This window comes from Maniola hyperantus, chromosome 11, assembly GCF_902806685.2.
Source record: "Maniola hyperantus chromosome 11, iAphHyp1.2, whole genome shotgun sequence".
NCBI lineage: Eukaryota > Metazoa > Arthropoda > Insecta > Lepidoptera > Nymphalidae > Maniola > Maniola hyperantus.
In genome coordinates this window covers 1,510,680-2,664,112 of record NC_048546.1, presented here as the reverse complement: position 1 = coordinate 2,664,112, position 1,153,433 = coordinate 1,510,680, and the positions used below count along the sequence as shown (strand labels likewise).

The following is a 1,153,433-nucleotide window of genomic DNA, read 5'->3' as shown; positions in this document are numbered from 1 at the left end:
GAACAATTTTCTTATATAAAAAAACACTAATTTTTTTTATTTATTAAATTAACTAACGGCTACTTACACTAATACATTTAAAAAAAAAAACTTAATTCTGAAAATATTACTTACTAAGTGCAGTCGCCAATTATAAGTTAATACAACATTTACAAACATATGTGACAAAATAAAAAAACAAACATCAATAAGATTACAGATAATGCTTCCTACTCAAGACTTCCAATATCCAAAGATCTTTTCCCGAAACTTATACAAAGAGTCAGAATTAATTACACTATATTTCCATACACCGCCGGCCCCTATGCCACTATGTGTCGCCTTGTATCATACTTCGCACACATCAATCAACGTCCGTTGTTTGCCGCTAAAAAACGACACACAAATATTCGTATCGGACCGGGATAGGACTAAAAAATTTAAAAAATCCATATTTTTTGGAATCTCGCGCTGCATGTAAAGTAACATTTTATGGTGTCTCTCACAGTAACAATGGGATGGGGTTTCCATTTCAGGGTATATTTTTATTATTTTAATAGTACGATATTTCGTATTTTTGTAACTTGACAAAAGCGGTGGTTAGTTAGCCAATGGTTAAGACTTCAGTCGTTCGGTAGTCTGGGGTTCGACCCCGGGCAAGCTCCTTTCACTTTTTAGAGGTTTTGCACATTTTTAAATTTTTAAACAACTAACTAAGTAGGAGGTATCTACATATCACTAATAACGGCAAAGGATAAAACATTGTAAAGAAACTTGCACGCCAGAGAGTTTCCCATCATCATCATCATTATCATCATCAACCGATAGACGTCCACTGCTGAATACAGGTCTCTTGTAGGGACTTCTACACACCACGGCCCGCCTGAATCCAGCGGCTCCCTGCGACTTATCTGATGTCGTCCGTCCACCTAGAGGGGGGTCTTCCGAAGCTGAAGTGGAATTGGGCAGGGCACATCGATCGACGTTGGGGTTCCAAGGTGCTGGAATGGCGACCTCGCACCGGAAGACGCAGTGTTGGAGTTTTTCTATTCTCAAACTGTGCGAAGTCTGTCAATCAGCACTTGGCCAGCGTTATGACTAGTCTAATGTAGACTGACAAAGAGTGGAGATGATGATATTTTCAAACAAAATGTTCTTTTTAGGGTTCCGTGCCTCAAAAGGGAAAAATATACTGAGCTCTCGCGTCACGTCATCTCACCTTTTCCGTATCGCTCCATTACCGCAGGAACCCACTCAGTTATGCGTTATGCCTGTAATTTTGTTTTCAGCCTCCAAAATACGGCGACTATTCGACAGTGCGCAAAGACCCTTAGGGTGCCTGTCCACTGCAGCGGAGCGGAGCGGAGATGTGTATAGTTGGCCAATTAGAATTTCATCAGATGACGGAATAAAAATATCACGTTATTTACCGACAATCTGATAGGTCTGCTCAACACATCTCCGCTCCGCTCCGCACCAGTGGACAGGCAGCCTTAGGCTGCCTGTCCACTGGTGCGGAGCTTGGTAGCGGAGCGGAGCGAGAAAGTAATGTGGAGCGGAGTTGCGGACTGCGTTTTTCCATACGCGGAGCTAGGTTGCGAGCACGCGACGAGTCATTTGAGCTACTGGCGGCGGGCAATTGGTTCCCCGCTCCGTTTTCCCGCTCGGCTTCCCCGCTACGCCTCACTGCTATCTTTCTCATCTGCGGAGCCCCACTCCGCGTTAAAATGTACGGTTTTTTAAACTAGTCCGCAAATCCTTGAAGCAGACCGGGAGTTTTATGCAATTCTATTAATTAGTATTTGCACTGCTCGGCTCCGCTTCTCTCTTTTCCGCACCAGTGAATAGGCAGCCTTAACCTAAGATACAAAGTGGAGATCGTCGTAAATGAAAAATTCATCTTTTCCCTTACTTAATATAAGGAAACCGCGGGCAAAAGCTAGGAATAATTAAAAAGATTTCGCTTTCCGACTTTCATCTCTCGAACGTAGCGAGACGAAGAACATCAAAATAATATTTGCGGAAATAAGTGCGGAAATTGTTTTTTCGCTCCAGTGGGCATTTTAATTGAATATATAATATATCTATCCCCAAAACAATGGCTCAAATCAAATTGAATATTGTATTAGGTACAATCGATCGAACCTACAAAATGTAATTGTAGGTTAGGTTTGTTTCAGACCAATCGATTCAGTCGACGTTTTAATAGGTCCTACCTACTTGTTGAAATAGGTCCTATTATTACGGACATGACTGACTGACTGACTGACTGACTGATCTATCAACGCACATCTCAAAGTACTGGACGGATCGAGCTGAAATTTGGCATGCAGATAGCTATCATGACGTAAGCATCCGCTAAGAAAGGATTTTGGAAAATTCAACCCCTAAGGGGGTGAAATAGTGGTTTGAAATTTGTGTAGTCCACGCGGACGAAGTCTCGAGCATAAGATAGTTATAGGATATTTTTAAATATTTTTTTTCGCCTTTTTTATGATGACTTATCAGTAATCATCATTAATATCACCTGTCTTCGTTCTGGTCACACCCTATATAAACGCTACGCGTAAAGTTGATAGTAGGTATAAGTGCCTACTTATACTTTGATAGAGATATTCCATTAAGTAATGCATTTCAGTGTTTGATATAAGTCAAGTTATTCCAATTTATATCATCTCTGTCTATAAGGAGAAATAGATCGATATATTTCACTAAAACATTCGTTTTAAAAATATCCCACCAGCTAAAATGTCGCCTTTACGCTCTGAAGGGGCAGTCTATTTTTATACGACGCTAACGCCATCAGACGTAGAATGTCAATCACTATAACCCCCCCCCCCCCCCCCCCCCATTTCGAAATACCCATAGAAACCCATCGCTCCGATAAATGGTATGTCCCGTGGTCCCATAGTACTTCCTTGCTTTACACCATTCTAAAAAAGCAAGAAACTGTATGTTGTACAGTGAGTTAACTGACCTTTCTTAACATGTAGGTAATTATTTACCTCTTTATGAGCAATCTAACTTTGATGAGTTTCCATCCTTATGTCGTCGACATCCCATTTACACGCACGAAACGTTTTGCGTCACCATTCCTCATACGCATGGCTAAGGTTTGGAATACTCTTCCACGATATGTGTTTCCTAACAATTACAACCCGGGTATCTTTAAAGAAAAAACGGCCAAGTGCGAGTCAGGCTCGCGCAATTCCGTACTACAGTCGTATTTTTTCGACATTTTGCACGATAATTCAAAAACTATGATGCATAAAAATAAATAAAAATCTGTTTTAGAATGTACAGGTGAAGACCTTTCATATGATACCCCACTTGATATAGTCACTCACTTCGAAAGTTGAAAATACTAATTATTAGTTCATGACCACAATTTAATTTTTTTTGTGTGATCTAACCCTAAATTCACGGTTTTCAGATTTTTCCCCAAATGTCAGCTATAAGATCTACCTACCTGCCAAATTTCATGATTCTAGGTCAACGGGAAGTACCCTGTAGGTTTCTTGACAGACAGACGGACAGACAGACAGACAGACAGATAGAAAACTAAGTGTGAATAGGCATCTTCTAGGTAAAGGCATCCCATCTTCGGTCCCATCATCACTTTCCATCAGCTGTGATTGTGGTCAAGCGTTTGCCTATAATCAATAAAAAAATCCCAAGTAGGCATTTCCGATTTTCTATCCACTTCTATGATCTACACATAAATAAATAAGACAAGAAATAGAGAGATTGAAAAGCATTGTAATAAGCTAGTCATTTCCTGCAAACCTCAAAAGTCTTATGATAAAAAAAACTGTGTGCCCAGTAATGTGACTCTATAATATCTACCTATATCAAGTGATCAAAAGTTATTCAACAAAAGCTATTCTTATGAAGTAAGATGTTAATCTCAACGTCCCCAAAAATTATTTATCGTCGAACCATCAGAGAAAACAGATTAAACACTAATACATTGGGCGTGACTAAAAAAAATAAAATGGAGATGGAAAAAGACCTATCGGATAGTGATGTGACATAGCTATAAGAAAAATACTGGATATACCGCTGGATTCCGGCAGCAGAAGACCATGGCGTGCAGAAGCCCCTACCAGAGACCTATGCCCAGCAATGGACATCTCTGGTTGATGACGACGACTCGCAATAACAAAATGCTGCTAGGTAACGTGGGATATCCGGCAGAAGCTAATGTCTGTCTCACTCACTCATAATATGAACAACAATACCCGCTGCCCAGCTATTGAGGTGTGTTTCATTGTGTTTCTTCATTCATTCGTTTCACTTTTGCGGTTTTTAGGGTTCCGTACAGTGGCGTGCAGCTCATAGAGGCATAAACGCACTGCTTACCCTCATTGTAATAAATCAATGCTTATTTTTCATTATAACCTGCCGTAAAATAAGTTCATACCTAAATGCATACCCTGGCTTGAACTCCTGTGCACGCCACTGGTTCCGTACCTCAAAAGTAAAAAGGGAACCCTTATAGGATCACTTTGTTGTCTCTCTGTCTGTCAAGGAACCTACAGGGTACTTCCCGTGTAGGGCTGCACTTGTGCGTTTTTATTTATACGCATTTACGCGCGGCACTTTGCGGCAAATTTCAATTAATGTCTGGAAAAAAAAGCTTTGCTTCAAATACTTGAACGGGGAACGTATCCAGCGTTTGAGTATCTGCGCTAGGTTTCCGTCCTAGCAGGCAGCGTAAAAAGTGTCAGTCCCCTTCGATATCCGGGATTCTAAATTTGTGGCACAACTGCGGCCCCGGGACAGTTGCCGGGCATTCTCTAGTGTTGCCAGTCTATACCATTTTAAAGTACCTTATATTTTAACACACCCGGCCCCTCATTTACATCCATCATTATGTAACATGATGTACCATGAAGCTGTGATAGCCTAGTGGTTAGGACGTCCGCCTTCTAATCGGAGGTCGGGGGTTCGATCCCGGGCACGCACCTCTAACTTTTCGGAGTTATATGCGTTTTAATTAATTAAATATCACTTGCTTTAACGGTGAAGGGAAACATCGTGAGGAAACCTGCATGCCTGAGAGTACTTCATAATGTTCTCAAAGGTGTGTGAAGTCTACCAATCCGCACATGGCCAGCGTGGTAGACTATGGCCAAAACCATTTTCACTCTGAGAGGAGACCCGTGCTCACTAGTGAGCCGGCAATTGGTTGATCATGATGATGATGAAATCCATATAGGCGTAAGAAGTTTCCGTTTCATAATTATAAAGAAATACCATTTCAGTGAATCTAGATCACTCCTATATAAAGAATACCTCCCCAAACTCCTTAGAATATACACCGAAGTGAATATGCAAACTAAATCTGACTGGGATATGACTGCGAGTCTAGACAGTCGCGTCAGCTGACTCATGTCTGGAACGCGACCATTTATTTAGATTTCCTTTTGCAATGACGTGGAAAACAAATTTTTTGGTCTGAATTAATTTGTCACAGAAAAACATGATGCATTTAAATTCGAAACGTATTATAAGCGTCAAAGTGTTATTTCAACCGTTTGGTGTGGTGCATGTCAACGGGTTGCGAAGCTGAAGTGGCAATGGGCAGGGCACATAGTTCGTACAACCGATAGACGTTGGGGTCCCAAGGTGCTGGAATGGCGACCTCGCACCGGAAGACGCAGTGTTGGAAAGACCCCCACTAGGTAGACGGACGACATCAGACGAGTCGCAGGGAGCCGCTGGATTCAGGTGGTGCAAGACCGTGGTGTATGGAAGTACCTACAAGAAACCTATGTCCAGCAGTGGACGTCTATCGGTTGATGATGATGATGATGATGATGTCCCAATATCATGTACATGGTATCATGTATCAGGTACATGTGGCAGTTGTGGCTATCGTTCAGTGACGCGCTGCTACGCAGACGTGATAATGATCCGTCATCTATCAATTCTGATTGGTTTGCTTATTATCAGAGCATTTCTTAGTAAAATGTCTCTACTTCGTCCGCTGCAGTGGACAGGCACCCTAACGAGGGACTATTTCCCCCGCAGCACGATACAGATCATCAAACGACACGTCTAATAAGACAAAGATAGACGTAAAACAAAATTCTCGGAACTAACAAGTCACGACACTCCTCAATCAAAGGGCACTGTAAAAAATAGGAAACGCGACTTCAATACTTAATGAGAATAGGAACCGTGGATTCGGCGCTATTAAAGAGGGCCGGACGTTTATTTTTACATTTTTTGTAGGGTTGCCAACTATGTGTAACAAGCGCATTGTGAACTTGCTGTTGATGTAATGTAAAATTAAATTAAAATTAAAGTAACATTAAATTTAAATTAAAATAAAATTAAAATTAAATTAAAATTATATCAAAATTAAATTTACATTAAATTAAATTAAATTAGTTAAAATAAACTGTGTGCTGAAAAAATAAAACATCAGAATGTCTGGTTTACCTGAATTAGAGTAACTATAACTGAGCCATTACAAACGTGTGAAATGAGTCATAAATCATTTAATAATAATAATAATAAATAATAATAATTTTATCGGACCTCTCGCTCACACTTACAAGCCTTATGGAACTGGAACCTGATGCTCGGGTGTTGGTTGGTTTGTTGATAGTCGATAACAGGTTATAAAGAGCGAAGGAGAGATCAGCTACCTGCGTCCGAACGGCATCCCTTTATCGATAATGGCATTGTCACAACCCTATGACCGTAATTATTTATGACCTAGTTCGCACGTTCATAATGGCTCTAATATGCAGCATAATATATTTTTGTTTTTGAAATCATAAATTTCTATAGTGGCAGTATTGGTTTAGCAACACAGAAAAAAATTAGTATCCGTAGTTTCAAGTCTTAACCGCGACGCGTGCGCGAAATGACTATTTTGACAAAGGACCCCGGATGGGTTCGAAACTTTTTTTTTTAACGCTGCTAGTCGGGCTAACGTCGACTAAATACGTGAATCTAGCCATTGAGATATATTATATATAAAGATGTTTCTTACATTAGAATTGTTTATTAAATTAATGTGATTCTGCAAAATAAAGAAATTGAATTGAATTGAATTGTTAATTATAGACTTGAAACAAAAGATTTCAGCTACAAATTATATTAAACTAGCTGATCCGCCCCGGCTTGGAGTTTTCCAGGAAATGTTCATATAAACATTATCCCCTATTTAACTCATTTGGAAATTTCTAACCGACAGTCCAAATATTGTTTTTTTAGAATATAACTTTGAAAAATGGGTGAAATGTCCAAAAATCCTTTCTTTTAGTATTTTTCAATGATTCAGGCGACTGCTCTACTGAAAAAAGATGAGAAAAGATGAATGAGACACCCCTAATTATTATCTTAACGTGTGGAGCTAGTAACGAGGAAATAAATGGAATTTCAGTCTTACACTTTCCTGAGTGAACGAACGGACGGACGACTTGGCTTGTGCCGGGCTATTTATATATAGTAGAGAGGGCGCGCGGCCGCCCTCTCCTTTTGTTCCTATTACGTTGAAAAATAGATTTGAATTTCGAAGGGTGAAGTGAGAGTTTCATGCGCGTGAGTCAGTGATGCTCGGCGCGCCGGCGCGTGCGCTAAATCGCGCTGAATTCGATTTTCAAAATGTTTCAGTGGTGTGCGTGATCTATGTGTTAGTGATTTTTATGTGTGCTTTATGTTGCCCTTTTTCGGAGCTTCTCCTTATTGGTAAGTTGTTTTGGGAGATTTTTATTTGGTTATTTCTAATTTGAGTTAGATTTCGTTGAGTATTATATTGGCCACGTGTTTCTAATATTAGGTGGCCCGTCCTGAATATTTTAATGTGGCCTTTTTGTAGTTATTTTATGGGGTCGTTATTTTTGGATATTGCTATGCTATCAAATTAAACCAATCGTAAGTAGTTTCAAATATTGTGCAAAATATGGTTATACTTGTATTGAAGAATACCTAAAAGCAGTGCTCGGCAAAAAAAGAGAGCCTCTAGCTCCACCGGTAAAGGAGTGGACTGAAAACCGAAAGGTCGACGGTTCAAACCCCGCCCGTTGCACTATCGTCGTACCTACTCCTAGCACAAGCCTGACCCTTAGTTGGAGAGGAAAAGGGGATACAAGTCATTTAACATGGCTAATATTCTTTTAAATAAAAAACTGCCATACCGCTTCCATCCACGGTGAGATTGCAGTCAAGGGGTAACTTATACTTATCTGAATAAAATAAAATATGGTGAAACTCCTAAGGGTTCCTTGTTTACTACGAAATCTTAAAAATGCTTTACCTACAGTACCTACGCGGCCGAAAATAGGATAGTTTTGTAGTGAATTGTCCCTGTCGTCGAGACCGATAAAACGTCACATATGTATGAGTGACAGAGACAACGATCTACAAAGCCGAAATCTCATTCTACAGTTCGATCGATGTACATTACTTTCAAAATTCAAATAATTTATTCAAAATAGGTTATAAATTATTACTCTTTTTGATAGTCGGTTGTTGGATTTGTAAGATATAGTGGTGATAATTATTACGCGAACTTAAAACTAAAGCTACAAGGGTTCCAAACGCGCCCAGGTCTGAGAAGAGCCCACATAAAACTCAGCCGGGTACTGTACGATTGCGTACGAATCTTACAGGTAGCCTGATAGTCTTTTCACACTTACTACGTCATTATAGCCCAGTCTACACTCGCACCGAACTCGCACTACAAAGCGACATTGTACATGGTTTCTCCACAACAAAAGGACTGCGAACTAGTTACTAGACTGAAAAGTTCCAACACTTGCAGCCACGGTTCGCACGTGAATGTCGAGCGAACTATACAGAAGTCAAATTGAAAGAGTTGAAAATGCAACAAACCATTCTGACAGGGGATAAATTGTGGCATAGGTAATACAGAGTCAACTAACAAGTGGAGATGTGCCATTTCACAGGTAGCATGTGAAAAATCATATGAAAATTATTTCATAAATTACTTTTTATAAAATAAATGTAACACTTGATATCTTATTAAAGTAGCCACCAAGCCTGTAAATATTCACGAAGCAAAATCATACTGAAAATTATTGTATTTAATTCTATTTTATTTTTTAAACATTGCAGTTGTACGGTCATCGACCCGTGCTAAAGAACGCGCGAGCGAGAACACTCGCTGCATGTTAGAAAGGGAAAACATCTAATGTAGCAAACAATCAAAAAAACTATCGTTTGCAACGTGAAAAAGAGAATTTCCCACGCAAAGTACGAAATTTCACTATCCGTGAAAATAAATGACTGCTAATTATCTAACAAACCAAAATTAAAGGTAACAAACGATTGTAAGTGCAAAAATTTTAAAAAATCACTTACCGTGAAAAATCGCCTGTGAAATCGCGGTGAAGAAAAATAATTGTTTCGCCAAATGAAAATGATTTAAAATTAGCTATCATGCCCATTGCCCAACGCTACTAACAAACTTGCCTGCAACCAGCTGAAATGGCGCATCAAAAGTTACGCTTGCTGCAAAATTAATAAACGGGCCAGTGCCCCCATTCTTTTAATAATTTCCCGGCCGACCGACGATTTCCAATTAGGGTCGCCACGTTTTTAGACGTGTTCGGACTTGTTCCAGTGCTCTGCACGCCTAACATGCGCCCCCCCCCGAGAAAATTTTATTCACGCATTTACTCGTCTTATTTCTATGAATGAACACGAGAAAATTCGTAGACAACATTTTCTCGTGGGGCGCAATTATCGTCTAGTCAGTACGCATAGTACGAGATTTTATGTTTCACCAACGTTGCTAGTATTCGAGTGTCGAAAACCTACCGCATTATAGTAAACTGGATCTTAACTGCCTTGTTTTAAAGCTCAAGTTTGTCTACACATCTACAGCCAGCGTTCCAAGCGGGAACGTTGCGAAATTAAAATCAGTGGCATTAAATTTTTGACTTCAATTCAAGGCTCTTTACGTCCATTTTACTTTGACGGTGTTGTGTTTCGACTCTCGAATTCTAGCGTTTGGTGAGACGTAAAATCTTATACTACGGGTACTGAGCAAAGTCAAAGTGCGCTCTATAGATTTCAGCCTTAGACCCTATTTAGGTGTCTTCTATAAAATATCATCATGGTGACCCTATTTGCACCGGCCATTACCCGGAGTGATAACGAGTGGTCTCAGCTGTTCGATAAAAAGTATTTTAGCTGTAACCTCACCTAAAGTGGCATATTTTGGTGTACAGTACACGTAGTACAAGATTTTACGTCTCACCAAACCAACCAAACCAAATTCGAGAGTCGAAATACTTCCGCGTTACAGTAAACTGGATCTTAAATACCTTGTTTTAAAGCTCAAGTTTGTCTACACTTCTACAGCCAGCGCTCCAAGCGGAAACGTTGCGAAATTAAAATCAGTGGCATTGAATATTTGACTTCAATTCAAGGCTGTTTAGGTCCATTTTACTGTAACGCGGAAGTATTTCGACTCTCGAATTTGGTTTGGTTTGGTGAGACGTAAAATCTTGTACTACGGGTACAGTACATTTTTACGTTTCGTGATTTCAGTGGAAAAATGTTTTAATTTTCATTATGATACGCAGAAAGTTTTGTTATAGTATTATTAGCTATTATCTACAGATAACTTACCTATACTTAGTCTATTTTTAGGGTTCCGTACCTCAAAAGGAAAAACGGAACCCTTATAGGATCACTTTGTTGTCTGTCTGTCTGTCAAGAAACCTACAGGGTTCTTCCCGTTGACCTAAAATCATGAAATTTGGCAGGTAGGTAGATCTTATAGCTGACATTTTGTGTAAAAATCTGAAAACCGTGAATTTGTGGTTACATCACACAAAAAAAATTGTGGTCATAAACTAATAATAAGTATTTTCAATAATAATCGAATAAGATAATTACTATATCAAGTGGGGGTATCATATGAAAGGGCTTCACCTGTGCATTCTAAAACAGATTTTTATTTATTTTTACGCATCATAGTTATTTAATTATCGTGCAAAATGTCTAAAAAATACGACTGAAGTACGGAACCCTCGTTGCGCTAGCCTGACTCGCACTTGGTCGGTTTTTTAATCCCGGAGACAAAAATGACGTTTTGCGTGTTGCCTGTTTTTTACGGCTCTTTAAATAGTGATGTGGGGCAATTGATACTTACCGATAGATATTTGTCGGTATTCTTGTCAGATGTGTATGATACAACAAAATGTGTTGAAAATAATTCCAATTCAAACGAAATAATTTTGGGCTTGTTCTCAATTTATGACTTTGAAATACTATTGAATTTTTTTTTTGAAAATATTTATTTTTCTAGGAGAAAAAGCGTTTACCCTGATAGGTAGATATAGGTTTTTCAATCTTACTTCAGGGTTCTAAAATTATATTAGTTTTGAATTATATCTATCTAATAATTCAAAAACGACTTCTTCACTACAGTAATTTTTTATCATGAGGCAAATGGAAATCAAGCGGTTTCTTTATCCATATCCATATTAATCCATACTTCCATACTAATATTACAAACGCGAAAGTGTGTCTGTCTGTCTGTTTGTCTGTCTGCTAGCTTTTCACGGCCCAACCGTGCAACATATTTGGATGAAACTCGGTACAGGAATAGCTCCCGGGAAAAAGGACATAGGCTGCTTTTTATCCCGGAAAATCAAAGAGATCCCACGGGATTCTTAAAAATCTAAATCCAAGAAATAGCTTGCATCCCGAGGAAGGACATAGGAAAATCAAAGAGTTCCCACGGGATTCTTAAACCTATAAATCCATGCGGACGAAGTCACGGGCGTCATCTAGATAAAGAATCCAACGAAGTCAACAATCAAGCATACAATACGCTCTATCTTATATCTAACATGCAATTACCATCTCAGGTCTTCATAAAGGCACTTTGATACCGTCCTTGTTATCACTGTCAACTTAGCCAAGTGTTGATATTCCACTTGAACCCGTATTGTGTTGGCATAGATAACAGAATTGCATGGCATCGTATCTATGGAGTGTATCTACTATGGACAAATTTCCGGAACTTTGCGACTCTTGATTATGTGCCTCGAAGGTTGTTGGTACGGTCCTCTTCGTTTATTATTCTAGTATGGACGCTGATTTAATATAATAATATAGAGCTTTGATTTATATTCTCATTCTGGTAAGGATAAAATAATTCTCGAGCTACCAACGATATCTATTATCTATACTAATATTATAAATAGGTACCGTACTTAAAGTAGGTATCTAACTTTGCAATGGCCTAACGGAGCTTCGTGTAATCATGAAAGCTAGTGAATAAATGCGAAAGCGAAAGCGGATACGAACGGAATACGGATTTGTGCACAGACGCCCTTAAAAGTAATAATGTTTAAGTTATGTGTATTTTTCTATGTCTACCATAATATTATTTTTGAGGGTAAAATAAAGCGAACAACGATTTTTGGGCTTATCTAAACTGAACTGTCTAAAAATGCGGCGTAACGGACAAGCGTGACAGCTGACAGTTGATGTCAAACTGAGTACCGACCGACTTTACCATAGGACAAATAAAATGGCAACACCCTTTATGAAAACAAAGGGTTATTTTTTGCAAGATAGGCTTGTGCTTAATGACTAGTCTCCTAATACAGTGGACCCCCGGTAATCCGACTAACACCTTCCTTTGTGAACCTGTATCAGCAAATAAATAAAATTGAAACACTTTGCAGTTCAGTGTCGGACTATCAAATTTGTCGGATTATAGAGTACTGTCTAAGACCCCCTATAGACCGGATTTTTTTATAAAAGAGTACATTGTAATCCGACAAATTACAGATCCAGTGATAAGAATCTATATGTTATAGATATTATGTTCTCTGAAGTAGAAATCATACTTCATTACGTATTCAAACTTCAAATTTAAACTAAGCAATCAGAATCAAAACAATACCCTACGCATCGATCACAAAAATGATAATGCATACAAGTTATACCTTCTTCAATCATGCATTAGCGAAGATTGACAAAAAAATATTCAATAATAAATAATACACCATGGCGGGGGGTGCCGGATTAGACAGGGGCCGGATTACCAGGGGTCAACTGTATATTTCAATGTGCCGATGTGCCTATGCTAAAAAGCAATGATGAGGTTCTAGGAGCACGCACACATCCCTTATACAAATCAAATCGTTTAGGTCCTACAAAATAACAGTGATATGAAAGTTATAATATTAAAAGCCTCAAGAGAAGCGTCGACTTAAACGAGACTTGAATCAAGGCAGGCAAAGGTCCGGAAATTCGGCCATCGCTGCCAGAAATTGGGCTACGAATTATTTATTTGTGTAAACTCCTAAATCATATTATTTTCATCATGGTTTCTATGGCAAAGTAATTTTTGAAAAAGATTTAATCAACTAGATACGACTATGTTTCGAAAAAATCGTTACAAATAATTTTTATCGGGACACAATTAGTACAAAAAAATTAATAATGATTCATTAATGGTAGATCTTCTCGAATGTCTTATTGTCAAGTCGTAACAATAGATCTAAATGAAATTAAATGTATGTTTCCGTGTACCTACCTATAGGATCATCATCATCATCATCCTTGGTCTACAAGGACAGAGAACTCACGTCACTATCATGCAAAGGAAGCTCGCTCGCGATTTGGCGTTGCTGTAAGCATTCCCAGGGGATATTAAAAAAAAACTCAATATCACAATACCTATTGGGTATTTGACTACATCAAAAATAAATCATTTCTTCGTGATTATTAAATAGAGGGTCTTCCAAAATACGTAAAATCCACGTCCTTTGTTAATTTAAAGTTTAATAACCATTTTAAATTACGATTAAACTATAAGAAAGTACGTCATTAATATGTGACGTCACATTCCAGTATTTCATACAATATCGCATACTAAGTGCGCGTTTTGATGTTTGATAAATAATTACTGCATTGACTAGTTATCAAATACCGTATTTTAGATATCCCATACTTCTCAGATACGATAAGTAATAATCAGAACATTTTTTCAAAAAATTCCGCCATTAATCTGCATTCCTTCACACGCTTTTTGTCAGCACTCACAACGCTAACGAAGGCAACAATAAGCTGGTATTGGATCGGTACGAGAACTGCAAGGATTTAGCAAATCCGTTCGAAATTGCGCGCGAGTCACAAATCCTTGCGCTTCGTATACGAGTGCGATCCGAAACAAATGTTAATTATTAATCACTTGAATGCTTAGCATGAGATTTACTTCTCATCAAAGTTGATAAAATTCGAAGATCGAAACACTTCAGCGTTAGAGTACTTGCAAAAATTAATCTAAAATGCATTGTATTCAAGCTCAAATTTATTACAATAAGCTGTTATTGGATGGGTACGAGAACTGCAAGGATTTAGCAAATCGTTCGAAATTGCGCACGACTCACAAATCCTTGCGCTTCGTATACGAATGCGATCCAAAACAAATGTTAATCCCTTGAATGCTTAGCATGAGATTTACTTCTCACCAACGTTGATAGAATTCGAACATCGAAACATTTCAGCTAAGCTAATTAGCTATTACATAAGCTTGTTAGTACTAAAAAGTGAATTTTCCGCTTGCAGGGGTTACCCTGCATTTGCAGTAGCCAGGTTGGGACTTGGGAGGCTACGCGACACAAAATAGATCGGCGACATTTTGCGGCATTCGAAATTGATGGCTTCATGCATCAGCGAGCCTCTCTGTGCAAACCTTGCGTCAATTCACTTCAAATTTGACGACCCGAAAATTTAGTCTAGGTTGAAACGCTCGAATGCTGAAATAGAATATCATCATCATCATGATCAACCCATTGCCGGCTCACAACAGAGCACGAGTCTCCTCTCAGAGTGAGAAGGGGTTTTGGCCATGGTCTACCACGCTGGCCATGTGCGGAATGGTAGACTTCACACACCTTAGAGGACATTATGGAGAAATCTCAGGCATGCAGGTTTCCTCACGATGTTTTCCTTCACCGTTAGAGCAATTGATATTTAATTAAATAAAACGCACATAACTCCGAAAAGTTAGAGGTGCGTACCCGGGATCGAACCCCCGAACCTCCGGTTAGAAGGCGGACCTAACCACTAGGCTATCACAGCTTCATACGTTTATGACAGAGTAATTACATACAGGTTAGTGAAAACCGCCTAGAGTTCTATGCAGAGCAATCGTGCGGTAACTACGTTCTTTCTAATAGCAGGCGGACATCTTAACCACAAAGCTATCATCATCATCATTATCATCATCAACCGATAGACGTCCACTGCTGGGCATAGGTCTCTTGTAGGGACTTTCACACGCCACGGTCTTGCGCCTTCTGAATCCAGCGGCTCCCTGCGACTCGTCTGATGTCGTCCGTCCACCTAGTGGGGGTCTTCCAACACTGCGTCTTCCGGTGCGAGGTCGCTATTCCAGCGCCTTAAGACCCCCAACGCACTATGTGCCCTGCCCATTGCCACTTCAGCTTCGCAACCCGTTGAGCTATGTCGGTTACTCTAATTGTCCTACGGATCTGCTCATTTCTGATTTGATCACGTAGAGAAACTCCAAGCATAGCTCTTTCCATCGCCCGCTGAGTGACTCTGAGCTTTCTTATGAGGCCCAGGGCTATCACGGCACGTCATTTGAGGTCATGAAATGGCATCATACAATGACCTCAATATAAAAACGCGACACCGATGCGTCATTCAACAACGCAACTAATTCGTCATTGCAACAAGCCACGTCAGGAACAGCTCTTCCGTCGACAAATTTATTTCTCCAACGCTAATTGGGTGGACAGATGAGTTCGATCCCGGACACGCACGTCAAACTTTTCGGAGTTATGAGCGTTTTAAAGTAATTAAATATCACTTGCTTTAGCGGTGAAGGAAAACATCGTGAGGAATTCTGCATACCTGAGAGTTAGAGATTGGGCAGAGATTTAGATTTTTAAAAAATCCGTGGGAAATCTTTGGTTTTCCGGGACAAAAAGTAGCCTATGTCACTCTCCAGGTCTTTAATTAGGTAGGTATACCGAAGCAAAAAATCACATCGACCCGTTGCTCCGTTGCAACGTGATTGAAGGGCAAACCAATAAAGCAACAAACGTTTGTGTTTGTTTGTTGGTTTGTCCTTCAATCACGTCGCAACGGTGCAACGGATTGACGTGATTTTTGCATTGGTATTGATAAAGACCTGGAGAGCGACATAGGCTACTTTTTATCCCGGAAAATCAAAGAGTTCCCACGGGATTTTTAAAAAACCTAATTCCACGCGGACGAAGTCGCGGGAATCAGCTAGTTTATTATAATATGTGTAAGCAGTGATGGGTAGGGGTTAAACAATATTTTCGCAAACTAAAACTTGTAATGCGTCAAAAAAAACACCTTTCTAATCATTTACAACCTTTTCCACCGTTTTCCAACAATGTTGTAAGCTTAGACTTGGCCAGTTTTGTATAATATTAGTTTATTATCATGAAACTAGATGGCGCCACCTGTTTATGACATCGCGGTTCAGTTTTAGTACTTGACGATGTATATAAGAATGTAATCGTGCTATGATTTTTTAATCCCGAGGAAACTCTTTGATTTTAACATTTTTTGATATCGGTTGTCCACATTAAGTGGAAACAACGATCTATTAAAATAAATGTAACAACTATAACTATTTACTACCAATTACAGTCATCGATGTTTCCAGTAGATTGTAGAATCGTTGCTTGAAGAAGATACACATACTTTTAGTTTTTGGATCAAATTCGTCCCCTCGAATTTTGGGTCTTATTTTCGTTCTTACTTCTTAATAACTTTTCAATAAAAAATGAACTAAGAGCCAGCACATGCCAGACCTTCATTATGTTATAAAAGCTGAAAGTTTCTCTTGCGTATTGTCCCCAACACTGGGAGGAAAGTTTGCTTGGATCATCTTGGCTTTAAGAGAAAACAGGTACTAAAGGTGTAAAAAATCTTACGTCAAAGTATAAAGACATTTTTTTTTACATTTTCTTCAGAAATAGTATTAGAAAATATCACGTCATGCTTTGCCAGACACTTAGGCTGAGATCTATAGAGCGCACTTTAACTTTGCTCTGACTTAAGATTGAGTTAAAACGAGACAGAGCTATATTTCTATCATAAGTCCGTCTCGTTTTAACTTTGTCTTAAGTCTAAGCAAAGTCAGAGTGCGCTCTATAGATCTCACCCTTAGTATCATGGCAACCCCCTGCCAGACACCCATGAAGTTTAAAAGTTTTTGTAAGTTCCCTCATACTCCGATTGCTATCTCAACCTGTCGCGAACTATAGTTAACACTGTAAAAAGTAAAAAACATTATTTTTCTAAAAAATATCTGTATTTATGTAGAAAAAACAACCCCTATCCACAAATCGAAAGCACACCCTCAGATCTTCCGGCCCGCGTGACAGCAAAATGTGGCTTTTAACTCAAACGAGGCCTTTTGATGTGTGATCCCCAGTACGGAAGAAATTACATAATTAAGGGATACGTTACATTACGAATACCTTCAGTCGTGCACCCTGTGTTTACCTCTGTAAACATGCCCTTTGATGTTACGTCTACACAGTACAAACACACTCACACATAATTAACTAGGTATACTAATAAATAAAATTGAATTGAGTAGGTAATTTTTTTTTAATCGATAGAAAAACTTTGCGACGTTGTTCCATAAATTTGGATTCCAACTCCTCAATCCTGATGCTGTACCTATGGGACCTGACCACAAATAATAATGGGATTTAGAAACTGTCGGTTATACATTGGTACCTATTGGAGGTACCTACCAAGTAAAGGCTTTTGAACTCGGGTCCAACTCTTCAGCCCTGATGCTGTAAAGAATTGCATTCTTAAATCATGGGATTTTTAAATTGTTTTTACGAAATTTGGTACTGAGATATCTTGCATATCGGGGACGGACTACTTTTTGTCCTGGAAAGTCAAAAGTTACTACGAAATTCACGCGGGCAAGCGGGTGCGATCTATCAACGCACAGCTCAAACTATTGGACGGATCGGACTGAAATTTGGTATACAGATAGCTATTATGATGTAGACATCCGCTAAGAAAAGGTTTTTGAAAATTCAACCCCTAAGGGGGTGAAATAGGGGTTTGAAATTTGTGTAGTCCACGCGGACGAAGTCGCGAGCATAAGCTAGTAAATTCTTGGGAATTGAATTTTCAAAAATCTTTTCTTAGCGGACGCCTACGACATAAAAGCTATCTGCATGCAAAGTTTGAGCCCAATCCGTCCAGTAGCTTGAGCTGTGCGTTGATAGATCAGTCAGTCAGTCAGTCAGTCAGTCACCTTTTCCTTTTATATATTTAGATATCACGTAGTGTGTAGTTCATTTATTAACTATTCATATTCATTACTTTATTTATTATGGTTGTTTCCATATTAATGGACAACCGATATACAAAAATAAATCAAAGAGTTCCCGCAGGATATTTGCATGAATATGCATGAATAGGCAACAGTTAAAAGTTTAACTTTTCTTATACACTTCTTTGTGTACTGAAACTGAACTGCAATGTTACAAACGTGTGGCGCCATCTAGTTCCATAAGATAAAACTAATATTGTACAAAATGTCATACAAAATTGGCCAAGTTTTAAACTAATTGCATGCATACCTTAATATGCATAGTTGAATAAAAACCGGCCAAGGGCGAGTTGGGGCAATTTCTTTCAGGGTTCCGTACATAATTATGAATCCAGCCAGCCTCATTAGCTTAACGGTACTGAAATCCGAAACGTCGGCCTGCATTGAGTTTGTCGATAGGTATGTAAGTAGGTATAGAACAGTTCCGTATCCGAATTACTAGAAATAACACTTTAAAAAAAAATCAAAGTTTGATGGCGGCCATTTTGAAATTTTTATTATTTGTTGTTATAGTGGCATTGCAAAACAATTACATATTCTAAATATGTATTATACATAATAGTGAAAATTTCAACTTTCTACCTATTACGGTTCACGAGATACAGCCCGCTGACAGACAGACGGATGGACGGACGGACGGACAGTGGAGGTTTAGTAAAGGGTGCCGTTTGCAGCCTTCGGGTACAGACCCGACGAACTCCCTGGTGCTGTGGTAATAGCTGTTCTTACTAGTGGGAGGTTCCGGGTTCGATACCAGCCAGGGGTTTTTAATTTTATAATTTCTACATTTCTGGTCTGGTCTGGTGGGATGCTTCGGCCGTGGCTAGTTTCCACCCAACCGGCAAAGCCGTGCCGCCAAGCGATTTAGCGTTCTTGTACGATGCCGTGTAAAAACCGGGCATGGGTTTAATAAAACAAAACTGCCATACCCCTTCCAGGTTAGCCCGCTTCCATCAATTACCACCGTGGGGTGATTCTCTAACCCAGTGTCTAACAGAATGATAGCCACCGAGTTGGTTGGTTTTACATTGCTGCTTCACTGGGTGGTAGTAAAACATTTTTTCGTAGAAAACCTTCAACGGATTAAAAAATTACCTCCGTGGCTATCGTTCAGTGTTAGACACTGAGTTAGAGAATCGCGCGCCGGTCAGGTGAGATCGCAGTCAAGGGTTAACATGTATCAGAATTTTTAAAAAAATCGGCCAAGTGCGAGTCAGGCTCGCGCAATGAGGGTTCCGTACTACAGTCGCCATTTTTTTGACATTTTGCACGATAATTCAAAAACTATGATGCATAAAAATAAATAAAAATCTGTTTTAGAATGTATAGGAGGAGACCTTTCATATGATACCCCACTTGATATAGTTATCTCACTTCGAAAGTTGAAAATACTAATTATTAGTTCATGACCACAATTTAATTTTTTTTGTGTGATCTAACCCTAAATTCACGGTTTTCAGATTTTTCCCCAAAGGTCAGCTATAAGATGTACCTACCTGCCAAATTTCATGATTCTAGGTCAACGGGAAGTACACTGTAGGTTTCTTGACAGACAGACGGACAGACAGACAGACAGACAGACAACAAAGTGATCCTATAAGGGTTCCGTTTTTCCTTTTGAGGTACGGAACCCTAAAAATTAGCTCCGTGACTATCGTTCAGTGTTAGACACTGAGTTAGAGAATCACTGGTCAGGTGAGATCGCAGTCAAGGGTTAACATGTATCAGAATTAAAAAAAAAAAGGGCCCTAAAAAAACAAATTAAAGAATCAGTACCCTTATTTTGTTGTATAGTGTTGGTTTGTTGACTTGTCCTTCAATCACGTCGCAAAGGTGCAACAGATTGACGTGATTTTTCGCATGGGTATAGATAAAGACCTGGAGAGTGACATAGGCGGGATTTTTATCCCGGAAAATTAAAGAGTTCCCGCGGGATTTTTAAACAACCTAATTCCACGCGGACGAAGTCGCGGGCATCAGCTAGTGAAATAATAATAACTGTATATCCGTCCTATCCCCCCCCCCCTCCCCACAGCATTTTAATTTCCTCAATCAATTGGATCGGCCTTTGTGTTTTCATCCCCTCGACAGAGTAAATATTTATTTAGCAGCCGCTTCCACCCACGTGGGCCTTATCGCTTCAGTTACATTTATACAGACTCATACAGGATTATCCTATACGAGCTCTGTGATGACCTGCAATATCGTTTCAGTATTTTTCGAGTTCCGTACCTCAAAAGGAAAAACGGACCCCTTTTAGGATCACCTTGTTGTCTGTCTGTCTGTCTGTCTGTCAAGAAACCTACAGGGTACTTCCCGTTGATCTTATAGCTGACATTTGGGGGAAAATATGAAAACCGTGATTTAGGCTTACATCACACAAAAAAATTAAATTGTGGTCATGAACTATTAATTAGTATTATCAATTTTCTAAGTAAGATAACTACATATATCAAGTGGGGTATCATATGAAAAGTCTTCACCTGTGCATTCTAAAACAGATTTTCATTTATTTTTATGTAGATATCATAGTTTTTGAATTATCCTGCAAAATGACGAAAAAATACGACTGTAGTACGGGACGCTCATTGCGCGAGCCTGACTCGCACTTGGCCGGTTTTTATATTACAACTAGCTGATGCCCGCGACTTTGTCGCGTGGATTAAAAAAAAATTTTACGCCCCTATTATTGCAATTCAATACGGGGTTTATCATTTCACGAGTAATGCTTATAATGTTTTAATGTAAACTAGTTTATGCTCGAGACTTCGTACGCGTGGACTACCTACACAAATTTCAAACCCCTATTTTACCCCTTTAGGCGTTGAATTTTGAAAAATCCTTTCTTAGCGGATGCCTACGTCATTATAGCTATCTGCATGCCAAACTTCAGCCCGATCCGTCCAGTAGTAGAGCTGTGCGTTGATAGATCAGTCAGTCAGTCAGTCAGTCACCTTTTCCTTTTATATATGTACATAATATATAAAGATAACGGGTACATACCACGATTAATTTGACGTCCCGTCCCGTCGTGACCACGACCCGTGCAATTGGGTTGAAATATCGACAAATAAAAACATCAAAATAATTGTGATATGTACCTGTTTTTTTGCATGGCTATAGTCAAAGATCTGGAGAGTGACACGATGCTACTTTTTATCTCGGAAAATCAAAGAATTCCGCACAGGATTTTAAAAAACCTAAATCCACGCGGACGAAGTCGCGGGCATCAGCTAGTAAATCAATATTTCATTGAAAACCAAATCTCTTTTCCTTTAAGTTTAAAATGGTCTTATAAATAATTTGATTGCTTTTACTTAACAAGTTCTTACCATTGTAAGAAGCCGCAGAGCCAGAAATTGGGGAAGCTGAGTAATAAATAATGCATAAGCTTAGAATCGACTTCCTTCGTAACCCCTTTTCCATCAGACAATGGAAATATTTGTCCTCTTGAAGAAAATAGGTTACACATACTATAGTACTACTATAGAATCCTTGCATTCCTTGCTGCTTGAGAGAACGAAAAACTTGTTGAAAACAATAATGCTCAGTACCCGTAGTATGAGATTTTACGTCTCACCAAACGTTGCTAGAATTCGAGAATCGAAACACAATAACATCAAAGTAAAATGGACCTAAAGAGCCTTGAATTGAAGTCAAAAATTCAATGCCACTGATTTTAATTTTGCAACGTTTCCGCTTGGAGCGCTGGCTGTAGATGTGGTGACAAACTTGAGCTTTGAAACAAAGCATTTAAGATCCAGTTTACTATAACGCAGAAGTGTTTCGACTCTCGAATTCTAGCAACGTTTGGTGTGACGTAAAATCTTATACTACGGGTACAGCTGACAATAATAAGAGATGTACCTGCAGGACGCGGCAAAAAATAATGTGCATCGACCTTTAGAATGACATTTCGGCTTTGTAGAGCGTTCTCTGTCACTCATAACTAATGACGTTTTGTCGGTTTCATCGACCTCTGTCGAATGCCATCCATTCCATTAGCGGATTTGTAGACCATTGTAGAGTCTACAAATCCGCTATCTCCTTCTAAAGGTCCATGTAGGTACCTACTTTATTTTCTGCCGCGTACTATACTTAGGTAAATACAGAGGCGTCTCTAGCCCTTGTGGCGCCCGTGTGCAACCAGTACCCTGGCGCCCTCTAGTCTAGTAGGAGCAGGGTCAAAATGTAATACTAACAGTTATATTTTCAAACGGAAATTCGGATGCAAATGGTGCAATTTTAAATGATGATTTTAAATGATGACGGCGTCGGCCATAACACGAGCGCAGGGTCTTTGAGAGCGCCGGCATCGACGCATCTTTGGACGTGTCGCATTAGAGGGCGCTCGGCGCCCCCTTAGACCTGGCGCCCGTGTGCGCCCCACACCCTGCACCATAGGTAAAGACGCCTCTGGGTAAATAGTACCTTCCAGGATATATCTTATCAGCGCTATATTGACCTTCTTCTTCTTGTGTCGCTTCCTCAATTTTGAGGATCGTGGCTCCCTTTTGATATGCTTAATCTTTGCTACGATGTTTTTCCATTTTCCTCTGTTTCGCGCCGCGTGGATTGCATTGCGGATAGGTGTGTCGACCGCCTCTTTTATTTGGTCTACCCAACGTCTCGGGCTACGTCCGCGGGGTCTCTTTCCTTCGATCTTCCCAGTGACCATGATTTTTTCAATATTGCTGGCGTCCTTGTGATGTGACCGAAGTACTCGAGGGTCCTTCGCAGTCAGATGATATTGACCTTAAAAGTGCGGAAATCGAAAAATAGCCTGTGAAATCACTGTGTAGAAAAACAATAATTTCACCAAATGAAAATGATGTCCAAGTAGCTATAATGGCCACCTGTAGTTTAATTTTATAATTTTTATAGTTTTACCTACACTTCAAGGTAATTTCGAAATAATTCTAAATCATATCAAAAATTGCGGACCGGCAGGATTCGAACCCGCGTCTCCTGGGATCGCTAAGCTACGGTTCGCTTGGTGCCAATGACGGTGATATGTATGTTCACTCAGTACTGAAGCGACTGTTAATGCCATCTAGTAGCGACACTTTGCAACTATCGAAACTACTAAAACTATCTGTAGTTTAAACTCAACAACATACTTTCATTACAAGCTTGTAACTACCTATGACCTATTTACATAGTTGGATGAACTTTCCGATGAGCTACGTACTCCATAAAATGACGTTATCGGACGATCGTCGTGTCAGTTCGTTCGGAAATTTCATTTGTCACCGACTGCTGTGACCACTGACCTCTACTAATACAAGTACACTGGACTTGCGATTACCGACTTGTTTTTGAAGCAACTTGATTTGCGTCATCTTGGGGCTGACAGCGTCAATGAGCTTCATATGAGCATTCTCGGAACTTAATGTTATTGATGAGACATTTGTGAACATAGTGTCAGCACGAAGACTATTAATTGACACACCTAGTACCAATTTTGACGACCTCGGCAGATGAAATCGGAAATATGTGGCTAGTTATTGCCCTACCGGCACGGACGTGCCGTCAAACGCTGTAGCGTTCTAGTACGATGTTTTGTAGTAACCAAAGGATTATTAAAAACTGTCATGTACCTTCCAGGTTAGCTTTCCATCTTAGACTGCATCATCATTTACCACCAGGTGATATTGCAGCCAAGGGCTAAGTTGTATCGGAATATAAAATAAAAATAAAATCCCAGTACGCTCGGTGGTGTGCTTCGAATCCTCACAAAAAATAGCTGTCAATTTGTATGGCACACCTATTCCAGCGTACTAGTATGTCCATTTCAGTGGCTGTGACAGCGAGCTGGTCGATTTTACAATTAACTTCCTGTTATACATTCATTTCAATGAAGTATGGAACTAAATGAATTCGGTTTAACTTTTTTAGAATTTTATTTTTAGCTAAATTGATGAACGATTGTGACGTACGAATATACGATTCAGTAAAAAGTGGTAGGTATTGCTAATAAAATTACAAAATGACACATTATGGCAGTGGTCCGATCGCCGACGATGAACGAGAACTAGAAGCGAGTGTATAGTTTCGATAGTTTTGTCGCCGGGCTATAAGCGAGTGTGCAAGTGTGACGAGCGAACATGGGATGCATGCAAGCTATCAGCTACTCTATCCTATCCTATTACATACCTATATCCGTAGGAATCCTACGGATATAATATATAGGCTATACTTCTTATCCTAAAAAATCGAGTAGTTTCCTTGGGATTTTCAAAAATCTAATTCCATGCGGATGAAGTCGCGGGCATCTTTTAGATTCTAGTTAAATACCTACTTCATAAAATCGAAAATGATTTTATCGAAAATCATCATCATAATATTCTTCGAATCAACCGTCAAATCTGCAAACATCGCAACGTGTATCATAGTTTTACGGCGTAATAATTTCCATCAGAGTCCTTGTAAATTTAGAACACACACACCCCGTTTCCTTAGGATTTTCAAAAATCTAAATCCATGCGGATGAAGTCGCGGGCATCTTCTAGATTCTAGTTTAATACCTACTTCATAGAATGGAAAATGATTTTAACAAAAATCACCATCATATTCTACCGAATGTCTCCAAGCGTCGTAATCAACATTTTTACGGCGTAACAATATCAATCAGAAATTATGTAAGAATAACGATTTCATCGTTATCGTAATCGTCAACAAATTCTGCCCTTTGATTGGCTGTGAAAAAATGTAAACAGCGAATCAACCAATCAAAGGGCAGAATTTGTGGACGATTACGATAACGATGAATACGTTTTTCTTACACAATCGGGGGGCAGAGTCCTTGTAAATTTAGAACACAATTTGTCTCACGAGAGCAACCGCTGGTGACAAAACCCGAACGCCACAATTTCATTTTCCATTCATGCGTACGCCTCTCATTATTCGCCGGGCGCGTATGCCTTAATAGTATGTAAATGAGCGCGCACTGAATACAATTTGGCGTCTTTTGTTCTATCTGAAATATTGAATTGCTGTAATAAATATAAACATACCAGAAGTGAAGTTAAATATTAATCACGATGCGCAGAGGCTTAGAGTTTTACCGTTTATAATAACCTAACTACAGTATTAACTAAATTAGGGCACAATAATTGCTATTGCAACCACTCAATCAAAATGGCGATCTAAACACAAAAAGCATTTACTAGTTGATGTATCTCGAGTCGGAACGAGACTTCGAGAGCTCAAAAACCACCAACCAGACGCATTTATACAATCGACTCAAGATGGCTTTCTCGCAACAGATCACGTGACATCCGTTTCGAAAGGCGGCAATTACAAGTGCGATAACATAAAATACTCGAAAATCGGTAAAAATGTTACCCTATATCAATACCCATATTATTATAAATACGAAAGTGAGTTTGTGTGTTGGTTTATCCTTCAATCACGTCGCAACGCAGCACCGAATCGACGTGATTTTTTGCATGGGTATAGTTAAAGACATGGGGAGTAACCTAAGCTACTTTTTATCCCGGAAAATGGATTTTTAAAAACTTAAATCCACGCGGACGAAGCTGCGGGCATCAGCTAGTTAATTAACTAATATAATTCCCGTCTTAGCCCAAACTCATCCCAAGAGAAGTAAGTCTAAATATATAAAAGGAAAGGTAACTGACTGATCTATCAACGCACAGTTCAAACACAGCCTTGAAATATTTAACTGGTTCAAACTACTGGACGGATCGGGCTGAAATTTGGCATGCAGATAGGTATTATGACGTAGGCATCCGATAAGAAAGGATTTTTGAAAATTCAACCACTAAGGGGGTGAAATAGGGGTTTTAAATTTGTGTAGTCCACGCGGACGAGCATAAGCTAGTTAACTAATATGATTCCCGTCTTAGCTCACACTCATCCCAAGAGAAGTAAGTTATGTAATATGACAGGACGATATCTAAATCTATCAATAGCCGTACAACTCAAGTTGGCGTCTTGAGACTCGGAGAAGTCTATTGAGTCTCTAAGGAGCCATCTGTTACCATCAATACTTACATTAAATATAAATCTATGAATTGACATTATCCAATCCATTATCGGATTGTGTACTATTATTGTAAAATCCTTACAATCAATAGTTCAAATAGTAAAACTTGAGTATCAGCTTCTAAATCACTACCCCTATTATAAATGCGAAAGTGTGTTTGTTTATTGGTTTGTTGGTTTGTTAGTTTGTTGGTTTATTGGTTTGTTGGTTTGTCCTTCAATCACATCGCAACGGTGCAACGGATTGACGTGATTTTTGCATGGGTATAGATAAAGACATGGAGAGTGACATAGGCTACTTTTTATCCCGGGAAATCAAAGAGTTCCCGCGGGATTTTTAAAAACCTCAATCCACGCGGACGAAGTCGCGGGCATCAGGTAGTACTTTATAAGGGTCTTTAAAGGCATCCCCTTGTTATAAAACATACAGAAAAGTTTCTTTGATGCGGCTTTCAGTGCGGGGCTCTCGTTGCGTGTTGGCTATTTGGCAACTATGTTATCCGAACCGCGTGTAATGAGTATAATATGATCAATATGATCATAGGAGTAGGGATCAAAGGAAAAACTTTTAATTTAGCTCTGATAACGCAGGAAGGTACTTAATGAAAAAACCTACTAGTAATAATACATTTGATTCCTGAAATGAATGAATTGAGAAGAATGAACTCCGAGATGTTTATGAAGAAAACTACTTAGAGTATAGAACTTAGTTCTATATTCTATTCACGGAAAGAAGTTAGTAGGTATAGCGCTCTATCTGTAACGTAATCCCATACGAATGACAGAGACAAAAATCTAAATAGGCGTTAACCTTTGTAAGTTACCAACCGCTCACAAACATATTGTGTTCAAAAAACATTCGAAATGAAATTCGAAAATGTTTTCGAAAACATTCGAAATCCAATTCGAAAACATAGTTTCGTTTGTGATCGGTTGGTGTCCCAAAATGGTTACCGCCCACTGATTTTTTTGCCTCTATCATTTGTATGGGATTACGTAACAGAGATAACGCTTCACTAACTTCTTTCCGTGGAAAGAGTATAGCTGCAATTATTTATGGTGACATTCCTTCTTTATATACAGAACCCTTGTGATAAATTTAATATTCGCAATTTGTTGTAATTAATAAGTTAACCCATAATTAAAAGGTGTAACGGGTTACAGTGTAACAATTAAACTCTGTAAATTGTCGCAGAGAACAATAGCCTGCCGTTAATTAAGAAATATTTTTGTTTCAGGAACGCGGGAGATTTATATTTCAAACGAAGCCATTTTCTGATTGTGAGCCATAACTTTTTTAATAATTTTACTTTTAATTAAAATAAAAATAAAATAAAATATTTTTTTTATTTAAGTAAACTTTCACAAGTGCTTTCGAATAGTCGGATGCATCTACCACTGGTTCGGAATGCCCTTCCTACCGAGAAGAACCAGCAAGAAACTCGGCGGTTGCTCTTTTCGAATATCTGATATACAAGACTACGCCATGTATGAAAAAGTATTTGCAGTCCTGTGCGTTGCTGGAACAAGCTGCAGGTCAAGTCCACGCTCTTTTATCATTTAGATAATCTTCGATTGTGTAATATGCGTTTTTTTTTCAAGCGGATAAACCTGAGGGCAAAAGCTAGTTAAAAACATGTTTCAACGTGTTCTTCATTAAATGAAACTGTATAACTTTGGTTTTACGTTTCACCAGTTGCGAGAATTTCTTTTGACATTCGTTCCTTACAGAATTACTTAATGTTTTATTCATTTTAGAGATATAGAGAAAATTCGGTATATTTATTTACAGGTTATCTTGAATTCGATGAAATCTTCTAACCAGCAAATAGAACAAAATTCACCCACTGCGCAAGTTTAATTTCAGTGTTCTACTTATACTCTATCCACAGAAAGAAGTAAGTATAGCGCTCTGTCTGTTACGTAATCCCATACAAAAATCTCAGTGGTCGTTAACCATTTTGAGTCACCATCCACTCACAAACGAAACTATGTTTTCGAATGTTTTTGAAAACATTTTCGAATTTAATTTCGAATGATTTTTGAACACAATGTTTGCGAGCGGTTAGTGACTCAAAATGGTTAACGCACACTCAGATTTTTGTCTCTGTCATTTGTATGGGGGATTACGTAACAGAGAAGTGCAGCGGTCATATTGGAGTTGACGCTAATTATTACTATACGTAACGTTGCAGTAGGTATAGTTCTTGCATATCACGAAGGCCACTGACTCATGCTTGTTTTTAAGTCGTGTCGGTGTACGTAAGGTACACTAAATGTGGGCATTTGACAGCGCTTGCTCGCGACTGATTGGTTTGACATGCACGCACACTTACGCAATGACCATGTAAACGACGTTACTACAAGTAAAGTTTACTAGCCTTCGTGAATTGCAAGAACTGTACCAGGAACCCATAAAGCTGATGATAGTAAAGTAAAGGCTTCCGGAAGCAATTGAAATGCCTGCGTTATATAGAACATTCGCGTTAATCTACTCTAAATGTGTCTCTGGTGTCGCGTTTCGCTTCTTCGGGAACTGATAACATAAATTTTACCTACAGTACTTAGATACTATAGGTACATATTATTTATATGATTTTTTCTTATATGAGGGTATATTTTACCAAAACATTTTATTTACAACTTATGAATCTATCTGTAATCTGTCGGTTAGTTACTAAATGGCAAAGTTATTTGTTGTAGGAAAATTATTTGATAATAAAAATGAGATCTTTAGAGGAAATAATGTATTCTTCACTCTTCGCTCTTCACTCTTCACTCTTCACTGTTCACTCTTCACTTTTCACTCTTTACTCTTCACTCTTCACTCTTCACTATTCACTCTTCACTCTTCACTCTTTATTCTTTATTCTTTATTTTTACGTTTCACATGTACAACCTTCCCGCTCGCTGGACCGATGACCTGAAGAAGGTGGTGAGGAGCGGATGGATGAGGAAGGCGGAGGACCGTGTTTGGTGGCGTGCTCTTGGAAAAGCCTATGTCCAGCAGTGGACGCAAACAGGCTGATGGATTGGATTGGATTGATGTACAACCTTAAGTAACCGACATACTAGCTCTTGAGCGTTGCAAAGCTGAAGCAGCAATGGGCTTGGTCATAAATCGAAGAACCGATAGACATTGGAGTCTCAGGGTGCTGGAATGTCAACATCGCGCCATTGACATAGGAAAGCAGCCTCGCGCCGAAAAACGCAGCATTGGCAGACCCTCCACTAGATGGTTAAATGACATCAAACAAGTCGCATGGGGCTGCTGGATTCAGGCAGCGTAAGACCGTGGGACTATAGAGTTATGGCCAGCTGTGGAGTGTGGACGTCTATCAATAATTGGCAACGACGAAGACGTTGTTATTTGTCAAAAAGACCATACTGTTGACAAAGTAATGCAAGCCTCTATTTCACACCTTAAGGGTTGAATTTTAAAAAATCCTTTCTTATCGGATGCCCACGTCATAATAGCTATCTACAGTGAAAATTTCAGCCCAATCCGTACAGCAGTTTAAGCTGTGCGTTGATAGATTAGTCAGTCAGTCAGTCAGTCACCTTTTCCTCTTATATATTTAGACGAAGATCTGGCACGCGCTTGGCTTCCTCTCTATTAGAGTTTGTCAAATAGATTAGCTACCAAGATAATCCTAATCTCCAAACTATTTTCTCGAGGGACATCAAACATTACAGTACATCAAGTGCTCAAAGTAACGTCTCAGAGGACCTCCGGTAGATGAGCTGTGTACTAAATAATTAATGAGTTGCCCGTTGGACGCATTTACACCGACATTAATCCCGGCAACATAGGTACAATAAAGGAGTTGTTTTCAATTACAGTTCTTGCAATTCACGAAGGCTACTGAACTTTACTTGTGGTAACGTTGTTTACATGGTCATTGCGTAAGTGTGCGTGCATGTCGGACCAATTAGTCTCGAGCGAGCGCTGTCAAACGCACACATTTAGTGTACCTTACGTATAGTGGCCTTCGTGAAATGCAAGAACTATAACTCTCATATGTCATCATCACTACCTCACTACCCATATTTCTACTCGGTGCATATTATAAATGCGAAAGTGTGTTTGTTTGTTTGTTGGTTTGTCCTTCAATAACGTCGCAACGGAGCAACGTATCAACGTGATTTTTTTGCATGGGTTAAAGACCTGGAGAGTTGCGTAGGCTACTTTTTAACCGACTTCAATAAAGGAGGAGGTTCTCAATTCGTCGAAATCTTTTTTTGCTATCCCGAATGATTTATTTATTTAATAAAATGCTGGTACAAGAAAATAAAAAGTTCCCACGGGATTTTACAAACCTAAATCGCGGCACTTGGTATCTGACTTACTTTGAAAGTTGAAAATACCAAACATTATTTTTGTTCATGAACACATTTTAATTTTTTTTGGTAATGTAACCACAAATTCACGGTTTTCGGATTCCTCCCTTTACTTGTGCTATAAAATCTACCTGCCTGCTTACAACGGGAAGCACCCTATAAATTTTCTTGATAGACTCGACAAACCGACAGACAGACAAAAAAGTGATCCTATAAGGGTTCCGTTTTTCCTTTTGAGGTACGGAACCCTAAAAATATTGTAAAAAAAGAAACAGTGTGATACACAACCATCGTTATTAGAGTTTTTTGAAAGTTGGTGACAAAAGTTGAGTAATTAATTTTGAAGCTGGGAAGAAGAGATGGACGATCCAATTTATCATCGAGATTAATTAATAGTGAAAAAGTAATGATCTCCATTAAAACATGAATAATCATGATCGTGACGTAATTTGAGAACCGGTCAAGTGCGAGTTGGACTCTCACACGCAGGGTTACGTACCATCGTAGAAGATTTATATCACTATGCACCTACAGTGCGACAAGGCTCTTTTGGCGCGTGGCGAAAATCGGAACTAACATTGCCGTCAACTATCCCCTTTGTTCTTGTTTGAATAGTCTAAGCCTTTGTTCTCCAACAGCGTCCCCCTGTCAATGTCATTCAAGTGCCAAAAGAGCCTTGTCGCACTGTACCTACTTTTTAATGTTTATAATTAGCAAGGCAGCCATTTTGGACTTTATTATTTGTTGTTATAGCGGCAATAGAAATACATAATCTGAAAATTCCAACTCTCTACCTATTACAGGCTCACGAGATACAGCCCGCTGACAGACAGACGGACTGAGATACAGACGGATAGACATCGGAGGCATAGTAAGAGGGTCCCGTTGGTACCCTTCGGGTGCGGAACCCTAAACAGCAGTCTCTAATTGCTGTCATTATTCCAAGAGTGACTCTTCTTATTCTCAAGACGCTGCAGGAAATTAATATTGAATGAAAATTTATTTATTTCCACTTGACGGAACAAAGCTTTAGGTTTACCTAGGGCCAGAGTTAGTCCGCTTCCATCTTAGACTGTATCATCACTTACCGCCAGGTGAGATTGCAGTCAAGGGAATACGTTTTGTATCTGAATTAAAAAAAAAGTAATACACTTCTTATCAAAAAAATCGAGATGCTTCCAAAAAAGGTGTTGCGAGATATTTTTATATTTTTAAAAGGAAATAGGTATAACGCACTTAAATAACTTCAAAAAGTTTAAGAGCCCAAGATCGTACCACCAACCCCCCAAAATGAAGGCCGCAGTCTTAGACTAAGACACATAGGCAACCACTAGACCCTCATATTGAAAATCTATAGTTCAATCGAAATAAACTTCAATCTTACCTTTGTTATGCTCGAAAACTATACCCTATCCGCGGAAAGAAGTTAGTATAGCACTCTCTTTTACGTAATCCCATACAAATGATAGAGGCAAAAATCTTAGTTGGCAGTAACCATTTTGAGTCACCAACCAATCACAAACAAAACTATATTTTCTAAATTGAATTTCGAATGTTTTTGAAAACATTTTGTAATTGAATTTCGAATGTTTTTGAAAACAATTTCGAATTTAATTTCGATTTTTTTTTACATTTTCGAATTGAATTTCGAATGTTTTTTTGAAAACATTTTCGAATGTTTTTTGAAAACATGTTTGTGATTGGTTGGTGACCCAAAATGGTTAACGTCCACTAAAATGGGATTACGTAAAGAGAGCGTATACTAACTTCATTTTGCGGATATCGTAGGTATAGCATTTTTCTATACCGTTCCCACAAGTTTATAAACACACGCTGCCCCAGTAGATTTATGGCATGTTTTAATGTTCTTATTGGCGTTCACGCTTGCTCGGTAGCGGGTAGTGGGACTTAAGTGGTTGTTTGGACAGCTGACGGAAGGCTTTGATGAATGTTCGCCGTGCGTGATGTTAATCCAAATATTGGAGAATATTATTACATCAGCATAGAAGTGCTTAGTACCTGCTTTAGGCTTAGTGCATGAGTAGGCTCCTGCGGTAGTGGAGCTGTGCGGGAGGGGTGACCGTTGTCACAAGTTGACTAATCACCGAGCGCTCGCCACATGAGTAGATATCCCTACTGAGGGGAAGTTCGATACATACTTCAGAGTTCGATACATACTTCACAGTTCACACTCCTTTTGAAAACATTATGGAAAATTATATATTATATATTTAATAGCTGTTAATGCTTTAGGAAAGAAAATCTTTTTCTTCAAATTTAAAGCATTTTCGCGATTTGACATGTCTTGCTTTCCCCTTAAGTGGGTATTACCGATCGATTACTACCTCTGTATATTTATTTACAACTAGCTTATGCTCGCGACTTCGTCCGCGTGGACTACATAAATTTCAAACCGCTATTTCACCCCCTTAGGGGTTGCATTTTCCAAAATCCTTTCTTAGCGGATGCCTACGCTATAATAGCTATCAGCATGCCAAATTTCAGCCCGATCTATCCAGTAGTTTGAGCTGTGCGTTGATAGATCAGTCAGTCAGTCAGTCAGTCAGTCAGTCAGTCAGTCAGTCAGTCAGTCAGTCAGTCAGTCAGTCAGTCAGTCACCTTTTCCTTTTATATATATAGAAGACTAGCTGCCCTGGCGAACTTCGTTCCGCCTAACAGCCGATTCAAATTTTTAAAATTTTTCTCTCCGTAAGAACCATCCTCGTACTTCAAGGAATAATATAAAAAAAGAATTAGCAAAATCGGTTCAGCTGTTCTCGAGATTTGCAGTTTCGTTCTTGTAATATTGTTATTATAATTTAAGAATATTGTAAATATTACATAATATCTAAGTGAATTAAGTGTAAAAGCGAATTATCTAATAATTATAATAACCTATGTTTTGCTTTACCCTTACAGAGTCTCATAATATGTGAGATACATTGTCATTATTGTAAGTGGATGCATGTGAAACGCAAAATAAAGAATCTATCTATCTATCTATCTATCTATCTATCTATCTATCTATCTATCTATCTATCTATCTATCTATCTATCTATCTATCTATCTATCTATCTATCTATCTATCTATCTATCTATCTATCTATCTATCTATCTATCTATCTATCTATCTATCTATCTATCTATCTATCTATCTATCTATCTATCTATCTATCTATCTATCTATCTATCTATCTATCTATCTATCTATCTATCTATCTATCTATCTATCTATCTATCTATCTATCTATCTATCTATCTATCTATCTATCTATCTATCTATCTATCTATCTATCTATCTATCTATCTATCTATCTATCTATCTATCTATCTATCTATCTATCTATCTATCTATCTATCTATCTATCTATCTATCTATCTATCTATCTATCTATCTATCTATCTATCTATCTATCTATCTATCTATCTATCTATCTATCTATCTATCTATCTATCTATCTATCTATCTATCTATCTATCTATCTATCTATCTATCTATCTATCTATCTATCTATCTATCTATCTATCTATCTATCTATCTATCTATCTATCTATCTATCTATCTATCTATCTATCTATCTATCTATCTATCTATCTATCTATCTATCTATCTATCTATCTATCTATCTATCTATCTATCTATCTATCTATCTATCTATCTATCTATCTATCTATCTATCTATCTATCTATCTATCTATCTATCTATCTATCTATCTATCTATCTATCTATCTATCTATCTATCTATCTATCTATCTATCTATCTATCTATCTATCTATCTATCTATCTATCTATCTATCTATCTATCTATCTATCTATCTATCTATCTATCTATCTATCTATCTATCTATCTATCTATCTATCTATCTATCTATCTATCTATCTATCTATCTATCTATCTATCTATCTATCTATCTATCTATCTATCTATCTATCTATCTATCTATCTATCTATCTATCTATCTATCTATCTATCTATCTATCTATCTATCTATCTATCTATCTATCTATCTATCTATCTATCTATCTATCTATCTATCTATCTATCTATCTATCTATCTATCTATCTATCTATCTATCTATCTATCTATCTATCTATCTATCTATCTATCTATCTATCTATCTATCTATCTATCTATCTATCTATCTATCTATCTATCTATCTATCTATCTATCTATCTATCTATCTATCTATCTATCTATCTATCTATCTATCTATCTATCTATCTATCTATCTATCTATCTATCTATCTATCTATCTATCTATCTATCTATCTATCTCTCAGGCATTCCAGTTTTCGCAGAATATTTTCCTTCACAGGTAAAGTATAGCACGCGACAGGACGAGATAGCAAATCGGGGTGGTACGCCCCGCACATCCGCACAGCCCCCACACTAACCAGGAACGGGCGAGCACGGGTCACGTGCGGGTGTGCGGGGCCGCCCCGCCTCATACCCTGATCGCCATTTCGACCTGTCGCGTACTTTATTTTATGTGACAACTCGAGATATGGGTTTAATTTCATAGCTCGCTAAACATAGGCTCATTGAAATAAAATGCTCAAGAAATGAAATAAAAAATCTAATTTCAAATTTCTCAAATTTTTAGACATTGCTTTAGGTGTTAAGTTTTATTTTAGAACTAGTTTATGCTCGCGACATCGTCCGCGTGGACTACACAAATTTCAAACCCCTATTTCACCCCCTTAGGGGTTGAATTTTCAGAAATCCTTTCTTAGCGGATGCGTACGTCATAATAGCTATCAGCATGCCAAATTTCAGCCCAATCCTTCCAGTAGTTTGAGCTGTGCGTTGATAGATCAGTCAGTCAGTCAGTCACCTTTTCCTTTTATATATTTAGATAAATATTTTTGTTATCATTTGAAAAATTCCAATATTTTTTTATTGTCGATGACAAGAGGTCTTAAACATAAATATTTTGCAATCGTTATTAAACTCTATGTTTAAGTAGGTATCAAGGTTTATAATAAACTGAAGTTGTTGATATTATAAGACTTCTTTCTACATTTCGTGATAAGAAACATAGATGTGTAACGTGTAGATAAGTATATGTGTGGAAACCGGGCCATTTGAGCGATGTTAATTCGTTTTTGAGCCCTCGTCTATACCTACTGTTATAAGTCAATGCATAGTCTGCTAAACATAGTCCCTTTCTAAGAAGTATAAAATAGAGAAAATAAAAACCGCTGCACTATACAAGTGGTCATCAAGGGACCCGTGTTTTCACTTATCCACTTCCCAAAAATCTTATTACGAAGGGCTTTCTGTTTACCGCCGTCTATGAATAACACAGCATTGTTGAATAAACTATGGCCGGCCGTTGCTTGGCTGTATTACAGTCAGGGCTTGGTCACAAGCAACGCGTGACGGCCGCGACGTATGTTGATAGCCGCGAAGAGGTAATGTCTAGGAGTTTGACAGGTATTTTGTTGGTCCATAACTACACATACGGAATCCGAAAATATTTATCTCCATCTCTACAGTGAAAAACATTACTATTTTTAAACTTTCAAAGCTTAGAGTTAGTATGGTTGAAAATAATAACGTTTATCCATTCATCATCATCATTACTACCGGCTCACTACTGAGTACAGGTCTCTTCTGAGAATGAGAAAGGTTTGGCCATCACACTGGCCAAGTGAAGTTTGCCAGAATTCACAAACCTTTAAGAACATTATAGATAAATCGGAGAACTTTTTCCATTACCTACATAAAAATTGAATAAATGATATTTGAATTTGACTATTACTTAAAATATAGAAACTGTATGAAAGCTGCTAACGTCACGCGCCACAGGTTTGTAATTTTCAAAAAAAAAAAACAGTTGCCGCATCGCATCGCTGTCGTGCGTTCAGTGTAATGTTCTGTTGTACTGCCCTACAAGCGTAATGTGCTGCGGCAGCGGCGTGTGTAATTCTTTGTACATAACGAATTTGTCTGATTGTGACGCGATATGTCAAAGCTTTCAGTGTAACTTCTTGTCCCGTTGCTGCCACCGTCACACATTGCGCGCTCTGTGTGACCAGGTCTTTATAATTTCCTCACAAATTATCTTGCCGCAAGTAATTTCAGACCGCAGAAGGGTTTAAACTCTGCTTACATTATCGTATTACTGTTTTAATGTTTTGTAAATTGTAAGGGTCTTCAGATTATGAGGATATACGTATTTTGGTGTGCAATAAATTTTATTTTATGGTTATCTCTCTAAATGAGAAGGGAAATAGCTCACCCCGCCAGCTGAGTGGGAATTGGCAGACTTTATACACCTTTGAGAACATTATGGGCCATATTCCACCTTCCTAAATCCTATGTCCTAAATGGTATAGTTACCGTCAAACTAGCCAACTTTGCCATTCAAAGATACTTTACCCAAAAAGCAATTTAAAAGCAAATTCGCTTTGTAATTTTTTTTGATAAATTAACATTTAAACCAAAATTTGTTCGATTTTGATGACGGGCAAAGTAATCCGGACTTGTAGCCAACATTGCCCACATCGATTTTTCATCCAAATATAATTCTTAAAAATACGTGGAAAATACCACTACACACCATTAACCACTAATTTATCGCGGCTCATCGTTATAATATGGTAGGCAATATTATATCACGTTTATAAAGCATGTTTAATGTTTATTTCATCTCATAAACATGTCTTTCCGATTTCGATATCACCCTGAAATTGAGAAGTTACCCTCAAAGACTTTATCGACAATATTTTGCCATTTGCGAGTAGACATACCTATTCTTTGATGGGGAAGCGTTCTGACATTTAATGTAGGGGTGTATAGACGAGTTTTATTGATATCTACATTTCATATCGAAGTCAGGAAATTCAATGACGCGTAAAGTTAGGGTGAGCTTCCAGAGCATACTGTTGGCTATTGTGCATCGTCGATTTTTTATTCTCTACGTTACAAGCAAGTTTTTTCGACGTTAAAAAAACGGCGACAAGGACTAAATTTTTCCTTTTTCCTCCTCCTTTTTTGACTTCAAATAAGAAGGAGGTTCTCAATTCGTCGGAATCTTTGTTTTTTTATGTAGATTCCCAGATTACTCGAAGACGCCTTAACCGATTTGGAAAATTCTTTTTTTGTTGAGCCCTTGACTGCAATATCACCTGGTGGTAAGTGATGATGCAGTCTAAAATGATAACGGGCTAACCTGGAAGGGGTATGGCAGTTTTTATTAAACCCATACCCCTTTGGTTTCTACACGCCATCGTACCGGAACGCTAAATCGCTTGGCGACACAGCTTTGCCGGTAGGGTGGTAACTAGCCACGGCCGAAGCCCACCAGACCAGACCAGAAATTTAGAAATTATAAAATTCCAAACCCCTGCCAGGAATCGAACCCGGGACCTCCCACTATTAAGACCACAGCGCTCACCACTACGCCAGGGAGGTCGTCAAAATTGTAGGTAAAAAAGGTTTGAATTATATGTCATGATCTGATGAACATCTTCAAAGGTAGATAATGGAACTCCTCGACGGATAAAAATAAATTTCTCGCTATCAGTGTAATAGCTTAGTAAACAGTAAGCTTCTAACCAGGCATAGCATATTCTAATACATGGGGCCACTAAGTACGAGATTATTCGAATATTAGCACTTAAAATATCCTGGCATTATTTCGCCATAGCTTTTAATGATGGACTTTGGCCCTAAACAAGACTATGTCTATTTCTGCGCCGCCGACGTAATCTTAAAAGGGGTCAAAGTTAGTTGGGCATTGTAAAGGGACAATTATGTAAATAGAAAATTCCTTATTGGTGGTATTTTTACGGTCCATGTATTTTAAGGTATTTACACATAACGCGACGCGTAACGTCTCGTTGAGTAAGAGTCAGCATAAGAAGATTTTGGCCATAGCTCACTACGCTGCTTAAGTGTAGATTTGCAGACTTCACACACCTTTGAGAACATTATGTAAAAATTTCACCGTTATTTTTTATTGCTTAAAACGAGTAAAACTCCCAAAAGTTAGAGGTGCGTGCCCGGGATCGAACCCCCGATCCCATGAATACGAAGCCGACGCTATCACATCTTTTTCTAGTAAAGTCCCTGTATTGAAATTGAACATCTGTATATAACTGTGATGTTCTACCATGCTGGCTGCTGTCAACGCCAAGCGACATTTGTCACAATGCATGACAGTCAAGGAACTTGTAACTAAACGTCGTCGAGGCTTCGACGTCACTACATTTGACGCTAGGTAGGCTATGAAACGACTATTTTTCTTCGATATCACGTCACTCGTAGCCTAATAATTTGACATAATCGCTTCAGGATCAAACTGAAAGTTCCCTCATTCTAGTCCACTCTGACCTCGTCGCGACGTCGCGCCCTGTAATTGCCGTTGCGGTTGCGATAACTGTCTGTCCAGACCTTTAGGGTTGGACCTATTTTGTTCAGTGACCGTGAAGGCAATATTGCCTCGAATCCTCCATTAGACGGGTATTATTATTACGATGGGAAAGCTCGACTATTGGGCCATTTAATTTTGTTACTTTGAGCAATGCGAATAATTTTTTTAGCTAAATCTTAGGAGTAATGCGCATTACGGAATAGCAGAAGTAATTCGACGCGTCTAGCAGTACCCTTATTATAAATTATGCGAAAGTGTATTTGTTTGTTGGTTTATTGGTTTGTTGGTTTGTCCTTCAATCACTTCTCAACGGTGCAACGGATTGACGTGATTTTTTGCACGGGGATAGATAAAGACCTGGAGAGTGACAGGCTATTTTTATCCCGGAAAATCAAAGAGTTCCCACGGGATTTTTAAAAACCTAACTCCACGCGGACGAAGTCGCGGGCATCAGTCACACATATTTATTTTTAACTGGCTGATGCCCGCGACTTCGTCCGCGTGGATTTAGGTTTTTAAAAATCTCGTGGGAACTCTTTGATTTTCCGGGATAAAAAGTAACCTAAGGCACTCTCCAGGTCTTTAAAGCAAAAAATCACGTCAATCGGTTGCTCCGTTGCGACGTGATTGAAGGACAAACCAACAAACCAACATACCAACAAACCAACAAACAAACACACTTTCGCATTTATAATATGGGTATGGACTATAGTACTGATTTGCATATCAGTACCCATACTATGGGCACACGAGTAGATATCAGCTGTGCTATGGGTATCTACTGATATGCAAAAATAATAATGTACCTACAGTACGAAACTAGTCGATTGAATACGCTGCTATTTATTTATTTTATTTATTTATTTATTTATTTATTAATTCATCAGACATCAAAGGCCCACAATATTATATTAGTAACTATCTTAACCTATGTTAGTAACTATATTATAATATAATGTATGTTAGTAAGAAACTTATTCTATGTTAGTTAATATAATTAATATACTTATTAACTAATGCAGACATCCAGTGCGCTTTGAGAGCGCTGTCTTGTCTGCTATCACCTTCAGGATAATGTTGGGACTTCTCTCCAACCTACTTTTGATTGAGGCGATCCTTTTCCGTATGATTGCGAAGAAGCCGTCTACACAGCGCAAACATACCGGACGCGCTACCGGACCGAGGCAGTCCCAACATTATCTATATATATAGCTATAATGCTACCTTTTTTGTTATTTGATTAAAATAATGTTGTCATAAGCTGCTCACTCAGCAATTTCTGACATAGTACACCAAAGAGAAATGCTCGCGTGCCGACCACCTATCTCACGGTAGCCAAGCTAGCTCCAAGATACCCAACTAATGAAGACAAAACCCCTATCTAAGTATATTTTATTACCTGCAATATAGAGACTTGCTAGGGATAACTTACAGGGATTAATATGAATACTTAGCCGTTCATTGTTTTCACCTTTTGGCATCAACTTTATACTAAGTTAATATTTTTAGGGTTCCATACCTCAAAAGGAAAAAGGAACACAAAGCACAGAAAAAAAATCCGACATATTTGATGGTAGGTACCATGTAGGCAGAGGCGTCTTTACCTATGGTGCAGGGTGTGCGGCGCACACGGGCGCCGGGTCTAAGGGGGCGCCGAGCGCCCTCTAATGCGACACCTCCAAAGATGCGTCGATGCCGGCGCTCTCAAAGACCCTGCGCTCGTGTTATGGCCGACGCCGTCATCATTTAAAATTGCACCATTTGCATCCGAATTTCCGTTTGAAAATATAACTGTTAGTATTCCATTTTGACCTTGCTCCTACTAGACTAGAGGGCGCCAGGGTACTGGATGCACACGGGTGCCACATGGGCTAGAGACGCCTCTGCATGTAGGTACCTATTGAAATGTGTTGTCATTGCTCACTCAACAATGAACCAAAAGCTTAATTTGCTCTAATCCGCTACAGGTCGAATCTGTATAGTGCAACATGCAGCATGCGAAATGCACCGCCCGCCCTCCCACTGCTAAACATGCAGGAAGAAGCAGCCACCAGGCCAGCAATACGCACCACCACCACGCAGCACCACACAAATCCCAAACACACTCGACGCACATTTCGCCCCGACACCGGACCATCCTCAGGAGATGTAAACCTTACAGTGCACAATTGCAATTGGATTACAGCAAATTAAGCTTTTGGTTCATTGTACTTATATCATGGACTTCCGCAAAGTTACGCCTGCTTCTATACAACATTGCTCACTCAGCAATTTTTGACCTAGTACACCAAAGAGAAATGCTCGCGTGCCGACCACCTATCTCACTGTAGTCACGGTAGCTTGAAGATGCCCAACTAATGAAGACAAAAACCTGTCTTATCAGCAACGTTACTTGTACAGCACATATTTTATTACCTGCAATATACAGACTAGGGGTAACTTATTACACGGATTTATGAATAGCCGTTAATTTTGTAGTAAAATGTTGTTTATTTATTCATGAAATTAATATTTCGCATTTGGAGAGACCGATTAATTTTCCTGAAAACATTTGTAACCCTAGGGCTAGTTTGTTTTTATAATCATCCATATACCCTTATTATAAATGCGAAAGTGTGTTTGTTTGTTGGTTTGTTGGTTTGTCCTTCAATCACGTCGGAACGGTGCAACGGATTGACGTGATTTTTTGCATGGGTATCGATAAAGACCTGGAGAGTGACATAGGCTACTTTTTAACCCGGAAAATCAAAGAGTTCCCACGGGATTTTTGAAAAACTAATTCCACGTGGACGAAGTCGCGGGCATCAGCTAGTACAATATATTTTTTCTATGTAGGTTACTACTTATATTTTTAACGGGCGCGGTGACGAGCGCAAGCGTGTTGTGATATATTATATCACTGCCGATATTATAAATACGAAAGTGTGTTTGTTTGTTGGTTTGTCCTTCAACACGCCGCAACAGAGCAACGGATCGACGTGATTGTTACATGGATATACCTGGAAGATCAGGCTACTTTTAATCCCGGAAAATTCAGGAGTTTCCACGGGATTAGCTACTTTATAAGTTCCAAACGTAGAAGGCCAGCACGTTGGTTAGTAGACATAAATACGCGCTTACGTTTCTACCGTTTACGTGAACTAATTTCAAGTGTAGCTGTATTTGCGCTATATGGTCCCAAATAAAATAATATTTATTTTTTTTCGACGATAGCTGAAGACGAAAATATATTCAAATTAAAAGTTAATTAATTAATAATTTAAACTAAAACTAAAACCTTAAAAAATATAATATTATAACTAAAATATATTATTAAAAGGAGTCCCTTTAGGCAAGGTTCCGAAGATACTGGCAGCGTTCCCCCTTTGTATAGCTAGGCTAATTCTTTGCCCGAGGTAGCTGCCAGCTCTTCATATTTATTTGTTTAAAGTACCTATTATAGGTTTTAAGGACGGCAATGTATTGGTGGTTCCTTTGGTACTACAATTAATGTTCATGGGTGACGGTAATCACTTAACATCAGGTGACCCGCTCGTTTGCTCGCCATTTTTACTTTAAAAAAAAGGTGCCAGGTTACGCAAGGAATTTGATTATAATTAAAGTACAGATAATATTAAAGCTATCAAGCTATTAAAGGAATGAGATATCTCGTAAAAACGTAAAGCCGTCCGTAAAACACGGACCGTATCTCGTTTACGCGCTCTTGAGCCACGTAACAATGGGCAACTATCACACCGTTCCTTCCGCAATTGTATCAGTATACAGGATGTAACCAGAACGCTAGCAAAAACGAAGACGGGTGATACTACTGATGATTACTGATATAACAACACAAAAAAAACGCGATGAAATCTAAAAAAGAATCCTATATTCTGTAAACGTTTACGATACATTGCGAATAAAACATCTGACTGACGCTAGAGGTCAAGGAACGCTGCGTAAGCCAGCCATTCGGAGTCGATGACAAGTCGTAGGTGGGCATTAACCCGAGTTTTGCATGCTATGCATTGCGTGGTTGAAAAATACTATATCACTAAAACTACAAAATGAGGCAAATGATTATTGGTATTGAATTGTGTTTAGGTATAACAAAAACGCTAAGTTTTTGCTAGCGTTCTGGTTACACCCTGTATTAGATATAGTAAGGTTAGTCCGTTGAGTCTGTGTGCACTACATCGGGCTACAGCAATTCAGTGCAAATTTGAGATGACCAATATATATACGACCAATAAAAGACCAAGGCACGATCAAGACACCACCAAAACTAGACCAAGATACGCCCAAGACAAGACCAAGATACGACCAAGGCAGGTTAGGCAGGACCTGGATAAGACCAAGAATAAAGAAATAAAAAACCAAGCGAGCTCCATCTTAGGCTGCATCATCAGTTTCCAGCAGATCTGATTGCAGCCAAGCGCTAGTCTATAACTTTAAAAAATATATAAAGTATTTTCCTAATATCTTAGATTTCGGTGTCATATGCGGCCTCCAAACCGTAAAATGAGTGAAATCCAAAGGGGCGTATTGTTATGGTTCTGAAGGAATAATAATGAGGTGCTCATGGATCTGGTAATTTGGTTCGATGCTTCCAAAAGCAAGTTTATGGACCCGATATTTCGGGAGATATGCTTGAGGTGGTTATAATAAAATAATACAACTGGTAAGACTGAAAAGATCATCACCATCATCATCATTGCGTGACTTTTTCGAAAAGAAGTTTGGCTGTTATCGTCCGAAAAGTTTCCCTATCTGAAGCGCCTTTTTTTCATATGTGTGTCCTCTGATTTTTCCTCTAACATGATGGTCGAAAATTTTTCATAGCTGACATGGCTTTAGGCGAAATGGAATTAAAGGTTTACACAGGTGCACAGACGCGTTGCGGGCGACCGCGGTAGTCTGGGCCGCCCGAGCACAAAGTTGTTGCACGCTTTTTATAAATATTTCTACAGCATAACCCTGCGAGCGGTAGTCTGGGCCGCCCGAGCGCAAATTTGTTGCACGCTTTTTATAAATATTTCTACAGCATAACCCTGCGAGCGGTAGTCTGGGCCGCCCGAGCGCAAATTTGTTGCACGCTTTTTATAAATATTTCTAGAGCATAACCCTGCGAGCGGTAGTCTGGGCCGCCCGAGCGCAAATTTGTTGCACGCTTTTTATAAATATTTCTACAGCATAACCCTGCGAGCGGTAGTCTGGGCCGCCCGAGCGCAAATTTGTTGCACGCTTTTGATAAATATTTCTACAGCATAACCCTGCGAGCGGTAGTCTGGGCCGCCCGAGCGCAAATTTGTTGCACGCTTTTGATAAATATTTCTACAGCATAACCCTGCGAGCGGTAGTCTGGGCTGCCCGAGCGCAAATTTGTTGCACGCTTTTTATAAATATTTCTACAGCATAACCCTGCGAGCGGTAGTCTGGGCCGCCCGAGCGCAAATTTGTTGCACACTATTTATAAATATTTCTACAGCATAACCCTGCGAGCGGTAGTCTGGGCCGCCCGAGCGCAAATTTGTTGCACACTATTTATAAATATTTCTACAGCATAACCCTGCGAGCGGTAGTCTGGGCCGCCCGAGCGCAAATTTGTTGCACACTATTTATAAATATTTCTACAGCATAACCCTGCGAGCGGTAGTCTGGGCCGCCCGAGCGCAAATTTGTTGCACGCTTTTTATAAATATTTCTACAGCATAACCCTGCGAGCGGTAGTCTGGGCCGCCCGAGCGCAAATTTGTTGCACGCTTTTGATAAATATTTCTACAGCATAACCCTGCGAGCGGTAGTCTGGGCTGCCCGAGCGCAAATTTGTTGCACGCTTTTTATAAATATTTCTACAGCATAACCCTGCGAGCGGTAGTCTGGGCCGCCCGAGCGCAAATTTGTTGCACGCTTTTTATAAATATTTCTATTTAAAATTCTATGTGCTCTGTTACCGTAAAATAATACCGTAATCCCTTAGTGTATTAAAGGTTGTTAGTGTTTATCTCAAATTGTTATAGTTTTAGAATTAATTATCAGGTTTATTTTAATTTAGTTAGTAATAGGGCTGTTATTATAGGGCTTAAAAATATCAGAGTAAAAAACTGCTATCTAACAAGCTCTATTTGGATCAACAAACGAACAACCTTGATCCAATTCAGATTATATCGCTAGATTGTCTAATACAAGTCTAGGCGTGTGGAAAAACCGGCCAAGTGCGAGTCAGACTCGCGCACAGTCGTATTTTTTCGACATTTTGCACGATAATTCAAAAACTATGATGCACAAAAATAAATAAAAATATGTTTGAGAATGCACAGATGAAGATCTTTCATATGATACCCCACTAGATATAGTTATCTTACTTCGGATATTGAAAATACTAATTATTAGTTCATGACAACAATTTAATTTTTTTTGTGTGATGTAACCACAAATTCAAGGTTTTCAGATTTTTCCCCGAATGTATGCTATAAGATCTACCTACCTGCCAAATTTCATGATTCTAGTTCAGCGGGAGGTACCCTGTAGGTATCTTGACAGACCGACAGACAGACAACAACGTGATCCTATAAGGGTTCCGATTTTCCTTTTGAAGTACGGAACCCTAAAAATGAGAAAAAAATATTCGCAAACTTGGCACCGGCCGCCGTTTTTTTTTCGCTGGCCAATTGACACAGTTCGAAAGTAGTACGACTATAGTGGGCGGGCAAAACAAACCGTTTCAAAATAAACTAATTTCGACGCGAGTCGCGTAATTTTTGACCCCATTTCGTGGCACGGGTATTACAGTTCCCAAGTGTAACAAGTCTGAAATTCAGTGAATTGGAGATAAATGTGAGAAGGGTTTCCATAACCTATCCAATATTTCCAAAGAGAAACAAGTAGGGATATTATTATGATTGTATTCACTTTGTCACTTGGACCAAAAACTTTTAAGCTTATTTTGTGGTTTAACGACATATTTTAACGTAGATAACGGCTACATACCTAGTACATACCACGATATATTTTATGTTTTTATGTGTCCATATTTCAATCCAATTTAACTGCTGTGACTCCCGTGCTCTGTAGTGAGCCGGCAATGGGTTAGCAATAGTAGAGCTATACCAATTAGATCTTTACGATAGGATTCCACCTTCACCAGTTTTTCTCTCGTATTTACCCACGTACCCGAACCCGCAAAAACGTTTTTTATATTACGCAAGACTAGAATCACAAAGCATCAGATAAAGTAATAGTCAAGCTTGAGTTGAAATTTAGAAGCTCTGTCTTTCCATGGAAATTATTTACCTATATGGGATAATGACCGCAAATTTGGTCGGCGTGAGTTTCGGTTTTAAAAATCCCGTAGAAACTCTTTGGTTTTTTGGGATAAGAAGTAGCCTGTAATATTCGTTCCCGGGATGCAATCTATCTCTGTATCATCTATATGGTACATATCATCGATATGGTATATCATCTATATGGTGCCTCAACTCTTTGATTTTCTGGGAGAAAAAGTAGCATGTACCTAATATTCGTTTCTCTGGTCTGTGTTTCCATAGTAATAGTTTACCTATACGAAATGATGTCCGCAACTTGCGTCTTAGCTTAAATACTAACTACTTTCGATTTAGGTTAAGTACTAAAAATCTCGTGGAATAATAATAATAATAAGATAACATCACAAAAAATGCTTGTTATTGATTGTAAAAATATTAAGCTATCCAGTCTTTCGATTGTTAAAAATTCTTGAGGAACCCTAACATTTCTTTTCCAGTGTAGGTACTACAGATGGCCAACAATGGTCCCGAATATAGACTGCGAGATTTTCCGTAGCCCGGGGCTGCCCGGGGTAATGCCTTGTGAATACGGTATTTGACGACTAGTCAAATCAGTAACTTTTTATCAAACGTCTAAACGCGCGCTTAGTATGCGAGATTCTATGAAATGCCAGCACGTGACGTAACAATCATTTGACGTACTTCTTTAGTTTAATCGATAATTTAAAATCGTTATTACACTTAAAACTAACAAAGGACGTGGATTTTACGTATTTTGGAAGACCCTTTATTTAATATTTAAGTGAGAAATAATTTATTTTTGATATAGTCAAATACCCAATTGTTAAAAATTCGTGAGGAACCCTAACATTTCTTTTTCAGTGTAGGTACTACAGATGGCCACCAATGGTCCCGAATATAAACTGCGAGATTTTCTGTAGCCCGGGGCTGCCCGGGGTAATGCCTTGTGAATTGGTTTGCAAATCTTCCATGTTTGAACTGTCCGGACTTTTCCATATTAAACTGTACTTTTCTGTGCAAAAACTGATGGATGGAAACTTATGAGATTTGTTAATACAGGGTGTAACCAGAACGCTAGCAAAAACTTAGCGTTAATGTTATACTACCTAAACTCAGGCCTACGCCGCCCGTAGCGGCGACTATAATACGTAAATTGAAAATTATCCGGGGTTTAAATTTTATTATCGTTGACTGACATAAAAATTGTTACTTTCAAATGTACATTTAATTGACCTCTATATACCTCTAAAGGCTTTTTTATTTTATTTTATTTACCTAAACACAACCCAATACCAATAATCATTTTCCTAATTTTGTAGTTTTATTGATTTATTCTTTTTCAAACCCGCAATGTATGCCTGCAAAACTCAAATCAATGCCCCGCCTACGACGCGGCATTGGCTCCGAGTGACCTACTTACGTAATGTTCGTTGACCTCTGTCGTCAGTCAGATGTTTTATTTGCAATATATCTTACACCATTACAAAATTGTAGGATTATTTTAATTAATTTTTTCGCGTTTTTTTGGGATATCATATCAGTAATCATCAGTAGGAACTATCACCTGTCTTCGTTTTTGCCAGCGTTCTGGTTACACCCTGTATGTATGTAAATTATTATATTCTGTAAAACATACACAAAAATGTGCAGTTTTTTCATGGATGTCATTTTGAAATTTTTATTATTTGTAGTCATAGCGGCAATAGAAATACACAATCTGTGAAAATTTCAGCTTTCAACCTATTACGGTTCACGAGATACAGCCCGCTGACAGACGAATGGACGGAAGGATGGACAGCGGAGGCTTAGTCCTAGGGTCCCGCTGGCACTTTTCGCGTACGGAACCCTAAAAAGGGGTGGATGGAATGGTATGAGATATATTAAAAGACAGATGACGGCGATTAAGCACTGCACTTCCATCATCCGAGTTCTATCCGTCATCCGTGAGAATACCAACGATTATCTACGACATATGTCATGACTTTGACGACCTCCCTGGCGCAGTGGTGAGCGCTGTGGTCTTAATAGTGGGAGGTCCCGGGTTCGATTCCTGGCAGGGGTTTGGAATTTTATAATTTCTAAATTTCTGGTCTGGTCTGGTGGGAGGCTTCGGCCGTGGCTAGTTACCACCCTACCGGCAAAGCCGTGCCGCCAAGCGATTTAGCGTTCCGGTACGATGCCGTGTAGAAACCAAAGGGGTATGGGTTTAATAAAAACTGCCATACCCCTTCCAGGTTAGCTCGCTATCATCTTAGACTGCATCATCACTTACCACCAGGTGAGATTGCAGACAAGGGCTAACTTGTATCTGAATAAAAAAATAAATAAAAAAACCATAAGCTACCATACAAAATAATTACCATACAAACAACATTTTACCATACATACCATACAAACGTATTTTCTCGGACTTGGATCGGATGAGTGCGTAACCGCCGTGACGCGGCATTAGGTAGATGATGCCACGTGGTACGCTATACGGTCTATCATGGAAATTTTAAGAAAAATTAATCAAGTATGAATTTAATTACCTAATTTCCGAGGTAAGATGGCAATTTAATTCGTATGTATCCTATTTGAAAATAATTCTAGTCAAGTCGAATTGTAAGTTATTATTTTTACAAAGCTTTGTCTAAAAACCAAATTAGCCTGTTAAAGACATGACTAGATGAGGGTATAAAAAACAAAATATTTTGACTACAGTTTTCCGTTTGAATATTTACCTACAAAGTAATTATGTTTATTTAAGTTACCAGGTTAAGCTGTAGACCGCTGTGATTAACGCCATAATGTTTAAGCATTTAGTTAAAGCATTAAAATGAATAAAAAATAATTGCTTGCTTAAACTTGTTTGTCTACAGCCGCACTCAAAGACGTTCATTAAATTAGGTCTAATCTATATTTAACTAATTAACCGACTTCAAAAAAAGGAGGAGGTTCTCAATTCGTCGGAATCTTTTTTTTCATTAAATCTCTTAATGAGTGATGCCTCTCAGAAACGAAATTTAATGCTGCATTTGTTAACGACAGAAATAAGGAAACATAGCTGGCGGCGCAAGTAGAATCGCGCTATCGATTTTGTGTCTTGCTACATGAATTAATTGATTAATCATAATATGAATTAATATTAATATGCAATAGAACAATCTAACTTAGGAATGCCTTAAGTAACGATTGAGCGACTGTAAGTGCGGCCGTTTGAAATTAAACTGACACAAGTCTGTGGCCCAGATGGGAGCGGGTGCGTCCTGCGGGGCGGCCAGCGGGCATATACCACTCTCCGACCCGCTCAACGAGGACGCATCCGCGCGTCTTCCTTCTTATTTCTCGTACATATCTACACGCTGGTCGCCCCGCAGGACGCACCCGCTCCCACCTGGGCCGCAGAATGTGTCAGTTTAATTTCGAAGACAAACAAGTTTTTTTGGCAATTATTTTACGGCCCAGGTGAGAGCGGTTGCGTACTGCGGAGCGGCCCCTATTTTTTAATGGAGGTTTGTTTGTGTAGTCCACGCGGACGAAGTCGCGAGCTAAGCTCGTAATCTATAAGTACCAATTATAAAAATATGGGCATATCTTAACGTTATTATAGTAAGGCCACATTTTAATTTCAACCTGGCTCAAACAACCACATGCGAAGTCAGAAGTTTTAACGAGTTGCGAAGTTATGTGCAACTCTTTGCCGAGACTTCTCGTGCTTAGTTCAGATACCAACATATTTTGAGCTACGTTCGGAAATAATTTTTAAATCATAATCGCAGGTATTCTAAATTAAAATTTCTTCTTCCATACATATTTTTCCTAACATATTTTTACAAATTAGATGTAAATAGGCATCTTCTCTGTTATTGCGCTTTATTAACTTAGGCCTCATTAGTGTTTTCCATCATGCGTTATTTTAGTTTCAACTTTTCCTTAAATATGGTTTCTTAGCCGTACTTTGGTCTTCAAGCGCTGAGGCATTTTGGACGAGAAAACAACTATAATTGAGGCAACTAAATATCACTACCCATATAATAAGTGTGAACTTGTTTGCTGGTTTGTTGGTTTGTCCTTCAATCACTTCGCAACAGAGCAACGGATCGACGTGATGTCTTGTATGGGTATAGTTTATGACCTGGAGAGTGACATAGGCTACTTTTTATCCCGTAAAATCAAAGAGTTCCCACGGGATTTTTAAAACCTAAATTCACGCGTACGAAGTCGCGGGCATCAGCTAGTAACTTAAAAAGCACACCGCCCAACTTTTGATGATCAAAAGCCATTCAACCGTTTCCAACCCCTGTGTCCTTAATAGGACTTGTGTCCTCAGAACAGGGCACTCTTGAATATCAATAGCGTTAATGAGACGTCAATATTTGCTAATGCCTTGGGTAACGAACCTTATAGCACATCCTAAAGAAATATCCACCTAATTTGATAAGAGATAGAGCTGAAAATAGATTGGGTTAGTTATCTGTTTGAATACTAGTAATTTACGCTGATGTGCGACACTTTTAGACCTAATTACAGTTCACTGACTGGTAAATGTAGGTTCATCCTAATTATAGTGGTTTATCTAGGATTAGGCGCAGTTTTTGTAATGCCTAGCTTTTTCAATCACTTATATTTTTTTGCTCATAATTAAATTTTACTTACTTATTTAAGACTAGCTTATGCTCGCGACTTCGTCCAGGTGGACTATACAAATTTCAAACCCCTATTTCACCCCCTTAGGGGTTGAATTTTGAGAAATCCTTTCTCAGCGGAATCCGTGCCTCGTATGTAGCACGGCTCGCACCCACCACGTGTTGACATAAATCATCCCAACTGCATCATCATCTACTGTTTGATGTGATTGTAACCTATTATTTAGTTAAAATATTTAAAATATCGAGATTAATTTGGAGATTCGCAGGGAACCCCTGGATTCAGGAGGCGTAAGACCGTGGCGCGTGGAAGTCCCTGCAAGAGACCTTATTATGTCCAGCAATGGACGTCTATCGGTTGATGATGATTTAAAAAAATATTATCGATCACTTTTAAAAAAAAGTGATTTTAATTCAGCCAGAAAAGTACCTAGGTGTTTTTTAGAGTAAGTAAACTGTTTTTGGTAATAAATACAAAGTTTTCAAAAAAAGTTTGTTCACTATTATATGTATTGATTTGAAATTTGAATAGGTATGCTAAAACTTTCTGTATTGAATTGGGTACCCAGAAAAAGGAATGCCAGAACGGATAATTATGATAAAAAAAGTTTTAGTAAAGGCAACTCCCCACGCGACTAGTTTTTACAATATTTTGAAAAAACATTGCGTTTGATCCACAAACTACACGCCACAACATTTGCAGCACGAATACTAAATAAAAATATTTTCAATCAAAGCATGCATCACAGACCTAGCGATGCTATAAACAAAAATAGCATTTTTTGCAAGGGAAATTCTCGTTTGTATAAAAGGCGTGTAAAAGACTGTGTTTGCAGAGTTAGCAGAAAAATCCATACTAATATTATAAATGCGAAAGTCTGTCTTTCTGTCTGTCTGCTAGCTTTTCACGGCCCAACAGTTTAACCAATTTTGATGAAACTTGGTACAGAGTTAGCTTACATCCCGGGGAAGGACATAGGCTACCTTTTATCCCGAAAAATTAAAGAGTTCCTACGGGATTTTTATAAGACCTAAATCTACGCGAATGAAGTCGCGGGTATCATCTAGTATTATATATTTGCTTTGAAAAATAAATTTTCTAGAATAATTGATGTTTTAAACTGAAACCTATATTGCTATAGCTAAAACTTCATTGCTACGTGGTATATTCAAGCCGTAATATTTGAAAAGCGTAAAGTTCTTTGTACGTTGTAAGTATACTAAAATAATATTAAATATTAAAATTAATGCCTAATTGCTTAATATTGTAAATGCTAAAGTGTATCTGTCTGTCTGCTAGCTTTTCACGGCCCATCCGTTTACTCTATTTCGACAAAATTTGGTAAAGACATAACTTGCATTTCGAGAATGGATATATAGGCAACTATTTGTCCCGTAAAATCAAAGATTTTTTACGGGTTTTTTTTACTGACGGTACTGTAAAGTTGTACTAAAGCTTGCAAAGAACCCAACAACCACAGTCCCCTCAATACAACCTGCCTTTTAATTCCTAACTCACGTTCGCTTCAAAACTACCTACTGACATTTACCCTAATGCTTTCTCCCAGATTTATGGGGTTTCATCTACGTTCTACTGTTAATAGCTTTTGATACACATTTAATAATATATCTTATTTTTTTTAATTAAAAAAAATTGGAGCACCGCCCTATCGATGTTAATTTTTACAAGGATACGATTTGAAGCTGAAGTTCAATAAAGATTAAAGAAGTGGGGAGTGACATAGGCTATTTTTCGAGTGAAATTAAAAAATCTAACTCCACGCAGTTTAAGTCGCGGGCATTATAACAAGAAACTGACTGACCGTTAAAACCGTTGACGTTTAGAAACTTGAGATTTTACGCATTTCCTAAGTATAGTAATTGCAAACCAGTGAAGATCGCATAGTAAGACAGGATTTTGAAAAATTCCAACGGGACCTTTGCCAAAACAACCCAGGCAGGGAATCAAATCTAGAACCTATGGTTTCCAACTTGGTATAGGTAGGTACTTAACTCAGAGATATTCTAAACTGAAATTAAATCTTGCGGGCGAACAAACTTCGCACCTCCGAGTTCCGCCATTTTAATTTAACCTAATGCGGCAAAATTTCACCCCAAACAATTCAGCCAGGTAGCAGACCTACCCCCTACCTACATACATTCGGAGTTACGAATTTTGCGAAATAAACAAAGCCACAGGTGCGGGGGTGGAAAATTAAATACGCAATGCAAGGGCAGCCCACATAAATAATGGGCCCTTTAATAACAGTACCTATACAATATACCGCCGTTAGAGTAAGAGCCTGTGAGGGCCAGACCTTCGTTATTTTAGAAAAGCTGAAAGTTTGTATACATTAGAAGCAGGCGTTTCCTTGCGGAAGTCCATGATATAGGTACAATGCAATTGTGCATTGTAAGGTCTACATCTCCTGAGGATGCTCCGGTGTCGGGGCGAAACGTGCGTCGAGTGTGTTAGGGATTTGTGTGTTGCTGCGTGGTGGTGGTGCGTATTGCTTGCCTGGTGGCTGCTTCTTCCAGCAGGCCTAGCATGGGCCGGGAAATTTTCTCCCCGAGGAAAGGATAAAAATTTTATCCCCTCCGATAGTTATTTCCACTCTCCGAGCATGGGCACAGGGTTGGATATAATTATCCCCGGTGATAAGGCGGGGAAAGACTAGTCCTCGGTTAATGTCAAAGTGTTATTATTTTTTATCTGTGCTTTTGATTTTGCTCGTTTTCGTTACTCGTAACTCGTCTGTGGCTGCTTTTTATTTTAAAAGAGCTAGAAGCCGGAGCCGTAAAATAGTTTTAAAAACATTCACAGAAGATTATGCACGTAAGTATTGTTATTGTTTGTGTTTACCTAACCTAACTCCACTTTTGAATTATCCAAATTAAAAAATAATCGAATAGTTGAAATTCCTAGCTATCACAGTAAGTATCACAAAGACAATTTGTGTTAGTCAGTACACAAAATTGAAGTGATAATATATTGATATTGTTAGCGACAAAGAAATGCATAAATTGTTGTTTTATTTGCAGACATGGAAATATGTACTTGAAGAAGGGCACTGGCCACTGACTGACAAGTATGATGAGGCAGCTCGGGATGTAGGACCACCGGGAAATGTCTCAATAGTGCCGTCGGTCACATATATGAGCACATAAGTGTTCAATATTAATTATCACTGTTGGGCATAAATGCTCAACAGGAATTGGACCTGAAGACTCCATAATGGGCCAGCCAGAGAGATGCGTGTATTAATTTAGTTCTATTAAATGTGTGTCTTGTATAACAAACTCAAAATAACTTTAGGTACCTACCTATTGGAATAGGTAAGTTAGGTACACATCTTATCAACATAAAATATTTTCATTATTGTTTGAGATGATGATAAAACTAACAGTTCAGCACACTGCACTGAGAAGTGTTCAATATCACTTAAAATTGGTTAAGCTGGTATGGTTTGAGCTATTAAACTAACCTAATTTCTTTATAAGCATGTCAAGCCAATGTTTTTTATCTTATGGCAGGAAATCTTTGAAGTGTCGGTGGTGGACTATGGTGAGACTGTCGTTTAACCCACTTTGTACACAGTGGGTACTTTTTAAAACCAATAGCTCCGAGTGGTTTTCCTATAAATGCCAATAAATAAATAAAAAGTAAGTAGAGGATATGTACATTTTTGTAATTTGTAAATAGTTATGAATATAGGAAGTTATTCTATGGCAGTGTGGTTTGATTGAACATTAAACTTGTTACTTCCTTTTCTTAAGGATAATAGCACTACTTTTAGATCTGTTAAGTTAACATCAGAGATTTGTGTACATCCAAATAAGCATTGTTTTAATTGGTATTCCTAATATTATGCCTAAGAGTTTGTGTTTGTTACTCAATCACACAGAAAGAGTACTTAAAGCAAAATTATTTTTTGAAGAAACTTATTTTTTGTTATAGCAGCAATAGAAATAAGTACAAAATTTCAACTTTAACCTGTTACGTTTCAGGAGACAGACAGATGGAGAGCTGAGACTGTAATAGGGTCCCATTGGTACCCTACAGAACCCTAGTAGTAGTAGTAGATATAAGGATGGGTTTGCACAAGGTGGTTTTAGGTAATAGCTACTTAAAGAAATATATTTTAATGCAAATATGTATTTATTATTCCATCCCTTTTTCCCTTTTATTGTCGGGCAACAGTTAGCAGTCTGGTTTGATCCATAGATATGTGAGATTTCTTTATTTGTTACATTTTCTAGTCTGTCCTTTGGTTGTTCCATTGGAATTCTGAAATATACAATTTATACATTAATGATTTTCAATAATAATAAATTAAGAGTAAGAGGATATACTGAAATGGTCTATAAAGTATAATAGGCTAACATATTTACTCTTACAAAACACTTATGATGAACCATTATAATTTGTAAAGTGTTATTGTGTTTGTGTATCATTATGTATTTAACTATGATATAGGTGTGTACTTTAATTTAAGAATTGTTTTGTTAAATTAGACTCCTGCCTATTTTGTTCAAATAAATGATTTTATTATAATGTGTTATTTTATATTTCCAATAATCCATACTAATATTATAAATGCGAAAGTGTGTCTGCCTGTCTGTCTGCTAGCTTTTCACAGCCTGTTGGGCTGTGAAAAGCTAGTCTAACCGATTTAGATGAAATTTAGTACCTACAGAGTTAGCTTACATCCCGAGGATGGACACCGGCTACTTTTTATTCTGGAAAATCAAATAGTTCTCACAGGATTTTCAAAACCTAAATCCACACAGATGAAGTCGCGGGCAATAGTCATCCCATGACCTTGACTTGTATCTCACTGGTAACTACCATCTGCCAAGAGTCTTATAGATGTGAGGACGTAGAATAAATAGAGAATAGCCGCGAATACCTATTTGTAGGTACCTACTACCTACCTAAGTAGGTAACCTAAATTAGGTACCTATTCGTTTGCACAAGATGGTTTTAGGTAATAGGTAAGTACTTACTTACTTTTATGAATCCATCCACCGAATTAATCGGCTTTAGTGCTTCATTAAGCTGCTCGCATAAGTACAGCACATAATATTTGTCCATCCGAAACAAGTGTCGGAACTCAGCGTCGGGAAATTCAAAGGGATTACTTCCATCACTAATTACGTGCTCATGTTATTTTCGTTCTAAATTCTCTATTTCAAACTAATAAAAAAAGCGCGAGACATGTTTTTTGATCTTTTAATAATTGAGTTAAAGTTCTATGAGCTTATACCCACCTCTAATCTCGATGATAAAATTATCCCTCTCAAATGTCAAAAAAGGACAGTTTATCTTCTTTTATTTGGCCCCATGCTATAGACGGTGGATAAATAGTCCCCCGAGTCCCCGTGAAATGTCAAACGGGGATAAACTTCTCCTCTCCCCTGTTGCCGTGCTCTGAGGGGTGGAGAAGTTAATGTTATCTCCTGTGCAGTGGATAAAATCGGGGGATATAATTTTTATCTTCGGCCCATGCTAGCCGTGCTGCATGTTTAGCAGTGGGAGGGCGGGCATTTCACATGCTGCATGTTGCACCATACAGATTCGACCTGTTTCAGCGGATTACCTATAGCAAATTGAGCTTTTGGTTCATTGTATAGCTGAAAGTTTGTCTGCCAAACACCTTAAAATTTAAATAAACCCCCTGGGTTTGCCGCGATACTAAGTGTCTAGCTAGTGGCAATGCATGACGTGATTTCTAATGCTAGTCCGAAGAAAATATAAAAAAACTAGCTTATGTTAGTGACTTCGTCCACGTGGACTGCACAAATCAAACATATGTTTTACCCCCTTAGGGGATATCTACGTTTTAATAGCTATCTGCATGCCTTTCAGCCGGATCCATCCAGTAGTTTGAGTTGTGCGTTGAATCATCAGTCAGTCAGCTTTGCCTTTTATATAATATTTAGATTAGACTTTATGCTTTGAAGAAAGATTTTATAGATAGGTACATCTTTGTTACCTGTTATCATCCAAAGCCACCATTATCCAAATTTCATAGTCGCTTATCGTTCATCCCTTTGTTGGGGACAATGCGCATAGAAACTTTCAGCTTTTATAAAATAACGAAGGTCTGGCCGTCACGGGCGCTTAGTCCATGTAGAAGTGTATACTCTCATAACATAGAGACCTTATTACATAGAAGTGCCATGTAGTTGGCAGGTTTACCGTCGATACAGTTCAAGCATACAGTGCGACAAGGCTCTTTTGGCACTTGAATGACATTGACAGGGGGGCGCTGTTGGAGAACAAAGGCTTAGAATATTCAAACAAGAACAAAGGGGAAACTTGACGGCAACGTTAGTTCCGATTTTCGCCACGCGCCCAGATAGCCTTGTCGCAGTGTACGACCTCCACTTTATTTTGGGTGGCATATCAAAGACTAACATATAGACATACTAGATGATGCCCGCGACTTCGTCCGCGTGGATTTAGATTTTTTTAAATCCCATGGGAACTCTTTAATTTTCCGGGATAAAAACTACCCTATGTCCTTCCCCGGGATACCTATAAGCTAACTCTGTACTAAATTTCATCAAAATCCGTTGAACGGTTAGGCTGTGAAAAGCTAGCAGACAGACAGACAGACACACTTTCGCGTTTATAATATTAGTATGGAAGTATGGATTGACAACCTCCCTGGAGCAGTGATGAGCGCTTTGAACTTATATTATAAGGTTCAGGGTTTGATTCCAGGCAGAGTCAATTTAGATTTCTATAGCTCAAGCCTGGTCATTATGAATCCCGTATGAAGCCGCGTCGAAACCCGATTAGGGTTGACTTAATAGGTATGGGCGTTTGTGCACTCATCCGTGAAATCACGGATTCCGTAAAAATACGAATCGAATGAGTAGGTACGTATTTGTATCACGGCTACTTGAAGAATCACGGATACGAATCGAATACGGATGAGTGCACAAGAGCCCTCAGGACTCCATACCTCTTCCAAGTTTACCCGCTTTCTATTTATAACATCATATTACTAAGATCTTGTAGGATGACAGGTGGTTAAAATTACGTTATCGCTACTTTGACCACACCTACAATTTTTTATTTATTTATTAATAAAAAAGAATACTAGCCAAGTTAATTGCTGACTAATATTCCCCTTTCCCCTCCAACTAAGCGTAAAGCTTGTGCTAGGAGTAGGTACGACAATAGTGCAACGGGTGGGATTCGAACCGGCCACCTTTCGGTTTGCAGTCCGCTCCTGTAACCGTTGAGCTATCGAGGCTATTAAGTCCTCAATGTCTATACCCTCAAGATAAAATTCTGGTAAAAATTACCAAAGCCTGATTTGTGCAACCCATTTTATTTTAACCACCTGTCATCAGGGCCCTCTTTCCCACTGGCACTCTGGGCACATGCCGGCCCACGATCGATAGGGGCCCACTAATCCCTGCCATATCACCATTCTATAATCGACTGACTGATATTTTATTACCGAAAAACATATTTATTTCGATAAAATAAAAGGTCAAAAAGGTCCTCTCGAACAAACAACGATAGAGATTGTTAACTAGTCAAGACTGACTGACACTCAGCGGCTGCTGGGCTATTATCTACTTTCTTTGTCTATTCTAAGAAAATAGTACCTACTCTGTCAAGATTATAGGGGCCCCATTATTCTAATGTGCCCAGGGCCTCCAATAGGTTAAAGACGGCGCTGCCTGTCATACAACTGGACGTGAAATCTCAGTCAAGGGCTTACTTGTCATCAAATTAAAATAAAGGTATCCAAAACTCGGGATCGTAAACTCCACTAAATAATAAAAATCACTTGAATTATCAGCACAAAATACCCAACAAAACAGAGAGAATGTATTGAAAAATATAATTTTATATTTATTTAAAGGCAATTGATTCCAAATCGAGCGTGCGCCCTTGTCCCGCAGTTAAACTCAATGGCGGGGAAACCCCGATATGCACGAATGGCTGCCCGCGGCATTAAGTCCTCAAAATCTTGAAAAATATGGATAAGCTCATCCTACACGCCTCAATGGAGCTTGAGCGAATTTGTTACATGATACCGTACAGAGTAGAGGATTTTTTTCGTGTTCCACATTACATACAATATTGTGAGCGGCATTTTATTTCTACACCATGATGAACCAGCTACAAAATGTATTCATATTGGAGATAGGAAGAATCATTTTTATCTTACGGTACGGTACGGTTAAATTGGGGTTTGAAATTTATGTAATCCACGCGGACGACGTCGCGAGCATAAGCTAGTTACTAATCTCTACATAGTATAAAATAAAGTCGCTTCCTACTGTCTGTATGTATGAACGCGTAGATCTTTTAAACTACGCAACGGATTTTAATGCGGTTTTCACTAATAGATAGAGTGATTCGAGAGGAAGTTTTATAGCAATAGTTTAATTCTCAAAAAATTAGAGATCCCTAAAGAAATTGAAGTAATGTGAATTAGGTCGGAAAAAAATCCTCTCATTTGAGAGTTTCCGAGGCAATGACAACTCAATGATACCACATTAGTATCTACATTGCACCCATGCGAAGCCGGGGCGGGTCGCTAGTACAATCATCATAATAATAAAAAGCCCTATGGTAAACTACGATAGAGGCAATAGGTACATAGAGACCACATAGGTATTATTTCCTCAAACGCTTCCGAATGAAAATCTATTCTCATCGCAGCTGCTCTCAGCTCATCCCGTATATGGATGGATCGAGACCTTTGTTTACCCGCTCCCATCCGTGCTGCATTAATGCGGGTTATTGACCTTCAGATGGGGTTAACTGGAGATCGCTTGTAACCTTTAACCATCGGAACTACGTACACTGAAATCTGAATCCTTTTTTGAAGCCCCTACTTGGTTGCATCGAGGGAAACTAACTTTCTTTTTTCTTTTCAGACAGTTGTCTGTTTTCATAACTTTTTTTTCCGCACAAACATGGTTGAGTTACGATGTATATAAAATTTAGAGATACATCGTAAATGAACATGTTGATGGTAAACTACGACAGAAACAATACCTACCTACATAGAGATCACATAGGTATTATTTCCTCAAAAGCTTCGGAATGAAAATCTATTCTCATCGCAGCAGCTCATCCCGCATATGGATGGTTCGAGCCCTTTGTTTACCCGCTCCCATCCGTGCTGCATTATTGCGGGTTATTGAACTTCGGATGGGGTTAACTGGAGATCACTTATAACCTTTAACTATCGGAACTACGTATACACTGAAATGGAATATTCTTTTTTTGAAGCCCCTACTTGGTTGCATCGAGGGGAATTAATTTTCTGCTTTTTTTCTAAAAAAGTTGTCTGTTTTCATAACTTTTTTTGTGCACAAATATGGTTCAGTTACTTGATAAAGTTTAGAGCCTAGATAGAGATCACAATAGGCATTATTGTCTCAAAAGCTTCGGAATGAAAATCTTTTCTCATCGCAGCTCTCAACTCATCCCGCATATGGATAGATCGAGCCCTTTGTTTACCCGCTCCCATCCGTGCTGCATTAATGCGGGTTATTGAACTTCAGATGGGGTTAACTGGAGATCACTTTTACCTTTAACTATGCCTACCTACGCTGAAATGGAAATTCCAAGTGGTTGCATCGAGGGGAAATTATTTTCTTTTTCCTAACGGTGACCTCTTTTCATAATGCGATATTTTTTGTCTTAAAAACTACTAAGTTATAGTTTTTTTTTGCATTTTACGAAGACGAGTGACTCATGCTTGTGTTTAAGTCGTATCAGTATAAGTAACGTATACTGAATGTGTGCGTTTGCTAGCGCTTGCTCGCGACTGATTGGTCCGACATGCACGCACACTTACGCAATGCCCATGTAAACGACGTAACCACAAGTAAAGTTCACTCGTCTTCGTGAATGCAAGAAGTAGGTACATAGATAAGTTTACACTTTTTCGTGCTACTTATGTACCTACTTAAATTGGCCATAGTCTACCACGCTGGCAAACTTCACACAGATGTTTTCCTTCACTGTTAAAATATATCTTAACTAGCTTTTTCCCGCGACTTCGTCCGCTTACTCTACACTACTGCCCCTATTGTATCCCCTCAGGGATTGATTTTTTAAAAATCTTTTATTAGCGGATGCCTACGTCACAATTGGTATAGTTATGCATGCAAAATTTTAGCCCGCTCCGTCCGGAGGTTTGAGCTGTGCGTTGCTGGATCAGTCAGTCAGTGAAACTAGTCACATGTTAATTATAGCCTTAAGGATATACAAGACAATGCCTAATAATGTATTTTAATATGATTCCAGAATACCTCAATCATTAATTACACGCCCAATCTACGTCTGATATTATGTCTAATTAGCGGAAACTCACGAATTACATCAGTTTAATTACACAAACATAATAAGCAGATTATTATGTTATGTGTGGTTATGTTTAGATTTAAGAGATTCAAGTGCGAGTTGGACTCGCACATGAATAGTTCCGTACCATCATACAAGAAATAACACGTGTTTTTAATTTTTTTCATTTTCATGGCAGCCATTTTGTAAATTTTTTTTTTGTTTTTTATAGCGGCAATAGAAATACACATTCTGTGAAAATTTCAACTCTCTACCTATCACAAGATACAGCCCGCTGACAGACAGACGGACGGACGGACGGACTGCGTAGTCTTAGTAATAGGGTCCCTTTCGGTTATGGAACCCCAAAAAGGAATAGAATGGCAAACTTTACCAAATAAAAACAAAGAAAACAAAGAAAATAGAAAGTCTTGAAAGTGTAAGAATTTATCTGTGTTTGTCCGACATTCCCAAATCACTTGTTTTCATTCTGAAAAATTCCAACTGTAACTGAATTAGTGAACTATTTTGATGAAAAAATCCTTTCAGACTCAAGTCGGAAGCACTTCAGCCTCTTTAATATTCACAGGCTGTATTCAATTCAAAACAACTGAAGTGTGTTTTTAAATAAAGCGAAAAGTACGTCGATGGATTTCTGTTTCGGTGTTCTGTATATTTTTTTAGAAAAGAATATTAGCCATGTTAAATGACTAATGCCCTTTCCTTTCCTCTCCAACTAAGCGTCAGGCTTGTGCTAGGAGTAGGTAAGAAAGAAAGAAAGGAAAAGACGTTTATTTATACAACTACGACAATAGTGCAACGGGCGGGGTTTGAACCGTCGACCTTTCGGTTTTCAGTCCACTTTACCGGTTGAGCTATTGAGGCTCGAACTATTATTCCTCAAGTTATCCCTTGACTGCAATCTCACCAGGTGATAAGTGATGATGTAGTCTAAGATGGAAGCGGGCTAACCTGAAAGGGGTATAACAGTTTTTATTAAATCCACACCCCTTTGGTTTCTACACGGCATCGTACCGGAACGCTAAATCGGTTGGGCGGCACGGCTTTGCCGGTAGGGTGGTAACTAGCCATGGCCGAAGCCTCCCACCAGAAAAAAACCTTTCTAAGCGGATGCCTGCGTCATACTAGCTATCTGCATGCCAAATTTCAGCCCCAATCCGTTCAGTAGTTTGAGCTGTGCGTTAATAGATCAGTCAGTCAGTCACCTCTTCCTTTTAGATAAATGAGAAAATGTGTATATTTGTTTTTATGTCCTTCATTAACGCCAAAACGGAGCAACGGAAATAAGCTAAGCTGATTCCTGGTTCTATTCTGTATTGCTACAAAAAATCGCTGTGGGTGACATCCTTGGGTTTTTCTATCATTATAAGGAACCCAAAATTAAGAAAAAATAAAAGCGTACGGCATTATGGGCGCACGTAGCAAATTTACGCTTTCCTCTTGATCCCTGCGCCGATAGTCCCAGCATCCAATCACAGCACGCAGACACGCGACTCCCGTATTTTGTACTGATAAGCCCTTTTTGCCTGTTATCTTAACTGAGATTTTTATTTTCCTACGTCTCAGTTAAAGGGTATCTTCTTTTTTGAAGGCCTATGTTCTTGTAGTACTAGAGCCTGTAGGAAATTTTGAGGAGGCGTTTGACCAAACATTAAATTCTTCGGAGTAGGTACATGTACAATGTACAATATATAAAAGCTTAACTAATATTAATGGTTTTAATTTACAAAACTATGAAATCCCTCCCTCCGCCCTCCTACTAGATCTATGCGGTCGTGTGTCTCAAAAAATCCTCTCGTCACTCCCCATTGTAACACAGTCTTCTATAACAAATCTTTCACCGTACTAGCTACCCAACTTTGGAACTCACTTCCTGAAAATGTCAGAGAGAACTGCCACTCAGTACACTCATTCAAATACAGAGTGAAACAGTATTACCTATCATTACAATTAGAGTATTTTATATATTATATGTATTTATATTTTTTATATATTATGTATATAATTATTTATTATAAGTATTATTATTGTATATAAGTTGATTTGGGTATTTATTATAAGATATTTATGTAGTTTATTAGATTCTATAGTACCGTAGACCTATTCCACTTCTTGATACGCCTTACTTACAACCTTGAATGGGAAGCTGGAAGAAATCTCTGTTTAGAGATAAGCATTTCCAATGTAACTTAATTTATTATTACTTTGTAACTACAATTTTGGTACATGAAAAATAAAAATAAATAAATAAATTTTATTTTTTTGATAATTTGGAAATGTAGGTGATGTAGATCATTTGATTGCATTGATCCATTGATTTTAGATATATTATTATATTATATTTTTAATAGTTTGATATAAAAATTGATGATTGTAGGTGGATCGACAGACGATTTCAAAAGAGTCGTAGGGCGCCGCTTGCTCCCGCAGCGGTGCAAGGTCCAGTGTGAGTCCACCCTACGTTTCCTGTGTTGAGTCATCTATTGGTTGACAATGACGACGAATAATATGTATAAAATAGGGCCTTGTTCTGTAGTAATAAAATGATGTGATTTTTGTATAGTGGTAGTTTATGGGGCTAGACTTCATTATTGAAGAGAATAATTTTTAAAAAATCATGATTTAAGTAAAGGCGGATTTTCGTTACAGCGCAGCTCTATAATATGTATTCTTCTTCTTCTTCTTCAAGTGCCATCTCCTACCGAAGGTTGGCAATCATTAAGACTAACTGGATCTTGTTTACTGCTGCCCTAAACAGTGATCTTGTACTCATGTTAAACCACTGGCGAAGGTTCTTGAGCCAGGATATTCGTCTACGGCCAGGTCTACGTCTGCCTTTTATCTTACCCTGTATTATAAGCTGCACTAGATCGTATTTTGGGTTGCGCATAACATGGCCCAGATATTCGAGCTTTCTCCTTTGCACACATTTGAGTAACTCAGTGGACTTCCCCATTCTTTGCAGCACGGTGGTATTGTGTACACGATCTCTCCATGAGATTCGCAACATTCGCCTGTACACCCACATCTCGAACGCCTCCAGCTTGTTGCTCATCGCTTGCGTTAAAGTCCAGGCTTCGACTCCATACAATAAAACTGAGAAAACATAGCACCGTGCCAACCGCATCCGAAGCGGTATATATAGTCTACTAAGCGGAATATGTATTCTACTAAGCGGAATATGTATTCTACTTATTATTATTTTTCGCTATACTTATTTTTGCAAGACTTAATATTACAAAAACAGTTTTCTTAAGAGCAATATCTGAACTAAAAATGCTTTACCATTTTCATCAAAAATAGTATGAAATAGAAAAAGGTTCGGTATTCGCCGAAATAGAAAAAGGTTTATACATAGACGATTAAACGATGACAAATTGGTCTCCATTTTTCTGACATCTTTTTGTAGTTAGGAACTTTGCCTTTTTGTGATCTAGGTCGTTAGCCCGTTGGGAGGTTGTATAAACTTGGTAACGACAAAAACATGGGTTAGGGCCAGGTGCAGGCAATGACCAAACTGACGCGACGACGGTCCGATCGAAAGTTACTCTATTGTCCAAAGATTGCCTTATAAACTGGCTATAAAATTGCTACAACCATAAAAATCTTGATACTTAAACATAAATTGTCATCTCCTTACGAAGATCGGCAATAATTAGAACACGTACACACAGGAACAGGTATACACTTGGCGTAAGACCGTAGCCACCATTGATGTTGGAATCCCCACTACGGAATCTCTACATAGTATAAAATAAAGTCGCTTCCCGCTGTCTGACGCGTAGATCTTTTAAACTACGCAACGGACTTTAATGCGGTTTTCACCAATAGATAGAGTGATTCAAGAGAAAGGTTTCTAGGTATAATTTAATATAGGTTTGTGTTAATTTGTTGAAATATGACGATATTTGAACAAAATGTCGGAAGAAATCAAGCTTACATCGAAAATTAACAAATATTACGCGCAACAAAACGAGACTGAGGCGGTGCGGTGGTGGTGGCATAATATTAGTATGGAAGTAACACTGCAACTGCATACCTAAGTATCAACATTGCCACCCATGCGAAGCCGAGGCGGGTCGCTAGTATAATTATAATACCTACTTAGTAAGTACCTACTAACCGTGGCGTGTGAACCGTCGAAGTCCCTACAAAAGACAGCAGCAGTGGACGTCTATCGGTTGATGATGATGATGATAATGACGACCTATTGAAATATTTTGATAAAAGTTGAAAAAATAGAAAAATAATTTAATGAGATCTCTTTTGCTATCGTCCAAACTCTTTGGTGCGGTAAAATTTTATTTACTAAAAAATACTAAAATCGAAACCTATTCAGCTTTAAAAGTGATAAAAATTGCAAAAGTCTCTATTGAATAGAAAAGAGATAAAAATATTTTCAAATACAATTTTTTGAACTAACTCTGGCTCAATGAGAAGAGAATAAAATCACTGAAAAAAATGTTTCCAGTGAATTCTTTAAAAATACAAATCTGATTGCTTACTCTCGGCTGCGATTCTGTCCTCATATTACACCGAACTAGAACCAGTTTCTATTTTTGTAACACGATTTTATTTTAGAGCAATAAAATTATTTACTACAACACGTCAGAAATATCTGCGCGCCTCGCTGGAATGCGCTTCCCCGCAGCTCGCCCGTTTTCGCCTATCTAGAACCGGTGCTAACGCGATGACGTCACTAAGCCCTGAGATATTTCCGACAGGTTGTACGCTTTTTCATTTCTCTTTAAAAAGTTTTGGTCTAATTGAAAATTCGTTATCTACACTAATTATTGATTTTGATTTGAAGTATAATAGCCTATTGGTTAAGACGTCCGCCTCTTATTCGGGAGGCCGGGAGTTCGATCCCGGGCACGCACCTCTAACTTTTCGGAGTTATGAGCTTATAATATTATGTAATAAAATCGTGCTTTAATGGCAAAGAAAACATCGTGAGGAAACATGCAAGCCTGAGTGTCCTCCATAATGTTCTCAACGGTGTATGAAGTCTGCCAATCCGCACTTTGCCAGCGTGGTAGGCTTAGGCCAAACCCTTCTCAATCTGACAGGAGACCATTGCTCAATAGTGAGACCTCGATGGGTTGATGACGATGATGATGATGATGATGAGGATAAGGTGAAAGTGATATTAAACACGCTTTTGAAAAATAAACCACAAACTTAGGCACAATTAGTCAATCCTTACGTTTGAAAACTACAATACCACAAACAGACAAATAAACAAAGCACAAACTTTTAACACCCCTCTTTTTGCATCAGAGGTTAACCAGTTTTATATCACAAAATGTTTGTATCGGATAAATTATTAAATTGCCAATCTCAATTTACGAATATCCAATAACTTTTTATGAATTAATATTAAAACCATCCCAGACTGAGATAATAAATTGTTAAAAGTAATTTTTTAGGGATCCGTACCTCAAAAGGGAAAAGGAACCCATATAGGATCACTTCGTTGTCTGTCTGTCTGTCTGTCCATCTGTCGTCTCTGTTAAGAAAACCCATAGGGTACGCCCCGTTGACCTAGAATCATGAAATTTGGCATGTAGGTAGGTTATACTGAATTTGTGGTTACATCGCAAAAAAAATGTGTTCATGAACAAATAATTAGTATTTTCAATTTTCAAACTAAGTATACCAAGTGGGGTATAATTATGAAAAGACTTTACCAAGTATAAAAATAAATAATTTTTTATTTATTTTTATGCATAATAATAGTTTTTGATTTATCGTGCAAAATGTCGAAAAAAATACCCGAGTACGGAACCCTCGGTGCTCAAGTCTGACTCGCACTTGGCTGTTTTTTATACTTTTTCATTTTGCGGCAACGCGCGCGACTTTATTGAATGTCTTTATCGAAGTTCGAAAGTATCCATACAATCGAAATACAATATTGTATTGAACTTTATAACTACTAGCTTTTGCCCTTGACTTCTTCTGTCGCTGTTTTCTAAATATCCCGTAAGAAACATTGTTTTCCAGGATGAGCTTAAATCACTTCTTGCACAGTTTTTATAAACTGTGCTACTTGCGTGATCTTGTACCTACTGATCTGGTAATATCCCTGGTAAAAAAATATATAAAACATAAATCATAGGGTCAACCACTTTGATGATTCATCATCATCATGATCCACCCATCGCGGGATCACTACAGAGCACGGGTCTCCTCTCAGAGCGAAGGGTTTTGGCCATAGTCTACCACTCTGGCCATAGTAGACTTCACACACCTTTGAGAACATTATGGAGAACTCTCAGGCATGCAGGTTTCCTCACGATGTTTTCCTTCACTGTTAAAGCAAGTGATTAATTAATTAAAACGCACATAAATCCGAAAAGTTAGAGATGCGTGCCCGGGATCGAACACCCGACCTACGATTAGAAGGCAGACGTCCTAATCACTAGGCCAAGTAGAAAGGAATACTTCCTGTGTTCGCCACGGTGTGAGCGAGGGCGCTTCGTAGACGCTGACGTCACGGAAGCGAGGGGCGGAAGCGGGCCCGCCGCGCTTCCTCCCTCATTTGCTCGCGCGCAAACTTGATCAGTATTTCAAAATTGGAACCAAATTGAAAACCAACATCGATAAATGATTCGTAGATTTGAAATTAGAATTCCGAATCTACGTTACAAATGTTTTTGTTAAGTACTTAACTAATCGAAGAAGAGATAGCCTAGTTGTTATTCAGACGTAGGCTTGTTATTCGGGGGCAATATTAATATAATTATTTATATTATTTATAATATAAATGCACAGCTATGTGCATTTAAAAAAATTAAATACCGCTTGAAGAAAACATCGTAAAGAAACTTATGTGACCTGCGACCCCTTAGGCCTTTAGAAAGCTTTGTCTCTGTCATACTTATATGACGTTTTGTTGGTCTCAACTACAGAGACAGTGCTCTACAAATCTACTATTTCCTTCTAAAGGTACATTAATTCGGCTTCGTACTGTACTTCAGTTTAGGTATACCAATTTCTACTTAGATAAACTTTGTATCGCCTAGATAGGACGTTAGCGGTCGTGTTACGTTAGTACTATTATTTATATTCTGTGGTCGTGTCTTGTAGCTTTACCACTTTGGCTTAATTTCAGCTTTGTCATGTCTTTAACATTGCAATTTTCCAGTATTTAACCAGAGTTAGCTTAAAATTGTCTAAAATAGCTTTGGTAAGCTTAAAATAATGTGCTTCTACATACGCAAGCGCGCGCATCTACTCATGTGACCACAGTGCAGTGAGTTGCGGTGCGCTTTGAAATCTGCAAATTTTAATTTAAATATATCAAAATCCGGTGCGGAATTAATTCCGCAGTGCGCGCGCTTTCATATACAGTGGAAACTCGATGAACCGGACTAATTGTTGGCGTTAGGGATTCGGATAATCGAAAATCCGGATATTCAAATCTATGAAAATAAAAAATTATAAAATTTATAATTTTAACAATTTTTGTATGTATGTTTATGTTAGTTTGTACTCGTAGTTTAATTAGTGTAATTGGCTTTATGGCCGTTCTAATTAAATAATAAATAAATAATAATAATAATAATGAAGAAAAGCGGGTTTTGTGCATGTTATGTAGTTCACTATAATAGTAAGTATTTATAATTTTCAAAGTAAGATAACTATACCAAGTGGGATATCAAATGAAAGGGCTTTGCCTGTACATCCTAAAACAGATTTTTATTAATTTTTATGCTTAGTAGTTTTTGATTTATCGTACAAAATGGCGGAAAAAATACCCGAGTATGGAACCCTCGGTGCGCGAGTCTGACTCGCACTTACAATTTTCGGTTGGTAGTCCGGATAATCGCAAATCCGTATAACTGAGGGCCGGATAATCGAGTTTCTACTGTAGTTCTATACTAGCTCACGGATTTTGCGGGGAACAAGCGTACGGAAATACCGTGGTGTTAGTTGTACATTTCATGTCATGTCATTTCAGTTTCGGAGATTATATTCGTACAGGATACGTTTTCAGGGCGGTTTATGTGAAAACGCCCTAAATGATAGTGGGACTAGTGTAAAAGCGGTGATAGCCTAGTGGTAACGGTTAGGACGTTCGGCTCCTAATCGAAGGTCCCAGTTCGATTCTGGGCACGCACCTCTAACTTTCCGAAGTAGGTAATTAAATATCATTTCTTTAATTTAATTGTGCAAAATCACTGGGACAACCCCTTCACTTCCCATGGCCCCACCAAACTCTCGGTTATATGGGCCGAATCGCGGGAGGGCGCCCGTTCGGTACTTGCTCTTGGCATTTTCCCGGGGCGCCTTCTTGACTCCCTACAAATTATTTTGTCTCTTCCTTGTCCCTTATGCTCACTCTCCCTCCTTGGGGGCTAGACGTCACAAACGGCTACAAGTCGTCAAAGCACTAGTTGAACTTATAAAAATATTTTTTCTATTGTATTTGATGAACGATGTGCTACGGTTCCACCACTTACTAATTTTTATGAACCTCGCCTCGTGATAAACTGTGCTCTCAATTAGTACGCGCGGTGTAGGCAACAAAAGTGAACAAAACTGGCAGAAATGCATTTGAAGCCATTACAGGCAACGGCCGACCCCCTGCAAACAGATGGGCTGTACCTATCCGTTCCGAAAATATCGCGACGCAAATAGAAAACTTATAGAGTACATACTTTCCGTTGACCTATAATGGTAGATAGGTAGGTCTTATAGCACAAGTAAAGGAATAAATCCGAAAACCGTGAATTTGTGGTTACATCACAAAAACAAAATTAAAATGTGTTCATGAACAAATATTAGCCTTTTTAATTTTCGAAGTAAGATAATTATATCAAGTGGCGTATCATATCAAATGTCTTCGCCTGTGCATTCTAAAACAGATTTTGATTTATTTTTATGCATAATACTTTTTGAATTATCGTGCTAAATGTCGAAAAAATACGACCGTAGTACGGAACCCTCGTTGTACGAGCCTGACTCGTACTTGGCCGGTTTTATTTTATGAAGGACCCGGCTACGTCTGCGCTACTTACTAATTTTTATAAACCTCGCCCCGTGATAAACTATGCTCTCAATTAGTACACGCGGTGTAGGCAACAAAAGTGAACAAAACTGGCAGAAATGCATTTGAAGCCATTAAAAGGCAACGGCCGACCCCCTGCAAACGGATGGGCTGTACCTATCCGTTCCGAAAATATCGCGACGCAAATAGAAAACCTATAGAGTACTTACTTTCCGTTGACCTATAATGGTATGTAGGTAGGTCTTATAGCACAAGTAAAGGAATAAATCCGAAAACCGTGAATTTGTGGTTACATCACAAAAAACAAAATTAAAATATGTTCATGAACAAATATTAGCATTTTTAATTTTCGAAGTAAGATAATTATATCAAGTGGCGTATCATATCAAAGGTCTTCCTTCGCCTGTGCATTCTAAAACAGATTTTGATTTATTTTTATGCATAATAGTTTTTGAATTATCGTGCTAAATGTCAAAAAAATACGACCGTAGTACGGAACCCTCGTTGTACGAGCCTGACTCGTACTTGGCCGGTTTTATTTTATGAAGGACCCGGCTACGTCTGCGCCACTTACTAATTTTTATGAACCTCGCCCCGTGATAAACTATGCTCTCAATTAGTACGCGCGGTGTAGGCAACAAAAGTGAACAAAACTGGCAGAAATGCATTTGAAGCCATTAAAAGGCAACGGCCGACCCCCTGCAAACGGATGGGCTTTATCCGTTCCGAAAATACCGCGACGCAAATAGCGTTAACTACCAACGAACTACGAAGGGCGGGCGTTAGATAACGTGACGCATCGCCGTATCTCATACCAGCTGTTTTCATTATTGAGACTTGAAAATTTTACCTGTTAACAGGAAAGTAGAATACTTAATAGTAAAAAAATAATTTTTTCTCAACAAATTTTAAAAAAAAGGTTAAAATGAAGGATAATGTTAGGAAAAATAGGAAGGTGAGATTTGTAGAGCCAAAAATGTATAACTACTACGGTAGAAGAATAAGCGCATATTAATTAGTTCCTAAAATATTTAATGCAATCGGTTGGGCTGGGGAGGATATCGATAGGCTCAGTGAGGGAGTCCTTAAGAAGAGGTTAAAGAAACACTTACTTAGGGACTCTCTAACTGACTATCATGCTTCTTAATTATTTATTTGTATTTTTGTGTTTTCTTTGGTTATTTATTAGTAAGTTGTTAGAATACTCAATTGTGTTAGTTTATCTTTTAGTGAAGTAGGTAGGTTTAAATTAGTATGTAGTACAGTTTTTATTATAAGAATAGATATAGGTGTATGAATAGCGTTAAGGAAATATAGTAGTAAGTTATGTACTTAGTATTAAGAGCGCCACCTCGCCAACAAACTGGCCCACCAGTTTGGCGAGATAGATATGTAGGAAACTTTGTAAAATTATTATGAATAAATAAATTTAAAAAAAAAAATTCAGCCGTGGAAAAAGGAAATGTTTTTACAATTTTAGTGAATTTCTATTTTTCGTTTACAGTTGTACACCTTTTTGGGATGGTATATTGAATCTTCTAACAATAAGTACTTATAAAGGGACTGCCTAAGCGATAAAGGATTTTTGGAAATTGTACCCCTAAAATAGTTAAATAGGGAATGTTTAAAAAAAAAATCGCGACGAAAATAGCACTAACTACCAAGTACCAACGAGCTACGAAGGGCAGGATAACGTGACGCATCGCCGTATCTCATACCAGCTGTTTTCATTCCAGCCGTGGAAAAAGGAAATGCTTTCACAATTTTAGTGAATTTTACAGTGAATTTTTAATTTTTCGTTTACACCTCTTTGAGTTAGCACATTCAATCTTCTAACTATAATTATATAAAAGCTTGTCCTGACTGATTGATCTATCAACGTGCTAAAATCCAATATCCATACTACTTACTACTAATATTATAAATGTGAAAGTGTGTCTGTCTGTCTGTCTGTCTGTCTATCTATCTGCTAGCTTTTCACGGCCCAACTGTTTAACGAATTTTGATGAAATTTGGTACAGAGGTAGCTTACATCCCGGGGAAGGACATAGGCTATTTTTATCCCGGAAAATCAAAGAATTCCCACAGGATTTTTAAAAAACCTAAATCCACGCGGACGAAGACGCGGGCATCATCTAGTCTAGTAGTGCACAAGTACCTTGTAAAGACGGCATTGACCTCCTTAACGTTATAGGTGCGAGGGTTGCGACTTAGTGTGAAATTTCACCAAGCCTTTTAAAATGCAAACGAAGTCACATGTGTAAGCCATTAATAAATCAACGCATCAATCTAATGAGAGGGATAACCTCAGCACGTGACTGACGCCTTTATTTGTAGGGTTAGTATGAGATTTTACTCCCCCAACGTTGATAGAATTCGAGTGTCGAAACAATATAACGCATAGTATAGACGGTAATCGAGTTATCTAGCGAGGGGACAAGCTGTGTGGGTGTGCGCCGTTCTCACCCGAATTACTATCTCAACCTCTGTCGCGTACTATAAAAGGAAGAAAGAAAATGAATTTATTCGATGTTAATGTCGTGTCACAAAAAAAAACATACAACACTTCTCGAAATGGTTGTATAGCCTACTCGTGTGGTACAGCTCAGCTTTCTGCTCATTTCTGTATCATATTAGACGCAAAGTCGCATACAATCCCGGGCGATGTATAATAAAAAAAACATAACTAGTGTCTCTTATGCTAAGTCTGTGGTTCTACCGCAGTTCAGAACGAAAATTCTACTGAGAAGAACTAGCATACAAATCAGATAGGTAAGTAAAATAAACTTAAAGTGCCATCATGTTTTAAGGCTCGACTTTGCGTTAACTTTGCCAGCACCTAAGGGAAATCTTTGCAAAATAACAATAAATTCCAAAATTTGTACCGAACATTTAACAACCGTTAAAGGTAAGTTACCGAACATATTAAACAAACAAAGCACAAGAAAATGGCTTTCTTTAATATTTCATTGTAAACTACAGTTCTGAACTATGATTATCAAATACGTTTTATAAACTAACAAACAAACAGACATAAAAAGGCGAGTGGAACCGTGGAAAATCAATAGTGTTTTGATACTCGAAATCTACCAAAGTTTTCGAGATGTAATCTCGTACTAATTACAAGAGCACGTGGCAAGCCAGCTATATTCTGAACAGATGTTGTTCGAGGATAACCCTATTTTATTAATAAATGTGTAGGCGTGTCAATGTTATAATAGGTTTTACTGTCATAGATTCCGTGAAAAGAAACGTTGCATGAAGGAAGCTTTACTCTGTGAAAAGAAGCCATCTTGGATTAGCCGGCAGATTTGGATTTTGACAGACACGCGTAGGTTGTCAGATTCAGAATTCACTCTAGCCTTTTTATTAGAATTCAGATTAGCTTAGGTAATTCGAGATAGGTAGCTTTTAGCGTGAATAATAATAATCGTGATATTTAATTCTGTGATTGTGATAATGTAGAATGTTTGTGTTAAATCGTAACCTTAAAGTAATTCTAACCTTTAATGCTATCCGGTGACTTTGTCTGCAAAGCACTATTAATAATGTTCGCGTAGTTGTTAGACGAATATGGAATATTAATTATATTGGTGAATATTAGAGTAATTCGTGAGTTAACGGTTGGCTCAGTGGATAGATTATTATAATGACATCCGTTAAGGTTATTTCTGCAAACGCTAGTAATTTAGAGTGTAATTGGAGATATACCGGCAGTTGAGATAATAATTAGTTTAAAGTGATAGTTTAGTGTGATAGTAATTTGCAGTTAACTTTGATAGTACCCGTTTTAGAAACGTATAACCCGTTTGGTTAAGAATCATTGATGACTCTTGTGTAGGGTAGACACTACCCTACACAAGAGGTAGGGTAATCGGACAATGAGTTTCCCATTAGATCGAATAGCTTGCATTCTGGTGGTTTCGAGGAAACCGGGCACGAGCTGGCGATCCCTTGAGTGGGATTCGCGTAGGTAGGTATAGTGTGGCGATTGCATGCCTGGATGAATAGTGTTCGAGGCGCCGTAGCGCACGATGCTATGGCATTCGGTATGTAGACGCGCATAGAGTGGATAAGGTAGAGCTATTGTGATATTGCGAGTTAGTAAAGAGGAGTCAATAATATGATCTGGTTTAGATAGTGAGTGTCAATGCAATGATTATTTTAAGAGTGTTCATGAAGTTGAGATTGATGATTGAGCTAGTCGCCACGCGAGTTTCTTGCTGGCTCTTCTCGCGGTAGGCTGTAGCATTCCGAACCAGTGGTAGATTGTCTTTAGATGATCAGATAAAGAAATGGCTAGTGATTTGATTCAGAGGTTGCAATAGCAATTGTGCCCTAATCACATGATGCGATGATGCTATGATGATGATGATGATGATGTTGAGATTAGGTTAGAGTGAGGTGAGGGGTCGCTGTGAGGGGTGGTTGGAGGCGACCTAGGTAGGGTTAGGTTAGGTTTACCTCGTTACCTTGCGTTGATAGTTTCCCTGTGCTATACGTGAGAGTTTCCATGATAATAATTGAGGATAGTCCATGTAATTTGATAACACAAGAATATCGTTAGTTCACATATGCGGCCTGGTTCATTTTAAGAAAGTAAATCCCGACTCATCCAATAGGTTGTTTAAAGTGCTGAGAACTAATTGTAAAGATCATTGATTAAAGTACCTAGTGGTTAATTACTACGTTCTGATACGTTCTGATGTCGGCTGAGGATTAATAATAATAATTATCGGTCATTCTCCTTCCTATTTCTGATGTACGTGACTAGCGCGCCTACAAATGCATTTATCTAATGAAGATAAATATCGTGAGCTAAGAATAACAACGTATTTCGGGAATATTATGTTATAATATTATAAATGTACTCTTACAGATCACTGAACATGAAGTAGGTTTGAAAACATGTTGGAGAATTTTTATGGGTATTGAGTTTTTGAAACTTAGAAAATCAATAGAAATAGAATGAGTGCCTTGTAGCAATGAAGTCACGTGAATGGCGCAACATGAAGTTCTGGATATTTTCTACCAAACGATTTCGAGTCGTCGACAAAATATGACGGTCTTGCACTAAGTCGCGTGCCAATAGAAAATTGACACTTATTACGTACTTTCATAGCAATTCACTTTTGGTTGATAGTTTATCTATACTCTATAGTAATAAATAAAATTGAAGTGTATGTATGTAATTTCGAAATAACTACCTCATATTACCTCATATTGAGCTGTGATAGCCTAGTGGTTAGAACGTCCGCCTTCTAATCGGAAGTTGAGGGTTCGATCCCGGGTACGCACCTCTAACTTTTCGGAGTTATGTGTGTTTTAAGTAACTAAATATCACTTGCTTTAACGGTGAAGGAAAACACCGTGAGGAAACCTGTATGCCTGAGAGTTCTCCGTAATGTTCTCAAAGGTTTGTGAAGTCTACCAATCCGCATATGGCCAGCGTTGTAGACTATGGCCAAACCCTTTCTCACTCTGAGAGGAGACCCGTGCTCTGTAGTGAGCGGGTGATATGTTGATTATGGTGATGATTAGCCCTGATGCTATAAGGAATTATAATCCTAAATAGTGGTGATTGCACGGGATTTTTAAGAATCATCCGTTTAAATGTTTTTACGGGTACATAGATAGATACCTTGCATCCCGGGCACGGGCTACCTACTATGGATAGGCCTTTTTGTCATGGAAAATCAAAAGTTCCTACGGGATTTTTGAAAACATAAAACCACGCGGGCGAAGCCGTAGGCATCAGGTAGGTCGTTACCTACTGTTTTACCAATATTTTTTTAGTTACACCACACAATGTGCGATTTAATTATTTATTAGAAGAAAGTGTTTTTTTAAATAATACCTAGCAACCTATGACCTCTCGCTTTTGGTTTTCTCCTTGACCGCGAGTTATTGATATAATATCGCACTCCAAGATCAAATCTATTTTAATTAAGTACCTACTAAAATAACATTTTTTCAGTACGCTTAGTACGACATTTTATGTCTCACTAACTTACTTATACTTTGATAGTATTTGAGAGTCGAAATATTATAGTAAACTGGATCTATACTGCCTTGTTTTAAAGCTCAAGTTTGTCTACACATCTACAGCCAGCGCTCCGAGCGGAAAAGTTGCGAAATTAAAATCAGTGGCATTGAATTTTTGACTTTAACTCAAGGCTCTTTAGGTCCATTTTACGTTGACGGTGTTGTGTTTCGACTCTCGAATTCTAGCAACGTTTGGTGAGACGTAAAAACTTATACTAAGCGTACCTAAAGAATCTAAAAATCCTTTTGTTAATAGATTTATATTGCAGTCGCTATCAGCATTCGTAATAAGTGCTACAATCCTCAAAGTTCCTCATTCAGTAATCCTTTTGTAACAAAGCAGTTGACAGATTGTTTCGTTTCCAGTTTTTCCGCTTACCTACTACAATCCCAAATAGAGAACTCTGCTACGTGTTCAAGTTACGAACTAGGAATAGAAAATTGAATGAGTCCGCGACAGACCGAGATGGCAATCGGGGAGGGAACACCCCGCACACCCGCACAGCCCCCCCCCCCTCCCCACCCCCAAAGTTAGGGGTGAGCACGGGTCACGTGCGTCAAAAATAACTTGAAATAAAAACAAATGTTTAACTCAAAAGAGCAACCGCCGAGTTTCTTGCTGGTTCTTCTCGATAGGAACGGCATTCCGAACCAGTGGTAAATTAAACTAGTTAACGATTCAAAAGCACTTGTAATAAGTCTACTTGAATAAAATATATTCTATTCTATTCTAGTGAAACAAAAGTTTGGCTCAATCCACGACAAAATAAATAGGTATTCACATGTCCTTTAACGGAATACTGGTATAATACCATTTGATACGTTAAACCTCATCAAGTCAATCCCCGCGTACAATCCCTCGCATATTCTCACGTTTTATTTTATTCGAGCATAATAAATAGAGGGGTTGATTTTTTCCTGTCACAAAAGTTGACTTGAAACGTTATTATTGATGACTGTACCCGTAGTACAAGATTTTACGTCTCACCAAACGAAACCAAATTCGAGAGTCGAAATACTTCCGCGTTACAGTAAAATGGACTTAAACAGCCTTGAATTGAAGTCAAATATTCAATGCCACTGATTTTAATTTCGCAATATTTCCGCTTGGAGCGCTGGCTGTAGAAGTGTAGACAAACTTGAGCTTTAAAACGAGGCTTTTAAGATCCAGTTTACTGTAACGCGGAAGTATTTCGACTCTCGAATTTGGTTTGGTTTGGTGAGACGTAAAATCTTGTACTACGGGTACCGAACCGTAAAGTGACTTTTCTCGAATATCCGTTATTTCAGGTCGTATTTTTTGGGTTCCGTTTTTCCTTTTGAGGTACGGAATCTGCTTATAGGATCACTTTGTTGTCTGTCTGTCTGTCTGTCTGTCAAGTTTCTTGACGGACAGACAGACAGACAGACGAAGAACGAAGTGATCCTATAAGGGTTCCTTTTTCCTTTTGAGGTACGGAACCCTAAAAAGGGAAAAGAAAGAAATAATACGATTTGATTTGTGTAAAACCCCAGCGTGAAATCTCTCGCATCCCCTCACGTAGATGGTGGAAAGGTTGATTTTTTCAGCGGAATAAAAATTGATTTTGAATGTTATTGGTCCGAGCCGGGGAAATTATGCGAAGGAAGCATCGGGCGTGATGGAGAGTCTGTCAGTGGCATTACCAAACCGAATCAATTTGAACACCCCTACTACGATAAAACTAAGCAACAAAAATAGTTTATTGGGTTTGAATTTAGTTGCTCAGTACTTGTTTTTTTCTACTGGGTGATTCATTATTACTGCCCGTGACTTCGTTTGCGTGGATTTAGCTGTTAAAAATCCCGTGGGAACACTTTGATTTGCAGGGATAATAAGTAGCCTTATTAAAAAGAAATAGCGAGCAAATGAGCAGGTGGTTCACCTGGAGGTAAGTAATTACCGCACCGTATTGCAGCACCAGAGGAACTGCCAATGCGTTGCCGGCCAAAATACCACTGTCCAGGACTTTAACAATATATACCCATGCAAAAAATCATGTTCATCCGTTGCGACTTGCGATGTGATTGAAGGACATCCCAACAAACGAATAAACCAACAAACAAACGCATTTTCTTATTTATGATATTATGAATAGTGTCTGATATGATATTGATTGAGGGTGTTGGGTATCTTGGATGTGTGGTGATGGGGCATTTAAATAGAACACTTGGAGCTTCTCATAATTTATTTGGTCTCACTGTTACATAATGAAAACGTGTTCTCCCAACGTCTTGGTAGGGGCTGACTACGCGTCCTGCCTTAGCTCACGAGTTACCCGTCAATTCTCCCCCTCTACAACTCAGCCCCTACAAGGGGTTGAAGGTCTCAGTTGAAAAAAAAACCAGAGCTTTGTTATTTTTTACATACACGCACTTGACAACAATCATGCCAGTTAAAAAGCAATAATGAGAGAGCGCGCTTACATAATAGGTGTCTATTCTCACCTGCCTTGAAAAAAAACTTACTTATACTTATAGCTTATCTATTCGTTTTACTTGAAAGAAAAGATGGGCGTCGCATCGCAAGGGCGTTGATTTTATATCAACCACGTCATATTGATACTCAAGGAATCTCGTTCTGTGACAGAACAGTGAGTTAATTTACTAATATATTTTCTACGTTAATAATACTTTTCAGTTTCCGTTTATCGTAATTGTCATTGCCATTCATGTGTAATTAACATAATAATTGTAAATGCTAGAAAACTATTTTTTTTTTTTTTTTTTTTTTAAAGAATATTAGCCATGTTAAATGACTAATATTCCCCTTTCCTCTCCAATTAAGCGTCAGGCTTGTACTAGGAGTAGGTACGACAACAGTGCAACAGGCGGGGTTTGAACCGTCGACCTTTCGGTTTTCAGTCCACTCCTATACCGGTTGAGCTATTGAGGCTCTGATTATTCTGATATTGCACACCATTATAATGGTAAATACACTGTAACCTGACTGCTGTACCACCTATAAAACGCGTATTTGCAATAATAAATTATGATTATGATTATGATTAGGTATAAAAAGTTTGAAAGAAATAAAAAATTTACGAAATAATTGTGTCAGCTTTAGATCGACACGCATTCTCGAAGAACGATTAAAACTGTTTAAGATCGAGTTATCATAGTAGTAGTAGCATGACGGAAGATGGGTAGTATTGCAAATAATTTCCTATTACCGCTCCCACACTAAGCCGTCTTTCCAATTTTCCAAAACAAATATCCGCTCCATATTGTGACTACGAGTACCTCTACATTCTACAAGCGTTCGAGATCTTGTAGCGTATTTTACATCTTCTCGAAACGTAAGATTGATACGAAATAGTGATTTTTGAAATTTAAATAGCGCTAGCTTACGCTCGAGACTTCGTCCGCGTGGACTACACAAATTTCAAACCCCCATTTCACCCCCTCAGGGGTTGAATTTTCAAAAACCTTTTCCTAGCGGATGCCTACGTCATAATAGCTATCTGCATGCCAAATTTCAGCGCGATCCGTCCAGTAGTTTGAGCTGTGCGTTGATAGATCAGTCAGTCATTCAGTCAGCTTTTCCTTTTGTACTTTAAAAAACTTAACATAAGCATAGTTAAGTTAACATTAGCATGATGATGTTAACGAGCTTAACATACGGATAGTTAAGTTAACATAAGCATGATGATGTTAACAAACTTAATATAAGCTAGTTAACATATTTTCGTGTTAGCTTATGAGTCAGTAGCTCTTTCGAACAAGGACAAATTATTGAAAATTGGCTTTTCCTCTCAATATTATCGCATAATTACCGGTATAGGTATAGATAATGTACGTCGTACAAAGTTTACACTGTTACCCCTATGTTATTATACCTAGAATGGCGTCAAACTAGACGGAGCTTTAACCAAGTGCAAAGTTTATAACCTAGTTTATATTAGGAGTTTTAGAATAATAATTATCCCTGGAATTGTTTCGATATCAAAGAGGAGTTCTTAAAGGAGGTTTTTTTACTTAATAATAAACTATATCCCCGCGGACAAAGTCACGGGAATCGTCTAGTAAACGACGCAGAGAGATATTTTTATACTTCATAGCAGAAAGCTTTCAGTAATACTAAAATATGCATCGAAGCTGCAGTGGAAAACGCAGGTGTTATCGCTGCACATACAACTATGTAAAGCATAACTTTGGGCTGTGCTCTTATAAGTACACTTTGGGGGTATGCAAAAATTCATTTCTTGGCTGCTATGCTAGAATCAGTTTGCATAACCATAATTTTGTTCTTTTTTTATGTGGACTCGTTGTTGCATAAATAAAAAACCGACCAAGAGCGAGTCAGGCTTGCGCACTGAAAGTTCAGTACTACAGTCGTATTTTTTCGACATTTTGCACGATAATTCAAAAACCATGATGCATAAAAATAAGTAAAAATCTGTTTTAGAATGTACAAGTAAAGCCCTTTCTTATGATACCCCACTTGGTATAGCAATCTTATAGAAGTTTGAAAGTTGAAAACAGCAAAATATTTGTTCATAAACACATTTCAATTTTTTTCTTGTGATGTAACTACAAATTCACAGTTTTTATTTTTCCTTCATGTCTCCTATAAGACCTACCTTCCTGCCGAATTTCATAATTGTAGGTCAACGGGAAGTAACCTATACTTCCTGTTGACCTAGGGTATACCTATAGGTTTCTTGACAGACAGGCAGACAGACAACAAAGTGATCCTATAAGGGTTCCGTTTTTCTTTTTGAGGAACGGAACACTAAAAATATGAAAACCGCATTTGAAAATATCTACAAAGTTTAAAAGTTATGTGAAGGAATACAAATTACAAGGAACTTTCTTCCTAATCAGGAAAGGAAATAATTAGGAATTCTAATAACTATTAGTACCTTGAAAAACCGATCTATGTGCGCCAGCCGTTAAGTTGATAAAGTTTCCGATTTTAGATCACAATTGATTTAATTTCAAAGATAAATACCATCCCGAACGTATTACTCGAAGCTAAATTTTCAAGTTACAGCTAAAATTTCCGCGGAAGCCGGTTAAAAGTATTGGTTAAATTGATTTAAAGGATCATTACCCGCTTCAAAGCACACTACGAGCCAATTCTACAAAAAGTAGAGCAGCCTTCTCTTCGATTGGGAGAAGCTATGTAACTATCACCATTGCAAAAGTATCGAACCATGGGTCATAACAAAAACACAGGTGTGTGCAACCTTTACGCATGGATGTATTTAAACTTCTTTGATATTGTGGCAGATACTACGGTTAAATAAAAGTCTTGTTAGAATTTAGTAGATTTAAAAATTAGTCATAGTAGGTAAGTAAAAATAGAACGTTTAATTTATGGCACTAACTACTTGGTACTTTAACACCTCGATAAAAGTGGTGGCCTAAAAACAGCAGATCTATTTTGTGGCCATTTTAAATACGGACGGAAAAAATATTCGCTTTATTTCCGTAATTAAATAGATCTGAGTTACACTCAACTCAAGTCACGTATAGAGAGGTTTTACCCAAAAAATATACGGATGTGTGTCAACAAAGCATAAAATACTAAATAGGGAATATACTAATATTACCTTTCCAATGTACTGAACAGCATTGAACTACAATTTCCCTCATCTGCTAAATCTTTAATATCAGACATACATTTTTCCATAGCTCTAGCTATTGCCCAAGACTTCAGCCACGTGATATAGTTTTTAGCCAAAAGCACTCAGGAATAATGTACTTGTAGCTATCCATCTGTGAGAGCATTTTCAGAATCGGATCATTAGTACCGGAGACTATCTCCTCCGATATAGAAAGTTCTGTCAACTTCTGCTCGTGTAACTTGATGCAATTCTATTACAGCTCGATTACTGGTAGGAGCAGGTTATCTTAAATAACCCAAATTGGCGATTAATTTTAACATTTACCTACTTTATGACCTGCAGACGTGAGCTGATAGGCTTTATCATTTTAAAGTCTACGTCTAATCTTTTATTAAAAAAAATCTTGTAAATTAAATTAAAAACTATATTGCATACACGCTCTGAAAAACTTAGAAAAAGAAAAAAGCTTTAAGATATATAATATATTAATCGAAATGTATAATATTCTTAAATCCGCTCGTAACTACTCAACGGCTCAACCGATTTTGATAAATTGTGGATAAATTATACATCATTAGATTCATCTTGATGGCGCAATTGTCACTGGGTAAAAATTCTTAAAAATTAAAATGGCGGATTTAGCTATTTGTTAGAGACATGATAAAAAGTGTACCTATCTCGTAGTAGTACATACAAGTTCTTTGACCTATCTGTATAACGAGCGAACACAAGGGATAACCTGAACTGATAAACCTTCTTCTTCATTCTGGGCCGGTTTCCGCACTTAAACGTTTCCGTCTGTTGTGCGTGCATCGCCCCTCCCCTGATAAACCTTATCAGGTATTTGATGCGCCGGAATAGTTAGTAATGTAATATTAATTAAAACGTACCTATCTTTGTTTTAAAAGAATAATAAATAATGCGCTTTAATATACGGGCTAAAAAAGATTTTTCTGAAAAATTTTACTTTTTAGGTTTTTTTACAGTTTTTGGTAAAACTTGCGTCTCTGACATGGTCCAAAATCTCCACCAAATTTAGTATCTCAGTCAAAGATTTCACAGGATTTACTTATCTCGTGAAATTTCCCGACGCAATTTAGACAAACTACGTCACAAAATTTTCACTTCCACAAGATTTCCGAGGCGCACATAACTCCACCAACTTCACGCCTCTAAAGGACAAATTGTGGTACAGGGCGGGGAATGTACGAAATCTTGAGGGTTAGGTATCCCAGGAATGCTATATTATACGGCGGCTGTACTAGGAATATTTGCATTCCACTGTTGGGGAATTTAAATAATGCCCATCCCTTAGGCTGAGGCCTGAGTAACGAGTGATCCGCGTGAATTTGATTAATGGAAAAGATTTTTATTTGAATATTAACTTTTACAAGTGCTTTTGAATCAGGTGAATTTCACAAATAACGGAAACAGGGAGGAAAGGACCTTGTGTTTCCATTATCTGTGGGAATTTTGACCAAACGATCGGATCACGATCGGATGCTCGCTCTTTCCCTATCCCCACTCAGTCAAATTCTCTTCATTTCAATCAATTTCAATTCATTTGTATATGTCAACAAGCACGCAAATTTGGTCAAGATCAAATCAATGTATGTGTGTAATCTAGATGATTGAAAAATAAACGTTTTATTTATTTATTATTTATTTATTTATATTCTCTTTGGATAAACAGAGACCGAGCATACTCTATCTCTGTTTATTCAAGGAGAGTTTGACAGAGTGAGGATAGAACGAGCATTCGCTCGTTTGATCCATCGTTTGGTTTAAATCCACTTTCAAGTGATCCTACCACCGTGTCCAGCGATGCATCGCCACTTTTTAGGGTTCCGTACCTCAAAAGGAAAAACGGAACCCTTATAGGATCACTTTGTTGTCTGTCTGTCTGTCTGTCTGTCTGTCAAGAAACCTACAGGGTTCTTCCCTTTGACCTAGAATCATGAACTTTGGCAGGTAGGTAGATCTTATAGCTGACATTTGGGGAAAAATCTGAAAACCGTGAATTTAAGGTTAGATCACACAAAAAAAATTAAATTGTGGTCATGAACTAATAATTAGTATTTTCAACTTTCGAAGTGAGATAACTATATCAAGTGGGGTATCGTATGAAAGGTCTTCACCTGTACATTCTAAAACAGATTTTTATTTATTTTTATGCATTATAGTTTTTGAATTATCGTGCAAAATGTCGAAAAAATACGACTGTAGTACGGAACCCTCATTGCGCGAGCCTGACTCGCACTTGGCCGGTTTTTTTCTGAACAACCCTGATAACGGGCTGCCATTTTTTGAAGCTAGCTCGTAATCAAAATACGCCCGTGTCATATCTTCTAGGTATTAGTCGGTGTCGCTACGTGTACCTATGTGTCACATACACAAGCGTACAGTACGCGGCAGAAAGTAATGTACATCGACATTTAGAAGGAGATAGCAGATTTGTAGAGCATTGTCCGTGTCATTGAGACCGACAAAACGTCATATACGTATGAGTGACAGAGATAACGCTCTACAAAGCCGAAATGTCATTCCAAAAGCCTATGAACATTACTTTCTGCTGCGTACAGTACTGATTTGTCTTCACTTTTTAAAATACAGTTGTAAGAGCCTCACCAATTTAGAGTTTTTATTTATAATACTAATTATCTTTGGCTGCTGTATATTTTTGCAAAAAGTCGCGGTGGGCGATGCCCCCTTACACTAAGCCTTAGGATCACTAAGGGTTGAGTTAGGCGAGGTGATTGACGTGATATAGGTATGCCCCTAGTTTCAGAATTCTTAAACAATCTGTTGACCTCTAAAGTACAGATGTATAAATACCTAGATAAGTCTAGTTTTATTCATACAGTTTTTCCTAGAATTTTTTTAGATTCTTCGTAGGTACCCCCTTTTTGTTAATCACACAATTGTAAGGGTTTTCTTAAGATAAAAATGCTGTGGGCACCCAGATCATTCTGCATGCGACTCAACTAAGATATTATGTGAGTTAAGGATAATCAGTACCCTTATTATAAATGCGAAAGTGTGTTTGTTAGTTGGTTTGTCCTTCAATCACGTCGCAACGGTGCAACGGATTGACGTGATTTTGGGTATTGTATTTGTATTTTTTTTTTTTTTAATTCAGATACAAGTTAGCCCTTGACTGCAATCTCACCTGATGGTAAGTGATGATGCAGTCTAAGATGATAGCGGGCTAACCTGGAAGGGATATGGCAGTTTTTATTAAACCCGTACCCCTTTGGTTTCTACACGGCATCGTACCGGAACGCTAAATCGCTTGGCGGCACGGCTTTGCCGGTAGGGTGGTAACTAGCTACGGCCGAAGCCTCCCACCAGACCAGACCAGAAATTTAGAAATTATAAAATTCCAAACCCCTGCCAGGAATCGAACCCGGGACCTCCCGCTAATAAGACCACAGCGCTCACGACTGCGCCAGGGAGGTCGTCAGAAGTTGTATGGGTATTAGATAAAGACCTGGAGAGTGACATAGGCTACTTTTTATCCCGGAAAATCAAAGAGTTCCCAAGGGATTTTTAAAAAACCTAATTCCACGCGGACGAAGTCGCGAGCATCAGCTAGTATTATTACTTATACTCGTACCTATAGGTAGGTTTTATTCCTGTCTAGATTCTAAATCGTAACAAATATAAACATAAATAACACTAAGACATTAGACACGGCGGTAAAAGCCCGATGAATTATAAAGCAGCACTTAACGCCTCCGAGGTTTGAGACGTACGTCTGTGTCTGTAGATTTTAATGAAATGCCGTCTCCTCGCCGAAGCATATTTACTAGACTTGTGGGCACAAAGAATTCAACCTCAAGAGTACGCAACAAGGTTTTGCATGAAAACAAAATCGTAAAATGTTGGCAGGGGACAGGAGAGAATGCTTTGTTGGAATTGGTGGACTCAAAAGTCACGTAATCAAGACAATGTACAGTTCTCGCAATTCACGAAGGCTAGTGAACTATACTTGTGGTAAGGGTAACGTCGATTACATGGTCATTGTGTAAGTGTGCGTGCATGTCGGACCAATCAGTCGCGAGCAAGCGCTCGCAAACTTACACGTAGGTTACCTACCGTTACACCTACCTTACGTATACCGATACGACCATGAGTCAGCCTTCGTGAAATGCAAGAACTATAATAACAATAAGTTACCTATATTAATTTTTAAAACTTGTTATTGTCAATGTATGTTGTCCTATTTCAGTTCCTTTCATACGACTATGCTAAAACACTGGGTGATTTGGAGAATCTTGCCATAAAATCTGGCATTACAATATTTGGCGAAACCGAATCGTTATTAAATTTAACTCGGCGCAATATTCGCCACAAATCACAGCTGCGTGGTTAAATTTCCGTTTCGTAATAATTTAGTAGCCGTTCATTGTAACAGGTAGGTATTACTGAAACATAACGTTTTATCTTCTAATTATATATAAAAGAAAAAATGGAAAAATAAACTAGGTTATAAACTTTGCACTTGGTTAAAGCTCCATCTAGTTTGACGCCATCCTAGGTATAATAACATAGGGGTAACAGAGTAAACTTTGTACGACGTACATTATCTATATATAATGTTAACTTAACTATGCTTATGTTAAATTTTTAAAGTACAAAAGGAAAAGCTGACTGAATGACTGACTGATCTATCAACGCACAGCTCAAACTGTGAACGGATCGGGCTGTTTAGAATGCAGATAGCTATTATGACGTATGGATTCGCTAAAGAAAGTTAAGTGATTTAGTATTTTTCAAACCCGCAATGTATAGCGTGCAAAACTCGGGTCAATCCGAGTGACCTACTAACGTAACGTTATCGTACCTATATATAATATACGTATATATAACGTTATAACGTAATCATCTGTCTTCGTTTTTGCCAGTGTACTGGTTACACCCTGTATAGCTCGTACATTTTGCTCACATGAACATTATGCTATGAAATGTATGTATTCATTTCCATACAAAAGTTTAATTCGTGCCCTCCACATTCGCACTTGAGCTTTGTCGATTGTTTGCCATAACCCCGAAACACACAGATGTAGAGTTACTGCTGGAATGTATCAAAAAATATTATGATTTGAGAGTAGGTACCTAACTAGTCAAAAACAGGAGACAAACATGTTTTATGTTATGAGTTTATGACCATTGACCATACTATTATGTTTCAGTAAAATAACTCTACTATTTGGTTTTTATTTATGAGCTGAAAGCTAACTTTCCCAATTTACTTATCAACAGCTTTTCAGTAAGAGCAAGGAAGAAGTCGCGATATTATGTATACCTACTAATTTAAAATCTTAACTTACATTAAAAGTATCATCTGCTGCGCGATTGCGGGAGAATGACGGCTACAATGTCACGATCGCAGTCATCTCTGATTGGTTAATGCTAGCTCACTATTGGTTACAATGCATTGTTGCAACAAGAATCGCACAAATTCAGGCAGTCAGAACAATTGAGATTGTAATAATGATTGATGCAGGTTTTAGACAATCGCCCTACTGATTCTCTAATTAGTTGAACTCCTAAAAAGCAGTGGCTCACCAACTCCCTCCCATGCCACTTTCTGATCTTAAAGGGGTCTTGACGCGTTGCGCGTCGCGGGGTCCATCGCGCTCAAACATATTGTGGCCAAGTATGAGAGCGTTTTTGAATTAATATATGAAAACACGCGGCGGGCACCGCGGCGAAGTACGCGGCGTCTTCGTAAACGATTGTATTTTCGCGTGTGACACCGTGGCCACCGACGCGGGCCTCGTCGCTAGTGTCGCTACGTTTCTCGCAAGTCGCAACGCCTCTCCATAAACGGAGAATCGTATGTCGCACCGCGCGACACGACTCACCACGCGACGCGCAACGCGCCGCGTCTCCAGAAGAAACGAGCCCTAAGTCACTTCCATGAAACCTATACCCACAGATCAGCCCAGTAAAATTTATTGTCAAAACTTGGGGTAATTTATGTTCGACAATAAGTCAGGGGGTTACCCCAAAAGTTTCCGAGCCCACTTCATTATTTGGCGTGCTATTTAATTTATAGGAATCCGGTCGCTCCCAGCATACCTGAAAGGGTTATTTACTGTATTCATTAATTATTTTCTTCTAGAGGAACGGGATTTACCTATGACTGCTGAGATTTTGATCTTAGAACACTAAAGACTGCTCTGGACCCCTAACGCGTGCGTGAGAGCGTTCTATTTCAATCAACATTTTTTTAAAATTCATTATAGGTATAGGTACGCTTGACCACAATCACACCTGATGGAAAGTGATGATAAGATAAGATGGGACACATTTACCTAGAAGATGCCTATTCACTCTTGTTTTGAAGATACCCGCGGTTGTAATTGGTAGGAAACACATATTTATGGTCAAGACGTCATACTCAAGAGCGAGATGTGCTGTTTTAACGCAAATTAACGTTTGGTATTGCGTTGTTTATTTGCTTACTAGATGATGCCCGCGACTTCGGCCACGTGGATTTAGGTCTTTAAAAATCCCGTGGAAACTCTTTGATTTTCCGGGATCAAACGTAGCCTGTGTCCTTCCTCGGGATGCAAACTATCTCTATCATCAAAATCAGTTAAACTGTTGGGCCCGTGAAAAGCTAGCAGACAGACAGACAGACAGACAGACACTCTTTCTGATCACTTTCTCAGATCTGAGATTTAAGAGATTTGGTTTATTTATTTGTTCTCGCTTACTGCTCTGATGACACCGATGCAAAAATCGGCGAAATTTGGTCCACCTAACACGGAATTCCAGTTAATTTAATACGCGTAATACAAGTTAGTCGCCAGATTACCTAATACAGATTTCAAACAAACTGTCCTAGAAATACAATCTAGATGGTCTAGACGTGAACCTGAATGCGATAATCGCCCAAACACAAAGTCCTTTGATGTCGAACCTGCGCCTGTCGTGTACAATTCAACCTTTGGCAGAACAATCAAGAACTATGATTGCGAAATTAAATTATCTACTGAGGTAATATTTGAAACATTGGTCGCGATTCGAATAGCAATTTTCTAAACTAAATTTTTGGGTTTATTTCTTACTGATGTAATAAGAGAAGATCAGCCATACTTATTTAGATTAAATATATCATTAGTATTGTAAGTTTAGGTGGCAAAAACATAGGTATTATACATAATTTGCAATGTTCTCTTGAACTTTTGAAATTGGCTAATAGTAATTTAATTTAATTTTATTTTATTTTATTCGTTTTTTGCAATCAACAGCGATATCTAAATATATAAAAGGAAAGGGTGACTGACTGACTGACTGACTGACTGACTGACTGACTGATCTATCAACGCACAGCTCAAACTACTGGACGGATCGGGCTGAAATTTGGCATGCAGATAGCTATTATGACGTAGGCATCCGCTAAGAAAGGATTTTTGAAAATTCAACCCTTAAGGGGGTGAAATAGGGGTTTGAAATTTGTGTAGTCCACGCGGACGAAGTCGCGGGCATAAGCTAGTATACAATATAATTTTACATAATAACAGACTGAAAGTAAGGCCAAATAGGATTACAATTTTTTACTTTTTTTAATGTAACTATTATAGGTTTCTTAAATTAACTATTATAAGTACAAGGCTCCTAGCTTGGTGACACACAATACACTTTAGCGCCGCCTGTTGATGAAAGCAGCAGAACTAAGCAACAGAAATTAAAACTTCTATTGAATCTCTAGGCGACTAACAATAATTAACCAACACGTTCGTTCGCTACGCCTAATACAAACCTACCGTGGCGCGTCGCTCGCAGTGTGGCCAACTGCGATAGTTTGCAATACGTCTGTTTATACTAGGAGATCACTAAGCGAGTAGCTTGGCTCAGCACTTTAAGCGAGGCTCTTAGTAATATGGCCTTAGCCTAACGTTTATACGTTACGATGTCAAAGCCGGCTCTCTTAGAAACCACGAAGTCATCGTGTTTCTATAGGCCAGGTTTCAGTAACTTTCACAGGTTTCACTAGACTCTAGAGGCTACAATGCGGGCGCTATGTGGCGGCACTGCTGTCCTAAGAAAGCCTAGATTAAGATACTAAAATCATTTGTAATAGGGGACGATTGTCCAAATGGAAGCTATGGCAAAGCCGTAGGTTGACATCAAAGCGTTTGGTGACGGCCGGTAATTACAGCTCCACTTTACATTCCAATTTCCTGGAATTGGAATTTCACCAAGTCAAATAATTCCAATTTGGACGTCTTGCGGCTTGCCTTCGTTAGAATATCTAACGACTCATATGATTGCTAGTTTGAGTTGCATTAGATGTTTGAATTTTTAAGGTTCCGTACCAGGGGTGTAACCAGTGGCGTGCACAGGGTTTGAAGCCAGGGTAGGCACTAGTTAAGTAGGAGCCTGTTCACTGGCAGGTTATAATGAAAAATATGCATTGAGCTAAAAACTGGGGTAAGCAGTGCATTTATGCCTCTATGACCTGCACGCCACTGGGTGTAACAGATATTCGCATCCACATCCGCAAATGCGGAACATTCGCATCAACTCAGACATCTGCATCCGCGGATGTGAACTTCTAATAATCCGCATCCGCATCCGCGAATGTTAATATATTAGCATTCGCATCAACCCTGTTCCGTACTTCCGAATGAGAAAAACAGAAACCTTATAGGATCGCACGTATGTCTGTCTATCTATCTGTCACAGCTGCTTAATTTACTCCAAATCTACTGGAACGATTAAGTTGGTGCTCATGAATTTTAGATTCATGACCCTAACACGGAAGTGTGACGTAAATTAATTAATTTTGAATATGGGAATCACTTTTGGAGGGCAAATTAGATAATTTAAAAAGAGTTTTACATGCATATTTCCTCGCGATGTTTTCCTTCACCGTCAAAGCCTTAAGACGTATTTGGTTGCTTAAAACGTACATAACTCCGAAAAATCAAAAGTTGTACCCGGGATTGAGTCTCAGACCCCAAAAAAGAGGCCGAAAGTCTTTAACTACTTTCATCGCTTTTTACCTTTATATTTATGAGTATATCTCATACATTGTACAATCTCCAACTTTAGTTTAGGTACACTTTTGCATGCCAAAGTTGCACTCTCACCCCGAGGCACAGTTATTGTTGAACGATAACTACCAGCCAGTCAGAGGCGAAGTTGCGCGCCGACTGTCATATGACTGAGTAGAAGTTGTATTACAGGTGGAATTGGTTTTCTAAAGTAGATTTAGCTATTGTAGGGGATCCTCAATAGTCAAATGTGAAATAATAATATCTATAAACTTGAGTTTCACTGGACTGTGGACTGGTAGGTTAAATACTTCTAGTGATGTTGCCATTAATCAAATCAGCAACTCTTTATAACTAACGTCAAAACGCGTGTTTGGTATGGAAATGGTATGAGTTATGAATATGTGATTATGAATACGTCATAAACATTTGATGTAATTTTTATAGTTTAATCGATATTTCAAAATGGTTAACAAATTTAAAAAAAAAACTAACAAAGTCTTGGATTTTATGCATTTTTAAAGACCATTTATTTGATAATCACTAAAATATAATAATATTTTTTTAAGCTTTGTGATTTTTCACAGGTTACGAAAAAGCTTTTCACGTGTTTTCTCACATGCTATCTGTGAGTTAATGGTTCACCTCTCTCTAAATGCATGTGAACGAAGTCGCGGACATTATCTAACATAACATCTATTAGAACATCTACTTATTAGATTTTCCAGAACCCAACCGCATTGCATCAATGCACTAATGGCTAAAGTTAGAGCACTAAAAATTCAGAAAGCGTAAAAATTTCAAAGCACACGCCTCACGGGCGACAATTACCAGGGGGCCACGGGCACCGAAAGTTTCAGTTTCAAATTGTGGTTGGCGTTAGTTGCCAAACTCTGTAGTTGGCCACTAGTTGCGATATTTTATTCACTCCGGCTGAAAAATCTAAATATATAAAAGGAAAAGGTGACTGGCTGACTGACTGATCTATCAACGCACAGCTCAAACTACTGGACGGATCAGGCTGAAATTTGGCATGCAAATACTTAGCTATTATGACGTAGGTATCCGCTAAGAAAGGATTCTAAGGGGGTGAATTAGGGGTTTCAAATTTGTGTAGTCCACTTGTATGAAGTTGTGAGCTTAAGCTAGTATATAAGATGAAAGCAAATTACGAGTAGGTAGTTTGATATAATTATTTTACTACCTAGCTGATACCATCGATTTCGTTGGCGTGGGTTTGGTTTTTAAAAATCCCGAGTAAACTATCCGTTTTTCCGGGATAAAAAGTAACTTATGCCACTTTTGACGTCTGTAATAACTACATCCATGCAAAAAACCACGTAGATCCGTTGCTGAATTACAGCGTGATTCAAAAACAAACCAACAAAGAAACACACTTTCGCATTTTTATTAGTAGTAGGTAAGTATGGATTGTGATATATATTTTTTGTTGCAAACAAAAAATATCATGCATGTTATCTAACTAGTTAGGAGTTATATTCAGTTAACTACATAGTACATTAAAATGTAATTATATTTAGTCTCGCTTTATTGCTTAAATTTTGCGCGCTCATCCAGAGCTACAGTATTCAGTATCACGCTGAAATTTTGGTGGTTCTTTTCCCGAAGCGAAATGATTTTATCGTGGTATTGCAATCGATTTATAAATATAAAAAAACATTAGAGTCAAAAATGTCAAATTTACAATCGAGAAAAACAAAAATCGAATGAGACCTCGAACCAATAGTGATACCGCGTGCGTGCAGGCTAGTTTATGTCGTATCACTGCGCGCGAGAGCTTATTTTGCTCTAAACTTTTTCACTTTATTGGCAGCGCGGTTCGAGTGGATGTACCTACCTGCTATTCATGTTACTTCTAGGGCGTTACTATTGTTTCTCACACTTTCGAGTTGTCGATTTTTTTTAATTATTTCAAAACAAAAACATTTTTATTTTTTAAGTTTGATTCAAAATTTCGATTGTACTACTGAGAGCAAATCGTTCTGCCGCGGGAAGACAACCACTAATATTTCACCGTATAGCAGAAGTATAGTATTTAGCGTTAATACGCTAAAGAGTGTGCGAGCGAGAATACTATACTTACTCGTACGTCACAGACGTACGTTTATCGTTTTAGGTACTATGAAAGTCTCGTGTTTTTTAAGTTGTACTTACAAAAATTAGTATTTGGGGTTCTGGTTAAAAATGAAAAAGTACCTAACTGTTTCAAGATTTTCAAAAATTCGATTTGAGCAGAACCGGGGTGAGTCAGCTACATAGTTTGTTATATAGTGCTATTGTAGTTAAACTACGTACCTAAGTATTTTTTGCCCACGAACCGTGGTTTGTATATTCCCTTTGTGGAATAGAACAATGTAAGCCGGCTGCACAATCGTTGTTAGTAAGTTAGTTTAATTGCGTGTAGCTAATGTTGGTGGACGGCCAGCAGTTATATTGCTGCAATTTTGGAAGTTGGTAAACTTTTTGTCATTCACCGAGTTGGTGACAAATTGTTGTACCTCGGTTGACGCATACAGCGTGCCATATAAGTCCCGTAAATTGCTAATGCGCGTGGCCGCCATTTTAGTGACGTCAGCACTAGACTGAAGTTTCAAGCTGATGGTATCGTTTTATTTCGGCTGACGTCAAAATGACGTCATTTCGATGTTAATGAGACATGAACAGCGGTTACGCACTAATCCGATTCGAATCCGTGAAAATACGGATATAAAAAATATCTACGTCATATGTCATAAGCTATACCACCTATCATACAAATATAATTAGTTCTATGACAACTTTGAAGCGTATTCTCACGGACTCAGATCGGATGAGTGCGTTACCGCCGCGCCGTTAGTGTCTTCGCTGGCTCCCTTTTTATTATTTTGTCATTTAATTTAGGTAGAATAAATAAACCTGGATTCTATTAATATATCGACAGCATATTGTCAGATATTTAATTGCTCGTGGCGATTTAATATCCTGCCTGGAAATTGGAATCCTATTCCAATACTTACCTACAACAAAGGACAAAAGGCGGGTTATCAGTTATCCGTGCTCATACCCTTTCAGTTTCCTGTTTCTCGCGGTTCATTGCTTTTCAGACAAGTACATAAAACAATTTTCAATATACTTGATAGGTAGGTACCTATATCTATTTCTCGAAAAGAACCCTATTTCACCGCTATCAAATCTATAAAATAGATTTTGACCACACTTGGGTGACAAAAATGTTATACACTTATCGCACAGACCTACAAACCACGCGGTAATATTAAAATTATCACAATAACTCAAATGATTTTTAAAAATTTCCAAAGGATACAGCGATTTCGGGGCCACTATCATATTATGGAGATCCAAGATTTTTTAATTTTTAAATAAGTACGTAATTACACTTATTTAAATAGGTACCTACCTAATTATAAGTAGGTATCTATTTACTTTCTGCATTCTAATTTTTAAAAATCTAAATCCACAACGATGAAGTCGCGGGCATCAGCTAGTTTAAAATAAATTTATCTAAGTTATCAGCTGATGATGCATCTGGTCCAAAATTTTCGTAATAATCGAAAGTCAGTAACAAAAATGTACGAAGTAAGAAGAATTAATAAATGCGGGAAAACCTTTTCCTGAAAAGCATTTGAAGAATACACTGCCATCTATTGCGTAACTTCAAAACTTCATTATCAACCGGTCACGCTACAAAAATTTGAAGCTATTGTTGAAACAGAACACGCGCTTTAGTACAAGTATTTTTTACTAGATGGCACCTTTAAAACTGTATTTTGAATATAGATGGTGCTGAATAGATTTTTTACAGTAAAAGCTTTTTTAATGTACTAAAAAATTTGAAGGCTTTTATTAGATTTACTTACCTATCTACTTACCAAAAATAATATAGTTTAACGTTTTGTTTTCTATTGTTTCAGATAACAATCCATCACTCTACTTTACGCGCGAACGAACGAATAATTCCACATGACTTAGTCAACTATAAAGTTCCTAAAGCTTAGCATAAGTTAGGTAAAAAAATAAATAAAAAAAAATGTATAATTCGAACGAATTCCTGCACAGTGCGGGTGTGAGCCGCCATATGCAGGCCACAGGGGAAACGCCGTCGCAAAAAACTAGTATGAAACGTCGATCGTGCGAGGTTCCTTTAGGGGACTTACTAGGGTCTAACAACTTCAAGGTTTCTTTGGGGGATATAACAAACGATGGCCCCAACTACGATTGCCGCTCGCTTAGATCTGTCAAGTCGGAAGATACTCGATCTTTACGCTACTATCGTCCTATAGATAGCCGCAGTGTTAAGAACTTTAGGTCGTCCTTAGCTGATATATCCGCGTATTCCTTATCCCGACCCCCGAGTTATGATCAGCTGTCGAGAAGGTCCGTGGTAGAGGGTCCGGATGGGCAAGGGATCACGTCGAGCATCGAAGGTGTCCTGTGGTCTGATGAAGAGGAGAACGAGTATTTCTACCATGAGAACATCACCTCTGCTTGGAATCAAGGTACGTTTTAAACTTTAGCTATTCCTTTCAAGGTCCTACATTGAAAATTTTGCGACTTTTAGAAGTCCTTTATTTGAGGCCGCGTTAGGTACTCAAGTAAGTAGAACAAAATCGATGTAGGTAAATATACATACAAGAGTTTACATTATTGAAAGTTAATCATGTTAAGTTAATCATTACTTACGTCAGTAAAACTTACATGTATATCCGCGGCCCACAGATATGTCTAGATCTGCAACTAGCGTGGCCCCCTCAGTCCCTCTCGCTCAAGCAGATTTTCTTACTTGTGAAATGTCATTCCTTCTACACTTCACGTTGTTTTTCAAACACTCACGTACAAATACATTTTGACAAACAAAAAAAAGTGGCCACGGTGATAAGGACAAAACATAATCATTTTGTCACGTTGTAACAAGAGCTTAAATGCATTTAGCTATCTCGCTCTAACAGTAAGTGTCACAAGGGCTCTTTCTAAACAGTCCTTATTCTGAGGCGCGGCCTGATAACTACAAATAGATAGCTAGGTAAGTAGGTACCTACCTAGCTACCAGTGGCGTGCAGCTCATAAAGGCATAAAAGCACTGCTTACCCAAGAAATAGTTACCCTAGTTGAAATAGCTTAAATGCTCAATGTAAGTAGGTACCTTCCTAACTACTGCTTACCCTGGCTTTGAACCCTGTGCACGCCACTGCTAGCTACCAACAATATTATGCTTTTTGAAAATAGAAAACAATTGTTGACTTAGGTACTTACAACGGGTAGGAGTGCCCTAAGCATATATTTTTTTTAGGTTTAAGTAATTGGAAACTAGGTAATTAGCTACATATTATATATTCAGCTTTTTTATAATTTAACTAGGTATTCATATTATTTGTAAATTACTTTATTCAGAAGTAACGAGACTGATAGACGGACGGGCGGTCAAACCTCGCTTACCTCGATCAATTTAATAACCTATCAGTGGCCAGTGGCGTGCAGATCATAGAGGCATAAAAGCACTGCTTACCCTAGTTGAAATGGCTTAGTGCTCATTTCTCATGATGACCTGTCATTAAATAGGTAGTTAGCTACCTAATGCTTACCCTAGGTTCAAACCCTGTGCACGCCACTGCCAGTGGCTCTACCGCGGTTGTTTGACAGCTACAATGTCACGATCGCAATCATCTCTGATTGGTTAATGCTCGCTCACTATTGGCCACAATGCATTGTTGCAACAAGAATCGTACAAATTCAGCCAATCAGAACAATTGAGTTTGTAATAATGATTGATGCAGGTTTTAGACAATCGCCCTACTGCTCAAGTACAAGAATAGTCGCAAGCATTCTCTAGTTTAACCGTAACAACATAATAACCCGCCTACCTGCGTCCATAATGATAACATCTCCAGCTAAACACAGGTTCAAATTGAACCGGTAACAAATTCTAAACCGGTCATTATAACCGATGATCACAAATCAGTGATCAATGAATGAACTTACCGATTTACATAATCACTTCCCACGTAAAGTGTCCTACATATAGCCCGTTGGCAGTGAATTATCTTTATAGTGGGTAACTATAAGCATAAGATAGGCATTTTTACATAAATGTTAACCTTTAGGTTAAATAGGATTTATTGAGACTTCATAATATTTTACTAGCTTAAACGGCCGCCCCGACATCGCTCGGGTGAATTTTGGGTGGGTGGTGATTTTTTTGAATGGGTGCATACTGCAAATCATCAAAAAATTTGCATTGCGGCCATTTTGCAATTGTCCATCTTGGTTTTTGATCATTAGTTAGTAGGTACTAGTTGTTACACCGGCAATAGAAATACACACCTGTGACAACTTTCTAGTCTCTCTATCTATCTCTCTACTGTTCATGAGATACAGCTCGCCGCTGGCAGACAGACAGACATCCAGACCGATGGTTGTCCGTTTGTCTGCCCCGTTGGCAACCTTCGGATACGGAACCCTAAAAATTGATAGACTAGGTACAAATTAATTTTGCATAACAATAATATTATGATCAATAAACATTTTCTTCATACACCAGAAATTGAGTCTAGAACGAGCAACTAAGTAGTTGGTTACAATTACTTAGTTCTAAGAGAACTAGAGAACAATTCCGTCACGTGCCTCGATAAGAACCAATAAATTACCCTTCCAATGGTGGGCCGCATGCGACTAGGGATGTTCCATGTTAGCAGATATCGTAGTCGGAGATTGAGCCGGAATCGTACTCGTAGTCGAATATAACGATAAGAATGTTTCAATCCATAATAAAGTAGAGAACTTATATAAATCTAAATATATAAAAGGAAAAGGTGACTGACTGACTGATCTATCAACGCACAGCTCAAACTACTGAACAGATCGGGCTCAACTTTGGCATGCATTCAACCCCTAAGGAGATTGTAAAATATGCAATTGAGGTAGAGTTGTAGTCTAAGATTTTTTTGGAGAAATCGTGATAGTATTTTTTTTAAAGCCAGAAATTTTAAATATGTACCTACCTGTTTACTAAGTTACCTACTTAAAATTTTATCTATGTTTGACTGGATCTACGCAATATCTGGTCTAGTTGGGGGCTTCAACTGTAGATAGTGTAGGTGTGTACATAGCCAAGCGACTTAGCGATCTAGTACGATATATAATTCATAGAAACCACTTAAATAAAGGTATAAAATGGCTTTATAAAAATGTCATTCAACCCCTTTCAGGTTAGCCTTTTTCCATTTTTAGACTGCATCATATCATCAAATACTTACAGTAGGTACGCGGCAGAAAGTGACGTAAATCGACCTTTAGGAGATAGCAGATTTGTAGAGCATTGTCTCTGTCATTGAGACAGACAAAACGCCATATAGGTATAAGTGATAGTGACAACGCTCGACAAAGCCGAAATAACATTCTAATAGCCGATGTACATTACTTTCGCATGTATTCGCGGTAATATCGCAGTCAAAGACTCCGTCATTGAAATAGATTTTTTTCAAGTAGATCTTCAATAGAACGATTCAAATACTAATCTAATCTGTACTGAAATCTAACTGAGTCGACTACGAATCCTCAGACCATCCCTAGCTCCAATCTCAGCAAAAAGCTTTGATCTATAACTAATAGCGGCGAAAGAAATCGCTCGCAATATAAGTGTCACGACACACGACACACGAGCTTTCAATCCGCGCATAATATTGTGGTTAATGGAAAAATAATTGGAACGGACTCTACTGGTACCTAATCGTTTCCAGATAATGGAGGAGCTGCTAATCCATACTAATAATTATTATAAATGCGAAAGTGTGTCTGTCTGTCTGTCTGCTAGCTTTTCACGGCCCATCCGAACAACCGATTTTGACGAAATTTGGTACAAAGATAACTTGCATCCCGGGGAAGGCCATAGGCTACTTTTTATCCCGGAAAATCAAAGAGTTCCCACAAGATTTTTAAAAACCTTAATCCACGCAGATAAAGTTGCGGGTATCATCTGGTGAGACAATAAACTTGAAGTATGCTCTTTTTTTATTAGAAACAATAGACAGTTTGTTATTTTTATAAATATCAGATTCGAGACAGTTTTTTTTTATTAATTACTTTTTACTTCGCTAGAAGCCTCCGCTGCCCGTCCGTTCGTCCATCCGTCTGTCTGTCAGTAGGTTGTATCTCGTGAACCGTAATAGGTAAAGGGTTGAAATTTGCAATGACTGACAGACACAGGACTGAAAACAGCAAACAAACAGTTCGAAAACAGATAGCTATTATGACATAGACATCCGCTAAGAAAGGATTTTTGAAAATTCAACCCCTTAGAGGGTGAAATAGGGGTTTGAAATTTGTGTAGTCCACTCGGTAATTCTTAGATCCGTCATTATATTATATTGAATATCAGACGAACAAAGCTAGTGGCACGCGTATACCTATTAAATCATTAATTATCTGAATCATAGGGACCTTCAAATTGAATACGTCCATAAAGTTATCACCAAATCTGCCAAAGCCCACGACTATAGGCTTCACCACCACGTTAACGTTGAAGCAATCCAGCTGCTTGACGTAACGGAGACAGTGAGAAGACTAAAAAGGACCAAACCTTTTGAGTTAGTGTATAGTGATTAGTGATAATGTACATAGTGTAAGTGCTGAAAGAACACGTGAATAAAGTGTCATATCTCAAATCAAGAAAGACTAAGATGCGTCAGTGGACAATTTCTTAGTATATAAGATAATTTATAAGTTTAGGTTAAAATAAAATTACTTATTAGTCATACATTAGGCTAGATCGTAATATAATTGAGTAGCTAATTGGCACTTAACAATTTTTTTTTTTTTTTTTTTTTTTATTCAGATACAAGTTAGCCCTTGACTGCAATCTCACCTGGTGGTAAGTGATGATGCAGTCTAAGATGATAGCGAGCTAACCTGGTAGGGGTACGGCAGTTTTTATTAAACCCATACCCCTTTGGTTTCTACACGGCATCGTACCGGAACGCTAAATCGCTTGGCGGCACGGCTTTGCCGGTAGGGTGGTAACTAGCCACGGCCGAAGCCTCCCACCAGACCAGACCAGAAATTTAGAAATTATAAAATTCCAAACCCCTGCCAGGAATCGAACCCGGGACCTCCCACTCTTAAGACCACAGCGCTCACCACTGCGCCAGGGAGGTCGTCAAACAATAAGGAAAAAAAAAAAAAAAAACTGAATCATTTCATCCATACTATTGAGTATAGGTACGTTAAATGGTAACCGAGCGATAGGGATCGAAGTGGCACGAATGCATGCACCATCCTACAAGTAGGCTGACGTCATTACCATGTCTAGTCTAGTCTATTGACTTATAGCCGGGCTAAGGCATAAGAGATGCGCTTTAATTTCTAGGGTTCCGTACCTCAAAAGAAAAAAAAGGATCCCTTATTATAGAACTACTTTGTTGTCTGTCTGTCTGTCTGTGTGTCTGTCTGTCTGTCTGAGGTGTCTGTCAAGAAAACCTACAGAGTATTTCCCGTTGACCTAGAATCATGAAATCTGGCAGAAAGAAAGGAAAAAATCCAAACACCAGACAGACAGACAACAGAGTAATCCTACAAGGGTTCCTTTTTTGTGGATATACGTAAACCTAAAAAAAGAAAAATGCAATGTCCTTTAAAAAGGACCACGCCCCTTAACTATTACAAAGTACCTATACTGCAGGTACTTGCACTCTATATGCAAATGCGGGGGAAATGAGGCCGCTAATCCAACAGCCACTGATTTACAGCGCTACCTGCCATTAGGACGATAAAAAACTGTTTAAGCTAACGCGCCTTGACTGAGCTTGTAATGATAACTTGTCCTTTATAATGGACTAAACAGGTTCAACGCCTTTTAGGTTTGATTTTGTCATTTTTGGGGTTCCGTAGTAAATCCAGCATAAGCGGTGATAACCTAGTAATTAGAAAGTCCGCGTTCTAATCGGAGGTCGGAGAACTAGGTCGGAGGTTCGATGATCGATCCCGATCACGCACCCCTAACTTTTCGGAGATATGTGCGTTTTTAGGGTTCCGTACCTCAAAAGGAAAAACGGAAACCTTATAGGATCACTTTGTTGTCTGTCTGTCTGTCTGTCTGTCAAGAAACCTACAGGGTACTTCCCGTTGACCTAGAATCATGAAATTTGGCAGGTAGGTAGATCTTATAGCTGACATTTGGGGAAAAATCTAAAAACCGTGAATTTAGGGAATCATACAAAAAAAATTAAATTGTAGTCATGAACTTATAATTAGTATTTTCAATTTTCTAAGTATGAAAATTACATCAAGTGAGGTATCATATGAAAGGTCTTCACCTGTGCATTCTAAAACAGATTTTTAATTATTTTGTGTATCATACATAGTTTTTGAATTATGCTGCAAAATGTCGAAAAAATACGACTGTAGTACGGAACCCTCATTGTGCGAGCCTGACTCGCACTTGGCCGGTTTTTTAAAGTGATTAATAACACTAGCTTTAATGGTGAAGGAAAACATCGTGAGGAAACCTGCATGCCTGTTCTCCATAATGTTCTCAAAGGTGTGTGAAGTCTACCAACCCGCACATAGCCAGCATGGTAGACTATGGCCAAAACCCTTCTCACTCTGAGAGGAGACCCGTGCTCTGTAATGAGCCGGCGATGGGTTAATCATGATGATGATGTAGGTATAAATTATTGTACCTTGTTATAGCAGACCATGACTGACATAATATTAGGCATAGCTTAGGCGATCCACTGCTGAGTCAGCCTAGACAATATCATCAAAGATAATTTAAAAGCAGGTACTTATCAGCAGATCACGAGACTCAAGTATACCTAATAACCCCACAAACACCCATTATGACCGTGATAAACCGACAGACGCGCTTTCCTCGGCTTTCCAACACATATTACTATAAATAATAACGTTCGCACGGTTCACGTTAAATAAATACGTATCAACTTTCTAACAAGGCATCTTAGGTCTCCCACACACTTTATACAGTCTTAAGATTCAGGCTGAGATCTATAGCGATTCCTTTAACTTTGCAAAGCTCAGAGTTAAGACAGTTAAAACTTGACAATAATATGTCTGTTACATAAATTTGTCCTGATTTTACTCTGTCTTAAGTCAAAGTCAAAGTACTCTCTGAATAGTTCAGAAGGTAAGAAAGAAAACCTTTTAATTTATTTAGCGTTTCCTTATACCAATAATTGCAACTGTATGTTAGTGTAAATTAAGTTGAGTTTGAGTTGGTACAAAAAAAGATGCCACGCTTCGACTACTTCACTCAGTAGAATTTAGAAAAAAACACTCTGAGCCGTAGAGATTCACTACTAGTACTACTATTAAAACAGCAAGCAACTCCAGTCAAAACAAATACGAAACCAAAATAAGAGCGTTCTAAACGACAAGAAAGATTGTAACATAGGCAAAGATAGATCTCTTCGACCGCGAAAGTCCGAGGTTAGTTATAAATTAACCTAATAACTTGTATGCAGATTATGTAGGTACCATGTAGTTAAGAAAAGGAAGGATTACTTATTCGTCTAAACTTTACACTCTAAAGAATTAATTTGTCTATCGTCCGTCGGGAGCCTTAGAGGCAATTATAAAAATGTGTCCTATGCCATGTCCACTTTCACAGTAATTACAGGGCAATTACTGTTAGTTGTAATACCACTACTTGAGGCTATTTTAACACTTTTATAAATAAGATCTAGATAATATCTAGGTATTTTAAAACTTCGCAACAATCACGAATGTTTTGAAAGACTCTACAAAGCTTTAAGCTTAGGCATATATTTTTATGGTCAACCGTTTTCCCTGTTATCTGAATATCTAAAAGAATTATTTGCCATTAGATTGCCAAATATATTATATTTTTGTAATAAAAATAGCGAGCAGGCGGGTCGCCTGATGTTGAGTGATAGACCTTTGCAGCACCAGAGCACAGAGTTGACCAGAGTGACCAGAAAAACTGGCAATGCGTTGCCGGCCTTTCAGGAACTTGTTGATCCGCCTCTTGAAGAATCCCATGTTGAAATCTAGTAGGAACACTGCCAAACAGAGTTGGTTCCACAGTCATTTGTCTGTGCGTGAAAATAGATCTTGTAGAATTTATGTCTTACCTTTGCGACATATTGAAATAGCAATCGGGGAGCGAACGTCCCGCACACTCGCACAGCCCCCACACTAAATCGATGCGTTCGAGCGCGGGTGACGTCAGGTATACGGGGCGTCCCCTCGCCTGATACCCCGGTTGCAATCTTACAACTATATAGATATTTAGAGCCTCAATAGCTCAACCGGTATAGGAGTGGACTGAAAATCGAAAGGTCGACGGCTCAAACCCCGCCCCTACGCACTATTGTCGTACCTACTCCTAGCACAAGCTTGACGCTTAATTGGAGAGGAAAGGGGAATATTAGTCATTTAAAATGGCTAATATTCTTTTTAAAAAAAAAAACCGTCGCGGATAATAAGTGAAGTGAATGATAGACTTGTCTTTAAGAATTCCAATGTTATGGACTGTAGGTACCTACTGAGTTTCACTGGTATAGATTTTCTTATTATAATCTCTAATAGACTAGTGGTTAAGATGGGTGGTCGGGGGTTCAACACCGGGCACGCACTTGCAGTGGCGTGCACAAGGTTAGAAGCCAGGGTAGGCATTAGTTAGGTAGGAACCTGTTTACTGGCAGGTCATAATGAAAAATATGCATTGAGCTATTACAACTGGGGTAAGCAGTGCATTTATGCCTCTATGACCTGCACGCCACTGCGCACTTGTAACTTTTCGGAGTTATACTTACGTGAAGGAAAACATCTTTAGTAAACATGTTACGCCTGAGAGATTTCCATAATGTTCTTCTTCATCATCATCATCATCATCATCATCATCATCATCATCATCATCATCATCATCATCATCATCATCATTCATCATCATCATCATCATCATCATCATCATCATCATCATCATCAACCAATAGACGTCCACTGCTGGACATAGGTCTCTTGTAGGGACTTCCACACGCCACGGTCTTGCGCCGCCTGGATCCAGCGGCTCCCTGCGACTCGTCTGATGTCGTCGGTCCACCTAGTGGGGGTCTTCCAACGCTGCGTCTTCCCATGCGAGGTCGCCATTCCAGCACCTTGGGACCCCAACGTCTATCGGTTGTACGTACTATGTGCCCTGCCCATTGCCACTTCAGCTCTAATGTTATAATGTTCTTAAAGGTGTGTAAAATCTTACTTGAAATTCTGTGAATTTTGTGTTAACGAAATGTTTTACTAGATGCAGCAATAATGTTGCATGGAAAAAAGATTTGATTCGCCTTTCAAAAGTAACGTTAACCTATTTTGTTTACTCATAAACCGTCAAATCAAACGATTTCTACGCTTAATAAAACCAAAAACCGGGCAAGTGCGAGGCGGACTCACACACGAAGGGTTCAGTATCATCATACAAGAAATAACACTTTTAAAATTTTTTGCTGCCATTTTGAAATGCTTATTATTTGTTTTTTACTATAGCGGCATTAAAAATAACTAATAACTAATAACTCTGTGAATTACGGTTCATGTGAGATAGTCCGCTGACAGACCTGTCTGACGGACAGACGGACAGCGGAGGTTTAGTAATAGGGTCCCGTTGGCACATTTTAAGTACGGAACCCTATAAATTAGTAAACTAATAAAAGAATGAAGTATCGTTTAAGATTGATTCGCGATGTGAAAGCAAGCCCGGTTAAGCTCTCAAAATCTCTACGCTTTTTATTTTTTGATTTCACTAATTAACCACGCCGATTTAATCACTACATTTGTTACGAATGACGGCGATTCTCTTACCAGCTTAGGCTGATTGCACATTGGATACTATCACTTGAGCATCTAGCCTCTCTAGAAGTGTCTTAAGAAAAAGCTTCACCAGGGCAGCTTTGAAATACTCCAATGCTTCTGTTCGAACGCCCAGATCCCAAATAAAAAAAAACACCACTCACTTACTCAGCTGCTGAAAAGAAGCGCAGGCAATGAAAGAACATAGGCAGCCAGCCAACACTCAATGTTTTTTATTTTTTGACTTAATCACTTGTTATGATGTTCGGGATTATCTTATTGGATTAGGTTGAGACGCCCGAAACTTCCTTGAACGAATCGGTGGAAGCTGAACTAAAATTAGATGCTCTGCTGCTAAAATAAGCGCTCAAGCAATTGATGACATGTGCGTCGAGCTTTATTAATGTCGATTTCATTGCTACATTTGTTAAGTGCCCCGTAAACGGTCAAACATGCCGTCAATTAAATTTGCCAAACACGTAGTTTGTTTGATAAACGTGGCCGTACACCTTCAAGCATGTTTGAAAAATACACCGTCAATCAAATTTGCCAAACGCGTAGTTTGTTTTACAAACGCATCAAACACGACCGCAGACGATCAAACAATCTGACAAACATGTAATATTTGAGAAACAAGTTTGATCGTTTACGGGCCACTTTACTGCCCCACTTACAGTGAACATACATCGGTGTACTATCAACTAACCTCTTTAACAACCATCGCATAAAATCTCAAGCTTATCTACAGTAGCTTTAATATTCCCAAATGCTTTCGTTCTAATGCCAGAGCTCCCTTTGAGCGATGAAAGCTCTGAAAGATGAGCAAAGAAACGATCGCTCAGGAGATAGTAGACAATATGCACCCAGCCTTATAATGACAGCGAGTGATTCTCCCAGCTTAATTATACCTACCTTACTTTGTTTAATGAAGTGATGAAGATATGAATAATGTGATGTTATATATTGAGATTGAGTGATTTGCTTGCGGAGGTTTTACCTCCAGAATTTAAAATAGGAGTAAGCGATTCGCTTTCTCGTTCTTTTTTATTGACGGGGCAGAAATCTTCTTTAGATGCCCGATCTCTTTGGAGAGAGATCTACCCGCCAGTGGCTATCCTCAGCGCATATGAAGACGTTCGGAACTCTAAAGAACGTGCGGCGGTACTTCTCTCACGCGACGACCATTGAGCTCATTCTGGAGGATGAACTCTACTACCTGGCCTCACGTTTGAATTTAATAAATGGGCAGGGCACATAGTTCGTACAACCGATAGACGTTGGGGTCCCAAGGTGCTGGAATGGCGACTTCGCACCGGAAGACGCAGCGTTGGAAGACCGCCCACTAGGTGGACGGACGACATCAGACGAGTCGCAGGGGGCCGCTGGATTTAGGCGGCGCAAGACCGTGGCGTGTGGAAGTCCCTACAAGACACCTATATCCAGCAGTGGACGTCTATTGGTTGATGATGATGATGAAATAGCCGCACCCCTTCTATGTTAGTCCGCTTCAATACCAATAGCGCGATAGGTTTCACTGGCCACCCGTAGCGAGACAACACGGTGGAATGAGCTCCCAACCCTCTTCGTAATAGGGCAGGGCCCAGGGGTCCATGCTGTGCCATCAATAGGCTTTCATAGACAAGAGTCGTAAAAGATAGTGTCAACGGCTTTGACCTTCGATTGAAGGCTTTGACACTTCGAGAACAAACAAGAACATGTCGTAATTTTAAAAAAACAGCCAAGTGCGAGTCAGGCGCGCGCAATGAGGGTTCCGTAATTCAAACACTATGATACATAAAAATAAATAAAAATATGTTTTAGAATGCACAGGTGAAGACCTTTCATATTATGATACCCCACTTGATATACTTAGTTATCTTACTTAGAAAATTGAAAATAATAGTCATTATTGAAAATAATAGTAATAATAATATTAGACTAATTATTAGTTCATGACCACAATTTTTTTTTGTGTGATGTAACCACACATTCACGGTTTTCAGATTTTTGCCCAAATGTCAGCTATAAGATCTACCTACCTGCCAAATTTCATGATTCTAGGTCAACGGGAAGTACCCTGTAGGTTTCTTGACAGACAGACGGACAGACAGACAGACAGAGACAACAAAGTGATCCTGTAAGGGTTCCGTTTTTCCTTTTGAGGTACGGAACCCTAAAAATCGAGGATGATAATGGAAAACATTACGTCTGATGAAACGACCTCTACGCGTCCTTTATTTAGTATGGTGCCAGTGGCATCATCCATATTAATATTATAAATGCGAAAGTGTGTCTGTCTGTCTGTTAGCCTTTCACGGCCCATCCGTCCAACCGATTTTGACGAAATTTGGTGCAGCGATAGCTTGCATCCCGGGGAAGGTAGTTAGAAGCTACTTTTTATCCCGGAAAATTAAAGAGTTCCCACGGGACCTTTAAAAACCTAAGTCCACGCGGACGAAGTTGCGGGCATCATCTAGTACTAAATAAAGGACGACCCACTAGACCTGCAAGAAGTGCCAGCAACGCATCGTATATTACTGAAAATGTGTGCGACGTAAGCAGCAAGATGCGTCAGCATCGTGCGCGGCGGCGAACTTTACACTTTTAACTTTTATAATATCAATGATCAATTCATATGAGAGAAGAGTTCTTGAAGTATAACAGTTTCCCATCATTCCTCAAAAAGATAAATAATTTCAACGTAACAAATTGTTTATTTAAATTTCTCTACCGTTATCTATAAATCAAAAACAAACATGCCTGGATTAAAGAGACACCGCGGGATGCAACTATAGTGGCGATTGTACTAAAGGCTTAGTCAGATACAACGCGTGACGACAGCGACTCCTAGAAGCTGTGTTGTAAAAATGTATTAATACATTCATACGTCTACTGCGAAGCCTGTGTAGGAGCCAGCATGGCACTAGCACGCTGTGTTTTATGATTCATGCAAACTCTTTAATTAAATTCTTTTTTTTCAAACATAAAAATATCACATTCTGTACACACACAAGAATAAACTGACTGACTGACAATTAATCAACGTTCAGCTTAAACCGCTTGTTCAAGTACGAAATTTTGCTTGTAGGTTCATCCTTTCTGTTATCTAGATTCTAAACTAGATCTAGAAAGGATTTTTCCTTTAAAATTACATTTAAGCGATGCCAGAGCAGGTTAGCTAGACCAAAAAAAAATGTAAGTACTAAGTACATATAGGGAAACACTATTAGTACGGGAACGAGAAATGCATTTTAGAAAGTTATATATTTTTATTTCGATCATTTCCTATTTCTAGCACTTGCTCAGATATCAAAATTATAAAAGCAATCATCAGTCGTCACACTCGCGGTACTTGAAGTAATAACAGAGCATCGAATTTGTAAAAAAAAAATTGTAAAAAAGCGTAATCATAAGATTCCTTGTATTAAAAATCATATTTACACTCGTTCATCGTAATGTTCTGCCCAATGCTCTCGTTTCTCGTTACGTTGCGCTTTTTGTCCGACCAAGGCTTTAAAGATAGCTAAAAGCCAGATGTTACGCAAGGAAGGCAGCCGTAAATATTTATAATTTTTACTACGCTTCCGTAATACAAGGCACAGAAATAGACGGCATTAGATTACGATTAGAATTAAGGCTACAGGAAGGTAGGCAGACGGTGTGTTTGAAGTTATTTGCTTGTATGAAATCAATCGGGTCTGATATCAATATTCAAAGATTGAATATTTCATCATTATAAATAAACTAGCGACCCGCCCCGGCTTCGCATGGGTGCAACGTAGATACTAATGTGGTGTCATTGAGGTGTCATTGCCTCGGAAACTCTCAAATGAGGGATTTTTTTCCGACCTAATTTACATTACTTCAATTTCTCTAGGGATCTCTAATTTTTTGAGAATTAACTATAACTATAAACCTTCCTCTTGAATCACTCTATCTTTTGGTGAAAACCGCATTAAAATCCGTTGCGTAGTTTAAAAGATCTACGCGTTCATACATACATACATACAGAGTAGACGCGGGAAGCGACTTTATTTTATACTATCTAGAGATAATTAATTGACTGTAGACTGTGTGACTGTCAAATAGCACAGAGTAAAGGATAGTGTCATATCTACCTAATAGTTTTCTCTGGTGGGAGTAGGAAAGGATTTTCAAGAACTCTTCTTAGACAATCCTTTGAAAGAGGGATCAAAGGATTTTCTCCTCAAAGGTTTTTAAAATTCAACTAAAATGAGGGTTCGAAATTTGTGTGGTCCACGCGGATGAAGTCGCGGGAATAAGCTAGTAAACTACTGTAGTTTTGAAATTAGCCCAAGCAAACACGATCTCAGTGTGCCATGGGACTTTAATTTAGAAGGCGCAAAGTAAGACATTTATATGAACTAAGAGCCTGTGAGCGCCCAGAACGTCGTTATTTCATAAAAGCTGAAAGTTTATCTGCGTATTGTCTCTAACACAGGTTCCCAGGTCCCCGCCTTTGTTACCTGTTATCTGCCAAGGCCGCCATGATCTAAACTTCATAGTCACTGATCGATCCTCATCACAATAGGACAATACGCAGATAAACTTTCAGCTTTTTTAAAATAACTAAGGTCTGGCCCTCCAGGGCTCTCTCTATTTATTTCCAAAACAATCGCACATACAAAACTGACAGGTCCATCGCACAAATCAAGCGGCCCCGTGTACTGACATGCATTTTCTCTCCGGAGAATAACAATGAAAACAGGTTGCAGGCCGTTTATAGCCAACAATTTACTTATTAGAAGCTCAGAAAAATGTGGCCACTAAAATGACAGTTCAAAAATAGTTTTAGAAAAATTTCACCGCATTATAAAACGAACTTTTTTGGTAATGCACAAACTTAAAAATATTTAAGTAATTAATTTCAGTCGAAAAGTTTGTGATATTATTCTTTTTTTTATCCTCTTTTATTTGGGTTTGGTTTGTCAATACATCCGCTGAAGTCACTCTTCAGATCTTTAGTAACATTCATGCAAAAAATTTCATCAATCCGTTGCTCGGTTGCGGTGTGACTAAAGGACAAACCAACATACAAACCCACTTTCGCGTTTATAATATGGGTGATTTATAATTTCTGATAGTGTTTTAAATGTGTTTTATTAAAGTCCCATTCAAATTTCCTGTTCTTTGAAAAAATTAAATTTTACTTATCAATCTAAATGTACAAAAGGAAAAGCTGACTGACTGACTGATCTATCAACGCACAGCCCGAACTACTGGACAGACCGGGTAGAAATTTAGCATGCAGATAGCTATTTATGACGTAGACATCCGCTAAGAAAGATTTTTAAAAATTCAACTGCACTGAATTTGTAACATAGGGATTTGACAGGGACATAAGCTAATCCTAATCCATACTAATATTATAAATGCGAAAGTGTGGATGTTTGGATGTTTGTTACTCAATCACGCAAAAACCGCTGAACGGATTTGGATGAAATTTGGAATGGAGATATAGAATAGATTATACCTTGGATTAACATATTGATTACTTTTTATCCCGGAAAATCAAAGAGTTCCCGCGGGATTTCGAAAATTGTAAATCCACGCGGACGAAGTCGCGGGCATCAGCTAGCTTATAATATGATAGTGTTTACTGTTTTATTAAAGTGCCACTGAAAGTTTCTGTCTTTGAAAAAAATACGTGTTAATTTTAAGTTTTAACTTAACCTACATTCGAAAGCAGCATCTTGTCTTCCCTCGACAGCTTTTTGCGTGCGCGACGGATGAGTCACAAAGTCAACGCTCGCTCGCACCGCGTTCTGATGGACTCTTTTTTTTCAAAATCCAGGCTTTATGGCTTCTACAGCCTACAGGCTACAGCTATTGCAATAAATGTATAAACACAAACAAACATTCGACATAAAATTAATAGGTACAATACTATAGACATAATATGTATAATATATATTTTTTTTAATAGAGATAGCGAGCAAACGAGTAGGGGTCACCTGATGTTAAGTGATTACCGCCGCCCATGAACATTTGCAGCACCAGAGGAACCGCCGATGCGTTGCCGGCCTTTTAGGAATCTGTTGGTCCGCCCCTTAAATAACCCCATGTTGTAATCTAGTGGGAACACCGCCGATGGGTACCTACTTAGATTCACTTGTATTTTTTTTAATCTATAGACTAGCTCTTGGTTGCAATCACCCCTCGTGGCAAGTGATGATGCAGCCTAAGATGGAGCGCGCTTGCCTAGAAGATGCCTATTCACTCTTGACTTGATGGTACCTTTTTTTTGTCGACCTCCCTAGCGCAGTGATAAGCGCTGTGGTCTTATTCGTAGGAGGTCCCGGGTTCGATTCCCCGCAGATTGAAATTTTATATTTTTCTGAATTTCTGGTCTGGTCTGGTGGGAGGCTTTAGCCGTGGCTAGTTACCACCCTACCGGCAAAGCCTTGTCACCAAGCGATTTAGCGTTTCGGTACGAATCCTTGTAGAAACCAATGGGGTATGGGGTTAGTACAAACTGCCAAACTCCTTCCAACTTAGCCCGCTTCATCTTAGATGGCATCATCACTTACCACCAGGTGAGATTACAGTTAAGGGCTAACTTCTATAGAAATAAAATAAAAATTCAAAAGCAAACTTGTCATCGACCAAAAACCCTGTATCCCGATCTCTTGTTCTTGTTCCGAAATTCCTTTTTTTATCAGTTATTTTTTATTTTTATCAAATTCAAGTCACGATCCGGTCCACTTAATGTCTGACATTTTTAATGTTACCCTTTACTAACAGTGCATGCTTTTATTTCGTTTTATTAATAAACGCGAAAGAAAACATGTTTGTATGTCTGTACATATTTATTTAGAACTAGATGATGCCCGCGACTTCGTCCGTGTGGATTTAGGCTTTTAAAAATCCCGTGGAAACTCTTTCACTTTCCGGGATAAAAAGTAGGTAGGTAGCCTATTTCCTTCCCTCGGTACCTTTCATTAAAATCGGTTGAACGGAAGGGCCGTGAAAGTGTTAGCAGACAGACAGACAGACACACATTTTTAATATTATATTATGGATGGATTATGGATTTTATGAATTATGGATTTTTAAAGAAATTTAATTTAAGTTTTTCAGTAAGTCAATATATTTTGCTGTAGACATTTTTTGATCAGTTGTTCATTACAAAATTTTAAAAGCATAGCTGAATTCAAATCTTAAAAACTTGCTGCAAAATTTTTGGTAAGTAGGTATATTTTTTTATTTGATTCGTATTACCTAATTACCGAAGAATTTTTTTGCTTAGTGTTCAAACTCTTTTAGTTTTATTGCTTAAAGTTCAAACTATTTTAATTTTATTGCTTAGAGTTCAAACTACTTTATCGAGGTATATTTAAACCAAATAATTTTAATCCTTGCCAAACAGCTGATAAACTTAACTTACTACTAACCTAACAAAAAGTTTGAAACATATTTTCTCAAGAATCAAACAAGCAAAGTCGTCCACATTAACATAAGCTTTAAGCGTTTATTGTTTCCATTTTATATTCGGATCACATACTTGGAGTGTCACAATCATGCCAATTTATCTTAAATAACCACCAGAGAGCGAGAGAAAAAACTTAAAGGATGACGTCATAAAACTAAGAGATTACTATCATGTATCATTTCACGGGATTAGAAATTTTAGAGGTGGGACTATAAAAATTAACTCTACGGGAACCCTTTTTCACTCCAAATATGTAAATTCTATATTTTAAAGGAGCAATTCTTTTATCGGCCCACTATTGAGCACAGATCTCCTCTCAGAATGAGAAGGCCGTAGTCTGCCACGCCGCGCTCCAGTGCGGATTGGTATAGACTTCACACACCTTTGAGAACATTATGGAGAACTCTCAGGCATGCAGGTTTCCTCACGATGTTTTCCTTCACCGTTAAAGCAAGTTATATTCTAATTACTTAATAAAACCGGCCAAGTGTGAATCAGGCTCGCGCAACGAGGGTTCCGTGCTACAATCGTATTTTTTTACATTTTGCACGATAATTCAGAAACTATGATGCATAAAAATAGATAAAAATCTGTTTTGAAACGCACAAGTGAAGCCCTTTCATATGATACCCCATTTGATATAGTTATCTTACTTTGAAATGGAAAATACATTCATGACCACAATTTAATTTTTTTGTGTGACAAATTCACGGTTTTCAGATTTTTCCCCTAATGTCTGCTATAAGACCTACCTACCTGCCAAATTTCATGAGTCTAGGTCAACGGGAAGTACCCTGTAGGTTTCTTGACAGACCGACTGACAGACAGACAGACAACAAAGTGATCCTATAAGGGTTCCGTTTTTCCTTTTGAGGTACGAAACCCTAAAAACGCACATAACTCCGGGTTCGAACTCCCGACCTCCGACTAGGAGACGGACGTAGGATGGCCGGCGGTGGTGGACGGCGGTAATGGATATCTGATACGATGATGGAATTTGACGGATTTGTGATTATGATGGAATTTGATTGAATTAAAGTTGATCGTCCTCACAGACAATACACAACTATTCTCAAAGGTCGAAAGGACGGTCATATTCCAAAGCTGGGAGTTTTTCAATGCAACCGAAGCATCCCAAGCTCTCCTTATAAAGGAGCCCTGTTTAAAATTCCGCTCCCGTCCGGGACGAACCCGTCGGACATTTTTAGGCGTTCACTTCTTGGACCTTTCTCATACTTTTTGTTGTTTTATTTTTCCCAAAAAAGCTGCATAGGCAGATTTACGCGGTTCGCTGTTTTTATTTTAGAGATAACCATGACGACCAATTAAGCACATAAAACGCGCGTGTACACGTGTATTATATTAATTATGTAGGAAATGGATAAAGCGCTACTTTAGCAGCGTTGCACCAACGTGCGCTTCACAGTGTAAAAACCTTTTTTTATAGAATACTAGATGATGCCCGCGACTTCGTCCGCGTGGATTTAGGATTTTAAAAATCCTGTGGGAACTCTTCAATTTTCCGGGATAAAAAGTAGCCTATAGGTATTCTTCCCCGGGATGCTAGCTATCTCTGTACCAAATTCCGTCAAAATCGGTTGAACGGTTGAGCCGTGAAAAGCTCGCAGACAGACAGACAGACAGACACACTTTCGCATTTATAATGTTAGTATGGATTAGTCACGTTTATCATGACTAACATTCCCCTTTCCCCTCCAACTAAGCGTAAAGCTTATGCTAGGAGTAGGTTTTTGGGATCCTAAATCCAGCTGGATAAGCTGGATTTAGGTTACCAAAAACCATCGCTGGCAATTCTAGTAGTTGGTATAGTCAGTCATACAATAAGATGTATAATCGGTGTTAAATTTTTTATTAAAAAAACTAAACTGCCTTCCTTTTTAGGGTTCCGTACTCGAAGGGTGCTAATGGGATTATTACTCCGCTGTCCGTCCGTCCATCTGTCTGTTAGCGGGCTGTACCTTGTGAACCGTAATAGGTATAGAGTTGAAATTTTCATAGAATGTGTTTTTCTATTTCTGCTATAACAGCAATTGCAAAAAATTTCAAATTTCCGTTTCGAAAATTAAAAAAATTAAAAACTGTTATTTGTTTTGCGATGGCTCGGAACCCTTCGTGTGCGAGTCCGACTCGCACTTGACCGGTTTTTTGCATTATTGATAAACTTTTTCCGGTAACAATTATTACCTCTTTGGGGGCATTACACACCTGTCAGCGAAGTGGGTCGGCTTATTTGCAATGATATTGAATCGAGGCGGTATCATAAAGCTTCGGCATACTAACCTTAATAAAAAAAGCTTAAAAGCTATCTAGCTGTCGTGAGCTATCTAGCTGTATTGAGTTTTAACTAAATATATCGTCGTGTAGCAAGCGCCACATTTCAAGTAGCACAAAATGTTTCACGCCTGGAAAGGTTTTCCCCATGGATTTAGTACGTAATAAGTCTTATTATATCAAGAATTTTCAAAGCTACGACAGGTCTTCGAATCGTCGATACCGCAAAGCCTTAAGACTAAGGTCTTCAACGATTGTGTCCTACCTGTGATGGCGTATGGAGCGGAAACGTGGACACTAACAGTTGGCCTCGTCCACAAACTAAAAGTCGCTCAGCGCACTATGGAGCGAGCTATGTTGGGTATCACTCTCAGGGACAAAATCCGGAACGAGGAAATTCGCAGAAGAACAAAAGCGACCGACATAACTCAAAGGATTAGCAAGCTGAAGTGGCAATGGGCAGGTCATGTCTGTCGAAGAACCGACGGCCGATGGGGCAGACGTGTTCTGGAGTGGAGACCGCGTTCCGGTAAGCGCAGTGTGGGACGACCCCCCGCCCGCTGGACCGAATGACCTGAAGAAGGTGGTGGGGAGCGGGTGGGTGAAGAAGGCGGAGGACAACTTATCAAAAATGAGGATGTTCGGGGGCTACTGAACGCTATAGAGAGAGAGCCAGCGCGTGCAGACCTTCGCTATTTTATAAAAACTGAACGTTTCTCTGTCTGTCTGCCTGCCTCCCTGCCTGCCTGTATGTCTGTCTGCCCGCCTGCCCGCCTGCCCGCTTTTGTACTTTTTTATTCATTGTAATTCCCAACGAGTCACACTGTAGCTTGGGTGTCACTCGATGGGATTTTTTTTTTCGATGGATTCCCGAGTCACAGTGTCACACGATTGGTTGTGACTCGTTGGGAACCCATCGAAATACGGACGCCGGAAGTGTACACCACACCTTACAATAAGTTGCGGCTTGAGTACAATTGCCTAACAGAAGTGAGTACAAGCCTTTATACTTGTAACGTATAAGCAACGCAATAAGGCTCATTAACACGTAAAGCCCAATCATTACATCCGCTCCAATCGATTTCTGTTCTACGAATGTCTGTCGTAAAGCCTGCAATCACAGCTTTTAACATGTACTTAACAATGCTGTTTTCACTTAACATTTACTGGCATAGTGGGAATGTTAAGTGGATATCAATGGATGTTAAAGTTTTGTCATATTTAGTACAATTTTATGGTCTTACCAGCTGACTCAGCTCGGCTTCGCTCAGGTGGCATTTCTGAAAATTCTCTAATAGCGAAGGCCTTCTATTCTATAGGCATATAGTTTGCGACAGGTCGAGATGGCAATCGGGGTATGAGGCGGGGGGACGCCCCGTTCACCCGCACGTCACCCGCGCTTGCCTGCACCGGATTATCTCGACTTGTCAAGTACTATACCTACTAATTTCTTTCAATGGCATTTTTATAGTTTAGTAACTGAAGCTTTAAATTTCAATAGACAACACTATGTTAAACTATAAATAAGAATTTTGAGATTATTATAATTATGAAATGTAAGATTTACATAGTACATTTTTTACATAGTTTAAAAAATATATATTGCAATGAAAGATTAATATGCATAATATGTACCTACATATATTCAAACAAAATATATTGTAATTTTTGAAAAATATTTTAAATAAAAACAAGATAATATTGTTATATATAATAAAAATAATAAAATTTGAATAGTAAATTAGTATTATATAACTATCTATTATACATACCAATTAATACATACATAATAAGTACCTATGAGCTTTTCATAAAAACAAAAATAAATGTTTTGTTAAATTGTGATTTAGTATCAAAATTTTAACGATGTAATAAATAAATTGTATTTAAAAAAAACAAAAAAAAAATATTGTACCTATACCAACTTGTTTACCGTAATCATTAGCAAATATATAATGTACTTAAACCTAAAAGCATGTATCTAATTACACATTTAAAATTGTAATGAAATAATATTGTAAATCTGTTTTTCAGTAATAAAAGGCTTTATTATTATATGTGGCTAATAATGATCAACCCATCGCCTGGCTTACTAGGTACAGAGCACTGGACAAGTGCGGGTTGGCAGACTTCACACACCTTTAAGGATATCATGGAGAACTCTCAGGCATGCAGATCTCCTCACGAAGTTTACCTTCACGCAAGCAAGTGATATTTATTAACTCCGAAATGTTAGAGGTGTTTTCCCGGATTGAACGTTGGTCCTCCTGTATACGAACCCGACGTCTTTGGGGTTTGAACCTTTAAGTTTATAATAAAGCATTACAGTTTAGTGATCGAGGCTAATATGATTGCGATAGTCACAATGCATCAATCAAAGTTTCGTAATACAGGTGCAGGTTTAAACATTAATTACAACGATATTACGTGCAACGATCATAAAGCAGAGGATCGTGAAAGTCAAGCGTTCGGTTAATCAGATTGACCGTAAAGAAATCATTGTTGTCTGAGAGTTGACGGAAAATATTAAGGATGTAGTTACTTGGCAAACCCTCCCTAGGTGTAGGTACACTGTACAGACGAAATCAAATGGATCGCTGGGAGCCGCGGGATGTCGCCGTTGTAGGACCGCGGCGTGTAGAAGTCGCTAAGATTTTTTTATTTATTTATTTATTTTACACTTTATTGCACACAACACAAAGTAAACATTGAAAAAACACAATACAGGATCTTAATCTAATAGCTGTAGCATGCAAAGGCGGCCTTATCGCTAAAGCGATCTCTTCCAGGCAACCTTTGACGAAAGGAATCACGAAAGCACGGGTTGGTGCGGCAGCCGAAAATGGCCCTAGGTATAATATATTATTATAAATTAGACTACATACACAGTACATTCTAATAATACACAAATATATATAAATATATATACCTATATACATATCTCTATAATATACTACATAATTCTGTTTACATAGATAAATAATAGTTCTTCAAACGATTTTTGAAGGAGTTTAAGGATTTCGCCTGACGTATTTCAGCTGGGAGTGAATTCCAGAGTTTGACACTGTTACTGGTGAAAGAGTTACCATAGTATACCGTGCGGCTGTGTGGAGTCATAAGCTTATTGTCGGTGCTGGAGCGGAGGGAGAACTGATGGTTCTCACCAAGATAGGAAAACCGTTCTTTTAAGTATGATGGTGTTTGAGGGTAGTACAGAATACGATATAGGAGCGACAAAGCTTTTTTTATTAATCTTAATTTGATATTTTATTCTAATTTTAGTTTTTCTTTGTATGAGTAACTTGGTTTTTGTTATATAGTGTTATTTAGTGTAATTTCTGTTAATAGCTAAATGTTGTAGGTACTTTCTGTTGTTTAATTTTTGTATTAATATAAATAACCTTAAGTTTTTGCATGTTAATTTATTAGGATTCTTTTTCACCTGTAATTGACAACCGTACTGTTAGTATAAATGTTTTATGGTCTTTCATGTATGGAAGTAGTTGGTGACTAATTAAAAAAAAATTACCTCAATCTATTGAGGCTTCGTCAGTTCTCTTTATCGTAGGTACATCCTCATCATATATTATACCTCGTCTCTTGCAGGGATTTCCACACGCCACGGTCTTCCCGCGTCTTTGAATTCAGCGGCTTTTATCATACACCTCTCATCTTCCCACCGGCTCTGCAATAATCAGATCAGGGTGCGCCTGCGACGACAATTTGTCATCCCACCACTTTGTTTATTAACGAAAATAATTTCTCGAGTCATATTTAATATTTTTATCTTATACACTATTCGAGGGTCCGGGTTTTATTCGTTTGAAATTCTCAATTTACGTAAACTTCCAACTTTTAACGAGCAAGCTCCGAATCATTTTATAAACTTTTGTATAGATTTTAAAAAGCTTAAGCTTCATTGTTTATTCAAAGTTTCTTTTTAAAATGAAGTATTGTGTTGTAGTAGATAAGGCAGATAGCGGATTGCCGTAGTCTATTGAAAAATTTGCGACGTCTGAAATATTTTTTTTTAAACTTATGAAACCTATAAATAACTTTGACATTTCGCTATGTGCTTATTGAGAATTTAATCTAAAAACGTTATGAAATAGAAACTCGATTAGGTACAGTTTTTTCGATATTAAAAATTCCGAAAACTGTTCCAAATATTATATTAATTGCTTAAAACGCACATACTCCGAAAAGTTAGAAGTGCGTGCCGTGCCTTCCAGTACTGAATTTATTTAAATATATAAAAGGAAAAGGTGACTAACTGACTGACTGACTGATCTATCAAGGCACAGCTCAAACCACTTGACGGATCGTGCCGCAATTTGGCATGCAGATAGCTATTATGACGTAGACATCCGCTAATAACATAGTAGTCCGCTAGTAGACATCGGGGGTAAAATAGGGGTTTGAAATCTGTGTAGTCCACGCAGACAAAGTCGCGAGCATAAGTATTATATAAATGTAGTATGGTCTATACATTTGTATGAACATATTAATAAAATGTAATGGTATGATAATGCCACCTTATAGCCTGTAGAATTTGATGTCTCAGGTTTTATGCATTTTAAAGATGAATTTCTTGGAAAGCCAGCAATCATTAAAGCATCTCAGATGATAATATTACAGGTGATGAGTCGATGAAAAAGCTCATTTTCGATTAGGTACCTACGTATGAATAATGACCTTATATGGACGCGTTGAAATGAGTTACACGAGACCTGTAGAACTCGAAAATTTAAAGAATAAATTATTAATAGAATTAATAGAAATATACTAATTAGTGTGTGATTCTGTGGGCGGGTATGTGACATCTATACTTCTAGACTAACAAATAAAATTGAAGTGTCTGTCTGTAATTTCGAAATAACTACCTCATATTAAGCTCATATTATTATGGTTATTTGGACTGTACCATAAATGAATCATACGTTTTTAAAATTTTTGTCTGTCTGTCTATCTGACTCTCTGTCTGTCTGAACGGGCGAATCTTCAGAACGGCTGAACCTATTTTGACGGGACTTTCACAGACAAGTAGAGAATTAACCAGGGAGTAACATAGGCTACTTTTTTAACCGACTTTACGCAGAAGTTGGACAGCCGCATTTAGATTTTCAATGTATTTAAAATCAAGACTTTTTGGTCTTATGCTCCGTCCAGGAAATGTAGAGCATCCGTCGCCACTCTCCAGCCCCACATTTCGAAGGCATCAATTCTTTTCCGAGGATATCTGCTTGATAAAAACTAAAACTAACTGAGTAACAGACAACGCACAGCCTAAACCGGTGGATCTAGAGATTTTTAAAACTTGCAGGACAAAAAAAAACTTGCAGCACATAAATTCCTTGAGTTCTTTCGAGGTGAAAAGAGGGAGAATTTTGAGAAATCCAATAGAATTTTTAAAAAACATAAATCCGCGTGGATGTAGTCGCGGGTAAAAGTTACAGTCACTAAATAAGTATAGGACGCGGCAAAGTAATGAGATAGTAGATTTGTAGAGCATTGTCTCTGTCGTTGAGACCGACAAAACGTCACATAGGTATGAGTGACAGAGACAACGCTCTACAAAGCCGAAATGTCATTTCTGCCGCGTACATACTACCTACTTATAATAATATGACTACCGGTTATTTATCAGCAGAAAATATTTCCTGTAAGTATTTTTTTAACATAATCTATATCTTTCTTTCCTCGAAAAAAGCAGCTTAAAAGCATTTTATTAGGGCACACCAGTCTTGCATGAATTAATTTTCATACCACTTAGTAAGGCGCCAGCTTTTACATTCTTAAAAACATAATCTTCTTAAGCTGTATGGTAAAATTTAAAAAGATAACCTCAAAAAACCCGGCCAACTGCGAGTCAGGCTCGTGCAACGAGAGTTCCGTAATTCAGTCGTATTTTTTCGACATTTTGCACGATAATTCAAAAACTATAATGCATAAAAATAAATAAAAATCTGTTTTAGTATGCACAAGTAAAGCCCTTTAATATGATACCCCACTTGATATACTTATCTTACTTCGAAAATTGAAAATAGTAATTTTTAGTTCATGACCACAATTTAATTTTTTTTGTGTGATGTAACCACAAATTCACGGTTTTCAGATTTTTCCCCTAATTTCTGTTATAAGACCTACCTACCTGCCAAATTTCATGATTCCAGGTCAACGGGAAGTACCCTGTAGGTTTCTTGACAGACAGACAGACAACAAAGTGATCCTATAAGGGTTCCGTTTTTCCTTTTGAGATACGGAACCCTAAAAAATTGAAGACGCCAATAAGCCAATGACAGCATGGTAAACAAATCCGGGGCAAGCATAACCCAAATAATATAGTTTTCAACATCAATATAATACCGTGGTCTGTCATTTCCGAACCACAGAAGATTGATGGAACGCCAAATTATATGGTGGTTCGCTCTGAAATTGGTTCGGGAAACAGGGGGGCCATGGTCCATTTTGGAGTTCATAAAAACAAGGGATTCGTGTGGGAACCGGCCAGCTTTATCTGTGGTTTTTACTCTCTTTTGAACTTTCAAGAGAGCTTTTCGAATTGACGACCACGACACGACACGAAAATAAAACTGGAACATTGAATTTAAATATTATAAGGTGTTCCAATAGTTTTAGATATCAGAAATGACCGTTGTTGTTGGAGATTAGCAAAGAAAAGTCTCTATTATTTATTTTGGGAAGGTACTTAGCAATAGAGTTTAAAATCATAGAACTCTATTCTTTTCGGTTTTTAATTTTCACCGGACACTACTTCTGACACCATGATATAGTTTTAGTTTTCATCAAAAGTAAGGGAAATTAAATGAAATACATCGTCGCCCATTGAGTTGCCATAGAGAAGGGGTTACTTTTTATTTTCATTATACTATAGACTAATATTAGTTATATAGACAAGTTTACGACACATAATGTAACAATATTATTAAATTGCTAATGTAAGTTATGATACGTTGGCCTCCTAGTTGGGGGTTCGGGGTTCAATCCCGGGCATGGACCGGTTTTAACTTTTGTGTAATAATTATCACCAATATATCTCACAAATCCAAAAACTGACAATCAAAAAGAGTATTTTATCAAGATTTATTAGCTATTGAATAAATTATTTGAATTTGAATTTTTAATTTTGAACTTACGTTTTAAGCCATTAAATATCAATCGGTGAAAAACAAATCGGGAGGAAACCTGCATGGCTGGACTTTGTGAAGTCTGCCAATCCGCACTTAACCAGCACGATAAACTATGCCCAAAAACTTCTCATTCTGAGAGAAATCCAGTTCTCAGTAGTGAGATGGTGGTGATGTGTTTGTCATGGACTCAGTCGTATCGTATCGTATAAAAGTCATTAATGCCGCAGCAAAGGAGGAGTCCTCGTCGGCCGATCAAATTTTTATGGCAGCTGTTAATGTATTAACAACGCGATATCCAATCAATTTCAGATATCGTATTCCTTTTTCCATGACATCGGCTCGAGATTTAATTAATATGAAATAATGAATGTCACAGAATAGATTTGGAGAAATGTCTGATAACCTTTTGTAATATGAGCTTGACTTTTATGATTTAATACCTCTTAATATTTTATGTATTTTTGATGTCTGTGAGCTTCTGTATGCGACTTTGCATAAATTAAATTGTGTTTATTACGAAACGACGCGTCCGTACCCAAAGGGTGCCATGGGATCCTAATTCCTATTACTAAGCCTCCGCTGTCCATCCGTCGGTCTGTCCGTCTGTCCATGTCTGTCAGCATGTTGTATCTCATAAACCGTAATAGAGACTAGAAAGTTGAAAATAAAATGGCACCATGAAAACTTAAAAGGACCGTACGGATCCCATCGTAAGTTAGTCTGTTTTTCAGTTATCTGGTCGAACTTAATAAAGCTCGGATGCAAAACTTTTTCACGACCCTTCCCCAGACAAGAAATTGTTGCGTAATAGGTAATATATGACGTTACGAATTACGGTATGTTCATAACTCTTTAACGTAATAAAATTGAACCTATTATAGACACAATTTGCATTTTTAAATTACGCACCAACATTAAAATGATTGCGTGCGAATTCGAGTTGAAAATTATTACTTGCGAAAGGGCTCGACCCTAAAATCCATTACATATTGCAAAATGGCTCTTATTACATAACAGCTAAGGGTCATAGCGACTGATACAGATCTAGACCTGACCCACTGCAGCTCATTGTTATTCGAACGTGCCGCATCACATTCAGAGTAGCATCCCTAGCAATAAGCAACCACTTCCCTTGTGGGGGAGACGATATAAACAATTTTTGCAATACCATGGACCATTCTACTGATTCGGTCGGTAGCTCAGTGTTTTACACTGAATGTTAGCTGCCAAGCTCATTAATTGATATTTATTTCTACTAAAAATTATTTTGTATAAATGCGAAAGTGTGTTTGTTTGTTGGTTTGCACGACGCAACGGAGCAACGGGTCGACGTGATTGCATATTATGTATAGTTTAAGACGAGAGGGTCATAGGCTACTTTTTATCCTGGAGAATCAAAGAGTTTCCACGGGATTTTTAAAACCCTAAATCAGCAGCATCGGCATCAGCTTGTGCCTAGGTATACTATATTTTAATGTAGATAACGGGTACATACCACGATTAATTTCACGATTCCCGACCCGTGCAATTGGGTTGAATTATTGACAAATAAAAACATCAAATTAATCGTGGTATGTACTCGTTATCTACATTAAATTATGTCTTTATACCACGAAATAAGCTTAAAATCATTAGTCTCCTATGATAGTTGAAATCAATCTCCTAAAAATAAGAATCACTACAGCGTAAAATTTATAATTAAATGTAAATTGTAAACCTCTCTCTGTAGAGCTTTTTTGTAGAGTTAGCACTTTTTGTTAAATAAGTAGGTACCTACCTAACTTATTTGTACAAAAAGTTCCCAGTCAATCTATGATTAGGTAGATATATAGATTCAATAATGTGTAGGTAACTCGATGCGTGATAATTGGGTACCTACCTATTACATTTTACTTTTACGGTGAAGAAAAACATCATGCGGAAATCTGCATGCCATAGATAGATAATGTTCTCAAAGGTGTGTCGAGTTGTGAAGTCAGCTTATATGCATCTGTCAGCGTGGTGAACCTAAACCCTTCTCATATTGGGAGGAGTCTCATACCCAGTAGTGGGCCAGCTGTGAGTTGAGATGATGATATTTTTTTTTTAATATTATAGACCAGCGCTTGGCTGCAATCAGACGATGGTGGTAAGTGATGACAGTCTAGATGGAGCGCGCTGGCCTAGAAGATGCCTATTCACTCTTGACTTGAAGGTACCCAAAATTGGAGGGGAAAACTGATGCTGGAAGGGTGTTCCAAATATATATTAGCGGTTCGAATTAGAAATGAGGAGGCAAATCGCTTCGTACGTACTCGCGGAATTTTGACTACGTACCTACGCGTGCAGACCTTGGCGATGCCTTGCTGTACGATAGTAGAAAGGTGAAGGAAGAACCAGGTCGAAAATTTCTTCAACACTAAATTGATGTTATGGAGTTATGGTGATGATGATGATGACATACCTACTCATCTAAACAGGATATTTGAAAACTACCTAAGTACTAGTGTACGATATAAAAGAGGTGTTGAATTATTTGTTAAAATATTTCAAGCCCATTTTGACTTTATAGAATACAAACAAAACAATTTATCATAGGTAGGTACCTACCTAGTACCTACCTAGCTTCATTAAAAGCAAATACACCCCACTGCTCCTAATTTTCAAAAAAATAGCGAAAACAATGCAACGTTCGACCGCACTAAACACGGAAAACAATAAATCGTTTCATTCACAAAGGCATTATGGAAAATAGAACAATAATCGCAAAGGGCACTAATCAGATTATCGCTGCTATCCATGTGTGCGTGGCGTCATGCGTCACTCATTCAGTTCAAACAGCGAACCATTCGCGTCGTTGACTCGGTCCGTATCAGTCGCCAGCGCGCGCGCCGGTCTCCCGAACATTTAAAAAAAACCGTTGTTACAACCGATTCCATTTTCAAAAAACTCGAACTGTTTCCGTGTGTGCAAGTGTTGTGCCAGACCAAGTGTGTGACCTCGTGCAAATGTTAACTTGTTGAGTGAAAAAGATATTAAAACATGAATTCTAAAAAGTTGGAATACTTTAACGACGATGACTCCGTGGATGAGAAAATTAATCTCAGTTGCCTAGGTAAGGATTTTTTTGTTGATATTAATTTTGTATTTGTATAGAATAGAATAGAATATATTTTTATTCAAGTAAACTTTTACAAATGCTTTTGAATCGTCAAATAATTTAATTTACAACTGGTTCGGAATGTTGTTCGTACAGAGAAGAACCAGCAAGAAACTCGGCGGTTGCTCTTATTAAGTGTTTAATTTACAATACTATGCCATGGTTTACAAGCAATTGCAGTCCCGTGCATTGCTGGAGCGAGTCAAATCCAAGCTTTTTATCATTTAAGTACATAATTCTCGACTGTATAATATGCTTTTTTTGAAGCATACTTTTAATAAATTTTTAAAACTTGTGTAAAGGCAAGTCTAAAATTGATTGTGTGATTGATTTATTATAAAATATTATATAACACTCATTCCCACAAAAATGACTTTCCCACTTTCCCGAGGAATGGATGTTATTGTTATTATTGTATAAGGAATGTTAATTAGAATTATTTCAGTGGTGTTTACAATTTACATCGAGGTAAGTGCAATACTGAGGAAGCAACGTGCCTCAAATGATAAGATGTCACAAGAGTCAAGACGGCTATTAATACGCGACAATTAATAAAGTTCATCGATGATGTCTCGATTTATTGTACCTATAGTTAGCTTCTTAATGCAATTAATTATGCATACATTTACTCTTGAAACTGATAAAGAAATGCCGCATTGAATTTAATTGTTCTCTTTAATTTATTAACTTACTTACATGATCTTTTAAAGCAAGATTTATTCAACTTAAAGCTTTATTTTCTTTTTCATCAATTAAAAATACGAGAAAGTCTGTTCTAGGCAACTTAATTACCTTACTTTTTGTGTTTTTTACGCATATTTCATCATTAATAATTTCAGTTTAATCTGATTTCGTAATAAAATGTGATTTAACAACACGTGGGAAGAATCAATGAGTAATAGTTAGGTTGTGTTTGCAATTTTTCATTCTGATTCACGAGGTCATACAATTTCGGTTAAAGTATGTTAACCAACCTACATGGTAATAAATTGTTTTTTAAACGGTCAATTAATTTAAGGTAATCAACATAAGTACGAAACATTAAAAAGGTTTTTATTTTAATCGTCTATTGTATATGTAGCACTCAGGACATAAAAAAGACCGAAAAGGAATGAATGATAAAATAACTTTATGAACTAATCCAGTTTCATTAACGATGTTAAATGATAACAATAAAATAAATAATCTATGTGGTGAACAAAAATCTAAATCGTTTTTATTATAACGAACGATGTCTATAAATTAAGAATAACTATTAATATTCTCTTGTTCTTAATAAGCAAAATCTAATAATAGACAAGAAATCTCACATAAAAAGCAAAAGCACAAGTCTTCATGCCTGGCCCCGAGGCTAAAAAGGACCTGTATGGCCATCTCTATCTAAAGTAAAGCCTTAGAAAGGGCAGGCTAAAGTCATTATGCGGGCAATGTGTGAGTTTCGTCGGCGTTCATAGAACTCTACCTGCATAGATGATTGCCTCTTGCAATAAGCTTGTGGTTTTAACATTCTTCGAAAATTGTTATTTAAATATAATAGAAGATTATTCACGTTCAGATCTTGTAATTTAGTTAAGACTAGCGACCCGCCCAGGCTTCGCATGCGTGCATTGTAGATACTAAGGTGGTGTCAGTGAGGAGTAATTCTTCCGACATTTTGTTCAAATATCGTCATATTAAAACAAATTAACACAAACCAATATTAAACTATACCTATAAACCTTCCTCTTGAATCACTCTACCTAAAGTTGAAAACCGCATTAAAATCCGTTGTCTACTTTAAAAGATCTACGCGTTCATACATACAGACAGCGGGAAGCGACTTTATTTTATACTATGTAGAGAAGTAATTAGGCTTGTTTAATTTTAGCTAGCTAAACTGAAAATTTGGTAATCTTTCCTGGAATGTTTCTGTTATATTTAATTCATAAGCTTTAATACACAGAACAGAAATCTGTTCCGTGCTTTTATACCACAAGCATATTATAGGCTTTTTATTTTTCCCAATACATACTAGTATTGAAAATTGGAAAGTGTCGCTATCCGTTACATTTTCACGGTCCAACCCTTTAACAAATTTTGATTGGATTTTGGCTAAATTTGATACAGATGTTTTATTCCGTAAAATCAAAGAGTTCACGTGGTTTTTTGAAAATCTACGCAGATAAAGTCGCGGACATCGTGTACATTAAAAAACTTAATTATTGTTTATCTCGTTTTTAATTGAGAAGTGTAATTTTGTTATTAATCTGTTCCTTCTAATGGGCTTCTCCAATTAAGGGCACAATTCTTCACGCGTTCACTGATGACCCAAATACGACTTACATTCCTTTTGACGTAGTTATCTCATCCGTCAGCCTGAGTCCAATCGTTAATGACTTCTCTAAGAATTTATTTATAGGCCACACACATAAAGATTGCTATTTTCCATTTCAATTCTAAATCCTTTTTATATTTCATTCCGAATCTAATTAATTATTTACTTACCTGCATAGTTTACAAAAAATATATGGAATTTAATTTTAAAACAAATATTATCATCTGATCTATTCATTTTACATTAGTATTTAACTCTAAAATAAATATACGCACCGAATTGAGATTGACCTTCTCTTTTTTAAAAGTCCGCTTTAAAATTTTCAAAATTTTCTGAAATGTTTTTAAAACCATTCCAAAAGCTTCCTCTACCGATTAAAAGAAGATTAAACATTCAATCTTCTTCAAAGACGTAAGCATACGTAAACAGCATTTGTTAATAACACGATTGAAGTGAACGTTATTTTGCTAAATGCACAAACATCCAATTCACGTCAGTAAAACTTAAAGACTCGTTAAATTTTATGTTAATCAACGTGTAAAATAATAACATTCTTGTATTCTGTCATAACATTAACATCGATTGAGTAACAAGACTGGTCAACTAAAAAATAATTTCAGGAAGTAAATTATTCAAAGTGAAGTCACATATTATTTTATACTACATAGTTATTCAGTCATATAAAGTCAAATAAAATAATGAGGCCCCGCGTTGATAAAGCAAATGATGAGCCAGTAGTCTCTATTGTTAACTTTTTCACCTTTTTGTTTGTTAGCCGTTTCATGACAGTAATAGATGGCCCGATTTCCCTAAATAGTTTTATCTATGCTATATCTAAAACGTTTGCTTTTATTTATTCGAATCTTTGAGTTTTATTTGCTTTTGTATACCAAATTTGGATCGTTTTCACGCCTTTTAACTTTTTGCCCTTTTAGATACGTTGCGTTAATGTGACTTTTCTTAAGACTTGTTCCAAGGTAGTTGCTCCACGGTCATAATTATGTTCATGATCATCATAATCAACCCATTACCAGCCCACTACTGAGCACGGGTACACTCTCAGAGTGAGGAGGGTTTAGGCCATAGTCTGTCACGCTGGCCCAATGCGGATTGGCAGACTTCACACACCTTTAAGAACTCTAAGGCATGCAGGTTTCCTCACGATGTTTTCCTTCACTGTTAAAGCAAGTGATATTTAATTACTTAAAACGCACATAACTCCGAAAAGTTAGAGGCCCGGGATCGAATCCCCGACCTCCGATTAGAAGGCGGACGTCCTAACCACTAGGCTATTACAGCTTTGTTTTTTATGCTCTAAATCATTTTTTTTTAAATTTTGTATGTACACGTACATACAAAATTTAGTACAGTGTGACTAAGTGACTTTTAATTCATTTGACGAGCTGTAAGAGGTCCTAATTTAGGATATTTTGATTAATTTAGGATATTTTGATGTTGTGAAAATGTCCTTGGCGACATAATTTTGTATCTTTTAGGGCATCTTTGAATTTACAAAAATCTTTTAAGTCAAATGTCGTTAAAGACGTTAAGTCTTGATTCATACTTATAAAAACACATATTTCAGTGATCGAATCATGTTTTTAAATCCCGTTTTCATTTTTGGATAATGTTTAAGTTAAGTAGGTACTTCAATTTAACAACAGTCACATAATATGTTCAACCACGTGTAGGTGTAACAAATAAAGTAAGATTAATTTACAACCTTTTCCACTCCAGTAAGTACGGTCGACGGTCTTTTGTCAAGATTTCGAAATACTAATATCAATAAAAGTATTAACGGATTTGATTAAGCAAAGCCAGATAAAGTGCAACTAAATGACCTTAGTGTGAGGCGTTATCCCTCAAATGGTCCAAATAAGCTTTCACTGCATCCAAATGGGATAAAAGAGGATATTAGTCACAATACGAAAACCGTTGGGTTTAATTTTAAAGGTAGTTTACGCCACTCCTAATAAAGAAATTTTTTATAGTAGAGGTAGGCTCTTATTTTGTTTTTGAGAAATTTTTATTCACGAAAAGTAAATGAACCAAATCTAAGACATTAAAAATTATTAGATTTATAAAAGAAAATGTGCTATCAAACTATAACTTTTGAATGTGAATTAAACTGAATGCGACAAAATTTTGTCTTATTTTGAAGCAATAGAGGCTGAAACAAGATCATATTAGATAATGTTTTGGAATAGAATTAAGCACGACTCAATTATTTCACGTGTTCAATTTGAATAAATTGCTACTATGTTCGGTGTAAATTGTGCCATAGTGCTTTTGTAGGACCCTGCCGTCTATATGTGTTTCTTAACAATATTAATTTCATTATTGCGTGTAGTTGCGACAGTTCATTAATATTTTTTTTGGATGGGATGGCAAAATTTTTTGACTAGAAGAGAAAGTCGCAGATTTAATTTGAAAAACTTATTAACTAATGAAAATTAAAGGAAAAACCTTGCATCTTTACATCTTAGATGTTTTTGTCTGATTACCATTACTGACTTTCCTTTTTAATAACAATATATGAAAAGCTTTTTACTCATCTGGTGAATTTACACTTACAAATGTCAACTGTGGTTTCCGGCCCTTAAAGAGAAACCTTATTGTCGATTCTATATCTTTTGAATGCTACGCGGCCGACTTCGAGTAAGTTGGAACTTGGAAGTAGCATTCTATGGCCGTCTATTTGTTCAAATGTTTTTTGTCCAAGCCAACGCTCACGACTGGCACGATCGTGTGTAGCTACTCCCATAACTGTGTCAATAATTCAGTATATTTGTATGATCATGTCATAGATAACGTTTCTGATTATTTTATTTAGTTCACCGTTCAAATGACCAATCCCTTGCTCAGGAACTACCTACATTTTTTTAATACTTGGTGCCCGTCAAATTGTTTATCAGTTTTTTTATTTATATAGTTCACTCTTACATAAAAAACTAAATCAGGTTCAATCTATAATTTCTTTCTCTTGATTCAGAAGTGATACTTTTTCTTATTTTTCAAAAAACTGTATTTTTTTGATGCTTTATTGAGATTATCTCTATACCTAATACATACATAATATATGTATATCATTTACATATCAATGACGATAATTAATTTTATTGTTTATTGAAATAAAGTGTTCGTTTATTAAGATTGAATAGATTGATAATGTCTAATGTAGACCTTCGATATAATATTATCCGTCTTATCTTAAAACGAGTTCAAGCATTCGAATGATAAGACATGCTCCAACATGCCTTACCTCATTGCTCTTGAAATGTAAAAAACTGTAGCCATTACATTGTGTAGTTTCTTTGTACTTGTGTTCTTCACTGAGTACTATAGAGTAGTTAATAATCTAGCATATGGACTTAATTGTTGATGACTCAAAATACCAGCTTATCGTCTAATAATAAAACGTGCGAATGATCTAACGGCACAGAATATAATATAATAGTACTACCTAGCGGTTATTAAAAATCAGATATTATTATAAGAATTAATTTGTTTTTTCTGAGCGATAACGGGTTTTAATTTACACATATGATTTCTATAAATATGTATGTAGTAAGTAATGATGCTGTCTAAACGTGTTTTGTTTATTATTGATGATTAGGTATATTTTTTTATTTGTTAAATTATGAATCATTCTGGTAAGTGCAAAAAAGCCACAAGTCCCTTTGCAGTAAGTATTAATAGACAAAATTGAATCTCTCGAATAATGCATAGGTTTAAAATATTTTTTGACCTTGCTTAAGTGTCTTCATTTTCTTTCTGGACAGGTTTCCGCACTTAGACGTTTTCATCTGTTGTACTTTAAAATACTAGACATTGTGGCTCATTCTTTGTACCTACATATTCTCTAAAGTCTAAACTAAAATGACAAATCTAAATGTATTTCTATCAGTTTCATAACGATTTCTGCGGAAAAAGATAGCACTAGATTTAGATCTCTCCATTTAATTAAGAGATTGTCTGCAAAAGTATTAACCACATTACACTAGTACGAGAAGGAAGAATGAATACAAAATACGTTTATTTCAAGTATCCTACAGACAAAGACTGCCAGTTGCTAGGGAGACCGAAGACTCGGCCACCGGCTTTGACCAGGTAATAACTTCATTTCCAATTAGGTATCTCAATTGGCAATAAATGTAAATAGCTACACTGTACATTTTAATAATAATAATTAACGCAAAGGTCACACACGGAAACAGGATGGGTAGACCATTAACCCCAACGGTTCAATGCGGGCGGTGCATATTTTAGCAAGATGGTAGGCAAGATATATGCCACAGTGTGATTGTAAAACTGTCAAACGCTAAAAGCAGTTATAAGGCGGCTAGATGAAAGGTAACTTTACGATCATAGGCTTCGATCGATAAAACGATTGATAGCATAGTTAAACACTTATCTGATAAGTATAGAGATGTGCTCGTTGATAGAGAAGGAAATTGTCATTGAATCTGTGAACAGGAAATAGAATATTGATTCGTGAATCTATTGAACTTGATACCATTACCAGCCCATGGACTCTTTGAGAAAGCACTTTGTAAAAGTTTATTAAAAAAAATTGCTGAGTATTGAATTTGTCTTGTCTTGTGTCAGAAATCAGAATAGTGGTGCTAGTCAAGAGTGGAGTAGATAGGCATCTCTATGCCAGCGCTCTGATTGCAGCCAAGCACTAGTCTTTAAATTGGTAAAAAAAACCGAGTATCGTACTTGGTCCAAACCGTATACCAAAGTTACCAAAAATTACCATTAATAAACTGGATTTAGCTAGAATTAATACATAAAAAAATTAAAGATAATTTTAGCTACCGCAAGTTTAGTAAAATTAAGAGATTTAAAAGTTGTATAATATTTCGTTTTCAGTAAACACATTACTTAGTTTAGTCTTTGGTTTAGTCAATAAGATATGACTAAATTTAGTAATGTGTTAACTGAAAACGAAATATTATAAAGGGTTTGATTATAATAAAGTTATAATAAATAATAAGGTTATAATAAAGTTTATTTCAAAGGATAAAGATAAAGATTAGATAAGTAGTAAATATATTTTAATAAAGAAGCCAACAGTTAGCTTAAAGACAATGCATTAACCTAAATAAATATAAACAAAACCCTGAAGTTCGAAATGGTACACGTTCACTAATTTGTTCCCGTAATATTGACTATGCTTTTTAGACATTAGTTTAAATAAGGTAAGGTAAAAGCTTTTCCTACAATTGTTTAGTTTATAGATATAACCAATCCTATAAAAGAAGAATCTGGCGACTAACATAATATATCAACATACATCTCAACTCACTAGATCTCAAAACTTGAGATTCACAGGTAGGTTCTAAACCCTAACTAAGAAGAATTTTGAGACTCTCCAAAGAGATTTTTGAAAAACCTGAATCTAGGTAAATAATGTCAGGCATCAGCTAGTAAAGTAAGAAATTAAAGTAAATTGGTTATTCTAAAAATAAAATCCTAATAAAACAAGAATCAAATTATGTCTTGTGTTCAATAGAAAGGACTGTTAAATAAATAGTTAGGTACAGTTATAGAAAGTCAGGAATAACCAAAACTGTTATATACCTATCGAATCCATTATTAACTAGTTTTAAACCGTCACTTTATGACAATCTTAATTATTATTATTTGTCCGGTTTTGATTGATTTTAAATATTAATCGATTATTTATATTGACATCTCTGTAAGCCATAACATAACATATTCTAAACTTTAAAATGTGTGCCATCAACCTATAACTTCAGTGAGGAGTTCCTAGAGCATTTCAGTTCACCGAAACTACCTTGTTCAATCTCAAATAATCACAATAGTTACAACTAACATTGCTTATGTATTGCATATTTAAGTAAGTACATAATATTGTAACATTTTGTTTAAAAAAAACATACAGTTGAATTGAGAACCTCCTCCTTTTTTTGAAGTCCGTGAAAAAGAGCAAAACTACTGGGCTTGGACTTTTAAGAGTTCGCCAGAGACAAAGTCTGAGCACCACATGTGAGAGTTGACAAAATGCACATGTCCATATGAGCTTACGCTTGAGATGTAATGGAAAGTTGCCTTTCAACAGTTATTTCAATGACCACAAGCTACCACAAGCTTCTCCAAGCATTTTCGATGCGCTTTGTGATAACTTAGCAGATTTTCCCGTGTCCAATCGAGTGCCGAGAACTACAAAAAACCTTTCACACAGAACAAGAGTTCAACAAAACGCAACAAGTTCAAGTTCGTTCAACTCGACGCTAATTTAGCGAACAAACCACTATATCTCCAGGTGGGTGTAATTACACCATTTATAGTTTCTAGTGTTAATTGTTGTGGTGTACCGGTCTGTTCCCATGGTTTTGTGAATCCTGACGCCGAAGAGCTCGTGTTCTTTTGTTGTTTCAATTAGACATTGTCTTACTTTGACCATATCTTTTCGAAGACGAGACTTGATATCTTCTATCAATACTAGACGAATCTTTAAAAAAACAGATGTGTCTTCATTTAAACACAACTACCACAAATCAATGTTTCTTTTACTTTATTTTAAGCAATATTTTGTAAGACCACAAGTGTGATGAAGACTATCATATTTTTGTGAATTATTATTGCATGATTGCCTTTCCTTTACAGTTTGTTTACAGTTTACTCAATAAGGACAGCGAATTCATCTACGATCTTTGATTTTCCGGGATGAATGTACATAGCTTATATCCATCTCCACGGGACCATCTGTGTACCAAATTTCGTCGAAATCGGTTAAGCTAATGAGTTATGAAAACGTATCAAACAGACCGATAAGTACACACACTTTCGCATTTTTAATAATTTAATGAATATTAGTATAATTACGGATGACAAAGATCAACGAAAGCGTCCTAAGGTTGCTAAAAAGAAGTCGTCACTTTTATAGTTTTCCCTTCTGATAATTAATATGGTAACTTATCAAGTATGATCTTACTACGACTATATTAATCACCATTTTGAATTTGTAATCCATCTGTTTTTTCGTTTTGTACAAAAAATATTTCACAACCACATTCTAAATCATATTACATATTCCGTATCTGATGTTGAGTCATACCATATCAGCTGGTTAGCCCGTATTCTGGCTTCGGTATACATTTTTTGTAATACTCGTATATATGTAAAGGGTCAATAGGAGGGGTCCGTTGAGACAGGTGTTTGCTTTAGCGTCGGCTGCATCTTTTTGCTTATCGATCGCCGATTGTTCGATCTTTTTATGGATTCCCTATACCCTTTTTCTTTTTATTATTTAAGTTTGGTTGGGTGTGTTCGTTCATGTGATAATGTCTTGGCAAGTTTTGAAAAAAATAATTAAGTAAGTATCACATATTTTAGTAGCAATAATAGTTAATTTTAAGTTATAATGTTATTTCAAAATTTTATAACCAATAGTTAAGACATTATGTTTAACTATGAGAATCTTAATATTGATAGTGAATAGCGATAAGGCCAATTGTACCTATTTCTATATTCTTTTTTGTATTTCTTTTTTATGTTGGTATAGGTACAGTAAATCATACTTCACTCTTTATTTTATTGTTCTTTGATCTTACAACGATTTTTTTTCATACCTCTTTTTTATTCTCAGTTATTATATTTACTACACGTACAAGTTATTCATAACTACATATTAATTCAATAGCACAGTACCAAATAGTCTAAATTAGTTTCTATTTACAAACATAATGCAGCTTTGTTGAGCTTTAATGTTATTAATTAAAACTAAATCACGTTTCAACAGCGGGGGACAAAAACAGGCACTAGTGGGCGTTGAACAATCTTTTTTCTCTGTCACTCTTAGTAAAACAGAGCAAGATAAAAAAACTGGCCTCTAAATCTAACCTAAGGATCTCATAGATTTGAGAAGTTTTGTAGAAAAATATCGTAATAAATAATTGTTAAATTTTGACACACAATTTGAATTTTATTTCCTTGTAACGGACTACAAACATACTTACAGAATACTACTAAATTTAATAAGTAATAAATTATGAACTAACTAGCTTATGCTCGCGACTTCGTTCGCGTAGACTACAGCAATGCCCTATTTCACCCCCTTAGGGGTTGAATTTACAAAAATCCTTTCTTAGCGGATGCCTACGTCATAATAGCTATCTGCATACCAAATTTCAGCCCGATCCGTCCAGTAATTTGAGCTGTGCGTTGATAGATCAGTCAGTCAGTCAGTGTAAGGGTGATAAATTGGGCGGAATAGAAATATACCCGGATACGGAATAATCTACCACCTTACAAAGATTAGAGGAAAAAAAAATAATTTTAATTTACTTTACTTGATCTATCTACCTAGTAAAGAATAGAAGCTAGCCGTCGACTCCCTTGTAATGTATATGAGGTGTTATAAATGAAATTTGCTAGATGTTAGGCAAAATTGTTTTTAATGTAACTTTTACCGGGGTCGCTTAATACAGAATGATGGCTAATAATGCTTAGTTATTCTAGCTTAATGCCAAGACTTAATTTAGGTACATTAGAATGACTTAGGTAGATAGTACATAAGATCTATGTTTTAAATTTAAGATGCCATTGGCATGGAATAGACAATGACACAGTAAAATTCATAAAATTGTTTCAAAATAAAAGCTCAGTAGTAAAGACAGGGTTCTTACTGTACACATACACTAAGAAGGTTCACTAAACTGTTGCAGGATACAAACATTTGCTTACTTGTAGGTGCGAAGACTGCAAGGTAGCTGGACGGCATCGGCCAAGATCCAAAACTCAATTTATTTGATTCTTCACAACCGAAATGTTTCATTACAAAGATTTTCACCAAGTCTTATCCATAGCAATTAAGTTGTCAACGTGAATGTGCAAAAGAAATAAATACGAAAGCCGAAAACGTAAACGTAAAACTAAAACGGAAAACTGAAGCTAAACGTAAAACGTAAACGTAAATACGAAAACCCTATTGAACTCCTGGCCACCAATGGTTTTCAGAAGTCCACCCACAACCCATTATCCTCATTTATGTGGGAAGATAAAATAACTGGAACATAATTGATGAAACATTGAAATACGTTAGGATGATTTATTTTTATAACTATTGTATTTTCCCAGGCGAAGCCATGGGCGAAAAAAGTGAGATTTTCCTGGAACGAAAAAAATTCGTCTTCACATGTTGACTCCAGGAAAATTCTAAATCTCACCAATCGGTGTTGCCTGACGCAACCTGATCGCTGATGAGTGTGGCCGCTCTCATTTAGTTTGATCATGAAGCCAATTCATTTTTGAATATTTGCGGAACCTAAGGATATATTATAAGAACCGTTTTGTTAATGACTTAACAATAAACAAATGATATTATGGTTTTATTTAATTATTTTGTTTTATTTTTACGACAATTGACAACGAAGCAAACGCCATCTATTGTGGCTCGAATGAACTCTGAACATCGACCCACGCGTAGTTCTGCACCTTGATGCTAGGTGGCACCAACATACTTTGAACAAAAATAGATTTTAATTAAAAGCGAAACGCTAATTAGTAGTTCAAAATTTACAACGTCACAATACTTCCCCTCCTACGAAAAGGTTCAACAGGTTGAACCACGCTGCCCTCAGCGTCATCCAACAACTACTAACAATTTGCCTGAAACAAACAAAAAAAACACAGAAGTTACGCGTGAACGCACATCTACTACTAACAAGGAAAATTGTCTAACAAAATAAATATACTGAAAACAGTGTAAGGTTTTATACATTATACTTAACTACACAACCCTAACTTCTAAAAAGAATATATACAAAAAAACTTCATGGTGTCTAAGACACTTGAGTGGAAACATCTTGGCATCATTCTTCAGCTGACTGATAGAATGCGTCTAGGCCTACGGTGGTTCACTCTTTTAAACTACCATCTTAATATTTGTTACTCAACAAATACGGAAAAACTGGTTGTGAACGGGTCCATCTGATATGGCAACCGTTCTCTATGCCATTCGGAAAATAAAACCGAATCAAAATCGGAATATGAGAAAAAAAAAACGAAATAACTCTCCTAGAAAATAGATCTCGGAACAGAATCGGGAAAATAACAGAAATGATCCATTATCTAGAAGGAAAACGAAAACAAAACACAAAACCCCCCCTTTTCGTTATCCCCAAAGTACGATATTTGCATTTTTACTTTCTCAACCGGTTGGTCTACCACAAGCATTCCAATCATCACATATTCATCCCTACATACATCCACTACATTCATCCTCAACTGAACCATGGTAATGTAACTGTTAATTCAGAACATCACTACACTCATACAAATTCCTAATTGAATATTGATAACTTAAATATTCAAACAGTTTAGACCAAACTAAGTAATGGCAAATATCTACTTCTTAATATCCTTAATATGCCAAGTGCCTATTGGGTGGTTGTCAGCTACTCTAACTAGTTCGTAAACCAAAGGTGACAAAACCTTGACAACCCTGCACTTTTCATACTTAGGTGCCAGCTTAGCTGCGAAAAAATTTGTAGCGTCGCTTTGTGGATAGGTCTTTTTCCACACTATATCCCCAACAGAATAGCTTGCAGACCTACGCCTTAAGTTGTAATGCGTTGCATACTCTGCATGAGCCTGAAACAAATTTCTCCTAACCTGACCAAATATGTCCTCCAAAGTTCCAAACTTTCCTGCGTATTCCTCCCTTGGAATTCCGGCCTCGTACTCCTTATCCGTGTCCTTATAGAAGGAACCATTTAAAACCGGTTCTCTAGCGTGGACAAGGAAGAACGGGGAGAATCCAGTGGATTCATTAACCGCACTGTTTATGGCGAACTGGACCTTGTACAGGTTTTCGTCCCAGGACCTGTGGTTATCTTTCACAAAAGCGGCTACAGCAGTCATAACAACCTTATTGTACCTCTCAACAAGGTTAACTTGCGGAGTGTACAGTGGTGTGTAGTGTAATTTCGGAATATTATAACGCTTAATGAGATTACGGAATTCAGATCCTGTAAATTGGGACCCATTGTCCACAATCACAGTCTCTGGAACACTATGGTTCAAAAATACAAAATTCTCTAGCGCTTTAACAACAGCGGCACCTGTGGCACGCCGTAACGGAAACAACATTGTATATTTCGAAAAACAACACGTCACCACAAAAAGAAATGTAAATCCTGATTTAGACCTAGGCAAAGGTCCGACTAAATCAGCCGAAATGACCTGAAAAGGTCTCTCGCAGACTTTAGGCTTTCCTAGCAGACCTGGAGTGGCTGATGTCGTGTGTTTATACGCAGAGCAAGTATCACAATTCTTAACGTACTCAACCACGTCCTTATACATACCACGCCAAAAATATCTGAGGGATAATCTGCGATGAGTTTTGAACACACCAAAATGACCTGCAGTTGCATCTGCATGGTTTTGTTGCATAATTCTAAGGATGTCGTTCTTGTGGACTACCTCTTTCCAGTCGAACTCACTGAGAAGCTGGTATTTACATTTACTGTAACGATATAGTTTATCGTTCAAAATACAAAAATTCGGAAAATTTGCTGGATTGATTTTACAGCCATTAAATGTTTTGTCATACCAGTCATCTACCAAAACTTGTTGACTAGAGTTATCATTACGATCACCAACTACATCTACGTGTATGAGTCTCGACAAGGTATCCGGAACTACATTATCACAACCCTTCCTATGTTCGATAACAAAATTATACTGTGATAATCTACAACCCCATCTGGCGAGTCGTCCTGAGGGATTTTCTAAATTTAAGAACCACTTTAGGGATGCATGGTCTGTGATAATTGTGACTGGCTTGGAACCAAAATAAGCCTGAAATTTCTCCACTGCAAAAATCACAGCTAGAGCCTCGCGTTCCGTCGCGCTGTAATTCCTTTCGTTTTTATTTAGGCTCCTACTGACATACGCAATGGGATGATCGCAACCATCGGTTTCTTGCGTCAGCATACCGCCAACACCATATGCAGAAGCATCACAATGTATTTTGAATGGTTTTTCAAAATTCGGTACCGCAAGAACAGGTGCGGTTACCAACGCATTCTTCAATGTATTAAATGCTACCTCTGCCTGTTCGCTCCACTCAAATTTAGGTGCGTTCTTTCCTTTACTCGTTAGTCTATTGAGTGGTGCAGCGATGGTTGAAAAATTCCTAATAAAGCGCCTGTACCAAGAACAAGTGCCTAGGAAAATCTTTACCTCCTGTGCAGTTTTTGGGGTCGGAAAGTTCAAAACTGCGGCAACTTTTCCAGGATCTGTGCGTAAACCAAATTCATCCACTATATACCCTAAATATTTCAAAGAGTTTCTAAAAAAATTACATTTATCAAAATTTATGGATAGTTGAGCCATTTTTAGTTTATCCAGAACTCTGTTTAATAAAATTAAATGGGTTTCAAAATCAGCAGAACAAATAACAATATCATCTATATAACAAAATACTATTCCATTTTCAATATCACTGCAAAAATTTTGATTAAATAACTGGTCCATTAACCTCTGCTGTCGTGCTGGTGCACCGCATAGGCCAAACGGCATGACTTTAAATTTGAATAACCCTCTACCAGGAACTGTAAAACTGGTTTTTTCCTGAGAGTCGTTAGCTAATGGAATTTGCCAGAAACTTGAACTTAAATCAATCGATGATAAAAACTTTGCCTCTTTCAAGCTATCTAGAATTTGTGGAATGTACGGTATTGAGTATGAATCCCCCTTTGTCACTGAATTTAATTTCCTGCAATCTAGGCAAAATCTCCAGTCTCCATTTGCCTTTTTCACTAAAATTGCTGGGTTATTCCAAGGGCTTTCACTCGGAGTAACTACGTCCATTTCCAGCATCCTATCTAACTCTTTACTTAAAGCTTCCTTCTTTTCGGGAGAAAGTGGATATTGTTTTATTTTTATTGGCAAGGCATCACCGGTGTCAATAACATGTTCAATTAATTTTGTTCTACCCAATCCAATTTTCTCTGAAGAAATATCTAAAAATTTATTTACTACAGACTGGGCTAATTCTTTCTGTTGAGATGATAAGTTTTCAAAAGAAGTGATGGTATGAATTTGTTCATTATCAATCGCACAAATATTGTAAAATTGAGAAGGTGCCTTAATTAATTCTAAATTATCAAAAATGCCAGGGGCTAACTGAAATGTTTTCCAAAAGTCACAGCCAAAAATAACATCCGCTATTATAGAGGGTACTACAAAAAATTTTATTATGTGAGTTACGGAATTATAAGTAATCGGAATAAACATATAACCCATGCAATCAAGTTTGTCTCCATTTGCCACTGAAAATGTGGTATCAATACTGCTATGCAGTTTATAACCGAATCTCAAAAAAACCTTGTGCGCCTGGTTACCCAAAATTGACGCGCAAGCACCGGAATCTAGTAAACCTGTAATCTCAAAACCGTCAACAAAAACCTTTAAATGTGGCCTAAAGTCTCGTTTATCCACTGAATACAGAACTGTGTCAGGTAAAAGGGATGTTTTGTTGTTAATGACCAAGTTCTTTACTTGTGTCTCTGCACAGTTCTTACTAATTAGTTTTTTGAATTTTTGTCCGGAGCGGGTTTACTAATCGCCTTTTTACTACAACTTGGACATGTCTTTACTGTAAAGTTCTGACGTCCACACGAAAAACATCTAATAAATTTCGGAACTGTCCTGCAAAATTTAAAGGAATGGTTACCCTTGCCGCACTTGTAACATAGTTGTTTATTTGTTTTCGTAAAATTAGTGCCTTTACTTGTATCAACCTTAGGTGCAGGTGTGACTGAAAGTGTGTTTATCTGTTTTGTCACTTGTTTGTAAGCAAACTCTGAACTTAAAGTTGCCTTACTGTTAGTAGGCTCAGAAAATAAGGCGGAACGCTGCCTCGCAGCCTCTAGTTTGCGACACTTTTCCTTCAACATTGCGACAGACTTAATGTCAACAAGAGCTAATTGTTCTGAGTAAAAAGGGCGAATATTATGTAATAAAATTTGTAACTTTTGTTCTTCGGAAAGTGGTGTTGACAACCTTGAAAACATGCCAAACATTACAGCGAAATAGATAGACACAGGTTCTTCAGAGCCTTGTGTTCTTGCTCGAATTTCACCTAGCAACCTGTAGTCATAATCTACTGCATCAAATTCCTCTAAAAATAAAGTTTTCAATTCTGACCAAGACGAAACTTGACATTTGTTGCCTCTGTACCATAACAATGCTCGGCCTGTAAAAAGATGAAATGCAGAAACAAATAATTTTCCATCTGAAACGCCATAAGATCTTTTATATTCCTCAACGCGTTCGATGAAACTGCGCGGATCACCCTGTCCGTTGAAATTTAACTTCCACTTGGCAACATTTTTATCACCAGTGCAGTCAACGGCGGTACTCTCGGAATCCAGTGATTCGTCGTGAGACGACTCATTGTCAGCATCTAATCTGGAAATCAAACTCTGCAACTTTGTATGTAATTCACTCTTCCTACTTATTAAGCTGAGTTCGGAACACTGTATTCTCAAAATTCTAAAGTACAAATGTGAAGCTAAAGCTTTAGACCTACAGAGGGCATGTCTATCTTTAGTGTCAGAACACTTTTTTAATAAATCTTCTAAGTCTTGAAGTTTTTTAGTAATAACCCCTAACTCACTTTCAGAAGTGAAATCCGTCTCTAAAATTGATTCAGAAGGAATTTCCTGAATTAATTGTTTTAACTGTTTCTTTAAACCTAGCACTGTAGGTGCTGGAGTTTCGGAACGAATGGATACCTCATAACACAATTCGTCCTTCAAAAGTGAATGAAACTGGGCAAAAGTCTGTTCCATTGTGTTAAGTCAAAACACATTTAACAAAATATCGAGCTTGTGTAACTGTCTATGTTTAGCCTTATACCAATTGGTTAAACACAAACACAAAAGAAGTTATTTAAACTATTAAATATACACAAGCAAAATACACAACAAAAACAATATTCTTAAGTCTATCCTAACCTATTTTATCAATTATGTTCCTATTCCAAAATATTGTTAATAATACAAGCACATATTATTACTATAGTAAACAAAATATAACAAAATAAAACTTCCCAAAATTGAATAAATGATTGTAAGGTGCAGTATCACCTTTATGAGTACACAGTGTGTTACAACCTTTACAATTACAAAAGTAAACAGGCAGCAAAGTTGCAATGAACTCTGACTAGCATATTATCTTTCAAAAAAACAAAGAGATTGTGCAATGGTTTGATGGCTGTTACTTTACACTTTTAACACATAACCTAAAATACAACAAAATCTGTTTCTAAATGTCACTTTAAACTACCAGCATTCAATTAAACTTAACATGTTTTGTGTGTGAAGTAGCTTTTATCATAACCTTAACACAGCTCTAAACAAAATTTCAACAAAATAATGAAGTATCAAGTCACTGAAAAAAAAAATTGTTCATAACTTCATACTTGAACTTAATGTAATCTCTGAATATAGTTTATATATTTAGTTTCACAAGTTGTAACTCTTAGTATTTATAAATGTATGTGTGTAACTAGTTAACAGGACATAGCGTTTCAAAACTTTAATTATACTAGGTTACCGGAATTTTCAAACATAAGATGTACTTACTATTGAAAGCAATACCCAACAACAACTCAGTTAAGCAATGTTTATTACTAAACTGAAGGCAAACATTCACTTATACACCTCCAAGGTAAGTCAAATAACATAATTGAACGGCATAAACACCATTTATAATGTGTTAATTAAATAAGAAACAACCACTGTTGGACTATACTCAGAAAATTACTTAAACTATCCAACAAAATTTCTAACTATTAGTTATTATTTAGTTAGTTAACCATAAAAACAGCTTAGTGCTCTTTGCAATGTGTCACTACTTAGAAAATTGTACAATCAGCGGAGTACATTTTATAAAATTTACAAAATTTCTCAAAATATACAGAAATAACTATATAAAAAACGTTCGGGCGCCATTTGTAAGGGTGATAAATTGGGCGGAATAGAAATATACCCGGATACGGAATAATCTACCACCTTACAAAGATTAGAGGAAAAAAAAATAATTTTAATTTACTTTACTTGATCTATCTACCTAGTAAAGAATAGAAGCTAGCCGTCGACTCCCTTGTAATGTATATGAGGTGTTATAAATGAAATTTGCTAGATGTTAGGCAAAATTGTTTTTAATGTAACTTTTACCGGGGTCGCTTAATACAGAATGATGGCTAATAATGCTTAGTTATTCTAGCTTAATGCCAAGACTTAATTTAGGTACATTAGAATGACTTAGGTAGATAGTACATAAGATCTATGTTTTAAATTTAAGATGCCATTGGCATGGAATAGACAATGACACAGTAAAATTCATAAAATTGTTTCAAAATAAAAGCTCAGTAGTAAAGACAGGGTTCTTACTGTACACATACACTAAGAAGGTTCACTAAACTGTTGCAGGATACAAACATTTGCTTACTTGTAGGTGCGAAGACTGCAAGGTAGCTGGACGGCATCGGCCAAGATCCAAAACTCAATTTATTTGATTCTTCGCAACCGAAATGTTTCATTACAAAGATTTTCACCAAGTCTTATCCATAGCAATTAAGTTGTCAACGTGAATGTGCAAAAGAAATAAATACGAAAGCCGAAAACGTAAACGTAAAACTAAAACGGAAAACTGAAGCTAAACGTAAAACGTAAACGTAAATACGAAAACCCTATTGAACTCCTGGCCACCAATGGTTTTCAGAAGTCCACCCACAACCCATTATCCTCATTTATGTGGGAAGATAAAATAACTGGAACATAATTGATGAAACATTGAAATACGTTAGGATGATTTATTTTTATAACTATTGTATTTTCCCAGGCGAAGCCATGGGCGAAAAAAGTGAGATTTTCCTGGAACGAAAAAAATTCGTCTTCACATGTTGACTCCAGGAAAATTCTAAATCTCACCAATCGGTGTTGCCTGACGCAACCTGATCGCTGATGAGTGTGGCCGCTCTCATTTAGTTTGATCATGAAGCCAATTCATTTTTGAATATTTGCGGAACCTAAGGATATATTATAAGAACCGTTTTGTTAATGACTTAACAATAAACAAATGATATTATGGTTTTATTTAATTATTTTGTTTTATTTTTACGACAATTGACAACGAAGCAAACGCCATCTATTGTGGCTCGAATGAACTCTGAACATCGACCCACGCGTAGTTCTGCACCTTGATGCTAGGTGGCACCAACATACTTTGAACAAAAATAGATTTTAATTAAAAGCGAAACGCTAATTAGTAGTTCAAAATTTACAACGTCACATCAGTCAGTCAGTCAGTCAGTCAGTCAGTCACCTTTTCCTTTTATATATTTAGATTATAATATTAAAAAATAAAATAACAAACTCAACAGTCTATAAACGAAGTCCGTTCAAATTGTACCTATTATCTGTTTTCAAGCAGCACTTACTACCTACTTAGGCACTCTAAGTAGTCATAAGAAATGAATGAATGAATAAAAACTTTGCTGTCTTTAAGAAAAGCTGAAGAAGACAACAATACTGTTCAAAATATACCTACTGGTTGCAGCACACTATGATATCTACCTGTTAATGTTATAAAAAAGGAACCCGTAAAAAGACGGGAAGTTCTAACAATCAACCTCCAAACGATATCAGACTTTAAGTCCAGGGAATTAGGTCTAATATGATGTGGATAATGTGATACCTATAAAAGCATCTGTCGTTTCACAGCCCAAATTAAATATCTCCGTGATCGCTTTGGGATCCCACGCTAATTGAAATTGTTTTTATTCCCTTGTGACTATTATTGCTATGAAAATGAGCTTCATTATTTCTGTAATTTTTAATTAGGAATGACTGATCTATCAACGCATAGCTCAAACTGTGATGGATCGGGCTGAAATTTGGCATACAGATAGCTATTTATGACGTAGGCATCCACTAAGAAAGGGTTTTTGAAAATCTAACCCCTAAGGGGGTGAAATAGGGGTTTGAAATTTGTGTAGTCCACGCGGACGAAGTCGCGAGCATGAACTAGTGCTATATAAAATAAAAACCTAGTAAGACTGTTCACAAGTAATCTTGAGGTAAGGTTTATTTCTGTCCAATATTCATTATTGTAATTATAATCAGTCATGAATATTTTTATAGTTAGCACTATAAAAATAGCGTAGTAAAACTAAAAAGTAGGTAGTTTAATCAAAGTTACAGTTATTTTTATCGACATAATCCTTCCGCGTTCCAACTTGAGATGTTTCCTTGAACAGTACAATAATTATAAATTGTGAATGTTAAATGTAATTTGAAGAGCATTATACTCGTAGTTTTAGTCTCTCTAATCTCAGTAATGTTAGTAAAGCTAAAAACAGTTTTATTTCTATGTGCAAAAGGTTCGTTTTGATTCGATAAATCTGTAGCAATTTGTCCAGCTATAAGTTCTGCATCTAAAAGATTCATGGTAAAGACAATTAACCATTGATTGCATTTCGAGGCCTTTGGTTTAAGTATCATCATGATCAACGCATCCGGCCGGCCCACTACTGAACACGTGCTGGCTCGCAGAATGAGAGGGGCTTAGGTCACAGTCTGCCACGTTGTTGGCTCAGTGTCGATTGACAGATTTCATACTCCTTTGAGAACATTATGAAAAAATTCTCAGGGATGCAGATTTTTCAAAATATTTTCCTTCAAGTTAAAGCAAATGATAATAAGTTGTATGGATTAATGAAACTTAATTTGGCATCGATATTATGATATATAACGTAGATCTAGAGCTGAAGAGTGATACATATAGGCAGTTTTATTCCGGAAAATTATAGTTCCCACAGGTAAGTAAAATCCACACGGATTGAATGTACATTCATAATAATATGTACATTTTATAGGTACCTATATTAATATGAAATACCGTAATATTAATGGAAATATCGCAATAAAGTCGGTAGGTATATTGTGATTAAAATATGGTGTGACTGTCAATGTAAGAGATAAATTAGGTGTTGTAAATTGATAAACTGCACTTGAAAGAAGTGAAATTATTAACCTGATAAGTACAATATATGTATGCTGAAAGGATATGACGTAAGTACTAATTGGAAATTGTTTTATAACAAAATTACGAGTAACGAAAATATTATCCATGTGAAATAATGCAGCAGCAAATCGAGCTTTGCAGTTATTTGTGTCAAAATATCATATACTCATCATAAAGGCTGCCCCACACAGGCGCGTTATTATCGGTAGATAATATCGCATGCTTTATTGCGATATCTGTTTTCAGTACATTTTGTATTAGGATGGTCATGTAGTTACACACTGCTGCGTTAATAACGCCGCAATGGAAGTAGGGCGTATTATCGCAATAATGCATGCAATATTATCGACCGATAATAACGCGACTGTGTGGGGGAGCTTTTATCATTCCAGCCTATTGCAGTCCACTGCAGGACTAAGACCTCTTCATTAACATGCCATATATATTTACGTTTGTTCTTAATATCTCTCTATAATCTCTTGAATATTTTCCGCTGCTTTTTCAATGTCGTTGAGCTATGTCAGTCACCCCAGTTCTCTTCCTTAACCTTACATTAGGAAACCTATCTAAAAGATACTCAAATGTCAATCTAAAGCAATATTTAAGCAATATTTAACTATAAGCTATATTAAACTAGGGCTCTGCGAAAAATAAAGTAAATTTTTAGTGTCCAAATATATAATTCATCTTGGTACTTAATTTATCTGTTATTTTTTTTAAATATTAATTGGTAACTCTTGATATTATGACATAATGAAACAGGTACCAAAAGTGTTGACGAAACTATATCATATTATGTTGGTGCAACTAAAAAATATTGTTAATCAATTTTCAGCCGTAACTTCCAAAAATTAAAGGTCAGACGTTTTTTTTTCAACGAAAGTGAAATATAATTACTTACGTGTTACGCAAACAACCTTTGACATTTCAGTTTTCGAGTCGAGAAGGGGACTAAATAATTCGTCGAATTCATTACTCAAATGGGGGTGTTACCATGTTATTATAGGTAAATAGCGAGTGCCTGCGGCGTTTCCCGCACTATAATTATTATTATTATCTCACTCTTAAGCTCATTTAAAAAATAATACATTTCTTAGTATTTCTCAATTTAGAGCACAAGATTATATTCCAAAAATATACTTACAGTACGTGGCCGAAAGTGATGGATATCGGATTTTAGAACATTTTATTTTTGTAGAGCGTTGTCTCTGTTACTCATACCCATATGACGCTTTGTCGGTTTCAACGACCGAGACTTTCTCTATAAATTTGCTGTCTCCTTCTTAAGATTGATGTTTATCACTTTTGGCCGCGTACTGTACAAGAGTTTAAAAAAAATTAATTGAAAAAATCTACAAAATATAAAATGAATATTTTTGTTTTGGAGACATGCACTAGGTTTCTACTAAAAATCAATCTCATCACATTTTTAGATTCTGATTAGTTTAGGTCTTATAAGTAATCATCATCATTATCAACCGATAGGTGTCCACTGCTGGACATAGATCTCTTGTAGGGACTTACACAAGCTTTGCGCAGCTTGAATCCAGTGGCTCCCTGCGACTCGCCTGCTGTCTTGGGTCTTCCAACGCTGGGCTTTCCTGTCCAAGGTTGCCATTCTAGAACCTTGGGAACCCAACGTCTATCGTGTTTTCGAACTATATGCCCTGCCCATTGCCACTTCAGCTTCGCAACCCGTTTATGTACCAATGTATGAGTAGGTTACCCTGATTCTCCTACAGAATACCGATCTCCTATTTCTGGTTTGATCACTTAGAGAAACTCCGAGCATAAGTCTCTCCATCACCCGCTGAATGACTCTGAGCTTTCTCATGAGGCCAATAGATAGAGCGACTATGTCTTGGATCCAGAATATGGCAATATTAGTTTGCTGCACGCTAAGTGACTCTGTGCAATAGTGCAATTGCGAATCCTCATGTTCTTTGAGCACATCATACCAACCACCACCAGAAGTGGCTGGAGGGAGATCGCACGAGCAGCAGTGAAGAATTCATAGCCACGACCACTCTGTCAAGAGTGAACGATTGAGAAGAAGAAGAAGAAGTGACTCTGAGCTTTCTTATGTTGCCCATAGTTAGCGACCATGTCTCGAATCCAGATGAATAATCGAATAGTAGTTGTCTGGAAATTATGTTACACATATACAAATCTAAATATATAAAAGGAATAGGTGACTGACTGACTGACTGATCTATCTAATTGTTAATAGGTATAAGATAGATTAGAGTGCACTGTCGCATTAGGACTACCCTGTAAGGACAGTGCACATTATGGTATAATAATAAATAATAAATAATAAATAAATAAAATCAACGCATAGCTCAAACTACTGGACGGATCGGGCTGAAATTTGGCATGCAGATAGCTATTATGACGTAGGTATCCGCTAAGAAAGGATTTTTGAAAACTCAACCCCTAAGGGGGTGAAATAGGGGTTTGAAATTTATGTAGTCCACGCGGACAAAGTCGCGAGCATAAGCTAGTTCTATATATAATCAGTTGTAGTTGTGTACAAGTAGGCACAATTATTATTCTCAAATATATTATCTCTCAATACTTTATTATCATAAGCAGCAGTATTAACTGCGAAGTGCCAAGGTGCATTAATATACGATCGAAGGTGAAGATGTAAATTCCCTAGCGTTCCGTTAGTACATCGGATAGTACTACACTCGGTTACTTTATTTCACTATGGCGCCGTATACTGTTATAAATTGCCTTAGGTTTCTATACCTAAGGAGCTAGTGGTTAATCCAGTACATGATAAGCTTTTCGCATCATCCACCTCGGAAGTATCTAATAGGCACTAAATTTTCAAGTTGTTGAAAATTTTAAATATGGTAGCAAAATTCGACAGTGATACTGATTCTGAGCACAAGTTAATTTTAAAGTATTTACATCCTCTTCTTACTAATGTAATATGACAAGGACAGACGCAGTTTGACAGTTTTAAATTTTATTTTTAGATAGTAAAACCCGTGATTTTAGGGCACAGTCGCGAGCCTACTGTTTAAATTTGTAGCGTGCACTAAAATTTAGAGTCTTTAAATGTAAAATTCATGTTCTGTCTTTTTTTAGCATTGTTAAAAAGAAAAGGATGCAGATACTCTAAATTTAGTTTATAGTTAGACAACGGAATCAGTATCCAACATAGTATGGCAGTTGGTGACGAGGTTGATGACAGTTAAATGGAAAAATTTCCAGGTTCGAGTGAATTATTGAGTATTGTTTTGGTTTATGAAAGTCTTGATTTGAAAATATTACAGTATTGAGTACAATTTGCTCCAATCTTTTTCATTTAATTCTTGATTCAACGATAACAATTGAGGAGCTGGCAAACAAAATGGTGTAATTATTACACTTATGATTAAAATATTTTGTCTTTAATCCCGACTTTTTTGGCCCATTAAATACAAGTTTGAACTCATTTCCAAAATGTGCTAAAGAGTCCAAAGTCCATGATTTCGATACAGTAAAAATGCTAAAACTCTATAATAGATACAGTTTTAACAGTTTTGTTCAGTTTTTTGCTCCTCCACCCCCTGTTAAGCCAACTCCTCAATTTCCATCAAAAGTTGTTTGATAATAGTAAGCGGCTTTACTAATATTGTCAAAACATTGCAACTCATGGATTTCTACCACCAGCATCCTAGACATTAGATTTCCACGGTGAATGCGTGCATCCATCCATTATTTCATTTCACGGTACGTGGCAGTTAAAAGGCTATATTGTTGCTAATAAATTTGTTCTGAACAAGGCCTCCTCAAGATTATTGGCGGCGTCTTTCACGACTTGACCTGAAACGTGATCAAAAAGAAATAATGCCATCTGATTAAGTACGAACTTACACTTGGAGTGTAAAAGTTAGTGAGATCACAATGATTTCAATCTTTTTGGTTTCGTTTTTTATTGCGGTTGCTTTTTATAGCTCTTTCACTTCATGATGATCTTGGTTAAGTATATCAAATGTATCACCTTTGCCTTTCAAGTAATCTCCTCTTTAATCTTCTTTTTATTAGGTTTGAAGTAAACCAAGTTTCTAGGCATACAAGAAGGCATAATCATAATCATAATCATTTATTTATTTTGCTTAGATATGGTAGGTACATGTATATTATTTACATGGGGTCTTAAAAGTTAGGTAATCAGTTACATATCCTGACAAGCATGGCGTGCAAAATTATATGGAACTAGCTTATGCTCGCGACTTCGTCCGCGTGGACTACACAAATTTCAAACCCCTATTTCCCCCCCTTAAGAGTTGAATTTTCAAAAATCCTTTCTTAGCGGATGCCTACGTCATAATAGCTATCTGCATGCCAAATTTCAGCCCGATCCGTCCAGTAGTTTGAGCTGTGCGTTGATAGATCAGTCAGTCAGTCAGTCAGTCAGTCAGTCAGTCACATTTTCCTTTTATATATTTAATATAGATAGAAGATGATGTCTATTGTTATTATTATTATTTTATACCACCTTTACCGGAAATCATTAACAGAAGATAGATTTATTGAATAATTACAGTTATACGAATAAAAATCATTATTATTGTAAACATGGATGCAACGTCTGATAATAAAGATTATATTATTATTATTTTTGACAAATCTGTTCAACAATGTAACCTCTTGACTTCCCGACTTTTGGTTAGTCGATAACGTAAACTCTTGTCTTATACTCGACTTCTAACAGATTTTTGTTTCTGTAAAAAAATGTGTTGTACCCTACCTTGTATTTCATCGTTCCAAGGTAGATATTTGTCCAAAAAAACTGTAAATCTTTTCATACTTGAATATCCTCATCCATACAAATATTATAAATGCGAATGTGTGTCTGTCTGCTAGCCTTTCACAGGCCATCCGTTCAACCGATTTTGACGAAGTTTGGTACTGATATAGCTTGCATCCCGGGGAAAGGCTACTATTTATCGTGGAAAATTAAAAAGATACGACGGGATTTTTAAAAACCTAAATCATTAATATAATCTAGTATCTAATAATTATATAAAATATAGTAGTTTCAGTATTCTAAACTTATTACACAATTCGCTGCACACAATCGCATACCCTTGATAGAGTATCATTCGACGGTATCATCAAAGTAACCATTGTATTTCGAACGGGCACCAACAATAGATAGTCTCACAAGTCTCCATTTGTACTTCGTATACCAAGTCCAGATGGGCTCCTGATACCTTTGCGTAATAAATTGACTGCCGACATTGCATTGAACGTATGCACCGTTAACGAGTAATAGAATGGCACGGGCTGATTCACACGGTACGACTTTTCTGCAGCGTTTAAGGGATGCAGCACCATATTAACCAATTTAATGATCACACTAAATTTACGCATCTAATCTTTAAAATATCTGTCATCACAATATCATCATCATTAGCCTGTGGACGTCCACTGTTGGACATAGGCCTTCCCTAAAGAGCGCCACCACACCCGGTCCTCAGCCTTCCTCATCCAGCCACTTCCCGCCAGCCTCTTTATATCGTCGGTCCATCGTGCTGGAGGGCGTCCCACACTACGCTTGCTTAAACGCGGTGTCCACTCAAGGACTTTCCGGCTGCAACGGCCATCGCCTCTACGACAGGCATGACCTGCCCACTGCCACTTCAGCTTGCTAATAGTTTGGGCTATGTCAGTGACCTTGGTTCTCCTGCGGATCTCCTCACAATATAGCTGCTTGATTTTGTAAAACCTGCATCAATCGCAATTGTTGTGATTGGTATGGTATTCTTGTTGCAAGAATGTATTGTAGCCAATAGTGAGCAAGTATCAACCAATCGAAGGTGACTGTGATCGTGATATTGTAGCTGTCATTTTACCTCAATCGAGCAGCGGAACTAAGCTAAAGTGACAGATCTAAATGTATACCTATTCCTTTCTTAATGCTCCCTGCTGAAAAGGATAGCGCAATGGAGTAAGACCTGTCAATTTAGTTTAGAAAATGTGTTCTCGTACAGAATTAGTCACGTTGGTACCGAATTGAAAGCTCTAAAAGGGCAGTCCTTTTTTGAGACGGAGCATTAATTAAAGAATGGCACTAAATATTATTATTATAGACCCATAAATTTGTATGAATTATAGTTACAAGAATTTTGTGTTCACATAAAAATAGCACGTCAATGAGTGAGTGAGTACATCAAGTACATTATTTGCAGAGGTCCGAAAGTTATCGGTCCTTAATAAAACTTCCTATCAAATAAAAGGTTAATCTGGGTTAATTAATAAGTAGATTCATACCGCGAACATGCTGATACGGAGAAGGAAATCTGACTGTAAAGTCAATTATACGGTCAAGGGTGAAAACTCATAATAATACACAGATAAGACATTAAGTATCATATATTATTATATTCCGATTCACACAAGATTGAAATTCCAATTAAACCGATATTTCCAGTATGTTGTATGGTTTGTATCATCGATCGCAATCCTCCACTTAATGTGAAAATCGGCATCGCTTTCAATAGTAAATCTGTTAGTCTATTGAGATGTGTAGAAATTAAATCGCTGTCCCAGAAATGTCGATGTCTTCGCTTAGTTAAGTCTAATAAGGTTGTGGATTTACTAGGCTTTCACTAACTCTATTCCAAGTATTGAATTGAAGCATTTATCTACGGAATGTAAGTACTCTTTGATATGGATAAGTAAGAGTTTGGAAGTATTTACTTGGTCTCGCTTTATCTGAAAAAGGATTTGCATATCTCTATATGAATTTCTTGTTAAGAAATCGCTTTCATATTATACTAAACTAGCTTATGCCCCCGACTTCGTCCGCGTGGACTACACAAATTTTAAACCCCTATTTTAAACCCTTAGGGTTGATCTTTAACTATGAGATTTTAACATATGAGCTTAATAAAATATGTAATACTACTAATTGCAAAAATATTAACTACAAAACTTCTTTATAGACACTTCAAAACTGACAGAATTTCATACAAACTTCAAACCCCTATTTTACCCCTTCAGGGGTTGAATTTTGAAAAATTCTTTCTTAGCGGACGCCTACGTTATAATAGCTATCTGCATGCCGAATTTCAACGTGATCCGTCCAGTAGTTTGAGCTGTGCGTTGATAGATCAGTCAGTCAGTCAGTCAGTCAGTCAGTCAGTCAGTCAGTCAGTCAGTCAGTCACCTTTTCCTTTTATATATATAGAAGAAGATATTTTAAATAACTGTTCCGTTCATTTCTTATAAACGTATTTTATAACCAAGTTGTACTTTAATACAAAATCCGTTTACCATGTTTCGATATAAGCGTTTTCACGTCGACGAAAAGACTTCAGTTTATACAATTTACAGAATGTAGTAATATTGTAGTGTTTAAAGTAATAGAGTTGTCTGTTTTAACGAAGCTCCGTAACTATGTCATGAAAATCGTTTTCGTATGTTCTTAGTACCTGTTATATGACATTCATAGGCTAGTGTCAGCATGGTTGTTGCTAACAGGCATGATATCAAGTTTCATTGCCTGCCCACGACCACGTCTTCGTGTGGAAGGTCTTTTATCGTTATTCAAAATAAATTATTTTCCCAGACCTTTACTAGAGAAATCTGAGTAATAAGTATAAAGTATTAAACATCTCGAACCCTTCATTTCGCCTTGCTTTCACTGACTTATTGCGTAAAGTTCTATCTAAATAGGAATCTTTTACTTTGAAACCGCCCGAGGTTTGCTCGTTGGTATTAACATAATTGTGCTTTGCTTGTTCGTCATACAATTTTCTAAGCTCTTCTAAACTGTACCACTTTCTTTCGTCGTATTTATGTCGTTGTTTTGCTTCAGTATCAGTACTTCCTTACTTATCTACAAAGATAACTGCTAGTTGCTCATATTCTTTAACCTTTTTGAACTCGCACTTTTTTCTGAAACATAAATAAACTCGTATCTCGGTCCAATACATTGTTGGATATAAATTAATGATTTCAGATTTATTTCCTGGTTTAACAACATACTAATATTAATGAATCTAATATTTTATTATCTATTAGCCTCATCTGGTGACAGAAGGGCTGGTTCATTTTTTGCGCAACTGATCAGCCTGGCTGTCCAGCGCGAAAATGCAGCCAGTATTCTTGGCACCATTCCACGCGGGCATGATTAAGCTTTAAGTTTTATTGTAATATTTTCATTTTCAATTATTACAGTAATCCAAAAACAAAAAAAAGTGAGAAAGTTTTTATGTTTAAATCTTCCTTCCTTTCTATGTTTACACTGGATCAACTACACATTATCCTACTTGTTAGCTATTTGTCAAGTCATGATAATTTTGTTTATGACTTCATAATATTACATGAGGCATGTGCTAACTGCTCAATATTCTAGATGCCAAGATATCAATTATTTTCAAATACGTTGGTCTATGAAACCGGCACTTGAGCTCTGGTTAAGAAGGTTAAGAAGTAATGCCAGTTATAATTTTTGAATGGCTGTGAGAGTTGAACACCTTTGGTTGTGAAATGTGACCTGAATTTTAATTGAACATTACTTAACTGAGTAAGCTTTAGGTGGATTCTTTTTATGTATTATTTTTATAGTTCATTTTAATTTTATCACAATAAATTCCTTACGTCTTTTGCCACATTTTTAAGAGGTGTTTTATTGTTATTATATATATTATTATGTGTATTTTATACTTTTTTTATTCTAGTATGAGTTTTTACATCTTGAAAGCTGTGACAATTTTGCGGCATCAGCATTAAAAAAACAGCTATCCTAAAAAAACAACCATCCTAAAAAAACAACAATTTTTAACATTTGATTTTTTTAAAATTTTCGCTACATCTTCTGGCTGTAGCTGTATAGAACACAACAATATAACGACCTCACTAGCGCAGTGGTGAGTGCTGTGGTAATATTAGTACGAGTCTGGCTTCGATGGTAAAGGGATTCTTTTTTCTCTGATCTAGACTAGTTGCCACTCTGCTTAGGTGTATGGGTAATTAAACTGCCATACTCTTAGTAAGTGTGCTTTCAATTTGCACTGAAACGTCTCTTACCACCAGGTTAGATCGCAGTTAAATTGTATTTTATCAAAAACTAGCTGACCCCGCGGACTTCGTACCGCCTTACAGTCGATTCTTTTATTTTTTATTTTTTTAATACTTACATTTTAATTTTAAAAATTTAATTTTTAAATTTTTCTCTCCGTAAGATCTATCCTCGTACTTCAAACAATATTATAAAAAAAGAATTAGCGAAATCGGTTCAGCTGTTCTCGAGATTTGTGATTAGCAACACATTCAGCGATTCATTTTTATATTAGAGATAAAAAAGAATTTTTCGAACAGGTAAGCACCACGCACTCAATATTTTATGCTCTCGTAAGAAGTTCTGATCGTTGTATTAATTTTTTATATACTATCTCATCGGCATCATAGCATACACAGAACAGTGCCATAAATAAAGTGGCCTACATCCACAAACATGCTTGCATACTGAACCTTCTTATCATTGCTTCGATGTTTAATTTCCTGTACTTATCTATTTAAGGGCATGATAGTGAAGCTTACGATCAAATTGATGCAATCTATATCATTGCATATAGGATTATGAATACAGGTAGGTACCAAGTAAAAAGATAGAGTCTCTATTGCTATAGGAATTAGAGTCATAATTCAAAATCATTGGATTTGGAATCGTGTTTATTATTACCAAGTCTATTTTGACATTTTAATCTATTTCGATGTCTGCTTCTTTGACGTGATGGATTTTGTAATCAGAGGGTAGTGAGAAAAGTTGCAGTGAGACGTAAAATGTCTTAAAAAAATTCTGTGCAATGTTTTGATTATGTGTTTCAAACATACATCGATGGTTTCAAACCTTTGATAAGATATCTTCGTGCAATTATTAAAACAAACCTAATGTCTTTCTCCATAAGATTGGTTCAGATTCAGGTGTTAAAATTACAAAAAAAATGGGTATACCTATACTTTACTAGCTTATGCTCGCGACTTCGTCCGCATGGACTACACTAATTTCACACCCCTATTTCACTCTTTTACCCTTTTAGGGGCTTAATTTTCAAAAATTCTTAGCAGATGCCTACGTCATAATAGCATGCCAAATTTCAGCCCGATCCGTCCAGTACTTAGTTTGAGCTGTGCGTTGATAGATGAGTCAGTCAGTCAGCCAGCCAGTTAGTCACCTTTTCCTTTTATATATTTAGATACACAGAATAACAAATTATAGCATTTTTCAAAGAATATTGGACATTTTTGGCTACTTTACGTCGAAATCAGTCTGGGCTAGAAGAGGGTATGACAATATTTCAATGGTCCACTCCTCACTTGAGCTCATTTGAGCTATTCAAGAGTTTGCAGATGATTTTACTATTTAGAAATCAGCCGTTTGACGCAGGAAAGATCTGAGAAAACTATAGTCAGCTAAAGTAACATAAACTATCAATATTTTCGAAAGTACTCCTCATAAACATCGTCCTCATAAACATCGTGGTTTTGGGTGTGAACCATAAAAGGTTCATGTAAGTTTTATGGTACATAAATAGTTCTTTTTATAGCTACCATATACTGCGTTGGGTTCAATTGTGCAATTAACAAGACTTCTGCATTAACGCTCGGTTGGTGTTCCTCTAGAATACAATGTATTTGAGAAAATATTTCAACAGGTCCAGTATTTAAAGGTTTTCCAAGAAAATCGAAGTAAAGTTATTTTTTTAATTGCTATTGCTAAGGCGAGGATTATACAGAAGTGGTGATTGGAGGAGACGTGGTTTGGATGCATGCCCCTTCCATGGAGCATGGTTTTAACTTATAGTTATAACCAATGAATGTGGTACATCAAAACTCTTTGAAGAATATTGATACCTTAACACACAGCAATTAAGGCTATTGAAATAATTTAACTATGCCTAAAACAGCTACTAATTGATAACACCAATCTAAAGGGTATAAATAAATCTAGAACGCTAGCAAAAACTTAGCGTTATTGTTTTACTATCTAAACACAATCCATCACTATTTTCCACATTTTGTTGTGTTAGTGATTTAGTATTTTTCAAACCCGCAATGTATAGCGTGCAAAACTGGGGTCAATGCTCCACCTACGACGCGAAATTGACTCAGAGCGGCCTACTTACTCAACCTTCGTTGACCTCTAGTGTCAGTCAGAATGATGTTTTATTTGCAATATATCATGATCTTTTACAAAATATAAGATTTTTTTTTTAATTTTTTTCACATTTTCCCTTATGGTATCATATCAGTAATCATCAGTACTATCACTTGTCTTCATTTTTGCTAGCGTAGTGGTTACATCCGTATATTGTTAGTAACCGTATTATAAGTTTGAGTTAAGTCATAATCATCGTGCATCTACGTATCATGTACCTCCATTTTGATTCATTAATTTCACATCATTTGTCACTTAGGATTCAGGCTACTATGGGCCTCGCAAGAAAGCTCAGAGTCACTCAGCGAGCGATGGAGAGAGCTATATGCTTGGAGTTTCTCTACGTGCTCAAATCAGAAATGAGATCCGTAGGAGAACCAGAGTAACCGACATAGCTCAACGGGTTGCGAAGCTGAAGTGGCAATGGGCAGGGCACATAGTTCGTAAAACCGTTGGGGTCTCAAGGTGCTGGAATGGCGACCTCGCACCGGAAGACGCAGCGTTGGAAGACCCGTCACTAGGTGGACGGACGACATCAGACGATTCACAGGGATCCGCTGGATTCAGGCGGCTCAAGACCGTGGCGTGTGGAAGTCCCTACAAGAAACCTATGTCCAGCCGTGGACGGCTATCGGTTGATGATGATGATGATGATGATGATGATGATGATGATGATGATGTATTATAAGTTAAGTCATAATCATCGTGCTTCTACGTATAATGTACCTCTATTTTGATTCATTAATTTCACATCATTTGTCACTTAGTATTCAGGCTACATTTACCGCTAACTTTTTATTTTATAATTGGGAAAGTATTTCTGACAAGGGAACTCTAGTTACTACAGGCACCCACGCTTTACTATTTTTATGACTTCCTAAACGAGCATAAAAGCCTTCATCATTAATGCTGTTCGGTTGATGAAATATAATTTTAGTAATTAACACACTAACCTTTGTATTTATAGTTATTAGGTTGTAACTACTCATAACATGATTCTTCCTTTTGTGACTCTATGATCAAGATTGATTGATTTTTTTGGCTGTGAATAAGTGTTTCATAGATGGAGATTCATTTATCTTTGACCAATAGGTATCTCATTTATGATGCGTTGCTTAGGAATATAAAGAAGCATACTTTATATTACTAGCTTATGCTCGCGACTACGTCCACGTGGACTAAATAAATTTCAAACCTCTATTTCAACCCCGTAGGGGTTTTATTCTATTATATATTTATCTACCTATTACGGGTCATGAGACACAGCCGACTGACAGACAGACGGACAGACAGTGGAGGCTTAGTAATAGGATTCCGTTGGCATCCTTTAAATACGGAACCCTAAAAAGACGATTGTGACAACAACACTAGGATAAAAATGATGATGAAGGCTGATACAAAGTTAAAAACGGTTTTACTGTTCCTTAGATCCATAAAGGTGACTAGCTTATGCCCGCGAATTCGTCCGCGTGGACTACACAAATTTCAAACCCCTATTCCCCCCCTATAGGGGTTGAATTTTCAACAATCCTTTCTTAGTGGATGCCTACGTCATAATAGCTATCTGCATGCCAAATATCAGCCCGATCCGTCCAGTAGTTTGAGCTGAGCGTTGATAGATCAGTCAGTCAGTCACCTTTTCCTTTTATTCATAGGTGATAAGTAATAATAAACTCCACAATATAAGTATGCATAAGAAAGTAACCCAATTGATAAGGAAATTAATGTCACTAGTGCGGAGAGTAATTCAGTAGCAGTAAATACCAATTCAAATGCCAAACCTAAATTATCAGGTAGACACAACAGTCTCGCAGTTTCTCTACTTAATCACTTAATCAAATCACCTTTACATACTGATCAGTGATCAGCCATTGAATCGCAGCCAGATTTAATTATAAGCAAGCACTAAGCAAGTTAATTAGATTGACCGCTGAATCTAATAAACGAGATTGGTTGGTCGTGGGAACGTATTGAATTTGTCTGGCGAATTCTTATCTGCCAGCCTAAGCCTATATTATGCTAAGATTTACTTCCCCTTTCAGGTGACAGTATAGTGGTTAAGACGTCCGCCTTCTTTTCGAGGGGTCGGGGGTTCGATCCCGGGCACGCACCTCTAACTTTTTGGAGTTAAGATTGTTTTTTAAAACAATTAAATATCACTTGCTTTAACGATGAAGGAAAGCATCGTGAGAAAACCTGCTTGCCTGAGAGTTCTTCATAATGTTCTCAAAGGTGTGTGAAGTCTGTCAATCCGCACTTGGCCAGCGTGGTAGGCCAAAACCCTTCTCACTCTGAGAGGAGACCCGTGCTCTGTAGTGAGCCGGCGATTCGTTGATCATGATGATGATGATGATGACTGTTTATTAGCTGGTCATAGTTGATTCATCCTAAGTCATTACAATTAAGAAGTTCACGGACCCTGTTTAAAATGCAGAACGCATTTTTCACCTGATACCGTTTTCTTTAAAAAAATATTTAAATTCTGCATTAGCGGTGACTCATCCCGTTGCATTGCGGACATTATTTTTACTTAAGTCTCACATTTTGGTTATATTTTACTACTAGATGATGCCCGCGACTTCGTCCGCATGGATTTATGTTTTGAAACATCTTGTGGGAACTCTTCAATTTTCCTTCCACGGGATGCAAGCTATCTCTGTACCACGTCAAAATCGGTTGAACGGTTGAGCGATGGAAAGCTAGCAGACAGACAGACAGACACACTTTCGCATTTATAATATTAGTATGGATAATCTTTATATTGAATCAGATGACCCATTTTAAATCATAGCAGTACGCTAAAGTCATAATCATGACGTCATATCAATGTAGCGAAAAGAAATTACCCCAGCGGATAATTCATGAGGCATTCAATTCCATACATGGTTATCTGAAAGTGATTCCGAAAATGCAGCCCTTGGCATCCACACGTCCAAAAAGTAAACAAAGGCCGTCGATTCAGAGGTTAAAAAACAAAAAGTTGCGGTACTTCAAAAATTCATACCAAAAAGGCCAAGTCTGGAACGATAATAGATGAGGTAGCTAGTTGACTTGAAAAGAAATTTATTTATCCATGGGACTTTACAACGTTGCGATGTCTATCAGATAAAATGTTTTATCCATTGATAAAACATCCTTTGATACTTCAGGTGGAATTCTTAAAGTTAAAGGACATTTTTATACTTTTGACTATTACCACAGAATATATAATAGTACTACGTGCTATTACACATAATGCTATCCCGACTAATATTATAAAGGCAAAAGTTTGTGTGTGTGTGTGTGTATGTTTGTTACTCCTTCACGCAAAAACTACTGGACGGATTTGGCTAAAATTTGGAATGGCAATAGATTATACCCTGGATTAACACATAAGCTACTTTTTATCCTGAAAAATAAAAGAGTTCCCGCGGAATTTTGAAAAACGTAAATCCACGCGGACGAAGTCGCGGGCATCAGCTAGTCATTTCTATATTCTTATCAATTGTTCATAAACGGTTACCCATGAGTCATGACTGAAGTATTTTCATTAGGTAATTTTTCTACTAAAAGAAAATGCTTATCACGTATTTCTCAGTTTTATGACAGCCACTGAATCTGATTTGTCATCATCACTTCAAATTCCATTCAAAATCACGTACGTTTTATCAAGTACCAATTATTTCTGCTACATAAGAGAATATTACAGAATTTTAATCGCTGGGTAATATTTGCAGTAAAGGCGTGGTATGACCTTCCAGCTTGAGTTATCACGATAATTCACCTATGACAATTTACTCAGAGTTACTTTCAAGGCAATAATTAACAGGCATCTCCTGACAAGCATGTTCCATTATAAGATGACTTTCAATAGAAATCAGATACCTCCGTTATGAGCTTAATTTATGACACTCTTTTTTATCTTGAACCATATCTACTATCATTTAAACTATAACTTCTTTTCAGCATCTAAGCAGCTGTCCTTTTCTAGTCAATCCAATCCAATCCAATCCATCAGCCTGTTTGCGTCCACTGCTGGACATAGGCCTTTCCAAGAGCGCGCCACCAAACACGGTCCTCCGCCTTCCTCATCCAACCGCTCCCCACCACCTTCTTCAGGTCATCGGTCCAGCGGGCGGGGGGTCGTCCTACACTGCGCTTACCGGTACGCGTTCTCCACTCCAGAACACGTCTGCCCCATCGGCCATCGGTTCTGCGACAGACATGGCCTGCCCATTGCCACTTCAGCGCGCCAATCCTTTGAGCTATGTCGGTCGCTTTTGTTCTTCTGCGAATTTCCTCGTTCCGGATTTTATCCCTGAGAGTGATACCCAACATAGCTGGTCCATAGCACGCTGAGCTACTTTTAGTTTGTGGACGAGGCCAACTGTCAGTGTCCACGTTTCCGCTCCATACGTCATCACAGGTAGGACACACTCGTTGAAGACTTTGCGGTAAGCGGTCTTAAGGCTTTGCGGTATCGACGATTCGAAGACCTGTCGTACCTTCGAAGACCTTTTCTAGCAGCTTACTATAATTACCTACTATCATCTCTAAATTTTCTCTTTCAAAATTTTCGGAGATGACTTGGGCATCCAAACAAAAGCATTTCCTTACTAAAGAATTTTAACGCTCAGGCAATAGTAGCCAACCTATTCAGAGTCTTCGACTGAATCATTTCACTAACTTCCGCAACAATTATCGGTCACATCAACCAAATTTTTACTGTAAAACGCTTGCTGCTACTAACATCACGAGTCTTTAGTATTGAAAAATTATCCTCTTCAATTATGTTTTCTCTTGTTGGATCCTGCGTCTGTGTGCAATCCCCTATACTATCAGGTGTGTGATCGTGTAGTTAAACCTGTTATTATCAAAAAACTAGTCATGATCCTAATTACAACCAATGCCATGTCAGCTTACGTAATATCAATTGTTAGCATTAATATTAATAAGTTTTTGTCCACCTACACATGTCTGAATAGTTGAACACTGGTGTTTTTTGTACCAGAATTTCAATTAGTTGGTACACTTGTTACGTTTTTGTACTGAAAAATGTTACAAGGGTATTTGGGTTTTTGCTGTGGTTGTAAATTACAATAATATCTAGTTTATAGTGCGGGTTACTATAAATCTTTTTATAATGTTGATAAGGCAAATAGTTCGCTCTGTTTTTTTTACTAACGAGAGTCCTTGCTCGCAGTATCGTATCCAAAAACAGCTCGGATCGGTGGAAGCCAATTGTTTTAATTTATTTCTTATTTTTTTATTGAACCACCAACAAAATCATTAAAAAAAATACATTATTCAAATCCTAGGTGCTAAGTTATTACGTTATAATTCAAATTATAGACGGCTACAGCATTCAAATTTATACAGATAAGTCTAATAGCATTCTTATAATAAAGCATTTATTACTTCAACTTATAGTATAATAATAATTATGTTATACCTGATTTCTTCAGGTCATCAGTCCATCGTGTCGGGCTGTTTGACAGATGTATCATATATATCAGTTCGGGACAGTTTACTAAATAATTTCAAAACTTTTTAATTATTTAGCTTATTTTCTTTCTCCATTGAATCTTATTTTTATTACTGTATCTCTAAAATAACTTTTGTCGGTCAAATTAAAATGAAATATTCATCGATATAAATTACAAGATCAAGCGAACAAAATTTTTCACGGTTTTGGTAGCAAATAAATCAGCGCCACTTCTTAGATACTAATAAACGACCCGTTTGAAATCCAGACGTCACTGAGGTTGCATTGGTGCTAAAGCACCACTGAATCGGTGCCATTTTGTTTGTTCAATAACTCTGTCCATACGAAGTAATAGGTATATTAGTCAATGGAAATATTTCAAATTCAATCAACAGTTCTCTTTCAATTAATAACAATAATATGAATTTTGAAATTAATTTTAAGACCTCCATAGTTAGGCTATCTTTATCATCAGCAACCAAATTGTTTATGAAATAAAATGCCTTGGGCGTAACTCCGGAAATACAAACAGACGGTAATAAGTCACGATTTGTGACTTAATTGCTCTATCAAAGCGATTCGTGAATGAATTTATCTCTTCAATACGGGTCACTGACAAATTTTAATGTCATTATTGATTGATATTGTTATCTATTCAGTTTGAGTTGAAACGAAATGAAATGAAATTTATTTGCGGGAAGCATTATTGCTGCACTACTATTGTTTTGCTATATTTAAATTATTAAAAGTATAATAGAATTATTAGCAGTACAGCATTTTTTTATACACATATTTCATGCAAAATTTTGAACTGAGTTTTTCGCCATAAATGCAACAAGTGTTATTTATGATAATGTAAATGTTTTCTACCTACAGTTAATTTACTTACGTCTCATTATTAATAAATTTTTCTCCTAGCATCTTCATCATAGTGACTTTATCATGTAGAGGAATCACAAGAGCTTTTCTTTTTTTTTTCTACTTTCCCACTATTAAAATGGGTGTCGTTTCTATCGTTAACTACATCTTCATCGATAATGACTTCTTTCGCAACACTGTGAAGTATATCGAGCACATCAGTACAAAAGAGAGTATCGTGAAATCAAGTAACAGAACTGACGTTCCATTTCCATCCAAAGGCCTATCGATTCTATTGAATTTTTTATTTATTTTTATCGATAAGATGCAAAGTGACAGGTCGATGTTTTTAGAACGTGAGCGATGGTGGATGACTCATCTTGAATGAGATGCACTTTTTTTAGTTAGGTATCTATTAACATTATAGGGTCAAGTAGCTATACTTATTAATATATTTTTGTGTGGAAACTCGCTCACATAAGTTAGAGAGAAATGACAATAATAAAGTAGATATCTGCTTACAGGGCAATATAAAAGGCAGGCGTAAACCTGGCCGTAGACGAATATCCTGGCTTAAGAACCTTCGCCAGTGGTTTAACATGAGTACAAGGTCACTGTTTAGGGCAGCGGTGAACAAGATCCAGTTAGCCTTAATGATTGCCAACCTTCGGTAGGAGATGGCACTAAAATAAGAAGATCTGCTTTTACCACACAGACTTCACTTTAATTAATTTAATTACTTTAAATAACAAATTTTCTGTAAAGTAGGACTCATTATCATCATCATCATCAACCGATAGACGTCCACTGCTGGACATAGGTCTCTTGTAGGGACTTCCACACGTCACGGTCTTGCGCCGCCTGAATCCAGCGGAAAGTAGGTATATGGAAAATAAAATATGATTTATCGATTCTAACTAGGTTCGCCACATTGCCAATTGAGGGGATTCAGCTTCCAACTCATGTCTTTTCTATGTTATTGAATCTTCACAAGAGCTGCTTATGATACTTACATTACAATGTTATTAGGCCAAGCTTTGATGAGTATAATATATTATCCAAGAGGTCAAGAGAGCAATTTCTACATACTACAATGTTTCTTATATCTAATGAGTAGCAGTACTTAGTCCACGTGTAGTCTTATTACCCAAATTTCAAACGCATATTTATACCCCCTTAGAGGCTGAATTCGTTTCTAAAACCCTTTATTAGCGGATATCTATACGTCTTAATAGCTATCTGCATTACTAATTTCAGCCTGATACTTCCAGAAATTTGAGTTGTGCGTTGATAGATCAGTGAGCTTTTCGGTTTATATTTATAGGTTACGTGCAAAGTTGTATTTCTTTCATAATCATAAAATTACTTTAGAAGCATTGACTTATATTACTTCGTATGGACAGGACAGGGCCCATTGAAGAAACAAAATGGCACCGATTTCCGTGACGTCTGGATTTCAAACGGGTCGTTCATTAATATCTAAGAGGTGGCGCTGATTTATTTGGTTCCAAAACCGTGAAAAATTTTGTTCGCTTGGGCATATCTTGTCACTTATATCGATGTTTAGAAGTAAGTACATATTTCGCTGCAAATTGGGTCACAGTATTTCAAAGCTACATAGTACAGTTAGGCCGCTTGCAGCGAGCTATAAAATGATTAACACCTCGGCCCATTTGATCAATTCCAGTGATTGGCTGCCAGTAGAGACTTGCGGCTCGGCGAGAAAGTTGCTGATGCACGCGGTTCTTGTTTAATGACAACGTTAGGTTTGAAAAAAATTATAAACGTAGGCTTATTAAAATAGGTAAAAGTGTGATGAAGGGTAATATTTTGACGTTGGCGAGCAAGAGAAGCGAGTGTGTAGTTGGGATAGTTGTATCGCTGGGCTGTAAGCGAATGTGCGAGTTTGACGGGCGAATACTCTCATCTGTCGCCGAGATATACCTACAATCAATTCCTGCGCGAATATTTATACACCAAGAGAACATCGCTGAGCGAGTTTTTTCTTTGGTTAACTCTTCTCACTGCGACGAAGTAGTGGCGAGAACTTTCTCGCCAGACTGCCAAGTCAGTGATCAACTAGCTATAAATATATTAAATTTATCTCTTTTATTGATACGGAATCATTACATCGATAGCAAGTTGCTTCCTCGTCGGCGATGGGACAAGTGCCTTATAGTATGGTTCTTGTCTGATAATAATTAATTATAGAGCAGTAGTCGACTGTACCTAAAAAAACATTCAGAAAAACAAATTTTACGGAATTCTGTTTCACAAGAGACATATTTTGTCCGATATTCAAACGCATTTCTATTATGGTCTAGTAGGCCTTATTTTAAAGTTCGCGACGCCTAAACGCAATAGGAGGAAGTGTTGTCATTTAGGGAATTTAGGTGTTAGTCACTTTGTAAATCTTGTGCACTAATTTATTATAGCTGTAATATTGTCACTAATAAAATGTATTTTTGTTTCAGGTAAATTTAACTCATGGATCGATCTATGAAGTAAGATTTTAAGAAGTTCCGATACAAAATATTATGGTAATATTATCCTCAATAATTTAAAGTTATTAGAACAAGTTACTAATAACTTAGACACCTACGTTGAAAAATATGAAGTAACAACTGTATAACAACAACAGGCATCATAGGTGCTTACTGCTTACCTAACCTACTTACAAAATGATCACCCAAGCCACTGCACTTGTAAAGCCTTATAGTATCTCAGCTTTAACTATGTATGTATGTATGTATATACTTTATTGCACCACAGAAACACAAATGACAGGTTACAAAAAGAAATCTTAATAAGTAGGTACAAAAAGGCGGTCTTATCGCTAAATAGCGATCTCTTCCAGACAACCTTAACGCTAGGGAGAAAACGAACAAATGGACAATGGGAGGTGGTGTAAAATAAACCTAAATACCAATAGCTAAATAAACTAAACCATATAATAAGAATATAAAATACATATTATTAATACACTAATACATGCAAATAAAATATAATAGACATACATAAGACTACATAGATATTATATATACACATATAGATTTAAATAATAAACTATGCCGTTACTGATGATAGCAAAGAGATAGGTAATGATCTTTGACGTCAATTTTAAATTTGTTAAGGGATTCAGCACGATGGATTACTATGGATGGATGGATTGAACTATTTTGTAAATAGACAGTTTTGATGTTATGAATCTACCACCAGAATGGGCTAGTTTTCAAAAAGTTAAGTTTAAAAAAGTCGTAGTTCAATAAACAATGTATTGTATAGTATATCTGATATTATAAGATTTTGCTTCTTAAAAAGTTTAAAATTTGGACGTGGCTTTTACCTGACAGGTCGAGATAGTCGGACGGACGGACGGACAGACAGACAGACAACGAACTGATCCTATAAGGGTTCCTTTTATCCTTTTGAGGTACGGAACCCTAATAACTTTAAAACAAAATATCATCATCATCATCATCATCATGATCAACCCATCGCCGGTCTCCTCTCAGAGTGAGAAGGGTTTGGCCATAGTCTACCACTCTGGCCATGTGCGGATTGGTAGACTTCACACACCTTTGCATTATGGAGAACTCTCAGGCATGCAGGTTTCCTCACGATGTTTTCCTTCATCTTTAAAACAAGTGATATATAAATAATTACTTAAAAACGCACATAGCTCCGAAAAGTTAGAGGTGCGTGCCCAGGATCGAACCCCCAACCTCCGATTACAAGGCGGACGTCCTAACCACTAGGCTATCACAGTTATAAACTAAATAAATACACTAATCTAAAATTAAAATTAATTTTTAGGTAATTTTACCATTTTACCGTTTAAACTACCGTGAGTGATTTCCATTCTAAATAATATCTGTCCCGGCTATACTCACGTGTTTAGTCGACGTTAGCCCGACTAGTTTAGAACCCATCCGGGGTCCTTTTTCAAGGGAGTTCGTTCGCGCACGCGCCGCGGTTTTGACTCTTTTGGTTTTGGTTTTGAGTCAAAACCGCGGCGCGTGCGCGAACCGACTCCCTTGAAAAAGGACCCCGGATGGGTTCGAAACTAGTCGGGCTGTCGTCGACTAAACACGTGAGTACAGCCGGGACAGATATTATTTAGAATAATTTTACCATGTTTAGCTCAATTTCCTTGGAAAACCATTAGACAAATTTCGTGATCGTATTCGCAGACACGGCGGCGTTGCGTTGGTACAACATTTCCATTGATACAGCATACCTACAGCGTGTAGGCGGACCGCTTCCACTCAATTCATTCATGGATTGGGAAACGATACCCACGCATAACGGTACGGATTAGAGATGACGGATTCCACTAAATTGACAGCTAATTAATACAGACTAGAGATGGGCAGTATTGGCACTTTATAAAAAAAAACATTTGGTGAAAATATCATTTTATCTTCACAGTGATTTCACAGGCTATTTTTCACGAAGAGTAATGGAATTATTTTGATCAAGATCCATAGCGCTGATATTTTACAGGTGGTTTTTCGTAGAAAGTTTCTGTGAAAAACCATTGCCATCGTTAAATTCGCTTTCCGTGAAACGTAGCAAATTATTATTTACTTCATTCATTTAACTAGATATGTTCCCCTTTGTAACACGCAGCAATGCGGCTGTGCTCGCGTGCTCTTTAGCGTCTTAGCTCAGGTCGATATAATGTGCGCGCTTGAAGTTTAAACAATAAAGTTCTAAATGTGCCTAATAAGTAATAACTTTCAAACTTTGTAAGGTTTTGCTTCGTGATTCTACACGGGCTACCTTAAGTAAAGTAGCATCTAGTAGCTTTTCATGTGATTTTCACTTGCTACCTGTGAAATGGTCCATCTCTAATACAAACCGTTGAGCCCGTACCGTTTTCCCGGAACACGGGAAGCTGCTAATTAATTTTGTACATAGGCTTCTGTTAACATCGGCTTAATAAATGAATAGACATCTGTCGTTTCTTGGTACTTCTTTCTTTAGGAGGTATTTTCGTGGCTGCATAGGTATGATTGGCCAATGGCCAGCCTTTTTTGCTATTAGGAGAATTTTAGAAATATATTATGTACTAAGCCTTTTTCAGCGTCCTGTGTTAGCGTCCATAATACTACCTCCTCTTAGGGGTGGAATATCTACGAACCCTGAAACACGTATTTCTTCATTTGGAACCTAATGCCCAAATACCAATTTTCACATAGATATAGAACTTAAACAATGACGGACTTTCGTAAAAACTTTCATCCCTTATTCATCTTCCTTAGGGATGGAATTTCCAAAAATTCTATTTTCACGAGTTTCTAACCCCAGCGGTATAGGCTGTGCGATGATAGATCAGTCAGTCAGGAGTTAGGACAACTCATTTTATGTAGATATAGATGGTTTACATAATCTTCGATTTAATAATTTGTTTTTTTTTTCATGAGCATACTAATTCTCTGTGTAGATCTATTTGTGTAAGTACATCTAAACTAGATGAAGAGCAAGTAGATTAAAAACACATTATGTACTAGGGATATTTTATGTAAGTATAACTTATATATCCTTTATATAACCGTTACTTTCTCCCAATATGTGGAAATGCTTAGAACCATCTTAGCATAAACATTTGATGCAAACATTTCTATTAGATTTGACCGGCTTGCAGTATGCTATTGTTTGCGGCATATGCTGGCAAATGGCCCATTGTTCCTTGATATCCGATATCTAATTGCCGTTTACGGTAACAAAAGTTGTATATAGTGTGATATTTAAAATTATTGTTGAATTTCTATTTGTTTTAAACTTTATCTGTTTCATTTATTGCTATAATTTTATTTCATCTTCATCATCGTGTTCATCATCCGATTGCTTTTACTTGCTACTGGTCTCCTTTCAGAATGAGACTGGTTAGGACATAGTCCTTAACGCTGATCAAGAGTGGATTGGCACACTTTACATATCTTTGAGAACATTATGGTGTATTCCTATTTGGCATTGGTACCTACATGTAGATTTTCTTACGATAAATAGAGGTCCCCACTTTTAACCCTATATACTACAGCTCTGGTATCGGCTATGGTATGATTGGGCTATGTAGGTATATTAGAGTGCATCAGTCCTACAATTAGACTGATACCTATACGTAGGAAAACTGCAGTAAACTGTATAGGTACCTCATTATAGTAGATACTCCGTCGTGACTGCATGTAACGCCCTAAACCCTCGGTTACGCCACATTGAGACAGTTACCCGGGAAAGTGGTTATGGAACCAGTCTAAATGTCAATCGCTTAACTGCCCACTAATTACATGCGCTTTCGATATCAATGGATTATCTGTCACAATTTTTTTTAATGTTAAATGTCACGAGACCGAAAAAATGTGGAGCGTTTTAATAAGGATACTTATTATGTATAGGTATTCAGTAAAAATTTAATATGTAACCAAAATCTTATTGAAGCATGTAAGAGGTAGGTTTTTAATTTCACTTTTATTTTTAATGCAATGTAATAGTGTCACAACAGTGAACTCTTCTGAACGTAAAATCGCAGATACCTACTTTAGTTTGATTTGAGTGCACACTGGCGCCAATTCTCTTGTCTTTATCTAAACTAAATTTAGAGTATCTGCATCCTTTTCTTGCTAAATAAGGACAGAACATGAATTTTACATTTAAAGACTCAAAATTTTAGTGCATGCTACAAATTCAAACAATAGGCTCGCGACTGGTAGCTAAAGTCACGCTGTTTGACAGCTCTAAATTAAATTTAAAACTGTCAAACTGTGTCTGTCGTTTTCATATTACATTAGTAAGAAGAGGATGTGATTACTCTAAAATTTAGGTGTGTTCAGAATCAGTACCACTGTACTAATACTAATAGGTCATTGTAATAAAAATTTCTGAATGTTAATATTTTACTTAATAATTTATATTTATGACACTCACCTGAAAGTATGATTTAAAAATTCTGGTTGAATTTGACATACTTAGTTTAGTGATTTTGACAAAAATGATGAAGTCATTAAATCATTAACTTAAGACAATAATTAAGCAAATTAATAAAATTAATTGAATAATTGTGTGCAATAAAACATTAAAAGTGACATTTTGTGAGAAATTAAAAAAAAATCAAACTTTTGTCACCGAGTGTACTGGGTGGTCGAAAGAGAAAGAGAATAAAATTAAAACGGTGGCACCATTACTATACGTAATTAATGTACTTTATAATGTCTTTTATCTTAACCCGCCCTAATGGAAAAGTGTATTTAATGGGACCGCCTCGCGAACTTGACGCTTAAAAATGCACTTCAAGATCATAGATAAAGGCTGCCAGATTTTTACTTAGGTAAAATATTCACAAAAAACAAAAAAATGAGAGAAGTAACCCTCGCATTTTCATTTTCAAACGTCGCGTCGCGACGTCTCAGGCTACGTCCCCGGGGTCTCTTTTCTCCATGAGATTTCGATTTCACTCACATCACTATTAAAGAGTCGTAAAAAACTGGCAACACACGAAACGTCATTTTGGTCCCCGGGATTAAAAAATTGACTAAAGATAACAAAACTTAATATATTTTTTAAGACACGTTTTAGAACCAAATAATCTGTGGTTGGTAAGATCACCGTAAAAATGTGTAACTATAAAATTTACACCGGCTCATAGATTTGTAGGTAAATTTTCAGTTAAACGAATCTCCCAGTACTTAAGACAAAGCCGATCACGATAAAAATTTTGCCAATTGTAAGTGGACTTTCTACAAAATTCGTGTGCAATAATGATGTCACTTTACTCATTGGCGTCAGGGCTCCGGCAATCGCAAAGCAAATAGTCATTTAACACGAAACAAGCCAACTCTATTACGCAAAGTGTATTTATGCCCCACGACACGGCAGTGAAGGAAGCCTGTATTTGCGAAAAACACATCGATCGTGAGCAGTTTGAAATCGTGAGGGCATTTCAATTAAGAGTTTAAAGAGTTTAAATGCTTGGTTGCTTAGCTTTTACAAATTACTAAAGCTTCTTCATCTTCAACCTATTTGCCATAGAATAACATTCTATCTTACGACACCAATGCGATGATGACATCGTCAGGCTGTCAACTCACTAGGCCCGTAAATAGAGCATTTAACGTCGCACTAAATTTCCGATCCAATTTAAATTTTTTTTTTAGGTTAAGGGTATAAAACCATAAAATCACAAAATGCTGACAGATCCAAGTGGAGCTTTGATCGATCTTGAAGGTAAGTTTTTGGCCGATATCTCGGTAACTATCTGCTTTAGGGCAAAAGTTATTTCGACCATTATTGTAGAAGATAAAATTTCGCATCTTTTGTTTCCTATAAACTTTTAAAAACTTACCGTTTACAATTTATGGCCGATTTAATGAACTGGTTTTTCTATTTCGGCCGATAACTTTTAAAATATTGGATTAATTCGTAAATTCATAATACATAACTTTTGCCCTAAAGTAGATGGTTTTCGAGGTATCGGCCAAAAACTTTCCTTGAAGATTGCGATCGAAGCTCCACCTGGATCTGTCATATTATATCTACCAATAGCACTACTTTGGTACGTAGTTTATGAATTAGGTGCAACTTGCCACGAAAGTTACCTACATACTGCAGCCATTTCATTAAAGATTCCAAATCTTTATAGTCCATATTTCACAAGTAACCGTCCAAAGAAACACTTACTTCGACGTTCATGAATGGACTTGAAACTTTTTGGACCACTTATTGTCACTTTTTTCCACTTTACGTTTTTTTTTCACTTTAAGTAATTTACTGGCCGTAATACGTCTTGCTCGTATATTTTGTATGTAATTGAAGTCGTAAAAGTATAGACATTATGGTTTATTTTTCAAAATTGCTCTTTTGTATAGTTATTGGAACAGTAATGTATTGTAGTTTTCAGTTCTATTATTGTTAGGGTTAATTTTTCGAGTAAGTAAGTTTTAATGTTCCTTCGCCATATTATAGGTATTCTTTAGTCGAAGAGGCAATTTTAGTTGGATTTTTTTTTTCTTTTGGTCCTATCTGATAGACGACTCTAATATAAGTGTTTTTGTTTCAATAGAAAGTTGTTCAAAATGGTATTAAAAGTGAATGTGTGAAAAAGACTTTGCCAGAACTCACGAAAAAAAATATAGAGAAGCGGAAAGCGGAAGTGGATCATCGTGATCAACCCACCACCAGCCTACTACTGAGCACAGGTCTCTCAGAATGAGAAGAGTTTAGGCCATAGTCCGCCACGCTGGCCTAGTTCGAATTGGCAAACTTCACATACCTTTGAAAAGATTATGGAGATCAGGTATGCAGATTTCCTCACGACATTTTCCTTCACCGTGATATTTAATTGCTTAAAACGCACATAAGTAACTCCGTGCGTGCTAGGGTCGAACCCGCGACCTCCCGAATAATCACTAAACATAACCACTAGGCTATCTATCACACGTTCACCTAACTACTAACTCACTGACGAAATTGTCTACTAAGTAAAAACTTCACTTTACGTAATAATTATTTTGTTTTGTTGCACTAACACTTTGGGGATCACTTTTCGTTTTTTTTTTTTATAGCCACCATAAATACCAAAATTGCAAAAAATAACTGCTCATAATTAATTGATCTTATTTACATTCAGAACTTTTATTGGTTGAGTAATAAACGTGTAGGTATTGTATTTTATTACTTTAAGTGTATTTATAATTTGGCAACTGTTATAAAATAATAACCTTTTTATTCCTCAGCATACCTATTTACGATTATAAGGCATTTATAGTTTCTTTAAAATAATGTCATGCATCCTTGCTTGCGCGCGCTTTGCCAGAAGCGCGTGCCTAGCATAGAATAGGAACTCCCCCCCCCCTACCTACTTAGGCTATCACCACTTCATTCCTGGATTAATCTAATGACAAAGAAATCTGTAAAAGTTTCAAATTTCCCATTTTCATCAGAAATGTAACAATGGTGTTGTAACTTGTAAATCAAGAGATATTTCTCTAGAAATCCTTGAAGTGCGTCGTGAAATAAACAACGTAACTCTAGAAGCATGCTCCCTTGCTGGCTACTCGCTAGTAAATCTTTCTGGGAACAACACTAACCAACTGTGTATTTCGATCCTAACTGTAAGGCTATGTTCACACTGTTCAAACATCCTATACAGGATGTAACCAGAACGCTCGCAAAAACTTCGCGTTATTGTTATACTACCTAAACACAATCCAATACCAATAACCATTTGCCTCATTTTGTAGTTTTAGTGATTTAATATTTTTCAACACAATATGTATAGTGTGCAAAACTCGGGCCAATGCCCCGCCTACGACGTGGCACTTATTCCGAACGGCTCACATACGCAACGTTCATTGACCTCTAGCGACAGTCGGAAGTTTTATTTGCAATATATCGTGAACTTTTACAAAATACAGGATTTTTTTGGATTTTTTCGCGTTCTTTTTGTCTTATCATATCAATAATCATCAGTAGTATCACCCTTCTTCGTTTTTGCTAGCGTTCTGGTTTTACCCTGTATTATTTACAGCACTACCACTTTTATGTGTAGGTACATCCGGTTGTAATCAGCGTTAGGTTGTGCTTTTCTGCTTAAACGTATTTGGCTGATGCGGCTAATAAAAGTGGTTGTAGTGTAATCGCCTCAGCCAAAACTAGCGCAAAACATGTGGTAAAACGCTAGTCTGTAGCCGCCTTTACGACGAAAAATGGCGAGTCGTTAAAAACTTGACATCTGTGCAAACAGCACTGATGATACCATGGGAGGCAAATTCAATTCGGCCGTTGAACTCGACTCGTTACACAATTACTATTTTTACCAATTACCAATGCATTGCAACTGCTCTAAATGGCGATATATTTTATGACAGAAAAAATGTGCTATGAGTTTTAATTAGGACAATAGGCATGTTTTTAGATTGGGTACCTAACGTCAGTTGCTTTAACCATTAAATATTATAAAATTGCCAGTGACGACATATGTATGGATCCGAGACATGGTCGCTAACTATGGGCCTCATAAGAAAGCTCAGAGTCATTCCGCGGGCGATGAAGAGAGCTATGCTTGGAGTTTCTCTACGTGATCAAATCAGAAATGAGGAGATCCGTAGGAGAACTAGTTGCAACCTGTTGACATAAAGTAAGGATATGATAGTTTTTCTGTCTCTATATATTATACTAGCTGATCCCCGCGGCTTTGCCCGCGTAGATTTAGGGTTTTAAAGATCCCGTATATTAGCCTATGTCACTCAGGAATAATGTAGCTTTCTACTGGTGAAAGAATTTTTAAAATCGGTTCAGTAGTTCCAAAGATTAACTCCTACAAACAAACTTAACGACATTACCTCTTTATATAATAGTATAGATATAGATTATATTGGTACTTAGTATGCGACACCCACAGAAATACTAGGAACTGATCGAAAAAAACGATTACATAGACAAATTTGTGGGCAAAATCATGCCTTTATAAAAACATCAAACGGTAGGCCAGTAGAATCGTTAGAGGAACCCACTTAGGAACATATGTGCAGGAAGGAAGTAACCTATTACCTATTAGGGGGTCTCAAACGCTGCGCGCGGTAGTGTGGTTAGGGGTGGTATAAGACAGGATAAGAAAATGTAAAAAAAACACAATAAGTTGAATAATGTACTAATTAGTATAATCAATCACTAGGTACTTAATATTATAAATCCGAAATTGTTTTTGATTTTTGTTTTGTCTGAACTCTGAAGAACATCACAATTCACAACAGATCGAAGTGATTTTATGTAATAGACCATACTCAGTTAGTTAAATCAACACATACAGGGTGTAACTAGAACGCTAACAAAAACTTAGCGTTATTGTTATACTACCTAAACACAATCCAATACCAATAACCATTTGCCTCATTTTGTTGTTTTAGTGATTTAGTATTTTTCAAACCTGCAATAGCGTATAAAACTCGGGTCAATGCCCCGACTACGACGTGTCATTGACTCTGAGTCTGACGCTAGAGGTCAACGAACGTTGCGTAAGTAGGCCACTCGGAGTCAACGCCGCGTCCTAGGTGGGGCATTGACCCGAGTTTTGCACGCTATACATTGCGGATTTGAAAAATACTAAATTACATAATATTGGATTGTATTTAGGTAGTATAACAATAACGCTATGTTTTTACTAGCATTCTGGTTACATTCTGTATAGTAAAAGTAAATGCCTGCCTTTCAAATGACAAAACGCTAAAATTCCTAAACAACAATTTCAATAAGGCAATAAAACCAATAATGGCTTGAGATTTCAATAAATTAAACTAAAGGTTCAAATACAAACAATAGTGTGAACCCCGCGACCTTATAGATTGTATCTTTATCAATAAGATAACTATGAAAACCGCTCACGAAACCTAGATACATAGAAACATAGAAATTTATGTCACAGAGAAACTTTCTTAATAGTTTAACATGCAGATTGAAATAATTGAGATAATATGTCGATTAGACTACGAGTAGTTTTGACTAAAAAAGCAAAGGCCTTACCTTTTGATGCACATATCATTAACCACTATTTATTTACAGCAGATTTACAGGTACGTCATCATCATCATGATCAACCCATCGCCGGCTCACTACAGAGCACGGGTCTCCTCTCAGAGAGAAGAGTTTTGGCCATAGTCTACCACGCTGGCCATGTGCGGATTGGTAGACTTTACACACCTTTGAGAACATTATGGAGAACTCTCAGGCATGCAGGTTTCCTCACGATGTTTTCCTTCACCGTTAAAGCAAGTGGTATTTAATTACATAAACCGCACATAATTTCGTAAAGTTAGAGGTGCGTGCCCGGGATCGAACCCCCGACCTCCGATTAGAAGGCGGACGTCCAAACCACTAGGCTATCACAGCTTGCTTGCTTGCACAGGTACGTAAGGTACACTAAAAAGTGTGCGTTTGCGAGCGCTTGCTCGTCACTGATTGGTCCGACATGCACGCACACTTACGCAATGCAATGCAATACGACGTAACCACAAGTGATGTTCACTCGCCTTCGTGAATTGCAAGAACTGTACCATAAACGTACTACATAGTGGCACGTATTGCGATACATTCCAGGTTTTGAGAAGTAGGTATATACAGTTCAAACGGCTTGGTCTAGAAATTTGATTTTGCATTTAGGATCTCTGTATAGCGTACAAGAAAGAATGTTCAGAGGTCCCAGGTTCCAGGAAGCGTAATGCTGGCAAACGCCCCACTAGATATCCATCCTTAATATTATATATGCGAAAGTGTGTCTGTCTGTCTGTCTGCTAGCTTTTCACGGCTCAACCGTTCAACCGATTTTGACGAAATTTGGTACAGAGATAGCTTGCATCCCGGGGAAGGACATAGGCTACTTTTTATCCCGGAAAATTGAAGACCCACAGGATTTTTAAAAACCTAAATCCACGCGGATGAAGTCGCGGGCATTATCTAGTATTACATAAAACGAGTTACAGGGAGCCGCTGGATCCAAGCGGCGCAGCACAACACCGCGTACCTAATGTGGAAGTTCCTATAAAATACTCAAGTCCTGCAGAGGACGTGTATCGGCTGACGACGACGCAACATTGCGTTCAAGTTCACGTAACCCTAAACAGATGCACTCCAATTTCTACCAAACGCTTTAGATTTATTATTTCAAATGCCAAACATATATAAATAATACGCAACTCTTTAAAAACAGTGATAAAACAGTAAAACATCTCAATAAACCACACATAAAACACCACATCAGTGAAACAGCTACAAACTTGTTTTATACGAGACTGGCGCAATCGCTAGAATATCGCGTAGAAATTCAAAAACCGGTCAAGTGCGAATCGTTCTCACGCGCTGAGAGATCCGTACCTTGGAAGGATACGTGTACCTAATTACTTTGTTGCTTAACTGCAAAAAAAAGTTTTTAATTGTACATTTTAATGTGATATAAGTATGACTACAATTTTTGGTTTTCGATGTTTCCCTTTACGTGTACTATAGGACATTACTTATTGTCATATGATTTTAGGTCAACAGAAATACCCTACGGGTTTTGGTTCCCATGCGAGTGTCAAAATATGCGATATAAAAGGCCGTATCTTGTGACTGCATTCATTGATTTTTCACAGCTTCAAGGGATTGTAGGTTTGAGTATTTCATAATTTCAACTTGTTAACTCCACGCGTTTCTGAGAAAAAGGTTCTTGACTGACAGACAGGCAACGAAGTGATCCTATAAGTGTTCCTTTTTTTCTTTTGATGTACTAGGGAACCCTAAAAACGGCCGTTGCGTGTGCGCAGCGTGATAATATCGTAGGCTCGCTTGATCTGGAAACGCCGACAGCCGGCCAGATTGAAGCGATTAAAGACTGCGCTGCTTTTGTTGCTCTCTTAGATAATAACCGTTTTTGTAGGTAAGATAATTCACAAATTGCCAGTCCAAGAAAAATAGAGTTATTTGAAGCCTTTCGTTAAATATTTGCGCGAGCTTCCAAATGGTTTGGAATTTCATTTCATTTTCATTTATTGATTTCATTTCATTTATTATTCATGCAGTCCAATGTCCATATCCATACTAATATTATACCTAAATGCGAAAGTGTGTCTGTCTGTCTGTCTGTCTGCTAGCTTTTCACGGCCCATCCGTCCCACGACATCTGACGACAGGTGAAAGACATCTCCAATATAACTTCTGTAAGCTTATTATAAAAACGAATAGACGTATAGAATGACGGACAAATGAATAATAAAATATTAATTACTTAACACCAAAACAAAATGAATTGTAGAAACATAATGTGTTGCAATAAATCTTCAACAAGTTATGAATATGGAGGCCAATGTTAAGTTAAAATATCAAGATGTAAAGTAGGTAGCAGCTGGCAACAGATTTTATCGTTTGGTCAATTAAATAAATTCAATCAGTCAAGGTTTTAGAGATAATTAAGCGAATTGAAAACGAAAGTTACGATGGTAACAAAGTTTCATGTGAAATCATTACAGCGAATTTGCTATGTAAATATTTAAGTGAAACTAAAAAGAGAATTAAAAAACCTTTTCTAAAACAAGCTTTGTTTAAGCCATGTACCTACTAAATCGAATTTTGGTTGAGTGAGCACCTGTGACAACCTCTCGGCTCCATTATGACATCCAAGACATTATCTAGGTTTATAATTCTTGTCAAGATAAATACAACGAGCCCAAACACGACGGAGTCTTGAGAACTCCCCCCGACTCCATTATGAGATCCTGGACTAAGTGTTAGAGTACTTGTCAAGACAAATCCAACGAGCCCAAACACGACTGTTGAGAAATTTAAGACTTCCTAATTGCCACCTTCCGGCTCCAACCATGGGTACCTACAATTTTATTGCATATTCATCAAAGTCACATATTATGTGTTCCGAATTTCAGCTCAGTCGGTTGGAAGAAATTGAAGAACACGTCTTAAATTCAGTTGAGGCAAGTTATGTGTAAACAAAAGCTTGTAGTGTTTGTAATAAAGGCAAGTTTTGTGATTACAGATCAGGAGCGGTTTTTATGACAACGAAACAAGTGACATTATTCAATGCTACACGAGAATTGTATGTTTATTGTGTTCATAATCCAGTTTATTATCATAGATGGCATCATCGGGTGATAAAATAAAATTCCTTCCTAGAAAACGTTACACTTGTTTTAGCCACTCTTTGAAATGGCTAAAGTGAACGTCGATTCAAACAGTGATAGTTGTATTGTAATAAATGAGCGACTAGACAAGTACCTCCGCTTGATTTATTTTGGTATTAATATTAAGAGAAAGTTCCCTCAGTTGATTATGTTGATTAATATTCCTCATTCCGTTTAAATTGCTACTGGTTTTATCTTTTAGAATCGGTATCGGTTCTATCAAATGATTTTGACTGTGAAAACCTTTAATATTTCGTCTTTATGTAACTTTAATGAAATACTAAATTAATAAAACAAGTCCATGCAACAATTGCAAGTGAAAAAAGGTGTCTGGCTTGCTATTCATCTTTCTATTTGCAACCTTTTGACATCCAAACTTCGTTCCATTCGTAGTTCCTTTTTCGCATAGTCAAAGTCAAATCATTTATTCAAAATAATTGAAAATATACACTTTTTGATTGTCAATTATTAGATCTATAAGATAATAATGTAATGGTGACAGTTAATTACGTAAAGTAAAAACTAAAGCTACGAGGGTTGGAAACGCGCAAACTATAGTCAACTTATATTCCTGGAGAAGAACTATGGAAGTAACTTATTACAGAGGAAATCTTATGAAGAAAACAGAAATTCTATATGAATGAATTCGTAGGCAAAAGCAATTTTAATTCATGACAGCGATTAAAGTAAATGCATTCATTTATGGAAGGACACGGTTGGCTTAACCCAGAGGTTAAACAAAAACAGGTACAAACAAGTTACGCAATTTTTACAATATTATGTGCAATATGAATGAAATTTGCGTCGGCAGTCACATTGTGCTCATATATAATTCCGTCAAAACAATGTGAAAAATTACTGTTCGCGACAACATCCGACGAGGTATTGTATCCGACCATATCCTGTGCAGAACAAGGCCAAATTGTATCGGACACCATTATTTGCGAAAATGAGCACATTTTTTTGTTACGTGAATCATCAGATATGTTCAGATAATCCACACTTAGCTTGAGTACAGTCAATTCAATCAAGTTCTTCAATTTAGACTTCCTTTACTCAAGAGGAAGTGAAACAAAGTTGTCATTGGCACGAAGAATAGACAGTGGTTTTACGTCGTTTACGAAACGAAGTTTAAAACTTTTACTTAGTTGATTAGCTATAATCGCTTTCAGGGAAAGTCTTTTAAAACTTTTTGTAGAATTCATAACTTATAATGGAAGTCGCTAATTTTAAACTCGTTCAAAAGAAGCGCTTAAAAGAGCAGGTAATAGAAAAGATGATTAAAAATGTTTATATTTAAAGTTAACCACCACCAACAACCTGCACCAATCCGCACTTGGCCAGTGTGGTTGATTATGACCAAACTATTCTCGTTCAGAGAGGAGACCCGAGATCAGTAGGGCCGGTAATGGGTTTATCATGATGATGATGGTATATAAAATTAACATTCCTATTGGATTCACAACCTCTATTCAAACACGAACACCCAAAGAACATCTCCTGAGTATATCAGGTCTAAATGCAATGAATCAAGACTTGACTTGAAAGATGCTAAAGTAAGTTGAAGCAAATGTGAAACTTCAACAAATAGATAAGGGTGTAAAACTCAACAGCGCCTAGTAACTCATCGATGGGATAAAGGAGGAACAAGATAACGTAACTACTGAACATAACAGCAACTGCTCAACACACTGCGATAGATAGGGTTGGATAAGAACCCAGACAGGCAGACTTTGTATTGATGTTGAATATGCTGGAGTTTAGTCTGAACTAGCGATTTGCTGTTGATAAGCCAATATATGGCGAGTTACAAATGTTTTGTCTTGTAATACGAGCCACCTTAGATTTTGTTGCTATTTATATGTTACTAACTAAAAAGGCGTTGCATCCAACTTAGTTCGCATGGGTTTAAGTTTCTTGAAAATCCCTTTAGAACTTTTGATTTTTCTAGACAAAATGTCCATCTTTAGGGTATAAGCTATCTCTATATCATACTAATTGTTAAGATGGATTAAGTAGGTGAGCATCAAACAGTAGCAGAAATACGCATAGTCACATTTAGAATAAAATTTTAGTATGAATTTGTTTTATTTGAGTAGAGTTTAACGTTAATTCAAAAACAAACGGGAGCAAAAATTTTTGCCTGCAAAATTGTACATCCAATTTAACTGTGCAAATTAATGATTTATCAGCGTCTGTTATACCTTCCTCATTAACCCTAAAACGCGAAGCAGCAAAACAAGTATTAACAAGATAAGATTGTATCAGCATTTCCAATTGTGCAACCCAGTTACAGTTTGCTTGTTACGTAATGTCCGACCACTTTTGCATCACGATGTCGTTTTTCTGCACATTGTTTTCCCTTTAATCTTATTTCACAGTCTTCTTATCCATAAGAGTGTTAATCAATTATCGAATTAACTCCACCGTCATTGAAGTCATTTTTAAATGACCACCAACGCGTTGGATTTGCATAAAGCGAGAGTAAATAAACGATTCTTTTCAATAAGGGACAATGGCCACATGGGTAAATGATCACGATATAAATGATCATTTTAAAAATGGCACTGTTCTCTTTTCAAATAAATTATTTTTATTAAGACTTTTAGCTTTTAAAACATAAAATATTAAAATAAGTTTGATAAACAAATTATTTATAGTAGAACGTAATTAATAAAAAAAGTGAAAAATACTATTTCCATACCCTAATATGTAGGAAAAAAACTTGTCTATGTCTTTTATAAGTTAATTTTGACTTATATTTAAAAAAATTGTAATTTAAGATAAGTAATTGTAATATTGATAAGAGACTTTTAATGACTGATTTTTGAATTTAAGTCCTTATACTCGTACCTAGAAATGGGCGATAGATATGAACACAACTATTATTTCAAATCTTTGATAAATTATAATCTATGATAAGTTCACAGATCCCAGTTCACACTTCAGACTGTAGCCTGAAGCAATGAGTCCGTTTCCAGCATAAATGAATGTTGCGCAACAAAATGCATTTGATATGCAGTAAGAGAACTTTCTACAGTAATTCGGTCTGGAAAGCCGTGATAAGTTCCCTTGAGGCAACAACAAATTATGTTCCGTCTTTATCGGTACTAGTACCTTTATAAACGATTGGCTAGTATCGGTAGGCAGTAAGGTAGACAATTTATTATTTGTTTACTTTTTTAATTAAGTTCTATAAGTCTAAGCAACAAAAATTTTTAAGATAATACATATTATACTAATTCAGAAGAAGTATTTACCAGGATATATGTATGTATATAATAATTAATAATTAGGTCTTAAATATCTTAATAATTAAAAAGACTAATAAATTTATGATGGATAAAGTACAGTAAACCATAGGTACTCCTAATAAATTCAATACAGTATTTTATCAAAAAAATACTAGATAGAGCATAATCGAGGATAACAGTCGGACTTAGTTGAATTAACTAAAATTTTGGCTAATATGCGATCCCAAATTAACGGCCAACAGGCATAAACGCAATGAACGTCAAAAATAATGTAAAGATCTTTGTGAAGAATATAAATTCGCATTCAGAGTAAAAGGGATTATAATTAACTAAAATTAAGTACCTAAATATGAAAATTCCAATCACTGTCCCATAAATTTAGATAGAAAACCCTACTGACATTTATGTACACGCCCATAATGTGTGCAATTAGTCAAGATGCGGGGAAATCGCTGGACGTTATAATTTTATGAGTAATTTCGTCGAGCTTATAATTATAGACACTGAAAACAATTAAAATAGCTCTCCTAGTATGACCTGATGATAAATGGGGACGATGAATCTAGTAGCATTTTAGAAATATCTAAATATTTCTTCTGTTCAATATTTGAACGATAATTTGAAATAGCTAATTAAAATGAAGGAATTAAGTATAGGTAGGCGCAAGACCATGGTATGTAAAAATTCTTACAAGAGACCTATGCCCAGTTGTTGATTAACGGCTATCGGTTAGTATGATGATAATATTGTTAAAAAAAATAGAGATTTAAAATGACGAGGAGTGAAATAATAATTAAAACAAAGGATCAATACGATCGTGGTATTTTAAGTCAATGAAAAATGTTAATCGAAAAAACATTAAGTAATTACCTAATACAATGTTACACAATTACAACATGTTACAACATGTTACATGTTATGTATTAGTACATGTTACAGTAATACAATGCATTAGAACTTCAATAAAGTCTTTCACTTTCAATAAAATTCGTAGCTTAATTAGGCAGTACATAAAAAGAAAGTAGTAATTAAGAGACCCAATACTGTCGGTGAAAACTTTGAACTATAGCGAACCCCAACTTTTATTAAAAAGCCATAAAGATACTGATGCCCATGAAATCACTAAAACACTAAAGGAGTAATTATAATTAGTTCCCCATATATATCTTGTCGATAGCTTCCTATATTACTGAGATTAATTAAATGATAGCTGACGCAGTAATAATTTATAGCCCTTTAAAAACTTTTGCGGACATACCTGTATCAACATTATTAAAGTTAAAGACTTAAAATAAGAAATTAATCGGGAAAGAGGTCATAACAGTGAGCTTTTTTTTTTAATTCTCGACGTTTTTGGAAAGAAGAGTGAGTAGTTTTCCATCAAAAACTGCTTAATTAAGTTACTTGACAATAAGAAGATGTTAAGCAACTTGGTTAAGTATAGTGAACTTTTGACAAATAAAATATTATTATGGATGAAAATAATCACTAGGTAGTTACCCATATTATAAATGAAAATGTTTGTTTTTGGTTTGATGGGCTTGTTGGTTTGTCCTTCAATCGCGTTACAACGGAGCAACGGTTTGACGTCATTTTTTGCATGGATAATGGATATAATTTAACACTTGGAGAGCTCAGATACTTTTTATAACAGAAAATCAGACTTCCCGCATGATTTTTATAAATCTGAATCCACGTAGACGTAGCGTAGAGAGTCGCGATGCAACCGTCATCTGCTTTAAGATATGCTTTCATTCATATTGAAAAAGAAACATATGTAGATAGATGTAAGAGATGTAGGAATGCAATCAGATCTATCTACAATAAATGGCAAGCACGATGGTAGTGTGGGACGACCTCCAAACCGCTGGATTGACGACCTTTGAGAAGGTAGCGGGAAGTGGGTGGATGAGGATGGCGGAGGACCTTGTGTGGTGGCGCGCTCTCGGGAAGGCATATGTCCAGCAGTAGACGCAAACAGGCTGATCGATTGATTGACGGTCACCAGACCAAATAATAAAGTTACCCATTGCAACACTACTAAATGCCTCATCTATATATATAAAATCCAAAGTTCTGACTGACTGACTGACTGACTGACTGACATATATATCAACGCACAGCCTAAACCGCTGGTCCTAAATTAAAGGTAAATTTGTATGGGACAGTTTTAATTATTGATATTAATTACTTGAAATTTGGAAAGTAGGTTTTTCTTGAGGTTAGGTGTCAGCTAAGAAACGACTATGAGAAAATCCAAAGTAGGCCACGCGGGCGAAGCCGCGGGCAGAAGCTAGTTTAAATATAAACGTCTAACGCTTACACAAAAATATACCATAAGAGATAAATGATACGAGTTTTACAAGAGTAATTGATTGAATTGAGAACACCAAGCAATTCGTGTTGTTTGTAAATTAATTTAGACCTGCTGCAGTGTCGATAACGTACAGTCTTGTCTTTGAAGATTTGATTTATTAATTTATTGATACACGCTAAGACAACCCGTGTTATGGTAATGGGTAACAAACAATGCTTGAAGAAAGTTTAATGGTAATTGTAAAACATAATATTTGCAATAACGTACAGGTACATAATTGTTGAGTGAGTTAAGTGCATGGGTACATTGTTTGAAGTAACTACACATTGTTAAAAACTTTAAAAGTCAGTTACTACTTCAAATATTAAAGTATATTTTATGAATAGGAAAATATTGAAAACGAAATATTCTCGAATAGACTTGACTCTGGACTCTGGAGTCATGCCCTCCTTTCTCTACAACCGCACCGCGCGCCACCGTAAGCAATTTTACCCTCACCACCTGGGTGTCTGGTGCACATGAATTGATGAATTCGGGGCTCAGAGCAAACCTGTTACAAATACGTTGACAAAAGCTAGAACTCTTCTAGTGTGACCGAAAGGGAAAACTTGTGAAATACCAAGAACGTATGATAACACCTTATCTATTGAGGCCACGGGACTGAAATGGTATCAGCGATATTGGCTGATACGAGCAACTGCCGGTGTTGTACTGTTATACAAAAATTCTTCATATTTTGATTTTGTGGATTTTTCCTCAAAAACTGTCAGAAATACTTCTAGTTCATCATCAGAAGCACTGTAACCATTTCGTGTCTCTTGCACAGTCCTCTTCTATTTATCGTAGTTCTTCTTTTGTATTCTCCAGTTAGTATATTTACCCATTATCATTAGGTCTTCTTCTACATATTCTATCTGATGTTTTTTTGACAAGCTTGTTTACGTATGGGCATATCTACAGCATTATGCTGAGCTGGAACCTTTCATTCGTGTAGTGCCACAGAAGACACAGCCTGTTCTGCTTACTTCTACTGTACTTGCCTTTAACTAATGATTTTAAGCTTATTTCGTGGTTAAACGACAACCTCCTAATTAATCGTGGTATGTGCCCGTTTTATACAATACATATTACACACCTTTTAATTTGCAAAACCAGCTGCTTTCACCTGGGTATTTAAATTAAAAGGCGCCAGGATAACTTACCTTGAGGCTCAACTAGTGGTGTGTGGCACAATTATTAATTTGTATAAAAAAAGTTTTTCTTTTTTTTTCTTTCTATATTATTTGCTTCTACTGTAACGTTCTTTTGCAAATCCTCTTCAGACAATTGAATGAGCAACTGAGATTCAAAATCATATCATATAAATACATAAATAATTAATCAATTATTAACAATCATGATATTGACACACAATTAATACCAATTCGAGATACAAATCGATCACTGTATGACGTCCAAACTCATTGATGAATGCAAATAACGTCAATATTAACTGCGATGTATTATAAACAATACTGTACGCTTAGTACGAGATTTTATGTCTCACCAACGTTGATAATATTCGAGTGTCGAAACACTTCCGCATCACAGTAAGCTGGATCTTAACTGCCTTGTTTTAAAGCTCAAGTTTGTCTACACATCTACAGCCAGCACTCCAAGCGAAAACGTTGCAAAATTAAAATCAGTGGCATTAAATTTTTGTCTTTAATTCATGGCACTTTAGGTCCATTTAACTTTGACGTTATTGTTTTTCGACTCTCGAATTCTAGCGACGTTGGTGAGACGGAAAATCTTATACTAAGCGTACTGATATTACTGATATTAATTGTGTCTTATGTAGTTCGATCTCATTCAGAACTTTCAGTCATTTATTTTCATCATAAATATTCGTTGGATAGATCTATCTATGTTCTATCTATTCAATATTAATATGTATGAAGAGCGAGCTAACTACTACGACTAAAATGAAATCATAGCACAAGCCATTGAATTATAATACTAACGTTCGAATTTCTATTATCTACAGTCCATTACTGCCAAAAAACCTTATAGCTAATCTGGTAGTCCATAAATGGCTTCCGTGTTATTTTCTGTGAGTTAATATACAATGTTATGTAGTTTGGTTTCAAGAATTCTAATTTACTGAAGAATAAAATAAACTAGATTATTTCTGTATCACTTATCCACGCGCTTACAAATGTGAATCGGGCCACTAATTCCGTTAAGAGTCCCATTAGAAACCCATGTTTATGTTATACTTTATCTTATTGGTTGAAATTAGATGCGCGTTCGATTCAGTTAGGTGGTTCTACTAAAATGTACTTATTGGTAATAAGATTTCAATTTTATATTAGGTACTAGATAATGCCCGCGACCTCGTCCGCGTGGATTTAGGTTCTTGAAAATCCCGTGAGAAATCTTTGATTTTCCGGGATAAAAAGTAGCCTATGTCCTTTCCCGGGATCCAAGCTATATCTGTACCAAATTTCGTCAAAATCGGTTGAACGGATGGGCCGTGAAAGGCTAGCAGACAGACAGACACACTTTCGCATTTATAATATTAGTACTACAGTCTATCACTCATATCATCGCATTAGCATTAAAATATACTGTTATAAAAAACCTTATGGCTTCTGGTATTCCATAAATAGCTTCCGTGTTATTTTCTGTGTAATATACAATGTTATGTAGTTCGGTTTCAAGAATTCTAATGTACTGAAGAATAAAATAAACTAGATTATTTCTGCATCACTTATCCACGCGCTTATAAATGTGAATTGGGCCACTAATTCCGTTAAGAGTGCCATTAGAAACCCGTGTTTATGTTATACTTTATCTTATTGGTTGAAATTGGATGCGCGTTCGATTCAGTTAGGTGGTTCTACTAAAACTAATGAAATGTACTTATTTGTAATAAAATTACAATTTTATATTACTTACGTATTACTTTCGGAATATGATGGCAATTTCGTATGCGTAATTTTCTATGGAACTTTGAAAGTCATTTAAAACTTTTATTTTATCATCATGATCAACCCATCGCCAGCCCACTACAGAGCACAGATCTCCTCTCAGAGTGAGAAGGGTCTTGGCCATAGTCCACCACGCTGGGCCATTTGCGGATTGGTAGACTGCACACGCCTTTGAGAACATTATGGAGAACTCTCAGGCATGCAGGTTTCCTCACCATGCTTTCCTTCGCCGTTAAAGCAAGTGACATTTAATTACTTACAACGCATATAACTCTGAAAAGTTAGAGGTTCGTGCCCGGGATCGAACCCCCGACCTCCGATTAGAAGGCGGACGTCCTAACCACTAGGCTATCACAGCTTATTTTATCGGAGTTAATAATTCTAAAGATTGATTCATTTAAACTAGCTAAGTACCTACTATTAGTCGTCGGCAGGGATTTAGTATGAAAAGTCTTACTCAAATCAGACACCAATTTCTGCAATAGAAATTTAATAATCACAAGTTAAAATTGGAAAAACAACGCCAATTTTGTCATAGTTACTTCAAGGTGAATTCGTAAAAATCAAATATATACCTTATCACATTAGGCTAGACAGGTATCACTCAAAATATCTGAAAATGTAATAAAACAATAACGCAACATCGATGTTATTGTTGATAACGATAACAAAATGTGTTATCGATATTTTATCGATATCAATTTGCGGGTAATCGTCCTGATGGCGCCAGCTATTTTAGAATTCCGTAACGATAAAATCGAAGTAGTTTTGGTAGCTCTCCATTATTTAAATGATTAATTGAAAATCGCACTTGATTTATTTACTTAACAATATTTTAATGACGGTTTAGATAAAAACCAGCCCAGTGCGAGTCATCGTGCACCGAGGGTTCCTTAATACAGTCGTATTTTTTCGACATTTGCACGATAGGTAAATTAAAAAGTATTATGCATACAAATAAATAAATAGGTATCTGTCTTAGAATTTGCAGGTAAAGCCCTTTCATAATATGATACCCCACATGGTATAAAATCTCACTTTGGTAGTTCAAAATAAGTAAATTATACTACTTAATTATAAATACAGAAGAAACCAGCTTTACTCACGTTTTTATAACGTCGACTAATTCAATTCAATTCAATTCAAATTTCTTTATTGCGAATATGGGTAAACAGTGGAGATTTTACAAAAACAAAAAGGTACAGCCAAATTCTGCCTATTAGCATGCAATATGTTATGATATACCTACCTAACAACGTGTACATAGTTTTCATAAAATTAGTCACACAGTCAATTAGTTACACACAGTCACAAAAAAAATACTAATTTCAATAATAGTATTACAAATGTCAAAAATTAAAATAAAACTAAAACTTCTCTACAAGGTAATCATTAATCGAATAATATGTATTTTCTAACAGTAGTTTTTTCAGTTTTAAATAAAGAAAGTTCTCGCGTCTCAATTATATATTTGGGCAAGTGATTATACTAGAGAGACCCAGTGGAGAAATGAGCGGTTCTACTAGAATGGAAAGCCGGTTTCTTCTATATATTTTATAATGGAAATCATTCACAACACTTTAAACGTCAAGTACTTACGAATTATTTGTTAATTTTAATTTATTTTTGTGATAACACTTCCAATATATTTTTGGACCAAGTGGTCCAATACGATGTCAGAGGAAAAAATTGCTTTGTTAAACCTACTTCTCCAACTGCGTTGCTTGTTGGCAATAGGTTTCTTGACTCAAGTAAATTAAAAATCAAATTCCAGAAAACCTATTACCAAGTATTAAAGTTCAATGTCGACAAGCAATAAAATCGCGAATTCGCATATAAAGAATCCGCTACCGGGTCTCGAAAGACCGCACTTATATTTGCATTACGTTAACGAAAATTATGTTTTAATGGTAAAGCAATAAAGTTCAATTTTTATTGTTATCTATTTAATGTTGGCTTAAGACATTCCTTGCCATAAATAGTGTTGGTTTAAAGTATCGACGCCGGCGCCTGCGTCGTCTTGTAATGGAATCTTGCCTACGTTGAGTTTTGTTTTTCGTAAGGTGGTATATACATAGGTGTTTCTACAGCCTATACAAATATCAAAAAATATAAATAGAAAAGGTGACTGACTGATCTATCAACGCACAGCTCAAACTACTGGACGGATCGGGCTGAAATTTGGCATGCAGATAGCTATCACGACGTAGACATCCGCTAAGAAAGGATTTTTGAAAATACAACCCCTAAGGGGTGAAATAGGGGTTTGAAATTTGTGTAGTCCACGCGGACGAAGTCGCGGGCATAAGCTAGTAATGAAATATTATAGTACTAGGTTTACTATAGAATACCACCATTTTGTAACCTACAAATTCCATATTTGGGCACCATTAAGAATGGTATTCCATAACTAACTGGGTGACTTTCGCTTAGTTTTTCAATCGCTAGTAATTATGTAGGTTATCGCTAGTAATTAATTATGTAGGTCTGTGCCTACTTCGGCATTTTCAAAACCGCCTTTACTTTTTCATAAACTGTAAATGTGGGATCTTTCTACAATTAAATAGGTACCACAAGCTGCTGTTTGCATTTTGTTTAATTATTTCCCATTATTAAAGGTTATTACTTTCAAATGTCATAGTAAAAAGAGAGTATTCATTTGACTGAAATGTCAAGGGAATTTGACTTTTTATTGCTTTATGTTAGTCCTTTGTTTAATGGCGAAATTAAACACTTCAACTGTGGGAGTTGAAGTTGAATTGAATGGAATTTTTATAGAATGGAATTCAACAAATTCTTGATCGTTATTTTAAAGTCAAAGTCACGCAGTTAGTTATGGAATACCATTCTTAATGGTGCCCTAATATGGAATTTGTAGGTTACAAAATCCTAACCTGTAATTAAATTTCTTAACCTTTACTAATAGTTACATCCATATTTCATACACATGATAGATAGGTTGGTACATAATTTAAAAACAACAGAATAACGGTTAAAGATTTCGGAATTCTTTATTTCGGAGGCTGCAAAATAAAACTTTCATCTGATTTCAAACTAGAACGCGTCATTCGTTTCAATGATTTTTTTTTTGCGTATTTTTCCAACGGAATTTTTGCCAACGCGTGGTCAATGGCCGATAAGTGCGCGCCATAGCCCGCAGTGTAAACATCGAGGCAGGCGTCAAATGTTCGATCAACCCATAGCCGGCTCACTACAGAGCACGGCTCTCCTCTCAGTATGAGAAGGGTTTGACCATAGTCCAACACGCTGGCCAAGTGCAGATTGGCGGACTTCACACACCTTTGACAATATTATGGAGAACTCTCAGGCATGCAGGTTTCCACCCGATGTTTTCCTTCACCGTTAAAGCGAGTGATATTTAATTTCTTAATCACGTTACCCATGTAATATTTGACATATCGTCGATTCAGGATCAAACCGAGAATTCTTTCACTCTATTCACTCTGAAACGTAACGTGCGATTTACTCCTGTCATCTGAATATACCCTTATGGCCCATATGTAGCGGTAAAGTTAGTGTAGTTGAACTCTCTTATCATCCAACACTAATGTGCTACACGATAGCTGGCAGGTTTACCCATTACTTACTACTTACCAGTTAACTTTAACTGATATCAGTTATGTTGCATTTACGATTACAACTAAACTTAAACTATACTTAGCAAAGAAGATAAAATTATACTTAACGTTGTGATAGCAAAATAATTTAATATTCGCCATTAGAAAGGTTACTTAGCAGAAATCTGTGATACTAGGTAAAGTAATCTACTAACTTTGTATAATTTAATTACTTTCCATTCATAGAGCAAAGGTCTTGAACGTGCTAAACACTGACCTCTATTAATACACGCTGGATCTGCGATTGCCGACTTGTTTTTGAAGCAACTTAATTATCGCCATTTTTCAGCGGACTCAGAACTAAATGTTAGTATTGAGACATCAACACAAAGACAATTTGACACAAAGTGTCAATTTTGATTCCCGGTACGCTCAGTGGGGCGCTTCGAATCGGCACTAAAATTACCTTACTGTCATTTTGTTGTGCACACGTCTTCTAGCGTACATGTTTATGTCCATTTCAGTGATGCTAAATGAAAACCTGTCATCATTGATGTCGGAGGAATTATATACCTATCAGGTGTAGCGATTTGAATTATTATAGGGACTCTCTATAGCCTGCTTCGATATATTTTAAGAGCCCGCTTCATAGAAGCGACAACTCGTTGGCGGGTGGAGCCTAAAATAGTATTATTTCCATAGATGACGGAAAAAACGTTATCTGTAAGTGTCACCTTTTCCGGGTGAATGAATTTTGCTTGAAATACTTACAAGATTTTTTAGTCAAAAACGCAGAGTGAAAATTTAAAATCGACGTTTGGAATTACGCCTAATTTTGGCAGAAGAAAACATTTTTTTTACACAAACTAAAGACATTTTAAATGATTATGAATCAAGTGTGACATGAACTTGTTAATTTTACAATTTTCTAGTTTCTTATACTTATAAGTAGTTTACTAGATGATGCCCGCGACTTCGTCCGTGTGGATTAAGTTTTTTTTAAATCCCGTGGAAACTCCTTGATTTTCCGAGATAAAAAGTAGCCTATGTCCTTCCCCGGGATGCGAGCTAGCTCTGTACCAAATTTCGTCAAAATCGGTTGAGCGGTTGAGCCGTGAAAAGCTAGCAGACAGACAGACACACTTTCGCATTTATAATATTAAGTATGGATTAGTATCGATTTGCGCACAAAGTTGCCTCAAAGTTTGCTCTTGAAATGAGATCCTCTAGTAGTTATTAGAGACTAGAGGTAGAGAGAGACTAGAGGAGGACAAGAGAGGCAATCGTAACACTAAGCCATATACGTCGAATCAATAACAAGTAGGTACTACTAGTTACATACCTACAGCACGGAAACTCGCTCGGTTCATTAAAAATAACGAATGGCGAATCCAATCGACCACCGCAACCGTGGTTCCGTGTTACCTTTATCTAAATGGGTGATGACTGGCAATTTTTTGGGGTTTAGTTGGCGTACAAATTGCTACTTCACGGGGTGGCACTTGGTAGTATTCCCAATTTATATTTCACAAGGTTTCCCATTGCAATCAGGGTCGCAGCCGTATGAGCAATGGTAGGTATACACTATACAGCATTATGCTGAACTGGGAACTTTTTTTAGGAAGTCAATGGGGCCGATTCTCTAGTACACAATCTCTAAACTAAACTAAATTAACAGGTCTAAATCTAGTGCTTTCCTTTTCCGCAAGCAACATTATGAAAGGGATAGCAATAGATTTAGACGTGATATTTTAGTTTAGTTTAGAGATTGTGTTCAAATGAATTAGCCACAATTGGCACCGATTCTAAGCACAACCTAATTTTAGAGTATTCGCACCCTCTTCTTACTATTGTAATATGAAAAGGACAGAAGCAGTTTGACATTTCTAAATTTAATTTTTAGATGGTAAAATCCGTGATTTTAGCACGCACTCGCGAACCTACTACTGTTTAAATTTGTATTGTGCACTAAAATTTAGAGTCTTTAAATGTGAAAGTCATGTTCCGTTCCTTTTTAAGCATTAGTAAAAAGAAAAGGATGCAGATACTCTAAATTTAGTTTAGAGAGAGACTAGAGAATCGGGGCCAATTGACGTTATTTCTAGACTAACCCTATTTATATTTATTTTTCAGGTAAGTTTCCCGCCTAGTACCTACTTATATGATGCAAACCTAGAATTGTGGTAAGTATTAGGTATCTACTTACAGCCTAATTAATTAGAGAGTAAGTACTAAACTATTATAAAAATAGTATAGTCCGTACAAAATGAGAACTCACTTGCCATTTAAACTCTATTCTTCGACTGTCATGTCCAAAGCACGGTTCACCTTTAAAATAAGGACTAAATTCGTACTTTTGGCATGACAGTAATGATACATAAAATTAAAATGGCAAGTGAGATCTCATTTTGTACGCATTATACCTACGATATTCTTCAGTATCCGTCTAACAGATTTTTTTTTTTAAAATACCGAACATAATCTATTCCACACATAACACGACGTCTTCATAGTTAAATAAACAAAATAATTTATCTTGCTAAGCCTCTGTAACGACCTTAGCTACACATATTCCGAGTATTTGTGGATGATAACTTCATTTGTTTAAGTTCCCGCCCAAACTTTTTTGTTTAATATAAACCCTTTTACGGTAAGTTCAAGGTGGGCTTTTACACGTGTTATTTGAGCATTGTCTTTGGAATACATATTTTGAACATTTTCTTTCAATTTATACAGGGAGTAATAAGAATGCTGGCAAAAACGAAGACAGGTTAGTACTGATCATTACTTATACGATACCACAAAAAAAGCGAAAAAAAAAACCTATAATTTTGTAAAAAAATACGATATATTGCAATTAAAACTTTTGTCTGACGCTAGAGGTCAACGAACGTTGCGTAAGTAAACGACTCGGAGTCAATACCGTGTCGCAGGCGGGGCATTGACCCGAGTTTTGCACGCTACCTATGACCTACCTATACCTACATTGCGGGTTTGAAAAATACTTCGAAATACTACTTGAAAATCACTAAAACTACAAAATGAGGAAAACGGTCAATGGTATTTGGATTGTGTTTAAGTAGTATAACAATAACGCCAAGTTTTTGCTAGCATTCGGGTTACACCCTGTATTTTTTCTCTTCAATATTTCGTTAAACAGCTTTTTGAGTAACTGATGCTCGCGACTTCATCCGGTTAGATTTAATGAGTTTAAAAATCCCGTGGAAAAACTTTGATTTTCTGGGATAGAAAGAAACCTATATCATTCTCCAGGTCTTTAAACATGGAAAAATCACGTCAATCCGTTCACCGTTACTCTTTCTTGTTGTTTTAGGGTTCCGTAGCCAAATGGCAAAAAACGGAACCCTTATAGATTCGTCATGTCTGTCTGTCTGTCTGTCTGTCCGTCCGTATGTCAAAACCACTTTTTTCCGAAACTATAAGAGCTATACTGTTGAAACTTGGCAAGTAGATGTATTCTTTGAACCGCAAAAAGATTTTTACACAAAAATAGAAAAAAACAATAAATTTTGGGGTCCCCAATCCCCATACCTAGAACTGAAACTCAAATTTTTTTTTTCATCAAACCCATACGTGTGGGGTGGGGTGTAACTATGGATAGGTCTTCAAGAATAGTTTGCGCGAGAGACACTTCCAAAGTGGTAAAATGTGTGTGTGTGTGTCCCCCTGTAACTTTTAAAATAAGAGAATGATAAAACTAAAAAAAATATATGATGTACATTACCATGCAAACTTCCACCGAAAATTGGTTTGAACGAGATCTAGTAAGTGGTTTTTGATTTATCGTGCAAAATGTCGATAAAATACGATTGTACGATGGAACCCTCAGTGCGCGAGTATGATTCGCACTTGGCCGGTTTTTTTTTTAAATCAGTGTCTCTTTGGGATGGTGTAAATGGTAAGGATTTTAACGATACTCCATACATACCCAAAGTTCAGGCATTTGGAAGTTGTGGTGGAATAAAGAAACTCACATAATAGTAGGTCATTGTACATACAATATACATGAACCCTAAAAACATTACACTCCTTTTTTTGGGCGTGTTAAAATAAGAATAAGACGTGCCATTCTCAAGCTGTTACTGAAGCTTCAAACATAGTAATTTAAACTCAGTCACGATCCAGTAACATTGAAAATAGACTAGTTCTAGACTTCTATTCAATTACCCTTTACATACACAGCCTCTAATAAGTCCAAGTGATAGAAGCGTAACCATAAATCTTCCTAGAGAAGGGTTTTAACACAATTCGTGACTCTAATGACGTCGAGCCGTGCACAGCGTTATTTATTATGCGGGGTCCATACCAGGCGCATCAATTGGGTATTTGACTACATCAAAAATAAATTATTTCCCAGTGATTACTAAATAGAGGGTCTTCCAAAATACGTAAAATCCACATCCTTTGTTGGTTTTAAGTTTAATAACCATTTTAAATTATCGATAAAACTAAAAAAGCACGTCAAATGATTGTGACGTCACACACCGGTATTTTATATAATCTCGCATACTAAGCGCGCGTTTTGACGTTTGATAAAAAGTTACTGATTTGACTAGTTAGTTAGACTACGCGAGCCAACTTGTGGACTTTCCGGATCACATTGCCTTGGCCGGGCCTCCGTTTGGGCCATGCAGTAATTGTAATTTTTTGTCGGTAATTGCTATCTTCAATCAGGTAATTTTTTTGGACGCAAATGTGAATTGTTGGACTAGCTTGTTTCTAGGGTATTCTTAAATAAGCTGTGACATTCAGTTGTTTGAATGAATAAATTTAAATTTCCTAAAAAGCTTACGAGGCATTAGGGATTTCTCTGGTGCTTTGAAATCACTTAATCTCGCCTGGTAGCCCAAACACTAGTTATCTCGTTACTAAATTAAAAAATAAGATTGCGTATAAAGATGCCTAACGGTACGAGTCGGCTCGGTTCGTCTGTGAAGCCAGCCTCACAGTTATTACAGTTGTCGCACAAGCTTCTACTCTGTGTGTGAAAACGGCTGATGTTCAACTACAACCGTACGCACCGTGGGCTGTGATGTTGGATAGTGATTGCGTGCCAGGCATCGCATCTGCCGCGCGGCCCGTGCGCCTTGTGTGGACACGGCTAAAGTCCAGCCGTGCCCAGTGTAATTTATTACAGTATCGCCTCGCTCTGTAATTGTACTGTAATTCCTCACGCTTCTTCCGTTGGAATACATCAATCATCGTCATTTGGCGCCTTGACCCTCGCTCGCCGCGATTTGGTTGTTAAATAAGGTTCTGTCTTTACTTTTTAACTTTACATCTCTTATTTTGATTACTTTTTTAGGTACTAATTTTATTATAATTCTATAAGTGCCAACTATGTAGTTCTAAATGAGAATTTATCAGTATGTACCCATATTATAAAAACGAAAGTGTGTTTGTTGGTTGGTTTGTCCTTCAATCACGTCGCAACGGTACAACGGATTGACGTGATTTTGCATGGGTATACATAAAGACCTGGAGAGTGACATAGGTTACTTTTTATTCCGGAAAATCAAAGAGTTCTCACGGGATTTTTAAAAAAACCTAATTCCACGCGGACGAAGTCGTCGGCATCAGCTAGTTAGAAAATAGGAAATAATAAAAATATTTGACACTATCTCTCCAAGTTTATTATCATGTGAAGATAAAATAGTTTAATATAAAAGTTTAGAACTGCAACAGGTGGCTATCCGATACATACAAAAGTTTCATGTGCCTACATATGTAGTTTGGTTTACATTCTAAGTTAATTTACTTCTATTTAGTTGGATGGTGTCATTTGATTTGTTATTAAATTAAATAATAAAAGAAACACTATAAAGTAGTATATTATCCTTTCTAAAGAATAAAGCCTGAAATAAAACAATGCAATTAGCAGTGACAGCAATCGAATCGTAACTTTTAACAACATAGGTACTTAACGTATTACAGAGAGGTACTTTCAACACAAAATCTTAGAGACTTACGTAAAAACGTGGAAACAATTTGATACCTAATCAATAAATCCAAAAAGTCAATTGACTCGTCAGATGTAATAAATTTCGTAACGCATTCAGTTTCATAAGCTTCTCTCCGCCAATAATATCAGATACAGTGAATCAATAAACAAAAGTTATCGCGAAGCTATAATAGTCCAAGAGCTGGTTTCATTTTAAGGAAGTACAGCTGCTTGAAGCTGAAATATTGTACTGTCCGTGAGTTTTGCAAACTAACAAAGAAATATCTGATACGATACCTGAACCGATTCGTGATTTAAAAATACTTGATGGTAGATTCATTTGACGATTTAGAAGCACTTGTAAAAGTTTATTTTAATAAATATAATCTTTCTATTTCTATTGCTAAAGATTGACCAGCCACATATTATTTCGAAGCGCTTTTCCGCTACATTGTAACATAATACCTATAATTTACAACAAAATCAATTGACCTGCAAGCCGTGTCCGCAATTAATTTTGCTTAGTCCGAAAAAGTTTTTAGTGAAAGGTCTTAAGGTTCATATTCGTCAACATTTAGGGCGCAATGAAACAGCGACATAATATCTGCAAAAACTGCTGTTAATAATATCAATGAAAGTACCTTTTGTCTCTGCCATTTAACTGACGACTCTTTGATGTCATGTGAAGTCATCGTGGCTTTAATCAAGTAAGTAGTAATTACTTATTACATCATTATTACTTACTAGCTGATGCCCGCGACTTCGTCAGCGTGAAATTAGGTTTTTTAAAAATCCCGTGGGAACTTTTTAATTTTCCGGGATAAAATGTAGCCTATGTCACTTTCCAGATTTTTATCTATACCTATGCAAAAAATCACGTCAATCCGTTGCACCGTTGCGACGTGATTGAAGGACAAACCAACAAGACAACAAACCAACACACTTTTAATAGGTATATTAATTACTGTCATGTCAAAATTACGAATTTAGTCCTTATTTTAAAGTTGAACCGTACTTTTAACATGACAGTCGACGCACACACTTTCGCATTTATAATAAGGGTACTGATTGACAATCAAAAAGTATACTCTGTAACTTGTCAGAATGTTCCACCAGCTCTTTGCTTATAACAGTGGGCAAATTAACAATCTTTAAGCTTAATTAGAAGCGGATGTTAAACGTCACAAACAGTTTCGTTAGAAAGTGGCAATAGACCGAAGCGAAGGAAAATTTATTCAATTTCTGTTGTAGAAATTATAGGGCCTTTGCAATGATATTAGAAGGGCCTTTGGATGTAGAAGGTTATCTCTACTTTTAAAGCAAAATTACTCATCTGATTTCAAAAACTGTAGAAATAAAATGACGTGATTTTTTATAGCGGTAGTTTATGGGGCTAGAATTCATTAAAGAGAATAATTAAAAAAAATCATGATTTCATAGAGTGAATAATGATGTCACAATCCGTAAACTATATTTTTTTTCTATTTTTTAACATAAAAATAGAGTGATTTCTGCGGGAAAATATTTTTTATGTTAAAAAATTGAAAAATGTTTGTCGTTTACGCCATGTGACGTCATTAATCACTTTTCGTACAGCGTGACTAACAGTCCAAGACCCTACATATTCTTTCTAATTTGAAACTGTTTATATTAAGACTTCAAGATAATATTGTATTAATAGGTAGATGATGGCTTAAAAAGTAGGTAAAAGTTTCTCCTTAACATTGACTATCGCTAGATCAGCAGTCACAGATTCTAATTAAGCGAGTGTCTATAACAAAAGGAAGATGAAAGTGTCTGTATAGTGTCGATCTAATCATAATCGATTTTAATCGCTGGGATTTTATTCTAAAGGTTTATTAGTGTCTACTGTCTATTAACAAATTAGGTTTTAAAGGATAGCTTAAGGTTTGGACACGCGCGACGCCAAGCCCGTGCCAGCGACTTTTTTTTAAAATAAAAATGCCGAGCAAATGTGCAGGCAGGATGATTTTATTTTTAAGTGATTACCGCCGCCGATTTTTACAAACCTAAATCCACGCGGAACTTTAAGTGCTAGTGAACTATATTTCTAATCGTTACCAATTACCATGTTGCGCTTTCTGAGTGACCAAGCCTTTACTATGGACTATGGTACTCAGCAGTATATCTTATAATGGAAGATCGAGATCGTGTTTAATGCCAGTTGAGTGAGTTACTCGATTCTTTTAAGCGCACTAATAGAAAGTAATGGTTGAGCGAAGGTTAAACGCGATAAATCTCGCCGCCATACAGATCGATTGCTTTCTTTCTGTCGACACGAACAATCTCGACATTCATCAATTAATGAAATCGAAAGTGACATAACATAGGCATATTGCGTGCCTATCCCTTCTCAGTTATAAAGCCGTTATATCGAAAAGGGTCATACTCACATGTAGTGGCGTGCACGTTATAGAGGCATAAAAACACTGCTTACCCTAGTGCTAATAGCTCAATGCTTATTTTTCATCGTCACTAAATAGGTACTTCATCATAATCTTGTACCTATATCAAATATTTGAAAAGAGCAACCGCCGAGTTTCTTGCTGGTTCTTCTCGGTAGGAAAGGCATTCCGAACCAGTGGTAGATGCATCCGACTATTCGTAAGTACTTGTAAAAGTTTATTCGAATAAAAAAGATTTTTTTTTTTAATTTAAGAGATGCTTTGAACTCTACTGCAATTATTGTGGTTCTTATTAGAACCTTAATAAAAATATTGAGTGGGTGGATGAGGAAGGTGGAGGATCGTGCGTGGTGGCGTGCTCTTGGGAAGGCCTATGTCCAGCAGTGGACGCAAACAGGCTGATTGATTATTAATACCTACTTCTATTAAAAACCGGTTGCCTCCTCATATGTTTTTATCTCGATACTACAATAACAATGCTAGACGTATGATAATGACCTGGCCATTATACAAGTAGCCTTGAATTTGAATAGTGCCATACTGGTATACGATACGCTGCAGCGCGCTGGTACAAGGTCGATTAATGGGTATGATAACATCTACGCATCAAGCTTTCGCAAGGCGCCACATCAATTATTTTCAAAACAAAGAATAATTAGTTAAATGTATCTAACCGGTACGCAGTCTCTACTTCAGAACACGTCTGCTCTAGGCCGTCGGTTCTGCGACAGAGATCACCTGTTCACTACCACTTCATGTTGCTGAACCTATACCCAGCGCAGCTTCAGTTGAACACAATATGAACTTTTATTTTCTGAGGTACCCTACAAAAATGTTGTTCTAGATTTTACTTTACCAATGTCTCCACGTGATTCAATAAATCAATCAGTCAGCCGGTTTACATCCACTGCTGGACGATCCTCCGCCTTCCTCATCCACCTGCTTCCCGCTTCTTTCTTAAGGTCGTCAGTCTAGGGGGTTGGAGGTCTTCCCACGTGATAAATAATATGTATATGTACGGTACCCATACCAAATTATTGACGGTCGGTCCCTTATAAAAATTGGTAGTGAACTTGCTAAGTGTAGGTACACAGGCTCGTTTTTAAGGAGACCTATTTATGCATACGTCGCTTCGATTACTTACGACACGGGCATGAGTGCCGAGATCAAAATCTTCAAGTAATAAACATCACGTTTTATTACTGGGGAAAATATAAACTAAATTGGGGACGTTTAAAAACTTACCATGGAATAAAGAATGGTTTTATAACGACTTTTTACCTTATTAGGGTTCCGTACCTCAAAAGGAAAAACGGAACCCTTATAGAACCACTTTATTGTCTGTCTGTCTGTCGGTCTGTCAAGAAATCCTACAGGGTACTTCCCGTTGACCTAGAATCATGAAATTTGGCAGGTGGGTAGGTCTTATAGCTGGCATTCGGGGAAAAATCTGAAAACCGTGAATTTGTGGTTACATCACACACAAAGAATGTGGTCATGAACTAACAATTAGTATTTTCAATTTTTGAAGAAAGATAACTATATCAAGTGGGGTATATGAAAGGTATATAAGGTAAGTAAGGTATATAAGGTAGGTAAGGTATATAAGGTAGGTAAGGTATATAAGGTAGGTAAGGTATCTGTGCATTCTAAAACAGAATTTTTGTTTATTTTATGCATCATAGTTTTGAAATTATCGTGCAAAATGTCGAACGAAACAATACGACTGTAGTACGGAACCCTCGTTGCGCGAGCCTGACTCGCACTTGGCCGGTTTTATAATATATGGAACCCTTCGGAGTTTCTGGCTTCTGACACGCACTTGATCAGTTTTTTTGCATCATACTTGGCTGCTTTTCACCACGGCTAATTCTTTAGCATGGGCTTAAACCAGGGCTCTACACCTACCTTGTTTGCGCTTTCGAAGCCCATAAATGAATAATTCAAACCAGTTACAAGTGTACAGTAATCGATTAATTAGACCTAACTGTTGCCTTCGCATAAGGAAGGTGGTTCTACGCAGCTCGAGCCTGATCAAGTTTAGCCTATTAGTTAAACACGACAAATCTATTTGACCCTATATACTCGTAACACTGTGCTTGCTCAGTGGCGTAGCTACCTAGGCGCAAGGCGGGGCAGTGCCCCGGGGCCCTGAAGCTCAGGGGGCCCTCGAATCCTTACCAGAAAATCTCGATCGAACTAAACTTTTCAAAATTTCTCCCATTTTCAAAATAAATAATGACAGGTTGCAACCTGACTTCGAAATCGAAAGTTACTAGGGAATTCCCCTAAATTCTTTCTGTGAATGTATTTGTATATTTAATATTTTTACTTGATAAAACCTAACCAGTTTAGATAGCAGTGGGGCCCCATTTTTTTATTTGCCCCAGGGCCCTTGGTTACCTAGCTACGCCACTGTGCTTACTCGTCCCAATAGCAGTCCTTTTGGCTCCCAGTTGATTCAGTAATTATGTGCCTATAAAAAAGCATTAAGTACCTATATCTGCGCATACAAAGCGCTAAACGGGTAGAAATCCGCTCTCGTTATTCTGCTAAAGTCGCTGATAGGGTAGGTTTAAGGAGACTATGAGATTTCTACTCTCTGACGTGCGATAGGCACATAGACCACAGTACCTACTACGTAGCTAGACATGACGATACGTGCATGAGATAAGAGGGTTCATAAATCTCATAGTTATCGTTATCAGCTAGAGAAAGCTGTGCCCGATGCGGTGCTTAGCGTGTATGCTTGAAAATGTCCCCGTTCATATACTTTATTGCTTATGGGGTGATAACTTGAAATACCTGACCCTTTTCAATAGCTTCTACGTAGAGATACTATTCGTCGTTGTGAACTATAGATGTCCACACCTGGACAATAGACATAGGTCTCTTGTAGGACTTCCACATGCCGCACGTCTATATAACCCCTCAGGGGTTGAATTTTCGAAAATCGTCCCTCAACGGATGTCTACGTCATAATAGCTATCTTGCCAAATTTCAGCCCGATCCGTCCAGTAGTTTGAGCTGTGCGTTGATAGAACAGTCAGCCAGTCACCTCTTACGGATGTCCACGACTGCATGAAATTTGTTTCAAATGGTTAGTACTGTTTTTTTGTGAGACGAAGATATTTTTGTTTTAATAAAAAATAGCTTATGTCTGTCTCCGGGATAAAGCTAAGAATCTCCGATCGGTGATAGTCATAGAGTTATAATACGAGATAGCCACATCACTGGTGATAGTAGATAAAATGCCGGCCTTCTTTTCGGTAGGTTCGGGGAGCAATCCCAGGCTCGCATGTCTAACTTTTCGGAGTTAGGAATGTGCGTTTTAAGCAACTAAATATCACTTGCTTTATCGATGAAACCTGCACGCCTAAAAGTTCTCGATTGTGTTTCTTTCAAACGTGTGTGAAATATGCCTATCTGCACGTGGCCTGCGTGGATTATTTGACCTAAGCCCTTCTCATTCTAAGACGAGATTCGTGCTCAGTAGTAGGCCGGCGATGAGTTGATGATGAATTGATGATCTATGTGCCAAATGCAGAGTTTGTTGTGGGCTCTTCTCAGATCCGGGTGCGTTTGGAACCCTCGTAGCTTTAGTTTTAAGTTTGCGTAATAATTATCACCACTATATCTACAAATCCAACAACTGACAATCGAAAAGAGTAATTTATTACCTACTAGCTCATGCCTGCGACTTCGTACGCGTGGATTTAGATTTTTAAAAATCCCGTAGGAACTCTTTAATTTCCAGGGATAAAAAGTAGCCTATGTCACTCTCCAGGTCTTTATTTATACCCATGCAAAAAATCACGTCAATCCGTTGCTCTGTTGCGACGTGATTGAAAGACAAACCAACAAACCAACAAACAAACACACTTTCACATTTAAAATATGGGTACTGATTTTGAATAAATCATTTGACTTTGACTTTGACTTTGAAATGTATGGTTCAGCGCTAGGCAGTAAATAGGTAACAAACATACTTATATTATTAGTATGGTTTATGCAAATAACTATTCAATAAAGCACAATATCAGCCGTTCTGAATAATAATTGATATATTTTATCTTATAATTACAATTTATTCCGCGCAGATATCTCTGTTCAAAGCATAATCGTTATTTATACTGCACTGCATTTCTTAGACCTGTTGAAGGCTACAAAAATATATTTCACTTACTTATGTAGGTATGAGTTAGACATAAATTAATAATGGGTTCCGTATAGTATTAATTCCATTTCCATCTAATGAAAACGTATCAAATACTTTTGTCCATCAAAAAATAAAATTTCAACAAAAGAAATTCTCGATACTTCAAAGATATTAAGAACAGTGGCCCTACCGCGGTTGTTTGACAGCTACAATGGCACAATCATCTCTGATTGGTTAATGCTCGCTCACTATTGGCCACAATGCATTGTTGCAACAAGAATCGCACAAATTCAGCCAATCAGAACAATTGAGATTGTAATAATGATTGATGCAGGTTTTAGACAATCGCCCTACTGGTTACATTCGATGAAATTTCAGTATTGAACAAAAGAGACTGGAAAAAAAGCGTTTTGCTAGTTTATAATATTGTACAACGACTTTACTCTAAGTTATCCAACGCCTAGCCCAAACTCATGTACATAGAAAGTGCACAGAGTTTGTACCTTTATATTGTAGACAAGGAATAAGGCCATTTTTTTAAATTCCTTCGGGAGAGTTGCCGGCGGTGGTCGCTAGGAAATTAATAAAGCTGACTTCCATTTAGCGATTTAAACCTTTGTGATAATTAATCATTCATTTAAAGTTAGTGAATAATAGTTGGTTGTAAATTCAACTCTAAAGTCAAAGTCTGTGTACGTTTTATATATTACTCCAAGGGAACCCTAAAACCTTGCGCAGACGCACCCAATGTAAACAGTCCCTACACTGTTTGTTAAAGGTATTTCTGCCGTTTCTTTGTAGTTTTATTATTTTTCTTATTCTGGATTTGTTTTAGGAGCTGAAATGTTGACCGGAGTTTATGCGTTTACTCGGAATTATGATTAAGCTTTGCTTGTTCTTTATGAGCGGAAATCGATCGTGCGTTCACCTGTGGCTATTTGCTTACAAGTTGAAACCAAAGCTTTATGTTAAAGTAAGTAGGTAAGTATATTATACCTTTAAACTGGCGCATCATAAGCAGAGGATCAGATTTTATTTTCTTATAATTACAGAACGCTAGCAAAAACAAAGACAGGTGACACTACTGATGAATACTAAAGATGGGCGTTATTGGCTATTTACGGCAACGGTTAATCAACAGTTACTTAGTTTCAATACCGATATTGTTAACCGTTGCTGAATATCGGTATCAGAGTTGTGTTTCAACTAATTTAATATGCGCAACGCGCAGCGGTTTCCGTAGTAGTAACTAAGCTAGCTGCCGTATCAATACCGTCTGTATAGCTAGCGCGCGCATATTCACTAAAATAAAACCAATTTTACTTTCATGAATATCGTGAAGTAATCACAACCTTAAGTTCATAGCAGTAAAGTTTAATTTGATCATTGACATAGGTCAAACTATAGTGGACGCCTGCACGAATAGTTTGCCACAGTCCAGTTAACCAAAAACATTTCATGAAGATTGATAAACCAAAGAGGACCTTATCTCTATTACTCTAAGGCTAACTGTATTTAGAATGATAGATCAAAGTGTAATGGACAAGTACTTGTACAGTTAAGCCTTAGTGAAATAGAGATAAGGTCGGCTTTGGTTTACCAAGTTCTTAGTTACTAAGCCGGTAGCCAATAACCGCTCCTTCTCAGCTTTCAGTGAAAGAAAGAAAGAGAAGGCATAATTATTGCGTTTCTAGTTACCAAAAAACCAAACAATGCATTGTCAGTTGCCAGTTGGCAGTGTTGCGTTGTCAGGTGGTTCGTCATAGATGATAACTGAAAACCGTTGCTAGCTACGACAATAACGCTACGGTACGCTATAGGCACGGCAGCGGTTTTCAGTTAAGTTAAGCTATAGCGGACACATGTCTAATGAATACTGATATGATAACACAAAAAAAACGCGAAAAAATAAAATAAAAATCCTATATTTTGTAAAAGTTCACGATAAATTGCAAATAAAATATCTGAATGACTATTACCTGCCTACTGCCACTTCAGCTTGCTAATAGTTAGGGCTATGTCAGTGACCTTGGTTCTCCTGCGGATCTCCTCATTTCGGATCTTATCCCTCAGGGAAACTCCTAACATAGCCCTCTCCATAGCTCGCTGAACGACTTTGAATTTGTTAACAAGGCCGTTTGTCAGCGTCCACGTTTCGTACCTACTCATACCTACTATATTCATATCTACTCGTATTATACCTAGAAATATAACTTATGAAGCCCTAATTTAGGAGAAAGTAACTCTCGAGACGGGCGTCCCTTAATAACATCACACGTCAATCGTGTCGACACGAAGACAGCCAATCGGAAGTGTCTGGAATCTCTTCAGATATAACGTCTTAACTGAGATCTAGCTATTATCTACACGCAAGGTTTTGGTCCTAAGGGCACGTGCTAAGTTTATGTACCAGTAATATGACATGACTTTTCACACAGTTATAATACAGGGTGTAACCAGAACGCTAGCAAAAACTTAGCGTTATTGTTATACTACCTAAACACAATCCAATACCAATAACTATTTTGTAGTTTTAGTAATTTAGTATTTTTCAAACCCGCAATGTAGAGCGTGCAAAACTCGGGTCAATGCCCCGGCATTGACTCATAGTGGCCTACTTACGCAACGTTCGTTGACCTCTAGCGTCAGTCAGATGCTGATTTATTTGCAAACTTTTACAAATAAAATATCTGACTTAGCGTTATGGTACGATGCCGTGTAGAAACCAAAGGGGCATGGGTTTATTAAAAACTGTCATACCCCTTCCAGGTTAGCCCGCTTCCATCTTAGACTACATCGTCACTTACCACCAGGTGAGATTGCAGTCAAGGGCTAACTTGTATCTGATTATTAAAAGTTAATAGCGCACCAGTGTAGTTAAATCTTTTGAGTGCTATACCTATTTTACTTTTATTAATTTAACAGACTAATTAAATTAGCTCCATAATTAAGTTATTATTAATACTGAGTATGAATGAATATTACGGTCATACAAATTTTAATCTAAACGAATATGACCATTATCACATTTAATTAAGGGTTTTAATTGCTTGTTTTAGGTCCCACCCACCAACCACCTACATTTAACTATTAATTACCATCTCGGAATGACGCAAACGAATTCTATCCAATATTAATCTATATCGAAACCCAATTCAATATCCTGTAAATGTGTAATTGAAATCCATTATTTATGACCGATAATACAAACAATTTCAAACTCTATAAAGTTGTACGTAAAGTTGGGTTTTGATTGTTGGCATGTGAAATGTGAGATACAGAACAAATACAACGGTGTGACAAGAAATGGGCACAGTTTATAGAACCATACGACTTTGTTAGCGTGAAACTGTGTTATAAGTGTCGCATATTGCTATTGCGCTGGAACCATATCTCATTAGAATCTAAATAACGTCATTTTGACGTGTATTCAAGTAAAAATATACTATCAGCTCGAAACTGCAGTCTAGTGCTGACGTCACTAAAATGGCGGCCACGCCCATTAGTAATTTACGGGACTTATATTTTGTGCCACTGTTATTATTATTATTGGTTTATTGTTTAGCTGAAATAAGTTATTCTGTGACATGTGCATGTGGCAATGAAATATCGTCAGATCCAATCTCAAAAAACCGTCCAAGTGCGAGTCAGACTCGCGCACTGAGGGTCCCGTCATCACCAGCCTGTGGACGTCCACTGTTGGACATAGGCCTTCCCTAAAGAGCGCCACCACACCCGGTCCTCAGCCTTCCTCATCCAGCCACATAAGGGTTGAATTAATTATCCTTAAATAATTGAAAATGGTAGAAAACTGCTACGCATTGGCGGTTCGAAATGAGCCTCGTTTGGTTAAAAAATATTGACTTTACGTCTCAAAAAATGTGCAACCTTATCCCACGATATTACGAATTGGCCAATAGGCTACTGTTATTGCAAACAAACCCAAACCACCGGTTATGGTGCGCGATATGGCGGACATGGACATGGACACAGAACAACCGTGTACGAGCCATCTACGGAGGTGGCACCCGCTCACCCGTGCCACTCGTGACAGGTACTTATTATGTGCCGCAAAGCCGATTTCCGTGTTACCGATAAGTGAACCAATGTTCCGAATGTCTATCTCCTATACATAGAAAAGACTTGATCTGTCAACGCACAGCCTAAACCCGCTAGAGTTAGGAAAGGGGAAGGACTTGCACTATTTGAGTTTGAGCCCATAACAAATGTTTTTGTATCTCGTTAAATTTTTAGTTATAAAATTGTCCGTAGTTCTTGCCGGCTTCTCTCAGTAGAATTTACATTCCAAATCGTGTGGTAGAGCCATATACGACATACGTATCATAAGAGACACTTGTTGTCCTACATGAAAATAAATGGGTAGGTACATTGCAGGATAGACATTGGGATCCCAAGGTGCTGGAATGGCGACCTCGCAGCGGAAGACGCAGTGTTGGAAGACCCCCTACTAGGTGGACGGACATCAGATGAGTCGCAGGGAGCCGCTGGATTCAGGCGGCGCAAGACCGTGGCGTGTGGACGTCCCTACAAGAGACCTATCGTGTGTAGCAGTGGACGTCTATCAGTTGATGATGATGATAATGGTGATGATGACGCGGCAGAAAATAATGTACTCTGGACCTTTAGAAAGAGGTAGCCATTTTGTAGAGCTCTCTGTCGTTGAGAGCGACAAAACGTCACATAGGTATGAGTTACAGAGACAACGCTTTACAAAGCCGAATTGTCATTCTAAAGGCCGATGAAGGTACATTATTTTCTGCTGCGTACTGTAAATTGGTTAATCTACACCCATGCTTTAAATCCTCAATAAAAGATTCTGAAACAGTTAGCTTATTGCCAACATTAAAACACACAATATCTTAATAACCATTAAAGCATCCAAACGAGTGTTATAATTGTTGTACTGTATTTCATTATAACACTCCTGTGAAAAAAAGACAGCGCTATACTGCTGGCATAACGAGACAGATTTATGCCAGCAGTATAGCGCTCTCTTTTTCACAGGAGTGTTATGTGTATTATTGGTGTAGATAATGTCTTGTATGCAACTGTTGATAATTAGGTATTAAAACACTCAAGTCATACTATTATCACCGATATTATAAACCGACTTTCGTGTTTTAATGCCCCTCTTTATACAACAGTTGCATAAATAACTATTGATAGTCTCCGTTGAGATTGGCCAAAATACCGAGAACAAGTTAAAATAAAGAAGCATTTAACCTAACATTCAACTCACTGACATTCAGTTTCCCGGTAAACATAAACAAATTCCCGTTTAAACATAAACAAACATAAACATTTAAACACAATGTTTCGGAAGCCCTAATCCCCCAATAAAACAGTCGGACCGGATACGGCGTCTCTTTGATAGACCGGCCACGCTAATCGCTCGCCCCAACCGTGACGAATTATATCCCTATCCAGCCTATCACTGGCTTATCAAACTGTACATACATATTATGACAATGTTACCGTTTTAAGAATTCCGAAGTCTAGGAATAATATCTAAATTATAAAAAATATTTTCCCGCAGAAATTATCCTATTTCTATGATAAAAAATTGAAAACAATTGGGTAATTGCCTAGGACAAAAATAAATGATTTTTCAGTGATTATTAAATAGAGAATATTCCAAAATACGTAAAACCCACGTCCTTTGTAAGTTTTAAGAGATAACCATTTTAAATTCTCGATTAAACTTTTAAAAAACACGTCGAATGATTGTGACGTCACATTTCAGTATACATTCTAAGCGCGCGTTTTGACGTTTGATAAAAAGTTACTGATTTGACTAGTTGTCAAATACCGTATTGTCGTTTACGGATTGTGACGTCATTATTCACCTTCCGTACTGCATGACGTTCATGTTAAAAATAAATAAAATTCATGATTATTTTAAATTATTCTCTTTAATAATGAATGCTAGCCCCGTCAATTAATAAACTACCGCCATGCAAAAAAATCACTTCATTTTATTACTACAGTCCAAGACCCTATTCTTGATATTTGAACAACCTTACCATAATGTTGTCATCTATAAAAAAAACTTTATGGCATTTCAACACTTCAAAATAAAAGAAACTGCAGATTAAACACCTCTATCCTCCATTAGAAAATCGTATGCAAATTTTCCAACAAAGTGTAAAAGTTCACACCAAGGTCAACGCTAATATGAGAGAACTATTTGTAAGACAGATATGACCCGCAAAAGCTTATCTGTCATCACTAAAATCTCAATTAAAACGATATATGTGAATGTCACGACCTTACGAAACAAGTTACACTGTGGGTTCAAGATCCCAGGACCGCCAGATGTTACTTATTTTCTGATAAACAAAATGTGTGGGATATAGTAGTACTTTATATTCTTCTTCTTCTTCTAGTGCCAGTGTAGGTTGGCAATCATTATGGCTAACAGGCAGCCATAGAGTTTCCTGGGAACAAGTACCTAATGTGGTGGTTTTCCGTTGCCTTCTACATACTTGCTTGCTAGCTTTTATTTCCTGAGTGTAATACTATAAAAATTAGGACTTTATGGTAAGATTAAATATGTTATTTTTTTGTAATTTTTTGTAATTTTATAATTTTTTGTAAAGGCAGTGTCTGGCAGTATTGAATCACTACCCATATTATTATAAATACGAAAGTGTGTTTATTTGTTGGTTTATTGGTTTGTTGATTTGTCCTTCAATCACGCCACAACAGAGCAACGAATCGACATTATTTTTTGCATGGATGTAGTAAAAGACCTGGAGAACGACATGGGCTACTTTTTATCCCGGAAAATCAAATAGTTCCCACGGGATTTTAATTTTAAAACTTAATCCACGCGGATGAAGTCACGAGCAGCTAGTATTAATTATGAACAATGTTTTGTACATACACAAAAATCAGCACTCAGATTTTCAAGAAAAATGAGCAATATTTTTACGTACCTTTAGCAGCTGATACCTATAAACTGACCTATAATAGGATACACGTAGGTACGTTCACAGCGCACTCCAACACTACTCACCCACACATTTAGTTTCTCCGAAAATAAGTAGGTAAGGTCTGGCGGTCCTGGAATCTTGCTCTATGCGATTACACCATCGAGCAACCGTTGAATGGCCCCTAATAAGTTATTTGATATGACTGGACGGCCAATGATTTATTGTTATAAACGCAATAACTCTTCAGAGTAATATTTCTTTACCAATGTCAGGTTTATTGTGTTTAATAAAGCAATTACTAGAAGTTCGTTAGATGATCCCATGACTTGATATTCTTATTTTACCATCGCCGGCTCTCTACAGAGTACGGGTCTCCTCTCAGAGAGAAGGGTTTTGGCCATGTGCGTATTGAACATTGATAGACTTCACACTCCTTTGAGAACATTATGGAGAACTCTCAGGCATGCAAGTTTCCTCACGATGTTTTGCTTCACCGTTAAAGCAAGTGATATTTAATTACTTAAAACGCATATTTAACTCCGAAAGGTTAGAGGTGCGTGCCCGGGATTGAACTCCCGACCTCCGATTAGAGACCTCCTAACCATTAGGCTATCATAGCTTTCCTTGCCTTTACTCCTGCTTATTCGCAGAGGAGTAAAGGCAATTCAATTCAATTCACAACTTTTAGGTGTGCCAACTGAGCACAAGCAAGGCGTTATTCTTGACAACAATGCAAACTAACCTTTATTTACTTTGGCATAAAGGTGCGCGCGCGTCCTTTTGAGTCTCAATCACGTTTTATTTTCAGGTTTTCAGTACACCACTTTCAACATTCCTTTCATTTCGTGTACACATAGTTGTGTATTGAATGCACTTTGTACTATTGGCATAGAAGCGTTCATTTGTATTCTACTTGTACCCTACAAATAAATCAATTTGTTTGACATTTCATAATATGACACAGTGTAAAAAAGACGGCATACCAAGAAGGTAAAAATATTTTTGAAGCAGTCCCATCCTTCCCGTTTTCGTTCATTGTCAGCTGATCAAATAATTGTATTATTCCTAGTGCATTACTAGTGCAGGTTTCCTGCAGTTTATTTTCTCAAGTTGTTCAATCAATATTTATTTAGCATTTAGCTGAGTCAGGGCCTTTTTGTTGGCACAAAGTTGTAAAAGGGGGTACCAGAAGTGAATTTAAAGTCAGACAGAAAAGCAGGGCATTATAAACTATTTTTGGAGTAGTTATTTGAATGTCCTCTCTTGTTAAACTTGCGCGCAGATATTAATCACACGCGTAGAGGCTTATCGAGAGGTTTGCTCTTTGAATACTAACCTAACTGTAATATTAACTTGATTAGGGCACAAAATTACTATTACAACCAATCAATCAAAATGGCGACCTAAACACAAAATCATTTAATAGTCGGTTGAGTCTCGCGTCAGAACGAGACTAGTTTAAAATTCATCAACCACCCGTATTATTTTATACAATCGACTCAAGATGGCTGTCTCGGAATTAAATAGAACACTTCCATTTAAAAAGGGCGCCAAATACAAAATGCGATAACAGTTGAATTATTATCTAAGTTAGATTATTTACCTATTTTCTGTAAATGTATAATGTGTTTGATATAATATATTAATTGGATCAAAAAATAAAACAAATTCTGTTCTATTCGTTTTTATTCATTGAAATACGTTCCTTCCTAATACTCCGTGCAAACAGAAACTATGGACATACACAGTGGCGTGCAGCTCATAGAGGCATAAACGCACTGCTTACCCTTATTGTAATAAGTCAATGCTTATTTTTCATTTTAACCTGCTGTAAAATAAGTTCATACCTAAACGCATACCCTGGCTTGAACTCCTGTGCACGCCACTGGACATGGATAGGTTGTCTGCTTGGAGTTGGAGAGAAATAGCTTGAATGTTATTTGGTACTTTATATAGAAAGAAAGAAAGAAAAGACGTTTATTTTCCAAACTGTGCCACACATCACATCTTATAACTAAAGGCTGGTTATTATAATATATATGCCTCACGCTCTAGGATTCAGTGCCTCTTTATAATTGGTACGCTGATAACGTCTACACTATACGTGTGCAGTAATTGGTATAAAGTGATCGCACTTGAAGCAATCGTTCTGCATCTAATTGATTTTATTGGGACCTCGCGAGCATGGCCGATACGTATGCAATGGACATTGGAATGTTTATAAATTGTCTAGTAAGATTGGATTGTGTCTGATTGGTTTACGTAGACTAAGAATTCATAAAGTGCAAAGATGTGTTTAATGCAGGCTACATAACTATTAAAAAATTAATCAAGAAATTCATTTTCTTTAAGGGCCCGCTATCACTTGAACTATGAAATTCTAAAATAAACTATGTTCTTTAACAATTCTATTTGTATAGTTTTGGTAACAATCCATTTATTTGATCAAGCATAAAAAAATTATAAATATCACTCTAAATTACTATAAATAGCCACGCAATGGCTTCGTTCGTAAGGCCGTGCGTAATTTTGTAAACCTCTCTTCTTAAGCGTATAGCTTGTGCTAGGAGTAGGTACTATAACAGTGCAACGGGTGGGATTTGAACCACCGACCTTTCGGAAATCAGTCCACTCCTTAACCGTTGAGCTATTGAGGTAGGAACATTGTCCCGTCTGTTTCAAATATGAAGTTTTAATATCTTCAATCACCTAGCTTGTTATGGCAAAGGGTTAAAGGTTTGGCCTTTACGAAGATGTACGTAATGTACGGACGCACAGACAGTGTAAACTTTCTTCATGCATGTTAACATTATAACAGTGTACAAAATTAATTGCACTTTACACCGATTTTAATTAAGGGCCATGTATTTTGAAAGGCACTTTAATAATTCAAATTTAAATTTCCTACACGTGTGGGCAACACAGAAAACCTGGCATCTGTCACCCGTCAGTGGAGGTGTGACAGCGCGCGGGAGTAAAAAGAGGGACGATATAAAAGTAATTAAGGGAGATATAAGTACTAGGTGATTAATTAAGCTAGATATAAACTAAGTGGATGTGACAAGTGTACCTGAATATAAGACTGTGGACATTGGAACTGCGTTTGATTCATATTAGGGTCATCCCAAGACTAATAAACCCGGATTGGAGGTTAAGTTGTTTATATCAGAAGATTGGATGTGATTCATGCCCAAAAATGCGGGTCTATCCTGGAAGATGTTAAAAGTGCCTGTACAAGACGCATAGCAACATATTTATTAGGTACTTATATCGGAAATTATATGAAGAAACCTACCTGAACGAATAACAAAGTGAATATGAAATACATACAAACTGCAATGGTGCTACACTATTACTTTGGGAGTACTTGAGTAGACCTGTGTCGAGTTGGAGGACTTGTCTCCAACGCAACTACTCAAGAGATTGGTTTGAGGAAAGCACCTTATACTGTCTGGAACAAGCAGAAGTACGTAGGTCGATGGGTCCAATGCATCCATAGGTTGTATTGAAAGCGGTGAATCTGTGTACTTACCTTCTTACAGTGGATGTTCATTAAAGCATGGGTGAATATTAAGAGTGCCTAATGTAAGATTACTGCATCAAAATACCTAAGTAGGTATTTGATAAGTCACAATATTACCAATTGATACTTTTAGAACAGAGTAAGTGAAGGCTATAATTATTAATAGTAAGTAGATATCAGCATTATGACTTATTTGAGAGTTCAAAGTAAGGGATTATAGTTTTATTCTGACCGCTTTAATGGATTATTATGTAGGAACATACCTAGCCCAAGATTTGATCTATGAAGTTATAAGTAGTATTAGTATTAATTTCAAGACTGGATGCAACGCACCGTAGTACTAACACCTTGTATTTTAAAATCGAAATAAGGTAATAAGTGATATCAAATACTTTAAACCAAATAGGCACCTACCTATATTAAAGTAGAATCAAGAAAACAATTAGATTATTATGTAGGTAAGTACTTGATACATGAGCTAATGTAGAAATAAAAAAGTAGAGTTTATTTGCTAGAATGTGGTACAATTTGGTCGTAAATCTGTTTTGATCTAACACATTCAACCAATAACTGAGTGTGCAAATTATTACCTATAGTACATTATCATAGCATAATAAAATGTGAAAATTTAGAATGAATAATATCTACTTAACTCATTTATATATAACTTTATCTATCTAGGAAGTAATGTTGACAATATAATTTTATTCAAGTCTTAATTTAAATCATTCAACAATCATTTTAAAAAAGAAATATGTACATGTGCTTTAGTTAAAAATAAAAAATAATAATCTTACAATAACAACGGTCATATCTACATCAATGGGTCAATCAATGGTTTTAGTGCAAAATTTGGGTTATATACAGGGGTCTGATATAATCAAGTAGGTATGTACTTGATACTGGTGTCACTTAAATGCAATATTTTCGAGATTATTCAACTGTTACCATTTTTTTCATGTTCGACAACTTTTCTGATGATGTCCACGACCCTGTGACCCCGACTTGACGATGAGGTCGACGAATGTGAGATGAACAAGTGGTTTTGGCCGGCATCTGTGGTGGAGAAGTGCACATAACCTTCAAGTTGTGATTAGAAGCAGTCATGTACCTGCATGGATCGGATAAGAACACAGTAACTCTTTGTGTGAGGCCTGTTATAATGATACAAAAGAAAAAAAGCCATCCCTGCCTGCCTCATTATGATGGAGGGTGTAACCTCAAGGTATTGTTATGTAATACAGTAATAAGAAGGTAAGAAACATCTGAATACTACTATGGTTAATTGAAGCAAATCTAGTTTACCTAGTAACTAAAATAAAGTCTTAAAACTTTGAATTGAATAGTCTCAATATGAGTAGTTACTCTTGTTTAATTAAATAATTACATACTTAACTATACACATAGTAATATTTTAGTACAATTTAAGGATAGAATGCCTGAAATATGTGTCAGGTGCATGTGTTTTCATAACCTACCATTTAATGTAAGATTTTTGGATTTGGGTTTATGGTAGGCATGGTATGGTTGTGAGAATGATAGACAGTGATAGGGAGACTAATAGAGTCGATTGCTAGATGCACCCATTTAATACCTATCTACCGACTGAATAGTCTGTATTATGTACTGACAGACATAGATCAACCCGCAGGCCCTGCATAATCAAATATGATTTGAGTTCTCTACTAAGCTACTACTAGACACAAAGAAAAGATTTTGGAAAATTCTACCTGGGGTGGATCAGCTAATAAATAATTAATTGGTCCACTAGATAAAGTAGGTAACATTGAACCTATTTTGAATCTGTAGGTTTACTTATTCGACCAAATTAGAGTTATTAGATTACTTTGAATACCTAGTAGGTATAGGGTATGAAATATCAGGTTTGAATTAATCTAACTATGTACATACCAGAAACAGAAAGACATACAACACTCATGCTCACGAAAGTAGCCATGTGGATGTTGGAATTTTATTTGATTCTTATACCAATAAAATTTATATTAAGTGCTAGTATGTACTTTTGTTCCGCTTGCTCACCCTTGTGAAAATTATAAATTACATTGGCTGCAACTACCATTTAAGGAGAGGTGAGGTTATGAAAGGAAAATGAATTGAATCATTATTATATTAACCTAAAGTGAATTTAACTGATCAGATCAGATGAAAATAAATAAATGGAATTGAATTAAAATATTTATTTATCAGCATAACAGTGGTTCTTTCAAATGTTCTTAGAGTTTTATAATTAAAAAGGTAAAATTATATGGGCTATCACATTCATATAAAGTCACTAGTGGCTGACATCCTCTTATACTAATAGATGACATGCATTCGTGATTTTTAGAATTCGGAAAATAACAATAATAATAAAATAAAAATACGTTTCCACTTCTCATGCTCGTAAGGTTCTATTTTACGCTGGCTATAAGAGGACTAAAGTGCGTTTCATGCTGTTATGCACAAGGTATTTATAGGTAAACAACAGTCTCTCTGAATGACATATGGATGAGAAAGAATGTATGTAATTTCTATGGTGCCAGTGAACTTTTGCACTTGTATTGAGGTTGCGACCTATACCTACAAACTCATTACAGCACCCTCATTTAATCCCTACTCTTTTCGATCAATCTATAGATATGTACTTATAGTAATATTATTGTTACATTTCCTCGCAATCGAAGTGAAAAGCAGTGTTTATAACTCTGCTCAAGTGGCTTGTTTGGTGCCCTTGTTGTACAATCTGCTATCATAAATCAAAGCCTTTAGGTACTTACTACCTCGGAAAAACACGCACTGAACAACAGGTTAACTACCAAGTACATCATATTTACTGTTGTTATTATTGGATTGGCTTACCAACTTAATAGATGATACTATCTGCTGTAATAATAGAAATTCGAAAGAAATACTAAGTTACGAAGTTCAATTTTTATGTACGAGTAAAGGAAACTTTGAAACATGTGTCTCTAATAACAAAAGAGAGTTACGAAGGTGTTATTAAATGAAGTGGCAATGACTGTGGCAATCAGTGGCGTGCAATTCATAGAGGCATAAAAGTACTGCTTACCCTAGTTGAAATGACCAGTGCCCATTTTTCTTTATGACCTGCCATTCAGTAGGTCTATATAAGGTGTATCTAAGGCCTATCTTACTAATGCTTACCCTGGCTTCGAACTCTGTGCACGCCACTGGTGGCAATGTTATGTATTACAGGGTCTGGACTGTTGTATTTCTTTATATAGCCTACTAACACATAATTTTATCATATCGTTGTTTATCGGGTATAAATAATACACGAATAATTCGATCTCTGACTTAGGTTTAGATCTGAAATAAGAAATGAAATTGTCAGTATACAGAGAAGTGTAAATCTTAACCTTGCAAGCCCCATCGGATAAATAGTGGAGAAACGGATTCCCTACTTTTACTGCCCAAATTTTGACTAGCTATTTGACTTTGGAAAAAGGAGCTTATGAGATGCATATTTTTACTAAATAAATAAATTATTAATATAATTATTATAAACAAAGACGGATTGCTCTCTTGTGTGTGTGCCCTTAATTATATTAAAATTTCAAACGAGTTGCACAATTATTATCACTTGCAGACATTACACGTAGGGCGATTGTCTAAAACCTGCATCAATCATTATTGTTCTGATTGGCTGAATTTGTGCGATTCTTGTTGCAACAATGCATTGTGGCCAATAGTGAGCGAGCATTAACCAATCAGAGATGATTGCGATCGTGACATTGTAGCTGTCAAACAACCGCGGTAGAGCCCACGGTGAACTAAAGATGTTTAGTACTGTAGATACTCCACAAATCGTTGAGAATATCGATTTGAGTATTGAGTTCAGTAGTCTCGATAACTAGTCTTTCAAATCATTAATCAAATTACTAAAAGCCATAAAGCAAATTAAGAAGAAGATTAATCAAATGAGGTATTAAGGGAGCAAACACTTAGCGGGTTTGCCATAACCGTTGACACTATAATATTCATTCTATTGACTGTACACAAATAATCGCTTCTGGTGGCTAAAAAAAAAAAAATGGTGTTTAATATTGTTATGATATAACGTGTCATTGTTATAAATGTGATTATTATTTTTAGACTCTAAACAAACTGACAACCAGTGAATGAGAGAAAAGGATACCGACTTATGTATGGACTGAGTCCTGGTGTGATAAGCGGTGATCCCTGAGAATATTAGAAACGAATACCGACTTATGTATGGACTTACTCCTGGTGCGATAAGCGGTGATTCCTGAGAATATCTGAAAAGAATACCGACTTATGTATGGACTTATTCCTAGTGTGATAAGCGGTGATTCTTGAGAGTATTTTATGATAACCTAAGGAGCAAATAAGAGAGAAGAATACCGACTTATGTATGGACTTATTCCTGGTGTGATAAGCGGTGATTCTTGAGAGTATTTTATGATAACCTAACAAGCAAATAAGGGAAACGAATACCGACTTATGTATGGACTTATTCCTGGTGCGATAAGCGGTGATTCCTGAGAATAGTTGAAAAGAATACCGACTTATGTATGGATTTATTCCTGGTGTGATAAGCGGTGATTCTTGAGAGTATTTTATGATAACCTAACGAGCAAATAAGAGAGAAGAATACCGACTTATGTATGGATTTATTCCTGGTGTGATAAGCGGTGATTCTTGAGAGTATTTTATGATAACCTAACAAGCAAATCAGGGAAACGAATACCGACTTATGTATGGACTTATTCCTGGTGCGATAAGCGGTGATTCCTGAGAATAGTTGAAAAGAATACCGACTTATGTATGGATTTATTCCTGGTGTGATAAGCGGTTATTCCTGAGAATATTTTATGATGAACCAACCGGCAAATGAGAGAAAAGAATACCGACTTATGTATGGACTTATTCCTGGTGTGATAAGCGGTAATTGCTGAGAATAGTTTATGTAATATACCTTGTCCCAATTGTGTCAAAGGTTGTCTATTTTATATGTTCCAAATGAGACATATTGTTATTGGAAAATTTAATTCATGTCCCAATTGTGACATACAGCAAGTGGAAATTTTAGATTTTGTAGCAATCGTGCCAAAGGAGGGCAGCATTGACTATAATATAAACCTAAGAATAAGGAATCAAGAATGACAAATGGAAGGTGGCAATACTAACGTAAACAATGGATCGTATTCCGGTGACAAAAGCTGGTCCTAGTAAGAACCAACAAACGAATTGGAAAACGGCTGACGAAGCGTCTGAAAAATGACGAACAATAATAGTCTGGTAAAACCTGATTCGATAATCCCGATGCGAGTGGACGGTGATCTTCAGTATGAACTTCAGCAACTGATCGGGTCGCGATGGTGACAAGAGGGAGTCCAGTTAAGTTGATGGAAAACAAGCAGACAAACTAGGTCGGCAAGTGGAAAGGGTGTATCCTTTTTATTAATAATAATAGATTTATCTACAGAATAGGGGTACAGAAGTAGATATCATGGTTGGAAATCACTTTACCTGTTCTAGCAGATACTAATGTTCAAGGGTTACTTAAATTCAAATTAAAGTTCTTATAATGGACGTATTCAGTAATAATATATTAATTATGTCTTGCTGAATTCGGTACGTAGTAGAAGTTGTATAGACCCTTTAAAGTAGATCTAAAATGACATGCTGATTGTAAATGCTAAATATCGGTTCATGTTAATGTACATCTTCGCAGTCACTCATTGTATTACGTTGATGTTTGGTGGAAACAGCACAGTACAGAGCAAATTCTTAAATACTATTTCAAGTAACATATATTCCAATAGACTATATAAGCAGTTCGCGCACGAAGGCTTGCTTACTTCACTCGCTAGGTATTAATGTATGGATCGTTGATATGTTACCAAAGCGTATAAGTACACCAATGTATCACGAAATAATTTCCTACATCTTGTCATTCATTTGTCACACACTGACACGAGACAAGCAACGGTGACCGATGCAGCAATTCACGGCTCAGCATGACGCTGGGTTGGTGCAGCGTTGGGTGCTGTCTGTCCTCAATCACCGTGTTCAAGTTAACCATATTATCATAAGAGGACGAGGGTCTCTGGCATCGTTCGTCCTTACGCGCTCAAGAATGTACAAGAATGGAAGTTTCCAGAAATCAGATTTTATTGTATGTTACATCAATTAAGTCTATAGTGCCATCAAGGACTCGTTGCTTGCGAGACAATAAAATGGGGCAACAAAACGCCGTCTGTTGCGCTCTCTATCGCACTTACGGGGCTTATGGTAGACACAGTTATGCATGCATCTACCCCTAGTGCAAGGATGATATGGGGCATCACGGGTAACGAGTTTATAATAATACAATAATACCTTGGCTAACATAATTGTGACTTATTTTGTTATATTAATAATAGTATTTGTTGTACTACAATCGAGATAGAGTCAGAGGCAGTCGTCTCAGTTATTTGAAAATATAGGATTACATTGTGCACATTGTAGATCTCATAGTGATCTGTACTGTGTATCATTATCAATTAGTGGATTCATGTTTCTTTAAATTTCTGAAATAATATTACAATCGCGGTTCTTAGCCATAGCTTACGGACGCGTCCCTTGGTTTGTTTCACGCTTTTACCTTGTGTTTTGTTAATTTATTTATTTTATATAGTTGTAATACCTAGCTGTAAATTATTAACTATTCAAATTATGTTTGGGAAGGCACTGGCCCCTAAGACACGGGATTTCCTAGTTTAGGGGTCAGGATTCCAGAGAGTTGATTACTGTACTGAGTTGTTTAAATAAATAAATATATTATATTATTATTAAATAAATAAATATATTATATTATATTATTATAATATGATTATTGGGGTCTCCTTAGAATACATTGTGGTTTGTTTCGATCTTAGTACTTATTAATAATAACAACTACATTTAACCATATTATTTATCTTGATTTCGTAGACATAGGTTCAATATTCAATAATTCAATTTGATAGGTAATTATCGTTTATTGTTATTCAAGTAGAGTACAAAATATGGTCACATAATATCTGTGCCGACATCTCTGCCTTTCTGGTCTGCAAAATTATTTTACAATCATTATTCATATACTTACCGATATTGCTTAGTATAATACTACATATATGCAATTAAAGATTGGCATATGGTTTTCTTATTATTTGTTTTACGTTACATAGTTATATTGTAATATTATTATTTTTTTCAACGGTGTCAATCAGTAGGTACCACTTGAGAATAATTAAATGTCAATTCACGATAGTCAAATTGGTAATTCATGAAACACTACAAAGACATTATAATCAAGGTCAACTCATATCAAATATTTATCAATTGTATGAGAACATTAGATTATAAGATATTCTTTTAATTTATTTTTAAGTTTAAAGAAATTATGAAGTCTACAGAAGTAGTTAGGTTCATTGGTATATTGTAGAACTTTGTGATTAATTTTGTATAAAGTGTTAGTAATGGTCAATGGGATCCAACAACACTTACCATATCTCTTAAAATGTTTATACTAGTGAAAATATTGTATTTGTGTTGCATTAGAGCATTATGTAGGATTAGAATTCATGTCATTACAGTGGTAAGAAGGAAAGGGCAAACAAACTTACTTTAATTGAAAACTGATAGTGACATGGTTTAAAATCATAGAGTACTTAGCACTCAGAATTCAAGTTGGTGATAATTCACCATCCTTCTTTTCTTTCCTCGTTGTTGTTTTGTTTAAGTTTGATTATATTTTATTCGCTTTAAATGCAATTTACCAAAGATGTTTTATAATTCTCATAATTAGTATTGCCACATTTGCCATGCAAATATTTATTCACGTATTACTAAATACAAATACAAACTTGAAGAATATGTAGTTCATAATAATATTTAAAAATTAAATTATTGATTTCACTATAATTTCCTTGTATTAAGTATTAACATAAATTGTGTTGATTTCAATATTTGATTATACTATTGTGAATTGGTTGTATACGTATATCACTAACAATAACTAGATTATAGAATTTTCTTAATATCAAGCTTAAATCAGAATGACTTATAGTATTTACTATTTACTTATCTCAGTGTGATTTGTTGTGTATTTATAAGAATTAGACTTACAGATGTTGATTGCAATGTACATAATGATTATTGATACCAGTATTTTGTAGGTCTCATTGGCACTTGTTTTGTGCACTTGTTAAATCTAACAATGTTAGCTTTGATCTGTTAGAGGAATTATTATACTAATCATATTAATTATAATATTAAGGTATTCTATGTTGCTCCTATTGAGTTATGGGTATGAGGGCATTACCCTCGGTTGGAAGGCCGAGTGGTCAGATATGGGGACATATCTGGAGCAGGATGGACGACTGTGGGCAACACAGAAAACCTGGCATCTGTCACCCGTCAGTGGAGGTGTGACAGCGCGCGGGAGTAAAAAGAGGGACGATATAAAAGTAATTAAGGGAGATATAAGTACTAGGTGATTAATTAAGCTAGATATAAACTAAGTGGATGTGACAAGTGTACCTGAATATAAGACTGTGGACATTGGAACTGCGTTTGATTCATATTAGGGTCATCCCAAGACTAATAAACCCGGATTGGAGGTTAAGTTGTTTATACACGGCAAGCAATGGGTGAATCTGTCTTACAACTTTATGTTAATAAGTTAATGACCTTTCTATTAAATCAGTAAATCTTATCAAATTTATATTTACTTACTTTATCTAAATACTAGCTGATGCCCGCGATTTCGTCCGCCTGGATTTAGGTTTTTAAAATCTCGTGGGAACTCTTTAATTTTTCGGGATAAAAAGTATCCTATGTCCTTCCCCGAGGTGTAAGCTAACTCTGTACCAAATTTCATCAAAATCGATTAAACTGTTGGGCCGTGAAAAGCTAGCAGACAGAAACACTTTCGCATTTATAATATTAGTATGGATATGGATTATTTAAATAAGTAAGATTAGTATCGTTGTTTTTTTGTTCTAAGTATTTTAAACAAAATAAAAGCGACACGGTTTTGTCAGATTTTGTTTATAATTTGCGATCTTTTAGTAAAAGTGGCATACCTTCTTTAAGTAGGTATATATTCTAAGAAAGCATCCACTTGAATTTGAGCTTTTTAGGGTTCCGTACCTCAAAAGGAAAAACGGAACCCTTATAGGATCACTTTGTTGTCTGTCTGTCTGTCGGTCTGTCAAGAAACCTACAGGGTACTTCCCGTTGACCTAGAATCATGAAATTTGGTAGGTAGGTAGGTCTCATAGCACACATTAGGGGAAAAATCTGAAAACCGTGAATTTGTGGTTAAATCACAAAAAAAAAATTAAATTGTTGTCATGAACTAAAATTAGTACTTATTTTCAATATTTGAAGTAAGATTAATATGTTAAGTGGGGTATCATATGAAAGGTCTTTATATGTGGATTCTAAAACAGATTTTTATTTGTTTTTAAGCATCATAGTTTTTGAATTATCGTGCAAAATGTTGAAAAAATAGGACTTTTGTACGGAACCCTCGTTGCGCGAGCCTGACTCGCACTGGGCCGGCTTTTTTAAGCAATTTTACAGTACAGTTAAATTGTTTAACCGGGATATAAAGGTACGAGTAGGTTCTTACTTACTGTTATCTCGGTGTGGCAACTTTATTATTTTTGCGTGGGCGGGCGGCAAGAAATGAGTTTTAATTGGTTAATTGGGAACGAAATTAAAATACGCTCAAATTAAGATCTCAATTCTTTTTGCGTAAGAGTATTAACATTATGGAGAACTTGCGAGCATGTGACGACATGAATTTTTTTAATTTGGGAATTTATTATTTCTAAATTGTTTCTAGTCCGGTCTGGTGAGAGGCTTCGGTCATGACTAGTTACCACCATACTGGTGCGCGGCTAAGCCAAACGTTTTAGAGTTCCGGTACGATGCCGCGTAGAGCCCCGGACCTCTTGAATAGGAGTACCAAAGAGTTTTAACCACTAGTAGATAAAGGTTTTCACCACTTCTGTAAATCCCCATACGATTTTGTATGGAGAATTTTTGTGGAAATATTTTGAGCGTTTGAACACAATGAAAGGGCGCTAGTCTACAATACAATATGAACAGAATCAATTAATATAGTCAATACCTTTTATTTGTAAAAAGATTTTTTGGATTCGTATTTAATGCAGTAGATAAGTCATACTTGTCTAAACGACATAAGGCGTTTTAATTGAATTGAATTAAAATGTTTTACATTTTTCGCTGGATAACTGTGGTACTTTTGTCAAATCAGAAAATTGTACAAGAGTACCTTTTGAACTAGCTTCATAATTTTTTGGGTCTCAAAATATTTTTGTTTAGTATTTTAAATCAGGACGCGACAGCATGTTTAGTAGATAGGCCCGTTAATAGCTACTATAATAGCATACTCTCACGCATGACTTGGAGCTACCGTGGCCGCGTGGAGAGCACTCTTAACTAAGAATACGTGTGAACGTAAAATCTAACTGTAAATTCATTTGCACATTACCAAATTACGTGTCATTAGAATCTACTCTCGTATAAAAACCTGTGAACATTTTAACTGTGGTTGAGTTAATAAAAAGAGTTCGCGAATAAAATGTGTGAATTAGATTAATAAAAGCTGCACAAAAATTTCAAGTCATGTCAAAAAGCGACGCGGTTTGAAGACATCAATCATAATTATAATTATTTATAACTAGCTGAGGCCTTCGACTTCGTACGCGCGGATTTAGGTTTTAAAAAATCCCGTGGGAACTCATTGATTTCCCGGGATAAAAAGTAGCTTATGGCACTCTCCAGGTCTTTAACTATATCCATGCAAAAAATCACGTCGATTCGTTGCTCCGTTGCGGCGTGATTAAAGGACAAACCAACAAACCAACAAGCAAACACACTTTCGCATTTAATAAATAAAAAATAAAAATAAATATATTATTCTTACAGATTTTTTTTTCACTGCCAATTCATAAGACCACTGGGTCAATAAAGATTCGGACATTAATTTATCAAACGGTGTCGATGATGCCCGCAACTTCGTCCGCGTAGATAGAGAAATGTTCAAAAACCCCACGGGGACCTTGTTTTTTTACTGGATATAAATCTGTTAATCCAATGTATAGTCTATCTCCATTCTAAATTTTAGCCAAATCCGTTCTGTAGTTTTTGCGTGAAAGAGAAACAAACACACACTCACATACACATGTAAACTTTCGCCTTTATAATATTGTGTGATATTAAAAAATTACCTACTTATTGCTAGAAATTATATCAGACGAGAAGGATCTCGCTAGTATCCACTCGGAAAAATTTAATTGGACGCTATGCCCACTCGCAGGCGAGTTACTTGTTGGCCATCGACGGCAGATTTGATTTTTAATAGCGTTTTATTAACTTCGCATTATGTCTTTATAATAATAAAAAATCTACTTTCTCTGGGTTTTAGTTGGAGGTGGTTATTCGGAAATAATATTGAATCTGCCTTTCTAAATAATGTAATCCACTGTCAATCAGTGATCAGTTATTTATTACTAGATGTTGACGTTGACCGCGATTTCGTCGCGTGGACTTATATGATACGATTTTTAAAATTCCAAGAGAACTCTTCAATTTCAACTCCGGGACAAAAAGTAGCCTATGTCCATCCTCCTGATGCAAGTTATCTCTGTACCTGCAGTCAGACAGACAGACACACTTTCGCATTCATAATATTAGTACCTATGGATTGGTAGGTACCTGGTAAATTCATTAAATTTTTTTTCAATTATCAGACGAGTCGCAGGGAGCCGCTGGATTCAGGCGGCGCAAAAACGTGGCGTGTAGAAGTCCCTACAAGAGACCTATGTCCAGCTGTGGACGTCTATCGGTTGATGATGATGATGAACCACGCTCTGGCTAAAGTCTCCAACTAGGTTTGTATGGAGCGAGTGTCGGAGAGACCTCTCTTAAAGTAACTACCAAGTCGAAAAAATCAGATAACGAGTTAATAAGTGCACTTATCGACCGTTATGTGCAATGTGAAAGGGATGCTCATTACAATAGAAAGAGAAAGCGAACGGCGGCTGCACTCGATCTTGCAATCACCACGTGTCTGCTCCCCGGCATTCCGCTGAGCTAATGAAAGTCATTGTTTGTGTATTTAAATTAGTCAGTAATTAACTCTACGCACTCCACTTTAGGGCCTGACCACTTTCGCTCTCGATAGGTACCTACTATTGTGTCTTAGGGCCAGCGCAGACCAAGCGCGTCGAGTGTCGGCGAGTGGAGTTGAGGGGCGGTGAGTGGTGCTGAGTAAACTGGTGCTGAGTAGAGGGCAGAGGCGCGGCGCACTGCTGAGGCTGAGATCTATAGAGCGCATTTTGACTTTGCTCAGACTTAAGATTGAGATAAAACGAGACATTTATGTGAGAGATATACCTCTGTCTCGTTTTGACTCTATCTTAAGTCTAAGCTTCAGAGTGCGCTCTATAGATCTCACCCCCTTATAATATACGGTTATATAAGAGAGAATCAGCTGTCTCCTAGCGCGCTCCTAATTAAAAAGCCCCTAGACCGCGCTAATTTTGATTAGGTATAAAAAACCGGGCAAGTGCAAGTCAGACTCGCGCACTTAGGGTTCCGCACTACAGTCGTATTTTTCGATATTTTGCACGATAAATCAAAAAAAAAAAAACGTTTTTCCCGAGACTTTTTCCCTGGGATTTTTCCTAGACTCAGAAAAGTCATCCCAAAAGATATCCCAAAGTTTTCTTACGATTGAGGAATCGTAACCGAATGTTATTTTTTAGAAATGTAGGTAAATCTGACAAGCAGATAAGTTTTTCATAGACTCTACCAGGTGCCTGCCCCGGATTCGAACTCGTGATCCTCAGATTTCAATTTCGTGGTCAGAGGTGTGCATGATATTATTATTACATCTCTACGGTTCTACCTATTAATTAGCCCCCAGGATAAATACAATCTAAACATGGAAGATTCCAATAAATTATTCCAAGGAATTAATAACTTAGCTTATCTTTTTAATGTATTCAAATGTGATATTGTATCCTGGGCCCATACTAATTTATTGGTAACATAAAACAACTAGATATAAATCAGTAGTTAATGACTTTAGAAAACCAATATCATAGAAACTTCGTTACGTTGATTTATAATATGGAATTTTTATATTATCTTCTAAACTGAGTAAGTACTTTAATGATGGGAATGTGTGTATTACATATTTGAAATGTCTTATTTGAGTTTTGATCACCAGATTACTATAATGATATACAAACATTTATAAACTTAAACTTGTTTCTAAAATAAAATGTCAACCAGTGTCCCTAGTACGAGAATTAGAATTATGTGGAAATCCTTCAAGTCTGTAGATTACAACATCGCTTATCATCATCATCATCAACCAATAGACGTCCACTGCTGGACATAGGTCTCTTGTAGGGACTTCCACACGCCACGGTCTTGCGCCGCCTGGATCCAGCGGCACCCTGCGACTCGTCTGATGTCGTCCACCTAGTGGGAGATCTTCCAACGCTGCGTCTTCCGGTGCGAGGTCGCCATTCTAGCACCGTGGGACCCCAACGTCTATCGGTTGCACGAACTATGTGCCCTGCCCACTGCCACTTCAGCTTCGCAACCTGTTGACCTATGTCGGTTACTCTAGTTCTCCTACGGATCTCCTCATTTCTGATTTGATCACATAGAGAAACTCCAAGCATAGCTCTCTTCATCGCCGGCTGAGTGACTCTGAGCTTTCTTATTAGGCCCATAGTTAGCGACCATATCGCTTATAACCATCAGCAATCAGCATCAAGACCGGGGGCTGCAGCAGAAATTGCTGAAAATTTCTGAATTATCGAGAGTTTCATTTTTGTTCCGCTTGGAGCCATGGAGTCTTAGTGCTAAAAATATTTAAGAGACATTTCAGTGCGACTAATAACCTCATCTGGTGACAGAAGGGTTGGCTCATTTTTTACGCGAAGGATCAGCCTGGATGTCCAGCGCGGATATGCAGCCAGTATTCTCGGCACCAGTCTACGCGGCTACGATTTGTGCAGTGATGAAATAAAGTTAGCTTTAAGTTTTGTTCTAGGCAATATTTTCAATAAAAAAACAACCATCAGATGAGATAGCACTCAAGCGCAAACCGGTAAACAATAAAGAATTCGCTCGCTGAGACCCTGGGATCAATCATATAACTGGACAGCCTTAAAGCAACATAATTACGCCTGGTTTTATTTTACAACACGCATAAATTCACCGCTGCATTCACACCTGATGTAAATCGCTGAGTCGCGGAGACGCAGACGCTACATTCGTTGTGCAACGAGCCACACAGGTTTTGTCCTAAAAGGCAGAGCAGCAGAGGTGTAGATATAAGTTTAATTAGCTCATCATATCAAACGCTGATAGCCTAGTGGTTAAACTTCGGCTTCTATTAGGTGGATCCGGGGTTCGTCCTGCCCACAGCCCACGCACCTCTTAACTTTTCAGAATTAATGTTATTGGTTGCTTGCGACGAAGACAAAAATGTGAGAAAACTTACATGACTCAGAATTCTATATAAAGTTATTACAGAGTTCTGGAAACAATTTTAGGAATTTATAATTTCTAAATTGTTTCTGGTCCGGAGCGTGGGAGGCTACAGCAGTGGCATAGTTACCACCATATAGGTAAAATCTTGCCGCCGAGCGATTTAGCGTTTCGGTACGATTCTGTAGATTCCATGTTACCCCGTTTCTAAATTAGACTGCATCATCTCTTACCATTAGGTGAGACCCCAGTCTCTGTTCTCACTAAACTTCAACATCTGGTTATTCAATTGGTGAATCAACAAATTCCTGAAAATCCGGCAACGCATTGGCGGTTGTTGTAATGCTGCAAATGTTCATGTGCGGCGCTAATTAGGCGTTAGATCAGGCGGCCTGCCTGATCTAATCATCCTCCCTTCGAAGACCGTTGGCACGTGTATCTGCTTCTGCGATGTCAGTCTACCGTTTTCTTAGCCGGTCTTGGGATCGCTGGCAATCTTGTTAGCGGTCCCGAAACAAGCCAACATGAAAACGCCAAGAGCAAGTACCGAACGGGCGCTCTCCCGCGATTCAGCCCATATTATAACCGAGAGGTTGGTGGGGCCATGGGAGGTGGAGGGTTGTCCCAAGCCATTTCCATTGGCCATGTTCAGATGAAGACATCTGTCTCTTCAGTGGCCATCTTATCACTTGTCTCTGGACCTGTTATTCCATGCTCTCTCATGAAGTCGGTAAAGAAAGTCACCTCTTTTTGTCGCATCGAAGAAGCTGCGTGGTGGGCTGTACGCAATGACAGTGGCCATACGGGCGGTGGCGTGGAACTTGGCGCCGTGTGCTGACTCACCGTCTCAATGCCGGCTCAGGTGACACGCTGTGCACACATTGTTGTTGCTCGTATGTAGGAGGACTTGACGGTTCGGTTATTTGGTGTACTTTTGTGCATTACTCTTATGACTTGACCTAGTTTAGACCAAGTTACTTACTGTACGAATGTAACAAATACGAAAGTGTGCCTGTCTGTCTTTCTGCTAGAAAAAAATTTCAATTAAACTTTTACAAGTATTTTGAATCGTCAGCTGCATTTACCACGCTTTCCATCTCGCTTTTTACGGCACATCCGCTTTACCACTTTCGACCCAATTTCGTACAAATATAGCTTGCATCCCGGAGACGGGCATAGGCTCATTTTTAGGGTTCCGTACCTCAAAAGGAAAAACGGAACCCTTATAGGATCACTTTGTTGTCTGTCTGTCTGTCCGTCTGTCTGTCTGTCAAGAAACCTACAGGGTACTTCTCGTTGACCTAGAATCATGAAATTTGGCAGGTAGGTAGATCTTATAGCTGACATTTGGGGAAAAATCTAAAAACCGCGAATTTAGGGTTAGATCACACAAAAAAAAATAGTGGTCATGAACTAATAATTAGTATTTTCAACTTACGAAGTGAGTGACTATATCAAGTGGGGTATCATAATATGAAAGGTAGATAGATAGATAGATAGAAATACTTTATTGCACACAAAAAAAAAATACATAACTATTACAGAAACTTAAACTAACAAAATTATTGTATGCAAAGGCGGCCTTATTGCTCACAGCAATCTCTTCCAGGCAACCTTTGGTGAAAGGAGAAACTAGATGTGTTGGATAGTACTTACACGCAATACAGAAAAAAAAAATGAAGTAGTATAATATTATATAATATAATTAACTATTTCAGTAATACATACATAACTATCATACATATACATAACTATTATAAATATTAATATATATACAAAATCCATAATAGAAATATATATATATATATAACTACATACCTACATATATTATTATAATAGACTTAACTATTATGGCATCGATAAGTATAGTTCTTTAAGACGATTTTTAAATATGGGCAAGGATTTCGAATCCCGGATATTTTTGGGCAGAGCATTCCACAGTTGTACAACATATACTGTAAAAGATTTCCCGTAGAATTTTGTGCAGTTACGTGGGGTTTGGAGTTTGTTATCTGTGGATGAGCGCAACTTCCTGTCGCGATCGGCAGCACCAAGAAAAATGAAGCGATCTTTAAGGTACGAAGGAGTGTGGGGAGCACAGAGGATAGAGAAGAGTAAGGTGAGTGCGTGGAAATCCCGACGCCGTCTAATTGTCAACCACTTAAGACGCGTACGGTATTCGGTGATGTGGTCAAAAGGTACTGTAGTGTACATTCTAAAACAGATTTTTATGCATCATAGTTTTTGAATTATCGTGAAAAATGTCGAAAAAATACGACTGTAGTACGGAACCCTCATTGCGCGAGCCTGACTCGCACTTGGCCGGTTTTTATCCTTAAAATTCAAAGAGTTCCTACGGGATTTATAGATAAACAACTTAAATCCACGCGAAGTCGTTGTGTGACTCGCGATTATGAAATCTTTTAAGATTACAACTTTATAAGCTAATCACCTCCTTGTATCATTATGGTAAGCTTCAAAGTCCCATCCGATTTTGTTCCTGACCTGTTTTACTACTTACCTGATTATTTTTACTACGCAACGCTAGCAAATCGGATACGTCAGTTTATTGGCTTCATCCGCTTAAAGCCAAGGCAATCGCCGCCCCGATATTCGTAATCGGATTATGGGATGGAAAAATAGCTTGTAAATGACAATCTGTGTCGGTATGATGTGGAAATCGGATCAATTCTTGAAAATATTCTCTTTCATCATTGAATAAATATGAATGATTCATGACAAAGTTTTCACAATCACATTGTTTTGTATCGTTTCACATGAATGGAGATTTATACAAGGAATCACTATTTTATAGATATCTCTCCCACATGGGCATCTCTCCCGAGTCCCAGATTTACCCTATTTCGTGGTTAAACGAAATATTTTAATGAATACTAGCTTCTGCCCGCAGCTTCGCCCGCGTGGCCTACAGGGAACAAATGGCATTTTCAGAAACAAACATTATAACATCAGGACGCGTACCCTGCACCAGCACCGAATAACACATAAAACCTTCCAACCCCCATTTCATAACCAACCCCACTTAGGGGTGGAATTTCGAAAAACCCTTTCTTAGTGGATACCTACTCTTTACAAAGAATAGACCCTCCAAATTTCATGTCTTTAGGACCAGCGGTTTAGGCTGTGCGTTGATATATATGTCAGTCAGTCAGTCAGTCAGTCAGGACTTTGAATTTTATATATATATGTCGCAGGTATATTGTCAAATCAGTGATATTACAATTTCATTTATTTTATTTTAATTAAACAGTAGATTGTTAATCAACTTCATTTCTCACAATTTAACGGTCTGGTTTTAGTGTGAATGTAATGCCTACGTCATAATAGCTATCTGCGTGCCAAATTTCAGCCCGATCCGTCCAGACTCCAGTAGTTTGAGCTGTGCGTTGATATATCAGTCAGTCAGTCAGTCACCTTTGCCTTTTATATATTTTTAATAAATTAAAGTATATAGTTAAGTATAATTTTGCTTTTTAAAATTTATAATTTTAAGTTGTTAATTTTTGTAAGTATGTTTATGTTAGTTTGTACTCGTATTTTAATTAGTGTAATTGGCTTTATGGCCGATCTAATTAAATAATAAATAAATAATAATAATAATAATAATAATAGTTAGGTACGTTATTAAAGGTAGGCATACATTGTCATGGGATTAGAGCAGGATGTACTGAGCCTTGGGGCCCACACTAATTCTAACAATCAAGTGCCAACGCAATAGCGGAAATGCTAATTTTTATGTGTGACGCTCACGCCTGACTCTTGCTATGAACGGGTTTAAGTAGAAGCCATAGTGCGATTCATAAGAGGAGCGGAAACGAAACATACTCAACCGTAATTTTATTTTTAGGGTTCCGTACCTCAAAAGGAAAAAAGGAACCCGAATCACTTCGTTGTCTGTCTGTCTATCTGTCCGTCATGTCTGTCAAGAAAACCTATAGGGTACTTTCTGTTGACATATAGAATCATGAAATTTGGTAGGTAGGTAGGTAGGTAGGTCTTATAGCACAAGTAACGGAATAAATCGTGAATTTGTGGTTACATCATTAAAAAAATTAAAATGTGTTCATGAACAAATCAGGCAATCAGGGTGGGGACGGGGCGCACACTCGTGATAGCGCGGGTGACGTGCGGGTGTGTGGGGCGTCCCCCCGCCTCATATCCCAATTGCCATCTCGACCTGTCGCGTACTATATTTGGTATGACAATAGTGCAACGGGTGGCGCTGAAACTGCTAACCATTCGATTTTCAGTTCGCTTCTTAAATGTTGAGCTATTGAGGCTCTGAATTTTCGTTACATCTACATATATAAAATGCAAAGGTGACTGACTGACTGACTGATCTATCAACGATTGAGCTGTGCTCAAACTAGTGCACGGATCGGGCTGAAATTGGTTAGACATCCGCTAAGAAAGGATGTTTGAAAATTCAACCCCCACGGGGGTAAAATAGGGGTTTGAAATTTGTGTAGTCCGCGCGGACGAAGTCGCGAGCGTAAGCTAATTGAAACTAACATCGCTGTTCCTTTGCCAATGTAACATAGCACTAAGCGATATAATTACCTAACGTTGGTACAGAATGAATGGGCAGACATAGTGGGCGAAGACCAAATAAGTCGCCATGACTTTTGCTTTCGTTCTGTTCATGTTTTACTATAATTTTGAGCCTCAATAGCTCAACCGGTAAAGGAGTGGACTGAAAACCGAAAGGTCGACGGGTTCAAACCCCGCCCGTTGCACTATTGTCGTACCTACTCCTAGCACAAGGGGATATTAGTCATTTAATATGGCTAATATTAAAAAAAAAAAAAAAATTTTGGACATACCTACTATGTAGGTATTATATTATAAGCTGTGATAGCCTAGTGGTTAGGACGTCCGCCTTCTAATCGGAGGTCGGGGGTTCGACCTTTAACTTTTCGGAGTTATGTGCGTATTAATTAATTAAATATCATTTGCTTTAACGGTGAAGGAAAACATCGTGAGGAAACCTGCATGCCTGAGAGTTCTCCATAATGTTCTCAAAGGTGTGTGAAGTCTACCAATCCGCACATGGCCAGCGTGGTAGACTATGGCCAAAACCCTTCTCACTCTGAGAGGTGACCCGCGCTCTGTAGTGAGCCGGTGATGGGTTGATCATGATGATGATGATGTAGGTATTTCGTATATTATGTTGTTCTGTGTGAATTTGGTTGACCGGCTAGGCCATGTTTGATGCAATAGTAAACTATATTGAAAAGATTGAACGTTGGAAAAACATCTAGAGGAAACCTGTATGCTTGAGAGTTCTCCATAATGTTCTCAAAGGTGTGTGAAGTCTACCAATCCGCAGTTGGCCGGCAGCGTGGTATACTATGGCCGAAACCCTTCTTACTCCGAGAGCAGACCCGTGCTCAGTTGTGATGGGTTAAGAATGATGAACTGAAGATAACATCTATTTCGCGACAGGTTGAAATAGCAATCGGGGTGGGGACACCCCGCACACCCGCACACCCGCACACCCGCACAGTCCCCGCCCTGGATAGCGCGGACGACGTGCGGGTGTGCGGGGCGTCCCCCCCGCCTCATACCCCGATTTCCATCTCGACCTGTCGCGAACTATGTATAATTACATATCTACTTAGCCCACCTACTACTAATAATATAGAATAGAATAGAATTTCTTTTATTCATCCAAAACATCAGTACCCTTATTATAAATGCGAAAGTGTGTTTGTTTGTTGGTTTGTTGGTTTATTGGTTTGTTGGTTTGTTGGTTTGTCCTTCAATCACGTCGCAACGGTGCAACGGATTGACGTGATTTTTTGCATGAGTATAGATAAAGACCTGCAGAGTGACATACGCTACTTTTTATCCCGGAAAATAAAAGAGTTTCCAAAGGATTTTTAAAAAACCTAATTCCACGCAGACGAAGTCGCTGGCATCAGCTAGTACCTAATAAACATAGCAATTAAAATCTAACTCTACTTAATCACTACAGAGATTAAGATTTTTAGATTCTCGTAAATTATAGACCAAGAATCTCCTATAATATAGCAGTTTATCGTACCATATATAAAAAGTGGGTCAACAAAAATGATGGGCTATCGGGTGGTCCGCTGCAGGCTACGGGCTAGATTGATGATCATTGCAGGCTTCGCTTAGACCAATGATAGCCTGCGTATGTAGAGCAAACAGACAAACAATTTAATGTTTATTGGGTAAACAAGCTAGTTTACTCCATAACCACGACTTTCACTAAAACTCAGAGAAAATTCCAATGACTTTGATCTTTATTCGTAGCTAAACTATTAAAATAGATGCTCTAAATTACTTATTGAATATTGTTTTTATTATTTACTAGCTGCCCTGGCGAACTTCGTACCGCCTAACAGTCAATTCAAAATTTTTAAATTTTTCTCTCCCTAAGAACCATCCTCGTACTTCAAGGAATATTATAAAAGAAGAATTAGCGAAATCGGTTCAGCTGTTCTCGAGATTTGCGATCAGCAACACATTCGGCGATTCATTTTTATATATAGAGAAGATTAGCCTCGATTTTATTGTTTCGCGAGGTGTGAAAAGTAGAGTATTAAATGCAGAGAGCTGTCTGTGTTGGGTGCCCTTAAGCCCCGCGCTTCAGTCAGGATTTGAGATGCTACACCCTCACTTCACTCGGGAGTCATTCTAAAGGCCGATGTTCATTATTTTCTGCCGCGTACTGTATGTAAAGCAAACAGGTAGGTATTCACAGGCAAACATATTTATTTTTGCCCAAGCAATTTAGCATTCCAGTACGATGCCTAAACCATTCCACCAACCACCAACGATGCAAGAGAGCGAACTACCACGGAATCCCAATCACTTCAGACGAGACAGTGAGAGGCAGACTGGGATCATATTATTATTAATTATTATCAACTAGCTGCCCTGGCGAACTTCGTTCCGCCTAACAGTCGATTCAAATTTTTTAAATTTTTCTCTCCGTAAGAACCATCCTCGTACTTCAAGGAATATTATAAAAAAAAATAGCGAAATCGGTTCAGCTGTTCACGAGATTTACGATGACCAACACATTTAGTGATTCATTTTTATATTATAGACTAGCTGATCCCCGCGGATTCGCCCGCGTAGATTTAGGTTTTTAAAGATCCCGTATAGCCTATGTCACTCAGGAATAATGTAGCTTTCTACTGGTGAAAGAATTTTTAAAATCGGTTCAGTAGTTCTAAAGATTACCCCCTACAAACAAACTTAACGACATTACCTCTTTATATAATACAACGGGCCGTGCAGCAGAAATCGTAATATTTTAATTTCGCCATAACTTCAAAACCAAACGTCCAATTTTAATCATTCAAAGACCAAATATTATCTCCATAAACTGTTCTTAGTGATGAAATCATTTATTTTGATAAGGATTAATAGCATGAGTAAAATAAACGCGTTTAAATGTAGTCCAAAAAAAATTCAAGATTTTTAAATAAAAAAATGGTTGCTGTGCCTCACTCGACATAGATGGGTATAGTGTGTCGCGGACTTTTTTGTAGATATTTATAAGATCTACAATTAATTAGAACATTTTATGGTTCTATCTTTTATAGTTTAGGCAGCGTACGCAAAATAAGTAACTTTTCTGGTTGATTTTTTACACCTTGTGTCCGAAAAACCCAAATATCTTACGGAACCCTATTTTTTTCCAAAATAAAATATAGCCTATGTTACTCGTGGATAATGTAGCTTTCGAATGGTGAAAGAATTTTTAAAATCGTTCCAGTAGTTTTTGAGCCTATTCAGTACAAACAAACAAACAAACAAACAAACAAACAAACAAAGTTTTCCTCTTTATAATATTATTAGTGTAGACAACGGGCCGTGCAGCAGAAATCGTAATATTTTAATTTCGCCATAACTTCAAAACCAAACGTCCAATTTTAATCATTCAAAGACCAAATATTATCTCCATAAACTGTTCTTAGTGATGAAATCATTTATTTTGATAAGGATTAATAGCATGAGTAAAATAAACGCGTTTAAATGTAGTCCAAAAAAAATTCAAGATTTTTAAATAAAAAAATGGTTGCTGTGCCTCACTCGACATAGATGGGTATAGTGTGTCGCGGACTTTTTTGTAGATATTTATAAGATCTACAATTAATTAGAACATTTTATGGTTCTATCTTTTATAGTTTAGGCAGCGTACGCAAAATAAGTAACTTTTCTGGTTGATTTTTTACACCTTGTGTCCGAAAAACCCAAATATCTTACGGAACCCTATTTTTTTCCAAAATAAAATATAGCCTATGTTACTCGTGGATAATGTAGCTTTCGAATGGTGAAAGAATTTTTAAAATCGGTCCAGTAGTTTTTGAGCCTATTCAGTACAACCAAACAAACAAACAAACAAACAAACAAACAAACAAACAAAGTTTTCCTCTTTATAATATTAGTGTAGATAAAAAAATGGTTGCTGTGCCTCACTCGACATAGATGGGTATAGTGTGTCGCGGACTTTTTTGTAGATATTTATAAGATCTACAATTAATTAGAACATTTTATGGTTCTATCTTTTATAGTTTAGGCAGCGTACGCAAAATAAGTAACTTTTCTGGTTGATTTTTTACACCTTGTGTCCGAAAAACCCAAATATCTTACGGAACCCTATTTTTTTCCAAAATAAAATATAGCCTATGTTACTCGTGGATAATGTAGCTTTCGAATGGTGAAAGAATTTTTAAAATCGGTCCAGTAGTTTTTGAGCCTATTCAGTACAACCAAACAAACAAACAAACAAACAAACAAACAAACAAACAAAGTTTTCCTCTTTATAATATTAGTGTAGATAATATTAGTGTAGATAAATAAATTCATAACTTTAATACAAAACCTGATATTTAGGATATAGGGCATCTTATCATATTAAGGTCCCAGCTGTCAGGTCCTTGAAAAGTTAAATGGCCGGATACCATATGTGACACTTTCGGTACACAGCACACTTCGCGAATGTGTATAATTGCTTAAATTTACATGATAATATGCAAATTTGTGCTCGATATTCACATATTAATTTGTAAATACATATGTTTTACATATTATGTCACGAGAAAATAACATCAGCTTGGTAAAGATATAATTAGAATTAATTAAATTAATTGTGGGAGCAACTGAAATCCTCTTGATTTAATTCGATTAGGTTGTTATTTTTATAGGTTGCTGTCGTTCAGGTGAGTTCTGTAGAGCGCACTCTGACTTTGCTCAGACTTAAGACAGAGTTTAAACGAGACAGAGCTACATCTCTCACATAAATCGGTCTAGTAAAACTCTATCTTTAGTCAAAGTGCGATCTTAAATGCATTCTTAAGTCAAACCCATCGTATGTATGTATATATGTATGTCCGTTCCTATGTCCACTTGTAACTACTCAACGGCTCTACCGAATTTGATCAATCTTACGACATTAGATCCGTCTTGGTGGCGCTAGCACGTCATGAGAGTAGTATGTGTCGCAAATGTCACACACACAAAAAATCAACATGGCTTCGCGCGGATTTGATGAGTTCCCAACGAGTCATACCCAATCGTGTAACAGTGTGACTCGTTGGGAATCCATCGAAAAAATTCCCATCGAGTCACACCCAAGCTACAGTGTGACTCGATGGGAATAAAACAATGAGTTCGCACTTCCCAACGAGTCACAGTCTGACACGATTGGGTGATGCTGATAGACAAATTATAAATCAGTGAATTCATTAATTCTTTACCTGCTATGCGCTTTTGTGTGCGGGCTGAAGATGCAAACAAGTTTTTTGAAAACGTTTTAAATTAATACTTGTTCTTTAGTCTGTGGCTGTGGTTAGACTCGGAGACCTTACGGTGGACGAGATAATATTATGTTTAATCGGTGCTTGCATCACGTAATTTGCTGGTGCCGATATTTTGTCGTTAATAAGATGGACCGTCAATACACCCATAATAAGATTTATTGCCTGTCTGCCTGCTTTACGTTTAATTGATTACATTTTAAGTTAGTTTGTTAACTTTAAATAATTTGTCAGTACTTTTGAGTAATAATGAAAAGGTTGCGGCTATAATGACTTTAGGGGATCCGGGAGAGGGTCCTGGTCAAGCGCAAACCAGTTTCAGTTTCTCCAAGCTTCCTATTTTTAGCGCAAGCCTGGCCTGGCCTTTAGGCTGTCTGCCGTATTTGAATAGAACATTATTATTCACTACCTACATGATTCGACTCGGCTTCTGCCTATTGATTCGCTAACTCAGTGTCTAACACTGAATGATAGCCACTGAGCCCATTTGACATACATTTAAACCATTGAAGGTTTCCTTCGAAAAATTATTTTAATGTCAGCAGATGCAGAGCTGCAATAAAGCAGCAACGTAGAACAAACCAATTTCAAATGATCATCATCTCAAATAATCACCGCCTCACTATTGGCACAGGTCTCCAGAATGAGAAGGGTTTAGGCCGTGGTGCACCACTCTGGCCATGCATGGATTGGCAGGCTTCACACAGTTTTGAGAAAAATATGGAGAACTCTCATGCAGGTTGTGCTCTCTCTCTCTGCAAAACTCTCGTGCAACTCACGATTTTTTCCATCGCCGTTAAATTCTTTAAAAATCGGAATGTGCATTTAAATACTAAGTACACATTAAAAGAATTTTAGCTACTAATTATTTGATATTGATCTATTAAGATAAAGTGATACCATAAATATACAAACTTAACCAACTTTACAAAAAATATACACAGGTTCTTATAAACCTGTGTTTTACCATAACATACTCAAGTGCCGATTCTTGCTCACAGATAACAATTTATATGAAAATAAGCTGGTTTCTTTTATAACAAGTTCAAAAATATATTTAAGGGGATGCAATAAAGATACAAAACTTATAACTTGTCAACAGTCGTATATAAGATATTCGACTGCACTGCAAGTTGCAAGTGTTAACATGTAACTTGATACCTTTCTTCGACAGATACGCAAATAATATTGTATACTGCTACTTAATATTGTAGTTTATGTGTAAATATTTTATTTAAAATCTTTGAAGCATTCCAAGAAAAAGTGATCTGTAAAAAATCTTTCAAAATAAATTCTCAATAAGTAATATATTTTGTAAATGGGTTATATTTTGTTAAAAGTTTATAAATTTAAATTTCAAAACAGTTGTAAAAGAATTACAATAATTCGTCTAAATAAAAAAAATCTTCGAGATCCCTGCTTTCAAATTGTTATACCTACTATTTTGTTAGTTAAATATATTACACATTAATATTGCTGGTTAATTCATACTTTATTTTAATTTCTATGAAAGTAATTGCTAAAAACCTCAGAGAAAGTATGTAAATAAGTAATTATTTTAAAATTTATAGTCCTTCAACAAGACATTTCCCGTTCCGTAATTATAATTTTTAGTGTTTAGATAAGCTTTTGGATTTATTTATTTTACTATCATACATCTTATGACAACACTTTCTCTAAAGCTAGATGCACACACTACCCTTATTATAAACTAGCTGATGCCCGCGACTTCGTCCGCATGGAATTAGGTTTTTTTTAAATGCCGTGGGAACTCTTTGATTTTCCGGGATGAAAAGTAAAGCCTATGTCACTCTCACAACAAACCAACAAACAAACACACTTTCACAATTATAATAAGGGTACTGATGCGTAAGTGTGTTTGTTTGTTGGTTTGTCCTTCAATCACGTTGCAACGGTGCAACGGATTGACGTGATTTTTTGCATGGGTAATATAGATAAACACCTGGAGAGTGACATAGGCTACTTTTTATCCCGAAAAATAAAAGAGTTCCCACGGGATTTTTAAAAACCTAATTCCACGCGGATGAAGTCGTGGGCATCAGTTAGTACCTACGTATTATAAAATAAAACAATTTTTTGTCCATTTTGTATTTGACAGACTGTAAGTAAGTAAAAACTCTTTCTTACATATTATAGGTATATATAAAAGGAAAAGCTGACTGACTGGCTGATCTATCAACGCACAACTCAAACGGACGGATTGGGCTGAGGCATGCAGATAGCTATTGTGACGTAGACATCCGTGTAGAAAGAATTTTTGCAAATTTAGCCCCTAAGGGTCTAAAATAGGGGTTTGAAATTTGTGTAGCCCACGCGAACGAAGTCGCGGGCATAAGCTAGTTCTTAGTAAAAAGCAATTATGAGGCTGGAGCACCCTCTTCTAGAAGGTAGGTATGTCTCTAATCCACAAACCATAACGTCTGTCGTGTCAGAAAGTCGCCGATGTGCATCCAACCTTAAACAAAGTCTCCCAAACAGCTTTTTTCTCACCCAACTAACATGCAAATCTGCTAATTGTTAATCTAACTTCAACTAAGCATTTTAGTGAACCTACTTGCAAACAGAGTAATCTCGATTCAAGTGTTAATTTTGGTGTTAATTAAGTGAACTGTTGGTGTTCAAATCCTAGGCGAATTTGAACCTTAAATGTATGTATTCTATCCTATAGAGGGTAGGAAACTCGTTTCTTGTGTCTAAATTCAAAATTCAAAATAAATTATTCTTGTTCTTATTCTTATAAAAAACCGGCCAAGTGCGAGTCAGGCTCGCGCAATGAGGGTTCCGTACTACAGTCGTATTTTTTCGACATTTTGCAGGATAATACAAAAACCGTCCGTCCGTCTGTCAATCAAGAAACCTACAGGGTACTTCCCGTTGACCTAGAATCATGAAATTTGGCAGGTAGGACATTTGGGGAAAAATCTGAAACCGTGAATTTAGGGTTAGATCACACAAAAAAAATTAAATTGTGGTCATGAACTAATAATTAGTATTTTCAACTTTCGAAGTGAGTGACTATATCAAGTGGGGTATCATATGAAAGGTCTTCACCTGTACATTCTTAAACAGATTTTTTTTTTTTTTTTTTAAACAAATAATAACTTTTTTTTCTAAGCGAATATACCATTTAAGTATATTGCATTCAATTAATTCGTTTTGTGATATAAATGTAACTATCTATGATTAAACGTGTAAGATAATATTCCTTTATAAACTTTAAGAGGCGCGACTTAGCCTGTAAGTATTAATAATTTAAGTTTAACATTATAATATAACGTTATATATGTTTTGTAAAATGTTTATTGATAATAAAGAATTTAAAAAAAAAAAAAAAAAAAAACAGATTTTTATTTATTTTTGTGCATCATAGTTTTTGAATTATCGTGCAAAATGTCGAAAAAATACTAGTGTAGTACGGAACCTTCGGTGCGTGAGTCTGACTGTTACTTGGCACTGGCAGATTTTTTTTACAATTGCAATCATTTTATTTCCAAAATGTTATAACGTCCACCTAATTATAGAAAAGACAATAATTACTATAGTCACGGCAATACACTACTACAAACAGCTGTAAAAATAATATCCCTTTAATACTAAACGCGTCGTGACCATAAATAGCTTCAAAGAATGCACATGTGTGTCTGTGCGTTTAATTTTACACCATGATTAACGACAAATCATAAAGCAGGTATCCTCTGCAATAATTCCTCAGGCCATTAGAATTAAACCCCTTTTGATAAAAGGTCGGTTAAGGCAGAGTTATGATGCGCTTTGTAGTATTCAGAACGTAGTTTAGGGTAGAAACACACTAACATCAATAAAAAAAATTATTCCATGACATGAGAGGTCTTGAAGTGAAGTGACGTTGCAGTTGACCTTACTTGTTATAGGAGCGATGGCCATTGGACCCGAAAGGTTCTAGACTTGAGACAGCGTAATAGCAAGGGTAGCGTGGGGAGCTTTTCTCCACGATTAACTGACGTTATAAAGAGGGTGGGAAGTGGTTGGATAAAGAAGGCTGGGGACATGGTGTGGTGTTATTTACAAGGGCAGACTTATGTTTAACAGTGGACGTCTGCAGGCTGATATGATGATGATGAAGTAAACCCTTCAATGTGATCTCATCTGATGGATATTTTAATTGTGTAGTAATTGAATGTGCATCTACCTTCATGTATTACAAATGTATATTTTTGGCACACACATTTCGTCCTCAAGTCAGTTGAAATGCAGATATAAAACGACTCGCCAAATATGAATTATGTGACAAAATGAGTACGAGAACCTAAATATGAAACCACAACAGCTGCGGAGTCTTCGCCCTTCGGATCGTAAACTTAGACAATCGCTTCTAAATTGACTAGAGTATAATAATACTTCGTGTTTTGAATTGTAGTGCTTTTATGGAATATGTAGGTATGTGGGCACACCTAAATTAAAAGTTAGTTAACTCAAAATGGGTACTGTTTCAGAAGATTAAGAACAAGTACTTATTTCTGAATTAAGTTATGAAGCTCAATTTTATTTTTTGTCATAAATGTCTTAGAAACATAATTATGACCTAAAATAAAATTGAGTTTCATAGTTTTATTAACAAAAAATTCATAAGTACTTTTTTCATCTACTGAAGGATTACCCTTTTTGAGTTGTGTGACTTTTAATCTAGGTGTGCGATATTACAGTTTATTATTATTTATTATTTGTATCCATGTCCTTAATTTGCACAACGACATAAACTGTACTCATGAAATGTTTTTTTGTTTCAGGTAAAAAAACAGATTTTTTACAGAAGTAGGTAAGCAGTAAGTCAAAGTCAAAATCAAAAATTCAAAACCATTAATAAAAAATAAGTACCATTGTACACTCTTTGATTGTCAATTATTATTGTTGAATTTGTAGTTTGGCCATCCAAAGGGGTAATGCTGCCAGCATCTTGGGTACAATGCCTCGCTGCGGTAGTCTCGACGAGGTTTTAGATTTAAATTAATTTATTTTAGTTTTAATTTAATGTTGTTTTTTTTTTTAGATTTAAGTTTATTAATAGTTTAATTGCTTCTTTGATAAAAATAAATAAAATATATTTTACAATTTGTAAGATAATTGATGTAATTGTGATGATAATAATTAATTACGCAAACTTAAAACTAAAGGTAGGAACACTTGACAAAACCAAATTTTTGCATTTACTTCACACTCGTATGTACCCTACTTGACTTTCAGAGCTATCATAGACTAGATTATTATGATTTATGACATGGGACGAAGGACTCTGAACTCAGCGGTTCAATTCCGTAAAACCTGCATCAAATACAATCGCAATTGTTGTGATTGGCCGTTAACCAATCAGAGTGATTGTGATTGGGACATTGTAGATGTCATTCTACCGCAATCGAGCTCCAGAACTCTAAAACACTGGGTCCATTGTGAAATTTACACTATGCTTAGATTGAGGAAGAGTCCATTATTGCAATACGTAGGTATCCTGAAGACGAAGCCGCGGGCGAGCATTAGTAAACTATACAGGATGTAATCAGAACGCTAGAAAAAACTTAGCGTTATAGTTATACTATCTAAACACAATCCAATACCAATAGCTAATTGCCTCATTTTGTAGTTTTAGTGATTTAGTATTTTTCAAACCACAATGTATAGCGTGTAAACTGGGGTCAATGCTCGTTGGCAATGGCTGGCAATGGTCAACCTACGACTCGGCATTAGCTCTGAGTGGCTTACTTACGCAACGTTCGTTGACCTCTAGCGTCAGTCAGATGTTTTATTTACAATATATCGTGAACTTTTACAAAATGTAGAATATTTTTTTCGCATTTTTTTGTGGTATCATATCAGCATTCATCAGTACTATCACGTCTTGTCTTCGTTTTTGCTAGCGTTCTGTAGGGCGATTGTCTAAAACCTGCATCAATCATTATTACCATCTCAATTGTTCTGATTGGCTGAATTTGTGCGATTCTTGTTGCAACAATGCATTGTGGCCAATAGTGAGCGAGCATTAACCAATCAGAGATGATTGCGATCGTGACATTATAGCTGTCAAACAACCGCGGTAGGGCCACTGGTTACACCCTGTATAAACGGTTAAAGTAAGTGGCGAACTGCACAAGTCGGGTAAATAAGCCTAAGTACATTGCTAAGTGAAAGTGAGTAGTGTGCGGTGTGTACATGGGCTTAGGTTCGTAATAGGTTTCGATAGGTATAGGTCTTTAAGTAGAGCTTAATCTAACCTAGGTATAGATAGGTACGTGTTTGATTTTAAGGATAGTAAAACTAAAGGCAAAGGCAAGGAAAAGCTGTGGTAGCCTAGTGGTTAGGACGTCCGCCTTCCAATCGGAGGTCGGGGGTTCGATCCCGGGCACGCACCTCTAACTTTTCGGAGTTATCTGGGTTTTTAAGTAATTAAAATATCACTTGCTTTAACGGTGAAGGAAAACATCGTGAGGAAACCTGCATGCCTGAGAGTTCTCCATAATGTTCTCAAAGGTGTGTGAAGTCTGCCAATCCGCACTTGGCTCACTCTGAGAGGAAACCCGCTCTCTGTAGTGAGCCGGCGATGGGTTGATCATGATGATGATGATGATGATAAAAACTAAAGGCATCCAGAACCAGTGGTAGATGCATTTGACGATTCAAAAGTACCTACTGTTAGCTGGGTTTTGTTGATAGTGTGTTAGATGAATTGCGGATAGTCTGGACACGGCCTAGCTGAAATGAATAGCAATCTCTGACATTCTCCGAGAGTCTATGGTTTCGGATGCACTCTACACTCTATGGTAACGCTTAGACGATGAATAGTGCATATCGACTTGAAAATTAATTAAATAAGAAAATGTATGTTAAAATATATCAAAGTGGTTTAAAAGTTAATTTGAATAAAAATATTTTTGTTTTATTTATTTATTTATAGGAGCTATTAAAACTACAGAAACCCTTAGGTATCTATATAGATGTTGCCTATAAATCTATAATATACATATAACAGACTTGTCTTGGCTGACTGACGGCCTAAAAAAAATTTAGCATACGCCCTTGTGATGGAGCCTTGCTGAATAAGAATCAGTACCCTTATTATAAATGCGGAAGTGTGTTTGTTTGTTGGTTTGTTGGTTTGTCCTTCAATCACGTCGCAACAGTGCAACGGATTGGCGTGTTTTTTGCATGGGTAGTCAAAGACCTGGAGAGTGACATAGGCTACTTTTTAGCCCGGAAAATTAAAGAGTTACCACGGGATTTTTAAAAACCTAAATCCACGCAAACGAAGTCGCGGGCATCAGCTAGTTCAATATAAGCAATTACTCGCCTGTAGCGATAGCAAGTTTCTATAATTGAGCTAAATTTCAGCAATGGCGCTTGAATAATTTTTGAATAAATTGTCTGTGACTGACGGACAGACAGTGAGGTGATTCCATAAGTGTTCCATTTTTTGTTTCTTTTCGAATAAGCACCAAACATACATAGTTGATTATGCAAGGATTAATTACGATTAGCTTTAGTTTCTTATTTTATAATTTTAAATATTCCCACAAACTAGTTTCATCATCATCATCATCATCATCATCATCATCATCATCATCATGATCAACCCACCGCGCCGGCCTAGTACTGAAAACGATTCTCCTCTCGGAATGAGAAGGGTTCAGGCCATAGTCTGCCATGCTGGCCTAGCACGGATTGGGAGACTTTATATACCTTTGAGAACGTTATGGAGAACTCTCAGGCATGCAGGTTGCCTCACGATGTTGCTTAAAACGCACATAACTCCAACAAATTCGTGGTACATACCCCGGTATCGAACCCCCGACCTCCCGAATAGACCAACGTCTTAACCACTAGGCTATTACCGCTCTTGTAAACTAGTTTCATCATCATCATCATGATCAACCCATCGCCGGCTCACTACAGACTCTACAGAGCACGGTTCTCCTTTCAGAGTGAGAAGGGTTTTTTGGCCATAGTCTACCACGCTGGCCATGTGCGGATTAGTAGACTTCACACACCTTTAAGAACATTATGGATAACTCACAGTCATGCAGGTTTCCTTACGATGTTTTCCTTCACCGTTAAAGCAAGTGATATTTAATTAATTAAAACGCACATAACTCCGAAAAGTTAGAGGTGCGTGCCCGGGATCGAACCACCGATCTCCGATTAGAAAGAAGGTCGACGTCCTAACCACTACGCTACCACAGCTTATAAACTAGTTTGCATTAAAATATTTAAACTGGCGATATAGTTTAATTGCATGCGTAAAATGTGAAATAAACTAAGCCGCACTTATCTTGGATATCTTAAAAGCAAATGTATACCAGATTAAGCAATATTAAGCCCGGTTTAAGAAATGCAGCAACGCATTTAGGGTACATTTAGCATATTTTTACTGCAATTTAATTACTCTATGCCTTCGACGTATGTAAGCATTTTTTCCTTTTCAATAAATTCTTAGGCTGAATTCAGACTGTCTGTGTTGCAAGTCAACTGTCTAAGGGAGTTCTTCAATAATTGCAATTGGTTTTTGTCTAAATTTCTGGTCTGGTCTGGTGGGAGGCTTCGGCCGTCATCTCCTTCAGGGAATTCCTCAATAATAATTGCAATTGATTTTTGTCTAAGTTTTGTGGTCTGGTCTGGTGGGAGGCTTCGGACGTGGCTACTTACCACCCTCTCCCGTGCCGCCAAGCATTTAGCGTTCCGGTACGATGCTGTGTATAAACCAAACTTTGAGCGAGAAATGACATATTTGCTTTTGCTATATTTTTATATTTTGCATAGTGTTTTTACCTACACTTCAAGGAAATTTCTAAATAATTTTAAATCATATCAAAAATTACTAACAAATTGCTACTAGATGGCATTATATCGTCGCATCAGTACTGAGTAAACATACATACCACAAATTTCTTCACTGGCAGTAAGCGAACCGTGGCCTAGCGGTCAAGGCCAACCCAGAAGACGTAGGTTCGAATCCTGCCGGTCCGCAATTTTTGCTATGTGCTTAAAATGAATTTCTTAGAGTCATTATACCGGCTTCAGCCGAAAGTTGTCGTGATAGCTTATTAATAGGTTTCAACTTCGACCAGGCCCTAAAAACTACTCACTGACTTTCAATTACCGAACCATCTCCAAACCGACAATTTCAACAGAAAACCATAATATCATACATTACTACTTTAATATGAGTTCAAGTTCACAATTATCGTTACGAAGGTGCATGCAATAATGAAATATAATTGTTTTTCGTAATGTTAAACGTTTCCTCTTAATTATTCCCTGAACCGTGTAACGTAATTCTGGTTACGAATTATGATTATACCTTTCATCTGAAAATGACATGTTATTATTGCATCGATGTTTTCACGTTTCAAAATTGCTTTTATCTGGTAATTTTAATATTATCTCACCGGAAAATCGAATTTTGACGACCTCCGGTGCAGTGGTGAGCACTGTGGTCTTATAAATGAGAGCTCCCGAGTTTGATTCCAGGCGGGTAACTTTTCGGGGCTATGTGCGTTTTAAGCAATCAAATAGGTATCATTTGTTTTAACGTAAGGAAAATATCGTGAGGAAACCTGCATATCTACCTGGGAGTTCTACCTGACACGAGTGATCCTATAAGGATTCTGTTTAATCCATTCACACATACGGAACCCTAAAAATATTACACATATATCAGACTAGCTTATATCTATCTGCATGCTGAATTTCAGCCTGTCCATTTTTTTTTTTTTGCAATCTCACCTGGTGGTAAGTGACGATGCAGTCCAAGATGGTAGCGGGCTAACCTGGAATGGGTATGGCAGTTTTTAATAAGCCCATGCCCCTTTGGTTTCTACACGGCATCGTACCGGAACGCTAAATCGCTTGGCGGTACGGCTTTGCCGGTAGGGTGGTAACTAGCCACGGCCGAAGCCTCCCACCAGACCAGACCAGAAATTTAGAAATTATAAAATTCCAAATCCCTGCCAGGAATCGAACCCGGGACCTCCCACTAATAAGACCAGCTGTGGACCAGGTGTAGTGTGTGTGCTTACCACTGCGCCAGGGAGGTCGTCAAAAAGTATCCATCAAGTAGTTTGAGGTGTGCGTTGATAGATCAGTCAGCCAGTCAGTCAGTCAATCAGTCACCTTTTCCTTTAACATATATATTTAGATATCTTTATAATATCACCGGCACATAACGATTACTTTTCACAGTCTCTTAGTTCACCGCGCCAAAAATGAACCTGTCAAATAGTTGACGTCTCGCGAACCGCAGAAAAAGAGCCGTATCACTATAACAAGAACGTTAATTATAATAATTACTTGACACCTTGTTCTGTTTCACTTTTACCGCCACCTCTCTTTTGACACCTGAGAATTTTTCGCAAACGAAATATTTCCTTTCCACTTTAATGTTCGAGCGCCCAAACTATAATGTTATGTCGTAAGTATAATTACACAACTTTTAAACTAGATGAATATTGCTATCCGTGCGAAAGCCGGAGCGATTCGCTAGTCTAGATATACGACAAAAGGAAAAGGGGACTGATTGACTGACTGACTGACTGATCTATCAACGCACAGCTCAAACTACTGGACGGATTGGGCTCAAATTTGGCATGCAGATAGCTATTATGACGTAGGCATCCGCTAAGAAAGGATTTTTGAAAATTCAACCCCTTAGGGGGTGAAATAGGGGTTTCAAATTTGTGTAGTCCACGCGGACGACTTCGCGAGCATAAGCTAGTTAAATAATATAAAAGATACTTTTTGGAATTTTATCAAAATTTCAATTTGAGAAACAAAGATGAATTTATAGACTGATTTTTCAACTGAAGGAATTTTTAATAATAAAGGGCCACACTTCTCCATTCCGAAAGTTTTTATTAGCCCACTATCTTATATTATCTTTCATCTATCATCATTAATAACCTTTAAGGCATTCGAGACCAAGAAACCGAAAACTTTAATGAAAACCCGAGCATTCGGGGCACGTGATGATAAAAATCATTATTGATTAGCCGACGAGGAAATCATTAAAAGCAATTTGTTCATTTACACCTACACATTCCCTTAGACTAATAAAGTTTGATAGTTCACAATAGTAAAGCTAGAGCCACACCTGCGCGTCATGAACGCCGGATGCGGGATGCGATGCGGGAGCGTCCACAATGAATCAACACGTCAACGCGACTACAATGCGAATCACGAACCTAATATTTCGTTAGTGTATTGTTGCTGTTCATATTTTATAGATCACTAACTTATGCTTGCGACTTTATCCACGTGGACTCTACAAATTTTAAACCCCTATTTCACCCCCTTAGAGTTTGAATTGTCAAAAATCCTTTCTTAGCGGATGCCTACGTCATAATAGCTAACTGCATGCTAAATTGCAGCCCGATCAGTCCAGTAGTTTGAGCTGCGCGTTGATAGATCAGTCAGTCAATCAGTCACCTTTTCTTTTTATATATTTAGACTACACGTGTGTATCCCGTTCTGCAAACACTGCCAAATCGCGTTGTAGTCGCGTAGATGTGTATGGCGACTTTACATCGTGGGAGGCGACCACGCCGCACGATTGACCACATTCCCGCTTCGCAGTCGCGCAGGTGTGGATGGTGCTTAAACAAGGCAGTCAGAGAAAAGTTATAATAATAATCTCGCTGACGTTGCCGGTGCTTTAATTGAAATTCTCTGTGCTTTTGTTGAGTCAACATTTAGTAGCAATCATAATGGTTAATAACAGTAAATACAGTCATGAGCCTACTTATTGTAAAACTCACCTAAATATATAAAAGGAAAAGGCGACTGACTGACTGACTGGAGACGGATATAGGCTACATTTAATCCCAGAAAATCATAGAGTTGGAAATTAGATTCCCTATAAATAAACTCCAAGTTTGACAAAACCCGATACAAAATAATGTGATATGTCCGAAAATATGAATGCTGAATTAATAACCGCATTTCGTTTAATTAACCTACATACATCAAGCTCATTGTCATTATAAGCACTTATAAGAAAAGAATTTTAATTAACTGTCTTTGGAGGATTTTAGAAAACTTTAAATGTGTGTTCTTTAAAATAAATAATCTCAATTCAGCAAAGAATTTAATGACCAACATTAATCGTAAATACCAGCCTCATTCCTAAAATGATTTAGTCGTGAACATCCAAAGTAGGTAGCAGAAATGTGCCTTATAATTTAGCAAAATAAAATAAGAAAAAACCGGCCAAGTGCGAGTCAGGCTCGCGCATTGAGGGTTCCGTACTACAGTCGTATTTTTTCTACATTTTGCGCGATAATTCAAAAACTATGATGCATAAAAATAAATAAAAATCTGTTTTAGAATGTACAGGTGAAGACCTGTCATTGATACCCCACTTGATATAGTCACTCGCTTCGAAAGTTGAAAATACTAATTATTAGTTCATGGCCACAATTTAATTTTTTTTGTGTGATCTAACCCTAAATTCACGGTTTTCAGATTTTTCCCCAAATGTCAGCTATAAGATCTACCTACCTGCCAAATTTCATGATTCTAGGTCAACGGGAAGTACCCTGTAGGTTTCTTGACAGACAGACAGACAGACAGACAGACAGACAGACAGACAGACAGACAGACAGACAGACAGACAGGCAGACAGACAACAAAGAGATCCTATAAGGGTTCCGTTTTTCCTTTTGAGGTACGGAACCCTAAAAAATACATAAAAGAAACAATTCATCCAAACTAACATTGTAAATGCGAAAGTGTGTCTTTCTGTCTGTCTGCTAGCCTTTCACGGCCCATCCGTTCAACCGATTTTTATAAAATTTGGTACTGAGATAGCTTGCATCCCGGGGAAGGACATCTACTTTTCATCTAATAAAATTTTAAAAAATTTGAAAAATCAAATGCCTCGCGGACGAAGGCATCATCGAGTTACTTATAAAATACACAATATTATAAGTTTAAAACGAAAAACTAATAAAATTAATTAACATCACTGAACAAGCTAGGTTTGAAATTTTTAAATGAAAAAAAATAACAATTCCTTAAAGATGAGCGTTCAGTTTTACAGTAATTTCTGTTAGTTATATTAATGCAATAATTTTTTTTTCTATTCCAAGCAAGCTTTATAAAAGTGAAATATTAATTCTGATTAACATGGCTAAATTCTTTTAAACAAAATTAAAAAAATATATATTTTTTTTTATTTTTTTATTTAACTTGTCAATTGCAGAAGATTAAATAGTGGGAAGTACTTAATTTTTTCTCGTTTTACGCATCGAGATTATTATCAAATCAAGCAAATAATAATATAAAGGATTAGTTAAGTATCACGCATAATACCTACAGTAAAATAAAACAGTTATAATTTGATTGAAAAACTTCACGACTGTTTTTTTGTTGCAAAGAAAACACTATATCCGGTGATAGGGCTTGAATCTAGAGTAATACAATACTGGAATAAAATATACTCGGCATTACACTAGATATAACTAACTGACTATGTTTTTGTTCTTTTCTTGCACACACTCGCGCCATGTTTGATGAGTATTTATGACCACGATCCGTTACTTTATCTGCTTTATCTAGATGAATTTGACTTTTTTATAAGAAACCCCTGGTACTCGTAACTTAAGAAATGTTTTTAGCAAGATATTTTTGCTCGGTTCTTTCTTTTTGCTTTATTGATTTCTACTTCTGCTTGAAACTGCTAAGGTTTATATTAGCAAGAACGTCGTACTTAATGCTATTAACATTATTTTCATTACGTGTAAAGCATTTAAAAATGCGATGCCTTTGTCATATCTACGCTAATACATAATATTATAAAGAGAAACCATTTGTATTTTTGTGTGTTTGTAACGAATAAACTCAAAACTACTGGACTTATTTCAAAAATTCTTTTACCATTATAAAGCTACATTATTCTTGAGTGACATAAGCTACGAGTATATTTTTTAAAAGCAGAGATCCAAAAATTGTAATAAGCTACACTAGTGAAGCCGGGGTGGGTCGCTAGTTAATTTATATCACACCACATCTTGATCATGTTAAACTTAGCTAATTTGAATAAATTATGACTAGATCTTAGTATTCGGTGTCCTACCAATTTTCATCCCTGATTTTGAGATCTTAATAACTAAGACCTTAAGTTACTTAATATCAGAAAACTTTCGAAAAATTAACTCTTTCGGAAATTGCACATCCCAACTTTGACACCCAACATTTATTGCACGTTAGTCATTCTTCGCACCCGTGTGTCACGTGTGATACTTAGGAATGGAATGTAAGCTGAGACTTAACGATGCGTTTTTGTTTGGTTGTTCTTACTTCTATAGCGGTCTAGACTTTGTATGATTCATCGGCGCTTTAACTAAATACCTACTTTATAAATAAAACGCCAGTCAAGCGCAAGTCGGACTCGCACACGAAAGATTCTGTACCATCGTATAAGTCCCGCAAATTGCAAATGCGCGTAGCCGCCATTTTAGTGACGTCAGCACTAGACTGAAGTTTCGAGCTGATACTTGATAGTGTATTTTTATTTCGGCTTACGTCAAAATGACGTCATTTCGATGTTAATGAGACATGGTTCCAGCGCAATAGCAATTTGCGGGACTTATACAAGATATACTTTTATGTAGAACCGTACGTATTGTTTTTTTAAACCCGCGCTGAATTGCTGTTGGTCAATTCAAACATGCTCGCAAGGCTACCAACATAAAAATAGTATTGCCATTCTTGTCAAAATTGCCACTTGATAATAATAATTGACCACAGACAAATATGATTTGTTCAAAACTCTGAATCATGACGGAATTATTAAACAGTAATTTAATCAAATCGGGATATGATGGTTTTCGGATTAAATTACCTACTTGTGCTATAAGACCCACCTAACAGCTGTCAACAGGTACGGGAAGTACCCTATATAGGTTTACTTGACAGACGGACAGACAGACAGAAAACGAAGTGATCCTATCTTCTTCTTCTAGTGCCTCTCCATTACTGAAGGTCAGCAGTCAGTTTTTTAAACTTCTTCCTGTCCATGGCTAGGCGGATTAGTTCTCCGACTGTTTTTATGGCAGTCCACTCCCTGATGTTACGTAGCCATGACTTCTTTCTTCTTCGCACCCCTCTTTTCCCAGATCCTAGTGATCCTATAAGGATTCCTTTTTTCCTTTAGAGGTACGGAACCCTAAAAATAGTGATGTTATTGATAAATATTTTTTCTGTGCAAAATAATCAAACATTATCAGTTGAACAACTTGAACGTAAAAGCTGACTCAAATAAAGAGAACTCGTTTAATGAGTAGGTAGGTATAGACGCTGGTGTTAGTTCAACAGAACTCGTAATCATATTTGTTTATTACGCTCAAACTGCTACCGCGTAATTGTCTGAGAGACAGTGACAAAGGAGACCATCTCAGTACGCGGCGGAAAGTAATGTACATCGAACTTTAGAGGGAGATAGCAGATTTGTAGAGCACTGTCTCGGTCGTTGAGAACGACAAAACGTCATATACGAGTAGGTATGACTAACAGAGACAATGCTCAACAAAGCCGAAATGTCATTCTAAAGGCCGATGTACATTACTTTCGGCCGCGTACTGTACATTGTTGGGTCCAGAAATTGATGAACCGTTACAGGTTCCAAATTAGTGTGATTTATCAGATAAAAATATCTTCTTTAGACTGCTTTGGTTTCAGTTGCAGTGAAAATTGCATGATCAAAATATATGGGCTCAAACCCATGATTAGGTTGTGTTAGATAATGTGTTATTTGAACAATATTTTTCCAATTATCAATCAAATAATAATAATTAGACGACTAGTGAACTGTTTAGATTGGTTTTCTTTAAGTACATAAAATAATACAACATCATCAACATAAAGAGACGTCTACTTTTGATCGCAAGAAGATAATAATCCCGAGGTGAAAATATGCGGTAGCCAAGCTATTCCTGGCTTTTTTATCCCCAATTAAGGTTGCCAGGCGTCCGGATAAAGCCGGACATAGGTAGGCTTTATGATTGCGTGTCCGGCCAGAATAAACGGTGTCCGGCTTGTCCGGCTTTTGTTAGGCTTTTTACATTTCGCAAACGAGCGTGGCCGAGCGCAGGCAAGTCGACTGTCGGTCGCTCCCGCAGGCGGCAGTGCCGCCTGACAACAAGATTTATGACAATAATAAAAAAGCACACACAATTTTTTTTTCGTACCTACCTATTAATACTAAGACACAAAATCCTCAATAATGTAGGGTGTCCGGCCTTTCTACCTAAATGTCCGGCCAAACTGGCTGGTCTGTCCGGCTATTAGGTTTGGCGACCTGGCAACCCTATGCCCAATGATACCAACCAAACCATGACAGTCCCATCAAAAAATCAATCGTTTTGAAGATCAGCCAGACGGATCACATAAGAATTAAAAACATATTAAAAAAACAATATGATTGAAGAAGTAGTGGTTTTCATACTCATGATTACATTCGATTTTCTTCCATAGACGATTGATTTTCGAAAGAAATTATTGGGGTGGTTTCCGTTGAGGTTCACGTACAATTTACATACCTATATTATCTACAGTACCTATGTTATATACAGAATACGGATCCTATACTCACCTTAAGTTATTCGTCTTGTCTTTGAAACCTCAACTATAAATAGTTTTATAGATTTGGACCACTATAAAACTCTTCATATAAAACGTTTATTATCTCTTAGTCTATAAAGTTACTGACAGTTATCGTTTATTTCACCACACTAATTGGCTATGTAAATGCAAACACACATAAAAACGTGTAATTAAAGCGAGTGTCATATAAATTAATTAATTATCTGTGGCGAATGATTCGTTTTTTATTTCTATTAATTATATAATGATAAGTGTAACTTTCGCACCGTAAGGGCGTTTGCGCACTCATTCGTGATTTTACGAATCCGTCAAAAAAATACGAATCGAATACTGATGAGTGCACAAACGCCCTAAGACGTGGTCCATTTTAAAATAAAATAACGAGTTATTATTTATTTGCGAAAAATAGATTTATTTTTTGAGTCTACCTCTTGTTAGTCTCATGCCTAAAGGCCGTTTTACGCCAGAGCAACACATTGCGACGCCACATGATGCTACAGAACTTCATGCTAACATAATACAAAATGTAGCAAATATTGATCGGCATATTAAATAAATAAATAAATAAAAATCTTTTTTATTCGTATAAACTTTTACAAGTACTTACGAATAGTCGGATGCATCTACCACTGGTTCGGAATGCCTTTCCTACCGAGAAGAACCAGCAAGAAACTCGGCGGTTGCTCTTTTCAAATATTTGATATAGGTATTGTCGTACTTGCGTAATATATTCCAACTAGATTATGCTCGCGACTGCGTCCGCGTGGACTACTCAAATTTCAAACCCCTATTTCGCCCCCTTAGGGGTTGAAGTTTCAAAAATCCTTTCTTAGCGGATGCCTACGTAGGCATCCGCTAATAGCTATCTGCATGCCAAATTTCAGCCCGATCCGTCCAGTAGTTTGAGCTGTGCGTTGATAGATCAGTCAGTCAGTCAGTCATTCAGTCAGTCAGTCAGTCAGTCAGTCAGTCACCCTTTTCTTTTATATATTTAGATTTCTCAGTCTCGGTATTCAGTTTCGGCGTCACTACTCACTACCCATATTATAAATGCAAAAGTGTGTGTTGTTTGGCAGTTTACTGGTTTGTCTTTCAATCACGTCACAACGGAGCAATAGATCGACGTGATTTTTTTGCATGGGTATAGTTAAAGACCTGAAAAGTGATGTAAGCTACTTTTTATTCCGGAAATGTAAAAGTTTCCACGGGATTTTTGAAAATCAAAATCCACGTGGGCAAAGTCGCGGGCATCAGCCGCAAAATTAACATATCCTACTTCGTAGCATGCCGCATTGTCGCATGTTAATGCTCCGGCGTAAACCAGCCTTAAAAGATAAAGATCACTCACCAAGATTCTAAGATAGCAACATTATAATTTAAACAAACTACATGTACGATGATTTAATTTCTAACAAGTTGTATGTCATATTAATTATGTCCAGTCACGCGTTCTTGCTAGTAAGCGGCCAGCGAGAGGTCTATGTGGACTCTTACATAAGCACTAACATGAACAAATTATACCTAGTCTTTTTATCTTACGATCTTGTCATTTAGAAATGGTTGAAGAAACTTTATTTTTATTTAACTAACGGTTACCCACTTGCAATTTGGTCTGCTTTGAATTCAGGTATTTTGTAATAATGTATATTCTCTGTAATACTTACTAAAATATTTTCTCTGCAGTACGTAGCCGAGATAGCCTACTGGTTACGACGTCCGTCTCTTATTCGTGAGGTCGTAGGTTCGATCCCGGGCTCGCAGCTCTAACTTTTAGGAGTCATGTGCGTTTTAAGAAATTAACTATCACTCGCTTTATCGGTGAAGGAGATCATCATCATCATGATCAACCCACGGCTCACTACAGAGCACGGGTCTTCTCTCAGAGTGAATAGGGTTTTGGCCATAGTCTACCACGCTGGCCATGTGCGGATTGACAGACATCACACACCTTTGAGAACATTATGGAGAACTCTCAGGCATGCAGGTTTCCTCGCGATGTTTTCCTTCACCGTTAAAACAAGTGATATTTAATTACTTAAAACGCACATAACTCAGGAAAGTTAGAGGTCTGGCCCGGGATTGAACTCCCGACCTCCGATTAGAAGGCGGACGTCCTAACCACTAGGCTATCACAGCAGGAAGGAGAACATCGCGAGGCCTGAAAGTTCTCCATTATGTTCTTAAAGATGTGTGAAGTCAACCTGCACTTGGCCAGCGTGGTGGACTATAGCCAAACCCAGCTCATAGTGAGAGGAGACCCGTGCTCTGTAGTGTAGCTGGCTATGAATTGATCAGGATGATGACGATGATTAAGTAGATATATCGAATTCCAAAATGCATGGTATACACAGTTGTATTGGCTGGAAATAATTAACCACCAGGCTATAATCGCTTAAGTGTAGAACGATGTACCATTAAAGACTAGATATTATAAGTAAGTCGTAAAAACGAAGTTTTAATAGTCAAAATAATATTGTTTTTGCAAATTGAGCAACAAATATTTAATGATTGGCGCCGGCAGACTTTATTATACCTACTACGGTACAAGCAAAGGAAATGAATATAGCTGGTACCTACATATTGTAAAAATAAATTATTTATTTTTATAAAGCATTATTTTTTCCTTCAACTTAAACATACCTCTTTAAAAGTAAGACAAAAACCAGACTTCCTAAATTCCTAGTAACAAAACAAACATCAAAACGGTTATTTTTGTAACTTATTCTGTGTAAATGTACCTGTTTGTATGCAAGCTAGCCGCGGCGGCGAATCGAGAGCTGAGTCTTAGCAAGAGTTCGTACATTCGATAGCGTTAATAGATTTCGAGTACCAAAACTGCAACGTCTTAGTGAAAAAGCTCTTCAGATTATTATTGTTAATCGTTTATTTGCAGCACGGTCGTCTCCATTTTTGGCCTTGGCCAAAACGAAGGATTTTGAGGTTTATCAAGTCTTAGCTGTCCTAGTCCTATGATGAATTTCTAAAAATCCTTTCTCAGTGAGGGTCTACGTTATAATACCTTCATGTACCCGCACGTACGTTGATATGTCAGTAAGTTTATCCTTTTAAATATATGGAAGATATTATGCTATTTAACAAAGATTCCACTGCTGCGCACTGGTTGTAGTGTAGAATGTAGGTATCTATATGGGCGAACGTTAGCCTTTTAACTAAAACCAGAAAGAAAAATAAATATCGTTGTTGGTGTCACAGACAAAACTTAAAAATGTAACATTTTCATCTATGAAACTACCCCAAATGAGTATACAGTCCAACATAATGCCTTGCATCATAATATGCACCAACACGCATAAAATTCAGGGCGCTGATTTTTTGCTTGTAGCCCGGTTCCATTTTTTATACTCGAAATCTGTCAACGTTTTCGAGCTATGAGAACTTGTACTAGACTTACAGGAAGACCTAATAATACCCGTCTGGCAGCTAGTGACGTATCTAAGTTATCGATAAACAATCTCAACGTTGACGTACAATGACAGTTTTGACGGTAATGGGGTTGTCAGTCGTCATGAAATGATCAAGCGGCAATAATAATCGTGTTTGTTACAAGTATAACTGAAAATAATTATTCATGTTTTATTTGCTGAATAATGAAAAAACGTGGGTGGGCTGAGTGAGTGAGTAGTTAACAGGTGGGGGTGGGTAGTGAGGCCTGAATGCGGTTTCTTTGCATGTTTCTCCATGAAATAAATCTAAGCCTCATTACGAAGATAAGAATTTATCACAGAAACAGGCTGTTTAAGTCACAATTTTATGAGATTTTATATAACACTAGCTTATACCGGCTACTTCGTGCGTGTGGAGAAACCCCTATTATAGGGGTTAAATTTTCAAAAATTCTTTCCTAGCGGATGTCTCTGCCATATTAGCTATCTGCATGCGAAGTTTCAGCCCGATTCGTCCAGTAGTTTGAGCTGTGCGTTGATAGATCATTCATTCAGTCAGTCAGCTTTTCCTTTTCTATATTACTAGCTTATTCCCGCGACTTCGTCCGCGTGGACTACATAAATTTCAAACCCCTGTTTTAACCCTTTAGGGCTTGAATTTTCTAAAATCCTTTCTTATCGCATGTCTACGTCATATTAGTTATCTGCTTGCCAAATTTCAGCCCGATCCGTCCATAGTAAGACGTAAGTAAGTAGACTTGCTAACCCTAAACTATTATATTTTTTAACTTATGTACTAACGATAGTAATGGTTATGTTGGTTGCACATCACTACAGGTGTATATACTCGCAAGTGTTGACAGGACGCTATCAGTAGCAATATCAAGCTTGATAACTAGGTACTGTTGCTTGTTGCTGCGTATTGCTTGACATCGCAATGCTAATTTTATTATCATCGATAACTTAGGAACATTAAATCACTACAGCTGTGCGATTGCGGGACAATGACAGCTACAATGTCACGATCGCAATCATCTCTGATTGGTTAACGCTTACTCACTATTGGCTACAATCCATTGTTGCAACAAGAATCGCACAATTTCAGCCAATCAGAACAATTGAGATTGTAATAATGATTGATGCAGGTTTTAGACAATCGCCCTACAGGTGTGTTGACTGTCAACTACTATTTACTTAATTAGTATATTCATGTATTTTTCGCTTGATTTATTTTATCGATAATAATGTTTTTGTCTGTTGCACGTCACTACAGGTGTATAGTTACGCGCGGTCGTTGAATGGCGTCTCTTGAGGCTTCGCTATATGGGACAACTTGGCACTGCATGGGAACGCAAATCTCAGTTATCTGCGCGATCGGGTATCAGGTTTATCCGTCTCTTGCAAGTGCAGACTGCAGACGGGATAGTATGAAATTTCCTCTTGACATATGGCCTTGCGGGAGCTTTGTACCTACATAAAGTGGCGTGCAGGTCATAGAGGCATAAATGCACTGCTTACCCCAGTTGTAATAGCTCAATGCATATTTTTCATTATGACCTGTCAGTAAACAGGTTCCTACCTAACTAATGCCTACCCTGGCTTCAAACACTGTGCACGCCACTGTGTAGGTATTTGCGTGCTTTTTTTATTAATTACATAGGTACGTTTTCAATGGGTTAATTTAGCTCTTGGATAATATTAATAACCGTACGTAAAATCTCTGTCAGTAAATCTAAATATATAAAAGCGAAATACCACTCACTGACTGACTGACTGACTGACTAATGACGAAATCTCAGGAACTATAAAGCCTACAAACTTGAAATTTGCTGATGAGGTTCTTTCTAAGACGTAGGTGCCAGCTAAGAAACCGTTTTGAAAAATCCCCCCCCTCCCCCCCCCCTAAGGGTGTGAAAGGGGTGAGGTCGAAGGTTGTATGAAAGTCCTATGTTTTTGAAGTTAGAGACATGAAAATCACAGGTCGTGGTCACGACGGGACTGCGGTGATGCGAGAGATGAAGTTCGAGCTGTCAAAGGTACTGCCTTTTATCAATAAACCTAGATAATGGCAAGACCAACCGATATAATACTTAGTTTTGAGAATACAATATCAAATAATGTAGTAATTACCCTCCTACGTTTGTATGAAGAAAGCACCGAACTGAGCCCACTTAACGAACTCACTTGGACGCTTGTTTAATCGCAACGCATTTTCAAAATTGTTGGTTAGTATAACTTGTATCTGAATTTTAAAAAAAAACTACCCTCTTCTTCTTCTTTTCGCTGGAACTTCACGAGCTGTCCGGCAAAATACACTCACAACCGAAACAAGCTTAAAATCATCAGATTCTAAGCATCAGTCTTAACGATTTGTGTTGCTTGCCTAACGCGAGGAAATTACATTTTAAAAAGTTACAGTTCCATTTTTCGACGGCATAATTTTAACTGGAAGGTCACATGACAATGGCAATTAAGTAAATAGAAATTTAATATAATATAGCCTGAAGCGAACAGCAATATTTGGACAGAATAATTGCTATTTCGCACGATAACTATAAATCGTTTGATATCATCTACTCCAGAATTATTATATCTCTATGATATATCTTGTATTCGAAAGTATTACTTGTAGAAAAGTCGCCTCGAGCGAAGTATCAATTTTTGGTGGCGTATAATTTTCGTAAATTGCCTTAATGTAAATATGATAACATCTGCATATTGATTTAAAAGGCTTTGCAATTATTCATTGATGCCGTAGGTATATTTAGTTTTTTTCTCTTATAAATAACTAGATGATGCCCGTAACTTCATCCGTTAGATTTAAGTTTTTGAAAAATTCCTTGGGAACTCATTTTCCGGGATAAAAAGTAGTGTATGCCCGTCTCCAGCATGTAAGCTATCACTTAGGTATTTGTATACAAAGCAGATAGATTTAGGTTTTTTAAGAATCCTGTGAGAAGTTTTTGATTTTCCAGGACACAAAATAACCCACACGTTATCTCTGTACCTTGAGTAAAAAGTGTTAAACAGATAGACTGTGAAAAGCTAACCAAAAAAAGACATACAGACACACTTTCGCATTTATATTATTCGTATGGATATGGATATAGATAATGTAAAGTCCTACGTAGACTAATTATTTCTTTAAAGTAAGTTATTTTTATCACTTTACCCTGTAGAAAAAGAAAATTTACGACAGGTTAAATTGACCTGAAACGCGTAAGATTCTAAATTCTTCGCTAGTTAGCATACCTATTTGAATAAAATAATTAACTCCATATATTAGTGTTAAATACCTAATATATTTACTATATCCGTTCCATTTATCAGCATGACGCCTTGTCAGGCAGATTTATTGGAGGATTTATAAAAGTTGAAAAATGTTAAATGATTATTTTAATTAGAATACGCAGATTAATTAGGTTCGCTAATTAAACTTACGAGTAGGATTAGTGGCGACGCAATCTTAGGACTTAAGGTGACGCAGTACGCTAGACCTAACCTGTTTGCTTTTCACTTGACATTGTATGAGAAAGGTGATGATTTTCACTGAAATCAAGGGTTTAGGAAAAGTATTTTTGAGAAAAAAATACTAAATGTATGTTTGCAAAATAAAGATGTTTCAACTTATGAATAAATAAACTATGTCTAATATTAAATTGCTTTAGAATTTTCATACCCCTAATCTCATTTATTTACGCCCAAAGTTGTCATAAATTTAGTGTTAAAATAAGAATCTTTTGAGGCTCGTAACTTTAAAATCAATATTTTTTTGAATGTTTAATATATTATCAATAAACCTAGATAATGGCAAGACCAACCGATATAATACTTAGTTTTGAGAATACAATATCAAATAATGTAGTAATTACCCTCCTACGTTTGTATGAAGAAAGCACCGAACTGAGCCCACTTAACGAACTCACTTGGACGCTTGTTAAATCGCAACGCATTTTCAAAATTGTTGGTTAGGAATCTACTACCGGTTCGCAAAGCTACCTAGCTACTTAACTATACTCGTCTATCTTCAATTATATTTATCTCTCAGGTACTTTATGCAATTTATCTATATGTGTGAAAATGAAAAAAAATAAAAAAAAATATAATACAAAAAAAATTAAAAAAATTATCATGTGCCTACACTATTTTATATCAACTGATTAACAACTAAAAACTTTCAATACATCAAAATTACTCTACCAGGGGTCAATGGGAACCAATTGACCCCTGTCAACCAGCTGGTTGACTGGGCTCAATTGGTTCCCTATGGTCTGAAAACCACTGGTTTCCTAAGCTTTGGTGGTTTCAAGGTTTTAATGAAATTATGAAGTAATTTTAAAAGAACTATCTCTTCTCCATTGAGGGCTTTCAAATGATATCCACTGATGAATAATAATTGTAGATCACTATTTTATGTTTGCTCAATGATGGCTATTATCTCAAAAACGGGAGAGCTTATCTAAGAGCAAGACTTGAAACTTCTTGAAAAAAACCAGCCAACTGCGAGTCAGACTCGCGCACTGAGGGTTCCGTACTACAGTCGTATTTTGTCGACATTTGCACGATAAATCAAAAACTATTATGTATAAAAATAAATAAAAATCTGTTTTAGAATGTACAGGTGAAGACCTTTCATATGATACCCCATTTGATATAGTTATCTTACTTCGAAAATTGAAAATACTAATTATTAGTTTATGACCACAATTTAAATTTTTTTGTGTGATGTGACCACAAATTCACGGTTTTCAGATTTTTCTCCTAAAGCCAGCTATAAGATCCACCTACCTGCCAAATTTCATGATTATAGGTCAACGGGAAGTACCCTGTAGGAGTCTTGACTGACAGACAGACAGCCAGACAGACAACAAAGTGATCCTATAAGGGTTCCGTTTTTCCTTTTAAGGTACGGAACCCTAAAAACCAGCCAAGTGTGAGTCAGACTCGCGCACTGAGGGTTCCGTACTACAGTCGTATTTTGTCGACATTTGCACGATAAATCAAAAATTATTATGTATAAAAATAAATAAAAATCTGTTTTAGAATGTACAGGTGAAGACCTTTCATATGATACCCCATTTGATATAGTTATCTTACTTCGAAAATTGAAAATACTAATTATTAGTTTATGACCACAATTTAAATTTTTTTGTGTGATGTGACCACAAATTCACGGTTTTCAGATTTTTCCCCTAAAGCCAGCTATAAGACCTACCTACCTGCCAAATTTTATGATTCTAGGTCAACGGAAAGTGCCCTGTAGGTTTCTTGACAGACAGACAACGAAATGATCCTATAAGGGTTCCGTTAAGTACCTACCTACCTTCACGTATTTCAAATATGACAAGATAGAATCAAAAATAAAACCTGTCTAAATGCAGCTCGTTGTCCTTCCCAAGTTCACATTCTGTCAGACATAGCCGAAACAATCGGGGTCCTTCGAATAATTGTTGTAATCAATAATGCATTCCATGTTTTGTGCTAAGGAATGATAGGAATGGAACGTCAGCTAAGCTTGGTTAGATTTTGACTGCGTGCGCGCACGTATTCGTATTGAATACGAAAAAACATAACCCAAAATAATCTTATAGGTACGATTAAAATAAATCGGGCATTGTTGTAATCGTATAGCTATATTATTTGCATATTTATTTCTGTTTTAGGGTTCCGTACCTCAAAAGGAAAAACGGAACCCTTATAGGATCACTTCGTTGTCTGTTTGTCTATCGGTCTGTCTGTCTGTCGTGTCTGTCAAGAAACCTACAGGGTACTTCCTGTTGACCTAGAATCATGAAATTCGGCAGATAAGTCGATCTTATAGCAGACATGAGGGGAAAAATCTGAAAACCATTAATTTTGTGGTTACATCACAAAAAAAATCTGTTCATGAACAAATAATTAGTATTTTTAACTTTTAAAATAAGATTACTATAATAAGTGGGGTATCATGTGAAGGGGCTAAGCCCGTATATTCTAAAAAAACATTGATTTATTTTTAAGCATAATAGTTTTGAATTATCGTGCAAAATGACGAAAAAGTACGACTGTAGTACGGAGCCCTCGGTGCGCGAGTCTGACTCGCACTTGGCCGGGTTTTTTTCTCAATGAATATGCGCGAACCTTTATATAGAAAAGTATGACTAATATTATTGTTTCTAGCTATCAATGCCTAGTTTCAGCACAGCTTTTATCAGGGGGTGTAACTCAGTGGTAGAGTGTCTGCTTCGCATGCTGAAAGTCCTGGGTTCAAATCCCAGCACCTCCAAACAGTTTTATATTTTTACTTTTTCTTTTTATTTATGTTTTATTCTTTTTATACTGATGCTCACTTGGTTTTTGAGATTTTCTCTACAGATCTCTATATAAAAACTAACAATATTTCTATTTGGGACTGCTCTAATAACAGACAGAGAGACACAATAAAAAGCTTACTTACTTAGAGAGACGAGGTCGACTTTATTAGGGTTAATTTTCTATCTACCACGGAATACATTCTTATGTTCTTTTAGAAACCCTCATTTTATTTCAAGATATAAAAAAAAACTGGGTGAACGTTTTTTTTAAATTGAAGATTGTTATTATTCTTTAATAAATATAATCTATAAATTATTTTAATATTTGCTTGCAGCAGAACTTGCCAGCAGGTCTGATTACAGCCAAGCGCCAGTCTATAAATAAAAAAAAAAAACATTTAAATTTATTTATGGTTGTAAATTAATATCTTGGTAACCCTTGATAAGATCTACAGTATTTTACTATGATTATAAGTTTAACATTCGAGTACACCACATATTTTCCTTCTAGTGTCGACTCACCACATATGGCATGCAATTTGCGACAAGTGACAACTATGATAATAAATAGTCATTAGGTACCACGAACACGACTAATTGTGTCTACCTTGTTTCTTGACAGGTTACTACCTATTAAGATACTTATTTAACGCCAGATAAACTCATAAAATAAAAGGGCTCTGAATATTTTGGCCTACCTATTAGTCCGCCATTTTACTTTTTTCCAAAATAGTGACCACGTATAAAATTATTATGTATAAAAATAAATAAAAATCTGTTTTAGAATGTACAGGTGAAGACCTTTCATATGATACCCCATTTGATATAGTTATCTTACTTCGAAAATTGAAAATACTAATTATTAGTTTATGACCACAATTTAAATTTTTTTGTGTGATGTGACCACAAATTCACGGTTTTCAGATTTTTCCCCTAAAGCCAGCTATAAGACCTACCTACCTGCCAAATTTTATGATTCTAGGTCAACGGAAAGTGCCCTGTAGGTTTCTTGACAGACAGACAACGAAATGATCCTATAAGGGTTCCGTTAAGTACCTACCTACCTTCACGTATTTCAAATATGACAAGATAGAATCAAAAATAAAACCTGTCTAAATGCAGCTCGTTGTCCTTCCCAAGTTCACATTCTGTCAGACATAGCCGAAACAATCGGGGTCCTTCGAATAATTGTTGTAATCAATAATGCATTCCATGTTTTGTGCTAAGGAATGATAGGAATGGAACGTCAGCTAAGCTTGGTTAGATTTTGACTGCGTGCGCGCACGTATTCGTATTGAATACGAAAAAACATAACCCAAAATAATCTTATAGGTACGATTAAAATAAATCGGGCATTGTTGTAATCGTATAGCTATATTATTTGCATATTTATTTCTGTTTTAGGGTTCCGTACCTCAAAAGGAAAAACGGAACCCTTATAGGATCACTTCGTTGTCTGTTTGTCTATCGGTCTGTCTGTCTGTCGTGTCTGTCAAGAAACCTACAGGGTACTTCCTGTTGACCTAGAATCATGAAATTCGGCAGATAAGTCGATCTTATAGCAGACATGAGGGGAAAAATCTGAAAACCATTAATTTTGTGGTTACATCACAAAAAAAATCTGTTCATGAACAAATAATTAGTATTTTTAACTTTTAAAATAAGATTACTATAATAAGTGGGGTATCATGTGAAGGGGCTAAGCCCGTATATTCTAAAAAAACATTGATTTATTTTTAAGCATAATAGTTTTGAATTATCGTGCAAAATGACGAAAAAGTACGACTGTAGTACGGAGCCCTCGGTGCGCGAGTCTGACTCGCACTTGGCCGGGTTTTTTTCTCAATGAATATGCGCGAACCTTTATATAGAAAAGTATGACTAATATTATTGTTTCTAGCTATCAATGCCTAGTTTCAGCACAGCTTTTATCAGGGGGTGTAACTCAGTGGTAGAGTGTCTGCTTCGCATGCTGAAAGTCCTGGGTTCAAATCCCAGCACCTCCAAACAGTTTTATATTTTTACTTTTTCTTTTTATTTATGTTTTATTCTTTTTATACTGATGCTCACTTGGTTTTTGAGATTTTCTCTACAGATCTCTATATAAAAACTAACAATATTTCTATTTGGGACTGCTCTAATAACAGACAGAGAGACACAATAAAAAGCTTACTTACTTAGAGAGACGAGGTCGACTTTATTAGGGTTAATTTTCTATCTACCACGGAATACATTCTTATGTTCTTTTAGAAACCCTCATTTTATTTCAAGATATAAAAAAAAAACTGGGTGAACGTTTTTTTTAAATTGAAGATTGTTATTATTCTTTAATAAATATAATCTATAAATTATTTTAATATTTGCTTGCAGCAGAACTTGCCAGCAGGTCTGATTACAGCCAAGCGCCAGTCTATAAATAAAAAAAAAAAACATTTAAATTTATTTATGGTTGTAAATTAATATCTTGGTAACCCTTGATAAGATCTACAGTATTTTACTATGATTATAAGTTTAACATTCGAGTACACCACATATTTTCCTTCTAGTGTCGACTCACCACATATGGCATGCAATTTGCGACAAGTGACAACTATGATAATAAATAGTCATTAGGTACCACGAACACGACTAATTGTGTCTACCTTGTTTCTTGACAGGTTACTACCTATTAAGATACTTATTTAACGCCAGATAAACTCATAAAATAAAAGGGCTCTGAATATTTTGGCCTACCTATTAGTCCGCCATTTTACTTTTTTCCAAAATAGTGACCACGTATAAAATCAATAGCATTCAATAGAGTCCTCCGTACAACTTTGATAGTTTATTAACTCGGAAACGTGACACTTTGGAAGGTTTTGTCTCATACAACACTTGCTTGTATTGATGCCAGCCTGCAAAAATAAGTCGTGTAGTGAGTCAGACCTTACCTATCTGACTGACTCATCAACATTCAGCCCAAACCCTTTTACCTAGAAAGCTGAAATTTCGCACAGAGGTTCCCTTCATAATGTAATAGTTCAAATGAGTTTCAATAATTTTGTAAAGTGGTGATAATAAAAAGAATACCCGGCTGAGTTTGTTGTGGGCTCTTCTCACACCTGGGCTCGTTTGGAACCCTCGTAGCTTTAGTTTTAAGTTTGCGTAATAATTATCACCACTATAATATCTTACAAATCCAATCTTAAGTCTGAGCAAAGTCAAAGTGCGCTTTATAGATTTCAGCCTAAGTCTTAAGAAAAAGGCCGGATTTTTCAAAAATCTTATGAGGGTGACGACGCGGGTGGTCATTAGTTTTCAAACAATTTTAAGTTATGTATGTGGGAATGAATCGTATATTCTTGTGCATCATCATCATCATCATGATCAACGCATGGCCGGCTCACTACAGAGCACGGGTCTCCTCTCAGAGTGAGAAGGGTTTTGACCATAGTCTACCACGCTGGCCAAGTGCGGATTGGCAGACTTCACACACCTTTGAGAACATTATGGAGAACTCTCAGGCATGCAGGTTTCCTCACGATGTTTTCCTTCACCGTTGAAGCAAGTGATATTTAATTAATTAAAACGCACATAACTCCGAAAAGTTAGAGGTGCGTGCCCGGGATCGAACCACCGACCTCCGATTGGAAGGCGAATGTCCTAACCACTAGGCTACCACAGCTTTTTTTCACACAGTTACAGGTAGGTATCTGAGTGTAGTTTTGTTTAGTTCGTGAGTCATGATGTTCCCATTTCGTGACATTCACCATTATTATAATTACCTCGTCAGTCTTCCCATGTCCATGGCTTTGTATAAAGCCTTGGACATACGCGATCCACGATGGAAACACGGCTTTGGTTGTGGTGTCTTCACTTAGTCAAAACCCTCTCTATTTGAAAAAATATATGAAAAAAATTACTTTTTGGGCACGTACAATGTAGGATGGGTTCCCAATTAGCCACACTGTGATTCGTTGGGAATCCATCGAAAAAAGTTCCCATCGAGTCACACCCAAGCTACAGTGTGACTCGTTGAGAATTACAATGAATTTAAAAGTTGCAACTGGTAGGTAACAGTGTGACTCGATGGGAAAAAATGAGTTCGCACCAACGAGTCACAGTGTGACACGATTGGGTGATGATGATAGACAAGATGAGGCCACTTGTTTTTTTTAAATAGAGATAGCGTGATTCCACAGAGGTATGAAGACAAAGCGAATAGGTAGGTAAGTTTTATATGAGTTTGTTTGACTGCCTTTTTTTTTTTTAAATCTTAAAACATTATCATACTTAATATTATAAATGCCAAAGATGTGTTTGCTTTTTATTTTGTACTTTAATCACGTCGCAACAGAGCTAAGTACGGGGTCGACGTGATTTTTGTATGGGTAAGACCTATAGAGTGAAATAGTCTATTTAAGCCCGGAAAATCATAGAGTTCCCAAGCGATTTTTAAAGACCTAAATCCACGCAGACCAAGTCTCGGACATACTAGCTACTAAAATACGGTTTCACCAAGATTTTATGCATATTTACCCGTGCGATGCCGTGCGGGGGGGGGGCGGCGCTGAGCTAGTTTTAAATAAAATAACCAATTCCTAAACAATGTCACAATATTATCATGGAAATAAAATCCTACTCAATTTGCCTTAAAAGCAAACGGTCATAAAAAAGAAATCATTGATTTAAAACTTCTAGCGCCTTATTATTTGGCTGTGGTTCCGTATATGGGAACTGTTAACTGTTAATAAAAAGTTTGATATGTATTTATTCGCCTATTTTACCAAATTATAAGATTATAACTTCTAACTTTTTTTTTACTGTAATAATGCAAGAAAAGCAAAGTTGTAAAATTCAAACGCGGCTTTTAAATCTTATATAGATTTATTTATATTAATTTGATAAAAAAGAAGATTGTAAACTTAAAAGGATAAACCGACTAACAGATAATATTATATTATGAAAATACAGCTAAAAACACCGTCGGGTCTAGAAACTAGAAATTTTGCATGTCGATAGGTTCTTTATATATACTTGACGCACCACTACTGCGTTGTACGATTTTTGGGAAATACTAATAAACGTTTATTTATGCGAAGGAAGTCGTGAGAAAAGCTAGTATTTTATAAAACAACTTTAAATGTAGAGAGGATCTCTAATTATTTATTTTTGTAAACAAAATTATTCCCATTATCTTGAAAGTAGTTAGTAAATCAAATTGTAAACGTAAGAGTATCAATAAATGCTCTCTTGGACTTTTATAGCTCATTTAAATGTTTTATGAAGCTCTATTGAAATGCTCACAAATTCAGAATTATAATATTATTATACCGTGTCCGTATGTGTATGATATGGAGTACCGACCACATATAAAAATTAAGGAATGCGGTGAAAATGTGAAATCTTTAGTTTCAACCTCTTCAGGATAGCCTTATTAGTTCATAATGCCCAATCCAGGATGACTGGAATCATCTGAATGTCTACGATTGATTAGAATTTCAAATAACAAATAAAATGATCTTAAAATAGACACTAGCACACACATAGCAACTCACACATACATACATTCACACACACACACACACACACACACACACACACACAATATTTGTATTTGTTAATAAATAATTTTAAGTTCAACCACTATGTATGGGAAGGCACTGGCTCCTAAGATACGGGCTCTCCTTGTTTAGGAGCCAGGACTCCATTTAAGCCAAGTGAATAAATAAATATTCATTCATTCATTCATTCAATGAAAAAAACGCATCAAGCCAAAAGTATAAATGACACTTTTTGATCCTAACTTTTCAATTAGGTACCTATAGAACTCCGAGGTTCGCAATTTGGATTAAAATTGATTTTCGTCCCTTATAGGTACACAATAATACAATCAATGTTATTCGTAGCAATCAAGACATCTATGATTAAAAAAGCCAAATTGTCATCTTCCATTGACTCATGAAAGGATTATGATTTCTTTATTTCTTTATTTACATTAAAGTCCCCTACTTATGAATTTTTATTAGAAGATAATAATTTATTTGAATCGTGAGGTTTGCTATGATTTCAAGATTAGTAAATGATAAGTAGACGTCAAGGCAGGGGTGGCACGTGAACGTGATATCAAATATTTATAGTTAATACCAACACAATATATTGAAATCTAATAAAGTATGACAAAAAATGAATATGGTGATCCTTACTTCATAACACTCTAAACTGCCTCAACGGTATGGTTGTTAGCATGTTCGACTGCAGATGACAATGTCCTGGGTTCGATTCGCGGGTCGGACCAAGAATAATTAATTTGGTTCTCACCTGGTGGTAAGTGATGGTGCAGTCTAAACGGGCTAATCTGGAAAGGGTATGGCAGTTTGAATTTAACCCATAACCCTTTGGTTTCTACACGGCATCGCACCGGAATCTCTGTGGAGATTGACCACCGGCACCGTGGCCGAAATCCGGTCGGCATCTTATTAATACCTATCAGGATAAAAATGATGCAATCGCAATTGTTGGGGTTGGCTGAATTTATGGTATTCTTGTTGCAACAATGCATTGTAGCCAATAGGGAGCGAGCATCAGCCAACCAGAGGTGATTGCGATCATGACATTGTAGCTGTCATACTACCGCATTCGAGCTGCCGGTAGCCTTTTGAATATAAAAATTAATAAATATATAATAAGCGTAAAATACAAGGTCGAAGAAGATTGATTACGATATAAAGCTTACTTTTACTTTCCTCCTTAGTCCCTTTATGTTTCACCGCTCTTATTTATCCAGTGTCAGTCTTACATTTTCGAAATCTCGGTAATTACTTAAGGAGGGTTATTAAAACCAGTTTATTGCTGATATCAGCTTGAACCATATCCCAGTATAATTTCGACACTAAAACCGAAATCTTTTAAACTAATTACCTCATTCATGTTGCCACCCCTGTCAGATTAAAATCGGATTCGATTTAATTCGACGAAAAACATATTAATTATTATTCTAAGCAAATGTAAGAAATTATTGCTGAAAATCTGTATACAACTTGCTTATACTCGCAACTTCGTCCGCGTGGACTACACAAATTTCAAACCCCTATTTCACCCTTAGGGGTTGAATTTTCAAAAATCCTTTCTTAGCGGATGCCTACGTCATAATAGCTATCTGTATTCTGTATGCCAAACAGCCCGATCCATCCATTAGTTTGAGCTGTGCGTTGATAGATTAGTCAGTCAGTCACATTTTCCTTTTATATATTTAGATAAATAATGTAAACTCTGAAAGTTCGGACTACTGTAAATCATAAGATTTTTCAGTAAAACCGTTTTAAGCAATTAAATATCATTTTCTATTGCGGTGAAGAAAAACATCGTGAAGTAACCTGCAATCTGCATGCCTGAGAGTGTTCTCCATAATGTAAAAAATAAACCGGCTGAGTTTGTTGTGAGCTCTTCTCAGACCTGGGTGCGTTTGGAACCCTCGTAGCTTTAGTTTTAAGTTTACATAATTAATTAGCACCTTACATCTTACAAATTCAACAATTTAGCATGAAATTGTACTCCAATGGTACCCAAATCGAATAATTAAGTTATTAGATTTGATTTGTTTTCAAACGTGTCTGACGTCTACCAATCCGCGCTGGACCAGCATGGCAGACTATGGCCTAAACCTTTTTTGTTGTTGATCATAATGATGATGATGAAGAAACAGTAAGATAAATAAGTCAAGTACACGGCCGAAAGTAATGTACATCGGCCTTTAGAATGACATTTCGGCTTTGTAGAGCGTTGTCTCTGTCACTCATACCTATATGACGTTTTGTCGGTCTCAACGACAGAGACAATGCTCTGAAAATCTGCTATCTCCTTCTAAAGGTCGATGTACATTACTTTCTGCCGCGTACTGTAAGATCTTTACATCTGTAACAGTTAAACGAATTTACATAAACGAAATGAGATCAAATCACCCGTGAACTCGAAACGCTAATGAGACGAATTGACAAACCGTCGTATGTAATTAAAGTTACAACTTTTCCAAAAAGTGAAAATGAAAGTTATCTACTTTCAATATTACAAAACGACATAGTTACAAAACATTTAAATACAAACTAATATTTGATTCCTCAGTGCTTGAAGACCAAAGTCTTCGAACAGTACGTGTTGCCAGTGATGACATATGGATGCGATACATGGTCGCTAACTATGGGCCTCATAAGAAAGCTCAGAGTCAGTCAGCGGACGATGGAGAGAGCTATGCTTGGAGTTTCCCTACGTGATCAAATCAGAAATGAGGAGATCCGTAGGAGAACTAAAGTAACCGATATAGTTCAACGGATTGCGAAGCTGAAGTGGCAATGGGCGGGGCACATAGTACATAAGTCTTAATATTTAAAAGGAAAAGGTGACTGACTGACTGACTGACTGACTGATCTATCAACGCACAGCTGAAACTACTAGACGGATCAGGTTGAAATGTGGCATGCGGATAGCTATGACGTAGGCATCCGCTAAGAAAGGATTTTTGAAAATTCAACCCCTAAGGGGGTGAAATAGGGGTTTGAAATTTGTGTAGTCCACGCGAACGAAGTCGCGAGCATAAGCTAGTACAATATAAAAGAGCCAGTATCGAGAAATCATATTCCTTAAAATTGATCAATACTAATTTAAAATTACCTAATAAGCCTCAAGGTCCAAAATAAGTAATAATAATATTATGTCCGAAATTGTAAATTCAAATTTCGCAATTAATCTATACAAAAAGACCTTAGTATAACATAAAAACCTTCAATTTCAGTTTATTAATATTTGCATTAAAAATGTATGCCAAAATTTAAGGCAATTACGCCATCTGTAATTTAGTGAACGCACTTAATCAATATTACCTTTTACTAACTACGTGTAAAAATCTTCAAACTTATGTAATTAACCTAATTGGGTTATCACTGATTTGCCCGTTTCAAAAAAAATTGCAAAATTCAAAACCACTTGATGTAACTCCAATAAGTAAACGTAAATGAGAGCTAAGAGAATCATATTATTCATTTATTTATTTTATTTAATAGGAAGCCAATGGTATACAAAGAAAACTAATTATGACGACTTATATAAACTTAGGACTATCAATGTATACTCACTTACAGGCTAACTCAACATGCTTAACTAGAACTTCTAAACAGTATAGCTTAAAGTAAGACATTCTTTGCGTACCTAAAATCTATAACAATTAAATTAATTACCTACTCAATAAGTTAAAAGTATTACTTAAGTATTACTTTCTTAGGTGTATGGTAAATAGTACATTACTGCACGAAACCGCGAAGTAAGCGTTTTCTGGTCGAGTGTGATTAGACGGCCGAGCCTTGGCGAGGATGTCAGAAAGGCACTCCCGGTCGAGGCATGTAGGTATGTGCTTTTCTAAAAGATGAAACAATTAACATAATTTTTGAAAAAAATACGTTTTGCTAATTCGGCCTCCGCTCTCAAATTAGGAGGTAGCAATCAAATCCCATAATAAACTACTTTTTTTTACACTTGAACTCATTTTATCTAGTAGGTAGGTAAAAAAACATGTATGCACCGTCAACCGTCTAGTGATTATTATTTATGACACTGACGAATGAGCGCCAACACTTGGATCACCTGACACATGGATACATTTCTGGGACACAAATAGAAATAGGCCCATCTGCCACTTCGTTTTTCTTCTACAATTTTATGCCTCTTCAAAACCAGAAGCAGCCCACGATCTAATAAACTACCGATGTTGACATCACAGGTACACTAGACAAAGGTCCACACTAGGTACTGTATTAAAAAGCAACCTGTTCGGTTGCTTTTTAATACAGTATGTTGCTTGTTGGGTGTCAGTGTGTTTAAAATACGACGTCTATTAGCGTGGGAGGCGCGGGCGCAGCGATCGAAATCTGTAGGCCCGATAGCGTCCAGAAGTTCGTTAAAATATTAAAGTTATAACTTTAATTAAATTGATTTTTCTTTTTAATATTGTCTTAACTATCTAATAGAGACTATCTCCCCCCTCCCCCCCCCCCTTATCCTTCAAATGGTGGTCAAAAGGTCAAGGGACCATGATTATTTGGTCGCAAAAGGCAGTAATTGTAATAACTGGTCTTTATGCTACAAAAAGCTGGGACTTGCATTTTGGATATTATAACCGATACGTCATCATAGTGCCACCTCCTTTTTGGAAGTCGGTTAAAAATATGATGTTGTTATTAACAGTTTTGACTGTACTAGCTTATGCTCGCGACTTCGTCCGCGTGGACTACACAAACTTCGAACCCCTATTTCAAACCCTTAGGGGTTGAATTTTCAAAAATCCTTTCTTAGCGGATGCCTACGTCATAAAAGCTATCTGCATGCCAAATTTCAGCCCGATCCGTCCAGTAGTTTGAGCTGTGCGTTGATAGATCAGTCAGTCAGTCAGTCAGTCACCTTTTCCTTTTATATATTTAGATTATCCATAGGTATTATCTTTTACTTACCCAACTGGTCTGTTTCAGTTGTCAAAACAATAATGAGCCATGGCTATTTAGATTTAACTGTATTAATTATATCTGACAGTAACATAATAGAGTTAATTAAGACTATTATAACTTTATATAGCGCATATTATACTTCAATTGTCAATATACACAACAGTGATGGACATTCTAAATTTTAACTAAGCCCAAATAATAAACCAAGATTCAGTTCGTAGCTTTAGTTTTAAGTTTGCGTAAAAATTATCACCACTATATCTTACAAATCCAACAACTGACAATCACCTATTTTGAATAAATTATTTGATTTGATTTGATTACAAGTCCGAACTGAATATAAATATCAAAATACCCGGACAGCATCACGACTTTTTTAATTTTCGCATCCGTAAAAGAAATCACCAATAATTCACTAACCGTTGCTCTCGATCAAAATAAACCGGCTCCAAATCAGTTAAGGGCAATAACCCATGTGGGTTACCACTTCATCCTTTTGCGGAGACCAATCCAAGACAGGAATATAGTGAAAATTTCAAAGTGATTTATAACGAATACTTTTTGCAAGCACAATTAAAACAAATGCGTATTATATAATAGTTACCAACTTAACAATAATTTAATTACTTTTTAATTAACCGGCCAAGGGCATGAACAAAAAATTGGATGGCAACTTATAACTCAGCGAATACCATCAATAAAGAAAATTAACTATAAATTAGGAATTATAAACTTGCTTTCAACTCATTTAGGCTGTGAGAATCAAAATGGTCAAGTCTATGAAAGAGAATACCAAACGAACCTTGATTAAGTGCAATGAATATGTTAGGTCAAAGAAGATTGCCTGTGCGAATTTACGCGTGAGCTTACAAATATATTCACATAGCTTGCATGTTCAGCCACATGCTTCGTTATGGCGGAGAAAGTTATATGTATTTATGTTTCGATTTATTTCTCATCTATTCTAAATGTCTGCAATGCAACAGACATAAATTATATCCGTTCCACTTTCTATCTTAAATTACGTTAACCACTGGTAAGACGTCAATAGTAGTAAATTGTTGACAAATCTCACTTTAATGCGCATCAATCGTGATTTTATTGCCAGAATACCAGAATAAATATCGCATAATAAGTCTGTGTAATCAAATCAGAAATGAGTAGATCCTAGAACCAGACTAACCGACATAGTTGAACGGGTTGCGAAACTGAAGTTACAACTGGCAATGGGCATGGCACAGTTTGAAAAATTGTTAGATTTTGGAGTCCCAAGATTCTGGAATAGCGACCTAGTGACCGAAAAGTGCAGTATTGGAAGACCCCTGGACTAGAAGACTAGGTGGACACGGACAGACGACATCAAACGAGTCGCAGGAAGCCTCTGGATTCAGCCGGTTCAAGACCGTGGCGTGTGAAATCCCTTCAAGAGACATATTATGTCCAGCAGTGGATGTCTATTGGCTGACGATGATACAAAATATAAGGTCGGCATTGGAAAGATCATATTCGGTATATAATAGTTTCATGCAGCAGAGTTACGATGAGTTTTGCTTAGGTCTGATTACCAGGTAAAATATTATTTTACACGGAACTTCTGCTTCAACACCCGTTTTTTATTATAGACTAGCCCTTAACTGCAATCAAAAGTAATACCTTGTCTAGATTTAGAAGATGCATATATGTCTATTTAAAGATACATAAATGAATGGCAGGAAAGTGGAAGTTGAAGTATTCCCCATCTTAATGATGTGAATCAGAAACGAGGTAGCGAATCGCTTAGTTCGTTAGTAGGACTGTAGACCTTTACACTCTGCGATCCATATTTATAAGAATTACCGCAATAATCCTTCTAATTGAATAGATCTTTACAATCTCCGGCATTCTAAATTAAATAATCCTTTTTATCTTTAATCACCTTATTAGAGTAACCGTACTCAACTATCGGTACTAAAAGATCTTTCGGAGCTACATTAGTTACTTGTATGTCAGTCACCGAGTTAATAAATCATAAGCTTTCACAGAAAGAGCGAATGAATGGTACATTGAATTGAATGATATATACGAACCAATTCTAAATGCAATTGTCGATAATGGTAATGGAGTACCTGCTGAATTAACACGAAGTATTACAAGATATGTGAACAATGTCAGAATTTATGTTTCTAGCATATAATTCTTTTATTTTGCACTACAGGTATGACACTAAGGGTATGATTTCAAAAAACCAATGTTAATATTTACATAGGTTAATAATTATTTTACTCGTCAAAAGTCTCAGCTATTATATGTTTGTGCAAACGCAGACCATCTCGAAAACGGACTTCTTTTGAGGTATATTTGGTTTGCTAGACCCAATTTACTCTCAATTTTTTCATTAATAGATGTCATAAAACAATTTTAAAGTGGTGGAAAAACGCCAAGAAAGAATTTAAGAAAGTGAGACTTGCTAATTTTTCGTGTAACTATTTCAAAAGTTTTATGAAAGGCAGTCATTATGCAATGAGTAGATTCTTATCAAAAATAATCATCAAAATAAAAACAACCTTTTTAAGAATTACAAATTGTTATTATTGTTTTAATTACAGAATTTTATGAACTAGTTAGTAATTGGAGAAAGTGATCGGCAGGGGGTACAACTTGGGTCAGATTCCGTGTTTTAATTATTTTTATTTTCTGATTATATTATGCTAATTAAAGACTGATCGAATCACCGATTAATTGTTGTTTTTGAGATAACTGAATCGTTATAGTTTTGTTTATTGGAGCATGTTACTTGTGCTTCGTTGCCATATACTTTAAATAATTATTTAAATATCGGATTTCGTTAATTTGATACGTTTTGCTTACTTTTTTTTCTTTTGTCCACAGGTAAAGATCTCCGTAACTTGATCTGCACATCTTATCTGATCTGGTGGGAACCGTAGTTTTGTGTGAGGATATCTCAAGTTGTAAATTAATTTTATCTACAGTCGCAGGCAGCCGCTGGATTCAGGCGGCGCAAGACCGTGGGGTGTGGAAGTCCCTACAAGAGACCTAGTCCAGCAGTGGACGTCTATTGGTTGATGATGAGTCTCATTTTTAACTGGATCAACTATAAATGTTTTACGAATAAAATAGCACCATTCACTTTTGAGAGAAACCATAACCGATTTCTTACACTTATTTCTTATGTCATCTCATTTTCGTTTATTTATTTTATGATTTAATTTCTTTTCATATTTTGTTTCATTTAATTTTATCTGATATTGAATTTCATTGTTAATCATAATTTGACAAAAAACGCAATTTAAGTACTTATACACTTTAACGCCATCGTCTGTACGAGAACCCACTTTAAAAACACCTTTGACTGGATAGAACAGTCTACAATAAAATAGTGTTGAAAAAATTAAATCAATCTCGGCTTTTCTTACATCGTTTTCACACAAAAAGTTGACAGCTTAACAAGTCCCCCGTGGTGGCTATCAATTACTTTCTTGTTTATCCCCCGAGTCCGCTCGCTTATAAGGAACACGTCATTCTGGTATTGTATCTGGTCTAGATAGCCTAGACTTCCACTAATAGCCGAAGAGTTGGCAGTACATTTTGAAGAAGTACTTGGTAAACTAAATTAGTTTTTCTTCAACCGATGGCAGCACTCATGTAACTGTATGTAGTCTCTCAAATGGATTTAAAATAGTTATTTAAAATACTTATTCATCGTTATTGTAATCGGTAGCAAAAGCCCTTGTGAAAAAATGTAAACATCGAATCAACTAATAAAACGGCAGAATTTGCTGTCGATTATGTTAACGATGAATACTTTTTTCTTATACAATCGGGGGGCAGGTTAAATAACAGGAACATGCTAGAACTTGATAATGTTTGACAAATACTAGACCTACTTCATTAGAATACGGAATTCTTTACAAGCTCTACCACTGCCAAGAGTCACTGGTGATCTAAGAGATCTCTTATGAAGTGCTTCCTTGTTCGTTTATTATCTTTTTTCGTCTTATTGTTACAATTTTTGGTAAGAATATAAAACAGTTGACTTGCCAAGTTGTAAAGAATGAAAATGTTATTCTATCAGTTTTAACTTTTATCAAATAACTACCTTATGCCCGCGACTTCGTCTGCGTGGACTGCACAAATTTCAAACCCCTATTTTGCCCTCTTAGGGGATGAATTTTCAAACATCCTTTCTTAGAGGACGTCTACGTCATATTAGCTATCTGCATGCCAAATTTCAGCCCGATCCGTCCAATAGTTTGAGATTTGTGTCGATAAATCAGTCAGTCAGTCACTTTTTCGTTTTATATATTTAGATATCTTTCTGGCATACTTTCTGTTTAATTTTTAACATAAGACAAAATATTATTAAAACCTATGCATTAAAAATCTGTCGTTTTCGTGCTGTCACAATTAGTGAATAAAAATTGTAAATTTTTCAACATTTATCAAGTGCCTCATCGAAACTCCCACTGGCTTTTGGTCCACAGGACGCGGGGCTCATTAGAGGCTTGAAACATTGAGATAAATAAATGTAAGACTAGTTCGTGCAGTTAGTGCTGTCCAACAGTCCACTGTCTAACAGCTGTTAATGAAGTTAAGCTGGCTCCTAAATGATGGTGCAATCACTCACAATGATAATATTAAGGTAGAGAAAAATGATAATTGTGTGAAACATGATAATTTAATAGTTATAAATGATATAAACGGTTTTGCGACAGAATGTCTATACTAACAAGGCATTATAGCGTGCTGGACTGATTGACGCCTGTTGATTCAATTCAAGACTATTTTGTAAAACCAGAATCATAATATTAGAAACACCTGCAGGCGGCATCCGGTGTTTGTAGTGTAATTTAAAGTAATAGAAACACCTACCCAGATTTAAATTGAATCAAATCGGCAGATTGATTTAAACCAATTTTTTTTATTCTAATTTATAGACTAGCGCTTGGCTGCAATCAGACCTGGTCGCAAGTGATGATGCAGCCTAAGATATGATATAAAATAGTAAATAACATTATTCTTAGTTTAAACGACCATCCACATAGTAGATAATCACATGATTCAGGAATCGATTGCTACTAAGAACTTTTCCGTAGTTGTAACGTATCAATTAAAAATACACTAACAAGGGAAAGTAACGGTGACCATGAATACCTAAACAGCATAATAATGGCGGAAATCCATACTAATAAAATCCACTTAACTAAACAAGATATCAATTTACGTGACGCGTGAAGCGAACGATTTGAATAAAGCCATTTTGATTTGATTGAGGCTTGCGACAACATTATTAAGTGTAAATTGATTTGCTTATTTGGTTATACTAGGAGTGCATTTAAATGGAATGGTATTTATGATAAATATGCCTGAGCCAATTAAAAAAAGATAATTTCCTGAAACCTTCGTTTACAGAGAGTAGTCGGTAAAACAAAACGGTAGGAGGTAAAACAACCAGATCAATTTTTACACCGTAACAATTATTTTACAAAAATTCTTCCAATACAGCTAATTAAATTTTAAAATTTCATGATTTTAAACATATTATGTTGTGCTTTTACGTTGTACATAAACTACAAGTATAATATAGTATGGTAATATTTAGTAATAAGCAACCCGCAAATTTTCCTCAAGAAGAACCTGAAGACGGGTAGATACGAGATAGATTCAGTACGTGACAGCTTCACCTTGACGTCTTTTTCCGTCGTGACCACGATCCATGCGACTGAGTCAAAATATTATCCAACCTTTACAAATAAATTATTATTAGCGTTGTATTTGCTTTATCATTTTAGGTATTCTTCTAATAATTATTGTAAGTTCATTTTCCAAAATGTATTAACTGAATTTTTCAAGGAGACCTGCTCAACTGTTTGCTTCAAGTTGGAGGTTGACGCAGAAATTACAACCTCAAAATGTGCTGAACGTTCAGTACCAAAATTCGCTGACTTTTGCGTCGGTGTCATGAGGGCAGAGGCTAAAAAAAATTTAAGTACTTCTATAACACCAATCTAATTGTGTAAGAATAACGATTTCATGGCTATCGTAATCGTCAACAAATTCTGCCCTTTCATTGGTTGATTCGCTGTTTATATTTTTCACAGCCAATCAAAGGGCAGAATTTGTTGACGATAACGATAACGATGAAATCGTTATTCTTACACAATTGGGGGGCTGGTATATTATGTTAGTACCAGAAATGAGACATAACTAAAACATTAACAGTTATCTCTGAATCAAAATGCAGCCTGTACGGGCGCTAAAGTATACTAAGCTATAAGTAGTATGTTCGCCTCAGGTCGAGATGACAATCGGGGTGGAGACGCCCTGCATACCCGCACAGCCCCCCCCCCCCGCCCCGCCCCCCCCCCCCCCCCCCCCCCCCCGCCCCCGCTAACTCGGTGCGGGGTAACGCTGGTGACGTGCGGGTGTGCGGAGCGTCCCCCCACTTCATACCCCGATTGCCATCTCAACCTGTCGCATACTAAGGTATGTTCGCCTCATTATCGTGGACGGCTGTAAATTCAAATAAAGATGCCAAGCGAAGAATCAAGTTGGTTTGCATTGTACACCAAGCAACACTTTCAAATTCTTGATATTCTGAATTAAACCCTATACAAATAGGAATAGGATTTTTTGAGTTTTATCCCAACTTAACTTGTTACTTGTGTAAAGTACTGTATTTTTGTTTAATGGTGTATTCAACGCCTAAAGTAGATGTAATTGTATTGTGTTTGAAGAATATACGGGCAATTCTAAACTTTGTTCACAACTTGTTTATGTGTAGTTCCACATATTCTAACGATCAATTTTGGCGTATTAGTCCAAATGCTACGAATACAAAGATCTCCTATTTCCTCTTTCTCACATCTTTCTTTCTTTTGTTCTTGTTGAAAAAGACTATCTTGTGTTCATTTTCTGTGTATTTACAGAACGTGACAGGTCAAATGGCAATCGGGGAGCGAATGCCACGCTCACCCGCACAGCCCGCGCGCTAACCCGGTGCGCGCGAGCTAGTGTTAAAATATAATGTCAGTCAGTCAGTGGCACCGATTCTGAGCACAACCTAATTTTAGAGTATTCGCATGCTCTTCTTACAAATGTAATATGAAAAGGACAGACACAGTTTGACAGTTCTAAATTTAATTTTTATATGGTAAAACCCGTGATTTTAGCGCGCAGTCGCGAACCTACTGTTTAAAATTGTATTGTGCACTAAAATTTAGAATCTTTAAATGTGAAAGTCATGTTCCGTTCCTTTTATAGCATTATTAAAAGGATGCAGATACTCTAAATTTAGTTTAGAGAGAGATTAGAGAATCGGGGCCAGTCTTCTTTTAAAATATATTATCATAGAAAATTTTATAAAAATAATATAACTGAATAACTGTCTATAAAATATTTTTATTGCTTTAAGCTTTTGACCTGTTAGCTCAGCCTGTTAGCATTTTTTCTGTCGCCCTTTAGTACATATTTAATTCTAATAGAGACCTTAGAACGAATTCTCCGGTTGACTTATAGGCCTGCCTTATAATTGTGTCATACCTGAGTTACATTAGCAATTTTAAAGAGATTCCAACGCGTTCTGGTACAATTTACGCTGTATTTATAACGCATTAGTATAACTGTTTAGATTACGTATAATTGCTGTTTACGCCTCATATTTCTGCTGTAATTTACTCAGCTTAACAGTAACACGTTTGAAACCTAGTTTTGTACCAAGCAGTGTCATATAATTGGCGTGATCAATTGCTTTAGTATTATTTATGTTATGAAATATATTATCTAATATGCATGTATATAATAATACCACTTATTACACTTCAACACCAACCTTGTTTTAATCTCTGCCCATTTGTCTAAAGAATAAACTAGCATAAAATATGTAGCATTATCTTTTTCTACATGTAAAAATGAATCGCTGAATGTGTTGCTGATCGCAAATCTCGAGAACAGCAGAACGGATTTCGCTAATTCTTTTTTCATAATATTCCTTGAATTACCTACGAGGATGGTTCTTACGGAGAGAAAAATTTAAAAAATCCTGAAAAGCAGATAGTATAATATAAAACATGTATCTATATAATATGTATCATTTATATTTTTTGTGATGCATAACTTTGGTTTAATTTTTGTAATATTTGAAGAGAGAGATGTTCCAGCATACCTAGGTAGTTTTATATTTAAAAGTAAGGTCTACGGTTTAGTAGTAGGTTAGGTTCAATGATATTAGAAGAAAATAGGTAGATACGTTATACGCGGACCGCAAGTGGCACGTTAAAACTAAGCTAATTAGCAAACCTGAGCTCAGTCGCCCGCTGTCGTCGCGCTATCGATGACGTCGTTGATAGTAATGTGTATTTTGTTTTCGTCTCCCAAAACAACCGAAAATGCCGTCGTGTGTGATGAGATTCTGCACAAACTACACAAGCAAGGTTTCCAAAAGTCAAGGAATCACATTTCATTCGTAAGTAAAACTATTTCTTTTATATAATTCGTATTTTTCACTTATTTAACAATAACAAACTCGTGCACGTTCGTGTAAAATGCAACTCATTGCAATTTGTACCTTATGTCACATGCCATAAGTACGTATCAAGTTATCGTTGTACGTATTTTAAAGTTTCCGATCAAAGAATATAAAATAAACAGATAGGTCTCTTCTGAGTATTGACAATTCAAATAGTGTGCATATTTCCTGTTTTAGGGAAGGATAAATTAACTATGGTCTAACATCTTTTTACGGTCCACTGCTGGGTCTCTTCATACAATGAGGGAATTTTGGCTATGAGTATGTAGATTGTGTAATAGTAAATATTTTCAAAAATAAAAAATATTTTCATTTCACATTTTATTCCTTTACCTACCTTCCCGCGGCTTCGTCCGCGTAAAATTTAGTAATTTTATTTCGACTTCTTTTCCATGTATGGGAGCCCCCTTTATTTAATTTAATTTAATTTTTATTATTTTTATTATAGCGGCAATAGAAATACATTCTGTGAAAATTTCAACTGTCTACCTATTACGGCTTACGAGATACAGCCCGCTGACAGATGGACGTACAGACAGCGGAGGCTTAGTAATAGGGTCTAAGCCGTTGGCACCCCTTGGGCACGGAACCCTAAAAACGAGCGGAACCGCGGGAAAAAGCTAGTTCGTAATATATTAAATACCACAGTATAAGGTTTTTATTTTACTATACAACTACAGTGTAGGCATAAATCGGCATTAGCCGAATAGACTTTACTGTTTTTTTTTTCTTTGGAGTTTCTAGTTTACCGTCTCGTCCCGTCTCTTTTACGCTCGCATTATTAGGCATATATCCGTCCTTCTTCCACTCTTCTGTGCAGGACGAGGTAGTGCAAAATATAACCGTCTCTTTTTCGTGCGCAACTGAAGCTGAGGTTATTAGTTCACCGTCCTTTACTCTCTGTTGTGTGAGGTTAAAATACTATCTATGCGTTTATGTGTGTTGAGTCTTTCGGCGCTGACGCAGCGTGCCATTACTAAACATCGAATTTGATATAAGTAACCTATCTACCTATTTTTCTTCTAATATCATTGGTTAGGTTAGATAATTTTTGGATTTCCAACTATATAGACAGTTCACAGGCACCGGCTGAGTCCTCATAAGGAAGTTTATGTAACTTACAAGAACAATACAACAATTTGTAGTAATGAAAGCATAGTAAAAACCAATTTTCATAATTTATTACCTAACAGATCTAAATAACCATATCAATTTGTGGAATTCGCTAATCACAATAACACATATAAATATAGAAGTGAGTGGAAGAAGAAGACATGTTTTGCCGACCACACGTAGCGTGGGATAAGGTGAGGAAGAAGAAGCTAATGACAATAACACCAAAAAAACTCTAAATCTAAAAACTTGGTGTTCTTTTCCGCAAAGAAAAAGATGTCTTGTAATACCTAGGTACTAGTACCACCTCGTACTTTTAATCCTGTCAATTTAGATTATGTTTTGTCTACAACCGGATTAGCACCATTGTGCTTTGTACTACACAGCACAAACAATACTGATCAAGATCTTCAACAAATACTTAGCAATTGTTTATCCATTCATACATTTGCATTAACAAATAATAACGAGCGTGATATCAGCATTAGAAGCCTAACCTCAAACTGGTTTGCATCTATTTTGACAACATTCGCCACATCGCTTGTCACCTCATCAAATACTCTGCTATCAATGGGAGGTATCGTCTCTATTCGACCTTAAAATGTAGTTTATTTAGTACGTCGTTGCTGAAGGGTTGATACATTTATAGAGTTCACAACGTTTTCTTGAGACTGCTCTGCCGAGAACATCCGAGAAGTCTTGAAGAAAATTCTTTTCTCGGCGTGAGTCGTTTCGTTTCTGCACCGTGATGTCTTGGAGGTAAAAGACAAGAAAACTACACACACTCGTGTTCTTGTTTCTTCTCAGATATTCTTAACATGTTCGAAGCCGACTTGACAATTTGAAATTCGTATGTAATTTTTCAGCGTTAGCGTGGTAGACTATGGCCAAAACCCTTCTCACTCTGAGAGGAGACCCATACTCTGTAGTGAGCCGGCGATGAGTTAATCATGATGACGATGTCATTTTTTAAAAATTATTTATTGTCACTGAGCGGCGAGGACGTCGGCATCCTATTTGGCGGGTCCGGGGTTGGATTCCAGCCACGCATTTCTAACTTTTCAGAGTTACATAGGTATGTTTTAAGCAATTTAAACATCACTTGCATGCCAAAGAGTTCTCCATATAGTTTCGCACTTGGCCAGCATGGTTGACTATGACCACATCCTTCACGTTCTGAAAAGAGATCCGTGCTCAATAGTGAGCCAGTGATGGGTTGATGATGTGAATTTTTTATTGTTGTTATGAAGGCAAAGCATTGCGAAATCTTTTTTAGAAAATAGAGGAAAACGCGAACGCGGTCAACACCGTAGACGAAGATCGTATCGCTGCGATGTCTCATCACGAGTATGTCGTAACGACTCGTGCGAACGTTCGTATTGGCATCACGATCAACCGATACCATCTCGCGCAGTTTCACAGAACTATTGTTTACGATCACCACACACCATGCTCTTGAAGACACCCAGTTTCTCTAATTTAATAGTAAACGCCCCATTGCGTGATAGAAAGTGAAATGGTTTAGCTTCACGTACGATTAGGCAGAATTAAACCATTGAGAAATCGGTGGGAATGAAGAAGAGACTAGAAGCCTAGGCAAATTGGTAGAAAAAGCTTTCGGCTTTATAATCCAAAATATATAAAAGGAAAAGGTGACTGACTGACTGACTGACTGATCTATCACCGCACAGCTCAAACTACTGGACGGATGGGGCTGAAATTTGGTATGCAGATAGCTATTATGTCGTAGGCATCCGCTAAGAAAGGATTTTTGAAATTTCAACCCCTAAGTTAGGGGTTGAAATTTGTGTAGTCCACGGGGACGAAGTCGCGAGCATAAGCTAGCCCAATACAAATGCAAAAGTGTGTCTCTGTGTTCCCTTTTCACGGTCGATCCAATCCATTAAACTTATTTTGACGAAAGATTGCGTCCCGAAGACGGACCTAGGCTACATTTTCCCCGGAAAGTCAAAGAGTTCCCACTGGAGGTTAAAAAAAATCTAAATCATTCATTCATCAATTATATTACAATAATTACATCAGCTGCATCCCACATTCAGGCGACCTCCTCTATGGCGGGTGCAGCGGCCATCAGCGCCGAATAGGCCAAAAGGCGCAAATATGAAAACCTCGATGGGAGCTTCGTATTCGTGCCTTTTGGTGTGGAGACCTTGGGGCCGTGGGGCCCGGGGGCTCGAGCTCTTTTTGAAGAAATTGCGAAAAGAGTTATCGAGTCAACCGGGGACCCGAGAGCTGGCAGCTACCTTGGCCAAAGAATTAGTTTGGCCATCCAAAGGGGTAATGCTGCCAGCATCTTGGGTACAATGCCTCGCTGCGGTGGTCTCGATGAGGTTTTAGATTTAATTTAATTTATTTTAGTTTTAATTTAATATTGTTTTCTTTTTTTTTAGATTTAAGTTTATTAATAGTTTATTTGTTTCCATCTTCAAGTAATTATTAAATAATAAAAATCATTCGTAATTTAAATTGTCTGCAACTGTAAAAAAATTTAAAGCTGTCGGTTTTTACAACGATCTACAGCCGGTGAACCAAGGCGATGGAGCGTCAGCTTTGGTAGGCATATAGTACTAACTTTTTTATTAAGTTACTGTAATGTATGGCCGTATGGCTGTCCTGATTCTGTAAGACTCCTGCACACCACTCACTGCAGAGTGATGATGAACGAGAGAAGCCTCCTCCAGCTTACACTTGGCATTAGGTATATGGCTTGGCAGTGGAACAGACGTGCGTGTGGTGTGTAAGGCAAGGCGTACAGTACAGTTACTTTTTCGCTTACCCAAGCACACTGACCAGGGTCAAATGGAAAATGGAAAAAAATTACATTATATTATGGCCATATGGCGTGAATTTCATCCATCATTTTTACTTTTATTAAAACAATCTAAAAAACTTTTGAACCCGCCAAAAAGCATCATGAAAGTCTAATTTCATTGATAAAACAATAAAAGCACCTAAAATAGGTACCTATTAAGTATGGGTAGGGGTCTGAATTTTTCAACGGTCAGATGTTGTAGTTGATCCAGGAAGTTACCTCATTGTTTATGGACGTTTAGTTATTCTGTTGACATGTCAAAACGATTCATAACGCTTTATAAGTATCTATGATAATATCTAAAGGACATTAGGAATGCATTAGGACAAGGAGTTGATTTCATAATCATTTCCTTTATGATTATACTATGTCCAAGTAGCTAGGTATATTACAATTTTTATGTCATGCCTTATTAATGCAAATTCCCTTTTATTTTTTAATGAAAATATTACGGCTAGCCTTATCTAATTACTATACAAATCATGCTCGCGTGGAATGGTGCCAAGAATACTGGCTGCATTTCCGCGCTGGACAGCCAGGCTGATCCGTTGCGCAAAAAATGAGCCAGCCCTTCTGTCACCAGATGAGGCTATTAATCGCGGTGAATGTCTCGTAGATTTGTTTAGCACTAAGACTCCATGGCCCCAGGGTCTCCATGGCAAACGGAACAAAAGTGTAACTCTCAATAAGAGAGGCATACTTGCGCCGCTTGCCTTTTTCAGCTGTTTCAGCTGCTTTTATTTTATTTTAAAATCATGATATTATTACTTCCTACTTCAAAAGTAGTGCTTCCTTTACAAATTATCAATATAAGATATTTATTTACTAGTCGTAAAATACGTAAGTATAAAAATATCTAAAGTAAATAATGATCAATGTTACTTTTTCTAACAGCTTTGATAAATGTTAGATTTTTAGATACGTACAAATAAGAACAACATCAATACATTACCGTCAACCAGAGACACATATTTTATGTTGATGGATAGATGCAGGCGTTACTTTGCAAAAATAATTTGCTCTTTGCTCCTACTTACATAAAAATACCGGCCAAGTGCGAGTCAGACTTGCGCGCCGAGGGTTCCGTATTACAGTCGCACTTTTTTCTACATTTTGCACGATAATCCAAAACTATTATGCATAATAAAAATAAATAAAAATCTGTTTTAGAATGTACAGGTTTCCTTGCTGGTTCTTCTCGGTAGAACCAGTGGTAAATTAAACTAGTTAACGATTCAAAAGCACTTATAAAAGTTTACTTGAATAAAAACACTATATTCTATTCTAAAAAATATATTCTATTGTGCGTTACAATAACGTATAGTCACACTGGTATTGCCGGGCCTGCTTGTAGATCATCCGTCTTATCAGACTAACTACAAGAGAGAGATCTAACTAACCTTTCTCTATCCATTAATGCTAAACTACACACTTAGTTGAATTAATCAATTTCCTCAGATCGCTATCGAGATGTTTGCGATGATACCCGAGGTCAGAGTTTAATATGCTCTCGCCAAGGTATAGGAGACGTGGATGTTGAATATTGATTGACTTTATGTATGGACAATACTTGTTGGGATTTCTCTTATAATATCGTAAAGTAATAGATATAAGTCCAATGAAGCAAAAGCTTAATTTGCTATAATCCGCTGAAACAGGTCGAATCTGTATGGTGCAACATGCAGCATGCGAAATGCACCGCCCGCCCTCCCACTGCTAAACATGCAGGAAGAAGCAGCCACCAAGCAAGCACCACCACCACGTAGCACCACACAAATCCCAAACACACTCGACGCACGTTTCGCCCCGACACAACATAAGAGATATAAGTCCCGCAAATTGCTATTGCGCTGGAACCATGTCTTATTAACATCGAAATGATGTCATTTTGATGTCAGCCGAAATGAAAATATACCATCAGCTCGAAACTTCAGTCTAGTGCTGGCGGCCACGCGCATTCGCAATTTGCGGGACTTATAATAGTAGGTACAAAGTCAAAGTCAAATGGTTTATTCAAAATAGGTAATAAATTACACTTTTTGATAGTCGGTTGTTGCATTTGTAAGATGATGATATTATAGTTGTGATAATTTTTACGCGAACTTAAAACTAAAGCTACGAGGGTTCCAAACGCGCCCAGGTCTGAGAAGAGCCCACAACCACCGGGTATTTTTTTTACTATCACCACTTCACAAAATTACTTAAACTTATTAGAACTATCACAAAGTCGTTAAGCACCTCAGTCCCAAGTTTTTTTATCATTTAAATAGGTAAGCCTTTACATTGTAAATTGTAATAGGATTTTTCAATAAGTTTACGCAAAATCAACTCTCTCTTGACATACCCAATTATATTCTTACACTTATTACTGCGATCTTATGTAATTTCTCAAAAACGCTAACTTCATAAATCAACATTTTTGTATTTGTTTGGTATTCATCTGTGACTTGACCGATATCTTTTGTTAATCCTTCGTTCGTATAAATGTTAAATGGATAAATAAACTTGCAAAGAGAAAATTTTCCCCTAAAATAAATATTTAAAGAAAAAGAAACACGCGAACCACAATCCTTACTATAAATGCGAAAGTTTGTTTGTTCCACAACGGACCAACAGATTGACGTGATTTTTTGCGTGCTCGTCATAGTTAAAGACTGGAGAATGACATGCTACTTTTAACACAGAAATATCATTGCAATAAAATGCTCAAAAAATGAAATACTAAGTGCTTCGGATGCGGCCCGAAAAATATCAGGCAAAAGGCTTATTTCAAATTACTCAAATTTTAAGTCTTTTTAGAATAAATATTTTTGTTGTCATTTGAAAAATTCGAATATTTTAAATTTATTGTCGATGACAAAAGGTCTTAAATCATAATATTTTGCAATCATAAAACTTTATGTTCAAGTGTTAAGGTTTATAATAAACTGAAGTTGTTGATATTACAAAACTTTTTTCTACATTTCGTAATACGAAACATGCGCATAATATGTGTGCAAACGAGGCCACTTGAGCGATGTGAATTTGTTTGTGAGCCCTCGTCTATACCTACTATTATAAGTCAATGGGAAATATTAAGGAATAGTCACGGGGCTTTTAAAAACTTCCCATCGGCGGTGTTCCCACTAGATTACAACATGGGGTTATTCAAGGGGCGGACCAGCAAATTCCTAAAAGGCCGGCAACGCATCGGCGCGGCGGTTCCTCTGGTGCTCCATGCTGCAAATGTTCATGTGCGGCGGTAATCACTCAACATCAGGTGACCCGCTTGCTCGTTTGCTCGATTATCTCTATAAAAAAAAAACTTAAATCCAGCCAAACTCATGTACTTACCTAGAAAGCTGTTGGACACAGAGGTTCCCCTTTATAATGTAGAGACAAGGTATTCCTTCCAGATTTTTCGAAATTCACACGGGCTAAGAAATGCAGAGGATTTATATTTTAGCCGAGTGAAGTCGCTGTTGTAATGTGATAGTTTAAATGCAAAGCTTTTATCATTAAGGTTCGTACGCACCTGAGCGGCGCGGCGCGGCGCTTCAGTCCGACTGCAGAACGCTTCACCTCAGGCCGCTCGACGGTGCCTACCGCACTACAACTTCAGTACGCGGCAGCTCGCGTCACTTGCGCGTCACTTTTACACCCGTTCGCGTACGAGCAACAACGTCGCAAGATGAGCGACAGTGAAGAGGATTTGATTATTATTTCTTTGTTGTGCAGAAGAAGAACGAATTATCGAAGAGAAAAAACCGGCCAAGTGCGAGTCAGGCTCGCGCAATGAGGGTTCCGTACTACAGTCGTATGATTTCGATAATTCAAAAACTATGATGCATAAAAATAAATAAAAATCTGTTTTAGAATGTACAGGTGAAGACCTTTCATATGATACCCCACTTGGTATAGTCACTCACTTCGAAAGTTGAAAATACTAATTATTAGTTCATGACCACAATTTAATTTTTTTTGTGTGATCTAACCCTAAATTCACGGTTTTCAGATTTTTCCCCAAATGTCAGCTATAAGATCTACCTACCTGCCAAATTTCATGATTCTAGGTCAACGGGAAGTACCCTGTAGGTTTCTTGATAGACAGACGGACAGACAGACAGACAGACAGACAGACAGACAGACAACAAAGTGATCCTATAAGAGTTCCGTTTTTCCTTTTGAGGTACGGAACCCTAAAAAAGAAGAAGAAATGGATTGCTGACATACCAAAGTCACGCTATCAAGAAGGATATCACATTTTGTTTCCTCGCCTTCTTAATGACTCTGTACCATTTCACATTTACTTCAGAATGTCGAAGACAAAATTCTATATGCTATTGCCTAATAGTTTTTGTGGAAATTACATTAGAAACAATAGGTATACCACACAGGTCGGTAATATAATCCTACAAGAAACCTATGTCCAGCAGTGGGACATATCTATCGGTTGATGATGATGAAGATGATGATAGTTTTTATGGAAATTATAAAAAAATATTTATGCATATCCATACTTATATTATTATCAACGCAAAAGTGTATTTGTCTGTCTATCTACTAGCTTTTCACGGCTCAACAGCTTAACCGAATTTGATGAAATTTGGTACAAAGTTGAATTACATCCCGGGGAAGGACAGGCTACTTTTTATCCTGGAAAATGAAAGAATTTCCACAGGATTGTTAAAGGCCCATTTATATGAAGTTTGGACCAGAGGTAGCTTGCATTCCGGGAATTGACAGAGGTAGGCAACTTTTTATCCCGGAAAATCAAAGAGTTCACACGGGATTAAAAATCTAAAAAAAAATGCAACTAGATGATGCCTGCGACTTCGTCCGCGTGGATTTAGATTTTTCTATAGGTGAGCACATTTCCGGGAATTACCTACTAGTACCTATATACCTGAGATAGATTATACCCTGTAGGATAAAAGTAGCCTATGTGTACCTACACATAGGCTAGTTTTATCCCGAAAATCAAAAAGTTTCCACGGGATTTTTAAAAAACCTACATCTACGCGAACGAAGTTGCGGGCATCAGCTAGTCCCTTAGGTTCTGTGGAAATTACATTAGAAAAAGCATTTTCGCAAAATGTCTTTGTTTTATGTGCAATAGAATATATAAAATAGGCAGGTAAACACAGGTACATATTATATCTAAATACCTATATAAAAGAAAAAGGTGACTGACTGACTGATCTATCAACGCACAGCTCAAACTACTTGACGGATCGGGCTGAAATTTGGCATGCTGGCTAGCTAACTAGCTAATATGACGTAGACATCCGCTAAAAAGGGATTTATGAAAATTCAACCCCTAAGGGGGTAAAATAGGGGTTCGAGATTTGTGTAGTCCACGCGGACGACGTCGCGGGCATAAGCTAGTATAATATAAATACAAGTACAACAATAGGTAGGCATATTTCCGAAACTATTAATTCTACCTAGATGAAGTAGGTAGGTATAATATGTACATAATATATTATAGTTATTTAATCAGGATTATTTTTACCATTGATGTTTTCTCATAACGCTCGGAGAGACATTTATACATTTAGACACTGGGAAGGGGGGAAGCCGACATCCTAGGGGTTGGGACCTTTGAGGATATACTTCTAAGAGCATGAGGAACACGTCATGTGTCAAAAATTAAACCTACGTTATTTATTTTGAGGTCTATCTTGCCGATTCTTGCCTGTACTTTAAATACCTAACAAGATGCGCGTGTATCTTATTCGAGCGACGTACGCATACTGAAGCGCCGCGCCGCGCCGCTGGGTATGTCGCACTAGCGTCACTGCACTGCGCGTCGCTTCAGTGCGCTTCAAAATATTCTCTCCAGCCGTGCCGCGCGGCAACGCGCGGTGAAGCGCCGCGCCGCGCCGCTCTAGTGCGATATGCGCCATACAAAATGATAGAAATGATATTTTGAAGCTCTGTGCCGCGACGTGAAGCTCACTGAAGCGCCGCGCCGCGCCGCTCAGGTGCGTACGAACCTTTAAAACTAAAAATCTACTTAGCTCACATATTATACCTACTATTTTCTTGCAACAAAACTTATGACTTACGATCGAATAATAATCGTGTGCGGTCCCATAATATATAAGACACAGACACCTGCGCCCGCGCCCAATTACCCCACCAATCAGATGCTAGCACTTTACGAGCACCAACGATACTGTTTATGGGCGCAACACTACATAAATAACACAGTTTAGCTAGCATACAGTTAGGCAACCAATGTACGCCTACTTACTCAAATAAAAGAGGGACCCTTGCAGGAAAGACTGCGATTAGACGAAACATAAACTTTTTGAAGTAAAACTTCTTTAGGGAAGACTACACCTGCAAGTACCTACTTAACTCCAGCCAGCTCGCCAACAAACTGGCTCACCAGTTTGGCGAGAGAAAAACAATGTAAATTTCTGGTATACGCTTGTTGTAAATAAATTTAAAAAAAAACTCAGATTTTTTTAGACGGAAGTAACATTCATGTGTCACTTCTGCTGAAAATGGTAACCATACAGAGCAGTTGTTTAGAATCCGCCATCTTTTATCGAGGTATCTACAGTGCGACAGGAATTTCAGAGTGCGTGCGCTGTAGTTCCATAGCTTACACTTTATTTACTTCTTAAGCATTTTTAAACTAAGATGGTGGTCAGTGATCAAGAGTCACCGACTGTACGTTCGCTAAACTATGTCTGACACGAAGGGGGAACGCCCGATTACAGCGTCCGCCACATTTCGCATTCGCACTCACCGTATCATAAATCCCAACTTAATTTCAATCGTGGCGTGGCGATCGTGATCACGTTTTGAGTAAGCAAAACTTGCGCCAACTTTTAAACGACAAATCTGTACCTATACATACAGGGTGTAACCAGAACGCAGGCAAAAACGAAGACAGGTGATAGTACTGATGATCGGGATATGATAGCACAAAAAAACACGAAAAATAAAATAAAATAAATTCTATATTTTGTAAAATTTCACGATATATTGCGAATAAAACATCTGACTGACACTAGAGTTCAACTAACGTTCCGTAAGTAGGCCACTTGGAGTCAAAGCCGCGTCGTAGGCGTGGCATTGACCCGAGTTTGCCACGCTATACATTGCGGGCTTGAATAATACTAAATCAGTAAACTACAAAATGAGGCAAATGGTTATTAATATTGGATTGTGTTTAGGTTGTATAACAATAAAGCTAAGTTTTTGATAGCGTTCTGATTACATCCATACTAATATTATAAATGCGAAAGTGTGTCTGTCTGTCTGTTTGTCTATCTGTCTGTCTGTCTGCCTGCTAGCTTTTCACGAGCCATCTGTTCAATCGATTTTGACGAAATTTGGTACAGCGGTAGCTTGCATCCCGGGGAAGGACATAGGCTACTTTTTATTCCGGAAAATCAAAGAGTTCCCACGGGATTTTTAAAAAACTAAATCCACGCGGATGACGTCGCGGGCATCATCTAGTCCTGTGTAATATAAAGAGATCGGTCCTGAGTGACTGGCTGATGGAGCGGCTGGCGGGCATCTGGGCCTAGAAATTTTGTCCGCAGGTTCCTTTTACGTCTTGGATACTCCCCAAAACTCTCACACTGCCAAGGGCCACTGGTATGGATCTCTTACGGAGATAAGTGCTTTCTTGTCCTCTTTTTCTCTTTATTGTTACAACTTTCTGGTACGTCAGCAACAAAGCTAGGTTTGCACCCGCCAGGACTATGGACGGGTGCGAACCTAGCTTTGTTGCTGACCCTACAAATAAAATAGGATTTCCGAAAATTTCACACACATGTGGGTTAAATAGGGGATGTAAGGTTGTAGATTTGAGTTAAAAATGAATAAATGAATAATTTCTATACTGTGGGTAAAAATACCAAGTTAATGCATCATTTGATTGCAATACAATAAATTAACAGATGTGTTCTGAATGCCCTATCACGCTGCATTGCAGAAATTCTCATTTGAACTTCACTATCGAAGTGAAATTCGTGATCAAGTTTTAATGGATTTTAGACAAAACGACGGGGAATGTATATAACTCTTCTTCTGATACCAGGTATAATACTTTTAAGATTTTCTTTTATAAGTACAGTTCCTTTGTTTGTAAGGTGACAGCAAAACTAAAGTCCATGTCATATTATCGGCGCAACGTTTTTTATTAGCAAAGCTAAAGGCTTGAGTTATATTGGCGCATCGTTTCTAAATTAATGTCCCAACCACACTTCACCATTCTGCGACGATGTACAAATAAACCAAATTCTTAGTAATAATAGTTCAATGGTATAGTTGCAATAAAGACTTTATACCTACCACTATCTATTTGAGAAAATTAGTGAAAGCCTTCATGCATGCAGGTTCCATCACGATATCTAGATTCGCCGTTTAAGCTATTTTATATTAAATAGCTCCGAAAAGTTAGAAGTGCGAGTCCGGGCTAGAATCCCAGATCTCCCGAATCTAGGCTAACATCGCGCCCTCCTGTGTGCGATGTGACCTTATCAGGAATTAATCCCGGATCTTTTGGAAAGGCGTCAGCTCTCCGCTGAGTCAGAGGTCATCAAGTCAGATGCTACATTCAGGTCGCGATCTTCTCATCAAAACACACCTTTTCGATATAATTCTACCCTAAGTTATCAGATCTGCATACATTCCGTTATCAGCGAAGGATCTGGACACGGTTTACGGTGGAGCATAATTCAGTAACACCAACAAATACCACCGCTAGGTCATAGGTCAGGTGACTTAGTGCACACCTACTTGCTGACATATTTGGTCGAATGACCTAGATTTTCATGATACTATTTCGTAGGCTTATGAACTTTTAGCTCAGAATTCATAATAGTACCTTTATAGCGAGAGTATTTTTACGTTTTAGAATCAATTTTTAATGAGAAATAGATTTTTTGTAGAGATGCTAGAATTTTATTTTTTTACATAGACTTTTTTGGGGGATTCTGTAGTATGCTAAAATTTTCAGGATTATTTATGTTAAGCTCTTACGTGTAACTTTATTCGCATGGGTTTAGGTTTATCCAGAAAACCCTCATTTTCGCGAGATAAACTTGTCCTATGGCCTTCTCGTAGTTTTTAGCTTTATGGCTACGTTGAAATTTTGCTTTGCCTATGGTAGGGCATCTAAAAAAAATTACGGGCCTCTTTGAGCTTCTGTCTTTTAATATCATGCATTACGAAAAGGCGTGGGCGGCACGGTGGTAAAGTCATAAACGTAAGTAGCACAAAAGACACTAGCTGCAGTTGTCCTACATGAAATAACACTATTCTGATGATTGATTTTTCTTGCTCTAGGTACCAGAACGTAGCATAGAAGCCTCCACATTATTTTGTGAGTTCACATTGACTAAATCGTAACTAAAAAACTGACTCCTAACTGAAGGTTTCGGGCAAAAATTACGTGCTATATTATACCTACACTCAACGACTCTTGCTCAAATAATAACTGCTTACCTATTTAACGCTTATCGCAAAAACCTAATACAGCTAGGTACTAAGGCTGAAATCTATAGAGCGCTCTTTGACTTTGCTCAGACTTAAGACACTGTTAAAACGAGACATTTATGCCGTTTATATAACGCTGTCTCGTTTTAACAGTGTCTTAGGTCTGAGCAAGGTCAAAGTGCGCTCTATAGATTTCAGCCTAAAATATAATTGAAAATAAAGTGTCTGTGTATATGAGCCGTTTCATAAACTAACAAATAGACATTTTTGTAAGGTTTTAAAATGGCTAGCTAGACGAATATTGGTGGAAATTTCAAAATTATTAAGCTATGGTTTTTCAGCGTGAAAAAATTAGTCTAATGGAAAAAACTAATTAAAACAAGAGCGAATGAATAGGCATGAAGAGGAATAAACATCTTCAAAGTGAGTCCCATGTTAAGCCGCATTATCACTATCCATCAGGTGTGAATGGCGCCGATTTCTGTTATCCTTCTCTAAACTAAATTTAGAATATCTGCATCTTTTTCTTTTTAATATTGCTAAAACAGGACGAAACATGACTCTGAATTTTAGTGTACGCTACAAAGAACATTGGCCATTTTCCTAACATGCTTGGACTATTAAAATCGAATAAAACGTAACTGGATGAAACATGTGTCGTTTTATTTGCTTGTATGTATATAAGTAAAAATGGCATTCAATATATTTTTAAAAGCACGGAGAATTAAGTAATTGAGTAAAATGTTTTTTGAGGTTATGTGGTACTTATATTATTAATCTGTAGCATTTTGAATTGAGAAGCTGCCTATCACTTTTTAAACTTATTAAATGACTCTGTGTTAAATATGTTCAAAGTTCAAACTTCAAAATTATGTATTATCAACAAAAATCAGAACTCAAAATCGCACAGAATACAGCTCGTCTTCGAAACTACCACGCACGGTCTGCAAAAACGTAATTCAATACGGACAGAATTGAGGCCAACCACTATTATCTTTTATTTTCGCTATAATATTAACAGGAAACACTGTTTAGACTGGATTAGATACAAAATACAGAGATTAGATTATCTGACGAAATGTCAAACAATGTTGTTCAGTGCCTTGTCGGACACTGACGTGAGTCAGCTGTTACATGTTAATTAATATTCGCCTAAATTAATAGCGGGCGTAATTAATGCCTCTATTACGTTAATTAATCTTTAGTCATATCCTACTAGCACAGTATCAAGAGACTTATTCTATACTAGCTTATCCCTACCTACACAAATTTCAATCCCCTATTTCACGTATTTAGGGGTTGAATTTCCAAAAATCCTTTCTTAGCGGATACCCACCACCGCGCCATGGAGGTCGTCAAAACTTTGCTGATAGCATCAATATAAATGACAAGATACGGTCAAGTGAACATAATTTTTCATAGTTTAGAAGCCAAATAAATCAGCGCCACCTCTTAGATACAAAATATGAACGACCCGTTTGAAATCCAGACGTCACTGAGGTTGCATTGGCGCATGAGTCGGTGCCATTTTGTTGGTAATTAACCCTGTCCATACGAAGTAATCTAAATATATCAAAGGAGTAGGTGACTGACTGACTGACTGACTGTCTGACTGACTGACTGACTGACTGACTGACTGACTGACTGACTGACTGACTGACTGACTGACGGACTGACTGATCTATCAACGCACAGCTCAAACTACTGGACGGATCGGGCTGAAATTTGGCATGCAGATAGCTATTATGACGTAGGCATCCGCTAAGAAAGGATTTTTGAAAATTCAACCCCTAAGGGGGTGAAATAGGAGTTTGAAATTTCTGTAGTCCACGCGGACGAGGTCGCGAGCATAAGCTAGTAATATATAAATCAATGGCTGATAGGTACATAATTATTATTAGTTGTCATAATAATGTTTTTGTTTCGAGCCACAAATCACAATCTCAGTAAATCATCAAGTTGTATTTGAAATTAAAATAATGACCCAAATCAGGATCGAAGAATCCCTCAGTGTCTGTTACCTTGAAACGTACCATGATTCATCGTCTGCCCAGCCAGACGTCTGTAATATTTGCGTGCTATCCCATCACAGACGAACTTACACTTCTCTTTCTATCGTGGGGGCATCGAAAGAGATGGCTGTATGCGATCTTCCTGGAGAATCCTATTATTATACTCGATCTAAAAAGGATTAATGATGACTGTCGAGTTTCAGATAGGAATTGTAATTATACTTACTGATTTATACATATAATGGATATTAAATATTAACAATGCGTGTAATTATGTATTTTATTTTAAAAAAAGTTGTTTAAAAGTTCCCATCAGTATCAAAATATCAAAGACAGCTCCTGATAAATGCGTTATCCTTCTAACTTTATGCGGAAACAGATATCGTTTTTAGATCTATCAATTTCGTTTAGAGATTATAGGTATAAGTATAACAGAAAGACACGAATGTCGGATTCCTTAATAGATTTCCCTATATAATGTAGTACGACGTACAACATCAGAAAATAAATTATTACGCGAACTCAATTAGAGGTAATTTTGGTAAAGTTCACTAAATTACAGAGTCAAATGAATAAAATGTGATAACTCAATAAAGTACGGCTTTTAAGTGTGGTGGCATAGTTAATTTCGAGTCGCAAAGTTTAATACCAGCGAATAACCGTTATCAAGTTGCATTAACTGGTACTTAGTGTTTTGGCCATGTTGAAACGTGGACGCATGTGCTGCTCCATAAAGGATTCATAAAGAGTTAATATAGTGGAGTGAATAATGTTAATTAACCAACTGCAAAGGAGGGTAATGTCTTTATGGAATCGTATGGAAAGGGAAAGGTTGAAGGGACAATTTGGTTCATAACAATGACCTCTACGCGACAGGTTGAAAAGGCAATCGGGGGAGAACGCCCCCGCGTTAACCCGGTGCGGGCGACTGCGGGTGTGAGGGGCGTCCCCCGCCTCATACCCCGATTGCCATCTCAACCCTTCGCGGACTTTAGTACTACTTAATACGTACTAGACGGGAACTAAAGTTTTTGTGGAATGTAGCAAATACATGGTTTTGCTCACAATTTTAACCACAGTTTTTTTACAAATTTTTTCAGCTTCATAAAACATGAATTTAATTTGAAATAGCTCATCTATAGGTACTTATTTAGTTCCAATGGTTAGTTATAGATTATTGATTATTATTAATTATTGATTAATAATAATGTTATGTACAATAGAGATTGTTAGATAGATTTTCAAAGTCTTGTAAATTTCCAGATATTTTCAGGGTTCCATACCCGAAGGGTGCCAAATAAGAGTCCCTATTACTAAGCCTCCGCTGTTTGTCTGTCCGTCCGTCCGTCCGTCCGTCTGTCTGTCTGTCTGTCTGTCTGTCTGTCAGCGGACTGTATCTAATTTACACACAATCTCTAAACTTAGCTTAAATCTACTGCGGAAAAGATTAGCATCTAGATTTAGGCATATCAGTTTAGTTTAGTCTGGAGATTGTGTATAGCGATATAAACGTTTGACGTTTATGTTAGCTACATTATCTTTCTACATGATCGAAGAGTTGAAAAGACAAATGGGAAAACCTTTATCAACATCTTCAGAATTTTCAACACTTGAGTTATTAATTAAATTGTAGGTACAATACATTAACACGTGGCTCTTTAACATTAATTGTTTTGTACGTCTTCATCACGTCGAACGGCACATTATTTTGAAATGTAAATTTTCAACAATGCCAATGTTTTAATTAAGTATTTGTTTTTGTAATAATTACACCCATCAGATTTTATAACTTGATCCATCTCGCGTCTTTGATTAATATCATAATAATTATGTATACGAAACCCGGCCTCATGGTTTATTATCTCAGATTAATGCTCGTGTAAAAGGAGTATCTACATAAAGGTCAGAAAAGGAAAGCTTGCCTCGGGCAAATAAAACAAGTTCAGAGGCTGCCTCGCAGAACTTTGTTTACACGAAGTTCACCAGGCGCGACAGTATTAAGGCTGACTGCACATTGGCTACTGGTGCTTGAGAGATAGTCGACGACAGGGTCTTCTCCGGTTAGCCGAAGGCCAAGCGGGGTTACGGGCCTCGAGGCGTAGCCTCCTTACCCGGGTAGGGCGCGGGGTATTCATGTTACCCCGGTGTTGGTCTTCTAGCCGGAATTTCACTGGCTAGGGCCCGCCATCTTGGCTTGGGGCCTCGTGGCTGGTTGCGTTCCCCGCGCTGCGGGCGATAGATTCGCCGTTGCGCACGGGGGTGGTGTCTGGTCCGGTGGAGATCTCCGCGCTGCGGACGATAGCCTGGCCATCGCGCGCGGAGATAGTGTCATATCCGGTGGGTCTCGCGTCGTCATCATCATCGCTAGGATCGCCTGCGTGCCACGCTAGTGGTGGCGGTAATTAATTAATATCGCATCCGATTTAAATTTAAAAAATTAAAGCATAGATCGTATAGATACAGGTATTATTTTTCATCTTTAGTGGTGGGGTTATTTAGCGCCATCTATGAAAATTTTATCGAACGTTGCCCTGAAACTTCCTCATTGCACGACTCCTTCATTTCGATTGCATAGGCCACCATCCCAATGCTACTATAATAATCAAGCGTGTCGCGTTTCGCTATAGACGTGAAGTTTACCGAAAACAATCAGCGACCTGTTATAGGTTGAGTATGAGATTTTACATCACACCAACGTTGATAGAATTCCAGCATTGAAATACTTCAGTGTTAAAGTACCGTACAACAATATTTAAAACCTCAAGTTCGTCCAAACATCCGCTGGTTGTGGGCTGATGAGGGCGCGGATGAGGGCTTCATGTAGAAACTTTGTGAAACTAAAACCAGTGGTACTGAATTTATAACAGGGACACATTTCTGTAGAGAAATAGATCTGTCTCGTTAGTCCAAATTCAAAGTTCGCTCTACAGATCTCAGCTTCAGATGCATTGAGGTTTAGATGCTACGGAAAGCAACTACTTAGTCGCTCATACGATGGTAGCCAATGGGGCTAATTCTCTTGTACACAATCTCTAAACTAAACAAAATTAACAGGTCTAAATCTAGTGCTACCCCTTTCCGCAAGCAACATTACGACAGGGATAGCAATAGATTTAGACGTGTCATTTTAGTTTAGTTTAGAGATTGTGTACAAGAGAATCGGCCACAATGTGTGACCAGCCTAAGTGTACGAATATTAATTTTTAGCTCTCATACTTAATTCAAGCCATAAAATCTTATTTTATGTAAGCGTCAATACAGTGATAGGTACTGTAAAGTTAAAAAAAGATTAAATCGACTTAAAAGGACTTGCAGACTTTAAAGTATGCGCATGCGGCGGTCAATCTTTTCGCGGTGTCATTTGTCGCTGCTGGGTAAGACATGATTTATTTTAAACTCGTGCGTGCCTGGACGGGCTTGGTTTAAAAAATCGGCCAAGTGCGAGTCGGACTTACACACGAATGGATCCTTATCATCGTACAAGAAATAACACTTTTTAATTTTTTAATTATCGTGGATGCCATTTTGAATTTTTTGTCATTTGTTGTTATAGCGGTAATAGAAATACACATTCTGTGAAAATTTCAACTCTCTACCTGTTACGGTTCACGAGATATAGCCCGCTGACAGATAGATGGACGGACGGACGGATGGACGGACAGGTACGGAACCTTAAAAAGTGTAATGTATGCTGCTAATTCGGATGTATACAATCTCTAAACCAAACTAAAATGCCAGGTCTATCTACCCGTTCCTATATTTAATCTATCTACAATCTGCCAATAGGTTACTTAGCAACGTTGTTATTTGTCAAATTCTCGACAAACAAGTTTAACTTATCTACAGATCACAGATAATAATACCTATATTGAAAATGGACTATAAGTGTAGGGCTATCCTTTTCAGTACTACATCCCCTGTGGAAAATAATGTACCATAGAATAGAATAGAATAGAATGTTTTTTTATTCATGTAAACTTTTTACAAGTGCTTATGAATAGTCAGGTACTTTTAAGTTACCACTGGTTCGGAATGCCGTTCCTACCGAGAAGAACCAGCAAGAAACTCGGCGGTTGCTCTTTTAATTTTTTCAATTTATAATGTTATTATACCGTACTATACAAGCCATTGCAGCCCCGTGCATTGCTGGAGCGAGTCAAATCCAAGCTTTTTTATCGTTTACATAGTCTGCGACTGTATAATATGCTTTTTTTAGGAGCATACTTTTAACACATTTTTTAAACTTGTGTAAAGGCAAGTCTAAAATTGCTTGTGGAATTTTATTATAAAATATTACTACTTTTAATTAATATCAATTTAGTTTAATTTAGAACTGTTTAAAACGGACTTAGCTTGATTCTATGAGTCTAGTTATTTACCGTATCACAGCCGTTCTTCATAAAGATGCAAATATAATTTATAGACAACTGGAATTGGTGCTTACGTCAAAAATAAATTATTTCCTTGTAATTATTAAATAGAGGGTCTTTCAAAATTCTTGTCTATTGTACCGTTGATTTTAAGTTTGCTAACCGTTTTTAAAAAGTACGACGAGAATTACGTTATATTTATGTATTTCATACAAGCACCCATACTAAGCGAGCGTTTTGACGATGAAATTTAATAAAAAAAGTTGCTGATTTGACTAGTAGGCACCATCAATATTGTTCAGTCACGGCAACTAAACGGCGTATAATGACCCGACGACGGTGGGCAGCGTAAAATAAAATCTGCCTAAATGAGTACTAAACTTACGTACTGTAACAGAGAAAGTTTAACTTTGTTTTTCAACTTCGCGACATCGGAATTTAATTACCGCGTTCAAAGACAGTTGATTAACGGATCGCTTAATTTAAACTGGTGATATAAATCTTTTTATGAAACTTTTTCAGAATCCTTTCCAATCAGGCGCACTGATAAATCAGATTTAATTAAAAACTACCGACGTCTCCGGCCTATACGGTATAGGTATATCTTGTAGATTCCAGAAATGAATTACGAGTCGTTTACCTACTGTGATGTTGACCAACCTTAACTCACCTACATTTATTTCAACGTGTTCATTTATATGTAATTGCTTGTACTACATTCTCGCATAAAATGAATTGTAATAATTATATTCCACGAGCTAACTACAAGGGTATTGACGTTTAAATAAATTGATCATGCAAAACACAACAACTGTATTTAATATACCATCGACGTCTTCATGTTTTACGTAAACGAGAAATTCATATGCAATTTATTTTGTTTCAGATTTAGCTGCGTTGCGACAACTGCTGGACAGCGAAACGGGAGGTACAACCTGTCCAAGTTGTAACATGCCCTTTGATAAGGGTAAAAAGAGAAAGCTGATTGATACGTGTGGTCATGAGCGGTGCTACTCCTGCATGTTCAGAAACGAAGCGTGCCCCATATGCGCCAGAAAAAGTCAAGGCAGGAGACAAGTCATGGAAAGATATACGCCGTCACCCCAACAACAGGTCGATCGGGAATGGCAGTCCCCGTTGCGACTCCCGAAACCACCTAAACAGCCTTCAAATCTCGCTCAAAGTTGCCCCACACCGCCACACACGAGGAGAAGATTCTTCCTCAGTCCCAAATCTCTGCGAAGTCCATTCGGCCAACGAAGCAGTCGCCATTCACACGAGAACCACGTGCCTCTATCTGGTAAGTCCTTATCGCACGACATCTCAACATTTGCATACCTGTGGGACCGCGGTGGCCTCCGGTTTGCATTGCGTTGCGTAAACATTACACGCAATGCACTTTACTCCATTGATACCTTGTACTGTTAAATTTTCATTCACGATCCTCTCACTTTCTGACTAGATTTTTATATGAACATCGAGACGAGGATGCCTCCGGTCGTAAATAATAGTGAGTGACAGACGCGGGGCCCACGCGCTCCCGCCGGATGTACGTAGGGGTTCTGCAAGGGACCGGTTGTTCGCCGTGTATTTATTAGTCTAGGTGTAGAACAGACTTTTGCAACGCTGCCCGCGCAGACAGCGGGCCGGCGAACGTTATCTCGCTATCTAGTTCATTTTCTATTTCCATTAATTACATCATTCTAGTTCACGTCGAAATATAAAGCAGTCCGATTGCAGCTGCGTTTCTTAATAAATTACTAGTTTCAATTCAACATAACACTTGCTCGATTGCTACCGTACTTAATCAATGGTATAACGTTTCTATCTCTGAAACGTGAATAACATTGTCCTTTATGATTTGTTGATTGGTATTATTGTCGTTTGTAATTACTATTGTTGTTGATATGTACACAATAGCGTGAAATACGATTAAGAACACTGGCCCCATAAATTGTGGGGAACAGAAATCAATTCCCGCGTTATTTTGATAGCAATATTTTAACAGGATTGCCGGAGGAGGGTCCCAGGAGCGCGGCTTGGCCGAGCCTCGTGTTCAATAAAATAAGGTCGCTGTGGTCCACTTACTCGTCCGTTCCTCAAGGGCTCAACCAATTTGCAGGCACGGAATTTGTAATACTCTGAAGGAATGTTGATCGGAGGCTTTTAACGTGCTACATTTAAATGATTCCAAATTGACATGAATTCATCTAAAACGAATACATTGATATTTTTTTTCAGATTGCCATTTTCGTTTAGGATTACAACTTTTTGATGGTTATAAACAATGACATATTGTATCGTCAACGGAGAACATTTCAAGGTTCTAAATCTGGTCTAAACAAATACCACAGCCGGTATTCGATCCACATTCCTTCAAGCCCAATCGGGCACGGCCGCTCGATTTTTGCACATCTTTTTGCCTGTTTGCATTGGCCAGTCGGCTATTTGATGCACAGCTTTTTTATTGGAACCGGTTATGTTTTTATTTGAGTTTACATCTGTGTTTAATTTGTGTTTTTTAGCTTGTACCTCTGTATCATTTGCGAATGCTAATTTATTCATCTTAGCTGTTAACACATCCATATAATTGGCCTTCAATAAGTTTAGTAGAGTGATTCGGCAACTTTACCATCAGGTTTGGAACACTAGAAAGCATTTGATTGTTCCACGCATGACTCGAGGATTTGTAATTGTGTTTGAGATAACAACCAGACAAATGATGTTATAATCGATGACAATAATTTCGTATAACATGTTCCATCATATTATACTTTTGAATGCACTTGAATGCGATCTTGTATAATCAAGATAAAAGATTCAAAAGATTAGCACGTACAAGATAGAAGTTCCTTTGCTAAGTATAATAATTATTGACTAATTTGTATGGAATAAAATTACTTAGCTATTTATTATTCATGTTGTTACAGAACTGTACAAAACAGACAATGTTATAAAATGTCCTGATTCTATAATCTCAACAGCTTTTGCCTTTCAAGATTTAAGTCTATCTAGTCCAATGCAAATTTCAAATCCTTTGCCTTTAATAAATCTTAAGACAATCTTAAATAATGCGTACGCCGTTAGTAGCCATGTATTACCTTTAGCGTTTATAACTTATCGCTTGCGAAGATCACCTGTCCGCTGGAAAATTACGCTTTGGTTGCCTTTCTAAGTCCTTTAAAACCCAATTTAGTCATGTTTTAGCATACAATGGTACTGATTCTGATGTCAACTAAATTTCAGAGTGTTCACATCTTTTTCTTACCAATGTAATAAGACAAGGGCAGACAAACTTAATTAAATTTAATGTTGTTAAACCTTTACTTTGACTTTAGGTGCCAGTCTTCATAGGGTACAAAAGACTCTAATTTAAATTTAGAGAAAGACATCTGAATCGACGCCAATATGTTTGTTGTTAATTCTGTGAGACTGTTAATCGAGTTGATGTCTTGAAATTGAACGAAATTTCCATTCCAACACATTTTTAAACGACTTTGACCTAAGTATTTACTTGTACTCCTGCTACATATCAAAGACGTATAATTATCTGATCTATATCAAGTCGTTCACTTTTTTCATCGATAGCTAGATAGTGATCTATATTAACTTACGTTCAGAAAGTTTTTGCATCACGACTCGATATCTTGGAATCTATGTTTCATCTTGATACACTGACCTCTACTAACAGTGCCTTGACTTTCTCTCCTCTTCCTCTCAAGGAAGTTTATCCTTACATTTTGTAAATGAAAATGTTACAAGAAGTAAGCCTTATCTAATAACTGAACAAATCATGCCCGCGTGAAAAAGTGTCAAGAATACTGGCTACATTTCCCCGCTGAACAGCCAATCTGATCCTTTTCGAAAAAATAATCACCAGATAATAATAATGATTATTATTAACCATGGTGAAATGTCTCGTAAGTTTTTTTTCAGCACTAAGACTCCGGTGGCCCCAGAGTTTCCACAGCAATTTTTTTACTTTTTAGTTTGTTTTTTGACAGAACAGGCGTGTTTTAGAATTTTTTAAATTACGACTTGTTTACATTAACATTTTTGTTCCGTTTGCTGTGTTCTGCTTCACACCCTGAAGTGTTTGCTTTACATCCTGAATGTAAGATGATAAGGATTCTGTTGAGATTCTGTTATGGCGGAGTGAAGAAACATACATGAAACCTGAAAACATAAGATGGCTCTTTTTGAGTCGTGTAATTGATTAACCTTAATAATCTTATCGGTTTGTATATATTGTTTTTTTTTTGCATTTAATAAATCGCGTTTCACAGATAAACATCTACCATGAGAATTTATATTGTGATTGATAAATTTATTCATTCTCACACTGGCACATCGACATAAGGCATGTCGGTAATGATTCGAATCGTTTCTTCATTGAAGCGTGAACTCAATATATCGTTATTGATGTACGCGTTGTTTATTGGTGTGCAACAATCACCTTACATTGGTATCTTTTAAGAGATACAATTACTTCCTATTTTGTTTATAAAATATAACTTTGCTTTTTCCCATGATCGTATCTGATAGTAGTTAACCATAAATGCCTTCAAGCCAAGAGTAAATGAGCATCTTTATAAGTAAACACGCTTCCAATCCAAACCTCATCATTGTATTTTTAAGCATGATTGTTGTCAAGTGCAAGCGTGTCTTGGAAAAAAAATTGCTTTACTATTTTTAACAACAAGTTCCAGTACCTACCTAAATTAAAATTTCACTAAAGCTCAGACTCAAATGTAGGCATAAATATATCTAAGGTATACGTCCACGATATTCAATTTAAGGATGGTAAATCAATTTCATGGCCAATATCACATAATGAATTAAAATCAACAAACTGAATCAAATACATAATAAAGATATTCGAAAGAATTACCCTGAAGTCAAAATGGAAGTGGGCAAATAATCTGGTAGACATTGGTCACAAAATATTTACCACAATATAAACCGAAACCTTATACCTACCGCAGTAGCATGGCTTCAAAGCAGTCAGAAACGGTTGTATTAATAAACATTGAACTTCAAATATTGAACATGTAAACACGATATTTGGTGAAAGTGGATGATTGGTAGACAGAAATATTTGTTCTGTATAGTACTTAGGTATTACTCTTATATATTTGGCTTCACTCACGTGATCTTTGGATCAAGTTTTTGACATCTTTCTTCGTTCTGGGAAGGTTCCTGCACTTATTTTCGTCTGTTTTGCATAAGAGGTCTAACTGAATCTCAAATGGATTTATTTTCATCAAAGTTGGAGCAGGATTTAAGTCGAGACTACGTTATAATTGCAAAAGAAATCAATTCACGTGAAAGAACCGTTTAAACCAATTCACGGATTTTTTAATGGTGCCAAAAATCAGCAGAACCTTTACGTTTACGTTTATTAAAGGGAAAGTAAAATTATAGTCATGTTTTATCATTATCAACTAATAGACGTCGGCTGCTGGACATAGGTCTCTTGTAGGGACTTCCATATGTCACGGTCTTGCACCGCTTGAATCCAGCGGCTCCCTGCGACTTGTTTGATGTCGTCTTTCCACCTAGTGGTATTCCAACACTCTGCTTTCCGGTGCGAGATCAATATTTTAGCACTTTGGGACCCCAACATTATCGGTTTTTCGTGTGTCCTACCCATTGCCCGATCATGTTAAAAATCCCTAATGAATGATTCTTTAAGTGAATTCAAATGTAGAGTGATCTTTCAAGACTGCGCTTTCCGGTTGGAGATCGCGATTCTAGCACTTTGGGACCCCAAAATTATCGATTTTTCAAACTACTCATTGCCCAGTCTTATTAAAAATCGCTAATGAATGACTCCTTAAGTGAATTCGGATGTGGACAGAACCCATGACAATTTTATTGTTAACAGTAGTGATTACAAAACCTTTCTGACCTACAATTACAGCGTCTAGTTCGATCTAGTTGTTCGATTTGAGTATTTAATCAGTTAATCTGACAAATTGTCGACCAATAGCAATGGCAGTGGGCGAAGGCTGGACTTGTTGGCGCGCCGTGTAGGCTTTGTGGTTTCTACAATATGGAACAAGGTGAAAAACGCCTGCATGGATTGACAATGTGATGACGAAATCATTTTGCTATTATGTATTACAGAAATATCAAACCAGGCAAGTGGGGTACGTCATCACGATAATGAAGTCTATATAGTGGTAATGATTGATGAAGGAATTGAACTATTTCTATTATACTAAAGAGTTGATGAATCAGACGTAGGAGAACCAGAGTAACTCACATAGTTCAATGGATTGCGAAGCTGAACTGACAATGGGCAGTGCACATATCGAAAAACCGATAGACGTTGGGTCCCAAGGTGTTAGAATGGCGACATCGCACCGGAAAGGGCAGGGTTAGAACCTTAGAACTCCTTAAAACTTTTAGCAATTTCTTTAGAATCAAGCTGGGATGGGTCAACTTGTATTCAACATAATATTACTACTTATTACCTACGAAGTATTAAAAAATAACTGACAAACAGTTGACCGCCATCATCGGAAATAATTAATCATCCTTGAACCCTCCTGAGTTGTGAGATGTTTGTTGAAGAAAGTAGTCCACATGATGTGTGTTTACTTCTGTGTCCAGATCCACTCAATTCCTTCTGGTGCACAGGCACCAGGTACTAGGGATTTCCAAAACTGCTGGCCCAAAATAGGTACAACAGCTGAAAAGTATGAAATATTTATGAGAGTCAACTTTAAGTTCAAACTACAGCCAATCAAAACACTAAAAGTCCATTACAATGAAAATTCAAGCATTCGACCACCAGTAAAGAACATCAATTGATATTTATTATGCAATTTAGGACATTACCCACACAGCTAGTGTTAATACACTCATCACTACATAACGGGACAATGAGAAAAGTCGCGGGGTCACAGAGTAATGGCGGCCAGTCCTACTATCAAAATGAGATGGCCCGTAATAACACGTTCCTTTTATATATTTAGATTTAGGACATTACCCACACAGCTTCGCTAGCTTACGCTCTATTACACCTTCTTTAATCCTTCCCTAACTAGGATGCTGAGTAATTAAGGACGGCATTAGTCTTACTTTCTTTCTAGCTAGGACACTTTTTAGGATCCTAACTTGCTAAATGCAATTACACTTTCCTGAATCCTAACTAGGATGTTCTATTTCAGGAAGGTGTAATAAGCCTACTTATCAGTAATAACGGGACAATGAGAAAAGTCGCGGGGTCACAGAGTAATGACGGGCAGTCCAACCATCAAAATAAGATGGCACGTAACCGTTGCGACTTGCGTCATTCAAAATCTGTAGGCTGTGGTCATTGCAAAGGCGAGATGGAATATGGAAACCGTTTACTGCTCATAATCATCAGTAAAATCTAAATAAACCTTATTCGAACATAAAACACCTACGTACCTACCTAGGTGTTTGTGTCCGTTGTAAATGAATCTCTTGAATCTCAATCTACTTGTGCTATTAGAAGGAACCCGGCAAGGTTGTAGTCATATTATGAAGTCAAGTCAAATAGGCTGTGGTCATGTTGGAAAGGCGAGAGTGTATTTAGGTTTTTAAAAATCCCGCGGGAACTCTTTGATATTCCGGGATAAAAAGCAGTCTATGTCCATCTCCAGGATGCAAGCTATCCATGTAGCAACTACTTAGATGAACATCATCTACGTAGTTTTTTTTCCGGGACCAAAAGGAGCCTGTGCTATTCCCCGGGATGCAAGCTTTCTCTGTACCACATTTTGTCAAAATCAGTTTAACGGATGAGCCGTGAAAGCTAGCTGATATACAGACAGATACAATTTCACATTTTTTATATATTAAATACCTATGGACTCTAACATAGTCTCAGGTTAAGATTTTTTCTTTTAACCGAAGTTTAACATCATATCAAACAACTGTCCAGCCACATTTCACCGGTATAGACATGACAAGACCTTGTAACCCGTGAGATTGAAGTGACGGGATATCGTTCAATTTGAATACATTTATTGTGATACGAGATGCCGTTACCACGTATTTTTTTAATAGATTTGGCACTTGAACGATCACCTAACCTAATATAACCGTATCTTAGGCCCAAAATACTTGGTAATGGTCATCTATCGACCGATGACGACAATCAGATCAATGAATTTACAGATTCGTGTGAATCTGTAAAATTGATAAGAGAGTTCATTCATTAATTAAGAGAGATCTTAAATTACTCTGGGGATTAAATTGATAAGAGAGTTCATTCATTAATTAAGAGAGATCTTAAATTACTCTGGGGATCCTAATTTATAAGGAAACCATGAATGCAACATCTAAAGGTTGCTAGGCCCAGTAATTTAATCTGTAGTAGTAGATCTGTTAGTCAGTTTATAAGAATTTAGAATATAGACTAGCTTATGCTCGCGACTTCGTTCGCATGGACTACACAAATTTCAAACCCCTATTTCACACCCTTAGGGGTTGAATTTTCAAAAATCCTTTCTTACCGGATGCCTACGTCATAATAGCTATCTGCATGCCAAACTTCAGCCTGATCCGTCCAGTAGTTTGAGCTGTGCGTTGATAGATCAGTTAGTCAGTCAGTCGGTCAGTCAGTCAGTCAGTCAGTCACCTTTTCATTTTATATATTTAGATTAAAGAATAATTATTAAAGAGTTGATCAACGCCATGACTCCAAGTGGGCGTAGGGCAATACGGCCTTAAAAAGGAAATCCAAAACATTAAACCTCTCATTGGTAAGCGTCAAACAAACCACACATCAGTACATTAATATTATCTATCGTCCCAAATCTATTATGACAGTGTTGCACAAAATCGGATACTTTCTACGACCTTTGGAAACAATACTACTGCCGATTCACGTCAAGCGTATCGAATGTGAGGCTTCGAAACCTTGACAGTGCCATCCATTGTATAACAATGCGCTTAGTATGAGATATTACACCACACTGACGGTAACAGAATTCGAGCATCGTTAATACTTCAGTGCATAAGTAAAATAGATATTGGCGCTGATTCTATTGTTTTTCGCTAAACTAAATTAAGAGTATCTGCATCCTCTTCTTTTTAATATTGCTAAAAAAGGACGGAACATGAATTTTACATTTAAAGACTCTAAATTTTAGTGCGCGCTACAAATTTAAACGATACGCTCGCGACTGGCAGTTACGGTCACAAGGTTTGACGGCTCTACATTAAACTTAAAACTGTCAAACTATGTCTGTCCTTTTCATATTAAATTAGTAAGAAGAGGATGCGAATACTCTAAAATTTAGGTGGGCTCATAATCAATACCACTGAACGCTTGTTTCGAGCTTTGAGTCAAGCTTTTACAGCCAGCGCGCTTCAAGCGCAAACGTTGTAAAATTAAAATCGGTGGTACTGAACATTTGACTTTTTGACTTTAACTCGTGACATTTTACTCTGACGACAAACGACATAATGACGTCATATTAACGTCATTATCTTTCGATCTCGAATTCTATCATCGATGGGTCAGATGTAAAATCTCATACTAAGCACACAGTTTATTGTTGGCAATTGAATCGTTATCTAAACCGATTTGAAAGGGCCACTGCTGGCTGTCACGGCCAGCGTAGTGGTTGGATGACCTTATGTGTTTAGTTTTAGTGAATGTGGTTACTATAGCTGTCTTATTTAATTACTTAATGATGCCACTTAATGTTATTATGAGTTCTGACAGTTTAATAAAAATTGTTTGTTTGTAAAAATATATAGGCGTCTAAAAAATAAAAAATAAAATAATTTTACTACAATGACCTTTAAAAATGAATAATAATAATTAATCTAAAGTTTCAGTTGTTGATTATATAACCGGTTGGATTATTATTGGCGGTTATTTATAAAAATAAATAACCGGTTGGGATTATTGTTGCCAAATAAAATAACGTTCCTTTTTTTTTTTTTTTTTTTTTTAATTTATTATCAAATAAAAATACATACAAATAAAAGCTTAAACTAAAAACACCGAAAAAACCACAGAGGTTTGTCCTCGGTGCCTATCTGCAACGAAGATACCTATTAACTAATTACTTAAAAGAAATAATCTACAGTAGGTATATAACGCGAAGAATCACGTAAGTATGTAACATAATATTATAATCGTGAGTAGGTTTATTAAATTTATTAGGTGAATAGGATTAGCACTAATATAAATAATTATATAATCTACATAGACACAAAAGACTCAGCCATCTAACTTTGCTAAAAAATATTCTTTTAATTTATACTTAATGTTTTTAATATCTATTTTTTTAATCAGCGTTGGAGGTAGTTCATTTATGAATCGCGGAACCAAGTACGCGGTGGTTCGCTCGCCGTAAGTATTTACGCGCTTAGTTAGTTAGCGCGCGTAGTGTGCAGGCGGTCCTACTCTAGTTTTAGCTAATAATTATAATTTAAAAATCATTAAAATACAAGTTTTAAAACTATTTATAGATTACTTTTGATAATAAATCCTTATAGTATCAGTCAACGCAGTTTATAAGCTAAATCACTAAATTGAGAACCTTTGGATACAAATCATCGAATATCTATAAAATGAAATACAGCGGCGTCACCAGTGTCATTCACTATTCAGTGGTACAATACAATGTCTAATATTTTATGGAGCGGCAATGAAACTGGATTCCCTGGGAACCTGGAGAGGTTTTTGTGACCGCTCCTTCCAGTTGCCACATCCTTTAACGTTTATATACCTAAGGCTTTCTCTGGATAAGACCGAGTTCATTAGGGCCACAACGTTTTTGTTAAGTTTTAAGTAAAGTAGGTTATTTAAGTTTAAGTCAGTTAGTTGTATATAGGAAAAAGTATGTAATAATAAGTAGATATTATAAATAATTTAAGTTAACTTAGCTATCGCATTAGGTTAGCCTGTAATGATAGTTTTAAGTTGTCGAATAAATAAATAAATAAATAAACCTATTTATCCTATTTGAAGTTTTTCTTTCAAGCGCATAGGTATAATTTTACTTAGTTTATTTAGTAAGATCTGGACGGATAGACAGACGTCAGTTTGCCTAAAAATGGCGTCGATTCTGTTGTCTTTCTCTAAACTGCATCTTTTTCTTTTTAATATTGCTAAAAAAGGACAGAACATAAATTTAAAATTTAAAGACTCTAAATTTTAGTTCACGAATGAATTTAACCTAGTTTAAGCTGAAAACGTGAAAAATATGAGAAACCAGCCAGAAGCAACGACTTACAATTCGATTGTTACGAAAAAAATGCTCATAAATACATAATATTAGTATGGGCATTTGTGCATACCTACTCATTGGTATTCGATTTGATTTTAATTCCTATTTTGACGGATAAACACGAACCGAATTAGTGCACAAGCGTACGTGCATTTTGTATGACGGCCACTTCGAATCGAATTTTTACAAAAACGTATACGTATGAGTACATAAACGCCGTAATTCGCCTTCACGATGGTAATTAATTTCAATTGCTGCAGATTTGGCCAGATCTGAGGAAATTCCGAAGAGATTGTTACCTACTTAAAATGACAAAAAGTGGCGCCAGTGAGACCTTCAGAATTGTCTTACTTTGTCGCATTCACGATATCGCGATCACATTTACGCGAGTTGAAGATTAAGGCCCGGTCAAACAGATCACGCGACGGCAGCGTGTCCAACACAGCTCCTAGAAGTTATGAAGAACTGCACTGATGTCGTCGTGCTCCGCGTTGTGACATGTGTCTTGTTCCCTTTGCATCGTATTCCTCACTGCTGAGGATCGTAATCCCTTTCCACTATTTATATAATGGAAGGAATTTTCTTGGGATACTATAAAACGGTAGGTTCACTGATCCTCCCGCTTCATGCAGTTATTTCAAATTCAAATACCAATCTTTATGTCACTAAAGACAACTTGTTCTATATAATATACTACACCAAGACTTTTTCACCGGTTTGGAAAGCAATTTCAACTGAGAAAAGCCAGCAAGAAACTCAGTAGTAACTTGTTGCAAAACGCAAAACATCACAGCTAATAAAATCAATGTAGTAAGTTATCACTTCTTGTGGGCCTTTTGTATATTATGACAAATCATTAGAAGTTGCTACGATATACTATCGCGACGCTGCCTTCATGAGTTGCTACTATCACGCATTTCCGTTTAGGACTTTATTTTTGAGTCCGACGCACTACTGGTTTCACACATCGCTACCGTCACGCGTTGTATTCTTCCAAGCCTTCACGCGAGCTGACGATTAATTCAAGCACCTGCTTTGGTCACGAACTTCTCAGTACGGCCTACATAAAGTACATAGGCCATTCATTCGTATACTAGCTTTATCTCGCGTCTTCGTCCGTCTAGATTTAGGTCTTTTGAAAATACCACGGGCTCTCTTCAGTTTTTTGGGACAATAACCTATGTCCATCTGCGGTAAGCAACTTTTTGACGACCTTCCTGGCGCAGCGGTAAGCACTATGGTCTCATTAGTGGGAGGTCCCGGTTTCGATTCCTGACATTGGAATTTTATATTTTCTAAATTTCTGGTCTGCTGAGAGGCTTCGACCGTGGCTAGTTACAATCCTACTGGCAAAGCCGTGGCACCAAGCGATTTAGCGTTCCGGTACGATGCTGTGTAGAAACCAAAGGGGCATGGGTTTAATAAAGTCTGACATACCCCTTCCAGGTTAGCCCGCTTCCATCTTAGACTGCATCATCATTTACCACCAGGTGAGATTGTAGTCAAGGGTTTACGTGTATCTGAATAAAAAAGCTAGCTATTTCTAGCGGTTTAGTAATGGAGCGCCGTTGAAAAGAAAACAGATAGACAGATACATTATCCCATTTATAATAATATTACTAGAACTAGATGATGCTCGCAAATTTGTAAAAAATTAAGATTTTCTAAAAATTTATTTAAGCTCTTCGATTTTCCGGGATGAAAAATAGCATAATATGTTCGTCATCGGGACAAACCAAACATCAAAATCACTTACATGGATGTAAAAAGGTAACAGACAGATAAACACACAGACAGAGACAGTATGGCTAGTCATCAATCTTAAATATATAAAAGGAAAAAGTGACTGACTGATCTATCAACACACAGCTCAAACTACTGGACGGATCGCGCTGGAATTTAACATGCAGATAGCTATTATAACGTAGTCCGCTAAGAAAGGATTTTTGAAAATTTAACCCCTAAGGGGGTGAAGTAGGGGTTTGAAAGTGTAGCATAAGCTAGTATTGAATAACACTGCAGACGAACATAATGACCGGGCGTCTATCAACAGATTATAGTAATGTGTTCATTTAATCTGTTGAGTTAAGGCGGTCGTGGGATATTGCTTGTACCTACGTAGATTCAAATTTGATTATAAATTGGCTTTCATCTTATCTTCTCCACCCACCTACTGGCGTTAACGAAAGAAGAAATCGTCAAGTTGATGTACAAATAGTTGTTTATTATAGTTGTTTTTCGTAATTTAATATTAGAGGTGTATGGGTAAAAAAAAGAATATGAGCCATGTTAAATGACTAATATTCCCCTTTCCTCTTCAGCTAAGCGTCAGGCTTGTGCTAGGAGCAGGTACGACAATAGTGCAGCGGGCGCGGTTTGAACCGTCGACCTTTCGGTTTTCAGTCCACTCCTTTACCAGTTGAGCTATTGAGGCTCTAATAATAATAGTAATAGGTTAATTAGTGTCATTTCCAGTCACAATCCATCTTTATTTTTAAAAAATTCAATGGTATATAATATACCATCATTGTCAAATTGCTAGGAAAAACGCGAGTAGCATACAGAAACTGCTGATCACTAGCAAGATTGGAGAAAAGAGACCCCTCTGAGACGAAGCCCGAGACGTTGGTCCAACCAGCCGAGAAGCGGTCAACACACCTTCCAACAATGCCTTCCGTACGGCCTCCAATAGGGGAAAATGGCGCAACATCTCGAGGGAGCCACGATCCTCAAAATTGAGAGACCGACGCGAGAAGAAGAATAATATACCATACTAATATAGGTACTATTATACCAGAACCTAAACCTATACCTTACAAATCCTGTAAATTCTAATCTTGCCAGTCGTTCGTTTGATGTCTTCTTACTTTCCGGTGCGAGGTCGCCATTCGCTAGCTTGGGAGTTGTGAGTCCAATGTCCCAGGCAGTCAGGCGATGGGACATTCTGGTGCTCTGGTACTCTTTGATTGGCAGCTGGTTGCAGCACAAGCTGCCATACTCATAGCGAGGTGCAAAAGAGGAAGCTGTTTTCTCTGGGAAAAACCCAATAGGCATCGGAGGACCGATGTCTTCAAAGAGATCTCGAAAATACTCTTTGATGTCAGATTATGTGATCAGTCAACTAGTGTTGCGCGTTTCTAGTTTAAGTGGAAAAGTTTGTCCTTTTGTTTACATTTATATAAACTACGATTATATCTAATAACTCGGAGAGAGCCCAGGTCGTGAGGCAGGCTTGAGAAATGGCCCGCCTAATTTATGGTTTTCGTGAACCAACCTAACAGATTGCAGAGTCATGATTTCAGTTTAATGTATAATTAAAATAATAATTGCATGAGGACAATTCCTAGATGAAAGTGCGCTATAAGTTTTCTCTTTTAATATTATTTTGTTAATTGAATTATGCGGCGTGACTTTACTTGTTCTACTCTAAAAGGTAGATACGGACCAAAAGGTAGATTTGACCTGTTTCAGCAGATTATAGCAAATTAAGCTTTTGGTTCTATGTACACAGTAGTTATGTTTTTTTTTCAATAAGTTGTGTAAGTAATTAATTGAAATTGAAAGTAGCTAAATAAACTATAGCAATAGGTACTTCAACTTACAAGTTGGTCGTGAAATCGCCTTATCTCATGGCTCTCAGTGGTATCATATGAAACCACGGAATCGTGTTCATTTCTCACGCACAGATGCATTTCTCATTTTACCTTACAATACGTTGTTTTGGATTCACTTTTAAAGGCTACTTTACGCCGGAGCAACAACATGCGACAAAGCGGCATGCTTCAAATGGAAACATACCTAATATTTATACAGCATGCGGCAGTCTCTTTTAGGTCCAGTACAATTTCATATTATGCGGAGCGGAGAGGGGATATTTTTGGCAGACTAATCAGATTTTAGTAATAAATGACGAGAAAAAATTATGACGTCATCTTTTAAACATCATCATTGGTCAACTCCCAATTGGAACACATCTCCTCTGCTCCATTTTTAAGTAAATATGCTGAGACAATATTATCATGCTGTAGAATTGAAATATTATTGGAGTCTGCCGTCGATTCTTGCTACATGTTAAAATTACTGTACCATGCGCGACCGTATGGCATGCGTCAATGTCGTACTACGTTGCTCTGGCATAAATAAAGCTTTACACTAGCCTTGTCTGGTGCTAAAAGTAGTCTGCTTATTGCTCTTCTTATGATTGGTAGTAACAATAAGTATATTAAAAGAGCTGGTGCAGTGGTGAAAAAAAGGTAAAATTAAATTTTACAGGAGGAGCAAATAACTGAAGGAAAGTTGTTGTTTTACTGTAATGTGTGTTACACTTTGATCGAAATCACAATTTTTAAACTCAATTTTAGAACACTTTTAGGCTGTTTTCTTTAGTGATCGAAATCACGTAATTTTAACTCAAGCTTAATACAGTTTTAGGGCGGTTTCTGACTTGAGTTTAGATTTATATTCAGCAGGCCAAAAACGTCCGGAGTAAAAAAAAGTATTTTAATCGGTACGTAAACGTAATACACTGTTTTGTTCGTCAGCTTATCGATTATTTTATAACATACTCGAAAAACAAAAATTATTCACATATTTTATAAAAACTATGTGAAAGGTTCATATTAATATGCTCTTTGACGTATTGTATTAAATTACAATGTTTTCTCGGCCATCAATTATGTCTTTAGAATACAATAGAATTCTAATCTCACAGCTTATGGATAAGAAAGTAAGCATATTTTAATATCAAGTGTGTGAAGCATCACTGTGAGCTTTAGTCTCAAGTTATCTGCGTGAGAAATAATCCTATTACGACTTTTTGTGATTTGCGAAAATTACGTGCTATTCTTTCTTTTCCGGAGCCTCCACAATTATTGTATTTTCCGATGTTTCCATAAGAAACGATGCACGCAGGTTATCGTTTTTTATTGCGATATTATTATCAGGTTGAGAATTTCCAATTTAACTTCCGGAATGCGGAATAATAATTTTCATCATTAATTGGATAATAATGTGTGGGTATTCGTTCTTTTATTTTGTTTTTATTTTTCTTGAGATCGATTATGTTTTTAAGTTCCACAGACTGTTTATTTTGCACAAGTTTAAGTGCATGTGTTTACATAGCTACTGGATTTTGTTTTGTGATAATTTTGAAAAATATTGTGTTTTATTTTAGCATGTTCTGTTTAAATTATAATTAAACTTATCGTTTGTTGCTAAATCATCATTAGGTTCATGTTTTGTTGATTCAACAAGAAATATAATTAAAAATACATTTTGTTATACTTAATACACTACACACTATTACACTATAATATCATAACTAGACTAAATTGATAGCTCTAAAAGTCCTCCTATTATTTTCACAACATTTCCATAAAGGATAACATTACTTCTAGACTTCTTTCTGAAAAGACTAAAGGCACCGATGTAACACTAATTATTGTAAATATTTAAGTAGTTTTTATAAAGATTTGTCTGAAATTTTCATACCCGCTATTTACATTTTACCGTTTCATACCTAAATCAATGTTGTTAATAATATTATACACTATAAATACATGGCACAAGCATGGAATGAGTGTGATGCATGATCTTATAAAGGTGATCACACACAAGACGACTGTCCAGAGGCGCTACGCAATGCATTTTTCAGTACTGACAAAGCGAGTACGAATCAGTCGAGTTCAGAGGTGAAGTCACATTTGCTGACTCGTCTGATATGGCTAATTTGTTCTGCTAACGTAGAGCTGGTTCGACACATGCCAGCGAAGTGGAACCGAATTTGGAGCACAGCGTCTTTTTTTGATAACAACTTAAAGTTAGCTTTATTTACTTTAACATACGGTTGATATTGGTGTAACGAAAACAAAATACGAAAGTGTAGATGCCGTGACTAAGCACTATAGGGCGCCAACTTTATGTCTAAGTAAACAAAGCATAGTTTGGTTTTTTTATTAAAAAAATATGCTTCGTCTCGGTTCCTCTCCACTCTGCAGGTTGCGTTGCACCCTAATTCGGATTCACAGTACCGAAAAATACGCGACTTGCATTACTTGCGCCTCTTGCGACAGTGTGTGATTACCTTAACAAAAACAAACCAATATCTAACAGTAAACCTCTTTGCAGATGACGAAGGAGGTCACATCAAGCAAGGGTACGAGTCGAGACGGCAGAATGACTTGTACATGCGACTTGGGTTGCTCCTGGGGGAGAGACGGGGTTCCAGGAACAAATCCAGGGACAGCTGCACTTCGTTAGCCTCGCTGGACGCTCACACCTTAGCATCACACAATACTAGTCCGGTAAGTTAATAAATACCATGTTTTAAGGTTACACTTTATACGCGCTTTTCCATACGTGGATTATTTTTTTATTGTGAGATACCTACTTTAGGTAGTGATAATAAAAAGAATACCCGGCTGAGTTTGTTGTAGGCTCTTCTTAGACTCGGGTGCGTTTGGAACCCTCGTAGCTTTAAGTACGTAATTAATTATCACCACTATAATATAATCTTACACATTAACAAATTTGACAATCAGTAAGCGTAACATGATACGTATTCTGAATAAATAATTTGACTTTGACTTAGTCTTGCGCTTGACGAAAATCATGCCTAATAAAAAGGCAATGATGAGGTCTAGGTTGGAGCCCGGTTGCCTAGAAGGTGCATATTCACTCTTGCCTTAAAGGTATTTAAGTTATACTTGGCAGGAAATACGGACGCTAGCAGGGCTGGGCGTGCCGCGTGACACATCAGTGGTTCGTATCAGAAAACGTTGAGCAAAACGTTTCCTACGAGTAGATCAGATGTTTACGATGATATTCTATTAACTGTTGTTCTAAGACCTAAAACTAAACCAACTACCGATGTTTATCTTCATTATTTATACCCGACAACAATAAATAATTATAGTAAAATTATACTTATTTATTTTGGAAGTAATGACTCTTGAACTACCTATCTCTATTTTAGGCAAAATTTTGAGGCAACTTCGTGCATAAATGAACCATGTAAAAAACAGCGCAAAACTATCGGCTTTAAGGCAAACTTTACCTAATAATAATTTCTAATGCGTAGGTCTGTTTAAAAATGTTGATATATATATTATTTCAATATAATAACGTAACACCAAACATGTTTTGTTAAAACATCGCCCATCTCACTCTTCAATATGTCTCGCCCGTAAATGTTGATTGGAAGTTCCAATTTGGAACAGCATGCTCTCACGCTCGACTTGGAGCTACCATGGAGAGAGTACTCTTAAGTAGTTTAGAAGGACTTTAGTTTTCGAAATTCTAACTACGCTCGACCCCGATTCTTATCAATAACATCTGATAGTTAACCTTAGGTGGAAATTATATTCTAAGCTTGTACGTGTGATGTTTATCCTTATCCAGTAAGGTCAGATCTGAATCAGTTCTTGTAAAAACTGGCAGGCTGCCAAATAATATGGCTGAGGTTGGGCTTAGAACATTATTAGGTCAGCATTTTTTATTTTGAAACTTTGATAGCCGATAGGACCACGACGTTCGCCTCCTAAGTGGAGGTCGTGGGTTCGATCCCGGGCATCTCTAACTCTTCGGAGTTATGTGCGTTCACAGAGAATTCAACCTCAAGAGTACGCATATACAAGGTTTTGCTTGAAAACAAAATCGTAAAATGTTGGCGGCGGACAGGGAAGAATGCTTTATTGTGATTGGTGTAACCAAAAGTTACGTAATCAAGACAATGTGCGGAATGAGGGTACCGAACGGGCGTGGGCCGACTTTTATGATAAGCAACTGTGTGTGTTATATCACTTGCTTACGGTGAAGGAAAACATCGGAGACCCGTGCTCTGTAGTGAGCTGGGATGTTGATATTGATTGTTGATGATGTTTGGCCGGTTGATCGTGATGATGATGATGATGATGATTTTATTTTTCACTAGATCCATACTAATAGCAAATGCGAAAGTTTTTCGCGGTCCATCAGTTTACCGGATTTTGACGTTTGGTACAGGGATAGCTTGCATCTGAAGGATGGACGTACCTATAGGCATATTTTGTCCCGGAAAATCAAGTACCCACGGGATTATTTTAAACTTAAATCCACGTGGATAAAAAAAATTGTCCGCTTGTTAACTTTTCACGTCCCATCCGTTTAAGCGATTTTGACGAAATTTGGTACAGAATAGCATGGGTCTCGGTAAAGGCTACTTTTAATCCCGGCAAAAGAAAGAGTTTCCACGGAAAATCTCTTTCCACGCGGATCATAAATATCGCGTTCATAATCTAGTGAAAAAAAGTAATGCAACGCAATTTGAATACCTAATATGTTACAAAATGTTTTGCAGGATAAGTTAATGAACGGTTTTCATTCAGTTACTTATCCTGCAAAAAAAACACCACTTTAAGTTATGCAATTTAGAATTATTGTAATACGTTCAAACTGAATGCTGAACGTAAGTGCATGTGGGTTTGTTTTCATAGACCTTACGTAAGCCTTTGACTTAGTAACTGACCTCTTATGAATGAATTGTAAAGAGCGTAGGTGTTAAAGTAGGTAACTATTACAAAATATTTCCTCACACTGTATACTTAGTTACTTAATTGATTGCAATTACAGTAGCTACACTTTGGCGTGCCCCAAGGCGGTAATAGCACCTTCATAATTTTTAAAACCAATTATTAATTTATCAGCTTCTACATATAAACTACTAGATGATGCCCGCGACTTCGTCCGCGCTGATATAGATTTCCTAAAAACCTCGTGGGAACTTTTTGAATTTTCGGGATAAATATTAGCCTGTCCTTCCCCGGGATGTAAGCTAACTCTGTATCAAATCTCATCAAAATCGGTTTAACTGTTGGGCCATGAAAAGCTACCAGACAGACAGACACGCTTTCGCATTTATAATATTTCCTACTTAGATATGGAGTATGGATTTTTAACAATATTTTGCAAGTACCTAATTTTAAAGTCAATATAATTCTTGCCAACACTGCAAACTGGGGGCTTCCAACACTTTCTCAGTGTGACCTCCACTAGGTGGACGGACGATATCAGACGAGTCGTAGGGAGCCGCTGGATTCAGGCAGCGTAAGACCGTGGTGTGTGGAAGTCCCTACCTATGTCCAGCAATGAACGTCTGTCGGTTGATGATGATGATGATGATGATGATGATAATTTTTTCAGGTATCAACATTAACTGGTTCATCAGAAGTGGATGCAGCAACTCCACTAGGTCGCGATTCACTGGGCTCCCTGGCTTCTATGTCCTTGTCTGCAGCCAGCAACTGCTCATCTTCCAGTCCGGGCAGCAGGCGGCATTCTGTCACCGGTAATTATAATACTGTTAAACTATTCTATTCATGATAAATTCTTTTGCATGTGCCCAAAACTAAACTTTCTCCAGAAGTAAAAGTAATGCGCCCATTATAGTGTAGATAAAAAATAGTCCCATAATTTTTAGCCTTGTTATGTGTTATAATGGCATTTGTGTCATCACAAGGACTTCACTTGACTAAATCAACGGTCAAGGTAAGCCTATTGTCATGGGTAACACTGAGGACAAAAGAGCGAGAGGAGATGGTCAAGCTGAGGCAGTCAAAGCGTGATAATTTGATAACATCAACAACAGAAGCCGGAACAAACAAATCCTATCGAAGACAGGATCTTGCCAGAACCACAATTTTCAATAAGTAAGCAATGGCTTGAGAAAGAGAACCAACCAAATTAAAAACCAGAAACCCAGGATAAAATTATCCATAATGATGTAGAAACTAAAAAAGAATTTATGAAATGCACAACTTTATACCCTCTCTGATTGTAGGTAAATGTTTTTTCAGCATTACAAAATGGCCGGGAAGAATTAACACGGATGTCGAGTGGGTTCTTCAAAACTAGAAAGACAGCAGCAAGACGGTCAGCTCGCGTTAGCAGCAAACAGTCCACTACGTCGTCAGAGCTTAAAAAAGGTAACTAACGAGTATCACTTAGGTACTCTAACCTTAAACTTTAAAGGCTTGTTTGGATTTAAGTACAATCAAGGTCAGGAATCAGGAGTGTGGAGCCGTGTGCTGGCATCGTATGCCAAGTATTTATGTTAATTAAAGTCTAGAAATATAATATACTGTTTTCATAATACCTACTGTTGTTATCAGCAATTCAACGGAGAATCTTAGTTTTTAAGACATCAATTTCAATAGTCACAGTTCAAGCAGTCTTTCTGTTAACTTATGACTAAAACATATTATACTCAATATACACAAAGGATCTTTTTTCTTTGTTCAAGCTATTCAAACCGATCATCATCTTGGCTAGTCCAGGGTACTTTTTCATCAAATTTTAATTCTCTCTTTTCAGCTCATCCGAGTCCTCAACTCACGCTTCGACCATTGTTCTTCGAAGTACCTTCCACTGACAGTGAAGCTTGCTTCTCCGGCAGACAGTGGCTGATGAGGGATATGGAGAAAGCTTTAGAGTCTACCTCTTCTGGTAAGCAGTTTTCTGATACGTTTGTGCTATCTATAAACTATGAATTACCTTTTTCAAATATACATTCGATATAGTTATCATTTTGAGAAAACTCGTTGTTGAAGACTTAAAGAAGTTCGTTTCGCTCATTCAACTAGGAGTATCAGAAGTATTTATTTTGTCAACTTGTTTGAAAAGGTTGAATGAATGATAAAGGACAAACAAAGGCCTGACTAGTTGCTTAGCTTGATTTCACAGTACCTACTTAAATATTATTTATAGAAATATAGGCAGTATTATTTAATTAGTTATAGGCAGGGATTAGTTAATAAAGTCCATTTGAAGAAGAAAACTTTGTGTTTAATTAATTTAAAGTAGATCGACTAAAAAGCATTGACCCTATAATATCAGCATTCGTGCTAGTACCTAATAATTCTGTGATTTAAGAAACAAGTTAAGTATAATTTATTTCTCAGGTATAATGATCTCAGGATGTCCAGGCACGGGCAAGACAGCGTTAATTCTACAACTAGTAGATTACTCCTGCTTCGGTCGCAAAAGGAACTTCGAATACGAGGAACTAAGAGAACAGTCCGACATCAGGGAAGTGTTACCGGAAGAAATTACCGCGGGGATGGTTACGAATCTTGCGTCGCAAGTCGTTGCTTATCATTTTTGCCAAGTAAGAATCTATTACAATTTTGTAAGCAGAAGTTTCGTTATCATCACCTTGAGCATAATGGGCATGGGGTTCCTCTCAAAATAAGAAAGGTTTAGGGTTGCATCCAGCGTTTTCCAATTACGGACTGACATACTCCAGAATGTTCTTACAGAAAGGTTTGTGAAAAAAAAATTATGGAGGCATGCAGGTGTTTTCTTACTTGTTTTCCTTTACTTATTAAGGTCATGATTTTGTAAATGGTAGTTTCTTGCCAAAAATAATTGAGGAAACCTCATGTAATGCTTTTAAAATAGCTATACAACGAGGTGTCACTCGAAGGAGTAAACCAAAAAAAAAATTCGGCTCTCACTTTTCATGTTCAGGAGGTACTTACTTATCCTTTCTCGTATTTAAATATGCGTAGTGGTAACGGATACATAAATTTTAAAAATTGAAATAGGCAGCATATTTTTTTGTTTTAAATCTTTTATTTCTTCTTTGCAGGCGGACAATAACAGCACATGTCTTGTAGGAGAGTTCGTTCATTCTCTCGCAGCACAATTATGTCAAGCTCCTAGACTTCAAGCATACAGAGAATATTTACTAAGCGAACCACATCTTTTATCTTGCCTATCCCTAAAAGAATGCATAGCAGACCCGGATTTAGCGTTCATGAGAGGAATTATAGAGCCACTTATCGTTTTAAGGAGGAACGGAAGCATAGATTCAACTAATAGTATAATTCTAGTTGATGGCCTCTGCGAAGCTGAGTACCACAGGCCGGATCACGGTTACACAATCGCGTCATTCCTAGCGAGACACGTCCCAGAAATGCCGTCGTGGCTTAAAGTTGTCGCAACTATTAGGACGCAATTCCTCGAACTAACTAAACAATTACCGTACACGAGGTTAAGCTTAGATGACTCGGATAACGTTCATAAAGATTTACTCGAATATTTCAACGCGAGAGTTCAAACGGCTCCCATTATAGAAACTAATATCAAAAGCTCGACAGGCAAAACAGAAGGCATGCACAATTCTGTTATGAAATTCGCACAATACGTCCTCCACTTGAGTCAAGGCTCGTTTCTGTTCCTAAAACTGATTCTAGATCTCCTCGAACGAAGTCACATAGTCGTAAAGTCGACGAACTACAAAGTGGTACCGATTTCGTTGGCACAAATTTTTCTACTGCAGTTTAATTTAAGATTCCCCACCGTGCAATCTTTTGAAAAAGTCACACACATTTTAAGTGTTTGCCTCGCTGCGTTATACCCTCTTACTTTGGTAGAAATTTACTATTCAGTCAACTCTTTGCTAGTTGACACGTTTTTGCCTTGGGACGAATTCTGCCACAGATTTGATAGTTTAACAGATTTCCTCGTAAAACGAATCGACAACACTTACATGTTCTTCCATCCATCGTTCAGAGAATGGTTAATACGTCGTGATGATAATGAGAGTTCGAAGTTTTTGTGTGATTTGAGAGCTGGCCATTGTGGTATTGCATTCAGACTTTCTAGAGTACAATCGCCCTTGGATCCAGAAAAATCAATGGAATTGGGACACCATATTCTAAAAGCTCATATGTACAGAAATATGGGACCTGCTCAGTTAGGATTGTGTCCAAGAGATTTACAAGCAATGATGGTTGCATCAAGTTCCTCCAACGTCGGCGAAGCAGTTGCGAATTTGAGGAACATTTACACTCCAAATGTCAAAGTTTCACGGCTAATGCTGCTTGCGGGAGGATCTCCGAATCAGATTACTGAATGTCTTGGGAATGCTCCGTTGTTGTGCATGTATGCGTATCAAGGGATCATCGCAATGGTCGGATTGCTGATAGAATTTGGGGCGGATCTAGAGATGACGAATTCACAAGGATGTTCAGCGTTGTCGCTGGCATGTCAGAGAGGACATACTGATGTTGCCAGGATGTTGATAGCGTCAGGTAAACTTACCATATTATATTACTATTATTTAACAATATTTGTAATAGCGCATTAGTGAAAAAAAAGCCTCCTCTCTCATAGCAAATTACGAGTAGTTTCAACGTTTTAACTCAATCGGATGAACGATAAGCGAACGCATAGAAGATAAACACACACACATTAATTTATAATTATAGAGAAGATTCTCCTAAATAAGAACCCTTGTAATTATTTAGATACCTACCTCGTTTTTACATTTCGGGTAATATTTATCAACTCTATAATGATATTCTCGCAGGTGCATCACTTAGTCACACCGACACCGCAGAACAAACACCACTAGTCCACGCAGCTAAGAACGGTCATCGCGACACCGTAATATACCTCCTTGGATGTCAAACCGGCAAAGATGACAGGAACTCCCTGGATATTGACGAGTGTAACATTGAACAACTGGTGCCTGGTTCAAGACATGCCTTAATAGGCGCAGCACAAAATGGTCATTTGGATATTGTTGAATATCTTCTGGACACCGCTGAGTTAATCGTAAGTATCGACCGAATGCATAATATTGACAAAATATTCTCACTTCTTTTACTTGTCAAAGACATCATAATATAGCACACATCGTTTCCGTTTAAAATACTATCGAAAGAATTTTTTATCTGTTCACAATGAATTCTTCACTTTCTCAATTTTTTTATGTGTATGTCTTCCGCATGTGTTGCGTGTAGATTTTTAATTTTATTTATGTTCTTTATTGTTGTAATGTTTTCATTTAATTTTTCCACAGCCCGACGGAATATGCCCCGTAACGGGTGAAACTGCCCTCACAGCAGCCTGTTCTACTGGAAACGCAGCAATCGCCGACGCTTTACTAATCCGAGGAGCTACACCGTATTCCTTAAACGCTAGACAAATGTCACCACTGGCTTTAGCAGCTAAGAATGGCAGAACAGCATTGGTGTTAAGACTGCTGGATTCGGGAGCAGATGTGATGGGATCTGGAGGAAAGAATCCGTTGATATTGGCTGCGGCGGAGGGTCATGCTGAAGTCGTTGAAATGCTTTTAGAGCATGGTGAGTTATCATAAGTATTTTTGGACAACTAATTTAACTAATCTTTCTCGCATACATTTCTGGATAGAATAAGCATAATAAGTTCTGATAAACAAAATGAACAATTATCACAGTCAATATGTTAGACGGTAATTTCTCCCGATGTTGCAAATTAAGTAGTGCTGCAGTCTGAGGTAGAAACGGATTAATATAAAAAATACAGGTAAAAAAGATTTAATTGTGTACATACATACACTTCTAAGCAATATGATTTTTAAGGGTAGGATTAGAGATGGCAAAAAATCAAGCTCAAAGTTTCCAACAAAAGACCAAGAGGAAGTTGACTTCGAAAATACGATTTCCCAAACTGACGCAGCTGAGGTTGAATTCATCTAGAAATAATAAAAAATGTTTATTCCAGGAGCTGACCCCGACGCTGTAGATGGAGATGGTATAACTCCGCTCGGTTGGGCCGCTCTTCGTTCCAGGATACCAACTATAGTGGTACTGTTAGATAAGGGAGCTTTAATTGGTAAGTAGACTAATTAGTTTATTTCTGAGAATTTCACCTGCTCACTATTTTTCACAAACGCAATTGGAATAGTACCCATTGATGTCGAAAATTGGCGTAACTCCTGACTGTTCACGATATTTTAAAATAACTCTTAAAATCAAACAGTGGCCTTGACTCTCAAAAGGGACATTACGTAAAATTATTTTGCGGGTTATATTATGTCATGCTATAGGTATCCCTATCCAAAGATATTACCACGATCTAAGAATCAAAAAGCGAATATCACAAGAGGAAAATTACTCTGGAAATGTTGAAAGCTTTTCACTGTTTATGATTATTCTATTGATTCGACAAGCTGTTCCTGTACCAGCAAAAATGATCATTGATTGCTCCTTCCTTAAGTTTAAATACTCCATTATTTTTCAGACCAACCAGACGGCAGCGGTCGAACGCCCTTAGGGCTCGCGTGCGGAGGACCCGCAGAACTTGTGGAATTGCTGTTAGAACAAGGAGCCTCACTAGAGAGGGTCGACCACAGCGGACTGAGGCCTTTGGACAGAGCTATTGGACAGAGGAATGTTCCCGTAAGTATACTTGTAATAATAATAAACCCGTTCTAAAACATGCTAAGCTAAAAGTATAATTAAATCAAAACCATCAACCGTACACCAAGTATATTCTTCAACATAGCCGATAGTGTCACATCCAACTTCACTGTTCAAGTTATTTTTTCTTTTCAGGTGGTGAATTGCTTTTTGAAAAAAGGGGCTAAATTAGGCCCCACTACGTGGGTAATGGCATCAGGCAAACCAGAATTTATGTAAGTTTTCAAGATTAATTGACCTATCCTTTTTTGTTCTAAGAAACACCAAGCAGCACCACCAGACTCGTAAATTGCTTTGTCACAATTAAGTATTTCAATATACTGTAACCCCCTAAACTAAAAAAGACTAATATGAACTTAAATATCACAATAAAAATAATACTTAGACAAACAGATTTTAGCAACGCACAAAGTTTGTGATAATGATTTCTCAAAATAATAAGTGTTCATAAACAATGGAAGAATAGTTGAGACTGTAAAAAATAAGTGTCTGGAAATGACTCCAAAACATCTTTAAATCCTAAAACCAAAAAACGAATGATTTGATTCTAAGACTAAAATTAAAATTTACCAACAGGCTAATACTCCTAAACAAGTTGCTCGAAGACGGGAACCTCCTGTATCGCAAGAACCGTCCCTCAGAAGCCGCACATCGCTACCAGTATGCTCTCAAGAAAATAAACCCCCTTATCAGTGACGAAGGCTTGACCACTCCGTCCACGCAACCGGTACCTCATGAACACGTGTCTGCGTTTGTTCAGCTGAAGACGAATTTACTACTGAATCTATCACGGTGCAAGAGGAAACTTAATGTGAGTATCATTCTCAAGTTTTATTTTTAGCTAAAGAAGAATGACGAAGCGGTGACCACCCAATCTAGACCCAATATAACCACTTATTTTGTGAAAAACTTATTATTACAATTGAACGTTGAAATTCACACTGACGCACAACAAGGATGAATGATGTCCACCTAGTAGGGGGTCTTCCGACGCTGCGTCTTCCGGTGTGAGGTCGCCATTCCACCTTGAGACCCTAACGTTTATCGGTTTTACGAACTATGTGTTCTGCCCATTGCCACTCCAGCTTCGCAATCCGTTGAGTTATGTCGGTTACCTACTCTAGTTCTCCTACACAATAGCAATAGTATTAAGGAAATTCAATGAAGAAAATATTCAAGAAAACAGATTAGACCTAATACTAAGAATATATTTAAAATATCATATATATTTTCATACGTAATTTCTTTTTCAGGAACCATCAGAAGCGTTCGACTTGGCTGCACGCGCGTCCGTCTTACGTCCCAACGCTTTTGAATGCGCGTACGCGATGTCCCGAGCTATACTGGCTTTAAATAAACCTTCCGATGCCTTACCCCACTGCAGACGAGCTTTACTTCTAGCTCCTGCGACTGATCTATCCGCTATGAGGACGCTAAAGGCGCTACAACAAGAGATTCTTACAAGGATCAACGCTGGGACCCATAGTTTAAACGGTGATACGCGATCCATGAGAAATTATGATAGCATCAGTTTGAACATGCCTTGATGACCACTGAAACGCCTATTAACATTTAAATAAGAACACCTTTAATTTCCTTAGTATTGTTTATACAGCAATTAATTATAATACGAGGATTATTTATTCAATATTCGACTAAAAATTCGTCTAGCCATTAAGTTTTAAGTAGGTATACCTAGCCTATCAATAAAGAAATCTAAATTTATCAACTTAAAAAAACCGACTTAAAACCCTTGACCATTAAATCAGCGCTCTTTAGTTTTGTAAATTATGTTATTTCTTTTGTAAGTAGTTAGGTACATTTATAAAATATACTGTTATAACCATAAAATTTAACTCCGTTTTAACTTTTTGTGTCAAACTTCATGTCAAAAGTACGATTTTAGTCCTTATTTTAAAAGTGAACCGTACTTTTGACAAGACAGTTGATCCATATAGCGTGACTGGCGCGTGAGGAGTCATTTTTACGGACTATACGTGAGTATACAATATACATTGACTATTATATTATGTTCCTTATTAGTACATGATGACATTTTTTGTGTAATATCTTTCATCGATGACTACTACTTTTGAATAATCACGGCCTCTTTTGTAATTCAGAAAAAATATTTTTTCTTTCTACGTCTAGATATATTTCGATAATATTACAACAAAATATTGTTGAAGGCGTCTGAGCGTACTTTGACTTTGCTCAGACTTTGACTTTTAACGAGTCAGAATTATTGAATCAGAGACATAAATAGTTGTCTCGTAAAACGAGACAACTATTTATGTCAATGTAATACAAAAATATTGAAATTTTGTGGATGACTAAAATTACATTGTATGAGATTTCTTGTGAAAAAATCTTTATAATGGACCTACCTGTCGCTATAGCTTTTATGATTTTTTATGACATTGCATATGATATGAAATTGTTTTTTGTAAATGTATGTTCTATTATAATTATCTAACTATAATTAGTTTTTACTATTATTATTTTTAGTGCTGGCACGTTTATATTAGAATTCTTAATCTTAGGTCTTATAAAGGTTGTTTTTGATTTTTTTTTATTATAATACTTATCAACAAAATAGTGTTGTCAGTTTGTAGAATAAGCTATGTCTAGTTATTACAGATTCCTTGTGATCAAATGACATTTCTGTAAATAAGTATTTCATTCTATATTTTCTATATTATGTAGGTACATGGAAATGTATTTACTATAATGTTTTTTTTAAGAATTTTAGTTTATATAACTCGAATATATATAAATTTCTTTTTTGCTTGCCATTTTTTTGTTTTTTGATGTTTTCATTTTATCATTTACATTTTTTGGACCTTTAATCAACTTTGAAACAATGCAATTATGTTATATCTAGATAATTATTTACTTAACATTAGTAAAAAACTAAAAAACTATTAGCTTTACTAACCATTGTAGTCAACAACATAATAAAATATTATTTTTGTTCAACACAGAATGATGAATTTTCTTCTGTTTTACCTACCTGAAGCAAACTTAGTAAAAATATCAAATAAATTTTTCGTTGTTGTTAAATATTGTTGAAAATTATTTTTTTGAGTTAAACTCATGTGCCCATTCTCTTGCTTTATTTTAATTTATTACAATAATCTTATAGTTTTAAAACCTATAGGTAAGTAAAAACCCCAGAGGCAGAACTGTAACGTTTGAAAAATTATTATCGAAATTCGAAATTTGACTATTTAGTGTGGTTTTAAGTGTAAACTATTATATTTTAGAGTGTTTTATTTATTTAAAATTATTTTTCAAAATAAATCCTTATTAGAAAAATATATATTAAAAGTACCTATTAGATAAGAAAATCTAGTTCAAAACTTTAACTTGCAGTAAATTAATGGAAATAAACCTCCAACAACTAAAAAATATAACTTTAAGTAATTTTGCAATAGACAAAATTATTCGACAAAGTAAGACTGAAATTTTGATACGCATCCATCTGAACATGTCACTGTATAAAAGTAAATAGAATAATAAGATGTTATTATAAGTACAATATAGTTCTGTGAGAGTATATAATTATAAATACACATATTGCTTCTTACATTTTTTGTTTTATTCGCGAACTTATAATCCAATAAACCTCATTACAATTTTATGGTCACATATTTTATGTTCCTAGTTCTATGAGATCTGAGCATACTTTGACTGAGCTCAGACTAAAACGAAACAGATGTATCTGTGCCTCTGATATACTTACCTACATTATCTGTATCGTTTCAACTCTCACTAAAATCTGACCAAAGTTAAAGTATGCTCTATAGATCTGTCTTAGGCTAGACTTTAGCGTTTGACGGTAGACGCATTTGACGATTTAAAAGTAGGAAGTTGTAAAAGTTTAACTATGTATTTAAATAAAAATTATTTATATTCTACTAGATGATGCCCGCGACTTCGTCCGCGTGGATTTAGATCTTTGAAAATCCCGTGGGAACTCTTTAGACCAGTTCGTGGGAATTTTCCGGGATAAAAAGTCGCCTATGTCCTTCCCCGTGATATAAGCTAACTCTGTACCAAATTTCATCAAACTCGGTTGAACGGTTGGGCCATGAAAAGCTAGTAAACAGACAGACAGACACACTTTCGCATTTATAATATTAGTGTGGATATTTTCTATGGTGGGCAAAATCTACCTATATATATATTATATACCAAACAGCTCTACGCCTTACCCATTTACACGTATTTCAGCCCCTCAAGACACCATCGTTATGCAAAGAATTGATAGCCAAAGGATCATTTTTCGGCGTCCTTTGATAAACTGGCAACAGAACCAAGGTTTTGTTTTGAGGTTTCAAATCTATCAAGCTCACTGGCGGAGGGGTCCCTAACAAACCTAACACTCCAAAGTCGTATCTTTTGGTGTTATAAGTTGAATTCAATGTTACTTTACTACTGGGTAAGATTAGTCTTGAGTTTAAATGTTGGTTATTAAGTTTTCTTGACGAATAACCTCCATCATACACGTATCCTGCGTCTTGGTTGGAATTTCTCTGTACTTCGTCGAGGGTTACTCTCGTTTTATTCGATAGGGAGTCACTTATTTCGATAAACATTTTGTTGCAGTGATGGTTCGTGCGGCGCTTTGACAGATCGCATACCTGTAAAAAGAAATAGATAGATAAATCATTTCTCTCAGACCAGGGGTCGTTTGGGACCCTCGTAAGGTTTACTTATTTAATTCATCATCAACCGATAGACGTCCACTGCTGGAAGTCTCTCGTAGGGACTTCCACACGCCACCATCTTGCGCCGCCTGAATCCAGCGGCTCCATGCGACTCGTCTAATGTAGTCCGTCCACGTAGTGGGGGGTCTTCCATCGCTGCGCCTTCCGGTGCGTGGTCGTCATTCCAGCGCCTTGAGACCCCAACATCTATCCGTTTTCCGAACTATGTGCCCTGCCCATTGCCACTTCAGTTTTGCAACCCGTTGAGCTATGACGGTTACTCTAGTTCTCCTACGTATCTCCTCATTTCTGATTTGATCACATAGAGAAACTCCGAGCATAGCTCTCTCCATCGTCCGCTGAGTGACTCTGAGCTTTCTTATGAGGCCCATAGTTAGCGACCATGTCTCGGATCCATATAATATTATCACTGGCAACACGTACTGTTCGAATACTTTGGTCTTCAAGCACTTGTTTAATTATTATCATCTTTTAATCATGACCTTAAGGTGCGACTGAGTGAGTAGGTAAGTGAGGCCTTTTGCGGCGCGAAAATTTCTACCTAATCATATGGGAAGAAATTTCACACGGACGAAGCCGTGGGCTACTGCTAGTTTTGAATAAAAGGCAGACTTTGACTAAAGGATTTTTAAGGATGAGATCTATAGAGCGCACTCTGAACTTTGCTTAGACTTAAAACAGAGTTAAAATGAGACAGAGCTATAATCTCTTACATAAATCCGTCTCGTTTTAACTCAACCTTAAGTCTGAGCAAAATCAAAGTGAGCTATAGAGCTCACCCTCAGTCTTTCATTAAGGCTTTGACTTAGACTTACCAATAACATTGCATCGAGCAAATTAAACAGTTTCCTCGGCGAGTCGCAAAAGTCATCATACCACGGTGCAAACAAAAAGGCAGCATTGAGGACTTCGTACAGGTACGATGGTCTGTAGTTGCTGTACTCTCGGATTCTGTTCTTCATACCAAAGTGGTTAATGAAACCCCACTGGTTCAGGAGACCCATCTTGTTTAGGACGCAAGACATCGCTGGTGGGAGGTCTTTGCACTATAGGTATATACAAAGAGAAAGATTTTTATTCAAATAATCATTTATGGTACGGATGCTTTTAAATCGTCAAATTAATCTAGTGAAAATAGTAACTCAATAAAGATAAAAACTGGAAAAAATCGAGTGTCAAAGAACGACACACCCTTTTCGGTGAAAGTAGTTTTGACCGGATTGGATTGGAGTGGTCAATCAAAGCCGATCAATTCTAGTCCGGTCCGGTCCGGTACGGTCCAGTCCGGTCCAGTCTTACCTAGTCGGTCGAAGTAGTCGAGTACGGTAACGGTACCTACGTTTAACGGTGTGGTTTTTTCTCATGTCATAACGATTAGGTATCATCACTAACATCTACCTAATAACAACAATAATCGTTAAACATACTTATGATCAGTACAAATCGATCTCTTAGTCGATCTGGGAATCCACCGCATTAGTTCCCAAGATTATTTTATGGTATTCTTATCGTTTCCATGAGACGATTCTTGAGAATATATTATAGAGTGCAGCTGCTCGATTGCGGTAGAATGACAGCTACAATGTCACGATCGCAGTCACGTCAGATTGGTTGACGGTCGCTCACTATTGGCTACAATGCATTGTTGCAACAAGAATCGCACAAATTCAGCGAATCACAACAAATGAGATTGTAATAATGACCAATCATTATCCTTTACGAAATCAACCTACGAGTTGCGGGGGGTGACAGTTGTAGAAAAACTTAAGGAATTCAGCGTCGCTGTCTCCCTCCCGCAATCCGCACCCTACCTCACGAGCCCGGTACACCTATTATAGTCTGGGTTTTACCTGGACGGTATTTATTGGTGTATCATCGGTATAGTTTCTGTCTGTGAGTCTATGTTTGGAATCCCACTTCAGTTTAAAATCGCATTCAGCTCTCCAGTTGGGTTGGATGAAGTCGTCAATTTGCTGGCAGCAGTCCAATGGGTTTTGAATCTGTTAAACCAATCATTCAATTACTTATCATCATCATCATCATCATCAACCCCTCGCCGGTTCACCACTGAGCGCGGGTCTGAGCTCTCTCATAATGAAAAGGGTTTGTTCATAGACCACGCTGGCCAAGTGCGGATTGACAGACTTCACATGATAATTTTTTTTATTCCGATGCAAGTTAGTCCTTGACTGCAATCTCACCTGGTGGTAAGATGATGATGCTGTCTAAGATGGAAACGGGCTAACCTGGAAGGAGTACGGCAGTTTTTATAAACCCACTAGCTGATGCCCGCGACTTCGTCCGCGTGGATTTACGTTTATCAAAATCCCGCGGGAACTCTCTGATTTTCCGGGATAAAAAGTAGCCTATGTGTTAATCCAGGGTATAATCTATCTTCATTCCAAATTTCAGCAAAATCCGTCTAGTAGTTTTTGCGTGAAGGAGTAACAAACACACACACACACACACACATACAAACTTTCGCCTTTATAACATTAGTCGGGATACCTACCCCTTTGGGTTTCTACACGGTACCGTACCATAACGTAAATCGCTTGGCGGCAAGTCTTTGACGGTAGAGTGGTAACTAGCCACAGCCGAACCAGACAGCCAGACCTTGTGGACAACTCCAGAAATCAGGTTTCCTCACATTTTCCTTCACCGTTAAAGCTAGTGATATTTAATTTCAACTCCGTAAAATCAAAGATGCTTCTCGGGGTCGAACCATACCTCTTCGATTTGACCGTCTTGGTTCATCTCATCATGAATAGTAGAGTACTCGAAGTTTGAAGCTGGAGTTGTACTTTCTGGTAACTGAAAAACAAGTAAAAGTTAATCAACAATATGTAAGTTAGGTACCTATTTAAAATCAAGTTAAAAAAACTTAGCGATAATACGGCTGAGGTTTACAGAGCATACCTACTTTGTCTTTGCTCAGACTTAAGTTTAGTAAAACGAGACACATTTATGTCAGTGATATAGCGCTGTCTCGTTTTAACAGTGTCTTAAGTCTGAGGAAAGTCAAAGTTCCCTCTATAGGTCTCACTCTCAGCCTTAGATACTACATACTTTCGTACTTACATTTTTTGGAAAGTCTGCTTATGAAATATATATTTGTAAAATTTGTAAGTACCTACTTGAAATATAGACACTACTCACCATATGGAAATTGTAAACCTCGCCAACCACGTCATCTGTCTTCTTTGTTGGTACATCCTGAAACATTTTATATTATACTTAGTTTTAAACAAAAGTTAACAAGCTAAATAACTGACTAGACTAAGTCTGGCTAACGAAAGATGAGACTGGAAAAGCTCGGCAAATTTAAAAATAGCAGTCTGGCAACTCCAAAATTAGTATGACTGATCTAGAATAATCTACACACTTCACACAGCTTTGAGAACATTATGGAAAACACCCTCACCACCTGGGTGTCAGACTCAGGTGCACTTCGACCGTCCGCTGTGCCAGATCCTTCTTTCCACGCACATGCAAACTGCCATCCAACCAACCAACCAACCAACCAACCAAACCAACCAACAACAAACCAAATCCCATCGGCGGTGTTCCCTTTAGATTACAACATGGGGTTATTCAAGGGGCGGACCAACAAATTCCTAAAAGGCCGGCAACGCATCGGCGGTTCCTCTGGTGCTGCAAATGTTCATGGGCGGCGGTAATCACTGATGTTAATCAGGTGACCCGCCTGCTCGTTTGCTCGCTATCTCTATATAAAAAAAAAAAAAGTTGTTGTTCTGCCAATATTTGACTGCTTAAAACACAATATAACTCCGAAAAGTTCGTGTCAGGAATCGAACCCTCTGAATAGGGACCGACGTTCTTACTGTAACTAAATAAGACAATTTACCTGTATACTAGGACCACTTCTAAAGGCCGTTTTCAAGTCTGCTTCGCGGTAGATATAGTGCAGCACCTCCGTGAAGCCACACTCGTTGAGCAAACTGTCATTGAACAGCTGTGGCAAGTCGCAGCATTTGGACTTGAAGTACTGGATAGAATAGAATATATTTTATTCAAGTAGACTTATTACAAGTGCTTTTGAATCGTTAACTAGTTTAATTTACCTGAAACATTGAATACTACAGTCTGCGACAGGTTGAGATGGCAATCAGGGTATGAGGCGTGGAGATACCCCGCAAACCCCCACGTCACGCAAGGTACTTAATAGACACTAGCTTATGCCCTCGACTTCGTCCGCGTGGACTACACAAATTTCAAACCCCCTATACCCCCTTATTAGAGGTTGAATTTTCAAAAATCCTTTCTTAGCGGATGCAATACGTCATAATAGCTATCTGCATGCCATATTCCAGCCCGATCTGTCCAGTAGTTTGAGCTGTGCGTTGATAGATCAGTCAGTCAGTTAGTCACCTTTTCCTTAGATTAATACATTTAAGTAAGATTACTCACATTTTCTAAAAATTGAGCAGATCGTCTTTCTAACGGCATATTCTCCTGGAGATTATTGTACCGGCTGCGTAAAAAAAAACAATTTTAGTTATTTATCGAGCACTTTTTAGGGTTCCTTACCTTAAAAGGAAAAAGGAACCCTCATAGGAAAATCTCGTGGGAACTCTTTTTTCCGGGATAAAAAATAGCCTATGTCACTCTCCAGTGGCCCTACCGCGGTTGTTTGACAAAGTCAAAGTCAAAGTCAAATGATTTATTCAAAATAGGTAATAAATTACTCTTATTGATTGTCTGGTATAGTGTTAGATTTGTAAGATATAGTGGTGATAATTATAACGCAAACTTAAAACTAAAGCTACGAGGGTTCCAAACGCGCCCAGGTCTGAGAAGAGCCCACAACAAACTCAGCCGGGTATTCTTTTTATTATCACCACTTATTGAAACTTATTAGAACTATCACAAAGTCGTTAAGCAACTCATTCCCAAGCTTGCTTATCATTTAAATAATCCTTTACATTGTAATAGGATTTTTCAATTAGTTTACGTTTTATGAAAACCACATGAAAACTTTGAACTTGTTGAGAGACATGTTGTTTGACAGCTACAATGTCACGATCGCAATCATCTCTGATTGGTTAATGCTCGCTCACTATTGGCCAGAATGCATTGTTGCAACAAGAATCGCACATATTCAGCCAATCAGAACAATTGAGATTGTAATAATGATTGATGCAGGTTTTAGACAATCGTCCTAGGTCTTTAGTCCCTTAGAGGCTTAGACTATACCCATGCAAATCACGACAATCGGTTACTCCACTGCGACGTGATTGAAGGACAAACCAACAAACACACTTTCGCATTTATAATATGGGTACTGATTCATTCAAGTGTCCGGGGCTCCCCGACCTTCCCCTTATATTATGACTTCATGACAAATCCAATCTTGTTATATAATACTTTAAAGGTTTCCGTTTACCTTTGAGCAAACATGTAGTTATTTCCGGGGAGACATGACACGGGAGCGCAGGCGTCACGTCGATGCCAATACTCTAACGGGCAGCTCTGTAAAAAAGTAAAGTATTATTGTCTAAGAATTTATGCTCGCGACTTCGTCCGCGTGGACTATACAAACTTCAAACCCATATTTTAATCCCTTGGGGGTTGAATTTTCAAAAATCCTCTCTTAGCGGATGCGTAGTTCATAATAGCTATCTGCAAGCTAAATTTCAGCCCGTAGGTAGTTTGAGCTGTGCGTTGATAGATTAGTCAGTCAGTCAGTCACCTTTTCCTTTTATATATTAAGCGACAATAACCTCATTACAATAATAACAGCTATGTCCAGTCCGTCTGTCTGTCTCTAGCTCAGCAGTCACTTTGGTCCAAAAAAAATTAGATAAGTGTAATTCGCGACAGTTCGACATGGCAATCGGGGTAGGGATGCCCCGCACACCTGCACAGCCCCCGCGCTAACCCGGTGCAGAATAGTGCGCTGTGCGGGTGTTCGGAGCGTCCCTGCAGCACCGCCTCAAACCCCAATTATTGCTATCTCGATTCTCGACTTGTCGCAAACTATAGGTAGGTAAATATACCTGAATCAATTTATCCACAACACAATGCAGCAAGCCCTGGCCAGGGCATATGTTAGTGTACTTTTCCATTGCTTGAAACTCATAGCATTTGTCCACTGCAACATCCGCTTGATAGTGCCATTCAGCTGGAAGAAGACCCTTGATGACATTGCTGTACTGATCTTTTTGTGGCAAAACATCGGTAAAATTGAATTTTCCGTTCAGGCATTTCCATTGGTCGCACTGTGGAATGTAGAAAAACATAGTTAAAAAATTTCAGGCGTCAAGGGATCTCCGACAGAAGCGAAGCTTTTATTTTTCAGTGAGTTAAGTACTTTTGACTGGACTGAACTGGACGGATCTGATCCTGACTGATCCAGTCCAGTACATTCTAGTCCGTCAATAGGAAAAAGTGAAGTAGGTAGGTACCTACCTAAAATAAGGATTTGCATTCTCGTGTCTCGGGGAAGTTAATGCTACCGATGATGTGTTTCTTATTTTACTTCGCCGCGACGGAGCTCAAGCTTGCATGAAAAAGCTCCGCATCAAAAGCTGTTGTCATTCGTTGACGCCCGACAGAAGCGAAGCTTCCAGCGTTTTATTTTGATTCGCCGCCTTCGTTCGGTCATTCGTTCGTTTAACTTTTTGATGTTAGCTATGTTTTGGTTGAACCTATGGAGGTTCCCAGGTTTTGCCATAGGTAGAAGATCCATAGATAACCAGATTTAACGACATATGTAGCTCAACAGGTTGCGAAGCTGCAGTGGGAATGGGCAGGGCACGTAGTGCGACAAACCGATGGACGTTGGGGTCCCAAGGTGCTAGAATGGCGACCTCGCACCGGAAAGCGCATACGTTGGAAGACACCCCACTAGGACAGACGACATCAAACGAGTCGCAGGGAGCCGCTGGATTCAGGCGGCGCAAGGCCGTCAGGGATCCCTACAAGAGACTTATGTCCAGCAGTGGAGGTCTATCGGTTGATACCTATTGATGGTAATTTACCTTACCTACTTACTTACCAAGAGTGCCCCGCCATAATATCCTCCGAAAGCTGCTAGTGCCGATACCTGGAATGATAATGTAAAGTTATATGTACCTTTTTTTTTTTTTCGTTCGGGGAGGAGGAAAATCCTCATGGATGCCTCCGGCATGCCCGACTCCACAATGGCCTACGGACTAAAAACCTCCTCCCCCCCCTCCGCTCTATCTTTCAGGTAAAACCTTTGCATTGCATCTGAAAGATGGCTGTCTTTACAGTTTAGGCTTTATCTTTTTTCTGCCTATCCCATTCATCCGAGATTCTTCTTTTAATAAAGTTATATGTACCTACAGACCCTACAGTGTACAGTACGCGGCCAAAAGTAATGTACATCGACCTTAAGAAGGAGACAGCAGATTTGTAGAGCGTTGTCCCTGTCGTTGAGACCGACAAAACGTCATATAGGTACGAGTGACATAGACAACGCTCTACAACGCCGAAATGTTATTCTAAAGGCCGATGTACATTACTTTCAGCCGCATACTGTAGTTCAGGAAACCGATAGACGTTGGGGTCCTAAGGTGCTGGAATGGCGACCTCGCACCGAAAGACGCAGCGTTGGAAGACCACCCACTAGGTGGACGGACGAAATCAAGCGTAGGTACGCATATAAGTAAGTTTATAAGTTTAGGTTAATATAATATTACTCATTAGCCTTTCTCATAGGCTAGATTGTATTTTGTAATGACAGTAAAGTACCTACTGTTGTCAGCACTAATCCATGCTTAATATTATAAATGCGAAAGTGTGTCTGTCTGTCTGTCTGCTAGCTTTTCACGGCTTAACCGTTCAACCGATTTTGACGAAATTTGGTACAGAGATAGTTTGTATCCCGGGGAAGGACATAGGCTACTTTTAATCCCGGAAAATTAAACAGTTCCCACGGGATTTTCAAAACCTAAATTCTCGCGGACGAAGTCGCAGGCATCATCTAGTTTATGATATTTAAAAAAAAACTTTCAGTTTATCAAAGAGTGATGGAGGATAAGTAACAGTTAAGTTATTTTAATAGAAATAAATATTTTAACTTACCGTTTGCAACAACAAATAGACGCAGAGAATCCGCATTGTCACTACGATGGATAAACAACAACTAATTATTATAACAACTTAGATAAAGACAAACGACTTGATCTTATTATACCTACTTATGTTTGGGTCAACTGATAACTTGTCAATTCTGTAGGTATTATCTTCTGGCAGAGAGTTGATATTCCTAGAGTCTGTGATAGATACTTGAATTCTATATTGAGCCTCAATAGCTCAACCGGTATAGGAGTGGACTGAAAACCTCGACGGTTCAAGCCCCGCCCGTTGCACTATTGTCGTACCTACTCCTGGCACAAGCCTGACGCTTAATTGGAGAAAGGGGAATTTTAGTCATTTAACAAGGCTAATATTCTTTAAAAAAAAAAAATTGCCTGACAAAACATAAATAACTTTTGGTACACAGATATAAAAAAATAGCAAAGTACCTAAAGTGCCTGAAGTAAGTAGTCCTATGTGATGTAATGACATCTCACAAAATAGTTTCAACTTTCCATTGAAAATTGAAAACTCGATTCGACACAATAAAATGACCCTTACAAGATTAGATTAGATTAGATTATTTATTAATTGCCAAAATTGTATGTACATAGATGGTCTTAAAATTATAAAATTCCAATTACAATCTGCCATCAATAGCGCGCAATTTTACAATAGTAACAGTTACTTACACATTTGGTTAAAACTAGCTTATGCTCGCGACATCGTCCGCGATCCCTATTTCACCCCCTTAAAGGTGGAACTTTCAAAAATCCTTTCTTAGCAGATGCCTACGTAATAATAGCTCTATGCTTGCCAAATTTCAGCCCGATCCGTCCAGTAGTTTGAAGCCGTGTGTTGATAGACCAGTCAGTCAGTCAGTAAGTCACCTTTTCCTTTTATATATTTAGATTTACATGGAAAAATATACTAAAAACTATACTAAAAAAACCTGCTAAGTGCGAGTCAGGCTCGCGCAATGAGGGTTCCGTACTACAGTCGTATTTTTTCGACATTTTGCAGGATAATTCAAAAACTATGATACATAAAAATAAATAAAAATCTGTTTTAGAATGCATAGGTGAAGACCTTTCATATGATACCTCACTTGATATAGTTATCTTACTTAGAAAATTGAAAATACTAATTATTAGTTCATGACCACAATTAAATTTTTTTTGTGTGATGTAACCACAAATTCACGGTTTTCAGATTTTTCCCCAAATGTCAGCTATAAGATCTACCTACCTGCCAAATTTCATGATTCTAGGTAAACGGGAAGTACCCTGTAGGTTTCTTGACAGACAGACGGACAGACAGACAGACAGACAGACAAGGTGACTCTGTAAGGGTTCCGTTTTTCCTTTTGAGGTACGGAACCCTAAAAATGTACTAAATACAAGAAACTAAGTCGATAGGCATTTAAAAAAGAGTAGGTAGGTACCTATCTTTTTTTTATAGTATGTAAGTATGTTGCTAAAAGGGACGGGAAATGAAGTTTTAATTTAAAGACTCAATACACAAGACTGGCGCCTAAAGTCACGAGGATTGACAGTTTTAAATTAACATTATTGTCTGTCCTTTTCTTATCACATTGGTAAGAAAAAGATGTGAATAGCACTCTGAAATTTGATTATACATGTCTCACACCCGGCTTTACTCACATGTTTAGTCAACGTTAGCCCGACTATAGTTTCGAACCCTTCCGGGGTCTTTTTTCACAGAGACTCAGAAGCCGGGTGTGAGACATGTATAATGGAAATCACTCACGATAGTTTAAACGCTAAAATTTAATGTTGGTTCCTCCATAGCAAATTTAACTCAACGCTATCTAGATGTTAAGTAACATTATTTCTTAACACAGATCCACCATCTTTGTTTTGCATGCTCTACTGCTTTTTCATCAAACACATCCCATGATGATTGTTGACACATCTCAACCTATTAACGTATAATTATTTAACTTCGACTGTGCTTAGGTTTTTCCCGCAAATTGCTATAGCGCTGGAACCATGTCTCATTAACATTGAAATAACGTCATTTTGATGTCATTTGACGTATACGGCATATTTAAGTAAAAATATACCTGCTATCAGCTCGAAACTTCAGTTTAGTGCTGACGGCACTAAAATGGCGGTCACGCGCATTAGCAATTTGCAGGACCTATAGCAGGTAGGTAGGTACCTATTTCTAAAATAAAACCCACAAAGAATTCCTAACATAATTTTTATTGCAAATATTCAAAAAGTAACAGTTTTGCACAATAAATTACAAAAAGCATTAATACAAAATATAGTATAAAAAATTGCTCAATGTATAAAATGCGGTTAATTTTACAAAATTCAAAGGCATGAAATATTTAGATAGATAAATGAGACAGATTTATGTGCCGCATTTACCTCCGCGGACCGTGCGATGGCGCTTGTTGAGTTGAGTGTGAACTGTGCACAGAATACATTTACTCCAGGAACTGTGAGCGTGGTTCAGCCACAGAGTAGATTCAGCCGCCCGTCGCGCGTCGCCCGAGTTTCCGAGCCGCCATATTGGTTGTACCTGCCTACTAATGTTACGGATAAACGGAGGTGACGTCTTTCGGAACCGGAGTTGGAATCAGACTAATTAGAATCGTAGTCGAAATCTTCCGATTTCAGCTCCGATAAATTCGATGATAAGATCTGGAGTGTTAGTTTTAGTTAGTTAGTGTTAGTTAGCTTTTTTAAGGCTAAACCTAATAAAATAATTGAAAAACAATAGAATAAATTGATCAGTAGGCACACCTAAACAGCTTTCATCGCACTGAAAATTTAAATTACCTAGGTATTCTGCACGAATACCTACATGCTAATAAGCAACAACAGGAAAATATTATCTATTCTAATATTATAAATTTAATGCGAAAGTGTGTCTGTCTGCCCGTCTGTCTGTCTGTTTGTCTGCTAGCCTTTCACGGCCCATTCGTTCAACCGATTTTGATGAAATTTGGTACAGCGACAGCTCGCATACCGGGGAAGGACACAGGCTACTTTTTATCCCGGAAAATCGAAGTTCCCACGGGACTTTTAAATATCTAATTCCACGCGGACGAAGTCGCGGGCATCAGCTAAGAGTCTAAATAATAATTATATGAAAGGAAAAGCTAACTAACTGCCTGATCTATCAACGTACAGCTCAAACTACTGAACAAATCGGGCTGAAATTTGGTATGCAGATAGCTATTGTGACGTAGACGTACCTACGCTAAGAAAGGATTTTTGAAAATTCAACCTCTAAGAGAGAATCGGAGTTTGAAATTAGTGTAGGTAATCCACGCTGACAAAGTCTCGGGAGTTAGCTAGTTTTAAATAATTTTATTTAAAACAAATAAAACTGCTCTCAAAGTAGTAAATTGTACTTAAAAACAAAAGCTTGACAGCTTTCTTTCCGCCTAATCGATTTCTCAACGGATCATTCAATATATTCATTTCGATCTTAGTAGTCATAACTCCGATTCAAAATTGTTAGAGTTAAAGTAAAAGGTATTTAAAATAATCGGAAGTTTCGACTTTCGAAATCGAAGTCGAAGATCCGTACATCCTTAGTACCTACACACACACTTCAGCAGCTGCCCACTGCGCCTGCGCCATTTCATTCAAGGGAAAATGTCGCAGTTACATCTTTTTGAATTTCTACTTTAAACCTATGATAATAAGGAACACATTTGTACAAAGTACACGTTTTGTTAAGGTTCATTATCGGTTGAGTTTCGATCACATGATGCCCCGTCGACGTACGAGTAACCTGCAATTGTATATTCTATGCCCCTTAAAATAAAACACAATTAATATTATATAAATAGCTTTTTGTTGAGTCAACCTACGTGTGATATTATTCTCAAACGAAACGAAGTGATATTATTAAGTAATATTTTAAGCGCAGCAAGTTTTGCGTTGGTTTTAGCTTATTGCTTATATTATTACGTACTAGTTAGTTTTTATTAAATAAATAACGAATAAAGTGGTTGCGTTACTGTTTGTTTTTACATATATTAAAATTAGTGGTTATAGTTGTTATTCTCTTTGGTTTGTGTGTAGCGTGTTTTGCAAAATGCCTGGAGGCAAGCCTCATTACAGATGCAATGAAGGTTGGAGGCGGTATTCGCGGTATTCGCGGTATTTCTATAATTGTGAGGGAGAAGATAAAAAGGCGAAATGTAAGCTTTGTTACAAAATCTTGTCTTATAGAGGTACTATGACTAATCTTATGTCACACTTGAGACATAAGCACCCTAGTGAGTATTCAACATTCAGATCATCTGCTAGCGCTAGTAGATGCGACAGTCAGAAAAAAGTGGAAGGCAGTGATGGAAATGGGGAACTTGGTAGTGATGACAATGATGACACTATGGTAATTCCTGAATACAGAAGCCGTCAAGACCCGCTTTTCGTCATCACTAGTACATCATCATCTAAGGAGCCGCCCCTTACAGTACAACTCGTGAAAAAGCCATCCTTACCGAAAAAGCTTCGACTAGGCGATAAGGAGACGATAGAAATAGACAAGTGCCTCGTCAAGCTCATAGCCTATGATTTACAACCCTTCACAATCGTAGACGATGTAGGATTCAAAGAATTCGTGCATGCCCTAAATCCAGATTACGATTTGCCCAGCAGAAATACCATTTCCTCTTCGTTGCTGCCAGCTAATTATGAAGAACGAAAGCAATATTTCATGAATTTCGTGAGAGAAAATGCAGAGAGTGTGTGCCTTACAGTCGAGTGCTGGTCATCCAAAACGATGGACCAATACATGGGAGTCACAGCACACTTTTTTTCTGAAGATTTAGAAATGAAATCTGTGTTTTTGCAATGCGATCTACTCGATGGCAGTGATACGGGACCGAGAACTGCGCAGCAACTCAAGGAAATAGTAGAAGCATGGGGCATATCAGACAAAATTGTCTTTTTGGTGACGGATAATGCGAGTAATATGTGCAGCGCAAGCCACATATTGAATTGGAAACGTTTTGGATGCTTCGAGCGCAAATTAAACCTAGTAGTCCAAAACGCGTTATGCACTACAGCTAAAGAAATAATAGAGAAAGTGACGAAAACAGTAACGTATTTAAAAAACAATAGCATTGGCAAAGACTTATTGATGAAATACCAGCTCAACGATCAAAACGTCGAACAACCCAGAACCGTCATAGAAGCCATTTCGACTAGATGGAACTCAACGTATTTAATGCTTGAACGATTTCATTCCCTGAAAGAAGCGATCCAAGCAACAGTTGTACCACTGGATAATTCCTTGCCGATCATTTCAAGCAAAGAATGGGAATATATTAAGCAAATGTGCTTAACATTAAAACCCTTTTACGAAGTGAGCAACGTTATGAGCGGAGAAAATCATCTCACTGCAAGCACCGCGATGGTACTCACTTCGAATCTTATTTCAATTTGTGACAGTCTGTCCTCAAAGAGAGATCTTTATACGCCTGTCTCAGAATTGTTGGAAAAACTGAGAGAAGGTTTGACCCAAGAACTTGGCGATATCCAATACAACATAAACATCGCCATATGCACTCTATTGGATCCTCGTTACAAAGACGTGGCATTCCCTGAGACTTTGTCATTAGAGCAAACAAAAAGATACGTTTTAACACTAATGCAAAGTTTACATACCGATGACGATACAGAAGAAAATATCGATAGTGACGACGTATTGTCAATATGGGGTGAATTTGATTCGAAAACAACGTCGTCGAATGCCCCTAAGACGGCGGAAACCAAGGCTCGAGAGGAGCTGGATATGTTCTTGAAGGAGACGGTCATACATAGGAAGCTTTGCCCCTTAACATGGTGGCGCACAAACAAAAATGTATACCCGGTGTTATATAAAATTTTCAAAACCAAATGCAATATAGTGGTTACAACAGTACCCTGTGAGCAGGCATTTTCAGAGACGGGCTTTGTCTTAAATGACAGAAGAACCTGCCTCACCACATCTAAAGTGTCTCAAGTCATGTTTTTAAATGTTAATAAAACCAATTGAATTACTGAATTCACGGCCAAAAATGCTGGAACAACATGAGAGCGCTCCAAACGCTTAGTCACTGTTTTTGTCATTTACTTTACTATTGTATGGACAAAAAAGCGATTCGATATCCATTAGAACGAAGATAGGCGAAGATGTGTTTAGCAGACTGATCAGACTACACACAACAAAAAAAGAACAACAAAAGAAGAACAAAAAAGAAGTCATTTAACAATTTAAATGACTTCTTTTTTATTCATTATAGGCGCACGCTTGACCACGATCACACCTGATGGGAAGTGCTGATGTGGGCTAAGATGGGACGCGTTGATTAAAAGGTGCCTATTCGCCTATATAAGACGTTATATTTTTTCCCCATCATTTATCAGTAGGTAACCTAATTAGTCGGCTAAACACATCTCCGCTCTTGTGGATTCCTTACCTATGTAAATTATAACAAAATATTAAAAATACTGGCAGCCAATCACTGGAATTGATCAAATGGGCCGAGGTGTTAATCATTTTATAGCTCGCTGCAAGCGCCCTAACTGTACCTACTATGTAGCTTTGAAATACTGTGACCCAATTTGCAGCGAAATATGTTGGTAGGTAAGTATATTTTGTAATACATGCTTAAAAACAGATTAAGTGGTTTTTTAAAGAGGCAGAGGCGTCTTTACCTATGGTGCAGGGTGTGCGGCGCACACGGGCGCCGGGTCTAAGGGGGCGCCGAGCGCCCTCTAAATGCGACACCTCCAAAGATGCGTCGATGCCGGCGCTCTCAAAGACCCTGCGCTCGTGTTATCGCGACGCCGTCATCATTTAAAATTGCACCATTTGCATCCGAATTTCCGTTTGAAAATATAACTGTTAGTATTCCATTTTGACCCTACTCCTACTAGACTAGAGGGCGCCAGGGTACTGGTTGCACACGGGCGCCACAAGGGCTAGAGACGCCTCTGTAAAGAGGTGCACTGTTCTAACGTCCGTTTAAATTGTAAGCATGAGACTTGAATTTTTAAAATGTCGCAAATTATTTTACCCTGTTCAAAAACTTTTTATGATAGGTAACTAGGTACCTGCCTTCTTGTAGTTAAGGTTATAAAATGAAACAGAAGTTCCTACCTAGTTAAAAACATTCAAATATTAATATCTAACATGACATTGATATATTTGTGTGGAAATAAATAACAAATGTCTGCTTAAGTTATTTTTAGTTATTATAGATTTATATATGATTTTCTAAAACATGCAGTTTTAATTAATTTTAAACGCCCTCGCTATTAGTACCTACTTACCTTATGCAAAAGTTAATAGGCAGTGCACAGGTAAACGAGGTAAACATCGGGTAACTTGATTAGCGAATCACCCGCTGCGCTGGTGAGATCGAGGAAGTGGTAATCCGATGCGTGCGAGCGCAGATGACTTGCTAGTGAGCGGGGCGTCCCCCGCCTCATGCCCCGATTGCCATCTCAACCTGTCGCGGACTACTTACGTATTTAGTTAATTGGTTGACCGCTTCTGTTATTGATTAACCAGATGAAAAGTATCAACAACACATAAACAAACATCCCGTAAATGGGTTCAATAATTACTAAAGAACTACGGCTAAGGCACAGAGAGCTCTGGAGATACGGAACCCTAAAAAAAGTTCGGAACGTTTAGATGGGTGCCCAATGAGTCACACTCAAACGTGTCACAAGTGTGGCCCATTGGGAATTCATCGAAATTTTTCTCCCATCGTTAGGTAGGTACCTTTCAAAGTAAAGCCTGTGCCAGACGTAGCTAAAATATAAATTGTTTGTGTTGTCCTACCCATATAAAAGAAAAGCATTTATTTCATAACTAGACGATGCCTGCGATTTCGTCCGCGTGGATTTAGGATTTTAAAAGTCCCGTTTGATTTTCCGGGATAAAATTAGTCTATGTCCTTCCCCGGGACGTAAGCTAACTCTACCAAATTTCATCAAAATCTGTTAAAATGTTGGACCGTGAAAAGCTAGCAGAAAGACAGACACACTTTCGCCATTTATAATATTAAGTAGTAGGTAGGTAGGTATATGGATACACTGTGTTAAAAAAAGTTTTTATTTTATTTGCAAATTTTTTTTACAGGATAGGTAGGTACTAGAAACAGGTTATAAAATGAAATAAAACAGCATTAAGTAGAAATACATTGTTGTTGGGTACTTATAATATCCGACATGACGTCATAATGTGTGGAACAACTAACCTGCAGATCCTGTTTACAGCTTGGTTAACAGGTAATTCCATGATATCTGTTATTTAATAACATAGATAAGCCATAATTTATAACTACCATTAACAATCATTATAATTAAATAAATTACAATATACTTAAATAAATTTTCAAAATATATAATTAAGATTTTTCCGAAACAACGTCAATCAAAAAGCGCGCTCCACCGAGGTGATTTGCTAACTCAGTGTAAAACTATTCAGTTTTGAGATGATGGCTGTTCTGGCTTTACACAGATGGCTAATCTGTGTAAAGCCAGAACAAAAAAAAAACTGATAGGCACCGAGCTCATTAATTGATATTCGATGGTCCTACATTGCTACTTCACTGAGTGATATTAAAATAGTTTTTCGTAGTAAACCTTCAATGGATTAAAAATAAATGTCAAATTAGCTCAGTAGCTATCATTCAGTTTTACACTGAGTTAGCGAATTGGGTATTTTACTACTTTTGAATTTGATTAATATTATTACTTTATTATAAACTAGGATAAAAATAATGACGTACGCTGAAAAAAAATATTAAAATCCAACAAAGATTTACAAAGTTACAGGCATTTTAATTTTGGAGTGGGAGGGTCTTCTATCCCTTTCTCGCAAAACGAAAATTTGTATAACCGCACGAAGCTACTACGGCATTTGTCAAAATGACGTCATAATTCTATATCGCATCTCTGTCTAATCAGAAATATTTAAATGCTTATAACTTTTTTGTTATTTGATCGATTTAATTAGTTTTTTCAGTTTTCGTCATTATTTTTATCTTAAAGTTTAAAAAAGTAATAAAAAAATTGGAGTCAAATACCCAATTGGTAGGCTGGTTGCTCCGTGGTCAAAAAGACGCCGAAATATAAAGCCCACTTAGATGCTGTAATAATAGCCCAAGCCAATTTGAATGAAATTGAAAATTAAACTGTGGTTTTGATTTTTGGCAGATGTGTCCCCTTATGCCCTTAGAGAAGTAGGTATCTCCTCAAAAGTCCCCACCTCTTGAACGTCGGCTTCCCCTTCTTTCTCCCTCAAACGTGGGAGACATAGTTGTAGCAATTTTCACAAAATCTATTACAACTCATAGAACTATAAATACTCTATGAACAAACCGTAAATAGCAAAAACTATTCTAAATAAATTATCTACAAATGGTATTCAGTTCATTTTGATAAAACTAATAGTTTGCAAATATTCCTTCATTGCCTTCTAGGGGTTGGGACTTTTGAGGATATACTTCGAAGAGACACATGCCAAAAATCAAAACTACTTTATTTATTTTGAGGTTAATGTCTATTATGCCTGTACTATGTAATTTTCAGTATTCCAGCTAGACCGTGCGTGGAGAGCATGGTATAGTCCGTACAAAATCAGGACTCACTCGCCATTTTAACTCTCTGTCAAATGTCATGACAAAAGTACGGTTCGCCTTTAAAATAAGGATTAGAATCATACTTTTGACATGACAGTTGACACAAAGTTAAAATGGCGAATCTCATTTTGTATGCATAATAAATGTCAAATTGCTTCTCCTATTGGATTATAAGATTGAGATTGAGGGAATTGAAAGTGCACCTGTTTGTGGTATTATAGTCTGATTTTTAATTAAGTAATTCGATGGAATCCTGACAGTTGTAATTTTATACATGGGGTGGGTTATTTGTATGAAAAAACAGAGTTACCAGCTGAACTTTTAATTGAATTCTTACCCCAAATTATAATAAAGTAAAAATATTTTATTTCTAGTTCTTCTAGGACAAAAATTTCTAAACGCACGCAGTGGCTAGTTGATTTTATTTCTCCAATATTAATTGTTTCAAACAAAATTAATATTTCGTAAAGTGTGTCACTTGAAGTTAATTAAAATCAAACTTACGCTTTTATAAATTTAATCCTTAGAATTCATAGCCTTATATTATATTTTATTCAAATTCATTGTCTTATTTGTGGGAACTGTTTTATCTCTGGTAACATTAAGAAACGTCAGAATCTCACGGAATTAAAAATCAGACTATAGTAATCAATATTGGTATAGTGCCCTGCAAACAACTTGGACCTGAAGCAGCTGGCGAACCCGGGAAGCGAAAGTCGACGTATCAACCAATCGCGTGCACCCGCGCCGACTGATCAACCAATCGCGTGCACCCGCCATTCGCGTCAATGCTCAAATTGTTTGCCGCGCACTGTATTTGCTTACTTATATATTTTTTTTTATAAAGAATATTAGCCACGTTAAATGACAAATATTCCCCTTTCCTCTCCAACTAAGCGTCAAGCTTGTGCTAGGAGTAGGTACGACAATAGTGCAACGGGCGGGGTTTGAACCGTCGACCTTTCGGTTTTCAGTCCACTCCTTTACCCGTTGAGCTATTGAGCAAATTAGTCTAAGGCATGCGTGGATCACAGGAAGGCGCCGAAGCCGAAAGCCCGCTTGATGCTGTCGAAGTAGTAACGTTTCCAGTTCTCCCTGGTCTGATCCACCTCCGCCGATGGAACCAGGTCCTGCTTCAGTGTTACTAGCGTGTGGTCATCCTGAGGAATTATTTAAAAAAAAAAAATAGTATGAATTATGAATTCTAAACATAATGGGTAAGTTAAGGAATAAATGGCCTAGTAGTGTTTTGACAGCGATCAAACGATCACGCTGGTTAAGCAACGTTGACCTCGGTCGGTAACTTAATGGGTGACCGACTTTGGATCCGAATTTAGCGTATTCGTTGCCCCCGTGGTGGCGTTAGGCCGTTGATGGCGGCTATTATTATCACTAATTTCAACCCTTATGGGTTAAATTTTAGTGTCAAAACCTTGTTCTCTTAGGGTGAGATCTATAGAGCGCACTTTGACTTTGCTCAGACTTAAGACACTGTTAAAACGAGACAGCGTTATATCGCTGGCATAAATCTGTCTCGTTTTAACATAATCTGAATAAATTTAAAAAAAACCTAAAAAGCTAAGCAGACTTTGATAAGGCTACCTTCTCGTCAATAGTAAAGGTGACTTCGGAGAAGTGCTGGTCGGGCCACTGCTTGTATCTCCAGTACTGCACGATCTTCTTCCCCGGCACCAGCTCACGAAACTCGCCCGTCACATTCCCGCCAAAAAGACAAAACTTTCCACCTTTCTCTGCTTCCATTTTTACGTGACCTATAAAAAAGATGATTAATATTAATCCTATCTTACTAATATTATAAATGTGAAAGTGTGGATGTTCAGATGTTTGTTACTCAATCACGCAAAAACGGCTGAACGGATTTGGATGAAATTTGGAATGGAGATAGATTATACCCTGGATTAAGACATAGGCTACTTTTATCCCGGGAAATCATAGAGTTCCCGCGGGATTTATAAAAACCTAATTCCACGCCGACGAAGTCGCGGGCATCAGCTAGTAATCTAATAATAGTCAACTAACTGTCCTATATCCTGGAAAATCAGAGTTTCTACAGGATTTTAAAATAAGCTGAATCCATGCAGATGAATTTACACATAATATGTTATACCTAGATGAATTCATTCGCGTGGATTTAGGTTTTTAAAAATCCTGTGGGAACTCTTTAATTTTCCTATGTTAATGTGTTAATGCTAATTAGCCTATGTCCATCCCCGGGATGTAAGCTAGCTCTGTACAAAATCAGTTAAACTGTTGGGCAGTGTAAAGCTAGCAGACAGAAAGACACATTTTCGCATTTATATCATTAGTATGGACAATATTTCGCTCAAACAGACCCTAAAATAAATATGGCTAATTATGTTGCACATAATCTCAATCTCTCTAAAATGAAGATCTGAATGAGAGAATGTATTGCTATCCTTTTCATAATACTCCCTGTGGAAAATAATAGCACCAGACTTAAACCTGTTATTAGCCACAATTTTTAGTTAAAATAGCCTTTCTTTAGCCAAAATAAAAGATTAAAGATTAGATACCTTGAGTGAAAGCGGTAACCATTTCTATTCGAGTCATCGCATCGTAAAACTCCTGCGCCCTACATTGGAACGTCTCCGTCAATACTATGTTCTTGGTATCCAGCTTACAGCCTACTGGTGACTTCTGGGCAGATATCACAGGTTCCATGTTAACTTTCTTGTTGAAACCACTGGTTATAGTTGAAACGTTATCTGGTTTCGCATTTTCTTCCCCTTTCTTGGGCAGGATCAGACCTGAAGTGCAAAAAAATGGGTTTTAAAGAACTATTTTTTTTATATTAGATAGCGTTTGGCTGCAATCAGACCTGCTGGCAAGTGATGAGTAGTTATGATCAAAATGAAAATCAAAATATGTTTTATTCAAAGGAACTTTTACAAGTACTTTTGAATCGTCAAATAGATCTACCACTGGTTTGGAATGTCTTTCCTTATACACAATACTTTGCCTATAGAAAGAGATTTATGCCAGCTAAGTTACTCATAATAACTGCATTGTTGGTTTAGTGGTTCGCATGTTCAACTGCGGATGAGTTCCTGGGTTTGATTCCCAAGTTGACCAAAACTATTTAGGTACTAGCTGAACCCCCCCGGCTTCGCTCGGGTAGAGTTTAGAAAATGGAGGGGGAGGTTGAATTAAATTTTTCTCTCCGTAAGAACCTTCCTCGTACTTCAAGGAATATTATAAAAAAAGAATTAGCAAAATCGGTTCAGCGGTTCTCGAGATTTGCGATGACCAACACATTTGGTGATTCATTTTCATATTATAGATTGTGTTTTCTGTTAAGAAATTCTCAATACTAGTTAGTTACTAGAAGTAAGCAATATTTCATCCCTGTGTCGCTGACACCACGTAAAGGCATGACTTCCTTGCTTTATCTCTCTCCTGTTGTATCAGATTTCTGTCCCATAGGGCTATTAGAGTAAAGAAATAGAGAATTCTCCTGTGTAAACTATAATAATTTATGATTTTGTTAAAAAAATCATAGTCTGGATATTGAATCTACTACTATACACAACCAACACCAATCAATAAAGTAACATAGAAATATAGTTGTTTACCTTTAGAGAATTCCTCTTTCAAGCTCCTGAGGTACTCTGACAGTTGTTTACGGATCTCCCCCTTGCCTACATTATGCATGAACGCTTTCACTCTCTGTGCTTCATCACCACTGCCTTTGATTGTCACAGTCATCTGGAAAAAAAATTATTACTGTCTTTAATCAACATTTTTTAAAGAAATCTGACATAAATATGAATAAACCTACAGCTCAATTTATAAAACAAAATTCATGCAGATTTCACACACCTTCCAGAACATTATGGAGAATTTTTAAGCATACAGGTTTCCTTTCATTTAAAGTAAAATTTCAGTTTACTGAGTTGGGAGTTATTTGCATTTTAAGAAATGCAAATAACTCCCAAAAGTTAAAAATGCATGCCCAGGATCGAACCCCAAACCCTCTGAATAGGTCAATAACTGAACCCTAAAGTCTAGACTATCACCTTTTTAAAATATAAGACCAAATAATCTAAATATATAGAAGGAAAAGGTGACTCACTGACTGACTGACTGATCTATCAACGCACAGCTCAAACTACTGGACGGATCGAGCTGAAATTTGACATGCGGATAGCTGTTATGACATAGGCATCCGTTAAGAAAGGATTTTTGAAAATTCAACCCCTAAAGGGGTGAAATAGGGGTTTGAAATTTGTGTAGTCCACGCGGACGAAGTCGCGAGCATAAGCTGGTAATAAATAAGAAAAATTGTTTTATTTGAGACTATAATGCAAATACAGTCCACAGTACAAAACACAGAAACATACAGAAAAACAAATATCACCACTTAATATTAAACCCACAACTTTCCATGCACATAATAAGATTAGACAAACACAACTTATAAAATTTAGTTATTAAAACTAAATTCTGCCTTATTCAATGTCTAAATTATTTTTGGCATATATCCAAAGACATAAAATTAACAGTATAATTTAGAATATAAAGAAACTAGCAGACTTGTTGAGAACTCTTGCCAAGGTGCCTGGACAAGAATGTTAAACTCATAAGTCATAGCCAAATTTCAACAATATTTTCAGTGTTTTAGAAATGGAATGGTCACAGACTTTTGTATACATACTTTTCTTCCACTTGCTCATAATTCGCTACTTTACTGAAGAAAGGTTTTCACTTCACTTCACTAGGACAGGACTGTCAGTCACCTTTTCCTTTTATAAATTTAGACAAAGATGTCTGTCTAGTGTCTATCTGTTTGTTACCTTTTCTGGGCTCATCCACCCAACCAATCTTGATGAAATTTGGCACAGAGGCCAAGCTTGCATCTTTGAGAACAATACATTCTTTATCTATACTTATATAAGATATGTATGCAAAGGTATGTGTATTACCTTTTTTCGGCTCAGTAAGTGAACTAACCTTGATGAAATTTGGTACCAACATAGCTAGAAGAAGAGTTTCCCTGGAGTTACAAATCTAAATCTACACAGTTAAAATGGATATACTTACATCAACTTCACTGACGTCATTCTCCTCTGACAAGTTCGGGATATGCACTTCCCCCTTAACCTTATCCTTGCCACCAGCCAGCAGGCCTTCCCACTTCAACTTAATGTCCCATTCATAGAAAAATATTAACTTCCCTTTCCTATTGTTAGCTGTAGCCTCTCCCTCTATCTTCTCAACTTCAGTGATCTTACAGTCTATCCCGTTTTGGGCAATTTTTAAATTGTTCAGTAACTCCTTCAAACGCTCTTGCGACCACGGACCAGCGTTCTTCTCCGTCCAGTGCCAGTTATTTACATTTGTAGCGTCCGGACGCTCTTCTACTATCCAACGAGGGTCTCCTTCTCCCCATTTAGCCATAGTCCCAACACTCCCAACCCAAATTCACACACGAGGTTCTAAAAAATCTTACGTTTTCAATCAACCCAAAATTGACCCGATGTTACGAACTTTGTCCAGAATGAGCACACAGCACACACCTTTACCAATTTTTATTGAACTTAAATATTGTTGGCTTCGTAAAGAAAATCTTAACGCCGAAGTATTCTCTTAGAATTTCGCTCGTCGCAGCAATTTAATTTGCAAATCGCAATTGGCAATATTCGAGAAAGGTCATGCTTCGCGAAATGGGGCTGTGAACATGACAGCTGACGCCTGACAGTGACAGTGACAGCTGTAAATAATGTTGCCATAGAATTGTACAAACACCCCCAAAAAATCAAATCTTTATATCTATCTATGCAATAATAGCAAAAAGAAATAAAGTTTGGGTGTAGGCGATAAGCTCTGAAACTACTCATCCAATTTCAAAAATTATTTCATTGATAAGTTCTAGACAGCTAGATTATCAATCGATTTTGATAAAATTTGGTACAGAGATAGCTTGCATCCAGGGGAAGCACAAAGATACCTTTTATCCCGGAAAATCAAAAAGTTCCACCAAGATTTAAAAAATCTAAATTCATTCAGACGAAGTCACGGGCATCATTTAGTAATATTATATACGTATTACGAACGATGACGCAGACAAAAACTAGTTTTTAATATTTTTATTATTTTATTATGCTCGCAACTTTGGAAGCGTTGATAGAGGTTTTTTTTTTAAATTCCATGGGAACTTTTTAGTTAGTTCTCTGCCTGCATGAAAATGCGTGGTCATTTTTAAGTATTTAAATAAATGTTTTTAGAGCAATCAGTTTAATTTTTTAAATTAAGATTCTGCCGCATTTTCAGGAAATGCTCATGGTATGGTAACATTTGGGTGTTTTCTGTAAGTTTCTAGAAACTTATTGCCAACCTCCAGACTATCCGGATGTCACAGAGATTCATTTTACGCATATAACATACAGAAGCTTTGCTAAAATAATTAAAATATTTGAATACTTAATATTATTATAGACTGTATTACATAATTATAGGTGATAAAGACATGTTTTTACTAATTTATATAAAAAATGTATGTAAAGCTAGTATTTCCGTTCCTAAATTTAAAAATAAAACGCCTGTGATTTGTAGACAAGCAAAGAATTACAGCGGCTAAGCAAAACTCCCAACCCCAGCAGGCACTTACGTTCAAACTCTATTGCTGTATGTAAAGTGGCCTAGGCTATAAGGCCTAGGTTTATCTTGGACTTGGCTTGGGCTCATTACGGGGCATCTATAAAAGCGAATGTTCTGAACCGTCCGCATTCGGAGTTCGGACCCTACTGCGACCGCAGCGGGTCATGGCATGGCAGGCATAGTCATCAGGGGTTACCAATTACCATACCTGACGATGGTAAATTAAACTACCTGACGATTCAAAAGCACTTGTAAAAGTTTACTTGAATAAAAATATATTCTATTCTATTCATATCATTTCCTGCGAGGCAGCCTGTGCAAGTTGTAAGCGTTCCGTAAAACTACACAAGTATGGTCCTGATTTGCCAATTTTTAAATTTGTTCTTTTTCCACTAGAGAATGGATTAACATATTTAATACCTATTGATGTTTTTAGATAAAGTAGAACATAGTAAGTTAACACCCCAAGTCAAAATATGTTACGTGTGTTATTTCAAGTATTAAAAAAAAATTAAATTTGGACCATTGTTGTATGGCATGTTGCCAACTATGGTTCAAATTATAAATCATACTCGGGACGCATATTGTGACACATCAGACTATAATTGGGTGGTTTGTTTGAATGCCTGAAGTTTAGTTTTTAAGAAAAATACAAAATAATGGGATCAAATCAGGTTTTATTGATTAAATTACATGTTACAATAGAATATTTTGCGAAAAATCTTTTAATCTCAAATCAAATGTTTTAAAATTACTTATCAAATGTTATATACACAGGAACATATTTGCCCAGGTTTTGCCAGGTAAGTTATTTTTACACACGACAACAACAATAGTGACGAGGTTCTTTTTGGATAAAGCAACACTCACTGCGTTTATGCAATCCCCTGGTGGCCCATATTTATAAATATTACAGCTATAAATGCCTACAATCGAAAAACCTATCCAACACAATATGTTACAGGTTATGTAATGACATTCTAATATCGTTGGCAAGCTTTTGGTGCAAACAGTTTTTGTAAATGTCAATTACGGTATTTCGAATACCCTAATACAAGAAACTACCCCCGGTAATGCCCACAAAACAAATATGCAACATGCAACCTGGTCACCTGTCACGACTTAAATGACACAAGAATTACTGGACCAAAACTAGTAGAAGTGGTTCACAAGGAAATGCCCAGTTTTATCTCCGAGCTTTTTCTGCGGAAGGAAAACGTTGGATCGATGCGTCTGATTTTCGACCCTCGAGAACGAAACAAATTTGTGAAACAAAACTATCCCGTCTGATTTGTCATACCGGTTCGTAGCTTTCTACAACAAAAGTTGGACAACCTGTCTAATTTTTGGGTCTGGCGGCAGCGCCCCACCTGTAACATGCTCGGTTGCGGAAACCTTGCATGCGAAGGAATGTCGAGTGCTAGTCTACCTAGACGACTTCCTTCTGGTCAATCAAGACCAATCCAAGTTATGTCTTCAGGCTGCGGAAGCCGTGAGGCACTTGGAACTTCTGGGCTGGCAATTCTGGTCAACTAAGACCAATCCAGGTTATGCCTTCACGCTGCGGAAGCGTGAGGTCCTTGGAACTTCGGGGCAGGGGGATCAATTACCAAAAGCCAACGTCCATACCATGTTGAAGACACCGGTTCTCGTCCGATCACCGAAGTTAAGCAACATCGGGATCAATTACTAAAAGTCAATTCTAACACTCACACAAGACCTACAATACCTGGGTATTCGTTGGCAGACTATAAGAAAATTCAATGTTCTTGCCCATAATAAAGAGTAAAAAACTATCAACGAGACCTTTGAGAGAATTATTACTGAAAAAATTCTGAAATCACTCTTCACGAAATGCAACGGTTGCTAGGACAGTCAGACTTCGCCAGTTTAGTAACTCCCAGAAGCAGACTACATTCTGATCAGATCCAAATACGCCTCTAACGTTTCGATAATATGTTTTAGACTGCTGAATCCACAATCGTGGAACAGGGAATGACATGGCGGCGCGGAACCACATGTCTCAGGCTGCCAATATGTACACCTAAAACCTGCCATCCAGTGCTTGGCGAATAATGCCTCTGATTGGCTTTTAGTGCCCAATTAAACGGGAAATTAATGCCAGAAACTTGGTGAGTGCATCAAAAATGATAGCACAGCAATAGAAGGAACTTTATGCAGTTATAGTGGCAATTGAAGACAGCACAAGAACTCTGTAAAAATCGCAAGTCTTAGTTCAATCGAACACTCATTCGTTCACTCACTCGTTCGTTCTAACGTTCATTTTAATGAACAAAGTCGTGGGTTTTACTGATTCTAACAATCGAACTCCCGCACATAACAGATTACATTATTGGCTCAAGGCTGTCACGAGGAAAACCTCCCACAGAGTGTCATCTTTTCCCTCAAGCGCCGTCCGAGATCGATTTGGTTGCAGCACAACAGATTACTGTAGTAGGGAATAAAGATGGTGTGATGTCTTTATCGACTGCAAAGATTGATCAGCAAGTTATAGATGCTTTCAACAGGTCATTGAGACATCAATTTAGCATGGGTGTTTTCTTCTCCAAACTAATTGCCAAAAGTACTGACTTACTTGAACCAGTGCAGCTGGGGTGTACTTAAATGTGGCACGTGAAAGACCTTTGGGCTTCAAGATTTGAAAGCAGAGCTCAAATGAACTATAGAACCTATCAGGGAATCTGATAGATGTCACGACATTACAGTGTCCACCAGACATTTACACGGAAGCTGAAAAAATTGAGGATGGGTGCCCAAATAAAGGAGTAGTCTATACGAGAAGTAAAGAACAGGTGCTTGTTGGAAGCAATTTTTGTCCTACCTACCTACCAGACATCAAAAATGGTTAAACTGGTGCGAAACCTGGTGGCGGTTAACTTTCTATGATCCACATGTGGACACTAGGCAATTATTGACGTGGCTAAACTCAAAATTACTAAACCATTTATCATACAGGACCTTACTACCTTAAGGTCCTGTATGATAAATGGTTGGTTAAAAAGCTCAAGCACTAACTACAGAAGCTCTCATTTAAGCACACACTTCCCGAGATATCTAGACGAACCTATATGGACAATTGTTGCCCTGGAACGAAGGGTTGACAACTGAAAGTCTGTGTCACCGGGAAAAATATATTATATACTTTATTTGGCCCAAAGACTGACACTCACTCTTAACATAAATACGGATGGACACTTTCAAAACATAATAGTATAACAGAAAACATAATTCTCTATTAATGTACTAGTATACTACAGTAGTACTACATGTATGTCTTTGACACAGGAAAATAGGTCAAGCAGAATGAAGTTAAGAATTTAAATATATTGTAATCTTTTTATCACCAACTGTAATGAAACTGAAGCCGCATCACGTACTGTAATAGATCACTGGAACAGTTCAGTTCTTAAGCAATGTGGCAGCATTCCTGTATCCCCAGGTATTCATCAGTGGATCAACAGTAGTTTCTTTGGGGACAGATAACCAATCAATGGACGATATACTCGTATCTCGTGGTAACTGGAGATTACCAGACACTCTTGTTGAAATCATTATTGCCCGGAGGAGATCTCAAAGTAACTGAAGCTTATTTTTCAATATAATCATTATATGGTCCGGTTTGAGTTTTAGTAATCCTTATCAAAATTACAGACATAAATCATTTAAATTGTTTGTCTTTTAGACATTATATTTTAACTTATTAACCCTGGTTAGAAATAACAATAACTTTAATAGGTGACAATGAATGAAGGGGACGTGGTTATTTGATCTAACTTAACGATTAATATTTTTGTTATTCAATTGACAGATTAACTCCCTTTGATTCATCATAGCGTTGTGGGTAATACATTTCACCAGCAGATAACAAACACGTCTTCATACATAAATGCTGTATGTTTTCCGGAGGCACATCAATATGACGGTTTTACATTACAATAAAACCGATATTATGTGCCGAGAGGGAAAACATACAGCATTGCAGGAACTTCTTCCTGGTGAAGACTATGACATCCAAGATGGCAGCGGCTCACTGCCTTGCTGGGTGAGACACTAGCGCCCCTATATCCGGTAAGGTAAACTACATTATTGCATAGGAATATACATGTTTATGGATGAAGCGCGCATATATGCGGTGAGTACATAATTGCTTCTTCATACATAAATGCTGTATGTTTTCCCTCTCGGCACATAATATCGGTTTTATTGTAATGTAAAACCGTCATATTTTGCGACCATTTTTATCAAGGTACCTACATTTTCACAATGCATCTCAGATCGAACATCGTATTCGTTAAACTGTGGTAATAGGGAAGCCAAAGTTACACATTTCTATTGCATGCTGGATAAAACTGGCTGGCTGCTGGCTTCTGAAAACACACATTGAAGACCTGGCGGCTGCCTAACTTTGTTACCCCGATACGCTTTTAATTTCAAAATTATCGAGCTTCTCGGAATTTTATATTTTTCACCAGCTTGACGCTGGGTCAGCACCATAGAGCAGAAACAAAGAAGAGATGTTGTATTAAGATTTCCCTATGAAATATCGAGTGACATTTTGCGGGGTGAGGGGTTGTGGAACGCCGCCCACTTCTTAATTTTCCATCTGCGGGTTAGTAGCAAAACTACTCGCTTAGCGACCTAACATCGATATATTGATGTCACTACATAGTTCAGCTATCTCACACTAGATGTCAATAATCTAGAACTATTTTAATAATAACGTATAAAATTACTTACAAATGAAATGTGATACCATTCATAGCATCAGAACGTCTGTCTGAATAACTTTGACACGATAAAACACAACACTTCATCCTTTTGTTCTTAAAAACGCGAAAACACACCGATAATACGAGTCTCAATATATGTGAACCTGACGAACGCAGACAGCATACTAACTAAGGCCCCGCCCACAGTGATGACGTCAGGACCTAGTTGAAAATCACAGTGCACAGTTGCTTAGGCCAACTCCTCTTTGTTTCTGCTCTATGGTCAGCACTTTGTTGCTTATATATCAATCAAACAAAGTTCCATTTGGCGATCACTGTAGTACTTATATGCACGCCCTCCAACTTTCCTTCTCATAAACTTGTCTCGTGACATCATTTCTGGAATAAAACATGTTGGTTTTTAATTATGGTCCAAAAAAACGTTAGGACCAAAGTTGAAACCTAAGTACCAAATTATTTAAAAAATCTTTAAAAAAAATTAATAGGTGCAATTACAGAGAAAACTATATGTCAAATACATGTTAGCAACATTACCTTTCTTATGAATTCAACTCCGTGTCTTTTTCCTCACTTTAGCCAGTGTTTACGAATAAAAGTTTGCAGAGTACTTACACGTCTTAGAAACAGGTTTCTCTCGCAGTAGGACGAATAAATTAAATTCACAACGCCATCTCACCAAAAAGCACAAAACTAGTAGACTTATAGGTTAAATCAAGTAAAAACTACGAAGCAATGTACTAGATGTCACTACAAGTCAAAAACAATTCGATTTTGTTTAAAGAGGTAGCAGGACTATAGTTGTGGCCCTGGACTATAGTTGTGTAGTTTTACGGTTCTTAAAACGTCATTAATTTTTCGGTTTTAATGTAAAAGTAGAGCCATGCTAGCCTAGTGGTTAAGATGTCCGCCTCCTACACGGTAGGTCGGAGGTCCGATCCCGGGATGACTAACTTTTTGGAGTTATGTGGGTTTAAACAATTAAATATCACATGCTATTGCGGTCAAGGAAAACATCGCGAGTAAAACTGCATTCCTGAGATTTCTCCATTAGGTATGTTCTAAATTCTCAAATTTGCTAATCCGCACTTGCCAGCAGCGTGGCGGTACCTAAGCCCTAAACCTTTCTCATTCTGAGAGGAGACCCGTGCTGTATAGTGGGCCGGCGTACGGCCTACGGGGATGGGTTGATCATTATGATGATAAAAAAGGTAAATGATAAATTCATTCGAATTTAATTTACTTATAGTTACTAACTGAGAAAAACACATGTTATCTCAGTGTGAGTGAGATAACACGCTGACTGCCAATGGCGACTAAATAAGCTAAATTCGTAATCAACCAGTTTATATTCTGGTTCGGTCGGCGATTGCTGTGCGCTCGCGTCGCGAAAATAAAATAAGAACAATAATAAAAATGTTTCCTTTGCGACGTGTCGGCTGTAAGGTGTGTTAAAACTTAAAAAATTTAAAAAAAATCCGTGTCTTTTTCGCCTACGTAATTAGGCTGTATAGATTATGACCTTCGTCATGAATAAAAAACTGTGGTGTGTTTAATAAAGGAAATGTGATTCGAATTTGGAATGTCGTTTGCAGATCTTGGAGCAATGGCGGGCGCCGGTCGCAGTGGCTGCGAAATCGAAGAGTTTCAGTACAGAAGCCCCTCGACCTTTGACGATGCTGACAGATGATGAATTAGCTATGAGGGAGACAAGTAATGTTCTGATTTATCTATCAAACTAGCAGATGCCCGCAACTTCGTACACGTGGATGCGGGTTTTTAAAAATACCGAGGGAACTCTTAGATTTTTCCGAGATAAAAAATAACCTATGTCACTCTCCAGGTCTTAAACTATACCTATGCAAAAAATCACGTCGAACTGTTGCTCCGTTGCGTCGCGATTGAAGGACAAACCAACAAACAAACACACTTTCGCATTTAAAATAAATATACTCATTGATTATCCGAGATAAAAAATAGCCTATGTTACTCTCAGTCCTTTCAACTATCTCTATGTCAAAAATCAAGTCGATTGGTTGCTTAGTTAGGGCGTGAAGGAAGGACAAACCAACAAACAAACACACTCGCATTTATAATATGGGTAGCGATGATAATATAAGTAGGTATATTTAGGTAAACTTTATGTTTCTAGCAAGCCTAGCAAGCCTAGCAAGCCTAGCAAGCCTAGCAAGCCTAGCAGGACTATTCGTGACACCACAATGTAATGCAATATGTGCATTCTTATTTCTTTCTCATGTTTATTTGATGATCTCATGTGAGCTCTAGCGCAATCTTTTTGTTCCCGGGTCCAGGAATTAATTTGGGAATTGTTTATAATTTCAATATCATTTGCATATCAACAGATTACAGATAGGTTGAATATAGCTAGGAAGAGCCTCAATAGTTCAACGATTAAAGGAGCGGACTGAAATCCGAAAGGTCGTCGGTTCAAACCTGGTGAGGTTTGAACCGGTGCACTATATTGTCGTACCTACTCCTAGCATAAGCTGAACGCTTAGTTGGAGTGGAAAGGGGAATATTAGTCATCATTGACCTAAATATGCTTTATAAAAAAAACCGACGTAGGTAGGTATGACTACAGCTTCAACTTTCGTGACGAGAACTATACGAGGCAGGGGCCGATTCAATGTCATTCATTGTACATAATTTCTTTTGTAAGACGAGATTGCTTCGTAATAACTGACCCAACAATTTGGTTCAGGAATCATTATAGTAATAGGCACCTACCTACTCTTCTATGCCTATGTAGATATGTAAGTAAACTAATTTATGTACTTACCTACTTACCTAGTTTTGAATTAAAAATAAGTTTTAGAGAGGTCGTAATCGGCTTTATGGCCTTGGCCGTTGTTAATGTGTGACGTTCGGCAATTACTTATTATTATTCTTGAGGCATGTAATTTACATAGATAAGTAAATAATTACCCATTTCAAAATAACAGGTCAAATTAAATAATAGGTTGTACATCGCACGGAACCATTTGTCGTAAGTAAGTAGGTACTCGTAGGTATACGATTTACGTATATATCACCTTATCAAGCCCACACATGAAACAATTTAAGTCACTCTTTGTGACTAAGTATACCTATACCTAAAAAAAATGGCGAGCAAACGAGCAAGCGGGTCACCGTGATTGCCGCCGCCCATGAACATTTGCAGTACCAGAGGAACCACCAATGAGTTGCCGGCCTTTAAGAAACTTGTTGGTCCGCCCCTTGAATAACCTCATGTTGTAATCTAATTGGAACACCGCCGAAGGGAGTTGATTCCATAGTTTGCATGTGTGTGGAGAAAAGGATCTGGCCACAACGGGTGGTCGAAGTGCTCCAGACACCCAGATGGTGAGGGTGGAATTGTTACTACTGCATTATACCTAGATTCTCTATCTACCTATCTAGAGGTATAATTATATTATGTCACCAAAGAAAGTGAAAATGCGACGCTGTAAGTAGAGGTTTTTTTTTTGTATTTTTTTTTTATATATTAAAGAAGAATATTTACAGTTTACAACAAGTTTGGTGCATTCATAAACTTTACGCTGCTTTAATGCAGTTCTTCGAGAAAGGATTTGTTAGTCCAAAATTCGGGCCAACTTTTCCAGCATACATCTCGAGAGCTCTTCTTCTCCTCACTATCTTGCATCTTCCACAGGGTCCACGGCTCCGAAGCGAAGAGGAAATATGGGGAACACAAGCGCTTTGACTAGCTGGATCTTAGTGGCTTTGGTTATGTTTCGGTTTCTCCATATCTAGACAAAGGAGAAATATTAACGAACCCTATTTCTTAGATCAGAATAAACAATAACCTCTTTGAGAACGCAGATAAAACGAAAGAAAACACGAATTGTTTGCAAGTTATTAAAATATGATAAACGTATGATAGGTAGGTAGGTATAGGTATCTATTGATAACGTCAGCAAATAAACTCTACTCATATGAATTTAACGACATGGTGATAACTGATAAACATGATAATTTTTGTCATTCCTATCAAAAAAGATATTTAAAGGTCAATGTGAACTTCCACTGAATTTTTCTATTGGAAAAGATTTCTTGTGTTTTCATTAGAAATCTAGTGCGTATAGGTTTGTTACATATCCCGCTAACCTAGTACAAATCGCTTGCGCAGCAAACTCAGCTCGACAGCTAAGGCACTAACTAGGTCATGAGTCCAGCGCACTGTCAGCAAGATAGAAGATATTAGCTCGTTGCCATACTTACCATATTTACCATCTACCTACTTAATTTTTTTTTTAATGAAGAATATTAGCCATGTTAAATGACTAATATTCCCATTTCCTCTCCAACTAAGCTTAAAGATTGTGCTAGGAGTAGGTACGACAATAGTGCAACGGGCGGGGTTTGAACCGCCGACCTTTCGGTTTTCAGTCCACTCCTTTACCAGTTGAGCTACTGAGGCTCTCTGGAGGCATAATTTATTTTCTGTTATGTTTATGTTCTGTTGTCTTCTTTCCAGTTAGAAAGCTGGCAACAGAACAAATAGCACCACTAGTCAAAAAGATGGAAGATGAGCACAAAATCGACGAAGGAATCAGACAAATGCTGTTCGATAATGGTGTAAGTTCTTGAGTTACCTTGAGTAGAAACGAGGACACGATTCGTATAAATTCCGGGGTTTTGACTGCTGGAGTTAAGGTTTATACCTCTTATTTTCCCTCAATAAAAGTCTAATGCAGCTTCATCATGATCAACCCATCGCCGGCTCACTACGGAGCACGGGTCTCCTCTCAGAGTGAGAGGTACCACAGTCTACCACGCTGGCCAAGTGCGGATTGGCAGACTTCACACACCTTTGAGAACTCTCAGGCTTGCAGGTTTCCTCACGATATTTTCCTTCACCCTTAAAACAAGTGATATTTTACCACCTCTAACTTTTTTACCACCTCTAACTTTTCGGAGTTATATTATGTGCTTAAAACACACATAACTCCGAAAAGTTAGAGGTGCGTACCGGGGATCGAACCCCCCAAACTCCGATTAGGAGGCAGACATCCTAACCACTAAGCTATCACAGCTTCTAATTATTAAAATTCTAATGCAGCTTACTTAGCTTAATCTAATCATACAATTCTACAGCTAATGGGTATAGAAACACCGGCAGAGTACAGCGGTTCAGGGTGCGGCTTCCTCACGATGATGCTGGTAGTGGAAGAGTTGTCCAGAGTAGACCCAGCGGTGGCCGCGTACGTGGATATCCACAATACATTGGTCAACTCCTTATTCATGAAGTTGGGGACGGAGGAACAGAAGAAGAAGTACTTGACGAAGTTGTGCACGGAATACGTAAGTTTTCAAATTCTACTAATAAAAACCGGCCAAGTGCGAGTCAGGCTCACGCAACGAGGGTTCGTACTACAGTCGTATTTTTTCGACATTTTGCACGATAATTTAAAAATATGATGATGATGATGTTGAGATTAGGTTAGAGTGAGGTGAGGGGTCGCTGTGAGGGGTGGTTGGAGGCGACGTAGGTAGGGTTAGGTTAGGTTAATCTACTTTACGTTACGGCAGTGGCTTTCACGTCTGATAAGTAAGAATTACAATGATTGTAATTGAAGTTAGCTCATGTCATTTGATAATACTAGAATATAGTTAGTTCAGATACAAGCAGCCTGATTATTTAGGGAAAGTATTATGACTTATCCGATAAGTTGTTGAAGTACCTACTCAAAACTTTTTGTAAAGAACATGGAATAAAGTACCTACTGATTAATTAGTTAATTACTACATTATAATGTCGGCTAAGGGTCAATAATAATTATCGGCCATCCTCCTGTTCTCCGACATATTTATATTGTTGAACTTTCAATTCTAGGCTGGCAGTTTCTGCTTAACAGAGCCAACTTCAGGCTCGGACGCCTTCGCGCTAAAGACTGTGGCAAAGAAGGACGGCAAGGACTACGTCATCAATGGCTCAAAGATGTGGATCTCCAACTCCGATGTAGCTGGCGTGTTCCTCGTTATGGCTAATGCTGATCCTTCGAAGGTAAGGATATGATTTGGGATCAATTCTATCCTGCGAATATAAGAAAATAAGACCATTGCAACAAAACAATGTGGGCAGAATCTTGGCTGCGTTACCTTGATGAATAGACAAATTAGTATAGTTTAAATATATAAAAGGGAAAGGTGACTGACTGACTGACCTATCAACGCACAGCTCAAACTACTGGACGGATCGAGCTGAAATTTGGCATGCAGATAGCTATTATGATGTAGGCATCCGCTAAGAAAGGATTTTTGAAAATTGAACCCCTAAGAGTGTGAAATAGGGGTTTGAAATTTGTGTAGTCCAAGTAAGTAGAATGCTTAGTATATAAACTTGTGAACTCTATGAGACGTAGACGGGAGTACAGATCCTTTAAAAATCTAGCATCCTCGCCATGCTATCCCATGGTTTCAATACCAAAATTATTTCTGTAGGTATTTTCACAGATATGGTTTTAAAATTAGCCGTGATTTAAACAGCAATTTTGTTTCTCGATTCGATAAGTAGTTCAGTGTTGAATTCGTAAATAATAAAGTGGGACTTATCAGTTAAACGTTCTACGTAATTCAACTGACCTATTACGTTATCTCTGACTATACTAACTCGTAGTGATCATGTGATGCAATAATTATTAGGTTGATCTCTCCGTATTAACATTAGGCAAAAAAAACAATTAGTATTACGTAGATGAGTAATTCGAAATCTTCAAATTTTGGAAAAAACTACATAAAATTCTCTCTCTGGCTTGCGTTAATCAGAAGCCATCTTTGTTGAAAATTGCTGTTCGATACGTCTATTTGGCATCATGAATCAGCTGTGCGGTAGTTTAAAAATAGGTCATGATCATGACATCCTCAGAAACACATGATCCGTGAGATTTTATTAATACCGCCTCTCAGATATCACCAATGCGATATTATATGTCCAAACAGACTCACAGAGAATTCAACCTTTAGAGTGCGACAAGATTTTGCAAGGTTTATATGAAAACAAAAATAAATGTAAAACAAAGTTAAATGTTGACGGCGGACAGGGGAGAATGCTTTGTTGTAATTGATGGACTCAAAAGTCACGTAATCAAGACAATGTGCGGAATGAGGGTACCTACCGAACGGACGTGAGCCGACTTTCGAGCTAAGGAAATGCCTAAGCTTGGCGATCGGGGGTGTTCGGCTATTATCTGTCGGCTATGATTGTCTGTCAGAAAACTTTCTGCCACATCCACTAATGCGTTGGTCCGACGCGACAAAGTTCTGACAGTCTGCGGAGCCTAGTATAAAATGTATGAGCAGAATACCATTTGGCGGGCGTCAGAGTTTTTCTGACAGTCAGTTTCTGATAAAATTTGGCTAGGTTCAGGTTTAGAGTTCGGCCTAAGGAATTGTCATCTACTTGCAGGGTTACAAAGGCATCACGTGCTTCATAGCGGAGCGCGACGCGCCCGGCCTCACGGTCGCCAAGCCGGAGAACAAACTCGGCATCCGCGCATCCGGCACTTGTATGGTGCACTTCGACAACGTACGGGTGCCTGAGGAGAACATCCTGGGGGAATATGGGAAAGGGTAAGCTATTTATACCCTTATATTTTAAAGGTAATTCTCGCCTCTTCAATGGCTCTCGCATAAGTAAATCTTATCCCATAAGAGAGCGAGAGATAAGAATAAGAGTTCACGCGATTGAAAGAGGCGTTTATTAAATTTCAGGCCGCCGCGATTGCACTTTACTGCGTCGTAACAAGTCCGTAAAATCTTCTGTAGGTACGTCGTGGAAGGTACTATTATTATCTATTCTGTGGTAACACCATATAACTGTATGTAAGTTTACCTATATTTCTCATTTGGTACCACGTCGATAAAAGACGGTGGCATTAAAACAGCTGATACCTTGGCGGCCATCTTCGGCCGAATCGTTATGAAGGTATGAATACTTTGCCTATACTTCCTTCCGAAAAAATAGATATGAGTTCGCAAGCTATCTGTCGTCTCGCATCTACGTTATTTTGATCAAAATTAGAAAAAAAATCTTCTTTCAAGTCAAAAGTAATAGGCATCTTATAAGCAAGCACGCTCCATCATAAGCTGCATGATCACTTGTCAACAGGTCTGATTGCAGCAAACCCTAGTCTATAAATAAATAAAATATAATATATTCCACAGTTACAAGTACGCGGCAGGCTTCCTCAACGAAGGCCGCATCGGGATCGCGGCGCAGATGATCGGCCTCTGCCAGGGTTGCATGGACGCCACCATCCCTTACACGCTGGACAGAAAGCAGTTCGGCAAGAGCATCTACTCTTTTCAGGTATTCTTTTAAACGATTATCTAAATTCTAAAAATATAAAAGGAAAAAGGTGACTGACTGACTATCGTGGCCCTACCGCATTGTTTGTTTGTTTTGCAACAAGAATCGCACAAATTCAGCCAATCAGTGCAATTCAATCAATGCAGGTTTTAGACAATCGCCCTACTGATCTATCAACGAAAAACGCAAACTGTTGGATAGATGAGGCTGAAATTAACTAGCTAACGCCGAAGCCTCCCACCAGACCAGACCAGAAATTTAGAAATTATAAAATTCCAAATCCCTGCCAGGAATCGAACCCGGGACCTCCCACTATTAAGACCACGGCGCTTACCACTGCGCTAGGAAGGTCGTCGAAAAGGTAACAGATTGCCAGCCGTGGAAAGAGGAAACTTATTACAAGTACTTGTAAATTATCTCTGCCGTGACATCAGTAGGACATTATACGGGAAGATTTTTTTGGTTTTGCACATTTTTTTTATGTTGTATAGAAACTTGATTAACACGTATTTTTTATTTTTTTTATTTTACTTAAGAATACCAAAGTTATCGTTTACCAAAGATATCCACTTTTGAACAGATGATTATGGTCACCCTACAAACGTTATCTTCAGCTGTTGATTAAAATACACGCACTCACACCCGACGACGCGCGCGGCGGCCATTGACCTCTGCGCGCTTTAATATCTAAAATGCGAACTTGGTACTTTTTTAAAAGGGAAAACGTCAGAGTCAGCTAGCGTGCTTATAGCGTGCTTTGTTTACGAATAGTATGACCATGATTTGCTTATTTTAGGGTAAAAAAAATATTTCCAAAAAGGTACAAAATTATGAATGGAAATGGGTTCTATTAACGATACAGAACCACCAAAAAAATTTTGTGCAAAACCAAAAAAATCTTCCTGTGTAATCGAAAATTGTTTTTCCTCCGGCAGGGTATCAGCTACCAAATCGCGCATCTCCAAACGCAACTCGAAGCGGCGAGACTGCTTACTTACAACGCGGCACGACTCAAGGAGAACGGACTAGAATTTGTCAAGGAAGCCGCCATGGCCAAATACTTCGCTTCAGGTAATTTCATATTATGATTTTTCATTTGATGACATAACCCTTGACTGTGATTTCACCTGATGGTAAGTGACTGACTATCTAGGTAGTCTATGATTGGAAGCGGGCTAACCTGGAAGGAGTATATGGCAGTTTTTCTTAGTCATACTTTTAATTGGTCATCCACCAGACCAGACTAAAATACAATTTATAAAATTCTATATAAAAGCGAAATACCACTCACTCACTCACTGACTGACTGACTGACTAATCATGAAATCTCAGGAACTAAAAAGCCTACAAACTTAATTTGGAAGGAAGGTTCTTTCTAGGACGTAGGTGTCAGCTAAGAAACGGTCTTGAAAAATTCGAATTAAAATAAAGGGGGGGTGGAAGGTTGTATGAAAGTCCTATGTTTTTGAAGTTAGAGACGTGAGAATCGACATTTAGGATGCATTTAGGTTATTAGCTTAAAATAATAAAATTTCTATCAATTAAATTAAATTTCAGAAATAGCCCAAACCCTAACATCGAAGTGCATCGACTTCATGGGAGGAGTAGGTTTCACGAGAGACTTCCCTCAAGAGAAGTTCTTCCGCGACGCGAAGATCGGCACCATCTACGAAGGCACCAGCAACATGCAACTGCAGACCATAGCTAAACTCATTGAGAAGGAATACAAACAGTAGGTTTGTCATCTGTACAATTTATGAACTAGGACAAGAGCACGAAAACTCCCGATTTTCGAGCGTAACCCCCGGACATATTATTAACTAGCTGATGCCTGCGACTTCGTACGCGTGGGGATTTAGGTTTTCAAATCGTGGAAAGTGTTTGATTTCCGGGATAAAAAGTAGGCTATGTCACTCTCCAGGTCTTAAACTATACCCATGCAAAAATCCCGTCGATCCGTTGTGACGTGATTGAAGGACAAACAAACACACTTTCGCATTTATAATATTATAGGTTCTGATTGTCACGTCGCTAATACAGCCAAGAAGACGAAGTCTTAAAATCCCCGCCGGTTGCGAAAAAAGAAACCCAGAGTATGCATAACTCTCCCGGACGCGCTCCAAACTAGGACAAATCTGGGGAAACTAAACACTTCTAACAATCACTTTTGATTGCTAATACTAGTTCGATCTAGTCTATAATATAAAAATGAATCACCAAATGTGTTGGTCATCGCAAATCTCGAGAACAGCTGAACCGATTTCGCTAATTCTTTTTTATAATATTCCTTGAAGTACGAGGAAGGTTCTTACGGAGAGAAAAATTTAATTCAACCTCCCCTGAAGAAAACTGAGTTTTCTAAACTCCACCCGAGCGAAGCCGGGGCGGTTCAGCTAGTATTAAATAAAATAATCAATTCAGTTTCGTAAAGGATGACAGGTTGCGTTCAAGTAGCGAGGGTAGGTATATATTATGCTAAAAGGTTAAGTCATTTACCAATTTCAATGCTGATCAGGGTTATAAGCATTTATGAGATTTATTATTTGTATTTTGTAAGAAAGTATGGAAAATGTGTGTATTTTGCATATTTTCTACATACATTCAATTATAAATATTGTTCATAACTTATGTAAGTATCTATATGTTATAGTACCTACCAATATTTTAATAGCATGTTTTTGAATGTAAAGAAATAAAAAAATGAAAAATAAAAACCATATTTTTACACCTTTAATTATATTTCTATTTTATTTCTTGTATCTATTTCTTATAATTTGTTTGTACTTTCTACATAACTACAAAACAAATTTACAATGTAATTTTTACCCGTTTTCACATATTTTGTAAATAGAAAGAACACTTACTAAAATATGAATTAAAATTTTGAGACTGTTGAAAAATTATACATTTTTTACAAAAACTAGTGTATCATTTACATATCTATTTGGGATCATGTGGCAATTTGAAACCGACCATGTTTGCCGTTTCCTTCACACTCCTTTCCCCCTTTCCTTTATATTCAGTATTAATATCTTTGTATAGTCTTGAAAAATGGATGTAATCATAATAAGACTTTGCTTTAAAATGCATTTCATCAGCCGCTTTACATAGTTGTTGATCTGTAGTCTGAAACTTTCTGTATTGATCCAGAATGTATCTGGCCATTTGGTTCTCCGCAAGTTTCTTAGTCGAACTCTGTTTTCTCAATTCCGAGAGTAACTGTCTCAAAGTAACCAAAGCTGGTTTCCCAGTTATCGATGCCATTTTCAGACCTTCAAAAAAATTCATACCGTCAATTTATCAACCATTAAAGACGTTATGAACTCGACAGTGTCTATATACTGTGGCTTATTTTTATACATCCAAAAATCTGATGAGAGAGACTCTAGTTTTTCTTTAGAAAAGTAATGTATTGAAGTATCATTAAAGATATCTTTGTATGTAAAATTGTTATCTAAAGACACCTCATATGTGATAGGATGTATTCTATTTATGAATGGTACAGTTTCAGCCAATATTCTATCTGAATTACTGTCTATGATTGATGTGAAACTGTTGCCGAGAAGAATGCAATTTTCCAAATTCAAACCCCAATTACTCCAAAGGAAGTTATTAGTGAGCTGTTTCGGGCAATGTGGTAAGTACACCAAAGAAATACCTTTATTGGTTATTATGTAAGTGCCTTCAGTATTTTCTTCAATAAGGGTTAAATTAAACTTTTTTATAAGTTCACACTCATCTGTGTAGAAGATAGGGTCATGGACCGACACTTTTTGAGGTTTAAAACAGTTTTTCAAACACAGTAAAAAGGCTAGTTGGTATCTTGAAACATTGCACTCTCCAATATGACCAAGGCCGAAACAAACGATTTCTATGATGGTTTTATGTTTCAAAACATTACTTACAGCTTTAATGGTACTTTTCAAATATTCTGATCCCTCTAATTCATCCACAGCACTTTGAATTCGCCTGAAAAATAGAAATATTGGATCATAATATCTTCGCACATAACCTCAAAATTTATTTTAAGATGTAGACCAATATTTTGGGTAAGTACCTGTACGATTTCTCAGTGTCTATTTTAATTTCGTTTTTACGAAATTTCTGCTCCTTGCGAGGCACTAGAGTGTTCTTTTTGTAAGATTTTTTCGATGAAACAATTTGAAAACCATCACTGTCAATTTCTGGTTTTGACATTTTGATTAGTGTTGCTCGATTTTATAGGCTACGAGATGAGTAGCTAGAAAATAAAAATCAAACAAAAACTGCAACGGATGCTGGTAATTTAAAACGAGCTTAAAACATGTATTTGCTTAAAACTTTAGAAATACGTCGTTCACTCACGAATCTAGTACTATTATAACTAGGGCGAATACCGGATTTTTCAATACCGATAACTTGTTAAGTACCTACTTATTTAATTATTTTTAATACCGATTTTTTTTTCAATATTGGGATCCCGTGTCCCCGTGATCATATTGGTTTGTGACTTGCCTTGTCTAGTTACCACTTAACAGTTCATCATCTTGGGACTTTAATGGACTCTAAAGTCTAAACCATAGTGTGTTACTATGACTATAACTGTAATCTGTATGGGTTCCTCGAATCTAGCGCTCGCCCAACGCGGTCGTTACGGACAAAACCTTGCATGGAGAACGATTCGTACAGTGTGCGCGAAATAATTAATCCAATCTGAACACGAGGCGGTTGACTGTGCATTAAGTATACAAACCCAAACCTTGACAGACAGGCTTGTGTATTTAATACTTACTGAATGACCTGCACAATCCACCATGCTGCAATTTCAGATTGGACTAACTACTTGTTTTGCGCGGTACTTTCGTATACTCGCGTATATTCCGGGTCTTGGTTTCAAAGACAACACCACTTCTATTACATTGCTTAAAATTCTGTGGTAGCACCTACACACTACACAGGCACTGGGTATTTAGGCTAATTGAACTCATAGAAAAGCAAACAAGTTTCACTAGTCATATTAAGTAGGTACATATTTTAATTCGAGAGAGTGAACATGAATGAAGGACAAATTATTTAATTTATTCAAAGCTTTAAAAATATTTAAGTATTTATTTTGGTGATTAATGGCATACCTATGTCCGTATTTTTAGTAACGACGTTTTTTATTTTGTAATTATGTAGATCAGAGATAATTTATTAACAACTAGCTGATGCCCGCGACTTCGTCCGCGTGGATTTACATTTTTCAAAATCCCGCGGGAACTCTTTGATTTTCCGGGATAAACGGTAGCCTATGTGTTAATCCAGGCCTACCCCCGCCTACGAGGCGGCATTGACTCCAAGTGGCCTACTTATGCAACGTTCGTTTACCTCTAGCGTCAGTCAGATGTTTCATTTGCAATATATCGTAAACTTTTACAAAATATAGGACTTTTTATATCTTTTTAGGCGTTTTTTCTTGTGGTATCATATCAGTAATTATTATTATTCTACTATCATGTCTTCGGTTTTGATACATCCAGTATAGGTAGGTACCTAGCTATCGGCTACCATCAAATCCTAGATTTTATACAATGACTTCTATGTACACGTATGTATACATAGAAGTCATTGCTTTTATATTTTAATTTTCATTCGCACTTCTTGACAAAGAAGGCCTTTGCCCACCTATGGGACGTCAATAAGCCGTTACCACCTACCCATAGCAACTTTCTGCCCATACGTATCTTTTGCCAATTCCCAATTCCCACACAAAATACGTCCTTGATCAGGGTATTTAGGTTAAGAAAATTACCTACTAACATGGAGGACACATTGACGCGTCGCATATCGAGTATCTATTGTCCGATTTATATGGTGCGACAATCAAAAACATACGCCCATTGCATTCCTATCACGCGCATGTATTCGTTCCAACATACCGTAACACAAATAAGGTAACAATAAAGAGTAGGTATGTGATTTCTGAACGATATTATTGTCCGTGAACGTTTGGCTCCACAGGACGCTTCTGATTTCAGAACGCTCCTGGAAAAAGCGCGCGCTCGATAAGTTTAATTCCATTTTTAAACTAACTTTTTTAATTTGACTTATTCGTGAATAAAGATTCTAACTTAGCGTATTTTTTTTAAATTCTTAATTTTGTTTAACATAGATAACTCAAAACTTTCTAGTAAATAAATTTAAAATTCGGCAATAAAACACAAAACATTCAGACTGACGACGACTAGAGATTTGTTTTTAATTATTCAGAAAAGAATACGTCTTACGAGTAATTACGCGTGCTATGTTTTTTTTGAGTAAAATTAGTGTGCCTCAGTGCTGATGATTTGTTTATCTGAATAAATTTAGTTTTAGCACGTCCGTGAGGCGTAGATATCGTCTTTTGTTTTGGTGAAGTGTTGTACCTACTGGTTTTTTTTAAATTGTTTTGTGGGCAATGGACCGATATGTGGTGAGCCGGCATTCTAAGCGCAGGAGGAGCAATGATGGAATGCTGACCAGATGGAGGAGGAAGTACGTTGGAGGGCTCCTCACCAAACATTTGTGGCTGAGCACCGGATACGATTTAAATGTAAGTTTAAATACCTAATTTAGTACAGTAAATAAAGCCGTTTTTTTCGGTCAAAATTTCCGATCCATTTTTTTTTTAGGTTAAGGGTCACTTACTGGCCATAAAATCACAAAATGCTGACAGATCCAGGTGGAGCTTCGATCGCAATCTTGAAGGAAAGTTTTTGGCCGATATCTTGAAAACTATCCACTTTAGGGCAAAAATTATAAAAACTATTATTGTAGAGAGTAAAATTTTGCATCTTTTGTTTCTTGTAAACTTTTTGTAAAACTTACCGATTACGATTTATGACCGATTGAATGAACCGGTTTTTCTATTTCGGCCGATAACTTTAATAATAAAATAAAACCGGTTCATTAAATCGGTTCCTTTTTTCCATTTGAGGTACGGAACCCTATAAGATGAAACCCATACACGTAAGTAGGCAGGTATTCTAAGCGAGTGTTCACTTTCACCCATGTAACATAAACAGTGCCCCCGAATTCAGGTTCGCGAACACATCAGCCGGCCGCGCGCGCGCCGCCGCGCGCGCCGTTGCGTGACAAAACGCTTCCTCATTTAGCCAATTTGCATACCTACTCACTAGTTACGAGATGGCCTGTTTTGTATGTGTTATAGTCAACTCGGTTGGGCAGCGTTCAGGAAGCTTCGGGATGTCTTCTTGTCCAAAATTCCTCAGTGCTTGAAGACCAAAGTCTTCGAACGTGTTGGCGTTGGAAGGGCGTGTTGCAACTTGCCAGTGATGACATATGGATCCGAGACATGGTCGCTAACTATGGGCCTCATAAGAAAACTCAGAGTCACTCAACGGGCGACGGAGAGAGCTATGCTTGGTGCCCATGCCAACTAGGTGGACGGACGACATCAGACGAGTCGCAGAGAGCCGTTCGGCTCCATAGCCGAACAACGAGAGAGCTAAACATGCACACAAATCCCAAAACACACTCGACGCACGTTTCGCCCCGACACCGGAGCATCCTCAGGTCTACATCTCCTGAGGAGATTATAGCAAATTAAGCTTTTGGTTCATTGTATGGCTGTCAAACTACGACGTCACCCGTCGTGCCGGTATCTTTTGAGTACCTATCTTTGAGGTCTCTTGTAGGGACTTATACACGCCACGGTCTTGCGCCGCCTGAATCCAGCGGTTCCCTGCGACTCGTCTGATGTCGTCCGTCCACCTAGTGGGGGATCTTCAAACACTGCGTCTGCCGTGTACAGTACAGCAATTACCTGCCTTCTAAAAATATACCATTCAAAGTTATCCGGTCGCCACTTGCCACAAATAAACGATAGGCGTTCATTATTTATAAGGCATTCAAGTGAACCGCTCAGCAAACCGCAGTCACATTGCAATTAAATCTATAAATAGCAATAAGATTATATCCCATAATTGGATTCATTGATCAAGATTCTATATAAATCCGTGTGAGCTTTGGGGTCAAGGCTTTTAGAATCGAAGGCTTGGGATGCTAGACTTTTGAAAGGTTTGACATTTTAATGAAATGTGTAATGGACTTACCTACTTATTAGAATAGAATAGCCATAGATTAATGATTTATTTTTTTTATTTTTTTTTTATTTTATTTTTTATTGAAATAAACTTTTGTGCAAGTGACGTTGTGGTCCTAAGGTGCTGGAATGGCGACCTCGCACCGGAAAGAGCAGCGTTGGAAGACCCCCCCCCCCCCCCCCCCATAGGTGGACGGACGACATCAGACGACTCGCAGGGAGCCGTGACGTGTGGAAGTCCCTACTAAAGACCTGTGCCCAGTTGTTGATGATGATGATAATTTAGGCATAATCTTTGAATAATTGCGTTCTTTGACATTAACGACTACAGTCCGCGGCTCAGTCAGAAAATAAAGAACATCGACCTTTAGAAGGAGATAGCGGATTTGTAGAGCATTGTCTCTGTCGTTGAGACCGACAAAACGTCAAAATGTCACGAGTGACAGAGACAACGCTCCACAAAGCCGAAATGTCATTCTAAAGGCCGACGTACATTATTTTCTGCCGCAAATTTCACATAATACCTACTTAATTATATATAATATGCGCTTTACCATATCGAACTCTACCGTTGGTGATTTGTGTTTTACAGGAAATTTTACAGCGTAGAAGCTCTTCCTATTTATTAAAATTAGATCATATCTAAGTACTAAATAAAATACACCGTACAGCTATTTATTATATTTATCTACATAAATTAATGATACGAACCAATTAGTTATAACGTTATATAAGTTACGATACTGAACCCAATGTTTCATTTTTATCAACACGCCAAGCATTTGTATTGCATTTTTTCACGAACCATCTTCCAGTAATACTTATTATACCTAGGTACCTACTACCTACTTAGGTAGGTTTTATTATTAAAACATAAAACGTAATCCACCTCGACACTATTATATTATGACTAGCTGACCCGCCCCGGCTTCGCTCGGATGGAATTTAGAACATCGAGGTGGGGGATGAATTTCCAAAAATCCTGGAACACGTATTTCTTCATTAGTGACCGAAAATCCAAATACCAATTTTCATGCAAATAACTTGAAAAATGACAGACTTTCATACAAATTTTCATCCCCTATTTAACCCACTTAGGGGTAGAATTTCGAAAAATCCTTTCTTAGTGCATACCTACACTCTTTACAAAGAACACACCCTCCTCATTTCATGTCTGTAGGACCAGTGGTTTAGGCAGTGCGTTGATATATAATGTCAGTCAGTCAGTCAGGACTTTGAATTTTATATATATAGATGAAGATAATTGCCTTAAAAATAATTATATTATGATGAAGATAATTGCCTTAAAAATAATTCTGTAGATTGAAAGTAGGTATTCGTAGAGTTAATTCTCTATGATTTTGAAAAAAAAAACTGTCGTAATAAGTAGTTCGTAAATCTAATGGCGAAAAATATAAAGAAAAAACAGTTGGGAAAGTAATTTTTCATGAAAAATTATGATTTTTTCAAAATACAGTAAGAATTTTCATTCAAATCTAAGTAAGTGAGTATGGTAATATAAATTAAATAATTATAGTAGATAATTACATATATCTATTTATTAGTCTGTTGATCTTCTTATCTAGCATTGACCTTATTATGGTTTCCACAACCAATAAAATCGATTAAAATATTGACAAATTGATAACGAGCGTGCGGCCACATCGTATATTTTCTGTCTGTCTGTCTGTCCGGCCCTTATTTAGTGCGTCGCGACGCATTTAATTGATTTGGATTAAATTTTACTGCTTCCACTCGCCAGTCGGCATTGAGTATGTACTTTGTAGAGTTGTTTATTGATTTAGTATCTAAACATCTCTAGTCTTCTCTATATATAAAAATGAATCGCTAAATGTGTCTCGAGAACAGCTGAACCTATTTCGCTAATTCTTATTTTATAATATTCCTTGAAGTAGGGACGAGGATGGTTCTTACGGAGAGAAAAATTAAAAAAATTTGAATCGACTGTTAGGCGGAACGAAGTTCGCCAGGGCAGCTAGTTATTTATAAAAGTACCTAGCTTTATCCCGCGCTTCGTCTTGGTTTTAGTTGATTCGTCTTTTTTACAAATTCAAGCTAAAAATTGTTGATTGTTGAGCGGTTGAGTAGCTATGAGTGGAGGAACGGTCAACGGACATACATAGTACTTACATAATGTATAGGTACAGGTCAAACACATAACTCTCCTTTGGGCTTCGCCGCAGTCGGGTATTAAAATAACTAATATTAATATCGTTGAGCTGTGACAGCCTAGTGGTTAGGACGTCTGCCTCTTAGTCGGAGGTCGGGGGTTCGATCCCGGGCACGCACCTCAAACTTTTCGGAGTTATGTGCGTTTTAAGAGGAAACCTGTATGCCTGACATCGGCCGTCGTCTAAGGGAAAGAGGTTGCGATCCGCGCTCTGGGGCCTACCTGGTCCAAAGGTGGTCCATCGCCATTCAGCGTGGCAATAGTGCCAGCTTAATGGGCACCTTTGGCCCAGGGGCAACCAGGGGCGGACTTTTTGACGACGTTTAATTTTAAGTTGGTAAGGTTTATTCAAGTTTGTATGTTTTATTTTAATATTTTTAACTACTTTTAATTTAGATTTAAGTTTATTTAATAGAATTGTGTTATTATTATTTTAAGGTACCTATTCAAAATAAACAATTAGACATTTTGAAATGTGTATGCCTGAGAGTTCCCCATAATGTTTTCAAAGGTATGTGAAGTCTGCCAATCCGCACTTGGCCTGCGTGGTAGATTATGGCCATAACCCTTCTCACTCTGTAGTGAACGGGCGATGGGTTGATCATAATGATGATGACTATGGATAGAGGTCACTCCACGGGTCCGCTGGGGTTTAGTGGGTATTCTGGTGGGTCAGTGAGTCCCACATACATACCACCCCGGAAGAAACGTGGCCAACTGCAATCACACGAGTAGATATATAGACCAGAGGGGAAGCTTCATACTAAAGGCTGGCTGTAGGTTGACTCACTCTAGCGCAGCTCACGCACACCACGACGTGTCACGGACGCTCCGTTTGCCGCCAAACTGGGCGGCGCGGCAGGGAGCGTCCGTGGCACGTCGTGGTGTGCGTGAGCTAGTGTGAAGCTTCCCCTCTGGTCTATAATATCTACTCGTGTGCTGCAATGCTATTATATAGATATACTGTGCCTACTAATTATGCTTACGTAGGCAGGTTCTAACTACCTACTAACCTACAATAATCCTGATTTAAGGTGGTTTCTGGCTATCAAAAAGATCTGATCAAAGCTAAATAAGGAAAGGGACGCAACAAACTTATTAAAGCGGAAAATAAGGTACCCACTCGCTACAAGTAAATTAATCAAGATTGGATCTCAAACCACATAGCCAGTACCTAGGTATATTGCACTGTACGTAGGCCAAATGGTAATCAATGTATATTTTGCAATAGCCGAGCTATTTTAAACCCTATTTCCAGGTGATAGTGACTAAAAAGTTGAAGGAAATCAACCATTGCGACAGGCAGTTCTCGTGCAAGTCAATGTTTCATACTTATAAACATTATACTGGTTTGGCTGCTTAGTTCACTGCACAGAGTTAGAACGCAAAGTTCTGTACTTTAACTTAAATATTTGCCGGGAAATTTTATTGGAAGAATAAAAATTAAAATAAAAAAATACACCCAATTTTTTTTAAAGTTTTAACATCTGTGCAACTATTTCAAAACAGTGCTAATTATTTATCTGTGTGAAATATAAATTGAAATTCGCGCCAAAAATCACATTTACAAACAACTTTAGTGTGGCCGTGACATTGTTGTGTTCTGCCTGAAAAGTGACAGTTGATTGAAAAAAAAAAAACATCGAAAGATGAATTAATTTTTTTTAAAGCAAAGTGCAAAGGTCAAAGGTGACATTATGCCGCAGATTTTCTTCAAAAAAGTGATGGTTGTGCGAGACCGTGGCAATTTCGAGGTAAGTGACTTTCACTTTCGGTGGTCGCTCGCGATCCATAGATTACAAATAAATAAACCTACCTTATGTCTTTGTTTTTTAAAGATCAACCAGAAAGGTTACATTGTTTAGATAAGCTCTATGAAACCTGGTATTGGTGGGTAAGTATTCTATTGTAATTAATTTTGAAGAATCTTATATAAAGTTTAGGTTAGCCGCTGAATCGATTTCCACAAAATTTGACAAGGATATAGTTTGCATCCTGCGACGAACATTGTATACTTTTTATCCCAAAAAAGTAACTAGGTAGGTACTTACCACTGGTTTTTTAAAAACCTTAATCCGAACGTCGACAAGTCAAGATAGGAATGGGGGTCTGAGGGCAGGGACACACACGCTCGTCACCCGCGCCACCCGCACCGCGGGTTAGCACGGGGACTGTATGGGTTTGCGGGGCGTTCCCTCCCTGACGATGGCCAATTCGACCTGTCTTTTTTTAAATTTTTTTTTTTATTCAGATACAAGTTAGCCCTTGACTGCAATCTCACCTGATGGTAAGTGATGATGCAGTCTAAGATGATAGCGGGCTAACCTGTCTTGTACTATACCTGACCTACATCTGAAGGCTTCCAAACTTCACCGCTGTCAAAAGAAAGTCAGAAGAAAGAAAGATAGATTTTATTACAATAATTGGCTATTATAGAGGGCTTAGAAGAAGTACACGCGCCGAACTTTCGGTCGCGTAACGTGTCGCTTGTTACGCAAAGTACATTGAATGTGTTCTAGCTGAAGTAATCGCTCAACTGAAGGTACTTACGGCGCTACGCCGAACGCATCCGAAATTCAGTAGATGTCATAGGTTACTTAATAAACATTTCGAGCGTATTGAACCGAAACTTCGGTGCCGTACTTTCGGCAAGTGTGTCTTAGTCTTCTACACTTAGACCATCTTAGACGAACTCCGTGGACATTAACTAATTAATAGGTGCCTAGTGCCTATACCCAGTAAGAAAGAAAATAAACACCTATAGAAATTCTCAAACACTATCATTGCATTACAAGCAAAAATGTCAATAAATTGATGTAGTGTTGTGAAAGCTATCAAACCATTACATGGGTAATTTGGTTTTACATAACACCAAACAAACTGGTGTGTTTTAACATCCGGGATTTGTGTTTGCTTCCGGTTAAATGCCGGTAAAGGTATGGTGAATTAACGAGCTTTTTAGGGTTCCGTATCCCAAGGCCTGCCAGCGGGCTGTATCTCATGAACTGTAAGAGGTAAGTATAGAGCTTTTCACAATACGTATGTCTATTGCCGCTATAACAACAAATAATAAAAAAATATCAAAAAAAATATTAAAAGTAACATAATCTTGTACGATGTGGTACGGAACCCTTCGTGTGCGAATCGGACTCGCGCTTGACAGATTTTTTGTATCATATTTAAATCTGGCAACATTTTCTAGACTTTATTTTAAACGTCATGTACGTTCAAAAGAAACAGATATCTCCATATAAGAGCTTTTTTTTTTCTCCATCTACACCTCAGTGTCTAAGACGTCGTCGGCTTCCTATTCGGGTGGTCCGGGATTCGATCCCGGGTACTAAATTTTCGGAGATATCTTCGTTTTAATCAATTAAACGGTAAAGGAAAACATCGCGAGAAAACCTGCATGGGAGGAGTTCTCCTTATTGTTCTCACAGGTGTGGGAAGTCTGGCAATCCGCAGTTGGCCAAAAAGTTGAGGTGCGTGCCCGGGATCGAACCTGACCTCCGATTAGGAGGCGGATGTCCTACTAGGCTATCACAGCTTATGTGGACATACTTATAGTAAACGACAGGTTTAGATGGCAATCGGGATATGAGGCGGGGGGACGCCCCGCACACCCGCAAGTCGCCCGCGCTCGCCCGCACCGGTGGCCCTACCGCGGTTGTTTGACAGCTACAATGTCACGATCGCAATCATCTCTGATTGGTTAATGCTCGCTCACTATTGGCCACAATGCATTGTTGCAGCAAGAATCGCACAAATTCAGCCAATCAGAACAATTGAGATTGTAATAATGATTGATGCAGGTTTTAGACAATCGCCCTGCGGGTTATCGCGGGGGCTGTACAGGTGTGCGGGGCGTTCCGTCCCCGGTTGCCATCTCGATCTGCGTACGTACATAGTACCTATTGCAAAATCGAATCGTTTCTAAAGCTTTCAATTTCATCAATGGTGCTAGGTACTTTTATTGCATCTAATTTATTCGTAACAAATTAATCTTTCGAAATATTCAGCGCACCAATTAATAGAGTTCTTAATATCACGATATCGCGCCTACCTATTAAAATATAACTAAGTAATCGTAATATCGTAAAACTGTAGTATTATTGGAGTTTTGACGACCTCCCAGGCGCAGTGGTAAGCGCTGTGGTCTTATTGCCTTTACACAAGTTTAAAAAATGTGTTAAAAGTATGCTCCTAAAAAAAGCATATTATACAGTCGCAGACTATGTAAACGATAAAAAAGCTTGGATTTGACTCGCTCCAGCAATGCACGGGGCTGCAATGGCTTGTATAGTACGGTATAATAACATTGTAAATTGAAAAATTAAAAAGAGCAACCGCCGAGTTTCTTGCTGGTTCTTCTCGGTAGGAACGGCATTCCGAACCAGTGGTAAATTAAAACTACCTGACTATTCATAAGTACTTGTAAAAGGTTTACATGAATAAAAAAACATTATATTCTATTCTATTCTATTAGTGGGAGGTTCCTCGTTCGATTTCCGGTAGTGGAATGGAATTTTATAATTTTTAAATCTCTGGTATGGTCTGGTGGGAGGCTTTGGCCGTGGCTAGATACCACCCTACCGGCAAAGCCGTGCCGCCGAGCGATTTAGCATTCCGGGTGCGGGTTTCATAAAAAAAACTGGCATACCCCCTCCAGGTTAGCCCGTTGCATAATGCATGCCTGATGGCGCATCATCACTTACCACCAGGTGAGATTGCAGTCAAGGGCTAACTTATACCTGATTAAAAAAACCGGCCAAGTGCGAGTCAGGCTCGCGCACCGAGGGTTCCGTACTACAGTCGTATTTTTCGACATTTTGCACGATAAATCAAAGCCTATTATGCATAAAAATAAATGAAAATCTCTTCTAGAATGCATAGGAATCCCTTTCATAATATGATACCCGACGTAACGAGGCGTAGTTGTGACGTCACTAATTAGTAATCACCTTCCGTACAGCGTGACCACGTGACGTTCATGGTAAAAATAAATAAAAATCATGTTTATTTTTTAAACTATTCGAGCCACGACTGCCATACAATTAATTACAAACATTTTATTACCAAGACCCTATTGCAACTAAGTGCACACAAGTTGAATGCATCAAAATATAACCAACGGAAACATAAACTCGTCTAGCTTATTTAAAACTTGCAGTTAAGCAATTTTATATTTAGTATCAAATTTTTCAAATAGCTTGGCCTTAAATTTAAAACCACTTTGCGGCTACTGGAGATTGTGTAGCAATATCCTTTATTTCGTATGTCACTAATATCGCAATGACTTAAATAGTATTTACCTAATTGGAAAAATTTACATAATCTTTAGGAATAATTTGAAGGAAATAGGTTTTTAAAACTTGTTTGAATTTTCCAAACTGAACTGGCATCACTTCCGATGCGATATTTTTTAACCGACTTCAAAAAAGGAGGAGGTTCTCATTTCGTCGGAATCTTTTTTTTTATGTATCTTCCCCGATTACTCGGAGACGCCTGGACTGATTTGGATTTTTGGTTTTGTTTTGAAAGGGTACATAATATTTCCAAAGTAATTAAAAAGCCTCAATAGCTCAACGGGTAAGCAGTGGACTGAAAACCGAAAGGTCGACGGTTCAAACCCCGCCCGTTGCACTATTGTCGTACCTACTCCTAGCACAAGCTTAACGCTTAGTTGGAGAGGAAAGGGGAATATTAGTCGTTTAACATGTGCCATATAAATTTGGTAAAGATCTGATGAATATCTTAGAAGATGGATAATGGAACTCCTCAACAGATAAGCGTAAATTGCTGGCGAGCAGCGTAATAGCTTAGTGAACAGTAGGTTTTTAACCAGGCATAGCATATTTTTAACCAACTTTAAAAAAGGAGGAGGTTCTCAATTGAAATGTATGTTTTTTTGTATGTTTGTTACGCGATTTCTCCGCCAAATATAAACTGACTAGCTTATGCTCGCGACTTCGTCCGCGTGGACTACCCAAATTTCAAACCCCTATTTCACCCCCTTAGGGGTTGAATTTTCAAAAATCCTTTCTTAGCCTCCTGAAGGTATTTTCTGACAGAATCGACTGCCAGTACTTGAATCACTGTTGTATGATTCACATGCTGGCAAATCGATCCTGTCCTAATTTAAATAGTTATAGATTTTTTACTAACAAATAGGTTTAAGTTTCGTGTAATTACTAACACTAATATTAATAATTACTAACAATTAGGTTTAAGTTTCGTGTAATTACTAACACCAATATGATCCTTGTTGGTCAAAATAAAAACATTTTATTTTATTTATTTATTTATTTATTTAGCGGATGCCTACGTCATAATAGCTATCCGCATGCCAAATTTCAGCCCGATCCGTCCAGTAGTTTGAGCTGTGCGTTGATAGATCAGTCAGTCAGTCAGTCAGTCACCTTTTGCTTTTATATATTTAGATTTTGATGATTCTTTTTTTGTTTGGTACGACAATTGGTTGGTTCTCAATTCGTCGGAATCTTTGTTTTTTTATGTAATAGATAGGTATATTCCCCGATTACTAGAAGATGCCTGGACCGATTCACTACTACCTGTTGCTGTAACTTCATGTATTTAGTATTTGTCAAGAATAGAAGCATAGAAGTCAGGTGTAACTTGCGAGACGTGATTAATGCCAGTAAAACAAGTGTAGTTCGACTACGCGTGAGAAATGGCTTGCGAAACCTCGACCCCGATACCTACCTACTGTATTACCGATCTATCACAGACCTGAGGCTTACTATTTCATGTTTTGTTTCACGCATTCCATAATAATATTATGTCGAGCACGTAACATATATTAAAATTCAGATTTTGTTACTATGCAGTATTTGCAGCTTGATTGTCAGCGGCAGTGTTTTGATACTGTTGTTGCCGCCATAGCCAGAGGGCTGCAAGTTCAATTCCTGCCGGTTCCGCAATTATTTTGAATACCTATCTACATATTAAAAATTTAATTCGGTATATCCTAATTAGTCCCGCAAATTGCTAATAAGCGTGGCCGCCAATTTAGTGACGTCAGCACTAGACTGAAGTTTCGAGCTGATGGTATATTTTTACTTAAATATACGTCAGATGACGTGAAAATGACGTCATTTCGATGTTAATGAGACATGGTTCCAGAGCAATAGTAATTTGCGGGACTTATATTAATATTATTTATTAGTATAATTTAAGCTTATTTCTAACTATGGGATATAAATTATATTATACTTAGCCCAGTCAATATCGGCGTTCCAAACATTCGTACCAATTTTTCCTCTAAAAACTACTTACAGTCAACACCAATATTGACCGGACTATAAAATAATATCCCGTAGTTTCTCGTTTTGCACCTTTATATCGGAGAAGGCATCTTTATTTTACAGCAGAATGTCACAGAAGACGGTCTGCACAAAAATTCTTTCTTAGCGGTTGCCTATACGTCATAATAGCTATCTGAATGCCAAATTTCAGCACGATCCGTCCAGTAGTTTGAGCCGTGCGTTGATAGATCAGTCAGTCAGTCAGTCAGTCACCTTTTCCTTTTAAATATTTAGATTATTTACCAGCCTCTGGTGCTATGGGACGAGAATCGAGATGCGAATGGGGAGAGCTGCGAATGGGACGTGCAGTGAATGGGACGAGCTGTGAATGGAATGAGATGGGAATGGGACAAGTTACCAATGTGATGTGAGACGAGTTGTGAATAGGACAACTTACTTCAAAACCCTTAATTTATAATCTTTACAGTTTATTGAAACCTTCACCTCTCGCTTTGCACCTTTGTATTCGAGAAGTCATCTCCTTTTACAGCAGAATGTCACAGAAGCGGTCTGCACTGTTACGCAACGGGGCCGTTCCGCTCTGCTTCGCGGATTTATCGCACGCAGACGGATTGATGACAACCGTTCTAAAACAATCAATGCCAGCATTCATTTATACGATATTGTCCACAAGCCTCTGGTGCGTAAAGATTGTACAAAATATTATGTAAACAAAGGAGATGGACAAAAATTATATGGCGTAAGATAAGTCAGTGCGCACGCGACACCCTTTTGAAAATTCTAAGACTCAATGAAAGTAATGTCATAACGGTTTCCATTTCTATTCAAATAATATAGGCAGAGATGATTCGTCATTTTCTATAGAAAAAGGCGTTATCAACATAATAAGTCTTTACGTACTTTTGCTTGTCGAATTTAGACTTAATGTCAATCACTGTAAGACATAAGAAAAAGTTAAACTGTTTTTAAAATATGAATTAAAAAGTACTTAAGTTGAAAGGTCGTGAGAAAGGTGACGGTTTATGCAATAGGCTTAAATTAAGGTTTAAGTGAAAAGCGATGAGCGATTTTAATTTTTTTAACATGAAAACATTGAGCACTGATATTATTTTTGATGTTAAAACACTGAAGCTGGTTTATTCTTATGCGCTTGCGCAGTATAGATGTTCAATTTCATGAAGACGGTTTGGCTGTGTTTGTGTGAGTGCACAGTGCACACCTTTACATTGTGATAGTGTGCAAGACACTCAAGTGCTCAAGTCTCGACCGCGACGCGGTACGTTACGCCTTATGCACACAAATGCATTTACTCTTATCGGTACACCAACTACTATTTACTGTACCAAGGCTGAATGGTGTTCATGAAATAGAACATCTGTACCGGTTTTCAAGCCTCTTTGGCAGACCGAAGAAGGTGCGAGGAAATTTCTACTGTACGAGAGCGTCTGGACTCGGGAGCACGCAATTGGTTCATCAGTCACCCCTTGTTTCCCGCTTTCTCACACTACACTGCTTTTTGCTAAAGTTGTTTATGTGTCCAGACTAGAGGTGTCAAAAAATAATGTACCTAATAAATTTATTAAATATATAAATGTATTCAAGATATTCGTTTTTAGATTAAAACAAAATTGAATACAATATATAATAAGTAGTGAAAATTTGAGAAAATCCTTCCTAAAAAATAACTCAGGCGTTCGATCTTTGATACGCCGCGCGCGGCGCGACCGAGCGACGATATTAGAATAAAATATATTAGGTAGGTACAGCTGAATACAAATATCGTCGCGATTCGACGGTGAATAATTATTACATCGAATTTTCGTATTGGCCTGTTACATGTTGACTGTGATGATACGAGTATGCGGCTAGTATTTTTATCATTTTGTTTGTTTCGTAATAAATTTTGAATGCAGTTTTATTTATTTGTGAACTTGAGTGTCGATAAATATTTAATGCGAATAATTGTAATGTAGATTAGGCAAAATAATGTAGATTAAGTACATTTTTGTGTTGTGATAGATTTGTGTCGCGCGTTAATAATACCTATTATAGTAGATTTGTTCTTTTTGGAAATACTTGCGTCATTTTATAAATCGTATGAGAAAATGTTTTTCAAAGTGTAGGTATTATCATACATTTAAGTATTATAGGTAATAGGTTAGGTACGTGAAGTGGTATTGTTCTTTTTAGAAATCATCATCATCATTTTATAATTCGTATGATAATAAATATGTAGAAATGTATGATAATAAATATAGTAGTTACCTACTAAAAAGATTTTTTTATAGGTAACTAGGTAAACTTACCTACCTATTGTATTGTAGGTATCTACTTGACATAGCTTTATCGTTCTACTTGTTTTTATTTTTACATACATAGGTAGGTACTAGGTACTGTATTCCGCGACAGGTTGAGATGGCAATCGGGGTATGAGGCGGGGGTGACACCCCGCACACCCGCACGTCACCCTCGCTCGCCCGCACTGGGTTAGCACAGGGGCCGTGCGGGTGTGCGGGGCATTCCCTCCCCGATTGCCATTTCGACCTGTCGCGAAGGTATGGATTGGGTACCTATTAAGAGTAAAATTTAAAATTTAAATCAATCGAGTTAAATACAAGCTATACCCTAGTTCTCGACCTTATTGACGGTTATGAGAAAGTTGTTTTTGTCATATTCTTGTTCAGTAGGTATCATTCATAGATTGTTAAAATGTTGTTCCCTATGTCAATAAGGTCGGAAATCGCTTGCACCCATTTATCTGCTTGCGCCTCATGGTGAAATCGGTGCAAACAAATCTCGACCTTATTGACGGTTATGAGAAAGTTGTTTTTTGTCATATTCTTGCTCAGTATAATTCATAGATTGCTAAAATGCTGTTTTCTGACGTATGTCAATAAGGTCGAAAATCGATTGCACCCATTTTTCTGCTTGCGCCTCACGGTTCAAGCAATTTTTTTTTTGTAACAAAATAATGTAACGTTAATAATTATTAAATATTTGTCTGTAACACGTGATAATATTGTGATACACACATGAACCTGTATTTGACACCTCTAGTCCAGACACTGTTCCTACAATCTGTACGCTTGTAATGACCACCACTACACGGTTACATTAATAGGCAATTTTATCATACTTAACATTTTTTCTGCCATTATACGCTTACGGAAAATACAAATCAAAATATATCTCGGGTTCTCGGGTGTTTATATTTTTTTGCTGGGAATATTTTTATTTCATTTTTTGGCGTGTTGCGCGCACAAATAAGTAATATAAAACATTTATGCGCTACTTTCTGCGTCCTACTTACTCCATTCAATATAGGTATTGGTTTTCTCGGGTTACCTAGGGCGGTGATTTCCCAGATCTCTCGTACCGTATTCACCCGCTTAATCGTCCGCTAATCCACCCGCTTGTAGCTCATACCTTGCATCGTGTTATGGGAGGTCGAATAGTATCACGTTTGGTTATATCAAGTTACTAAAAATACTTTAGATTTCTCTTTCGGCTACAGAACTGACAGGTGACTAAACGATTTTTGTATTATGCCTTTTATCAAAACATCAACTGTATACCGACTTATATAACTTTCCCTTTTTAGGACAGTTATTATATAAATATACGCTTGAAAGTGATCATCATCATTCATCTGAGGCTTTACAGCCAAGACTGTCAGGTATTCGCGATGGCCACTAGCTAGTGAACCATAATATTATTACGTAACTCACAAAACGTCACAGACGTTGGGACGTCTGTGAATCCCCAGAAGGCATACGAGTACCTACCTTCTATTGCTATCTAATGGACCTAGTTACTTGCCTAGTTTCACAAAAGTGTTAGAAATTATTTTGAATTGGACGTAGGTAAGGGTTTCTTTTTTGGTCTTTATCCTGCAGAGATATATATCTCAGCCGTCTACTAAGTACTAACTAAAAAACTAAAAAAGCCGTTAATTCTGCGTGAGTCGTAACCCTAGTAGGGACTATAGTAGCTAGTAGGGACTATAGTAGCTAGTAGGGACTATAGTAGCTAGTAGGGACTATTGTAGCTAGTAGGGACTTTGATTTAAGAAGTCCATTTTATATTTTTTCACGTTGAAAAAAAGGGCAGGGGCCTTAAGTAATGTTTATCCGTGTACTTTTTTACGACATGAAAAATAGTTAAAATAGACTAGGTACTTAAATCAAAGTTTTAAGTCCACGGATTTAGGTCACCTAAGCTATGAAATAATAATACCACTCGTGACTTGAGTAAGCATCTAACGCACTCGCTACGCTCGGGCGCTAAGTCACGCCGTGCATTAATCGTACGTGACCTACGTAATCGTAATATACCTACCTGCTATAGCCGAATCGCACTGTTTTCGATCACAAAGTTCTGTTTTAATTTTTCGTTCGCCTTGACTGTTGGTGTGTCGACCACTAACTGAAATAAAGGTTTTTAAAAGGCCTCTCAAGGAAGTTGCCATTCACTTAAAATTGTAGGTATAAATTATTTGTTAGTAGATTAAAGAGACAAGAACATAGAATATCTATACTACCTACCTACATAATGACTGCAACTTCGTCCGCATAGATTTAGGTTTTTTTAAATCCCATGAGGATTCTTTAATTTTTAGGGTTCGAACCTCAAGAGAAAAAAGAAACCTTATAGGATCATCACTTCGTTGTCTGTATTGTCTGTCTGTCTGTCAAGAAACCTACAGGGTACTTCCCGTTGACCTAGAATCATGAAATTTGGCAGGTACCTACGTAGGTCTAATAGCAGACATAAGGGGAAAATCTGAATTTGTGGTTACATCACACAAAAAAAATTAAATTGTGGTCATGAACTAATAATTATTAGTGTTTTTAATTTCCAAAGTAAGATAAATATACCAAGTGGGGTATCATATGAAAGGGCTTCACTTGTACATTCTAAAACAGATTTTTATTTATTTTTATGCATCATAGTTTTTTATTTATTGTGCAAAATGACTAAAAAACATGACTGTAGTACGGAACCCTCGGTGCGCGATCCTGACTCGCACTTGGCCGGTTTTTTTTGGGATAAAAAGTAGTCTACGGTCCGTCTTCGAGATGCAACTTCTGTTTTGCACCTACAAAACAATGTCAAAATCGGTTTGACAGACACACTTTGAATTCAACCATCTACTGCTAAATCGACGCGGACGGTGTTGCGGGCATCAGCTAGTAGATAACAAATGATTCCTCCCAAAACCGCATACCTTGTCTCAGTAACGGAACGGAACGGATTGGTCACAAAACAATCAAGTGAAAGTGATGTTTTCACTTTATTACTTTACGGCTCCTTACCGGACTCGGACATAACGCGTCAAACATAAAACTTTATTTGTTAAGCATTTGTTAATCAAACAATCTTAACATTCCGTCAAATCTATACGTATAAAATTCAAAGTCCTGACTGACTGACTGACTGATATTGATGACCTATATTATATCAACGCACTGCGCACAGCCTAAACCGCTGATCCTAGACACATGAAATTTAGAAGGTCGGTTCTTTGTAAAGAGTAGGTATCCACTAAGAAAGGATTTTTTGAAATTCCACCCCTAAGGGGGGTAAATAGGGTATGGAAGTTTGTATGAAAGTCGCGGTACGCAGCCGAAAGTAATGTACATTGACATTTAGAAGGAGATAGCAGATTTGTAGAGCGTTGTCCCTGTCGTTGAGACCAACAAAATGTCATATAGGTATGAGTGACAGAGACAACGCCCTACGAAGCCGAAATGTCATTCTAAGTCCGATGTACATTACTTTCGGCCGCGTACTGCTGCATGAAACAAACCGAGAATCGAAGCGATTATGCTTGCTATGCCAATTTACCACTACACCATCACGGCTGACTAGTATTAGGCAACTTATTAGCATAGTCATAAACATAATTAATGTACAGTTTAACATGCTAAAAGAAAGTTAACAATTTAAATAACGTTAAACAAAAAGCTTGCGTAATAGTTTACGTAATCTAAATAATTATAAAAGGAAAAGGTGACTGACTGACTGACTGATCTATCAACGCACAGCTCAAACTACTGAACAGATCGGACTGTTTGGCATACAGATAGCTATTATGACGTAGGCATCCGCAAAGAAAGGATTTTTGATAATTCAACCCCTAAGGGGGTGAAATAGGAGTTTGAAATTTGTGTCGTCCACGCGGACGAAGTCGCGAGCATTAGCTAGTAAAAATTAAAATAAAAGTAAATAAAGTAAGAAACGGCTAGTAAATAAAGTAAGAAACGGCTAGTAAATAAAGTAAGAAACGGCTATAAAGATAAAATCGTGTAAGTACCTACCTACATTTTTCTATAGTTATCTGCAATGTTTGACTATAGTTTAAAATTAATTAAATAAAATTTTAGTTTATTCTTGTTTGGTTTTATTGGCTGAATAATTGCTTTATTTGATTAAATTTTGAAATAACCAGTTCCGGTATTACCATTTTATCTCTGTTTAAACTGAACGATGTCTGAGTTATTTGACGACCTCCCTGGCGCAGTGGTAAGCGCTGTGGTCTTGTTAGTGGGAAGTCCCGGGTTCGATTCCCGGCAGAGTTTTCTTTTGATGAATATTAAACTATTTACATAATTATACATATAGGCACGTATTATAAACCTTCCTCTTGAATCACTCCAATCCGTTGTGAAGTGTACAGAGGGACAGACGGCGGGAAATGACTTTGTTTTATATGCAGAGATGTTGGACAATTTTCGTATTTTTTCAGAAGTTTTACGAGATTTAATCACGTAATAATATAATTACTGTGTATTTAATCTTTATTAGCATAAAGGTAGCACTCGGTTCTTCGGCGACCGCGACGAGCGACTGCGACCAGCGACTACGCGACCATGGTCGCCTGTCGCAAGGCGACCCCTAGCTTTCGGATGTCAGCGACCGCGACTTCCCGCAGTTTTTATGTGTAACGGTTGTGCTCTATTGTAGTACGATATGTCGGACAATTTCTCCGGAGCGAAAAAAGTTATTCAACAGCTATTGGAGGATGAGGAAGATGATGATAATCTTATCATGTTATTATCTATGCCTCCGGAGAAAAGGGTGAAGATCGACTCAATTTTCACATCGCGAGAAGAAGAGGGTTGCTTTCAAATACTCATAAAACGACATTTAATTTATAAAGAAGAAAAGTTCCGAAAATATTTGCCATTTTGATGTGCTTCTCGCCTGCGTCGCGCGACGGCACTGGCTCCGGAACGACCGGGTCGCGGTCGCCACGGTGCTCTCTGGCCCCGCCCACCGGTCACGCGACGCGGTCGCGGGATTTGTTTAGTGCTCCATATAAATTAATACTAAGCAGTGGGTCGCGCTTTTAGATCGAGCATTCCGTGTTCGGCATCCGCCCCGTGCGGACGTCTGTACATGCGCTCTCCGACTCGAGCCCCCCCGCGCGTGTTCGCCCCTGTGTTTCAAGTGCAAGTGCCCTTGGATCATCAGTGCCATCGGATTGTTCCTGCGTTGTGTGTAGTATTAGTGTAGTTCTAGGATCCAGGTTCCGTGAGTACACTAGTCTAAGCGCAGCATAGGTCCACACCCCCGTCACCAAAGGGCGGGGACTCACATTAGGGTCACACCTTAGGTACTCACCTCCCTGCCTAGGCAGGGGGGACCTTTGAGCCACCGGGTCCACTATGGGCCCCAACCAACCCGACCACCCCGCTCCCGGGCCCCATCAGGGCACCTTTTTTCCCCAGACATTCTACAATGACGTAGACTTGAGTGCCCTTTTGGCCGATCTCACGACCCGAAACCCAAGCTACCTCAATAAATTTAAGGTCGACCCGTCCCGGAAGCCTACGCGCTTCGACATACCACCGGAATCTCCTCTCTCGGCTATGACCATGGAGGACGACTCGGACTCGACATTGATTGACAAGGAGCCTCACTCCAAGACCCAACCTGGGCCTTCAGCCCCAAAACCTATACCGACCGACGTTAAGGAGCCTCACTCCGAAACGTCCCCAGCCTCCTCTGAAACAGAGGAATTCACGACGGTGCAAACGAAGGCCCAGAAGCGAAAGCTGAAGGCCTCCAAGTCCCACGCAAACCCACCTAAAAAGGTGGGCGTTGCAGCCCCCTCAGGGCCCGGTACTCAACCCACAACCTCCCAGGCAACCCCCGAGGAGGAGTCGGAAGACTCCCCCATGGAGGATTCGCCAAGGGAAAAGGTCCCTCCCCTTTTTATTAGGGAAAAACTCAGCTGGCAGCGCATCTTGCCACTGTTAGACCAGCGGGGCATCTCGTTCACGAGTGCCCGCTCGACCGCCATTGGAATCAAAGTCCAATGTCCGACTTCAGGCGACCATCGCCTCCTCACCAAGACTCTCCGTCAAGAGAATGTAGGGTTCCATACCTACGCTCTTCCCGACGAACGCGTTCTACGCGTAGTCATTCGCGGCCTTCCGAAGGAGCTCGATACAGAGCTCATCAAGACAGACCTCCTTTCCCAGGAGCTGCCAGTCCTGGAGGTTCACAGGATGTATCATCCTAGAACCAAAGTCCCTTACGAGATGGTGCTCGTAACTTTAGAACTTTCCCCCGCGGGTAAAAAAGTTAATAATATAACCTCAGTGTGTCGCCTTACTGGCCTCAAAATAGAGCCCCCCCGTAACCGCGGCAGGATGGGCCAATGCCATCGCTGCCAGATGTACGGCCATTCCGCAAGGAATTGTTTCGCCCACCCTAGGTGCGTAAAGTGCCTAGGGGACCACGGCACCTCCGACTGCCCCAGGAAGCAACCAACCGAGGAGCCCCCGAGCTGTGTTCTTTGCAGGTCTCAAGGGCATACCGCGAACTATCGCGGATGCCCTAAAGCCCCCAAGGAGCAAAAGCGAAGGGTCAAACCGGCCGGCCGCAAACCTACTGCAGCTCCCCAACCCACCCAAAAATTCGTCCCTGCGCCGGCTCCGGCCACCAACGCATGGGACAAACCCCTTCCCAGGACTAACCCTCCTGCGCCCAAGCCCACCCAGGCACCCCCGGCCAAGCCCGCCCAACCAGCCCCGGCCAAGCCCGCCCAACCAGCCCCGGCCAAGGCTTCCGCGTCTACGCCTAAGCCCCAGCCCCAGCCAGAGCAACCGCTCCATACATCCGCAGCGGCAAACGCTGCGGATAATCTCAAATTAATAGAAACCGTCCTCGCCTCTATTGACATAGTGGAGATGGAAATTTTCGCCCGGACCTTCAGGGAAGATCCCAAAACAGCCATTACCCAACACTTGGGTCTACTCATCTCCATAAATAACCTTAAAAACCTATAATGGATAGTACAACCAAAGGTAGATTAAAACCTCACTCCTTAGTGGTCGCGTTTTACAACGCGAACGGCCTTATCGACCAAATGGACGAAGTCCGCGAGTTTGTATGTGCACATCAAACCGACATTCTCCTAGTGCAAGAGACCTTCTTGAAACCTAGTAGAAGTAATCCCAGAATTGCCAATTTTAATATTGTCAGAAACGACAGGGCCACTGCAAAGGGTGGCACTGCTATATACTACAGAAGGGCTCTTCACTGCACTCCTCTCGATCCTCCACAACTAACCAATATGGAAGCGTCCATATGTCAGGTGAGTATGACTGGCCATCCGTCGGTCATACTAGCATCCGTCTATCTCTCTCCCTCGAAAGATCTGTTAGAAAGTGACATCCGCGCACTTCTCTCATTAGGAGACTCCGTTATCGTGGCCGGAGACCTTAACGCCAAACATCAAAGTTGGAATTGCCGCTCCCCGAACTCACGAGGACGCCAACTCGAAAGACTGACGCACCGCCCCGATCTTAACTTCATAGTTATAGCCCCTGACACACCGACTCGTTATCCAATGACCGACAATTCAACAGACAGACCGGACATACTCGATATAGCTCTTCTAAAGAACATCGCCCTTCAGGTGAGTCCTTTGGAGGTGCTGTCCGAGCTAGGGTCAGACCACCGTCCCGTCCTAATGCGGCTAGGACCCCCGCCCACCGCGGCCCCCCCGACCAAAACAGTCATTGATTTCAAGAAGCTCTCAGAGCATCTTAAGTCTATAGACTCAGTGCACATCTCTCAAATTCCTGACATTATAGGTAGTCTAGATGAAGCGCATGCAGCCTCACTGCACCTTACTAATCACATCCGCGATGCTCTAAGCGCCTGCTCCCGACAGATGCCGAACGGTTTCACCCGTCGACAGTTGCCGGACGACGCCAGAGAGCTCATCACAATCAAAAACGCTAAACGTAGAGCCCATGACGCATGTCCTAACGCCGACAACCGGAGAGAACTCTGGAGAGCCCAGAGGGAGGTAAAGGCTCGCCTTGCCGAACTCCGCGACGAACAATGGGACAGGAAGCTGAGTGAGCTCAAGCCATCGCATGTAGCCTACTACAGCCTGGCGAGAGCTCTCAAAGCCGACCCTGTCTCGGCCACTCCTCCGCTTTTACGTCCCAATCAACCGCCCGCCTTTGAAGATGTCGATAAGGCCGAATGCTTGGCCGATAGCTTAGAAGCCCAATGCTCCCCGAGCACCATCTCTGTAGACAAGTCCCATATAGAACTAGTCGAAAACAAACTAGCATCTATCTTCTCTTCCGCCCCAGGTGGCGATCCAATCCTCCCGACGAATAGCGGCGAAGTTCGTCAAATTATCAAAGAATTTCACGCCAAAAAAGCCCCAGGCCCCGACTCTATTAATAACAAAACTCTAAAGTTACTCCCCGACGTATTAATCAACCTCCTGGTTGTCATTTTCAACACCCTCATGGCGGGATGCTCCTTCCCTGACAGGTGGAAAGAAGCTACCGTTATAGGCATCCCCAAGCCAGGGAAACCTAGGAACCTCCCTACTAGCTACCGCCCCATTAGTTTGCTCAACACCCTTGGCAAGGTGTATGAGAAAGTCATCCTTAACCGACTTAGGTCCGTCGTAGAGGAGAAAAACCTCCTCAACGACGAGCAATTTGGCTTTCGAACCAGACACTCATGTGTTCATCAAGTGCACCGCCTCACGGAGCACATCCTTCTCGGTTTCAACCGATTCAAAACGAGAGGTATCCCAACGGGAGCCCTCTTCTTCGATGTAGCCAAAGCCTTCGACAAGGTGTGGCACGCCGGCTTGATCTACAAGCTTTACCATCTAGGCGTGCCCGAAAGACTCGTACGTTTACTACGAGAATTTCTCACCAATCGAACTTTCCGCTACCGTCTGGATGGAACCCTATCCTCCCCAAGACCTCTTCGAGCAGGAGTCCCTCAGGGCTCCCTGCTCTCGCCACTTTTGTACGCGCTGTACACCAGCGACATTCCCAGATCCCCTCATGTTCATATAGCCCAGTTCGCGGATGACACCGCTCTATACAGCTCCGACTTAAACTACCGGAACGTTAAAGCTCGACTCCAAAAGGCAGTCAGTAGCCTAGGCCACTGGTTCCGCCTTTGGAGGATAGAGGTTAACCCGGAGAAAAGCGCAGCAGTGCTCTTTCAAAAGTCCAAAAGGAAATCACAATACAAACTTCGACAGACTGAAATAACTCTTTACGACCGCCCCATTCCCTGGCAAACTAATACCAAGTACTTGGGTGTAACCTTTGATGACAAGATGAGCTTCGCCGCGCACATTCGTAGAGTCCGCAAGAACGCAGCGTATGTGCTCTCCCGTCTTTACCCCATGATTTGCGCAAAGAGCAAAATGTCACTTCGACATAAAGTCACGCTATACAAAACGTGCATCCGCCCAATAATGTCTTATGCCTGTGTTGCATTTGCACACCTGCCGCCCTCCTCTCTCAAACCTCTCCAAGTCCTACAGAATAAGTTTATGCGTACGGCCACTGGCTCCCCGTGGTACATGCGCAACGTGGACCTCCACAGAGACCTCCAACTCCCGACAATAGCTCATTACTTTAAACAGCTTTCCAAAATTATTTTGAGAAAGCCATTAGACACCCCAACCCCCTAATAGTTGAGGCAGCGACTTACACCCCTGACCGAAACGACCCCCCAGATAAAAGACGCCCTAAGCACGTCCTTAACGACCCCGACGATCAAATCATGACCGACAATGCACCCTATCTCGTAGGGCTACACAATTCAACCTCATCACAGCGTCTTCGCCGGCGAAGACGAGGTCCCCGATTTCTAACGTCACCCGGACGTGGGCTCACGCCACGGCCTCGGGGGCGTACGGACTAACCAACAAAACCGACAACTCCACCCATCCCAACGTCATCCTAAGCCGTGGTCCGAGCCTCACAGGAGGCGCCCTTAGGAGGACGTTGCCCCCCGACCTCTCGAATTATTTCTTCGAGCCCTAGGGCTCACCCCCAGGCGGAGCTTCGCGCTCGCCAACCCCCCCGGTGACGCTGTAGCGGCCAATAGGGCCTACGCAGCATAGTCAATCCGAAACAACACAAAAATGGGTCGCGCGACCCGGTCGCAGTCGCGGGTCGCCGTCGCGCGTCGCTGTCGCTAAGAACCGAATGCTACCTTAAGACAAATTATAATATCAGCAAAGTATTAGATAAATATCTGGCGTACCTGTAAGAAAACCTGTTAGTGCGGAGCAGTTGGCCTTCCTCGTGCTTTGAAGTCGGTTAAAAATGAAAGGAATTCTACTGTATTTCTGTCAATGCGATCAACTACTTCCAAGAAGTGGTGGCCTAGAATGCTTATGTATTAGTTAAGTTATAGAATAATCAATGTAACCGGATCCGTTAGTTTTCCATACTTAGGTGTCAAGTCCACAGCGAACGGTCTAGAGTTCTGTAGATAACTTAATAATAAAAAAATTGGGACCCCACTATTTTGGATGTTACGTCTATCGGATCAATTTTATCCGTATAAAATGTAGCCTATGTGACCCGGACCATAATAAAAAATCGATTGACACCTCATTCATTAAAATCGGTCCAGTAGTTTAGCCGCTACAGTGGAACACACAAAATAGTTACAAACATACATGTACATAGACTGCTAAAATACCCTACCCTTCCTTTTGGCTTTATCGCAGTCGGGTAAAAAAGTAAAGTAAGGCAGGCAGGCAGTGTGTTGAAAATTTAAGGGTTTGCATTCCGCTGTCAAAATTGATCAAACAACTGATTTCATCGTGGCTCGAATCCAAAAGTATTTAAAAACCACCTTGTTAAATTTAAAAACAAGTTTGCGAAAATAGTTAGTATTATTTTGGAGTTTGCCAAGTGTAGCTACTTAACTGCTGAGCTTCTGCCGGCTTTTGTCAGTAGAATTTTTTACCACAATTTGATAGAGACACATTCGAGTTACCGCTTACCACCATCACCTCACTAATGCAAAAAATATTTTTAGTAACTTTGACGTAATTTCAAAAGTTTGAGATAAATACGTGAAAACCTGCTCTTATATTTTTGACTCTAGTAGGTATGTGTAGAGTACAAACCAACTGACTGACTGAGATCAACACCATCACACAGATTACAAGTTAAAGTGGAACGCATAACTCTAAACCCTGAAGTTTAGACCGTTGATTGTGGTATTGAAGCTTTAGGTAGGCTAATGGCTTCGGGTGCAAGAAAACTGGTCCCTTAAGGAAGCTTTTGGTGTTATTAGAAAGTGATATTTGGATCGAGTTGCCAAGTAAAGCTAATTTGCTCACGGCTAGTCGCATAAGGAGCGGACCGCAGATTTTCACTTGAATTATCGCGATCAGGAAGTTTTTTTTTTTGGTTTTTCACGACTGCCCAAAAAATGAGTTTAAGTATTTAATTTAATTCAGGAACAAGTTAGCCCATGACTGCAATCTCACCTGGTGGTAATTAGTGATGATGCAGTCTAAGATGGAAACCTAGGCTAACCTGGAAGGAGTATGGCAGTTATTATTAAACCCATACACCTTTGGCTTCTACACGATATCGTATCTGCTTTGGCGGCAGCCGGTAGGGTGGTAACTAGCCACGGCCGAAGCCTCCCACCAGACCCTAGTGTAATGCTTTCAAGGTTCATGTATGTGAGTTTCTTTATTCCACTATAACTTCTAAATGCCTCAATAGATTTGGATGTATCGGATATTGTTAGAATCCTTGCATCATCCCGAGTGACACTGGTCATAATTTTTTGAGAAAAATCGGCATATGTACCTATATGGCACCATTTTCAAATCTGAATTTTTTTGTAACTATTTTTCTATAAAATATGTTGTAAAAATGCGAACCAAATCACGTTGTTTCGTGTACCTATATTTACTTCAGTGTCTACTTGAGTTAAAAGAATATTTTGAGGTTTAGATTAATTGCATGAGTCATATCAACCTTCGCAGCATCTGAATACAGCAGGATCATTGCAGAAATCTCAATTCTCCGGTTACCGACCTGATTGCCTATAAAAATAATAGCAGCCTCTCATGCCTCTCGTGTAGGGTTGCCAGTAAGCCAAACCTAATAGCCGGACAGACCAGCCAGTTTGGCCGGACATTTGGGTAGAAAGGCCGGACATTATTGAGGATTTTCGTATAGGGCGGGCGGCAATGCGGCCTGCGGGAGCGACCGACTGCAGTCGACTCGGCTGCGCTCGGCCACGCTCGTTCGCAAAATGTAAAAAGCCTAACAAAAGCCAGACACCGTTTATTTTGACCGGACACGAAATCAAAAAGCCTACCTATGTCCGGCTTTATCCGGACGCCTGGCAACCCTACTCTCGTATGCATTTTCATATGCCAGGCTATACTAAAAGTCTCCGTTGCAAACTGCCTTGAAAATTAACCTCTCAGTGTTTCTTTGCGCGCCATCGAAGCGCGTCGTTTTGCCTGTTTGCGTGCCGCCATTTTTAAAAAGTTTCTACGTCAATTTACGCCCGAAAACCACGTTCAAAAATTTTCGAAACCGTGACGAAAGAAAAATTAACAAAAATTATATTTGGTGACAGTTTTTGTGCAGTGTTGTTAGTGTTTTCTTTTCTTTTGAGGATTGTTGATTCTTGATGACTGCAGTTTGAGTCAAACAATGAGGTAAGGTTTTTGAGGTGGAAATTATTTCGTATGTTATTTGTAGAACTTTACTTATAACTAGCCTATGCTCGCGACTTCGTCCGCGTGGACGACTCAAATTTCAAACCCCTGTTTCACCCGCTTAGGGGTTGAATTTTCAAAAATCCTTTCTTAGCGGATGCCTACGTCATAATAGCTATCTGCATGTAAAATTTCAGCCCGATCCGTCCAGTAGTTTGAGCTGTGCGTCGATAGATCAGTCAGTCAGTCACCTTTTCCTTTTATATATTTAGATTAAGTTATGTAAATTACGGTAGCGGTTTGTTTGCACAGTAATTACCTATGTAGTAGGTACCTACCTACCTACCTAAATTCTACCTGGTAGAATCTACCACATGGCTGTTGTATCTCTCTATTTTACGCACAAGTTCTATTCCATCATCATCATTCGATAGACTTCCACTCTGGGTCTTTTTTCTAGGGTCTTCAACGTGCCACTATTTTGCGCGGCCTTCGCGCGGATGTCGTCGTCCACCCAGTGGAGGCTATATTCTAACGGTTTGCTTTCCGATGCAAGATCTTAGATCGGTTTTTGATCTAATTCATGATCAACCCATCGCCGGCTCACTACAGAGCACGGGTCTCCTCTCAGCTCAGAGTTAAAAGATCAATCTATATACCTATAATGTAATGTGCCCTGCCCATTGCAACACGTTGAGCTGTGTCGTTTATTCTGGTTCCCCTACGGATCTCCTCATTTGATCAAGTCCTAAGAACCTAAGAGCTCAGAACTGTGGCCTAGCGGTCAAGGCATCTGGCGCGAAACCCAGAAGACGCATGTTCGAATCCTGCCGATTCCGCAATTTTTGATATAGGTAGGTAGGTACATATTTAAATTATTTGGCTGAGATATATTCGCCGCGCCATTCAAAAATAAGATTTCTGCGCAGGTATATCGGCGTAACTTATACAAGTTGTCGCATTGTAGGCAGGTTTACATTTCTCAGTTACAATAAGTCGATATTTATCCAGGTTTGTTATAATGCCAATTGTGTATTGTTCGTTGAATGAGCATTGTTTTGTGAACAAATCGTGGTTTAAACTAAATATAGGTACACTTATACTGCAATTATCACTTCGTGTTCTTATTGTTTTCCTCAAAACCTGTGTCAAAACTCAGTCGCACAACTAGTTCTACACAATACCTAGGTATTAAATATTGGCTGACGCCCGCGTCTTCTTCTGCACGGATTTTGGTTTTTCAAAAATCCCGAAGAAACGGTTCAGTAGGTTAATTTAATTTAATTTATTTATTGGATATTGGATATTATTACATATTAAATTACATATAAAATACAGATAAAAAACAGATACAGGTACCTATATTATATCCGGTATAAAAAAGTGTGTCCCTGGATGTAAGCTATCTCCTTGTTAAAATTTCCGTACGTTTAAGAGGAGACCTATAAGTGCTCAGTAGTGGACCAACGATGGCTTGTGATGATCAATATTCTACAAATTGGTACCTATTGTACGAATTCATAGTGCTACAGGTGTTACAAAGGTGACCTAATAATTTTTAATTAATGTCAACAATGTGAGGAAATCTGCACGCTTGAAAGTTCTTTATAAAAGCTGTATAAGTCGACAATCCACACTTACCGAGCTGACGGACTAGGGCCTAAACCCTTCCAATTCAAGAGGATACCTGTAAGTACTCAGTAGTGGACCAACGATAGCTTGTGATCAGTGGCATGCAGGTCATAGAGGCATAAATGCACTGCTTACCCCAGTTGTTTAGCTCAATGCATATTTTTCATTATGACCTGCCAGTAAACAGGTTCCTACTTAACTAATGCATACCCTGGCTTCAAACCCTGTGCACGCCACTGCTTGTGATCCGTTTTTGCCATTTGGCTACGGAACCCTTAAAATAAAATAAATAAACATCGAATAGGTATGTCCTATTACTCGATTAATGATTACCTTGTAGAGAAATTTTAGTTTTATTTTAATTTTTGACATTTGTAACATTATCATTTAAATTTGTATTTTTTTGTGACTAAGTATTTAATTTGACTAATTTTATCAAAACTATGTACCTACACGTTGTTCGGTATATCATAAGTCATAACACATTGCATGCTAATAGGCAGAATTTGGCTGTACCTTTTTGTTTTGTAATATCTGCACTGTTTACCCATATTCGCAATAAAGAAATTTGAATTGAATTGAATTGAATTGATAATTTTGCATAGGTAATCGAATTGGTTATCGCACCGGGCGCCGCGGTGTTGCACCCCATTAATTTGCATTGATCGATATCTATAAAGTTGGCGCTTTCTTTCCGGGTGAGCCGTGGTTTCCTGAAATACTGAACTATTATGACACGTTATATGTATTACGTGGCAGCGCCTGATTTGCAATTTACATTACTAGCGACCCGCCCCGGCTTCGCATGGGTGCAACGTAGATACTAATATGATGTCATTGAGGTGTCATTGCCTCGGAAACTCTCAAATGAGAGGATTTTTTTCCGACCTAATTCACATTACTTCAATTTCTCTAGGGATCTCTAATTTTTTGAGAATTAAACTATAGCTATAAACCTTCCTCTTGAATCGCTGTATCTATTGGTGGAAACCGCATCAAAATCCGTTGCGTAGTTTAAAAGATCTACGCGTTCATACATACATACATACATACAGACGCGGGAAGCGACTTTATTTTATACTATGTAGAGAAGAGATTATATGATGCCCGCGAATTCGTCCGCGTGGACTTCACAAATTTCGAACCTACCTATCGAAGCTGTGATAGCCTATTAGTTGGGACGACCGCCTCCTAATCGGAGGTCAGGGGTTCGATCCCGGGCTCGCACCTTTTCGGAGTTACGTGCGTTTTAAGTAATTAAATATCACTTTCTTAGCGGTGAAGGAAAACATAGTGAGGAAACCCGCATGCCTGAGAGTTCTCTATAATGTTCTCAAAGGTGTGTGAAGTCTACCAATCCGCACATGGCCAGCGTGGTAGACTATGCCAAAACCCTTTTCACTCTGAGAGGAGACCCATGCTCTGGTGTGAGCCGGTGATGGTTTGATGACATGGTGATAGATAGATGATAGAGCATTTTCCATTGTTCGGTAAGTAACAATGGAAAATGCTCTATTACCATTCCTCATTACATCATCCCATATGGAAATCTGGTTTTCGCCATACGTGGTTGCCTATACGTTGGTAAACGTGACAAAATAGCTGTGGTACCTACAGTTGCAGACATGTGCTCAAAATTATATTAATAAAATAAAATAAAATTACTTAGATACATAATATAATGCTCGCGACTTCGTCCGCGTGGACTACACCAATTTCAAATCCCTATTTCACCCCCAGGGGTTGCATTTTCTAAAATCCTTTCTTAGCGGATGCCTACGTCATAATAGCTATCTGCATCTGCATGCCAAACTTCAGAGTTCAGCCCGATATGTCCAGTAGTTTGAGCTGTGCGTCGATAGATCAGTCAGTCAGTCAGTCAGTCACCTTTTCCCTTTATATATTTAGATTGAGATAATAGAAAGTAGAAACATCGAACAACTAAACTTTACACTTACAGCAACGAAACAAACATTATAAAATTCCTCATTGCTGTGAAATTAGTGTATTAAAAATAAAAGGCGTAAGAAATTACCACGTAAAATGTAAATTACCTACTTAATTATACTTACCTATTAATATTACAGATTTTTATTTAAAAACCATAGAGCATATATTTTTCATTTTCATTTGAATTTATGACTTTTCTTACTGTCTTCTTTGTCTGGTGGGAGGCTTCAGCTGTGGCTAGTTTACCGGCATAACCGACGCACGTGCTCCTGGTGTGCACGGGCGTAGCAGATCAACGCGAGCGCCATTTAGGTTCCCCGACCTCACTCCATGCAGCCCTCGGCAACCTGGGCGGTCTACTCGGCTTCTGGAGCGAGCTTGGATGGCTGGAGTGAAGACTTCGGCGGGGAGGGGCGATGCACGCACAACAGACGGAAACGTTTAAGTGCGGAAACCAGCCCACAATGAAGAAGAACCGGCATAACCGTACCAAGCGATTTAGCGTTCCGGTATAATGCCGAGTAGAAACTAAAAGGGGTATGGGTGATGGGTTCCCAACGAGTCACACTGAAACGAGTCACACCGTGACTCGTTGGGAATCCATCGAAAAAAAATTCCCATCGAGTCACATGTTACTCTGGGTGTGACGCGTTGGGAATAGTTAATTTAATTTATTTATAGTATTTGGCCATAGTTTACCACGCTGAGCGTCAAGTAGTAGACTATGGCCAAAACCCTTCTCACTCTGAGAGGAGACCCGTGCTTTGTAGTGAGCCGGTGATGGGTTGATCATGATGATGATAATGATGATATTTACTTGAGTGGTGATGGTGATATAATCAATTAAGGGAGGGTTAAGAATAGAAACTAAAAGGGGTATGGGTGATGGGTTCCCAACGAGTCACACTGAAACGAGTCACACCGTGACTCGTTGGGAATCCATCGATAAAAATTCCCATCGAGTCACATGTTACTCTGGGTGTGATGCGTTGGGAATAGTTATTTTAATTTAGTTATAGTATTTATTTACTTGAGTGGGTGATGGTGATATAATCAATTAAGGGAGGGTAAAGAATTTATGTAATAACTCAAATCATTTGTTCAAACTGGGTACATAAACAAATATAAATTAATCACTACCTGGGTTTAATAAAAACGACCATAACCCTCCCAGGTTAGCCCGCTTCCATCTTATACTGCATCATCACATACCACTAGGTGAGATTGCAGTCAAGAGCTAACTTGTATCTGAATAAAATAAATAGAAATTACTAAGAGTTCTATAGATCTAACATACCTATCTACTTAGGTAGGTACCTTCCTACAACCTTGAAACAGCAAAAATTTCCATGACCTAGAGCAGTCCAAACGCCGAATGCCGACGATTCAAAATAGCATCTATTACTGATACAATACTCGACAATGCACGTCAATCATTGAGACAAAGAGGCTGTGAGTAGGTAATTTGTAACGATAACCCACGGATGACTTTGAATTCATTTTTTTACTTGCTTCTATAAAGAAGAATAGAACATACCTGCTGTTTAGAATCAATATAACAAAGCAAAGCGCTACTTACTTTCCTCCACAGGGTTCTTCTCTAAAAAGCGCAAGTCGGAACATAATATGTACCGAGGTATATGATATGGAGTAGATACTAATAGATGATGCCCGCGAATTCGTCCGCGTGGATTTAGGTTTTTTAAAATTCCGTGGGAACTGTTTAATTTTCCGGGATGTAAGCTAATTTCATCAAAATCGGTTAAACTTTTGGGGCCATGAAAAGCTAGCAGACAGATACACTTTCGCATTTTTAATATTAGTATGGATTGCTCTCACCTTTGGGCCTGAGTAGCCCAGCACCATTTGACTGGTTTAAATGAGGGATGATTGATTCAAATGATTTTGTGTGATGATTGGATTGTTGGTCTAAGATGGAAGCAAGAACTTGAAAAAGATATGAAAATGACTAAGTAGAGGGAAATCGAAAGACGAACTAAACACATAAAGTACACTAGCGACCCGCCCCAGCTTCGCACGGGTAGCTTATTAAAATTTTCGTAGGGATCTCTAATTTTTAAAAATAATACATAGCCTATGTCATTTAGAAATAATGTAGCTTAGCTACTGGTGGAAGAATTTTCAAAATCGGTTCAGTACTTCGAGAGATTACCCCCTACCACAGAATCTAAATATATAAAAGGAAAAGGTGACTGACTGACTGACTGACTGACTGACTGACTGACTGACTGATCTATCAACGCACAGCTCAAACTACTGGACGGATCGGGCTGAAATTTGGCATGCAGATAGCTATTATGACGTAGGCGTCCGCTAAGAAAGGATTTTTAAAAATTCAACTCCTAAGGGGGTGAAATAGGGGTTTGAAATTTGTGTAGTCCACGCGGACGAAGTCGCGAGCACAAGCTAGTCTAAATATATAAAAGGAAAAGGTGACAGACTGACTGACTGACTGATCTATCAACGCACAGCTTAAACTACTGGACGGATCGGGCTGAAATTTGGCACGCAGACAGCTATTATGACGTAGGCATCCGCTAAGAAAAGATTTTCGAAAATTCAACTCCTAAAGGGGTGAACTAGGGGTTTGAAGTTTGAATAGTCCACGCGGACGAAGTCGCGAGCAAAAGCTGGTATATAATAATAGTATGCCCCTACAAACAAGCACAAACTTTATCTCTTTAAATTATTAGTATAGAAGTATAGATAACTGCAAAAACTATACCTTCATAAGTTGAGTAAAAAGAAAATCATGTTCTCAGATTCCAAACACCATTACATCTATTTTTGATGGGCTCGTTATTTCCAATTAGGGGGATACGGACATCCTTCACATTAAAGAGATCCATGGTAAAGATAAAAGTACAATAATCATAATACACCTTAAATAGGTATTTAACATTCATACAAAAATAGCTCTCACACTTAACTGAATACGTACCAAAACTGCTTGTATGTATTTCGGTTTAAGTGGTACTTTTCTGTTTTCATCTGTAATCTGTAATGGTAATAAATTAGTCTGGTTTAAATTTAGTTTGAATGAGTGATGTTCATTGTGTTTTCTCCAGAGAATTCTAAGTAATAGAAATAGAATTTTCTATTCTTTGTAGCAGATCGCCCATAAGATGGGCACAGAGCAAGTAAGGGCTGCGGTGGATCTTCTACTGTCTAGCTTTATAGCTTTATAGCTAGACAGTAGTAGATATCTTATGATAAGATTTTGAAATAAGATCCACCAAAGAGCATAGCCTGCTGTGATAGCCTAGTGGTTAGGAGTTAGGACGTCCGCCTTCTAATCGGAGGTCGGGGGTTCGATCCCGGGCTCGCACCTTTTCGGAGTTACGTGCGTTTTAATTAATTAAATATCACTTGCATTAACGGTGAAGGAAAACGTCGTGAGGAAACCTGCATGCCTGAGAGTTCTCCATAATGTTCTCAAAGGTGTGTGAAGTCTACCAATCCGCACATGACCAGCGCGGTAGACTATGGCCAAAACCCTTCTCACTCTGAGAGGAGACCCGTGCTCTGTAGTGAGCCGGCGATGGGTTGATCATGATGAAAGAGCATAGGCGCTGTATACTTCTCGATTTAAAAAATAAATAAACGGATCCTCTACTGCAACTTTCTTCACTGGAGTTACTGTGATAGGCAGTAACTATTGTTGGTGTTGTGAAAAAAAGGGTCGGAAAAAAGGATTGTTAGTTTTTGTGAAATTTCATCAATATACATATTCTCTTCAGCGAAATTGTTGAAATTGGCATAACTTTTATCGAACAGGTTAGAAAATCCCATATTACTGAACGCTACTCCTCAGTAGTTTCAGAAATAGAATTTTTAAAGCTAAAGAGCACTACTTGAATGGAAGATCCAAAAATACTACTTTACCTTTCTGTTTACGAAGCTTCGTTTACCGTAGGAAGAACCAATTTGAGTGCACTTAAAAATAGGTACAACTAGAGAGCTGTCATAATACTAGAGGCGGTAATGTCTCGCAAACCGGCTTCAACCTAACTAGTGAATAAGACAGACCGACGAATGTAAATTCACCTGCGACGCTTCCCTTGATCAATCTCTATCTACTGTTGAAAAATGCTCTACAAAACCGCTATCTCTTTCTAAAGGTACATTATTTTCTGAAGCGTACTGTATATTCTCCCTTGGCCCGTTATCTGTGGTTGGGACTCTGGTGGGATGTAGCACAGTCAGAGTGAATTAGTGTGAGGGAACTCTCGGTTTGACCCTTAATCGACAATAATATTATGTCAAATTTTAGGCTATGGGAGACGTGGAATCAAAGAAGAATAGGCCCATAGGCCACCTAGTGTCAAATGTAGGAACATTTTGACGCCTGCCAGTGTCGTCGAAGCCTCGAGGTTGTGTTACAAATTCCCACTGTTGTGAACTGTGGCACAGTGTACTATATTTATATATGTATGTTGCACCGTATCGTGTTTAGTTGGGCCTCTCTTAATCTATATATATATAACTAGTATTTTGCTCGCTGCTCGAGCTGCTAAAGCAGCTCTCGAGGTCTATAATGGCCATTTTGAATAATAAAAAATTTTGTATGAAAAAAAAAAATCCGCCATTTTGAATTTTTTTTCAAGTCATCAAATAGACCTTCGGATCCTGATCATCTCTTGCCAAGAAACCACTCTTCCATCTTTCGTACCCTCCGAGATGGACGCCGATGAAATTTGTATGGCGGCCATCTTTTTTTCACAATTTTGAATTTTTTTTCAAATTTTTGGCAATTGGATGAGGTTTCGAATGACATTTGGTCGAGCACCTCCCACCTATCTTCGATACCTCAAGCGTGCCCTTCACCCGTCTCCGAAATCCTCAATCATCAGCTCCCTCCATATGTTGCCCTAAAGGAATCTTTGTCTTCTATATGAAACCACAAGTGAAAAAAAAAAGTTTCATACAAAATTTTACAGGAGGAAATTTTTTGAAAATCTCGGCCGCCATCTTGTTTTTCCATTTTTTTTTAAATTTTCTAAAAATCGTTTACTAATATCTTCAATTGTTGCAAGTTGTAACAAAATCGGTTGGAAAACAAAAAAGTTACAAAAGTCAGGTCGGCCGCCATCTTGTTTTTCTGAAATGTCATAATTTTTCCCTACTCGAATCCCACTTCTGAACATATCTCCCATACATTATTATATCATTTTCTGTCTCTTTCTAGGAGAACAATTATGTCAATGAGTCAGTGAGTGAGTGAGTGAGTCAGTGGTAATCGAGCTATATATAGTATAATAATAATAACTAGTATTTTGCTCGCTGCTCGAGCTGCTAAAGCAGCTCTCGAGGTCTATAATCGCCATTTTGAATAATAAAAAAATTTGTATGAAAAAAAAAAAATCCGCCATTTTGAATTTTTTTTCCATCCATCGAGTAGACCTTTGGATCCTGATCATCTTTTGCCAAGAAACCACTCTTCCATCTGTCATACCCTCCGAGATGGACGCCGATGAAATTTGTATGGCGGCCATCTTTTTTTTGGAATTTTGAATTTTTTTTCAAATTTTTGGCAATTGGATCGGGTTTCGAATGACATTTGGTCGAGCACCTCCCACCTATCTTCAATACCCTAAGCGTGCCCTTCACCCGTCTCCGAAATCCTCAATCATCAGCTCCCTCCATATGTTGCCCTAAAGGAATCATTGTCTTCTATATGAAACCATAAGTGAAAAAAAAAAGTTTCATACAAAATTTTACAGGAGGAAATTTTTTGAAAATCTCGGCCGCCATCTTGTTTTTCCATTTTTTTTTAAATTTTCTAAAAATCGTTTACTAATATCTTCAATTGTTGCAAGTTGTAACAAAATCGGTTGGAAAACAAAAAAGTTACAAAAGTCAGGTCGGCCGCCATCTTGTTTTTCTGAAATGTCATAATTTTTCCCTACTCGAATCCCACTTCTGAACATATCTCCCATACATTATTATATCATTTTCTGTCTCTTTCTAGGAGAACAATTATGTCAATGAGTCAGTGAGTGAGTGAGTGAGTCAGTGGTAATCGAGCTATATATAGTATAACTAGTATTTGCTCGCTGCTCGAGCTGCTAAAGCAGCTCTCGAGGTCTATAATCGCCATTTTGAATAAATAAAAAAAGTTTTAAATTTTGTATGAAAAAATAAATTCCGCCATTTTGAATTTTTTTTCAAGTCATCGAGTAGACCTTCGGATCCTGATCATCTCTTGCCAAGAAACCACTCTTCCATCTGTCATACCCTCCGAGATGGACGCCGATGAAATTTGTATGGCGGCCATCTTTTTTTCACAATTTTGAATTTTTTTTCAAATTTTGGCAATTGGATGAGGTTTCGAATGACATTTGGTCGAGCACCTCCCACCTATCTTCAATACCTCGAGCGTGCCCTTCACCCGTCTCCGAAATCCTCAATCATCAGCTCCCTCCATATGTTGCCCTAAAGGAATCTTTGTCTTCTGTACGAAAGTATTGGTGAAAAAAAAAAGTTTCATACAAAATTTTACAGGAGGAAATTTTTTGAAAATCTCGGCCGCCATCTTGTTTTTCCAATTTTTTTCACTTTTTCTAAACATCGTTTGCTAATGTCTAAAATAACTGCAAGTTGTAACAAAGTCGGTTGAAAAACAAAAAAGTTACAAAAGTCACGTCGGCCGCCATCTTGTTTTTCTGAAATGTCATAATTTTTCCCTACTTGAATCCCACTTCTGAACATATCACCCATACATTATTATATCATTTTCTGTCTCTTTCTAGGAGAACAATTATGTCAATGAGTGAGTCGGCGGAAAAAATAAATTCCGCCATTTTGAATTTTTTTTCAAGTCATCAAATAGACCTTTAGATCTTGATCATCTTTTGCCAAGAAACCACTCTTCCATCTTTCATACCCTCCGAGATGGACTCGGATGAAATTTGTATGGCGGCCATCTTTTTTTCGGAATTTTGAATTTTTTTTTAAATTTTTGGCAATTGGATGAGGTTTCGAATGACATTTGGTCGAGCACCTCCCACCTATCTTCGATACCTTAAGCGTGCCCTTCACCCGTCTCCAAAATCCTCAATCATCAGCTCCCTCCATATGTTGCCCTAAAGGAATCTTTGCCTTCTATACGAAAGTATTAGTGAAAAAAAAAAGTTTCATACAAAATTTTACAGGAGCAAATTTTTTTAATATCTCGGCCGCCATCTTGTTTTTCGTATTTTTTTCACTTTTTCTAAAAATCGTTTGATAACATCTAAAATTACTGCAAGTTTAAACAAAATCGGTTGGAAAACAAAAAAGTTACAAAAGTCAGGTCGGCCGCCATCTTGTTTTTCTGAAATGTCATAATTTTTCCCTAGTCGAATCCCACTTCTGAACATATCTCCCATACATTATTATATCATTTTCTGTCTCTTTCTAGGAGAACAATTATGTCAATCAGTGAGTGAGTGGTAATTGAGCTATATATAGTATAATAATAATAACTAGTATTTTGCTCGCTGCTCGAGCTGCTAAAGCAGCTCTCGAGGTCTATAATCGTCATTTTGAATAATAAAAAATTTTGTATGAAAAAAAAAAATTCCGCCATTTTGAATTTTTTTTCAATCCATCGAGTAGACCTTCGGATCCTGATCATCTCTTGCCAAGAAACCGTTCTTCCATCTTTCATACCCTCCGAGATGGACGCCGATGAAATTTGTATGGCGGCCATCTTTTTTTTCGGAATTTTAAATTTTTTTTCCAATTTTTGGCAATTGGATGAGGTTTCGAATGACATTTGCTCGAGCACCTCCCACCTATCTTCAATACCTTGAGCGTGCCCTTCACCCGTCTCCGAAATCCTCAATCATCAGCTCCCTCCATATGTTGCCCTAAAGGAATCTTTGTCTTCTGTACGAAAGTATTAGTGAAACAAAAAAGTTTCATACAAAATTTTACAGGAGGAAATTTTTTGAAAATCTCGGCCGCCATCTTGTTTTTCCAATTTTTTACACTTTTTCTAAAAATCGTTTGCTAATATCTTCAATTGTTGCAAGTTGTAACAAAATCGGTTGGAAAACAAAAAAGTTACAAAAGTCAGGTCGGCCGCCATCTTGTTTTTCTGAAATGTCATAATTTTTCCCTACTCGAATCCCACTTCTGAACATATCTCCCATACATTATTATATCATTTTCTATCTCTTTCTAGGAGAACAATTATGTCAATCAGTGAGTGAGTGGTAATTGAGCTATATATAGTATAACTAGTATTTTGCTCGCTGCTCGAGCTGCTAAAGCAGCTCTCGAGGTCTATAATCGCCATTTTGAATAATAAAAAATTTTGTATGAAAAAATAAATTCCGCCATTTTGAATTTTTTTTCCAGCCATCGAGTAGACCTTCGGACCATGATCATCTCTTGCCAAGAAACCACTCTTCCATCTTTCATACCCTCCGAGATGGACGCGGATGAAATTTGTATGGCGGCCATCTTTTTTTCGGAATTTTGAATTTTTTTTTAAATTTTTGGCAATTGGATGAGGTTTCGAATGACATTTGGTCGAGCACCTCCCACCTATCTTCAATACCTTGAGCGTGCCCTTCACCCGTCTCCGAAATCCTCAATCATCAGCTCTCTCCATATGTTGCCCTAAAGGAATCTTTGTTTTCTATATGAAACCGTGATTGAAAAAAAAAAGTTTCATACAAAATTTTACAGGAGGAAATTTTTTGAAAATCTCGGCCGCCATCTTGTTTTTCCAATTTTTTTTACATTTTCTAAAAATCGTTTACTAACATCTACAAGAGCTGCAAGTTTAAACAAAATCGGTTGGAAAACAAAAAAGTTACAAAAGTCAGGTCGGCCGCCATCTTGTTTTTCTGAAATGTCATAATTTTTCCCTACTCGAATCCCACTCCTGAACATATCTCCCATACATTATTATATCATTTTCTGTCTCTTTCTAGGAGAACAATTATGTCAATGAGTCAGTCAGTGGTAATTGAGCTATATATAGTATAACTAGTATTTTGCTCGCTGCTCGAGCTGCTAAAGCAGCTCTCGAGGTCTATAATGGCCCTTTGAACAATTTTAAAAAAGTCATACATTTTCTATGAAAAAAAAAATTCCGCCATTTTGAATTTTTTTTCAAGTCATCGAATAGACCTTTGAATCCTGATCATCTTTTGCCAAGAAACCACTCTTCCATCTTTCGTACCCTCCGAGATGGACGCCGATGAAATTTGTATGGCGGCCATCTTTTTTTCGGAATTTTAAATTTTTTTTCAAATTTTTGGCAATTGGATGAGGTTTCGAATGACATTTGGTCGAGCACCTCCCACCTATCTTCAATACCTTGAGCGTGCCCTTCACCCGTCTCCGAAATCCTCAATCATCAGCTCCCTCCATATGTTGCCCTAAAGGAATCTTTGTCTTCTATATGAAACCGTGATTGAAAAAAAAAAGTTTCATACAAAATTTTACAGGAGGAAATTTTTTGAAAATCTCGGCCGCCATCTTGTTTTTTCCAATTTTTTACACTTTTTCTAAAACATGTTTACTAATATCTTCAATAGTTGCAAGTTGTAACAAAATCGGTTGGAAAACAAAAAAGTTACAAAAGTCAGGTCGGCCGCCATCTTGTTTTTCTGAAATGTCATAATTTTTCCCTACTCGAATCCCACTTCTGAACATATCTCCCATACATTATTATATCATTTTCTATCTCTTTCTAGGAGAACAATTATGTCAATGAGTCAGTGAGTGAGTGAGTGAGTGGTAATTGAGCTATATATATATAAAAAATAATATAAAATTCAAAGTCCTGACATATATATCAACGCACAGCCTAAACCGCTGGTCCTAGAGACATGAAATTTGGAGGGTGTGTTCTTTGTAAAGAGTAGGTATCCACTAAGAAAGGATTTTTGAAATTCCACCTCTAAGTGGGTTAAATGGGGAATGGAAGTTTGTATGAAAGTCCGTCATTTTTGAAGTTACATAGATGAAAATTGGTCTTTAAGCTTTCGGTTAAAAATAAAAAAATACGTATTTCACGATTTTTGGAAATTCTATTACCGAGGGGGTTGTAAGGGATGGAAGTTTGTATGAAAGTCATTTTTCAAGTTATTTGCATGAAAATTGGTATTTGGGTTTTCGGCAACAAATGAAGAAATATGTATTTCAGAATTTTGTGAAATTCAACCCCCACCTCGATTTTCTAAATTCCATCTGAGCGAAGCCGGGGCGGGTCAGCTAGTATTATGATATTATGATGTATGAGGTCTGCACTCTGCATCTCTAAAAGATTTGTAACTCAATGGGAGTAACTGATAGTAAAGCGGCCGTGAATGAAATGCTTTTGAAAGAAAACAGATGGTAAAGACAAACAAAGGGAAGTTACTAATTAAGTTTCGGTAATTGTGGATCAATGAAAACCGATCTGTGGTGGTATGTATGGTGTTAATTAAACAGTAAGAGGTAAGAACCTACCTACAGCCGTGGTAGCCTAGTGGTTTTAAGACGTCCACATCCTATTCGGGAGGATCCGGGATCATTCCCGGGCACGCACCTCCAATTTGTCGGAGTTATGTGCGAAAACATCATGAAGAAACCTGTATGGCTGAGCGTTCTCCATAATTTTCTCAAAGGTGTTCACACACCAGTCTGCCAATCTGTATTGGGCCAGCGTGGCGGGCTGTGGCCTAAACCCTTTTTATTCTGACAGAAGACCCGAGCTTAGTAGTGGGCTGGTAATGGGTTGATCATCATGATGATGATGATGAAGTACCTACTCTGCGCTGGTGTCAGTCGCGTACCTACCTACCAATATTGCGCGTCAGGTCGAGATGACAATCCGGGCGTGGGCATAAAGCCCATGCAAAAAATCACGTCAATCCGTTGCACCCAAACCAACAAACAAACACACTTTCGCATTTATAATAAGGGTACTGATAGCTGAAGCCTAAATGCGATCACGGAAAACTTTTTTAGAGTTACAGCTACCGAACACGCTTCATTAGACGGCTTCGTTGGTTCGAAGGTTGTACCGAAGAATGTAATAAAAAACCTATTTAATTTTACGCGCTGTGAGGTAATGCTGTCGAGTTTTCAAACTTTTTAGAACACAATTTAAGTAGGCTTCGGTAATAAAAAATCTTTTCTCAAAACATTTAAGGTAGCAATACACGAATCCCTACGAGTTAAAGAGCGTAGTTCCTTATAAAAACAAGGAGCGGCGTCCACCAAACCGTAACGAGTCACTATTTCAAGACATTCGGTCTCCCACGAGTCACGACTCACGACCATGACAGTCTGGATCACTGACACAAGCACGCTGGACTTGCTAACGCTGACCAGCTGTGCAATTGCGGGAGAATGACAGCTACAATGTCACGATCGCAATCATCTCTGATTGGTTAACGTTAATTATTACCTGGATTAATGATCCCTGGGTAATCATTAGTGACAAATGACCATCAATTAAGTGATTCTTTGAATTGACTTTTGTCCACCTAGCTTGTTCTAGGCGATTCACTGTGCGGTGGCCCTACCGCGGTTGTTTGACAGCTACAATGTCACGATCGCAATCATCTCTGATTGGTTAATGCTCGCTCACTATTGGCTACAATGCATTGTTACAACAAGATTCGCACAAATTCAGCCAATCAGATCAATTGAGATTGTAATAATGATTGATGCAAGTTTTAGACAATCGCCCTACTGTTTTTAAGCAACCTAGTTCAATTCCGAAAAACCTGCATCAATCATTATTACAATCTCAATTGTTGTGATTGTCTGAAATTATGGTATTGTTGAAACAATACAAATATATTGTAGCCAATAGGGAGTGAGCATAAACTAATGAGAGATGATTGCGATCGAGACATTGTAGCTATCATTCTACCGCAAACGAGCACCTAAATGTCACGCAGTCACCTCTGATTGGTTGTTGCTCGCTCACTAATGGCTACAATGCATTGTTGCGACAAGAATCGCACCAATTCAGCCAATCACAACAATTGAGATTGTAAGAATGATTGAAATCGACCCGCTGAATCAGGGATCAGGGGTTCAATCCTTCTAAACCCTATTTTATCTATCCTAAATTGACTCCATCGGGGAATTGAACTTGAACCATCTTGTAAGTCTGACTTTGCCTGCTGTGCTTGAGGGGTTTCCGTATAGCGACAAGGAGCGGTGTCCGTCGGTCCGTGACAACTACTGATTCCACGTGAGTAAGTATCCCACGCCTACATCCGTGTGTACTAACGATACATAGTTCATGATCAACCCATCGCCGGCTCACTACAGAGCACAGGTCTCCTCTCAGAGTGAGACGGGTTTTGGCCATAGTCTGACGCTGGCCATGTGGGGATTGATGACTTCATGTGGGGATGATGTGAGACTTCACACACATTTGAAAACATTATGGAAAACTCTCAGGCGAAGGTCTCGAACGTACCGCCAAACAGTCGATTATTTTTCAGGAATTTTTTTTTAAATTTTCTCTCCGTAAGAACCATCCTCGTACTTCAAGAAATATTATGACAAAAGAATTAGCGAAATCGGTTCAGCTGTTCTCGAGATTTGCGATCAGCAACACATTCAGCGATTCATCTTCTCTATAATATAAAAATGAATCACTAAATGTGTTGGTCATCGCAAATCTCGAGAACCGCTGAACCGATTTCGCTAATTCTTTTTTTATAATATTCCTTGAAGTACGAGGAAAGTTTTTACGGAGCGAAAAATTTAAAAAATTTGAATCGACTGGTAAGCGGAACGAGGATTCGCCAGGGCAGCTAGTTTTTATATAGAGAGATATTTAGATGACGTCGACGAAATTAATAGATCAGCTTTCTTTGTAAAAAATAATCAAAGCTGCCACATAGCTGTGCGCAAGCTAAGCATAAGAAATGGTGTTGGGTTCGACGAACCTGGGACCTGTCAAACCGGCACCAATCTCACATCAATAGACCGTAAAATATAAGAAGACATTAAAGTTTCGTAATTTCTAATGTTTATTAAACTACCCGTGAGTGCAAGTTACAAGAAAAAGCCTTGAAAATCTTTTAAGCCCGGCAAGCTAAGGTTTTTTTATATATTTTTTAATTCAGATACAAGTTAGCCCTTGACTGCAATCTCACCTGGTGGTAAGTCATGATGACGTCTAAGATGGTAGCGTTATTTCAGTGACCCCTTGTTGTTTTGGTCCATTTCTATGAGAATTATATTGCAAAATATAAGTATAGTAGGTCCAGAAGAACATAAAAATATTTAAAAATACGCTGACATATTATGGCTTTCTTGAAAGTGCGCCACCACGTTTTCCGCTCACATAAGGCTAATAATTTCGTATGCGAAAGTGTGTCTGTCTGTCTGTCTGTGTCTGTCTGTCTGCTAGCTTTTCACGGCCCAACCGATTTTGACGAAATTTGGTACGGAGTTAGCTTATATTCCGGGGAAGGACATAGGCTACTTTTTATCCCGGAAAGTTAAAGAGTTCCCACGGGATTTTAAAAAACCTAAATCCACGCGGACGAAGTCGTGGGCATCATCTAGTGTTTAATTAATAAATTTTTGATCTCTCTCTTAAAATGTTTGCACACTATTAATTTAGTGGAATGTTATGGGCTCTTTATATTGTATACTTCCATCTTTTTTGTATCAACGCTCTTGCAAATAAATGATTATTTATTTATTTATTCACTTATATTACCAACTAAAAACGAGATACTTGAATAGGTACTTTCTCCAAAAACAATTTTTGATTAACAAATCTCGATCTCTATTGACTTGCACCAAAATTCAAATTATAAGGTTCTCTAACCAAGAATGCTTATTCAACGAAAGTTCCGGGTTGCTCCCATAATAATAATACTTTACATGCTGTTGAGATGGGTACTTACTGCAACCAAGAAGGTACTTATTATTAATCAACCCATCGCTGGCTTACTACTGAGAACGGGTCACCTCTCAGAATGAGAAGGTCCTAGACATAGTCTACCAAGCTAGCCTAGAACATTATGAAGACTCTTAGTCATGCAGATTTCCAAATACAAATAAAAATACAAATACAAATTTCTTTATTGCTCACGATGTTTTCTTCACCGCTAAATCAAGTGATACTTTAGTGTTTAAAACGCACAAAATAATTTTACCTAGATATAAAAAAATAAGTAGGCAATTTATTATGTTAAAAACTTTTAACAATAATAATTGCATCTAGTTCTAAGGCGACTGTTACACCATCAATTTTATCTTGCATCGGCTCGATTGCGGTAGAATGACGGCTACAATGTGACGATCGCAATCATCGCTGATTGGTTGCTGCCCGCTTACAATTGGCTACATTGGATTGTTGCAACAAGAACACCATAAATTCAGCCAATCACAAGTATTGCTAGTTTAATAATGATTGATACAATTTTCCCGCAATAGAGCTACAGCCTACATTTCAATAAATTGATATGATTGACATCGACTTCAAAATTACTTTCTTTTTACATAAATAAAAAGAAAAATAATATTTATCTTAAAGAGCCGTGATAACCTAGTGGTTAAGATGTCTGCCTCCTGTTCGGAAGTTCAGAGATTCGATCTCGGGCACGCAGACGCCCTCTAACTCTTGTGAGATATGTGTGTTTTGAAGGAAAACATCTTGAGGAAACCTGCGTGCCTGAGAGTTGTCCATAATGTCCTAAATTATACTTTCAATTCAATCTTTAATCTACACATTACGCAACCGATCTGACCTATAGTTCGCGACAGTTCGAGATGGCAATCGGGGTATGAGGCGGGCCCGCACACCCGCACAGCACCCGTACCGGGTTATCGCGGGGGCTGTGCATGTGTGCGGGGCGTCTTCACGCCGATTGCCAGCTCGACCTGTGGCGTACTATAATACGTCATAGATTGATTCAATGCTAGATTTTATCAGATTGAGCGTGCAATGTCCACTTAACGTGTAATTACTTATTTCAAATTCACAGCAAGTAAACGCGCATCGCGGTCGACTGCATGTAAAGCAATATTTGCAAGTGTAATTAAGTAATTTACGCAAGAAAGAAGAAATTTACGTAATATTCCATCCATCTATCTTCATTGTGTAATATTGTTTATACAATCGGCACGTTCTGGTCGTTTTGTTATGATTCTAAGGAAAGCTTTTCATGGTAGATGACTCGATTTAAATATTATTAATTAAAGGGTTTCGTTTTAAAATACGTGTTATACACAACTAGATTTCCGCGAATTCGTTCGGTGGGTTTAGGTATTGATTTCGGAGAGTGGGTCTAGGACCTAGGTTTTGAAAATCCGGTGGGAGGGGATTAGGGAACTCTTTAATTTTCCGGGATGAAAATATGTGAATACAATAGTGTCATTCTCCAAGCCTCCAGCTAGTTGATTCGCTAACTCAGATGTCTAACACTAAATGATAACCACCGACGTTTGTTGGTTCTACATTGCTGCTTCACTGGGCGATATGATTTTTTTTTTCGTAGAAAACCTTCAAGGGATTAAAAAATGAGCTCAGTGGCTATCATTCAGTGTTAGAAACTGAGTTAGCGAATCACCCCGCGGGTCTCTAACTAGGTATATCCATGCAACAATCACATCCATTCCATCCGTTTGCTCCGTTCAGTTGCAGCGTGATTGAAGAACAAATCGAACCACCAAACAAATACAATTTCACATTTATAATATTATTTAGATAGAATTCGGATCACCTGGTGGAATAAGTTCTACCTTCCTAAGTAGTAACCTTAATGGTTAATACTTAGCTATAAAATGGTAATAATAAAAATACACCAATATTTTTCGCCAAAATTCAACCCATGAATAAACATAGACGCGCTTTCACCGAAATCGAAGAATATCAATAAATATTCATTTAACAGAGTCGACTTCTGAATCTCAATTCATTTTCCACCGAATTATGCAATTCTGGTTTATTCGTTCCAGTTAATTACAGTTAATTGTTTTATTTGGTTCCATTGATTAATTCGATTTTGGACTACTTTCAAAACGTTCGAAAATCCGCAATTTTAATAGAAACATCAATCAAAAATCTATTGAAAATTAAAGATTAAGGACTAGAAGGTACCTACAGCACGCAACAGGTCGTGATGGCAATCGGAGAGGGAACGCCCGCACACCCGCATGGCCCCCGCACTAACCCGGTGCGGGCGGTTCGAATTAAAAACGAGGAGGCAAATCGTTTCGACTACATACGGGTGCAGACCTTGGCGATGCATTGATATTTTCAGAAATACTTACAGGATCTTTCAAAAACCTAAATCCACGCGAACAGCGTCGTGGGATAGAGCAAGGTACAGTTCTTGCAATTCACGAAGGCGAGTGGACTTTACTTGTGGTTACGTAGGATACACGGGCATTGCGATAAGTGTGCGTGCATGTCGGACCAATCATCAGTCGCGAGCAAGCGTTCGCAAACGCACACATTCAGTGTACGTTACTTATACCACACAAGGCACACAAGCATGAGCCACTCGCCTTCGTGAATTGTAAGAACTGTAACCAGTAAGCACATAAAGGTTTTATAACTAGGTTATTGGTATCAGCTCACGTCACTTGAATCATTAACCACCGACACATTGATGTAAGCAGTTTTTGCGGCACTTTCTCCCTAGCACATTGTTTAATGTGCCTCAAACACTTCTAACTTCTAATAAGACATCATGAGTAGGTATATTTTTAGTTATTGCTAGTTTTCTTGCAACTTCGGCCTTGTTACCCGACTGCGGCAAAGCCAAAAGGAAGGGTTATGATTTTGGCGGTCTATTGTATGTATGGTTGTATCTATGTGTGTTCCACTTTAGCGGCGAAACTACTGAGCTGATTTTGATTAGTGCGATGTCAATTGATTCGTTGGATGACTACACAAAATCGATCTGACGGATGTTACATCCAAAAAAAGTGGGGTGGGGATTGTATAAGTACGCGACAGGTCGAGATGGCATTCGGGGTATGAGGCGGGGGACGCCCCGCACACCCACACGTCACCCGCACTATTCCGCAGCGGGTTAGTGCGGAGACTGTGCGGGTGTACGGGGCGTCCCCACCCCGATCGCCATCTCGACCTGTTGCGTACTATAAAGCCTTTTAAAGCTCTTTATTTTCAAAAAATGTTATCTCGTGGGTATGAGGTTAGTATAATCAATAGGTTCAACTTTAGTTTACACGCACAAATTTTTTTTCAGTTCTTTGAAGAATTCGGACGAATTTTTATTTTTTCGCCTAGTTTACAAACTTTTCCCGGTATTCCTAGCATGTCATTCATGAATCAGAATGTAATTGAAATCGTGCCAAGTAGTGTGTTTCGCAGGTCTTACTCATTCAATCTGGAGTGGCCAGTGGTGCACAATAGCCATTCTGTTGGACAAAAGAATAATTAATTTAATAAGAGTAATTGTACTGTATACTTATAGGCTGATAAAGCCTTATAGCCTTTATGAACCGGTAGGTATGTATGTATATATGACGTATAGTATATTCTTTATTGCACCACAAAACACAAATGACAGGTTACAAAAAGAAATCGTTAAAACTAGGTACAAAAAGGCGGTCTTATCGCTAAATAGCGATCTCTTCCAGACATCCTTAATGCTAGGGAGAAAACTAGTTATTTTATTCTGTGACTAGTTTTAAGTAAATGCAGTAAACCCGTAGGTCAAAAGTTTTGATCTACGAAGTTACTGCCTTTATTAAATCTACTTTAGATGAAAATGATCTGCGTGGATTTGGGATTTTTAAAAATCCTGTGCGAAATCATAAAGCGAGTAGTATAATAAAGCACTGCAAATAGTAGATACACAATTTATTCAATTACTTCTTACACTTAGCTTTTTTTAATCGCAACCTGTTAGTTATACAACCGCCATCAAGACCTCGTCTACAAACCTGCCTCTCTATATTGGGTATAGCGTAATAGTTGTAAGTAAATCTAGATACAGGTAGTAAGTACAACATATTAGTACCTATGTCGAGGTGAACGGACGGCATACTTCATAGAACACTGTAAAAGTAACCTTGTGTCATGATTTCTACTCTAACCTGGCCGTAATTGCATCGTTAGTTAGACTTATGTGTGGAATGTAGGATCCTATCAAGGTGCAGGCATTAAATGTAATTTTGTACCTATTTTTCGACTAAAACATACTCTCTGTTCTCGGTAGGAAGAGCATTCCGAACCATCATCTAGTAGATTTCGAAAACAAGTTTATTTGAAAATAACTTTTCTGATCCAATCATCTGTTCCACCACTAAGTAACTAGACAAATTGTTCCACAGTCTTTAAATACTAACGGCCGATATTAATAATCAATCCTATCTATAATCTGTCGATAAGTTACTTAGCTACGTTGTTATATTTGTAAAAAAATTGGATAGTCTTTTTGACAAAATATAACAATGTTGCTAAGTAACTTTTCGACAAATTCCAGATATATAGATTGATTAAATTATTTATTGATTTGCATTCTCACTCTATTTGCATTCCGTGTCTACCTATAATTTAGCTTATCATTTTGGTAAAGTATTTTGTAAAATTAAAATTATTGTGATTGATGTAAATGTTACAAGCTGTTGGTAAACCTAATAAAGAAAATAAAATAAATTAAAAAAACTTTACATAATTATTCAAATTATGTCCAAATTATTCGCATACGGGATCACTGTGCACTGTGCAGTACCTATATCCGCGTTTCCCGTTATCCTCATAACTGCAAACATTAAACACTAAATATATCGTGGTAGGTGTTTGAACCCGACGGACGCCTGTTCTACAATGCTACTATTAATTATTATTATATGTACTTAAAATGAGTCTCACTTATTTCCATCAGCGCTACAACACTATTACAATTTTCCTCTATAGGTAGACACAGCTACATTATTTAGTTCTTCCTTCTTCCGCGATGTTAATTTTTCTATGTTTTCTCTTCTATTTCTGAGTCCTGGTTAAATTAATCTGATAGCTCGTGGCAAAGATGTTTTTTTCAGATTTCTGTTAAAATAATTTGTTTTGAAGTTTGAAAATTTTACTGCACGTATTTTGAACTTTAAAATTAGACATTTTTACGAAAATCTGGCAAACCACATACACAGATAATGGTTTCTAAAATGTATCTAATTTTCATGTACTTTGATTGCTTACTATTCAAATGTGAATGAAAAGTAGGTTCTATGTTTGTATGGAGCGCGTGATAGAGAGTCCCTTGTTAACAAATAACAGCCTAGTTTAGAATATGTGGAAGCACATATCTACGGCCGAAATTATAATCTGTCGATAAGTTATGTAGGAGCACATACCTACGGCCGAAATTATAATCTGTCGATAAGTTATGTAGGTAGGAACTTACGTTACTTGAAATGGTAAAAACGTACATAGCCACATGTGACATATTCTGTAAATTAGGGTTGTCACTTGGCATAATTTATTATGACTCAATTTTTTTAAAGAATATTATTAACCTTTGACAAAGCTGTGATAGCCTAGTGGTTAGGACGTCCGCCTTCAAATCGGAGGTCGGAGTTTTGATCCCGGGCACGCACCTCTAACTTTTCGGAGTTATATGCGTTTTAATTAATTAAATATCACTTGCTTTAACGGTGAAGGAAAAACATCGTGAGGAAACCTGCATGCCAGAGAGTTCTCCATAATGTTCTCAAAGGTGTGTGAAGTCTACCAATCCGCACATGGCCAGCGTGGTAGACTATGACCAAAACTCTTCTCACTCTGAAAGGAGACCCGTGCTTTGTAGTGAGCCGGTGATGGGTTGATCATGATGATTAACCTTTGATTAGGATTTTTTTGACAAAAAGAAATCAAAGTAGATGACAGACACGCTAACCCGTTGCGGGATAGCGCTAGTGACGTGCGGGTTTGCGAGGCGTTTCCCCGCCTTATACCTACCCTGATTGCCATTGACCTGTCGCGTACTATAGCTGATGCCCGCGACTTCGTTCGCGTGGGTATAGGTTATTAAAAATCTCGTAGGATCGTTTGATTTTCCGGCATAAAAAATGTCCTGTAATTTTAATCTAAGAATAAAATATAATAATTCAAGAATAAGAAAAAAGAACAAACATTAAAGACGAAGAAAATTATTATTTTTAGCTAGTGCCAACCCTACGTCATTCAGCTTTAACTGTACGCGTATTAATTCTGACCCACTTGTATGAAAATTGAAGCTTCGTGCTAAGCAAATGGGGAGGTGCTAATAAACAGTTTGTTTACGTGATCTATTGAACGTGTGCTCAGTAGATAGGTACATTGCGGCTAGTAACTTTTATTAGAAGAAATAGAGTAGGTATACCTATGAGTATACCTATCTGATTTCAAAGGAGGTAAATAAAGAGTACGGACTTCCAAAAAAGAGTACTGAAATAATAATAAAAAATTCGTGTTAACGTAACCTCAAAACGCTTCTCAAAACAACTAATGACATTACATTGACATAATGACATTAGTGGCTGCGTTCAGAAACGTCCAAATTGGGGATACCACAGTAAATAGTCTGCTTTTTTGGTTATGATAATGGTTTTGCATAATATTACACAACTGGCACTAGTACCTACCTACAGTAAATATTGTGTAAAAAAGAGTATTTTAGCATACTCTATTAGTGTTAGGTATAGATTATAGAGTACGCCTACATGATATAGAGTACAATACTCTATTTTAGAGTACGGTTGGCAACCCTAATTGCAGCATCACAGATCATGGGATCTTGCTTCACGCGTTATAATGTGCTTTCCGACGGAATCTCGGTTACAGCGGTCGATATCAACGGAAGCACAGGAGATTTTACAGAGTATACTGCACAAGTGTATGTGCTAAGAAAGGTCCACTCTCTATTCCCTTACTCTCATAATCCGATGGGACGGAAATCCGACACTGCCGGAGAAATAGAATCAATAATCATCATCATGATCAATCCATCGCCGGCTTACTACAGAGCACGGGTGCTACTCCTCAGAGTGAGAAGGGTTTTGGCCATAGTCTACCTGGCCTACGCTGGCCATGTGCGAGAGAGATTAGGCACAGATGACAGCGCCCGGCACGGTTATACGTTGGCAGATGTAATCTCTATTCTCTCACTCTCATAGTATGATGGGACGGCAATCCGACACGACTGGAGAGATATTAGGCACAGATGACAGGGCCCGGCACGGTTATACGTCGGCAGATGTAATCTCTATTCCCTCACTCTCATAGTATAGTATGATGGGATGGTAATCCGACACGACCGGAGAAAGATTAGGCACAGATGACAGGGCCTACGACCTTCGCAAATCTCAAACAATTTAATATAACGTTAGGTTTACGAAAAGATAACCAAGTGCAATTGCGCCCTTAGCAATATCGTTTAGCTTATTATCAAAAAGGGCTTTTACTTAATAATAATTAAAATTTCCTTCCAGACATTTGACTGCTTGAGACGAATTCCTAAGAAGTCATAAAAGGTCATTCGCGTCCGTCAGTCAATTGATTAATTTATAGAAACGACTGAGAAGGGACTCAAATGTAGTGTGACCGCGTCAAGTGAATTTTCTAGGACTATCCTATTTTCTTATGAAATTAAAAAAATTAAGCATCATTTCTAAAAATATTTTACAATTAGAATGCGTAATTATATTATAATTAATCTCCAATCAGTTGCAAGACTAATAATAATTAACTATTGATATAAACCAAAATTAATTTACTATTGCCTAAAAAGTACAAGAAATACAACCGTTGATAAAAATATTATATTCAACTGTTTTTTGTAGGGAATATTTGAATGAAAAGGTATATGTTTAAATATATTATCATGGTCTATTGCCACGGTCACTGCATTCGAAGTGGACAAATTGATGTTATACCCTGCGAGCCGGAGTAATTGCCAGTTAGTTGCTTTTAACGTGCTTTTAACTGAGCTTAGGGCATGACATCGTATCTAGTAGGTAAGGTACCTCATATTGGAATTAATTAGCCTTTGGTGATACGGCTATATGCTTTGAGTATTTGTCATCTAAGACTGAATGATTCGTCACTAATCTCTTACGTCTACCTTTCAGCATACTAGAAAAGTACATACTTTCATAGCCTAAGCATCCATGACCATATTATGTTGACAATTTATAGCCTCATAAAAACTCCATGATCATAAAAAGGAGACGAAAATAGAATCGAATGAAAACATGGGCAGTAACTCAATAATTGAAAACACAAGTTTTTGTATAAATGCCTTTTGTTTTTGCATCCTCGTTGCCTACACATGCCTAGCCATTGTAAACAAATCGGTTTCGCTCTGCAACACCCGCCGGTGTCGGGTTCTACGCTCATTCTTCGAAAGCTGTACAAATATTCATTGAAACCTGAGCTCGAGCTTTGCAGTGAGTAAGCATGTAAACTGTGTCCAAAGTCGAAATACCGCCACATCATAATAATTGATCTGGACTCAGGAATGCTGACGGTTAGTCCAAAGTCAACACATTGACTTTGGCCTGGCGAGTCTTCAATTCAATCCATCCGTGGTGTGCGTAAATTCTTTGTCTAAAATTCTTGGTAAATGGTACAAAAATTGTTTTATAATTTAGGCACTTCGGAGATAGATTGGGAACTCGCCATCACAAACCGAAGTTTTAGATTCATAAACGCTAAGCGCCCTTGGCATTCCTGAGGATTGCCCAGGTCAATTGCAATTTGCTGGCATTTTAACTTTGAACTATAATAACATAACTATATGACTACGGCTTATTTCGGCTTGAGTTATAATATTTTTCGAAAACATACAAGTTTGCAGTACCTACTGATGACGAATCATGAAAGAATTTTTCGAAGCGATATTTTGTGCATTAGACACGTTCCGAACATCACATAATATATTACATTAGACAAAACCTCTAACAATCAGTAATTTATGGCAACTGATGGGTTGAAGAGGAGTTTGTAAACGACGTAATGCTTATTTATTGACGTGATTTTAAAAACAAAACCGTAAATTGTAATAAATTGGCTGCTAGTAACCATTTTTGATGAGAAAGCTTATGAAAATAGTTTCATTATACGCAAAAAAAAGATAAGCTAACTGATTAACAAAATATCTACGTTCAGCTAGGTCCAGGAACTTGTTACATATAAAATCTAAATAAAATCCACAGGGACGAGGTTGCGGGCATTATACCTACCTTATTCTATGGTAAAGACTAAAATTAAAAAATGTTCACCTAGGCGTCAGATTTAAAAATTCTAGAAAAAAATACTAAATGCACTGAATTTCGACCATAAATAGGTTGATAGCACAAAATGACTGGCTTAGGTTGCAAAATATACACAAAATGAACATCAGCGCATTGTGTATTCACATCTGTTGAGCAAGCTTCACTCGCAACTTCCTCCGCTTGTCTTGAACATGTGCGAGATTATCGTCTGTTTAATACACTCTGGCATTGAACTGAATAGAATCGATGATTATTATCAAGCATGCCTGGTTCCATACGATCAATCATTATGTGTAGTTAATTAAATACTTGGATCTCTACATCTAATACTAACTACTGAATCTCAGAATACAGTTTGCTCTGTTCTAATTTAAATAAAATCTGTCCATTAGCAATCTATCTATAGATTTGAAATGGACTAGCCAGTTATTAATTCCTCCGGGGACTTACTATTCCTATTCCATCCCCACATCCAGTAACAAGGACCTGGGACGTTTTCATACCTGATGACCAGCTTATGCTAAATGCTGTGCCACTGATGAAGCGGTAGTGGCTAGCCTAGTGTTTTTTATCGACAGTTTGTTTAAACAATGGTAAAACGCATGTAAAATTGGATTAGCAAATAGAACACGATAGGAAATTGTCACTGTATTCTATTTAGCAATTCACAAATTGGCTAACACAGTCAGATAAGAAAATTCAACCATAAATAGTTTGGAAACTCTAACTCAACATGTATATGTAACTTACTTTAGAAGAAAAATTATTCACAGAAACGAATAAAAGAGCGGCAGCTATTAATCTTATTTATTAACGGTTTATTTCTCGATCTGCAAGTGATTATTAAATGCAAATATAAATATTGGTTAATTATCTTTAAGCAAAATTAATGGTTATGTTAAATACGGTTGAACGTATTTCGAAAAATTTCCGAATACTAATTATACATAGGTAAGTATAACTAATATACATCTTTGCAGTTATTAATTCCAATTTATTCACATTTCTCGCTTGTTAAACAAGATATCGGTTATTTATGCAGATAAATGTGTAGTAGGTAAGTGGTTGAGGTAAATAGATATGTAATAGGTACTAATTTGGTGCTAGTAAATCTGAAAGTCAGCTGTCACAAATAGGCGGATGATGATGACATTATCCTATTTCTATTACTAAAATCTCTAAATTTACATTGTGATATCCTTTGTAACTGGTAGCATTAGAAAAAGGATGTCAAATTCCTGAAAGGCCGGCAACGTATCGGCAGTACCTCTGGTGCTGCAAATGTTCATGGGTGGTAGGAATTACTTAACATTAGGTGATCCGTCTGCTTTCGTAATTAATCTCTATTTTTTTTACAAACTTTATTTCATGTAGGCCAACTTCTGGCTCCTGTAGTAGGTACTAGGTACCTACGTCAAGACTTTACCAGCAAATTCTAACTACTGAGAAGAGCTGCTACTCTTTTGAAAAACGCAAAATTTTACAATATTACATTAATATAGCTAAGTATAATATCAAATTAACAAGTCATAACACAATTGATCTGCCAGTCGGCATAGTTTAGTTTAGTATTTGACAACGGAATTAGCAAAAGCCGTCTTATAGTCTGTACCAACTACCAACATAACGGTAATCAAAACGTGACTTCTGCATGAGATTCTATCTTGTTTAGCCGGCGACCTAATACCGGAATAATTACCACTGTCGAAGGAAAAAATAATGTTTCCGTACAAAGAATTCCGCAAGTAATAACGATAATTTTAACATCAAGTGTAACCTAGATTTTGTAATGAATAACTTTCACAAAATAGGGGTTCGAAATTTGTGTAGTCCACGCGGACGAAGTCGCGGGCATAAGCTAGTTATTTATAAAAACCCAAAATTATGGCCATCTACTATTTTTTTATAATATGTGCAACTGATTTTTCGAATACATTTTTTTAAGTCCCATCCAGATTCTGAAGCAACAAACTAAATCTGTTTAGCGTCTAAATTCTAAACTGCTGACTAACTAGAATTAATGACATATGGCACGAGTTTTGTAACTTAACTAATCATGACAATTCTTTAACACAAGATAGATTCCAATGAAGAGATCGTTTACCGAAAAACTTAGGTAGATAGGTACATACATAGAATAAGAAATATAGAATAATAGAATATATAGAAAGTCAACAACAGTTTTATTTACAGCAGAATTGTTACTATCATTATCATTTATTCTTATTACCACTAACGTTCAACAGTGAACCTTTATAGGGACCAAAGGCAAAAAGGTCTCAATAAAACATAAGTAAAGTCGTTATACTGAGAACTGTATAGCATAACCGCAACCATTCATAAGTGTGTATGAAAGAGACGGAAATATAGAGAACTGCATAAGTTGGAGTGAGATAGAGGTATTGCATTCCGACGGGCGCACCATTGCATGCGTTCGCGCAGCCGCTGAGTTGCTAGCCTGTGACCTCTTGACCTCCCATAAAGTTGAAGATTATTTATTTCATGGTGATAACAAAAAAGGAATATAATTGTACTATAAAAATATCCAATACGCATAAACATAAAATTATACAAGAAACCATTAATATAAAGCATAAATTTTATTTTGATTCTATCAATCATATTGATACTATTAATAATTGAAACTTCGTTCGCGTGGGTGTAGGGGGAACTTTTGATTTTGCACCATAAAAAGTAGTATAAGATATCTCCATTCTTTTCAGTTAAATTGGTTCAGTATATTATTGTGGAGCGAAGGAGTAACAAACATCCAAACTTTCACATTTATAATATTGAATGTTACGAATTAGGATATTTCGTGAGAGAAAAACAGGAATAAATTATTGAAATGAAAAATAGATGACTTCAAAGTTAAACACAATGAGATTAAATCCAAAAGGGGATTAGATGCGTCTCTTATTAAAACTGTTTCTTTAAATAATGAATTTTAAATTTGAAAATTTTCAGTCAAAATCAGTGCGAAGACAGAGCTAGGCGAGTACAGAAAATCCAAGATACAAAAATTCAGGACCGGCCTATTATAACATACAATAAAATATCATAATCCTTATTATTTTATAAAATATACTAGGTTACTGTAAATAGAAGATGAAACCAACTTAAATACACAATGAAAAATTATACATTTTGCTGGAGATTCGAAATCAGAGCTGGTAATACTCCGTCTCAGCTGCGTCTGCCGTCTGCGCCGCTCTCCATTCGCTTGTATTGTATTGTATATCATTCGCGTACGCGCATCGAATCGAGACGGCCGTACGTTTACGAGCGTCGTAACACAATACATCGGTATCGTGACGGCCAATACCAAACATATCCCCAAATCCATAACCTTTATGGTGTTTATACTTTAAGGTGACGTCACAACCGAAACGAAATCTGTGTTCTGGTGAAGTGAAGTGTTATAAGTGTACTAAAGTGAGAACTACCGAGGGTACTTTCACTGGACTGAAAGTTTTTAAAATATTCATTCGGAGCTTCTTATTATTTATAAGGATGGCACAGGAATGCGGACTCTATTAAGGTGAATATGTAGGTCTAATTAGAAATTATGTTACCATATAAGATATAATAGAGACGATATGGAGAGATCGATTGTTGTCGTGTATTGCGTTAACTGTCATTGTTTTAATGCGGCTCACATTCTTATCCTACTTTTCAGTATACAGGCAGTAGTGAACATTTAAATAAATATAAATGCTATAGTAGGTATAAATACTATACGGAAGAGAGGTTTTGCTTATCTCTCTTGAGGTAAATCTCAAACGGTACAAATAGTCGAGGCTCGACTCACAAGCAAATTCCCACGTTCGATTACCGGTAAGGTCAGTTTAAGTTCCTCTTAGACTGCTATTAACAGTTAAGAACTTATCATTTGATGAGCTTGTAGTCAAGTCAATTTCTCTACATATGTACTATACGAGTAGAACTTATTTACAAAATACATTATATTGGATCTATTAGAAACAATGTCAAAAATTAAAACACATTGGAAAAAAAAGGGAAATGAACAAATAAAAAATTTAAACGTAATTCACCTATTTTATTCACACAGAATTTTTAAACTTGGAGAAAATTATAGGGAAATGGAAATAAATACGAACCCCAAACTAGGATATATCATAAAATAATAAAAAAGTCTGTGTTTGCAAGAAAAAGTTAAAAAAATATAGGTATTTGTAGTGCGTTTTAGAAATTGCCATAATGTAAGATATCATACACAATACCTAATTACCTATTTATCTCATTATCTCTTACTTAATTGCAATCTAACAAAAAACATACAAATGAAAAGTGTTTTGTCATAAATGGCTCGGCATTAGATTCTTCTTTAGAAACCGATCATCTGGTATTAATTACATGGTTTTATACCACAACGAAACTAGTGAAAAAGTCACGAATCATTAATATTGTGCGCAACCATGCAACTTCGCGTAAAACTGTTTTTCTTTTGTACAACAATATATCTAATCGCTTCAGTACAGTCAGCACTTAAATACAATATGTATTTGTCAGGAAAATAGAAACGCTGAATAAATAAGTAGGTATGGTATTACAAAAATATCGTTTTTTTTTAAATAATATGCTTGCTTAATATGTTTGTTTTTGGATTAGTAAGTAGGTAACGTTCATACATTTCTAGCTTGTGCTCGCGACTTCATCCGCGTGGACTACACAAATTTTAAAGCCCCATTTTACCATGGAGGTGAATTTTCAAAAACTCTTTCTCAGCGGATGCCTACGTTATAATAGCTATCAGCATGCCAAATTTTAGGCCGATCCGTCTGATAGATTAGTCAGTCAACTTTTCCTTATATATAAACAGAATATGTAAGCTTGAACTTAAAAATATCCTGTATGAAATCCTATAAGAAAAACTACTTAACTAGAAATCCTATCTTGCTAAGACTCGTCCTAGAAATTTCAAAAGCCAGGTCACTCTATTTTTTAAACAACATAGCTTCTAATTTAATTGATATTTCTAAGATAATAGTCCTAGAAAGTCCGCGAAATTTCAAAAGCCAGGTCACTCTATTATTTTAAACAACATAGCACATAGTGTTTAATTATATTGACATTTCTAAGATAATAATTAGTAGGTTTCAGCTTGAAATAAGGAAGTGAAAATGTGTATTGCACTCGTCTCCTTAAATAGGTATGAGTTATATTATCTACCCACTAGTATGACGACAGGTGTCCCATTTTCATGGATAAAAGGCAAACCTGTTGATTATATTATTATTTCTTAGTACCTACTTATGAAAAAGTCAATTAAACATAAAAAACCAAACTGGTCAAGTGCGTGTCAGAATACGCAGAAAGGATTCCGTAGTCATTATTTCGTATTTACATAAAGCACGTAAGTCCTAAGTAAATTACTTAACACTGATTCATTACTTCATCAATGGGAGCTTCTTTTCAAAAACTGTCTAAAAAACATCATGATGGTTTTAAAATACCTACTTACCTATTCATTGAGATATATCACTCAAGTGGATAAAACAAAATTTTAAGCATTAATGTTCAGGTTTTTTTTTCTAAATTTCATTAAATTTAGAAAAAAAATGAACAAAGGCACATTTGCCTCTGTACATGGCGGTTACAGTTTTCTACCATTGTCCTAAACATTTTTACAGCTCTTATACTTACTTACTTAGTTAGTTCATTTTTAAAATGGTTGTAACACACAAATAAACAGACGGACTGGACAAAACTATAAGGGTTCCTTGTTTTACTACGGAACCCTACATAAGGCAATTAACCATAAAAAACTAGAGCGGTAAAATATTTAATTGTACTTCACTGGTATAGATAGGTACCTACCTGCCAGGTATTTTTGCTACTTCTGCAATCTGATGTAATAACAACAAAATAAGCGTTATTATTCTCGCTGAGAAAAAAAAATTAAGTAGGTAAGTACCTACTTCATTTTTTATTTACTTTTTTTTAAAATCTTTTATTAACAGGCTTTTATATTTAGTTATGTAATAATATGTCAGCCTTTTTATTTATTTATACTTAGTAATTAGTATCACACTTTAAGTATCAGATCTGTATTTCAATATTTAATCAAGACTAATGCAGCTGCAGTTGGTTAGTAATAAGCATATAGCAACAAAAAGGTAACAAACAAACACTTTCTTTTATATTTTTCTGGTAGTTTTGAAGTCGACTGTACCAAGTTACACAGTGTGTCAGTTATCTCGAAAACATTTTAACACGATATCTTAGTACCTATCTATGTATTTGCTCTCGTATATACCTACTTTACCTATTTATATCGCAGATAATGTTTTTATCTGACACAATCTGGCGTGGTTTTCACTTTTCCCCTGTAGTGCTAAGCAAACATCGGATTTGTGAAATTTTTGTGATATCTTTGACTTTAGGAGGTATGTAGGTACCTATAAAATGTGCCATGTCAAGAATCTCAACATAAAAAAAGTCGGACTCGCACACAAATGGTTCCGTACGATCGTTCAATAAATAATACATTTTTTTTTAATTTTCATTATTCTGTTGTTATAGCGACAATAGAACTACCTATCTATTCTGTGATAACTCTACCTATTTATGGTTCATGAGATGCAGCCCGCTGACGGACGGACGGACAGCGGAGACTTAGTAATACTGTGGTAATAGGGTCCCGTTGGAAACCTTCGAGTACGGAACCCTATAGTAGTATGTTATAAATGTATCAAGTTTTTAGGGATCCGTACCCGAAGGGTGCAAACGGGACAATATTACTAAACCTACCTAGTAATTTCCTGCCTATTTAGTAGTTTATAAGTAAATAGATTTTAAATACATAAAGACAAATTGACGTAACATTAGTAATTCAATATAGGCCTATCAATACAGCTCGCGTCATTTCCTGTACAAAAGATCAACGGTTGACCCGCAGGCTAAGAATGCCGATTGCCGATAGCAATCGTGACTTCGAAATACATTCATGACTTTATGACGTACCTGCCATGAAATACTTTAAATTGTTCTGCATCAGGATAAATATTGATAAACATTTCAATCGATATGAACTTAATGAATTTTATGAGTTAACTAGCAGTTGCCCGCGACTTAGTTCGTGTAAAATTTCTGGTTTCTCATGAGAGCTGAAATTTTCCCGCTGCAAAAGGCCTCACTTACCTACTCACTCAGTCTAACTTCAAGGCACGGAACCCAGAATACCTAAATGCCAATTTTCATATATCTAACTTCAAAAACATAGAACATTCATACAACCTTTCAACCCCCATTTTACCCCCTTAGGGGGGAATTTAGTTAGATCCTTTCTTATCTGATACCTACCCTCTAGAAAGGACCTACGTTTCAAATTTCAAGTAAAAATAACAATAGTTAAAACTTTTCTATCAAAACTTTTACCCCCTATTTTAGCACCCTTAATGGGATTTCCCAAATTGACTTATAAAGTTTTAATTATTTAAAGCTAATAACCTAAATGGCGATTTTCACGTCTCTAACTTCAAAAACATAGGACTTTCATACAACCTTCGACCCATGACTTGACTTGCTGGAAACCTGCATGCCTGACAGTTCTTCATAATGTTTTCCAAGGTGTGTGAAGACTGCCAATCTGCACTGGGTTGGCAGTCTTCACACAGCTTTGCAGGCTATGCCCTAAATCCTTCTCATTCTGAGAGGGGACCCATCATGGTAATGATGATGATGGTGAAACACACCAGATTCGATGGGTGAAACTTAATTTAGTCTAACTATATAAAGTGAAAAGGTCAACGCACAGCTCAAACTACTGGATGGATCGGGCTGAAAATTGGCATGCAGATAGCTATTACGACGTAGGCATTCGCTAAGAAAGGATTTTTGAAAATTCAACCCCTAAAGGGGGGAAATAGGGGTTTGAAATTTGTGTAGTCCACGCGGACGAAGTCGCGAGCATAAGCTAGTTTGGACATAAAAAGGCGATCTAAGATGTCCTAAAAGTTGAATTGTGATTATTTTTCAAAACTTAAATTGCATAGGTAGGTACCTACCTTTGTCCGCGACAGGTTGAGATGGCAATCAGGGTTTGAGGCGGGAGGACGCCCCGAACACCCGCACGTCACCCGCGCTCGCCCGCATCAGGTTAGCGCGGGGGCTGTGCGGGTGTGCGGGGCGTTACCTCCCCAAATACCTTTTCGACCTATCGCGTACTATACCTAATGTGGTTAAGTTCTTACAAAAGTATACCTACCCGTCTTACCTCAACACACACGCGGAAATGTTGAAATGTGTTTCCTAAAAGCTAAACTCATTAAGAGCATTCATCTATCATCGTTGTTCAACGCATTTCCATCACATGCTACCAAGTCCCCGGTTCCCACTTCCCAGCGTGAGACAAAAAACAAATAAAACACTAACGAACAGCGGGTATATAGTTATCGTGAACTACTTTGTTGAAGTTAATTTATCGTCTGCAAGTGTTAACCCATAGCCTTCTCTATATAGGAGGCTGTGGTTAACCTCACACGTTTTTATTTTTTGTCAGTTAAATTGTTTATGTCAGAATTACTTGGGGTAGAGTTGCTACTTTTAAAAACAAAATTCATATCTTCTATCCCAATCTTACTAAAACAAAATTAAAATACACTAAATTATGCTTGCTTTCGAAATGAAAAGTGCTCTTTTGTTTAGTTTGGAGTCAAAAATGCTTTAAGCTTTGATCAGTATTTTTTTTATTTTGAACAACAATGAGATGAATGAAAATAGGTATATGCTTTATTTACTGTTTGTACACCATCATAAAAAAGAAAGTCATAAATGTAAAACGATAAAATAACACAAAATATAGTAGAAGTGCAATAATTGGCAGCCTTATCACTTTGCAGCGACTTCTGCCAGTTTTATATTCAATTTTGTTCATGAAATACTCTCTAAATTTATTTTAGTTTGGGAATAAAAAAAGCGATTTGAAATTTAGATATCCTTAAAGTTAAATTATGATTATTTGCTTTGCTTGATTATCTATTATTTTTGCTACACCAGTGTCGTGGGCATGTTTCCTTCACATTCTCAACATATTATTACCGATAGCAGTTGCATGTTATTACAAACAGGTAGGACATTATTTCGTTCGCCGATTCCCATGCATTGTGTCGCAGCCTCATTGTCCGAGACAACAAGGGTCCAATGACGTGACACCATTGTTTCGGACCTCTATGTAACAACCTACTGCGACATGGTTCAGTTTTGAGTTCAAGATCGGTACAGTAATTTTTCATGTGAACTTGGAACAAAATGTTTTCGTTTTCACTGTAAAATAAGAAAATAATCACTACCCCTATTGTAAACGCGAAAGTGTGTTTTTTGTTGGTTTATTGGTTTGTTGGTTTGTCCTTCAATCACGTCGCACCGGAGCAACGCATCGACGTGATTTTTTGCATGGGTATAGTTTAAGACCGACCTAGTGAAGCTGCTTTTACCCCGGAACATCAAAGAGTTCCCATGGGATTTTCACGCGTACGAAGTTGCGGGCATCAGCTAGTTACTAGATAATTTATATCACGTATGCACGTAATGCCACCAACAGAAGTCGCTGGAGAGAGATCGTACGAGCAGCAGTGTAGGAGAGTTCATAGCCACGACCACTCTACCAAGAGTAAACATTGAGAAGGAAGGATCACCGTGTCTTTTGAATTTAGTCCAATCCCTTGCCTATCATTTGCAAAAATCTTATGTCCAAATTGCGCAAATTAGAGACCAGCGAGCCTTACTATACCGAAGATTCACTATAATATGCATTTGAATTTTGAATTTCGAAAGTTTAATCTCAAGCATCTAGATTTCTTAACGCGAGTTGTGTACAAACAAATTAAATTTCATGGACGGTATAAATTTTACATACCTACATTACCTTCACAGCACGCTTCATAGCTGTTAGCAAGAAAAAAATTAGTCTTTTTCTAGTCATATCTGAATAACTGAATCCTCTTTAATCACTGTTTAGATCTTCCCTTCTAATTGCGTCGCTAGCCTCTTGATAATGTTTTTCCAACGAAGCCTGTTCTCCACCGTGTGATGAGCATGATAAGCAGAGCAGATGCCAGAGTCAAATGTTTCCTTCACCGGGTACGTCCAACGTCTTGGGCTACGTCCATGTGACCTCTGCCCTTTCGATCTTCCATGTAAGCTTAGCTTTTCTATGTTTGTTGCATCTTTCCTGGCTCTGTAACCAAAGTATGCTCCTGAAAAAAACATATTACACAATCGAAAATAATGTAAATTGTTATAAAAGAGGACGGATTTGCCTGACGCTTGTTCCAGCAGTATATCAAATCTTTGAAAACGGCAACCACCGAGTTTCTTGCTGGTTCTTCTCGATAGGAAAGGCATTCCGAACTAGTGGTAGATGCATTTGACGATTCAAACGTACTTGTAAAAGTTTAATTGAATAAAAAATATTTTTATTTCTTTATTTAAAGTATTCCAGTTTGTTTGTTTTACGCAGACATATGGATTTCACCATTAGATATGATCATATCAAAAGGTCTGTCTGAGTTATTAAAACTGAGTTATTAAATTAATTGGATTTCACCATTAGGTATGATCTTATCAAAAGTAAAGTCAGACAAACACGAAAGTACCTACTTGTAAAAAAAAGGTGAAACTTAACCGTCTGACGTCTGCAAAAAGTTCCAACCACACGTTGTTTACATCGTTAACCTACTTTTGGATGGTTATCATGGTTCGTAGAGCTAATAGCATCTGTCTGTGATCCATTAAAATGTGATTTAGTAATGATGCAGACTGCAGTCAGGTATAAACAAACAGCTCATTAGTGATTGTTTATACCTGAAAGAGCCTCCCCGCGTGGTGCTTAGTTTTATACCGATCACAAGCACCCGGCGTCCCTGGAAGCAGCTACTACACGAACAAAATCAGTCTTATGACATATCTTTTCACCACGACACGACGGCTACCTTTAAAATCGTGGTTGCGGCGTTTTGAGAAAAAGAAGAAGTGATTGTTAAAAATGAGAGATAATCTTAACTTTATTTCATAATAAGACATAATCAAACTTTTGTTATAAAAGGATTTGCTTTTAAAAATAATGTGTGCTTATTTCATTAGCTATTTGTCGGAAAAATACACTGGTTTAATGGTAATGACGAATATAAATTCTTAAGTTACTAAAAGGAAAACAAACAATCAACCTTTTTTTTTATTAAATTCAATAATGACCGTTTAGTTAAATCCGTCATTATTTTGCAATAGGGACCTACGACCTGCCTGCTTGATTTTTTTGCATATTATACCTACTTCTAGCTATATACATTTGTATATAGCTAGAAGTAGGTATAATATGCAAAAAAAATTTATTAAATTTCCTACTCAAGTACTTACATAATATATAGCTTTAATTAAAAATTGTTTTTAGCTTGAGTAGGAAATTTAATTAAAGTTACACAACAGAGTTGATTCAATATAATTTTTACTCGTTTAAAAAAACCATAAAAGTATAAAAGTGGATTCATTAATAAGAAATGCTCGTTAAGAATGCCAACCCACTTTTACAATACTGATTGATCTTAAAGCAGTTTTTATTGAATCACATTCACTGCGCACAGTCATAAGACGGAAGTCAATACAATAAAGTTTACAGGGAACGAACTCAATATTGCATATTTGAATTTAAGATAGTCGCACATCTATTAATAAAACAAGTCGTACAGCCGCCTGCGCTGAAGGAATTAAAATGATTGTCAATACATCGCTATTTGTTACATTACATTGCTTCGGTGTATCTGATTCGTACCGGTAACATGACTTGATGAATTTGACGTATGTTGAAGAGTTGTTATTGTCTATCACATTTATATTATGGAGTTCGCCAGGTTTTTCAGAAATCACCATTTTATTTGACCGTCTAGTCTCAGACCCTAGTTTAACTTTTCAATGTGAACTCTGCATAAATCGTTCATCATCAATCAATCATCTGTGTACATTTAGATGGACGTAAAACTTTTCTGTTCTTTTCTCATCCATACTAAGTGACAGATTTACGCACAGTTAACATTAATTTAAAAATTACACTGAGGCCTCAGAAATTGAAAACTTACACTATAGCACAGGTTCTATTGGCATTTAAATTTTAAAACCTACTTTCTTAAAAATATGTTACGTATTTACGCGTGCTGTTAGATGTGTGAACAGTTTAAGAAGGAAGTCAGTACACACTACACAATAAAGTTAACCGGGAATAGAACTCAATATTATGTATTTAGCGGCTCTGATATGTGGGGAAGGGGTCAATAACTCCTGTCTAATTATAGTTTATGTGTTAGGTATTTATAAATAGTCGCTCTGCGGTTTGGATAGGGCTGCCAACTCTAGGACTATAATGCCTACTGAATAAACGTTAGTCTTGATAGTCCTAACAGGAAATGCATTGTCCTGCCCCCATATTACATGCATTGACGCAAACAAGCATTGTTAACTAAATTTGGGTGATGCAAAACTAATCTAAATATGAATTCTCTTTTAATCCCGTGATCAAACCTCTACAACATTGTTGAATATTGGTGCAAATTTTAACCTAAATTCTAACTCTCTAAAAGAACTTAGTTCTATTTTTTTTTGAATGAAATATTTTAGATAAATTTTTGAAAGCAGTTTTATTTAAGGCACAAATTCTGAACTAAATTTTCCTAATCTAAAACTCTAAAAACTAATGTCATACCTGTGTGTCATACTTTTTGTAGGTTTTGAAGGTAAAATTTTGATAGTGATCTTTTCAGATCTGTCAATTTACTTTGTGGCGAAGTCTGTACGGTCTGTAGTGTAGATTCCTTGTATTACAACTTCTGAAAGCCGCATTTGACACACTGACATTTGTGTTGTTTTTTTTTTATATAAGTCCAAGACCTTTATGTTACTAAACTAAACACGACTATGTTTTGTTTCACCATTACAGTCGTTTTCGTTACGTTTTCGTCATAATACCTTTGTAACTGGAATATTACGTACCTCTAATAGGTACACGCATTTCCGATCGCCTTTATCAAGAACCGACTATTATTCATTAGATAATCGTGTTTGAACACACGATTAGGTATTATTCAGAACTTTTTTATCAGTGACATCGAACTCACCAACGCAATCGCCTGTAAAATTACAAACAAATTAATGTTATTACTAGGTAGTATTCCGTTTGAATTGTATTGATTAATTAATTTGCATTTCGACTAACAGTTTTAGCTATCGATATTAAAATTCTAATTTGAATACCTGCAATTACAAATCTGTCACTAAAATCTCTCATAATTAACTTTAAAACGTCTAGGTTCCATACAACCTTTATAACTTTTATTACAATTTTGCTGTATTTGGAATCGTACTGCTTTGCATCTCTCTTCATCGCCTGCCATCTTTCATTTCATTTGGCTTTATTATCGTTTACTTGTCACCAAAGTTGAAATAGAGATCCATCTCGCAGGATATGAAGAAACTCATGAACGGAAATGATACTGTGCGGTTACCGCTCACTTTCAACTTTAAATCAAAGAAATTTTACTTGTTTTTTAGCTCTTTGCTTGGAAACACAAAGCATATTGTGTCATTGTTTTAGAGAAATTCTACTTGCTAGTCATGCCTGTCCACTCTTCTGAAGGTCTTTTCATACTTCATCCATCCAGCCATACCTGGGCGTACTACTAGACAATTGAAATAATATGTTCCTCTTACAGCAAAGTGAACAAAAGCATCGCAGGGAAACTTCTCCATAATATTCTCAAAGGAAATGTTCTGAAATTTTGTCAATCTGCACTTGGTCAGCGCCAGAACTATGGCTAAACTTTTGAGTGGAGACCCGTGCTGAATGAGGGCCAGCGATGGTGTTAACATAGCATACCTAAAAAAAATATAATATTGTTATGTTAATTGTAGGTATTATCAATTATGTATAGCGGAAACGTGTTGTCTTTATGAAATCCTAATCGTTTCGAGTGACGCCCGTGACTCATTGTCGTAATCACCGATGAAGTAATTAATATCTGTCGCTTCAGTTTGAGTAATTGCTTCACATTCACACTGGACTATTGTTTTTTGCTTTTAACGAATAGTTTTAAAATTATTAATATCTCTATTTATATCAAAATCAAGATAATATTTACAGCCTGCACAATTCGTTTATCAAAAAAATAACAGTGTTCGATAACCAGTTTGAACGATAGTAAACAAGTTTACTCGTAATTCTTGTAGTAGAGTAAACAACGCTGTAATTATTGAATTGGAGCAGACGAAAACTAAAAGTGTGTTTTGTGGAATGGCGTTAATAAAACAGTGTTTTGGAATTGTGAGTATAAAATCTAACAATTAAACAGGAGAGGAATTAGATTTCAGGATTAAGGTACTTTTCTCTATGTCTCTATAAATATTTTTTTTAATTTAAGCGTCAATTCTTTAAGGTACCTACATAAAAATAATAATATAAATAAGTAATGCCAAGAAATTTTTCCGTTATGGGAAGTGATATCAATAACCTGATTAGGATGAGGTTGAGATAACTAGCGAACATCCGATACTAGTTGAAAACATGCTTAAAAGGATGTCTGATCAATAAAATATGATTGTTTTTAAGCACAGAAATATAAATTTATTTAAGTAAGTATTAGGTTTCCGTATTATTAATGCAAACTTTCCCGGCCGGCTGTGGTAGGAACTTACTATTTGAGAATATTAACTGCTATAATAAAGTAAGTACATAATAATTTGAACTGGAAATTTTTTTTAAAAGTTTAAAAAGATTTGGTATAAAACTGACGCCATTTTTTCTACACCGCCCTCATAATTAAAAAGATGTAATAAAAATAAAAATACGACTATAAAATCAAACGTGGGCAACTAACTATAAGCTAACTAAGGCGAGGTCTGCGCCGGCGCATGGGAGTTGAAATCAAATAGGTCGAGAGCTCTCAACCAGTTTGTAGTTCGCCGTTATAGTCTCGACTGTGCAACCCGATCTGCCTAGATTTTATATCAGGCGATTGCTTTACATCAAACTGGTTTACTCAGTTCAAAAGTTGCGAGAAACCTAATCGCAGCCAGTTATTTTTGTCTCTTTGAATAAGTATTTTGATTTGTTCTTCCAGGAAAGATTGTTTCTGACGATTTATATTAGAATATAATTATTGGAATAGGAAATTATGTACGAAAAGCACAAAAATCATCGTTCTGAAGCTATGTTTAAAATTTCAAAACGTTAAGATGAGTGTGAAAAATTCCGAAAAAGAGACCGTTTTGTGAGGCAATAAGATTATGCTTCATACTTCCAGGTAGGTATTTAAAAGTTTTTAAGTAAAAAATGTTATTATTTAGCGAAATCTGGACAAAAACTAAAATTAAATAGGAATTCAATAACTCTAATTCAACCGAATCTAATTCGAGATATTTTTGTAAAAAAAATAAGTGCAACTTCGCGGAACGTTGAATGTCACAAAGACCAAAGTTCTGCCCGATGGACTGTAACAAGTTGTAAAAAGTGCGCTGACCTTGCCTCGACAGTTTTTACACCATGATGTCATGATGTTTGTATACAGTTTGAATAAAAAGCACCTGTCTGGCAAAAATAATAGTTTCCAAAACTTAAAACCTAAAAGTTTTAAAAACTAAATTTAAATATTAATTTAAACAAAAATTAAAAACGCTTTATCTAAATTTAGGTTTACCCTGTTAATACGTAGGAAATCTTAATTTAGTTTAAACTAAAAAAAATATTAAATCAGACGATTTCAAATTTAAAGTCCTGAACCTTAACCGTGTAACTAACTAACTTAGGTACCTACCTAAAGTGATATGGGACTAAAAATGTGCCTATTCCTTATAATTGGACGAAAACTCTGAGTTTATTTATTTTCCGAAAGAAAAAAATATTTCCATTAAATATTATAATTAGTAGAGATATCAAAACTCATATTTCTCCGAAGGAAAACGTTGTAAGGTCATTATTAAAGGTTTTATTCTAGAAGGCTAACCTGCCAAATAGCCGTCATATAATTTAGACGTGTTACAAACCTTGAACTGGATATTTTGTTGAGTTTTAACGCCGAAAACCGGATATCTTATTTTTTATTCAACTTAGACTTTACGGTCTAGACTTTAATGAAAAAACTTGGATATACTTGTCGATGAATTTAGCTTTCAAATTCCATGTATTTTTAAAGCATTTATGATATAATTTTAAACAAAATATGAGACCTCTAGCAATTACACTGATAGCAATCTGGTAGTCACCGTATTAGGTACCATCATCCATATATATGTACTAATAACCCAAGAAAATCCAAAAAAATACGTGATTACCAGACCCTTCCATACATGACCCTTAGCAATCAGAACTATGACGCAGAAAGGTAGATAGATATACCTTTAACATAAGTTCGTGTCGATCATAATATTCTCAAGGATCAAAGTACAAAAACTAGACTTAAGTCCTGCAAGAAAACCTTGTGAGTCGCTACCGATGAGTATTATAAGCTTCTTGGAAAACTAATCGTATGAATACAAAGTGTATTATTGAAACAATGGTATAGTATGTAGAATGTAGAGGCTTCAAATGTTTCAAATATGTAAACATGCGTTGTCCCCTGTCAACCATCTAAGAACGTTCATGCACTTTCTGACTTTTAATCGCTCTCTTTAGAAGTAAAATTTGTAAGTTTGTTTGTAGGGGCTAATCTCTGGAACTACTGAACCGATTTTGAAAATCCTTTCAACAATAGAAAGTTACATTATTGATGAGGCTATATTTTATTTCAAAAAAAATTACAAATCCGTACGAAAATTGTAATACGGCTGTAATACTTTTTTCGCACGATTATGTAGGTATAGTTTGATTGGTGGACCGGAAAGTGCCAGCTGATAACTTTGTCAGTCAGTCAATCAAGGCTTCCAGTTGGGAGGAAGTCGGTAGCCAAGTTCTTGGCTCGTCTGTTGACTTAAGCCAGAACAAATACCTGAGCGTTATATTAATAATTCATAACATATTTATACAATACGTTTAGTTTTGTAGCTAATGGAAAGTGATGGATGCATTGTTTCAGTTGACAGACCGTTTTATTTATAGCTGTTTACTTTTTGTTATTGCGATATTCGTGTTAATCGCTGAACAACTCCAACAACTTACAAAGGTCTTACTTAGTCCAATTTTTCAGTCAAAACGTACAGCAAAAAAAAGTAAGACACGCACTAAAACTAACTTGTTTATAGAGACAAATCATAAAGTTTCTTTATTTGAAATGAAAATTCCTTGGTTGAATACTGTTAGTAAGTAAACTCCTGTCAATTTCATTTCTAAATAAATCTAAATAAGAAAATGCTTCTTGCTAAACACGCTAAACTTTTAATTTAACTAAAAATGGACATTTGTTAATTAACTGAAATTGTTTTAGTTTATAAATTCCATAAACTAAAATACTTATAGTAAGAGGCTTATCTTATTTTTCGTTTAGTAAAGTAACACGGAAATATCCAAATAGCTAAAGCGTAGGTGTTATTTTTGGTCAGTCCAGTGAACTATGTAAATCACTCGATAATAAAGATTATAAAGAATATCAAATAGTTTTTTTTATAAGTTTTATAGTCGACGGCTGCGGAAAAACGTGACTAGGATCGGAATAGCTATCTTATGTTTATAAGGAGACAAGATCCTGCATAAAAATAGTGAAAGAATCATAAAGTTTGTCACTTTGTGTAAACAAATCAAGTTTATCACGCCATAAATCTGCGTCGGTGCATCTCATTTTTTACCCACGTCAAACAGAGATAGTATAATACATATACTATATAATAATTTACATTTGGGGCACAGATCACCACCTATAGACGCCTAATAGCTAGACACCCCCGATCGCCAAGCTTAGGCAATTGCTTAGCAGAAAAGTCGGCCCACACCCGTTCGGTACCCTCATTCCGCACATTGTGGCTAATTCCGTTGTACACAATCTCTAAACTAAACTAAAATAGCACGTCTAAATCTATTGCTATCCCTTTCATAATGTTGCTTGCGGAAAAGGATAGCACTAGATTTAGGGCTGTTAATTTAGTTTAGTTTAGAGATTGTGTACAAGAGAATCGGCCCAATTGTCTCGATTACGTGACTTTTGATTCCACCAATCACGACAAAGCATTCTCCCCTGTCCCCCGCTCATATATTATGATTTTGTTTTCATGCAAAACCTGCAGAAGTAGAAAGGTTTTTTTATTCAACTAAATTGTCCATTATATTATGATATTTTTATGAGAAGTAGGTAGGTACTTGTTTTTGTATTACATAAATATTAATATTATTAAAAATAATTACAAGAGCAAGTTTGTTTGTATGGCTGATATAATAATTATATTCATATTCATATTATCCTCAATAACTAATGAACTGATTTTGAGCGTGCAAGCGAAGCAAGCACTCGATCTCTGCGCAATCTTGTAAACTTTTTCAGCTTTCGCACGGGTACTAGAACGTTTTGCAAATGAGCTTGTGACATTACGTACTAAAGTTTCGTCCAAAATACGTAAAATCAGCGTCCGTTAGTTTTAAGTGTAATAAGCATTTTAAATTATCGATTAAACTAAAAAAGTACGTCATTATGATGCGACGTCACATCACAGTATTTCATAGAATCTTGCATGTTTGATAAAAGTTACTAGTTTGACTAGTTGTCAAATACCGTATTATAGCTTCCAAAGTTACCTAACTATCTAAAGTATTAATAATAAACAAAAATGATATCTACAAATTAATACAGGCTCATCGACAGGTGACTTCTAACCTGTTTTCTTACGTAACTAGTTACTAGTAACATGTGAGTCATTGTGATTCACTGATTGATGATTAACCAATACCAAACCAACCTAGCGATCGGTGGGCGACGGCAAGGCAATTCAAACTTGTATGGTTAGGTATGTATTTACTTACATATTAATAGCTTTCTATCTTTAATTATTATCAATCAATTTTCCTATTTTATCTTGTTTTTAACAAACTTACAAAAAGGAGGTGGTTCTCAAATCAACCTTTTTTATGTACCTATGCACACCGATTTTTTTGAATTTTCTAGACCGATTTACTATGATTCCATATACCACTATACCATACTAATATAATGGGGCCGATTCTCTTGTACACAATCTCTAAACTAAACTAAACTAACAAGCCTAAATCTAGTGCCATCCTTTTCCGCAAGCAACATTACATAAGGGATAGCAATAGATTTAGGAGTGACATTTTAGTTTAGTTTAGAGATTGTGTACAATGGAATTAGCCACATTGAATACTTAGGCTTAATATATTATTTTTTATGATAGATAAATATAAAAAAATATGATTGATGACAAGTAAAAATATTTAAAACGTAGCATTATGATCTACGCTACGGCTACAATTTTAAAACCACATTGTGGCTAATTCCATTGTACACAATCTCTAAACTAAACTAAAATGTCACTCCTAAATCTATTGCTATCCCTTATGTAATGTTGCTTGCGGAAAAGGATGGCACTAGATTTAGGCTTGTTAGTTTAGTTTAGTTTAGAGATTGTGTACAAGAGAATCGGCCCCAATTGCTTATCGTAATTCTGCCGTAGGTACACAATCTAAATTAAACTGATAAACTAAATTAAAATAAATTAAAATGATAATTCTAAATGTATTGCTACACCTACCGTTCTTATTTGTCCCTGTGGAAAAGGATAGCACAGTAACTAGATTAAATTAAGCTCTGTCAATAGGTAAGTTTAGAGATTGTTTCCAACAGAATTAGCCAAGGTAGGTACCTACACATCTCAAGGAGGTCATTAAATTATTAATTATCTGCCTAATTACCTATCAAAACTTGTTTGTGCAATCTTCAGACCACAACTCTGTAAGTTATACGAAAATGGGATTACATTTTAAATTTTGCAATGTACCTAGAACGTTTGGAACTTCAAAAATAAAATGAGATAAAGCTAAAAGAATATAACCCAAGAATCTTCATAGAAACAAAAATATAAGTACTTAATACCTTTGAAAGTACATTGTTAGTGTAACCTCTTGCTCATTAGTCATAACTAATTTAATTACACCATTTGAAAGCCTACGACTGCAACATCAATTACGAAACCGATCTTCAAGATTTATTCCCACACCTTTTAAAAGCGTTTGCAGATTAACCGATAGGATATCGCATCGGAAGCCTATTCGAAATTAGATTACTTAGAGGGCCGAAGGTGTTAGTTGTATTAATTTTCGTCCGCGTAGACTACCAATTTTCAAACCCCTGTTTTACTCTGTTAGGGGTTGAATTTCCAAATATCCTTTCTTCGACGATGTCTAAGTCATATTAGCTATCTGCGGGCTAAATTTCAGCTTGATCCGTCCAGTAGTTTGAGAGTAGCGTTGATAGATCAATCAGTCAGTCAGTCCGTCAGCCAGGCAGCTTTTCCTTTTATATATACATATTATATCGAAGATATAGATTATCAGCTGAATGATTTACGCAAACTTATCTAAATATATTGTTCTTTTAGTTTAAATTATTAATTTTTAATTTAATTTTAATACTTAATGCGTGTAAAGTTAGTACCTACAATATATCCATGCCTGAAGTAAAATGATAACTTTTTTAAATGTATAAATACATACCTACATACTTACGTTTATTTCTTACTAACTTATAGTAACTCGTAACTTATAGGAAAGCGATTGAAAATAGCCTTCCAAGTTCCAAGTTTGCCAGACCACTTTATTTTTCCCGCCATATTTACGCTGACCGTAAACTTTCCCTTGGAAAATGTAGTTTTTTTACCACATTCCGACGAGACGGGTATGCTTGTACTGCTCATAAGTTGTACTTATAATATATACTTATATGTAGCAGAACAGGTTGCTATAATGTGATGGCTTTTACATTTTTGTAGCAGAGTAGCTTTTACACGCGTTTTTGTCTGAGTAAAAGTTTACATAAACAACTAAGGAGCTAGTGAACAAAACGGTGTAATTGCACGAAATAGTTTTTTACAAGAGCAAAACCCGAATGAAAGCTGATTTTGCTTGGAATGTGTTCAGGCTTGTATTCTTCTCGGTAGGAAAGGCATTCCGAACCAGTGGTAGATGCATCTGACGATTCAAAAATACTTGTAAAAGTTTAAATGAATAAAAAATATTTTTTATAAGTCTTTGCAATTTTAAAAACAAATCTCGTGGGAACGTAAGCGCTCTCTGACAGTTTCTACGGTTCTGAGAAAACATGCCCTTTCACGTAAAAAGCTAACGACCTTTAGAGGATACATAAAATTTTATCTATTCCTTAAACCAGCAGCTACTTTGTTTGGTAGTTAGATATTATAATTATTAGGTAGGTAAGTACTTTATTTTAACAATATTTATAGCTTTATGACTTCCTCGGACCTCGATTATGTGTACTACTTACCTATCATGTGAAAATACCACAATTTAATATTATGTATAGTCATTGTTTTTTCTGACCTTTCGTACGTATAAGCATAAGGTCTTCGCACATTACACAGACTTGACGCCGACTCCACAGTCCGACTCTGACTTGACTCACAGCATGGAAATGTGTTCCTTACGGTGGAATTTTATTTGAAAGAAGTGGACTACACTTCTTGCAATTCTTCTTTCAATCAAATGTTGAAAATTCCATCTTAAATAACAGAAGGTAAAGCTCACATTTCCATGCTTTACTGCGAGTCGAATCGAATCGGAGTGGAGTCCGCGTCGTCGAGTCTGTGTGATGTGCGAATATCACAGCTATTATTGTGCCTTTCGTGAGTTAGATAATACTGTATCTAGGCTAGATGTCTACGTAATGTTTGAAATATATAAAAATACAAAATATTTGTTACATAAATATTTACTATATTTATTACAAAATATTTGTTACATAAATATTTTGCGAGACTACCACCGCCAGTTCGGAAAGTAATTTGAAGTGAGAAGAGCCGCGGAAAGAGAAGACCAATCTGTGACTCTTTGGGAAGGGTATAAACTCTAAAGCCCACTTTAGAAAGTTATCGCTATTTCAACAAAAAACAATATTACTACTAAAATAGGTTAATTAGTAAATTACCTACTCGTTAAAAGGTGCTAACGTAATTAATTGTAGACGATAATTTATCGTATGAGTAACACACTGATTAGAGTCGTGAGGCATAATTTTCTTACTATGCTCCAAAATCATTAACGCAATAATTGATTAACCCGACCTACGTTTATTTATTTCAAAACTAGCTTTTTCCCGCGCATTTGCGTCATTTGAAAGTCCTGTTGAAAGTGTTTAAGGTTACACTTCATGTATATAATATATACAAACGTATTAAGTAAGTAACTATGTAGGCCAATTTATACCTACTGTTATTTGTTGTTGTAGATCTAAAACTTAGCTTATTTGTCATCAATTTATCTCCTCATTATTTAATGTCAACAATAATAAATATAGTACCTACCTACTTAAAATTATGTTTATTTTGCATTATGTCTATTTTAAACCAAATTTTGAGGCAACTTCGTGAGTAAATAAACCTGCAAGAAACTACAAAATTGCAAAACTATTGGATTTATGCCAGACTTTACTGTCATAGTAAAGTCATTATAGGGAGTTAAGTTATTATGGGGAGTGCTCTGAAGAGCTTTTTGACCTCATTCCACCCTCTTTTTTCTACAACCGCACCGCGCGCCACCGTAAGGAATTTCACCCTCACCATCTGGGTGTCTGGTGCACTTCGACCGTCCGCTGCGCCAGATCCTTCTTTCCACGCACGTGCAAACTGTGGAACCAACTCCCATCGGCGGTGTTCCCACTAGATTATAACATGGGGTTATTCAAGGGGCGGACCAACAAATTCCTAAAAGGCCGGCATCGCATCGGCGGCTCCTCTGGTGCTGCAAATGTTCATGGGCGGCGGTAATCACTTAACATCAGGTGACCCGCCTGCTCGCTTGCTCGCTATATCTATTTAAAAAAAAAAAAAAATTATAATCATAATTTTAAATGTTTTGAGTGTGTTAAAAATATTTTTTAACACACTCAAAACTTTATAATTAATTTGAAAAAAAAAACCGTAAACGTTGATTCGCGCTATTCACGCATTACGCTTCTCGCTCTTGAGTATGTCCCTCCCGTAAATGTTGACTGCCAAGTGCCATATTATTATTCTTTCACACTCGACTTGAAGCGACCATGGAGAGCCGTCTTAACAATTTTCTCACTTATTCTATACTACAATACATCAAGTTTTAAACAATTTTGAATGCGATGCTCATTATAAGAGCAAGCCTAACAAGTTTGATTTAGGTACCTATATTATGAGAAACAATGACATCATCACGTTACCAACTTAATAATCGTAACAGTTTTCTATCTTAATTTTTCACATGCCACAAAATGCCTTTCACGCAGTCCTTTATCATATATAGTATTTACGTATATACGAACTGTTATGTAAAGAGAAAGGTGATAAAAGCTCGCAAATATTATGCGTAAAGCATTTACCAGGCAAACGGGCTAGGTAGATAGATATGTAAAATAAATATTTGCAATAAATTTTACTTTTTGATTTATGTAACTGCGTACGACTTTCGTTCGTGTTATTCTAATGACTACAAAATACGTAAATTCTCTATTTTGTGTAGTACTAGAAAGTAATGTACATCATTAGAATGACATTTCGGCTCTGAGCGTTGTCTCTGTCACACCTATGTGACATTTTGTTGGTCTCAACGACAGAGACAATGCTCTACAAATCTATCTATCTGCTATCTCCTTCTAAAGATCGATGTACATTACTTTCTGCCGCGTACTGTACCTTCTTTGAATGCCGATTTGGATGTTCTTTTATTTTATTTCTCAGTGATTTTTATGTTCTAACTTGTCCTAAATTAATTAGCTAAATTAAGATTTTTAATGTAAATAATTGGCCCACTTTGCTCATTTTTTAGTGTTTCTTATTTTAACATTTTTATGTAATCTGAATCTGGGTAAATGTTATATAAAAAATCTTGTTTCCTCAGTTTGGAGCGAGTTGGTCTTACTAAAACTTTCAAAAATCCATCTTTGTAACTTATTATGCGTAGAGATAGGTATGCGAATACCGAATCCTACTACTTAAGTACCTAATTAAACCTGACTATTCATAAGCACTTTTAAAAAGTTTACATGAATAAAAAAACATTTTATTCTATTCTAATATTATGAATGCGAAAGTGCGTTTGTTTGTTAATTTGTCCTTCAATCACGCCGCCGACGGAGCATCGGATCGACGTAATTTTTTGCATGGACTTAGTGTGCCTGATTGGCAACCCTTAGCCGCCATTTTTTAGATGCCAAAAGTTATAGCTTGCGTCATTAATACTAATTAGTAATTATTATATTATCAAACTACATACGCTGTGTCTGTCACACTTTTTAAAATACATTTTATGAACTTGAACTATTTGGAGTTTTGTGATACCTTTGTTTAATTTAGTTAGGGACTAGCTAGCTTTTCCTTTTATATACTCTTATAGATTTAGATAAAGACAGAGTGATATACTATACCAATTATCCTTTTATACCGGAAAACTAAAGTGTTCCCAGCGATTAAAAAAAAACCTAAATCACCGAGGATGAAGTCATTTAGTAAGTTATAAATTAAATTAAGTTCTGTTGTTATGGACAACATTAAACACTTTACAAGCCTTGAACTTACGACATTCTCATTATGACATCATGTTTGTCTCCTAAATATGGAAGCTTTGATATTTTTATTTTATTTTGTTTTACAGCCCACTTGGTACTTAATTTTACCTGTGATCGTGAACGTGAAGAAGTCTTTCTTCGAATAAACAACCAATTAAATTAACATTTATTGGTCCAAATGGCATGGAATAAAGAACTAAAACATTTATAAATAAATAAAAATGAAACTACCTCTAATAACAATAACTCTAATTGAGATGCAAGAAATGCTGATCGGAATGCATCCTTTCAAGATTTTGTTTTTTAATAAATTCAAGTAGGTTATTGAAATGAAATTAGGATGGAATTCTTTCGAGAGAAGATAAAATTATTTTTATACGACGTCTTTTTATTTTTATAATTTACAAACTTACTTACTTATATCTTTTTCTATGAATATGTTTTCTTTATGTGATTAAGTACCTATTTATTTTACTTTTCGTCGTCAACTTTTTTTTAACAATTTAAAAAATGTAATTTTTTTCACACCCCGTATTCAAGACTGGCACCATACTGGCACCTAAAGTTGTAAGTTAAACGAAATTAGGTTTTTTGTCCTTTTCTTATTACGTTTGTAAAATAAAGGTGGGAATACTGAGGCCCAAAAAATGAACATAATATTAAATTTTGAAAAGTTGGTCTAAAGTCATGAACATGTCCAGTTTCAAAAGCGGAATAATCGAATCACATAAAGAAAACACATGAAGGGGCAAAAACGATGAAAGTGTGGTATAAATAGTGAACGCTACCTTTCAGTTTCATATAAAACGAGTAAGATTATGCATATTTCAAGCAAGTTTATTTAAATTACAATCATCAGGTACGCTCAACTAACTAACATTACTAATTCAAACATTTTAAACACAATATGGTAAACTAAGTAAATGTAACAATAAACGTTATTGACCGTATTTATACAAGACACGCGCTCTACATGGGTATTGAATATAGGTACATTGTAGTCGTAGATAATAATATAAATTAGTTGTTGATATAGTTAGTACTATTATACTACTTCTGTGATACAGTATAATAGATGTAGGTCCCATTGAAAAAACATATCATATCATAGTCTAAGATAGGCCGATATAAAACTAGACTAAGTAGAACAAGACTAAGTGCTTAAAAATTCAAACAGAATATTTGTGTAGTCCACGCGGACGAAGTCGCGGAAATAAGCTAGTCCAAACATAAATTGTGCATTAAGAGCCCGTTTTATCGAATCGATGATAGCTTGTTAGTGAGTGGAGCCTAAAATAAGATGTTTCAACAAAAGACGGAAACAACAGTGTGCCTGTCACCCTTTTTTGCAAGCAAAATTCGTTCACATCAAGATTGTCAAGACATGCAAGATTTTTAAGTCAAAAATATACAAACTAAAGAAATTATTATGATTATTTATTTTTAATTTAAATTTTTTTTTATTAATTTTATTTTATTAATTTTTCCCCCTAACGTGTGAAATGAAGTTGTTAATTATTCAATTTGCTAGTTTCTTATACAGTTTATTTACGCACGAAGTTGCCTCAAAATTTGCCCTAAGATAGTGTATGTTCCAAAGGTGATAACTTTTAAAATAAATACAATTTTACTATATTACATAATTATTTTAGGGCATAGATAATGGAGAGATATAGATATAGAACAACAAAGAGGCGTAATAGGTCTGTTTGGAGGAGCGCGGAAGAAGTGTACCCTTAACACTTTATAATATAACCAAGCCTTTGAAGCGTAAGTTCTACGCAACTAACGGCAGTCTTTGAATATTAAAGCATACCTAAATTGCGTACAGTACGTGGCCGAAAGTATTGTCACTATTGTACATCGACCTTTAGAAGAGAAGGAGATAGCAGATTTGTAGGGAGCTGTCCCTGTCGTTGAGACCGACAAAACATCATATAGGTATGAGTGACAGAGACAACGCTCTACAAAGTCGAAATGCCATTCTAAAGGCCGATGTACATTACTTTCGGCCGCGTACTGTACTAGTAGGTAGTTTGAGTTTTGACAACTATCTCTCACACTACAAGTAATTCGCATAACGCCTCAATTTCACCGAGCCGGACCCAGCTGGTGTCACAGCGACCTAAATTCCGCCAACTATACAATACCCCGGGGCTCTTACTGTTCCACTTGTATTATATTAAACTTACATTCATATTAAAATTTAATAACAGCTGTTACAATAAAAGTTATAAAATAACAAAAACCAGTTCAATTCGGTTGAGGTTTAATTAAATGTGCAAAATGACCACAAATTAAGTAAAGTTACCTTGTTACAGTGCGACAAGGCTCTCTTAGCACTTGAATGACATTGACAGGGGGGCGCTGTTGGAGAAAGCCTTAGAATATTCAAACAATAACAAAGGGGACACTTGACGGCAACGTTAGTTCCAATTTTCGCCACGCGCCAAGATAGCCTTGTCACACTGTACCTAGTTACTTTACAAATTAAATGGCCTATGCTATTCCATGGCCTTTAAAGAAAGGTGTAGCCTTTAAAAAATAGATCTACCTGTCTGGGTAGGTTTGGATAATGCAAGCATTCCATAGTCTTTAATTAATATATAAAAGGAAAAAGGTGACTGACTGACTGACCCATCTATCACTCAAACTACTGGACGGATCAGGCTGAAATTTGGCCTGCAGGTAGCTATTACGGAGGCATCCGCTAAGAAAGAACTTATGAAAATTCAACCCCTAAGGCGTTGAAATAGGGGTTTGAAATTTGTGTAGTACTCTTATATAAATTTTATTTTAAGGCTAGTACTTTAATAAGCCTACTTTATTTTTCAAAGATTAAAACTTCGACCAAGGATGCAGTACGATGACCTCCACACGTTAACAAAGAGGCAATGTGTGCAAATATCTTCACAACCTACCTACTGCCGAAGCTGACCTTGTGGTACACATTTCCATAATGCTACCCGTTCTACAATGGTGCTCTGTAAATTGCTTTACCACATTGCAGTCTCGATTTCAACGCTGACGCAGCGATGAAGATACCCAAACCTACTTATTATGAAAAGTGTATAGATACTTATCTATATGTACCCAAGTAACAACAATTTTATGCATGTTTTCGACAACAGTATATAAGTTACCTATAATTTGGCTCATAATATGCATTTTAGTAATGATTTTGTAGAAATGTGTCGAAAGCGGTGATGCCCAGTGGTTAAGAGTTAAGACGTCGGCCTTCTATTCGGTGGTCTGGGGTTCTTTTCGGAGTTGGAGTTCCCTTGCTTTAGTGATGAAGGAAAGCATCGTGAGGAAACCTGCATGAGTTCTGTTTTCAAAGGTGTGTGTATTGTGAAGTCTGCCAATCCGTACTTGGCCAGTGTGGTGGATTGTGACCTAAATTCAATAGGTCATTCTGAATGTAGACCGGTGCTTAGTAGATGACGATTTGAGATATACTTTGTTCTTGTTAAAAATAACAATGACCAACCAAAATTAACTAAAAACCTCGACTCTACGTGGCTCTACACTACAGCATTCGTTTTTAGAAACAACATTGCCGGCCCACTGCTGAACACGGGTTTCCTCTCAGAATGAGAGGGGCTTAGGCCAAAGTCTGCCACGCTGGTCAATTGCTGATTTAGAAACATCAGTCTTGAAAGTTCTCACTTTTTTGGCGATAACTCAAAAACTAATCTAATTTTCGCAGTTTTTTTTAAAATATGACAGCAGAATATGCTGAGCCTTTCGTGCCTAGGAAAAGCAAAAACAGTTACAACTGCAAAACAATCACGGACTTGCGTGTCTGTAACTAACGGTCTATACGCTATACTATAGAGTCGTTATAAAGTTCACATTTGAAACAACCAAACTTGAATGAACACTAATTGATATACGTAAGATACGATTTGAATTCCTTCATTTCATGTAATTCTGTTACATTAATTGATATTTTAATGCCAATTATTAGTTAATAATAAAGTTGTTCGCATATCATACAGCACTACCCCGCACGCGCCGCATGCAATGAATTTTTCGCATTATTTTTCTGTACTTTCGGGCGTTTATGGGCGATGGCCGTTGGGCGAAGCTGTAAAGTTCTAGAGTGAAAACCACGTATGTACTTGGAAGCGTAGCGTTGGGCGCCCTCCAGCACGATAGACTGAAGATGACGACCTAAATCTTCATTAGTCTATCGTGCTAGAGGGAGGTCCGTGAGGAAGCGGCTGGATGAGCAAGGCTGAGGACAGGGTGTGGTGGTGTTCACTAGGGAATGCCAACAGTGGACGTCAGATATCCCACCGCTAGATTTTGTCGTTTGTTTGGCCGAATGATTTTGACTAAGATCATATTTTAGCTCATCACAGTCCAAAGCAAATTGCTAGTTGACTGTTGAATCTGTCTAGTCAAGTATACGCTAGCAAAAACCGGGCAATCTGATAATCTCAACAATCCTTATTTACTACTTATACCATTTACTTAATTATACTTTATTAGTTACATTGTAAGGAATAAAGTACATGAAACAAACTATATAAAGAAAGGAGGAAGGATCACTAAAGTGATCTCTTATAGGTATACCAAAATAAACGAGAATTGCAACACAAGCTGTACAACTACATAAACATACACTAAAATCTTCCTATTACCAACATCTTATGACAGTAAAATTCTTCGCGTGCGGAACTTTGGGCGCGGTCCTATGTACGACCACCTTTAGGAAACAACAATAAAGGTAAAACAACTAAATACCTAGATCCACTAAATTGGTTAGATGCTAGTTTACAAATTACAACTGCCAATATACCTACATCACACGCATAGCATAGAAGATAAAAAACGAGTGGCGTTAAATTTATTGATCATAACTGTAGGTAGGTATCTCTAATTACACATTACATGATCACGTTTATGGTTCATCAATTTTATTAGCGTTTTGATTACAGTATACATAGGTACATGTAGCGTTTGGGGTAATTATTCTAAAGATTACTTTACCATACATACGCACTGAAAAATATTATTTATTATTATAATTTGTAGATTAGATTTGTACTTACTTTCATTGAAAGTTCAACTGTTTTTTTTTTTTTTTTCTCTTCCATTGTGATTTGTGCTGTATTATTCAATTGTGTTTCTACCATTGTGACCTTAATAATTAATATGCTCGCGCTACGAGAGCTTTTAAAGTTTCTACCTGTATCTGACTAACTGAACCGTCCAAGGTTCGCTCGCGTGGGGTTTTTGAAGACCCTGCTTTAGAAGGGGTCTACGTTGTAGAAAAACCCACATGCAAAATTTCTAGTTCCTATATGTATGTATGTATGTATGTATATACTTTATTGCACCACAGAAACACAAATGACAGGTTACAAAAAGAAATCTTAATAAGTAGGTACAAAAAGGCGGTCGTATCGCTAAATAGCGATCTCTTCCAGACAACCTTAACGCTAGGGAAAAAACGAACAAATGGACAATGGGAGGTGGTGTAAAATAAACCTAAATACCAATAGGTAAATAAACTAAACCATATAATAAGAATATAAAATACATATTGTTAATACACTAATACATACAAATAAAGTATAATAGACATACATAAGACTACATAGATATATATACACATATAGATTTAAATAATAAACTATGCCGTTACTGATGATAGCAAAGAGATAGGTAATGATCTTTGACGTCAATTTTAAATTTGTTAAGGGATTCAGCACGATGGATTATCCAGCAGTTCAAGCTATACGTCGATATGTCAGTCGTCAGTTTATACGTACGTATAGATTTCTGAGATGTGCTGTGGGGGTGCAGCTAGAGTATAGTCCAAATGCAGGGTGTATGCGTTACTCTCATCTGAGCAATACCGTCCTTCTTTATTAAACGTGGCTACTTCTTCAGTTTGTCAGGCTCTATCAGTGACAATGTGTTTTGCTTCTTTTCCAGGATGCCAGTTATGTAATCAACCGACGCTACACGAAGAGCAAGATGTCACCAGTCTGCCACAACTTCGTCCAGAATGCGTGGAAGAAGGACTTCTGTTCCAACTGTTTCAAATCGCGGGAAGAGCACGCCAAACAGGAGAGGACGACGGAAGGCAGCAAATACTCAGTCACCCCGTTCCAGAACAGAAGCACATTCTTCAAGAAAACTCCTCCCAGTATCCTGAAAATACACCCAAAGAAAAAGGGTAAACGAAATGTCCGATTCCCCGAAGAAGTTTGTAGTGTTATAGGATATGGGGGCGATGATTGGTCTGATGGCGAAGAATTTGAAGTTTCAGAGGACAACGGCGATGAAGACACATTCCCAGACACAGAGGAAGAAAGAGAACTACACAAAATAACAAAATCTAACACGGACTTCAATACGGTTAAAGCTAACTTACTCGGCGAATCTCTAACAAAATCTTACACTTCGTTATTACTAGGGAAAGTTCAAACCGACTCTGATGGTAAAAAGAAGACCTTAATGGTTTCAGTGACCCCCTTTGGTCATGAGAATAATGGCAAAAATCCAAATGTCAAGACACATACTCGAAAGCCCGCCGTTATAAATTTAGCTGAACAAACAGAAGAATCGTCCAGTTACAAAACAAATATTATTTTGTCTACATACATGAAAGATTCTGAAACTATTATTACAACAGAAGGCGCAAAGCCACCTAACGGTATTTTATGTACTGAAAAATCATTGCTAGAAGAGATATCAGAGACGTTACAACAAAATAGGATAAGTGGTACTGAGTCAAATTTAGTTCAAAGCGAATCTAGTAAACCTTCAATCGTGGAAGGTAAAATGAAACAAAGTATGCAAGATGAATGTGAAAGAAAAGAGATGTCTGAAACGAAAAAGAATAGTATTGTAAGGAAATCGCCATTAAACAAAACCCAAGAAAGGCCAAAAGTAAATCTAAGTCGATCAGAGTTCAAATTTTGTAAAATAAACATTGAAAACAGTAGTGTTGACTCTGCAGTAGATACGCTAAGCTCGACTGCAAACAACTCTCTAACATCCGACGATGAGAGCTTCGGTGGACGCGCAGATTCCGATAACGATGACAGCGGACATTTCTCAGAAGGCCACAAAATTGAAGAAACCGTTAAAATAAAAGTATACAATGAAGATAAAAACATTAAAATGTCTCCCATCGGCCAACTACGGAAAGTAGACGGACAAGCTAGTAACGGATATTCCACATTCCAAAGTCCGATCATTGACATGCCGCCGATCATTCCCAAACAGCCGGAAACAATATTTTCCGCGGAAGCCAGTCGTGAGTTGGCCGGTGAGCCGGATGGTAGGGCAGACCCTGACGATACGAGTGAAGCACCGGCCTTACCTAGCAGTCCCGTTCCGACTATGGATCCGCGGCCATCATTTTTACACGGTATGATAACAGACATAATACCTATAAAACCAGTTCCCCCAGAAAAGCCAAAACTCCCCGTCAAACCAGTTATGAAACAAAGTAAAAAGAACATTACGTCACCACCACAGGTTATTCATACACAAACATCGAAAAAAGAGGAGGAAGAAATTGCTGTTAAGTACTCAAATGAACATACAAAAAGTGACATTAACGAATACCGGTCAGATACTGTGTACTACGCGAAACCAGTGCTCACGAAACAGGACAGCGATACTTCTTTAAATAGTTTATGTAAGCGTAAGGCGCCGACACCACCTCTGTCTCCTACCGAAGAATACTCGAGTACCTTATACCAAAGAAATCCAAATGGATTTATGAAATCAGATTCGCCTGTTGTGAGAGAAATGGAGAAACGGGAGAGAGCTGTGATGTCTTCATTACCAAAAATGAGAACTTTAGATGATGATATTATTAAGAAGCCAGAAATAATACCCGAACCGGCGCCGAGAAGAAACATTTCGCTGTCACACGATAATCTTCTATTGGATGAAAAACGGAAGGGCAAACTAAAATTCTCTATTAAAAAACTTCTCCGTATTGGGTCATCGAAAGATTTGGATAAGAAAGAACTGAGCGTTACCACTGTTACAAAAGTTGCCAGTAAGGCCGAGGAGATATACGACTTGACCCCGAAACCTAAACCGCGTCTCGTCATCATTCATCCTTTAGACATCAACGGATCAAGTGTTGAAGTTGTGAAATCGAATTGTGAAATTTCTGATTTACGCCGCTTAAGTCACGAGGACGTCTCGTCGATATACAGTGGGAGTAGTTCTGCAACGGATGACGCACCATCGAGGGTGGTCAACAAACCACCTCCTCCTCCGAGGATATCCAGCGAGGATTATAAGTCTGCTTCCAGTGTGCCAAAACCGGCAAGACCACCCCCACCAAAATCTATAGCGTTGCAAAAGAAACAGAAACAACAAGCATGGTCAAACGCCCCAAAGCAGGATGACAATATTTATGCTAATTTAGGTAAGACATAAACCAATTTTCACAGCCGTATTTACTTATTAGATTTTTCAACTGAATATTGTTACTGAAACTGTATAGGTAGCGCGTAGAAATGTTTTAAACATAGTGGAGTCACTATCTTTCTCAATTGCATTTATAGTAAGTATATTAAAAAATTACTCGTCCGTTGCCTCACAAATCAATATTCACCGACAGCGAGGATTTTCTAATGAATATTCTATTCAATTTCTAAACGAGAATTTCATTTAAAGTAGCAGAAACTTTGGATGAACTCTGGTTTTAAATTACCTAAACGTAACTTGTTTATGCTCACAACATATTAGGAAGGAAGCTTATGTAATGTGAATTTCATTTCTTGACAAAGTTACGCAATAAAAATTCCATTAGGTTGTTTGCGTAAAGTCGTGCAAATATTTTACGCAGACACTCATGATATTATATATCTACTCATGATATATTATAACTCGTAATTAATAGCTCTACTCTGCAGAATAATCTAATAAATGAATGTTATATAACAAACAAGTAAATAGGTAAGTTATAGATCTGATTCATTGATTTCAGGAGAGATCCGATCGGCGCTGGCGCCAAGGAAACCGGAACGGACGGCGAGCATGCGCGAACGCGAGTCACATCTCGAAGTAGTCAAGCGCAGAACATCACTGGACGACGAAAAAGATGACGTAGACGACCCACAAGAGCTCGTCCAAGCTACCAACGACCCAGTCATACACAGCTACGACGATGTTTACAATAACGGGAAATACGACGAGGAGAATTGTGATTCAGCCAAAAATAGTGATAGCGACTACGAATATGTACACCACGCCAGATCGAGCTCTCCAGAATGCGACGCAGGCATCAAAACGAGGGCAGAAGAAAGGGCTGAACGAAAAGATGATAACACCGCTGAATTCCCCAAATACAATTTCAGATCTTCCCTTCCGTACTGCGGTAGTGAAACCGAATCGGAAATCTACTCTCCATACAGTTTCTATAGCACGGATAATATAGATAGTCCCACGAATGACGATTACCAGAATGATATGACTCCGAAAAACACTACAAACAAATTGAGAGTTAGAAAAGGAAGGAGCGTAGTTCACAAGAATCTGGAGGATAATTACGGCGCGGTGGTTATCGCGAATCACGAGGCGCTGGCGCAGGTTTTAGAGCAGGTAAATTGCTTCGTGCCCTACGGAGTACTTGGGAAATCGGTTTTACGTAAATTAGATACTTTCCTTGGTTTTGGTTAGAATGCTAATGCCCATTGCCCACTGTTGCTTTAGTGTAATTAAGTAGGTAGTTAAAGTTTTGAAATGAAACTATAAATTAGTTAATAGTTTCTTACTTAAATAGTCATTATTTCTCGACATCGTGATAATTACCTACTATGTGCGTTACAGAGCAGCTCAAAGAACATACAATGTGATTTCAAAATTACATAGTCAGGTAGGTACAATGTGAATGCAAAAATTGTGCATTCTTGTTGGTAAATTGAATATTACTGACTACAGACGATTTTCAAGGAACAAAAAAATACGGTAGGTTTCATCTTTCAACTAAGTACATAATTACATTGATGCATTCTTGTATGTGTGTCCTTATAAGCTGTGATAGCCTAGTGGTTAGGACTTAGGACGTCCGCCTTCTAATCGAAAGTCGGGGGTTCGATCCCGCGCACGCACCTCTAACTTTCCAGAGTTATGTGCGTTTTAATTAATTAAATATCACTTGCTTTAACGGTGAAGGAAAACATCGTGAGGAAACCTGCATGCCTGAGAGATCTCCATATTGTTCTCAAAGGTGTGTGAAGTCTCCCAATCCGCACTTGGCCAGCGTGGTAGACTATGGCCAAAACCCTTCACTCTGAGAGGAGACCCGTGCTCTGTAGTGAGCCGGTGATGGGTTGATCATGATGATGATGATTCATGTATGTAATTCTACTAATTTATTAGGTACCTATAGTACGCGACAGGTCGAGATGGCAATCGGGGAGGGAACACCCCGCATACCCGCACAGCTCCCGCACTAACCCGTTTTGGCCGAGCGCGGGCGTCTCTCCATCTCATCTGTCATCTCAAACCTGTCGCGGACTCTACGTGTATTTTTGTATTTTCCCTGTTTCTTTAATACTACCAAGTTCCTTTATGAATAGATACTTAAGTTAGGATTTACGAGAATTAACCTATTTCCAGGTCCAGCAGAGTGCAGCCATGCAATCATCGCTGCGAGGTCTCAAAGCTTGCACCAATCTCCGCTGGAGCGACTTCTCAATCCAGCAAAATAAGACCTTCACCAAAGCCGGCAAGAGGTTCTTCTACCCAGCGCTGTGGAGCTCAAACCAGGGGCCAGTCAACGTCACCCTGATGCTGTATAAGGAGCAGATGGTTTCTCAGATGGTCTGTCAGTCGGTTCAGCCAACCACACTGAGCTTGAATGCTATAACGGAGTTCTGTGACTTGGTACCTTTGCAGCAATTTGGGGAGGACGGCGAGGATTTGGTACAAGGTGAGGATTCCTTTTAAAGTTGGTTGCACATTAAGTATCAGATGCAAGCAACGCAATGAAAATGTTTATTTAATCGTTGAGCCTAATTCCTAATTTCTAAATTTCTGGTCTGGTCTGGTGGGAGGCCTCGGGGCTCGGCCGTGGCTAGTTATCACCCTACCGGCAAAGCCGTGCCACCAAGCGATTTAGCGTTTCGGTACGATGCCGTGTAGAAACCAAAGGTGTATGGGTTTAATAAAAACTGCCATACTCCTTCCAGGTTAGCCCGCTCCCGCCTTACACTGCATCGTCACTTACCATCAGGTGAGATTGCAGTCAAGGGCTAACTTGTATCTGAATAAAAAAAATTAAAAAAATCATTATGAAAGAGTCCATTATTTTTCAACGCAAATGAACTAAGTAGTCTGAATAAAATTGTTTCTGTTTCCAGCCACAATAGTCGTCCTAGCGCACGCGCAAGTCGACACAATCCAGTCGTATGGCGAAAACCTCCACACGACTGAAGGTTCAAAGGACATCCAACTCCAAGCCGACCAGATCCACGAGGCCATATTCATGATGCTGCAACTTATCAACGGGCTCAAGTGTCTGCAGGCGCGAGGAGTTGAGGAGATCCCTGAGAGCCTCACGTCTTTTATAGTCCTAAGAGAGGTTCAGTCATCACATGGAAGCACTATGAACCAGCCTTTGCCTGACGATCGACTTAGCTCGCTGTCAGCACCCAAAACTAACTGTTATGGGCGGCTGTGTATATTGCAAGGGTAAGCAGTTTTATTTACTACAGTTGGCAATCTCTAATATTATACCTACACAGCGGGTGAGTGGATGATTATTTTGCTGTGAGAGAGGACGTCCCCAAGAATATCACGTCTTTTATTATTCTGAGGGAGGTTCAGTCATCACATGGTACCTCTATCGACTTAGCTCGCTGTCAGCACCCAAAACTAACTGTTATGGACGGCTGTGTATATTGCAAGGGTAAGCAGTTTTATTTACTATAGTTGGCAATCTCTAATATTATAGCTGCACAGCGGGTGAGTGGATGATCATTTTGCTGTGAGAGAGGACGTCCTTTTATTATTCTGAGGGAGGTTCAGTCATCACATGGTACCTCTATCGACTTAGCTCGCTGTCAGCACCCAAAACTAACTGTTATGGACGGCTGTGTATATTGCAAGGGTAAGCAATTTGATTTACCTACTTACTCTGTAACTGACAGTAAGATCTGCGCGAAACATAAATTCTTAGCGTCCTCCTTGGTTAAGCAGAATACAATAAACCTTAATTTATACAGGCAATTCCAGGCAGGTCTAATCAAACCAAAAATATTCCTCAACCTGTATGGGAGCGGTGTATATAGGGAAATTTCCCCCCGAGCGGAGTTGTGCTCGGGGCGCCAGCTGGGTCGACGGTTGTGTCTTTAAACTTCTTGATTGCAGAAAACTCCCTTAGTGCGAGTACTGTCGGCGGTACATTTGTTCGGGACTCCGACACGTAACGTTATCGATTGAATTGCGCCATCTAGTTGCAACCGCCACAAATCCATCGCTGGCTCACCTCTGAGTCTCCTTTTACGGGCGCCCTGCACCCAACACACAACCGAGACCTCGAGGCCCTAAGCCAAGAAGGCAGGCCTTAGCCGACAACGGCTTAAAGGACGTTACCGGGGAAGCGTTCTTTACCGCGCCACACCCGGGCAAGGAGGCCATGCCTCGAGGCCGTACCCCCGTTTTGGCCTAGGTCAAACAGAGAAAACCCCGCTGCTGTCTGAGTCTCCTCTCAGAATGACAAGAGTTTGAATGTACTCTATCACTCTGGCCAAGTAGGTGCGGATTGGCAGACTTCACACACCTTTGAGAACATTTTGGAGAACTCTCAGGCATTTTTCTCACGATATTTTCCTTCACGCACATAACTCCAAAATGTTAGAGAGGCGTGCTCGGGATCGGACCACGGATCCCCGATAAGAGACCGACGTCTTATCCACTAGGCTATCACCGCCAAAAATGTTGTTCTATACTTATGCAAACCATTTCTTTTCCAGACTAACCGACGACATGAACTGCAGCAAATCCACGGACGAAGACCTCAATTCCCTCTGCAAGTGTGCCACCAAAGCCACCCAGACCCTTCTACCGGGAGACAAACTGACACCACTCATAAAAGAGATCCTTCTAGAAGAACGCGCAGTATCCTTGAACCAAGCGAAATCCGTCCTAGAATTCATGCTTTGGGGACCTTTCGATGTCGTACAAGGAGTACCGGTGGAAGAAAGGGAGCTATCCTTACAAAGATGGTTGGATCTCGAGAGGGCTACAGTTTTACACGGTTTAGTACGAACTAGGGTACAATTGAATGTCTTCGAACAGTTGCATTTGATGTTCTTAGTACGGTCAACTGCTAAAGCCATGTGCGACGCCTCTGTGTTACTGGAGAAAGCCAATGTTATTTAAGTAGTGAAAGGGACAACGCGCAATGCCATACAATAGAGAGGGATGCGAATACTTTTATAAGTCTAGCTGTTTAAACGTGCAGTGGTAACAGTCAGATTAAACCAGAAATACATGGTAAGTTAATCTCTTCTGACTTTTGAGACGAGAGAAGTAGCCGTTTTTTTTGTATACTTGAAATAAAATTATAGAAATGAAAGAGAGTTTAAGGAACAGTTATAAAGTCAAAGCAACTGATATATTTTAATTTTTAACCGAGTAAAATCGGTTGCATTATAATCAGTCGACAAAATTGGCCTGCACGTTTAGATATCTTATGAATATTATGTATTTTCATTTTCCTAATAATTTTTATAATATAAAGATTTTCTACTAGGAATTCGAATTATTATATTAGTAGATTTATAGTATTGGTTTCAATACATTTCTGTAAGCATTACTCGAATAATTTGTAAGTGCGTGTGTTTTTGAACTAAATAATAATATTGTAACCAATTTTTTTTTAAATAATATACATAAATGTGTGTTTATTTTGACCTAAGCTGGCAAAAAATGTTCTAGCATTACTTTTTTTCACACAGTAGAAACCTGTTTTAATTTAAAATTTAAAAAAGGGCAATACGTAAAATATACGTAAAAAATTCGCACGCACACAAATAACGTAAAATATTTTGTTATTTATAAGATTTTAATTAAGTTGGGCACCAGTAAGACAATAAATATTTATTTTAAAAACTTCGTAAGACTTTTAGCATGTCTTTGAAATTAATTTACTATAATTACCTATTAGATACTCAATTTTAAACTAATTTCGGTGGAAATAATTTTCAATGAATTTATGCGACTTCGAACTCAAAAATCTTGCCAATCTTTGCAAAATATCTAATAAATAACTAAATAAATACTCCATCGGTCAAAAAAACTACAATGAGAGCGATTATAAAATGACCGATTTTATATTTTATTAAATAGACCGATTTAACTTGGTACAAGTTCAGTGCCAATAAAATCAGCATCCCTTGCATCGAACTTGTGATTATTGCGCAGTATGCACTATGCAGTATGCGACGACAGACATATTATATTATCCCCTTCTCTGTCGTCCAAAGTTAATTTTTAACTGGAAGTAACTCTATTCGTTTCAACTATTTAGAAGTTATGCGATTACCATATTGGCAGTTCTCAAGTTTGGTGTCAGAGGTGCAAAAGTCAGAACTGAATAATAATATAATACACTCATTTAAACGCAAATATAACCGGTGCCTTATGTATTATACACGACTAACTGTACATTTAACACTTTGTAATTTATATTATCTTTAGTTATTTAGCTCTGTAAGCGACGCTGCAGTTCAAATGTTTAATTCTCTTTTAATAAGAATCGTTCATCGAATATGAAATAAACAAATTACTTAATATTTCTTGCATTTTTACTTATCATCATCTCAAACCATCGCCAATACTACTGAATACGAATCTTCTCTCAGAATGAGATTGAATAGAAATAAAATTAGGTCATCTTCAATAGTGGTTTGCCAAATTTTCCATAATTTGTAAAATAATTAAATAATAATTGATGGCAATTTTATTGCATACTAGATCGCTTACTAATTTTTGCAAACTCAACGATTGCTGTGCGTTGAGTTTATAAAAATGAGTACACTAGTAGTAGTTCACTGTAGATCTACATATTGGAAGATTTTTCTAACCGACAAAAATCAGTTCATACTAAAAATCGGACCTATTATAATTAGAGCTTTTTTTTGCGGAACGTGTACGTCGAGTAACGAGTTGAGTCGATAGAATATCAGTCAGTTACTGAAGACGAAATGCGTCATAAGGATTACAAAATAAAAAATAATAATAATAGTAACTGTTTTATTGTCTCAGTTAAGCTTAAGCGTTATAATCGGAACTTTAGAATTATAGAGAACTATCTAAAGTAGGCAATCCTAAGCAAACGAATGTTAAGTATGATTATTGTAATTTTGTCCCTTTCTAAGCCACGATAGGTAACACATGAGATTCGATGATAAATCAAAAAAAATCTAAAAAAAATCTCAATTTTCATTTTAAATGACATGACATAGCGACTATAATGATATTGTTTACAAAAATAATACATATATTTTGCCAATGCACAAATTCAATTTATTAAAAAATACGAAAACCAGTAAAAAATGAGCGTATTGTGATTTGTGATGTTATGAGTGGTATTAAATAAAAAAATTAATATGAATCTCAGACATGCTTAATTGCTTACGTAACATAGTATTTAAATCGTACCCTACGTCTTAAATAAATAAATAAAATACAAATTACATAGCCTAAATTTAAAAACAATAATAAATAAATTTATGATCTATCCACATCACAGAAAAGTTAAGTACATACTTTGAACGAAAAAATAATAATAATATAAAAAATATGAAAACAATAGTTCAAAAATATAAATTAAGAATCTGTTGTATTTATAATTAACAACGAATGAATATTGAATTAAAAAATTAAATTATTTAGCATAAAATACCAAAATGAAATTCTTGAAATGCTGTAAAGGCGTAAAAATAAATTATAATAATTATGTACCTATATAAAACACTTGTCGAAAGTCGAAACCTTAGACTGAGTATGCCATGACTTTGTTATCAGATACAAAGTCACATAAAAACAACATTGTTAACTGAAAAAGTGTCGCTCGGACTTCATTTTGAGAACAGCAAAACAATAAAATAATACAACATTGCATTGTAAAATTTATCTTAGACATATGATGTTAAAGTATAAATCGCCTAATCATTTTAGGTGATACTCCCGATCTTCCAAAACATACAAAAATACCCCCAATCGTTGTTAAGGATAGGTATGTCGCAGGGAAATATTCAAATCCCGGCAGATGCTAAAATATAAACATCGTTGGAACATATATAAGATCTCAATAATTAAATGACAGCTACAATGTCACGATCGCAATCACCTCTGATTGGTTGATGCTCGTTCATTATTGGCTACAATGCATTGTTACAACAAGAATAGCACAAATTCAGTCAACCACAACAATTGAGAATCACGTAATGATTTATGCAAGTTTTACAAAATCGCCCTACAGTTGCACTTGTTAATAAACTATGCTCAATATTTTATCATATCAGATTTGCTTAGTGAAATGATCAAATTGAGTTGTTATTATCATATGGCGGGATTTGATCAAATCGCGGTTTTTATCATTTGTCTGCGACAGGTTATATTTTCATTGACATTTTTTGACGTCCGTAAGTTTTGATCTTGTAATTATTCATCAAAGTAAAAAAGCTTAGTTATTATTATACAAAAAAGACATTTAAGTGGAATGTGCACGGAAAAAGATGTAATTATATATTTTAAGAAACATGAGTTACTTTACGGATTTTTTTGTGATATTGTATACAAAGAACAGCCTACTTTTCGAAAATACCCAAAAAGAAAGGTTATTCCTAAATTGCCATGCCCCTTCTAGACTAACCTGCTTCCATCTTAGACTGCATCATCACTTCCCACCAGATGAGATTGCAGTCAAGGGCTAACTTGAATCTGAATTAAAAAAAATGCAGACGGTAACACAAATCAGAACTACAGTAGGCGGCAAGAAATATTGTACATCGACCTTTTGAATGAGATTTCGGCTTTGTAGAGTCTCTGTCACTCATACCTATGTGACGTTATGTCGGTCTCAACGACAGAAACAACGCTCTACGAAACCGCTATCTCTTTCTAAAGGTCGATGTACAATATTTTATGCCGCGTACTGTATCTATGAGGCTGGTACTATACTCATATAGCTACAAAATATGATACATAAAAGTGATGTTTAATAATATACACACTGAAGTTTTGTTGGTTGTCTTCCCGCGGCAGAATGATTTGTCCTCAGTAGTACTATCGAAACATAAAGTTAAAGTCAAAATATAAAAATGTTTTTGTTTGGAAGTAATTTAAAAAAATACTCGTCAACTCGAAAGCGTGAGAAACAATAGTGATGGTAATAATAATCACTGCATTTAGTAGATAAGTAAGTATCTACGTCTACTCGAATTCAGCTGTCTAAGTGAAAATGTTTAGAGCAAAATAAGCTCTCGCACGTATTGATACGGCATAAAATAGCCTGTACGCATACAGACAGCGTTTCTCCGAACATAACGATAAAGTTCATAACGATGTTTAGAGCAAAATAAGCTCTCGTGTGTAGTGACTACAAACGTGCCGATATCGTAAAAACTTTTGGAGCAAAATAACCTATTGCGTGTAGTGATACGGCATAAACTAGCGTGCACGCACGCCGCGAGCCAGGCTTAGACTAAGCGAGAAGGTCAACGACTGCGCGGCCGCGGCGACAACCACTGAGCCACGGAGTGCGAAGTATCTCTTAGGGCCGGTTGTTTCAAACCATTGGTCTTCGTAAGATCCGTTCGTTAAAATTTAACAGACGTAGACGAACTTTAACATCATTTAAGAGCGTTGCTTCATTGTACAAAAAACTGTTCGTCATTGTTATTTTGGTTGCGAAACTAACCCTAACTTACTTCTCCGTATCCTTTTTTTAATTTCATTTTAAGTATATTAAATTATATACATAGTTATTAATATTGCTACTTCGCATTTTAAACACTTTTTCTTTCTTACAAATTCTCTTTCATCTTCAAAAAAACTACCACTAAAAGCATTGAATTAAATTGATTCCATTATAATTTGTAAATAAAATATTCCGTTTGTTACCAAATTGAAATTGTATGAACCTGTATGAAATTATGAACTGATTTGACGATCACCAATGGCGTCAGCACTGGTTAACGTAAACGTAACTTTTTAACGAACGTTAGCGCTAATAGATGCTGAATCAACGCTTTTTCTTTACTTACGTTCGTTAGCGCCATATTTGAAGGTTAAGTGTCCGTCAAAATTGGTTGAAACAACCGGCCCTTACTATTGGTTCGAGGTATCTTTCGAGTTTTGTTTTTCTCGATTGGAAATTTTCCATTTTTGATTATAAAAATTTTTTAATTCATAAATCGATTGTAATACTTTGACTAAATCATTTCACTTCAGGAAAACAACCAACAAAACTTCAGCGTGTATAAAGGTAAAATTCACAAAATACTGTTAGATATTATTACATAAAGCGCAATACACATTGAGCCCGCCGGGCCGCCGCAATTTTTTGTCGGCGGTCTAGTTGGCGGCTTCACTTATTACAAGTCGGAAAATTTGGTCGGCGGCATATCGGCGGCTAGAGATGAGAAGTTTATTTGGCAGTCAGTGATTGCCGCGTGGCGATGCCGGGCAACTGAGCGCAGGCGTACCCAAGCCGCCAACATGTCGGCGGGTAACACGCGCGAGCGCATGTTGCCGACATGATTTTTTTCATACAGGCCGCCGGGTTGTGTCGCCGGGCTTTGTCGGCGGCCCGGCGGGCTCAATGTGTATTGCGCTTAACAGTCACAGACCACCACCTATAGACGCCTAATAGCCGAACGCCCGCTCGCCAAGCTTATAGGCACTTGCTTAGCATAAAGGTCGGCCCACGCCCGTTCGGTACCCTCATTCCGCACATTGGCACCGATTCTAAGCACAACCTAATTTTAGAGTATTCGCACCCTTTTCTTACTATTGTAATATGAAAAGGACAGAAGCAGTTTGACATTTCTAAATTTAATTTTTAGATGGTAAAACCCGTGATTTTAGCACGCACTCGCAAACCTACTGTTTAAATTTGTATTGTGCACTAAAATTTAGAGTCTTTAAATGTGAAAGTCATGTTCCGTTCCTTTTTTAGCATTAGTAAAAAGAAAAGGATGCAGATACTCTAAATTTAGTTTAGAGAGAGACTAGAGAATCGGGGCCATTGTCTTGATTACGTGACTTTAGATGCAGTCAATACTAGCTTCCGTAACAATAATTGTCTTTTACTATAAATGGACTTGCCTATCGAACTACAATTGATTGTTTACTTAAAACTATACAATAATTTACACAATATTTACAATCCCTTGTTGAAGTAGACATATTCCGGCGGCTTGCCGTCCGTGTTCTTCAATATCTCCTCGTACCGGTCCTTCTCGAAACGTTTTATCGTGTCGATTGATAGTTTACTGTAAACAAAATATAAAAATCTTAGCATTACATTATTACATTGTAATATGGGCCTTTGAAAGTAGTTTCGATAACTGCAAAGTGTCGCTACTAGATGGCATTAAACAGTCGCTTCAGTACTGAGTTAACATACATATCACCAATTTCGTCACTGGCAGTAAGCGAGACCGTGGCCGAATGGTCAAGGCATCGGGCGCGAACCCAGAAGATGCAGGTTCGATTCCTGCCGGTTACGTAATTTTTGATATGTATTTAAAATTATTTAGTAATTTCCTTGAAGTGTAGGTCAAACACTAAAAGATTTTGGTCTGGTGGGAGGCTTCGGCCGTGGCTAGTTACCACCCTACCGGCAAAGCCGTGCCGCCAAGCGATTTAGCGTTCCGATACGATGCCGTGTAGAAACCAAAGGGGTATGGGTTTAATAAAAACTGCCATACCCCTTCCAGGTTAGCCCGCTATCATCTTAGACTGCATCATCACTTACCACCAGGTGAGAATGCAGTCAAGGGCTAACTTGTATCTGAATAAAAAAAAATATAAAAAAATATAAAAAAAAATCTTAGCGTTTAAACTATCAGTACCCTTATTATAAATGCGAAAGTGTGTTTGTTTGTTGGTTTGTCCTTCAATCACGTCGCAACGGTGTAACAGATTGACGTGATTTTTTGCATGTTTATAGTTTAAGGCTAGACTAGTTTAAGAATGTAATGTACTATTTACTTACCATTTTTGTGGAAACAATGCGCAAGCTGTCGGCACCATGAATGTGAGACTGAAAAATAGAAATTACACAAATAATTTCCAATATATATAATACTAGCTTATGATCGCGACTTCGTCCGCGTGGACTACACAAATTTCAAACCCCTATTTCACCCCCTTAGGGGTTAAATTTTCAAAAATCCTTTCTTAGCGGATGCCTACGTCATAAAAGCTATATGCATTCTTAATTTCAGCCCGATCCGTCCAGTAGTTTGAGCTGTAGGTTGATAGATCAGTCAGTCAGTCAGTCACCTTTTCTTTTATATATTTAAAGATAAATGCAAGAGAAACCGGGGCATATAGCCAGGTATCGTATCGTATCTTTAAAAGTACGTATGATAAGTCTTATTGACGCCTATCTTATCTTTATTGAGCTATAGACATGGATTAAAGTAAAAAACGCCGCCTGTCTAAATAATAGTTTATCTTTAATAATACGTTTTGGACGATATTGGTATGAAGCAGAAAAAACTTCACGCGGATGAAGTCGCGGGCATTAGCTAGTATAAATATATAAAAGGAAAAGCTGACTGACTGACTGATCTATCAACACACGGCTCAAACCACTGAAGGGATCAGGCTGAAAGGCATGCAGATGGCTATAATGACGTTGACATCTGCTAAGAATTTTTGAAAATTCAACCCCTAAGGTAGTAAAATAGGGGTTTGAAAATTGTAAAGTCGCGGGTATAAGCTAAGGTTACTAATAAAATCAAAACTTATACTTATTGTATAAGTTTTCACCATATTTTCAATTTTGGCATTTTCCATTTTAACAGTGGTAGGTACTGATTTTGAGCACAACCTAATTTTAGAGTATTCGCATACTCTTCTTACTAATGTAATAGGAAAAGGACAGACGCAGTTTGACAGTTTTAAATTTAATTTTTAGATGGTAAAACCCGTGATTTCAGCGCACAGTCGCGAGCCTACTGTTTAAATTTGTATTGTGCACTAAAATTTAGAGTCTTTAAATGTAAAGTTCATGTTCTGTGTTAACAATGCTAAAAAGAAAAGGATGCAGATACTCTAAATTTAGTTTAGAGAAAGACAACGGAATCGGTGCCATTACCGATTCTAAGCACAACCTAATTTTAGAGTATTCGCACCCTCTTCTTACTATTGTAATATGACAAAGACAGAAGCAGTTTGACATTTAAATATTTAATTTTTAGATGGTAAAACCTGTGATTTTAGCACGCACTCGCGAACCTACTGTTTAAATTTGTATTGTGCACTAAAATTTAGAGTCTTTAAATGTGAAAGTCATGTTCCGTTCCTTTTTTAGCATTAGTAAAAAGAAAAGGATGCAGATACTCTAAATTTAGTTTAGAGAAAGACAACGGAATCGGTATTGGGGCTAATTCTCTTGTACACAATCTCTAAACTAAACTAAATTAACGGGTCTAAATCTTGTGCTATCCTTTTCCGCAAGCAACATTATGAAAGGGATAGCAATAGATTTAGACGTTCCATTTTGGTTTAGTTTAGAGATTGTGTACAATGGAATTAGCCACATTTTGCGTCTAAAAGTATGAAATACTTACCAAATACCAACGAAGCCTGTCTGTATGCCTATATGCGCCCACTTAATCTTCTGCATCCAAGCCTTGGGCTCCAACCTCTCCATTATGAACGGCAGCAGTAACATACCGGGCGCGCACATCACTATCCTATAAACGTATAAAAATACTGGTATTTTACTCGACTGTAGTCTGTGAGGCCGCTCACCAACTAGGTGGTACGACCAGCTAAAGGAGTCCAGCAGATGTGGATTTCATCACATTGTAAAAATGGCCACCGACAGAAGCCGATGGAAACAGATAAGCCATTCGAGGGCAGTCTGCCAGGACCACGATCTTCAGCAATGAAGGAACGACCGGAGAGAGAGACTCGACTGTAAATAGCCCTAGTAGAAGTGATAGCCAAGTGGTTAGGACTAGCGATGTTCCGGATATCCGTATCCGCGGATATCTGCGGGAGAAAAAAGATCCGTACCTATCCGTTTTTTGGCGGATCCTTTACCTTATTAATTTTTAATAGGTACATAGATTAAATTCTATTTTTAGGTGATTAGGTAGCAACAAAATCATCATCATCATCATCAACTAATAGACGTCCACTGCTGGACTGCATAGGTATCTTGTAGGGACTTTCACACGCCACGGTCTTGCGCCGCCTGGATCCAGCGGCTCCCTGCGAATCGTCTGATGTCGTCCGTCCACCTAGTGGGGGTCTTCCAACGCTGCGTGTTCCGGTGCGAGGTCGCCATTCCAGCACCTTGGGACCCCAACATCTAACGGTTGTACGAACTATGTGCGCTGCCCATTGCCACTTCAGCTTCGCAACCCGTTGAGATATGTCGGTTACTCTAGTTCTCCTACGGATCTCCTCATTTCTGATTTGATCACGTAGAGAAAGTCCAAGCATAGCTCTCTTCATCGCCCGCTGAGTGACTCTGAGCTTTCTTATCAGGCCCATAGTTAGCGACCATGTCTCGGATCCATAGCTAGATAATATAAATTTGATTTTATCTCTATATATAAAAATGAATCGCTGAATTTGTTGCTGATCGCAAATCTCGAGAACAGCTGAACCGATTTCGCTAATTCTTTTTTCATAATATTCCTGTAACTACGGGGATGGTTCTAACGGAGAAAAAATTTTTAAAAAAAATCCTGAAAAAGCATCGACTGTCAGGCGGTACAAAGTTAAACTAACGGCGAACTAGTACCACTAAAAAAAAATAAAAACCGACTTCGTTACACAAACACTAAAAATTGAAAAATAATTTAATTTATTACCGAATATATTATATATACAAGAGTTAATATAGTTCCATAATAATACTTTTTGGTGCCGGTGCCAGTTAGCTTTAGCTGCGCGAATCGTCTAGACTTCATGTTTTTATGGGACTCCACAATGGCACCTCATTGGCACCGACCCCAAAAAATATTATTATGAAACTATATTAACTCTTGTATATATAATATATTCGGTAATAAATTAAATTATTTTTCAATTTTTAGTGTTTGTGTAACGAAGTCGGTTTTTATTTTTTTTGTAAAAATTTTTTATTTCACAATTTTTAGTGGCCCCATGGAATTATGCTATGACTGGATAAAAATCTACTGTTTACTAAGCTATTACACTGATCGCGAGCAATTTACTCTTATCCGTTGAGGAGTTCCAGTATCTATCTTCGAAGATGTTCATCAGATCTTCACCAAATTAAAATGGGACCAACTTTGAAGTATACCCTTTCAAACAAAAAAAGAATTTTCAAAATCGGTCCAGGCGTTTTCGAGTAATCGGGGAACATACATAAAAAAAAAAAAAAAAAAAAAAAAAAAAAAAAAAAAAAAAAAAAAAGATTCCGACGAATTGAGAACCTCCTCCTTTTTTTGAAGTCGGTTAAAAACTAGTTTAAATATAAAATCAGAGCTTACCTGGAAGTGACTACTTGTGATATGCCTTTGACGGGAGCGAGTTGTGATTTTCCTATTATTTTACCATTTTCGTCAGTTACATCTAAACCTGTAAATCAAACAAATACAATTAATGAGGCAACGTGACAACCCTTATGCTGAGATCTATAGAGCGCACTTTGACTTTGCTTAGACTTTAGAAAGAGTTAAAACGAGACAGAGCTATATCTCTCAGATAAATCTGTCTCGTTTCAACTCAATCCTAAGTCTGAGCAAAGTCAAAGTGCGCTCTATAAACCTCAAGCCTTAGGCCTCATTTACGGAGACGCGGGGCGTCGCGCGTCGCGTGTGTCGTGGGCTCGTGGCGTCTCGCGGCGCGTCGTACGTATTTCTTGTTTACGGTGAAGCGGCACTGATCATCGCACGCGTAATCACAAACATATGGCAATATACGATGTTGTTCATAGAGATGCGAGGCGGGAACAGTGGCGGTGCCCATCTGCGTTATGACATTTCCAAATAAAGACTGGCAAAAGATTCCGCTGCGGGCATCGCTTCATCGAGTATTGCAGCCGCGTGGGACGCGTCGATGCCATACGCGGGCTCGGCCGCAAAAAACGCTCTATCTCAAACAAACGCGTATAAAATTATTTCTCCGTAAACGCACTCATACAACGCCATATGTTTAAATTCAGTGCGGGCCGCGCCGCCCATCGCAACGCGCGACGCCCCGCGTCTCCGTAAACGAGGCCTAAGTGTATGTAGAATGATATAAAAATGAGTATGTCTTTACCTAATAGTATTTCGTTTTGCCTCATTAGTGGAATGTTGACCCAGTTTGCGGCGGCAACCGCAGCGAACGGTACGAATCTCTGTACAGAAACAATTTAATACTGACCGGTTTTTTGTAATACTGAGGAGAATTAACTATGGGCCTCATAAGAAAGCTCAGTCACTCAGCAGGCGATGGAGAGAGCTATGCTTGGAGTTTCTCTACGTTCTCCTACGGATCTCCTCGTTCTCAGAAATGAGGAGATCCGTAGGAGAACTAGAGTAACCGACGTAGCTCAGCGGGTTGCGAAGCTGAAGTGGCAATGGGCAGGGCACATAGTTCGTACAACCAATAGACGTGGGGGTCCCAAGGTGCTGGAATGGCGACCTCGCACCGGAACACGCAGCGACGACATCAGACGAGTCGCAGGGAGCCGCTGGATTCAGGCGGTGCAAGACCGTGGCATGTGGAAGTCCCTACAAAAGACCTATGTCCAGCAGTGGACGTCTATTGGTTGATGATGATGATGAGGAGAATTAGGTATAATTTGGGATAATAATGATCATTTCTTAAATTTGATTTACAGCTTACCGCCAAAATAGGGTTTGTTGCGCGTTTCTGTATCACGAACTTGAACGTGAAGGCGGTGGCCATGGCGGCCGTGGTCGCCGACCCGTAGGCCACGCCCATCTGCGTGGTACTGAGAGGAGACGCGGCGTTGCGGTTGGTGTAGTTGACCAACGCGTTGAACGACTGGTTGACCCACTGCCAGAACACTACCGCTGTTGTCGTTCTACGGACAACAGATAAATGAAAACTTATAGGCTGAAATCTATAGAGCGTATAGTACGCGACAGGTCGAGATGGGAATTACGGAGGGAACGCCCCGCACGCTCGTACAGCCCCCGCGCTAGCCCGGTACCGGCAAGCGCGACCCCCACCTCATACCCCGATTGCCATCTCAACCTGTCGCGGACTCCTACTTTGACTTCGCTCAGAGTTAAGTTTAAAACAACACAGATTTAATTATGTCCGCGATACAATGCTCTCTCGTTTTTTCCCGAGGCCAGTTTGAGCAAATTCAAAGTGGGCTCTATAGATCTCAGGCTTATTGCGGTTGGTGTTCGTAGTTGACCACAGAGTTGAACTGATGCGGGAAGGGCATTTTTATCCTAGCGGTTCGAATCAGAAATGAGGAGGCAAATCGTTTCGTAACGCGTCCGCAAAATTTCGACTACGAGTGGGTGCAGACCTTGACGGGTGTGTTAACTTAACCAGAACTTGAGCTAGCATACAATATTACATTGCATCATCATCACCTATAGACGTCCACAGCTGGACATAGCTGTCTCTTGGAGGGCTTTCTACACACCATATTTTACATTTACATTGCATATTCACCTTTATTTTAAACTCGCTTATGCTCGAGACTTCATCCACGTGGACTACACTAATTTCAAACCCCTATTTCACGTTCTTAGGGGTTGAATTTTCACAAATCTTTTCTTTGCGGATGCCTACGTCATAATAGCTATCTGCATGCCAAATTTTAGCCCGATCCGTCCAGTAGTTTGAGCAATGTGTTGATAGATCAGTCAGTCAGTCACCTTTTCCATTTATATAGCTGAATAATATTATTAATAATAAATTATTTTACTTATTTATTGAGCTTTTTTTCTTCATGGAGTAAGGCATGGGGATCTCAAATGGCGCTCGCGTGGTTCTGACACGCCCGTTCAATCTAGCAGCACGTGGCTCGTTGTTTCATCTACTTCCATGCAGGATTATTGACCTTTTCTTCATCACAAAAAGAATTCTCTACCAAAAAAAAATTTCCATGAATATAAGCAATTTACATACCTGTACCACTGTAACATGGCGCCAGTGATGAGGCAGCCTCCAGGCATCTGGAAGGACATTCTGCCAAACACATTCTGCAGCTCCCCACTGTCGGGGTGGAAGGCTGACTCATACAGCTGTTTGGCTCGTACCACTTGAGAAAAAGGAGTCCCTGCTGGTTCTTTGCCTTCTCTGGAAAGATAAGATAGAGATATTTCAAGTTAAAGTACCTCATATTATGAGAAAATGAGCTGTATCTGAGATGAGCAGAGTGCACGGGAGCCCCAACAGTATTCTGAGAATATTGGCTGCGAAGTGGGAAAAACCTTTTACGAAGAACTGCGTGTACATACAAATGAACACCAAGTGGTCAAGGGGGTATATGAACTAACCTAATTTAAATTAAATTAATAATAACAGCAATGTAATTTAGTTACTAACACACTTGTATATGGAACATTGTTATGGATGGATAAAAAAAAATGGATAATCAACCAAGATAATTAGGAGTAAACCTACTTACTACAAATAAAAGTTTTTAACAATTTTTAGGGTTCCGTACCTGTCTGTCTGTCTGTCTGTCAAGAAACCTACAGGGTACTTCCCGTTGACCTAGAATCATGAAATTTGGCAGGTAGGTAAATCTTATAACTGACATTTGGGGAAAAACGTGAACGTCTGAAAACCGTGAATTTGTGCTTACATCACACAAATAATTCAAATGTGGTCTGAACTAATAATTAGTATTTTCAATTTTCTAAGTAAGGTAACTATATCAAGTGGGGTACCATATGAAAGGTCTTCACCTGTGCATTCTAAAACAGATTTATTTTTATTTTTGTGCATCATAGTTTTAAAATTATCCTGCAAAATGTCGAAAAAATACGACTGTAGTACGGAACCCACATTGCGCGAGCCTGACTCGCACTTGGCCGGTTTTTTATGATTCTGTTTCTTTTTACTCCAGAATAGTGATCGCACAAATATTGTTGTTTTGAAGAGGAACTTGTCTGGTTTATAACTTTAAAATCAATGTATTACCAGTGCTTCTTTACTTACTTATATTTCAAATACAAATCCTTAGCCTCATAAAGTTCTTTCTCTGGCACCAATGACAGCAAAGGGTTGGAGATGAAAGCAAAATGCCTGAACCTGCCCGCAAATGTGCTCTGGTCCCATAGAGGCTGAGTGATATCAATCCTTTTCTCATCAGACATGATCTATAAATAAATGAAAACTATTAGAAAAATTCATCATAGAAAAAGGAAATCCAACAAATACAGAATGTTACCAGAACGCTGGCAAAAACGAAGACAGGTGATTACTGATATGATACCATAAAAAATCGCGAAAAAATAAATAAAAATCCTATAATTTTGTAAAAGTTTACGATACATTGCAATCAAAACATCTGACTGACGCCAGAGGTCGACGAACGTTACGTTAGTAGGTCACTCGGAGTCAATGCCGCGTCGTAAGCGGGGCATTGACCCAAGTTTTGCACGCTATACACTGCGATTTGAAAAATACTGAATCACTAAAACTACAAAATGAGGCAATTGGTTATTGGTATTGGATTGTGTTTAGGTAGTATAACAATAACGCTAAGTTTTTGCTAGTGTTCTAGTCACACCTGTATAATAGACATTCTTGGTTCAGCCAAGAGTTGAGTTGATCTCAACTCATTGCCAGCCCATCACAGGCATGGGTCTCCTCTCAGAATGAGAAGGGCCATAGTTCATCATGCTGGCTAAATACGAGACTTCACACACTTTTGATAACATTTTGGAGCACTATCAGGCATATACGTTTTATCATGATGTTTTCCGTCACCATTAGGAGTCTGAAGTCTTAACCACGAAGCTAACACCACTTTTTGTTCTTAAAATGTGCAAAATAGTAATGTTTTTCTAATCTATTAGGTAATCTACTAGGTCATCATCATGATCAACCCATCACTGGCTCACTACAGAGCACGGGTCTCCTCTCATAGTGGGAAGGGTTTTGGCTATAGTCTACCACGCTGGCCATGTGCAGATTGGTAGACTTCACACACCTTTGAGAACATTATGGAGAACTCTCCGGCATGCAGGTTTCCTCACGATGTTTTCCTTTACTGTTAAAGCAAGTGATATTTAATTATTAAAAACACACATAGCTCCGAAAAGTTAGAGGTGCGTGCCCAGGATCGAACCACCGACCTCCGATCAGAAGGCGGATGTCCTACCGAATAGGCTATCACAGCTTTTTCTTTAACTTTTCTAGGTAATACCTTTTTTTTTTTTTTTTTTTTTTTTCCTACCATAAAGCACCATTATAAAATGGCAGCTTTATTACTACTACCATCTAGCCTATGGGCTAATAAGTAATATTATTCTAGCTTAAACTTCTACTTATGATTAATTTTTAAATCTAATTTACAGTCCAATAACTGTCCTTAGTTTATTCTAACACGTACTTACAGTTCACTATGTTCTTGTGACCTAGAAAAATAAAGTAGCACAAGCACTATTACAAACGCTGCACTTATGTACTTTTTAACACTAATTCGAACGGCTTGGTTCTTTTGAGCCTCCTTTTGATATCCATGTTATCTAGAAGCTTCACAGCCTCCAAATTAACATGATGGCGAAGTCGATGTTGGTGAGCTTCTGCGTACTTTTGGATGATTTTGTTTACGAACTCTATCTTAAGGTCCCTGTGGAGATCGTGATTTCTTACATACCAGGGTGCATTTGTTATTTCCCTAAGTACTTTGTTCTGGAATCTCTGTATTACTTGAACATTGGTCGGTTTAGTACACCCCCAGAGTTGTATACCATACGTCCATACAGGCATCAGAACTTGCTTGTATAGCATAAGTTTATTATGTAATGAGAGCGTGGAATGCCTTCCAAGCAGCCAATACATTTTTTTGTAGCGTAATTCTAACTCCTCACGTTTCTTTTTAACATGAGCTTTCCATCGAAGCTTTGCGTCAAGCGTCATACCCAAGTACTTCGCTGTATTTACGTAGGGAATAAGTTGCCGATTTAGATAAATTGGGTGATATTTTGGTAACTTATTGGTAAAATCTATATGCATAGATTTCGACTCGTTTAGCTTAATTCGCCACTTTATAGTCCAATCGTTGACTTTATTTATGGCAGCTTGAACTTTTTCTACTGCTTCTTCGTGACTTTCTCCAGTTGCTATTATGGCAGTATCATCAGCGAATGTTGCAATAGTGTTATTTTCTAGTGCTGGAATATCACAGGTGTATAATAAGTACAGGACCGGACCTAAGACACTTCCTTGTGGTACCCCAGCTTTAATTTCCTTGAGTTCAGAATACGCATCTTCTTGACGAACTCTAAACCATCTATTTGAGATGTATGATTCAAGAATATCTGCAAATGACTTTGGTAGCATATTTCTGAGTTTATAGATAAGCCCTTCGTGCCACACTTTATCGAAAGCTTGCGCTACGTCTAAAAAGACTGTAGAACACACTTTCTTATTTTCTAATGATTTCTCTATTATGTCAGTAATTCTGTGGACTTGATCTATCGTTGAGTGTTTTTCACGGAATCCAAATTGGTGATCTGGTATTAATTTTCTCTCCTCTAGTATAGGTTTTATTCTTTTGAGTAACAGTTTTTCAAATAATTTTGAAATAACTGGTAATAAAGAGATTGGTCTGTATGATGTTGTTTCATGGGGTGGTTTCCCCGGTTTAGCGATCATAATAACTTCAGCAACTTTCCATAACTCAGGTACATGTCTTAGTCTAAATGATGCATTTATGAGATTGGTAAGTTTCACTAAAGCTTTCCGAGGTAGGTTTTTTAAAATTTCTCCGGTAATGAGATCATATCCTGGAGATTTTTTTTTTGCTTAAATTGAACTTTATTTCTTCAGATACTTCCTTTGGTGTCACAAGTCTGATATTTTGCAGGTCATCTTGTCTTTCTTCATTCTCACTGAACTCAATTGTATGGCCCTCATTTGGTTGGAATATATCTTCCAGATGCTGAGCGAATCTATTAGCTTTTTGAATGTTATTGATAGCCCATTTTCCATTTGATTCTTTAATAGGTGGTATATGTGTGATAGGTCTTTTTAGATTACCTGTTACTTTCCAAAGAGAATAGTCAGTTTCTCGGTCATTGGTCAAGCTTCGTAGGTAATCATTTAACTTAGTGTCATTATGACTTTTGATTGCTTTCTTGATTGTTTTCGCGAGTTTGTTCAGTATTCTTTTGTCTTGTGGCGATCTCGAGGCATGCCATTTTTTTCTCTGCTTTCTCTTTGTTCTAATGAGCTGTATAATTTCCTTAGGATAGGTGGTACCCTTACTCCTTTTTTTTATCGATGGCGTATTATTCCAGGCTGATTTTTGTATGTCTGTTATAAATTTAGCTACTTCCATATTGAGCTGGTCTTGGCATTTTAAGGGGACCTTTAGGTTTATAGTACTGTCTAACTCTATTTTAAAGCTTTCCCAGTCTGTATTGTTATTCACTAGAGTTATCTTGGTTTCTTTGAATGCAATGTTATGTTTATTCAATATTAACAATATTGGTGAATGGTCCGAATTCATGTCATATTTTCCTTCAATATTTAGGTACCTTGGTGAGATGTTCTTAGTTATAACGAAGTCTATCAGATCTGGGGTTTTTTGAGGATCAGTAGGCCAATAGGTCGGCATACCTGTACTGATCGCGTCGCATCCCAAGTCTTTGATCGCACTCAGCAATTCTTTACCTTTTGTTGTTGTTAGTCTGGAGCCCCAGAAAATATTTTTGGCGTTAAAATCTCCACCAATTATAAATCTGTGTCCATATTGTCTCAAGAAACGCACGTATTCATATTTTTTTAGAGAATGCCTTGGTGGGCAGTATATGGCTACAATTGTAATTGGGTATCGTTCTGTTTTAATATTTACTGCCACTGCTTGGATTTCAGGCTCTTCGTATTTACTTTCTTCGTAGTGACAAATACTCTCTTTTATTATAACAGCACTACCTCCTCTGGCTGAATTATTAGGATGTAGGGCGTGATATACTTTATATCCATTAAATTTGATGTAGGATTCTTTTGTGAAATGTGTTTCGGAGATCAAACATATGTCGATATTTTCAGTATCTAGGACTACTTGTAGCTCATGTTGATGTTGGAATAGTCCATTAGAATTCCATGCCAATAGTTTTAGTTCTTTTTCCATTATTTGGTTTTAAAAGGGGCTTTGTTAGTGTCATTTTCAAGTTTTCGCAGGCGATCATCGAATGATGACATAAATTTCAAGATCTCGTCTAGTTTATTTAAGGTAGGATCGCTCGTGTTATTACTGTTGGACATTTTTTTTGAGGCTACTTGTGCATATGTTACCTTTTTACTAGGATTTTCTTTGTTAATTTCGGGAAGTCGCACATTTTTAGCAACTGGAGTTTGTTTTGTAATACCACTTGTTGCTTGAGTGTTTTGAGAAGATGGTTTTTTGTATTTCCTGTTCCTGATGGATTGCATTTCCTTGGCTACTATGCAGCCTCTATAGTTAGCTGGATGAGCTTCCCCACAGTGTACACATTTAGGTTTCTGCTCAGCTGGTTTTTTGCATTCAACACTTAGATGTTTTCCAGTGCATTTGACACATCTTGGCTCTCTGGAGCAATACTTCTGGGTGTGCCCATACGTTTGACATTTTTTACACTGTGGTATGAGCTTCGATGATCTCAGTGGATGTATTTCCACTTTGCATCCAAGAATCGAGGTGATTCCATAAATTTTGTCGATGTCTTCCCCATTCGTAAAACTTAGCAGGAACATGTTTAGTGGTTCCTTGTTTTTCCACCTTAGCTTATTGACGGCATTTTCAACCTTAAACCCTTTATTCTGAAGGTCTTCGATTATTCTTTCTGGCTTACAGGTAAAATGCAGCTTTTTGGCCATGACTTTAATGGGCCTATCTTGCTTGTTTTCAAAAGAATGCCACAGGAATTTCCCTGCAGTCAATGTTTTAGTGATTGACCGATATGTATCTTCATTGTTAGCATTTATTTTAACATTGTTGCCATTTAACATTTTAATTCGAAAAGAATCTCCAGAAGGACCTTCTGTTAATAAGTCATAGAATGACTGATAATTTGTTACGTCATCTACTATTATTGGCGGGGGTGGTGGAATTTTCTTTTTCCTTTCCTTACTAAGACTGGTCGAGGAATCATCATGCTGATTGCAGGTAATACCTAGCAAATATATTGCAATGCTCTTTTAAATTTTTTTAATTTGGTAATTTGTTTGAATGATTTGATGCTTAAATTCTAAACAAAAATAATATTTAGCTAAATATCAATGGTTTTCCTTATATTAATTTTAGATTGGTTATTGGGTATTCATTTGGAACCCATACCAAATTAAGACTTAAATTATGCCTAAAAACATTAATAAAAAAATAAAAATAAAATATTCCTATTGAATCATGCGTAAATATTATTATACACACTTTTAGGAATAGGTACCTACCTTTTCCTAAGTGTGTTTATAATATTCTAAAGTACCTAAAACTTTGCTACTAACTAAAGCTACCTAATACTAATTTATTATTTATTGTATAAATTATATGCAATAAATATTAATAGCAGATGTGTTTAGTAATTAGCTGTAGGTATTTACCCTTATATTGTCCTTGAGCCTCACGAGATTAGTGTAATATTAGACAAAACTCTAAATTATTAATTATGTAAGCCCACTTTAGCCATTAAATATTCAAGCTGCTAAAAACATTAAAGATAAATTAATTAAAAATGAAACAAATACTTACTTTAGTTTACACTTTACAGTATCTACCGTTAACACTTGTACAAAATATTTGAATCCTTATCGAATTCGAAAATATTAAATGCGAAAAGATAAGAAGATTCCTCCACTTTGCACTCGCGGCTCCACGGAATTCGAATTGTCAATGTCAATTTTAAAGTGTCAGTGCCATTTCGATAAAATATCCATGCTCCACAGCTTTAGTATTTCGTGGTCCATAGACACATTATGTTTTAACCCATCAAATATTGTAAAACGCAAAATATACAATAATAACATCCATATCTGTCAATCCACACTTGGCCAGCGTGGTAGACTATGGCAAAACCCCATATCATTCTGCAAGGAGACCCATGCTCAGTATTGAGCCGGCCATGCTAGATCATGATGGTCTATTTTCAAAATATGTCACGCCCATTATATTATCCAATTTGCAGAGCGCTAGATCTAGTGCTGCAGCGCGATTTAAAAAGAGCTCTCACATTACACTAAACTAGCTAGCTAGCAAAGCTAGTTATTTTAACTTCCTTTCATTGTATTGTAGAGAAATTGTAGTAGGTACTACTAATGATAGTGGCAATATTTAAAAAAAAGGTACATCTTTTGTCTATGATAGTAAGAACATGGCGGCTGTCGTTGCAACAGCCGCTATGACGATTCAAAGGAATTCACAGATTTTAGTAAATGTTGAGGAAGCTCTTGAAGACTTATTAGTTGTGTCATATTGTTCGGAAGATAAAAAATTCCAAGGTGTACTTTTGGACTCAAACAAGGGGTTCGTATTGCCCTAGCAGTCGTACAGTATTATCGATTATTCTGAACCACACCATTTATTCGCTATTTATAATTTTTTTACAGTAATTTACCATTTGGAGTGTACAGTCTTCATCCAGCTTTCTCGAAACAGGCTGAAAATGCGGATACTAAGAACGATAGACTACATTCCGTTAGTCAAAGGTTCACATATCAAGAGCCTCAATACGCAGTGGAAGGCCTACAAAAAACAAAAAAGACTGCTACGAAGGCGAAACCGCAGCCTCGACAAAAGATGACAGTGAGACTAAGGCCTAGAAAAGTGTTGTGTTCCAATTGCCAGGGGATTTGCAATGAAAACAGCGAAAATGTAGACGTGTCCAAGAAACGCAAATTAGATTCGGATGACGATACGCCCAATGACGGGTCTGAGTCATCGAAGCTCGAGAAAAAGTATTTAATGGGTAGTATGCTAATTCCTAAGCTAGCCAGGCTGCAGCCGAGTGAGATTTCGAGTGCTATAAAATCCAAAAGTGTTTCAAAACCGATTGACAAAAGTAAAAGTGCGAAAAGTTCTAAACTGTGTGATGACGCTGAAAAAGCAACTAGGGAACTCGCTTTCGTCAGTGTATCGGACAATAGTGATTTATGTTCCAAGGAGGATTATAAGGACAGTGACAACTCGTTCAGTAATCTATTTTCAAATGCACGAACACTCAAAATATGTTTCGGCGAGGGTGAAGGTACAGTTGTTAAAATACCTCCTTTAACTGGTGATTTTAACGAAGACTCCGGTGTGTCCTGTGATATGTCCAAATCTATAAAACCTGAGTCTAAAGCCGAGAAAAAAGCATTAAAAAAAGCTAAGAAGCAAGCGAGAAAAAACAATATCGAAAAAACTGTGGATATCTGGATAGGTCAGTCTCCAAAGCATATAGGAGCATTATCACCTCGCAACAACTTATCAATGAACTGTCCAACTGTGGATTTACTAGAAAAGAAGCATAAACATAAGGTGAAGCACAAAAAGAAGCATAAGTTACAGAAGCAGCGCGATGAAAACACTTCTAAATGCAAAAGTGATGTTGAATATTTTGGGCATATCAAAAATGATTGTCTGAAGCAGAAACTGTCGATCAGTCTGCGTAGATTAAGCAGTAATTCATATGAGCGTACACAGGAAGATGATTGTTCTGATGAAGGAGAGACTGAGGCAGTACCTGATTTCCCCGCCAGCAGCACAGAAGGCGTCGGTGGTAGATTACTGAGGGTTTCACCTGGTGACATTGTTTGGGGGAAGGTAATATTTTTTTAATTCTGATACAGGGTAGACCTTGACTGTAATCTCACCTGGTGGTAAGTGATGATGCAGTCTTATGATGGAAGTGGGCTAACTTGGAAGGGTTAGTAGTTTCATTTAATCTATATCTCTGATCTGCTTTTATGTGGCATCATATTAGAACGCTAGCCACGGCCAAAGCCTTGCACTAGCCAAATTCTTCTTTACTAAGCATTTACCTTGTTATCCTAGAAAAAAGGTAAGTCCAAAGTACCAAATAATTTGTTCAAAATAGGTAACATTGTACACTTTTTGATTGTACATTATACAACAAAACAATGTAATGGTTACTAAGTAAAAACAATAAGGTCCAAATTCCATCTTGAATTTAGACCCTTGTTTGATTTTCCGAGGACAAAAAGTAGCCTGTGCCCATCCCTGGGATGCAAGCTATTTCTGTACCAAATTTTGTCATACAGATTGGCTGTAAAAACACAGACACAGCAGACACACTTTCACATTTATAATATTAGTATACTTAGTAGAGTTTCCTATTGCCCCAGTAGAAAGGGCATTGCAGACAAGTGGTAAATTCAATTGATGATTCAAAAGCATTTGTAAAAGTTTATTTAAAGAAAAATCTATCTTTTATGAATCTTCTTGTCCTTTTTAGGTGGTGGGGTTTCCGTGGTGGCCAGGCAGGGTGTTGAGTGTGACACCAACTTCTAGAGCCCACGTGGCATGGTATGCTTCTACCACATCATCTCTCATGCCATGTGACAGCTTGAGTCCTTTCCTAGAAGACTATAAGGTACATGTTGGTGATAAATAAAGTTGTTTAAGAAAGAACACACAAATAATATTGCGCCATCCTATAAGTCTATGCATGCCTGAGAGTTCTCCATTTCTCTCAAAGGTTCTCAAAGGTGTCTGAAGTCTTCCAATCAGCAATTGGCAAGCGTGGTAGACTATGGCCAAAGCCCTTCACTGAGAGGAGACCCATGCTCTGGTAGTGAGCTAGCGATGGGTTGATCATGATGATGATGATGATGAATCTATGATAGCCTAGTGGTTAAGATCTCCTAATCGGGAGGTAGGGGTTTCGAACCTGGGTGCTTTGATTCGATGCTCCCTTAACTTTTTAGAGTTATGTGCGTTTTAAGCAATTAAATACCACTTACCTTAATGGTGAAGGAAAACTGTGAGGAAACCTGCATGCCTGAGAGTCCTCCATAATTTTCTTAAACATGTGTGAAGTCTGCTCCATTTCCATTATTTAATTAAGTCTGCCAATCTGCACCACAGGTTTAATATTGAATATTTTTTGATATATCTAGACTATGTGCAATCAGTCATTGGTATGGAGTCAGATTTTTATGAGTACACTCTAAAAAAACTGATTATAGTCCACAGCTACACCAACTACTGATTTAATATTATTGTAGTATTAACTAATATTAAATTAATATTGTGGCTGAATCTGTTGTACACAAACTCTAAACTAAACTAAAATGTCACGTCTATATCTATCTATCCCTTTCATAATGTTGCTTGCGTAAAAGATAGCACTAGATTTAGACCCATTAATTTAGTTTAGTTGTTTTTTTAGATTGTGTACAAGAGAATCAGCCCCAATACTATATTATAGTTAATATTATTATCCATACTAATATTATAAATGCGAAAGTGTGTCTGTCTGTCTGTCTGCTAGCTTTTCACAGCCCAACCGTTCCACCGATTTTGACGAAATTTGGTACAGAGTTAGCTTTATCCCGGGGAAGGACATAGGCTGCTTTTTATCCTAGAAAATTAAAGAGTTCCCACGGGATTTTTAAGAAACCTTAATCGCGGGCATCATCTAGTATGAACTATATTAATAATATTATGTATATAAATATTAATTTATTATTATACAATACAATTCTTTATTTGCATAATGTGTGTAGGGTTATAGGTGTTAAATCTAATAAACATAGTCCAGCACATATTATTATAGTTCTATTAACTATTTCAGATACGCTTCAACAAAAAGAAAAGAGGTCCATACAAGGAGGCTGTGAAACAAGCAACGATCGAGGCAAAGAGTATCCAATCTCACACAGATCCGTTAGGAAGCCCTACACATGCAAACCTGGCTACCATGTCTCCACGTCCCATTGATGTGTTCTCATAATCACATACAAATGATATTTAATTTATTTGTGATTAAAGAGTGCGAGCGGGGGCACACGAAGCGTTGCGGCGGCGCGGCGATGCGGCGCCGGACCGGTGTCGCTGCGTCGTCTTACATAGAAATATCTGTGGCGTGACACACGATGCGCTCCGGCGCCGCACCGGACTTGCAACCACCGAGACGAGGCGGGGAAGGGTGAATGCGTTGCGACGTCGGAGCGGCACCGCTCAGTTGTTTTTAGGGTTCCGTACCTCAAAAGGAAAAACGGAACCCTTATAGGATCACTTTGTTGTCTGTCTGTCTGTCTGTCAAGAAACCTACAGGGTACTTCCCGTTGACCTAGAATCATGAATTACACACTACACTTACTTACTACATTTGGCAGGTAGGTAGATCTTATAGCTGACATTTGGGGAAAAATCTGAAAACCGTGAATTTAGGGTTGGATCACACAAAAAAAAATTAAATTGTGGTCATTTTTTTTATTTTTATTTTGTTTATTTGAAAGTAATCAACAGCGTAAATACATAATTATTATTTAAATTTAAATCTAGGTATAACAGAAGGCCAAAAGAGATTACTTAAAATTATAATTAAACTATTTTAACAGAATAGAGTTAGAATAAATGTAGGTATATACAATAATAAAATAAAATTACAACAGTGTGTGTATGATTGTATGTGTGTGTGTATGCGTGTGTGAGTGTGTGCTTATGAGTATGTGTGAGCGTGTGTGCATGTGTGTGTGTGTGTAAATGGGAGTGTATGATTGCATGCATATTTAGATGTTAGCTACTTTTTTTTTGTTTTACGATGATAGTTTCTTAATTCCTTTTTAAATTTATTGTTTGATAGGTAAAATAAGTCAAACTCAGCGAACTGATTGTTATAAGTACGTACCAAGCGTGGAATTATAGAATTTTGCGCATAATTTGAGTTAGTTGGGAACATTTAGAAGGCGCGTGTGACGCGTTCTTGAAGGTTGAGCATTAAATGAAAAGGCTGAGAGTAAGCTAGGACAATCGATTGAGCCGGTTAAAATTGCTTGCAGTAACAACATATCACATTGTTCCCTTCTATGTTCCAGTGAGCCGATACCGTAGTCATGAACTAATAATTAGTATTTTCAACTTTCGAAGTGAGTGACTATATCAAGTGGGGTATCATATGAAAGGTCCTCACCTGTACATTCTAAAACAGATTTTTATTTATTTTTGAGTTATCGCGCAAAATGTCGAAAAAATACGACTGTAGTACGGAACCCTGATTGCGCGAGCCTGACTCGCACTTGGCCGGTTTTTTATTATTAACAGACTGTCCAACGCTGCTACGGCGCCACTGCGACATTACAACGTTGCGGCGCCGCACCGCTCGTGTGCCCTCTGATACGGTGAAATCTTTGTGGTGCGGCGCCATCATCGCCATCAACGCATCGTGTGCCCCCAGTCTCGGGTATACCTACTGCCGATACAGACTGGAAAAGATAGACGAAACTAATAAAAACTGCCATACCCCTTCCATCTTAGACTGCATGATCACTTACCACCAGGTGAGATTGCAGTCAAGAGAGTTGTATCTGAATTTTAAAAAAAACCATATTTTTTTAATGACTAAACATGCTTATAAATATGTAATTCTTAAAAAAATCATTAATAATAATAAAAATATCCATACAGGTTTCATGTACTGCTACTGGTGTACCGTTTAGCGTCTATCTTTTTCATTTAGTCTGAGACTGCCGAATTAAAAAAAAAATGTGATATTTCTGTCTGCACAAAACTCATTGACCATTAGTTTTAAGATTACTATTAATTAATTTAATTAATCAGCATTTGTGAAAATTATATAAGTGAGAAACATACTAAACACGCGATATGACGATACAGACAAAAAACACATTATTTTTAATAGTGTTGCGAAACTATCAATACTGACATTATTTATATTTGATCGAAATCTGAAAAAATATCGATACTGCTAACTGTCGATACTCAAGCAAACCGTGACGCAAGCCGTGATAGACGTTATAAAAAAGAAAAATATATTCAAGAAACTTATAAGATATTCACCCCTGCCATCCAAACTTGAACCGCCATTCTCTACCTTACATAGATCTTATACCGGTCTTGAGGAAATTTTTCGAGCATTTTTGTAGAGCGCTATCTCCCTCGCACTCATGGACGTTTTGTATGTTTTGTCTCACGCAAGTGCGCCAGAACCGCCATATTATCCCTACTACTACATTAAACCATCTTTTAACACTTAGATGATTGTTGACTAAAATCTCTACAGATATGAGTCACCGTTTAAACTCAATAACTCAACGCGGACTGAAATTCGGAAGGTCGCCGCCGGTTCAAACCACACCCGTTCCACTATTACCTAGAGTACCTACTCCTAGCGCAAGCTTCACGCTTAATTGGAGGGGAAAGGGGAATGTTAGTCAAGGGCCATGGCTAATATTCTTAAAAAAACCATTCCCGACTAGTCCCAACCGCAATGCGTTACGAGCCGAGTCTGAAAAATGACCCCAGATGGGTTCGAAACTGGTCGGGCTTGCGTCGGCTAAACATGTGAGTACAGCCGGAATAATCTATATGTATAATGAGATACCATGTTAGGTTTGGTGTAATGATTTGTATTTAGTCGCGTTGCGTGTTAGAAGTATGTTTCCTCTTTACGTGCTGTATATGTTGCACCAAATTTGTTCGTTCTCAGTAAAGCTGTTCACACATCTATGCATGGGGCGTGCTTACAGTGCTAAAATGTGCTGTCAGCTATAAACAACCATGTCAGCATGTAAACAACTGTGGCAGTTTTTATATATTTTACAGACTAGCGCTTGGCTGCAATCAGACCTGGTGGCAAGTGATGATGCAGCCTAAGATAGAGCGCACTTGCCTAGAAGATGCCTATTCCCTCTATTTAATTATTATTGCCATGAAACAAATACAAGTTTCAAAGTTATCTACACATTTAAAATGATTTGTTAATGCGCAAACCTTTACCTATCATTGTTGTATGTTCTCATTAAAGCTGTTCCCACATCTATCCATGGCGCGTGCTCACGGTCCATGCTAAAATGTGCTGTCAGCTTCGATTTGCAATATTATGTAAACAACCATGGCAGTTTTTTAATAACTATTGCCATGATACAAATACTAGTTTTAAAGTTAAGACTCCTTTTAAAATTAAATTAGTTGCCTATTAGTCTTTTGGTGTACATTTTATACAACTTTTTTTTTTTGTTAATGAGAAACCTGAAAGTAGTCCGAAGCAGTCACTTAATCGACTGCAATAATTTTTAAATCAAGATACATTATATGCATCCCAAAAATATATTAATCTAGATTCTAGATATATAAAAAGAACAGTTGACTGACTGACTGATCTATCAACGCACAGCCCAAACTACTGGATGGATCGGCCTGAAATTTGGCATGCAGATAGCTATTATGACGTTGGCATCCGCTAAGAAAGGATTTTTGAAAACTCAACCCCTAAGTGGGTGAAATAGGGGTTTCAAATTTGTGTAGTCCATGTGGAAGAAGTCGTGAGCATAAGCTAGTGACGTATAAAGTGGTATACTCTACTTATGCCGCCGTAAGTTAAGTTAGTTCTAAGAATTAGTACTTAATGTTTCTTTGGCGCGAACGACGACTAACAAATCATAACTTTGTCAATTTTCATTTTTATAAAATAATACACAATAAATTATTTATTTAATAGAAATACTAGACGTGTTTCGGCTTTTCTATTAACAAAAAAGTGGTTGTATTATATGTAGACGTACACAACTCGTCTTTTATTCCAATTGTTCGATCGTCGCGCCAAATTACGCTTCGAACACTGCAATGTGTCTGCAGCTTTAAAGTTCCAGATATACTTATTTTTGTCATTTTATCGTACTTTATGAATAAATGTATGTTATTTTTGTATCTTAGTTTTAACATAAAAAAAACTTGTTATGGCCATTCCTTTACTTTTTTATTGGTTTTGAATTGAAGATTTATTTTAATATTTACTTAATTTGAAATCGACAGCCTCTTGTTTATTTATACTCAACGAAAAATTAAATATGTATTCGCAATTCCTTAAAAATATAATTATTTTTAACAACTATAATATGAACATAATAATATATTTAAATTATATTACATTTTTAATTCAGAACCAATTCATTGTTTTTTAATACATTTGTTATTTATTTTTAAGATTTTCTTAGTAAGTAATAATTTTTAAATGGGTAAGCTGCAACAGCTAAACAAAAATATTATTGTAGATAATTAATTAAAAAAAAAAAATACGTTGCGTTTTGCTTTACGTTAAAACGTAAAATAAAAACAAAATAGGTATAACGTGCGCGAGCATTTATTTTATTTTTTGTTTTGGTTTATTAAAAAAATATGTTTTGTTACAGTCAAAGCTAATCGCACATACAATACGCGTGATCTAAGTTGGCCGGGCGATCAATGAAGGAATAATTAAATAGTTAAACCGCATTTTTACGTCGCATAGGTACCTAGTTCTAGTGACCTCATTCAAATTTAGATTGAATGAGGTCACTAGAACTAGGTACCTAATTGCGTTATGTGCCGTAAGTGCTAACTGCTAATAGATGTGCGATCAGTTTTTTTGTTAAATGAGGTACCTGCCGCAAAAAATATTCCTTCAATATTTTTTTATAATATCTAAAGTTAAAACAATTACTTATCCCAAAGATTCCTGATCTTTGTAATAATTATTATTATTGTAACAAATTATTTAATGGTTAACCATAAGAATAGAAGGTAAGTCGCTACATTCAAACTGTGTATCTATTATTACAGGAATTGTATTTTGAAATAAATCTAAGTGTACAGTATTTAACTGTAGTTTTTATTTTATTTTATCTTTATTCACTATCAGTATGCGAAAGTGTGCCTATCGGTTTCTGTATGTTATCTTTTCACGGTTTAGCTACTGAATCGATTTTGATGAAATTTATCACAGCTGGAATATTTACGTGAGGGCCGAGGGTTGTAGTTATTTAAATTATATGCGGGTGAAATCGCAATTGATAAAATAAATGTCTAAAATCACAATAAAATTTCCAAACGTCATGTACTTACATACGTTAAGTTACAATATTACCTTAGCCTATCTTGGATATTATACCAACGCACGTAATATTAATGGGAATTGACGTAATTACCTACGCTAGTGCTATAAAGGTCACCGCATCATCATTGGTTATGATTATGATTTATTACAAGGGGACAATGACGTTGATAAACAAAATATGTATGATTTGGAATTTACGCATATTGTGATGCAGCTGCAAACAATGTTGCAAAGATATCGAATAGAACCTATAAAGCAAGTCTTATTCCGTGTTTGTCTGTTTAATCTGGGCTCTTATTATAAATTGAACATCTGAAAAGAGCAACCGCTGAGTTTCTTGCTGGTTCTTCCCCGTAGGCAATGCCATTGCATTGCGAGACAGTGGTAAATTCTTTTGATGGTTAAAAAGCACTTGTAAATGTTTATTTGAATAAATAAAAAGCTTTCTTATTTTGATATCTTTTGAAACGATGTTGAAGGTGACCATATCCAATTCCGATTGGATTTCTGACTGGGTCCAAGTTGTAATGTGTATTGTTGACTTTTGAATGAATGAGTGATTGAAAACCATAAACTATCATTGACAAAAGTTAATGTCATTGTCAAAAAGTTGGTCGCCATTTTTGGAATTTAAACGTTTTTGTTTTTAAATGTTGGAGAAGGCTTTATAGTTTTATTGCTATACAATATTTATAATTAATTGAATATGAGGAGAACATACAGATCTAAAAAAGAAACAGGTGGTGGGCTGGATCCGCGAGATGCTGTGCTCGCAATGGATGAAAAGGCGTCTGCTTTTGACGCGTTCTATATACAAAATATTAAACAAACCAAGAGAGATTTGTCTGTTGGTGCCTCGATGTTCGCCGCTTCAAACAAAGTTCGTAAAAGAAAGTATGTGAAACGGCTGAAAGACCAGGAACCTATCATTAGAGGCACAAGAGAATCTATGTCAAAATCTGGATGCTTAACACCGGACAAGTCTATACATTTAAAAAGGGCGTTTGATCCCTTTGATCTGGTTCTGAACTCTTCGTCAACTAAAGAAGTATCTTCAAAACCAGTTAATAATGTCTTAAGTCCACTGCATACACGAGGGTGAGTTTATGAAAAAAGATGATGCCTGTGACTTCAGGCTTTTAAAAAATCCTGTGGAAACTAAATTTCTGAGACAAGCTATCACCATGCAAATTCCAGCCCAATTGATTCAGTTATTGTGGCATGAAAGAGTAGCAAACATCTAAACTTTCTCAGTTCAAATATTATTAGGATTAAGATATACAAAAATAAGATGTAACTCACTGACTGATTCATCAACAACCAGCCTAAACCCTTTCACCTAGAAAGCTGAAATTTTGCACAGAAGTTCCCTTTATAATGTAGAAGAGGAATAAGGCTATCAGGGCTCTATTGGTTTTAGTATAGCATGTAAATTAATATAAACGAGTTCTTAATTAATTAAAAGCAGTGATACATAGTGGTTAAGATGTTAGCGTCCTATTTGGTGGGTCCATGGTTCAATCCTGGGCATGCAGCTTAACTTTTTAAAGCTATGTGCATTTGAAGCAATTAAATATCTGTTAAGGTGACGAAAAGACTCCTCCTCTGTAGTGGGCCGATAATAGGTTGAGATGATGATGACTTGGCTTTATATGCACTATCATTATTATTGAAGGCAATGATAGCCTAGTAGTTAAGATGTCAGCTTTCTTTTTGGGAGGTCGGGGGTTTGATCCCGGGCATGCACCACTTAATTTTCAGATTTATGCTGGTTTTTAAATAAAAATTAAATAATCATTTACTTTAACAATGAAGGAAAACGTTGCAAGGAAACCTGCATGCCTGAGAGTTCTCAATGTTCTCAAAGGTGTGTGAAGTCTGCCAATTCGCATTGGGCCAGCATGGCAGACTATGCCCTAAATCCTTCTCACTCTGAGAGGAGACTCGTGCTCAGTAGTGGGCCGGTAATGGGTTGATCATGATGATGATCATTATTCTAATTCTCATGCAGTTTCATAAGTATATTTTAAGTGAATGACTATTTAAAGGAAAGGAAAAAGAGACAAGAAGGAGGCACCACGTAAGAAAAAAATTAACTACTTAAGCAGTGACAAGACAGGTAAGAGATTATAAATAAGGGGGCATTTTCAAAAGCCAATACTTCCAGTTATTGAAATTCTTAATATTTCTCATTGGGATGATAAAGTTTAATTTCTGTCTACAACCAATATTTTTACTGTAAAATGCCCAAAAATAAACTGCTTTTACCCAAAAAATAACATTGCAATGAATAAGTTCTAGTTATAAGGGCGTTTACATTTTATGTAAAATAAAAATAGTTGTATCATAGAAATATTGGTTTTAACTAGACACTCCTTAAAGTTTAAATTTAGGTAAGAAATTAGGTGCAAGAAAATATTCAGAAATTTTTATTTTGAAACATTTTTTGTAGATTCGGATAAAGAAAACTCAATTGATAGCAGCAAAAATGATAAAATGCAAAATCTATCTGATGTTCTCAGTCACAAATTAGAAATAGAAAAAGAGGAAAAGATAATTTCAAACAATATTGATGAATCCATTATTAATATTGTTACTGATTTGTCTCTGTTACATAAACTACAGAACTTAAACTCTATGAGCCCCTTATCATCTACAATGAAAGATAAATTGAGTTTTTCACCAGGTCAAAAATCTCCGATATGTAGTACACCATTTCATAAAAAATATAGAGGAAAATCTATTTACCTATTCTCACCTATATCTGCATATGTTGATGATAGTAAACATTATACTATAACTGAAAATCCCGAAGAAAGTAAACATAATGAAAACGAAGTGAATAGTGTTCCGAATGCCACAGTTCAATTTGCATCTCCTGATAAAAAAAGTGTGGATTATGATAAAATTAATTCTCCCATATTTCCATGTAGGAATGTTACTGATAAAAATAGGACAAAGGAAAGTATTAAAAACTATCACCCAATAACTAAAGAATTATCTTTACTTCAAACAAGTGAACAAGAACCATTCCTAGGATTTTCTATGAACAATGCATCAGGTGCTCATCAAAATATCAATTTAGAAGCAGTCTTAGAAATTAAAGAAAAGTCACTAGAAGACCTAAAACAAAGCCAGTACTTCACTATTACTAATGGTGAAAATCGAAATGGTATTGTGGACAACAAGAATAATCAATATTCAAGTCAAGAATATGATAATGACGCAAGTTCTAATCCAGACACTACACTAGAAAACCAATCAGTTGTAGCAAAGTCTTTGGAAAAGCTTCATAGTCCAAAATTGATTGGTAAAAACATTTATGGTGCAAAAATTAGTTTCAATATTGATAAAAGCGGGATAGAAATTAATTTAGCAGATCTAAATAATGAAACAGGACAAGGTTGTGTAAATGCAGAAACACCAAATCAAACACATTCAGAGGAAAATAGTGTTGATCAAGAACATAGCTTAAATGAAGAAAATACTTTGGAATCTAGTCAATTCAATTCTGTAAAAGGTAGTATTATAGTTAATAAAGAAGATAGTTTGAAAGAAGAAAATACTTCAGAACCAGGTCAAACATATTCAGAGAAATATAGCATTGACCCAAATGAACATAGTTTAAATGATGAAAACAATTTAGAACCAAGACAAACTTATTCAGATAAATATAGCATTGACACTAGTGAACATAGTTTAAATGATGAAAACAATTTAGAACCAAGACAAACTTATTCAGAGAAATATAACATTGACTCTAGTAAACTTAGTTTAAATGATGAAAACAATTTAGAACCAAGACAAACTTATTCAGAGAAATATAGCATTGACACAAGTGAACATAGTTTAAATGATGAAAACAATTTAGAACCAAGACAAACTTATTTAGAGAAATATAGCATTGACATAAGTGAACATAGTTTAAATGATGAAAACAATTTAGAACCAAGACAAACTTATTCAGAGAAATGTAGCATTGACACAAGTAAACATAGTTTAAATGATGAAAACGATTTAGAACCAAGACAAACTTATTCAGAGAAATATAGCATTGACACAAGTGAACATAGTTTAAATAGTGAAGATACTTTGGAACCAAGACAAACTTATTCAGAGGAAAATAGTATTACAGAAATAGAACATAACATTTCAGTTGAAGAAAGTACGTCAGAAGAAGAAATTGAACAAACTATTTCAGAACCATATCAAACACATTCGGGGGAAAATAATACTGCTGAAAGTGAACACAGTTTTAATGAAGAAGGTATTTCTAATAATAGTATAGCCACTGACTCTCTTTATGAATCTTGTTACAGTGAGAATGAAAAGTCTGACATTGAAGCAGATAATAAAGAATTATTAGTTGTAATTGAAGGACTGAATGACTCAGTTAAATATGATAAAGAGGCTACGCTGAGTGTGTCATCACAAAGCGATGAAAGTAATGACAAATCATGCTCTAGTGATGATAGCAGTAACAGATACACTAGTTTAGATGAACGCTACACATTTTCGAAAAGCACAAAATCAGCAAGCGATGAAGATGTTAAAAATGAGTTACAAGAAGATACTTTGATGAATATATCCAATAATGACCAGGATGTTGAGTGTGATGATGAAAATAATAAACATGACGATGACGTTTTTGTTAGCTTTGTAACAAGAAGGAGGAGACCTGAAATAACAAAAAAATCATTCATATTGTCTTTCGAGAACTCTCTAACTAGTACAAGTAGTAGCGATTTTAATAAGACTGTTCTTAGTAATAATAAACGTAGTATAGATAGTTTACAAGGAAATAATGATATCACTATAATTAATGATGCTCAAGAAAAAACTGACGGTGACTTAACAAATAAAAGTCAAACTTGTGATGAAATATTGTTATTACCAAACGAAAATACTATTATTGAAATGGAATCATCCCCCTTACCAAAAATAAAAAGAACAGGTGCAGTATCTAAAAGGAGTGCTGTTGTATCTAGAAACAGTTCCAAGTTATCAACAGATAATATCAATAGAGAATCTATTACTGAAATTAATGATTGTGCACCAAGAAACAGAAAATCTAAAAAGAGTTCTATTTTAACAAGAAAAAGTTCCAACTTATCAACAGATAATATCAATAGAGAATCTAATACTGAAAATAATGAGTGTGCACCAAGAAATAGAAAATCTAAAAGGAGTTCTATTTTAATAAGAAAAAGTTCCAAATTTTCAACAGATAAAACCAATAATGAATGTATTGATAAAGGATATAATGATACATCAAGAAATAGTTTTGTATCTGGGACTAGGAAAAGTTCTAGAACCTATAAAGAAAATGTTAATACAAAACCTCGGACTAAGGAAAACTTAGGACCACCAGAATGTGTCAATCTTTCACATAGCACAGCCAGTGATATGTCGGAGATAAAACAAGGTATAGTTCTGGAGCCAGGAAAGAGATGGGAAAGATCTCTCAGCATTTATCGAAGGGTGACCACGATAGGGGATCATTTGGATCAATCAATGTTGGATGATGAACAATTAACCAATAAAGGGAGGAAGTACCGCGAAAGTGTTATCAACACTATGGAAATGCAAGATATTTCAGGTGACTATTAAATTTCTAATTATTAATAAATAAATAAATTCTGTAGTAATATTATTATGCAAACAAGTCAAAAATTAAATTAACATAATAAGTTGTTAATTATTGAGATAAGAATGTTTTCGGAATGTCAAAACATCACTTTATATTTAAATATTTTTATACAAATCACTTTTCAATCATCAAAGATTAATGAATCTACCCTATATACCATTCAGAAAGTATTACATTTTTTATTCTACTACAAGTGGCTAACTTGACTGCAATTTTATCTGGTGGTAAGTGATGAGTGCAGTATAAGATGGAAGGGGGCTAGTCTAGTACAGTACGTGGCAGAAAGTAATGTACGTCAGCCTTTAGAATGACATTCAACACCATACCATACATACGCGGCATCATAACGAAACGTTAAATTCCTTGGCGGCTTGTCTTAGTCAGTGTGTTGGTGACTAGCCACGGCCGAAGCCTTCCACCAGAAAGATTGCCACACAAGATGCAATTTCATATTAAAAAAAACTCTTTAGTCAATAGGTAATCATAAAAAAAATTAATTTTCAAACCTATTTGACAACATCAATCAAAGTTTCAGTGTAATGTCAGGTTCTTATTTTTGCTTACGTTTTTTTGTAGTTTATAATATATTAATTTAACTTAAATATTAACTCATTCATTGCATTTCAGTGTCACTACACAATGAATCAGTTAAAAGCCGCAGAAGTACTTTGTTTTCTAAACCTAGCAGGTCAACTATTAAGATATTGAGGGTAAGTTATCTATTCTATAATGATCAACCCATCACCGGCCCACTAATAAGAACAGGTCTCCTCTTAAACTGAGAAAAGTATAGCTTTCAGCTTTTATTTTTCCCAGTTTAACCTTTACCTTTTTGAATTTTCCCGCTAACTCTTGTACTTTTAAAGCACTGTATTAAGTATTCATGATATAATGAGTAAATATTTTGAAAGAGCTCTTTGTTCCAGGAATCCAATGCTTCCAGAATTAGTTTATCATCCACTTCAGCATCTGAGGATTTAGGTAAGTTTTTTTTAAGTTATGTAACTATGTATTATATTGCTGAAATAAATTACAAAACTGAATATCTGAATTCTAAATCAATGAAGCTATTTATATATTTTAAGTTCTACCAATACAAACAAGGTATTGGTAGAAATTAAAATTTTACCTTGGCAGCCCCGATTTAACGACACGTCGTTCATGCCACAGATTATAAACTACGTCGTTCCCAATTTCGCAACGCAAAGGTTATGTCTGTGGCGCGCGGTCCGTTTTTTTTCATTCATTCGCGGAAGCGGACGCTGTCGTTAGTGTCGCACCTTTGTCCTTAATTTTTATTTTTTGTTAATAATATAGTTATTGCCGTACAATTAGGTACATTAAAGTGTTTTTAACTGCTGCTATTGTAAAAGCAATAGTAGGACAATTTTACATTGTGTAAAACCTTGTGATTGACTTTAACTGTTCGACTGCTATTCGTTATCCCTAACGGGATAATAGCTTGGGTTTCGCCTTTGTTCCAACAAAAGTGTCTAAAGCAGAGTGCATGCATCTTTCCCTGCAATACACAGGTTAGTTTTTGCCAAAAATAATGAAAATTCGGTGATCTCATTGAGTATTTTTTGCTTGCGTAGTGTTTCTACGTAATCGGATTACTCATAAAGGGGAAAGTTCGCATGGTCGTCATTCACTTCCTAGTACTATGTCATTATATGTACGCGGATGGTTTGTTTTCAGGATTTTTGTCTGAAGACTGTGATGATACGCTTGTCGAGCTATCGAAACTCTCGATTATCGACTCTGATCACGAGGTCACTGTGCTAGACAAGTTTAATGCGTCGAATCGCATTACAACAGCTCGGGATTACGTCCTGCGACGCTGCAACCAAACGGACGTTATACCGTTCGATGAATGCTACCCAGATACGTGAGTGATGATTTCTATATATTTACGCATTGTGTGCTTTTTTACTGTGTAATTTCGTAACAGTAAAAAAAATGGATGTCAGTGAAAACTGAAAAGCAAGATGGTGGATGAACACATGTTATTATTTTTCTTTGTTTTTTTTTATAATTCATGCATGGGAATTTTGAGTGCGTAACGATAGTAATTTCTTAATTCTGTTTCAAAGTTAGTCCTTGACTGCAATCTCACCTGGTGGTCAATGATGATGCAGTCTAAGATGGAAGTGAGCTAACTCTGAAGAGATGTTATTAAACCCATATCCCTTATTAGTTTATATGCTCCATCGTACTGGATTGTTAAACCACTTGGCAGCTCAGCTTTGCCAGTAGGGCAGTAACCAGCCACGGCCAACAAACCTGTACTGTTTGCACACTCAATCTAGAATATCGGCTCACTACTGTGCACACCTCACGTGCTGCCTCTCAGCCAAGTGTGTACAAGCTTGTTTGCCTTGCTCCTACTTAATACTTTATGCGCTGTGTGCACAAGAGTGAGACTATAGCTCACATACATTACAAAACCAGACCAGAGTAGGTTTAGAAATTATACATCTTCAAATTACTCCTGCCATGAATTGAACCCAGAACCTTCCGCTTCTAATACCACAGCGCTCACTACTGTGAGCCCTAATTAGACATTTAACTAATTATTTCTTTGAAATAATGTTGAAATGTGTGTCATACATTAAGTAATAGCCTATTATTTACATGGCTACCTTAAGTAATCATTATAATTAATGAGTAACAATATCCTTGGCCTGCTGTGGACGGAGGTTACTTGAGATTCAAGCTATTTAAAAATTGCAATGTAGCTGTTTCCAAAACAATATTGAGTAGACTATAGATTGAAACAGGTATTGTCCGTACAAAATGAGATCTCACTCGCCATTTCAACTCTGTGTCGACTATCATGTCAAAGTATGGTTCGCCTTTAAAATAAGGACTAAAATCGTAATTTTGACATGACAGTTGAGACATACAGAGATCTCATTTTATACACATTATAGGGTAATTTGGAGTGAACAACTTTAAACATTATTATAATTAGCCACAATAATTGTCATGAAATCTTGTGAATTAGTGCTAACTATTCTCTACATTTTTAGTTGAAATATTATGGCAGAGGAATGGTTTATATGAATTACTAGATGATGCCCAAGACTTCATCTGTGTGGATTTAGGCTTTTAAATATCCTGTGGGAAGTCTTTGATTTTCCGGGATAAAAAGTACACTATGTCCTTCCTCGGGAATCAAGCTATCTCTGTACCAAGTTTCGTTAAAATCGTTTGAATTGATGGGCCTTGAAAAGCTGACAGACAGACAGACATACTTTCGCATTTTTATATTAGTAGTGATTTGGCAACTATTCGACAATAACGAAGGGTGTAAAATAGAAGTTTGAAATTTGTATAGTCCACGCGGACGAAGTCGCGGGAACAAGCTAGTTCATTTATAAGATGCCATCCTGAACGACAGCAGGGCATGACAGGGTGGCATCATATTATAAATGAATGCATATTGTATGTTATCATTACTCCGCTGCCATCCCACTTCTGCTCTGTGTTATTACAAGGAGTTCTGGAATACCAAACCACATTTGTGTTCATAGTTTTATAGTCTGTTGTACGAAGCTCTGTTAAGTTAGTTAAGGCGGCTCGCAGTGTGCGCGTGGACGGCAACACGTAGCTCGTAGCTGGATACGCGGTGACAGTAGACGAGCCGTGCCGCTTGCAGGTTGATACAGTATCAGATACGTTACATGCTACACGGCTAGTGAGTACCGTGGTTTGGGGTCAAATCTATCAGAATCTATCTAAGTCAGAGTTAAAATGACAGTTGTATATCACTCACATAAATCTGTCTAGTTTTAACTCAATCTTAAGTCTGAGCAAAGTCAAAGTGCACTCTATAGATCTCATGCCCGAGTGTACTACGCAGAGTAAACAAGTATGTCTCACTTTGATCCTAAACCGTTGACTTTGCTCAGACTTAAGTTTGAGTTAAAACAAGACAGATTTATGTGAGAGATATACATCTGTCTCGTTTGAACTCTGTCTTAAGTCTAAGCAAAGTCAGAGTACGCTCTATAGATCTCATCGTAAGTATCACTGTGATCCTAAAACCTTCTCTCCTGTAAAGGGTTCTGAAGAACTGTCGCAAGATCGGCGAAGGCGTGTACGGGGAGGTGTTCCTGTGGCGCGCGGGCGACGGGCGAGCGCGCGTGCTGAAGATCGTGCCCATCGCGGGACACACCAAAGTCAATGGGGAGAACCAGAAGGACTACCACGAGGTCATATCGGAAATTGTGATTGCTATGTGAGTATTTTTAAACAGTACTACCAGGCGTGTGCAGTGGCACTACCACTTTAGCATAGTGATGCTAAAAAAAGAATGGGTTAATGTATAGTTTTCATCATCATCATCAACCAATAGACGTCCACTGCTGGACATAGGTCTCTTGTAGGGACTTCCACACGCCACGGTCTTGGGCCGCCTGGATCCAGCCGCTCCCTGCGACTGGTCTCATGTCGTCCGTCCACACACAACACTTCATACACTGCGTCTTCCGGTGTGAGGTCGCCATTCTAGCACCTTGGGACCCCAACGTCTATCGGTTGTACGAACTATGTATAGTTTTAGTGGTCTAAAAACCATCTTCGAATTATTGCCTTTCTAATGAAACCAGTCGTCGGGGTTAAAGTGATCTTTGTTGTGAGGTGAGGTTACTGACAATGTAGTAGCGAGTAGCAAATTAAATAAATAAAGTAGCAAATTCAGGGGTTATTGACTTCATTGCAATCTTACACATGTTTTAATAAAATGTAATATAATAATTGTGTTTAATTTAAAATTGTATCATTATATTATCGTTTAGAAACATTTGGGCAAATAATGACATTACATTTCATAATACCTATTGCTTGAGAAGTTTATTGCTCGTTCATTTCTTATCTGTGTCTGCCTATAACAACAGTTTATCTGTTGTTGATCGTACAAAGAAAGCTTTCGTAATGTTATGATTAGCCTCACTCACATGTTAAGATTAGTGAAACACTTTTATCGTTATAAAACTTATATATTTTTCTTTTTTTTTAATTTAATTTAAGAAACTGTATAGGTGAAACAGAGAACTTTTTTAAACTTAGTTCCACCATATTATTATACTAGCATAACCTAGTAGTAGGGGCAATGCACGCACAATAGACGGAAACGTTTAAGTGCGGAAACCAGCCCAGAGCGAAGAAGAAGAAGAAGAGCTAGTAGTAGTAGTAGTAGTAGTAGTACACGTGGACTACGTAAAGTTGAAACCCCTATTTCACCCACTTAGGGGTTGAATTTTTAAAAATCCTCTCTTAGCGGATGCTACTCTATGCCCCATACTCGCTCACTTATTGTCTACAAAGCATTGTTACAACAATAATACCATAAATTCAGCCAATCACAACAATTGCCACTGTCATAATGTTTGATATTGTTTTTCCGCAATCGACTAGCTGTATAAGTCCCGCAAAATGCTAATGCGCGTGGCCGCCATTTGCCGTCAGCACTAGATTGAAGTTTCGAGCTGACGGTATATTTTTACTTAAATATACGTCAAAATGACGTCATTTTGATGTTAATGAGACATGGACAATTTGCGGAACTTATACCCTATCTCATGAGCCGTCTCAATGAAACGGCATACATATAGTATCCATTTTAAATTAGTATAATAATTCAATTAATTAATTTTTATATTAAAGATCAATATTTTTTTCATTTGTTTCAGGGAATTGAGCGCCCTACGCGCTCCTATAATAGAGATTGAAAAACATTTAGATGAAGGGCAGGCTGTTGAAACTTTGGATTTACATTCTGTAGAGAATGCTACGGATGTTTTCAATGAGGTAAGTCTTAAATTAACTAGTGGTTTGCTTCAAATCAAAACCTAGAGTCCTATAACTTTGAGCCTCCTGTTTTATAGTTTCTAATTTGTCAACAGTCCAAGCCACAACAACATTAATTAAAAAAGAATATTTTTTTTCATAATAACTTCTATCAACACAAAAGTAAAGTTTTTGCAGAAAAAATTCAGGCAGGAGCGATACCTCTTTCACTCTTTGCAGGGAAAACGTAATAATTTTATTTTCATCTCTCTCGCTCGGAAATAATTGCTTATTGCTAATACTATCTTGTATACACATTTTTAGATTTTTTCTCACTTGATGTAAAATACCGTATTGTCGTCACAAGTTGACTAATCACTCGTGTCAGTCGTCACATTATCACATCCTCCCGCACAGTTCCACTACCGCAGGAATCTACTCAGTTATGCGTTATCACTACCCCTATTATAAATGCGAAAGTGTGTTTGTTGGTTTGTCCTTAAATCACGACGAAGCAACGGATCGACATGATTTTTTGCAAGGGTATAGTCAAAGACCAGGAGACAAGCTATGTCAATAAGCTACTTTTTATTCCGGAAAATTAAAGAGTTCCCACGGGTTTTTCAAAAACCTAGCGGACATCAACTAGTACTTATAATATTTGCTAAGCCATATTTTTGCAGGATTTACATGTTATTTGTGCTAAGTAGTAGACTTTTGATAGTCAATTTCCTGCTATTGTATTTATGTCATTAGGAATTCCTGACGGAATTTCATTGAATCGTCATTTGAGGATGTACAGCAAATGTAGATACTCTGCCAAGAAATCATTGATGTTGGCAACTGAATAGAATTTGAATGTAATTTTCGTATTCTTCTTCCTCATGGACAAACAAAGTCATCCCTTCATAATAATTGCAGTAAGAGTATTTCCTTATAAATAAATTTTCGTTTATATTCGAAACATGTACCTACTTGTCTGCATAGATTTTAGAGATCCGTACCCGAAGGGTGCCAACGGGACCCTATTACTAAGCCTCCGCGGTCTGTCCGTCAATCCGTCTGTATTTGTAGCTGATAGTTTGAGCCATTTAATACAAGAAATAAAACAAACTTAATTTAAGTGCAAAAGTGTTGTGTAGAAGATGTTACGATTAGATTAAATAAGCAATGCTTATTAAATATTAAAAAGATAAAAACCTGTTTTGCATGTATGCAACCATGTCGTTAAAATTCCTTCAAATTAGTGAATCATACAATTCTAAGTCTGTTCATTGTCCGTGTAATAATCTAAAATATACATATAAAAGGAAAAAGCGACTGACTGACTGATCTATCAACGCACAGCTTAAACTACTGGACGGATCGGGCTGAAATTTGGCATGCAGAATAGTTATTATGACATAGGCATCCGCTAAGAAAGGATTTTTAAAAATTCAACCCCTAAGGAGGTGAAATAGGGTTTTGAAATTTATGTAGTCCACGATGACGAAGTCGCGACAATAAGCTAGCTAGCTAGCTAGCTTACATTATAATTCGAAGGAAAATTTCGCGTATTTTCTGTTATCTTTCCAATAATTTGATATCTATTTGGGAAGTTACTGTTATCTATATATTTACGTAATAATTATATTCACTAAGCACCACGGCTTCGCTTGGGTATAATTTCGAAAATCCTTTCTTAGATACTTTTGCATACAAGAAATCTTATTTATGTTACTACTTCACGCTACGACTGAACCGATTTGGCTGAAATTTAGAATGGAGATAGCTTAAATCCTGAATTAACACGCTAATTTTTATCACAGAAAATAAAAGAGTAGGGATTTTTAAAAAACTTTTGTTTTTTTTTGAATTGTCACGCGAACAAAGGACAAAGTTGTAGTCATCATGTAGTGGGGTAATATTTCTGAGGTCGATTCTTGCATTCATCATTATTACAACCAACAACATATTATAGTTGCAACAATGCATTGTAGCCAATAGTGTCATTGTACCGCCATCGAGCGGGGGTCCAAATTATTCGGTTATTTAATACAAAAGGCTATTTTAATTCAACACAATAAACTCTCGACCAAAAGATATACTTTTTATAATAATTACTCACTACGAGCAACGCGACACTTAGAAAGTAGGACGGTAAAAATTACCAAATTACGCAACCCTCGATGTCACTTTCAATTTATATGCTTTTGACCTGTTGGTCCAATAATTTGGTTTAAGGTAGGTATCATTGTACATAACATAACGCCTTCCTCTTGAAGCGTTTTTTAAATAGTTTACAGTAAAAAATTAATATTAATAACCTACTATCCTGTATTCTTACTCTCTGTAATTTTGTTAACAATAAAGTTGTTTTAAATTCAAAGTCAAATATTTTATTCAAAAAAGGTAATAAATTACCCTTTTTGATGGTCGGTTGTTGGATTTGTAAGATTTTTCACATTTCACAATTTTCAAACGGGTTCCAAACGCGCCCAGGTCTGAGAAGGATATAATATAAATTATTATAAGGAAGAATATAATTATTATAGGTATTAAAAATTAATTATTGTTATAAAAAGATGGTTTTTATCTCATCGCAATAAATTGAAGCTTGCAATATTGGAGTCTACAGATAAGGTGCGATTGGTGTGACCCATTTTTGTTATCAAAAACATACAATATAGTAACTGATCAATAGTTAATGACAAGCTTGTACTTTTAATGGATTTTTATATGTATGTACTAAATTCAAAATAAATTCCATAATATGAATCATTTGGTTGTTCAGTAGACGAATTGCGGGCGACCGGGAGTGGTAGTCTATGGGCCGCCCGAGCGCAAATTTTATGCGCGCTTTTTATAAATATTTGTATTTAAAATTCTATATGCTCTGTTACCATAAAATAATCCCGTAATCCCTTAGTTTGTTAAACGTTGAACGTAAATACGAAATTTTATTGAAATTGGTTTTATATCAATCGAATAAAACTGGTTTTTCTCCTAATAGTCGTGTAAAACATGCGTATTTTGGCGTAACTTCGCGATTTTTTGTATCGACCCAAATTGTGCCAATCGTGTTTTGGCTCACGTAATTCACTAAAGAATATTATTAATTTTTATAATATTAAAAATAAATAAACAAATGTTTAGTTTTTGAGGCCAAGACTTCATTCTTTGAACATCCGAAATGTGTCTGAACACCGCATTTGGGACGCATATCGCCTTAAACTAATATGTCAGTTTAAAAAATGTCTTTTATGTATGCAGCCATTCACTGATATAGAAAGTTTTCTTTTGTGTTTTCGTCTTCTATATCTTGGCGCATCGTTCATCCGATTAAGTGAAACTTTGTACAGTTGTTGTTGCCACTTGTGTGAAATACCATTGATGTACAATATGTGGTGTCGAATCCAAATAAAATCTGTACGATTGTACTTACATATTGCTGGGGCATACAATCTAAATATATAAAAGGAAAAGGTGACTGACTGATCTACCAACGCACAGCTCAAACTACTGGATGGATCGGGCTGAAATTCGGCATGCAGATAGCTATTATGACGTAGGCATCCGCTAAGAAAGGATTTTTGAAAATTCAACCCCTAAGAGAGTGAAATAGGGGTTTGAAATTTGTACTGGACTACCACGCGGACGAAGTCGCAAGCATAAGCTAGTTGTAAATATGTTGCTTAAGGCACAGTTAACATATACATAATACATGGTAATAAAATAATATGCATATCACCTACGTATTCGTTTCAACGTATATTACGATATTTCCTATACCATAGCATCGATGACGCATATAAACGTGCGATACAGGAATTAGTATGACTTATGAGTCATATAAAACGTGTTATTTTGTTATCTTTTGTTCTGCCTAATCTCTATTACTATTATATTATAGGCTTACGAATGATATTAGCATTTAGCATTGGATTTTTTGTACTTATTAATTAATTTCCTTTTATACATACTAGCTGATACCCGCGACCTCGTCCACGTGGAATTAGGTTTTTAAAAATGTCATGGGAACTCTTTGATTTTCCGGGATAAAAAGTAGCCTATGAAATGAGATCTGTAGGAGAACTAGAGTAACCGACATAGCTCAACGGGCTGCGAAGCTGAAGTGGCAATGGCAGGGCACAAGTTCGTAAAACCGATAGACGTTGGGGTCTCAAGGTGCTGGAATGGCGACCTCGCACGCAGACGCAGCGTTGGAAGACCCCCCACTAGATGGACAGACATCAGACTAGTCGCAGGGAGCCGCTGGATTCAGGAGGAGCAAGATCGTGGCGTGTGAAAGTCCCTACAAGAGATAGTTTATGTCCAGAAGTGGACGTCTATCGGTTGATGATGATGATGATGAATTATAATTATTACCGTGATTGATACATTGTTATATCTTTTTGTTGAAAGCAAAGTGAGATTTTAAATCAATATTCAGCGAGACAATTGATAAATATACAAAGCTAATACTAACACAAGTAAAGATAAGAACAAATAAATAAACAAGTAAATAATTGAAGTCACTTTGCGTCGTAGACAGTCTGGCTGTCTGGGGGTGTTGTCTCTTTAGATGTGAATGACTGCTTAGATAAATAAATATATTATTGTTAAATGTAAAATCTTGATTTATTTTATTAGGAGAACCAACAGCTTACATTAATCTATTATAATCTTAAACTTAAGTAACTACAAGCTAATAAAAGGTTCTCGCAATTAGAAACTAAATTAAAAGTAAAATGAACACAGTGGGGCCGATTCTCTAGTACACAATCGCTAAACTAAACTAAATTAACAGGTCTAAATCTAGTGCTTTCCTTTTCCGCAAGCAACATTATGAAAGGGATAGCAATAGATTTAGATGTGATATTTTAGTTTAGTGATTGTGTACAAAGGAATTAGCCACAATGGGGCCGATTCTCTAGTACACAATCTCTAAACTAAACTAAATTAACAGGTCTAAATCTAGTGCTTTCCTTTTCCGCAAGCAACATTATGAAAGGGATAGCAATAGATTTAGACGTGATATTTTAGTTTAGTTTAGAGATTGTGTACAAAGGAATTAACCACATTGTGGCTAATTCCTTTGTACACAATCTCTAAACTAAACTAAAATATCACGTCTAAATCTATTGCTATCCCTTTCATAATGTTGCTTGCGGAAAAGGAAAGCACTAGATTTAGACCTGTTAATTTAGTTTAGTTTAGAGATTGTGTACTAGAGAATCGGCCCCATTGACAGACTATAACTAGATATAATTATTACGTTATGCTAGCAAATAAATTTATTAAACTTTGGCGCACGCTATTCACATTGCCATAAAATAAGTCTATGCTGGATTCGTCATAAATTGAGTTTAAATTGCGAGAAGCGCGAGCAATGAAGGAATTTGATCTGATGATAGTTCTAGACGAATTTTTTTTTGTCTGGATGCACGTACACACATACACGTGAGGGTACAAATAATTTATGCTTCATAAGTAATTCAGGGCAATCTATTGACCCCCTCGCTATGTTAAGTAGGAAACAAATATCAGCTGTTTCTACGAATATGAAGAGGCACAAGATGTAAATCAGAACAGGCTTTTTCATAAGAAGTTTTAGGAAGGTGAAATTTATATTTTAAAAACCGAATAAATTTACGTTGAATATTTTCAATTTTGTTGATATAAACTTGATAACCAGTGTTCCATATTTGACAGGCATATTCTAGGTTACTACGGACCAACGAACAGTATAGGACTTTAATGGTTTTAATTTTTTTGAAAGGTTATAGGTTTTCTTGACAGACGCGACAGACACACAGGCAACGAAGTGATCCTATAAGGGTGTCCTTTTTCCTTTACGATACGGAACCCTAAGTAGTAATTTAATTGAAGGTAAAACACTATCATAAAAAAAATTATAAATCTCATACTGCTGTTTGAGTTTTTTGAGAATTCGGCATGTGATAATACATAGTAAATTTTTCCTTAATTCCAGGTTCTAGCAGTACGCTGTGTCTACGGTAGCTACCCGTCCCGCTTGCTGGATTTGTGGGAGTTGTATGACGAGTGCAAAGGCTCGGAGAACGACAACCCGGCCATACTGCCCGTGGATCAGCAGTTCATGGTGCTGGAGCTATCCAACGCAGGCCAGGATCTGGAGAGCTACCAGTTTCACAACGCTGAGCAAGCTTACGCGCTCTTTAACCAGGTATGTAGGCGCTAAAACCATAAGTACAGTACGCGGCAGAAAATAATGTACATCAACCTTTAGAAAGATACAGCGGTTTTGTAGACCATTCTCTCTGTCGTTGAAACCGACACTCATATAGGTATGAGTGACACTCCTTTCACACGGCAGTCTAGATTTGGAGGATCGCCTTTTTACTGTATCCTGCAAAACTGGACGCTATATTCACAGTTCAGTTTTGCAGGATCCAGTAAAAAGCTGGTCCCGCAAAACTGGACTGCCGTGTGAACACGGTTGCATCCTGATGCATCGTGGCGGGCGCGGGGCGGGGGCTGCCACCACTCCACTAGCCCGCAAAAAACAGTGTCCAGCAAAAAACTGCACGCAGGAAGCCACGTGAAGACTGCTATTGAAATATATGTGTATTGAAAAACGCTTTTTACTGGACTACAGATCCAGTTTCTAATGACAAAACCGAATGGCTCAATTCGACCGGATCGGATTTTTTTGGACAAAAATGACGATTGTAATCATTGTAAATTTTTCTAATAAATATCAAATGAAATGAAGTGAGCTTGCCGTGTAGCTTTTTTTAGCCTAAAATGCCAATATTTTTTTTTCTATTTTTTTTTTGTGTGTGTTTTCACAATGTTTTCTAAGTTTCGTGATTTTCTGTTGTTTTTCTTATTTTTGTTTCTAATTTGTTTTTATTTCAGCACATTGACTGCATGATTGATTGACAGTTTGTAGCCAGCTTCGTAGGGTAAGTGGATTTCTAGTGTCAAGTTGCAACTCTTGACTAGATTTTCACTTATCCTTCGCGGCTGTCCGGCCCTGCTTTCAGTGTTCGAGTGTGTTTTGTTTTTTGTTTATGAGGCACGTTATACATTTTTATGTCATTTTGTGTGTATTTTTCGTTTTATTTCTTTAACCTTCAAAATTTTGGTCTTCTCTATTTTGGCATTTTCTTATACCATAGTTTTGGTCATTTTAAAATAAATCGGAAATGGGATAAGTTTTTGAGTTAATTCAATACTGGGTAAAGCTAGAGTTATATCAATGAAGATTGACAACTAAAATATCTATCTAAAGGCAATAACATAACTTGTAATATATGACCGACTCGACATTACAGCACGCTTGTTTGTATAGTCCGTACAAAATGAGAACTCACGCGCCATTTTAGCTCTGACACAGTCACTGTCATGTCAAAAGTACGATTCACCTTTATAATAAGGACTGAAATCGTACTTTTTATATAAGAGAACTTACACCTTACACGATTAAATTGTACTTATCAAAGAATTTTTTAAGCCGCGTGGTTGTGTGTTTCCACCCTAATTTAACTATGTGAAATTCCCTCACAATTTATGTGTTATTTAGTGTAGTATTTTATTTTCATAATATAATTGTTTGGCAGGTGGCATTCGGTCTCGCAGTAGCCGAGGAGGCGTTCCAGTTTGAGCATCGCGATCTTCACTGGGGAAACGTGCTCATAGCACCTACTGATCAGAAGGTAATATCCATACTATCCATCCTGATATAAAATTTGCGTAAGTGTGTTGTCCAAATTTGGTACAGAGACAGCGCGTGTAGACCTTCCTTATTTTATAAAGATCAGTTTCTCTGCGTATTGTCCTCGACACTGGGAGGAACTTTTGTTTGGATGTTTGTTTGGATCATGGTGTTTTTGGGAGATAGAGGTAAAAGTTGGGGACAAAATACAGAGAAACTTTCAGCTTTTATAAAATAAGGAAGGTCTGACACGCTCTAGCTCTTAGGCCATAAGGACATAGGCAACTTTCAGGTCTACAAGGACAAAGTTCAAGAGCATCATCTACTTAGTACAGAGATATCTTGGAGATGGAGATGACTATTTTTTATTACGGAAAATCAAGTAGCTGTTTCTGTTGTTTAAAAAAAAAATTGTTGTTCCAGTACGCGACGTTCGTGCTCCGCGGGCGCACGCACCGCGTGGCCCGGCGCGGGGTGGCGGCCACCATCATCGACTACTCTCTCTCGCGTCTGTCGTTACGTCTGCCGTCCGACACCGCGGCGCTCTACAACGACCTCGCCGCCGACGACGGCCTGTTCGACGCCGTGGGCGACTACCAGTTCCAGGTGTACCGCCTCATGAGGGACAAGCTCGGGTGAGTGTATACACCGCCGACACCGCGGCTCTCTACAACGACCTCGCCGCCGACGACGGCCTGTTCGACGCCGTGGGCGACTACCAGTTCCAGGTGTACCGCCTCATGAGGGACAAGCTCGGGTGAGTGTATACACCGCCGACACCGCGGCGCTCTACAACGACCTCGCCGCCGACGACGGCCTGTTCGACGCCGTGGGCGACTACCAGTTCCAGGTGTACCGCCTCATGAGGGACAAGCTCGGGTGAGTGTATACACCGCCGACACCGCGGCTCTCTACAACGACCTCGCCGCCGACGACGGCCTGTTCGACGCCGTGGGCGACTACCAGTTCCAGGTGTACCGCCTCATGAGGGACAAGCTCGGGTGAGTGTATACACCGCCGACACCGCGGCGCTCTACAACGACCTCGCCGCCGACGACGGCCTGTTCGACGCCGTGGGCGACTACCAGTTCCAGGTGTACCGCCTCATGAGGGACAAGCTCGGGTGAGTGTATACACCGCCGACACCGCGGCGCTCTACAACGACCTCGCCGCCGACGACGGCCTGTTCGACGCCGTGGGCGACTACCAGTTCCAGGTGTACCGCCTCATGAGGGACAAGCTCGGGTGAGTGTATACACCGCCGACACCGCGGCGCTCTACAACGACCTCGCCGCCGACGACGGCCTGTTCGACGCCGTGGGCGACTACCAGTTCCAGGTGTACCGCCTCATGAGGGACAAGCTCGGGTGAGTGTATACACCGCCGACACCGCGGCGCTCTACAACGACCTCGCCGCCGACGACGGCCTGTTCGACGCCGTGGGCGACTACCAGTTCCAGGTGTACCGCCTCATGAGGGACAAGCTCGGGTGAGTGTATACACCGCCGACACCGCGGCGCTCTACAACGACCTCGCCGCCGACGACGGCCTGTTCGACGCCGTGGGCGACTACCAGTTCCAGGTGTACCGCCTCATGAGGGACAAGCTCGGGTGAGTGTATACACCGCCGACACCGCGGCGCTCTACAACGACCTCGCCGCCGACGACGGCCTGTTCGACGCCGTGGGCGACTACCAGTTCCAGGTGTACCGCCTCATGAGGGACAAGCTCGGGTGAGTGTATACACCGCCGACACCGCGGCGCTCTACAACGACCTCGCCGCCGACGACGGCCTGTTCGACGCCGTGGGCGACTACCAGTTCCAGGTGTACCGCCTCATGAGGGACAAGCTCGGGTGAGTGTATACACCGCCGACACCGCGGCGCTCTACAACGACCTCGCCGCCGACGACGGCCTGTTCGACGCCGTGGGCGACTACCAGTTCCAGGTGTACCGCCTCATGAGGGACAAGCTCGGGTGAGTGTATACACCGCCGACACCGCGGCGCTCTACAACGACCTCGCCGCCGACGACGGCCTGTTCGACGCCGTGGGCGACTACCAGTTCCAGGTGTACCGCCTCATGAGGGACAAGCTCGGGTGAGTGTATACACCGCCGACACCGCGGCTCTCTACAACGACCTCGCCGCCGACGACGGCCTGTTCGACGCCGTGGGCGACTACCAGTTCCAGGTGTACCGCCTCATGAGGGACAAGCTCGGGTGAGTGTATACACCGCCGACACCGCGGCGCTCTACAACGACCTCGCCGCCGACGACGGCCTGTTCGACGCCGTGGGCGACTACCAGTTCCAGGTGTACCGCCTCATGAGGGACAAGCTCGGGTGAGTGTATACACCGCCGACACCGCGGCGCTCTACAACGACCTCGCCGCCGACGACGGCCTGTTCGACGCCGTGGGCGACTACCAGTTCCAGGTGTACCGCCTCATGAGGGACAAGCTCGGGTGAGTGTATACACCGCCGACACCGCGGCGCTCTACAACGACCTCGCCGCCGACGACGGCCTGTTCGACGCCGTGGGCGACTACCAGTTCCAGGTGTACCGCCTCATGAGGGACAAGCTCGGGTGAGTGTATACACCGCCGACACCGCGGCGCTCTACAACGACCTCGCCGCCGACGACGGCCTGTTCGACGCCGTGGGCGACTACCAGTTCCAGGTGTACCGCCTCATGAGGGACAAGCTCGGGTGAGTGTATACACCGCCGACACCGCGGCGCTCTACAACGACCTCGCCGCCGACGACGGCCTGTTCGACGCCGTGGGCGACTACCAGTTCCAGGTGTACCGCCTCATGAGGGACAAGCTCGGGTGAGTGTATACACCGCCGACACCGCGGCGCTCTACAACGACCTCGCCGCCGACGACGGCCTGTTCGACGCCGTGGGCGACTACCAGTTCGTTCCTTCGAAATGTCGTCAAATCTAGCGACTAAATCGCCAAAATAGCCACAAGCCAAGGGCAACGTGCGGATTTCCCGACATGGTTTAAAAGTCTAATCCAGAGCCGTGAAAAGATCGAAACTGTATTGTAATGGAAAAAACTATTTTATTGCGCAAATTGGATAATTTTAGTCAAAGCGCAAATTTTAATGCCCCCAAGTGTGGTATTGCAGAGATTCGACGAAACCGTCGTGATCACCTAGCAGCTAGGTGATTCGCTAACACAGAATGATAGCCACCGAGGTTGGTTGGTTCTACATTGCTGCTTCACTGGGTGGTAGTAAAATATTTTTTCGTAGAAAACCTTCAACGGATTAAAAAATGAGCTCTGTGGCTATAGACACTGAGTTAGAGAATCACCCCACGACAGCAATCGTGCGGTATGTGCGGGGCGAAAGAGCGGTCCAAACTGGCTTATGTAGTTTAGGTACCTATATTGAAAGGTTATCGTCGTCATTAATTTTAAGGACGTCGGACTACTGTGTCCTTATACTGTGAGAATCAGTACCCTTATTATAAATGCGAAAGTGTGTTTGTTTGTCCTTCAATCACGTCGCAACGGATTGACGTGATTTTTTGCATGGGTATAGATAAAGACCTGCAGAGTGACATAGGCTACTTTTTATCCCGGAAAATAAAAGAGTTCCCACGGGATTTTTAAAAAAACCTAATTCCACGCGAACGAAGTCGCGGGCATCAGCTAGTGGTGTAATAAAAGCCATATTACAAGAAAAAGTATTAAGAGTAACTATTGTAATCATTTCAGTGAAACTAATGTAATTTTACTTGTTACAGTAATGATTGGAAGAATTTCGAGCCCTACACGAACATACTGTGGCTGCACTACACTGTGGATAAGATGATAACGGCCCTCCGCTACACCAGAACTAACACGAAGATACACAAACACTACATAGCCAAGCTGAAGGAGATCAAGAATCGAATCCTGGACTACGGTAGCGCCGTCCAATACGTACTCACTGACAACGAACTATAAGGAACAAATTAAAAACTATGCTAGATTAACAAAAACGTTTAAGTATTTCAAGTATAATATTTCAATATGGTCGACTATACTGTTAGCATTGCATGTGATTGTTATAAAACTAGTGACGCATTACTCGTGAATTATTATTATGATCATGATGTAAATAGGAATGTTTGCTTTGATAAATTTGTTGAAGTTCTAGCCGAAGGTATTTACAATATTGTTGTCGCTATAAACCGGTATCCGTATAGAGAGGCCTTCTTAGTTAAGGCAGTGCCTTTCAGGTTAAATAAATTCATATACTATACTTTGTTGTTTCATTTATTATTTAAGGGTAGTAAGCCTAGTACCAATCCATTGAAGCGGAGTGGAGAGATGTATTTAGCAGATAAACCAAATTATTGATAGACCGTTTTTGCTCGAGCCACCGCCCGATTGGCCTTTTCTCGTCCTTTTTGCCATTTCTCGGAAGGTCTTTTTCTCAAAATGTTCTCTTATACCTAGTCTTTTCTTCTTATCTCAAAATGTCGTTTTCCGTGAAGTGGGTTATTCCGTTAGTCCGCCCTTAAAACCCCTCGAACTCTTTAGAACTCCGAAACGAGAGTTCATAGCTATCCACAGAAGGGGATTCACCGATGCATGTCGATGTAAAAGTTTTAGATAGAATGTTATGGAGTTTGAAGTAATTTGATACACTTACACGAGGTATCTATTATTACTATTCTCCAGTGTTTTTCATAATTTATTAAAAATATCAAATAGGTATGTTTATTGTTTAGGTTGCAAACACCGACCAGAAATAAAAGGTTGCAAAGATGGTGGGTGTTACACATTCACACACAGGTTACATCTTGTTCCTGTGAACGAAAGTGACGCCCTCATTTAAATTCAACTCTTTTCGGTCGATTTGTGCACTCCAACCACAGAGTACATTGGTATGTCTTCAACAGAGCGTGTTAATAATTTGTGGCTTCATCTCATTAAAATAGTTCATTGCTTAGCGATAGATTTCATGGCATTTCATATACGCGCTCGAAGAATATTTGGAAATAGCTACCTACCCCATGGATTTAGGAAGTAATAATTTATTAAGACCTTTGGCGGCTAGCTCAAACCAAAAAAACAGATGTTCGTTCTCATTTCATTTTTTTTAATATCTTTGATATAAGGACTATTCATTATAGTCCTTGAATGAACCTTAATTATTATTAAGGACTATATTTTATGGACTATTCTACTTCAGGCAGAATGACACGGATCATGGCCTGAACATGGCCTGAACCAATGTACTCTGTGACCTGAACATAGATTGCAAATTTTCTAAGCTATCTGTCAGTTGCTTATCAGTCATTTCACATTTTTCGCACATTTTTGCAATTTTTGCTCATAAAAATACAATAAAATTATTTATCCGCCATCGAAAGTAATTTTTATTTATGTTACAAGTGCATTTATAACGGTACCGTCATAGTATAATACATAACAGTAGAGTAAATATCATTACAAAGCGAAAACGCCTTTCTAAAGAGTTTTAATGAATTTCGCGTGTATTAAATTGGTTTAGGACGTTTTAAGTGGAAAATGCAAGGCAGTAACGATTCCCTGTCTGGTGCGTTTCTAAATTGGGGTATTATTTTGATGAACATCGTGCTTACGAAAATAATCTATGTTCGTTGGTTTTTTTAGTTTTGGGCCCAAATATGAGTGGTTCGCCTGCTGTTTTACTGACCCCTGGCCGTACGAGGAACATAGCCCAGGATATGGAAGCGTTACGGCTTTCTAGACAAGATAATCCATATTTACAAGTAAGTACATACACCAAAGACCTTATGTAAGCTAATTCTGCTTGTATGTAATGTGTTGGTCATTAACTCGTGATATAATCGTTGCAGCAAGTGATGGCGAGCAGGGAAAGTTTGATAGACAGTCACGCTGATGAATGTGAATCTGATGATACTATATTAATGTCACAGGTAATTTGCTTTACAAAATATTACACTTCACTAATTTTTTTAAGATTGAACATCAGTAATTATAAATGCGAATTGTTTGTTGGTTTGTCCTTCAATCACGTTGCAACGGTGCAACAGATTGACGTGATTTTTTGCAGGGGTATAAAGACCTTGAGAGTGACATAGGCTACTTTTTCTCCCGGTAAATCAAAGAGTTCCGACGGTGTTTTGGAAAATCTAATTCCACACTGATGAAGTAGCGGGCATCAGCTAGTGTTATAATAAAACTTAAAAGCATATCTAGTTATTGTACTCATTAATCATTTCCATAATGTGCCTTGCAGAAATTGATGGTACCACTTTTAGGTCTATCAATTTGGGCCAGATAGGATTTACCAACTGAATGCTGATAAAAGTCTGAAAATAATAATCATCACACACTTTTATCATTATGAATTAATAAATCCTATTTTTCACTGTAGAATCCTAGGATTTATACTGTGAGTTAGGTTTTTTACAGGAGTATGTATGTATGAGGTTATTATAGAACCTATAGCTACAATCCCATTGGTGGGATTTAAAGTTAAAACATTTTGGAACACAGTCTAGTAAAGCGTCAAGTTATGAACCTTTAAAAGCTACATTTTGATGCTGTATATTTAGTTTTAGCAATGTTTATTTTTATCCTAGACACAGGCAAACTAGTTAGGAGTCAGATACACCACCTACGCAAATGGCCAACTTATAACTTTTAGAGTTTTCTGGTTTAGTTATTAAGTGGGAACTACTTATCTATTTTTTAAATATTTGTGTGGTGTTTTTCAAATATATGTGCATCTTTACTAATAAATAAAAAATAAAATAAATAATGTAATTTCTAGTATAATACTAATTCTTATGCGTTTTGTTATTTCTGACTACTGATTAAACTTAATTCTAGTTTATAACTTTTCAGGAGTTTGGTAGCACGGCTCTCAGTTTTGTAGAAGATGATCCGATGACACTCAAAGAAGTCCATGAACATTTAATTAGATCACCTCCCCCTACTAGTTGCTGGCCACACGGTATGTAGAATAGAATAGAATATATTTTTATTCAAGTAAACTTTTACAAGTGCTTTTGAATCGTCAACTAATTTAATTTACTACTGGTTCAGAATGCTGTACCTACCGAGAAGAACCAGCAAGAAACTCGGCGGTTGCTCTTTGCTGTATACAACCAAACTCATCTAAACCCCAATTATTCATAATCATCATCATCAACCCATTGCCAGCCTACTACTGAGAACGGGTCTCCTCACAAAATGAGAAGGTTCTAGACCAAAGTTCACCATGCTGGCTAAGTGCAGATTGAGACTTTACACACCTTTGAGAACATTATGGTTAACATTGAAGATAAAGATTGTGAGAAAATCTGCATGCCTGAGAGTTTTCTATAATTTTTTCAAAAGTGTGTGAAGTCGTACTTGGCTAGCGTGGTGGACTATTGCCTAAATCCTTCTCAGTCTGAGCTGAAACCTGTGCGACAAGGGTCTCTAGGCACATGAATGAAATGACAGGGGGGGGCGCTGTTGGAGAACAAAGGCTTAGAATATTCAAACAAGAACAAAGGGGACACTTGACGGCAACGTTAGTTCCGATTTTCGCCACGCGCCTTGTCGCACAGTAGTCGGAAGGCGGTGGGTTGAGATGATGATTCAGTTGTTATTTTATATTATATTATTATGAAAAAACGGATCGATATTGGCCATGATAATGAGTTTATTCTTAATATATTTTATTATCAAACATAAATTTTATTAAATTAAAAGTAAATGGCATGATCAATAAAGAAATTAACACCTTCCTGCTTTACCTACTTTATATTTTTTGTCTCTAATTACCAGCATTATTTCATCAATAAATCATAGACTAGGCTAAAACTAACTTTCTAATTATTTTTATAAAGAAAATTTTGTTCAGAGTGTATTCACACAGATATAAAGAACACTAAACCAACACAAACTTTTAACACATTAATTACCTAAAACTAAGTACTTAGGAATGGGGGAACTCACTGTAATACAGTGTTCACTCGTATCTACAGGGGTAGTCATGCTATTTGTACGTTTTTACTAACTAAAATTTGTAACATTGGCGCTTGCGCTGCCGCAACGTATAAATCTGCGATACGACGACGCGTTTTCAGTCGACTTGAAGTCCAGGGTTGACATTGTTTTAAAGTTTAACATTTAATTAAACAAATGTTTTTAAACAATCAATTGTTTTGATAAAAAAGTAATTTTAAACATTTTTATTTAACTTTTTTTCCAACCCTGGGGTCCTTAATCGACAGGTTCATAATAGATGAAAATGGATAAGATCTAGTTGTACGTTGCCTGGTGCGACGAAATTTTTGCATTGCGTCATCGCATCGCGTTACGGTGTGACATCGTTCTTGCAATAACGTCGTCGCACCACAATATTGTGTATGCCATTAGGCTCCGAAAGGGAATTGGGAAACGCCCATTCTTGGCCAAAATTCATGTTATGAATACAAAAAAAAAACTTATTTACTGAAATATTTATTTATTTATTGACTGAAATATTGCTCGTAACGGTTTGTGCGTAACACTCGTAATGATAATCTTGGCAATGTAGGCATTGCACTAATTGTTACTGAGAAAACAAATAAACAAAAAGGTTTATAAAAGTTCCTCTGAGTTCGATGTCCAAAATAGTGCTTGTTTCTTGATCTGTGCTCTCAGTCCTAATGCCTTTCATTAATTTCATTGATGGATGCACTTTGGCCAAAAACCCTTTGACGAATGGGCGTTTCCCTTTCGCACTGCGGTGTTATGTAAGGGCTCTTCCACAGTACTTGGGGTGCGACGTCGCATCGCAAGTATTGTGAAAGGGCCCTAAGCGCCTTAGAATGTATAACATATTAACATAATAAGGTCTAAAGCATACTAACGATTCTCTCCCGTCGCTCGGACGCAGAGTCTCTGTCGTACCGCGCGTCGAGCGCGTTCGACTTCACGGACGCGCCCGTCTCATATAGCGCTTGCTCGGTCAATTCACACGAAAAGGTTACTAACAATGTCTTTAATTATTCTTGTGTTGTCCTGTCTAGATTATCCTATAGGGTGTGAAATTCCAGCCTTCAATCCAATGATATCTAAATATATAAAACGAAAAGCTGACTGACTGACTGATCTATCAATGCACAGCTCAAACTACTGGACGGATCGGTTTGAAATTTGGCATGCAGATAGCTATTATGACGTAGGCGTCCGCTAAGGAAGGATTTTTGAAAATTCAACCCCTAAGGGGTGAAATAGGGGTTTAAAATTTGTGTAGTCCACGCGGACGCGGACGTGGATTTTAGGTTTTTAAAATCCCGTGCAAACTATATTATGTTCCTGGATAAAATGTAGCCTATGTCACTCTCTTGAAGCGGTTTTTCAAACGTATTAAAAAAAACTAGGGGTAGGTAAAGGCATATCAGATTGCGCGGAGCGGGGGTCTCGATAGTAGATATTCCGGCTGGAATTTCGCACTTTTTTGGGCGTTGGGAGCTTTTGCATGTTACAGGTGTCGAGATTTAGAGTAGAGAGTATTTTCAGAGAATAATTAATAATTTTTGTCTGTTAGTCTGCTATCTTTTCAGGGCCCATCCGTTCAACCGATTTTAATGAAATTTGGTACAGAGATAGCTTGCATCCCGGGAAGGACAGGCTATTTTTCATCCCGGAAAATCAAAGAGTTCCCACGGAATTTTTAAAAACCTACATTCGCGGACGAAGAGGCGGGCATCATCTAGTTTTTTAATAATTTCTTCTTGATTTAACTTGTTATATTAGGGCTGGTTACATTGGCCGCGAATCGAAGCGAATTTCTAAATTTTATATAGCATAATGACCTATTTCTAACACGTAAGTAAATCACACCTATTTTTTCGTGCAAAAAAATCGTGATTTTTTCTCGGTATGTTTTATGTAGTGGCTAGAGATAAAGGCTTTTTATTTAATATGTTTTCTAATGTTAAGAAATTCGCTTTGTTTCAATTATATCATTTGAATCAACCCTTACTCTGTCTCTGTTCTTTTTCGTGGAAACACTTGCAAGTAGAATTGTTTCTATGAAAACACCAAGTAGAATTCTTATTGTAGTACCTTGTAAGTAGAATTCTTGCTGTGGAAATACCAAGTAGAATTCTTGTAGTGCTACACTTGTAAGTAGAATTACTGTCGTCGATTTATTGTGTCGATTTTTTTTCATTTTCATCATTTCATTTGATTTTTGATTACTAAACCTTGAATAGTTCGCATTATTCATTACTTTGCTTCACACATCTTATTATTTTGTTCATTTTATTTGAAATTCATTTCATGTAGTGTAGTGTAATCACATTACGAAACTATGTATTTAGTTAAATAGTATTAATTTTTAGCCTATTATACCAATTTTTATCAATACTTCCCTAAAAAACACAAAAAACCTCCCATCCAGGAACTCCTACCGGTTCGGTCCCCTCGCCGGGGTAACAGGAACGAGGAAAACAAAAATAACAACACTCCGAGCAGACCCCGCTCTTCCCGATCAGTGTCGCCGAGGTCACACGATTTGAGCTTATGTGGACGACCACTGTCTTTACCAGGTTTGATTTATATTATCTTAATTTAAAAAACACAAAAAATGTTTTAACCTGTGTCCGTTATAGATTTTAAACCCATCCAACCGATGTGCCCCAAACAGGAAAGGCAATCATGCGAATATAGGTTTAGACAAGGAAAAAAAAGAAATACGGATTTTTTTTTCTTTAGCGTATTAACACGACGGGTATCCGATAGTAATTTATAAAAGGAAAATCTGACTTTTTAAAATTCCTATGTACAAGTTAGCCCTTGACTGACTGATTTATCAACGCACAGGTCAAACCACGCACTGGACTGAAATTTGGCATGCGGATAGTTATTATGACGTAGACATCCGCTAAAACGCTTTTTTAAAAATTCAACCTCTAGGGTACGCTTTTATAGGTTGAATTTTGCGAGGCGTTGATAGATCAGTAAACTAATATTCTTTAAATTTTGACCGTAATATTTGTAATATTCAGGTGAAAGCCATCTCCGCACGGCGCTTAGTAAAAAGCCGAGCGCGCAACAAACTGAAAGGTTCTCTATACTTCAACACCCGCGGCCTTTGAGACGACCACACAGCGGCCGACACGACGACGAAAGCGTAAAACTAGTTCAAGACGATAAATAAAGCAAAGTAAGCGAATGCAGACAAATTCCTAAAAAAAAACATCAATTCAAGTAGAATTCTGGACGTCGAACACATACAAATGCAAGTAGACCTAAGCAAATTTCATATCACGGAAACACTTTTAATAGAATTCTTGCTGTGTAAACACCAAGTAGAATTCTTGTCGTGGTACACTTCTTCTAGTGATACACTTGCAAGTAGAATTCTTGTGGTACTCGTAAGAAGAATTCTTGCTGTGAAAACACCAAGTAGAATTCTAGTCGTGGTGTTAATAAGTAGAATTCTTGTCGTGGTTCACTTGTAAGAAGAATTCTTGTTGTGCATTTGCGTGTAGAATTCTGACGATGCAACACTCCTCATCTACTTACTTGCAAGTAGAAGTGTTTCCTTCATACATTTGCAAGTAGAATCATTGTTGCCATGGAATCACTTGCAATTAGAAATCTTGTCTTTAAAGACAATTTAATTCTATACTTTCATGTAGAATTGTTGGCATAGATCACAAGCGAGTAGGATATATAGTACAAGTCATAGAATACTTGCTTCAAGTGCTTTCTAGTCCTCAAATATTTACAAGTAGAACTTTTGTCATCAGCACTTGCGTTCATGCCGTAGAATTCTTCTAGAAATAGCTTTAAACACTTGCAAATAGACTTCTAGAAGTGAAATACTTGTACTTGCAAGTAGATTTTGATCAAGCACTTGCAAGTAGAATTCTTCATATTTCAATTAGAATTATCGTCACATTGGTGCAATCGATTTTGTTACTTATACTCTTGTATTCTTTATACATTTTGTTTATTTTTTTATGTATTTTTTTAGTACTTAGTTAGCATAAATTAACTTTATGATTCCTATGCCTTGTGCGACTTTTAAATGTCTAACTAGCTATATTATATCCTTATTAAAAAATTATTTACATTATTTTAAGTTTTATAATGTGTTTTTTACGGGTGAAAGTAATAATAAAATTAATCGTTTTTTGCCGATAAGTTTATTAGCAACCTTGTTATTTGTAAAAATTGTACAGTCTTTTCTGACAAATAACAATATTGCTAAGTAATTTATTACATATGAATTATTATTATTAATTTCGGACGTTAGTGACCATTTAAAGATATTCGAATGATAAATACATATGAGAGACGGTAATTGTAATAATATTAGTATTATAAATATAACTAATAAATTAATAATCAAACTAAATGATTAGAAGATTAGTTCAAAATAAAATCGTGATATTAATTACCTTAAATCACAGATATATACCAGATATTCAACTAGCGTAGCCCCCCAAATATATGAAAATAAAATAAATCACAAATAAATAATAAATCAATGACTACTTGTATCTTTTTATTTGGGATTATTCATCAAAGTTGTAATGATATTAAAATCAAATGAACACGATTAATCGCTTTATAACAGCTTTTTAACACATATCGAAACAATCGATTATTTACCTACTGTCGCCATTTTGTCATAGATAAATTGCATTAAAATAAATCATTGAGAAAAATACTTTGAAAATATTTTTTTCGTGTGTAAAAAAATAAAATAAAAACCGTAGATACTCTTACTTTAATCTATGGTTTCGTGGTATTATATACATATAGAGAGACGCTAAAGGAATTGAAATTTGTCTAAAATATTAAAGTGAGAAATTGTTTACAAAAATTTACATTTGATATTATTGTAACTGTTGGTATATTACTTATTATTATTTTCAATTCATGAAACTATGAAAATTATAACGACTTATAAATAATTTAATGATTAAATAATCAAAAAGTATGTATCATACTTAGTATGATGTACCTATATGTACTTACATGAAAGCAAGTGTAATTGGTGAAGAGCCAAAGATTTGCACGCACACATTCCTAAATGCTCATTCTAGAGTTAATTATTCCTACAATCGCAGAAGGTTCTCTAAAAATTAATATTTAATAATTGATAGTCATTGACTCAGGACTAAATATAATGCTATCCTTCTCCCAATCTTCTATATGGAAAAGGATAGCTTGATTTATGTCTGTTTTAGTAAAAAAATATGTGTAGGTATGTATATATGATCCTCGAATGGCTTACTTTCTAATACTAAGCTTAAAATTGAAGAAAAACCTGCCGAATGGTGGCATAATAATTTTTAGATTTAGTGAATTGTATTAAAATTTCGTTGGTTAATTATTGTTCTAAATAATAATGTTAATTCTAACAAATTGTTTTAATTAATTTTAAAATAATATAAATTCTACCTATTACGTTGGTTAATTTTAAAAATTAAAAACCTTAAGTGAATGACCATAGACCATGTGGTATAAACGCGAGCTTATAAATGAGAAGCATACAAAAATATTATATCATGTGATTAAAGATTTATGTTACAATTATTATCAAATAATATGTTGATATTTAAAAAATAATTAATACTCATTTTTAGTGGTAGGGCGATCGATGTAGGAATATGTATAAGAATATTAAGAAAAGCACAATTATTTCGTAGTGGTTCACAGATAAAAAATGTAAAAAAAGAAAAAGATGGCGGAACTATGTTTGTCTATAATTTTATTTTGGTGGCTTAAGTTCTGATGTCAGACAGGGGAGTTAATATGTACACAGATGAGGTTAATTTAGAGAAATACTTTACGAGTGGAATTAAAGTTTAAGTTAAAATATTCAAGAAACAAAATGAGTCTTATAATTTTGACTATTTGTTTTGCGCGCACCAGACAACTAACATAATCTTGTGTCAATATAAATAAGGTAACATATTGTATGTCCTAATTGGAAAATTATGAAATTTTTAAATTCGCTAACTACCACGTGCAAAATCTTAATATGAAAGTTCAAATGAGTTAGTTTTGTATATGTACATATGTATATGTATTTAAATTTTTGCTTGTTTTTTTTTAAATACTTTTAATTTTGTTTAAAGCTTTTGAACCATTTTGAATAATTTTAATTCAAACTTAGTTCCGAGTTGGGGTAGCTAGGTACATGAATGATTATATCTAATTATAATTATATATTATTAAACTTAAACATAAAAGTATTGTTAACCTGTGCAGTGTGTGCCATTTCTACATTCCATATTGTACAGTCGAGGTCTGATAATGTTGGCTGAATGTGCCAAATGATTATTACTTGATCTTCTCTTGAAAGTTCCTTGGGCTTTTGCCCCGATATTGAAGAGTCGTATGTGGAATTATATTGTAGGGCCCTTAAAAATAACTAGTGAAACCACATTTCGCCATGTTGTATGTTGTTGCACATACATATATCACCGTCGACATCGATGTACATATATACGAGTAGATAGGCGCTCCTAAAAAACCGGTAAAGTGTGAGGCGGACTCGCATCGACTCGACTTTTATACATATTACTTACAGTGCGACAAGGCTCTCTTGGCACTTGACTGACATTGACAGGGGGGCGCTGTTGGAGAACAAAGGCTTAGAATATTCAAACAAGAACAAAGGGGACACTTGATGGCAACGTTAGTTCCGATTTTCGCCACGCGCCAAGATAGCCTTGTCGCACTGTAAACACCGAAGCTTTACTACATAGTTGTCAATCTGTATAAAAAATTAATGGTTTCTAGTTTCTACCGTTAATTCTAACCACCACCGGACATGCGTAAAAACCTATTGTATCTGCAATATAAACTAACTGTGGTAACTATGTACGAGTACCAATATTCAAAAAGACCTCGACTACAGATCAGTTGCATATCAGACGGTTAAAGTTACGTTACCGTTACAGTTACACATGGACCGCCAATATAGCGCAAAATGGGCTGTACAAGTCAGTGTTCATACCTCCATGGCAGGGTTGGTACTAATTCTGAGCACACCTAAATTTTAGAGTATCCCCATCCTCTTACTAATATAATATGAAAAGAACAGACACAGTTTTACAGTTTTAAATTTAATTTAGAGCAATAAAACGACGTGACTTTAGTTGCCAGTCGCGAGCCTATTGTTTAGTAGCGTGCACTATTTAGAGTCTTTAAATGTAACTCTAACCGCCTGATAAGCAATTGGCCCTAAGTAATTAAATATGTACCAAAGAAAACCTTTATGTATTATAATTATCATGTATATTAAAATAGTGGTTGGGATCAATTGATCAGCATAATAACTTATTTAGAAGTAAAAGTTTCAAGATAATGAAATCGTGACCTGAGTCGTAAGACACACGTTTCTATGTTTTTTATTGCCAGAATCACATTACATACACTAGACCAAACCATACCATACGTATACATACGTGTTTAAAAACGTTTCACAAGCCAGACCGAGCAAACGCCGCGTTCAGATCGTTTAATTGCGTTGCGTTTCATGTTGAAAATTAAATGTTACCGCTCTAATGTATGTAAAATAGGGTCTTGGAACAGTCTATATATATAATATACTATAATATAATATAACTATATATATAATATATATAATATAATATAACTATATATATAATATAATATAATAATAATTTAAATAAAAATAAACGAGCCTCAATAGCTCAACCGGTAAAGGAGTGGACTGAAAACCGAAAGGTCGACGGTTCAAACCCCGCCCGTTGCACTATTGTCGTACCTACTCCTAGCACAAGCTTTGACGCTTAGTTGGAGAGGAAAGGGGAATATTAGTCATTAAACATGGCTAATATTCTTTAAAAAAATATATATATAATAATAATAATAATAATAATATTAAAATAATATGAAATGATTTTTTGTATGGCGGTACCTAGTTTATGGAGCTAAAATAATTTTAAAAAGTCATGATTTTTATTTATTTTAACATGATCGTCACGCTGAACGGCAGGTGAATAGTGTCACAATCCGTAAACGACACTTTTTTTCAATTTAGTAACATAAAGCGACGAACCGAATTCTGCGGGAAAATATTTTTATGTTAAAAAATTAAAAAAATATTTGTCGTTTACACCTTGAGTGTCGTCATTAATCGCTTTCCGTACAGGCGTGCGGAACGTTAATCATTAATTAATTTTAAAAAAGACTAAAAATCATGATCTTTTAAAAAGAATGAAATCTCTTTAATAATGAATTCTAGCCCCAAAAAATCATTTCATTTTATTCTACAGTCCAAGACACAATCCAAGAGGGTACTTCTGAAAATGTACATACCTAAATTATGATGTTCACTTGATCCAACCACTAATATCGTTTTTGTTGTCTCTTTTGCTGGCCATCGCTGGTCGATGACTTTGTTGTAATGAAAATGTGTATGTATGGAAATAAATCAAAATGATATTACAATTTGGTTTTGTTTACTGACAATCTTTAGTATAGGTTCCTACAGTTAATAACTAAACGGACTTGCCCACGACTTCGCGTGGATTTAAGTACGTATTTTTAAAATCCAGTGGCAGTTCTTCGGTTGTCCAGGTTATAAAAGCTAACTTTGTGCAGAATTTCGCCAAAACCGGTTTAGCGTTTGAGCTGGTTCAGGACTTCTACACTTTTGCAAAATTTTATTGAAATCGGTTCAACAAGATTATTCAACTAAGTATAGCTATCTGCATTATGCTAAGTGTCCACTAGGAATAAAACTTGCAGCTGTCAGACAGGCCAATTTCTACAAGTTTACGAAACTTGCATAAATTGAATTACTGCGTTTACACAGTGCAACTGCAAGTGACTTGCCAAAGCTAACTTTTGCAAGTTTTATTGTTAGATGACACTTAGCTTCAGTTCAGCTATAGTAATTTATTTTCTAGATCTAAATGTCTACAGCAAATTACCTACCTACTGTTTTAGAATTTTTGATATAAAAAATCATCCCCTCCCCCTTCTCATTGAAGATTGTAAGCAGACAGTAGGTATTAATAAACTATATTAGGAAAAAGTGTGTTTTAATCTACAGATTATTTCTGGGGTTGAAAAATTTAAAATAATACACAGGAAAGCTTTATTTATAATTTTATTAAATTAATTCTATAACTTTTTTTTACATATAGTAAATTATATGTGTGCTTTTTCGTCAATTACATAGAATAATGCTGCCAAATCACTCAGCAGTTAGTTAATATAGAACCTAATGTTTGCCTCTACGATCAGACAACGATCGACTGCGGGTTGCCATTACGAAAAACAAAAAAAAAAATGCCCACAGCTACTACCTATAGAAAAAAACACGCAAATTATTGAGGCCATTCTAGGAGGTGCTTATTTATTCACAGCACACAAATCTCCAAATTGGCAAGTCCAAAAGTAGGGTTCCGTTCTTTTCCGCAGAAAAAAATTGTGAAAAAGATTATGCACTATTTTAGACCTGTCTGTTAAGAGGTTTGTTAAAAATTGAACTAGCAATATTGTATTTCCTTGTTTAAGAAAAAATTGTATATTTGGACTAAAATAACTTTGTGGTTCAATTTAAAAGATTGATTACCTACAAGTAGGTACTTACCTATACTTCATAATCAAGGAAAGCCAATAGATTTTGGGGCCACTAAACTTGCGTGTAATTTTTTTTCATTAAAGTAACTAGTTGGAGTTAAAGAAAGGTACCTATTTTTGAAAATTTTATCTGTTCACTCGTTAAATTAGCGCCAAATAGAAAGTAACGATAGAAGCATACCTTTAGGTTTGTAACTTTTGCATCGTGCGTTAAAAGTACCTACGTTCGCCGTTATTTTAAAATCCATTGACAACATGTTTATCGTTTATAGGCTTATAGCATTTCAGCTCGGTCTCGCTTGCACATATTTACAGTTGCAGCTGTTTTTACTACTGAGAGAACATTATAAGTTTTTACGCAAGAATTAAACTTTAAACATTGTTTTAAATTTTGTGATGCGTACTTTGAGCAAAAGGAAAGGGCGAGTAGATGAACATAGAGTAATTTATGGCATACCGCGCAGTCTACCCGACTTCTCCCGCCGCTCCCCAGCCAACTTGGTCCAAGAATATAATCTTGGTATAAGAATATAATGAATTTGTATAAAAATTTTGGCTCCAAATATTTACAATCAGTGATATAATTTTTTTTACAATACCGGACTTATTTTATAATTTACACTGACTAAGTTGAGCTAGGTGCGGAGCGGCGGCAGGGGACGGCTGTTTATTGCAATTTGTTGCTAATGGTCCAAGGGATGGCGGGAAATTTTGAGAAGGTATTTGAATTGAAGCTAATATATTTTAGAAGCTTATTAAGGTACCTCTGATCTAGACTTGGCAGGCACTTTACGACGACATGACATGACTGACGTTAATAAAGTGATTTTCATGCCCTAATAAGTATTATATGGTAGGCCAAATTTCGTAAACCCACCATCAAACTATCATGAGACGTAGCCGCTTGTATCAAGTACCCCCTCAAAATTTCCTACCAGCACTCCGGCTATAATAACATTTTTCTTATCTAATGAGGTGCGCGCGCATATATCGTCGCACCATCTCTAATACCCTATCGTTACAGTGGTACACCTGTATTACATTGTATTTCTACGAGAAAGGAGGGTAGTCGGAAGATATCGCAAATCAAACTCACTGTAGCAATAGGATACAGATAATTTAGTTAAGGAAGAGACAACACCAAAGGCAGAGCTGCACCGTAGGCTACGACCGTCGCCCGCGCGCTTTTCTATTACTTTTTTACACTAGGTTTACGTTATACCGTAATACGTTATTACGTAGTACTCTGACAGCTGGATATCCACTTTATTTGCGAAACTATAGTGCTCTGCGCTCCTTCCTAGTTCCTAGTTACTTCGGAAAAGCAGAAACATACATACCATGTAGTGAAAAGGCATAACACAATACAGGCACCATCTGTGTAGATAGTCCACACAGACTCTCTACAGTATACTGTACTCTATAGTACTGTAGAGCGCGCCCGTCTTGCACCAACCTTTGATCGAGCAGCACGCCAGTAAGTCAATATTATTTGCTTTAATCACAAATAGGCAAGTTATTTTATGTCTGAGCAATTTATAGTGTAACAACATCCCTAGCACTGAATTAAATAGACGTGCACAATGTACATTACATATTGTGTATCGCTTGACTGAGATGGCGTCTGCTTTCTAGTGCGGTTTGCAGGACGGTGACTGCGAAGGATCTTAGATTTTGGTCATTCTTTGGTTAAAAATACAGTGTGTACCTTTTTAGCCAATAACAACGATGTCGATCGTAATGTTATAAATGATAATGCTCCAGCTCGATTATAGGGCGCACTAGACTTAGAGTAGTAAGTATATCAGTGTATACGCATAAAGAACAATTATAATCGCAGGCAATGCGACGTCATGGTAGTTCAGGAGTATAGTGCCCAACAAGTTCGCAAACAAATAGATACCCAGCCTTAACGATACCTTCTCCCTGTTTCGTGATTAAAATTAACGTTTAGAATTAACATTCAAGTAGGGGCTTATACAGAATTTGTACTCTTAAAGCGTCCCGTCGCCGCTTCTACCCATCATTAATAGTTGCGAAACTAAACATGGCGGAGGCTGATCACTTTGGGTTGAGATATTTCGGTGTCATTTATTTGGAACATTAACGAAGAATTTATAACCACAAGAAACCACTGAAGATTTACCACAATTATCGTATAGGTATTTTTATCTATTGATACAGTTTATCCCGTAATGTTCAAAACAAATAAATACCCCGTAGGTATAACTGTATCGGAGTATAAAATGAGTACGTGCGTGAAGCGAAACATTGGTAGATACACGGTTCGAACAAAAATCGATAGAGCACTGCCTATAAATAAAATAAAAATAAAAAGTATTTGTGAAACATTAAATAATTTTTCCAAATAAATATATGATATACATTTTTTTTATTGACATAGTCGAGGCAGGATATGACGGACGCAGTAAGGGCATTCGATTATCCAACTCCAGTGCAAAACGCATTCCATCGATTTGTGATCGGAAATCGTAGCAACAAACTTTGATAGCAATTCATCGCTATCAATGAAGGATACATTGATTTAAATATTCAATTTCAAGTAATATTAGTGACGCTGATCGACAGCAGCAGATATATAAATCTATAGGCAGATGGGCAGTGGAGAGAAAGGGCCCGAGATTGAAGAACAAAATGCACGGCAGGATAGACATCCCTGCTACGACTGCTATCACTTAAATCACCTACTGCGCAGGTACAAGGTCTGAGTTTTTTTTTTACTTAAAACGATCCAATACTGTTTTTCAAAGAGAACCTTATTTTCAACAAATAACAGTACAAAATATTTATTATAATGTACAGTTACCTTACCAACCAATACGGTTAGGTATATACCTAATAAGTTTGGTGTTAAGGACACGTGTATTTAATAATACCTACTGTTTCTACCAATCACAAATCAATGTATATATGCGCGTATAGTATTACGGTTGTTTACTGGCCCAACACATTTTAAAAATAATAATGCAACACTGAGTTGATTCACAAAAGCCATAGCTTGCAAAAAGATGACGTAAAGCATCGGGCTCGAATTATAATATTACGTTTAAAAACGCGCCAAAACTTTCATTTAGTAATAAATCTCCAATACAGGTACAATAATGCTACTTAGTTATGTATTCACCTATTTAATTCAGTTTACACGTAGACTAGATTTACTCGTTATCTACAGAATATTACATAAATTCTATATAAAATATTATTATTGTTAACAAAATATTAATTTTCAAAGCTATTATGTAGCTAATTATAAATAAAAAAAATTGGGGCAAAACAGAATATCAAATTACAAAGTTCAAAGGGCCTAGAAGTCAATACCGTTAGGCAAGATTATTAAAAAAAAGTTAAGTTCGGCGTGAGTTTCAAACGTAATATTTTAAGATTTTGGTTTAGAATGTGAGAGGCGCCCGACGGACACACGCGGCTCAGCCGCAACCGATAACGCATTATCTTAAGAGATCAGACTGTCATTTCAATAATCATACGTTTATAACTATACTTATTACAACATCCATACCTAAAACAATTTACAATGTGAATTTTAAAAAAAGAACATCGGTGCCGTTATTACGTAACTTTTGATGGTTACAATTATTGCGATCGTCACAATCCAGAACTAAGTGAATTGCCACTGAAGTAGAGCGGAGACGTGTTTATCGACCAATCAGGTTATTCTGCAGTTTGGACAGGTTGCATTAGCGATAAAAATCCACCCAAATTATAATTATGTGAAAGGACTAAGTACCTATCATGAGTTTACATTGAAATTAGAAGCCCCTCCCAACACTCAACAGCAAGTCAATCAACATGAGAGTATAGTCAATAGTGACGAACTACGCTTAGTTAGTATTTAAGTCAATAGAAACATCGTTGCAATTGTCGCGATTCCGACCATCAAAGTTACGTAATCAGGGTTATGAAATAAAGTTCAAAGCTGTTTAGATTGGAATCGAGCATAGGGCCATGTTAAAAAAAATACGTTTTGAGTAAATTTTTTTAAACAATATACAATGAAACCAGTCACGCATCATAAAATGAATTAACAATTTATTATTATAAGATACAATAGTCATAACAAAAATATATTGTGTAATCTTCTCTAGATATGTTACAGTTACCGTCACCAAAGTTGGAATTGCGCAATAGTCTATATCAAGATCTTTTTTACTTAGATTACTTAAGGATATCAGGCCATGTGATCCAAGATCAAGAAATATACCTACGGCGGCGCGCCCTTTCGAAGACTCGAGGAATTCTATCTCTTATAAGAGTTTACGCAATAGAGAGAGAGAGCCGTTTATCGACTTTTTTTACTTTTTAAATCACTTAAAAAACCGCGCAAAGAAGGCGGCTGGTGTAAAACTGTAAAGCGAGACACTGACACAACGTGTGACGTACAAGGGGCGATTGCAATAGTGCGGCTCTATCTGCGATTCATGTATTGAAACTTTTAGAAACAGCATTTGACACGTTGTATTGTGGCGTTAATTGTTTGCATTTTCAACTTCGGTGACGCGCACTGTATCTAGTGTTCGTTTTTATCAACACAGTGTATTGTCCAGCTTTCCATTCCATATAATATTTTTGGTATGTGAAATGTCTACATAAATAAGAAACCATGCGAGTAATTTTGTGTCTGTAAAAATTTAATTTTCAAAATGTTACGAAACTTTTAAAATGTTAATTTTGAATGGATTTATATCATATAGAATTGAATTGTACGGACATAAGAAAACTAAGACTTGAGTTTTAAATAAAATTATAGCTATTTTTTTAATACAAATATAAGCCATGTGAGATGTTTATTATTAAACAATAAATTAAGTTAGATTCTGAACTGGCCTTGGCTCAAATATTTTAGCTTAGTACGTATAAATCTAATTACAATTTAAAAAAAACACGGTAGGTAGGTGATTAGAAAAAAAAAACATGACTTGATTACTCGCAGTGGCCTGTGACAAATGAAGTGAGATCATAAAACATTGAATATTAATACTTAACAATACGGTGTTAGTTAGCAATGTTGGACATACGAGTATTACAGACGTACACACGTCACATTGAACTCGCTCGGGTAATTGAGTCCGCCAATATGAACGTTTTGTCTCATTTATTTCCATTTTCCAAAACTTCCACGCGCAAAGTTCCGTGTGTATGATCTGTGTGTTTCTTACTCTTTGGAAATCGCTTACGCCATCTTGAAAAATGTTCATTTTACTGGCTCTGGGTTCCAGCTCTTTTGAGCCTGTTGTCTTGAATGGCGTTCACGAAATCTTTAGATATAGCAACACAATAATAAGAAGTAAGGTAAGAAAATAAAATAATAAGCGATCTATGCGATTTGTTACTTAAAAATTCTCATAGCCGCACATTTTAGTATTTTTTTTGTTAATTTAATAAAAAAATTTGATGGGTTGCCATGATTAAAATAACCCAGTCAAAAATAGTTAAAATAATAATTTGACAGCGGTCAGATTTACCGCCCAACACGCACAGATCTAAAACTATTTGATTAAATTATACAAGAAAAAAATTATATACAAAATATAAAATTGATATCTATACAACATTCGCTTTGGAGCGACAATTATTATCATTTTTTTTGTGAAATCAGTAACAATAAGTACCTAATAAGGAATTTAAAATTTAAACATAATAATAATAATCTTCCAACTTTAAACATATTGTAATAAATAAATATATTTATGGAATAAAAAAAATGTGATATTTTTTTTCAAATTGTTCGGGGCAGAAATCAATTTTGTAGCAAACCATTAATAAATTTTTTTTAAAGCCCCTTTGTGATGATGTCGTGAATTTTGGAGAGTGACGTTTACTTTTTAAACATTTAAAATATAATTAATAGAGTCCAACTTTTAACACCAAAAGAATCTAAATATATACAATTCGCTTTAGGTAAAAAGAACTCTGGAGTCTGGACGTCAGTGGATAGGATGCGCCTGCGCATCCTATCCACTGACCTACTGCACTACCCTACAGTGCGGGAAGCGAAAGGTTGACTGACGAAGTAATAGCGCGGCGGTAACAGATGCCCCGGCCGTCATGCATCACTCCGTAGTTCGTACCACCCAAAGAAAACGATCTATTTAGTGGTCCGTCACTTCAACTCTCACACTTGTATGAATGATGTGTTAGTCGCCCACTGCGCAGGTTTAATGTTAGAGTTCTTTTAACCCGACGCCAATTGTAGGTATTTCGTAATTTGTAAGAGAAGAGAAAAATAACGTTGATTTATTACAATGCTTTTTTGGCAATTTTGTACTCGGTAATGGTCGCGGAGTGTGTGTATGTGTGTGTGTGTGTCACTGTGAGCGGCGCGGGCGCAGGGCGAGTCACTCGCCAACAACATGCGCCTCGGTACATGTACCAACATAATGTCCTACGAATGTTTTGTTTTATACGAAGATGGTCGCGCGCCGCGCTCCTTCCACCTGGAATGAGAAATGAAATATTTATGAATTTATGATACCTACAAGTTTCCCAAATCTCTTCCTCCTAATCCTTATTGTAACGACGTCCAATCTAAGTAGGTACTATATACTCATCTAGACCCTATGTAGTAGGTAGGTATACCGCGCGCGCAGGCTTGCTACAGTACCGCGACCGGCCGCGTGCGACTTCGACCCCGCTGTCGCCGCTGTGCCCCGACACCAGCGACTCACTGTTGCTATGGTTCCACGTGTAATTGTCACTACTCACCTAGACCCCAGTATACCGCGCGCGCGCAGGCTTGCTACAGTACCGCGACCGGCCGCGTGCGACTCCGACCCCGCTGTCGCCACTGTGCCCCGACACTAGCGACTCACTGTGGCTACGGTTCCACGTGTAATTGTCACTACTCACCTAGACCCTAGTATACCGCGCGCGCGCAGGCTTGCTACAGTACCGCGACCGGCCGCGTGCGACTCCGACCCCGCTGTCGCCGCTGTGCCCCGACACCAGCGACTCACTGTGGCTATGGTTCCACGTGTAATTGTCACTACTCACCTAGACCCTAGTATACCGCGCGCGCGCAGGCTTGCTACAGTACCGCGACCGGCCGCGTGCGACTCCGACCCCGCTGTCGCCGCTGTGCCCCGACACTAGCAACTCACTGTGACTATGGTTCCACGTGTAATTGTCACTACTCACCTAGACCCCAGTATACCGCGCGCGCGCAGGCTTGCTACAGTACCGCGACCGGCCGCGTGCGACTCCGACCCCGCTGTCGCCACTGTGCCCCGACACTAGCGACTCACTGTGGCTATGGTTCCACCTGTAATTGTCACTACTCACCTAGACCCTAGTATACCGCGCGCGCGCAGGCTTGCTACAGTACCGCGACCGGCCGCGTGCGACTCCGACCCCGCTGTCGCCACTGTGCCCCGACACTAGCGACTCACTGTGGCTATGGTTCCACGTGTAATTGTCACTACTCACCTAGACCCTAGTATACCGCGCGCGCGCAGGCTTGCTACAGTACCGCGACCGGCCGCGTGCGACTCCGACCCCGCTGTCGCCACTGTGCCCCGACACTAGCGACTCACTGTGGCTATGGTTCCACGTGTAATTGTCACTACTCACCTAGACCCTAGTATACCGCGCGCGCGCAGGCTTGCTACAGTACCGCGACCGGCCGCGTGCGACTCCGACCCCGCTGTCGCCACTGTGCCCCGACACTAGCGACTCACTGTCGCTCTGGTTCGACGTGTAGCCGATCACGTCCACTTCATCTGAAAATTAAGGAGAAATAGGCATAAGATATCTTAAAATCCCAGTTAAAGGTAACACATAACTTTATTTTAAATTAGCAAATTAGGAAATGTTTATCAAGTCTGACACAGTGAAAAATCACTAAGGTTATGAACAAAGGCATGAATGTTGGTAGCATTAAATTAATTTTCAATTTCAAAGTTAAAATAAATCATTATTTCATAATAATTGTTCAGATATAATTATATTATATCTGTACGAAAAAAGGCGTCTTCAAAGCAATACCATAATAAATTTTTGAGAAGGCAACAAATTTAAAATAGTACTATCTTTTTCACAACAATCTCTGTGGAAAAGGACAGTTAGTTTTAAATGATTCTGTCAATTTTAAATGCACAAGCAACTTTTGTCTCTGCATGACAAACGATGCTCACGTGTGCGCGCCCTTACTATAAACTGTTTTTACCCGTCTATACGATATTTTGTTTAAAACGCACAAATAACTCCGACATAACTGAGCAGCCGCTGAGTTTCTTGCTGATTCTTCTTGGTATGAAAAGCGTTCCGAACCAGTGGTAGATGCATTTGACGATTCAAAAGTACTTGTAAAAGTTTAATTGAATAAAAAATATTTTTATTTTCTTTTACTTTTATTTCAAGTTAGAAATGCGTGCGTTGGAGACCCCGCGGACGAAGCCCGAGACGTTGGGCCGACCAGCCCCCCAATTGTGTAAGAATAACCATTTCATGGCTATCGCAATCGTCAAGAATTCTGCCCTTTGATTGGCTGTGAAAAAATGTAAACAGCGAATCAACCAATCAAAGGGCAGAATTTTTTGACGATTGCGATAGCCATGAAATGGTTATTCTTACACAATTGGGGGGCTGATTCGAGAAGCGGTCGACACACCCTTCTGCAATGCCTTCCGTACGGCCTCCAATAGAGAAAAATGGCTCAATATCGTGAATTATCTCGAGGGAACCACGATCCTCAAAATTGAGAGACCGACGCGAGAAGAAGAGGTGCGTACCCAGGGTCGAACCCCGGACTTCCCAAATAGGCGGCCATCGACGTCTAAGCCTATCTCCGTTAAACAAACTTCCCAGTACATTCTACATACTGCTCCGCTAGTAGGTATGTATGTAGAAAGCATGAAAAATAATTTCCGGTTAAGATGTATCGCATTTTCACATAAATGTAGTGCTCGGTCTAGATTATCTACATAAATCCAGGCTACGACGTTATCCTACACTTCAGCTTGATGGGATCGATAACCGAATCCCTCAGGAGTATAACGTCTGTAGGTAGCTACTCTGTGTAACCCGAGAGATGATTCGATTCTACGCAGATCCGATCGGATATTATGATAATATGCAAATCTTTCATGAAAGCTTATAACATTTTCATGTAGGTATCTACTTACCTAATATTAATATCGTACGCAATTTAAAATGTCGTAAATTTTGCTACGAAAATATGAATCATATATAATCATATTTTTGAAATTTTAAATTGCGTACGATGCAAATTTTCCATTAGTGAGGGTTGCGAAACCTTCCATTAATCAAATGATATGGGTTTTGTTGGTAGAATAATTGGCTCCCAATATTTAATAATAATAATAATAATAAAAACCTTTTATTCAGCCAAATTTACAAATAGGTATAAACAGGTAGGGTGCCGTAGTCCCTGGGGAACCAAGGAGCCGACCAGTGTCCATGCTCCCTGGTTCCCCAAGATCCAGGCACCCACTTCTTAAAACTAGCTTAGAGTCTATCTTGGCCGAACGGGGCGCTGCCTCAGCCTATTGCTGCAGCCGGTCGACTGCAGCGCTGATTTTCAGGCATGGCCCCCAGTGATATCACGGGCCGATCGGGAGCGCGAACATCCCGTGCCTATTTTATATTGACACATGCCGAGTTACTTGCTGGTGCTCTTTTGGTAGTAGGTAAAGCAATTTCAACCCAATACATATATCTAGGCTTTAACGAATCAGATCTCTATCTATTTAATCTATTATATTGAATATTTTACATTTATATCTATTATGTCTTTCTATCTAACTACTTAACTATCTATTTATCTTTCTACCTATCTATATAACTAATCCATCGAACTACATATATAATAAAATTATCCGCTATCTATTTATAAGTCGCTTAATGTTGTCCTGTAAAATTTGAATGAAATTGGACGTCCAAAAAATGCTGTCTTACTCTTACAATTGTTTTTGTCTTTCTAGTAAATTTTTTTTTTATAATTTGTTTAAATGAGTATAAAGTTTTCGCTAAACGGGCTGGGGGAGGCAAGTCATTCCAAATTTTACAGGCTGCATACTTAAAAGTCCCCTTGAAGGAGGCAGACTTATGGTGTGGCCATGCAATTTTAGGAGCCGACCTTGACATATGCGTACTATTCTCACGAGCCCATTTTATCCTTGAGCGTAAGTAGCTAGGTTTACCCGTGGACATGACACCGAAGAGTAAGGTGGCCAAGTGAAGTTTGCGTCGAGCCTCCATTTTTAACATGTTGGCATTTCCACACTCCTATACCTATCATAACTACAAACAAAAACACATGACATCAAACGAGTCCAGGGAGACGCTGGATTCAGGCGGCGCAAGACCGTGGCGTGTGGAAGTCCCTATAAGAGACCTACGCAGCATAGTCAATCCGAAACAAAAAACCGGCCAAGTGCGAGTGAGGCTCGCGCACTGAGGGTTCCGTACTATAGTCGTATTTTTTCGACATTTTGCATGATAAATCAAATCATAAAAACAAATAAAAATCTGTTTTAGAATGTACAGGAGAAGCCCTTTCATATGATACCCCACTCGATATAGTTATCTTACTTTGATAATTGAAAATACTTTCTAATTATTATTTCATGACCACAATTTTTTTTTTTGTGTGATGGAACTAAAAATTCACGGTTTTCAGATTTTTCCCCTAATGTCTGCTATAAGACTGCCTGATGCTAGATCAACGGAAAGTACCCTGTAAGTTTCTTGACAGACAGACAGACATACAAACAACAAAATGATCCTATACCTTATAGGTTTTCTGTTTTTCCTTTTGAGGTACGGAGCCCTAAAAAGGTGAACTTATATGAGTTAACGATGAAGATGATGATTATTGCATTTACTTTAAACATATAAACTGAAACAAATCCAGTCCGGATATTAAATTTTCTTCAAAGACTTCAATATAACGAGAGAAACTCCCCTTTCCGCAAAGCTGTATCGATTCAGTGTAAAATTTCTAGTATTTCCCCGAAACGTCAGGATTATGTGCATAAATCTAGCCTAGATACAACGTTATCCGCTCGCTAAGTTACCAGAACTGGATCAATATCTTAATCCCACAGGCGAAGTAGTTCTGTATTAGCTAACTAATAGTATATGGAATAGATACTAGATGATGCCCGTGAGGATTTAGGTTTTTTAAGAGCCCATGGGAACTCTTTGATTTTCTGGGATAAAAAGTAGCCTATGTCCTTCCCCGGTATGCGAATATCTGTGTACCTTTCATCAAAATCGGTTGAACGGTTGGGCCGTGAAAAATTAGCAGACAGAGAGACAGACAGACAGACACACTTTTGCATTTATAATAACTAATAAGTATTAGTATGGATGTAGATAGAAGATAAATATTATTGGCGATACAGGACAGCGTTTGCTTTACAAGCAAGCAGAAAAAACTAAAATAATATATTGCCCGCATTTCGACCACAGAAATATATTCCGATTCGATAGAGGGAGCCACTCGTAAAAAAGCCTTTTCTGCCTCACAGTTTTCAAACTACATTTCACCGGAAAATTTATTTCCAACTGAATTTGAATGGGAAAGCAGGATACGTACATCCGTTTCAAGTGTATTAACGTATTAAATCCTGTGAGACGATATTTCCTGGTACAAAAATATATGAAACTAGCTGATCCCCGCGGCTTCGCCCGCGTAGTTTAGGTTTTTAAAGATCCCGTATAGCCTATGTCACTCAGGAATAATGTAGCTTTCTACTGGTGAAAGAATTTTAAAAATCGGTTCAGTAGTTCTAAAGATTACCCCCTACAAACAAACTTAACGACATTACCTCTTTATATAATACAACGGGCCGTGCAGCAGAAATCGTAATATTTTAATTTCGCCATAACTTCAAACCAAACGTCCAATTTTAATCATTCAAAGACCAAATATTATCTCCATAAACTGTTCTTAGTGATGAAATCATTTATTTTGATAAGGGTTAATAGCATGAGTAAAATAAACGCGTTTAAATGTAGTCCAAAAAAAATTCAAGATTTTTAAATAAAAAAATGGTTGCTGTGCCTCACTCGACATAGATGGGTATAGTGTGTCGCGGACTTTTTTGTAGATATTTATAAGATCTACAATTAATTAGAACATTTTATGGTTCTATCTTTTATAGTTTAGGCAGCGTACGCAAAATAAGTAACTTTTCTGGTTGATTTTTTACACCTTGTGTCCGAAAAACCCAAATATCTTACGGAACCCTATTTTTTTTCCAAAATAAAATATAGCCTATGTTACTCGTGGATAATGTAGCTTTCGAATGGTGAAAGAATTTTTAAAATCGGTCCAGTAGTTTTTGAGCCTATTCAGTACAAACAAACAAGCAAACAAACAAACAAACAAACAAACAAAGTTTTCCTCTTTATAATATTAGTGTAGATGAAAGCCGCGAGATTATATCGGACGCTAGAGACGCGACAGGTCGACATGGCAATCAGGGTGGGGACGCCCCCAATGGCGGGCACAAGATTCGAAGCCAAGGTAGGCATAAGTTATGTATGTTGGTCATACTAAAAATGAGTAGGTACATAATATATTAAGCTGTTTCAACTAGGGTAAGCAGTGCTTTTATGCCTCTATAACTTGCACATCAATGGACGCCCCGCACACCCACACAGCCCGGAAGTCTCGTTTTAATCCTTTAATATAGAAAAATAGAAATACTGTGAAGGAAGTCAGCCGCAATGAAATATTGCATCTCAAAAATGCATATTCGCATCGCATGTTGAAGCGAAGAAGAAATTGCAAACACTTATTGCAATAGACAGGAACTTCACTTTGTTGCCAACTTCAGTGGAGTTGAGACAAATTGACAATAGCGACACATTCCGACGGAAACTTACAAGTTGCAGACTATCGTACCTACTACAAGAGCGAGTGGGTATTTTTCAGGTTTGTATTTATTCACTAGGTGTGGTGTGACATCTTTTCTACTTACATCTTTACAACTTCCCTTTATAGGTATATTCATTCCTTATCTTATTCATCCTTGTCACATCACATATCCATCTCAACATTCGCAAGCAATATCAAGTATGAGCATATTAAGCACATATTAAGTAATTTAAAATACAGACATTTGAGTTAGAATTTCCCACGATCCAGCCCAAAACGTGTATCCAGTTAAGTACTAGCTCGAACTTTCTAGATCAACAAACTTTGGTAGGCCGTGGGCGGAAACATATTATCCGGTCAATGTAAATACATACGCTGTAAGTTCAGAACAACCCGATGAACTTTTCCCAACGAACTCAATCTGTACGAGAACATTGCCTTCTCGATTGCGCGCATAATCCTATTACAAAACAAATACGGAGCCCTAAAAACAAACTTTGGCAGCCCTAATTTCTGTATGTTTACCATTTGACGGGCTTATTAAGTACCTAGTACAGTTTTGTCCGTAGATATGGACCGACTTTTATTTTTCATCTAGGTATATAATATTTAGAAAAGGATATACATATAGAAGCTGCTGAAGAAGCTGTGATAGCTTAGTGGTTAGGATGTCCGCCTTCTATTCGGAGGTCGGGGGTTCGATCCCGGGCACGCACTTCTAACTTTTCTGAGTTATGTGCGTTTTAAGGCGAGTCACCGAGGCTAAGCGGAAAAAACTGGTTTGCTAGATCAAATGTTTTAGGTATTTACTATTAAATAATGGCCTTGCCAAAAATATACAATATACCTAAAGACATTGTCTAAAGAATGTGCTACTTTGATACACAATAGGAAGTACTTCACTCGATCAAATAAAATCTTGAAACAATCCGAAAAAAAAGTCTAAAACGAATTATTTAATACTAAAATTTCTGACTTGGCAAATAATTTTTATATGGAAATATTTGTCTTTAAGTACTACAGAGAACCTGCAAAATTTTGGTTTTCAACAGGACTTCTATAATTTATTAAATTCAAATTTAACGTTTGAAACACAGAATTTGAACGTTGCCAAGCGGTTTACTTCAAAGCCGGCGCTGCCCGCCTCGGTGACTCGCTTTAACTAATAAAATGTCACTTGCTTTAACGGTGAAGGAACACTTCGTGAGGAAAACTACATGCTTGAGAGTTCTCCATAATGTTCTCAAAGGTGTATGAAGTCTACCACGCTGGCCATGTGCGGATTGGACTATGGCCAAAAACCTTCTCCCTCTGAGAGGAGACCCGTGCTCTGTAGTGAGCCGGCGATGGGTTGATCATGATGATGATCATCATTACCAACCCATCGCGCGCCGGCCCAGTCCTGAGGACTGGTCTCCTCTCAGAATGTTTAGACCATAGTCTACCATACTGGCTAAGTGTGGATTTTCAGACCTCACACACCTTTGAGTGTTTCCAAAAAGCGTGCTTTTTGATCATTTTTAGTGGTATAAAATATATTATTATGAAATCACATTTCATATTCCCTTCAATCTCCGAGGCAGATGATATTTACTTTTTTCATCTGAGCGGGCGCGCGTCGCACACTTGTCGGTAAAATATCGTGTTAGCGTTCGCATTCCATTATAACCTTTATTAATACTGAACCATACGAGCGATATTTGTGTACACGAGTGCAATTCACGGATAAGCTTGGATGGAAATTTGATTTCAGAGATAGATATCTGTTTTATGATTGAACTACTAGCGTTTATGAATAGGCATCGAATTTTAATTTTTAAATGGTGCGTGATTTTAAATCATTTAAGTATTTAATGAGTGGTTTTAAATTGGCATGGCGGAGTCATAAAATTAAATCTCCACATCTCACCGCACCGTAATGCGCTAGTTCTTAATATGTAGTATGTGTCACCGCACACGCACAAGCAGTGGCGTGCACAGGAGTTCAAGCCAGGGTATGCATTTAGGTATGAACTTATTTTACGGCAGGTTAAAATGAAAAAATAAGCATTGACTTATTACAGTGAGGGTAAGCAGTGCGTTTATGCCTCTATGAGCTGCACGCCACTGCGCACAAGAGTACGAACTTTGTCTTTACTTTTTTTAAATACAATTGTATGAGCATTGACCACCTATTTGGAGTTCAGTAGTATCCAACCAAGTTTATGTCTAGAGTTTAGTTCGCCTACCAATCACTTGCTAATCAAACGAATTCAATACCAATCAAGAGCAAAGCAAAAGGAACGAGAAAAAGCCGGCCAAGTGCGAGTCAGGCTCGCGCAACGCAAGTTCCGTACTTCAGTCGTTTTTTTTTTCGACATTTTGCACGAAAATTCAAAAACTATGATGCATAAAAATAAATAAAAATCTGTTTTAGAATGCACAGGTAAAGCCCTTTCATATGATATTCCACTTGATATAGTTATCTTAGTTCGAAAATTGAAAATACTAATTATTAGTTAATGACCACAATATTTTTTTTGTGTTATGTAACCACAAATTCACGGTTTTCAGATTTTTCCCCGAATGTCTGCTACAAGAGCTACCTACCTTCCAAATTTCATGATTCTAGGTCAACGGGAAGTACCTACCCTGTAGTTTTCTTGACAGACCGACAGACAGACAGACAACAAAGTGATCCTATAAGGGTTCCGTTTTTCCTTATGAGGTACGGAACCCTAAAAAGTAAGATTTCATAAGTAAAAATTTTTCAGGTCAGGGTTACCAAATTAGCTTGAAAATAAAATTGAAACAGCGAATTGCGGTGCCAAGAAAGCTTTAATCGTTAGAGAAATTATTACAGTTTAAATTATAGAAGCAACCAAAATAGCAGTTCCGTACTCATCGCCGACAATTTTCACCGTCGACTTAATATCAAGCCATGCACACTGCATCCCAAGATGAAATTTATGCATCTCGGACAAGACGCGGTGTCGCCGGCTTCGGGCCACGGGGTAAATGGGTCAGCGCTGTTTCACTGTTTGACTGTCGAACACTGGTCTGTGCTATCGAGTGAGGTTAATGTAACCGCACTTGTATTTCCTGTGTGTTTACTTATGCTTGCTTACTTAGAGTGAGATCTATAGAGCGCACTCTGACTTTGCATAGACTTAAGACAGAGTTAAAACGAGACAGAGCTACATCTCTCACATAAAATAATCTGTCTCGTTTCAGCTCAATCTTAAGTCTGAGCAAAGTCAAAATGCGCTCAATAGATCTCACAGCGTGTATGAGATTGTACGTCTCACCCAACGTACTTGATAGAATTCGAGCGTCAAAACAAAATAGCGTCTGAGTAAAATGGATGGGAGGTCCTTAAAGTCAAAAATTCAGTACCACCAATTTTAATTTTAGGCTTCCGCTTGAAGAGATCTGCGATCGTGCTGTCTGTAGAATTAGATGTATGGACAAACATGAGCTTAAAACAATCAACGGGGTAAATGGATCAGCGCTATTTGATTGTTTGACTGTCGAGCACTGGTCGGTGCTTTCAAGTGAGGTCAATCATAATGTGACCACACTTGTATTTTTGTATGCTTAGTATTAGATTTTACATCTCGTCAACGTTGATAGAATTCGAGCGACGAAATACATACAATAACGTTTGAGTAAAATGGACCGAACACCTCGTGGTACAAGGTCGAGTGGAGGGCACACGTCCACGAGGGCGTTCCCCAACTAGGTGGATGGACTTAATCCGTTCTGCAACAAACACGTCTGTCTCCGTGTGTGCACATAATGCCAACAACAGAAGTCGCTGGAGGGAGATCGCACGAGCAGCAGTGAAGACTCGGTCGTGGCTATGAATCTTCTATGAATTCTTTCTTCTCAATCGTGCACTCTTGACAGAGTTGTCAAGAGTGAACGATTGAGAAGAAAGAAATTATTTATTAAAAAAATACGTTAAGCAACTAGAGCAAAGCTATCAGAAAAGCTATTTGCTTCAAGACATTTTACCTGTACAGAACTAACTCGATACATTAATATTTTATTCTTATGTATCGAATAAAACCTAATGTAACGACTCTCAATAAAGTACCGAACGAACAAATAGTTCGTTTTCGCTTGAACACACTTCAATCACTTTTGCCATCTATTTTAGATCCAACTCTCGTCTAAGGCAGGATATCTCTCATTTTATTCTATGTGTATTCTGTTTTCGACTATGAAATATGATTTTATATTTTCCTATACTTATATAAGCGGTGGTAGTTCGCCCTCTTTTCGGGAGGTCAGGGATTCGATCCCGGGCACGCCGCTCTAACTTTTGAAACAATTAAATATCACTTGCTTTAACGGTGAAAGAAAACATCGTGAGGAAACCTGCATGCCTGAGAGTTCTCCATGTTCTCAAAGGTGTGTGAAGTCTGCCAATGGCCTAAACCCTTCTCATTCTGAGAAGAGACCTGTGCTCAGTAGTTGGCCAGTGATGGGTTGATGATGATGTTGATATTAATCTATTTATTTTAATTGGTAAGTTAAAATATCAATAAATCATCAAAAATCGGATTTTCTTTACACAAACTAATTAGAGAGTTATCGCACCAAATGTCGATACGAGAATATGTAGACAATTGAATTGCAGCCCTGAGAATAGGGGGTGGGTAGAATAGGGGTTGATTGGTGGCCATTTAACATGTAGGAACAGGAAATTGGCGCGCGTCGCCAACGCAATCCAACGCTGGGAGCAGTTTGTGTAATATTTAGTCAGGTGGGTAGATCTGAACCTACCACAGAAATATAATCGGTATCGGCAAAAAAAAACTGGATATAAGTTAAGTTAAGGTTAGATTAGATTATTGTAAATTAAAGCTAAAGATGTTGCAATTTAAATAGCAACCGGTATAGAAATGAAAAAAAAAATCGGTATCGGTATATCTATAGGGGTCTTCCAACACCGTATCTTCCGGTGCGAGGTCGCCATTCCAGCACCTTGGGACCCCAACGTCTATCGGTTGTACGAACTATGTGCCCTGCCCATTGCCACTTCAGCTTCGCAACCCGTTGAGCTATGTCGGTTACTCTAGTTCTCCTACGGATCTTCTCATTTCTGATTTGATCACGCAGAGAAACTCCGCACATAGCTCTCTCCATCGCCCGCTGAGTGACTCTGAGCTTTCTTATGACTTCTTATATTTCTAATGAACATTATCATACAAAAATTAAATAGTTTATCTTCTTATCTGTCGTAACACTCTTGGCGAAGTGGTCGTGGTTATCACAAAGAGACGTTTTTGGGGCAGATGCTATTGCGAAACGAGGAAACGAATCGATTCATATCCATGGAAAGTTATAATACTGACATAAGGGCTCAGAGACGATGTCTTACACACATTCTCTAAATCTAAATATATAAAAGGAAAAGGTGACTGACTGACTGACTGATTTAACAACGCACAGCTCAAACTACTGGACAGATCGGGCTGAATATTGGCACGCAGATAGCTATTATGACGAAGACATCCGCTAAGAAAGGATTTTTGAAAATTCAACCCCTAAGGGCTTAAATAGGGCTTTGGAATTTGAGTAGTCCACGCGGACCAAGTCGCGAGCGTAAGCTAGTATATATTGAGAGACAGGTGACATTCGCAAGTTATCTGTCTAGGGTCAATAGGAAACCCTTGAATAAATAAAATAAACGTATTCGGCCGTGTTATGAATCCCTCAGTAACGCACGAACAAGTCACGATGGAGTGACATAAATCAGTGTCCGTTGCATAAAGACTACGATTCGTTTGACGGTTATTAATCCCCCTCGGTGAGTGCTAGGCGGCACCCATTACCGGGATATATGTCGACACATAAATAACTATAGGCAGTGGCGGATTTGCACTAAGGCCCAGTAGGCCTGGGCCTAGGGCGGACATGTAATAGGGGCAGCCAATCGTGAAAAAATTCACTGATGTTATGATAAAATTTAGGTACCTTACATGTAGTCTTATCTTTACCCGTAGTACAAGATTTTACGTCTCACCAAACGAAACCAAATTCGAGAGTCGAAATACTTCCGCGTTACAGTAAAATGGACCTAAACAGCCTTGAATTAAAGTCAAATATTCAATGCCACTGATTTTAATTTCGCAATGTTTCCGCTTGGAGCGCTGCCTGTAGAAGTGTAGACAAACTTGAGCTTTAAAACAAGGTCTTTAAGATCCAGTTTACTGTAACGCGGAAGTATTTCGACTCTCGAATTTGGTTTGGTTTGGTGAGACGTAAAATCTTGTACTACAGGTACATGAATGCTGAGAAAGGGGCAGCTGGTATTTACCACATAGCCAGGGGCCTAGGGCGGCCAAGACTGCAAATCCGCCACTGTGTAGGCATGCCTGGGAAATGAGATAAAGATTGATGGAGTGGTATCCCAGAAACCAACTTGGGAAGCCTCAATAGCTCAACGGTTATAGGAGCGGATTGAAATCTGAAAGGTCGCGGTTCAAACCCCACCCGTTGCACTATTGTCGCACCTACTTCTATCACAAGCTTTACGCTTAGTTGGAGGGAAAAGGGGAATGCAAGTATTGATTAACGTGGCTAATATTCTTTAAAAAAACTCGGATCAAAAGTCGGACTTCGAAGGGTTCTGTTCTATTGTATAAGATATAGTTAATATTACTATGTTCTTTTTAATTATTTTTTACTTTGAATAGGGGGCATTTAATTATATTTTATATATATTGGTTATTTACTCCTTGTTGATAAGTGGCATGTGGAAGTCCCTACAAGAGACCTATGTCCAGCAATGGACGTCTAAGGAATGACAATGATGATGATAGACTTTACTAAGCGAATATACCTACCAATTAAGTATATAGCATTAAATTAAATAGTTTTCTTATATAAATGTACCTATTTATGATTAAACGTGTAATGTAAGATATATATATATATATATATATATATATATATATATATATATATATATTATATAATATATATATATATATATATATATAATAGATATATATATAATAGATATATATATATATATATATAAGAGAGACTAGAGAATCGGGGCCAATTATTCCTTTATAAACTTTAAGGCGCGACTTAGCAAAGGCTAAGTGACGCCTAATCTTAAATTATATTATTTTGATACTTACAGAAGAATCAAAATATAATTTAAGATTAACATTATAACATAACGTTATATATATGTTTTGTAAAATGTATATTGATAATAAAGAATTTATAAAATAAAAATAAATAAATATTTAGCGTAGGCCGTAGGTAATTCCTTTGAGCCTTTGTTACTTGAAATAAACTTACGTCTATTTATTTATTTACTAACAATCTAAGACAGCTGTAATCGTTCACGCAAATGTGGCTTCATTTAGAATTTATAGAGATTGTTAATCTTCGGTTTACTTCACGAAGTAGGCAAAGTGGAATTTGAGAGCAACATTAATAAATCCGCTCCTATTAATGTATGCTTGGTTTCTAGTAGAAGCTCTTAGAAACATTACATTAACACAGCATGCCCTCATATAAAAACAAAGAGAGATTAGTTCGTTCGTACAGCTAAATAGATCGATAAATCACCCCCTGCACAGGTTGAAGAACAGCTTAAAAAGCTGTTTCGGGTTCCGTACCTCAAAAAGAAAAATGGAACCCTTATAGGATCACTTTTTTGTCTGTCTGTCTGTCTGAAAAAATACGACTGTAGTACGAAACCCTCGTTGCGTGAGTCTGCCTCGCACTTGGCCGGTTTTTTCTTTTATAAATTGGTACAAATAAAAAAAATCAAATGACAGCCAAAATTTTTTATTCATCGATTAGGTAATATGCCCCCATACGATCGAACCCTTACATTTTACACGGTTCTGTCCCATAAATTCCGGAGCTTCCTGGTGGCGTTCTATCCCTGGGACCCTTGTCTGTTTGTGTATCACCCGTTTCCACTTAATCTCGCAAACTCCGTTATATATCATGTTTTTCCTTGTGCAAATTATCTAGCTGTGAATCAAATTGTTACCCGCCATTAGTATTGGTGATCATTTATCGCGGTGGTCATAAAATAAGAATGTTATCTTCTTCTAGTGACAAGTAACACGCGTGAGAGATGACACAAAACGTTTGGAAATTATTAACTTGGAGAAATAAAGAAGCGTTATGGCATAGCGGTTGAAAAGCTCTTGGAGCCAACTACTAACTAAAAGTGCGTGAATCAAATCGCCAGTTCAAATCGTAATCGGGCACCTTTTGGATTCATAATAAATACTTATTATGCCCGCAACTACAACCGCGTGAAACTAGGGTTTTTATTATCACGTGAGAACTCTTTTATTTTTCGGAATAAATGTAGCCTATGTCACTATTCAGGTCTTTACTAAATCCATGGAAAAAATATGTCAATCATTGCGTTGTTGTGCTTATGAAAGACAAACCAACAAATATTCTCAGTTTTACATCAACAATATTACCAGGATTTGCAACCCATCGTCCAAACCATAAATTCAATATATTTATTATTACTTATCCTCTAACAAAATATGAATCCTAGCTACGACGCAGGACATAGATACAACATTTAAACAAAATTAACAATTTTCACACACTGCGAAGTCACCTTCACATATTTTTGAACCCGGTGGTCCAGTGCTATGGCAGAGATAGTCACATTGACTATCTCTGCCATAGCACTCCTTCTCTCAAGGTGAGTGACCGTAACGCTATTTGTCTTTTAACGAATCATCGTAATCAATCGTCTGCGATTTTTTCTTGTAATTAATTGTCGAGATTAATTTTATTATGTGCTAACTACTTTATTTATTTTTATTTTGTTTATTTGAAAGTAATCAACAGCGTAAATACATAATTATTATTTAAATTTAAACCTAGGTATAACAGAAGGCCAAAAGAGATTACTTAAAATTATAATTAAACTATTTTAACAGAATAGAGTTAGAATAAATGTAGGTATATACAATAATAAAATAAAATTACAACAGTGTGTGTATGATTGTATGTGTGTGTGTATGCGTGTGTGAGTGTGTGCTTGAATAAAAAATGAATTCTAGCTAAAATCTAAAATGCTCATTACAAAGTCACCTTCACATATTTTTGGGCCCGGTGGTCCAGTACTATGGCAGAGATAATCAATGTACTCAGTTCCTTCTCTCAAGGTGAGTGACCGTAACGCTTTTTGTCTTTTAACGAAAGATTGTCTGCGATTTTTTCTTGTAATTAATTGTTGAGATTAATTTTATTATGTGTTAACTACTAACGAATTCCAAATACCTAAATGTTTTTTCATATAGTTAGTTACGTAACTACGTTGAAAATAGTCTGCATTTTTATTTGGATAACTAATGTGTTTTTGGTCATTCACCTTGAAATATAACTAGTTAACGTTAACCATTATTGATGTAGTAAATAAGTTCGTTAACGTTTTAAGAAAAGACTATTGAACTTTTAAACACGTCGAAAAATTATAATTTACACCAAAAAGTATAAACTGACGGGCAAGTTTAATCTAATCAATACTTTAATATGAATAAAAATCAGTCAAGTGCGAGTCGGACCCGCACATGAAGGATTCCGTACCATCATACAAGCAAGAACATTTTTTTTTCTATTTTCATGACAGCTATTTTTTTATTTGTTGTTAAACATAATAGTAGCAATCGAAATACACATTCTGTGAAAATATCAACTTTCTAACTATTACATTTCACGAGATGCAGTCAGCTGATAGACAGACGGGACGCACGGACAATGGAGGTTTACTAATAGGGTTGGGACTTGGCACCCTTCCGGTACGGAACCCAAAAAAAACTAATTATTCATCAACAATGCAATTAATCACTTTTCAGAAATAAGACTGCAGAATATTATAGAGTTAATATAATCAACCCATAGCCAGCTCACTACAGAGAACCGAGAACGGGTCTCCTCTCAGCATGAGAAGGGTTTGGCCATAGTCCACCACGCTGGCCAAGCGCGGATTGGCAGACTTTACACACCATCGAGAACATTATGGAGAACTCTCAGGCATTATTAGAGATTTAAATAATAATTACTAACTTTAATTATCTACTTTTAGCAGTTAATAGCCCTTTAGAACTATAGGACGGGAGAATATTAGAGTTACCTGGGCCTATAGTCAACTCATGTAATATATTATATAAAATTTAAAGTCCTGACTGACTGAATGAATGACTTATACATATATCAATCAACGCATAGCCTAAACCGCTGGTCCTAGAGATATGAAATTTGGAAGGTGTGTTCTTTGTACAGAGAAGTATCCACTAAGAAAAGATTTTTCGAAATTCCACCCTCAAAAATGGGGTTTGAAATTTATGTAGTCCGCGCGTTCGAAGTCGCGAGCATAAGCTAGTGTAATATAAAATACAGCCTACATCAATCGTATCTAGATCTTGGATAGCTCGTTTTAGATTTATATGGGCCAACTATCGTCTGCCCTCTGGCACACTTTTGCCAAATGGCAAATCCTGAGATTTATTAGTCTGTCGAAACAATGACCTATATGAATAGGACATTTTCACAATATGATAGCCAGAAGACAAATATCGTTTCGATAGAAAATAACGCTTATGTTTGATCGATGGTAATTTCTTCGTGTTTGAAGGACAAACCAACAAACAAACAGATATAAAAAATGTAAATTATACTTTATTGTATCAGTTAACTGTAGGCAAAGAAATGTAAAATAACCTTTTCCTATTGATTTCTGCCTTCCTAGAGAAGAAAATAAAAACAAAAATATCGGTTTACAATACCGAGTGGTCCATGGTCCTATTCGATTTTACTCCAAACGAAAAGAAGATAATCTCAAAATAAAATCAGCATAAGAAAATTACCAAATGTATTCAGTTTCACGTTGCCTTTTTCTCTTATTTTTCCACTATCCTTCGTTATCGTAACGGTAACCCATAGAGAATCTAATTTGCCTTCCAATTTGAGCGGAATTGAATTTCTTCACGCGTCAAATGTCTTATGAGTTTCGGATTTTAGGCAGTGGTCCGACCGCCGACGATGAACGAGAAACGAGCAGAACTAGAAACTATAAACGAGTTGGCGATCAAGCGAGTGTGTAGTTTCGATATTTTTGTCGCCGGGCTAAAAGCGAGTGTGCAAGTGCGACGAGCGATTACTCGCGCCATTCGCCCGCGGTCGCTCAGTCTTGTGCAAACCTGCGCGCGCGTTACACGTGTTCAAGCGAGCGAGCATCGCTGAACGAATATCGCTGAGCGAGTTTATTTTGAAAGCTCGTCGCTCAGCGACAAAACTAGTAAAGCGAGTCGTCGCCGGCAGTGTGAACAGTCAGAGAGCAACTTTTGATATGCATCTCTTTCGTTTACACGGAATGTACATTTATTGTGCGTTTCTTGAGAGAGAAAATCAGCGATAGTTAGTCGTTTTCTCCGGTCGGACCACTGCCTTATGAGTTTCGGATTTTAGCGAGATTACCCGCCGCTTCTTTTCCATTTCCTATCTAAATCTATCCATGTCAGTAACAATAATTATTTAATCTGAATTTCCACAACATTTTCTTTGTATTTTTGTTCAGAAAATATTTTTCACTCGTCTGATTTCAAATACACACTACCAGAGTTTTTATTTTCTTATGTAGTAGCGGTACAGTTAACGACAGTTAGACATTTGACGCAGGTAGCCCTAAAATAGTCTCAATTTTTTTTAGTACTAGTAGATTATTTTATTTATTTAGATAATATACTTTATTGCACACAACACAAATAAAACGTAATAAAAACATACAAGGATACTAATCTAATATCTGTTGCATGCAAAGGCGGCCTTATCGCTAAAGCGATCTCTTCCAGGCAACCTTTGACGAAAGGAATTACTATTCCTCAATCAATTTATTATATTATTATAATATTATGGTACATCCATGAGTAGCCCTATTTTTCTTTGATTTTACGTCACCGTCACTACCCATATTATAAATGCATAAGTGTGTTTGTTTGTTGGTTTATTGGTTTGTCGGCTTGTTGGTTTGTCCTTCAATCACGTCACAACGGAGCAACGGATCGACATGACTTTTTGCATGAGTATAGTTAAAGACCTGGAGAGTGAGAGACACAGGTTACTTTTATCCCAGAGAATCAAAGAGTTCCCACGCGGGATTTTTGAAAACCTAAATCGACACGCACGATGTCGCGGGCATCAGCTAGTAGCCTAATATTTGACAGATGTCAATTCATGATCAAACAGAGAGCTCCCTCTCTCTAGTTCACTCTGGTAGAGGTAAGTATCTATTAGGTTGGATATTTTAAAGTGTCTTTTATTTACATAACTTCGTCATAGTAATAAGGAAAGTATAAATTTTTTAGGTCCTTATTTCCATTTTTTTGAAGCTGCAGAGTTTACGGCTATTGTCAGCGGGATCTTTCGCCTAAAAATGGATATTATGCAAAGTGGCGCGGCGCTTGCTCATCACATTACGAAACTTGGGAACTTTGACCTTTTTTGAATAGTAAACCAAACTTAAATTATCGTTAACTAGCTTATGCACGCCACTTTGTCCGCGCCGACTACACAAATTTCAAACCCCTATTGAACTCCCTTACGGCGGCGGCGCGCATCCTTTCCGAGTCCGTGAAAATACGTTCCGAAGTTGTCATAGATCAATTTGTACGGTAGCTTATGAGTTATGACATATGACGTAGATATTTTTTATATCCGTATTTTCACGGATTCGGATCGGATGAATGCGTGATCGCTCTTAGGGATTGAATTTTCAAAAATCCTTTGTTAGCGGATGTCTACGTCATTATCGCTATCTGCATTCTACATGCCAAATTACACCCTGATCCGTCCAGTAGTCTGAGCTGTGCGTTGATAGATCAATCAATTAGTCAGTCAGCTTTTCATTTTATATTTTAGATTTAGATTAGGAAATAGATTTCTTGGTTTGCTAAGATAAACTATACCATACTTATCACAGAGTACGAATATCTATACCTACTATAAAGGCGAAACTGTCTATCTATTTGTCACCTTTTCACGGCCCATCCGCTTAATCATCTTGATATTGACAAAATTTTGTACAGGGATAGCTTGCATCCCGGAGTCGGACAATGACATAGCTACTCTTTATCCTGGAAAATTAATAAGTTTCCACAGATTTTTTAGATACCCCTAAATCCACGCGAACGATTTCGCGGACATCATAATTATTATTACAGTTATCTCTAGGTAAATTTTTAGGTACTACTCGGAAAATTCGGAGTATTGTAAAAAGATTAATCCACGCGGACCAAGTTAACCCGCTTCTATCTTAGACTACGTCATCATCACTTACCATCAGATATCGCAGTCAAGGGCTAACTTGTATCAGCCTTTAAAAAAAATTAGCAAAAAAAAGCGCTTTTGGTTTAAAAGGACAGACAAGATTCACTGTCCACTTTCATCGTTAACTCTTCGTGCTAATTAAACTTTGATAGTGGCGAAGTAATTAGAACACCCCCCACCCCCTCGCCTACCCCTACTGATAACAACAGCGAAGCACGGAAGGCTTATCAACGCCCACTGCAATATATAAGCGGGTTATAATCTTTATGCTTTTCGTGAACACTGTGTATCGCTTAAAGCAGGATAAGGATTTTATACCTACAGACTCTACTCCTGTGGGAAATAGTTTGCATAGTTATCGAGGTTTTTCATGACTGAAACTTAGTCCGCGTGGATTTAGTTTTTAAAAATTCTTTAGTTCCCGGGAACTACAGCCGGAACTATATCCATGCAAAAAATCACGCCGACCGTTGCGCTGCGACGCGACGCCCTGAGCGAGGGCACACGATGCGTTGCGGAGGCGGTGCGGCGCCGGAGCGGTGTCGCTGCGTCGTCTTACATAGAAATATCTGTGGCGTGACACACGATGCGCTCCGGCGCCGCACCGGACTTGCAACCCCCGAGACGAGCCGGGGAATGCGTTGCGACGTCGGAGCGGCACCGCTCAGTTGTTTTTATTAACAGACTGTCCAACGCTGCTACGGCGCCACTGCGACATAACGACGTTGCGGCGCCGCACCGCTCGTGTGCCCTCTGATACGGTGAAATCTTTGCGGTGCGGTGCCGCAACACATCGTGTGCCTCCGGTCTTAAGTGCGTGAGTGTAAAGGTTCTATTTTTAAGGTTCTGTACCCGGAGAGTGCCAACTGGACTCCATTACTAAGCCCCCGCTGTCCGTCCATCTGTCTGATGTCAGCGGGCTGTATCTCAAGAACCGTAACAGGTAGAGTGATGAAATTTTCAGAGATTGTGTAGTTCTATTACCGCTATAACAATTAACAACAAATAAATAAATTAACAACTAAGATGGCGAATTACAAAATGGCTGCCATGCAAATATTAAAGAAACACTCAGGTATAACGTATGATGTGTGACAGAATTTAAGAAATACCTAAACGTTTTCTTACTTTCTTCATTCTTTTTATAAATAATTTCTAAAAAAGATATTTTACTTTGCGCTAGTTAAAACCTAATAATATCTATTCAAGAGTCCATTGTCTTGAAGACAATTCGCTTTTAAGCTAAAGACTTTCGAAAACAACCAGCGGCAACGCTTTTAGGTTAATTGGGAAGGCCGAGGCGCCTCGCGACTCGCTTTCGACTCCAGATTTATACCTACAATAAAAACCTTTAACGCATCGTAAAACACACATTTGTTTGCTGTAGACAGCGGCATCCTTTTGTTATATTTTCTTCGTTGATATACAGAAAAATATGATAAAAGGATAAAGTAAATAAATTGACTTTCCGTCCGTCCGACCGTCCGTCTATAGTTTGGCAAAAAAATCATCATCACCATCATCATAATCAACCCATCACCGGCTCAATACTGAGTATGTTGGGAGTCTTCTCGAAATGAGAAGGGGTCCACCACACTAGCAAAGTGTAGATTGGTAGACTTCACACCACTTTTTTTTGTAAATCAGCTTATGCCCACGACTTCATCCGCTGGACTACACACATTTTAAACCCCTATTTATCCCTTTAGGGATTGAATTTTCTAAAATCCTTTCTTACCAGATGCCTACATCATAATAGCTCTGCATGCCATATTTCAACCCGATCCGTCTAGTAGTTTGAACTGTGCGTTGATAGATCAGTCAGTTAGCTAATTAGTCACCATTTACTTTCAAATATATTTAGACTAGCGACCCGCCCGGCTTCGCACGAGCAGCTTATTACGATATCTATTTTTTTTGGTAACATAATATAGCCTACGTTACCTAGGAATAATGTAGCTTTCTACTGGTGAAAGAATTTTCAAAAAAAACAGAATTCTCTACAAGCAAACTTACCTCTGTATAATATTAGTATATTAGATTGTAATAGGTATATAAATATAAGTATACTAATCCGAGAAAATTTAGGAAATTTGAAGTTTAGGAGTTACCTAAATTTTAATGACCAAGTTGTAGACATGTATATCTTTCTGTTTTTTACGTCAATGGTTGTCGTGTATAATAAGTTATGTTCATAAAATGGAAAACTCGATTTTCCCTTATGGGCTTTACGCGGAATATACTAAATTAGATGCTTCCTTTGTTTTTTATACACAAGCAGATTGCTTGCGAGTTGAGACGTGTACCTATTTATTATACAAAATCACCTACGTGAAAAGGTTGTGAGCTTTTTAAATTTAGGTACATTATATTTGATGGTAGATATTTTATTGTATTACTAGCTGAACCGCCCCGGCTTCGCTCGGGTGGAGTTTAGAAAACTGAGGGGGAGGTTGAATTAAATTTTTCTCTCCGTAAAAACCTTCCTCGTACTTCAAGGAATATTATAAAAAAGAATTAGCGAAATCGGTTCAGCGGTTCTCGAGATTTGCGATGATCAACACATTTGGCGATTCATTTTTATATTATAAGATGTATTTATGATTAGGTACATTTTATTTAAGCTGTGATAGCCTAGTGGTTAGGACGTCCGCCTTCTAATCGGAGGTCGGAGGTTCGATCCCGGGCACTCACCTCTAACTTTTCGGAGTTATGTGCGTTTTAATTAATTAAATATCACTTGCTTTAACGGTGAAGGAAAACATCGTGAGGAAACCTGCATGCCTGAGAGTTCTCCATAATGTTCTCAAAGGTGTGTGAAGTCTACCAATCCAATAGAAATAAATAAATATGAAATATGAATCGTTTCTAAACAGGTGTCAACCCTAGCAGCGATTGATTTGGTCGTTTTTACCCGTTTATTTGCACGATTTGGTCGTAACACGGTTAGCGTGTGCCACGTGGAATGTAATTACTTCCCCAAATGAAGTTAGCTCATAACTGGGTTGTATTCTATTTGTGGGATAATTATCGAAAATGAAATTCCGTACTTCGGTTACTCGTTTAATTAATTTTGTTAATGATGGTACCAAGCTTAACTTAACAAGATTAAAGCGCAGCGCACACCTACAAGGTGAAGTGACCCTAAGCGTACCTTATTTTAAACTTAAAACTTGGCATTCTTAACAAGGTCAAGCAGTACTTCACGCCGCGCCAACTGGTTACTTTGTACCAAGCTCAGGTCAGGTCGTGCATGGAGTACTGCAGTCACCTCTTCGATGGCTCCGCTAAGTACCAACTAGCGGCTCTGGATGGTGTTGATCGTCGAGCTAGGAGACTCATAGGCGAAGACTCCCCTTTACTGGCGAAACTACAAAGTCTCGATCATCGCCGCAAGGTCGCCGGCTTATCAGTGTTTTATAGGATATATTTCGGAGAGTGTGCTCAGGAACTTTTCGATCTTGTCCCCCCTTCACCATTTTACCACCGAACCGCAAGACGTCGGGCGAGTTTCCATCCTTATGTCGTCGACATCCCATCTACACGCACGAAACGTTTTGCGTCATCATTCCTCATACGTATGGCTAAGGTTTGGAATACTCTTCCGCGATATGTGTTTCCTACCAATTACAACCCGGGTATCTTTAAAACAAGAGTGAATAGGCATCTTCTAGGTAAACGCGTCCCATCTTAGGCCACATCATCACTTCCCATCAGGTGTGATTGTGGTCAAGCGTATACCTATAATGAATAAAAAAAACAAAAACAAAAAACACACTTTGACATAAGATTGAAATTGGTATGGATAAGTTATGCAATGGTGGGATGCATGCAGTATAACTAGGCTACAATCCGGTATTTGACAACTAGCCAAATCAGTAACTTTTTATCAAACGTCAAAACACGCGCTTAGTATGCGAAATTCTATGAAATGCCGGTATGTGACGGTACAATCATTTGACGTGCTTTTTTAGTTTAATTGATAATTTAAAATGGTTGTCACACATAAAACTAACAAAGGATGTGGAATTTACGTATTTTGGAAGACGCTCTATTTAACAATCACTGAGAAATAATTTATTTTTGATATAAGCATTTATACATTAGCATTAGCACAGCAACCGTTCATTAGCATCATTCAACGCGCTTTTGGACAATAATGCTCAATGGGACCCATTTAATGATGGGTCTATAATACTGGTTCGGGAGTTACTGAAGTACGCTGAGAGCATTGCATGAATATGTCATTCAATGTTCTCAGCGTACATATTCAAAATTCTTTGATCTTTTATCGTTTTGTATTTTATGTCTTTTTTCTTGTACCTTTATTTGTATTTAAATTTATTATTAATCATCTAGTTAGTGTAAGTGGCACTGCCGTTCTAATTAGATATAAAATAAATAAAAATAAAATAATAAATAAAATAAATACCGTATATAAATACCGTATAGCCGAAGCGAACGTGTATGTATAGAAGGGATAACATTTCACAAGTAAGTACCTCTGCTTGAGCGAGAGGGACTGAAGGGGCCACGCTAGTTGCATATCTGTAAGTAAACCTACATCTGTGCTTTTAACAAATTGAATAATAAGTAGATATCCATTATTTTCGAGGAAAAAAGCAGGAAACCTCCCACAAATACAGGCAAGAGATAATTTTGTAACGCCCGCGCGTCCGGCCATTTATCTCAACAGTTTATCGTCTAACTATTTATACCCTCTATAGAACCTTATCGAGCCGTGGTAGCTCAGTGGTTAACACGTCCGCCTTTTATTCCAGAGGTCGGAAGTTCGATCCCGGGCACGCACCTCTAACTTTTCGGAGTTATGTACGTTTTAAGCAGTTAAACTACACGGTGAAGGAAAACATCGCAAGGAAACCTGCATGCCTGAGGTTTCTTCATAATGTTCTCAAAGGTGTGGGAAATCTGCCAATCCGCAATTGGCCAGCGTGGAAAGCGTTTTTGACGACCTCCCTGACGCAGTGGTAGGCACTGTGGTCTTATTAATGGGAGGTCCCGGGTTCGATTTCTGGTAGAGGTTTGGAATTTTATAATTTCTAAATTTCTGGTCTTGTCTGGTGGGGGCTTCGGCCGTGGCTAGTCACCACCCTACCAAAGCCGTGCCGCCAAGCGATTTAGCGTTTCGGTACGATGCCCTGTAGAAACCAAAGGGGCATGGGTTTAATAAAAACTGCCATACCCCTTCCAGGTTAGCCCGCTTCCATTTTAGACTGCATCATCACTTACCACCAGGTGAGATTGCAGTCAATGGCGAACTTGTATCTGAATAAAAAAAAGACTATGGTCTAAAGCTAAGCCCTTCTCACTTTAAGAGGACACACATAAATAAATAAATAATCTATATCTATAGGTATATATTTGCAAGAACGTTGGTACAAAAAAGATGATAGTATACAGTATAAAGAGCCCTTAACATTCGACTAAATTAATAGGGTGCAAATATTTTAAGAGATATAGATTAAAAATTAAGTTATTAAACATTATCAAATGCCATGTTCAGTAGTGGGCTGGTGATCGGTTGACCATGATGATGACGATGATATCTGAGAAAAAAGCAGGAAAAGTCCCACAAATACAGGCCAGAGATAATTTTATAACGGCCGCGCGTCCGGCAATTTATCTCAACGGTTTATCTATCGCCCAACTATTTATACCCTCTATAGAACCTTATTTACAGTATCCAATATAAGAGCGCAGGAAGTTTTTCGGTCTGTCCGTGCGTCCGACAGCTGAATTGCTGAATTGCGAAACTTAATGCATAAATAAAAGGCAACAATACAACCTTTGTAACAATGGATCTCGCCACCCGCTGGATTAAAGCCTCCATTCCAGTGATGTAATTTCGGCGTTACAGAAACTTTCTTTCGACACAAAGATCAACCATATAACAACTTTTGATGAACTTTGCGTTTCAATACAATACAATTTTAGCGCTTCTATGAGTTTGTCTTATTTATTGAGCCATGATAGCTTAGTGGTAAAGACATCCGTCTCCTATTCCAGAGATCGGAGTTTCAATTTTTTTTTTTTTTGATTAAAAGAATATTAGCCATGTTAATTGACTAATATTCCCCTTTCCTCTCCAACTAAGCGTCAAGCTTGTGCTAGGAGTAGGTACGGCAATAGTGCAACGGACGGGGTTTGAACCGTCGACCTTTCGGTTTTCAGTCCACTCCTCTACCCGTTGAGCTATTGAGGCTTTCTATTAATTAATTAAATATTACTTACTTGCTTTAGCGGTGAAAGAAAATATCGTGATGAACTTGCATCCTTGAGAGTTCTCCATAACGTTCTCAAAGGTGTGTGACGTTTGCCGACCCGAATTAGGCCAGCGTGGCAGACTATGGCCTACAATTTTTCTCATTCTGTGAGGAGACCCGTACTCGATGTTGGCCCGCAATGGGTCAAAGTCAAATAATTTATTCAAAGGAGGTAATTAATTATGTTAGGGTTGATCATGATGATGATAACGCGAAGGAAGTCGCGGGCAACTGCTAGTGCTTACATAAAAGGACTTTGTAACAATGGATCTCGGCACCCAGGTGTTTTAAACCCTCCATTCCAGTGATGTAATTTCGGCGTTACAGAAACTTTCTTTCGACACAAAGATCAGGCATGTACTCGTACCAACTTTTGATGAACTTTGCGTTTCAATACAATACAATTTAGGGCTTCTATGAGTTTTTCTCATATAAGGCTTGGAAAACAAAACACGGAGAGAATCCAAAGAAAACCAGTCAAGTGCGAGTCGAACTCGTAAACGTAGGGTTCCGTACCATTGTCCCATACTATTATTTTATTAATCTGAGCTACCTGTACTCAAAGTCTAATAAATAATTCAAAGCACTCCAGTCTATCGCAAATTTCAAAATATAACACGGTGTCAGAAGTGGGATCCACAAGTAAGACACTCCTACAGAGTAAAAATAAGCAAAGAGACTGTATTCACGAACAAAGATAGTATAATTTATGTAGTATTCGTTTCGCTGGAGCAATAACTTAAAGCGCCGTGAAGCGTCTGCAGGGAGGATCGTCAAATGCTGCCTACTTGCTGTTGACGTGTGTCTGCATGTGAGTGGAAGAACGAGAGAGTAACCCTTCTGGGGGAGAAGCTATATGCAATGTTCCCTTCTGCGAAAGTACCGGACCACAGGGTCGAGACATTTTCTTTTATTTTCAAATAGAAAAAAGGATAACAAAGTCTAGAGGAGAAACCATGTTAAGAGCATGTTTTATAGCCAACTAAACAACTTCCTTTGATCAGTAAATTTTGCAATAAACGCTGTGAAGTGAAGTGTTAAAATATTAATCATTTTCTGTGTTGGAACTTGCATCACAGTGTGATGAATTTTATTTTTGGAATGTTGGACTGCATTTTCTACCTTGTTTGAATTGTAGAACTTTTTGTATCAACTGAAGTTTAGATTAAAATAAAGCTCTTGTTTGTTACCAAAATATCTGATACGACCCAGTTTAATCTCGGGTAAATATATTTAAACTGGTACAGGCACACTGTATATGAAACTGTAAATGAATAAAATGATTTTAGTACATTTTGAGACGCTGACAAGCCAGCTCATAGCGAGCTTTATTGTATGCAGTGATTATTATTTATTACATGAGAACTCGTCTACTCTTACACGTGTAGCTTGGTAGTTGAAACCCTCCCGAGGGTTGAAGGCAATATGCGGGGAATAAAAGCGGTACATTTGTTTTGGAAATTATTTGGTAAAGCTACATGACGGGTGAATTAAATTTCACTTAGGAGGCTACGTTAGGTAAAACGTGTAGAATTTAATTTTATGCAGGATGCCGCTCTATATACATGCTACGTTTAATTTAATTTAATTTAATTTAAAATAACTTTATTGTTAATAGATTTACAGAGAGTAAGAATACAGGATACACTTAAAAAACAAAGGGCGACCTGACCTTATCACTAAAGTGATCTCTTCCAGGCAACCCATACTTAAGAACTTATAGAACTGTAAGACGGGGAGTCGCAATGTAGCTATAAATATAATATATATATATATATATATATAAATATAATTAATTAATTAATTGTATATATTTATATATATTAATTAATAAATTTTATGCAATTTGGGATAAAGAATAGGCTTATATAAAAGACCAGGAATAAACGTTGGAATATTTTTTGAGACATTTTGAGTTGACCGCGTGGTATTAGGTTTTTAAAATCCCAAGAAAACCCTCTCCATTTTCGGTCCATTCGTTTAACTGATTTTGACGAAGTTTGTCACATCTTTACATACCGGGGATAAGATAAGTTATTTCTAATTCCGGAAGAGTAACCGTTAAAACAAGTGATATTTAATTGTTTAAAACGCACAAAACTCCGAAAAGTTAGGGGTGCCCGGGATTTAACCCCCTACCTCCCGAATAAGAGGCGGACGTGTTAATACTAAGCTATTACGGCTCTTAATATATGGAATACTAGTTGATGCCTGCGACTTCACCCGCATGGACTTAGGTTTTTAAAAATCTCGTAGGAACTCTTTGATTTTCTGGGATAAAAAATAGCCTAGGGTATAAGCTCACTGCATTCTGAATTTCAGCCGAATCCGTTCAGTGGTTTTTGCGCGAAAAAGTGACAAACATACAAACTGTCGCCTTTATAATATCAGTGTGATACTAAATAGTAATAGCAATGTTCTCAAAGGTGTGTGAAGTTTACCAATCCGCACATGGCCAGCGTGGTAAACTATGGCCAAAACCCTTTTCACTCTGAGAGGAGACCCGTGCTCTGTAGTGAGCCGGCAATGGGTTGATCATGATCATGATGATGATGAAATAGTAATACTAGGTAGGATCTTATAATTCAAAACCTTTGAAAGCCTGAAACTATTATCCAATTAGCTCACAGTAGCGACCTCGCAAAGCCGTCCAACAATTGGGGGCCATTCATTATGCTCCGGCCACCATTCACAGCGCAAACAATACACTGACAGTACATGAACTCGTACCTACACAGATGGAATATAGCTACTTGGTAGCAGAACTACAAGATTGTCAAGAAGTCGAAATAGGGTCTTGGACGGTAGTAATAAAATGACGTGATTTTTTATAGCGGTAGTTTATGGGGCTAGAATTCATTTTTAAAGAGAATAATTTAAAAAGTCATGGTTTTTATTTATTTTTTAACATGAACGTCACGCTCTGTACGGAAGGTGAATAATGCCGTCACAATCCGTAAACGACATTTTTTTTCAATTTTGTAACATAATAATAAGTGCGAGTCAGGCTCGCGCGCCGAGGGTTCCGTATTATAGTCGTATTTTTTTCGACATTTTGCACGATAATTCAAAAACTTAATACTACTTTCATTATGCCCCGGACACCATTCACGGCGCAAACAATACACTGACAGTACACGTACTCGTACCTACACAGATGGAATATAGCTACTTGGTAGCAGAACTACAAGATTGTCAAGAAGTCGAAATAGGGTCTTGGACGGTAGTAATAAAATGACGTGAGTTTTTTGTATAGCGGTAGTTTATGGGGCTAGAATAATTTTTTGAAGAGAATAATCTAAAAAATCATGATTTTCATTCATTTTTAAAATAATTATTGTTTCCGTTTTTTCTTGCACTAGGTATATGTGATGGATTAATGGAACGTAAAATATACATTTTCTTTGACGACCTCCCTGGCGCAGTGGTGAGCGCTGTGGTCTTAATAGTGGGAGGTCCCGGGTTCGATTCCTGGCAGGGGTTTGGAATTTTATAATTTCTAAATTTCTGGTCTGGTCTGGTGGGAGGCTTCGGCCGTGGCTAGTTACCACCCTACCGGCAAAGCCGTGCCGCCAAGCGATTTAGCGTTCCGGTACGATGCCGTGTAGGAACCAAAGGGGTATGGGTATAATAAAAACTGCCATACCCCTCCCAGGTTAGCCCGCTATCATCTTAGACTGCATCATCACTTACCACCAGGTGAGATTGCAGTCAAGGGCTAACTTGGATCTGAATAAATTAAAAAAAAGAGTCCTTAGACATCACGTTAACGCAGAACAGTTTTTAAAAACCTGTCATATACCCTATTCATGACTGAGCCAGAAATGAGTTACTTACAGTGCTACAAGGCTGTCTTGACACTTAAATGGCATTGACAGGGGGGCGCTGTTGGAGAACAAAGTCTTAGAATATTCAAACAAGAACAAAAGAGGACACTTGACGGCAACGTTAGTTCCGATTTTCGCCACGCGCCAAGATAGCCTTGTCGCACTGTATATTGTTCCGTCTCCAGTCTATTATCCTTGATTGGAGAATCCTTAGCGAAGACAGTAAACAATCGGCCAGAGCCAATCCATTATCCCTCAGAGCAAGTCCCAAACAAAAGATGGAATTTGGCCAGTTGATACGAGAATTACGGTCGTCATCAAGTCAATGTAGGTTGATTGTCATCAAGTAATTATGGCTATTGTCCGAGGTTGATGTCTTATCTTAGCGGATCAAGATGAGGTCGGCTGATTGCGATTGTGTTTGATTTCTCGTAACATTGAATACCTACTTAGATTATACCTATAAGCTATCTTGCCTTTGGTAGAGAACATGTCAAGTGTTAAATAGTTCTAATTCCACACAGAACACTTTGCAGTTATACATTTTCCTTTGGTGTAGCCTATCGCAATGAAAATCGGAGAGCAAAATAATTTCGATGTTCATAACGGAGCAACAGATCGACGTAATATTTTGCATGGATGTAGACCTGGAGAGTGACGTAGGCTACTTTTTAGGGTTCCGTACCTCAAAAGGAAAAACTGTCTGTCAAGAAACCTACAGGGTACTTCCCTACAGCTGACATTTGGGGAAAAATCTGAAAACCGTGAATTTAGGGTTAGATCACACAAAACAAATTTAATTGTGGTCATGAACTAATAATTAGTATTTTCAACTTTCGAAGTGAGTGACTATATCAAGTGGGGTATCATAATATGAAAGGTCTTCACCTGACCATTCTAAAACAGATTTTTATTTATTTTTATGCATCATAGTTTTTGAATTATCGTGAAAAATGTCGAAAAAATACGACCGTAGTACGGAACCCTCATTGCACGAGCCTGACTCGCACTTGGCCGGTTTTTATCCCGGTAAATCAAAGAATTCCCGCGGGATTTAAAAAAACTAAATCCACGCGGACGAAGTCGCGGGCATCAGCTAGTCACTAATAATTACACGAAAAAGATTTTCAGAGGCTGCCACTAGGAGTTTTTCTTCTTAGTTAAATGTCTAGTAAACCATAGTAGGTTATGCTTCCACTTGCAAAGATTTTTTAACGCCTACCCTTATTATAACAGACGAATTTGTGTTATCAAAAGCCCTATCACAGTGCTATCAAGAGTAAAGTAATGTCACTTACCGCTCTCAGACACGGATGAGGGCGACCGCTCGGCCGTGGACACGCCGGAGGAGGATTCTAGAGAGGAGAGGGAGTCCGCCCTCGTCGCGTGCGCGTGAGGCATCGAACTCTCGGAGAGGGACCGCGAGTCTCGACTCGCCCTCAGCTGCGCCAGCCGCCGTCGGAGGTACCGCTGTTCCCGCGCTAGCTGCTCTTTGTGACTCGAATGCCTCTTTTCCCGTTCCTCCAGGCTCTGGAACAACGTGATAGATGGATAAGAAAACAAAAAAAACAAGAGTATATAAGAGGAATATCAAATGATTGATAAAAAAAATAAAAATCTTTTTTATTCGAATAAACTTTTACAAGTACTTTCGAATAGTCGGATGCATCTACCACTGGTTCGGAATACCTTTCCTACCGAGAAGAACCAGCAAGAAACTCGGCGGTTGCTCTTTTCAAATATGATACTCAAAGTTGAGGGAACGATGACGGAAGAAAGTAAAAAAAATCATTGTGATCGAAACAATTCACACCTAAATAGATGTAAGTATGTAAACAAGCTGCTTGACATTGGCGAAGTACATTGTGCTGTGTGGCACTATAAAAAGCCACCAAACAAGAAAAGAAGAAGAAATATTCAAATAAACATCGAATCGAACACCTTTCGAAATCTTTCTTGTTTGACGAAAGTGCAAAAATCTATTCTTCTCAAATACCTACTATTAGAATGAAAACCACTTTTATATACTTTAGAAGGCTTTTATTCATTGTTCACAGAGTAATTCTTAGTTATAAGAGCACGAAAGCAAACACTTCTTTCTACGCGCCATTTTCGAGTGACGTTTCCCATAGATTCGCTACTCCGCAGAGCACACCACAGATAATACAATCACCTAGTTTTTATCCGTCTAACACTACTCTATGACGATATAGTCGCGAGTAAAAACATGTACCATAATATTATAAATCTTTATGTCGGAACTATGTAATAAGTAGTAATCATATTCGACTACCTTTCTGACGTAGCTTTGGTAATATTTCGTACAAATTTTCGTACTTGAAAGCTTCCTTTCCTTTAACGTAATAGAATTCTTTTAAGAAAATGAACTTATATACATTTTTACGTTTATTTAATACATAAACAAAACATGAAAGAGATCGGCCGAGACAGCGGGAGGCAGATTATAAATTGTAATACAGTACTAGGGCTTGAGCTCCAGAACTCCGGTTTTGCTATAACTCCGGAGTTTCGAAAGGTTGCAGGTTCATTTGTAAAAGCGGAGTACAAAAGTCCTATATAAATTGAGATTTAAAAAAAACCGGAGTTGTCGTGAACATAACCGGAGTTTCCATTTTCAAATCTTAATGAAAAAGTCGAGTTTTTTCATCGGTATGCAGTATACAGTACAGAGTGTTCATAAATTGTACATATGAATTAGAATAAAAGTTATACAACTCAATCGACGGAAAACTTAATTAACCCAATATAAAAGTAAAATCTCACTAATTAATTTTACCAGATCGTTAAAGAAAGTTTTCCTTTCGTTTTTCTAACTGATTTGTTTTATTTCATGCTTAACAGACTTGAACATTTATTTAAGCGCAAAAAATATTAAAAACAAACGAAATACAGTACGAGGCAGAAAATAATCTACATCGACTTTTAGAAAGAGAATTAGGTTAGAAAGAGATTTAGGTTTCGTAGAGCATTGTCTCTTTCGTTGAGACCGACAAAACGTCACATAGGCATGAGTGACAGAGAAAACTCTCTAGAAAGCCGAAATCTCATTCTAAAGGTCGATGTACAATATATCTTGCCGGCTACTGTATTTAATCATTAAATTTTTTCAATGAAGCTTTGAAACTCCGGAACTCCGGACTTATAACGCTGAATATCGAAACCCATCTCTGGAGCTGAAAAATAGCGATTTTCAAGCCCTATACAGTAGCTATTTTGGCATACCTTTTATATTAACGTCTATGTTTATATCGCTCGGTAAGTGTACTTAAAAATATATTGGAGGCATATTTTCTTTTCGGAGGAACGATGATATTTTGCTGGCATTAATAATATGAAATGAAAATGAAATGAAATGAAAATTTATTTATCACAACAATGTCGGTTTACAGTTTAGTGTCGGGAACCCTGAAGTAAGTTTGATAAACCTGTGTCTCAGGGTCCCCGCTCCTCCTCCTCAGTCTCAAACATAATAGTTGTGTTAACAAAAACTATAAATACTTAAGTCTAAACAATTAGCATGCAGTGTGTCGTGCGTGTATGTGTATGTGTTTGTGTGTGTGTGTGTGTGTGTGTGTGTGTGTGTGTGTGTGTGTGTTTGAGTGTGTGTGAGTGTGTGTTCTGTGTGTTTCCTTATGTTGTTGATTTGATATAGCTTTAATAATTTATTTAAATTTAAATTTGAAATTTTAGTAGATTTTCCGTATCAATATAGTTTAGATTATTTAGAAAACTAGTTACTGTTTGTTTGCATTTAAAGAGTTGCATGTCGTATATGTTTAAGGTTCTATTTAATTTGTTATATAAGTAGGTTGAAAGATTTTTATATTGTCTGCCAGCAAAGTGGGTCCTATTACTTGAAACAGTGTTGATGACTGCGTGGTTACGTCTTCTACCTTGGAGTGATCTATTATATTCAGTAGTGCGGTGAACCCGAGCTATAGTTTGTAAGATGTATAGTTGTCTAATGGTTAATAATTTGGCTGTTGTATAGAGACTATGTGTTGGGTACCGGAATGGTCTGAAATACATTACTTTTAATAGGGATCTTTGTGCTCTCTCTAGGTGAATGAGTTGGGTCTTACATGCACTACCCCAGGCAGGAATACAGTACATTAAATTTGATTGTCCCAGTGCGATATATATAGTTTTTAATAGTTCAGGTGGTACAACATGGCGTAGTTTTTTAAAGATCCATATAAGATTTCTGGTTCTCTTTATCAGACTGTCTATTTGTTTATACCAGTTTAGATGTTGATCAATTATCACTCCTAAATATTTGTACTCTGTTACTTTTTCAATGTTCGGGCAGTCACATATGACTCCTTGTTGATAATCACATGCATGGCATTTTATAGTGAAATTGTCAGACGGTTGAGCTGGTTTTCTAATCGAAAAGGTCATAAATTTGGTTTTCGATACATTTAGTGTCAACACATTGTTGTTTAGCCAATTTACAACATCGTTTAGACCGTTATCGTTTATTTTTGAAAGAGGATTGTTTTTTCATTATTTTTCTTTTTAGCCTTTTATAGCTGAAATAAACGAAAAACATTTATTTGTAGGTAATATTTCGCAGAATCACTAATACAGTGTTTCTGCTAGAACATCTTATTACATTGATTAACTGATAAGATGTTCTTACCGTGAAATGAAATAAAATTCTTTTATTCATAACTAGCCGATGCCCGCGACTTCGTACGCGTGGAATTAGATTTTTTAAAAATCTCGTGGGAACTCTTTGATTTTCCGGGATAAAAAGTAGCCTATGTCACTCTCCAGGTCTTTATCTATACCCATGCAAAAAATCACGTCAATCCGTTGCACAGTTGCGACGTGATTGAAGGACAAACCAACAAACCAACAAACAAACACTTTCGCATTTATATAAGGGTACGGATTTCAAAATGGCTGAGTGTACCTATCCGTGAAAAGCAAAAGAACTTTTAGATTTAAAACAACTTTGAGTTAGCCATCTTTTATTTGAAAATGCATACCATTTCTATAACCTTGATATAGGTACCGTTTAAAGTAGTAATGTTTCAATATTGTTTTGATATTTTCATATAAGTCTTGTATGAAAAAAATTTTTACAAAAAAAATAAAAACTGACTTCGTTACACAAACACTAAAAATTGAAAAATAATTTAATTTATTACCGAATATATTATGTATACAAGAGTTAATATAGTTCCATAATAATACTTTTTGGTGCCGGTGCCAATTAGCTTTAGCTGGGCGAATCGTCTAGACTTCATATTTTTATGGGACTCCACATTGGCACCGACCCCAAAAAATATTATTATGGAACTATATTAACTCTTGTATACATAATATATTCGGTAATAAATTAAATTATTTTTCAATTTTTAGTGTTTGTGCAACGAAGTCGGTTTTTATTTTTTTTGTAAAAAAATTTATTTCACAATTTTTAGTGGCCCCATGGAATTATGCTATGACTGGTTAAAAATCTACTGTTTACGAAGCTATTACACTGATCGCGAGCAATTTACTCTTATCCGTTGAGGAGTTCCAGTATCTGTCTTCGAAGATGTTCATCAGATCTTCACCAAATTGAAATGGGACCAACTTTGAAGTGTACCCTTTCAAACAAAAAAAGAATTTTCAAAATCGGTCCAGGCGTTTTCGAGTAATCGGGGAACATACATAAAAAAAAAAAAAAAATCCGACGAATTGAGAACCTCCTCCTTTTTTTGAAGTCGGTTAAATAGACATTGTGGTAATAGATATTATGGGAATGGAGATATATTATACCCTGGATTGGCACATAGGCTACTTTTTATCCCGTAAAATCAAAGATTACCTTAAAGCGGTGGTAGTAAGCAAATGCCAACTAATGAGACACCTGGGAAATTACACCCATAATATAATTTTGACGATGCCCGAACAGATTATATCAGAAGAAACTAATACCCTGGGGCCATGGAGTCTTAGTGCTAAAAAAAATTTACGAGACATTTCACCGCGATTAATAGCCTCATCTGGTGACAGAAGGGCTGGCTCATTTTTTGCGCAACGGATCAGCCTGGCTGTCCAGCGCGGAAATACAGCCAGTATTCTTCGCACCATTCCACGCGGTCATGATTTATATAGTAATTAGATAAGTCACATAGATATCTACAAAATATTATTTATCTAGTTATGTTAATAGTCAGTATTGTCAATAAATAGATGTATAATAAATAAATAAATATAGAAACTAAAGGAAGTTTTTATTAGGCACTCCTTCAAACGGTTGTTTTGCGGCTTTGCGATTGATTGTTCTATTGTACCACCATTGATTTAGAAGGAATATAGTGGTACCTGTATGGCCTCAGTAGATGTATGAACCATGTATGTAATAGTAGAGAGAGATTGGTCAATACAGATGCGCCTGTTGTTTGTTATGACTGGGAACCCTCGCTGGATTGAAATTGCAGTTACAATTAGGCTACCTAAAGTGGAATGTTCATAAACATCATAACATACTTGGCGTAGGCAACCGCTAAGAAAGGATTTTTGAAAATTCAAGCCTTGGGTTTGAAATTTGTGTAGTCCACGCGGACGAAGTCGCGAGCATAAGCTAGTTAGATAATAATAATTAATGAATAAATAATTGACCTGAAATTGAGCTCAACTTAAATGAAAACCACCATTAATAAATTCTCGCTTCAGTAATATTAAAGCGGCCCTTACAAACTTTAATGAACATTTCCGGTTTCGATTTGAGCGCAGTCATAAAGGCGGCTTTAATAACCGGATTGATTATGTGCTGGATTCCATTTTCATGTTTAATTACACGTTCGGTTTCAAATACCGTGTTAAGTTATGTAACGGTGCAGTTTTTTTGCTAATATTTTATAGAATAGAATAGAATGTTTTTTTATTCATGTTAACTTTTTACAAGTGCTTATGAATAGTCAGGTAGTTTTAATTTACCACTGGTTCGGTTTACGTCTGCTCACTCATTATGATTTTTATTGGATACTAGCTTATTCCCGCGACTTCTCCCGCGTGGACTACACAAATTTCTAGCCCCTGTTTTAACCCATTAGGTTGAATTTTCAAAAATCCTTTCTTAGCGGATGTTTACGTCATAATAGCTATCTGCATGCCAAATTTCAGCCAGATCCATCAAGCAGTTTGAGCTGTGAGATCAGTCAGTCAGTCAGCTTTTCCTTTAATATATATTTGTATTAAAGTTTGACGGTAACCGTAACGGAACTTTAATTGCATATCATGCAACTGAACCTAAATGAAAAAATGCAGTTAAAAGTTAACTTGAAAGACTAGAGATGATGTACTATGGCTGCATGTCTTGCTATTGCTCCAAAGCCTAACTCAACGGGTGTAGGGTGCTATAAAATTATGGATCTCCCATCACATGTCACGGTGGCTGGTCGCATGGAAAAAATTGTATTTTAACCGCTTCCCGGCGTGTCTGGATCGCTGATCGGACATTCTACTCTGAGAGTATGTAGCTCATTTTGAGGAGGCGTTTGAATAAAAGCTACTAAAATTTTTAAAGTTTATGTGAAAGTGAAATTCCCAATATTTAAAGATTAATTTTGGCTGGCTTGGTTTTGACCTTCTAACCAAACCTCGTTCTAACATATTTGTGTTTCAACTTTTTCATTATTCCTAAGAAAACTGATATTGACCCATCTAGGTCTCATCTTAAAAACAACTCAAAAACTTCCAGCTTTATCACTAAATGACGTCCATGACTTTGTTCGCGTGGATTTAGATTTTTTTAATCCCGTTGAAAGTCTTTAATTTTTCAGAATAAATAAAAGAATCACGTCGATCCGGCACTCGCATCTCACTGACGCATTTATAATATAGTCCAGCGAGGCAATTGCAACTACCGGGAAAATGCAACCAATCTAATTATCTTCATAACTAACATAATATGTAAGGCTAGCGGATGCCCGCGACTACATACGCGTGGATTTAGGTATTAAAAATCCCGTGGGAACTCTTTGATTTTCCGGGATAAAAAGCCTATGTCACTCTCCTGGCCTTAAACTACAAGCAAAAAAATCACGTGAATCCGTTACTCCGTTGCGACGTGATTGAATGACAAACCAATAAAACAAACACACTTTCGCATTTATACTTAATAGGGGTAGTGATAATTAAATTGGTTTCATTTCTCCGGTAGTTGCATTTGCCTCACTGTAGTAAAATGTTTGTTAAAAGTTCCACGGGCTCTCAAGTTACTGGCGCGTCGATGTTTTTCACATTTTTGCATATAGATGCATCAGCGAACATCGAATTTTCATCCGAGCACGATGTTAAATAAAATGCTACTCGGCGTTTATTAAGTTGAGTCCACCCTGTATAACATGGGCGAACATATTTTCATGGTTTTTAAACATTAATTTTTGCACGTTGAGCGATTTTAAACATGTTACTCTGTAAAACATGTTTAGGACACAAAAGCTATAAGCCTGCGGTGGTTTTAGTATATGCAAGTAAAAAGTTGTAAATTAGTTTTCTTTAAAAATCTTGAAACATAATATTAAAGAGAAAGGGTTGACAACCAGCGGTGCTTTTAAGTTACCTGAAAGTTAAAAGTGACAAACTGGGTTCTTTATAAGTTAACCTTTAGACCCAATAGCATTACCCAGCTTACTTTACTTGAGTGAAAAGAGTGTACACAAAACTTAGAATGGTTTGCTCAAAAATAGTATCGCAAAAAGTTAACCGTATAATCGAACCATGAACAAATCCACACTCAAAGTACTGAACCGCTAACGAAGACCAACTAAACCAATATTAGGTACCCTCAAAAAGACTCAATTCCGAACAATCCCAACGCAGATTGAGAAACTTGAAATAACCAATTAAGCCATAACCAATCTTGTCTCAAGAATTCAGATACAATGTTTAAAATTCATCACAAATTTGCATTTTATTGTAACTTAGTTTGCGGAGTTCGCAGTCTAGGTTTTGTTTGATTTAACTTAACTTATTAGCAGACTGACACTACCACAGGATGTTGGATAGAGGCAAGTTTTCGTTACTTGCGAAAATGTCCGCTAAACTATATATTTTTTATTTTATAGACTAGCGCTTGGCTGCAATCAGACCTGGTGGCAAGTGATGATGCAGCCAAAGATTGGCTGGCCAGTTATTTATAATTAACTAGCTGATGCCCGCGACTTCGTGGGTTTAGATTTTCAAAAATCCTATGGGAGCTCTTTGATTTTCCGGGATAAAACTAGCCTTTGTCACTCTCCAGGTCTTAAACTATGCCCATGCAAAAAGTCACGTCAACCCGTTGCTCCGTTCCGACGTGATTAAAGGACAAACCAACAAACAAACACACTTTCGCATTTATAATATGAGTAGTGAATTCCTTGACTGTTAAGCTATCAGATATTGAGGCGCCTTCTATTGATCAAAAATAAAATACTTTATTTTCACGGAAGTAAGATATTTTATATACGACCCACATCCGACAGAGATAACCTGAAAAATAGAACTACTCCGAAAATGGAGATAAAAGATATTGGATGAATAATTTTTTGTACAACCACAGCTTATCCTAGTAAATCGTAATGGGCGAATCAATTCGTTCCCGTTTTATACATCAGTTATCTCCGAAATATTATAAGTAGGGTTGCCATTGTTTTTTATCCAACTGTGGTGAAGCCCAAAATGAGGGTTATGTGTTTGACCTGTATGTATGTAAGTGTGTCCGATCGTAACTACTCGAATGGCGCAACCAACTTTAATACATGATATGTCATTAAGTTTTTCTTGATGGCAAGATTGTTACTGGATTCATAAAATTCTTATAAAATCAAAATGGGGGATTTTATGTGCTTTAAAAATGCAGTGCAAACCGCAGCTGAGGGTTTTTTCGAAAACTTTTAAATTATTTGTTCTTATATTATAAAGAGATAAAATTTGTTACTTTGTGAATTTATGGGTAGGCCTAGGGGGTAATCTTCCCCCTAGGCCCTAGGGGGTAAAACCAGTGATATATCGTAGGCGACGAAATGGGTGAAAAACATTTTATTTTTAAAGACACCTCTTTATTTAAAAAATAAAACTGTAAATGATGACGTCACCATCCACCAATAATAAACCATTTGAATGCCATAAATAGGGGATACGTTGCTAAGAGCATATTATTGTTATCGATTTTGAAAACCCTGATAAAAACGTGTTTTTCTTATCACCCAACCCTGATTCACAGACAGTGATTCTCTCTCTCATTTTTATATGATATATATACGTAAATATCCGCTACCATTAGATGATAAATGTGGCACATTATTTTTTCAGGGCTGCCACGAAATAATTTTCCGAGTGGCACAAAATAGAGACAGAGGACGATCGGCCGTGGCGGTGAGGCCTGGCAGATTTATGGGGGGATATTTTATCCTCGGACCTCCCTTGCCCCCTGGATCCCCGGCGATATCGGGGATATATGCACCCCCAGCCCCTTACCTCGACTCACCCTCTGGCGATGTAGGCAGACCATTGCATTACTTTTTGCACTTGATGCGCTATCGATTTGTGGTGTTACTTTACGCTTATTTTGGCATATTTTAATCCTGGCGGAAGGGTTCAGAGACGGAAGTAGGTATGCTGTCGTATAGTTTTGTCCTGATGATGATGAATTATGATTCTAGGTCTACGGGAAGTAACCTGAACGCGTTTAAAACAAAAGCGATTTGGCCAGTGCTGACCTTCTACAGATAGGTTTTTCATGGGTATGATGATTTCATTGTCAATAACGCTTAATAGGTATAAGATTTTACGTCTCACCAACGTTGCTTCGTTTTCGAGAGTCGAAACACAATAACGTCAAAGTAAAATGGACCTAAAGAGCCTTGAATTGAAGTCAAAAATTCAATGCTACTGATTTTAATTTCGCAACGTTTCCGCTTGGAGCGCTGGCCGTAGATGTGTAGACAAACTTGAGCTTTAAAACAGGGCAGTTAAGATCCAGTTTACAATAACACAGAAGTGTTTCGACACTCGAATACTATCAACGTTGGTGAGACATAAAATCTCGTCCTAAGCGTACAGTTCGCGGTAACAACGTATGGACCGCGTATCATCATCATCATTATCAACCAATAGACGTCCACTGCTGGACATAGCTAGTCTCTTGTAGGGACTTCCACACGCCACGGTCTTGCGCCGCCTGGATCCAGCGGCTCCCTGCGACTCGTCTGTCGTCGTCCGTCCACCTAATGGGGAGTCTTCCAACGCTGCGTCTTCCGGTGCGAGGTCGCCATTCTAGCACCTTGGGACCCCAACGTCTATCGGTTGTACGAACTATGTGCCCTGCCCATTGCCACTTCAGCTTTGCAACCCGTTGAGCTATGTCGGTTACTCTAGTTCTCCTACGGATCTCCTCATTTCTGATTTGATCACGTAAAGAAACTCCAAGCATAGCTCTCTCCATCGCCCGCTGAGTGACTCTGAGCTTTCTTATGAGGCCCATAGTTAGCGACCATGTCTCGGATCCATATGTCATCACTGGCAACACGCACTGTTCGAAGACTTTGGTCTTCAAGCACTGAGGAATTTTGGACAAGAAGACATCTCGAAGCTTCCTGGACCGCGTATAGTGTGCAGTTATTCAGCAAGACGCTACCTACTTGTTTACATTTTATGTCAACTAAGGAAAAATAGATTGTATCTACTTACTGACGTAGGTATATAATAAATGTATGGAACAACGGATGTTCGTTCAGCCATCAGCTCGTATGGGCGTTATTTTCCTCCACTCGTCGCTTTGGCAACGGGCGCGTCCCACGAAATTGCCTCGGCGCGAGTTATTACGTATTCTATCAAATTGACTGGCGCATTAGCGATTTATCGCGTGCTTTGTCGCTCCGAAACATTCTGAGGAGGGAGGGATGTACGCACTCCAACACCAAGTGTCCACTAGCAATAACTTGCCAGCAGAGGCGGATTAAATGTCGAGAGCGCCTAGGCAAGCACCTCATAGGCGCCCCTCCAACAGCTATATTAAAAAAATTACTAATTTCAAAAGAACGAGGAATCGTCTCATTGCAAAGCTGGTTGTTGGTGATTATACTACTTATGTGAACGAGTATAGAACACACGTCATGACTGTGCTGTATTAAAGAGGAGGCAGTTTCAGTCACTCCAAGATAATAATAGGTACTTAGTAGGGATAATTAGGTAGGCCAGGTAATGGAACTCTTCATGATATCGCGCGCCCGTTCATAACCTCGCGCCCCTAGGGACGTGCCTAGTTTGCCTTAGGGATAATCTGCCTCTGCTTGCCAGAGTAACTTGCGGGGAGTTGCAGGAGTCCGTCCTTCCAGCTCCGAACCCCCAAAACCTTCATTCTGTTCTCCACTCCGTCAATCCATCGAATTCTAGGTGTTCCACCGTCAATACGGTGCTCTGGTTTGCTGTCCAACAACTTTTTCGAGGCTCTTATGTGGTCCATGCGTTGCACGAATCCTGCTTATCGCATTAGAGCTTAGGTTTTCCATACCATTAAGTAAACTTCTGTGCTAAATTTCAGCCTCCTAGATCCAAGCATTTGGGCTAGGTTTTGATGACGTGAGTCAGGGCTTTTTTATAATCCATACTAATATTATAAATGAGAAAATGTGTCTGTCTGATTGTCTGTCTGCTAGAATTTCACGGCCCAACAGATTTTGATGAAATTTGGTACAGAGTTAGCTTACATCCCGGGAAGGACATAGGCAACTTTTTGCCCCAGAAAATTAAAAGATTCCGTAGGTTTTTTTAAAACCAAAATCAACGCGGACGAAATCGCCGGCATCATCTAGTATTACATTAAGTAGTAGATGATGCCCGTGATTTCGTGCGCGTGGATTTAGATTTTTAAAAATCCCGTGGGAACTCTTTGATTTTCCAGGATAAAAAGTAGCCTAAGTCCTTCCCCGATATGCAAGCTATTTCTGTATCAAATTTTGTCAAAATCGGTTGAACGGATGGGCCGTAAAAGGCTAGCAGACAGACAGGCCCACAGACAGACACACTTTCGCATTTATAATATAGATAGTTCAACTCAGTTGTGCGCGCGGCCCTATGTGTGCGTGGCCTTGTAAATATACAACTTTCATTCGTGTGGCAGTGACGCGGCAGTCGTCGTCCGAGCAAGACGTGTTCTTATCGCTTTTTCTTACGGGTACAGTCGTTTACGAAAATGTCTAGGTCTTCACGGAGAAAATGTCCAAAAACCAAAAACTACAATTTTCCTACCTAAAAAAATTACTCAGATACCGTCAAGAAAATCGGTGTATAGTATGTTATACAGATGAGAGCTACATCTTAACTAATCATGTGCAAAACAAAGGATGGGGTAATAAAGATGGACCACCTTTAAAGAGCAATCTCTCTTCGAAAGGACAAAGAATTATCATTGTGCATTGTCGACTTGTACAAAAGAAAGAAGAAGAATATTATAGACATTTTGACATGGAGTCAGAAATCCTATTTAACCTTGGTGAGAGCAGCGAATCCGAAAATTCATCATTTGATTTTTCAAGTAGCGATTCAGAATAATGTTCAATAAATAAACATTAAATTACGAAATAACTGTTTTTTTTTAAAAACCCGTGTATAACCCGTAAATAACTATATTTGTATTTGTACCCGACTGTACCTCTTGTCACGCACACAAAGTCACTGTATATGTACAAGGTGTACACACACATAGGGCCGCGCGCACAACTGAGTTGAACTATCTGTATTAAAGTATGAAAAGTATGAATCTATAGATATTTTATCATTATCCAGACTGTAAGTAGGTACTTGTGTTTTAGTCCAATTTTTCCTTCTTGAACGAAAAAATCTTGGAGTGAGCAAATTTATTCCTTTTATGAGTAATTCATCTCTTTGTTCATAAAGTTATTTTGATATATTCATAGCAATAATCCGGTTTATTACGGCGTCAGTAAGCTCCGATGTATAAAGACAATATTTTGCAATCTGTACTGGGAAAACACGTAAGAGCTGATATACACATAGTCGAGTCGGCACATTCGATTCGGCCATTATGATTGAACAACATCACAGACGGTATGTAACTAATCCAACATCTGACCATCAAAAAGCGTTATTAATTACCTATTTTGAATAAATCATTTGACTTTGACTTTGACTTTAACTAAATTCTAGTGCTCGAGGGTCATTTGGTTAGCTCGATCCGTTTGGCTTTTCGGCCTTAACACATCTTCATTGGATTCCTCGTGCTTAGTATGAAATTTTACATCTCACCAACATTGACAGTATTCGAGCATCAAATCACAATATTATTATCTTCAGGATAAAATAGACCAGAAGGTTCTTGATTAAAAGTCAAAAAAATTCAGAACCACCAATATAATATAACTTCAGAAGGTTACAACGTTTTAAGGCTTACAGCGCTTTCTGTAGATTTCTAATAAACTTGAGCTTAATACTAGGTTGTTGAGATCCATTTTAGTTTAACGTTGAAGTATTTCAACAAGTAAAACCCTACAGCTGTGCCGCTTAAAACCGAACCGAGTACGTGTATGTGCGGGCAGACCAAACGGAATTTTTGTTGAACATTTATGGATGTTAAATACGATTCAATCACCTGGCTGGGCCGAGCCGACTATGTGTATAGCAACTCTTATGTTTTTCCTCCATCACTCCAATATTGACGTGGTGATTTATTTTTGTTTTCACGCAAGCGGATTCGGCAGAATTATAAGGTTGGGGCAAGTTATAGCGCTATAAAGATCGTAATGGCCGCACGGGGTTGGATGTTTTCGAAAAAGTTGCAAGTATTTTGCCTATCACAACCAAGTGATCGAAAACAAGACATTTTTGCAGTGCCAGTGGTGTGATAATATGAAACTTCCATTGCTCGAAAGGTCGATGATTCAAACCCAAAGGAAGAATATTTATCATCATCGTGATCAACCCATCGCCGGCTCACTACTGAACACGGGTCTCTTCTCAGAGTGAGAAGGGTTTTGGCCAAAGTCTACCACGCTGGCCATGTGCGGATTGGTAGACTTCACACACCTTTGAGAACATTATGGAGAACTCTCAGGCATGCAGGTTTCCTTACGATGTTTTCCTTCACCGTAAAAGCAAGTGATATTTAATTACTTAAAACGCACATGCATAATTCCAAAAAGTTAGAGGTGCGTGCCCGGAATCCAACCTCCGACCTCCGATTAGAAGGTCTAAGTTTAAAATGATTAATTTTTTTTTTTAAAGTTGATAAGTGTCGGTGCAATAGTTACTCATTAATCATCGCCTTTCATTATAAAGAATTCACTAGAAATGAACCGACTAATAACCCTTATCAAAATGAATAGAACAAAGCAAAATAGCATAGAAGAGGTAGAGGTAGAGAGTGAAGTGTATTGGATTGAAATAAAGTGAAGTGGAATAGAGTACCTAAAGTAGAATAGAATAGAAACGCTTTTTATTGAAATAGTATGCTACAAAGACGTGCTTCCGAAACCTCAAGCGAATCTATATATATAAAAGGAAAAGGTGACTGACTGACTGACTGACTGAATGACTGACTGACTGACTGACTGATCTATCAACGCACAGCTCAAACTACTGGACGGATCGGGCTGAAATTTGGCATGCAGATAGCTATTATGACGTAGGCATCCGCTAAGAAAGGATTTTTGAAAATTCAACCCCTAAGGGGGTGAACTAGGAGTTTGAAATTTGTGTAGTCCACGCGGACGAAGTCGCAAACATAGTCTACCACTAAACTTGAATGAATTAAGGAATGACTTATTTATAAAATGCAGACACAATTTATTGATGTTAGCAGTTAGTCGGATGTTGTTCGCTTGTTCGAAATGCCTTTCATATCGGGAGGAACCAGCAACCAATTCTGAAAATGTCGATAAATTATTGTAACTAAAGAAACTCCACACACCTCTATCGTTCGCGAGATTCCCATGAATCGTATATCCACCAAAATGGAACAGTACAATTTGCACAGGCGTCGCTTCAGATCCGATCGGCGTAAAGAGAACGGGCATGAGACGGTGATTCCTATTGGCAATCTATCCCGCTTCTCACTTGCATTGTGTCGTATAAGGGGCAAGGGTTTAATAAAGACTGATACAGGGAGTAACCAGAACGCTGGCAAAAACGAACACAAGTGATAGTACTGATGATAACTGATATGATACCACAAAAAAAAAACGCGAAAAAAACATTCTATAATTTTGTAAAAGTTAACGATATATTGCAAATAAAACATCTGACTCACGCTAGAAGTCAACGTTGTGAAAGTAGGCCACTCGGAGTCATAGCCGCGTCGCGTCGTAGGCGGGGCATTGACCCGAGTTTTGCACGCTATACATTGCGAGTTTGAAAAATTCTAAATTACTAAACAAAACGACGCAAATGGTTATTGGTATTGGATTGTGTTTAGGGAGTATGACAATAACGCTAAGTTTTTGCCAGCGTTCTCGTTACATGCTGTAATAGTCATGCATGCATGCTGTGCAGGTCGAGATGGCAATCGGGGTATGAGGCGGAGGGACGCCCCGCATGCCCGCACGTCACCCGCACTCGCCCGCACCGGGTTAGCGCAGGGGCTGTGCGGGTGAGCGAGGCATTCCCTCCTGTTCCAAGTTGACCCGCTTCCATCTTAGACTGCATCATCATGGCGAGATCGCAGTCAAGGGCTAACTTGTTATAAAATTTTAAAAAATGTAGATAAATTGTAACATAAAGAAACAAACCCCCACACACCTCTATCGTTCGCGAGATTTCCATGAATCGTATATCCACCAAAATGGAACAGTACAATTTGCACAGGCGTCGCGTCAGATCCGATCGGCATAAAGAGAACGGGCATGAGACGGTGATTCCTATTGGCAATCTATCCCGCTTGCCACTTGCATTGTGTCGTGTGAAATGTGCATGCAAATAGCCTTTGAACAGCGATATAAATGTTCCACTAGATGCGGCGCTTCATAGTAACAACATGTCCCAACGAACATGTGTCCGCACTCCTTTCAATCGTAATCCGCTTTAAACGCAGTCCTTTTTTTACGAGCATAGATACACGGGCTGTAGGTAGGTATTAAAGATACCTGTATGAATAAAAATTATTTAGAGTTATCGCAGGTTTAAGTTTTTCAAACGAACAACGTAATATAGCCTCATTATCTCAACGGTTAAAGGTGCGGACTGAAATCCGGAATGAAAGGTCGGCAGTTCGACGGAGGACAAGCTTTATATAAGTTGAAGAGGAAATGGTAATATTTGACATGACAAAAAGTGATAAAAGAGACCACGGCAAATATTCTTTCTTAAAAAAAAATATTAAAAAAACCGACTGTATGAAGTTGAGCGAGCATAATAAGAGAAACTAGAAATCAAAGCGTAAAGCTCGCCCGACTTCAACGTACATAAACGTGTAGAAACAAAAGTTATTTTTTACTTTGTAGTGGTTTTGGAAGTCGGTTTTTTATTTTATTTTATTTTAAGCTTTTTAGTGTAAAAAGTCATTACATATAAATTCACCAGCAAAATTTTCCAAATCTACGCGGCTTAGGAGTTCAGTACCTTCCAGCATCAAAAAAAACGGCCCGAATTGAGAACCACCTCCTTTTTGGAATTCGGTTAAAAAAACGTGGATTACGATTGACAGAAGTGCGAACACCGATGTTCGATGGAACATGTTGTTACTACGAAGTGCCGCATCTAGTGGTACATTTATATCGCTGCGAATAGCCTTTGAATCTTTGCGAAGCGGAGCAAAGTGTCGCAAATGATTTTTGTGAACCGAATAAGGAGATAAGCAGGCGAGCGGGAAACTGTGTGTCGTGGTTTCGGTTTACCGACTATCTATTATTGAGAGAGATGTGCCTGGGACGACATTTTGTACTTCACTATTTATAGTAAACTAGCTGATGCCCGCGACTTCGTCCGCGTGGAATTAGGTTTTAAAAATCCCGTGGGAACTCTTTGATTTTCCGGGATCAAAAGTAGCCTATGTCACTCTCCAGGTTTTCATCTATACCCATGCAAAAAATTACGTCAATCCGTTGCATCGTAAACTTTTATGGCTTTTAGCCCTTAGCCGGCCGGCTTAACTATATCGTATCCCCATCAAAATATGGTCACGGCTTTTTAGGCGTCCATCAACCGCAAATCATTCCCGGGCACCTCACGAGTCACGACTCTCATCTTTAAGTTGCATAATAAAAAAAGTTTTCGCATTAAAAAACTTACTAACGAATCTTAAAAAACAACATTTCGGAGGCTTCGCGGAAGTTTATCGTCACTCGAGATTCTATTATTCGTTGCTTGAAACTTTGACGAATGGCCACTTCACGAATAACGAGAAATAAAAAGGCAAGTGGAATAAAAATGGGAAACAAAATCTAAATATATAAAAGGAAAAGGTGACTGACTGACTGACTAATCTATCAACGCATAGCTCAAACTACTGGGCTGAAATTTGGCATGCAGATAGCTATTATTATGTCGTAGGCATCCGCTAAGAAAGGATTTTTGAAAATTCAACCCTTAAGGGGGTGAAATAGGGATTTGAAATTTGTGTAGTCCACGCGAACGAAGTCGCGAGTATAAGCTAGTCTCTACTAAAGTTATATGTATATGAAGAAGTATGTTTGTTTGGTGCTTTGACCTAAGTAGAATCACGCCGCAACGGAGCGTAACAGATTGACGTGTATTTTTATATGGATATTGGTAGTTAAAGACCCGGAGAGTGACATAGATATAGACTACTTCATATCCCGGACAAATCGGTCCCGATACCTCGAAAAAATCGGTCTACACACATTAAAAAAAATACCAAAAAAACCGGCCGAGTTGAGAACCGAGGTGGTTCTCAACTGGGCCGGTGTTTTTTGGAAGTCGGTTAAAAATCAAAGAGTTCCATGAAAATTTTAAAACACTTAAATCAACGTAGACATGTGCATCATATTATTATTCTAGTAATAACGAAAATTATTCTTGTAACGATTCGATCGTCAAGTCAATCTACCGAACCGATGGATCATAATCGTTTCTACAGAGAAAATCAACAATATATTCAGTGTTATTTTCAAAAATAATTGCTAGAGCGAGTGAAACGTGTGCGCGCAACCAGGTACCTATAGTATGCGACAGGTCAAGATGGCAAGGGGTATGAGGCGGGGGGGACGTCCCGCACACCCGCACAGCCGAACGTCACCCGCTCTATCCCGCGTTAGCGCGGGGGCTATGCGGGTGTGCGGGGCGTCCCCACCCCGATTACCATCTGGACCTGTCGCGTATTATAGGTATCAATCAATATGAAATACATATATTACCATCTCGACCTGTCGCGTATTATAGGTATCAATCAATATGAAATACATATATTACCATCTAGACCTGTCGCGTATTATAGGTATCAATCAATATGAAATACATATATTACCATCTCGACCTGTCGCGTATTATAGGTATCAATCAATATGAAATACATATATTACCATCTAGACCTGTCGCGTATTATAGGTATCAATCAATATGAAATACATATATTACCATCTCGACCTGTCGCGTATTATAGGTATCAATCAATATGAAATACATATATTACCATCTAGACCTGTCGCGTATTATAGGTATCAATCAATATGAAATACATATATTACCATCTAGACCTGTCGCGTATTATAGGTATCAATCAATATGAAATACATATATTACCATCTCGACCTGTCGCGTATTATAGGTATCAATCAATATGAAATACAAATGAAACTACACCATTCTTACCGGTACAGAATTACTTTATTGTTATTATTATTTCTTATTTACTAATATTTACGAGTGATAAGATAAACCAAACAAACGCACACTTGTTTCCACATTAACACTCAGTGTTAGAGTATCTTTATCTTCAACAATAACAATGGGTTTAATTGCGATTTCTCAGCGGCGCAGCGGTTATGGCTACAATTCACAAGTTGCACGATAACGGCAATGCGTGTAGGGTTACCATCCTTTATGACGAGTTTGAAATTTTGACAGATTTACTACTTAAATTAAAACTGTCAATACAGCCTGTCAAAACTGTCAATACTTCTCAGTTCGCTTAATACGAGATTTCATGGCTCACCAACGTTGATAGTATTCGCGTATCGAAACACTTCCGCGTTATAGTAAACTGAATCTCAAGTGCCTTGTTTTAAAGCTCAAGTTGGTCTACACATCTACAACTAGCGCTCCAAGCGGAAACGTTGCTAAATTAAAATTACTGGCATTGAATTTTTTACTTCAATTCAAGGCACTTTAGGTCCATTTTACTTTCATAGTTTCGACTCTCGAATTCTAGCAACGTTGGTGAGACGTAAAATCTTATACTAAGCGTACCTACTGATAAATGTTATTTGATTGATTGAAACATCGGCCTTTTATAAAAAGCCAACTGATAGAACGCAAAACTTTCATGCGAAAAATTGCAATTCAAAAAATTTATGCTTAGGAGCATAAATATAAAAACTATAAACTGGTTGGTCTAGGGACCAACCAGTTTGGTGGGACTAGGAGCCTGAATTTTTTTACAGGAGTTCCGTATTTATTATAGTGGTGAGCACTAAGAAATTTTCCCCTAAAAGTTGATTCACAGTGACAGCGTATCTAAGCATTTTTTTACATAACATATTAACCCCTATCTGAACTTTAAACTTTAACAAATAACAAACCTGACATTGGCTAATCTGTGTAAAGCCAGAAGAACAAAAAAAAAACCTCTATCTCCACCAAATAAAGCACAATCCACTGGGGAAAAATTGCGAATTCATTTGCGAAATATTCAAGTGGATTTATTCTGGATTGGCGTGATATGAATTTTTTTGAAATTTCGTTTCAACCAACTACCTTTGTGAATTATAGACCCTAAGAGAAAGGAGTGATGGAAAAACCCCATCGGTACACGGCTAGTGGGTGATTTTTTTAAAACTATATAGAAATCTAGATAGTCAATCGAAGAATCTTCATGGTTTTGTCATGTTGTCTGTATATCTAGCCTTTTTATTCAAGGGCTATATTAAAGCTTTAGGGATAAAAATAATACATATATTTTGTAACAGCTGCGAGAGGCACGTTCTCAGATCCAGAGATATAATTTCAAAATTGGAAAGGCACATGATTATCTCATTTAATCAGTATCTTTCATAAACTATCATAAGTTTTCTTTCATTTCCTAAATCTTTTCTTAGATATGATACTACGCAAAAAGTCAAAAGCAATACTTATATAAGACGAATAAATCAAGGAATTGTACTGCTTTACAGTGAACGTATGGCCACCCTACAGACAGGGCGATTTCCCCTGGATATTAATGACGGTATCGCCATTGTGTTGATATTAATTTACGGAGCGTAGACAATGGATAGTGTTTGTTTTATATTATTCCCCGGTGAGGAATCCAGGAATAGCCAGCTCAATACTTTTTATTCTCTCTTGATAGAACGATTTCTTCGATCTACTTTTTTTTTTATTTGTTTATTACCTTCCTGATGCCATTCAACTGATAAATAAAATTTACTTTATGACAGTTTTTTAATATAAAAACAATAAAAATCGGTATTCGGAAAATTTATAATTTCTGCTAACGAATTAATGAAATTACACTAGATAGAGACGGAGCCAGCGCGTGCCAGACCTTCGTTATTTTATAAAAGCTGAAAGTTTCTCTGCGTATTGTCCACACACCACGATCTTGCGCCGCTCGATCATAACATTTTAAGTTTTTAAAAAGCATTTGAGATTATAGCTGCAGTCGTCGTTAAGCTGATTTACGATCAAAGTATGAAGTAAAAACACACTTCGTGTTTTATGGAACATCATCAAAAAATACTTTAAGCGCATTATCATAAAAGATCACAGCATCAAATTTAGGATCAATTTCGCAACGCACTCGGTTCACAAGATCAGCGTCTGTATGTTTGCAAGCGTTGTATCTCAAAAAGTAATAAACTTATTTTTCAACACACTTGCTCATAAAGTGACTCTAATTTCACCGCAATTAGGCAGATAATGACACATATAACCAAACTGTGACTTTTTCATTGCTGTTATTCACAAGTGAGTTATAGAGTTTTTATTTTATTTTATTGGTTGAGTTGCTTTGTTCTTAAAAAAGTTTCGATACAAAAAAGATCGTGTTCAATGGCACAAAGTTATTTTTTAGTATTATTTTCTGTTATGTTAGTAAACGACGTATGATACACGTGTGTATTGATGATTACCGTCCTCGGCTATACTAAGACTACTATCATCGTAAAACAAAAAAAAAAAGTAGCTAACATCTAAATATGCATGCAATCATACACTCCCATTTACACACACACACACATGCACACACGCTCACACATACTCATAAGCACACACTCACACACGCATACACACACACATACAATCATACACACACTGTTGTAATTTTATTTTATTATTGTATATACCTACATTTATTCTAACTCTATTCTGTTAAAATAGTTTAATTATAATTTTAAGTAATCTCTTTTGGCCTTCTGTTATACCTAGATTTAAATTTAAATCATAATTATGTATTTACGCTGTTGATTACTTTCAAATAAACAAAATAAAAAAAAAAAAAAAAAAAAAAAAGACCCTCACTTAACGGCTCGGGTCTCAATGGCGCCTCATCGGGCGCCTCAATCACCAACATTACACACTTGTACCATAATGTACTATTATACTATAGCTTTCATCAATCGATGCCTTTAGAAGACAGTTATATATGCCAAGCCATCACTACAGCCAGGAGGCTTAGTATAAGGATTTACATTTTACCAATCCATACTAATATTATAAATGCGAAAGTGTCTCTGTCTGTCTGATAACCATTCACGGCCCATCCGTTCAACCAATTTTGACGAAATTTGATACGGAGAAATTGCATACCAGGGAAAGACATATGCTACTTTTTATCAAGGAAAAATCAAAGAGTTTCCACGGGAATTTAAAAAACTAAATATATGCGGATGAAATCGCGGACATCATCTAGTTAGTAATGATTCGAGCGTCGAAACACTAGCTAGCCGTTAAAGTAAAATTGATCTTTATTTTGAAGCCTTTCAGTCAGCATTTTAAACAATTTTAATCTTTGGAGTTTATATGCTCCATGTATTGCTAGGTAGAGGAAGCGAGCAAACCATCTCACAACGTCGCGCGTTCGTTGATAGAATTTCTACTGTCAAAGTAAAATGCATCTAATCAGCCTCGTTTTAAGCTCAAATTCGTCCAAACACCTACAGCCAGTACCTACTCTTAAACTCGAAGGTAAAATCAGTGGTACTGAATTTTCAACTTCAGATCAAGTCAATTTTACTCTGACGTTATTCTGTTTCGACGCTCTAATTCTATCAACGTTAGTCATAAAATCTCATACTAAGCACACCGATTAGGGTGAGCTTTACCTTTTCGCACGTCGAGCAACTTTATTTCGAAACCAACACCAAAACAAACATAAACACTTCCCCAAAACCTATTAATAGTTTAATCTTTATATCGTTTCAAGGCTCAGTAGCCGTTATACCACGTAGTGATACTAAATCGATTCGCGGCGCGTCTAACAAGTGGGTCCAAAATTTATTATCTATCCGCGACTCGTCATAAATTTTCATCGATAGTTATCGACGAACGCACCTCGTAAACTTTACGCAATAAATTCTTAGGGTTGCCAACCTAAAGAAAAGGAGAAAAGTTTAAAGAATGCCAATCTGACCTGAAGAAAAGCCATCTCCAAGAAAGGGTGTGCTAACTTAGTAACTTGTTAAGTACCTAAAAGGGAAGTTAAGGTTTATGAAAATCCCATAGTTCGAATCACCCCTTAAAACCGATAGTTTTATAGACTTACTAGCTGATGCCCGCGACTTCGATATAGGTTTTGAAAATTCCATGGGAACTCTTTAATTTCCCGGGATAAGAAGTAGCTGTCACTCTGCAGGTCTTGAACTATAGGCATGCAAAAATCACGTCGATCTGCTGTGACGTGATTGAAGGACAAACCAATTAACAAACACATTTTGCATTTATAACATGGGTAGTGATTGCTAATATTTATTTTATAAGTTAATTTGTTTATTAGTTATTATTATTTAGTTTTTAAGGTTCCGTCCCCGAAGGAAGGCAACGGGACTCTATTACTAAGCCTCCTCTGTCCCTCTGTCTGTCTATCTGTCAGTGGGCTGCTATTAAGAACCGTGATTGGTAGAGTTGAATTTTTCGTGTGTATTTCTATTGCCGCTATAACAACAAATACTAATAAATCAAGGTGGTGAATTTCAAATTGGCCACCATGCCAATTAAAAAATAAAATAAGTACATATAGTATACCTTGTATGATGGTACGGAACCCTTGGTGTAAGAGTCCAACTCGCACTTCACCGGTTTTATTAAAAGTTCTCGCAAGAAGCTTTATTCATTTTGCCAGTTTTTTTCAATTGAATTCGGCCTATAACTCTGAATAAAATATCGTCTGATGTTTTATGATCCAATTATTTTAGAGCTATTTCTTATTTGTGTTCTTTTCACTAAATTACAGCGACTGGCAAAATGATTTCTTCCCAAACCTATTTTATGACTAACGGGCAGAAAATTCTTTTCACCTATTTTCCCTTGACCTTTACGTACTTTTTCTTAAATATTACATCAACTAAATTGCGCGAGATAGATAAATTTTGCTCAGGAAAAGTTGATTTATTACTGGACTGAGTTGGGTGCGATAAGTCAATCGGAGCGCAAAAACTTGCTCAACAGTTTGTAAAATTTAGCAAAAGACTAGCTGAATAGGGGTATTGAAAGCCTTATGGCTATAAATCATACAAGTATATCTATATTGTGTCAGTTTATGGGGGTTCCCTACCTCAAAAGGAAAAAACCGGCCAAGTGCGAGTCAGGCTCGCGCAATGAGGGTTCCGTACTCCTGTCGTATTTTTTCGACATTTTGCAGGATAATTCAAAAACTATGATACATAAAAATAAATAACAATCCGTTTTAGAATGCACAGGTGAAGAACTTTCATATGATACCCCATTTAAAAAATATGGGTAATAATATATATTCACATTTATATATATTTTCACTAAGATTTTCACTATTATAATATGGGTAATATAAAATATGTATATGTACATTATTTACATGTTATACCTACACATTGTCAATAATAAACCAATTTCAATAATTATATACTTACCTAAACTATACGTAACATTTGGATTTTGGATCTCAAAGCTCCGAATGTAAACCGATGTCTTCAAAGGGTGTTTATTTCAAAGGTATTAATATAATTTGTTTGTCAATGGGGAAGTTTCCACTGAAATTCAATATTCCAAGAATTGAGCCGAATTTGCGGCTAATTAGTGTTGACATTCAAATCCCGCTGTACTACAGCCCGCTGGCATTTTGTACGAGTAAGTTACATAATATAAAACCATGATACTACTTTAAGCTAAAGTAAGAAAAGCAGGTTTATTTTAACTTATTTATTTTATTTTATTATTTATAAAAATGTCCTCGTATAAAGCTTGCACGTGGATATAGATCACAACGCGTAGAGGCTTATCGAGAGTTTTAATCTTTATAATAACCGATTTGCAATATTAACTTGATTAGGGCACAATTGCTATTGCAACCACTTAATCAAAATAGCGACCTACACACAAAAGTATTTAATAGTCGTTGAGTCTCGAGTCAGATTGAGACTGGCCTAAAAACCTTCAAACACCCGTATTTATACAAATCGATTCAAGATGGCTCCCCCGCCACAGATCGCGTGACATCGGATGAGTCAAATATTGTCTAATTCATTAAACTAACTTCAATAAGCTAACACTACTACATATTTTTCCAAGAAAATTTAAGCAAAATCCGGCTAGATCAGACGTCAATCCTAATAATATTATAAATGTAAAAGTGTGGATGTTTGGATGTTTGGATGTTTGTTTCACCAATCACGCAGAAACGGCTGAACGGATTTGTATGAAATTTGGAATGGAGATAGATTATACCCTGGATTAACACATAGGCTACTTTTTATCCCGGAAAATCAAAGAGTTCCCGCGGGATTTTGAAAAACGTAAATCCACGCGGACGAAGTTGCGGGCATCAGCTAGTATTCTAAAATTTGTGGGTAAATACAAAATTTCACAAAAAAAAACTGTTTTGTAAAGAAAATTCAACCCTTCCCGGAGATCAGTCTGTCGGTCTGTCGAATTGATCCCGTTATTAATAACCCCATAATGAGCCCTCCGGCAACGGTCCGCGGGGTCCAATTCCAAACCGCCCTTTGGCATAGCATCAATCCCGTATAATTAGAGGCTGTGGACATCGATAGTCTGTATTTACTCTTCTTTCTATTTTGACTGTTTTTAGGGTACCATATCTCAAAAGGAAAAAAAGAAACCCTTAAAGGATCACGTCTTGTCTCTCTGTCGTGTCTGTGCTTCGGTTGGTTCAGTTGGTCGGTATTGATTACTTGCTAAATATACCTATCTAAAATGATAAGTAAGCCCTTAAAAAGCTCAATACAAACAAATCGAGAAGTTTTTGATGACCTCTCTGGCGCAGTGTTAATCGAACCCGGGACTTCCCACTAACAAGACCACAGGGTCTTGTTAGTGAGATGTCCCAAGTTCGATTCCCAGCAGGGGTTTGGAATTTTGTAATTTCTAAATTTCTTGTCTGGTATGTTGGGAGGCTTCGGTCGTGGCTAGTTACCACCCTACCGGCAAAACCGTCCTGCCAATCGATATAGCGTTCCGGTACGATGCCGTGTAGAAATAGAAACCAATGGGCTTAATAAAAACTGCCATACCCGTTCCAGGTTAGCCCGCATTCATCTTAGATTGCATCATCACTTACCACCAGGTGAGATTGCAGTCAAGGGCTAACTTGTATCAGAATTAAAAAATGGCTCTTGTCTACTTAGTAACATAGCCATGGCTAATTAACCTTTAGGGGTCCTCTCGGGGACAATTAGACCCGTGTCCGCTATAAACATCATCCGGACGCAATTAGAGGCCGGGGCATAACGACCCCGCATTGCTGAAAAGCGTTTTTGCTTCGGTTAGATCCGTTGGTCGGTATTGATTACTTGCTAATATACCTATCTTAAATGAATAGCAAGCCCTTAAAAAGTCTGGTTCAGCATACAGATTGACAAGTTTTTGTTAATTTCCAGACCAGCTTTTGTCTGCTTCGTAACAAAGCCATGGCTAATTAACCTTTAGATCTCCTCTCGGGGACAATTAGACCGTGTGCGCTATAAACATCATCCGGACGCAATTAGAGGCCGGGGCATAACGACCCCGCATTGCTGAAGAGTTTTTGCTTCGGTTGGATCAGTTGGTCGGTATTGATTACTTGCTAAAATAAGTTACCTATAACATATGGGCATAATAATTAGTGGACTTGTAAAAACTTGATTTGTCTTTGCCATTTTAGCATCGGGACTCGTTGAGCTATGTCGGTTATTCTAATTTTACTACAAATCCCTTCATTTCTGATTTGATCACGTAGAGGAACTCCAAGCATCTAGCTCTCTCTATCTTCGCTGAGTGACTCTGAGCTTTCACGAGGCCCAAAGTTAGTGTCCATGTCTTGGATCAATTTCGTTATCACTGACAACTCGTACTTACTATTCAAAGACTTTGGTTTTGAAGCACTCAGGTTTGAACGAGAAACTATATAAAATGAAAAGGTGACTGACTGACTGACTGATCTATCAACGCACAGCTCAAACTACTGGACGGATCGGGCTGAAATTTGGCATGCAGATAGCTATTATGACGTAGACATCCGCTAAGACAGGACTTTTGAAAATCCAACCCCTAAGGGGGTGAAATAGGGATTTGTTTGTGTAGTCCACCCGGATGAAGTCGCGAGCATAAGCTAGTCACAAATAAAATGTTAGATGTAGGAAAATATTGTTTACTCATAAAATAATAGTCTACATAGCATTATCGAGAGTTTATTGGTGCGTACATTTCTCTATATGCGAAGATTGACATAATGTTCAGTAATGAGGTAGTTATTTCAGCGTGAGTTGCCTTATACAGAAATAAGGGCTTGTTATTGATAAATTAGTCTAGTTATGAAGGAAAATGATGCTCATTCATATAACATATAATATCACGAATGATTTCGTAGGAGCCATAACAATTGCGAGCGTAATCAGTGGGTATTTATGTAAATAACCTTACCTACAACTATTTTTATTTCTTCCTTATTATGTACCTATGCAACTAAGCACTTTAGGACCATTGACGACCTCCCTGGCGCAGTGATGAGCGCTGTGGTGTGTGTAGTGTAGTCTACCAATCCGCACTAGGCCAGCGTGGTGGGCTATTGAGAAACCCTTCTCACACTGAGAGGAGACCCGTGCTCTGTAGTGAGCCGGCTATAGGTTGATCATGATGATGATGATGAAAACTAAAGCTACGAGGGTTCCCATTTCCAAATCCAATATTAGGTAGGTAAATGGCTAGTACGATTACATATACAAAGTAGTCTGGCTCAAGCTTGTGTATAAGTCATATCGGTAGGTATAAGTCAATGACTTCTATATTGGTATAAGTAGTAATAGAATGAAAACCACTTTGATATACTTTAACATAGTTTTAATCACTGTTTCTTATTAAATTAATTTACCAATCAGTACAATGCACTATTCATCTTCAAAGACCATAGAGTGTAGAGTCTATCCTAAACCATAGACTCTCGGAGAATGTCAGAGATTGCTAGGCCGTGTCCAGACTATCCGCAATTCATCTAACACACTATCAACAAAACCCAGCTAACAGTAGGTATAAGTTAAAGTAAATGTGTGCGTTTGCGAGCGCTTGCTCGCGACCGATTGGTCCGACATGCACGCACAGTTACGCAATGCCCGTGTCAACGACGTAACCACAAGTAAAGTCCACTCGCCTTCGTGAATTGCAAGAACTGTAGGTATATATTACCCACGGTATTTTTGTTTAGCCAACCAGGTAATCGTTAAGCAGCGGGGCGCGCTTGCGGTTAACAAAAATAATTATAAATCTCGAGCCCTTTACCCCAAACGGCTAATAAATTCCCGCAGAAGCAAGATTTACTATTTCCTCGCCGTGTACCTACTGCCACCTCTGGGGGGTGGAGATGGAGGGGGTGGAAGTTTGAGGGGGGGGGGGATCGGAAAGCTAAGCTAAGCTAACTAAGCGCCTTCTTCATGCTTAGTTAGATAAATAATTATATTAATGACCATGTTTGTGTCCTACATAATATTATGTATTGATACAATATTGTAAAAACCGGTAGACGTTGGGGTCCCAAGGTGCTGGCATGGCGACTTCGCACCGGAAAGCGCAGCGTCCCTACAAGAGACCTATGTCCAGCTGTGGATGTCTATCGGTTGCTGATGATGATGATGATGATGATGACGACATGTAGCCACAAGATGCAAAAAATACGTCCTATAATAATATTTCAATGTTAACATTGAAATATTATTAGGTATATAAACACTACTTTCTTACATACCTAAATAAAATTATATTCGGAAATATGTAGATATAGCTAATTGTATTACCTCGGAACCTACACTAACCAAGGGATACTGTACAGAACCTTTTATATAAATAACGTGGCAGTACCCTTCCTACGTCATATTATTGCTGACGTTACCAGGATGTGTGTTTTTCTTTCATTTCTTTCTTTTCTTATTTCTTTTAGTTACGCACATGAGTTATAAAAGAAATTATTTGGAAGAAAGTAAAAAAAGTCTACTAATTCTTTAACTAATTCTTTTTTAGGCTGCTTTCATATTGTGGCACGTTTTTAAAAATCCCGTAGGAATTATTTGATTTTCCGGGATAAAAAGTTGCCTATGTCCGTCCCCGGGATATAAGCTAACTCTGTACCCAATTTCATAAAAATCGGTTAAGTTTAACCAAATTTCAAAAAAATCGGTTAAGTTTAACCAAATTTCATAAAAATCTGTGAAGTTTAACGAAATTTCACAGATTTAGCTTTCACATATTTGGTACAGAGTCAGCTTACATCCGGGGGACGGACATAGGCAACTTTTTATCCCGGAAAATCAAATAAATCCCACGGAATTTTAAAAACCTAAATCCACATCCTCTAGTACTTAATTCATATTTCACTTTGCACGTCATATAATCCATACTAATATTATAAATGCGAAAGCGTGTCTGTCTGTCTGTCTGTCTGTCTGCTAGCCTTTCACTGCCTATCCGTTCAACCGATTTTGACGAAATTTGGTACAGATATTGCTTGCATCCCGGGGAAGGACATAGGCTACTTTTTATCCCGGAAAATCAAAGAGTTCCCACGGGAATTTTAAAAACCTAAATCCACGCGGACGAAGTCGCGGGCATCATCTAGTTATTCATAATCAGCTTGATTAATGACGACGCAGCCAGCGCCATGCGATGCAAAATGTTTAATTATTTGGAAACTAATGAGCACAGGTTTATCAGATGTCGCCGTGCGATGTTTCATTGTAGTTACACGTTTTATTTTGTGGTTATGAAGACATCCATTTTAGTGGGCATGTCGAAATGGTATAATGGGAAACTTTCACGCATACTGGTTAAAGAAATTCAAAAATATTGATAGCTAACTGATGCCCGCGACTTCCCAAAAGGAGGGAACTTTGGTCAAGTTTTCTCTTACGTTATGTGTTTCGGCACTCGAAATCTATTAACTTGGTCGAAACGTGTGAACTCATACTAACCCAAAAGACGACAGAACCGAAGTGAGGCGAAGTTTGACCAACTTGTATAAAGAGGATTAGAACTGTGGTACCGTTTAGTTGTGTGAACTTGTCGGAACAAGTTATGGTGGAAGGATTGCCTTAGCGTTAACTTATTCAGACTTAGTCCGTCTTTGTGAATTAATTATAATATTAATTCAAGCTTCAGCTGTTTTGGAGATTATACAAAGAGACACAGTTTTTAAAATTTATATTATTTCCCCCAGCGTACGTTCAATGCCTGTTTAAATATTATGACTCACTAGTGTATTTTGATGGTAGGAACTCAAAATCTTCACTCAAATGCCAACAACAACTGTACAAAATTTTAACAACGCAAAAAATACAACAACGCGTGGACTTAGGTTTTTAAAAATCCCGTGGGAACTCTTTGATTTTCCGGGATAAAAAATAGCCTATGTCCTTCCCCGGGATGTAAGCTACCTCTGTACCAAATTTCATCAAAATCGGTTAAACCGTTGAGCTGTGAAAAGCTAGCAGACAGACAGACAGACACACTTTCGCATTTATAATATTAGTATGGATTAAAGCACAAAGATGGCGGTCCATAATAACGCAGTCGACAAACGATCTGAACCAAAGCGCTCTATGTGCTGCCTACCTCCCTCCTTCGACGACCTCCCTAGCGCAGTGGTAAGCACTGTGGTCTTATTAGTGGGAGGTCCCGGGATTCCTGGCAGGGATTTGGGCCCGCTCCATCTTAGACTGCATCATCACTTACCACCAGGTGAGATTGCAGTCAAGGGCTAACTTGTATCTGAATAATAAAAAAAAATCTTTCATACCACCTCAGAGAGGACGAACTAATATAGTCTTTGACGCGCCAACTATAGAGTAGGATTAGTATGAGATTAAACATCTCACCAACGTTGATAGTATTCGAGCGTCAAAACGTAAAATGGTAGGTTCATTTAACTACACCGCATTTTTGGGCTCACTCCACTATTATAGTAATGGCAATCGCCGTAATTAAGACGCTACTGGGTAGCTAGACCCCTCACCTGCTTAGTATGAACGTCGTGAATATTTAAACCTACCTTTTATATTTTGTTTGTAATTAACACAAAGATGGCGGTCCATAATAACGCAGTCGTCAAACAGTCTGCACCAAAGCACTCTATGTCCTGCCTACCTTTCATACCACCTCAGAGAGGACGAACAAATATAGTCTTTGACGCGCCAACTATACAGTAGGGTTAGTATGAGATTTTACATCTCACCAACGTTGATAGTATTCGAGCGTCAAATACAATAACGTCAATCAGTAAGTACCTACCACTGATTTTAATTTCACAATTTTCCTCTTAGGGTGCTGGCTGTAGCTGTATCGAAGAACTTAAGCTTTAAAACAAACTACCTAGTTAAGGTCTACCTTGACCTATTTCGGACTCGAATTCAACGTTGGTGATATGTGAAATCTCAGACTTACTGACTTTTTTATAGAAAATTCAATACCATAGCAATTTTAATTTCGCAAGGTTGCCACTCGGAGGGTTAGCTATAGATACATGGACGAATTTGACGACAAGGCAGTTAAAGCATACTTTACTTTCACGCTAAAGTGTTCAGACTATCGAATTGTATAAACGTTGGTGAAATGTCAAATCTCGTACTAAGAATACAGTACACAGTATACAAAGGTAAATACTACGAGAGTTTTCAGGTACAGTCCCACATTTAAAGCCTACTGAAAATATGTGTAAGCAATTCTAGTCCTACAGTCTTTGGTAGTAAGGATGGTTATTAAGTGCAAGGTATGCAGCATATGGTAATCACTACGAGAAATTTCAGATACACCCTCATCCTTGAAGCCTTCTGAAAATACGTGTAAGGTATTCTAGTCTTAAAGCTTTTGTTGTAAGGATGGTAATTGAGTGCAGGGTTTGCAAGTTCTGTTGAGTGTACAGCCGTGATGCCGCTTGGTCCGTATGAAACCTACTGGTAATACGTGTAAGGTATTCTAGTCTTAAAGCTTTTGGTGTAAGGATGGTAATTGAGTGCAGGGTTTGCAAGTTCTGCTGGGTATACAGCCGTGATGCCGCTTGGTCCGTGTACACAAAGCGGTGACGAATGCCGTCGTATCCTGTGTCCGGCCATCATTCATGGCACGGACGCCCTCTGCCGGTGTATTCCGCAAAGCTATGAGTATATTCGGACTTTATGACCGAATGTTGGGGAACTTAATATTTTGGGATCAGAACGCTTTACAAATGACCCAAAATGCCGGAAAGTTACATATGACTTGACTTATGTGTGAATATTAATAAAGTTTATTACGCCGCACGTAAAAGCGTATCATGTTGCTTTTGTCAGCAGCTTTTAATTATTTACTAGCTAATGCCCGCGACGTCGTCCGCGTCAATTTCCCTTTAAACGATTTATATATTTTCTACCTCTGTAGTTTTTGATTTATATATTTTCTACCTCTGGGAATTTTGTACCAAATATATAAATCGTTTAAAGGGCTGGTTCCCAGGGAACCAGCGTCAATCCATCTCCTGCCATCATCCCGACTAATCCCTGCCGGCTCAATGAATTTATTTTGAAAAATAAAATACCTATTACCTACTTCACTCAAAATGATAAAAACCGGCCAAGTGCGAGTCAGGCTCGCGCAACGAGGGTTCCGTACTACGGTCGTATTATTTCGACATTTTGCACGATAATTCAAACACTATGATGCATAAAACTAAATAAAAATCTGTTTTAGAATGTACAGGTGAAGCCCTTTCATATGATACCCCACTTGATATAGTTATCTTACTTCGAAAGTTGAAAATTTAATTTTTAACTCATGACCACAATTTAATTTTTTTTGTGTGATGTAACCACAAATTCACGGTTTTCAGATTTTTCCCCTAATGTAAGCTATAAGACCTACCTACCTGCCTAAATTTCATGATTCCAAGTCAACGGGAAGTACTCTGTAGGTTTCTTGGCAGACCGACAGACAGTTTTTCTTTTGAGGTACGGAACCCTAAAAAAGGACAATTCTCACAAGTCGTTCGTGGAGCGAGATCAGGCGGCGGGAAAACTTTGCAAACAAAGCGCGGCAAAGGGTTCCTGCTCTTCCGGCCGGCGCCGTTTCCGGACCGCCACTTCCTTCCCTCACCCCCTCACCCCTCCCCCTACCAACCTCTCTTCAGCTCTTTCTATTATTGACACATACTTGTAATGAACTTTTAAGTATAATTGGGTATTTGCCTGTGTCAAAATAAATTATTTCTCAGTGATTATTAAATAGAGGATCTTCCAAAATATGTAAAATCCATGCCCTTTGTTAGTTTTAAGTGTAAGTATTAACCATTTTAAAATATCGATTAAATTAAAAAAAGCACGTCAAATGACTGTGACGTCACATTTCAGTATTACATAGTAGTTCGCATACTAAGGGCGCGTTTTGACGTTTGATAAAAAGTTACTGATTTGACTAGTTGTCAAATACCGAATATGTACCTTTTATAAAATTCGTGTAAAAATCTAGATAAAAAAATAGAAAATGCGACCGCACGGCGCGGCAGCGCGCGGCTGCGTGTCGAAGCGACGCATTATAGAAGTCCCATTTTTACTCGACTGCCGCGCAGCCCAAAGGAGGGGTTATGTTTTATACATTAAGTACTAGTTTATGCTCGCAACTTCGTCCGCGTGGACTACACAATTTTGAAACCCCTTAGGGCTTGGCTTACATGGTTGGGTACAAAGTTACATGGATTCAAAGATTTACACAAATCTTTAAGAACCATAACTACATATTTTATGGAAAGCACTGGGGAGCACGCTAGGGTTACTTCTCTTAAGATTTTAAGACTAATTTTATCAAAGCTATTGACACGTTGTTACGTATATCATAACATATTGCATGCTAAAGGCAGAATTTGGCTGTACCTTTTTGTTTTTGTAACATCTCCACTGTTTACACAGATTCGCAATAAAGAGAAATTGAGTTGAATTGAATTGTATGGGCCAATCATTACAGGGCCATACTATCGCGGCGATAAGTAGTTTTTATTGAAAATTTTGTCACACGGCGAGACTATCGCCGCGATCCTCTCGTCCGCCGAAGGGTTGAAATTCATATAGGTAAAAATATGGCATGCGCACTCACCTTTATAAACCTTTTGGCTTTTGTTAATAATCCTAATGTGGTGTGTCGTGACGCTTCGGGGCCGAGGGGAACCATGTCCTTTAGCTTCTCCAGGCAACTTCTGAGGTGCGCTCTTCTGTAACAAGCAAACAGACTGATTAGAAAAGAAACAGCCAAGTGCAAGTCAGACTCGCATACGACGGGACTCGCATAGTCAGTCAGTCAGTCAGTCACCTTTTCCTTTTATATATTTAGATAAATAATGGGGTTCGCGTTAAGGTCACATATTATTATCATCATTATGACCAAACCATCGCCGGCTCACTAGGTACAGAACATGGGTCTCTTCTCAGAGTGAGAAGGTCCTCAGCCTTCCTCATCCAGCCACTTCTCGCCAGCCTCTTATATCGCAGTTGCACAGTAAGCATAATATTACGTTACTCGTTCGTTTCGCCGGTGGGTGGTCGCCAGTAATTTAGCCACTAAAACGGTATTTCGTTACTGTGAGGCTCTCAGCTCAAACGAAACGCGCGCCGCCGCAATTTGTGACTGTGACCCCTACTATCATACTCTCCATAAAATATGTATCTTGGGCCGAGCATAATAAATGCAGGATATCCCTCTCGCGGCTTTTGAAACGCTTTGTCCGTGCGAAAAAAATAAACCATCTTCTAGGCAAGCGCGCTCCATCTAAGGTTGCATCATCACTTGCCACTAGGCCTGATTGCAGCCAAGCGCTAGTCTATAAATTAAAAAACAAATGCGAGGAAGCGTTGTAGTACTGAATTTTCTGCTGAGCCTGGCAGCAAAAATGTATGTAACTGTTCACGGCAATCACGTGTCGTTTCGAAGAACCTGTTTTTTATTGCATCACACAGTTATTGCGCTATGTGTAGTGCTAACTTACAGTATTTTATTATTTTTTACGCAGTATTTGATCTGCAAGACTTTGTGATTCAAAGATATAGAAGCGAAATACATTGACAAACAATTTATTTGATCGTTTGTACAAAAACATATATCCACAATGTGTGAATACTATGTCCCTGTATTAATATTAGCCAAACATTCCATCATAAATACTATTCTGCCATCAATCTAAATATATAAAAGGAAAAGGTGACTGACTGACTGACTGATCTATCAACGCACAACTAAAACTATTGGACGGATCGTGCTGAAATTTGGCATGCAGATAGCTATTACGACGTAGGCATCCGCTAAGAAAGGATTTTTGAAAATTCAACCCCTAAGGGGGTGAAATAGGGGTTTGAAATTTGTGTAGTCCACGCGGACGAAGTCGCGAGCATAAGCTAGTATTATTATAAAAAACACTACAAAAACACTACTGCTTTTTAGTGCCAGATTTCTGTGTTTTGAAATGCGGCGGGACTGTCTATCTTCTATCTCTTATCTTGTATCACACTCGACTCTATCGATCACGTACCTTAAATGACACTTGCGTTTAGATTGTTTTCTCGTACCACAAAACTCACAATCTAATCTAATCTAATTGTGAGTTTTGTGGTACGAGAAAACACCGTTCGAGAACCTGTAGTAAGGATAATAAGCTTAGTTTGCGAACAGGGTGCACGATACGGCTTCCTTCGATATGGACTAATTTATAATAATGGCATTTATTCCCAAACATTCCTTTTCTATACTCCTTATTTTATTTTTTAGATATTTTTATGGAACAAAAAATAATAAATATTACGACAAGGTGCAACCTTAGGGATTTTCAAGGTGCCATTGGGGCCGATTCTCTTGTACCCAATCTCTAAACTAAACTAAATTAACAGGTCTAAATCTAGTGCTATCCTTTTCCGCAAGCAACATTATGAAAGGGATAGCAATAGATTTAGACGTGCCATTTAAGTTTAGTTTAGAGATTGTATACAACGGAATTAGCCACAATGGGAGCCTATTACTAAGCCTAGCTATAGCCTATAACTGATGCTATCTGCATGCCAAATATCAGCCCGATCAGTCCAGTAGTTTGAGCTGTGCGTTGATAGATCTGTCTGTGAGTCAGTCAGTCACCTTTTCCTTTTATTTAGATGTAGGATTTTTGAAAAACTAAATACAATGAGCATTATGAACAGAAGTAGAATAAAATTCTTTGCGCCAAAATAAATCTTCAAGATTAAAGTAGAACAAAAATACTTTACAATGTCGTAACTTCAGCTAGACTGGTCTAGATACATACGGCTATAAATTAGACGCTAGAAAGTCTAGTATACTAGAAGTCTAGATATTCTAGACACATACAAAGCACTCAAGTTATAGAGATAACCTCGATTATACTAAGGAGAGGTTGGCGCTGCCATCTGTCAACTTGTTCTGGTTATGCAAATCAAGCTTTTGCATTTCAAATGGTTTCATCTCGATAGCTCAGACTTAGAAAGTTTTGGTTTTTTTCAACTACCTATACTATAAAGTATTCAGGCTATATAAATAACTACTAGTTGATGCCGGCGACTTCGTCCGCGTGGATATAGGTTTTTAAAAATCACTCCTGTGTTTGAAAATCCTGTGGGAATTCTTTGATTGTCCAGTTGTTGAGGACAAACCAACAAACCAACAAACCGACAAACCAATTAACCAACAAACTAACCCCCTTTGCATTTATAATAAGGGTACTGATTATGTGGTTGAATTACATTCCATATTATATTAGATATATAAAGAGGTTTCAAAACAATAATATTGAAACAATAATTAGCTTCCTAACTTTTATACCCTCCAAAAAAATAATCTCTGTAATAAAGATCCGTGTAATAAACAAAGATATTTATAAAAGAAAATTCCCAAACAGAAATTTTGTAATAACAAAATATTAGCATGCCCGGGATAACTTAATTCTTTCTAATTGTGAAAAGCCGTATTTTACTCCGGGAAGAACTCATTTAATTCCACCAATTAGCGATATACTTACTTATTAATTCAATTTGTTAGAAGCACCTTTGCAAAATAGCCAAGGAGAAGAGATGGTGGGAAAAAGCAGGATTTAACGAGGCTTCTTGAAGTTATGACTCGTGCCAACAAAGAAATGAATCGAAAATGGCAGCGTTAATGTTTCTCTGACTTAACACACTGTACGCTTATTATAAGATCTTACGCCTCACCAACGTTGCTAGAATTCGAGAGTCGAAACACAATAACGTCAAAGTAAAATGGATCTAAAGAGCCTTGAATTGAAGTCAAAAATTCAATACGACTGATTTTAATTTCGCAACGTTTCCGCTTCGAGCGCTCGCTGGCTGTAGATGTGAAGACAAACTTGAGCTTTAAAACAAGGCAAGTTAAAATGCAGTTTAACGCTGAAGTGTTTCGACACTCGAATACTATATCCGTTGGTGAGACATAAAATCTCGTACTAAGCATACTGTATAGTGTACGACTTGAGAGAGAATGATTAGTAATTCAATGTTGCACGAAGGTAGGCATTTAGGTTTTAACTTATGTACTGGAAGGTTATAGTAAAAGATACGATATTGACTTATTACAACTAGGGTAAGCAGTGCATATATGATGTCTACAGAACACGATTTTTTTTTATTTTTTTTTATTCATTATATATATTTTTTTTCATTATTATTAGTTTGAGCCACATTCAGGCTCATCAAGTTTGCAGATAGATGTTGGGGTCCCAAAATCCTGGAATAGACTGACTGACTTCCCTACTAAGTGGACAAATGATATCAAACGAGTCGCAGGGTCTCCAGGGTTGGATCCAGGTGGCGCAAGACCGCGTCATATAGAAGTCTCTACAAGTTTTAATCTAGATCTATGTGGAAGTCTATCAGACGACGATTGTCAAGTCATCATCATCATCATCAACCAATAGACGTCCACTGCTGGACATAGGTCTCTTGTAGGGACTTCCACACGCCACGGTCTTGCGCCGCCTGGATCCAGCGGAGCGGATTGCGACTCGTCTAATGTGGTCCGTCCACCTAGTGGGGGGTCTTCCAACGCTGCGTCTTCCGGTGCGAGGTCGCCATTCCAGCACCTTGGGACCCCAACGTTGTCAAGTACCAAGTCAAAATTAACCCCCTAGCTCTTAGTGCATTGGAAGTACCTACCTTTATAAAAACACAATGGGCAACGAGCATACTTTATTCTGTTTATACAATTTTTTGTAGGGAACACGAGCTTTTCCTACGTCTGCCTCACCTACCCGTGTTCGTTTCTTGCTCGTTTTTGCCGGTATTAATATTTCTTTCTTTCTTCCTGTACCTGGCTCCCGAAATAACATCGCAACGAATCTTCTCTAAAAGTATACATTCGTAAGTTTTTAATGACAGCTTGCGCAAATAGTACGTATTCTAGTGTTTAAACTATCGTGAGTGATTTCTATTATACACTAGCTGGCCCGGCGAACTTCGTTCCGCCTAACAGTCGATTCTTTTTCAGGATTTTTTGTAAATTTGTCCCTCCTTAAGAACCATCCCCGTACTTCAAGGAATATTATGAAAAAAGAAATAGCAAAATCGGTTCAGCTGTTCTCGAGATTTGCGATCAGCAACACATTTAGCGATCCATTTTTATATATAGAGAAGATTATATCACACACCGGCTTTATGAGTAAAAAACTTGAAGTCGGCCCTTACCCTAACTCGACCATGAAAATAAGCTTCAAAATTCGATGATACAGACAATTTCAGTAGGCTTAGTATGAGATTTCACATCTCACCAATCTTAGTAAAATTCGAGCGTCAAAATACCTTGTCGTTAAAGTAAAATGTCCCTTACTGCCTTGTTAAATAGCTCAAGTTTGTCCATACATCCGTAGCAAGCAACAAACCTGTCATCGGCTTACTACTCAGCACGGGTTATCTCTCAGAATGAGAAGGGTTTAGCCATAGTCTGATCACGCCGGCCAATTGCAGATTGGTAGACTTCACATTCCTTTGAAAACATTACACAGAGAACTCTCAAGCATGCAGGTTTTTTCAAGAAATTTTCCATCACTGATAAAGAAAGTAGCATTTAGTTGCTTCAAACGCACATACCTACTTCCGAAAAGTTAGAGGATGGTGCCTGGGATCGAACCTCCTGCTTCCCGAATAGGATCACCGCATGTTTATCCATTTTATTTGCGTTCCATTTTACTCTGACGTTATGTGTTTCGATCACAGACCACCACCTATAGACGCCTATAATAGCCGGACACCCGCGATCGCCAAACTTAGGCAGTTGCTTAGCATATAAGTTGGATCCGCTCCCTGTTTGGCACCCTCATTCAGTACATTGTCTTGAAGTCACGGACTTTTGAGTCCACCAATCACAACAAAGCATTCTCCCCTGCCCCCCGCCAGCATTTAACGATTTTATTTTCATGTAAAACCTTGTATAAGCGTATTCTTGAGGTTGAATTTTCTGTGGTTTCGATGCTCGAATTCTATCAACGTTGGTGAGACGTAAAAATATGTCATACTAAGCACACTGAGCGAGGAGTCAAGCTACCCAGTAGCGGCCCTAATTACGGCGATTGCCAGTATTATCATAGTGGAGTGCGCCCAATTTACGTTTGACGACTTTTTTACGAGTTTTCCACTCGTACGTAATTTACGAGGGTCGTAAACCGCGGCTCTCTGATAACAATATACCTACTCAGTATTCCGAGGTACGAATGTGCCCTAAAACGTTTAAAATGCTTACCTGAGTTGACCCATTTAATGCTTCGGCAAAGCTAAAGGATGCGTGTTATATCGTTAGGTAGGTACTATTTCATATACCTAATTAACTATCAACTACCTCGGTTTAGTGGCCAGATTGCTCAGATGATCCGCCCATTTTAAGCTCAGTTATATAGAGTGAATAATAATGGAGTGTACTTTAACTTTGCTCAGACTTAAGAAATAAATAAAAATAGCCTTTATTGCAGTGTTAAGTATTTTAACAGGTTTTTCTTAATAGGTAAATAATGAATTAAATACTTAAATTATTACAGTAAGCTTCTGCTCAGACTTAAGACACGATAAAAATGAGGTCAGATTTTTGTCGAAGACAACTGTTTTAAGTTTAAATTCAAATTTTTTGTCTGTCTGGATAAAACTCAAAGTAAGTAATGCGCTATCTATTATTGTGACAATAGAGCGGTTGTATGGAGTAGATATCGTGTTTTTCTGATATAAATGAAGTAGGTACTTTCTCTTCTCTTACCATAAAGTTCAAGCTTTTTATTACTTCTGAATCCTGACTAAGTTTTGTGGTTCAAAACCTTTGTTAAAAACTACATTCCCAAATGATATACGTCAGTGAAAAATCCCATTAAGACGTGATCAGTGTTTTCTGCGGATCCGGCCCGTGGCCCGGTCGCAGACGAAATAAAAAATAAGCAAGTAATTTTTCTCCGCGGCTAAGAGAAAAGAAAACCAGCTCGGCAATTTATCACTTTTTTGTACTTTTCCTGAAGAAACTTCGTTGGCTATTTCGGTTGGAACTTGGAATATAGCGGTTGTAACGTGGTTTCGTCTAGCTGCTTGGAAGCTGACTCTTAATAAAATTTCTGTTAAAATAAAAATTGTTCCTAAGGGCCAGCACAGACAGAGTAAAGCGGAATCTAGCATTTTTGCAAAATAACTCAACGCTGCAAAGTTTAATGCGAAAGTGTGTTTGTAGATTTATTGGTTTGTTGGTTTGTACTTCAATTACGCCGCAATGGAACAACGGATTCGCTGGATTTTTTGCATGTATATAATATGCTACTTTTTATCGCGGAAAATCAAAGAGTTCCCACGGATTTTAAAAACCTATCCACGTGGTCAAAGCCACGAGCATCCGCTAGTATTCTTATGAAAGAGAGTAGCCGGAAGAGGTAAGCCAAAGAGCTTAGCAAGAGAGATAAGCAAGAGAACTTTCTGATTTGCTTGTTCCAAAAGCAATTCTTTTCAAAGGGGAGAACTTTTTTTTTATTGACAGCCTACCGAATTGAAAAACCGCGAAATTTCTACTGTACCTACTCTGGAAATAAATTCTTAAGCGATTATGTTTTTTTTATTGCGACACAGGCTTGTGCTTGCAATGAGGTGTAGGTTGGAGCGCACATGCCTAGAAGATGCCCATTCACTCTTGCCTTGAAGGTATTTAGGATGAGGTATTAGGAAACTGTAGCGAGAAAGCCAGAGGCAGGCCATATGCCAGATGGGTAGACGAAATAGTGGAGATAGCGGGTCGAAGGTGGCTAGCCTCAGCTAAAGATAGAGTCAAGTGGAAATCCTTGGAGGAGGCTTTTACCCGAAGGGGGTCCATACAAAAACTTTAATTTTAAATTATAATATAATTAGACCTACTTATGTAAATAATTTCTAATACTAACATACTAACCCTAATTTTATTTCATAATATTAACTAACTACTAATCATAATTATTTTAAGTACTTACTCACTGTAACTTTATGTCAAAAACTTTGTATGGATTTAAATAAAGCTTTATTATTATTATTATTTATTATTATTAGGAAACTGGGTCAGGAAAACTTTTTGATAAGAAACTATTTTGGAAGTAGAAAATCAGAACGATTTCTGCCGAAATTGGCCAGGAATAGTTCTCCTTTTTTAAGGGAAACTATTTTGGAAGGAGAAAAGTAAAAAGAAAGTCAGGAAATTTCTCTCCGCACACACACACACATCAAGAACAAGGCTACGTACGCCTCACAACATAATTCACTGGAGTTTAATTCCAAATAACGTATTTCAGCAGTGCGGGCGTTTTATTGGTAGTTAGTCGCTGAATGAGATCGCTAATTGCAATTGCAGCCGGCACGTGACGTGGCGATGCGCTCCCGCGGTGCCGAATATTGCCTGATGGATAGTTTATTTGAGACCTCCTAAAACCATAGAATTCTCCTTCCTTCAATAGTAGGTATATTACTACTTAGTTGATGCCTGCGTTTTACTGGCATCACTACTGATATCATAAATGCGAAAGTGTGTTTGTGTGTTGGTGTATTAGTTTGTTGGTTTGTCCTTCAATCACGTCGCAACAGAGCGACGGATTGACGTGATTTTTGCATGGGTATAGTTAAAGACCTGGAGAGTGACATAGGCTACTTTTTATCCCGGAAAATCAAATAGTTCCCACGGGATTTTTAAAAACCTAACTCCACGCGGACGAAGTCGCGGGCATCAGCTAGTAAAAAATATATAAGAACGATCTGGGAGCTCCACATTGTAAGTTATCTCCTAAGAAAACCGACTAATGACTAGGAGATTAATGGGCAGCGTCACGACTCTCAGCAGTTACAAATACGAGGCATTGATAGAGATTGATAAATAATTGTAGCTAAATTCTAAAAGGACCCAAATTGATACCCAAGCAATAGACGTCCCCTTTGAACTACACACATACTTATAGCTGTTATTACCTTAGTTTCCAACAAAGTTATTTTTACAACAAAAAGGGGGGGAGGGGGGTGATACCGTTAATTCTACGCGCATGTATTTTATCTGCCATTGTCACGAACCAGTACCGGTGGGCGTAGGTCGTAAAAAATTCGGACAAAAGTTAGTGATGGTGATAACGTGCCTTAACAACGTTACGAAAACGACTGCTTTAGGGATTTACGATTTTTACTACTATTGGCACACATACAAAGGAAAAGGTACCTATTTTTCATCATCATCATTATCAACCTATCGACGTCCACTACTGGACGTAGGGTACATACGGTGGTACATCATATATATGGTACGTGTATCATATATATAGGATAAATCTCTTGTAGGGACTTGCATACACCACGGTATTGCGCCGCCTGAATTCAGCGGCTCTCTCTGTGTGTGTGTGGGGGGGTAAAATCATTAGTACTTGTAAAAGTTTCATTAAATCACTACCCCTATTATAAATGCTAAATGTGTTTGTTTGTTGGTTTTATTGATTTGTTGGTTTCTCCTTTACGTCGCAACGGAGCAACGGATCAACGTGATTTTTTGTATGGGTATAAGTAGTTTAAGACCTGGAGATTGACACAGGCTACTTTGTATCCGCGAAAAATCAAAGACTTCCCACGGGATTTTTAAAAACCTAAATCCACACGTATACGAAGTCGCGGGCATCAGCTAGTAAAAAATATTTATTTATAAAATCCATGCATGTTTTTTGTTAATATAAACACAGTATGTACTGTATAATCTGTGTATGAATGAATTATTATACACGAGCGCGGGATGTTCACCGCCGCTTCAGTAGCGACGTCGACTCGACGTGATGGAAAACGTACTTATTTGCATATGAATTGCTGCGAGCTACTCGTCTGTCTGTCAGCTGTTACCTCAAAAATATATGGGAAATATTGGCTGACACTGAATATTGAATGCATAATTTAAAACATGTTTTAAACTTTTTTTTTAAAATATAAGAATACTAGATGATACCGGCGAAATCGTCCGCCTAGATTTAGATCTTTAACCTGGGAACTCTTTGATTTCCCGGGATAAAAAGTAGCTCCTGGCTACGCCCGCGCCAGTCGGCTATCACGGCTATATATTATAATAGCTGTAGCCCGCGACTTTGGTTCGCGCTTTAAGATTTTCAAAGTCCCGTGGAAACTCTTTGATTTTCCGGCATAAAAAGTAGCATATTATGTGTTAGCATATTAGCAAGGTTAATCTATTTCCATTCCAGATTTCAGCCGAATCCGTCCAGTAGTTTTTACGTGAAAGAGTAACACACATACACATACAAACTTTCGCCTTTATAATATTTATGGGATAGATGTAATATAAAACTAACAATATAGTTTATATAATATAGTTTTGCACAATATAAACACAGTAGAATATTACTAAAGGCGTTCGTGTAATTCTCTTCAAAATATAGTGTAGCATAACGCTACGTGATACTACGGTAGACAACAAACTACGAAGATCGTAGACGCTCTACGAAAACTACCGTTACGTGTTCTACGATCAAGGCTACGAGATTATACATACTTTGAAGTAAGCTTCTAAGTTCTAACTGATGGGTTCTTAGTTAAATACAGGTAGTAGCGAATTCCCGCATTTCAAATTTTAGTACCCTGCATTATGAACACCATATTACCTATTATATAGGGCTGGCATATAAATTAATAAATCAATATAGGTCAGCTAATATCAGTATTAAAAAAAATCATTAGCGCGGTTCATATGCCAACATTCGATGAGATCGCAGTCAAGATCTAACTTGTAACCTAAATAAAAATTGGTGCCACTATAACTCAGTAAATATGAGATTTTAATAGATCTGTGCTATATTTTCTTTCAAAAACTGCGTGAATTTTTATTGTACAGCTAACAAATTTCTACAACTATTTTCAGCTACAAGTTTCTAAATAAATAAAACGGCCGTGACAAACAGATTTACAGAGGGATATCCAAGCTAGTGGTTCCATGCGTGTTCCGTTTTATACTTTTTAGTACGGAACGCTAACAAGCACCAGCTTCTATTACATTTAAATATTATACAAAATTAACATAATATCCCAGCGTTCCGTAGTCAAAATCTCATTTTTCACGTCGCAACTATTAAAAGCATTAAATGTAAATGAGGCGCATAATTAACGAATCTATCACAACAGTGTGGCAGGTTTGTTTGAATGTACAGTACAATGTGCAATGAATCGCCGTGTAAACATAAAAACCGGTCAAGTGCGAGTCGGAGTTGCACACGAAGGGTTCCTTACCAAAGAGAAAATTAGAAAAATTAATACTTTTTTGTGATGTAACCACAAAATCACGTTTTTCGGATTTTTTCTTTAGTTGTGTTAACTTGTGTTGTAACTTGTAAGACATTGCTACCAGCCAAATTTCATGATTCTAGGTCAACGGGAAGTACCCTATAGGTTTTGATTTCATTGACATTTTCAGACAAGGAACTTTAAAAAGAAAAAGCGTAAACTGTATTAAGTATAGAAAAAGCAAAGAATAAGTGTTACATGTCATCTCTGGTTCCTGTTCATTAATTTATCATACTCTATGCCGAGTCGCTGTGTCATGCTCTGTGCTAAATATCTTATAGAGAGAGAGAGAGAGAGAGAGAGCCAGCTTGTGCCAGACCTTCGTTATTTTATAAAGCAAATATTAAAAGTTATTTTATTTATTTATTTTATTTTATTTTATTTATTTATTTGTAATCAACAGCGTTACAGATAATATAGTTTTACATTTAAGACTTAACACTAAAGTAAGGCCTAATAGGATTACAATTTTGTTTAACAGATTACATACTTAAAAATAGTTATTAATTATAATAGTAAGCAAGCTTTACAATATTGAAATCAATGATAATTAAGTAACTAGTAAATATACCTAGCAGGTGATTCACAAGGCACAACATGCATGTGTGTGTGTGTGTATAATAGCAAATTTGCTATTTCAAAACTTAGATCACATGTTACAAAAATTTACACCTTTAGAAACCATTACAGCCAGGTTCCGTACACTATAGCCGAGGCAGCGGTTTATTTATGATGCATTTTAAGAAATTCACTATATTGCGCCATTTTGAAATAGCAACAACACAAAATGGCTGCGAATATTTTATAGCAGCAATTTCCATGTTTACTTTTAGGTGACAATTCATAAATGTACTTGCATTTTATTCAGCCATTTATCGTTATTTTTATTAAAAGTTACGTGGTTATTTTTTAGTTTATTTTCCCTTTTTGCCTTGTCCTCGGGCGCGTGAATTTATTTTGTCTAAGATTTATCTCAGTTCGAGATTAGAAGTGCTCAAAGCAAAATCATGAAAACTTAAGATTTGGCATGAGATTTTCTTTAGAATTTAAACTCCTACTAAGAAAGAAATTTAAAAAATTACAAAAAATTAAAACATCAACAAATAAAAAAACCGGATTTCACATGAACGAAGTTAGTCTTTATAAAAAAATCTTTACTAAAATATAGAGTTCAAAATATTGGGAACATAATGAAGTCTTGAATGCATAAGTAGGTAAAGCTTACTTACAGACACGTCATTACCTCCGCCTTTACTCTCTAAGAACTGGAGCACCCTGTTTGTTTACGGAGAAATTTCTAAGGCTAGATTGAATTTAAACTTGGAGTGTACTGGAAAAGTACTAAGTTCAGACATGCGACGCCATTTTTTAAAAGTTTCTAGTTATGAATAGAGTACAAAAATCCATATTAAAATGTCAAGGTGTATCTGTGTGTCTGTCTGTTACGTTTTCAAGGCCTATCTGCTTAGTTTAACGTAATTTGGTACAGAGATAACTTGCACCCAAGAGACAGGTATAGGCTAGTTTTTATCCCAAAGATTAAGAAAGATAAAAGAAAAGAAGCTTATTATTTAAGCTTATATTTGAGTTTATTTTTGAAGAAATTAAAGAATTCCCACGGGAATTAACAAGCAATCATCAGTGATTATTCTTTTTCAATCGTCTTGTGAAGACATCATAATATTCTTAAATGATGTCTTAAGACAGTCTTGTCTGAAGTATGTGCAAAACTGTGCAGAGAGTTTTGAAACGAACTAGACTAAGTTTAAACTTGCACGTGGTAAAAGGTAAGTCACCGGAGTTGCCTTTACTTTATAGGCTAAGATCCCGAGGAGGCCAGATCTTCGTCATTTTATATAAGCTGAAAGTTTCTATACGCATTGTCCCGAAAATAAGTAGGAACGATTAGCGATAATTAAGTTTGGATCATCGTGACTTTGGTAGATCATCATCATCATGATCAACCCATCGCCGGCTCACTACAGAGCACGGGTCTCCTCTCAGAGTGAGACCCGTGCTCTGTAGTGAGAGTCTGTAGTGTGAGTCTACCACGCTGACCATGTGCAGATAGGTAGACTTCACACACCGTTGAAAACATTATGGAGAACTCTCAGGTATGAAGGTTTAATCACGATGTTTTCCTTCACCGTTAAAGCAAGTGATATTTAATAATTAAAAGGTATATCACTCCGAAAAGTTCGATGACCTTCGATTAGAAGGCGGACGTCCTAACCACTAGGCTATCACAGCTTTTTTGGCAGATAACAGGTAATAAAGGTGTAAAAAATTACACTTTATGCTTTAACGAAATCTTTTATACTGTTGCCAAAAGCACGATGATCCAAACTTCATACAGTCGCTGATCGTTCTTCCGTGTGTTGGGGACAATGCGCAGAGAAACTTGCAGCTTTTATAAAATAACGTAGGTCTGGTCCTCACTGGCTCTCTCTCTATTACGAAAGCCCTGCAACTTCGCTCGATGTTCGCCTTTGGACTATTCTCTCTAAATAAATTCCTGGTTTTATTGTCAGCAGTTTTCTATAGCTGCCATACCTTTTCAGACGCCTTATTATATTTTAGGTTCGAAGACTTTTCCTTTAGGTTTTTCTCGTTATGAAATGGCTGCGCAGAACTGTTTAGTTTTTACTAGCTTATGCTCGCGACTTTGTCCGCGTGGACTACACAAATTCAAACCCCTATTTTACCCCCTTAGGGGTTAAATTTTCAAAAATCCTTTCTTAGCGGACGCTTACGTCATAATAGCTACCTGCATGCCAAATTTCAGCCCGATCCGACCAATAGTTTGAGCTATGCGTTGATAGATCAGTCAGTCAGTCAGTCAGCTTTTCCTTTTATATATACTTAGCTTTAATTTAGGTGGGTAAATGAGAACCTATACATATTTTTATACTATTTTACGGCTATAGAATAAATAGAACAGTAGGATAGGTTCTTATAACTATGAATCCATAAATAAAAATTTGTAATTTTATCAATGCGAAGGTGTGTTTGTTTGTTGGTTTATTCGTTTGTCCTTCAATTACGCCGCAACGGTGCAACGGATGATTTTTTATGTAATCGTTAAATACCTGCAGAGTTAGATAGGCAACTTTTTATACCTGAAATTTTTAGGGAAAATGAAGTTGCGGGCATCATGTTGTATGGAATAAATGGAATAGAATAGATTACATTTTTATTTAAGTAAACTTGTACCTACAAGTGCTTTTAAATCGTCAACTAGTTTAATTTACCACTGGTTTGGAATGCCTTTCCGAATGAAATATTATTCACTAGCTGATGCCCGCGACTTAATCCGATTAGCGGACGTTTTAGGTTTTTAAAAATCCCGTGGGAACACTTTGATTTTTCGCGATAAAAGTAGCCTATGTCACTCTCCAGGTCTTGATCTATACCCATACAAAAAATCACGTCAATCCGTTGCACCGTTGCGACGTGATTGAAGGACAAACCAACAAACAAAAACACATTCGCATTTATAATAAGGGTTGCCTAAAACTGTATCATAAATACCGTAGCAAAAGCTACAGGGTGTTCCAATTCCGTGAGTAATTACGCGTTTTCACGCGTAATGCAATATCCGCCGGCGACTGTTTGCGATGCGTTTTTCGTTGGAAGAGAGATTGGTTTGGACACGGAGGGATATCAAAAGCTCATTTCCTTTGGTGGGGAACATAGATTAGAACGAACAGCTGGATAGTTTGTCGTAGATTTAATTGGACCCGATTTGTAGGTTACTTACATTGATTCGAGATTTATCACAGCATCAAAATCATTTCTGTAGTCTGTACCCATCATTTTGAGCAGTGTATTTTTTCACGTTTCAGTATCTATGAGGATAAACATCTCATCAACTTGGTGAGTGTAGAATTTTATACCCAAAATCTGGTAGTGACTTCTCTAAGTCTAGTAGTCTCTAGGTTCAGTATTTTCAGAATTTATCATTACAAACAAACCAACCTTTCCACCTTATAATATTAATATAGAAAAAAATTATACAGTACAATGCACACTAATTCAAAACTTATGAATATCAACTGACTATTAACTACTGCATTTTTTTTATTCTAGCCATACTGCGATTCCTGCACTGTGGTACGGATTTTTCCCTCAGTACCGTTAACCGACGTACTGAATTTTCCGCCAACTAACGAATTACCCCAGTTCAACTTCTCAAAGGTCAACACCGACCGCTCCGTTAATTTAACTTCATAGGAAATTGGATTCAGTGCCAACGAGTCAAACAAATTGAAATATTAGGGTTACCGGGGGGCGGGGGAGAGGGGGGGGGGAGGAGGCAGCGGAAACCGGCAGATAGGATGGTGCCTATCTTTGAAGAATTAACTTTAATTTAACAAAACGTGCTGGAGTTTCTTGCAATTTTTTTCTTTTTCCTCCTTTTATTATTAAATATAAATACGGACTTAAACTTCTAGTACAGATAGAAAAGCCATGGAAAAAATGATTATATCGAGCTTGTATTGTAAATTATTGTAGATATATTCATTGTATTGTAAATTAAATATTTGTAAAGAGCAAACGCCGAGTTTCTTGCTGGTTCTTCTCGGTTCCAATGCCAACGAGTCAAACAAATGGGGAGGGAGGGAGCAGGGGGGGCGGCAGCTGAAACCCAGGACTACGCTTATCTTTGAAGTATTAACTTGTATTAACTAGCCGTGCAGAGTCGTTGTACTATGAATAAAATCTTCGTAAAGAGAAAACGCCGAGATTCGTGCTGGTTCTTCTCTGTTTTAGTGCCAACTGCCAACAATTCAAAGGGGGTTAAATAGGGGTTTGAAATTTGTGTAGTCCACGCGGACGAAGTTGCGAGCATCAGCCAGTTATAGTTTAAACGCTAAAACATTCTTCACTAAAACCCTAAAACCAGTCAAAATTGGTGCGTAAGTACTTACACTCATTTATTATTGAAAGGCCAAGCCGCGAAGTGACATTTATCTAAATGTTTGTGTTTATCTACGCACAGCGTAAACAGAAACCACTCAGGCTTCAACCGGCGCTATTGATTTTAACGCCAAGGTATTATTATTTACCCACTGATTCCCCTACACTAAGCACGTACAGTAAATTACTGTACTGGTTTAAAAGCACCCACAATCTACGAACTAATGGCCTAAGAGCCAGCGCATGCCAGACCTACCTTATTTTATTCCTAGTCATTCCATGAAATACCGGGCTAATCGGGATCTAACTAAATCTTAATTAGTCTGTACTGTCCCACGACTGAGCGACGACATCCCTTCGATTTCAAACTCTAACTCAAATCATTTATTCAGATTGCGTATTATTGTATACTGTTACCGGAAATGTATATTATACTAATTATTGTACTTATAACTCAGTGGTTCTATAGAATACCTAGTCATTCTGTGAAATATCGGACTTGTTTTGGCAAAGTATTCAATCTATCATTGACCACTTCATACATTTCCTAGGCATTGTATACAACTCCTAGGCACTCTACATAATTCATAAATTTAAATATTCTATTATTATCTGTACCTATCGTTGAGAGAGAGTCAGCGCATGCCAGACGTTCCTTATTTTATAAAAGCTGAAAGTTGCTCTGCGTATTGTCCCCAACACTGGGAGGAACGTTTATTCGGATGTTTGTTTGAATCATGGTGGCTTTGGGAGATAACAGGTAATAAAGGTGTAAAAAATCTTACGTCAAAGTATAAAGTCGTGTCTTGCCCAGTCGTGGGACAGTACAGGCTAATTTAGATTTAGATAGACCCCGATTAGCAAATCACAATCGACCCGTGTAAAACTTAGTCGATTCATTTAATGGCGAGTTTAAATCGGCTCCATTTTGCGCACCCAACTTCACAACAAAGTTTTATAATGAATGAAGTTAAATACCAATTTGCGTCATTAATAATATCCCTCCTGGAATACACACGGTCTTGCGAATTAGGGAAAATGGGTGTTTTTGTTGTTTTGTATGTGCTTACGAGTTTTACCTCTTTAGAAATTTCCAGATGTGAACACAAATTCCTCTCTCACTCACTTCCAAGTTTCATCGCTGTAAATGAATACCTACGCGTACCAATGTCAAAAATACTTTTATACTTAGGTATACTCGACTAAGAGCCCGCGAGGGCCAGACCTTATCTTACCAGAGTTTATCTGCGTATTGTCCCCAACACAGGGAAAAACGACCAGCGACTACAGGTATGGGTTGCGGGAGCGTGACAGTTGACGTAAGAATCAAGAAATTCAACGTCGCTGTCACCCTCCCGCAACCCGCATCCAACCCCACGTTTTTAATAACTTTTGTTTTTGTCTTTGATAACTTGGAAACCTATTTTAAAACATTATAATGAAGCCGGAGTAATAAGGCCAATGGTAGAGGTGATATAGGTTTATTATACTTATTAAGTAACTAGCTTATGCTCGCGACTTCGTCCACCACACGGACCACACAAATTTCAAACCCCTATTTCACCCCCTTAGGGGTTGAATTTTCAAAAACCCTTTCTTAGCGGATGCCTACGTCATAATAGCTATTTGCATGCAAAATTTCAGCCCGATCCGTCCAGTAGTCTGAGCTGTGCGTTGGTAGACCAGTCAGTCAGTCAGTCACCTTTTCCTTTTATATATTAAGATAGCGCAAAAACGTTAACCGTACCATGCTTAATAATAATTCAAAAATCGAACACAAAATGTCAATAAAAATCGAATCGAATCGTGCGACACTAAACCTGATCTATCAAATAGAAAATAATATAATAATAGTCAAGTCAAAGCCTTTGATTTATAAAATTTGAAAACCATAATTCTATTATTCAAATGTATACGCGACAAAGATTGCATAATAATTTGCCGCGTTATATACCAATTTCAATTTATATAACGGCTCACAAAATTATGATTGGCATGTGTACGGCGGGCAGCATACCCTCTCTATTACTCTAATATCGCCTTTATACTATTTATCATAGGGATCATATTGAGTTTGTTGCCTTGTGTACACTGTGGTGAAAAGGCTCATGCCATTAGGATGATTTCCAGACAGTTGCTCGCAAATATCAAGTGTAATGCGAACTGTCACAAAGCATTACGCTATCGACTTGTGACATTCTTTGTCACTGTCTAATTTAAATTTTGTTATTTGGAAACTCAGCAGTCACGTCACATAAATGATTATATTTATCATCATCATCAACCGATAGACGTCCACTGCTGGACAGAGGTCTCTTGTAGGGACTACCACACGCCATGGTCTTGCGCCGCCTGAATCCAGCGGCTCCTTGCGACTCGTCTGATGTGGTCCGTCCACCTAGTGGGGGGTCTTCCAAGTTCCAATACTGCATCTTCCGGTGCGAGGTCGCCATTCCAGCACTTTGGGACCTCAACGTCTATCGGTTTTACGAACTATGTGCCCTGCCCAGCTAGTTTCGAGGTGGATGAGGTAGTTTCAAGGTGGGTGAGCTAATTTCGAGGTGGGTGAGCTAGTTTCCAGGTGGGTGAGGTGGTTTCCAGGTGGGTGAGCTAGTTTCGAGATGGGTGAGCTAGTTTCCAGGTGGGTGAGGTAGTTTCGAGGTGGGTGAGCCAGTTTCCAGGTGGATAAGTCAGTTTAGAAGTGGGTGATCTAGTTTCCAGGTGGATAAGCCAGTTTCAAGGTGGATGAGCTAGTTTCCAGGTGGATAAGCCAGTTTCGAGGTGGATAAGCCAGTTTCGAGGTTGGTGAGCTAGTTTCGAGGTGGGTGAGCTAGTTTCCAGGTGGGTGAGGTAGTTTCGAGGTGGGTGAGGTAGTTTTGAGTTGGGTGAGCTAGTTTCGAGGTGGGTGAGCTAGTTTCGAGGTGAGTAAGTTAGTTTTGGGATATATACTAAATTATGAGAGCACAACAAAATGGTAATTTAAAATATTATGTAAAACAACAAGTCCTTTAAGATGAAGATTAAGAACACCTGTATTCCCTTTACGTTTACTTTATACGTGCGTATAAAACTTGAACGCAAAGTGTGGCATTAAATGTTGAAAACATTCGTATAGTCATCAAGAGAGTTATTCTGTTAGGTATCTTATCCACTTTGCGTCGTACGATAAGGATTTTTATTAGTTCGACTTGTTAAGTAAATTTAACTCCTCATGCGTCGTTTTAGCTTTAGTGTCAAATTTCATGTCAAAAGTACGATTTTAGTCCTTATTTTAACGTTAATTGATAAACGAACCATTCTTTTATTGTTTTAACTACAGTGAAGAAAACGAGAAATTAAACTCAGTACTAACTTACAGAGAAAAAAATCGAATCCAAAGGGGTCTGGGTTTAATTCAAACTGCCATAGCCCTTCCAGGTTAGCCCGCTTCCATCTTAAGGTCTGTATGCAGTTGCGCTGCGCTGCGCGACGCTTCAGTCCGACTACAGAAAGCGTCACTTCAGGCCGCTCACGGTACCTACCGCACTACAGCTGCAGTACGCGGCTGCTCGCGTCACTTGCGCGTCACTTCTATGCCCGATCGCGTACGAACAACAACGTCGCAAGATGAGCGACATTGAAGAGGGAAAGGGTGGAAGCCGACATCCTAGGGGTTGGGAATTTTGAGGATATACTTTTAAGAGCCCGTCATGCGCCAAAAATTAAAACTACGTTATTTATTTTGAGGTCTATCACGCCAATACATTAAATACTTAACTCGATGCGCGTGTATCTTATCCGAGCGCCGTACGCATTCTGAAGCGACGCGACGCGCCGCTGGGTATGTCGCACTAGCGTCGCTGCACCGCGCGTCGCTTCGCTGCGCTTCACAATATTCTCCCAGACGCGCGGCAAAGCGCTGTGCAGCGCCGCTCTAGTGCGATATGCGCCATACAAAATGATAGAAATAATATTTTGACGCACTGTGCCGCGACGTGCAGTGACGCGCAGCGCAGCTTAGGTGCATGTACAGACCTTTAGACTGCATCATTACTTATCACCAGAGATTGCAGTCAAGGGCTAACTTGTCATCTGAATGAAAATAAAATACAAAGATATGACACAAGTTCGTATCGGACTCACTGTGCACTAGGACTAAACCATCAAGAGTGTGCACATGGAGTTTAATGAATTGGCGAGAGTTTTAACGAACGAGACGTATTCCCTCTCGAGAGCGATCCGCCACTTGTTCCAGTTGAATTGGTCCGTATTAAAATATCTATAGCAAGTGTACTGATATAGGAGGTAATAATAATCCTTGTACATTTAAGTGTTGAAAGTCTTGATACTTACCCAATACTTAAGACCAACAATATGTAGAGTGTTCTTGTTGTTGTATTTGTTTAGTTCACCGACTCTAGTACCAGACTCCGTATTATTTTGTTGTAAAACTCCATTCTTTACACCCGTCCACATCCCTCGTATTATAAGTTATAACTTTGGTTCCCAGTGGTTAGTCTCTGTCGTAAATTACGCAAGTCGCTTATGGTACTTGGGATCTAGTTTTCAAGGTTTGGTCGAACACAACGCGAAACTAAATAATACATAACATGTAGTTCTCACTTGAACCACAACAACAATTCCGTTAATAGTGATCTTGCAATAACAAAATTAGCTGCTACTCTTCCATTGAAATCGCATGAGCTATCGTGCTGTCATATTATAAACAATAACAGCCGCACTCAGAGTAGCAAATCGTTACTTAAGATTGAGTAAAAACGAGACAGATTAATGTGAGAGACATAGCTCTGTCTCGTTTAACTCAATTTTAAGTAACGATTAAGTGATTCTGAGTGCGGCTGTTAGATCTAGCTGTTGAATTGTCGATCGAGTATACTAATAATTATACCGTGATAGTGACTGCGACAGGATGAATAAGACACAATGCTGCTAGCCCATATAGAGATAAAGTACGATAATTTATGTATGACCAATGTTTTAAGTAGGTACCTAGGTACGTTTTCATGCGGAAGCTAAATAGAAATTATTCGATGTGTAATAGACATCCTAGACTAGTACACCCTAGACTATACACTAGCCACTAGGATCGAATTACAAGCGCTCCAGAAATCTGCACCAGATCTAGTAGGATCGAAATTATTAAGTTGGCAATACTAGGAACTATTGCAGCGACGCGAGTCTTTGTATCTGACCAAGGCTTTAAACTAAAGTCACTTATGGTAGGTACTTGTGTGTCTAGTTTTAGTCTTTTAGAGCTTGGACGCGCATTTGTTTCAATAAAACGGTATAAAATGGTATAAAACGGTATAAAACACGCCACAGTTGGTCGCCCGTGAGATATTTCTTCATGATTATACTTTGCTTTGAGAATCTATTTATGTATCCAAGTAAGTAAGTACTACAAAGTTTTAATGTTTGAAAAAGCTCGGCGTTGTTTTTCCAATTAATTTTCCTTGAAATAACAACATCCATTATTTTTTGTTTACAACGTGTTAACAACTCTTTATATTAAGACATTTTATAGTTACAACCTTTTTTTTAATGAAAATATTACAATAAAACTTAAAGCTGCCTTATCTTATTACTACAAATCATGCCCGTGTGGAATGGTACCAAGAACGTGGAAATGCAGCCAGCGCGGAAACTGGCTGCATTTCCGCGCAAGACAGCCAGGCTGATCCGTTGTCCAAAAAATGAGCCAGCCCTTCTGTCACCAGATGAGGCTTTTAATTGCGGTGAAATGTTTCGTAATTTTTTTTAGCACTGAGACTCCATGGCCCCAGGGTCTCCACGGCAAACGGAAGAAAAATGTAACTCTCGATAAGAGAGGCATACCTACTTACAACCTGTTTTGTGTGCCTAGTGCTTAGCGAATGTCTACGTCATAATAGCTATCTGCCTGCTAATTTGAACTGTGCGTTGATAGATCAGTCAGTCAGTCAGTCATTGAGTCAGTCACCTTATCGTTTTATACATTTAGAAAGAAGAAGACTAATCGTTAGTTTAAAATCTCCTCAAATGATAACGGCAGTAAGTACTATAGTATATGGAGACATTTAAATGTTCTTTCACTACTTTAAAGCAGATTTTTCTCTCTTCTATCCCGCTTTAGCTCGCAATGTCTAATGCGCAGTTTTATTTCATTACGACGACAAAGAGTTCCTCACGAGAAACACTCGCTAGCTTAATTTCCAAGCTGGTATTACGGACATTCCTTACAACGGCTTAGTTAACGTTAAACTATTTATAGATGTTACAGTTCTCTCTTGTCCGGTCAAAACTACCCTTGACTGCACAAAAACGATCAAAAGTATAATACAGGGTGTAACCAGAACGCTAGCAAAACTTCCAAGCAAATCCAATACCAATAAACATTAGCCTCATTTTGTAATTTTAGTGATTTAGTATTTTTCAAACCCGCAATGTATAGCGTGCAAAACTCAGGTCAATGCCCAGCCTACGACGCGGCATTGACTCCCGAGTGGCCATTTAACATTACTTTTAACTACAAAAACAGTCAAACATACTTTTATAAGTTTAAACTAAGTGGTCAAAAGTATGTATGCCCGCGACTTCGTCTGCGTGGATTTAGCTTTTGGAAAATCCCGTGGGAACTCTTTGATTTTCCGGGACAGAAAGTAGCCTATGTCCTTCCCCGAGATGCAAGCTATCGCTGTACCAAATTTCATCAAAATCGGTTGAACGGATGGGCCGTGAAAGGCTAGCAGACAGACAGACAGACAGACAGACAGACAGACAGACAGACAGACACACTTTCGCATATTTTTTTTAAAAGAATATTAGCCATGTTAAATGACTAATATTCCCCTTTCCTCTCCCATTAAGCGTCAGGCTTGTGCTAGGAGTAGGTACGACAATAGTGCAACGGGCGGGGTTTGAACCGTCGACCTTTCGGTTTTCAGTCCACTCCTATACCGGTTGAGCTATTGAGGCATGAGGATTTATAATATTAGTATCGATGTAACATAGGTAGGTATATTTAAAAGGCAAGAAATGTTTGCTTTGACTGGTGCCTTGTGGAATTATGAATGATGAATGCAAGTAAAGTACCATTGACGTCAGTTATGCGCCATTTAATGGGATTCCGTCGCGTTTATAATATTCCTTTTTAATATAAAATGAAATTTTGATTAAAATTCTTTCCGCTCGAATATTAATGGCGTTCACAGAAAGCTGGAATGATGGCCGAACGAAATACAGTGATTTTTTTATTCCAACCCCTTTTGTAAAAAATGTGCAGTCATATTATATTTTGTCGTTATTTTTGCTGTATTTAATACAGTTGAAATTTCATATTTCTCTATAATGGAATCGTTATGTAATATGTATTTTTATAGTCTTTGGCATTTATATGAAACCTGATGATATAATTGATGACTAAACGAACTTACCTAAGTGAAGTTTTATCACAAATATATGAGTCGATTCATTTCTAAGATATAATATGTGTTGAGAAAATGACAGAACATGCACTTTACCGCAGATTTTTATTAGGTACTTACTACAAAAAATGCAAAGCATCATCCATACCTGCGCGACCAAAGCGACTACGAAACGGGGACGCCAGCCGCGCGGATATTTCTCATCGCTATGTACACCAAGTACCTACGCCACAAGAACATTATGTGTGCACTTATAGATTCGCGTCGTGGACGCTCCCGCATCGCGACCCGCATCTCGCATTCGTGATACGCTAGTGTGGCTGTTGCTTAAGTTTTATTTGTATCGTTATGTCTAAATCCAGTTTCATTTCATGACTACGCGACGAACAAAAGAGCTTTTCCCAAGAAAGACTTTAAAGCCAACGTCTGTAAGGTAAGTTAACGTTAACCTTGTTATTCTAAGGTTTAACTATTTACAGACATACTCAAGGCTTAAGGCTAAGAAACTTTTACTTTGACTTACATTTATAATGTCTTTTGAATGCAAGAAAACCGGCCAAGTGCGAGTGAGGCTCGCGCACCTTTTGCACGATAAATCAAAAACTATGATTCATAAAAATAAATAAAATCTGTTTTAGAATCCACAGGTAAAGGCTTTTCATATGATACCCCACTTGATCTAGTTATTTTACTTCGATAATTGAAAATACTAATTATTAGTTCATGACCACAATTAAATTTTTTTGGGTGATGTAACCACAAATTCACGGTTTTCAGATTTTTCCCTTAATGTCTGCTATAAGACCTACCTACCTGCCAAATTTCATGATTCTAGGTCAACGGGAAGTACCTTGTAGGTTTCTTGACACTTGACAGACAGACAAACAACAAAGTGATCCTATAAGGGTTCCGTTTTTCCTTTTGAGATACGGAACCCTAAAAAAGGTCACCACCTTACAATAGTGTATACAGCAAAAACGAGGTTTCTTGTTAAAGCTGTAATTTTAATTAAACTGGTCTCTTGTACGAGGTGGGTAAAAAACAAGTATTTTGTTGACAAAACTAATTAGTGCTAAACTTTTTTCTTGCTGGACCAGACGGCTGAATTTTTAGGTCTTGTTTTAGTTTATGTTCGTGGTAAGTTCCTTATATATGTACTCTACTCCTTTTAAGGGTTCCGTACCTCAAAAGGAATAAGGAACCCTTATAGGATCACTTTGTTGTCAGTCAGTCTGTCTGTCTGTCCATCATCGACTTATCATTACTACTAGGTACCCTTTAAATATACTTATTAGAAATTAACATTATAAATAATTATTGTTCTTGAAATTAGTGTGGAATCCCTCTCTCTCCTATTAGTTCATCCGAAGATTTACTTGGCAAAAGTGTTCATTGTTTTATTTGTATGTGTTTCAAAAGTTTTTTTCATTATTTTTTATTTTTCCTGGCAAGTGAAAGAAAAGTACCTAGTACGGTCGGCCTCAGAATTGGAGTAGCAATTCCGCGAATCCCGCATAAAAAAGCAGTCACACTTATGACCATTTTCGAAGCACGACACATAGATGTGCGCACAACCGTGCCGTGCAGTGCAAGTGAATATGATCATTAAGGTGCTAAACGAGTTTTGGTCTTTGACTGTACCTATATAATTATGTCTTGGCTGAAATAGCAATTAACAGGCTCGTTTAGTTTAAAAAGGATTCGGCTTGTGCCTCGTTCTTTTACACTTAGGCAGTTCTAGGTCGTAAATTACTTTATTTTAGGCCTGGATATTGAACAAACAAAATGGCACCGACTCAGTGGTGCTTTAGCACCACTGCAACCTCAGTGACGTCTGGATTTCAAACGGGTCGTTTATTAGTATCAAGAGGTGGCGCTGATTTATTTGGTTCCAAAACCGTGAAAAATTTTGTTCGCTTGAAAATATCCATCATTTATATCGATGCCTGGATATAATTATTTAAAAACTTGTGTCACTTATGATACTTCATAAAAATTGTCATATTTCTCGTCCAGTTAGGAGGCAAGAGATAACGGCCGCCACTCACACCGCACTGTAATTGGAAGCTCGCAGACGCTTCAAATTTATTCCCGACGCGCTCGCTCGGAACAATTTGTGATGCTCGGAAATGTGATAAACGTACTTACACCATTTAATACTGCGAAAATTTTTAATGCTTTCCTACTATAACCGTTTCTCATTTAAACTTGGTGATAATTTTGATTTTTTAAAGTCATAAATTAGTTTTGCGGCACGATATGTTTATTATCTGGGAAGCTTAAGTTATATAATTTTTAGGGTTCCGTACCCGAAGAGTGCCGACGGGACCTTACTACAAACCCTCCGCTGTCCATCCGTCCATCCGACTATCTGTCCGTCAGCTGTTTGTATCACATAAACTGTAATAGGTAGAGAGTTAAAATTTTCACAGGGTGTGTATTTCTATTGCCGCTATAATAACAAATAGGGAATAAAAATTTCAAAACGGCCGCCACGAAAATTAAATAAAAGGTAGTGTTGGATAAATCTTGTAAATGTAAATGGTACGGAACCCTTCGTGTGCCAGTTCAACTCGCACTTTTTTTGTTTGATATTTATGATCCTTGAGAGTGTGACATGTTTATTAAAGGGAGCTCTTTTGGATATGAAATGTTATTTTACACTAAAAGCTTTTGAGGAAATTTTCAATTTTTTAATAGCTTGAAAGCGATTTAAACTAATCCTTTATAAGGTATTTGTATGTGTACAGTTTTGCATTCATAAAATAAATTACTTTATGAACTTTGGAATGTAATTAATTAATTTGCACTGAAACCTTTAGTGATAAGCTTCGCTAGTTCTTTTTTTTAAAGAATATATCAGACAATGATGACTAATATTCGCCTTTCCCCTCCAACTAAGCGTTAAGCTTATGCTAGGAGAAGGTACGACAATAGTGCAACGGGTGGGGTTTGAACCGGCGACCTTTCGGATTTCAGTCCGCTCCTCTAACCGTTGAGCTATTGAGGTATTTATGTATCTACAATACCTTCTTTTGTTTTTATCACTGTAGATATCTCAGCATCCATCATCATCATCATCATCATCATCATCAACTGATAGACGTCTACTGCTGGATATAGGACTCTTGTAGGGACTTCCACACGCCACAGACTTGGGCCGCCTGAATCCAGCGGCTCTTTGCGACTGTTTATTGTCGTCTATCCACCTATAGGGCGGTGTCTTTCAACGCTGCGCTTTCTGGTGCGAGGTCGCCAATCTAGCATCTTGGGACCTCGTCTATCGGTTTTTCGAACTATGTAGGTACCATGCCCATTGCCACTTCAACTTCGCAACCAGTAGAGCTATGTCGGCTACTCTGGTTCTCCTACGGATCTCCTCATTTCCGATTTGATCACGTAGAGAAACTCCAAGCATAGCTCTCTCTACACATCTACCTTGTGTTAACAAGTTGCACAACCTCGAGACGTACTTGAAACAAAGATATAATCAAAAAAATTTTTTTTAATCAAATGCCTGAGAGTTCTTCATAATTTTCTTAAACGTTTGTGAACTGTACAAATCCACACTTGGCCAGCGTGGTGCACTATGGTCTAAATCCTGATTTTGAAAGGATAGCCGTGCTCAGTAGTGGGCCGGCGTTGGGTTGAGAGTGAGACTTAAGATGATGATGTTTTTTTATCAATTCTCTTGTCTCTTCTGGCAAATTAAATTATTATTTATTTGACGATTCAAAAGCACTTGAAAGTTTACTTGAATAAAAATATATTCTATTCTATTCTGTTCTATTCTCTTCATCTTCTCAAATCTTGGTCGCGAAAATTCAATATTTTGTCATATTGGCCAAATTTATAAGTACCTACCTAGTACCTACTAATAACACAGAGAATTCAACTTCAAGAGTACGCATCTACAAGGTTTTGCATGACAACAAAATGTGCGGAAGGAGCGCACCGAACCGGCGTGGGTCGACTTTTATGCTAAGCAACTGCCTAAGCTTGGCGATAGGGGGTGTCCGGCTATTAGGCGTCTATAAGTGGTGGTCTGTGACTAATAATAATGATATTTCGAGACTCCACCAATTTCGGAAAACAGATTGTATGGAAAAGAGCTGGCAAGTTAAGCTCAGTAGTATTTTTTTCAAAAGGCAACATGACGTAATAGCTTTTCAATGTAACAAATCATCTAGTAGATTCGGGCGATAGCTTCCATGCAACTTTGTCATTAAGAAATATATCAATGGTATACCAACCTCGACCTATGAAGAAATAAAAACCATTAGTAGTCGAAAGTTTATTGATTACTAGCTTTCCCGCCCTGTATTCGTATAGGTTATGAAAATCCATTACCATACCTACCAAACCCATAGGCCATACCTACGAATATCCATACTTCCATACTAATATTATAAATGGAAAAGTGTGTCTGTCTGTCTGTCTGTCTGTCTGATTAGCTTTTCACGGCCCAATGGTTTAACCGATTTGGATGAAATTTGATACAGAGTTAGCTTATATCCCGCGACTTCATCCGCGTGGATTTAGGTTTTTAAAAATCCCGTAGAACTGTTTGCTTTTCCAGGATAAAAAGTTGTCTATGTCAATTTCCGGTACGCAAGCTAACTCTGTACCAAATTTCATCAAAATCAGTTAAAAATCTGTTGATAATATGACTAGCTTATGCTCGCGACTTCGTCCGCGTGGACTACACAAATTTCAAACCCCTATTTTACCCTCTTAGGGGTTGAAATTTCAAAAATCCTTTCCCTTTTCTATGACGCCTACGTCATAATAGCTATCTGCATGTCAAATTTCAGCCTGATCCGTCCAGTAGTTTGAGCTGTGCGTTGATAGATCAATCAGTCAGTCAGTCAGTCAGTCATTCAGTCAATGGAAGGATAATAAAAACAACTTAACGCAAAAATTAATTAACATTCTCTAAATAAGCAGTCTCATACTCTCAAGAGTTCTTACCTACGTGCAAGATTACACAATTCCTATGCAATCCGAAAACAGTTCAATACCAAAACTTCTGCCACACGTAGAGCTGCCACTCGAAAGCACTCCAGATAACAAGTGTTTCGAGCGGGAATCGAAGCTGGGAAGTCACGTACCGAATTGCCTAACGACCACTCAGGGGCCGTGTTCTCTTATATTAGCATCTAAATGGATTTCAATGTGATTGTACTGAGGATTTTGGTAAAAGAATATCCTGTGTGTAAAATTCTTAGGTTTATCTATCCCAACCCATATTATAAATGCGAAAGTGTGTTTGTCTGTTGTTTTGTCCGCCAATTACGACCCAACGGAGCAATGGATCGACTGCATGTCTTCTCATGTCAATTTTGCTTTAACGGTGAAGGAAAAGCTCGCGAGGAAACCTGCATGCATATGAGATCTTTATAATGTTCTCAAAGGTGTGTGAAGTCTGCCAATCCGCACTTAGCCAGCGTGGTGAAGCCTAAATAATTTTCATTCTGAGAAGAAACCCGTGCTTAGATGTTGAAGTACATAAATGCACTGTGCATGTTAAATTTGAGTTAGGTCACTTTTGCACTAACCGTCCGAGTTAAGCTCATGATGTCACATCGAGGCTTATTATTAAACTAGCTGACCCTGCGAACTTCGTTCCGCCCAACAGTCGATTCAAATTTTTTATTATTTTTTTAAATCCCCACGATTTAGGACTTCAGTACTTTGCAGCATCAGGATTGAGGAGTTAGGATCCGAAGTTCAATGATGTAGCCTATGCTTGGTACCTAAAATAGTTTTGCATCATCCGCAGTTCCTGAAATTTTATAGTTTAGGAGTGCTGTACCCTACATCATCAGGGTTGAGGAGTTGAGACTTGAAGTCTGAGAATAAAGTCGTTGCTTGGTACCTACAATATGAATTCACTATGAACACTTCCTGAATCTTGATAACTCAGGCGGGCAGTAACCCTGCAGCATCAGGATTAAGGAGTTGAATCCAGAATTTTTTATGTGACCACCACGAAAACTTTTTTTGTTGATTTAAAAAAAAAAATTGCAAATCGGTCCAGAAACCTCGAAAAAATCGATGTAGAAAAAAGAACCACCTCCTTTTTGACAGTCGGTTAAAAACCGATTACCTTGAAATATTTACGGAACAATTTTTAAAATATCCCCTTTCTAACAAAAAAAGAATGAATGAAATCGGACTACGCGTTAATGAATTACAACTCAGTATACATTTTAACTTTCATCTCCTCTCCTACGGGAACCATGCTGAATTTCGGGATAAAAAGTATCCTATATTCTTCCTCATAGTATGACCTCAAATCGTACCAAGTTTCATTGGAATCCATTCAGTAGTTTCAGCGTGATGCGCGGCCGTGATACAGACAGACAGACAGACAGACAGACAGACAGATAGACAGACAGACAGACAGACAAAAATGAAAAAAATTACAGTTTTGTGTTCAGTATCGATTATAGAGTGCCCTCGAAAAAAAATTTTCAAAATATCTTCAATGTACAGAATTTGACCTGTTACAGTTTTATTATAAGTATTGATTGAAAATTTTTATTGATATACAGAGTCCCGATAGCTTAGTGATTAAGGCGTCCGCCTCCTATTTGGGAGGTCGGGGATACGCACCTCTAACTTTTCGTAGTTATGTTCGTTTTAGCAATTAAGTATCACAATGCTTTAGCGATGAAGGAAACATCGTGCCAAACTTGCATGCTTGTGAGTTTTCCATAATGTTGTAAAAGGTGTGTGAAGTCTGCTGATCCGCATTTGACCAGCTAAGTGAAGCCTAAACCCTTTTCATTCTGAGAAGAAACCCGCGCTTAGATGGTGAAGTGCATAAACGCACTGCGCATGTTAAATTCGAGTTAGGTCACTTTTGCAATAACCGTCCGAGTTAAGCTCATGATGTCACATTATCGAGGCTTATTATTAATTACATTTTATTGAAATATAGAGCCATGATAGCCTTGTGGGTAATCGTAGCAATTAAAATATATCACTTGCTTTGACGGTGAAGGAAAACATCGCGAGGAAACCTGCAATCTGCGTGCCTGTGAGATCTTTATAATGTTCTCAAAGGAGTGTGAAGTCTGCCGATCCGCACTTGGCCAGCGTGGTGAAGTCTAAACTCGTCTCATTTCGAGAGGAAACGCACGCTTAGTTGTGGAACGGCAATGGGCTTAGATGGTGATGGTGAAGTGCATAATTAACTCCGTTTTGAATTAAATTCGAGTTAGGTCACTATTGCACTAAACGTCCGAGTTAAGCTCATGATGTCACATTATCGAGGCTTATTATTAAACACATTTTATTGGTAAAAGCGTAATATATCAGAAGGATTATCATAATCGGCTCACGCGTATTACGACCGCCGCTGTCCAGTAGCACCTTTGTGATAATGCCATATTTATGGTTTCCAAAAGTCACCATTTACGAGATTTTCCTGTCTTTATGGCTTTTTAATCGATTTGGATAGTCTTTATGTTTCATATTTATGTACGGACAGGCGTCGGAGGTGCGTTTTTATTATTTCGTGACAAGAATAAGTGTGCGATTTCGCCCCAGGCCCCATATTAAAAAAAACCGGCCAAGTACGAGTCAGACTCGCGCACCGAGGGTTCCGTACTACAGTCGTATTTTAAAAAACAAAATAGCCGCCATGAAAATTAAAAAAATAATAATTTATACGATGGTACGGGAACCATTCGTGTGCGAGTCCAGCTCGCACTAGTCAGTTTTTTAGAAAACATATAGGTACAGCCATAGTCAGTCCTATTTTCTAAACGCTTAGATCATATTAGGAGTACGCTACGAGACGACCTTTACGTCCCCTGTTCGATTTCGGTACACGGCGCGCGGCGTCGTTGTACCACAGTCGTACCATGATGTTAATATAATATTATTATGTAAACACAAAATGTTATTATCTAACACGATTTCTTAACCAGTACGAGAAATCGCCCGTCGCACTTGCACACTCGTTCACTCGGTCATATGCGAACTACCCCTATGCACAAAGCTAAGTATCCCAACTACACTTTTAGTATTTGGGATAGTTTTGTCATATGGGATAAATTCGTTCAGTGAAGTGGTGAAACGCTAATGGATTTTATTTTTTACTGATTTAATTGTTATGGTATTTTTCAAACATTTTTTGGGTTCCAGGGTTGGGAGAAAAAAGGAACTTTTATAATATGATCACTTCGCTGTATATCTGTCTGTCTGTCAAGCCCGTCAATGGAGTCCAAAGCTATTGGATACTTCCCGTTGACCTAAAATCATGAAAGGTACCTACTTTTGAAAACCTAATTCACACGAAAAAAGTCGTGGGCATCAGCTATTACCTATGTATATTATAATACACATGGGTGATGTAGAACACGTTGAACTATGTTGGACTTGTACAAAACTCCCAAAAGAGATATTTAAGAAAAAGATCAGCCGTATTCTTTCCAGTCCTCCTGTTACACTGTACAAGTAATCTAGCGCAGTAAAAACCTATTGGGTTTCAGTAAAGTCAAAAGTCTAGTAAGTGAGTAAATGTCAAAATCTGGAATAGAATACTGAGATACATCCTTTATTAAGATTGAATTACTCTTTAATATACTTACCAACTAAAAGTCGCTCAGCGCGCTATGGAGCGAGCTATGTTGGGTATCACTCTCAGGGATAAAATCCGGAACGAGGAAATTCGCAGAAGAACAAAAGTGACCGACATAGCAAAGGATTAGCGCGCTGAAGTGGCAATGGGCAGGTCATGTCTGTCGCAGAATCGACGGCCGATGGGGCAGAAGTGTTCTGGAGTGGAGACCGCGTACCGGTAAGCGCAGTGTGGGACGACCTCCAGCCCGCTGGACCGATGACCTGAAGAAGGTGGTGGGGAGCGGGTGGATGAGGAAGGCTCAGTACCGAGTTTGGTGGCGTGCTCTTGGAAAGGCTTATGTCCAGCAGTGGACGCAAACAGGCTGATGGATTGGATTGGATTGATACTTACCTAATTAAGTTGCACAATTTAATTGAATAGGCAAAAATACTTAACTGACTTTTAAGACTTCAATTTCTAAGTATTTAGGACCTTTGTTTATTGATTTCTTCCAGTCTCCAACCCCGATAGTATTATGTAGTCTGGCAGCATAAACTTACAGCACAGACCCCCATCTATAGACGCCTACGCGCCTATCGCCAAACTTAGGCAGTTGCTTAGCATAAAAGTCAGCCCACATCCGTTCGGGTCCTTCATTCCGCACATTGTCTTGATTACGTGACTTTTGAGTCCACCAATCACAACAAAGCATTCTCCCCTGTCTCCCGCCAACATTTTACGAATTTGTTTTCATGCATAGGTAACCTTGTATATACTCGAGGTTGAATTCTATGTGACCTACAGTGACGACTCTGCTAAAAAAAATTACTATCATTATGGCTCTGCAAGTTTTCCTTCAAAACAAATTCGTTGCCCATTAATTATCGTTTCCACAGCCGCCCATGATTTATAATCTCAGTTGACTAGCGGAATGTCGCTTTCCAAAAATTGACCTTGCAAATTGGACACAGCCGAATTGTGCCAAGAATTTTAATATCATATTCAAAACAACGTTCATATTTCATTTCATAAGCAAACATGTCCCGTCCGTGACAGGGTGTCTACGAGCGAGGTTCGTTCAGATAGACCGGCGTGCAGCAGAGCAAAGGGGTTTGAATTGTTTAGTATGGAGCCTGACCTGCCTAAATCTCCGCCATTTCGACCTGCCGATAGGCTCTGTTGTTTATTTGTACTCTTTAGCGCTCCAGCTGCCAACCGGTTCTAGTCTAGGTGAAGAAAAATGCTCTCCGAGCCGGTCTACCTGAACGGACCCTAATTCGTTAAAAATAAGTACGCAACCCATTTTTTTGTAACCCGTTACGTAACGGTGTGACAGAGGGCGCGGCGGTCGAATCCCTTGGACGCTGAACGTTAATTAAGATAACTCGGACGGGGAACTAAATTTGTTTTAACAAATTGCTCCAACGGCCTTCAGAGATAAATCTAAAATGTGCTAATGATTTTCGGAACAAAATTTTTTGGCGTGGAATTTCTTTTCCTGAAATTGTAATGAACTGTCTACAGAATTGGCTGGGGGGTGATTAAAGTTTGGAAGTACCTAAATTTGGCATTTGCTTTATTTTAATAATTTCTTCTTCATTATCATCATTATCAACCGATAGACGTCTACTGCTGGACATAGGTCTCTTGTAGGGATTTCCTCACGCCGCTCTTTTGCGCCGTCTGAATCCAGCATTTGCCTGCGAATCGTTTGATGTCGTCTGTCCACCAAATGTCCAGTCTTCCAACCACGTAGAGGTTATCATTTAGAGCATCTTGTCTATCGGGGTTTCGGACTATGTGCCACTGCCACTTCAGCCTCGCAACCCGTTGAGTTACTCGTATTTATGTCGGTCACTCTGGTTTTCCTACAGATCTCATTTCTGGTTTGATCATGTAGAGAATAGAGATTCTCCAAGCATAGCTCTCTGTCGCCCGCTGAATGAATCTGAGCTTTAAATAATTTCTTATACTTCGATAATTATTTTTTATAAGAAAAAAATACATTTCAATTTTTCTTTGCTTGTACTTCTTACTTCGGTATTTTGTACAGAAAAAAAACGATTAAATATTTTTCCATTGCCCGAGGGCAGTCTTCTTTGATAGGCCTCTATAAATATTTGATAATTTTATTATGTTCGCCAATTGTACCTATTTTTACTTATTATGTTAATTTATTGAAATTATTTGTATTTCTCTTTGAAGTACCTACCATATAATATTTCATTTAATTCTTAGGGCCCACTTAGGTACATATGACAGTTAAACTATAAGTAGTTAAGTAAATTTATTTTAAAAAAATATGCACAATAAGTGATATAATTTGCCGTGGAGACCCTGGGGCCATGGAGTCTTAGTGCTAAAAAAATTTTACGAGACATTTCACCGCGATTAATAGCCTCAACTGGTGACAGAAGGGCTGGCTCATTTTTTGCGCAACGGATCAGCCTGGCTGTCCAGCGCGGAAATGCAGCCAGTATTCTTGGCACCATTCCACGCGGTCATGATTTATATAGTAATTAGATAAGGCTAGCTTTAAGTTTTATTGTATTAACAAAAAAAAAAGTGATATAATTAAAAATCTGATTGTAGTCAAGTGTCAGTCTATAAATTAATAAAATAAACATAAGATCTCTTTCACTGTAATCATTATAATCTATATAATATGTAAAGGGAAAAGCTGACTGACTGACTGATTTATCAACGCACAGATAAAACATCTGACTGACGCTAGAGGTCAACAAACATTGCCTAAGTAGGTCACTCAGAGTCATTGCCACGTCTTAGGTGGGGGGTTGACCCGAGTTTTGCGCGCTATACATTGCGGGTTTGAAAAATAGTAAATCACTGAAACTACAAAATGTGGCAAATAGTTATTGGTATTGGATTATGTTTAGGTAGTATAACAATAACGCTAAGTTTTTGCTAGCGTTCTGGTTACACCCTGTATATTTAGATTTACAAAACACCACCAAGACACCTAACATAAAACGTTCAATATAAGTCTATAATTAAATTAATTAATACAGACCAACCGCAAACGGTAGGGGCTAAATGAAAAGCTATAAAAGTCAGTTTCCTTGTAATTTTCGCGGCCATAATTACAGGCATCAGGCATCGTTCGTGGACGGAAATAATGAACCTTCCTGAACAAGTCTAAAAAATATACATTGACTAGCTGGCCCGCCCAGGCTTCGCTTACTTTATATACCTACGGGGCCCGTAGGTAAATAGAGACATAAATATATTATCAAAAATTAGCTAATAAGGAATATGCATGTGGTTGAAATTTACTTGATTTTTCCTCCGCGAATCTTTACTGTTTTTACATTAAATCGCAACCATTGTTTTTTTATTTAGTTCATTTTTAATTGCATAAATTATTATTAATTAAAAAGTGCAAAATAAGCGAGCGAAATTTACATTTGCGAATCACCATTGGTCGAAACCGACCGTGACGTCATGATTCACGTTTTCAAATTTTTCTTCTATAGTAATACTGTCAGGTGACAGATGACTGACGTGAATCGTGACGTCATTCAAAGCCCGCGTAATATGGCGGCGTTTGAACAGATCTAATTTTAGCAATGTTTTAAATATTATTTTAAAAAAAATTAGCATTTCACACAATATCTATATTTTTTACTATGTTATAACAATGTAAAAAGCGAATTAAAATTATAAAAAAATACATGTATATTCCATATTCCGTCGCAGCATCAGAAATCCGCAAAATTGGCATTGTAGCTAAGTCGCAACGATGTAGCCTCGTGTCAAAGGGGTCGCGGTGAAAGTACGAGGTGACCCCGTTACGCCGAGTGCACATTGGTGACTTACGAAATGGCACTCTATTTTTGTTGCAACGTGTTTTACCGAAAACTAGAACTTTTAATTAACGTTTTAACGACTAAGTATATTTTTGTTAGTTGCCGGGTACAAAACAAACACGCATTTTTTTTTATTCGATGAAGATACCTCCGAAGATACCCTGATGGATTGGGAAAGCGAATCGTCAGGCATGAGAAAGGGGGCCTGCGGGGTGATTCGCTAACTCAGTGTCAATGTTAGAGCCTCAATAGCTCAACGGGTAAAGCAGTGGACTGAAAATCGAAAGGTCGAGCGACGGTTCAAACCCCGCCCGTTGCATTATTGTCGTGCCTACTCCTAGCATAAGCTTGACGCTTAGTTGGAGAGGAAAGGGGAATATTAGTCATTTAACATGGCTAATATTCTTATAAACAAACCAAAAAAAAATGATAGCCACTGAGCTCATTTGACATTTATTTTTAATCCACTGAAGGTTTACTACGAAAAAATATTTTGAAATCACTCAGTGAATAAGCAAACTACAAGAACTGACCAATGTCAAATGAACTCGGTGGTCTAATTTAGTACTATCATTAGTGTTAGAGGCACTGAGTTAGCGAATCACTACGCTGGACAAGAAAACTGGTTACCGGCACGACACTCAGCAGTCACGTGTACTTCTTCTTATAGACGTATTCCTCATTGCTGAGGGTCGAAACCCCTTTCCACAGTCCGTGCGAGCCGGACACAGTGCCAGCAGGCAGAAGACTCCACCGAAGAAAATAGTTCATTCATCAAATCCGGTTCGAAGGACCGCTTGTTTGATGTCATTCCTGACTGTAGTAGGCACTGGTAAGTTTAAGGTATCTTCTCTCTTCGGCAGAATAATTATACACATTTTATAATGTAGATTTTCCCGATGTAGACATGGCCCCACAAGGCGATTGCACCCGCCGCCTTTTATCGCCAGCCCCATTTAAATTCATCGGGACATTTCGCCGGCTTTGTTTCGGCGCAACATCGCGATTTTAATCACTTAGGCCGGCGGCGCGCGACGCGTCGCAGCTGTATCCTTGAATAAGCAGCCTTGTTAGGATGCCTGTCCACTCCACGTTGAGAACTTTTGCGAGAAATTATCATCAACCCAGCCCACAACTGAGCACGGGTCTCCTCGTAGAATGAGAAAGGTTCAATCAACAATACCCCGTAACGCGGTGTCTTGCGTGAGCGACGAATACTACGCGACGCGACGCTGCGAACGCGACGAACGCGATCAACTCAACGGCATACCGTGCTTGCGGCCTATATGGCAGTCTGCGGCGAGACGTGACGTTAACGCGTACTTGTTCAAGCAAAATTGTACTCCATGATTCAAGAATTAATGACTAAAATCACGTAGGACATTTGTCGCGTGTAGCATCGCATCGCATTACGTCCCGTCGTGTCGCGTTGCGTCGCGTCGTATTCGTCGCTCACATAGGACACCGCGTTAATGCCCGCACTAGAGTGCATAAATCTTGTTGAAGGCTCTAACCAGCGCTCTGGAGTGGTTCATTCCTGGAAGATTCCTCTATCGAATGAGTGTGTCGTAATAGCAGTAGGTTAACAGGGTAAGTTGTGCCAAGCTTTCTGGAATGCCACAGACAGGTTCGGGACCCATCTGTCGCTCCCTGGCACCCCTCTTTGCGAGTTCATCGGCTTTTTTCGTTGCCTTCAATTTCCGCATGCCCTGAGAAAATCATTCTCACTGCAGAGATCGTGTTCTCAAGCTCGTAGTAAGTCGCCCTAACAGCGACATTTCAAGCAACCCTTTAATTGCGACCTTTTTTACAAAGCCAAAAATCACGCCACCTTAATATTTCTCGCAGCTTTTTTGGCGGAACGAGGTTGCCTTTAGTTGATTCGGTCGTTTTTAATTACAGCTAGGTTTCAGCTTTTTGTGTGACGTTATTCAGTTCAGGCGGCACCTATTTAGAACTTTATTAAAATAAAATGGTTGAACTGTGCACCTATGTGGTGCTGATGTGGTGGTGTCTGACTCGCGCTTGGCCGCTTTTTGTTTTTATAATCAGAGACTAGAGAGAGTTCAACCACCTTTCAAAAGTCAACTTAAACTTCTTGAGGCAACCTGCATGCTGGAGAGTTATCTACGAGTATGTTCGCAAAGGTGTAACCAGTCCGCCAATACGCACTTGGCCAGCACGATAGATGCCCAAACCATTCTCATTCTGAAAGGAAGGAAGTGATGGCTTCATTAGGATAATATGATGAAGTACTTAATACTTGCAGATCAATTAGATTGCTCATGTATCAGAAGCCATACAATCCCGCCTCACTGAATCAATCGAACGTAATCAGCTTGCACGGCCGATCGAGCGCTGCTTTGCATACTCACGCGATACCTACAATTCCAGGTATTGTCGAAGCTAGGTATTTTTAAATGACCTAAGTGTCTGGACGATTCAATATTAAGATTTAAGCTTATTTACGCCAAGGCAACATAGTGTGAAACTGGCATACCACAAGGCTGCATAAGCATATAGGCTGGTGACCGATCAATAAAAACCGGCCAAGTGCGAGTCAGACTCGCGCACTGAGGATTCCGTAATACAATCGTATTTTATCGACATTTTGTATGATAAATAAAAAACCATTATACCTAAAAATAAATAAAAATCTGTTTTAGAATGTACAAGTGAAGCCCTTTCATATGATACCCCACTTGATATAGTTATCTTACATCGAAAATTGAAAATACTAATTATTAGTTTATGACCACAATTTAATTTTTTTTGTGTGATCAGACCACAAATTCACGGTTTTCAGATTTTTCCCCCAAAGCCAGCTGTAAGACCCACCTACCTACCAAATTTCATGATTCTAGGTCAACGGGAAGTACCCTGTAGGTTTCTTGACTGACAGACAGACAGACAACAAAGTGATCCTATAAGGGTTCCGTTTTTACTTTTGGGGTACGGAACCCTAAAAACAAATAACAAAGATTCATTCGACAAACTAATTCTGGCAAAATTATGAATCATTTTATCATCGTCATAAAACTTTTGGTTCTACAAATAATTCACTTGATAAAACAAATTACCAGACAAATAGTCATTTCATAAAATACCATTTGACAAACAATTGATTTCTTAATCGTGTTAATTAGTAATACAACAAATAGCATATTATTATTTTTAATAAAATGCTCTCCCCGTATAAATTAAGTTAATGATATTATAGGATAGGAAAAAAACAGGCACAGAGAACTTAGGCTGCAAGAGCGAGCGAAGCAAGCTCGGGACTCGGGGCACTACGTCTCGGATGGGTTAAGTTAGAAGGGGATCCCCTTCGTGGTTATTTCTTTTTAAAACACCCAGAAAAGGAGCCCCGCGAATCGGGGCTCCTTCGACCTGGCCTCCGTCGCATAGCGGTTGCGACGTCGGCCTCCTATTCGGGTCGTCGTCGACGTCTGTAACCCAACGTGCCCGGGATCGAACCCCCGACCTCCAATTAGGAGGTGGACGTCCTAGTCACTAGGCTAGGCACATTTTATTATTATTTACGAAACTAGGATATTAATGCTTCCAAAACGCTCCGTCAAACTGTTTATTTCGTCATAATCGACTTCATTACGGGAACATTAGAGCACGCGTTAAATACGCGTAAAGTACAACGTAAGCGGACAACCACTAATGAAAATTTATTAAGTCACTTTCACATGACACGCGCGTGACACTGCGTTTAGATTATACACGTGTCATTCGATTAGCTGCTGTAAGAAATCTTTTGTGACTAATTCTGTTCCTAACAATCTTTTAAATTACCAAAACAAGTCAATTTAAAAAACCACGATTGCCCTAAAGCAAAATTTTTAACAAATTAAAATGGTACCATACAGCCGCCATGTTAAATTCTTTCCAAAAAATTATATTCCATGTCACTTGGGATAGTGTAAAAATTTTAACGACACCTTAGGGTGAGATCTATAGAGCGCACTCTGACTTAGTTTAGATTTAAGATAGAGTTAAAACGAGACAGAGCTGTAACTCTCATATAAATCTGTCTCGTTTAAGTCTGAGCAAAGTCAAAGTGCGCTCTATAGATCTCAGCCTCAAACATCTAATTTTTTTCAAGCATTTAGAAGTTATAGTGAAATAAAGAAACTCACATACTCCCTGAAAATATTACACTCATTATTTCTGACAGTCTTGTAACAACTGGTATTGCTATCGTTTCATAATGTTCATTATGGAAAAGGACATCAGTAGATTTATACCTGTTAATTTTGCTATTTGCTTAGTAAAAGCACACAACAAGCATCTGTATTTTATTATTTTATATTTTAATCAAAACAAGGGAACGTTAACTGTCGCGTTAACCGCGGTGATTGTGAAGCAGCCATAAGCAATCATAGAAGCTGGGGCTTTCATTCACACAATCATATCGTTGCGAGTTCATTAGTGACGGATTATGACGTAAGAGCATGACAGATGTTAGTGAGGCACATAATAATTATTATTAATGACTAGCTTATGCTCGCGACTTCGTCGGCGTGGACTATACAAATTTCAAACCCCTATTTCACCCCTTTAGGGGTTGAATTTTCAAAAACCCTTTCTTAGCGGATGCCTACGTGATAATAGTTATCTGCATGCCAAATTTCAGCCCAATCCGTCCAGTAATTTGAGCTGTGCCTTGATAGATCAGTCAGTCAGTCAGTCAGTCAGTCAGTCAGTCAGTCAGTCAGTCAGTCAGTCAGTCAGTCAGTTACCCTTTCCTATTATATATTTAGATGGAAGATGGATGTAATAGACAGTCATCATCATGATAAACCTATCGCCAGCTCACTACCGAGCACGAAGCTCCTCTCAGAAGGGTTTAGGCCATAGTCTGGGCCAGAGCTGGGCTGAGCAAGACTTCACACACCTTTGAGAACTTTGAGGCAGGCTCACTGCACGCTCAGTAGTGACTTAGTGAGTCAGCGATGGGTTGATGATAGAGATGATGATAATGATGATGATATAATCAATACCTACCCATATTATAAATGTTTGTTGTGTTTGTTGGTTTGTTTATTTTGTCCTTCAATCACCTCGCAATGGAGCAACGGATTGACGTGATTTTTGCATGGGTATAGTCAAAGACCTGGAGAGTGACATCGGCTACTTTTTATCCCGGAAAATTAAAGAGTTCCTACGGGATTTTTGAAAAACCTAAATCCACGCGGACGAAGTCACAGGCATCAGCTAGTATACTATAGCGGAAACCATCTAATTTTTCGCTCGATTTGTAGTCCCTCCTTCCCTAATCCCTCGGCAAAACGTGAAATCAAGTAGATCATACAAACATAACCCTATTCGCCCCTTTCTCTTATCGATAGGTAAAACAGAGCTATATATACGTTCTAGTACACCTAGACCTTCTACATAATGCTAGTTACTCGTTATGCACCCCGCCACTCGAAAGTCACTCATTAAATGTGTTTTACACCGTATAGTTCGCCTTCAAGTGTAGCTGCAACTCTTGGGGTAAGGTTCCGTAGTGCATTACTTAATGCACTACGGAACCTTTCATACGGATTCATAACCCCTTTTTTTGTAGGAGTAGGAAAAATCCCTTCTGGACTTCTGTCTATCGACAGGGTGTGTCCGACTCGCACGGACTAAAAGACCAAGTGCGAGTGAGGCTCGCGCAACCAGGGTTCCGTACTATAATCGTATTTTTTCAACATTTTGCACGATAATTCAAAAACTATGATGCATAATAATAAATAAAAATCTGTTTTATAATGCACAGGTGAAGCCCTTTCATATGATACCCCACTTGATATAGTTATCTTACTTTGAAAATTGAAAATACTAATTCAAACGAGACAGAGCTATATCTCTCACATAAATCTGTCTCGTTTTAACTCAATCTTAAGTCTGAGCAACGTCTAAGTCTAAGTCGCTCTATAGATCTCAGCCTAACTTAGCGAAATTAATTCTGTACGTTATTTTTAAGCAATCAATTTTGGACTTCGTTTTAATCGATAACTAATTAAATATCATGTGCGAAAACATGATCATTGGCATGCCATTGCCATTTTCAGCTTGATCCGTCTAATAGTTCGAGCTGTGCGCTGTTAGAACAGTCAGTCACCTTTTAATTTTAGGTATAGTTAGATGTAGATTCATACGGAACCACATCACATTTCACCCTTTCCTCGTGGCAGCTTACCGATTTCCCCACTTTTCCCCTGTAAGGGTGTAATAATCTCTTGAGCAAAATTACGCAATTCAAGCTGTATTTCAAATTGCCTGGCAACGGGGTTTACGAGAGGAAAACGTGTTAGAAATTAACTACAGGCTGGTGATTCTCTATGATTCTCTATGTTTTTAGGGTTCCGTACCTCAAAATGAAAAAGGGAACCCTTATAGGATCACTTTGTTGTCTGTCTGTCTGTCTGTCTGTCTGTCAAGAAACCTATAGGGTACTTCCCGTTGACCTAGAATCATGAAATTTGGCAGGTAGGTACATCTTATAGCTGACATTTGGGGAAAAATCTGAAAACCGTGATTTAGGGTTCGATCACACAAAAAAAATTAAATTGTGGTCATGAACTAATAATTAGTATTTTCAACTTTTGAAGTGAGTGACTATATCAAGTTGGGTATCATATGAAAGGTCTTCACTTGTACATTCTAAAACAGATTTTTATTTATTTTTATGCATCATATTTTTTGAATTATCGTGCAAAATGTCGAAAAAATACGACTGTAGTACGGAACCCTCATTGCGCGAGCCTGACTCGCACTTGGCCGGTTTTTAAAAAAATATATGAGATAGGCTTTCGCTTGATGATAATCATTGCTGATAAACAGAGCAATGATAAGGTCTAGGTTGGAGCGCTTGCCTAGGCTCTAGAAGGTTGGCATTCTTGCCTTGAAGGTTTTACTGAGGTTATACTTAGAAGGAAATACAGACGCCGAAATTTGAATTTTCAATATGGGCCTTAAACTAGATCACGCTGTTGTTCAACATCTTCGACTGTGTAGTACAGTAGAAACTCGATTATCCGCCCCTCAGTTATACGGATTCGCGATTATCCGGACTACCAACCGAAAATTATTCGGCCAAGTGCGAGTCAGACTCGCGCACCGAGGGTTCCATACTCTGGTATTTTTTCCGCCATTTTGTACGATAAATCAAAAATTATTATGCATAAAAATAAATAAAAATCTGTTTTAGAATGTACAGGCAAAGTCCTTTCATATGATATCCTACTTGGTATAGTTATCTTACTTTGAAAATTGAAAATACTATTATAGTGAACTTGAACTACATAATATGCACAAAACCCGCTTTTCTTCATAAAATAAAATAAATAAAAATAAAATAAAAATCTTTTTTATTCTAATAAACTTTTACAAGTACTTTCGAATAGTCGGATGCATCTACCACTGGTTCGGAATGCCTTTCCTACCTACATACATTCGATTATCCGGATTTTCGATTATCCGAATCCCTAACGACAACAATTAGTCTGGTTAATCGAGTTTCCACTGTACCTAGGTACTTAAACTACGTACATAGTACGTATTGTTCTTTTTTTTTTACTTTTTTTTTTTTCAGATACAAGTTAGCCCTTGACTGCAATCTCACCTGATGGTAAGTGATGATGCAGTCTAAGATGATAGCGGGCTAACCTGGAAGGGGTATGGCAGTTTTTATTAAACCCATACCCCTTTGGTTTCTACACGGCATCGTACCGGAACGCTAAATCGCTTGGCGGTACGGCTTTGCCGGTAGGGTGGTAACTAGCCACGGCCGAAGCCTCCCACCAGACCAGACCAGAAATTTAGAAATTATATATATTCCAAACCCCTGCCAGGAATCGAACCTGGGACCTCCCACTAATAAGACCACAGCGCTCACCACTGCGCCAGGGAGGTCGTTCTACCACGTACCAAGCTATTCCATAGGTATATACAGTAGAACTAAGCCAAAGCAAACGGTCTCTGTTCGGACTATTTACCCACGTGCCTGCAGACGAACGCGCGGGACATGCTCTGAAATATGTATCAGTGTACTGTTTGTTTTGCCATTTTGAGGATTTGGTTTGTCTATACCCGTTTATTTGAGTATTGAAGAACTTTTAAGCGCACACCACATTTCTACGTAAAAATAATATACACACTTACTTACACACACGCCCACACCCACACACACACACACACACACACCCACACAACCATACACCCACACACATACGCATATACACACGCCATGTGAATTTTTATTGTATTCTATTTTATTTTACTTATTTATCTTATTTTATTGTTTTATTTAGATTTTATTATTAAGTAATAGTTAGATACTCAATAATTGTTTTGTAAATTAAAAAAGCTTATGTAACAGGGAAGGCACTGGCTCCCATGACACAGTTTCTACTTCTTTGGGAGCCAGTGGTCAAAGTCTTATGTGTCAAATCTTTTTGCAAATAAAGATATATTATTATTTTTATTATTATTATTATTTATAGAGAAAGAATGGAGTGGTTTAAGACAACGCAACGATCGTGGTAGGCTCACAGCAACGCCGTGCCCAGGAATCGATTTTGAAAGTATACCTACTATTAGCATAAGCAATCGATTGATATGCATTGTCACCACTAGGCTGCACGCTCCTCAGCTAAGATTCTAAAGGTACGCTTACACGGTCAATTTTACTACTCTTGCGCTCCGCCTCTGGAAGGTGGGAAAGTCATTTGTGGGAATGAGTGTAATATTTTATAATAAAATTCCACAAGCAATTTTAGCCTTTACACAAGTTTAAAAAATGTGTTAAAAGTATGCTCCTAAAAAAAGCATATTATACAGTCGCAGACTATGTAAACGATAAAAAAGCTTGGATTTGACTCGCTCCAGCAATGCACGGGGCTGCAATGGCTTGTATAGTACGGTATAATAACATTGTAAATTGAAAAATTAAAAAGAGCAACCGCCGAGTTTCTTGCTGGTTCTTCTCTGTAGGAACGGCATTCCGAACCAGTGGTAAATCAAAACTACCTGACTATTCATAAGCACTTGTAAAAAGTTTACATGAATAAAAAAACATTCTATTCTATTCTATAATTGAAATTCCGCAATTCCAGGCAATTTAGTCAATTATGCCGTCACGGTCACATGAAGCAATTTACTGCAATAACCAGCAATACCTGGAAATTTCAGCAATGTTATCACTGCCCATATCCTAAATGCGAAAGTGTGTTTTTTGTTGGTTTATTGGTTTGTCCTTTAGTCACGTCACGGGATTTTTAAAATCCTAAATCCACGCGGATGTAGTCGCAAGCATCAGCTAGTACGAAATAATTGCTCCAGATTGCTCCACTTATTGCTCCATACGGTTGGCCGATCCATACGTGTTGCCGAGCAACAATTGCTTAAAACTGCCCATGTAAATGCACCCATAACTATAATAACTAACATTCTAAAAACTTACCCTTTGAAATTTAAACCACTTTGAAGTTAGTAGGTATGTGCTAATTACCTAAAAAAGATAAAAACAAAACATAAGTAAATTGTCACTTCTAGTTATTTTATGTTGGTGGAGCATTAAATGAAGTTGCATCAAATAATGATCATACTTAACTCATAACATATTTTGCATGTCAATGAGGAAGTTTCAGGGCGCACGTTCCATAAAATTTTCACAGATGGCGCTGTTGACTGGACTCACTAAAAACGAAAAATAATACCTATATCTATATGATTTAGTCAGAATGTCAGCATTTTCGTTGCCAACTATTCCAGCATGCTCTGGAACCTAGCGTAGAACCACCCGGTATTGGGCCAGGGTGTATCTGCAGTTTTCAACCAGTCTTGAGTTAACAACCTCAGAGGATAGAGCTGAAAGAGCTGCCTGGCTGTCCGTATGTTTTATTGACGTTGTTGTTTTGCAGGATGTTTTACGCACACATTATTATAGCGTATACCTTCGCTCGGAAATTATTTTTCGTTTTTAGTGGGTGCAGTAAACAGAGCCATCTATGAAAATTTTATGGAACGTTCGCCCTGAAACTTCCTCATTGACGAAACATATTGGATATTAATTATTAATTTTATGTTAACATATTATGTACAATGTTTCTTGCAAATAAAAATTTCATTTCATTTCGGAAGCGAGCATTAACTCGCTGGCTACCAGTGGCGTTCACAGGGGGTTGAAGTCATGGTAGGCATTAGTTCGATAATTACCTATTTACCGTCAGTTCATAATAAATTCGCATTGAGATATCTAAATTGGGGAAGCAGCGCTCTTACGTCTCTATGAGCTGCACGCCACTGCTGGCTACCAATACTTCTAGCTCAATAGGCTACTTGACTCATATCTAATTTCGTCCAATAAATGATTATTTATTATAGTATTTTGCTTAAGACAACGAAATATATCAATAACAATTATTAAAAACGCAGGATGGATATATAAATCCAGTTTAAAAAAATACAGTTTTTATTTTTATTTGAAACTCAGAAAACGCTGTCAGCCATGATGTGACGTCATTAAATATGTAAACAAACAAATGTCATCCCTATTGACTAACGTAGTATCCATATATATAAAATTTCAAGTCCTCCTGACTAACTTATATATCAATGCACAGCCTAAACATCTAAACAGCTGGTTCTAGATACATGAAATTTGGTGGGTGTGTTCTTTGTAGGTAAAGAGAAGGTATCCACTAGGAAAGGATTTTTTGAAATTCCACCCCTGAGTGGGTTAAATGGGGGTTTGAAATTTATGAAGTTCACGCGGGCGAAGTTACGAGCATAAGCTAGTTTTTATATATTTCTAAAAACTCATAGTAAACGTAAAAAATTATCGTTTTCTCTATATAAATTGAATAAGTTATTAAGTAAGACTTACAACAAAGTGATCTTTGCAAAAATAAATTTGGGTTGCAGTCGTTAGTGATATAGGATCCCTTTAAGCAAGTCTTCGCGTGTTACGTATATTTATTTCACTGGGCACTCTAATCCACAACTTTCCTGTGGTCTTTATCGATGCGTTTTTACATTCTCGGATGATACAATAACGATAATTACTATATTTTTCATGTAAACTAGTATAGAAGTCATGTTTATTAAACTTTGGTAGGTTATGCTGTTGTTTACAAATGCAGACGTCAGAGCACAGATAATCTATCGGCCAAAAATGGCCGACAGTGTTTTCACCTGTCTAAGAAAAATATATTTTTAAATTAAAGTTTTACGGATTTTAGGGCGCAAAAAAATATAGTGTTAATTTTTTTGATCTAATAGGACAAATATTAACCATTTAAGACCTACTTAAAAAAAGTGTCAACTAGCCCATTCCGAACATCGAAGCCGCAAAAATGTTTGATGGTTCAAGCACCGGGTTGGGGCCACAACGTAAGCGTTATTTTTCGGACATAGCCCTAGAGAGAGAAGTTATTATCAAGGCCTTTACATGAAACATTTTTGTCAACAATAAAGTTGTAAATAAATAAATAAAAACTGTACAAATTGGTAATCCTATTCCCCGATGGAGGAAGTCCAGCTCATCTTTTCTTTTTTTAATTTCTGTTAATACTGATTACTGACAAATTTCTTTTTATAAGACTAAGATATAAAGTAGCATTCATTATATGGATAATGTTTTCTTTTTGTCGGTTTTACCGTATTAATTTTATTTAAAATTCCTTTCCATTCATCCATTTGGCTACTTAGTAGTCGGAGAAGGGATTGTTGCGGTTGAGATAGGCATTGAAATTGAACTAAACTTGAAGAATTTCTTAATTCGCTCACAATCGCTCCTTAAACTAAGTTATATTGGAAATAGCGAGCAGTCATCCAGTAGAAACGGCAAGTTTATAGAGGCCTCTAACTTCACGAGCATTGTGCGGTTGTTCTAAACGATTCTCTGAGAGCTCAGGCTTTACACAATGCCAATATTACTAGGGTCAAGACCATTATTGTAAAATTAAGATTTGATTCCGATGGCGACGTTCTAAAGTTTTGAGTCCAGAGTTATGTGTACGCATTCCTTGTTCAACTTTTCTCTATTCATATAAAAGCCTCAAGAAATAAAACGCCTCAGCAACAATTTAAAGTTTTCGACAAGGTCATAGCGGTTTGATGACAAGCACATAGTTTTGTTAGTTTTAAATTAAATAAAACTTCTTAATAAAATTTGATTCAATTGCGCAAGAGGCCCTAACGAGTAGACTAACATAAAATACATGGACTGTATTATTATACCTACATTCGATAAGCGGATTAAACGTCTTTGACCTAAGAATATCTTAAACTATAGAGTCTTTACAAACGACTTGTATGTAGTATGAGTAGTTAAATACATTAGTCATAACAGAGAATGAATGGAGCCGTTTAATATTAATTAGCGTCTCATAGTCACGTTCATGTTCCGGTGTTGTTCAACAGATTAGTTTGAGAATATGGCCGCTCGAGGTTTTTGTGCAATGGTTCTAGGGTAGCATCAACAAAATCATAATATTTTAGTAGATTATTAACCAAGGGGACAAAGCAGTGTCTTCTGTCGCGGGTGACGATTTAAGTTCACCCAAGACTAAGACAGCTTTATCACCAAGGAAAATACTCTAGTTTTCGTACCATTTGCGAAAAAATTAACACAATAATAATATGAGATAAGCATTTATTAGACGTATTTTTAGAACATTACCTTATTTATAAAAATAAATTAAAATAAACTTAACGTTTATGTATTTAAAGAAAACAAAAACGCGGCAAATTCCTAGACTAATATTTTTTTGTCGGAAAAGCAAAGGCATCAAGCTTATACGGCCTCGTCGGTTTTTGTAATTTTATTTAATAATCATAACTGCATAATAAATGCGTATTTCTTTTTCAAAAAGATGTATAATGCTTTATATACAAACTCAATGGTGTAAACACAGATGTGGTTCAGTATAAATTTCGGTAAGTATTCCAAATTTAAATCACATTCTCCCCCTAGAGGATGAATAAAATACAGTACAATTTTCTTTCCCTGTTTTTAACAGATTAAAAATGACTATTGTTATGTTCGCTTTTTGTGGCATAGAATGTCACTTTTTTGAGCAAGTGGTACGAAAAAAATTTTTTGTAACTAAATAAAAAGTAATTAACCTGGAAGAGATCGCGAGAGATAGTGACGAAATTTGTGATATGTATGTTCACTCAGTATTGAGGCGACTGTTAATGCCATCTAGTAGCGACACTTTGCAGTTATCGAAACTTCTGCTCAATCTATGGTACGGTGGTGATAAATAATTTTCGTCTGTATGTTTCATTTATATAACGTTCCACGACACCTCGCATTGTTTTAAACAAATGTTTATAATTAAACAAAACAGTTTTAAAGTTGATTCATCTTAGTGCAAAAGGTTTTTCCAACCCTGCTTTTTCCAATTTCCAATCGTGAACTCTTTCTTGCTCACACATACATGCTGCCTAGCCTGCCGCCAATTTTGTTGTCTTTCTCTTAACTAAATTTAGAGTATCTGCATCTTTTTCTTTTTAATATTGCTGAAAAAGGATGGAACATGAATTTTACATTTAAAGACTCCAAATTTTAGTGCACGCTGCAAATTTAAACAACAGGCTCGCGACTGGCAGCTAAAGTCACGAGGTTTGACGGCTCTAAATCTAAATATATAAAAGGAAAAGGTAACTGACTGACTGACTGACTGATCTATCAATGCACAGCTCAAACTACTGGACGGATCGGGCTGAAATTTGGCATGCAGATAGTTATTATGATGTAGGCATCCGCTAAGAAAGGATTTATGGAAATTCAACTTCTAAGAGGGTGAAATAGGGGTTTGAAATTTGTGTAGTCCACGCGGACGAAGTCGCGAGTATGTCTGTATTTTTCATATTACATTAGTAAGAAGAGGATGCGAATATTCTAAAATTTAGGTGTACTCAGAATCAGTACCAATGAGGTGCTTTATTAAATGCGTTACGTTCGGTATCATTTTTTGCTTCGCTTCAAAAACTTTTACAACAAAATTAAATTAATTTAAACACGATAATACGACAACAATAAGATCTTTTTTGTACTGTCTGTACTTTCTAGTTTGACCCAAGCTTGTACAACACAATGACTGGGCTTAGTAATAATTGCTTTCTTTGTGTTAAAGTCTTAGAATTAATCGCTTAAGTTCCTTTTGTTTGGTATTTAATGTCATGAAGATGTACCGACTTGCAAGTCGCAAAGAACGCTCAGGACGACATTTTGAAACAAAAGGTAGAAACAGAATCATTTTATTGGCTCGGTCAGATTATAAAGACTTTTTTTGGGTTCCGCAGTTATGAGGAACTGAAATATTAGCCATATTAAATGACTAGTATTCCCCTTTCCTCTCCAATTAAGCGTCAGGCTTGTGCTAGGAGTAGGTACGACAATAGTGCAACCGGCGGGATTTGAACCGTCGACCTTTCGGTTTTCAGTCCACTCCTATACCGGTTGAGCTATTGAGGCTATAAATGAGGCTTTGTTATTTGTCTGTCAGTCTGTTATAAGCCCTGGGATGCATTATGCAAGCCATCTCTGTACCAAACGTCAAAATTGGTTAAACAGTAGGTCGATTTCGTAAAACATGCATCAATCATTATTACAATCTCAATTTTTGTGATTAGCTGAATTTATGGTAGGTATTTTTGTTGCAACAATGCATTGTAGCCAATAGTGAGCGAGCGTCAACCAATCAGAGGTGATTGCGATCGTGACATTGTAGCTATTGTCATTCTACCACAATCGAGCAGCTGAAGGGCTGTAAAAAACTAGGCCAGACAGACCCAATTTAGCAAGCTTTCGCATTTATAATCACTTAATTAAGTAAGATCAGTACTTACTTATATTTAAGTAGGTACTAAGAGTTCACTGTTCATTGTCCGTAGAGGCTATTCTGAATTGCGGTGTAGTCGAGTCCTAAAGTATCGATTTATTAGGTAGGTAAACCTACTACCAACCTATTCTGGTTTTTTTTTCACATTTTTATAATGAGAATGAGAAATTTCTACTAGAGTACTCTATGAGCTACGATACCTACGTAACTTCAAAATTATCAGCGTTATTTAATCCCCCAACATAAAATGTTAAGCATTTTCATGTTTTCAATTCCGAATTTTAAAAACAAGTTAAAATAAAATAAACATCGAAAATGGCGTTGAAAACGCGCGCGAATCCAACCTTATTAATTTACAACCACACCTCACCGCACCTTCAAAATGTACCGCATACATTGCCCACCGGAAACAAGTCACGCGGTAACACATTAACGACCAGCAAGCAATGTACATGTATGTTCAGTGTTCGCACCATTTACCTAACTCGTATAATCGCATCGAGTCGCGGGGGTAATGGAGCGTAAACGAGATACCATCGACCCAAAAGCCTTCCCCTCGACGGGGAGGTGCTACATGAACAACGTTCAACGATAAAATACCGGACCTACCGGTCTGCCACTTTTGGATAGAACACTGTTGTTCTTGTTGTATTTACTAGAAAAAAAGAAACAGTAATACCAAAAATCATGATTATTCCAAACTTGACTGATTTCAGTTGCAATACACACTAACTTTCAAACGTTACCTGGCAAAGTATGTGATAAATTGGATAAAAATTATCAAAAATAAATAAATATGTAAGTTATTCAGCTTCAACGGAGAAAATAGCAGAAAACAAAAAAGTAAAAACAAAATACACGATGTTTCAGCTGAAAAGCCTATTTGCGTCAGACTAAAATTTTTGTGCAGCGCTGATTTTCGGACACACTTAACCTTACTGATTTTGTTTTATTTTTAGTAAAGCAAATATTATTAAATAATAGTAATTTTGGCATTGAGGGACCGCTTTAAAAAACAAATTGTGCACGGCAAGCACTCTTTTGTGGAGATGAGTGGTGCAATATAAATGAAACAGTAAATTATTGATGACCTATGTCCACTCCTAGGAGTGTTCCTTGATGCCATTGACCCGAATTCACTCCACCCGTCCTGCTCGCACCCCATTAGACCCCATACGAGCGAGGGGGTGAACAATCGTAATTAGTGAAGTTCGCTATCGATAGGTTAAGTTTGAGAGATCGATATCATTATCGAGTGTTGTAATGGATTTTGAGGAAGGAAATGCAAAGGAAACTTGCAGGTGTTATTAACTTATTTTCGTTCCGTGAGAAAGTTTGGAAAATTGGGTTTAACTATAAATAGAATTTGTTGGATAATTTTTCGAACTTTATAAACCGGCGTGAATTCTTTGTAGGTATACCATACCACCTCTACTCGCTGTCAATTGGCTGGCAGCTATCAATCTATAAATATAAAATTCAAAGTCCTGACTGACTGACGGACTGATTTATATATTAACGCACAGCCATAGACTTATATATCAAGGCACAGCCTAAACCGTTGGTCCTAGAGACATGAAATTTGGAGGGTCTGTTCTTTGTAAAGAATACCTATTCTTTCCACTAAAAAAAGAATTTTTCGAAATTCCACCCGTAAGGAGAGTAAAATAGGGTATGGAAGTTTGTATGAAGTCTATCATTTTTAAAGTTACATCGATGAAAATTGATATTCAGGCTTTCGGTTAAGAATAAAAAATACTAACGATACTTTGGTAACGCTACATAAAATACCGGTAATTCGGTATCTGTTTGTGGTTGAGCGCACATCCCCTAGGGGTTCCCGTGCAAAACTATTGTTATATTGGGTAGGTATCTAGTTAAAGCCAAAGCCCAATATTTTTTGATGCGCAAAAAACAGTATTAGTGCAGTAGGCAGTATCAATTTGTGTTGACGAGGCGGAGTACCCTCGACACAAAACTAACCCTACAAGCGAAACAATCAAACAGCGAGGAGCGGTTCAGCCTCAAGTGCAGTCGAGTGTCTATCCGTGTGTCCCACTCGCGCCCTCAACAACATGAGTTTTTGACATTCTATTTGCAGTCACTGATCCTTGGCACTGAATTACTCTGTTGCGTGTATTTTTATTAATCCCCAAAGCAAAGGGAGGTGTTATCCATCTAATATTTCATACATTCTCAATCGCGCTAGCAAAGTTTTCTCTAGGAGAGTGTCTTTATTTAATCGTTACTGAATAGTAAATGCGTGTCAAGCGAAGATGCTATTTTGTACACGGAATAGTTAGATAAAGATAGGTGTATAATTTCCGATATAAGCATTATTACCGGTATTAGGTATCTAGATAAGGGTATCGTTATTTGTATCGGTAAAGTAACGGTATTTTGTACGGTACAGTAATTTTGTCTCTGGTTATGGTTGACCACACATCCCCAGTTCTTGTACAAAACTAACTATTATTATATTGGGTACCTACCAAGGAAAGTCCCAAAGCCCAATATTTTTTGATGCGCAAAAAAACAGTATTAGCGCAATAGGCAGTATCAATTTGTGTGACGAGGCGGAGTACCCTCGACACAAAACTAACCCTACAAGCGAAACAATCAAACAGCGAGGAGCGGTTCAGCCTCAAGTGCAGTCGAGTGTCTGTCCGTGTGTCCCACTCGTGCCCTCAACAACATGAGTTTTTGACATTATAATTGCAGTCACTGATCCTTGGGACTGAATTACTCTGGTGGGTGTATTTTTATTAGCACCCATCACAAAAAAGTACGTAGGTACTTTCCATACTAATATTATATTCAGAAAGTATGTGTCTGTCTGTCTGTTTGTTAGTAGGTCTATTAATTTTACACGGCACATACGCTTTTGACGCAACTGATTTTAACGAAATTTGATACAGAGATAGCTTGTATCCCGAAAATGGTTACTTGATTTTTATTCCGGAAAAGCAAAAGAGTTCCTTAGAGATTTTCATAAACCTAAATCGAGAATACAGTTGCGAGCATGTTCTGACTGACTGATCTATCAACGCACAGATCAAGCTACTGGACGGATCGGGCTGAAATTTGGCATGCAGATAGCTATAAAGACGTAGGCATCTGTTAAGGATTTTTGAAAATTCAATCCATAATTTTTAGGGGGGTTTTTAATTTTTAATTTATTTTTTTATAATTAAACTAGCTGATGCCCGCGACTTCGTACGCGTGGATTTAGGTTTTTAAAAATCCCGTGGGAACTCTTTGATTTTCCGGGATAAAAAGTAGCCTATGTCACTCTCCAGGTCTTAAATTATACCCATGCAAAAAATCACGTCGATCCGTTGCTCTGTTGCGACGTGATTGAAGGACAAACCAACAAACCAATAAACCAACAAACAAAGACACTTATAATATAGGTACTGATTAGATACAGAATTTATACATTTTGGGACTCTCGCCAAACTGGTGGGTGAAATTCGGGTTTAAAATTTGTGTAGTCCACGCGAACGAAGTCGCGAGCATAAGCTAGCATTACATATGCAAAAGTGTGTCTGTTATATTTTCACGGTCGATCTGTTTTACCGACTTTCATATGAGATAGTTTGCTTTCCGGGGACGGACATAGGCTACTTTTTATTCCGGAAAATCGAAGAATATCCGCGAGATTTTTAGAAACCTATATCCACGCGAAGTCAGTTATAAGTATGACTGTTTTGTCCGTCTTTGTGTCTGTCTGTACTCGTAGCATCGATACTCATACTAACTCATACGATTAGATCGGTTTGAGTGCGGTTGTTTTTCTCGTGATAAGTAGGTCGTATTAAAATGTTTCTTAGTACCCTTAAGGCTATTATTTTCCCATCGTTAGCAAAGCCTTCTTAAGGCCGTTTAGCATCCATTAAGCAGAATACACTTAGAGCCCGCCCGCTCTGCTTAGTATGAGATGTTACATCTCACCAAACGTTGATAGAACTCGATCATCGAAACGAATCAGCTTTAAATTGAAATGGATCATAACTGCCTTGTTTTAAAGCTCAAGTTTGTCCATATATCTCTAGCTAGCAGCTAGCGCTCCAAGAAATTAAAATCGGTTATACTAAACCGTGTCCGCTGCGTCTTGCATGTACTATGTTCGCTCACGCAGACACAAGCCCATGTCAACACTTTCACGGAATAGCCACACTAAGTTTGCCCCGTGAGCTCCTACGTCCCGTATCAATGGCGAGTCCAAACGAGTCATCCCGGATGTGACCCCCAATTTTTAGGATCTTTAGGTCCATTTTACTCTGACGTTATTATATTTCGACACTCGAATTCGAACAACGTTGGTGAGACGTAAAACCTCATACTAAGCATCCTGTACTCTCGTACATTAAAATTCGGCCGGAGTCATAATGACGGTACGGATCATTAAGCCGACTGGTTACTATCCGGTAATAAATTATTGTGAAAATTATAATTCATTGAGATTTTAGGCCCGTTACGCGGTATTTTTGTAAGATATGAATACCTACTTAACTAAATGATAGTCAGTGATTCACGTGGTTTTTTTTAAATTTTGTGATTTTCCGGAATAAAATGTAACCAATTCGTCTCCGGGAAGTAACTGCTTCTTTACCTACTACATTTCATCAATCTACTTAATATTGTAAATCTGAAAGTGTGTATGTATAAGCTACCATTCACGGCCTAACCGATTTTAGAAAATGTAAGAAATAGTTTGCATCTCTCTTGTTTGTGGAAAATGCGGAAAAATCAAATAAGCAATAAGCAGTACTTACCTACCACCCAGTCAATTATGAAATAGAATAACTTAGATGACATCACATTCAAGGGTTTTTAGTCAAAATTATATCACGTTTGTTTGAACAAAACATCATACCATAACCTAATAGTTTCCATATCGTTAGCAATACCCGTTTAGGGCAGTTTAATGGCGTCCATTACGTGAATACATCCAAGAGGCGGTATACGGCCCGTCCCCGAATACTCCTACAGATTAAAATTCGGCCCGGAGCGTAATGATTCCACGGCCCATTACCGACTGAGCATTAGTTGCTACGTATTTAAAACCGAGTTACGGGAATGTGTTCCATTGGTGCGATTTGTCATGCGAACTTCTCAATTTTTATCTAGGAATACAGACTTATAAATATTCGTACTATAAATGCGAAAGTGTGTCTATCTGTTTCCTAGCTTTTCACGGCCGATTTTAACGAAATTTGGTACAGACATAGTTTGCGCTGGAGGTTGACATATTACTTTACGTCTCGCTTTCATTGATAGTATTTGAGAGTCGAAACACAATAACGTCTTGAATTGAAGTAAAAAATTCAATACCACTGATTTAAATTTCGCAATGTTTCCGCTTGGAGCGCTGGCTGTAGATGTGTAGACAAACTTGAGCTTTAAAACAAGGCGGTTAAGATCCAGTTTCCTATAATGCTAAAGTGTTTCGACACTCGAATACTATCATCGTTGGTGAGACATAAAATCTCATACTAATAATAATAATAAAAATAATCATCTTTATTTCAGATATTACATCCATTTTGTTAGTAATAAAATTAATTGCTAATGCCTATGTTAGTAAGTAGGCTGTTTCATGCGTACTTTTATTTATCTAGGAATCTACCGCCCATGAGACACTGAGAGTGCATGTGCAAACCAACCCAGTGTCTCATAAATGGATTATCTAGTTTTTCAGATAAGGTTTTTCAGATATGGTTTTTCAGATAAGGTTTTCAGAATACCGTTGGAACTACCTCGGATTCTGCTCATCACTGAAGCTGCTCTTTTTCTCATGATTGCATAAAAATCGTCGGTATGAGCCTCCGCAAACATCAGCGACGCACTGCAGAACCTCGGCAGCCCCATCAGCACTCTGAACCCATTATTGTATTGGACACGCAAGTTGTTACAATACCTAACCTACCTTTTTATTTATATGATAAGCAAGCTTGGGAATGAGTTGCTTAACGGATTGTGATAGTTCTAATAAGTTTCAATAATTTTGTAAAGTGGTGATAATAAAAAGAATACCCGGCTGAGTTTGTTGTGGGCTCTTCTCAGACCTGGGCGCGTTTGGAACCCTCGTAGCTTTAGTTTTAAGTTTGCGTAATAATTATCACCACTATATCTTAGAAATCCAACATCTGACCTTCAAAAAGAGTTATTAATTACCTATTTTGAATAAATCATTTGACTTTGACTTTGACTTTAACCCTCTGCGTATAAATGACACCCACAGGTTGCACGTGTAGAAAGTTTGGCAAGCATACAGGTCTGAAAAGTTCTGTAGTAAAAGCCTACAAGACTTATGGTTGGGTGGATACAGCGGAAACTGCTGGATCTTGAAACTTAATATTTTTGCATTTATAATAATAATAATAATAATAGTTTTTTATTGTCAGGCATAAACCCCATAAACACATTTAAAAATTACAATAAAATAAAATAAAATTTACATTACAAAGCATACATAAAGATACCTTACGACTAACTGAAATGGTTAAAAAACTCATTTCAGATGTCACAGGTCACAGGTATTACTTTCTGTTCTTATCCTGGTGTACAGATAGCCAATAACTAAAAATAGGGCTGGACATCCCTTCACAAACGACCTTGAGTATTGCATTGTTAGAGCTCCGAAGTCTTTCCCAAAAGGATGCTACGCGAGTTCTAACAGAAGATACAGTTCTTTATAAAGATTCTCAATGCGAAAGGATTTTTAGAAACTCTACCGGAGAGAAGCCGGGGTGTGTCGACTTAGTTCATAAGACGTGATAACGTACGAGTAACGGGTAGAGGGGGATAACATCAATTATAGTAGGGTATCATATGACTGGGTTATATCGTAAAGTGCGCTAATAGGCTTTATGACTGCGGCACCCGCCAAGAGATCGCTTCTCGTGTAAGAGGGATCATATCTATATAGATTACTAGTTTATGCCCGCGACTTCATCCGCGTGGACTACACAAATTTCAACCCCCTGTTTTAGGGGTTGGATTTTCAAAAAACCTTTCTTAGCGGATGTCTACGTCATAATAAGCTACCTGTATACATTTCAACCCGATCCGTCCGGAATTTTGCGCTGTACGTTGATAGATCAGTCAGTCAGCCAGTCCGCTTTTTCTTATATACTTATATCCTAAAATTCTAAAATGTTTATAGAAGTTTTATAGATAGGTACATAGAGTAGTGGCCTAGTGGCTAACATGGTAGTGGGCTAACCTGGAAGGGGTACTTATGGCAGTTTTTATTAAACCCATACCCCTTTGGTTTCTACACAGCATCTTACAAACGAGCAAACGTTAGTATAAAACAAGGTTGTTAAAAAAATTTGGGTTTCAGTACCTACTGAAAAAAAGCGCCTCTCAATTTGTATAATAATAGGCTACTTGACAATTTTTTTAAGTTGGTCTTAAATGGTTAATATTTGTCCTATTATATCAAAAAAATTAACACTATATTTTTTTGCGCCCTAAAAACCGTAAAACTTTAATTTAAAAAAATATTTTTCTTAGACAGGTGAAAACACTGTCCTGTGGTTAACCCTGTGGTTATACTGTTGTTTACAAATGCATGACGTCAGAGCACAGATAATCTATCGGCCAAACATGGCCGACAGTGTTTTCACCTGTCTAAGAAAAATATTTTTTTAAATTAAAGTTTTACGGTTTTTAGGGCGCAAAAAAATATAGTGTTAATTTTTTTGATATAATAGGACAAATATTAACCATTTAAGACCAACTTAAAAAAATTGTCAAGTAGCCTATTCACATTCTATTCCCGTCCGCGGCCGAATTCAGGCGTATTCGCCATTGCGGCGAGCGACAGTTGCAATTTTATTACACTCGTTACACTAAACCCTCATCTCACCATGTTTCCTCATTTTTCCGGACATTCCCAAAAAAAGGATAAGGTGACTGACTGATGATTGACTGACTGACTGATCTATCAACGCACAGCGCAAACTACAGTACCCGTAGTACAAGATTTTACGTCTCACCAAACCAAACCAAATTCGAGAGTCGAAATACTTCCGCGTTACAGTAAACTGGATCTTAAATGCCTTGTTTTAAAGCTCAAGTTTGTCTACACTTCTACAGCCAGCGCTCCAAGCGGAAACATTGCGAAATTAAAATCAGTGGCATTGAATATTTGACTTCAATTCAAGGCTGTTTAGGTCCATTTTACTGTAACGCGGAAGTATTTCGACTCTCGAATTTGGTTTGGTTTGGTGAGACGTAAATATCTTGTACTACGGGTACTGCTCGGATCGGGATAAAATTTCGCATGCAGACAGCTATTATGACATAAGCATCCACATACGACATATTAAGTTTTTTTTTTTTTTTTAATAAATTTATTAGTTATTCTTCACACGGAAGTTATTCTTCTTCTTCTTCAATGTCCTAAAATAAACGTTCGAAGTATGCGGAGCGTACTGTGCCCGCGTGCCCCGCAAATCCTCGGCGCAAACACGGAATTTAATAAAATCCCTCGCCATCGAGACCTGAAAAAGCTGCGTTTTTCAACGTTATTATGTGACGGATATGCGCTGATTGATATTACGTCACTTGGCCGCATGACGTAAAAAACCGACCAAGTGCGAGTCAGACTCGCGCACTGAGGGTTCCGTACTACAGTCGTATTATTTCGACATTTTGCTCGATAATTCAAAAACTATTCTGCATAAAAATAAATAAAAATCTGTTTTAGAATGTACAGGTAAAGCCCTTTTATGTGATACCCAAATATACTAAATATTAATCTCACTTTGAAAGTTGAAAATAATAATTATTTGTTAATGAAGTCATTTTGTTTGTTTGAACTCTTTGATTTTCCGGAATAAAAAGTAGCATATGAATCCACGGTTATCCACGGTTTAATCTATGTCCATTCCAAATTTCAGCCAAATCCGTTCAGTAGTTTTTGCATGCAAGAGTAACTAACATATACACATACACACACACACACACACACATACAAACTTTCGCCTTTATAATAATACTAGATTATGGTCGCGACTTCGTCCGCGTGGACTACACAAATTTCAAAACTCTATTTTACCCCTAATAGCTGTCTGCTATCTGCATACCAAATTTAAGCCCAATCCGTCCAGTAGTTTGAGCTGTGCGTTAATAGAACAGTCAGTCAATCAGTCAGTCAGTCAGTCAGTCAGTCAGTCAGTCAGACAGTCACCAATTTAGATATTATTAGTGTGAAGTGTAATGTGATGGGGGAAATGCAGTAAGTTCTAACCGCCCTATAAAATCTAGTGTTCTTTCAGTCCAATAAGAAATATTGGTAATAGGCTACTTGACAATTTTTTTAAGTTGGTCTTAAATGGTTAATATTTGTCCTATTATATAAAAAAAATTAACACTATATTTTTTTGCGCCCTAAAAACCGTAAAACTTTAATTTAAAAAAATATTTTTCTTAGACAGGTGAAAACACTGTCGGCCATGTTTGGCCGATAGATTATCTGTGCTCTGACGTCATGCATTTGTAAACAACAGTATAACCCTGTGGTTATACTGTTTTTTGATATAATAGGACAAATATTAACCATTTAAGACCAACTTAAAAAAATTGTCAAGTAGCCTATTGCTCCCATTTATTCCCCCCCCCCCCCCCTCCCCCCCCCCCCCTCCCCCCACTGTGCAGTTTAATCCGTCGCGAATGTGCACGCGAACTAAATAAATAAATTATTGGATCGATGGCGGACTTCCGAGCGCATTTTAAAGTGGGCTCACGTGTGTTTCGCGATGGTGTAAGTTGCGTCTAGGTTTTAAAATTCATATCGGGGTTGTTGCAAAATGCAGATGCCAATATTTGGACATCCGCGAATACGGATGATGATGATGCCAGTATTTCATAGAAGCACGTATACTAAACGCGTGTTTTGACTTTTGATAAAAAGATACAGCAGCGCGATTGCGGCAGAATGACAGCTACAATGTCACGATCGCAATCACCTCTGATTGGTTGACGCTTGCTCACTATTGGCTACAATGCATTGTTGCCACAAGAATCGCACAAATTCAGCCAATCAAAAAAATTGAGATTGTAATAATGATTGATGCAGGTTTCCCGCAATCGAGGTGCTGATTTGACTAGCTGTCAAACACCAGTGGCCCTACCGCGGTTGTTTGACAGCTACAATGTCACGATCGCAATCATCTCTGATTGGTTAATGCTCGCTCACTATTGGCCACAATGCATTGTTGCAACAAGAATCGCACAAATTCAGCCAATCAGAACAATTGAGATTGTAACAATGATTGATGCAGGTTTTAGACAATCGCCCTACGGATTTTATCTTATGAAAATGTAGTCGTGTCCTTTCTCATTACAGCAACAGCAGTAACGCTACGCTCTGCAATTAGTAATGTGCCGTCGCCGGGATAACTCCCCGATAATCCCGGATCCCGGGCCTCGTGAACACTTCCCCGGATTGATTTGATCTGAAACTTGTAAGCTTACTATTTTCCCGTTCAGGTTAGGGTTACCAGATCTTAATAAGTAAAGTTATACGAGCATACCATAGCAATGCAAAAATTGACTCGGTCAAGAAAAAATGTATTTTACATTTTTTTCTTGACAGAGTCAATTTTTTTTATTTATCTAAATATCAATAAAAGGAAAAGGTGACTGACTGACTGACTGACTGATCTATCAACGCACAGCTCAAACTACTGGACGGATCGGGCTGAAATTTGACATGCAGATAGCTATTATGACGTAGGCAAGGAGGAGAAAAAGGCATCTTATGAAAAGGATTCACCTGTACATTCTAAAATAGATTTTTATTTATTTTAATGCATAATAGTTTTTGATTTATCGTGCAAAATGTGGAAAGAATATGACTGTAGTAACGGAACGGTCGGTGCGCGAATCTGACTCACACTTTGTTGGTTTTTTCTGTTACTTAAAAGACCACACTGTTCACCACTGTGCCTGAGGGGCCATCAAACGGCCGTAACGTAATATATCCAGCCACAAGCAAGATCATTATATCGTGGCTTCATACCCGTTGCCTTGATACACAGTCGTCTCTGCCGCGGGCGTACTCCTTTGATGCCAAAGACAGCTTATACCTACCTATTATATTTCCCTGGATTCGACAGGCTATGCTGATAACATCGCCTAAAGCTAAGCAACCTGTATTTGTTCTATGACTAGCTGATTGCCGTGATTTTGTCGTTGTGGATTTAGGTTTTCAAAAATCCCATGAGAACTCGTTGATTTTCCGGGATAAAAAGTAGCGTATGTCACTCTTCAGGTGTTTAACTATACCCCATCATCTAAATATAATTAAAAGGAAAAGGTGACTGACTGATCTATGAACGCACAGCTCAAACTACTGGACGGAGCGGGCTGAAATTTGGCATGCATAGCTATTATGACGTAGGCATCCGCCCCTAAAAATTCAACCCTTAAGGGGGTGAAATAGGGGTTTGAAATTTGTGAAGTCCACGCGGACGAAGTCGCGAGCATATGCTTGTGGACCTATAATACTCTATACCTTAAGCAAAAAATCACTATTGAAGAACAAACCAAGAAACCAACAAACAAAGACGCCGTATTTATAATATTATGGGTAGCGATATGGGTAGTGATAATATTAACCAGTGGCCCTACCGCGGTTGTTTGACAGCTACAATGTCACGATCGCAATCATCTCTGATTGGTTAATGCTCGCTCACTATTGGCCACAATGCATTGTTGCAACAAGAGTGGCACAAATTCAGCTAATCAGAACAATTTTTTTTTTTTTTTAAGAATGAATATTAGCCATTTTAAATGACTAATATTCCCCTTTCCTCTCCAATTAAGCGTCAAGCTTGTGCTAGGAGTAGGTACGACAACAGTGCAACGGGCGGGGTTTGAACCGTCGACCTTTCGGTTTTCAGTCCACTCCTATACCGGTTGAGCTATTGAGGCTCTAAATTGAGATTTTAATAATGATTGATGCAGGTTTTAGACAATCGCCCTACAGGTCTTTACTACTATCAGACGATCCTAATCAGTGCCCATATTATAAAAGTACCTTGCGTTGTAAGTTATGCTTGCGACTTCGTCCGCGTGGACTACACAAATTTTAAACCCCTATTTCACCCCTTTAGGGGTTGAATTTTCAAAAATCCTTTCTTAACGGATGCCTACGTCATAATAGCTATCTGATTTACGCGTTTTTTTTGGTGTTATCATATCAGTAATCATCAGTAGTATCACCTGTCTTCGTTTTTGCTAGCATTCTGGTTACAATGTGTATGTAGTAAACCGCTGCCTATAAATTCATCTAACGGCTGTTCACACTAGTCTGTAACTCGTCTGTCGTCGCAGGGTCGTAAATTAGGGCCTCCGCTCACCGCACCACGGAATTAACATAAAAAAACCGGTCAAGTGCCAGTCGGACTCGCACACAGAGTGTTCCGTATCATGTGTCTTCAAGAAACAACACTTGTATAAGTCCTGCAAATTGCTATTGCGCTGGAACCATGTCTTATTAACATCGAAATGACGTTATTTTGAAGTCAGCCGAAATAAAAATATACCATCAGCTCGAAACTTCAGTCTAGTGCCGACGTCACTAAAATGGCTGCCACGCGCATTAGCAATTTGGGGGACTTATAACGTGTATCCGAACGTGTACAATGTACATAGTCCACCGCTCTCGCTTTTACAGCTCGAGTTGTCTATGTACGCCTCTCTCCTCTCTGTCTCCTTGTCTGAACGCCTATTGTAAAAATTGCGTGTCGAGTTTTTGTTAATTTTAACGTTAATCGATAGACGAACTAATCTTTATTAATGTAACTATTAAGTGAAAAAACGTAGCAAATAAAACTCACCATAACTTTTACACACTAATTTTTTTTTAATAATCATGGCGCCCAATTTTAAAGTTGTTGTTATAGCGGCACTAGAAATACATGTTATATGAAAATTTCAGCTCTCTACCTTGTATGGTTCGCCAGATGCAGCCCGCTGACTGACATATGGACAGACAGAGAGATAGACGGACAGACGGACGGACAGTAAAAGCCTAGTTACAGGGCCCCATTGGCGCCCTTCGGGTACGGAACCCTAAAAAGGGCGCGCATTCATACTAAGGGCAATAAATAAAGTTTTATGGGTAACACTCTAATGCGCCCGAAAATGTCGTGTGAAGGGGCAGGGGAAGACTTTGTGTGGTATTTCACACTGGTTCCTTTGTGCGAGCGGTATTTTTGAGAGATGATAAATTTTTCACGTCATCTAGAAATGATTTGATTGATTTTTAGGGTTCCGTACCTCAAAAGGAAAAACGGAACCCTTATAGGATCACTTTGTTGTCTGTCTGTCTGTCGGTCGGTCGGTCTGTCAAGAAACCTACAGGGTACTTCCCGTTGACCTAGAATCATGAAATTTGGCAGGTAGGTAGGTCTTATAGCAGACATTAGGGGAAAAATCTGGAAACCATGAATTTGTGGTTACATCACACACAAAAAAATTGTGGTCATGAACTAAAAATTAGTATTTTCAGTTTTCGAAGTAAGATAACTACATCAAGTATCATAATATGTAAGGGCTTCACCTGTGCATTCTACAACAGATTTTTATTTATTTTTATGCATCATAGTTTTTGAATTATCGTGCAAAATGTCGAAAAAATACGACTGTAGTACGGAACCCACGTTGCGCGAGCCTGACTTGCACTGGGCCGGTTACCACCACCCATAAAAATTTGCAGCACCTGAAGAACTGCCAATGCGTTGCTGGCCTTCAGGGGTTTGTTGAACCACCCTTTTAATAATCACATTTTGAAATCGATTAATCTAGTGTGGTCTCATATCTGCATTTTCACTTTGGTGTGTACCGGGCCTAACCGTTAATTAACTGTAACATTAATACTTTACTGTACGGATCGCATCAAAGCGCAAATCTGTCACCAACAAAGAAGAAAATAAGAAAGCATTTTTATAAAGTCTGGTAAAAAAGTCCACAAGATATTTGTCACTTGCTACAAATGAGTCATTTAAGGATCCTAACAAGCTCCCGACCGCTTCCCGTATATCTCAAAGTCGCATACGACCACCACCCTTGAAACTAGCCTTTGAAATACTGCACAGGATATTAACCTGTATTCCATTTACTGCAAGTGCTAGAATAGCTTACAGTAATTTAAACGTTTACCTATGTATTTTTGAACAACCATACCGTTCCTTGCACAAAAGTTAATGGAAATTGTGCATGCTAAAATAGTACGTATTGCATTCTGTGAGGTGCTATAATAGTTTGTTGCAATATTGTGTAATCGTGTGTGATCAACCGTATTTTAGGGAAGAGGAATTTGGTGTAGGGTTGTCGCACCGAGGGTTCCATAATAAAGTCATCTTTTTTCGACATTTTGCACGATAAATCAAGAACTATTATGCATAAAAATCAATAAAAAATCTGTTTTAGAATAAAGTACAGGTAAAGCCCTTTCATATGATACCCCACTTGATACAATAATCTTACTTTGAAATTTGAAAATAATAATTATTTTTTCATGAACACATTTTTTTGGTGATATAACCACAAATTCAAGGTTTTCCGAATTATTCCTTTACTTGAGCTATAAGACCTACCTGCCAAATTACATGATTCTGGATCAAAGGGAAGTACCCTATAGGTTTTCTTGACAGACACGACGGACAGACGGACAGACAGACAGACAACGAAGTGATCTTATATGGGTTCCTTTTTTTGATTTTGAAGTACGGAACCCTAATAAACAGATTACATACCAAAAGTTTAGTTATAATGTTAAACTACTAAACACTTTGTATGACGAAGCTCTAAGTGTAGCGACACACTTGCCGAAAGTACGGCGCCGAAAGTTCGGTTCAATACGCTCGCAATATTTTTTAAGTCTATGACACATCTACTGATTTTCGGATACGTTCGGCCTAGCGCCGTACCTTCCGTTGGGCGATTACTTCGGCTAGAACGCATTCAATGTATTTTGCATAGCACACATTATACGACGCGTTACGCGACCGAAAGTTCGGCGCGTGTACTTCTCCTTCGAAGCCCTCTATAATAGTCAATATTGTAATAAAATCCTTTTTTCTGGGCAATTCAACACGTCGCAACCGCACACCAAAGTGACGATGCCACGTACCACCATACGTAATTTTTCGTCGCGTAAAGCGCTGAACTAAACGCCCGGCACCGCCCCGTCCGACTGTTCGGCGCGTTTAGTGTGTCGTGTGTTCAGTCGCTGAAGTATCGGCGCCGTTCTCTCAGCTGTCGCGAATTTTGGCACAAGACTGCGTGATTCCGCTGACCGAGTGTGTACAATTTATTTCTCCCACCGGGACTTGGCCGCACGCCGGTTAACTTGTATCAAATAAGTTGTTTTCCGAGATTTAACAAAGGATTATGTGGTTATTTGTCTTAGGAGGTACGTATACCTATTACTGTTTTAGGACTTTCATATTTCAAAGGTTGAAAGAAAGAAATAAAATTATTATCTTTACTCTGCCACACAATACAATACCTTAGGAGGGCGCAGTTCGGTGCTTTCTTCATACAAACATAGGAGGTTGATTACTATATTTTTTGATATTGTACCTGTTTGCGAAATGCGATAACTAAGGCGATATTATATTGCGATGTTCCGAGTGTTTGCGAGTTACAAATATGGCGGAGAGGCCGGGCGAGCGGAGTGCCATGCGATGCGTTAATAATGCGTGGGAAACTGGGTAAAGGCTTATGCATAGGTACTCACACGATGTAAGGTTTCGAGTCCACAACACTGGAGTGATCACTGCACGTCACCTTCCACTTTATTTGCGTAGCACACAGATTTTCTTAACAGCTTGCGTGGTGTAGGTTTAGTCGCGGGCATGCATGCCATTTGTTTCGGGATGGGTCAGTAAATGCCCGGCGCGTATGAGTTCAGATTGCAACTAATTGCGTGTGCGATTCTTTTGCTTGTAGATGCGAAGTGAAAGGAAGTAATTAGGAATGTAATGCGATAGAAAATGTGGATTTATAAGGAGCGTGAGGGAGAAGGTAGTAGGTGTTGGTTTGGCGCGTACAGTACCCTCATAACTAAGTGTTATATAGATTTGTCTTGCCATTATCTAGATTTATTGAAATATTCCTATTTTAACACCTAATTTAGGACAACTTTGGACGTAAATAAATAAGATTAGGAGGCTAATTATTTGCCCTAATTGTTCTAAGGCATACACGAATCGAGTGTCGACAGCCCTACGGCTCAGGCGATACGTTTCTTCTACACACAATTTGCGGAATTTCCACATCCGCTGCGAACAATTCCCGGGTGGGCCAGTGAAATCCAATGGAAATCTATATTCGGAGGTATTTGCGCCTTTAAATGTCTCAATACGTATACTACGAATACTTCGAAGCCACTGAAATTGACATATATACACTAGAAGAGGACAATGGGCATATACGGTATACTCGAATGACACTAGTAGTGATAGACAATCTTATCTCTATGTAGACAATAGTGTCCTGTCCCACGACTGATACCTTGTCTTAGCGTCAAAAACGTACAACATTAATGTCATAAGCGATTGCAGTATGCTAGTAATACCAACGGGGCCACCTTTTGATCAAAGTTTTTTAATAACAAGTGTCTAGTATGTTTATTAATGTAAGTAGACGAGGGGGAGGGGTACCAAAATCATAATTAACAAAGTTAATACTGAAGATAAAACGGGCTAATTAAAATCGGGCGACATCTGTGCGCTACTCCGTAAACCCGGGGAAGTTGAACTTCTTAAGGGGATAGTAAACGGGCTAGTTTTTCTGCAATATCTAGGTGCAATTGTGTAGCTACTGAATTCTCTAAACCTTTACCAGAATCATCTTCTCAACCCATGCCGCGCACCGGCGCATTATTGAGCACGGATATACTCTCAGAGAGAAGGGGTTTTGGCCATAGTCTATCACGCTGGCCATGTGCGGATTGGTAGACTTCACACACCTTTGAGAACATTATGGAGAACTCTTAGGCATGCAGGTTTTCTCACGATGTTTTCCTTCACCGTTAAAGCAAGTTAAATTACAAATTGCAAGTGTAATTACTTAAAATGCACATAGCTCCGAAAAGTTATAACAGAGGTGCGTGCCCGAGATCGAACCGCTGACCTCCGATTAGAAGGCGGACGTCCTAACCACTAGGCTATCACAGCTTTCACAGCAATATATAGCAATGTGCAATTTATAAAGCCGGTTTGCAAACATTTTTATAGGAGTATAGAAGATATTTTTTAATATCCAAAGAATTTTTCGAAGGTGCCGAAAATAATAATTGGACAAAATTTTACATCAAAGGCAGAGGCAGAGGCAAATAAAGTGACGAGAAACGGTTTCGTTACAAAAAAGGTTCTCAATAGTAATTTTAAATATCCACTCCGATAAACAAGTTGTAAAGGGGGACGATAATAATCATTCATTTTGTTGGAATTTCGAAAATGTTGAGTTGGAGAAGCTGATACACTTCTTGAAAAACTACTACTTGGCAATTTTATGTAAGAACTAGCTTATGCTCGCGACTTCATCCGCGTGGTCTACACAAATTTCAAACCCCTATTTTACCCTCCTAGGAATTTCATTTTCAAAAATCCTTTCTTAGCGGATGCCTACGTCATAATAGTACTCTGCACGCCAAATTTCAGCCCGATCCGTCCAGTAGTTTGAGCTGTGCGTTGATAGATCAGTCAGTCAGTCAGTCAGTCACCTTTTCCTTTCATACATTTAGATACCATGCTCCCCAGCGAATTCCATACAACGCAGTTTGATACTAACTCAATGAAATTTTGTAGACACGTTCTAAGAACAATTAATATCAGTCTGTGTCTGTGATTTATGAGATTTCCGAAGAATTATTACTTCCTATTTCTATGGATTTTCATAAAACTGTGTACCTACTTTCAAAGTTACACCGCCAGAAAACAGGTGGTTTTATGTAGCATACTTTTTTTAGAAACATCAGTTTTTCTAAATTCTCATCTTTAATATTAATTTGGGTTCTTCTTAGACCTAGGCCCTGGAGATCTAACTCTAGCTTCTTATATAGCTCAGCAGGTGGCAATAGGTAGGGCATATAGTTCGAAAAACGTATAGTAGACGTTTTTTTAACCGACTTCAAAAAAAGGAGGAGGTTCTCAATTCGTCGGAATCTTTTTTTTTTTTTATGTATGTTCCCCGATTACTCGAAGACGCCTGGACCGATTTTGAAAATTCTTTTTTTGTTTGAAAGGGTATACTTCAAAGTTGGTCCCATTTAAAATTGGTGAAGATCTGATGAACATCTTCGAAGATAGATACTGGAACTCCTCAACGGATAAGAGTAAATTGCTCGCGATCAGTGTAATAGCTTAGTAAACAGTAGATTTTTAACCAGTCATAGCATAATTCCATGGGACCACTAAAAATTGTGAAATAAATTTTTTTTACAAAAAAATAAAAACCGACTTCGATACACAAACACTAAAAATTGAAAAATAATTTAATTTATTACCGAATATATTATGTATACAAGAGTTAATATAGTTCCATAATAATACTTTTTGGTGCCGAAGTCGGTTTTTATTTTTTTTGTAAAAAATTTTTTAGACGGACCGATTGCCTAAGTCCCAAGGTGCTGGAATGGCGACCTCGGAAAGCGCAGCCTTGGAAATCCGTGGGGGGATTTTGACTTTGACTTAAATTTTTAGGGTTAGCCGCTTTTTAGCGAAAGGATGGCAGCGTTTCTGAGCCATTCAAGTCAACATGATAATTTCTACATAACAGTTTAAAACTAAGTCAAACCACCCCCACAGCAGGCCTCTTATTATCAAGATGTAATTGCTTGAGATGTAGTATAATTATAGAGGGGAGGAAACTTTAGGGGTAGGGGTTATTTGCTCAAACGGTGGCGCTATTATTATACTAGTACAATGCCGCTTGAAATGGTTTCTTGGACTTTCGCATTTAACTATTATCAATTATCATCATCATCATGATCAACCCTTGATCGGCTGCCTACAGAGCACGGGTATCCTCTCAAATGGGGAGGGTTTTGGCCAAAGTCTACCACGCTGGCCAAGTGCGGATCAGCACAATTCACACACCTTTGAGAACTATTTGGAAAACTCTCAGGCATACAGACACACATTCGCACACACACATTTATAATATTAATATGAACTATATACAATACAGGTGTAACCAAAACGCTGGCAAAAACGAATATAGGTGATTTATACTGATAATCAGTGATATGATACCACAAAAACGCGAAAAAATTTAAAAAATCCCATATTTTGTAAAATTTTACGATATAAAACATCTGGCTGACGCTAGAGGTCAACGAACGTTCTGGAAATAGGCCACTCGGAGTCAATGCCGCATCGTAGGCGGGGCATTGACCTGAGTTTTGCACGCTATACACTGCGGGTTTGAATTGCGAATGGTTGTTGGTATTGGATTGTGTTTATAGGTAGTATAACAATAACGCTAAGTTTTTGCTAGCGTTCTGTTTACAGTTTACACCTTGTATGTAGGTATACTGTGCTGTACGTTGATATGTTAGTTAGTCAGTGTTTTCTTTCATATATAGGTGTTCAAACTTCAAATAATAAATTAATCTAAATATTTAAAAGGAAAAGGTGACTGACTGACTGACTGACTGATCTATCAACAACTGGACGGATCGGGCTGAAATTTGGCATGCAGATAGAGCTATTATGATGTAGGCATCCGCTAAGAAAGGATTTTTGAAAATTCCACCCCTAAGGGGGTAAAATAGAGGTTTGAATTTTGTGTAGTCCACGCGGACGAAGTCGCGAGCATAAGCTAGTATAATATGTTTTCTTTTCGCATCACTATAGTCACCACCTAGTCACTGACCGCACCCAAAACCTCACCCTATACACAAAATGGCTTAGAAACCACTCCATAATGACTTCTTTGACTCGTACCATCATTTTAATGGCACAACCCTATTATTTCTTTTATTCTTAGAGCCCTCGCCCACGGCGACTTTTTGTAGCGATGCTGTCGCGCGTTTACTAAACGCACGCCAGCATCACTACTAACGCGTGTTAGTCGCATTTGCAACGCGCTACTGCATCACGACTGTATCAATGCAAACGCGCGACTTTGTCGCATGACATCGGGGGAAGTACGGAGGGAGGGTGGCGCGTGAATAGAGAACCGAGCATCAGTGCAACATTTTTTCTCGTTTGCATCGACACAGAAGCGCGACAATATCGCATTTGCATCGCGACTGAATCTGAGACCGTGGGCGAGGGCACACAGCTAGCGACCGCTTCGCGACTGTATCGATGCGGACGCGCGACAGCATCGCTACTGTATCGCTACAAAAAGTCGCCGTGGGCGAGGGCTCTTACCTGTGGCTTACCGTGCCTATAATTTGACTGATCGTGGGAACGATGACTATAAAAACGCGGGAAAGGCTTTCCTATTATGTTTTTATGGCCGCTTTTTGAAAGTCACTCCGAAGTTGACAGACGGTGGCAGGGTTGGCGACTAAATTAAAACTCAGAATTTTGAAATGAAGCTTCACGGACGCTTTGATGGATAGGAATTTAAATGTCATTAATTGCAAAAAAATATACATATTTTTTTTATTTTTTTTTGTAAAAAAGAAAAAAAAATATTATTAACCAGATCACGCTAACACATGCTATTAATTTTATTACAGTTAAGTGCAAGTTTCATGAACTACGGCACAGAATATATAATAGTACTGACTACGGACACGAAATAATTGTATTCTATTTTACAAAGTAGAGTTTTGTAGAGTCATCATCATCATGATCGCCATCAACCCATCGCCGGCTCACTACAGAGCACGGGTCTCCTCTCAGAGTGAGAAGGGTTTTGGCCATAGTCTACCACGCTGGCCAAGTGCGGATTGGCAGACTTCGCACACCTTTGAGAAAATTATGGAGAACTCTCAGGCATGCAAGTTTCCTCACGATGTTTTCCTTCACCGTTAAAGCAAGTGATATTTTAATTTCTTAAAAACGCACATAACTCCGAAAAGTTAGCGGTGCGTGTCCGGGATCGAACCCCCGACCTCCGATTGGAAGGCGGATGTCCTAACCACTAGGCAACCACAGCTTCTTTGCAGGTTTTGTAGAGTATCACAATATCACATAAAAAATTCGTGTTTTAGAATGTTCAAGTAAAGCCCTTTCATATGATACCCCATTTGGTTAATCTTACTTTGAAAGTTAAAAATAGCAGTATTTGTGCATTAAAACATTTTAATTTTTTTCTTGTGATGTAACCACAAATTCACGGTTTTCAGATTTTCCCCCTCAAGTCTGCTATGAGACCTACCTTCCTGCCAAATTTCATTATTCTAGGTCAACGGGAAGTACCCTATAGTTTCTTGACAGACAGACAGACAGACAACAGAGTGACCCTATGGTTCCGTTTTTCCTTTTGAGGTACGGAACCCTAAAAACATCGAAAACGTAATTTTTTACGTCATGGTGTAGTATTGTAGTATAGTATTGTGCTTTAAGTATATAAACCTTATTTGTTCTCAGCGACTGATGCGTGAAATAAAAACATTTCTCACACATATCGCCTCAAATTAATCATAACATCCCCCCATAATATCCTGAAGTGTGACGTGGACGAAATACACGTAATATTTACGTAAAAATGACGTCATCCTTACATCATTAATAACCCGAAAGCATCTTGGATACGTCACAGTTTCTATTTCGCGGCGATATGATCGGGGGCCAACCCTATAGTGGATTATTTTAGTGGCGTGACTAGCAAAAACCGACCATTTGTTTGAAAGTGAAATGAGAGTTAACTTGAGTCGAATACGCTAATATACAAATCGCCAATTAGAAGGGGCACTAGATAAATAGTAATTATGGTTTTGTGCGAGAACTTAGAAATTTAGGTAAGTTCTCTTATTGAGAGTTACATTTTTGTTTCGTTTGTCGTGAAGACCCTGGGGCCATGGAGTCTTAGTGCAAAAAAATATTTACGAGACATTTCAGCGCGTTTCATTCGCGCGCTCATCTGGTGACAGAAGGGCCGGCTCATTTTTAGCGCAAAGGATGGAAAGGCAGCCCTTTTGATCTATAATGCCGAATATACCTTTCACCAAATCTCATCTAGGAAATCAAGCCCCAATTATGCGTATATGTGCAAAATTTAACGAAATATCAAAAAAGATACCTGGTATCGACATATTTCATGACTCAGCTACTGCATTCAAAAAAAAGCTCTTATCATTTTACGGTGGGTTCATCTCCAAAGTAACTTAGTTATTTGTTTGGTTAAGTAGTTAGTTAAGTTCTTTTTATTTGTCTAGATATTTTGCAAATGCTGTGTACACATTTTATAGATACATTTATCAGCCTGTGTTTGTATATAAGTTTGTGTTAAATTAATGTATTGTGTGTGTTCCTAATAAATAAAATAAATAGCCTACCAGAGCTCCTTTGGCAAGAGAGTCCGTGGATTCCAAATTTATCAACTTTATCAAAATTAACTTATTTATCAATTTATATGAAAAGGCAAGATGTCGTAACACTGCAATCACTTAACCTCCTATATTAAAATCACGCGCTGGTCGCTAGTAGTTAAACGAAATCATACTCACATAATGTATAATACAGTATATTTTTGTAAAGGTAATATACAATGGGCCGCGATGTTGCAATACAGCCTCACCAAAATACGAAGGTTTCATCTTAGAGTGGGTCAATAACATCTGTGCTGCGTGACTGGACGGATTTAGTGATTTAGTACGCTTGCAATTTAGTATGTTTACCGCGACTTCATTCATGTGGCTTTTCTTCTTCTTCTTGAAATGCCGTCTCCTATCGGAGGTTGCCAATCATTAGGGATATCTGCACCTTGGACAGTGGACACTGCTGCTCGGAAAAGAGAGCGTAAATTCTTTAGCCACGATGTTCTTCCATGGCCGCGGCCTGGTGGACTTCAGCCGGCTGACCCCTGAAGGAGGTCGTATTTGCTATTCCTCATAGGCCGCAGTACGTGTGAATTTAGGTTTTTAAATATCCCGTTGAAATCGCTCAAAATACTATCTTATGTTAAAAATATACATGACAGCGTGCAGGCTTATGGTACGATTACATCTACCGAGTATTGAAGCGAGACAGTAAAATGTCATTCGGCTGAGACAGTGCGGTGGCTGAGAAATAGTGGCGAAATTGCACTCGTTAAGTTTTTATACCAACCGAGTACTCGGCCGAAGACACTGACTCGCCACTGTACTCGGTAGGTGTAATCTGCCCATTATTTGCTGTTGCACTTTTTGTCAAATAAGTATAAGTACGAGCAGTTCATAATTACAATTCGTTGATTTTAGTCTAGGTATAATGTTTTAAAAACTATTAAATATCACTTCCTATAACGGTGAAGAAAAACATCGTGAAGTATTATTCATAATAATTATAATCATCAGTAAAATAATATAATCTATGCTATATATTCTATCTATCTATCTAATATATCTATACTATATATGCATACTAATATACTAGTAATAATATTATAAAGAGGTAGAGTTTGTAAGTTTGTTTGTAGAAAGAAATCTCTGGAACTACGGAACCGATTTTCAAAATTCTTTCACCAGTAGGAAGCTACAGTATTCCTGAGTGGCATAAGCCTTATATTTTATTTTCAAAAAAATTAGAGATCCCCACGAAAATTGTAATAAGGTTGCTAGTTACAAGATAAACTGAGTGACATGTTTACGTACAGCCTTTTAAACTATCGAATCAAGAAACTTTATACATATTTATTGTAGGTCATCTCTACAAACGTCTAGAGAGGATCTTCAGGAATTCCGCCCGATAGTCTTGCACAAGTAAACTGTCAATCTTTGAAAAAAAAAACAAGGGAATAAACAAACGATCGCAATAACAAAACATTGCTGAAACACATTGTCCTAAAAATGGAGAATTCGCTTTTTCTACATAACACCGGCGCGGCGGCATATTCAATCAGATTGAGGACGATAGTCTGAGAGATGGGAAACAAATTTTGTTATTTTACTGGCACTGGGAAACGCAGGAAGGAAATGCAGAAAATTGGTCTTTCAGTGCTTAAAAGCATTTTCACCAACGTAAAATATTAATTGTGGAAGATCCCAAACTAACCGGCTCGTTAAACCCTTAAACCCAGTTTTCACTAGCCCTTAAATCCTCTTCAACCTAGTTGCCTGGTAGAGATCGCTTCACAGCGATAAGGCCGCTGATTGTATGTTCTTCTTTTACATGTTTCTTTTTGTGTCTTTTTTTTATTTTTTGGTGTACAATAAAGAATATTAAACTAAACTAAACTAAAACTCGTTGGAAAGCCTGGAACACCGCAGAGACATAAGCTCTCTTTACCTGTTCTATCGCCTTTATAACGGGGAGCGCTACAAAGAGCTTTTTGACCTCATTCCACCCTCTTTTTTCTACAACCACACCGCGCGCCACCGTAAGCAATTTCACCCTCACCACCTTGGGTGTCTGATGAACTTCGACCGTCCGTTGTGCCAGATCCTTCTTCCCATGTACATGCAAACTGTACAATCAACTCCCATCGGTGGTGTTCCCACCAGATTACAACATGGGGTTATTCAAGGGGCGGATCAACAAATTCCTGAAAGGCCGCCATCGCATCGGCAGTTCCTCTGGTGCTGTAAATGTTCATGGGCGGCGGTAATCATTTAAAATCAGGTGACCCGCCTGCTCGTTTGCTCGCTATCCCTATTAAAAAAAGTCTTATCTGCGAGTAAATTTGACATTTTCTCAGGTTTTCAATACAATCTGTCATTACACCTCGTTTATTCATACCAGATTGAGTTAAAACGAGACAGATTTATGCGAGGGATTTGTTTTGGCTCTGTCTTAAGTCTAAGCTAAGTCAAAGTGCGCTCTATAGATCTCACCCTTAGTGCAGATCCTTCTCAGTTCTCAGAAGCCGACGAAGCCGCCGAACGACGGTTTATAATGATGAATTGACGATTTTAGTTGTGTTAAGTTTAAACTACTAAATAGTTTGGTAGTTGCCAAGATAAAGAACTTATATTTCTTTAAATCGTTCACAATCTCCCGGCCTATTCCCGGCTCGGCCGGTAACAACGGAAAAGTAGCTCTTTCAGTGTAAATATGAATAATATTCCAATTTCCGTGCCGCATAAAAAACTCGTATGCAGTTGGACGGTAGTAAATATCCCAAATTTAGAGTGGATTTAAATTCGGGCTCGCGTAACGCGGTGAGCAACGACCAGTGGCCGCTGCTTTTATACTAGACGATGACGATACAAACACCAATACGACATTACGATAAGAATTCCCAGTTCGATGTCCGTTCTTCTTCTTCTTCACTCTAGGCTGGTTTCCGTACTTAAACGTTTCCGTCATGTTGTGCGTGCATCGCCCCTTCCCGCCGAAGTTTCGGTGTCCATTATACGAAGAACTTTTATCCAAGGTAGTTTTTTAGGGTTCCGTACCTCAAAAGGAAAAACGGAACACTTAAAGGATAACTTTGTTGTCTGTCTGTATGTCTGTCGGTCTGTCAAGAAACCTACAGGGTACTTCCCGTTGACCTAGAATCATGAAATTTGGTAGTTAGGTAGGTCTTATAGCAGACATTAGGGGAAAAATCTGAAAACCGTGAATTTGTAGTTACATCACACAAAAAAAAATCAATGAACTAATAATTTTAACTCTCTTATTTTCAAGGATACTTAATGAGTAGGTAAGTCTATGTGTCTCCGAGATGCAGGATCTCTCTGTGCCAAACGTCATAATCGGTTAAACGAATGGGTCCTGATAAGGTATCAGACAGACAGACATAATTTCGCATTTATAATATTAATATGTATGGCTAAACCCAACCAGCCAGCTAGACAGTCCGTTCTTTTAAAAAATGAACTAAAAATGTTTCAGTTTTTTACACTATCTTTCATTTTTGAGGTATTTTTGGCGTTATAGTCCTTCGAGGGCCGGACATGTTCAAAAATAATTATGGCATACAAACTTGTGGCTCTTATGATAATATGTGATGTACGCCACTGGATATGAAAGTAGATTCTACTGAGAAGAGCCAGCAAGAAACCTAGCAGTTAATCGCTTTAAAATGTTTTCCTCCTCTTTCTGTTTTTTATATTGTTAGCCACTCTGTCGTCGTGTCGTGGTAATCGATGGTCGTGTAATGTTAAAACCGTCATTGTTTCGTCCATATGAAGCGAAATATCGGTTTCAGATCGATCGCCCGCGGGTTCACTGACACCCGTGTCAATCTAATGCTTGATGTGATCGCACCCGGACTGGACTGGACTAGACTAAACAGGAAATAGGCCAATGGCTACTGTTTACTATTTTTTAATATACCAGAATGAACGACACAGACTCGTCAATCGAAATAAATCAAAAATTCGCGCAGGTAAAATTCTATGCGAATTCAGAACATAAATAAAGTTGATTTTGACATGAATGTATTATTAATTTTGTTATCTAAAGGCGATGGGAGTCAAGCCGAAGGCAAGCATTTTTATTCGCCTGGAATTCATCATGAGTCATCATCTTCATCACCGGCTCAGTAGTCAGTATTAGCTTAGGTCATAATTTGTCAAAAACGTCGTGGTAAACTCGCAGGTATACAGGTTTCCTTATAATGTTTTCTTTAACTGTTAAAGAAAAAAGGTAATATTTAATTGCTTAGAACGTGGTTATGTCCCCGAAAACTTATGGGTTCCCGGGATCAAGTCCTCAGTGTACAGGGATATGAAACTAAGTTTTTCCATTTCTTTTCTATCTCGTATTAATTTCGTAGTACGACTAGAACGAGGCAGTGAAGGTAGGCAGTATAACATTAGGGATAGATCTAAGATTGAGTTAGACAAAGCCAACATATTATAATAAAACATAGTTCCAATGTGAAATAGATTTTAAAATCCTTGCTCGAACTTTAAGGTTACGCCATGTACTAAAATAAATACCAGAAAAGCTCCTCAAAACTTTGCTCTAAGATTGCTGTCGATACGATTTCTCTTCTCTACGTTTTCATTCAGATTTTCCAACAATTATATCTACCTATCGGGTTAATAGCAGTGTGGCTCAAAGGAATAGAATATCGAATAGATTGCGTGCCAGGTTTCCGCTCCGAGGATAAAAACAAAAGGCCAGTGCTGTGGTCGGCGGCGACACGTGCGGGCGCGGCGACATGGTTTATCTGTCGCGCTTTGTGCGACTGAAATACCTGGATATTTTACAGTACAAAGGATTTTTGGCATCAATTTCGTATACACACGCTATCTGCAATGCTAAAGTTATTGGATCGAGTAATTTGCTTGCATCAAGTACTCTCTCTCTGTCTTATTCCTCATTGTTGAGGGTCGTGACCTCATAAATAACATAATGGTGAGGATTTGTCTGTATGAAACTGCGGTGTACTCCCATACTTCTGCAGCAGGTACTACGCTATCATAGCCGTGTTTAGCTTCAATAGAGGTTTGAAAAACAAAAGGCCAGTGCTGTGGTCGGCGCGGGCGACACGTGCGGGCGCGGCGACATGGTCTGTCGCGCTTTGTGCGACTGAAATACCTGGATATTTTACAATACAAAGGATTTTTGGCATGTACTAGGCTATCATAATCGTATGTAGCTTCAATAGAGGATTGAAAAACAAAAGGCCAGTGTTGCAGTCAGCAGTGGCCAGTGACACGTCAGGCGAAAGGTTTCTCTGTCGCGTTTTACGTCACTGTAACGAATTGACTGATGAACCAATCGCGTGTTAGGATAGATATCCCCATCGTCGTGTTTCATTTCGTACCACCAAAAATAGATAGAATCACCCACTGCACAGGTCGAAGCTCTTTTTTCGTGACGCAAACTGTATTCATAAATGTATGGAATAAATGGTCTGCAGTACTAGGCTTACATAATCACGTGGAGCCGTACAGATAAAAAATAAAAGGCCAGTGTTGCGGTAGGCGACGACACGTGCGGGTGCGACGACATAGTATATGTGTCGCCGCTTTGTACGGCTGGAATGCCTAGATATTTCCTAACGATATTAAAGTATTTTTGGCAAGTATTTCGAACTCGTAACTTTGATACAGGTCTTGAAAAAGTAGACTACGAATGAACGTCAAATAAAGGCTATATCCATGAGTTCTTCAAAACTTACAATCTTTTTAATTACAAAAATACACCATACATCCTCTGGAAACTGAATAAAAAAGGGTAAATACATAGATTATAATTATTGGTTTCGCTACGGGTAAGTAGTAGTAATAAAATGATTACGTCAAAATATAATTATAAAAAACCCATTTTTCACTTGAAATCATAAGAATATCTTAGTTTACATGAGGTTCCTCCCCAAACCGCCGACGAGAAGCAGAGAAGTCATATTTGTGTAATATATCACATCCGGACCATTTCACCATCCGCTATTTCCGTCCCTTTACAATTTATACGCGAGTCCCCCAGATCTCGCCTTTTGATACAACACCGCTAAAATCTACCTATTTTACAAGCATAATAAGTTATAACCCTCGGCTGCACACATCACTTATTTTAAAACTTATTTCAACATCAACCCATCGCCAGATCACTACTGAGCACGAGCACAGAATCTAAATATATATTACAAAAAAAATAAAAACCGACTTCGATACACAAACACTAAAAATTGAAAAATAATTTAATTTATTACCGAATATATTATGTATACAAGAGTTAATACAGTTCCATAATAATACTTTTTGGTGCCGGTGCGAATTAGCTTTAGCTGCGCGAATCGTCTAGACTTCATATTTTTATGAGACTCCACAATGGCACCTCATTGGCACCGACCCCAAAAAATATTATTATGGAACTATATTAACTCTTGTATACATAATATATTCGGTAATAATTAAATTATTTTTCAATTTTTAGTGTTTGTGTATCGAAGTCGGTTTTTATTTTTTTTGTAAAAAAATTTTATTTCACAATTTTTAGTGGCCCCATGGAATTATGCTATGACTGGTTAAAAATCTACTGTTTACTAAGCTATTACACTGATCGCGAGCAATTTACTCTTATCCGTTGAGGAGTTCCAGTATCTATCTTCGAAGATGTTCATCAGATCTTCACCAAATTTAAATGGGACCAACTTTGAACAAAAACAAAACCCTTTCAAACAAAAAAAAGAATTTTCAAAATCGGTCCAGGCGTCTTTGAGTAATCGGGGAACATACATAAAAAAAAAAAAAAAAAAAAAAGATTCCGACGAATTGAGAACCTCCTCCTTTTTTTGAAGTCGGTTAAAAAGGAAAAGGTGACTGAGTGACTGACTGATCTATCAACACAGCTCAAACTACTGGACGGATCGGGCTGAAATTTCACATGCAGATAGCTGTTATGACATAGACATCCGTTAAGAAAGGATTTTTGAAAATTCAACCCCTAGGGGGGTGAAATGGGGGGTTGAAATTTATGTAGTTCACGCGGACGAAGTCGCGAGCATACGCTAGTATATAATAGTACCTACTATAAGGGTCTCTTCTCAGGAAGTTCTCTGGTGCTGCAAATGTTAATGGCAGTTTTTCCCTTATCGGTGTTTAGTTTCTACGCACGGAATTGTACTGGAACGCTAAATCGCTTGGCGGCACGGCATTGCCGGTAAGATGGTAACTAGCCACGGCAGAAGCCGCTCACCAGGCATCACCACCGTGCTCAGTGAGCCGGCAATGGGTTAATCATGATGATGACATCCTACTTTTAATATTATAAATGTGAAAGTGTGGATGTTTTGATGTTTGTTACTCAATCACGCAAAAACGGCTGAACAGATTTGGATGAAATTTGGAATGAAGATAGATTATACCCTGGATTAACACATAGGCTACTTTTTATCCCGGAAAATCAAAGAGTTCCCGCGGGATTTAAAAAAAAATCCACACTAGTAGTAATTTTTGAGATAGGCATAGTACGCGACAGGTCGAGATGGTAATCGGAGTGTAGGGCGGGCGGAGGACGCCCTGCACACCCGCACGTCATCCGCGCTATCTCGCACCGGGCTAGCGCGACGGCTGTGCGAGTGTGCGCTTCATCCCCACCATGATTGCCATCTCGACCTGCCGCGTACTATACCTATTAATATAGTCGTTGGCACTCATGACAAACGAATAGTCCCTAATCTCTCACACGAAGGAAACAAAGTAGTGTCGTAGAGTCTTATTAGCGGATTAGCGATGACTTTACATTTCGTGCCTGCGGATTACCCCCCTCGACCCCTCTCAACCCCCCTTTAACCCCCCCAGGGAATTAATCTGGGTCGTTTAAGATAAATCGTATGGATCGGATGTTGGGGCATGTTAGATTATGTTGCTGTCGTGCTTTATAACTGTATGTCTTTACTAGGAGACTGTAGGGATTTTAAATAATCCTTAGTGATGATGTTTCGCAACAAAATATAATAACTAATCCAAACTCCATTAGTAAATAAATAAATAAAATCATTTTTTATTCAATTAAACTTTTACAAGTATTTTTGAATCGTCAGATGCCTCTACCAGTCCAACATCCATACTAATATTATAAATGCGAAAGTGTGTCTGTCTGTCTGTCTGTCTGCTAGCCTTTCACGGCCCAACCGTTCAACTGATTTTGACGAAATTTGGTACAGAGTTAGCTTATATCCCGGGGAAGGACATAGGCTACTTTTTATCCCGGAAAATTGAAGAGTTCCCACGGGATTTCAAAGAACCTAAATCCACGCGGACGAAGTCGCGGGCATCATCTAGTTACTAATATTTTCAGCAATCAATCAGCCTGTTTGCGTCCACGGCTGGACCAAGAGATTTGCGATATTTTACTGAGCAACACACTACTTACATAAACAACCACAAATGAGGGAATAATTCTATTCCTTATCCTTATTCCCTTATCTGTGTAGATAACAGTGAAAACGTGTTCATGGACTTAGAGAAATTGTTCCACAAGAGATCAATATTTCAAAAATAATGTAGAATATTTCGAACATCACAACATTGTTTTGACCTAAAAGGGTTCCTAATGCAAATGGCTGCGAGCCAAAAAGGGTTCCTTATCGAGTAAACATCTCGTCGAAAAGAATTAAAAATTACGAAGTTAACACGAAAAGTACCTGTCATCGTCTTACAAATTTATGGCTAAAACAAACTTGAGACTTGGAAAATAAGATTTCCACGTTAAATTCCGGTCAGTAACTTGGCAAGGACCTACGAAGCCCTGCAGTAACCATGATACTCAACTACTTGTACAAGTGCCAACTTGTTTAAAAGGGTGCAGTGTTGATATAAAAAATAAAGAAAGGTACTTTCCACGAAATGTATGTATTATGTGTCAGCAACACTGGCTAAATTACTGTATATATTCAACTTTTGTTTAATAAGTCTATGATAAGTATTAATAAGAATAATGTGATTAGTTATTGTTAAAATTATAGTATTTGATTTGTAACAACTGGCCGGAGCGGAACGACTCTCTCGACCAATTAGAAACGTTTACGAAGAAAGGGTACTTAAAGAGTGGGGAAATCCTACGCGAGAGTCTAGCCGGCCCACTCCGCCAGTTGATTTTTGGACATCAAACGCGAAGATCAATACTGAAGTGTAAAGTGGAATTATGAAGTGATAAAGTATAAAGTGGAAGGTATAAGTTGGTATCATTATAATATTCATTACCAGTAGATTATGTATTATTTCCCTTCTAATAACAATAATAAAATAGTCTGATATCTCCTGACATCACAAAATGTAGGATTTTGTCGGAGTAATCTGAAATGGTGCTGACATTTGTAAATTATGAAAAACACCCTCTAATGCTACTTTCTTCTAACAATTTAATGATTTCACTACTCACTACACTACTTTAAGTGTGATTTAACTAAATCACACTTAAAGATCGCGCCGCCTAATTCGTCACTCATTTAGCATATTGAAAATCCCGTGGAAAGTCTTTGATTTTCCGGGATAAATGGTAGCCTATGTCTTTACCTAGATTGCAAACTATCTCATAAAAATCGTTTAGACTGATGAGCCGTGAGAAGCTGACACATTTTCGCATCTATAATGAATGGTATAGATTATATCTAGTATCATCTGGCATTACACAGCGGACAGCGATTATTTTCAAAACATTTTTACGGTAGGCATATCTAGACTTTCGTATATCAACGGAGTGCAGTAAAAAAGGTTTAAATAAAATACCTAGCCAGTGGAAATTAGCTGTCCATCCGTCGTGAATTCGCTTTATTTGCGAAGCCTATTTAATTCCAAGTGAAATAAAAGTAACTAGAAGTTTGTAAAGGACTGGCGAATAATTAAATACACGAAAGGGTGAAAATGTTGACACGGCAACTTATGCAATCTTTTTTTTTAAATTTTAATGTGATCGAAAATAAAGGTATGATTCCGAACCACGCTGCACGTAGCATCGCTGCCGCAACAGTGCTGTCACCAGCTGTCACAGTGCTGTCGCGGCACTACTGGTCCCCATACATTTTTTTGCTGGTTCTTCTCGGTAGGAACGGCATTCTGAACCAGTGGTAAATTAAACTAGTTGACGATTCAAAAGCAATTGTAAAAGTTTACTTGAATAAAAAAATATTTTATTGTATTCTATTGTGAATACGAGTGTAAGACCTGTCAATTTAGTTTAGTTTAGAAATTGTGTAGAACAGAATTGGCCACAATGTTATGTTAACTCAGTCGAATCCTTACAAAGTCCTAATATCCTGTGACGTGTCGGTTTTGCTTTGATGTTCCGTCGAAGGGTGAAGGGAGAATGAACCTAGAACTGTAGATACCTATAGGTCCTATAGTCAGCGACAGGTTGAGATGGCAATCGGGGTATGAGACGGGAATAAGAAAAAAATATTCTTTGTACGATATTGGTTACGTAGCACGAGCAAATTGTTATCGTACAAAGAATAAAAAGTATTCGCATGAAACTGGTTTCGTAGAAAGACAAAATATTATTTATACGAAACTGTTTACGTAGCACTGGTTTCGTAGGTGGCCGAAGCGGTCTCGAAACTGACGCTACTATAAATGAAATTAATTTTGTACGCTTAGTACGAGATTTTCTGTCTCACCAACGTTGATAGTATTCGAGTGTAGAAACTCTTCCGCGTTATAGTAAACTGGATCTTAACTGCCTTGTTTTAAAGCTCAAGTTAGTCTACACATCTACAGCCAGCTCCAAGCGAAAATGTAGCGATATTAAAATCAGTGGTATTGAATTTTTGACTTCAATTCAAGACTCTTTAGGTCAATTTTACTATGACGTTATTGTGTTTCGACTCTCGAATTCTAGCAACGTTTGGTGAGACGTAAAATCTTATACTAAGCGTACTGTTAACATCAAAGCAAAACCTCGTAGTCAGCATGAGTCTCCGTAGAGCCGACATTTACGCCAATATTTATCTTCGTCGTAGCGCCTCCAAGCTTAAAAAGAAGAGTGAATAGGCACCTTAAGGTGACGCTGGATGCACGTCCGAACTGCTCGGCCCACGTGGGTAACCTGTATGCTATTTCACCTAACATTGTGATAGAAAGAGATAGACTCAGTGATGAGCAGTGTAGCGAGTGCATGCGCTCACACTAGCGTCCGGATATATTGATGATGGCACACAGATAGTTGGACAGATGTCACCGATGAATTTTTGTAAATATATGATTTATGAAGGAACTACTTATTTCAATTATTATTGTATAAGATTTTATGGAAGAGCGGGGTCGCCTGCCACGAGTACTCGTAGCAATACTAAAACACTTACTGGGATGGTCCCAATTACTACGCACTATGTGAAATTGTTTTACCTACTGAAATAGATATTTTTAAATTTTTTTTGAATGATAATGATTACCTACTTATCTTTTGATGAATACTATAAAATCTCACTTACATACATACCTATTAGGTAACTACTACCTCAGCGTGTATAAACAACTCGTACTTATATTATATTATAGAAATCCATACTTCTATGAAGTGTCTGTCTGTAATTTCGAAATAACTACCGCAAGCTCATAATATTGTTATTTGAACTGTACCATAACAGCTGAATCAAATGTTTTTAAAAACTGTCTGTCTGTCTGTCTGTTTGAAGTTTGAACGGGCTAATCTTCGGAACGGCAGAACCTATTTTGACGGGACTTTTACAGACAAGTAGAGAATTAACAAAGGATACTTTTTTAACCGACTTTTAAAAAAGGAGTTGTGTTTTTCTACCTATGTACACAGAAATCTCCGAGATTTCTGAACCGATTTGCGTATTTTTTTTAATTGATAAAGAAACTTTGCAACATTGTCCTATATAAAATGTCATTTTATATAGGACACACAGGATTTCAACTCCTCAATCCTGATGCTGCAGGGGACATGACCACCAAAACTTATGGGATTTTGAAACTGTCGGTTATAAATTGATATTGAGAGGTAGGTACCTATATCTACCAAGTAAAGACTTTATCATTGAACTCGAAGACCCACTTCTCGACCCTGATGCTGTACCTAAGGAATTGCATTGCTAAATCGTGGTGATCCCACGGAATTTTAAATGAATCATCGCCCACGCCCGTTCGGTACCCTCATTCCGCACATTGTTTTTATTAGTCAGTCCACCAATCACAACAAAGCATTCTCCCCTGTCCCCCGCCAACATTTTACGATTTTGTTTTCATGTAAATCCTTGTATATGCGTACTCTAGGAGTTGAATTCTCTGTGCTGGCGGATTACCTATTAGGAACACATGATTACACATTCGTTTGTCTGTGAAAATAAATTTTGTTGCCTACACTTATCTATTAGTAGCGACTAAAAACTATATATACCATCTACTTGTGTATAAAAAAGTCTAAATAAATTCCACTTTGATCTCAAAAATGAAAATTTTATTTTTATAAGTAGGAAGTAGGTACAATTCAATTTCCCTCTAAAAGCCCACTACACACATAAACACAATATGTATCATTTTCTGTTTCAACAGTCACATTAGATGTATCATTCGACGCAGAACTATTGAAGCTCTCCATTTCATTTCTGGAATTAATAAACATACAATCAACGTAAATATATTGTGAGTATTATCTATATAGAATGTATGCAAAAAACATAGCATAACAACTTACAAGTATGGTATGGGTAGACCTTTCAATATTTAGTACGGAATTGAATGTTGCAGCATCATGTTGGATTTCAGTGGTACGTATATTGGGCACATTCATTTTATTTTCCTTGTTTTCTTCTAAAAGGAATGTCTTGAGTCACTAAAATACAACATAATTCAGCATTGACAAATCTGACAACAAATAGTAAATCTCTATATTATTATATAAAAATGAATCGTTGAATGTGTTGCTGATCGCAAATCTCGAGAACAGCTGCACCGATTTCGCTAATTCTTTTTGATAATATTCCTTGAAGTACGGGGATGGTTCTTATGGAGAGAAAAATTTAAAAAATGTCCTGAAAAAGAATCGACTGTAGGCGGTGCGAAGTTCGTCGGGGCAGCTAGTAACATAATAATTATATTATCCTAATCCTAATTCCTAATCTAAATATATAAAAGAAAAAGGTGACTGACTGACTGACTGACTGACTGACTGACTGACTGACTGACTGACTGACTGACTGACTGACTGACTGACTGATCTATCAACGCACAGCTCAAACTACTGGACGGATCGTGCTGAAATTTGGCATGCAGATAGCTATTATGACGCAGGCATCCACTAAGAAGAGATTTTTGAAAATTCAACTCTGGAGGGGGTGAAATAGGGGTTCGAAATTTTGTGTAGCCCACGCGGACGAAGTCGTGGGCATTTGCTAGTATCTAAATAATATCAACTTACAAACACAGTGTCAAACTTTCAGAAGCTGGCTCTAAATGGTACGGTGTGATAGCATCATAATCTAATTCAATTCGATTTTTTGCTTTGTCGTTTCCTTGCCAAAGAAAATCCCGTGATCCACTAAAATAGAAGTATAATATATAAGTATTTATTAAAAATAAATAAATGTCATCATCAAATTCACCATCCTGGAGAACCTTGAACACGACACTCGCGTCTATTTTTTATAAAAAGTGCTGGCCCGCCATCTTAGATTAAAAAATTAATGTCATTATCAAAACCAGCATCCTGGAAACCCTGAAAACGACACCCATTTCTATTTTTTGTGAAAAGTGCATGTCTACTATTTTGGATTTGAAAATAAATGTCATTATCAAATTCAGCATCCCGGAAAAGTACATATTCAGTCAAATAAAATTCCCGTCGAGTCACATTGTTACTCACGTCGGGTGTGACGCACGGGAATAACCCCGAAAAAGTAATGGCATTATCATCACAAGATAATATTATGGTTTGGAAAGATTCTGATGAATTTTAATAGATCTCCTCTTTGCAAGGGATTTGCTTTTGCGAGAAGCTTTTGCGAGTCTAAACCGTTTCTTTTTCCTCTTCCGCCAATCCATTTTTGTTTCTGTTACACGAAAACTCAAGTATATAATTAAATTGTCTAAGCACACAATATGACCTACATACTTATATTTGTAACTAGATGATATACGCGACTTCGTCCGCGAGGATATAGTGGTTTTTTAATCCCGCGAGAACTCTTTCAAAAGCGATCACTATTTCAAATTTCAGCCAAATCCGTCTTGTACTTTTTGCGTGAAAGGGTAACAAACCTATACACACACACACGCAGATACAAAATTTCGCCTTTATAATGTAAAGTGTGATTTGACAACCCTGACTTTCGGAATTCGGATAAGTCCAAATTATATTTTATTACTAGTTGATGCCCGCAACTTCGTCCGCGTGGAATTAGGTTTTTAAAAATCCCGTGGGAACTCTTTGATTTTCCGGGATAAAAAGTAGCCTATGTGTTAATTTAGGGTATACCCTAAATTAACACTTTTATCTATCTCCATTCCAAATTTCATCCAAAACTGTTCAGCCGTTTTTGTGTGATTGAGTAACAAACATCCAAACATCCACACACACACATCACTACACCTATTATAAATGTGATAGTGTGTTTGTTTGTTGGTTCGTTGGTTTGTCCTTCAATCACGTCGCAACAGAGCAACGGATCGACGTGATTTTTGCATGGGTATGGTTGACCTGGAGAGTGACATAGGCCACTTTTTATCCCGGAAAATCAAAGAGTTCCCACAGGATTTTTAAAAATCTAAATCCACGCGTACGAAGTCGTGGGCATCACCTCATCATCATCATCATGATCAACCCATCGCCGGCTCACTACAGAGCAGGGGTCTCCTCTCCTCCTCCTCCTTTGAGTGAGAAGGGTTTTGACCATAGTCTACCACGCTGGCCATGTGCGGATTGGTAGAATTCACACACCTTTGAGAACATTATGGAGAACTCGGCATGCAGGTTTCCTCACGATGTTTTCCTTTACCGTTAAAGCAAGTGATATTTAATTAATTAAAACGCGTATAACTCCGAAAAGTTAGAGGTGCGTGCCCGGGATCGAACCCCCCGACCTCCGTTTAGAAGGCGGACGTCCTAACCACTAGGCTATCATAGCTTCACCTAGTTTATAATATTAGTAGGATATATGTAAACTACTACCACCAGCTGTCGATACGATGCATTCTAAAATAATCGACCGACCGACCGACAGACCGACCGGCCAAGTACGAGTCAGACTCGCGCCCCGAGGTTTCCGTACTACAATAGTAAAATGTTTATCTCTAAATCTCCGTTTAGAGATAAGCATTTACAATGTAACTTAATTTATTACTACTATGTAACTAGAATTTCGGTACATATAAAAATGAATCGCTAAATGTGTTGCTGATCGCAAATCTCGAGAACAGCTGAACCGATTTCGCTAATTCTTTTTTTATAATATTCCTTGAAGTACGAATATGGTTCTTACGGAGAGAAAATTTTTAAAAAATTCCTGAAAAAGAATCGACTGTTAGGCGGTACGAAGTTCGCCGGGGCAGCTAGTGAAAAATAAAAATAAATAAATAGGTAAATAGTATTTTTTGACATTTTGCATGATAAATCAAAAACTATTTATTATGCACTAGATGATGCCCGCAACTTCGTCCGCGTGGATTTAGGTTTTTTAAAAATCCCGTGGGAACTTTGATTTTCCGGGATCAAAAGTCAAAGTCAAATGATTTGTTCAAAATAGGTAATAAATTACTCTTTTCGATTGTCAGTTGTTGGATTTGTAAAATATAGTGGTGATAATTATTTCGCAAACGCTACGAGGGTTCCAAACGTGCCCAAGACTGAGAAGAGCCCACAGCTAACTCAGCCGGGTATTCTTTTTATTATCACCACTTTACAAAATCATAAATTAAACTTATTAGAACTATCACAAAGCCGAGCAACTCATTCCCAAGCTTGCTTATCATTTAAATAATCCTTTACAATGTAATAGGATTTTTTAATTAGTTTACGTTTTATGAAAACTTTGAACTTATGACAGTCACTTTGAACTTATGACAGTCACTTTTTTTGTTAATTTATTTATGTTTTTATATACGTACAATAAATTTTCAAAAATATATTGATTATGCACTGTCATAATTTTAACTTCTCTAAATTTAGTTCTCAGCGACTCTCGTGGTCCCATACTATATATGGCTCGAACAGCCCTTTTCTGCAGCACAAAAATAGAATTTATATCAGCAGCATTACCCCATAATAATTCCGTGGTGCCATCTGAATCAGGGTTTCTACTGAAAACCAGCGCTGTATGTTTTTGTACTTGTGCAAGACAATATGCATTTATGCTGAGTAGGGACCTTTTTTTTTGGGTTGTGCCACACATGACATACTTTATTCCGGCGCTTCTTCTACTTGAGGTTTTTTGACTTTATTACTCAAGTATAAGAGGCGCTAACCTAACCAGTTGGTAACTGGTAATGTGTGGTACAGCTTTAAAAAATAAACGTTTTTTCTTTTCTTTCTTTTTCTTTTCTAATAATATGCCATATGACATAATGCTGTGAAAGTAACTAAAATATACTAGTCTCGCCGTTTCTATGTCTGTCAACTGGCGAATCTTTTTTACCGCATATGCAGCAGAACTGTCTGTTCGATAAGTTATTTATATGAGAGCCCCATTGAAGTTTCGCATCTAACGTTATTTCCAGAAAAATAGCGGTATCCACTAAATCTTATTTATCATAAAAGTAGCCTATGTCCTTCCCCGGGATGCAAGCTATTTTTGTACCAAATTTCATCAAAATTGGTTAAATGGATGAGCTGTGAAAAGCTAGCAGACAAACAGACGGACAGATAGACAGATACACTTTCGCATTTATAATATTAGTATGGATAAAAATAAATAAAATCGGTTTTTGATGTACAAGTAAGGTCCTTTTATATGATATCACACTTGGTTTACTAATCTTACTTGAAAGTTGAAAATACTAACTATTCGTTAATGAACACATTTTTATTTATTTTTCGTGATGTAACCACAAATTCATTGTTTCAGATTTTTCCCCTTACGTGTGTTATAACTGTTATTACCTACCTGCCAAATTTTATCATTCTAGGTCAGTGGGAAGTACCCTACAGGTTTCTTGACAGACACACTGACAGACTGACAGATAGACAGACAGACAGACAACAAACTGATCCTATAAGGGTTCCCTTTTCCTTTTGAGGTACGGAATCCTAATGATCTCTCTTTTTGCACTGCATTTAATCTGAATCCAAGAATTCCCGATCCGAAATAGCCGTAAGCAAGACTGTATCGTCACTTACCACCAGGTGAGATTGTAGTCAAGGGCTAACTTGTATCTGAATAAATAAATAAAAAAGTACTATTTGTACGAAGCGTTGCGTACTTTATTTGTAAGACGGACAGACAACAAACTGATCCTATAAGGGTTCCTTTTTCCTTTTGAGGTACGGAATCCTAATGATCTCTCTTTTTGCACTGCATTTAACCTGAATCCAAGAATTTCCGATCCGAAATAGTCGTAAGCAAGACTGTATCGTCACCTACCACCAGGTGAGATTGCAGTCAAGGGCTAACTTGTATCTGAATCAATATTATTATTATTATTTTATTACTTATAATAAAACTGTAACAGGTGAAATTCTGTACATTGAAGATATTTTGAAATTTTTTTTTCGAGGGCACTCTATAATCGATACTGAACCCAAAACTGGAATTTTTTTCATTTTTGTCTGTCTGTCTGTCTGTCTGTCTGTCTGTATCACGGCCGCGCATCACGCTGAAACTACTGAATGGATTCCAATGAAACTTGGTACGATTTGACGTCATACTATAAGGATATAGGATATAGGATACTTTTTATCCCGAAATTCAGCATGGTTCCCTTAGGAGAGGGGTTGAAAGTTAAAATGTATACTGAGCTGTAATTCATTAACGCGTAGTCCGATTTCATTCATTCTTTTTTGTTAGAAACCATACATGTTAAAACTTCAAGTGCCAACTTCTCAACCATCATCATAATAATCACGGGTAGCTTTTGTACTTTTGGATTTCAATCAGCTGTTTTAGGAATAGTTGATGTTGAATTGATATTAAAGGTACGCTTAGAATAAACTATCTCTGGTTTAGGTACCAAGCAACGACTTCATAATTCAACTCGATATCCCAACTCTTCAACCCTGATGATGCAGGGTATTGCACTCCTAAGCCACTGTTGATTGTGAGATAATATTGTAGATGCCAAACATATATACCATTATTGAACTTTAAGTTCCAACTCTTCAATACTGATGCTGCAGGGTACTGCACTCCTATTCTATGGGTTTTAGGAACTGTTGTTGGTGAATTAATATTGTACCATTTACTATTGTACCAAACCACGACTACATGGTTGAACTCCGTTCACAAAAATCCACGCACTCCATCGAAATCCTATTCTATTCCAAACTTATTCGCCAGCGTGACAGGAGTGGAGAAGGCGGATAGGGACGTGTGAGGGGTGCAACGGATCAACGTGATTTTTTCCATCATCATCAGCCTGCGGTCGTCCACTGTTGGACATAGGCTTTCCCTAAAGAGCGCCACCACACCCGGTCCTCAGCCTTCCTCACCTAGCCACTTCCCGCCAGCCTCTGTATATCGTCGGTCCATCGTGCTGGAAGGCGTCCCACACTACGCTTACTTATACCTACGCGGTCTCCACTCAAGAACTTTCCGGCTCCAACGGCCATCACCTCTACGACAGGCATGACCTGCCTTCTTTTATCCCAGAAAATAAAAGAGTTCCCACGGGCTTTTGAAAACCTACATCCACGCGGACGAAGTCGCGGGCGTCAGCTAGTAAATAAATAAAAAAGTACTATTTGTACGAAGCGTTGCGTACTTTATTTGTAAGACGGACAGACAGACAGACAGACAGATAGACGGACAGACAGACAGACGGACAGACCGACAGACGAACAGACGGACAGACGGACGGGCAGACGGACCGATGGACGGACCGACAGACGCATGGACGGACGGACGGACTGACGGACGTACGGACGGACGGACGGACGGACGGACGGACGGACAGACGGACGGACGGACAGACGGACCGACAGACAGACAGACAGAGGGTTCCGTTTTTTCCTTCTGAGGTACGGAACCCTAAAAATACAAAGAAATACCACCAGGTAGGTACCTACCTACCTATATTATTATACATATACAGGTACCTTTTTAGGGTTCCGTACTTTATAAGGAAAAAAGGGACCCTTAGGATCACTTCGTTGTCTGTCTGTCTGTCCGTCTCTCCGTCTGTGTCGTATCTGTCACACAAACCTATAGGATACTTCCCGTTGACCCAGAATCATGAAATTTAGTAGGTACGTAGGTCTTAGAGCACAAGTAAAGGAATAAATCCGAAAACCATAGATTTGTGATTACAACTTACAAAAAAAAATTAAAGTGTGTTAATGAAAAAATAATTAGTATTTTCAATTTTCAATGTATAATAAGTATACCAAGTGGGGTATTATATGAAAGGGCTTTACTGTATTGTGTGTATTCTAAAACACATTTTTATTTATTTTTATGCATAATAGTTTTTGATTTATGGAGCAAAATGTCAAAAAAATACCTGAGTACGGAACCCTTGGTGCGCGAGCAACTCGCACTTGGCCGGTTTTTTAAAATTAGATAAAATAAATAACTAAACAAAGTTACTTACCTATTGTACTAGGACCACACGAGTAGATATCCCTACTAGGACCTCAACAACAAAGTCAGGTCAATAAACCAATGAATAAAATTGGTGTCCAAATTTCAAATTCCAGAGGTCAATGTACAAAATGCAATAAGTATTTGAAGGACTTATTGACTCTGCTCTGCTCAATCTTCTACACATTTGCATAGCCACTGAATAAAAATTAATTTTATAAAATCATTACGACTTTTGTTTTTGAAAACATATTAATAACAACAGTTGTCGTCATAGAAACCACAATATTACACGCGCAGCCGCGCGCCGCTGGGCTGGCCCTTCCCTCCGCCACCCGCGCGGTGTCTAATGTTTTGGGGTGAGAAGCATGATGATTTTAGCCGAAATCTAGCGCTTGAAAAGGGTTGAACAGTAGTTTGGGAAAAGTATTTTTGAGAAAAAACTACTGAATTTAGGTTTGCAAAGTAAAGTTATTTCAACTAATGAATAAATAAACTATGTCTAATGATAATTTTTTTTAGAATTTTCCTATTCCTAATCTTATTTATTTACGCCCAAAGTTGACATAAATTTAGTGTTAAAATAGGAATCTTTTGAGGCTCGTAACTTTTAAATCAATATTTTTTTCAATGTTTTAGATATCATTGAACCTAGATAATGACGAGATAAATCGATATAATTCTTAGTTTTGTGCGTACAATATCGAATATTGTTGTATTTTCCCTCCTACGTTTGTATGAAGAAAGCACCGAACTGAGCTGCCTTAAGTTGATGTTTATAGATTGATTTTTATGTGGGAGCCATTACTTTTCCTTATTTTCATACGCGTGGATTTAGATTTTCAAAAATCCCATGGGAACTCTTTAATTTTCCGGGATAAAAAATCATCATCACTCTCCAGGTCTTCAACTTTATTCATGCAAAAAATCAGGTCAATCCGTTGCGGCGTGATTGAAGGACAAACCAACAAACCAATACACTTTCGCATTTATAATATGGGTATTAATTTTTCGCCCATATTTTATTTTATGGTTTCTTATGCAATTCTCCCTGATGCAGTGGTGAGCGCTAAAAAGTTTTTTAAGCGGGAGTTCTTGGGTTCAGGGATTTAGCAATTTCATCATCATCATCATCAACCGATAGACGTCCACTGCTGAGCATAGGTCTCTTGTAGGGAATTCCACACGCCACGGTCTTGCGCCGCCTGAATCCAGCTACTTCCTGCGACTCGTCTGATGTCGTCCGTCCACCTAGTGGGGGTCTTCCAACGCTGCGTCTTCCAGTGAAAGGTCGCTATTCCAGCACCATGTTAGCGACCATGTCTCAGATCCATGTTATGTCGTCATTGGCAACACGCACTGTTCGAAGACTTTGGTATTCAAGCACAGAGGAATTTTGGACAAGAAGACATCTCGAAGCTTCCTGAACGCTGCCCAACCGAGTTGGATTCGGCGGCTGACCTCTTTCTCGAAATTGGACCTACCCAACTGGATTTAGCAATTTGTAATTTTAGAATCGTCTCTAGTTTAGTCTGGTGGGAGGCTTTGGCCGTTTAATAATGAACCTACCGAAAAAGACGTGCCATCAAATGATTTAGCCTTCTGGTACGTTCGTTGATTCTCCTAGGCAACTCTAGCTTACTATAAGAAAATTCACATAGAAAGAAATTCACAGAAACCAGACGTTATAGACACGTAGAAGCTGAAAATTATGCTAAAAAGAAATTAAAACGTCCGGTATGAAAGGGCGAGTCGAGATAACATTTGCAGGCCGGCGCGCGAGCCTCTGCCAAACCATTTGCATAAACATGCCGGATAATTCCCCGGAGCAGTACCTATCAGTGTTACAGCCCAGCCTGGTTCTTAACAAGCACTGTAACTTGGCTATAACGCCTAAATATTTCTACAACTAAGTATATCAGTACCTACTACGACTTTTATAAGTTTCGCTTGGAGATCGAAACGCTTCCATACATTCTACTAACTTACTATAAGAAAATTCACAAAGAAAGAAATTCACAGAAACCAGACGTTATAGACACGTAGAAAGCTGAAAATTATGCTAAAAAGAAATTAAAACGTCCGGAATGAAAGGGCGAGTCGAGATAACATTTGCAGGCCGGCGCGCGAGCCTCTGCCAAACCATTTGCATAAACATGCCGGATAATTCCCCGGAGCAGTACCTATCAGTGTTACAGCCCCGCCTGGTTCTGAACAGGCACTGTAATTTGGCTATAACGCCTAAATATTTCTACAACTAAGTATATCAGTACCTACTACGACTTTTATAAGTTTCGCTTGGAGATCGAAACGCTTCCATACATTCCTGGGCTCAGGTGATAACAAGACAAAAGTAGCACTATTTAAAAGCTTACATTTAAATAATCCATAATTAAGCTTTTTGGTACGTTCGTTGATTCTTCTATAAAACTCTTCACAGAAACCAGACGTTATAGACACGTAGGAAGCTGAAAATTATGCTAAAAAGAAATTAAAACGTCCGGAATGAAAGGGCGAGTCGAGATAACATTTGCAGGCCGGCGCGCGAGCCTCTGCCAAACCATTTGCATAAACATGCCGGATAATTCCCCGGAGCAGTACCTATCAGTGTTACAGCCCCACCTGGTTCTGAACAGGCACTGTAACTTGGCTATAAATATTTCTACAACTAAGTATATCAGTACCTACTACGACTTTTATAAGTTTCGCTTGGAGATCGAACCGCTTCCATACATTCCTGGGCTCAGGTGATAACAAGACAAAAGTAGCACTATTTAAAAGCTTACATTCAAATAATCCATAATTAAGCCTTTTGGTACGTTCGTTGATTCTTCTATAAAACTCTTCACATTAACCAGACGTTATAGACACGTAGGAAGCTGAAAATTATGCTAAAAAGAAATTAAAACGTCCGGAATGAAAGGGCGAGTCGAGATAACATTTGCAGGCCGGCGCGCGAGCCTCTGCCAAACCATTTGCATAAACATGCCGGATAATTCCCCGGAGCGAGTACCTATCAGTGTTACAGCCCAGCCTGGTTCTGAACAGGCACTGTAGCTTGGCTATAACACCTAAATGTTGTTTCTACAACTAAGTACAGTACTAGAGTCTGGCTAGCGAAAGATCAGACTGGAAAAGCGCGGCAAATTCAAAAAACTATCAGTAGGTATGGCAGTCCTAAAATTAGTATGACAGACCTGGAATAGCCTTATTTGATATTATATTTGAGATTATTTCCGGTCTGTCATACTTATATCAGAGCTGCTATACTGAATGAGGAAGTTTCAGGGATAGCTTCAATAAAATTTTCATAGATGTCTCTTGAATATTTCGCATAGGTCGCCACGAAAGAGGAAAAATAATACCTATAATATCTTTATGATCTATTGCTTTAATGTTTAGGTCGTGTCAATCAATGACATAGATGAAGAGTAAGAGAGCGTGCACTGCAATTTTCCTTACGTTTCTTCCCCACAAAATCTGTGAACTATAAATAGAAGTAATTAATTAATTTCGCATCCGATTTAAATTTAAAAATTTAAAGCATATATGATATAGATATATAGGTATTATTTTTCGTCTTTAGTGGTGGTAATATATTCAGCGCCATCTATGAAAATTTTCTCGAACGTTGCCTGGAAACCTCATTTTTTAAATTTGTTTACCCCCCCTTGGTTTCTAAACGGCATCGTACCGGAACGCTAAATCCACGCGGACGAAATCACCTAGTAATATTATAATACGGTGGCACAGAGCGACGTCATACAGCATTCATCGCGGGTGCCAAGCAATGTTAATTATAATTAAAAAGCGCTACATTGTGTGACAACGATAATAAAGTGTGTATGAATAAAAACGTTACATTGCTATAGGTACATGTATGACGTGACGTGAGGGATTTTCATAAAGGCCCTTATTCAATAGGGTATCGCCAATCGGTATCTAAATATAGGTATAAAAGGAAAAGGTGACTGACTGACTGACTGACTGATCTATCAACGCACAGTTCAAACTACTGGATGGATCGGGCTGAAATTTGGCATGCAGATAGCTATTATGACGATGCGCGATGGCATCCGCTAAGAAAGGATTTTTGAAAGTTCAACCCCTAGGGGAGTGAAACAGGGGTTTGAAATATGTGTAGTCCACGCGGACGAAGTCGCGAGCATAAGCTAGGTAAAACTATAAGAACTTAATGAAATGTTCTCAAAATTAATTTAAAATAAGTTCTTTCAATTTTATAATTTTTTATTACGTCTTCTCTAAAGGCGCAACTACGAAGCTACAGACGACGCGTACCGTCGCGAGTCAGCGTTGCGTACAGCAGTGTGATATAAAGTTACTTTGCCATTTTAGCGTCAGTTCTTTTAGATTAGTGTGTTTAAAAGTATACGAACACTTGATATCATAATGTAAAAACTCTATAAATAATTACATAGAACCTCCAGCAGTTCTCTCGCCGATGTACAAGCTACTTCACACCGTGTCACGTCATACCGGGGCGCACGCGTGTGCCAAACGATTTGCATCAAATATTCAGTATGGCTGCGTTTAAACGACGCGCGTGTAATGGGTTCTACTTTGATTACTGTAAACAGTACGTATTAATGGGCCTTCCTTACCGATACTCATAAAATATCCACTTTAGTCGTCTTCCTCTTAGAACGGTCTAAGACTAGGTACCTAAATATTTAAGTTGATTTTAGTTATGTAGTGTGCAACTCTAAACTAAACTAAAATTACACGTCTAAATATATTGGTATCCCTTGCGTAAAGTTGATTGCGGAAAAGGATAGCACTAGATTTAGACCTGTTAATTTAGTTTATTTTAGCGATTGTGTACAAGAGAATCGGCCCCAACTATTTACTCTATTTATTAACCCGTGTGTAAATTAAGGCGCTCTGAATAGACGTTTTTTAGGTATTTGAGGGGGTGACAGTTTTTTTTCCTAAACATAGGAGCTATAGATTTTACGCAAAATGATCCTCATTCAGCTCAGTATTATACTATATATAGCTCGTTGTTATATACAGCGCCTTAAGTCCGCTGTGGGCGGTCCCGTGCACGAATGCACCAGACTATCGGCCAGCAGGGAGAAGTGGCGAATGCTCGTGAGGCATATAACATCTGCCCTCAAAAACGTCACTTCGTGATGACCACGATCACTCTGCCAGTGTCACGATGAAGAAGAAGAATAACCCGTGCAAAAATCGTGTCACCATAAGTGGATACAATCTCTACATAGTAATAATAGTAATAGTAATATAGTAATCTCTACATAGTATAAAATAAAGTCGCTTCCCGCGTCTGTATGTATGTATAAACGCGTAGATCTTTTAAACTACGCAACGGATTTTAATGCGGTTTACACCAATAGATAGAGTGATTCAAGAGGATGGTTTATAGCTATAGTTTAATTCCCAAAAATCCCTAAGGAAATTGAAATAATGTGAATTAGGTCGGAAAAAAATCTCTCATTTGAGAGTTTTTGAGGCGTGCGCTGCATAAACGGTTAAAGTTACACGAAATCGATGTATGGTGAAATTGTTTTTCTCAAAAAGTTCTACAAGAAAGTCCGCGATAGCATACATGTATCTTTTAAGGTTGGCTCACATTAATCGATTTTATGGTTTTCAAATGTGATCTAAAACAAAGCGTTACTTTAAAAGGTGTTTTTACTGACATACTATTGATACTTATCAAAATAAAATAGTTCATCATTTGTAATATTCAATTTAGACCAAAATTGCCCTTTACATCATTTAATTTAGAATAATATCTTAGGAGATATCACAAAATTAAAATAATATGAAATATCGTAACATTAAACGATACCACAAACAAACGAACCACATAAGTATCTACATTGCACCCATGCGAAGCCAGGGCGGGTCACTAGTATCCTATAATAGATGATATGTTCATACTACATAGAAACTACCCTTATTATACAGGATATCGTGCACGTAGTTTGGTATTCAGAATAATCACAACAATATTATGTAGTTACATTACAGCGAACTAGCAAGCTTTTACTGTAAATAGTGAATTTTAATTGCTTTTCCCTTGCAAGTGGTCTGCGTTCACAGGAATCCTGGAAACTAGACGGCTTGTTTAAAGTTAATTCACAATTGTTAGAATAAGTGGTTGGTGAATACTCTATTCTTATTTGTCGTAGAAGCTTCTTTCTTTTTGCTCCATAAAGTAACTCTAGCTTTTCACGGCCCAACAGTTCTACCGATTAATAGAGCCTCAATAGCTCAATCGGTAAAGGAGTGGACTGAAAACCGAAAGGTCGACGGTTCAAACCCCGCCCGTTGCACTATTGTCGTACCTACTCCTAGCACAAGCTTGACGCTTAGTTGGAGAGAAAAGGGGAATATAAGTCATTTAACATGGCTAATACTTATTCTTTAAAAAAATAGAAATCAAAGATTTTGTTGAAATTTGGTACAGAGTTAGCTTACATCCTGGGAAAGGACATAAGCTTATCCTTTATCTCGGAAAATCAAAGAGTTCCCAAGGGATTTTTAAAAAACCTAATTCCACGCGGACGAAGTCGCGGGCATCAGCTAGTATTTTTATATATATTAAAAATGAATGTATATCTTTGTTTATTATTGTGTCCTATTAAACTTCGTACAGTTGTTGTAGGGACTTGCGAGGAGGTTTCTAATATACCTATGTCACTCTCCAGGTCTTTATCTATACTCATGCAAAAAATCATGTCAATCCGTTGCACCGTTGCGACGTGATTGAAGGACAAACCAACAAACAAACACATTTTCGCATTTATAATAAGGGTACTGATACATTAAAGAATTATTAACTCATTCAGGCCTAAGAGAGCTTTAATTAACACACATACACACACGCACACACACACACGCAAGCATACACACACTGTTGTAATTTTATTATTGTATATACCTACCTACATTTATTCTAAATCTATTCTGTTAGAATAGTTTTAATTATAATTTTAAGTAATCTCTTTTGGCCTTCTGTTATACCTAGATTTAAATTTAAATAATAGTTATGTATTGACGCTGTTGATTACTTTCAAATAAACAAAACAAAAAGAATATATTAGAAACTGTTGCACTTTCATAGACCTTTCGAAGGTTACCTAGGAACATTCTGGGCGTTGAATATTAAAGAACATGCTACTTAAATTCTCTATTTATTACCAAAATTCGCAAATTAAACCTGTCTTTCATTATTTTTCAAGGCCTTTATTGCTGTAGTTTTGTCATGCACAGTGGAGTTTTCAACGAACTCTCTCAATAGGCTGGAAGGAAGGGGGATGTAGGCACTAGGCAGTTACAATACAAGCAACTAACAAGCTTCTGACGTTACAGTGTTTTAATTGCTTCCCGCGTTTCTGCGCGTGTTCAGCACCGTACCCTTCCTCGGACAAAACGATTTTTGCACTCTCTTTATTGCTGTGAAGCTTTTATAGTACCTACTAGAAAATTTACAAAATAAAAGTACATAAGATACGTTTCTTCTAAATATATAAAAGGAAAACGTGACTGACTGACTGACTTACTGACTGATCTATCAACGCACAGCTCAAACTACTGGACGGATCGGACTGAAATGTTTTCATGCAGATAGCTATTACGTAGGCATCCGCTAAGGGGGTGAAATAGGGATTTGAAATTTATGTAGTCCACGCGGACGAAGTCGCGAGCATAATCTTTTTTTTTTATTTTATTTTTATTCGTTATAGGCGCACGCTTGACCACGATCACACCTGATGGAAAGTGATGATATGGCCTAAGATGGGAAACTAGTTTAAATAAAATAAATAAACCTTCAAAATTGTAAACATCTTGAATGTTGTTATTTGCTAAAGGATTTTTTTTGTAAAAACAATATCCAGGTAATAAGGTTTTCTTTTTTTCTTTTTCGATAAATTAGATTAAAGTTTAAAGGATCCAGAATGCCCCAAGGACTTGAATTGGAATGATCGCTTACTAGACAGGGGAAAAGTTGCCGTGATTTAAGCGTCTGAACGCTGTCTGTACTAGGAGCAAGCTCGAGTAAGTTGGGATAAGTTGGGGTAAGTCGGAGTAAGCCGGGGGAAGTTGGGGGAATTATTTGCGATGTATTTAACGTTTGCGCTCAGAAGGGAAGGGTGTGGTGGGATTTGAAACAGTGTGTAAGTTTTTCGGTTGTTCTGTTTTAACGTGTTGTTCGAAGAATTTGGTACATGTGTACCGTGTAACTTTTTTTTTCAGATACAAGCTAGCCCTTGACTGTAATCTCACCTGGTGGTAAGTGACGATGCGGTCTATGGAAGCGGGCTGGGCCTGGAAGGGGTATGGCAGTTTTTAATAAACCCATGCCTCTTTGGTTTCTACACGTCATCGTATCGGAACGCTAAATCACTTGGCACTTGGCGGATAGGGTGGTAACTAGCCACGGCCGAAGCCTCCCACCAGAAAATCTCTCACAACTCTCACACAAATAAGGCAAAAACAATGATGACTGAAATTGAAAAAAAAACCGGGTGGAATTGAGAACCTCCTCGGTTGTGGAACGAACGAACGACAAAATGCAATCGTGCAAATAAATGATTTGATTTGATTTGATTTGAAAAAAGCGTTTGCTTAGTATGGGAGTTTGACACCTCACAATCCATATTTCCATAATTCCATACTAATATTATAAATGCGAAAGTGTGTCTGTCCGTCCGTCTGTCTGTCTGTCTGAGCTAGCCTTTCACGGTCCATCTGTTCAACCGATTTTAACGATATTTGGTACAGAGATAGCTTGCATCCCGGGGAAGGACATCGGCTACTTTTTATCCTTGAAAATCAAAGAGTTCCCACGGGATTTTTAAAAATCGAAATCCACGCGGACGAAGTCGCGGGCATAATCTACTTTTTTATAAGTAGAATGTAGAGATATCGATACCATTTATTTTGAAGAGCGCAAAACATTTGGAACCCTCAGTATTTACAGACACCAATCTGTGATAAGTATTCTCGCGTTACGGACAGATAAAAAGCCGGTCAAGTGCGAGTCGGACTCGCACACGAAGGGATCCGTACCGCCGTAAAGAAATAAGCCACCATTTTAAATTTTTTGTTGTGATGTAATCACAAATTCACTTGACGTGTGTAAACTGCCTAATTACCTGCAAAATTTTATGATCCTAGGTCAACGGGAAGTATACCCTTATAGGTTATGATTCGCTTGACGGGTCTTGACAGTCGCGACAGACAGACAGATACACAGACAACGAAGTGTTCTTTTTTTTCTAAAATTTTAAGAGGGTTTGTTCGTAGATCGAACATGCCATGGGAGCAAAAACCTTAATGATTTACATACCTTAACGATTTACATAAATCAGTCCAAGGGTTCCTTTTTTCCTGGAAATACGGAACCCTAAAACCCCCGCGACACGTTTGCTCAAGTAATGCTTGTGTCAACAGCCGGGCTTGCTTTATCCCCAATGCGGAAGAAAGGAAATTTGGAAAATACATTTTTTTGTCAACGTAGGTGATGTTGATAAACAATGCGTGTGATAAGTAAACAGTAGCTATAGTAGGGTAGCCAGTTATGTAAGAAGCAGTCAGAAGGATTTTTTTAAGGAAAAGAAGATGGAATTTTACTAAATCTATACTAATAAATAAAATTGAAGTGTCTGTCTGTAATGATTCAGGTGACGCACTCGATCCCAGAACCTAGCACATAGGCACTGAGGCCCGTTAAAGCATTAATTTTTTAATGAAGGAAAACAGACATTGTGAGATAACCTGCAGGCCTTGAGTTCTCCGTATTGTTCTGGCCAGCCTAAAGCCTGCCAATCTGCTCTGGGCCAGCGTGGCGGACTATGGCCTAACCCCTTCTTATTCTGAGAGGAGACCAGTTCTCAGTAGTGGGCCGGTACATGAACTACCTAAAAAAAGGTTCTATAAAGACCTGTAACACGTTTGTCCACATAATGCCTCAGTAAAAATTCGCGCTAGCGTTTAGTGTTATCCCGGAAAACGGGTATTTTGTCCCCAGCCCCGGGCAGGGCGCGGCGGCGTCCCGAGGCACGTATTTATAGGTCAATAAACAACCGCGCGGCTTCCCGAAACCGCACGTGAAGGAAATCTTTAATCGGAACTAACCAAAAATACTACTTTTTCAATAAGTAGAATCAAGGTAGAATCATATTCGTGATCATCATCATGATCAACCCATCGCCGGCTCACTGCACAGCACGGGTCTCCTCTCAGAGTGAGAAGGGTTTGGCTATAGTCTACCACGCTGGCCATGTGCGGATTGGTAGACTTCACACACCTTTGAGAACATTATGGAGAACTCTCAGGTATGCATGTGTTCCTTCAGATATAGTCGAAAAGTTAAAGATGTGTGCGCGGGATCTAACCTCCAACCCCCGACTAGGAGGCTATCATAACTAATATTTTTAGGGTTCCGTACCTCAAAAGGAAAAACGGAACCCTTATAGGATCACTTTGTTGTCTGTCTGTCTGTCTGTCTGTCTGTCTGCTGTCTGTCTGTCTGTCTGTGTGTCTTTCTGTCTGTCTGTCTGTCTGCCTGTCTGTCTGTCTGTCTGTCTGTCAAGAAACCTACAGGGTACTCCCCGTTGACCTAGAATCATGAAATTTGGCAGGTAGGTAGATCTTATAGCTGACATTTGGGGAAAAATCTGAAAACCGTGAATTTAGGCTTACATCACACAAAAAAAAATTAAATTGTGGTCATGAACTAATAATTAGTATTTTCAACTTTCGAAGTGAGTGACTATATCAAGTGGGGTATCATATGGAAGGTCTTCCCCTGTACATTCTAAAACAGATTTTTATTTATTTTTATGCATCATAGTTTTTGAATTACCGTGCAAAATGTCGAAAAAATACACCTGTAGTACGGAACACTCATTGCGCGAGCCTGACTCGCACTTGGCCGGTTTTTTATATTGAATTCGGAGGTTCAAAAATAGAATCTTGAACACAGCGAGGAATTTAAAAGCACGAGCGCAAACAAAGCAGCCGAGCAAAACACACAACTTTTCATCTCACTACAGTGAGTTGTAAAGAAAATCACTACCCGTTTTATAAATGCGAAAGTATGTTTGTTTGTTGGTTTATATGGTTTGTCCTTCAATCACGTCGCAACGGAGCAATGGATCGACGTGATTTTTTGCATGGGTATAGTCAAAGACCTGGAGAGTGACATAGGCTTATTTTTATCCCGAAAAATCAAAGAGTTCCCACGGGATTTTCAAAAATCTAAGCTTCAGTTTATTTTGAATAAAGTTTTTAGGGTGTGTTCAGAATTCTTTAAAAGTCGAGAGATTTTTTGACCCACAGTTAATACTAGTACTTTGGCATAGAGAAGTTGCAAATAATTTCTCTTTTAAGATTAAGGAGATTTTCTTTATGATAAAAAGCTTGAGAAAGCCGAACCTAAGCGTCCGGATGAGCGAATGAACGGAATGAACGAACGATCACTTAGTCGGTGAGTGAATGATCAATCACAATCCGGAACGCGACGCGATTTTGCAGTACTTTAAGAAATGGAATAACAATTTGACGTGAGACTAAAGGGGGTGTGCACCATTGATATTTTGACGATCTGGTCCGCAGGTTCCGGGTTCGATTCCCAGCAGGTGCAGTTTGGGAATTAATAATTTCTAAATTTTCTCAGCTCTGATGGGAGGCTTCGGCTGTGGCTAGTTAGCACCCTACCGGCAAAGCCGTGCCGCCAAGCGATTTAGCGTTCTGGTACGATGCCGTGTAGAAGAAACCAAAGGGGCATGGGTTTATTTAAAACTGTCATACTCCTTCCAGGTTAGCCCGCTTCCATCTTAGAATGCATCGTCACTTACCAACAGGTAAGATTGCAGTCAAAGGCTAAATTGTATCTGAATTAAAAAAAAAAATTAAAAAAAACATTATTTTTGATACTTTTATGAACACAGAAAATGGGAAAATGTGTGTGCGCAAAAGTAGATAACCTCCGCATACAAAGACACAATGTGTATTGCGAATATTTTAAAATGGCGCCTAGTTGTCTCACTTAGGGAAAAATGCATTAGTCGTGGCGGAAAACTCCTTTTCAGGTGCGACTGACGTTGTCTACTATTATGAAATTCTTTTCAAGTATATTGTTGGGGGCACAAATAGAATTGTCGGGTGTCGGCGGGGTTTATTACGAAATGCATATTTCGCTCTCGCACTCACCTATTCATGTTTCGGAGATAATAACTTTTGATGTTGTACTGCCTCAAAGATGTTTGTAGCAATGTTATTGTGAAAATTTAATTAAATATTACAAATGCAAAAGTGTCTGTGTTTTCACGGCACAACCGCTGAACTGTGCATATGTGTAGTATGAAAATATCCCTCAGAAATAGTTTTCACTAGCTTATGCTCGCGACTTCGTCCGCGTGAACTACACAAATTTCAAACCCCTAATTCACTCCCTTAGGAATTGAATTTTTAAAAATCCTTTCTTAGCGGATGCCTACGTCATGAAAGCTATCTGCATGCCAAATTTTAGGTCGATTCGTCCAGTAGTTTGAGCTGTGCGTTGATAGATCAGTCACTCAGTCAATCCTTTTATATATTTAAAACTAGCTTATGCCCGCGACTTCGTCCGCGTGGACAACACAAATTTTAAACCCCTATTTAACACCATTAGGGTTACCCACCACCAGTCCAGTAGTTTGATCTGTGCGTTGATAGATCAGTCAGTCAGTCAGTCAGTCAGTCGGTCACCTTTTCCTTTTATTTATATAGATTAGTGTAAATTGCAAAATTTCGCAATTCTAACTTCAAAACTGACAGACTTTCATACAAACTTCAAACCCCTATTTTAACCCTTTAGGGGTTGAATTGAGAAAAAATCTTTCTTAGCGGATGCCTACAGCATATTAGCTATCTTCATGCCGAATTTCAGCGCGATCCGTTCAATAGTTTGAGCTGTGCGTTGATAGATCAGTCAGTCAGTCACCTTTTCCTTTATGTATTATATAAAAGACTAGCTTATGCTTGCGACTTCGTCCACGTGGACTACACAAATTTCAAACCCCTATATCGCCCCCTTAGGGCTTGAATTTTCAAAAATTATTTCTTAGCAGATGCCTACATCATAATAGCTATAATAAGTCATGATAACTGGACAGATTGGGCTGAGATTTGGTATGCAGATATTATGACGTAGACATTTTTGAAAATTCAATCCCTAAATAGGTAAAATAGGGATAATTGAAATTTGTGTAGTCCATGCGGACGAAGTCGCGCACATAAGCTAGTAATTCATAAGTATTTTATAGGCAAAGATTTTCACTGATCATCAGTCGGCCCGGCCGATTGCCAGCAATAAAAAAATCGTAAACTCAATTCACAGAAGACAAATCTTAGTTTACAGCTAATAAAATCATAGTAGGACTACGTCATAAATTTTATTATAATTTTACATTATCCCCATGGAGGAAAAACAAGGCTCGCCGGATATATCAATCTGGTAAACGATATCAACATAGGAATGACAGTATTAGGCAATAGGGCGGGCGGCAGTTTCGGACTACGTGATGGATTGGGGAAAGTGACGAATAAGCTTCAAACAGCCTGAGCGTCAGAAACGCGCATTCAAAACGCTTGCATCTCATCATGATCAACCCATTACCGGCCCACTTCTGAGCCGAGTCTCCTCTCAGAGTGAGAAGGGTTTAGGCCATAGTCTGCCACGCTGGCCCAATGCGGATTGGCAGATTTCACACACCTTTGAGAACATGGAAAAATCTCAGACATGCAGGTTTCCTCACGATGTTTGATATTAAGTTTTTTTAATTTTTTAACTCCGAAAAGTTAATTAATTCTTAGCTTTTCTGCAACATTTTAGGATATACGTATATTTTAGGCTTTTCAAGTAGATACAATGACAATTTTAATTTTCGGCACGCTCGGTGGGACGTTTTAAATCTGCACACAAAAAAATCGGCCATTTTGTATGGCACAGGTCGTCTAGCCCACTTGTATATTATGTCCATTTCAGCGGACAAAGACCATTATTATCTAGTCACTTAGAAGTTAGAACTGAAACATGTAATCCAACCGCTACATCCGTTTTAAGCCTAACAAGAACTTCAGTAGTTCTAGTTGTTTCAAGACATAAGTTTTACGACTTCATCTGTCTAATGTAATGAATACCATACTGACGTCGCGTCGGTCCGTCTGTTTATATTACGATGCCTTTTGCATTTTTTTACAACTTATTATTGAAGGGGTGGCCACTGGTTAAATTGTGTGTAATGAAAGTAGGCATAAACTTTTAGTATTTTTGTGGAAGCATGTTACATTACCACATAGAGTTACTTGGTATGGTATGGGTATATGTAGTTCAATATATTATTATGATTCATCATCATCATCATCAGTGGCGTGCACAGAGTTTGAAGCCAGGGTAAGCATTAGTAAGATAGGCCTTAGATACACCTTATAGAGACCTGCTGAATGGCAGGTCATAAAGAAAAATGAGCACTGGTCATTTCAACTAGGGTAAGCAGTACTTTTATGCCTCTATGAATTGCACGCCACTGATCATCATCAACCGATAGACGTCCACTCCCGGACTTAGGTATCCTGTAGGGACTTCCACACGCCACGGTCATGCGCCGCCTGAATCCAGCGGCTCCCTGCGTTACGTTAACGTAATACTAGACGATGCCCGCGGCATTGTCGTGTTGATTTAGGTTTCTGTGTGAACCTTTGATTTTCCCGGATTAAAAGTAATCTATGTACTGTCTCCAGGATGCAATCTATTTCTGCACTTATCAAGTAGATGATGCCTGCAGCTTCTGGTTAAAGAATTTTATTCTCAAAAGAAATTAGATGTAGATAACTTCGGGCACGTGAAATTTAGGGTTTTTTTAAATCCCGAGGAAGTATTTGATTTTCCGGGGCCAAAAGTAGTTTATGTCCTTCCCCGGGATGCAAGCTATTTTGCACCTAATTTCATTAATGCGGTGAAACAGTTGGGTCATTAAAAGCTAGCAGACAGGCAGGCAGACAGACACACTTTCACATTTATAAAATTAATTATGGATTATGGTCTTTATATAGATTTTCTACTACTTTAGTAAAGGGTTCAGAATAGGTATGGTATATTAACGCTTTTTGGACCACATTCTCATTAATAACATATCATTCCGAATCGCAGATGGGCCCAGCGCTAAATTAATTTACCGCTAAAAATTCGTGCCGGAATTATGAAGGGATACTATTATAATAGTATGGATTAGTGTGAATATAAGAAGATCATTTATATATATTTTTACGACTACATCAAAGAGTTTTCAGTAGGTAGTGAAATAGTAACGCTTTTTGGACCATACCTCCATTAATAAAATAGGTTGAGTGTTTCGTATCGCAGATGTGCCCAGCGCTAAATTAATTTACCGGTAATAAATACGTACCAGAATTAAGAAGGCATACTATTATAATAGTATGAATAAGTGTGAATATAAGAAGATCATTGTATGTATATAGATTTTTTACGACTACAACGAAGAGTTTTCAGTAGGTACTTAGTGGAATAGTAACGCTTTTTGGACCATACCTCATTAATACCATAGGTTGATAGAGTGTTTCGTATCGCAGATGTGCCCAGCGCTAAATTAATTTACCGGTAATAAATACGTACCAGAATTATGAAGGCATACTATTATAATAGTATGAATTAGTATGAATATAAGAAGATCATTGTATGTATATAGATTTTTTACGACTACAACGAAGAGTCTTCAGTAGGTAGTGGAATAGTAACGCTTTTTGGACCATACCTCATTAATACCATAGGTTGATAGAGTGTTTCGTATCGCAGATGTGCCCAGCGCTAAATTAATTTACCGGTAATAAATTCGTACCGGAATTATGAAGGCAGTATAAATTACCCGGGCTTTGTCCAAGGTGAGATTAAGTTTGGAGGCAGATGAGTTATGGGCGGTTTTTATTAGCCTACGTCACGCTTTATGGGGAAAGGGCTCTCTGTTTTGAAGTTTTCTTTTTGTTATGAATATAATTTATAACACTTACCTACCTGGTCAAAAAAGCGATGATAGCTTAGTGATTTAGACTTTGGTCTCCTATTTGGGGGGTCCGGGTTACCCAGGAGGACACGCACCTCTTAACTTTTCGGAGTTAAATATGTACCTTTTTTAACAAATTAAATATAAATTTCTTACACATCGTAAGGCAACCTGCATGTATGAAAGTTTTCTACAATGTTTTCAAAAGTGTGAAATCTGACAATCCGTACTTGCTCAGCGTGGTGGATCATGTTCTAAACCCTAGGGTGAAACTACCAACGGGTGAAACCTCGACCTAACTAGAATCTAATTCACTTGCTATATGTTATAATACACTAGCTTTTGCCCACGACTTCGTCCGTGGTACATAATATGTAATTTATAGCCTATGTTAATCTAAATATATAAAAGGAAAAGGTGACTGACTGACTGACTGACTGACTGATCTATCAACGCACAGCTCAAACTACTGGACGGATCGGGCTGAGATTTTGCATGCTGATAGCTATTATGACGTAGGCATCCGCTAAGAAAGGATTTTTGAAAATTCAACACCTAAAGGATTGAAATAGGGGTTTGAAGTTTATGTAATCCACTCGGATGAAGTCGCGAGCATAAGCTAGTTAAAACATAAATAAGAGGGGTCTACACTTATTACCTACCTTGTTTTCCCTAATTCCCTCAGCCTCCAACGTAACTCCAGATAATCTCAAGTAACAATGATGCAATGTGACTCGGGATCTATTCAAAATGTGCAAATCATCATTACTCGTGCAAAAAGAATATAAAAGCGCGGTATTTTCTGAATGAATAAACTTTTCCTTGTCTGAAGAAATAGAAAAATTTCTTGTAAATAAAATATGTATGTTAGCTATAATATCTATCGTGATCAAATCAGATAGGAGGAGATCCGTAGGAGAACTAGAGTAACCGAAATAGCTCAACGGGTTGCGAAGCTGAAGTGGCAATGGGCAGGGCACATAGTTCGTACAACCGATAGACGTTGGGGTCCCAAGGTGCTGGAATGGTGACCTCGCACCGGAAGACGCAGCGTTGGGAGACCCCCCACTAGGTGAACGGACGACATCAGACGAGTCGCAGGGAGCCGCTGGATTCAGGCGGCGCAAGACTGTGGCGTGTGGAAGTCCCTACAAGAGACCTATATCCAGTAGTGGACGTATATTGGTTAATGATGATGATGATGATGATGATGATGAGCTATAATATTCATACCGATATTATAAGGTAGCTGACGCCCACAACTACGTCCGTATGAGTTGAGGTTTTTAAAAACCCCGTGAAAAGTGAAGAAAGCCTGCGTCTGACATAAAAACTTGCCTAGGTAGTGTCGTACAGACGTATATACATATATAACGAATGATACCCCATTATCTACTCATGTCCCCATAGATCCATTTAGAAGTTATGGTGGAATAAAGAAACTCGCATAGGTACGTAGCCGTAGGTATAAAAACCGGCCAAGTGCATGCCGGGCCACGCGCAGTGTAGGGTTCCGTATTCACAATCCTCGAAAAACAGATATACTCCTTAACCTGTGAACCCGACATAGCCATGATAGTTTTCGTTTAAAATTGATTATATATATATACTACTGCTGTGAATTTTTTCACGTTCCCATATACTACCATTTTTGGCTGATAGAGGGGGGGGGGGGGAGGGGGGGGGAGGGGGACACGTGACTCTAATAAAAATTAACACTTTAAAACATCATACTTTCCAAACAGATCTAGAAATCGAAAAATGATATTAAAAAAACTAACAATAGACAAATAGAATAGTCTCTGAGATTAACCGAGGACGGACGGACGGACAGACAGACGGACGGACATGGCGAAACTATAAAGGTTCCTTGTTTACTACGGAACCCTAACTTTAAAACTACAGATTATAGGTACGGTACCTAGTACGTGACAGGTCGAGATGGTAATCGGTGTGGGGACGCCCCGCGCACACCCGAACAGCGCCCGCACTAACCCGGTGCGGGCGAGCGCGGGTGACCCCGTATTATACCCCGATTGTCATCTCGATCTGTCGCGAACTATAGGTATATTTATTGTTGAAAGGCTCTGATAAACATCAGCTGTTCGTAATGACTAAGCGTTATATATAGTCTAGACTGTAGACTGTAGACTAGCAATGTTACACAAGGTCAGGTTATCGCAATAAACAGGGACGGTAGACTGCAAGCGTCGGTCGGCGCGGACGTGGTAGAATGCACGTATGTCGGTGCCTATTTTATTGCATACTAGCGACCCGCCCCGGCTTCGCATGGGTGCAATGTAGATACTAATGTGGTGTCATTGAGGTGTCATTGCCTCGGAAACTCTCAAATGAGAGGATTTTTTTCCGACCTAATTCACATTATTTCAATTTCTCTAGGGAACTCTATTTTTTTGAGAATTAAACTATAGCTATTAACCTTCCTTTTAATTCACTCTATCTGTTAGTGAAAACCGCATTAAAATCCGTTGTGTAGTTTAAAAGATCTACGCGTTCATACATACATACAGACAGCGGGAAGCGACTTTATTTTATATAGCTGATCCCCGCGGCTTCGCCCGCGTAGATTTAGGTTTTTAAAGATCCCGTATAGCCTATGTCACTCAGGAATAATGTAGCTTTCTACTGGTGAAAGAATTTTTAAAATCGGTTCAGTAGTTCTAAAGATTACCCCCTACAAACAAACTTAACGACATTACCTCTTTATATAATATAGCTGATCCCCGCGGCTTCGCCCGCGTAGATTTAGGTTTTTAAAGATCCCGTATAGCCTATGTCACTCAGGAATAATGTAGCTTTCTACTGATGAAAGAATTTTTAAAATCGGTTCAGTAGTTCTAAAGATTACCCCCTACAAACAAACTTAACGACATTACCTCTTTATATAATACAACGGGCCGTGCAGCAGAAATCGTAATATTTTAATTTCGCCATAACTTCAAAACCAAACGTCCAATTTTAATCATTCAAAGACCAAATATTATCTCCATAAACTGTTCTTAGTGATGAAATCATTTATTTTGATAAGGATTAATAGCATGAGTAAAATAAACGCGTTTAAATGTAGTCCAAAAAAATTCAAGATTTTTAAATAAAAAAATGGTTGCTGTGCCTCACTCGACATAGATGGGTATAGTGTGTCGCGGACTTTTTTGTAGATATTTATAAGATCTACAATTAATTAGAACATTTTATGGTTCTATCTTTTATAGTTTAGGCAGCGTACGCAAAATAATTAACTTTTCTGGTTGATTTTTTACACCTTGTGTCCGAAAAACCCAAATATCTTACGGAACCCTATTTTTTTCCAAAATAAAATATAGCCTATGTTACTCGTGGATAATGTAGCTTTCGAATGGTGAAAGAATTTTTAAAATCGGTCCAGTAGTTTTTGAGCCTATTCAGTACAAACAAACAAACAAACAAACAAACAAACAAACAAACAAACAAACAAACAAACAAAGTTTTCCTCTTTATAATATTAGTGTAGACTATGTACAGACAAACATGCCTACAGTACGCGGCAGAAAGTAATGTATATCGGCCTTTAGAATGACATTTTGGCTTTGTAGAGGGTTGTCTCTGTCACTCATACCTACAAATCTGCTATCTCCTTCTAAAGGTCGATGTACATTACTTTCTGCCGCGTACTGTACTGTTTAGAGCCTCAATAGCTCAAGGAGTAAATGAGTGGACTAAAAACCGAAAGGTCGACGGTTCAAACCCTGCCCGTTGCACTATTGTCGTACCTACTCCTAGCACAAGCTTCACGCTTAGTTAGAGAGGAAAGGGAAATATTAGCCATTTAACATGGCTAATATACTTTTCAAAAAAAAAAATCTACCTATACCTGCAACTTTTTTTTGTTAAACCTAACCTAATGGTAAGTGATGATGCAGTTTAAGATGGAATCGGGCTAACTTGGCAGGGATACGGCAGTTTTATTAAACCCATACATAAACATACCCCTTAGGTATCTGTTTCTACGAAGCATCGCACCAGGCGACACCGCTTTGTAATAGAATGGTAACTATAACTACAGCCGAAACCTGTCAAGTCTCACCAGACAAACAATATAAAACAAGATATAAGATATTATAACTACAACATTCAATCTAATATTATAAATGCAGAAGTGTCTGTCTGTCTAAATGAATGGGCCGTAAAAACGTAGCAGACAGAAATTCGATAGTTCTTGAGATTCTATAAAGCGGATAATTTCCGAAATTTTGACGACCTCCCTGGCGCAGTGGTGAGCGCTGTGGTCTTATTAGTGGGAGGTCCCGGGTTCGATTCCTGGCAGGGGTTTGGAATTTTATAATTTCTAAATTTCTGGTCTGGTCTGGTGGGAGGCTTCGGCCGTGGCTAGTTACCACCCTACGGGCAAAGCCGTGCCGCTAAGCGATTTAGCGTTCCGGTACGATGCCGTGTAGAAACCAAAGGGGTATGGGTTTAATAAAAACTGCCATACCCCTTCCAGGTTAGCCTGCTATCATCTTAGACTGCATCATCACTTACTATCAGGTGAGATTGCAGTCAAGGGCTAACTTGTTGTATTTGAATAAAAAATAAAAAATAAAAATAAAAACTAATGATACGACTCAGAAAATTCTTTCACTGATAGCTCTCACGCGGATAGGTTTTCGTCATCGATTATTTTCGTAAATCCCGGTGCAACTCTTTACTTTTTCAGCTTAACAAGTATCCGTTCTCTGGAATCCAAGCTATCTCTGTACCATCCGTGAAAAGATGACAGACAGACTTTCGCATACACATTATTGTTATTAGTACGGATTAAAAAGAGCTCGAGCTAAGCCGCAAATTACATAACATTGAAATGTCCTTCAAATCTCAATCAAAATAATCGCGCACCACTACTGTGGAAACTCGCCTGAATGGCGATTATAAATAACCGGGCGAGTTGTTCAACATAACACGCTCGTATCTTAAGATCGTAATTGAGTAGCGTTAGAACCGGATCGATTACGAGCACGGATCCATTTACGATAATAATAAATACGTGGACGCAAATAGAAAGAGTGTTATGTAGCATAACGTAACGTTCTGACTACGTATTAATTGGTCCATTTATCAAATGTTGCAAGCGCCTATGAATATATTTAAAAAAAGTATTTGAGTGTAATTTGATTTTGATTTTTTCTGATTATTTTCAACAAATATCTACCTAATCAGGAAAATTATTGGCCATTATTAAAACGATATTTAGGTATAATTAAAATTGTTAACATATCTAATTTTACTAATTGATATCTTAATAAAAAAATTCTGGATCAATCAGTTTTATACACACCATCAGTCATATCAGTTGAAAGATACTTTCAATTCAATGTCAGGTGTTTTAATTTTTAAATATCCAAGGCCCTGTTTCACAATTTCCAGATAAAATCCATAGTTTTAATATTAATATATATTTGTATTGGGAATCTGTCAAAATGAAAAATTTATCTGTTAGATAAAGTTCATCTGGCGGTTGTGAAACGGGCCCTAAACATAATTAATGAGATATTATAGAGTTTGATTATTGAAGAACGAAGTTGTGAACTTTTTAACAAACGAATATGAACTCTAGCAACCCGTAATGTTTAAAAGTAATATAATAATAATGTGCGGGTAAATCGATAAATAATAATTATCGATCCACCTATTTTTACAATCAAAGTTCAAATTTATAATGTAAAAAATCAAAATATATAAAAAATATGAAAATCTAAATTTGCAGCTCAACCGCTCCTCTATCAATCAATTCGATTCATTTTGCACTCGTTATCGTATTATTATTATAATTAAAAGTGATTATATTAATCGAGTTGTGTGATAATAGTAGCGTCGCTTCTCAATGTCAATGTCGAGGCCACTACGGACATCTGTTCAAACGAGTGACAATTTAAAATTTAATAGAACTACATATAATAAACATATTATGACAAAATTTTTATATACAAATGTAAGACAAGTGGGTAATTTAGTACATGTTTATATTATAAATACTAGAGGATGCCCGCGACTTCGTCCGCGTGGATTTAGGTTTTAAAAATCTCAAAACTGAAACTCAAAATTTTTTTTTCATCAAACCCATATGTGTGGGGTAGGTATCTATGGATCATCATCATCGTCATCATCAACCAATAGACGTCCACAGCTGGACATAGGTCTCTTGTAGGGACTTCCACACGCCACGGTCTTGCGCCGCCTGGATCCAGCGGCTCCCTGCGACTCGTCTGATGTCGTCCGTCCACCTAGTGGGGGGTCTTCCAACGCTGCGTCTTCCGGTGCGAGGTCGCAATTCCAGCACCTTGGGACCACAACGTCTATCGGTTGTACGAACTATGTGCCCTGCCCATTGCCACTTCAGCTTCGCAACCCGTTGAGCTATGTCGGTTACTCTAGTTCTCCTACGGATCTCCTCATTTCTGATTTGATCACGTAGAAAAACTCCAAGCTTAGCTCTCTCCATCGCCCGCTGAGTGACTCTGAGCTTTCTTATGAGGCCCATACTTAGCGACCATGTCTCGGATCCCTATATCTGTCTGTTGTCATCACTGGCAACACGCACTGTTCGAAGTCTGACTTCTTCTAAAATAAGAGAATGCAAACTTCCACCGAAAATTGGTTTGAACGAGATCTAGTAAGTAGTTTTTGATTTATCGTGCAAAATGTCGATAAAATACGATTGTACTACGGAACCCTCAGTGCGCGAGTCTGATTCGCACTTGGCCGGGTTTTTTTTCAATGTCAATGTCAGGGCCACTACCGACATCTAAACGAGTGGCATTTAAAAAATACTTTAATTTATTTCTCTTTGAGTCACGTAAGCTTAGAATGTGTGACAAGTGACCTTAGACTGAGGCGTGAAAAAATAATATTTTCTCATTTTTACTGAAATAGACATATACGAGCTCGCTGAAGTAGGTGCACGCACTATAGTCAAAGTCAAAGTCAAATAATTTATTTAAAATAGGATTACACTTTTTGATAATGTGTTTTTGGATTTGAAAGATATATAGTGGTGATAATTTTTACGCGAACTTAAAATTAAAGCTACGAGGGTTCCAAACGCGCCCAAGTCTAAGAAGAGCTCACAACAAACTCAGCCGGGTATCTTTTTTATTATCACCACTTTACAAAATCACTTTAACTTATTGGAACTATCATAAGGTTGTACTATACAAAATGAGAGTTATTTTTTGAGCCGATTCGAAGCGCCCCACCGAGCGTATCGGGAATTAACATTGACACTTTGTGTCATTGATCTTCGTGTTTACAGTATGTTGACAGATGTCTCATAAGTAACATTTAATTCCTAGTTCGCTCACATGACGCTCACTGCTGCTGTCACCGTCAAATGGCGAAAATCAAATTGCTTGAAGAATATTTCGGCAATCGCAAGTCTAGCGTACTTGTATTAGTAGAGGTCAGCGAATATTTTCTTCTTTTATGATTTATTTATACTTTTATTAGTACTTCACGAACACAGAACATTTATTAGCAAAAACACGATTTCATAGAAGATGAATAATTGTCGAAGTCAGAATTATAGTTTGAAATTAATTTATATGAGTGTATTTTATGTAGATGTGGATTAAATGTACTGTGGCGGTTGCCACAATAGAAACTAGATGGCGCTGTTCAATCGATGACATAGTCCCGAACAAATGTACCGCCGACAGTACTCGCACTAACAGAGTGTTCTGCAATCTGGGCTATATATAGAAGTTTCAAGATACAACCGTCGCGTCGGCCCAACTGGCGCTACCGAGCACAACCAACCGCTCGGTGGGAGATATCTCCCTTTTGGTACGGTCGAGCCTGAACACCGCTCCCGTACAGTACTAATTATTATGTACTAATATTATAAAGAGGTAAAGTTTGTTTGTAGGGGGTAATCTCTGGATCTAATGTCCCCGATTTTGAAAATTCTTTACCAGAAGAAAGCTACATTTGGCTACATTATTCCTGAATCCTGAGTGACATATACGCTATATTTTATTTAAAAAAATTAATGATCCCTACGAAAATTGTAATAACCAACCTGAGCGAAGCCGGGTTGGTCGCCAGTATTTTATAAGGTGATGTGTTTTGACAAATGCATTGTTTTAGATCTCTTTTCACTAGTTTGCCTTTGAGTGAGCTGCCTACTGTTTGAAGTCATAACTCATAAAAGAAAAACGAAAAACGTAGCGTGCAGGAAAATATACACTTTACCTGTTTTGTACTGATTTTCTTTTTGTTTTGGAGTTCACAAACACAACTCTATTCCTTTAAACAGCTTTTTTCACGTGTTTGTTACGGTAAATGTATCAAAAGGATGTGTTTCCTTTATTAAAGAGGGAAAAGTAACAAAACATTAAAGGGTCTATTAAACATTGGAGTTGAAAATTATTATACGTGAACCATTAGAACAGAACTTTCTTTTGAATGACCGTGAGTTCAAATTTCGGTGAATTTCCGATTTTCTTCAAAATTAACGGTTTTTAGGGGAATCGTGACGCAAGCAGTACCTAAAAATAACTAAGTATTTCTTTTTTTCCTTGAACAATTTCTTTTGATTTATAATGAACACAAAGTTTTGCTCATTGCCACTTCAGTTTCGCAACTCGTTAGGTTATGTCGGTTACTCTCGTTCTTCTAGGTTTTATTTACTATATTTTTATTATCCTACTAGATGATGCCCGCGTGGATTTAGGTTTTTAAAAAACCCCGTGGGAACTCTTTGATTTTCCAGGATAAAAGTTGCCTATATCAATTTACGGGATGCAAGCTACCTCTGCACCGAATTTCATACAAATCGATTAAACGGATAGGCCTTTAAGAATCCCGTGGGAACTCTTTGATTTTTCGGGGTAAAATAATTATAGCATAAATGTCCTTCCCCGGGATGTAAGCTAACTCTGTACCAAATTTCATCAAAATCGGTTAATCTATTGGGGCGTGAAAAGCTAGCAGACAGACAGATAGACAGACAGACACAGAACACTTTCGCATTTATAATATTACAGTATGGAAGTCTAAATTATATAAAATGAAAAGGTGACTGACTAACTGACTGACTGACTGATCTATCAACGCACAGCTTAAACTACTGGACGGATCGGGCTGAAATTTGGCATGCAGATAGCTATTAGGTACGACGTAGGCATCCGCTAAGAAAGGATTTTTGAAAATTCAATCCCTAAGGGGGTGCTGGGGGGGGAAGCTGTGATAGCCTAGTGGTTAGGACGTCCGCCTTTTAATCGGAGGTCGGGGGTTCGATCCCGGGCACGCACCTCTAACTTTTCGGAGCTATGTGCGTTTTAATTAATTAAATATCACTTAACTGCTTTAATGGTGAAGGAAAACATTGTGAGGAAACCTGCATGCCTGAGAGTTCTCCATAATGTTCTCAAAGGTGTGTGAAGTCTACCAATCCGCACATGGCCAGCATGGTAGACTATGGCCAAAACCCTTCTCACTCTGAGAGGAGATCCGTGCTCTGTAGTGAGCCAGTGATGGGTTGATCATGAAGGGGGTGAAATAGGGGTTTAAAATTTGTGTAGTCCACGCGGACAAAGTCGCGAGCATAAGCTAGTATGGATTAAGAATTAAGTCGGCTCTATTGTTCAGAAAAGAGTAATGATTTCATGAATAGACAGATTGGCCTTGACTTTATGCAAAAGAAAGCAATAGATAAAATGTAATGGAGATTTATTCAATGCTTCCATAATCATTATGTTGTTGCAGCCACGTGACGTTCGGTCTAGGGTTGATAGTTCAGATTTTCAGTCAGCTTTAATTTAGTCTTTTTATTTTATTTGGGTACGGAACCCAAATTGTAATCCATACCCACATTATAAATGTGAAATTGTGTTTGTTTATTGGTTTGTCCTTGAATCACGTTGCAACGTAGGTTTTTTGCATGGGTATAGATAAAGACCTGGAGAGTGACATAGGCTACTTTTTGTGCCCGAAAATCAAAGAGTTCCCACGGGATTTTTAAAAAACCTAATTCCACGCGGACGAAGTCGCGGGGATCAGCTAGTATTTTTCTAAAATTGAAAACTATTTTCAAGCTTTACCATGAAGCTTGAAAATAGTTTTCATATAGTAGATGAAATATAATATAATATATAATATAATATAAATATAATAATATAAATATAATATAATAGGAGAAAAAAATTTAGCTGTCAACCCTAGCTGAGTGTAACAATGACGTCACGCAGCCTTGGCTCAGCGAGACCGGATTAAGATCACCACTAGATGCTGTTCAGACGAATATAGAATGCTGTTACCTAATAAGAAGAAAACTACTTTTGTTTTACAAAAAAATGTTATTAGGGTTCCGTACCTCAAAAGGAAAAACGGAACCCTTATAGGATCGCTTTGTTGTCTGTCTGTCTCTGTCAAGAAACCTACAGGGTACTTCCCGTTGACCTAGAATCATGAAATTTGGTTGGTAGGTAGATCTTATAGCTGACGTTTGGAGAAAAATCTGAAAACCGTGAATTTAGGGTTAGATCACACACAAAAAGTTAAATTGTGGTCATGAACTAATAATTAGTATTTTCAACTTTCGAAGTGAGTGACTAAATCAAGTGGGGTATCATATGAAAGGTCTTTACCTGTACATTCTAAAACAGATTTTTATTTATTTTTATGCATCATAGTTTTTGAATTATCGTTCAAAATGTCGAAAAAAAACGACTGTAGTACGGAACCCTCATTGCGCGAGCCTGTCTCGCACTTGGCCGGTTTTTTATCTAAATGTGCATGTGAGTAATTTATGTGCATCAAAATTAATTCAAAATAGACGTGGATTAGCGATCTTGCACTCCCACTGGGTGGACAGACATCTATACGAGCCGCAGATTGTGGACGTCTGTCGGTTGGCTAATTCTAAATTAGCCTGTACTGTCCCACGTCTGGGCAATGGCCTCCCTCCGATCTTTCCACCATTACCTATACCGTGCCTCTTCAGGCCACGTAACTGCAAACTTATCGAATTCATTACGCCAACCTCGCCTCGACCTACCATGCTGGCGTTGATGATTCTGGGGAGTCCAGAAGGAAGCAGATTTTGCCCATAAGTCGTCTGACATACGGCACACATGACCTGCCCAGTCCCATTTGAGTAAAGCGGATGCAAGGCCAATGTCAGCTTCTCGCGTTTTGGAACGTACACCAGTATCCCTTACACGATCTGCTAGTTTTATACCAAGTATGCTGCGTTTCATAGCTTTTTGACAAACCTTGAGCTTGGACTTTTGAGAGTTTGTCAGGGACCAAGTCTGAGCAACATACGTGACAGTTTTTCCACTACATCTCAAGCGAAAGCTCATGAACATGTGCATTCTGCCAACTCTCACGTATGGTGCTCAGTTAGGCATAAGGAAGAATAAATTTTCGTTTGTAGTGAGCACAAAAACAAAAAGGCGCAATAAATTCGCCAGTGTAATTGAAGGGCGGGGCAGTGGGAGCCATGCATTATGCTCTGTAACATTACCTATGTGAGAAATGAAAGGGCAACCACGCGAATGTAGGGACTAGGGAGCCTATTAAGGAAACTTTTGTATTTAGCGAACTGCCTGTACTGCCCTATTTCATGGACAATTTGCTGTTCCCTCATGTCTCTTAAATTAGAAATAAGTCTACTACCCACATTATAATTGTGATAGTGCGCTTCTGTGTTAGTTTGTCCTTCAATCACGTCGCAACGGAGCAATGGATCGCCGTGATATATTGTATGGGCATAGTTAAAACCTTGAAAGTGACATGGGCTATTTTTTATAAAGAGTTCCCAAGGGATTTTTAAAAACCATAATTCACGTAAAAGTCATGGGCATCAGCTAGTTAGGCATAAGGAAGAAAAAATTTTCGTTTGTAGTGAGCACAAAAACAAAAAGGCGCAATAAATTCGCCAGTGTAATTGAAGGGCGGGGCAGTGGGAGCCATGCATTATGCTCTGTAACATTACCTATGTGAGAAATGAAAGGGCAACCACGCGAATGTAGGGACTAGGGAGCCTATTAAGGAAACTTTTGTATTTAGCGAACTGCCTGTACTGCCCTATTTCATGGACAATTTGCTGTTCCCTCATGTCTCTTAAATTAGAAATAAGTCTACTACCCACATTATAATTGTGATAGTGCGCTTCTGTGTTAGTTTGTCCTTCAATCACGTCGCAACGGAGCAATGGATCGCCGTGATATATTGTATGGGCATAGTTAAAACCTTGAAAGTGACATGGGCTATTTTTTATAAAGAGTTCCCAAGGGATTTTTAAAAACCATAATTCACGTAAAAGTCATGGGCATCAGCTAGTTAGGCATAAGGAAGAAAAAATTTTCGTTTGTAGTGAGCACAAAAACAAAAAGGCGCAATAAATTCGCCAGTGTAATTGAAGGGCGGGGCAGTGGGAGCCATGCATTATGCTCTGTAACATTACCTATGTGAGAAATGAAAGGGCAACCACGCGAATGTAGGACTAGGGAGCCTATTAGGGAAACTTTTGTATTTAGCGAACTGCCTGTACTGCCCTATTTCATGGACAATTTGCTGTTCCCTCATGTCCCTTAAATTAGAAATAAGTCTACTACCCATATTATAATTGTGATAGTGCGCTTCTGTGTTAGTTTGTCCTTCAATCACGTCGCAACCGACTAATGGATCGCCGTGATAATATATTGTATGGGCATAGTTAAAGACCTTGAAGAGTTCACACAGGATTTTTTAAAACCTTAATTCACGTAAACTAACCGCCGCACTCAGAGCTTTTGCTAATCATTACTTAAGATTGAGTTAAAACGAGACAGTTTTATGTGAGAGATATAGCTCTGTCTCGTTTAACTCAATCTTAAGTAACGATTAAGCGACTCTGAGTACGGATGTAAGTCACGGGTATCAAATAGTTAGGCATAAGGAAGAATAAATTTTCGTTTGTAGTGAGCACAAAAACAAAAAGGCGCAATAAATTCGCCAGTGTAATTGAAGGGCGGGGCAGTGGGAGCCATGCATTATGCTCTGTAACATTACCTATGTGAGAAATGAAAGGGCAACCACGCGAATATAGGACTAGGGAGCCTATTAGGGAAACTTTTGTATTTAGCGAACTGCCAGTACAACTATTTCATGGGCAGTTTGCTGTTCCCTCATCATGATCAACCCATCGCTGTCCCACTACTGAACACGGGTCTTCTCCCAGAATGAGAAAGGTTTAGGCCATATTCTGCTTGGCATACTTCACATACCTTTGAAATCATTATGAAAACTGTCAGACATGCAGATTTCCACAGGATGACAGTAGGTACTTATATGTAGGTATGGAAGAAGATGATGCCCGCAACTTCGTCCGCGTGGATTTAGGTTTTTGAAAATCCCGTGGAAACTCTTTGATTTTCCGGGATAAAAAGTAGCCCATATCCTTCCACGGGATGCAAGCTAACGCTGTACTAAATTACTTACATCAAATTGGTTGAACGGATGGGCCGTGAAAGGCTAGCAGACAGACAGACAGATGGGCAGACAGACGGACTTGCATTTATAATTTTAGTATGGATGTAATTAAGACCTGGAGACTTGTGCTACCTACTTTTTATCTTGGAAAGTAAAAAATAAAGTTTTTCACACGAAGTCGTATATACTCGTAGGTACACCATGTCGGATTTTTTTTCTCTTTTGAAGTACGTAGGTATTTAATCGGATTTTGGTTCTAGGGATCGTGTTTATAACTTATATACTTAGGTAGGTACACAGTTATTATTTTCTATATAGTTCAGATGCTTTTTTTTTGTTCTTCTGGCTTTACACACATTAGCCAATGTCAGGTTTGTTATTTATTAAAGTTTAAAGTTAGGGAAAAAATTAATAAAATCAAAGCACGAAAATTTCACGTCCGCCAAGTACGAAGTTTCCCCAAAAAAAAAAAAAAAAAAAACAGTTCAGATGCTATCCAGTGAACTACCAGTATATAATTACCGAGCACCCTGTCCATGGTAGCAGACTTTCCTCGAAGCGCATCCCACGAAGCCATGTAAATTTATAGAATCCGAATGGAAAAATGAATTTGCGCTCCCAATGAAATTCATATAACTGAGCGTCAGTTTCCGTTTACAGAGAAACGAATCATCATCATGATCAACCCATCGCCGGCTCACTACAGAGCACAGGTCTCCTCTCAGAGTGAGGGCTTCAAAGGCTTTGGCCATAGTGTATACCACGCTGGCCATGTGCGGATTGGTAGACATCACACCTTTGATAACATTATGGAACATTCTGTACGATCGTTTAAAAAATAACACTTTTTTTTTCAAGATAGCAATTTTGAAATTTTTAGTTGGTTATTATAGCGGTTGATAAGGGCTTTGGCCAAAGTCTACCACGCTGGCCATGTGCGGATTGGTAGACTTCACACCTTTGAGAACATTATGGAACATTCTGTACGATCGTTTAAAAAATAACACTTTTTTTTCAATAGCGGCAATAGAAATACAAATTCTGTAAAAATTTCAGGTCTCTTCCTATTATGGTTCACGAGATATAGCCCGACGGATGGACGGACAGCGGAGTCTTAGTAATAGGGTTCCGTTGGCACATTTCGGGTACGGAACCCTAAAAACTGTTCGGTCAATTCTATTCTATTCTCATAGTTTATTTTAGCGTTTAAACTATCGTGAGTGATTTCCATATACTAACGTCGACTACACACGAGAGTAAAGCCGGGTGTGAGATATGTATAATTTATTCTCATAGTTCTTCACAGAATGACAAATTGAACATCGCTTTGTCTACCCAAGCCTTTAGTGTTAGGTAAATGTAAGTAAGTCTTTCATCTCCAAAATAACCCTGGCAGCCTTACCCTTCCCACGAGTCGGCTCACTCAATTATTTCTGTCCAGTCGGCTGAAATAATACGATATTTTCAGTTTTTTTCACCGTTACAATGTTGCCTACTCGAGTTCGTTAATAATTTTAACCGCAGAGCTGGTAGAAAACTCTGAGGAGGTGCTTGACAGAAGCCTAAAGTTATGTTTTGGCAACGCATCGGCGGTTCCTTTGGTGCTGCAAATGTTCATGGGCGGCGGTAATCACTTAACATCAGGTAACCCGCCTGCTCGTTTGCTCGCTATCTCTATTTAAAAAAAATATGACTTTTCTATGCCATCCGAGTGTGGAAAGTAGAAACCCAGTCCCAGTTCTGCTCAAGATTATTCAACCATCTTCTTCGAACTGACTGGTGCCTAATTCGCCACGTTCAGAGAAGGTAAAATCAAATAAATAAAAATGAAAATATTTTAGGCTTCCGTACCTCAAAAGGAAAAAAGGAACCCTTATAGGATCAGTCCATTCTGTCTGTCCGTCGGTCGTGTATGTCAGAAAAACCTATAGGTACTTCGCGTTGACCTAGAATCATAAAATTTGGCAGGTATAGGCAGGTCTTATATCACAAGTAAAGGGAAAAATCCGAAAACCGTGAATTTTTGGTTACATCACAAAAAATGTGTTCATGAATTTATTAATTAGTGTTTAAAACTACCAGTGTACCAAGTTAGATCATATTTTGTTAAGCACCTCCCCAAAACTTGCCACGAGCTCTGGGACCAATGTAATTCGTTACAGCGCGTAGTTATTAGTGATTTCCGGCGAAATATCGGAAAATATATTTTTTGCGTAATTAAAGGGATTTTCACTAATGATCCACCCTAGCTTTGAGAACCCAGAATAGATATATTTATATAGTACCTACCTACACATTTATTTATATTATATTCTGAAAGTTCGTTTAATCATATCAACTAACATAACTAACTAGATTTCCTCTACTTTGAAAAACAATCGTCCATACTTACACTTAAATATATTTTACTTAATCCATACTAATATTATAAATGCGAAAGATTGTCTGTCTGTCTGTCTGCTAGCTTCAAATCAAAATAAATGGCCATTTGACCGATTTTGATGAAATTTGTTAGGTACAGAGTTAGCTTATATCCTGGGCACGGTCATAGGCTTTTTATCCGGAAAATCAAGGCGTTCCCATGAGATTAAAAAAAAAAACCGAAATCTACGCGGTCGAAGTCGCAAGCATCATGTAAGCTCGCTTACATCGCTGATGCATCGATGAATATTTGAAACGATCTGCAAAAGATGTTAAAAAGATAAGATGTTTTTTTTACATTTTTACGTTTTTTTTTTTTATTTTTTTTTTATTTTTTTTATAAAGAATATTAGCCATCTTAAATGACTAATATTCCCCTTTCCTCTCCAACTAAGTGTAAAGCTTGTGCTAGGAGTAGGTACGACAATAGTGCAACGGGCGGGGTTTGAACCGTCGACCTTTCGGTTTTCAGTCCACTCTTTTACCGGTTGAGCTACTGAGGCTCTAATTTGACAGGTAATATAAAAGTAGGAACTAAACTTATCACTAGATGATGCCCGCAACTACGTCCACTCTATTAAGATTATTTAAAAACCCTGTGGGAACTCTTTCTGCATTTTCGTCAGGATGCAAACTATCTCTGTACCTACCTACTACGTCAAAATTGGTTGAACCAATGGTAAGCTACCACACAGACAGTCAGACACACTTTCGCATTTATGATAATATCGTACAACTGTGATATTACTTAAATTAGTATAATATAGTCTTAGATTGTAGGCGGTAGTCGCCTATAAAAGCGAGGTGCGCCCAAGTATGAGGCTCATTTCGCTGCTGATTTTTGTGCTGTAATCAACGTGGTCTGGTTTGAATTATGTTTTTCTTTATTTCCGACTTTTACTTTTTGTGTCTTACGTGTTAAATTTTGTTCCAATCATTAAAAGTTTGATAATTGTAAAAGTGGTTTTGTGTTAATAAATTGTGTGTTTTTAATTGAATTTTACTTCCGTACCTAAATTCAGAACTGGGATTCCTATTCAATAGCCCACTATAGTTAAAATCTAGTCACTGACAATCAGTTTGCTTAAATTGGAACAAAATTCTAACCTTTAAATTTTTGTTGTTGTTCTTGTACGATGTCGGATCGCGGGTATCGTAACCGCGATCGTAGCCGTGATGTGCCGTGATCAAACTCGAAGTTTTTGAAGCAGACCACGTCTATGTGAAACAGCAGGGCCTAGATATAGGTCGCGAGATCACGCACTTAGTCGTGTTTTTATCCAAACGTTGCACTCAATAATGAATCAATACTCCGCGATCGAGAAAAACGTGTCGAGACTTGTCGAAAATAGTTTAACCTCGGTAGTAACTAAAAGCGAGTGTAATATTAATCGTCTCGGTAACACTGTGACCGTTCAAACAGAATGCAACACTCCCGTTTCTGCACCTTGTTCCGAACAAGATGAAGTTACTGCAATTAAATCTTTAGAATCAAGTACCTATACCTTTGGCTTTATGGCTAAGCACGTATTGGCCACGTGAACGAATCTAGTTCAAGTGTTCTTGTCCAAATTGAATTTTTGTCTAAAAGTTTTCACGTCTACCCTACGTGTTTTTGTGAATTAACAATGCCATCGTCTAAATCTGCTAATCGATTTAAGTATAAAAGTAATCCACGTAAATTGAATAATGAACAAAGGCGTGCTAAGTCGGTGTCGTACAATTACTGGAACGTAGTGGAATTAACCAGGTGAGATCCAATCATGTCTTTATTTTTGGTCTTGATTTTTAAAGATGTTGATGCATGGTGTAAAAAAGTTGATCATGTTCGTAACTTCAACCGATGGCATAGCCGTGTGGTAGTTTCGTAAAGTGGAACTTGTACAAAGGTTTTTGTTATGATCAGTCTTAGATCAATTTTAAAACGGAATTTATTCCGCTGTGTCCACGAGAGGTCGATATTGAGATTAAGAACATTTATGTCGGTCCATTAGTCACTTCATGAAGTATCTCACCAAAGATACCCGCAATTTAAATTTGCAGTTTAAGACTAGAAAGCGTAGTCTTAGTCATAGTACTTTCCAATCACGCTGTTTTCTGTGTGAAAATTAGGATCACAAAGTGTACCTAAACATCGGTTTTGATGCAGTTCAGTGTTATTTTTGTAAAAAGAGTAACCGTAATGTAGGTAGATGAGTTTTTGCTCAACAATTATTTTTGCCACGAGAAAAAAAAAATTGAGCTTCCCGACATAAGATTAGAAATCAATCTTCATGTGGTGTTAGATCGTTGTATGAATAGGTAGACCTGTCGTAATAAGGACAGATGTACTAAACCAACTGGGAAATAGTTATATTCGAACATGATTCGAACATAGTGCTCACATTTATCTTTCTTTTCTCGAATGTTCCGACGCAATGCTGCACGCTTGGCTGCGGGCTTTGGAACTCTGCACGAGCGTGACGGTGCGCTGGCGTTGCTGCGCCGTGCCGCGCCGTTGCTGCGCATTTCTGCGCTCTTGGCGAGCAAGACGGCGCGCTGGCGTTGCTGCGCCGTGCTGCGCCGCTGCCGCGCCTTTCTGCGCTCTGCACGAGCGCGACGGTGCGCTGGCGTTGCTGCGCCGTGCCGCGCCGTTGCTGCGCATTTCTGCGCTCTTGGCGAGCAAGACGGCGCGCTGGCGTTGCTGCGCCGTGCTGCGCCGCTGCCGCGCCTCTCTGCGCACTGCACGAGCGTGACGGCGCGCTGGTGATACTGCGCTGCGTGCGCCGCTGCGGGCTATGGTGCCTCTTGCGAGCATGGCGGCTCACTGGTATTTTGGCATGATACCGCGCGTGCCGTGGGGCTTGCATAAGCGCTGCCCTTGTACGAGCTGATTGGTGAGAATGTTCTTTTTAAAGTTAGTGTCCATGATTTCGATAGGTATGTGTAATGTGTTGTAGTAAATCACGTTACCTACGCATACCGTCTTGGACTTAAGGGTGTTTCGTATAATATGCGAGTCAGTGACGCACTGTAGTGCGTTCGTAAATTATGTAACGTGGGTAGATTCAACTCTTTTAGAAAATCTGATAATTCCCGTTACCGATTGTTTCCGATTTTGCCATTTTGATTAGATTCATTTGTTAGGGTCAGGCGGGGCCGAGTCTTAAAGACAAGGCCATTACCTAAAGTCCTTACCCCTTGAGTACATTAAACAAATCTGGCAATCTAAGATCTAGCTGAGTACTTTAGGCGCTACGTTGAGGAGTATGCTATCCAGACAGCCTGCCTTGCACGTCTGTCGGAAAAAGAGGTTCCTTTTGATTGAGGCCAGAGCAGGAAAAGGTACCTCAGCACATCACTCGGCGACTCACCACTGAGTCCAAGGTAGCAAGGTATCTTGACAGATTTGCCAAACAGAGGTGCACACTGACTTCAGCAGCATCGGCTATGGCCCGGCGCTGAGGTGGATCCACAACGACGGCAAGAAGCGTGTGGTCGCCTGTTTTAGCAAGGTTTTGCAGTGAGTAGGTAGTACTCCTACGTGCTGGAAGCGACTTCCGCCACCATTTGGTTTGTCTTCAGTTTAAGGGTGTGACCAACTACAACGCTTTCACAGCCACCGAGCGCTGCTGCTTCTGCGCGTTACCCGTAAGTGGATTTATTTCCATGACTTCATCTTCACCTTTGAGTACTAAAAGCGCACGATGATGTGTTATGGCGACTATCTTAGCTGCAATTCTTTAAGTCAACGGCATCACCAAGCCGATCAACTGGGTTTAGATGGTGCAGGTCGCAGATAAGGACACGCTCGTCGAGTATCTGTAAGTGGGACAGCTAGACTCTCATCGGTATGTGTACTAAAGTGTTACGCTCTATTACCGCTACTCACCAGTAGGAGCGGAAGCGTGGTTTTCGTGATACCGTCTTAGTCTGCTGCAAGTCTTTGTCGAAAAGACTCTGGACCTGACCCTGAAGTACCTCTAGTTTCTTGGGCTACGTGAGTTCGTAGTCAAGCATGTGGTTCACTGCCTGGTTTGTATATCAAACAAGCAGGTCTCCAGAGTTCCTCACCAGCACACAACAATGTGGTTGCAGAAACTGCATGGCTTGATCGACCGGCATGGCGTGAAATGTGACGCTCCAGGGCAAGTAAGCTGCTGAGGTAAAATCAGTCCCGGCAGGATGCCTATGCTAACCAGAATCGTCGTCCGCCTCGCGTGTTGAAGGCTGGAGGCATGGTGTTGGTGATCAAGTATTCCCAGTCAACGGGGAAGTTTGACTCTGGCATGTGAGGCCCACACAAGGTCCTGAATCGGCTGCTACGAGCTGGAGCTGCTGAGTGGGTCGTATGGCAAGACCGCTCAGGTGGCGGCGGAGGGCATGGTGCCCTGGCAAGGAGAGTGGTGCCCGGATGCGTGTGGTACTTTCTTCGAATGTGAGTTCAGCTTGTTGACTACTTTGTGGTGGTGAAGATGAAAGTCGTGATTTTGTTAATCATAGCCCCAAAACTCTCACCCTCCTTACTAAAAAGGCCTTGCTTGCTCCCTTACGTACTTATCTACTGACGGACTGATCCACGACATCTATTTTTGTGCTATGACTAAACAAATCACGGTAATGCTTTACTCCTCAAGGGAAGTTCAACGGTGGCTGGTTGAGATGCACTTTCATAGACTGTTGCCCGAGCCCGGTGGTCTGATGATGGTCATCTCAAGTTCCTGCTCCATAGACCGTTGCCCGAGTCTGGTGGTCTGAGACCGTTGCCCGAGTCTGGTGGTCTGATGAAGTTCATCTCAAGTTCCTGCTCCATAGACCGTTGCCCGAGTCTGGTGGTCTGAGACCGTTGCCCGAGTCTGGTGGTCTGATGAAGGTCATCTCAAGTTCCTGCTCCATAGACCGTTGCCCGAGTCTGGCGGTCTGAGACCGTTCCCCGAGTCTGGCGGTCTGAAGATGACGAGAAGAAGCGCGCGCTAGGTTTGAGACGTCTCATAGGTTGATAGGTGTCACCTCCTCTGGGTGATAGGGACACCCCATAAAACAAAATGATTTATCTACATGTCTAGCTAATGCTAAGTCGCATTTCGAATTGCTTACCCATTGTGTTAACATTTGTAGCTATGGAGTTGTGCTATATCGAAACTAATTTCAGGTGATGACTATGAAGTAGTATGCCCAGGTGCTGGTCCCCCTTCCGCACCTGAGTTTGCCCCGGCACCTTACGCGGTAGAGGCAGAGGCATCGCTCCATTCGGCGAGCTCCTCACCGGTCTCCCCTCGCGCACCGCACGCCGACAGCGTTGCGGCGCCAGCTGCAAGTCTCCGCAGAGAAGATCTCACGACCTTTTCTGGCTATGACGGCGGACGAGGACGCCGCATAGTCAGGAGAGGCCGTCTTAGATTGTAGGCGGTAGTCGCCTATAAAAGCGAGGTGCGCCCAAGTATGAGGCTCATTTCGCTGCTGATTTTTGTGCTGTAATCAACGTGGTCTGGTTTGAATTATGTTTTTCTTTATTTCCGACTTTTACTTTTTGTGTCTTACGTGTTAAATTTTGTTCCAATCATTAAAAGTTTGATAATTGTAAAAGTGGTTTTGTGTTAATAAATTGTGTGTTTTTAATTGAATTTTACTTCCGTACCTAAATATAGATATTTTTTTGCAATGTCCACATGCTCGTATTAGTCATATTACTAGGCATACTTATCCGCTGAAATGATATTTAAATAATCGACATACGAGTCGCCCTCCACTAAGGCTTCTAAGTAGACGCTCATGCCGATTAGGTGTAAGCACGCACGTAATCGATTCGCGTCCGGCCGATATGAATATGTTGAATGAAGTGCTCTACACTCTACTGTACTTCAGTGCACTAATTTGCAATAAAAAAAACCGGCCAAGTGCGAGTCAGGCTCGCGCAACGAGGGTTCCGTACTACAGTCGTATTTTTTCCGCATTTTGCACGATAATTCAAAAACTATGATGCATCAAAATATAAAAAATCTGTTTTAGAATGCACAGGTGAAGACCTTTCATATGATACCCCCACTTGATATAGTAAGCTTACTTCGAAAATTGAAAATACTAATTATTAGTTAATGACCACAATTTTTTATTTTTTTTAGTGCGATGTACACACTACAAATTCACGGTTTTCAGATTTTTCCCCGAATGTGAAATGTCTGCTATAAGACCTACCTACCTGCCTAATTTCATGATTCTAGATCAACGGCAAGTACCCTGTAGGTTTCTTGACAGACCGACAGACATACAGACAGACAACAAAGTGAGCCTATAAGGGTTCCGTTTTTCTTTTTGCGGTACGGAACCCTAAAAACTGAAAGTGCTACAGGCGTAGTTCGCAAGCAGCATTTACACATTGGCATTCGCTCAGTGCATTGGTTAATGTGTACTGGAATTTTAAAAGAAAAAACTCACGGCCAAACAAGGAAAATGTGGAAACGTTACAACAATTATGCAAATGCATTATACCAAAGTATTGTCTTTGAAACGTGAACTAGAACGCCGCGCCAATTGTGCTAGCAGCCTTTAAAATAGTATAGCTCTTATTGCATTCGATATAGAGATCAGTAGGTACTTGTCACTATTTGGTTAAGAGTTTAAATTAGCCTGACCAGTGACCACGCACTACCTACGATATCACCATTTCAATCATCATCATCATCATCATCATCATCATCAGCATCAGCATCAGCATCAGCATCAGCATCATAAGTAAGACCAATATATTTAATATAATAAAATTTATTATAATATGTATGTGTATGCCATAAACACATGAATAACTTAAAAAAAGTGATGGTCACAATGTAAATATACTAGAAATAAAAATAAACTTGTAATGCCCGCATCTAGGCTAAGTAAAGTTGGCAATTCATTTATTGGTAATTGGAGATGTCTCTCAACAAGTTCAAAGTTTTCATAAAACGTAAACTTGTTGAAAACTTGTTTAAATGATAATAAAGCCTGGGAATCAATTGCCAAACAGCTTTGATAGTTCTAATAAGTGATATTCTAAAGTGGTAAAAAAAATTACAAAAAAAAAACCGACTTCAATACCTAGCCACAAACACTAAAAATTAATGATTAAACGAACTTACCTGTAAGTGAAGTTCTATTAAAAAATAATTTAATTTATTACCGAATATATCATGTATACAAGAGTTAATATAGTTCCATAATAATACTTTTTGGTGCCGGTGCCAATTGGATTTACCTGCGCGACTTCATGTTTTTATGAGACTCCACAATGGCACCTCATTGGCACCGACCCCAAAAAATATTACCATGGAACTATATTAACTCTTGTATACATAATATATTCGGTAATAAATTAATTTAATTTTTTAATTTTTAGTGTTTGTGGCTAGGTATTGAAGTCGGTTTATATTTTTTTTGTAAAAAAAATTATTTCGCAATTTTTTGTGGCCTCATGTTATTAAAATATGCTATACCTGGTTAAAAATCTACTGTTTACTAAGCTATTACACTGATCGCGAGCAATTTACTCTTATCCGTTGAGGAGTTCCATTATCTATCTTCGAAGATGATCATCAGATCTTTACCAAATTTAAATCGGACCACCTTTGAAGTATACCCTTTCAAACAAAAAAAGAATTTTTAAAATCGGTCCAGGCGTCTTCGAGTAATCGGGGAACATACAAAAAACATTTAAAAAAAAGATTCCGACGAATTGAGAACCTCCTCCTTTTTTTGAAGTCTGTTAAAAATAAAAAAGAATACACGACTGAGTTTGTTGTGGGTTCTTCTCAGACCTAGCCGCGTTTGAAACCATCGTAGCTATAGTTTTAAGTTTATACATTAATAATCACCACCACATCATAGTATTGCAAATTCGGCAACGAACAATCAGAAAGTGTATTACAATAATACCTTTTAAAATGATTTGTGTTTAAGTTTGAGTTTAATTGCTTAAAAAAACGCACATAACTCCGAAAAGATAGAGGTGCGTCCCCGAGACGAACCCCAGATCCCCCGACTAGGAAGCCGACTGACTTGCCATATTATGTATGTAAGCTAAGGCATGAGGGCTGAGAGTTCTCTATAATAGTCATAGTCATAGTCATTTATTCATAAATACACATTATACGTCAATTACAATAATTTAAATTCTTTTTCTTAATATTTAATAACATATTCTTGTTTCAAGAATAGATTTTTTTTTAAAATATAAAATAATATAAAATAAATGTTAAGTAAACAATTTAGTCTTGGATCTTCCCAAGTAGAAATTCATTATAACTATAGAAAGACTCCTCGACAAGCCAGCTTTTATAGCCAGCAATATTTTCAAAGGTGTGTGAAGTCTGCCAATTCAGAAAGCCCAGAGGTTCCCTATATAATGAAGACAAGGAAAATACTGAATTTTTCGAAATCCCCACGGGATAAGGAATAAAGAGCATTTATATTTTCCCGAGCGAAGCCGCGGGCGGTCGCTGGTCTATCTATAATTAAATTCTGTGCTTTGTTTGTCTTTGTTTACAAAGGTTCCGTACCAAAATGGTACAAAATTCAACCCTTATAGTGCGACTTTCTCCGGCCGTCCGTCCGTCTGTCACAGTCGGTAATTTCAGTAACTAGGTATTAAAGCTATCGTTAATAGTTACTGAAATACTATGAATTTTATAGTTATAGTTGTCATAATATTATAATAGTGGCCCAACATCATTGAATAAAAAAACGAAATTAGTAGGTACCTATAAAAATGGCAATCGGGGTATAAGGCGGGGGGACGCCTCGCACACTGAGGGTTCCGTACTGCAATCGACATTTCGACCTTTTGCACGATAATTCAAAAACTATGATGCATAAAAATAAATAAAAATACGTTTTAGAATGCACAGGTAAAGCCCTTTCATGTGATACCCCACTTGATATAGTTATCTTACTTGAATATTGAAAATAATAATTATTAGTTCATAACCACAATTTAATTTTTTTTGTGTGATCTAACCCTAAATACACGGTTTTCGGATTTTTCCTCTAAAGCCAGCTATAAGACCCACCTACCTGCCTAATTTCATGATTCTAGGTCAACGGGAAGTACCCTGTAGGTTTCTTGACAGACAGACAGACAGACAGACAACAAAGTGATCCTATAAGGGTTCCGTTTTTCCTTTTGAGGTACGGAACCCTAAAAACCTATAACAAAAGACAAAAATTACTAAAATAGAGCTAGAATTCCGTATTACCAACCAACCTTAAGATTTACGAACGTAGTGTACCTAAGTTTTGAAAGTCCGTTCATTATTTACGGATAAACTTTCACGAAGTTAGAACTTGTAGCAACGGAGCGCAATGGAGCGCGCTAGATTTAGCCGAGCTATTTTAGATCAGCTATCTTTTGTGCAGTGGCGTGCGATTCATAGAGGCATAAAAGTACTGCTTACCCTAGTTAAAATGACCGGTGCCCATTTTTCTTTATGACTTACCATTCAGTAAGTCTATATAAGGTGTATCCAAGGCCTATTTTACTAATGCTTACCCTGGCTTCGAACTCTGTGCACGCCACTGCTTTTGTGTGTGCAACCTTGACATTGACTTCAACATGCTCGTATGAGTTGAATATTTTAACCAAGTACCTAATACGTTTATGATTTTTAGAATAAATAAAAAAAAACGTTTATGATTTTAGTCGTCTACTAGTTCGACTCAGTTGCATGAGTCGTGGTTACGACGCGGGACAATAATTACTATGTTGTTAAACCACGAATAATAAGCTTACAATCATTAGTTACATTGACCGTAAAATAATGACAGTACAATCTTGTTTGGTTTTAATTTGATACACCCAAACATATTATAGCAGTAGACAAAAACCTTTACCTCTAAACTTTACTTAGTATCAATAAAATCTATATATATAAAATTCAAAGTCCTGACTGACTGACTGACATATATATATCAACGCACAGCCTAAACCACTGGTCCTAAAGACATGAAATTTGGAGGGTCTATTCTTTGTACAGAGTAGGTAACCAGTAAGAAAGGATTTTTAGAAATTCCACCCCTAAGTGGGTTAAATGGGGGATGGAAGTTTGTATGAAAGTCCGTCATTTTTCAAGTTATTTGCATGAAAATTGGTATTTGGCTTTTCGGTTACAAATGAAGAAATACGTGTTTCAGGATTTTTGGAAAATTTGCCTATAAGGGTGGTAAAATAGGGGATGAAAGTTTGTATGGGAAAGTTTTAATTATTGATATTATTAACTTGAACTTTGGAAAGTAGGTTTTTTCTTGAGGTTAGGTGTCAGTTAAGAAACGACTATGACACACACCCCCTATAAAGGGATGAAATGGGGGTTTGGGGGTTGGAAGGTTTTGCTGGTGCAGGCCATGCAGGGTGCGCGTCCTGATGTTAAAATGTTTGTTTCTGAAAAAAAAATGCTATTTGTTTCCTGTAGGATACGCGGGCGAAGCTGCGGGCAGAAGCTAGTAAAGCTATAATTCCGACCAAATCAGAAATGAGGAGATCCGTAGGAGAACTAGAGTAACCGACATAGCTCAACGGGTTGCGAAGCTGAAGTGACAATGGGCAGAGCACATAGTTCGTAAAACCGATAGACGATAGGGTCCCAAGGTGCTGGAATGGCGATCTCGCACCGGAAGACGCAGCGTTGGAAGTTTCCCCATAAGGTGGACGGACGACATCAGACGAGTCGCAGGGAACCGCTGGATTCAGGCGGCGCAAGACCGTGGCGTATGGAAGTCCATACAAGAGACCTATGTCCAGCACTGGACGTCTATCGGTTGTTGATGATGATGATGATGATTCTGACCAACCCTATAGAGTACGGACCTAGGTTAGCTTTGAAAGTCCGTTCATTATTTACGGACAAACTTTCACGAAGTTGGAACTTGTAGCAACAGAGTTCGATCCAGGGCACCTACCTCTAACTTTTCGGAGTTACATGCGTTTTAAGTAATTAAATATCACTTGCTTTAACAGTGAAGGAAAACATCGTGAGGAAACCTGCATGCTTTAGAGTTCTCCATAATGTTCTCTGTGGTCGGAGCCTTACAATGATCAGCTATAGTACAACAGATGGCCTTGATATTGGCGTCCACGTCACGCTTCGACGAGCCACTCCCGCGCACCGCGACCAGACATTTTTGTTTGTGGTCATTTACTAAAATAACTAGATACTTAGGCCGTATTGTGCATATCATCATGTCCCATGACATCGAAGGCATGTTAAAAGTATGCTTCTAGATTGGCAAAAATATGGCTTGTCAATAGAACCTACATAATTTTACAGTAGCCCAGCTTGATAATACGTAGATCTAATGGTATCACTAGCTTATGCCCGCGACTTTGTCCACGTGGACTACACAAATTTCAAACCCCTTTTTCACCCCCTTGGGGGTTGAATTTTCAAAAATCCTTCCTTAGCGGATGCCTACGTCATAATAGCTATCTGCATGCCAAATTTTAGCCCGATCCGTCCAGTAGTTTGAGCTGTGCGTGGATAGATCAGTCAGTCAGTCACCTTTTCCTTTTATACATAATTCGTGTGGTCAGGGCCTTACAATGATTAGCTATAGTACAAGAGACGGCCTTGACATTGGCGTCCACGTCACGCCTTGACGGGCCACTCCTGCGCACCGCGACCAGCGACCCTCCTTTGTATAGAGTAATGAACTCGCAGATGGTACACAGTACTATCCATAGTCTCGGAAATTCGGTTTATGGAACATTAATTCAATTTGTACCAAAAATATAATATAGCTAATACCGGGGAGATAATCTCTCGATCTTCTCGATCTGAGTTCCTGTAGATCTATCCAACGAATGCTCGCGTTGTCTTAGCATAAGAAAGGTATAAGTCAAAGGTGTGTGCGTCCGTCCGTCCGTCCGAGCAGCGGAATAATCTCTATTCGATAGCTACTCTGTGGCAGTCCCCAGAGGACCAAGGTCTCGGTTTGACCGTGATGTGAGTTACTATGCGATACGATTATAAAACAAGTTCGTTACAATGATTGCTACACTATTGTGTGTTGATTTGAGTTACCATCCTACAGACGAGAGCTGTTTATGAAAAAACTAGCTTAAGCTCGCAACTTCGTCCGCGTGGACTAAACAAATTTCAAACTCCTATTGCACCCCCTTAGGGGTTGAATTTTGAAAAATCCTTTCTTAGCGGATGCCTACGTCATAATAGCTATCTGCATGCCAAATTTCAGCCCGATCTGTCCAGTAGTTTGAGCTGGGCTTTGATAGATCAGTCAATCAGTCAGTCAGTCACCTTTTCCTTTTATGTATTTAGGCATTTTTATTTTACGACACAAAAAACGTTACTTTCACATGTTCTTGTCCGGTATATAATAATATTATTTTGACGCTTCAGTTACCATGTATTTTTCCTTAATCTACGTCCATGTTACAATAAAATACCAATATCTCCATTAATTATATGGGATTTGGTAAAAAATCATGATTACACCGAGCAATACAGTTTTACGAGACAATTTCCGGGATAGATATCGATCACGCTGAACAACGTTTTAGTTGTCTATTGATAGACAAAGAGCTAGTGACCATTATTATAGCAGCATAACAACACAATCTTTTTATAGACGTTCCCTGAAGTAATGTCTAAATGTAAAAATCAGCACATGGCTACAAGTTAATGTTAAAGAGGTTAAATGTAATAATTCTGAAGTTTCATACACATCAGATGAACCTACCTATGTTATGAACATAACACTAACATTATGTAGAGAAACTATATTAATAAATGTATTTTCCAAATACAATCAAATAAAATGCAAAAATAAGCAACATCAGTGTCGAGAAAAGTTGTGTTTTTCATTTAATACAGTGCCTTTTCAATAAATAATTTTAAAGAAGTGAGGTGGAGTGGTGTGAGGTGTGAGTGGCTGATGATGAGGTGGAGTGGAACAGCTGACATCTTCTCTTCATATTGATTTACTAGCTTATGCTCGCGACTTCGTCCGCGTGGACTACAAAATTTCAAACCCCTATTTCACCCCCTTAGGAGTTGAATTTTCAAAAATCCTTTCTTAGCAGATGCCTACGTCATAATAGCTATCTGCATGCAAAATTTCAGCCCGATCCATCCAGTAGTTTGAGCTGTGCGTTGATAGATCAGTCAGTCAGTCAGTCAGTCAGTCAGTCAGTCAGTCAGTCACCTTTTCCTTTTATATATATAAGATGTCGTTCAAAAAGTGTACAATTTAATTACTTGCTTTGTATAAAATGTTTGACTTGGACTTCGAGTTCCCATTTCAAAATATATTCTAAGAAGCTAGGCTTCATTTGAGACACTATGATTCTGAGTATAACACATATAAACTGAGTATAAACAGAAAAACATCATCAAAAAATTAATAACGAAAATAGGTAGGTATCTACGTTCAATGGCTTTAAACAAAACAAATAAACCTGGAATAGCGGTGGAATAGTTATACTCTGTTTTGTCTTTTGCCTTCAAATGTCAAATTACTGATGACAGAGAAAGACAAAACAGAGTATAACTATTCCACCGCTATTCACGGTTTATTTGTTAGAGGGTTAGACTGAAATAAGTCGATCATTATGTTACCAGGAGCTCTTCGCCTATACCAGCTCGACGCTTTGGACCGTTTTACGGCCTATATAGAGAGGCGGCTTTACGACCAGTCAGCCAAGGAGCCTGTTATTCTCATTTTACTCCCAACCTGGTGTCGCTTCACGACGCTCTATACAGTTTATAGGTTTGCAATGGAGATAACACGAATGAAGATAAAATTACTTAATACGCCACTAATTTTTTAATAATCATACAAAATCAACTTATTTAATCAGAATTCCATAATAATTGTCACGTTTATGCAGGTTAAAAAATATTAATCAAGTTTCCTAAACCGCCGTTACACGTCGACGTGAATGTTTGTTACTAAATCACGCAAAAACGGCTGAACGGATTTGGATGAAATTTGGAATGGAGATAGATTATACCCTGGATTAACACATAGGCTACTTTTTATCCCGGAAAATCAAAGAGATCCCACGGAATTTTCAAAAACCTAGATCAACGCAGACGAAGTCGCCAGCATCATCTAGAATTATTTAAGCTAAGATATATTGTAGTCGCACAACTGAGAATCGAAGTTTAAACTTTTTGTAAATTAAATTAAATTAAATTTCAAATTAATTAAATTAAACGTAATCCAAGGAACACAATGTCGGTCACTACACCGCCCCGAGGGGTCGAGGTCAAACCGCGACCTCGACCCCTCGGGACACCGCAGCACTGATACTGACAGAAAGTTCTGCCTATTAACTGATTAAAATTAGTTCATTTGAACTTTTCGACGACCTCCCTGGCGTTGTAATCTTATAAGCAACAGGTCCTAGATCAAATTCCTGTCATGGCCAATTTGGGAATTATTTATATATTATTTCTAGCTTATGCTCGCGACTTCATCCGCGTGGACTACACAAATTTCAAACCCCTATTTTACGCCCTTAGGGGTTGAATTTTTTTAAAATCCTATCTAAGGGATGCCTATCATGCACTACGCATAGCTATCTGCATGCCAAATTTCAGCCCGATCCGACCAGTAGTTTGAGCTGTGCGTTGATAGATCGGTCAGTCAAGTCAATCAGTCAGTCAGTCACCTTTTCCTTTTATGCAAATAGCAAATGCTTTGCTTTTTTGGCAAATCGATCCTGTCCTAATTTAAATAGTTATAGATATTATAGATATTTTACTAACAAATAAGTTTAAGTTTCATGTAATTACTAAACACCAATATGATCCTTGTTGGTCGAAATAAAAACATTTTATTTTTATTTATTTAGTTATTCATTTTATATATTTAGATAGGTATGTAGTGCGAAAGATAAAAATTAAACTAAAATACCAACTGAAACTTTGCAGTACCAGTTTACATAGGTAACAGTAGTTTAGCAAATTATAAGGGACTAGCTTTTTCCCGCGGCTTCGTCCGTGTGGCCTACAGGAAACAAATGGCATTTTTTTTTCAGAAACAAACATTATAACATCAGGACGCGCACTCTGAACAGCACCGAATAACACATATAACCTTCCAACCCCCATTTCACCCCTTTAGGGAGGGGATTTTCTCATAGTCGTTTCTTAGATGACACCTAACCTCAAGAAAAAACCTACTTTCCAAATTTCAAGTTAATTATAATATCAATTATTAAAACTTTCCCATACAAACTTTCATCCCCTATTTTACCACCCTTATGGGCAAATTTTCCAAAATTCCTGAAACACGTATTTCTTCATTTGTGACCGAAAACCCAAATACCAATTTTCATGCAAATACCTAACTTGAAAAAAGACGGACTTTCACACAAACTTCCACCCCCCATTTAACCCACTTAGGGGTGGAATTTCGAAAAATCCTTTCATAGTGAATACGTACTCTTTACAAAGAATAGACCCTCCAAATTTCATGTCTTTAGGACCAGCGGTTTAGGCTGGGCGTTGATTTCACATACAAACTTTCATCCCCTATTTTACCACCCTTATGGGCAAATTTTCCAAAAATCCTGAGACACGTACTTCTTTATTTATAACCAAAAACCCAAATACCAATTTTCGTGCAAATAACTTGAAAAATGACCGACTTTCATACAAACTTCCATCCCCCCATTTAACCTACTTAGGGGTGGAATTTCGAAAAATCCTTTCTTAGTGGATCCTACTCTTTACAAAGAATATACCCTCCAAATTTCATGTCTTTAGGACCAGCGGTTTAGGCTGTGCGTTGATATCTATGTCAGTCAGTCGGTCAGTCAGGACTTTGAATTTTATATATTTAGATTGATTAACTGATAACACACACATATATCTACATCTACAGGGTGTTACATTAGTAAATAGGCTGCTATAGTATTATAACCCTCGTATTCAGGGTTCCGTTCCAATCTTCTCATTATGTCCGTAATCGAGAAGTTTTAGGGAAACTCCGCAACAAATCAAAGTTTGTTATCAAGAACTGGCCAAATATGCGTTAACTTGCTAAGTTGTACTTAACTGTAACTTTGGGGTTAGTATTACTAACTCAGTAACTTGGATTGAAAAAGCTTGACTTATGAAAGTGCTTATTGATTTGTTTTTGGTTTGATTTTAAACAACTATTTAAGCATGTGCAAGTACAAGTTCATCGTCATCATCATGATCAACCCATCGCCGGCTCACTACAGAGCCCGGGTTTCATCTCAGTATGAGAAATGTTTTGGTCATAGACTACCACGATGGCCAAGTGCGGATTGGCAGAATTCACATACCTTTGAGAACATTATGGGGAACTCTCAGGCATGCAGGTTTCTTCACGATGTTTTCCTTCACCGTTAAAGCAAGTGATATTTAATTACTTCAAAGTAAAACGCACAAAACTCCGAAAAGATAGGGATACGTGCCCGGAATCGAACCCCCGATCTTCATGCTACCACTGCTTTTTACGAGGAGGGCTAGGAATTAGTTGAAAAAAATACAGACCAATGGTCGGACGAACTGATGGATTGGTCATTAGACAAAATATAAAGTTCCTTGTACTACGGAACCCTACAAAGTTGCTACTGTACCGATCCGCTCCCGATTATCAAATTACAATCGGGCCAATCACAGTGTCCGGTTGAAACGTAACGACAAATCAAGTCGTCGTAACCGAAGATCGGCAGTCGATATAAAATGTTTATGAGCCAATCAAATCGTCGCGACACGCAAATAACCAGCTGATATCAAGCCGACGATTGCTATTCGGTGCTACATTACATTCTAATAAATTTTATTTTATCCGTGACTAAAGACCGATAATGAAAGAAGATTATTCTCAGCAAAATATTTGTCATATCCAGAATTAAGCGCTATTTTTGAAAAAAAACTGTGATAGCCTAGTGGTTAGGACGTCCGCCTGCTAATCGGAGGTCGGGGGTTCGATCCCGGGCACGCACCTGTATCTTTTCAGAATTATGTGCGTTTTAATTAATTTAATATCACTTGTTTTAACGGTGAAGAAAAATATCGTGAGGAAACCTACATGCCTGAGTTTTTTTTTTTTAAGAATATTACCCAAGTAACACAAAAGTGCTGCATATCCACTGATTTACCGTCCACATTGGAAACTTTAGCTGCATAAACGTTCTATATAATAGCTGAATAATAGCTGAATAATAGCATCCTCAGAAGATATAACTCTGATTTGGGCACAAATTATTCAGCAACTAGCTGATTAACTGCCCACAACTGCGTTATATCAGCATTATATAAGCATTATTAAAGGTAACAGCCGCCCCAAGAGCTGAACATTGGCTGATAAAGAGAGTGTATGTTACCCATTATGCAGCTAAAACTACAAATCATCACCCTTTTTGCGCTTTTATGCAGCTAAAAGAGAAATTGTGAATAAATATTACTCCAATGCTATATTATTTCGATATTCTGCATGCAGTGTTTACTACACTAAGTGACATATCTATTTTTGAAGTGAAAAGTTAATTCATTTTCGGTAAGTGAAACTTGTATTTGTTTATTAGTGTCTGAAATTTGATAGGGAAAGCAAGTTTATCGTCAAATATCATATACTTTTAGACCAAAATTTTCACGCGCCCTCGAAATATAACTGTTTTCTTGGAAATTCTATTATAAAATGGATTGTAATATTATAAAAATGCCAGCAATTTCTTAGTTACGGAACATTGAATTTGACGATAAGCTTTTTACTTATAAATTATTAAAAATCTTTTCCAAAACCAGTAGATATTTTTGCAGACAAAATAAAAATAAATAGTAAATATCATAAAATATTATAGTTTAGAACATGGAAAATGGTGGACAAGCAATGTGAACCGTTATAATGTTTTAAGAGCTATATTAAGGTGCTAAGGGCATATTAATCAGCAACAAGCTGATACGAGTAGCTCCTGTGTCTAACAAGTCAGCCCTAGATCGATATAGAGCTTGATAGTCGGTAACATATACGACAAAGCCCTACCCAATGAACAGCTGAATAATCTGTCAAGGATTAACTTTTAGGGGTCCGTGGTGAACGCTTGGACATGAGATAATAAGTCGGTTACCTACTTTTTAGGTACTCGTAGTCTATAAAAGTTATAATTTTATTGCACCTATTAAAAAATCGTGGATAAAATGGATACAACACGTCTGCCGTGCACACTATTTAATTCGTCATTAGTTTATAATACTTATTATAACTTTATTTCACAGGGTAATTCACAACTGGACGCAGCAGCTGGTACAAGTGATTAGCTCGGAGAACATGAACACTCTGATGATCAAGCTTTAATTTTGGATAAACCTTATACAGCCATAGAAAATCAAACAAAAATTGCCCTCCTTGTCGGTACAATTGGATGAAACAAATACCTCAATTACTCAGCACTATGAGCAGCCAGTAAATGTTAATCTGCTGCAGCGGAAGAAAGAGAAAGCTCCAATAGAAAAATACCAATAACCAGTTTTTTTGAGTTTTCTATTTTTTTTAGGAGTTTTTAATTACTAATAATAATTAACTTTCAATATTATTGTAGATGAAACTTTTATGTTCAGTTCTGTCTATTGTTTATGTAAAAATGAATGGAAATTAAAGTCTGAATATAACCACAAATGCAGTTTATATTTCTTAAATAGCACCTAAATATTACACATACTACGTAACAATGGAACGAAGTACTGATACAATGTAGCAAAGTATAGACCAAAACTCGTTTTTAGAACTCTCAAAGATAACCTTCAATGTTTATATTTAAAGAAATTGTAGCTGGAGCCTCTTTCCAACAAAGCAATATTTTTTCATAGGAATTAATATTACATGATTGCGTATTCGCATTCTTCGATTTTTTTAAGGAGATTTCTCTGAGTATTAAAAAAAATACGGAACCCTCGTCTTATAAAATTTGCACTCTTTCATGGCTCACTTAACTTGCGGTTATGGTTCATTGTTTCCCTTTCTCTGATTAAATGCCTACGGGAGTACAATTATTCAGCCCAATTAAGGACAAAGGGTAACAAGTGAATAGTTATATACCAGTTTGCTGTAATTTAGCACCATATAGTTTCACCAAAAGTGATCATGTGACCTAGATAAGTGCAGTTATAGGAGTGCGTAAACAGCTGATTAAAACTGTGAAAGTTCCACTATATGCAGCATAAAGCGTTAATTGAATTCACAGAAGAACTAATAGCATTATAATAACTCACATGTGCTCTGTTAAAATGCAAACATTTGAAAGATACACTTGTGACCTTTTATTCAGAAAATAGCTGAGTTAGAGTCCACAAATGTACTTTATTATAGCTGACAGTGCTAAAAATTGCTAATAGCTGAATAACATGACCTGTGCACCTGCTAGTAACGCTCGCAGCATTACAGCGGTGCCTTCGTGGTGCTTAATAAAGTCAATATACAGGCGAAAGCGTAATATTAGGCTTTTGCAGTGACGGTGGACTCTAATAACTCTTCATAAACGCTTAAAGTACCGATGTGGATTTTATAATGCAGTTTTGTGTTACTTGGGTAGCTATGTTAAATGACTAATATTCCCCTTCCTCTCCAACTATGCGTCAAGCTTGTGCTAGGAGTAGGTACGACAATAGTGCAACGGGCGGGGTTTGAACCGTCGACCTTTCGGTTTTCAGTCCACTCCTTTACCCGTTGAGCTATTGAGGCTACTGAGTTCTCCGTAATGTTCTCAAAGAAGTGTGAAGTCTACCAATTCGCACATGGCCAGCGTGGTAGACTATGGCCAAAACCCTTCTCACTCTAAGAGGAGACCCTTGCTCTCTAGTGAGCCGGCGATGGGTTGATCATGATGATGATGATGATTAAAGTTTAAACCTAAATTTAAAACAAAGAAACCTGAAATCTTGAGTGATATACTAGAATATCATAATTAAGGAGATACTCTTACAAAGCAAGTAGGTAGGTATACGAGCAGTGGCGTGCAGGTCATAGAGGCATAAATGCACTGCTTACCCCAGTTGTAATAGCTCAATGCATATTTTTCATTATGACCTGCCAGTGAACAGGCTCCTACTTAACTAGTGCCTACCCTGGCTTCAAACCCTGTGCACGCCACTGTATACGAGTATGTAGTAACTAGTAACGCAAACAAACCCCAACAATTTCCCTGACGACACCGCAAGTACCAAGTCGGATACATAAACACGTAAATGAGAAACAAATAAGAAGACCGCAGAAACGACTCGGATATTCTGTAAAGACCGCGACAGACACAACGCGTAACCGCAACGTTTTCAAGCGACATTGTCGCGGATTCTGTTGTCTTTCTCTAAACTAAATTTAGAGTAGGTATCTGCATCTTTTTCTTAATTAATATACCTAAAAAAGGAAGAAATTTTACATTCAAAGACTTTCAGTGCACGCTACAAACAATAGGCTCGCGACTGACAGCTAAAGATCATGAGATTTGACAGCTCTAAATTAAATTTAAAATTGTCAAACAGTAACTGTATTTACGTAACAGGTTTTAGAAGATTTGTATTACGTTGCATGGTGATTCATACTGCTTGTGCATTCGCTTGCTTTTTTTGTCGGTTTAGTAGTGGCAGAGATGGCGATGCATCTTGCATGGTGCACTGTCTGTTTTGGTGTAAAGTGAATTGAGCTTGTTGTCGTTTGTATCGTCTTTGTATCACGGAGTTCCGCAATATATCAATCACAATTTTCGTCCTAAGTCTAACAATACATTTTATTGTAATATGTTAATTTAAAAAACCTTATGTTAATTTACAATTTTCAATACAAGAAACTAAAAACTAAATAAAAATTGTACACGCGTACATTTTAACGACTTATCATGTTACTGCCGTCACGCGTTGCATCTGCCCAAGCCTTTAGTTGTTAAGGAGCCTCCCTACCACCCCTTCCCCCTCCTAATCATAAATCCGCGCTTCCATAACATTTACGACTCAAAACTCATCTGCGAAGTTAGCAAGTTTCTGTTACGCCACTTGCCAACGAGATATGTACAGTTCCATGCGTGTTGATATTATGTTATGCCTTCTAATTATTATTAGAGGGAAAAGACATAGCTTGTTTACGTACTTTTGATATACTATATCTTTCTCTACATATATATAAAAATGAATCACTAAATGTGTTGCTGATCGCAAATCTCGAGAACAGCTGAACCGATTTTGCTAATTCTTTTTATAATATTCCTTGAAGTACCTACGAGGATGTCACTAGAGTAACCGACATAGCTCAACGGGTTGCGAAGCTGAAGTGACAATGGGCAGGGCACATAGTTCGTACAACCGATAGACGTTGGGGTCCCAAGGTGCTGGAATGGCGACCTCGCACCGGAAGACGCAGCGTTGGAAGACCCCCCACTAGGTGGACGGACGACATCAGACGAGTCGCAGGGAGCCGCTGGATCCAGGCGGCGCAAGACCGTGGCGTGTGCCAGTCCCTACAAGAGACCTATGTCCAGCAGTGGACGTCTATTGGTTGATGATGATGATGTACACCGTACACTCGTTCAGCTGTTCACTGGATACTTTACCTTGCTCTCAAAACTACATAATTTACGATCCACAGCGTTAGTTCCTGCATAAATTCGCGGAACGTATTAAAACTGTACTTACCCAGAAGCTGGACGTACACGAGTTTAATCCCACCAAAAACCATTAGTCAAGTCGAATTATTAAGAAACCTAACTGCAGTGGCGATAATTTACAAAGGCGGACATATTTTTTAATCCTTGTACGCTTTGCACAGTTATTGGATTCAAGTATACTTTGGGCGTTATTTTTTAGTTCCTTTGGCAATTTCTGAAGTAAATTTTAAAAAAACCCCTTCACCTTTTTACGCTACGTGGTAAGTGCAGTTGTCTTATTAGTGGGGAGGGGTCCCGGGTTCGATTCTCGGCAGGGGTTTGGAATTTTATAATTTTTAGAATAGAATAGAATAGAATTTCACCAGGAACTGTTCCTGAATCTCTATAGTTTAGAAGTGCTGTACCATGCATCTGGAATTAGACTGTTATAATGAAGCCGTTGCTTGGTACCTAAAAATATCAATTCACCATCAGAAATTCCCGAATCCCTAGGAGTTCAGTACCTAGCAGCATCAGGATTGAGAAGTTGGGATCCGACATTCAATGGTGTAGTCTATGCTTGGCACCAAAAATAATATTGCATCATCCGCAGTTCCTAAATCCAGTTTAGGAGTGCTGTACCCTACATCAACACGGGTGGGTAAACTATAATAAACCACTTCCTTTTTGGAAGTCGGTTAAAAAAAGAAATCTGATGCAATCTAAAAACATTTTCTTCAACAGTAAAATATTTTAAGGCTCAGTAAATAGGAATTTATGGCTGCAAAGGATCCATGAATGTCGCAAAGGATTCCTATCGGGGAATCGGGCGTGCAACGTTTAGGACGTCACGCATGACTGGCTCGGCACGTCTTGGTAATCTAGGAATTCCAACTCAGTCAGGTAAGCAAAGTAGGTAGGTTACAGGTAGTAAGTATTGTATATCGTATATCGTATATCGGCTTCGTACGGGCCGAGTGCAATGTAAATAGAATAATTCATCTAAGGTAAATAGACACTAATGTAGTGTCAGTGTGTTTATTTTGTTATGTTATTCAAAATGTAGAGCCGCAAAATGTATATTTATTTTTATTTTTATTTAGATACAAGTTAGTGAAATCTCACCTGGTGGTAAGTGACGATACAGCCTAAGATGGAAGCGGCATGTAGTACCAAATATAAACCCCAAATATGTAAATGAAACGAAATCTAAATATATAAAAGGAAAAGGTGACTGACTGACTGACTGAGTGACTGATTGACTGACTGAATATCTATCTATCACTATCAACGCACAGCTCAAACTACTGGACGGATCGAATTGAAATTTGGCATGCAGATAGTTATTATGACGTAGGCATCCGTTATAAAGGATTTTTGAAAATTCAACTCCCAAGGGGAATAGTTATTTTTGAAATAGGGGTTGAAAATTGTGTAGTCCACGCGGACAAAATCGCGAGCATAAGCTATTATAAAACAAATTAATTTTTTCAAACTGGGTCTGTCCTTTTCATATTACAAGAAGATGTAAGAAGATGAAGAAGGATGCGAATACTCGAAAATTAGGTTGTTTTTTTTTTAATTCAGATACAGGTTAGCCCTTGACTGCAATCTCACCTGGTGGTAAGTGATGATGCAGTCTAAGATGATAGCGGGCTAACCTGGAAGGGGTATGCCAGTTTTTATTAAACCCATACCCCTTTGGTTGCTACACGGCATCGTACCGGAACGCTAAATCGCTTGGCGGCACGGCTTTGCCGGTAGGGTGGTAACTAGCCACGGCCGAAGCCTCCCACCAGACCAGACCAGAAATTTAGAAATTATAAAATTCCAAACCCCTGCCAGAAATCGAACCCGGGACCTTCCACTATTAAGACCACAGCGCTCACCACTGCGCCAGGGAGGTCGTCAAGTTTTTGCTCAGGGTTGTGCTCAGAATCAGTACCAATGTAGTTATTAAGTAAATATTTATCGATAAAATAACGCCTTTATCGATATTTAACTAATCACATGCCAGCCTTATACAAGCGCGCAATTAACAATTATCATTAGCGCGATGCAGGTTCATTTGCTATTCATCTACTTGTTTATACGCTAATTACACATTACATGGCAAGTGATAATCATCTTTTACTTTATAATTATCAGCTGACGTGTAATTGTAATCAGGAAAAACCATCTCAAGGGCGTGCACATAAATAGAAATGGTAGAATAAGGTCTTGATGAGACCCGAATTAATGTTTCTGTATACCTATAGTGCGCCACAGGTTGAAATGGCAATCGGGGTATGAGAGGGGTGGACCCTCCGCACACCCGACCATGACTCGCGCTCGTCCGAATCGGGTTAGCACGGGGGCTGTGCGGGTGTGCGGGGCGTTCCCTCCCCGATTGCCATCTCGATCTGTCGCGAGCTACACTAGATACATTAATAATGTAACGTAGCAAGGAGGTTATGCCTTCAACGTCCTTCATCATCATCATCAACCGATAGCCGTCCACTGCTGGACATAGGTCTCTTGTAGGGATTTCCACACGCCACGGTCTTGCGCCGCCTGAATCCAGCGGCTCCCTGCGACTCGTCTGATGTCGTCCGTCCACCTAGTGGGAAGTCTTCCAACACTGCGTCTTCCGGTGCGAGGTCGCCATTCCAGCACCTTGGGAGTGGGACCCCAACGTCTATCGGTTGTACGAACTATGTGCCCTGCCCATTGCCACTTCAGCTTCGCAACCCGTTGAGCTACTGAGCTACAACGTCCTTACTACGTGCATAATGAAAAGGGATTCCTGCCTGCCTGTCAGCTAAATGGGAGTTTCTTAAAGGAAACGCGGGTTACGCACGAATATAAAAACAGTTTATGACTCTATAGTACCCTTACGTCTACTGTACAATTTATTTACTACACTACTAGCAGACCCGGCGAAACTCATACCGCCTAACAGTCAATTCTAATTTTTTAATTTTTCTCTGCGTAAGAACCATCCTCGTACTTCAAGGAAAATTTTAAAAAAAGAATTGGCGAAATCGGTTCAGCTGTTCTCGAGATTTGCGCTTAGCAACACATTCAGCGATTCATTTTTATATACATAAAATACAGATAAATTGTTTATAGAAACCCTTATTACATTACATTTCATACAAAAATGGGGATCATTACAATTTGTTAATATAATAGGATTTTAGCTTATATTTTAAATTAAATCTAGTTAGTTCATTTCTAAATTTGTTATCTAAAGTATTTATTAGCCACGCTCTTGAGCTAGACCGTGTGTAGAGTGGCACTCTTTTCGAGAAGGTCTTTTAATAAATTATTGTAAAAAAAACTTACCATTTTCCTCACGAAAATAAAAAGGTAAGGCGTAGTAATGTTGAAAATCCTACCTGAAATGAAAAAAAAATATGTTAGGCACTACTTAATTACACGCACGTATTAAATTTAAAGTAGGAACTGACTAACTAACATCAACGTACAACTCAAACCGCTATGTCTAGGAGGACATTTTATCCAGCAAAATCAAAGATTTTTTACCGGATTTTGTCTTTTCTTAGCGGATCTCTACGTCATAATAGCTATCTGCATGTCAACATTTAGCCCGATTAATTCAGTAGTCTGAACTGTGCGTTTAGTCAGTCCGTCAGTCAACTTTTCCTTTTAATATTTAGATTTAGATTCCTCCTACATCAATGTTTATGTTATATACTTTGTACGACATTTCCTTTTATTAAAATAAACCTCTTTTACATGTGAACAGAGAGCGGGCGCCGCGAGCAGCCCGATTCTATTGAGTAACATAATATTTTCATCTCGCCTTCGCCAATAACTCTGAGTGCTAGTTTTTATTAGAATACGTGCCTTTCTCACTTATAATAATACTAGCTGATGCCCGCGACTTCGTCCGCGTGGAATTAGATTTTTGAAAATCCCGTGGGAACTCTTTGATTTTCCGGGATAAAAAGTAGCCTATGTCACTCTCCAGGTCTTTATCTATACCCGTACAAAAATCACTTCAATCCGTTGCACCGTTGCGACGTGATTGAAGGACAAACCAACAAACCAACAAACAAACACACTTTCGCATTTATAATAAATGTAGCAATACAATATGAAAGCTTAGAACATAATATAAGAACCCTATACATGATGCATATACGTGAACTCGTCCGCGTGGATTTAGTTTAGTAAAAATCCCGTGTAAACGCATTTTACCCCGGATAAAAAGCAGCTCATGTCACTTTCCAGGTCTTCAACTATACCCACGCAAAATATCACGCCAATCCGTTGCTCCGTTGCGACGTGATTGAAGGACAAACAAACACACTCGCATTTAAAATATTATGTAGTGATGAATCCTGTATGTGGGTAGCATTTTAATATGAAGGAGCGAACTTAGCATAAAGGACACTAGATGATGCCACGCGATCTTGTTCGTGTAGATTTACATTACTGAAAATTCCATACAAACTCTTTGATTTTGAATTTTAATTTCGGGTTGGATAGATGTACCTACACTTACACCCTAGAGTAGCTGTTTTAGGATGAATAAACGGAATAAGCCTAAATTTTGTAGCTTTAGTTTTAAGTTCGCGTGATAAATTATCACCACTATATGACTATAATTTACAAATCCTGCAACCGACCATCAAAAAGAGTTATTTATTACCTATTTTGAATAAACTATTTGAAGTTTGATTTTTTTTTATGTCAAAATATTTCAAATAGCCGCTCTATCTTTTAGATAATAAATAAAGAATCTTCGTTAGTTCATGCTTCCCATAATTCCACTTACAGTATGTCTACGATATTTCAAGGGAATCACTTCCCCAAATTATGAAAATGGCATGGATGGGCTATGGATGGATATAAATTGCTCACTTAAGGCGCAACTTTTTGGCACGCCCCTGAAGAATCGGCTTTGTCTGCCACTCTCTATTTTTATTTATAATATTTATTATTCAGATACAAGTTAGTCCTTGACTGCAATCTCACCTGGTGGCAAGTGATGATGCAGTCTAAGATGGAAGCGGGCTAACCTGCAAGGGGTATGGCAGTGATTATTAAACCATGGCCATGTGCGGATTGGTAGACTTCACACACCTTTGAGAACATTATGGAGAACTCTAAGGAATGCAGGTTACCTCACGATGTTTTCCTTCACCGTTAAAACAAGTGATATTTAATTAACTAAAATTCACATAACTCCGGTTCGTACCCGGGATCGAAACCCCGACCTCCAATTAGAAGGCGGACGTCCTAACCACTAGGCTATCACAGCTTATATGGATAAACCAATTCAAAGCAAAACAAAGAGACCATCGTCCAGTCCGTCTGTTTATCTGTATGTGTCATATCTATTTTCATAATAAATACTATACGACATGTAAAGTTAAAACTAAGCTCAGTACCCGTAGTACAAGATTTTACGTCTCACCAAACCAAACCAAATTCGAGAGTCGAAACTCTACTTCCGCGTCACAGTAAAATGGACCTAAACAGCCTTGAATTGAAGTCAAATATTCAATGCCACTGATTTTAATTTCGCAATGTTTCCGCTTGGAGCGCTGGCTGTAGAAGTGTAGACAAACTTGAGCTTTAAAACAAGGCAGTTAAGATCCAGTTTACTGTAACGCGGAAATATTTCGACTCTCGAATTTGGTTTGGTTTGGTGAGACGTAAAATCTTGTACTACGGGTACAGTGCCTAATAGAAACCTGGTACCGCTACATAAGGGCAAATGAAAATTTTGAAAAAACGAATAAATCAGGAGACCTTCTGAACATGAAAAGCCATGAGATGAAATTAAAAAAAACTCTAAATTAAATAAATAACATAAGAATGTAGGTATGGCAAATTTAATAAGTAGCTCTTCTTATGGAGTCGTTAAAAAATGAATGAACTTTTTAAAAGTTGCTTTTTCTTGGGTGAACTCGGCCATCCCATCGTCAAATCACTTAACTGTCACTTGAATCTAGGAAAGATGTCCATAAATAATTCTCAAAATGACTCCCAACTGCGCCGGAGAGAAGCCTGTATAATTAATAAAGTCTTGGACAGACACAACGTGCAACGGAAACTTGCCTAGAGCAGCTTTTAAAAATTTTAACACTATAAGCCTCGCAAATTGTTAAAGCACGTGGCCGCCATTTTAGTGACGTCAGCACTAGACTGAAGTTTCGAGCTGATGGTATATTTTGACTTAAATATACATCAAATGTAAATGAGACATGGTTCCAGCGAAAAACCAATTCTTCCCCCCCCCCCTTCCACTCACTAACCCCATAAATTAAATTTGTGATAAAGGAAAATACAGTCACAAGGAGCCCCGCCCCGCGAAGCGGGTCACTTTTTTCAGGGTGGTTTAAAACTTTCCTTTTTCTGAAAAATAAACGTTTTTTAGGGTTCCGTACCTCAAAAGGAAAAACGGAACCCTTATAGGATCACTTTGTTGTCTGTCTGTCTGTCTGTCAGTCTGTCTGTCTGTCTGTCTGTCTGTCTGTCAAGAAACCTACAGGGTACTTCCCGTTGACCTAGAATCATGAAATTTGGCAGGTAGGTAGATCTTATAGCTGACATTTGGAGAAAAATCTGAAAACCGGGTTAGATCACACAAAAAAAATTAAATTGTTGTCATGAACTAATAATTAGTATTTTCAACTTTCGAAGTAAGTGACTATATCAAGTGGGGTATCATATGAAAGGTCTGCACTTGTACATTCTAAAACAGATTTTTATTTATTTTTATGCATCATAGTTTTTTAAAGTATCGTGCAAAACGTCGAAAAAATACGACTGTAGTACGGAACCTTCATTGCGCGAGCCTGACTCGCATTTGGCCGGTTTTCTTTTTTTCTTTCGTTCAATAGCTATCGTCACGCTTTGTTTGACTGGGGCTTTAAAATCGCAATCGGCCTGTGAACTTTGTAAATTATTAACAGTAAAGGACACGGACGCCCTTCAAAGCGCGGAAGCAGTATTAGGGCGGGCGGAGAAAGCTTTCAATTTTATTTACTTATTTTTCCCAGAAAACCCCCTGATATTTATTTTATAGCTAGTAGCTGTTGCCCGCGACTTCATCCGTGTCCCGCGGTGACTGTCTTTTCCCGTGGATTTTCCAAAAAAATATAAATCTTTATTTGATAAACCCGCGACATCCAGGTCTTAAACTATACCCATGCAAAAAAACACGTCGATCCGTTGCTCCGTTGCGACGTGATTGAAGGACAAACCAACAAACTAATAAACAAACGCACTTTCGCAATTATAATAGGAGTAGTGATAGGCTTCAAGCCTACATGAAATAAATTTTTATATCTTTCTTTCATAGATAGATTTATTATCAGTCCAACTTACCGATCCAAAAATACGACTATAAAATTTTCTTATCTAACGGGCATTTTACAGGTGAAAACAAATAAATCAACTTTTTTTATATATTATTTTATTAGTTTCCCGTAGAGAGGCAAAACGGGAAGCGGGATCGTAATTAATCAATTGCCTCTCACTTTAGCATTCTCAGAAGCAATGTTCCAAATTGCGAGAAAATTGCCAAAATTATCCAATTAAAAGTTAATAATATCGAAGATTAATAATTTGGAATATTTAATGAAAACAATTTACGAAATAAATATCGACATCGACAATTTGATTGCGATAGTAACTAAGGTACAGTACTCGGCAGAAAATATTGTACATCGACCTTTAGACAGAGGATAACGGTTTTCCCTGTCGTTGAGACCGACAAAACGTCGTATATGAGTAAGGTATGAATGACAGAGACAACGCTCTACAAAGCCCGTTTAATAAACCCATGCCCCTTTGGTTTCTACACGGCATCGTACCGGAACGCTAAATCGCTTGGCAGCACAGCTTTGCCGGCAGCGTAGTAACTAGCCACGGCCGAAGCCTCCCACCAGACCAGAAATTTAGAAATTATTAAATTCTAAATCTCTGCCAGGAATCGAACCCGGGACTAATAAGACCACAGCGTTTACCACTGCGCCACGGACGTCGCCAAAAATCGCTTAAATACCCATACTTAATACATAAACTATTTTTATCCCCGAAAATCAAAGAGTTCTCGCGAGATTGGAACCTATATCCAGGAGGAGGAATTCGCGGGTATCATCTATTTTAGTCGATGAAAATCATTTCAATGATATTGCCAGTCTACATTATTATTTTTGAATAAGAGTTAATTCGACGGCGTCGCAGCAAAAACAGCAATTACAGCAAATTGTGTCTAATGAGACGTCTTATACCGTGTAATATGTACGAATTGTCAGTTTAAACGTAGCATGTTCATATTAGCTGTAACATAGAAATGCAACTCAATATATCGAAGTAGGTTGCCTGCACATCGGATTGAAAGAGAGGTGATGCAAAATTATGTAGGTTAGGTAGTTTAAGATTTAAACAATAGTATGTAAGATTTCTTTATTGGTATTGTTAGTCCATAAGGAGAGTAGATCATAAGCCGGCTCTCAATAAACATCTTCCACCGTGGCCGCATTTAATTATTACCATACGGCCACAACATATCTCAACCGATGGAAACAGTCTCGGCCTCTCAGCGGTGAATTTACCCTTTCCGATTAAAATATTATTAAAATCTAGATAAGTATTAGGCATGTATTAGGATTTGTTTTTGGAATGTTTTAGCTAAGCTAGCAAAAAGCTACTCTATGGAAATCTAAGAGAAGAAAACAATACGCTATGATTTAAATATCAACTGGTAAAAGTTATGTTTTTGTAATTAAAACAAATAGGTAGGTACGAGTATTAGAGCGGGTGCACACGATGCGTTGCGGCGGCGCGGCGGTGCGGCGCCGGACCGGTGTCGCTGCGTCGTCTTACATAGAAATATCTGTGGCGTGTCACACGATGCGCTCCGGCGCCGCACCGGACTTGCAACCACCGAGACGAGGCGGGGAGAGGATGCATTGCGACGTCGGAGCGGCACAGCTCAGTTGTTTTTATTAACTGACTGTCCAACGATGCTACGGCGCCACTGCGACATAACAACGTTGCGGCGCCGCACCGCTCGTGTGCCCGCTGATACGGTGAAATCTTTGCGGTGCGGCGTCGCAACGCATCGTGTGCCCCCAATCTTAGGTATGTAAAGTGTACATACCAATCGAATGAGTCACTGCGTTTAAATTTTAATTAGGACAGCGTCAAATGTTACTGACTGCAGTCAATGTTGAATATTGATAGGTTTTATTGAAATTCTAATGATTGAGCGTAGCGAAGCCAATAATTAATCTATGGATTGCGCAAAGTCCTAAGTTTTCAGCTGGCACTTCAGTTAGGTATACCAAAAGTAAAAGATAATTAAAATTAGTTGTGGGATTTAGTGCAGTTCTATATATTATATATGCGTATAAAAGTAAAAGCTCACTGACTGACTGATTGAAATGACTGACTGATCTATCAACGCACAGCTCAAAGTACTGGACGGATCGGGCTGAGGCATGCAGAATTATGACGTAGACATCCGCTAAGAAAGGATTTTTGAAAATTCAACTCTTAAGGAGGTGAAATAGGGGATTGAAATTTGTGTAGTCCACGCAGACGAAATCGTGGGGATAAGCTAGTCTGGTATATATTAACAGATATAAATTAAAGGAAAAGCTGATTGAGTGACTGACTGACTGATCTATCAACGCACAGCTCAAACTACTGGTCGAATCGGGCAGAAACTGCTGAAAGGTATGCAGATAGCTATTATGACGTAGGCATCCGCTAAGAAAGGATAAGCTACTTTATAAACCAAAATGAATTGATCATCCAAAACCCCGTCAGCAACAAACTCTCGTGGAACCAAAACAAGTATGACAAACTAAATATGTAGTTAGTTACGTCACAGTATACACAGGCCAGTGTAGACCGTTAGCCCGTTAGATACACACCACTTACGACAGAGATCATTATAATTTGCTATCCTTTACAGATAACTAGACCAGCTGATAGCTGTGACCCTTGACCGACTCACTACAGAGCACGAGTCTCCTCTCAAATGAGAAGGGTTTAAGCCAATACGCTGGCCGAGTTCGGATTGGCAGACTTCACACACCTTTGAGAACATTATGGAGAACTCTCAGGCATGCAGGTTTCCTCACGATGTTTTCCTTCACCGGTAAAGCAAGTGATATTTAATTAATTAAAAAGCACATAACTCCGAAAAGTTAGAGGTGCGTGCCCGGGATTGAACCCCCGACCTCCGATTAGAAGGCGGACGTCCTAAACTCCTAACCACTAGGCTATCACAGCTTGCACATGGGCATTAGTGTATCATGAATAACTCAAGATTCTTAAAAAGTACTTTTCTTTCTAAGATGAGTGAAATCAGTACCCTTATTATAAATGCAAGAGTGTTTATTTTTTTGGTTTGTTGGTTTGTCCTTCAATCACGTCCCAACGGAGCAACGGATTGATGTGATTTTTTGCATGGGTGTAGATAAAGACCTGGAGAGTGACATAGGCTACTTTTTATCCCGGAAAATCAAAGAGTTCCCACGGGATTTTTAAAAAACCTAATTCCACGCGGACGAAGTCGCGGGCAGCAGCTAGTTTATCATATTTGGAATCTCGTATAATGTACAATCTTCTTGTAGCTACGTACGAGTAGATCTAATATTATGATATAATGGACGCCAGTGGCGCTAGGTCAACTGAATTACCCGATATGACGGTTTTATTATGTGTTACGTAAATTTATTGGACGACCTCGTAGCCTTTAGCTATCTATCACTGAAATAATACTGTGTGGGATAGTCTACATATAAAACTTTCTTATAACCAGTAAAAGAATCAGTACGCAACGGGCGCGGTGCGTTTTTATTAATCAATATAAATTATGGCGCAAACTGAAAACCAGCCCATATTGTGAACAGTGCTCGGCTATGCTGAGTTTGCGACTTTTTGTTTATTGTTAGTTTTTAGTTTAGATAAGTAGATTAGATATAACATTGTACATACTAGTTACTAGCAATAATGAAAACAATAAAGCATATTTATTATTTATTTATTTATTTATTTACCCTTATTATCAGTACCCTTATTATAAATGCGAAAGTGTGTTTGTTTGTTGGTTTGTCCTTCAATCACGTCGCAACGGTGCAACGGATTGACGTAATTTTTTGCATGGGTATAGATAAAGACCTGGAGAGTGACATAGGCTACTTTTTATTCCGGAAAATCAAAGAGTTCCCACGGAATTTTCAGAAAACCCTAATTCCACGCGGATGAAGTCGCGAGCATCAACTAGTAGATATTATAATTGGGTATTTGACTCCAATTTTTTTATTACTTCATTATAAACTAGAATAAAAATAATGACGTAAACTGAAAAAACTAATTAAATCGATCAAATAACAAAAAAGTTATAAGCATTTAAATATTTCTGATTAAACAGAGATAGCGATACAGCAGTTTGACGTCACACCTACTAATGCCATAGTAGCTTCGTGCGGTTTCATACAAATTTTCGTTTTGCGAGAAAGGGATAGAAGACCCTCCCACTCCAAAATTAAAATGCCTGTAACTTTGTAAATCTTTGTTGGATTGATTTAACATTTTTTTCAGTGTACGTCATTATTTTTATCCTAGTTTATAATAAAGTAATAATATTTATCAAATTCAAAAGTAGGCAAATACCCAATTAAAGACCTGGAGAGTAAATTAATTTAAAAATACATGAGTAATTAAGATTTTTCCGTAACAGTCCGCGGAAAGTCCGTGTCTGGATTTGTTTTAAACGACACTCTAAGGTCCCAGCCCGTGAATTATCGTTCGGTTAGTTAGCTCAACTTCAAAGTGTTATTATCCCTTACAGGATCCGGAATACAGGACTTTTTTTTAATGTATGTACATCGAATTTTTCGAGGTTTCTGGACCGATTTGCAAAAATTTTTTAGTCAACAGAGGAAATTACCGTGGTGGTCCCATTAAATTTTTTGGATCCAACTCCTCAATCCTGATGCTGCAGGGTTACTGCCCGCCTAAGTTATCAAGATTCAGAAAGTGTTCATAGTGAAATAATATTGTATGTATCAAGCAACGACTTCATAGACAAAAAAGAAACGGGCCGAATTGAGAACCACTTCTTTTTTGGAAATAGGTTAAAAATTGGATGGTACGGAACCCTTAGTGAGCCCGACTCGCACTGGACGTGTTTTAAAGGACACTTTAAGGTCCCAGCCCGTGATCTATAGAGTCTATAGATGGGTTTTGGGCACATAATGATTTTCTTCTCCGCTACTCATTAAAGTTCGGTTAGTTAGCTCAACTTCAAAGTGTTATTATCCCTTACAGGATCCCTTCCTAATGAGAGCACGGTGACCCGAAATATTTTAATGTTGATTAAGCGATCGGCTGAAACTCGCCCGTGTGTGCCCTAATGCCTTCAGAGTTCAGATATTATTAGTTTTGATTAATTTTGTCCTAAGCCCTTGCTGGTAACGATATTTTGCTGATACAGGATGTAATTAGAACGCTAACAAAAACTTTGCGTTATTATTATACTACTTAAACACAATCCAATACCAATAACCATTTGCCTTATGTCTTATAGTTTTAGTGATTTAGTATTTTTCAAACCCGCAATGTATAGTGTGCAAAACTCAAGGTCAATGCCCTACCACTACACAACGTTCGACGAATCACTGAGCTCTTGCGTCACGTCATCACAGCCCTGCCACACCGCCGCTTAGCACTACCGTAGGAACCTATACCTATCTAAATATATAAAAGGAAAAGGTGACTGACTGACTGATTGACTTACTGCCTGACTGACTGACTGACTGACTGACTGATCTATCAACGCACAGCTGAAACTACTCGACGAATTGGGCTGAAATTTGGCATGCAGATAGCTATTATGACGTAGGCATCCGCTAAGAAGAGGTTTTTGAAAATCCAACCCCTAAGGGAGTAAAATAGGGGGTTGAAATTTAGGTAGTCCACGCGGACGAAGTATAGCGAGCATAAACTAGTTCAGTTATATGATGAATTTTAGGAAGTCAGAAATTTGGATTTAATTGACAGATACCTTGTCAGCTAAATTTCCAATGGGAGCGCGAGTGTTATGGATTGAACAGTGTATAAATTCTTGCGAGTGTCGAAACTCGTCGAGCAGTGGAAGCGGGGTAGGTTGTTGAGTAATTGGCGGGCGATCAGATATGACAGCCGCCACGATAGACGCGGATTGGTTCAGACACTTCAAATTATGTCGGTGGAAATATAGTACATTGAAATAGACAAGCACGTTCCTAACTAGACCTCATGAAAGCTTTCTAAATCACCATTGTACAAGCCTATCTTTTCAGGGTTCCGTACCTCAAAAGGAAAAACGGAACCCTTATAGGATCACTTTGTTGTCTCTCTGTTTGTCGGTCTGTCAAGAAATCTACAGGGTACTTCCCGTTGACCTAGAATTATGAAATAATTTGGCAGGTAGGTAGGTCTTATAGCAGACATTCGGGGAAAAATCTGAAAACTGTGAATTTAGGGTTAGATCACACAAAAAAAAAATTGTGGTCATGAACTAAAAATTAGTATTTTCCATTTTCGAAGTAAGATAACTATATCAAGTGGGGTATTATATGAAAGGTCTTCATCTGTACATTCTAAAACAGATTTTAATTTATTTTTATGCATCAAAATTTTTGAATTATCGTGCATAATGTCGAAAAAATACGACTGTGGTACGGAACCCTCAGTGCGCGAGCCTGACTCGCACTTGGCCGGTTTTTTAAATTATATACTAGCGCTTGGCTGCAGTCTTTTTTTCCACGCACATGCAAACTGTGAACCAACTCCCTTCGGCGGTGCTCCCACGAGATTTCAACATGGGGTTATTCAAGAGGCAGATCAACAAACTCCGGAAAGGCCGGCAACGCATTTTCGATTCCTCTGGTGCTGCAAAAATTCATGGGCGGCGGTAATCACTTAACATTAGGTGACCCGCCTGCCTACTCGCTATTTTTTTAATTGAGATTTTAAAAAATGTGAGTGAATTTCAAATCTCGTCGATCTGCGGAAATGCGGGTAGGTTGTTGAGTAATTGGCAAGCGATCCGATATGACAGCCACTACGATAACACAGAATTGGTTCAGACACTTCAAACACGTATGTCTGTAAAATGGTAGCACATACCTACGAGTTCACTGGATTTACAGTAAAACATAAGTATATTGAATGAACATATACTTAATAATATTGTAAATTGAACTCTTGAAAAGAGCAACCACCGAGTTTCTTGCTGTATCTTCTCGGTGAGAACGGCATTTCGAACCAGTGGTAAATTAAACTAGTTTATTTTTTATTTTTTTTATTTCCACAAAAAAAACACAATTTTGGTTTCTTCGTGCTCGTAAGCGCTTGGCGGCTCAACAAAACATGACGGCGGCAGTTGACGATTCAAAAGTAGTTGTAAAAGTTTACTTGAATAAAAATCTATTCTATTCTATAATGAATTCTATAATGAATGAATAAAGAAATTTAACAGCACGAATTTTAATGTGTGTTTACCAAAATACAAGCGTGTACTTACTAATGATTCTTTCTGAAAACAAAAGGTTTATAATAATAAAACTGCATGAAAATTCGCAAAAACCGTATACGAAAACATCCGTGCAATGTTCCGCTCAGGGTAAATTAATTATTTTCTTCCTTCCGGGAAAATACATTGCACGAAAAACAAGCTCCAGTCACAAAACTCTTTTCATTTTGTTTTTTAATTTAATCCAAGATGGCGGGCGATCTGGCGGAAATGCAGCAAACAAGCTCAAATAATGATGAATAAGGTCACCGAGCTAGAAAATGGAGCAGCAGATCCCATACATGAGGGGTCATAAAAGTGATATTCTGTTGATGACAAAGACGTAAGATTGGAGCTAACAATTCATGAGCAAAAATATTAAATCTATCTCTTTTTCTCGGTGTAAATGAAATGAAAATCGGTTATATCTCGATAAACCTATTGGTTAAGACGTTGGTCTTTTATTTAGGAGGTCAGTTCGATCTCGGGTACGTTCTTTAACTTTACCGAGTTACGTGCGTTTTGAGTACCTAATCAAATATCACTTGCTTCAACGGCGAAGAAAAACATCTTGAGGAAACTAGTATGCCTGAGAGTTCTCCATAATGTTTTCGAAGAGGTGTAAAGTCTGCGCATCAAATTTCACACACCTTTGAGAATATTGTGAAAAACTATCAGGAATGTGGATTTTCTCACGATGTTTTCCTTCGCCGTTAAAGCAAGACATATTTAATTGCCTGAAACGCACATAACTCCGAAATCAAACCCCGACCTTCCGAATAGGAGGCCCACTTAATCACTTAGGCTATCGCTAAATTTCGAATTTTTATATTAGGTTTCTTCTTTCCACGCACATGCAAACTGTGGAACCATCTCCCATCGACAGTGTTCCCACGAGATTACAACATGGGGTTACTCAAGGGGCGGACCAACAAATTCCTAAAAGGGCGACAACGCATCGGCGGTTCCTCTGGTGCTGCAAATGTTCACAGGCGGCGGTAATCACTTAACATCAGGTGACCCGCCTGCTGCCTTGCTACCTCTATTAAAAAAAAAGGTTTTGTAAATTTTGCGGAGCGTTGCTGCTCTATTGACACGACAACTCTTTGACTAAGATAAAGGTTGCAGCGTGATGAAAGATGATTGAATGCCCCAATCTTGTAAACACATTCCGAGATATTGCAATTTTTAAAGAAAACACGGTTGAAATCACAAGACGGGAAAACTAAAATCACAAAGGCACCAAAGCATATCTCGAAAATTTGTTTAAAGCAAAATATCCATGCATTTTCTCATGCATTCATCATTCATGAATTTTTACATATATACATAAATCTCCTTTTATTTACTTCCATTAAATTGCACTTTACCTAAAATCCACTACATCACCAGATTTTTTTATTACCAGATGCCTTATGTAAAACAATCATGAAGTCAGGTTGGAGCGCATTTGCTTATGAATGGAAGGGGTATGGCAGTCTTTATTAAACCCAGACCCCTTTGGCTTCTACACGGCATCGTACCGGAACGCTAAATCGCTTGGCGGCACGGTTTTACCGGTAGGGTGGTAACTAGCCACGGGCGAAGGCTGAAAACAGTAGGCTTTTCATCAGTCCAAGACCCTGTTTATCCCCTGAGCGCAACTGTAGTAAGTACTCTTTCCGAAATAACTATATTTACTGAAACCAAAAGGAAATATTGAGTAAAACCTAATTTTCTTGCAAAGAGAACATTCTGAACGTCGCAGTAGAGTCAAAAAATATCACAATAATATATCACATATATGAAAAACAAACACGTAAATCTACTGCACCCGAACCCGAATTTTGCAAAAATCTAACCTATCTTTCGGGTTTCAGTATAATAATAACAAAATGGTTGTATCTAGCAAACAAAATAAAATTCAATACTGAAACTCGACTCCTAAAACACCACCACAGATGTAGGTACAATTTAGGTTTAGGTAGGTACATAATATAATTTTAGGTATACTTTATAAATTATAATTAAGCGCGGAGTAAGTATAATAAGCGAAAAATATTTTAAAGATCTCAAATCTTTATTTTTTTTTTTCAAAATCTCGACCTGGAGCCGCAGCGGAAATGGCAAGAAAAACGCCAAGCAACGCAAATTAGTATGCCTCTCATATCGAGAATTACATTTTTGTTCAGTTTGCAGTAGAGACCCTGGGCTATGAAAGGAGATCGCCCGTGAACGGGCCCTCTTTTGTGGCGTCGTGTCAAAACTTATATTAATTTTTTTTAAATGTTCAATTTTTTTACGATTATGTTTTATAACGACTTTTTTTCACTTTATTATTGAAAATATCCACAATTACAGTTAGAATCGTAAACATGCATTTATTTTGAAGAAGTATTAATTAAATATAACCTCAATATCAGCAATATAAAAAATAAGATTTCTTTATAACCAGGGTGAATAAATAGAAATCGTTTGCAGAATATAAAGAGTTAATTATTTGTCTACAAAATAAAATTAAAACCATGGTGACATAACAATTATATTAGGGGGGGCCCAAAGCTCCTAAGATGGGCAATCTCTTTTTAGTGCTAAAAGATTTTTACGAGACATTTCACCACGATTGATAGCCTCATCTGGTGACAGAAGGGCTGGCTCATTTTTTGCGCAACGGATCATCCTGGCTGTCCAGCGCGAAAATGCAGCCAGCAATCTTGGCACCATTCCACACGGGCATGGTTTGTACAGCATTTACTCGTAGATAAGGATAGCTGTAAGTTTTATTGGTATAATTTCAAAAACTCCGATTTTTGTTTTGGTTAGACACGTCCTTTTTACAATGGAAACTAAGTCTTGGTAATGATTCCCGACTCGAAGAGGAAATCTCTTAGATATGGTATCTTCGGCGTTAGGGTCCCACGTCGTAAATCAGAAGCGGAAATTAATGGCCGCTTCCACCTTCCACTGCAGCGAAATGAGACGATTTATGTTGCCAACTAAGACTATGACAACGAATGCCGTTGAAACTAGTGGAATATGAGTTTAAATCCAAAATAGTTTTTTTTATTTATTTTTTGTGGCAACAGATTAAGTATAATAAAAATTAGGTTAATTCCTCAATTATCACCTTCTACCGTGGTCATGTGCTACACGTCCGCGTGGACTACACAAATTTCAAACCCCTATTTCACCCCTTAAGGGGTTGAATTCTCAAAAATCCTTTCTTAGCGGATGCCTACGTCATAATAGCTATCTGCATGCTAAATTTCAGCCCGATCCGTCCAGTAGTTTGAGCTGTGTGTTGATAGATCAGTAAATCACCTTTTCCCTTCATATATTTAGATTTAGATAATAATGTTTATGAGTCAAAGTCAAAGTCAAAGTCAAAGTCAAATGATTTATTCAAAATAGGTAATAAATTACTCTTATTGATTGTCTGGTATAGTGTTAGATTTGTAAGATAATATAGTGGTGATAATTATAACGCAAACTTAAAACTAAAGCTACGAGGGTTCCAAACGCGCCCAGGTCTGAGAAGAGCCCACAACAAACTCAGCCGGGTATTCTTTTTATTATCACCACTTTACAAAATTATTGAAACTTATTAGAACTATCACAAAGTCGTTAAGCAACTCATTCCCAAGCTTGCTTATCATTTAAATAATCCTTTACATTGTAATAGGATTTTTCAATTAGTTTACGTTTTATGTAAACTTTGAACTTGTTGAGAGACATCTCCAATATGTCTTCTGGAAGCTTATTATAGAAACGTATGGAATTACGAGCAAATGAATTGCTAACTTTACTGAGCCTAGAGGCGGGAATTATAAGTTTATTTTTATTTCTAGTATTTATATTATGACAGTCACTTTTTTTTTTAAATTTATTTATGTTTTTATGTACGTACAGTAAATTTTCAAAAATATATTGATTATGCACTGTCATAATTTTAACTTCCCTAAATTTAGTTCTCAGCGACTCTCGTGGCCCCATACTGTATAGTGTATATGGCTCGAACAGCCCTTTTCTGCAGCACAAAAATAGAATTAATATCCGCAGCATTACCCCATAATAATATACCATATGACATAATGCTGTGAAAGTAACCAAAATATACTAGTCTCGCAGTTTCTATGTCTGTCAACTGGCGAATCTTTTTTACCGCATATGCGGCAGAACTAAGTCTGTTCGATAAGTTATTTATATGAGAGCCCCATTGAAGTTTTGCATCTAACGTTATTCCAAGAAAAATAGCGGTATCCACTAAATCTAATTCCTCATTATTAAGTTGCACAGTGGTTTTCACCTGCTTAACATTTGGTAAAGTGAATTTAATACACTTTGTCTTTTTCCCGTTGAGAAGCAGGTTATTAGCTTCGAACCACTGTACTAACTTGGTGAGAGAATTGTTTACTTCATCAAAAGTTGTTAAGTATCGATTGATTTTAAATAAAAGTGATGTATCATCAGCAAACAAGACTATCCCGTAATTGACCTTAGCGAGGTAAGGAAGGTCATTGATGTAAATAAGGAACAGAAAAGGTCCTAAGATGGAACCTTGTGGCACCCCCATTTTTACAACGGATCCGGGAGATCGCTTTCCATTCACGTCTACCCTTTGTATTCTATCATTTAGGTAAGAACTCATCAATTCCAATGCTGCACCCCTAATTCCATAATGGTGCAATTTCGCGACCAAAAAGCAATATGAGCAAAGAGGAATTCTCTATGGGCGAAGAAAGTAACTTCCTAGTTCATTTTATAGGAAACTAACTTCTACCCGCGGCTTCGCCCGCGTTGCCTACAGGGAACAAATGGCATTTTTTTTTTTCAGAAACAAATATTATAACATCAGGACGCGCACCCTGCACCAGCACCGAATAACACATATAACCTTCCAACCCCCATTTATAACTTGAAAAACGACGGACTTTCATGCAAACTTCCATCCCCCATTTAACCCACTTAGGGGTGGAATTTCAAAAAATCCTTTCTTAGTGGATACCTACTCTTTACAAAGAATAGACCCTCCAAATTTCATGTCTTTAGGACCAGCGTTTAGGCTGTGCGTTGATATAATGTCAGTCAGTCAGTCAGGACTTTGAATTTTATATATATAGCCAGGCATAATCGTCAGTTTAATCAAAGCCGGCTCAAGGGTTTAATAACGGCAGATTGAACTAATACATGGACGAAGTTACGCAAGGCGGTAGCGGCTAGCCAAACACCCGAATATCGGCGTTTTGTTTGCTCGAATAACAAACTTCGGGACTGCTGGAATATTAAAACGGCTTGAGGAATTACTTTGTATCATTTATCATAATATTACGTTCGAGGCGGTGAAAGTGTAATGACTTTATGTAATATTTACGAACTTACCTACCTATAGGTAAGTAGGTACCACCATAAACTGGTACCGCTATATCGTCTGCGTAGTCCAAAAGTCTTTTGTGGGAATGAGTGTAACGTTTTATAACAATATTCTGCTATATATTCTATTATAATAGTATATTAATAGCATGCTACTGAAAAAAGCATATTACACAATCGAAGATTATGTAAATGATAAAAGAGCGTGGAATTGACCTGCAGCTCGTTCCAGCAATGTCGGGACTGCAATTGCATTCGATATTGAACATTCGTTCAATTATTTGTAAACCGTCACAAAATGTTAAATTTTTAACACTATCTGTCATTATGAAATCCAGTGTTCCGCTAACTTTGCCAGCGTGTATATTATGTCAATGTCAGTGTAGGTAGGTAGGTACTATGTGTGTGTGTAAATACACACTTGTTCGAGAGTGAACGTGGAACCAAGTCTCTAAAAATACCTACCAATTTTTGCCAGTAGGTCTGTACAGTTAGTATAAGATTTCATAGTTTTAAAAATACCAAAGTCGAAATCGACTGTTTCCATACATCTACAGGCAGCGACACAGCGGAAATATTGCGAACTAAAGATGATCGAGTGTTTGCGAGTATAGCTTTCAACTTTACGATACCAATTACCACATAACTACGTCACCATCGAGAATGGTTTGCGTTTACCTACACCAATACCAATATCGAGTAATTTGGCAGTACGAGTCCTAAGTTTGACGTCCTAAAACTAGTAAATGACGTCATTTTCGCTTATGGATACGAGTCGATAGTCGAATTGTAACTCACCAAAAAATACTCGGTGAGAGAAGCGTGAAAGCTTATTGATAATTAAACAAAATGATGAAATTTAATAAGTGAAGTGCCTTAATTTGCCCACGGAGGCAAGGAGAATGTTTGGGAAGGTAGTCAAAGCTAACCGTCGTGATTGTGTAACTTAAATTTGGTTCAGCGGCGTAATTTGTGATGTGCGCAGTGTATCGGTCAAAGAAACAGGTTCTCACATAGCCCAAACCCTCCAGCAAGTTGAAGTGACAGTGAACAATCCATGCATGTCGTACTGGGTTGAGCATCCGTCAAAGAAACAGGTTCTCACATAGCCCAAACCCCCCCGTAAGTTGAAGTGGCAGTGAACAATCCTTGCCTGTCGTACTGGGTTGAGCATCCGTCAAAGAAACAGGTTCTCACATAGTCGAAACCCCCCAGCAAGTTGAAGTGGCAGTGAACAATCCATGCCTGTCGTACTGGGTTGAGCATCCGTCAAAGAAACAGGTTCTCACATAGTCGAAACCCCCCAACAAGTTGAAGTGGCAGTGAACAATCCATGCCTGTCGTACTGGGTTGAGCATCCGTCAAAGAAACAGGTTCTCAAATAGTCGAAACCCCCCAACAAGTTGAAGTGGCAGTGAACAATCCATGCCTGTCGTACTGGGTTGAGCATCCGTCAAAGAAACAGGTTCTCACATAGTCGAAACCCCCCAGCAAGTTGAAGTGGCAGTGAACAATCCATGCCTGTCGTACTTGGTTGAGCATCCGTCAAAGAAACAGGTTCTCACATAGTCGAAACCACCCAGCAAGTTGAAGTGGCAGTGAACAATCCATGCCTGCGTTCCTACTGAGTTGAGATTTGGTACCACAGCATACCTACAAGTACCTAGTGGGGTACCGACCGATGGACCGTTCATATTATAGAGTAGGTACCTAACATGAAGTGGCTGAATGAGGATGCCTCAAGACTGGATGTAGAAGACAGACATCCACAGGCTAAAATGATAGATAATGATAATAGTGCATCTCGGATGAATCATTTTGTGCAGCGATGACTGGATGTAGAAGACAGACATCCACAGGCTAAAATGATAGATAATGATAATAGTGCATCTCGGATGAATCATTTTGTGCAGCGATGACTGGATGTAGAAGACAGACATCCACAGGCTAAAATGATAGATAATGATAATAGTGCATCTCGGATGAATCATTTTGTGCAGCGATGACTGGATGTAGAAGACAGACATCCACAGGCTAAAATGATAGATAATGATAATAGTGCATCTCGGATGAATCATTTTGTGCAGCGATGATTGGATGTAGAAGACAGACATCCACAGGCTAAAATGATAGATAATGATAATAGTGCATCTCGGATGAATCATTTTGTGCAGCGATGATTGGATGTAGAAGACAGACATCCACAGGCTAAAATGATAGATAATGATAATAGTGCATCTCGGATGAATCATTTTGTGCAGCGATAGCCATCCATACATATAGCTCGCAGAATGCATTTACTTGTAGCGTTGTAAGATCGATCACAAAGAGTATGTCACACCTTGATCATTGAGGCAAAGGTAAGATATGCACAATTTATTACCTACCTATACCTAGGTACCTAATACCTACATAATATTATTCTAAGCCTTATGGGTAGGTACATCAAACGTGTGGCTCAAATTTCCTACTAAGTAGGTGCCTACTTACATTAATTTATGATTCAATTATACATATAAGTTGGTACCTACATCTGATAAAATCAACCCATTTTTTCACCAGAATAGAAACCTAGGTAGGTACCTACCTACCAGGTATATTAAGAAACATACATACAATAACAGAAAATACCTACCTACTACCTACCATTACTTGCATCCATTCACAAACAAGAAAGTAGGTACTTAATTTATCTATATATAAAAAAGGAAAAGCTGACTGACTGATCTATCTAATTGAAATTTGTGTAGTCCTCGCGGACAAAATCGCGGGCACAATCTAGTATAGAAGGGTATAAGTTAGTAAAATTTTGTATGAAATGGACCTACCTACCAAATTTAGCTAGCTTATTATATTAAGTATTTTTCTAAAATAAATTATTATTTTCAGGTTGCAGATCATCTATGGTACCTAACCTATACTTACCAGATTATGTTGCCTATCTTCCAGCTACCTAAGCTAGGGCCACTAGAACCTAACTTAATTCAAGAGTCAAGACTGCAACTAACCTGGGGGTCATCAGACTTGTAGAATACCTATATAATTTGAACTGTTTATGATGTACCTACTTAAATACACCTTATGAATTTTACAGCTGATGTAAAATACTTATACACATACCTACCTACTTATAGTATCTAATTTAAATTTAAACAAAAGAATTTAATTTGTTTTATTTCATCCTAAAAAAAGTAAGTTTTCAGATGATACTAATAATAGTTAAAAAGTATCCTGGAATTTGCCTGCCTGGATATTTCCGGGAATCTATGATCAAAACTAAATTAAAATGACAGGTTTATGTGTATTGCTGTTCCTTTCATAAGCTCCCTGCACTGCAGAAAAGGATAGCAATACATTTAGACCTCGTCTAACAGAATTAGCCACACTGTCCCCAACTGTTTGTGCACCAAGTCTCATCAAAATCGGTTCAACACTTCAAAGATTAGCTCACAATTTTTTTAATTATGAGCTTATTGAGAACGTAACAGGCAATTTTCAATTTTGTTTATTTGTATGAACATTTTGAAACGTGCAGCCTTGATGGGGGTAGCTGAGGTAAAAGGGAGGGGAGGGAAATCATTCCCTTGGAAGGAGTGATTTTCCGCCGGGGATGTATACTTTTTTAAATGATTTTTAATTTTGATAAAATTGTCATTGACTTAAAACAGCCTCGGTAGGGGGCGGCGGGGTAAGTCAACCCCTTCACTCCTTCAGCCAGAGACTCACTCACGTTTTGTATGGATGAATCCAGAGACTCCGGAACGTCCCTATCTCCTCTTCTTTTCTCCATCAAGGCGGCAAGTCTCAAAAGCTAGCCCGTTGTATGTAGGTATGAATTAAAATGCCTATAAAAGAATCTTATGGCATGACTAGCTATAAAAACACTATGTTCATAATAGAAAAGCAGAGACAAAAAACATTTTATTTACTATTAAATTTTTATATTGTTATAAAACTGTAGTTTGTTGCGCAGTGTTACTGCACTTAGATGACTTATGAGGATTCTGTAGAGTGTAGTCTTGATGCAGCAAAATCAACTTGCATTCTTCTAACAAAGTGGATTAGGCAGGTGGTGTGGTCATTCACAGGCTGTTAACATAACGTAACTAACGGGTCCACAGTTATCACTGAAAAAATAGAAATTATTGATCTTTAATTTTTTAAATTGCTAATTAGACAAGAACTATTCTTCTTATTTTACTATCTATCTTAATGAGGTCTAAGTTTTATTTATAATATTAATTAATAAGTAGATGATGCCCGTGACTTTATCCGCGCTGATTTAAAGGGTAAAAGTAGCCTATCTCCTTCTCCAGCATGTAACAAAGCTCCACACTAAATAATTTATACTCGCAACTTCATTTATCTTGTGGGAACTGTTCGATTTTCAGAGCCTAGTTTATTTAAAAATAGGCTATATCCATCCCCAGGATGAAAGATCTTTGTACCTTTTGTCAAAATTGGTTGAACGGATGAGCTGTAAAAAGCCAGCAGATAGATAGACAGATAACCTTTATACATACACTAAAATACAGCTCAAACTCAAGGTCCCGAACTTAATTACATGTCTTAAACAAAGAAAACTGAATTGATTATTAAAGAGTTGCCTTTCTGTAATAGATTACCTAGATGTTTTATTGCAACTTTAACTTCAGTGTACCACAAGATTATGTCTAAAATGTGTTGTCATTTATCAAGCGGTCAGTAGTCAAAACTGTTCTAACAAATATAATTATTAATGATGGCTCAGCCCTTTTTGAACTCATTTAATGCTAGGTACCTAGTAGACAGTAATTATTTAAGTAGGTAGGTACATATGAAGTTATGTTATGATTTAACTATACTCTTCAAACCTGGCCACTTGTCTATGTGTCAGAATTCAGATCAAGAGATTTGTATTACCTAGTAATTAGTACATTATGTGAGCGTGATCCGAAGAGAGAGAGTAAACTTACTTAAGGTCGTCAGTCCAGCGGGTTGGAGGTCGTCCCACACTGCGCTTGCTGATACGCGGTCTCCACTTCAGAACACGTCTGCCCCATCGGTTCTGCGGCAGACGTGGCCTGCCCACTGCCAGTACAGATTTCTAATTCGTTGGGCTATGTCAGTCACTCTGGTCATCCAACGGATTTCGTTGTTACGGATTTTGTCCCTCAGAGTTACCCAACATAGCCCGCTAAGCGACTTTGAACTTGTGGACAAGGCCAACTGTCAGTGTCCACGTTTCAGCACCATACGTCATCACAGGTAGGACACATTCATTAAAGACTTTCGTCTTTAGGCTTTGGGGTATCGACGAATTGAAGACTTGACGCAATTTTCCAAATGCTGCCCAGCCCAGCTTATTTTTCTGTCAGCTTCCTTGTCGAAGTTGTTTCTACAAAGTTGTATTACGTATAATAATATATACCTAATAATCAGTAAAACTTCAGTTTTCTAGTTAAAACTAAAGCGATTGTTCCGTTTGTTTCAGTCTCAACTCTCAGTTTCAGTTATGATAAAAGGTTATGTTGGTTTCGTTGGTTTGTTTTGATTTATTTTTTTACTGACAATGACAGAGTAACAGACTAGAAAGCGGTAACTTTTTTTTTAATCTGATGAAAATTTGGCTCTGGACACAAGTTTCTTGAGGTTTTTAGTGATCTTAGACAAATTACCATAGACACACACACCATAGACTAAGTGGTGGACTGTCACTTGTTTGTCATTGTCACGCTGTCAATCTGTCATTGTCAATCTGTCAAAAACGTCAATAAACGAAATAATAAATGCCAAACTCAACAAAATGGCAGCGTATATCTGTCCCCCTTTTTTTGCGAACGTGTAAGAGAGACAAATTGTGGCGAGAGTTGGACCATCACGTTTACTATTTCTTTTACTCGATGAGTCCAATACTGACTGTTATGGCCAACTCATACTGCCGGACAATACGTAAACATTGACCGTGAGGAGTAAACGAAACGATAAACGATAAATGCATTGTTCAATCTTGTACTAACTGTACTGTACACTGTCAAGTAGGTACCCAATTAATTTCGAAATAATTCGTATTTCAAGTTTCAACATCCAATAAAATAAATCGAACAAGTTATTTCAAATTAACATTTAAACGAAAATTCTTACATAAAAGCCGTCAAGCTACAAAAGAAAAAGTCAACTTAGAATCCAGGCTTTGTAAGAATGTACTAAAATAGCGAGAGAAGTGTCTACTAAAGCGGCTACAATAGAGAGCTTTCAAGAGGTATTATATTTTATAATATTGTACTTTATATTCGAAGCCCTCGGAACTGGCGTGGGAGCCCCATTATGCTGTAAGAATTCAATATACAATATCTTACGCCTACCGCAGACTGCCGATAATTGTCGATCCGACAAATATATAGGGAATAATGATCTTGTATTATGATGTATGAAAAAATATGTTGCACGCGGGCGAAGTCGCGGGCATCAGCTAGTAAAGTATAAATGAAGAATTAGTTGAAGAATTTATTTTCCCCATTTTTGCCATACAGCCGCTGCATTGAATTTCTTTTAAAAATTATAGTCAGTATCACTTGGGATTATGTAATTAATCTAACTATACACTATAAATATTCAAATCTGTTCAGACATATCGAAGTTATGGTGGAGTAAAGAAATTCACATAAGTACATACACACATGAACATTGAAAACATTACACTGCTTTTTTTGGTCGATTTTTACACTCGAGTAAAAATCGGCGTCTGACATAAAGCGGTCGTCTGCGATAGGCGTAAGAGTGGTTGATTTCTGATATTTTAGCTGCGAGGATGCTTGTGCCGGCGCGTTCGTTCTCTTCGTTATTCTTTTTTTTTTGTTTACCTCTTGAACAAAATAATTTATAGTAATTTTTCAATGGGGTGGAGATTGCGTACCTACAAGGTAAAGGCATGCAGATAGCTATTATGACGTAGGCATCTGCTAAGAAAGGATTTTTGAAAAATCAACCTCTTAGGGGGTGAAATAGGGGTTTGAAATTTGTGAGGTCCACGCGGACGAAGTCGCGAGCATAAGCTAGTAACATGAAAAATGAGTCACAGTACGCAGCCGAAAATAATGTACATCGGCCTTTAGAATGACATTTCGCCTCGGCTTTGTAGAGCGTTATCTCTGTCACTCAATACCTATATGACGTTTTGTCAACGACAGAGACGATGCTCTACAAATCTGCTATCTCCTTCTAAAGGTCGATGTACATTACTACTGTAAGATAAACGGGTTTCAAAATTTGCTTTAGGTCAACTTTTATTATAATATCGATCGAAATAGTAATTTATATTTCGACTAGCTGATGCCCGCAACTTCGTGCGCGTGGATTAAGGTTTTTAAAAATCCCGTGGGAACTCTTTGATTTTACGGGTTAAAAAGGTAGCCTATGTCACTCTCCAGGTCTTTTTTTTTTTTAACTACACCCATGCAAAAAATCACGTATATCCGTTGCTCCGTAGCGACGTGATTGAAAGACAAACCAACAACAACCAACCTGATGATAATGTCCAAATTATTCCTCTCTATCTTTCTACCGACCTCTCTTTAAAAAGCCTTAAAAACTCTACTCGCGTCTCAAAACAAAAGCTAAAAGTAACTCAAAAACAATGAAAACACGATAAAATAGAAACACGCTTGCTCGTATAAGTATAAATTAAAAACAAAATGACATGTTTAACACGCCAGTGCGGCCATGAATTATGATCTCGTCCCCAAGCCCCGGCCACGCGGGGGTCACAGACTGAAAAAATTAAGTAGATAGAGCTCTCGTTGACACACGAAGTCAATAAAAGAAGCCAGTTCAAAAACACTGATCTTAACTTTTCAAGTTGACGTTATCTGTGTGTAAATCTGTAAAGGGATGGTTTTTTTTCGTCTAATTAGACTGTCCGATCTCGTCGTGGTCTCCTCTAACTTTTTAAGAGATTATTACTAAATAAGGGACAGTAGTCGCAAAACAAGTAAGTACTCGTAGTCTAATTTGAACACGAGGCGTATGACTGCGCCGCGTGGTGCGTCGCGTCGCGCTGTTAACTCAAACATATGGCCAAATGTGAGAGCGTTTTTGCAGAAGCGTTATCTTGTTAACTGGCGTAGCACGCGGCGTCTTCGTAAACGAGACCACATATCGCCATATGATTTCGCGTGTGACACTACGGTCACAGACGTGGGCCCCGTCGCTGGTGTCGCTATGTTTCTCGCAACGCCTCTCCATGAATGGAGAATCACGTGACGCACCGCGCGACGCGACGCACCACGCGACGCGCAACGCGCCAAGTCTCCGTAGAGCCGTACGTATGTTGCATCTTCAGATTGGATTACTGAGGGTGAGATCTATAGAGCGCACTATGACTTTGTTTAGACTTAAGACAGAGTTAAACGAGACAGATGTATATCTCTCACATAAATGTGTCTCGTTTTAACTCAATCTTAAGTCTGAGCAAAGTCAAAGTGCGCTCTATAGATCTCACCTTCAGTGTGCCAATCTGAAGGTGTAACATGGCTGTGGCGGTTTGCGTAAGTAAGTACGGCTCTTTTCTTACAGAGACGTGGCGCGTTGCGCGTCGCGTGGTGCATCGCGTCGCGCGGTGCGTCACGCGATTCTCCGTTTATGGAGAGGCGTTGCGTTTCCTATTTACGCACGGCCAGTCTACTTGTTCGACGTAGTCTGTGTCTGGAGCCTCATAAATAAAATATTCACGTCCCTACTGGCTGCACTAGTTATTTTCTTGTCGTTTTAATTTCCTGCCGTAATGTATTTTTGATTCTTGTTCAGATTGTGTTTGATCGTACTTTTGGGAGCTGCGTGAAATATACACTCCATAGGTACAACTCGGTGAGTGGTGAGTGGTGACCCTACATGTATATTTTTGTACTAGCTGATGCCCGCGACTTGGTACGCGTGGATTTAGGTTAAAAATCCCGTGGGAACTTGATTTTTCGGGTTAAAAAGTAGCCTATGTCACTCTCCAGGTCTTAAACTATACCCATGCAAAAAATCACGTCGATCCGATGCTTCGTTGGGACGTGATTGAAGGACAAACCAATAAACCAATAAACCAGCAAACAAACACACTTTCGCATTTATAATATGGGTACCTAGTGATTTTTGTTGTTCAGTGTTTTTGTGTTAATGTACAATAAAGCACATTTCATTCATTCATTCATTCACTCATTCACCGTTTTTTAAATAATGATCTTACCTATTTCCAACCAAATAGTTAACCTCACACTAAACGTCACCGACTTTTAATACGGGGTGCGCAAAGATTACGTACAAGCCGAGGGAGGAAAACGCTGCGTGATTCGACTGACGTGCGGCGCTTACCTGAAACAAAGAGAAATATTTTATAAGTTACGTGAGGGTAGTCTGTGTGAGATCACCATGCTCGACGCTGCGAAAACGGGACATGAAATATATAACTAAAGGCAAATCCTACGACAAGGTTTTCTAGAGTTGAACGCGCTTTTGTTAATCTTATTGATAGTTCCAAGCTTAAGTTCCATACTTGGCAGGATATGTGATCACCTAAATTTTAAGACCCCATGTAAATAATATACGTCATGTACCTACCATATTATCTAAGCAAAATAAATAAATGATTATGATTAAGAGATGATCTACTAAAAATATGCTCCTAAAAAAGCATATTATACAATTGAAGATTATGTAATTGATAAAAAGTGTGGATTTGACTCGCTCGCATTGCGCGGGACTGCATGACTGCGCGGCACAAGTAAAATTTAAAAAAACATACAGTCGACTTGAGAATCTCCTCCTTTTTTTTAAGTCGGTTAAAATATATAATTTTTGCGTTTATAAACTTGCATTTACAAATATATTATTTTTCCGTTAATGAACTTGTAAAAAAATTGCAGTTGAAAAAACCCTTGCTGCGCAAGTCTGACTCGCACTTGATCGGTTTTTTTTTTTAATTTTTTTTAGGACGGAAGTAAAAATATTTTGTAATATGGTGATGCTACACAAGGTCGGTCTGTCTACGATTGATACACGCGTCTCATTCAAATGGCGTCACGTGTGGCTCACGTTTAGCAAATGTATGTGGGACGGGTTTTATACGCCACGTGAAAGGTTTCGTGTCAATTTTTTGGGGTTTGTTTTTAAAAACAAGCGCGATAAGCAGGATGAGCCGTGATGGTGGTATGGTGGTAGCGTATAGTAGAACGTATAGAGGGATGCAGGTTCGATTTTGGAAATTAGGCATCTATACTTTCTTTTGGTGCCTTTACGTCTGTTTAGGGTTCCATTTCACACCCGAAGGGTAGCAACGGGACCATATTACTAAGTTTCCTCTGCCCGTCCTTCTGTCAGCTGTCAGTAGGCTGTAATAGATAGAGAGTTGAAATTTTCACTGAGAGTGTATTTTCTATTGCCGCTATTACAACAATAAAATTTCAAAATAGCCAAGTAAAACCGTAACCGCTGTTACGGTTCACGAGATACAGCCCGCTGACATACAGACGGAAGGACGGACGGACGGACGGACAAACAAACGGACAGACAGCGGAGGCTTAGTACTAATTAGGGTTTAGTTGGCACCCTTCGTGTACGTATCCCTAAAAAGCCTTCAATAAGGCTTTTTGAACAGCCAAAAAGGTCTTTACTCCGGCCACATTCCGGTTCATTCATTCATTCATTCATGCATGCATTCATTCATTCATTCATTCATTCATTCATTCACGTGAAAACTGGTACAGTACGCGGCCGAAAGTAATGTACATCGGCCTTTAGAATGACATTTCGGCTTTGTAGAGCGTTGTCTCTGTCACTCATACCTATATGACGGTTTGTCGGTCTCAACGATAGGGACAATACTCCACAAATCTGCTATCGCCTTCTAAAGCCTCAATAGCTCAACGGGTAGAGCGGACTGAAAACCGAAAGGTCGACGGTTCAAACCCCGCCCGTTGCACTATTGTCGTACCTACTTCTAGCACAAGCTTGATGCTTAGTTGGAGAGGAAAGGGGAATATTAGCCATTAAATATGGCTAATATTCTTTAAAAAAACGGCCAAGTGCGAGTCAGGCTCGCGCAACGAGGGTTCCGAACTAAAGTCGTATCTTTCGACATTTTGCACGATAATTAAAAAACTGATGCATAAAAATAAATAAAAATCTGTTTTAGAATGTACAAGTGAAGACCTTTCATATGATACCCCACTTGATATAGTTATCTTACTTCAAAAATTGAAAATACTAATTATTTTACACAAACAATTTCAGAAAACACAAATTCAAGGTTTTCAGATTTTTTCCCTAATGTCTGCTACAAGACCTGCCAAATTTCATAATTCTAGGTCAACGGGAAGTACCCTGTAGGTTTCTTGACGGACCGACAGACAGACAGACAAACAACAAAGTGATCCTATAAGGGTTCCGTTTTTCCTTTTGAGGTACGGAACCCTAAAAAGGTTACATTAGTTTCGGGCGCTTACTGTAAGCACATACCTACGTACTCCCAGTCACCGGGACGTGGAGCCCTTAACTTGCGCCGCGCCGCAGGGCAAGAGCGATCAATATAACAATCACGCTTTGTTCACACCTCTACTCTACTACTGATTCGTTGATCTACTAGTGGCTAGCTTATTTCGAATCATGCGGTTCTAAATTCAAGTTACCTACGGGACAAAAATTATTATTATTGAGTTTTAGGAAGTTGCGAAATGGGCGGTGTTACACCTCTTCTGAAATTGGCTGCTGAGTTTTTGAGGACCTCCCTGGCGCAGTGGTAAGTGCTGTGGTCTTATTAGTGGGAGGTTCTAAATTTCTGTTCTGGACTGGTGGGAGGCTTTGGCCGTGGCTAGTTACCACTTATCACAGGGTCACAGCTGAAAATCAGCGTCACCTCAGCATCAGCGTATGCTGAGCTGTACACCCATTTGGGGTGGTGTCACAGATGAAAATGTTACATTTGTACTTTGTTTTTATCTGTGACACCAACAACAAATAAATGCATTTTCTTTCTTTCTTCTGTCTTATCAGTGATTAAAAGGAGGTGCACGACACTCAGCAAAGACTAATACGTTGGAGAGAGCGAGAGAGAGAGAGAGAGAGAGAGAGAGAGAGAGAGAGAGAGAGAGCAGTCGCAAGTCGTAGTGACACACAAGAAGACATGAGGCGCAGCGTATTTCTTGATAACAACTTAGACTAAGTTCTTTTTACTTCGGCGTTAAGGCCGCAGAGCACGCCATGCCCAAGAGAGTCAAAGCGCAGCGCGCCTCCGTGTTTTGTTTCCTGTATACCAATTCCAACGGTAATTCAAAGTAAAATAAAGCTCAGTTTACGTAGTTATCAAGAAAACACGACCCACTTCAAGCCGTCTGTTTGCGCTAACCCTTACGATGTGTTTACAATGCCATTCGCGCCTGTGGGCATAACCCGTACATGCTCCCACCCACTCACGACAGCCGGTCGATTCGACCTGCTTGTAACATGCAGTGTAACTAGGGTTCCGTGGATAGTAGTACACTGAGTTGAGAAAAATGTTAGCTGATGCCTACGAGTTCGAGAGTACGAGTCTCTTTGATTTTCTGGTAAACCAACAAACACACTTTGAATCTCCAACGTTAGTTTTAGTATACGCAAAACCTGAAAGCAGTTTGTTCAGAATCAGTAACAGAATCAATTGGAATCATTTTTATTACTGGTTATATTTTGACCAAAAAGTACTTTAAAATCCTGCAAGTTTGAACACCTAGTTGAATGACCATGCATCAGCTGATTCGAGCCGCGCGAGCGGGAACGCGCACGTTTGCTGCCAGTCGTCCCGTTCACTCACAGCCGCTTGCTTGGGGTGACCATGTTTTTGCGGGAAATCGAATCAATACAAAAAGCTTATAACTTCGTAAGTTTTCTTTAAATATTTTAGAATTTTTTTATATTAAGTTTTTATTTTTAATATTTTTAATATTCGACACGTGTTACGGTTTTTGCGTATACTAAAGCTAACGTTGTATAATATGGGTAGTGATAACATGTTAGGTTAGTCCATCTAACACCCTACTAGTAGCCCGTGTTTACAATGCCATTCGCGCCTGGGAGCATGCTCCCACCCACTCACGACAGCCGGTCGATTCGACCTGCTTGTAACATGCAGTGTTACTAGGGTTCCGTGGATACAGGGTATGATTTTATACGTGAATATCCACCCCCCTAGTCATGTCTCATGTTCACAGTACAATTCGCGCCTATGAGCATAACCATGCATGCTCCCAACCACTCACGACAACGAGTCGGTCGGTACGACTAGCTTATATAACGACGAAGTCGCGAGCATAAGCTAGTTCTCTTCTAAAAAAAAATACCATTGTACATTGTACACAGATATTATCAAAACAAAGCATTAAAGTTGCACAGGGCGTTTGTGCACTCATCCGTATCCGCTCCGTATCCGTGATTCATCGAAGTGGCCGTCATACAAATACGTACCTATTCGATTCGTATTTTTACGGAATCCGTGATTTCACGGATGAGTGCACAAACGCCCTAGGTAGGTACTTATTTTTTCCACAATTTCTTTAAAATACATCAAACAGAACTTCTTACAATAAGATTTACTACTAAACCCCTTTATGTATTGATGTTTCAATTAGATCTACGGGGCCAGTTATACATGACAGAAGCTCACCCTTAACGATTTTTTCGTAAATGCACTCTTAAACAACTCCCCGACGCGCATTAAATATTAAACGGCCATCGGGTCGCCATTTGCTTTCTACCTTTTAAGTCCCCATTTATGGGCTATACCAGTATTTGTGCTAGTGCTAGTAAAAGAAAGCACCAATACTATAAATAATGAAAGACTAAGGTCTAAGGAGTTGCATTTTAATTTAAGTACATCATGTTAACTCGTCGCCGCCTGCCTACTAAAGCACGGGTCTCCCTCGGAATGACAAGGGATCCTGAAACGAGCCACGCTGAGCCTCAGCGCTGACGAGCTATGAGCGCTGATAGTGAGAGTGAGACTAAAATCAGCCTTAGAGTTTAGACCATAGACACAGTTCAACTTGCGACCAAGTGCAGGGAGGCAGACTTCGCACACCACCGAGGACATTATGGGGAACATGGCTTTGAAAAGGTAGCAGATAGATAGAAACTATCGCATTTATAATATTAAGCAGGTATATAGATTTTATCTTTTTAGGTATTTGGATTCTATCTCACTCTACTTTTGTTATTTAAAAAGTACCTACCTACTTTAAAACATATTTTTTTTTTATTAAAAAATATTTTTTTTATTCTATCTTACTGTCAAATTTAAAACTATAAAATTCGTCTAAGTACTTCTTACCCCATTAAGTCGACAAAAAGGGTTTTCTTAAGAAATGATTCGGTTTTAAGGCTCTGATAAACCCCCCCGAAATCAATTTCTGGCTACGGCCATGATTGGGAACCACCAGTGTCAAAAGTTCTTGCTTTAATAAATCAACCTCAGTTTTTAAATAGTGGTTTGAAAAATGAGACGAATCAACATTATTATTCTTCACGTAAACAGACATTTTGTAACAGGAGCTATTTCCAAGCATTATCGCAACATCCGGCGCAGATGCACTTCCCAGTTGCCAACTACGACACGAGAGAAAGTTTGATATGCTTATTTCATTGAACATTCCTAAATATATTGAAGAGTAAAAAAACGTTTTAGTTCACAAAATTAAGATAGTATACCACTAGCTTATGCTCACGACTTCGTCCGCGTGGACTGCAAAAAATTCAAACCCCTATTTCACTCCCTTAGGCGTTGAATTTTCAAAAGCTAGTAGCTTATAAAGGTGCGAAACTCCATCCAAAATGTTTGCAAATAGGTAGTTTGTATAAAAAAATAGTTTATTTGCAACTAAGTGTTAAAACTCAATCATCTTTATACCATCGCCCATCGCCATGGCAATAAATATTTAATGCTCCCTAAACTTGGCACACCTTGCCGCTGGCTCATAAATAACGAATTTATCTCGACACCTACTCTAGTGCTTACCTACAATAGTAGCACATTGTAGAAATGCAACTAGGGTTGCCAGGTCGCCCAAAGCTAATAGCCGGACAGACCAGCCAGTTTGGCCGGACATTTGGGCAGAAATGCCGGACACCCTACATTATTGAGGCTTTTGTGTCTTAGTATTAATAGGTACGACAAAAAAATTGTAGTATGTAAAATCAAGCTTTTTTTTATTATTGTCATAAATTTTGTTGTCAGGCGGCACTCGACTCGCCTGCCCTCGGTCACGCATGTTTGCGAACTGTAAAAAGCCTAACAAAAGCCGGACAAGCCGGACACCGTTTATTTTGGCCGGACACGCAATCAAAAAGCCTACCTATGTCCGGCTTTATCCGGACGTCTGGCAACCCTAAATGCAACTAATACATTGATTTATTTTTATACTCAATAGATTATTACGGCAGGCTTAAAAGACAACACAATTAATTCCTTCTTTGTGATAACAGATTATACAAGCAATGGAACCGATTCCGTTGTCTTTCTCTAAACTAAATTTAGAGTATCTGCATCCTTTTCTTTTTAACAATGCTAAAAAGGGACAGAACATGAACTTTACATTTAAAGACTCTAAATTTTAGTGCACGCTACAAATTTAAACAGTAGGCTCGCGACTGTGCGCTAAAATCACGGGTTTTACCATCTAAAAATTAAATTTAAAACTGTCAAACTGCGTCTGTCCTTTTCGTATTACATTAGTAAGAAGAGCATGCGAATATTCTAAAATTAAATAAAGTGAACCATTTAAATGTAGGTAGCAATCATGTAACATTGTAACGTTGCAACTAATTGCGCAAACTGAATGGCGTGCATCCCGCCATACCTGGCCATAAAAAATGTATGTCCACTTTTATTTTTGTGTAAACAAAGATCGGCAAATATTATGTACACCACGACGCGTGCGCGAACTGACTCCCTTAAAAAAGGACCCCGGATGGGTTCGTAACTAGTCGGGCTAACGTCGACTAAACACGTGAGTATAGCCGGGTGAGAGATATTATGTATTATGGAAATCACTCACGATAGTTTAAACCATAGAGCAGAAACAAAGAGGAGATGTTGTATTAAGATTTCCCTATGAAATATCGAGTGACATTTTGCGGGGTGAGGGGTTGTGGAACGCCGCCCACTTCTCAATTTTCCATCTGCGGGTTAGTAGCAAAACTACTCGCTTAGCGACCTAACATCGATATATTGATGTCACTACATAGTTCAGCTATCTCACACTAGATGTCAATAAGTGTAGAAATTACGTATAAAATTACTTACAAATGAAATGTGATACCATTCATAGCATCAGAACGTCTGTCTGAATAACTTTGACACGATAAAACACTACACTTCATCCTTTTGTTCTTAAAAACGCGAAAACACACCGATAATACGAGTCTCATTATATGTGAACCTGACGAACGCAGACAGCATACTAACTAAGGCCCCGCCCACAGTGATGACGTCAGGACCTAGTTGAAAATCACAGTGCACAGTTGCTTAGGCCAACTCCTCTTTGTTTCTGCTCTATGGTTTAAACGCTAAAGTTCAAAATTATTAAAGCGTAGTGGTAACTATCGTAATCTGGATCTGGAGTGGGTACTTGATAGTGCACATGGGAAGGTTGTCGGCCGCTAGTCATGCTAATGGTGACGTCACAGCTCTACAGCGCTCCCGCTTCACCCGAGCTACAAGTACATTAACATCTTATCTCGATCCTTGCTCTAAATTCCCTTGAGCACTTTCAACAGATAGTTATACATATTTTTAGGGTTCCGTACCTCAAAAGGAAAAACGGAACCCTTATAGGATCACTTTGTTGTCTGTCTGTCTGTCAAGAAACCTACAGGGTACTTCCCGTTGACCTAGAATCATGAAATTTGGCAGTTAGGTAGGTCTTATAGCTGACATAAGGGGAAAAATCTGAAAACCGTGAATTTATGGTTACATCACACAAAAAAAATTAAATTGTGGTCATGAACTAATAATTAGTATTTTCAATTTGCGAAGTAAGATCATCGTTTATATACAATATAATATGTCCAAGGCTTTTATCTACAATTTAGTTAAGAGTACATCACTATTCACTACCCATATTATAAATCCGAAAGTGTGGTTGTTTGTTGGTTTTTTGGTTTGTTGGATTGTTGGCTTGTCCTTCAATGACGTCGCAACGGATTGACGTGATTTTTTGCATGGGTATAGTTGAAAACCTGGAGAGTGACATAGGCTACTTTTTATCCTGGAAAATCAAAGAGTTCCCACGGGATTTTCAAAAAGCTAATTCCACACGAACCCGAGGGCATCAGCTAGTAACATAATAAAAGTTATTCAAATAGGTTCACAAAACTCCTTTTACGGCTCTCTATAATTGACGAAACACAAACAACTAGACATTGTAACCATTTGATACTAGCAGAGCTAGTAACATTCGAGCCAGAAACATGTTATCTAGCAGCTTAGCAACTTCCAGCCAGTCATAGTCGTGATAAACAGGGCTAATATCATTGATGTTGGAATCCCTAGGGCTAATATTCTTTAAAAATAATTAACAATGCCGACAAAATTGATCGCGTCGAAGGAAGTTCTCGAATAATTTTGATCGACATCACTTAGAAAGCTACTAAGTTCATTTAATCATCATTTACGTCCAAGGCTTTTGATCTACAATTTAGTTACATAACAATAAAAGTTTTTTTTTTTTTTTTTTTTTTTTTTAATACAATAAAACTTAAAGCTAGCCTTATCTAATTACTATATAAATCATGACCGCGTGGAATGGTGCCAAGAATACTGGCTGCATTTCCGCGCTGGACAGCCAGGCTGATCCGCTGCGCAAAAAATGAGCCAGCCCTTCTGTCACCAGTTGAGGCTATTAATCGCGGTGAAATGTCTCGTAAAAAATTTTTAGCACTAAGACTCCATGGCCCCAGGGTCTCCACGGCAAACGGCACAAAAATGTAACTCTCTATAAGAGAGGCATACTTGCGCCGCTTGCCGTTTTCAGCTGTTTCTGCTGCGGCTCCCGGTCTTGATGCTGTCTTCCTGATATGACACGGGGCCAATGTGTCAACGCAAGTTGCGTCCCACATTAGCGCCCGTCCCCGTTCCCAGGGAACCAGCGTCAATCCATCAGGTCTCTTGCCATCATCCCGACTAATCCCTGCCGGCTCAATGAGCGCAGGAATATTTATGGTGGCAAGAGCTCTTTTAATTGTATCGTTAAGAGAGCCATGCCTAAACAGCCTACCGGAGCTCCTTTGGCAAGAGAGTCCGTGGATTCCAAATTTATCAACCTCTTTTCCACACGGACATCTGTGCTGATGGCACAGTGGTGTTCCCAATCTGAGACCTAGAGCCACACGAAAACTTTCGTTATCTAAAAGTGTGCCGAGATTTTTTGATGGCAAGGCATGCAGCCAATACCCAGATTCCTTTTCGGATAATGCTAGAAGCCTGGCACGATCTCTGTCACTTGTAAGATTTTGAACCAAATTCGTATGTGTCAGTTGAACCAATGGCAAATCCCAAAGTTTTTGTGTAGTACGTTCCTTCGGGATGTCGACATTGGGACATCTGACCTTCCAACTCTCTAGGGCCTCTGTGGCATAGGTCAATGATGAATTGGATTTGAGAATTTGAGAGCTAAGCTCTTTTATACTATGCACAGAGGACAGAAAAGCCGGAAGAGCTACACTGGAAATTTTCCTCACGCCGATGCCACCGTACTTGACCGGTAAAGTTGCTTGGTTCCAGGAGTGCTCATCAAAAGTTAAATTTAGAATTTGTTCTAGTGTACTTTTAAGGGTGGCATCCATGTTATCGAGTAGTCCATGAAATTTCCAAATTGGGCTCGCGCGGAGAATGTAAATTAATTTAGGTACAAAAAGGCAATATTTTAGGATCGAAAATGCAATGTGAGAATTTAGAGTGCCCAATTTGTCGGTATTAGCCGAAAATGTTCTGACTTTTTGATCCAAGAGTGGTTGTATGGATTCATTATAAAGAGGAGCACCGAGAAGGCAAAGTGAACGTTTATCAAGTATTTTAATATTAGGTGAAATTTCATTGAATAATTCAGAGGCCAATAGAATTCTTTCTTGCGACAGTTTTTCTGTAAAAAACAATTCGCATTTCGAAAAATTAAGTTCTAAACCAATTTTCCCAAACTGTTGCTTAATATGATTAAGATCTTTTATAACGTCATCCACGTTGCCCCCAATGGTTCCATCATCAAGATACCATATGTTAAATTTAGATGTTAAATTTGAGATATGGTTATGGATCCCTAAGCTGAACAGGGCCGGACCTAAAGGATCCCCTGCTGAACGCCTACAGAAGACTTAATATCGCTATCTCCAAAGAATAATTTAGAAGCAGAGCTGTAACATTGCCAAACATATGGGTAAATTTCAGGAAGTTGCGTTGAGACTTCTGTCAGCAAAGTTGCCCTGTCCAAAGAATTAAAAGCATTCTTTACATCTACTTTCAGCAGTACCTCAACCTCGCCATTCGTTAAGAAAGTACGAGCCGAATGAACTGCTGCTTCACAACCTCCTTTACTGCCGAATCCAACTTGAATAGGTTGGAATTTATCCTTTAGGGTAGAGACTATGTGACTACACGCTAATTTTGACGCCAAACGGCGAAAAGTACAGCCAACAGCGATGGGACGGATGCCACCATCTTTCTTATTGAAAGCACAAAGCCTCGCGCCATAAAGGAATGGTAGAAAGGATGAATTTACCTCGCCAGATAACATGAAATTACATAGTCTGGTAATGTCGCTCAGTAGCGCCTTGCCGGCGTCCCCAGCAGTAACTCCCACAAGATCCTTAAGATGTTGTGGCGTTATGCCGTCCATGCCACCAGCAGAGCCACTAGAAAACGACATTATCGCAGCGTAAGTTTCTTCATCCTTTATCTGTAAATAAGAAGTGTTAGAAGGTGGATCTGGCAGCACAGAATCGGTATTTGGTAAGGGATGCTTGTCACGTAAGGCTTCCAGCGTTATATCATTGAATGGAGCCAGTGTATCACTAGAAAACAAAATGCGGGCGGCGTTTTTAAGATCCCCATCCATAACCTTGTTTTCCACAATAAAAGTTATTCAAATAGTACCACAAAGCGCCTTTTACGGCTCTCTATAATTGACTAAACACAAAGAACTAGACATTGTAACCGTTTGATACTAGCATAGCAGAGCTAGTAACGTTCGAGCCAGTAACAGTTTCCACTCGCGATAAGTTTATCGCGCCCGAAATTAGGTAGCATTAAATTTTTATAGCCACACTCGCCGCGTTTTTTTGCAATTAGTTGCAATGCTACAATGTACCTACCCATATTATAAATGCAAAAGTATATTTGTTTGTTGGTTTGTTCTTCAATCACGTCGCAATAAAGTCGATCGACGTGATTTTTAGAGTTCCGTACCTGAAAAGGAAAAACGGAACCCTTATAGGACCACTTTGTTGTCTGTCTGTCCGTCTGTCGGTCTGTCAAGAAACCTACAGGGTACTTCCCGTTGACCTAGAATCATGAACTTTGGCAGTTAGGTAGGTCTTATAGCTGACATTCGGGAAAAAATCTGAAAACCGTAAATTTGTGGTTACATCACAAAAAAAAAATTAAATTGTGGCCATGAACTAATAATTAGTATTTTCAATTTTCGAAGTAAGATAACGATATCAAGTGGGTTATCCATATGAAAGGTATTCACACATGTGCATTCTAAAACAGATTTTTATTTATTTTTATGCATCAAAATTTTGAATTATCGTGCAAAATGACGAAAAAATACGACTGTAGTACGGAACCCTCGTTGCGCGAGCCTGACTCGCACTTGGCCGGGTTTTTGCATGTGTATAGCTGTTATAGGGGAGTGATATAGGCAAGGCCCAGAAAAACATAGAATTCGTAGGAAACCTAAACCGCATAATTACCAGTGGCGTGCAACTCATAGATGCATAAAAGCGCTGCTTACCCAAGAAATAGTTAACTCTGTTGAAATTGCTTAATGCTCATTATTCTTTGACTTGCTTACCTAACTTCTGCTTACCCTGGCTTTAAACTAACCTACTAGATAACTACCTACCCATAATTATAATTATCATCATGTACCTACTTAATTTGAAATATTAATGTTGATGATTGTTTCACACATTCAAAAGTATAACGATTATGCTTATTCCTCTGTAGACATACTAATAACAAATAGACGGCTGACTCGAAAATAATAAATTGTCTGTTCGAAACATCTAGGCGATTCACTAACTCAGTGTCTAACACTAAATGATAGCCACTGAGGTTGGTTGGTTCTACATTGCTGCTTCACTGGGTGATATTAAAATATTTTCTCGTAGAAAACCTTCAACGGATTAAAGAATGAGCTCGGCGGCTATCATTCATTGTTAGAAACTGAGTTAGCGAATCACTCCACTGCTGGTGATATACACCACGTTCCATGGAACTTGTGTCGTTAGCCTCCATTACACCATAATGGTATATTCCGAATATCAATCGCGGAGTATGTAAACGAAGCTCCGTCGTATTTCCTCAAGTTTTCCTACCCCTTGAGCATAATCATAGATTACAGAAAATAATTACTGAGTAAACAAACTCGTTCAGTTGACGTACTGTTAGGTCCAATGTTAGGTGGTGGCGTCAGTGGCGTTCACAGGGGGTTGAAGTCAGGGTAGGCATTAGTTCGATAATTACCTGTTTACTGTCTGTTCATACTAAATTCGCATTGAGATATTTAAATTAGGGTAAGTAGCGCTTTTACGTCTCTATGAGCTGCACGTGAATGGATGGTGTTCGGTGCTCATAGAAACAACCACCAAGTTTGATAGACACTCCCTTTCCACACTTCACACTGTTACAGAATTACACTGTTACAGAATTACACTGTTACAGAATTACACTGTTACAGAATTACACTGTTACAGAATTACACTGTTACTTGATTACACCACACAATATAGTATAGGTACAATTGGTTTTATATCAATCGAATAAAACTGGTTTTTCTCCTAATGGTCATGTAAAAATGCGTATTTTGGGGAAACTCCGCGATTTTTTGTATCGATCCATATTGTGCCAATCGTGTTTAGGCTCTCGTAATTCACTAGAGAATATCTTTAATTTTTATAATATTAATTTGAGCCCAAAACTTAATTCTGTGAACATCCGAAATGTGTCTCAACAACGCTTTGAAATGAAATGAATGAAATGAAATGATTTATTTGTTCCTACAAAGGTCTTTTTAAAAATTGTACCAGGGACCCTGAAGTAAGTTTGCAAAACCTGTATCTCAGGCTCCCCGCTCTCCCTTCTCCAGCATTAACAAATAATAAATAAACACTTTTTATACAAAAACTAAATTTAGAAAATAAAACTTAAAAATAGGTGTGTTTGTGTATTAGTGTATGTATGAGTGAGCGTGTACATGCTTTTGGGACGCATTTCGCCTTAAGTTAGTGTATCGCCGCCTTTAGTTAAAGAGTTTGGTACTGACGTAAAGTACACGAAGTTAGATTGTCAGACTAAGTAGTTACCCCAAGTTATCCCAAGTAAATTATATAACAAAAATAATGAAACTTCGCCTCTTGTTCCTGACAGCGACCAAGAGTCAATTAGTTTGTATGATAAGTACCTACTGAATCGAACAAACTTTTCTCTTTACAGGCAGAAAGCCTTACTGTCCCCCCCACTCCCCATTAGTAATAACTAATAATGGACCATTCAGAATTTGGGTTGGTTTGTACTTTGTAAGTATATGAAATAAAATATTATTATCTAAGTATCCTATTCCTTTGTTATGCAACTAGCGTATGCTCGCGACTTCGTCCGCGTGGACTACATAAAGGGAAACGCCCATTCTTGGCCAAAATTCATGCATCAATGTTATGGATACTTACTAAAAAACTTATTTAATGCCTGAAATATTGCTCGCAACGGTTTGTGCCGTAATGACAATCTTGGCAATATAGGTATCGCAATAATTCTTACTGAGAAAACAAATAAACAAAAATGTTTGTAAAAGTTCCTCCGAGTTCTATGTCCATTTTGTTACTGTACCCGTAGTACAAGATTTTACGTCTCACCAAACCAAACCAAACCAAATTCGAGAGTCGAAATACTTCCGCGTTACAGTAAAATGGACCTAAACAGCCTTGAGTTGAAGTCAAATATTCAATGCCACTGATTTTAATTTCGCAATGTTTCCGCTTGGAGCGCTGGCTGTAGAAGTGTAGACAAACTTGAGCTTTAAAACATGGTACTTAAGATCCAGTTTACTGTAACGCGGAAGTATTTCGACTCTCGAATTTGGTTTGGTTTGGTGAGACGTAAAATCTTGTACTACGGGTACTGTTTGTGCTTGTTTCTTGATCTGTCATCTCAGTCTTAATGCCTTTCCAGCCAGCACCAGAGGAACCGCGGATGCGTTGCCGGCCTTTTAGGAATTTGTTGGTCCGCCCCTTGAATAACCCCATGTTGTAATCTAGTGGGAACACCGCCGATGGGAGTTGATTCCACAGTTTGCATGTGCGTGGAAAAAAGGATCTGGCACAACGGGTGGTCGAAGTCCTCCAGAAACCCAGGTGGTGAGGGTGGAATTGATTGCGGTGGCGTGCGGTGCGGTTGTAGAAAAAGGAGGGTGGAATGAGATCAAACAACTCTTCGGAACACTCGAACGGAACATTTCGAAGTACATAGTAGCAGTAATGGCCAGATCTGGTTTGACGCTGTCTTAACAAGGCCACACCCTCCTCAACAGACAAATATCTGCTTAGTACAAATACCTCATCGATTAACTTTAGTCGAATGTTTTCTCGACAGAAACAGGATTATCGCGTAATGAGAAATCCTATGTAAATAGTTACAAATCGATTGCCTGGAGGGTCGACGATGGGTTTTCGCCACCCGGCCACAGTTTAGCTATCATACAGTTGGGCAAGTACTCTACTATAATCATAGCATTATGCTGAGCTAGAACCCTTTTAAGGTTTCGTACCCAAAGGGTGTCAACCCATTACTAAGACTGCGCTGTCCGTCCATCCATCCGTCTGTCCGTCCGTCTGGCTGTCAGCGGGCTGTATCTCGTGAATCCTAATGAGCCGTGATAGGTAGAGAGTTGAATAATTTAGCAAATTTCGAAATAGCCGCAATAAAAATTAAAAAAGTTATAAAGTGTTGTTTCTTGTACAGATTTTATTCCGGCGTTTATTCTGCTTGAGGCATTCTGGCCTTATATCTGGTTTAAGACATTTATTGTTCCATAAAGAAATTTCCACTTACATGGAACTTACAGGCTATTAAAAAGTGGGTTACAAAATTGTATCTTAAAGCGCACAGTGAATACATGGTAGGTACTAGGTACCGAATTAAAATAGGTTAAGTAGGTAATCATAGGTTATATACATTTCTAATTTCTAGTAGGTACATGTTAAGTATGATATTATTTTATAATAATTACACTAGTAGGTAGTTTTAAAATTTTAAAGCACCATCATAACAAAATTATACCGACGCATTGCGGGTCGATCGACGGACGACACGAGCCACGGCTGATTCACTGCAAAGATTACATAGATTCATTCAAAACTGGTTACTAGATGTGGCAACAAAAAATATTGTTTCTACTTGATAAGTTAGCAATTAATTTCATAAGATTATTTATGTTTAAGTTTTACTGCTAAAATGGGCTTTGAGTAGTTTTTTAAAAATGTTTACACTTTTGCAATCTTTAATATTTTTAGGAAGTTTATTATACAATTGAGCACTTTCAAAAGTAATATTTCGTTTACCATAATTAGTCCTTGGTGGGCGTAAGATTATATTGTTGGCACTTCTTAATCGTTGTAATTGAGGATATTTATTTTTAATTGTGAAGGTTATATTTGAATGTATTTCTTTTGATAGTAGTTTTCGGATTAAGATACAAGTGTAATATTTGTAAGTATTAGTTATATTCATTAATTTAGTTTCTTTATATATTTTTTCTGTTGATGTTAAGAAATCATAATTGAATAAAACTTTAATCAATTTATTTTGTGCCGTTTGTAGTACTTTAAGATTAGTAATAGCGGCTGATCCCCAGACTTGGATTAGATAATCTAAGTGGGGTTTTATAAGGGAGTTATAGATTAAATAACGAACTTTATGGGGTAAGCAGCGTACAATACCACGAAGGGCTCCAGTTAGAGATATTAATTTTGTTTTAATATCTTATCTTGGCAGAATAATTAGCAAGCCCGGCGACGTTAACCAACCCTTAGGTATAAAGTGATGTTTGGCACAACATACAAAATAAGCTTTCTTTTTTTCATCATGTTTGCATTGAAACGTGTAAGGCATTAATAAACAAAGGCCAACTGCATGCTAGCTAAACTATGACCCGGAGCGTAAAAAATACCACATATCTTCCATTTGCTGATGATATATGAATATAGCCTCAATAGCTCAACCGGTATAGTAGTGGACTGAAAACCGAAAGGTCGACGGTTCAAACCCCGCCCGTTGCACTATTGTCGTACCTACTCCTAGCACAAGCTTGACGCTTAGTTGGAGAGGAAAGGGGAATATTAGTCATTTAACATGGCTAATATTCTTTAAAAAAAAAAAAAAATTGCTGATGATTCTCGAAGTTCATTCAATGTCGTTGTAGTTCTACGTACTATCCAACTGTACGGTAGCTAAACAGTGACTCGGCAGTCGCAATCCGCAACTAATGACCAGCTAACGACTTAAGTTTCACGGATCAGGCGCTGCTGCCGAATAATTGATGACCCGCGCTTTCATAAATGGAGAACGGTATTTCATATCCTTCTTGTTTTGCTTGCGAGGGATTAGTACATAGTTTTTATTTAATATGATCGTAAAGTTAGGACTTGTGGGTGTAAGTTTTCTTGCCTCTCTTTCTATGCAGCGTCATCACTGTTGAGGATCTTACTTAGTATATTTACACACTAAATGCAAGGCAGGAATGGATTGAAACGAAAATGAGCAAATCCATCGCAAAATTAAGGTTTTTTACAGATTAAACGAGACTGTCATTATCATCAACCGATAGACATCTTTCGACGACTTCCATACGCCACGGTGCGAGGTCGCCATTCCAGCACTTTGGGACCCCAACGTCTATCAGTTTTACGAACTATGTACCCTGCCCAATGCCACTTCAGCTTCGCAACCTTGAGCTATGTCGGTTACTCTAGTTCTCCTACGGATCTCCTCATTTCTGATTTGATCACGTAGAGAAACTCCAAACATAGCTCTCTCCATCGCCCGCTGAGTGACTCTGAGCTTTCTTATGAGGCCCATATAGTTAGCGACCATGTCTCGGATCCACGATAAACTGTTAGGTGAGCATTTGCTTTAACGGAGAAGGAAAACACGGTGAGGAAACTTGCATGCCTGAGAGTTATGCATAATGTTCTCAAAGGTGTGTGAAGTCTCCCAATCCGCACTTGGCCAACGTGATAGATTATGGCCATAACCTTTCTCATTTTGAGAGGAGACCTGTGCTCCGTAGGGAGCCGGTTATGGACTGATCATGATGATGATGATATCTATGTAGAAGTGTCCATAAATTTTAAATGATACCTACCTAACAAGAATTAAATAAGTCTTAGCTCTCACACTATTTAACGATTTCAACAACAGCGCGCGTTCTGATGGCCGTATTATTATTATTTTGATTTATTTGTTTTTAATGGCTGCCAATCCGCACTGGGCCAGCGTGGCAGACCTTAAGCCCGTCCCTTCGTCTCAGAAGTGGCACCGGCATATGTTGTGAAGTGTGTACAACAGTAGGTATCTCCACACGAATGACGTAAGCGAATAGAGAACCTATCGGCCAATACTATGTAACTATTTCCAATTGAATTGTTCGCAGTTTACTACAAAGTTGCTGTCACAAAAACTCTTACGTCCCAATAAGTTTTAGATAAAGACGTTCTCGAAATAGGGCACCGTATCCAATAAAGGATCCGTCTCAATAGATAGGTCTTAGGGCCTTCATCCCGCCTCATACAATGCCTAACACGCACTTACGGAGAATCAATATTTCCTCTTTCCTCAAATCCGGCCTTTTTTCTTTTGAGCATTTTTTCGGTAACTATTTCTATTTCGTGGATACAATTTATATTTCATCATCATCATCATGATCAACCCATCGCCGGCTCTCTACAGAGCACGGGTCTCCTCTCACAGTGAGAAGGGTTTTGGCCGTAGTCTACCACGCTGGCCATGTGCGGATTGGTAGACTTCACACACCTTTGAGAACATTATGGAAAACTCTCAGGCAGGTTTCCTCACAATGTTTTCCTTCACCGTTTAAGCAAGTGATATTTAATTCATTAAAACGCACATAACGCTGAAAAATTAGAGGTGCGTGCCTGGGATCGAACCCCCGACCTCCGATAAAAAGGCGGACATCCTAACCACTAGGCTATCACACGGTTTCGCGGTTGGAACCCTTGTAGCTTTAGTTTTAAGTCTACATAGTTAATTATCACCTTTACATCATCTATCTATTGAATTCGTAATTCGACAATTGACAACCAAAAAGTGTAAAATGATATCCATCAGTACCCGTATTATAAATGCGAAAGTGTGTTTGTTTGTTGGTTTGTCCTTCAATCACGTCGCAACGGTGCAACGGATTGACGTGATTTTTTCAATGTGTATAGATAAGACCGGAGAGTGACATAGGCTTTTTATCCCGGAAAATTAAAGAGCTCCCAATGGATTTTTAAAAACCTAATTCCACGCGGACGAAGTCGCGGGCATTATCTAGATTTTAATAAACGCTTTGAGTTAGAGATTAAATATTTTTTAGGTTAGGATTAGGGAGGATATAGGTTTTTTTTAAAACCTCGCGGAAATTCTTTGATTTTGCGGCATAAGAATAATAATAATGTATTCAGTGATATGATATATTATGTCATTTCATAATAACATAAATAACTTTACCTGTGTAATTAAGAAATACGTAAAATTAGCCCTACAAAATGCATCCCAAATATAAACTAACTAAGACGTCACAACATGGTGGTTTATTAGGTTATTTTATGGTAGTTATTATCCGTGACCGCCCTGAGCTGCGCGAAGGTCACAGTTATTTGTGTGACTGTGACCGAGTGGATACGCTTACAGTAGAGAAGTTTCGAATAAACTTTTATATTTAGAGCGTTCAGCTTCACCTCTGTGACACGATGAAAGTCAACGAAAATAGGTGACTGCGTTACATTGTGAGAGCAAGCGGTAAGAACTAGGAACTCATGTATCATCGTCGCTGGCTCACTACTGAGATCGGGTCTTCTCTCAGAAGAGAAAAGCAAAGCTTGGGCATAGTCTGCCACGCTGGTCAAGTCCGGATTGGCAGTCTTCACACAACTTTGAAAATAATATAGAGAACTCTCAGGCATGCAGGTTTCCTCACGATTTTTCCTTCGCCGCGATATTCAATTTATTAAAACACACACAACTCTGAAAAGTAAACAAGCGCGTGCCCGGGATCGAACCGCTGACCTCCGATTAGGTCCTTCTCATTTTGTGAGTGTGACCTGTCCTTTGTAGTAAGGCGGTCATGGGTTGATCATGATGATGATGATGATGATGATGATGATGATATGTAAGTGTCTAAAAATTTTAAATGATATCTACCTAACAAGAATTAAATACGTCTTAGCTCTTACACTATTTAACGATTTCAATAACAGCGCGTGTTCTGATGGCCGTATTATATTATTTTGATTTATTTGTTTTTAATGGAGTTGGAGTTTTCATAATTTATTACATAAAATAACTCACTTCACTCGAGTGGGATTTTTGATAATCGGTGAGAGGGTGGGATTTCCAAAAACCCTGAAACACGTATTTCTTCGTATTAACACGAAAGCCCAAATTACCTATTTTTATGGACATAACTTCAAAAATGACGGATTTTCTTACACAGTTTAATCCCCTATTTAATAGGGGGGTTCCAAAAAACACATTAATTTTAGTGGGCGCCTACGTCATAAAAGAAACTTACTAGGTATCAAAATTTCAAGTTTCTAACGCCAGCGTTAGGATGAGCGTTGATAGATCAGTCAGTCCAGTCAATCAATCAGCCAGGAGCAAGGAAGGTTTTTTTATACTTGTACATTGGATACTAGCTGGCTTCGTTCGCGTGGTTTTAGGTTTTTAAAAATTCCGTGGGAGCTCGTTGGTTTTGCGGGATAAAAAGTAGCCTATGTCCCTCTCCAGGTCTTTGACTATACCCATGCAAAAAATCACGTCAATCCGTTGCTCCGTTGTGACGTGATTGAAGGACAAATCAACGAACCAACACACTTTCGCATTTATAATAAGGGTACTGATATAGATTTATGTTGAGGTTCCACCATCAAACCAATGTTCCTTTGAGTTTTATATTGTGCTATATTTAGGGCATTAGATTCACCTTTTTGACCCGGTGAAAGTCGACATAAGATTTTATTGTAGCTATTCGTTATACTAAACAGTTAGTCTCGAAGTTTTGTAGATATAAGTACAGCGGTATTTACAACTTCTGAGATTTTATAGTTTTTTTTTTAAGAATATTAGCCATGTTAAATTACTAATATTCCCCTTTCCTCTCCAATTAAGCGTCAGGCTTGTGCTAGGAGTAGGTACGACAATAGTGCAACGGGCGGGGTTTGAACCGTCGACCTTTCGGTTTTCAGTCCACTCCTATACCGGTTGAGCTATTGAGGCTCTAAGTAGTATATAGTTCTCTAAATCTCGACATGTCATGTGCAAACAAACAAAATAATTAAAATCTATCATTCATTTTATTTCATAAATCATAATGTTATGGCAATTAAGGAATTATGATGACACTAGCTTATGCTTTTCAAAAATCCTTTTTTAGCGGATGCCTACGTCATAATAGCTATCTGCATGCCAAATTTCAGCCCAATCTGTCCAGTAGTTTGAGCTGTGCCTAGATCAGTCAGTCAGGCAGCCAGTCAGTCAGTCACCTTTTCCTTTTATAAATATTTAGAAGATGATAAAATGAAACGAAGGTTGTCGTAACTTAATTTATTAAGTAGGTATTAGGTGTATGAAGTCGGGCGAGTTTTATAAACTAGAAATCAAAGCGTGTAGCTCGCCCGACTTCAACATACATACCTAAAAACCATAAAGTTATTTCTTACTTTGTAGTGGTTTTGGAAGTCGGTTTTTTAGTAGTTTTTTTTATAATGCAACGAAACGGATTATTTAGGCTACTTTTATGCAGGAAAATCATTTTACGAGTGTTATCTGCTTACCTAACTAGACCTTTCTAAATAGCCAAGCAGTCAGCAAAGACCTTTGTCCTGTAGGTCGATTTCGTAAATCCTGCATCAATCATTATTACAATCTCAGTTGTTCTGACTCCCTACAGTGCGAATCTTGTTGTAACAATGCATTGTAGCCAATAGTGAGCGAGCGTCAACCAATCAGAGGGGATTGCGATCGTGATATTGTAGCTGTCGTTCTGCCGCAATCGAGCAGCAGAGTCGTTAAGGCGGAAGACACGGTCTGCCCGCGAAATTCAAATTTAATTTGGTTTTTCGCAATTTGTAAACTAATACGACAAAGTAGGCTTATGGCATTCAAATTGAACCCCTAGCAGTATCATCTTCACAGGCTAATATAATTTTGTTTACTTGAAAGTGAAGAATGAAAGAAGTGAAGTGAGTTTAAGAAATTAGTCAAAATAATGAGTTTGACGTAAGCTACTCGCAAATTGGTCATTATATTGACTAATTTTTTAAACTGGATAATTTCTAGCTAAGATTTTTATTTAAACCTGTGAAGATGATATTGCTAGGGGCGAAATTTGAATGCTATTTGTCTACTTCTAAGTCTCCAACTAAGCGTCAAGCTAGGAGTAGGTACGACAATAGTGCAACGGGCGGGGTTTGAACCGTCGACCTTTTGGTTTTCAGTCCACTCCTTTACCCGTTGAGCTATTGAGGCTCTTCTATTATTGAGGCTCTATTTCGCGGGCAGACCCGTGTCTTGGGCCTTAATAGACCGGTCCGAGTTATCTCTAATCCTAATAGAGAAACACCGTTAACTGTCACAGACATTCGCTAAACTGCTGACACGGCGCCGCGAGGTCATCGAACCCGCGGGTCGTCCTTGTCAGCAAATGGCGACATGGCTCTTTAGTTATTTTTTAATGTCTTTAATCCGTGGGAATTTCGTAGAGTAAGTACTTACACCATTTCGGTTTTCAGCATTATTTATTTCCATTAGAGAAAATCATTAGGGAGATAATATGATTGCTATTGCGCTGGAACCATGTCTCATTGACATACAAATGACGTCATTTTGACGTCAGCCGAAATAAAAATATACCATCAGCTCGAAACTTCAGTCTAGTGCTGACGTCACTAAAATGGCCGTTCCGCGCATTGGAAATTTGCGGGACTTGCGAGTTTTTCACATTTGGAAATGGCCGATATATTGAATTTTTTCAAAAAAATTATATCCAGTAGTGAACACTTGGAATGATAATAATATAAGGATTCTAACCTCATATCAGATGAAATTCTATTCTAACGGTACCTCCAAATCGACCATTTTGTAATTTTTATTAGGTGTTTTATAGAGGCAATAGAAATACACATTCTGTGAAAATTTCAACTCTCTAAGTACCTAACTACTAAGCAGTGGCGTGGATAGGATTCCAAGCTAGAGTAGGCATTAGTCAGTTATGGTACGATTACACCTAACGAGTACAGTGGCGAGTCAGTGTCCTCGGCCGAGTACTCGGTTGGTATAAACACTTTAACGAGTGCAATTTCGCCACAATTTCTCAGCCACTGTCTTGGCCGAGTGATATTTTACTGTCTCGCTTCACTACTCGGTAGGTGTAATCGTACCATTAGGTTACCTATTTAAAGGCAGTCATGATGAAAAATAACCATTAAGTTATTTCAACTTGGGCAAGCAGTGCTTTTATGTCTCTATGACATGCACGCCACTGCTACTAAGTACCTATTACGACTGTTCACGAGATACAGCCGCTGACAGACAGACCGACAGACGGATAGCGAAGCTTGAGCTTGGTAATAAGGTCCCGATGGCACCCATCGGAAACGAAACCCGTGAAAGTAGAAAACGCAGAAACGTCATACGTGCGAGTTGCGCTTGCGCACGTAAAATAAAGAAAAGAAAGAAAGAAAAACGTTTATTTTTTAAGGCTGTACCACACATTACCATTATTACAGTCCGCGTATTAGTATTAGTAAAAGTACAGTACGCGGCCGAAAGTAATGTACATCGACCATTAAAAGGAGATAGCAGATTTGTAGAGCGTTCTCCCTGTCGTTGAGACCGACAAAACGTCATCCTAGGTTTGAGTGACAGAGACAATGCTACAAAGCCAAAATGTCCATTCTAAAGGACGATGTAGACTTTCTGTAAGTATAGTTCGCTACAGGTCGAGATGGCAATCGGGGTGGGGACACCCTGCACGGCCCCGCGTTAACCCGTTGCGGGCGAGCGCAAGGGCGTGCGGGTGTACGGGGCGTCCCCCGCCTCATACCTCGATTGCCATCTCGACCTGTCGCGTACTATACTCAGCGTGAAGCCCGCAAACCGGCATGGCGCTCTCGTGGCGATCTCGCGTAACCTTGCGTAGTGTGATAAACAAGTGACGTCACGCGGCTATATATACGCGCGGCGGTGCGCGTGCGCGGGGTCGACGACCGCGCGTATCTCACGCCACTCGAAAGCCGACAACGGCGATGCGCTAAGGCCGCGTAAAATTTTAGAGCATTCACTACTAATATTTTAAATTTTCTGTAGCGCGCAATTTGATGAGAATTTCTGAAAAAAATATTGGAAAATATTCGATTTGGCAAACGCCATTCGCAGAATTGATTGCTTTTTAAGGCTCATTAGCCGAAGGGTGCTCTATCACCTTGGACGATTTAACCTATCTATCACTAAACCAGATCCTTCTTTCCACGCACGTGCAAACTGTGGAACCAACTCCCATCGGCGGTGTTCCCACTAGATTATAACATGGGGTTATTCAAGGGGCGGACCAACAAATTCCTAAAAGGCCGGCAACGCATCGGCGGCTCCTCTGGTGCTGCAAATGTTCATGGGCGGCGGTAATCACTTAACATCAGGTGACCCGCCTGCTCGTTTGCTCGCTATATCTATTAAAAAAAAAAAAAACCTCCGCTGTCAGTCAGTTCGTCTATCTGTCAGCGAGCAGTATCTCGCAATCCGTAATAGGTAGAGTTGAAATTTTCACAGAATGTGTATTTCTATCACTGCTATATTATATAAAAAAATCAAAATGGCCGCCACAAATATTAAAAAATTTAATGTGTTATTAACTGTAGTATGGTACGGAACCCTTCGTGTGCGAGCCCGACTCGCACTTGGCCGATTTTTTTAGTTATCTGCAGCGCGAGATTTTATGAGAATTTCGGAAAAGTTAAAAATATTCGTTTCGTCACTTGCAAAATTTATTGCTTTTTAACCGATTCCAAAGAAAGGGGGTTGATAACCTCCTGTTTAGTTCCCACAGTTCCCACGGGATTTCTAAAAAAACTTACATCCAAAATCCACATGGACGAAGGAGTAGGAATCATCTACTAGGTATAGAAATAGCTTGCATCCTGAAAACGTACATATAACGACAGGTCGAGATGGCAATCGGGGAAGGAACTCCCCGCACACCCGCACAGCCCCCGCGCTAACCCGGTGCGACCGAGCGCGGGTGATGTGCCATCTCAACATGTATGGGACTATAGACTACGTTTATCCCGGAAAATCAAGGAGTGACGTAAATATTTCGTCGTATATAGATATAGGTAGCCTTTCTCGCTGAGGGGTCCTTAAAATAAAAAGAAAACAAATAATGACATTTCTAATAATTATTATATTTTAAGATTAAATAATAAATATTAACTAATGCATGCACAAGTAAATTGATCTATATAGCTGTGAATTTTAATTATTTTTTGTCAACTAATTATTTGTTTAATAATTTATTAAGGATGAATAAAAGGCTTTTTTATTTATTTATTTATTAGATATAGGTAATCATGTAAACTGGATTTTTAACCGACTTCCAAAAAGGAGATGGTTCTCAATTCGGCCCATTTTTTCAACTTTTTTTTTTAAATCTCATCGTCATTCATAAGTAATGAATGATGACAAATCTGTGTCTATTAATAGCAGTCAAGAACAAAATGTTTAAAATTTTAAAAAAATCTAGGTCAGGGATGTCCGGATAAAAACGCGAATGACGAATCGACGACTCTGAGAGTGATTTCAATCTCATTGCTTAATGCGTTACGTAATCTCTATAAGTACAGTCATTTGGTGCTCAAAAACCGGCCAAGTGCGAGTCTGACTCGCGCACCGAGGGTTAGAAAGAAAGAAAGAAAGAAGGTTACGTACTCGGGTATTTTTTTCGACATTTTGCACGACAAATCAAAGACAAATTATGCATAAAAATAATGTTTTAGAATATACAGGTAAAGCCCTTTCATATGATACTCCAGTTGATATATAGTTATCTTACTTTGAAAATAGAAAATACTAATTATTTGTTCATTAACACAATTTTTTTTGTGTGATGTAACCACAAATCCACGGTTTTCATATTTTTTCATTTACTTGTGCTATACGACCTGACCTAGCTATCTACCAAATTTCATGATTCTAGGTCAACGGGAAGTACCCTATAGGTTTTCCGTTTTCTTGACAGACAGATAGACAACAAAGTGATCCTATAAGGGTTCCTTTTTTTCCTTTTGAGGTACGGAACCGCCATGCGACATCTAGCCAATCTAGCTATTCCAAGTCCGTGGGCGCATCCTTTCTCCCTTTCATTCAGCATACCTATCGCCCGTTCAGTCGCTTCCAGCATCGCTTTGCGCTCTGATAACAGCGGACAAAGCGTTCCCGACAGCCGAACGCCGATTCGGGACATGCTCACTCACCCTTGAGAGGTTCTATCGGCATTTCCATTGAGTAAGTTTAGGGTTGATGCTGTCTAAACATTTTCCTCAACCAATGAACCGTGTATTTTAATAATAATATAATTAGAATATACATTTTTTATTTTTCTACACGACTGGGAAGGGAAACATCCGAAACCTGTTGTGGTTCCATCACAAAAACCGGCGAAGTGCGAGTCAGGCTCGCTCAATGAGGGTTCCGTACTACAGTCGTATTTTTCGTCATTTTACACGATAATTCAAAAACTATGATGCATAAAAAGAAATAAAAATCTGTTTTAGAATGCACAGCTGATGAACCCCTTTCATATAATACCTACCCCACTTGATATAGTTATCTTATTTAAAATTGAAAATACTAATTATTAGTTCATGACCACAATTTAAATTTTTTTGTGTGATGTAACCACAAATTCACGGTTTTCAGATTTTTCCTCGAATGTCGGCTATAAGATCTACCTACCTGCCAAATTTCATGATTCTAGGTCAACGGGAAGTACCTACCCTGTAGGTATCTTGACAGACAGACGGACAGACAGACAGACAACAAAGTGATCCTATAAGGGTTCCATTTTCGGCTGTCGGGAACGGTGAAAGAAAATATCATGAGGAAACTTGCATGCTTGAGAGTTCTACATAATGTTCTCAAAGATGTGTGAAGTCTGCCAATCCGCACTTGGCTAGCAGCGTGGCGAATTATGGCCAAAAATATGAAAGAAAGAAAGAAAGAAAAGACATTTATTTTCCAAACTGTGCCACACATCACATTTTTTATTCCGGCGCTTCTTCCACCGGAGTATAAGCCCAACGCGCTTTAAGCAAAAGAATCGCCGAAACAGAAAGGTACGGGCCAAATTCAGTCAAAAATAGTCCCCATCCATCCATTCCGCTTTCTGTTTGTTTCATCTAAATATATAAAAGGAAAAGGTGACTGACTGACTGACTGATCTATCAACGCACAGCTACTATCAACTACTGGAGGGATGGGGCTGAAATTTGGCAAGCAGATAGCTATTATGACGTAGACATCCGCTAAGAAAGGATTTTTAGGGTTCCGTAGCTCAAAAGGAAACCCTTATAGGATCACTTTGTTGTCTGTCTGTCTGTCTGTCAAGAAACCTACAGGGTACTTCCCGTTGACCTAGAATCATGAAATTTGGCAGGTAGAGCTTATATCAGACATTATGGGAAAAATCTGAAAACCGTGAATTTGTGGTCACATCACAAGAAAAAAAAATTAAAATGTGTTTCGAACAAATATTGCTATTTTCGACATTCAAAGTAAGATTGCTATATCAAGTGGGGTATCATATGAAAGGGCTTTACCTGCACGTTCTAAAACAGATTTTTATTTATTTTTATACATAATAGTTTTTGATTTATCGCACACAATGTCGAGAAAATACGATTGTAGTACGGAACCCTCAGTGGGCGAGTCTGACTGGCACTTGGCCGGTTTTTTTTTTGAAAATTCGACCCCTAAAGGGATAAAATAGGGTTTCGAAATTTGTGTAGTCCACGCGGACGAAGTCGCGAGCATAAGCTAGACCTTTATATAAGGGGTGCTCCAAACAGAAAGTTTTGCGTCGCCTTACAAAACACTTATAAACTTTACTGGTTGGTGAATTCAATTGAATTATGTCATAATTACGTAAGTCGTAAGTTGTAATACCTAGCCGAGAAGGGTTGAAGAAGTTTGGGGGGTGGTCGGCTTTGTTAATAAATTATTTATTAATTAATTAAGAAGGTATTCCAAACTCAACGATTTATTATTTCAACATTGCATTCCTTAAAATGTTGTGTATAATTTAATATTACTTTGTAGCCTCTCAAGTTGACTGTGCCGAATAATACCCACCTACCTATCGAGACAGATCGAGATGGCAATCGGGGTATGATGCGAGGGGGACGCCCCGCACACCCGCACGTCACCAACACTGTCCCGCACCGGGTTAGCACGGGGGCTGTGTGCCGTGTGGGTGTGCGGGGCGTTCTCTTCCCGATTGCTATCTCAACCTGAAGCGTACTCAGTATATGTATATAAGTGTCTTTATTACGCCATAACTTCTGAATGCTTGAACGGATTTGAATGTAAGGGGGATCGTTAGAATGATTATGCTGGCTCCACACAGTCGTCCAACAGTCCAACACTCCAACAACCAACAGACGTCGATAGTGTGGAGGAGATCAAAACAGACTCTCCACACATACTAAAATCATCAACCCATCTCCGGTACAGGATTGGCATTGTTTTGAACAAACGTTTTTTTCCAACCCTGATTTTCTATTCCGTAATCTCTATCAAAAAGTGGTGACAGCCACAGTGGTGGTGGTTAAGACTGTAAACTCCTAATCGAGGGGTGTGGGGTTCGATTCCGGGCACGCACCTTAGGAGCTAGGCAGTAGGATGTCACACTGAATAGATGAAACTACATATAAAAGTTACTCTTTTACGGAACCCAAAAAAACAAAAATAAAGCCAACAAATAAAAAATCAAACATCGATACGTGCAAATATTCTAAATTCTAATACACTTGTAAACGAAATGAAAGCTGAAAAAATCTCCACTGTGTGCCTAAAACCACTATTTGTTATGTGAGCAAAATATACAGGAAATATTTTAATTAAAACTTTTTTATAAAAACGGTCGAACAAACAAGTCTGTTTTTCAATTCGAAACGCAGTCCGGATGCCCGTAGGCCGTTTTATTTTTAGACCCGATTGAATCCATTATTTACAAAACTTGAATAAGGGCGGAGGCAAACGGAACACGTGACGTCAGTGCAACGCGACCAAAAGTCCATGGCGGCTCCTACAAGTTGTAATACAAAGGAACAATAATGTTATTATGACTTAAAACTCGGCAACGTTGATAAAACGCGACGGCTAGCGAACGATCAAATCAAATCAAACCTTTATTTAAAACATACATTTAAATTAAAACATTATGTGGGTGACATCAGAAAATATGTTTGGCCTTAATAGCTGTTAGAAATGCAAAAACCCTATTATCACTGCAGTCCCAAACCTACAACTAATAAAACAAAGTAAAATGTTGCTCGGTTTCGGCTGTCAGTATGTCAATTATATGCAAGTATTCAACCAGCAGCGCAGGTAACATCGTCTTCGCTTGCCTTCGTCACACTTCACGACAGTTAGGGACCTTCTGACAAACGTCGAGGCTTTGATGTCACTGGCAGGCGTCACATGTTAATATGTGACGCAGATAGCCCTAAAGGAGCCCAATTTTTCTTTGATTTTACGTCACCACATCCTAATATTTGGCATATCGTCGATGCCGGGTCAAATCGAGAGTTACCTCACTCCAGATCATTCTGCCTTCGTTCACTCAATCTGTACTCTGTACCTGCCAAAACACGACGTTTCAAGTAAGGTCTCGTCAATACTAAATGACAGATTTAAGCCTTTAACATTTATTTGAAAAGTGACACTAACATTAATTTGAAAGAGCTTCAATCGCCGTCGCGTCGCGCTCAGTTTGTTTCAGGCTTAAAATATCGCCCGTGGCAACAAAAATGGCATGTAATCGATGTCTGATATCCATATTTCCTTGAGTTCAAATTATTTATCTCAAAGATCTCAAACTACTCAACCGTTGAGCAAATCGAGATACTTTGTATTCGAAAAAAAACCGGCCAAGTGCGAGTCAGGCTCGCGCACCGAGAGATTCGCACTACAGTCGTATTTTTTCGACATTTAGTACGATAATTAAAAAAATATGGTGCATAAAAATAAATAAAAATCTGTTTTAGAATGCACAGGTAAAGCCCTTTCGTGTGATACCTCGCTTAATATAGTTATCTTACTTCAAAACTTGAAAATTCTAATTATTAGTTCATGACCACAATTTAATTTTTTTTTTGGTGGTGGTGGTGTAACCCTAAATTCACGGTTTTCAGATTTTTTCCCTTATGTCTGCTATAAGACCTACCTACCTGCGTCATGATTCTACGTCAACGGGAAGTACCCTGTGGGTTTCTTGACAGACCGACAGACAGACAACAAAGTGATCCTATAAGGGTTCCGTTATTCCTTTGGAGGTACGGATTACCCTAAATTAACGCAAACGAAATCACGCACAAAAGCTAGTAAACGAACGAGTAGAACGTTTACGTACACTGTTTACTTTTTAACCATACCTACATACTGTATGGAATCTTTACTTAAATTGTTATCCCCTTTGTAACTCTGATATCTGTACGGAATTTGCATGCAGTGTTTACTTTTAAATGATTTAACGTAGTTGTGCATGATAGAAAAACCTATGTATTTATTATAGTTAGTAAGTTTTATGTTAAAATCGCTAGTAAACCATTCAATAAAAAATAAAATAAAATAAAGTATATTCCAATCTTTTGTAAGTACTCGAAAAAAATATTTAAGCACTCGAAACTTGATTACACAATCAGGTCATTTATATCGGAGCACGTGTCAAGGATTCATTCACCCTGCACGGCTACCAGCTGTTCTCCCGGGCGTCGACCGATCGACGTCATGACCCACCACACCCCTCCCGACCCCCCGACCCCCCGACCCCCCACCCCCCACCGCCGAGCCCTAAAGGACAATTATTTGCAGGATACCATTCATCAAACCCCGAAAACTGACGATGTATCGCGAAATAGGGCGTTTTTCTGCACGAAATTGTGCCGTTTTCTGATTATATAATACCGGGGAGGATTTTAGGCTGCAATTTTACGTCGAAGATAAATAACGCCTTCCCCTTTGCCTCTAGTCGTCGCTATTGTTTACTATTAACCGAAAAAACCAGCCACGTGCGAGTCAGATTCGCGCACCAAGGCTTACTACAGAGTACAGTCGTATTTTTTCGTCATTTTGCTCGATAAATCAAAAACTATCATGCATAAAAATAAATAAAAATTTGTTTTAGAATGTACAGGTAAACCCTTTCATATTATGATACCCTACTTGGTATAGTTTGAAAATTGAAAATAGGTACTAATATTTGTTCATGAACACATTTTGAATTTTTTTTCTGTGATGTATCCACAAAACGGTTTTCGGATTTATTCCTTTTCTTGTGCTATAAGACCTTCCTAACTACCAAATTTCATGATTCTAGGTCAACGGGAAGTGCCCTATAGGTTTTCTTGACAGACACGAAGGACAGACGGACAGACGGGAAGACAGACAACAAAGATATCCTGTACAAGACAACAAAGGGTTCCTTTTTCCTTTTGAGGTATGGAACCCTAAAAATCGCCAAAACGTTAGTGCTCGGACGGACCACGGATTCGACCCGGTCTTGGAAAGGGCAATTTATTTGAAAGATTCATCGAAACCAGAAAACTGACGATGTATTATAAAATAAGACGCTTTGCTGCCCGAAATTGTGTCATTTCTGATAATTATTTACTAGCTGATGCCCGCGACTACGTCCGAGTGGATTTAGGTTTTTTAAAAATCCCGTAGGAATTCTTTGATTTTCGGGATAAAAAGTAGCCTATGTCATTCCCCAGGATGTAAGCTACCTCTGTACCAAATTTCATCAAAATCGGTTAAACCGTTGGGCCGTGAAAAGCTAGCAGACAGACAGACAAACACACTTTCGAATTTATAATATTAAGTATGGATGTATATTGTATACCATATACCATCCCTCGCCGATTGCCATTTCAACCTGTCGCGTACTATACACTTAAATACATTTCTCTCAGCCCGAGTCTGATCCGCTGCGCCTAAAATATAAAATTCATAATTAAATCCCCGCGCGAACAAAGGGAAATCCGCTTTTCTTTTCGAATCGGCATTGAATTTCCAGAAAAACCGTCGTTTAAGTAGATCATTAGCATCACGATAACATTATCTTGAGCCATCTAGAGACACAAATGGAGCTACAATCTTTTGTCCCATCGCTTTACACTGGCAAATAGATATATGCAAGACTACAAAACTAAGGTCGAATGGTCTCAGTACAGATATAACGAACAAACACGAACGTATAAAAACAAAAACAAAATGTGGAAAAAGTGCAAAAATATATCCTAAGTAAGTAGGTAGGTATACTATCGATAACATGATTTTATACTAAACACTATCCATACTTAATATTATGAATGCGAATGTGTGCCTGTGTGTCTGTCTGTCTGCTAGCCTTTCACGGCCCATCCGTTCAACCGATTGTGATAAAATTTGGTACAGATATAGCTTGCATCCCGGGAAGGATATAGGCTACTTTTTATCCCGGTAAAATCAGAGTTCCCACGGGATTTTTAAAAACCTAAATGCACGCGGACGAAGTCTTGGGCATCATCTAGTCCAATTTCGAGAAAGAGGTCAGGCCGAATCCAATTCGGTTGAGCAGCGTTTAGGAAGCTCCGAGAGTTGTTCTTGTCCAAAATTCCTCAGTGCTTGAAGACCAGTCTTCGAACAGTGCGTGTTGCCAGTGATGACATATGGATCCGAGACATGGTTGCTAACTATGGGCTTCATAAGAAAGCTCAGAGTCAGTCAGCGGGCGATGGAGAGAGCTATGCTTGGAGTTTCTCTACGTGATCAAATCAGAAATGAGGAGATCCGTAGGAGAACTAGAGTAACCGACATAGCTCAACGGGTTGCCAAGCAGAAGCAGGGCAATGGGCAAGGCACAAAGTTCGTACAACCGATATACGTTGGGGGCCCAAGGTGCTGTAATGGCGACCTCGCACCGGAAGACGAAGCATTGGAACTTTTGGAAGACCCCTCACTAGGTGGACGGACGACATCAGACGAGTCGCAGGCAGCGCAAGACCGTGGCGTGTGGAAGTCCCTACAAGAGACCTATGTCCAGCAGTGGACGTCTATCGGTTGATGATGATGATGATGATGATTTAAGTCTTGCGTAACAGCTTACTCATTCGTAACGGTGATTACAATTGACTGACCTTAATTCTATTTGCTCGTCGTATCTGTACACAGCTTAAAAGTAAACAATAGAATTAAACGGGACCACACTCTTTATTAAAGAGGCACTTAAGCAAATAGGCCGTTTGTGATAATCCTCGCGCCCTTTATTCAGCAACTAGCATAATGGCGCCGATTCTGTTGTCTTCCGTACAGCGAGACATATTAATTAATTAAGTTAAAAATAACGAAAATTCTATTTATTTAAATTATTCTCCCATAAACTGCCGCTATACAAAAAACCCACAATATTATTTTATTACTACAGTTCAAGACCCTATTGTGTCAAGCAATCTAGCATCCATGTTTATCCTGTTGTCCTATATTAAGCAACACACACAATAGGTTAAATGCGGGATAAAGGTCGTTTCACACGGATGGCGTTTTTAATTTTAGCCGGCGATGTTGAATGCCACTTATTATTATCTCGAGGAAAATGTCACCGAGCATCAAATGTTTCTGGGAAATTATTTGGGACAATTTTTCCTCCATAATAACAGCCAGGAAAATTGTCTACAGCTTGTAAACCGGCCAAGTGCGAGTCAGACTCGCGCACCGAAGGTTCCGTATACAGTCGTGTTTTTTAGACGTTTTGGACTTTCAAAAACTTTTATGTATAAAAATAAATAAAAATCTATTTTTGAATGTACAGGTAAAGCCCTTTCATATGATACTCCGCTTGGCACAGTCATCTTATTTTGAAAATTGAAAATACGAATAGAAAATACGAAACGGCATGGTTTGGCCGGCTCAGTACAGAGCACGGGTGTCCTCTCAGAGTGAGAAGGGTTTTGGTAGTCTACCACGCTGGTCATGTGCGGATTGGTAGACTTCACACACTTTTGAAAACATTATGGAGAACTCTCAGACATGCAGGTTTTCTCACGATGTTTTCCTTCACCGTTAAAGCAAGTGATACTTAATTACTTAAAACGTACATAACTTAGAAAAGTTAGTGGTGCGTGCCCGGGATCGAACCCCCGACCTTCGATTAGAAGGTCGGGGGTCCTAGCCACTCGGCTATCACAGCTTAATTAAGACCCTATTATTATAAGTTTAATCATTAATGGTGCAGTAAGCAAACACTAGCTAACTGCAATTCTACACTACAATTCAACACACGTGGGAAAAACTAACAAAACGCACAGTGCTGAGCTAGTGCATTATAAAGTCTATGTATGTATGTACCGTTATATATGCCAGATGACCTAGCAGTTAAGCTACTTTCCGGATAAACCATGGTTGCTATAGCCAGACTGATTTCAAGATTCAAGATTCATTTTTCTTACAGAAACATTTTTTTACAATGAGATGTAAATTTATAATTGTCCAGTAGAAATGTATCATCTAACATAGTCAGGCATGCAAAATTAGTACATAGAAATACACTGATCGTATTGGACTAAGAGCCAGCACGTGCCAGACCTTCGTTATTTTATAAAAGCTAAAAGTTTCTCTGCGTATTGTCCCCAACACAGGGAGGAACGATCAGCAACTATAAAGTTTGGATCATGGTGGCTTTGGGAGATAACAGGTAATAAAGGTGTAAAAAATCTTGCGTCAAAGTATAATTTTTTCATGTTTTCTTCGGAATACTTAGTAATAGAATGGCAACCCTCTGCCAGACGCCCTTACGGTTTTTTTATAAAATAAAGAAGTTCTGACACGCGGTGGCTCTCTCTCTCGAAATTATGGTTCTCTAAACTATTTTAGCTAAAATGTCAGATTTAAAATTGCTATCCCTTTCATAATGCTTTTTGAGGAAAAGCATAGCACAAGATTTACACCTGTCAATTTAGTTCAGATATTGTGTTCAATATAATTACTTAATTGTCAGATTAGTAGTCTGTACTTAGGTAATTTATAAATAAAATTAATTTAGGTAATTCATAACTCATTTAATGGCACGTGAAAAGTCATGTATGGACTTCAGTTTCTAGTTCCATGGAAAAAACTTAATAGAAGTGTCAAGTGTGCTTTCATTAGCCAGCTCACAGAACGGAACCTGATCCCCCCCTACTCCATGCAGTCTTGTCTATGCTACCCCTCAGTGGCGTGCAGGTCATAGAGGCATAAAAGCTCTGCTTACCCTAGTTGAAATGGCTCAATGGTCATTTTTCATCATGACAGCCTCTAAATAGGTAACCTAACTGACTAATGCCTACCCTAGCTTGGAACCCTATGCACGCCACTGCTACCCCTAGAGTGTTTTATAAAGCATGAAGCCGTCAGAAGCTCGCAAGGGGGTCGTGAATGAACCGAGCCTAGAAGGCCGATAATTTAATTAGCTATTGATACCACATTGTAAAGAACCACATTTTTATCTACCTAATTGTGTTCGTTGAAGCAAAATTTTGTCGAGATTGAGCAATAAGCAATATCTGTCACATGCAGCCCCACACGGCTATTCAATAGCCCGACAATAGGGTAAGCCGCCGATTTCAATAAGGCTTTCATTCTACCGAGCCACCAGAAGCGGCTAAGGATTAAATCTATACTTCTATACTAATAATAAAAGAGGTAAAGTTTGTAAGTTTATTTGTAGGAAGTAATCTCTAGAAGTACTGAACCGATTTAAAAAATGATTTTCTTCACTTTAGGCCGTCATAGCCTTGTGGTCAAGACATTGATCTTCTAGTCGATCGGTTTCGATCCGGAGCACGCACCTCTAACTTTTCGGAGTTACGTGGTATGGGACTTCAATAAAATTTTCATTTCACTGCGCCACTAGAAGCGGGCAAGCATTAAATGTCTTGTAATATATGTGTTGAAAGGACCTAGGTAACTAGGTACCTAGGTAACTAGGTACCTAGGTAACTTTCCTTCACTTAAGGCATAGTGTTTAAGACGTGTCGGCCTTCAACGGCTATTAGGGATGTCAGGAGTTCGACTTCGGGCACGCAACTCCATTTCGGAGCTATGTAGGTAAGTTTTAAACAATTAAATAATACGTGTGCACGAAATCGGTGTCCGAACTTCCCGAATCGGAGGCCGAAGTCTTATCCACTCAACTATCACCGCTCTAGGCATTAGTAGAATAGAAATCGATATAATATTGCACCTCTCTCAAATACAGCATTTTTTACAGTAGGCTCGCGAGACTGTGATTTACAGTGAGAGACAATAAGCAAAGTGCGGATGATAATTAAACAAAGCGCAACAGAAAGGCTCCAATTCAATCACATAATGCCACCCCACCGCGCGGATGCGGATTTAGGATTTTTTAAAATTCCGTGAATTCTCTTTAATTTTTGTATATCTATTCCAGGATATCTTTATTCATGCAAGTTACAATGTTGTATGGAAGCGTTGTATACAATGCATTGTTTTGTCAATCATTTTTTCCCACGACTTCGTCAGAGTGGATTTAGGTTTTTTTTTAAATCCCATGAAAACTTTTTAATATTCCGGCATAAAAACTAGCCTATGCTACTCTCCAGATCTTTAATTATATCCACGCAAAGAACCACTTCAATCTGTTGCTTTGTTGCTGCGTGATCGAGGGACAAATCAACAAATATTTTGCATTTTAGTAAGATAGGACAGGTATTGATGAATATCACAAAAATAGCCCAGTAACGCTCGCTACACCCAGCCGTAATTACAGTGAGAGACAATAAGCAAAGTGCGGATGATAATTAAACAAAGCGCAACAGAAAGGCTCCAACTCAATCACATAATGCCGCGCCGCCCGCGTCACTGCGCGTAACGACGTTACAGCGGGACGGCTCAAACCAAATAACGCGTTAAAGCGCTATTTAATTACTGCCTGCTTTTGTTTTGCCTGCTCTATTCCAGGATTTCTTTATTCATACAAGTTGCAAGGTTGTATGGAAGCGTTGTATACAATGCATTGTTTTGTCAGCCAATTTTTCCCACGACTTAGTCAGAGTGGATTTAGGTTTTTTTTTAAATCTCATGGAAACTTTTTAATATTCCGGCATAAAAACTAGCCTATGTTACTCTCCAGATCTTTAATTATATCCACGCAAAGAACCACTTCAATCTGTTGCTTTGTTGCTGCGTGATCGAGGGACAAATCAACAAATATTTTGCATTTTAGTAAGATAGGACAGGTATTGATGAATATCACAAAAATAGCCCAGTAACGCTCGCTACACCCAGCCGTAATTACAGTGAGAGACAATAAGCAAAGTGCGGATGATAATTAAACAAAGCGCAACAGAAAGGCTCCAACTCAATCACATAATGCCGCGCCGCCCGCGTCACTGCGCGTAACGACGTTACAGCGGGACGGCTCAAACCAAATAACGCGTTAAAGCGCTATTTAATTACTGCCTGCTTTTGTTTTGCCTGCTCTATTCCAGGATTTCTTTATTCATACAAGTTGCAAGGTTGTATGGAAGCGTTGTATACAATGCATTGTTTTGTCAGCCAATTTTTCCCACGACTTAGTCAGAGTGGATTTAGGTTTTTTTTTAAATCTCATGGAAACTTTTTAATATTCCGGCATAAAAACTAGCCTATGTTACTCTCCAGATCTTTAATTATATCCACGCAAAGAACCACTTCGATCTGTTGCTTAGTTGCTGCGTGATCGAGGGACAAATCAACAAATATTTTGCATTTTAGTAAGATAGGACAGGTATTGGATAAATATCATAAAAATAGCAATTTTTTACCCAGTAACGCTCGCTACCCCCGGCCGTGATTACAGTGAGAGACAATAAGCAAAGTGCGGATGATAATTAAACAAAGCGCAACAGAAAGGCTCCAACTCAATCACATAATGCCGCGCCGCCCGCGTCACTGCGCGCCACGACGTTACAGCGGGACGGCTCTAACCAAATAACGCGTTATAGCGCTATTTCATTACTGCCTGCTTTTGTTTGCCTGCTCTATTCCAGGATTTTTTGTCCATGTGAGATGGAGAAAAAATCATGCAAGTACGGCTTATTCTGTTTATCCAACCTAGAATAGCCACCTTAGGGACTAGAATATACATTGGTTTAACAGACGCGACGCCCAGTACGCTGCCTTTCGGGCGCTTACTAAAATTGGAAGTATTAACGAAAATTCATACAATTTTTTGATACTACAGATAATTTGAAAATCTAAATAAACAATCACTGTTATTTTATAGTTTTAAGTTTTCACTTCAATCCCTATTGATTACTAATTTTTGGCTTTCAGTAAATTGGCAATGAACCTGTTTTTAATGTCTTTTAGAATAAGAGGAGTGGGAAACTTGGCCTGGGAACTCTAATCGAGTGGCAACATCTTGCTAAAGCTGCCTCCTATGAGGCTCCATACATAGGAAAATTCTGTACTTCTCAAAAACGACACCAGACATCAAATACAAATTTCGAATAACAAACAATCACTAGAACATTCTAGGAAGTCGATAGTTATCCAATGACTGTTACTGTCTGTAACAATCATTGGACTTGTTTACGTTTTATGTAGGCATTATGGCGTCAATATTGAATGTTTGATGTTTGCTGCCGTAACGTGTCACATGTTACCATGTAAATACTTACATTATGGACTACGAGCCAGCGCGTGCAAGACCTACGTTGTTTTATAAAAGCTAAAAGTTTCTCTGCGTGTTGTCCCCAGCACTGGAAGGAACGTTCAGCGACGATGAAGTTTGGATCATGGTGGCTTTGGGAAATAACAGGTAACAAAGGTGTAAAAAATCTTACGCAACCCACTGCCAGATGCCCTTAAAGTTAAAAGTTGTCTGGCAGGGGGGTTGCCACAACACTAAGTGTCTGGCAATACAGTCAAGATTTTTAATACTACTCCGAAGAAAATATTAAAAATTAGACTTTATACTTTGACATTATTTTACAATTTTATTACCTGTTATCACCCAAAGCCACCATGATCCAAACTTCATGGTCGCTGATTGTTCCTCCCTGTGTTGGGGACAATACGCAGAGAATCTTTCAGTTTATATAAAATAACGAAGGCCTGGCACGCGCTGGCTCTCTCTCTATGATGCGTGTGTTGTTTTTCTTACCTGTTGCCATGAGAGCACATCTGACATGAGTCAGTGGTAACAACAAATCGTCAAAGGAAAATTTACCTGCAACAATAAATAAAGATTTATTAGAAACCTTGAAAATCATTAGTTCAAAAATACAATCTGCTTAGCCTATTGCTTAGAAGTTAAGACGTCGGGCTCCTAGTCTTGCAGCCGCACTCAGAGTCGCTAATCGTTACTTAAGATTGAGTTAAAACGAGCCAAATTTAGGTGAGAGATCTCAGCTCTGTCTCGTTTTAACTAAACTTAAGTAACGATTAAGCAACTCTGAGTACTGCTGTTGGAGTCGGAGGTTCCAACTAACTTTTCGGAGTAATATGCGTTTTAAATAATTAAATACCACTTGCTTTAACGGTGAAGGAAAACATCGTGACCAAACCTGCATGCCTGTGTTCTCCATAAAGTTCTCAAAGGTGTGTGAAGTCTGCCAATCCGTACTTGGCCTAGCGTGATAGACTAAATCCTCCTCATTCTTAGAGGAGACCCGTGCTCAGTAGTGAGCTAGCGACGCTTCGTGTTGTTGATGATGATAATGATGATCACTTGTCTGAGACGGCTCGTAGGGTAAGCCGTAAGGCATGGGGTTGCCGGAGTCTGAGAGTCACGTTGATACCTTCCTTGATTTTGACGTCACTGTTTGCCTACATCCCGCGCCCTACCTCACGAGCCATCTCAGTGAAACGTCAGTGAAACGTCATCCGTGGTTGGCTTTAGACAGACAGTTTAAATTTTGTCGACTCCTCCTAAGGTCCGCTCTAATTTTAGACAATTTTAGGTTGACGTTTCTAAATTTTGACATTTAGTGTGTACAACGGAACAGCTTCCTCTACAAAAAGCCACCAAACAAGAAAAGATAGAAATAATCTAAAGTGAATAGTTTAGTGCTCTGAAATTCAATTTTAAGTTAGACCTGTCAATTAAGTGTGTTTTTAGAATAGCACATCTCTCTAAGTCTAATAAGCGATTTTTAATTTAGAAAAATGCCAAAAGAATCGCCACTTATAAGTTTTTCTAAGCTCTTGGCAATTAAACAAATAAATAGGGAGTAGATAACAATGACACGTCGCCACGACTAGCAAAAACTCCGGGTTTCGCGTTAATTGGCTCAACGACGCAGCGGTGCGTCCGTTTCACACGAGTATAAAATAGAAATCGCGGCGTTTTTGTAACATAGAGGTTAACGTCCACCGGCGTGACACGCAGAGTGCGGATCGCGGCGCAGTTAGAGCACAGTTCACGACTCTTGTAACAAAACCGGCCAAGTAAGAGTCAGACTCGCGTACCGAGGGTTCCGCACTCGGGTATTTTTTTCGACCTTTTGCACGATAAAATAAAAACTACTATGCATATAAATAAATAAAAATCAGCTTTAGAATATAAAGGTCCCCTAAATGTGAAAGTGTGTTTGTTTGTTGGTTTGTCCTTCAATCACGTCGCAACGGAGCAACGGATCAACGTGATTTTTTGCATGGGTATAGTTTAAGCCCTGGAAAGGGACATAGACTACTTTCATCCCGGAAAATGAAAGAGTTCCCAAGGGATTTTTAAAAATCTAAATCCATGCGTACGAAGGCGCGGGCATCGCCTAGTTCGGTTATAAATAGGACTAGTGGACGTATAGCTTTATACAATTGCATGAATATAGTGAATATACACGCGCACTATGAAATGTAATATAAATTCCTTTTTGCATGGTTAGGTTACATGTTTTTATGAAAAGTTTTACTTACTAATAGCATGTAAATCATCCGCTAATTCTCACGTTTCTGAATATTATGTATTGAAATGTTTACATATTATTCATATATGTAATTAGTTTGTATATTCATGAATGATAATTTTATAACATTTAAATATACTTACCTACTTATATTTTGTCTACGACTTATTAGAGGTTTGTAGTAGAACAAGAAACCAGCCGGTTCCGTGCATTTTTTGATATAATATGTATTTAAAAATTATTTATTTTCCTCGAACTGCAAGTAAAAACACTATCATGAAAATTATAAAATATAACAAACCTTTGTACTTTTATCTAGTGCATTTGTCCATCAGTCTGTATGTCACAGCTATTTTAATTTTTTTTTATGATAGTCATTTTCAGCAACACTTCAAGGAAATTTCTAAATAATAATAAAACGAAATAAAAAAAAATAGTAGTAAGGTATAGGAAGAAACCTTTTGCTGCTTCACTGAGGTATATTTAAATTATTAAAAAAATCAAGATACATAGCTCTTACATTTCACGAGGGCGAGTGACTCATGCTTGTGTTTAAGCCGTATCGGTATAAATAAGGTACAGTAAATGTGTGCGTTTGCGAACGCTTGCTCGCGACTGATTGATCCGACATGCATGCACACTTACGCAATGCCCATGTATACGATGTAACCACAAGTGAAGTTCACTCGCCTTCGTGAATTGCAAGAACTGTAACCTCTAAACGTGAAAAACAATAGTTTAAAAGCTTGTAAAAAAAAACTATACCTATCTCGCATTTCCAAATTCGAAAGACCCACGGGCCTTGAGCTCTACTCTGTTGCAGTTTAACGGATTTATTCCTCAAGTTAATTTACTAGAAAAAACTTAAAAAACCTCCCGTCAGAATGATGGATACTTCAATGCCGATCAATCAAGTAGATCTCCGCGAAAGAAAATAAATCCTCACTCGAAATCCCTATTTCTGCAACGCCCATTGATATACGGTACTAGACAAGATTTGAAGAGGTACACATTTATAATTCCACACAATTTCCTATATCCATGCGAAAAATCACGTCGATCCCTTGCTCCGTTGCGGCATGGTTGAAGGACAAAACATCAAAACTTCTATGTCACAGAGAATTCAACCTCAACACAAGGTTTTGCATGAAAAAAATGAAATGAAAAAAAAAAAAAAAAAAAAAAAAAAACGAAATCGTAAAATGTTGGTGGCGGACAGGGGAGAATGCTTTGTTGTGATTGGTGGACTCAAAAGTCACGTAATCAAGACAATGGTACTGATTCTGAGCACACCTAAATTTTAGAGTAATCGTATCTTCTTCTTACTAATGTAATATGAAAAAGACAGACACAGTTTGGCAGTTCTAAATTTAATTTAGAGGAATCAAACCTCGTGACTTTAGCTGCCAGTCACGAGCCTACTGTTTAAATTTGTAGAGTGCACTAAAATTTAAAATTTATCTTAATGTAAAAGTCAAATTCTGTCCTTTTTTAGCAATATTAAAAAGAAAAAGATGCAGATACCTACTCTAAATTTAATTTAGAGAAAGACAACAGATTCAGCGCCAATGTGCGGAATGAGGGTACCGAACGGGCGTGGGCCGACTTTTATGCTCAGCAACTGCCTAAGCTTGACGATCGGGGGTGTCCAGCTATTAGGCGTGTATATTAGGTGGTCTGTGTTCTATGTATATCAACGGATATGCCCAAATAAAAGCCAGAGCCAGACTTTGCCCGGGGCGGTCCTTCGGGCGACGGAGAATTTCTCTTTTTTCTATGTAAATATAGTAAATAAATAAACATACGACGAGTGTTTATCGATATCTAGGCACAATAAAATTAAAATATCTTGCTGGAAAATGTTTATCCGAAGAATAAGACAATTCTAGTACTTTATCTAGATTGTCTAAATCCTAATAAAAACAAAAAATACATCGTGTTAAAAAATCAGACAAGCGCGATTTGAACTTCCGTTTAGGGGTTTCCGTACGATGAATCCGTACTTAATATATTATAAATGCAAAAGTGTGTTTGTCTGTCTGTCTGTCTGCTAACTTTTCAAGGTCTATCTAGCTACCTAACTACACCTAACATTTCTTGTAATGTAGTAATAAGTAATTAATATAAGTAATAAGGATGCCAATTAGCTTTAGCTGCGCGAATCGTCTAGACTTCATATTTTTATGAGACTCCACAATGGCACCTCATTGGCACCGACCCCAAAAAATATTATTATGGAACTATATTAACTCTTGTATACATAATATATTCGGTAATAAATTAAATTATTTTTAAATTTTTAGTGTTTGTGTATTGAAGTTGGTTTACATTTTTTTTGTTAAAAAAAATTTTCACAATTTTTAGTGGCCCCATGGTATTAAAATATGCTATGCCTGGTTAAAAATCTACTGTTTATAAGCTATTACACTGATCGCGAGCAATTTACTCTTATCCGTTGAGGAGTTCCATTATCTATCTTCGAAGATGTTCATCAGATCTTCACCAAATTATATATGGGACCAACTTTGAAGTATACTCTTTCAAACAAAAAAAGAATTTTCAAAATCGGGCCAGGCGTCTTCGAGTAATCGGGGCACATACATAAAAAATAAAAACAAAAAGATTCCGACGAATTGAGAACCTCCTCCTTTTTTGAAGTCAGTTAAAAAGGAAAAGGTGCCTGACTGGCTGACTGACTGATCTATCAACGCACAGCTCAAACTACTGGACGGATCGGGCTGAAATTTGGCATGCAGATAGCTATTATCGCGTAGGCATAAGCTAGTGAAATCTAAATCAATAATCCATGCGCACACGCATTGCAAATCAGAAGAGTAGGTAGGTAATTGCACGTTACGTAAGGAGTAGGTACCTATTATGTACACAGGCACTAGGCGTGGCTCCAACGCTTCGCGTATCGAGGTTGAAACGATTTGCACACCACATGCGATGTGTACTATGCGTTTCAACTAAGAACACTCTATTGGTAATTTTCTGATAGAGAATGATAGTGATCTTTAATGGAAAATACAATTTTCAAAGTGTCTTCTGAACAGGAAGAGCGAAGGCTGAAAAAAATGTGCTTACCCCTGTACTTATCGACGTTGAATCAGTACCTACCCATATTATAAATGCGAACGTGTGTTTGTTTGTTAGTTTGTCTTCAATCACATCGCAACGGATCAACGTAATTTTTCGCATGGATATAGTTAGAGGTCTGTAGAGCGGCATAGACTACTTTTTACCTCGCAAAATCAAATAGTTACCAAGGGATTTTCGAAAACCTAAATCTACGCAAATGAAGTCGCGGGCATCAGCTAGTAAATAAATTGTTTTACTCTTTATGACACCACTATGATACATAATACATAATATAAGTATAAGATAATGTGCAACATACGTTCAGGAGTTTTGATAATAGCCCCCCAGGTCAACGACCGCTCGAACAATGCTTATCATTCGTGTAGTTTGTTTTGAGCCATTTGATATGTTAAACACTTGTACAGCAATCGATGTGATAGTAAATAGTCACGTGGCATCAGTACCCTTTATTATAAATGCGAAAGTGTGTTGGTTTGTTGGTTTGTCCTTCAATCACGTCGCAACGGTGCAACGGATAGACGTGATTTTTTGCATAAAGACCTGGAGAGTGACATATTATACTACTTTTATCTCGGAAAATCAAAGAGTTTCCACGGGATTTTAAAAAACCTAAATATAAATCCATACTTAATATTATAAATGCGAAAGTGTGTCTGTCTGTCTGTCTGTCTGTCTGCTAGCTTTTCACGGCCCAACGGTTTAACCGATTTTGATGAAATTTAGTACAGAGCTTACATTCCGGGGAAGGACATAGGCTACTCTTTATCCCGGAAAATCAAAGCGTTCCCACGGGATTTATAAAAACCTCAATCCACGCGGACGAAGTCGCGGGCATCATCTAGTAATAAATAATGTATGCTGATCATAATATAGGTATGTACGCGACGGTAAAAGGCGGCAAGAAACTCAGCAGCCTACTTTTTCAAAAGGCGGCAAGAAACTCAGCAGCCTACTTTTTCAAAAGGCGGCAAGAAACTCAGCAGCCTACTTTTTCAAAAGGCGGCAAGAAACTCAGCAGCCTACTTTTTCAAAAGGCGGCAAGAAACTCAGCAGCCTACTTTTTCAAAAGGCGGCAAGAAACTCAGCAGCCTACTTTTTCAAAAGGCGGCAAGAAACTCAGCAGCCTACTTTTTCAAAAGGCGTCATTATAATAGCTATTACAATGTTATAAAATCACTATAGATACAATCTTGTGCGCAGTTAAATACTAAACCGGCTTTTATGCGCTTTAAGAAAAAAAATATTACTATCTTAATTGTTATGGGACTTTTGTCCCAAACACGCTAGCCCCACCGACCCATAAATTACAATCTAAATTATTAATTAATGAAATTCATCAAATACAACTGAAGAAAGAATAAATAAGTAATTAATTTTGTTAAATGAGACCAAGTTTCCTCTCTCCCTACCAACTAATCGAAAAGTGGGTTGTAAGAGAGAAGTACAAAGTAACTACAAAAATATAAAACTGTATTGTCAAACAACTGTTTAAACAAACTTTTCGAAGTTCAAACAATTACGGTAGAATTGTTTGAGCGGTCACTGAACTCCAAAAATATTCGCGAGCGCGCAGGTAGGTAAATGAATAAATGATTGAGAATAGGTTTTATTATAAACGACAGAAGTCATGACCCTGAGGCTCGGGGTCACTCAGCGGGCGATGGAGAGAGCTATGTTCGGAGTAGGTATTATGAAGAGATCCGTAGAAGATCTCTTCATTTCTAATTAAGCTAATCATTATAGGGACTAGCTCAACGAATCGCGAAACTCAAGTGGCAATGGATGCAACACAGAGCTCAAATAACCAATAGGCGTTGCGTTGTGGTGCCAAGGCGCTTGAATGACAGCCTCGCAATGAAGAGCACAGCGTTGGGAAACCCCCAACTTTTAAATCTCAAGTACAGTACACAGCCGAAAGTAATGTGCATCGGCCTTTAGAATGACATTTCGGCTTTGTAGAGCGTTGTCTCTCACTCATATCTGTGACGTTTTGTCGGTCTCAACGATAGAGACAACGCTCTACAAATGTGTTATCTCCTTCTAAAGGTCGATGTACATTACTTTCGGCTGCGTACTGTAACTGGGAGCCGCTAGATACAAGCAGCATGATAATCTAAATATAGAAAAGGGAAAGGTGACTGATTGACTGACTGATCTATCAACGCACAGCCCAAACTACTGGACGGATCGGGCTGAAATTTGGCATGCAGATAGCTATTATGACGTAGGCATCCGCTAAGAAAGGATTTTTGAAAATTCAATCCCTAAGGGGGTGAAATAGGGGTTTGAAATTTGTGTAGTCCACACGGACGAAGTCGCGGGCATAAGCTAGTTTAAATATAGAAAAGGGAAAGGGAAGGGTAGGACTGACTGACTGATCTATCAACGCACAGCTCAAACTACTGGACGAATCGGACTGAAATTGGGCATGCACATAGCTATTATGACGTAGGCATCCGCTAAGAAAGGATTTTTGATAATTCAACTCCTAAGGGGGTGAAATAGGGGTTTGAAATTTGTGTAGTCCCCGCGGACGAAGTCTCGAGCATTAGCTAGTTTTCAAGAAAATTAGAGTTCCCTATGAAAATTTTAATAAGCTACCAGTGCGAAGCCAGGGCGAGTCGATAGTAAAATATAAACGTGTTAAAAGTAGTAATAGGTGCTAGCTACCTTATAATATTATAGTCGTAGATAGATAGCTCTCGAAATACCCTGAATACTTAGAACGTACAAAATATATTGTCGACATCCCAACTAACGCTTGTTTGGAGTAACGGGTCAAAGTAAACAATTACGATATAATTGTTTGAACGGGCGTCGACCCGAGGGGCTATTATGAAATCGCACGTCCGCCGTGCGGGATTATTCGCATAATTGTTGCTATACGCACAAGAACATACGATTCGTTCATATATACATAACTTAAAATAGTTTGAAAACTAATGACCACTCGCGTCGTCAGTCGTCACCCTCGTGAGAATTTCGAAAAATCCGGGCCTTTTCCTTAAGACTTAGACTGAGATCTATAAAGCGCACTTTGACTTTTCTCAGGCTTAAGATTGAGTTAAAAGGAAACAGATTTATGTGAGAGATATAGCTCTGTCTCGTTTTAACTCTAAGTCCAGAGTGCACTAAGAGCGAAGCCACACGATGCGCTTGTGTTTTGTGTTGGCGATGCGTCGGCTGAGCGGTGCCGCTGCGTCATCCTACACAGACATAGCTGTACCATGTCACACGATGCGTTACGACGTCGTGCGGCGCCGCACCGCACGCACAGCGGACTTGGGATCAGTGAGACGAGGCGGGAAGCATGCGTTTTCGATGCGTTGCGGCGCCGCACCGCTGTGGATTTCAGTATTGTATGCCACACGGGCACTGCGTTGTCGCTCATGCAAAAGTATGGAGTTGCACCGCACCATCCCTCCCAGCCTCGTCTCTCTGGTCTGCTCGTCGTAACGCATCGTATGGCATGGTACAGCGATTTTTGTGTAGGATGAAACGCATCGTGTGGCTTCACTTAAAGTCTGCGGCCCAGCTGGTAGCGGGTGCGTCCTGCGGGCGCGATGTCATACTCTCCATGCCGCTCGGCACCCGCTTTCGATTAGGACGCGTCCGCGCGATTTCCTTCCAATTTCTTGAATATATTAAACGCTGGCCGCCCCGCAGGACGCGCCCGCTCCCACCTGGGCCGCAGACTACCACAGACAAGTTAAAATATGTCGTCGAGTTTTTCGTTCCATGGTAAGTTCTCAGCGGTCATATTTTTGTCTTCACTTCGGGTATTTTTGTCCTCGGCGGACAAAAAATCCCTTAATATCTAACGATCCAAAAATATCCTTTTAAGATAAAAGTTAACAAACCACTTTGTTGACTGTCTTAGATGCACATCATGTAAACAACAGACCCTCGACTCCCGACAGCAAAGTCACATGTAGAGTAGCGTAAAAAGTAACGGATCAACGATATCAAAGTCTGGGATAAACAGAACGCGTCACGGAACTACTTTCAATATTAGTAATGCGTCGGATCGATCAAAGTGCAAGCGTAGATGGAATCAGCATCCAGACATATATCCGGGATATATGAGGGAATCAGTATCCAGAATAATATCGAGTAATAATGAATAGACACCTTCTAGGCACACGAGCTCCACCTTAGTTTGCATCATCATCTATTATTATTTGCGGTTCACGCACTCTGTCTATCTAGTAAAAAAAATTGCATAAAATAATTAGTTAAGTACCTAATACCCAATGATATTAGAAGAAAAAGAGGTAGATAGGTTACTTATATCAAATTCGATGTTTATTAATGGCACGCTGCGTCAGCGCCGAAAGACTCAACACACATAAACGCATAGATAGTATTTTAACCTCACACAACAGAGAGTAAAGGACGGTGAACTAATAACCTCAGCTTCAGTTGCGCACGAAAAAGAGACGGTTATATTTTGCACTACCTCGTCCTGCACAGAAGAGTGGAAGAAGGACGGATATATGCCTAATAATGCGAGCGTAAAAGAGACGGGACGAGACGGTATACTAGAAACTCCAAAGAAAAAAAAAAACCGTAAAGTCTTTTCGGCTAATGCCGATTTATGCCTACACTGTAGTTGTATAGTAAAATAAAAATCTTATACTGTGGTATTTAATATATTACGAACTAGCTTTTTCCCGCGGTTCCGCTCGTTTTTAGGGTTCCGTGCCCAAGGGGTGCCAACGGGACCCTATTACTAAGCCTCCGCTGTCTGTACGTCCATCTGTCAGCGGGCTGTATCTCGTAAGCCGTAATAAGTAGACAGTTGAAATTTTCACAGAATGTATTTCTATTGCCGCTATAACAAATATAATAAAAATTAAATTAAATTAAATCCTTCCCTAAAACAGGAAATATGCACACTATTTGAATTGTCAATACTCAGAAGAGACCTATCTGTTTATTTTATATTCTTTGATCGGAAACTTTAAAATACGTACAACGATAACTTGATACGTACTTATGGCATGTGACATAAGGTCGAAATTGCAATGAGTTGCATTTTACACGAACGTGCACGAGTTTGTTATTGTTAAATAAGTGAAAAATACGAATTATATAAAAGAAATAGTTTTACTTACGAATGAAATGTGATTCCTTGACTTTTGGAAACCATGCTTGTGTAGTTTGTGCGGAATCTCATCACACACGACGGCATTTTCGGTTGTTTTGGGAGACGAAAACAAAATACACATTACTATCAACGACGTCGGCGATAGCGCGACGCCAGCGGGCGACTGAGCTCAGGTTTGCTAATTAGCTTAGTTTTAACGTGCCACTTGCGGTCCGCGTATAACGTATCTACCTATTTTCTTCTAATATCATTGCTAATACCTATATCAAAAAGCGACAAAATAATTCAAAATCTTTTCTTTATTTATTATTGTATACAACCGATGACTGACGGGATTCGGGATTCAAGTGCCAACCCCCGCCGTCGCGCCTCACTTCGAAGCACCAAATAAACCGATAATTCACTCACATTAAGGCCCGCTTACACGAGCAATTGAAATTCCGCAATTCTAGGCAATTCAGTCAATTATGACGTCACGACACATGAAGCAATTTACTGCAATATCCAGCAATACCTGAAAATTTAAGCAAATTTTAATGCAAAACTAGCTTACGCTCGCGAATTCGTCGGCGTGGACTACACAAACTTCCAACCCCTATTCACCCCCTTAGGGGTTGATTTTTCAAAAATCCTTTCTTAGCGCACGCCTACGTCATAATAGCTATCTGCATGCCAAATTTTAGCCCGATCCGTCCAGTAGTTTGAGCTGTGCGTTGATAGATCAGTCAGTCAGTCAGTCAGTCACCTATTCCTTTTATATATTACTAGCTCATGCTCGCGACTTCGTCCGCGTGGACTACACAAACTTCAAACCCCTATTTCACCCCCTTAGGGTTTGAATTTTCAAAAATCCTTTCTTAGCGGATGCCTACGTCATAATAGCTATCTGCATGCCAAATTTCAGCCCGATCCGTCCAGTAGTTTGAGCTGTGCGTTGATAGATCAGTCAGTCAGTCAGTCAGTCAGTCAGTCACCTTTTCCTTCTATATATTTAGAAGAAGATAAGATAAGATAATTGCTCCAGATTGCTCTACTTATTGCTCCCGAGGTGATGCCGAGCAACAATTGCTTCAAAAATTGCCCATTTAAGCGCACTATTACAGAAGCACGCTTTGACGTGTTGAACAAGTTTCCACCATGTGTCTTGTTTGCCCAGACCTTTACCAGCGGTCGGCGACCCGAACGGCTATTACCAAATCGCGTACGCATCCGCCGTGCGATATTATTTGCATATTTAATGCGCGACACCACCGAACGGTGACATATCTAGGTGGGGTTTTATTATGCAAAATCGAAGAACAATAAAATTTAAAGTGCTATTGAAGTAATTTATGGGTTTACTAGCTTCTGCCCGTGGCTTCGCCCGCGTGGCATACCCAAATGGCATTTTTTTAGAAAGAAACATTATAACATCAGGACGCGCACCCTGCACCAGCACCGAATAACACACCATCATCATCATCATGATCAACCCATTACAGGCTCACTACAGAGCCCGGGTCTCCTCTCAGAGTGAGAAGGGTTTTGGCCATAGTCTACCACGCTGGCCATGTGCGGATTGGTAGACTTCACACACCTTTGAGAACATTATGGAGAACTCTCAGGCATGCAGGTTTCCTCACAATGTTTTCCTTCACCGTTGAAGCAAGTGATACTTAATTAATTAAAACGCACATAACTCCGAAAAGTTAGAGGTGCGTGCCCGGGATCGAACTCCCGACCTCCGATTATAAGGCGGACGTCCTAACCATTAGGCTATCACAGCTTATATTATATAATAACACATTTAACATTCAAACGCCCATTTCATCCCTTTGGGAGGGTGGGTGTTTCTCATAGTCGTTTCCTAGCTGACACCTAACCTCAAGGAAAAACCTACTTTCCAAATTGCAAGTTAATAATATCAATAATTAAAACATTCCCATACAAACTTTCATCCCCTATTTTACCACCCTTATGGGCAAATATTCCAAAAATCCTGAAACACATATTTCTTCATTTGTGACCGAAAACCCAAATACCAATTTTCATGCAAATAACTTGAAAAATGACGGACTTTCACACAAACTTCCACCCCCCATTTAACCCACTTAGGGGTGGAATTTCGAAAAATCCTTTCTTAGTGGATACGTACTCTTTACAAAGAATAGACCCTCCAAATTTCATGTCTTTAGGACCAGCGGTTTAGGCTGTGCGTTGATATATATGTCAGTCAGTCAGTCAGTCAGGACTTTGAATTTTATATAATATAGATTGTGAATTACCTAGTACACTTATTGCATACTAGCTTATGCTCGCGATTTTGTCCGCGTGGACTTCACTAATTTCAAACCCCTATTTCACCCCCTTAGGGGTTGAATTTTCAAAAATACTTTCTTAACGAATGCCTACGTCATAATAGTACGCTTAGTATAAGATTTTACATCTCACCAAACGTTGCTAGAATTCGAGAGTCGAAACATAATAACGTCAAAGTAAATTAGGAAATGGACCTAAAGACCCTTGATTTGAAGTCAAAAATTCGATGCCACTGATTTTAATTTCGCAACGTTTCCGCTTGGAGCGCAGGCTGTAGATGTGTAGACAAACTTGAGCTTTAAAACAAGCCGCTTAAAATCCAGGTTACTATAATGCGGAAGTTTCGACACTCGTATACTATGAACGTTGGTGAGACATAAAATCTCGTACTATAAGCGTACTGCATGCCAAATTTCAGCCCGATCCGTCCAGTAGTTTGAGCTGTGCGTTGATAGATCAGTCAATCAGTCAGCTTTTCCTTTTATATATTTAGACTAGCTGATCCCCGCGGCTTCGCCCGCGTAGATTTAGGTTTTTAAAGATCCCGTATAGCCTATGTCACTCAGGAATAATGTAGCTTTCTACTGGTGAAAGAATTTTTAAAATCGGTTCAGTAGTTCTAAAGATTACCCCCTACAAACAAACTTAACGACATTACCTCTTTATATAATATTAATTTCGCCATAACTTCAAAACCAAACGTCCAATTTTAATCATTCAAAGACCAAATATTATCTCCATAAACTGTTCTTAGTGATGAAATCATTTATTTTGATAAGGATTAATAGCATGAGTAAAATAAACGCGTTTAAATGTAGTCCAAAAAAAATTCTAGATTTTTAAATAAAAAAATGGTTGCTGTGCCTCACTCGACATAGATGGGTATAGTGTGTCGCGGACTTTTTTGTAGATATTTATAAGATCTACAATTAATTAGAACATTTTATGGTTCTATCTTTTATAGTTTAGGCAGCGTACGCAAAATAAGTAACTTTTCTGGTTGATTTTTTACACCTTGTGTCCGAAAAACCCAAATATCTTACGGAACCCTATTTTTTTCCAAAATAAAATATAGCCTATGTTACTCGTGGATAATGTAGCTTTCGAATGGTGAAAGAATTTTTAAAATCGGTCCAGTAGTTTTTGAGCCTATTCAGTACAAACAAACAAACATACAAACAAAGTTTTCCTCTTTATAATATTAGTGTAGATGTAGATGTAGATATTACGAATTACCTAGTACACTTACTGCATATAATAGATACTTGTAGGTTGAAGAAGTGCATCACTGTAGTAGAGAGACTAAGAGCCCGCGAGGGCCAGACCTTGGTTATTTTATAAAAGCTGAAAGTGTCTTTGGGTATTGTCCCCAACACAGGGAGGAACGATCAGCAACTATGAAGTTTGGATCATGATGGCTTTAGGAGATAACAGGTAACTCAGGTGTAAAAAATCTTACGTCAAAGTATAGAGTACTAGAGGATGCCCACGACTTCATCCGCGTGGATTTAGTTGTTTAAAAATCCCGTAGGAACTCTGTGATTTTCCGGGATAAAAAGTCTATGTCCTTCCCCGCGATGTAAGCTACCTCTGTACCAAAAAGCAAGTCGCAGGGATCACCTCTGGATTCAGGCGGCGCAAGACCGTGAAGTCCCTAAAAGAGACCTAATGTCCAGCAGTGAACATTTTTTTTTTAATTCAGATACAAATTAGCCGTTGACTCAATCTCACCTGGTGGTAAGTGATGATGCAGTCTAAGATGGAAGCGGGCTAACCTGAAAGGGGTAAGGCAGTTTTTATTAAACCCATGCCCCTTTGATTTCTACACGGCATCGTACCGGAACGCTAAATCACTAACTACTTACTAACGTAATTAGCCACGGCCAAAGCCTCCCACCAGACCAGACCAGAAATTTAGAAATTATAAAATTCCAAACCGCTGCCAGAAATCGAACCCGGGACCTCCCATTACTTAGACCACAGTGCTTACCACAGCGCCAGGGAGGTCGTCATCTATTTAAGTTGATGATGATAAGTAGCAAGACGCTCCGTTCACTGAATAAGGCCTATGTATAATAATAGCTGCAATAGAAAGCCAAGGTGACCCAAGTAAATGCTCTTTAGAATAGGTACTTTAGATAGCGATATTGTTATCATTTCTATTGAGACGTCAATAATAAAGTTTCCACCGGGTGACCGATCAATTCACAAAAAACGAATAACAAAGTTTCATTCCACAAACAAATTATGGCAAAATTATGAATCATTTTATTATCGTTATCAAACTTTTGGTTCCACAAATAATTCACTTGATAAAACAAATTACTAGACAAATAGTCATTTCACTATTTGACAAACAGTTAATTTCTTAATCGTGTTAATTAGTAAAACAACAAATAACATATTATTATTTTTAATAAAATGCTCTCCCCACATAAATTAAGTTTATGATACATATTATAGGATAGGAAAAACAGGCACAGAGAACTTAGGCTGCAAGAGCGAGCGAAGCGAGCTCGGGACTCGGCGCGGGGTGCCCCGAGTCCCGAGCTCGACTCGGATGAGTCCCGACTCGGATGGGTTAGGTTAGAAGTGGATGGCGGGGTCTGTACTCTGTAAGACCCCGCCATCCCACTGTCCTCTGTCGCATAGTGGGCAGTCTCTTCCCTCCCCCCCACTTCAAGTTCGCGATTTTGTAAAATAGCAAACTTGGAAAACGAATTATTTGGTAAAATAATAAATTTGATATTTTAATATTCAGCACATTTGCAAAGTAAAACATTTGTTAATAGAATGTTTGTCAAATGTTTTTGTGTAAAATGATACATTGATATGTTTGCGGTGTATGCTTTTTGGTGAAATGATCATTTGTTATACGTTTTTTGTAAATCATTAGTGAACCCTTGTACGGATGGTACGGAACCCTTCGTGTGCGAGTCCAACTCGCACTTGAGTGGTTTTTTTTTTTCAATTCACACGCCGAGATGCCGCCGCCATCTTAAATATTTCTAAGGTTATTTTGTAATGATTTAAAAAAAACATTTAAAGATTTGAATTGAAAAAGTTCATTATTAATTTTAAGAAAACCTAACTCTAATAAATCTAAAATTTCAATTTATCGAATATAATAGTGATTTAAATTAATATATTATTATTGGAAATGCAATAAATAAAACTCATCAATATTTATAACAAAGCTAGCTTATTAGTGAAGTGTTTAATTTCGCTCTTATAATCATGAAAATAAAGATCACAAATTATTAGAAATCGATATTATACTGTATTGATTTATTCCTGCATTGATAAATAAATAATTCAATCAGTCGGTACATAATAGATTACGATTTATGTCATCCGTTAATCTAATTCTAAGCCAAATTGATCCGTTTTATATTTCTAAATGGGGGTCATTGACCTGCAGAAGGTTTCGTATGTATAATTATGCAATAATAAACAGCTGCCATAAATTGAAAGGACTAAGGCCGCCTATTAACGCTCTTGGTGTCATAGAAACAGCGATGAGGATTGGGCTAAGCATTGCTATAAGTCCCGCAAATTGCTAATTCGCGTGGCCGAGTTTCGAGCTGATGGTAAGTATACTTTTACCACAGATAATTCCAGATTTGCAACTAGCGTGGCCCCGTCAGTCCCTCTCGCTCAAGCAGAGGTACTTATACTCGTGAAATGTTATTCCGCCTATTTTACGTTCGCTTCAGCTACTGTAGCCTAGTATACTGCAACCCACCATTGCTCAATAACTTCAAAACAAAAAACAACAAAACAAATCAATTATTTCTTTAAAATACATGAGTCAACATAACCTCACTTCACGTTGTTTGCCAAATACTCACGTACAAATACATTTTGGCAAACAAAAAAAAGTGGCCACGGTGATAAGGACAAAACATATCATTTTGTCACGTTCTAATAAGAGCTTAAATGCATTTAGCTATCTCGCTCTAAAAGTAAGTGTCACAATAGGGCTACTTCTAATAGTCCTTGTTCTGAGATTTTTACTTAAATATACGTCAAATGACGTCAAAATGACGTCATTTCGATGTTTGAATATTTAAACATCAAACTTTCACATTTAATATTTATGATAAGTAATAATATGAACATACGCAATACCATTTCCAATGAGGAGGTTTCCAGGTTCGAGGTAATTGTCATAGATGGCGTTGAATACTTCCACCACTAAAGATGAAAAATAATACCTACATATATCTGTATGATCTATGCTTTAAATTTTTAAATTTAAATCGGATGCGAAATTAATTAATTAGGTACTTCTTTTATAGTTTACAGATTTTGTGGGAAAAAAGCAAGGAAAATTGCAGTGCACGCAGCTCTTACGCTTCATCTATGTCATTAATTGACACGACCTAAACATTAAAGCATAGATCATATTATAGATATAGGTATTATTTTTCATCTTTAGTGGTGGAAGTATTCAGCACCATCTATGAAAATTATCTCGAACATTGTCTGGAAACCTCCTCATTCATACAAATCGTCTTGTTTGTGGTCGCCCTAATCATTTAGACAATTAGCTGTCCAAATATAATATGCATGTTTAATATTTATACACGATCTTTATCTTTGGTTCGCCAAGCGATAAGTGCGCACTGCGCAGGCGCCGCCGAGCGCATGTTTTAATGATTCATCTTGTAATCTGTTACTCCATTAATACTCTATCTACCTACAATGCATCCATGCTCTTTTTAGGTTTCCGTACCTCAAAAGGAAAAACGGAACCCTTATAGGATCACTTTGTTGTCTGTCTGTCGGTCTGTCAAGAAACCTACAGGGTAGGTACTTCCCGTTGACCTAGAATCATGAAATTTGGGGCAGGTAGGTAGGTCTAAAATCTGAAAACCGTGAAATTGTGGTTACATCACACAAAAAAATTAATTTGTGGTCATGGACTAATAATAATTGGTATTTTCAATTTAGATTTTTATTTATTTTTATGCATCATAGTTTTTGAATTATCGTGCAAAATATTGAAAAAATATATGAAAAAATATATGACCAAGTAACCAAGCACAATCAAAAAATATTCGAACAGTCAGAAAATCGTGCCCGGCTGCGCGATTGCGGGAGAATGACAGCTACAATGTCACGATCGCAATCATCTCTGATTGGTTGACGCTCGCTCACTATTGTTTACAATGCATTGTTGCAACAAGAATCGCACAAATTCAGCCAATCAGAACAATTGAGATTGTAATAATGATTGATGCCGGTTTTAGACAATCGCCCAACTGTGGTCTGTAGTGAGCCGGCGATGGGTTGATCATGATGATAATGATGATGATGATGTTTTATCGTTGCGTATTGAAATTGCGCAACTTACCAACTTGCGTATTTGTTTACGTTTATTGAAGCAAGCAAGCAATTATTTAGTGAATCTTAACGTTAATTACCGTACGGCGGCGGCGCCATGCTGGCGGATTAATTGATTTCCGAGCCCATTACGAACGCAAAAACGGAATACCAATAAGCCCTTTCATGAATTTTGCTTTTGCAGACATTAAGTGGGGTCAAAGGTCATCTGATTTTTTTAATCTCTGACAGATTTACCGATTTCCCTTGATAATAATGCAATCTGAAATCATAGATATAAATGATAAGATATGGTCAAGCAAACAAAATTTTTCACGGTTTTAGAACCAAATAAATCAGCGCCTCGTTGAACGATCCGTTTGAAATCCAGACGTCACTGAGGTTGCATTGGTGCTAAAGCACCACTGAGTCAGTGGTTTCTCTCAGAATGAGAAGGGTTTTGGCCATAGTCTACCATGCTGGCCATGTGCGGATTGGTAGACTTCACACACCTTTGAGAACATTATATGGAAATCTCTAAAGCATACATATTTGATTGCTTAAAAGGCACATTACTCCGAAATAATAGAGGTGCGTGCCCGAAATCTAACCCTGGACCCCCCAACTAGGAGGCCGACCTCATAACCACTAGGCTACAACTGCACATAAGTACCTGCTATTTATTATTTTATTTATTTATTTATTTTTATTTTATTTCGACTTAATGAAAAGTGAACATTATACACCACACTTTTAGACCAAAGCACTAGATAAAAACCGAGACTGGGGAGGCTATTGTTATAGCTATCTACCTACTATTATAGCTATTTATTTTACATGTTGAATAATTTCTTCGGATAAACTGGTTTTAGAGTTAAGACTAGACAAAACAAGGCGCGGGACACATCGGCTAGGCCAATGTTTGTGTAAAGCGACAAATATTTGTGCTTGGCTCCGATACGGTCCGCCACTGCCTTGAGAATTTTCACCACGGGCTCTATTCTGGACAAGCGGCGCGTTACGCGTCGCGTGGAGCGTTGCGTCGCGCGGTGCGTCAAGCGATTCTCCGTTTATAGAGAGGCGCTGCGAGAAACGTAGCGACATCGACACAAGCGACGGGACCCGCGACAGTGATACATATTATGGTTATACTAGCTTATGCCCGCGACTTCGTCCACGTGGACTACAAAAATTTAGATGAATTTTCAAAAATCCTTTCTTAGCGGATGCCTACGTCATAATAGCATGCTATCTGCATGCCAAATTTCAGCCCGATCCGTCTAGTAGTTTGAGCTGTGCGTTGATAGATCAGTCAGTCAGTCAGTCAGTCACCTTTTCCTTTTATATATTTAGATAAACGGTCTCGTTTACGAATCAAGACTAGCTAATGTTTTTTCTCATACAATTAGTGTATCGATAGACCAAGATTAATTTAACCCAAATCCATTAGCCTCACCGCACTGCACGGTAGGAAAGGAACACTCGAACTCTGTTACTGTTAGAAAGTATCGTACGAAATATGGGTCGGTCGGTGCGTGCACGCGTCATGAATAGAAATCGCTCTCTTCTATGCCGAGGGCGTGGTCGCACTGCGAGAGATTACAGATAACACCACTTGGAAAATGCTTAACCATGCACCAAATTTCGCCAAAATCGATTAAACGGACGGATCGGGAAATGGTAACAGACAGACAAACAGACATATTTTAATACCTAACATTAAAACGCAATAACTCAGAAAATTTAGAGGTACATGCCCGGGATTAAACCTCCGACCTCCCTGAATAGGAGACGCACGTCGCACCGCTAATAACTTATGAGCAACACGATATAACTGTGCATTGTACAAAAACATCTCAGCCGGGTTTGTGTGTGTCTGTGATCTGCACAAATCAACTTCAGATTGAACTAAGTATTTACATTTTACCTACTTGTTTTGCGATAAGGTACTGTACGTACACGTACATACTATCATCGTCATGATCACCCCATCGCCTGCTCACTACAGAGCACGGGTCTCCTCTCCGAGTGAGAAGGGGTTTGTACATAGTCTGGCCAAGTGCGGATTGGTAAACTTCACACACCTTTGAGATTATTATGGAGAACTCTCAGGCATGCAGGTTTCCATTATTTAAAACGCACATAACTCCGAAAAGTTAGAGATGCGTGCCCGGGGTCGAAACCCTAACCTCCGATTAGAAGGCGGGCGTGCTAAACACTAGGCTATCACAGCTTTTACTAATTAACATTAGTATGAATTAAAGTATCGATAAGTTTACGTATTAATGTTTTAGTTTTGACAAACATAACAACGATGCTAAATAACTTATCGACGGATTTGCAGCACAGAAATAACTTGCTCATTTTCTGTCCGCTGTCAGTGGCGCCGCAGCGCATCAGTCGTGCGGGGACAGTTTTCTCCGTTTGTCGCGTAATAGGGCCGTAATGTAGAATCGTAAAAGCAACAGCGAATACACTGTACCCGTAGTACAAGATTTTACGTCTCACCAAACGAAACCAAATTCGAGAGTCGAAATACTTCCGCGTTACAGTAAAATGGACCTAAACAGCCTTGAATTGAAGTCAAATATTCAATGCCACTGATTTTAATTTCGCAATGTTTCCGCTTGGAGCGCTGGCTGTAGAAGTGTCGACAAACTTGAGCTTTAAGTCAAGGCACTTAAGATCCAGTTTACTGTAACGCGGAAGTATTTCGACTCTCGAATTTGGTTTGGACGTAAAATCTTGTACTACGGGTACAGAGGACTGAGTATCGAACTCATCTGAGTCTCGCTGCGAAGTGAGGTGCTTTGCATGCGTTGATAGGTGCCATTCCAGCCTGATGCTTCGCACACATGTTTTACGGGAAATTCTTTTTAAGGGATCTGTAGTCAAACGAAAACCTTTTTTCACCTATATTATTTATTTTTATACTAGAGGATGCCCGCGACTTGGTCCGCGTGGATTTAGGTTTTTTAAAATCCCGTGGGAAATCATTGATTTTCAGGGATAAAAAGTAGCCTATATCCTTCTCCGAGATATAGGCTAGCTTACAAGCTACTTCTGTATAAAATTTTATCAAAATCGATTAAACTGTTGGGCCCTAAAAACTTAGCAGACAGACGGACACACTTTCGCATTTATAATATTAGTATGGATGGATTGTTAGAGGTGCGTGCCCGGGATCTGTCTGTCTGTCTGTCTGCTAGCTTTTCACGGCTCCACCGTTCAACCGATTTTAACGAAATTTGGTACAGATATAGTTTGCATCCCGGGGAAGGAGATAGGCTAAGTAATTTTTATCCCGGAAAATTGAGGAGTTCCCACAGGATTTTCAAAAACCTAAATCCACGCGGACGAAGTCGCGGGCATCATTTAGTAAGGCTATAAATATATTATTATTTTGTGAAAACCCTAAGTTAGAAATAGAGATAGAGACGCGTGAATACCTACTCGAATGCGCAGTTCAATAACCTAGATACGAGTGGAGTCTCAAAAGCTAATTGGAACGTTTGTGCGAGCCACATTAATGGATTTACTATGCGTTAGAATTGAGAAGACCATCGACTAGCTACTTCGTAACTCTTGGTAGGTAGACTTTTTTTACCACTTGTACTAATCAGTACCCTTATTATAAATGCGAAAGTGTGTTTGTTTGTTGGTTTATTGGTTTGTTGGTTTGTCCTTCAATCACGTCGCAACAGAGCACCGGATCGACCTGATTTTTTGCATGGGTATAGTCAAAGACCTGGAGAGTGACCTAGGCTAGTTATATATACCTAGGCATAGTTCCCACGGGATTTTTAAAAACCTAATTCAAAATTCAAAAAATAAAAACGAAGTCGCGGGCATCAGCTAGTTATCTATACTTAATCATCATCATCATCAACCGATAGACGTCCACTGCTGTACATAGGTATCCGTTTAACCGATTTATATGTAATTTGGTACAGAGGAAGCGTGCGTCCCGGAAAGTGACATAGGCAACTATTTATCCCGGAAATTCAAAGAGTTCCCACGGAATTTTTAAAAACCTAAATCCACGCGGACGAAGTCGCGAGCTCTTTCCCTTTTATATATTTAGATATACAATGAACCTAAAAAAACTAACACGTCATCCACTATAGCCTTAACAGAAAAACCGGCCAAGTGCGAATCAGACTCGCGCACTGAGGGTTCCGTAGTGCAATCGTATTTTATCGACATTTTGCACGATAAATCAAAACCTACTTACTAGATCTCGTTATACCCCAAAATTTATTGTTTTTATTTTTATTTTTGTGTGAAAATTTTAATGCGGTTCACAGAATACATCTACTTACCAAGTTTCAACAGTATAGCTTTTATAGTGTCGGAAAAAAGTAGCTGTGACATACGGACGGACAGACAGACATGAACGGCATGGCTACGGAACCCTAAAAAGTGGAAAATTATGTCATCCTAGAATTGCGAGGTCGAAACACTCATAAATATAACTTTATCAGTTAAAAAGCACCTACATCTCATGACACGCAAATGGTGCTCAACATTTCATAGAACCGACTAAAATTAAGATTAGTGCAGGAATTCAAGACATTACTACGGCTTTTACGCTGAGAGCTAGTGGTAAGTATTTGAAGGTGAGGGACAACAAATACTTTTTTGTTTTAATTTATTTGTACCAAAATCATTTACAGTGAAGAGAAAAAGAGAGTAAAAGTGGACAGGGAAGCACTTATCTCTATGAGAGATCTCTACCAGTGACCCTTGGCAGTGCGAGAGGTTGTAGAGGGAGTAGTATATGTACAACAAAGAATATACATAGGAATACTCGTGAAAACAACATAATATTGCACATTTTGCAATTTGCACAGATTATAGTAAACATGGAACGTGTTTTGAACTCTGCAGTCTACACCCTACGTACTGGCCAAACTGCTTCTCATTCAGGGATTAGACCCGTGGTCAGTAGTGAGACGGCGATGGATTAATCATGATGATATTATGTATTTGGATAGCTATAAAGAACTTAACACGTGGACGTGGACACTGGCAGTTGGCCTTGTCCACAAGTTCAAAGACAAAATCCTTAACGAGGAAATCCGTCGGAGAACCAAAGTGACTGACATAGCTCAACGAATTAGCCAGCTAAAGTGGCAATGGGCAGGCCACGTCTGCCGCAGAACCGATGGCCGCTGGGGCAGACGTGTTCTGGAGTGGAGACCGCGTATCGGCAAGTGCAGTATGGGACGACTTCCAACCCGCTGGACTGACGACCTTAAGAAGATAGCAGGAAGTGGGTGGATGAGGAAGGCAGACGACCGTGTGTGGTGGCGCGCTCTAGGGAAGGCCTATGTCCAGCAGTGTACGCAAACAGGCTGATTGATTAAAAGAACTTAAAACAATTTGATCAACAGCTCCTAGACTACAATAGACGGAGCATTCACCTCACGATCGTAATGTGAGGTAATGAGTTTGTACGTCACGCGCAAGAATTACCCTCGATCGAGTAAACTATAACACACGGACGGACGGAGCAAGCAACGATACTTTGGGTGCACCTTTCAGTGTTGGTGAAACTATTGTATTCTTTAACCCAGCCCGCGTGGTGTCTAATAAATTCACCTTTAGACACACACCAACGCCACTGCGTGAGCTAATTCTTGGTCAAGTGCGAGTCGGAGTCTGTGAGTCCCTGGCGCAGTGGTAAGCGTTGTGATCTTATTAGTGGAAGGTCCCGGGTTCGATTCCCGGCAGGGGTTTGGAATTTTATAATTCCTAAAATTCTGGTCTAGTCTGGTAGGAGGCTTCGGCCGTGGCTAGTCACCACCTTACCGGTAAAGTCGCGCCGCCAAGCGATTTAGCGTTCCGGTATGATGCCGTGTAGAGACCAAAGCGGTATAGGTTTAATAAAAAAACCGGCCAAGTGCGAGTCAGGCTCGCGCAACGATGTTTCCGTATTGCAGTCGTATTTTTTCGACATTTTGCACGATAATTCAAAAACTATGATGCATAAAAATAAATAAAAATCTATTTTAGAATGCACAGGTGAAGCCCTTTCATATGATACCACACTTGATATAGCAATCTTACTTTGAAACTCGAAAATAGCAATATTTTTTCATGACCACAATTTTTTTTTTTTTGTGTGATGTTTTTGTGTCCGTTTTTTTTCAGATTTTTCCCCTAATGTCTGCTATAAGACGTACCTACCTGCCAATTTGCATGATTCTGTCTTCATGAGTCAACGGGAAGTACCCTGTAGGTTTCTTGACAGACAGACAGATAACAAAGTGATCCTATAAGGGTTCCGTTTTTCCTTTTGAGGAACGGAACCCTAAAAATATCAAAATAACAAATAAAAGTCAGTGACAGCAGACAGAGTGGAGCTTATAGTCGAGATCGCACGTCCGCTACAATTGCGTCCGTTTAGATGAAAACGTGCTTTCATAGGAGTGTATCGCAAAAACACATCTTTCTTCTCTACGGTCGCCCCAAGCCGTAGCAAATTATGAGAAAGCTAGCTAACACGCCCCGGCCTCGCTCGAGAGGAATTTTTGAAAATCGGAGATGCAGTGGAATGTCCAAAATTAATCCTTCTTTCCACGCACATGCAAACTGTGTGTGGAAGAATAGAATATTTTAGCGTTTAAACTACCGTGAGTGATTTCCATTATAAATAATATCTGTTCCGGCTGTACTCACGTTAGTCGACGTTAGCCCGACTAGTTTCGAACCCATTCAAGGGAGTCAGTTCGCGCACGCGCCACGCGCAAGAATAGAATAGAATAGAATTAGAATTTATTTTATTCAAGTAGACTTATTATTACAAGTTCTTGCGAATCGTTAACTAGTTTAATTTACCACTGGGTCGGAATGCCGTTCCTACCGAGAAGAACCAGCAAGAAACTCGGCGGTTGCTCTTTTCAAGTCAAGTCCCTACAAGAACTGTTCTGTCCTGCGGTAAACGTATATCGGTTGATGATTATGAATGTAACCTGTGCTATGCCAAGCATATCATATAAACAAGCGTACAAATACCTTAGTTCAGACAAAAATCTCAGTGGACGTTAACCATTTTGATTAACCAACCAATCACAAACGAAACTACGTTTCCGAATTGCGATTTTTGCCTCTATCATTTGTATGGGATTACGTAACAGAGGGTGCGCTATACCAACCTCTTTCCATGGATAGAGTATAGCTTTACCTATCTGTAGTTTTATACAGGGTGTAACCAGAACGCTGGCAGAAACAAAAATAGGTGATAGTACTGATGATTACTGATATAATAACAAAAAAAAAACGCGAAAAAAAAATAAAAAAAATCCTGTAATTTTGTAAAAGTTTACGATATTGCAAATAAAACATCTAACTGACGCTAGAGGTCAACGGATGTTGCCTAAGAATTCCCCACCTAGTGCCTACGACACGGCATTGACTCGAGTTTTGCACGCTATACATTGCGGGTTTGAAAAATACTAAAGCAATACAACTACAAAATGGGGCAAATGGTTACTGGTATTGAATTGTGTTTAGGTAGTATAACAATAACGCTAAGTTTTTGCTAGCGTTCTGGTTACACCCTGTATAATATCTTTGCATGGAGTATTAGTTCGACCGTCCGCTGTGCCAGATCCTTCTTTCCACGCACATGCAAACTGTGGAACCAACTCCCATCGGCGGTGTTCCCACTAGATTACAACATGGGGTTATTCAAGGGGCGGACCAACAGATTCCTAAAAGGCCGGCAACGCATCGGCCGGCTGTTCCTCTGGTGCTGCAAATGTTCATGGGCGGCGGTAATCACTTAACATCAGGTGACCCGCCTGCTCGTTTGCTCGCTATCTCTATTTAAAAAAAAAGTTCACTCTAGCTAGTATTACCATAGGCGTGCGTAATTCCCGCAAAACTCATGCATTAATAATGTTATAGCTTTTGCGAATAATTGCTTTAGGTAATTTGAAAGTTAATTAACTTAAATAAGCTTTATTCCCTGGATATTGCCCGTATATTGTTGCTTAATCCCCAGCACTAAAATAAAAATATTGCTCCAGCGTCAAGATTAAAGTATTAAATAACCTAAGGTCACCGAACCGCAATACCAAGGTAACCCTTACATTTAAAGTCCTGGTAATACACGTCGCGTGACATCAGCGACGTGCCACGGAAGCAAATTTTAGACACCAAAAGGCCTATTCCATTGGAGGTACACTTCGGAAAGTGTCCAACAAAATATTATGGTCAAATTCCTTATTTCATTCTTTCTTTCTAATTTGTTACTAACTGACATGCCATGGAAATTGTTGAATTGTTGAGTTGAATTTCTGAAAATCCTTTCTTAGTGGAGATCTACGTTATAAAGAAAACCTACATACAAAATTTCAAGTTCTCCTTTTTACAAGACTGTCCAAAAAAGGATTGGAAAGTTTTCCGGGTTCAAGTACGTGTGTTTCTTTATTTCAACATAACTTCTATATGCCTGAACAGATTTGGATGTATGGGATATCATCGTTAGAATCCTTACGTCATCTCAAGTAAACCAGGCAAATATTTTTTGAAAAATTCTATGTGGCGGCTGTACAGCGCTATTGTCAAATATGAACATTTTTACTTTTTACTTAAATTTTTAACAGGGTAGTCGTGTTTTGTAACTTTTTTAATTACGACTAGTATTATTTTAAAGATTGGCTAACTTCAGGAACCAAGCAAGATGACAATATCGTAAGCACATTTTAGTGAGAGACATAGGGATAATTAGGAGATATGGATAGTACGGACACTGACATTTTTTTAAATATTTTTTGAAGTATAAAACTAAAATACATTGACACAGATGAGGAATATACCTGCTGAATAAGGTCTTGTGAGAGCCAAGGTAGCTGTTTGGTTTTACAATATAAATGCCTTAGCGTCGCCGCCGTCGCGTCGTGTTTTTTATGACCAGGACCTTATAACTCTAACTGGTGTAAGGCACGGATAGGATAAATTACATGAACGATCAACGGTTTTAATGCTAACTAGCTGAGTGGTGACCTTAACATGTGAATGGCTTAAGATTGTTAGTAATCACTACCCATATTATAAATACGAAAGTGTGCTTGTTTGTTGGTTTGTCCTTCAATCACGCCGGAGCAACGGAATGACGTGACTTTTTGCGTTACGTGAACCATAAAGTTTAAAAATGTAGGCATAGATACGTAGATGATTTCCTAAAGACACTAAAATAATACTATGTCTTGAAGAGTTACACTATGGGCTATGGCTTCACATTTATGTCACCATTATCATCATCATCATCACCATCGACAACAACCCACCTCCTGTCTTAATGACAAGTGTTCTGGCCATAGTCCACCACGTTGGCCAAGTGAAGATTGGCAGACTTCACACGCCTTTGAGAACATTATGGAGCAATGGAACACTCTCAGGCATGTAGGTATAGCACGCGACAGGTCGAGATGACAATCAGGGTATGAGGCGGGGGGGTGCCCCGCACACCCGCACGTCACCCGCGCTATCCCGCACGATTCCCATCTCGACCTGTCACGTACTATAATAATTCAGGCGATGTTTTCCAAGTTATTAATATTTATGTAAAGAAAACTACTTTACCTATGGACACCTATTCAGTGCTTTTCTTTAATTTATTACTTTGTCTTTGGTGCATAAAAGACATATCCTGAAGTCTGTGGACTTAGCTTGTCAAATGTCACTACTGACAGTTGTGTCAATTGAATCTGAAGTTTTGTCGGTGTTTTAAAGTAAACGGATATTGTGGCTAATAGGCTACTTGACAATTTTTTTAAGTTGGTCTTAAATGGTTAATATTTGTCCTATTATATCAAAAAAATTAACACTATATTTTTTTGCGCCCTAAAAACCGTAAAACTTTAATTTAAAAAAATATTTTTCTTAGACAGGTGAAAAAATGCATGACGTCAGAGCACAGATAATCTATCGGCCAAACATGGCCGACAGTGTTTTCACCTGTCTAAGAAAAATATTTTTTTAAATTAAAGTTTTACGGTTTTTAGGGCGCAAAAAAATATAGTGTTAATTTTTTTGATATAATAGGACAAATATTAACCATTTAAGACCAACTTAAAAAAATTGTCAAGTAGCCTATTCTCTTGTACGCAATCTCTAAACTAAATTAAAATAACACGTCTAAATCTCTTACTATCTCTTTCATAAAGTTGCTTACGGAAAAGGATAGCACTAGATTTCGACCTGTCAATTTAGTTTAGTTTAGAGATTGTGTACAAGAGAATCGGCCCCATTTTGTGTTTATAATTAGAAAAGATTTGTTAAAACCGTAAATAAAGGCTTTAAATGTTGTTTCTGTAATTGTATAGAAACGCAATTAAGTCTTGGTTTCATTCCCCGAATCCACTCAAGAATAAAATAACATTATATTTATTATTTACTTTCTTAAAACGCACGTAGCTCCGAAAAGTTAGAGATGCGTGCCCGGGATCGAACCAGCGACTCCCCGACCAGGCCAAACCACTAAGCTATCACAGCTTTCAGATTTATGTAATACAATGTTATTATTGCGTATGATATGATTTGGTGGGGTATCTCTGTTGCTCGTGAAATCCAGCCGGTAATCGGTCGTCGACCCTGGATTTGGTGATAACGATAACCGATGATAAGCCTCAAGTCACTTAGATGCCTTTTATGTAACAGTGCGAGTGCACTCAGTTCCCGTCGCTTTCATAACTGTTTATTAGTACCTAGTTTATTTAAAAACTAGCTAATGCCCTCGACTTCGTCCGCGTGGAATTAGGTTTTTAAAAATCCTTCCTGTCCTTCAATCACGTCGCAACGGTGCAACGGATGGACGTGATTTTTTGCATAAGTATCGATGTGGAGAGTGACTCAGGCTACTTTTTATCCTGTAAAATCAAAGAGTTCCCACGGGATTTTTAAAAACTTAATTCCACGCGAACGAAGTCTATAATATATATATATTTTTAATTTTAGTCTTTATCTGCATCTTGTTTTTTTACAATAAAACCGTTTAACTAAAAAAATCTACTTATTTCAAGTAGTTACTTATAGAGAGTTACATTTTTGTGCCGTTTGCCGTGGAGACCCTGGGGCCATGGAGTCTTAGTGCTAAAAATTTTTTACGAGACATTTCACCGCGATTAATAGCCTCAACTGGTGACAGAAGGGCTGGCTCATTTTTTGCGCAGCGGATCAGCCTGGCTGTCCAGCGCGGAAATGCAGCCAGTATTCTTGGCACCATTCCACGCGGTCATGATTTATATAGTAATTAGATAAGGCTAGCTTTAAGTTTTATTGTATTAAAAAAAAAAAAAAAAAAGTAGTTACTTTATGACCTTTCGTATTTTAGCTGGTTTCCCAATTTGAGCTATTGAGAGTTCAAGATGTCTTATTCCGATAGTCATAAGGTTGATTTCAGACATATTGACTGCGTGCACGTAGGCAGAGGCATGTGTGTATTGTTAGTTCGAATGTAATGTAACGCTGATGCTTGCGTGGCCTTCGGCGGTCGTCGTGCAGTCTAATGGCACGGTTGTGTAACATACTGTACGCTTAGTATAAGATTCTACGTCTCACCAAACGTTGCTAGAATTCGAGAATCGAAACACAATAACATTTTATTTTATTTTATTTCATTTTATTAGTTTTTTGCAATCAACAGCGATATATACAAGATAAATTTACATAATAACAGACTGAAAATAAGGCCAAATAGGATAACATTTTTTTACAGATTACTTAAATAGATATTAATTATAAATTTATAACAGTACGTTTGATAATTTTAAAAAGGCTTTACAATAATATAATAATATGAAAATATAAAAGTCAATTAACTAGTAAAAATACCTAGTAGGTGATTCACAACATATGTATGTGTGTGTGTATGTGTGAGTGTATGTGTGTCTGTGTGTGAGTGGGTGTGTGTTTGTGTGTGGGAGAGAGAGTATGTAAAATAAATATACATATACATCAAAGTAAAATGGACCTAAATAGCGTTGAATTGAAGTCAAAAATTCAATGCCACTGATTTTGATTTCGCAACGTTTCCGCTTGGAGCGCTGGCTGTAGATGTGTAGACAAAATTGAACTTTAAAACAAGGCAGTTAAGATCCAGTTTACTATAACTCGGAAATATTTCGACACTCAAATACTATCAACGTTGGTGAGACGTAAAATCGTATACTAAGCGTACTGTACTGTGTTACATACCTACTTACATGCTGGGTGTGTTAGGTATGAGTAGGCAGGTATTGTAATGTAGCATGTGCTTAGAAAATTTTGTGTAAGCAAATTAAGTAGCTGTTAGGATTTAAATCACGCTATAATCTATTTTTTAATCCCAGAGACCAAAATAACAGCTGGAAAACACCAGCTTATAAGTCCCGCAAATTGCTAATGCGTGTGAGCCATTTCAGTGACGTCAGCACTAGACTGAAAGTTCGAGCTAATGGTAATTTTACTTAAATATACGTCAAATCACGACATTTCGATGTTAGTGAGACATGGTTCCAGCGCAATAGCAATTTGCGGGACTTACCTATAACAAATTAGTGTGGTCCTCATGGTTCCGGTTCAGATTAAAATCGTTAATGTACATAACGAGTAAAACGAGGCGGCTCCTCTGGTGCTGCAAATGTTCATGGGCGGCGGTAATCACTTAACATCAGGTGACCCGCCTGCTCGTTTGCTCGCTATATCTATTTAAAAAAAAAAAACATACGAAATGTACAATTACGAGATTAAAAAGTAGCACTAATAACATATTATGTAAAAGACTTAAACAATAATTAGTAACAAAAAATACAAAAATAATTCGCCCAAGGATTTTCGGCGACAAAATATTATGTAAAAATTTCAACTGTGTAACTTTCACGGTTCATGAGATACAGCCTGGTGGTGCTGGTGACAGACGGCCAGCGGAGTTTTAGTATTAGGGTCTCGTTTTACCCTTTGGGTACAGACCCCTAAAAAGCATCATCTCATCTCGTGCCCATTTTAGCTTACCTATTACTTTTTTAAGATGCCTTATAAACAACCTTCGCATACTATTTTCACTTTTAACTCTCGACATTAAGAGCTATATTCCTATAGATGGTTACTCTATAATAACAAGAGTCGTGTCCACGTGGTAGACTTAGACTGGGGGCACACGATGCGTTGCGGCGCCGCAACGTTGTTATGTCGCAGCGGCGCCGTAGCAGCGTTGGACAGTCAATAAAAACAACTGAGCGGTGCCGCTCCGACGCGACGTCGCAACGCATTCCCCGTCTCGTCTCGGTGGTTGCAAGTCCGGTGCGGCGCCGGAGCGCATCGTGTGACATGCCACAGATGTAAGACGACGCAGCGAAACCGCTTCGGCGCCGCACCGCCGCCGCAACGCATCGTGTGCCCCCGCTCTCAGCGGTTCGTGGAAATTTCGTGATGATATCTTTTCATCATGTGCCATGATAGTGTGCGTGTGATGTGGACGTGATAATGGCTACGAGATGCGATAACATCTGCAGCATGCTCCTAGACGAAATTGTGAAACGTTTATTGTAAAAGATTTATCTCTAAGTAGCATCAGTATTTCAGTAACGTGCATGGTTTTCATTTGCGTAAAATTACGTGAAAACTGTTAGATCAAAATATAGTTGCGTGGCTGAGTACCTAGGTCCTAGAGTGACGTTCTACTTTATCAAAAGTTATTAGTTTCATACTAGTATAGTGTAGTGTAGTAGTGTGTAGTATAGTGGTGTGTAGTGTATACAGTGTATGAGCTTTTCCATTTAAAAACTGTTTTTTCAAATATTACCCAAATAATTGCAATTTAATATCATTTTTTTTTTATCTTTATGTTATTGTTGTAGTAAGTAATAAATGGGTTTATTAAAATAAAAAAAACGGAAAAAGTATTAAGTATATAGGTACCTACTTGTTTACTGTAATTATAAGCTAAAAAAATTCTTGTATAGAAACATGTTTGTAATGTATGTCTGTATCAATTACACAATCCAACATTGTAAATTTATATTTTCAGTAATAAAGGCTTTATTATTATTATTATTATTAGTTTCATAGAGTAAGACTAGCTTATGCTCGCGACTTCGTCCGCGTGGACCGCGTAGACAAAAATTTCAAACCCGTTATTTCGCCCCCTTAGGGGTTGAATTTTCAAAAATCCTTTCTTAGCCGGATACTTCCAGCATCAGTTTTCCCCTCCAATTATAATATGTGTACCTTCAAGTCAAGAGTGAATAGTGAATAGGCATTTTCTAGGCAAGCGCGCTCCATCTTAGGCTACATCATCACTTGCCACCGGTCTGATTGCAGCCAAGCGCTAGTCTATAAATTTAAATAAACGAGATTCGAGAGTCGAGAACTCAGTATGTTAGTATGTCAATGTGCTATGTCGCACGTGTCGGCATATAGTACCTGAGTCGTACGACACGGGCGTCTGTCATGAATGGTGTTAATTATGCACAATTAGCACAACAACATATTGCTGTGTTTTCATTTTTTACTGTGCTTGTAAAAATTTATTATAAAACAAATTATTTCCGAGTTAGTACAAATTATTTATTTACGAAACAGGTGCTCTTTAGCATATCAAGGGTATCTATTACATAATATACCTGCTTACTATACAATCTATAGATACCTATAAAGTTGCTTTTTCAATAAAAGAAAAAACCGGCCAAGTGCGAATCAGACTCGCGCACTGAGGGTTCCGTTGTACCTACAATAGTATTTTATCGACATTTTGCACGATAAATCAAAAACTACTTACTAGATCTCGTTCAAACCAATTTTCGGTGGAAGTTTGCATGATAATGTACATCATATTTTTTTTTTAGTTTTATCATTGTCTTATTTTAGAAGTTACAGGGGGGGGGGACACATTTTACCACTTTGGAAGTATCTCTCGCGCAAACTATTCAGTTTAGAAAAAAATTATATTAGAAACCTCAATATCATTTTGGAAGACCTATCCATAGATACACCCCACACGTATGGGTTTGATGAAAAAAAAATTTTTGAGTTTCAGTTCTAAGTATGGGGAACCCCAAAATTTATTGTTTATTTTCTATTTTTGTGTAAAAATCTTAATGCGGTTCACAGAATACATCTACTTACCAAGTTTCAACAGTATAGATCTAAAGGTTCGTACGCACCTGAGCGGCGCGGCGCGGCGCTTCAGCGAGCTGCACGTCGCGGCACAGAGCGTCAAAATATCATTTCTATCATTTTGTATGGCGCATATCGCACTAGAGCGGCGCTGCACAGCTCTTCACCGCGCGTTGCCGCGCGGCACGGCTGGAGAGAATATTTTGAAGCGCAGCGAAGCGACGCGCAGTGCAGTGACGCTAGTGCGACATACCCAGCGGCGCGGCACGGCGCTTCGCGCTCGTACGCGAACGGGTATAAAAGTGACGCGCAAGTGACGCGAGGTGCCGCGTACTGAAGTTGTAGTGCGGTAGGCACCGTCGAGCGGCCTGAGGTGACGCGTTCTGCAGTCGGACTGAAGCGCCGCGCCGCGCCGCTCAGGTGCGTACGAACCTTTATAGTTTCGGAAAAAAGTGGCTGTGACATACAGACGGAGAAACGGACAGACAGACATGACGAATCTATGAGGGTTCCATTTTTTACCATTCGGCTACGGAACCCTAAAAATTGACAGTCAGTTGGGAGTAGATGGAACTGCTGAGAGTAGTGAAAACTTAAAACTATGAAATAACAGTGGGATTTTTAGATTTTCAAATTAATTGTAGTAGGTAGGTACAGTACGCGGCCGAAAGTAATGCACATCGACATTTAGAAGGAGATAGCAGATTTGTAGAGCGTTGTCTTTGTCATTGAGGCCGACAAAACGTCATATAGGTATGAGTGATAGAGACAACGCTCTACAAAGCCGAAATTTCATTCTAAATGCCGATGTACATTACTTTCAGTCGCGTACTGTACAACCTATCAAAAATTATAGATATCGGTATTCGGTTCATATATAGTATATACCACGGAGGAGGAAATATAGTCAAAGTCAAAGTCAAAAATTATAGATATCGGTGTTCGGTTCATATATAGTATATACCACGGAGGAGAAAATATAGACAAAGTCAAAGTCAAAAATTATAGATATCGGTGTTCGGTTCATATATAGTTATATACCATGGAGGAGAAAATATAGTCAAAGTCAAAGTCAAAAATTATAGATATCGGTATTCGGTTCATATATAGTATATACCACGGAGGAGAAAATATATATACCTACCTACTACCAATTATATCGAGTGGCACATATAATCAAATTTAATACGCGCAAGTCGTTATATTTACATAAGTACTACAGAATATATTATGTTTTATTTTTTGATTTAATGAAAATATTACAATAAAACTTAAAGCTAACCTTATCTAATTACTATATAAATCATGACCGCGTGAAATGGTGCCAAGAATACTGGCTGCATTTCCGCGCTGGACAGCCAGGCTGATCCGTTGCGCAAAAAATGAGGCAGCCTAACCTAACATAATATATTATGTTGGGTACTAGATATCAACATTAGCATGTCGGTGACGCGACGCTGAAGTTTTTACCATCCCAAAATCACCCAACGCGCCTAAAGAAGTTTTCCCTTCAAAAATGAGACAAAATAAGTGTTTTAATTACCTACTAACAGCAATATTTTCAAAAGAATACTTTTTTAATTATTTTGAAAATTTCCGTACTCGAGCCAAAATTAATAGGCACTTAATCATTCCTGAACAAAAGTCAACCCGTTGTCAGAAATAACCCCAAAACGAATTAATTATGGAAGCGTCGAAACGGCACCATAGCAGAGATATTTCCATAGGACTGTTTAATGAAAGTCCCGAAAATGCAAATGTTTTGATTGTCTCGTCAAAAAACAAAATGAGCATTTGACGAATACCATTATTCAACGTACAGTACACGGCAGAAAGTAATGTACATCAATCAGCCTTTAGAATGACATTTCGGCTTTGTAGAGCGTTGTCTCTGTCACTCATACCGATATAACGTTTTGTCAGTCTCAACGACAGAGACAACGCTCTACAAATCTTCTGTCTCCTTCTAAAGGTCGATGTACATTACTTTCTGCCGCGTACTGTACTACGTAATGGGTGTGATTGCTATTTTCTTCACATGTGATTTCACAGATTTTTCACGGAAAGTGCGATTTTTCAATTTTTGTTTATTTTCGTTCTGATTCCCAATTCAAATCGTTCAATTTTTCTTTCTCCTCCACTTAAACCAGTACAACTCCTGAAAAACAGGTACACTTTTAATGAATATGGTATTAATTTAAAGTTTAAAGTATAGCCTTTGGTACCAGTGGTACCACTTTTATTCATATTCATCAGTTATTTAGTTTTTAAGATCGCTCGTAGCAAATTATAGTAAGTGATCCCATAGTTTTGCTCGCGAGTGTAGCTTCTCTCATATTATGCTAGATTGTAATGACAGTAAAGTACTGTTGTCAGCACTTTATGACAAAAAAAAAACGATCGTTTTCGATCGCTACATTAATGTAACTAGTAATGATCAATAGTGCAGATATTTCGCAGGTTAGCTTTAACGGAAAGTAAATTTGTGCACTTATTTTAAGTGGCAAAAATCTGCTTTACGTGAAACCAATTATTTGCTACATTAATTGAACTAGATGTTATTGCCATCTAACATGCAGCTATGCGAGTGTTCTCGCTCGCGCGCTCTTTAACTCGGATCAAGATTAAATCTAATAAATTTTAAACCTTGTTAGATTTTGCTTCGTGATTTTTCACAGGCTACTTTAGTTATTATGAGATAGCAAGTCATGTTACATTAAAAAACACGTGATTTTTCACATGCTATCTGTGAAATGGTCCACCTCTAGTACGCACCTACCTAATTGAATCAAACTCCGCAGCCAGCAGCGCACCCCCTTACTTTGATTGTTTTCATATAAATTCATTCCCTGTAATTCGTATTCAGGTCTAAATGAATTTCATGTCCGACGGCGCTCGACCGCAGTTCATCCTAACAGCTTACAAATGATTATGGAGCGAACAACAAACCAACAAACACTACTATAAACTACAAAATTCGTCAGTGCTTGAAGAACACAAAGTCTTTGAACAGTGCGTTTTGCCAGTTATGACATTTATGGATCCGAGACAACATGGTCGCTAAGAAAACTCAGTCAGGACTATGCTTGGAGTTTCGCTACGTGATCAAATCAGAAATGGGGAGATCCGTAGGAGAAACAGCGTAACCGACATGGCTCAATAGGTTGCTAAGCTGAAGTGGAAATGGGCAGGGTATAAACTTAGTTCGAAAAACCGAAACAGCAAACGTTCCAATAGGATCGTAAAAGTTCGAACGGTATCTACCTATACCGTGATATGCAAACTTCAACCGATGTCCGAGTGAGTCCGCCTTGAACATGTTTTTGACCACCGATGACAATTGGAAATAAATCTCCCTGAATAATTCAGCGCCGGGTTTAATTAAACGGCCACGCCCGTACGAATACAACTAAAAATCATACGAACACTGGCCGTAATTAATCGTGGGACCCTCACATCATAACGTTTTCATAGCGCACATTACACGAAACATTCCGCTGCTGGCACGCAATTTGTGGACGCAGGGGGCATAATCGCGCGGCGTTACCCTTTGCAACAGTCGAGGAAAGATATCCGTGGCGTCACGAGTAATTAAGAAGCGAGCCGCGCTCTATGACGGTCCCTCGGGCGCTCGGGGAGTCACCCCGCTTACATAATTCCTCCTAACTGCATAATCGATAAGAACGTGTCACTCTCGTCCCGTCTAGACGTTGACACGATAATTCACAGCTCTGCATGGATTGCGTTTCGAGGGGCTCGCAGCCTCCATCCTCGAGGAGCGCTCGAGTGGTCTCAGCGTCTAGTCTCAGAGTCACACACACTGCAATCCCGACCGCAGCGACCTGGACTCGGCAGGGCGCGAATTAATCTCGCACAGATATTTCCAATTGGAACGCAAAACTTCAGCGAGCCGTAATCCGCGGCAGCGCCAAGCGTTTAATTGACAATGAATGTGACACTCTAAGGGTCGCAAGAGGGGGGCAAACGGAGCGCGTCTCCGTTAATGGGGTCAACGAAATTGAGAAAAGTGAAACGGTGGAGTGGGCACTGGGCGCGCAGGCATCTATTACGCGCCGGACCGACCCTCGTCCGCTCCGATCTGGACAAGTCGATACGGGGAAAAAGACGAGGCGCATTCTAAACGACGAATGAATAGAGAGAGCGCTCGAAACGGTCTATCAATCCGAGGACATTTCCCTTCCTTACCCCGAAATTAGAGTCGTAAACCCGGAATTAATAAGGATATTTGTAGGCCCGTACGTGATCGTGATTCGCCATCGCGGCGGAATCGAGAGCCGTCTCATCAATGCATAATAAGTGTCTCCTCGGAACCGCGAAATCCGAACCGATGTTACGGTCGTGAACGCCTCGTTCGTAAGAAGTATAAATAATTAATTAGCCGTGCCATGCCTCCCGGGGGGACGTCGTTCAGTTTACCCACATCAAGCCCGTGACATTTTAATGGCCTTTTAAACGCAGAACAACGAGAACGTGCCTTTGTATAAACTGAATGCGTGCTAAATATGAGCACGATAAAGGAGATAGGGTAATTATTTCCGCCTTAAATGGTCGCATTCGTATGCACGGAGCAACAAGATGCCGTCTGTTAGAGCAAACAGCCAGCGGCCGCGACAGCATGCTCAGGGACGCGAATCAGTGCACCGAATCACAGCGACGGACGGCTTTGCCACTATTGAATTATACGCGAGCGGCATAGTCGGGATGTCATACGCCAAAGTTTAATCTGTCGGAGCGAGCTGCTTATTATTCAAATAGGCTACGTCTCGGCCATCTTTCATGCACGTATGTCACTTACCACTGTTGAATTGTACGCGAACACCCTGACAGGCCACTTGGCGTACTATAAATAATCTTTAGAACAGTGTATAAATGACTGGCAACATGATAGGAAAAAATAATCTATTCGACTAGAAAATGCCACTTGATTTGCTATAAGCAGTCACTGTCCAGGTCTTCCCTACTTGCCGCTGTCCTTAGTACTTGCTACCTACTCGTCACTATCCTTAACCAATGTAAATCGAGCATTAGAACAAATAGCCAGCGTGCTCGGGGGGATGGAAATCAGTGCACCGAATCACGGCGAACGGACGGGTTTGCCACTATTGAATTATACGCGAGCGGCAGTCGGGATGGCATACGCCAAAGTTTAATCTGTCGGAGCGAGCTGCTTATTATTCAAATAGGCTACGTCTCGGCCATCTTTCAGGCGCGTATGTCGCATGCCCGACACTTGTGCCCGGTCCGGACTTCGTTACGACTTTGTTACACCGATGTTTACCATATCTACTTACCACCACGAAAGAAGTGAGTATAGTCCTACTCTGTGGTATAGTGCTCTCTTTCTTACAAAATCCCATACGAAAGACAGAGACGAAAATCTCATTGGGTGTTAATCATTTTGAGTCCCAACCATGTTTTCTAAAACATTCGAAATTCAGCGTTCCATTATACATAATATATCACATACCGGATTTACTCACATGTTACGTACTTAGTCCCTGTGAAAAAGGACCCCGGATGGGTACGAAACTAGTCGGGCAAACGTCGACTAAACATGTAAGTAAAGCCGATGTGTGTTATAATGTAGGTATAATTCGAAATTCAATTCGATTTTTTTTTTAAAACATTCGAAATTCAATTAGAAAAAATAGTTTCGTTTAAGCAATGGATATTATCATAATAATTATCTTCTAATTTATTTTCTACCAAGACTGTTTTTAAAATTCCCTCGCCATACATAATAGATTCAATAGAGCTGAAATCATTCCGCTATCAGGCTTGTGAGCAGACGACACGAATTTATTGCCTGCGACTAAAGTTCTCCAATTGGAAATGAAGAAGTCGGCAACAGTCGAGACTGATTAGTTAGGGAGAGCTAATAGGGACGATTCCAATCACAGTGACTACCCTTTTATGTACCACACGAATAGAGTGGATATCTACCATCGATATAAATGACAAGATATGGTCAAGCGAACAAAATTTTTCACGCCTTTGGAACCAAATAAATCAGCGCCACCAATAGCGCCACCTCTGAGATACTAATGAATCCGTTTCCGTTTGAAATCCTCGTCACTGAGGTTGCATTGGTGCTAAAGCACTACTGAGTTGGTGCCATTTTGTATGTTCAATAGCCCTGTCCATACGAAGTACACCGTCGAACCGCGAGGCATCGCCAAAGTTTTTTTAGTTTACTTAGTTTTTAATCTTTTTTGTAGTTTCTGTTTCTTTTTTTATGTCATGCTGTGGTCGGTTCGAGTAGGCTGGCTTTGTAGAGCGTTGTCTCTGTCACTCATACCTATATGACATTTTGTCGGACTCAACGACAGAGACAATGCTCTACAAATCTGCTATCTCCTTTTAAAAGTCGATGTACATTACTTTCTGCCGCGTACTGTAAGGTATAATTTTTCAGAAATATCAGTTTTTAAAAATTCCCATGTTTTTGCCGATTACTCAAAAATTACGTTATGGTATTAGTAGTTCTTTTAGTAAAAGGATGGCAGAATGGTTTAAAAGTGTAACAATACAAAGCCAAAGCATACTTTTAGAAACCCCAAATACAGATTCGAACACCGTGAAAGGGTGAAAGGAATTCCCCTTTCTTTCTCTCAATATGGAGCCTCTGATACGAGTAAGTGCCGGAACCACCCCACCGATATGAAACGACCCTAACTCTCTCGATCCGACCCCAACGAGCGTTCATTAAGCAAAAATCGAAAACGTCAAAAAGCTCTGGGCTTTATGCAAATTTGCCAAAATTGACTTTCGTGTCGAAAGAGTTAATTTTTTTACGCTTTCAAAGCGATTGTTTGAACAGGGTAATTAGGAGGCGTCACGTGGCGAGAAAGTTACTAGAAACGTCCGACTCGACTGTCCAGTACCTAACTACACCTAATCAAGCTAAAGCTGAGCTAGGGATATCTACTCGTGTGGCCGAGCTGATGGTTCCAAACGCGCCCAGGTCTGAGAAGCTCTACATTTTAAGTACTATAATTTTGTGTACCAGTGTAATTGACATAAAAATGTATTAGCTTTAAAGTTAAGTAAGTTTACCTTTACAGTTAAGGAGAACTAGAGTAACCGACATAGCTAAACGGGTTGCGAAGTTGAAGTGGCAATAGGCAGGCCGCAGGACACATAGTTCGTAAAACCGATAGGTGCAGGTGAAATGGCGACTTCGCACTGCAAGACGCAGCGTTGGAAGACCCCCCATTAGGTGTACAGAAGACATCAGACGACTCGCAGGGAGCCGGAGGAATCAGGCGGCGTAAGAACGTGGCATGTGGAAGTCCCTACAAGAGACCTACGTCCAGCAGTGGACGTCAATTGCGAGTTAATGAATTTATAAAAAACACAGATGTGCAGTTTATGCGTAGGTACGTGAGATTATACCAGTGGGCCAATGCGTTGTATATAAGTCCCGCAAATTGCTAATGCTCGTGGCCGCCATTTTAGTGACGTCAGCACTAGACTGAAGTTTCGAGCTGATGGTATATTTTTATTCTGGCTGACGTCAAAATGACGTCATTTCGGTGTTAATGAGACATGGTTCCAGCGCAATAGCAATTTGCGGAACTTATACGCAACGCAACGCAAACTGGTAGATATGGCTGCGTAGCCTCACTAGCTGCGTACCGTTAGAATGAACTGTACGACCCGCCCCGGACAACACTGCCGCCACTTGTCGATAGGGTGACCATGCCGGAACCCAGTCTGGTGATTCCCAATATGTTCCAGTGTGTTACAGTTACAGACCACACCATTACTTTTTATTAAGCATGAGTGTCGTCAAGCGGACGCCAATCTAAATATATAAAAGGAAAAGGTGACTGATTGTCTGACTGATCTATCAACGCACAGCTCAAACTAATGGACGGATCGGGTTAAAAGTCTGGCATGCAGATAGCTATTATGATTAGGCTAAGAAAGGGCTAAGAAAGGATTTATGAAAATTCAACTCTTAAGGGGGTGAAATAGGGGTTTGAAATTTGTGTAGTTCACGCGGACGAAGTCGCGAGCATAAGCTAGTCTTGTAATAAAAAGGTATTTATTTTTGCCTTTTTGTATTAAAAATTAAATTGTAAGATCAAGTTTTTTAAACTCTAGTAAAATTACGATCTTTTCTTAGAGAGTGAGTTATAGCAAATAATCTACTTGCAAAATCTCAAGTTTCTAAACCTAGCAGTTTGCAGCTTTGAGCTGTAGGTATATTGATATTAGGTAAATAATATTATCAGTCAGGCAATAACTTACCCTTTCGTAGGTAAGTACCATTTCAGTGTTTAAACTATCTTAGGTGATTTCCATTATACATACACTCGGCGTCAAAAAAATCGCACCTTTCAAAAAATCTACTTCAAACAATTTTAAACCTTATTTGACATCAATAATGAGGGTCATGTTGGGTATCATTTGAAAGGGGATGAAATGGAGAGCACAAAAACAATTCAATTAATTATTTTTCTTTTATTGGAACAGCACAAAAAAAGAAGTTTATGAAACAGTAAAAATCCTTAATTAAGCCTTAATTTAAAACAGATTAATTATACAAAAAAGAATACAAAAAATGATCTTAAAAATAATCTAAAATCTAGTGTTACCCCCCCTTGCCCTGATGACGGCTTCCATACGATCCCTCATGGATCTTATCAATTTTAAAATGTCTTCTTGAGGGATAGTGTTCCATTCCTCAATAACAGTATCTTTGAGTTCCTGGAGAGTCGTAGGAGCGGGATCACGAGACCGAACCTTGCGTTTTAAATGGTCCCATAGGTGCTCAATCGGGTTCAGGTCTGGACTTCTTGCTGGCCAGTGCATGACAGAGATCCCAACCTCTTGAAGGTACTCACGCACAATAATTGCAGTGTGAGCGCGAGCGTTGTCGTGCATCAACATGAACCCCTCGCCAACAAAACTGGCATAGGGGACCACATGTTCTTCCAGGATCTCTGTGATGTACCGGTGAGCAGTCAGTGACCCTTGCCCGCGAGCACCTCGAGCCCGGGAGACGCAAACAAGGTCGGTTTTGCCGTCGGCAGACATGCCGCCCCAGAACATACAAGAACCGCCTCCATATTCCACCGTCTCCTGGATGCAGGCTTGGGCGAATCGTTCACCCTGTCTTCTGTACACTCTTTTGCGTCTGTCGTTGCAGAAAAGGCACACTCTCGTCTCGTCTGAGAAGAGAACAGCTTTCCATTGTTCGAGGGTCCAATTGACGTGTTCGCGAGCGAATTGCAAGCGGGCTCGCCGATGCTCTGCGGTCAATTTGGGACCCGTAGCAGCTTTTCGCGCCGCTATTTTCTTCTCCCTCAGTCTTCGTCTAACCGTAGACACACTCACAGTTCTTCTGTTAGTTGTCTGGAGCTGCTGTCGCAACTCAACAGCATTTAAGAACCGATTTCTCAAAGACGTCACTACGATGAATCGGTCGTCTCTCTCCGAGGTGCAGCGACGTCTACCAGACCCATGTCTTCGGACGAAGCCACCGGTCTCCAGGAAACGCTGGTACACTCTTCGAACCGAAAAACGGCTCAAGTTGAGTTGCCGAGCGACATCACACTGCCGCATGCCTGATTGCAGTAGTGCAATCACTTGGGCGGCCTCATCAATAGTGGTATCCATCTTCAAAGGTATTTTTCTTGGGAATGAGCTTCTCGTGTGTCCACTTCAACGGTTAGATAGCGAATGACCCCGATTGTACCTGTATTGACCATTTTATACCTACAAAAGGTAGCGCAACTAGCGGCTGTCTTAAGAAGCATTTGGAAAGCAAGGCCAAATTAGCCTCCAAAAAGCTTGGGGTGCTCAACAGAGCAAAGCGGTACTTCGCGCCCGAGCATAGGCTCCTACTCTATAAGGCGCAAGTCCGCCCTCACATGGAGTACTGCTCCCACCTTTGGGCTGGAGCACCCCAGTACCAACTCCTTCCATTTGATCGGATCCAAAGGCGGGCTGTTCGACTTGTGGACGATCCCAAACTAACCGCCTCGTTGGAAAGCCTGGAGCACCGCAGAGACGTTAGCTCTCTATGCGTGTTCTATCGCCTGTATAATGGGGAGTGCTCTGAAGAGCTTTTTGACCTCATTCCACCCTCTTTTTTCTACAACCGCACCGCGCGCCACCGTAAGGAATTTCACCCTCACCATCTGGGTGTCTGGTGCACTTCGACCGTCCGCTGCGCCAGATCCTTCTTTCCACGCACGTGCAAACTGTGGAACCAACTCCCATCGGCGGTGTTCCCACTAGATTATAACATGGGGTTATTCAAGGGGCGGACCAACAAATTCCTAAAAGGCCGGCAACGCATCGGCGGCTCCTTTGGTGCTGCAAATGTTCATGGGCGGCGGTAATCACTTAACATCAGGTGACCCGCCTGCTCGCTTGCTCGCTATATCTATAAAAAAAAAAATAAAAAAAAGCAAAATTGTAAGTGTTTTCTTCTTCTTTTTTTGTGCTCTTCCAGTAAAAGAAAAATAATCAATTGAATTGTTTTTGTGCTCTCCATTTCATCCCCTTTCAAATGATACCCAACATGACCCTCATTATTGATGTCAAATAAGGTTTAAAATTGTTTGAAGTAGATTTTTTGAAAGGTGCGATTTTTTTGACGCCGAGTGTATATCACACACCGGCTCTACTCACGTGTTAAGTCGACGTTAGCCCGACTAGTTTCGAACCCATCATTGACTAATCACGTGAGTAAAGCCGGTGTGTGATATAAGTACCTTTTCGTAAGGTTTCCAGTAAATATTCTGCAGATCACTACCCCTATTATAAATGCGAAAGTGTGTTTTGTTTGTTGGTTTGTCCTTCAATCACGTCACAACGTATCGACGTGATTTTTTTTCATGGGTATAGTTTAAGACTTGGAGAGTGACATAAGCTACTTTTGGTACCGGAAAATTAAACAACCTAACTCCACGCGTACGAAGTCGCGGGCATCAGCTAGTATAATAATAATTATTTAAGGATATTGTTAAAAGTTGCACAAATACAAACAAAAGAATTAATGTTTTCGTAATGAGTAAGCTCTTTAAACCTTAATAGTTCCCGTTGCTTAGATTTGCGAAAACATTGAGAATAATATCTTCGCCCACTCGGCTTCCATTTCCTCCGTTGCTTGGGAAATAAGCCGCTAATTACCACCTCGGTCTCAAGGGTCTATCGTGCCGGCTTAATTACCCTGGACGCATTAAAAAAATCACCATCAAAGCCCTCAGACGGTCCTGATTAAAGAACATTTTCTGGGCAGAAGAGTGATTCGTAAGCCTAAAGAAATGGGTTTGTATGAGATATTGATATTGCAATTGTGGGTTGACAAAACATTTGGGATTGCTATTTGACAGTGTACATAGTATTTAGTGTTAAGCCTTACATATTTCATGTAAGTCAAGTTATCATATGAGCAAGACTCTGCCACCTAATTTAAAAAAAAACACGACTGCCTTGCCAAAAAACGAACCAAAAAGTAAAAAAATTCACATTTGTAAATGCAGCCGCCACCAAAAACGTTTTTCATGCATCATAAGCTAGCGCTTGACCACAATCATGCTTAATGAAATGCAATTTTAACTGTTAATACTGACAATTTGACCACCTCTTAGATACTAATGAACGACCCGTTTGAAATCCAGACGTCACTGAGGTTGCATTGGTGCTTATGCAATGCAATGAGTCGGTGCAATTTTGTTTGTTCAATAACGATGTCCATACGAAGTAATATAAAGTCAATGCCACTGATATGAACTTTTTCTTGTTTAGGACATTGTCCGAGAAAAATAAAATACATGGTGGGTCTTGTGACATGCACGGAACGTGTTTGTTCCTACGTATTGTTGTAGTGTATAACTTTACTGTTTGCAGTAAATTTTTTACTGTCTTTCTGTTACTACTAAAAGGCACATGTCTTTTAGCGAGTTCTAAAAGCGTACCCTGTGAATTGTATGTATAGTGCATTCAATATTAACTGGCGTGTTTCCACTTGAGACCGTCATTAGCAATAACAATAGGATCAGGTCGTAGCGAGTGAATTCAAAAGTATCAACACTGGCTGGTTTGCAACAAAATATATAAGGTTGAACCGGCTCCTTTAAAAATGAATGGGCTCTATGAGTGTTTGGTTTACTACCCCTATTGTTTACGTTCAAGTGGAAACACGCCAATTAATATTGAATGCACTATACATTTTATATTGTAACTTCCATTGAGGTATTAACTACTAATCTAGAGTCGTAAAAAAGGCTCAGAACCGCGAAAAGGTTTTCCTTAGGGAAAATATTTTTAAGATAGCGGGCTAAATCGTGTAACAAATCATACTTAATATCAAAATCATTTTTTTAGTTACTTTACACGCCATATCTACCTGAGTTGGACGATGCCAAAAATACGAAACTAGTTCTGCCCTAAACAGCCAGGTTGATTGTTCGCGCAAAAATGTAGTGCACTTTTTGTCAGAATAAGTTACGGTGGGTATAAAAAAATCCCGTGGGTAGGTACTCTTCAATGTTCCGGGATCATCATCATCATGACCAACCCATCGCCGGCTCACTACAGAGCACGGGTCTCCTCTCTGCAGACTGAGAAGTGGTTTGGCCATAGTCTACCCGGTGGCCATGTGCGGATTGGTAGACTTCACACACCTTTGGAAAACCATTATGGAAAACTCTCAGGCATGCAGGTTTCATCACGATGTTTTCCTTTGCTGTTAACTCTGAAATGTTAGAGGTGCGTGCCCGGGATAAACAGTGGTAATAGATTTTCACCATTTGCAAACCGAAATCACTACTCGTGTGCCAAAATGCCAGAATTATAAAAAAACTAGCTGATGTCCGCCGCGACTTCGTGCGCGTGGATTTCGGTTTTAAAAATCCCGTGAGAACTCTTTGATTTTCCGGGATAAAAAGTACCTAGCCTATGTCACTCTCCAGGTAAACTATATCCAGCCAAAAATCACGTCGATCCGTTGCTCCGTTGTGACATGATTGAAGAACAAACCAACAAACAAACACACTTTCGCATTAAGGTATAATAAGGGTACTGATCTATTTTTGGACCGACGGACGCCACGACGCAGTGTTCAAGCACATAAAAGTACCTTTCTTTATCTTTTATCTTGATTGTGTTGCGATTAGCCGCTACGTCAGAGATCGTCAAAAATTGACGGAAAGTCAATGACTCGAGGTATAATGACTTGACGACATCAGCAGCTGGTAACCCAGCCATAAAAAGACGTGCTTAGCACGAAAACCATCTAGGTATGTAGGTATACCTCTTTGATTCTTTAATTTATCAAAGGTTGCAGTAGAGTTGTGTGAATTGAATTTTTGAAAAAGTATTTATTTATTTTTAGGGTTCCGTACCTCAAAAGGAAAAAGGAACCCTTAAATTAAGATCACTTCGTTGTATGTCTGTCCTTCTGTCGTGTCTGTCAAGAAAACCTATAGGCGCACTATAGGTATCTTGATTTTTGATTAACTTTTATCATACCTACTGTTTTTGTATTTAACAATAAAGATATTGTACCTTACAAACATTTAACCTTATTCCTAAAAAGCAAAAACATTTCTATATTTTACCAATATGGCTTGGAAGCATGGTAATAAAGGATTTTAGCTTTAAGTTCGTACGTGAATGCAAAGCATAAAAGCATTTATGGCGTCAATATTTCCAAATATTTCGCGCGATGTTATTAGAACAATTGCTACTATAAAATATCTTTTGTCACTTAGCTCCGAGCTGTATTCCTTCGCTTTATAGCGCGTGACGTCATTTAACGCTAGGGATGCCAACAAATTCAAAATTTTAACCATTTCTATACAAGCAAATTATTTGACTTGTAAGTAACTAACTACGTGGAGTCGGGATGCTCATATTGCATTATTATTCGGACTTTTACGTGTTTCTTAGAAACACGTAAAAGTCCTAAGATTTACCAATTGCACTGGTAAAAGTCCGAAAACAGCGATTATCTCAGGAAAGTTCGAACTTTTACCACAAAGAGCCTCAATAGCTCAACCGGTATAGGAGTGGACTGAAAACCGAAAGGTCGACGGTTCAAACCCCGCTCGTTGCACTATTGTCGTACCTACTCCTAGCACAAGCCTGACGCTTAATTGGAGTGGAAAGGGGAATAATAATTTTAGTCATTTAACATGGCTAATATTCTTATCTTATCTTAAGTCTGAGCAAAGTCAATGTGCGCTCTATAGATTTCAGCCTGAGAGTGTTTGGTTTATTACCCCTAATGTTTACGTACAGGTGGAAATGCGGAAGTTAATATTGAATGCACTATAGTTAACCTACCTACTCGATCTATTGTTTTTATTAGCTGAAACTAACAATACGCGATATCATGCACGGTGGAACGCGTTTTGTATTGTATAACTTGTAATACAAAGACTGAAGGAACAAACAAGCTTAATTTGCTATAATCCACTAAACCAATTAAGGGGCCGTAACAAAACTACCTAATAGTTAGTTAGTAAGTACCTATTGTACGTTGACGGTACGACGCGACGTCAGAAACATTCCCGCAAGTCCAAACAATAACTGTACTTCAACTTAATTGGAGGAACGATGCGCGAATGCATTCTATAGTTCGCGACAGGTTGAGATGGCAATCCCGGAAAATCTGAGTTCCAAAGGGGTTTTTAAAACCTAAATCCACGCGGACGAAGTCGCAGGCATCAGCTAGTAATACAATACGTCTCGGTAATATACAGTAGGGCGATTGTCTAAAACCTGCATCAATCATTATTACAATCTCAATTGTTCTGATTGGCTGAATTTGTGCGATTCTTGTTGCAACAATGCATTGTGGCCAATAGTGAGCGAGCATTAACCAATCAGAGATGATTGCGATCGTGACATTGTAGCTGTCAAACAACCGCGGTAGGGCCACAGGTGACAATTTGTCACATGTATAAAACCATAATCTATGTTTTTTGACGAGACGATTTCATTGCGCCGAAATAGACTCTGCTATATTGGAATAAGGTTAAAAATCGCTTGTAAGGAGACAGGGTAAGTATATAAAAGCTATGGTATTGTCGTGTTTGTGTCGTAATGGACAAATAATGCGCGTCAGCCATTATAATGTTATTGTGGCAGCAAGCTACAATAATTGCTGAGGACTAAGGTAGATTGTTTTTGGGCCTAACTATCTCATCGAGTTGCCAAACGACTTTGGCCTAAAGTTAGGTCCTAGTCTAACACGAACACTTTTCCCCCTTTAACTTTTTAGGGTTCCGTACCCGAAGTATGCCAATGGGACCGTATTACTAAGACTCCGCTGTCCGTCCGTCCGACTGTCTATCAGTGGGCTGTATCTCGTGAACCGTAATAGTTAGAGAGTTGACATTTTCACAGAATGTGTATTTCTATTGCCGCTAATATTAATTAATATTAAAATTAAAAAATGTTAAAAGTTGTTATTTCTTGTACGATGGTACGGAACCTTTCGTGTGAGAGTCAGACTTACACTTGACTGATTTTTTTTTGGAAGTGGACACAATATCTAGGCGCGTTGGGCAATTTTGGGATGGGTAAAAACTTCAAGGTCGCGTCATCGATATCCTGATACTTACTAGCTCAGTGTCACTCAAGTTCAGAATGATGTAAGGATTCCCATACATTCAAATCTGTTCAGGCATTTAGAAGTTATGGTGGAATAAAGAAACTCACATACATAGAAACATACCTACATGAGCCCTGTAAAGATTACACCCCTTTTCTGGGCAGCCGTGTAATAAATAAAGGCGACCCCTTTCAATTCATTACATTCTGATTGAGCCAAATCAGTCAACGGTAAAAAGACTAAAACAGGTAAAAACATTCATGAATTTCAATAACATAAGGGCCGTAACTCTAAATCACGATGCAAATTCCTAAACGTCGCAACTTGGGAACATTGTAGCTACAAAATTCGCAGCAAACATTCTGGGCAAAGCTCTACGGCCGATTATTTAAAAAATGATTCGGACTGATACACGATAACATGGATTTTGAAACTTATATTATTTGATGTTGACGCTATGTCAATATACATACACATACACACATATAAATACATACTCTGTGAAAATTTCAACTCTCTACCTATTACGGTTCATGAGATACAGCCCGCTCACAGACGAGTGGACGGACGGACAGACAGGCGGACAGCGGAGGATTAGTAGTAGAGAAGTCTAAATAAACCGAAACACGTAAACAACATTCATGGATTTCAATAACATAAAGGCCGTAACTCTAAATCACGATGCAAATTCCTAAACGTCGCAACTTGGAACATTGTAGCAACAAAATTGGCAGCAAACATTCTGGGCAAAGCTCTACCACCGCCAATTATTTAAAGAATGATTCGCTATCACCAATTGGCACGGAGCACCGAAATAGTGATATAATGCTTAGTGTTACAGTGTGAATACGATACTCCTAGGGTTGCCACATTTTTTTAAGCGTATAAATTATATTAACTTTTCTTATAGATGATTTATGCCAACACGTGGCGGGCGTGGCATGCCACGTACGAGGCACGGATTCAAAACATGTCTTAAAAACGCAAGCCCGCCCACATAATGGAGTTTGCTGCACAAAGTTTGAACTTTGTGTTGATAGATCAGTCAGTCAGTCAGTTTTTCCTTTTACATAAATGTATATTTAGATACCTACTAGAATATCATTGGTAAGTATTGTCACCTACTAAGTAGTTACATTACTCGGAGTTTCAACACTAGGTATGTACAATATACAGTCGGGTCGCATTTTTGACGTGCTCCCCATAGTTTCATGGTCGACTCGTTGCGAGCTATGCAACTCTTTTGACGGGCAACTTTTATTGAGGAATATTTCCAACCAATTTTGCTCTATCTTTGTATGGCTGTGGATTTTGAAAACAAAGGAGATGGACAAAAATTGTATGGAGGCGTGCCCCACCCAGAATGTACAGAGATGATATATCTGCCATTTAATAGTAAAAATCTTCTATTTTAAGAAAAAAAAGTCGCATGTTGTTTTGCAGTCGTGGCATTAAGTTCATGACAGGCATAGTTCAGCCTGGGGAAAATTTTGTCCATCTCGTTTTAATTTTTAATATGTCAGTTTTAAATTTATAAAGTTTTAAGATAAATACTTTATAATAAATATGATAAAAACCGTTTGACGACGGCGACGGACGCATTTCCAAAAAATGTAATCTACATATTATTTCCTACCGTAACTAATGTAATCTATATAATATTTGCTACTGTATATTCTACTTACCACGATTGATCTATTATTTCACCACCTGAAAATAGGTCTAAATAAAACATTAGGTAGGTTATACCTAAGCAATAACTTAAATGCCGTGACAAACAGACGAACTTTGTATAAAAGCTCAAGTTTTAATGCCGCAAGTTTAATCCGAACCGATTTTTGGATAACATTTTCGTGTTAGATAATGGTCTCGTACATTGTACTAGGAATATAAGGCATAGGGCATAATAACTGTTTGGAACGCGCGTTTATATCCCTGCGTTCCGAAAACAGTAGGACAAACTACGAGTACATGCACATCTTCGGCGCATTTTTCATCCAAGATAATTGACTTTTTTCTACCTTGAAAACGAATTGTTTGAATAATTATAATTATTTTATGTCATGACATACGAAACCTTTTCCTTTGCGTGCGCTATGGTCTAAATATGGTGGTAGTTAGTTTTCACTTGTCATACGTAAGTCGCCTGCATCCTACATGATGCTAAGTTTTGTCATTTCATTTTCTTTTGTGTAGACATTGCTTATGTATCGCCATTCAATATAAAGTTTTGAAATGATCTGTGTATCTCTTGACACTTGTGAATCGAATGAAGCTATAAAAGACTCGATACCGCTGTTTGTTATACATATAAACGCGCGTCAGTTTCCGTCATGTGTACACAGCTTTAGGGTAAGCAGTGGTATTATTTATAGCTTCATAAAATGTTTAAAGCACCTGTGGTTATTTACGTAGGCGCAAACGTTCAACTTCACACATAAAAATAACTTTATATCCGTAGGCGAGTCGATCGCACTCCACAGGTTCGGAAATTATCGGGCCTGATCTGATCTACTGAAGCCAAGTAGGTATATTTTTTTAAAATAATATTAGCCATGTCAAATGACTAACATTCCCCTTTCCTTTCCAACTAAGCGTCAAGCTTGTGATAGGAGTAGGTACGACAATAGTGCAACGGGCGGGGTTTGAACCGTCGACCTTTCGGTTTTCAGTCCACTCCTTTACCCGTTGAGCTATTGAAATATTGAAGTAGTGATGTAGTTTGATTATGAGTAGAACATTATTGTTTAAAATAATAGAACTTCTATAGGTTCAATAGGTAGTCTTGGACTGTAGTAATAAAATGATGTGATGCTATCACTAGCACTATTGCTAGTGGTAGTTTAGGGGCTAGAATTAATTATTTATAAATTCATGATTTTTATTTATTTTTAACATTATTAATTATCCACGTCACTACGGAAAGCGAATAATGACGTCACAATTCGTAATCGACAAATATTTTCTACTGGAAAATATTTTTTATGTTTAAATTAAAAAAATATTTGTCGTTTACGCATTGTGTCGTCATTAATCGCTTTCCGTTGCAGCGTGACGTCAATAATTAAGTATGTTAAAAATAAATAAAAATCATGATTTTTAAATTACTCTCTTTAATAATGAATTCTAGCCCCATAAACTACCACTATACAAAAAATCACATCATTTTATTTCTACAGTCCAAGACCCCATTTAGTTCAATGGTGTCAGCTAATAGACAAAGGTGATTGCGTTCACCAGCGATTATCACACTGTAAGTTGTCAATCTACGGTCCTAACGGTGATAGCTATACCTACTCTATCTAAGAATAGAAGTTAGCTCTCTCTGTTACGCACTCCCATACAAATGATAGACGAACATCTCAAAGAACGTTAACCATTTTGAGTCACTAACCAAGTAACCAAGCACAATCAAAAAATATTCGAACAGTCAGAAAATCGTGCCCGGCTGCGCGATTGCGGGAGAATGACAGCTACAATGTCACGATCGCCATCATCTCCGATTGGTTGACGCTCGCTCACTATTGGCTACAATGCATTGTTGCAACAAGAATCGCACAAATTCAGCCAATCAGAACAATTGAGATTGTAATAATGATTGATGCCGGTTTTAGACAATCGCCCTGCCGGCTGCGCGATTGCGGGAGAATGACAGCTACAATGTCACGATCGCAATCATCTCCGATTGGTTGACGCTCGCTCACTATTGGCTACAATGCATTGTTGCAACAAGAATCGCACAAATTCAGCCAATCAGAACAATTGAGATTGTAATAATGATTGATGCAGGTTTTAGACAATCGCCCTACAGAATCGAAACTCCGTGTACAGTACGCGGCCGAAAGTAATGTACATCGGCCTTTAGGATGACATTTCGGCTTTGTAGTGTTGTCTCATGTCACTCATACCTATGTGACGTTTTGTCAGTCTCTCATGACAGGGACAACGCTCTACAAATCTGCTATCTCCTTCTAAATGTCGATGTACATACTTTCAGCCACGTACTGAAAATTTCGACGCACCGACCCGGCTTCCGCTCGCAGCGCGCTCCGTCACCAAACAATACACTATCGCAGTACTCTACACAGATTACCACGAGCCAAGCGGCTAGCCTGCTAGGTATACATAAGAAGTCTAATTACACCGAGCCAAGACGAAAGCCGTCGGCTCCGAGTAACAATTATAAATTCAGCAAAGTTGCACTGCACACTCGACGCGACGTGCCTTTGAAAGCGAGCGACTATTTTGAAGCCTCAAGCCGAAGCTTGCATCGCTCAAGGGGCTCGCATTTTGCTCGACGCTTTTATTTTGTTCCCCGGACTTGCATTTAGGGTGTCGCGAGAGATGGAAAATATCAGGCTGCTTATTACATCGTCAAAAAAGCAGTGATAGCTTAGTGGTTTAGACATCGTCGGCCTGCTATTCAGGTATTGTAAAATCACTTGAATCTCAAATGGGAGATATAATGTATGCTTGAATTTATGTTTTCTTACCATATACTTATTACTTCGTATGGACAAAGTTATTGAACAAACAAAATGGCACCGACTCATTGGTGCTTATGCACCAATGCAACCTCAGTGACGTCTGGATTTGAAACGGGTCGTTAATTAGTATCTAAGAGTTGGCGCTGATTTGTTTGGTTTCTAAACCGTGACAAATTTTGTTCGCTTGACCATTTATCTTGTCATTTATATCGATGTTTCTTACACTTAATCTTTTTTTGTTCTTTTTTCTTACCTTTGTGTTTCTTTCATAAGCTGTTAGTTCTAAGTTCTTAGGTACGACTTATCTGTCTAAATTTGCATGCTGTTAGCAACTTAGCAGTTAGCACCTAGGATTTGAATAATATTGTAATTTTTTTATATGATTCTGTTTTTTTTTTAATCTGATAGGGTGAAATAATATGGACAGTGATTTTAGGCCTCCCCTATATTATGTGGCTTGAAGTTGAAGTAATTACCTATCTAGAAATATTTTTGCAGTTTGCTTACAAAACCTGCGTGCCTGAGAGTTCTTCATAATATCTACCAAACCGCACTTGGTAGCGTGGTCGATTATGGCCTAAACCCTTCTCTCGGAAAACTCGTGCTCTGTAGTGGGCCATGATGTTACTACGAGTAGGTATCTAGACTTTTCAAAGTCAATTTTATTTACATATAATACCTATACACCTTCGAGTTTTAAACCTGAATTTCTTTTAACATTTAAGTCTGCATTATTGATAAAAAAATACGTTGCTCTATTGTAACCTTTTTTTGTTTTTTTACTTACCTTTATAAATAAAATTGTATTGACCAGTTTTTCCTCAAATATGCTTGTATTTGTTGAAGCGACCTTACTCGATAAACGACCTTCACGCCTGTAGTAGGGCTTGAATTATCTTGATTATCCAACATTGCAGATAGATACCTATACTTGGTTGGTATTGACCTGAAAGTGTGTACTAAGGGAAAATAGAATAATAAATAGACATCTGAAAATGTAGTAATTTGAATTGCTGGCAGTTATTTCTTCGATCACGGATTGAAGTGATGCCTAATAGGTCAATTAATGACCTAAAAATGTAGCTGTCTTGCTTCTAGCGAATTATGCAGCTATGTCTGAGGTAGTGAACCTATAAAACCTATATATCCAGATTTAACATACCAGATACCTCATCAAGACGGCGCGCAAATTTTCATACCCTATTTAATCCCCTTGAGGATGGAATTGAAAATCCAAGGATCGGGAAAACGTGCCTACGTGTTTACAAAAATTGGGAACCGAGAGTTCAAATGCCAGTTATAAAAATTGACATCTTGGGATGTAACTCGAAAAATTACGAATTTTTATATAAATTTTCATCTCCTGTTAAACCCTTTTAAGGATTGTATTTCAAAAAACAATTTCTTAATTAGTGACTACATTATAAAAGGAACCTACTGTAAAAAGTTTGTAACCTGGCTTAGGCTGTGCGTTGAATAAATCAGTCAATCGGTGGGGACAATATTTTTTTTTTAATTTTCTAAACAATCTATACTATATGTACATGTATTATACTAGCTTCTTCGGCGTGGACTTTTTACCCCCTTAGGTGTTGAATTTTCAATAATCCTTTCTTAATAGATGCCTACATCGTAATAGCTATCTGCATATCAAATTTCAGCCCGATCCGTCTAGTAGTTTGAGCTGTGCGTTGATAGATCAGTCAGTGAGTCAGTCAGCTTTTCCTTTAATATAATATGTATACCTATAGATTAGTTGCGTGGAAGACATCATGAAGTGTAAAAGTCGCCTTTGGCACCCTCATTTGATTTGTACCTATGTTGATTTTTGTACAATAGAAAGTTTTTACTAACTTACTATTATACTACAGTTTAGATGGTGTGCTAACTAAAATATTTTGCGAGCAAGGGCGTGTTCAGTGGGCGACTTGGTTATGTAATATAGAGGCTACAGCAGGTATAACCTTGGTAAGTTGTAGGCAGGTACGGAGCTGCTCTGAACTCGGATTTCGGAGCCTCTAAGGTTACGCGATGAATTACTGAAATAGGCTTCATTTTTAGACCAGGTCACACTGGGTGACACTATTCGCCTTCACCTTGATAATTTTGTCCGTGACTTCTTCTAAATGGATCTAGAACCCCGTGGGAACTCTTTGATTTTCCGGGGTAAAACTGTGTAAACCCGGTACGGTGCATTTCTGAACTTGGAGTCTCTAAGGTCACGCGATAAATTACTGAAATAGATTCCATTTTGATACCAGGTCATAGAGGGTGACATTATTACCCTTAATCTTTATAATTTACTAGACGATGTCCGCGACTTTGTCCGCGTGGATTTGTACGAAATTGACCTGGAAAATCTCGCGAAAAACACGACAGTCGAGAAGAGCACGCGTGGCGCTCGCCGCGAATGATACATTACAAACTAACGTTACAAGTCTGTCTTTGGTTTGAGTTACAAAAACACGATACCTTACCCCGAAATGTTACAAGTCAGTCTCTAGCTTTAGAGTTCCTTTGGGATTTTAGAAAACATAAATCCACGCGGAACAAACCGCGGGCATCATTTACCTACCTAATCCGTGCTAATATTATGAATGCGTAAGTGTCTATCTGTCTATCTGTCTGCTAGATTTTCAGCTTAACCCATTTTGAAAAAATTTGGTTAGCAGAGTTAGCTTACATCGCGGAGAAAGACATTGGCTACTTTTTATTTCGGAAAATCTAAGTTTATACAGGATTTTAAAAAAACCTAAACCACGCGGACGAAATCGCGGGCATCGTCTACCTAGTCTGTTCATAAAGTGATCGTATTAAAACAATGAAACTTCATATTACGTAGAGAAAACTCATTAATTAAAGTCTGGATTTGACTGGCTGTCGTGTGTGACGATAGACACCGTCCACTGAGAGGTGGTCGTAATAAATTAAATGATAAATTCAAGGTAACGGCACCTAGGGGACAGATATTTTTCCATTGTCAATGCGGTATACTGGGCATGATATATGAACTGCCACGTGCCTACTTATACCCTTGTATATGCGACAGGTCGACATGGCAATCGGGGAGGTAATGCCCCTCGCGCTAACCCGTTGCGGACGAGCGCGGGTGACGTGCTGGTATGCGCCGTCCGTTCGCCTCATACCCAGATTGCCATCTCAATCTGTCGCGCACTATACCTACCTGTTCAACCCTTCCACTGTGTACTTTGCACTTTGACTTTGCTCAGACTTAAGATTGAGTTAAAACGAGACAGATTTATGTGAGATATATACAACTGTCTCGTTTTAACTCTGTCTAAAGTCTAAGCAAAGTCAGAGTGCGCTCTATAGATCTCACCCTTAGAAACGGTTCACTAGGAAGGCTGAGCCCAAACGAGCCACCGACCACAGCCACCGGCGGTGGCTGTCGCGTGTCGCCGCCACTTTTGCAGCAGCGACGACGGTGAAAAGTGATTTAAAATCATGGTCCGTGAAAAGCGAACAGACAAACATGCAGAGACAATTGAATTTATTGAATAATTATAGAATAGTATTCATTTTAATAGGTAAGTTTACCAAAAAATTTGTAATTAGGTATTAGTAAATGTTAGTTTTTGTAATTCCAACAACAATTGATTGTAACTAAAAGAAAACGATTTGTAGTAATTAATAACAAGCATTTTTCTAACTAGATTTTTGCCAGAATTTGTGCTCAGTGTAGCCTCTTTTTATTGGCTATGGATTCTAAATAAAATAAAAACACATGACATACAGTAAAATTTATTTTATTGTTTTATTTAAATCAGCACCCAGTCTTTCTACAGTATTAACGACATCAAACTCGGAGTTTTTTTCTTATTTTACGAGCTTCTGACTTAAGCTTATAATATAATCAGTAAAAAGCTTTATTTTATGTGACAGCCATAGTTACGACTATAGTTACATAAGTTACACAGACCCCAAGTCAAGCACAATAAGTTACATATATTCCATTGATATACGCAAAACCCAAGATATGCGCGCAAAAGATCAGTACCTTTATTATAAATGCGATAGTGTTTGTTTGTTGGTTTGTCCTTCAATCACGTCGCGACGGAGCAACGGGTCGACGCGATATTTTGCATGAGTATAGTTTAAGACCTGAAGAGTGACATAGGCTACTTTTTATCCCCGGAAAATCAAAGAGACGGGATTTTTGAAAACCTAAATCGTACGAAGTCGCTCGCATCAGCTAGTAAAATAATACTAACTAAACTAACTACCTACATCACTGCCCATATTATAAATGCGAATGAGTATTTGTTTGTTGGTTTGTCCTTCAATCATGTCACAACGGAGCAACGGATCGACGTAATTTTTGCATTTTTTAATGACCTGGAAAGTACATCTAGGTTAATTATTTACCCGAAAATCAAGGAGTTCCCACGGGACTTTAAGAAAGCAAAATCACGCGAACGAAGTCATGCATCAGCTAGTACGTATTTAAATAAGTAAAATAGCAATAAAACAATAAAATACACACAGTACAGTAGTATTATTTACAGAGATAAATAAGATTTTTCAAGCTACTTATTTAAAAAAAAAAAGTAATTTAGACTGTCGAATTTCCGCACAGAGTTCCGGAGCCTGACACAACTTGCCGTGAACGAGTTTCCATTTGTGTGTAATTTTTAGGGTTCCGTACCTCAAAAGAAAAAACGGAACCCTCATAGGACCGCTTTGTTGTCTGTCTGTCTGTCAAGAAACCTAGAAGGTAGGTACTTCTACTTCCCGACTCAACTTGCCGCGAACGAGTTTCCATAAATGTCGCAATTTTCAGGAGCTACATTTCTTCGAAACTGTGTATCCAAGTTATTCATACCAAGCAATGGCTGCCTCCCATAAACAAGATACCCGTTCATAATTCTGGCGAGATACATCGGTTCAGTCGTGAGCCGGTTTTTTCCTGTTTATAGTTCGGACCTCACCGTTTGTTACACATTGGATATTTACACAGAACATGGAATAAGTATAGAAATATTAATTGTGGGTCAACGCACAAAGAGTGAAATGGAGTCGAGTCTCCTTAAATGCACTTAAGTTAGGCCCACTTGTAAGTCGTTAATCTAAACGCTGTCACTTTTTGACAAGTTTATACCAGGATTGACAAGAAAAAGACAGTACCATCAGTGATCATTATTGTGAAAACAGCTGCGCGATTGCGGGAGAATGACAGCTACAATGTCACGATCGCAATCACCTCTGATTGGTTGGCGCTCGTTCACTATTGGCTACAATACATTGTTTGCCATTTGTTTTTTTGCAAAATTGTTGCTACAAGAATCGCACAAATTCAGCCAATCAGAACAATTGAGATTGTAATAATGATTGATGCAGGTTTTAGACAATCGCCCTACTGGCGTATGGTCCGCGTGGCGTATGGACTGAGCAAAGTCAAAGTGCGCTCTTTAGATTTCAGCCTAACTCAGCGACATGCCGCGCTGTTCAATTATTAAATAGAGTAGATGCCATTTCTATTACTCTTTTTATTGTTCCGTGGACATTTACCTTGAACAACACGACCGGGTGGAATATTAAACGGATAGAAAACATAAATTCCAGAATGTACTGCGATTACGTGATCTCTAAAGCTAAGGCCGTTTTCCTATCACACAAACCAATCGCTGTTCTTACTGAGCCTATAATAAATACTAGCTTATGCCCGCGACTTCGTCCGCGTGGACTATACAAATCTTTAAGTTCTGTTTTACGACTTTAAGGATTGAATGTTTTAAAATCCTTTCTTGGCGGGTGTCTACGTCATAATAGCTGGGGACTGCCAAATTTCAGCCCGATCCGTCCAGTAGTTTGAGCTGTGCGTTGATAGTTCAGTCAGTCAGTCAGTCAGCTTTTCTGACTGACTGACTAGAAAAGCTGACTGACTGACTGATCAATAGTCAGTTGTTCTGACTATTGATCAGTCTCTCTGAATAGAAGCAGGCGTTATTTTGCGGAATTCTATGATATACCTACTCATACTCGGAACCACAAGTTTAATTTGCTATAATCCGCTGAAACAGACAATTAATTTGTATGATGCAACATGCAGCACCGCCTGTCCTTCCACTGCTAAACATGTAGAAAAAGCTAGCAAAACGCACACACCATTACAATGCCAATTACAAAACCATTAAAAAAAATCGCGGTTTACGGCGGAAATAGTTATGTAAGTTTTCTACTTCACAGAAATTTGTCTGCCACATAAATATTATACATTTAGTCATTTTGAGGGAAACCGCGTACCGAAATACACCCTAAAGGGCTCGGGAAACGAGAGGAACCGGAAAATCCGGGAGCAACCCTACCGCGGCCCGATGATTGAGTGCGCGGCATTCATTACGAGAAACTCACTGAGCATTACTCGGCTGGCAATGTACCTCCTCTAACTACCCACTCTCATCGTCTATGGAGCTCAAAATGTATGGATAATCTTACATTTCTAAACGTCGGGTATAGTTTTTAAACCTGTCGCAATTTTTCGCAAATATATTGTTATACTAAACTACGTCCGCGTTGATTTACATTTTTCAAAATCCCGCGGGAACTCTTTGATTTACCGGGATAAATAGTAGCCTATGTGATAATCCAGGGTATTATCTATGTCCATTCCAAATTTCATCCAAATCCGTTCCGCCATTTTTGCGTGATTGAGTAACAACTCTGTGGTTTTTTCGGTGTTTTTAGTTTAAGCTTTTATTTGTATGTATTTTGATTTGATAATAAATATAAATTAAAAAAAAAAAAAAAAACAAATATCCAAACATCCACACTTTCACATATTTATAATATTAGTAGGATAAGTCCCGCAAATTGCTATTACGCTGGAACATCGAAATGACGTTATTTTGACGTCAGCCGAAATAAAATTATATCATCAGCTCGAAACTTCAGTCTAGTGCTGATGTTACTAAAATGGCGGCCACGCGCATTAGCAATTTGCGGTACTTATACATATACAATTATTCTAAACGACAGGGCTATAATAATAATATTATTGCTATTTTCTTCATATTCCGCTTGTGGATTTACAGTGGAATGAATAGCAAAGATAGGGGCTTCTTTAGGGGACCATTGGCCCCGATTCTCTAGTCTCTCTCTAAACTAAATTTAGAGTATCTGCATCCTTTTCTTTTTACTAATGCTAAAAAAGGAACGGAACATGACTTTCACATTTAAAGACTCTAAATTTTAGTGCACAATACAAATTTAAACAGTAGGTTCGCGAGTGCGTGCTAAAATCACGGGTTTTACCATCTAAAAATTAAATTTAGAAATGTCAAACTGCTTCTGTCCTTTTCATATTACAATAGTAAGAAGAGGGTGCGAATACTCTAAAATTAGGTTGTGCTTAGAATCGGTGCCAATTGACTATGCATTCCAGTGTTGGACATATCAATGAAGTTTAGTTAAAAAGATTGTGTATTAACTTAAAAATTGTAAAGATTGTGTGTGTGTGTGTGAATTAGCTACATCACGCTTTTTGTCCATATTTCCATACTAATTATAAATGCAATAGTGTGTCTGTCTGTATTACCTTTTAACGACTAACGAAATTTAGTAAGTAGGTATATAACTAGTTTGTATTTTAATGTAGGTAGATAACGGGTACATACCACGATTAATTTAAAGTTTTTATTTGTCGACATTTCAACCCCATTGCACGGGTCGTGGTCGCGACGGGACTGCGGTGCTGCGAGAGATGAAGTTGTACCCATGAAGTACCTATCGGTTAGTATGTACCCGTTCACTACATTCAAATATGTCGTTAAACCACGAAATAAGCTTAAAATCAATAGCTAGTTTGCATCCATCTAAATTAAGGCGGACGAAGTCGTGGGCGTCATGTACTTATACTAAGTACAAGTAGGGTGCGTGGGTGCGCGGACCACTGAAGCATGCAGCGTTGGTTTTTCAAAATGTGGACTTTATTCGCCATACATTTTCTATGGAAAAATAAATTCCGCCATCTTAAATTTTTTTTCTATTCATCGAGTAGACCTTTGGATCTTGATCATCTTTTGCGTAGAAACTACTCTTCCATCTTTTATACTCCCCGAGATAGACACCGACGAAGTTTGTATGGCGGCCATCTTTTTTTCGCCATTTTGAATTTTTTTTAGCTCATTGGCAATTGGATGACGTTTCGAATGACATTTGCTCGAGCACCCCCCACCTATCTTCAATACCTTAAGCGTGCTCTTCACCCGTCTCCGAAAGCCTCAATCATCAGCTCTCTCCGTATTTTTCCTCCGAATGAATTTTTGTCCTCTATACGAAACCAACAGTGAAAAAAAATTTTTTCATACAAAAATGTTCATGAGAGGTGATCATCAGCACGAACAGCTATATATATTATATTAATTAACGGTAATAACATATAACTAGAATAGGGCTTTAACTTTCATAAAATCTTATCTTTATAGCGGATAATTTGGCAGATCTGCCACGTTGTTTACGATACAACCTGCCGCGCCGCCCGCCCGAGCCCCGCTGCAGGTGAACTTGGCAAGCCCCCAGCTCCTATGATACGAGTGTTCAATTGGCGCATACTATTTACCAGTTTACGTGAACACAATTTTGGCTATTACATTGCAAACATCTGTGACATAACTTTCAGAGAGTTATAGATAGTGCTAACGACGATATTTAATTTTTGAGTCCACCGATTGACATAATATAAGTAGATGTCGGAGAATATAATGCATACGAACGTACGGGCGACGTCATAATGAGGAAGTTTCAGGGCGAACGTTCCATACAATTTTCATAGATGGCGCTGTTTACTGCACCCACTAAAAACGAAAAATAATTTCCGAGCGAAGGTATACGCTATAATAATTTGTACGTAAAACATCCTGCAAAACAACAACGTCAATAAAACATACGGACAGCCAGGCAGCTCTTTCAGCTCTGTCCTCTGAGGTTGTTAACTCAAGACTGGTTGAAAACTGCAGAGACACCCTGGGCCCTGGCCCAATACCGGGTGGTTCTACGCTAGGTACCAGAGCATGCTGGAATAGTTGGCAACGAAAATGCTGACATTCTGGCTAAATCATATAGATATAGGTATTATTTTTTGTTTTTAGTGGGTGCAGTACACAGCGCCATCTATGAAAATTTTATGGAACGTTCGCTCTGAAACTTCCTCATTCCCATTAAAATTATTTGAATAGAACCTATTCGTTATTAAAAGTTCAGTCCATAGACAATAAACTAATGTCATGTTAAGTGATTTTACCGCCGCCGCGCCGCCCAGGAACATTTGCAGTACCAGAGGAACCACCAATGCGCTGACGCCCTTTCAGGACTTTGTTGGTCCGCCCCTTGGATAACCCCATGTTGTAATCCAATTATTTTATTGACATAATACTTATATCTACCTAGTACCTACAGGCATCAGTACCCTTATTATAAATGCGAAAGTGTGTTTGTTTCTTGGTTTGTCCTTCAATCACGTCGCAACCGGTGCAACAGATTGACGTAATTTTTTGCATGGGTATAGATAAAGACCTGGAGAGTGACATAGGCTACATTTTATCCCGGAAAATCAAAGATTTCTCACGGGAAAAAAGCTAATAATTTAATTTAATTAATTTAATTTAAAACAACTTTATTGTTACTAAAATTGCAGAGAGTAAGAATACAGGATACACTTAAAAAACATAGGGCGACCTTATCACTAAAGTGATCTCTTCCAGGCAACCCATACTTAAGAACTTATAGAACTGTGACGGGGAGTCGCAATGTAATATATATATGTAGTGTGGTATAATATATGTAGTTCATTATAAAGTAACAATATAAACGATCGAAACAAGCAGTTGCATCGAGTCTGATAAAATATTTACAATTCACATTGTATTTAAGTATATTATAATACCAGTACCTACCAGTAAGGAGTGAGTCATATTTTCCAGCAGGTCAAATAATAGCCGATAGCTACGATGCTTTGATCACGTACATACATACTTACTGATGCCGTTGGTTGAGTATTTATTGTATGTATGTATGTATATACTTTATTGCACCACAGAAACACAAATGACAGGTTACAAAAAGAAATCTTAATGAATAGGTACAAAAAGGCGGTCTTATCGCTAAATAGCAATCTCTTCCAGACAACCTTAACGCTAGGGAAAACGAACAAATGGACAATGGGAGGTGGTGTAAAATAAACCTAAATACCAATAGCTAAATAAACTAAACCATATAATAAGAAATACATATTATTAATACACTAATACATACAAATAAAATATAATAGACATACATAAGACTACACAGCAGTGGCGAGGGGTGAAAATCTGAAAAAGGGAAGCCGGAGCAACAAAAAAAAGTTCTTACCTAAAAAAATATCAGCTCCACACCACCGTCACCGATTCACCATTTATTTTGTAAAAGCACTGGTATTTTCAAAATCTTTGTGACTTTGAAAAAAGCCTTTTTATGTTGCTGTGAGACACATCTGTGCTTGCTTGCTTTATTAAATACACACTTAACCCAAACCAAATCAAAAACTAAGTATACCTAACCATTTTAGTCTTTAAATTAAAAGATAATAATCAAAGAGATTCCAACACAATCGCTAACACACAAAAACAAATGTAATAAATAGAAAACAAGGCCAGAACAGTCATTTGTATTCGAAAGGAATATGCCTGTTCTTTTTTACGAAATGAGCTAAAATCTAAACATCTACTTAATTATGTGAATTTAATGCCATTTCTTATGTTGAATTACCAAACTGAAACTAAATCAATATTAACTTACACTTATTAGAATTATTAATCACTAACCCCAATTTATTATACTTAAGTATATCAAAATAACATAATCACAAACTTTAAAATCAAGCGCGCATGATGCTTCACCTTCACGTAAACAAAATATGTATCAAAGCGCCCTACAAAATACAAAATAGTAGTATGTACCTGTTGAAACAGTACTGTGAATACAATTTTTAATTTGGAGGTGTAATACAGTAACCCGGCATGCAGCGGCTTATTCGTGTCAAATTTGTCTGACCTGTCAGAGCTACAAATTCGTATTTGCTACCGGGCCAAATTAAATTGGTGGTTCTCGTCCGTAAAGCAAGACAGACGTTGTTCGCTTCCTAGGGAAATGAAAGAGATGGAATGCTAAGAAAGCGCTAAGGCATAACCCGATGTTTACCGGGTTGTTTGCGAGTTTACTATACTATTATATTAGCTTGTTTATAACTATGACTTGATGCATAGCATAGATTTTATTTGATGTTATTATAAATTTTTAGGCAAATAAATTTCGTACACAGTACGTAGCATGCATTTGGGCTTTGGCCTACATTTATGTCACTAAGTACTAGTAGTACCTAAGTACTTACGCTATACCTATGCCAATTCTGAAAGGGAAGCCGATGGGAATCGTGTTATATGGACATTTCGCCACTGCTACACAGATATATATACACATAGATTTAAATAATAAACTATGCCGTTACTGATGATATTTCCACTGCAGTAGACAGATCCGTGCAGAAAGTATAGTGTGTATTCAATGATAGTGGGAGGCTTCGGCCGTGGCTAGTTACCGCCAAAGCCATGCCGCCAGGCAATTTAGCGTTCCGGTACGATGCCGTGTAGAAACTAGAAACCGATACCGAGTATGGGTTTAATAAAACTACCATACGCCTTCCAAGTTAGCCCGCTTCCATCTTAGACTACATCATCACTTACCACCAGCTGAGATTGCAGTCAAGGGCTAACTTGTTATAGAATTTAATTAAAAAAATCGTGTACAATCAAAGGACCATTTCTGTCCGAAACCGAAGCACGAAGCGTAAAAATAAAAAAAATCTGTTTTAGAATGTGAAGCCCTTTCATATGATACCCCACTTGATATAGTTATCTTACTTTGAAAATTGAAAATACTAATTATTTGTTCATGAACATTAGCGAATGTAACATATTACATACCTACACTCGATTTCTAATAATAGCGCACTAATAGGATACAGGATGATTAGCGAATTCGGAATGCAAATGATCGTAATAGATCAAAAACCAATAATCAATACATACCTACTTACTAGGTAGATTCTAGGTAGGTACATTCACTGAATTGGTTTGGTCGGGGTCTTTTTCTATCTAATTTATGAAGCCAATACATTTGTCGGTGGGACGTGCCTCATTACGGAGAAGGTAGAGTAGAGAGAATTTATTTTTTTATTTAAATTTTATTTAAATTAGTCCGTCCAATTCCGTAACACCTGTTTTGTGTAACAATCTAGAGAATTGTACCAAGCGAATTGGATTCCTGAGTGGATTCGGATGATAATAATGCAAGATGTTTGCTACCCATCGATATAAAATTTGTTTACCAGCTCAAAGATTGGCTTTATTATACTGTGCTATTATATTATACTGCTTTAATGCGTACTGTCCATAACCATTTACCGTCACACAGCTATGGAATGAACCTGACATCTTTTAAACCATAGATTAATTATTGGTCTCGCTCATGTTTTTAACGTTATTTATTAATTTTTTTACTAAATAAAAACTATTATATTATTGTTGATGACTTTTTAAGACAAATTTTAAATATTTCATAGAAATAGACATTTGAATTATTAATAACTTTTAACATTATTTTAAGAAGGTGAAATGAGATGCTGGGTTCAATTAACTTTGCACGCCATGCTTGGCAGGATATGTGACTGATTACCTAATTTTTAAGACCCCATGTAAATAATATACAATATGTACCTACCTACCATATCTCAGCAAAATAAATAAATGATTATGATTACAAATGACAAGATATGGTCAAGCGAACAAAGATTTTCACGGTTTTGGAACCAAATAAATCGGCGCCACCTCTTAGATACCAATGAACGACCCGTTTGAAATCCAGACGTTACGTCACTGAGGTTGCATTTTGGTGCTAAAGCATCACTGAGTCGGTGCCATTTTATTTGTTCAATAGCCCTGTCCATACGAAGTAATATATAAGTCAATGGCTACCTCACAGGCTTTTAATAAATAAGTTTAATTTGGACAATGGTTTACTGGTTTATTGGTGGTAAGTAGATTCTTTAACAATAAATGTTCTCTTGATGGTTTTAAAATTGGATTTATTCCCCATCAAACTTTTCAGGAGTAATTTAGCAACGTATTTGTTTAATCATTTATTTTATTTTAAAATATTTTTATGGGTCCTCTATTTTTCCCTCCGACATGATGGTCGGTGACTTTTGATAGCTGACATGACTTAATTTAATTTTTTTTCATTGCCTTGCTCTGTTGGACGGGAATGAGTCGCTTTGTTTTTTTTATCATTTCATTCATTATAATGAGTATTTTATATTTATGTACATACATGTATATATTATCTTATATAATACTAGCTGCCCCAGCGAACTTCGTACCGCCTAACAGTCGATTCCTTTTCAGGCAATTTTTAAATTTTTCTCTCCGTAAGAACCATCCTCGTACTTCAAGATATATTATAAAAAAAAGAATTAGCGAAATCGGTTCAGCTGTTCTCGAGATTTGCGATCAGCAACACATTCAGCGATTCATTTTTATATATAGAGATAATACACACACAATAATTACGCATAATATTTTCTCAGTGCTATTGATTTTTACTTATGTTCGAATCGAAATCGAAAAAAATCTAATCGAGTAGCCGCAGTGTGAACATAGCTTAAATAGTTCAAACATTAAAATTTTGCAACATAATCCGTTATTGCAAATTAGCATATTACTTATTAAATTAAAATATCCAGCTAATTCCAGCAGAAATCTTTGAACCGTAGCCTTGCATGTATTACCAACATAAATATGACTTCAATGTAGGTATTACAAAGTGCACTTATCGTAATTTAACGAACAATTTATTTAAGCATTAGCAATGACGATAATCAGTTGACCACAGAATTAAAAGTATCATAATAGAATTAATCTGTTTAGTCATGACTGATTTTTTTACGTTTTTTTATCGATTACAAGCTAACCATCGACTGCAATCTCACCTGGTGGTAACTGATGGTGCAGTCTTTAGTCGAAGTCGAATTACATAACTCCGAAAAGTTAGAGGTGCGTGCCCGGGATCGAACCCCCAATCTCCCGATAAAGGCGGATGTCCTAACCACAAGGCCACCAACGCTTTTAAAATTTACTTAGTAATGAGTAATGACTATAAAGCCGTGGTAGCCTAGTGGTTAGGACGTCCACCTTCCAATCGGAGGTCGGGGGTTCGATCCCGGGCACGCACCTCTAACCTTACGGAGTTATGTGCGTTTTTAAGTAATTAAAATATCACTTGCTTTAACGGTGAAGGAAAACATCGTGAGGAAACCTGCATGCCTGAGAGTTCTCCATAATGTTCTCAAAGGTGTTGTGAAGTCTGCCAATTCTGCACTTGGCCAGCGTGGTAGACTATGGCCAAAACCCTTCTCACTCTGAGAGGAAACCCGTGCTCTGTAGTGAGCAGGCGATGGGTTGATCATGATGATGATGAATGAGTAATGGGTGTTAAGTGCTACATTTACTGAAACTTGTATTGTAACTTATCGACGACTTGGTCGCGTCATCCTCATCCCAGCGCCCTACTTGGCACTATACGACGTATAGCTATCGTACAGTTACGGCGATTACGCTACACTACACTTCCGTCATCACAGTTCTATCCGTCATCCGTGAGAATACCGGCGATTATCTACGACATACGTCATAAGCTCCCATACAAAACAAAAAAGAACGTATTTTCTCGGACTCGGATCGGATGCAGTGCGTAACCGCTCTTACGTAATAGATTATTTAACCCTTTTTTGAAAATTATCTTAATTTGATCCTAAACCGATAATAAAATACCAAAAAAAAACTTACAAAAACTTTATTCAGTCGATGATTTTGATTTTTCGGGATAAAAAGTAGCCTATGTCACTCTCCAGATCTCACGTCACTCAAAATCACGTCGATCCGTTGCTACGGGTTATTCCGGTTGAGTCACACCCCCGTGTGTAACACTGTGACACAAGGTGCCAAAAATTTCAAAACATTCCCGTTGAGTAACACTGTTACACAACGGGAATTTTTGGAACTTGATAGCACCTTGTGTCACACCTACATAAATACATATTATTGCGCGTGTATCAAGTATTAACTGATTGTGCACTTCCGGATCCGGGATGTTATTTATACATTGCGACGTGATTGACGGACAAACAAACACACTTTCCATTTTTATTATGGATACCTACTGATATGAACTGTATGATTTCTAAGCTGTGACAATAATGAGCAGAATGATAAAAACGCTAACAACTAACAAGATAACTCCATCACTTTAAACCGTGTTGGTTATAGTTTGTAACCTCGTTTCCCTAACTGCACGTTTAGTCGTTTACATAGATAAACCTACTTTGTCGATAAACAACGTATTAGTTATGTTTTTCTGTCTTATCTTTCTTAAGGCGATATGCGTCCCAAAAGCGGCGTTGAGACACATTTCGGATGTTCAAAGAATCAATTTTTGCCCTCCGAAGTTACTTTGTTTATTTATTTTTTAATATAATGAAAATTTAAAATATTCTTTACGAGAGCCAAAAAACGATTGGTACAATTTGGCTCGATACAAAAAATCGCGAAGTTTCCCCAAAATACGCATTTTTTACACGACCATCAGGAGGAAAACCAGTTTTATTCGATTGATATAAAACCAATTTCAATAAAATTTCGTATTTACGTTCAACGTTTAACTAAGTGATTACGGTATTATTTTATGGTAACATAGCACATAGAATTTTTAAATATAAATATTTATAAAAAGCCGAGCGGCCCAGGAGGCCTACCGCTCCCGGTCACCCGCAACGCGTCTTAACCCTTGTACAACTTCAATCCCATTTCGCCTTAACTATAATTACTTAATGTGTCACTAGTCACTACCATGGTCATAGCCGCAATGGTTAAAGGAGCGGACTGAAATCTGAAAGGTCGCCGGTTCAAACCCCACCCGTTGCAGTTTAATTTATTGTCGTATCTATTCCTAGCACAAACTTCACGCTTAGTTGGAGGGTAAGGGGAAATATTAGTCATCTAAACATGGCTAGTATTCTTTTTCTTTAAATCTAAGACAAAGCAAAATTATTTTTCGAAAGTCCGGGGTTCGATTTCGGCAATGAACTTGTTGTTTATCTCGACCATAGATAACAAAAGTAAGTCGACTCAGTTTAAAATGCGTCGACTATAGTAAGTAACTTACTTCTGTTATCTAAATCTATATTTTGAAAATAGATTACAATCTATTTTACCTTTAGTCTATTTTACCCAGACCTATCTACAGTCTACAGGGTAGGTCTGGGTAGGCCTGCGCTGTTACCTTTGAAACGCCTGTGTTGAACTGTTTAATAAAACTCCCAGTAAATGCCGTGATTCGCATTCCTTGCGTGGAGCAAAATGTCTTGTATATTTTTCTTGTTAGCAAGGCTTTTTGCGAGACGGCCTCGACAGGATGATTATGGGCCCCGTATTTGTCATGCTGAGCTTATGGAAGGAGCCAGGGCGTGCCAGACCTTCGTTATTTTATAAAAGCTGTAAGTTTCTCTGCGTATTGTCCCCAACACTGGGAGGAACGATCAGCGACTCTGAATTAGGATCATGGTGGCTTTGGGAGATAACAGGTAATAAAGGTGTAAAAAATCTACGTCACAGGCCACCACAGCCTAATTTTTTAATTTTTTTCTTCGGAATAGTGTAACGAATGTCTGGCACGCCCTGGCTCTCCCAATTACAAAGTTCCCGTCATGCCAGAAATATTATTGTAGGCTCTGGTGGCCTTTCACATTTATTTTGCTGGGCTCAAAACTAAAACGTATCCTATTCCTATGTCATTCTCCAAGATGCAATGATCTGTGTGGTATATACCTACACGCTGAAATTGTAATGGTTGTTCTCCCGAAGCGAAATGATTTTGTCGTAGTATTACAATCGATTTATAAATATAAAAAATTATTAGAGTCAAAAATGTCAAATTTACGGCCGGTTCACACATGTCTCCGTTTTATCGTGTACGTTTTTTTTCGTCGATGGCGTATGTAGTTGTATGAGCGACTTCACACATGGCACAGTATTCTGTATACAGTAAAAAATATCGTTCCGTAAAAAAAATAACATTCCGTTTTGTCATCGAATACTGGACGGACGGAACGGAAATACATAGAATTTTAACGGATAGATACTGTGTGCGTGGCGGGCGGTGTGTAATGACGGATCCGTTGAACGTTATACGGTGCCTATGTGTGAACAGAGCATAACATTTATGACGTATCCGTTAAAAACGTACCAGTAAAACGGACTCCCATGTGTGAACGGGCCGTTACAATCGATAAAAACAAAATCCGAATTAGGCCTCGAACCAATTCGATGGAAGCCGGGGCAGGTCAACTAGTCTCTAGGTAAATGACCTTCGCCCACGCATACAAGTAGCCACGAAGCAGTCATAACATGAACTCTAAACACTAAAATAGTCAAGTACCTAGCTGATGTCGGCACTCAAAAGGCATTTAAGCTTCTCTCCATAGACTGTAGACATCGACTCTCCCACGTACTCCTACGGCCTACGCTTTACTTTGTATCTAATAATTCTATGGGTTTGAAAGGATACTCATTTCTTAGCTTTCTTATTATTTTTTTATTATGATGTATTTGCCTCGTGCCGTCGTTATCAACCGTAGGTCTCTTGTAGAGACTTCCACGTGCCACACTCTTGCGCCGTTTGAATCTAGCCGCCACGGCGGCTCTCTACGACTCATATTATACAATAAACCAAAAGCATAATTTGCTATATTCCGCTAGAACAGGTCGAATCTGTATGGTGCAACATGCAACATGCACCGCCCGCCCTCCCGCTGCTAAACGTGCAGGAAAAAGCAGGCACCAGGCAAGCAATACGCACCACCGACACGCAGTACCACACAAATCCTAAAACACACTCGACGCACGTTTCGCCCCGACACCGGAACATCCTCAGGAGATGTACACCTTACAATACATATTATGTTGTTATTTTCGTCTATTCCACTCAGTGTGGGGTGTTTGCTAAATGCAAACCCGGTGCAAGGTCGCCATTTCAGCACCTTGGGACCCCAGCATATTACATCGATTCTTCAAACCACATATGTGCCATTTCAGCTTCGCAACCCGTTGAGCTATGTCGGTTACTTTAGTTCTTCTAAGGATCACCTCATTTCTGTTTTCATTTGGTTCCCTCGTCCTCAGTAGCTCAATGGTAAAAGGAGCGAACTGAAATCCGAAAGATCGGCGGTGGTTCAATCCCCACCCGTTTCACTATTGTCGTACCCACTTCTATCACAAGCTTTACACTTCATCATCATCATCGCCATCAACCGATAGACGTCCACTGCTGGACATAGGTCTCTTGTAGGGACTTCCATACGCCACGGTCTTGCGCCGCCTGAATCCATCGGCTCCCTGCGACTCGTCAGATGTCGTCCATCCACCTAGTGGAGGCTCTTCCAACGCTGCATCTTCCGGTGCGAGGTCGCCATTCCAGCCCCTTGAGCTTTTCACGTAGTTGGAGGGAAAAGGGGAATATTAGTCATGATAAACATGACTAAAAATTCTTAAAAAAAAGTTTATCTAGATTCTAGATACCAACCATTTAGAAGTGTTCAAAAACATGTTTAATCGCAAACTCGTCAGTTAAAAATAAAAATAACATGTTTCCTGAAGTACCTAGGACAGGTTTTGTAGATGCTCATTTCTTGGCCACGATGCCTGTATATGGCCAACTCCACATACTGGTTCTTAATGGATTGAGAGATTTAACGTTATGACAAATAGGTATGGAGGTGATACTAATCTGTTGTAGCTACAATATTGATGTACATTGACATCAGACCATTTTTTTTAAATAAAATGGCGAGAAAACGAGCAGGCGAGTCACCTGATGTTAAGTGCCGCCGCCCATCAACATTTGCAGTACCTACGTTACGTGTACCTTTTTAAAAATCTAAATATATAAAAGGAAAAGGTGACTGACTGACTGACTGATCTATCAACGCACAGCTCAAACTACTGGACGGATCGGGCTAAAATTTGGCATGCAGATAGTCATTATGACGTAGGCATCCGCTAAGAAAGGGTTTTTTAAAATTCAACTCCTAAGGGGGTGAAATAGGGGTTTGAAATTTGTGTAGTCCACGCTGACGAAGTCGCGAGCATAAGCTAGTATAAAATAAATGATACTCTTTTAAGGAAGTCCGTACTTTTTATTTACCTCCTTTGAAATCAGATATACTATTTCTTCTAATAAAAGTTGGCAACCCTAGTTGGAAGCCCTTTTAAATGCATGCAGAGGCAATTCTAGAATAGCCTCCGGGATCTCATAGTGATATCATTCGTATTTCGTACAGTAGTTGGTAATAGCGCAAGTCGAGATGAGCCAAGACGCTCGTAAAATGCAATATGGGCGCTGGAAACTTTTTGCTTGATCGTACCCTCCGCAACTTTCCCCGTGCTGATGTTTCGCTAACTTGGAATTCTTTTGCCATTCAGTCATTGCATTTTCCTGAGACATCATATCGCAACAGGTCGAGATAGCAATCGGGGTATGAGGCGCCCCGCACACCCGCACGTCACTCGCACCCTCCCCGCACCAGTGGCTCTACCGCGGTTGTTTGACAGCTACAATGTCACGATCGCAATCATCTCTGATTGGTTAATGCTCGCTCACTATTGGCCACAATGCATTGTTGCAACATGAATCGCACAAATTCAGCCAATCAGAACAATTGAGATTGTAATAATGATTGATGCAGGTTTTAGACAATCGCCCTACTGGTTAGCGCAGGGGCTGTGCGGATGTGCGGAGCGTTCCCTCCCAAACTGCCATTTCACCCTGTCGCGTATTATAGGTATCTAGGCATTTTCATCAAACATATTCCATTCCAAAACATAGGCAGGTACAGTATGCGGCAGAAAGTAATATACATCGGCCTTAGAATGACATCTCGGCTTTGTAGAGCGTTGTTTCTATCACTCATACCTACATAACGTTTTGTCGGTCTCAACGACAGAGACAACGCTCTACAAATCTGCCACTTCCTTCGAAAGGTCGATGTACATTACTCTGTAGGTACAATCCTTTTTCACTTTTTGCGAGTGAAATCAAACTAAAGCCTATTACGTAATAAAAAGCTCTGCCAACAAAGCTTGTATCGCAAAAACGCAAAGTTACAAAAGTGAAAAGAAAAAAATTCGCTTTGACAAAAATATGATACATTTCACCAAGTTGTAATAAGTTAGAACATGGTCTCCGCCAAGAGTTCTTTGTTAACTTGTAAAGCTGGAGCCTCATGTAAGCTATACTTTAGGTAGCGACATACTTTTGGCGAAGTCACGGTCTATATATTATGTTTTGACTTTTGATCATAGTTTAGTATTTTTAGGGTTCCGTACCTCGAAAGGAAAAACGGAACCCTTATAGGATCACTTCACTTAACAAAGTGAGGTGATCCTATAAGGGTTCCGTTACCCTACCCTATAGGTTTCTTGACAGACAGACAACAGTCTGTCTGTCAAGAAACCTATAGGGTACTTCCCGTTAACATAGAATCATGAAATTTGGCATGAAGGTATTATAGCAGACATGAAAAAAATCTGAAAACCGTGAATTTGTAATAACAGCATGAGAAAAAAAATTGAAATGTGTTCATGAACAAATATTGCTATTTTCAACTTTCAAAGTAAGATTACTATACCAAGTGGGGTACCATATTTTTAGGCATAATAGTTTTTGATTTATCGTGCAAAATGTCGATAAAATACGATTGTAGTACGGAACTCTCAGTGCGCGAGTCTGACTCGCACTTGGCCGGTTTTTTTTCACTCCGTGACCTTTAAGTCTCAAAATGAACATTACCCTAATCAAGCTGATGTCCTACCCGTGGTATTTCTTTACTAAAATAAGTATCCTTTATCCTAACTGGTATCCTAGTGAGAAGGAAGACCGGATTTTGAAAAAATCGTAAGACGACACGTAGAATTAAAATGGCGAACGAGTTCTCATTTTGTACGGACTATACCCGAGTTTACTACATTACATTAGTTTTTACAAAATGGTTGCACATAATTTATATTTACATTTATTTTTAATCCTATTTTTTAGATTTTGTTCTTTTTTTATGTCACTGTTTTGGTTTAGTTTGTTCTTTTTTATGTCACTGTTTTGGTTTAGTTTATACAAAGTTTTATTGATCAATGCAGAGATAAAGCAACGGGCGCGGTGCGTTTTTATTAATCAATATAAATTATGGCGCAAACTGAAAACCAGCGCCGAGCATTGTGAGCAGTGCTCAGCTATGGCTGAGTTTGCGACCTTTTGTTTGTTGTTAGTTTTTAATTTAGATAGTATATTAGATACAACATTGTACATACTAGTTACTAGCAATAATGAAAACAATAAAGCATATTTATTATTATTATTATTATTAATTAGTTAGATGATAAAAGCACAATATACGATAGATCAGAGTAGCGTGAGAAATACACATAAGCACGTAAATGTGGTCAGATGATGTGTACACAAATATCAGCCATTAGGTGTGATGTACTCACGCACTGCTATAAGCAGAGCGTGTCTCGAAAGTAGTTTTTGTGAGGTTGTGTACCGCTTGACTGCGGTCTCACCTGATGAGAAATGACGATACAATATTAGGTGCATCGCACACTGGTAAAAACTAGAGTGGAGTAGAGATGGTTTGGAATACTCTTAGGCGATCTGTACCCGTAGTACAAGATTTTACGTCTCACCAAACCAAACCAAATTCGAGAGTCGAAATACTTCCGCGTTACAGTAAAATGGACCTAAACAGCCTTGAATTGAAGTCAAATATTCAATGCCACTGATTTTAATTTCGCAATGTTTCCGCTTGGAGCGCTGGCTGTAGAAGTGTAGACAAACTTGAGCTTTAAAACAAGGCATTTAAGATCCAGTTTACTGTAACGCGGAAGTATTTCGACTCTCGAATTTGGTTTGGTTTGGTGAGACGTAAAATCTTGTACTACGGGTACTGTACCAATTACAATGCGGGTACCTTTTTTTAATTTTTTTATTCAGATTCAGCCCTTGACTGCAATGGCACCTGGTGGTAAGTGATAATGCAATCGAAGATGGATACGGGCTACATGGAAGGGGTATGGCAGTTATTATTAAACCGATCCCCTTTCCCCATCTTTAAAACAAGAGTGAACAGGCATCTTCTAAGTAAACGCGTGTCCCATCTTTGGCCACATCATCATTTGCCATCAGGTGTGATGGTGTCAAGCGGGTCACTACTCATATTATAAATGCGATAGTATGTTTGTTTGTTAGTTTGTTGGTTTGTCCTTCAATCACGTCGCAACGGAGCAACCGATTGACGTGATTTTTTGCATGGGTATAGTTAAAGACCTGGAGAGTGACATAGGCTACTTTTTTCCTGGAAAATCAAAGGGTTCTCACGGGATTTTTAAAATTCTAAAGCCACGCGGATGTTAGCTAGTATTGAATAAAAATCCATACTAATATTATAAATGTGAAAGTGTGTCTATCTGTCTGTCGGTCCGCTAGCTTTTCACGGCCCAACCAATTTTGACGAAATATGGTACAGAGATATCCCGGAAAATCAAAGAGTTCGCAAAGGATTTTTGAAAACCGAAACTCACGCGGCCGAAGTCACAGGCATCACCTAAAAACGGGTAAAAAATAAAACTAGGCGTTTGTCAAACTCAAACTCAAAGCCTAAAGCCAAGATGTTATAACAATGGAACCGTGGAGACCTCGTTCGGAGTCGCAAGCGACCGAACTGTCCCAGTCGAAACCGCCTTCTGCGAACCACCACGTGTATGTGACTAATTGACAGACGCTTCCACGCCGCTTTGACACGTAATAGCTTTGTGATACCGTCTCCATGCTATCGTATTGATTTCTTTGTCATAGACACAAAGTACCCTAATAGGTACAGTGCCTAAGAAACCTAGCACAGTTGTGTAAAAAATGCCTAGTGCTCATTTAATCAGAAATTAGGAATAGGTACTAGTATACGTATAAGTAGTATAGATACTTAATACTAATGGGGATGATGCCTATGTTAAATTGTTATTTGTTATGCAAGGCTGCAAACTTGTTATTTTGTCGCGAGAGTTTGTGTTGAATTCCGAGCCAGCGAAGGATTCTAAGGTTGAAGCTTCAAGATAGAGCTGAGCGTAGCGAGGAGTTCAAAGGCTCGAGCGCAAATAAATTTGCAACCGTGCGTACAGTACCTACCGTGGAGGTTTCAATAAAAAGTTTCTATATTAATAGGGCACAACCAAAAGTCAGCAGTGAAGGAGGTTCTAATTCAAGAAGATTCTATATACGAATAAAGTTTTTTTCGGGTGCGTTTAGAATTCAAATTTAAAATTCTTAAAATAAAAAAAAAACATTTTTATAATTCAACGAACTTCATTATATTGTTTACTCAATAAAGCTGAAACGGAGTAGGTAGGTGTTTAATTTAATTAAATAAAAATAAATGTTCCTACTTGTCACTTAATACTTACTAAATAATAATAAATAGTAAAAACAGTAAGGACGAACCGCGTTTCTGAAAGTTTCATTATCACGTGCTGTTTTTAATAGAAAGAAAAAAGTAAGTAGGTACGCAACCATAGACCACAGTTCGTCACGTTCGAATTTCAACTCGTACTTTGCGCGCTTGCGAGCAAAATTACCACTTTCCACTCAGATTTCAAAGGGCAAAAGGATTGTTTCCGAGCGAGTGAGATGAAAATAAAATTAGCTAATCGATGCATCCAAAATGCACATCGAAACACTGCAATGTTTACGAAATGGTGAATTCGCGATGCTATCTACAGAGGCACCGGTTTGCCTTGACTTTTGGCGCAAAGCCGGCGGGCGCGATCACCGGTATCGCTTCTTGTATCGATACTCGTGACTAGGGATGCCAAACGAGCCGGATTTTTCGGGACAATCCGAAAAAATCGAACGGCCGACCACTTGCGAGAATTACGCACAATGGCGTCGATTCTGAAGTCTTTCTCAAAATTTCATTGTTTTTCATATTTTAAAAAAAAGTTTTCTATCACCTTTTAAAGGTCGATGTACATTACTTTCGGTCGCGTACTGTACTTACTTTAGTACTAGGACTAGGTATAATTTAGGCGATGCAAGACCGCGGCGTGTGGCACTGTGGAAGTCCCTACAAGAGACTTATGTCGCGCCAGGCGCCCGCCAGTCACTACACTATGGACGCAACGCGGCGGTTTCGTACGTGATATTTATCGCCCGTGGTCGCAACCGCGCTAGGCTGGCAATGTGGACGCACACCAAGTGATCGGGCTGCATTAGCGGCGCGGCGGCGGCGGCGCTCGGAAGCGGCCTTGCCGTTTTTTCGCGCAAAAATTCGGGTGCCCGTTGAAGAGGTGACGTAATTCCGTGTAGCGATTGTGTGAAATGATAGTATCTTTGCCGGCGGAAAGATTTCCAAATTATTATTATTATTCGTTGTAAGTAGGACTATAGTTCAGGCAACTGTGGAAGTCCCTACAAGAGACCTATGTCGAACAGTGGATGTCTATCGGTTGATAAAGATTATTATAAATGCGAAAGTGTGTTTGTTTGTTGGTTTATTGGTTTGTTGGTTTGTCCTTCAATCACGTCGCAACGGTGCAACAGATTGACGTGATTTTTTGCATGGGTATAGATAAAGACCTTTTAGATAAAAAACTTTTTATCCCGGAAAATAAAAGAGTTCCCACGGGATTTTTAAAAACTTAATTCCACGCAGACGAAGTCGCGGGCATCAGCTAGTCGGTTGATAAAGATGATGGTGTCCCACAACACTACAGTGACGAGGGACGACAGAGAAGAGGACAGTCCGGATATCGAAATGACGACTTGGCAAGCCTACTCGCGTCGAAATCGCAAGTGAACGGGCTGCATTGGCGGCGGCGGCGGCGCTCGGAAGCGGCCTTGCCGTTTTTTCGCGCACAAATTCGGGTGCCCGATGATGTGATGACGTAATTTGGTTGAGCGATTGAGTAAAATGATAAGTATCTTTGCCGGCGGGAAGATTTCCAAATGATTGTTATTAAATTGTTGTAAGTCACAGGTAGAGTATATTAGGCGCGCAATATAATGGCGCCGATTCGCTTGTCTTTCTCCAAACTATCTGCATCTTTTTCTTTTTAATATTGCTAAAAATGGACAGAACATGAATTTTACAATTGAAGACTAAATTTTAGTGCACTCCACAAATTTAAACGATAGGCTCGCGACTGGCAGCTAAAGTCACGAGGTTTGACAGCTGCTCTAAATTAAATTTAAAACCTTCAAACTGTATCTGTCCTTTTCTAAATGCGTAAGAAGAGGATGCGAATACTTACTCTAAAATTAGGTTGTGCTCAGAATCAGTACCAATGTCGATCTAAAATCTATAACTGTGTATCTTTGGCATTTCAATATCAGCGGTGAAGTTTGTTTATGACGGAACCCTTGGCTGTCATCTCGTCCGACCCAGCTTCGTGTCTGGTTATAGAGAGAGAGCCAGCTTGTACCAGACCTTTTTTATTTTATAAAATCTGAAAGTTTCTCTGCGTATTGTTCCCAACACCACAGAATAATATAATAGTACTACCAACACTCAGAGGATTTACGTTTGTTTGGATGTTTATTTGGAACATGGTGGCTTTGAAAGATAACAGGTACCTTATAAATATAAATGTTTATAAAATCTTACGTCAAAGTATAGTCTATTTATTATTTACTTCAGAATAGTATTAGAAATCACGTTATGCATTGACAGACACTTAGTATCATGGCAACCCTTATTTGGTAAAAAAATTAAACTCTATACTTTGCCGTAAGATTTTTTACACCTTTATAATACCTAACGTTCGTCTCATTGTTGAGGACAATAGCAGAGAAATTTTCAGCTTTTATAAACTAACGAAGGTCTGGCACGCGTTGGCTCTTAGTCCAATCCATACTAGCATTGTTTGGGACTTGTTTATCATAAGCTTATAAATTCCGGGGCGTTGCGGGGGTGCAGTGAAGAGTGAAGGGAAGGGAGGGGGTGTGCCCGTCTTGATTACGGCCATTGTCTTCGAAATCCGCGTTTCCTTCACCAGTGCCTTTGTAGCGTTAATTCCTCCCGATGTTAATTGGAAGGATAAAAAATAGTTTCTCAAGTTACATATCTATATAATACTAGATGATGCACGCGACTTCATCCGCGTGGATTTAGGTTTTCAAAAATCCAGTAGGAATTGTTTGATTATCCGGGATAAAAAGTAGCCTATGTCCTTCCCCGCGATGCAAGCTATCTCTGTACCAAATTTCCTCAAAATCGGTTGAACGGATGAGCCGTGAAAAGCTAGCAGACAGACACACATGACATAAGCTATATTTTATTTTTTTTTAAAATAGAGATCCTTACGAAAATTGTAACAAGCTACCCGTGCTAAGCCAGGGTGCGTAGCTAGTATATAAAAGGAATAACTGACTGATCTATCAACGCACAGCTCCAACTACTGGGTGGATCGGGCTATTATAACGTCTATGTGATGTCCACATCCGCTAAGAAAGGATTTTTGAAAATTGCTTAAGGGGGTAAAATAGGGGTTTAAAGTTTGTATAGTCCACGCGAAGTCGCGGGCGTACGCTAAGCGTAAGGGCGCTACACATGAAGGTGAACTTTAGTTTTCTTTAGTTCGCTTAAAAGATAAATAATAATCAACTCGCAGAACCAATCACAAACGAAACTAGGTATGTTTGCGAATTAAATTTCAAATATTTCTTGTAAAGATTTTCGAATTAAATTTGGTATGTATTTTGAAAACATGTTTGTTTGAAAACATGCTGGTAACTCAAAATGGTTCACGCATACTGAGATTTTTCGCTCTGTCATTTGTATTGGATTACGTGACAGAGAGAGCGCTATGCTAACTATTCTTTTCGTGGATAGCGTAGGGACATCGACCTTTAGAAGGAGATAGCAGATTTGCAGAGCATTGTCTCTGTCGCTGGACTGACAAAACGTCATATAGGTATGAGTGACAGAGACAACGCTCTACAAAGCCGAAATGTCATTCTAATGGCCGATGTACATTTGATTACTTTCTGCTGCGTACTGTATATTTTTCTTTCTTTCTTTTTTAAAAGAATATCAGCCAATGATGACTAATATTCCTCTTTCCCCTCCAACTAAGCTTCAAGCTTGTGCTAGGAGTAGGTACGAGTACGACAATAGTGCAACGGGTGGGGTTTGAACTTTGAACCGGCGACCTTTCGCATTTCAGTCCGCTCCTCTAACCGTTGAGCTATTGAGGCTCAACCATAGTGCAAGTCCACACTCCATTAGCTATACCTACAGTCAGTCAGTAGGCAAACAAACATTGTTAGCTACTTTTCACTGAAACTGCGACTCGGCGAATTGTTTACATGGTACAATGTAAGCTAATTGAAGAATATATTACCTACCTACCTACCTATTAGATATTATGTAACGCGTTATATCGTATTTCTATGTTTAACTAATAGGGTATTGGACTGTAGATGTAGTGATAAAATAACGTGATTTTTTGTATATGGGTAGTTGATGAGGTAGAATTCATAGAGAATAATTTAAAAAATCATGATTTTTATTTATTTTTCATTGAGTGCAATATAAAAGTACCTAGGTAGATAGGTACAAAATATGACTAAAATTAGAGGATATAGGTACCTACATCAAGAATATTACTCAAGGTAACCTTTTACTAAAAATAACTTGCATTATCTTGCATATTACCAAATTCGCGTGTATACTACGTTTGCCACAATTTTGATTTTCTCAGGACATGCCCTGAATTTTGGCTACCTAAAGGGTTTTTAAATCCTCATCTTTGAACAAGTGTGATAATTTTTTTTAGTAATTATTTCAGACACCCTTGGGTTATAATTAAAAACTGTAGTTTTATAGGTCAAAAATACGCATACATAATTAAACAGTGTATGTAATGTAATACATATTATTTAAGTTATTAACAATAATTTATTTGGGCTTTTATTATGTTGGCATTTTAATCTTTACTATTTTTAAATGCTTTGCTTGTGTAAAGTCTATGTAACTATGACTTAATATTTTAATTCTGATCCTCTTTTTTTAACTAAGAAGGTAATTTAAGTTAATATCATTATAGTGGTAAAATGTTAAGGCTCATCAGGCACTATTTCATCATATTGTACAAGCATTTAATTGAATAAATAAATAATTTATTCACTTTCAAGACATAACAGTCATAGTAGGTACTTTAAACGTAAGGCATAATAAGGTAATAAGCAGTATAATTAATGGCTTCTATATAAAGTATCACCATTAGGTAGGTACCAACTAGGGTTCATTCCCGGGAATTCTCGAGCCGAGAATTCCCGGGAAATCGTTGGGCTTTGTTCCCGGGAAATCAAGCTCGAGAAAACTCGAGAACTCGAGAAATCATATTTGAGTCTATGAAATTATAAAATAAAACGATTTGCGTTTGCCGTTTGTTTTAAATGCAAAAATTTCATTTGATTTTTTTTTCTAATTAACATGCCAAAAATGGTGCTGTGATTGTAATTTAATTATAAGTTAGGATAAGGTTAACGTTTTCATGTTGAAATTTTTGTTTATTGTTTGTTTTGTTTAAAAGAAAGAAGCTAGAAGTTTTAAGTTGATTTTTTTTCTTTTTAATGCTGTGCTTGTGCTGTAATTGTATATATGTATAAGTCACAAAAGTCAGAATAGCTTATTTTTTTAGTTTTCTTTAAGAAAAAGAAGCTAATTATGTTGAAGACTGTCAATAAAAGTCTTATAATAATTTTGGTACTTTTATTTGAGAGGAAACCACTGAATTTGTTGATTAATCGCATTATTGGAACCGAAGAATATGCAAAACCGTACGTAAATGTAAATTTCTCGACAACCCGAGAAGACCCGAGAAATTAGCCTCGAGAATTCTCGAGACCCGAGAAATTGATAAGCTCGAGAAATCATGAACCCTAGTACCAACTCACACTGAGCCCTTGTCATAGTGTTCTTTACCCTTGTTCAATGTGCCATTCAAATAGTCATTAATGCAATTTTTATATTATCATCATATATTATGCATTGTTGTATATTTTATAATATCGTCATTTTATATTACGTTCTGGTTAAAATGTTATAGAGGCACAGGGCCTTGACTTCGAAGTTCAAACGTAATTTTTTCTGATTCTTACAGTCATGGTCAAGGGTAAAATTATTCATCTTCAACGCGTGTTCATTCTTCGACACCATAGTAACTTTTCATATGAGATTGTGCTCATGCAAATGCCTAAATAGAAAACAAAAGTAACTTATTTCTCAGCTAACGAAATTGTCCAATACATTCAACAAATAATAATAAAACACGATGCTTATTGTGCAATCTACTATTAGATTGTGCCTCTATTTTTCAATAAAAATGCCCTGTTTCCGTCCTTTTGTCCTAGTTTGCAACATTTAATCTGCAGTTAAAGATAACACATTTGAGCTGTGTGACATTTACTGCAAAATTTCCTAAACGCATGGAGTACGCTACGTCATCTGTGGTAACTTTACAGCGTTACGTAAAACGATGAGGTAACATCTCGTCTCATAGTGTTTGAGTGTAGATCTGCTATTAAAATAAGCCGGATTATATAATGACTATGCCAATTAGACTCTTGAAGTTAACTTTACTACCATTTGAGAAAATTCTATCTCTAGTTCTAATATACAAATTAAAATCCCATTAAATATCAATAATATTGAAATATATTAACTATGTTATCAATAAAATTATACCAACATACTTATTTCAATCTATGTCCGCTATTTAATTTAGAATATAATCGTCTTTTTATTGGAATAAACTTTTAAAAAGTGCTTTTGAATCGTCAAAGTGAATCTTCTAATGGTTCGGAATTATTTTCAACTGTACATTTCTCTTCATAACTGTTATTAACTAACTCTCCTTCGTCTATCTAACATATTGTGTGTGAATTCTAGAACCTCAAGTTTTATTCCTTGTCAAAATTTTATGTAGGTATCTATCGTAACAACAAACTACACAAAGTCGATCAAAAAACTGTATATTAAATGTTTTGTTATTATGTGTTTACGTAACTGGCGTATCAAGAAAAATGTAACTATTTTGCGGTTTAGGTCGATATAACGTTACACGCGTTACAAACAGTGACGTCACCTAACAGATTGCCAAATGGGTTACAACAAGCTGTCATCAGTATCATTACGATCTGCATTCATTCTCTTCACACGAGGCTCTGCCAAGGTCATCGTTGAAAGCCCGCTCGCTCAACCCTCTCTTCGATAGAAACACGACAAACACCTAGAAAAAGTAATATTTTTTCTCACTAAAAAGACCACTCAAAGCTAGGGTCAAGAGAAGGCAGAGAAATGAACTTAATTAAAAGGTTGTAGAATGTAGGTATAATACATCAGTTTTTTCTTCAAAACCTAAGAGAACATGTCAAGCCTGAATCTATTTACGCTAGTACTAACGGCGGTATTACATACCTATGTCCTGATTTATCTATGAATCTACGTACTTCTACTAATAATAACTAAGTGCGAAGTATTTTGTGATAGTAAAAACGCCTCCCTTCATACAGCAGCTGTTAGGTTTCATGTCACAAATGGCCAATTGACTAAACAACGAAAACTTGGGCCCTGATTATGCCTGTGACGTGACTTTGAAATCGTCACTAGATGCGAAATGCATCTCGTGACGATAATGATTCATGAACTGTCAAGTTTGACGTCATTAGCTGCAAAGCACGTGTAGTTACGAATCCAATGTGGTACCTACTAAACGGGTTGTGGGAACTAAACCTTCTACAAGATCATTCTAAACTCCTGACCTAACAGGGTCCCCTAAACTCATAAAATTAGTTATAAAAACTTTTTCTACAGTACAAACCCTTAAATGGTGAAAACCCCCAACTGTTCAATAATACAAAAATGTCAATATCACTCAACAAAGTGTACGAACCAGATGATTTTTTCACAAATAAGGGTTTGGTGCCACAGTAAAAATTGTTTATTTAATGACCCCGTTTCGGTTCAGAATTCCCTTTCCGACTGACCTTATGTAAGCATGAAAAACCAATCTTTCAAGCCTACGCGAGTTGCAGAGCCCTTTACACGAGCTTTGCCAAGGTCGTCGGAAACGCGTGTATGCTGTACAAGTGATTAGAGTGCAAATAGAAGTTTTAAAATAGTTAAAAATTATAAAATACGAGTACATGGTATATTTATTTTATTTTATACGCCCTCGTGATTAAGTGAAATTTGAGTCAAGATGTTTACGCGTGTTTAACCCGAGAAGCGGGTTTAGACAACTGATTTTGGCTCTAATAGAGCAATTTATTTCAATCTGATCATATCTTTTCAAACACGTGCCGTGCACGTCGATAACGAAAAAATACGATTTTTATGATAGTAGAGACAAGGTTATGGAGGAGACCTCAGGTTACAAGGAAATCACTTGATTTTTCCGACATTAATTAATTATAAACTCGAGGGTAGGGGTTACTTGTAAGTATGTATTGCAAGTAGAGAAAGTGGGTGGCGATTTTATTGGAGAACCTGCTCAAACAGAGTAAAAACGAAAATTAACGTTTACCAGAACGTAGAAAATTATTCGAGAAGTGGCATTTCCCAAAATGATTCTTTTTCTTTTGGGAACCCCACAGAAAATTCCGATCCCTAGGCAAAGATAACGTTACCCATAGCAAAATTTCCTTTCTAACTGTAGTAAGAATTTAATTGTTTTCAATATTAGTATGAATGTGATCTGCAATACAATCTTTCCCTTCACACGAGTTACACGGGGCCGGGGCTTTGTCAAGGTCATTGTGGTAACCAGCGGGCAACGCAAGATTGATTATTACATGCAAACCACGAATAGACCTTTTGTATCAAACTAGCTTACCGACGCGACGTATAAATCCCGTTTGAATTTTTCAAAATCCATCCTTTGTAAACCTCCCTAAGGCACTCAAGGAATATTTTCCCCAAATTTCAAATCTAGATCCACCAGTTTAGGTTGTACGTTTTCTGTCATTCAGCCCGGTCGGTCAGGAATCAACTATTTATTGCAATTGACATACCTAGTATAACTGATGATATTTTCATATGACCCTTTTAAGATTTACGGGCTGCGGATTAGAAAACATTTAAATCCAAATTGGAAATGAGTAAAAATCTTATTAAACAGTTAAATGTACCTACTACCTAGTAACCTTATGTGAGTCTTTCATGACTCTAATATTTTTAGATTTTAACCTAAATAGAAAAATGAGCATATAAATAAATCTTATTATTATATTCTTGCACAGTTTGACGAGTAAATTCAATATTCAAGTGGAAAGGCTCTAAATCTCACAGCAAGTTTGTAAGGTCACAATGGCAATGGTAAGGCGTCAATTCAATGATTAGAATTCTAGAATCGTTCAAATTGGCTAGCTTGGAAATCACGACACTTATTTTTGTGTGTTTTTGGACAAACACAATTTCTAATACCTTGACCTTGAACATTAATATTTGATGTTTTACATGTTTTTCTAACTGTTTTGGGATAATCGATGTAAATCTTAACTGTAGTTAGATTTCTCTTTAGAGTATTTACTTGAAGCACTTAGAAAGTTGTACATTTGTAGCTCATCCAAGCTAACCTTATCTGATCAAATATAAACACATTGATACCAAAATCTTTGAAATGGAAATAAAAATCTACGTTTATAAAGCTAGTAAGAGTGTGTTTTACAAACAAGGACTCACCTGTTCTTTTCCAACTCGTTATGAGTGGTCCTGGAACAGAAAACAGACAATTTGTAATTGTCCGGCACTTCACAACACTTATCACTACTGTTCACTGTTCAACTAGTTTTCACTACACTGGCACTGGTCTCACCTGCTGCCCTGCGATTTCTTCGTCTTCGGCCGCCTTCCACCAGCCCGAGACTCCTCGTACGCCGGCAAACTCGACGCGTATCCGTGCTCCGATTCTGCAACGAAAAAAACTGCAATTCCGTCAAAATCAGCTGATTATGGCAACGCAAAAATAGAACGGAAGCCATGTTGACGTGTGCGAGCAGTGCACCCGATTGACAATTCAAACAAAGAAAACCCAATTCACCTCTGTCTCGCCTTTCGATGTATTCAGCAGCTTGGATCAGGTCAGCAATACTCATATTTATTAAATCCCGGTTTGACACAGGTGTTCACGAACGTCACACGACTTTATTCGATTAAAAACTATAAATAAAAGTATCTTAGTCCGCTCCGAGGCTCACGACTGCATATACCGACGTCAAAAACACACTAGGCGAGTCGGGACGCGCGACCGTGTAACGCGCTTCGTAACCCATCGGCCGCGCTCGCCTGCGCTCGGCTGGCCAATAGGGGGCGAGCTGTGCCACAGTAGGATACCTGGGTCAATCACGTGAACTTTGTGTTTCAAAACAAAACATTTTTTTTCTATACGCTACGTGTAGGGTTCGCAATATGCGATATGACTCATTTATTTATATTAATTAAACTAAGTACGGCTTATGCTAATTAACTAAAAATACTAACGTCCATTAAAGTTTCAATGCCCTTAAATACCTAATAAATAAATTCAATGTCGTACTTACCCAGGTGATTGTTGTGATCGTCATATCATGTTATCGTTAGGTCATTTCTAGATAAGGAACACAATAAGTTATATCATTTATTTATTTACGAAAACACGATAGAGATAGAGGATTAGGGAAAAAAATAACTTTTATACATTTGTGAAACGCTTTTAATGTTTAACATTCTTAAACATAGTTTTAAAGTGTCGTTCAATATTGTTAACATGTGAATCCGAGCGAACATGACTGGCAGCAGATGCTTGCGAGGTTCCTTTAACAAAGGGAAACTAAAATTAGTAGGTACCTACTTAATAATATTTCTAATTTCTAATTGGATTCCTTAATTCCTATACGAATACTTAGCGCGACTAATAACAAAATCATATATGCGTTTTTAAAGAAATGAAGATACCTACTTGATATTCAGTTTTGTTCCAAAGTGTTTGGAAAAACCGCATTGTATTAATTATAATACTTAGAGAGCTAATTGCCACATGGGAATCGAACCGGGAACCATTTGTGATTCGTGTGAAAAAATCATTATTTTACTTGTGCAACAAAATGTGGTTTATGAAACCCAGTATAGAAGTATCCTTCCTAAGCACTTGAAAATTATGGTCACCCTATTTTCAAAATTAAGGACCTAATATTTTTACGAAAATTTCTTCCGGGTAGGTATAGTTCTAGTCTTTAAAGATTGTGTTATAGCCTCTGTAAGTAAATAGAAAAAAAATGAAACGAAGTAAATATGAAATAGAAATACGAGTAAGGTAGGTAGGTATTATGAAGTGGAATTTTCAGTACCTACGTAATAAAATTCCACCCTATTTTGTTAGTAAGTAGGTATCTCCGTAGAAATACCTCCGTCGCAAATAAAGCATTCTTCTAGACCAAAGAATCATACATATATACAAAGAAAAATCGATTAAGTACGAATTGGATTAGCACACGATGGGTTCCGTACCATTGTACAATAAATAACACTTTTTATTTTTCTAATTTTTATAGCGGCGTTTTGAAAACTTTATTATTTGTTGTTATATAAGTCCCGCAAATTGCTATTGCGCTGGAATCAAGTCTCATTAAAATCGAAATAACGTCATTTTGACGTCAGCCGAAAAAAAAATACAATCAGCTCGAAACTTCAGTCTAGTGCTGACGTCACTAAAATGACGGCCACGCGCATTAGCAATTTGCGGGATTCATAGTAGTAATCATTCTGTGATAATTTCAGATCTATATCAATTATGGTCCACTGCATGAATTTTAAATAACGTATAACTAGCGACCCGCCCCGGCTTCGCATGGGTGCAATGTAGATACTAATGTGGTGTCAGTGATGAATGATTAAAAATCCATACTTCCATACTAATATTATAAATGCGTCCATCACCGCCTCCGTCTCGTTTCCTTGCGCGTTAGTTTTAATTTTAGAATAGAATAGAATAGAATAGAAGTCCATTTATTGGTTGATCCGACACACGATAAACACAAACACAAATATTTACAAAAAAAAACATTCCTTAAAATCTAATAGGTACCTAGTGTCTAGAATGTGTCGTGACAACGAAAAGGCCCGAACTCAGCTGAAAGATTTCGATATTCTTTTACGATATTTCATATGATTTCATATTATTTTAATTTTGTGATATCTCCTAAGATATCATTCTGAATTAAATGATGTAAAGGCCAATTTTGTTCTAAATTGATTCACTTCAGATGATCAACTATTTTATTTTGATAAGATTTAATAGTATGTCAGTAAAAACACCCTCGAAAGTAAGGTTTTGTTTCAAATCACATATGAAAAAAATAAAATCGATTATTGCGAACCATCAGAAACCCAGGTGGTGAGGTGAACGCGGTGGCGCGCGGTGCGGTTGTAGAAAAAGAAGGGTGGAATGAGATCAAACAACTCTTCGGAACACTCTCCATTATAGAGGCGGCAACCTTCCCCTTGAATCACTCTTTCTATTGGTAAAAACCGCATTAAAATCCGTTACGTAGTTTAAAAGATCTACGCATTCAAACCTACATACACACAGGGGGAAGCGACTTTATTTTATACTAGCTTATGCTCGCGACTTCGTCCGCGTGGACTACACGAATTTCGAACCCCTATTTCACCCCCTTAAGGGTTGAATTTTCAAAAATCCTTTCTTAGCGGATGCCTACGTCATAATAGCTATCTGCATGCCAGATTTAGCCCGATCCGTCCAGTAGTTTGAGCTGTGCGTTGATAGATGTCAGTCAGTCAGTCAGTCAGTCAGTCAGTCACCTTTTCCTTTTATATATTTAGACTATTTTTTTTTTCAGATACAAGTTAGCCCTTGACTGCAATCTTAGCTGGTGGTAAGTGATGATGCAGTCTAAGATGGAAGCGGGCTAACCTGGAAGGGGTATGGCAGTTTTTAATAAGCCCATACCCCTTTGATTTCTACACGGCATCGTACCGGAACGCTAAATCGCTTGGCGGCACGGCTTTGCCGGTAGAGTGGTAACTAGCCACGGCCGAAGCCTCCCACCAGACCAGACCAGAAATTTAGAAATTATAAAATTCCAAATCCCTGCCAGGAATCGAACCCGGGACCTCCCACTAATAAGACCACAGCGCTTACCACTGCGCCAGGGAGGTCGTCACCTATGTATCGTCGGTCGTCATATGTAGAGATAATGTAGTCATTAGACGCGTACCGTTAAGATCCTCACCCTCCTATAATATTGGCTGAACAGTTTGACCATACTGCTCAGGAAGTTGCAAACGAGGTGCGGTCGGAGCCCCCGCCCCATCCCCCCATCAGCATACTGACTCCCACCCTTGTTTAAGTCGAAACTGGCTTTTATAAGCGATGGAAGGCCCATTATGTATGTGAATATGAGGCACCATTCATCCTGTAAAATAAATCATTTTCATTTTAGAAAAACCGGCCAAGTGCGAGTCAGCCTCGCGCACCGAGGGTTCCGTACTACAGTCGTGTTTTATCAACATTTTGCACGAAAAATCAAAAACTATTTTGCATAAAAATAAATAAAAATCTGTTTGAGAATGTACAGGTAGGTGAAGCCCTGTTATGTGATGCCCACTTGTTATAGTAATCTTACTTTGAAAGTTGAAAATACTAATTATTTGTTCATGAACACATTTTAATTTTTCTTTTGTGATGTAACCACAAATTCACGGTTTTCGGATTTCCCCTTTACATGTGCTATAAGACCTACCTACCTGACCTGATTTTCACGATTCTAGGTCAATGTGAAGTACCCTATAGGTTTCTTGACAGACACGACAGACAGAGAGTCAAAGAAGTAATCCTTTCCGGTTCTTTTCTTCATTTTGAGTTACAGAACCCTATAAATGATTTCAAAATCAATTTTAAGGGTTTTAAAGGTAATTTACTTATTTAAATTGCTATTTGGGCATAGTATCATTGAATGGAAAAGTTGGCTAGTTTGACGGTAACTATACCATTTAGGAAGGTGGAATAAGCCCTTTAGTCTGGAGAGTATTTAGTATGATCAACTTACCTCATCAGTTAATAGTTTTAAGTCAGTATTCTCTAAACTAGGGAGTGATGGATAAATTCCCTCCACAACTTTTTCATTGAACGTCCGAATCAAGGTTTCCAATCGTGCACAGTTGTAAAGAATAAATGCAGCTCCTGAAAATATGAGAGAACTAAGTATTCTTCTATAAGGGATCTTGGTTGATTGGCTTGGTTGAGAGTTATATATGAAACGGAAACACTATGGAGAATATGCATGGTCAACTGTCATACATGATTATCAACTCGGCCGGTGCTGCACGGTGACAGGTAGAATTGACCGTAAACAAGAGCCCTTAGGCTGCCTGTCCACTGGTGTGTAAAAGAGAAGAGCAGAGCGGAGCTGTGCAAATATTAACGGTGAAAACAACGCGTGTGCAGGTTGAATGATTGAATGAAAACGACACCTAGCTCCGCATATGAATTATTGATAATTATGGATAATAACAGATTCTGCAACTCCGCTCCGCATTACTTTCTCGCTCACCTCCGCTACCTAGTTCCGCGACTTTGGACAGATACAGTCCGCAACTCCGCTCCGTATCACTTTCTCGCTCCGCTTCGCTACGTAGTTCCGCGAATTAGGACAGATACAGTCCGCAACTCCGCTCCGTATCACTTTCTCTCTCCGCTCCGCTACCTAGTTCCGCGACTTTGGACAGATACAGTCCGCAACTCCGCTCCGTATCACTTTCTTGCTCCGCTTCGCTACCTAGCTCCACAAGTATGGGCTGATACAGTCTGCAAATCAGCTCTGCATCACTTTCTCGCTCCACTACCAAGCTTCGCACCAGTGGACAGGCAGCCTTAGAGTACATTGTATAAAAATAAAATCAAAGTAAACCTCGCACCAGTTTAAATGATAATTTATCAAAAAAAATACATAGTGAATTTGCTTATAAATTGCTGTTTGGGCAAAATATCACTGAGAGCCAAAATTTGCTAGTTTGACGATAACTATACCAGTTAAGACGTCTTATTTAGGAAGGTGGAATAAGCCCTTTATTTTAAAGTGGATCAGTTATTCTGGTATATGCCTATCTCAGGGATGATGTTGACATCAACCCAGCTTGTTTGCAAATATCAAAGCCACTGTCTTACTGTATGTGTTTAGACTGCGTGTTTCCACTTGAGACTGTCAACAATAGGATTAAGTTGGGGCGGGTGAATTCAAAAGTATTGTGTTTAGTATCGTATCGTAGTAGTAAGTATAGTGTTTGGTTTATTACCTCTATTGTTTACGTGGCATGTCCAACGTAATGCTATTGTTATTGCTAATGACGGTCTCAAGTGGAAACACGCCAGCTAATATTGAATGCACTATAACTAAAAATGCACACCTTTACTGGACCCTCCTGAAGAATCAAACTGAATTTTCACAGGACTAGCACACTTGGTCTGCAAGAGTTCAAATGTGACGGCAGACTCCCCCAAGTGTGCTATGAACTCCTTCCATTTCTCCTCCGTAGACACCCTCATACCATATTTGTGTTTTGCAATTAATGTTAACTCATCTTGTCTTAGTCTGAAATAGGATTTTTTAATCTAAATTTATAAAAGGAAAAGGTGACTGACTGACTGATGGACAGATCAAACTGAAATTTGGAATGCAGATAGCTTATACATATAACGTAGGCATCCGCTAAGAAAGGATTTTCGAAAAATCAACACATAAGGGGCTGAAATAGGTGTTTGAAATTTGTGTAGTCCACGTGGACGAAGTCGCAAGCATAAGCTAGTAATTACTATATTTTAATGCAGAAAAAACTTTTCTGTAAGTCTTTTTGTTCAGTGATGTTATGTTTTTGAGTTTCTTTACAAAATGTCTTAACATCACCCTCTGTGGAGCTAAATTTCAAGGCAGCTCTGTCTGGACATCTTAAGATTAGACTTGACACCCAATAAATTAGATGCTCAAGACTGTGAAACTGTAGGAAAGCTGTCTCCACCTAGGTGGAACATATCGAAGATCCATCTTAGGCCACATCATCACTTTCCACCAGGTGTGATTGTGGTCAAATGTGTGCCGTTATTTTCTGATTTCCATCATGCTTATATAGAATCTAATTGCATAAATATTTACTTTATAAATTCAGTAGCTGTAATCGTTTCCTCTTTTAATCCAGTTCTAGCATTCAGTACTGGGCCAGAAAATATGGAATGCACATGGGTATCTCTTTGATAATTATCACACTCAGATCTCCATGTGACTACAATAATTAAGTTCTGTATTTTGGGATATGTATGGATAAGATATAAATTTTTTAAAACCTCTCTCAGACACTTCAATCTTAAAAATGCTAAACAATTCGAATCATTGCAGTAAGGGTCGATTTTAACCACTGTAGTATCCATGCTCATACTTTGTAAAAGGACTGCAATATTATTAGTAGCGTTTTGAAACCCTAAACGAATTGATTTTTGCCTGTCTATGAATAAATGTATTCGATCTTTTATTTCTACAGCTTTCACTATCGGTATTGGCCAATCTTTTGACGTGTTGACCAAATCCGCAATATCTTTGTTAACGCATTTCAACAGTGTCTCGTCCAAGCGTTCCATTTGTTCGGGGTACAAAAACTCTTGCCACGGTTTCGCAGCGTTGAGAAAACTGAAGTCACCTAGCGTTTGCATGTTACTGGAGTGTTTCTTAACTAAGAGGCCCATGATATATTCTTCCTCTGCCACTAAATACTTGTACAGATTCTGCTCGAAGTTTCGTAAATCGTCTTGTAGCATTTTGACTTCAAATAGATAATTCACACTGCCTAAATAATTATTAAATTCACTTAGATATCATTAACTTTTGCAAATTTTTCGCAATGTTATCTTTTGTTTTTGTTGCTTTTAATAATTTTGTGAAATTGTCTATGGAAATTGTGCTTTGTATTGTATTGACATGTGATTATGACATTTGATGACATTGACATTTGTAAGTCTATGGTCCATGGTCATAGCTTATGAATCATGATTCATATTCATGCAGATTCAATGAGTAGATTTGAATATGAAAAGCTGATGCCCGCGACTTCGTCCGCGTCAGTAGATTTAGTTAGGTACCTGTAATAAATAACACACGAAATGACCTAAAAATCAGGTTTTATTAATAGCCTCAACTGGTGACAGAAGGGCTGGCTCATTTTTTGCGCAGCGGATCAGCCTGGCTGTCCAGCGCGGAAATGCAGCCAGTATTCTTGGCACCATTTCACGCGGTCATGATTTATATAGTAATTAGATAAGGCTAGCTTTAAGTTTTATTGTATTAAAAAAAAAAAAAAAAAAAAATCAGGCTTTATTCTACTAGAATTCCAATAATGTAGACAACATGAAATAGGACAATATCAAACAATAGAACAACAATACACGTCAGTATGCGTCAGAACCTATTTTAAAAATCAGCCTCTTTAAATATATTATCTATGGACAGCAGCAAGCACAACGAAGTCAAGTCAAGAATAATGAAATTCTTTTCTAATTTTGGATTTCACAACGGTATAATAACCACTTCCAACATCAATGGGTACCTACCTATGATTACCGAACGCATAAATTAGCTGACGTCGATATGACGTTGACATTTGTTTGTCAGTGGTGACAGCCAGCTGCACCGACGAAATAAAAGCCAGCTGTACCGTACCCAAACCGTAGGTACCGTATGACCGTAATCGTAAATGTAAATTTGCAAATCTTTTGTTGCAAAAATAAATTATTTTCGTACTACGTAGTCATTTTGTTGCATTGATAACATAGAAAATGTATTAGAGTAACAATGCCGCGATTATACATCGGTTTTGTGTTGATTTGTTTAGTATATCACATAACTGCGGCGTCCGCTCACGATCACTTGCTCGAAGGTATTTACTGCGGGAAAGCAAACTGCTACGACGTTTTGGGAGTCACAAGAGAGGCTACTAAGAATGAGATCGCGAAGAACTACAGGCAGTTGGCGAAGAAGTTCCACCCGGATTTGCATCGAGGCGAGGAGAAGAAAAAAGAAGCGGGGGAAAAGTTTAAGGAGATAGCGACCGCGTACGAGATACTTCGCGATGAAGAAGAAAGGTCAGACTACGACTACATGTTGGATAACCCTCAGGAGTACTACGCCCATTACTACCGCTACTACAGACGCCGCATGGCACCTAAAGTTGACGTAAGAATTGTTTTAGCCGTTACTATAACCATCATATCCATTATACAGTACTACAGTGCCTGGTCGAAGTACGATACAGCTATTAAATATTTCATGACAGTCCCAAAGTACAGAAACAGAGCTCTAGATATTGCCAAAGCAGAAGCTAAAGAATCTCAAACTAAAAAAGGTAAGAAAAGCAAAGCAGAATTGAAAGTCGAACAAGACATGATTATAAGGAGAGTCATAGAGGAAAATATGGATATAAAAGGTGCATATGCTAAACCAGAGATTAAGGATATACTATGGATTCAGTTAATCATTTTTCCTTACACAGTGGGTTATTATATTTACTGGTATTTAAGGTGGTTGTGGAAATTCACTATTTCAAAACAACCGTATGGCACTGAAGAAAAACTTTATTTGATAAGGAATTATATGAAGCTCGGCCAGCATCAGTTTGATGCTCTAGAAGAGGAGGAGAGGCAGGAGTTTTTGGATGAAGAGCTTTGGATCAAAAAGAACTTTGAAGTGTGGAAAGAGATCAAAGATGAAGAAACCAAGAAAGCTCTCGCAGAGAACAATAAATACAAGCAGTACAGACGGTACATCAAGCAGCATGGAGTCGGTCGCATGACCTTTGACGATTCATGATTATATATATTTGTTTTGTTTAAATATTATATTTATTTATGAAATAGTGATATAATGTGACTTGTGAGATAAGATACTTATTTAAAACTTTATACTTACCAGACTGAAGTGCGAGTGATTTGTACTATTCTGCTTTATGTTTGTCTAAAGGTTAGTGCAGACAGAGTTTGGCGAGTGGCGGCGAGTAATGCTAATGCACACTCAATTTTAAGGTTCCGTAGCCAAATGGCAATAAACAGAACTCTTATAGATTCGTCATGTCTGTCTGTCTGTTCGTACGTATGTCACAGCCACTTTTTTCCGAAACTATAAGAGCTATACTGTTGAAATTTGGTAAGTAGATGTATTCTGTGAACAGCATTAAGATTTTCACACAAAATTAGAAAAAAATACAATAAATTTTGGGGGTTCCCCATACTTAGAATTGAAACTCAAAAATTTTCTTTTCATCAAACCCAATGTGTGGGGTGGGGTATCTATGGATAGGTCTTGAAAAATGATATTGTAGTTTCTAATATCATTTTTTTCTAAACTGAATATATTGCGCGAGAGACACTTCCAAAGTGGTAAAATGTGTGTCCCGCCCCCCTGTAACTTCTGAAATAACAGAATCATAAAACTAAACAAAATATATGATGTACATTACCATGCAAACTTCTACCGAAAATTGGTTTGAACGAGATCTAGTATGTAGTTTTTGATTTATCGTGCCAAATGACGATAAAATACGATTGTGGTACGGAACCCTCAGTGCGCGAGTCTGATTCGCACTTGGCCGGTTTTTATTATAATAATATAATAATTGCAACATATTATTATGTCAGTAAATAAACTGATTTTTAAGTTAATAAAGAGCAGATGTCACGCCTCGGCGCCACTCCCCTCTATCTGTGGGGCAGTTAGGTGTTAGTAACTAGTAATTTTTACTTTTCAGACTGTTTATAATTATTTTAATACTAGCCGCCCGGCGAACTTCGTACCGTCTAACAGTCTATTCTTTTTCAGGAATTTTTGTAAATTTTTCTCTCTGTAAGGACCATCCCCGTACTTCAAGGAATATTATGAAAAAATAATTAGCGAAATCGGTTCAGCTGTTCTCGGGATTTGCGATCAGCAACACATTCAGCGATTCATTTTTCATTTTTATATATAGAAAAAATCATCTATAGTACTATTTTTAACCGACTTCAAAAAAAGGAGGAGGTTCTCAATTCGTCGGAATCTTTTTTTTTATTTTTTTATTTTTTATGTATGTTCCCCGATTACTCGAAAACGCCTAGACCGATTTTGAAAATTCTTTTTTTGTTTGAAAGGGTATACTTCAAAGTTGGTCCCATTTCAATTTGGTGAAGATCTGATGAACATCTTCGAAGATAGATACTGGAACTCCTCAACGGATAAGAGTAAATTGCTCGCGATCAGTGTAATAGCTTAGTAAACAGTAGACTTTTAACCAGTCATAGCATAATTTCATGGGGCCACTAAAAATTGTGAAATAAATTTTTTTTACAAAAAAAATAAAAACCGACTTCGTTACACAAACACTAAAAATTGAAAAATAATTTAATTTATTACCGAATATATTATGTATACAAGAGTTAATATAGTTCCATAATAATATTTTTTGGGGTCGGTGCCAATGAGGTGCCATGGTGGAGTCCCATAAAAATATGAAGTCTAGACGATTCGCGCCGCTAACGCTAATTGGCACCGGCACCAAAAAGTATTATTATGGAACTATATTAACTCTTGTATACATAATATATTCGGTAATAAATTAAATTATTTTTCAATTTTTAGTGTTTGTGTAACGAAGTCGGTTTTTATTTTTTTTGTAATAGGGTTCCATTACTCCAGAGAAAAAAGGAACCATTACAGGTAGGTAGATCACTTTGTTGTCTGTCTGTCTGGTGTGTCTTTCAAAAAGAGATATTATATATAATGGAAATCACTCACGATAGTTTAAATGCTAAAATAACTGCCTTTAGGTTAGACAGAAAGCGATTTATCTATTTACAATCTTTATTGTTATTTGCCCAGTTTATTGGAATAATAGGAAAAAATATGCAGAAATAAAACAATTTTATACACAATTTGTTGTTTACTTTGTATCTCTATTCATTTCAACATGTACTACAATGATATAATCCACACATTCATAATTTACATCACATCATCATCATCATCATGATCATCATCATCATCATCACAAATTGCAATTCGGTAAGGCATTCTAGGGAGTATCTACACGCAACCATGCAATAACAAGTACATGATAGGTAACAGTACAGCCGGCGCGGCTTCTTCACAACCACTCTAAGCTTTACTTTGTCTATCTTCTGTTCTCTATCGTTTATTTTGAATATACCAATTTCTACCATACAACTTGAAGTACATATAGCTGCACTTATGTAGTTATCAAAAAAGATCGACTTCACTTAGTCTGCATGCGTCAGCGCTATGGTGCTAATTTGGTTGCTATCTCTAAAATGATATATATAATCGATAAGTTCCTTTGTAACCTTGCTATTTATCAAAAAATCTGTTTTTTGACAAATAAAAACGATTGCAGATAGATTGCTTATTAGTTTCGGTTGTTAGAGATTGTAGACAACCAAAATTAGCAGTGGTGTGAATAAAGTCACTAAAACACCAAACTATGTACAATAATCACTTTCCGTCAGGTGTGATTGTGGTCATAAGTGTGCCTATAATAACTAAATAACATATGTAGATACCCCTGGCAGTCCTTGGCATTGCACGGTAACGTGTAGATGTAGCAATGTCATGGAAACAGAGCAGTAATCCATAGATAATGGTGCCAATTCTATAGAATCTTAATTGGCAAGTCTAAGAATAGTGCTTTCATTTTCACAATGTTCTATGAGAAAAAGGACGGCACTACATTTAGGTTGATTTATAGAGCGTACTTTGACTTTACTGACTTAAGACTGAGTTAAAACGAGACAGATTTATGTGAGAGATATAGCTCTGTCTCGTTTTAACTCTGTCTTAAGTCTAAGCTAAGTCAGAGTGCAATCTATAGATCTCACCCTTAGACCTGACAATAATGCTTTGCTTCAGTGAATTGCTTAGTGCAAACACATCTGGTGTTAATCTATATCGCAAGGCAAGTAAATCTGCAATATTTGTTTCGACGCCAGTTCAAATGTCCAAGTTTTCCGTTTACTGTCTTTCATGTTGGTTAAGACTGTTTCAATCTGGATGAAAAAGTATTTGCATTTCATCCAATATGTTCGCGAAGCTCTCCTTAGCAAGAAAGTTGTCAATATGACATTGTTACAATCGCAATTTTTGTGATTGGCTGAATTCATGGTATTGATCATGCTGCAAATGTGCATTTGAGCCAATAGGGAGAGAGTATCAGCCAATCAGAAGTGGTTGCGATCGTCACACTAATTGGCTGTCAAACTAGGGTTGTTAGGATGCTATAGCTGCGCGCGAATATAGTGGATAATTCTGTAAAACATTGAATACTTGCAACATCACAAATATTAATACACATTATTATGGCAACATAAGACTAATTTTCAATGGTAATTTCCCTGTCTGAAAATTAATATTAATGCAAGCACCTTAGGTAGTATATTGTTTTACTGACGGCTCGTGACGTAGGATGCAGGTTATGGGAGGGTGACAGTTGACGTAAAAATCAAGGAATTCAACGTAGTTGTCACCCTGCCGCAGTCGAAGCTTGATTGTGGTAGAATGACAGCTACAATGTCACCATCGCAATCACCTCTGATTGGTTGAAGCTCGCTCACTACAATGAATTGTTGCAACAAGAATTGCACAAATTCAGCCAATCACAACAATTGAGATTGTAATAATGATTGATGCAGGTTTTATTCATAATTATTTTGCAATGGCAGTGCATTTATTATACATAATCAAGGAGAATCAAGACTCAATCTCAATTCGGAAAATACATTTATTTATTTTTCATCAAATTACAACAAAATATCAACATAAAAGTAAAAAAAAAAATTTTAGACAGTTTAAAATATCACAGTAAAAAAACAATAACCAAAATGACGAAAGTGGTCGGTAAAAACAACATTAACTTTTTCCGAATCAAATAATTTTATGTAGTGACCCAGTCGGCCACTAAATATCAATTTAATATCAATAGGGTTTTGGACTGTAGTAATAAAATGATGTGATGTTTTGTATAGCAGTAGGTTATGGGACCAGAATTTATTATTAAAGAAAGAATAATTAAAAAAAAAATTTTTTTAACATGAACGTCACGCTATACCTACGGTGATTAATGACGTCACAATCCATAAACCGTACAGTAGTACATAAGAGTAATTTCTGCGGAAAAATATTTTTTGTCACAAAATTTAAAAATCTTGGTCGTTTACGTCTTGTGACTTCATTAATCGCCTTCCGTACAGCTTGACGTTAATAATTAATTATGATAAAAATAAAGAAAAATCATTTTTTTAAAAAATTCATTTCAATGAATTCTAGCCCCATAAACTACCGTTATACAAAACATCACTTCATAATTTTATTTCTAAAGCCCAAACCCTATCAAGTATAATGAAAGAAATGTTCGATTTACATTTAAAACTTGGCATAATAATGAACATCTGTAGATATATTATTATTTATATTATGTTGAATTTTTTTTGGTCATTTATGTACTTCATTACAAAACCATGTACTTGAAAATTACATATAAGAAAAATTATACAAAACACAAACAAAAACAACGTTATCGATTATATTATTAACTCGTCAATCGATACTTTTTCATGAGTTTCTTATAAAATTCGTCTCATCTGTATGATTCCAAACTTTTTAGTAAAGTCAGCAATAAAACTTACTTTTCTTAAGCTATTTTTGTCTTTAACTTTCAATAAAATATACATCGATAAAATGAGTAGGAATATAATTTCTTTAGAACCTTATTTTTTGCTGATTTTACTGTAATAAAATTTATAGATATCTATCCGTACTAATATTATAAATGCGAAAGTGTGTCCGTCTGTCTTTGATAGCTTTTCTCGCCCCCCCCCCCCCCCCCCCCCCCCCCCGTTCAACCGATTTCGACAAAATTTGGTACAGAGATAGCTTGCATCCTGGGGAAGGACAGATGCTACTTTTTATCCCCGAAAGTGTTCCCACGGGATTTTTAAAAACCTAAATCCACGCGGACGAAGTCGCGGACATCATCTGGTTTATTATAATTCCTTATTAATTATTTTCTATTGTAGTATCGTATTTTTATTGTACCGATATAATTGTTAAAATTATTGAGATGTGACAATTTTTTTTTTTAATATATTTTTTGTGCGTCCGAATGTAGGCAATTTTATGATTGATAAATATAATTTTATAATTTGGAATGTAGCAATTATGTTTTTAATGGCATTTTGAATACTCAAGACCCGTGGTAGTTTTGCAGAACACTCTTACACTCGTATAGTAAGTATAGCTTTTATTTTGAATTTTAATTCTTATAAAACAATCCAAACTGAAATTAAGTAATTTAAGTATTACTATTAATTTTGTTAATCGCATTCGTCATTAATATTATACAATTATGATTGCAAGTGTATTCCGCAATAACCCCAAGACAATACCGATTAATAATAAATTCCATACATCTTATTGAACTTATGTACACTCATTTTCTAAAATTCTTGTTACAATCAAACATTATTTCAAATCTCTTCAGTAGGACACAACAAATTACATTGTAGGCTTCATTATTATACTATGTCGTACATTTGTATGCCACAGAAGAAAACAATTTAAAATGATCGCCATTTTGAATTATATTGCCATCTCGTCCACTTAAGAAAGTGTGAGAAAGAGGCGAATAATGCTGTCTCCATATTGAATTGTTTTAAGTATGATTTACAGAATAATTTGTGGTAACGATACAATTATCAAAAAAACTGTATCGATACGAAAAATCACAGGAATGTGAAAGTATAATTACTATCGACAATTAGTTTTTTCTATCTACATAAACCGTATACACAAAATAATGCATCATATATTTTGTTCCTTTGTGACCGTCCATATTTATATTTGCGTTTCCAATATCTCATTAAGAGTACAGTTTAGAAAATAAATAAATGTCTATTACGGACTTGATCAGGTGTTGCTAGTAAAATGTGTTAAAATATTTCTGCGTACAAAAATCGTGGTAATTGATGAATGAAAGATATTTTAATCTGGATATCAAATGACATTGTATCAACTATTTTACTGGCATCACATATATCAGTCCAAATCATATAAAATGTAATCTTCAGTGAAATTAATTTTGGACTCTAGAATTATTTTTTTGGTTTTTTTAATTGTTATAGTGAAAATAATTTGCAAAAATATAACAAGGCTAGTTTAAGAATAATAGTATATTACTCTTTCCTATAGAGATGTAAAAAATAAATGTGTAAAACATAAATTAAAAAAATATAATTTGTTCGATTATTTTGTTGCACTCTGTACTTCTATGACGTTATTCGTTCGATGTCCAAAGTCAACTCCACACAGCAATATTATGATTATTTATTCCTTGCATTATTTTTAATGAGTACACATATAATATTATTATGTATCTTTATTTATAAATGCATCCCCCTATGTAACAAAATAGGTGACTTCCATGAAACAAAGGTCTTGTAAATGAGACACGTTTATTATTTTATATATCACGTAGGTACTTCATGTCAAGTCCATTGACTAAGTTTTGTCATAGTTATATTTTTTAAATGTAAGTTTTTGCAGCTTTATACGGAAAAAAATAAAGTTTATACTTTTACGGACACAAAATGTATAACAATTTACAATAATACAATCATTTTTGAATTTTAGTTCATCAGTTCACCACTCACAGAAGGATTCAAATTTATTGGCAGCTAGTTACAAGTTAGCTACAAGTCGCGTCGCAATGACATAATTTTGGGTCACTGATATAATATTATATTCCGTCAGTCTTTCCGCACTATCACAATTCATAATCCTGACACTTCATACAAGCGAACAGATTTAATCATCTATTGACACTGACAGCGCTATACGTAAACCGAGCGGGACAAGGACAACGTTTTACATACTAGACGTACCCTTAAGTTGCAGGCGCGGGGAGAGTGTCGCTTCTTTAAGAAGTAATATTTAAGTATGTAGTATTCTTTGGTACTATACTTGCGCGGACCATTTTTGCAGTTCTCGGCCGCCAAAAAGAATAAAATCGTACTATAAAAGTAATCGAATAAATCTAAAAGTCTAAAGATAGACTCAACTTAGCCAATGGATCCTCTACGTTTCCTCAAAAAAAGTCTACCACTCAAGCTCAATCGAATTCAAACTTTACTCCTCCACCAATACAGTCTAATTTACCTCAACACGTGTAAATAGCTTCAGTTGGCATCTTACGTCCCGGATAAGGTAAGTATACACTAGCAGTTGCGTCTTCTTGGTCGCTAGATGCTCTCATAAAATAGTATCGTCGTCGACTACTCAACCTTAATCGAATTCAAACGTTAGTCCTCCAAAAATAAAGTCTAATTTACCTCAACACGAGTAAATAGCTTCAGTTCGAACGGAACTTGCGTCCAGGGTAAGGTATTGTATACACTAGCGGTTGAGTCTTCTTGGTCGCATGCTAGATGCTCTCATAATAATATCGTCGTCGACCACTCAACCTTTTTCGAATTCAAACGTTAATCCTCCAAAAATAAAGTCTAATTTACCTCAACACGAGTAAATAGCTTCAGTTTGAACGGAACTTGCGTCCCGGGTAAGGTATTGTATGCACTAGCGGTCGCGTCTTCTTGGTCGCACCGTTAGATGCAGTGCTTGCCCTCAAACTGGCGTTTCGTGGTCTGTTTCGTCGATGCGTCCTAATCGCCAGGCGTTTGGGTCTGTGGCTGAAAAAAAATTTTTTTAAGTAAAAAAAATGTTGTTTTATTTTATAATTTTATCTTAGTTTAGACGTTGACAGGTATTTTAAATTATGTGTACAGCAAAATCTTAAGTGTTTCTATTTTTGTAAGGAAAGAGTAAGGAATATTTTACACAAAAAGGGATGAAAAAATATAGTGAAATAATTGCGTTAACAATAAGTACTTCGGTATATTTTTTCACTTTTAATGTAAAAACTCTAAAGTTTTTGTAGGAGTTATTTTTCAAACACAAGAATAACTACATAACACAAAAAGCACCAAATGAGACAAAAATTATGTACAAACCCTATTTTATATGACATAAAAAATGGAACCTATCACCAATAAAGGTGATATTTTACATCAAAAGCAAGAGTGTAAAAAAATTGATAAATAAAATGTGTTTTTGTGAGTTCGTGACATCTTGACTTTCAACTTGCTTTTTGTGAAAATGTTAAATATTGCTTTTTTGCATTTTTTGCTGCAAATGTGCGCACAAGATTCGTGATATTTTAGTACTTCACAATTATCAAAAAAAAAAAGTTTTTTTTAGTTTTCAAGAAAAAAAATAAAGTAAAAATTTACCTGGAATTCGTCGGTCGTCCAAACATGCTTAGGGATTGGAATATCAAGGATAAGGACACATCAGGGATTTTATTAATAATAATTATTATTCATGTTATAAAGCTTCATATAAACCTTACTTAACCCTAATATTTTTATTTGAAGTGAAGGTAACAAGATTTTTAAAGCATTGTGGTACTTATGGTGTACGGTCAAGATATACCAAACTTGTTCAGTCATTTTACTTTACAAACTAATTTTTTTATTAGAAAATACTATTTTTAACGCCATGCGCACATGTATAATAAATGTCCTCTCTCTTTCGTACACTCAACAAATGTTTTGGTTTCTCTGTCTCACGCACATATTTTGCAATTAAGACACAACACATTGATTAGAATTGTTTGAAGTGCACGCGTGCTTTTTTTATTAAAACTGTTTTTCAATAACATTTTTTGTGTTTTTTTCTTTTTTCATTTTTTTTATAATCTCTGCATATAAAACAAAAAGCAAGTTGAATTTCTTATCTGTATAGATAAAAACATAAAACTGTGCGCCATTTAACATACGCTAAGTGACTTGAGCGATTTACAATTTGCAATGATTACCACAAGTAAAACAACATTTAGCCCTGATTCACACAAACGGCAAACCGACTAATGACACTTGCACACTGGTCCGATCTGAATCCGAAAATTGAATACATCATCTCGGATTCAGATTTGACAAGTACACAATCACCCTTAAGTTATTTGCATCTCTTTCTTCTTACTGTAGATAGAAAAGGACAGACTGTCAAGTTAGTAAGGAACTCACATATCCCCAGCTTAGTTGTCAGCGGCCCACTAGACGCTCGTCTCTTAGCAAGACATGTAACAACATCAAAATGTATGTACATGATATAAAAATCAGTTTAGTCCAGACTTCTATATGGCCCAAGGCACATTGTCGCAGGGTTGAAGCGAAGCGACGCGTTCCGTTAATGTTAAAAAGTAGTTATGAACTTTTTCCTTACTGAGTAATGTATGTGTGAAGCAAAATGAAAAATAGAAGCGAATTTGTTTTTGTTTTATTGAATTGGTTTCTCAGAAATATTTTCTTTACGAAGTGAAGGTAAAAAGGACGTTGTAACGTGAAAATTATCCGACTCACACAGAGTTAGTTTTTAGTTATTCAACTTTAAAATCTAACTATAAAGTTTGATATTATCTAAAAACTAAATATGTGTGTATAGGATCCTTTTCACGTAACAATGTCGAAATTCAATTTACTTTGCGACATTTAAGAAATTACCGTCACGTTGCATCTACTCTCCTGCAATGTGCTTTGAGCCTAATAAATATTTGTTTGGTACTTGAAAGGTCAGTCGTAGTCATTTGACAGGACTAATAAGTTGTCCTTTTCTTTCTTGAGTAGAATGAAAGAGATGCAAAATAAATTCAAATGTATTTAGAATAGTACTCAGTAATGGTTCGCCCGAATCAGGACAATTAAGACAATGACTAAGCCAAGCAGTTTATCTCGACCCTTATTAATATATATTTATACACATACCTACTAAAACCCTAGGTAGAGAGAAAATAGCACATATAAGACTAGGACCGACATATAGATATAATCCATTCCTCCTTAACTGACTTAAAAGCTAAACAAGTATAGTGTATTCAAAATAAACTGGCGTGTTTCCACTTGAGACCGTCATTAGCAATAACAATAGGATTAAATCGTGGCGGGTGAATTCAAAAGTAACAACACTGGTTGGTTTGCCATAAAATATATAAGGTTGAACCGGCTCCTTTAAAAATGAATGGGCTCTATGAGTGTTTGGTTTATTACCCCTATTGTTTACGTGGCGTGTCAAATTTAATCCTACTGTTATTGCTAATGACGGTATCAAGTGGAAATATGTCAGTTAATTTTGAATGCACTATATCTTCTCGCTGAAATGCGGAAGAGGCGCACTATACGCGACCTATAGGACCTTGTTACCGAAAACTCACAACGAAATCATGATAATATGAGTGAAGAACTTAACTCCTTCTGCTGAAGCTGAAGGTCTAAAGCGCCGGGCAAATCGCGTCGCTTACGCATTTCTCCGAGAAGGCTTCTACCATTTGATTATTTTAAGTCAGTTATGGAAAACTAAAGTTGCATGCAGTTATTGTAAATCAGTATTTTTTCTTTTGTTCAAGCAAAAGAAAAATACTAATTAAAACCTGTTGTTAGGTAAGTATATTATATTATGTCTTGGTCATATTTTATAATTATAACACACTAAAAACTACTTTAGCGTTGTATACTTACGTGAAAATAATACTTACTACATACTGTAGGTACAAAAATATGTGCATTCTAAATTATTGTACTTATGTTATTATGAAATAATATCATAAAAAAAATATTTTAAAAACCTACTTATTAAAGAAATACTGAGATATCCATGACCCACATGACCAACCCATCACAGGCCCACTACTGACCACGGGTCTACTCTCAGACTGAGAAGGGGTCTACTCTCAGAATGAAAAGGGTCAAGGCCATAGTCCACCACGCTGGCCAAGTGTGGATTGGCAGACACTTATTATTATTATTGTAGGCAAATAAGTATTATCTATAAATACTTTCTAATATCAAGTGTATTATAAAAATATGACACAATACTTTGTATTTTAGTTTTTTAAATGAGATTACATATATATACCTATACAGGGTGTAACCAGAACGCTAGCAAAAACTGAGTTATTGTTATTCTACCAAAACACAATCCAATACCAATAACCATTTGCCTCATTTTGTAGTTTTAAAGATTTAGTATTTTTCAAAACCACAATGTATAGCGTGTAAAACTCGGGTCAATGCCGCGTCGTAGGCGGGGCATTCTTACTTACTTCGAGTGGCCTACTTACGCAACGTTAGTTGACCTCTAGCGTCAGTCTGGTGTTTTATTTGCATTATACTTTTACAAAATTATAGGATTTTTTATAATTTTTTTCGCGTTTTTTTGTGGTATCATATTATCAGTAATCATCAGTACTATCACCTGTCTTCACTCTTCATTTTTGCCAGCGGTCTGGTTACACCCTGTATATATAAGTACTATGTATGTTTAACACAAAATATATAAATACATACAAGGCGGGACAGATCACGAGGTAAAATTGAGCAAAGCAAATACTTAAGAAAACCCTTAAAACTATCAGATACATTTTGGAGATATCAAAACTTAACTAACCAATATTTACAGTTTTACTTCGTGATCCAAATGTTACGAAAAGGGACGGAATAAGGTGTTAAAGAAATTGACGTTCGTAACTAAGTATTTAGAAAGAAAAGTATCAAATTAGTTTATAATTGGCTTTGATCATGTACAAAAAACTAAATTAACAGTTCAAAACGGTAATACTACCTATTTAAAGTTCTTTCTAAGGAAGCAGGACTTGAGGTTCTGATGAATTCACGGTGCTTTAATACTGTGCATATTATATCTGCCATTTAGTGTCATTATTATCATTAAATGAATGAATGAATCATCACATCATCAACAACATCATTATTATCATCATCATCATCGCAGGTCCATGACTGGGCACAGATCTCCTCTCAGAAAGAAAAGGGTTTAAACTAAAGTGGACTGAAAACCGAAAGGTCGACGGTTCAAACCCCGCCCGTTGCACTATTGTCGTACCTACTCCTAGCACAAGCTTGACGCTTAGTTGGAGAGGAAAGGGGAATATTAGTCATTTAACATGGCTAATATTCTTATTTTAAAAAAAGTCCGCTAGTCTGGCCAAATACATTATTGAGAACCTTACTAGCGCATCTAGCCCCATCAGCGAAGCGCATTCCTCAGTCCGGTAAGTGACTGCATTTACGAACACTGACCGTCCACCAATTAGAGGTGCGTATCCAGAAACAAATCTTGGACGCCCCCGAAAAAGAGGCCGAGGTCATTTAATATGGAGTTATCAAATCATGTTCCCAAAAGTTAATTTCCATAAAAAATGTCAGTTAAGTTGAAAAGTTGTTACACCCTCTGAACCTGTGAATTTAGTTTTGTATACAAACGCTGACTCCGTTGAGTAGAAAAAAACCTCTGTCAATATATTTTAGTTACGATTATAATTAAAGCGGCCATTGCAATTGCTAATTTCGCGTAAACCCTTAAAGCATATTTCACAACCCTCTAATGAATTACTGCAATTTGTTTACTAGCTATTGGTATACCGTGAGAACGAGCCGTCTCAATCAAGCAGTACACCTATGTCTAGCGATAAAAGTTTTTGTGTTCTAGAAACTAATTCTTTTTTTTTTTCGATTTTTATATAAAAAAATTAGGCAATTTTTTTAACACAATGTGGCTAACGGCTGAAATTATTAAACAATAGGTTTATTCGTAATATATCAATTAGTTACTTATTATAGCAACATTGTTATATATGTCAAAAATACCATATATTTTTTGACAAATATAACAATGTTGCTTACATATCGACAGATTATAGATATGATTGAATATTATTCATTTCGGCCGTAAAACTAAATTGATAGATCTGATTTTAGTGCTATCCCTTTCACAATGTTCCCTGCGGAAAAGGGTAGATTACGTGCAACAGAATTAACCACGTAATTTGTGCAATCACATTAGCCGTGAATATAAAAAAAATATGGAGTAGTAAAAAATACTAGGGTATGAAGGATGAATATGAGGGGGGTGAAAAGAGGGTAAAAAGGGGGTTTCCGTCGCTCAGCAGGCGTGGGAGGGCGTCGGACGCAGCAACGGCGCGTGTTCTCCTGCACCATACGTTACGACACGTTACGACATATGTTACGACACAAGTTACGACAACAAGCATAGAATATAGCAACTTATTACACAAATGCCCAAAAAAGTAGTGTAATGTTTACAGGGTTCTTGGTATTTATGTGAGTTTATTTATGCCACCTTAACTTCTAAATGTCTGAACAGATTTGGATGTAGGTATGAGGTTAGAATCCTTACGTCATCATGAGTGACACTGGCTATAATTTTTTTTTTAATTATGTAATTCAATACGGCGGCTGTATGTCACCATTTTCAAATGCGATTTTTTTTACTTTATAGTTCGTTTTTTGGCAGGGCAGTCGTGTTTTTTTTTTAACCTTTTTGATTACGATTTGTTTTACAGTTACTTTCAATAGGGTTAGTATGAGATTCTACATCTCGCCAACGCTGATAGAATTTGAGCATCGAAACACTTTGACGTCAAAGTAAAGTGGACCTTAACTACTTGTTTTAAAGTTCAAGTTTGTCCACACATCTACAACCAGCGCTCCAAGCGGAAAGCTTGGAAACTAAAAATCTGTAGTACTCAACAAACAACGTCGATTTTACTCTGATGTTCGTTTATTTCCGATTCTCGAAATCTATCAACGTTGTCGAGATATGGAATCTCGTACTAGGAATGAATCGTGCTGAACTTTGGACAAGGCGAATCAACTTTTAAAATAAAACAAATTTAAAAGTAGTGACATCCATCTGTTCCCTGTGTAAAAGGATGTTACTACTTTTAGAGCTTTTAGTTTCGGATTTGAGCTCAGCAGAATTAGCACCACATCAACAAACCTAAGGCCTAGATGCACATCAGGTGGTTAAAGTTAAGTTAAAGACAATCAGCAATAGTCCCTTTGAATTAAAGGTTATTTTGACTTTAACCATGGAGCTACGAATATTGATAAGTGCAACTCAATTTGCTTGGTTTTTAGTGGGTAAGTTTAACTTCAATCATCTGACGTGGAACTAACCCTTAGAGTGTTCTGTATTACCACATCCATTCAACCGATGTTAATGGGGATGATGACTATCTCAAAAATAAATCTATTAAAAAGAGGATCTTCCAAAATTCGTAAAATCCTCGCCTGCTGTTAGTTTTAAGTTTGCTAACCATTTAATAAATTAGGTATCGATTTAACTAAAAAAGTACGTCAAATTACGTCAAACATTTATGACGTAACATCTGTGTATTTCATACAAGCTCCCTTACTAAGCCAGCGTTTTTACGTTTGAGAAAAGTCGCTGATTTGACTAGTATAGTCATCATCCCTATTGGCATATGGATTGGTTGATCGATGGATACCAGTCGATTTTATAAACAATCAATAGCATCGATGGATAGATGGATCGATGTAAATGGGTTAACTTAATGAACTGGGACAAAAACACACGCTTAGCCATTTATTCATTAGAGAATCATAGGCTAGAAGAAAAACAAAATATTTAACACAAAGGAAACGGCTGATTCTCTAAATTTTCGATGATTTGACCTAGCATGCGCATTAAAATCTATTGGAGTTGTTCATTCATGCAAGAAATACTTCTTACGGTAAAAGAAAGCACCTTTTATTATTGTTGCGAAAGTAAACCCTTTTTTTTATTATTCCCATGGATTTTAACAACAAAACAGAAATAAACATGCAATAAATGTTAGGAAGCGACTCATTATCTTTAATATTTTTTTAACAGACTTCCAAATAGGATGTGGTTCTCAATTCAGTTCGGCCCGTTTCTTTTTTATTTAGAAAATCTATTCAGTAGAAGGATATTTTAAATATTCCTATTAACAAGCAATTACAATTAACTATGAATACAACTTTTCTAGTAACATAGTTCTACGTAAGCAAATAACACGGTAATTATATCAGTAACGTCCACATCGACAGTGACATGCGAATAATTATAATATTTCATTCGTTTTACGAATAACGGATATCGGATGTTTCCGATACCGATATCACAGCCATACACCCGACTGCATATCGTTTCATATTCCGAACGATATATCGTATCGTGTGTATGAAAATACTGACAGATATTGTGGCTAGTTCCGTTGTTGGTACACAATCTTTAAACTAAATTAAAATGACAGGTCGAAATATATTGCTATCTCTTTCATTACGAAAGAGATAGCAATATATTTCGACCTTCGGCTTTTGATTTCAGCTTCCTGCGAAAAAGGATAGCACTAGAATTTAGGTTAAAGAGTTTAGATATAACAGAATTAACCACATCATTCCATTTGCTAGTTAGTTTAAAACGACATGCAATTATGTTTAAGACTATTTACTTATTTTTATGTTACTTAGTAAATAAAATAGCGCTTTCATTCTATGGGCACTAACTACTTGGTACTTTAAAACAACTCGATAAAATATGGCGGCCTCGAAACAGCTATTCTGTTTGGCGGCCACTTTAACGCGGAATAACGGGAATGTTACTTTCATCTGAAAAAGATCGAAGTTTTAGCGTTTAAACTATCGTGAGTGATTTCCATATTATACCTACATGTCTCTCACCCGGCTATACTCACGTGTTTAGTCGACGTTAGCTCGACTAGTTTCGAACCCATCCGGGGTCCTTTTTCAAAGGAGTCAGTTCGCGCATGCGTCGCGGTTGAGACTACGCGCCGCGCACGCCGCTTTCCGCACAGCCCGTTGTGAGGGTGGCTGAGGTGGGTGCACGCGCGCAGTCTCAGTCGCGACGCGTGCGCGAACTGACTCCTTTGAAAAAGGAGCCCGGATGGGTTCGAAACTAGTCGGCGTAACGTCAACTAAACACATGAGTATAGCCGGGTGAGAGACATGTATAAGATCGAAGTTACTATCAAGTCACGCCTTAAGAAGGTTTTACTTGCGTTACTACTTTTAAATAGGTACTACCTTGCAGCTGACGGTTGAGGAGTGCGGTGATGCCGGGCCCGTCGCCCGCCTTCTTCACCACCAGCATGGGCTTGTCCTCGCCCTCCTCGTAGCAGTTGGGGAGGTGCCCGTTGCTCACTGACATCGTTTCGCTCACCTGGAATTCAGTATTGTCACGGTTTTCATCAGTGACCAGAATAAGTAGTCATCATCATCATCAACAACAACAACTCACTGGCTCACTCGAGCACAAGTCTTCTCTCAGAACAAGTACGGTTTAGGCTATAGCCCACGTCCGAGTGCGGATTGGCAGACTTTTTTTATTGTTTTTTTTTTTAAATTTAGTCCACGACACTGACTTCAATTATTGTATGACTAGCTTATGCTCGCGACTTCGTCCGCGTGGACTACAAAATTTCAAATCCCTATTTCATCCCCTTAGGAGTTGAATTTTCAAAAATCCTTTCTTAGCGGATGGCTACGTCATAATAGCTATCTGCATGCCAAATTTCAGCCCGATCCGTCCAGTAGTTTGAGCTGTGCGTTGATAGATCAGTCAGTCAGTCAGTCACCTTTTCCTTTTATATATATAGATAACAAGGTAGTAGATATACAGAAATACTAGTTGTTAATTGAGTCTACTGGGTGTGGACGCGGCATGCCCGATTACCTGGTACAATAACTACAGCGTAACAAACACACTTGTCAAACAAACTAAACAAAAACAAAACTTATTCAGACAAGACTTCACAACCTTTGTGAATATTTTAGAGAACTCTCAGCCATTTATGTTTCCTCACGAAATTTTCCTTCACCGTTTAAGCAAGTGTTATTGAATTGCTTAAAACGCACATAACTCCGAAAATTTTGAGGTCCGGAATAGATCCCCAAATATTAAGCCGACCTATAGCTATCACCCGCTAATCACTACCTACCTCACTGCCAGTAGCGTGCAGGTCATAGAGGCATAAATGCACTGCTTACCCCAGTTGTAAGCTCAATGCATATTTTTTATTACGACCTGCCAGTAAACAGGTTCCTACCTAACTAATGCCTACCCTGACTTCAAACCCTGTGCACACCACTGCTCACTGCCCATATGCGGAAGTGTGTTTTTTCTCCTTCAATCACGTTGCAACAGATCGATATGATTCTTCGCATGGTTATAGTTAAAATCCTGGAGAGTGACATAAGCTACCTTTTATAACGAAAAATCAAAGAGTTCCCACGGGATATTTTAAAATAAATCCGTGCGAACGAAGCCGCGGGCATCAGCTAATAAAATATATAAAAACATGACACACATCACGAAGTCTATGAATATGGTAACCATTAAACAATAGGTCAAACAGTATTCCAACTCATGAGCAACCAACGCGCGATCCACGCGCGACGAATTGCAAGCCGATTGCGTGTCCTACGAGTACGAGTATGTGGGCTGCGACACCGATTAATGTAATTAACAATTACCCAATTTTGAATACGATTAGTATTCAACTATTATTTCCAAATAAAGAAAGCGAAATGGTAGAAAGTCCAACACCCTAAAATAGGAAATCAAAATATTTTAATCGTAAGTAGAGTCGATCGACACGGATTCGTGGTCGATAACTATCCATCCATAAGAAAGCTCAGAGTCACTCAGCGGGCGATGGAGGGAAACATATCGAAGAAAATGAATAGACTTTGAAACATTTTTTCATTTTCTCAGCATAATATTTAGGTACCTATTCATAATTTTTATGTGTTTCACCGATCGACGCTTTAAGAAATATTTTTTTTTTCAAATACACCTCCCTGGCATTATGGTAAGCTGTGGACTTATATGTGGGGGGGGGGGTGTCCCGGGTTCGATTTCCGGCAGGGGCAATTTGGAATTAATAATTTCTAAATTGTCTCTGGTCTGGCCTAGTGGGAGGCTTCTGCTGTGGCTAGTTACCACCTTACCTGAAACTAGAAACCGATAAGGGGTATGGTTTAAAAACTGTCACACCCCTTCAAGATAGCCCGCTTTCATCTTAGACTGCATCATCACTTACCACCGGTTAAGATCGCAGTCAAAAAGTCAAAACTTTGATGCATAAAAATCGGTTTTATAATGCACAGGTGAAGCCCTTTCATATGATACCTACCCTACACACTTCGAAACTCGAAAAAACCAATTTTTAAGTCCATGACCACAATTTTTTTGTGTGATGTAACCACAAATTCACGGTTTTCAGATTTTTCCCGAATGTCTGCTATAAGACCTACCTACCTGCCAAATTTCATGATTCTAGGTCAACGGGAAGTACCCTGTAGGTTTCTTGACAGACCGACAAACAGATAGACAGACAAACAGACAGACAACAAAGTGATCCTATAAGGGTTCCATTTTTCATTTTGCGGTACGGAACCCTAAAAATGAACAAAAATCAATATTACTAACCTGCATCAACTTGTGAACGACGTCCCGACCCAATATGTGATCGAACACTGCCTGCAAGAAGGCATCCGACATTATCGACAGCTTTAGCTTGTCGCGATGCCACACTAGCACTCTTGACTCCTCCATCGCCATTATTGACACCTGGAATAGTTTTTTTTTTAATCATTATAGGCACACGCTTGACCAGAATAACAGTCTATGACTGGATATAAGACTATTGCAAGGAACAACGTAGGCCCAGGCTCCGTAAGATTTATTATTATTATTACATATTTCACACCCCACTAAACACGTGAGTAAAGGCGGTAAATGGACATCACCAAAGATAATATATTAAACAAGTACAGATCGCTCACTCTCTATTTAAAATTGTAACTAGTTCAAGACTATTACTAGATGGCGTCACTTGGTTCGTATGAAATATATTTTTTATGGATTTGACGAAATATCATATTTTACTTGTCTGGTTCATCAAATTTATTTATATTTAGTAACAAAATACAAAATTTTCACAACACACCATCGGAAAAAGCTAATTCTTAATTTTAATTATTGACTCATTGAACTTTACGATATCCATAGCATTTTGCTTTGGATAGCTGAAGTAGTATTACAAAATTCCAGTAGATGGCGAAACAAAATGACTTGTTACTTGAAAATAAATTTATTATTTTGCCTTTGGATTGGTGACGGTTGAATTTGACGGTGTATTACAATTTTCTGAGTGCTTTTATTTCTTTTCCCTATTTCGTTTGTGAATTGTTTCTGCTATATGGACTCCGAGATTCTGCTAACCCGATTACTTGTGCTTGCTCCTGGATTTTTGATGATGCCAAACTGCTGACCTACGCTTGATACCGGACCCTCTGATGATTGCCTGTGATTTTGGATTTCGTTTATTATTTGAGTAAAATTTGAGTTGGCTCTAAATAAAATTGAGTTTCATCAGCTGTTCGATAGAGTGCACTAAATAAATTCGCATCTCACATTTTAGCTTGCACAATAATGCCATCACACTATAAGGAGTTGACCTACAAGGTACCGGCGACTTAAAGGAGTTTTACGCAAGCTTTAAATGAATGTATGACGTTAGCGATCTTACTTGTATATATTATCTTTGACATCACTCACGAAATCGCGTATCAGTTTCATTTCCTGGCAATCGACGTGAAAAACAGAATGTATAACTCGGTTATAAAACCCATTTTATCCTCGACTTCAATATCTGCCCTCACCTTCGGCTCGGTTAGATAAAAGTCTCGAATAAAATGGCTTGTTTTATGCCCTTGTTGTACAATCTACTATTGCAAGGATCGGTACAGTACACGAACTTGTGTCATTTAGGTTCAGCAGTTCCTTTCGCTTGAGATCGTCCGTCCACCTAACGGGGGGGAGAATTTACCTGAAAAAATTCGTCAGTCGAAACGCCGAACCACTCCGGCGAGTCTAGGAAGTGGTGCGGGAACACAATATGGAGCGCGCGTTGGTTCTGGGACACCACGAGCCTGGAAAAAACAAAGAAAATTCTATTCAATCATTATGGTGGTAGAGTCCTCTTTACAATGCGTGCTGACAAAAACCATTTTCTGACGGAAAGGGAAAGCTCCAATTTTATTGGATTCGTCAAAATGAATGGCATGATAGTCTTACAAAAACTATGATTCACGAACTATATGATTGACGTATATGGTATAAAAAGCCTGCCCAAGTGCGAGTCAGACTCGCGCACTGAGGGTTTCGTACTACAATCGTATTTTTTTCGACATTTTGCACGATATAAATGCATAAAAATAAATAAAAACCTGTTTTAGAATCCACAGGTGAAGCCCTATCATATGATAAGTACTCCACTTGATATAGTTATCTTAATTTGAAAATTGAAAGTACTAATTATTAGTTCATGACCACAATTTTTTTTTGTGTGTTCTAACCCTAAATTCACGATTTTCAGATCTTTCCCCTAATGTCTGCTATAAGACCTACCTACCTACCAAATTTCATGATTCTAGTTCAACGGGAAGTACCCTGTCGGTTTCTTGACAGACAAACAACAAAGTGATCCTATAAGGGTTCCGTATACCTAAGGGAACCCTAAAAATGACCTCGATATTTATGTATGTGCTGGGGTGTAAGGCACTCCACAATGGAACAAACAAGAGGCGAGCAACAAAGTTTAATTTGCGCTAAGTCTGGGTTAATTAAATCGGGCGGAGGACAAACCGAAAGGTCAACTAAACTGGGGTAAAATATTCATTTCGCTTTTTTTCTGCTGTATACAGCTTATCTATTCAGAAGTGGGTATTATTTTTACCCTCTTTTGTCTTAAATTGCATAACATTTGTTTTAATTTTTAGGGTTCCATATCTTCAGAAAACAGTTTCTTGGCTCGGAAAAGCTTGAAGAAACTTCAAGTGATCAAATCAGAAGTGAGGAGATCCGTAGGAGAACTAGAGTAACCGACATAGCTCAACGGGTTGCGAAGCTGAAGTGGCAATGGGCAGCGCACATAGTTCGTAAAAGCGATAGACGTTGGGGTCTCAAGGTGTTGGAATGACGACCTCGCACCGGAAGACGCAGCGTTGGAAGACCCCCCACTAGGTGGACGGACGACATCAGACGAGTCGCAGGGAGCCGCTGGATTCAGGCGGTCCAAGACCGTGGCGTGTGGAAGTCCCTACAAGAGACCTATGTCCAGCAGTTGATGATGATGATGATGATGATGATGATGATGATGATGATGATGATGATCTCCCGTCAAGGTAATCAAAACCTATAGATAGTATATTTCCTGTTGACGTAGAATCATGAAATTTAGCAGGTATAGCAATGTATTATAGCACAAGGGGAAAAATCCGAAAACCGGGAATCTGTGGTTACATTACAAAAAATGAAAAAGTGTTATTTCTTGTACAATGGGACGGAACCCTTCAGGTGCTAGTCCGACTCGCACTTTACCATTTTTTTTAAGATATACTACAGTACGCGGTCGAAAGTATTGTACATCGACCTTTAGATATGGAGATAGCAGATTTGTAGAGAGTTGTCCCTGTCGTTGAGACAGACAAAACGTCATATAGGTATGAGTGACAGAGACAATGCTCTACAAAGCTGAAATTTCATTCAAAAGGCCGATGTAAGTACATTACTTTCTGTCGCGTCCTCTACCTACAAAGAAAACGTTAATGGTCGTTTCTACACCAAGCATCTGGGATCACACAGCCTCGCAAACCAAATAAATACCCCCTTAGGGGTGGAATTTCCAAAAATCTGTGCATTTGTCATAAAAGGACCATATCAAAATTTCAAGTTTCTAACCCCAGCGATTTGGGTTTTGCGTTGATAGATCAATCAGTTAACTTTTTATAGATAGATAGAACAAAAGAACTGTATTATTCGCAATCAATATTCACATCATCTATTTTTCCATTACCTTCGGAAAATAGGCTATAGCCCACATCGTATGACCTAATAACTAATAACAATAAGCCCTCAAACCGGGCGGTATCAAATAACACGCGCCTCGCCTCATTAACCCCCGCGCCGCGTTATCACAACCTTTACTCATCTATTGTACTCCTGATAGCAAAGGTCACGGTTTAATGGATCCCAAGGCATTTGACCTAAAACGTTTACATCTTGAGCGCCATTATAAGAAATTGAATACTTGACTCCGACACAGCCGTGAACAAGCGATTTAGCAATTATGGAAAAACAGTTCTTGTAATACTTTTTTTAGGGTTGCGTACCTGAAGAGTGCCAAGGGATCCTAATATTATTAAGCCTCCGCTATTCGTGCGTCCGTCGTTTATCTGTCAGCGGGCTGTACCTCGTGAATCGTAATAGGTAGAGAGCTGAAATTTTTAGAGAATGTGTAATGTGTATGGCTGGAAAATTTAAAGAATGGTGCAGCGTTCGATACAGAGGCGTCTTTAGCCCTTGTGGCGCCCGTGTGCAACCAGTACCCTAGCGCCCTCTAGTCTAGTAGGAGCAGGGTCAAAATGGAATACTAACAGTTATATTTTCAAACGGAAATTCGCATGCAAATGGTGCAATTTTAAATGATGATTTTAAATGATGACGGCGTCGGCCATAACACGAGCGCAGGGTCTTTGAGAGCGCCGGCATCGACGCATCTTTGGAGGTGTCACATCGCTCGGCGCCCCCTTAGACCCGGCGCCCGTGTGCGCCGCACACCCTGCACCATAGGTAAACAGTGGCGGATTTGCAGTCTTGGCCGCCCTAGGCCCCAGGATTTCGTAAGTACCAGCCGCTCCTTTCTCAACACCCATTAACCATAGTCGTAGCCATGAGTTGATTGGGGGGTGGGGTGGGGGGATTAAAAATTTACCTTTTGATTTGTCAGTAAAATACAATACAATGATAAATAGGAGCGCAAGCGCAGCAGGCGCAATTTTTTTTGCTAGCCGCCCTAGGCCCGGGCCTACTGGGCCTTAGGGCAAATCCGTCACTGTAGGTAAAGACGCCTCTGGTTCGATATGCACCGCTCACCTAGGTAAGTAGGTAACGCTGAACAGTACGCAGCCAAAAGTGATGAACATCGATCTTTGGAAGGAGACAGCAGATTTACAAATCTCACTGCACTGTCTCGGTCGTTGAAACCGACAAAGCGTCATATGGGTATGAGTGACAGAGACAACGCTCTACAAAGATGAAATGACATTCTAAAGGCCGACTGTATACAAACATTATCCAATTGCCAGTGAAGTTAACCGCAGGTGTACCTGCATTGTACCTAATTTATTAGTTGCTTAGTTGCGGATGGTAATATAATAGCTACTTTATAGTTTAGTTAAAAATGAAATAAAATTGACCCCTTAAAGTGCGGCAACCTTCCAAAACAATAAGTCGCATGGGGCCTGATTAAAGCCGATTATAGGATAGGCTTCTATCATTTATTTACATGCCGTATTTTTAAGGTTTCATTAATTCGCTAACTCATTTGCTGTTTACTGCGTATGCTGCTCCCCCCCCCCCCCCCCCCCCCCCTAAGCTATTGAAACGTGGGCCTATCGCACTTGTGTGACGCAATCGTCACATGATTCTAAATTGCAATCAATCACTTTTGATTGGCAGACACTCACTTCCTATTGGTTAAAATGCATTGTTGCAGCAACAAGAAAATTAAAAAGTTTTCAAAGAACAACATGCTGCTGTTTCCTTTTCACTCCGCACATTAGATCCGCAATTTAGATTATTTAAGAATTTTATGTATAAGTCCCGCAAATGGCGCTGGAACCATGTCTTTTTAACGTCAAAATGACGATATTTTGACGTCATTTGACGTATATTTAAGTAAAAATATGCCATCAGTCTAGTGCTGACGTCACTAAAATGGCGGCCACGCATATTAGCAATTTGCGGGACCTTATACCCGGCGATATTCGCGCCATCAAGATGACGTTTCATTTACGAAAATCGGTTGAGCCATTGAGTAGTTACGAGCGGACATAGGAACGAACATACATACACACATACATATATCAATAGGTGAAACACTCTCCTTTTGGGTTTCGCCGCAGTCAGTTAAAAATACCATTAATCCATCCAATTACAACTGAGACTGTATTGTTCTGATACCTTCCGTCTAGATCAAGAATTCCATAACACATAATCATCATCATCATCATCATCATGATCAACCCATCACCGGCTCACTACAAAGCACGGGTCTCCTCTCAGAGTGAGAAGAGTTTTGGTCATAGTCTACCACGCTGGCCATGTGCGGATTGGTAGACTTCACACACCTCTGAGAACATTAAGGAGAACTCTCAGGCATGCAGGTTTCCTCACGATGTTTTCCTTCACCGTTAAAGCAAGTGATATTTAATTAATTTAAAACGCACATAGCTCCGAAAAGTTAGAGGTGCGTGCCCGGGATCGAACCCCCCCGCCCCGATTAGAAGGCAGACGTCCTAACCACTAGGCTAACACATAATATGCTGCACAAATTACAACTTAATATACAAAGCAACACACATAATACTGTTTTTTTTTTTTAGTTTAGTTTAATATTCTTTATTGTACACCAAAAAGAAAAGACACAAAAAGAAACATGTAAAAGAAGAACATACAATCAGCGGCCTTATCGCTGTGAAGCGAACTCTACCAGGCAACAAGGTTGAAGAGGATTTAAGGGCTAGTGAAAACTCTAGGGAAAAACTCACTCTAATGGTGAAAATAGATATAGCGAGCAAGCGAGCAGGCGGGTCACCTGATGTTAAGTGATTACCGCCGCCCATGAACATTTGCAGCACCAGAGGAGCCGCCGATGCGTTGCCGGCCTTTTAGGAATTTGTTGGTCCGCCCCTTGAATAACCCCATGTTATAATCTAGTGGGAACACCGCCGATGGGAGTTGGTTCCACAGTTTGCACGTGCGTGGAAAGAAGGATCTGGCGCAGCGGACGGTCGAAGTGCACCAGACACCCAGATGGTGAGGGTGAAATTCCTTACGGTGGCGCGCGGTGCGGTTGTAGAAAAAAGAGGGTGGAATGAGGTCAAAAAGCTCTTCAGAGCACTCCCCATTATACAGGCGATAGAACACGCATAGAGAGCTAACGTCTCTGCGGTGCTCCAGGCTTTCCAACGAGCCGGTTAGTTTGGGATCGTCCACAAGTCGAACAGCCCGCCTTTGGATCCGATCAAATGGAAGGAGTTGATACTGGGGTGCTCCAGCCCAAAGGTGGGAGCAGTACTCCATGTGAGGGCGGACTTGCGCCTTATAGAGTAGGAGCCTATGCTCGGGCGCGAAGTACCGCTTTGCTCTGTTGAGCACCCCAAGCTTTTTGGAGGCTAATTTGGCCTTGCTTTCCAAATGATCGCGGAATTGAACCTCGCTCGAAATGTGGACTCCAAGGATCCCAATGCTGTTGGAAGGTGTGAGGGGAGTGCTCTGAAAGAGAAGAGGCAGTGTAAAAGGGGACTTCTTGGCAGAAAACGCGCAAACCTGTGCGCAAGTTCCAGCACCCAAGGGTGCTCTGGCCACAAACTTTGGACGAGTAACAATGTAATCCGTTCTATACGGTTGACTAGCTGATGCCCGCGACTTCGTTCGCGTGGAATTAGGTTTTTCAAAAATCCCGTGGGAACTCTTTGATTTTCAGGGATAAATAGTAGCCTATGTCACAGTCCACCCTCCAGGTCTTTATCTATGCAACAAACCCATGCAAAAAATCACGTCAATCCGTTGCACCGTTGGGACGTGATTGACGGACAAACCAATAAACCAGTGAAGGAAGACACAGCCGGAGGGCCCAAAAAATATATAAAAGGAAAAGGTGACTGACTGACTGACTGACTGACTGACTGAATGACTGACTGATCTATCAACGCACAGCTCAAACTACTGGACGGATCCGGCTGAAATTTGGCATGCAGATAGCTATTATGACGTAGACATCCGCTAAGAAAGGATTTTTGATAATTCAACCCCTAAGGAGGTGAAATAGGGGTTTGAAATTTGTGTAGTCCACGCGGACGAAGTCGCGAGCATAAGCTAGTTACTTTATAATTACTTTATTAAAATAAAATTAAAACTAATTTACAATACTAAATTTTGGATCTAATGCTACGCGATGTAACAAAAGAATCAGAATGAATTTTGGACGTTTACAATAATTAAGGAAAACTCCAATTTGGGTCGCAATGTCGCAATAGCTGTTGCTGCATAAACCAACAAACAAATACACTTTCGCATTAATTATAATAAGGGTACTGATTCTGTGGCTTACTCTGTTGTACACAATCTCTGAACTCAACTAAAATGGCAGGTCTAAATGTATTGCTGTTTCTTTCATAATACTCCTTGCCGAGAAGGATAGCACTAGATTTAGCTCTGTCAATTTATTTGAGGTGATTATGCACACAACGAGCCACGCTGCTTTACTGTCGACGAAAATGCACAATTTTAGCGAGGCGAATGGAGAGATGGCATAAAGGGTGGACTATAGGAATTCTAATTTCCTCTCAAAAGTATGCCAAAAGATTTGTAATAAAATTCAAAAAATCTTTTGGCAAAACGATTCACTCTGACGAATGAAAAAAATACAAGGCCGTACCTATTTGATTAGATACCTAATAAAAGAAAGAATTCTAATAAATATACCGTTACCGCAAAACCGGATAAATTAAACTATATGGTTCGATTTCTACTCATTTGCACTAAACGAGTCTACATTCCTCACATAACTATTTATATTTTATGAAGTCAAGAGCCCGTCACTTTTCTTCAATATTTATTTGAAACTAGCTGCCCTGGTGAACTTCGTTCCGCCTAACAGTCGATTCAAATTTTGTAAGAACCATCCTCGTACTTCAAAGAATATTATAAAAAAAGAATTAGCGAAATCGGTTCAGCTGTTCTCGAGATTTGCGATGACCAACACATTTAGTGATTTATTTTTATATTATAGATGGACTATTAAAATTAGTGAAAAAAATAGTGAAAAGAAAAGTTAATAATTTTACATAAATTGAAGAGAAGAAATCTTTGATTGAGATATCACCTTACCTTAGCATTTGCGTACAAACCATCATTGTAACCAATCAGACAATATTTCAACATAATTGTACCTGCATTTTATCGAATAAACAAACCAGATTAAACATCTAAATATGTATCCTATAAAAGGAAAAGGTGACTGACTGACTGATCTATCAACGCACAGAATAAACTACTGGATGGATCGGGCTGAAAGGCATGCAGATAGCTATTATGGCGTAGACGTCCGCTAAGAAGTTTTTTGAAATGCAACTCCTCAGGCGGTAAAATAGGGGTTTGAAACTAATGTAGTCCACGCAGACGAAGTCGCGGACATAAGCTAGTTCAAATGTCACTCTCTGTTTGCCTGCTTCTATATATATATATAAAAGGAAAAGGTGACTGACTGACTGACTGACTGATCTATCAACGGACAGCTCAAACTACTGGATGGATCGGGCTGAAATTTGGCATACTGAAAGCTATTATGGCGTAGGCATCCGCTAAGAAAGGATTTTGGAAAATGCAACCCCTAAGGGGTGAAATAGGGGTTTGAAATTTATGTAGTCCACGCGGACGAAGTCGCGAGCATAAGCTAGTTTACCTATAATTAGCTTATCATTTCATACAGTATTTTGAAAAATTAAAATTTAAGCTATTGGTAAACCTAACATTTAAAATAAAATTAAGTACATTTGAAATAAACGCTGACGATTGTAACATAATCGTAATAGTAATAGCCTTACAGAAAAATATACTCACTTTTCTCTCCAATTATTTAAATAAAGTATTTGACGTAAAAACTTACCAATACAAAGGAATTATTAAAATAGACTTATTACTGAAACTACTTAATATCCTGGAAGGTTAAAAGGTAGGTCATGTCACAGTCACACGTTACTTAGTAAACGCCTACGTTGCTACATTGATCAGCCCGTTAAATAATGTCGTAACGTCCCACTATGACTAAAGTGACACGTAGGTAGGTATAATCGTAGGTTGCCCAAATTTTTGGTAGAGACAATTTTACTTTTGAGGATACAGACGATTTCACATTCAAGCGGAAATATTTTTATTTAGATAATAGTCAAAATAGACAATTTATGGAGTTTCCACATCAGTCGAATCTTCCTAAGCAGCAAAGGCGAGTTTGCCTGGAAGAGTTGCTTGCATGCTTTTCATCTAAGGTTATTTCCAAACTCTCTTTCTCTCTCTGTCCTTCTCTCTCCCTCTCCCACCCTCTCTCTGTGCCGTACTCCTCACTGCTGAAGGTCCCCACCCTTTCCATAAATCACTTAATGGTAGTGATTTCTTAGGGTACTAATAAATGAGGGTGTAAATTCTGTCTAACTTACGGTTTACTTAAATATTTTATTCCATTTTTAGGGTTCCGTACTCGTAGGATGGCAACGAGCAACGAACGTCAACTGTTAGCGGGCTGTATTTCATGAACCATAAAAGAGTTGAATTCTATTACTGCTCTAACAAATATAAAAAAATTCAAAATGGCCGCCATGCGAATTAAAGAAATCGAAGTACCAAGTACCACCCATTTGGGGTGGTGTCACAGATGAAAATGTTACATTTGTACTTTGTTTTTATCTGTGACACCAACAACAAATAAATGCATTTTCTTTCTTTCTTTCTTCTTTCAAGTGTATCTTGTACAGAACCATTTGTGTGCGAGTCCGACTCGCACTTGACCAGTTTTTTTATGAAATTAAAATACAAACCTTGTCCTTGGTGACCCAAAAGACATTAGCTTTAACACCGTTTGCCCTTATAAAGATCCTTGTCTACGGCATTAAGCTTTACGTAAGTAATTAGTAATTACTCATTTGTAAGCGAACTCGTATTTACGAGGATTCAGTCTGACATGACTTTGATTGTTTTACGTGCTCCTACTAATTAAGCTTTTGCAGAAATTTCCAGATCAATGTTGGATACGTACTTACGTACCATTTCCCCCAATGGCATTAAACCATGTAATAAAAGAGATAGCGCTATACAAATGGATCCAAGTATCGTAGTTTTATTAACTCTTCATTTAATTTTACATACACTTCCATGTCTAGAAACAAAATAGCCCGACAGGAATGCTTTTCAGCTAAGCCACGGTTCACAACAGAACAAAACGTCGAGGCTTCGACGTCACTGGCAAGGTAAGTGTGAATAGTCTATCTTTTAGCCAGACGAACCACCAATGCGTTGCCGGCCTTTCAGGAACTTGTTGGTCCACCCCTTGAATAACCCCATGTTGTAATCTAATGGGAACACCGCCGAATGAAGTTGATGCCAAAGTTTTCATGTACTTCTTTGATTTAACTTCTCTATATATTTCTTTGATTTCATTTCACCACATAGCCGATTTGACATTTCAACCGGTTCAGTGATGCTGAACCAAGAGTTCCCTCACCCTAGTCCACTCTCGCTTAGCTGAGTCAGCTATAACGATCTCTAATTTAAATTGATCTGAATATGAAGCAAAGACGCTATCCGACTTTGAAAAATCAATTTAATTCCATCTAGACTTGACTCGTTCCGCCCGATCCAATCACGGAGATCAAAAGCGTCATTATAGACTTCATTAGGAAATCCGTAATAGGAAAAGGTGTGGTTGAATCTTACTTAGGTATCCAAATTAGGGGTGTTGGAGTTCTTGTGCAACAAGGCATACAGCATAATGCTGAGCTGGGACCCTTTTTTCGGGTTGTGCCACACAATATGACAGTTTGTTCCGGCGCTTCTTTTGGTTGTTCTCAGGTGGAAGAAGCGCCGGAACAACCAGCTCTTAGCTTTAAGTTGTGATGTGTGGCACAATTGTATAAATAAACGTCTTTTCTTTCTTTCTTTCTTTCTTTCTTTCTAAACGGTAAAATACTATCTAATACTGAATACACTCGCAATTATATTATGCTTTTATATGACTAGTTTTTAGCAAGATTTACTTGCGTTATTCCACGGTTGGACATAGGTCTATTGTACGGACTTCCACGCGTCATGGTCTTGCGCCGCCTGAATCCTACGTTCTCCTGCACCGGGTTAGTGTGAGGCCTGTGCGGGTATACGGGGCGTCCTCCACCCCCATTGCCATGTCGACCTGTCGCGTAGTATAGTCTGGTGCACCGAATAGTCTGGGGGAATTTGCCAAAGCTGCACTTGCCGCTGCTCTCCGGTAGGAAATGGCCATTCCTTGTACTACAACATAATATATTGATTTTTCGAACTATGTTCCCATCCCATTGTCACATCAGCCTCCCAATCCGTTGAGTTATATGTCCGGTACTGGTTCTTCTACGGATCTCCTCGTTCCTGATTTGATCACGTAGAGAAACGTACATAGCGTAAATCGTAAAAGCTAGTTAATAAAGCAGAAGAAAAACAGACAGACAGTTATGGAGAAACTATATAACACTCACTTTGGTTGACAGTGTGTTTCTCAAAAACAGAGATTTTTCAAGTTTTCTCCGAAACTTTACCACTAAAATTCGAGTGTATTAGAGTTTCAATACGATGCTTATTTATTTATTTATTTTACATTTCATTGGAACGGCAGTGCCACTTACACTAACTATCAATGAAAAACTTTAAATACAAACACTAAAAGACACAAAATATAAAACAATAAAACATTGAAGGATTTTGAATGTATGCTTATAAGATTTGTTTGGGTTAGTATTGCGTAATTTTCAAACATATCTATAAAATATTGCCAGTACCAACTGACAGACAGATAGCCAGAAGGATATCATGACAAAAATTACGGACCCTTATTTTAAAGTGAGAACTTCCCAAGATAACTAATAGAAACGGCACAAATGACCAAAGCGCAGGTCTTGAGTCGGTAATGTAAGTTCAATCTTCATTAAGACCTTGCGAGCGGCTACAAAGGCCTCTTGTGATGAGAGACCTCTTGTAGCCTCGTAGGTACTGTGACGGACTTGACGATGCTCGCCTCTTTAGCTTCTTACTTATAAAGGCAGATTACTTATTATTCCACTGGACCCTAATACTTTTTAGGGTTCCGTACCTCAAAAGGAAACACGGAATCCTTATAGGATCACTTTGTTAGCTGTCTGTTTGTCAAGAAAACTACAGGGTATTTCCTGTTGACCTAGAATCATGAAATTTGGCAGGTAGGTAGTCTTATAGCAGACATGAGGGAAAAAATCTGAAAACCGTGAATTTGTGGTTACATCACACAAAAAAAAATTGTGGTTGTTCAATAGGGAATGATATACCGAGCACTTACCCTTTGCGCCAGCTGCAGCATAACACCCTGGGCCCAGGTCTTCTGTGTCGATAGCACCCTATTTTTCACATATATATTGTCTTGAAAAGAAAGTGGTCACTGGTTTCAGTTAAATCACAATCACAACACATCGATTGAGTCCAGATTCCAGAAATTAATTTGTTTTGCACTGGAACGCGTGCTTATCGATTATTGCAGTCGATCTGAGAGATATGATGGCGCCGAATCGCCAATCAGAAGGACGCATTGGCATGCGTTGCATCGGCGCTAGGGGGCGCTCGACAAACCAACCCAATGAACAATTACGAAAATAAATATGAGATAAATTTGCTAGAAAAAATCCTCCAAATTATGTTGACCTTAAAATATATTCTGTTCCAGTACGGAACATGCCGCTCGCCTTAAAAGAACGTAGATCTTTTAACTAACTTTATGACTAAACTTAACAAAACTAAAGAACTTAATAATTAAAAAAATAATGGTTAAAGCTAAATATATTATGTTTTAAAATTTAACTTTAGAATAATTTTGGGAAAATTGAATTATTGCTCAGGTAGAGGGCAAATTTTAACGACAGGACGTTTGAAAAGGGGCTTGCCATATTTCAACGTCACAACTCGCGTTACACCGTCCGATCCAGGATGAAGGGCGTGAACTCTAGCCAGGCACCATTGCAAAGGAGGCAAGTTATCGTCACATACGACGACAAAAATACCTTCACAAATAGGAGGGCCGTTATTACGAAACCACTTGATACGCTGTTGAATATCATGCAAGTATTCGCGGCTCCAACGGTTCCAGAAATGTTGGACAGCTTGCTGTATCCAACGCCATCGCGTAAGTCTGTTAGGTGGGGCATCTATCAGTGAAACATCAGGAACGGCTGTAAGAGGTTCCCAGATACAGTAATCAACGAAAGTTTTAAGAAACGGACGTTTGGATCTCATACGTGAGGCGGGCAATATCCCCATGGAAGACTGAGTTCGCACAGGGCTCGCACACAAATATTTGACGCGTTTATGTATTCGTTTGTGAATCGCGTCTCTGCCGAATAGTGTCCAATTTTGATATAAGAAATACTGCATCGTTTTAAAACTGGCATGCACTAGCATGTCATCAATTAATGAATTGATAAATGCGTGTTTCTTTGGTAGAATTAACTGATGTTTCGAGTTGTAAGTGAGTAAAGTTTTATGTAATCGTTCGCCAACACGTAAGCATTCATTGTCGTCTAAGAAAAGATTTAAATGTTTTAATATATTGGAAGGACAATGTCCCTCGGAAATATTGATAATTTCATCACCGGAAGTGGTCATTTGAACAATTTTAATTAGTCGGTTTATAGCAAAGTTAAACTCCTGGATAGATACATGATTGGAACACGAACTTTTATTTTTCTTATATTTAAGGTAAAATCGGAACACAAGTGCCAACTTTTCAAAAGAGGAAAATCTCGAAAAGAAATCATAATTATCAGACTGTGTGATTGTCAGTCGTAGCTTTAAGGAAGCCACTCGCGTTTTGCCGAGTAACAGAAAGATTGAAACTTTAACGAGTTCATTATTGTGACGCCAATAAACACACGCCAGGTATGTTCTTTCAGTGGCATCGGAAAAGTCATTTAAATGAATAACATTATTCGTGCCAGTAAAAACATATCGTGGGATAGACACGATTTCAGGCCGCTCGCCATGAGTGTCGGCAGGCTGGACAGCGGCCATTACGGCTGGTGTGTTGCTATGCCATTGGCGTAATTCAAAACTGGCTAACTTACAAAGTTGAATTGATTTGGATTGTAACTTAAGAGCCCTTTCGGTGGTGCTCTCACTTGACACAACATTGTTAGTAAACACGTAATTATTTAAAAACTTTGAACCAATATAAAAAAGGTCTGCTTCGTCACTTGCGAGATGCTTTATCGTACGCAAAGCAAGATGCGGCGTGACGGTACATAGGTGAGATTCACATATTTTAGGCTGTTCGGGACTGAATCGCAGCACGACTCTGGTTCGCGTGGTGCTGAAGTCTTTAGTTACGCAGTGATACGAAAGCTTTAATTGTGGATTGCATTCTACATCTTCCCAAATAGTTTCTTCCCGTGTCATGGACCGCTGCGCTGCTCAGGGAAGGATTTAAGCTCCCGAAACTGTTGCAAATAATTGTCATTAGCAAAGGAGCTCCAGTATGCATGAGTGTCATTTGAGCATGAGTTAACAAACGCACGCGGGGGGAACGAATCGAAGGAAAGCTTACCTGACAACAAGTAACCGAATACACTATTTATAGCTATCGGCGTGCCAGGTGGACCAGAGATAGTGTTGTTTAGTAAAATTTCCGATAGTACATCTGCACCCAAGATTACCTCCACTGGTTGTGGGATATGAAAGTTAGGGTCTGCCAAGCTTAGGTTTTTGATATGTGCCCACTCAGTACGAGGTAAAGGCGCACTAGGCATTTGTGAAATAAGTTTAGGAAATATCATTGCATCAATTGGTATGACTGGTTTGTTTTGATTTCTAGGGGTGATATTGAACGAGACTATCCCCCGTGGATAAACAGGTTGGTCATCTCCAATACCGAATACCGGTACGTTTATTGTTCGTCGCGATAGACCCAACCGCTGCGCGCCAGCTTCAGTGATAAACGTCCCCTGACTACCCGTGTCGAGCATACAGCGAACGGTCCCGCGGTCGATGCCGTCAACACACACGTTAACGAGTGCAGTTGATAGCAATACGATATGAGAGCGACCCTTAGAAGCCGTGGAGCAAGCATTAATATCGCCGATATTATTGTCATAATATTTAGAATCACAATTAGCGGCAACCGGGAGCGAGGAGCCGGTATTGCATTCCTCCTTAGAAGCACTATTATCGTCGCGTGTAACACCGACAGCTGTCAAAACAGTGGGTTTTTTTTGAGATAAACAAATCGCACTGTTGTGACGATTAAAACAGTACTTACAAACAAAGCTACTCCTACAGTTTTTCCTTTCGTGTTCCAGGGATAGGCAATTTTCACAGACGTTTTTTCCTTGTACAAATGCATATCGATCTTGTGGAGAAAGATCTAAAAACCTTTTACATTTAGATAGGTGATGAAAGTCACCGCAACAAATACAGACCTTATTATTATGGGCATAAGGTTGCGATTGGCTAGCGGACTCATTAACGTTAGCGGGATACGAACCGCGCGCGATGCGACTCGTGTGAGTCACAGGCGCGGTGGGACGGCCAGCGGAGGCGACGGCGGCGGCGGCATTTTACCGCGCGTTTGTGAGCTACCTACTAGGTTATCGATAAATTTTGATTGACCCGTAATTTCACACGCAGCGAGTTCGCGTTCAAGAAATTGAATGAGAATATAAATGTTTGGAATTTCAGATGGACTAGCCAACGAAAGTTCAAAACGTTTTCGCACGGAATGCGGAATTTTTCGTAATAATAAATTAAGCAATATAAAACTCCAATGTTTTACGGGAAATTGCATCGTCTCTAATGCCTTTATATTTTCTTGATAGATATTTAACAATTCCCGAAGGCAAGATATTTTTTCTGAACATGGTTTCAAATCCAGAATTTTATTTATGTGTTTTGATGCGATAACTCGTTTATTGTCGTAACGAGACACCAAAGTATCAACGGCAATTGTATAATTATCTTCCGTTATAGGAATAGATTTTATTAAGTTATACGGTTCACCCTTTAAAGTAAGTAATAGGTAACGGAATTTTTCTACCTCCGTGTAGGCAAGGTTGTCGTGTATTAAGGAACAATAAAGATCGTAGTAAGACTGCCAATCGGTTGATTCACCCGAAAATGACGGCAGGGGAAGTTTTGGTAGTTTGTCAAAATGGGCGCTAGAAAATGATGGGCGTTGTAAATAGATGCTAGATCGTCTACGCTCTTCATCCGTTTTTTTCAATTTATTTGAGTGTTTTAAAATTTCAAAGTAACAGTCATTAAATTCATTCCGAATGTCTAGTTGTTCCTCTTTATCAAAACACTTTGCCTTCATTAAAGTTCTCTCGATTTTAGTTTGAATTTTTATAAATTTCCGATGTTGAGCGGTTAAGTCTGGTAATCGCGCACGAAACTGTTCTTCATCGGAAACTAGATCTAGTGTCCTTCGTAGCTCCGAAATAATTATTTCTCTTTCGTAAATATCAAACGCTGCGGCGTCGGCCATATTGCGTAGGTAACAAAATGCACCGAATTCGAACGCGTGGGGATTGATAATTTACGTAAAGAACACAAAGTATCTCTAGAAAACACAACCTGGAGGTTTGGAACAGTGGTCATGAACTAATAATTAGTGTTTTCAATTTTCGAAGTAAAATAAATTTATGAAGTGAGCTATCATATGAACAGACTTCACTTGTGCATTGTAAAACAGAATTTAATTTATTTTTAGGCATAATAGTTTTTGATTTATCGTGCAAAATGTCGAAAAAATACGACTGCAATACGGAACTATAGTTAAATATCACTTGCTTTAACGTGAAGGAAAATATCGTGAGGAAACCTATGCCTGAGAGTTCTCCATAATGTTCTCAAAGGTGTGTGAAGTCTACCAATCCGCACATGGCCAGCGTAGTAGACTATCGCCAAAACCCTTCTCACTCTGTGCAATTTATAATTTAAAACCGCGCGATTCCCTACGAGAGATATTTAAGGAAATAGGTATTCTTACAGTAGCTTCCCAATATATTTACAATAATATAATTTTTGTACGACAAAACATTCACAGTTACAAAAAAATCAGTGATCTCCATGATAGGCAAACTAGAAAAAAAAAAGCTAGCTACTCCTGCGCTCCGCCTCTGGAAGGTGGGAAAGTCATTTGTGGGAATGAGTGTAATATTTTATAATAAAATTCCACAAGCATTTTAGACTTGCCTTTACACAAATTTAAAAAATGTGTTAAAAGTATGCTCCTAAAAAAGCATATTATACAGTCGCAGACTATGTAAACGATAAAAAAGCTTGGATTTGACTCGCTCCAGCAATGCACGGGGCTGCAATGGCTTGTATAGTACGGTATAATAACATTGTAAATTGAAAAATTAAAAAGAGCAACCGCCGAGTTTCTTGCTGGTTCTTCTCGGTAGGAACGGCATTCCGAACCACTGGTAAATCAAAACTATCTGACTATTCATAAACACTTTTAAAAAGTTTACATGAATAAAAAAACATTATATTCTATTCTATTGTATTCTGAGAGGAGTCCCGTGCTCTGTAGTAAGCCGGTGATGGGTTGATCATGATGATCCATCCATCCATCCATCGCGTGTGCGTTATGCGATGCAGTTCTTAATGACTCATTTTTGTCCTCCGCGGACAATAGTACCTCGTCTTCTCAGGGTCTCAATTGCCAAAAAGTCTGGTAAATCAATGCATACCTACGCAAAGGACTCGATCGTTATCTGTACCAAGGTCCTACGGTAATGACTACCGGTTCTCATTACGCAACACGAGGCCTACGGGTCGCGAATAAGGCGAGTAACTTTTGCTTTCAACGCGGTTCGACCGGCTTCACTTCATTCACAAAAACTCGCAATAAATGCGTCTTCTTGTTGTAAAGCTGCGATTACACGTAGCAAATTATAATCAACTAGCTGTTTTCCTGTAAAGCGATTTCGTAAAACCTGCATCAATCATTATTACAATCTCAATTGTTGTGATTGGTTGAATTTGTGTCATTGTAGCCAATAGTGAGCGAGCGTCAACCAATCAGGGGCGATCGTGACATTGTAGCTGTGTCATTCTCCCGCATCGTGTAGCTGAATTTCGACGGCGGATTTAACTTTTCTTTAAAATCCCCTGACATTTTTAAAAATCTGCAAAAAAACGAACTAAAATAAAAATTTCACAGAAATTGCAGCCGTCATTCATATTGAATTTTATTCAGAAAAATACATCCATACCTGAAATCTGAAATATTACACTCCTATGGGCAGTCGTGTAAAAAGATAGCTTCGCTTGCGCGAAGTACGGGTCGTCACGGGTATGTCACCGTCATTATCATCCGATAGACGTCCACTGCTAGACATAGGTCTATTGTAGGGACTTCCACATGTCACGATCTTGTGCCGCCTGAATCCAGCGGCTCCCTGCGACTCGCCTGGTGTCGTCCGTCCACCTAGTGGGGGGTTTATCACCATATCTAGTGAAAAATAAGTGAAACACAGACACCGTTTCATCTGTGTACAACGAACTTTAAAATCAAATATACCTACCGATGAGTGCACAAACGCTCTAACAAAGGCGCGACATATTCAATTGTGTATTCCCGCCTTAAAAAGTCACACGGACCGTTTTAACGAGCCGATTGACTTGCTTCCCGATTTTCCCGTAACGGGTCTAGTTGGCGATGTAACGTTTTTGTGATATTACATTCTCCCATAAACAGACGTACAGAAAGACATGTTCCGCGTACTGTTGTATAAACAAAAAGAACACCGTTCCTTCTCCTGATCTTTAACGTTCGTCTTCTTTTGAAATAGAGGTTTGAAATTTTTGTACTCCGCGCGGACGAAGTCGCGAGCATAAGCTAGTCTAGCATATATAAGAACATTAATTATTAATTAAGTAGGTACTCATAAAGTTACCAGTTGAATTTAATAAATATATTAGGATAATTATTTTTATGAAAGGAAAATAAAGCTATTTTTATTTTATTTTTAACGGAACCCTGAAAATGGCGTCATCTTTAGTAAGCACCACACACAGGAAGAATGTACCGACTAATTCCCCAACAAACAAATAAAATTATGCACACACTTGCAGAGTCAAGTCAATGACATCATAGCTAGAGGCTGTCTTTATCGAGTACTCGGTTGGTTCTCTACTCGACCGGAAGTTTTCAGGATTCATTCTGAAAGTAAAGTCGGTTAATCATTCTAAGAAATGAAAAACACATAACCCTCCTTTGGGATTCACTGCAGTCGGGGAAAAAATACGATTTGTGAGCAAAGTCCATATTTTATGTAAGCAAAAATTGAGATCTGAAATTCGAAATCTGCCCCCCAATTGTGTAAGAATAACCATTTCATGGCTATCGCAATCGTCAAGAAATTCTGCCCTTTGATTGGTTGATTCGCTGTTTACATTTTTTCACAGCCAATCAAAGGGCAGAATTCTTGACGATTGCGATAGCCATGAAATGGTTATTCTTACACAATTGGGGGGCAGTTTGCCAATAATTATAGAGGCATTTCTAATGCATCTATAATTATTGGCAAACTGAAGACCTCTGTTGCTTAAAATGATATCATTATAATAGTAGGTACTTGTGTACTTAAATTATAAAGATATTGAAAGAAGATGAAAGAAAGAAAAGACGTTTATTTACCAAAAGAATGGTTATGTGACATTATTAAAATCAAACAAACCATCGAATTGGGATAAATTACCTACTTCAATGGTGTAACCATCGATGATGGGTGTAACCACATAAGTTTGAAATATAATGTGTCGACAAAATAGTTCAAAAAATCTGCGCAGATTGTATATAATAGGTATGTAAAAGTTTAATCAGAACAGTTATATTATCTTGTCAATTCAAATCAATAAGGATTTATTACACTAAAAAGCAAATCTTTACCCATCCAATACCGTTAAGTACTGTTCTATCGCGGAGAAAAACACGAGAATTATATAACGTGAACTATACGAAAAATAAAAGAGAACACACAAAGTCGAATGGGTAACAAGTCGATCTACCATGTGAAAGGGTTTATTTCTAGTACAGCACTTACAGCAGATGTCGTTTCAAGAAAAGTGAATCATTTACAAACTACGCACTATAAGAGCACAGTTAATTGGAACGCAAAGTATTTTTGCAACAAGTTACTATGGCATTTAAATCTAAATATATAAAAGGAAAAGGTGACTGACTGACTGACTGACTGATCTATCAACGCACAGCTCAAACTAGTGGACGGAGCGGGCTGAAATTTAGCATGCATATAGCTATTATGACGTAGGCATCCTCTAAGAAAGGATTGTTGAAAATTCAACCCCTAAGGGGGTGAAATAGGGGTTTGAAATTTATGTAGTCCACGCGGACGAAGTCGCGAGCGTAAACTAGTGTTATACATTATGATTTATGAGTAACTATATACATATAAGAACTGCAGTACAGAATTTAAAATTGTTTGTGTGTGTCACAGTTTTAGATCATATAGATATTAAGGGTGTAACCAAAACGCTGGCAAAAGCGAAGACAGATGATGGTACTGATGATTACTGATATGATACCACAAAAAAACGCGAAAAAAAATCCTATAATTTTATAAAAGTTTACGATATATTACAAATGAAACATCTGACTGACGCCGAACGTTGCGTAAGTAGGCCACTATGAGTCAATGCCGCGTCGTAGGCGTGGCATTGACCTTTGATATACAAAATGAAAAAAAACTTCACGTAGACAATTTTAAGGCCAATACCGGTGATCAATGTATAACATAGATTACTTCTGTAATCTAGAAGTAATCTATGGTTGCCCCCATGTTTTGCGTCAAAGTTTCAAAATGAATCTTAAGGAGAAATAATGGGCCATTATTAAAAACAAAGGACTCTCAAGCACATCATTAATAGAAGAAGCGCTGATAGTTATGCCCTATTATATAAATAAACAAAAGCATCCATGTACAAATGTCGAACGTTCCACAGGATGTTATTATAGGGGTTGAAAGAGGAACACTCTATACCACAATTTTATTTCCCTCTTCACGATGCGCGATGCAAGCACTCCCGGCATCAACGTTTTGAACAATATCCTTTGTTTTTGTTGTTTTACAAAATTAAACAAGATAATCTTAATGCGACCTCCAAATCAGCTAGGAGCGAAATATTAATTTGTTCTTTGGTTCAAATAGAAACATTTTTGGAAAACGTGTTTCCTACCACCTTCTTTTCCATTTTGCATCTTTCCACAATTCCTAGCATCTTCAAAGCAAGAGCCAATAAGCCTCTTGGCGCGCTCCAATTTAGACGTCATCATTGCTTTCTTTAAGGCACAATTATTGTCGTCAAGTCTTCGTCAGTAGAGTCGTCCAAATCCACCCAAATAACATACAATATTACATAATTAATACCGATTTTATGGATAGGTAACTCTAATGTAACTTGCAGTCGGTTTATATGTATCTATCATAGAATCTGTCTCATAGATGATCTGATAAACATAACTTAATCTGCGTCCGCAGTCATCGAGCATGACATTTTTCTTGACAATGTGGAGTACACATTAGACGCTTCCCCGAAAATTTGATGGTGCAATGCCAATAAAAAAAGAGTATCATGGAATCAGTAGCCTGCAAAGAGTTCGAAGTCAAGGTAGAATTTAGGTAGCCAAGCAGTGCTTTTACAGCTTTACGACCTGCACGCCACTCTTTGGTATAAGTAAGAGGTGAACAGTGGCGTACCTACCTAGGGGCAAGGCGGGGCAGTGCCCCGCCCTAAAGCTCAGGGGGCCCTCGAATCCTTAGCAGAAAATCTCGATCGAATTAAACTTTTGAAAAGTTCTCCCATTTTCAAAATAAATATGACAGGTTGCAACCTGACTTTAATCATGGCAACTCAGTTGAGAGAAATTCGAAAGTTACTAGGGAATTCCTCTAAATTCTTTCTGTGAATTTATTTGTACATTTAATATTTTTACTTGATAAAATCTAACCAGTTTCGATAGCAGTGGGGCCCCATTTTTTGATTTGCCCCAGGGCCCTTGGTTACCTAGTTACGCCACTGGAGGTGAAAGTACTCACTTGCCCGACAGCACCAGGGAGAGGCTGTCCACTTTGGTGACCTTCTCATGCGCGTACAGCTCGTGGCACTTGAGATGCCTCACGTTCCTCATGCACATGAGCACACGTCGAAACTGCCGGCGCGAGACACGCAGCGGCTTGAACAGTGCTATATACACCTGGAACAATGGGAAAGGTAAAGAGAGTTAGTTTTAACCTTGCAAAGTCCAATACAAATAACAAGACTAATGGATCGGAAAAACTTTACATTTAGACTTTTATTATGCAGTTATTACCTAAGTAGGTACATAATGACGAACTACTGAAAAGCTACTACATAAATAGCTTGTACAAAAAATTTAAGGTCTCTTGTAGGGAAATCTGAATCCAGCGGCTCCCTGCGATTTGTTTGATGTCGCCGGGGGGTTTTTTCAACTCTATACGCTTTCCGGTACGAGGTTGCAATTCTAGCACTTTGGGACTCCAACGTCTACCTATTTTTCGAACTATGTGCCCTGCCCATTGCCACTTCAGCTAAGCTATGACAGTTACTCTGGTTCTCCTACGGATTTTCTCATTCCTGACTTGACCATGTAGAAAAACTCCAAGCATAGCATTGAGTTGCTTATATCATCTACTAGCTCGCGACTTCGTCCGCGTGGACTATTCAACTCCCTGGGTTGAATTTTCAAAAATCCTTTCTTAGCGGATGCCTGCGTCATAATAGCTATCTGCAAAATTTCAACCCGATCCGTCCAGTAGTTTCAACTGTGCGTTGATAGATCAGTCAGTCAGTCAGTCAGTCACGTTTTCCTTTTAGGATATATATTTAGATTTTAGTAAACAACATATAACATTACTACCGTAGGAGCATTAAATTTTTAATTTTATTTTAATTTAAAATTTTAATTTAAAATCAACCTTATGGTAAAATTTATAGGTCAAAATTTTGCATCAAATGCGACACTCTGGTAATGTATTGTTCGGTGTAGATGCAGATATCTCTGGAAAGGTTCCAAAATAGCTCGTCTTTGGCAAAATAAGGAAATTCATTGTTATCCAATCATTCGTCAACTGTTTCCGGAGTGAAGCACTGCGACAAATTAAATAGAATCGAAATCACAACAGCTGATGTAGTGTAGTATCTAGCTCTATTATGTAAAAGATTATTATCTTATTAAATCAAATATGCTCCTACAAAAGCATATTATACTTATCTTATTAAATCAAATATGCTCCTACAAAAGCATATTATACAGTCGAAGACTATGAAATGATAAAAAAACCTGGATTTGACTCGCTCCAGCAATGCAAGCGGGGCTGCAATTGCTTGTACAGTGTGGTATAATAATATTGTAACTTGATCACTAGAAAAGAGCAACCGCCGAGTTTCTTGCTGGTTCTTCTCTGTAGAAACGGCATTCCGAACCACTGGTAAGGTAATTTTTTTTTTTAAGAATATTAGCAGTTAGTATTTGCCAACAACGACTTGCGTCAGGTATCTTGGATTTCATCTGGACCGACGTCTAACGTGGAAGTATCACATAGATCACAAAAGAAATGAACTTAACACTCGATTCAGAAATCTGCTTTGGTTGCTTGGTCGGCAATCCACGCTATCCCTTAACAACAAAGTACTTGTTTACTGCACTATATTGAAATCCATTTGGCTGTATGGCATACAGTTGTGGGGCACAAGCTGTAAGACCAACATCATGCGGATTCAAAGGGTTCAAAACAACATACTAAGGACAATAACTAGTGCGCCCTGGTTTACACGCAACGATGAATTGCACCAGTACCTGGATATGCCAACTGTTTCCGAGGAAATAAACAAGTACTCCAAAAAACACAAAGTTCGCCTTGCCAAGCATCCAAACCCACTCGCCAACTCACTTCTAGCTGCCCCTAGAGTAAAAAGACTAAAACGAGCTGATGTGCTCGATATCTGATGAACGTGGGAGCAGTGGCCAATGGCTCCCTCGTTTCTCAATAGCAAATTCAGCACAATAAATCTGCGTATAGTCCCCCGACTGATTGCAGATAATGACAAGAAAAAAAAAAAAAATTAGCCATGTTAAATGACTAATATTCCCCTTTCCTCTCCAACTAAGCGTCAGGCTTATGCTAGGAGTAGGTTTGACAATAGTGCAAACGGGCGGGGTTTGAACCGTCGACCTCTCGGTTTTACAGTCCACTCCTTTACCGGTTGAGCCATTGAGGCTCTAATTAAACTAGTTGACGATTCAAAATCACTTGTAAAAGTTTACTTGAATAAAAATATATTCTATTCAATTCAAATAAAATAAAATAAGATTATGAACGTCATAATTTAGTAAGTAGAGATAATTACTAAGCAAAAATATCTTACTTGTTGTTAACAAACAAAGTGAATGTTTACAACAGATTACCGGATGACATGTACATCTTTTATAAGATTAGAGGCTATCAGAACACCTTGAAAAATATGACGGCACATTAGCGAAGGTAAGAGACGCCCAGTTAAGGGGGCTCAGGACGGTGATTTCTTCATACAAACGTAGGAGGGTAATTACTACATTATTTGATACTGTACGCTCAAAACTAAGGATTATATCGATTAATCTCGTCATTATTTAAGTTTATTGATATATGAAACATTGAAAAAATATTGATTTTAAAGTCACGAGCCTCAAAAATTCCTATTTTAACACTAAATATATGACAACTTTGGGTTTAAATAAATAATATTAGGGGTATGAAAATTCTAAAGAAATTTAACATTAGAGATAGTTTATTTATTCATTAGTAGAAATAACTATACTTTGCAAACATAAACTCAGTAGTTTTTTCTCACAAATACTTTTCCTAAACCCTTGATTTCGGTGAAAATCATCGTGCCTCTCACCTTTCTCATACAATGTCAAGTGAAAAGCAAACAGGTTCGGTCGAGCGTACTGCGTCACCTTAAAGGATGCATATTCAACAGCACTCCAGCCTCATAATGTGTAGTAGTGATGTAACGAATATTCGCATTCGCATTCCGCGAAGTTGCTGCGAATGTTTTGCGAATTTATTAAAAAAAAATTAAACTATTACAGTTGGTTAATAAAACAAAATCCATTAATTTCTTATGTTTTTAGGGTTCCGTACCTCAAAAGGAAAAACGGAACCCTTATAGGATCACTTTGTTGCCTGTCTGTCTGTCAAGAAACCTAAAGACTAAGTACTTCCCGTTGACCTAGAATCATGAAATTTAACAGGTAGGTAGGTCTTATAGTAGACATTCGGGGGAAAACATTCAATAGCATCTGGTGCTACAAATGTTCATGGGCGCCTCCTCGATTGCTCGCTATCTCTATTTAAAAAAATATGTAGCGAACAATAGTTTGCTATGTTTTACGAAAAGCGAATTTTTGTGCTTACAATGCGAAAACTTAAGTAACTTAAAACTTATATACCTTGTCCATTTTAAGAACGGCCTTTTGACAGCTCACGCCCATGAAGTTTCGTATTGTTTAAGTTAAAATTTCATAGAAATAATATTGTACTTCATGGACGGGTACCGCCCCCTTAGTGATGTGCCTCGCACGATTACTACGATTGTGCTAGATTACTCAGCTTATATGAGACTAGCTAATGCCCACGACTTCGGCCGCGTGGAATTAGGTTTAAAAATCCCGTGGGAACTCTTTGCTTTTCCGGGATAAAAAGTAGCCTATGTCACTCTCCGGGTCTTTATCTATACCCGTGCAAAAAATCACGTAAATCCGTTGGACCGTTACGACGTGATTGAAGGACAAACCAACAAACCAATAAACCAACAAACAAACACACTTTCGCATTTATAATAAGGGTACTGATTACATTCCGAGCTAGGCAGCAATGTCGCGGCAGCAATGTAGCGGAACATTGTTGCCTAGCTCGGAATGTAATGTCATATAAGCTTATAGAGATTGTATGGGGACCAGCAGTGCCACCACACGAGTAGATATATAGACCAGAGGGGAAGCTTCATACTAGCGGCTGGCTGTAGGTTCACTCACTCTAGCGCAGCTCACGCACATCACGACGTGTCACTGACGCTCCGTTTGTCGCCAAACTGGGCGCACGGAGCGTCCGTGGTACGTCGTGGTGTGCGTGAGCTAGTGTGAAGCTTCCCCTCTGGTCTATAATATCTACTCGTGTGGTGCCACGACAGGACTGTGACAGGAGGTGACAGCACTGTTGCGGCAGCGCTGCTGCGTGCAGCGTGGTTCGGAATCATACCTTTAAACTTCAAACAATGGATCACTTTTATTTAGAGTCGGCAGTCTCCTTCAGGCTCAAATGTTGAATTCCTAAAATTTTGAATTCTCATAATGTTGAATTTGCAAAATGTCTCTCCATTCCTGGTATTGTGGCGGTTGCCACAGTAGAAACTAGATGGCGCTGTTCAATCGATGACGTCGTCCCGAACAAAATGTACCGCCGACAGTACTCGCACTACCGGAGTTTTCTGCAATCTAGACAAGATATAGAAGTTTCAAGATACAACCGTCGGCCCAGCGAGCGCTACCGAGCACAACCAACCGCTCGGTGGGAGATCTCCCTTTAGTACGGTCGAGCCTGCACACCGCTCTCGTACAGTATTCAAGTTTCAATTTTATTTAGACACAATTCGATACAGAAATGAAAGGTGGGTACGACTTTGACTCCAATACCATTTGGGGCATTTATTTAAACGGTAAACCAATATGCAGAGCTGATAAGTCGGTAACGCATGACTTGAAATTGTTTGTGAAATAAATTAACAAAACGCAATAATTGACATGACTTGCTGTTGTCGACGTGATTACAAGTAAATACAGTTATAGTACGCGACAGGTCGAGATGGCTATCGGCAGTGGCGTGCACAGGAGTTCAAGCCAGGGTATGCATTTAGGTAACTGAGGCAGCACGGCAGGTAAAATGAAAAATAAGCATTGATTTATTACAATGAGGGTAAGCAGTGCGTTTATGCCTCTATGAGCTGCACGCCACTGGCTATCGGGGTGGGGACGCCCCGCACATCCGCACAGCCCCCGCGCTAACCCGATGCGGGATAGCGCAGGTGATTATAAGTATTAAGACTACCACCAGGTTGGGAAAAAGTACAGTAGGTACAATAAACCATTAAGTGGCTATAAAAAACTGGTTTGTTTTTCGTATCATCATCATCATTATCAACCCATCAGTGGCTCACTACAGAGCGCGGGTCTCCTCTCAGAGTGAGAAGGGTTTTTGGCCATAGTCTACCACGCTGACCATGTGCGGATTGGTAGACTTCACACACCTTTGAGAACATTATGGAGAACTCTCAGGCATGCAGGTTTCCTCACGATGTTTTCCTTCACCGTTAAAGCAAATGATATTTAATTAATTAAAACGCACATAACTCCGAAAAGTTAGAGGTGCGTGTCCGGGATCGAACCCCCGACCTCCGATTAGAAGGCGGACGTCCTAACCACTAGGCTATCACAGCTTATAGCTTAGTTTTTCGTATAACATGACGTAATCTAAATATATAAAACGAAAAGGTGACTGATTGAATGACTGACTGACTGATCTATCAATGCACAACTCAAACTACTAGACGGATCGGGCTATTTGGCATGCAGATAGCTATTATGACAAAGGCATCCGTTAAGAAAGGATTTTTGAAAATTCAACCCCTAACGGGGTAAAATAGGGATTTGAAATTTGTGTAGGCCACGCGGACGAAGTCACGGGCATAAGCTAGTATTCATAAAAATCAATGTGAACTAAACAACAAGGGGGTGAAGCGAATCAGGGCGAACATATTTCAATATTGGGGCATTGCGTTTGGGTGCAACACCTTGCCATGCCAATCAATAACCCGCCCCATAAACCATCCATTGCGGGCTTCATATTCAAGTAGCTTTATCAATAGTATATTATGGAACCCATTATTGTTTAGTTGACCCATTGGTGTTAGTTTATTCACTTTTTACACTATTTTAAAAAGCAAATAGTTACTTAACAATTTTACTTAACAAACTTCGTCAGCGTGGACTACACAAATTTCAAAACCCCTATTTCAGCCCCTTAGGGGTTGAATTTTCAAAAATCCTTTCTTAGCGGATGCCTACGTCATAATAGCTATCTGCATGCCAAATTTCAGCCCGATCCGATAATATTATAAATGCGAAAGTTTGTCTGTGTGTGTGTCTGTCTGTCCGTCTGTCTGCTAGCCTTTCACGGCCCATCCGTTCAACCGATTTTAATGAAATTTGGTACAGATATAGCTTGCATCCCGGGGAAGGACATAGGCTAGTAGGCTGTATTTTACTTTTCAAAAAAAAGTAATAAGCTACCCGTGAAAAGCCGGGGCCGGACGCTAGTAAAGTAACGTATCTAATATAAAATGTTCCAAGTCCAATTTACTAAGTCACCTTTCAACGTTCACGATAGTTACAATCATAATTTATCTGGATTCCAGATAATGGAATTCTGCAAATAACTCCTACTTTAATCAGCACATCATTAATCTTTTTGAGGTCAGATTGAAGTTAATCAGCAAGCTTTTGTGTTATCAAAAAACCGGCCAAGTGCGAGTCAGGCTCCCGCAACGAGGGTTCCATACTACAGTCGTATTTTTCCACATTTTGCACGATAGGTAATTCAAAAACTATGATGCATAAAAATAAATAAAAATGTGTTTTAGAATGCACACGCGAAGACCTTTCATATGATACCCCACTTGATTTAGTTATCTTACTTCGAAAATTGAAAATACTAATTTTCAGTTCATGACCATAACTTGTAACCACAAATTCACGGTTTTTAGATTTTTCTCCGAATGTCTGCTATAAGCCACCTACCAAATTTCATGATTCTAGGTCAACGGGAAGTGCCCTGTAGGTTTCTTGACAGACAGACAGACGACTGTTTTACGCTACGATATACAATCCACGCCAGCGTGCTTCAGTCCTGATAGACATTATCATTTACTAGATCGGACAATCGTGTCTTCAACTCCTCAGACACAATCCACCTAGTTTTCTTTATCGATAAATTTAAATAGAGGCCGAGGATAATGCGGTATGAAATATGCGGATGAATAAGTAGCTATTATTTATAGATAAGTTATTTTTCGTTTAGCCACAGTAACAATAGATGTTCTAACTTAACGGCTACGGAACCCTAAAAATCTTCAACAATAAATGCATCATGTCTAAATCATGAAATAATTTTACATTTAACTCAAAAGAAAATAACAAAGTAACAGTAAATAAATATAACTCGTAATTATTCTCAAAAAACAGTTTATCGCACCTCTGCACTGAAATCTTAAAAGTAATGGCGGCACAATTTAAAACTTCAAACAATGGATCGCTATTTTCAAAGAGCTCGCCATATTGTTCGTCTCCATTGTACGGTCCGAAACGAAACCAACATCGAACAGAAAAATTGGAGCAGACTACTTCAGTGTATACGTTGAAACTATAGGACAACTACCTGAAACCCGCGACTTCGTACGTGTGGATTTTGGTTTTTGAAAATCCCGTGGGAACTCTTTGATTTTCCGGGATAAAAAGTAGCCTATGTCACTTTCCATATGTTAAAAATTAAAAAATGTCCGCTAAGTTAAATTAGGGCAAAATGTGAACGCGGAATGCAGAACTTTAAACTCAGAACTCTAGAGTCTGTTTTTTTTGTTTTATTCAGATTCAAGTTAGCCCTTGCCTGCAATCTCACCTGGTGGTAAGTGATGATGCAGTCTAAGATGGAAGGGGGCTAACCTGGAAGAGGAATGGCAGTTTTTATTAAACCCATGCCCCTTTGCCCCGTCTCGTCTAGACCATAACATATAAAACTGGTACGCATCTGTACCAAGTTGAAGTAGTACGTACTTCCCAGACGGTTTGGGATGGAGAAAAATATTCATTCTTGCAATGGTTTTGTTTTCCAGGAACCACACGCGATATTAAACTGGGACGTAGAAATGTTGATATTTCAGAAAAATAACCCTCATTTTTGGTATGATAAAAATTCAGTATAGGACACAAGTTCGATTTGTTTTCATAATATTAATAGTGTAGCTGGCAGGATTGAATTATATTTTATCCATACTGTATTTTATGTCCAAATTACAATATACTTATGTAATTACTTACTTTTGACGGGTCAGAATCCATACTAATATTATAAATGCAAAAGTGTGTCCGTCTGTCTGTCTGCTAGCTTTTCAAGGCCCAACAGTTTATGAAATTTGGTACAGAGTTAGCTTACATCCCAAGGACATAGACTAGCTGATGCCCGCGACTTCATACGCGTGGATTTAGGTTTTTAAAAATCCCGTGGGAACTCTCTGATTTTCCGGGATAAAAAGAAGCCTATGTCACTTTCCAGATCTTTATCTATACCTACGGTTATACCCATGCAAAAACAGTCAATCCGTTGCACCGTTGATTGAAGGACTAACCAACAATCCAACAAACCAATAAACCAACAAACCAACAAACAAACACATTTTCGCATTTATATGAGTTGTTATTCTAAGAGGTAAGGGTACTGATCCCAATTCTAAAGCCCGAAATTTAGACCAGATAGGCTAAAGTTGTTATCCTGATAAAACCTTACAAGATTAAACTAATGGTACGAGACATTGACATTTGACATGTTATCCAATACAACACGAACAAGCTCCGAGAACGGTTATTGCTAACATCCATCTTACTCCGCCCACTGATTGATGTAGTGTGATCAACCCAAATCGCTCGCAAATTGATCGCGAGAGATATTTAGCACTTGTCGCTTGTCACGCTAAATAAGGAAGCACTTAGAGACGTGAACAGACAACCATATTTCAATACACAATGAGCGTAATATTTCACTATAACCATTTTTGAACACGACAATAACTCTTGTTAAACGTTTATAGATAACAATGTGGCTAATTCCTTTGTCACAATCTCTAAACTAAACTAAACCGGCTATCCTTTTCATAATGTTGCTTGCGGAAAAGGATAGATAGCACTAGATAGACCTGTAAATTTAGTTTAGAGATTGTGTACAAGAGAATCGCCCAAAATGACCGTTTTTTTAAAATAGAGATAGCGAGCAAACGAGCAGGCGGGTCACCTGATGTTAAGTGATTACCGCCGCCCATGAACATTTGTAGCACCAGAGGAACTCGATGCGTTGCCGGCCTTTTAGGAATCTGTTGGTCCGCCCCTTGAATAACCCCATGTTGTAATCTAGTGGGAACACCGCCGATGGGAGTTGGTTCCACAGTTTGCACGTGCGTGTAAAGGATCTGGCACAGCGGACGGTCGAAGTGCACCAGACACCCAGGTGGTGAGGGTGAATTATATTGGTATGACTAAAAGTTAAAGCCAAAACTAAAACTAAATCTGGATTTTAAATATACCTAACTATTTAAAAAACTACTTATATGTAGAGATGTGGGAGGTGTGTTATTGTTCTGGATAAAAAGTTTTCCGGAATGCAAACTATCTCTACTTACGTCAAAATCGGTCAGGCAAGTGAAAAGGTAAACAACAAACAAGAAACAACAAACAAGACAGACAAACACACTTTTGTGTTTATAATATTTGTATGGATTACTCGTACCCCAAATGAAGGCTTCTTTCTTTCGATACTGTCTTAGTTTATTTATTTTATTTTTATTTTGAAGAAATTGTACAAAGTAATAATAAATTAAGTTACAATATTATATTGGAAATGCTTATTTCTAAACAGAGATAGTTTAGCATAATAAGTAACCTTGACATACCTACTCGTCTAAAATCTTCGATCACTTCATAAAAGTGTAGGTTAAAATCCATTTCTCGAAACTAAATACCAAGTCAATCAGTTTTCTTACAATTTGTAGACTACAATTAATTTTGCGAATAGCATTCAATCTATCCATCGACAAAAAGGAGCTCGTTTAATCGAATACTGGAATGAAATCAATTCTCGATGCCATTTACAAACTCGTTAAGAAATTTTTGAATACCGATTATGTGAAATCTAAAAGCGGGCTCTAAAACAAAAACCCGCCCAGTGCGAGTCAGGCTCGCGCAACGAGGGTTCCGTATTACAGTCGTATTTTTTCGACATTTTGCACGATAATTCAAAAACTATGATGCATAAAAATAAATAAAAATCTGTTTTAGAATGCACAGGTGAAGCCCTTTCATATGATGCCCCACTTGATGTAGTTATCTTACTTTGAAAATACTCATTATTAGTTCATGACCACATTATTTTTTTTGTGTGATGTAACCAGAAATTCCCGGTTTTCAGATTTTTCCCCTGTCTGCTATAAGACCTTCCTACCTGCCAAATTTCATGATTCTAGGTCAACGGGAAGTAGCCTGTAGGTTTCTTGACAGACCGACAGACAGACAGACAGAGAGACAGACAGACAACAAAGTGATCCTTAAGGGTTCCGTTTTTCCTTTTGAGGTACGGAACCCTAAAAACGAACTATTTATATTCTGAGCTATCTGACTTTTTAGTACTTAAATTATTAAGTAAACGTAATTTTTTTTTAAAAATCAAAGCTTTTTAATGTAAACTAAAAAGCTCCTACCGTCAATCTGTATCATCGTGTTTTTGAAAAGTTCTCATGAAAACAAAGCAAAATATGAGTCAAAATTCGACTGTTATCATCATTCGACTTCACTGTAGGTATTCAGTCAGAGAATTCCAATTTCCATCTCACACCTCCCAAACCACCTTTTTATTTATTTATAGACTAGCGCTTAGCAACAATCAGTGATGATGCAGCCTTAGATGGAGAGCGCTTGAGAAGATAATATGTTTTTACAACTCAATCGGACGAACAAATCAACCAAACATTTTTTACTTATTATTGAAGCTAGAGTTCGCTGGTACTAGAAACCTGACATTAAAAAATCTGTTCCTAAAAAAATCAATCACCTTTAAATGTCATGCTATGAACTTTGGGGATGCGATTTTCATTAAATAATTCCGCATCAACCGAAGAGAGCTAAAACGAGGGCAAAAATATTATATACTAGCTGATGCCCGCAACTTCGTCCGCCTGGATTTAGGTTTTAAAAATCCCGTGGGATCTCTTTGATTTTCCGAGATAAAAAGTTGTCTATGTCAATTTCCGGGACGTAATCATATAAATCGGTAAAGAGGATGGGCCTCCCCGCGCTTCTTTTGCTTGTTCTCAGGTGGAAGAAGCGCCAGAACTAGCTCTTAGTTTTAAGATGTGATGTGTGGCACAGTTGTGTAAATAAACGTCTTTTCTTTCTTCTTTCTTTCTTTATTTCTTTCTTTCTTTAAGAATCCCGTGGGAAGTCTATGATTTTCCGGGGTAAAAAGCCTATGTCCGTCCCCGGGATGTAAGCTAACTCTGTAGTAAATTTCATCCAAATCTGTTAAACTGTTGTGCCGTGTAAAGCTAGCAGAAAGACAGACAGACGGACACACTTACGCATATATATATACCTAGTCGGCAAGCACAAGCCTATCTTGCAACAAGAAGAGTTACCTACTTCATCGATATGAATGACAAGATATGGTCAAGCGAACAAAATTTTTCACAGTTTTGAAACTAAAAAAAAAATTTGCGCCACCTCTTAGATACTAATGAACGACCCGTTTGAAATCCAGACGTCACTAAGGTTGAATTGGTGCTAAAGCACCACTGAGTCGGTGCCATTTTGTTTGTTCAATGGCCCTGTCCATACGAAATAATATATAAGTCAATTTACTTATTACAGAAATCAATTAATATAATAAATAAACAGCTGCAACTGTAACCCTAGGCACCTAGGCAATAGAACAATACATTGACTAATGGGAAAACTATGAAGGTACCGCTACCGTGGGCGATTGAATGCAAACCATTTCTTCGTTATGCCATAATTAGCTATACAGCTTACGGTTTTATAGAGGCAACTAACTGGCATTCCTGTGACAAACTCAACTGTTTAGATTTATATCGGCGTTAGAGTGGAATTCATATCCATATATTATATATCAATAGAGCTAGACTTGTAAGGTATTGAAGAATTATTGTAGAAAAGCCATCAATTAAGGAGGATTAAGTTTCTTTAACTTCATCATCATGATGATGATGATGATGAAGTTTACTAATTAAAAAGCCTTTAAATGATAAGTATAGAAATAGAAAGATTAGATTTTATTCAAATTAACTTGTACAAAGTGCTTTTAATCGTCAAAAGAGTCTACCACTGCTGGTTCGGAATGCCCTTCTTGCCGAAAACAACCAGCAAGAAACTAAGCGGTGCCCCAAACCAGTTTCATTAGAAAGGCAATAATGCAAATATGGTTTAAAGTGGGTTTTTTCAGCGTAGTAGCACACGCCGATTATGCCATGTACTACCTATAAGTAGGTAATTATTGCTGGTAAAATGGAGTGAAATCCACGTTTTATTATCATTTTTTCATTCCTTTATTGTTTTTAATATTCTAGTCTGTAAGGGGAGAGCACTGATGCCTATAACACGAGTGTACAACTTATTTTAGGCATCGGTGGCTTAACCTAATTTTGGTTGTAATTTTGGTGAAACAATAAATTATTTATTTATTATTTACATAATCTTCGGTTGTACACTTAGGTAATAGTATGTCTTTTTAGGATAACAGGGTTTTAAATTGTATTAAAAAAAATACTGGCACCTGCACTAATTACTTTTTAATTCTGAATATTAGATTCGCCTTTTGTTCGTCATTAAAACAAAACTGATACTTCATAACAATTTAATTGTATACAATCAAAAGCTTTTAACCTATTCATTGCTCTGCATAACACAAAAACTGCTGCTGGACGGGCATAGGACCAATGGAATAGCCCAGAAGCATCAATTTTCGGCACGCAAAAAGGCCATGACTGGTTCGTCAAACGACGTGCATTCCTCCGCGCCAGGTAAAAATAAAAGGAGCAAAAAAAGGTGATCTAACTATACAATTCAAACTAGGATAGATTAGCTATGGTCAATTTACGTTTTTGCTAAACTTTTAAATTGAATGCGGCTATACAGACACGTAAGTCGTAACCACGTGGGAGTGGCAAAACTGAAGAAATTACTGGTTTTTCGTCGTTATTGAAAACTAGTTTTTGTTCGCATCCACGCTCGATTAACTTACGGCCAATACTATTTTTAAAACTCCCCTAGAAAGTGATTGAATTGAAATAAATGTGATTAAACCAAAATAACAAAAACCATCGCCGGACCAATACTGAGCACGAGTCACTTCTAAGCATGAGAACGAATTATCAATAGTCCACCATGCTGGCCAAGTGCGGATTGGTAGACTATCACCATAGCCTCACTTATTTAAGTTATACAATTGATTTTCAAAGAGTACCTACCTATAATTACAGTGTTAGCCATTTTGAATGAATGAGTTTGAGTTTCGTGTGTCTCATTCTGAACTCTTTATTATTTTTCAAAGAATAACTAATCCATACTAATATTATAAATGCAAAAGTGTGTCTGTCTGTCTGCTAGCCTTTCACGGCTCATCCGTTCAACCGATTTTGACGAAATTTGGTACAGATATAGTTTGCATCCCGGGGAAAGACATAGGGTTTTATCCCGGAAGATCAAAGAGTTCCCACGAAGTCTCCGAGAGACGAAGTCGCGGGCATCATCTAGTAAAAGTTTAAACTATAAGAAAATCTTACAAAGTTACAGTAAAAACTATCGCCGATAAAATACCATGATAAAGTGACAAAAAAGGCGAAACTTTGAGACAAGACAAGTGCTCCAGTTTAGATCGGCGACCTACTTTAAAGTTTCTAGAAATGGATTTAGCATCAAAGTTTCTATGTTCATTAATGATGAGATAAACTTTATATAAGTTATCTCTTCAGGGACTAAAAATGTTTTCTTCTAGCATTGAACTATCTCGATGGTTATGTAGATTATGGCGTCACCTTATAAATCCTATTTATCGGTAGCTAAGATTCTACATACCATTACCTCAACATAAAAAATCGGCCAAGTGCGAGTCAGGCTCGCGGAATGGGAGTTCCGTACTACAGTCGTATTTTTTCGACATTTTGCACGATAATTCAAAAACTATGATGCATAAAAATAAATAAAAATCTGTTTTAGAATGTAAAAGTGAAGACTTTTCATATGATACCCCACTTGATATAGTTATCTCACTTCAAAAGTTGAAAATACTAATTATTAGTTCATGACCACATTTTTTTTTTGTGTGATCTAACCCTAAATTCACGGTTTTCAGATTTTTCCCCAAATGTCTGCTATAAGATGTACCTACCTGCCAAATTTCATGATTCTAGGTCAACGGGAAGTACCCTGTAGGTTTCTTGACAGACAGACAGACAGACAGACAGACAGACAGACAGACAGACAGACAGACAGACAGACAAAGTGATCTTATAACGGGTTCCGTTTTTCCTTTTTAGGTACGGAACCCAAAAAAGTGGTTCATAAAAAAATCACTCTTGTTATATTTTTTCAACTCGATGCACTGCAGCACTCTTTGTAATGGCACGTGTCACGCAGCAAAATGTCAGCACTTTTTAATTTAATTATTTTTATATGTACCCAGATATTTGAAATATTAAAGTTACATACTTACATACGCTAAGTAATATCTGTTGATACCATAAATCACCCATAGACCAGTTGTTATCATTATCACTACCCCTAATATAAATGTGAAAGTTTGTTTGTAGGTATATTGGTTTGTCCTTCAATCACATCGCAACGGAGCAACGGATAAACGGGATTTTTAGGGTTCCGTACCTCAAAAGGAAAAACAGAACCCTTATAGGATCACTTTGTCGTCGGTCTGTCAAGAAACCTACAGGGTACTTCCCGTTGACGTAGAATCATGAAATTTGGCAGGTAGGTACATCTTATAGCTGACATTTGGGGAAAAATCTGAAAACCGTGAATTTGTGGTTACATCACACAAAACAATTAAATTGTGGTCATGAACTAATAATTCATATTTTCAACTTTCGAAGTAAGATAACTATATCAAGTGGGGTGTCATATGAAAGGTCTTCACCTGTACATTCTAAAACAGATTTTTATTTATTTTTATGCATCATAGTTTTTGAATTATCGTGCAAAATGTCTAAAAAATACGACAGTACTGTTCCGAACGTTAGTTGCGCGAGCCTGACTCGCACTTGGCCGGTTTTTTGCAACCTTAAACCACGGGTACGATAACCTAATGTTCCAAGCAGTTTGGACTAAGATCAATCTTGGGGGTCAGGGGGTCTTGTAACTTATAAGTACACTATTGATTTGCGACATAATCCTCATCGTCCACAGACGCTACGCAGAGAATTACATCACAATAATCAGAACATCGGATTGTGACGTCATTGAGGCGTTCGCGATGCCCCACTAACCCCGGCGTGTGGAGTGCGAACTACTCGGTCATAAGTATTGTACATTTGATATAGGACCGAGATTTATATCAAAATCTACAATTATAATGTTCTCTGTTCGATGGCGGTAGAATGACAGCAACAATGTCACGATCGCAATCACCTCTGATTGGTTGACGCTCGCTCACTATTGGCTACAATGCATTGTTGCAACAAGAATCGCACAAATTCAGCCAATCACAACAATTGAGATTGTAATAATGATTGATGCAGTTTTTACGAAATCGACCCGCTGCGCGCTGATCGAATTTTGATGACATCGAAAGAGTCGCAGGAAGCCGCTGGATCCAGGCGGAAGTGTAAAAGTTCGTACAAAAGGCCTGTGTACCTTTATGCCTACCAGCAAAGCCGTGCCGCCAAGCGATTTAGCGTTCCGGTACGATGCTGTATAGAAACCAAAGGGTTTAGTAAAAACTGCCATACTCCTTCCAGGTTAGCCCGCTTTTATCAGACTAAATAAAAATGTTCAGCAGTGAACGACGACCGAATTTCAGAAGAGGTAACTATTGCGCAAACAAAGTGCACTCTCTATTCCCTCACTCTCATTTGGAGTCATAAAACAATATGAAGAGTAGATAGACAGTTCGTGCGGCTAATTGGTGACTGTCTCAATATACTATAATGAACTAAGAAAGTAAGTACCTGAGTAGAAGGTACAAAATGTTACGCGGAATTATATCATAAATATCAGAGAATCGAGAGGTGTGACGTCAGATGGCGTTAAGACCGGGTTAGTAGGATAGTGGGCCAGTGGCCACTATGCTGGTTATGATGAATGGAGTGCGGACTTTACTTCAATACTTCACACATTAGACGTTTGCCAAGACTCAGTCGATAGAAACCATGTGTTTTCAAAGAGCAAAATAAGAGAGAATAGAAAAGATTTTTATTCAAGTAAACTTTTACAAGTGCTTTTGAATCGTCAACTAGTTTAATTTACCACTGGTTAATGTATGGATTAATTCGATCAATATAGGTTCTTAAGTTCTGCTTTAGGATCACGACCTCCCCCTGGCGCAGTGGTAAGCACTGTGGTCTTGTTAGTAGGAGGGCCAGGGTTCGATTCCTTTCAGGGGTTTAAAATTTATAATGTCTAAATTTCTGGTCTGATCTGGTGGGAGGCTTCGGCCGTGGCTAATTACCACCCTACTGGCAAAACCGTACCGCCAAGCGATTCAACATTCCGGCACGATGCCGTGTAGAAACCAAAAGGGGTATGTATGATAGAGTAGAGAGAGATACCTAGGTGAGGTCCTTTCATCCCCCACAACAACAAAACTGGTCAAGTGCGAGTCTGACTTGCACAGAACGGTTCTTTCTATCCTTTAAGAAATAACACTCTTTTTGTGATGTAACCACAAATTCACGGTTTTAGGACTTTACCCTTTACTTGTGCTTTGAGATCTTTGAGATAGTCCTAGCTGCCAAATTTCACGATTCTAGGTCAACGGAAAGTATCTATGTATAGTTTAGATTCCGTTGAAGGTCACAGACACGACAGTCAGACAGACAGACGACGAGTGATCCGTTGAGGTTCCTGTTTTTCTCTACGGAACCCTAAAAAATAAGCATCAACACAAGCAACCAAATCAAGCGCCAGTAAAAAACACCGTAAAAAACATCGGATTGCTCTCAACGTTATAATTTGAGCGACGTAAATTACAGTATCATTTCAGAGCTCTCCGAGACAGGGACAGTATAAAAGCAGTAAAATTCCCTTGCCTTTGTTGCGAAGATGACTGAGTATAACTGACACAAGTAAATAAAAACCGGCCAAGTGCGAGTCTGACTCGCACACGAAAAGTTCCGAACTATCGTACAAGACAATATGAAACTAATTTTTTTGTGATGTAACCACAAATTCACGGTTTTCGGATTTTTTCCTTTACTTGTGCTAAATTTAAAAAATTCATTATAAATACTATCTGTCCCGGCTTACTCACGTGTGTAGTCGACGTTAGCCCGACTAGTTTCGAACCCATACGGGGTCCTTTTTCAAGGGAGTCCGTCCGCGCCCGCGCCGCGGTTTTGCCCGCGCGCGGCAGTCAAAACCGCGGCGCGGGCGCGGACGGACTCCCTTGAAAAAGGACCCCGTATGGGTTCGAAACTAGTCGGGCTAACGTCGACTACACACGTGAGTAAGCCGGGACAGATAGTATTTATAATGGAAATCACTGACGGTAGTTTAAACGTTTAAAAAATTCCATGATTCTTGATCAACAGGAATTACGGAGTACCCTATGGGTTTTGAACTCCCTTGACGGGTCTTCACACATGATGATGAATAATCCTATAGTATCCTATGGTAGCCTAGACTCTAGAGGTTAGGTCGTCCGCCTTCTAATCAGAGGTCGGGGGTTGGATTCCGGGCACGCACCTCTAACTTTTCGGAGTTACGTGCGTTTTAATCAAAAAATATCACTTGCTTCAGCGCCGAAGAAAAACATCGTGAGAAACCCGGCATGCCTGAGAGTTCTCCATAATGTTCTCAAAGGTGTGTGAGCTCTACCAATCCGCACATGGCCAGCGTGGTAGACTATGGCCAAAACCCTTCTCACTCTGAGAGGAGACCCGTGCTCTGTAGTGAGCCAGTGATGGGTTGACCATGATGATCTTGATCCTGTATTACAGAAACCTAACAAATAAGCATAAATTACAAAGCATCAACACAAGCAACCAAATCAAGCACCATTAAAAAAACACCGTAAAACATCGGATTGCTCTCAACGCTACAATTATTTGTAAATTCAACCCCTAAGGGGGTAAAATAAGGGTCTACGCGGGCGAAGTCACGAACACAAGCTAGTCTTCAAAAGCAAGTTCAACATACACAGTCCAAAGATAGATTTTTACATTTGTTTAATGTTAAGAGTATGTTTACTCTACCCGATACCAGTATGGGCGAGCAAACCAAACTATACGAAAACTTTACGTAAACGTCATAAATCGGTATGAGAAACGTGATGCGACTCGATAAAGTCTGAAACTGGAAAGCTTGCGGGAGGTTTGCCAAAATAATATAGCGACTACGGTACAAAAACGTTGCTGCATTAATTTGATTTGATTTTATTTAAATACCGATAAGGTTTAATAATTATTTAGGACTTAAAAGCTCAGTTCTATTTTTAACTGATTTCCAAAAAGAAGGAGGTTCCCAGTTCAGTAGTTTTCTGATAGAAATCTCTTAGGCCAGCTCGCTCCAACCAAAATCTCGTAAGGGTTTAATTATTTCAAAAAAACCGACTTCCAAAGCCACAATTTTACAAATGGAATTTGACGAAAGCTTTTGATTTATGTGTTTTCATTTCTTTGAGCATGGAGACGTTTAATACGACGTGTAGTCCAGTTTATCCCTAAGAGGCGTCTCCAGCACCACATGCAGTGGCGTGCAGCTGATAGAGGCATAAACGCACTGCTTACCCTCGTTGTAATAAATCAATGCTTATTTTTCATTAAAACCTGCCGGAAAATAAGTTCATACCTAAATGCATACCCTGGCTTGAAATCTTGTGCACGCCACTGACCACATGATGCTCGGTCATGATGTATATGCCCGAATAAAGACAAAAGGGGGTTTGCAGGAGGACCGATGAACTCTGTCCAATCAAGGAACAGTTCAGGCTAGCTTCGATTGGATAATAGTGAGTGGGGGTCCAGAACAACCAGCACTAAGACAAATTGAACCAATTGTGACAACAATAAAATTATATTTTACTAGCTTATGCTCGCGACTTCGTCCGCGTGTACCACACAAATTTCGAACCCCTATTTCACCCCCTTAGGTGTTGGATTTTCAATTTTTTTTTCTTAGCGGATGCCTTCGTCATATCTGCATGCCAAATTTAGTAGTTTGAGCTGTGCGTTGATATATCAGTCAGTCAGTCACCTTTTCCTTTTATATATTTAGATAACAAGACTGGTCGAAGTAGTGTTGTTTTGCTTCATCAAAGAATTTTCGAGCAGTGTTTACAATTTACATGTAAAGTAATAAATTGTGATATTAACAAGGTTTCGCACCGACAAGGGAGTTAAGGATCTCGAATTTCCAAGTGACTTTGGGGACTATGTTTTACTCGATCAATACCGCGTTCGCGTAAGGTCGTTGACAAAATTATGACTGCTACTATGGTTATTGCTATAGCACTGTGGCGTGCAGTAAGTGCATTATACTGTCTGGCATTCAACAACTCTGCCCTTGTATTACAAAAATTATGGAAAGTCGGGATCAAAATGTTCCAACAAAATGCGAATAGAAGTACGAAGCAAAGTTTCTCGGTACATCCTTAGGGCGTTTGTGCACTCATCCGTATCCGCGATTCTTCGAAGTGACCGTCGTACAAATACGTACATTCAATTCGTATTTTTTTCACGGATCCGTAAAATCACGGATGAGTGCACAAACGCCCTAAAGCAGAATAAAATCTCTACAGCTACCTATCGCATCGCGATATTTCAGTCTTTATAAGAGTTCATTATATTATCAGCCTGTGGACGTCCACTGTTGAACCTAGGCCTTCCTTAGTAAGACTCGACGAAGACTTTCATCAGCCTTCCTTATCCAGCTTCTCATCTCAGACCAGGGCGCGTTTGGAACCCTCGTAGATTTAGTACGTAATTAATTATCACCATTAATCAATATCTTATAAATTCCACAATTACTTAACAATCAAAAAGTGTACAATGGTACCCAATTTGAATAAATGGTTATTTTTTCCCACTTCGCGCTATCCTCATTACAACATCAGTCTATCATGCCGAATAAGAGGGTCGTCTAATTCAAGTCCATTACTTAAAAAAATAAAAACATATTAAATAGGTACTTCGTTTTGTACCACAAAATTTACAACCAAGTTATAATGTATCTGACGTCACATTCGCCAAATTCCCATTACCTATAGCCAGTCCAATAAGTCAGCCTCGTCACGTACGATATAAGGCAATAAAATCCAAAACGCCTTTTACGAACGTATTTATCGCTGTATCCTTATTTACGAACTTGGGATATATATAGTAATATCAGCAATCAGTATAATACGTGAAGGTCTGTAATAAAATCGATTACGGTGATTAATTTCACGATTAATGACTGATAACGATGTCGATACTCGATAACACCTGTCAAATGATTGAGTTTAGTGTTGAGTGTTTAGTATGCTACGAAATAAGGTACTTGCTTATTTATTGCCCACTGCTTATGACTTCAACTTTCGAGTGGTTTTCTTATTCAAAGTTCCTGTCTGGATACGGATAGTGAGCACAAGACCGGGACGTGAGGCAGTCTATAAACCTATGTCCAGAAGTGGACTTAACTACGACAATGACATAACATGTGGACGCTTGTGGTCAAGCGTTTGCCTATAATGAATATTAAAAAAAAAAATGTATATGTAGTTAGAACAGTAATGCTCTGGAAGCCTAAAACCCTAGAATCAATGGGCACTACTAAAATACCGAGGGATCTATGCAACGCTTTAAATATAATATGGGCAATAAATATGTCATTCAATGTTCTCAGCGTACATATTCAAAATCCTTTGATCTTTTATCGTTTTGTATTTTATGTCTTTTTTCTTGTACCTTTATTTGTATTTAAATTTATTATAATTATCTAGTTAGTGTAAGTGGCACTGCCGTTCTAATAAGATATAAAATAAATAAAATAAAATAAAAATAAAAATAAATATAATGTAGGTCATCTCATATTGTCGAACTATAAAGAACAATGTACTCGTACAGGCCCATATTATAATATCCAAACCGTAAACTATCTCGAAACAAACGTACAGTTCATGATGTCAAAAAGGTTTTAAAAAACAGGCCAAGTGCGAGACAGACTCGCGCACCGATGGTTCCGTACTACAATCGTATTTTTTCGACACTTTGCACGATAAATCTAAAACGATGCTTAAATTAAATAAAAATCTGTTTTAGAATATACAGGTAAAGCTACTTGCCAAATTTCATGATTCTAGGTCAACGGGAAGTACCCTATAAGTTTTCTTGACCTATAGGGTACTTCCTATAAAGGTTCCATTTTTCCTTTTGAGGTACGGAACCCTAAAAAGTGGTTTCATTTCATCTACAAAAAGATACTTTACATAATATTATATTATGTAGGTACAAAAAATAATGGCAGAAATATTATTCCAATTTTTTACGCCAATCATATCTGGAGAAATCTTTAAAACAGACGGACGCGCGAAACCGGTTTTAACCGATTTGAACTGGTTAGTCAGATTTTGGTGCAATTAAATCTGCATAACTTAACACCTTTCGAGTGGTCACCTGGACTTCAAGTTTAACTTGACTCACAGCTTAAATAACCTGTATCACAGGTGTTCTTTATACAGCAAACGGTTAATCGAAGGTGGGATTCGTCATTCAGAGAAGTTATACTTCACGGTGTTGTGAAAAAAGTATCGTAATACGTAAGTAGTTTTTATCGATACTAATATTATAAATGCGAAAGTGTGTCTGTCTGTTAGCTTTTCAGGGCTCACCCGTTCAACCGATTTTGATAAAATTTGGTACAGTGGATGGGCAGATGGGCTCAAAGATGGGAGTAACGCATTTTAGAGCTGAACAGAGGATGGTTTTTAAATTGGAAAAGCCTATAAAAACGAGAAACGTACTTATAGGATTTTTAAAAACATAAACCATGTTAAGATTTTCTTTATATGAATAGCGAGCAAACGAGCGGGCAAAATCTAGTCATCTAAATATATAAAATTCAAAGTTCTGACTGACTGACTGACACTAAACCGCTGGTCCTAGAGACGTGAAATTTTGAGGGTGTATTCTTTGTAAAGAGTAGGTATCCACTAAGAAAGGATTTTTCAAAATTCCACCCCTAAGTGAGTTAAATAGGGGATGAAAGTTTGTATGAAAGTCCGTCAGTTTTCAAGTTATTTCCATGAAAATTGTATTTGGGTTTTCGGTCACAGATGAAGAAATACGTGTTTCAGGATTTTTGGAAATTCAACCCCCACCTCGATTTTCTAAATTCCACCCGAGCGAAGCCGGATCGGGTCAGCTAGTTGTCATATAAAAGCCCGCGCCAACGGATTCGCCATTTCCTTACCGAGATATAGTTTATATCCTGCAGTAAATAAATGGTTTACGCGCGGGGTAAATTTTGTTTAGAGCCGATTCTATGCATTATAGAGTAGTTAGAGGTGGAGCAATTGGTCAGGTCACGACCTACTTTAGCGAATATGAAACGGTTTAAGTAAAACCGCTTAGACAAATTTACTTACTTATAACCTACCTTACGATATGAAGATCATAGTGAGCCCCTAACTAAGCTGAATATTGTAGAGTAACTAACTAACTATCCAAGAAAAGAAAAATCAACAAAACATGATCACAAATTAGGAAGAAAAGAGAATTAGAAGATCCTAAAAAACAAACATAACAAATTAGGAAGAAGAGACTTGCTTAATAGGGGAGCCTGGAAAATGTAACAAAATATTTACGTAAAGTATTTCGTGAATAGGTAAGTACCTACCGTAGGGAATTTTTTATCACGGAATTCCCAAAAAACTAATGAAAATATTTTTTTCAATAAGTACTTAGAAATTAAAACCATTCAGGTCTTTGTCAGGAAACTATTGAAGGCTGCGTCAGTTAGTAGCGAGTTCGTTCTGTTATTGATAAGATGCACACAAGTCCAATTCAAGCGAGAGGAATAACTATAGACAAGAAGCTGAGTAAAATGTTGTTTACCTATACATACTAATATTATAAATGCGTAAGTGTCTGTCTGTCTGCTAGCTTCTCACGGCCCAACAGTTTAACCGATTTTGATGAAATCTAGTACAGAGATAGCTTGCATCCCGGGGAAGGACATACTTTTGATCCGGGAAAATCAAGTTCCCGCGGGATTTTTAAAAACCTAAATACACGCGTACGAAGTCGCGGGCATCATCTAGTATTGGCATATTTTACCGAGAAAAGAGTAAGTAGTTCAAAGGCTATTTACAGTAAGTAATATAATAAGGTGTCAATGTTAACCAGTAAACGGGCTCCGATCACTAGACAGGTGCGGTAACCACATTACGCAACCTAATGGATTGTTTTACTATCCATAGCCTAGAAAAAATAGCAAACAAGAAGAACCTTGAACCCAGAGGCGACAAAAAAAAGTTCGATCGTAATCAAATTGTAGGAAGTTTCCAATTAGTTACACCGCGTCGAATATCCGACCATATGATTATGTACCAGGCAGGCGTTGGATTGGAACCCGCAAGGCCAAAGAAAGCGTGAACGGCCAAAACAAACTTGGTGAATGATGATGTAACTAGGTACCATTCTTGATGACGCTATCAAAAAGACCCGGTCTTACTTGGGGTTAGATGAAGCATAAGGCTTGGCTTGGAAAGTGCAGTGTCTGATTTCTGCCCCAAGGACTGCCCCAATCTGCGCTTCTGATGAAACGACGATTTTAGGATGGGACAAAGGATTATGATGATTTTATTGATATCTATTTATTTAATTGGTTGAACTTTCGGAGCAATATTTTTTCTTCAGCAGACCTTTGTGTCCTCTATTTGTCAATTGACGAATACTAAAAGTTTGGAACATTTTTAGTTGTGGGACAAGTTCCGGGTCCCGTTTCACAGCAATAGTTTTTGAAAATGTTGATAACTAGGCACCCAATTACCCTAGTTCTTCTAGTTAACAGATTTGTCCATTTTAAGGTTTACGGGGATAAAGTTATGACAAAGTTTTTCGATTGAAGTGATTTCTGCACGTTTTTGCCGATTCTCCTTTACTTATTACGTTATTATTTTAATTTATTACGTCAATCAATCAATCAGCCTGTTTGCGTCCACTGCTGGACATAGGCCTTCCCAAGAGCGCGCCACCACACACGATCCTCCGCCTTCCTCATCCACCCACTTCCCGCTACCTTCTTAAGGTCGTCAGTTCAGCGGGTTGGAGGTCGTCCCACACTGCGCTTGCTGATACGCGGTCTCCACTTCAGAACACGTCGGCCCCATCGGCCATCGGTTCTGCGGCAGACGTGGTCTGTCCACTGCCACTTCAGCTGACTAATTCGTTGGTTATGTCGGTCACCCTGGTTCTCTCTCCTACGGATTTTGTTCCACAGAGAGATACCCAACATAGCCCGCTCCATAGCCCGCTGAGCTATTACGTATTTCATTTATTGCGTACCTTCATGTAATTTTGACTGCGTCTAAAGCGTATTACGGACACCGATGTTCGTTAGAACATGTTGTTACTATGAAGCACCCCATCTAGTGTAATATTTAAAGATCGCTGTCGGAACACAAGAGGAAAAATTATCGTGCAAATTAAAATTAGTTTAAATAGGCCTTATTCCTGAAACTGTTTTAAATCGGCATAACTATTACGTATTCATGCGATTGCTAAAGCAATTAGCGAATAGGCGAGAGTTGCTCAGAGAAACAATTAGTTATACGGCAACAATATTTGTCATGCAAGTTGGGCAATAGGCTTCCATGCAAGAAGTGGTGGTTCAAGTGATAGGATATAAGCAGTTCAGCCTCCACTCTGCCTCCTAGGTCTAGTGGTTAGCATTTTCGACGGCATATAACGAAGTCTTACGTTTGATTACAGTGATTATTAAATAGAGAGTCTTCCAAAATACGTAAAATTCACGCCCTTCCTTAGTTTTAAGTGTAATAACCATTTTAAATTATTGATTAAACTAAAAAAGGACGTCAAATCATTGTGACGTCACATTAAAAGCGGTTCAGAAGTTTATTTTTATTTTGCTAGTACCATCGCAAGTGCACCACCCCAATTGCTTATGACAAGACTAGCTTATGCTCGCGACTTCGTCCGCGTGGACTACATAAATTTCAAACCCCTATTTCACCCCCTTAAGGGTTGAATTTTCAAAAATCCTTTCTTAGCGGATGCCTACGTCATAATTGGCTATCTGCATTCCAAAATTCAGCCCGATCCGTCCAGTAGTTTCAGCTGTGCGTTGATAGATCAGTCAGTCAATCCTTTTATATATTTAGAGACTTCTCAGGCTTTTGATAAAAGTTCCTTATCACTTGGACCAAAAACTGCAATAGAAGGCCTCGATTGCGCGCACCGTATGCCCCTTCCATGTCTATCGACTTTCGAAACCAATATGATTCATTGTTGAGCCAAACGCTTGCTGCCAAATATTGATGCACCCCCATCTTTGTTATTGCAATCTGTTTACGAAAGGGGGGTTTTTGTTTACGAAGATTAATATGATATCTTAACTCAAAGATAGGTTTTAGTTGCCAGGTCCAGAACAAACAAGGGTTCTTTCTTCTTCTTCTTTGGGGCTATGCAGGTCCTTGATATCCCTGAATCACTGCGACCGTCTCCGATCTGTTTGCCTCCACTTCACAGTTCCTTGTCAAATTCTGTGGCAGATACAGCAGCACAAACAAGGGTTAGCAGCAGAGGCGGATTATCCCTAAGGCAAACTAGGCACGTGCCTAGGGGCGCGAGATTACGAAGGGGCGCGCGCGATCATGTAGAGTTGGATTATTGAGTCTGCGCTTCAGATTTCTTCTTTTCTATGCAAAATCTTGGACTGACCGCCTCTTCTTTATAGCAAAGCCAACTACTAACTTTGCAATTACAATACGCTACAGGTCGAGATGGCAATCGAGGAGGAAACGCCTTCCACACCCGCACAGCCCCCGCGCTAACTCGGTGTGGGTGTGCGGGGTGGCCCCCCGCCTCATACCCCGATTGCCATCTCAATCTGTCGCGGACTATATACGATTCATCGTTCTTTCGAAATTAGTAATTTTTTTAATATGGCTGCTAGAGGGACGCCTATGAGGTGCTTGCCTAGGGCGCTCTCGGCATTCAATTCGCCTCTGGTTAACAGTCTCAACACTTTGCATGTGGCATATCAGCTGATGCAGTTAGTTATTATAGCTAAGCATAGATAGTTCAATGAAAAACCGGCCGAGTGCGAGTCAGGCTCGCGCACGGACGGTTCCATACTACACCAGTCGTATTTTTTCAAACTTTTGCAAGACAATTCAAAAACAATGATGCATAAAAATATCATAATAAAAATTCTTTTGATATGATACCCAACTTGATATAGTTATCTTACTTCGAATATTGAAAATACTAATTATAAGTTCATGACCACAATTTAATTTTTTTTGTGTGATATAACCTACTTTTAAGATTCTTTTAAGATAATTTATCACTTCTAATAAGATTACTAGAAGTGATAAATTATCTTGTATTTAGGTAGTAAATAATATGTTAAATATTTATTAATGCAACAAGGTATTAAGATAAGGCAAGTCAATAATAAGAATTCGTGATAGCAACTATATTATTAACTGTGATGATAATGAATAAATTAGCGCAACTTTGTGATACTTTTGCATATTACATATTATCAAATTACAGCAGACTATTAAAATAATTAAAGTAACTTATGTATGTAAATATAAGAAGAAGAACTTATGTAACTTTGTACATAATGTGATGGTGTCAAAAACTTTAGTTCATTAAATCTTTCTTTAATTAATTAAGTTGTGTTGTGTGTGACCATGTTCCATCATAGACTGCACTATTAATTTTTTTGTCAAGGCTGTAATCAAATAATAATAATGAGAGAGAGCCAGCGCGTGCCAGAACTTCGTTATTTTATAAAAGCTGGAAGTTTGTCTGCATATTGTTCCCAGTATAGAGAGGAACGATCTGCAACTATGAAGTTTGGATTATGGTCTTTGGCAGGACAAAAGGTAACAAAGAAGTATAAAATCTTATATTTAAGGATAAAGTCTAATTTTTTTATATTTTGTTCGGAATAGTATTAGGAATCAGATCATGCATTCCCAGACACTAGTGAAGTGGCGAACCCGTGCCAGACACCCTTAAAGTTTAATGAGTTGTTTAAGTTTAATGCTGTCTGGCAGGGGATTGCCACAATACTAAGTGTCTGCCAATGCATGACGTAACTTCTAATACTAATAATTGAAGATAATAAAATAAATGAGACATTATACTTTGATGTAGGTTTTTTTTACACCTTTATTACCTGTTATCTCCAAAAGCCACCATGATCCAAACTTCTGTCTACACTCTGTCTGTCTGTCTGGCACACACTGGCTCTTAGTCCATTAGCCATACATTTATTAATATTATTTAAGCAAAAGTGTGTCTGTCTGTCTGCTAGCTTTTCACAGCCTAACAGTTTAACCGATTTTGATGAAATTTGGTACAGATTTGGAACTTTTTATCCTGGAAAATGAAAGTTCTACTGGATTGAAGTTGCAGACATCAGCTTGTAGTATCTAATAAAATGAAAAAATAAGTTTAAGTAAGTAATCATGAATCTTACCGCTTCAATATCCTTATGAAACTTGATGGGACGCAGCAAGTAAAACTGCACTGAGAAGTACACAAAGTTTATAGCAATAAACACACTGTTCCACACCACAGCATCCAAGTAGCACTCTATACTCCATGCCCACAGGCCCGAGAATGCGCACCCCACGATCAGCGCCACCCGCAGCCAGATCAGCCCGCCGGGGGTGTGCGGAGCCAGGAACGACAGCAAGAAGAACACATTGGCTGCTTGGAAGAATACATGGTTGACAGGACGCCACTTGGGGCAGTGGTTCAAGTACAGGTCCCACATCGAGCGCTCCTGAATCGTCACGTTCACGAAGTCAGTAACCACGGAGGGCTTCGTCGGCTCCGGAAGCCCCATGTCAGTAGTCGACTCTACGTCACTCTCCGTCGTCGGCACCTCCGTGGTAACATTCTGCAAGCCAGTAATCATCCCTATCGCTAAGGCACTGAGAAACAACATAGTCCCACCGAATAAAACGCTCCCGGTCCACTTTACACATCGATATTTTCCCGGCGGCGTCGTGCATTGGCGCGCTATTTTATCTCACTCAAATCACAACAGTACGAACACTATTTTTTATGTAATTGAGTAATTTAAGTAACATGAAGGTATTAAACTTTTTTGCGAGGTTTATTTTTTTTACTACAAAATAAAGCGACTAAAAATGCAACCACTCAAAAATACTTGTTACAAAATAACACCGATGAGGTAACGCAAAATTATTTTAACTAAAGCGAGTCAACAAATTCGGTCAAGAGTCCAAAATAAAATATTGGAAAACAGTGAAGCAAACAATCGAAGCCTGTGCAGAAATGACAGTCGTACTGTGAAATGTGTGTGTGAGAGAGACCATAAACAGTGTTTCCAGTTTCCACTCACGAATCACGATTTTCATTTTATTTCTGGAGGAATCTGCCTATCCCTCAATGACTTTGGCGCAAAATCATAATAATTAGTTAATTAATCTAGTAAAAATATTAAAAATCTACATCTACAAAAACCATTCAAGTGCTAGTCGGAAACGAAGGGTTCTGTACCATCGTACAAGAAAAAACATCTTCAAAATAATATCTTTTTATTGTTGTTTCATAGCAGCTACTTTGAAGTCTTCAGTATATTGTTGTTTTAGTGGCAATAGAAATGTAGGTACACATTTGTAAAAAATTTCAACTCTGTACCTGTTACCGTTCATGAGATACAGTCCACTGACAGACAGACGGATGAACGAACGGACGTCTTACAAAATAGGGTCCCTAAAATAGGGCGAAATCCCAAAAAGTAGAAACACTGGCCTGTACGAATATTCACAGGTTACATAAAAATTATTTACCGATTAATAGTTGACAGTTTGTGCTGTTACCAACAGATTAAAATAAGATTATTTAATTTTAGTCTGTTGGGAACAGATTTTTTATATTACTATATCTGTTGTTTTTGACAGCAGTCAGCCATCTTTAATTGTCAGCTGTCAAAGTGCTGTCAAACTTGTTTTGGCCAAGTAGCTGCTGGCACTCTGGCGCCTTTTTGCAAAAAATCTATAAAAACGCATTAAATTCATAATAAAAAATGTGTGTAATGTGATACAGAACAATGGCTATACCTTGTGAAATGTTGCTGCATCCGGAGCTATTAACAAACGAGCAGTTAATGCAGATTATTCAAGAGGTATCCTAAGGTTTCTACTAGCACGCAATTTCGCCTGTTTTTTGTATTATTATATAATTGTATTTCTTTTCAGCGACATTTGCGAATTCAAAACTTGCACAGGATGGCGAGAGATGAGCTATTGGACTTGTTTCATCAGTTTTGTGTGCCGTACGGGCAGAGAAAGTACAGAGATTCTGGTAGAGGGAAAGTTCTAAACAAAGTCAGACCTTCGAGTCCCGAGCCTGTCGTAAAGTTAAACACGTTCAACTATAACAGCGTCAGCAAGAAGTCCTTACACTCGCCTTGTGAGAGACTAAAGCCACCGCCAGATTTGCTGTCATGTCATATGAAGAGAATAAAATTGGACAATCAGGCACAAAATAATAAGTATCCAAGTTTCAGCATAAATGTAAACAAGAGGAAGATGTCTGTTGATGCTGTAAGTTGGATTATTGTATTACAAATGATAAATTACTTTATATATTTCAATCCATAACAATAAGTAGGTATACCATTTCACTATAGATATAGCCCATGAGGTAGGGACTGGGTTGTGGAAAGTCAACAGTTGATATAATATTTTGATTCAATATATTTTCAATGGCATTTGTAGGACTAAGGCTTAGTTTTTTATTGTAGAAATGCATTAATTGAAGAACAATGTAATCCGTAACTTTGGTGATCAAGTGACAATTGAAGGAAAATATTATGGATTTGCTTTGTTGGTTCAGACACATTTTATTAGAAACTAGCTTATGCCTGCAACTTCATCCGCATGAACTACACAAATTTCGAACCCCTATTTTACCGCCTTAGGGATTGAATTTAAAAAAATCTTAGTGGATGTGTACGTCATAATAGATATCTGCATGCCAAATTTCAGCCAGATCCGTTCAGTAGTTTGAGCTGTATGTTGATAGATCAGTCACCTTTTCGGTTTACACATTTAGAAATTAATTGTGTGGGTTGAGTCCTTATAATATTCTAACTATGTGGCTAATTCAAAGTCAAAGTCAAATGATTTATTCAAACTAGGTAATTAATAACTCTTTTTGATGGTCAGATGTTGGATTTCTAAGATATAGTGGTGATAATTATTACGCAAACTTAAAACTAAAGCTACAAGTTCTGTTGTACAGTCTCTAAACTAAAATGACACATTTAAATAATATATTGCTATCTTTTTCATAATGTTTCCTGGTAAAAATGATAGCACTACATTTAGATCTTTCAATTAATTTTAGTTCCTCTAGTAACTCTATTTAAATTCAACTGTTTATTTCTTGTTTTAGGTATCCCCAGTTATGGACAGTCCGCCTCCCAAGAAGGACAGGAAACTTATAACATGGCCCTAAAATAATGCGATCTTAGGAACTGTAACTTAGCTAACTGCAGTCTCCCTCTAGCACTTGATCATTTCTATTTTTTTTTATTTACAAGTTAGCCCTTGACTGTGATCTCACCTGGTGGTAAGTGGTAATAGTGGGCTAGCCTCTATAAGTTTCTACACACTACTAGGGTGGTAATTAGCCATGGCTGTGGACTGTGGACTCCCACTACACCAGTTCAGAGTCAATTTTGAAATTATAAATTCACCTATTTAAATCAAACCCGGGACTTCTCATTTATTGGCTCGCGCTCACCACTGCACCAGGGAGGTTGTCAAAAAATTCTCATTGCTTATCATGATTTCATTGCACTCGAAAAATGTCTTTTAAGCCAATGGATAAAGTGTTTGCCACATAATCCTACTAATATGTATTGTAAACGGAAACTGGTTTTGTTTTTTGTCCTTCAATCGCGATGCAACATAGTAACGGATCGTCGTGATTTTTGCATGGACACATAAGAGTGACATAGGCTATCTCATAAAATGAAAGAGTTCCAACCTTTTTGGCACTTGGCATAATGTATAGAAGTGATTGCGATTGTCACATTGTTGCTATCAAAGTACTGTGCTAGGGTATTGTAAATATGTATGTATGGTTATATTCTTTGACTGATGAAAATTTAATCCATATTAATATCATAAATGTGTCTGTCTGTTTGTGATCTTTTCACGGCCCATCTGTTTAACCGATTTTGACCTTTGGAAAGAGAGATTGGATATCTTCGAGACGAACATGGGCTACTTTTTATCCTGGAGAAATGTTCCCAAACTCCACAGGATTTTTAAAACCTAAATCCACGCTGACAAAATTGAAGGCATAATCTAGTTTACAATAATGCTGTAATTATATATTTTCAATTATTTTTAATTTTTAACTTCTGTATATTAGCCTGATGTTTGTGTGTCATCAACTCATTAGATGTTGTTATAAGTCCCGCAAATTGCAAATGCGCGTGGCCGCCGTTTTAGTGACGTCAGAGTCACTAGACTGAAGTTTCGAGCTGATGGTATATTTTTATTTCAGCTGACGTCAAAATGACGTTATTTCGATGGTAATGAGACATGGTTGCAGCGCAATAGCAATTTGCGAGACTATATTAAAAATTGCTTGTACTTTTTTGTTAACTCATGTATTTATTATTGAAAAGAAAAATATGTCACTTTCATTATTAGTTACTTTTAAGATAACTACGTGTTAATTATATTCGCTGTAATTTTTTTACTAAAATGAGTTAAATAATAATCAAATTGTATTGTATCCAAGATCATAATAAAATAAGTAAGTAGATATATTTGGAATAAAATGTGGTATATTTTGTATTTTGTAGTTTAACTTTGAACAATTTAAGTAAGTACCTATTCAAAATGCATTGCCTTTTAAAATACTATTTATTTATTTTAAAAAATTCAAATTTCAATGAAGAATGGACAAAGTGCCTACTTATCATATCGGTTTTTGACGATATCGGATTGGGGTACGAAGTATACTTCGCGAAAGGTCGAGATGACAATCGGAGTATGAGGTGAAGTGGGAGGACGCCCTGCACACTCGCCCGTCACCCGCGCTATCCCGAACCGGCTAAGCGCGGGGGCTGTGCGGGTAAAAATAAGGACTAAATGCGTACTTTTGACATGACAATTGGCACAAAGTAAAAATGGCGCGTGAGAACTCGATTTGGACGCATTATAAGTACCTCATTGATCTGACTACGCAGCTACGCGTGTTATTAGGTAGGCTGGTAAATAATGGGCAAATATTTTATAAGAATAAAAATTAAGCAATGATGACTAATCAAAATTGTCTAGTGTGTCAGATGGTGTCTAGATATGGTGTCAAAAACAAGAAATTCGAGCGAGTTGATTTCAAAAACTAGAAATTCGAGCAAATTGGTTTGAAAAACTGGAAATTTGAGCGAGTTGGTTTGAAAAACTAGAAATTCGCGCGAGTTGATTTGAAAAACTAGAAATTCAAGTGAGTTTCTTTCGAAAACTAGAAATCATGAGCGACCCAATGCCTCGTAGTGCCAAGTCAATCAAGAGCAGATTGGACACTATAAACCAGGGTAGTGATGACAGGAAACCTAGCAGTGTTCCCAAATCCCAATCCCATTTCTTGGTAGCGTCGAACAAACTAGACAAAGTCACTCGTCGTGTGATCGCGCCGTACGCGCAGATTGAGAGGAAAGGGCTAAAAGAGGAGGAGGGTAAAGAGGGGACCTATCTGGATATCAATAGGTTCAATGTTTTCTTGGAGGACACTGTAGACCTCGATGCGTTGCTGTATGAAACTGCTAATGTTTTGAAAACGGTTACTAACAGTTCTGGTAAATATTCAATTCAAGCTAGGTAGGTATCTAAGCTAAACTAAGTATATATGCGAAAGTGTATCTGTCTGACTGTTACCTTTTCACGGCCCATCCATTTTACAGCTTTTAGATGAAAGCTGTACCTACAAAAGATTAGAGTAGAGACGGTAGAGTAGCTTACATTCCGAATAAGTGCGCATATAGGTAAGTAGGCTAAATTTTTATCCCCAAAAGTCACAGTTCCCACGAAATTAACGGGGATCAATTAGTCGCGGGTATCAATCAAATAGTCAATATTATAAATGCGAAAGTGTTCTTGTCAATATCCCGCTTACCCGATTTTAACGAAGTTTGGAACTGAGACAGCTTGCATTTTGGGAGAAATACTATTTTTATCTCGGAAAATCAGAGTAAATTTAGTAAACACGAAATGTTCGCGGATGAAGACGCAGGGCATATTGTCTGTCATACCTAGAAAAAATCTCCACTATATTATGTAGGTATAGTTCGCAACAGGTCGAGATGGCATTTTGGATATGAGGCGGGAGAACGCCCCGTACACCCGCATATCACCCGCGCTCGCCCGCATCGGGTTAGCACGGGGACTGTGTGGGTGTGCGGAGAGTTCCCTCCCCGATTGCCATCACGACCTGTCGCGTACTATAGGTAAGTATACAATTTCTTTGGTCGCTGCCAATTTTATCATTGGGTTTTAAAAGAATCGGCAGCTATGTAGAATGTAGATATGCCTAATAAGTAACATACTTCATTAAGCATTTTAAACCTAAGCGATTTTTCTAGGAGTTTTCGTTTATATAGTGAACAAGTTGAGAAATGAAATCGTCTTGATGACTCAAAATACCTTGAATCCTGAACGACACGAACTCAACATACCTATTGGTTAGTGAATAGCTGATACCCTATACAACAACTACCTACCTACAATATGTACAACCAATTGCCCGACTCGCTACAGAGCACGGGTCTCTCGTATGAGAAGGTACGCTGGCTTAGTGGAGATTGGCAGACTTCACACACCTTTGAGAACATTATGCAGAACCCTCAGGCATGCAGGTTTCCTCACGATGTTTTCCTTCACCGCAAAAGCAAGTGATATTTAATTTCTTAAAACGCATATAGGTACCTATATAACCTGAAAAGTTAGAGGTGCGTGCCCGGGATCGAACTCCTGACCTCCCGAAGAGGAGGCGAATGTCTTAACCAGTAGGCTATGACGACTTTTATACCCTTATCAGTGCATCAATCGAGTTGATCAGTCTTGAACTGCATGACATGATTCGTTTTAAAGAAAATCTTACTTAAAATCTTTGAACTGCCTTTGGTCTGGTCGATACAGAGAATTCAACCTCAAGAGTATACGCATATACAGTACGCGGCCGAAAGTAATGTACATCTACCTTTAGGAGAAGATAGCAGATTCGTAGAGCACTGTTTCGGTCGTTGAAACCGACAAAACTTTATATAGGTAGGTATGAGTGACAGAGACAACACTCTACAAAGCGAAATGTCATTCTAAATAGAATAGAATAGAATAGAATGTTTTTTTATTCATGTAAACTTAGTAAAGGCCGATGTACATTACTTTTGGCCTCGTACTGTACCTAGCTAAGTACATGGTTTTGCATGAAAACAAAGTTGTGAAATGTTGGCGGGGGACGGGAGAATGCTTTGTTTTGTTTTGTTTTTTGTATTGGTCGACTCAAAAGTCAAAAGTCACGTAATCAAGACAATGTGCGGAATGAGGGTACCGAACGGGTGTAGGCCGACTTTTATGTTAAGCAACTGCCTAAGCTTGGCAATCGAGGGTGTCCGGCTATTAGGCGTCAGTATCTTAGCTGATATCATATCATTTAATGATTTCTTTTACTAGAGGAAGGTAAAATCGCTGCAGCGCACGTAGCAGCGACTAAAGAGTACTTGCTGATAGAAGATGTGCAGCGCGACAGACGCTTCGCCGAGGGTCTGTGCTGGCTGGACGCGCAGGTGGCGCTGTGCATGCCCGTGGTAAAGCCGGACGGGGACTGCTATGCTGTGCTGGAATTGTACAGGACTCACTCGGAGCCATATGACCATGTGAGAAATATACCTACCTACCTGTTACCTAAACGTATGTACATGCTGCTGTTCTGCCTTCAAAGTTACATCAGAATAGCTTCATACGTATATCTTATACCAAATTCAAGTTTGACAAACGGGGCATCATTGTGCCGCAATAAGTATGGGATGACTCTAAGCTAATGCATTGGATCAAGTGGGATTGTCTTCTGGAAGAGTCGTTTTAAAATTCATTAGTGCATCACCGTAATTATCTTTATCTATCGGTATTCTAAAACGTGTAGGTATAAGTATAGTTAGCGATAGGTAGAGAGTCGCGTAGGGAACCCCCACAAATTCGCACAGCCCCCGCGCTTCGACCTGTCGCGTACTACTCTATACTTTCCTATGTTATGTGTGATTTTTTTAGTCATTGTTGGTGTTAGCTTTCCTGTGGGAAAATGAATGTTTCTACCATTTCTAGAACACACTGTACACAGTTGTGAGCGTGGCGTGCTGGGCGGGAGCGGCCGTGCACCAGGCGCAAGCGCGCGTCACTCTGCAGCGCACCGCCCACCTCAACCGAGAGCTGCGCGCGCTGCTGCAGAACTACTTCTGCGACCTAGCCTCCATCGACACCATGCTCACCGACATGCTGGTGAGGCTTCACTATACAGGCACTCCTTTAAATATTTTGGAAGAGGTGGATTTTTTTGAAATCTCTAACTCTCCCATAAAGTGGCAAATAGGAAATAAGAGAATCGCTAGTCACACGTTAGTAAAAGAATAGGTACCACGTAGGTTTAGGTAGGTAGGACTGATCTTCCAAGCAGGGTCAGCTGGCCATGTAGCGCTCGGATGCAAACCCTGGGACCCTCTAGTTGGCGCGCGGGTAAAACTAGAGTACTTATGGTACTTATTCACCAGTGATCGGAAATTCGGGTACAAATGGTGTTGGGATTGAAGCAATAGTCCGTTCACTTCGCTGGTGGTATGCCTCTCGCTGACCCGCAAGGTAGACGAGTAAAAGTATTTTTTTGAAAGGAAGGTAGGCGAGTAAAAGTATTTTTTTGAAAGGAAGGTAGGCGAGTAAAAGTATTTTATAAGAAAGGAAGATATCTATCAAGAATAACAACGCACAACTTTGTCGTTAATTCAAAAATATTTAATTTAAAGAGAGCGCTCGCGCCTGAGCGATGCATGCTCTTTGGAGGCGTCGCGAGCGGCGCTCGACACTGTCCTGTCATACTCACACTCCTATACCGTGTGCGCTGCAGACGTGAGCCATAGCCACATGAGTAGATTCTACTCGTGTGCTATAGCCATAGCCATAGGTAGAGCCGGCAATGGATGACGACGATATAAATTAAAAAATTTGATGTCAGGCAGTAGTAAAGTCCTTCATTGGTGTGATGCGAAGCAGCTTCTACATCCTGGACAAGGAACAAACGGACGAGCACGTGCTGGCCGACATGTGGGAAGACGGCTGGGCCAACGAGAAGTCCACCATGCCTAAGAAGAAGATCAGGGTAAAGTAAGTAACATTTATTTAATATACCTACATATTTTCATGGCGGCCATTTTGAATTTTTATTATAAGACAGACATTCTGTGAAAATTTCAACTTTACCTATTACGGTTCACGAGATACAGCGTGCTGAGAGATAGACGGATGGACGATCAATAGCGCCGTGTTCCTTTGTCAGTCTATCGGGGTAAATAACACAAAAGTTTAACAGTTCATTAGGTACTGCTTTAATCATTTCTTTGACTCTTATAACTCTGAAGTTATAAACACAAATACAAGACAGGATAGGACCAGTGTACGCGGTGGTCGGGGAACAACTGCTTGACCGTGCTAGGTTTTACAAAAAGGCCAACATGGCAAAACACTAAGCGTCAGCAGTCCCTCACAGTGTCCACTAATCGAAAGTCTCAATCTTTGTTACTTAATAGCCTAAGCCAAGAGCCGACGCCAGCAGAACTGGTAGCCAAGACAGGAGAAACATTAAATGTCCGCGACGCTTACAAAGACCCGCGATTTTCCAAAGAGATAGACCCCACCACAGGGACTGTAGTCAGATCCTGCCTGGCCGCGCCGATTATGGACAAGTCTGGTGTAATCGGTGAGGTTTTTATCAAAAATAAAAATGTCTATTTTAAATTGTGTTTTAAGTCTATGGAACGGTAAACTTTGGTAGGGTGACCACATTATTAACTTTTAAGAGACACTATAACTTATTCGATTTTTTATAAAGTAGGTATAATACGTTAAGGAATTGGTTTGTATAGTCACCACATCTTTATTTTATTTTTAAGAAAAAACCTTATTTCTTCTTTTTAATTATTTTTTTCATTGAAGAGGGAGAAAACTACGATCGCTTCTTTATAATATATTTGTCACGTCATTTCATCGCTGTTTTTATGTTTCTTTCTAACTCAGTTTATGTCACAGGTATCGTCCAACTAACCAATAAAACAAACGCACAGCCGTTCAACTCTGAAGATGAGACCATATTCCAAGTGTTTATCAGCTACTGCTCGCTGATTGTGCACTTTTACAATATGCAGCAGAATAAAATATTCCATGTAAGCGCTAGTCTATAAATTAAAAAAAAATGTATGTACTTATCCATATTTTAAGACTGTCGTTCTCTATGTCTGTTATCTGTATCTGTTTCTCTGTATCTGTTTTAGACCGAACGTTGGATGACTAATGCAGAATTCCTTCTTTCGTTCTTTGATAAAAAGGAAAAACTGACCGACTGATCTATCAACGCACAGCTCAAACTACTGGACGGTTCGGGCTGAAATTTAGCATGCAAATAGCTATTAACATGACGTAGACACTAGGCATCTGTTAAAAAAGGATTTTTGATTCAATCCCTATAAAGGGGTAAAACAGGGATTTGAAACGCGGACAAAGTCGCGGGCATAAGCTAGTAAATAAGTAAACTATTTAGAGTATTTTTCAAATACCTAGCACATTCACATAGCTAGATTTCTAATTTCCTAAAACAACTTGTTTCTGGAGAAGATTTGAGTCGTATAGCCGATTTTTTACGGAACGCAACAATATAAATGGCCAAAAATGAAAATGGGAGAGGAAAACTTTGGATTAAATTTCTTTCATGTTCCCGTGTTTAATCTTTATTAGACAAATCATTTTCAATATTGTAATTCCAGGGAAACCTAAATAAAGTTTACAACGATCTAATGGTGTTGCACTTAACCCCATGTCGCCACGATATGGATGAGATTATGGAAACAAATTCATTGTTTCTACCGCCAAATAATTTTAAAAGGTACCTAATCTATAATACCGTTCTTCTGTCTAATATCACAGCATATTGTGTAGGTACCCAACGCTTTGTAGAACATCACAAACTTATTCACAGAATAAAAAAATTGAAGTTTCTTAATTTACAGCTTTGATTACCACATAAGCGAAGGCAGCAAAGAAGACATGCCAGGTCTTCTTTGCTATATGTTCGTGGAAACTTTCGCAGACAGAAATTTCGAGAGGCACAATTTGGCGGAATTCACACTAACTATCCTGCAGTGTTACAGAAATAACCCGTATCATAATGCGGAACACGCATTCTGCTTTACGCACACGATGTATTTGATATTGGTCAACAATTGTGGATATTTTGATTTCGTTGAGGTGCTTAACTTGATTTTGAATCTTGTTTTATTTTTGCATGCATAAGGTTTAATTCTGTTCCATGATAGTACTTAACAAGTTTTCTTGGGCCCTGGCGCCCCTTGCGGGTCACTCGGTAAACCTTCGCAGTAGTAGCGGTGAATTGTACAGAGTTATTATAATCATTACCCAGCAGAGGCCAAAAAGGTTGGCGACGATTCGCGATTGTATAATAAAGGGAGGCCAAACACGACGTATCTATCATTCGTCATTATGGAGATCTACTTTTATGGGCTCACCATCAATTAATCATAAATCATCATGTTTTCCCTTTATACTCCAGATTTCAATTTTGTTACAGTCTGACATTCGATGTTTATGACTTTTCATAATAAAAACAAACATTTCCTATCTTCTAGACAGCAGCGTTGATGATAGCAGGACTATGCCATGATATAGACCACCCTGGATTTAACAACAACTTCCTATCTTTAAGTAAGCATCCTCTGGCACAGATGTACAAATCATCGACGCTTGAGTATCATCATTACTTCTTGGCAAAAAAAATCATTGAGGTAATCTTAAATTCCTTACTTGTCTATGTAGTCCTGTAATTAGTCTTCCGAATCTTCAAAAGCCTATTTCCATGCACTGCTGGAAATAGACCTTTCCAAAAGCGGGCCCTTGCACATGGTCCTCCACCTTTCATTTCAAAGTCATCAGTCAAGCGCGCTGGAGGTCGTTCCATGCTGCACTTACCGGTACGCGGTCTCCACTCCAAAAGACAGCTACTTACCCCATTAGCCATCGGTTCTGCGACAGACATGGCCTGCCCATTGCAACTTCAGCCAACCTGAGATTTAATAGTAAATAATTAGTAATTGGAAATTTTGATTACAGGACAAACATTTGCTAAGCAAACTTTCCATTGTTGATCGCGACCGCATTTTGCAGGAATTAAAATACAACATACTTTGCACAGACCTGGCAGTATACTTCCAGGTATTAATATGCTACTAAATAGATGCCGAAAATTTTTAAACTTTTGTAATATACTAACAACTGCACAATTTATAATCAGTAGGTACCTTTATTATAAATGCGAAAAAAAAAATTTTTTCATACTTGCTTTAGATAAGAGCCCAACTCACACCAGTTTTAACTGAACGTGCTTTTGACTGGACTGACAGTTCACATCGCAGGTTATTAAAAGTAAGTTTAATTCTATAAGTAGTATTAGTACAATATTATTTGGAAGAGATCACTTTAGTGATAAGGTCAACCTTTGTTTTTTAAGTGTATCCTGTATTCTTACTCTCTGTAATTTTAGTACCTAACAATAAAGTTGTTTTAAATTAAATTAAATATTACAATGAACATTTTTACATTACTTACTGTGGCTCTCTTAAAAAGTAGGACGTTGCAGAAAATTCTGGATGGTTGGCAATTTTTTTTGTAACTTGGCATTGACTTTCTTTTGTCCATTTAGGGTATTTTGATGACCACCAGCGATTTATCTGGATGTTGTAAACCGTTCGGCGTATCCAAGGCTATAGCCCTGGATATTTATGAAGAGTTCTATAATCAGGTACGTACCCCACAAGTTCTAACAATTTATTTTGCTGATGCCTATTGTAACTCTACAATGAGATCACACAAAATCTGAATCTGCAAACACAACAGTGGTGTGGTCTGTCCTGATGCTTATTACGAACCTGTGAATGCTTAAAATATAATCTTTCTTCTTTTATTCTACACCTATGCTAGGGTGACAAGGAGCGTGCGATGGGCTACACACCACTCAGCATGATGGACCGGCGCCGCAACGTGAACCAGCCGGCCGAACAGATCCAGTTTTTGTCAGTGGTAGTTCTGCCGTGCCTGCTGCTGTTACAGAACATATTCCCCAACACTAGCCCGCTCATCGACAACTGCAGGTAACGCAAACGCAAGATAGAGCGACAAAGAGCGAGGGGCTACACGCTGCAGTCATAAACGCCAGCGAAGCAAGTACAAAACATAAATGTTATAAAATAGGCATTCAACATTAGTAATAAAATAATGCCTTAAACTTCAACTTTTTTTCAATAATAAGTCGGCAAATACACACCAATGAATTAATGAACACACCTAAGTTTGTTTACAAAACATGTAAGTAGGTACAATTAACAGTTCATGCGTAAATATTTCAAGCGCGTCAGAACTGTCCTCTCAAAAATTATCTCCTGGTCACTGTGCTTAATACAGACCTCAGACATAATCGTTGTAGTTTTTTTCGATTTTTAATATTTTTGTTTTTAGTTTCTTAAACTTATTATGATTTGATAATTTCCAGAAAAACGCAAGAAGCTTGGCACGAAGAGATAGAAATGCGCGGACAAAAATTGTGGAGACAAGATGATTCCATCCAGAGCACAGGGCGACATCGCATTGTAATTAAACTTGATAGCGACTCATAATAACTACTATCTTGCTTTTATTTTATATTTTCATAAATAAAATTGGTAATAAAAATATTTTATTCTTGGCTTTTTCTTCGAAAGGTTATAGAGAGAGAGCCGGCGCATGCCAGACCTTCCTTATTTTATAAAGGCTGAAAGTTTCTCTGCGTATTGCCCTCAATACTGGGAGGAATGTTTGTTTAACTTTATATTCAACCAATGAGTCCAAGACCAAAACCGTACTTTTGACATGACAGTTGACACAAAAAATTGGCGCCATGCCACCTTAGGACTGCATGTTGCCACCTATTATTATACCTATGATATGCTCGTATTTTATCCTAAGTTTCTATTTTCGGAAACTTAAATCTCGTGCTCCGTAGGGGAACTTGTCCCTGGCTAATAATATAGTTCAGTAGGTATTATGGTCTTATCACAAAATACTTACCTAGACTAGAAAGTGTGCGTTTATCTTGACAGATTTTCCATTGAAATCTATCAATAGTTACTTAGACATCAATAATACTCTTATTTTTTGTGGTAAGACGGTTAATGTTTAGAGGCGAAAATGAATAACACAAGTTAAGATTTTACATTTTTTTTTATTTAGGAATATTCATTACTTGGATAGTGATAGTGTAACACCGGCCTAAATCATCAGTTCAACTCTTATTAAACTCTGCACATAAAGCTAATAACTTTATCCCGGTTTCATACAAAATAAAACTAAACCTAATTTACATCTATATCATAGATTTATTTTCAACTTCAGTTGTTTGCATCGCAACGCATTTTCTTTTTTATGATGGCAACATTATCCTTGGTAGAATTTTAAAAACAGACTCAAAAATATGTCATAGACTCCCAAATGTAGAGAGAATACTCAACTGAGGCGGATATCGAAAGTTTATACTTTGACTTTGCTCAGACTTAAGACAGTGTTAAAAGTTAAAACGAGACAGGCTTATGTAGAGATATAAATCTATATAGCTTTAACTATCTGAGCAAACTCAAAGTACGTTTTACAGATCCCAGCCTAAATCTAGCTGTTGAGCTAAAGACAAAAGTGCCGTTTGCTTGATCAAGTCGCTTGGCTGGCCTATCAGGCTTGCATCAAGCAGCTTGATCAATCAAAACAAATCTACGTACTTGACCGTCTCGGAAGCTCTTTAGTTCCCGTGACCTTCAACAATGTTGCTATACAAAAAGATTACATCAGTACAATTTTTTTATTTTTGTTGTTAATTTTAAATCCATACTGATATTATAAATGCGAAAGTGAGTCTGTCTGTCTGTCTGCTTTTCACGGCCCAACCGTTCAACCGATTTTGATGAAATTTGGTACAGGGTTAGCTTATACCCCGGGGAAGGACACAGGCTATCCCGGAAAATTGAAGAGTTACCACGGGATTTCAAAAACCTAAATACACGCGAAAGAAGTCGCGGGCATCAGCTAGTTAACAATATTTATTTTATGAATAAATTAAATTTAATATACCAAGTATAATATCACCGTAAAATTATTATTTGATACTTCCGTCTGTGTAAATCATCTTACACTACCCACTGAGTAATAATTAATTAATTACATTAATAGACAATAAATACACTCGATATAATTTTAAAACTTAAGTTTGAATAAAACAATGAGATTTATATGTATAAGCATAAATAGTTACACAGAATAAAGGAAGAAGTTCGACGCAACAAACTTGTAAAAAAGTAATAAAAGTGAAGCCAGCACTCTTACCCTGCATTTACACATTCGTCACTTCAGCACGTCGCGCCGCTAATGTCATCGACATGTCGCGCATAATCTGGCATTGCCGCGGTAGCACACTTCCCTACTCTGCACTCGGCACGCCCTCTTTTGCGAATGTGTAAATGTCCCATTATTTGCTAAATACACATTGAAATTATTGATCTCCAACTTAAAAAAGGTGGTTAACTTTTTAAAGAGGTGGTTAACTTTAAAGAGGTGGTTAACTTTAAAAGCGCGACAGTTTCCGAGGTTACAGTTATTATTTCAATTTCAAAGAAATCAGTTCTGCTTTTTTAAAATTAGTTTCTTCAGTCCTATTTTTTTTTATTTTTTTTATTTATTTGTACGAAAAACATTTACAGTACAGAGAAAAAGAGAGTAAAAGTGGACAGGGAATCTCTATTTTATTTATTGGTGGCCTGATAAGATATATCTATCTTTTTCCTTTAGTCTGTGGCATAAATACAATAATTATTATTATGCCTAAAACTGCAAAATTAGTACACCATTAACAACATGTCATTTTATTTAACAAAACATAATGGTGAAGTTTAAAATGATCATTTTCACTAATGAACCAATCATATTATTATAATAATGATAACAGATTAATAATATTGCTTACTTTTTAAACATTAGATCTGTTTGCTGAGAAATGGCGAAAGATGTAAACGGTATAAGTTGTAAGGATGCTTTTCCATTGAAGCGGAGTGCAGCGAAGATATTGTTTTCAATCAATTAACTTATTGAAGCATATAAACTGATTGGTCAAAAACACACATCTCAGCTTCGTTCCGCTTCAGTGGAAACGCACCCTAATACTACCATTGATATAGTTCCGTCTCTTTTAGACATATGTTTTTGCGAACGTGACATTGGCAGCTTTCATACACAGATGGTTAGCATCCAATGTTCTGATATGATTAAATAAAAAAGTATATTTCTAATAATTAAAGCAGTCGTCATTTTGTTTACATTTGGTCATTTCTTAGCAAACAAATTAATAATGGCAGAAACATAAAACTATACTCGACTCGACCGTTACGGCGCGTCGCGTGTGTTAATGGAGTCCCTAGTGTAATAATGACAGAGCGAAGAGAGGAGTCTACATTTGTCTGTCCGTCTAATAGAGCCTCATAACTTCTCATAACTGCATTAACCACATTACTTCTTCTTCACACATAATAATGGCAAGTATCAAATAGTAATAAAATTAATGCATGTTTCAAATCACGCGCAGCGAGAGAACGCCTGCCCGATTTTTGCCTATAAAAACCTTTTGGCATTTTACAATTGTGTTGATAGACATCACCTTCCTTACTGAGGGTAAGGGTGCGTTTCCACTGACGCAGAGCGGACCGTGAAATGACCGTTGAATCACACGGTTTCCACTTATGTGGAGTGGAGATTTCGAGCACTGTGATTGGCCTATTCATGGTCCGCTCCGCTCCACTCCACCCAGCTCCACGTCAGTGGAAACGCAGGCGGAGCAGAGCGGAGATGTGATAAGCAAACCAATCAGATTATTCAAAAATAACGTGTCAATTTAATTACGTCATATCTATGTACCTAATGTAATTGGTCTCCTCAACACAGCTCAGCTCCTCTTCGCTTTAGTGGACAAGAACCCTTAAATACGGATTTACCTCAACGCTCATGTCAAGTTAGCTAAACTCACTTTTAAAAGTTACACTAGGACCTCTTATTATATTATTTACGTTTCCAGCCTAACTTTCATAGCACATTTGTTCTAAAAACACATTTTACTCAAAGTAATTCCATAGACTATTTATTTACTTTATGGCAGGTGGTATTTATTTTTGTAATTTTCCTATCTGCATGGAATGAAGTGCAAAATGTTTTGCGAATTGTGATTCGGTTTTTTTTATTCAAAAATATTGTTTTTCATCGTTTAGCTGTTTGTTTTCCAGTTACTGCAATTCATTTAATTTGGGTTGAACTTTAAAACGATTCCCATACAATTTTCGTCACCTCAATATAGAATATAGATACAAAGTCGCTACTTGTTGGCACTAACTTAATTAACTGAGACAGTGTGGGACGCGCCTAGTACGTAGCGCTCCTAGCATTGCCAGGCGTCCGGATAAAGCCGGACAGTCAGGCTTTTTGGTTGCATGTGCGGCCAAATTAGACGGAGTCCGGCCTGTCCGGCTTTTTAAAATTGACAATTTTTTACATTTTGAAATAATAGTAGGTGTGAAGATTGAAGAATGATGATTATGTAAATAGGACTGGTTCATTCATTAGGTTTGTTTAATTTTGTTTAATGTATTAATAAGTGATTATTGAAAAAAGATTGGTTCATTTATTTTATTGTTATTTTATTAGAATTTGAGGAGATTTTAAGGTAAAAAATATAAAAGCCTTGTTTTTTTGTGTTATACTAAGACTGAAAAATTAAGATTGTCCAGCCTTTTTACCCAAATGTCCGGCTCAACTGGCTGGTCTGTTCGGCTTTTCGGTTTTAAGATCTGGCAACCCTGCGCGGCCCACACCCGCCACGTGTTGACATAAATCATACCTTATGCTTGTTAGATCCGTGTCCCAGGCAGTTTAAAATCTAGCGTGAACTCTTTGTTTTCCCGCTTAAGTTTTAGGCTGGGTAGGGGTGCCCGCTTCTACCTCTGTGTGGACTTCACATATTTCAAACCTCTTTTGAGATTGAATTTTCAAAAATCCTTTCTTAGCGGATTTTATAAACTATGTGTCAATTAGCTTACGCCCGCGACTTCGTCTGCGTAAACTACACAAATATGAATACCCTATTTTACCCCCTAAGGGGTTGATTTTTTAAAAATCCTTTCTTAGCGGATGTCTACGTCATAATAGCTATCTGCATGCCAAATTTCAACCCGATCCGTCCAGTAGTTAGAGCTGTGCGTTGATAGATCAGTCAGTCAGCTTTTCCTTTTCCTTATTATGTACTGTATACATTTGCATTGATAATTAATAAATAATTACTAAGCGTGATGAACAAAATGTGCATTGATATAAATTAAAAGGCGTTTCAAAACCGTCGCCTACGGCTCGGGTTTGAAATCATTGCCTCAACATTTACATTTGGAAAACTCAAAGCACTTCTGATATAGACGCATCATCATGTCATGTATATCAGTGAAAGCTTAGTCTATTAAATTTAAAAATAATAATAATTTTTATTACAAGAACAACGGACCAGCCGCCAAACCAATAATGAACACAGAATTTTGTTATATCATTTTTTAGTCCAGGTCCAGGGTGGGTAAAATTGACACCCTAGGATGGATCAACGGAATTAGCTCGACAGCCTAGCGATAAGGTGAGTTGCGAATCGTTTTAGAGTTCCTTGTTAGTAGTTGGGTGTGCGAGAGTGAGGGGGTTAAGTGTTGCGTATCTTGCCGGGCACGTAGCTTCGGTCGATGGTGGCGTCCTGCAGGAACATGTGCAGGCAGCGCTCGTTCTGCGCCAGCGGGTGACCCGCGATCTTGTTAATGAATACTTCCAGTCCTGGGAGTAAACAGATGAATCAAGGAATTAATCATTGGTGCCGATTCTGCTGTCTTTCTCTAAACTTAATTTAAAGTATAGTTATAAATACTATCTGTCCCGGCTTACTCACGTGTATAGTCGACGTTAGCCCAACTAGTTTCGAACCCATCCGGGGTCCTTTTTCAAGGGAGTCCGACCGCGCACGCGCCGCGTTTTTGCCCCCCACCCCAGCCACCCTCACAACGGGCTCTACGGGCAGCGGCACGTGCGTCCCGCAGTCAAAACCGCGGCGCGTGCGCGGACGGACTCCCTTGAAAAAGGACCCCGGATGGGTTCGAAACTAGTCGGGCTAACGTCGACTATACACGTGAGTAAGCCGGGACAGATAGTATTTATAATGGAAATCACTCACGGTAGTTTAAACGCTAAAGTATAGTTCTTGCATTTCACAAAGGCCACTGACTCATGCTTGTGTTTAAGTCGTTTCGGTATACGCAAAGTACACTAAATGTGTGCGTTTGACAGCGCTAGCTCGCGACTGATTTGTCTGACATGCACGCACACTTACGCAATGACCATGTAAACGACGTCACCACAAGTAAAGTTCACTAGCCTTCCTAAATTGCAAGAACCGTATCTGCATCTTTTTCTTTTTAATATTGCTGAAAAAGGACGGCACATGAATTTTTTACAATGTGACTCTAGTAGTGCACGGTACAAATTTAAGCAATAGGCTCGCAACTGGCAGCTTAAGTCATGAGGTTTGACAGCTCTAAATTAAATTTAAAACTGTTAAACTGTATCGACTGTCCTTTTCATATAACATGATCAGTAAGAAGAGGACGTGGATACTCTAAAAAAAATATTAAAAAAACTGACTTCCAAAACCACTACAAAGTAAATAAGGGTTCCGTTTTTCCTCTTGAACTTTTGTTTCTAGTTTCAATATGTAGGTATGTACTATGTATGTTGAAGTCGGGCGAGCTACGCGCTTTGATTTCTAGTTTCTTTTATGCTCGCCCGACTTCATACATACATACCTACACGTGTTGAAACTAGACACAAGCCAAGTTAGTTGTATCAGTCATGTTATCACGTAAGGATAAAGTGCAAAGACCTTTATCGCTGCCGCAAAAATTCGTTTATTGAAGGTTGAACAAGCGAGGTAACTTCATAAAAACAAAACAGACTTTAATAATAAAAAAATGTTTATTATTCAAGTATGGATTATCAAATCATAGATACCTAAGTATGATAATTCATACTAATATTATAAATGCAAAAGTGTGTCTAAGTGTGTGTGTCAGATAAGCCGTCAAAAGCTACCAGACAGACGTCTGGTAGCTTTTGACGGCTTATCTGAACTTAATCAATTTTGATGAAAATCGGTAGATACAGATTACAGACTCCAGAGATAGCTTGCATCCTGCAAATAGACACAAAATGCTTTTTATGCCGTAAAAACCGGGTTCCATACTGAAGTCGTATTTTTTCGACATTTTAGAATGTACAGGTAAAACCCTTTCATAAGATACCCCACTTGGTATAGTTATCTTCCATACCAATTTGTTCATGAACCCATTTTAAATTGTAATAACATGTAACCACAAATTCACGGTTTTCGGATTTTCATCCTTACGTGTGCTATAAGACCTACCTACCTACCAAATTTCATGATTCTAGGTCAACAGGAAGTACCCTATAGGTTTCTTGAAAGACAGACAACAAAGTGATCCTATAAGGGTTCCGTTTTTCCTTTTGAGGTACGGAACCCTACAAAACAAATCAAAGTATACCCACAGGATTTTTATACACCCTAAATCCACGTGGACGAAGTCGCGGGCTTCAGCTAATTTATCATATTATTAATACGGATTCTGTTGTCAAATTACTTAATTCATGATCTTTATCCTTTCAATCTAAATATATAAAAGGAAAAGCTGACTGACTGACTGACTGACTGACTGGCTGACTGACTGACTAACTGATCTATTAACGCACAGCTCAAACTACTGGACGGATCGGGCTGAAATTTGGCATGCAGATAGCTATTATGACGTAGGCATCCGTTAAGAAAGGATTTTTGAAAATTCAACCCCTAAGGGGGTGAAATAGGGGTTTGAAATTTGTGTAGTCCACGCGGACGAAGTCGCGAGCATAAGCTAGTTTTACATATTTCTCCTAAATACCCTATTCATCATACACTGATAAAATATGACGTAGACATATCGTATGAGTCACTATAATGACAAAACTAGCAATGAATCACAAACTACTTGCTATGCAAAATTTGACAATCAAGCAAAAATGTTAGTTTAATGAACCTTGAACAGATAAATATTGGTAGCAGATCAATTTTTGTTGGTGATAATAATTATTTTTGTTGCAGTAGTACAGTAAAAGTCGTACAAGTGCAAGTCAGACTCACACACGTAGGGTTCCGTACCATCATACAAGAAAATAGAAAAAACACTTTAATTTTTAAATTTTCATGATGACTATTTTTATTATTTTTATTATTTGTTGTTATAGCAGCACACTCTGTGAAAATTTCAACTCTCTACAATTCACGAGATACAGCCCGCTGACAGACAAACGGACGGACAGTGAAGGCTTAATAATAAGGCCCTGTTGGCACCTTTCAGGTATGGAAAGCTAAAAAAGATGAAGGAGGAACCAGATCAAAAAGTTTTTAGGCACACTTAACAAAAAACCGGCCAAGTGCGAGTCAGGCTCGCGCAACGAGGTTCCGTACTACAGTCGTATTTTTTCGACATTTTGCACGATAATTCAAAAACTATGATGCATAAAAAGAAATAAAAATCTGTTTTAGAATGCACCGGTGAAGACCTTTAATACCCCACTTGATATAGTTATCTTGCTTATAACTTGAAAATATTAATTATTAATTCATGACCAGAATTTAATTTTTTTGTGGTATGTAACCTCAAATTCACGGTTTTCAAATTTTTCCTCGAGTGTCTGCTATAAGACCTACCTACCTGCCAAATTTCATGATTCTAGGTCAACGGGAAGTACCCTGTAGGTTTCTTGACAGACTGACAGACAAACAGACAGACGACAACAAAGTGATCCTATAAAGGTTCCGTTTTTCCTTTTGAGGTACAGAACCCTAACTGACAACTAATGGAAGACCTAACAAACTCTTCATACACAGAGTATAAACAGAATTATAATATAAATCTATTAGCATTATTAACGCATTTAATTGGATTATTCATAAAATGGTAATGCTGCAGTACAAGGTTGACTTGTATGAAGCATCATGCAACAAACCAGTATCATGCATTTTAGCTAATATTGTTTTTATCTCTACCAATAAATAAAATTGTAGTGTCTGTCTGTAATTTCGAAATAAATACCTCATATTAAGCTCATATGGTTATTTGAACAGCTGTACCTGACTATGAGAGTGAGGGAATAGATTGCACCTATGTACTTGCACACACTTGTAAATATCACCTATGTTTAGCCAATCTATGTTTGAGATTGGCAAAGTGAAAAAAATTTAATTGGAATAAATTTTACCTTTTCTACGGTCTTCAATGAATTCTTCTTCAAAAATGCCATCATCCCCTCTAAATGGTAATTGTCTCTTTAGGGCTTTACCGGGCAAGGGAGGGACTACTATCTGAAATTAACGGAAATCATATTAAAAACAGAACTGAGGACCTAGCATGACGATCAGAATAACTTCTGATTTACAGTTACTCTTCCACTATTTATTTTTTTTGCTTTTAAACCTCTCCAACTAAGCGTCAAGCTTGTGCTAGGAGTAGGTACGACAATAGTGCAACGGGCGGGGTTTGAACCGTCGACCTTTCGGTTTTCAGTCCACTCCTTTACTGGTTGAGCTATTGAGGCTCTAAGCTCCACTTTTGAACAAAGAGGGACTGCATAATATTGTTCCTCTTGGCAAACTCCACTATGATTTTTTTCTAATTTTCATTTTTTGCTGCCACTTTCCACATAGCAGAATTCGTATGAGCAGCGATGAGACACAGCCTCCATAAGCCACTTTTATAAGCTGTTAAGAAAAGTACAGTGACAGCTTTATGTGCTATGACTCTGCCTCAAATATTAAAAGCAACTGAATTTTTTCCTTGCACTGTGATTATAAGACTATTGTAGTCATACAGCAATGACAGAGTGAACTCTCTGTTTGATCATGAATCAATGATATCTATGTTCTGTTACAATTTCCTAACTGTTGTGAACTATAGCAATGATCTAAATGTCATATTCATTCACAAGTTTGTTCATACACACAAGAAATATCATACATTATGTTTAATATTTATACCTACAGGCTTAAATTTTACCCTTTCAATGCTAGACTAACCTTACTATCTCTCTCCAGTTCGTTTCTGAGCCATTCAAAGTCACTGTACCGCCTTCTTACACTGGACTCTTTCACTTTGAACACTGGCAAATTGGTCTGGAAGCAGGAATTGGTAGTAAAACTCAAAACAATCTTTACATAAATAGAATTCGAGAACTGTTATGGAATTTTGAACAGTACTTCTTTTGTGATGATTGTGATAAATTGTTTATAAAACTAAACCTACAAGGGTTCCAAATGCACCCTGGCCTGAGAATAATCCCACAACTTGGCCTGGCATTTCTTGTTATCACAACATCACTTCGAACTAGATAGGGCAATTCATTCCCGAGTTTTTTATCAATGAGTTACGCTATCATCTGCCAGTCGACGTTGGTATGATTTGGCACACGATCCGCCCACAAAAAGTCGCAGCTACACATCGCAAACATCGAAGTGGCGTGACCGATTAATCCAATTATCCCTTTAAGGCATTGACTGCATCCTGCCCGACTTACCCTCATGCGAACTTCGTAATCGGTATAGCGTTTCTTCCCGACTCCCATCGTTACGGGATTCACCACGTCGATCTCGAGGAAGTTTGCCGGGGCCGCGTACGCGTCGTCTAGAGTTTGTTTTTTAACATTTAAGCGTCTTGTCGCGTCGGCTGTTGCGTCTTCAGCCATCATAACTCTTTTATAAAACAAACAATCACAAACTTAATAAAGACGGCTCACTAATCAAAAAGCAAAGCAAATGAATTTGACAAATTGACAGTGAATCAACATTTTGACGTTTGGTTTGAAAAATGGCCATGTTATGGTTGCGTTCAACCATGGAGTAAATATTTATTATGACTATGCGTTCAATATACGTTATGTAATTATCAGTTTAAAAAAATGGCGTAACTAGTTAAGTCGAAGGTAACTGATTAACTAGTTACTTAGTACAAAATAAGTAAAAACAAATTCATTTAGAATAGTTTGATCTAATCAATAAACTAAAATTAAGTCGAATGCTACACACTCGATCTAGATCGGCGATATTTGGATCGATCCATAGTCTTAATAGACCCTTTTACCGTGCATTCGTTTTACTCTTTGAATGAAGTGTTTATGAACAAGCGCCTTTGCTGTGCTTAGGTCTGTGTGTGAGTGTAGGTCCCAATAAAAAATGGTAGGCATAATATCGCCGATCTAGATCGACTCGAGTGTGTAGGTGTAGCATTCGCCTATGAAATTGTCAAGTCTCTAATCTATAGATGTTTTCTGACTTTTGAGTTCAATTTCAGTATTGCGATATTAGAAAAAACCGGCCAAGCGCGAATCAGACTCGCGCACTGAGGGTTCCGTACCACAATCGTATTTTATCGCCATTTTGCACGATAAATCAAAAACTATTATGCCTAAAAATAAATAAAAATCGGTTTTAGAATGTACAAATAAAGTCCTTTCATATGATACCCCACTTGGTATAGTAATCTTACTTTGAAAGTTCAAAATAGCAATATTTGTTCATGACAATTTAATTTTTTTGTCATGTAACTACAAATTCACGGTTTTCAGATTTTTCCCCGAATGCCTGCTATAAGATCTACCTTCCTGCCAAATTTCATGATTGTAGGTCAACGGGATGTACCCTGTAGGTTTCTTGACAGACCGACAACAAAGTGATCCTATACGGGTTCCGTTTTTCCTTTTGAGGTACGGAACCCTAAAAACCTACCATTTTAGTAGAATCATAATTAAATTTTCGTGCTTCCGCGTTGATTGACTTTTTAACTTCAGGTAGATGACCTTATGTGGTTCAGAAAATGTATGATTCTATTATGTTTTGGTAACCCAGAGGCAATTAAAAACAGTAATGGCAATAAAAGTTTATTTCTATATTACAATTTACAATTCGATAAATATTTTATTCTTAACTTGTTGACACTGTTAAAACGAGACAGCGTTATATCGCTGGCATAAATCTGTCTCGTTTTAACTGAAACTTAAGGCTGAGCTAAGTCGAAGTGCGCTCTATAGATCTCAGCCTGAGAGCAGACCCGTGCTCTGTAGTGTACATCTAAATATATAAAAGGCAAAGGTGACTGACTGACTGACTGACTGATCTATCAACGCACAGCTTAAACTACTGGACGGATCGGACTGAGATTTAGCATGCAGATATAGCTATCAAGACATAGGCTTCCGCTAAGAAAGGATTTTTGAAAATTCAACGCCTAAGGGGGTGAAATAGGGGTTTGAAGTTTGTGTAGTCCACGCGGACGAAGTCGCGAGCATAAGCTAGTTCTATATAAACTGGCTCATAGGGTCTTCTTCCCTGCGGCGTTTCATCATGTAGGCCTCCATCTCCTCCTCCGTGGGTTCCTTGACTTGCATCATACTGTTGTACGGACGTTTCCTTTCATCTACGGATAGCAGGTACTCGGCGTGCTTCTGTTTTCTTTCCTCCATCTCTAGAGCCTGAATGGAATAATAAAATTAAAAACCAGCCAAGTGCGAGTCAGACTCGCACACTACTGGTTCCGTACTACAGTCGTATTTTTACGACTGTAGTTAAAACTATTATGCGTAAACATAAAAATAAAACGGTTTTAGAATCTACGCATAAAGCCCTTTCATATGATTTACCCCACTTGGTATAGTAATTTTACTTATTTTATTTTGAAAATTGAAAATACTATTATTTGTTCATGAACACATTTTAAATTTTTTTGCGATTGACAAATTCACAGTTTTCGGATTTATTCCAGAGCTACCCTAGCTACCAAATTTCATGATTCTAGGTTAACGGGAAGTACGCTATAGGTTTTCTTGACAGACACGACGGACAGACAGACACAACAAAATGATCCTATAAAGGTTCCTTTTTCCTTACGAGAGGTAGGGAACACTAAAAATAGATAAATACATAGTCAAGAGTGAATAAGCATCTTCTAGACAGCATCATTAAAAAAATAAGCTTGTGTATAATGCGTACAAAATGAGATCTCACCCGCCATTTTAACTTTATATGTCAACTGTCATATCAAAAGTACAATTTTAGTCCTTAACTTATTGGTGAACCGCTGCTCGATTGCGGAAGAATTACCTTTTTGAGTTTATCCTCCTCGCGCTTTCCCTTCTTCAATTCCTTCTTTTTCTTCTTGGAGCGCTTTTTGTTCTTCTTTTTTCTGCTTGTCTTCTCAGTTTTGGACCGTTTGTCGTGCTCCGAGTCGGAAGAACTGCTGTCAGAACTCGAATCCGATGATGATGAAGATTTTAGCGATTTATCTGTACAGATAATTATTAATTAATAAGTATAACTCAGCGGGCGATGGAGAGAGCTATGCTTGGAGTTTCTCTACGTGATCAAATCAGAAATGAGGAGATCCGTAGGAGAACTAGAGTAACCGACATAGCTCAACGGGTTGCGAAGCTGAAGTGGCAATGGGCAGGGCACATAGTTCGTAAAACCGATAGACGTTGGGGTCCCAAAGTGCTGGAATGGCGACCTCGCACGCAGAACACGAAGAGACTGCGTCGAGGTGTGACGACAGAATGCCCCTCTTCACATCTCTCACTGGGTTTAAATACCTTAATATTAAAATGTGGATAAATCCCAATTAGTTGGAGTCACGTATGGCAATGAAGTTATATCTTGCTGATACTAAATAATCAAAAGTTACAGATTTAGTCAAAATTTATTTAATTTATTTATCTTACCAAACTTTACTTTTTCATCCACACCTTGCGAGCTATTTTATTTTATTTTATTTTTTCTTTATTATACATTAAAAAAAAAAACTATCGTACAATTTTCCTATTCTTACAATTTACAACATCTATTTCAATGTATTATTTCTTCTTTTATGTCCTATATCACTTTAAATTTAAAAACTATAAATACTTTATTTCATTTTATTTATCCATTTACTCGCCAACTTTATATATTCTATGCCACTGACGTTTAGGTAATATTTAAAAGGCGGTCACTGAAAATCAGCGTTGGGGCGTCTGGTACCTCAGATATTTGCTCTAGAGGTTTGTGTCTGAGGGGCCCGACGTCTCAACACAAGCTGAGTGGCCTACTTGTTCGAGGTGTTGCACTGCTGTACAGGACGATATTGCCTACACCATGTACCACCTATATACCTCGAATAAACATTATTCTATTCTATACTGCGCTGGACTCATGACCTAGTGCCGCCTTCGAGAATGGTTTGAACTAGGTTATCGGGATATGTAACAAGCCGAATTGGACTGTAAATTGAATGTATGGATAACTTTGTAAATTGAATGTATGGATAATTCAGAGCCTCAATAGCTCAACCGGTAAAGGAGTGGACTGAAAACCGAAAGGTCGACGGTTCAAACCCCGCCCGTTGCACTGTTGTCGTACCTACTCCTAGCACAAGCTTGACGCTTAGTTGGAGAGGAAAGGGGAATATTAGTCATTTAACATGGCTAATATTCTTATTTAAAAAAAAAAAAAAAAAAAAAAACTTTACCTTCCTTTTTGTCTTGTTTTTGTAGAGCTCTGTCAGTTTCCGGTACCTCCAGCACCACCGACTTGCCGGCTTCACCCACGCAGTATGACATCTGAACAACATAAAAAAGTTAGTCTAAGGAGTCAAAATTTGTAAAAAGCCATCAGGTGCCTTCCGGGATCAAAAGTAGCCTATGTCCTTTCCCGGGATGCAAGCTATCTCTGTATTAAATTGGCAGACAGATAGACACACTTTCGCATTAATGATATTTGTTTGGACTAGTAAGTACAGTACGCGGCCGAAAGTAATGTACATCGACCTTTAGAAGAAACTAGCTCATGCTTGCGACTTCGTCCGCGTGGACTACACAAATTTCAAACCCATATTTCACCCCCTTAGGGGTTGAATTTTCAAAAATGCTTTCTTAGCGGGGGCCTACGTCATAATAGCTATCTGCATGCCAAATTTCAGCCTAATCCATCCAGTAGTTTGAGCTGTACGTTGATAGATCAGTCAGTCAGTCAGTCAGTCACCTTTTCCTTTTATATATTTAGAATAGCAAATTTGTAGAGCACTGTCTCTGTCGTTGAGACCGACAAAACGTCATATAGGTATGAGTGACAGAGACAACGCTCTACAAAGCCGAAACGTCATTCTAAAGGCTGATGTACATTACTTTCAGACGCGTACTGTATGAAGGAAATTATAGAAATGAAGGCACCGGCATGAGGAATCCATACTAATATTATAAATGCCAAAAGTGTGTCCGTCTGTCTGTCTGCTATCGTTTCACAGCCCATCCGTTCAACCGATTTTGACGAAATTTGGTACAGCGATAACTTGCATCCATGGGAAGGACATAGGCTACTTTTTATCCCGGAAAATCAAAGAGTTCCCACGGGATTTTTAAAAACCTAAATCCACGCGTACGAAGTCGCGGGCATCAGCTAGTCTGTATATAAAGCTTACCTTAATAAAGGAGTGGCAGCATTTGTACCCCCACTGTCCATCTCTCCAATAGGAGCCCCAAACTGACGTGTGGTTGTTTAGCAGGACATCCTCTTCGTATTTGCTCCTGTAATAGAAATGAATGAATGAATGAATGAATGAATTATTTATTCAATAAAATGCAGGTACAATAGGTTGAAACAATGTCTGATGAGCCTTATACATTTTACCGTAACTGGAAAGGACGCACTTGTAGCATTGCTTACAGACGACGCGACCGGCAGCCGAAACCACCCGCGGGATGATTACATAAAATGTTGCAGTAGCGACAGCAACGCGACAGCAGTAGCAATCCGACAGTTCATTTGCTGTCTCTCTTCTTCTTCTTCTTATTTTGCTTTGTGGCTATTGCTCTCTCTTTCTAGCCGGACGTGTGACAGCAATGATCGCGAGATTTACGCCTGTCGCAAGCCTGTCACGAGATACGTAATCACCCCGCCGATTATGTAAAAAGAAAAAGGATGCCCCACCCCTTTCAGTTTTTTGCCCATTGCACTCTGGAACCGAGTAGCAAAGGGCAAAAACAATCGAATGAATCGAACAATTTAACAATCGATTGTTGATTTACTTTACTTCACAAAAACTATCGAATAAAATCGACAATCGATTGTTTAATTTGTAGATTGCTCTACAAATGCGGAGCACACAGTCAGACCAGCGCGCTTTGTAACAATTGAACAATCGATTGTTTGTCGATTGTTCAATTGTAATTCGATTGTTTTTCGATTGTTCAATTGTTATTCGATTGTTATCGAATAAAAACTCTCAAAGGCTTCTGGTGCCGTCGCGATTGTACTGCACGAACACTTCGCTCTGCGCCAGCAGCAGCTCCCGCGGCGGGGCTCTCAGATGCTCTTCCCCTCCGTACTTGTCCAGCATTGATTGTTTCACCTGGAACCGAGTATAGTACTCACTTGGCTAACTGCTTCTCAGCCGCCCCCACCCTGGTGCCATCGCGATTGTACTGCACGAACACCTCGCTCTGCGCCAGCAGCAGCTCCCGCGGCGGGGCTCTCAGATGCTCTTCCCCTCCGTACTTGTCCAGCATTGATTGTTTCACCTGGAACCGAGTATAGTACTCACTTGGCTAACTGCTTCTCAGCCGCCCCCACCCTGGTGCCATCGCGATTGTACTGCACGAACACCTCGCTCTGCGCCAGCAGCAGCTCCCGCGGCGGAGCTCTCAGATGCTCTTCCCCTCCGTACTTGTCCAGCACTGATTGTTTCACCTGGAAACAAGTTATTGAAGTGAAACCTCTTTACTTGCTGGAAGCTGTAAAACAGGGCTGGTCAGGAAAATGGTAATAATTTTCAAAATCAAAATAGTAGACATAAGTACTTCTTTGTAAATACGGGTGGAAACATTCATTTTTTCTTTTGGGTAAGACATTTCCGAGGTTTTTCTGGGTGCTCATGAAAATATCTTCCCAGAGAATCTGCGCCGTGCGACTGAAAGTGAAAGTTCTCCATCCTATAAACGTCATATCTAACGGGTCAAAGTGGAAAAACGGACACATGTATAGCTTATAGCCTTAAGCTCCAGCGCACAGACATCTTCAGACTATGCCAGTAGTCTGTCACGACTCTGATGCACATAATCTGCTATAGCCACACTCTTATGCACAAACGTAGCATTCTCCTAGGGAAACGCATCGTACACCCTGAGAAAGCTTCTCTAATTCCAGTCAAAAAAAGTGCTGCTGCAACAAGTTTTAAGGAACTATAAAGTGGTGGCGATCACAATGGATCAGAGACGGACGAAGTGATACAGGATATCCAAGAACCTGCATAGCCCCAAAAAAAAGATGAAGATACCACATACCTGAGTCTTGAACTGGTCCTTCTTCTCCTCGTACTGTCGCTGCAGCATCTGCAGCTTGGTGGGCTCTGCTAACAAGTGCACGTCCAGGCCCTTGCAGTGCGCCTCCCACGCAAACATTTGCGCCGTGGCGTGCGTCCGAGTGTCGCCTGTGAAACGGACGAAGTTCTCTCCCGCGTATTCTGACCTATCAAACAAAAAACAGAATAAGGATTCCAATTTTAAAATTAACTATCTATCTACTGTAATAGTGCTTGTGCTACTTTATTTTTCTAGGTCACAAGAACATAGTGAACTGTAAGTACGTGTTAGAATAAACTAAGGACAGTTATTAGCCCATAGGCTAGATGGTAGTAGTAATAAAGCTGCCATTTTATAATGGTGCTTTATGGTAGGAAAAAAAAAAAAAAAAAAAAAAAACTATCTATCGACCCGCGATGCGTCGGTATAATTTTATTATGATGGTGCTTTAAAATTTTAAAACTACCTACTAGTATAATTATTATACTAATTACTGTAAAATAATATCATACTTAACATGTACCTACTAGAAATTAGAAATGTATATAACCTATGATTACCTACTTAACCTATTTTAATTCGGTACCTACTATGTATTCACTGTGCGCTTTAAGATGAAATTTTGTAACCCACTTTTTAATAGCCTGTAAGTTCCATGTAAGTGGAAATTTCTTTATGGAACAATGGGGCCGATTCTCTAGTACACAATCTCTAAACTAAACTAAATTAACAGGTTTAAATCTAGTGCTTTCCTTTTCCGCAAGCAACACTATGAAAGGGATAGCAATAGATTTAGACGTGATATTTTAGTTTAGTTTAGAGATAGTGTACAAAGGAATTAGCCACAATAAATGTCTTAAACCAGAACTATTATAACAGTACGATTCAAACGTAAATGCGCCCCTGAAGTTTGCGCACGACGTTGCGCAGAACACACATTTTGGGTGTCCGAGGTCGGGGAGGTAGCGGGGAGGGTAACAGCGCACGTCTCGCTCCTACATTCCCGCCAGTTCCTTGGTGCGTCTCTCTCTCGCTATACGTGTCTTGTTTATTTGTACCATTGATGTTGGAATCCCCCTCTACTTGATGAAGCATGTGGGCGGGGTAGGCGAGCCGCGGATATGAGCAAACGCTCATATCAAAGTCTTTTGAGCACATTACTATGGGCCATTTTTGCCCAATTGTCACCGTGATTAGAGCTGCCGTACAAAACTCGAAAAGATGCCGAGTTTTACTGTAATTATAAGTCGTATGCGAAATAAAAATGTGAGTCCGGGTAAATAAAGGAATTTCTTTCGTCCATAAGATAAAAATCTACTAAAATATTTGTAGATCGAGGCATAATCTCGAAAAATTATATCGGTTGACAATGTTAAGAGCGTTCAACACAATTATCGATTTTTTAGGAATTATTCATGTGCGAAGTGCTACAGATATTAGGAGTAATAACGAATAAAAAGGTTGAAATATTTAAGAACAAGCCTTTTTTAAAGATCTATTGCTAATGAATTATTAATTTTATTGAAAAATAATAATCCTATCAAATCCTTATTCTTGCGGAAGACGTTTACTAAATTATACGATTTTGAGTGCGTCTTTAGTTAACATATAACCACGAAAAACACATATAATAAACACATTCTCTGGTTATTTCTAACAAAGACATTTATTTCTAACATACAAAAACTACAGTGATATCAAAACTCAGTCTTTCACACGGTAAATACTCAAAGCCCCGTTTGTTTTAGTGGTTTACTAAAACATCGGAAACACACGAGTATCTCGTAATGCCTACAATAAGAAAAGATAGACATAGCAATGCTAAGAAACATAAGGCCAAGCTATCCATACGAATAGTCTTACAGTGTCACTTAGAAGAATATAAGAACTGTCTTGTGGGCACTAAAGCCACCGAAAGCCTTATGAGAAGAGTTTTTCGATGGAATGACCTTCTCCCAACTCTTGACACACTCATAAAAATACCAATGACTGATTACAGATGACCTAGAAATATCAAAACAAAAAAGAACTGTTATGCATGGTCTTTTAGTAAATCCTACTAAATCACAGGCTACTTTTGAAATTGGCCCAGCTACGAAATTGTATTGTGCCAATTTCAAGTCTTCCAATCATAGCTAATGATGATCACGTATCGTGGTCAAGCAGAGCAAACTTTCCGTGTGCGTAAAAGTGAAAACTCTAGGGCAACAAGATTATAAAGATAGCCAGACGTGAATAACTGACTAGGATACCCTTAAGGCTCTTGAAAACTATCAGACAGACGGTTACGAAACAAAAAATGTTCGACAACTTGGGTCACTGGTGATTTGTGAACCAGTGAAAAAAAACTTCACATCCATACAAAATTTATTTTTAATTTTCATAAGGCTCCCTAGAACATTTTTGTATGGAACTCTTTTTTGACACTTGGCATGTGCACAGAGCTTGAAGGTTTTCTTTCAGAAAAAAAATCCTTAAAGTCACAATTGTACAAAATTTATTGGAGTACCTTAATTACAAATTATAGACCTATCTCAGTGCTAACAATGCTTTCAAATGTCATCTAGAAAATTCTGAACAACCAGCCAGCCAGCTTCTTGAATAGACATAACATATTATTATCTGAGAATCAGTTTCCGGAAGGGAAAGTCTACAGAAGATGCCATCAACCTTCTGACTGATCAAATTGTTAATCGTATAGAAGCTAAAAACAAAGTAGTAGGCGTGATTATTGATCTCACCAAGGCTTTTAATACCGTCTCTGTTCCTATTCTTGTAGGCAGATTAGAAGCTATTGCTATAAGGGGATATACACTAAGTACCTATCTTCAAGGATTATCGCTGCTGCGGTCGGGGAAAAAAGATGGCCAGCAAACAAAACAAATTCATACAAAAATTTCCTTCATTTTCAAACAAACAAAGATTCAAAGATTCAAAGATTCAAAGATTCTTTATTTGCGGAAACATTTTACAACGAGATGTTATTACATAAAATTGTCCAGTAGAAATGTTTCGCCTGCCTAATATTTAATTAGGCATGCAAAACAATTAGTAAACCTAGTAAAACAATAACTATAAGTAATTTGACGCACGTTGTCTTTGTCTATGTTAAAATTCAAAATTTAAAAATGTCTAAGTTGAAAAAAATTCGTTAATGTTATATAATGTCTTGTCTATTAAAAAATCATGCAATTTATTCTTAAATTTATTTATATTATTACATTTCCTTATCTCCCCTGGTATCTTATTATATATCTTTACCGCCATGACATAAACACTTTTGTTAAGGAATGAGGTTTTGTGAGTGGGAAACCGAAATCTGTCTTTACAGCGTTCTCGGTTAATTCGAACAAACAAATTTTCGTTATTTCTTAAAAATAGAGCTAGTTCGAATATATATAGCGATGATACAGTGAGAACATTGAGTTTTTTAAAGTAAGGCTTGCAACTATCCCTTTTTTTAATCTTACATATCGCTCTTATGCACCTTTTTTGGGCAATAAATACGTGATTGATCTCACTTGTGTTTCCCCAGAAGATTATGCCATAGCGAAGAATTGAACAAAGAACTTGCGAAGTGGTCCCACGCGTCAACGCTCTTAATTTTGGGCTTGCGTGTGTCGATAATTTTATCGATAGTGTATTTTTGTTAATAAAGGCTAAACATATTGTGGTACCTATTGTTATAAAAAAGTTTAAGTACTATAGCATAATTTATAGTAGGTAGTAATACAACAATAGTAGATCTATTTATATAATAAGACTTCCTCCGGCCTGACTGACAGACTGATCTATTTACTATCTAGTCTATCAATATACTTATATAAATTCTATCAATCCGCACATGGCCAGCGTGGTAGACTACGACCAAACCCTTCTCACTCTGAGAAGAGACCCGTGCTCTGCAGTGAGCCGGCGATGGATTGATCATGATGATGATGGACAACAATAGATTGCATATTTTATACTTTGCCAAAACAAGACAGGTATATCATGGATTGACTAGGTATTCTAGAGAATGACTGAATTATAGACATTTCCGGTACCATTATTGATTTTGAAATCGTAAGAACAGGATCTCGGCTGAAGTGAGAAGATTGGTAACTTAGGTAGGTACATACTGATATTTAACATACATATAAGTCGAGTTGAGAACCTTTTTTTCGAAAGTCTGTTAGAAATCGTCATGTATGTAAATAAATTTAAACAATGCCATACCATCTTTAACTGCCCTTTAAGATAGCCAATAATTATGACGTATTGATAATTATTATCGATATCGACTTAAAATTGTTACACATCACTATTTGTCAGTGGCTTGTGTATTGCCAGTGACGTACAAAAATTTTCACAATAATTTAATTAATTATTTTTAAAGTGATTACTTCGAGCGACATGTAGTTTATATAGTGAAACATGTTTTTGAGATGTTTGCACAATAAGCACAATAATTATCAACGCTTGGAACATGATATTAAGAACTGAAAATATTTATTGTGCAAATTTTTATCATAGCTGGCAATACAATACTTGAATGGTACTTCAAAATCAACCCTACCGTTAAGAAGATACAGACGATTTTTGCTTGTAATTTTTTGACCAATAGTAGAGTCGCGATGGCTGTGTGCTGAATACGCTATTCTTTAAGATAGTGTGCGAGGTGGCTCGCGCGGTTTTCATACAAAAGTAACTTCATCAGCGTTCTATAGTATTTATTATTCTAGGATTTGTACAGTCGAGTTGAGAAGTTACTTTGTTTACGCTTGCTTATTCGCCTCAGTTTGAACAGAGCTTAACTGTGTTCAAACTGAGGCGAATAACGCGCGGGACGCGGGGACGCGATTTAGAGTAATTCGCTCGCTCGCTTAGCCTCTCAAACTGATGCGACTTCCCGCGTGTCATTTTTGGTTCTTCAATAGACAAACATCATGTCTCTTGATTTCGAAGATGAACTTTTACTGTTGTTAGCAGTAGCAGAAGAAGAATCACAAGATTCGAGGTAAGTAATATAAATTCTCTTTCACTTTTTGTAAAAATAGTTCTATATTGAACGGCATTGCGAGATCAAAAAATCCCGCCGGGCGTCCCGCTTTAGTTTCGCTTCAACATGAGCGACTACTCGCTTCAATTTGAACACGTCCATACAAGTCAGCTGACACAATCGGCGCGAGCGACTTCTGTCCCGCGTCCCGCGCGTTATTCGCCTCAATTTGAACAGAGCTTTAAGCTGAGGTGGAACCTACCGCCGCCCGTTAAGTGGTTTAGTTCTCGAGTGTACCATGCGCAAGATCGCAAAGCTAACTTCACGCAGACGCATTTAAGATTGAATCGTACTATACTTAACTTATTGTTATTACCTACATTATTAGACTCATGTAGGTTACATTACTGGATTGGTTGGTGACTCAAAATGGTTAATGATCAGACATTTTTGGCTCTGATATTTGTATGGGATTATATAACAGAGGAGTGCTATACTAACTTCTTTCCGAGGACAGAGTATAGTAATTTTTTTTTAATATTTTTTATTCGTCAGCCCTTGACTGCAATCTCACCTGGTGATAAGTGATGATACAGTCTAAGATGGAAGCGGGCTAACTGGAAGGGGTATAGCAGTTTTTATTAAGCCCATGCCCCTTTGATTTGTACACGGCATTATACCGGCACGCTAAATCGCTTGGCAGCACGGATTTGCCGGTAGGGTGGTAACTAGCCACGGCCGAAGCCTGCCACCAGACAATATAATAAGCACTTACTCAGCCGCCTCTGGGTTAGGGTTGTCCCTCATGGAGCGCGTCTTGGGGTCGTAATAAGCGGAGTTGATGTCGAGGTTGCGCAGATACTTGGCGGTGTCCTCGCGAATACGCAGGTTGCGCACTGTGATGCGCTGCTTGGAATCCACCTGTACACCAAAGTTTACTGAAATTCATTTTTTGTTGAGAGTTTTTGGGTTTCGCACTTGTCTTGTGGGAATGAGTGTAATATTTCATAATAAAATTCCACAAACAATTTTAGACTTGCCTTTACACAAGTTTAAAAAATCTATTAAAAGTATGCTCTTGAAAAAAGCATATTATACAGTGGAAGACTATGTAAATGATAAGAAAGCTTGGATTTGACTCCCTCCAGCAATGCACGGGGCTGCAATTGCTTGTACAGTATGGTATAATAATATTGTAAATGGATCACTTGAAACGAGCAACCGCCGAGTTTCTTGATGATTCTTCTCGGTAGGAACGGCATTCCGAACCAGTGGTAAATTAAACTAGTTAACGATTCAAAAGATTGTAATAAATCTACTTGAATAAAATATATTCTATTCTATTCTATTCTTGTCACTGGTACTGATTCTGAGCACAAACTAATTTTAGAGTATTCGCATACTCTTCTTGCTACTGTAATATGAAAAGGACAGACGCAGTTTGACATAATTTAATTTAATTTTTAGATGTTAAAACCCGTGATTTTCGTCGTCGCGAGCCTACTGTTTAAATTTGTAGCGTGCACTAAAATTTACAGTGTTTAAATGTAAATTTCATGTTCTGTGCCTTTTTAGCATTGTTAAAAAGAAAAGGATGCAGATACTCTAAATAAATTTAGAGTATCTGCATCCTTTTCTTTTTACTAATGCTAAAAAAGGAACGGAACATGACTTTCACATTTAAAGACTCTAAATTTTAGTGCACAATACAAATTTAAACAGTAGGTTCGCGAGTGCGTGCTAAAATCACAAGTTTTACCATCTAAAAATTAAATTTAGAAATGTCAAACTGCTTCTGTCCTTTTCATATTACAATAGTAAGAAGAGGGTGCGAATACTCTAAAATTAGGTTGTGCTTAGAATCGGTGCCATTGGGGCCGATTCTCTTGTACACAATCTCTAAACTAAACTAAATTAAGAGGTCGAAGTCTAGTGCTATCCTTTTCCGCTAGCAACAGTATGAAGGGGATAGCAATATATTTAGACGTGTCATTTTAGTTTAGCTTAGAGATTGTGTACAACGGAATTAGCCACACTGTTGTGTTAATTTAAGATTGATTTTTTATGATCAGTATCTTCAATAAACCACAGTATAAGTATAGTATAGTTGTTGCATTTCACGATGGCGAGTGTCTCATGGTTGTGTGTAAGTCGTATCGGTATAAGTAAGGTACAGTAAATGTGTGCGTTTGCGAGCGCTTGCTCGCGACTGATTGGTCCGACATGCACGCACACTTACGCAATGTCCGTGTATACGACGTAACCACAATTAGGTATTTGACTACATCAAAAATAAATTATTTCTCAGTGATTATTTTATTTTATTTTATTATAAAGGCACACAAAACAGGTTTCAGCTATAAATGGACCAAATAAAAATAAAAGACAATAGATTAAGATCTAAGCGGTAACCCTTAATATGTGTACACAACAATGCTTAAATAAATATATGCACTAACTAACTGATATGATACAATTTATAAAAACACAGAAAAAAGAAATACAAGAAAATTAACTATGAAAAATATACTTAAAGTGGAGAAGATGCAAAATGTTCATAAATATGTTTTTTAAATGTGTCCAAATTATTATTAAATAGAGGGTCTTCCAAAATACGTAAAATCTACGTCCTTTGTTGGTTTTAAGTGTAATAACCATTTTAAATTATCGATTAAACTAAAAAAAGCACGTCAAATGATTGTGACGTCACACACAGGTATTATATAGAATATCGCATACTAAGCGCGCGTTTTGACGTTTGATAAAAAGTTACTGATTTGACTAGTTGTCAAATACCGTATTAGTAAAGTTCACTCGCCTTCGTGAATTGCAAGAACTATAATAAAATATAATGTGTTACCTTAGTACCGGGCATGTCCACTTCGTCCACATATTTGTCTTCATCCTCACCTTCTAATTCATCTTCTTCTGTTGCAGTGGGATCTAAAACATTTTATTCAGATACAAGTTAGCCCTTGACTGCAATCTCACCTGATGGCAAGTGATAATGCAGTCTAAGATGGAAGGGGTATGGCAGTTTTTAAAAAACCCATGCTCCTTTGGTTTCTGCACGGCATCGTACCGGAACGCTAAATCGCTTGGTGACACGACTTTGCCGGTAGGGTTGGAACTAGCCACGGCTGAAGCCTGCCACCAGACCAGAACAGAAATTTAGAAATTCCAAATCCCCGCCAGGAATCAAACCCAGCACCTCCCACTAATAAGACCACAGCGTTTACCACTGGGCCAGGGAGGTCGTTAAATGTTGGTTTTTCAGAAAATGTTTTTCAATTTCAAAAACAAGATGGCGGAGAAAAAATGCATGTTTACAAGGTTTTCAGGGATACTCTAATGTAGATAAAGGGTAAATACCACGATTAATTTAGCGTTTGTTACTTGTCGATATTTCAACCCAATTGCACCTCGACAGCTCGAACTCGCACTGCAGTCCCGTCGTGACCACGACCCGTGTAATTGTGTTGAAATATCGACAAATAAAAACGCCAAATTAATCGCGGCTATGTACCCGTTATCTACAATAAAATGTGTCATCAAACCACAAAATAAGCTTAAAATCATTAATATGATACTCATTTTCAAATCAAAACAATGACAATGACAATTCTGTATAATTGCATAAAAGAAATGCGAGTCATTTCCAAGGTTTTTTGGAGTGCTGATTACGAAAATCCATACTAATATTATAAATGCGAAAGTGCATCTGTCTGTCTGTCTGCTAGCCTATCACGGCCCATCCGTTCAACCGATTTTGACGAAATTTGGTATAGCTTGCATCCTGGGGAAGGACATAGGCTACTTTTGATCCCGGAAAATCAAAGAGTTCCCACGGGATTTTTAAACACCTAAATCTACGCGGACGAAGACGCGGGCATCATCTAGTTCTAAATAAATTTAAATAATATTGTGAGCTTCTTGCTAGTCTAGTTGATTCACTAGCTTCTGCCGTAACTTGTAGCTCCAATACTAACCTTGCTCTAATCTCTGAGCCCTCAACTCCCTCTTGGCCTCCTCCACCTTCTGATACTCCTCAATGATGGCCTTGTGCTGCGCCGGGTCATAACCGTTCCAGCGATCACGCTTGCCATCATAGCTCAGATTAAGGTCTGGCTGACTGAACTCATCGGGAGCTATGCCTGCATTTGTGAACTTTGCTCCAATCTAAAATCAGTACCTCAGTACCCTTAATATAAATGCGAAAGTGTGTTTGTTTGTTGGTTTGTTGGTTTATTGGTTTGTTGGTTTGTCCTTCAATCACGTCGCAACGGTGCAACGGATTGACGTGATTTATTGCATGGGTATAGATAAAGACCTGGAGAGTGACATTTTATCCCGGAAAATCAAAGAGTTCCTACGGGATTTTTAAAAAACCTAATTCCACGCGAACGAAGTCACAGGCATCAGCTAGTAGGGAATAGGTTTGTGTATTATAAGAGAACTAGCTTGTGCCCGCTATTTCGTTCGCGTGGACTACACAAATTACAAACCCCTATTTTACCCCCTTAGGAGTTGACAAAAATCCTTTCTTAGCGGATGTCTACGTCATAATAGCTATCTGCATGCCAAATTTCGGCCCGATCCGTCCAGTAGTTTGAGCTGTGCATTGATAGATCAGTCAATCAGTCAGTCAGTCAGTCAGTCACCTTTTCGTTTTATATATTTAGAATACTTTAGGGAAGCTGAATATTATGTCTGTGTAAATGATACGAGTTTCCAGAACCTTACCAAAGAATCAGTACTTATCAGTTATTATAAATGCGAAAGTGTTTTTTTGTTGGTTTGTCCTTCAATAACGGTGCAACGGATTGACGTGATTTTTTGCATGGGTATAGATAAAGACCTGGAGAGTGACATAGGTTACTTTTTATCACACGGGATTTTTAAAAACCTAATTCCACGCGGACGAAGTCGCGGGCATCAGCTTGTACTAACTATTACTACGTAAAGAAATAACACTTACTCCCCCGCGCCCGCAACTAAATGATACACCTAGTAGTAGTATGTAAAACGTTGTCCTTGTCCCGCTCGGTTTACTATAGCGATGTCCTTGTCCCGCTCGATTTACGTATAGTGCTATTCTTGTCAATATTGGTTGATTTAATCTGTTTGCTTGTATGGAGTATCAGGGGTGTGCTATTATATTGGTATACTAGCTAATGCCCGCGACATCGTACGCGTGGATTTAGGTTTTTAAAAACCCTGTGGGAACCCGTTTTCGTGACGTGACGTGATTGAAGGACAAACCAATAAACCAACAAACAAACACAATTTCGCATTTATAATATGGGTAGCGATAATATGGGTAGTGATATGTAAAAATCTTATGTTCACAAAAATATTTACTTTTCTTGGTCTCTCCAAGCAATCTTTTTTCTTGTGTGTCATTGCACCACAGTTTTCACAGGCTCCCTTTCTGTACTTTGTTGCAGAACTCGCCTACAAAATAGAACATCACCAATTTATAGACAAGAATAAGAAGACTTACAAAATACTAAATAATTATTATAATGTCCCTAATTTTGAGAGCATGTTTCTGAGAAGGAGCAATCCTAGATTAAGGGGACATGGTATGAAGCTACAATATCAATTGCCATCGTCAAACCCATTAAAACACTTTCTGACCAACAGAGTTGTTCACATATGGAATAAATTGCCTAAGGATGTGGTTATGTCAAGTTCTGTTAACCAGTTCAAGAATAGATTGGAAAAACATTTGGAAGACTTGAAGCACTTCTGATATAGATGCATCAGCAAAAGCTGCTTAGTCTAATAAAAATAATAATAACAATCCCAAAAACTACAGTTGAACCTGGATAAGTGAAAACCCTCTTTTTGATGAATCATCTGCAATTTTTATCCTTTAAGTCAAGAGTGAATAGTTTCAACTGTAGTTTTTTTATATTAAACTAGCTTATGCTCGCGACTTCGTCCGCGTGGACTACCCAAATTTCACCCCCTTAGGGGTTGAATTTTCAAAAATCCTTTCTTAGCGGATGCCTACGTCATAATAGCTATCTGCATGCCAAATTTCATCCCAATCCGTCCAGTAGTTTGAGCTGTGCGTTGATAGATCAGTCAGTCAGTCAGTGAATAAGTCAGTCAGTCAGTAAGTCACCTTATCATTTTATATATTTAGATACTTGCTGATTTTAGGAAAACAGTCAAGTGTGAATTGGACTCGCACAATATGGGTTCTGTACCATTGTACAAGAGAACACTTTTTTATGCTACTACAAATTCATGGTTTTCGGATATTTACTATTTACCTTTAATTGTGCTATATGACATTGCTATCTGCCAAATTTCATGATTTCAGGCGATTTTCATGATTTTCTGACTTGCATTTTAATTTCCATGACTGGTCTTGAAAGATATGGAGAACAGACATACAGACATACAGACAGACAACGAAATGATCTTATAAGGGTACCTTTTTTTCTTTTTGAGGTATGGAACGCTAAAACTTAATGTTTACCTAGGTTTCAACTATAGTTTTGTTTGATATTAGATACTTTGTTGATTTTAGATGCAAAAATTGTTGATGTAGATGAGTACATACTGTAACTCCTTTATTGTAGTATAAATCAAGTTTAGTGAACTGCCCCTCTCTGTCTTCCTGGGGTCTCTGATGCTTCAAGGTGGGGCCGGCGGTGCCATAATACCATGGTGCTGATGATATGTACTGTGGAATATGGGGATTTATATCCTTGCCTGGAATAATAAGATGAATGAACAACTTTTGTATTTACATATACTTATTAAACAACTATAGAAATTATGTGAGGAATTTTATTCTGCTTTCATGCATCAAGCTGTGCCACCAAGCGATTTAACGTTCCGGCATGATGCTGCGTAGAAACCGGTCAGGGGATATCTTCCAAACCCCTTTCAAGTTAGTCCGCTCCCATCATCATCATCAACCGATAAACGTCCACTGCTGTACATAAGTCTCTTGTAGGGACTTCCACACGCCACGTTCTTGCGCCGCCTGAATCCAGCGGCTGCCTACGACTCGTCTGATTTCGTCCGTCCACTTAGTGGGGGGTCTTCCAACGCTGAGTCTTCCGGTGCGAGGGCACCATTGCAGCACCTTGAGACCCCAACGTCTATCGATTTTACTATGTGCCCTGCCCATTGCCACTTCAGCTTCGCAACCCGTTGAGCTATGTCGGTTACCCTTTCGGACACTCTTTAGTGTGTATTTACAAATAGGTACTTGATGAACACAGTATAACAAACTACGATGCCTACCAGTTTCATCGACAGCAGCGGGCGCTGTACCCGCTTTCCGAGCCTCCTCCAACTCCTTGGCTTTCCTCCAGTCCTCTCGGGACTTCTTTTTTGGTTCATCATCTTCGTCCAAGGTGTCATCTTTGTTGCGAAGAATTTGCGACACCGATGCTCGGACGTTAATCGCCATTTTAACGTTATTCTGTAGCTAGTAACTACTATGTTACAATTTTTTTAGTAAATTACTAATGATCGCTTTATTAAATTATAACTTGAAAATAAAGTTATTTTATTATTACATATTGTGATAAAAAATAATTGCGCAAATGAGCATATATAATGTACTCTGTGCAAATGAGCAAACGAGGAATTCAAGGCAAATGACGACCAGGGTCTTAACAGATAGAACTAATGTTGTTTAGTATAAAAAATCTCCATAATTTTAGTTTGTGCAATTAGAACTAGATGGCGTTTTATCAAAAAATAAATTACGGTGCGACAAGGCTATCTTGGCGCGTGGCGAAATCGGAACTAACGGTGCCGTCAAGTGTCCCCTTTGTTCTTGTTTGAATATTCTAAGCCTTTGTTCTCCAATAGCGCCCCCCTGTCAATGTCAATCAAGTGGCAAGAGAGCCTTGTCGCACTGTAGTCTGGTATCTCTACGACTTCCCATAAAGCAAATTAAGAAGAAGAAGAAGATCTCTACGACTCAAAAAGTTTTATTTACTACTAGGTGCTACTAGCCACAGGACACTATTACTCCTATGCTACTAGCTGAAGCCCGCGACTTCATCCGCGTGGAATTAGGTTTTTAAAAACACTGAGGGAATTCTTTGATTTTCCGGGATAAAAAGTAGCCTATTTCACTCTCTAGGTCTATATCTATACCCATAGACTATATGTATAGTCTATAGTATACCCATGCAAAAAAGCACGTCAATCCGTTGCATGTTGCGACTTGATTGGAGGACAAACCAACAAACAAACACACTTTCGCATTTATAATAAGGGTACTATAGCAACCTTGACATCCATGTTTGTGCCACATTTTTGTTTACGCAGTGTTACTGCATCCGTGATCCATCCATTCAAGTGTACTGCTGGGTTATTCACTTATAAATTCATGCTAAATTCAACATAACTTAATACCTATAGAGAATGCAGTACAAAAATCATGTGTAAAGAAAAAAAGAAAATTTAGTTTTAAATAATAAATTACGGGTTTTGTTTTGTTACCTCAACTTTTAGTACTGAAAGTACTTCTCTCAATGTATAAAATAATAAATAATGCGGCCGAACTAAGAATAACACTGAATTTCTGCCATATTGCGACGTGTACCTAAGCGGGATTATAATTTTTGATTCGTATTTTCTTTGAAGTCACTACCTATAAAAATAATATATGAATTAAACCTGCACACGTGTTATACCTGTTATACGTATAGCTATATAGTTGATCTTAAAAAACTAGTATCCAAGGCCGGAAAATATTAAAAATAAATTACATACAATAGTTACTGCAATTAGAAACAGATGGCGCCACTACGAAAGATTAGCTGACGTCTCTATACCAGTATATATAATGTACTCTGTGATGATGGTATGCTATCTTAGAACTCTGCTGCTAAACTAGATTAATAGCGCCATCTAGGAGCTGGATTTAGAAATAATGTTCCAGTGTTAACATGTAAATCATTTTTAATGACAGTGTTAACATAATAAAAAATACTCAAGTTCCAATATTGTGAAAAATTAAATTAAAAACATACTTTCTTTTTATTTGGAAAAAAGAAATATTCAATTATTATAAATTTTGCTAAAATTAAGCTTTATTTTTAAAATAATAGTTAAATGTTCTTCAAATTCTAGATTTTCATATCTATGGTCAAGAAAACTGGTGACAAGTGTCAGAAAAGTTTGAAATTTGAATTCATTTCATAACGAAATTCTACAGTGGTTCTACAGTTTTGGGAGTAATTTTATTTGATATTAAAGATTTCACGACTTTTGCTTTGCTTTCGGACTCCGACGATCCCTACGTTTATTATTTTGGCTTGTTTTTTGGACTACTGTTTCTTGTGTAAACGATAACTTGGCATTCCCCCTGAACTCTGTTGCAATCTGATTTTGTTTAGTGGTTTAGAAGTTTAGATTTGTAAAATGTCTCAAAAAGTATGTTGTGTGCCTGGCTGTTCAACTGTTGCAGGCGATGGTAAGTAAATTCGTTCTGTTTTATATCAGAAAGTATTGCTTGCTGCCTCATATACTCAATTGATTCAATCGGAAGATTGCCCTTGAAAGTTATCATTTCAAGGATGCAGTGATGCAAGGATGCCTTTTTGACAAGATGCGTTAGCTCTAGCACCACAGTTTTGTTTAATTGCAAACGTGAGATGTAGGTACTAAACCCTAAAATGTTGATGTTTGAACAGTGACTTAATGTTTTTAGCACTTTTCTCAATAGAAATAAGCTATTAGTCGGATCACTATAATTAGATAAGCTTGATGTTTAATATCTTTACTTCATTATGTATTTCCAGGTATCTCACTGCACCGTTTCCCCAACCCAAATCAGCACATTGATTTGTTTCAAGTGTGGCTGAAGAAGATTGGGGGTCATGTAGCGGAATTAGATAAAGATTACATTTACAGCAACAGAAGGGTCTGTCGTAGACATTTTGAGGACATTTATTTGTACCCAACAAAGTTGTGTTCCCTAGCCATCTCATCACTCTGTTTAGCAGGTTGGTTAGACATTTTTAAAGTACCTTTGTAACTAGCAAATATTTTCACTTGCTAATTGGTATATTTTAGATATTATGTAACTTGTCACAGAATATCAGACAGCTAATGGTTTCAAGTTAATTATTTACAAGAACTTTTTATGTAGAAACATGGACAAGTCTTACTCTCTAATGTGAATGATTCATATCTCAATGTATTTACTTTATTATGGTTTTGATATTGATATTTTTATTTTAGAGAATATGGCTGCTGCTGAAGCAATAATTGTTTCTGAACCGCATACTAGCTCCAGTTTCATATCAAATTCTAATGAAATGGAAATGGCACCAGGTAATTATAAATCTTAAATCTAAATATATAAAAGGAAAAGGTGACTGACTGACTGACTGACTGATCTATCAACGCACAGCTCCAACTACTAGACGGATCAGGCTGAAATTTGGCATGCAGATAGCTATTATGATGTAGGCATCCGCTAAGAAAGGATTTTTTAAAATTTAAATCCCTAAGGGGGTGAAATAGGGGTTTGAAATTTGTGTAGTCCATGCGGACGAAGTCGAAAGCATAAGCTAGTACCCTATAATTTTAAATCGCCTTTAAGTTTATTTTTTAACATGGCAGATATGTATAATGCCATACAATAGGAAATGCAAAAAATAGTGTTTTTGATTTACATGATCATATCATTTCGATTTAATTAGATACTAATAGAATAGTGTAGTATAACTTAAATGAACTACTGATGTGAAAGTTTGATACCTTTCAAATCAAACATCATTTTTTCATTTCCATTGTTGGTAGCTTTAGTATTAACTAGTGACCTTACCTTCGCATGGGTAGCTTATTACAGTTTTCATGTGGATCTCTAATTTTTTGAAAATAAAATATAGCTTATGTTACTCAGGAATAATGTAGATTTCTACTTGTAAAAGATTTTTTAAAATTGGTTGGTATAGATTATCGTATTATTATCTCATGTGTTATTTTTGGTATTTTGCAGGACTTGTTGCAACATCAAGTAAAGCAGTACCTGCAGTTGCTATTAAGTTAAACTCAAAGGACAATTTAAAAGGTATATCAGAATCCTTAGTTTTAAACTAAAAAGTTTTTATAACTTACTTGGCTTAGTTAAATATTATAACTTACTGTGGTGATCATGCCATGCTTCATACTCTGTCTGTAGCAGACACTTTTAAATCATGTGGACAAAGTCTCAGGCATATCAAGTTGGGATCAATATTTTTTCTGCCCCAAAAATGCCAGGTTGTCTAAATAACTCTGTATAATATGACTTCAAGACAACAATATTATACACGGTCAGAAAGACTAGCAGCAGAATAACAGTAAAAAGGCTCTATTTTGATAACCCTAAGAATTTATTGCTCATTGATAATATCTTTAGTCATGATCAACTCATTGCCAGCTTATTACTGAGCATAGGTCTCCTCTAAGAGTGAGATGAGTTTAGGCCATCGTCTGCCATGCAGGTTTCCTTAAGATATTTTTTCGTTCACCATTAAAGCAAGTGATATTTAATTTCTTAAAATGCACATAACTCTGCAAAATTAGAATTGATTGCACCCCCAACCTGTCGAAAAGTCATAGCTACTAGGCTGTCACCGCTTTTTAACATAATGGTTATACGATTGCACTTAATGACGAACCATGATTAATCATGATGGTACTTAATGAACAGCAATTTTTAATATTTGATGTCATTTTAATTTCAGCTAAGAAGTGGGTTCTCACCAAACAAGAGAAGGAACTCTGCAAAGAACTATCCGACGAGAAACATTTTTGATTGCTTCGCTGAGATCGAAAATCACGTAATTGAAATTTTGAAAAACAGAAGTAATAAAAATAAAATACAAGAGTACGTAAAATTAATACTATTATCAAATATAAATTTTAACTTTATATCATGTAGCTCACATAGAGACAAAATTATTAATTTTTTGACCAAGGAAACTGTCATTTTTTTTATAAATAACTGGTGCAAAGATATTAATTTTATTTTAAATGGAAAAATTCACTTTTTTGATTCAAGAGATCCACTTAAATGTGATGCTGATATTTATTATAAAAAAAATAAATTGAAAAAGTTTAAATAACTTATAATAAGTTGTGTTTAATTTTTGAATTAAATTTGATTGGCGGGAGTTAAATGCCATTGTGATATTGGTAATTATCAGTATTGCCAAGATAAGTACCATTATCCATTCAAAACTCCCGCAAATCAAACACCACATTCCTACCTAATTTAAAAAACTATAAAGTATGTATATAGGTAGGTATATATACTGGGTATTGGCTGTATTTAGTACCAAACCCGTCTCCTAGATGGCGCTTTTCAAGTGGGCGCCTTGACGGCCCGACTTACCAGTCTATCTCCCTATATACACTGTAGTCTGTGATTGTCATGTTTCCAATGTCAAGTGTCATTGAAGTGTCAATTCAGTAGAAACGGGTAACATTGGTATAATGGCGGCCCGGGGTTGTACGATGCCATTTTTATTAAAATAAAGCTTTGCAAGAATTAATAATTAGTGTTCCTGAATAAACATAGAGTTATGATACTAGGTATAGAGAAGGGATCCCTTACAATTTCGCTTAACTGAAGTGAACCAATTTGCACACATATAAACATCTATGTTTCTTATTACGAAATGTAGAAAAATGTTTTATACACCTAACTACTAATGGTTATACAGTACTTGAGTCTAGCTATATGTTATATATCCCTGTATATTATTATACTCTGTGGTCTAGCTTTTTTTAATCAGTCTACGTCCTAATCCTAATATTATAAATGTGGATGTTTGGAACTCAATCACGCAAATACGGCTAAACGGATTTGGATGAAATTTGGCATTAAGATAGATCATGCCTTGGATTAACACATAAGCTACTTTTTATCCCGGAAAATCAGAGTTCCCGCGGGATTTTGAAAAATGTAAATCCACGCGGACGAAGTCGCGGGCGTCAGCTAGTCCTAATAATAATCAAATGTGAAAGCGTGGATGTTTGGATGTTTGTTACTCAATCACGCAAAAACGGCTGAACGGATTTGGATGGGAATGGAGATAGATTATACATTATTTAACAATTAATTTTTATTATTTCAATACCTACATTTAATTGTATTACACATATTTGTTAAAAGTCCCGCAAATCGCTAATGCGCGTGGCCGCCATTTTAGTGACGTCAGCACTAGACTGAAGTTTCGAGCTGATGGTATATTTTTACTTAAATATACGTCAAATGACGTCATATAGATGTTAATGAGACATGGTTCCAGCGCAATAGCAATTTGCGGGACTCATACACATTATTGCGACATAATTATGTATATAAAAGAATCATAGAATAGTAAGTATAGTAATATCATTATTACGACAACTATATACAGGGGGAAAAAAAATATGGGCCCTCCAGGGGCCTTAAGTTAGATCATTTTACTGAAAGGAAACAATCTCTTATTTTTAAAAAGAAACAAAACTGCTTGGAGAAATTTTATCTTTAACATTGACTGTATCGACTAGTGGAATAAAATTGTGAGTGTTAATTTTTTTAATTTTTAGCTGGTTCGATTCCCGGGTGAGACAAGCGAATTTTAGAAACTCTTTGAATGCAGTTTTGTTTCTTTTTAAAAATAAGAGAATGTTTCCTTTAAGTAAAACGATCTAACTTAAGGATTTAAGGTAGTTCCCCTGGAGGGCCCATACTTTTTTCCATCCTGTATATGCATGCAGTAGGAAGTCATTTATTTATAAAAACTAAATATATTTTAATGTCATCTTTAGATTAAAATACAAAATAAACATTCCCATTAGCTAAAGGTGCACACTTTGAGGTCCACAAGCTTTTGATATAACAACAATTTTATTCATCAATAAAATTGAACATTGTTGAATAATTACAAGACTAGCTGAAAGTAGAAGTGACAGTTTTTCTGTCAGATTTTGTATATGACTACAAGTACTGCCACTTTTTATGAGCCGATGTACATGCGTAGAAAACTTTTTTTTAAACGGCGCGAAAATATCTTAGCCAATCATAGCACGCGTCCGTCCGCTATTGGTTGTTTCCTGCGCGCTATGTTTTGTACGCGCGAATTGGGTATTTGACTCTAATTTATTTATTCTAATTATTTCTCAATAATTATTAAATAGGTCTTCCAAAATATGTAAAATCCACGTCCATTGTTAGTTTTAAGTGTAATAACCATTTTGAATTATCGATTAACTAAAAAAGTATAGATTAAGCTACCTCGGGCCGGGGACGCTCTGTCCACAGCATAGCCCCGGTACGGGCGAGCGAGGGTGACGTGCGGGTAGGCAGGGCGTCCCCTGCCTGATACCCCGATTGCCATCTCGACCTTTTGCGGACTATAGTGTGCACAGAGTAGCATCAACCCATTGACCGTTGTGTAGTAACAGTAAAGTATTAATTATTCCTTCAGAAAAAAAATTGTAAATATTCCTTGATTTTTATGGCTATTAAAATTGTTATATCAACCAATCGACTGTACCATAATAACAGGTGATAGGTCGAGATAGCAATCGGGCTGGGGACGCCCCCCACACCCGCACAGCCTCCGTGCTAACCCGATGCTCGTGAGCGCAGGTTTGCAGGGCGTCTGCGTCCCCCCCACTTCATACTCCGATTGCCATCTCGACCTTTTGCAGACTAGTGTGCACAAAGCGGCATCAACTGATTGACCGTTTCCTTTAAATAAAAAAAAGTTATGAATATTCCTTGATTTACATAAGTTTAAACTCTATGAATTAAAATCAACCAATCGACTGTGTGATGTGGTAGTCCACATACAGTATCTGTATCCAGCTCAAAGCTTGCGCCGTGCCCTGGGGCGGTGGAAGGAGGGTATCCAGCTCAAAGCTTGCGCCGTGCCCTGGGGCGGTGGAAGGAGGGTATCCAGGTCAAAGCTTGCGCCGTGCCCTGGGGCGGTGGTAGGAGGGTATCCAGCTCAAAGCTTGCGCCGTGCCCTGGGGCGGTGGTAGGAGGGTATCCAGGTCAAAGCTTGCGCCGTGCCCTGGGGCGGTGGTAGGAGGGTATCCAGCTCAAAGCTTGCGCCGTGCCCTGGGGCGGTGGTAGGAGGGTATCCAGCTCAAAGCTTGCGCCGTGCCCTGGGGCGGTGGAAGGAGGGTATCCAGGTCAAAGCTTGCGCCGTGCCCTGGGGCGGTGGTAGGAGGGTATCCAGCTCAAAGCTTGCGCCGTGCCCTGGGGCGGTGGTAGGAGGGTATCCAGGTCAAAGCTTGCGCCGTGCCCTGGGGCGGTGGTAGGAGGGTATCCAGCTCAAAGCTTGCGCCGTGCCCTGGGGCGGTGGTAGGAGGGTATCCAGGTCAAAGCTTGCGCCGTGCCCTGGGGCGGTGGTAGGAGGGTATCCAGCTCAAAGCTTGCGCCGTGCCCTGGGGCGGTGGAAGGAGGGTATCCAGCTCAAAGCTTGCGCCGTGCCCTGGGGCGGTGGAAGGAGGGTATCCAGGTCAAAGCTTGCGCCGTGCCCTGGGGCGGTGGTAGGAGGGTATCCAGCTCAAAGCTTGCGCCGTGCCCTGGGGCGGTGGTAGGAGGGTATCCAGGTCAAAGCTTGCGCCGTGCCCTGGGGCGGTGGTAGGAGGGTATCCAGCTCAAAGCTTGCGCCGTGCCCTGGGGCGGTGGTAGGAGGGTATCCAGCTCAAAGCTTGCGCCGTGCCCTGGGGCGGTGGAAGGAGGGTATCCAGGTCAAAGCTTGCGCCGTGCCCTGGGGCGGTGGTAGGAGGGTATCCAGCTCAAAGCTTGCGCCGTGCCCTGGGGCGGTGGTAGGAGGGTATCCAGGTCAAAGCTTGCGCCGTGCCCTGGGGCGGTGGTAGGAGGGTATCCAGCTCAAAGCTTGCGCCGTGCCCTGGGGCGGTGGTAGGAGGGTATCCAGGTCAAAGCTTGCGCCGTGCCCTGGGGCGGTGGTAGGAGGGTATCCAGCTCAAAGCTTGCGCCGTGCCCTGGGGCGGTGGTAGGAGGGTATCCAGCTCAAAGCTTGCGCCGTGCCCTGGGGCGGTGGAAGGAGGGTATCCAGGTCAAAGCTTGCGCCGTGCCCTGGGGCGGTGGTAGGAGGGTATCCAGCTCAAAGCTTGCGCCGTGCCCTGGGGCGGTGGTAGGAGGGTATCCAGGTCAAAGCTTGCGCCGTGCCCTGGGGCGGTGGTAGGAGGGTATCCAGCTCAAAGCTTGCGCCGTGCCCTGGGGCGGTGGTAGGAGGGTATCCAGGTCAAAGCTTGCGCCGTGCCCTGGGGCGGTGTGTATCCAGCTCAAAGCTTGCGCCGTGCCCTGGGGCGGTGGTAGGAGGGTATCCAGCTCAAAGCTTGCGCCGTGCCCTGGGGCGGTGGTAGGAGGGTATCCAGGTCAAAGCTTGCGCCGTGCCCTGGGGCGGTGTGTATCCAGCTCAAAGCTTGCGCCGTGCCCTGGGGCGGTGGTAGGAGGGTCTGGGCACACGCACCTTGTCGTCACTGTCCGCTGCGGCCCCTAAGCTCTCGTCGAGCGGCTCGGCGCGCGGAGTGAATAGTTTTCTTCTGCTACGGGTTATACTGCAAATAAAACAAAGGAGTGTAACCTTTAGGCTGTTTTTCTGTTACTGTTTAAATTATATAAACTTATTTTTTCTTGTAGTATTTTTATTTGTCACTTTATTTATTTAATTTGTCATGTCATCAAAGCAAAACATCGATTCAAAGGAATTCGTAATCATTCAAAAGTTAAAAATTTTATTAATCTAAAAAATTACCTCTTCGCTGGACAACTCTGTACGCCTTGTTTGGGGGGAGAGTTCTCTTCATTCTCGAGCTTTTCAGGGGACGGTATATCCTTTGAGGTTATGGCCGGCGCAGGCAAACCCATAGTCACGTCAGAGAATTGAACTTGTAGGTTTCCTATGTCTTCTAATTTGCCTTTCCTTCCTATATCTTCTAAATTTACTTCTGTAGTCTTTTGCCTCCTCAACCCTAGTCTGATTTTTGGTTTCAATGAACTCTCACACTTAGATACACTTTCTAAAAGAATTTCTCCTGCCCCAACTTTCGTTTTTCCTCGTTTCCTTTCCGTTTTAGCCTTTTCTGTACATGGCTTGTGTCGTAAGTTATATTTTATATCTACAGATTCCGCATTTTCCGTTTTAATCTGGTTTTCTACAATACTTTCTTGGGAAATTAGTAGATCGAATTCCGTGGCTCGCGATGCTGACATATCTTTATATATGTTTTCAAATTCTACTGTCGTATTATTGGTTTTAGTACAATTTGCTTGAGATTGTGATTCATCACCGTTTAATATTTCAAGTGGGTGATTGTCTAATTTGTTCTCATTAGCAGCTATCAATTCCATTTTGGGCGATTCTTTTTGAATTATATGATCTGCAGGTATTACTTCATGGTCACTGTTGATTACGTTAGTCGCTTCGTCTTCTTTTTTAGATGTCACTAATTTATTTGTATGCTTAGTCTCATTTGATTTAGATTTAATTACATTGACAGAATCAATGTTTGGCCCAATTTTATCTAAAGTTTCGATTTGCTCCAGAGTAGCCGTCGACTGGGTTTCAACAATTTCAACTTTATTAACCTGAGGAGAATCGAATTCTTCAAAGATATATATAGAGTCCTGAGCTCTTGACGAAATATTTTTTTTTACAGAGCCAGCTTTGTCAGCTTGTCTTGTACTACTTTCTCCAAAAAAATAGGTTTTTCCTACAGGTGGAGCAATAGTAGATTTTGAATTTTCATCAACATTGTTTTTTTCTACATTAAATTTATCAAAAAAGTCCTTTTCATCTTTAGCTTTAACAACAGTTGCAGGAGTTTTTGGATGTTTATCAAGACAATAATCGCCAAAGAATTCTCTATTTTCTTTAGTAGCTTTAATATTGTATAACTCTCCTGTGACTATTTTTTTATTTTCATCAATAATTTCTCTCGACTCCATTTCTAAGCGTTCAAATTGTAGTAAAGAATTATTGCTTTCTTCTGTTGATGGCTTTACTAAACCTACAATCTTGGATGTAAAAAGATTTTTTGTTTCTACTGTATTTTTGGCTATATCGACTATATCTTTGAGCGAGTTCGTTATTTTATCAGATTTAGAAATATTAACGTCTTTGACGACATCACGTTTTAGTGACTTCGGAATTTCATTTTGAAGCTTATCTTTAGAAATATTGAGAACTTCAGACATTGGAACACAATAAGATTTGCGACTAAGTTCGACCTTTAGTTCAGGGATTATTTTTTCCTGATTAGTCATTGGTGCAACACTATCAACAGTTTCGCGATTAAGATGTCGTGTTGTTTCCAAAATTTCATTTTGTTGAGTAGCTATTGACGCAACATCATCAACAGGCTTAACACAATAAGTTTCGCGACTAAGTTGTCGCTTTCTTTCCAGAATTTCTTTTTCCTGAGTAGTAGTTATTGTCGCAACATCATCAACAAGCGTTGGAACACAATAAGTTTCGCGACTAAGTTGCCGCTTTCTTTCGGGGTTTTTTTCCACCTGTTTAATCACAGTCGCAATATCATCAACAGACTTAGGAATACAATAAGTTTCGCGACTATGACGTCGCTTTCTTTCGGGGGTTTTTTCCACCTGTTTAATCACAGTCGCAACATCATCAACAGATTTTCGAACACAATAAGTTTCGCGACTATGTTGTCTGTTATTTTCCAGAATTTCTTTTTCCTGATTAGTGATTGTCGCAACATCATCAACAGACTTTGAAACACAGTAAGTTTCGCGACTATGTTGTCGGTTTCTTTCGTGGATTTCTTTTTCCTGATCAGTTACTGTCGCAATATCATTATTTACACCATCAGTGACACGCAAAGTTGCCTTTTTAACTGTTGAAAAGCCTGCTTCATCAATATCGCTTGTGTCGCTCGTATTTAAACTTTCACTAGTCAAATATGCGGCTTGATCGTCATCGTCTATAGGTTCTTCTAGATCACTTTCTTCTGGAGAGGTGTCCTTAATACCAGAAACGCGTTTACTATTCTCTAAATTCTCGATTATACTCTGGCGTAACTTCATCATATGTTTTATTTCTTTCTTGTTAAGAGTCGGTATTAAGCAATCGTTGTCACTATCATTTAGAGATATGGCATCTTCGTTTTCTTCTTCTGATTTTGAAAGGTTTTCTTCCGCTTTTTCTGAAATTATGGAATAAATAAATAATCATTTATTTGCCATATTTGATGAAATGTAATTTAATAACAATTAAAGCTTCAGTGCTAAAGAGTTTCTTAGCACCACAAATGCACACACAAAAGTGAAAACTGTTGGTTGTCAATGTCCCATGTTGGCAAAGATTTTTTTTAGATTTTTCATAAACCGTAAATACTTTTGTGAAACAGTAAAAGGAAAATGATAATGTTTTTAAAAATATATTCAATCAACAAGAGGCTGCTGAAAGGGGTACAATTTTTTTTCAACCATCATTTTTCATGTTGGGAGTTGAGGACTTTTACCCCCTACGATCCTTCACTTCATTTATTAAAATCTATGAACCCGTTTAGGTTAAGGCCTACTCAAACTATTTGGACGAAAGGTACAGAGGTATGTAGCTTGTATCTAGAAGACAGACATAGGCTAGTTCTTATCCCAAAAAAACCAGCCAAGTGCGAGTTAGAATCGCACACCAAAGGTTCCATACGAAGTCGCAACATCATCTAGTTTTGAATAAATCATTTGACTTTTGACTTTATTACAGACTAGCTGATGCCCGCGACTTCGTTCGCGTGGAATTAGGTTTTTAAAAATCCCGTGGGAACTCTATGATTTTCCGGGATAAAAAGTAGCCTATGTCACTCTCCAGTGGCCCTACCGCGGTTGTTTGACAGCTACAATGTCACGATCGCAATCATCTCTGATTGGTTAATGCTAGCTCACTATTGGCCACAATGCATTGTTGCAACAAGAATCGCACAAATTCAGCCAATCAGAACAATTGAGATTGTAATAATGATTGATGCAGGTTTTAGACAATCGCTCTACTGGTCTTTATCTATACACATGCAAAAAATCACGTCAATCCAGTTTGTGGTAAATTAAACTAGTTAACGATTCAAAAGCACTTGTAAAAGTTTATTTGAATAAAAATCTATTCTATTCTGTTGCACCGTTGCGCCGGACGACGAAGGACAAACCAACAAACAAACACACTTTCGCATTTATAATAAGGGTACTGGTAGGATTGATTATTATTCGTCTTGACCGTTAGTGTACTAACCTGCATCTTGTTTGTCGATGCATGTCCTGAGGGACTCCAACTCTTTATCACGATCTGATAATTTTTTCTGAAATATGAAACAAAATTATTTTCATCATCATCATCATGATCAACCCATCGCCGGCTCACTACAGAGCACGGGTCTCCTCTCAGGTTTTGGCCATACCTAGTCTACCACGCTGGCCAAGTGCGGATTGGCAGACTTCACACACCTTTGAGAACATTATGGAGAACTCTCAGGCATGCAGGTTTCCTCCCGATATTTTCCTTCACCGTTAAAGCAAGTGATATTTTAATCACTTAAAAACGCACATAACTCCGAAAAGTTAGAGGTGCGTGCCCGGGATCGAACCCCCGACCTCCGATTGGAAGGCGGACGTCCTAACCACTAGGCTACCACAGCTTCTCCAGCAAAATTATTTTAATAAATGGCAACATAAAAACATACAGGGCGTAACCAGAACGCAAGCAAACATTTAGCGTTAGTGGCACCGATTCTAAGCACAGCCGAATTTTAGTATTCGCACCCTCTTCTTACTATTGTAATATGAAAAGGACAGAAGCAGTTTGACATTTCTAAATTTAATTTTTAGATTGTAAAACCCGTGATTTTAGCGCGCACTCGCGAACCTACTGTTTAAATTTGTATTGTGCACTAAAATTTAGTCTTTAAATGTGAAAGTCATGTTCCGTTCCTATTTTAGCATTAGTAAAAAGAAAAGGATGCAGATACTCTAAATTTAGTTTAGAGAGAGACTAGAGAATCAGGGCCATTGTTATACTATCTAAACACAATCCAATATCAATAACAGTTATCCTCATTTTGTAGTTTAAGTGATTAAGTTATGCCTGCAGCATTGGATACAGAATATATACCTCTAGAGTTTCGATGGTTTTCTTTAGTTCAGCAATCTGAAACAAAAAAGCTTGTGAGTAACTTCTTCCAGCGTTCGTTTGCTTGCAGTTAAAGCAAGTGATACCTTAAAACGCACATAAAAAGTTATAGGTGCGTGCCCAGGATCGAACCCCCGACCTCTCGATTAGAAGGCGGATGTTCTAACCACTAGGCTATCACAGCTTAATGCTGTCCAAGGTCCAAAAGTCATTTGTGGACTATGGGTTTAACCTTTTATAATAAAATCCCGCAGACTATTTTGGACTTACCTTTGCACAAGTTTAAAAAATCTATTAAAAATATGCTCCTGAAAAAAGCATATTACACAATTGAACATTATCTAAATGATAAAAGAGCGTGGATTTGACCTGCAGCTCGTTCCAGCAACGCACAGGACTGCAAATACTTTTTTATACATGGCATAATCTTGACATATCAAATATTTGAAAAGAGCAACCGCCGAGTTTCTTGCTGGTTCTTCTCGGTAGGAAAGGCATTCCGAACCAGTGGTAGATGCATCCGACGATTCGAAAGCACTTGTGAAAGTTTACTTGAATAAAAAAGATCTTTTTTAATACAGTTGCTCAAAAAGTGGCGTATTGCTGGGACGTATAGCGTTCGGGATGTGGGCTATTACATACTCGTGCCTTTTTTTTACCTTTCCCGAACTCGTGCGTTCTCTTTCCCAACTGTCAAATTAATGTCTATTAAAAAGAAAAACCAACCATGAAGTTTTTACAAAAAAAAAATCATAGAAGTTTTTATGATTCATGCAAATACGTATATTTCTAAAAAGAAGCTACTAATTTGTTTCAATATCAGATTTAATGATTTGATTGAATGAGTTTGGTTAGGTTTCATTTCATTAAATTTCATTTTCATTTCATATCATGTTAAGTTTATTTTTTTATTTTATTAAATTGCTTCATTTTTTCGCAACTGTATTAAAAATAGTCGTTCAGTACACGTCATTGCAACTGAATGAAACAATCTGTAATGAAATATACTATTTTTTTAAATGTATATGTAGTGATAGTGATATACGCACCCGGGCCCGGTACCTCTGGGCAGGGTTGTCCATGCTCAGCTCACGTAACCTGCACTCATATTCTTCTTCCATAGCTTCCATCTGTCAAATACACATACACGATGATCAATCATCACGATACTCAATTAGAGCCTCAATAGCTCAATCGGTAAAGGAGTGGACTGAAAACCGAAAGGTCGACGGTTCAAACCCCGCCCGTTGCACTATTGTCGTACCTACTCCTAGCACAAGCTTGACGCTTAGTTGGAGAGGAAAGGGGAATATTAGTCATTTAACATGGCTAATATTCTTTAAAAAAATAAAAAAAAATAAGTCCCGCAAATTGCTATTGCGCTGGAACCGTGTCTCATTAACATCTAAATGAAAACAACAGGCCGAAGTAAAAATATACCATCCGCTCGGAACTTCAGTCTAGTGCTGACGTCACTAAAATGGCGGCCACGCGTATTAGCAATTTGCGAAACTTATACCAATAACCATTTGCCTCATTTTGTATTTTAATCGCTGCGACATGACAGTTTCGACGTGCCACCATAGATGCAACTCTTATAGGCCAACTAGCTCATGCTCGCGACTTCGTCCGCGTGGACAACACAAATTTCAAACCCCTTTTTCACCCCTTAGGGGTCGAATTTTCAAAAATCCTTTCTTAGCGGATGCCTACGTCATAATAGCTATCTGCATGCCCAGCCCGATCCGTCCAGTAGTTGGAGCTGTGCGTTGATAGATCAGTTAGTCAGTCACCTTTTTCTTTTATATATTTAGATCTCCACAGGGCGATACTATCGCCGACGATAGTAGGTCTTTGCGATTCCCTCGCCCGTGGAGACGGCGCCTAAGTTTCTGACGTTGTGTGTAAGGTTGTAAACGTTTTGAATGGTGTGTGCGTTGAGTATCTATGTGTGTGTTTGTTGTACCTTGGCCTGCAGCGCCTTCATTTCGGTCTCGTAGTAGGCTCTGTAATTGGCTTTGGTCTCGTCCATAGCCTTAAACAGCAGCTCGGTATGCTCCGCTTGCTTCTTGTCCATGGACGCCCGGAGCTCCTTGTTGCGAGCCTGTGCCCTGGGGAGAAAGACGAAAGAAAACTTTTTTATTAGATCAACATTGAGCCTTAAATCTAATTACATTAATCTACCCTTATAAATAACTAGCTTATGCTCGCGACTTCATCCGCGTGGACTACAAAATTTCAAAACCCTATTTCACCCCCTTAGGAGTTGAATTTTCAAAAATCCTTTCTTAGCGGATGCCTACGTCATAATAGCTATCTGCATGCCAAATTTCAGCCCGATCCGTCCAGTAGTTTGAGCTGTGCGTTGATAGATCAGTCAGTCAGTCAGTCATTCAGTCAGTCAGTCAGTCAGTCACCTTTTCCTTTTATATATATAGACAATATTTTATATTATACATTAGCAATCCAACTCGGTTGGGCAGCGTTCAGGAAGCTTCGAGATGTCTTCTTGTCCAAAATTCCTCAGTGCTTGAAGACCAAAGTCTTCGAACAGTGCGTGTTGCCAGTGATGACATATGGGTCCGAGACATGGTCGCTGTGGGCCTCATAAGAAAGCTCAGAATCACTCAGTGGGCGATGGAGAGAGCCTTTTTCCTTTTATATATTTAGGCGAAAAGGTGACTGACTGACTGACTGATCTATCAATGCTCTATCAATCTCAAACTACTGGACGGATCAGGCTGAAATTTGGCATGCAGATAGCTATTATAACGTAGGCATCCGCTAAGAAAGGAGTTTTTGAAAATTTTATCCCTAAAGGGTTGAAATAGGGGTTTGAAATTTGTGTAGTCCACGCGGACGAAGTCGTGAACATAAGCTAGTTTTCAATAAATGATTTGACTTTGACCCTTCGGGTACGGAAGCCTGGAAATGAATTCAAAAACACTCACTGTAGTGTTTGTATCAATACAATAGATATAGTACTTTGTCTCATGCACACAAGTAGAAGGGCATAGCGTCGACTATTATCCGGTAAATTAAAACTACCTGACTATTCATAAGTACTTCTAAAAAGTTTACATGAATAAAAAAACATTCTATTCTATTCTATCCAGCGCTAGACGCGGTACAAGGCGGACGTGCGCTCAGAGCTGTGTGGTGGTGAGCCAGTGAAATGGACTTAATAAATCTTCTAAATATATAAAAGGAAAAGGTGACTGACTGACTGACTGACTGACTGAATGACTGACTGACTGACTGATCTATCAACGCACAGCTCAAACTACTGGACGGATCGGGCTGAAATTTGGCATGCAGATAGCTATTATGACGTAGGCATCCGCTAAGAAAGGATTTTTGATAATTCAACTCCTAAGGGGGTGAAATACGGTTTTGAAATTTTGTAGTCCACGCGGACGAAGTCGCGAGCATAAACTAGTAAATAAATAAAACGTTTATTTTTCAATCATCTAGTTACACACATACATGGATTTGATCTTGAACAAATTTATCTTTAGCTATCCTAGCTAGATACCTAGGCAGCTACCTAGCTTACGTCATAGTTAATTCCTGTGTGATAGTGATCGCTACACTTACTGTTTCAGCTCGAACAGCAACCGTTCGTTCTCAGCGCGGAGGTGCATGACGTCCAAGCTGGTGTATCCAACTATCGTGGTGTCGCGGCTGCTGCTCTCCAGAGAGCTGGGGTACTCCACCAGTGTGTCGCTGATCGCTGTCCATACAACAAACACAGCATTTTTTCAATTTTTTTTAAAAGAATATTGTGGCTAATTCCATTGTACACAATCTCTAAACTAAACTAAAATGACACGTCTAAATCTATTGCTATCCCTTTCATAATGTTGCTTGCGGAAAAGGATAGCACTAGATTTAGACCTGTTAATTTAGTTTAGTTTAGAGATTGCGTACAAGAGAATCAGGCCCATTAGCCATGTTAAATAACTAATATTCCCCTTTCCTCTCCAACTAAGCGTCAGGCTTGTGCTAGGAGTAGGTACGACAATAGTGCAACGGGCGGGGTTTGAACCGTCGACCTTTCGGTTTTCAGTCCACTCCTTTACCGATTGAGCTATTGAGGCTCTAACATTGTAGCATGCATCGTACTGGTGCACAGAACACCACCTATAGACGCGTAATAGCCGGACACCCGTGATCGCCAAGCTTACGCACTTGCTTAGCATAAAAGTCAGCCCACGCCCGTTCGGTACCCTCATTCCGCACTTACGTGACTTTTGAGTCCACCAATCACAACAAAGCATTCTCCCCTGTCCTCCGCCCACTGTGCGGACTGGCGGAGAAGGACCTCCACCACGTCTTGTGGGAGTGTGCGGTGTACGAGGACCTCCGATGCGCTCTGCTGTTTGGGATTGTTCGTGAGGAAGAGCGTCCGGTCTACTACCAGGAACTTGTTGCTTCGGCGGAAAACTTCGGAAAGCTACGGGAGTTCGCGCACCAATGCGCACAAGAGGCGGAACAGCTCGGACCGTGATCGTGGACCAGTGGGTGTTTGGGGAAGGACCGCGGGGCACGCGGGGATCTGCGTTTCGTATACGTGTGCCCCAGCACGGCTAGCATGGGCCGAAGATAAAAATTATATCCCCCGATTTTATCCACTGCACAGGAGATAACATTAACTTCTCCACCCCTCAGAGCACGGCAACAGGGGAGAGGAGAAGTTTATCCCCGTTTGACATTTCACGGGGACTCGGGGGACTATTTATCCACCGTCTATAGCATGGGGCCAAATAAAAGAAGATAAACTGTCCTTTTTTGACATTTGAGAGGGATAATTTTATCCTCGAGATTTGAGGTGGGTGTAATGCTCATAGAACTTTAACTCAATTATTAAAAGATCAAAAAACATGTCTCGCGCTTTTTTTATTAGTTTGAAATAGAGAATTTAGAACGAAAATAACATGAGCACGTAATTAGTGATGGAAGTAATCCCTTTGAATTTCCCGACGCTGAGTTCCGACACTTGTTTCGGATGGACAAATATTATGTGCTGTACTTGTGCGAGCAGCTTAATGAAGCACTAAAGCCGATTAATTCGATGGATGGATTCATAAAAGTAAGTACCTAAGTACTTACCTATTACCTAAAACCATCTTGTGCAAACGAATAGGTACCTACTTAGGTAGGTAGTAGGTACCTACAAATAGGTCCTACATGCGGCTATTATCTATTTATTCTACGTCCTCACATCTATAAGACTCTTGGCAGATGGTAGTTACCAGTGAGATACAAGTCAAGGTCATGGGATGACTATTGCCCGCGACTTCATCTGTGTGGATTTAGGTTTTGAAAATCCTGTGAGAACTATTTGATTTTCCAGAATAAAAAGTAGCCGGTGTCCATCCTCGGGATGTAAGCTAACTCTGTAGGTACTAAATTTCATCTAAATCGGTTAGACTGTTGGGCTGTGAAAAGCTAGCAGACAGACAGGCAGACACACTTTCGCATTTATAATATTAGTATGGATTATTGGAAATATAAAATAACACAATGACTCATTATAATAAAATCATTTATTTGAACAAAATAGGCAGGAGTCTAATTTAACAAAACAATTCTTAAATTAAAATACACACCTATATCATAGTTAAATACATAATGATACACAAACACAATAACACTTTACAAATTATAATGGTTCATCATAAGTGTTTTGTAAGAGTAAATATGTTAGCCTATTATACTTTATAGACTATTTCAGTATATCCTCTTACTCTTAATTTATTATTATTGAAAATCATTAATGTATAAATTGTATGTTTCAGAATTCCAATGGAACAACCAAAGGACAGACTAGAAAATGTAACAAATAAAGAAATCTCACATATCTATGGATCAAACCAGACTGCTAACTGTTGCCCGACAATAAAAGGGAAAAAGGGATGGAATAATAAATACATATTTGCATTAAAATATATTTCTTTAAGTACCTATTACCTAAAACCACCTTGTGCAAACCCATCCTTATATCTACTACTACTACTAGGGTTCTGTAGGGTACCAATGGGACCCTATTACAGTCTCAGCTCTCCATCTGTCTGTCTCCTGAAACGTAACAGGTTAAAGTTGAAATTTTGTACTTATTTCTATTGCTGCTATAACAAAAAATAAGTTTCTTCAAAAAATAATTTTGCTTTAAGTACTCTTTCTGTGTGATTGAGTAACAAACACAAACTCTTAGGCATAATATTAGGAATACCAATTAAAACAATGCTTATTTGGATGTACACAAATCTCTGATGTTAACTTAACAGATCTAAAAGTAGTGCTATTATCCTTAAGAAAAGGAAGTAACAAGTTTAATGTTCAATCAAACCACACTGCCATAGAATAACTTCCTATATTCATAACTATTTACAAATTACAAAAATGTACATATCCTCTACTTACTTTTTATTTATTTATTGGCATTTATAGGAAAACTACTCGGGGCTATTGGTTTTATAAAGTACCCACTGTGTACAAAGTGGGTTAAACAACAGTCTCACCATAGTCCACCACCGACACTTCAAAGATTTCCTGCCATAAGATAAAAAACATTGGCTTGACATGCTTATAAAGAAATTAGGTTAGTTTAATAGCTCAAACCATACCAGCTTAACCAATTTTAAGTGATATTGAACTCTTCTCAGTGCAGTGTGCTAAACTGTTAGTTTTATCATCATCTCAAACAATAATGAAAATATTTTATGTTGATAAGATGTGTACCTAACTTACCTATTCCAATAGGTAGGTACCTAAAGTTATTTTGAGTTTGTTATACAAGACACACATTTAATAGAACTAAATTAATACACGCATCTCTCTGGCTGGCCCATTATGGAGTCTTCAGGTCCAATTCCTGTTGAGCATTTATGCCCAACAGTGATAATTAATATTGAACACTTATGTGCTCATATATGTGACCGACGGCACTATTGAGACATTTCCCGGTGGTCCTACATCCCGAGCTGCCTCATCATACTTGTCAGTCAGTGGCCAGTGCCCTTCTTCAAGTACATATTTCCATGTCTGCAAATAAAACAACAATTTATGCATTTCTTTGTCGCTAACAATATCAATATATTATCACTTCAATTTTGTGTACTGACTAACACAAATTGTCTTTGTGATACTTACTGTGATAGCTAGGAATTTCAACTATTCGATTATTTTTTAATTTGGATAATTCAAAAGTGGAGTTAGGTTAGGTAAACACAAACAATAACAAAGATAACAATACTTACGTGCATAATCTTCTGTGAATGTTTTTTAAACTATTTTACGGCTCCGGCTTCTAGCTCTTTTAAAATAAAAAGCAGCCACAGACGAGTTACGAGTAACGAAAACGAGCAAAATCAAAAGCACAGATAAAAAATAATAACACTTTGACATTAACCGAGGACTAGTCTTTCCCCGCCTTATCACCGGGGATAATTATATCCAACCCTGTGCCCATGCTCGGAGAGTGGAAATAACTATCGGAGGGGATAAAAATTTTATCCTTTCCTCGGGGAGAAAATTTCCCGGCCCATGCTAGGCCTGCAGAAAGGGGAGAAAGACTCAAAGGGACAAGGAAAGGATAGAAAGAATTTGTAGGGAGTCAAGAAAGCGCCCCGGGAAAGAGTCACCGAGTAAGTACCGAACGGGCGCCCTTCCGCGTTCCGGCCCATATAACCGCGAGGTTGGTGGGGCCATGGGATGTGGTGGGTTGTCCCCCACCAACATTTATGGTTTTCGTTTTCATGCAAAACCTTGTGTATCGTACTCTTGCGGTCGAACTCTCTGTGTACTGATGAAAATTGGCACATATTTCGTCCAATTAGTTGAACTCTCACCGAAGAGCCACTAGCTACTAGGAACGGTCGACTAGTCGCCCGGCAACTCAGTCGCGGTGACCGTTAGAATCTGTAATTTATATGGAAGTTGCCGTACCTATTCGCACGGAGTTGCGAAAACACACGGCGACTTACCATATAAATTCCATATTGTAACGGTCGCCGCGACTGAGTTGCCGAGCGACTAGTCGACCGTGCGTAATGGGTCTACTTCTCAATTAGTCTTGGAAGACAGACAGACAGATGGACAGATGACATCAAACGAGCCGCAGGGAGCCTTGGCACAACATGTAGCACACATGCTACGGTCTTACACCTAATGATAATTAGGAGATGGATCACCCAATAAACTCAATCTTCAAAAAATACATAACATATAATTTATTATTTTAATAGAAAAATATTACGTTTTGGCAACGATAACAACAAACCGTGAGTGATAAGACTTCATCATCATCATAATCAACCCATCGCCGGCTCACTACAGAGCACGGGTCTCCTCTCAGAGTGAGAAGGGTTTTGGCCATAGTCTACCACTCACACACCTTTGAGAACATTATGGAGAACTCTCAGGCATGCATGTTTTCCTTCACCGTTAAAGCAAGTGATATTTTAATTACGTAAAAACGCACATAACTCCGAAAAGTAAGAGGTGCGTGCCCGGTATCGAACCCCCGACCTCCGATTGGAAAGCGGACGTCCTAACCACTAGGCCACCACAGCTTTTGTGATAGACTTACAAATATGGAACACTATTCTTTCTCAACTTTAGATGTAATGAGGTTACACATATCACGTTCCAATAGCACTGCCTGATTAGACGGTGCAAGATCGTAGCATGTGGAAGTCCCTACAAGAGACCTATCTCCAGCAGTGGACGTCTATCGGTTGGTGATGATGATGATGATGATGAAACACATATAGACTCACGAATGTCCTTAGCGACGGCCGCCAACTGCAGCACGTGTTTGTTCTCATTGGCGTACTCCGCGGAAGGGTTCAGCGTCACCACCATGCTGACGGCCTCTCCGCGAGTGCCCGACAGACCCGCGCCCAGAATACGGGTTAGCTTCGACTCTCTGCGAATGCGGAAATATATATAAAGAGAAAAAATGTACCATATCCTCACACTATGGTTGCGAGATTGGATCAGGGACTAAATTGGAGATTGAACCAGGGTCCATATTGAGGGATTGGACTAGGGTTTAAATAATGGGAATAGGACCAGAGTTCATATTGGGGGTTTCGACAAGGGTTCTTATTGGGAGATTGGACCAGGGTTCATATTAAGGAAATTGGACCTGGGTACCTTATTTCACTTCATGATAACTCACCGGTAGGGCACGAGCGCGGCGGCTGTGCGCTTGCGGCGCAACGTGTGCAGACAGCGCTCGAGCACGTGCAGCGAGGCGTTGATGGCGCGCGACTCCTGCATGCGCGCGCCCGTGTTGCGCGTGCGCGCCGCGCGCTCGCAGCCCGCCAGGTCGCACAGCCGCACGCACGCGCTGCGCATGCCGTTCTCTGCGACAACAGATACGTATCGTAGGTTAAGCAGGCTACTCATATGCTCGCCGCAGGAGCAATCTAAGTCGCACGACGGAAGGAGCAATTGGGTATTTGACTCCAATTTTTTTATTACTTTATTATAAACTAGGATAAAAATAATGACGTAAACTGAAAAAACTAATTGAATCAATCAAATAACAAAAAAGTTATAAACATTTAAATATTTCTGATTAGACAGAGATAGCGATATAGTATTTTGACGCCACACCATACTAATGCCATAGTAGCTTCGTGCGGTTTCATACAAATTTTCGTTTTGCGAGAATGGGATAGAAGACCCTCCCACTCCAAAATTAAAATGCCTGTATTTTTGTAAATCTTTGTTGGATTGTAATGTGTTTTCAGCGTACGTCATTATTTTTATCCTAGTTTATAATAAAGTAATAATATTTATCAAAATCAAAAGTAGGACAATACCCAATTTAGAATCTGCACACTGGCACTGTGTGTAGAGAAAAACTATGTGTAACACACATGCCTGCCGTTCAGAGGGAGAGTGCTGCGGAACACACTTGTTCAGAATGGTGAACTGATTGAGAAGTTCCAATCGCGCTACACACACGACTTTGTGGCAGGGCGGCAGGGATGATCTAGTGAACTAGGAAGGTCTTACGCTCCTGACACCTTGCCGCAGGGGTACTCTAGTCACTTGCGCCTCATCGCACGACCGCACGAAGGCTCGTATCGTACCCTGGACGGAAACTCGTAACATACCAGTCAGTCAGCATGGTGATGGTAAATATGCAGTGGGAGCGCGAGGACTGCGCGTGGATGCCGGTGGCCGCCACCTGCAGGTTGAGCTTGCCCGCCACCAGCACGTCGTATGCCTCGTCGCACGACCGCACGAAGGCTTGTATCGCACCCTGGACGGAAACTCGTAAATAGATACCTACCTGTGTCAGTAAGCATGGTGATGGTAAATATGCAGTGGGAGCGCGAAGACTGCGCGTGGATGCCGGTGGCCGCCACCTGCAGGTTGAGCTTGCCCGCCACCAGCACGTCGTATGCCTCGTCGCACGACCGCACGAAGGCTTGTATCGCACCCTGGACGGAAACTCGTAAATAGATACCTACCTGTGTCAGTAAGCATGGTGATGGTAAATATGCAGTGGGAGCGCGAAGACTGCGCGTGGATGCCGGTGGCCGCCACCTGCAGGTTGAGCTTGCCCGCCACCAGCACGTCGTATGCCTCGTCGCACGACCGCACGAAGGCTTGTATCGCACCCTGGACGGAAACTCGTAAATAGATACCTACCTGTGTCAGTAAGCATGGTGATGGTAAATATGCAGTGGGAGCGCGAAGACTGCGCGTGGATGCCGGTGGCCGCCACCTGCAGGTTGAGCTTGCCCGCCACCAGCACGTCGTATGCCTCGTCGCACGACCGCACGAAGGCTTGTATCGCACCCTGGACGGAAACTCGTAAATAGATACCTACCTGTGTCAGTAAGCATGGTGATGGTAAATATGCAGTGGGAGCGCGAAGACTGCGCGTGGATGCCGGTGGCCGCCACCTGCAGGTTGAGCTTGCCCGCCACCAGCACGTCGTATGCCTCGTCGCACGACCGCACGAAGGCTTGTATCGCACCCTGGACGGAAACTCGTAAATAGATACCTACCTGTGTCAGTAAGCATGGTGATGGTAAATATGCAGTGGGAGCGCGAAGACTGCGCGTGGATGCCGGTGGCCGCCACCTGCAGGTTGAGCTTGCCCGCCACCAGCACGTCGTATGCCTCGTCGCACGACCGCACGAAGGCTTGTATCGCATCCTGGACGGAAACTCGTAAATAGATACCTACCTGTGTCAGTAAGCATGGTGATGGTAAATATGCAGTGGGAGCGCGAAGACTGCGCGTGGATGCCGGTGGCCGCCACCTGCAGGTTGAGCTTGCCCGCCACCAGCACGTCGTATGCCTCGTCGCACGACCGCACGAAGGCTTGTATCGCACCCTGGACGGAAACTCGTAAAACTCAATCAAACAAATGGTTATTAAGGCAGCACGTCTAATATTGGCATCCGCAACAACCTCTTTTTTTTTTTTTTTTTAGTTTAATATTCTTTATTGTACACCAAAAAGAAAAGACACAAAAAGAAACATGTAAAAGAAGAACATACAATCAGCGGCCTTATCGCTGTGAAGCGATCTCTACCAGGCAACTAGGTTGAAGAGGATTTAAGGGCTAGTGAAAACTGGGTTTAAGGTGTACGTAAGTTGTTAGGGAACATAAAGATAATATCCTCTATCGAAGGATTGAAAGGAAAATCTCCCATGAAAGGAATTCAAGAACCAAATTAAGTACAACATTGTTTTCTCAACTGAATCGACATTGGCGGAATTATTGCGGACTACAAAACCGCACTAATGAGACATGGTTCCAGCGCAACAGCAATTTGTGGGACTTATATTATTTACGCAACTTCGTCCGCGTAGAGTTAGGTTTTTTAAAAATCCCGTGGGAACTCTTCGATTTTCCGGGATAAAATGTAGCCTATGTCATCACTCTCCAGGTCTTTATCTATACCCATGCAAAAAATCACGTCAATCTGTAGCACCGTTGCGACGTGATTAAAGGACAAACCAACAAACAATCACACTTTCGCATTTATAATAAGGGTACTGAAAGCACTTTTGAAAGTTTACTTGAATAAAAAATGTCTTATTATTGTTATTATTATTATAACAAGTGCTCTTACCTTAACATAAACATTGCCACTGGCGTCTTCTCGAATGGCGAGCTTCGCCGCGTTTCTTCTGTCGCCTCCAAGCAAGTCGTACACGGCCTCATTGTAAATCTCTATGAACGAGACCTGTGAAACAAAATCGGTTGAATTCAGACTTGTAGGTACTTGCACACAAAGGGTTCCGTACCACCACACAAGAAATAACACTTTTTAGGGTTCCATACCTCAAAAGGAAAAACGGAACCCTTATAGGATCACTTTGTTGTCTGTCTGTCAAGAAACCTACAGAGGGTATACTTCCCGTTGACCTAGAATCATGAAATTTGGCACGTAGATAGGTCTTATAGCAGACATCCAGGGAAAAATCTGAAAACCGTGAATTTGTGGTTACATCACACAAAAAAAATTAAATTGTGGTCATAAACTAATAGTTAGTATTTTCAATTTTCGAAGTAAGATAACTACATCAAGTGGGGTATCCTATGTAAGGGCTTCACCTGTGCATTCTAAAACAGATTTTTATTTATTTTTATACATCATAGTTTTTGAATTACTGTGCAACGTCGAAAATATATGACTGTGGTACGGAACCCTCATTGCGCGAGCCTGACTCGTACTTGGCCAGTTTTTTTAAAAGAATATTAGCCATGTTACTCACCCATACATAGTGACCCAGCCTACTGGCCAGGTCTACGTTGCTGTTCGTGAGGTCCCCACTTAGGCCTGCGCTCATGCGCCGGTACCTGTCTCGATATTCCGGCAAATTGCCTGACAGCTTCCTCAGTTGCTTTACCACCTGAAAGTATTTCAATACTATAAAATAAATCCATACAATCCATACATAATATTATAAATGCGAAAGTGTGTCTGTCTGTCTATCTGCTAGCTTTTCACTGCCCATCAGTTCAACTGATTTTGACGAAAATTGGTACAGAGATAGCTTACATCCCGGGGAAGAATATAGGCCATTTTTTATCCCGGAAAATCAAAGAGTTCCCACGGGATTTTTAAACCCGAAATCCACGCAGACGAAGTCGCGGGCATCATCTAGTTAAGTATTAAGTTAGATAAAATGTGAAAACTGCGTCTGTTAATTTTCACAGCTAGAAAAGTATATCCCTACCCTCAATTCATATTCTTGTTCAACATTGGTCAACCTATAGGCCCCTTTCTCGTCAGGTTTATATAGGGCATGTTGCTCCGCCTCAACCAGTTTGAAGACATACTCCAGGGACCTTGGCACCAAGCCAGGGTTTGTCACAGTGCCCATCAGGGTAAAGGTCTTCCCCGAGCCAGAAGCACCGTACGTCAAGAGTGTGAAACTGTTGCCATCTGGTAACTTTTTCAAGTTGCCCTTAACTACTCGTTCAAATATTTCCTGGAAACAATAGAAACCATGTTCAAACTTTGTGTTGGGAATCGGGTATTTTCCTACTTTTGAATTTGATAAATATTATTACTTTATTATAAACTAGGATAAAAATAATGATGTATGCTGAAAAAAATATTAAAATCCAACAAAGATTTACAAAGTTACAGGCATTTTAATTTTGGAGTGGGAGTGTCTTCTATCCCTTTCTCGCAAAACGAAAATTTGTATGAAACCGCACAAAGCTATTATGGCATTAGTAGGATGTGAAGTCAAAAAGCTATATCGCTATCTCTGTCTAATCAGAAATACTTAAATGCTTATAACTTTTTTGTTATTTGATCGGTTTAATTAGTTTTTTCAGTTAACGTGATTATTTTTATCTTAGTTTATAATAAAGTAAATTGGAACTCCAAAAAAATTGGAGTCAAATAGCCAATTGCATGAAAGTAAATGAAAAAAATCGTGACAGGCATCCGGTATTAGCCAGTAAGTAATATAAAATCAAAAAATCAAGTATTGGAATAACAATGATAAATTGATAATGTTTTTAAGGTTGCCAAATTACACTACCTATTTCTAGCTCTAGTTTGTCAAGTGTAGATAAACATTTAAATCACCCCCCACATGTGGAACTTATCAGCCCACTTTCCTGCACCACATCAGACCTTGATCACTGTCATCACTCATTGAGACAAATCCATTAAGTAGGCACTCAACTGACCTATGTTTAATAGTAATGCGACCTGCAACCAACTTCCTACTAAAATCCTGCAACCAACTTGTTGCCCCCTCATAAGACCTAGACTGCATCAATATTACCCAGGTGAGTGTGACATACATCACAGGTAGGGTACCTACATGTCATGGATATAATTAGGGTCTGAAAATGGACAAAAAGACAGTAGATACGAAACTTACTTTTTGATTTGAATCTGGACCAAATATATGTGAAAACGTATACATTTTAGATACATTATGCTGCGTCCTTCTTCCGTGCCCAGCGGTTGTCGTGTTCAACGATGTAATCAAGGACCGCTCGGAATGCACTTCGATGCTAGGAGCTTTACACGGCTTCAATCTAACATATATTTGTACTAACTCCGGCTCTTCGGGTTCGTCGAATTCTGAATCCTCCATGTACATCTCGTCGTCGGTAAAGAGTTTCTTGCCTTTAGTAGGTTTGGGCCGCATAAAAGGATGTAATACTAAAGGTGGACGTGCCTCTATGAAGGATGGTATTTCGCGTTTTGCCTCTTCTTCGCATGAAATTCTTAGACTTGTCATGATAAAACTATAAAAATATTGTTTCTTTCAACCATTTCCAACAAACAAAATGAAACAAAATTTAACGAACTATCAACGAAATTTTGAATTCTTCTTTTTTACTAAGGTATTATGGCTCTGGGTTCTAGAACTTCCGAGACGGTCGGGTCAAGCGGCTTGACGTCAAGCAATGTCAAGCACGTAGATTTTTAAGGATTTTTCGCTCGGCGTCCGTCTGCTTGATCAAGCACACCGATCAAGCATATCCAAAGAATTTGGAAGTACTACCACAGACTACAGTGTATAGTACTACTACGTAGCATATCTTATCCGCACGTCACATAGATAATACATCACGTCAACTGCTTTGAGATGTCGACGCTTTGTTGCTACAAAATCGCAGTACAAAGAGCCATAGAGAAGAAAAGAAGAAGAATAGCGAAAATCATAGTAGCGAACAATGGAGCGGAAAAGAGTTTTATTAATAGGTACTCATTTCACTGTACCGAGACGCCCCAGACACCTCTGTAAAATAATATCGTCGTTGTCACATAAAAATTACTATAAAAAATACAACAAATCTAGTTACGTGCTTGATGTCAAGCCGCTTGACCGTCTCGGAACCTCTTTACATTTAACTATCTGCCACTGGCAACCATAGGGTTAATAAACAAGCTGGCAACACTGCAAATCAATCAATCAATCCATCAGTCAAGTCAATTTTATAAATATGTCGATGTCGGATTATGAACGCTTGTGTTGATAAACTATTGTTTATTTTTCGATTTCACATAAAATTAAATGTGTGCCAAAAAGGAAATGTTTGTAATTTAATTCAAATAATCAGATGTAATTTATATTGTACCACTGAATGTGAGTTTTGCGTGGTGTCATTGACGTTGTGAAGAATTTACGAAGATGTGATTTATTTTACGTATTTTGGCTTTGTGCCATCGTGTTTTTACGTGAAATGGGTAAAATGAAGCTGTGTTTAGCTTTACTATTTCTGGTAGTGCAGGGTGCGTTAGGATTTTGTCCATCGTTATGTTCATGCAAGGGGAATCGGTCTGGCGACGGGGTTTTGGACTCTCAGCCAAAAGAACTACTGAAACTGACTTGTGGCGGAACCCCGGTTCAGATAACGGAGTTGAAGGAAATAGACTTGAGCAAACTTTGGATGGAAGTTGTTAGTTTGTAAGTCATCATTACAGAAATAAGTAAATAATTATTGTTAATGTCTATCAAAGAATCATTTATCATTATTATATGTAAGGTAAGTATAGAATATTATAAATAAAAACTCATCAAAATCGGTTCGGAGAAAATCTCATACACAATATACAGTATGCAGCAGAAAATATTGTACAAGAGCTGTTGAGCCTGCCAGGTATCATGCTCAGTAGCCCTGGGGTTTGTAGGACAAAATCCACTGAAAATATATTTAAAAAAAAAACTATTGAATTAAAATACATTTCAAGCTAAGATGTCACAATAGTCACCATAATAACATTACCAAAACTTGTCCCTTTGTTCGGACACATTTTATTGAATGTTACCTTCATCATCTATTATCATTCAAACCACATGTGACTGCAAAATGACAACTCAACTGCACAAATTAGAAGTAGCTGAAAAATCAGTTACCATTTTTACAGAATAACAATAAAAATAAAATAAAACTATTTTTTATTCAATTAAACTTTTACAATTAAATTAAATAGCTGTGATAGCCTAGTGGTTAGGATGTCTGCCTTCTTATCAGAGGTCGGGTGTTCGACCCCGGGCATGCACCTCTAACTTTTCGGAGTTATGTGCGTTTTAAGTAATTAAATATCACTTGCTTTGACGGTGAAGGAAAACATCGTGAGGAAACCTGCATGCTTGAGAGTTCTCCATAATGTTCTCAAAGGTGTGTGAAGTCTACCAATCCGCACATGACCAGCGTGGTAGACTATGGCCAAACCATTCTCACTCTGAGAGGAGACCCGTGCTCTGTAGTGAGCCGGCGATGGGTTGATCATGATGATTAAACTATTACAAGTATTTTTGAATCGTCAGATTACCTCTGGTTCAGAATGCCTTTCCTTGGAGTGTGGAATGGAAGAACCAGCAAGAAACTCGGCGGTTGCTCTTTTCAAAGATTTGATATACAAAATTATGCCATGTATGAGAAAAGTATTTGCAGTCCTGCACGTTGCTGGAACGAGCTGCTGGTCAAATCCACCCTCTTTTATCATTTAGATAATCTTCAACAACATACAAACATGTTAAACTAGCAAAAAGCTTTTAAAGCCAAGCTTACATTGAATCAATAAACATTCTATGAAGAGCAGGTGTCATACTGCTGCTAACAGTTAATGTGGCTGCAGGAACTCAAATAAACAAGTATTATTAGATTCTTAGACATTCTCGTACAAAACAATGCATATTTCTTCTGACTAATTGTCAGAGGGAACTCTTGTGCTCTCGGTTTGATCCAGAATCGACGATATGATGATATTAAGCTATGACGACGTAAAGTCACTACCTTTATTATAAATACAAAAGTGTGTTTGTTTGTTGGTTTGTCCTTCAATCACGTCGCAACGGATCGACGTGATTTTTTGTATAGGTATAGTTGAAGACCTGGAAAGTGGCATAGACTACTTTTTATCCCGGAAAATGAAAGAGTTCCCACGGGATTTTTGTAAACCTAAATCCACGCGGACAAAGTCGCGGGCATCAGCTAGTCAAGGATAAATAGGGCTATTTTAGGGCTACTTGCATCAAATGTTCTAACATTTGACGCCTGCCAGTGACGTCAATGCATCGACGTGTTAGAAGTTCCCTAACGGTTGTGAATTGTGCTATTCAAAATTACAATGTGTTCAATGTTTACACGAAATTTTGGATATTGTTGGTGCAGTCATAAATCTCTATTACACGTTTCAAAGAAAAGTGCACATTCAGTTAATACTTGATACACGCGCAATAATATCTATTTATGTAGGTGTGACACAAGGTGCCAACAAGTTCAAAAAATTCCCGTTGTGTAACAGTGTTACTATTTTGGGAAACTAAAAATAAAAGTCAAAACTTCTAAATCATGTAATGTTGAATGTAATGAAGTGCATTACTATTGCAAATCCATACGAATTATTATAAACTAGCTGATGCCTGCGACTTCGTCCGCGTGGATTTAAGTTTTTAAAAATCATGCAAATAATACTATTAATAATATAATGCTAACAAAACGTAATTTTTTTTTCAGAAATCTGTCTGGAAATGCTATTTCTACCTTATCAAGAGAGCTCCATTTGCCAAATTTACAAAAATTGTAAGTTTAATCTTATCTAGATATCTAGATTTTATCTCTAGCATTATAACACTTTAGAATGGTGTTAATTTGATAAAGCCAGCATGTTTACTCACAGTTTTTAGGCAAAAATACCAGTCAAGTGTGAGTCTGTTTTGCATACAAAGGGTTCCATACCGTCTTTTTTCTGTTTTAACTTCCTTTTCTTGACAAACACAACAGACAGACAACAAAGTAGTCTTGTAAGGGTCCTTTTTAGGGTTCCGTACCTCAAAAGGAAAAACGGAACTCTTATAGGATCACTTTGGTGTCTGTCTGTCTGTCTGTCTATCGGTCTGTCAAGAAACCTACAGGGTACTTCCTGTTGACCTAGAATTATGAAATTTGGCAGATAGGTAGATCTTATAGCTGACATTTGGGGAAAAATCTGAAAACCGTGAATTTGTGGTTACATCACAAGAAAAAAATTAAAATGTGTTCATGAACAAATATTGCTATATTCAACTTTCAAAGTAAGATTACTATACCAAGTGGGGTATCATATGAAAGGGCTTTACTTGTACATTCTAAAACATAGTTTTATTTATTTTTAGGCATAATGGTTTTTGATTTATCGTGCAAAATGTCGAAAAAATACGACTGTAGTACGGACCCTCGTTGCGCGAGCCTAACTCGCACTTAGCCGGGTTTTTTCCTTTCTAGGCACGGAACCTTAAAAATCAATCTTTTTCAGGGACCTCAGTAGAAATCAGATATCTCTGATAGAATCGGACGCGTTTTACAACATGACATCTCTACAGAGGCTGGACCTGTCCTACAATCAGATCAGCAACATTTACAAGGACATGTTCAAGAGTCTGGTAAACTTGGAGAGGCTGGTTCTAGCCCAGAACCATATATCTGTGTTGAGTTTGGGCACTTTTGACTATCTTGTGGGGTTAAAGCAATTGTGAGTATATTTTATCATCATCATCGTCATCTACATTTTATAATTGTTATAGTGTTTCATTTTATTTATTTACTAGCTGATGCCCGCGACTTCGCGTGGAATTAGGTTTATTTAGGTTTTGTCAAAATCGATTGAACGGTTGGGCCGTGAAAGGCTAGCAGACAGACAGACACACTTTCGCATTTATAATATTATTATGGATTATTTAGAAGCAAGTACAGTCTCAATGTATGTAACTTTACAATTTATCGTAATTTTTCAGGGACATAACCGACAACCCTCTCATATGTGACTGCGAACTGCTCTGGGTGGGAGACTGGGCGAGGAACACCAGCGTCAAACTAGTCGGCAGTCCCAAGTGTGCCTTCCCTGAAAACATGGCCAACAAAACCGTGCGCAAACTACGAATATTCCTCGACTTGTCCATCTGTGGGAGTGTACTGCCGTCAAATACTCTGATAGTCAAACCAAATCATGACCAAGTTGTGTTTGCGGGAGATTCGTTGAAATTAACTTGCAGTGCTCCCTTCGCATCTGTTGTAGCGAAATACGAGTTAAAATGGCACCATCCGATGCTAGAAATTTGCGATGTCAATATAACTAACACGGACATGCAAGAGGAGGGTCTAGCGGAGAGTGCAGTGTTTTTCGCGAACATATCTAGTTACCATATGGGGAATTGGACATGTATGTACAACGATCAGAACCATATCAGACATAATTATACGGTGCAGGTAGTGGTTCTGTCGAATCAGACTCAGTACTGTGAGATGGGTCATACTGTGGGTAATAAAGGACTGTATTCATGGCCTCAGTTGTTACTAAATAGGACTGCATCAGTCCCTTGTAGAAGTGGTGACGGTTTTGCCTATAGACACTGCAATGCTAACGCTACATGGAGCCAAGCGAACACCACGCAATGCTCGTATATAAGCAATATAACCAAATTATTGCAGCAATTTGCCTTGCTGAATGTTAGTTTGGTGCAATATTCAGCTTTGAACGCAACAGAGAGGCTGGCTATGTTGATACAGGAAAAGACGTATCCGTTGGCTGAAATATCTGATCCTGATGACGTCATGTTCATAGCCCAGGCTGTGAGAAACTATATGCAGTTTATATCAGAGGAGACCAGTTTAGGTAAGTTTTTGAAACATCTGTAGTCTTTAGTGAATAGTTTGACTGTCCACTTTATGGGAAACTAGATAATGCCCGCGACTTTGTCCACATGGGTTTTAGCTAGTGAATTATAAAATTCATTGTATAATTTTATAAACTGAAAGTAACATTTTTCGATTGCTTATTGCAAATACTATCTTGTTTATACATTTTCAGATTTTTTCCCACCACGCCACGTGACCTGTGGCGACCGCCACAGGTCACGTGGCCAAGTGACCAAGATATACTTAAACTTTGTATTTTTTTTATTCTGATACAAGTTAGCCCTTGACTGCAATCTCACCTGGTGGTAAGTGATGATGCAGTCTAAGATGATAGCGGGCTAACCTGGAAGGGGTATGGCAGTTTTTATTAAACCCATATCCCTTTGGTTTCTACACGGCATCGTACCGGAACGCTAAATCGCTTGGCGGCACGGCTTCGCCGGTAGGGTGGTAACTAGCCACGGCCGAAGCCTCCCACCAGACCAGACCAGAAATTTAGAAATTATAAAATTCCAAACCCCTGCCAGGAATTGAACCCGGGACCTCCCACTATTAAGACCACAGCGCTCACCACTGCGCCAGGGAGGTCGTCAAATACAATAAACAATACATACAATAAACAAATATATTTTAGGTTCCAAGCTCCTGGACGTGATCAGCTCAGCTATGAATGTATCGGTGCCCGTGATGACTCTAGCAGAAACGTTGTATGGCTCATGTACAGACTTGGCCAAAGCTGCGGAGGAAATATCCTTGTATACTAGGAATGTTGAGGCACACAAGGTTTGTACTAGTTTTAGGCAATCATCATCATCATCATCAACCGATAGACGTACACTGCTGGACATGGGTCTCTTGTAGGGACTCCCACACGCCACGGTCTTGCGCCGCCTGAATCCAGCGGCTCCCTGCGACTCGTCTAATGTTGTTGGTCCAGCTAGTAAGGGGGTCTTCTAACGCTGCGCCTTCCGGTGCGAGGTCGCCATTCCAGCACTTTGGTACAATGGGAAATATTATGATGTTATTAATGTAATATTTAACACAATAAAATCTATATCGGATCGGGCTGAAATTTGGCATGCAGATAGCTATTATGACGTAGGCGTCCGCTAAGAAAGGATTTTTGAAAATTCAACTCCTAAGGGGGTGAAATAGGGGTTTGAAATTTGTGTAGTCCACGCGGACGAAGCCGCGAGCATAAGCTAGTCTATATATATAAAAGGAAAAGGTAACTGACTGACTGACTGATCTATCAACGCACAGCTCAAACTACTGGACTGATTGGGCTGAAATTTGGCATCCAGATAGCTATTATGACGTAGGCATCCGCTAAGAAAGGGTTTTAGAAAATTCAACTCCTAAGGGGGTGAAACAGGGGTTTGAAATTTTGTAGTCCACGCGGACAAAGTCGCGAGCATAAGCTAGTTAATAAATATATCAAAACGATTATAAATACTATCTGTCCCGGCTTACTCACGTGTGTAGTCGACGTTAGCCCGACTACACACGTGAGTGCGTGCGCGGACGGACTCCCTTGAAAAAGGACCCCGGATGGGTTCGAAACTAGTCGGGCTAACGTCGACTACACACGTGAGTACAGCCGGGACAGATAGTATTTATAATGGAAATCACTCACGGTAGTTTAAACGCTAAAATATCAAAACGAATATATCAGTGAAATTAAATTAAACACTTAACTGAGTAGGTTCCTGCGGTAGTGGAGCGGTGTGGGGGGGGGGGGGGGGGGGAGTGATTCGTCAACTTGTGACAACTGTCACCCTCCCGCACCACTCTCACAACTCACTTTTTGTATGTTCAGCTCAAATTTTGTTATTGATTATGTAGATATATATATATATATATATATATATATCACTTTAAATTTAAAAACTGTAAACACTTTATTTCATTTTATTTATCCATTTACTCGCCAACTTTATATATTCTATGCCACTGACGTTTAGGTAATATTTAAAAGGCGGTCACTGAAAATCAGCGTTGGGGCATATGGTACCTCAGATATTTGCTCTAGAGGTTTGTGTCTGAGGGGCCCGACGTCTCAACACAAGCTGAGTGGCCTACCTGTTCGAGGTGTTGCACTGCTGTACAGGACGATATTGCCTACACCATGTACCACCTATATACCTCGAATAAACATTATTCTATTCTATTCTATTCTATTCTAGATAAACTTGGCAGTGGAGCGTTTCCCGGTACGCGAGGGGTTCAGCGGGGTCACCTGCGTGTGGTACAGCGCCGCTCGAGGCGAGGCGCCGAGGCTCCACTGTTCCACCACCAACCGCACCGTGGCGCCTTTACTCACGGTCACTGACGCTCTCATCCACGCCAGCGTGCAGGTATTTTTTTTTTTTTTTTTTTTTCTCTTCGGGGCAGGAAAAAATCCCTACGGACTTCTGCCTGCCGGCAGGGTGTGTCCGACTCGCACGGACTAAAATAACCTCCCCATGCTTACCAAGGTGAGCACGGAACTGCGTAAGCATTACTTCGTGCTGACCTCCTAAATTTCTATCATCCTCTTTTCTTCTTTTTCCCTCTCTTCCCTTCTTATCATTATAGCCCTCAGCATTTTGCTATATCGTTGCCAGGCTTCTTCGCTCGACAGCATGCGCGATATAAGGTTACGGGCGTTCACACCCTCCGCGTCGGTCAATCCTACCGCTTCTGTCCTTAGGTCGGCACAACCAGGACATTCAAAGATTGCGTGTCTCGGGGTGTCTTCCTCTCCGCAGAAGTAGCAGTCTTCGCTCGGCGCTTTTCCAATTGCGAAGAGGTAGGTGTTAAACACCCCGTGACCGCTGAGGGCCTACGTTAGCCACCGGTCTACCTCTCCATACTTCCTCTTGTGCCACTTTTTTAGGTCTGTAACCAGTTCCCTCGTCCAGGTCCCCTTCCCTAATCCTGTCCATTCACTTTCCCAACGTGCAGGTATGTCCTCGCCGAATTTCGGCCACGGCAGCCCACTAGCCGAATTTCGACTACCGACAGCAGTAAGTTACTTTTCGTCACAGGTTTCTATGAGGAAGTTTCCAGGCAACGTTCGATAAAATTTTCATAGATGACGCCGAATACTACCACAACTAAAAACGAAAAATAATACATATGTCTATATGATCTATGCTTTAATGTTTAGGTCGTGTCAACCAATGACATAGATTAGAAGAGTAACAGCTAGCGTGCACTGCAGTTTTCCTTACGTTGTTTCCCCACAAAATCTGTGAACTATAATCGCAGTAATTAATTAATTTTGCATCGGGGAAGAAACGTAAGGATTGACATGACCTAAAGCATAGATCATTTATAGATATAGGTATTATTTTTCGTCTTTAATGGTGGTAGTATAGTATAGTATTCAGCGCCACCTATGAAAATTTTATCAAACTTTGACTGGAAACTTCCTCATTGTGCGTTTGCCTCTACCACTAAAGAAATTTTCATTCAACACTTAAATATTAGAGCATAAATAGTAGTTTTAGTCCGCTTACACTACACTACAAGGGTTCCGTTTTTCCTTTTGTGGTACGGAACCCTAATAATCACAACTTTCGGGCTAAGAATGCTGTATTATTTCAGATACCACAATCGCTTATATACAGCAACACAGATTATGGTACAATGCTGCAGTCCAAGCCTCAAGACCTGGTGATTGCAGTTTATGATGACGCGTCACTGTTTCCACTGCTGCCCGTCATGGAAGACGGGCCGTCCCGTGGACACAGGGCCAAGGACTACTACGGCCGGAGCACTAAACGAGAGGACAAAAATATGGAGATCACTTCGCCGGTCATTGGATTCCAGCTCGGTGAATGCTTGCTAAGACATTTTCTCCCCAGCAGGGTTAGCATGGGCGGGGATATAATTTTCTCCCCGGGGAAAGGATAAAATCTTTATCCCCTCCGACAGCTTTATCCACTCTCCGAGCATGGGCTCACGGGTGGATATATAATTATCCACAGTGAATAAAACGGGGGACTTTTCGGTTTTTGGATCTTTTCCTTTACCTTTATTGGGTTAATGGTAATTGGTATTTGGGACCTATGTTGGGTTTATGTTGGGGTTCCCAACCATATTCCAAACATAACCCAAACACAACCCAAACATAACCCAAACACAACCCAAACATAACCTAAACCCAACAGGTACCGCGAGACATGTTTTGATTTTTTAAGTTCTATGAGAATAAACTTAAACCCACGTCTAATGTCGAGGATAAAATTGTCCCCGAATTAGGGATAAACTTCTCCTCTCCCCTGTTGCCGTGCTTTGAGAGGTGGACAAGTAAATTTTATCCCTCGTCAGTGGATATAATTGGGGGATAAAATTTTTGTCTCCTGTCCATGCTAGGGGGGCAGGGAATGGATAAAATGTTTATCCCCTCTGACACTTTTATCCACTCTCCGAGCATGGGCTCATGGGTGGATATATTATGCACAGTAGATAAAACACGGTTTACCCACTTGTGCTATAAGACATTGCTATCTGCCAAATTTCATAATACGGTATTTGACAATAGTATGCGATATTCTATGAAATACTGAAATGTGACGTCACATCATAATGACGTATTTTTTTAGTTTAATCGATAATTTAAAATGGTTATTACACTTTAAACTAACAAAGGACTTGGATTTTACGTATTTTGGAAGACCCTCTATTTACTAATCACTGAGAAATAATTTATTTTTGATGTAGTCAAATACCCAATTCTAGTCCAACGGAAGTACTCTGTGGGTTTTGATTCCGCTTGTCTTAACAGACAACAAAGTGATTCTATAAGGGTTCCTTTTTTCCTTTTGAGGTACAGTACCCTGAGCATCTGAAAAACAAAATGTTATTTCCTTATTCCAGCTAACGCATCTCTCCACGGGGAGTTGTTGGAGCCTATAATAGCGACTGTGAGGGGTCGCTCCGTAGGAGGGGTCGACGGCCGAGCGGCCACGTGGGACCCCCGCACTCGGCGGTGGAGTGACAACGCCTCAGGTGAGTTCGGCATCGCAGTTCAGCAGTCTATAATTGAAAAATGAATGAAAATGAAAATGAAAATCTTTTTTATTCGTATAAACTTTTACAAGTGCTTACGAATAGTCGGATGCATCTACCACTGGTTCGGAATGCCTTTCCTGCCGAGAAGAACCAGCAAGAAACTCGGCGGTTGCTCTTTTCAAATATTTGATATAGGTACATAATTATGCCATGTATAAAATAGTATTTGCAGTCCTGTGCGTTGCTGGAACGAGCTGCAGGTCAAATCCACGCTCTTTTATCATTTAGATAATCTTCAATTGTGTAATATGCTTTTTTCAGGAGCATATTTTTAATAGATTTTTTAAACTTGTGCAAAGGTAAGTCCAAAATAGTTTGCGGGATTTTATTATAAAAGGAAAAACCAATACCCACAAATGACTTTTGGACTTTCCTGAGGCGGAAGGCAGGAGCTGCAAGTTTGTCTCTGTTTCTAGTTAGCCTATTGTGTAGATCACCAATTTTCTTGTAACTAAGAATATTTTGTCTTACAAAAATTATGTTATTATAAATATATTGAGAGGGTACAGTAAGGATATCTATTTCCTTAAATTTCTCTCGAAGGGAATCGCGTGGTCTTAAGTTATAAATTGCGCGTATTGCCCTTTTTTGTAATACAAAAATTTTCCCAATATCTGCCGCTTTACCCCATATTAAGATTCCATAAGACATAATACTATGGAAGTAAGCAAAATATACTATCTTTGCGGTTTCCACGTCAGTTAACTGCCGAATCTTTCTAACAGCGTAAGCGTAAGTGTTTGTACCTTGGGCTGTTGGTTAGGCGCTGGTAAGTTTCGAACCTTCGTTCTTCTTGGCTGTCGCAATTGGGTTTGTGGAATCTTGAGTTTTCCTTTATTAACTTGTGTATTGAAATCGATGTAATGTAAAAGTCCGTTAACGTTACGTGTTGAAAATTCATCTCAAGCTTGTTAGTCCGTTTCCTGCCTAATGTCAGGCTGTCACATTATATGTCGTATCACTGTCACTGTCAATGTCTTTTGAGTAGACCACAGACCCAGTGCCTTGTCTATGATCTGTTTGTTTACATAGTTGTTGTGTTCACAACATGCTCCCCCCCGGGCTGATGTCGTCCGTAGGGAGAGGGCAGATGTTGTTGTAGGCCCGTGTAATTGTGCCCTTTTTGGTGAGTAGTACGGCAACTCTTCCAACTGAGTCTCCACCGTAGAAAATTTTTGTAACTCGACCCATAAGCCACAGAAGAGGTGGTTGAGTGCGGTCTCTTACTAAGACGAGAGACCCAACTTTGAGTTGACCATTTGACTGTCTCCATTTTGTTTTCGTCTGCAGCAACGAGACATACTCCAAGGAGTACCTCTGCCAAAAATGTTGGCGAAGTTGTTCCACCCGCTGATATCTCTGGAGTCGATTGATGTTCCTTTCCAGCAAATTTGGATGAGCTGCTGATAGAAGAGGTCGTCCGACGAGGAAGTGTGCTGGAGATAGGTAAGAGAGGTCGGAAGGATCGGATGATAGGGGGGTAAGAGGACGAGAATTTAAGATTGCCTCTATTTGCGCCAGGCAAGTGGCCATTTCCTCATAGTTGAAGTGGGTTAAGGAAAGTACTCTGCGTAAGTGGTGTTTCACGGATTTGACAGCCGCCTCCCAAATTCCGCCGAAGTTAGGGCTATACGCCGGGATACGCTTGAAGTTTATACCTTGGTCGATGAGTTGACATTGCACGAACTCTAAGCTATTTTTAAGAAACTGAGCGAGCTCATTGCACGCTCCAATGAAGGTAGTCCCGTTATCGGAAAATATGGTGGCAGGTTTTCCTCGCCTCGATGTGAAACGATTCAGAGCAGCCAGGAACGCCTCCTTTGTAAGATCCGTTACGAGTTCAAGATGTACTGCCTTTACTGCGAAACATACGAATACGCAAATGTAAGATTTTGTAAGTCTACCCCCCCTGCCCTTTCGGTCGAGTATAAGCACCGGCCCGGCATAGTCGACACCTGTGTTAATGAAAGGATGTTCCAGTTGCGTTCGCTCTTTGGGTAAATCTCCCATGATGGGCTGAACTGAAGACGCCTTGAATCTAAAACAACGAACACAAGAGTGTACAGTTTTTCTGGCTAGATTCCTTCCATTAATAGGCCAGTAGTTCTGTCTAACCGTGCATAAAAGAAGCTGAGGGCCGGCATGCATAAGAATTTTATGTTGTAAAACAAATAAAATTTTCGTGAGATGATGTTTGGAGCAAAGAAGAATGGGATGTTTGACGTCGTAAGTATAATAAGAATTTTTTAAACGACCACCTACTCTTATGAGATTGTCAGAATCAAAAAATGGTGAAAGTGATTTAAGTTTACTGTGTGATGACAAAGATTGATCATTCTTTAACAATAAATATTCTTCAGGGAACATTTCCTTTTGAGCATGATTTAAAATGAGTTTACGAGATGTTTCAAGTTCGTTGAGGGTAAGATGATTCGTTTTGGGTTTGTGTTTACAATTGTGTATGAATTTATTCACGTAAGCTAAGATTCGAATTATTTTGTTGAAGTTACTATGCTTATGTATGAGTTGAAGAACTCTGTTTTCACTAACGTCTTCTGTATTTTGTGGTGTGACTGCGCACAATACAGTGTCTGAGTTTTTGTGTATCTCCGGAAATTTGATGTCCACTTCATGCAAAAACTCTGGCCCTGACCACCACAGGGCGGCTGTGCTGATGGAATCAGCCTTCACCCCACGAGAAACAAGATCCGCGGGGTTAGACTTGGAAGGCACGTAGTTCCACTTATGGCCGCTAGTGCTTTCTTGTATCTCACCAACTCTATTTCTGACGAACTGAATTGTTTGCGAAGATGAACTTGATAACCATGACAATACGATTGTTGAGTCAGACCAGAAATAGTGTTGATGGACATTGATTGTAAGAGCACTAACTGTCTTTTTCCAGAGTCTTGTGGCAAGCAACGCTGCGGATAGTTCTAAACGCGGTATTGTAGTTTTGGGCTTAATGGGCGCGACCTTATTTTTAGAAGTTAACAGTCTAACATTCACTGACCCATTATCATCTACCGTTCTTACATAAATACAACCGCCATAAGCGCGCTCGGATGCATCTGAAAATACGTGAATTTCAATAAGAGATGGGTTGCTGCATGACACCCATCTAGGAATTGTGATTGAATTTAAAATATGAAAGGTGTTTGCAATATCTAAGAAGTCCTTTTTTATGTCGGCAGGTGCTTCAGTATCCCAGTCACATTTGCAAATCCATAACGCTTGTATAACAAGTTTAGCTAATAGTACGCATGGACCAACAAGACCTAAAGGATCGAAGATTTGACTGATAATAGAAATGATATTGCGCTTTGTTAGCTTTTTCTTTGTGTCTATGTCAATGATGAAATTTAAATTGTCTGAAACTGAATTCCAATGAAGACCTAATGTTTTTGAAGGTGAGCTGTCACTCAACTTCAAATCAAGGGATTTTTCTGAGTTATCCTTTATGTCAGTGATAGCGTGTAAGACCTCAAGACTGTTAGACTGCCATTTGCGTAAGTTCATTTTTGCAGAGGCTAAAGTGTCTCTTACACCTTTGCAAAGAGTAATGACCGATTCTGTATAGTCACCTCCGGACAAAAAGTCATCCACATAAAAATCATGTTGGATGGCACGTTGAGTTGCAAGGTCCTCGGTTTCATCCGCAAGAGACACTAAACATTTTGTAGCCAGATAAGGGGCTGAGGCTGTGCCATATGTCACTGTATTAAGAGTGTAAGTTTGTAGGGCCTCATGCCGATGAAACCGAAAGACTATTTGTTGAAGTGACCTTTGACTTGGTTCTATGTAAATAGTACGGTACATTTTTTCAACGTCAGCAGAAACCACTATTTTGTGTTGCCTAAAGCGTATTAAGATTGAAAATATGTCGTCCTGTACGGTGGGACCTACCATCTGTATAGAATTAAATGATTTTTGGTTTAAAGTGGCAGCCGAGGCATCAAAGACCACTCGTAACCTCGTGGTTGTAGAATCACGAAGTACCCCATGATGAGGAAAATAGACGTTGGGTAAGTTAGATGTATGTTGATGTATGCTTTGGTTAAGAGTCATATGACCTAAATCGATGTATTCTTGAATGAATTGTGTGTATAAGTGTTTCAGGTTTGCATCCCTATCCAGCCGCCGCTCTAAAGAAAGAAAGCGAACCTTAGCAAGATTATAAGAATCTCCAAGCACCTCTGGCGATTCTTTAAGGGGAATTGTTACTATGAATCGACCATCTTTGTCGCGCCGAGTGGTGTCTTCAAAGATCTTCTCACATGCCTTTTCCTCTAGAGACATGCTATGCTGAGGTAATACAGAATCTAGTTGCCAGAAACGTGTAAGTGAAGACTCATCATTTTGTCCAATAAAGTGACAAAAATTGTTTGAAGTCTCTGATTGAGATGTCTTATTATGGCTAAGACAGCCTGATAAGAGCCATCCTAACTTTGAATCGCGAAGCTTTGGCTGATGTTTCCCTAAGTCGATTATGTTTATACCTAGGACACTCCAAAAGACCTCAGCTCCTACTAAAATATCAATTTCTGATGGTTCATTGAAAGACGGGTCGGCTAACTGAATGTTTTTAGGTATAGGAATATGCGTTGTATCTATGTAAGAAGAGGGTAAGTATTTTGTTATTTCTGCAATTATATAACAGCTTATGGCTTCTGTATAGCCACCATAATAAGATTCAATTACTAATTTACAAGACTCTGATATTAAAGAAGTTTGATTGTTGATACCATTAACTGTAGAGCTGACAGGCTTCTTTACTATCCCGAGCCTATCACTGAGCTGCTTTGTAACAAAATTGGCAGTACTTCCATTATCAAGCAACAGCCGTGCTGTGTGTAGCTCATTTCTGGCATCCCGAACACGCACCACAGCTGTGGATAATAATACATTTGGCTGATAAGATATTGAGGTAATGTCTGTGGACAGCGCTATCGCTGAGCTTGTAGGCTCCTTAGAGCTGTCATGCAGTAGCGTGTTGTGTTTCAGGTTACAGTATTTACAGTGAGTTAATCTACAGGTCTTCGATGTGTGTCCTGGCCTTAAGCAATTTTTACACAAACTCAGTTCAGTGACCTTTTTTGTACGAGACTCAACATCCAATTTTCTGAATGTTTCACAGCTGAATATGAAATGAAGTTGAGAGCAAAAGGGGCACTTGTATGGTTTTTGATGATCAGTGTAAGAAGTTTGTGTTTTGTTTTTATTTATGTCTGAAAATGTTGCAATGTTTGACTTATGTTTGTATTTATTGTTATCCTGTAGTGTTTCTAGTAAATCAGCTCTCTTAGTAATGAATTTTGTAAATTGTTGTAAGTTGGGTGTGCCTCTGAGGCCATTTCGATATTCTTCCCACTCACGACTGGTAGTGGAATCTAATTTCTTAGTCATAATAAAAATAATTAATATGTCCCAGTGGTCAGTGGGCATTCCTAGTGTCGTAAGAGCTCGCAAGTTCTTATTAGTTACATCGACCATGTTCCGCAATAAGTGACTTGATTCCTTTTGTATATGTTCTAAATCAAATAACGTTTGAAGGTGGTGATTAACCAAAAGACGCTCGTTGTCATACCTCTCAGTAAGCAATTGCCACCCTAACTTATAGTTATTTGCACTAAATTCTAATGATTGAATTGTCAAAGCAGCAGTACCTTTAAGCGCTGCCCGGAGATAATGAAACTTGTTTATGTCGCTTATGGAATTGTTGTTATGAATTAGAGAAAGATAGGTGTCTCTAAATTCGAGCCAGTGCTGATAATCTCCATCAAAGTGAGGTAGGTTTATCTTAGGTAACCTTACAAAATCATGTCTGCGTTCCTCATTGCTTTGTATGCTATCATCACTTAAAATGGATGACCGACGCCCATGTGTGTTTGGTTGTGGGCTGAGCAGCACTTGGGCCTCTGACAAAAGCCTAAAATATGTGCCATCGAACGCTTCGCGATCCTGATAGGCTGTTTCTGGGGGCTCCGTAAGCGTTTCGATTTCTGTTTGTAATGTGTCGAAATCACTATAAAGTTGCTCAATTTTCCGAAACCGATACTCTAACTCTTTAAATTGCACTTCACTCAATGATTCACTGGTTTGTAGAAGTGTTAGAAACGATGAAAATTGAGTTAATTTTGCTTTTATTGATCCCCGCTTTTTGACGAGATCTTTGATTTTTGCCTCGCTCATTTTGCTGTAGCAAGGCTAAATAACGTTATTATGAACTAATTACTAACTGTTTTTTATAAAAACTACGCAATTGATGTGATAAATAGTCTAAAATTGATCCGACAAAATAAGTTAACCTCACATTATTCTTTGTTGAAACTCGAAACTTACACAATAAGGGGGAAAACAGAGGATTCGTTTGCGGTCGGATTTGAAGCAATCCGTTTTGTAATTTGGTAATTATGGTTTTCTATGAATGTTAGGATGCAATAATGGTTTTTAGTTAACTATGAGGAAATATTCCACGTACGTAACGGAAATGAGGCAATATTGATATGAAGATTGTAGAAATTAGGAATTGTTAGGAAATAAGATAAAGGAACGGACTCACTCCAGAAGTTGGCTTGGACGACCGTTATGCTTCTGGGTCCACTCTGCTGCGAATTTTCTGCCGATTTCTTGGAAGATCGAAGAGTTTCTTCTTTGTTCGAAGGACCACTTGTTTGTACCTTGGGCTGTTGGTTAGGCGCTGGTAAGTTTCGAACCTTCGTTCTTCTTGGCTGTCGCAATTGGGTTTGTGGAATCTTGAGTTTTCCTTTATTAACTTGTGTATTGAAATCGATGTAATGTAAAAGTCCGTTAACGTTACGTGTTGAAAATTCATCTCAAGCTTGTTAGTCCGTTTCCTGCCTAATGTCAGGCTGTCACATTATATGTCGTATCACTGTCACTGTCAATGTCTTTTGAGTAGACCACAGACCCAGTGCCTTGTCTATGATCTGTTTGTTTATATAGTTGTTGTGTTCACAACAGTAAGCGTAATTCAATTCAAATCCCAAGTATTCGTTTTTAGGTGTGCCAACTGGGCACAGAAACAGTCTATAATGCGAAAGTTGTGAATAGGGATGATGACTACTAGTCAATTCAGCGACTTTTTATCAAACGTCAAAACGCTCGCCTAGGGGAGCTTGTATGAAATATATTGATGCGACGTCATAATTATCGTAACTTGACGTACTTTTTTGTTAAATCGATAATTTAAAATGGTTAGAAAACTTAAAACTAACTGCTGTGTATTTTACGAACCAGACCAGATATTTTTATACTATCTAACCGTTTGCAGCCTTAGACACTTCTAAAATGGGTTTGAATATTTTAGTATGGAGCCCGGCCTACCTAAATGTCTGCCATTTTTTTTTCCAAAATAGCGGCGACGCATAAAACCTGCATTAATCATCAATACAAACAAATATTGTATGAGACAAAATCTTCCAACGTGTCACGTTTCCGAGATATAAGCTATCAAAGGTTGTACTGGTGGAATCATCACTGCAATAGTCTAGCCACCAGTACAACTTTGATAGTTAATATCTCGGGAACGTAAAAAAAAAAGAAAACGGCGGACTATCAAAATCCTTTTTTTAGTTTCCTTGAAGTGTAGGTAAACACTAACACTAAGTTATAAAATGACTAATTTCAACCGTTATCAAGTAATATCTTTGTTATTCCAGATTGCAAAGTATCGCACGTCGTATCAGAGATGATAATAATGAGTTGCTCCAGGCTGGCCTATGTCGGTCTTCTGCAGAATGTTGAAACTGGTATATACGGAGCCAGAACAGACGGAGCCAGGTTCAAAGTTTCCCATCCGGCAATTTATGTTGGCTCCCTTATACTCATAGGCAGCGTCAGTTGTGCTACTCTAACTTACATCATGTGCTACCCAGCCATACAAATGGCAAAAAAATCCAAACACGCCCTCATAAACTCATGGATTGCTATCGGGTTGCTATGTTTCATGTACACGCTTGGAATCTATCAAACTGAGGATGTAAAGCTTTGTCAGATACTGGGATTGTTAATACACTATTTGTCCCTTTCCTGCTTGTTATGGATGTGTGTATCCGCCAGCAATATGTATAAATGGGTGACAAAGACGCACAATCCTGTAAGGACCCCTGAGGATGAAATTCCACCGGATGTACCTATCCAGAAACCTATTCTAGGGTTATATTTAGTAGGGTGGGGCATAGCTTTGATAGTATGCGGGATATCTGGCGCAGTCAATTTAAAGGATTATGCGGGATACTCGCAGTGCTTTTTGAGCACACCGCCAGCTTTAAGCGCCTTGTTTATTCCCGCAGGTATTTTACTCATGTTTATACTCATTCTGTTCTTACTTATTCGATGTACGATAAGAAATATGAACGTTCAACTATCTGAAGGGACTCAGGCTACTGAAAACGTTGATTTAGAAATGTGGGAACCAAATCAAGGCGCTGAGGCCGAAAGGCGGAGTTTGAAATCGACGGTAGATTCAGAAATAGATGATATTGAACATACTCCAATAATACAGTTGCGAGCTCAAGTCATTGTTTTATGTTTGTACGTGTCTGTTTGGTCGTGTGGAGCGATCACTGTGTACAGACCTTTACCAGCATACTTGCCTTATCAGGAAGATATTTGCAGTATAGTATATGCAGTTTGTGCAACAGTATTGGGGACTTTCATTCTATTCTTCTACGGAATTGCGAGAAGCGATGTTAGAGCTCAGTGGTCTATGATGCATTGTTACTTACAATCGAGCAAGCAGTGCTGCAGAAATAGAAGCGTTTTTGACACTAACCAACAAAATCTGCCAACAAATCAAAACACAACTACATCCCCACAACATAATGTAATCCCTAATGATAACAGATCTGGCTCCGGCAGTAGAAGTTCAAACAGAACTAATTCAAAAACTAACAACAGCGGCACGTACAAAGCCGGTGCGGAACTAAACGGCCAAACATTACCCAAAGACCTCAAAAACACAAACGGAAAAACTCCTAACATAAATCTAGTCGTATTACATAGACAGCAGTATAGATCTAATAACTCTATGATGACGTACCCCGATTCGGGAACTGTCGGTCCTGAAATCTTTTACAATCCGAATCAAATGAATGTTGCCAAGAAGTTTTTTAAGAAACAGAAGCAACATATGAAGAGGAATTGTCTAGAATTGCCTTTGAGACGCGACTGTGACGACGATTCTCATGTTTCTTTACCACTACCGAGCAAAGAAGCATATAATGGAGTCGCTAGTTTCTTAAATGCGGGTACAAAAGTCAACAACACTAATCAACACGTCGAAAGAGTTAATAGCGGTATAAAAGAATCCAGAAATGCTGTTAACCCTAATTTGTTGGAAGACGATTCGAAAGACAATTTCAAAAGCTATTCCACTGATCGAAAGTCGTGGGCGAGAAATGATGACCCGAAAGTTGGGAGAGCGCAAATTATGAACATATACACTAATGTGCCAGAAACACAAGTGCCCCAACATCAAATCATTAAAGCTAACGTTCAGAAAAGTCTCAATGGACAGAGAAACAGTGTTTCCGAAGAGTGTTTGCAGAGCCACGCGAGCGAACACCCTGAGATGCGAACAATATCACAGCAATGCAGTTTAGAATACAGCTCTGCTTCAGAAATCGCAATGCCCCACACTTGCTCAGATCAAACGTTGAACACCCATTCAGAAATGACGTCTCTCCAAGAAACCCACAGTGCCTTATGTTCCACTAATGAAATTACTGACACAGAAAGCTTTGGCCAATACATAGATTACTTACAACCTAATAAAGCCCATGAAAACAAGGACACAATTGACAAATCCTTACAAGACATATCCGAAGAATGTACCATGAACAGTGATGATATCAACCAATCTAGTGCTGCACATCATTTGGAAACAGATTTAGGAGAAATGGACAATTTGCTACAGAACCCTGACGAGGATATTCAAGGGTCCAAAGACAAAATCGACGACGATAAGGAAACCTTTTTCATGGCAAAAACTACGTACGACTTCGAAACGTGCAGCACGAATGCGAGCGAACAGGGTTTCGAAAACGAAAGTGATATATACTGCCCGAACTACCAAATGTCCGAAGTCAGCATACGAAGTCACGGTTTATACGCCCCATCACCATCTTCCATGTGTCCGAACGAAATAAGCTTTAGTAACGAAGACGTTTCAACGCTAGAAAGCCAGTACGTGAACTACGATCCTGGATGGAGGAAAACTGTCAAAAACAACCCGAAGTTGGGTAAATACGTGCCAAGCCCAGCGTTGAGCTGTCCTGAAGTTAACCGCGATAGCAGTCCTTTGTCGTTTGCGAGTGAATTGGACGAACTTTACACGCAAATAACGAGTAGGGACAAAGATAGGACGGCGAGGAAAGATCACGGGCTCGATGTGACTGTGAATAGTGACGTGACTCTGAAACCGGATAGTGATAGTTGTGTGAGTGAAGCACTTTCCGACGTGGAGGTGAAAGGAGAGACAACTGTTTGAAACAAGTTCCATGATTCGCTATAGTGAAATCGTACGTACTAATCACAGTACTTAATAGTATCTGACAGGTACATAAGACTCGCTCCGGAAAAACGTTTAATTAGCGATTCTTGTTACGAAGCAATAAAGCGCAATTCTGTTTTAGAGTAAGAAAATATATATGTAGATATTTTCTCATAGAAATTGTTCTTGTTATAAAGAAATGTTTCTATCCTTATACATAATTTTTATGTAACAATAACCTCTTGTGATGTTCTCTAAATAACTTTTCTAATAGTATTTTAAACAAGTGTAAAGTTAATTTAGGAAATATCAACACGTATCTGAGATGAGAAAGGGACTTGGCAGGATCATGAATATAAGAAAACTATTCATGTGTGTAAAAATAACTATTATATTAGGTATATAAAAAAATTGCTCTTGCATAGACACATCGACAAACTAATTCATACAAAATTTACAAAATTAAATTTTTGCATGATCCGGCCGTCATGCCCCTGCCACGTTAAATTTTTGTTTAAAGCTTAGGGTCCAATAGCTCCTCGGAGTATAGCAAAGTGATTTACTTCCCAATATTTACTTCAAGCTGACCGATCCGATGTAGAGAGAACCTATAGTACGCGACAGGTCGATATGGCAATCGGGCGAGGGGACGCCCTGCACATCCGCACGTCACCCGCGCTATCCCGCACCGGGTTGGCGCGAGGGCCGATTGCCATCTCAACCTTTCGCGTACTCATTCTACGAAGTCGCGGCATAAGCTAGTAATATATATTGGAAAAGGGAATGTTGGACGTTAGACTTTAAATACATACTCTGATCTTGAACTGCCATTTTGATATGTCTGTATTTACGTAGAGGCAAATATTTAGAGCCAAAAGAAATAATAACTACAGATAAGTTTGTATAATTCTATGGCCGAGATCTATAGAGCGCACTTGACTTTGCTCAGTCTTAAGATTGAGTTAAAACGAGACAGATTTATGTGAGAGATATAGCTCTGTCTCGTTTTAACTCTGTCTTAAGTCTGAGCTATGTCAGAGTGCGCTGTATAGATCTCACCCTTATTATAAGTTGTAATTTATGTGTACAGTAACTTTGTAAGTTTCTAAAAATGAGTCTGACTTACACGGCTCACTCTGAATGAATGAAATACCCTCTTACGAGTGATACAGAAACTTAGGGCACTATTTCACTAGGACACCAGTGGCGGCGCAACCAGGCGCGCTACCAATAAAATGTGTACAGCTCTATTGAGGGTACCTAACCTAGTGTCCGCTTGGTTGCGTAAGATAGCGGCGGCCGTGATCACCCGCTGGTGGCGCAACCACTAATACGTATAGAGCTACTTGACGCCTCACTCTAACACCAGTTGCGCTACTAGGGACGCCCCTCCGCACTCTGATCTGCGTGACGATTCTATTCGCACGTGTCCATTGTTGATGTGAGGTGATTGTTCTCATTATAATATGATTGTCTTTGGTCGGAAAGTAGTATATAGTCCGTACAAAATGACTTTTTCCGCCATTTTAACTCTATAGTTCAACTGTCATGTCACAAGTACGGTGCACCTTTCAAATAAGGACTAAAATCGTACTTTTGACATGAAATTTGTCACAAAAAGTTAAAACGGCGATGAGTTAAATTTTATGCGTCAATATTATGCTTGGTTAGTCATTACTAACCAAGCATAATATTGACGCATTGTCAAATCAAATGTCCTTCGACATCCATTTTGAACCTGATGATTCTGATGTCTGCTCTCGTTTGGTAGCTCAAGACGCCACGTTGGCATCGCCATGGTGTCCTAGTGAGATATTGGCCTCAATGTTTAAGTGTGTCATTAGTATGGTCTGTTTTCTTGACATTTTGTTCATAAAACAATGTCAAAAAGGCATTAATGTCCACTTTCTATATTCAATCTATCTGTAATCAGTATGGTTAGTAAAACCACAGACCAATAAAGCAGTAGATTGAAAAAATATAAAAACACAAAAGTTTTTATAGGTACATATATTTTGTACAAAGCCGTTGTAATGTATTTGGTTTGTTTAAATTTTAGGAAAAAATATGACTTGTACAATAAAAATTTCTGATCTCGAATACTAGGTACTTTTTAATGTAAATATTTTTAGAATATTTTTTCTTTACCTAATATAATAATTGGAAATGAGGACGTTCTTTACGTAGTTTTGTGGTTTATTAAGAGTTACGCTTATTTTAGAGACGGGCAAGGCACGACGACTATAATAGTACGCGTCGCGTAAGTTGAAAAAGTGTGCACATAGGTACTGCACAAGTTTAGCTGGCGAAGGCTGGATATCCAATGTGACTGTGTTACACAATCTCTAAACTAAATTTAAATCAGTGCTATCCTTTTCTGCGGAGAGCAATAAGAAAGGGATAGCAATATAGCGATCTGTCAATTTATTGTGTACGACAGAATTGGTACTCTATCGCCTGAATGTTCGCTTTTTTTAGCAGTTTTTAGACTGATTCATAGAACGTATTTTGAATTAAAATGAGACATGAGAGATCATGGTTATACATTATTGGTCTTGTTTTAACTATAAGGATGAGATCTATGGAGCGCACTCGGGCTTTGCTCAGACTCAAGTCAGAGTTCAAACGAGACAGATTTATGTAGAGATACAAATCTGTCTCATTTTAACACTGTCTTAAGTCTGAGCAAAGTCAAAGTACGCTCTATAGATTTCACCCTTAGGGCGCCTTCAAATTTAATTTAATTTGCCGCAAAGTGCCGCGTGGAGGCAGCGCTCCGGCCGCGCTATTTTGTAAATCCATATAATTTCGAATCTATGAACAGATGCGCGGCCGCAGCGCGGGTGTAGCGCTGCAGTCGCGCGTTTTTATTTATATGGATGTTGAAAGCGCTCTAGTCTGAGCAAAGTCAAAGTGCTCTTTATAGATTTCACCCTTAGTCTGAGCAAAGTCAAGCCTTAGTGTACAGATTTTCAAGTTTCGTGACGCATTTTTATGTGCATGGGTAGCATTTTGCTAATTGGACGGCAGCTTAGTCATGTTATGTGTATTACTTTTGAATGCAAAATATATTTATTAGTGTCTATACAGACGGACTGCAAGCCGAATGTAAAATTGCGGTTTTTCAACGGTTCCTAGACTATAAAATAAAAAAATTTGTATAGTGATAATCTATGGGGCTAGAATATACCCCATAGATTATCGCTATAGATATAGATGGAATAATAAATTCTAGCCCCATAAACTACCGCTATACAAAAAAATCACATCATTTTATTACTACAGTCCAAGACCTATTGACACAATTGCATCGCAACTGCCGGCCGACGTCACTCAGCTCACATTGAATACCCGTACTTGAACTGCACGCGGACTGCGTAGTCGGAAGGCAGTCGCGAAGTAGTTGTGCCAACTGCAATCTTGCAGTCGGTTTGCAGTCCGTCTATATCGACCGTTATAGTGAAATCACTTTGACTTTGCTCAGAATTAAGGCATTGTTAAAACGAGACAGCGTTATATCGCTGGCATAAATCTGTCTCGTTTTAACTGATACTTGAGTCTGAGCAAAGTCTATAGATTTCAGCATTAGACTAAGAACAAAATAACAATGAATGTGCCAAACTATATAACGGAGTGTTGCAAATTGATTATTATATAATTATGATCAATATTTCCTAGTATTACTTCCGTACTGGTTTTTTGAGTTTTTATTTTGAATTCAATGTCTAGTCCATTGGTTGGCAATTTTGTAAAACTTTTTATATCTCTTTAAGGATTTTTAAATTGACAGCTTATGTATAGGTAACCATTTTAAGAGGCGACTTTTGACAGTTAAGGCTGTGATATATAGTGGAACGCTGAGTTGTTAGAAAATAATCACGAATATTTTTTTGCAGTTATTGAATTTGTTTCGAACAACTTAGCGTTAGAGACTCAAGACTTAAGTTTCAGTTAAAACGAGACAGCTTTATGTCAGATATTATAAATCTGTCTCGTTTTAATTTTACGTAAAGTCTGAGCAAAGTCAAAGCTCTAATCTCGGTCTCAGACTAGAAAAAATATTGACAGACGTAACCTTTTATTACTGTTTGGTTTCATAAAGACAAACCAGGCCGTCTCATACAAAGTTAAATAGTCAGTACTTATATCAAAAGTGGTTTTTTAAAGTGACTCTATTTGTACTGTAGGTACATTATTTTCAAAATTAAAATAAGAGGATTTTCTTGTAAGAAAATAAAATGTAAAGTTGAAATAAAAAATAGATGCACTAAACCAACATTGTACTTAGATTGTTTATTTTTTGTGAACAATAAATAAGTTAACTTTGTATTTCTGAAAGCATATTTCCTTCTTTGGGACGCCTTATCCTTTGTAGCATTTGTATGAATTATTTTTTTGTTATAACAAATGTGATATTCAAATCTTTTAATGTTTACGGTATGACAAATGTATGGTAATAAAATAAATTACAATATTACAAATATTACAACATAGTTTCATACAATCTTAATTTTGAAAAAAAAAGCTGTAATAGTCCGCGCCAATTAAATAGTCGTTCTTGAAGTAACCGCAAGACGTGTCGCAATAGAATTTCTTAGGTGTTAGTAGGGCGCGCGACGCGAGGGAGCGGAACACACCAGCCTCGCGTCATGCCGTACCCCGCCTTCGCCGTCTGCATTAGTGCGAGTGCTACATTCGTACACAGTACACGAGTACGCGAGCTCGCACTGGCATCGTAGGTCAGACGCGACTATTTAACTGCCGGGATCTATACCTACCTACTAACAAAAGTATATTCCGTTGTAAAAACCGCACATTGAAAATTAATAAATTTTTTCATCCCTTTTATTATTAGTCTATAATATAGGACCTGTTCGCAAAACGACCTCATCAAGAGGCATCTTCTGTGCAAGCGCGCTCTATCTTAGGCTGCATCATCACTTGCCAGCAGGTCTGATTGCAGCCAAGTGCTAGTCTATAAATTAAAAAAAGACTCCTAAAAAAAGCCCTATTCACTGTTCAGGCCTAATAATTCGCTGAACGATTTATGTTTAAGTAGTAGGTAGGTACTTACCTTCTTACTTATTTTAGAACTCTTTGTATTTTATTAACTTTTTATTTGGATGTAAAAGAGCTTATAATTAATATAGAAGATCCGGCTTTACTCACGTACCTATTTAGTTGACGTAAACCCAAATCACTTACGATAGTTTAAACGTTAAAAAAATTTGTTAATAAAAAGTTTTTGTTATTATTACCTAAGTATACTCCAAGTCTTTTGTAGAGTACAAAATCTTTAAATGCTTCCCGAATAGGATTAGCATTTTCAGAATAAGACCTATCACGAATAGGTCCTTTTACGACTACTGGGTATTATTTTGCGAATAGGTCCTTTGTGACTAAGTATACAAAACATTGTTGTACCGTTCATGTATTAGAGTCTCGCCACATATTCTTATAGATGTTCTACGACTTCTCGAATTGTTTCTTTGTATAATCGTTATAGATTAAACTGACTGATATCTATCAACGCACAGCTTAAACTACTGGACAGATTGAGCTGAAATTTGACATGCAGATAGCCAGACATCCGCTAAGAAAGGATTTTTGAAAATACAATACCTAAGGGGGTACGATAGGCGTTTGAAATGTGTGTAGTCCACGCGGACAAGGTCGCGGAAATAAACTAGTTTTATACTTAACACCAAATGAAAAAAATAAGTATGTGGCGACGTGTTTGTTTTAGCGCGAGTAGAGCGCAGTTATTTAAAAGTTTGGAAATCTATTGTCACTGTGAATATAATATTAGTTATATGAATAAATAGTGAAATTTTATAAAACGGTTAGCTTTTTGTGGGCATATTGCAAAATAAAAGGGCATTTTGCACTTGTTATTGTAGTTTTATTTATTTCTTTGTAACATACAAAAATATTAACTAAGTAGTAGGTATAGTATGCGACAGGTCAGGACAGGTACAGGAAACTCCCCGCACATCCGCACAGCCTGCGCGCTAACCCGGTGCAGGTGTGCGGGGCGTACCCCCGCCTCATACCCCGATTGCCATCTCGACCTGTCGCATACACCTATAGGTGTTAGATAAGTATAAATTATAAATATTTTTATTTTATTTTATCTTTGGCTTTTTCACACTAGTGAAATAATTGAACAGTTCAAACATATAATGTATGGATGTATACCACCTACTATAAAATCTCTATATATAAAAATGAATCGCTAAATGTGTCGCTGATCGCAAATCTCGAGAACAGCTGTACCGATTTCGCTAATTCTTTTTTATAATATTCCTTGAAGTACGAGGATGGTTTTTACGGAGAAAAATTTAAAAAATTTGAATCGACTGTTAGGCGGTACGAAGTTTTCCGGGGCAGCTAAGTATCATATAAAATGAAATACGAAACAATAAGGAAGGAAGGAAGTTGAGGGTAAAGGTGAACGGGTAGTCCCCATCACCCAGACAGGTCCAGTCCGCAAAGAGGCTAAGGAATCGAAGGAAGATAAATCGTGTTCGGCTGATAAATGTAACTAACTAATCTCTCTGTAATGCCAAAGAGGCCGTATCTTTTAAAGACTGATGAGTGATAATAATTACTAAAATAAACAATGTAAATCTTTAAATCTCTTTAAATAATTATAATTTATATTTTAACCTGGTGCTAAGATATATACCTACCTAATTAGTAACAGCAGGTTAAAATATAAAGTTCAAATGAAAAGTCAACCGCCAGTTTTATGCGTATGATAAAAGTTAGGTGTGTTTCAGTGTAAACAACAAGTAAAGGCACCTTAACGTATTTACAAGATCAATTGACATTCAAATCAATAAATCGTTCGGTGATTTCCAATAGTGATCGATAGCCGTGGTTAGGGTCGGGCGGGGTCAATTCTTTGCGTGCGATAAAATGTCGCCCGGTAATAAAGTGCACTGATAAGTGTTATCTTTGCAATTGTCATGCAATTAATGTGGTCTAAGATCCGTAATCATTTCTTTATTTGGCTCAGATATCCCTCCCTCCCTTCGGTGTTCCCATTAGATTACAACATGGGATTATTTAAGGGGTGAATATAATATAATATCTACACAAAATGAAAATATTGTTACAAAACTATTATAATTTCATTTATTTGCCTGCTATACATAGTATAGTTTGGAATGAAATTTCTTATACATTATTATCAAAAGTAGATAACATTCAAACTTATTCTAATTTCTAATATATTAGATTTAATAAAATATTCGTACTTCTCTTAATTCCTAATAGGCGGCGAAATTTTTCAATCATTTTATTAAAAAAATGTACCGAAAATTTGCAACCCTGAACGAAAATAATAATAATAATAATATTTAAAATATATTATGGCAACATTGTTTAAGTATTACTTAATTAATACAACACATACAACAATGCTTCACTGGCAAGAATAGTTACAATCATCATCATGCTTACAAAATGCAATCTACCTATCTACCCTCATTTTATTTACAGTTAAAGAAATTATGTCGTCTGCTTTTAAAATCTGTAAGGCGCGGACATAAGCTTTAACTCTACTAATTTCTTATTTAAATACTTAGGAATGTAGAACATATTTCGCATTTTTTTAGTACAAGCGATAAAACGCAAATTGAACATAAGTATAATAAGTTGTTATATGAAATAGTTGAAGAGCTAGCAAATTTCTGATCGAAATAGTTTTTTTCACGGACCCACTAAATACAATTAATCTGAAATCATTTCCAAGCAAAACCGCCTAAAACTATGCTGAAATTGAGTCACAGTTCATGATGACTTCTTACTTGAACTCATTTCTAAGCAAAACAGTCTAAAACTGCTAAAATTTAGTCCAAAGTTTGTGATTTCGTTCAAAACAATACAATTCCACGGACACGTACGAAGCGATTTGCCTCCTTGTTTCCAATTCGATTCGTTAGGATATGGAACGCTTTTCCGGCATCAGTTTTCCCCTCCACTTTTAACAGTTTTCCCCTCCTCTTTCAAGTAAAGAGTGAATAAGAAGAAGAGTGCAAGAAGCATTTCCTAAGCAAGCGCGCTCCACCTTAGGCTGCATCATCACTTGCTGGTGGGGCTGATTGGAGCCAAGCGCTAATCAATTAAAAAAATATTTTTTTGAGTTTTTTGGTCCCCAATAAATATTTCGTTGAATTCCACCATTTTTTTCGCTAGCTCCCCAATTGGGTATTTGACCCCAATTTTTTATTACATTATTATAAACTAGGATAAAAATAATGACGAAAACTGAAAAAACTAATTAAAACGACCAAATAACAAAAAAGTTATAAGCATTACTGATTAGACAGAAATAGCGATATAGCATTTTGACGTCACACCTTACTAATGCCATAGTAGCTTCGTGCGGTTTCATACAAATTTTCGTTTTGCGAGAAAGGGATACAAGACCCCCCACTCAAAAATTAAAATGCCTGTAACTTAGTAAATCTTTGTTGGATTTTAATATTTTTTTCAGCGTACGTCATTATTTTTATCCTAGTTTATAATAAAGTAATAATATTTATCAAATTCAAAAGTAGGAAAATACCCAATTATTAAGAACCGTTTCAGTATATGGCGGTAAGGCGTTTTTAATTTTCACACAAGTTTCTTGGATATGTACAGCATGTTCAAATATCACGCGTTGGCCGGCAAGGCGAGGCGAGTGAGCACGCGGCCGCGGTCCGCCACCGCGCCCAGCACCCTGCCCACCAACCCCCGCGGTATCTCTTCGGGGGGCTTCTGTTTGCCTATAACGAACAAAAACCATTTCATTACTATCATACACATTACGTTTTTTTTTTAAATATTAGCCATGTTAAATGACTAATATTCCCCTTTTGCTCTCCAACTAAGCGTCAAGCTTGTGCTAAGAGTAGGTACGATAATAGTGCAACGGGCGGGATTTGAACCGTCGACCTTTCGGTTTTCAGTCCACTCAATGTACCGGTTCAGCTATTGATGCTTAACACACCAGATCCCTATCACTATCATTTGTTAACCAAGTGAAAAGTATTTTTTCAATCGTAATAGGTAGGTAAATGAAAGAACATAGCGCGAATAGGTTACCAAATGAAATCAGGTCAAAGTTTTAGATATGACCAACCATTTGTTAACTTAACTTTACCAACATTTAGCTGAGTTCGGCGGGGTGATTACCTTAAACGTTGCAGTAGCGACAGCAGTAGCAATCTGACAGTTTATTTGCTGTCTCTCTTCTTCTTATTTTCTGTTGTGGCTATTGCTGTCTCTCTCGAGCGAGACGTTTGACAGCAATGAGCGCGAGATTTACGCTTGTCGCGAAATACGTAATCACCCCGCGGGCCTTTCCGTTGGCACGACACATTTTTGACACTATTTGTTAGGTTACCTACATTTTAAGGCATGATCTTTGTAAATGTTTATATTGTGTTGGATCAACAAATGTATTTGTATTCTGTAATCGAGAGTAGGAAATATAAGGAACAAGAAAAAGTAAGGTTACCTATGCTAAATTGGTCAACTGTGTCGAGCTAACAACTCACCCACAAAGAAGTCCAGCACCATCCCGGGCAGGTCTTTGTCCCCGGGGCCGGGCGCGGTGACGAGGCGCAGCGCAGGGCTGGCGCAGTACTGCGCGCTGGCCACGAGCTGCGCTGCGCTGTGCCGCGACCCCACCAGCAGGCCCCGCGCTTGGACCTTATGTTCAGGGTGGATGCGGTACCATGCAGCTCCTGCGTGCCAGAACCAGTGATTGACTGAGTGAAGCTAGTCTCCGGGTCTACTTTGAATTTGCATTTGTCCGTCCGTCTGTCAGAGCCTCATAACTTTTGAATCAATGTGCATGATCATGCGATGGGCCCGTGGGGGCCTCGAACACTTCGAGCAATGGGCAGGGCACATAGTTCGTAAAACCGACAGACGTTGGGGTCTCAAGGTGCTGGAATGGCGACCTCGCACTGGAAGACGCAGGGTTGGAAGACCCCCACTAGGTGGACGGACGACATCAGACGAGTCGCAGGGAGCCGCTGGATGGCGGCGGCGCAAGACCGTAGGGCGTGGAAGTCCCTACAAGAGACATATGCCTGGACGTCTATCGGTTGATGATGATGATGAATTGGTCACGGGCCTCCACCTGTATAGTAACGGCACTCACCTCTGACATAATTGAGCGCCCCGCTCCAGTCCCGGGCGCGCGAGCTGCCCCACTGCGTGCCTTCTTGCAGTACGCCCTCCGCTAACCAGCTCTCCGGGAAGTGGGGCCACTGGAACAAGCATGTATAAGTTATAACCACCATATATGTTTGAAGCAGTGATAGCCTGGTGGTTAAGACGTCCGCCTTCTTTTCGGGAGGTCGGGGGTTCAATCCCGGACACGCACCTCTAACTTTTCAAAGCATTATATTATATAATATCTCACACCCGGATTTACTGACGTGTGTAGTCGACGTTAGCCCGACTAGTTTCTAACCCATCCGGGGTCCTTTTTCAAAGGGAGTCAGTTCGCGTACGCGTCGCGGTTAAGACTGCGCGCCGCTGCTCGCACAGCGTCTTGTCCCATGACTGATGCCATTGTCTTAGCGTCAAAAAGGTTCACCCTGAGGGCAGCATACATCCATTGTCATGATTGAAATTCGGGTGGCGACTAATTTCGATCGCTTCTCTTATCTTCCGCTATTAGTATAAAAAGTGCCCTATAATCCGGTATGTCTAGAGCCCTCACTGCTAGGAATGCTTTACCTGTATGAAGTGTATGGAGCCCTGGCAGAAGTCGGCAGGCGGGTGCTGCCAGTAGAGGTTGGGGTGCGGCGCTGCGATCGCCGCGAATTTGCTCACCAGCGAGCTGTGGCAGTGGACTAGGTACCTTACAATCAAACAGATCCGTACAATTATGTTAGACCTCTTGCCTATAAAGAAACGAAGGCGGCGTTCATCATTCTATTACAACTACATTCTGTAACACTATACACAAATATAATATGTAAGAGAAAGGTAAATAATAATGGCATGACTGAAAAACGTTGAAATAACGGTTTCTCAGATTATACCAGACTCTTATATATCAGACTCTTATATTAACACATTTTTATTAGCTCGCTTTCTTGTCTGTCTGTTTGTCTGTTCAGTTCAAATTTTGCAAAACAGGTTTGAACTAGATGACAATGCAACATAATCTTGCTTTCTTGTCAGTCAGTTTGTCGAATAGAAAATGGCCAAGGTCGAGTCAGACTCGCGCACCGAGGGTTCCGTATTACAGTCGTATTTTTTTTATATTTTGCACGATACATCAAAAACTATTATGCATGAAAATAAATAAAAATCTGTTTAAGAATGTACAAGTAAAGAACTTTCATATTATGATACCCCTCTTGGTATAGTTATGTAACTTTGAAAATACTAATATTTGTTCATGAACAACCATTTTTTTTTCTGTTACGTAACCACAAATTCACGGTTTTCGGATTTATTCCTTTACTTGTACAATAACTCACTTTCTTAATTCTCTGTGTGTTAGTCTATTCAGTACAAATATTGCAACAAACCTTCTCTACATTGAAAATGTGTTTTTTTTTTTTTTTTACTAAAATGATTTCTAATGTTTTCAGTCCCTGCACTATAAGTAACTTATTGCATCTTTTGTCTGATGGTGACATAAAAAGTGTTCATCGCATCAGTATGTGAGCCCAGAACTTTGGAGTTATACTGATAAAGTGATAACAATACTATAGTGATAATATGTTGTAACATACTAGAACCGATTAATGAGTATAACAGATAATCATGGTGCAATGACCTACATGATTTAAAGATTTCTTTGTAAGAACTAGGCTAGATAATTAAAAAAAACCTGGCCAAATGCGAGTCAGAGCCCTTTCATATGATACCCCACTTGGTATAGTTATCTTATTTTGAAAGTTTAAAATACTAATTATTTGTTCATGAACACATTTTTTTTTTGTATGTAACCATAAATCAACGGTTTTCGGATTTTTCTCTTTACTATTACTATGAAACCTACCTACCTGCCAAATTTCATGATTCTAGGTCAACAGGAAGTAGGTACCTACCCTATAGGTTTCTTGACAGACAAGCAGACAAAGTGATCCTATAAGGGTTCCTTTTTTCCTTTTGAGGTACAGAACCCCAAAAACAGATAAATTATCTATCAGACCAAGCTTTAATTGCGAAAGTTCGAAAGTAAAGAAGGAAAGGATCCGATCTGATTAAGTAAACATTATTTTTATTTTATTTTTTTAAAAAGAATATTAGCCATGTTAAATGACTAATATTCCCCTTTCCCCTCCAATTAAGCGTCAGGCTTGTGCTAGGAGTAGGTACGACAATAGTGCAATGGGCGGGGTTTGAACCGTCGACCTTTCGGTTTTCAGTCCACTCCTATACCGATTGAGCTGTTGAGGCTCTTAGAAAATGCGCTTTGAACTCACCAAGTCAACATACCACCAATGCCAAAGCCAATGACCACAGCTGGGTTTGTCTCAGAAGCCCCAAGAGCCAGCAGCAAAGCCCTCAACTCGCTAACAACCCTTGGAGGTGCCAGATCAGCCCTTCCACCTCCTTCACTCCCTCCGGTTCCTCTCAGATCCAGGGTGATAACATGGTGATCAGTTTCAGCAAGTCTCCTCACTACCGCAGACCACCTTGGAACCCAGAGGTCACCCATGTCTGGTGCATCTCCAAGAATTAGAACTTTCTTGCCACTTTTAGGGCCTGTTTCGACATAGTGGTATTTGACTCCCTAGAAATATTTTTGTTGTTTATGTATACTTACTGGAATAGAATTATTAATTACTAGTGACTGCATGCAGTTTTGCTTCCATGGGAATTTCGAAAAATATGGCCTTGTTCCTTATGTACATTATAAAGCAAAACTGTTTAAAATTTTAGCATTTTATATCTAAGGGTTACAGCTTTTAATGTCTATGGCGCCGTCCTATTGTCATCGCACTGCGATGCCATTTCATCGTGCGATGAAATAACAATATGAACGCATCGCATGATCGCGCGATCTTCAATAGGACATTCAGTAGAACACAGTTTGTTTGAACGCACGGGACGCGCGATCATTTTCGTTGGACGCACGCATCATCGCACGAGCGATGACAATAGGACGGCGCCTAAGGGTTTGGGTTGGACGTTGACGAATGATGTCGAGTCGGTCAGATGAGTCAATGCGTGAATCAGGACTTTTCTTTTTAATTTATAAAGAAATACTTATACTCACTTACTTATCAGTACCTCAGTACCCTTATTATAAATGCGAAAGTGTGTTTGTTTGTTGGTTTATTGGTTTGTTGGTTTGTCCTTCAATCACGTCGCAACGGTGCAACGGATTGACGTGATTTTTTGCATGAGTATAGATAAAGACCTGGAGAGTGACATAGGCTACTTTTTATCCCGGAAAATCAAAGAGTTCCCACGGGATTTTTAAAAACCTACTTCCACGCGGACGAAGTCGCGGGCATCAGCTAGTTTAACATAAAAGTTTTTTTATTCCTGGCAAATTATACAATTTATAATTAAGTACTTACTTACTTAACTTGGCGATTAATGTACTTAATTTATTGTTAAACAATTATTATTTAAACATATTATTTACAGAATAAATTGGGAGCTTATTCTACTGCTACTACTATGGTAAGCGAGTTCTGAAAGCAAAATAAAATTTCTTATTTCTTTTATCAAGTAAGTCAAGCACTTGTACCTAAGGACCTTAGAAAAATTTAAAAGTTACCGGCGTGGCGTACCATTATTTTGATGTAGCAATGTACGCCGATAGAGGAATCCACCGTAAGTTCAACCGGTGGACAATTTTTGGAGAGTTTTCTCCGGTGTCCTTTCCATAACCTTCGTACCGCGAGAATAATCATTTGCCATAAGCCTATAAATGCACACTTTAACACCATTTTCACAGCTTCCCTACCCGACACAGCTTGTAACACTTTATCGCTCTGCACACCCATTTTCATTCAACATTAACTAACTATTAAATAAAAACAATTCTGAGTTCATGCGTGCACTCAATGTATTCGATGAAATTACACTTAATTCCGAAGCGCAAAGTACTTTAAACCCGGGTTAATTCTTATCAGTTTTTATCAATATTTCGAAGTTCGAACGAAACGGATGTTGTTGATGTTTTGTCAATGTCAAAGTCAGCAGTGTTTCCACTTTCGATTTTAGATTTTACCCTTGTTTCTGTTAGAATTTGCAATAAATAACCCTAAAAATTATTTGAATTACCCTGATTTATAGGCTACTAGCTGATGCCCGCGACTTCATCTGCGTGGAATAAGGTTTTTAAAAAAAATCCCGTGGGAGCTCTTTGATTTTCCGGGATAAAAGCCTATGTCACTCTCCAGTCTTTATCTATACCCATGCAAAAAATCACGACAATTCGTTGCACCGTTGCGACGTGATTGAAGGACAAACCAACAAAACAACAAACAAACACACTTTTATTTTTCAAATGCCGGAGACCAAAATGACGTTTCGTGTTTGCCTGTTTTTTTACGGCTCTTTAATAGTGATGTCGTGAAATCGATACTTAACGATAACATATTTATAGGTTTTCTTGTGAGATGTGTAATGAGACAACAAAATGTTTAAAATAGCTATAACTAATTCCAATTCAAATGAAATACCTACGAATGAATTAATTCTTAATTAATTTAGTTTTACATACTAGTTATTAAAAAAATCCTTAGCTAAGTAATTGTTTACTAATTATTCTTAAAGTCTTTCAAATAATATTTGATAAGTGCTTCTTTTTAACCTCGTGATTACACATTTCGTATGATTATTTCACTAGGTATGCATGAAATAGTATTATTTTACAAACGATTTTAATCTGAACCAGAACCATGAGGGCCACACTTTATTTGTTAAGCTGATATCATTATTTTTAAGTTTGACATTTCTACCTGTCATTTTGGTCTCTGAGTTTAAAAAATAAACTATATTACGCGTTACAGTTATTTTACTTTAAGTAATTATTACTCTAACAAAATTAATTTTTTGCGTTTTTAGAATCATTTTACGATTCTAAATTTTAAGTCTTGTGACGTAGTGCGTAGGTGCTTGGCAAGGTTATTACATTTGTGTCTAATGAATGCCTAGCTGATAAGTTTTCATACCTATAGAAATACACATTCAACAATTTAAAAAAATCATTTTTTTTACCGGAAATTTAATTTTACTTTAAATTACACGTAGAAATTACCATAAACCCCCCCGTCAACATAATAACGCCCTAAACCTAATATTAGTCGTTTTCCCCTAAAATAAGGCGAAACTTCTAAAAGTAGAAACACTGTAACAGAGAGACAGCATGTCAAAGTAAAACGGCACTTCACATACTTCCACTGCACATACATTTTTTATTGAATTTGTCTCTGGATTCTAATCTTTTTAAGCTTAGAATTTTTAAGGGGTTTTACCCGTCCGGAAATTACTAAATTATTTAGATACATCTTTCTTAATTAAATTTGAATAAAACTGATGAACTCACGTAACACGTCAAACTAAGAGCTGAAAAAATTAATTTTGAGTACCTACCTTCAAAAAATGGACAGTTTTTAATTTAATCAAAGCAAATCATTTATTCAAATTAGGTAGGTACCTATCAAGTAGGTACCTACCATTACTTTTTGATGGTCAGTTGTTGAATTTTAATGATAAATAATTAATTATGTAAACTTAAAACTAAAGCTAGGAGGGTTCCAAACGTGCCCAAATGTTCATGAACATTATTAAAGCAATACAATTAGGTATTTTAATCTATATCTACTTAATCCCTAAAAGTTACCTATCAATAGGACATAAAGAAAAAATAAACAATAATAATAAATACGGAGTACTCTCAAGTCTCGAGGATTTTAAAAACAAATTAAGGTTGCGAGACAGGGCACTCAAGACGAAGACTATAATGACAAACTCTGAAAGGGCAAGTCACGTCGGCTAACGATGGGCTAACCACTAACGAATGACCAACTGTCCAGTCACTAACGTTTAAATCTGCTCGGATGCTCGGTCAAACGCCTACATCGATGTAAAAGCAATAAGACTATTGTGGTTGTGGTGAAAAATTGCCTTGTGCATGACGAGCTTTATTCGTACGACTACGAGCTCTAATGGGAATTCTATCTATCCGTTGAAACTTGAAAGGTCTATGGAATTATTGCTGTTGCCAATTCGTATCAATAGGTGGCGACAGTAGTCTGGAAATGGGAAATGTATTAATTTTAGCAGTATGGTTTTGGCAAGAAGCTTCGGTAAAAATATGAGCACAGAAGATATAATAGTACTCTGTACTAACATCAATTATATACCTACCTTAGCTGCTAACTATACTTAGGTATATAATATATCTATCTGCCATATCTATTTTTACTTTACAATCCCAGAAATGCATTACTTACTTGAATAGTAACTTGTGAATACGCTGTGATAGCCTAGTGGTCAGGACAGGACGTCTGCCTTCTAATCGTCGGGGGTTTGATCCCGGGCACGCACCTCTAACTTTTCGGAGTTATGGGCGTTTTAAGTAATAAAATAAGTATCACTTATGGTGAAGCAAAACATCGTGAGGAAACCTGAATGCCTGAGAGTTCTCCATAATGTTCTCAAAAGTGTGTGAAGTCTACCAATACTCACACCACACATGGCCAGCGTGGTAGACTATGGCCAAAACCCTTCTCACTCTGAGAGGAGACCCGTATACTCTGTAGTGAGCCGGTGATGGGTTGATCATGATGATGAACTTGTGAATAGTGATAGATAGCCTAGTGGTTAAGACAACGGCCTCCTACTGGAGTCCGGGGTTCGATCCCGCACGTAGGTAATGTACCTCTAGATTCTAGAGATTCGATTGCTCAACGCCTAAGGGAGCGGACTGAAATCCGAAAGGTCGCCGGTTCAAACTCCACCCGTCGCACTATTGTCGTACCTACTCCTAGCACAAGTTTCACGCTTAGTTGGAGGGGAAAGGGGAATATTAGTCGGCATAATAAACTTGGCTAATATATTATCCTAATTTAAAAAAGTTTTTAAAAGCAAAGATGCCTACGTCATAATAGCTATCTGCATGCCCAGCCCGATCCGTTCAGTACTTTGAGCTGTGCGTTGATATAGATCAGTCAGTCATTCAGTCACCTCTTCCTTTTATATATTTAGATAGATTGTACTTTTATTACTATTAGGTACCTAAACGATAAACATAGACATAGACAGACCAAAACAAAAAATCACGACGACTAAGTACCAAGATTACAAAATGTAGTTATGTATCTGCTATTACATAAGGGTAGATTGTCATGTAAATGTCACGACGGGGGCGACACGACACGACAGCGGCACGCCCCGCGCTGTCGTGACATGATTAATAATACAGGGGGGCTGCTGTGCTACGGAGATTACTCTTTTTGCAGAGTAGATTTGTAGAGCATCGTCTCTGTCGTTGAGACCGACAAAACGTCATATAGATATTTGTGTTTGTATTTGTATATTTTATTTAAGTATTTTTCGATTTAGACTTAGGTATACAAGCGCTTACAAAAGTCAGTACAGTCAGTACAGGTAGGTACAATCTTACAATAATAAAACAAGTGTACAAAATATGGCATATGGTATGAGTGACAGAGAAAACGCTCTACAAAGCCGAAATGTCATGCTACAGACCGATGTACATTACTTTCTGCCGCGTACTGTACTATAAATGCGAAAGTGACTGTTTGTCTTGTACCTTTTCATGGCACTGAACCGATTTTGACGAAATTTGGTACTGAGATAGCTTGCATTCCGGAGTCGAACACAGACTATGTTTTATCCTGGGAAATCAAAGAATTATCGCGGGATTTTTAAAAACCTAAGTCGTCATGGTCGAAGTCGCGGGTCATCTAGTGAACCTACATTCTAAAATACTTACAGCCGTACTCAGAGTCGCTAATCGTTACTTAAGATTCGAGTTAAAATTAGACAGATTTATGTGAGAGATATAGCTCTGTCTCGTTTTAACTAAACTTAAGTAACGATTAAGCGACTCTGAGTACGGCTGTATGAGGTAGGAATTAGGATTATTAATTAAGTGAATGATAAGAAAGCTTGGGAATGAGTTGCTTAACGGCTTTGTGATAATAGTTCCAATAAGTTTAAGTGAACTTGTAAAGTGGTGATAATAAAAAGAATACCCGGCTGAGTTTGTTGTGGGCTCTTCTCAGACCTGGGCGCGTTTGGAGCCCTCGTAGCTTTAGTTTTTAAGTTCGCGTAAAAATTATCACCACTATATATCATCTTACAAATGCAGCAACCGACTTTCTAAAAGTATCATCATCATCATGATCAACCCATTGCCGGCTCACTACAGAGCACGGGTCTCCTCTCAGCGTGAGAAGGGTTTTGGCCATAGTCTACCACACTGGCCATGTGCGGATTGGTAGACTTCACACACCTTTGAGAACATTATGGAGAACTCTCGGGCATGCAGGTTTCCTCACGATGTTTTCCTTCACCGTTAAAGCAAGTGATATTTAATTAATTAAAACGCACATAACTCCGAAAAGTTTGAGGTGCGTGCCCGGGATCGAACCCCCGACCTCCGATAAGAAGGCGGACGTTCTAACCACTAGGCTATCACAGCTTTCTAAAAGTATATACCTTTACCTATTTTGAATAAATCACTTGATTTGATTTGAGAGCTGAGCTACAATCAATTTGGACATAATAATAGCATAATGGCACATTCACATTAGCAGCTATTGTTATACTTATTTCGTAAGTGTGAATGAGTGTCTAGCTCGAGCCTCTTCCCTCTAAGTGTCATCGGAGAGGGAGAACGTGTCCCAGCATCCGTTGACGTATCCCCTCGCAGATTAATGATAGCACCTATGACGTATGTATGTAAGTATATACTTAGGTACCGTACCTCTATAGATATTTTTGACGACCTCCCTGGCGCAGTGGTAAGCGCTGTTGTCTTAGTAGTCAGAGGTCCCGGGTTCCACATTAGGTGACTACCTACCAACATGTCCATTATCTATCAAAAAGATATCTCAGCGAAGCTTGCGTGTTTTGGCTGTACCTGCGCAGACTGCCATGTTGCAACTTCAGATTGGACTACTATTGCGATCACTACCTATTTTCATTTTTAATTCCTATACATAGGTTTAGTAGACATATACTTACTATTTAAGGTTCTGTAGGGCAATGGTAGGTATCTATCTATGGCATAGGAGGTGTGGTAACATCAGATGGCAATTATTATTAACTAAGTATCTATGCTAACCTGTTATACTCCCCATCTATTCTACCAATAGCACAAGAAGTTTAAATTTTAAAAAAAGCTCTAAATTAGGGCATCTGAGATTTGAACTGTTTTTCAAACACCCGGCATGTAAAAGTGCACTCAAAAATATGTGGGATGTTAGTTGTTACACACAGTCACCACAATCCCACATCTGCCTTCTATCGGCTTTGACGCGTCACACCAAATCATATTTGAAAGCGTTCGTTAATCTCATAAAAGCATTGAATTTCATACCGTAATGGAGATATTTATCAAATTATTCGACAAAGCGCCAGGTATGCGGTGTCGTGTTCGAACTTCGAACATTTTTGTAATGTGAAACCCCCGGCTGCATTGCAATGGAGTAGGGAGTAGGCTATGTCGTGGTCATGGTGAACGAATTACAGTGATCGTTATTTTGATAATTCTACTTTTATTGTATTTGTTAAGTACTAAGATTGTAAAGGACTTGTAAGTTGTACCTAGGTACTTATAGAAGAGAGATTTTAACTAAACTTTAAATGAACAAGTAAAAATAATAAATTCTGTTTTTAAAATTGTTTTGCTGTTTTGTTTTACTTTGATTTTTATTAATTAATTAATTCATGATAACGAGTTATCTAGGTTGTTCTATTGTTACTTTATTAAGAACTTAATTTTAGGAATTAGGAAATGCCTCAAAGTTAAAGTCAAAGCAATAGGTACCTATTCAAAAGTAGGTAGGTAGGTACCTACACACCATTTTACACTCCTTGATTGTCGATAATTGTGGAGTATTTTGTAAGATAAGCACTGGTATATCTACAGATGGGGATTAAAAAACTTAAAATGATTAGGTAGATAGGTACCTACCTAACTTATACAAGGTGAAATGGAAATACTTGTCTTAAATTACATTTCTAAGTGTATGAATCAGAGACATTTTATAACAATTTCCTATACAGTACTTACCTAATATTATTTAAGAAATTGGATTCCAAAATTGACCACCAAGACGAGAACGAAAATTAAAATCTGCAAAAATCACGCCACAGAAAATCTGAGCACGTTCCAAAATGAAAAAAGCCCGCCAACTCGACTCGGTTGACAGGATGCGCTGGACAGTTGACTTTTTACTTTTTTTTTCGGAGTCGGCATTAGCATGCGCCCGGCGGCCGGTAACCACGTTACAGCGTCTGACTGCATTACACGTACCTACACAATAGACTATAGAGGCCACTCGTTACGTACTTGACTGTGTAACTTCGTTGTGTTGGCGGACCCTCGTCGGGAAGTTTGCTATGGAGCGAAGAGGACGTATGACCACATGTTTGTTGACTTTCGTTATGCTTTTATTATTATTATTTATTATCTTTGCTGGAGTCTGCAGGAAGGATAATCGTGAACCTGGGTTTAATGGGTTTGCTAATACCTACAGGAAAATAAACAGACATGTTATAATGGTGCCTGAAGGGTACCTACATAGATATAGTTCGCGACACGTTGATATGGCAATCGGGGTGGTGATGCCCCGCGCACCCGCATAGCCCCCTCGCTAACCCATGCTGCAAAATCGGCGACTAATTGTGTTTCGTTGCAGATACAATGACCAGCAAATATCTCTCAGCCATCATCATCATGATCAACCCATCGCCGGCTCACTACAGAGCACGAGTCTCTTCTTTGAGTGAGAAGGGTTTTTGGCCATAGTCTACCACGCTGGCCATGTGCGGATTGGTAGACTCGGAGTGGTAGATCTCTCAGTAGTGATCGCAAAATAACTAACTAAGTTGGTAGGTACTTAGTACAATCTTAACACGAGGTCGGACTCCGGAGGCGCATGACTGCGCAATGTTAGAGAAGGGAACTTGTGTCTTTGGCTGTATCTGAGCAGACTGGCATGTTGCAACTTCAGATTGGACTACTTTTGCTATCACCATTTCCATTATTAATTCCTCTGCAACCCCGTCCTCCCTCAATCAAACGCCCATGTTAATGAACTACCAAAAAAGCCTTATCTGTTCGTTCAAAAACAAAAAAAAACAACAACATTTCACCAAAAAGTCCAATAACCTCTACTGTTACGGAGAGATTTCCATTGAGAGGGTGCGTCAAGCGAGAACAGTTCGCAATACCTATTATCGCGCCCCTACGAAAAGATTCATTTAAAATGTTATTTTACACCAGCCTTATGTACTTCTTTTGTATCGACGCTATTATGTGAAAATGAAATTGTAATAAATTACAAGAAAGCGTTTCGCAGGACTTTGAACTTTATGCCTTTGCCGATGAAAAAAAAATATTGTCTATAGCAATTATGGCGGGTGATACGACGCCATTTTGTAATTTGTACAATTTTAGGGTGGATTGCGTGTGACTGTTATTGAGGAGCGTTATTCAGTTACAATTACTGAATGGTTACTTTACAAGAAAAACATTTTTGGAGTACCTACCTACCTACCTACTTAGCTTATGTTATTGTAGTAGTTAGCCAGTATAATTTTGTAGCAGCTAATTGTTCGTGTAATTTTCTACCCTCGTAGGTAGGTACCTACCTATTGTTTTAACTTTTAAGGGGGCTCAGGACGGCGCTTTCTTCATACAAACGTAGGAGGGTAATTACTATATTATTTAATACTGTAAGTACGCTCAAAACTAAATATTATATCGGTTAATCTCGTTATTATCTAGATTTATTGATATATGAAACATTGAAAAAAATATTGATTTTAAAGTTACAAGCCTCAAAAGATTCCTATTTTAACACTAAATTTATGTCAACTTTGGGCGTAAATAAATAAGATTAGGGGTATGAAAATTCTAAAGAAATTTAACATTAGACATAGTTTATTTATTCACTAGTTGAAATAAACTCAGTAGTTTTTTCTCAAAAATACTTTTCCTAAACTCTAGATTTTGGTGAAAATCATCGTGCCTCTCACCTTTCTCATACAATGTCAAGTGAAAAGCAAACAGTTTCAGTCGAGCGTACTGCGTCACCTTAAGTGTTCTACGTTACGACTCTATGTGATGTTGGCACATTATAATCGACGCATTTTAAACTGAGTCGTGAAGTTATCTATCTGTTTCGCTCGCACTTACAAATCGTAGGTAAGTGCGAGCGAAACAGACAGATAACTCGACGACTCGGTTTTCCTGTTCCGTGTTAAAATGCGTCGACTATAGCAAAATTTGATACTAGGTAAGGTACCTAATCAGGTCCATTACCCTGAAATAGACACGTACAGTAGTCGGCAAGAAATATTGTATACCTATCAACCTTTAGAGAGAGATAGCGGTTTCGTAGAGGGTTGTCTCTGTCGTTGAGACCGACAAAATGTCACATAGGTATGAGTATCTCGATTTAAACTTTTCGCACTAAGTAGGTAGGTATACAGAGAGACAGTGAGAGAGATTATAGAGAGAGAAAGAGATAAGGTACGAAATTTGAGAAAAGAAAAAAATAAATATGAGCATTTTCCACGTCGCGCATTGCGATTATTATTCGTCGCTAACGAAGTCAATTTGCGTCTATTAATGAGGTGCACGGTGCACTGCAGCCTCGAGCTTTTCTGCGATTCGTTCACTTCATTTTTGTGTTACAAAAAATTGCTAGTGGGAATATTATAGGTACTACCTACATAGGAATATCATCATCGTGGGACAGGGACAACGCACTACAAATTTTCTATCTCCTTCTAAAAGATGTAGGTAGGTACATTGCTTTCGGCCACGTAGGTAGGTACTGTACGTTTCAATGGCGCGACTGACGGAGAGAGTGCCGTCTGATAATACCGCTTTCAATTAAAACTCGATAGTTAATCAGGCCAACAGGCAGGTGCCAGTCTTGGGAGTAGCTTCGTTAGACGGTAGACCCTCCGCCAAAACTGCAGACAATTATACCCTCGAGTGGACTGAAGGCCTTAGTCTGACGGTTCCTCTGAAGTACCTTTTTAAGTAGATAGAAACAATTTTGGGTTAAAGAATTTAATTAGAACCTAGGTAGGCACTAGGTTCTAATGAATAGATCTGTTATCACTAAATAAAAAAAACCAGCCAAGTGCGAGTCAGGCTCGCGCAATGAGGGTTCCGTACTACAGTCGTATTTTTTCGACATTTTGCACGATAATTCAAAAACTTTGATGCATAAAAATAAATAAAAATCTATTTTAGAATGTACAGCTGAAGACCTTTCATATGATACCCCACTTGATATAGTCACTCACTTCGAAAGTTGAAAATACTAATTATTAGTTCATGACCACAATTTAATTTTTTTTGTGTGATCTAACCCTAAATTCACGGTTTTCAGATTTTTCCGTTTTTCCTTTTGAGGTACGGAACACTAAAAAGGTGCGTTTTACAGCAAAAGATTTATGAAATGTTACAAAATAATATGGCACACACATAAAATTACTACAACATAGGTAACACCTACTAAGTACTCAAATCCATACTAATCAGTAGGTACCTACCCATAATACCTACTTATTATAAATGCGAAAGTGTGTTTGTTTGTTGGTTTGTCCTTCAATCACGTCAAAACAGAGCAACGGATCGACGTGATTTTTTGCATGGGTATAGATAAAGACCCGAAGAGCGACATAGGCTACTTTTTATCCCGGGAAATCAAAGAGTTTCCACGGGATTTTAGAAAACCTAAATCCACGCGTATGAAGTCGCGGGCATCAGCTAGTAGGCATCTATTTATTAGAAATACAAAAGTGTGACTGGTCTGTTACCTTTTTACGGCCCATCTTCCTAACGAATTTTGACCAAAAATCCGTTAAAATAGGTACGTTTAGAAAAAAAACTCAGGCCATAAAATCCGCCATTTTGATTTTTTACCGAATTTTACCTTCGTAGTGACATTCGCGTCATCAAGTCGAATCTAATGATCGTGAATGATGATGAGATTCGATTTGGATTTGACCCAAATGGTTGGTATAAGCAGATAAAGTTAGATATTAGGTATCTAGTAGTTAGGTAGGTATATGCACTCCCGAACAATGGGCCTAATTTACGATACTAAAATGTAAATACCTCCTAGCCGTTGAAAGGAAGATAAGGGCTAGTTTATGGTAAGTGATTGCTTCCGTTTTGGAGGCTCGCTCTATACATCTACCTTACTATCTATTATCCAATATCTATAGGCAGGTAGCTTAGCTACCATAATACATAGTAAGTAGATATAATATGTGATCATTTTAAGATAAAAAATCCTACCTAGGTCCTCCTACCTACCTACCTATTGCAAAAACATAAAAATCGAAATCTCGTTCAAATGAAAAAAAAAAAGAAAAAAAAGAACTCGTTCTCAAAATGTATGCGGAAGGATCGGAACACACCGTATTATTTTCCCGAGAAAACTTCTACCATTATGACAGTGATTAATGGAAAGGATGTAATGACCCTCAGCAATGAGGGATACGACGCAGAGAGAGAGACTAGCTGACAGACAGACAGACAAACTTTCGCATTTATAATATTATCCTGGATATGGATTTATTTATTGAATTTAGAAATCTTTATCACACACACACGCACACACAAACATAAATTATACAGGAAAACGATACAAGACACAGAAGAAACTATACAAAAATGCAAGGGCGGCTTTATTGCTAAAGGAAACACTTACGTACAGGTGAAAGGATTAAGCAGGATGGGGAAAGAACTAAGTAAGAAGTAAAGTTAGTAACCTTAAAAGACATAGGTAGGTATACCTAGGTATAATTAGGATTTAGATTTTTTAATTAGGTAAGTAACTGTCTGAAGCAAAAAAATAGGTTTTAAATCTAGATAGGTACATATATAAAAATGAAAAGGTGACATACTGACTGACTGTTCTATTAACGCACAGCTCAAACTACGAGACGGATCGGGCTGAAATTTGGCATGCATAGCTATTAAGTATGATGTGCATCCGCTAAGAAACGATTTTTGAAAATTCAACCCCCAAGGGGTTAAAATATGGGTTTGAAGTTTGTGTGAGCTAGTTCAGTATTAAGTGACCAGATGGTCATACATCCAAAATATTATTATAAAGTAGATATAAAAATATGAAATTGTCTCGTCATAATTCCAAATCATACAATAGCGTGTCTTAAAAAACAAACACAATTTGAGGCGCGCTGAGGAGCACCCCAATTAAATATTCAGCGCGTCATCTCGACGCAATCAGATGACGGTGAGGATGTTTGAACCTTTTATTAGACACAGATCGGACAGCGCGACAAAAGTTAGCTACTTATCATGAAAAATAAGCCAAATGGCTACTTATGTAATAATATTATGTACCTACTACCTAACAATATTTACATTATGTTACCTAGTAGCTAAAGTGAACACCAGCCATCTTACCACGAAAAATAAAAACAAAACTTAATTACTTACGTTTAACTAAATTGATGTTACGAAAGATTTTGTATGGGAAAGTAAGGTTTAAAATAAATACGCGTTCAAGTTTTTTTTGTAAGAAACATTTTTGCAATCGTGCATTGTACCTAAGGTCTACATGACCAGAGGATGCTGTGGTGTCGCAGTAAAGTACGAGGATATTTTGTGTGGTGCTGATGCATACCTAGTATACCTACCCATGCAAAAACCATGTCGATCCCTTGCTACCAACAAACAAACACACTTTCGCATTTCTAAGATGGGGGGTGATTAAGCTTATTGCTTCTTGTTAAAGAAATGTTCACACAGCCGCTCTACACTTCAGGTGAACCCGTTTATCTCCTCGCACGATGGTCCAGTTGTAAAAACACGCAGCATCCCGCGTGCTTTGACAGGCGTTCTCTAAAAACGCAGTAAAAAGCCCCATGAGATAAAGGACGTACGTGACCACAGACAATAGGATATTGTCCAGTTAAGTAGCCACGTAGGTACGACTGACTGACCGATCATTCATTTTTTTATTTCTCTTCTTGTTATTACACAGGAGAAAGAATAATATTGGCATTTTCGGTTATAATACGCTCCTTCAATATTTTTTTACTAAATGTGTGTAAAGAAGTACTTAAGTACCTAGATATAGATAAATAAAACCGACCAAGTGCGAGTCAGGCTCGCGCAACGAGGGTTCAGTATTTTTTCGACATTTTGCACGATAATTCAAAAACTATGATGCATAAAAATAAATAAAAATCTGTTTTAGAATGCACAAGTGAAGCCCTTTCACATGATACCCCACTTGATATACCTACCTAGCAATCTGACTTCGAAAATTGAAAATAGGTAGACCGTACCCTACTATACTTAGTTCATGACCACATTTTTTTTGTGTGATGTAACCACAAATGCACGGTTTTCAGATTTTCCCCTAATGCCTGCTATTAGACTTACCTAGCTGCCACATTTCATGATTCTATAGGTCAATGGGAAGTACCCTGTAGGTTTCTTGACAGACAGACAAACAAAGGATTCCGTTTTTCCTTTTGAGGTACGGAACCCTAAAAACGATCAATTGCAATCGAACTGGCACATGAAAGGTTCCGTATAGTAGTAGATACATACAAGATATAACTCTATGCACTTTTTATCAGGGTTCTGTACCCAGAAGGGCGATAATTTATTTCAGTACCTGGGTCCTAGGTAGATACGGCCATGGGTGCAAATTCTTTGGCTTCACAAGTTTGTAGCAAAACCATCTATGTCACAGATAAAAGAACCAGGAATTGATTAGTCGCTATACCTTTCTACTCACCTAATCTAAATTCTAGCACTTGTGAAAGTTTACATGAATAAAAAAGAGTTTTATTTTTATTTTATTTTATTTCTAAATAGGTAGGTATATACCTACCTACTTATAAAAAGTCAAAACTGAATGACTGACTGATCTATCAACGCACTACTCAAACTACTTACTAGACGAATTGGGCTGAAATTTGGCATGCAGTCAATTGCAGGCAATTTCGGCCGCGTGGACTACACAAATTTCAAACCCCTATTTCACCCCTTTAGAGGTTGAATTTTCAAAAATCCTTTCTTAGCGGATGCCTACGTCATAATAGCTATCTGCATGCCAAATTCCAGCCCGATCCATCCAGTAGTTTGAGCTGTGCGTTGACAGATCAATCAGTCAGTCAGTCACTCACCTTTTCCTTTTATATATTTAGATATCAACCGATAGCAATAGGGAACAAACATACAGTGGGTGTAAAGAGTAGGTGTGGGTGTAATGGAACCGGGCGGGGTTCTACTAGCCAATCCTGTAAATGATACCACACTTCTTCTCAACACAACCCACGCGAAACCAAACCCTAACACCAAGGGACAAAGCTTAAAATCCCTCCTTTGTTTACCCACCTTTGTAAATGATACCCCTAGTTCTTCTATTGTAGTGCAAGGAAAAATACAACTTAAACACAAGGAATACGAGTTAGATTTGAGGTTCAGGGTTCTGTAATTGATACGATTGGACTCAATTGGCGTTATAGTTGGGTAATTTATGTGCTGTTATGTGTTTTGGGACTTTTGATTGCCTGTTATGTATCTACTTGCATGTTTAAGTAGTAGAACACCAACAACAATCATTGTGTCTGAATACCTAGATTAGCGAGATAAAAAATTGAGTGAATTTTTTGATATCGATAGGAACCTACCTAAGTACCTATCTAAAAGTTTTAGTCAAAGTATTTCGTTCTAAGTAGGATAAAAAAGTTTTTTTTTAAGGAACTTTAATATCCACGCAAAAATCACATACCTACTTATCTAACTAGCTTTTGCTCGTGACTTCTCCGCGTGGACTACATAAATTTCAAACCCCTATTTCACCCCTTCTGGCGTTGAGTTTTCAAAAAAACCTTTCTTAGCTGATATAGTCATAATAGCTATCTGCATGCAAATTTTAACCCAATGCGTCCAGTAGTTTGAGCTGTGAGTTTATAGATCAGTCAGTCAGTCACCTTTTCGTTTTATATACCTACCTATTTATTTAGATATCTTGTTCCTAGTCCGTGATTGAAGGCAAACCAACAAATAAGTACCTAGATACTTATCAGTAGACGTGTAGACCTATCTATAATATCAAAGTAGGTAGGTACCTACCTAGTGAATTAGGTCCTAACTCCTACCTACAATTTTTGAAGAGAGTGCCAACGCTGTCTTTATTAAAAGCAAAATTTGCATTTCCACCCTAAACATCTTCACTTCATTGTGGTAAGTTAACAATACCTACTCTCAAAAAAAGTCGTTACTCCAAATTACGAAAAACGTTATCAATCAGACATTTTCATCATCTTTAAACAAATCCACACAAAAAAAAGAAAAAAATATGGCGCACCTGACATGCCGGAAGTCATTACTAAATAGACGGACACAACGGTCGATACCGCCCCACTCTCCCCAAAATTACTTTCAACAACATAATATTTCCCAAAACCCAAAGAAAACCACCCCAACCCTTATCATGGAGGTGGAAGGTCGAAAATACCCCAAGCGTCATACTTTTTGCCAACAAAAGTAAGTTTGTGGATTTGTATTAAAAAAGGACTGACGACACCCCTATTGAACTGTATCTTTTGTTACGATCTCCCGAGAGATGGGTTTAGAGCATTCAAAATGTCTCCGATAAGGATTTTTTTTGTCGTCTAATATTTGACTTAGACTAAGTAATTTCCGGTAAAGGTTGGTGCTATGTAATTTACCTACATATTCTTTGCTATTTTGCTAAGTGCATTTATTTATTCATTTCGTATTCGATATTTCATGTTAAAATATGAACCTCGTGGCTTTCTAATTAATTCATTTTGTAGTAAGTAGATAGGAAGATTAATAAATACTTACCTAATACAATTGTAGTTTCTAAAAATATTCTGCTTTTTATACTCCCAGTGCTATTATGACGTAGGCATCCGTTAAGAAAAGATTTTTGAAAATTCAACCCCTAAGGGGGTGATATAGGGGTTCGAAGTCCGGACGAAGTCGCGAGCATAAGCTAGTCTAAAATAAAATTGTACCTACCTAGGTGCCTAGCATAGACGTTTTGATATTTCAAACAATCACAGCACCGCCGTCAAAAAGACTATGAGATTATGTTAACACAAGAACATGGCGATATTTAACGAGCACAGTCTGTCAACCCTCTGTGTGCAGCGTGCCTCTCAGGCCCGTGTCAAATTGCGAGGGCTCCAACCCGTTCCCGCTTATTAACTTACCAAAACCAACAATCGTGATTAAATCGCGCGTGAACTAATAAAATAATAAGACTCGTTCGCGTCTAACGCTCGACGTAAGATTTTGATTACATGATTATCCTTAAATGTTAGGTATAACTAAATGCGAAAAAGTGTTCGTTTAGCCTCCAATCCCGCCGCAATAGAGCAACGGATTTCTCTGAGTTTTTTGCATGGATAGCCACTATTACCTAGATATACTTAATATATCTAGGTTATCTAGTAAAAGACCTAGAGAGAATATGATACTTTTTTTAGAAATAACAAGTCCTTTCCCTGTGTTTAAAAGCTTACCACTAATAAAGTAACAATTAATTGTGTTTACTAGTTGATTATCTAATTATTTTATACAGACTGATGCCCGATACTTCAACCGCGTAGATTTGGATTTTTAAAATCCGATGGGATCTCTTTGATTTTCCGGGGTAAAAAGTAGCCTATATCACTTTCCAGGTCTCTGTGTACTTTAACTATACCCATGCAAAAAATCACGTCAATCCGTTGCTCCGTTACGACGTGATTGGAGGGCAAACCCACAAACAAACACACCTTCGCTTTTATAATATGGGTAGTGATGGGTAGTGATTTTTATAGTACCTATAGGTATCTAGGCCTACTGATTTATTTGTGACTATATAATCACGTGCAAAAGGAACTGGAAATCCACCGCATTAAGTCAATAGATCTTCTTCTTCTTCACTCTGGGCTGGTTTCCGCACTTAAACGTTTCCGTCTGTTGTGCATTGCCCCTTCCCGCTGAAGTCTTCACTCCAGCCATCCAAGCTCGCTCCAGAAGCCGAGTAGACCGCCCAGGTTGCCGAAGGCTTCATGGTGTGAGGTTGAGGAACCCAAATGACGTTCGCGTTGTTTTGTCACGCTCGTGCACTCTAGGAGCACGTGCCTCGGTGTTTTATTGACCTCCATGCAGGCCCTGCACAGATGACAGTCGGTGACACCTATAACGAAAAGATGTTTGTTATGAGTCCCACCACCTTCCTGAGTTTACCTCTGTCCAGGCGTTTGTTTAGGTAGATATCCCAAACGCCCTACCATTATGAGATTAATGAAAACGAGGCCTCAGTAATGAAGAATACGACGACGTAGAGAGATAGAGAGATTCACGTTTGAAGGCGTTTAACAAACAACCATAAATATAAATATCATAAATTGATTTGATGATAATTTTTTTTTAATTAACCTAAAAGGGGATCAAACTTTAAGTGCTCCTCTGAACTTCCAAGGCACTTATTTCTTTACTACCTATACTAAAATATCCATCGTTTTTGTCACAAATGAATAAAATTTATGTTTTATTCATAGGTATGTAGGTGAACCGTGTAATCACATTATAATGTAATTCTACTTACGGCTTACCTATATTTAATTGATGTGTATGTATACATATCCACGATATATACCTATTAGGTAAAAAGTGCGCTTATTTTATAGAAAGGTATTCAAAAATAGAAATACATATTTTTAACTTGCGAAACGACGCTTAAAGGTATGATTCCGAACCACGCTGCACGCAGCAGTGCTGCCGCAACAGTGCTGTCACCATAAGCTTATGTGATATTACATTCCAAGGTAGGCAGCAATATTCCGCTACATTGCTGCCGCGACATTGCTGCCGAGCCCGGAATGTAATGTCATATAAGTTTATAGAGATTGTATGGGGACCAGTAGTGCCGCGACAGCACTGTGACAGTTCGGAATCATACCTTAACTGTAATTTTGAATTCAGAAGATATAGGTATTTTATGATAATTTCACTTCAGCATGTAAGCCCAACTTAACTCCAGGGGGTTGGGGGGGAGGGGAGCCTAAATTTCATTACAATTAGCCGTCGCAGTGTATGAATAATTCATCCGGGGCCGGAACGAGCCGCGCAAACAGCGAAGGGTTGGTACACCAGATGACCAGTTTGAGGTCTCTGTTTGCTAGAATTACCAGGGCTCCAGCAATTTGGCGCCCGTTCGTTAAAATCAGCACGGGGTTTAGATTTGCGCAATGATCAACAATAATTTTGACAATTACGTAGTGTTACCGTTTGAATTAGGCAGTGGTCCGACCGCCCGGCGAGAAAACGACTAACTATCGGCGATTTTCTCTCTCAAGAAACGCACAATAAATGTATATCTACATTCCGTGTAAACGAAAGAGATGCATATATCAAAAGTTGCTCTCTGACTGTTCACACTGCCTGCGATGACTCGCTTTACTAGTTTTGTCGCTGAGCGACGAGCTTTCAAGAATAAACTCGCTCAGCGATATTCGTTCAGCGATGCTCGCTCGCTTGAGCACGTGTAACGCGCGTGCAGGTTTGCACAGGACAGGACTGAGCGACCGCGGGCGAATGGCGCGAGTAATCGCTCGTCGCACTTGCACACTCGCTTATAACCCGGCAACAAAACTATCGAAGCTACACACTCGCTTCCCGCTGATCGCCAACTCGTTTAAGTTTCTAGTTCTACTCGTTTCTCGTTCATCGTCGGCGGTCGGACCACTGCATTAGATTTTCGCAATGATCAACAACAATTATTTTGACAATTAGGTATTGTTTCCGTTTGAATTAGGCGAGAATTAATTTGTTTATCGCTAGTTGTTTTGTTTTACCTTACCTAATGATCTATGTTTAAACGCCCTACTATAATTTAATTTAAATGTTGAAAATTGAAATGTTGTTGTTTTAAACTTACGGAACGTAAACTATTAAGTATAGAAGTACGTTCCTATTAATTTTTAGGGTTCCGTACCGTAGATACCTACCTCAAAAGAAATAGATAAAAGGAACCCTTATAGGATCACTTCGGGGGGTATGGGTTTAATAAAAACTGCCATACCCCTTCCAGGTTAGCTCGCTTCCATCTTAGATTGCATCATCACTTACCACCAGGTGAGATTTTAGTAACAGGCTAACTTGTATCTGAATAAAAAAAAACCAGCCAAGTGCGAGTCAGGCTCGCGCATTGAGGGTTCCGTACTACAGTCGTATTTTATCGTCATTTTGCACGATAATTCAAAAACTATGATGCATAAAATAAGTAAACATCTGTTTTAGAATGTACCTACAGGTGACGACCTTTCATATGATACCCCACTTGATATAGTTATCTCACTTTGAAAGTTGAAAATACTAATTATTATTTCATGACCACAATTTAATTTTTTTTGTGTGATCTAACCCTAAATTCACGGTTTTTAGATTTTTCCCCAAATGAGATAAGATCTACCTACCTGCCAAATTTCATGATTCTAGGTCAACGGGAAGTACCCTGTAGGTTTCTTGACAGACAGACGGACAGACAGACAGACAGACAACAAAGTGATCCTATAAGGGTTCTGTTTTTCCTTTTGAGGTACGGAACCTTAAAAACACATTTACATAACATATTATGACGCTTAGCTTAAGTTTTAAGTACGTATTAATTATCACCTTACAAATTAAAAGTTTGACCATCAGTAAGCGTAAAATTTTACCTATTCTGAATAAATAATTTCAGTTTTAGTTTGAGAAGATCGCTTGAGACTTTATCTCTCCCCAGCCTCCCTACTAGAGAGTTCCTGGTATTTTAACAAGTTGCTTATTATTCTAAAACCCTTATTTGGTACCCCTATCTCACATTCTCAATCGGTTTATAGCTAACGGGTAGGTAAGCATATCTACCTCTGAGATTTAGTTAGAATAATTACGAATAATAATATTATTATATTACAATATAAGTAGGTAAGTATTAAAATTTATATCTTCATTGGCTGATGCCCGCGACTTCATACGCGTGGATTTAGGATTTTAAAAATCCCGTGGGAACTCTTTGATTTTCCGAGATAAAAGTAACCTAGGTATGTCACGTCGATCCGTTGCTCCGTTGCAACGTGATTGAAGGACAAACCAACACATTTTTAACACCTGAAGTCGCGGGCATCATCTAGTTAATTTATATATTTTTAGAGCTATGTGCGTTTTAATGTGAGATTAATGTGAGATGCTTTAACGGCGAAGAAAATCTCGTGCGGAAACTTGCATGACTGAGAGTAGGTAGATAGATACTCCATAATGTTCGAGTCAGTCAACATTATTGCTTTTACGTCTTACTAGTCTGGCAGTAGTATAATAATTATAAATCTCGTCTATTTATAGTTTATTTCATGCATGGAGTCTTGTGAGAGTAAATAATACTAACTAGGCATTATGTTACAGACTAAAGATGGATGATAAAAGCGGAAGCTGTGGCGCCGCGCCGCCAGTTGGCGCTCGTCAGGATATAACGCGCTGAAACACACGCTCCAAGTCACAGGAGCTAGCGGTTATACTATTCCAGTAAATATGCATTATGTTACAGACTGAAGATGGATGATAAAAGCGGATGCTGTGGCGCCGCGCCGCCAGTTGGCGCTCGTCAGGATATAACGTTCTGAAACACCCTCTCCAAGACACAGGAGGTAGCGATTGAGGTTATTGCCAGCTCTTCTCAGTAAAATATGCTTTGCTTCGTTATGTTAAAGAATCTAGATGAATAATAAAATAGGATGCCATGGCACTGCCAGTCAACTACGAGTCAGCTAGAATACTCTGTGGAGGGGGAAGCCAGTGATTTACTCTTGTCTCGATTGTACAAATTAGTAGTAGACGTTACAAATCGTAGTAACCAGTATACAATTAGAATTAGTGGCAAATACACTTGTCATATAACTTTTTCCACGCGCAAAGTGAAACTCAATCGTCGAGGTCGGGAGGTGATCGCATGTGTGAAGTCACTGTCACTGCAATGAACTGAGGCGCGGTGTCAACACGTTGTGCGGTAAATATAGCTGAAGCATGCGCTCTTGACTTGTTCCACGCGCAAAGTGAAACTCAATCGTCGAGGTCGGGAGGTGATCGCATGTGTGAAGTCACTGTCACTGCAATGAACTGAGGCGCGGTGTCAACACGTTGTGCGGTAAATATAGCTGAAGCATGCGCTCTTGACTTGTTCCACGCGCAAAGTGAAACTCAATCGTCGAGGTCGGGAGGTGATCGCATGTCTGAAGTCACTGTCACTGCAATGAACTGAGGCGCGGTGTCAACACGTTGTGCGGTAAATATAGCTGAAGCATGCGCTCTTGACTTGTTCCACGCGCAAAGTGAAACTCAATCTTCGAGGTCGGGAGGTGATCGCATGTCTGAAGTCACTGTCACTGCAATGAACTGAGGCGCGGTGTCAACACGTTGTGCGGTAAATATAGCTGAAGCATGCGCTCTTGACTTGTTCCACGCGCAAAGTGAAACTCAATCGTCGAGGTCGGGAGGTGATCGCATGTGTGAAGTCACTGTCACTGCAATGAACTGAGGCGCGGTGTCAACACGTTGTGCGGTAAATATAGCTGAAGCATGCGCTCTTGACTTGTTCCACGCGCAAAGTGAAACTCAATCGTCGAGGTCGGGAGGTGATCGCATGTCTGAAGTCACTGTCACTGCAATGAACTGAGGCGCGGTGTCAACACGTTGTGCGGTAAATATAGCTGAAGCATGCGCTCTTGACTTGTTCCACGCGCAAAGTGAAACTCAATCGTCGAGGTCGGGAGGTGATCGCATGTCTGAAGTCACTGTCACTGCAATGAACTGAGGCGCGGTGTCAACACGTTGTGCGGTAAATATAGCTGAAGCATGCGCTCTTGACTTGTTCCACGCGCAAAGTGAAACTCAATCTTCGAGGTCGGGAGGTGATCGCATGTCTGAAGTCACTGTCACTGCAATGAACTGAGGCGCGGTGTCAACACGTTGTGCGGTAAATATAGCTGAAGCATGCGCTCTTGACTTGTTCCACGCGCAAAGTGAAACTCAATCGTCGAGGTCGGGAGGTGATCGCATGTGTGAAGTCACTGTCACTGCAATGAACTGAGGCGCGGTGTCAACACGTTGTGCGGTAAATATAGCTGAAGCATGCGCTCTTGACTTGTTCCACGCGCAAAGTGAAACTCAATCGTCGAGGTCGGGAGGTGATCGCATGTCTGAAGTCACTGTCACTGCAATGAACTGAGGCGCGGTGTCAACACGTTGTGCGGTAAATATAGCTGAAGCATGCGCTCTTGACTTGTTCCACGCGCAAAGTGAAACTCAATCGTCGAGGTCGGGAGGTGATCGCATGTCTGAAGTCACTGTCACTGCAATGAACTGAGGCGCGGTGTCAACACGTTGTGCGGTAAATATAGCTGAAGCATGCGCTCTTGACTTGTTCCACGCGCAAAGTGAAACTCAATCGTCGAGGTCGGGAGGTGATCGCATGTCTGAAGTCACTGTCACTGCAATGAACTGAGGCGCGGTGTCAACACGTTGCGCGGTAAATATAGCTGAAACATTCGATACCAGAACTCCCATGTTTTACAAGACCATTCCGTATATTATTAGTGGCAATGTTGTTTACTTACAATACACCCTCCCCGGTTTAATTCAAGTGAAATTCTGTAAAATCCTTTCTTACTCTACATTTTAGAGCCATCCCCCGAATAGAAGGGCCGAATATTTCAACTTGGTACGCTCAACAATAATTGTTGTCTCATTTATTGATGTATTCGTCTAACTGCCAGTCAGACAGCTCAGTCCAAAGCCCCTAGAGTTCCAAGAATGAAAAAAAAGCTTCTTCAACATTGTAATATCATCTGAGCATAAAAAGGTGGCGCCTGCGCATGGGAAAGAGGAATTTTCATAACATTTAAATGGATACCGTAACGCTATACTGTAGTGGTTTTTGCATGGTTTTTGTGTGATGGAGGAAGTGGCTTAGTGTTTGTTTAGGCTCAACTTGTAATGGAGAAAAATATTGTCATTTCGTCGCAAATACCCGTTTCAAATAATAATAGAGATTTTTAAATAGAGATAGCGAGCAAACGAGCAGGCGGGTCACCTGATGTTAAGTGATTTCCGCCGCCCATGAACATTTGCAGCGCCAGAGGAACTGTCGATGCGTTGCCGGCCTTTCAGTTCAGGAATTTGATGGTCCGCCCCTTGAATAACCCCATGTTGTAATCTAATGGGAACACCGCCGATGGGAGTTTATTCCTGTTTGCATGTGCGTGGAAAGGATAATTTTTGGATATTCCACTCCGTCTCCGATTTTCAAAAAATTCCACTCGAGCGAAGCCAGGGCGTGTCAGCTAGTTTTCTCATAATTTGCTATGGCTTGTGGCGACTAGAGAAAGGAGATGTATTGTTGCGATACACTACCTAATAATAATTTGAGGATTCAAGCTCCAAGTATCTTCAAGGAGTAAGGAAGGTTGGAGGCTTTGTCCCTTGCCAAAATATTGTAACACCATTTGACGTGTATTTTTGCAATAAATAAATGAATTGAATTCCCATTTGAATTTTCTGTAGATAGTCCACCACGCTGAATGGAGACCCGGTGCTCTGTAGTGACCGGCGATGACTGGACTAGTTAGGTACATGGCGACTTATATCTAAGTATCTGTATCTATTCTGAATTCTACGAGCTAAGGAGCTACCAACAGCTTTAATCGCAAAAATATTTTTCCCTAGTTTTAAACAAACTTTGGAAAACGCTAATTTCTTTCAAACTTATAATCACTACCCCTATTATAAATGCGAAAGTGTGTTGGTTTATTACTTTGTTGGTTTGTCCTTCAATCATGTCGCAACGGAGCAACGGATCAACGTGATTTTGCATGGGTTATAGTTAAAGACCTGGAGCGTGACATAGGCTATTTTTATCCCTTAAAATCAAAGAGTTCCCATAGGATTTTTAAAAACCCAAATCCACGCGAACGCAGTCGCGGGCATCAGCTAGTTATATCATATCAGTACCCTTATTATAAATGCGAAAGTGTGTTTGTTTGTTGGTTTATTGGTTTATTGGATTGTTGGTTTGTCCTTCATTCACGTCGCAACGGAGCAACGGATCAACGTGATTTTGCATGGGTTATAGTTAAAGACCTGGAGCGTGACATAGGCTTTTTTTATCCCTTAAAATCAAAGAGTTCCCATAGGATTTTTAAAAACCCAAATCCACGCGAACGCAGTCGCGGGCATCACCTAGTACTATCATAAATTACAAAATGTAACCTATATCAAAATGCGTATAAAAACTGCGATCGATTCATTTATAATCATTTCATAACGGTCGCAAAGCGAACTGTGCGATGATAATTACGTTCTACCCTCAAACGAAAATGATCATCATGTGCCAAGTTCGCGACGCAAAAACTTAATCTGTATTTAATTAAAAGGAAGTGCTGGAATGAAGACATCTCTGGTAATAATAGCCGCTACACACGGGACCAATACTTACGTTCCAACTCAGAACAACTTGATTTTTAAGCTACGGCCACGCCTGCGAAACGTAAATGCGAGATGCGGGAGTGTCTCCAACGCAAATCTATAATATCTATGCGATAGCTGACGTTCCTGCTTAGTAGTCAATCCTCAGTTTCTATGCCTTGTGATCTTTATTGCAGGCTGTCTTTTTTACGCGTATAAACAAATAGTGGTTTGGACTGTAGTAATAAAATTATGTGATTTTTTTGTATATCGGTAGTTTATGGCGCTGGAATTCATTATTAAAGAAAATAATTAAAAAAAAACATGAATTTTATTTATTTTTAACTATACGAAGGTTTATATTGGTTATGTCGTAAGTTGGACAGGCATGTTGGTCCCGTGTGTGGTCGGAGGCTTTAATTATACACGGAGGAGCGAGGAGCAAGGGTCAGGGGGGTTAATGACGGGGTCACGTGACCCGCCGGCACCTGTCAAGCTGCAAGATGACCTTATACTTGAGTAGTGAGTGATCAGTGTCGTCTAGAGATCTTTTACGAGATGCGAACTGTATAAAGGTTTATATTGGTTATGTCGCAAGTTGGACAGGCATGTTGGTCTCGTGTGTGTTGTTTCGGATTGACTATGCTGCGTAGGCCCTACTGGCCGCTACAGCGTCACCGGGGGGGTTGGCGAGCGCGAAGCTCCGCCTGGGGGTGAGCCCTAGAGCTCGAAGAACAATTCAGAGTGATCGGGGGGCAACGCCATCCTAAGGGCGCCTCCTGCGAGGCTCGGACCACGGCTTAGGGTAACGTTGGGATGGGAGGAGCTGTTAATCTGATGTTTTGGTCAGTGGGTCCCCGGGGGCGTGACACATGGCCACGACCGGGTGACGTCAGGAATCGGGGACCTCGTCTTCGCCGGCGAAGACGCTGTAACTTTGTTTTGTGTAACCCTTCGAAAAAGGGGGCATTGTCGGTCATTATCTGGTCGTCGGGATCGTTAAGGACATGCTTAGGGCGTCTTTTATCGGGAGGATCATTTCTGTCGGGTGTGTACGTCGCGGCCCCGACTACTAATGGGTTGGGGTGCCTAATAGCTTTCTCAAAATAATTTTTTGAGAGCTGTTTGAAGTAGTACGCTATGGTCGGGAGTTGGAGGTCTCTGTGGAGATCCACATTGCGCACAAACCACGGAGAGCCCGTGGCCATACGCATGAACTTGTTTTGTAGGATTTGGAGGGGTTTGAGAAAGGAGGGCGGCCGGTGAGCAAATGCGATACAAGCATAAGACATTATTGGCCGGATGCACGTCTTATATAGCGTGACTTTATGTCGAATAGACATTTTACTTTTGGCACAAATCATAGGGTAGAGGCGATTGAGCACAATCGTTGCACTATTTCGGACTCTACGGATGTGTGCTGCAAAAGTCATCTTACTATCGAATGTTACACCCAAGTATTTGGCTTTCGAATGCCAGGGAATTGGACGGTCGTAGAGTGAGATTTCTTTTTGACGAAGTGAGTAAAGTCTAGTTTTAGACTTATTAAAGAGCACTGCTGCGCTCTTGTCCGGGTTTACCTCGATTCTCCATCGACGGAACCAGTGACCCAGTTCATTGACCGCCTTTTGGAGTCGAGATATTACTATGTTGTAATTTAAGTGGGAGCAGTATAGTGCGGTGTCGTCCGCGAACTGGGCTATGTGAACGTACGGAGATCTGGGGATGTCCCTGGTGTATAACGCATACAAAAGGGGTGAGAGCAGGGAGCCCTGGGGGACTCCAGCTCGGAGGGGTCTTGGAGAGGATAGAGTCCCATCCAGTCGATAACGGAAAGTTCGATTCGTGAGAAAGTCTCGTATTAACCATACAAGTCTTTTGGGCACGTTCAGTTGGAATAGCTTGTAAATCAAGCCGGCGTGCCATACCTTGTCAAAAGCTTTGGCTACGTCGAAGAATAAGGCTCCCGTTGAGATACCTTTAGTTTTAAATCGGTTGAACCCGAGAAGGATGTGCTCCGTGAGGCGGTGCACTTGGTGGACACATGAGTGTCCAGTTCGGAAGGCGAATTGCTCGTCGTTAAGGAGATTGTTCTCCTCTACAAAGGACCTGAGCCGGATAAGGATAATTTTCTCATACACCTTGCCAAGAGTGTTGAGCAGACTAATGGGGCGGTAGCTAGTGGGGAGGTTCTTAGGTTTACCTGGCTTGGGGATTCCTATGACAGTAGCTTCTTTCCACCGGTCGGGGAAGGAGCATCCTGCCATAAGAGTGTTGAATATAACCACTAGGAGGTTGATTAGAACATCGGGGAGTAGTTTGAGAGTCTTATTATTGATAGTGTCGGGGCCGGGGGCTTTTTTAGCGTGTAGCTCTTTTATTATTTGGCGAACTTCGCCGCTGGTAGTTGGACTGATAGGATCACCGTCTGGTGCGGCGGAGAAAAGGTCTGCTAGTTCTACTTCAACCAGCTTTATATGGGAATTATCTAGCGAGATGGTGCTCGGGGTGCATTGGGATTCTAAACTGTCAGCCAAACATTCAGCCTTATCGGCGTCATCAAAGGCGGGTGGATTGTTGGGACGTAAAAGCGGAGGAGTCGCCGAGACAGGGTCGGCTTTGAGAGCCCTCGCCAGGCTGTAGTAGGCTACATGCGATGGCGTGAGCTCACTCAACCTCCTGTCCCATTGCTCTTCGCGGAGTTCGGCAAGGCGAGCCTTAACCTCCCTCTGGGCTCTCCAGAGTTCCCTCCGGTTGTCGGCATTCGGCCATGCGTCGTGGGCCCTACGTTTGGCATTCTTGATAGTGATCAGCTGTCTGGCGTCGTCCGGCAACTGTCGACGGGTGAAACCGTCCGGCATCTGACGGGAGCAGGCGCTGAGAGCATCGCGGATATGATTGGTAAGGTGCAGCGAGGCTGCATGCGCTTCATCGAGGCTACCTATAATTTCAGGAATTTGGGATATATGCTCTGAGTCAATAGACTTGAGCTGGTCTGCTAGTTTTTTAAAATCTATGATTGTTTTGATCGGGGGGGCCGCATTGGGCGATGGTCCCAGCCTCATCAGTATGGGCCGGTGATCTGAGCAGAGCTCAGACAGCACCTCCAAAGGACTTACCTGAAGGGCAATGTTCTTCAGAAGTGCTATGTCTAGTATGTCCGGTCTGTCGGTTCGTCTGTCGTTACTTGGATAGCGAGTCGGTGTGTCCGGGGCTATAACTATGAAGTTAAGATCAGGGCGGCGGGCCAGTCTTTGAAGCTGAAGGCCTCGTGAGTTCGGGGAGCGGCAATTCCAACTTGAATCCTTGGCGTTAAAATCTCCGGCCAAGATGACGGAGTCTCCTAATGAGAGGAGTGCACGGATGTCACTTTCTAGCAGATCTTTCATGGGAGAGAGATAGACGGATGCTAGTGTGATAGACGGATGGCCAGTCACACTCACCTGACATATCGAAGCTTCGGTATTGGTCATATTCGGAGGATCGAGAGGAGTGCAGTGTAAAGCCCTTCTGTAGTATATGGCAGTGCCACCCATAGCAGTGGATCTGTCATTTCTAATTATGTTGAAGTTTGCGATTTTAGGATTTTTCTTACTAGGTTTCAAGAATGTCTCTTGTACTAGAAGAATGTCAATTTGATGAGCGCACACAAACTCGCGGACCTCATCAATTTGATCACTAAGGCCGTTCGCGTTGTAAAAAGCGATAGATAGGGAATGGGGTTTTAATCTACCTAGGGTCGTATTAGCCATTATAGGTCGCTTTTAAATTATTAATAGAAATGAGTAAACCCAAGTGTTGGGTGATCGCTGCTTTAGGATCCTTTCTAAAGGTCCTTGCGAAGATCTCCATCTCCTCTATGTCGATGGAGGCGAGGACATTCTCAATCAGTTTGAGATTGTCCGCTGCGTTAGCCGCTGCGGAGGAATAGGGTGCTTGGCCTGGATTGAATTGTATTAATTTAGGCGTAGTGGCCATGACCGGGGCCGTTTTGGCTGGCTTGGCTGAGGGTGCTTGGGGAGGAATGGGCGCCGGGGGGTTAGCCCTGGGGAGAGGTTTTTCCCACGCGTTGGATGCCGGAGCTGGCGCTGGGATAAATTTCTGAGCGGGCTTTGGAGTTGCTGCAGGTTTGCGGTCGGCTAATTTACCCCTTCGCTTCTGCTCTTTAGGGGCTTTCGGGCAACCGCGATAATTCGCGGTGTGTCCCTGTGCCCTGCAGAGCACGCAGCTGGGGGGTTCCTCAGTCTTCTGCGTCCTGGGGCAGTCGGAAGTCCCATGATCCCCTAGGCACTTAACGCACCTAGGGTGGGCGAAGCAAGTTTTGGCGGAGTGGCCGTATAATTGACAACGGTGGCACTGCCCCATCCTGCCTCGATTATGGGGGGGCTCAATTTTTAGGCCTGACAGCCGACAGTCTCGTGTGTAGTCGGAGGCTTTAATTATACACGGAGGAGCGAGGAGCGAGGGTCAGGGGGGGTTAATGACGGGGTCACGTGACCCGCCGGCACCTGTCAAGCCGTGCGAGAGCGCGGAATCTGGTTTGTCACCGCGGAATTTGACAACCTACTTTTAGTATAAAGCCTGAAACAAACAGAACAGTCGGCGGCAACGAGCTATAATATAATTTATTGGATAAAGAAAGGTGGGAATGTTTGCGCATGGATAGGTAGGTATATTTCGGGACAGGTCGACATGGCAATCGGAATGTGAGGTGGGGGGACGCCCCGCAAACCCGCACGTCACCCGCGCTATCCCGCACCGGAGCTGTGCGGGTGTGCTGGGATCCTCACCTCGAATTGTCACGGTATACTTTTAATTCCGGAAAAGCACCGGAGTTCCCACGGGATTAAAAAAAAATCTAAATCCACGCGAGCGAAGTCGCCAACATCAGCTAGTTTTCAATATTTATGCGTGGAATTATTTGTCAATTCATACGCATCCATGGTTTTAAATAATTTTCACATTAGGCATCATAGGTGATGATGATGACATATGAATCCGAGACATGGTCGCTAACTATGGGCCTCAGAAGAAAGCTCAGAGTCACTCAGCGGGCGATGGAGAGAGCTATGTGCGGAGTTTCTCTACGTGATCAAATCAGAAATGAGGAGATCCGTAGGAGAACTAGAGTAACCGACATAGCTCAGGTTGCGAAGCTGAAGTGGCAATGGGCAGGGCACATAGTTCCTACGACCGATATACGTTGGGGTCCCAAGGTGCTGGAATGGCGACCTCGCACCCGAAGACGCAGCGAATTGGAAGACCCCCCACTAGGTGGACGGACGACATCAGACGAGTCGCAGGGAGCCGCTGAAGTCCTTACAAGAGACCTATGTCCAGTAGTGGGCGTCTATCGGTTGATAATGATGATGATAGTCATAATTTCTAATTGCTGAGGGTTGCGACTTTATGAGTTCTCTTGGTATAATACAGTAGTTCCCTGCAGTTTATGCCGCATAAGACTACTAAGTAGAGAAATAACCTACTTATGTCATTTTATTAACCCTTGTAATTTAATGATCTTATTGAAAAGAGAAGCCCATTGTTAGGGCATAGAGAGCCAAAAAATTACCCTAAGGTCAGTATTTTATACCTTCACTAGCTTATGCTCGCGACTTCGTCCGCGTGGACTACACAAATTTCAAACCCCTATTTCAACCCCTTAGGGCTGGAATTTTCAAAAATCCTTTCTTAGCGGATGCCTACGTCATAATAGCTATCCTGCATGCCAAATTTCAGCCTGATCCTTCCAGTACCTAGTTTGAGTTATGCGTTGATAGATCAGTCAGTCAGTCACCTTTTCCTTTTATATATTTAGACTAGCTTATGCTCACGACTTCATCCGCGAGGACTAAGTAGGTATACAAATTTATTTTAGGCATGTATGCTGCTGAATGTAAAGCCGTCCGTTTCTTTAGTAGGTAATTACAACTAACTACTCAGAGGAACACATGAATGACCTTCATAACTTCAAAGTGATGACCAATAGTACCTATCAAAGAAACGAAGAAAACTTTTCATGATGAAGTGGCAGCGTCCATTTCTGAAGTACACTACGTTCATAACCAAATAGAAACGAATCGCCACCTGACTGTTATCATGTACCATTGAACTACAACAAATGTCAAAGATATTATCGTTCCGGAATCCAGCGCCTCGCCACACGAGTAGAGTGGCCTCGCTCGGGAAACGAGCATTGAAAATCAATTTGATTTATTGAAATAAAATCCCTAGAACCCGAGCTCTTTCATATTTTCTGGGACTTTTCATAAATACAGGGGCATTTCACAGATACAAGGGCATTTTATAGGTACAGGGGCATTTTATAGGTACAGGGGCATTTTATAGGTACAGGGGCATTTTATAGGTACAGGGGCATTTTATAGGTACAGGGGCATTTTATAGGTACAGGGGCATTTCATAGTTACAGGAACATTTCATAGGTACAGGGCCATTTCATAGGTACAGGGACTTTTGTTCCAGCACATTTTCACAGCAGTCTTGGATTTCGTATATCAATGTAGAAATAGACAAACAAAGTTTTTGCCTGTAATTTTTGTTTGTCCTAGTGTAAGTATGTATAGTTTTTTCAGTAAAGCAAGAAAGTATAGTTTTTATTTTATAAAAAGAATATTATCCATATTAAATGACTAATATTCCCCTCTCCAAGTAAGCGTCAGGCTTGTGCTAGGAGCAGGTACGACAATAGTGCAACAGGCGGGGTTTGAACCGTCGACCTTTCGGTTTTCAGTCCACTCCTATACCGGTTGAGCTATTGAGGCTCAAGTTTGTAGGTTGTTTGTGGGTTTAGTGACGGCCGTTGTTTGCTCGGAGGCGCCTCGCTCGGGAAACGAATATTGAAAATCAATTTGATTTATTGATATAAAATCCCTGAAACCCGAGCTCTTTCATATTTTCTGGGACTTTTCATAAATACAGGGGCATTTCATAGTTACAGGGGCATTTCATAGGCACAGGGCCATTTCATAGGTACAGGGGCGTTTCATAGGGACAGGGATTTTGGTTTCAGCACATTTTCACAGCAGTCTTGGATTTCGTATATCAATGTAGAAATAGACAAACAAAGTTTTTGCCTGTAATTTTTGTTTGTCCTAGTGTAAGTATGTATAGTTTTTTCAGTAAAGCAAGAAAGTATAGTTTTTTTTTTTTTATTTTTTTAATAAAAAGTATATTATCCATATTAAATGACTAATATTCCCCTTTCCTCTCCAAGTAAGCGTCAGGCTTGTGCTAGGAGTAGGTACGACAATAGTGCAACAGGCGGGGTTTGAACCGTCGACCTTTCGGTTTTCAGTCCACTCCTATACCGGTTGAGCTATTGAGGCTCAAGTTTGTAGGTTGTTTGTGGGTTTAGTGACGGCCGTTGTTTGCTCGGAGGCGCCTCGCTCGGGAAACGAATATTGAAAATCAATTTGATTTATTGATATAAAATCCCTGAAACCCGAGCTCTTTCATATTTTCTGGGACTTTTCATAAATACAGGGGCATTTCATAGTTACAGGGGCATTTCATAGGCACAGGGCCATTTCATAGGTACAGGGGCGTTTCATAGGGACAGGGATTTTGGTTTCAGCACATTTTCACAGCAGTCTTGGATTTCGTATATCAATGTAGAAATAGACAAACAAAGTTTTTGCCTGTAATTTTTGTTTGTCCTAGTGTAAGTGTGTATAGTTTTTTCAGTAAAGCGAGTAAGTATAGTTTAGGTAGGTGTAGGCTGTTTGTGGGTTTAGTGACGGCCGTTGTTTGCTCGGAGGCGCCTCGCTCGGGAAACGAATATTGTTTTAAAATCGATCCCGAAACCCGAGCTCTTTCATATTTGCTCAGTTTTAAAGACACGTTGACAGGGATGCTTCGCGGCTGTAGGGTTGGCAAAACTGTTCTTTATATAACCGCCTTTAAATAAATATTTATAAAGGAAAAGAAAAATAATATTATGTGTATGAAAAAAAACCAAAGGCAGTCATAATATCATTGACTATCAAAATGGGAAAATTGGGGTGTTTGTTACACTCCACAATGACTAACCGATTTGCCTACAATTTGGAATGGAGGTAGGAACACATTTACTTTTACAACTACAGCAGGCTACACATATCACCCCCATAGGGGTTGAATTTTCAAAAATCCTTTCTTAGCGGGTGCCTACGTCATAATAGCTATTTGCATGCAAATTTCAGCCCGACCCGTCCAGTAGTTTGAGCTGTGCGTTGATAGATCAGTGAGTTAGTCAGTCATTCAGTCACCTTTTCCTTTTATAAGTATATTTAGATATAGGCTATAAATTACATTCGTACCGCGGATGAACTCATAAGGCTAGTCAAAAAGAAAAGTAAAGATCCTCTTTTTCTTTGCGGTTCATTATTCCAGTGTGCAATACAATAAATAGGTCCTACGGTATTTGACAACTAGTCAAATCAGTAACTTTTCATCAAATGTCAAAACGCGCATTTAGTATGCGATATTCTATGAAATATTGGGATGTGACGTCACATCATAATGACGTACTTTTTTAGTTTAATCGATAATTTACATTAGTTATTACACTTAAAACTAACAAAGGACGTGGATTAAACGTATTTTGTAAGACCATCTATTTAATAATCACTGAGAAATATTTTTGATGTAGTCAAATACCCATTTTTTTTTTTTTTTTTTTTTTTTTTTTAATTTTGTCGGAGTGTCAACCCTGGAAGTGGCGTAGTATAGAAATGTGAGCCGCAGTTGTAAGTAGTTGTTTAAAAACATCTCAGTATACACTACACACACGCGGACTGCCTCCCGTCCCACCACCGTCACCACTCACCACTCACCACCGAACCAACCCACATGACCATGTGTGCTTCTGCCTTCTCATTTATAAAATTACTAGCTTATGCTCGCGACTTCATCCGCGTGGACTACAAAATTTCAAAACCCTATTTCACCCCCTTAGGAGTTGAATTTTCAAAAATCCTTTCTTAGCGGATGCCTACGTCATAATAGCTATCTGCATGCCAAATTTCAGCCCGATCCGTCCAGTAGTTTGAGCTGTGCGTTGATAGATCAGTCAGTCAGTCAGTCAGTCATTCAGTCAGTCAGTCACCTTTTCCTTTTATATATATAGACTAGATAAGGCCCGAGACTTCGTACGCATGGATTTAGGTTTTTTAAAATCCCGCCAGAACTCTTTGATTTTCCGGTATAAAAAGTTGTCTATGTCAATTTCCAGGATCCAAGCTCTGTACCAAATCCATACTCCATACTAATATTATAAATGCGAAAATGTGTGTCTATCTGTCTGTCAGCTAGCTTTTCACGGCTCAACAGTTCAACCGATTTTGACGAAATTTGGTACAAAAATAGGTTGCATCCCGGGGAAGAACATATGCTACTTTTATCCCGGAAAGAAAATTGAAGAGTTCTTACAGGATTTTTAAAATTTTAAATCCACGCCCAGGAAGTCGCAGGCATCATAATATAATAATATAGTTTCATATAAACCGATTTTCCGGGATAAAAGTTACCTAAGTCTATGTCCTTTCCCGCGATGTAAGCTAATTCTGTGCCAAATTTCATCAAACCCCTTCCAGGTTAGCCGGCTCCTATCTTAGACTGCATCATCACTTACCACCACGTGAGATTGCAGTCAAAGGCTAACTTGTATCTGAATAAAAAAAAAACCGGCCAAGTGCAAGTCAGGCTCGCGCAACGAGGGTTCCGTACCACAGTCGTATTTTTTCGACGTTTCGCACGATAATTCAAAAACTATGATGCATAAAAATAAATAAAAATCTGTTTTAGAATGCACAGGTGAGGCGCTTTCATATGAAAACCCACTTGATATAGTTATCATACTTCGAATATTGAAAACACTAATTATTAGTTTATGACTACAATTTAATTTTTTTTGTGTGATGTAACTACAAATTCACGGTTTTCAGTATTTTCCCCTAATGCCAGCTATAAGACCCACCTACCTGCCAAATCTCATGATTCTAGGTCAACGGGAAGTACCCTGTAGGTTTCTTGACAAACAGACAGACAGACACATAGACAGACAGACAGACAGATAGACAGACAACAAAGTGATCCTATAAGGGTTCCGTTTTTCCTTTTGAGCTACGGAACCCTAAAAATGCATGTGTGTGCAGATACCTACTATACATACACAAACAGGTGTATTATAGTCGGTGTTTGTACCTTGGCATGGAGATAAAAATGGCAATACAGCAAGTTATCCGTTCCCATCGTACATTACACCTGAAATTACAACACATTCATCACTCTAGTGACCTTTTAATATCGGCCGCGATTGCGCGATTACCGCCGCTCGCCGCTCGTCGCCGCGACTCGCGACAAAAACAGAAGCGCGGAAAAACAATCAAAAGGCGCCGACGCGCGACGGCTCAGATCTGACGCGCCGATTCGCGACAATTATTCCGGGGCCACGAGCTTGATGCATAAGCACGAACACATTTAAAAAACATATTTATCAACATTTTGCATCTTCTCCACTTTAAGTATATTTTTCATAGTTAATTTTCTTGTATTTCTTTTTTCTGTGTTTTTATAAATTGTATCTTTTCAGCATTTAAACTACCGTGAGTGATTTCCATTCTAAATAATATCTGTCCCGGCTTACTCACGTGTGTAGTCGACGTTAGCCCGACTAGTTTCGAACCCATACGGGGTCCTTTTTCAAGGGAGTCCGTTCGTTGTGAGGGTGGCTGGGGTGCACAACGGGCGCTACGGGCAGCGGCACGTGCGTCCCGCAGTCAAAACCGCGGCGCGTGCGCGAACTCCCTTGAAAAAGGACCCCGTATGGGTTCGAAACTAGTCGGGCTAACGTCGACTACACACGTGAGTACAGCCGGGACAGATATTATTTAGAATGTATCTTTTCAGTTAGGTAGTTAGTGCATATATTTATTTAAGAATTGTTGTGTACACATATTAAGGGTTACCGCTTAGATATTAATCTACCTATTGTTTTTTATTTTTATTTGGTCCATTTATAGCTGAAACCTGTTTTGTGTGCCTTTATAATAAAAAAATAAAAAAATAAGCGATTTCCTTACGCCCTTCCAGCGTACATGTTTACTGCCACATAATAACTTATGGCCTACGCCATTGAGGCGACGAAAAGCGATGGATCTTGGTAGTTTAAGTACAATGAAAGTGTTTTGATGGGCTACGACGTAGCTATATATTTTTATTTTTTTTGTCGCCTGTCGCACTTTACAAAGCTACCGCTTTTGCGACAAGGTCGTGGCTCTACAACTACTCCCCCGTACGCTAGGAAACTCATTTTCCAAAGACTACCCGAGCTGAGGACTTATTACACCACTGCAAACTTGTACTTGCATCCCACGCAACATATCAACTCCTTTATTTCCTTGTAGTAAGGTTTATAATCGCTTAACCTTACAATGAATTGACGGCATTATGAAAAATGTAACTTCATGCCGTGACAAACATCAAAATCTACCTGAGCATAAACGTTACACTAATCTGTACTCCTTATTACAAAGGTATAAAGTTTGTTTTCGCGTTTAATTTATAATTTAAGGGGCATAATGCTTTTGGTAACGTAATCCGCGTTTCGAATCGCGTGTCAATCATCGCGCAATGGAGCACTGCACAACAAGCACAAAGGAAAAATCCTTTTAGAACGCGAAATACCTCGCGAATGATCAAAGTGCTCGCGTTCGCCTTAAACTCAGCTCCTGTTGAGTTAATTTACGCTTTGAATCTGTTACGTGTTCGATTTGTTCTATTTACAATTACCTACAGCTTTGACGGTTGAGGGTAGGTGTAAAAAAATATAAAACTAAATTTTTTAAACTGGCTATACGGCTCTGGGTTCCAGCCCTTTTAAGGCTGTTTTCATAGATGTAATACCTACCTATAGTAGGTAGTATAGTATATAGTATAGTATAGTAGTAGGGGTAAGCGGGGGGAAACCCCGCACACCCACATGTCAACCGTGCTCGCCCGCACCGGGTAAGCGCGGGGGCTGTGCGGGTGTGCGGGGCATTCCCTCCCCGATTGCCACCTCGACCTGTCGCGGACTATACTTATATTAATTTTTGATGATTTTGACTAATAAAGAAAATTTACAAATTTAGTTTTTCATAAGTCATTCCCTAGAAAACGATTGTATTTTTTCTAGTTTTATCATCATTTTTAATTTTAATTATCAACATGTTTTTATATGGGTCCCAAACCTGAAATAAAATGATTTTATTTTATTTTATTTTTATTATTTTTATCATTGATCAACCTATCGCAGGCTCACTAGTGATCACGGGTTTCCTCTCAGAATAAGTAGGGTTTGGCCATAGTCTACCACGCTGGCCAAGTGTGGATTGGCAGACTTCACACTCACATACGTAGCTTTATACCTTAAATACGAAGTGCGCCTGGCCTGGTATAGGCCACAGATGTTTCCTCAGATCTGTGGCATAAGATATACACAGGGTTTTAAAAAAAGTATATTAGCCATGTTAAATGACTAATATTCCCCTTTCCTCTCCAACTAAGCGTAAAGCTTGTACTAGGAGTAGGTACGACAATAGTGCAACGGGCGGGGTTTGAACCGTCATCCTTTCGGTTTTCAGTCCACTCCTTTACCCGTTGAGCTATTGAGGCTCAATTTAAGCCTTAGTGGTCTGTGAGGCTGTAGTACAAACAGAAAGCGTCCCATTCACTTTCCTTCACACAGCTCTCGAAACGCGATAACCCTTCAGTCTATAGCAATAACCCCACAGCGAGAAACATTCCTATACTAATTTCACCTTCCAATTTGCAGATCACCTTTCGCAGAAAATACCTTCATAGAATTCGGCGCGCTTTGACACTGCGCACAATTACCCCAGCGGGGTAAATACAATACTGCGCTTCCTTGCTCCGTTTCCTCTGCACAATGGGGCTTTATTTAAGGGTTTTGTTTATTGAGCAATCACCGCTCGCATTATATGCTCATTTGGGGCTGCATTCATACGGCAGGCGGTGACACTTGGTGTATCCGGCGCGTTCATCAATTAGCTGGCGCGTTCCGACCGAGAGCTAACTCGACATTCGAGTTTATTCGAGTGTGATGTTGATTGGCGTGAGTGAAGACCACTCTACCAGTAATAAACTAGTAAACTCACAAGACAAGGTAAGAGATGTAGTTTGTATTCTGACGTCATCCAGACTACACAAATTTCAAACTCTTATTTACCCCCTCAGGGGTTGAATTTTTAAAAACCCTAGCGGATATTAATGGCTATCTGTGTGCTAAAGTTCTGCCCGATCCATCCAGTCGTTTGAGCTGTGGGTTGATAGATCAATCAGCCAATCAGTCCGTCATCTTTTCAGTTTGTATATTTAGACTACAGTATGATGCCAGTGACTTTACAGGCAGAGTTTATTTCAAATAGGGTAAGCGGTGCTTCTATGCCTCTATGACCTGCACGCTACTGTCTGTCCAAGCAAAATCAATACGACAAAGCTTTCTCATTGACAAAAGTTGCAAAATCTGCGAGTTTTGTGAGTTACAGTCTATGATAAAAAACATCATCATGATTAACCCATCTCCAGCCCACTATTGTACTAACTAGAGTAACCGACATAGCTCAACGGGTTGCGAAGCTGAAGTGGCAATGGGCAGGGCACATAGTTCGTACAACCGATAGAAGTTGGGGTCCCAAGGTAATGGAATGGCGACCTCGCACTGGAAGACGCAGTGTTGGAAGACCCCCCCACTAGGTGGACGGACGACATCAAACGAGTCGCAGGCAGCCGCTGGAATCAGGCGGCACAAGACCGTGGCGTGTGGAAGTCCCTACAAGAGACCTGTGTCCAGCAGTGGACGTCTATCGGATGATGATGATGGTGATTACCAGTTTCTTTTATAAAGTCAACAGAAATATTCACAGTTCGATATCCGCCATAGCTCGGGGCTCCCCCATCTAATGGTGCGCGAAACTTATCACATTATCAAAAAGCAACAAATCGAATCCTTTGATCAGGGCGCCTCGCTAATTCGGCAATTACCCTGCGCCTAGCGAGGGCGGCTGCTACCGAGTTTTGCTTCACTTAGCGAATAGACGTGGGCGGCTGCTACCGAGTTTCGCTTCACTTAGCGAATAGACGTGGGCGGCTGCTACCGAGTTTCGCTTCACTTAGCGAATAGACGTGGGCATCTGCTACCGAGAAGAATTGGATGGAAGCAGGCGTACTTTGCGGAAGTTTATTATAACACATAGAACGAAAAGCTAATCTTGCTAATTACTAATTTTGATTACTAATTCCAGGTATCAGGCTCAGAAAGGCATTCCGAACCAGTAGATGCATTCGACGATTCAAAAGTGCATACTTGTAAAAGTTTAATTGAACAAAAAATATTTTTATTTATTTATATATTTTATTTACTAAGGAAAATCAACAATGTTTGGACTGTTAAATATTTTACTATCTAATTGACTGAAATTTTGCCAACGAATTTTAGCTAAGTGTAAAATTTGACTTTTGACTTTGAGGTATTTATTTATCGATATTAAGTCCAAAACATCCTCTCTACCAATTCTACCATCTACTCACTCTAATTTTAGTCCGAAAAATGAAGTAGGTATTCGCTCTATTTTTAATTATTACAAAAAATTCAAAATTATTATAAAAACCATTTATTTCGTCTTACGTCAGTTAAAATTCTGTACATTAATTTTATTTTTAAAATAAAACTAAATAGCGTTGATCCATAGAATTCACTAATGGATCATTTATTTATTAATCTTGAATTTATTTTTACTTATTTATGAAGGGTTTCGTTGCAACAAATTCGCTAGCAAGCGAAATTCGGAAAACTCGATCGCACCCCGGCTAAACCCCGGCGTCGGTGCACAAAGGCGCTTGATGACGGGCCACGTGACTCTCTACTTTGTAGCTTGTTAACATTAACCCCGGCGCGGGGCAAGGGTGCGCGGGGTAAAGGGGGCCAGGGTAACAGTATCAATGCACCGTTCAGCGGCTATTATGGATTAGTGTAATAGAATAAACGGGTAAAATTTATCTCGTTTGTAATTTGAGAACACGTGTTGTCTGTCTCTATCTATACCTACTAATAAATAAAATTGAAGTGTGTGTGTGTAAAATTGAACGGCTGAACCTATTTTGACGGGACTTTCACAGACAAGTGAAGAATAAACCAAGGAGTAACATAGGCTACTTTTTTAACCGACTTTCAAAAAGGAGGAGTTGCTGATGCTGTAAGGAATTGCATTCCTAAATAGTTTTAATCCCACGGGATTTTTAAAGAGTCATGCGTTTAAATTTGAATTTGAATTTGGGTAGGTAGGTACTATCTTGCATCCCGGGGACGGGCTACAGATAGACTACTTTTTATCCCGGAAAATCAAAGAGTTCCCGCAGGATTTTGAAAAATGTAAATCCACGCGGATGAAGTCGCGAACATTGACAGTTAGTTGGTAAATAAATAAATAAATAATTTTGAAGGTCTTCTTAGGATTAGAGACCATACTAATTCACAGTTGAGTAGGTAAGCCGTTCCAATAACAGTCCATACTAATAGCTTCCAACCGCGCTCTGACCAAATTAATGTTTATTTGATCAACGTATAAAAAAGAAACTCGACCGTTTCCCATCCATTCTGTTTGTCCGTCTGTCTGTCCGCCTCCTCCACAATTAGGTAGCGATCCGCTTAGGCACAATGGCGTAAATAAACTGATGGTAAACGGAAGCTTCTTAAATTGTTTTCTAAACATTTCGGTCGTTAGTTTGGTGTCGGTGATGGTACTTGTGGTGTGACCACAATTTTACCTATCTAAGTAATTTAGCTATGTAAAATTTTACCCAAGTAATTTAGCTCTGTAAAATCATATTATCTAAGTAATTTGGCTCTGTAAAATTTTACCTAAGTAATTTAGCTCTCTAAAATATTATCTAAGAAATTTAGCAATGTAAAATTTTACCTTAGTAATTTAGCTCTGTAAAATTTTACCTAAGTAAATGTGGAAGGAAAAAAAAGAGAGGACGACCAAAGAAAAGGTGGATGGATTGCGTGAAAGAGGATATTATATGCGTGTAAAAGGGGTGGATAATAGACGGATGATAGAAGTGAGTGGAAGAAGAAGACATGTGCCGACCCTACGTAGCGTGGGATAAGGTAAGGAAGAAAAAGAAGAAAATTTTACCTGAGTAATTTAGCTCTGTAAAATTTACAAAACAGTTAGTACATTTTACTGAAACTCGAATTTTACGGGTTGCGAAGCTGAAGTGGCAATGGGCAGGGCACATAGTTCGTACAACCGATAGACGTTGGGGTCCCAAGGTGCTAGAATGGCGACCTCGCACCGGAAGACGCAGCGTTGGAAGACCCCCCACTAGGTGGACGGACGACATCAGACGAGTCGCAGGGAGCCGCTGGATCCAGGCGGCGCAAGACCGTGGCGTGTGGAAGTCCTTACAAGAGACCTATGTCCAGCAGTGGACGTCTATTGGTTGATGATGATGATGATGATGACTGAAACTCAACGGATAGGAGATATTATTTTAAAAGCAGTTCAGTCCCGTGGAAACCGTAGATGTGGTCACATTGGTGCATGACGGCAGCACAATAGATTGACGGCTACCGACGCGCCTCGACGATTATTTTATTTTATTTAGTTTATTTTATTCGAGTCGTATTTGCCTCTATTGTGGAGGCATTGAGCGGTGACAGGTCTTAACGGGGATGAGAAGCGAGTTTTTATTGTGCGTTTAATGAGGGAACTATCTACCAGAGTCTGTTACGTGTAACGTTTTTGATACGTTCAACGGGTAATGCTAGAATGACAGCCCCGGGCCTCTGGTCTAGGGGGCCTCAGAACTTTGAGAAATCCTCTTGTCAAATGCCAAATCTTAATCTGATCTATAGACTAAGAATAACAACTAAGAAAGGAACAATAAACGATTAAAAATTTTCAATTCACTTATGTAGAACAGTGTTATGTTTTATGTATTTTTGTATTGAATGTCTCCCTTATTTTGTAAATAAGACTTTTATTTTTATTATCGGCCCCACTATTAGTTGTTTAAATTTTTATGTATAGTTTAGTCGTTTGTTTGTATTTGTATATTATTATAGTAGTTTGTTTATGTAGTGTCGCCCTAGTTGTATGTAGTAAGCTGTGGATAGTGTAGTGGATTTCATATTTGTCAATTTTGTTAGATTTAAGTCGTACTTAGTTTTAACTTTTAATATGTAATTGTTTACTGTCCCATAAAAAATAACAATAAAACTGTAAAGCCACATAGAGTGTAATTTGACTTTTTGAGGAATCGTCACAGTAATCGCCTTTGAATTATTTTGTTCAGTAAGTACTAAACAATTTCGAATTGTAGACCTCGTAAAAATTTAAAAATCGTTTCTGTAAAATTTAAATTTTATGATGAAATTTTGTTCCTCTTATACCTATTACCTATGGATCTCGCTAAATCCATGCAAAAACCACACTATCGTTGAAGAAAGCTGTCTAGAGAATTGACAGACTTACACGCACCTTAGATTTGAGAATACCTAAGTATTATGGTGAACTCTGGCATGCAGGTTCCCTCACGATGTTGATCGAAGTCCTGAATAGGAAACAGTTTTAATCACTCTGCTGGCGCTTATTTCTGTCAAATTTCGGTCACTAGAATATTATTAGAAAGATCTCAGAGCCTTTCAATATGCGGTGAGGGTGGCTACCGAGGGGGTTTACTGGGTAAAAATCCTACATAAAGCGATATCTTACCCAGGACGTCGGGTATCTTAAGAAGATTTACACCCTTAACAAAAAAAAGATACGGGTATACAAAATGTAGGTATTAGCTGTAGTGGCGGTCAGCAATAGAGATTGACACGTCGTCCGTGCGCTTCCGTCGCCGCCGATGTAGCTGATCGCATCCTCATTGCGCGCAGGATACGGCAATCTGCCGCCCCGCCCAGCGGACGATACCAATAACTAAGTATACAGAACTACGTCAGTAGACACTATATTATGTATTCTGTGACAGAACCCATATAAGCCCGCTTCATAGCAACAACATATTGTGTTCCAAGGCTCCAAGGATCATCTGTGCCCGCAGCATGAACTCCTGTCACTCTAACCCTCTCCCCCTCCCTCAGTGGCGTGCACAGGGTTTGAAGCCAGGGATAGGCATTAGTTAGGTAGGAACCTGTTCACTGGCAGGTCTTAATGAAAAATATGCTTAGCTTACAACTGGGGTAAGCAGTGCATTTATGTCTCTATGACCTGCACGCTACTGCCCTCCCTGCCCCGCCTCCTGAAATCGCAGCCATAAAAATTTATTTGTCCGTCCGCCCGTCTGTCTGCCCTCCCGTCTGATCGTCAGTCTGTCCGCCTGTTTGTATCTCTGTCTGTCTGTCTGCTAGCTTTTCACGGCCGCGGCCGTACCGTTTATCTAATTTTGCCGAAAATTCGTCATGTTTTGGAAATGGATCTTTTTTAATCCGGAAAATCATTCCCTTGGAAACTTTAAAAAACCTAAATCCACGCGGACGAAGTCACGGGCATCATCTAGAAACTATGAAATTCGTTGAAAATCATGCAGTTGGAAAAACAGACTTGATCTAGGTATTGTACCTACTTTCTTACGTTAAATTTTCATCTATTCTAGACAAATTGATGGAGCTTTAGGGTGAGATCTATAGAGCGCACTCTGACTTTTCTTAGACTTAAGACAGAGGTAAAACGAGACAGGTGTATATCTCTCAAATAAATCTGTCTTGTTTTAACTCAATTTTAAGTCTGAGCAAAGTCAAAGTGTGCTCTATAAATCTCACCCTAAGTTTAAGAGTAAATCTATCGTTTACAACAAACTTCTTATAGGTATTCTTACATCTTCGAATGAACACTAAACGCAAACGGCTTATTTTCCCTTTTAAATCCTGATTGTAACAAAACGAAAAATTCCGTATCAACATTCGTATCGAAATGTCGTAAATATTTTAACAAGACGGGAAGCCAAATTATTTAAAAGAAAGAAAAACAATTTAAGCTGACAGAAGCTCATTGAACAGCGAAACGTATTCAAATATCTGAAATTGTTGACAAATTAAGTTCCCTACCCGGACTTGAACTCCCTTACCACTTGAGAGCGCGACTCTCCGAAATTGTGTTAGCGGCAACTTTATTTTACCATTCCTACCAAAACCTATAACTTTTGTTACCAGGTAATACAGTTCAAGTTTGAATAAAATCTATTTTTTAATGGTAAAACTAACCTTGTCTTAATATGCGAAGGGACGGGACAGAGATGTTCGTTTTACTAGTTACTCAATTAGGCCCTTTGTATTTGTTTATCAGAGTTTGTATAGCATCAGACAGGGACAAAACTACGTCTTACAACGTGTTAGATAGAGATGGGACATGTAAAGTAATTTGAGACAGTTCTTTTCACGCGTAATACGTTCCTATTTTGAATAGCAACACGGACTGGCGGGAAATGCATTTAGAATTTGTTCTTTTTTTTCTAAACACCGTAATGGCGTAGGTTTTGTTTGATTTGATACGTTCGGAAAGTTAATGCTGTTGATGGATTTTGTAACGTTTCAAGTTTTGATTGATTTGTTTTTAGATGTTTGTTGAGATATATAATAATAAATAATAATAATAAAATCATTTATTTCACCAGATACAAAATCATATTTTTGTTAGTATTGACACGTAGGTACCTTAAAACTAATTATTATAAAATTCTTACTAAAACAATACTGTGCACCTGTTTTCCGAACTACCTAGTAGAAACTGTGTCTCGGAAAACAGGGCCTCCAGCTCGGTGAGTACAAAGCTAACTACAAACATACTACCTAACATACTAACTAAACTAAAGAGCTAAAGAAAATATTATGTGCGTGGAAGTCCATGTTATCTGTGTGTGTGTGTGTGTGTTTGTGTTTGCGTGAGTGCGTGTGTGTGGGGGTGTAAGTGAATGAGCACGTATAAGTGTGCATATGTGAGTGTGTCATATCGATTTCAAATAGCAATAGAAACAGAAACGAAGTTCCAACATAAGTTTTTTTTAAATCAAATAAACTTTCACAAAGTATAAGTAGATCTGCTTTCAATAATAGTAATTAATAGTCGAAAGTGAAGTTGTCGGTCGTACTGTACAAGTGTTCTTCGACATGCTCTTCTTACCGAGTAGGTAAAATTGGGGCAAAATGTTATATTATATTCGTAGACCATCTACCACCCATCTAGGTAGGTACTACGTAGCAATTACCGTAGTTTCTAACTTCTAATCTACAGTAGGAATGTAGGTTCCTAGGTATACCCGCAGTAGGTACTTCTCATTAATCGTTGACCTCCCTGGCGCAGTGGTGAGCGCTGTAGCGTATAAGTGGGAGGTTCGATTCCCGACAGGGGCTAATTTCTAATTTGTCCCTGGTTTGGTCTGGTGGGAGGTTTCAACCGTTGGCGTTGCTAGTAACCACCCATCCGGCAAAGCCATGCCGCCATCGATTTATCGTTCCAGTACGATACCGCGTAGAAACTAGGAACCTAACGGGCATGAGTTCAATGAAACTGCCATACACCTTCTAAGTTAGCCCGTTTAGACTGCATAGCCATAAACACTTACCATCAGGTGCGATCGCAGTCCAGGACTAGCTTAAATCTAAATATATGAAAGGAAAAGGTGACTGACTGACTGACTGATCTATGAACGCACAGCTAAAACTACTGGACGGATCGGGCTGAAATTTGGCATGCATATAGCTATTATGACGTAGGCATCCGTTAAGAAAGGATTTTTGAAAATTCAACCCCTAAGAGGATGAAATAAGGGTTTGAAATTGGTGTAGTCCACGCGGACGAAGTCGCGAGCATAAGCTAGTAATAATATGTATAGCATGGTAATGTAGTTTGGAAGCTTCGATGAAGCATTTGAACATACACCCGAAAGTGATGAACATCGGCTTTTAGAATGACATTTCACCTTTGCAGAGCGTTGTCTCTGTCACTCATACCCATATGACGCTTTGTCGATCTGAACGACCGAGACAGTGCTCTACAAATCTGCTGTCTCCTTCTAAAGATCGATACATTATGTTTAGTAGCATAAAAGTGGTGATCAATGGAGTAGTAAAGTAGGTAAACTATAAAAAGTATCGTTTGTATTCATGTCATAGAGCGACGTACACCCTCCACGTGATTGAGCAAACACAAGGTGACTGCGATCAAGACTCCTCACTCCAACTACACTGGATGATGTTATGCCAACACTACTAAAGGACTAAACATTTAAAGCCAAAGTCAAAACCTTTTATAGTCCGTAAAAAATGACTACTCCGCGCTATTTTAACTCTATGGGTCAACTGTCATGTCAAAAGTACGGCTTACCCATAGAGCAGAAACAAAGAGGAGATGTTGTATTAAGATTTCCCTATGAAATATCGAGTGACATTTTGCGGGGTGAGGGGTTGTGGAACGCCGCCCACTTCTCAATTTTCCATCTGCGGGTTAGTAGCAAAACTACTCGCTTAGCGACCTAACATCGATATATTGATGTCACTACATAGTTCAGCTATCTCACACTAGATGTCAATAAGTGTAGAAATTACGTATAAAATTACTTACAAATGAAATGTGATACCATTCATAGCATCAGAACGTCTGTCTGAATAACTTTGACACGATAAAACACAACACTTCATCCTTTTGTTCTTAAAAACGCGAAAACACACCGATAATACGAGTCTCAATATATGTGAACCTGACGAACGCAGACAGCATACTAACTAAGGCCCCGCCCACAGTGATGACGTCAGGACCTAGTTGAAAATCACAGTGCACAGTTGCTTAGGCCAACTCCTCTTTGTTTCTGCTCTATGGGCTTACCTTTGAAATAAGGACTAAAATCGTACTCTTGACATGAAATTTGACACAAAAAGTTAAAATGGCACATGAGGGTTCAATTTTTACGCATATACAAAATGCAGCTACAGTTTCTGATTGTCAATAGTTGAATTTGACAAATAAATTGACGTAATAGTGATAATTATAACTAAAGCTACGAGGGTTCCCAACGCGCCCCGGTGTGAGTATTAAGTATTACTTATCAGCTTCTTATCAATATTTAACAATATCACAGAAAAGTCATTTAATAAAATAAAAAAATCAGCAATCAAAGGATCATTAAATTGAACAATTTCTTTCTTTCCACCAATTATACTTGTTCTTTCTTACTTTCCATCCACGTTGCATACCACCATCCCCCATACACAACCCCTCAAACCAGCCGATCTTCGCACGCAGGGCGCAGTAATGAACTGTTTTAGACTATGGAGGCAACTCGCCTGGCGGGGCGACGGAATCCCTTTATATTGTTGACTTTAAAATCATACGGAAAAAAGTTGCCAGATTTGATGCGTCGATTTGCAAATTCGATAAAAGTTTTTCTTTTCCCCCAATACCTACCTGCATTTAGCTTTATACTTATCTACCTAATACTGAAGGCAATGATTGCATCAATGAGTAGGTACTTACATGCCTAATCAAACTCAAACTCAAATCATTCATTCGGATTGGGTATACTTTCTGAATTTGCTATACGATGATGTAGTGGTGATAATATTTTTTTATGTAATTGCAATCAACAGAGTTTTAACACTTCTTAAATACAAAAGAAAAGTATATAAAATAAAATAATAAAATAATAATAAAAATAAAATAAAAATCCTTTTATTAATTCCAAACTTTACGTGCCCATACAAAACAAAGCTTTAAATAATTATATACTAGGAAAATTCAGTAATACAGTAGGTATTCAGTAATGATATAGAACTAAAGCTACGAGGGTCCCAAACGCGCCCAGGTCTGCGAAGAGCTCAGTTCACTCAGTTTTATTACCACCACTTTACAAAATCACTTATACCTACTTATTAGAACTATCAAAACTGTTAGGCAACTCATTCCCAGGCTTTCTTAACATTTAAATAATCTTTTACATTTTACTAAGTATAATGATTTTTCAATAAGTTTAGAAAACTTTGAACTTGAATCATTAGGGTTTCGTACCTCAAAAGGAAAAACGGAACCCTTTTTCCTATAAGGGTTCCGTTTTTCCTTTTGAGGTACGGAACTACGGAGGTACTTTGTTGTCTGTCTGTCTGGCTGTCTGTCTGTCTGTCAAGAAACCTACAGAGTACTTCCCGTTGTTCTAGAATCATGAAATTTGGCAGGTAGGTAGATCTTAATAGCTGAAATTTGGGGAAAAATCTGAAAACCGTGAATTTAGGGTTAGATCACACAAAAAAATTAAATTGTGGTCATGAACTAATAATTAGTATTTTCAACTTTCGAAGTGAGTGACTATATCAAGTGGGGTATCATAATATGAAAGGTCTTCACCTGTACATTCTAAAACAGATTTTTATTTATTTTTATTATGCATCATAGTTTTTGAATTATCATGCAAAATGTCGAAAAAATACGACTGTAGTTCGGAACCCTCATTGCGCGAGCCCGACTCGCACTTGGCCGGTTTTTTTTATTTAGGAACAGTTCCTGTCACTCTCTTTTACAGTAGTAGTAGTTGTACTTGTATCAGTAGTTTTTGCGTTATTTCCCTTCAGTTCCTATGTGAGGGCATTTTAGTAGGCCTCTATGTAGGTACGCAGGTATTCCGTTAAGTGGTTAATACATACATCATAATAATTCATTCCTGGAGGCTAAAGCAAACAATATAAATGGCTAAAGTAAGTTAATAAGGTTGACTTAAGGGTCATTTAAAATCAACTAGGTAAAGCAACTTTTATTGTCACCCAAAAATTCCCACGTGAAAAATCACGAACACTTGAAATTGAAACAAAATAGTTCGTACGTTACATTGAATATTACGGAATGCCTTCAACTTGATCTTTGTTGTTTACAAAATACACTTTAATGGGGGCCCTTTGTCTTTGAAGCCTCTGAGGCCCCTCCAGGCCTCTCGAGGCCCCTTGATTAGTCAAGGGTTGTGTTAAATTATAAAATGGTTACTTACAAACACTTTGGTGGGAAATGGTTGACTTGTGATTTTGATTTCTGCTTTGTTTTCTAGTCCCTTTAACTTTCAGAGTTTTTGACTTCGCATTTTAATTGAGGGTGCTTGGCAGTTTCGTTTTTAAAGTGTACGGTCTTTATAAAATCTTTTTTAATAAGTTATTTTATATTTAGTGCTTAGAAATTAAATGCGTGAACTGTTAAGTAATTTGCAATGTGTGAATTTTCCTGCCAGCTGGCTTCTTTCGAAAGGGACTTTTGAAATGCCTTTTAGATTTCTTGTATGGGCAACGTTTTAAGAGAAGATTTTGTATGGGCAAGTAAAGTACCGGTACTCCACTTACCAGTAGGTATTATAATAATATGTCGGCATTGCTTTGAGGTTTTATAAAAATAAAAAAAGATTCCGACGAATTGAGAACCTCCTCCTTTTTTTGAAGTCGGTTAAAAATAGAACTACCTCAGTATTCTTAGTTTTAGCGGAAAATAGAGTACCTACTTATCATGTAGAGTGTTGTACGGAGCGCGTGTTCGCCATTGAAAAAATAAATTAATTGCAATTAAGTATGACCTAGACTGTAAAATGAGGATTTCTTTCTTTTTATTGAAATGAGTACGCCCAAAAGTACCTGGATAATAATAATATTACCCCACGGCACACGGACCTCTCTAGAACGATGTAAAAGGTCTTTGTATATAGTGGACTAGCGGACCCATCTCGGCTTTGCTTTTTAAAGAATATTAGCCTTGTTAATTATGACTAATATTCCCCTTTCCCCTCCAATTAAGCGTAAAGCTTGTCCTAGCACAAGCGACAAGTGGGTACGACAATAGTGCAACGGGTGGGGTTTGAAGCGCCGATCTTCCGGAATTCAGTCCGCTCCTTAACCGTTGAGCTGCGGCGGACATTCGCTGGCGGAGTACGAGGTTTTGTTGGTCTCTTGACTCTTGTGCTTCGTCGTTAGCGGTGGTAAAATTCTACGGTTAAAATGTATCATAATCATCATCATCATCAACCAATAGACGTTCACTGCTGGACATAGGTCTCTTGTAGGGACTTCCACACGCCACGGTCTTGCGCCGCCTGGATCCAGCGGCTCCCTGCGACTCGTCTGATGTCGTCCGTCCACCTAGTGCGGGGTCTTCCAACGCTACGTCTTCCGGTTGTAAAATGTATGGGTTTACATAAAAGGATTGCCTGTTTATTACCTGTTGATAGGTTTATATACATAATGGAAATTATAGATCGTAAATAAGTAGTAACGCAATTTGTATAGCAACAATTATGATAATAAGATAATATGAAGTAACGTAAGTACATACATACTAACATGCTATGCGTCTTATAGTTGGTGTGCCGGTTATGCATGCTACGATTGTTTTGTTATTATGACATGCAAAAGGTGCATGCATGCGATTTCTTGCATGCACAGAACTGTAATGGCGTACAATAAAGTCGCGACGGTCAATATTTCAAGTTTAGCTTTCTATAATATGACAAGTTAACTTTTTCTGGTAACGTGAAGAGTCCGTTGCATATGTGCGACTTTTCGAATTAAATGATTGATTTTTCGACCAGATAAATTAAAAAGAATGTTATGATTTTATATCAACAGTGACGAAACAAAAATATTGTGCTGAGTGATTTTCACCGCCCATGAATATAATATTTAGTGCATTAGAAGAACAAAATACATATAAGAGTTTAGTTCTGAGTTGGAAGACCCCCGGTTGGTGGACGGACGACATCAGACGAGTCGCAGAGAGCCGCTGGATTCAGGCGGCGCAAGACCGTGGCGTGTGGAAGTACCTACCTACAAGAGACCTATGTCCAGCAGTGGACGTCTATCGGTTAATGATGATGATGATGATAATGAAATTCAAATTTATATGTACCGCAACTCACTGCACCGTGGTGCGCGCTAGCTCTTAATCTATCAAAATCCGGTGCGGAATTGATTCCGCAGTGCGCGCACTTCTATGTAGTTCTAAGTACAATTCACAGAATTTGCGGGAAAAAAACGTACGGAAATTTTCCGTGGTGCGCTCTTACCAGTACCACTAGGCAAGGAATCGGTATAAGTCCCGCAAATTGTTAATGCGCGTGGCCGCTATTTTAGTGACGTCACACTTAGAACTTAGACTGAAGTTTCGTTTATTTCGGCTGACGTCAAAATGACGTCATTTCGATATTAATGAGACATGGTTCCAGCGCAATAGCAATTTGCGGGACTTATACGACTTTTTAGTCGTGATAATATATATAGGCAATCGCAAATGTACGCTGGTCTATAACATCGTTTTTACACAATTATCGGAAATTTATGAATTTATTGACTCATTTTGATTTAAGTCGTATAAAAGCTGATAGATGGCGTCGTTCAATGCAAAGTGGCCGTGAATGCTATCTTAATGGAGCCATCGGTGTTTTTGATAAAAACAGGCAAATTGAGTTTTTGTCCTTCCCCCTTTTCACAGTTTCTCCATTTGCATTATTATCATTTGACGCTTCAATAGCTACGGCCTACATGGCTTTATAGCACAAAAAAAGCTTATGCTCACGACCGTCGGCCGCGTGGACTACACATACTTCAAACCCCTATTTTACCCCCTTAATCAAATCAAATCAAATCAAATCAAATCAAATCATTTATTTGCACGATTGCAGGTACAATGATGGTGTTACAGTGGTTTATTTACAGCTACAATCCGCCATACAGTGGGCATGCAAAATTTATTTTCTTATTATTTATTATTAATAAGCTATTTTTTTAACTTTTTTTTTTGAATTATAATGTTCAACAGTCACATATCACATAATATAATATAATATCACATGTCACATAATAATTATCTACCTGTAATATATTAACCAAGAAATAATAAAATAAAAAATAGTCAATATAATATAATCACATCAAGTCAACTGGTTGAATTATCAAACACTAGCTGATGCCCGCGACTTCGTCCGCGTGGATTTACATTTTTCAAAATCTCGCAGGAACTCTTTGATTTTCCGGTATAAAAAGTAGCCTTTGTGTTAATCCAGGGTATAATCTACATATTATCTCCATTTCAAATTTCATCCAAATCCGTTCAGCCGTTTTTGCGTGATTGATTAACAAAATCCAAACATCCACACTTTCACATTTATTATATTACTAGATGATGCCCGCGACTTTGTCCGCGTGGATTTAGGTTTTTTAAAAATCCTGTGGGAACTATTCAATTTTCCGAGATAAAAAGTAGCCTATGTCCTTCCCCGGGATGTAAGCTATCTCTATACCAAATTTCATCAAAATCGGTTGAACGGTTGAGCCGTGAAAAGCTAGCAGACAGACAGACCCACTTTCGCATTGATTATATTAGTATGGAAGTGTGGATATTAGGATTAGTAGGATTATTTCTTAGCGGATTTCTACATCATATTAGATAATAGTTATGTCAGCAACACTGGTTAGATTACTCCTCAAATACAACTTCTGTGGAATAACTCTATGATAAGCATCAGTAAGAATGATAAATATAAATATATATAATAAGAACTTAAGGGGACTCAGTTCGGTGCTTTCTTCATACAAACGTAGGAGGGAAATTACAACAATTCGATATTTTACGCACAAAATTAAGAATTATATCGATTTATCTCGTCATTATCTAGGTTTATTGATATATAAAACATTGAAAAAAATATTGATTTAAAAGTACGAGGCTCAAAAGATTCCTATTTTAACACTAAATTAATGACAACTTGGATGTAAATAAATAAGATTAGGGATATGAAAATTCTAAAACATTTATCATTAGACGTAGTTTATTTATTCATTACTTGAAAAACTTACTTTGCAAACATAAATCAGCAGTTTTTTCTCAAAATACTCTTCCCTAAACCCTTTTCGCGCGCTTGATTTCAGTGAAAATCATCGTGCCTCTCAACTTTCTCATACAATGTCAAGTGAAAAGCAAACATGTTACACACGTGCGCTGCCAATTTCGGTCGAGCGTCCTGCGTCACCTTAATCAGTAAGAATAAATGTAATTGATTATTGTAAAATTAATACTGGATGTGACGTCACCTGACAGAGCGAAGCGGCTCTCTCAACCAATCATAAATTTGGCATATAAAAGCCATGGAGGTGGTCAGAGAAAGTGCGGGGCGTTGAGCCGGCTCGCTCTGGCAGTTGATTTTTAGCAAGTGAAGTGTAAAGGTGAAAAGTGGAATTGTGAAGTGATAAAAGTATATATATATATATATATTTTTTTTTTTTTTTTTTTTTTTTTTTTTTTTTTTTTTTTTTTTTTTTTTTTTTTTTTTTTTTTTTTTTTTTTTTACATTACATAGTTTTTTTTTTTAATACAATAAAACTTAAAGCTAGCCTTATCTAATTACTATATAAATCATGACCGCGTGGAATGGTGCCAAGAATACTGGCTGCATTTCCGCGCTGTAAGTATAAGGTGGTATCATTATAATATTCATTATCTCCTGACATCACAAAATGTAGGATTCTGTCGCGGTAATCTGAAATGGTGCTGACATTTATCTGCATACCATATAGGCCGATTCCTCTAATAGTTTGAGGCGCTGTGTGAGGTACAAAATAAAGGGTCATAAATCATGTTACCTCCCGGTTTGCCCTCGTAATCCGGGATTTGTTCTGTATATTAATAATTCAGCGCACTCCGGCGAGGCATGCCGCGTGAAACATCGGGTTATATTGTTATATTCGTATCTTGCCTAATTGTTTTGGGAGCGGTGTACGGTTACCCGACAGGGATTTCTTTCTTGTGCTAAATCATATTCTATTTATTAGTTTTTACCACGGTACTTAAAGAGGGCATGACATCATGATCAACCCATCACCGGCTCACTACAGAGCACGGGTCTCCTCTCAGAGTGAGAAGGGTTTTGGCCATAGTCTATCACGCTAACTGTGGAACCAACTCCCATCGGCGGTGTTCCCACTAGATTATAACATGGGGTTATTCAAGGGGCGGACCAACAAATTCCTAAAAGGCCGGCAACGCATCGGCGGCTCCTCTGGTGCTGCAAATGTTCATGGGCGGCGGTAATCACTTAACATCAGGTGACCCGCCTGCTCGCTTGCTCGCTATATCTATTAAAAAAAAAAAAAAAAAAAACGCTAACCATGTGCGGATTGGTAGACTTCACACACCTTTGAGAACATTATGGAAAACTCTCAGGCATGCAGGTTTCCTCACGATGTTTTCCTTCACCGGTAAAGCAAGTGATATTTAATTAATTAAAACGCACATAACTCCGAAAAGTTAGAGGTCCGTGCCCGGGATCGAACCCCCGACCTCCGATTAGAAGGCGGACGTCCTAACCACTAGGCTACCACAGCTGCGAGGGCACTTATCGAAAAATCTGTAGGAAAATGTGATTTTGATTTTTGGATGATAACTCAAATCAAATCAAATAATTTATTCAAAATCAGTACCCTTATTATAAATGCGAAAGTATGTTTGTTTGTTGGTTTGTTGTTTTATTGGTTTGTTGGTTTGTCCTTCAATCACGTCGCAACGGTGCTTCGGATTGACGTGATTTTTTGCATGGGTATGAATAAAGACCTGAAGAGTGATAGGTATAGGCTACTTTTTATCCCCGAAAATCAAAGAGTTCCCACGGGAGTTTTAAAAACCTAATTCCACGCGGACGAAGCCGCGGGCATCAGTTAGTAGGTAATAAATTACACCTTTTGATTGTCGGTTGTTGGATTTGTAAGATATAGTGGTGATAATTTTTACGCGAACTTAAAACTAAAGCTACGAGGGTTCCAAACGCGCCCAGGTCTAAACCTCTAAAACATTATATTATGAGCCCGAATCGAGAATTATTTATATGCGATTTTCGGTAATTCATAAATATGTAGGTACTTTCAAACGCTGGCTTTTTTGTCCTTAAACTAAATTAAATCAGTTTCGTTGGAGCCTCTAGCTTAAAAATTAAAAAAAAATCCGTTACAAGTGACTTTTGAATTATTTTTTAAAAATTTCAAATGCGACACAGCAAAGAGTTAAATATTTAGTATATACCTACCTACCTACTTATTTGAGATATAGACCGATAAAACTACTAGACCGTTGCTAAAGATCATACAGAAACACAGTACAGAAATCACCCTCTGTCTGTCGGAATCAAACAATGCTCCGAAACAATATGTCTGGAGGATTGCCTTTGATTCGATTTACCACATTGAACCATGACAATATTATGCTCGCATGATGCGAGCTTATGTGATTGGAATTTTGGTAATATTTTGGTGTCTATTTTCAATTCAATTTTTAGGGTTCCGTACCTCAAAAGGAAAAACGGAACCCTTATAGGATCACTTTGTTGTCTGTCTGTCTGTATGTCGGTCTGTCAAGAAACCTACAGGGTACTTCCCGTTGACCTAGAATCATGAAATTTGGCAGGTAGGCAGTGGCGTGCAGCTCATAGAAGCATAAACGCACTGCTTACCCTCATTGTAATAAATCAATGCTTATTTTTCATTATAACCTGCCGTAAAATAAGTTCATACCTAAATGCATACCCTGGCTTGAACTCCTGTGCACGCCACTGCAGGTAGGTAGATCTTATAGCTGACATTTGGGGAAAAATCTGATAACTGTGAATTTGTGGTTACAACACACAAAAAAAATTAAATTGTGGTCATGAACTAATAATAATTATTTTCAATTTTCTAAGTAAGATAACTATATCAAGTGGGGTATCATATAAAAGGTCTTCACCTGTGCATTCTAAAACAAATTTTTATTTATTTTTATGTCTCATAGTTTTTGAATTATTCTGCAAAATGTCGAAAAAATACGACTGTAGTACGGAACCCTCAGTGTGCGAGCCTGACTCGCACTTGGCTGGTTTTTATTTTATAAAGAATGGTCGTTTAGTAGTCCAGTAAAATTAAATCAAAATATAGGGGTGAGGTTGCAATAATTCGCACTTGGCTGAAAATTGGTAGGATTGTTCAAAACACTATTATAAATGAAATGTGAAAAGTCCTCATCGATCCGACACCTGGAAAAAAATTTACTTGGGGTCAAAGGTCACAAAAACGGGTTTTTCGTGATTATCAGCAAAACGGTAAGTTCATCATAAAATTAGCCCAGACAAAAGTTGTAGATCAAATAATTATCTATAAAAAATGTCGGAACCCTCAGTGCGCGAGCCTGACTCGCACTTGACTGGCTTTTTACCAAAAGAGTGGCTAAAAATTTAATAATAGATACTTACTTAACTAAATATCCATAAGGAGTATGGACTAATATTATAAATGCGAATGTTCCCACGATTAGTAAATCTAAACCCATACCTCTTTGGTATGGGTTTAGATTTTCACGCCAGCGGCAGATTTTAGATTTTCAGGGCATCTTCTATTTGGCTGATTTGGTACCGATATAGCTTGTATTCCAGGAACGGTTAAAGGCTACTTTTCATCTCGGAAAATCAACGAATTACCATGAGATTTTTAAAAACCGAAATTCATGTGGACGAAGATTTTTTACCTAACTAGCTAATGCCCGCGACTTCATACGTGTGGATTTAGGTTTTTAACAATCCCGTCGGAACTCTTTGTATTTTCGGAATAAAAAGTCCATGTCACTCTCCAGGTCTTTGACTATACCTACCCATGCAAAAAATCACGTCAATCCGTTGCCCCGTTGCGACGTGGACAAATCAACAAACCAATAAACCAACAAACAAACACACTTTCGCATTTATAATAAGGGTACTGATATTGTTTAAAAAATTCAAGCGCAGATCGCTGCTCCAGCAAAACCTTAAAAAGGATTAATATAAAGAAAAATTTTTACAAAAAAATAAAAACCGACTTCGATACACAAACACTAAAAATTGAAAAATAATTTAATTTATTACCGAATATATTATGTATACAAGAGTTAATATAGTTCCATAATAATATTTTTGGGTTCCGGTGCCAATTAGCTTTAGCTGCGCGAATCGTCTAGACTTCATATTTTTATGAGACTCCACAATGGCACCTCATTGGCACCGACCCCAAAAATATTATTATGGAACTATATTAACTCTTGTATACATAATATATTCGGTAATAAATTAAATCATTTTTCAATTTTTAGTGTTTGTGTATCGAAGTCGGTTTTTATTTTTTTTGTAAAAAATTTTTATTTCACAATTTTTAGTGGCCCCATGGAATTATGCTATGACTGGTTAAAAATCTACTGTTTACTAAGCTATTACACTGATCGCGACCAATTTACTCTTATCCGTTGAGGAGTTCCAGTATCTATCTTCGAAGATGTTCATCAGATCTTCACCAAATTTAAATGGGACCAACTTTGAAGTATACCCTTTCAAACAAAAAAAGAATTTTCAAAATCGGTCCAGGCGTCTTCGAGTAATCGGGGAACATACATAAAAAAAAAAAAAAAAAAAAAAATTCCGACGAATTGAGAACCTCCTCCTTTTTTTGAAGTCGGTTAAAAAGGTACCTAAGTATAAAAATGTGATTCAAAAAGTCGACATTGCGGCACACTGCACAATTAGTCATCGCATTAAAAACACAATAGATACAGGGGCCGAGGGGTCCGGAAGGCGGAATAACGTGATAACGAAGGACTCTATCAGCGTGGCAATTAAAATTAGTCGTATTTTTGACGGGCTGCGAAGCTTAACAATATTTGCCGCGCCGTTGCAGCCGCCTTTGTGCCTTACTTTCCAAATAGTGAGTTCATTTGCATATTTTATTTTGAGACTAATGAATTATGTCAAGCTCTCATTAACTTTTCTTGGCTTGATTTTTAGGGTTCCGTACCTCAAAAGGAAAAACGGTGCCCTTATAGGATCACTTTGTTGTCTGTCTGTCTGTCTGTCAAGAAACCTACAGGGTTCTTCCCGTTGACCTAGAATCATGAAATTTGGCAGTACCGGGTGTAAAAAAAAATGATAATGAGAGAAATGATGGAAATGAAACGGCATAAATAGCACACGTTAGGATTTTAATAATATAAAATGTTGGTACAGAAAACTACCGCGGCTTAGCTCGTAGGTCGGCACACAAAATTTGTAGGGTCGTGGTGTTACGTTGATTTCGGCCTTTGCCCTAGCGGCAGTAATGTGTACTCCCCTCGTGTTGTCGGCCTCGTAGATGGTGTGAGGCCGGGAGTTCGGTGTCAGCAGATGTTGCCGTGGGTACCCGACGGTGCTGACTAGATGATGGAGGTTTCTGATGGTGGTTAAACCCGCCTTTAAGTCCAGACCACGCTTTCAAATCCAAACGTAGCTCCTGGAATTGATAACCAATGTGGGTTATCCTCTGGTCATATAAATTTCCGTTCTGGAATCGAACCCGGGACCGTGTCGAACACAGAAGGTAGGTACTTGACATGGTAGAATTGCCGGTGTGGCGATATCAGAACGGAGATTACAATTATTTGGCTAAATATATGGCTGAAGGCCCAAAATATTAAAAAGAATTAAATTATTCACAAAAATATAAAAAAGAGGGTTGTCAAAATAATTTTACAATGATGATGCAATGTAGATTGAAATTACTAATGAATTGGTAAATACACTACGTTATTTGTTAATACAACGGTTCAAATTAACTACTAGGGCTATGATTGTCAAAATAAAGTAATTAGAATTAAAATTAACTAAGTAGGAAACTGGCGGTTGCAAAGAATGTATCGAAAGTTATTACGTTATTAGTTTATCTACTTGTTTTAGGTACCATTCAAAAACTTACCCTTTTACGGGAGCACTTTTAGATTAATTACGTTTTTATTTTTAAAGAAAAATCAATTTATTTTAAATTAAGGAACAATGTAAATAGACAACAACTTCGGCTCGCCACCAGAGCGAGTTCTCAACCGAGAAAAAGTTCAAAGGCCTCTTTCAAAGGCTTCTTTTGACAGCTAGCGTTTGGAAATGGGTATTGCCATTTCGCAACAACTACTTTTAATAAGAATGCAAATTAATTAAAAAATATACTTAATTACGTTTAAAAATAAGATTTATAATAATAGATAGGATAAAATAATAATATAAGTAATAATTCATGTAACGCTTCGTTACAGTATGTAGATCTTATAGCTGACATTTGGGGAAAAATCTGAAAACCGTGAATTTAGGGTTAGATCACACAAAAAAATTAAATTGTGGTCATGAACTAATAATTAGTATTTTCAATTTTCGAAGTAAGTAACTAGGTATATCAAGTGGGGTATCATGTGAAAGGTCTTCACCTGTTGATTATAAAACAGATATTTATTTATTTTTATGCATCATAGTTTTTGAATTATCGTGCAAAATGTCGAAAAAATACGACTGTAGTACGGAACCCTCATTGCGCGAGCCTGACTCGCACTTGGCCGGTTTTTTTTACAAGTTTTATATGTTTGATAGAACATAAAACCTACCTAGAATCTACCTAGATTTAGGTTTAATACCAGTGACGGTGATATAACACCGTTATGACCCGTTTTAAAACTAATGACCGTTTCGACTGGAGAGTGGAGTGCGTTGTTAAGTCGAGAGCACCTCGTTAGTGTGTTACATGAGCACCTACCTACCAAGCACCAGCTTCAGGCGCGCGACATTGTTCACAAATTTTAAATTCCGTAAAACTTAGCTTCATTTTGGGTGGAGACATCCCAAATTAAAATTGCACGGCCCTTCATCGAATAATACCTACGTGTTTTCACTTTTTTTTTAATACAGGTCACTTTATTGCTGAGAGTCGTGACCCCTTTCCATAATACCTACCTACTCTTTGCTGGGATAGTACCGGGACCTTTTTCACTTCTAATCTCTTATTTTCTTGTTTAAAAAGTAGCCTATGTCACTCTCCTGTCTTGGTCCAGGTCTTTAACTAAGTATATCCATAAAAAAAACCGGCTAAGTGTGAGTTAGACTCACGTACCAAGGGTTCCTATGGGCAAAGGTAGATGGGTAGTGATAGAGATTTAGTCATGAATAAAAAAAACCAAAAATCCCTGATATTTCCTTACATTTTCATTAATCAAATTTCATGTCCTGAATCTCTGCATTAATAACAATCAAAATGGCGTAAAACAACAGTCTAATATCTACCAAATTTCGTAAACCGAGACATTATCAAAATTTAATAAGCTTGTACCGCCCACCCAGCCTTTGTCATCAGTAGCTATGGAACTCGTCAAAAATCTAGTTATCTCTGGTTTTCAGGAAGGAGTCGACACAGAGAAGCTTTGGGGTATAATTGCTGCCCTGAGGCTTGGCTAAAGAATTGGGCAGACACAAGGAGACGCGGCAGCGACTCGCTACGGGCCTTTCAGTGCGTGCTCTTTCATACAGAGCTTTTTTCATCAGTAGCTATGGAACTCGTCAAAAATCTAGTTATCTCTGGTTTTCAGGAAGGAGTCGACACAGAGAAGCTTTAGGGAATAATTGCTGCCCTGAAGCTTGGCTAAAGACTAAGACTTGGGCAGATACAAGGAGATGCGGCAGCGACGCTTCACAGTGCGTGCGCTTTCATGTCTTCTTAGTGGTGCACTCATAACAGAGTCTGGGAAGTGGGAACTAGTCGTGGCTTTTTGTTTGATGTCTTCCAGCTGGACTCACGACTTTACTAAGGTACCAGGATGGATTGTATGGACGAGGAAGATGGAAGGCCGTGTGTAGTGGTTCGAGAAACTGATCATAGTGCGAGTGGTTATTTTGAGACCACAAAGGCGTTGACTGAGGCTTGTACACGCGGTGACATTAATGGACGAGACGTATTCAATTGTTAATTGCTACACCTCTCAGTGACTAGTTGGCTCAGCGGGATGATTCGCCTCAGTGGTCATCACTAAATGAAAGCCACCAAACTTATTTGACATTGGTTGGTTGTATATTGCTGCATCACTGAGCGATATAACACTAAAATTTCATAGCAATCCGTCAATGGATCACAATTAATGTCAAATGAACTTCTTGGCTTTCATTTCCTCTTCGCTGGTTGTGTGTATCAGGCTTTACAGATGCCCTGGAGCTTGCCTAAGTGTAATTTAAACGTTCATGAGGTCGTCTGCTCACAAAGGACCTGTTCACGTGATATTTGGGTCGGGAATAATGAGCTTTTGAGGGTAAATTACAGGGTAATCAGATTGTGTTCTGTTACGACTAAGGGTGCTGTAATGTACTGTGATTAGTCTAGGATTCCTGACTAAGTAAATGATGATAATATATCTTCGGTTTGACGTTATTAATAATAATTGTTGTATTTCATTATAGTTGTCTCATTTTTCTTTTATCCCAGAAAATCAAAGAGTTCCTGCGGGATTTTTAAAAAACCTGAATCCACGCAGAAGAAGTCGCGAGCAACATTTAAGTTTAAGTAGATATAAGGGATAGGGGAAGTAGATAGAAGGAAGATATAAGGGATATCTAGAGCTTTTTACGGCGAAGGAAAACATTGTGAGGACTATCCTACTATTGCCTTTGACAGCTCGAACTTCATCTCTCGCAGCACCGCAGTCCCGTCGTCGACGGGTTGAAATATCGTCAAATAAAAAACGCCAAATTAATCGTGGTATTGTACCCGTTATCTACATTAAAATAGTGGTACTTATATGTTTTAAGTATGGAGTCTTTGTTTCCCATTTGCATCAATTTGCGGAAAACGAAACGCAAATTTTCCGTTTCCATCTCATATCCCCCATTCAATGTCGGCTACAAAATAAGCAGACACGGGACACGCAATCAAAATTGCGTTCTGCCTCGGCCGAGATTCAATCAAGATATAATGTGGCGGGACGCCGGGACGCCTGCAGGGGGTGGCTTTGTAAACTTGTTACAGCCATAAAGAATACCAGGGACTTGGACAGGATACAACCTAACGTTTCTAACCTGAGTATTCATTTATTAAAGTAAGTACTAGCTGATGCCCGCGACTTCTTCCAGGTAGATTCTTGATTTTCCGGGATAAAAAGTAGCCTATGTCACTCTCCAGGTCTTTAACTATACCCATGCAAAAATCACGTTGATCCGTTGCTCCGTTATACGACGTGATTGAAGGACAAACCAACAAACATACATACTTTCGCATTTATAATAAGGGTACCTGCTGATTGCTTTTGATTGATTGTGCAAAATGTCGAAAAAATACGACTTTAGTACGGAACCCTCGATGCGCGAGTCTGACTCACACTTGGCCGGTTTTTTTTTAATCGAATAGTCCTACAAATAGTCTGTAAAAGTGACGAGTAGCGTCCTCAGGAAGTGCCAAGAGCTCTCAATTAACGAAGAGCAAGTGAAGTGCTAATCGTTGACCCGAGACCTTCGACACCGACGTCCGTCAGTTCGATGCCCGGTCACAATTTATGCACTTGACAAATTCAATTAGGTAGGTAGTAAAAACTGCGGTGGTTGCCTAGTGATCAAGACTTCATGATTCCTATATATCGCTAGCTGATGCCGTCGACTTCGTCTGCTTGGAATTAGGTTTTCAAAAATTCCGTGGGAACTCTTTGGTGTTCCGGGATAAAAAGCAGCCTATATCACTCTCAAAGTCTTTAACTATGCCCATGCAAAAAATTACGTCGATCCGTTGCTTCGTTGTGGCGTGATTGAAGGACAAACCAACAAACAAACACACTTTCGTATTTATAATATGGGTAGTGACTCTTAAGTAGCTAAGTATAATGACTTGTGAAGATCATCGTCGTCATCATGATTAACACATCGCCGGCCCACTACTAAGAACAGATCCCCTCTCAGTATGGGAAGGGTTAAGGCCACAGTCCACCACGCTGGCCAAGTGCGGATCAGCAGAATTCACACCTTTGAGAACATTATGGATGACTCTTAGTTATGCAGTTTTTTCACGATGTTTTTTTTATTTTACAGTTAAATTCCACGCTTTAATCTATATATATAAAAGGAAAAGGTGACTGACTGACTGACTGACTGAATGACTGACTGACTGACTGACTGATCTATCAACGCACAGCTCAAACTACTGGACGGATCGGGCTGAAATTTGGCATGCAGATAGCTATGACGTAGGCATCCGCTAAGAAAGGATTTTTGAAAATTCAACTCCTAAGGGGGTGAAATTGGGTTTTGAAATTTTGTAGTCCACGCGGACGAAGTCGCGAGCATAAGCTAGTTTCTTAAAAAAATGATTATTCCATTTTGAAATTGCATTTCTTAAAAGAAACACACAATATAACATTTTTATAAATTCTCAGAGTCAATAGAAAATAACGTAAAATGATAAAATAACAGTTTCGTATTTATAAGTATTTAAATGTTTCGCCATTACTTTTTATGGCATCGACTATAAAATTAATACTTCACAGTAATTCATAGACTTTAGATATTTTTGTATTATTTTCAAACGATAATTTCAATTTATGTTAGGTGAGTATGCGCTACAAATATTTATAATAAATAACATTAACGTGCATTTCTTTAAAAAAACATTAAAAGAATGCAAAATAAGTGTTGGACAACAATATTTTATACATTTTATAATTGGACTTAACCCTAAAACAACGATGGCTTCTGCGTAAATGTTTCGATCAGCAGAAAATGTGTACTTACTTAACTTTTTTTTTAAGAAAGAAAGAATATATTTTTTTTTGAAAAATGATGATCAAAATATATTACTAGGTATAACGAAGAACTTGACGATAGGTATTTAGAAGACACTTATTTTTTAGGGTTCCGTACTTCAAAAGGAAAAACGGAACCCTTATAGGATCACTTTGTTGCCTGTCTGTCTGTCTGTCTGTCTGTCTGTCAAGAAACCTACAGGGCACTTCCCGTTGACCTAGAATCATGAAATTTGGCAGGTAGGTAGATCTTATAGCTGGCTTTA

The 1,153,433-nt window shown here is 38.2% G+C and overlaps 24 protein-coding genes, 3 long non-coding RNA genes and 2 other non-coding genes across 48 annotated transcripts; 15 read left to right on the top strand and 14 right to left on the bottom strand.

Moving 5' to 3' along the window:
* Positions 1-7,561: 7,561 nt before the first annotated feature.
* Positions 7,562-332,065, top strand: rols (rolling pebbles). Of its 3 annotated transcripts, XM_034973384.2 has the most exons (18): positions 7,562-7,686; positions 27,610-27,652; positions 94,939-95,523; positions 304,924-305,337; positions 306,046-306,159; positions 321,389-321,564; positions 324,440-324,584; positions 325,093-325,221; positions 325,610-325,741; positions 326,197-326,402; positions 326,886-328,332; positions 328,611-328,858; positions 329,106-329,391; positions 329,792-329,902; positions 330,311-330,468; positions 330,625-330,704; positions 331,066-331,300; positions 331,743-332,065. In XM_034973384.2, the coding sequence occupies exons 3-18, from the start codon at positions 95,055-95,057 to the stop codon at positions 332,034-332,036; spliced, it is 4,644 nt and encodes a 1,547-aa protein (XP_034829275.1). In that variant the 5' UTR covers positions 7,562-7,686; positions 27,610-27,652; positions 94,939-95,054; the 3' UTR covers positions 332,037-332,065. The 3 variants fall into 3 exon arrangements, with proteins under 3 accessions (XP_034829275.1, XP_069357999.1, XP_069358000.1); XM_069501898.1 differs by lacking the exon at positions 306,046-306,159; XM_069501899.1 differs by lacking the exons at positions 7,562-7,686; positions 27,610-27,652; positions 94,939-95,523 and adding an exon at positions 124,582-124,829.
* Positions 265,173-265,244, top strand: TRNAA-CGC (transfer RNA alanine (anticodon CGC)). Its single transcript has one exon. It is a non-coding gene; the product is annotated as a tRNA-Ala (tRNA).
* On the top strand, positions 267,207-267,278 carry TRNAA-CGC (transfer RNA alanine (anticodon CGC)). Its single transcript has one exon. It is a non-coding gene; the product is annotated as a tRNA-Ala (tRNA).
* A 1,002-nt stretch (positions 332,066-333,067) lies between the features above and the next one.
* Positions 333,068-343,374, bottom strand: LOC117986654 (uncharacterized). The gene is made up of 11 exons (XM_034973528.2): positions 343,296-343,374; positions 342,244-342,291; positions 341,243-341,464; positions 340,630-340,715; positions 339,654-339,717; positions 339,091-339,231; positions 338,382-338,438; positions 337,953-338,036; positions 337,073-337,222; positions 336,038-336,268; positions 333,068-335,135 (listed from the first exon to the last, which is right to left on the bottom strand). The coding sequence occupies exons 1-11, from the start codon at positions 343,329-343,331 to the stop codon at positions 334,722-334,724; spliced, it is 1,533 nt and encodes a 510-aa protein (XP_034829419.2). The 5' UTR covers positions 343,332-343,374; the 3' UTR covers positions 333,068-334,721.
* An 8,428-nt stretch (positions 343,375-351,802) lies between these two features.
* Positions 351,803-358,621, bottom strand: LOC117986544 (activator of 90 kDa heat shock protein ATPase homolog 1). The gene is made up of 5 exons (XM_034973385.2): positions 358,003-358,621; positions 356,535-356,667; positions 355,476-355,709; positions 354,523-354,692; positions 351,803-354,080 (listed from the first exon to the last, which is right to left on the bottom strand). The coding sequence occupies exons 1-5, from the start codon at positions 358,357-358,359 to the stop codon at positions 353,949-353,951; spliced, it is 1,026 nt and encodes a 341-aa protein (XP_034829276.1). The 5' UTR covers positions 358,360-358,621; the 3' UTR covers positions 351,803-353,948.
* Positions 358,622-365,593: 6,972 nt separating this feature from the next.
* On the top strand, positions 365,594-375,904 carry LOC117986332 (short/branched chain specific acyl-CoA dehydrogenase, mitochondrial). The gene is made up of 9 exons (XM_034973167.2): positions 365,594-365,753; positions 365,903-366,020; positions 368,806-368,906; positions 369,426-369,632; positions 370,165-370,335; positions 371,737-371,900; positions 372,495-372,639; positions 373,575-373,710; positions 374,197-375,904. Exons 1-9 carry the CDS (start codon positions 365,724-365,726, stop codon positions 374,373-374,375), a joined length of 1,251 nt encoding a protein of 416 aa, XP_034829058.1. The 5' UTR covers positions 365,594-365,723; the 3' UTR covers positions 374,376-375,904.
* Positions 375,359-375,903, bottom strand: LOC117986339 (protein FMC1 homolog). The gene has a single exon (XM_034973177.2). The coding sequence runs from the start codon at positions 375,901-375,903 to the stop codon at positions 375,580-375,582; it is 324 nt and encodes a 107-aa protein (XP_034829068.1). The 3' UTR covers positions 375,359-375,579.
* A 19-nt stretch (positions 375,905-375,923) lies between the features above and the next one.
* Positions 375,924-376,836, bottom strand: LOC117986336 (SRR1-like protein). The gene is made up of 2 exons (XM_034973172.2): positions 376,697-376,836; positions 375,924-376,608 (listed from the first exon to the last, which is right to left on the bottom strand). The coding sequence occupies exons 1-2, from the start codon at positions 376,834-376,836 to the stop codon at positions 375,924-375,926; spliced, it is 825 nt and encodes a 274-aa protein (XP_034829063.1).
* A 1,803-nt stretch (positions 376,837-378,639) lies between these two features.
* On the top strand, positions 378,640-471,477 carry LOC117986330 (uncharacterized). 6 transcript variants are annotated; one of them, XM_034973160.2, is made up of 6 exons: positions 378,640-379,192; positions 462,635-465,098; positions 465,666-466,276; positions 467,297-467,609; positions 468,040-468,370; positions 469,654-471,477. In XM_034973160.2, the coding sequence occupies exons 1-6, from the start codon at positions 379,058-379,060 to the stop codon at positions 470,060-470,062; spliced, it is 4,263 nt and encodes a 1,420-aa protein (XP_034829051.1). In that variant the 5' UTR covers positions 378,640-379,057; the 3' UTR covers positions 470,063-471,477. The 6 variants fall into 6 exon arrangements, with proteins under 6 accessions (XP_034829051.1, XP_034829050.1, XP_034829052.1 ...); XM_034973159.2 differs by having other exon boundaries at positions 378,643-379,192; positions 465,663-466,276; XM_034973161.2 differs by lacking the exon at positions 378,640-379,192 and adding an exon at positions 384,273-384,649 and having other exon boundaries at positions 465,663-466,276.
* A 445-nt stretch (positions 471,478-471,922) lies between these two features.
* On the bottom strand, positions 471,923-489,924 carry Sfxn2 (sideroflexin 2). 2 transcript variants are annotated; one of them, XM_034973170.2, is made up of 9 exons: positions 489,789-489,924; positions 484,046-484,206; positions 483,008-483,178; positions 481,739-481,940; positions 481,169-481,247; positions 480,397-480,484; positions 478,495-478,620; positions 476,910-476,957; positions 471,923-476,184 (listed from the first exon to the last, which is right to left on the bottom strand). In XM_034973170.2, exons 2-9 carry the CDS (start codon positions 484,201-484,203, stop codon positions 476,073-476,075), a joined length of 984 nt encoding a protein of 327 aa, XP_034829061.1. In that variant the 5' UTR covers positions 484,204-484,206; positions 489,789-489,924; the 3' UTR covers positions 471,923-476,072. The 2 variants fall into 2 exon arrangements, with proteins under 2 accessions (XP_034829061.1, XP_069358044.1); XM_069501943.1 differs by having other exon boundaries at positions 484,046-484,223; positions 489,815-489,827.
* LOC138403034 (uncharacterized) lies at positions 483,566-498,853 on the top strand. The gene is made up of 2 exons (XR_011237339.1): positions 483,566-483,624; positions 494,379-498,853. It is a non-coding gene; the product is annotated as an uncharacterized lncRNA (long non-coding RNA).
* On the top strand, positions 490,406-494,335 carry LOC117986331 (PWWP domain-containing protein 2A-like). The gene is made up of 4 exons (XM_034973166.2): positions 490,406-490,559; positions 490,643-491,837; positions 492,490-492,627; positions 493,831-494,335. Exons 1-4 carry the CDS (start codon positions 490,408-490,410, stop codon positions 493,987-493,989), a joined length of 1,644 nt encoding a protein of 547 aa, XP_034829057.1. The 5' UTR covers positions 490,406-490,407; the 3' UTR covers positions 493,990-494,335.
* An 862-nt stretch (positions 498,854-499,715) lies between the features above and the next one.
* Positions 499,716-522,473, top strand: Haspin (haspin). The gene is made up of 12 exons (XM_069501691.1): positions 499,716-500,190; positions 501,141-501,211; positions 501,545-504,691; positions 505,370-505,452; positions 505,669-505,723; positions 506,441-506,630; positions 508,809-508,985; positions 510,439-510,556; positions 516,510-516,722; positions 518,122-518,217; positions 518,640-518,851; positions 521,974-522,473. The coding sequence occupies exons 1-12, from the start codon at positions 499,799-499,801 to the stop codon at positions 522,173-522,175; spliced, it is 4,956 nt and encodes a 1,651-aa protein (XP_069357792.1). The 5' UTR covers positions 499,716-499,798; the 3' UTR covers positions 522,176-522,473.
* A 1,044-nt stretch (positions 522,474-523,517) lies between these two features.
* On the top strand, positions 523,518-532,160 carry LOC117986337 (uncharacterized). 2 transcript variants are annotated; one of them, XM_069501697.1, is made up of 7 exons: positions 523,518-523,775; positions 523,853-523,971; positions 524,059-524,139; positions 525,074-525,182; positions 527,100-527,188; positions 528,612-528,759; positions 529,219-532,160. In XM_069501697.1, exons 1-7 carry the CDS (start codon positions 523,748-523,750, stop codon positions 529,368-529,370), a joined length of 726 nt encoding a protein of 241 aa, XP_069357798.1. In that variant the 5' UTR covers positions 523,518-523,747; the 3' UTR covers positions 529,371-532,160. The 2 variants fall into 2 exon arrangements, with proteins under 2 accessions (XP_069357798.1, XP_034829064.1); XM_034973173.2 differs by having other exon boundaries at positions 525,059-525,182.
* A 3,140-nt stretch (positions 532,161-535,300) lies between these two features.
* On the bottom strand, positions 535,301-542,952 carry LOC138403032 (uncharacterized). The gene is made up of 2 exons (XR_011237337.1): positions 542,678-542,952; positions 535,301-542,265 (listed from the first exon to the last, which is right to left on the bottom strand). It is a non-coding gene; the product is annotated as an uncharacterized lncRNA (long non-coding RNA).
* A 423-nt stretch (positions 542,953-543,375) lies between these two features.
* On the bottom strand, positions 543,376-907,133 carry LOC117986338 (max dimerization protein 1-like). Of its 3 annotated transcripts, none has more exons than XM_069501952.1 (6): positions 906,902-907,133; positions 906,677-906,785; positions 906,544-906,573; positions 607,027-607,138; positions 573,405-573,636; positions 543,376-543,546 (listed from the first exon to the last, which is right to left on the bottom strand). In XM_069501952.1, the coding sequence occupies exons 1-6, from the start codon at positions 906,954-906,956 to the stop codon at positions 543,398-543,400; spliced, it is 687 nt and encodes a 228-aa protein (XP_069358053.1). In that variant the 5' UTR covers positions 906,957-907,133; the 3' UTR covers positions 543,376-543,397. The 3 variants fall into 3 exon arrangements, with proteins under 3 accessions (XP_069358053.1, XP_034829067.1, XP_034829066.1); XM_034973176.2 differs by having other exon boundaries at positions 607,027-607,141; positions 906,677-906,770; positions 906,902-907,132; XM_034973175.2 differs by having other exon boundaries at positions 607,027-607,141; positions 906,902-907,125.
* Positions 907,134-907,479: 346 nt separating this feature from the next.
* LOC117986651 (DALR anticodon-binding domain-containing protein 3) lies at positions 907,480-913,810 on the bottom strand. Its single transcript, XM_034973525.2, has 5 exons — positions 913,008-913,810; positions 912,265-912,449; positions 910,908-911,041; positions 910,077-910,274; positions 907,480-907,653 (listed from the first exon to the last, which is right to left on the bottom strand). The coding sequence occupies exons 1-5, from the start codon at positions 913,661-913,663 to the stop codon at positions 907,513-907,515; spliced, it is 1,314 nt and encodes a 437-aa protein (XP_034829416.1). The 5' UTR covers positions 913,664-913,810; the 3' UTR covers positions 907,480-907,512.
* Positions 913,811-914,536: 726 nt separating this feature from the next.
* LOC117986426 (dnaJ homolog subfamily C member 25 homolog) lies at positions 914,537-917,794 on the top strand. Its single transcript, XM_034973257.2, has one exon. The coding sequence runs from the start codon at positions 914,694-914,696 to the stop codon at positions 915,705-915,707; it is 1,014 nt and encodes a 337-aa protein (XP_034829148.1). The 5' UTR covers positions 914,537-914,693; the 3' UTR covers positions 915,708-917,794.
* A 1,847-nt stretch (positions 917,795-919,641) lies between these two features.
* Positions 919,642-985,388, bottom strand: LOC117986310 (blood vessel epicardial substance-like). Of its 3 annotated transcripts, XM_069501941.1 has the most exons (7): positions 984,562-985,388; positions 956,822-956,979; positions 935,701-935,803; positions 934,299-934,439; positions 931,892-932,027; positions 925,016-925,058; positions 919,642-923,620 (listed from the first exon to the last, which is right to left on the bottom strand). In XM_069501941.1, exons 1-6 carry the CDS (start codon positions 985,033-985,035, stop codon positions 925,045-925,047), a joined length of 1,026 nt encoding a protein of 341 aa, XP_069358042.1. In that variant the 5' UTR covers positions 985,036-985,388; the 3' UTR covers positions 919,642-923,620; positions 925,016-925,044. The 3 variants fall into 3 exon arrangements, with proteins under 3 accessions (XP_069358042.1, XP_034829032.1, XP_069358041.1); XM_034973141.2 differs by lacking the exon at positions 925,016-925,058; XM_069501940.1 differs by lacking the exons at positions 919,642-923,620; positions 925,016-925,058 and adding an exon at positions 925,085-928,990.
* Positions 985,389-986,066: 678 nt separating this feature from the next.
* Positions 986,067-988,933, top strand: LOC117986311 (ashwin-like). Its single transcript, XM_034973142.2, has 3 exons — positions 986,067-986,241; positions 986,315-986,662; positions 987,516-988,933. Exons 1-3 carry the CDS (start codon positions 986,167-986,169, stop codon positions 987,576-987,578), a joined length of 486 nt encoding a protein of 161 aa, XP_034829033.1. The 5' UTR covers positions 986,067-986,166; the 3' UTR covers positions 987,579-988,933.
* A 587-nt stretch (positions 988,934-989,520) lies between these two features.
* On the top strand, positions 989,521-998,095 carry LOC117986650 (cAMP and cAMP-inhibited cGMP 3',5'-cyclic phosphodiesterase 10A-like). 6 transcript variants are annotated; one of them, XM_034973524.2, is made up of 15 exons: positions 989,527-989,937; positions 990,721-990,819; positions 991,811-992,013; positions 992,459-992,632; positions 993,360-993,508; positions 993,931-994,100; positions 994,430-994,563; positions 995,161-995,279; positions 995,404-995,641; positions 996,040-996,195; positions 996,521-996,622; positions 996,755-996,832; positions 997,110-997,208; positions 997,388-997,557; positions 997,956-998,095. In XM_034973524.2, the coding sequence occupies exons 1-15, from the start codon at positions 989,613-989,615 to the stop codon at positions 998,077-998,079; spliced, it is 2,340 nt and encodes a 779-aa protein (XP_034829415.1). In that variant the 5' UTR covers positions 989,527-989,612; the 3' UTR covers positions 998,080-998,095. The 6 variants fall into 6 exon arrangements, with proteins under 6 accessions (XP_069358021.1, XP_069358020.1, XP_069358023.1 ...); XM_069501919.1 differs by lacking the exon at positions 996,040-996,195 and having other exon boundaries at positions 989,523-989,937; XM_069501918.1 differs by lacking the exon at positions 996,755-996,832 and having other exon boundaries at positions 989,525-989,937.
* A 548-nt stretch (positions 998,096-998,643) lies between these two features.
* On the bottom strand, positions 998,644-1,008,449 carry Snx3 (sorting nexin 3). Its single transcript, XM_034973368.2, has 4 exons — positions 1,008,173-1,008,449; positions 1,007,676-1,007,771; positions 1,006,862-1,006,964; positions 998,644-1,003,330 (listed from the first exon to the last, which is right to left on the bottom strand). Exons 1-4 carry the CDS (start codon positions 1,008,341-1,008,343, stop codon positions 1,003,203-1,003,205), a joined length of 498 nt encoding a protein of 165 aa, XP_034829259.1. The 5' UTR covers positions 1,008,344-1,008,449; the 3' UTR covers positions 998,644-1,003,202.
* Positions 1,008,450-1,009,518: 1,069 nt separating this feature from the next.
* On the bottom strand, positions 1,009,519-1,027,544 carry Slu7 (Pre-mRNA-splicing factor Slu7). Its single transcript, XM_034973366.2, has 12 exons — positions 1,027,227-1,027,544; positions 1,026,535-1,026,686; positions 1,025,319-1,025,411; positions 1,023,947-1,024,136; positions 1,022,818-1,022,900; positions 1,020,733-1,020,878; positions 1,014,959-1,015,142; positions 1,014,220-1,014,365; positions 1,013,098-1,013,203; positions 1,012,150-1,012,240; positions 1,010,751-1,010,932; positions 1,009,519-1,010,122 (listed from the first exon to the last, which is right to left on the bottom strand). Exons 1-12 carry the CDS (start codon positions 1,027,393-1,027,395, stop codon positions 1,009,949-1,009,951), a joined length of 1,716 nt encoding a protein of 571 aa, XP_034829257.1. The 5' UTR covers positions 1,027,396-1,027,544; the 3' UTR covers positions 1,009,519-1,009,948.
* A 1,277-nt stretch (positions 1,027,545-1,028,821) lies between these two features.
* Positions 1,028,822-1,032,353, top strand: LOC138402967 (uncharacterized). The gene is made up of 5 exons (XM_069501686.1): positions 1,028,822-1,029,417; positions 1,029,746-1,029,949; positions 1,030,188-1,030,280; positions 1,030,951-1,031,022; positions 1,031,681-1,032,353. The coding sequence occupies exons 1-5, from the start codon at positions 1,029,366-1,029,368 to the stop codon at positions 1,031,749-1,031,751; spliced, it is 492 nt and encodes a 163-aa protein (XP_069357787.1). The 5' UTR covers positions 1,028,822-1,029,365; the 3' UTR covers positions 1,031,752-1,032,353.
* A 3,886-nt stretch (positions 1,032,354-1,036,239) lies between these two features.
* On the bottom strand, positions 1,036,240-1,055,944 carry LOC117986649 (uncharacterized). Its single transcript, XM_034973522.2, has 14 exons — positions 1,055,498-1,055,944; positions 1,054,331-1,054,585; positions 1,053,866-1,054,003; positions 1,053,220-1,053,333; positions 1,052,324-1,052,474; positions 1,050,294-1,050,480; positions 1,049,890-1,050,038; positions 1,044,704-1,044,839; positions 1,043,073-1,043,217; positions 1,042,156-1,042,236; positions 1,041,089-1,041,124; positions 1,040,213-1,040,279; positions 1,036,721-1,039,133; positions 1,036,240-1,036,523 (listed from the first exon to the last, which is right to left on the bottom strand). Exons 1-14 carry the CDS (start codon positions 1,055,861-1,055,863, stop codon positions 1,036,382-1,036,384), a joined length of 4,380 nt encoding a protein of 1,459 aa, XP_034829413.1. The 5' UTR covers positions 1,055,864-1,055,944; the 3' UTR covers positions 1,036,240-1,036,381.
* Positions 1,055,945-1,056,565: 621 nt separating this feature from the next.
* Remo (Remoulade) lies at positions 1,056,566-1,082,718 on the top strand. 2 transcript variants are annotated; one of them, XR_011237326.1, is made up of 10 exons: positions 1,056,566-1,057,036; positions 1,059,093-1,059,158; positions 1,059,871-1,060,086; positions 1,060,349-1,061,226; positions 1,061,884-1,062,032; positions 1,063,436-1,063,606; positions 1,064,841-1,065,069; positions 1,066,116-1,066,247; positions 1,073,993-1,077,727; positions 1,077,879-1,082,718. XR_011237326.1 is itself a non-coding variant. In XM_034973365.2 (9 exons), exons 1-9 carry the CDS (start codon positions 1,056,813-1,056,815, stop codon positions 1,076,821-1,076,823), a joined length of 4,896 nt encoding a protein of 1,631 aa, XP_034829256.1. In that variant the 5' UTR covers positions 1,056,566-1,056,812; the 3' UTR covers positions 1,076,824-1,082,718. The 2 variants fall into 2 exon arrangements, 1 of the variants encoding a protein (XP_034829256.1); XM_034973365.2 differs by having other exon boundaries at positions 1,073,993-1,082,718.
* LOC138403038 (uncharacterized) lies at positions 1,067,062-1,072,502 on the bottom strand. The gene is made up of 2 exons (XM_069501987.1): positions 1,071,977-1,072,502; positions 1,067,062-1,068,169 (listed from the first exon to the last, which is right to left on the bottom strand). The coding sequence occupies exons 1-2, from the start codon at positions 1,072,500-1,072,502 to the stop codon at positions 1,067,352-1,067,354; spliced, it is 1,344 nt and encodes a 447-aa protein (XP_069358088.1). The 3' UTR covers positions 1,067,062-1,067,351.
* Positions 1,082,719-1,083,952: 1,234 nt separating the features above from the next.
* On the bottom strand, positions 1,083,953-1,090,991 carry LOC117986527 (epoxide hydrolase 4-like). The gene is made up of 6 exons (XM_034973367.2): positions 1,090,599-1,090,991; positions 1,089,279-1,089,589; positions 1,087,573-1,087,696; positions 1,086,989-1,087,097; positions 1,086,378-1,086,566; positions 1,083,953-1,085,603 (listed from the first exon to the last, which is right to left on the bottom strand). The coding sequence occupies exons 1-6, from the start codon at positions 1,090,818-1,090,820 to the stop codon at positions 1,085,491-1,085,493; spliced, it is 1,068 nt and encodes a 355-aa protein (XP_034829258.1). The 5' UTR covers positions 1,090,821-1,090,991; the 3' UTR covers positions 1,083,953-1,085,490.
* A 58,713-nt stretch (positions 1,090,992-1,149,704) lies between these two features.
* Positions 1,149,705-1,150,837, top strand: LOC138403033 (uncharacterized). Its single transcript, XR_011237338.1, has 2 exons — positions 1,149,705-1,149,902; positions 1,149,982-1,150,837. It is a non-coding gene; the product is annotated as an uncharacterized lncRNA (long non-coding RNA).
* Positions 1,150,838-1,153,433: the final 2,596 nt, after the last annotated feature.

Coding starts and splice junctions, on each gene's coding strand:
- rols (XM_034973384.2), top strand. CDS start 95,055: ATGTATAATTCGAACGAATTCCTGCACAGTGCGGGTGTGAGCCGCCAT. Junction 325,742..326,196: donor TTTAGAGTCTACCTCTTCTG/GTAAGCAGTTTT, acceptor TTTATTTCTCAG/GTATAATGATCTCAGGATGT. Junction 328,859..329,105: donor TGGACACCGCTGAGTTAATC/GTAAGTATCGAC, acceptor ATTTTTCCACAG/CCCGACGGAATATGCCCCGT.
- LOC117986649 (XM_034973522.2), bottom strand. CDS start 1,055,863: ATGACAAGTCTAAGAATTTCATGCGAAGAAGAGGCAAAACGCGAAATA. Junction 1,053,334..1,053,865: donor GGCTGGGTCACTATGTATGG/GTGAGTAACATG, acceptor TTTGTTTCACAG/GTCTCGTTCATAGAGATTTA. Junction 1,041,125..1,042,155: donor CCCAGAGGTACCGGGCCCGG/GTGCGTATATCA, acceptor TTTTTGTTTCAG/ATTGCTGAACTAAAGAAAAC.
- LOC117986426 (XM_034973257.2), top strand. CDS start 914,694: ATGCCGCGATTATACATCGGTTTTGTGTTGATTTGTTTAGTATATCAC.
- Haspin (XM_069501691.1), top strand. CDS start 499,799: ATGAGGAGAACATACAGATCTAAAAAAGAAACAGGTGGTGGGCTGGAT. Junction 508,986..510,438: donor TCGGAAATTGTGATTGCTAT/GTGAGTATTTTT, acceptor CATTTGTTTCAG/GGAATTGAGCGCCCTACGCG. Junction 518,852..521,973: donor CTCATGAGGGACAAGCTCGG/GTGAGTGTATAC, acceptor TACTTGTTACAG/TAATGATTGGAAGAATTTCG.
- Sfxn2 (XM_034973170.2), bottom strand. CDS start 484,203: ATGTCTGATGAGAAAAGGATTGATATCACTCAGCCTCTATGGGACCAG. Junction 480,485..481,168: donor GCAAAACGAAATACTATTAG/GTAAAGACATAC, acceptor TTTGATTTACAG/GTTTAGATGTAACTGACGAA. Junction 478,621..480,396: donor TCACAAGTAGTCACTTCCAG/GTAAGCTCTGAT, acceptor ATACGTTTATAG/GATAGTGATGTGCGCGCCCG.
- LOC117986311 (XM_034973142.2), top strand. CDS start 986,167: ATGGCTATACCTTGTGAAATGTTGCTGCATCCGGAGCTATTAACAAAC. Junction 986,242..986,314: donor TAATGCAGATTATTCAAGAG/GTATCCTAAGGT, acceptor ATTTCTTTTCAG/CGACATTTGCGAATTCAAAA. Junction 986,663..987,515: donor GGAAGATGTCTGTTGATGCT/GTAAGTTGGATT, acceptor TTCTTGTTTTAG/GTATCCCCAGTTATGGACAG.
- Snx3 (XM_034973368.2), bottom strand. CDS start 1,008,343: ATGATGGCTGAAGACGCAACAGCCGACGCGACAAGACGCTTAAATGTT. Junction 1,007,772..1,008,172: donor ATTACGAAGTTCGCATGAGG/GTAAGTCGGGCA, acceptor TCCTGCTTCCAG/ACCAATTTGCCAGTGTTCAA. Junction 1,006,965..1,007,675: donor AACTGGAGAGAGATAGTAAG/GTTAGTCTAGCA, acceptor CGTTAATTTCAG/ATAGTAGTCCCTCCCTTGCC.
- LOC117986310 (XM_034973141.2), bottom strand. CDS start 985,035: ATGTTGTTTCTCAGTGCCTTAGCGATAGGGATGATTACTGGCTTGCAG. Junction 956,980..984,561: donor TTCATAAGGATATTGAAGCG/GTAAGATTCATG, acceptor CCATTGTTCCAG/GTGTATATAGCACTGTTCAA. Junction 923,621..931,891: donor CCTCAACCGTCAGCTGCAAG/GTAGTACCTATT, acceptor ATTTTTTTTCAG/CCACAGACCCAAACGCCTGG.
- LOC117986338 (XM_034973175.2), bottom strand. CDS start 906,956: ATGAGTATTGCTGACCTGATCCAAGCTGCTGAATACATCGAAAGGCGA. Junction 906,786..906,901: donor CATCGAAAGGCGAGACAGAG/GTGAATTGGGTT, acceptor ACGGAATTGCAG/TTTTTTTCGTTGCAGAATCG. Junction 906,574..906,676: donor AAGAAATCGCAGGGCAGCAG/GTGAGACCAGTG, acceptor TTTCTGTTCCAG/GACCACTCATAACGAGTTGG.
- Remo (XM_034973365.2), top strand. CDS start 1,056,813: ATGGGTAAAATGAAGCTGTGTTTAGCTTTACTATTTCTGGTAGTGCAG. Junction 1,061,227..1,061,883: donor ATCAGAGGAGACCAGTTTAG/GTAAGTTTTTGA, acceptor AATATATTTTAG/GTTCCAAGCTCCTGGACGTG. Junction 1,065,070..1,066,115: donor GGTCATTGGATTCCAGCTCG/GTGAATGCTTGC, acceptor TCCTTATTCCAG/CTAACGCATCTCTCCACGGG.
- LOC117986650 (XM_034973524.2), top strand. CDS start 989,613: ATGAGCGACCCAATGCCTCGTAGTGCCAAGTCAATCAAGAGCAGATTG. Junction 993,509..993,930: donor AAGAAGAAGATCAGGGTAAA/GTAAGTAACATT, acceptor GTTACTTAATAG/CCTAAGCCAAGAGCCGACGC. Junction 995,280..995,403: donor CCGCCAAATAATTTTAAAAG/GTACCTAATCTA, acceptor CTTAATTTACAG/CTTTGATTACCACATAAGCG.
- LOC138402967 (XM_069501686.1), top strand. CDS start 1,029,366: ATGTCTCAAAAAGTATGTTGTGTGCCTGGCTGTTCAACTGTTGCAGGC. Junction 1,029,418..1,029,745: donor TTCAACTGTTGCAGGCGATG/GTAAGTAAATTC, acceptor ATGTATTTCCAG/GTATCTCACTGCACCGTTTC. Junction 1,029,950..1,030,187: donor CTCATCACTCTGTTTAGCAG/GTTGGTTAGACA, acceptor TTTTTATTTTAG/AGAATATGGCTGCTGCTGAA.
- LOC117986339 (XM_034973177.2), bottom strand. CDS start 375,903: ATGGCATCGATAACTGGGAAACCAGCTTTGGTTACTTTGAGACAGTTA.
- LOC117986331 (XM_034973166.2), top strand. CDS start 490,408: ATGGCGGCTGTCGTTGCAACAGCCGCTATGACGATTCAAAGGAATTCA. Junction 491,838..492,489: donor GTGACATTGTTTGGGGGAAG/GTAATATTTTTT, acceptor TGTCCTTTTTAG/GTGGTGGGGTTTCCGTGGTG. Junction 492,628..493,830: donor CTTTCCTAGAAGACTATAAG/GTACATGTTGGT, acceptor TAACTATTTCAG/ATACGCTTCAACAAAAAGAA.
- LOC117986651 (XM_034973525.2), bottom strand. CDS start 913,663: ATGCTACAAGACGATTTACGAAACTTCGAGCAGAATCTGTACAAGTAT. Junction 912,450..913,007: donor ACAGCTACTGAATTTATAAA/GTAAATATTTAT, acceptor ATCCTATTTCAG/ACTAAGACAAGATGAGTTAA. Junction 907,654..910,076: donor GGAGGGTGAGGATCTTAACG/GTACGCGTCTAA, acceptor CCTTTGTTAAAG/GAACCTCGCAAGCATCTGCT.
- LOC117986330 (XM_034973159.2), top strand. CDS start 379,058: ATGGACCGATATGTGGTGAGCCGGCATTCTAAGCGCAGGAGGAGCAAT. Junction 466,277..467,296: donor TGGCGCAGGTTTTAGAGCAG/GTAAATTGCTTC, acceptor ACCTATTTCCAG/GTCCAGCAGAGTGCAGCCAT. Junction 468,371..469,653: donor CGGCTGTGTATATTGCAAGG/GTAAGCAGTTTT, acceptor TTTCTTTTCCAG/ACTAACCGACGACATGAACT.
- LOC117986337 (XM_034973173.2), top strand. CDS start 523,748: ATGCAAGGCAGTAACGATTCCCTGTCTG. Junction 527,189..528,611: donor CGGTCAATTCACACGAAAAG/GTTACTAACAAT, acceptor CCTCCCATCCAG/GAACTCCTACCGGTTCGGTC. Junction 528,760..529,218: donor ACGACCACTGTCTTTACCAG/GTTTGATTTATA, acceptor TGTAATATTCAG/GTGAAAGCCATCTCCGCACG.
- LOC117986544 (XM_034973385.2), bottom strand. CDS start 358,359: ATGGCTAAATGGGGAGAAGGAGACCCTCGTTGGATAGTAGAAGAGCGT. Junction 355,710..356,534: donor GAAAGAGGAATTCTCTAAAG/GTAAACAACTAT, acceptor TTTGCACTTCAG/GTCTGATCCTGCCCAAGAAA. Junction 354,693..355,475: donor GGTTACCGCTTTCACTCAAG/GTATCTAATCTT, acceptor TCTTTTTTATAG/GTCACGTAAAAATGGAAGCA.
- LOC117986336 (XM_034973172.2), bottom strand. CDS start 376,836: ATGTCAAAACCAGAAATTGACAGTGATGGTTTTCAAATTGTTTCATCG. Junction 376,609..376,696: donor GACACTGAGAAATCGTACAG/GTACTTACCCAA, acceptor TCTATTTTTCAG/GCGAATTCAAAGTGCTGTGG.
- LOC117986654 (XM_034973528.2), bottom strand. CDS start 343,331: ATGCGGATTCTCTGCGTCTATTTGTTGTTGCAAACG. Junction 341,465..342,243: donor ATTATGGCGGGGCACTCTTG/GTAAGTAAGTAG, acceptor TACATTCCACAG/TGCGACCAATGGAAATGCCT. Junction 339,718..340,629: donor AACTACATGTTTGCTCAAAG/GTAAACGGAAAC, acceptor TTTTTTACGCAG/CCGGTACAATAATCTCCAGG.
- LOC117986527 (XM_034973367.2), bottom strand. CDS start 1,090,820: ATGAAAATGGGTGTGCAGAGCGATAAAGTGTTACAAGCTGTGTCGGGT. Junction 1,087,697..1,089,278: donor ATTGGTGGTATGTTGACTTG/GTGAGTTCAAAG, acceptor TTTGATTGTAAG/GTACCTAGTCCACTGCCACA. Junction 1,086,567..1,086,988: donor GGCGCTCAATTATGTCAGAG/GTGAGTGCCGTT, acceptor TCTGGCACGCAG/GAGCTGCATGGTACCGCATC.
- LOC117986332 (XM_034973167.2), top strand. CDS start 365,724: ATGTTTCCTTTGCGACGTGTCGGCTGTAAG. Junction 365,754..365,902: donor TGCGACGTGTCGGCTGTAAG/GTGTGTTAAAAC, acceptor TGTCGTTTGCAG/ATCTTGGAGCAATGGCGGGC. Junction 373,711..374,196: donor GGCCAAATACTTCGCTTCAG/GTAATTTCATAT, acceptor ATTAAATTTCAG/AAATAGCCCAAACCCTAACA.
- LOC138403038 (XM_069501987.1), bottom strand. CDS start 1,072,502: ATGAGCGAGGCAAAAATCAAAGATCTCGTCAAAAAGCGGGGATCAATA. Junction 1,068,170..1,071,976: donor TCTCCGGGCAGCGCTTAAAG/GTACTGCTGCTT, acceptor TATGTTTCGCAG/TAAAGGCAGTACATCTTGAA.
- Slu7 (XM_034973366.2), bottom strand. CDS start 1,027,395: ATGGCGATTAACGTCCGAGCATCGGTGTCGCAAATTCTTCGCAACAAA. Junction 1,015,143..1,020,732: donor CCTAACCCAGAGGCGGCTGA/GTAAGTGCTTAT, acceptor TTTGTTTGATAG/GTCAGAATACGCGGGAGAGA. Junction 1,013,204..1,014,219: donor GCTGAGAAGCAGTTAGCCAA/GTGAGTACTATA, acceptor TTTCTATTACAG/GAGCAAATACGAAGAGGATG.